The 1,153,433-nt window shown below is 42.8% G+C and overlaps 10 protein-coding genes, 1 long non-coding RNA gene and 1 pseudogene across 38 annotated transcripts; 7 read left to right on the forward strand and 5 right to left on the reverse strand.

The window, feature by feature from the left end:
- Window positions 1–302,699: 302,699 nt before the first annotated feature.
- LOC129709102 (uncharacterized) lies at window positions 302,700–319,190 on the reverse strand. Its single transcript, XM_055655224.1, has 5 exons — window positions 318,999–319,190; window positions 315,210–315,318; window positions 305,760–305,879; window positions 303,891–303,969; window positions 302,700–303,800 (listed from the first exon to the last, which is right to left on the reverse strand). The coding sequence occupies exons 1-5, from the start codon at window positions 319,100–319,102 to the stop codon at window positions 303,709–303,711; spliced, it is 504 nt and encodes a 167-aa protein (XP_055511199.1). The 5' UTR covers window positions 319,103–319,190; the 3' UTR covers window positions 302,700–303,708.
- Window positions 319,191–326,092: 6,902 nt separating this feature from the next.
- On the forward strand, window positions 326,093–329,658 carry LOC129709111 (uncharacterized). The gene is made up of 2 exons (XR_008725464.1): window positions 326,093–326,566; window positions 329,307–329,658. It is a non-coding gene; the product is annotated as an uncharacterized LOC129709111 (long non-coding RNA).
- Window positions 329,659–342,978: 13,320 nt separating this feature from the next.
- On the forward strand, window positions 342,979–366,920 carry LOC129709134 (metalloreductase STEAP1-like). Of its 3 annotated transcripts, none has more exons than XM_055655287.1 (5): window positions 342,979–343,018; window positions 343,483–343,595; window positions 355,260–355,751; window positions 365,381–365,545; window positions 366,273–366,920. In XM_055655287.1, the coding sequence occupies exons 2-5, from the start codon at window positions 343,503–343,505 to the stop codon at window positions 366,585–366,587; spliced, it is 1,065 nt and encodes a 354-aa protein (XP_055511262.1). In that variant the 5' UTR covers window positions 342,979–343,018; window positions 343,483–343,502; the 3' UTR covers window positions 366,588–366,920. The 3 variants fall into 3 exon arrangements, with proteins under 3 accessions (XP_055511262.1, XP_055511245.1, XP_055511253.1); XM_055655270.1 differs by having other exon boundaries at window positions 343,012–343,136; XM_055655278.1 differs by lacking the exon at window positions 342,979–343,018 and having other exon boundaries at window positions 343,028–343,595.
- A 2,649-nt stretch (window positions 366,921–369,569) lies between these two features.
- steap2 (STEAP family member 2, metalloreductase) lies at window positions 369,570–408,313 on the forward strand. Of its 3 annotated transcripts, none has more exons than XM_055655250.1 (6): window positions 369,570–369,714; window positions 381,247–381,310; window positions 384,836–385,329; window positions 391,982–392,509; window positions 395,472–395,636; window positions 407,573–408,313. In XM_055655250.1, the coding sequence occupies exons 3-6, from the start codon at window positions 384,838–384,840 to the stop codon at window positions 407,855–407,857; spliced, it is 1,470 nt and encodes a 489-aa protein (XP_055511225.1). In that variant the 5' UTR covers window positions 369,570–369,714; window positions 381,247–381,310; window positions 384,836–384,837; the 3' UTR covers window positions 407,858–408,313. The 3 variants fall into 3 exon arrangements, with proteins under 3 accessions (XP_055511225.1, XP_055511233.1, XP_055511216.1); XM_055655241.1 differs by lacking the exon at window positions 369,570–369,714 and adding an exon at window positions 370,454–370,887; XM_055655258.1 differs by lacking the exons at window positions 369,570–369,714; window positions 381,247–381,310 and adding an exon at window positions 370,453–370,887.
- A 16,912-nt stretch (window positions 408,314–425,225) lies between these two features.
- Window positions 425,226–535,204, forward strand: LOC129709149 (cilia- and flagella-associated protein 69-like). The gene is made up of 23 exons (XM_055655301.1): window positions 425,226–425,489; window positions 429,703–429,765; window positions 440,140–440,205; window positions 446,486–446,595; window positions 456,295–456,371; window positions 459,372–459,470; window positions 459,614–459,775; window positions 460,122–460,299; window positions 463,360–463,483; window positions 464,777–464,825; window positions 466,130–466,251; window positions 467,075–467,291; window positions 467,720–467,884; window positions 471,293–471,408; window positions 474,356–474,474; window positions 488,627–488,708; window positions 493,203–493,395; window positions 509,345–509,482; window positions 514,481–514,557; window positions 520,991–521,188; window positions 529,245–529,331; window positions 530,397–530,501; window positions 535,012–535,204. The coding sequence occupies exons 1-23, from the start codon at window positions 425,334–425,336 to the stop codon at window positions 535,174–535,176; spliced, it is 2,868 nt and encodes a 955-aa protein (XP_055511276.1). The 5' UTR covers window positions 425,226–425,333; the 3' UTR covers window positions 535,177–535,204.
- An 18,087-nt stretch (window positions 535,205–553,291) lies between these two features.
- On the reverse strand, window positions 553,292–569,448 carry LOC129709162 (protein FAM237A-like). 3 transcript variants are annotated; one of them, XM_055655338.1, is made up of 5 exons: window positions 568,605–569,448; window positions 564,461–564,586; window positions 561,641–562,013; window positions 561,104–561,185; window positions 553,292–555,761 (listed from the first exon to the last, which is right to left on the reverse strand). In XM_055655338.1, the coding sequence occupies exons 3-4, from the start codon at window positions 561,999–562,001 to the stop codon at window positions 561,148–561,150; spliced, it is 399 nt and encodes a 132-aa protein (XP_055511313.1). In that variant the 5' UTR covers window positions 562,002–562,013; window positions 564,461–564,586; window positions 568,605–569,448; the 3' UTR covers window positions 553,292–555,761; window positions 561,104–561,147. The 3 variants fall into 3 exon arrangements, with proteins under 3 accessions (XP_055511313.1, XP_055511305.1, XP_055511296.1); XM_055655330.1 differs by lacking the exon at window positions 553,292–555,761 and having other exon boundaries at window positions 559,882–561,185; window positions 564,461–564,563; window positions 568,605–569,446; XM_055655321.1 differs by lacking the exon at window positions 553,292–555,761 and having other exon boundaries at window positions 559,882–561,185; window positions 568,605–569,446.
- A 7,608-nt stretch (window positions 569,449–577,056) lies between these two features.
- Window positions 577,057–611,800, forward strand: gtpbp10 (GTP-binding protein 10 (putative)). Of its 5 annotated transcripts, none has more exons than XM_055655469.1 (10): window positions 577,057–577,173; window positions 579,687–579,880; window positions 581,565–581,656; window positions 582,619–582,763; window positions 601,318–601,391; window positions 602,361–602,413; window positions 604,183–604,290; window positions 606,310–606,387; window positions 608,849–608,972; window positions 611,373–611,800. In XM_055655469.1, the coding sequence occupies exons 2-10, from the start codon at window positions 579,741–579,743 to the stop codon at window positions 611,573–611,575; spliced, it is 1,017 nt and encodes a 338-aa protein (XP_055511444.1). In that variant the 5' UTR covers window positions 577,057–577,173; window positions 579,687–579,740; the 3' UTR covers window positions 611,576–611,800. The 5 variants fall into 5 exon arrangements, with proteins under 5 accessions (XP_055511444.1, XP_055511428.1, XP_055511464.1 ...); XM_055655453.1 differs by lacking the exon at window positions 577,057–577,173 and adding an exon at window positions 577,254–577,321; XM_055655461.1 differs by lacking the exon at window positions 577,057–577,173 and adding an exon at window positions 577,263–577,291.
- A 2,715-nt stretch (window positions 611,801–614,515) lies between these two features.
- On the reverse strand, window positions 614,516–866,821 carry adam22 (ADAM metallopeptidase domain 22). Of its 10 annotated transcripts, XM_055655349.1 has the most exons (34): window positions 866,489–866,821; window positions 866,178–866,285; window positions 865,709–865,902; window positions 865,229–865,305; window positions 808,116–808,182; window positions 770,330–770,412; window positions 753,372–753,441; window positions 734,819–734,888; window positions 729,568–729,632; window positions 728,449–728,523; window positions 724,849–724,920; window positions 721,320–721,486; window positions 714,742–714,826; window positions 709,589–709,676; window positions 701,853–701,904; window positions 691,381–691,480; window positions 690,187–690,258; window positions 689,249–689,341; window positions 685,103–685,183; window positions 683,998–684,048; window positions 681,651–681,714; window positions 680,419–680,524; window positions 678,422–678,541; window positions 675,156–675,324; window positions 666,145–666,244; window positions 653,390–653,480; window positions 649,477–649,494; window positions 648,599–648,709; window positions 646,909–647,009; window positions 639,094–639,160; window positions 634,134–634,220; window positions 619,883–620,006; window positions 619,622–619,690; window positions 617,623–617,667 (listed from the first exon to the last, which is right to left on the reverse strand). In XM_055655349.1, the coding sequence occupies exons 2-33, from the start codon at window positions 866,263–866,265 to the stop codon at window positions 619,649–619,651; spliced, it is 2,850 nt and encodes a 949-aa protein (XP_055511324.1). In that variant the 5' UTR covers window positions 866,266–866,285; window positions 866,489–866,821; the 3' UTR covers window positions 617,623–617,667; window positions 619,622–619,648. The 10 variants fall into 10 exon arrangements, with proteins under 10 accessions (XP_055511333.1, XP_055511384.1, XP_055511360.1 ...); XM_055655367.1 differs by lacking the exons at window positions 634,134–634,220; window positions 866,489–866,821 and adding an exon at window positions 633,612–633,638 and having other exon boundaries at window positions 866,178–866,481; XM_055655358.1 differs by lacking the exons at window positions 619,622–619,690; window positions 866,489–866,821 and having other exon boundaries at window positions 614,516–617,667; window positions 866,178–866,481.
- On the forward strand, window positions 808,537–808,653 carry LOC129716480 (U6atac minor spliceosomal RNA; annotated as a pseudogene).
- A 29,046-nt stretch (window positions 866,822–895,867) lies between the features above and the next one.
- On the reverse strand, window positions 895,868–965,557 carry LOC129709254 (protein DBF4 homolog A-like). Of its 2 annotated transcripts, none has more exons than XM_055655510.1 (13): window positions 965,249–965,557; window positions 954,061–954,143; window positions 945,566–945,735; window positions 942,676–942,870; window positions 938,062–938,106; window positions 935,332–935,401; window positions 927,427–927,497; window positions 925,047–925,092; window positions 924,042–924,087; window positions 921,538–921,669; window positions 913,880–914,012; window positions 907,141–907,259; window positions 895,868–897,193 (listed from the first exon to the last, which is right to left on the reverse strand). In XM_055655510.1, exons 2-13 carry the CDS (start codon window positions 954,092–954,094, stop codon window positions 896,044–896,046), a joined length of 2,211 nt encoding a protein of 736 aa, XP_055511485.1. In that variant the 5' UTR covers window positions 954,095–954,143; window positions 965,249–965,557; the 3' UTR covers window positions 895,868–896,043. The 2 variants fall into 2 exon arrangements, with proteins under 2 accessions (XP_055511485.1, XP_055511476.1); XM_055655501.1 differs by having other exon boundaries at window positions 945,566–945,738; window positions 965,249–965,556.
- Window positions 965,558–966,105: 548 nt separating this feature from the next.
- On the forward strand, window positions 966,106–1,027,460 carry slc25a40 (solute carrier family 25 member 40). 3 transcript variants are annotated; one of them, XM_055655590.1, is made up of 12 exons: window positions 966,106–966,178; window positions 970,659–970,766; window positions 973,894–973,953; window positions 974,334–974,440; window positions 981,983–982,050; window positions 983,391–983,515; window positions 984,715–984,888; window positions 1,018,626–1,018,735; window positions 1,019,399–1,019,477; window positions 1,021,266–1,021,346; window positions 1,023,819–1,023,849; window positions 1,026,545–1,027,460. In XM_055655590.1, the coding sequence occupies exons 2-12, from the start codon at window positions 970,670–970,672 to the stop codon at window positions 1,026,603–1,026,605; spliced, it is 993 nt and encodes a 330-aa protein (XP_055511565.1). In that variant the 5' UTR covers window positions 966,106–966,178; window positions 970,659–970,669; the 3' UTR covers window positions 1,026,606–1,027,460. The 3 variants fall into 3 exon arrangements, with proteins under 3 accessions (XP_055511565.1, XP_055511549.1, XP_055511556.1); XM_055655574.1 differs by lacking the exon at window positions 1,023,819–1,023,849; XM_055655581.1 differs by lacking the exons at window positions 966,106–966,178; window positions 1,023,819–1,023,849 and adding an exon at window positions 968,542–968,640.
- A 4,955-nt stretch (window positions 1,027,461–1,032,415) lies between these two features.
- Window positions 1,032,416–1,135,532, reverse strand: rundc3b (RUN domain containing 3b). 6 transcript variants are annotated; one of them, XM_055655541.1, is made up of 11 exons: window positions 1,134,842–1,135,529; window positions 1,097,486–1,097,601; window positions 1,070,793–1,070,926; window positions 1,066,184–1,066,269; window positions 1,065,819–1,065,908; window positions 1,064,130–1,064,210; window positions 1,059,877–1,060,042; window positions 1,057,574–1,057,731; window positions 1,040,905–1,041,051; window positions 1,037,790–1,037,875; window positions 1,032,419–1,035,432 (listed from the first exon to the last, which is right to left on the reverse strand). In XM_055655541.1, the coding sequence occupies exons 1-11, from the start codon at window positions 1,134,889–1,134,891 to the stop codon at window positions 1,035,287–1,035,289; spliced, it is 1,260 nt and encodes a 419-aa protein (XP_055511516.1). In that variant the 5' UTR covers window positions 1,134,892–1,135,529; the 3' UTR covers window positions 1,032,419–1,035,286. The 6 variants fall into 6 exon arrangements, with proteins under 6 accessions (XP_055511538.1, XP_055511529.1, XP_055511522.1 ...); XM_055655533.1 differs by having other exon boundaries at window positions 1,037,763–1,037,875; window positions 1,134,842–1,135,528; XM_055655523.1 differs by having other exon boundaries at window positions 1,037,757–1,037,875; window positions 1,134,842–1,135,528.
- Window positions 1,135,533–1,153,433: the final 17,901 nt, after the last annotated feature.

The following is a 1,153,433-nucleotide window of genomic DNA, read 5'->3' on the forward strand; positions in this document are numbered from 1 at the left end:
AGAGGCAGGGACTGGTGAGTACCCCGGTGGCTGTACACCTTGAAAATAAGTACTCATGTTTGAGTAAGGGTAGGGGAGACAGCCTACCTGGGGGCAGCGACAGCGGCCGAGCCTCTGGCACAAAGACCGACCCTGTTGCTCAGAAGGGTAAGGAAAAGAAGAGGAGGGCAATTGTAATAGGGGACTCTATAGTCAGGGGGTCGGATAGGCGATTCTGTGGACGCAGACAGGAGACCCGGATGGTAGTTTGCCTCCCTGGTGCCAGGGTCAGGGATGTGTCTGAACGTGTCCAAGAAATCCTGAAATGGGAGGGAGAGGAGCCTGAGGCTGTGGTACATATAGGTACCAACGACATAGGTAAAAAAAGAGAAGAGGTCCTGAAAGAAGAATTTAGGGAGTTAGGTAGAGAGTTAAGGAGAAGGACTGCAAAGGTAACAATCTCAGGATTACTGCCTGTACCACGCGACAGTGAGAGTAGGAATGGAGCGAGGTGGAGGATAAATGAGTGGATGAGGGACTGGTGCAGTGGGTATGGATTCAAGTTTCTGGATCATTGGGACCTCTTTTGGTGAAGGGGCGACCTGTACAGAAAGGACGGGTTGCACTTGAACTCGAGGGGGACAAATATCCTGTCGGGGAGATTTGCAACAGGCTACTGGGGAGACTTTAAACTAGTATGGTTGGGGGGGGAACTCAAATTGGGAAATCTAGCAGTCAGTGTGTGAGGCAGGTGGCAGAGAATGGTAGCACTCTGACGCAAAATGTAGGGGAGAGAGACAATAAACAGAGAATAAGAGAGGATGGGTTTCTTAAATGTGTATATTTTAATGCTAGGAGCATTGTAAGAAAGGTGGATGAACTTAGAAACATAGAAATTAGATGCAGGAGTAGGCCATTCGGATCTTCGAGCCTGCACCTCCATTCAATATGATCATGGCTGAACATGAATGATCATTAGAGCCTGGATTGACACCTGGAAGTATGATGGTACACAAAAATGCTGGAGAAACTCAGCGGGTGCAGCAGCATCTATGGAGCGAAGGAATTAGGCAACGTTTCGGGCCGAAACCCTTCTTCAGACTGATGGGGAGTGGAGGGGAGAAGGAAGGAAAAAGGGAGGAGGAGGAGCCCGAGGACAGGGGGATGCGAGGAGACAGCTCGAGGGTTAAGGAAGGGGAGGAGACAGCAAGGTCTAGCAAAACTGGGAGAATTCAACGTTCATACCATCAGGACGCAAGCAACCCAGGCGGAATATGAGGTGCTGTTCCTCCAATTTCCGGTGTTGCTCACTCTGGCAATGGAGGAGACCCAGGACAGAGAGGTCGGATTGGGAATTGGAGGGAAAGTTGAAGTGCTGCGCCACCGGGAGTTCAGGTAGGTTATTGCGGACTGAGCGGAGGTGTTCGGCGAAATGATCGCCCAACCTCCGCTTAGTCTCCCCGATGTAAATCAGCTGACATCTAGAGCAGCGGATGCAGTAGATGAGGTTGGAGGAGATACAGGTGAACCTTTGTCGCACCTGGAACGACTGCTTGGGTCCTTGAATGGAGTCGAGGGGGGAGGTGAAGGGACAGGTGTTGCATTTCTTGTGGTTGCAATGGAAAATGCCCGGGGAGGGGGTGGTACGGGAGGGAAGGGAAGAATTGACAAGGGAGTTGTGGAGGAAGCGGTCTTTGCGGAAGGCAGACATAGGGGGAGATGGGAAGATGTGGCGAGTGGTGGGGTCACGTTGGAGGTGGCGGAAATGACGGAGGATTATTTGTTGTATTTGCCGGCTAGTGGGGTGAAAGGTGAGGACTAGGGGGACTCTGCCCTTGTTGTGAGTGCGGGGTTGGGGAGAGGCAGCAGTGTTGCGGGGTATGGATGAGACCCTGGTGCGAGCCTCATCTATGGTGGCGGAGGGGAATCCCCGTTCCCTGAAGAATGAGGACATTTCCGATGCCCTGGTGTGGAACATCTCATCCTGGGAACAGATGCGGCGTAGGCGGAAGAATTGGGAGTAGGGGATGGAGTCTTTACAGAGGGCAGGGTGGGAAGACGTGTAGTCCAGATAGCCATGTGAGTCAGTTGGTTTGTAGTGTATGTCGGTCAGAAGTCTGTCCCCTGCGATGGAGATGGTGAGGTCAAGGAATGGTGGGGAAGTGTCGGAAATGGTCCAGGTGTATTGGAGTGCCGGATGGAAGTTGGTGGTGAAGAGGATGAAGTCAGTCATTTGTGTGTGGGTGCAGGAGGTGGCCCCAAAGCAGTCGTCAATGTAACGGAGGTAGAGGTCGGGGATGGGGCCCTGGTACGTATTGAACAAGGATTGTTCAACGTACCCTACAAAGAGGCAGGCATAGCTGGGGCCCATGCGTGTGCCCATAGCTACGCCTTGTGTTTGGAGGAAATGGGAGGAGTCAAATGTAAAGTTGTTGAGGGTGAGGACCAACCTCACCCTCAACAACCAACTAAGGTGGAGGAGGGTGTCAGTGGGTGGGTATAGGTTGCTCCTCTGGTCGAGGAAGAACCGGAGGGCTTTGAGGCCATCCTGGTGGGGGATGGAGGTGTAGAGTGACTGGACATCCATGGTGAAGATGAGGGGGTGAGGGCCTAGAGAATGGAATGCGCGGTAGCGGCGGAGAGTGTCTGAGGTGTCTAGAACATAGGTAGGGAAGGGATTTGACCAAGGGGTATAGTATGGAGTCAAGGTATGTGGAGATGAGTTCGGTGGGGCACGAACACGCAGAGACAATGGGTCTGCCGGGAGAGCCGGGTTTGTGGATTTTGGGGAGAAGGTAAAAACGGGCCGTGATGGCTGGGGAACGACCAGGTTGGAAGCTTCGTCGGGCAAGGCGTGGGAATTAATGAAGTCGGTGATGGTGCTAGATATGGTGGCCTGGTGCTCGTCAGTGGGGTCATGGTCCAAGGGTAAGTAGGGGGAGGTGTCCGAGAGTTGGCGCGTGGCCTCAGCTTTGTAGAGATCGACGCGCCAGACTACCACGGCACCTCCCTTGTCGGCTGGTTTGATAACCCAATCTGGGTTTTTGCAGAGTGATTCAATGGCAGTGCGTTCAGGGGGGCAGAGATTGGAGTGAGACAGGGGAGTGGAGAAGTTGAGGCGGTTGACGTCGCGGCGGCAGTTCTGGATAAAGAGTTCCAGAGCCGGGACTTTACGAGAGGGGTTCCACGAGGAGGGGGTGCGTTGGAGACGGGAAAAAGGGGGGCGAGGACTCCTGGTAGGGAAGTGTCGGAAATGGTCCAGGTGTGTTGGAGTGCCGGATGGAAGTTGATGGTGAAGTGGATGAAGTCAGTCAGTTGTGTGTTGGTGCAGGAGGTGGCCCCAAAGCAGTCGTCAATGTAACGGAGGTAGAGGTCGGGGATGGGGCCCTGGTACGTATTGAACAAGGATTGTTCAACGTACCCGACAAAGAGGCAGGCGTAGCTGGAAGTATGATGTTGTGGCGATCAGTGAAACATGGTTGCAGGAGGGCTGTGATTGGAAACTAAATATTCAAGGATTTCGTTGCTTCAGGTGTGATAGAATTGGAGGGGCAAGAGGTGGAGTTGTTACATTGCTTATCAGGGAAGATATTACAGCCGTGCTTTGGCAGGATAGATTAGAGGGCTCGTCTAGGGAGGCTATTTGGGTGGAACTGAGAAATGGGAAAGGGGTAGCAACACTTATAGGGGTGTATTATAGACCGCCAAATGGGGAGCGAGAATTGGAAGAGCAAATATGAAAGTAGATTGCAGATATTAGTACTAAGCACAAGGTAGCGATTGTGGGAGATTTCAATTTTCCACACATAGACTGGGAAACACATTCTGTAAAAGGACTGGATGGGTTGGAGTTTGTAAAATGTGTGCAGGATAGTTTTTTGCAGCAATACATAGAGGTACATACTAGAGAAGGGGCGGTGCTGGACCTCCTGTTAGGAAATGAGACGGGTCAGGTGGCAGAGGTATGCATTGAGGAACGGTTCCGGGCCAGTGATCACAATACCATTAGTTTCAATATAATTATGGAGAGGGTCAGAACTGGACCTAGGGTTGAGATTTTTGATTGGAGAAAGGCTAACTTTGAGGAGATGCGAAAGAATTTAAAAGGAGTAAACTGGGACAGTTTATTTTATGGGAAAAATGTGGAAGAGAAATGGAGGACATTTAAAGGTGAAATTTTAGGAGCACAGAATCTTTATGTCCCTGTTCGGTTGAAAGGAAATAGTAAAAATTGTAAAAAGCCATGGTTTTCAAGGGAAATTGGACACTTGGTTCAGAAAAAGAGAGAGATCTACAATAATTATAGGCAGCATGGAGTAAATGAGGTGCTTGAGGCGTATAAAGAATGTAAAAAGAATCTTAAGAAAGAAATTAGAAAAGCTAAAAGAAGATATGAGTTTGCTTTGGCAAGTAAGGTAAAAGTAAATCCAAAGGGTTTCTACAGTTATATTAATAGCAAAAGGATAACGAGGGATAAAATTGGTCCATTAGAGAGTCAGAGTGGACAGCTATCTGCAGAGCCAAAAGAGTTGGGGGAGATATTGAACAATTTCTTTACTTCGGTATTCACCGAGGAGAAGGATATTGAATTATGTGAGGTAAGGGAAACAAGTAGAGTAGCTATGGAAACTATGAAATTCTAAGAAGAGGAAGTACTGACACTTTTGAGAAATATAAAAGTGGATACGTCTCCAGGTCCGGACAGGATATTCCCTAGGACATTGAGGGAAGTTAGTGTAGAAATAGCAGGGGCTATGACAGAAATATTTCAAATGTCATTAGAAATGGGAATAGTACCGGAGGATTGGCGTACTGCGCATGTTGTTCCATTGTTTAAAAAGGGGTCTAAGAGTAAACCTAGCAATTATAGACCTGTTAGTTTGACGTCAGTGGTGGGCAAATTAATGGAAAGGATACTTAGAGATAATATATATAAGCATCTGGATAAACAGAAACAGTCAACATGGATTTGTGCCTGGAAGGTCATCTTTGACTAATTTTCTTGAATTTTTTGAAGAGGTTACTCGGGAAATTGATGAGGGTAAAGCAGTGGATGTTGTATATATGAACTTCAGTAAGGCCTTTGACAAGGTTCCTCACGGAAGGTTGGTTAAGAAGGTTCAATGGTTGGGTATTAATGGTGGAGTAGCAAGATGGATTCAACAGTGGCTGAATGGGAGATGCCAGAGAGTAATGCTGGATGGTTGTTTGTCAGGTTGGAGGCCAGTTACTAGTGGGGTGCCACAGGGATCTGTGTTGGGTCCACTGTTGTTTGTCATGTACATCAATGATCTGGATGATTGTGTGGTAAATTAGATTAATAAGTATGCAGATGATACTAAGATAGGTGGGGTTGTGGATAATGAAGTCGATTTTCAAAGTCTACAGAGAGATTTATGCCAGTTGGAAGAGTGGGCTGAAAGATGGCAGATGGAGTTTAATGCTGATAAGTGTGAGATGCTACATCTTGGCAGGACAAATCAAAATAGGACGTACATGGTAAATGGTAGGGAATTGAAGAATGCAGGTGAACAGAGGGATCTGGGAATAACTGTGCACAGTTCCCTGAAAGTGGAATCTCATGTAGATAGGGTGGTAAAGAAAGCTTTCGGTGTGCTGGCCTTTATAAATCAGAGCATTGAGTATAAAAGTTGGGATGTAATGTTAAAATTGTACAAGGCATTGGTGAGTCCAATTCTGGAGTATGGTGTACAATTTTGGTCGCCAAATTATAGGAAGGATGTCAACAAAATAGAGCGAGTACAGAGGAGATTTACTAGAATGTTGCCTGGCTTTCAGCAACTAAGTTACAGAGAAAGGTTGAACAAGTTAGGGCTTTATTCTTTGGAGTGCAAAAGGTTAAGGGGGGACTTGATAGAGGTCTTTAAAATTATGAGCGGGATAGACAGAGTTGACGTGGATAAGCTTTTCCCACTGAGAGTAGGGAAGATTCAAACATGGGGACATGACTTGAGAATTAAGGGACAGAAGTTTAGGGGTAACATGAGGGGGAACTTCTTTACTCAGAGAGTGGTGGCTGTGTGGAATGAGCTTCCAGGGAAGGTGGTGGAGGCAGGTTCGTTTTTATCATTTAAAAATAAATTGGATAGTTATATGGACGGGAAAGGAATGGAGGGTTATGGTCTGAGCGCAGGTATATGGGACTAGGGGAGAATACGTGTTCGGCATGGACTAGAAGGGTCGAGATGGCCTGTTTCCGTGCTGTAAATTGTTATATGGTTATATGTTTATATGTTGACCTCCCGTGGTCGGTGGGCTTCCGAACCCCCGCTGTCGCCGCTACGAGAGGCCCGATTTTCAGGCCCGCACGCCGTGGTGATGGAAGTCCGACATCAGGACTGGAGGACATCCACAGTGGCTTGCACATCCGAATCGGCCACCTCCTACCAGAGTCTGTGGCTCCTGAAGTCCACAGGCCGCGATGGGCGGAGATTAAACGCTGGCAGCCCTCGTCAAATGGTCCCACGACTCCGCGATGTTAAATCAGCGCCACCCATGCTGGGAGCTCTCTGAACCACAGCTCCGATATTGAAGCAGCAGGCCCAACACTCCGGAGCTTCAATGGCGATCCAGGTAAGCAATCGCCCGCTCAGTGATGTATCCAGCACTGTGCCGCCACTGCTGAAGCTCTGGTCCGGATCCCCGGCAGGAAAGGCCGCTCCAATCCAGGTGGTAGGCCACGAGGAGCGGGGCAAGGACGCGACTCGGAGAATAGTCGCGTCCTCGCCAGGAAGTGACTGAGAACCGGCTTCCCCTTTACCCTACCGCCCTCCCCCAGAAAAGCTAAAGAAATCTCCAGAACAAACTTTAAAACTGACTAAAAATTAAAAAAAGAGAGAAAAACAGACAGACTGTAGGCAGAGGCTGCTATCATTGCAGCGCCCCTAGTGGTAGCTCTGCTACCCTAGATTATTATCATCTTAACAATTACCTTAAAAAAAGAATTCATTTTTGCAGAAAAGCTCAATGACAATGTCAATCATGAAGAGGGCTCTTTGCACAACATGGTAGTTTAAAGTAAAAACTCAAGGATGGAGAATGAAGAAAGGAATCAACTCCAAATGTAAAGAAAGGACATGGAATAGTATAGCACCGGAACACACCCTGCATTTCAATATGCCTATCTAACAGTCTCCATAATGCTCCCACTTATTTGGCTCCATCACTACTAAATTTAATAAATGAAAGTCATCGTTTTGATAAATAGATAAATGCAAAACAAATAAACTTCTGACTTGGGTATATTTTTTTCACACCAATGGAAATGTGGTGGAATATTCAAATCTGCCTGAGGCAATTGAGTGCCTACTATATCTGAGGGTAACAGGGCTCTTGTTCAAAGTGTTTCCATTAATGAACACAGACTGGTCATCTAAAAAGTTTCATCCTAACGTTTCACAATGAAGGCTATTTTGTATGTGCTGTCAAGTGTTGACAGCACATACAAAATGCGCTATGCAGCTTTCTTTGCTAAATTGTTAAAAGTCAAACAAGTCTCATAAAAGATTGCTTCAAAAGAAATCTACAATCTACTGGAAGTATTCAACTGCAGACAGAGCAGGGATGAGAAGTCATGCCTTCTAAAGGACAGGATCTATTTAATTGTGAGAGTTGCCTTAGTTTATCATTTACTCTGTCTCATTATTGTTCGTGATCCCGCCCACCACAGTGGTGTCATCTGATTTTCAAAAGTCAGCATCTTCTATTGATGGCGGAAAATTTGTTACTTCAATACTAAGTTTCATATCATTCAAGTCATGGTCTGTACCTCCAAGTTGAAGTCATTAATAAATATGAAAATAACAGTGACCTTAATACTGAACGTTGAGGAACAGTGGAGCAGAGGTAAAGCTGCTGCCTCACAGCCCAAGAGACTTGGGTTTGATCCTGACTTTGGGTGCTGTCTGTGCTGAGTTTGTACGTTCTCCATGTGACTACATGGGTTTTCTCCAGGTGCTCCATATTTCCCCCAGGTTAATTCTGCAAATTGCTCCTAACGTGTAGGATGGGGTAGCATAGAACTAGTGTATGACTGTTCGATAATCGATGTGGATTTGGTGGGCCAATAAGCCCATTTCCATGCCGTATCTCTTAACTCTAAACACCTCTGTGAACCCCCTCCTATATGAAACACAGACATTTGCTCTCTTTTCCATTCCACCTAGACAGCTGTTAAATATCCATATCATGCACAATGATTTTGGTAACAAGCTAATTGGCCAGATAGTGATGCATAATTGTATTTGTCTACTCTTCCTCTTCTTCTTACATATTCCCAGAAAATATTGCCTTGTAGGGTTGGATCAAGTTGGCCTGGACTCCATCCAGAATTGCCACCTACTCTGAAATGCATCAGAAGAGACGAATATCAGAGTGCCTTAACTCCATAACATCTTGTGCGGATGGCAAGATGCTAACATGTACTTGTTTCCAGATTATCTTCATCTTTGCTAAGGTTACCCTGAGAGTTGCATACATATCAGATTCATGTATTACAGCAGGCCTGAATCCAACTTATACATGCCTGCACCACACCACGAGTGACCACGTTACCCTCCCTTACCCCCAACCTCCGTTAATTGTGAGGGGAAAATAGAGCAGTTCAAGTGGGGCATAACATTAATTGATCCTCCCAAAGTTTCTACTTCCTCCTGCCGTGATATTAGGTTTAAGTCCATCAGAACTTCAGAGCCCAACTGTTACATTTAAGGCACAATATTGACCTTGGTCATCCATTTGTTTATTTTTGATGCTTCTAAGAATTAGTCAAACATTGAATGTGAATAACATAGTTAAAACAAGTTAGGAAAAATCGCTATTTTTGATAAAGTTATGCAACTAATTAACATTGAAAATATTGTTCAAAATATTTTAATGCATGTTCCATTCACATCTATTTCTCCCCTCTTCCTCTCCTTCCTTTCTTTTAAAATCTTTTTGTTGTTTTTTTCCAAAAACAAAGCAAAAGTAAAACATTTTTAAAAATGAGCAAAAAGAATAATGATAAACATAACAATGATATTGATACATAGGGATCAGGATTACATTAATAACAGGTATAACCTAATATGAGACCGGAGTCAAAATACAGAATGAATATAGACCTTCCAATCTCTATGTAAATATAGTTAAATATTTAAAAGGAAACTTATAAATGTGAAAAAAAACACAAAAACAAAAAGAAAATTAGAAAATAAACAAAAAAAACAACCCCTAAACTAAAGAAAGAAAAAAAGAGAATTATTGATAATAAAATACGCATAAAAATAAAATAGATTTAAAAAAAACCAAAGCAAAACCGAATGTGAACAGAGATATTCAACTCCCACCTACATTCCTACCTCTAGCTTCACAATTCAAAACTCTTCCATACTTTTGTCTCACACATTCTGTTTTTTCACCTGTGGTCTTTGTCCACCATCTGCCACCTCACCTGTTTCAACATATTACATAGAAACATAGAAAATAGCAGGAGGAGGCCATTCGGCCCTTCGTGCCAGCACCGCCATTCATTGTGATCATGGCTGATCGTCCCCAATCAGTAACCCGTGCCTGCCTTCTCCCCATAATCCCTTGATTCCACTAGCCCCTAGAGCTCTATCTAACTCTCTCATAAATCCATCCAGTGATTTGGCCTCCACTGCCCTCTGTGGAAGGGAATTCCACAAATTCACAACTCTCTGGGTGAAAAAGTTTGTTCTCACCTCATTCTTAAATGGCCTCCCCTTTATTCTAAGACTGTGGCCTCTAGTTCTGGACTCACTAAACATTGTGAACATTTTCCTGCATCTAGCTTGTCCAGTCCTTTTATAATTTTATATGTTTCTATAAGATCCCCCTCATCCTTCTAAACTCCAGTGAATACAAGCCTAGTCTTTTCAATCTTTCCTCATATGACAGTCCCGCCATCCCAGGGATCAATCTCGTGAACCTACGTTGCACTGCCTCAATCACAAGGATGTCCTTCCTCAAATTGGGAGACCAAAACGATACACAATACTCAAGATGTGGTCTTACCAGAGTCCTATACAACTGCAGAAGAACCTCTTTACTCCTATACTGTAATCCTCTTGTTATGAAGGCCAACATTCCATCAGCTTTCTTCACTGCCTGCTGCACCTGCTGCCAACTTTCAGTGACCAGTGTATAGGACACCCAGGTCTCGCTGTACCTCCCCCTTACCTAACCTAACCCCATTGAGATAATAATCTGCCCCCTTGTTTTTGCCACCAAAGTGGATAACCTCACATTTATTTATATTATACTGCATCTGTCACGCATCTGCCCACTAACTCAACCTGTCCAGGTCACCCTGTAACCACCTAACATCCTCTTCGCAGTTCACACTGCCACCCAGCTTTGTGTCATCTGCAAACTTGCTTGTGTTGCTCCTAATTCCCCCTTCCAAATCATTAATATATATGGTAAACAGTTGCGGCCCCAACACTGAGCCTTGCAGCACTCCACTCGCCACTGCCTGCCACTCTGAAAAGGACCCGTTCACTCCTACTCTTTGCTTCCTGTCTGCCAACCAATTTTCTATCCATGTCAACACCCTACCATGTGCTCTAATTTTAGTCAGCAGTCTCCCGTGCGGGAACTTACCAAAGGCTTTCTGAAAGTCTATATATACTACATTCACTGGCACCCCTTCATCCATTTTACTTGTCACATCCTCAAAAAAGTCCAGAAGATTAGCAAAACTACAGATGACACAAAGCTGGGTGGCAGTGTGAATTGTGAGGAGGATGCCATGAGAATGCAGGGTGACTTTGACAGGTTGGGGGAGTGGGCAGAAGCATGGCAGATGAAGTTTAATGCGGATAAATGTGAGGTTATCCACTTTGGTAGCAAAAACAGGAAGGCAGATTACTATCTAAATGACGTCAAGTTGGGAAAAGTACAATGGGATCTGGGGGTCCTTGTACATCAGTCTATGAAAGTAAGCATGCAGGTACAGCAGGCAGTGAAGAAAGCGAATGGCATGTTGGCCTTTATAACAAGAGGAATCGAATATAGGAGCAAAGAGGTCCTTCTGCAGTTGGACAGAGTCCTGGTGTGACCACACCTGGAGTATTGTGTGCAATTTTGGTCCCCTAATTTGAGGAAGGACATTCTTGCTATTGAGGGAGTGTGCGTAGGTTTATAAGGTTAATTCCCGGGATGGCGGGACTGGCATATGCTGAGAGAATGGAGCAGCTGGGCTTGTACACTCTGGAGTTTAGAAGGATGAGAGGAGATCTCATTGAAACATATAAGATTGTTAAGGGCTTGGACACGCTAGAGGCAGGAAGCATGTTTCTGATGTTGGTGAAGTCCAGAACCAGGGGCCACAGTTTAAGAATAAGGAGTAAGCCATTTAGAACGGAGAACGGAGGAACACTTTTTCTCACAGAGACTGGTGAGTCTGTGGAATTCTCTGCCTCAGAGGGCGGTAGAGGCAGGTTCTCTGGATGCTTTCAAGAGAGAGCTAGATAGGGCTCTTAAAAATAGCGGTCAGGGGATATGAGGAGAAGGCAGGAACGGGGTAATGATTGGGGATGATCAGCCATGATCACATTGAATTGCAGTGCTGGCTCGAAGAGCCGAATGGCCTACTCCTGCACCTATTGTCTATTGTCTATTAGTCAGCATAATTTTCCTTTCATAAATCCATGCTGACCGACTAATCGTTTTACTGCTATCCAAATGCCCCATTATTACCTCTTTAATAATTGACCCGAGCATCTTTCCCACCACCGAAGTCAGGCTAACTGGTCTGTAATTCCTCGTTTTCGCTCTCGCTCATTTCTTGAAAATGGGATAATATTAGCTACCCTCTAATCCGCAGGAACTGATCCTGAATCTATTGAACATTGGAAAATGATCACCAATGCGTCCACTATTTCTAGAGCCACCTCCCTGAGGACCCTGTGATGCAGACCATCAGGCCCAGTGGATTTATCATCCTTCAGTCCCATTAGCCTACCCAATACTATTTCTTGACTAATGAAAATTAATTTCAGTTCCCCTACCTCCTTAGATCCTCTGTCCTCCAGTACTTCTGGGAGGTTGTTTGTGTCTTCCTTAGTGAAGACAGATCCGAAGTACCTGTTCAACTATTCTGCCATTTCCTTGTTCCCCATAATAATTTCACCCGTGTCTGCCTTCAAGGGACCCATATTTGACTTAGCTATCCTTTTTCCCCTTAACATATCTAAAGAAGCTTTTACAAGGGTGTTGAAGGACCTGGGGATCAGCAGACAAGCCCTACGTCAGGCCTTCAAAGAAACATCACGGGTGGCAGAGCGGTGTAGCCAGTGGCTCTGGCTGAAGAGGAAAGACCCCATTTGGTCTCCAAAAATAACTAACTGGACGGATGCAGAGGACGGTGGTTCTGGGACGGCAGAATGCACCGCTGAGCCTACTGGAGACATCGTGTGTTCAATCAGCGAAACGTCGATGAAAGTAGGTGCCCACTTGATAACCCCAATGACGTGTCTGCCTAGCTTTTCTCAACATCGAAAGAGCATAGGTGAGTGCAGAAGGCTCCCATCACCATCGGGACTAAATTGATATTTGGCACTTTGGACTTTTAACATCTAGTCCTGTGTATTTGTAAACATTACTGTCCTTCTTTACATTCCTGGCCAGCTTCCCCTCGTACTTCATCTTTTCAGCCCGTATTGCCCGTTTTGTTTCCTTCTGTTGTCTTATGAAAGTTTCCCAATCAACTAGTTTCCGACTACTCTTTGCTGTGTTATACATCTTTTCTTTTAGTTTTATTCTATCCCTAACTTTTCTTGTCAGCCACGGTTGCCTCCTACTCCCCTTAGAATCTTTATTCCCTTTTGGAATGAAATGATCCTGCGTCTTCCGGATTATGCCCAGAAATTCCTGCCATTGTTGTTCCACCATCATTCCTGCTAGGATCCCTTTCCAGTCTACCTTGTGAAGCTCCTCTCTCATGCCTTCATAGTCCTCTTTGTTCAATTGCATCACTGACAGTTCCGATTTAATCTTCTCCCTCTCAAATTGTAGATTAAAACGAATCATTTTATGATCACTACCTCCAAGCTGTTCCTTTACCTCGAGTTCTCTTATCAAATCTGGTTCATTGGACAACACTAAATCCAGAATTGCCTTTTCTCTGGTGGGCTCCATTATAAGCTGCTCTAAGAATCCATCTCGGACGCATTCTACAAACTCTCTTTCTTGGGGTCCTGATCCAACCTGATTTTCCCAGTCTACCTGCATATTGAAATCCCCCATCACCACAGGGGCATTATCTTTGTTACATGCCAGTTTCAACTCCTGCTGCAACTTACACCCTACATCCGGGCTACTATTTGGGGGTCTGTAGATACCACCAATTAGTGTCTTCTTGCCTTTGCAATTCCTCAACTCAATCCACAGTGACTCTACCCCGTCAGTCCCTATGTCTTCACTTGCAAGGGACTGAATTCCATCCCTCACCCAGCAGAGCTACTACCACCCCTCCTCTGCCCACCTGCCTGTCCTTTCTGTAGGATGTATAACCCTGAATATTGTTCCCAGGCCTGATCCTCCTACAGCCACGGTAATCCCCACAATGTCATATCTACCAACCTCTAACTGAGCTTCAAGCTCATCTACTTTACTTCTTATACTTCGCGCATTCAAATACTATACTTTTAATTCCTTACGCATCTCACCTTTCTCATCGATCCCTATTACTTGGCCATATTCTCCTATCCCTTTGTGAGCTTATTTTCCCATTAATTATGGGGTCATTAACCATCCCTTTAGTCCCTTTCCCTTTAACTCTGTCCTTGACTATCCCATTTCACCCCCCACCCCCCGACCCCCCTTATTTAGTTTAAAACCACCCGTGTCACAGTGGCAAATCTGCCTGCCAGAATGCCGGTCTCCCACCTGTTAAGGTGCAATCCGTCCCTTTTGTACAGTTCCCCCTTACTCCAAAACAGATCCCAGTGGTCTAAGAATATAAATCCCTGCCCCGTGCACCAATTCCTCAGCCACACGTTCAGGTCCCGTATCTCCCGGTTCCTGCTCTCGCCAGCACGAGGTACTGGAAGCAAACTGGAGATAACAACCCTGGAGGTCCTGCTTTTCAGCACTTTTCCCAGCTCTCTAAAGTCACGCTTCAGAATTCCCTTCTTTCTGACATAGCTTGTGCCAACATGCACGACAACTTCTGGCTGTTCACCTTCGCCCTAGAGGATTTTCTGCGCTCTGTCCATGACATCCTGGATCCTGGCACCAGGGAGGCAGCACACCTTCCTCAAATCCCGTCTGTTGCCGCAGAAACCCCTCTTCGTAACTCTCACAATGGAGTCTTCAACTACCACAGCGTTGCCTGATGTCAGCCTCTTTGGTTTTGGCTACAAAGCACTTTTTGTTTCGCAAGCCAGTACAGTGTGTTACGTCTTTTGTCGCTACCAAATAGGTGAACCAGTTCACAAGAAGTACAATACCCAGGGACATTTGCATTCCATGTTTCTATCCCTTTCTCACCATCACCCACCTTCTCTCCTCCTGCCAGGCATTGTTCTGCCATCTCGCTTCCAGCTTTCTTCCTCCTGTAACCCCCACACAATTAATCTGAAGATGGGCCCGACCCGAAACGTCATCTATTCATATTCTCCAGAGATCCATTAAATTACTCCAGCGCATTAGGTTTTTTTTAGGCAATTTTGGTATGTTAAGTTAGATTTCTCAAATTGTACATTGAAATGCCCTCAGTTCTGGTCACATGATCAGTACTCACAATATATGTTCCAGTTGTTTACAAGGACATTAATATTGTTGGTATTTTGAGCTTAGTATTCCTGGGCAATGGAGTATCTTTGTAGTGAGCCAAAATCTAGAGGATAAGAAAGCATTGCCCCTTGTCATTTTTGTCCAGTTGTTCTCATACCAGTTGAAAGTAAACATGCAGGTACAGCAGGCAGTGAAGAAAGCGAATGGCATATTGGCCTTTATAACAAGAGGAGAGAGTATAGGAGCAAAGAGGTCCTTCTGCAGTTGTACAGGGCCCTAGTGAGACCACACCTAGAATATTGTGTGCAGATTTTGTCCCCTAATTTGAGGAAGGACATTCTTGCTATTGCGGGAGTGCAGCGTAGGTTTACAAGGTTAATTCCCGGGATGGCGGAACTATCGTATGCTGTGAGAATAGAGCGGCTGGGCTTGTACACTCTGGAGTTTAGAAGGATTAGAGGGGATCTTATTGAAACATATAAGATCATTAACGGTTTGGACATGCAAGAGGCAGGAACCATATTCCCGATGTTCGGGGAGTCCAGAACCAGGGGCCACAGTCTAAGAATAAGGGGTAAGCCATTTAGAATGGCGATGAGGAAACACTTTTTCTTACAGAGAGTTGTGAGTCTGTTGAATTTTCTGCATTAGAGGGCTGTGGAGGCCGGTTCTCTGGATAGTTTCAAGAGATCGCTAGATGGGGCTATTAAAGATAGCAGAGTCAGGGGACATGGGGAGAAGGCAGGAACGGGGTACTGATTGGGGATAATCAGCCATGTTCACATTGCTGACTCGAAGGGCCGAATGCCCTACCCCTGCACATATTGTCAATTGCCTATTGTCTATTATGTCTGGGTGCTCAATTCTGTTTTTTTGGAACAGTTAGAGATGAGGATTTAAATCATTTTAAGTTCATTACAATGACTTTCAGTATTATTATTATTCAGTGCCAATTATGAAACCATATAACCACAGGAGGAATTATTGGGCCCAGGAACATTAAAATACAGTGTATGTTGCATTTATAAGTGTGGTCAACGACTGGAATGGGAATAGGAAATGTAAACAAGCAAAATAATTGTAGAAAAAATTTGGAATTAGCCTTCTAAATTCAAGAATTAAAATTTTTAAAAGCAAGAAATTAGGAAGATGATTAATGATGTTAAAACTGTTTATGGTATTAACATTATATGCCTTGTTCATATACTGTGAAAATGGGCACTGCAATTTAGTTCAACATTACATGTTTGAAAAGCAAGTTGTTTTTTAGTCTGACATTACATAATAAATCATTATCGACTCAGATATTGCATGGAAGGTCAGTGTATGTCAATATTTTATCTATTGGTATAATATATTCATATAAAATTTCTCAATATAAAATTTGGATAAATGCTCATACGCAGGCAGAACATTATAATTTTAACAAGGGCTGTGAGATTCAGTATAGTTCAGGTGGTAGTAGCAATACATTTCTTGAATAAAATTTAAATAGATTTTTGCAAAATTATTTCTAATTTTAATTAAGTAAATAAAAGCAACAACAACTTTCATTAAACTAATAAAATGTAAATACAGGAATGAAATGTCTTGAGGTATAAAACAAAATTGCTTTCCAAGCCACATGAAGAGATGACTAAAAGTTTAGTCTGAGAAATCTGTTAAATCGAAATCAGGAAGTCCAGAGTAGCAGAGGAAATTGATAAAGAACTAAATGCAAATATAATTCTAGCTTTTGTTAACATATATACCTGCTGCAAAAGAAAAACAATAATATTAAACTATACGATTTATTGATTAAATACATAACATAGAATTATTAATAGAGACCACCGTAAAATTTTGCTAAAAGCAGATCAGAGATAGAGGTTTAGTTGTGATGTATTATCAAATGCTGGAGCTATTTATTTCTGCAGACATTGAAAGGGAGAACAATAGTGTTTTATTTAATTAATGTGGCATTTAGATGAAAAACAATTTATGGTTTTCAATTTCTGGTGACTACGATCCGTACCTGAAGAACAAAACAAGTGGGATTTTTTAAATTTATGGACAACAGTTTTTGGGGATGGAATATTCTAACAAACATAATGGCTTTTAAAAGGAACATGAGTAAAGACATTTTGATTTTTACCTGCAAATGGGGTACAGGACTAAGTGAATATGCTTTGAAAGAGCCGGCATAGGTAATTGGAATGATTCCGCAATAATTTAGTTTTAAGAATCACACCACAGAAAGAGTGTAAAACCTGGTGCATTCAGAACACAAAGGGCATTAATGATCCATTATTACAACCGTGTATCTCAAGTACAGCATACTGCATAGTTTTAAGTCAATGAATATGTTTAGAGTATTGGTATTCATTTCAGTTTAGTTATGCAAAATATTTTTTAAATACAGAAACAATTCAAATGAATCTACTATAATTCAGACCTGTGAATGGAATGTGTCATGCAAATAGTATTATTTTAGATATTACCTAATAATCTATCAATACTCTACCACTAAGAATAACATTTGAGTCTAAATGATAGATAGAAACCTGACACTGATTAATTAAAATAATATTTTCCATAAACAATGGAAATAATGAAATTACCTATTTACAAATAATAAAGTCACAAAGGTATTTTTCATAACTTTTATTCACGTATGTATTTTTTAACCATTGTTCCTTATTCCCATGACCACATCACTCAGCAATCACATATCTATAATCCCCGGAGAGCACATGTCTCGCTAAGAAATTTCAGTGAAACAACAGAGCAGAGAACCTGCATCTCACTTGAAGTCTGCTGATGACAGTCAGCTCATTTCCAGACGAAGAACGATGTTTCAAAAGAGAAGTGGCAAGAGGGAATTAAACAGATAGCAACAGTTACCATATTACCCAACATTTCTCTTAGAACTTTCCATTGGAATCTCTTTTCTGAGGCAAGACCTAAACCACTGTGCCCCAGACCCGTGCAACCAATCAACCATTTATATAGGTTTGGGCAAGATAGGCTTTCTATTTGTAGATTTTAGTTCTGCATTTAATACTATCATCCCCAGCAGAATGGTGGACAAACTGTCTGATTTAGGTGTTAATGCAAACACATGTGGATGGATTAAGGACTTTTTAACAGACCACCCACAGACTGTCAGGATGGGGTCCAATTACTCCCCAGTCCTGAAGCTCAGCACAGGAGCGCCACAAGGTTGTGTGCTGAGTCCAATCTTGTATACAATATACACTTACGTCTGTATACCAACATACAGTACAAACAAGATCATCAAGTTTGCGGACGACACGACTGTGGTGGGACTGATAAACAACGATGACGAGTCTGCCTACAGGGATGAAGTCCAAAAACTGACCGTCTGGTGTACCAAAAACAACCTGGTACTAAACCCATCAAAGACAAAATAACTTGTCATTGACTTCAGGAGGAAGAGGAGAGAGGAACCTGCTCCCTTATACATCAAAGGAGACATGGTGGAGAGAGTCAACGACTTTAAGTTCCTGGGAATAAACATCTCCCAGGACCTCAAATGGCAAATGAACACCGTCACTCTCGTGAAGAGGTCTCATCAGCGGCTGTATTTCCTAAGGTTTCTACGGAGAGCTAACGTCTCACAGCCGCTGCTGCTGTCCTTCTATCGATGCGCCGTGAAAAGTATCCTCACCTATGGAATCCTGGTGTGGTTTGCCAGCTGTACTGTGGCTGAGAGGAGGGCGCTGCAGGGAATTATAAAAACTGCGCAGCGCATTACAAACACTAATCTGCCCTCCTTGGATGACATATACAAGGCCCGATGCTAACGCAGGACCATAAATATCAAGAAGGACACATCCCACCCTGCCAACCACCTTTTTACTCTGCTACCCTCCGGGAGGCGATTCAGGTCTCTGCAGGCTCGCACTGGTAGACTAAAAAATAGTTTCTACCATTGTGCGATAAAAGAGCTTAACTCCAATAGTGAACACTGGGAAGCAAGAAGTAACTTCGAGGAATACTGCTAAATTCTTTTAATCTCTTTTAAAAATGTATTTATATTCTACTATTAACTGTACATATGTGCATTGGTGTCGTGTTGTATTTCTTTTAACGGAGGAGAAGCAAATGGAATTTCGTTGCTCAGTTTTGTGCAATGACAATAAACATATTCTATTCTATTCTATTCTATTCTATCTCCAAGAAACATCCACTGCTGCAAGGATTTTTAGCATATCTGGCGAGCGATAATGATGTTACATTTAAGGCTGCTGCATCAAGGTGCAGCTGTAAATATAAAGATACAAACAATGTATTCTCATTTTCATTCTTCATTATACTAGCCCCCAGTCGGTCCATTCCCTAGACGTGCCTCTGCTCTCAAGGCATTCCTCTGTCAGTCAACAGCTTCTACAAAGACTTGAACCTTCACAGAGGTACCACCAGTAGAGCAGCTACCTCATAGCTCCTGTGACCCAGTTTTAATCCTGACGTCTGGTGCTACATGTGTGGAGTTTGCACCTTCTTGCTGTGCCTTCTTGGGTATCTTTTAGATGCTCAGCTTTCCTTGGTGGTTTTGGTGCCGATAGATTCACCAATATTTCATATGTCTTCAACTCTACCGTCGCAGCAATATAACATTCCTCCCTCCACTGATCCTCTGTCCTATGTCCTCTCCCAGGACATCAGTGGTATCATTCACCTTAAAGAGTAACTTCATGGGTCCCATGTTCTGTGTGAGAGATTGAACCTCATTGGACATCTCGACCTCCCCAACAAACCTGCCATCCACATCACATGGGCTGCTGTTCAGAAGAGCCAGGTCAATGCTTTCACTTCAATGAACCTTTGACAGCAACTTTGCACAATTGACTCCATTGTACCTGTAACGTCTACTGATTCCTTTGATGTTGATGCAAGTCATCATAAAACTTATTTTACTGAAGGCGACCATTCTAAAACCAAACATCAGTGTCTGGCAAAATAAGAAAGCAAGCTCATATTACATGGTGCACTCAGTTCTTAAAGCTGCATTTACGCTTCCATAAATTACACGGCTTTTCCCTTCACTGTGCTCATGTGACCCAGACTTCATGTTAGAGCTCTTGCTAATCTTTCTGACATTGAGTTGACACTGCATTTACTCCATTACTACCTGAAACCCCTTTGCATTTTTCAAGGCCATTTCCATAAACATAACGATCCTGCATGCTCATTCAAACATTAAAACTACAAGTTTAAGAGCCCACAGGTTATGTTCATCCATAAATCCACACAGCCACCTACCCTTCAGTACCTAAATGCATAGAGGTACAATGCTACAGTGGATTTTTCATCTTGGTTGACCTTCATTCAACACTTGAACTGAAAACTCTCTGTGATTTTGAATAGTGTTGAGGTAAAATGGTTTGCAACTTCTCTATTATTCTATTAAATGGGACTTTGTTGCCTTAAGGGTATGTTTGACAGTAGTGGGTAATTATTGGACTCTGTTTCTAATAACTAGACGTTTTCTCAAGTCTGTGTGTAACCTGCACCAATGACTGGCGGAGGGGAACAAAATGCCATATTTCCATGTTCGCTCTCAATACCAAACAAGTTGGGATAGTGAGTAGGGAGGAGGATGTAAAGAGGTTTCAGGGGAAGATGAAAAGGCATAGTGGATGAGTGGGGACATAGCAAATGTGAAATATGATAAGGTGATCCACATTGGTGAGCACAACAGGGAAGCAGAGCACTTTCATTTAAGAAACATTTAGATGGGTACATGGACAGGACAGGTTTAGAGAGATATGGGCCAATTGCAGGCAGGTGGGACTAGTGAAGATAGGATATGTTGGCTGGTGTGGGCAAGATGGGCCTCTGAGACTCTATGACAATGACTTATGAAATATTGAGAGATGGGTCCATGTTGATATTCTAAAGGATCTAGATGTTCAAAGCAGCAAGCAATTAGTAGGTCAAGTGCTATGTTAGTCATCTACACCATGTGTAGATTTGATTACACGAATATGCAAATCTTTCTGCAATCGTAGAGGGCATTGACAAGACTGCACCTGGAACATTGCATTGCATTTATGATTATCTAAAAAAAGATGCATTCATCAGTGAGGGAGTGTAGTAAAGATTTACCAGACTGGTACCAGGGTTGGTAGGAGGAGAGGCTGAGCAAAGCTCATGGAATGCATACAAAACAAAACAAGAATGTCAAACAGTTATTGATAAACGGGATCCAATGGGATTGCACGACTGGCCACATCTTCCCATCTCCTCTCCTGTCTGCTTTCCACAGAGACAGCTCCCTCCGTAACTCACTGGTCAATTTGTCCCTTCCCACCCAAACCACCCCATCTCCTGGCACTTTCCCTTGCAACCGCAGGAAATGCTACTTGTCACTTTATCTCCCCTCTTCACTCCATTCAAGGACACAAGCAGTCTTTCCAGGTGCGGCAGAGGTTCACCTGCACCCTTTCCAACCTCATCTATTGCATCCGCTGCTCTAGATGTCAACTGCTCTAAATTGGTGAGACCAAGCGTAGGCTTGGCGCTTGCTTGGCCCAACACCTTCGCTCGGTTCGCATTAACCAACCTGATCTACTGGTGGCTCAGCACTTCAACTCACTCTCCCATTCCAAATCCGACCTTTCTGTCCAGGGCCTCCTCCATGGCCAGAGTGAGGACCACAGTAATTTGGGGGAGCAGCACCTCATATTTCGCTTGGGCAGTTTGCACCCTAGCGGTATGAACATTGACTTCTCTAATTTCAGGTAGACCCTGCTTTCTCCTCCCCTTCTCAGCTCTCCCTCCACCCACTGTCTCTGCCACTTCCTTTCTTCTTCCCGCCCCCACCCTCACATCAGTCTGAAGAAGGGTCTCGACCCAAAACGTTGCCAATTTCTTTCGCTCCATAGATGCTGCCTCACCCACTGAGTTTCTCCAGCATTTTTGTCTACCTTTGATAAACCTTGGCGTTTATTGTTTCATGTGATATTCATTGCTCAATGTGACGGCACCTGGTGGCAACACAAGGGCACAACGAACCATGGCTCTAGAGGGCAGCGTCTTGGTGTGGGAGGTGCTAGTCACGGGGTTGGTACCTAAGTTAGTAATTAAGGCCGGGCAACGCCCGTGACCTTGAGGGAGTAGGGGGCTGTATTGGAGAGAATAAACACGTCTAGTGCACACAACTCGTGTCCGACTAGTTTTTGGCTGGCTCCTTCGAGTCCCCGCTACACCTCTATCAAATCCAGCCTTACAGCTGACATCCCTCATGCCTGGAACTATTCTTATAAACCATCTCCTTCCAAAGGTGTGGTAAACAGAATTGGGGCAATGCTGTAGATCCAACCTAATTGATGGATTTTTCAGGTACAGAATAATCTCCTCGGATTTTGTATTCTGCCTCTATATATGAATCCATACAATTCCATATCTATTCCATATCCTGAACACAGCTAAGACTAAAGAGATGGTGGTTAACTTTGACAGGTCCAAGCTCCCCCTTCAGCCGGTCAATGCTGCAGGGGCTGACATTGAGGTGGTGCAGACATATAAATATCTTGGAGTGCACCTAGATAACAAACTGGACTGGTCTGTCAACTCCTTCTACAAAAAAGGCCAGAGCAGACTCTTTTTCCTCAGAAGGCTCATATCCTTCAATGTGCATAATGATATGCTGCACATGTTTTACAACACTGTGGTTGCAAGTGTTATTTTTTATGCTGTTGTCTGCTGGGGCAACAGCATTAGTGCTAAAAACAACAAGAAGCTGGTCAAACTGGTTAAACGAGCTAGCTCAGTGCTGGAGGGGAGAGTGGACTCTGGGATGGATGTGCTTGAGAGGCGTATGAGACGCAAGGTGCAGGTCATCCTGAAAAACCCCGGGCATCCCCTCCATGTAATTCTTGAGAGTCAAAAGAGCACTCGGAATGACAACCGGCTCCTCTCCCTGCCCTGTAGAACGGAGCGGTTCAGGAGATCCTTCACCCCTGCAGCCATTAGATTTTATAATTCGGACCACGAGGCTGTAGGGGGATGCATTTTTGCATTTTTAAATTTGTAATTGTTAATTATTGGTCTTTTTAAGTATTTATTGCTCTCAGGTAGTGTCCACATTGTTTTTTATGTATTTTCTGTCTGCGTTTGTTTTGAATGTGTGGGTTTGTTGGTTGGGGGCTTCTGGACATCTGAATTTCCCTGAGGGGTTCAATAAAGTATTTATTATTATTATTATTGTTATTATTATTATTATTATTATTATCATTATTATTGTTATTATTATTATCTAAGGATTTAGATCCACGTACACCCAAGGACTCCCTGTTCCTGTGCATACTTTAGAATTATGCATTTGGACAAATTTTGCTCTGATTGATATTGCTAAAGTGTACCACTGCATCTTCCACTACGCCATAAACAGATGGGCTACGAGGGCAAAAGACAATAGACAATAGGTGCTGGAGTAGGCCATTCGGCCCTTCGAGCCAGCCAATGTGATCATGTCTGATCATCCGCATATCTCCCCATATCCCTCGACTATGCTATCTTTAAGTGCTCTGTCTAGCTCTCCCTTAAAAGCATCCAGAAAACTGGCCTCCACCGCTTCTGAGGCAGAGAATTCCACAGACTCACAACTCTGAGTGAAAAAGTTTTTCCTTATCTCCATTCTCAATGGCTTACCCCATATTCACACTGCCACTCACCTTTGTGTCATCTGCAAATTTGCTAATGTAAATTTTAATCCCTTCATATAAATCATTAATGTATATTGTAAATAGCTGCAGTCCCAGCACCGAGCCTTGTGGTACTCTACTAGTCACTACCTGCCATTCTGAAAGGGACCTCCTTCGGCTATGTAGAAGACCTCCTTTGACTATGTAGAAGACTAGCTTCGACTAGCTTCGGGAAAATTGGACACCGAATAATGGAGAGTGAGGACGACCCCCTTCGACTACCTTCGACTATACTAACACTATCTACGACTATCTACGACTATCTTCGATTACCTTCGATTACCTTTGACTATCTTTGATTACCTTCGATTGCCTTCAATTACCTACGAATAACATGCCGACCTACTACGACCTACTTCGACTAAACCTACGAGTAGAAAAAATAGAGATTTTTTCCCATGCCGACCAATTTTTACTTGCGGACAATTTTCAGCATGCTATAAAATACTCCTCGACCAAACTGAGGCCTCGTGTATGCGGGAATTTCTCTCAAACACAAAGGAGAGTTACATAGACCTCCTAGGACCATGTGTCAACCATGCTGCGAGTTTGAGCACAAACTCCTCTAAACTCGCAAATTAGGTCCCCGCAGTGGGACAGGCCCTTTACCTCGAGTTCCTTTATCAAATCCGGTTCATTACACAACACTAAATCCAGAATTGCCTTCTCCCTGGTAGACTCCAGTACAAGCTGCTCTAAGATTCCATCACGGAGGCACCCTACAAACTTCCTTTCTTGGGGTCCAGTACCGACCTGATTTTCCCAGTCTACCTGCATATTGAAATCCCCCATAACAAACATAGTGTTAACTTTACGACATGCCAATTTTAACTCTTGATTCAACTTACACCGTATATCCAGGCTACTATTTGGGGGTCTGTCGATAAGTCACATTACCTTTTTGCCCTTGCAATTCCTTAGTTCTATCCATAATGACTCCACATCTCCTGTTTCAATGTCACCCCTTGCAAGGGGCTGAATTTCATTCCTCACCAACAGAGTTACCCCAACCCTCTCTGCCCACCTGTCTGTCTTTTCGATAGGAAATATTCCCTTGAATATTCATTTCCCAGCCCTAGCCGTCTTGCAGCCATGTCTCTGTAATTCCCACAACATCATACTTGCCAATTTCTCACTGAGCCTCAAGCTCGTCAACTTTATTTCTTATAAACGCATTCATATACAACACTTTGACCGGTATTCACCTCCCCCTTCACACCGGTCACATTTGACCCTGACCTTACTCTCTTATCCCTTCTCGAACTTTCCTTCCCATTAATTCGGGAGTCTCTTGTAACTTTTCATGTACTCACTTGCCCTTTAACTCCATCTTTATATTCCCTCCCACCCACTATTTAGTTTAAGTGGCAAGTGGCTGTTGATATTCTAGCACAGTGGAAGAGAAAAGTGATGCACTTTGGCAAAACGAATGATAGAGAAATGAGACCAAATAGTAAAATTCTAAAAGTAGATTTTTTTTTCGTGTTAGTGGTGGTCCCAAGAAGCAGATTAAAAATTTTAGGCAAAAGGTACAAGGGGCATGGAAGGAAAACTTTTCTTACTCAAAGGGTGGTTTAGATGTTGAACACCCTGCTGAAATAGTGGTGGAAACAAAACCAAACAGTGCTTTCGGAAGGAAATTGGGGAAGGTGTCAAGTCAGTGACAGATGAGATTGGTCAGTAGAGAGCAAATGAATGGAATAGTTTCTAATTGTGCTGCAAGAATTTTAGGGTTCTGTTTATGTCTTCACATTTTTTAAATATGAAACAATTCAATGTATAAATTGATTATGGTGATCCAATATGTATTGATCCAATATGTATTGAATAGGTGATAAAACAGTAATAGAATTTGTAAAATGTAGCTTTAAAGGGATTTGTAATCAGCATAACCAGGGGTGACACAGTGGCACAGCTACCAGAGCTGTTGCCTCTGGGCTCCAGTAACCTGGGTCCAATCCTGACCTCTGCTGCTGTCTGTGTGGAGTTTGCACATTCTCCCTGTGAAATTTTGAGTGCTTCAGTTTCCTTACACAGTCCAAAGATGTATGGTTTGATAGTTTAACTTGTTGCTCTAAATCACCCCTATTACGTAAGTGCATGATAGAGCTGTCTGGCTGTGTATGTGTGCGCATGTGCGTGTGCATGTACATGAGGCTATGTGTGAGGGTGGAGATGGGAAGGTGGAGGGGGCAGTGAATCGATGTGACTATCTGAAAAATAAAATAGGTTCAGTATACAATTAGTGGGCCAAAGGGCCTAATTCTATGTGTATGACATTATATACCAATTTATATATTTTTAAATAGTCCAATGCAGCATTTGGAATTAAATGATTAGTATTAGCGCAGCTGGTAAAATTAAGTATAATACTTCTATACATGAGCAATCACAAGACATCTGTGACCCATCAAAACAAATCATGCATTACTAGATTACATCAAAGTGGACAGAGCTGGGAATTGCGATTCATCAGAGTAACATTGTTGTTCAAACAGCATTTACAGACATGCCTAAATTAAAAGACCGTTTCTCAAAGGGCATGGAATATTTTTCAACCCTGTGAGGATAAGGGCAGAGTAATCTGTTACTAAGAAAATATTTGTTCAGTAATTATTCTGGGAAAAGAATGGTTATTAAATGCTGAAGATTACAGGTCAATGATTTGAGAATTTTATCTAGCAAGTTTGATTTCTTCTCTATGATGATAAAAACAATGAAAATATAGTCATTCTTTAGCCCTGAAATGTAATTGTTCCGAGTATGTGGAGCATTGGATGTGTAATTTGTGTTCAGACTTTATTATCAGACCAGACTTCACTAACCATTCATGGGTCTTTGAAGATTTGTTAACATTCACAAATTATTGGAGTAGAATTATGTCATTTGACCCATCGAGTCTACTCCACCATTCAATCATGGCTGATCTCTGCCTCTTAATCCCATTTTCCTGCCTTCTCTCCATAATCATTGACACCCGTTCTAATCAAGAATGTGTCTACCTCTGCCTTAAAAATATCCACTGACTTGGCCTATGCAGCCCTCTGTGGCAATGATTTCCACAGATTAACTACTCTCTGACTAAAAAAGTTCCTCCTCACTTTCTTTCTAAAAGAGTGCCCTTTAATTCTGAGGCTATGAACTCCTTTACACATCCACTCTATCAATGTATTTTATTATCCCCTCAACCTTCTAAACTCCAGCGAGTAGAGGCACTGTGCTGTCATCATAATCCACTCATTCTTGTAAGGCCCCTGCCCCATTTAGGAAACCTGAATGGAAACCTCTGGAGACTTTGAGCCCCACCCAAGGCTTCCGTGTGGTTCCCAGAGGTTGCAGGTGGTTGCAGAGGTTGCAGGTATTGGAAGCAGATAGGGAGACTAACAAAAACCTCCGGGAACCTCCGGGAACCGCACGGAAACCTTGGGTGGGGCGCAAAGTCTCCAGAGGTTTCCGTTCACGTTTCCTAAGTGGGGCAGGGGCATAAGCCTCCTCTGGACCCTCTCTAGTGCCAGCACATCCTTCCTCAGATATGGGGCCCAAATTTGCTCACAGTACTCCAAATGCAGCCTGACCAGTGCCTTATAGAGCCTCAGCATTACATCTCTGTTTTTGTATTCCAGTCCTCTTGATATAAATGCTTGCATTGAATTTGCTTTGTTACACTTAGTCACTGTGCTGGAAAGGCCACAGGCCTGACATGAGACTCCTGAAAGGCACACTCTGTTCTGCGCTGGCAAGCAGACAGACAGAGGTAAATATTCAAGAATGTGCTCAAAGCTTCCTTGAAGAAATGCAACATCTCCATTGACCCCTGGGAATTTCTAACCCATGTCCATTCCAAGTGGAGAAGATAACATTGAGATTCTGGAGGCCATGCATTGGGAGCACATAATGGTTCGATTCTGGAATGCATTTCATTGATAAAGTAGGGACTATTGTAGTTTTCATGAGGGAATTGGATAAATATACAGTGAGACAAAAATGGTAAGGCTATGGAGAAGAGGATGGTGGGGGCTGTGATGGAACCCGTGAGTTGTTCTGATAGAGAGCTGTCATGATCTTTATGATTTTCTCTGCATACAGTAGTTGAGTGGTCCTCAAAAATGATGCAATAGGTCAAAGAAGGCAAACAAATTCTAGTGTTAAAATATCCTAGGCTTACAATTCACCAAACATCTCTCAGCAACTTTATTGTTATTATTATTATTGAGAGAGTGAAGGAGAAGGAGACCACTGCACGGTCCACCAGAGTAGAAACATGCGCAAAATAGTTTTTGGTAAAACTAGATGGTGAACCAGTGAATCAGAAGGTACAATTGGGAACATAAAGACACTCCAGAGTTGACAATCGTGCAGTATTGGTTTAGTGCGGAAACAGGCCCCTTCACTCACCGGGTCCGCACCGACCAGAGGTCCCCGCACATTAACACTATCCTACACCCACTAGGGACAATTTTTACATTTACCAAGCCAATTAACCTACAAACCTGTACGTCATTGGAATGTGGGAGGAAACCGAAGATCTTGGAGAAAAACCCACACAGGTCACGGGAAGAACGCACAAGCTCCGTACAAACTCCGTACAAACTCTGTACAAATGTACAAACTCCGTACAGACAGCACCCGTAGTCGGGGTTAAACCCGGGTCTCTGGCGCTGCATTCGCTGTAAGGCAGCAACTCTACCGCTGTGCCACGGGAGAGATTGGTGTGGCATTGTTATGTGGCAAACATTTTTAAACTGATGCGATGTGTTAGCGTCCCAGCCTGGTTTGGAAACAGCTTCATCTAAGACCTCAAGTAATGCAGAGAATTATGGGTGGAGTCCAGACCATAACGCAAACCAACCTCCTTCCCATTGACTCCATCTACACTTCATGCTGCCTCAGCAAGGCCACTAGCATAATCAAGGATGAGTCTCACCCCAGTCACTCCCTCTTCTCCCCTCCCCCATCAGGCAAGAGGTACAGAAGTGTGAAAATGCACACCTCCAGATTCAGGGACAGTTTTGTTACAGCTGTTTATTTACAGGCAACTGAACCATCCGATCACCAACTAGGTAGAGTGGTCCTGAGCTACCATTCACCTCATTGGAGACCCTGGGACTATCTTTCATTGGACCTTACCTGGCACTAAATATTATTCCCTTTATCCTGTATCTGTCCACTGTGGACAGCACGATTATAATCATGTACTGTATAGTCTTTCTGCTGATTGGACAGCACGCAACAAAAAAAACGTTTCACTGTTTACAGTATTTTCACTTTGTGACAATAAACTAAACTAAAATAAACTAGAGTGTTGAGAAATAAGAGGTGGACAAGGAAAGATCCTTGTGAGATACTGGTAGATGGTGTGGTTGTGGGATGATCATTTGGGCAGCAAGGTCAGTACCACAAAAATCCTAAACTTTCCTGAGGTTTCTATGAGAGCAAGTTACAAAATGTTAGTCCATTATATTAATCCACTCATAGTCCTATCGCATGGTACGAGTTCATTCCAAGAGCTCTCCCGAGTTTGCCCTGATTCGAACTCGGAAATTTACGGTAATGGCCACTCGTCGGTACTCGGCGCTCTCGTCGACATTTTTCAACATGTTGAAAAATCATCACAAGTCTTCCCGTACTTACCTGCCATTAGCGAGTCTTCCCGAGTACCTGCCGTTAGCATTACGAGCTGCTAAGAGACGTCCCCGAACTCTGACGTACCCGCTACGTTCATTCTCCGTACTTACCATGAGTTTGAATTTTTTTTAAACTCGGGAGAGCTCTTGGAATGAACTTGTACCGTGGGACAGGGCTTTTAGACAAACTGCTCTTGATACTGAGGGTTTATTGAATAGAAATAATTCCCTCTGGCCAAGTATAAGTGTAAGCTGTGGCTTAAGGAAAAATAAACTGAAGTATTACAAAAAGTTTTTCCGCATCTCAGTTCTAAATGGCAACCCCTTATCCTTAAACTGTGGCTCCTGGTTCTGGATTCCCCCAACATCAGGAACGTGTTTCCTGCCTCTAGCGTGTCCAAGCCCTTAACAATCTTATATGTTTCTATAAGATTCCCTCTCATCCTTCTAAATTCCAGTGAATACAAGCCCTGTCGCTCTATTCCTTCATCATATGACAGTCCCACCATTCTGGGAATTAAACTCGTGAACCTATGCTGCACTCCCTCAATTTAGGAGATTGAGAGGGGATCTTATAGAAACTTACAAAATTCTTAATTGGTTGGACAGGCTAGATGCAGGAAGATTGCTCCCGATGTTGGGGAAGTCCAGGACAAGGGGTCACAGCTTAAGGATAAGGGGGAAATCCTTTAAAACCGAGATGAGAAGAACTTTTTTCACACAGAGAGTGGTGAATCTCTGGAACTCTCTGCCACAGAGGGTAGCCAAGGCCAGTTCATTGGCTATATTTAAGAGGGAGTTAGATGTGGCCCTTGTGGCTAAGGGGATCAGAGGGTATGGAGAGAAGGCAGGTACGGGATGCTGAGTTGGATGATCAGCCATGATCATATTGAATGGCGGTGCAGGCTTGAAGGGCCGAATGGCCTACTCCTGCACCTAATTTCTATGTTTCTATGTTAATTAGCAAGAATGTCCTTGCTCAAATTAGGGGACCAAAACTGCACACAATACTCCAGGTGTGGTCTCACTAGGACCCTATACAACTGCAGAAGGACTTCTTTGCTCCTATACTCAACTCCTCTTGTTATGAAGGCCAACATGCCATTCACTTTCTTCACTGCCTGCTGTACCTGCATGCTTACTTTCATTGATTGATGTACAAGGACACCCAGGTCTCATTGTACTTTGCCTTTTCCAAACCTGACACCATTCAGATAATAATCTGCCTTCCTGTTCTTGCCACGAAAGTGGATAACCTCAACTTGAAGTACATACCATGACTTCAATAAAGAAACTGATGCACCACTGTGCTGCCCATTATATTGGGTTATATTGCATTCATGTATGATATATCTGAACTGTTTGGATAGCATGTAAAATAAAGTTTTTCATTGTCCTTGATACACGTAACAATAATAAACCTAAACCTCCAAATTGCATAATTTCCTCACCCATTTAATGGGGAAATACACACATTTCCCATCACATCATTGTCATCTGTTAAATCCAGCTCCTCATCAATAAAGCTGCCTGTTGACAAGAACAGTTGCTTTTTAGGAAGTCAACCCATGTCTTGCTTGCTGGATTCCAGGCCAGAGTAAGCTAGCATCCTCTCCTTGCAACCACTTACCTCCTTTCTGTTACATCCATTACAAAAGTTACAGTTAAAAGACATTTGCACAGGTACATGGATAGGAAAGCTTTAGAGGGATATGGGCCCAACGTGGGCTAGTGGTGGGATCCTGTTGGAGGAGGAGGAAATGTTAGAGGATTATGTGTTATATGCGACGGCTGATGGGGTGGAAGGTATAGACTAGTCCGACGGTTGATGAGGTCCCCAGGTACCTTCCCCTGCAACCGCAGAAGATGCAACACCTGTCGCTACACCTCCTCTCTCGACTCTGTCCAGGGACCCTGACAGTCCTTTCAGGTTGGCAGAGGTTCACTTGCACCTACTCCAACCTCATTTACTGTATCCATTGTTCAAGATGTGGACGCTTATACATCGGCAAGACCAAACGCAGACTGGGCCATCGTTTCGCAGAACACCTTCGTTCAGCCCGTCTGAACCAACCTGATCTCCCGGTTGTTGGACACTTTAATTCTCCTTCCCATCCCTACACAGACCTTTCTGTCCTCGGTCTCATCCATAGTCAGGATAAACTCAAATTGGCGGAACATCATCTCACATTTCACTTGGCCAGCTTACAGCCCAGTAGTATGAATATTGATTTCTTTCACTTCAGCTAGCCCCGGCATTCCATCTCTCTCTATCCATCCCCCACCCAAGTCACACTAGCTTCTCATTTTCACACTACAAATAGCTAATAATGGCCTGTTTCCTTTATCATTATTACTTTTTTCATATCTTTCATTCATTGTTCTTTATCTCTCCACACCATCACCTATATCTCTTGTTTCCCTTATCCCCAACCAGTCAGAAGAAGGGAAGGTACACAAAAAATGCTGGAGAAACTCAGCGGGTGCAGCATCATCTATGGAGCGAAGAAAATAGGCGACGTTTCGGGCAAAAACCCTTCGTCAGACTGATGGGGAGTGGGGGGGAGAAGGAAGGAAAAGGGGGGAGGAGGAGCCCGAGGGCAGGGGGATGGGAGGAGACAGCTCGAGGGTTAAGGAAGGGGAGGAGACAGCAAGGGCTAGCAAAATTGGGAGAATTCAATGTTCATGCCCGCCGGACGCAAGCAACCCAGGCGGAATATGAGGTGCTGTTCCTCCAATTTCCGGTGTTGCTCACTCTGGCAATGGAGGAGACCCAGGACAGAGAGGTCGGATTGGGAATGGGAGGGGGAGTTGAAGTGCTGAGCCACCGGGAGTTCAGGTAGGTTATTGCGGACTGAACGGAGGTGTTCGGCGAAACGATCGCCCAACCTCCGCTTAGTCTCCCCGATGTAAATCAGCTGAAATCTAGAGCAGCGGATGCAGTAGATGAGGTTGGAGGAGATACAGGTGAACCTTTGTCACACCTGGAATGACTGCTTGGGTCCTTCAATGGAGTCGAGGGGGAGGTGAAGGGACAGGTGTTGCATTTCTTGCGGTTGCAACGGAAAGTGCCCGGGGAGGGGGTGGTACGGGAGGGAAGGGAAGAATTGACAAGGGAGTTGTGGAGGGAGCGGTCTTTGCGGAAGGCAAACATAGGGGGAGATGGGAAGATGTGGCGAGTGGTGGGGTCACATTGGAGGTGGCGGAAATGGCGGAGGATTATTTGTTGTATTTGCCGGCTGGTGGGGTGAAAGGTGAGGACTAGGGGGACTCTGCCCTTGTTGCGAGTGCGGGGATGGGGAGAGAGAGCAGTGTTGTGCGGTATGGATGAGACCCTGGTGCGAGCCTCATCTATGGTGGCAGAGGGGAATCCCCGTTCCCTGAAGAACGAGGACATTTCCGATGCCCTGGTGTGGAACGTCTCATCCTAGGAACAGATGCGGCGTGGGCGGAGGAATTGGGAGTAGGGGATGGAGTCTTTACAGGGGGCAGGGTGGGAAGACGTGTAGTCCAGATAGCCATGTGAGTCAGTTGGTTTGTAGTGTATGTCGGTCAGAAGTCTGTCCCCTGCGATGGAGAAGAAGGGTCTCGACCCGAAACGTCGCCCATTCCATCTCTCGAGAGATGCTGCTTGGCCCGCTGAGTTACTCCAGCTTTTTGTGTCTATCAAAGAAAATATATTCTTTGGCTTATTTTCAGACAACTTTTGTAAAGACAGGTTGAAATTAATTGCTCATTGCATAAATAGGCAAAACAGCGTTGTTCAAATATTAAACGAGGAAAAATAAAGGTAATCTGAGGTAATTTTCCAATTTTAGGTACTTGTCAAATCAGTTGATGAAAAGCAAGTAATCTGTAAATTCATGCTGCATAGTCTGATCAATTTGAACACTCGGGGCTGTTTTGTCACAAGTGACTGCTCGTGAAGTCAGGCCTGGCGTGCAATTTTAATGGCCCAAAGACCCCTTGACCTAAATGCTTTGCAGAAATCCCTTATGGTAGTCTTCACTCTGCCGTGAACAGGGTTGCATGCTTCAAAACTGATTTGCTTTTTACCGCATTGCTTTATCTCATTTGCACAACTCTTCCAAGCTTCAGGATTCCCTCGTTGATCCTGTGGTCTAGACTGAATATTCCGGAGAGACTGAAAAAATACAATTTCAAGGTCAATAAAATGTGACAGGCTTAACTTAAGGATCAATTGGCAACCTTTGCTCTTTACAGCTCTTTCAATGATTCAGATTAAATGTTTTTGCACCAGTTGCAGTTACAACACACAGACTATCTCTAGGTTATGCTTTCTTGATTATTGGACGCCCCTACTTATAAGCATACTAATAGACACCCCTGTATACAAACAAATTCTGATTGTTGTACCTTTGTTCATTCCTATGAACAGCAGAACTTGTTTCCTCTCTCTTTCTGCTGTTAGTAATTGTTTTTTCTTTTCAGTCCAGAGTGTCTTTGACAGCATTCATTACAATACTGTAGAGGCGTGGTTACTAAATCAAGTGATGGGGCTGAGGGATGATCGTATAGAGGTGTATAAAGTCATGAGGGGAATAGTTAGAGTGAATGCACAGTCTTTTTCCGAGGGTAAGAAAATCAAGAACTAGAACTGAATAGGTTTCAGGTGAGGCAGGAAAGATCTAGTGGGAACCTGGGGGGTAATTTTTGCACACAGAGGGTGATGGGCATATGGAATAAGCTGAAGTGGAAGTTGAGGCAGGTACGATAACAGCATTTAAAAGACATTTGAATGGGTACATGGATAGAAGCGTTTAGAGGGACATGGGCCAAAATTAGGCATCTAGGATTAGTTTAGATGGGGCAGCTTGGTCAGTATGGATGTGTTTGGTGGGGGGGACTTGTTTCTGTGCTCTATGACTCAATGACTCCAAGAAATGTTTGTGTATTTTAGAATTTATGGTCAAGATCAACTGATGGAAGTTTATAAAAAGGGAAACCTTTTTTCTACCCAGGATGGCCTCTCTGCGTGTGCTGGCACTGGGTAGGTGCTTGCTTCCAGTGCAGTGTTGGGGAATTTAATACTCCAAGTCTCCACATGGAAACCATTGGATAGAACATAAATCAAACCAGATCAATTCAAGTTCAACTTCAAGTTCAAATTTATTTGTCACATGCACCATAAGGTGCAGTGAAATGTAATTTACCATGCAGCGTTACAATTAAAAAAGGACATAATACACAACATAATTCAACACAGACATCCACCACAGCATTCGTCACTGTGGTTGAAGGCAACACATTTCAGACAGTCCACCTCCTCCTCCTCCCTTGTTCACCCATGGTCGGGGCCCTGACTCTCCGTAGTCGCCGCTACGGACGGCCCGATGTTCAGGCCCTCTAGTGGGGATGTTTGGAACACCGATGTCAGGACAGGTCGAGCACACCCTGCTGCCCGGAGCTCCTAATCGGCCACCTACTTACTGGAGACCGCGGCTTCCAGATGTTGTAGGCCGCAGGCCGGCGGTCGGAGCTATTAAAAGTATGATTCCATTCTTTTAATCTTGAAGGCTTGTAGGTTAAGGCTCTTCTGTGCACAGTGCTACCATGAGGAATATACATGTCTAAGTCCCTCAACCAAAATGTTTTATTTTTTAGTTGAATAGGGAGAAAGAGGGGTAGGACGGTGAAAAAAGAAAAAAAAGAACTGTACCCACTCCAGACGAGGAAACAATGCATTATAAATGATTCTGGAGGAGAAAAGTCCCAGTTTTCATTATTATTACACTATTGGACCAGCTTACTTCATGGAGAATCAGTTGCTATATTGCTCTCACTCAACAATCATCTCACCCCTCAGTGTGGGTGCTAACATCTGGGATGACCTCATGATAAATACATTTTTCTTTCTCATATTTCACAATTCTAAGCTGGGATGATTTAATGATTAATAGAGGGTTTTTTCCCCTCAAATTTAACAATTCTACGCTGTACCAGAACCATAAACCTTCAATGGCTCAGATTAATTCATGGAAGAAGTTAACATAAACAGTTATGCACAAGAAAGTATGCACTACTTTTAACAATCCTCCCTGTAGTGGAACCTGTAGGATTATAAAAATTTAAAGAGCAGAGGCTGGTAGACTTGAAGAGTTTATGAGCATTTGATACAGCTGTAGTTGCAGGGGGATATTGTTCAATGCTTGTCTGCAGAAACAAACCTGAATATCTTTTATAATGGTTGTCTCGTCAACTTTATGGCTTATCTCTCGGGATCGCCTTCAGCAGAATTAATGCATGGGAGGCTGCAGCTTTTAATGGCCATATTGTTTGCTAATTAGACAGCTAAAAAACGACAAAGTCACCATGCTGCACAACCCCGCTGTGTAGTGTTTTGTGGAAGGTTTGCCCTCTTTGTGATCTGATTCTTGTAGATCTTCCTTCAAAATACAATTACAGTGGTGCTCTGTAACAGAGGGCAGATGTAAAATAAATGTTATGTCTATCTTGCTGAAATCTAACAGGCATCACACGGGTCAATTGCCTCCACCAGTTTCTGTTTCGTTATATTAATATCAACTTATAAAGAACAAAGCAGATAGCTCAAGATTCAGCGTGTGCAGTTTCTTGTGTCTCCAAAGCAGATTATTATTTTGATTAAGCACAGACATTTTAAAATTTATATTCAAAATTAGGAGATCTACAGGAGTCGCTGCTTCAAAAAGACAGCCAACATTATCAGAGATCCACACCACCCTGGCCACACTTTCATTTCACTCCTGCCATCAGGAATAAAGTATAGGAGTCTGTAAACTGTAACATCTAGGTTCAGGAGCAGCTTCTCAACAACCATCAGGCTATTGTAAACTCCAAATAAGCTCCAAACTATCTAGACTCAGGGGCATTGTTTTTGTCTTTGCACGATTACTGTTTGCTTGTTCTATAATAAGCTGAACTGCTTTTTGGTGTTTATTATGGTATTTACAGAGTCCTATGTTTTCATATCTGTTTTGCTGCTGTAAATATTTCATTGTTCACTTTTCGGTTCATATGACAATAAAACCATCTTGATTCTTGAAATAGTATTTTATCCGCTCAAATGCTCAGCAAATTCACTGGTGCTGTAATGTTCCAAATTGAATTATTGATTTAAACATAGAACATAGAACAGGTACAGACAGGAACAGGACTGCACCCACATTGTCTGTGCCAAACTTGATGCCATGCCCACCTCTTATCTGCCTACACATAATCCATAATCCATCCATTCCCTGTATATCCTGATGCCTATCCAAAAACCTCTTCAATGCCATTATCGTATCTGCCTCCCCCACCAGTGCCTGCCACGCATGGGTTATTGATTGGGGACGATCAGCCATGATCACAATGAATGGCGGATTTAAGAGAGAGTTAGATAGAGCTCTAGGGGCTAGTGGAGTCAAGGGATATGGGGAGAAGGCAGGCACGGGTTATTGATAGGGGACGATCAGCCATGATCACAATGAATGGCGGTGCTGGCTTGAAGGGCCGAATGGCCTCCTACTGCACCTATTTTCTATGTTTCTATGCTGGCTCGAAGGGCCGAATGGCCTCCTCCTGCACCTATTTTCTATGTTTCTATGTTTCTATCCCTGGGAGTATGTTCAATGCACTCACCACCCTCTGTGTAAAATAGAAATTGCTCCACACATCTCCTTTAAACTTTGGCCCTCATATCTTAAAACTATACCCTCTAGTATTATTTCTAGTGATATTTCCATCCTGGGAGAAAGGTTATGACTGAATACATGATCTATGCCTTACATAATTTTTTATACTTCTCTCAGATCTTCCCTACCCTCTGACATTCCAGAGGAAGCAATCCAAGTTTTCCAACTTTGTAGTTAATACTCTCTAATGCAAAAATCATTCCTGTAAACCTCCTGTAAACACATTTTCCAAAACCTTCACATACCTCCCATATTGTGATCAGAACTGCACATAATACCCCTAATGCGCCCTTACCAAAGTCCTCTAAAGCTTCATCATGACTTCCTGACTCATATACTTAATGCCTCAACCAATGAAGACAAGCATGCCATATGCTTTCATTCCCTCTCTATCTACTTCTGTTGCCACTTTCAGGGTGTTATGGACTTGGATCCCAATATTCCACTGTACAGATTTGTGCTGATTTCAGTTTTCAAAAAGAGGACATGACTTCAGAATTAAGGGACAGAAGTTTAGGGGTAACATGAGGGGGAACTTCTTTACTCAGAGAGTGGTATGGGTGTGGAATGAGCTTCCAGTGGAAGTGGTGGAGGCAGGTTCGTTGGTATCATTTAAAAATAAATTGGATAGGTATATGGATGAGAAGGGAATGGAGGGTTATGGTATGAGTGTAGGCAGGTGGGACTAAGGGAAAAAAGTTGTTCGGCACGGACTTGTAGGGCCGAGATGGCCTGTTTCCGTGCTGTAATTGTTATATGGTTATATGGTTATATAGAAGAAGAGCTTGAAAATCAAAGAACTATAGATGCAGGACAATATTGGAAACTCTCTGCGGTCACAGCAGGTCACCAAAAGGTTTTGAACATTTTAAAATCCAGAGGTGACCAGAAATACATTGTGACTATTCAGGCGACTTGAGGAGACTACTCATGACCATATAGACATTACCCCGCGGCCATGTGGCGACAGCCTAGTCGCCTGTAGTTGCCGAATAAAATCCAATTAATTAATCTGACCCAAACTACTAAAGATTTATTACAAAAACAACATAATCATTGCTACCAGTTATCCTGTCCATTGCCTTTGTTAGGTTTTATCATTGCACACTTTTTCAGAAAATGTTAATGTTAGGAAGGATATTGTTCTAGTGAGTACATGAGTGATAGATTAGCCATGATCGATTGGCAAAGTAACACAAAGTACCACAAAACACAAACTGCTGGAATGAACACGAAGGGTCAGATAGCATACATGGAGGAATGGACAGGCTCTTTTCCAACTTTCTCTGCCTCTTCCCTCTCCCCTACTACAATCAGTCTATAGAAAGGTCCTGACTCGAAACGTTACCTATCTATTGACAGTAAATGATGGGCTGAATGGCCTAATTCTGGTCCTATAAGTTCTGAACATATGAGTACTGTTATGTTGGATGAGAACTTTTCATGAAAACATGCTGTTTTTAAAAATGTGATCAGCACTTGCGATATGATTTGGAGTTCTCAAGTGACAACACCAATGTCACTCAAGGCCATGGCTAACCCGTTGATCCCAGTGCATGTTCTGTTGGTTTCAAAGTAATGATAAAGCAATGTGGTTACATTGACAGTAAATGAGTGATCTGTGGCCTTGGAATTGAACCAGAAATGATGAACCATCTGCTTCACTGCCATCTCCTGCCTGAATCTTGTAACACAACTGATCTCATCAGGTGAAGTGTTAATGCCAAGGTATGCACCACCTGATGCGATGATATGATATGCCACAAATCCCTCACATGCATAACCCAGGTATAAATGATGTCATCATGATTCAACCTGGCGCCTACTGCCAAATTTCATTGTGGACTACTGCTTATCAGTCAGAAGTACTGTAAGATGCCTAGTCAGGCCTAAGATGAATTAAAATGGGATAGGGTAGTCCCACTGGTTTGAAACAAAGCTTTGAGCTTATTATTTAACGTTATACATCTCTTAACACAGACATTTCTTTTAATTGGATTTCAGATTGCTTGGAGAAAATAATCCTAAAGGAAGGAAATTGATTTGCTATTGTACATCTGCATTGATGAGGATCTAAGTGACCTATGTTTGATGCACCAGGGAATATTGTAAAGAAGAGAAGTCAATGTGTATATATACAACAGCTTCCTTTTGTCGAAGTTGTCTAATGAATTTCTTGTCTGCATGTTAAAAATGCCAGCGATGATGACACTGAAGTGCTTTGTTTAGACTATTATTGATATCCACAGCGCATGATGACAAATTGAACATTGCCACTGTGTTCTAATCCTTTACTGTAACCACATAGGCACAGCACAGAATTTGTGATTAAATTTATGTACTTGGGGTATTCATAAAAAATTAAATTTGTTACTTCAAATGACCTTATCAAAGTACTTTCAAATCCTTGTGCGCTCTCATGTTTTATTAGACGGATCGCCTAGTGGAATAACACAGACGGTCTGTGCCCCCTTTGCATCTCATTTATTCAATCCAGAGCAATTAACTGATGCATATCAAGTAACAGACTTACAGTTCAACACAGTTACAAATCCTACATGGCAGTTATAAAACTGCAAATTCTACTGTATACGTGTTTGCTGGAAAGTCTTATTTGTTGTTAAAGAACTTGTCTATATTTTTTAAAATGTAGCAACGTTACAAAATTTTGAGATTTAAAAAATCAAGTCTGCAATTTATCCCATCAGATAAAGCATAACAATAAGTTTAATTTGACACCAAATTCACTTTCATATCTCAAGTATTAAAAAAGTTATGACCATTTTCATACTCGGAAATTAGCATCTTGTTCCCTATTGATTTTCAATGGGCATTACAAAAAAGCTGTGATCTTAGATAGTCAAAAGCACATTTCTTAAGGAAAGATTAACATTTTTAAATAGCCTAAGTGTCAAAGATTATTCACAAATAATTCACAATATAACATGATTTTTATATCTAATTTACATTAATTTATAGGCCAAATGGAAGGAATTTAGTGTTCAATTGCTGTAAATAAATCGGTTTTCTAGTGGGTTCATGTGGAACGCGCAGGTTTAGAATGTTGACAGCGCGCTGGATTAGTGCCCTCAAATGCCGAGAAAAATACTGGGGGATATAAAAAGCCCAAAATGAGCTACTCGCTATAGAAAATTATAATTATAGGGTTATATACATGCCCCATTTAATGTAAAAATAAGGTACATACCTTTAATTGTTTGCTTTATAAAACCCTGGGGCTGCCAGAGCTTGCGGAATGAACGAGAGCTTTTAAATTTATTATATCTACTCTTCGAGGCCTATAAAACTAATAATAGCTTTTGGGACCGGGTCTTGCAGCGATTCTCCGTTAATGATTTACTAGGCTGAACATCTGCGATTGGAACAGCCTAGTAAAAATCGGGTTTTAAACCCGCCCCCTCCAAACAGCTCCAAAATCACACACAAGGGGAGGGGCAGATGCTCAGCCACGATTCAGGTACGTTTTGTAACATACCTATAAAATGGTGATTCACATTTCTTTAATTTAGACTTTATGAAACACTTTGAAAGGGTGATATGATTAATTTCATTTGCATCAATTATTGTTCTAATCATATTTAATTTATCCTAATTATTGAGTTTACAATAAGGAAATTACAATCCATATGATAAAGTTTTAGGTTTAGTGGGGAAAAAGCAAACAGCTTTTGCTTTTACAACAAGTTGATGATAATAATACAATACAATACAATACAATTTATTTGTCATTTGAACCCCATTGAGGTTCAAACGAAATGTTGTTTCTACAGTCATACACACAAGTAAGAACCAAGATACAACACAATTTACACAAACATCCATCACAGCGCATCTCCTCCTCTCTGTGATTGAAGGCAAAGACTTATCTCTCCCCTGCACTCTGCATTCCCCTCCCGATGTCAGAGTCAAAGCCCCCGGCGGGGGATGGTAATTGTCCCGTGGCCATTTACGCCGCGCCGGGTGATGCAAGGCCGTGCTCCGGGTCTTGTTGTTGGAGCCCCCGGTGGGTGCTAGCAAAGTCCCCCAAGCCGCGCGGGGCGATGATGTAAGGCCCCGCTCCAGGTAATCTTCAACCCCACAAGTCGGGCGGGTGAAGTCGCCGTGCGGAAGCCCCGAAAAGAGGTCTCCCAGCAGGGACCCGTGGGCTCCCGGTGTTCCTGTCTGCCAGATCTGCGGTTGGAGCCTCCGAATCCCCGGGGTCGGGTCGCAGCAGCTCGCCACCACTGCTCCTCCAGCTCCGCGATGGTGAGTAGGTCCGCAGGCTCCGCGACTGGAGCCCCAGGTCGTTCCTGCTGGAGGCCGCTCCACGGTGCTAGGCCCCAATGACAACAGAGACCCGACAAGGTAAAGGTCGGGTTCTCCATGCAGGGGATAGATGTTTAAAGTTTCCCCCACCCCCCGCCACCCACCCCACACACACATACCCACACACATACACAAAAAAAATTAATAAAAACTACATTCAAACGAGACAAAAAATAATAAAAAGACAGACGGACTGCAGAGGCCGCTGCGACGTGAGTCGCGCCGCCCACCGATCAGTTAGTTATATATCAATTAATAAACTTCCACAAGTTCTACCTGTCACTGGATATCAGGACATTGCCAAATGGTAATGTTTACCTTTCTATGCTTCTGTATATGCCAGTGGCTTTATAGATATTATTATGCAACAGAGTGGCACATCTGGAATCCTTTTCCACAGTCTGTGGATGCTTGGTCTGTTAACATTTTCAAAGTTAGAGTCATCGAATGATGAAATCATTTTGCACGGAAACATGCCCTTCAGCCCAACATGTCCATGCTGACCAAGATACCACATCTAAGTTAGTTCCATTTGCCGGCGATTGGCCCATATTCCTCCAAACCTTTCATCTGTACCTTCTGTACCTGTCCAAGTGAATTTTAAAGGCTGGTGGATTTAGATTGGTAATTTTTTTGTGGATATCAAGGTATATTCAGGCAAGGCAAATCAGGTGACCATAATAGATGCAAAATGCTGGAGTAACTCAGCGGGACAGGCAGCATCTCTGGAGAGTAGGAATGGGTGACATTTCAGGTCGAGACCCTTCTTCAAACTGATGTCAGGGGAGTGGGGGGGTACATTGATAAGGAAGTGTAAGGCATGAAAACCCATTAAGTGACCATAATCTAATTAAGTTGTTGATTGAACACGAGGGTCTGAATGGCCTACTGTTGTACTGATATACTTTCCTGTATCTATTTTTATGTCTCTCTGGCAACAGTTGGAAAATGGTGAACTGTGTTTATTATTGTGAATGGTGCTGCTTTATTTAACATTTGCTAACCTGTATCCTCACCTAATACAATGTTGCACAATTGATCGCGCTTCACAGCATTATCCAGTAAGGAAACGGCGTATAACCAAATTCATTAAGTGTGCATTAATTACATACAGTATAATTGATTGGCATTAATGTCAAAATAAATAATCTCCTATAAATCTCATTATAATTACAAGATGATACAGTTGTCGAGTTTGTAAGTAATACATAATCTCTGTAAGCATATCCATGGTGTTAAAAACACATCATTATTAACCTTTAGATGAGAGCTTACATTAATGCACCTGAGAATGCCCTTTTGCAGGTTTACCGCACAAAAAATGACAGCTTAATTTGCTGTTCATGGTCAATTTTGCACTATTGCAAAAGCTCTGATCTGTAGTTGTAATCTCCTTAATTACATTGATGCAGAAACAAAATGTTGGAAATCTGAAATTTACAATGCACCTGAAATCTATTACAGCTTTTTAAAGTCTGAAAGTGAAAAGAAACCAACATTTCACCGGCTCTTAATTTTATACATTATAGTTTGTATTCAGAGAGTGAAAGTAAAAAATCTCATAATGAGCAGCTGAGAAAATGCAGTCAAGTGAAAGTGGGAGAAGTGTGATTCATACTTACTTTGGAATTTACAAATCATGTTTTATCTTTAAATTCCTAATATTGCCGAAAATATGATTCATGGATATAAAGCTTGCAGCAAATTTGAACATAGTCAATATAAGCTTTGTTTCCATAGAAACATTGAGAGCCAAGGAGTTCTTGAAGAATTGCAGAACATAGCACATGGATAACATTGCACAGTATTAAAGTATGCTACTTAGTGTCATTGTACTTTGCTCGATTATTGAAAGTAATATTTGTCCATAGCATTGTGACCCTTTATCATTATATTAATATGGCCTGAATTTATAGTGACAAAGGATTTATTGACATGTTTTAACTGCCAGAATTTAACCTGCTTCTCACTATTTTTAGGGAGAGTCATAAGATCATTGAATAAGCAAAGAAAGCACTAGAGCAACTCCACTTAAAGCCAGAAAGAATGCAGCTTAATTTGACAATTAACATAAGTAATAGAAGTAGAGCATTTTCTCGGATCATACTATAATGTTTTTGCCGTTTGCTTTGTTAGATGGACAATACGTTGTGAATTTAAATTACATTTCTGTCAGATATTTCCCAAAGTACATTCTCTTTCCATCATATGAAACAAAGAAAGCAAAAAATATTAAACAGTAAGGGTGCATTTTTGTGGGCCATAACCAGCCAGGTTGGCCTACCATGTTGCTGACAATAGACAATAGTCAATAATCAATAGATAATAGGTGTAGGAGTAGGCCATTCGACCCTTAGAGCCAGCACCGCCATTCACTGTGATCATGGCTGATCATCCACAATCAGTACCCCGCTCCTGCCTTCCACCCATATCCCTTGACTCCACTATTTTTAACAGCTCTATCTAACTCTCTCTTGAAAGCATCCAGAGAATTGGCCTGCACTGCCTTCCGAGGCAGAGAATTCCACAGATACACAACTCTCTGGGTAAAAAGGTTTTTCATCATCTCCATTCTAAATGGTTTACCCTTTATTCTTAAACTGTGGCCCCTGGTTCTGGACTCCCCCAACATTGGGAACATGTTTCCTGCCTCTAGAGTGTCCAATCCCTTAATAATCTTGTATGTTCCAATAAGAATCCCTCTCATCCTTCTAAATGCCAGTGTATACAATCCCTGTTGCTCCATTCTTTCAACATATGACAGTCCCACCATTGCAGGAATTAACCTTGCGAACCTACCTCAATAGCACTCCCTCAATAGCAAGAATGTCCTTCCTCAAATTTGGAGACCAGGTGTGGTCTCATTAGGGCCCTGTACAACTGTAGAAGGACCTCTTTGCTCCTATACTCAGCTCCTCTTGTTATGAAGGCCAACATGCCATGAGCTTTCTTCACTGCCTGCTGTACCTGCATGCTTACTTTCAGTGTTCAAGAAGGAACTGCAGACGCTGGATTTTTGTGTACCTGTGTTCATCTTTGTTCACCCTGCTGCAGGAAAGATGTTGCTAAGCTGAATCAAGTGCAGAAAAGATTTACGAGGATGTTGTCAGGACTTAGCTACAGAGAGAGGATGGGCAGGCAAGGACTTTATTCCTTGGAGTTCAGGAGGCTGAGAGGTGATCTTATAGAGGTGTATAAGATCACGAGGGAAATAGATAGGGTGAATCACAGTCTTTTACCCAGAGTAGGACAAACAGAGGACGTAGGTTTAAGCTGAGAGGGGAAAGATTAAATAGGAATTGAGGTAGGTACGAGCTGCCAGGTGAGGTAATTGAGGCAGGTACTTTCTACATTTAAAAGACATTTGGACAGGCTCATGGATAGGAAAGGTTTAGAGGGACATAGACCAAACACAGGCAGGTGGGGCAAGTGTAGATGGATCATCTTGGTCAGCATGGGCAAGCTGGGTCAAAGGCCTTGTTTCTCTGCTGTATGACGTTATGATTCTAATAGAGTCACCTTTTGGAAACAGATTTGCAGGATCCTGAAGTTAATAAGATATCGTCTGCAGGCCAAATAATGTAATATGCAAGTCAGGAACAAACATAAAACCCATAACATTCAGAAGAATAGATTTATGACAACTTGCCTGCTGAGAAAAAAAGTTTGCATATTTTATTCCATCTTTGAAAACCCAGTGGAATGATATACTTAATATGGAAGGTGGGGTTTGAAAGGTGAATCTCCCTCTCAATTATACTCAGTTCTCCTCCTGTAACCATCAATTTTACAGGTGCGAGTAAACAAGAACTTACAGTGCATTTCAGAAAGTATTCAGACTTCTTCACTTTTTCCACATTTTGTTACGTTACAGCCTTATTCTAAAATTGATTTAATTCATTTTTTTAATCAATCTACACACAATAACCCATAATCAAAAAGCGAAAACAGGTGTTTAGAAATTTTTGCAAAGTAATTAAAAATAAATAACAGAAATATCACATTTACATAAGTATTCAGGCTGTAACATAACAAAATGTGGGAAATTGAAGGGGTCTGAATACTTTCTTAGCACATAAGTTATACGAGCAGAATTAGGCCATTTGGCCCATCAAGGTTACTCCACCATTCAACCATGGCTGATCTATCTATCTTCCCCTCTCAACCCCATTCTCCTGTTTTCTCCATAAGCCCTGACACCCGGTAGATTTTGTCCTTGCGTGTTGAGCATTATTGTCATAGTCATAATGTCATATAGCACAGAAATAGTCTCTGCAGACCATTGGTCTTTGCAGACCATCAATCACTTTTTTATCGTTTGCATAACAACCCCCTATTCTAATGCATACCTACACACTCATGACAATTTACAGTGGCTAATTAAGCCATTAATCTGCTGCACAGTGAGGCAGCAGTAGGGCTGCTGCCTCACAGCACCAGAAACCCAGGTTAGATCCTAACTACGGGTGCTGTCAGTGCAGAATTTGTACATTCTCGCTGTGACCGCGTGGGTTTTCTCCAGGTGCTCCAGTTTCCTCCCACACTCCAAAGACATTCAGGTTTTTAGGGTATTTGGCTCCTGTAAATTGCTTCTGGTGTGTAGGATGTGAAAGTAGGATAACATGGAACAAGTGTGAGGTGATCAACGATCAGCGTGAACTCGGTGGGCCAAAGAGCCTGTTTCCATGTCATAACTCTAAACGAAACTAAACCCACTGACCCATATGTCTTTATGATGTGGAAAGAAACCAAACCACCTGGAAGAAGCCCTTCCATCAAAGGTAGAAACATGCAAACTCCGCAACACCCGACAGACAGCTCCAGGGTTCAGGAATGAACCTGGGTTACTGAAACTGAGAGGCAGTAGCCCTATTATCCGTGCTAATAGTTACAAGGGGTTTTACCATTAATTTTATTTTGTCTTACTAAAATGCAACACCTCGAATTTGTCAGAAATAAACCTCATCTGCCATTCCTCAGCCCAATTGTCCCAGTTGATAAATATAACCATATAACCATATAACAATTGCAGCACGGAAACAGGCCATCTCGACCCTTCTAGTCCGTGCCGAACACATAATCTCCCCTAGTCCCATATACCTGCGCTCAGACCATAACCCTCCATTCCCTTCCCATCCATATAACTATCCAATTTATTTTTAAATGATAAAAACGAACCTGCCTCCACCACCTTCACTGGAAGCTCATTCCACACAGCTACCACTCTCTGAGTAAAGAAATATCCTGAAGTAATAACTTTCTTCACTCCCCACTGCATCGGCAGCTCTTTGTGTACTGCTCACTATATCACCAATGTTAGTGTCATCTGAGTACTTACTAACCATGGAGACAGAGGATGCTGGAATCCTGAGCAAAAAAACAAAGTGGTGGAGAAGGTCAGCAGGTTTCAAAGGTATTTTATTGTCACGTGCACTAATTAAGGTACAGTGATATGCGAATTACCATATAGCCATACTAAAAAAAAGCAACAAGACACACAACTACGTAAAAGTTAACATAAACATCCACCACAGCGGATTTCCTGCATTCCTCACTGTGATGGAAGGCAATGAAGTCCAATCTTCATCCTCTTTATTCTCCCATGGTCGGGGCAGTCGAACCATCCGTCGGGGCGATCGAAGCTCCCGCCAGCAGGTCAGGCAGCATCTGAGGAGGGAAAGGGACAGATAACGTTTTGGGTTGATAGAAGGGTACATTACTCTCTGCAAGGCCAATGAGAGAACCCATGGTTGTGCCTCTGATTTGTATTAAGTGAGAGGAACCAGAACAGAAGTTGCTCTGGGTAAGGTGGTGATCCTGGTATAATCCTTGCCTTCAATCTTCAGACCATCAGTTGCTGTCTATGTGGAGTTTAAATGTTCCCCCTGTGACACTCAAAATTTCTTCTGGATGCTCTGGTTTAGAGTATAGAACAGAGAACAGAATATAGTGTGTAACAGGCCCGTTAAACCATGAGTAGGAAGGAACTGCAGATGCTGGTTTCAACCAAAGATAGACACAAAATGCCGGAGTAACTCAGCAGGACAGGCAGCATCTGTAGAGAGAAAGAATGGGTGATGCTTCAGGTCGAGACCCTTCGTCAGACCCAAAACATTATTTGTCCATTTCTTTCCTCAGATGCTGCCTGACCTCCTGCAGCACTTTGTTTTTTTGCTCAGGATTCTGAAGGGTCTCGACTCGAAACGTCACCCATTCCTTCTCTCCAGAGATGCTGCCTGTCCCGTTGAATTACTCCAGCTTTTTGTGCCTACCTTTAAAGCACAATGCTTATGCCAACAATAATGCAAACTTAAAGTGCACATCTGCCTGCACATAGTCTATACCCCTCCGGTCCTATTTCTTCCTAGATTCTTCCCATCTCCCAGAGATGTGTTGGTTGTTTGGGTTATTGAACTTTGTAAATTGCCCCAAGCATGTAGGTAAGTGTTAGAATTTGGGGAGAGCAAGAGGAGATTTAAATGGAATTACAATAGGATTCACGTAAATGGGTGGTTGATGTTCGGTGTGGATTTGATGAGCTGATTGGTCTTTCCGTGCTGCATGACTCCATAAGTCCATAAATCCATGTATCAAGGGAGTTTGCATTTTACCATTAGTTCTGATCACCTGACTAGAGGAAAACAATTGTGACACTAATCAAAATTTCACTTGCAGGATGCTAAATGCAACGATTCATTTTTAGTGTGCAATGATTTGTTTGTCATAAAATATCCTTATTTCAAACAAATTCTGAGGGAAGGATGTTCCGTACTCTTGAAACTTGAAGCCAAAAAGTAGGTGGAATGTCCAATACACTTCTTTTAGTTGATGTGGCATAGAAACTTGTAGAGATAAACCAGAATGTAAACATGTCTGACACAAGGAGCTGCAGTTGCTGGTTTGCAGAAAAGTTCACAAAGTGCTGCAGTTACCCAGCAGGTCAGGCAGCATCCCTGGAGAATATGGACAGGTTATGTTTCAGGTCAGTCCTCTTCTTCAGACTGAAGAAGCATCCTAACCTGAAATGTCACCTAACCATGTGTTCAAGAAGGAACTGCAGATGCTGGAAGATCGAAGGTACACAAAAACAGTCTGAAGAAGTGTTTCGGCCCGAAACGTCACCTATTTCCCTCGCTCCATAGATGCAGCTGCACCCGCTCAGTTTCTCCAGCATTTTTGTCACCTAACCATGTCCTCTGGAGATGCCACGTGACCCACTGAGTTACTCCAGCACTTTGTGTCTTTTTATGTAAATAGGTCAGAATATTGTCTGCATTCCCTAAAGCTGCTGCCATGTCTAGAGCCAGAATTGAGGTGTTTTAGATTTTGTGGCCCCTCAGGCTTGTTCTGTCAAAGCTCTGACATTCAAATAGTGGCCAGTGTGAATGGTGAGCAGAAGCTACCCAACTGTGAATCTGGTGGAAATGGTGTCCACTCAATGGCAGCATGCTTGTAATACGATGCAGCCAAAGCTGACCTGACATCATTATAGAGACACTGCATCAAATGACAGGCTTTCTGTCTGGGCAGATTCCAATAACTAGGGTCGCACAGTAGTGCGGTGGCAGAGGTGCTGCCTTGTAACACCAAAGCCTCTGGTTTGATCCTGACAATGGGTGCTTGTCTGTACGGAGTTTGTATCTTCTTCCCGTGACCTGCATGGGTTTCCTCCGGGATATCCGGTTTCCTCCCACAGTCCAAAGACGTACAGGTTTGCAGGATAATTGGCTTTGTATAATTGTAAATTGTCCCTGGTGTGTGTAGGATATTGTAAGTGTGTGGAGATCGCTGGTCGGGGCTGGCACGGTGGGCTAAATGGTCTGTTTCTGTGCTGTATATCGAAACTAAATTTGACCTAACCAGCAGGACTTAAGATGATTCTCCACTGCTACTGTTAAAACTGAGCGCTTTAGTGATGTGAATTGGATAAGTATCAGACTCCCTGTCCCACATGTTCTAGGGCCTGTCATTATAATGTTGTAAGAAACACTAACTGGTCAAACATCCTGCTCAAACATAAGAGGAAAAATAAATGCTTCAGATTTTTGCTTATGACTATGTGAAACTCTACTCTGCCTTAATCCAGTTTGTCATCTTCTTTTATGTATTTAGCTTACAGGTAGCTGTTCAATGTGACAACTTTGAAATGTTTTTTGTATCTCCATGGGGATCTAATGCAACTTGGGAGTGCTGAGATCTCAGTATCAATATTGAACAGTCTGGCATGTGCATTTGTTAACTGCACAAACAGAGGACCCAGCAATCATTTTTTCAACGGTCTAATGAATAGGAAGCTAAGCCCATTATTTATGAGAAAGTCAGTGATCCAATACTGATTCAAGTCTTGGTAATTGTACAAAATAACAGGAAATGAATAGAGCTACAGGATGGGGGAAGAGTACTTCTGTATCCAAGAGAACAAATGCAACTTGTAAGCAAAAGCGTCACAATTTGAATAAATATGTGAGTTTAAATTTGTCCAAATATTCACAAAACATTAATTGTATATTACAAACATTTGGCATGGAACAAAACATAATCTAAATGAAAAGATCCTGTTTTGAAGCAGGCTCTGTATTCATTTACATGCATGGGATTTCAGCAATAAAGGTTCCTTTTCACAGTTATATCACCAATACTTTAAACTGCCGTCTCTTCAATGAGATAAATGTGATTATTCTATTAGCAAAGGGGAGGAAGGTCCTCAAGCACCTGAAAATAATTCAGAGATTTAATTTAAGTTAAGTGTCAAAACAATTCACAGATTCAAACTGGGAAAAATACAAGGGAATTTGGTCAAAACAATGAATATGGTGAAAGGATAGATAATATGGTCATGAAACTAAAACAATATTCAGGAAAGTTTGAAAGTATGAGTAAAAATTAAAAACTTTTAGTTAGTGCTGAAAGATCTTTTCCACATTGTGTAAAGTATAGACTACTAAAAGCAATTATTTTACACATTGATTTGCTTTTAATGTAGAGGTTGGAAAAAATCTGTTTGAAAAGAGGGTTGCTGGTAATAAGGATAAAATGATCAAGGACCCAGAGGAACAAAATAACTCCTGCCCAGTTGGGATTGGGTAAACACAAATTATGTGGACAACGTGAAACATTTAAGTCATAAAGTGAGATTGAGAACTTGGGTTTTTTTTAGATTACTTTAGGGAGGTCATGAGTTGTCTGTCCTTTGAAATTTATCTGTGGTTATCAACTTTTCTCAGCAGTTTAAACAATGATGATGTCTGTGATACACTGCACTGTACACGGTCATAGAAAATAGCTCTTCTAAGTTGGCTGGATAATCTTATAACCTTCTATTCTTTCATACGTTCTAGCATGTTATCAACTTAATGTTACACATTAGTCTTTTATTGCAAAATGATTTAATGCCTTTTATATTGCAGTCAAATAGTGTATTGTACACACACCTGTGCATGTGCAAGGCACTGGTGATATCAGAGGGAATTGAAGCATTATTTGTTTACGACATTTGAAGCCGAATAGCATGAGATTGTTGTCCCTTAACCTGACATCACTACTCATCTCGGAGCTTGGGGTTACTCCAGTGGCTACATATTTAATTGTTTCAATATGAAATTTAGTTACGTGCTCAGCCTTGGGCCATTATCTCATTCCGAATTGGATTGATGTTAAGATTCAGTAAATCAACAATAAATGTTCCATGTAGAAAGAAGGAACTGCAGATGCTGGTTTACACAAAAGGACACAAAGTGCTAGAAGTAACTCATCGTGTCAGGCAGCAACTCTGGAGAACATGGATAGGTGATGTTTTGGGTCAGGACCCTTCTTCGCACTGAAACGTCATCTAGCCATTTTCTCCAGAGACGCTGCCTGACCCGTTGAGTTACTCCAGCAATGAATGTTTCATGATGAACTTATGAGTATGAAAATTCAATGTTACCAAACAATTGTTTCCTTTTCTCCATTATTATCCAAGATATTGTTTCTAGAGCCCAAGAGCATTACTTCTTTACATGGATAGGACAGGAACATCACATGGATAGACATAGAAACACAAAATAGGTGCAGTAGTAGGCCATTCGGCCATTCGAGACACCACTACTAATCAATGTGATCATGGCTGATCATCCAAAATCAGTACCCCGTTCCAGCTTTTTCCCCATATCCCTTGATTCCTTTTGCCCAAAGAGCTAAATCTAACTCTCTCTTGAAAACATCCAGTGAATTGGCCTCCACTGCCTTCTGTGGCAGAGAATTCCACAGATTCACAACTCTGGGTGAAAAAAATGTCCGCATCTCAGTCCTAAATGGCTTTCCCCTTATTCTTAAATTGTGACCCCCAGTTCTGGACTCCCCCAACATCGGGAACATTTTTCCTGCATCTACCCTGTCCAATCCTCTAAACATTTTTAACATGTTTCTATAAGATCCCCTCTCGCCCTTCTAAATTCCAGCAAATACAAGCCCAGTCGACCCATTCTTTCATCATATGTCAGTCCCTCCATCCCAGGTATTAACCTGGTGAACCTACGCTGCAATCTCTCAATAGCAATAATGTCTTTTCTTAAAATAGGAGACAAAAATTCCACACAATACTCCAGGTGTGGTCTCACCAACTGTACAACTGCAGTAGGACCTTCTTGCTCCTAAAGTCAAATCCTCTCACAATGAAGTTCAAGTTCACATTTACTGTCACATGCACCAATTAAGGTACAGTGACATTTGAGTTACCATGCAGCCATACAATTAAAAGTACACAATAAACGATAGAACTTAACATAAACATCCACCACAGTGATCACTGTGATGGATAGCAATAAAGTTCAGTCAGTCTTCCTCCTTTATGCCAAAGCGAACATGCCATTAGTTTCTTCACTGCCTGCTGTACTTGCAAGCTTACTTTCAGTAGGACAGGTGTGGAAGATTTGATAGGCAGGTGGGACTAGTGTAGCTGGGACATGTTGGCCGGTGTGGGCGAGTTGATGGGCCTGTTTCCACACTGTATCACTCTATAACTCTATAACAATTTAGCAAAAATGGCTAAAACCTTGAAGAGATAAGATGCGCTAACTTACAGTAAGTACTAAAGCCAAATGAAGTGCAAAGATTGAAAGAAAGAACTAGAGCCCATTACACCTGTCTGTCATGTTCGTCTTTTATTGTACGTAGAAATTGATTATTCATTGAACAAATTGGTTGTGTCTGTGCATGGCTCTGCATGTGGTCATCCTCATGTTAAATTACATCCAATGGAACAATAAATTGTCATTGTTGTTTAATCTGGTTGGGCACAGGTGCCCTCGGCTTTGGCTGCCATCAAGGAAAATGAATTTGTGACAACATATGTTCTTAGCTCCAGACTTGTATAAAATTTCTTGAAATGACACTGTAATTGTTTTTCTTCTTCAAGCATTCAATTTGAATATTAGTCACCGTCATATTTTGATAGTTTTGCAGCCAATCATTATCGGAGAAATTCTGGAAAGCTGAAGTCTTATTTTGTTTGTGACAGTAGCTGAGAGTACAAAATACATTTCACCAAAGAGTTTACAACCACATGAAAAGAAGTGCAGCAGTTTATTAATCTATAAAATATGCCCTCAATCCCAAATATTATTTTCTCAAGAAATGGCTTCAGATGATGTCGATTTTTTAATATATTTTATTGTCATTAGGAGAAAGTGATATCAGAAAGTGGATACTTTGGAAAACGTTCTGGGGAATCTGATTTAGTTTCTCCTTTATTGCTTTTATCCACTCATTCGAATTATCCACTGCTAATCAAGGCTGATCGTCAGATGGGAGTAGAGTGGTCTCAGCATGTTCCTTCAATATCAATTTTTAGACACAGAATTATTGACCTGTTTGGAGCCTCAGTGGAATGGAGCAAAAGGAGAACCTAGACTGTATTTAATCTCTTTCTTTACCTCTTCTTACAGACCATCCAGTTGATGCTGACAAATAAATACACCCTTTAGGGGAGGCTAAATTGAAAATGTGACTTCAGGCTTGCACTTAAATCTGGATTTCTCAGTCAAAAACACGGCACAACATCGCTGAGTGACCCCAGGGTTTGTAATTTTTTCTAAACGCATCTTAAATAGAAAGATCTACTGTCCAGAGTAATTCCATGTGCTCAGTCTCATTCATTAAATGTCTACCAACAATTATGATGTTTTGTTCCATTCAAAGAATCAGTAAAAAAACCCAGAATAATTATCTGGAAGGTACCAGGATGAGAAAAGTTAATTGGAAACATAAAAAATCCATGTTTAGCTATCATTTGCTAATTTATTTAAAGCCAGATGAATACTCTTGCATAGACTTCCATCCCAAATTACATTAGGTGGTTTCCAGGATGATCCTGAAGCATGGATTATGTCACACCTTTTAATTACATTTATTTAATTCAGACACTTTTACATATGTGAAATATTAAATAGGAAAAGAACACACTGTTACATTATTGGAAATCCTGCAAAAATCAACTTGTAAAGTGAGGAACAATTGAAATTCTATTTCAAACCATGTTCTGCTCAGCAAAGTGTGACAAACACTAGACCAATTATTTTAGGGCTGTTCCTATGGTACGCATCTCCAGGGCTTTCAGCCGGCATTAACATATTTTGCGTGATTTTCCTTGCTGCCTTTGAATTCTGTTTGAATCTGATGCGTCATTGTGACCAAAGTCCATTTTTATGTGCATTTCACAATTGATTATTTGCGTGTAATATTTAACCAGTTTTACACAAAGGCAGAAATTTGGATCTGCCCGTTTTGGGATGAAGGCTTTCATCTCAGTGTTTTCATAGGGAATTACAAATATGATCATTATAGTTATTAACAGATGAGTGCTCCTTCAGAGGCAATTGTTCAATTACCCCATTATTTTCACTATGTAATTCTACCAATAATGTTATTTTGCTAACAGGTTAAATGCTGAAATAATTTTCTGATAAACTAGAGGAAAATTATAAATCACATTAAAAAGCACTAGGTATGGTACTTAATTTTCTAATCAATTTTAAAGAAAACCTATTGCATAATGATAATACTAGGAAGCACAAATAATTCACTGGGTGCCCATGGAGAAAGTCTTAGGGCTGCACCAAGGTATCAATCATTTCCCTCCATCAGTGCATTATAGCCACTCAACATATCCACATTAGGGAGCTGCAGAGCTGCCATTTAGACAGCCACCAAGGAGAAGGCAATAAAATAATATATATAGAATTCCATGCACGTTTATGTTTTCAAAGAGTGTAAAGCATATTGGTGAAGTTAAACGTACACACTGTTCATAAGGTCATAAGTTATAGGAGCGGAATTAGGTAATTTGTCCCATCAAGTCTACTCCGCCATTCAATCATGGCAGATCTATCTTTCCATCCACCATCGACCTTCTATTCCTTCCATTTTTTTACCATCCACTTCTCCACTGATCCATTCTGCCTTGGTGAAAATCCCTTGATTCCCTTAATCTGACGGTCAGAATTTTTCTTCCTAATCCAAGTTAGTATAAACCCTCTCTACTTAATTTCTCCTTGCACGACAAACTCAACATCACAAAGTAACCTGGTGCAGCATTAGTAAAACATGAAATGCTATAGATTAGATTAGATTAGATTTGATTAGATTTCTTTATTTGTCATTCAGACCTTTCGGTCTGAACGAAATTTTGTTGCCTGCAGTCGAACATATAATAATAAACAACAAAACACACAATAAACACAAATTAACATCCACCACAGTGAGTTCACCAGGCACCTCCTCACTGTAATGGAGGCAAAAGTCTTAAAGTCACTGTCTCTTCCCCTCTGTGCTGAGGCGATCCAGGCCTCCGATGATGTTACCCCACCGGGCGATGGTAAGTCTGTCCCGCGGCTCAACTGTGCTCCAGGGCCCGGGGTAGTCGAAACTGCCGAGATGTCGGCCTCCAGTCCAGCGGACGCAGCTGTTGCTGCAGAGCTCCAGAAAGACAGGCACCAACCTGTGACCTTCGAGCTCCCGACGGTGTCATCCACTGTCCCGTGGCTGAGCCCCAGATTCAGGTCGCCGCCGCTGGAACGCCACCTCAGCCACCGGAGCACCGCCTCAGCCCCGAGTCGGGCCATTCTCACCGGAGCACCGCCTCAGCCCCGAGTCATGCCACCCTCACCAGAGCACCGCCTCAGCCCCGAGTCGTGCCGTTCTCACCGGAGCACCGTTTCAGCCCCAAGTCGTGCCGCCCTCACCAGAGCACCGCCTCAGCCCCGAGTCGCCGGAACGCCGCCACAGCCCCGAACACGGCCAGCCTCGCATTGTAAGTCCTGGCTGGCTCTGCCTCCGGAGCCTCGAGGTCGGTCGCAGTTGGAGGCCGCCAGCTCCACCATTAAGCGCAGATGGAGGCAGAGAAGGGGGGATACGACAGAAAGAGCCGCATTCCCCCAAATGGAGAGACGGAAAACCATGTTTCACCCCCCCCCCCCCCCCCCCATAACACAACCTAATAACTAAAATTTGACTAAAACAAAACAAAAAGTTTATAAGTATAAAGTTTAAAGTATAAAGTTTCCTTTATTGTCATTCAAACATAGTCTGAATGAAATGCATACCTTGCAGTCATAACAGAGAATAAAATAACAGAACACACAATTAACACAGTTTATCATCCACCACAGTGAGTGTACCAGGCACCTCCTCACTGTAATGGAAGGCAAAAGTCTTAAAGTCCTTGTCTCTTCCTTCCTTGTTCTCCCTCTGCGTTGGGGTGATCCAGTCTTTCGATGTCGTGCCCCCCGCCGGGTGATGGCGAGTCCCGCGGCCGAATCCAAGTTCCGCAAACGGACCGGTTCAAACTCCATGACCCGGGGCGGTCGAAACTGCCACCCTGCAGTCCAGCAGACGAAGCTGTTGTTGCGGGAGTTCCGGAGAATCAGTCACCAACCTGGGACCTGCGAGCTACCCGTGAGCAATGTTTTGTTTTTGGGACCCTTCTTCGGGTTGGCACTCCCTCTTTCGCAAGTGTATGTTGGTCGTGAGATCGGTAATAATAATGAGACAATAATCCAGATGAAGTATCAGTTATTATAATGGGAGCAAGACTTTGCTATATTTGTATGAAATCCTTTTGCAACAGGGTCCAAGATATGATGTTTTAATCCACAATTTGATAATATGATAAGTTTTAACCATATAACCATATAACAATTACAGCACGGAAACAGGCCATCTCGGCCCTACAAGTCCATGCCGAACAAACTTTTTCCCCTTAGTCCCACCTGGCTGCATTCGTACCATAACCCTCCATTCCCTTCTCATCCATATGCCTATCCAATTTATTTTTAAATGATACTAATGAACCTGCCTCCACCACTTCCACTGGGAGCTCATTCCACACCGCCACCACTCTCTGCGTAAAGAAGTTCCCCCTCATATAACCCCTAAACTTCTGTCCCTTAATTCTGAAGTCAAATTTTAATCTCCAATTTGAGAGGGAGAAGGGTAAATTGGAGGTGTCAGTATTACAGTTGAACAAAGGGGACTATGGAGTCATAATAAAGAAGCTGGCCAAAGTTGACTGGAAAGATACCCTAGCAGGAACGACAGTGGAACACCAATTGCAGGTATTTCTGGGAATAATACAGAAGGTGTAGGATCAGTTTATTCCAAAGAGGAAGAAAGATTCCAAGGGGATAAAGCGGTGACCGTGGGTGACAAGGGACGTCAGGGACAATATAAAAATAAAAGAAAGAAGTACAAAGTACAACAGGATGAGAGGGGTCAGAGATCATCTTTCCCACTTGCTTCCTGGCCCTTGCAGTGCACAGTTCGTCAATGGAAAGAAGGTTGCAGCCAACAACCTTCTCAGCTGATCGGACGATTCGCTGCAGCCTCCAGGTGTCGTGCTTGGTGCCTGAGCCAAACCAGACCATGATGGACAAGGTGAGAACAGACTCTACGATGGCCATATAGAATTGGACCATCATTGCCTGTAGCAGATTGTGCTTCCTCAGCTGCCGCAGGAAGTACATTCTCTGTTGTGCCTTTTTGACTGTGGAGTCAATGGTAGCCCCCCACTTAAGGTCCTTGGAGATGATGGTTCCCAGGAACTTATAAAACTCCTCAGATGTGACTGTGATGTTGTCGATGGTGAGTGGGGTGAGGGGAGGGGGAGCTCTCCTCAGGTCTACAATCAATTCCACTGTCTTAAGAGCATTGAGCTCCAGGTTGTTGCGATAGGCATATTCCTCCCCATCCTGGATCAGTCCAATCAGGGTTGTGTCATCCGCAAACTGGAGAAGCTTGACAGAGGAGTCAGTGGAGGTGCAGTCATTGGTGGAGAGAGAGTAGAGGAGAGGGGAGAGTACGCAGCCTTGCGGTGCTCCTATGCTGAGGGTTTGCAGGTCAGAGATGTGCTTACCCAGCCTCACATGCTGCTTCCTGTCTGTCAGGAAGCTGGTGATCCACAGAAAGAGGGTTTCAGGCACAGTCAACTCGGGAAGTTTGGAGTGTAGTAACTCTGGCAGAATGGTGTTGAATGCGGAGCTAAAATCAACAAACAAAAGCCTCACATAGGCGGTCTAGGTGCTGGAGGATGAAGTGCAGGCCCAGGTTGACTGCATCATCCACAGATCTATTGGCCCGATATGCAAACTGCAGAGGATCCAGGTTTGTGATATTTTTCAGCTTGGCCAGCACAAGCCTTTCAAGGGTCATCATGACTCCAGCGGTCAGCGCAACAGGCCTGCATTTAGACCAGTAATCCTTGCCTTTTTGGGTTCAGGGACAATAGCGGAGACGTTGAAGCAGGCAGGTTTGCAGGGACTGGTTGAAAATATCTGTCTAGACAGTTGTTTGGCCCAGAGCTTAAGAGTACAGGGGGAAACATTGTCTGGTCCTGGAGATTTCCGGCTTTTCTGTCTTCTGAAAAGCCTCTCCACCTCCTCTATGTTTATTGTTGATGATGGAGAAGTGATGATATAGACCAGTTAGCCTGACATTGGTGGATGGGAAGATGCTGAAATCAATCATAAAAGATGAAATAGCGGCACATTTGGATAGCAGTAACAGGATCGGTCCGAGTCAGCATGCATTTACGAAGGGGAAATCAGGCTTGACTAATCTTTTGGAATTTTTTGAGGATGTAACTAGGAAAATGGACAAGGTAGAGCCAGTGGGTGTATTGTACCTGGACTTTCAGAAAGCATTCGATAAGGTCCCACGTAGGAGATTAGTGTGCAAAATTAGGACACATGGTATTGGGGGTAGAGTGCTGACATGGATAGAAAATTGGTTGGCAGACAGGAAACAAAGAGTAGGGATTAACGGGTTCCTTTCAGAATGGCAGGCAGTGACTAGTGGGGTACCACAAGGTTCGGTGCTGGGACTGCAGCTATTTACAATATACATCAATGATTTAGATGAAGGGATTCAAAGTAACATTAGCAAATTTGCAGATGACACAAAGCTGGGTGGCAATGTGAACTGTGAGGAGGATGCTATGAGAATGCAGGGTGACTCCAGCATCTTCCCCACCACTGATGTCAGGCTAACTAGTCTATAATTCCCTATCTTCTCTCTCCCACCTTTCTTAAAAAGTGGGATAACATTAGCTATCCTCCAAACCACAGAAACTGATCCTGAACCTATAGAACATTGGAAAATTGTTACCAATGCGATTTCTAGAGCCACTTCCTCAAGATAACAGTCTGCCATATCACTGTGACTGGATCTAAACCCAGGATTCTCTACTTGACAGTCACACTGACATAGTGACCTCCTACAACCTCTGATGCATTATACCTAGAAACATGGCAAAGTCATTTGTGTAATTTGATTGGACAGTTTTATCATTACAATGCAGCACCAAGGAATGGTTGTTTGAGGTAGCGATGAGGTATTGAGCATCATCACTACAGTCAAGGCACGGAGTCATGGAGAATCATAGAATCATACAGTGCGGAAACAGGCCCTTCAGCTCAACATACCCAAACCGACCAACAAGTTCCATCTACACTAGTTCCATCTGCCTGCATTTGGCCCATATCCCTCTTAACCTATCCTATCCATGTAACTATCTAAATGTTTCTTAAACATTGCAATAGTACCTGCCTCAACTACCTCCTCTGGCAGCTTGTTCCATGTGCCCACCACCCTTCCCTTAGCTCTGAGGGCTAAAGAAATCAAGGTATTTGAGGAAAAACAGGGTACTGATTTTAGATGATCAGCCATGATCATATTGAATGGCGATGCTGGCTCGAAGGGCCGAAGGGCCGAATGGCCTACTCCTACACCTATTTTTCTATTCTAATACTTTACCCCTCAGGTTCCTATTAAATCTTTCTCAGCTTGAATCCATGTCCTCTGGTGCTTGATTCTTACCATCATATCTCTGCAGGTTATCACAAACAAGCTGATTGATGTCAATGAGAAATAAGAGCGTCAAAGAAAGATATCTAGGGAATTCAGGATGGGGGCAGTGTAGTGGTGAGATGTGATTGTAGATAACTTAGTTTTACTCATTAGCAGGTGTTGTCAGAAATTTTGGAAATCATAACCAAGATGAGTAGGTTATCATCTGTTTAACTCTTAGAGCTCACAAACTGGGGAAACAGGATGGGAAAATGGCCAACATAGGGTGTTAGGAGGGTAATAAATAGATGTGTCTGTGTATTTAGCTCTGGCACTGCTAACTCAGATAGAATAACATTGGAGGTTGTAAACCAGGTTGAGAGTAATAAAATTCCAAGGAAATGGGACTTTTGTTCATTTGTTAGATATGGGAGATGGGTGTTCAAAATAACAGGAAATAAAGTTAAAGATAACTGTGAAAGACAAAGATGAAAGGTTACAGAGACATTGGTTAATGATGACTTATTTCAGATCCACAAGTAACCATTGTGTCATGAGAATATAAAATGTTGTAGGTACATTGTATCTTTGAAACACTTTGGCTTCTCTGCACTGTTAAGACCTTTAATAAACCAACTTGTTAGATAGACTCACCAATGATCTATATGCTGTTTTATTTTGTGTCCGTGCCTATCAAAGTAAAGGCAAATACAAGGTTCAGATGCAGCACAAGATTCCCTCCTACACCAGGGTAAGGGTTTCACTGGCAAGTCAGTCTTCAGAACCCATTTTAATTGCCCTTTCAAGGACTCTGGTGAGTCACCTTCTTAAACCACTGCAGTGTGATGCTTTAGGTGATGATATACCCACAGTACTGGTGGATTTACTATTCAACAATTTAGATCCAGCAACAAATAGGCACAGCTATATATCAATTCCTAAATAGGTACAGCAATATATCAATTCCTAATCTGAGGAAGGACATTCTTGCCATAGAGGGAGTACAGAGAAGGTTCACCAGACTGATTCCTGGGATGTCAGGACTTTCATATGAAGAAAGACTGGATAGACTCGGCTTGTACTCGCTTGAATTTAGAAGATTGAGAGGGGGATCTTATAGAAACTTACAAAATTCTTAAAGGGTTGGACAGGCTAGATGCAGGAAGATTGTTCCCGATGTTGGGGAAGTCCAGAACAAGGGCCAAAGTTTAAGGATAAGGGGGAAGTCTTTTAGGACTGAGGTGAGCAAAACATTTTTCACACAGAGAGTGGCGAATCTCTGGAATTCTCTGCCACAGAAGGTAGTTGAGGCCAGTTCATTGGCTATATTTAAGAGGTAGTTAGATGTGGCCCTTGTGGCTAAGGGGATCAGGGGGTATGAAGAGAAGGCAGGTATAGGATACTGAGTTGGATGATCAGCCATGATCATATTGAATGGCGGTGCAGGCTCGAAGGGCCGAATGGCCTACTCCTGCACCTATTTTCTATGTTTCTATGTTTCTAATTAATTACGATATATTTCCAAGGGTCCTGTCATAAACTCTTTGTTCTTTCTGTAAGTTATCACAAGGGAAAGTTCCTGGCTTTTTACCAATATATCTGCAAGTAGAATTAGATTGGACTAATGGTAACATATTTTTTCCTCTGAAAAATAAAAGTTTATTTAAAATATTGCATTGGCAACAAATGACTGCAAAGATTGTAGTAATGTTGATATTCTGCCTAATTTACAGGAGACAGCATGTTGAATTAGCCCACAGTTGTTCAGCCAAGAGGTTTGCTTCAGCTTCGAATATGAAGCTTCTTTACAGCAATGATAATTATTATGATCAAATGGGTGTCTATTAATGATAAAATTGTGATGGAAATTAATGTAGTTTCCTTCCCTCAATGGGCTTCTCAGTAATTTGATTCCATCTGTCTGCCCACACACACACCATGCTTGATTTACCTCAAAGCATCTGACACTGCACAGATGGACAACAGAGATATTTCTGAAGGATAACTAATTAATATCTAGGACACAGAACAACTTGTGAATGTTTTTAATTCTTCATTACACTTGTCAGTAAGTGAGTTTAGCAGCTGGCTGCCTTTCCACCTGTTTTGTACAGTCTTGTGGTTACAACTGCCTATTCCTACATAAGGTGAACCCTCTCCTAAACAATTGACTCATCATTCAAATTAAGGGACAATAAATTAATTGGACTACTTGCTGTATTTTTTTAAATCCTCTATTACTGTGACCGTGTTGCACTAACACTCCTCATTGTCCTCATCTTAAGGGGTACAGTAGCATAAAGACATTAGTAGCTAAAGTTCCAGACTATTGCTAGGAAACATAGAAAATAGGTGCAGGAGTAGGCCATTCGGTGCTTCGAGCCTGCACCGCCATTCAATATTATCATGGCTGATCATCCAGCTCAGTATCCTGTACCTGCCTTCTCTCCATACCCCCTTTTGCCACAAGGGCCACATCTAACTCCCTCTAAAATATAGCCAATTAACTGGCCTCAACTACCTTCTGTGGCAGAGAATTCCAGAGATTCACCATTCTCCGTGTGAAAAGTATTTTTCTCATCTCGGTCCTAAAAGACTTCCCCCTTATTCGTAAACTGCGACCCCTTGTTCTGGACTTCCCCAACATCGGGAACAATCTTCCTGCATCTAGCCTGTCCAACCCCTTAAGAATTTTGTAAGTTTCTATAAGATCCCCCCTCAATCTTCTAAATTCTAGCGAGTACAAGCCAAGTCTATCCAGTCTTTCTTCATATGAAAGTCCCGCCATCCAAGGAATCAGTCTGGTGAACCTTAATAATAATAATAATAAATTTTATTTTCGGGCGCCTTTCAAATCTCAAGGTCACCTTACAAAGATTAAACAGAAGAGAAAAAAAACATATAGTCGGAGAAAAATAAATAATAAGGACATCATCAATACACAAATTAAAGATAGAAATTGCTCCAAAGACACAAAATCAATGAAAAAAAAACACAATATGAAGAGAGAGCAGCGGCAGCTAAAGTGCGCCAGCGTCCACTCTCCCTTCCGACAGCCATCTTGGACACAGACTAACAAAGTACCTTACACACAGAAAAATCATCCCCCCACAGTGGTTACCAAAGGCACAAAAGTCCAGTCCCCAACCCCAGTTCTCCCAAAAGTCAGGCCTATTAAGGCCACTGCTGTTGCCTCAACGGATGCCCGATGTTCCTGGCCGTTCTAGCCGGGTGGTCTTACCCCTGCGTCGCGAGAGTCCTCACAGCGGCTGGGCCACCTGGAACGGCCGCTTCCTAGTAGGGGATTGTCGGCTTACGAAGCCAACAAGGACGCACCGAGTTGGAGCTCCCAGGCTCCCGATATTAAAGACGGCGCCGCCCGCTCCGCTTCGCAGACCCGCAGCCTGAAGGTGTTGCTCTCGGCGGTCCAGCTCACCGGAGCTCCAGCGGTCAATCCAGCGCGGCGACCCAGGCAAAGCATCGCCCACTCCACTCCGCGATGGCGCTCCAGTGCTGTGCCGCCACCGAAGCCGAGGTGCTGGGCGGTCCCCACCAGGAAACAGCGCTCCAAGCGCACTGGTAGGCCACGAGGACGGGTCGACGGGCAGCCCGGAGAAAAAGCTGCCTCACTGACCAGGTAGGGACCTAGAAGTAAGGTTACCTCCTTCCGCCCACAATAAGAAGTCCATTTCACCGAAAAAACCTTCTCTGCACCCCCTCTATGGCAAGAATGTCTTTCCTCAGATTAGGAAACCCAAGACAGTACACAATACTCCCTGCTCCTGTACTCAAATCCTTTTGCTATGAATGCTAACATACCATTCGCTTTCTTCACTGCCTGCTGCACCTGCATGCCTACTTTCAATGACTGGTGTACCATGACATCCAGGTCTCGTTGCATCTCCCCTTTTACTAATCGGCCACCATTCAGTTAATAGTCTACTTTCCTGTTTTTGCCAGCAAAGTGGATAACCTCACATTTATCCACATTATACTGCATCTGCCATGCATTTGCCCACTCACCCAACCGATCCAAGTCACCTTGCAGCTTCCTAGCATCCTCCTCACAGCTAACATTGCCCCCCAGCTTCGTGTCATCCGCAAACTTGGAGATGTTGCATTCAATTTTCTCGTCCAAATCATTAATATATATTGTAAATAGCTGGGGTTCCAGCACTGAGCCTTGCGGTACCCCACTAGTCACTGCCTGCCATTGTGAAAAGGACCCGTTTACTCCTACTCTTTGCTTCCTGTCTTCCAGCCAGTTCTCTATCCACATCAATACTGAACCCCCAATACCGTGTGCTTTAAGTTTGCATACTAATCTCTTATGTGGGACCTTGTCGAAAGCCTTCTGGAAGTCCAGATACAACACATCCACTGGTTCTCCCGAATCCACTCTACTAGTTACATCCTCGAAAAATTCTATAAGATTCGTCAGACATGATTTAGTTTTCATAAATCCATGCTGACTTTGTCCAAAGATTTCACCACTTTCCAAATGTGCTGCTATCCCATCTTTAATAACTGACTCTAGCATTTTCCCCATTACAAATGTTAGACTAACTGGTCTGTAATTCCCCGTTTTCTGTCTCCCTCCCTTTTTAAAAAGTGGGGTTACATTAGCTACCCTCCAATCCTCAGGAACTACTCCAGAATCTAAAGGGTTTTGAAAATGTATCACTAATGCACCCACTATTTCTGGGGCTACTTCCTTAAGTACTCTGGGATGCAGCCTATGTGGCCCTGGGGATGAATCGGCCTTTAATCCATTCAATTTACCTAACACCACTTCCCGACTAACCCGGATTTCACTCAGTTCCTCCATCTCATTTGACCCCTGATCCCCTGCTATTTCCGGCAGATTATTTATGTCTTCCTTAGTGAAGACAGAACCAAAGTAGTTATTCAATTGGTCTGCCATGTCCTTGTTCCCCATGATCAATTCACCTGTTTCTGACGGCAGAAACACGAGTTTAAGATGAGGAGATTTAAATTCAAGTAAGGTCATAAAATCTGGAATTTAACAAAGGTTAATTATGCACTGGTAGATATTAAACTATTAGATTGTAGTTTAAAACCCATTTGGTTACTAATTTCCTCTGGGAAGGTAAATCTGACACCGTACCAAGTCTGGTTTTAATGTGACTCCAGGTTGCCAATGTTTTTAATTCTTAATGGCTTCCTTAGCTCAAGGGTAATTGGGGCTAGGCAATAAATGCTGGCATTGTCAGTGATGGTTGCTCTCTGAAAAAATATTGATTATTTTTTGTTCAGGCCTTGACACAATGTCAAACCATCTTTCTCCAAAACCTCGCCTTAGCTGGTTGGCCTCATGCGTCATACTTGCCAGACACAAAGCTATTCCAACAAACAAGACTAGAGTCATTCAAACAAAAGTAGTTATTCTGCAATATCACCTTCGCTGAGTCACATATCCTGGAGGATTTGACATTGACCAAAATCTTAAATGGACCAACTACACAATACAATGGCCGCAATAACAGATCAGTCAGTCACTGTTCCTTCAATGCCACTTAACCTATTGTGTACATTCCATATTATTGCAAAGTCTGCAGCATTTCAAGACTAGTTACCAACACCTTCACAAGAATAATCACCAATAAGCATTGGGTGACCAGTTGTACGCAGATCGTCAAAAAAGCACATAATTCATGATGGATGTAGCCGCAAGCGATCGCAGATTACCATCAATGCCAATATTTTCAATCACACAGCTAGACATAGAATATTCTGCTTGGGAGATTCCAATTTTCGTTAAGCACGTGCAGTAAATCATCTTTCCCTCCAATCTCCCATCACTCAACCTTTTGAGCTGTTTGGTATTATTTTCCTTGTGACATTGAAAGAGAACCTTTGTCGCATTGAGTCCATCCTCACTGTTAGAGCAAAGCATCAATCACATTCCTCCACTTATTCCCTGCCCACAAACACCCCCACTGATTCCTTGATCATACAGCAACACAAGTGGTAATTCAGAACAGCTAACTAAACAGTTAATTAGTAACTAATCAATATCGGGGAGATGTAGAAACAAGGAAACAGCGGATGCTGGTATACAAAAGTATACACAAACTGCTAGAGTAACTCAATGGGTCAGGCAGCCTCGCTGAAGAACATGGGTAGGTAACGTTTTTGGCTCACAAGCTTATTTCAGACTGAGGGACAAAGTATTAGGGAGACCTTGACTCCTGACTTGACCCCATCCAGCCTCCATTGATTTTCAAAGTCTTAGTGCTTGACTATCCTAGATAGTTTTCCGTGGTATTGATGTTCATTAGTTTGGGATTAGAGTGGTTGGTAAGAACTTAGAATCCATTATAAAAGACGAGGTTTCAGACTACTTGGAAGTACACGATAAAATAGGCAGAAGTCAACATGATTTTATAAAAGGGGGATCTTGCCTTACAAATCTGGTGGAAATCTTTGAAGAAGTAAATAGCAGGAAAGACAAAGGAGAGTCTGTGGATGTGGTTTATATGGATTTTCAGAAGGTATTTAACAAAGTATTGCACATGAAGCTGCTAAAGAAGATGGGAGCCCATGGTATCAGAGGGAAGATACTAGTATGGATAGCAGGATGGCTTGATGGCAGAAGGCAAAAAGTGGAAATAAAGCAGGATTTTGCTGGTTGGCTTCCAATGACAAGTGGTGTTCCAGAGTGGTCAGAGCGGGGGCTGCTGCTTTTCATGTTGTATATCAATGATTTTGATGAGGGAATTGAAGGCTTTGTGGCCTAATCTGCAGATGGAATGAAAATGGGTGGAGGGGCAGGTAGTGTAGAGAAAGCAGGGACACTGTAGAAGGACTTAGAAAAGGTTGGGAGGGTGGGCAGATGGAATCCAGTGTAGCAAAGTGTGGAGTCATACATTTTGGTCATAGGAATCAAGGAGTAAACTAATTTCCTAATGAGGAGATAATTCAGAAATCGGAGGAGCAAAAGGACTTGGGAGTTCTGGTGCAGTAATCCCAAAAAGTTAATTTGCAAGTAGTAAGGAAGTAAGTGCAGTGCACTTGGTAGTAAGGAAGGTAAATGCAGCGCTAGCATTTATTTTGAGATGGCAACAATACAAAAACAGGGATGCAATATTGAGACTTGATAAGGCACTGGTCAGACCAAATTTGGAGTATTGTGTGCAGTTTGGGGCCCTCTATCTAAGAAAGGATGGTACATAAAAATGCTGGAGAAACTCAGCGGGTGCAGCAGCATCTATGGAGCGAAGGAAATAGGCTAAGATCTAAGAAAGGATGTATTGGCATAGGAGGGGGTCCAGAGGAGGTTTACGAGAATGATCCCAGGAATGATTGAGTTAATGTAATGAACATTTGAAGGCACTGGGCATGTACTTGCTGGAGTTTAGAAGGATGAGGGGACATCTCATTGAAATATACTGATTAGTGCCGGCTTGGATAAAGTGCATGTGGAGAGTTTGTATCCACTAGTGGGAGAGTCTCGGACATATCCTCCGAATAAAAGGGCATGCCTTTAGAAAGGAGACAAGGAGGATTTTTTGTCAGAGGGTGGTGAATCTGTGGAATTAATTGTCACAGCAGCTGTGGAGGCCTAGGCAATTGATATTTTTAAGGCAGAGATTGACAGTTTCTTGATTAGGTCATAAGTGATAGGATTAGAATTAGACCATTTGACCCATCAAGTCTACTCTGCCATTCAATCATGGCTGATCGATGTGGAGAGGATGTTTCCATTAGTGGGAATGTCTAGGACTAGAGATCATAGCTTTAGTATTAAAGGATGTTCTTTTTGGAAAGAGATGAGGAGAAATTTCTTTAGTCAGAGGGTGGTGAATCTTTGGAATTTTTTGCCACAGAAGGCTATAGCAGCCAAATCAGTGGATATTTTTAAAAACAGAGATAGATAGATTTGTGATTAGTGCAGGTGTCAGAGGTTATGGGGAGAATGCAGGAGACTGGGGTTAGGAGGGTGAAATAGATCAGCCATGATTGAATGGCAGAGTAGACTTGATGGGCTGAGGGGCCTAATTCTACTCCTGTTCCTTATGAATCTGCTCGAGCTGATGCCTGATGTCAGGGATGGTAACATCTGCATTACACAGATCTGTGGATCATTTTAGTCAGCTTTTTTTTGCTATCCACCTCAATTAAGTTAGCCATCTTACAAATAGCCTATGCCTTGAAATCCATTCTAGTCGCTCCTCATATTTCAAGTTTGATGTTCCATGGGATGGGAATTCTCTTAACGACCCACATCTGAAAAATTATGGGACTTTTGTACAGATTCTCTTTAATTACTGCTGCAGGTGATTGGGTAATTCCATCAAGGAAATTCAAACATTATATGTTCCTGAGCCGACAGCATTCTCATTTAAAGTCCTCTTGCCAAATCTTGGGTTTGGGCATCAGTTTTATTTTGTTCTTTATGAATATGTTATGGACACATACCTAATTAGAACAGATTTAAAAATGCAAAATAAATCAAATAGCTTTTTTTCTTTCAAGTTTTTTAGATTTCAAATACCAATTCCCAAAGTGACAGTATCCTGGGTGATCTCACACACAGCTTCACGAGGATGGACACGTGGAAGTGAGGACATCACTGCCGAGGGAAGGAACAAAGGAGAACCCGGCATAGGGGGACTGCTGTGGGGGAGGGAGAACAAAGGGGGAACTGGGGAGGGAGGGGATGGGGAAATCTGTAGCTTTGAAAGTGCCCTTTATGGGCGACTATTTGCATACCTTGGGTAAGCAAGCAAAGAATTTCACTATGGCTTATCAATTCAACTAACGAGTGCACATCTTCAGTAACCTTAACAAAAAGTTATACCAGTCATCCATTGATGCAATTGGCATTTATAGATCTGAATAATATTTAACCACGGGGCAAGAGCACTGGAATGATTTTAGTATGTGATGAACAGCTATTTTCTCAAGGAAAATGTTTTACCTGTGATTCACAAGTTACCTGTATGTTTTATCCCTCTTAATAAAGTTCTATTCCTGAATGTGCTCATCAATGTCATTTAGTTAATGGTATTTTCCAGTGAGATTTGTGTATGCACATTTCACTAACATTTAATTATATCATATAAAGTTTGCAGCACTTAAATATTATTAAAAAAAAGAATTCAAATTCATTTTTGGTTATATCATCATCATCGGCGGTCAAAGTCAAATTTATTCGTCACATGCACCAACGAAGGTGCAGTGAAATGAATTTGCCATGCAGCGATATACTAGTGAAAAAGAGAACACACAATAGGATTTAACACAAACATCCACCACAGTATTCCTCACTGGTGGAAGGCAACAAAGTTCAGTCAATCCTCCTCCTTTGTTCATTCGTGGTCGGGGCCATAAAACCTCTGTAGTCGCCACTACGGACGGCCGGATGTACAGGCCCTCTCGTCGTGATGATCTAAACTCTAACATCGGGATGGTTGAACACACTCCGCGGCTTGGAGTGCCCGAATTGGCGCTTTTCTACCGAAGACCGCGGCTTCAGGATGTTATAGGCCGCAGGCCGGCGATCGGAGCTCTTCTCCGGTGATCCCAGAGTCCGGAAGGTAAGTCCATGCCACCCCCGCGGCTAGAAGCTCCGTAGACCAAAGATCCTATAGCAGAGCAAGATGGGTTACTCTCACGCAAACGTGTAGTACGCTCATGGGCGGATTCATGGGTGATTTTATTACTCATTTTAGCAACCTGCCTCCGCCATCTTGTTCCGCCATCTTGCTCAGCCATCTCGCTTCCGGCCAAAGATTGGATCCGCAGCGGGAGAGGGAGTGCGGGGCCCAGGGCAGTGGGAGAGGGAGTGCGCGGGGCCCAGGGCAGCGGGAGAGAGAGTGCGTGGCCCGGGGCAGCGGGAGAGGGAGTGCGCGGCCCGGGGCAGAGTACTGGAGGTACAAATTGCATTTAAAACACAAAGTACTTGTGCTATAACTCCATGATAAGCGCTCAACTAAGAAAACCAAGCCCAAAGCCAAAGTATTATCTAACTATCTAACTAAATAAACCAACTTACAATAAATCATATGCAAAAAAACAGCTACCTCCATATGAACTATCTCTTTAAAAAAAAAAACGAATCCTGTAGATGCAAGTATATCATTGGAGTTATCAAGTGGGCACCTCCCTTCACTGGTGTTTCATTGAGTTAGACCCACGACACCTCGGGAAGGCTCAACAGTTGGTTCTGATGTTCCAGAACAATGCATTGTTACATCGGGGAGATCATGCAAGCTTTCTATTCACAGAAAACTAATTATATTATTATGGCATTTCTGCATGATGAGACTGCAGCATTCCATGTGGACATACTATGGGAGAAAGTTTAAAACATAGGAGATGATTCAGCTGTGGCAAGCAATCCAGCCGAGTCTCACCTAGACCTGCGCTTCAAGTATACATTCAGGAACTATTTCAGCATATTTTGGAGTGTTCAATGTGTTCCCTACGCCTTTCTTTCATGCAATAAGTTCTAGAGATTGAAGGGGGAAATTATGTTCTGCAAACTCAAAACAATGTGATACATGAGTGTTAAAAAAAAAAATACTCCTGATGGTGATTGGTCTTGAGCATTAGACTTTAGAGATACAGCGCGCAAATAGGATGATCGGCTCACGGAGTGTGCCGACTAGCGATCATCCTGTACACTGGCACTATCCTACACACTAGGGACAATTTACAATTTTACCAACCCAATTAACCTACAAACCTCTACGTCTTTTTGGAGCGTGGAAGGAAACTGGAACTTCCGGAGAAAACCTAGGTCACAGGGAGAAGGTGCAAACTCTGTATAAACAGCACCCGTAGTCAGGATCGAACCTGGGTCTCCAGCACTGTAAAGGGGCTGTACCCACTGCCGTAGACTCAAATTCGCAGCATGGCCGACACGTGGTCCTTCGCTGACCGGGCATTTTAATTGGCTCATTGGAGTTTTCAGGACCAATGAAAACCGACCGGTAGGTAAAATGCCCGTAAAACTTTATTATACTTCTTAAAAGTGTCTCCACTCCTACTCCCCCTTCTGCCTCCCCCCCCCCCTTCTGCCTCCCCCCCTTTTCTCCCTCCCCCCTCCCCCCCCTTCTCCCCCCTCCTTCTCCCCCCCCCCCCCATTTTCCCCTCCCTCCCCCCCCTTCCCTCCTCCCCTCCTCCCCCCTCCCCCTCTTCCTCCTTCTCCCCCCCCCCCCCCATTCTCCCCCCCCCCCCCCCCCTCCCCGCTCACTAAAGGACTTACCGTACCGTCTTTTACCTTCCTCTTCATTGCGGATGTGAATTGCAGACAGTGCTCCCCCATTTTACCTGGCCCCCGCCTTTGCGATGTGTTCGGGTGTGTGTGTGTGTGCGGTCGGTCGATCCAGCTCGCACATTCAACGCGGATGGTCTATCCAGCTCGAGGCTTTCCAGGCGAGTGCCCTCGAGCTTGAAGGTCGAAGACACTCTTCCTGACTCGCAGATTAGGTCGCCGCAGTGGGACAGCCCCTTAAGCCAGCAACTCTACCACTGCGCCACCGTGCCGCCCCAAATAGAACCGCAAATGCTTGAGAAATCTGTCCTCCACCAGTGACTGTGGCAAAAGGTGAGAGGGGTGCGGCAAGGTCAATGAATACAAAACTGAGTCCAAAGTGTTCTGGTGAGAACACTTCAGTCAGTTGCCATCACTGTAATGGCTGACGCCCCCACAGTTTTTTAAGTTTAGAACAACAAAGTAAGTCAGTTGCTGTAGGAATCATCTTTCAACAGCCAGCAGATCTAAGACTAACACAGGCAACAAAATTCCGGTGATAATTTAAAAGAATAACAGAAAGGACTTTATGCTTGGCAATTCTTTCAGATAAAGTGAAACTCAGTGATGCCAGCAAACAAATAAACATTAAAGTGAATTAATTTTGTTGGCTAACATGCAGTGCATTGTCATGCAAAGTGTTACACCTGCAGACTGTTTGATAATGATTTAAGACACTGGCTGAGGAGTCAGTGGGAAGCATTCATTACAGGGAACACATGTAAGTGAGTGCAAAACATGCCACAAAGTGCACCTTTCTGTTTCAAATTGTTTTTTCTCTCTTTTGTCTGATTGCTCGTTTTCAAAGGATGGTTTACTTGGCAACTTTGGTCCGCATCATATAAGAAACATTCTCCACTATTCCTGCTCTCTTCGACTTTGACACTTGCAGTTCTGATGAAGGTTCTTGACATGAAACGCAACCTCTGGTCCTTCCTGCTGGCCTGCTGAGTGTTTCTAGCATTTTTAGTTTATGTTGACAATGTTTAGTTTATTTACGATGCACCTGCAGAACTCTTGATGGAAAGAAGATTGAGAAAATATTTGAGCCTTGCTTCATCAAATCTGAACAGAAATTTGTAGTAAAAAACATCACCATTATTCTGAATGGCAGTAGTATTGTAGAAACAAGGAACTGCAGATTCTGATTTACAAAAGAAGACACCAAGTGCTGGAGTAATTCAATGGGCCAGGCAGCATCTCTGGAGAACATGGATAGGTATATTGTTGTTGTCCACTGTCATTGTGTGGCTGCACGTGCAGCTTTCAACCCAACGAGCTGTAAGAAGGTTGATTTCTCTAATTTCAAGAAAACTCCTGCATTCCCCCCTCTCCCCGCCCTGGTCATCCTACCAGTCCCACTGTTCGCATCCTATATCCCTCTTGTTAACACATCTTCCCCAACTAACAAGAGGCCATTAGGGACTCTACCTTTTCTGAGGGCATCTGTTGCCGGCCCTGATTTGTTTTGGCCATTTCTCACCTCCAGTTTTATCCCCTCCCCCCCACTTCCATCGTACAGTTTGAAAAAGGCTTCCAACCCGAAACATCACCTATTCCTTTTCTCAGGAGATGCTGCCTGACCCGCTGAATTAAACGAGCATTTTGTGTCTATCTTATGTACATTGTGTGTCTTGTTTGCCTGCTGTGTGACAATGTAACACTGATCGGAGTACTTGGACTATTGCAAAAGATTAAGACTCATCATAGATTATAGTGCAAGAGACCCTGGTTTGATCCAGACTACGGGTGTTGTCTGTGGGAGTTTATCCGTTCTCCCTGTGACCTGCATTGGTTTTCCTTGAGATCTTCGGTTTCCTCCCACACTCCAAAGACATACAGATTTGCAGGTTATTTGGCTTGGCATAAATGTAAAATTGTCCCTAGTGTGTGGAAGATAGTGTTAATGTGCAGGGATCGCTGGTCGGTGTGGACTCGGTGGGCTGTTTCCGCACTGTATCTCCATACAAAACTTACACAATTCTTATGGGGTTGGACAGGCTAGATGCAGGAAGATTGTTCCCGATGTTGGGGAAGTCCAGAACAAGAGATCATAGTTTAGGATAAGGGGGAAGTCTTTTAGGACCGAGATGAGAAAAACATTTTTCACACAGAGAGTGGTGAATCTCTGGAATTTTCTGCCACAGAAGATAGTTGAGGCCAGTTCATTGGCTATATTTAAGATTGCGGCTAAAGGGATCAGGGGGTATGGAGAGAAGGCAGGTACGGGATACTGACTTGGATGATCAGACATGATCATATTGAATGGCGGTGCAGGCTCGAAGGGCCGAATGGCCTACTCCTGCACCTATTTTCTATGTTTCTATATTTCTAAATAAAGGAGATAATTTCATAAGGACAGCTGACTTTCTTGTGGTTCTGGAGTGCCCTTGATTATATGCATGTACAGTACTTAGCAATGTGTTAACTCTAAAATGCACCAAGGAAAACAAGGAAAGCATCCCATCAGCATCCAGCTCGTCTATCACCATAAGCAGCAAGTCATGTAGGCCAATAGCTCATATCCTTTCAGCACCTTTAATACCTTCAATTAGCGATAGTTCATAAGTTTGTAAGTTCATAATTTATAGAAGCAGAATGAGGCCATTTGACCTATCAAGTCAACTCCGCCATTCAATCATGGCTGATCTATCTATCCCTCTCAACCCCATTCACCTGCCTTCTCCCTATAAACCCCTTACACCCTTACTAATCTTACTAAACGAGGATGGATGTGCTGGCTCTGGAGAGGGTCCAAAGGAGGTTTACAAGAATGATCCCAGGAATGAGTCGATTAGCCTATGATGAGCGTTTGTCGGCACTGGTCTTGTACTCGCTGGAGTTTGGAAGAATGAGGGGGGGCATTTCGTTGTCTCTGTACTGTACACCGCACAATGACAATAACGTTTGAATCTGAATCTGAATCTGAATCTGACTTCATTGAAACATACAGAATAATGAAAGGCTTGGATAGAGTGGATGTGGATAGGATGTTTCCACTAGTGGAAGAATCTAGGACTAGAGGTCAAAGCCTTAGAATTAAAGGACTTCTTTTAGGAAAGAGATGAGGCAAATTTTTTTTAGTCAGAGGGTGGTGAATCTATGGAATTCTTTGCCACAGAAGATTGTAGAGGCCAAGTTGGTGGATATTTTTAAGGCAGTGATAGATAGATTTTTGATTAGTGCATATGTCCCCTCCTCCTCTCCCCTCCCTACCCCCCCCCATCCCTCTATCCCCCACTCCCCACTCCTCACCTCCCCCTATTCCCCCACTATCCCTCCTGACCTCCCCCCTGCCCTCCTCTCCCTCTATTCCCCACTCTTACCTCCCCCACTCCCCCTTTTGTCTATCCCCCCCCTCCCCCCCCTCTCCCCACCTCCCCCACTTTCCCCATCTCTCTCCCTACCCCTTCCTCTCCCTCAATCTCTCCCAGCCTCCCTCCTCACCTCCCCAGGATCTTTCCCCTCTCCTCCTCCTCTACCTTAATCCCTCATCCCTTACCTTTCCCCTACCCTCAGTCATTCCCTCCCTCCCCCCCTCCACCCATAAAGTAATGATGGGAGCCGCGTGCTCAGCGGGAGTGTCTTATGGATAAGATGAACATTTGCAGTCTTTTTACCAGGGTATGTGGAGTCAAAACCTAGGGGACAGAGATTTAAGATGAGAAGGGAAAAGATTTAAAAAGGAAGCCCCCTATTTCTCACAGGGGGTTGTTCATAATAAATGCAAGATGAAATGGTAAGGTCAGGTTCAATTTTGATATTGAAAAGACACTTGGACAGTTAGAGGGATATGTGCCAAGCATGGGCAAGTGGGGCTGGCTTGGTTGGGCAACAGGATCAACATGGAAAAGTCGAGCTGAAGGGCCTGTTTCCATGCTGTGTAACTCTGCAATTCTATGATTTGAGATTTTCTACCATTGAATAAGATCATAGCTAATCATTTAATCAAACACCATTGGTCTCCAGATTAAGGAATTCCAAAGACTCAACACTTTGAATAAAGTTTTTTTTCTTAATTTTCCATAATAAATGTTCTACTTACTTTGAAATTCTTCTACATTCTTTAGCCATGAAAAACATTCTACTGCATCTACCCTTCTATGAATTTAATACATTTCAATGAGGTTCCCTCCCATTCTTTTGAGCGGGTTTGTTAACAATGAAGCAGGGAATGGGAGTAATTTTGACTGTGTGCTTCACTACAAAGAGAGTGCAGTGATAGCTGGTCACAGGGTAATATAGCATCCATAGTCGTGCGCACAACATCTTTATACATTAACGAGGGAATCATTAGATCTCAAATAGGAGCAGAAGCTTTAGTCATTTTTTCGCTTCCAAATCTAGTTAGTTATGCAGCTGACCCAGAGTCTCAGCAAAGATCAGTTGACTCAACACATGCAACAAAACAAACCAGGGACCTCCCTGGTTTGTCTCGCACGATTTCTCTTTGAACAGATATAGGAATCCTCTATTTATTTCTGATGCATTAATTATTTGACAATAACACCATTAGTTGCAGCTGGATTCTATAGAAGGACAATCCAGACAGTTTCCCAATTGAGAATTTTCTAACTGGAGCGATATGTCACAAGATATTTATCAATCTTTAAACTCTGGAGGAAGCAATTACTGACAACTCTTGCAAGAGTCTCTTAATTACCAGTAAACTTAGCCCCAGTCTCTAGTTCTTCATGTTAACACATCTCAAATATAAATAGATAATGGCGTAATGCCAAATTCCTTCCAGCTCTTTTCAGTTAATTCTAATTATTTCACGTTATATGGTGCTGTGATGCACAGATTCCAACACTAAAGATTTAACTTAGAAACTTAAGGTATATAACAAATAAACATTTCATTGATTTTGAATGAAACCACCCCCCTCCCGCCTCAGCCAGTTGTTATAGTTTTCTATTAATTTTCATCACCTATTAAAATAGTTCAACCTACCACATGAAATGGCTACAAAATAATAAGGTTTAAGTTTTTGAAATCTGCTGATACAATATAATGCCACTGGAACTGCTCTGGCCAGCATAGTTATAGTTTAGTAATTAAAAATAAATCAGAATAAGCCTGATTTTAAATGATCTTTAACTTATCATAGCTGACAAGGAGAATAATTAGTACTGTGCTGCGTGGTATTGGAAGCAATATCAATAAGCCTCATAGCATTCCTCATTGGAACTCGAGAAAAGTGTCCACAGTTTTGAAGGTGTTGTCAGCCTGTTCATTTTATCTTAGAAAAGGTGTGATTTCTACCAAATTAGTTCTGTGCAATGCACTTCTGTCCACAGGAATCAACGTGAAATTGCCAACCAGGCATTTTGTACCTGACTTTGGGAAGGGAGGCTTTGCTTTCCACTAATGAAGAATGGATACTTTGTCCTTTGTTCCCTGTCGCCGAAAATTGACGGTGACACCAGATTTCTAGGTTAATGTCAAAAATGTTTCAACGACAAGCAAAACATTCCACATCATTTCTGCCTTTTTTTTTTGCTTTAATTTAGCATAAAGTTTGCCACTGAATAAAAGCACCCATTTTACCTCTTAAATTCGATGGGATCACGTTTGCCTTTTACTTTAATCACAATATTCCCATTTATATGGATTCTTTAATATACCAAAGTTCTCAGAAAAGAATAATCAAATAAGAACTGAAGATGATTCACGATGGAAATATTAGTGCAAAGTGGTAACTTTTAAGCAGCGTAAAGGGCAAAGGAGGGGCAAAGGGGTGAGGGATTTTACGGAGAGAATTCCAGTACCTAGGCCCCAGCCACCCGCACAACCCCCCCCCCCCCCCCCCCACCTTACCAACCACACCCACACACACACCCACCCCCCCACCCCCCCACACACCACCCCAACACACCCCCCACCACCCCCACAACCACCCCCCCTCCCCATAAACCCACCCCTCCCCCACAACCCCCCCCCCCCCCCAACAACCCCCCCTCCCCCACAACCCCCCCCCCCCAAAACCCCCCCCCCCCACCCACCCACCACACCCCATGTGATCCTAAAGTTACGCCAAAACAATACATGATAGTGCTAAATGTTTTGCATCACCTTACTCACCATTGTCCTATGGTGTTCTGTGTCACGTTTCATTCATATTGATGTTATATTTTACAAGTTATTCACAATTTTTAACATTTGAAATTCTTTCAGAAAAAATTTAGCAGCTAAAATCTTTGCTGGCCCAGCTTGCAACAAAGTTGCAATCGAGGAACAATCAGTCCTTCCTGCAAGTTTATAGCTGAAAAGGGGGAGGGGGCAATAGCATTATTTTTTAAAGTCCTCGAAGCAGGAGGAGGGGAAGGCAGTGCTGGGGGATACGCCCCTGCACAGTTGGGGGCTATGGCTGAGTGCTGGAATATGGGGGAATGGGTGAGTAGTGGAATATTGCGTTGGCGAATGGGTTGCTTTGGGGGATCAGGCCTCCCGTGTGACAGGGACCCAATGGGTCCGTTGGTCCAGTTGGCCTTTATAAAATGTTCAGCCTTTGGGAAATGTTTCTCACTGTCTACCATATCTATGCTTCTTGCACTTTTACATAATTCTATCATGTCTCCCCTCAACCTCCAGTGTTCCAGACAAAACCATCCAAGTATGTCCTATGGCTCCATATAGGTAATACCCTCTAATCCAGGTAGTGTTCTGGTAAATTCATATTACGCTTGGGTAACTTACAACCGAAAGATATGAACATTGAATTATCCAATGATTAGTAACCTTTAACAGCCCCGCTCCCCATTCTACCCCCACCCCCATGTTCCATTCCATTCCCCTCCCCTCCCAACCCACCTGGACCCTCATCTATTTCTCCCCCTCCTCCTACATGTGTAATTAGAGATGAAGTCATTACCCTCCCCCTACTGCTACATTTCTTCCACTGGCTTCACAATTTGTGGGTCAAGCTGTCTCATACGCTGATTTAATCTGCGGTCTTTTTTCTGAACATCTGCCTATCAAGCCCCCCCTCCCCTTACCTGAGTCCACCTATCTCCTGCCACACTTTGTCCTGGCTCTGTCTGTCTCTGCCCACAAACACACCTCCCCCGAACCCCACATACCCCCTGACACATACATACACACACCCACCCACCCCCCCCGCAGGATTACAATATGATCATAATCATCACCTAATCAACCATTAAGTTCTATTTAAAGTAGAATTTGCCCATGCTTAAAATCACATTGATGTGTTAATATCTAATAATGTTTGTTTAAGTAATGACTTCATCTCTAATGACACATAACTGGTGGTAATTCGTTATTCTGAAAAAGTACTATATCGAGGTAAACCAAACAGCTTTTAATACAGTGCATTGTTTTTATTGCTTCTACCAAGAAATAAAACAGGCTATTGCCAGACAGAGTGTATTATGAAGGAAAGATGGCCCTATGAACAAATATACCATTTTAGTGGCCCTTTAACTGCATTACCCACCACTGTTTCACTGTCCAATAAGCTGAAATCTAATTGGTAAGCTTCCCCCCTTAGAGATCCCAATAATCTTCTACACATTTTCTCAAATGTATTTCCCACATTGCTGGAGAGAAGTCATTTTTCCAATTGTCAGTGCTCTGCTGTAGTGGTGACAGTTATTAAATCTCAGCTTTTTTCATCTCTCCTGGTATCATTGTTCTCTGTCTTCAATGTCAAACACACACTCTCTCTCTCTCTCTCTCTCTCTCTCTCTCTCTCTCTCTCTCTCTCTCTCTCTCTCTTTCTCTCACTCTCATGTGCTTTCTCTCTCTCTCTCTCTACTAGTGAAATGAATGTGTAAACATACATGGATTTTATAGTTGTTTCAATAAGTGCTTATCACCGTACTTTAGCAAGTTGATGTATACAGTTGGCAAATAGCTCTTGAGCAGAAAATATAATTTTGTACTTTTGCAGAAGTTAATTGTAAAGCAGTGTGTACCACAGTGGCATTGGAAGGAGGTTATTAACTAAAATAGTTTGCAACTATGTTCTTACTGGTATTATGTCCGTTAGAGTGAAGGGCAGAGCAGGCAAACGTAAGGAAGCTTGGCTGACGAGGGACATTGAGACGTTAGTCAAAAACAAGAACGATGCGTGGGACATGTATAGGCAGCTGGGATCAAGTGCATCCCTGCAAGAGGTTCGGGAACTAAGGAGTAAACTGAATAAGAAAAGCAGAAGGGCAAAAAGGGGCCAGTCGATAGCTCTGGCGGGTAGCATAAAGGACAATCCCAAAAGATTTTATAAATACATAAGGGGGCAAGGGTTAACTAGAGAGAGAGTGGGACCTCTCAGGAATCAAAGCGGTCACCTCTGTGTGGAGTCACAGGATATGGGTATTTATCCTCTGTATTTACCGAGGAGAAAGACAGGATGAAATTGGAGCAGTTACTGGAAGTGTCTTGAGAGCAGTCAGGGTTACTGTCGAAGAAGTACTGAAGGTACTGTCGTGTTTGAAGGCAGACAAATCTCCAGGGCCTGATCTGATATATCCGAGGACATTGTGGGAAACTAGAGAGGAAATTGCGGGAGCCCTGGTTGAAATTTATGAGTCATCCTTAAACGGGTGCGGGTGCCGGAAGACTGTGGGGAAAATGTTGGTGGCAAAACTGTTGTGCCTCTTTTCAGGAAGGTTACTGTGGGGAAAATGATTGGGGAACTCAGCATTGGCCGGGGTGGTCGTGCCTCACAAATCTGATTGATGTTTTTGAAAACATGACCAAAAAGGTTGCTGAGGGCAGAGCTGTAGATTTGCGTACATGGATTTCAGTAAATTAGCTCCATGGAAGGAAGCAGAGGGTGATGGTGGAAGTGTTTAAGAAGGAACTGCAGATGTTGGAAAAAATCGAAGGTAGACAAAAATGCTGGAGAAACTCAGCGGGTGAGGCAGCATCTATGGAGCGAAGGAAAGAGGCAACGTTTCAGGCCGAAACCCTTCTTCAGACTGATGTGAGGGTGGGGGGTGGGAATAAGAAAGGAAGAGGAGGAGCCAGCGAGCTAGAGGTGTTTGTACCGGTTTGTACCGCTGAGGTACAAACTGCCAAAGCGAAATATGAGGTGCTGCTCCTCCAATTTCCGGTGGTGCTCACACTGACCATGGAGGCCCAGGACAAAAAGGTCAGATTCGGAATGGGAGGGGGAGTTGAAGTGCTGAGCCACCGGGAGATCAGTTTGGTTATTGCGAACTGAGCAGAGGTGTTCAGTGAAGCGATCACCAAGCCTACGCTTGGTCTCACTGATATAGATCAGCTGACATCTAGATCAGCGGATGCAATAGATGAGGTTGGAGGAGGTGCAGATGAAACTCTGTCACACCTGGAAAGACTGCTTGGGTACTTAAATGGAGTCAAGGGGGGAGGTAAAGCGATAAGTGTAGCATTTCTTGCGATTGCAAGAGAAAGTGCCCAGAGAGGGTGTGGTTTGGGTGGGAGGGGACGAATGGACCAGGGAGTTATGGAAGGAGTGGTCTCTGCAGAAAGCAGACAGGGGAGGAGATGGGAAGATGTGGCAAGTGGTGGGGTCACGTTGGCGGTGGCGAAAATGACGGAGGATTATTTATTGTACGTGACGGCTGGTGGGGAGGAAGGTGAGGTCAAGGGGACTCTGCCCTTGTTATGAGTGGGGGGATGGGGATGGTGGAAGGTTGCTTCTCAGACTGGATGCCTGTGATTAGTGGTGTGCCTCAAGGTTCGATGCTGGGCCCGTCACTGTTTGTCATCTACATCAATGATTTGGATGAGAACATTCAGGGCAAGATTAGCAAGTTTGCTGATGATACCGAAGTTAGTGGTTTTGTAGATGGTTGTGAAAGATTGCAGCAGGATCTGGATCGATTGGCCAGGTGGGCGGAGGAATGGTTGATGGAATTTAATACAAAGGAGTGTGAGGTGTTGCATTTTGGGACGTCGAACAAGGGCACAGCAACTGGTAGGACTCTGGGTAGTGTTGTAGAGCAGAGGGATCTAGGAGTACAGGTGCATGGTTCCTTGAAGATTGAGTCACAGGTAGATAAGGTGGTCTAAAAGGCTTTTGGCACTTTGCCCTTCACCAGTCAGAGTATTGAGTATAGAAATTGGGAGATCATGTTGTAGTTGTTTAAGACGTTGGTGAGACCACATTTAGAATATTATGTTCAGTTCTAGACACCATGTTATAGGAAAGATATTGTCAAGCTTGAAAGGGTTCAGAAAAAGATTTACAAGGATGTTGCCAGGACTAGAGGATGTGAGCTGTAGAGACAGGTTAAGTAGGCTGGGACTCTATTCCATGGAGGATGAGCGGAGATTTTATAGAGATATACAAAATCATGAGAGGAATAGATCGGGTAGATGCATAGGGTCTTTTGTCCAGAGTAGGGGAATCGAGGGCCAGAGGACATAGGTTCATGGTGAAGGGGAAAAGAATTAACAGGAATCTGAGGGGTAACTTTTTCACACAAGCGGTGGTGGATGAATGGAACAAGCTGCCAGAGGCAGTGGTTGGGGCTGGGGCTATCCCATCGTTTAAGAAACAGTCACACAGGTACATGGATAGAACTGGTTTGGCGGGATATGGGCCAAGCGCATGCAAGTGGGTTAGTGTAGCTGGGATATTGTTGGACGGCCTGGGCGAGTTGGGTCAAAGGGCCTATTTCCACACTGTATCATTCTTTGACTCTACCCCTTGTTTAACGGTCTGGATTTGCAAGGGAACTGATGAAACAGCTGATATTTCCCTGTACGACTGCTGACAGCAGCTTTAGGATTTACATGCATAAACACAAGGATTCAGGGACCCAACTGTGCTGTCAGCAGTTCACTGTTATTTTACAAGAACATTATAAAGGGAATCTCACAAAGACCCTGCACTAGATGGGGCTTGGGGCAAAATAATTTTTCATTTCAGTGAAGGGTGATTATAATGAAAGCACTGTTTCAAATAATGAGCTATTTCAGTGTTTTTGTTACCAGTTTTCAGTATGCCTTCCATATTGCTTTGAAAATTTCAGGTAATTGTTCTGTATTTTTATTTCCTTTCGGTTTTCATTTTCCTGTGCTATGTTCTTTTGTCATTTAAGTTATCTGGACTCCACCTACACGATTACAGGTGTTTTATTTTGTTCTTTTTGCAATTTCCCTGTACTCTGTATTTTAAAATCTCTGTATATCCAACTATTCCCCTTCTGCCAAAAAGATATTGGCCTAAAATAATAATTCTTTCCAACGATGTTGCTTACCTTGCTGAGAGTTTCCAGTAATTTCTGCTTGAATTAAGTCCCAACTCTTTCCATTACCTATGCATTTTATCATTTCAAATCAAACTAAAATTCCTTTGCTATCTGGTGAAGATGGTGCTTCTTTCTTCTTAATGTCATTTCCTTTCAGTATGTTATTATAGTTTTGCAAAATGTTCCTTTTAACCAAATGTATTGGTATAACTATTGGAAGACTGGAGGAAGCCTATCAATGCCTCTACTTTCTTAGAAGATCGCAGAAATGTCAGAGATGACTCTTCTTGAACTTCTGCAGTTGTACAGTAGAGAGCATATTGACTGGTTGCATCACAGCCTGGTTCAGCAACTTGACGCCATGGGGCGAATAAGAGTGTAAAAAATGGTGAACACTGCCAAGTCCATTATGGTACTGACTACCGCACCACCAAAGGGATCTACATGAGTCGCTGCCTTAAAAAAGCAGTCAACTTCATTAGAGACCTACACCACCCTGTCCACATTCTCATTTCACTCCTGCCATCGGAAGAACATGAAAACTGTAACATCCAGCAGCTTCTACCCTACAACCATAAGGCTATTAAACACTACAACCTCCAACTAAGCTCTGAACTACAGTGGCCAGGGGGCATTGTTTTTGTCTTTGCACTATTATTAATTATTTGTTTGCTTGTTACACACACACACACACACACACACACACACACACCACACACACACACACACACACACACACACACACACACACACACACACACACACACACACACACACACACACACACACACACACACACACACATATTTTTATTCTTTGGACTGGAGGCCTGTGATGTGTCACAGAGTCAGTATTGGGCCCATTGCTGTTTGTCACCTACATCAGGGATTTGGATAAGAATGTACAAGATGCGATTAGTAAGTTTGCAGATGACAATAAAATAGGTCATGTCGTAGGGAGTGAAGATGATTATCAATAATTAGAGCAGGGTCGCGATCTTGACCCTTCCTCAAGTGTGTTGAGGAATGGCAAACGGAATTTAATTCAGATAAATGTGACGTGTTGCATTTTGGTAAAGTCAAATCATGGCAGGATGTTCACAGTGAACAGAAGGGTCCTGGGGAGTGATGTCAAGCAGAAGGATCTAGGAGTGCAAATACATAATTCCATGAAAGGGGGATTGCAGGTGGAGAGGGTGGTGATGAAGGGTTTTGGCATGTTAGCTTTCATCACTCAAGGAATTGAGTATCAATGTGTTACAATTACAACATTATGTTACAATTATACAAGACATTAATGAGACTTCACTTGGAATATTGAGTTCAGTGTTAGTAACCCTGCTATAACAAGGATGGCATTAAACTAGAAAGAATGCTGTGGTGATTTACAGGAATATTGCCACGACTCGAGGGCCTAAACTAAAGGGAGAGGTTGGGCAGGCAAGGGCTTTATTGAGTCTGAAGAATTTATGAGTCTGAGGAAGTGTCTCAACCTGAAAGGTCACCTCTCTATGTTTCTCAGAGATACTGCCTGACCTGCTGAGTTACTCCAGCACTTCGTGTCTTTATGGACTTTATTGCTTGGACCACGGGAGACTGAGGGTAATCTTACAGAGGTGTATAAAATCATGAGGGACAGAGGTAGAGAGTGGATGCATGTTGCCTTTTTTCCAGGGTCGGGAATCAAGGGCAGAGGTTTATGGTGTGAGGGCATAGATTTAATAAGACCCTGAGGGGCAAGCCATTCATACAGAGGGTGAGAGTTATATGCAATGAGCTGCCTGAAGAAATACTTGAGATTGGTACAATAACAACATATAAATGTAATTTGGACAGATACATGGAGATTCAAGATTCAAGAGAGTTTACTGTCATGTGTCCCAGATAGGACAATTAAATTCTTGCTTTGCTTCAGCACAACAGAATATAGTAGTCTTGAATACAGAACAGATCAGTGTGTCCATATACCTTTATATAAATATATACACACATGAATACATAAACAGATAAAGTGCAAATAAACAGATAATGGTCTATTAATGTTCAGAGTTTTGTATGAGTTGAGTTTAATAGCCTGATGGCCGTGGGGAAGTGGCTATTCCTGAACCTGGATGTTGCAGTCTTCAGGCTCCTTTACCTTCTACCTGAAGGTAGCAGGGAGATGAGTGTGTGGCCATGGATAGGACGTGAGCCAAATGTGAGAAAATGGGAAAAGATTAGTTGGGATTTCTTTGTAAGCATGGGTGAGTTGGGCCAAATAATTTGTTTCCATGCCATATGACTCTATTTTGCCATGGGAGTTGAGGGAAACATTTTCTAATCTCTTACCTTGTCAGACAAGCAATTTTGTTTCCGTATCGTAACTCCATCTGCACTGCGGCCTAACATCGAGGTGTTTGCGACCTTTGCTGGAGACTGACTTCGAGAGCTCTACCGCGGGAGTCTGTGGACTTACCATCGCGGAGCAAGAGATCCCTTTGCCAGGGATCAACCTTTGAGCTCCCACCTCCCACTCCGCCTCTGACCTCTCTCTGTCTCACGCTAACATAGTAATCACGCGGATTGGCCATTCTTTCCCTTGATAACAGTCTAGATCCGCCTTTTATGGGCTAAAAGCGACATCCACTAATTCATCCTGGGTCTCCTCCATGGCCACAGCGAGCAGCACCGGAAATTTCTTCTTCCTATGCTTTCCCATCCCTGAAATTGGAGGAACAGCACCTCATATTCCGTTTGGGGAGTCTGCACCCCGGGGGCATGAACATCGACTTTTCCCAATTCTGTTAGCCCTTGCTGTCTCCTCCCCTTCCTCAGCTCCCCTGCTGTCTCCTCCCACCCTCCAGCCTTCCGGCTACTCCTCCTTTTCCCTTTCTTGTCCCCACCCACCCCCACCCCTGATCAGTCTGAAGAAGGGTTTCGGCCGGAAAAAAAAAAAAAAAAAAAAATATCCAGTTTCTCCAGCTTTTCTGTGTAACCTTCGATTCTCCAGCATCTGCAGTTCCCTCTTTAACCTTTGAGCTCTACCTGCAGACTTTAACAACGTGGAGCTCACTGTCTCTAGTTAGAGACCGACTTTGGGAACTCCAAGCCGCAAGAGCTTTGATCGCCCCAACATGTGAGCTTCGACCACCGGCTGCGGGAGCTATGATCGCCCCGACTGTGGATAATTTTACTGCCCTGACCATGGGAGAATAAAGAGGAAGAAGATTGGACTTTATTGCCTTCCATCACAGTGAGGAGTGTGGGGAATCCGCTGTGGTGGATGTTTATCTTTATGTTAACTTTTATGTAGTTGTGTGTCATGTTCTTTTTTTTTAGTATGGCTCTATGGTAATTCGAATTTCACTGTAACTTAATTAGTAAATGTGACAATAAACTGACCTTGAAATCTTGAAACCTTGACTCTAATATAACTAATAAGACACTTATTCCAGGGTATATCTGGCAGTTAGCTTCATGATGCTTACTTATTTTGGGCATTCTCAGAAAGTCATTAAAAAAGCACAAACCAAAAGAGAAATCACATAAAACCCAGAAATAATAAAGTTGAATTTTAATTGATGATTAACCTTTTTAGACAGAAGGAAAATAAAGATTGGAAAACAAAGATGAAATACCAGAAGCAAATATTTTTCAAAAACAGAAATGTTTCCATGTTAAGAAGCACAGATTTATGAAATAAATGTTTGGCGGATTGACAATCAATGTGAAATACTATTGAAAGGGTTGTTACTGGCTGTAATTATTGCTTTGCACATCAGTATAAAAACTCTCCTTCTTCTTTCAAATTTTTTTTACAGAGAAAATAGTTTGTAACTGCAGAAACCCCCTGAAGAGTCAGTTTTGCAATTTCAATCTGGTAAATCGTTCATTGAGACCAATATTAACTGTAGTTCTGGACTCCGGCTCAGTCTGCATGGATTTCCCAAGTGTTTTGGCAGGCGAATCAATCAATAAATATTGTTGCCTCACGGCTGCTTTTTTGGGTGACTTTTTAAAAAACTTTCTTTAAAAAAACTCTCTTTGTATTGTAATGTTGTTTCAAAAAATTGAGAAAATTGTGTTTGAATTTTAGCTTAGTTGGAAACCATGCTGTACACTTGGCAAACACAGATGAAGCCAACATTCACTCCACACAGAATAGAACCACAAGTGAACAACACTAAGACCTTTTGGAACATAAACATGTAATTGAGAGGACAATTAGAGGCCTAGCTCATAGGGACTATAAGGTTCAATATAGTGGCTCTTTATTGTCACATGTAGGGTAAAATTATTTGCATACAGTTCAGTAAAGTATTGCCATACCTAAGTACAATCTACAATTAGTGCAAAGTGCATGGAAATACTCCATTGAGACCGCATGCTCGAGTCACCAGTTTTGCCACCATTTTCAAAGTTCAGCCCGGTCTGCATGCTGGGTCTGTTTGAATCGCGCACGATCCAGGCAACCCCCAGGCTTCTGCAGGGCCTCCAGCCGTCACATATCACATCTGGGATTGGAGCAGATACTGAGGAGGAATTTCTTTAGTCAGAGGGTGGTGAATCTGTGGAATTCTTTGCCGCAGAAGGCCTGGAGGCAAAGTCAGTGGATATATTTAAGGCAGAGATAGATAGGTCCTTGATTAGTATGTGTGTCAGAGGTTATGTGAAGAAGGCAGCAAAATGGGGTTAAAAGGGAGAGGTAGATTGAATGGTGGAGTAGACTTGATGGGCTGAATGGCCTAATTCTACTCCCATCTCTTATAATATTATGAGCTTAGCTGAATACTCCCCAAGCATGCACAGTGTACCTGGGATACCTACCAGTGTATTGCACAAATTTGTGCTTGTTGCTCCAGAAAAGTATTTTATCCATGGCCCTTGAGGTGCAGCAACTTTGTCCAACTGAGCAGCATTGGGATAAAATATCCTTTCACATAAACTCTGCTCTTGCTTGTTTGCAATGTGCATGTGTAGGAGGAAATGTTGTGTTACACCTCTACCCTGAATTTGGTTTTACCTGGAGCTCAGCTCAGATAGGAACAGACACAAAATAAAACATCTCGTAAATCAGTGGTGAATTTTCAAACTCGGTTGATTGAAGGCCTTAACAGTACGTACAGCAGAAGGGCCGCTGGGGGGGGGGTTCAGTGGAGGCCCATTGGAGGCCCAGTTAACAATGAATGACCTGTGGAGGAAGGCACTGCAGATGCTGCTTTTTATGGATGATGGGATGGAGGGAGTGACTGAGGGTAGGGGAAAGGAGAGGGAAGGAGGGATTGGGGGAGGGGAGGAGGACGGGAAAGATCCTGGGGAGGTGAGGAGGGAGAGTGGGGGTAGTGAGGGCAGGGCCGGTTGCTCCCAATTGGGCCCCGTGAGTAAGGGGGCCCCGCGCCAGAGTATTCTACTCTTGGCTTGGGTAGATGTAGCCCGGGTGGAGGGAGGGGCGGAGAGAGAGTAGAGGGGTGGAGGGGGAAGAAAGGGGTAAACAGGGAGGGGTATGTGAGGGGGAATGGAGAAGGGGGAGAGGGGGAGGTGGGTCATTCCCTCACGGTCCTGGGGCAGCACTCCTGCCCCTCCAGTCGACGTGCTTCACACACACAGCCCCGGCTCCACCCCTCTCTCTCCCTGGGAAGACGCAGTGAACAATACAGGGATGGCCGGGCCGGGGGTTGGAGCAACGTTTACAAACATCGGCCTCAGCTCACACCCGTCCGCACGGACCCCGGCATCCCAGCATTTCACAGTCACTGAAACAAGTGATATTGTAACTATGTACTTTTCAGAGGTGATCTACACATTTTCAATATTCAATATTTATTACATGTCATTTGAACCTCAGTGAGGCTCAAACGAAACTCCGTTTCCACAGCCATACAAACAAAGACAATATCATACAGACATGCACACAATTCAATTTACAAAAACATCCATCACAGTGAACCCACTGTGATGGAAGGCAAAGTCTTTTCTCTCCCCTGTTTTCCATTTCTCTCCCGATGTCCAAGTCCCAGGCGGGTGATGATAAGTCCCACGGCCATTTTAGGCCACGCCGGACGATTTACGGCCCCGCTCCCGGTCTAAATGTCACAAAGTTGGAGCCCCCGGCGGGTGCTGGAATGTCCCACGGCCATGAAGCCGCGCCGGGCGATGTACGGCCCCGCTCTGGGTCATTCCAACCCCGCGACTCGGGCTAGAGAAGTCGCGTTGCGGCAGCTCCGGAAAGCGGTCGCTCCACCCGGACCCGCGAGCTTCCGATGTCCCGACAGTCCACCGGACCTGCGGCTGCAGCTGGAGCCTCTGGGCTACGTGGTCGAGCCGCAGCAGTGAGTCACCACCGCTCCCCACGCTCCGATACCGGCCAGCCCCACGATGGTAAGTCCGCAGCTCCGCAGGCTCCGTGACTGGAGCCCCCGGGTCGTTCAGGCTGGAGGCCACTCCTCGGTGCTAGGCCCCAATGACAACGGAGACCCGACAAGGAAAAGGTCGGGTCTCACGTACAGGGAAGAGATTTTAAAAAGTGTCCCCCTTCCCCCCCCCCGCCCCCCACATATACACAGTTAAAAACACTATTAAAAAACACAAACAACTACATTTAACTAGACAAAAATTAAAAAAAAGACAGACAGGCTGTAGGGGCTGCTGCAACAGTGAGTCGCGCCACCACATTTTGTTTGTTTACATGTATGCAATTTTATATTAAAATGTAGCTTAGATCTGTTTGGTCCATTAAGTCACAGGCACTTTTTAAGCGCACATTTTGCTTACTTTCCATTCTACCATAGGGATATAAAGTCTCTAAAAGACTTTAATTATATTTCTATGATTCTACAGACCTTGGCTGGGAACCTGGGGCTCACCAAAATTGTTCCCAATTGGGCCCCGCACCTCCTAAGGCCGACCCTGAGTGAGGGAGAGGAAGGGGTAGAGAGGGGAAGGGGGAAAGTGAAGGAGGTGAGGAGAGTGGGGGAGGAGGAGGAATAGAGGGAGGGGAGGGGAGAGTGGGCGAGGTAGGGAGTGGGGAATAGAGGGAGAGGAGGGCAGTGGGGAAGGTCAGGAGGGATAGTGGGGGGGGAAGGGGGAGCTGAGGAGTGGGGGTTAGAGGGATAGGAGGGGGTAGGGAGGGGAGAGGAGTTATGGAGGGAGTGCTGGGGGCTGAGGGGAAATGAGCCATGCCTGTGCAGTTGGGGACTGCGTGAGTGGTGCAATATTGCGTTGGGGGGATGGGCCACATTGGGGGAATGGGTGAGTGGTGGAATATTGCATTGGGGAATGGGTTGTGTTGGGGGACCAGGCCTCCCATGTGACAGGGATCCCACTTAGTCAGGTATCTAATGAATGGGCACGGCAAAATACACTATTTCCTGAGCAGGTTTATTAACCTCAGCTTAGTTTACAATGTTTATTTTAACTGTGCTGTGGAACCAAAACACCATGTTAAATCTATTTATTGCCTCACTAACATCCTTAGGCTCAATATGGGGCCATTTTTCCCATCACGCTTCTCCAGTGTGTAAGATCTTGGGTTAAACGGATTATAAATTCCTCATCTTCATTATAATTCTCAAACTTTCTGACAGCAGCATGTTACCCCTTCTGAAGGGTTTTGGCCCAAAACGTTGCCTATTTCCTTCGCTCCATAGATGCTGCTGCAGCCACTGAGTTTCTCCAGTATTTTTGTGTACCTTCGATTTTCCAATATCTGCAGTTCCTTCTTAAACAAATGACATTGCAGAAGGATGTGTTTGCACGGCCTGATGGAAATTGAAGAAGTGCATTGACAGAACGAGACAGTGTATTGGCAAGATAAGGTTGTGCGAGGAATGATGCATTCAGTAGACTTAACGGTACTGATTTATCAATAAGGAAATAAATAATTCAGTTTCAGTTTCAAATTCAGATTAGTTTATTGTCATATACATCAGGATGCAATGAAATTGTTTGTTCACATGAACCCCAAAGAATAAACCGTCGCATTGGCCTTTCTCACTTTTCTTTCTTCTATCTTCTGGGAGGAGATTGTGATGGAGAGAGTCAAATGGGCGTGTCTATCTCTGAAAGTCTGTCCTAGTCCCAGCGCGTTGGTGTAATCGTAAAGAAAATCCATCCATGCCTCTGCCTCCTTAGAAGATTGAGGAGATTCAGCATGTCAACGAATACTCTCATGAACTTTAACTGAAGTACAGTAGAGAGCAGATGGACTAGTAGCATCACGGCCTGGATCGGCAACTACAACGGCCAGGAATGAAGAAGATTGCAAAAGGTGATGACACTGCCCATTCTATCATGTGTACTGACCTCCCTACCATTGAAGGGATCTACAGAAGATGCTGCCTCAAAGTGGCAGCAAGCATCGCTAGAGACCCACACCACCCTGGCCATACACCCATTTCACTCCGGCCATCGGGAAGAAGATATAGGAGTCTGAAAACTGTAACGTCCAGGTTCAAGAGCAGCTTCAACCCAACAATGATCATGCTACGAAATGCTGCAATCCCTAACTAAGCTCCGAACTGCATAGACTTGGGGCATTGTTTTTGTCTTTGCACTATTATTGATTGTTGGTTTATATATATGCCCGGAACTTAATGTCCAGATTTAAGAACAGCTTCTTCCCCACTGCTATCCAATGCCTGCACCAATCACCTCTTTCACATCCCAGTCCTAGAAGTTCTTGCATGCACTCTTACTCTTAACTCTATCTCATTTGAGGTGATTGTACTTTAATAGTGTTTTGTAATGCTTGGATTTTGCACTGCAATCGTGCACCATTTTGCTGTATTGCACTCATTATTTGTATTTATTCTTGTATTTATCATAGAGTAAATGCAAATATACTGCTTTGAGCTTCGTGTCAGCAAGGAATTTCAAGAAGAATAGCCTCATATTCTGTTTGGGTAGCTTACAACCCATTAGTATAAATATAGTATAGCCTCCACGCATTCCACTCTCTAGGCCCCCACCCCCTCATCTTCACCATGGATGTCCAGTCACTCTACACCTCCATATAACATATAACATATAACATATAACAATTACAGCACGGAAACAGGCCATCTCGGCCCTACAAGTCCATGCCGAACAAATTTTTTCCCCTTAGTCCCACCTGCCTGCATTCGTACGATAACCCTCCATTCCCTTCTCATCCATATGCCTATCCAATTTATTTTTAAATGATACTAATGAACCTGCCTCCACCACTTCCACTGGGAGCTCATTCCACACCGCCACCACTCTCTGCGTAAAGAAGTTCCCCCTCATATTACCCCTAAACTTCTGTCCCTTAATTCTGAAGTCATGTCCTCTTGTTTGAATCTTCCCTATTCTCAAAGGGAAAAGCTTGTCCACATCAACTCTGTCTATCCCTCTCATCATTTTAAAGACCTCTATCAGGTCCCCCCTTAACCTTCTGCGCTCCAGAGAATAAAGACCTAACTTATTCAACCTATCTCTGTAACTTAGTTGTTGAAACCCAGGCAACATTCTAGTAAATCTCCTCTGTACTCTCTCTATTTTGTTGACATCCTTCCTATAATTGGGCGACCAAAATTGTACACCATACTCCAGATTTGGTCTCACCAATGCCTTGTACAATTTTAACATTACATCCCAGCTTCTATACTCAATGCTCTGATTTATAAAGGCTAGCATACCAAAAGCTTTCTTTACCACCCTATCTATATGAGATTCCACCTTCAAGGAACTATGCACGGTTATACCCAGATCCCTCTGTTCAACTGTATTCTTCAATTCCCTACCATTTACCATGTACGTCCTATTTTGATTTGTCCTGCCAAGGTGTAGCACCTCACATTTATCAGCATTAAACTCCATCTGCCATCTTTCAGCCCATTTTTCCAAATGGCCTAAATCACTCTGTAGACTTTGGAAATCCTCTTCATCCCCCACCAGGATGGCCTTAAAGCCCTCCGGTTCTTCCTCGACCAGAGGAGCAACCTATACCCAGCCACTGACACTCTCCTCCGCCTAGCGGAGTTGGTCCTCACCCTCAACAACTTTAGATTTGACTCCTCCCATTTCCTCCAAACACAAGGCGTAGCTATGGGCACACACATGGGCCCCAGCTAAGCCTGCCTCTTTGTCGGTTACGTTGAACAATCCTTGTTCAGTACGTACCAGGGCCCCATCCCCGACCTCTACCTCCATTATATTGACGACTGCTTTGGGGCCACCTCCTGCACCTACACACAACTGACTGACTTCATCCACTTCACCACCAACTTCCATCCGGCACTCCAATACACCTGGACTATTTCCGACATTTCCCTACCATTCCTTGTCCTCACCATTTCCATCGCAGGGGACAGACTTCTGACCGACATACACTACAAACCAACTGACTCACATGGCTATCTGGATTACACGTCTTCCCACCCTGCCCCCTGTAAAGACTCCATCCCCTACTCCCAATTCCTCCGCCTACGCCGCATCTGTTCCCAGGATGAGACATTCCATACCAGGGCATCGGAAATGTCCTCGTTCTTCAGGGAACGGGGATACCCCTCCGCCACCATAGATGAGGCTCGCACCAGGGTCTCATCCATACCCCGCAACACTGCTCTCTCTCCCCCTGATCCTCACCTTTCACCCCACCAGCCGGCAAATACAACACATAATCCTCCGCCATTTCCGCCACCACCAACGTGACCCCACCACTCGCCACATCTTCCCATCTCCCCCTATGTCTGCCTTCCGCAAAGACCGCTCCCTCCGCAACTCCCTTGTCAATTCTTCCCTTCCCTCCGCACCACCCCCTCCCCGGGCACTTTCCGTTGCAACCGCAAGAAATGCAACACCTGTCCCTTCACCTCCCCCCCCTCGACTCCATTCAAGGTCCCAAGCAATCGTTCCAGGTGCGACAAAGGTTCACCTGTATTTCCTCCAACCTCATCTACTGCATCCGCTGCTCTAGATGTCAGCTGATTTACATCAGGGAGACTAAGCGGCGGTTGGGCGATCGTTTCGCCGAACACCTCCGCTCAGTCCGCAATAACCTACCTGAACTCCCGGTGGCTCAGCACTTCAACTCCCCCTCCCATTCTCAATCCGACCTCTCTGTCCTGGGTCTCCTCCATTGCCAGAGTGAGCAACACCGGAAATTGGAGGAACAGCACCTCATATTCCGCCTGAGCAGCTTACGTCCTGATGGCATGGACGTTGAATTCTCCCAATTTTGCTAGCCCTTGCTGTCTCCTCCTCTTCATTAACCCTCGAGCTGTCTCCTCCCATCCCCCCGCCCTCGGGCTCCTCCTCCTTCCTTTTTCCTTCCTTCTCCCCCCCCACCCCCCATCAGTCTGAAGAAGGGGTTCGGCCCGAAACGTCGCCTATTTTCTTCGCTCCATAGATGCTGCTGCACCCACTGAGCTTCTCCAGCAATTTTGTGTACCTTCCAGTATAAATATTGGATTCTCCAATTTTAGGTAACTAACCACCCCACCTTCACCTTTTTGCCTCCCTCTTTCTCCCCCCCCTCCCCCTCTCCCACTGTGCCCCACCTGAATTTGCACCTATAAATTTCCTCCCCCTCCCCGACCATCTACATTCCTTCCTGTAGCTTCACAATTCACAACTCTTCAATCCTTATCTCCTGATGTTCATCTCTGGCCTTTGTCCTGCCATATGCCTATCAACCCCCCACCCCCACCACACCCGACCTATATCCGCTAATCACTTGCCAGAATTTGGCCTGCCCTACCTCTCTTCCAGCTTTCTCCCTCTCCCCTCCCTGATCCCCTCCCCCCACAACCCCAGATCAGAAGAAGGGTCCCAACACGATACATACACCTATCCATGTTCTCCAGAGATGCTGCCTGGCTAGCAGAGTTACTCCAGCATTTTGTGTCATTCGTAGTAAACCACATCTGTATTTCCTTGTTTCCAGGAATAACTATAATTGACATTAAACACATACATATATGGAAATGAAGCAGGTTAGCACAAAATGCCTCAGATGATTACTTAAGGAAATGAAATAAAATGCAAAATCATGGACATCATTTTATTCGGAAAATGGTATGAATTTTCTATTGCAAAAAGAAAAAATGAAACACAAAAGCAAAATATTAATCCTTTCTTAAAAACACCAGGCGGGGAAATAAAAGAACTCAGAACTCCGAGGAGGGGAATAATGCAGCCAAATACTGCATATTTCGAATGTCCATCACAACTTTTTCAATATACACTCATGAAAGTATTTTGCATATACATTAGCATACACAATGACATTCATGGAGCTTGGCTTGCTGCTATATTGCCACAGCAATATTAGTATTCATTGCATAATGTATAACAACATGGAATAACAACATCATTTGTGTAATCCAATGTTTTTCCGGACATCCTCTGGTCAGAATGCATCCACAAAAAAAATCATTTTATTTATCATTACTATTTTTTTTTGTCTTCCTGTAGCTTCCATGCATGTCACCTCCCTTTTGTCCATGCTGGCAATTACTTTCTCCCCATGACCTAGAAATAGTTTGTTGTGATGTGTAGACATTGTCCTGACCACTATTTTACTTTATGCATTTATCCATTTGAAATAAATATTATTTTTATTAAGTAGCAGGGGGAGTAATGTCACAAAATCTGGGATTTTATATTCAATATCATATCTATCTAACTATCTATCTATATATCTATCTATCTATCTATCTATCTATCTATCTATCTATCTATCTATCTATCTATCTATCTATCTATCTATTTATCTATCTATCTATCTATCTATCTATCTATCTATCTATCTATCTGTGTTGTGTGTGTGTGTGTGTGTGTGTGTGTGTGTGTGTGTGTGTGTGTGTGTGTGTGTGTGTGTGTGTGTGTGTGTGTGTGTGTGTGTGTGTGTGTGTGTGTGTGTGTGTGTGTTTTTGTGGGTGTATGTCAGATTCGATTTTCAGATAATTTTTCAGATTAGATTTTTGGACTTTGATTCCTTGGTCCGCCAAAACCACACGCAGAAACTCCGAGATTTTTTCCATTTCGCTAGCGATTTCACTTTTACATTCGCTAATCCACTCCTCATCACATTTAGAAATGTTTATGTACACATTTTTAAATAAAATCCTCCCCCCCCCCCTCCACTCACTAATTTTAAAATCTAAACGGGACTCACAAGCTGCTGACGTCACAATGCCACATGCCGAACAATCCAGGCCCACATGCCTCCAGACCCCCCCCCCCCCCCCCCCCCCCCGCCACTGTGGATTAAAGGTGCAGAGAGATCGAGAAACTTCTGCAGAACAAACATTCTACAGCTCCGTCCCGCTGTAGCTTCTTTGTTCTACACATCTCGGGGCAGCGACTTCTCACGCGCTGAACATTATCATCACTGTTGGCGCAGCTCGTGAAGCCTTGCGCGCTCATTCCAGCTGTGGGTTTACAGAGTCAGGAGCCGCTTCTCTCTATCTCTCTTCATTTGTCAGCCCGGCTCTCCTCCACCCCCCAACACACCCCCCCACTGCCCGCACCATGCCAAGTACGCTCACGCCACGCCTCCCGCAGCTCGACTCCCGCCCACCCGCTCACTCCCCCCCTCCCTCCCCCCCCTTCACCTCTCTCCCCCATCCTCCCCTTCCTCTTCCCTTCACCCCCACTCGCCCTCTCCCCCCAGACAGAGCAGAACGCCGGCTGTTGCCAGAACCGCAGCCGCAGTTTTTCAGCTTCTGGCAACCCCGACCTGCTTCAGGGGAGAATTCCCGCCTGCCTGCCCATGTGTGTGACTGTTTGTGGGGCGGGCACGCGCTCTCCATTCAAGCAAACACTCTCATCTGTTTGTGGGGGCGGGTGCTTAGTGTGTGTGACGACGCACGCACCTCCCCCCAACAGATTTGGTGCACGAGACGCGCGGACGCGCGGAATGCATCTCTTCCAACTCTCCCCTCCACTCTCTCTCCACCTCGGAATCCCCTCCCCCTCTTTCTCCCCATCACCCTCATCCTCTCCGTGACCTCTCCTCTCCCCTCCTCTTCCCCCACCCCCACCCCTCTCTACCCCCGTTTTTTCGGACCTCCATGCCCTGATCCCCACCTCCCTTCAACCCCCGCCTGCTCTCCTCCTCTCCCCCATCCTTATCCCCAGGATCTCCTCTCCTCCTCCCCCCTCCCCATCTCCCCCTTCCCAATCTCTCTCCCCATCTCCCTCTTCCGGGATGGTAGTTAGTGTGTGATGATGATGCCACATGCTTCCCCCCCCCCCCCCCCCCCCCCCCACCCCCATCTCTACACGTTGGGGGAACAGACCCACCCCCTTGACCTGTCCCCACCTGCACTTGGTCTAGTATACTTTATCCCTGTGTGTGTGTGTCTGTGTGTGTGTGTGTGTGTGTGTGTGTGTGTGTGTGTGTGTGTGTGTGTGTGTGTGGGGGTGTGTGTGTGTGTGTGTGTGTGTGTGTGTGTGTCTGTGTGTGTGTGTGTGTGTGTGTGTGTGTGTGTTTGTGTGTTATTTTGCATGTGAAACGTACCTCCTCGAAAACCAGATGCAAAGACGTGGAGATTTTCACAATTTCAGCAGGGATTTAACTTATGATTTCAGAAATCCACTCCTTGGTCAATTATTTCCCCAGATTTTGAGTGAAATTGTTGACAAAACTCAATTTTTTAAATATAAACGCTGCTTGCCAGCTCCTGACGTCACAATGCCCACAGGCCCACCAATCCAGGCCCACCTGCCTCCAGGCCCCGCACTTCCGCCACTGTGGATTAAAGGCACAGAAAGATCGAGAAAGTTCTGGTGAGCAAATATTCTACAGCTCTGTTCTGCTTTAGGATCACGTGCTGAATCTGCTCATCACTCTTGGCGCAGCTCGTGAAGCCCGGCCCGTGCTCATTCCAGCTGTGGGTTTCCAGAGTCAGAAGCCGCTTCTCTCTCTCTCTCCATTTGGCATCCCCCCCTCCCACGGATCTTCTTACCTCCTCCTTACTCCCTCTCTCCCCTCTCCTCTCTACCCGTCACAGGGGACGATTGTCTGTCTCCCCCCCCAGCCCGTCCTGGCTCTGTCACGCTGGCGGAAGCCATGATCGGTTGGTCCCCCCGCTGCTTTTCATCGTCCTCAGATCACTCCGTGCCTCGCCACCCTGCCGCTCTCCTCTCTCTCTCTCTCTCTAGCTCTCTCTAGCTCTCTCTCTCTCTCTCTCTCTCTCTCTCCTCTCTCTCTCTCTCCAACCTCCGCCTCTCTCCCTCTCACCCCCTCTCTCTCTCCTCCGCTCTTCCTCCCCTCTCTCACACACCCTCTCTCTATCTCTCCCTTCTCTCTACCATTCACTCCCCTCTCTCTCTCTCTCCCTCCCCTCTCTCTCTCTCCCCCCTCACTCTCTCTCCCCCTCCCCCCTCTCTCTCTCCCCTCTCTCTGTCTCTCTCCCCCCTCTCTGTCTCTCCCTCTCCCCCCTCTCTCTCTGTCTCTCTCTCCCTCCCCCCCTCTCTCTCTATCTCTCTCTCTCTCTCTCTCTCCTCTCTCTCTCTCTCTCCTCTCTCTCTCTCTCTCCCCCTCCCTCTCTCTCCCACCTTCCCCTCACCTAACCCCCTTGGGGGCTATTCATCAATGGATAGGGGTAAAAGGAGCAAATTAATAATATTAATATAATATCAAGGGGGGTAGTTAGCCTGCGTGCGGGTTGGTAGTTAGTGTGTGTGACGCCACATGCCGCCCCCCCCGCAACCGCACGTTGGGGGAACAGACCCAACGGGTCTGCACTTGGTCGAGTATCTATCTCCGATTTCAGAGTAGTTCAAGGAGTCAGAGAAGAGTAGCACATGCTTTTAGGTGACACCCAGATCAAAGAAAATTGTAACACTGGTATCTATTTGACAAGTTAGAAAATTGTACAGATATATCCTGATCATAAAAATAAGGAGTCAATTTCTGTCTTTTCAATACTTGCTATCCCTTTGGTGATCCTTTCCCACCTGCGAAAATATTCTCCATGGTACTCAATTATCAATTGTGACTTGTGAGTCTTCAGTTATAAATTGTGAATTCACCTGCCATTGCTGTCTTTCCATATGTCCCATTATATCCCACAGTTTGCCATTTATATCAAATGGGATTTGGGTACGTTCTACTGCAGTGGCTATTCTGTTATGCAATGTTTTCAGATCTCCTTAACACAGTGTGCATCCAGAAATCATACCAATTTAAATTTCATATTCCTGAAAATATTCTCAAATAGGATAAGAGGACCCACATCTTGGGGAGGTAGTAGATTTAGGAAAAAGGTGTATCAGTAAATTGTTAAAGAAATAAAAATATGGATAGAGAGAAAATGCAAAAAGATCAAATTGCGCATTTCTCAATGCTTTGTGTGTAATGTACAGCAATCTAGGGGGATTTGGGGTGATTGATTAAAGTAGAAAACCACAGCAATAACAATCAGCAACTGAAACATTGCTATAGTTAAGTGAGAATGCACAATTAAATATATCAATATGTCAAACTTTAAGGAGTGATATAGTTACAAATGGTGGCAAAACCCATACCGCCAGAATCAGGGATAGTTTATTTCCAGCTGTTATCAAGCAACTGAACTGTCCTCTCACCAATTGGAGAGTGATCCTGATCTCAATTTAACTCATTGGAGACCTCTGACTTCTTTAATCAGACTTTACTGACCTTTATCTTGCATTAAATGTTATGCCCTTTGTCCTGTATCTGTACACTGTGGACGGCTCGATTGTGATCATGTGTAATCATTCCGCTGAGTGGAGAGCAGGACACAACAAAGCGTGTCATTGTACCTCGGCACACGTGACAATAATAAACTAAACTAGGAACTCATTAATGATAGGTCATATAATTCTACAAGAGCATACAATAGTTAAAACGTGAGCTCATCTAAAATGAGGAGGGTTTTATTAAGCCAGATGGTGGTGAATCTGTAGAATTCATTACCACGGACGGCTGTGGAGACCAAGACATTGGGTATTTTCAAAGCGGAGATTACAGGTTCTTGATTAGTAAGGGTGTCAAAGGTTAGGGCTAGAGAATTAGGTTGAGTGAGAAAAATAGATCAGCCATGATCAAATGGAGTAACATAGAAACAGAAAATAGGTGCAGGAGGAGGCCATTCGGCCTTTCGAGTCAGCACCGCCATTCATTGTGATCATGGCTGATCGTCCCCTATCAATAACCCTTGTCTGCCTTCTCCCCATATCCCTTGACTCCACTAGCCTCTAGAGCTCTACCTAACTCTCTCTTAAATCCATCCAGTGACTTGGCCTCCACTGCCCTCTGTGGCAGGGAATTCCATAAATTCACAACTCTCTGGGTGAAAAAGTTTTTTCTCACCTCAGTCTTAAATGACCTCCCCTTTATTCTAAGACTGTGGCTCCTGGTTCTGGACTCGCCCCACATTGGGACCATTTTTCCTGCATCTAGCTTGTACAGTCATATAACAATATAACCATATAACAATTACAGCACAGAAACAGGCCATCTCGACCCTTCTAGTCCATGCCGAACACAAATTTTCCTCTTATAATTTTATATGTTTCTATAAGATATCCCCATCCTTCTAAACTCCAGTGAATACAAGCCTAGTCTTTTCAATCTTTCCTCATATGACAGTCCTGCCATCCCAGGGATCAACCTCGTGAACCTACGCCGCACTGCCTCAGTCACAAGGATGTCCTTCCTCAAATTAGGAGACCAAAACTGTACACAATACTCCAGATGTGGTCTCACCAGAGCCCTTTACAACTGCAGAAGAACCTCTTTACTCGCCAAATTATAGGAAAGATGTCAACAAAATAGAGGGAGTACAGAGGGGATTTACTAGAATGTTGCCTGGGTTTCAACACCTAAGTTACAGAGAAAGGTTGAACAAGATAGGTCTTTATTCTTTGGAGCGCAGAAGGTTAAGGGGGGACTTGATAGAGGTCTTTAAAGTTATGAGAGGGATAGACAGAGTTGACGTGGATAAGCTTTTTCCATTGAGAGTTGGGAATATTCAAACAAGAGGACATGATTTGAGAATTAGGGGACAAATGTTTAGGGGTAACATGATGGGGAACTTCTTTACTCGGAGAGTGGTAGCGGTGTGGAATGAGCTTCCAGTGGAAGTGGCGGAGGCAGGTTCGATTTTATCATTTAAAAATAAATTGGATAGGTATATGGACAGGAAAGGAATGGAGGGTTATGGTCTGAGTGCAGGTAGATGGGACTAGGTGAGAGTAAGTGTTCGGCACGGACTACCAGGGCCGTGATGGCCTGTTTCCGTGCTGTGATTGTTATATGGTTATATGGTTATATGGATATATGGTTACTCCTATACCGAAACCTCTTGTTATGAAGGCCAACATTCCATTAGCTTTCTTCACTGCCTGCTGTACCTGCACGTCAACTTTCAGTACAAGGACACCCAGGTCGCGCTGCACCTCCCTCTTACCTAACCTAACCCCATTGAGATAATAATCTGCCCCCTTGTTTTTGCCGCCAAAGTGGATAACCTCACATTTATCTATATTATACTGCATCTGCCCACTCACTCAACCTGTCCAGGTCACCCTGCAACCTCCTAACATCCTCTTCACAGTTCACACTGCCACCCAGCTTTGTGTCATCCGCAAACTTGCTGGTGTTGCTCCTAATTCCCTCTTCCAAATCATTAATATATATGGTAAACAGTTGCGGCCCCAACACCGAGCCTTGCGGCATTCCACTCGCCACTGCCTGCCATTCTGAAAAGGACCCGTTCACTCCTACTCTTTGCTTCCGGTCTGCCAATCAATTTTCTATCCATGTCAACACCCTACCCCCAATACCATGTGCTCTAATTTTAGTCACCAGTCTCCCGTGCGGGACCTTATCAAAGGCTTTCTGAAAGTCTAGATACACTACATCCACTGGCAACCCTTCATCCATTTCACTTGTCACATCTTCAAGAAATTCCAGAAGATTAGTCAAGCATGATTTCCCTTTCATAAATCCATGTTGACTTGGATAATCCTTTTACTGCTATCCAAATGCCCCATTATTACCTCTTTAATAATTGACTCCAGCATCTTTCCCACCACTGATCAGGTTAACTGCTCTGTAATTCCCTGTTTTCTCTCTCGCTCCTTTCTTGAAAAGTGGTAGAACATTAGCTATCCTCCAATCCACAGGAACTGATCCTGAATCTATTGAACATTCAGACCATCAGGCCCCGGGGATTTATCATCCTTCAGTCCCATTAGCCTACCTGATACTATTTCTCGCCTAATGAAAATTTCTTTCAGTTCTTCTACCCCCTTAGATCCTCTGTCCTCCAGTACATCTGGGAGGTTGTTTGTGTCTTCCTTAGTGAAGACAGATCCGAAGTACCTGTTGAACTATTCTGCCATTTCTTTGTTGCCCATAATAATTTCACCCGTGTCTGCCTTCAACGGACCCACATTTGACTTTGCTACTCTTTTTCCCTTAACATATCTAAAGAAGCTTTTACTGTCCTTCTTTATATTCCTGGCCAGCTTCCCTTCGTACTTCATCTTTTCAGCCCGTATTGCCCGTTTTGTTTCCTTCTGTTGTCCTATGAAAGTTTCCCAATCCTCTGGCTTCCGGCTACTCTTTGCTGTGTTATACATCTTTTCTTTTAGTTTTATTCTATCCCTAACTTCTCTTGTCAGCCACAGTTGCCTCCTACTCCCCTTAGAATCTTTCTTCCTTTTTGGAATGAAATGATCCTGTGTCTTCCGGATTATGCCCAGAAATTCCTGCCATTGCTGTTCCACCGTCATTCCTGCTAGGATCCCTTTCCAGTCTACCTTGGCCAGCTCCCCTCTCATGCCTTCATAGTCCCCTTTGTTCAACTGCATCACTGACACTTCCGATTTAACCTTCTCCTTCTCAAATTGCTGATTAAAACTAATCATATTATGATCACTACCTCCAAGCGGTTCCTTTACCTCGAGTTTTATCATATCTGGTTCATTGGACAACACTAAATCCAGAATTGCCTTTTCTCTGGTCGGCTCCATTACAAGCTGCTCTAAGAATCCATCTCAGAGGCATTCTACAAACTCTATTTCTTGGGTTCCTGAACCAACCTGATTTTCCCAGTCTACCTGCATATTGAAATTCCCCATCACCATAGTGGCATTACTTTTGTTACATGCCAGTTTTAATTTCTTCTGCACTTACACCCTACATCCGGGCTACTATTTGGGGGTCTGTAGATAACACCAATTAGTGTCTTCTTGCCTTTACATTTCCTCAACTCAATCCACAGTGACTCTACCTCGTCAGTCCCTATGTCTTCCCTCGCAAGGGACTGAATTCCATCCCTCACCAATAGTCAATAGTAGTCAATAGTCAATTTAATTGTCATTTGGACCCCTTGAGGTCCAAACGAAATGCCGTTTCTGCAGCCATACATTACAAACAAATAGACCCCAGACACAACATATTTTACATTTTACATAAACATCCATCACATTGCCAAAAAGGCCAAAAAAAACTTATCTCTCCACTGCACTCTCTCCCCCCCCCCGATGTCAGAGTCAAAGTCAAAGCCCCCGGCTGGCGATGGCGATTGTCCCGCGGCCATTAAAGCCACGCCGGGTGGTGCAAGGTCGCACACCGGGTCTTGGTGTTAGAGCCCCCGGCGTGCGCTCGCAGAGTCCCGCGGCCATTCCAAGCCGCGCGGGGCGGTGATGTTAGGCCCCGCTCCAGGAGCTCTTCGACCCCGCAACTCGGGCGGGAGAAGTCGCCGTTGCAGGAGCCCTGAAAAGCGGTCTCCCTCCAGGGATCCGCGGGCTCCCGGTGCCGCCGTCCACAGACCCGCAATAGCAGCCTCCTAATCTCCGGAGGTCGGGCCGCAGCAGCAGCAGCAGCAGCAGCGCTCCACCACCGCTCCACCCGCTCCGGACTCGGCCAGCTCCACGACGGTGACAGTGAGTCGTCGGCACTAGAGTCCCCGGTCTTCTTCTGTTGGAGGCCGCACCTCATTGCAGCCCCAACGACAACGGAGACCCGACAAGAAAAGGTCGGGTCTCCCGTGCAGGGAGAGATTTAAAAGTTGCCCCCTCCCTCCCACCACACCCGCACCCCCCCACCCACACACACCCCCCCCCCAACATAAAATAACAAAAACTACATATAAACATAGACAAAAAAATAATAAAAACGCGGACGGGTTACAGAGGCCGCTGCTGACGAGAGTCGCGCCGCCTACCGGGTGACCAGCAAAGCTACCCCCCCCCCCCCCTCCTCTGCCCACCTGTCTGTCCTTTCTATAGGATGTATAACCCTGAATATTAAGTTCCCAGGCCCGATCCTCCTGCAGCCATGTCTCAGTAATCCCTACAATGTCATATCTACCAACTGAGCCTCAAGCTCATCTACTTTACTTCTTATACATCGCGCATTCATATATAATACTTTTAATTCCTTAGGCATTTCACCTTTCACATCGATCCCTATTACATTTGGCCATACTCTCCTATCCCTTTGTGAGCTTCCTTTCCCGTTAATTGCGGGATCATTAAATATCCATTTACTCTCTTTCCCTTTAATTCCATCCTCGACTATCCCATTTGACACCCCACCAGCATTATTCAGTTTAAAACCACCCATGTAGCAGTGGACTCGATGGGGCGAATGGCCTAATTCTTCTCCTATGTCATGGTTCTATGGACTAAAATGAAATTTGTTGGATTGTGGTGCGAAATGACAAGTGAGTTGTCACATTATTAAGTATGTAGCATAGATCAGAGATATAATCTTAAGGAGACCAGTCACAGAAATCATAAAGGGATATGAGTTATTCCCTTTCTCCTGTATCTGTACACAGTGGATGGCTTGATTGTAAACATGTTTAGTCCTTCAACTGACTGGATAGCATGCAACAAAAAAGTTTTCACTGTACTTCGGCACATGTGACAATAATAAAGTGAAGAAGCTAAGTTGAGTTGTTTTACTTCATTTTAACATTTTTAATTATTTGTGTTTGAATTCCTTGAATGTTCACTTCCTTTCATGTTTTTTTTTACTTCTTAATATTTAAATAAGTGTAATTCTTTATGAATTACCTTTTAAAAATCATTACCGGTCCTGACAGGAGGGGAAATCCAGCCTTAGCCCTACCTTTTAGGAGGCTGTTGGCTTGTTCAGGGCTCACCTCTGAAGCATTGCCCAGCCTTGCCAGATGCTATCAAAATGCTGAACAAAGAAAATGGCAAAGGCAGTTGGTTTAGTTTTAAAATGGGCTTACGAATGGGCAACGAGGAAGAAGTGAGTTGATTACTGCTATTCTAGCAATTTTATAACCCTCTTCCTTGGATTTAAGACTTTTAACAATTTGTCCTGTTGGGTTAAAGGAATATACTGTTCTGCAAATTCTGTATTTCTTCTTCAAACATTGGCCATTGCCTGTCCACGATCCTAACACAACGTATCCTCCGCTCCTATTTTATAGTTTCTTTTGGTTCGACTTAAGGTGCTCAGTGCAGTACAAATGTCATTTTTGAATACTATGTGGAGTTCTAGCCTTTCTATGCCATGCTCAATATTATAACGATTATGTGGCAGCATATAAACAATCCCAACGATGTTTCCTGCCTTATCCTGATTGAAATTAATTCTAATTCTATATCATGATCTGCCAAACCAAGGTCATTTTTCACTGCTGTACCGATCTCAGCTTGAATAACCTTGAATGTTCATCTCCCAGCTTTGGTCACCCTGCAACCAATTTATATCCATTTATTTCTCACAGTGTATAATGTCATCAATCTTGTTGCAAATGCTGGATTTTGTTAGGATTTCCAGGATTTCTTAATCCTGCCTGTTTTGCCCTTCACTCTGACTGGAGCATGTTGACCTTGAACTCTAGCTATCTCACTTTTAAAAGCCACCCACTTGCTGAACATCCCTTTGGCCATAAACAACTTACTCCAATTTAGTTTTTTGACCTTTCTAATACCACTAGAATTACAAGGTCATTGGTCCCAAAGTGCTATGGCTCCTCCATTTTTTCCAAAGAATAGCTCAAACTTTGACCTAATTCTAGTAGGGTCTTTTTTTTTATTTGTGTGAAGAAATTTTCCTGAACTCCCTTGATAAATTCAACCTCATGTAATACTTAATACAATGGCTTCCCCAGTCTATTATTAAAGTTGATGAATCCTTAATAATTTAATCTTAGACTACTGCCTTAATAAAATATCTAACTGTCCCTCCTTCCTATCCCTCCTGCAGCATATGTGCCTTGGGATATTGAGCTGTCTGGCCTATCCCTCCCTTAGCTAAGTTTCTGTAATGGCTATAACATCCCAGACCCATGTATCTATCCTTGCTATGAGTTCATCTGCCTTACCTGCCAGGCCTCTAGCATTGAAATAAATGCAGTGTAGACGTTACAGTGGTAATTGAGGACAATGGTTTGTCTTACAATAGTTGGTGAATTCTATGAAGGATACCATAGTAATTCCTTCAATTACAAAAGGGATGTCTTCCTGAAAAATGTCTTGTTAGGGAGAATTTTATAAATCAAAATGCTTGGAGAAATGCATAATGGCCATGTTTGTTCAGTGTGTTTTCAATGCACAGAAAGTGATGCACCATTTGTTATAGCAAAAAATAACTATATTATCCAAGACATGTATTCCAAAGAGTTACAGTGCTTCAATAAATTCAGTTTGTTGTCACATGTATCTCGATACAGTGAAAAGCTTTTGTTGCATGCTAACCAGTCAGTGGAAAGACAATACATTTCAGGCGGAATGGTGGTGCAGCGGTAGAGTTGCTGCCTAACAGTGCCAGAGACCCAGGTTCGATCCAGACTGCTGGTGCTGTCTGTATAGAGTTTGTACATCCTCCCCATGACCTGCATGAGTTTTCTCCGAGTGCTCTAGTTTCCTACCACATTCCAATGACGTACAGGTTTATAGACTAATTGGCTTAGTATAATTGTAAATTGTTCCTAGTATGTAGGATAGTGTTAGTGTGCAGGGATCGCTGTCGGCGTGGATTCGGTGAGCCGAAGGACCTGTTTCCATGCAGTATCTCTAAACTAAACTAAACTAAATACATGATTACAATCGAGGCATTCACAGTGTACAGATACATGAAAAGGGAATAATGTTTAGTGCAAGATAAAGCCACTAAAGTCTGAACAAAGATAGTGCGATAGTTACAAATGAGGTGGATAGTAGTTTAGGACTACTCTCTAGTTGAGGTAAGTTGGTTCAGTTGCCTGATAATAGCTGATAAGTCAGCGGATCAGGCAGCACGTCTGGAAGGCATGGATAGGTGACGTTTCAGTTCTGAAACTTTGCCTGTCTATGTTTTCCAGAGTTGCTGACTGACCCACTGAGTTTCTCCAGCACTCTGTGACGTGTTTTGGAAGCCAACAACAGCAGTTCTTTGTGTCTATCCCTAAGAGTCAGTAGAATTGCAGTGAATAGTGATAACTGTTCAAAATAAAGGAATTAATCTATGGAAATATCACAAAGTAATAACGGACAAAGAAGCCCATTTGACTCTCAGCAGTTCATCCATCCAGTATAATCACAATCATCATCGCAATGCAGCATTCATTTATTTTTGAAATGTATTGAGGGTTTTTGTCTAATGTGAGTGGGTATGACTAATTTAGAATTTTAAAATCCATTTGACAAGATAGTACTGTTAGGTTTAGGTTTATTAAGAATCCGGAAGTGGCGGCACTGCCCAAGCAGCTGCGGCTCGTCTGTTTTTTGTTTTTTTATTTTTGTTTGTCTGTTGTTTAGTTTATTATAGTTTGTGTATGTGTGTGTGGGGGGGGGAAGGGAGGTGGGAGAAACTCTTTTTAGTCTCTTCCTTCGGGGGGGGGGGATGCAACCTTTTCTTGTCATTATCATTATCATTAATGCATCAACTATTTCTAGAGCTACTTCCTTAAGCACTCTGGGATGCAGCCTATCTGGCCCTGGGGATTTATCGGCCTTTAATCCATTCAATTTACCCAACACCACTTCCCGGCTAACCTGGATTTCACTCAGTTCCATCTCATTTGACCCCCGGTCCCCTGCTATTTCCGGCAGATTATTTATGTCTTCCATAGTGAAGACAGAACCAAAGTAATTATTCAATTGGTCGCCATGTCCTTGTTCCCCATGATCAATTCACCTGTTTCTGACTGCAAGGGATCTACATTTGTTTTAACTAATCTTTTTCTCTTCACATATCTATAAAAGCTTTTGCAGTCAGTTTTTATGTTCCCTGCCAGTTTTCTTTCATAATCTATTTTCCCTTTCCTTTGTCTTCCTCTGCTGGACTCTGAATTTCTCCCAGTCCTCTGGTAGGCTGCTTTTTCTGGCTAATTTGTATGCTTCATCTTTTGTTTTGATAATATCCCTGATTTCCCTTGTTATCCATGGATGCACTACTTTCCCTGATTTATTCTTTTGCCAAACTGGGATGAACAATTTTTGTAGTTCATCCATGCAGTCTTTAAATGCCTTCCATTGCCTATCCACCGTCAACCCTTTAAGAATCAATTTCCAGTCTAACTTGGCCAATTCACGTCTCATATCCTCAAAGTCACCTTTCTTTAAGTTCAGAACCCTTGTTTCTGAATTAATTATGTCACTCTCCATCCTAATGAAGAACTCAACCATATGGTCGATCTTGCCCAAGGGGCCACGCACAACAAGACTGTTAACTATCCCTTCCTCATTACTCAAAACCCAGTCTAGAATGGCCTGCTCTCTCGTTGGTTCTTCCACATGTTGGTTTAGATAAAAAGCTGTTTTATGTCTGGCTGTGGCAGCTATGACAGTCCGGAGTCATCTTCCAGAGGGAAGTGATTCAAGGAATTTGTGGCCAGGGTGAGCGCGGTCAGAGATGATCTTACCCACTCGCTTCCTGGACCTTGCAGTGTACAGTTTGTCAATGGAGGGAAGGTTGCAGCCAATAACCTTCTCAGTTGATCGAATGATTCGCTTCAGCCTCCAGATGTCGTGCTTGGTGGCTGACCCAAACCACGATGGAGAAGGTGAGGACAGCCTCTACGTTGGCCATATAAAGTTGGACCATCATTGCCTGAGGCAGATTGTGCTTCCTCAGCTGCCGCAAATAGTACATCCTCTGTTGTGCCTTTTTGACTGGGGAGTCGATTGTAGCCCCCCGATTAAGGTCCTTGGAGATTATGGTTCCCAGGAACTTGAAAGACTCCACATATCAATACCACTGTCTTAAGAGCATTGAGCTCCAGGTTATTGCAATGTCACCAGGACACCAGCTGTATCACTTCCTGTCTGTAGGCAGATTCCTCCCCAACCTGGATCAGTCCAATCAGGGTTGTGTCGTCCGCAAACTAGAGGCAGAAAACATGTTCCCGATGTTGGGGGAGTCCAGAATCAGGGCCACAGTTTAAGAATAAGGGGTAGGCCATTTAGAATGGAGATGAGGAAAAACTTTTTCACACAGAGAGTTGTGAATCTCTGGAATTCTCTGCCTCAGAGGCCAATTCACTGGATGCTTTTAAGAGAGAGTTAGATAGAGCTCGTACAGATGGCGGTGTCAAGGGATATGGGGAGAAGGCAGGAATGGGGTACTGATTGTGGGTGATCAGCCATGATCACAGTGAATGGCGATGCTGGCTCGGAGGGCCAAATGGCCTACTCTTGCACCTATTGTCTATTGTCTAAGAGTAAAAAAATATGTTGAAGGATAATTATGCAGTTGTTTGAAAATGGCACATAATGTGAAGAAGGGTCCCAACGTGAAACATCACCTTTCCATGATCTCCTGAGATACTTCATGAACCATTGAGTTACTCCAGCACTTTGTCTTCTTCGAACACAATGTGGAGCATTGTAAGTAAGTGATTGTATTGGACTGGCCAAAATGATGAATGTGAAGAAAAACATCAGTATTTAGTTGATGGACTAAGCAGTGTGTTGCTTTGCTATGCAATTATATTTTTTGATGAACAGGAACAAATTCTTCCACCTTATTGTATCTTGAAGTCAGCAATACATTTTGCTTCAAGAATTTCACTTGGAATTTAATTCACAACTTTTCCTACATTTCACTTCCTCTCTTATTGTAAAGATAATGTTACTTTAAAAACTTTTTTTTTAAACTGCTGGCACTGCAAATCTGAAATAGAAGCAGCAAAGGTTAGAAATACAAAACAGTTCAGGCAGTATTGGTGTTAAGAGAAATAGTGTAAATGCTAAATACTCTATGTCAGAACTTGTCTCCTGTTAATTTGTTTGCCTTGTATCCAAGCTTACAGTATGGAACAGAATCATAGAGACTTGCAACACAGAAGGTGTTAAGTCTATCTTGGCACTGCACAACTGCTGTCTACCTGCTGAATTAAGATTTATTTTAGTGTAAGAAACTGTTTATTAACACAGCTAATAAGTAATAGTTGTTCATGGGATCACTTTGGGCGTGTAACCAAAGACTGAAACCATGAAAGCCAATATATAAATTAGACTATAAAATAGGAAATATACCAGAGGTAACGAAATCTAATAATATGTTTAAATAAGGCTTACAACTTAATAATTTAAATATTTTAATTTTGATGGGTTATTTCACTGAGAGGGTTGTCGGTACATGGAATTAGCTGACAGAAGAGGTAGCTGAGACATTTAGAAGACACATGGAGAGGTATATGGGTAGGAAAGGTTGAAAGGGATAAGGGCCAAATGCAGGCAAAAGGGAATGGCTTAGATGGGCCACTTTGATCAACATGGCCAAATTGGGCTGAAGAGCCTGTTTCTGTGCCATATGACTCTACCACTACACTATGAATGAGTTATTTAACATATATCGTAAAGAAATTAATGCAGAGTATGATGAAATATGGTCATGAAACAATAAAATGTGTTTAGTAGAATTCTGAGGGGATGGAATCCTTGTAGTGGTCCTGTGTATTAGCAAAGAAAGAGGTTAGAATTGTTGTGAGTCATAGAGTCATAGAGTTATGCAGTGTGGAAACAGGCACAACGGCCAAACTTGCCCACGCCGACCAAAATGCCCCATCCACACTAGACCCTCTTGCCCACTTTTGGCCCATATCCCTCCAAAACTATCCTATCCATGTACCTGCCCAAATGTTTTTAAAATGTTGTGATGGTGTCTGCCTCAACAACTTCCTCCGGCAGCTCGTTCCATTGTGTGGAACGCTTTGTGTGAAAAATTTGCCCTTCAGGTTCTTATTAAATCTTTTCTCCCATCACCTTAAACTTATTTCCTCTAGTTCTTGCTTTCCTTACTCTGGATGAGGATCATATTTGATGTCAAAAGGTAAAATAGCACAAGCAAATTATGTTGAAGCTGATTGAAAGGAAATTAAACAATTGCTGTGAAACATAAACATAAAAAAAGAACAGAAATTAAAATGTTTGAAAAAATGACATGTCATTTTGAGTCATACTGTGGATTATAATGGATTTCAAAATGCTGGAGTTAAAATGAGTAGATCAAGGACAACCTCTATAAAAAGTGATTTAGAACAATGATCAACCACTTTCCAATAGAGTAAACCTGTGTATTAGGATATAGTTATATTAAATTTAGATTTCAATGCAGTCTACTATAAATACATGTGCACTTCAATTCTGGTGATCTGTGTTTCTTTTCATAATTAAGGCTAAGGGACATGAAGAATGCCAGCCTTTGGAAGTAGAACGTTTGTGATAATGCACATAGTGGATATGAAACCACTAACAGGAGCAATTCACATCCAACTCTTTGGCTTTACAGAAAGACTGGCTCCCAAAAGCAGCTTAGTTCAGTTTAGAGATTATTGTGGAAGCAGACTCTTCGCCCCACCGAGTCCGCGCCGACCAGCGATCCCTGCACACTAACACTATCCTACACACACAAAGGACAATTTAAAATGTTACCAAGCCAATTAGCTTACAAACCTGTGATACAAGATACAAGATACAAGATACAAGATACTTTATTTGTCACATGTGCCGGTTGGCACAGTGAAATGTGATCACCATACAGCCATATAATAAAAATAAAAAACCCAACACATGATAGAGTTCAACATAAAACATCCCCACACAGCAGAATTCAAAAGATTCCCTCAAAAGAGGGAATTTGAATTTGAATTTGAATTATCCTCTATTGACACAAATAAAGGATACTAAGGAAGGCACCAAAGTCAGTCATCCTCCTCTGATGTTCATCCATGGTCGGGGCTTCCGGAGCCCTCCGCAGTCGCCGCTGTGGGCAGCCCGCCGCTCAGGCCCGCTCGCCGGCGTGATGGAAGTCCGACATCAGAACAGGAGGCCAACCTCAGCAGCTTGGTCCCCCATAGAAACATAGAAAATAGGTGCAGGAGTAGGCCATTTGGCCCTTCAAGCCTGCACCGCCATTCAATATGATCATGGCTGATCATCCAACTCAGTATCCTGTACCTGCCTTCTCTCCATACCCCCTGATACCTTTAGCCACAAGGGCCACATCTAACTCCCTCTTAAATATAGCCAATGAACTGGCCTCAACTACCTTCTGTGGCAGAGAATTCCAGAGATTCACCACTCTCTGTGTGAATTGTCTTTGGATTGTTGGAGGCAACTGGAGCACCCAAAGAAATCCCACACGGGTCATGGGGAGAATTTTAAAAACTCCATTCAAATAGCACCCATAGTCAGGATCGAACTCGGGTCTCTGGCGCTGTAAGGCAGCAACTCCTTGCTATCTTGCTGCGCCACTGTGCCATCCGTAATCCCATTCGTTTCAGTTTTGCTTGATTTAAGCAAAGTGTGGACACACCCACTATCTTCCCAGATTATCCCCATGTCTCGAACTTTATACGTGGCCAGTCGTAAGCTTTTAGCAGAGAAATACCATTTTCAACTGTACAAATCATGGCTCAAAGAACGCATTAGGGTGTAAAGAACTAGAATTGCAGCCTGCAAATTTTTTGAGAAAATATTTGATGCAGATTAAGCATAACTAAAATATTAATGGATGCAGTGTTTGCCACAAGAGATCAAAGTTAAACATTATTATTACTGTTGCAGGCCATCATCACGTTGTCTGTCAAAATGTGAAGATTGCTAACATTTTGCATTTGCTTCCTTGATTATTATTTAAAAAAAAACTGCATTAGAGAAGAGAGATTTAAATGTGCAAATACTGTAGCTTTAATTGCTATTTTTTTACATCTGTGGAATACAGTTAGGTTCACACAATCTGTGTGTAATATTCCAAAAGGTACATTTTGAGTCACAAACTTACCATAGATTAAAAGATTTGATTGGCTTCTTTCCAAAGAAACCAGTCAAGAAATAATTGTTTCAATACCATTGAGGAATAGCCAAAATTTGCAAACCCCATGAGGAGCATTGAATCTAGTTGTTAGTTATTTAAGTCATTCAGTTGTACAAGATATTGGAGAGGCTGCACTTCAGAGTATTAAGCTCAGTTTTGATTACCCTGTTATACGAAAGATGCCATTAAACTGGAAAGAGTGCAGAGAAGATTTAGTAGGATTTTGCCAGGACTTGAGGGCCTGAGCTGTTGGGAGTGGCTAGGCAGGTTGGGACTTTATTCCTAGCAGTCTGAGGGGAGATCTTACAGAGGTGTATAAAATCATGAGGGCCAGAAATAGGGTGAATACAAACAGCCTTTTCCCCAGGGTTGTGGAATCAAGGGAACCAGGGAATCAAGAACTAAATGGCATATGTTTAAGGTTTCATAGGTTTCAAAGGTCTTTTATTGTCACTGTACCCATCAAGGTACAGTGATATGCAAATTACCATACAGCCATACGAATAAAAAGCAACAAAACACACAACTACATAAAAGTTAACATGAACCCACCACAGTGGATTCCCAACATTCATTACTGTGAAGGAAAGCAAAAAAGTCCAATCTTCTTCCTCTTTATTCTCCCACGGTTGAGGCCGTCGAACCATCCTCAGTCAGGTCGATCGAAGCTCCCGCAACCGGCGGTCGAAGCCCCTGCGGTGGTGCGATCAAAACTCCCGTGTCGGGGCGGTTGAATCTCCCACGGCTTGGAGTTCTCTAACAAGAAAGTCGGTCTCTAACCAGAGACCGCGAGCTCTGTGATGTCAAGTCCGCAGGCCCCATGATTGGACTCGATCCCTGGCAAAGGGATTGTGAGCTCCATGATGATGAGTCCCCACGATGGAGCTCCCGGTCAATCTCCAGCAAAGGCCACCAACTCCTCTATGTTAGGCCGCAGTGCGGATGGAGATACGATACAGAAAGAAATCGCATCTTCGTCAAGGTAAGAGATTATAAAAAGTTTCCCCCAACCACCTTCCTCCCACCTCCCACATAAAAGGAGCTAAAGACCATTAAAACGTACATATAACACATACTATTTAAACTCAAAGAAGGAAGGGACATATAGACTGTTGGCGAGGCTGCCATTGCTGGCGCCACAGAATTCTGAAGAAGGGTCTCGACCTGAAACGTCACCCATTCCGTCTCTTCAAAGATGCTGCCTGTCCCACTGAGTTACTCCAGCTTTTTGTGTCTATCTTCAGTTTAAACCAGCATTTGCAGTTCCTTCTTATACAAGGTTCAGAGACATGGGTCAAACGCGGGCATATGGGATCAGCTTGAATGGGGCTCCTTAGATGAGTTGAGCCAGAAGCCTGTTACCATGTGGTATGACTCTATGACTCAAAGCCAATGGAAGTGAGTCAGGGAACGACTCTATGGACAGCCAATGTTCTCAGACTAATTTGCTTTAATGACCAAGGATAAATAACCATATAATCATATAACAATTACAGCACGGAAACAGGCCATCTCGGCCCTACAAGTCCGTGCCGAACAATTTTTTTTTTTCCCCTTAGTCCAACCTGCCTGCACTCATACCATAACCCGCGATTCCCTTCTCATCAATATGGCTATCCAATTTATTTTTAAATGATACCAATGAACCTGCCTCCACCACTTCCACTGGAAGCTCATTCCACACCGCTACCACTCTCTGAGTAAAGAAGTTCCCCCTCATATTACCCTCATAAATGTCTTCTTTAAAAAAAAAGAGTTAAGCCAGGTTTACTAATTAAATATTGAAGATACTGAGAAACATTGGATGGAGAGACAAGAAGTGTGCGTTCAAGTGCTGACCACTTAACTACATTTGTAAGTCCCTTGACAGGGCAGATTGTTCCTAAATTGGTTTCTGTTCTACTATAGATATACAGATAGTTGAACGGATATTGGGAAAACTGCATCAGATTCAATCATGCCAACCTGTAAAACCTAGAATGGTTATCATAAATCTCCATAAAAACAAGATTAAAAATAACACAATAGAAAAAACTGATGTTCAAGGCTAAGTTCAAGGCTGGATAAACGACTAAAAGTCTACCCAATGAACGTTTGCCAACCTACAGAGTTAGCTCTGTTTTTCACCACAAAGATGCTGTCTGACCTATTGAGTATTTCCAGCCTTTTCTTTTTATTTTAAACTCCTTTTTATTGCATTGGATTTCAGGATTTGTATTGGTGCTATGGGATCACATTCTGCAATTCAGTTTGTTTTTCTATTAAAACCCATTCCCTTGGCAGTTCACCTGACATCTGAAAAGTAATTACGATGAGAGCGCAGTGGGATATAAACTCATCATGAATTAAGCTACAGTTATACCCAATATTCTATCAACTTTATAGCAGGGTAATGTACACAAAAGTTCTGAAAAGGGAAGTAAGCACTGCTGGCAGCAGTTAATTTCCTGTGAGCCTAAAACCATGCCAACATAATTCCAATTTTAATGCAGAGTATTTATGCTCCAGGGCTATGTTCCTGGAATCAGTCTGGCCCAACAGTATTGCACTGCATTACATCTATGTTCCAGATACACTTTAAGCTCAGTGAGCTCAGTGTATTTTGTGTTTGGCCCTGAAAAAAAAAGAAAATAAATCAGACCAACATGAGGCTGTGGAGAAAAATTACTTCCACAAACAACTAAATAGTCCTGGAGTTTGACGGTGACTCTACTTGATGGAAAAGCTCGGCTGTACACGGGCATGAATAATTAACTCTTTTTGTCAGAATATTCTTCAAACGGTGTCAAAAATGCGCAGCTCACCGTCTCAGGCAAGCTGGGCATATTTGTCAGTGTCCTCTTTCGGTAACCCTGTCATATTTTGTGGGAATTAGCAAGAGGCCAGATTGGGGTCAGAGCAAATTTCACTTCTGAAGAAGGGTCTCGACCCGAAAGGTCACCCATTCTTTCTCACCAGAGATGCTGCCTGTGTTACTCCAGCTTTTTGTGTCCATCTTCGGTTTAAACTAGCCTCTGCAGTTCCTTCCTCCAAATTTCACTTCAGACTGACCTCCAGTACTCTCCTGTCCAGGGAAACCAAAGGTGGAAAAATGTAGCTCAAAATAACCAAGCATTCTTTCATTTCTTTTGCGGGATGATGGGGTGAGATTGGGTTTTTCTTTTTTTAAAATGGGTCAGACACAATGGGTCTTCTTCTCTCGTTGTAATTCTTCTATCAAAGGTTTCAATGATTTTAAATCCCATGCCAACCACAAACTACAGCTGTCGGCTGCTGTGAGGATAATGATTGGCAAATTAAGTTTTCTGTCACTGACTACAAAACCTAGATCAGTAATCCCAGAGGTCAGGATCAGGTCCTCTTGGATTCTCAACGATAATTATTAAAGTATTTGATAGCTATAATGATTTGAAATCGTGTGAACTAACTTTCATTTAAAATGTGAGTGCGATGAAACTAACTTGCAAAATTTTGCCATAGAAAATGAGCAAACAGTCTCAAAATGTGACAAGCCCTTGGTCATATCTCAAAGCAATAAATCCCTTTTTGAATTGGATACCCTATCATTATGTTGACGATATAATTTGTGGGAATAGTGAGAGCTTGTTACTGCAGCTCACCAAAAGTTGTAAAACACTAATTAATCCTCAACAGTTTTGTACTAGAGTTGTCGTAAAGTCATCGAGTCATGGAATGAAAACTATCCTTTCATCCCGATTTGCCCATGCCGACCAAGATGCCTTTTCCAATCAGAGAGTTGAGTGTGTGGAATTCTCTGCCTCAGAGGGCAGTGGAGGTCGGTTCTCTTGATGCTTTCAAGAGAGAGTTAGATAGAGCTCTTAGGGATAGCGGAGTTAAGGGATATGGAGAGAAGGCAGGAACGGGGTACTGATTGTGGATGATCAGCCATGATCACGTTGAATGGCGGTGCTGATTTGAAGGGGCGAATGGCCTACTCCTTCAACCTCAGCGACTGCCGACCTCAGCGACTGCCGACCTCAGCGACTGCCGACCTCAGCGACTGCCGACCTCAGCGAATGCCGACCTCAGCGACTGTCGACCTCAGCGACTGCTGACCTCAACGACTGCCGACCTCAGCGACTGCCGACTTCACTGACTGCCGATCCCCGACCGCCACACCAACCTCCTCATCGACTGTTGCAGCCTACCATGCAGAACCTTATCAAATGCCTTACAAAAATAAATTTAGACAATGTCTACGGCTCTACTCTAAACAACCTTTTTGGTTACTTCTTCAAAAAAACGAGACAAAACCGTGACTATTCCTAATTGACCACTGTCTATCCAAATACATGTATATCTTATCCTTCAGAATCCTCTCCGGTAACTTGCCTACCACAGATCTTCGGCTCACTGGACTATAGATCCCAGGCTTTACTTTGCAGCCCTTAAATAAAAGCACAACATTAGCCACCTACCAGTCTTCCGTTCCTGTCCTTTACCTAATGATAATTCAGGTGTCTCAGTCAGGGTGCCTGTAATTTCTTCTCTAGCTTCCCGCAGTGATCTCAAATATATCTGATCAGGTCCAGGAGATTCGAATATCTTCAAACTCCTTTGTGCATTCAGTATGTCCTTGATTATAATACTGACTGTCCTCAAGACACTTCCATTAACTTCCGTTAACGGAAGTGGAGGACAAGTTCCCCAGTCTCCGTGTCTCTCCGCACAATAAAAACAGGAGAAATACTCATTGAGGAATTTGCCCATCTCCTGTGTCTCTACACAGAGGTGACCCCTTTGGTTTCTAAATAACAGTGAAATCAGTTTAACCATATAGCCATATAACCATATCACAATTACGGCACGGAAACAGGCCATCTTGGCCCTTCTAGTCTGTGCCGAACACTTATGCCCCTGTCCCACTTAGGAAACCTGAACGGAAACCTCTGGAGATTTTGCACCCCACCCAAGGTTTCCGTGGGGTTCCCGGAGGTTGCAGGTAGTTGCCGGAGGTTGCAGGTAGTGGAAGCAGGTAGGGAGACTGACAAAAACCTCAGGGAACCGCACAGAAACCTTGGGTGCGGCGCAAAGTCTCCAGAGGTTTCCATTCAGGTTTCCTAAGTGGGACAGGGGCATTACTCTCAATTAGTCCTATCTAACATAAAGTAAATTTAGTGTAATGAATTAAGAAAATGCATTTGCATCTCAGGCATGAATTAGATTTAGCATTGCCTTCCTTTTTTTTGCTCTATCTGACAGAGCCTAAATTGAATCTGGAACTCTTGATATACCTTCATTGACGTTGTGTTGACGTAGAATGGAGCTAATAAGGAATGCTGTTAAAAAGAGCTGCAAAAAGATCAAAAGCAAAAAACGGAAGAAAGTATACATCTGAAATAAATACAGAATGCTTCTAGCATCCTGCTTTTGAATATTCTGTTAACTTATTACATCTGATCATATGATTACAAGATGAAATAAAATGGGGATCATCATTTTGAAGGTGACATTGGGCTTTGATGATAATTATTACAACATATAGGGAGTGTTGACATGGCAACATATAGATTACATTGTAAATGTAATCATACTTTGGTTTTGCTCTATGTATTTTGCTTTTTGCACTACCCCTTAATTATTTCCTTATTTAGAATAACTGATAATTTATTGTATATTCATTTCTGTTGTAGCATCTAATGTGCTTGTATAGCTGCATAGATTAAGAATGTAATTGTTTCAGTTGAAATCCAGTGCACATGACAAATAAACACTTTAGACTTGACTACATATACCAGAATAGACTTACTATAGCGCTTGAGAACTATTAGCCTGGCAACTCATTACCTGCAGAGATACAGTTTGGAATTAAGAATTAATCCACAGTCCTGTACTTTGAATGAATGGCCTCGTTCAGTGACGTGGATTTTTTAAAATAAATATACAATTCATAACATTCATAACGTGTAAAAGTTGTACAATATTTCCTGATATTTATGTGTTTCAGCATTGTTCAGATGAGCCCAAATCGGGGGGCCGCTGAGAACAAAGGGGGAACCCCGACGAGGAGGAGCCGCTGAGAACAAGAGGGACCTGTGGTGGTGATGTGGGGTGGGGAGGACGAAGAAGGGACCAATCTCCTTCTTCTTGCGTATGGCGTGCACAGCCTAAAGTTGGAGGGCAACTTGTTCTATTTGATCTTATTTAATTGTGCACACCAGATTGATTGCATTCGTTGAAACAGGGTGGACCACATGAAGGTTGCAATCTTCCACCTCAAGGGACCAATAATATTTAAGGTTACTTTGTAACTTTGCACCTTATGGCAACTCTTTCGTGTACTGTGTATGCAAAAACAAAGAATTTCACTGTACCTTCACGGTATATGTTAGTATCTATCTATCTATAAGAGCCACCTCTTCAACGTAGAAACCAATGGTTCATAACAGGTGAGAAGAAGGTGAGTGTAAATATCTGTGCAAAGCCAGGCCTGTATAAGTGCTCAGCTAGATCTTTGCACAAAGATGAATGGGGAACCCAATTGTGACAGTACAAAATTGGCATATGGTGCCACCATCAACACAACTATAAAATAGTAAGATTAAACGAGAACTTACCAGTTTGAAGTTTGATCTGTATTTTATGAGGAGGAACGTTGAGGGAATACGTGAAGAACCCCGCTTACGACGCATGCGTGTCATCTTTCAAAGCAGCGGTGTGAGGTCACAGATATCCTATATTGAACTAACATAGTAAGATTATGAAAGAGATACCAGTTTTTGATATGATCATAAGAGGGTGGGAGCGGAGGGCACGTATTCCCTCAACGTTCCTCCTCATAAAATACAGATCAAACTTCAAACTGGTAAGTTCTCGTTTAATCTTACTATTTTAGTTCGGAGTCACGTGAGTGACTACGTGAAGATTTCAAAGCTCTGTGACCTCATGCCGTGGAACGAGTCCATGCTTCACAACTGCCTTGGTTGTGGGGAGAAATGATGTTAACATCATTAAACATAATACGATGTTGAAACCCAACTGTAAAATATTAAATCCAATTATTGCTATTTATGCGGTGAATTATATGCAGGACTTAAAATTGTTTTTGCAATTCTTCCAGGTTCAATAACTGGTTTGTTATAAAGTCATTGGATAGTTTCCTCCATTGACCATTCTACTGTCTTGAGGGTTTTGTCCATTGGTACGTCCAGCTTCATAGCTGCCAATGTAGCTGCACCCCTGATGGAGTAAGATTTAAAATTTTCCCTTAGAGTCCACTCCAGCCTTTGTTAGGACTTGCTTAGCCATTAAGAGATGATCTGGACTGTCACTGTATTGAGTGGCTATTAGTAGCTGATAAACGTGACATTTCTTCCTCTGATGATCTAGCATACTTCATGTATGATAGTAAATGAGTTATAATACAGCAACGACCCTCTGTCGTATAGGCTCTGTACTTTGTTGTTAGGCCTGCTGACCCCTGTCTGTTCTGTTTGACCCTTTGATTAATGTGACAGGTTTAATTCCCTGATGAAATCATCATGTTGTCCAGCCTTAGTTTCTGTAGTGACTGGACTCTTTGTGCCGTGACCAAGGCAATCAGCATGACTGTTTACATTGTCTGTTTCTGTAATGACAGAGATGTAGCTGGAGACCAGTTTCTTAACTTGGTCAGTACAAAACTCACATCCCATATATGAATGTACCTAGTTCTGGGGATTCATTTTAACATGCTCCTAATGAGTTTTGTTACCAGTGTGTGTGTGTCCCCACAGAATGCCGCTCTGTACGTTCGACAGGTATGTAGACAGAGCAGTCCTGGCGCAATTGTGGTACTATGACAAAGCCTCTCATCGTAATGGAGGCTTGCCAGGAATTCCAGAACAGATGGCTGTTCATAGATCTGTGGGTGATGATAATAGTTATGAACGTACTTCCTATTTCTAGAGGATACCAAGTACTGTTGAATCAGTGGACTGTCTGTGACCCGCTGAAAAGATTCCGCCTATGGTCCGTCAGTCCTAGGTGTAGAAGAGGTGCTTTCAATTCTACAATAAATAGGTTAATATAGATAGTAACATGGGTAACTCTCCATGTTGCTAGAAGAACCAGTAAGTTTGAATGACGCGTGACTGCGTTCAGTAATTAGATAATGTCTGATATTATATGGCTGGCACACAATCCCTATGCCAATTCTACTAGCTGTCTGATGGATAGTTGGTTCCTTGCCAGTCTCCATTAAGGCCGTACCATATTTACCAGCAAAGTCAGTGCCATGTGAACTGTGTTAGCAGTGAACCGCAGATGACCTGTAGTTAACACATCTGTGGGTACCTCTAATTGGTAATCTAGCCCGCATATCTTGATACGATGCTCGCCAAATAGTACCCTAGGATCAATACAGAAGCTGACACAAAGTTCCCATCTGAAAAAATATGTACGAAGTATTCCATTAACCCAAGATGAAGTGGCAACCACCTCTGATTATGATAAGGATATTTAGTACACAAATTTCTGTGATTCTTATTGGATGTCTCCATAACATCTATAATGTGTGTACGTAGTTTAATAATGCTTCAATTTGTTGCTTCCTTGTCTGAATGACGTTCAGTTCAGTACATGCTGAACTAAGGAGTAAGTAATGAATACCTCCACATTCTATATCAGTGGTTTGGGAGGTTCCAGGTTTGCATATAAGGCCAGTGCATCCTGGTGAACTAGTGTCATGTCTATTTCTAATAGTGCGGCCCATAATATCCCACTGATAGGACTTTAGAACCTTCTTTCGGTTTAATACCTTGTCCTGTTATGTTCCCGGAGGTAAATGTCTTGCCAACACCTCTGCAAAGGCGTTGGCTTGCAGGTGATGTGTAGACATGTACTCAATGCTGGCAGCCATCCTGGCCCTAGATCTTTGCCAGTCTGTTCTTGCTGAAAGTATTGCCCCACCATGTCCAGCAACTTGGTTTCCTCGTCCTCCATATGGGAATGTGGCTCCATCTCTAGTTCAGAATCTGACACAGGCAGCCCTTCAGCACCCTCTTCCGAGGAGGATGAAATGTCAAGCAGCCCTTCATGGTAATCTGCTGAGGGACTTACACTTTTGCCACTGTGGCTATCGTCCATATCCTGGAGCCTGCCACTCTGGAGAAGTTCCTCCAACAACCGCTCCTGCCGACTTACGTGCTCTTGGGCACTAGTCGCACGCGGTTTTTGCCGCAGACGGTCCCCATGCCTACGGGCACTGATCGCTCCCGGCCGCCCCATATAATTGTGCCATTGCTCGCAGTCTCGGTACTCCCCAGCACCTGTCGCTGACGGCCGAACATGCTGCAGCCACTCGTACCGATTTCCCAGCTCCGCGAAAGTGGCCGCTGCTGGCTGCGCTATATGCTGCAGCTGCTCATCCTTACTCCGGTATCAGTAAGTATTATCCGGAGGCTGTTTCTCCACATCATTTTCGCAGTGATATACTTTGCGCTTTGCCTTCCCGCCCGGTCTAGGATTTGATTTTCCCGGCGCGGGGTTTAAATCCGGCACAGTTGATGTTTCCCCTCCTTCAGGGTTTTGTAAACCTGTGCCTTGGTCAGGGTCTGACCAAATTTGGTCCTGCCCACTCTCCTCCGAGGAGTAAGAGATATCCTGCAGCCCCACACGGGGTACCGCTGTGGGACTTACCTCTTGCCCATTGTGGCTAGCCTCCACATTCATGGGACTGCCACCATGGAGGAGCTCCTCCACTTCCACCTTTTTTGGTGTGATTTCCACTTTCAGAGATGGAGGTGCAGATTTCTTTCTTTCTTCCACCCTTTTTCGGAGATGGTCTCTGTGAAAATTTGTTGTAATTGATGGCCAGTCATGTAATTTATACTGGCTGCCATCCTTGGATCCCAGTCTGCACCATCCAGCAGCTTCTGGATTACGTAATCCTGTGTGGTCAGGGTCTGGCCCATCTGGCTCCTGCCCACTCTTTTTTGAAGAGTTAGAGATCTCTAGGGGTCCCGCACGGGGTACCCATGTGGGGCTTACCTCCTGCCCACTGTGGCTAGTCTCCACATTCATGTGACTGCCACTGTGAAGGAGCTACTTTTTTCCTCCGCTGTTCCCGTCCCCCATACACACGGGCACTGGTTTGCGGGTTTTCCGCTGACCGCACCGGTCCTGTATGTAGGTCCACCACTCCACACGGTCCCGGTACTCACAGGCACCTATGCTGGCTGCTGATCATGCTGCAGCCACTCGTACCGGCTTCCTCCAGCGTGGGCTAGCGGGTCCAACGCGTACTCAGTGCTCTTCGGCACTGACAGCTCGTCACTATTTTTTAGAACATTGCGGAAGTGCCGTTAATGCGCCCTCTCCGCACTTCCAGTGCCTCGGACCCATCTAATACTTTAACCAGATTAACAAACAGATTCTATGAAAAAACCCCATTTTAGGTTTACACCATTTTCCCACATACCTATAGTAAGGGTCATAGAAACATAGAAATTAGGTGCAGGAGTAGGCCATTCGGCCCCTCGAGCCTGCACCGCCACCCAATTCAATGGGGTCCGTGGGGTTGTACCTGAGTCGTCGGGATTTTTTGCTGTGTAGCCCGTCAAACCGGCTCCAACGCTCTCAGTACTGGCCGCTCCTGGCTGCTCGTTTATCTCAGACCGCTGGGACCGACCCACGGTACTGGTCCCTCGCGGTCGTTTGCAGCCGGTCAACCCGGATCCAATGCCCTCAGTTCTGGGCGCTCCCGGCTGTTCGTCAGGTTCGAACCGCTCAGACCGACCCCGGTGCTCACGGCACTGGTCCCTTGCGGTAGTTCCGCAGCCGGTCAAACCGGCTCCAATGCCCTCAGCACTGGCCGCTCCCGGCTGCTCGTAAATCTTAAACCGCTGGGACCGACCCCGGTGCTCACGGCACTGGTCCCTCTGCGGTCGTTTTGCAGCCGGTCAGATTCGCATGCCGTTGCTGCTGCTGCCGGCTGCCCGCACTCCGCGGTTCTCCCCCGCCAGCTTTCCACAGCCTTCATGGATCCGGTCCATGTCTCCAGCTAAAAGGTAAGTGGAAGGAACGCAGAGTCTCTTACCTGCTGTTCCGGACTTTCAAATTCTCCCGCTAGGGGAACGTCGTTCCCCCCTGTGTGACTCGTTGCAATGCGTGTAGCGATATATGACACGCATGCGTCATAAGCGGAGTTCTTCACGTAGTCACTCACGTGACTCCGAAGTAAAATACTTGATTGCAAAAGATCATCACTTTACCAGGTTTTGCGTGGAGTAAATATGTTATTTCTTATCTCCAGATGATAGTTTATTCCAATGTATGATCACCTGAAATTGGGTGTATAAAGAGTAGTAATTTGAAAAGGCTGTGAGCTCTTTTTCTTTTGGCAATGCTAGAAAAGTTTAATCCTAACTGTTTAAATCCATCATTCTTGGAATTTCCCAATAGTTCTTTAATTGCAAGTAGAATAGACACAGGGATTTTCATTTACAAGGAATGCCTGAGCATTGCCCAGAATTGTTTTGAACTCTGTATATTTCCCTTCACTCTATCTATTGTACTTAAGTTTGGTTTGATTGTGTTGAGAAAAAGTCTCTGATTTGATTGGATGGCATGCAAAATAAAGTTTTTCACTGCAACTCGGTACACGTGACAATAATAAACCTAAACCTAAAACCAGAACGTAAACCTCTTTCACTATTGTGTTTGTGTTATAATTCAACCATCCAAACTGTAGCTGTGAGCACTGGCACCTTGGTTTGCATTAAACCCTGCACAGCATCAGGAATGGCTGATATAGCTGGTGACTCTGAGCTGACAGATTTATTGTTTTCTTTTGAAATGAGATGATCACACCATAGTCACTTTATTTGATTTTAATATTACAGTATCTTCTATTTTATTTCCAGTTGGTATTCATATTTTTTCTTGACTTTTAAGAAGAAAACCAACAACGGAGCAATAAGGTGTTCTGAAGGGAAATCAAAGTGGAAATTATTATGTCTAGCCACTACGTATGGGGGAGGGGAAGTTATTGTTGGTTTTATCCATTTACCACTCTTCCTTATCATTACCGAGAATTATTTTGAAAATATGCTTCCCTGTTCACTCTTGATTAATACGTACAGGTGTCAGAGATTATGGGGAGAAGGCAGGAGAATGGAGTTAGGAGGGAGAGATATTTCAGCCATGAATGAATCGCGGAGTAGACTTGATGGGCCAAATGGCCTAATTCTACTCCTATTCCTTATGACCTTATGACCTCGTAATGTTGCTAATTGCATTGAAAATATTTTCTATGTTTCTATGTTTCTAATGATTTTACAACAGCTGTATTACTCTGTAAGGCCACACCAGCTCTGAGGTTTATATACCAGGCTGATTCCATCACTGAACAATTGCTTTGGGGAAACAAAATGGACTGCAGATGAGCAAGTTTGATTAAGTGGCTCTACCTGTAATGTCACCTCTCCATTTCTATCCACAGATGCAGCCTGACCTATTGTATTTCTCCTGCAGTTTATTAATTGCTCTGGAGATGTAGGTTTGAATCTCACTCCAGTATCTGCGTACATTCAATCCAAACAAATAAGTAAATAATTGTGGAATATAATGTTAGACTCAGTGGTTGCCTTTATTGCCTCAAGAACTGATGCACCTTATCATTGATCTGTCACTCCAGTATGTGTGGGCCAAAAAGATTAATTGTGTGCAAAATTGTGCTTCAATGTTTCCAACAATTAATGACCTAATAATGTGGAATTGTCAGCTGAACTAAATACCAGAGTGAAAAATATGAAAGTTCACACAAAAACATAGGAAACTGGGGGATGTGGAAGGCTAATCTTAATGTTTTAATATTTCTAGTGCTAGTATTACAATGCGCAAGATCTATTTAAACAAACTAAAATGTTCCTATTGACAACAAACATATATATGCAGAAATTATGGACATTGTTTTTACATGTTGTTTATCTATTTAATATAACAAGATTCAAGCAGAGCAGATGACTTTGGAAAACAGATTAATAAGAAGGTCACTGATTCTTGATTGATCTTAATATTCATGTTTTAAGGTAATAGTCATCTGCAATAATGCACATTAATCGTTTTCTCTCTGAGTTACAGAGATATCGGGTCTCCGCAATGTTTAGATCATAGGAATGCTGCCTTGGGGGTTAAATAACAAGGAAAGATTCTGTAGCAGAGCCATGGCGATCTTAACAGGGACTTTGATCTTAATGGAGAAAGTTTCTAGTTAACCTAGCCAGAGTTGCCATATATAATATAAGGTGAATGATTGTAAAATATCACTAATATCCCAGGATAATACTGCAACATTTCCCATAAGCAGCAGAGTTTCATATGTTATGCTTAGGTTATTGCGCATCATATTCTGTGCTTTGGGTAACCTACACTTTAATGCCACAAAAGCAAAGCGTCTTTTTCCAATATTTTATTTTGTTTTCCTGTATTCCACCTGGTAGCTATTTCCATAAAAAGAAATGGGCACCCGGCCAGGCTTGGAGATTGGGTCAGACTTGTGGAATTGCTTTGCTGCATCACAAAGGCGTAAGTAACCCTGAGTGACACGCAAGCTATTTCTGGGCCCCAAGCAACTCTGTGCACTGTCATTTCCAAAAGATGTTATTCAACACTTCTCAGAGTTGTGATCATAATTAAGAATATCGTGCCATAGAGAAGCTGGTTAAAAATAAAAAAAATTGTAATTGAGCTTTAGATGGATTTTTAGGCAGCCTTTAAAGACCAATTATAAAACACATCATGAGACCTGAACATGCGGTTTGATGGTTATTGACTGCATGAAACCATTATGCAAGAACTGTTGTCTTAATCCCAAAGTGGTCAGCCAGCAAAGTGATTAGAAAACTGATATCAATGTCATAACTTAGGTGCCAGAAACATTAATCATTAAAAGCATATTGCTTTATTATTTAGGTACTTTATTTAGCCAGAATGCTTCAGACCATCCTTCAGTCCTCACCTGAGGCACCTCAAGCAGTTGTTATAGAACCACCTTTTGCAATCGGCCTTCTCGCTCTAATGAAAATCATGATGGAGGACTTAATTCAATCATTGGATGCATTGGAGACAATGGCCAATTTCTGGAACTGGCTTCAAAATAGCCCTGGTGGTGCATTTTGCATCACAGGGAGGCTAATAACTTTAGCACTCTACCTCCACTGTGGTGGAAGCACAAGTAATCGAGAAGCCACATCAGTTCCTGGGACATGGTGGGACAAGGCTACAGCATGATTCCGCAGTGCAGGAAGCCCAGGACTGCAGCTATCTTCATTATTAGTGTGGTATTTGGAGAAGTGCGCCTGCTCTTCCTGCCCCAACCCAACTTAAATTAAACGTTCCACAGGCGAATCAAAAATATATATTGAATTTTATACCACAGCAGAGTATAGATCGCACTAGAGGAGTCATTAGGAATTCTCAGTGCAGCAGTGTTGTATTTATAGTGAGGATAATTGAGATACATTTCACTGTTGAAGCATTTAGTACTATTTACACACTCTGCGGTGCTCTAACTATAATAGCCAAATCATATTTCAACAAAGATTGGTTGATTACTGTTCCAGTGATCAACGGAATTATTTATTTTTTCCGTAGTGGTAGTGAATAGAATTGATCAGATTGTGTCCTCCACTGGTCTGTTGGATTGTACGCTCTGCAATCATTACTGCATTACCTTGCAAACACCACAGAAGGATACTGTTCCACATTAAAAGAAGAAGATAATATCTGGTCAAACAAAACAGAAGTTAGAATTTTGAATTAATTTTTGCACAATACCATCAAAGCAATATAAATGAGAACGTTAACCTGCAAATTCAAAATACAAAAAACAGTGTAATCCTGAATGTGCAATACACCGATTCAAGTGGATCTATAGGTCTTGTCAGTGGCACCAGATGCGCAGGGAACAATTCATAAGGGATTAATTATATGATAGAAGTGTAAAGCTGCCTGGTACAGTATACGTCAACTGAACATCCAACTGTTCTACCTTCATGATATTCCTTCGATTGATCAATCAGTAACTGTCACAGGCTTTGGCAAATTCCGTTAAATTAACCACATGATTGTAGTTGGAATTACAGTCCAGTAGAACAGCAATGTTTAACAAATACATTTAAATTATCTTCTGATGCACTCGAAGGTACAGCTACGCTTGTGACCCACATGTGCTGAAAGTAATCTCAAGGGCAATTGTCCTGTATTTACTTCCAGCAAGAACATTGCTATCTCTCTTACCACCAATGGAATCCCCATGTTGCTAAGTATCATTTTAATTGATCCAAAGGTTTTGATTCATCACTCAATTTTGGGAGGAAGGCAGCCTTCTACTCTTTTTAGTCCTGCACATCATTCACTAACGTAATTTGGATGGGGATTTTTCTACTGCATTGGCCCCAATGGCCTGAATGGTGTGTGTCTATTCTGTAAGATGCTTAATGCTGCTTTTTTTTTAAATAATCTTACATGGAAACATAGAAAATAGGTGCAGGAGTAGGCCATTCGGCCCTTCAAGCCTGCACTGCCATTCAATATGATCATGGCTGATCATCCAACTTAGTATCCTGTACCTGCCTTCTCTCCATACCCCCTGATCCCTTTAGCCAAGGGCCACATAAATATAGCCAATGAACTGGCCTCAACTACCTTCTGTGGCAGAGAATTCCAGAGATTCACCACTCTCTGTGTGAAAAATGTTTTTCTCATCTCGGTCCTAAAAGATTTCCCCCTTATACTTAAACTGTGACCCCTTGTCCTGGACTTCCCCAACATCGGGAACAATCTTCCTGCATCTAGCCTGTCCAACCTCTTAAGAATTTTGTAAGTTTCTATAAGATCCCTCCTCAATCTTCTAAATTCTAGCGAGTACAAGCCGAGTATCTTGTATGTTTGATTTGAACGTTTAACAGTGCACAAGCAAGTAAAAGCAGCTCATCAGTACACATGGACGGCTGATCTATTACTTGAAAATATTGCATTAATCAGCATTATAGTGTCACCCAAACAATACTTGATCGCAAGCTGTTTTGAAGTGGTTTGTTGGGTGTAAGCAGAGATAGAATTAATTTAGAACACTTTATAATGACAGCTCTGTCACATGGTGGCAAATATAGACCGAAAATATAAAGGGAACCAGTTCATAAAATGTATTTAAAAAGTAAGACTTGAAGATGGTTTGAAGAACGATATTCTCAGATTTTATGGCCCAGGCTAATTAAGGACAGTCATGTAGGTGCTGATTTAACGAGGAAAAGAGGATGATTTTAGGTACAGGCAGAACTTCTGTCGTGACCTTTTTGCATAATTAGCTGGAAACCAGATTCAGTGCGCTGGGTTTATTTTGTTATTCAAAAGTCCAGGATAATTGTGGCATCGTGCAAGCTACACAACCCAGCAGAGATTGATCATCTAGGGGGAACAAAGAACAGGGCACTCCGATCCAAACAAAATCGAAGATGGTTCATGAAGAGGAGAAGTATGAAGAAGACAGGAAGGAAGGTTATGACTCTAAAGGGCCTGTCCCACTTAGGCGATTGTTTTGGCGACTGCCGGTGGCAGTCACAGTTTTAGCAGGTCGCTGAAAAAACGATGACTGGACCCCACCTAAGACAATGTCTATGACAACCTTCCACCTAGTCGATGTCAAGTTACGGCAGGCTACCGACAACCGGCGACCCACCTACGACCACACCTACGACAACCTACAACCGCACAGGTGACAACCTACGACAAACGAAGTCAACCTACGTCTACCCACGACAATCTACGACCCTGTCGGCGACAACTGAAGCCAACTGAAGACAATTCAGTTGCCGGTACCTGTCGCCGGTTGACGTTGGTAGTCGCCAATGAAATTCACCGAAGTCATCACCCGGCGACAACCTACATCACCCGGCGACAACCTGCATCATCCTGGTGACAACCTATGACTGCACCTACGACAGGAGAAGCCAAGCTACATCAAGCCCACAGTCACTGAAAGGTTTTGAACATTTCAAAATCCAATAGCGACAAGACAAAAATGTTTATCTTTGGTATATACCAACATCTGTAGTTATAGAGTGATACAGTGCAGAAACAGACCCTTTGGCCCAACTTGCCCACACTGGCTAATAATGTCCCAGCTACACTAATCCCACTTGCCTGTGCTTGGTCCATATCCCTCCAAACCTGTCTAGCCATGTACCTGTCTAACTGTCTCTTAAACAATGGTATAGTCTCAGCCTCAACTATCTCCTGTGGCAGCTTGTTCCATACACCCACCACCTTTGTGTGAAACAGTTACCCCTTGGATTTTTATTAGATCTTTTCCCCTTTAGCTTGAACCTATGTCATCTGGTCCTCGATTTCCCTCCTCTGGGCAAGAGACTGTGCATCTACTAGATCTATTCCTCTCATGATTTTGTACACCTCTATATGATCTCCCCTTATTCTCCTGCGCTCCATGGAATAGAGAGCCAGCCTACTCAACCTCTCCCTATAGCTCACACCCTCTAGTCCTGGCAACATCCTCGTAAATCTTTTCGGGAACCCTTCAAGCTTGACAATATCTTTCCTATATCATGGTGCCCAGAACTGAACACGATTTTCTAAATGCGGTCTCACCAACGTCTTATACAGCTGCAATATACTCTTCTATACTCATTATTCTGCAACTTCTATACTCATTATTCTGACTGGTGAAGGCCAAAATGCCTTTTTGACCACCTTATCTACCTGCGACTCGACCTTCAATGATCCATGCACCTGTACTCCTAAATCCCTCTGCTCTACCACACTACCCAGGGGCCTATGATTTACTGTGTAGATCCTGCCCTTGTTCGACATCCCAAAATGCAACACCTCACACTTCTTTGTATTAAATTCGATCGATGATTCCTCCGCCCACCTGGCCAATTGATCCAGAACCTGCTGCACAACCATCTTCACTATCTGCAAAACCACTCACTTTTGTATCATCAGCAATCTCATCCAAATCATTGATGTAGGTGACAAACAGTAACAGGCCCAGCACTAATCCTGAGGCACACCACTAGTCACAGGCCTCCAGTCTGAGAAGAAATCTTCCACCATCACCCTCTGCTTCCTTCCATGGAGCAAATTTTCTATCCATTCAGCTATCTTTCCTCGGATCCCATGCGATAACCTTCCAGAACATCCTACCATGTGGAACATTGTCGAATGCCTTACTGAAGTCCATGTACACAACATCTACAGCTCTGCCATCAACGACCTTTTTGGTCACGTCTTCAAAAAACCAAATCTAATTTGTGAGACAAGCCCTCCCACATACAAAATCATGCTGACTATTCCTAATCAGACCTTGCCCGTCCAAATTCCTGTCTAACCTATCCCTCAGAATACTCTATTTCTTTCCTACACATACATTTATAGCATGGATATAGATAGAGGACTGCTTTGTTCTGGATAAACAAACAGTACAGCACAACAGGCCCTTCGGCCCACAATATTGGTGCCGAACATGATAGATACCAAGACCATCTCTTATCTGCCTGCGCATAGTCCAAATCCCATCAACAGATGATGTTAAGTTTCTTGAGTTGTTGGAAGTGCATTAATCCAAGTGTAAATTATTCCAATATAATTGAGACTGATGTCTTGTAGATAGTTACAAGATGATGTCATGAAATCCATAAGATGGCGGACTGCGGGGGTGATGCGCCGTTGTGTATGGCTGCTCCTCCTGCAGTCCGTCCTTTCTCCCTTTTTTATTTTTATTTTTAGTCCTGTCCGTGAAATTTTAATTGGAAGTCTTCTTTTATGTGGTGGGTGGGGGGGGTGGGGGGGGGGGAAGGGGGAAACTGTTTTAATCCCAGTCCTACCTGGTCGTCCTCTCTGTGCGGCCTACCATCGAGCTGGAGCAGCGCTGGAGCGACGATTTCCTGCCGGGACTACAGCTTCGCCGGCGGTGCAGATGCTGGGACACCAACACCAACACGGAGCGGGCGATGCCTTACCGGGTCGCCTTCCGGTAAGCTCCGGGGCACTGGGAACGCCGACTGCAACATCGCTGAGCTGCGGCTGCAGAGCGTCCAGCCGCGGGCGGGCGGCACTGGATTTCAACACCGCGGGGCCTGGTGTCCGAGTTCGCCAGTGTCAGAGGTCCGGCCAGCGCGGCCTGAGAACTTTGGACATTGCAGTCTTCAGGGAGGAAGCGGCCGCTTCAGTCCAAGCCGCTGAAGAATGTTCACCCGACGCCGATGATCCAGCTTCGCGGCAGAGGGCCTGAGAACATCGAGTTGGCTGAGGAGGCCACCTATAGACCCCGACCTCGGGTGGACTATGAGGGGGAGAACTGGATATTTTTAGTGCCTTCCCTCACAGTGAATTCTGCTGTGGGGGGACGTTTCATGTTGATTTCTATAGTGTACTGTTCTGTGTCTTTTTTCTTTTTTCTCTTTTTTGTTTTGTATGGATTTATTGACATTTGATCTGTTCAATTAATTTAATCAATCTCTGTAAAGCACTTTGGTTCAAATACTGGTTTTGTTGAAAAGTGCTATATAAATAAAGGTTATTATTATTGTTATTATTATTTCCCTGAAGTTCTTGGCTGCATAATCATCAATGAGCATCAAAAAGATGAGTTACCACAAACATACAGGACAAGAGCAGCATAAATAAATAAATGTTCTCCCAAAGATTACAAAATTAACACATTGGCATTATCTCAGGGACCAGTTCCCCAACCTAACATAGTTTTCCTCATCTTCTTTTCTGCTGCTGTGGCAATTTAAATCCCTACTCTGGAGGGCGAGATGTTCTTGCTCAGTGAACTCCAGCTGTATGAAGCCCCAGCAAAGACTGCTTTTGCCTGAGCCTGTGAGGGCACTGATTCAGTCATCAAGTGAGGTGGCAATATGTCAAGGACTGACTAAGATTGGGGTCAGAGTGGTGGGCTGAATGCTGATTTAACTATATCAAAATCCCGCTCACTGGCAATCCGCGTTTATCAATGTCAATATATATCAATATATTTATTACATGTCATTTGAACCTCATTGAGGCTCAAACGAAACTGCGTTTCCACAGCCATACAAACAAAGACAATATCATACAGACATGCACACAATTCAATTTACAAAAACATTCATCACAGTGAACCCACTGTGATGGAAGGCAAAGTCTTTTCTCTCCCCTGTTTTCCATTTCTCTCCCGATGTCCAAGCCCCAGGCGGGCGATGATAAGTCCCACGGCCATTTTAGGGCGCGCCGGGTGATGTACGGCCCTGTTCCTGGTCTAAATGTCATGAAGTTGGAGCCCCCGGTGGGCGCTGGAATGTCCCACGGCCATGAAGCTGCGCCGGGCGATGTACGGCCCCGCTCCGGGTCGTTCCAACCCCGTGACTCGGGCTAGAGAAGACGCGTTGCGGGAGCTCCGGAAAGCGGTCTCTCCACCCGGACCCACGCGCTCCCGATGTCCCGTCAGTCCACAGGACCTGCGGCTGCAGCTGGAACCTCTGGGCTACGTGGTCGAGCCGCAGCAGCGAGTCACCACAGCTCCCCACGCTCCGATACCGGCCAGCCCCATGATGGTAAGTCCGCAGCTCCGCAGGTTCCGTGACTGGAGCCCCCAGGTCATTTAACTCAAGAAACAATTAGATAGGTGCAAGGTTAGTATAAGTTTAGAGGATTATGGGCCAAATGGCAGCAGTTGGGATAGTGTAGATGAGGCATGTTGGTCAGTATGGGCAAGTTGTGCTGAAAGACATGCTTCTACGCTGTATAGAAACATAGAAAATAGGTGCAGGAGTAGGCCATTTGGCCCTTCGAGCCATCACCACCACTCAATATGATCATGGCTGATCATCTAAAATCAGTAACCCGTTGCTGCATTCTTTCCATATCCCCTGATTCCATTAGCCCTAAGAACTACATCTAACTCCCTCTTGAATACAGGACCCTATAACTGTGAGTCGCTGTTGAGCAGCAGCTTAGTGGTGTGCTATAAGACCAAGGCCAAGATGACTGCTTTCCTCTTTAAGGAACTGACATGTTGTCATCAGAGTCTGCACAACCTTGGTGGGAGACTGTGTGGACCATTGCATTCTATTGCTGCAGCTGATGCTGGCTGTTCCATGTTTGATTGCAGGCGGAAATCATGACATAGAGTGGATGGAAGGTCGGACTGTCCATCACAGATTTTCTGCTGCCTTCCAACAACATTCCTTTTCTTTGATAGTCTTTGGTACTATACCTGCAGCTAGCTGAGCTGATCTTGAATATAACTGCACCCTGTGAAGTAGTTGCTCAACAGCTGCCCAGCTGCCTATGCCTAGAATAGTTCACTTGTAAACTGTGACTCACCAGATGAAAACCTAATGACCTGTTTGACTAATCTCACTAAAGTGGAGGTTTGCTGTAGTAAGTACAGCAAAGTCACAGCTTAGTTGGGAGCTCCCTGCATCCACGCTTAATACAAAAGTTTGGTTTGGTTTAGTTTAATTTGTTTTAGAGATACAGCGTGGAAACAAGCCCTTCGGCCCACTATGCCGACCACAATCACCCGTTACTCTAGTTCTATCCTGCACACTAGGGACAATTTACAAAAGCCAATTAACCTACAAACCTACACATCTTTGGTTTGTAGGTGGAAACCGGAGCACCCAGGAAAAACCCATGTGGTCACAGAGAGACCGTACAAACTCTGTACAGACATCACCCATAATCCGGATCGAACCTGGGCCTCTGGTGCTGTAAGGCAGCAACTCTACCACTGTGCCACTGTGCCTTCTGTTAAGCCCAGAGCCCCAGGCAGAGAGAGTGCTGTAATGCCAGAGCTGTTACTCTTTTGGATAAGTAATTAAACCATCTGCTCTCTCGAGAATACGTAGTATTTTGAAGAAATTATCTTTCTCGATCAAAATCAGCCAAAAACACATTATCTAATCATATTTATTTTGCTGTTTGTTGGACCTTGTTGAGTGCCAATTAGCTGCTGTTTCCTACATTAGAACACTAGCTGCATGTAGAAATACCTCCTTTGCTCTAAAGTCTATTGGAACAGCCTGAGATTGTGAGAAATGCTATAACAATGCATGTCCTACGGTTTCCTAAGACCGTAACATAGGTCTTGGGGCAGTGCACTGTCGAATGCAGATGGCCTTTCTGAGGATTTGTCAGCTGTGTGGCCCTGTGGCAGATAGGAAATATATTAATTACTGCCTCAAACAGTTTGATGGGAGAGCTACAGTGGAACATAGGTGCAGTGCTGGAGTCTCAGGCCTTGCTTTACCTTAACAGGTATCAGCTATCTATGTAGAAACAAGGAACTGCAGATGCTCGTAAAGGATAAGGGATAACATGGCCACTCTTGCATCTCTCTTTCCTTCCGTCTCATTTTCACTCCCTTCTGAAATAAATTCAGCATGGTTGCATCTTGTATTTCACCTGGACCAGTAATGTTAACTGTGCCTTGACTCACCTAATAGGTCCCCTCTTGCTTCTGAATGATTGCCAGATGATCCATTGCACAGTTAACTCCAGTGCTAGATCTTCTGCACTTGTTAATATGATCTGAAAAAGACTGCCTCATGCACTATCCTTCCCCTTGGTATTCTGTGGCCGCTTCTATCACAGGTGATAGAAAAAAAACATGACTAACCATAATGGAATGTATTCATTAGTAGTCACCAAGCATTTCGTAAGATGTAACTATAAGAAAGAGCTATAAAATCCGCACCACCATCAGAGTGGTGATAGTAAGGGAACAATTGAAAGTGCTTTGAACGATAAGCAAATATATGAAGAAATTAGGTGTGCAGTGGTGAGTGGAGTGCCGCAAGGGGCCGCAACTGTTTACCATATATATTAATGATTTGGAAGAGGGAATTAGGAGCAACACTAGCAAGTTTGCGGATGACACAAAGTTGGATGTCAGTGTGAACTGTAAAGAGGATGTTAGGAGGTTGCAGGGTGACCTGGACAGGTTGAGTGAGTGGGCAGATGCATGGCAGATGCAATATAATATAGATAAATGTGAGGTTATCCACTTTGGCGGCTAAAACAAGGGGGCAGATTATTATCTCAATGGGGTTAGGTTAGGTAAGAGGGAGGTACAGCAAGACCTGTGAGTCCTTGTACACCGGTCACTGAAAGTTGGCGTCCGGGTATAGCAGGCAGTGAAGAAAGCTAATTAAATGTTGGCCTTCATAACAAGAGGATTTCAGTATAGGAGTAAAGAGGTTCTTCTGCAGTTGTATAGGGCTCTGGTGAGACCACATCTGGAGTATTGTGTACAGTTTTGGTCTCTTAATTTGAGGAAGGACATCCTTGTGATTGAGGCAGTGCAGCGTAGGTTCACGAGATTGATCCCTGGGATGGCGGGACTGTCATATGAGGAAAGATTGAAAAGACTAGGCTTGTATTCACTGGAGTTTAGAAGGATGAGGGAGGATCTTATAGAAACATATAAAATTATAAAAGGACTGGACAAGCAAGATGCAGGAAAAATGTTCCCAATGTTGGGCGAGTCCAGAACCAGGGGCCACAGTCTTAGAATAAAGGGGGTGTCATTTAAGACTGAGGTGAGAAAAAAACGTTTTCACCCAGAGAATTGTGAATTTATAGAATTCCCTGAGAGCAGTGGAGGCCAAATCACTGGTTAGATAGTTAGATAGAGCTCTAGGGGCTAGTGGAGTCAAAGGATATGGGGAGAAGGCAGGCACGGGTTATTGATAGGGGACGATCAGCCATAATCACAATGAATGGCAGTGCTGGCTCGAAGGGCCGAATGGCCTCCTCCTGCACCTTTTTTCTATGTTTCTATAGAATATAGAATGGAAGCAATGGGAGGGTTCAGCATTGATTCATACAGAATAAAAGACAGAAAAACTCTGAAAAACATTTTGGTGGAAACTCCTGTTGATAACGTTTCACTTGATGTCCAATTATGTAATTATTTTTAATTATACATAAACAGATCCTCATATTTTTATTAATGTAGAATAGAAACAAGTGGCAGAGTTTACTAATGGCTTGGTGCCCATTTAGATTGCCACTGAATAACAAAAGCTAATAGTTATTTCCTTATTTAAAATGCAAGGAATTACGGCTGACATTTTTCAGTATTTGGTTGTATATTTGCTTTGTCATTCATTGTTTTGTAAATTCTATAACAATCTGGGTTTTTGAATCAACTAACATCACATCAGCATTATTAAATACGTATTAATTTACAATTAAATGGTATTTTAGTTATTAAAAGAAACATGGTATCAGTGATTACTTACTAAAGATTAACTTGACAATGTCCCAGGTATGCACTCTCGCAAAATATGGTCTCTGACATTCCTGCACTGCCCATTTCATCATTACTTCTTTATTATTGCTTCTCACATTTCATCCTCTCTCCTCTACTCCTTTCTCCTCTACTCCTTGTCTTTTCAACAACTTCACTGTTCCTCTTGCTCCTTAATATTAATCGGCTGGTAAAGAGAAATATATTTTAATTACATGGCCTAATGAATAAGTAATAAATAACACAGACCTTGTGACGTCACCAACTTTCAAGATAACATGGCGTTAATGGCTTCCATTGATTTTTATGGTAAAAGGTAAAGCAACGTTTGGCAAGGTGGAGTTCATGGTGAAGTATCCAACGTTTTGTGATTAAGTTATCTTGTGCCATTGCTCACTTTGCAGAAGTGGCTTCTATGATTTGCATCACTTGTTTAAATTAATTTTTAGTGTCAGTGGATTGGCAAAAACATGAATACAGTGAAGTTAGGCTATACATTTGGTTGACAGTGGTGTAGCTGGCAGTGTTGTTGCCTTCCAGTTCCACCAATGTGTTAAATCCTAAATAGAAACAAAAATCTGGAGTAACTCAGCGGATCAAACAGCATCACTGGAGAAAAGGAATAGATGACATTTCAGGTCGAGACCCTTGTTCAGACCCTTCAGTCTGAAGATGTGTCTTGACCCGAAATGTCATCTATACCTTCTCTCCAGAGATGCTGTCTGGCCTGCTGAGTTACTCCAGCTTTTTGTGCCTATCTTCAGTTTAAACAGCATCTGCAGTTCCTTCCTCTGCACTGTGTTAAACCCTGGCCTCTGGTATTAGTGATTTAGGCCATTTGGAAAAATGGGCTGAAAGATGGCAGATGGAGTTTAATGCTGATAAATGTGAGGTGCTACACCTTGGCAGGACAAATCAAAATAGGACGTACATGGTAAATGGTAGGGAATTGAAGAATACAGTTGAACAGAGGGATCTGGGTATAACCGTGCATAGTTCCTTGAAGGTGGAATCTCATACAGATAGGGTGGTAAAGAAAGCTTTTGGTATGCTAGCCTTTATAAATCAGAGCATTGAGTATAGAAGCTGGGATGTAATGTTAAAATTGTACAAGGTATTGGTGAGACCAAATCTGGAGTATGGTGTACAATTTTGGTCGCCCGATTATAGGAAGGATGTCAAGAAAATAGAGAGAGTACAGAGGAGATTTACTAGAATGTTGCCTGGGTTTCATCAACTAAGTTACAGAGATAGGTTGAATAAGTTAGGTCTTTATTCTCTGGAGCGCAGAAGGTTAAGGGGGGACCTGGTAGAGGTCTTTAAAAATGATGCGAGGGATAGACAGAGTTGATGTGGACAAGCTTTTCCCTTTGAGAATAGGGAAGATTCAAACAAGAGGACATGACTTCAGAATTAAGGGACAGAAGTTTAGGGGTAATATGAGGGGAACTTCTTTACTCAGAGAGTGGTAGCGGTGTGGAATGAGCTTCCAGTGGAAGTGGTGGAGGCAGGTTCATTGGTATCATTTAAAAATAAATTGGATAGGCATTTGGATGAGAAGGGAATGGAGGGTTATGGTATGAGTGCAGGCAGGTGGGACTAAGGGGAAAAAAAAAATTGTTCGGCACGGACTTGTAGGGCCGAGATGGCCTGTTTCCGTGCTGTAATTGTTATATGGTTATATGGTTATATTATCTGCATGGAGTTTGAATGATCTCTCTGTGACCACATGGATTTCCACCAATGCTCCATATTGCTCCAGCATCCCAAAGAGGTGCTATTTATTAGGTAAATTCGCCCAAGTTAATTACACCTAGTGTAGGTGGGTGGCAGAAGAATCCTGGGGAATTGAATGGCATGTAGGAGAGGACAGAAAGGGTGGGGGAAGCTGGGACTATCCCAACGTTCAAGACAAGTTTGTCAGGTACATGGATCAGACAGGTTTGAAGGGATATGGACCAAGTGCAGGCAGGTTGGACTAGTGTAGCTGGGACACGTTGGCCAGTGTGGGCAACTTGGGCTGAAGGGCCTGTTTCCACACTGTATCACTCTATGACTCTACGACAGATTACAGGGGAAATGTAAATGGTAAAAGGTAAATCAAGGTAAAGGGGCTGACTGATTCAGTGAAAAAACAATATTTACGCAGTGGGCCAAAGAGTCTCCTTCTATGTTGTTAAGGAAATATTCCATTTTTAAAAATATGAACACAAAATTATTTGAACCCTCCCAAGTTGGATCTACCATGCAGAAATGGCTACTTTGACAGGTAGATGGGGGTGGTGAAAAAGGCTTTTGGCTCATTAGCCTTCATCAGTCGGAGTATTGAGTATAGAAATTGGGAGGTTGTGTTGCAGTTATATAAGACATTGGCATTGTGTTCAGTTCTGGGCACCTTGTCACAGGAAAGATGTTGTCAAGTTGGAAAGAGTACAGAGAGGATTTATGAGGATATTGCCAGGACTCGAGGGTCTGAGCTATTGGGAGAGGTTGAGCAGTCTGGGATTCTATTCCTTGGCATGCAGGAGAATTAGTGGTAATCTTATAGAGGCATTTAAAACCATAAGAGGAAGAGATCGGGTAGACGCAGAGTCTCTTGCCTAGAGTAGGGGAATAGAAAACTAGAAGGCATAGGTTTAAGGTGAACATGGAAAGGTTTAAAAGGTATTTGAAGGATAATCTTTTCACACAAAGGGTGGTGGGTGTATGGAACAACATGCCAGAGGAGGTAGTTGAGGCAGGGACTATTGCAATGTTTAAGAAATAATTAGACAAGTACATGGATAAGACAGGTTTAGAGGGATATGGGCCAAACGCAGGCAGGTGGGACTAGTGTAGATGGGAAATGCTGGTTGGAGTGGGCAACTTGGGCCGAAGGGCCTGCTTTCACACTGTACGACTCGATGACATTCGTTGATTCAACAGTTGGCAGCAAAGCCAGGCAAGTCAGACTGCAGGTTTTAGATTTTTTAGATAAACTGCCCAACTCTCCCTTGCCTGAAGTTACTGTACCGTCTACACAAAAATAACAGCAGGAGCCATTAGTCTCACCACTACTTTGAGACCAAACTCTGCCCCAATAAATATGATAGATAAGCAAAACCTGAAGGTGGATGGTGTTTTTATGACAGCTCTTTCCCATGTCTGTAAGCATTTGGGGGCAAGGGATTACCAGGAAATGTTGACACTGTGTCATATTTATATTTAGCACTTCATTGATATTGACATTTAACTGAGTGAAGGGTGACCTCATTCTGACAACAGCCATAAAGTTGCAATCACTCACCTCAGGATTTCATAAAGGCAATGATCTGGATATTATGAAAATACTGAGGGGGGCATGATATTGGGATGCGGCTAAATGTGTTCAAGTCAACAAAAGTGTGTGCATTCAGATTAATGCAAGCATCATGCCAGCTGCATGCTGACCATTCATTATAATTAATTAATTAACACTAGCTGTGGTGTCCATTGGCCATATGCTGCAGCAGGGAAACAATATGGTGAATGTTATCAGAAACTAAAGCTAGCCTGCACTGCTTAAAGGAGTGTGTACGAAGGAACTGCTGATGCTAGATTAAACTGGAGCAATACAACGGATCAGACTGCATCTCTGAAGAAGTCTAAATAAGGGTCTCGGCCTGAAACGTCACCTATTCCTTTTCTCCAGAGATGTTGTCTGACCCACTGAGTTATTCCAGCTTTTTTAATATATTTTCTGCTTAAAGGAGTTATGAGTTTAGTTAATTGTCACATGTATCGAGGTACAGTGAAACGCTTTTGTTGCATGCTAATCAAGGACAGAGAATAAAGTGAAATAGGAAAAGAAAAGAAAATGGCCCAACTTTGAACACAATGCGTGCGTTTTCAGATACAGCACAGGAGGTCATGATGAAGGATATGGAAAGGAGGAAGCATGTCCTGTTTTTACAAAGAAGTCAGGAAACCCTCCATGTGCATGATCTGAAGACCTTGAATAGACCTGGAGGTCAATGTCATGAGAATTAACCAAAGAGCTTGTAATAGAGACATAGAGCATGGAAACAAGGCCTTAACCCAACACGTCCATGCCAACCCACATGCCCCATTTACCTCCGCGTCCCATTTGCTCGTGTTTGGCCCATGTCCCTTTAAAACTTTCTTATCCACATACCTGTTCTTTAATCAGTGCCAGAAAGAGTTCACTGACCTTACACATGTGTTAAAGTTAGTGAATCCATCATCAGTGGTGATGAAGACACAAGGAGCTGCAGATGTTGGAATCCTGAGGAAATTACAAAGATCTGAAGGCCAACAGGTCAGGCAATATCTTTGGAGAAAATGGACTGGCGATGTTTCAGATTGGGACCTTCTTCAGACATGATGAGTTAGAATTTCAGTAACTGGCATCTATTGCAGTCTGGTATACCTGCCAATGTTTAAATGGCATCATGGCAGCTTTGGAATTTAAATTCACTTTAAATAATATATATTAAACCATTCGGAACACAAATCTACAGGATTGCTATGAAAACTCTGGCTTACAAGGGAAGAAACCTGCCACCCTTATCCAATGTGGTTTAAATTTCTTCTGCAGTTGTATAGGGCTCTGGTGAGACCACATCTGGAGTATTGTGTACAGTTTTGGTCTCCTCAAATGAGGAAGAACATCCTTGTGATTGAGGCAGTGCAGCGTAGGTTCACGAGATTGATCCCTGGGATGGCGGGACTGTCATATGAGGAAAGATTGAAAAGACTAGGCTTGCATACACTGGAGTTTAGAAGGATGAGGGGGCTCTTATAGAAACATATAAAATTAGAAAAGGACTGGACAAGCTAGATGCAGAAAAAATGTTCCCAATGTTGGGCGAGTCAAGAACCAGGGGCCACAGTCTTAGAATAAAGGGGAGTTGGGATGTAATGTTAAAATTGTACAAGGCATTGGTGAGGCCAATTCTGGAGTATGGTGTACAATTTTGGTCGCCTAATTATAGGAAGGATGTCAACAAAATAGAGAGAGTACAGAGGAGATTTACTAGAATGTTGCCTGGGTTTCAGCAACTAAGTTACAGAGAAAGGTTGAACAAGTTAGGGCTTTATTCTTTGGAGCACGGAAGGCTAAGGGGGAACTTGATAGAGGTCTTTAAAATGATGAGAGGGATAGACAGAGTTGACGTGGATAAGCTTTTCCCACTGAGATTAGGGAAGATCCAAACAAGGGGACATGACTTGAGAATTAAGGGACAGAAGTTTAGGGGTAACATGAGGGGGAACTTCTTTACTCAGAGAGTGGTGGCTGCGTGGAATGAGCTTCCAGTGAAGGTGGTGGAGGCAGGTTTGTTTTTATCATTTAAAAATAAATTGGATAGTTATATGGATGGGAAGGGAATGGAGGGTTATGGTCTGAACGCAGGTATATGGGACTAGGGGAGAATACGTGTTCGGCATGGACTAGAAGGGTCGGGATGGCCTGTTTCCGTGCTGTAATTGTTATATGGTTATATATGGTTATATGGTCATTTAAGACTGAGGTGGTAGTGTCATCCAGATCTCTTAGACTGGAATTGGATGGACATATTCCAGTATATGCTAAACTTGTGAGGCTGGCAGTGTTGACCTCTCATTGTCGAGCCTGTGTTTGGTAGGAAGGCTGTCTGCACCAAATCCTCATTCTCAACCTATGGTCCCTCTAATTTAAGCATGTAAAATGGTGAAAGGAAGTATCATTTTAAACATCAAAACTTTTGTAAGGTCCCCTTCTTCATTTCAGATATCCATAAACAGTAAACAGATCAACGAATGGTGGAAAGGTTGATTATTGGGATGAAGCACCATTTAGTTTTATACTTTGCAGCCACCAGCTCAGAACTATCACAGTGCATGATTTAAAGTATAGCTTAGAAAGCACTTCCAGTCAGCACATGAAGAAAGAATAGAGCTGGTATCAGCTCATCAGAAAGCAGGGTCACATATGAGTTCTGGACATAACGGAGGAGTCATTGAAGAAGGTGGTAGGTAAATATTGCTTGGCATATAGGTTGAAATACTTTGTGTCCTGGCCTGGCTGCAACATCAACGGATGTGACAGAGATGAGCACTTATATAGCACAGGGTTTTTTGTGCAGAGCGTGTTGGCAATCTATGTCATTATGGAACTAATAGTGTTCTCTCTGCATATTTTTTAAGTCCCAATTACATGCAATGTTTATAATGTAATAAAATGGAACTACAGATGCTAGTTTATATGAAAGATAGGCACAAAATATTGGACAACCTCAGCGGGTCACACAGTATCTCGGATGAAAGTCTGAAGAAGGGTCCCGGCTCGAAACATCACCTATCCATTTTCTCCGGAAATGCTGCCAGAACAGAACAGTATAGCATCTGAACAGGCTCCTAGTCTTACAATGTCTATGTTGAACAAGATTCCATAACTTGTCTTACATTAAAGACAAGTTGGAGCCATTTGATATTTGAACATTGATTTGGAAACTCTCAGGCTACTGCTATACAAGGTCAACTTACTGCTATCATGGTTATGGAAAACAGCATGTAAGAGGATTCACAGTGTTCCATAGCAGTTTAATAATGTCTTCTATAAAATCAGTGGAACGGTTTTTGATTAAAAAAAGGTTGCTGTCGTTTTTATGCATTGCCATGCATTTATTGAGTCAGAGTCATACAGCATAATCAGTGGACAGACTAGTCTTCCAGTCTAGCCTACCATGTAGGACCTCGTCAAAGATAGACAACTTTCACTTCCCTACCCTCATCAATCTTCTTGTTGATTTTGTCAAAAAAATCGATAAAGTTTGTGAGACTCAATTATTCATGCATAAAGCCATGCTAACCACCTCTAATTAGTCCCTGCCGATGAAAATGCTGGTAGATCCTATCTCTCACAACCCCATTCAAAAACTTTCCCACCACTAATATCAGGCTCACTGGCCTGTAGTTCCCAGGCTTGGCCTTGCTGCCCTGCATAAATAATGGTACAACATTAGTCATATCATGCGCCTTCTCTTAGTTATGCTGTATTGCACACATGCTGACTTTCAGGTCAACTCACACACTTGACTAGCAAAGGGAATTTGGTTCCCAATCAGCGTTCAAATTGCTCAAAAAAAGTGGCACTGCTGCAAGAGGGTTTACATCAGTAGTTTCCAAACAGTAACCTTTAAATTCCTTCTAATTTTGAAAGAGAAGGGAATGTCGTTCTTAGTTAGTCTGGATTACGGTGAATTTAAAATGAATAAATTCTAGTTCAATGCAAAATCTTTTAAACCATGATTATTTCTATTTTTCTATGATCTGACTCATTAACCTGATTGGGAGAGTTATTTTTATTCAATAATAGAAGGTCAACAGATAATATTTTGTTCAGGAAGGAAATATTGAATTGACAAACAAAGAGCTGATGGTGAGGTGATAGGATTTATCAGATGTATATGCTCTTTCTTCCAGTAGCTTCATAAAATGCGGTGCCATGGCAACAGGTCCACTGCCAAGGAAGATACAGATCCAAGAACTAAGTCTAATCCCGAGAGGTTATATAGCATGTGACACTTAACATCCTTGCCGCAACCAATCAACACTGAATGCAGTAGCAGGCACAGTTACTGCAACTTTGGCCTAATGTGCATTCACCTAAAGCTGGATTAGACTGTAAATTTCACATACCCTTTACAGGATGGCTTATAAATCACAGTGTCACTCCCAACCAATCAGTAATGACGTCTGCAGATGTGACACACAGCTCTCAACTCCCTGAACTCTGTGTCAGAAATCCATACAGTTAATAAAAGGAACACGCTGGCTCCATGCCTCGACTATCCAGCTCCACCAGTCGGAAACCTGCAGAATCCCTCAATTATTTGTTGTTTCCCTGTATTTTTCAGCCTAAAGGTGACAGTCCAATTAGTTACTATTTACTTTGCATTGACGCTGGCCAGAGTGTATATACAAACCGTTCTTTTCAAATGGTATTTTTAATGAGAGACTTTTAAATTACATGCCTCACGGGAATATTTTTTATCAATTTATTACCCACTTAACCTTACAGTTCAGTTTATATTTACCTCATACTTGCTACTTTTCAGTTCCAATCAGTTCCAATAATCACTCCAACCACTCCATATAGTCCAATTGTGAACTTGGACATAAAATTCTACCCTAGAATGGTTGTAACTTTTGTATCTTCTAGTTAGACAGCTGAAAGGGTTGGGAATGGGAGAGGATGTTACAGACTGGAGTAGAGGGGTGTAACATTCTAGCCCACCTAGTGTTCAATGTGTCATAGAGTCAGTGAGTTACAGAGTCATAGAATTGTACAGTGCAGGAATTGGCACTTTGAACCACCACATCCACAAATAGTGTGTGGCAAGCTTATGGATCCTAAATCTTGGGAGGTTAATTTTGTATAAAACAGGCATGAGCAACTGCACAATCTTTTAATGGTTGAATCAGTTATTAGTGCCACTTTTGGTGCAGATTTCCAGTGGAGGGAGGGAATAGAAATTGAAATAAATTAACATGAATTGAATGTACTGGTAACATGTCTGCCTTTCGTTCTATTACTTTCTCTATTATTCCTTGTGATTGGTGAATAATACAAGTTCTTCTAGTGTTTGACATTAGTCCAATGAAAATATTTGGAATGCTTGCTGTGTCCACGGTGAAGCTGAAGTGAAGTATTGATTAAACTTAATTGCCATTTCCTTGTCTCCCATTGCTAATTTCCCAGTCTCACTCTTTAGGGATCCCACACTAACCCTAGCCATGCTCTTCCTTTTTTTTTATATGTCCACAAAAACCCTGGCAGTTTGTTTTGATATTATTTGTTAGTTTTCTCTCATAATCGATTTTTCTCCCTTTTTAAAATACATTTTAATCTCTCACTGCTGGGTTAAAAAAAAATCAGTATTCTGGACTACCACAAGCCCTTGCCACTTTCTATTGAGACTTTGGAAGGATATTTTCCATGTGCGAATAACCAAATCTTTCTCAAGTAGGCAGGCTGTGACTAATTGAGTACCGTACAGACCAGTATTTGGATCTCAGCAATTTATGACCTAGATCAACAATTTGGCGGAGGGAACCAAATGTCCTAGTTTCCAAGTTGGCTAATGATACAAAAGTAGGTGGGATTATGAGTGCAAAGGATGATGTAAAGATCCTTTGAAGGGTTTATAAGGGCAAGCTAAATTAGTTGGTATCAAAATGGTAGATGTAATATAATGTAGAAAATGAACTTATTCACCTTGTTTTTCAAAAGTGAAAAAACACGCAGGATGGTGAGTAAATGGAATGAGCTGCCAGAGGAAGTGACAGAACAAGTACAATTATGGCATTTAGTCATGGAGTCATACAAATTGGGAACGGGCCCATCGGTCCAACTTGCCCATGCCAACCAACATGCCCCATCCATACCAGTTCCGCCTACCTGCATTTGGCCCATATCCTTCTAAGCCTATCCTCTCCATGTACCTGTCCAAATGTATTTTTAAAGGCAGATGGACTGATACCGTAGACAGGAAAGATGTGGAGGGTTATGGGCCAGGTGGAGGTAAGTGGGGGTAGCTCGGGTAGACAATTTGGACAATGAATGATTTGGGTCGAAGGGTCTGCTTCAGTTTGTCATAACTCTGTGACTATTTGACTTTAAATGGTGCATTAACATAGAACATACAGTAGAAGATAGAATAGAACAGCACAGGAATGCAGCTCTTGGGCCCACAATATCTATGCCAAACATGAACTCTTATCTGCCTGCACATTAATCCATATTCCTCCATTCCCTGCATATCCTATCCCCACATTTTTTAGATTTCTTCCTCCTTACTACAGTTAGACTGAAGAAAGATCCTGACCCAAAACATCAACTGTCCATCTGCTCCAGAGAAGCTGTCTGACCCCTTGAGTTACTCCATCACTTTAGGCTTTTTTTGTGAATAGTGATGCAGGCTTATAGGGCAAAATAGAAAGGGAATACGTGAAGACCCCGCCAGCCCGCATGCGCGTCAATCTTCAAAGCAGCTGTATGAAACCACAGATTAGTTGCTGAACTTAAGCTATAGAAAGATTGACGACCTTAGAATTACCGAATGATCTTTATGAGAAGTTGCGTTGGGAGTGGAGGGCACATATTTCCTCACTTCAACTTCTCATAAAATAACGATCAAACTTCAAACGGTAAATTCTCGTTTAATCTTTCTATTTTATATCAAAGTCACGTGAGTGACTACGTGTAGCCTTCCAAGCTCTGTGGTTTCATGCAGTAACCCAATCTGCATGTGAAACACTTAAACAGATAAACCATTAATGGTAGAAAAACATGGGTTATTAATACCATGATGCTAATTTTTATACATGGCCATTGTTCTTAACCGGACCATAGTCCCAATTGACTTTGAGTTAGATAATAACTCATGCAACACTGTGCAGAATTCTATCTGCAAATATCCAGACATATTCAACCAAATGTTATAACTTATTAACACGCACTATGTAAGCCTCCTGCTGTATGATGAAAGGGAACTATCCTTTCTATTGGCTACTAATGAGCCATCAGCAATATCTTGAGACTATTGAATAACAATAAAGAAACTATCTTTCATAGAAACATAGAAACATAGAAATTAGGTGCAGGAGTAGGCCATTCGGCCCTTCGAGCCTGCACCGCCATTCAATATGATCATGGCTGATCATCCAACTCAGTATCCCGTACCTGCCCTCTCTCCATACCCTCTGATCCCCTTAGCCACAAGGGCCACATCTAACTCCCTCTTAAATATAGCCAATGAACTACCCTCTGCGGCACAGAGTTCCAGAGATTCACCACTCTGTGTGTGAAAAAAGCTCTTCTCATCTCGGTTTTAAAGGATTTCCCCCTTATCCTTAAGCTGTGACCCCTTGTCCTGGACTTCCCCAACATCGGGAGCAATCTTCCTGCATCTAGCCTGTCCAACCCCTTAAGAATTTTGCAAGTTTCTATAAGATCCCCTCTCAATCTCCTAAATTCTAGAGAGTATAAACCAAGTCTATCCAGTCTTTCTTCATAAGACACTCCTGACATCCCAGGAATCAGTCCGGTGAACCTTCTCTGCACTCCCTCTATGGCAATAATGTCCTTCCTCAGATTTGGAGACCAAAACTGTACGCAATACTCCAGGTGTGGTCTCACCAAGACCCTGTACAACTGCAGTAGAACCTCCCTGCTCCTATACTCAAATCCTTTTGCTATGAAAGCTAACATACCATTCGCTTTCTTCACTGCCTGCTGCACCTGCATGCCTACCTTCAATGACACCCATGACACCCAGGTCTCGCTGCATCTCCCCTTTTCCTAGTCGGCCACCATTCATCTCATAGGTACTAGCAAATTCAGTGTACTTGTATACCTAATGACACCCCCAATCTCTGCTCTGGTGGGTATGCTGTCACTCCATATGTACGCAATCATGCCCATTTTGCTTATGAGATCATTCCGATAACAAACTACCCTAATGTCAGTTAGGACCCAGAGACCGAGCCGGAGATTGAGTACAGACTGTGTCATTTGTGCTTAAATCAGTTGCTGAAAGCATAATCAACTTAAAAAATACTGCTCCCATTAGGAATACAGTAGAAGAATATTTGCATGTTAATTTACTGATATACATCGCACACTACAATGAGTGTAGGCTTTTAGAGTGGTCATACAAAAGACGTTAGTGAACAGCAGGTGAATAACCAATCATTTATTGTCGTACTTATGGTACTATAAAGAATGACAAAGCAGCACAAGCAGTGTCAATTGTGCTATCACATAAACGCTTCTCTAAGCCCAAACTGAAAGCCACACAAACCTCTGTTACTTCCGTTTAAAAGTAACTCACATATTTTGTTCACAAACTTCCCATACAATCGTGCAGAGCTTGCTGCCCGAGAAGACAGGTTGCCCCAGCCATCACTCGTGACCGAGTAAATAGGAGCTGCTTCAGCCACCTTACCATGACCTGAATGAATAGGCAAAGTTGCCACTATTCAATTTCATGTTGCCTCATCCTTAATATCGCAAGAGGTATCTACTGATAAACCCCTACGTTTTATCAGCTGCAAATTTTGCATATTATCTAAAACTCGATGACACAATGCCCTTTGATCTGAGTAGGGCAGCATTAGCTTCCACTACTGGCTTTGTTATCAAAACATCAGATAATCTGTGCCTCATGTGTATAGATATGCAAAGTATGCATCTTCAAGATCGATTCTCTGAATCAGTTAAATTGCTGAAAGCCAATCATCCATCTTAAACTGGGTAACTAAACACATGATCAGATTAGCCAAATCCTAACCTGATTCGGCATGCTCCATTTTTCTGTAATCTTGAGAAGTATCAGAAATATACCCCTCTTGTTCTTGGGCAGACCACTCATCCTCTGTGAGATGTCATTGATTCCACTTGGAACCACCGTTCCACTATTGACCATACGGATGGAAAATGTTTGGCTTCTCTTGCCACGGAAGATGCATTATCTAGTTATTCATACATTTCACTGATAACATATAATCTGAACCTTATGACTAGAGCTGAAAACACAGTATCCCCTTGATGTGGGAATACGAGGTCCCTGTCAACTCTTGACTATAAGAATCACCACAAATTCTCAGCGTTCTTCCTCAGAGTGGAATTTAGCATAATGCAAGCCTGAATCAGGAATTGATTCACAGTCCTCTGACTGAAACCACTTGTCTGAGTCGCCAGAGTGCGCAACACAATCTCTTAGACCTGCCACTCAATCAGGAATACTGGTATTGAAAGCGTACAGATTATTATAAATATATTTTTGATTCACAACATGAACCTGCAGGTCAGATAAAAATATTATATGCCAGACCAGCTTCCTGCTGGTAGCTACCTATGCCAGAAAGGATGGCAATGATGTTTCCAACGAACTGGCAACTCCACTAACTGAGCAGAAATTTAAACATGTGTTGAGGGAGACTTCAGCTACTTCATTCTACTGAGCAACCAGATGTTGAGGCAGTGCTTCCCTGGTCAATATGACCCATAGCACAGGCATATGGCTGGAGCCGTCTGTTGATGCCTCCGGTACACTGAGCATAGTTTGTTCATATGATTAAAAGAAGCTTATCCCCATTAGATCAGAGATTCGACTGCTCTATTGATATCCACATAGTTGGAGCCTCTTATGAAAGAATCTCCAACAGTCCCCTCTAGTGAGTGGAAATTATCATGACGCCACCCTGAACCAGGTGTAGCTCCCACAGGTGTCTGATAAACACAGCTCAAAAAAAGGCTTCCTAAGCCAGGAGCTCTGGACTGCAATGGCAAGTCAAATTTCACTACACTATTTGGTGTATGTAGCTATTTTACAGTGTTTTGAGATTTAAAAAATCAAGTCTGCAATTTATCCCATCCAATAAAGCATAAAAAGAAGTTTAATTTGACACCTAATTCACTTTCATATCTTCAGTATTAAAAACGTTATGGCCATTTTATTACTCATAAATTAGCATCTTGTTCCCTATTGATTTTCCATTGACAACACAAAAGCTGTGCTCAAGAACAGTCAAAAGCCCATTACTTTATTAAAAATTAAGAGAACTGAAATAAATTTTCAGTTATTATAGATTGAAGCATTCTGAAACAAATATTAAACAATCTTACTTGGATGACCTGAAATTAAAGCATATAATTAGTTAGTTACCCAATTCTAGCTAATTCCAAAATTCAATTACTAATTCTAAACATCTATCCATTTCTTAAGAAAAGATTAACATTTTTAAATAGCCTAAGTGTCCAAAGAACATTCACACAAGAATTCACAATAAAACATGATTTTTAAATCTCATTGACAATAATTTATAGGCCAAATGGAAGGAATTTAGTGTTCAATTGCTGTAAATTAATGGCCATTTAAATCAGCTTGCGAGTGGGTTTTTCTGGAACGCGATGGTTTGGAACGTTGCCATAGCGGTGGATTTGAAGCCCATATGCGGCATGAAAAATACTGCGGGTTTGAATGGGCCCCCAAGTCACGTACTCGCAACTTAAAATTTTGAATAAAGGGATCTTAAGAAGCACTTTTTAATGTAAAAATAAACAACCTAGCTTGCCTTGTCCCCTACATAAGATCCGTCCCGTTGTTGGCATTCGCAGCTTTAGAGGATGATTTTTAATCTACTATAACAATTAAATAACCCAATTTAGTTTAAAAATAACAGCAGCGAACTAATGTTGCAGCGATTTTTCGTCAGCAACAGCACCACCAGTTTAAATTCCATTTGGAATATTTTGGAGGACCAAGAAACCAAGAACCAAGGCAGGCTGAACAACCTAGAGAAAATCGCGTTTTAAACCCGCCCCCCTCTCAAAGGTGCCAAAGTCGCGCACACGGGCAGCGACAGAACTGCAGCGCGGATGAAGGTAAGTTATGCGCCATACCTAGGTGTATGTGATAATAAATGTCCTTTGTATTCTTTTTACTTAATTTTCAATTTAAAACTTTATTGGCATGATAAGATACATTGTTATATTGCCAAAGTATGCTATCTGGTACGATAGTCACAAACATGACCTAGCGGCAATCGCTATTAAAAACCTGCCAACTCTATTCATAGCCGCCCTAAAAATAAAGCATACACTATATGCTGCTCCAGAGTAAGCTGAGCCAATCTCAGCTGGCAGCATCTATGCTTAAAATTGCCCGGTGCTACGGCAGCTGAGTTTACCTGGCGGTTGTTCCTGGCCGCGGCTATTTTTAACTAACCGGCTGCTGCTAATCTTTTGCAGCGATCGCTGACCTGGCTGCGCCGGTAGTCGCAATACGGCGGCCTCCAAATCCGGCCGCCTGCTCCCGTTCGGAGCTCCAACGGCGGCAGCCGCACAGGCTGTGCCCGTCAGCTACTCCGGGCCCGCTGTACCGCAGCGGCCCACTGAAAACAAAATTAACTTGCCTGCCAGAGGCCGCCGGTTCCCGTGCCATGCGTCAACGTATTGGCACGCATGCGGGCTGGCGGGGTCTTCACGTAGTCACTCACGTGACTTTGATATAAAATGGCCTACTGTTTTCTGTTTGTGTTTCTTATGAAGAACTAGGGGGAACTGGTGAGATAGAAACCAAAGGCAGAAACCAATTATAAACTTGGTAAATGGTGCAATAGGCTTCTTGATGGTTTATATAAATTAATCCTTTTTTATGTTTTTATGTCATTTTGTTTTTATTTGAAACATCTTTAATATTGTCCTCAATCTTTCTTGACTATAGTTGGAGCATTGTAGTCCCACTTTCCATTAGAGTGATGGTTAGAGCTGCAGATTTCACAATGAAGTTCACACACACTCACTTACAGTACCACGACCTGTGAACATGTGGGCTTCCTCTAGGTGCTCTGGTTTTGTCCCACGTCCCAAAGATGCACTGGCTGCAGGTAAACCGGCTGCAAAAAGTTGCCTTTTGTGTGCAAGTGAATGGGAGAGTGTGGGCTGAGTGTTTATGCGCAGCATGGACTCTATAATGCTAATTTATGATATAGAAACACAGAAAAATAAAAGCAGGAGTACAACATTCAGTCTTTTTTAATATGATCATGGTTGATCTCTATTTCAACACCATGTTCTCACTCTCTCCTCAAACCTTTGCATGCCTTTTACACTAGGAAACATAACCATCTGCTTTCAAATTGTATTCAGGGACTTGGCCTCCATTGCCATCATTGGTAGAGGTTTCCTCAAGTTCACCACACTTTGAGTCATGGGATTGTCTCTCATCTCTGTCCTAAATATGCTACGTATTAATCTGAGACTCATTCTAGGTAATTCATCCAGGGGGACCTTCTGCTATGCCATCAGCTATTCGAGCCTTTTTTAAATATAGTATCCTTGTTCAACAACATTTGTTTGACTACTGTTTGCAGGCATTTCACAGCAGTGTAGAATACTGCCAGATTTTCCCTTATTGGAAATGCACGACTAAATTGAATCATCACAATCTGTGCCAGACTCCAATTGTATTCTTTGACACCTAATAATAGATTAAGGTATATTTTGTCAGTCTTAAATTCTATGTTGCTGAAATTGTAGTCTCTAATATTAGCGCTTAAACCATTTGCTTGTTAATTTGCAGCAGTTATTCATTTTAAATAATATCACTGTTAAAAAGGCATATGGAGGAAGAATATGGAGCAATATGTTTCTTTCCCATTGATATATTTTTCTATCCCAAATCTAAGCACCACATGTGCAGATACATTCACTGTTTTCTTCCACCACCTTTGCACCAAGCAACTTCTCCTCACTTTTCATTACATTAATAAAATTAATATAATTTCTGAGCTCTTGCTGCATTTGCCATTTTTATAGGTATCAGTCAAAACTAGCAGTGGAAAATATTCTAAACTTCTTATTTGGTATACAAGTAATTGATATATCAACAGTGAGTGAGCACTATATTTCAGTGTCAGCTAGGTGTGCAACTCAAGAAAACCTTGGGGTGGTGTTTTTCCCATTTGCTTGCATAGTTTGTAGGTGTAATAGAATAGAGTGTAAGGGGATTTAAGTACACATTTATTGGCAAGACCCTTAACCACACTGATGTGCAGAGGGATCTTGGAGTCCAAGTTCATAGCTGACTGTAGGTAGCAGCAGATGTAGATATGGTAATAAAGACAGTGTATGGAATGCTTGCTTCATTGCTAGGGGCATTGAGTATAAGAGTCAGGAAGTAATGATGCAGCTCTATAAGACTTTGTTTAGGCTGCATTTGGAATATTGTGTGCATTTCTGATTGCCCCTTTACAAAAACATTTTGGAGAGGGTGCAGAGTGGGTTTACCAGAATGTTGGATTAGAGGGTGTCAGCTACAAGAAGGTTGGATAAACTTGTATTGTTTCCTCTGGAACAACAGAGGTTGAAGAGAGGGTTGTTAAGAAGCATATAAATTTATGGGAAGCATGGATGGAGTAGTCAGTCAGAACCTTTTTCCCCAGCCTGGAAATCCTCAATACTAGCGGGCTTAGCTATAAAATGAGAGGATGAAAGTTTATTGGAAATGTGCAAGGCAAGTTTTTTACACAGTCTGGTGGGGGCTTGGAACGCATTGCCTGGGGTGGTGGTCGAGGAAGCAGATGCAATAGTGGTGTTTAAGAGGCTTTTAGATAGGCACATGGAAGTGCAAGGAATAGAGTGATATAGATCATGTACAGGCAGGTGAGATTAGTTTCACTTGCAATCATGCTTGGCACAAACTTTTTGGGCCATAGAGCCTGTTCCTGTGCTGTACTAGGTTCTATGCTCTTAATAAATGCAAAACATTATACCTGGCTGAAAATAATGAAATGCTAAGTGCTTTTTTCCTTGTCAATATTAGGCTTAATTGATTAATTGTTAAGGACCCAAAAACGTAACCAATTAATATAGTGTATTTATGGTTGAAGAATCTAGCAATTCACCTTTCAGATCAATCTTCCCAATGGAAAACGACAAAGAGATTTTTTTTTAAATTCTGGTTTGCAATTTCTAATCTATCTCGAATCCTACCAAAGGCAACGGACTCCCAATCAGTGAGTGTACACTATACCTGTCAATCACGCTCTTGTAGTAATTTGTGCTCCACTGAACTCTGAACTATCTTTCACTGCTATCTTACTTAAAATCCGAAAAAAAGATTATACATTCTGTTACACTCGTAAAACATTTTTTTTGTGAAATATGACATTGAATGTTTCATTCAACAAGGGGAACAAAGTCAAAGAAAATCTCTGTTAATAGTCATGTAGTTGTCAAAAATATTATGGTGCCAATCGTTCAAATTGAATAGAATAAAATATTTTCATAATGAGATTATTACCATTTCATAGTGAAAAAGAACATGAACACTCATTTTTAATTGTTATAGTCCATGAAGCATAATTTAGTTCTACTTACATTTCAATTAGTTATAAAAGGACAGATGTTCAAAATGGTGCTGATTTTATTGTTAATTTACCATCAGGCAGCATAGAGTATGGCATGCAACAAGGTTACTTTTAGTTGCATGAAAATATCAGTACCTATATCAGGGAACTTCCCTCTTGGTTTGCCGCAGAAAACAGGGATCCATTGAAAGGAGAAGAGGCTTGTAATAATAATGCTATGTAGCCTCACAAAAAGCACTGCGGTCCCTTGACACATCTGGTAGAGCTGCTGCCTCACAGCGACAGTGACTCGGGTTCAATCCTGATCTCAGTTGTTGTCTGCGTGAAATTTGCACATTTCCCTGGTGACCACATGGCATTTCCTCTGGGAGCTCCGATTTCCTCCCACATCCCAAAGATGTGTGGGTTTGTAGGTTAATTGGCTCTGTAAATTGCCCTTGGAGTGTAGGTATTCGAAAGTAGGATGACATAGAACTAGTGTGAATGGGTGATTGATGGTCAGTGTGGACTCAGTGAGTTGAAGGGCCTATTTCCATGCTGTAACTTTAAATTTACGCAATCACAGGTGGACCCTCATACTGTATCTCCTCGCACTTACTACTGACTTCAGACATAAGAATATTATTAATAGGAACAGGAATAAGCCATCTGGCCCTTCAATCCGGCCCTGTTAATCATAAAGATATTGGCTAATGTCAGCGCTATTTTCTTGGAATAAATCCCCCATCCCTTAATTCCCTTAATGTTCAGAAATTTTGTGGAATTCTCTGCCTCAGAGGGCGGTGGAGGCAGGTTCTCTGGATGCTTTCAAGAGAGAGCTAGATAGGGCTCTAAAAAACAGCAGTCAGGGAATATGGGGAGAAGGCAGGCACGGGGTACTGATTGGGGATGATCAGCCATGATCACATTGAATGTGGCTCAAAGTGCCAAATGGCCTACTCCTGCACCTATTGTCTATTGTCTATTGAAATCTATTGAGCTCTCTTTAAGATGAACACTGTGAGTGAGCTTCCTCATCTGTCCTAGAAAGAGAATTATCCTTTTTAGTACTTAAGTGCTTGCAATAGAGGGAGTATGTTCTGCCTGGAGGGAGTGTGATGAATATTACCAAGGCTAGCCATTGTCTGAAACCTTTACAGCAATGGCTTGATGGTTTTATCAAGGCGCTATCAGTTGCATCCAGCCGATATGCAAGTTCTCTATCCTGTGTTCTAAAGGTGAGGAATACTGGCAAAAAGCAACTGTCCACCACTGAATGAAGCTAGAAGAAATGCTTTTACCAAAACAGAACAAGGATTGCTTAAGTACAAGCTATTACAGTGGCAAAGTCTACATCATCATTTAGAAAACAATATTTGTAAAGGTACATTTGTGCCATGTGTACTCAGTCCAAGATGGCGGCACTGGCTTAACAGCTGCGGCCCACCTGAAGTCCGTCTGTTTTTTTTCTTTCTTTTTGTTCCTGGTCATGTTTTAGTTAATTTTGTTTTATTAAGTTGTGTATGTGTGTGGGTGGGGTGGGAGAAACATGTTTTCGTCTCTTCCTTCGGGGGATGCGACTTTTTTTCTGTCGTATTCCCCGCCCCCGTCTCCGTCTGCGCCGAGGCCTAATGGCGGAGCTGGCGGCCTCGGTGCTGTGGTGGCAGCAGCGGCAGCGGAGACCCGACTCGGCCCCGGAGCTGTGGCGGAGGCAGTGGCAGCGGAGACCCGACTCGGCCTCAGAGCTGGGCGGTGGCGGTGGCAGCGGAGACCCAACTCAGCCTCTGAACCGTGGCGGTGGCAGCGGAGACCCGACTCGGCCTCGGAGCTGTGGCGGTGGCGGTGGTGGTGGCGGTCGTGGTGGCGGTGGCAGCGGAGACCCGACTCGGCCCCGAAGCTGTGGCGGTGGCGGTGGTGTGGCAGGTGGTGGCGGCAGCGGAGACCCCACTCGGCCCCTGAACCGTGGCGGCGGCAGCGGAGACCCGACTCGGCCTCGGAGCTGTGGCAGCGATAGCGACCACCCGCGGAGTTTGAACCGTCGCCTTGGCGCAGAGGGAGAACAAAGAGGGAAGAGACAGAGATTTTAAGATTTTGTCTTCCACCACAGTGAGGAGGTGTTTGGTGAACTGACTGTGGTGGATGTTAAATTTGTGTTGATTGTGTGTTTTTGTCATTTTTTAATTATATGTATGACTGCAGGGAAACAAAATTTCGTTCAGACCGAAAGGTCTGAATGACAATAAACAAATCTAATCTAATCTAATCTAATCTAATCTAATCTAATCTAATTTAACATGAAAAATTGCCAAGAGGAATGGTCTCGGAAATGGAATTTTAGTAGTTTTGGTCAAAGAGCTAGCAGTAATGTATGTGCAATTGACCAAATAACCTATTTCTGTGATGTGAATTATGATTAGTGAGGAATATTTTTGTTATAATGGAATAAAGCACCAGAATTATTCAGTCTGAAGAAGGGTCCCGGTCTGAAATGTCAGCTGTCCACTTCCCTCAACAGATGTTATATTTTTGCTACTGAAAATGTTCATCTGGTTAACCAACATTTACAAAGAGAGAAATAGGGTTGATATTTCAGTTCAATAATATTTTATCAGAATACTGACTTTTCAGTAGTTCTGATTAAAGGTAATCGACCCTTTTCTGCCTTGCACTTGCTGCCTAATCTGCTCGGTATTCCTAAAATTCTCGGTTTATATTTCAGATTGGCAGCATCTGCAGGTTTATGTGTCGGAAGGAACTGCAGATGCTTATACCGAAGATAAACACAAAATGCTTGAGTAACTCAGCAGGACAGGCAGGATCTCTGGAGAGACGGAATGGGAGAGGTTTTGGGTCGAGACTTCTTCAGACTGAAGAGATGCTGCCTGTCCCACTGAGTTACTCCAGCATTTTGAGTCTATCTGCAGGTTTATTTTGATTTGATTTTTGCTGGATGGGACATTTTTTGGTTTAGTTTAGAGATACAGCACGGAAAGAGGCCCTTCGGCCCACCAAGTCTGCGCCGACCAGCGATCCTCACACACTAAGACTATTCTACATAGGGACAATTTACAATTTTACTGAAGCCAATTAACCTACAAACATGCATGTTTTTGGAATATGGGAGGGAACTGGAGCACCCGGAGAAAACCCACTCAGGTCATGGGGAGAACATACAAACTCTGGACAGACAGCACCTGTAGTCAGGTTTCAACCCGGGTCTCTGGTGCTGTCAGGCAACAACTCTACCGCTGCACCACCATGCCGTCCCTGCTTTGAATTATTTTTGATTCAAGCTTTGGCGCCCGCATAGCTCATATTTATTTTGATAAGGATATGGCTGACGGCATCCTTTTAAATTTACTTTACAATCGCATGAATTGCTGTGTGATTACTGTATTGTTTCTTTTTAAATGTTCCAGTGGTTTCTGCACTGAAGTATCCACTCTAGTCTCCACATGAATAAGATAAACATCCTTGTTCACTCAACCAGGCAAATAAGCAGAGTTTGTTCGATTGAAGCACTTGATCGGTTCATCTCGTTCGTCAGTCTATCCAGTCACGTTCACTCTCCTGATACACAAGGGTATTCTTTATTGCTTAACATATTGGCTGCTAGTGCAGGACTGGTCCCATTAATTTAAGCTGTTAACCAGAATGGGGATTTATGACCAAGGCATCACACAAAGTAACTGGAATCGAGCAAGGTGTGCTAACCTTATGATAAAGGTTATAAATTGCAGTGGTTAACATAATTTATATATAATCATACAATTCATCAAAAGTTCAGTGAAAATAGAGTTACAAATTGTACCTTGCCTTAATTTCTGATATACCATCATGTCATGTAGCCAATGAAGAATGAAGAATTCACTGAAGGAAGGGGTTTGAGATGGAGTGTGCATTCATGTTACTGTAGTTTTGACTATGGTTATGCCACTATACTTTTAGTTACAAAAAGCTGTGCATCTTTTCAGCCTGTTCATTTTTCTCTGCAGTTTATTCTTCTCAGCGAAAAAAAAAATCCTATTTAATACCTTCCTTCCTCATTTGAAAAACATTGCGTTAATTAGAAAAATTCTAATTAATGGGCAAAGTCATTCTTTACCTTTAATTGATATTAAATGGAAGCAAGGTCTGTATCCCTGAAGGCATGTTAAATGTTGAAATCCAAATAGGTGTTGGAACAACATAGCTTTACCTCTATTAGTTTTGATAAATTGTTTCTGGTTTCTGTTCATTAACCACCGTAATTTGAACCACAATTAGATTTTGCTTTCCTGTTTAAGACAAAGCGAGTTGAAGCCTCCCCACCCATTAATTAAACCTCCTGACTACAGTTTGTAAAGATAAATGCTGTGGCTGATCCGGCTGTGGATAGTGAAGAATGATGAAACAGTCTGAAACAGTAATTACAGATGCACAAAAAAAAGGGCAACTATTGTATTTTAATCCTATTAAATAATGTTTCCTGCAGTTCCAATTCTGAAACGTTTGGGCTGATTAGTTGAAATTCAAATGACTGAATTCATTGAGATGAATATGCATTTTTATCCATATAGATCAAGCATATCTTTTCTGGCATTATACGTTCATCTTGAACATATAGAAACATAGATTCCAGAGGAGCTTTGTCAAAATGATCCTGAGGTCGTATCGGTATCTGTGACCTATGTTGTGCATCTTGTGAAACTAGTCCCTTTTACCTGTGAGGCTACAGCAAGTAAAGGAGGAGAAGCAGGAAGGGGGATAGAAACAGAAAACGTGAAAAGATAGTGGCCACCAAACTGTCCACCAGCCTGAGATTTTGAAAGACGCCTACTGACGAGATCTTCAGGTAAGACATAAAGTGCTGGAGTAACTCAGCGGGTCAGGCAGCATCTCTGTAGAAAAAGGATGGGTGATATTTTCGGGTTCAAACTCTTCTTCAAGGTTAGGACACAAATGCTAGAAATTTGGAATAAGAGTGGAACATGCTGGAAATGTCATTAGGGTCTTCAAACTGAAATGCTAACTCTGTTTCTCTTTCTGCAGATCTTGCCTGACCAGCTAAGTGTTTCCAGTATTTTTTGTTTCAATAACAGCGCCCCTGTTCCTCACTCATGGAAGTCACTCAATCCTTCTCTCATGACTGATAACAAAGACAGCTAACAGTGCTAGTGAAGGATGAACTTCATCAGCTCTGGACCTGAACCACATTGACTATACTGTTGATTTCCACACCGCCAGAAGGAGATTGAAGATTTACAGCTGGTGTAATCAAGATTTATTTTTATGCTGTCTGTTATGAGGAAAGACATATTGATATTAAAAATGGCTTGAAAAACTTGTCCAGAAATCCATTCTCAGTTAGTAGCACTAAATGTCATTGGAATGGATGTGGAACAGAACACACAGTCTCCACGTAATAGCATCCTTACCGATACTGATGCAAGATCAACGTCGAGACAATAGTATTTTAAAACCACACAGATTACAGGTTGATGCAATAAAAAAGGTTTGAAAACCATGACAGGGTTGAAGACGGCAGAGTATTTCCAGTTATTGAGAGGTCAACTGTGACACATCACACATTTAGAACTAAATATCATGGATATAAAATAGAAAGTAGAAAATGTTTCTTCACACGTTGAGGGTCAACTCCACAGTTGATAAACTAACTAAAGAGTCAATGATGTCTCCATGCATCAGTCTTACTGCCTGATCTGTGTGCTGTCATTCAGGGTTCTATTTAATAACTAGACCATTGGGTCCCAGCATCACACGGGAGGGCTGGTCACCCAACACAATATTCCACCTCTCCACCAATTCCAATATTGCTGACCAGTGGGGGTGGGGGGGCTTTCTATTGCACTAGTATGAGTGCTGTGGGCCGAAGAGACTGGTTTCCAGGGCAAGTATGAACATTGTGGGCTGAATGGATTCTTGGGCTGGCAGCTCAGTCACTGGGGCCAGGCAGCTCAGTCACTGAGGCCTGGCAGTACAGTCACTCGGACCTGGCAGGCTGGCAGCTGAGAAACTGCCAGAAATTCTGCCCAAAACAGGTGACAGACTCTGTGAGAGAGAGAGAGGGGGAGAGGATGGACTGAATGGATTATTGGGCTGGCACTTCAGTCACTTACAGCTGGTGGGCTGGCAGTTCACTTACTCATGGCTGATGGGCTGACAGTGCAGTCACTCACGGCTGGTGGGCTGGCAGTTCACTTACTCACAGCTGATGGGCTGACAGTGCAGTCACTCACGGCTGGTGGGCTGGCAGTGCAGTCACTCATGGCTGGTGGGCTGGCAGTTCAGTCACTCACTGGTGGGCTGGCAGTTCACTTACTCACGGCTGGTGGGCTGGCAGTTCAGTCACTCACAGCTGATGGGCTGGCAGTATCCTTAAAAAAAAAATCGCAAACCGTACGTGGGTTTTGAATTACATTTTACTCAGATGCAAGCCAAGGAATGGCTTAATTGTTAGCTGTTAATTGGACATAATCAACCTCAGCAAATTGACAATATCCTATGGAAAGGGAGTGGGTGTTTAAGCTGTCAGGACATTTTATTATTTGCCAAAATATACATCTCAATAGCATAATGATAGAAAACTTACTTTTCCACACACCACTCGTAAGTCTGGAGATTTTTTAATGATAAATTTAGCTTCAGAAGCTTTTTCTTTTTGCATGTAAAAACCTCAGAAACATGGGCGATTTTTAAATTTGACAGCCAGATTTATCACTTCTAAAACTTTAGATACCAAAGCAATCAAGACAAAATACAAATAATGCCTTACTGTTGATGAAATGCAGTGAGCAAACACGATAATTCCCAATATTTTCAATCTTGATATCTGCACGGCCAATGTTCACCAAGCACTTTAGCTTTTGTTGGCCCTTCAGCTCTCGCTTCTCTTTACCTTCATTTCTCTTCACTTTTGGAATTTTGAAGTAGGATAGATGTCTCTCACGGTTACCCTGACTTCCACAATTATTTACAGCGTAGAAATTCACCATTTTGGCAGTTTTTAACAGGTAGGAAAGTATGCGTTTCATGTATTAACAACATATACCGGAAGCTGCGATGCCCTCCAGACAGATTGAGCGGTTCCGTTCGTCAAGCCCTTTCACCCGGAGACCCTATGTGCACACCCCCTATACACACACACACACAGACTCTCAGACACACGCTCACACACAGGCTCACTCACACACAGACACACACACACACACACAGACTCTCAGACACACACACACACACAGACTCACTCACACACACACACACACACAGACTCACTCACACACACACACAGGCTTACACACACACGCGCACACACACACAGACTCACTCACACACAACCAATACTAAAATGCCAAGTAACTTCAGAACGTGGTAAACATACAATGTGTAAACCGAATGATTCAAAAGTTTAAAGCCTCCTGTAGAGGCTGCTGCTGAAGCAAAAAACGTGCTTTAAATAACGTCCAACAAACACACTCACCATAGACAGAGCAGTAAGCTCTCTTGAATTATTCAACAGCGTCTTCACTCTGTGCCTTCTGCAGTCAGCGCCATCTTGCCACGAACCGGAAATTACACACTCAGCGCCATCTTGCTGCTAACCGAAAATGACATCATTGGTGCCATCTTGCCACTAAGCAGAAGTCATGGAATGAGCACCAATTTTGCAATTAAACATAGTCCTGATCTAATAAAATGTTTATTCACGCTTTATTCTTCCGAAAACTGTTGAAAGCCCTTTAAAAAGCCAAGCCAATTGGGCAAACACTTTGCAAGCCAACAAAGCACATTTTCTGAAAGCCCTTTAAAAAGCCAAGCCAATTGGGCAAACACTTTGCAAGCCAACAAAAACATTTTCTGAAAGCCCTTTATAAAGCCAAGCCAATTGGGCAAACACTTTGCAAGCCAACAAAACACATTTTCTGAAAGCCCTTAAAAAAGCCAAGCCAAGGAACGTGTTTCCTGCCTCTAGCATGACCAAACCCTTAATAATCTTATATGTTTCAATAAGATTCCCTCTCATCCTCTGAATTCAAAGTATAAAAGCCCAGCTGTTCCATTCTCTCAGCATATGACAGTCCCGCCTTCCCGCTACGCAGCACTCCCTCAATAGCAAGAATGTCCTTCCTCAAATTTGGAGACCAAAACTGCACACAATACACCAGGTGTGGTCTCACTAGGGCCATGTACAACTGCAGAAGGACCTCTTTGCTCCTATACTCAACTTCTCTTGTTATGAAGGTCAACATGCCATTCGCTTTCTTCGCTGCCTGCTATACCTGCATGTTTAATTTAATTGACTGATGAACAAGGACCCCCAGATCCCGTTGTACTTCCCCATTTCCCAACTTGACACCATTTAGATAATAATCTGCCTTCCTGTTTTTGCTACCAAAGTGGATAACCTCACATTTATCCACATTAAACTGCATCTGCCATTCATCTGCCCACTCAACCAATCTGTCCAAGTCACCCTGCATTTTCATAGCATCCTCTTCACGGTTCCCACTGCCACCCAGCTTTGTGTCATCTGCAAATTTGCTAATTTTACATGTAATCCCTTCATCTAAATCATTAATATATATTGTAAATAGCTGCAGTCCCAGCACCGAGCTTTGCAGCACCCCATTAGTCGCTGCCTGCCATTCTGAAAGGGACCCGTTAATCACTACTCTTTGTTTCCTGTCTGCTAAACAATTTTCTATCCATGTCGGCACTGTACCCCCAATACCATGTGCCCTAATTTTGCCCACTAATCTCCTACGTGGGACCTTATCGAATGCTTTCTGAAAGTCCAAGCACACTACATCCACTGGCTCTCCCTTGTCCATTTTCCTAGTTACATCCTCAAAAAATTCCAGAAAATTAGTCAAACATGATTTCCCCTTCGTAAATCCATGCTGACTCGGACCAATCCTGTTACTGCTATCCAAATGTGCCGCTATTTCATCTCTTATGATTGACTCCAGCATCTTTCCCACCACCAATGTCAGGCTAACTAGTCTATAATTCCCTCTTTTCTCTCTCCCGCCCTTCTTCAAAAGTTGGGTAACATTAGCTACCCTTCTATCCACAGGAACTGATCCTGAATCAATAGAACGTTGGAAAATGATTAACAATGTGTCCACGATTTCTAGAGCCACTACCTTATGCACCTGGGATGCAGACAATCAGGCCCTGGAGATTTATCAGCCTTCAGTCCATCTTCAACCTTTGTGTCCCAGGAGCACCCCCCGCAGCGGACCATGAGGATGCGGAAATTAAGACCCCTGATCCTTCAATATTTGAAAGACATTTGACGGATGAAAAGGTTTAGAAGGATATAGGCCAAATACAGACAAATTGATGGGTATCTTGCTTGGCATGGATGATTTGGGCTGAAGGGTCTCTGAGCCAAATTCATCTATAAGTCTATGACTCTAAAAAGGAATCAGTCTAAAGACCTAAAGACCAAACTGAAGGTGTATTGACTATTGTCATGCTGACCTCACTGACCTCAATCAGGCAAATGGGACTAGCAAAGATGGGCATCTTGGTTGGCATGGATGATTTGGGCAGAAGGGCCGAAGAAGGAATTTGTAGAATGCCTATGAGAAGGCTTCTTAGAATAGAGTAGAATATAGAATAGAATAGTTTCTTTATTGTCATTGTAACATGAACCATGTACAACAAAATTAAAAAATGTCAGCCAGTCAGTGCACCATTCAAACATTTCTAAAAGCTAACGATACATACAAGGTAAAATATTTAAAAAAAGATAAACTAAAATAAATATCATGAAAATAGCACACGTAAACACCCAACCCTACATCCTTCTGTCGATTTCACAGTGTACCACAGTCCCTAAGTATGTATTGCCCCTGCGTTCCTTGGCGGCTACATTTAGTGCCTTTATAGCAGTGGGGTAAAAACAGTTTTTAAGTCTGTTCGTCCTTGTCCTTGTAGATCTGTACCGCCTGCCTGACGGCAACAGTTCAAACAGGGAGTGTCCAGGGTGGGAAATGTCCTTTATAATATTCTGGGATTTTTTTGATGCAGCGGGAACTGTGTAAGTCCTCCAAGGTAAGGAGAGGGTAGGTGACAATCCTCTGGGCGTTGTCAATGGCCCTCTGGAGTGCTTTCCTCTGAGCCGCTGTGCAGCTGGTGTACCATACACATACACAGTATGTTAGGATGCTCTCAATGGAGCACCGATAAAAGGACAGCAGCAGTCTCTGAGTGATGTTATTCTTCCTGAGCACCCTCAGGAAGTGCAGTCTCTGCTGGACCTTTTTCAGCAGCGCAGAGGTGTTCACGCTCCACATCAGGTCCTCCTCAATATGGATTCCCAGGAAGCGGAAATCCGCCACCCTCTCCACACAGTCCCCTCTGATAATTAATGGTACCATGTCCGTTTTATTCTTCTGAAGTCTATTATTATTTCCTTTGTCTTTAAGGTGTTGAGGAGCAGGTTATTTTATCCACACCACACTGTCAGCTGCTCTGCCTCATCTTGGTAGGCATACTCGTCCCCCCCGGAGATGAGTCCCACCACCGTAATGTCATCCGCAAATTTGACAATGGTGTTGCTGTGGTGGGCGGGGGTGCAGTCATGTGTGTAGATGGTGTAGAGCAGGGGGCTCAGCACTCAGCCCTGTGGAGAGCCGGTACTGAGGCTGAGGACCAGTTAGAGCAGCTTGTGATCAAGCCTACCAAGGAAAAGGCAATTCTGGATTTGGTATTGTGTAATGAATCACACCTAGGATGGAGTGATCATAATATGATAGAATTCAACCTCCTGTTTGAGAGGGAAAAGCTGAAATCAGATGTATCAGGTTTACTGTTGAGTAAAGGTCAGTAGAGAGGCATGAGGGAGGAGCTGGCTAAAGTTGATTGGAAGGAAACCCTTGCAGGAATGACGTGGAGTGGCAATGGCAGGAATTCCTCGGAGTAATTCGGAAAACACAGGATATTTTCATCCCAAAGAGGAAGAAACATACCAAAGGGAGAATGGGCCCACTTGTGCCTGACAAAGGGTCAAAGGTAGCATTACAGGAAAAGCAAAAGTGAAGGCATGTAACATGGCAAAGATTAGTGGGAAGCTAGAGGATTGAAAAGCTTTTCAAAACCAACAGAAGGCAACTAAAAAACAAGTGGAGAAGAGATTAAATATGAAGGCACATTAGCCAATCATATAAAAGAGGATACCAAAAGTTTTTATAGATATATAAAGAGTAAAAGAGAAGGAAGAGTGGACATTGGATCGCTGGAACATGATGCTGGAGAAATAGTAATAGGGAACAAAGAAATAGCAGATTAACTGAATACGTTTTTTGAATCAAGCTTCACATTAGAAGACACCAGCAATGTGCCAGAATTTCAAGAGAGTCAGGGGCCAGAAGTGAGTACAGCCACTATTACTGAGGGGGAGGTGCTTGGGAAACTGAAAGGACTGAAGGTGGATGTCACTTGGACCAGATGTTCTGAAAGATGTGGTTATAGAGATGGTGGAGGCATTAGTAGTGATCTTTCAAGAATCATTAGAGTCAGGAGTGGTTCCAAAGGTTAGTAAAATCACATATGTAACTCCACTGTTTAAGAAGCGAGCAAGGCAAATTAAAGAAAATTATAGGTCAGTTAGTCTGACTTCTGTGGTTGGTAAAATTTTACAGTAATTTATTAAGTATGAGTTTTCATGGTACTTGGAAGTACATGATATAATAGGCCAAAGTCAGCATGGTTTTGTGAAGGGGAGATCTTACTTGACAAATCTGTTGCCGTTTTTTGAGGTGGTAACAAGCAGGATAGACAAAGGAGAGTCAGTGGATGTTGTTTACCTGAATTATCTGAAGGCCATTAATTTGGGGCCACAAGTGAGGCTACTAAACCAGATAGGAGTCCATGGTATAAGAGGCAATGTACTAACATGAATATAAGTTTTTAGGCTTGTACTCACTGGAGTTTAGAAGGATGAAGGGGGTCTCATTGAAATCTAGCGGATAATGAAAGGTCTAGATAGTGGATGTGGAAAGGATGTTTTTCAGTAATGGGAGAGTCTAGAACCAGAAGACACAGAATAAAAGGACATATCTACAGAATGGAATTTGTTTAGCAAAGTGTGGTGAATCTGTGGAATTAATTGCCATAGAGATCAAGTCATTGGGAATTTTTAAAGCAGATTCTTGATTAGTAAGGGTGTTATAGAAACATAAAAACATAGAAAATAGGTGCAGTAGGCCATTCGGCTCTTCGAGCCTGCACCGCCATTTAATATGATCATGGCTGATCATCCAACTCAGTATCCTGTACCTGCCTTCTCTCCATACCCCCTGATACCTTTAGCCACAAGGGCCACATCTAACTCCCTCTTAAATATAGCCAATGAACTACCTTCTGCGGGAGAGTTCCAGAGATTCACCACTCTCTGTGTGAAAAATGTTTTTCTCATCTCGGTCTTAAAAGATTTCCCCCTTATCCTTAAACTGTGACCTCTTGTTCTGGACTTCCCCAACATCGGGAACAATCTTCCTGCATCTAGCCTGTCCAACCCCTTGTCAAAGGTTGTGGGAAGGAAACAGGAGAGTGTGGTTGAGAGGGAAAATTAGATCAGCCATTATTAAATGGCAGAGTAGACTTGATGGACTGAATGGCCTAATTCTGCCTCTATGTCTTATGATCTTATGCTTATGAGGCATGAACTATGTGCAGCAGAAAAGCCAGGCATCTTAACCACTTCCATATGACTGTCCAAGAAGAATACCTCACATCCAATGGCAAAATAAAATTCAAGACAAACCTCCCCAGCATCTACACATTGTTGAAAGAATTAGAGATCAGGATATGACATGTCAGAAGAATATCCACTGACAGAATACCATAGCAGCTGCTTTCTAGAGAGCTGGTCGGGGGGAAATGATCATGTGGTGGACAGAAAAAGAGAGTCAAAAACCTTCTTAGAGCATCCCTGAAGAGTTTCAACATTGACATACCGCTGGCATTGTGACTTCGCCGTCTAGACGGGCCGACTACATAGGACCTTGTCATAAATCGTAGTAAAATCCATAGAGAGAACATCTGCCTCGCTATCCTCATCAGACTCTTTGGTTACCTCCTCTAGAAACTTAATTACATTTAAGAAACATGATTACCCATGCAACTACATACTGGGGACAATTTAGAGTGGGCCAATTAACTTACCAACTGCCTTGTATTTGGGGTGTGGTAGGAAACTGGAGCACTCAAGAATTTGTGCAAAATTCACACAGACTGGAAATGTGGTAAGAACTGAACCCACGTCTCCGGCATAGTGAGGTAGCACACTACACTAGCTCATGAATTTCAAATTATTTCAGTTAAATGTTGGTATTACCAAAGTCACAATTTGGGACCCACATAAATTCTGGAGCCCCAGTCAATTCTATCTCCTCACCCGTGACTGTCTGAGCTTGAACTGCATGTTGAGATTTCAGGAGGACAGTTACAACTACACCTGGGGAATTACACCAAAGAAGAGGAACTTCGAAAGCAAGCAGCTGCTATACATGGGCAGCATCACATTCAGCTGAAGGTCCAACCATCAATTTGTCAGAATGCAAAAGGAGGCCATTAGGACAATGCTAATTTTTTATGTAGCAATCTGGACAGTTCAACCCCGCTGTTGTATCCTCAATGCCTTGCAAATTATTTTCTTCCAAGAGCTATGGAATGCCTTTTTAAAAGCTTTCATTGATTTTGTTTCAACTCTCCTTTTCGGGTCAATGATCTTTTGACAGAACTGGGCAAAGATGCGATGTGAACCAAATTTTAAGTTGCGGCGAATGTGGAGAGGAATGGAATGAAAACAAGTCAACTGTGAGGTTTGTGATAGGATGGAGACCAGGAGAGACTGAATAACACAAGTGGTGGTGATGCCAATTGTTGGTAAAGGTATGTCTGGGGAAGGTGTAAATAGGTGGAGACCAATTAAACCTGAAATCATTAGTGGAAGAGGGTGAGAAAAAAACTGAATAGCGAAAATGTAAGAAACATGGCTACGATGGCTTATTATCTGAACTAGTTGAATTCAACGTTGATCCTGAAAATTGTAATGAGCCAAGTGGGAAGATGAGAGGCTGAACCTTGGGCTTAGATCACGCTTTGTTGGAACAGTGTAGAAGGCCAAATATAGAGGAATCAAAGTGGGAGTGGGTGGAGAATTAAACTGACAAGCAACTGGAAGATTAGGGTCACCATTGCGAATGTACAGAAGTGTTCTGAATATCAATCAGGTTAGTCAAACATGATTTCCTATAACAAATCTACTCTGGTTCTGCTTTGATAATTCAAACACTTCCAATTACCTATTATTTTATCCCTTCTATTCTTTCTAAATCTCCCTACCAATTGATAGGCTTTTAGCTGCCGGATGTATCATAATGCCAGTGATGCAGTGAAGACTTTTCGTCAGCTACCCCACAGAATGTCCCAAACCTACAAACTTCACCATCAAGAAATTTAAGAGCAGCAACATATGTTAACAGCGCATCATTCAGGTTCCCCCCTTCAAGTCACACACTATGGTGACTTGGAAATATATTGCCATTGCTGGGTCTAAATCCTGCAACTCTTTTCCTAACAATGCTAGTTTAGTTTAGTTTAGTTTAGTTTAGTTTAGAGATAAGGCACAGAAGCAGGCCATTCGGTCCACTGAGTCTATGCCAACAAGCAATCCCCCCCCACTAACACTATCCGACAAACACTAGGAAAAATGTACAACTTTTACCTAGCCAATTAGCCTACATCTATACATCTTTGGAGTGTGGGAGGAAACTGGAGATGCCGGAGAAAACCCTACGCAGGTCACAGGGAGAATGTACAAACTCCGTACAGACAGCACCCATAGTGAGGATCGAACCCGGGTCTCTGATGCTGTAAGGCAGCAATTCTACCGCTGTGCCACTGTGCCGCCCTATCGTAGTACTTTCACCTGAAGGATTACACTAATGCAGGATGATGTCTTACAGTTACCTTCTCAAGGGCAACAGCAACAGGTTATAAATGCTGACCCAGCCAATGACATCTGGGTCAACAAGTAAATAACAGAGTAGATAACTCTCTTCAAACTTGAATGTAGCAGCTACCACTTACGGGCATTTCTCTGTATTTATAGTTATTATGAAATACAATGTCTAGTTGATAATCGGCTGGGTAATTTATTCATTATTGAACTATAATACTAATAGTTACCAAGAATTTTGGTTCAATTGTAAGTTGCTTCCTGTTATTCAATTCTGTCTTATTATTTTATTTTTGCATGGATTGTAACCTTTGTATTCCCTTCATCTATGTCATAGCACTCCAGAATTAATTCATTATCCAATGCTTCTCGTGACATTTTGACACAACTGTAATGTATGTGCAGGATTTTTTTTAACAGAATATGCTTTGAACAAAATTCAGAAAATAGGAAGCTGCTGAACAGGTGTTTTGTAGTCCATGTATCATCAGTTACCACAAATTTTAAACTGGCTTGTAAAGCAATTAAAGCTGGCAGACACTGCTCTTGCACCCATTAGTATTGTTTTGGAATACCTACATTCCATCAAACAATTAATAGCGTATGTGTGTGTGTGCAACAAATTGAATTTGCAATGGAAAATGATCATAGTTCTGACTGAATGCACACTCTTAGGTATATTTAATGTCCCTCCTATGTGTATTTATCATTATATTCGTAGCTATTAACTAGTTGGCAAGATAAGCACTTTGCGTAGAAGGGAGAGCATCAACTGCTCATTGGCATTTTCAATTCCCTGCATTGATTAGATAAATAGCTCCTGCAGTGTTGATTCCCAAACATTGCACTTGCTTATCTTTCTCTTCTGCTGTGTCCAATCCTGGATTTGAGGCTATTAGTGAATTTGCTCCCTCAGGTACAAATGGGTTACTGGATTAATTGTAAAGGATTCTGGCAATTGTTGTAGATTGCTAATGCAAGCATTCACCAAACCAATGTATTTTGTGTTTTTTTCTAGTTATCTGACCTTTTACTGCGTGCAATGGAAGTCAGTTAAAACTTAGGTTACTGAGATAAAAATAAATTATTTGGATCCTGATTTTCAGTTCTGATATTGTGAAACCCTATAAATTAGCCAGTGTTTCTTTTCATAACTCTAGATGAAAATAAGTGATTTAAGATTGAACAAGTAACACAGCGGTGGTGGTGGTGGGGGCAGATATGACATTGGCTTTTGCATCAGCACATGGACAGCAGGGAGTATGAATTACATGCTCGACAAATGAGATTAGTTCAATTTTGCATCATGTTCGGCAAAGACATTGTGGGCCAAATAGGTCTGTTCCTAAGGTTACACAAAAAAAAATTAAAAAAGCTGGAGAAACTCAGCGGGTGCAGCAGCATCTATGGAGCGAAGGAAATAGGCAACGTTTCGGGCCGAAACCCTTCTTCAGACTGATCGGGGGCGGGGACAAGAAAGGGAAAAGGAGGAGGAGCCCGAAGGCTGGGGGATGGGAGGAGACAGCAGGGGGGCTGAGGAAGGGGAGGAGACAGCAAGGACTAACAAAATTGGGAGAATTCGATGTTCATGCCCCCGGGATGCAGACTCCCCAAACGGAATATGAGGTGCAAAGGTCTGTTCCTAAAGTGTACTGTTTTATGTTTCATGTCTCCAAGGGATTAAAACAAACTCAATTATAATCAATATAAATGGGGGGAAGAAAACAATCTGTATGAAGCCATTTCACCAAGAGTGTAGGGCCTGGTTATTTTTGTTTATTTAAATTAGTACTGTTTTACTAGTATATACAAACATAGAGTCCCCAGCACCAATCTAAGTATTACATTGTACTCAGACTCTGTTTACATAGTCACACAGCATGAAACAGGCCTTTCAGCCCAACCAGGCCGTACGTTAGTCCCATTTGTTCATGTTTAGCCCATATCCCTCTTAAACATTCCTATTCATGTACCCATCCAAGTGTGTTTTAAATGCTGTAATAGCATTCGCCTCTATTACCTCCTCTTGCAGTTTGTTCCATATATCCACCACCCTCTAAGTAAAAAGGTTACTATTACATCTTTCCCTTCTTCAATGATGGGGAAAGACTCCATGCATTGACCCTATGTGTTCCCCACAATATTTTATACCCACTCTATAAGATCACCTCTCAGCCTCCTATCCTAGAAAGAAATCTTGCCCAACCTTTCCCTGTAACTCAGGCCCTCGAGTCATGGCAACATACTTGTAAATCTTCTCTGCACTCTTCTCAACTTAATGACATGCTTCCTGTAGCAGTGTGACTAAAACAGAACACAAATCAGACCTCAACAACATCTTGTATATCTGATTGATGAAGGTCAATGTACCAAAAGCCTTTACCACCCAATGGCGATTCAGTACAGAACTGCAGCTGACATAAATACACAGGATCATACAGCATGGGAACAGGCCTTTCAGCACAACTTTCTACGGCAAACAGTGAGCACCCTTGACTATAATCCCAGCAGGCTGTCCATAGCCTAAATAATTTGAATGTTCATCTAAATACTTCTTAAATACTCTCAATTGCCCAGCTTCAACCACTCACTCAGGCAGTATATTCCACATACATCCCACACCCTGGGTGAAGAATGAACTCCTCATGTGAGTGAGTGGATGAAGCTGGATCATTGTGTTTTTCACTTACCTTATCTCTATGTCCTTGCCTTTTATCAATCTCTGATTTTATTCAATGCCCCTCGCTATTTTTATATTCCCCAATTACTTCTCCTCTTAATTGCCTCCGTCATAGGGAAAACAACCTAGCTTCCCCAAGTCTCCTCTCATAACTGCATTGCTCCATCCCAGGCCACATTCTGGTGAATCTCCTCTTCGGCCTCTCCAGTGCTATCATATCCTCCCTTACCTTGGTGACCAGAACTTCATACATACTCCAGCTGAGGTCTGAGCAAGGTTTTAAGAAGTTTAAGCATAACCTCCCTCCATATACAATGCCCCAACTAATGAATGCCAGTATCCTGTGTGTCTTCCTAACCACATTGTCCAACTGTGCTGCGACCTTCAAGTATCTATGGCCTTGTACTCCAAGGTATTTCTGTTCCTCAATCATGCAAGTAGATATTCTTAGTCTACGGTAAAGCACACGGTATTGGGAGTTCAGTATTGATGCTAAAGCACACGGTATTGGGGGTTCAGTATTGATGTGCACAGAGAACTGGCTGGCAAACAGGAAGCAAAGAGTAGGAGTAAAGGGGTCCTTTTCACAATGGCAGGCAGTGACTAGTGGGATACCGCAAGGCTCAGTGCTGGGACCCCAGCTATTTACAATATATATTAATGATTTGGACAAGGGAATTGAATGCAACATCTCCAAGGTTGTGGATCACACAAAGCTGGGAGGCAGTGTTAGCTATGAGGAGGACGTTAGGAGGCTTCAAGGTTGACTTGGGTTTAGTGGGCAAATACATGGCAGATGCAGTATAATGTGGATAAATGTGAGGTTATCCACTTTGGTGGCAAAAACAGGAAAGTAGACCATTATCTAAATGGCGACCATTTAAGAAAAGGGGAGATGCAATGAGATCTGGGTGTCATGGTACACCAGTCATTGAAAGTAGGCAAGGTTTTCCACACCAGGGCATCGGAAATGTCCTCACTCTTCAGGGAACGGGTGTTCCCCTCCTCCACAATAGATGAGGCTCGCACCAGAGTCTCTTCCATAGCCCACAACACTGCTCTCTCTCCCCATCCCCGCACTCGCAACCAGGGCAGAGTCCCCCTAGTCCTCGCCTTTCACCCCAGCAGCCGGCAAATACAACAAATCATCCTCCGCCATTTCCGCCACCTCCAACGTGACCCCACCACTCGCCATATCTTCCCATCTCCCCCCATGTCTGCCTTCCGCAAAGACCGCTCCCTCCACAACTCCCTTGTCAATTCTTCCCTTCCCTCCCGTACCACCCCCTCCCCAGGCAATTTCCGTTGCAACCGCAAGAAATGCAACACCTGTCCCTTTACCTCCCCCCTCGACTCCATTCAAGGACCCAAGCAGTCATTCCAGGTGCGACAAAGGTTCACCTGCATCTCCTCCAACCTCATCTACTGCATCCGCTGCTCTAGATGTCAGCTGATCTACATCGGTGAAACTAAGCGGAGGTTGGGCGATCGTTTCGCCGAACACCTCCGCTCAGTCCGCAAGAACCTACCTGAACTCCCGGTGGCTCAACACTTCAACTCCCCCCCATTCCCAATCTGACCTCTCAGTCCTGGGTCTCCTCCATTGCCAGAGTGAGCAACACCGGAAATTGGAGGAACAACACCTCATATTCCGCCTGGGTAGCCTGCGTCCGGCGGGCATGAACATTGAATTCTCCCAATTTTGCTAGCCCTTGCTGTCTCCTCCCCTTCCTTAACCCTCGAGCTGTCTCCTCCCCCCCCCCCGCCCTCGGGCTCCTCCTCCTCCTCCCTTTTTCCTTCCTTCCCCCCCCCCCCCCCCCCCCCCCCCCACTCCCCATCAGTCTGGAGAAGGGTTTCGGCCCGAAATGTCACCTATTTAATTCGCTCCATAGATGCTGCTGCACCCGCTGAGTTTCTCCAGCATTTTTGTGTACCATTGAAAATAGGCATGCAGGTGCAGCAGGCAGTGAAGAAAGCGAATGGTATTTTAGCATTCATAGCAAAAGGATTTGAGTATAGGAGCAGGGAGGTTCTACTGCAATTGTACAGGGTATTGGTGAGACCACACCTGGAGTATTGGGTATAGTTTTGGTCTCCAAATCTGAGGAAAGACATTCTTGCCTTAGAGGAAGTACAGAGATGGTTCACCAGACTGATTCCTGGGATGTCAGGACTTTCATATGAAGAAAGACTGGATAGACTTGGCTTGTACTCGCTAGAATTTAGAAGATTGAGGGGGGATGTTATAGAAACTTACAAAATTCTTAAGGGGTTGGACAGGCTAGATGCAGGAGGATTGATGCTAATGTTGGGGAAGTCCAGAAAAAGGGGTCACAGTTTAAGGATAAAGGGGAAATCCTTTATGACCGAGATGAGAAAAACATTTTTCACACAGAGCGTGGTGAATCTCTGGAACTCTCTGCCACAGAAGGTAGTTGAGGTAAGTACATTGCTATATTTAAGAGGGAGTTATTGTATTGTATTGTATTGTATTGTATTGTATTCAAATTTATTGTCATTGTCTCAATTTGAGACAACAAAATGAATTTCCCTTACAGGCAGTATCATTAAAAAAATTACAAAAAAATAAATAAATAATAAATAAATAATAAAACATATTAAAAATAAAATTGAAATAAGAATTTAAAAAAAGCACAAACACAGAAAGTCCACGACACAACATAACATAAATGGCACCAAGGTGAGGATGGCACCATAGTCCAGCCAGCCTCCCCTCCGTGTTCATCCGTGGTCGGGGCCTTCCGAGCACCCGCAGTCGCCACCCCGGGTGGCCCGATGTTCAGGCCCTCACGCCGGGCTGGTGGAACGCCGACGCCGAACCCCGACGGTGAACATCCTCCTCCTCAGCGGCCCGGACCTTCTGATCAGCCGCCTCCCGCTGCCGGAGTCTGCAGCTCCTGAGTCCACAGGCCGAGCCGGGCAGAGTCACAGGACCCCGCGCTGTCCATCAGCGCCGCCCGCGTTGGGAGCTCCGCAAACCGCAGCTCCAGGATGTCGGTGCAGCAGGTCCAGCACTCCGGGCTCCAGACGGCGACGCCCGGTAAGGCATCGCCATGCGACGTTTCAGTGCTGTCCCGCCGCTGCTGGAACTCTGGTCGATCCCGGCAGGAAAGGCCGCGCCAATCCAGGTAGGTAGGCCGCTGTGGGGGAGGGGGGGGGGGGGGGGGGCGAGGACGCAACTGGAATAATAGTCGCGTCCTCACCAGGAAGCGGCTGAAAGACGGTATCCCCCGCACCGTGCCCTTGTGACTAAAGTTAGATGTGGCCCTTGTGGCTAAAGGGATCAGGGAATATGGAGAGAAGGCAGGTTCAGGATACTGAGTTGGATGATCAGCCATGATCATATTAAATGGCGGTGCAAGCTCAAAGGGCCGAATGGCCTACTCCTGCACCTATTTTCTATGTTTCTATGTTTCTACCTTTGACTAGTCTGATCTTATGTGAATGAAATTGGTCTTCTCCAGTTTAACACCTTAATTACTAATGTATCCATATCCTTTTCCATAACTACATTTAAAAATACAGATTCATGGTCACAAAATGACACTCCCATCACATAACCAGCTCATTGCAGAAACTAGGTTGCATGACTGCTAGGAAACTGCAAGAAGTTGGCACTTCAGTGTTGTATTCCATGAGGAATGAAAGCAATAATCAGTTGTTGGAAAATTCAGATTTCCAGTGAGAGTACACACTTGTGCATTGTCCCAGGTACCTTGGCACCTATGAGGATAACTACGATCAGATACAGTTCATAAGTTCGTAGGAGCAGAATTAAGGAATTCATCTCATTGATTCTATGCCCCAGGATAAAATTAAGCTCCATGCTGGAAATTCCAGGCCAATATCGTGTTTAAAATACAATGTGAAACAGTTTGTAGGATCCTGGATTTAGGTAACAAAATCATGGCTCAAGCTCTAACCTTGGTAAACTGACATAAGTGCCGAGGGAGATGTTCAAAGAAGAGTTTAAAATGGCACAAAACCAGGTTATGCCCCTAAGGGTAATAGTTCTACTTGTCAAAAGGAAATGTTGTGGATGACGAAAGAGCTTTGAAACAATAGAAAAAGAGAAGAAATAAGGTTACATCAACTAATATATTTCCTCAGATCAGATTCAGATTCAGATTCAATTTAATTGTCATTGTCAGTGTACAGTACAGAGACAACGAAATGCATTCCTGATGACTAAGATATATACACAAACTGAAAAAAAGCTGATAACAATGTCATAGTTACCAAGAAAGAACATGAAAGAGTCTGGAGGATATCAAGATATCAAGAAGTTTAACTCAGTTATATTTCTTCAATTTTGGACAAAAGCATACCTATGTACCTAGATATGAATATGATAGTTAACTGAATATCAAGCATGTTGAACAGTTTCATCAATGACCTGCTTTCCAAAATAAGGTTAGAAGTATTTGCTAATAATTACAAAAGCCTCAATAACCATGTAACTTCACAGGTAATATAACAGGTGTCACCTACACACAGTGAGATAACAAAGAGGTTCAAACACAGACTGCTAAATGGAAATAAATAACATTACCATGCCAGTGCCAGTGCTAACTTCCACAGTAGGTCTTACAGGAGATATAAGGAACTGCAGATGCTGGTTTGCAAATAAAACCCACAATATCTAGGAATAACTCAGTAGGACATAGAGTTATAGAATATTACAGCATGGAAACAGGCCCTTTGGTTCAGCTTACCCATGCCGACCAAGATGCCCCATCTACATTAGTTCCGCCTCCATGCATTTTGCCCAATCTCTCTGAACCATTCCTATCCATGTACCTGTCACAATGTTTTTTTTCATATTGTCATAGTTTTTGCCCATACTGCATCCTCCAGCAGCCCATTCCATATATGTGCAAATGTTGCCCCCCAGATTATTATTAAATCTTTCCCCTCCCACCTTGAACCTATGTCCTCTGGTTCTTGATTTCCCCAATCGGGTAAAATACTCTGTGCATCTACCCTACCTATTCCCGTCATGATCTTATACATCTTTCTAGATCACCTCTCATCCCTCTATGCTCGCATGCTGGTGGGACAGGCCCTTTACAGTCATAGTCTACCCGTCTCCCTATAGCTCAAGCCCTCAGATACTGGCAACATACTCACAAAGCATCTCTGCACTCTTTCCACAGAGAGAAGCATGGTTGATAGGCAGATGTTTGGACAAAGGCAGGCGATATATACACAAAAAATGCAAGAATATCCTTCCTCAAATTTGGAGACCAAAACTGCACACAATACTCCAGGTGTGGTCTCACTAGGGTTCTGTACAACTGCAGAAGGACCTCTTCGATATTCGATTCCTCTTGTTATATAGGCCAACATGCCATTCGCTTTCGTCACTGCCTGCTGTACCTGCATGCTTACTTTCATAGACTGATGTACAAAGACCCCCAGATCCTGTTGTACTTCCCCTTTTCCCGACTTGACACCATTTAGATAGTAATCTGCCTTCCTGTATTTGCTACCAAAGTGGATAACCTCACATTTATCTGCATTAAACTTCATCTGCCATGCATCTTCCCACTCCCCCAACTTGTCCAAGTCACCCTGCATTCTCATAGCATCCTTCTCACAGTTGATATAGTTGGGATCACAGAGACATGGCTCCAGGGTGACCAAGGCTGGGAGCTGAACATCCCGGGATATTCAATATTCAGGAGGGATAGAGAGAAAGGAAAAGGAGGTGGGGTAGTGTTGCTGGTTAGAGAGGAGATTAACGCAATGGAAAGGAAGGACATTAGTTTGGAGGATGTGGAATCGGTATGGGTAGAGCTGCGAAACAATAAGGGGCAGAAAACGCTGGTGGGTGTTGTGTACAGGCCACCTAACAGTAGTAGTGAAGTTGGGGATGGCATCAAACAGGAAATTAGAAATGCTTGCGACAAAGGCAAAGCAGTTATAATGGGTGACTTCAATCTACATATAGATTGGGTGAATCAAACTGGCAGGGGTGCTGAGGAAGAGGATTTCTTGCAATGTATGCGGGATAGTTATCTAAACCAACATGTAGAGGAACCAACGAGAGAGCTGGCTATTTTAGACTGGGTATTGAGTAATGAGGAAGGGTTAGTTAGTAGTCTTGTTCTACGTGCCCCCTTGGGCAAGAGTGACCATAATATGGTTGAGTTCTTCATTAGGATGGAGAGTGACATTGTTAATTCAGAAGCAATGGTTTTGAACTTAAAGAAAGGTAACTTTGAGGGTATGAGACGTGAATTGGCCAAGATTGACTGGCAATTAATTCTAAAAGGGTTGACGGTGGATATGCAATGGAAGGCATTTAAAGACTGCATGGATGAACTACAAAAATTGTTCATCCCAGTTTGGCAAAAGAATAAATCAGGGAAGGTAGTGCATCCATGGATAACAAGGGAAATCAGGGATAGTATCAAAGCAAAGGATGATGCGTACAAACTAGCCAGAAAAAGCAGCATACCGGAGGACTGGGAGAAATTCAGAGACCAGCAGAAGAGGACGAAGGGCTTAATTAGAAAAGGAAAAATGGATTATGAAAGAAAACTGGCAGTGAACATAAAAACTGACTGCAAAAGTTTTTATAGATATGTGAAAAGAAAGAGATTAGTTAAAACAAATGTAGGTCCCTTGCAGTCAGAAACAGGTGAGTTGATCATGGGGAACCAGGATATGGCGGACCAATTGAATAACTACTTTGGTTCCGTCTTCACTAAGGAAGACATAAATGATCTGCCGGAAATAGCAGGGGCCCGCGGGTCAAAGGAGGTGGAGGAATTGAGTGAAATCCAGGTTAGTCGGGAAGTGGTGTTGGCTAAATTGAATGGATTAAAGGCCGATAAATCCCCAGGGCCAGATAGGCTGCATCCCAGAGTACTTAAGGAAGTAGCTCCAGAAATAGTGGATGCATTAGTAATAATCTTTCAAAACTCTTTAGATTCTGGAGTAGTTCCAGAGGATTGGCGGGTAGCAAACGTAACCCCACTTTTTAAGAAGGGAGGGAGAGAGAAAACGGGGAATTACAGACCAGTTAGCCTAACATCGGTAGTGGGGAAACTGCTAGAGTCAGTTATTAAAGATGGGATAGCAGCACATTTGGAAAGTGGTGAAATCATTGGACAAAGTTAGCATGGATTTACGAAAGGTAAATCATGTCTGACGAATCTTATAGAATTTTTCGAGGATGTAACTAGTAGCGTGGATAGGGGAGAACCAGTGGATGTGGTGTATCTGGACTTCCAGAAGGCTTTCGACAAGGTCCCACATAAGAGATTAGTATACAAACTTAAAGCACATGGCATTGGGGGTTCAGTATTGATGTGGATAGAGAACTGGCTGGCAAATAGGAAGCAAAGAGTAGGAGTAAACGGGTCCTTTTCACAATGGCAGGCAGTGACTAGTGGGGTACCGCAAGGCTCAGTACTGGGACCCCAGCTATTTACAATATATATTAATGATCTGGATGAGGGAATTGAAGGCAATATCTCCAAGTTTGCGGATGACACTAAGCTGGGGGGCAGTGTTAGGTGTGAGGAGGATGCTAGGAGACTGCAAGGTGACTTGGATAGGCTGGGTGAGTGGGCAAATGTTTGGCAGATGCAGTTTAATGTGGATAAATGTGAGGTTATCCATTTTGGTGGCAAAAACGGGAAAGCAGATTATTATCTAAACGGTGGCCGATTGGGAAAGGGGGAGATGCAGCGAGACCTGGGTGTCATGGTACACCAGTCATTGAAGGTAGGCATGCAGGTGCAGCAGGCAGTAAAGAAAGCGAATGGTATGTTGGCTTTCATAGCAAGAGGATTTGAGTATAGGAGCAGGGAGGTTCTACTGCAGTTGTATAGGGTCTTGGTGAGACCACACCTGGAGTATTGCGTGCAGTTTTGGTCTCCAAATCTGAGGAAGGACATTATTGCCATAGAGGGAGTGCAGAGCAGGTTCACCAGACTGATTCCTGGGATATCAGGACTGTCTTATGAAGAAAGACTGGATAGACTTGGTTTATACTCTCTAGAATTTAGGAGATTGAGAGGGGATCTTATAGAAACTTACAAAATTCTTAAGGGGTTGGACAGGCTAGATGCAGGAAGATTGTTCCCGATGTTGGGGAAGTCCAGGACAAGGGGTCACAGCTTAAGGATAAGGGGGAAATCCTTTAAAACCGAGATGAGGAGAACTTTTTTCACACAGAGAGTGGTGAATCTCTGGAACTCTCTGCCACAGAGGGTAGTTGAGGCCAGTTCATTGGCTATATTTAAGAGGGAGTTAGATGTGGCCCTTGTGGCTAAGGGGATCAGGGGGTATGGAGAGAAGGCAGGTACAGGATACTGAGTTGGATGATCAGCCATGATCATATTAAATGGCGGTGCAGGCTCGAAGGGCCGAATGGCCTACTCCTGCACCTAATTTCTATGTTTCTATGTTTCTATGTTTCACACTGCCACCCAGCTTTGTGTCATCTGCAAATTTGCTAATGTTACTTTGAATCCCTTCATCCAAATAATTGATGTATATTGTAAATAGCTGCGGTCCCAGCACCGAGCCTTGCGGTATCCCATTGCCTGCCATTCTGAAAGGGGCCCGTTAATCCCTACTCTTTGTTTCCTGTCTGCCACCCACTTCTCTATCCATGCAGGTTGGATAAACATGGATTGTTTTCTCTGGAGTATCAGGGTTGACATTCAGAATCTTTTTTCTAGAGTACAAATGTCAAATACCATAGGTCATGGTATTTAAGAGGCTTTTGGATAGACATTTAAATGTACAGGGAATGAAAGGAGTGGATCACATAGAGGCTGGAGTGGTTAGTTTAATTTGACATCATGGTTGGCCCAGGTGGGCCGCAGGGTTTATTTCTGTGGTGAACCATTCTCTATTCTATGGTGCTACCATACAGAGTTCCATTACTGCCAAAATGAAAGTACCTGTAAAAATGAGAGGAGCTGAAAGTAACATTGCTCCCCAACCAATCCATGGATAAAGTACATTTTCAGATGGTTTATTCTTGAACTGGTCATTCCAATGTTTTAAAAAGCAGGTGAATCATGAGAGTAGATGTGCAGGCAGAAACAATGGAAAATACACTGAATAAACTAAACTGCCTCTGGCTGCTACGAATGTGAGAAGTATTGTATTGTATTATTGTATTGTATTGTATTTTAATGACCACACAGCCAGGCTGGTGGAATTTGTTATCAGTACAGCTCGGTACAGGTTCCAACATTTCATCAAACATTAAACATATAGCATAGCTATACATACAAACAGACGCATTACATAATACATAAGGGCCATGCTTATTCTTATTCCTCACCGTACAGAGTTTAAAATATTAATTGCAGTGGGAATGAAACTGTTTTTAAAGTGGTTTGTTTTTGAGGCAATCCAGGTACAGCTCCTGAAGGACCGTGTTGGGGAACAGGAGAAGCAAGTAGATGACCTCAGGTTCGTCCGAGAAACGGAGTCGTTCCTCGACAAGTCCTACAGTAAGATTGTTACACCTAAGGTACTGGAAGAGAGAAGGTGGGTGACGGTGAGAAAGGGAGGGAAACATGGAATGCAAACGTCCCCGGGAGTTGTACCTCTTGTGAACAGGTTCACCCACTTAGAAGCTGTCGGGACAGAAGACGTTATCACACTGAGCGGCGGACTGGCTTGCGAAGCAAAAAGGGCTGTTGAGCCAAAACCAAAGAGGCCAACGCCAGGCAACGCCATTGTAGTGGGAGACTCCATCGTGAGAGGTACGGACAGGGGTTTCTGCGGCAACAGACGTGATTCGAGGATGGTGTGCTGCCTTCCTGGTGCCAGGATCCAGGATGTCACGGCCAGAGTGCAAAAAATCCTCAAGGGCGAAGGTGAACAGCCGGAAGTGGTAGTGCATGTCGGCACAAACGATGTCGGAAAGAAGGGGATGAATATTCTGCAGCGTGACTTTAGAGAGCTCGGAAAAATGCTGAAAAGCAGGACCTCCAGGGTTGTTATCTCCAGTTTGCTTCCAGTTCCTCGTGCTGGTGAGAGCAGGAACAGGGAGATACGAGACCTGAATGTGTGGCTGAGGAACTGGTGCGCGGGGCAGGGATTTAGATTCTTAGATCAATGGGATCTGTTTTGGAGTAAGGAGGAACTGTACAAAAGGGACGGATTGCATCTTAACAGGTGTGGGACCAGCATTCTGGCAGGCAGGTTTGCCACTGCGACACGGAATGCCGCAAGTCTCGGTGTTGGGGCCACAACTGTTTACCATATATATTAATGATTTGGAAGAGGGAATTAGGAGCAACACCAGCAAGTTTGCAGATGACACAAAGCTGGGTGGCAGTGTGAACTGTGAAGTGGGTGTTAGGAGTTTGCAGGATGACCTGGACAGGTTGAGTGAGTGGGCAGATGCGTGGTAGATGCAGTATAAAGTAGATAAATGTGAGGTTATCCACTTTGGCGGCAAAAACAAGGGGGCAGATTATTATCTCAATGGGGTTAGGTTAGGTAAGGGGGAGGTGCAGTGAGAACTGGGCGTTCTTGTACACCGGTCACTGAAAGTTGGCTTACAGGTACAGCAGGCAGTGAAGAAAGCTAATGGGATGTTGGCCTTCATAAAAAGAGGATTTCAGTATAGAAGTAAAGAGGCATTTCTGCAGTTGTATAGTGCTGTGGTGAGACCACATCTGGAGTATTGTGTGCAGTTTTGGTCTCCTAATTTGAGGAAGGTCATCCTTGTGATTGTGGCAGTGCAGCGTAGGTTCACGAGATTGATCCCTGGGATGGTGGGACTGTCATATGAGGAAAGATTGAAAAGACTAGGCTTGGATTCACTGGAGTTTAGAAGGATGAGGGGATCTTATAGAAACATATAAAATTATAAAAGGACTGGACAAGATAGATGCAGGAAAAATGTTCCCAATGTTGGGCGAGTCCAGAACCAGGGGCCACAGTCTTAAAATAAAGGGAATGTCATTTAAGACTGAGGTGAGAAAAAATGTTTTCACCCAGAGAGTTGTGAATTTGTGGAATTCCCTGCCACAGAGGGCAGTGGAGGCCAAGTCACTGGATGGATTTAAGAGAGAGTTAGATATAGCTCTAGGGGTTAGTGGAGTCAAGGGATATGGGGCGAAGGCAGGCACGGGTTGTTGATAGGGGACGATCAACCATGATCACAATGAATGGCGGTGCTGGCTCGAAGGGCCGAATGGCCTCCTCCTGCACCTATTTTCTATGTTTCTATGAATACTGCAGAATGCCAAAAGAATCTGCAGAGCTTCAACCTTGCACAATCCATAACATCGTGGATACTATGGCACTCATTAATGTCCTGACAGACACAGAAACTGAAAGACCTGGTGTGCAGGTCACAGAAATTAAGGAAGACTAATGGAAAAGAGACATAACGCGTTGGAGTAACTCAGTGGGTCAAGTAGCATCACTGGAGATCATGGCTAGGTGACGTTTTTGGGTCCAGACCCATCTTCACACCGGAAGGTTAAGAAAATATGAGTCTTTCTTGCAAGGAAAATTAAATCTAAAAGTAGGGATGTTCTGCTACAACTGAGCAAGACATCTGGTTGACTATGCATAGTTCTAGCATTTTTATTTAAGGAAGGAAATTCTGGTCTTGGAGAGAGTGTAGAGAAAATTGTCTAGATTCATTTCAAGGATAATGGGTTTCTCTTATGAGCAAACATTGAATAGGTTGGGCCTGTCTTCTCTGACTTATAGAGGATTGAGGTTCATCATTTTGAAATGTGTACCATCCTAAGAAATCTTAGCAGGTTAGAAGTTGAGAAAACATTGAGGTGAAATCTTGAACTATGGCCATCACTACAGGGTAAATGTGTTCCCATTTGCAAGTGGCATATGCATGAACACAATGGTGGCGGTAAGCATGCAGGGGTCTTACTTCCCATGTCCCTGGTGGCACTCTGTTCGGAGGTCGGCTGCAGAAGGCACTTGGGGCAGAGAGTTGGAGTGGTGGACGCTGGTAGGTTGTAGTAGGTTGTGATGCTAGTCGTAGGTAGTCGTAGTTGGTCGGAGGCATTCAAAGGTAATAGCTCCGGGGTGAAAAATAGGTCAGCAGAAAAAAATGGTTATTTAAACATCACCTCTGTCACTCCAAGGCATGTTCATTCATAGCTGGAGAGTTTTTTGGAGAAGAGACTTGTGTTTTAGTGATGGCACCTAAAAGGCAGCAGCGTAGGGGGAGAACACAACCCTGAAAAAAGCCGGCCATGCAGGTGTTGGCCATCCAAGAGGAGGAGTGGCAGGAGGTGATGCCACATGAGGTGATAGTGCAGGAGGAGGTAGCCCTGCATGAGAGACTCCTGGAGGAGGAGACCAGGATGGTAATATATGTCCGCACCACCACCCCATCCTTCACTACCTAATTTGAAGGCAGCAAAGCAGCCCTTTCTTCTGTGTCTGACACAGCATCAGAGGCAGATGCCCCAATGGTGGTGAGGAAGGGCTGGAGGAAGGTTATTCCCCCCTACACCTTCAGCAGGAAAAGGCCTTGCGGAATGGTTCCAGCAGAATGCCATCCTGTACGAAAAGGAAAATGAGGGGGACTGGGACAAGAATGACATGCTTGCCATCCACTGCCCCACATGTGTCCTCTGGTGTACTGGGACAGTCCATCACATCATCTCAACCTCTTCTTGTGCTTCCTCTTCACCCTTGCTCTTCCCCTTCTGCATTTCTTAAAAGGCTGCTGAAGCAAAAGGGCTACTGCATATAGCAGTAAAACGTATATGGTCGAAGCCAGTCTTCAACATAGTCGAAGGAGGTCTTTCTCATAGTCGTAGGAGGTCTTCAACATAGTCGTAGGAGGCCGTAGACATAATCGTGGAAGGTCTCACTCAGGAGGTCGTACACATAGTGGTGGCAGGTTGTAGGAGGTCGTAGGTTACCGCGACCTTGATTTTCTTTTAGGTCGTCAAAGGTCGTGAATTGGGTCGAGAAAGAGGGACAGGCCGTTAAGTCTACTCCACCATTCAATCATGGCTGATCTATCTCTTCCTGCTAACCCCATTCTCCTGCCCTCTCCTACACCCTCCATGTAGATGATAGAGCTATAGAGATGTATGGCATGGAAACAGGCTCATTGTTCTAGCGCATCTATGCCAATCATGATGCGTATCTTTACTAATTCCACTTGCTTGCATTAAATCCATATCCCTCGATGCCATGCTCATTCAAGTAGTAATCCAGATGCCTCTTAAATATTCTACTTGTTCCTGCCTCTACACCTCTTCTGGCAGCTCTTTCCAGACACCACCTATTCTTTGTGTGAAATATTTACCCCATCAGATCCTTATTTAAACCTCTTCCCTCTCAACTTAAACCTTTGATCTCTAGACTTTAGACTTGACTTTAGAGATCCAGTGTGGAAACAAGCCCTTCGGCCCAACAAGTCTGCGTTGACCAGCGATCACCCTGTACACTAGCACTATCCTACACACTGGGAACAATTTTAACAAAGTCAATTAAGTTACAAACCTGTATGGCTTTGGAGTATGGAATGAAACCATAGCACCCAGAGAAAACCCACTCGGTCACAGGGAGAACGTACAAACTCCGTACAGACAGCTCCCTTTGTCAGGATCAAATTCAGCTCTCTGGCGCTGTATGGCAGCAACTCTATGGCTGCGCCACTGTGCCACTCTAGTTTCAAGATTACTTGTTATTTATCTTCCACAACTGAATCCTGATCCTCCGGGCTGCATCTTTCTTCTCAGCACCCCCAACACTTTGCACACCCTTCCCCAATCCTCATCCATCAGTACACACCCATCATATCCTTGGCCCATAGAAATTAGGTGCAATCCTCATTCGGCCCTTCGAGCCTGCACTGCCAGTCAATATGATCATGTCTGATCATCCAACTCAGTATCCCGTACCTGCCTTCTCTCCATACCCCTTGATCCCTTTAGCCACAAGGGCCACATTAACTCATTAATTTCATTACATGACTCGCCTGATAATCTCTTAGTCAACTCTGTTACTAATACATCTGATGGAAGAAGTTAACAGGCAGATAGCCAATTTATCTTTGCCAACAAACTGTTTCATGTATCTGCTATGTGAATAAAATTGCTTATTTTAAACTCTTGTCTCCCTTAAGGCTTTTATTGGATTTTACAATTGTGATTGTCAAACCTTCGCTCACAGTCTCAAATAGCCTCTTTGCATCATCATCATCATCATCATCATCATCATCTTCATCATCGTCTATGGCTCTCAGCATTTCAAAGACCTTCTCTTCATCTATGGCCGTGTTGATGATGTGACAGGGGACATGATCTGTGTAGGCAAAAGAGACTTATTATTTACTTATTAAAGGAAGCATACAATTTTGCATATCTTGGCTGATCCCTACATCATGTTATAGTCTCCCAAGTTTTGGAATAGATAGTAAAGTTTACTTTCAAACCAATTTCCTATCTCGATCAGTGGCATCAGAAAGTAGCCAATGATGGTGAAGGTGCCTGGGGTCTCTAGCTGCTGATTTCTATATTTTGCTGTGTCGTGCAAAGATTGTATTGTATCATGTTCTGGTACTAGCATTGTAAACTCACAACGAGAAAACTAAAAGGATATTTATTAAGTTAGGCCTTTTTGCAGTTTTTAGGGAGGATGATGGATGTCGTGCCTAAAGAGGCAATTCAGATTACAGGACCATTGATATAACACAACTTTATTCAATCGCTCTCAGTGCAAGCACGTTCAGAAGAAATCTGATTGAAGAATCTCTTCAAAAATCTTACATATGCAGTTTTATACATTTTAGAACATAAAACATAGAACAATACAGCACAGGAACTGTTTCACAATGTCGGTGCCAAACATGATGCCAAGGTCAAATGATATCTGCCTACACATAATCTATATCCTCCCATTCCATGAATATCTAACTACCTATCCAAAAGTCCCTTCAATGCCATTATCATATCTGCCTCACCACCAACCCTGGCAGCACATTCCAAGCTATCACCACCCCATGTGTAAAAAAAACCTGCCCCACCCACACATCTCCTTTGCCCCCCTCACTACAAATATGCCCGCTCATTGATTTTTCCATTCTTAGATACAATTATATAATATGACAGGTATTTGGCACCCATCAAATGTGACCTTTGACCACTTTCAGTAAGCTCTGTTACTTGACCTCACATAATCCTGTGCATAAGTTTGAGAAACAATTAAGTCATGTTTTAATGATGTCAAATACTTTGACTCGAAAATATCTTATGGTTCCACTCATCTGTTGTTTCCATCTGTCAATAGCTTCTCCCAGCCACCTGCTCACATCTCTCGATAGTACGTTGATTTTGGTGTGTCCCATTATGTTTCTTATAGAAACACCCAACCATTCCAGAGTACCTCATAGTCATGTCACATTTTTTTTGTCCCAATATTGCATATGTAGAAACAAGGAACTGCAGATGCTGGTTTACACAAAATGACACAAAGTGCTGGCATAACATAGCGGGTCAGGCAGCATCTCTGGAGAACATGAATAGGTAATGTTTCTGGTCGAGACCTTTCAACATGTTTAAATATAAATGTTGAGGAACCTATCACTGACTATATAAAAACGGTAATCATTTTCCATGCTTGTTGCATCAAGTGACACTCTGCTGTCTAACATCACAGCTACTTTAAAAATAGAGGAGTGTTTTATCACACAGCTACACCATGTAATTTCAAAATAAGGACGTATCCAGGCTATATACGTACATAGCTCTATGATTCTATAACTCACTGCTTATATCTTCAGCAGAAATTCACAGTCAGTGAGAAGATCAGATGGAAAGTGAAAACAAGAATGAGAAAAAAGTGGGAAGTGAAAAGGAAGACCAAATTTGAGATGTTTTTGAAGGAACTGCAGATGCTGGTTTAAACCAAAGCTGGAGTAACTCAACGGGACAGGCAGTATGTCTGGAGCGAAGGAATGGGTGACGTTTCGGGTCGAGACCCTTCTTCAGACTGAAGAGGGGTCTCGACCAGTTTTTGTATCTAAATTTGAGATGTGTTGGATTTCAAAAGTTATAGAGGTTATGGATTCATAACACGTGAAAAGAAGAAAATAATTATTTTGTTAAAGTGTTGGATGAGGTGAAGGATAAAATGGAAATGGTAAGAAGAAAAGAAGTACCTTCTTCAAAATGCTCATTCCTGGAAAAAGGAGTGGCAGTGAATGATAAAATAGCAAAATATGGTGGAACCAAAAAAAAAAAAAAACTTTTGAAGAAGTTGTCTCAGTGTCAAGTATCCATGTTCTCCACAGATGCTGCCTGACCAACTGAGTTATTTCAGCATTTTGTGTCCTTTTGTGCATTAATTGACATCTGCAGTTCTTTGAAAAATGCTGGAAATGCTTAATAGTTTGCAGGAGTTGTTGAGAGAAATACTGCAACAAGTTCTGTATGCAACAGTTGGTGCAAATTCATGATAAACTTCATTGTGATCCTAACCCTGTGTTTCGTTCTAAACATTTTCAGCTAAGCTTGATAATTATAGAGGATTCCTGCACAATATCCAGATCCTGATATGTAACAAAAAAATCATTTTTTTTCTGCTTTCCTACATTAATAAAAGCTTGTATAAATAGTAGGTTTTGAAAGAAAGGTAAAGTTTTCATTAAATGTGACTCAGTCGATATCTGTATTTTCATACTGTAGTTCAGTTAATTATTGTAGCAAAGTGTTCCAATACCTGGAGTAGAAATTGGAAAACAAGAAACCCAATAATATATAAGAAGGTCACCGAGAAAAGATATAGTAAAAAATGTCAAAAGATTATATACAAAAATATAGATTCCGATTCAGATTCAGAAAACTTTATTGTCTGTCGTAACAGAAAATCTTCTTTGACATGGCTCAACATACAGACAGGACAATGTACTGATAAGCAGTCATACAACACAGATTTCTGCAAGCACACCCAGTGTGTATCGATCTTAAAAACAAATATAAGATTAAAAACTGTAAAAATAGACAAGATAAAAATTATGGATACATGTAAAGTGACAATGCGTCAGGGTTAATTTGTCCATTGTTCATTTTTTATTTAAGCTGTTTATGGCAATGGGTATGAATGAGTTTTTGTGGATGTTTTTCTTGGATAGGGGGACTATATTGGCGGCCTGATGGCAAAAGTTGGAAAGACTTGTGCAGGGGGTGGGTGGGATCCTGTGTAATGAGATTGGCTTTCCTTTTAACTGCCTGGGTGTGGAGTACTGATAATTGATTTTGAGTTTTGCCAGTTATTTTGCTTGCCTGATTGATGATCCGGGAAAGCTTTGATTTGTCTTTGACAGAGGTGAGGGTGAACCAGGATGTGATGTTAAAGGTGGGTACAGATTCTATAAGTGATTTATAGACAGCTGTTAAAATGTCGTGTCTGACATCAAAGCTCCTGAGTTTCCTCAGCAGGAACAGGCGTTGCTGTGCCTTCTTGTACACAGAGTCTGTGTGCTGGGAGAAGGACAGGCGAGTGTCAATCTCTGTGCCCAGGTATCTAAAGGCCTCTACCTGCTCAACTGTCTGCCCATTCAGCCTCAGAGGTTCAAAGAGAGGTTGGGGGGAAGATGTTCGCCTCCCCCCACAACACAGCTCCTTGGTCTTGGAGATGTTAAGCTCCAGAGAGCTCTCTTTGATCCACAGCATCAGGGTGTTGACCTGCTGACAGTAGGCAGCCAGAGAAGTGTGATCCTTGATGTGGGCCACCAGGGCCATATCGTCTGCATACTTAAAAAGGGAAATGTCACTGTTATTGTTTGTTATGTTGTTTGTGTAGATGGAAAATAAAATTGGTGATAAGACACAACCCTGGGGGACACCAGTGTTTAAAATCATGTTCTTGGATTTAAAACCATTTACCACCACATGCTGAGGCCGGTCCTGCAGAAAGTCTTTTATCCACAGGATAAGTGATGGGTTGACTTGTAGATCCAGAAGGCGGTTGCAGAGGGTGACCGTGTTAACTGTGTTAAAAGCTGAAGAAAAGTCCATAAATAAAATCCGTGTGTGGGGGTGTGGGGAGTCCAGCTGTCTGCTAACTGTGTCCAGGAGAGTCAAACAGGCATCCTCCGCCCCACACCTTGCCTTATAGGCAAACTGGAGTGGGTCAAGCCTGTCCACCACCATAGCAGTGAGGCGATCACTTACCACCCTCTCCATACACTTGGAAAGAATGGATGTGAGTGCCACCGGTCTGTAGTCCTTCATCTCCCTGGCGTTAGATTTCTTCGGCATCGGTATGAGTGTGGACTCCTTCCACATCTGTGGGACACAGCTGGAGTCAAGGAGATGCTGGAATAGCTGAGTGATGACATCGCCCAGCTGAACTGAGCATTCTCTCAGCACCTTGCCCCTGAGCCTGTCCGGGCCAGAAGCTTTGTGAGGGTTGATGCGGCCCAGTATAGATGTAACCTTCCTTTTATCCACTGTGATTGATGAACTGCTGGTGAGGGTCCAGTCATTCTGGGGGTGTGTCCTGTCAAACCTGCTGTAATAGATGTTGAGTTGCTCAGCAAAGGTGGCAGGGTCAGAGTATTGGATCAGAGCCGGTTTCTGGGCTCTGCCCATCATGGTGTTAAGTCCCTGCCATGCCTCCCTTGCATTGCCAGTGGTGAATTTTTCTTCCACTTTGTTTTTGTAGTGGAGTTTGGCCAGCCTGGTCTTCCTTCGCAGCTCACTATTATACTGTTTTACTCAGTGTTTGTCTCCCTGTAGGAATGCCACTTTTTTGTTGTTAAGGCACTGCTTCAGGTCCTTGGTAACCCAAGGCTTGTTATTAGGGTACAGCTTGACCAGTTTTGTTGGTATAGCAGCATATAGTGGAGGCAATAAATATTTAATTTAAGTATTAAACATTAAACATCAGGTCACAAGGAAGATTGGGAATCATAATAAAATCATAATAAAATCTTCTTACACATAAAGTGTCTCTATTGTGATCCACTGAGAAGGAACTTGATGAAAGTATTGTAATTCACGAGGGATATCCGGAGAAGATAGGTGAACAATCTGTAAAGCTACAGTGCATTCAGAAAGTAATCAGACCCCTTCACTTTATCCACATTTTGTTACGTTACAGTCTTATTCTAAAATGGGTTAAATTCATTTTTTTTAATCATCAATTTACACACAATAACCATAATAAAAAGGCGAAAGCAGGTGTAAAGAAATTTTTGCAAAGTAATTAAAATTAAATAACTGAAACATCACATTTACAAAAGTATTCAGACGCTTTGCTCTAACATTCAAAATTGAGCTTCGGTGCATCCTGTTTCCATAGATTATCCTTGAGATATTTCTACAACTTGATTGGAATCTACCAGTGGTAAATTAAATTGATTGGACATGATTTGGAAAGGCACACACCTGTCAATATAAGGTCCCACAGTTGACAGTGCATGTCAGAGCAAAAACCAAGCCATGAAGACGAAGGAATTGTCCGTAGACCTCCGAGACAGGATTGTGTCGAGACTCTGGGGAAGGGTATGAAACAATTTCTGCAGCCATGCAGGCCCTGAAGAGCACAGTGGCCTCCGTCATTCTTAAATGGAAGAATGGTGGAACCACCGGGACTCTTCATAGAGCTGGTTGCCCGGCCAAACTGAGCAATCGGGGGAGAAGGGCCTAGGTCAGGGAGATGACCAAGAACCCGACGGTCATTTTGACAGAGCTCCACAGTTCCTCTGTGGAGATGGGTGAACCTTCCAGAAGGACACTATTTCTGCAGCATTCCACCAATCAGATCTTTATGGTAGAGTGGCCAGACGGAAGCCACTCCTCAGTAAAAGGCACATGACAGCCCGCTTGGAGTTTGCCAAAAGGCATCGAAACATGATTCTCTGGTCTGATGAAACCAAGATTGAACTCTTTGGCCTGAATGCCAAGCATCATGTCTGGAGGAAGCCAGGCACCGCTCATCACCTGGCCAATACCATACCTACGGTGAAGCATGGTGGTGGCAGCATCATGCTGTGGGGATGTTTTTCAGCCGCAGGAACTGGGAGACTAGTCAGGATCGAGGGAAAGATGAACTGAGCAAAGTACAAGGATCCTTGATGAAAACCTGCTCCAGAGCGTTCTGGATCTCAGACTGGGGCGGAGGTTCACCTTCCAACAGGACAATTACACAGCCAAGGCAATGCAGGAGTGGCTTCGTGACAAGTCTGTGAAAGTCCTTGAGTGACCCAGCCAGAGCCCGGACTTGAACCCAATCGAACATCTCTGGAGGGACCTGAATCAACTCTCCCCATCTAGCCTGACAGAGCTTGAGAGGATCTGCAGAGAAGAATGGGAGAAATTACCCAAATACAGATGTGCCAAGCTTGTAGCGTCACCCAAGAGGACTTGAGGCTGTAATCGCTGCCAAAGGTGCCTCAACAAAGTACTGAATAGAGGGTCTGAATACTTACAGTATATTAACATGATATTTCAGTTATTTCTTATTAATTACTTTGCAAACATTTCTAAACACCTGTTTGTGCTTTTTTAATTATGAGGTATTGCATGTAGATTGATGATAAAAAAAAAGAACTTAATCCATTTTAAAATTAGGCTGTAATGTAACAAAATGTGGAAAAAGTGAAGGGGTCTGAATACTTACTAAATGCACTGTACATTTCCAAATTGGTTATATCTAATGCGTATGCACAAAGTAAGCGTATTTATTAGAAAATAAATAATCGTGCCGGTTCTCTGTCCTTTTAACATCATATTTAATTTACTGGCCAGCATTTATATCAGTATATTTATATCATTTATATTATTTTCCCAAGTAACCATCACTGCAAATCTGAAGAAGAGTGTCGACCCGAAATGTCACCTATTCCTTTTCTCCAGAGACGCCGTCAGAATCGTTGAGTTACTCCAGCTTTATATATCTATCTTCACTGCAAATAGAGAGTTGTGGATGTATCCCAGTCCATCATACAAACCAGTCTCCCCTCCTCGATTCCAACTATACCTCATGCTGTATTGGTAATCAAGGTCCATTTACCCCCTGGTCATTCCCTCTTCTCCCATGTCCTGTTGAGCATCAGTTAAAAAAGCTTGAAAGCACGTACCACCAGATTCAATAGCTTCTTCCTGCTGTTATCACATTACTGAGTCCTCGCATAGGCTAAGGGTGTAGTCCCAATCACCCAACCTATCTCATGGCTGCCCCACATTTTCGATCTACACTTTTCCTGAATTTGTAATTCTTTAACACTGTAACACGGTATTCTGCATTCTAGTATTTTACTCTTTTCACTGCCTGTTGTACTTGTGTATGGTTTGATTGTACTCACATATAGCTTGATTTGACTGGATGGAACACAAACAAAGTTTTTCAATATGTCTCAGTGCACATGACAGATAAAATAAATCAAACTCAACCAATTTCTGTTTCACATAAAACCAAGGTTTCATGCAGAATAGAGAAGGACCTACACTAACCATAGTGAAAACAAATCAGCTGCAGTTACGGTTCACAGATTGTGGAAATTGCCACAGGGTTAAGGGGAGGAAGCTCCAAAGTGAGGGCAGAGAGAGTTAAGGGCCCGTCCCACTTGGGCGACATTTGCGCGTCATTTACGCGACAGCCTAAAAATAGGTTGGCGCGTCGTGACGCACGCGGGACGCATGGTGAGGCGTAGTGACGCATGCAGTGACGTGCGGTAACGCGCGGTGCTTCCCTGTTGCTCCAGGATTTTGGAATGGTCAAAATTCTGGGGCGGCATTTGGGTGTCTCATCATGTTGTGTCACACCCTGTCACACGCTGACGTATGTTGTCCTGTGGGTGATGCCCAGTTAGGGTAATAGCCCTGTCTCACGGTGCGAGCTGGCCCACGAGGTATCCCGAGTGAAAGACTCGTAGTTGTGTACGAGATTGCAAGTGTATGATCAAGAGTTTAACCGAGTTCCCACGGGTGTGACAAGTTTGCCGTTCACTTGTCATTTCTGCGATGTTCCAAGTTCGTCTCCCGAGTTACTCTTGAGCCAACCCTGAATTAAGGTCTGTTTTAATAAGCAACTCTTTGTAGACAGATGAAATGACAGCAGCACTTAAGAGGCTTTTTAGGTGGGACATGAATATGCAGGGAGTGGAGGGATAAGGATGACGTAGGCAAAGGAGATTAATTTAACTTGGTGTGTGCTCAAACAGTCAGTACGCTTGTCTCCCGTACTAAGTCACCCAACCCCCCCCCCCCCCCCCCCCCCCCCCCCCCCCCCCCCCCCCCCCCCTTCCCTCCCAACTCCAGTCCCATCCCGACCCCCTGGGAAACTGAAGGGAGCGACAAGCAACTGGGGGGGGGGGGGGGGGGGGGGGTGTCAGGTTAAACAGCTGTGCATGGAGCCCGCCACAGGAGTCGTGTATGACTGCCTGGGCAACCTGAGGGTCTGAGGGTGGCAGATGCACCCTGCCCATGGAGTGGCCACGGAGAGACTGCGAGGGGAGTACCTCACTCTGACTGTGATAGGGAGAGACAGAGGCACGCACACACACAGTGTGGAGTTCCTCTGACTGACTGACTGTCTGTGTGTGGGTGTGGGACAGAGAGAGCGAGACACACACACACACAGGCAGTGTGGAGTACCTTTACATGTGTGTGTGGGAGAGAGAGACAGAGGCAGACACACACACACAACGGGCAGTGTGTACCTCTGTCTGTGTGTGTGTGTAAGGGAGAGAGAGACACAGAGACAGTGTTGACCTCTGACTGTGGAGAGAGAGAGAGAGAGAGAGAGAGAGAGAGAGAGAGAGAGAGAGAGTCAGTTTGATGTACTTCGGCGTGATTGTGGGGGAGAAAGAGTGCTCAAGAGGGAAGAGAGACTAGAGACTAAGAGAGAGGTGGGGGGGAGAAAGAGAGAAATGGGGGGAGACGTATATACACACACACAGAGCAGAGTATTACTGTGTATGTGGGAGACAGATGGACTGAGCACAGTACCTCGGTCTTACTGTTTGTGGGAGAGGGGGAGAAAGAGACGTACACTCACAGAGGCAGAGTCTCTCAACCTGTGTGAGAGGGCTCCTGCCGCACTGCTGCCTCGCTCCTGCCTCACTGCTGCCCCCCTGCTGCCTCGCTGCTGCCTCATTCCTGCCTCGCTGCTGCCTCATTCCTGCCTCACTCCTGCCTCCCTGCTGCCTCACTGCTGCCTCCCTGCTGCCTCGCTGCTGCCTCATTCCTGCCTCGCTGCTGCCTCATTCCTGCCTCACTCCTGCCTCCCTGCTGCCTCACTCCTGCCTCCCTGCTGCCTCCCTGCTGCCTCATTCCTGCCTCACTGCTGCCTCCCTGCTGCCTCACTGCCTCAGAAACACAGATTTGGTCCTAATCTTGGGTGCTGTCTCAGTGCAGTTGAAACATTCTCTGTGTGAAAAGCAGTTCCTCCCGGATTCCTCCCACATCCCAAAGACATGTAAATTGGTGGATTAATTGGTCACTGTCAATTACTCCGAGTGTATCACTGAGTGGTCGACTTTGTGGGGGTTTTTTTGTTTTTATAGTTTTAGTGTAGTTTATTGTCACGTGTACCGAGGTACAATGAAAATGTATCTGTACACTGTGGACGGTTCGATTGTAATCATGTATAGTTTTTCCGTTGACAGGTTAGCATGCAACAAAAAGCTTTTCACTGTACCTCAATGCACGTGATACTAAATTTAACTAAACTAATCTATGTTTTTGATATGTCACCTACCCATGATCTCCAGAGGAGCTGCCTGACCTGTTAAGTTATTCCAGTACTTTATTTATTTTTAAAAATACGAGCATTTACAGTTCCTTGTGTCTATATCGTCTAACAAAGTTATTTTCTAAAACATAGATGATACATCATATAATAAATGCATTCAAATATACTGAAGTTCCCCTTCAGTTAAAGTGTATGACCTCTACATGAGACTGTCATGGTACTGTTACTTTTCATTGTCTGACAGCCAAAATGTGCAAGTGATCCAGTGTTGCACTAGCAGCAATATTCCTTCAAGAGCATTCATCTCTGCACAAGAGAGAACTGAGAGCATTTGTGATTTCACAGTATTTCCCAGCTTTGAATGGAACAGTATATTCAGAATCTCTCAAGGTCAAAGCCCATTGCACATCCATGGGGAAACCACTTAAAGCACAGGCTTCATTTCATGGAGCAGGGAAATCAGGGGCTTGTGGCCTGCACAAATAGTGAAGTGATGTCCATATGCAGATTGAACAGCTAAACCTTCTGGATGCAGTTGAGAGTATTTTACCTTGCTGCATACAGTTTTCTTTCAGAACCATCTTCTATTGAATTGGAGCACTCCGGAACATAGAGTAACGTGATGCATCATTAGCTAAAATTAGAGTGACAGTGTCACAGAGCTAAACAAGCCCCACTCACCCATAAGCCAGTCCCACTTGCCTGCATCTGGCCCATATTCCTCCAAACCTTTCTTGTCCATGTACCTGTCTAAGTGTCTTTTAAATTCTGTAATTGTACTTGCCTCTATGACTTTCTCTGACAGCTCATTCCATGTATGCACCACCGTCTGTGGTGCACCCCTGGTCCCTTTCCAATCTTTCCCCTCTCACCTTAAACCTAAGTCCTCTAACTTTAGACTCTCCTACCCAGTTCATCTTATGTATCTTTATATTCCTCTATAGAGGAATATAGATAATATAGATAAGGGAATTACATAGGCTGTTTTTCAGTCTCTGAAACTTTTACAGAACTTGGTGAATTCTGAAAAATGTCAATTAATAGCAGATTGACTATTTTTGCAGCTACTTCCATTAAATGGATGTTATGCCGTTATTCCATTATGGGCCTGTCCCACTTAGACGATTTTTCATCGCACTGCCAGCGACTGTCAAGTTGCCGGCAGTGGGCTGAAAAACCGGGAACTGGAACGGTGACTGTCAGAGTGGAACACACTCACACACAAGCACATCGCTTCCTTCACCAGCCCATGTGAATTTATTAGACAGCACTCCCCCCGATTGCCCTGTCTAAAAAATTCACATGGTACAAAGCCAAAGTGATACAGACACACACCACGATGAACATAGCAAAGGGTCTGTATACTTGAGCAAATGGGATATTTCAGTTATTTATATTTAATTACTTTGCAAACATTTCTAAACACCTGTTTTTGCTTCTTCATATTCTGCGGTATGTTGTGTAGATTGATGATAAAAAAATAATTTAATCCATTTTAAAATAAAGCTGTAGCATACCAAAATGGGGAAAATGTGAAGGGGTCTGAATACTTTCTGAATGTATTGTAGATACGATCACAACGTTTAAGAAGCATTTAGACAGATACATGAACAGGCAGGGAATAGAGAGAGATGCACCTGGTGCAATCAGTAATATTGGTTTAGATGGCATTATAGTCAGACCTGCAGTTGTGTAGGGCTCTGGTGAGACCACATCTGGAGTATTGTGTACAGTTTTGAAAGATTGAAAAGACTAGGTTTGTATTCACTGCAGTTTAGAAGGATGAGGGGGATCTTATAGAAACATATAACATTATAAAAGGACTGGACAAGCTAGATGCAGGAAAAATGTTCCCAATGTTGGGCGAGTCCAGAACCAGGGACCACAGTCTTAGAATAAAGGGGAAGCCATTTAAGACTGAGGTGAGAAAAAAACGTTTTCACCCAGAGAGTTGTGAATTTGTGGAATTCCATGCCACAGAGGGCAGTGGAGGTCAAGTCACTGGACTAGTGAAATCAAGGGGTATGGGGAGAAGGCAGGCACGGGTTATTGATTGGGGACGGTCAGCCATGATCACAATGAATGGCGGTGCTGGCTCGAAGGCTCAAATGGCCTCCTCCTGCACCTATTTTCTATGTTTCTATGACCAGATATTGTGGGCCAAAGGGCTTTCCTGCACTGTTCTGTTCTAAGTTTCATGGTCTAAACATCTTTGTTTACTTTTTGAAAATGGCATTTAGTTTCTTTGCAACATCTCATTTGGCTTTGCAATGAAGTGATTCTTCATCAAATCTGTTAATGTTTCCAACATTTTATCACCAAGTTCCCCTGAGCTCAGCATGTTTCTCATTAACCTATACACAAAAACTCTGACAACAATGAATAAACAGACTTCTCTTTATTTTCATCATTAATGTCTTGCAGCAAAGAAATGAAACAGTATATTGAAATATTCCTCCCATGTCTGTGTTTTAGAACCAGACACTGCAATTAAGTTGGAGACACAAGAAACTGCAGATGTTGGAATCTGGAGCTAAATATAAAGTGCAAAAGGAATTCAGTGTGTCAGACAGCGTCTGTGGAGGGAATGGACGGCTGATATTTTGGGTTAGGACTGAAGAAGGGTCCCAATCCAAAACATCGCCTGTCCATTCCTCTCCCCACATACTGCCTGGCCTGTAGTGTTTCACCAACACTTTGTGATTAAGCTTATTGTTGTGGCCATTTTTATTTTCTTATTTTTCTATTTTCTCATACACGTGTTCCCTTCTCTCCCCTGTCTACTTTTAATAAGGAGTTCACCTTTGGTTGTACCTTACTTGTCATAGAGTTATTCAATATGCCCTTCGATACAATTCGTCCATGCTGCAATGTGCCTTCCTGAACTAATCATATTTGCCTGTATTATTTGTCTTACAACCCCCTGACCATTCCTATCCACAAACTTGTTCAAATATCTTTTATGTTTTGTAATTGTATCTGCCTTTACTATTTACTGTCTCCTCGTATCTCAACACTTCCAGTCATGACAACATCCTTATGAATATTTTTTGCATCTTCATAAATTAATCACATCCTTCTATAGCTAGAGGACCATAACTATGTGGGATTAATTTTCCTTGTTAGAGTTATAGAGTCATACAGTGTAGAAACAGGCCCTTCAGCAGAATTTGCCCACAATAGCCAACATGTACCAATTACATTAGTCCCACCTGCCCGCGTTTAACCCATATCCCTCCAAACCTGTCCTATCCATATGCCTGTCTAACTGTTTCTTAAATGTTGGGAAAGTCCCTGGCTCAACCATCTCCTCTGGCAGCTCCATACTCCCACCAACCTGTGTGTGAAAATGTTACCCCTCAGATTCCTATTAAATCTTTTTCCCTTTACCAAAAACGTATGTTTTCTGGTCCTCGATTCACCAACTCTGGGCAAGAGACTCTGTGCAGCTACCCGATCTATTCCTTTCATGATTTTATATATAAGATCACCCCTCTACTGCTCCAAGGAATAGAGTCCCAGCCTACTCAACCTCTCCCTGTAGCTCAAATCCTCGAGTCCTGGCAGTGTCCTCATAAGTCGTCTCTGTACCCTTTCCAGCTTGACAACGTTTTTCCTATAAAATGGTGCTCAGTGTATGAAGTAGTGAAACAACAAGTCGTTTAATTTCATATAAAGTTCTTTAATATCCATATAAAATTCAGAGACTACACAAAAGCCTCCGCATAGTTTTACATCCTTATCAAAACTGACTGCCTAGCCCAGCTAACCGCATACCACAAAATTGCATTGTGAAAACCCGACATGGATCATGGATCGGGTCGGCAATATAGTAAAACCAAGTATGGATCAGATCAGTAATATAGTGTTTAAGAAGGAACTACAGATGCTGGAAAATCGAAGGTACACAAAAAATCTGGAGAAACTCAGTGGGTGCAGCAGCATCTATGGAGCGAAGGAAATAGGCAACGTTTCGGGCCGAAACCCTTCTTCAGACTGATGGGGGTGGGGGGGGGGCAGGGAGAAGAAAGGAAAAGGAGGAGGAGCCCGAAGGCTGGGGGATGGGAGGAGACAGCAGGAGGGCTGAGGAAGGGGAGGAGACAGCAAGGACTAACAAGATTGGGAGAATTCAATGTTCATGCCCCCAGGATGCAGACTCCCCATATGAGGTGGTGTTCCTCCAATTTCCGGTGTTGCTCGCTCTGGCCATGGAGGAGACCCAGGACAGAGAGGTCGGATACGGTGTGGGAGGGGGAGTTGAAGTGCTGAGCCACTGGGAGGTCAGGTTGGTTATTGCAGACCGAGCGGAGGTGTTCGGTGAAACGATCGCCCAACCTCCGCTTGGTCTCACCGATATAGATCTGCTGACATCTAGAGCAGCGGATGCAATAGATGAGGTTGGAGGAGATGCAGGTAAACCTCTGTCGCACCTAGAATGACTGCTTGGGTCCTTGAATGGAGTCGAGGGGGGAGGTAAAGGGACAAATGTTGCATCTCTTGCGGTTGCAAGGGAAAGTGCCCGGGGAGGGGGTGGTACGGGAGGGAAGGGAAGAATTGACAAGGGAGTTATGGAGGGAGCGGTCTTTGCAGAAGGCAGACATGGGGGGAGATGGGAAGATGTGGCGAGTGGTGGGGTCACGTTGGAGGTGGCGAAACTGATGGAGGATTATTTGTTGTGCTATAATATAGTGATTGATCTACATCCTCCTTCTTTAGCTTCTGCCCCATAAACTAAACACTAAGCATGCATATACATAATGTGTATAGATATGAAAATTTAACTAAAAACTACAGCAAAGCAGCGGAGAATAAAGTAACGCAAAGTACGAAAGAGTGAAGATAGTTATTGTCTGAAAAAACACATTAGGCATAGTCTTTGGATGTGGGTTTCGGATTGCAGACCCATCCTGCACACGTCCGATATGGCCTCTCTGTGGTACTCTTTACAGGTGATGCCGCCTCCTGCACAAACTTCACAGGCGATATCTTCATAGGCGATTTCGCAACCGGCACAGGCTTCCCAGGCGATTTCTGGACGGGTGACTTTACGGGTGATTTTTACACTGGCGCTGTGGTGTAGAGGCAGGCTCCTGATCCCAAAACTCCTCACGGTTTGCTGTCACATGTCTATCATTTAGAAAAGCATTTCCGTCTTCTGTCCATGTCATGTTGTCTGGATCATCCGTAGGATTATATGGGATTTGCTACGATGGCACCGGCTCATTTACCCGTAGGATGTGTCTCTGGTTCCTTCTGTACAAACTTTCTTTGGGCTGCACCAGACAGGATCTTGGCTCCTTGCATGTATTCTTGACCGTGTCCATGCAAACATATCCTTTCTGGGTTTGTAGCCTGACGGTCTGTCCTTCCATCAATGGTTTGAGTGGTCGGCTTGATCGATCGTAGCATGCCTTTGGTGTCAGCGTTTTATGGTGCAGTTGAGCCTGAACTACTTGTGGCTCATATATGTGTGGCTGTAGCAGTTGCTTTGAGATGGGAAGAGTGGCACGTGTCTGTCTGAACATCAGGCGTTGTGAGGAGAGCCGAGTGTTGTGTCTCGTGGAACATTACAGAGATCGAGGAGAGCCAAGAATTCGTCCGACCCAGCTCGGTTGGATTTTTCTAGGACGTTTTTTGCACTATGGACAGCCCGTTCTGCCAGTGCATTCGATTGGGGATATTCTGGACTACTGGTGATTGGCTTAATGTCCCACTGTTTTGCAAAATCTTTAAAACTTTGGCTTGTGAATTGCCCAGCGTTGTCGGACATGAGGGTGCGTGGCGCCCTATGGACTGAGAAATGTCTTCTTAGCTTCAGAATAACTGCTGCAGCTGAGGTAGTGCGATACAAATCAATCTCGTACCACCCGGAGTATGAGTCCACCAGGACCAGGTATTGATGACCGTGCCAATCAAAGATGTTGATTGCCACTAGGGGGGATGGGGTGCAGGTTGGGGATGGGGTGCAGCAGAAGTGGTTCTCTCTGCTGGTGTGGGCTCATGCTGTTGCACACTTTTTTTTTTTTTTTTTTTTTTAATTTCAAAATAGACTTTATTCAATTGATAAATATACACAATTCATGAACCATTCGAACAAAAAATTCATCCGACATTTTCGGAGACTACAAATTGTTCAGTATAATTTTTTTTACATTTGTCAAATCCCACCAAACATGTCCCCCACCCGTGCCACTCTGTGGCCCCTGTCCAAGTAATAAATATATACAATGTGTGCACAGTGCTAAAATTCCATCCAACATTTTCGTAGGCTATAGAGATTGTTCAATAGTTTATACGTCTTTTAAATTCTACGAAAATGTCCCCCACCCGTGCCACTCATGTGGCCCCCTGGCGTGGGATACCTTCCCTTAATTTGAAGGGCGTCGCCACCATACCATGCCCCCCATGTCCAGCAGCGGAAGGAACCTAGACTGTGGCCCTCCCCCACCGAGCCTTGGCGTTGGCTGCACCAACACTTTTTTTTTTAAATTTCAAAATAGACTTTATTCAATTGATAAATATATACAATTCAGGAACCATGTGAACAAAAAATTAATCCGACATTTTCGGAGACTATACAAATTGTTCAGTACTTTTTTTTTACATTTGTCAAATTCCACCAAACTGTCCCCCACCCGTGCCACTCATGTGGCCCCCTGGCGTGGGATGCCTTCCCTTAATTTAATTTGAGGGGCATCTCCACCATACCGTGTCCCCCATGTCCAGCAGCGGAAGGACCCTAGACTGTGGCCCTCCCCCACGGAGCCTTGGCATTGGCTGCACCAAGCTTCAGCGAGTCCCTTAGCACGTACTCCTGCAGTCTGCAGTGGGCCAGTCGGCAACATTCCCTGATGGACATCTCGCTCTGCTGGGTGGTGAGCAACGCTCTGGCAGACCAAAGAGTGTCTTTCACCGAGTTGATGACCCTCCAGCAGCACTCGATGTCAGCCTCTGAATGTGTCCCTGGGAACAGTCCGTAAATCACAGAGTCCTCTGTTGGATGCACCAACACAGCACAAGACCTCAACCTCTGGTGTATATTATCCATCATTGAAGGCCAGAAACACATGCCCTTTGCTCTTTGCACAGTAGCTTCTGAACCGGGATGTCCCCTGTGTACGACGTCAAAGTACTCCTGTTGGAGCGAGGCTGGGATCACTGCCTTGTGGCCCTTCTTAATGACCCCATCATTAATAGTTAGTTTGGTTCTAACGGGAAAGTTGGGCCGAATAGTGGGCGGAAGCAAGTGCTGCATGCTGGGCCATCCATGTTTAATGATCGAGGTGAGCATCTGCAGAGTGACGTCTTCACCACCATGTGTGTCACCATGTCGTCCAGATGTCAACCACCATGACATCGAATGTGTTCTTCACAGTTGTGTGTTGGGCAGTGTTGTTCCTTGGTGCCCGAGACAGTGTCGCCAGGTACACGTGTTTTCAGTGTTTGTAAACGAGAGTAATGTCATACTTCTGGATCCTCAGCATCATCCTTTGCAGTCTTGCCGGAGCCGCATGTATGGGTTTGTTTAGGATGGTTACCAGAGGCTGGTGATCGGTTTCTATGGTTACTGGTTTGCTAAAGATGTAGTTGTTGAATTTGGAATACGCAAAGACCACTTCCAGCAACTGAGAAGTGTCGCAGGTAAGCGTGACAGGCTGATTGACATCAAAATAGGACAGAGTAGGAGGACACGACTGTCTGAGTGTGGCAATAGCATGTTGCTGCTGCTCATGCCACATCCAGGCAGTGTCTTTGTGCGTGTTGAGGTAGGGGAGCCGAGAGCTCGCTGAAATTGGGAATTAATTTCCTAAGGTAGTTGACCATGCCCAGAAATCTCTGCAGGCTGGTGACATCTGTTGGCGCCATCATCTTGCTGATGGCTGCTGTCTTTGAAGGATCGGCTTTGAGGCCGTCACTTGTAAAAATATGTCCCACATAGCTCACCTAGTATATGTGGAACTTTCACTTGTGAGGATTAAGTTTTAAGTGCACCACCCTGGCACGTTCGAGCACCTTTTTTAAGTTGTTGTCGTCGTGCTCTTTCATGTCTCTGCCCACAATGATAATATCATCGACGATGATCGTGCAGGGGTGTCCGTCGAAGATTTGTTCCATATTGCCGAATTGGCTGAAATGATTCTGAATGGCATCCGCAGGAACCTGTAGCGGCCGAAAGAAGTGCTGAAGGTGGTAAGCATTGATGATTTGTGGTCCAGGGGAATTTGCCAGAAAGAGTTCTTAGCGTCTCGCATAGAGAATATCGTCGCTTTTACCATGTGCGCACCTACTTCCTCCACCGTACGCATGGGGTGATGTGGTCTTTTCAGGACAAGTTCAGGTCTCTGGGGTTGATGCAAATACAAATCTATTGGTTGTTCTTTTTTGTGGTAGCTACCATCGAGGACACCCAATAGGTTGGTTCCTGAACAGGCGTGATGTCCCCCAGTGCTTGCATTCTGTCTAATTCAACTTTGACCCGGTGCCGCATAGCAATGGGAATGCGATGTGCAGGACGAACAACGGGTCTCACTTCTGGGTCCAGAGTTATTGAATATGTTACTGGTTGCTTTCCAAGTTCATCAGTTAAGAGATTGTGGTATTCAGTGAGGATTTGCTGTGTTGAATCAGGAATCGGAGATAGCTGATGAACGACCTTGCTGAACGAAACTAGCCCCATATCTTTGCAGGCTTCTATTCCTAGTGGGGGTACCACATTAGCTTCGATGACATAGAACGGCAACCTACATGTATGTTCCCCTTGGTGGCACTGCAGCTTTACCCTTCTGAGAGGATTGACTTCACTGCCACCCTATGCCAGTTAGGTGGCATTGCATCCTTTTAGTTGCTCGGCATTCACAGTATTTTGAATGGACTTGAATTTTATCTCAGACATAATATTGCACTTGGCACCGTGTCTATTTTCATTTCAACTGCGATACCATTTACCAGTACTGTGACCATGCCTCATTATTCTTTACTCTTTTTAGTGTGATACCGTTGATGTTAGGTGTCTCTTAAGTGCTGCTATCAAATGGATCGGACAGCACTTCGCGATGTAGCTGATGTTCAGGTTGTTTTATCTTCTCTTTGTCATGAACTCGTTGTGTGGATCTGCAGCATCTCCAGAAATGATTACGTCTTTTGCAGCCACGACAGATTTGACCGAATGCGGGACATTTCTCCCTCTTAGCAGCGTAAGTGCCATCACAATTAGTGCTATCGGTAATAAATTGAATCACAGGCTTATCAAGATGGACTCTCATTGCTAGCGCAGGCATACGTTGTCTCTGGAACCCAGCCTGAACAGCATCAATACTCAAGGTTGATTGCTGTGCATCAGTTAGCATTCTGGTGATTATTTAGCTCATAATTCTCGCAAATGGCCTTATCCAAAGTTAAGTCAGGGTCGCGGATACGATTTTTTTCTAGTTTATCACAAGTAAGACCGCACACTAGTCTGTCTCTAATAAGCTTGTTACAGAGTTTGCCAAATCTGCAGCTCCTTGCTGCCTTTTTAATAGCACAGATAAATGGCTCAATTGTCTCACTATCCTTCTGATTCCGTGAGTCAAACTTTATTTGTTCGATGATAGGGTTAGTCTGGGGACTGCACAACTGTTGAAATTTTCTCTTGAGACATTCAGGGTCGTCCGCTGATTCAGCAGGGGTGACGACTGGAAGTGCTCCATCAACGGGAGGATGTGTTATTGCCCCCGCAAATACGAATTGTTTTGCTTGTCCGTAAGCTTCTTGTTCTGCGAGATTGAGGGGCATGTTAGCCCGTGCCCAAAGTAGTTTATCATTGTGAGCAGCTGCAATGAAAACATCATACTGTTCTTCAAAGATGCGCCACCGCTCTCCAACGTTGCTGTTGAAAACAAGCGGGTTCGGTTTTCGAAATGCTTCAGCCATATATGAGTTGCGAATAAACTCCGTGAAAACTCATAAAATATTAGCCGAAGTCTTTACGAAAGAATACTTCTGACACGAGGTATGAAGTAGTGAAACAACAAGTTGGTTAACTTTATATAAAGTTCTTTAATATCCATATAAAAGTCAGAGACTACACAAAAGTCTCTGCGTAGTTTTACACCCAGAACTGAACACAATACTCACAATACTCACAATACTATAAATGAGGCTTCACCAACGTCTTATACAACTGCAACGTAACCTTCCAACTTCAATATTCAATACTCCTAAAAAAGGATCTGCTCCCCCTTCTGAGATTCCTGCTGCTTTCCTGGTGTTCAACCACGTCCTGACCCAGATTGCTATGACAGCCACATGAAAAAGAAGTCTGAAGGATGGTCCAGATCCAAAACATCATTTGTTCATTCCCTCTCCAGATTCCGCCTGACCCATTGATTTCCTTCTGCACTTTGTGTTTTGCTCGAGGCTCCTTGTTTCTCCAAGTTAATGTTTGAGGTTGATGGCTGTTCATCAATACTGGAATTTCAGAAAGAGATGCAGTTAAAACCAAGAGAGAACCAGATGCAAGTGAAAAAGGTAAAAGTTAGATGCTTTCTTGCTTTTCAGCACGAGCCTCCTTCATCCCCTCTCAGAACCATGATAGGGCTCTAAATTTACTGCATTTTCAATTTTTTTTTCAGTTTATTTGCTTCTGTATCAGATTTTAAAATAATGCCTCCCATTTCTGATTTTTTTTTAAACACGTTATTTAATATTCATTATTATTGAATTCACATTTACCTTCTTGGTATCAGAAGTCCTGAAGCTCAGTGACCATGTCAATAGATCAGGCCTTTACTTCATTGGTCCATCAATATGATTTCTGAACTTCATTTCTCACCATAGATTCTAATTGAAAGCCTTTAGTTACTCTTTCCATTTAGAATGTGTACACTTATCCCATCTGTCAGCTTTTAACAGCTAACCAGTCTCTTAAATAGGCAAATCATGTGATATAAATTAACAATCTCATGAATAATCTTATGAAATGCACCCAGGATGCCTATCTAAACTACATAGAAATTCTCCTGTCCACTATTTTATTTATTCCTCTAAAGGTAAATCAAATGTGTTCGACTTTCCCACCCATTATAAATCTTTTTTTGTGTGCTTTAATCAGTTCAAATTTCACTCAGTGCACAGTCACTTTATCCTTAATTATAGATTCCAAAACATTCGCCTAACAGATGTAAGTCTAACAGGTCTATAATTTCCTGAGTTCTTTCTTCTCACCTTTCTTAATTACTGGAGTTACATTTGCAATTTTATAAACGGAAGGACCAATTACTGTGTGTTGTGAGAGCTTTAGAACATTTAGACAAAGTATTTACTAGAAACTCACAGATTTCATTTAAAATCCCAGTGCAGTAAACATCCTTGGTTCCTTTGATTTATGTCCTAGTGTCATTATTTTTTTCCAATACTCATTTTTTGCTTCTTTTACCCATTGTGTTTCAATTGTTAATTTAATCCTAATTTCTATGGAATGTCAAGAATATGCTGAAGACTGGCAGAAAGAAACTATTTAATAAGTCTGCCATTTCATAATCTCCATCTGCAATATTACTTCCATCTGTTTCACTTTTAAGCACTATTTTCTCCCAATATAATTATTTAAATATCTTATGTTGATCTTAACGCTTTTTAAAATATTTTTGTATCGTCTACTATTTTTGTAGCACATACCATCTTCTTTTAGCTCCCCTTTCTTTTATTTTTCTCATACCATTTCAATATATAATTTATTTATCCTTTACAGTTTTATATCATCTCTCTTTTGCATTTTGTTGTCTTTGTACTGTACACTGACAATGACAATTAAAAATTGAATCTGAATCTTTGTGTTATGTTACCCACTCCATTATTTTATCAACCAGGCTGTTTTATTTGGTAATTGGAACTCTCACCGTTAGACATATATTTTAAGCTTTTTGCTTGAACATCACCTATTATTGATCTAACAACAGTTTTGACCTGTTTATTATTTTCATTCATTTTTATGTTTTTAAATTAGCCTTATTAAACTTTAGAATCTTACTGTTCTTGACAAACTTATTGACAAACGTGACATGAACTCAATCTTTTACAACAGTGGAGATAGCTATCAAAAATTGCAGCAGGATCTTGATCAGTTGGGCAAGTGGGCTGAGGAATGACTGAAAGAGTTTAATGCAGATAAGCTCAACATTTTCCTTGCAGCGTAGGAGGCTGAAAGGTGATCTTATGGAGGCGTATAAAATCATGAGCGGAATAGATAGAGTGAATGCACAGAGCCTTTTACTCGGGAGGAATAATCAAGGACCAGAAGACGTAGGTTTAAGATGAGCGGGGCAAGATTTAATAGGAACCTGAGTTACAACCTTTGCACTCAGATAGTGGTGGCTATATGAAATAAAATATGCAGAGGTAGTAAAGGCAGGTACTACAACAGCATTTAAAAGACACTTGAGTGGTACCTGGATAGGGAGTGTTTAGGGGATGTGGAACAAACAAGGGCAAATGTGACTAGCCTAGATGGGACATCATGGTCGGCATGGATTTGGGCTAAAGGGCTTTTTTCATGCCATGAGTTATGTTTCTATTGTACCTTCCTATTAAAAGCATTAGCACTTTATAAATCTAGCATGACTTTCCATCTTGTTAACTTAGGATATACATCAATGATTTGGTGAAGGGATTCAAAGTAACATTAGCAAATTTGCAGATGACACAATGCTGGGTTGCAGTGTAAACTGTGAGGAGGATGCTATGAGAATGCAGGGTGACTTGGGCAGGTTGGGGGAGTGGGCAGATACATGGCAGATGAAGTGTAATGCGGATAAATGTGAGGTTTTCCACTTTGGTAGCAAAAACAGGAAGGCAGATTACTATCTAAATGGCGTCAAGTAGGGAAAAGGGGAAGTACAACGGGATCTGAGGGTCCTTGTACATCAGTCTATGAAAGTAAGCATGCAGGTACAGCAGGCAGTGAAGAAAGCGAATGGCATTATGGCCTTTATAACAAGAGGAATCGAATATCGGAGCAAAGAGGTCCTTTTGTAGTTGTACAGAGCCCTAGTGAGACAACACCTGGAGTATTGTGTGCAGTTTTGGTCCCCTAATTTGAGGAAGGACATTCTTGCTATTGAGGGAGTGCAGCATAGGTTTACAAGGTTAATTCCCGGGATGGCGGGACTGTCATATGCTGAGAGAATGGAACAGCTGGGCTTGTACACTCTGGAGTTTAGAAGGATGAGAGAATATCTCATTGAAACATATAAGATTGTTAAGGGCTTGGACACGCTAGAGGCAGGAAACATGTTCCCGATGTTGGGGGAGTCCAGAACCAGGGGCCACAGTTTGAGAATAAGGAGTAAGCCATTTAGAACGGAGAGGAGGAAACACTTTTTCTCACGTAGAGTGACAGTCCCGTCAGTGGAATTCTCTGCCTCAGAGGGCGGTGGAGGCAGGTTCTCTGGATGCTTTCAAGAGAGAGCTAGATAGGGCTCTTAAAAATAGCAGTCAGGGGATATGGGGAGAAGGCAGGAACGGGATACTGATTGGGGGTGATCTGCCATGATCACATTGAATGGCGGTGCTGGCTCGACGGGCCAAATGGCCTACTCCTGCACCTATTGTCTATTGTCTATTGATATATATTTGACACAAATGTGAGTTTGGTGCATTCCTACACCACTTAGCTTCTCAAGCCTGCTCCACCATTTAGTAAAATTATAGCTTGCCTGATTGTGACCTCTTCCCTATATTTCTAGTGTTCTTTCACCTGATGGATTCTCAAGAATCTATCTGACTCTGCCTTAAAACCATAAAATAGTCTGTTTCCATTGCTCTTTGAAAAAGAGAGTTCCAATGACAATTTTCTGAGAGAAAATATATTCCCACATTACTTAAATGAGTGACCCCTTATACTTAAAGAGCGATATCTAGTTCTCGATTCCCCCACAAGGGAAAACACCATTTTCATCCTCATTCAGTCAGGTCCCCACGGTATCTTGAGCAATAACCAAACTGTTGCAGGAACTCAATGGGCTAGACAGCATCTTGGAGGGAAATGGACAGGCAAACTTCCAGCAGATTGTTATTTGTTTATGATTCCACCATCTGCAGTCTCTTGTGTCCTCTCGGGATCCTATATCTTTCAATTAAGTCACTTGTCACTTTTCTAAACTCCAGTGGATATATTCCTAGCATGCCGAACCTTTGCCCACAGACAATCCACCCACAAACTATCCACCCACATCAAGAATCTGCAAATATCCCCAGATAATGATTTAAATGCGCAAGAGAAAATCATTTATTTCTGACCTGAACTACTTCCTTATTAAAACAGCATCGCTTCTACTTTTAAAGTCTTCAATTTTTAAATTAATAGTCTGCAACTTCAGTGACACCATAATGGCAGCTCTCATTATTATTTCAAGTCTTATTCCTCTATTCTAACCAAAGAGTCAGTCAAATCGATTTCCCATATCTCTAGCCTCTGTTGGTAATTTTTTTAAGTTGAGATTAGACAAACAGGAACAATCTATTCAGTTTCTTGAGCTTGATATGTATATGTTTTTTTGGATTGTAGCTAATCTGCATTAGGTGTTCCTTATTAGTTGCGTGTCCAACATCAGAACCTTGAAACAAATACTCTGTTCCAAATTCTATTCTACACGGAGATTAGCAGGCGAACAAAGTAATAGATTCAAAGATGTGCAGAAAGCTTTCTTGCAAAAGTGTAACATCCCCACTGACTCCTGAGTACCTCTAGCCTATGACTGGGTGGCATGATGGCACAGCACCAGAGACCGGGGTTCGATCTGACTACAGGTGCTGTGTATATGGAGTTTGTACATTCTCCCCATGACCACTTGGGTTTTCTCCGGGAGCTCCAGCTTAATCCCACATTCCATAGATGTACAGGTTTGTACGATAATTGGCTTCGGTAAAAAATTTAAATTGTTCCTATTGTGTAGGATAGTGCTAATGCACGGGGATCGCTGGTCGGTGTGGATTCAATGGGCTAAAGGGCCTGTTTACACACTGTATCTCTAAACTAAACAAAGGACTGGTCAAAGTAGACAAAGTAAACTAAACAAACTAAACAAAGTAGACTGGTCAAAAGGTGGATCAGGTTGGTATTGAGAACTTGGAGAACATGCAATGGAGTGCACAGAAGCCTTGCGTGTACAGTTAAATGAATGCACCACCTCAAAATGTACCCACCCTGTCAGACATCTCCTACCCCATCCGTGGAAGAGTCTGCATTTCTAAGATTGGCCTCGTCAGCCAAACAAGAATCCACAAAACTGAAGTGGAAGCAGATCTTTCCAAATCCAAAGGGACAGCATAAGAAGGAGGAGGAAACTGATCCATGTCTCAACAAAGGGAATTTTACCCTATGTTTTCTGGGTTTCCTTTGTGTTCAAAATTGAAAAATGCAGAATCAGTGCTACTGACTATCTGCGTCGACAAGATTTGAAGATGTGGAGAATGAACTTACACCCTGCCAAACACACCACAATGATTCAGGGTGTTTGCTTATTTATTTTATTGTATGTCATCATATATTAACAAAATGTTTCAACTTGGAGCATATGTAGCCCTGATTCATAATTGGTTCTGCGTTTGCAAGTATTGATAGATGATTCAAACAAGTAATTTCTGTGGGTAAAGCCGGTAATAGATTGTAGAGATAACAAAAGAACAAAGGGCTTCGACCTATCATGTGTTGCTTCGTGTTCCAATATTTAAGTCAAAGTATTATCTGCTGTTATCCTGTCTAACATGTTGTGACATACATGACACTCAGGGTAAAGAACATAAAACACCTTATGTACCAAATGTTGCTTGCTATGACATCCTTTAAGTAGGGCAGTTTAAACAGTGCTTTGAAAAGGATCACTTCTATTTACTTCATTGTATTTTTATTGCATTGCACAGACGTCATAGGTCCCTATACTGCACATTTTCACTATCCTCTGGTGTTTAATAGAACCTATTGGAATGTGCTGCACAATATTCCAGAGTAGATATTTAACCGAGCTTGACAGAAACAATACAACAAAGGTGGAAAACCTGTCAAATCATTCTCCACTCAGAACAGGTTTTCTCTTTAAATCTCAAAGCCTTCAGGCTTAACCATAACAATGTTGAAATTTCTGTCTTTTGTGAATTATTTTCTTGAATATGCTTTTTGGCTTATGAAGAGTAAATTCCATTGATTCTCTCCAGAGCTGTCAGTCTCCTGCTGAACAAATGCAGTGATTCATGACTGCAACTGCTAATAGTTCCACAGAGAAGACGGCTTTCTTCTTAAAGCACCCTCTGGCTGAGTAAGGAAAGGATGCTGTTGCAACAAATACTGCTGTTCATCCATACACATTTTACCACACCAAGCTCAGAATAATGGATTTTTTAAAAAGCAATAATCATTCTTTTTCTCTGAATCTAGTCATCAACAAGCTGTTCATGAACTGATTCCCAGCAAGAACCCTCACTGAATGAGTGAAACCCATTGGATTAGGTTACGAAGCAACCAAAATAGTGCCTTTTTTGACATGTACATGCTTATCTAATTAAGATCATCAGATATTCAGGAAATATAAAGTTTTCATTGTATATGTCCTTACATATATAGACAAACTGAAGATCTTGGACCAGGTATATTATAGAATGCAAAAATTTGCATTTAACAAACGCAAGTATTGCAAATGCTGGTTAGCTAGAATAACACGATGACATGCTGGAAATACAAACCATGTCAGGCAGCAATTGAGGTTTTTTTCTGGTATTTAGCAGTGCTTTTATGTAGACAAGAAAATGCTGGTATGCACGATTGATAAACATATGTGTAATGCGGAGGGGAAACAAAATAATGACATTTAACATTTTAGAGGTGTCACTGCTGTGTCAGTGCAAATTGTCGCAGACAAAGCACTGTTTTTTAATTCTCTCGCAACTTCATATTTTTAATATTATATACAAATTACATATGAATACACACTTTCAGAATTTGCAATATCAGAGGCTGCAATAAATGCAAGCACGAAAGTACACAAATATCAACATAAACATCAAAAAATTACATTGCGTTATTATTTATATTTTTTCTTGCCATTTGACAAGAGTTGTTTGAAGGCTATGTGAGTGAGATCATTACTAAAGACCCAGGCTGGGCTCAGGTGGAATGAGGCGGAGTGTTATTAACTGCTTTGACAGTTCATCTCTAGAGACCACCGGTATCGCAGTGCTTAAGATATTTAAGGGTTGGGTCTGAGATGTTATTAAAATCATCCTTCTACCCTTTTCATTATCAAAGTATTGTTATTATACTCACCATGGTGCCAGGCAAGTATATATTTCCCCAGCTAACACCTATTCTTAGTGGAGAATTCCACTTCAAGCTTCATTTCTTTTCCTTGCGATAACAAGGACATTCAATTAAATTGTTCTTGGCGCATCAGATAGCCAACAAGATGGCAATTCTACACATTATACACATGGGGAATGAGAAGAATGCTTTGCTAAGACTGGAGTCATGATTTATCACATCCTTTCCAAAATAGAAAAGGATGCTTACTCAGGCCTGGTTTATTGTATTTATTTTTTTAAGTGCTCTCCTTCACCACCTCCGTCCCATCCTCCATCACTATCTTAGCTAAAATCAGAGCTAAGCACCATTAACTCAATGCCTAAACAACGATTGGGTTGTAGCGCATAGAGGCAAGCCCTTTGACCTATCATGCCCATGTAAACCAAAATGCCTATCTAAACTAATTCACTATCCTGCATTAATGTCTTATCCTTCTCTGAACCTGGTTCATTATTCTCATTTGGTTTGATCTGTCATTTTCACACCTTACCCTTCCATATCCCTAGACTCCTTTCCCCCTGATGCTCCATCTGAAGAACCCAAAACATCACCCATTCTTTCTCTCCAGAAACGCTGCATGTCCCAGCATTTTGTGTCTATTGTGGGTGTAAACCAGCATCTGCAGTTCCTTCCAACTCATTCAAGTATCTGGTGTTACTGTTTATATCTCCACCATCTGCTCTGGCAGCTAACACCAACTACCAAATATTGTTTTTGTGATTAAATTACCCCTCAATTCCATGTTAAATGTCCTCCCTTTTCTCATTTTAAACCTGTGCCATCCAGTTTTGGTCACCCAGATCTCTTTCAGGGATTTGCAAGACACTCTTTAAGGACGCATTTTATTTGGGAACAACATTTAACATTACCTTCAACATAGCCAATTTCTTCCTAGTGTTTAAACGCTTATATTTTAAGTACAATTCAATACATTCAGTATATTAAGCAACCTCATTTCCAATGTTTACTTGGTGATTGATACAAAGGAAGATAATTAAAGTGTTTTTCATAGGTGTTCTTGGTTACCGAGGAATCCATAACTAATACGTCTTTTTCTCAGACTGTTGTTTATCAGACAATTTAATAAAATGTCAAGAAAATACTTAATGACTTTAGTTTAATCTCAGGGTCTTGATCTTTATAAATTGCCTGACTTGGATTATCGTGGTTTGCCATGTCATCAGATTTCCTCGATTGAATAGCAGTCTTCTGACTTTACTTCCTGTCAATTTGTCTGCGTATGTTAGAAAACAAATATATCAATCCTGTTCTACATAATCCATCAAATGCAGATCCTTTCAGAAAGAAATATGGTTGATTAGATCTAACAAAGATTCATTGTGTTATTGAATCCTTTGATTAGTTTTGTTAGAGCATAATTCTTCATAGTGTAAAATCTGGACTTTAGTGCTAAATTTGGTATTGATAGTCTGTACAAGTTATCCGTAAGGTTATCTTATTAATTTGCACATACGATAAATATGATTGACACAAACACCTCCGTTTGCTTCCATTAATATCTCTGGAATATTGTTTCAGTAAAAAATCCATGACTGTTCAATTTTTGTATTTAAACTAAAGTCTTTTTATTCAAATTTTATTTTTAGTAGCCCCTACAGGTTGACATCTTAAACTCAAATCCTTCAGTACTATCTGTTCTTGAAAAGCACACTACTATTGAACTACATATTGCCTTGCAGGTTTGTAATAAAAATTGCTGGGCTCATTGTCTATATTACAATCACTGAAATGCCAAACTGTAATCAGTTTTCTTCATCCTCATTGTTTAAGTGCTCAGTTAAACAATAAACCTCATATATCAGCTAGATAATAAAAATAACTTGTCAAGAATTAATTTCTTGCAAGGCAATAACTCTTATGGACAAACAATAGCTCATCTGACATTGCAATGTGATATTTGGATATGTAACATCATGACCTTTTTAAGAAAAGAACAATGGAATACAGTATGCTAGAAACTGAATGCATTAGCTCCCTTTTTATGTGCAAACCTTGCATGGGAACAACAACCTAGATTGGATCAGACAGGCAATTCACTTCCAGGCTATGCTAACACAAAAAAGTAGTTGAGACATGGGGCAGATCAGCCATGATCAAAGTGAATGGGTGGGCAGTTTTGAGGATTCAAATGGATTCATTTTCTTTCAATCTTGTCTTCTTAACGGCATCAAAATAGTTGAGCGAACCTCAACTTAGCATGTCTGGCCTTTTTTCCAGTGTCATTCACATAACACTCACGTTTTGTCCTTGCAGGCATAAATTGCTCTACTACTCCCCTACTTGGTGGCCGATTGGGAAAGGGGGAGATGCAGCGAGACCGGGGTGTCATGGTACACCAGTCATTGAAGGTAGGCATGCAGGTGCAGCAGGCAGTAAAGAAAGCGAATGGTATGTTGGCTTTCATAGCAAGAGGATTTGAGTATAGGAGCAGGGAGGTTCTACTGCAGTTGTACAGGGTCTTGGTGAGACCACACCTGGAGTATTGCGTGCAGTTTTGGTCTCCAAATCTGAGGAAGGGCATTATTGCCATAGAGGGAGTGCAGAGAAGGTTCACCAGACTGATTCCTGGGATGTCAGGACTGTCTTATGAAGAAAGACTGGATAGACTTGGTTTATACTCTCTAGAATTTAGGAGATTGAGAGGGGATCTTATAGAAACTTACAACATTCTTAAGGGGTTGGACAGGCTAGATGCAGGAAGATTGTACCCGATGTTGGGGAAGTCCAGGACAAGGGGTCACAGCTTAAGGATAAGGGGGAAATGCTTTAAAACCGAGATAAGGAGAACTTTTTTCACACAGAGAGTGGTGAATCTCTGGAACTCTCTGCCACAAAGGGTAGTTGAGGCCAGTTCATTGGCTATATTTAAGAGGAAGTTAGATGTGGCCCTTGTGGCCAAGGGGATCAGAGGGTATGGAGAGAAGGCAGGTACGGGATACTGAGTTGGATGATCAGCCATGATCATATTGAATGGCGGTGCAGGCTCGAAGGGCCGAATGGCCTACTCCTGCACCTAATTTCTATGTTTCTATGTTTCTATGTTTGCCCGAGGGGAGCGGCCAGTTAGGGAGCGGCCTTGTCGAGGGCAGTGCCTTGTGAGAAAAATGTGAGTCTTTGGCTCAAGAGTCTTCGGCGAGGAGGCTAAAGCAAGGAAGCTACACTTGTTGGAAATTGTGGCTTTTCTGAAGAAATGGCAGGAATGTTGGATCAGTGTGTTTCCTGCAGGATGTGGGAAGACAGGGATACTGCTGGTGCTTCTGGAAACTACAACTGCAGAAATTGTGCCCAGGTGCAGCTCGTGTTAGGGAACTGAAGAAGAAGCTGGATGACCTCAGGGCAATCTGCGAAAACAGGTTTCCTGGACAGAACCTACAGTGAGGTTGTCACGCAAAGGTTAAAAAGGAGAGGCAAAGCACAGGCAGACATAACTCAGAGCTCCCGTGGATGTTGAAGCAACAGCAACAAAGAGAAGCAGGTGAAAGCACTGAGTGGCTCTAGCCAGGGTGGGAGGAGAGTTCAAGTGAGTCAGAGGGGAAAAACAGTTGAAAAGGAGAGGCAAAGCACAGGCATACTTAACTCAGAGCTCCCGTGGATTTTGAAGCTACAGCAACAAAGAGAAGCAGGAGAAAGCACTGCTTGGCTGTAGCCCGGGTAGGAGGAGAGTTAGAAGTGAGTCAGAGATGGGGAACTGTTGAAAAGGAGAGGCAAAGCACAGGCAGACTTAACTCAGAGCTCCCGTGGATTTTGAAGCAACAGCAACAAAGAGAAGCAGGAGAAAGAACTGATTGGCTGTTGCCCGAGTCGGAGGAGAGTTAGAAGTGAGTCAGTGATGTGCCACCTCACAGAATTAGTGATGTTAAGTGACAAATAATTCAATTCAATTCAATGAAAACCAATGGAATCTACAACCTGGCAGCTAGGTGGGGGGGGGGGGGCGGGACCAGCAGACAGGCTGGGGGGGGGGGGGGCAGGGCCACCAGGCAGGCTGGGGCGGCAGGGCCGGTTGGGCCAGGTGCAAAGGCATTGTGAAAGGGAGGGAGGGAGGGGGAGAGATCTCCCACCCCTGTCCCATTGTGATTAGACATCTGTGAGATGGCGCTGTGAGTCATGCAGAAGTTTGATTTTAGTGGGAACACGTGAAGGTTCCAATCTCCCTCACCTCTCCCATTGTGATGTCATATATGTAAATGAGATCCATTGTGATTGGACATCTGTGAGGTGGCACTTTGGCTCATGCAGCAGTTTGATTTTAAAATTTGTTGATGTTTTGTGAACAATTTTATTCAAAATCTGGGGAAATAATTGACCAAATCCAGAGAGGAGTGGATTTCTGAACTCATAAGTTAAATCCCCACCGAAATTGTAAAAATCTCCACATTTTTGCGTCTGGTTTTCGATGAGATACGTTTCACATGCAAAATAACACACACACAACACACACACACACACACACACACACACACACACACACACACACAGTTTTAATAGATATATGATTTTAGTTCCATGAGTCGGTTAAGTGTTATGAGTCCGGGTCCGCGGAACCTTTTGAAAGTGGGGAGGCTGAGCGATCACTGATCACTGGCCTCGGGGGTACCTGGTGAGGGAGCAGAGTGACCGAGCGTGGGGAGAGTGGCACAATTATTATTTGTTGTTGTTGCTCGACCTCCAAAAACTGAGGGATAAATATCTATGGAACCAATATGGATTATTATATTGTTAAATCAACCGAAAGTTCCAATCACACAAGGTTTTATTTTATTTTCACGAAGGTCCAAAAGCGGCGATGGAAAATTAAAAATAACCACCACCCTCCTGATGGACGCAGGGGTCTGGACAAATCGCTGACAAGTCCGCCCCCCCCCCCCCCCCCCCCCCCGGTGATGTAATATCCGTTATTTTTGTTTCTGGCGATGCGTCCATTCGGTTAGTTGGCTTTTCGGCGATCCGTACGTTCGGTTAGTGGGCTTTTCGGCCTTGCGCCCTTTCACTTATTTGGCTTGTCGGCATCATTTCCAATCGGTTATTTGACTTCCACTTCTTCGCTTCGGCATCTCGTCCTTCGGCGCCACGTCCGGGTATCGTTTTTCCTGCGGTTTTCTCCGAGTTCATTGGTTCAGCACACTTGAACACTTGGATAGCCACCAAGTGGTCACAGGAGTGGAAGGCAACCTCATAGAAACATAGAAACATAAGTGCAAGAGTAGGCCATTCGGCCCTTCGAGCCTGCACCGCCATTAAATATGATCATGGCTGATCATCCAACTCAGTATCCTGTACCTGCCTTCTCTCCATGCCCCCTGATCCCTTTAGCCACAAGGGCCACATCTAACTCCCTCTTAATCTCCATTACACAGCTACATCTCTCCACCAGATAAAAGTTGGCCAGGGTCTGACCTCCCCAGAGGAGGATGGATGAAGCACAACAGACTTCATACTGGAGTTGGGCATTTCAATGCCAGCATGTGGAGATGGGGGCTCTGCAGTCAGAACCTTTATCCCAGTGTCAAAAGTTCAAAAACTAGATGACATAGCTTTAAGGTGAAAGGAACAAAGTTTGAAGGAGCCAAGCGGAGAAGGTTTTTTAAACAGCGTGTCATATCAGGGATGGTGAAGGATTACATGATAGTGACATTTAAGTGGCTTTTGGAGAAGCATACATATGTGCAGAAAATAGAGGGGTACGTGCATGCAGAGAAGATTAGTTTAACAACATCATGTTTGGCATGGATATTATGGGCCTAAGGCTCTGTTCTAGTGCTGTGCAATTCTATGTTCTATATGAATGAATGAATGAATGTATGAGTTTATGGGCCAAGTATTTACTTACAAGGAATTTGCCTTGGTGCTCTGCCCGCAAGTGACACCATGACATATAGTGACAGTTAGGAATGACACATAAAATATTAAACTTTAATAATAAAACATTGTCGATTAAACATGTGAATTAAAGTACCAGAGCAAAAGGAGGCTACAGACTTTTGGTTATTGAGTAGAGCTACTCGTGGAAAAAAGCTGTTTTTATGTCTGGCTGTGGTGACTTTGACAGTCCGGAGTTGCCTTCCAGATGGAAGTGATTCAAAGAGTTTGTGGCCAGGGTGAGAGGGGTCAAAGATTATCTTACCTGTTCACTTCCTGGCCCTTGCAGTGTACAGTTTGTCAATGGAGGGAAGGTTGCATCCAATAACGTTCTCAGCTGATCGGACAATTCGTTGCAGCCTCCGGATGTCGTGCTTGGTCAGGGTCATAATATGTTCTTACCGACTACATTTAAATGCAGCTGCCAGCAGTAATTCTCCATCTGAATCTGACTGGCAAAGTGTTTAAGGATCCCTCTATATGGGAAGAAAGTAAGCTCAAATCTTTCAAATACTGCACCAAACGTCTTAGAAACTAGTGACATCCTGAATCTATGGAGGATTCTAGGAGGAGTGGGTAGGAGGTTCTGTGTACCCAAACTGTGAGGGTAGGGAGAGCAGATATCGCTGAGGATCAATGATCTTCCACAACTCATGGAGATCAATGAATGTACCTGACAGTGTCATATTCTGTTCCTGAATTGCTGGTCTCAGAAATTGCTTCATTCACCATCACACACTCGGCCCTGTCCCGCCTCTTCCCACCCATGAATATCAACTTGTTCATGTTACCAGCTATTCAGAGCCAATCGCCCAAACAGACTGCACACCACTCACTGTCACCCTTTCTTCTCTACTGACAAGGGGTGCTCAACTGAAGGCAATTGGAGCTAACTGTTAGTGGGCACATACATAACCTTATCCCAGTCCCCCTGAAGGAAATAGTGTAGCCTATTATTGTCTTTTATTGACCACCACAAAAATAATGATGATTAGAATGGCGAGAGGGGATGTGATTGCAACTGACAGGGTGGGTGTGGAGAAGATTTTTCCTCTTGTGATAAAATCTAGATCCAGGAATCACGGTGTGAAAATAAAGGGGTTGTTTTGTTTAGTTTTGTCATATGTACCGAGGTACAGTGAAAAGCATTTGTTTGCATGCTACCCACTACATGGATACAATCAAGCTGCCCACAGTGCACAAATAAAGGATAAAGGGTACAACATGTATTATTATATTAAAAGTCTCATCCTGACCACTTCCTGTCTACATTGTTAATTGATTTTAGAAAAAAACGTGACCCTATATAACTATGATATTACTTAGTCCTCCTCCGTTGCAGCAGCCCCACGGATTTTTCTGATCATTGAAAAATAAAAAAGTTATGAATGTTTAAAAAATCTTGAGATCAGCAGGTTGGTCCTCTCACCTGTCAATCACCATGATGTAGGTAACGCCCCTTCCGGGGGGGGGGGGGGGGGGGCAGGAGCATAAAGCCCTGGATGCCGGATGTGAGTCAGTCACTCTGGAAGATAGTGAGGGAGAGTCCACAACTATGATTCTAAGTTGTGAGTCGACTGAACTGTGGGTCTACTGAACTATAAGTCTGCAATGTACTTGCAATAAATAATTTGTTAGCCCTTAAAGAAAATGAAATTAGTTGTTTGGCCTGCCCTGTGCTTGAAACTGAAATGAAAATAGAAATTAAATGAAAATGAAATAAGTTGTTTGGCCTGCCCTGCGCTTGAAACTGAAATGGGAATGGAAGTGAAATGAGTTGTTTGGCCTGCCTGAAACCACTAATTTCGGCCCACAGAGCCCATATTAGCCAAGAAACCAGTCCCTTTTGCCCAAAATGCCCGTATTCGTCCAGGAGGAGCATTTTGGCCCAAAAGGCCCATGCCTGGCTAGGAAAAGTCCAGAAAAAATGTCTTTCACTGAGATTTCACTCAGATTTTTTCTTTTTTTTTAACGTCCCTTTGACCCATCAGGTCTGTACTAGCCCAGGAGTAGTCCATTCGGCCCATCAGTAAGTATTCCCCCTGCAAGTATTGAACCTCTCCCCAGTATTTGTCTCCCTCCCTTCATTGGCTCCCTGTAAGATCCAGGCCAGGATAGACTTTCCTCCTTCATTGCTGTGATCTGCAGAAAAAGATGAAAAATGTCTAAAATTGATTCTCCACCCACTCCCCCTTCTCTCTCACCTGTTTCGGGCAGAATTTCAGGCAGTTTCTGAGCTGCCAGCCCACCAGGCCTGAGTGACTGAGCTGCCAGCCCACCAGGCCTGAGTGACTGAGCTCCTAGCCCACCAGGCCTGAGTGACTGAGCTGCCAGCCTACCAGGCTTGAGTGACTGAGCTGCCAGCCCACCAGGCCTGAGTGACTGAGCTGCCAGCCCACCAGGCATGAGTGACTGAGCTGCTAGCCCACCAATCCATTCAGCCCACAATGTCCATACTAGCCCTCTGGAAACCAGTCCCTTCAGCCCACAACATCCACGTTAGTGCTCCAGAAAGCCTCCCCCCCCCCCCCCCCCCCCCCCTACTGGCCACCAATTTTGGAATTGGTGGAGAGGTGGAATATTGCGTTGGGGGACCAGCCCTCCGATGTGAACATGGGACCCAACGGGTCCCACTTAGTCTAGTTTAGTGTAAAGATATAGCATTGAAGTCCAATGAAGTTTGATTAATGATTAATCAAAGGTTTCCAATTAGGCAGATCGGAGTTCAGGAACGCACTCTAGCTGATGAGAGGGCCTTTCATGTGCCTCTAATACCTGGAAAGAAATTGTCCCTAAATCTGGACGTTTGTGTGTTTTCAAACTTCTGTATGAATTGGCTGACGGGGGAAGGAAGAAGAGGGAGTGATCGGGGTGTGACTGGTCCTTGATTATGCTAGCAGCCTTGCCGAGGCAGTGTGAAGTGTAGAAGAGATGAAGAGATTTTCTTTTCTATCAAAGGATTGTGAGTTTTTGGAACTGTTCCCCAAAGAAGGTGAAAAGTTACTTAAAACTTGGATTGTTTTCTCTGGAGCATTGGCAGCTGAGGGGAGACCTGATAGAAATTTATAAAATTAGGAGAGGTTTAGAAAGGGTGAACTCAGAATCTTTCACCCAGTATGGAAATATCAGGTGCTAGAGACATCGATATAAGGTGAGATGGGGAAAGTTTAAAGGAGATGAGCAGAGCAATTTTTTAAAGAGACTTGTAGGTTCCTGCAATATGCTGGCAGGGTTGGTGGTGGAACCAAGTACAATCGTGGTATTTGAGGCTTTTAGATAGGCACATGAATATGTAGGGAATGGAGGGATGTGGAGCACATGTAGGTAGCAGGAATTTGTTACCATGTTTGGCACAGACATTGTGGGCCAAAGGGCCTGTTTCCGTGCTATGTTCTGGGATACTACATGAAAATGCACATGTACAATCAGCTCAGCCATGAATGGCTTGAGCAGACTTAGGTAATCTATTCCTACAGCCAATTCATATGCTTGTATGTTTTATGTTCACATCAACAGCATTCTAAAATCTAGTACAGGTGTGTTCCCCTTTATCCATAGCATTTTCCTTCTTCAAAGAATTCCAATAAAGTGGTCACATATGGTTTCCCTTTATCAAAGCCATGTAGACAGTTAATTTTTTAATTTTTTCAAGTGCTTCTTACTTTCCAAGTCTCCAATAATAGCTTCTAATATTTTCCCTCGACCAAGTATAAAACTAACTTGGCAGTAATTCTCCTGCTTTCTACTGCCTTCCCTTTTTGAACAGTGGAGCTACATTTAGTATTTTCCAATTTAGCTGAATCATCCACATATCTTGTAATTTTGAAAAACTGAAATCTACTATCTCTCCAGCCATTTCCTTTAAGCCCCAAGGATGAAGTCAGTCACCACCGGGAACTTGTCAGTCCACACCTCCCACAATTTGATTAGTGCAGAGACACTGAATGACAAAAGATTAAACATAAAGGCAAGATACATGTGATACTGAGTTCTGTTCCATTCCTCCTTCCTGTTGTATGTTCAGACTTATAATCTAGTTTCTGAACTAGTTAAGTTTTCTGTTTGTTTGTGCAATAATGTGCTCAGCATCACTCCACTGGTTATTGAAATTTACTTAAATTCCTTCTTCCGAATTCTCAATTTGCAATTATTTCTGGGATGTTGTATCGTTGGAAATGAAGACCAATGCCACACCGATGTTCATCTACCATCCCATATTCCGTTATTAATTTCCCACTATTTCTTTCGATTGGATCAAAACGTTTTTTAAAAGCTTTTCCTTTTGTTTTAAATAAGTGGAGACATTTTTATTATCTGTTATTATTTTTCAAACTGGTTTATCTTGTACTTCCTTATTAATCTTTTTTGCCATTCATTGTTTCTTTGATACTATGTCTTGTCTTTGTGCCACTGCCTACCTTTCTGCAATGATATGTTTTTTATTTAAGTGTGAGAATATCTTCATGTTTAGTTAACCACGGAGAAAATGACCTCACCTTGATTTTTTTTTCCTCATGGAAATGCATTTGTTCCCTGTATTCTGAAAAATCCCCAGAAACATTTGCCATGGCATCTCGACTGACTGATCCCTTAATCTAATTTGCCAGTTCACTCAGGCTGGCTCTGCTTTTATGCTCATATATCTGCCCTTACTTCAGGGCCGGATTTAGATGAAGAGAGGCCCTAAGCTATTTCGCTTGTGAGGCCCACCCCTCCCAATCCCCCACCCCCATGACTAGAGGACCATGACTACTCGACAGTGACAGTGTGACATTTTTAGATCCTACTGTATGTTGTCATTAAACTGTTGGTTTTAAAATACATATTGGATTCACCATGGAGCGGGCGATGCCTTACCTGGATCGCCGTTTGAAACTCTGGAGTGTTGGGCCTGCTGCTTCTACATCATGGAGCTGTGGGTTTGCGGAGCTCCCAGCCTCTGGCCGCGCTGATTTCAACAATCGCGGAGCCCTGGGATCCCTTTGCCGAGGGCCGCCAGCGTGAATCTCTGCCCAGGTCAGCCTGTGGACATCAGGAGCGCGGTCTCCGGTAGGAAGTGGCCAATTCGGAAGTCCAAGCCGCTGAGAATGTACTCCCCTTCCGACGTCGGATGGTGACCGCCAAATTTCATTGTACCAATTGGTGAATGAGACAATAATGTCTCTTGAATTGAATGTGGAATATTAAGAAATAAAGAAATATGAGGACTATGATGGATGTAGCACGCCTTGAAGAAATGCGACTAATAGATAAATATGACCAATTCTTAAGGAGTTGGTCTCCTTTCATCGACTTTTTGGAATCATGTGATGCAGCGGTACCGTAAAGATTGCTGATTTCAGTTCATGCCATGGATAGATCTACATCTCCGAATAAAGATTTGAAAATTTCTCTTTTAAGGGGCCTTCTCTCCTATTTCTATTTTCCACTTTTTCTTTTTTTTTATATACACACTTCACGTTTTTCTATTCTCTACCATCTATTTTTCCTCTTTTTCCCCTTTCTATTGTTTTCTTTTTCTTGTCTTGCTTACTTACTTCTCAAAACATAAAAGTAGAGGTTGTACATAGAATGGATTACGGTATGACATAGTTGGCACCTAAAACTGTTTTGTAATGTATTAACTTCTAATAAAATAAACAAAAACAAAAAAACAAAAACAAAAAAAAAAACTACAAATACACTAAGAGCAAAAATGTTTTTTTCTCGCCTTCTTCATAGCAAAATCATTCAGAAGTTCGCCAAGATCTGTTTGTCAAAGTTTGTCACTCTCAATGCACAGAATGCTAATTGCAGACAACCTCTCTTGAGATATTGTGGACCTTAATTGAATAAGTTAGGTCTTTATTCTCTGGAGCGCAGAAGGTTAAGGGGGGACTTGATAGAGGTCTTTAAAATGATGAGAGGGATAGACAGAGTTGATGTGGACAAGGTTTTCCCTTTGAGAATAGGGAAGATTCAAACAAGAGGACATGACTTCAGAATTAAGGGACAGAAGTTTAGGGGTAATATGAGGGGGAACTTCTTTACTCAGAGAGTGGTAGCGGTGTGGAATGAGCTTCCAGTGGAAGTGGTGGAGGCAGGTTCATTGGTATCATTTAAAAATAAATTGGATAGGCATATGGATGAGAAGGGAATGGAGGGTTATGGTATGAGTGCAGGCAGGTGGGACTAAGGGGAAAAAAAAATGTGTTCGGCACGGACTTGTAGGGCCGAGATGGCCTGTTTCCGTGCTGTAATTGTTATATGGTTATATGGTTAATTCATTTTTAATTCTTTTGAGTCTTGAAAAAGACCTCTCTCCCGAGCAGTTGGTGACCATTAAGCTATGAAACAGCCACTAGATTGTTTCCACATTAGGGAAGGCCATCCGAATTGTTTCCTTGTATATTATTTGATAAACGTCTGTATGAGACAGAGAGTGCTCTTCTGCAAGCCTATTGCTTTGTCTCACATACGAATGAAAGTGCAAAAGTTCATCAGTAAGTTTCAGGTCAACATCTTCTGGGTATGCTTCATCAATAGTTCAACACCTTGCTGAATTTCTTGCTTAGATGCGGTCAGATTAGCAAGAAAGGAAAACTCTTGTGCAACTTCACAGTACCCAGTAGCTCTTCTTTGTAAATTGGTTTCAAGTGCATCTAGAGTAGGAATAAAGGATTTTATCCTAAACTTAACTCTTGCAGTTGTACAGGGTCTTGGTGAGACCACACCTGGAGTATTGCGTACAGTTTTGGTCTCCAAATCTGAGGAAGGACATTATTGCCATAGAGAGAGTGCAGAGACGGTTCACCAGACTGATTCCTGGGATGTCAGGACTGTCTTATGAAGAAAGACTGGATAGACTTCATTTATACTCTCTAGAATTTAGGAGATTGAGAGGGGATCTTATAGAAACTTACAAAATTCTTAAGGGGTTGGACAGGCTAGATGCAGGAAGATTGTTCCCGATGTTAGGGAAGTCCAGGACAAGGGGTCACAGCTTAAGGATAAGGGGGAAATCCTTTAAAACCGAGATGAGAAGAACTTTTTTCACACAGAGAGTGGTGAATCTCTGGAACTCTCTGCCACAGAGGGTAGTTGAGGCCAGTCCATTGACTATATTTAAGAGGGAGTTAGATGTGGCCCTTGTGGCTAAGGGGATCAGGGGGTATGGAGAGAAGGCAGGTACGGGATACTGAGTTGGATGATCAGCCATGATCATATTGAATGGCGGTGCAGCCTCGAAGGGCCGAATGGCCTACTCCTGCACCTAATTTCTATGTTTCTATGTGAAGAGAGTTTATCTAAAGCATCAGGACCAGGTGCACTTCCATCATTTCCTTGCCATTTCCTTACTCTTTGTCTCCCTGTGACAGTTCTGTAGTTAACATCTGGCAAGGTAGCCTTTGCTTGTTGCTCAAGCTCATCAAAATCTTCTCTAATAACCGTGGAACAGCCACTGAGGTTACCAGGGTTGGGGGGACCAGCACTAGGACCCAGCGCAGTCAAACTCAGGGGAGTTGGAGTCTGCAGCATGGAAACTGCAGATCTGGTGCTGAGTCCAGGCTGCAGGTAAGGCGACGGCTGTGGGCTGCTGGAGGGCGGTGGAGTGGTGAGGGTCAGCAGGCAAAGCATGGGAGGTCCCAGTGGGTGGATGGTCGGTGGGGCGGCGAGGTTCGATGGGTCTGGTGAGGCAGCGAGGTGAGTAGGCCCCAGTGCGGCGCAGAGGTGGGTAGGCCCCCGGTGCGGTGGGGAGGTGGGTAGGCCTGGTGCGGTGGGGAGGTGAGTAGGCCCGGTGAGGTGGGGAGGTGGGTAGGCCCGGTGCGGCGGGGAGGTGGGTAGGCCTGGTGCGGCGGGGAGGTGGGTAGGCCCGGTGCGGTGGGGAGGTGGGTAGGCCTGGTGCGGCGGGGAGGTGGTAGGCCCGGTGCGGTGGGGAGGTGGGTAGGCCCGGTGCGGCGGGGAGGTGGGTAGGCCTGGTGCGGCGGGGAGGTGGGTAGGCCTGGTGCGGCGGGGAGGTGGGTAGGCCTGGTGCGGCGGGGAGGTGGGTAGGCCCGGTGCGGTGGGGAGGTGGGTAGGCCTGGTGCGGCGGGGAGGTGGGTAGGCCCAGTGCGGCAGGGAGGTGGGTAGGCCCAGTGCGGCGGGGAGCTGGGTAGGCCCCCGGTGCGGTGGGGAGCTGGGTAGGCCCCCGGTGGGGCAGGGAGGTGGGTAGGCCCCCGGTGGGGCGGGGAGGTGGGTAGGCCTGGTGCGGCGGGGAGGTGGGTAGGCCCAGTGCGGCAGGGAGGTGGGTAGGCCCCCGGCAGGGAGGTGGGTGGGTAGGCCCCCGGTACAGATTGGAGGTGGGTAGGCCCCCGGTGCGGTGGGGAGGTGGGTAAGCCCAGTGCGGCGAGGAGGTGGGTAGGCCCGGTGCGGCGCGGAGGTTCGGCGGAGAAAAGGGTCAAATAAACTACATACCTTTTTCTTTGTCCTACACTTCCAAGGATCCAAGGATCTTTGGAGCAAATTCCTCTCCACAACGAATATAAACCTCACCTGCATTTTAATCCTGCCCCCCCCCCCCCCCCCCCCCCCACCACCAAAGCCTCCAGTATTGCAAGCACAGTGCCACCGATGGTAGGTTTTGTAACAATGCCACTAATGCACAGCGCCACTGATGGTAGGTTTTGTACCAACGCCCGCCACTATGTCAAAATTATTATACACCTTGGTGGAACGGACCAAGGCCCCCCTAGATCTCGAGGCCCTAAGCATAAACTTGTCTAGCTTATACGTAAATCCAGCCCTGACTTACTTACATTTAAAACATTGCACTATGTGCACAGAATTATGATAACAATGTCAGCCTGCAGTCTTCTGTTGCAAACTAAAAATAGTCTTTCAAACTGAGAAGTTTGGATATTGGGGCTATGAGTTTGGAAGGTGCTTTAGAATAAGCCTTGCTGAGTTTCCTCTTCTGTTATAACCAGGAGTGAACAGTTTCAAGTTAGATTTCAGATGTTTTGAATTTTATTCTCTAATCCAAACTAAATGAATCTGTTTAAAGTAGCTGAATTTCAATCCGTGGTTTATAGGATAATAGAGTTGCAATAACAGTTTTTGCCTTCATATTCAAGTGAGATAACCCCCAATCATAGCATTTTGAAGTCTTAGATCCTTTAGTATTTACACAAAGAACATAAGTATAATCAAAAGCCACACCAATGTTCCCACGGAAATTCACTGCTACAATCAAATACTTTACAATAGAAATTTTATCGTTAGTATCCACTGGCATCAATATACGCAACAATTATCTCCACTGCATGTAATGAAAAGAAATTAAAAAGGAGAAGCACAATCTCTCATTCTTATTTAAGGATGAACACAAATTGCAGAAATATTTGCATGATTCACACATTAGCTATAGAAAACCCTTATCAGTTAAAGACCAGAAATGTTAGTTTTATTCTCTTAATAAGGCATGTTTGGTGAATGGTAGCATTAATATATAATTTGAAATAAACAGAAGAATACGTTCAGGAACTGGATTACAAGTCTGAACATACAACTGTCAAGAGGCAAAGGAGCTGAACTCAATATCACATATATCTTGCTTTTGTGTTTTATTTTTTGCCGTTCATTCCAAGCCCACTGAGGATATTGCATGTCAGCATTGCTGACTTTTTATGACAAAAGCTTCGCATAACCTTCAAACAAAGCTTCAGTGCAGGCCAATCGCTGACAACCTGCTGAATCCCACGGGTTCGATAAATGTCATGTTTTCATCTTCAAATGTTCTCTGATTTTAAACTTCTCTTTAATAGATACGGCATGTAATGTTTCTTAGCAACATTTACCTCAGTGTTGGGTCTAGGGTTAAAACACAATAGCAGCTGAGCAGCATACATTAGGCATGGAGGAAGGTATTAAGAAAAAATAGAAAAATCAGTATTATGTGCACGTAAAAGAGCAATTGAATTGTAACTTTAAATTGATCTGCAGGGTTTCAAATTATTACCTACTGTTCAAATTGATGGTATTAGTCTGTGTATATGTTAAACACCATCTCTTGGTATGATTATTCTCCATAGGAAAATATAAATCTCAGTCTTGCAGCAATAGCTTCTGTTGCACGCTACGTTCTTTTGTAATGAACAACAGAAATGATTGGAAAAACAGGATTCTATGCAAAGCATACAAAATATTTAAGCTGGTGACAAGAGATATTCAAGACAGCTGATCTGCACTCAACATGCTGGAAGTACTTTCACAGTGAATTTATTTTAATATCTAAAGTGTAATGCCCTTGACAGTGGAGGTAAAGACTAAAATTGAATAGAGAATTTATTTTTTGCCAACTACCGAGACAAAGACATAATAATAAAACGTCAATACTTCTTGAAAATAATCTGTACTTGAATAATAAATGTTTAAATGTTACATATTTCTCTTACATAGAACATAGAACAGGCCCTTTGGCCCACAGTGTCCATGCCGAACATGGTGTCAGGTTAAACTAATCTCCTCTGCCTGCATATAATCCATATCCCTCCATTCCCTGCATGTTCACATGGGTATCTAAAATCCTCTGGAATGCCACTAGTGAATCTGCTCTACCCCCACCTCCTCCACCACCGCCAGAGGCTGGTGCAATTTATTTTACATACATTTTTAATAAAACTACAAAATAATGTATCGCATTGTCCATAATGTTATAAACAGAATAGTTTTTAAAAAAAAGAACATAGATTTTGAATTCCATCCTTGTAACTTTCATAGAGCTAAAACAAAAATCAGACCTTTTCATCCTCATCACTGCCCTGTCATAACCCTCCTCAACCCACATGCAACATGTCCCAGCCACACTAAAGGTAGAAGTCTGAAAGGAAGTAATACATTTTTGAAAACATCCAAGTGATTCATTGGATCTGAGAGAAAATGGTAGCCTTGCATTTCAAGTAAGATCGCAGGTAGGAAGATATTAATTAAATCCCACCAAACTGCCCAATGATAGTTACTACACCAGCACCACAGACATTTTGTAGTATTGATCTGGGTTATTTTCAGGCATATGGTAATGGGGCAAATCTGTTGAGAAGGATTCAAAGATGGATTTTCAGGAAAGATAGCCACTAATTTTGGAAGGGATAATAAACTCAAGGATTAAAGGTGAGAGGGGAAAGATTTAATAGGAAGCAAAGGGTCAAGGTTTTCACACTGAAGGCAGTGCATATATGCAATGAGCTGCCAGAGGAAGTGGTTAAAATACATTTGGACAAGTACAGGAAAGGTTTAGAGGGATATGGCTGGAATGCAGGCATATGGGACTAGCTTTGATAAGCTATCTAGGTTGGCATGGACAAGTTGAGCCGAGGGGCCTGTTTCCTTGCTGTATGACCCTATGTCTCTATGGCCATGAAAGTGATGAAGAGTTTTCCATTTTATTCTGGATTTTGATTTACTTATTGATGGAATAATAATTGATTAAAATCAGCAAACTGGCCAGGCAGCAGTCTTCATTAATGTCTCTTTGTGTTCTCTGAAGTGCTCACATGGACCTGCATATTGCCATTTAGATATTGATTTGGTCGACATTACAAAATAGTTGGTACTGAATTAGCCTCCAATTACACAAATCTATCCCAGTCATCAGAAAGGAGTGAAAATTTCCAATCGGGATTTTCAACTGGCTAATTTGTTTATCCTCAATTTAACTGCACCATAGATGTTTAAATGTGACACGAATTCTGATGAATGGATGTAAAAAAAGCCATGTATTTCACTGCCTTCTGAAATTTTTGCTCCCAGACATTATTTATAGTCAATTAAATGATCTAATCTTTAATAAGGGCAAAGTAGACCACTTATTGCAAGTGTATAACGCTGACTTCTTATCAAAGCTCGCAGGAGTAAACACAAAGTCAGGTTACAACTGTAATGCTCCCAATTAGATATTTTCTGACATTGGTGTAGTTCTGACTAAGATTAAGATGTGCAGGGAGTAACATAACAGAGAGCCGGAAAACCTCCTCTAAATGAAATACAAGGGGTGCCAAGTAATCTCCAGTATAGTCTCAAAATTCATTGCATTTAGCAGTAGTACAGAAGATATATTCAGGTATACAGTGACTATACCTACCTTATAATCATTTCTAAAATCAGCATGGACATCCTCCGTCTCCTACCCCCTCCCTCCTCTGTACCTCCTATCCAAATCTTAGGGACATAGAGAGAGTTGAGATAGCTAGATCGATAGATAAATACTTTATTAATGCCCCTCAGGGAAATTCAGATCTCCAGCAGCCAACACAGTCAGAACACAAAGCAGACAATACACAAAATACGAACAACACATAACATTAAAAAAGAATTGAACATAAAACATAAAAACTTCCCCCCACAATGGTTCCCACTGTGAGGGAAAGCACAAAGTCCAGTCCTCTTCCCCTTGTTCACCCATGGTTGGGCCTATTGAAACAGAAACAGGCCCTAGACACACAGAGACCAGACCAATCACTGATCATGCCAGAGACACATTTCCACGTTAATAGTTAAATGAAGCATGCCTTATGTGAAGGGCTGCTCATCCTGCATATCTCTATTGCTCTAACATATCATGAGCCCCTGTCTCATATCCCAAATAGGATCCTTTGTAGTTCTCTAACATTCCCGGGTAGTTCCCTTACGGTCACTGTCAATGATTCTCCGTCACAACTTCCTTACTAGTCGCAACTCCAGAATTATACCCATACATTCTCATTGAGAATAGGAGTTCTGGCAGACAGCCTTAGCTTATGGGCATAGTGGGAAGTAAGCTTAATGTTGTCACTGAACTATTATTTAGATCACAAATTCAGCGGGAGCAGCCTGAATGTCTGAGAGGAATGTCAATGCAGTGTGGTGCGAGGGAAGATTGAGATGTAGGATTGTTAAGTACAGTCAATAATCCTACAATAAATATCGCCCGCTATTTGTCCTGGACCAGCCATATGGAAGCAATGGCCCAGAAAGCACATTAACACCTCTACTTCCTTGGAAGGCTTAGGAAGTTCAGCAGCGTGTCCGTTTTTTTCAACTTTTTTAGTGTGTTTTAAAGTATGTATTTTGTGTTTCTTTGTGTGTTTTGTGTGGGGGTGGTGTGGGGGGGGGGGGGGGGGGGGGGGTAAGGGGGAAACCGTTTCGGTCGCCTCCTCCATGGAGAGGCGATATTTTCCAGGTCGCCTCCCCCGTGCACTAACAGCAAGGATCGGGCGGCCTTTCCCGGAGACGTGCCCGGGGCTTCAGCGGCAGGCGCAGCGCGGACTCTCGGCGTGAAACGGGCGAGCCCTCGCTGGGGCTCGCCGGAGGGGAGCGCTCCGTTTCGCTGGCCCGTGGCAGCCGGCAGCTTGAAGCCGCGGTCTGCAGAGTTCCAGCTGGTGCGGCGTCTGCAGCCTGGGATCCCTCGTGGGGGACCCGGGGGAAGAAGAAGCTTCCACCGCCGGCCCGCGGCCAACTTCTACCACGGGCCCGGCGTGGACTTACCATCACCCCTGGAGGGGAGCTTCGACCAACGGCCCTGCAGTCTGCGGTGCTTCTGGCTGCGGCGCGGCGGGGACTTTAAATCTTCGACCGCCGGCCTGCGGCCTACACCATCCTGAAGCCGCGGTCTCCGGTGGGGAAGAGCCGACTATGGACTGGCTCTGGACTCTGGTCCCGACCACGGGGGGAAATGGAGGAGGACTGGCCAATTTTTGTGCCTCCACCACAGTGATGAATGCTGTGGTGGATGTTTGTGTCAAATTTTTACTGTGTACTAGACTAAGTGGGACCCGTTGGGTCCCAGCATCACACTGGAGGGCTGGTGATCCAACGCAATATTCCACCTCTCCACCAATTCTAATATTGGTGGCCAGTTGGGGGGGGGGGCTAGTATGGAGCGCTAGTATGGGTGTTGTGGTCTGAAGGGACTGGTTTCCAGAGGGCTAGTATGCAAATTGTGCGCCAAATGGATTCTTCGGCTGGCGTCTGTCAATCAAGCCTGTTGTGCTGGCAACTCACTCACTCACGGCTGGTGGGCTGGTAGTTGACTCGCGGCTAATCCTTGAAATTCTATTTCAAGCAGGGTATAGGGCCACCAAATTCAAGTGCAGTTTCTTACCACTTCTAGCAGGGTGCAAGGCCACCAAATTCAAGTGCAGTTTCATACAATTTGAAGTAGGGTGCAAAGCCACTAAAGACAGCGAGTCGTGATCTCTCCCTCCTCCATCTTGCAGAGACTGAGCCACACCCACATTTCTGGGTTTTATAACCCCTCCCCCCCCACCGGAAAAGGTGTGGCTTTCATGGAGTGATTGACAGGAGAGAGATTCTCAACATTTTTTAAAAAACTAATAACACTTTTATTTTTCATTGATGGGAAGAATTCTCTGCACCTGCTCAGCGGAGGGGGACTGAGTAAGATGGCCAAAAATCACAGCCGTAAGTGGTGGCATTTTATCTAAAATCAATATACAGTGCAAACAGGAAGTACGTGCATTTACAGTAGTGCCTTTTAACTGCAAGCCAATGCACCCAAGCCACCATTTGCAGTAAGTAGTGCCTTTTAACTGCAAGCCAATGCACCAAGCCAACATTTGCAGTAAGTAGTGCCTTTCAACTTCATGCCATCATTTGCAGTAAGTGGTGTCTTTCAACTTCAAGCCACACCCAAGCCGCCATTTGCAGTAAGTAGTGCATTTCAACCATGCCACCATTAGCAGTAAATAGTGCCTTTCAACTTCAAGCCAATGCACCCAAGCCACCATTTGCAGTAAGTAGTGCCTGTCAACCTCATGCCACCATTTGCAGTAAGTGGGGCCTTTCAACTTCAAGCCAAAGCACCCAAGCCACCATTTGCAGTAAGTAGTGCCTTTCAACTTCAAGCCAATGCACCCACGCCACCATCTGCAGTAAGTAGTGCCTTTCAACGTCAAGCCAAAGCACCCAAGCCACCATTTGCAGTAAGTAGTGCCTTTCAACTTCAAGCCAAAGCTCCCAAGCCACAATTTGCAGTAAGTAGTGCCTTTCAACTTCATGCCACCATTTGTAGTAAGTGGTATCTTTCAACTTCAAGCCACACCCAAGCCACATCCAAGCCACCATTTGCAGTAAGTAGTGCCTTTCAAATTCAAGCCAAAGCAACCAAGCCACCATTTGCAGTAATAGTGCCTTTCAACTTCAAGCCAAAGCTCCCAAGCCACCATTTGCAGTAATAGTGCCTTTCAACTTCAAACCAAAGCTCCCAAGCTACCATTTGCAGTAAGTAGTACTTTCAACTTTAAGCCAAAGCACCCAAGCCACCATTTGCAGTTTCAATTTCAAGACACACCCAAGCCAAGCCAACCAGGGGGAGGGGGGGGGGGCTTTCTGGAGCGCTAGTATGAACCATTTTAGAACCAATAGACATTTTTTGCAAGCTTTAGAACGAATAGACATTTTTTTGCAAGCTTTAGAACCAATAGACATTTGTTTGCAAGCTTTAGAACCAATAGGCATTTTTTGCAAGCTTTAGAACCAATAAACATTTTTTGCAAGCATTTTAGAACCAATAGACATTTTTGGCAAGCTTTAGAACCAATAGTCATTTTTTTGCAAGCTTTAGAACCAATAGTCATTTTTTTGCAAGCTTTAGAACCAATAGAGACACCTTTTTGCAAGCTTTAGAACCAATAGAGACATTTTTTGCAAGCTTTAGAAGCAATAGACATATTTTTGCAAGCTTTAGAACCAATAGACATATTTTTGCCAGCTTTAGCACCTATAGACATATTTTTGCAAGCTTAGAACCAATAGAGACATATTTATATAACCATATAACAATTACAGCACGTAAACAGGCCATCAAGACCCTTCTAGTCCATGCCGAACACGTATTCTCCCCTAGTCCCATATGCCTGCACTCAGACCATAACCCTCCACTCCTTTCCCATCCACATAACTATCCAATTTTTTTTTAAATGATAAAAACGAACCTGCCTCCACCACCTTCACTGGAAGCTCATTCCACACAGCCACCACTCTCTGAGTAAAGAAGTTCCCCCTCATGTTACCCCTAAACTTCTGTCCCTTAATTCTCAAGTCATGTCCCCTTGTTTGAATCTTCCCTACTCTCAGTGGGAAAAGCTTATCAACGTCAACTCTGTCTATCCCTCTCATCATTTTAAAGACCTCTATCAAGTCCCCCCCTTAACCTTCTGCGCTCCAAAGAATAAAGCCCTAACTTGTTCAACCTTTCTCTGTAACTTAGTTGCTGAAACCCAGGCAACATTCTAGTAAATCGCCTCTGAACTCTCTCTATTTTGTTGACATCCTTCCTATAATTAGGCGACCAAAATTGTACATCATACTCCAGAATTGGCCTCACCAATGCCTTGTGCAATTTTAACATTACATCCCAACTTCTATACTCAATGCTCTGATTTATAAAGGCCAGCACACCAAAAGCTTTCTTTACCACCCTATCTACTTGAGATTCCACTTTCAGGGAACTGTGCACAATTATTCCCCGATCCCTCTGTTCACCTGCATTCTTCAATTCCCTACCATGTACGTCCTATTTTGATTTGTCCTGCCAAGATGTAGCATCTCACACTTATCAGCATTAAACTCCATCTGCCATCTTTCAGCCCACTCTTCCAACTGGCATAATTCTCTCTGTAGACTTTGAAAATCAACTTCATTATCCACAACCCCACCTATCTTAGTATCATCTGCATACTTACTAATCCAATTTACCACACCATCATCCAGATCATCGATGATGTACCTGACAAACAACAGTGGACCCAACACAGATCCTTGTGGCACCCCACTAGTCACTGGCCTCCAACCTGACAAACAACCATCCACCATTACTCTCTGGCATCTCCCATTCAGCCACTGTTGAATCCATCTTGCTACTCCACCATTAATACCCAACAATTGAACCTTCTTAACCAACCTTCCGTGAGGAACCTTGTCAAAGGCCTTACTGAAGTCCATATATACAACATCCCCTGCTCTACCCTCATCAATTTCCCGAGTAACCTCGTCAAAAAATTTAAGAAGATTAATCAAACATGACTTTCCAGGCACAAATCCATGTTGACTGTTCCTAATCAGACCCTGTTTATCCAGATGCTTATCTATATTATCTCTAAGTATCATTTCCATTAATTTGCCCACCACTGACGTCAAACTAACAGGTCTATAATTGCTAGGTTTACACCCCTTAGACCCCTTTTTAAACAATGGAACTACATGCGCAGTACGCTAATCCTCCGGCAGTATTCCCGTTTCTAATGACATTTGAAATATTTCTGACATAGCCCCGGCTATTTTTACATTAACTTCCCTCAATGTCCTAGGGAATATCCTGTCCGGACCTGGAGACTTATCCACTTTTATATTTCTCAAAAGTGTCAGTACTTCCTCTTCTTTGAATCTCATAGTTTCCATAGCTACTCTACTTGTTTCCCTTACCTCACATAATTCAATATCCTTCTCCTTGGTGAATACCAAAGAAAATAATTTGTTCAATATCTACCCCATCTCTTTTGGCTCTGCAGATAGCTGTCCACTCTGCCTCTCTAATGGACCAATTTTATCCCTCATTATCCTTTTGCTATTAATATATCTGTAGAAACCCTTTGGATTTACTTTCACCTTACTTGCCAAAGCAACCTCATATCTTCTTTTAGCTTTTCTAATTTCTTTCTTGAGATTCTTTTTACATTCTTTATACTCCTCAAGCACCTCATTTACTCCATGCTGCCTATAATTATTGTAGATCTCTCACTTTTTCCAAACCAAGTGTCCAATTTCCCTTGAAAACCATGGCTCTTTCCAATTTTTACTATTTCCTTTCAACCGAACAGGGACATAAAGATTCTGCACTCTTAAAATTTCACGTTTAAATGTCCTCCATTTCTCTTCCACATCTTTCCCATAAAACAAACTGTCCCCATTTACTCCTTTTAAATCCTTTCGCATCTCCTCAAAGTTAGCCTTTCTCTATTCAAAAATCTCAACCCTAGGTCCAGTTTTGAACTTCTCCATAATTATATTGAAACTAATGGTATTGTGATCACGGGTCCGGAACTGTTCCCCAACGCATACCTCTGCCACCTGACCCATCTCATTTCCTAACAGGAGGTCCAGCATCGCCCCTTCTCTAGTAGGTACTTCTATGTATTGCTGCAAAAAACTATCCTGCACACATTTTACAAACTCCAACCCATCCAGCCCATTTACAGAATGCGTTTCCCAGTCTATGTGTGGAAAATTGAAATCTCCCACAATCACTACCTTGTACTTACTACTAATATCTGCAATCTCCTTACATATTTGCTCTTCCAATTCTCGCTCCCCATTTTGCGGTCTATAATACACCCCTATAAGTGTTGCTACCCCTTTCCGATTTCTCAGTTCCACCCAAATAGCCTCCCTAGATGAGCCCTCTAATCTATCCTGCCAAAGCACTGCTGTGATATCTTCCCTGATAAGCAATGCAACACCTCCACCTCTTGCCCCTCCAATTCTATCACACCTGAAGCATCGAAATCCTGGAATATTTAGTTCCAATCACAGCCCTCCTGCAACCATGTTTCACTGATCGCCACAACATCATACTTCCAGGTGTCAATCCAGGCTCTAAGTTCATCCACTTTTCTTACAATGCTCCTAGCATTAAAATATACACATTTAAGAAACCCACCCTCTCTTATTCTCTGTTTATTGTCTTTTTTTTCTCTCTCCCCTACATTTTGGGTCAGTGCTACCAATCTCTGCCTCCTGCCTCACACACTGACTGCTAGCTTTCCCAATTTGAGTTCCTCCAAATTTTTGCCAGCTTTAGAATGAATAGACATAATTTTGCCAGCTTTAGAACCAATAGACATATTTTTGCAAGCTTTAGAACCAATAGACATATTTTTGCAAGCTTAGAACCAATAGAGACAATTTATTTGCAAGCTCAAGAACCAATAGAGACATTTTTGCAAGCTTTAGAACCAATAGAGACACTTTTTGCAAGCTTTAGAACCAATAGACATTTTTTTGCAAGCTTTAGAACCAATGGACATTTGTTTGCAAGCTTTAGAACCAATAGACATTGTTTTGCAAGCTTTAGAACCAATAAACATTTTTTTGCAAGCTTTAAAACCAATAGACATTTTTTGCAATCTTTAGAACCAATAGAGACACTTTTTGCAAGCTTTAGAACCAATAGACATTTTTTTGCAAGCTTTAGAACCAATAGACATTTTTTGCAAGCTTTTGAACCAATAGACAATAGACAATTTTGCAAGCTTTAGAACCAATAGACATTTTTTTGCAAGCTTTAGAACCAAAGCTTTAGAACCAATAGACATTTTTTGCAAGCTTTAGAACCAATAGAGACTCTTTTTGCAAGCTTTAGAACCAATAGACATTTTTTGAAAGCTTTAGAACCAATAGACATTTTTTTGCAAGCTTTAGAACCAATAGACACTTTTTTTTGCAAGCTTTAGAACCAATAGACATTTTTTGCAAAGCTTTAGAACCAATAGAGACACTTTTTTGCAAGCTTTAGAACCAATAGACACTTTTTTTTTGCAAGTTTAAGAACCAATAGACACATTCTGCAAGCATTCTAGAACCACTAAGGGCACTTACATTTGAGTAGACATGTGTTCCGTGTTATTCACAGCTCATAGAAACGTGACCCTCTGCCTTCCTCCATCTTGAAGAGTGAGTGAGGCACACCACTTCCTGGTTTTATAGTCCCTCCCCCCTGCCGCCAGCGGGTGCAGCAGAGAGAATGGGGAATTTCGTCAAAACATTAATATCTCTATCATTTTTAATCGACGGGAAAAATCCTCGGCACTCATGCGGCGGAGGGGGGCTCTGAGCAAGGTGGTCAAATATGAGTCACATTTATTTATATAGCACATTTAAAAAACAAATGCTTTACATTTGTTATAAGAATAGCACAACAAAACAGACTACATACATATATACATGAAGCCCTCACTCAGAGGACGTCAGGAAAGGCTTGGGAGTATAGATAAGTCTTTGGTCTTGACTTAAAAGAGTCGATGGAGGGGGCAGTTCTGATGGGAAGGGGGATGCTGTTCCACAGTCTAGGGGCTGCAACCGCAAAGGCGCGGTCACCCCTAAGCTTATGCCTAGACCGTGGGATATTCAGCAACCCCAAGTCGTCCGTTCTGAGGGGCCTGGAGGTGGAGTGGTGGGTGAGATGACTTTTTATGTAGGTGGGGGCAAGCCATTGAGGGCTTTGTAGACATGGAGGAGTATCTTGAAGTTTATACGGAACTGCACAGGGAGCCAGTGGAGAGAGGCCAGGATCGGGGTGGTGTGGTCCCTTTTTCGGGTGCCCGTCAGGAGTCTCGCTGTGGCGTTTTGGACCAGTTGCAGGCGGGACAGGGAAGATTGGCTGATGCCAGTGTAAAGGGAGTTGCAGTAATCTAAGCGGGAGGAGATGAAAGTGTGGATGATCTTTTTCAGGTCATCAAACTGGAGGAATTGTTTTATTTTAGCTATCGGCCGAAGCTGAAAGAAGCTAGCTTTTGCCACGGCATTGACTTGTTTGTCAAATTTCAGTGCTGTCAAATATCACGCCAAGGTTTTTGACGTGAGGTTTGAGTAGTGGGGTAAGGCTTCCAAGGCTGCCTGCTATCATTTTGATTGAGTCCGAGCGGCTGAGAAAGATGACCTCAGACTTACTCTCGTTTAGTTGGAGGAAGTTCTGGGCTATCCAACACTTTATATCCTCGAGGCAGTGGGTAAGGTTTTTTTTTGTGTTCCAGTGGGTAAGGTTAAACAGATTAGATTGGTTTTTGGGCTTCAGGGGGAGATAGAGTTGTGTATCGTCTGCGTAGCAATGGAAGGAAATGCCGTGCCTTTCAATCACTTGGCCTAAGGGGATCATATACAGGGAGAAGAGAATGGGGCCAAGGATGGAACCTTGTGGAACCCCACAGCAGAGATTAGCTGGTGAGGAGAATGAGTTGCCTATGTTAGTCGAGAAACTCCTACCTTTGAGGTAGGAGATGAACCAGCTCAGGGCAGTGCCATCAATACCAACCCCATACCGGAGACGGTCAATTAGGATGGTGTGGTCGACTGTATCAAATGCTGCACTGAGGTCAAGAAGGAGCAGGATTGCACAGTCACCGGAGTCAACGGTGAGGAGTAGGTCATTGTGTACCTTCAGCAAGGCAGATTCTGTGCTATGGTGAGCCCTGAAACCTGATTGGAAAGTTTCCAAGATAGTGTTTTGGCGAAGGTAAGGTATAAGTTGACAAAATTACTTTTTCAAGGCCTTTTGGGAGGAAAGACAGTTTAGAAATGGGTCTGTTGTTGCCTGGCAAAGTGGGGTCGAGGTTAGGTTTCTTCAGGAGTGGTTGGACTACCGCATGCTTGAAGCAGGTAGGGTACAGTGCCAGTGGCCAGAGAGCTGTTGAAGATGGCGAGGATGCTGGGACCTTAAATAAGGATTTAAACATTTGAATAATTTGATTTAGACACACCTGTCTTCTTATTTTCAAACTACTTACATAGAGTATATGGTTAGTAACAGGATTCAGTATGCTTACCCCATTCTGAAGTTACTTGGCATTTTAGTATTGGTGCTGTATGTGAGTGTGTGTATAGGAGTGTGTGTGTCTCTGTGTGTGTGTCTGTGTGTGTGTCTGTGTGTGTCTTCGTGTGTGTCTGCATGTGAGGAGGAGGGTGTGGGTGAGGTGGAGGGTGTGTGTGCCGCAGAGGGTGTGTGTGATCAACAAATAACAAATAATATAGTATTTTGTAGTTCAGAGCTTATTTGCTATGTTTAATAGCCGAATGGCTGTCAGGAAGAAGCTGTTCCTGAGTGTGTGTGTGTGTGTGTGTGTGTGTGTGTGTGTGTGTGTGTGTGTGTGTGTGTGTGTGTGTGTGTGTGTGTGTGTGTGTGTGTGTGTGTGTGTGTGTGTGTGTGTGTGTGTGTGTGTGTGTGTGTGTGTGTGTGTGTGTGAGTGTGAGTGTGTGTGTGTGTGTTTGTACACTCTGCTTGAAATGCTGTAAAATTGGATTTGCTGGCCTGCACTCCACTTGAAGTGCTGTGAGAATGGATTTGCTGCCTGCACTCTGCTTGGAGTGCTGTGAAATTGGACTTGATGCCTGCACTTGATGCCTGCACTCTAGTGCTGTGAGATTGGATTTGCTGCCTGTACGCTGCTTGGAATGCTGTGTGATTGGACTTGTTGCCTGAACTCTGGTTGGAGTGCAGTGAGGTTGGACTTGCAGCCTGCACTTTGCTTGCTGTGAGGTTGGACTTGCTGCTTGCACCCTTGCTGTGAGACTTGCTGCTTGCACCCGGCTTGGAGTGCTGTGAGGATGGACTTGCAGCCTGCAGCCTGCTTGGAGTGCTGTGAGGATGGACTTGCAGCCTGCAGCCTGCTTGGAGTGCTGTGAGGTTGGACTTGCAGCCTGCACCCTGCTTGGAGTGCTACGAGGTTGGACTTGTTGCCTGTACTCTGCTTGCTGTGAGGTTGGACTTGCTGCCTGCACTCTGCTTGGAGTGTTGTGTGATTGGACTTGCTGCCCGAACTCTGGTTGGAGTGCTATGAGGTTGGACTTGCTGCCCGAACTCTGGTTGGAGTGCTGTGAGGTTGGATTTGCTGCCTGCACTCTGCTTGCTGTGAGGTTGGATCTTCTGCCTGCACTCCACTTCAAGTGCTGTGAGACTGCATTTGCAGCTTGCACTCCGCTTCGAGTGCTGTGAGATTAGATATGCGGGCCTGCACTGAATGATGACTTTTGAGGTTTTAAGAGTCATTCACATTTTAAACTTTAATAAATCCTTTTTCCACTTGCCATGCCTGCGTGTTCTTCATCAAAATGCGAACATAATAGGCAGGAATGGCTGCGCTGTCGGAGAGCCACTAAGAGTGCATGGGGGGGGAGGTTGTGGGGAGATGGACTGAATGCGTGGGGGGGAGGGGAATGGCAAGGAGCAGAATGGGGGTGAAGGGAGGATGGGTGACTGAGTGAAATGCCACCACACCAGCCGTGAGTGACTGGAATGCCAGCCCACCAGCTATGTGACTGAAGTGCCAGCCCACCAGCCATGACTTGGTGAACTGCCAGCCCACCACCCATGACTCACCGATCTGCAAGTCCAAGAATCCATTCAGTACACAATGTCCATACTAGCCCTCTGGAAACCAGTCCCTTCAGTGCACAACACACATACTGGCGCTCCAGAGATCCACGCAAGGGTAGACTTTCTTCCTTCATTGCTGTGATCTGTAAGAAAAGATGAAAATGTCTAAAATTGATTGTTCACCTTCTTCCCCTTCTCTTTCTCACATAGTCTGTCACCTGTTTTTGGCAGAATTTCTGGCAGTTTCTCAGCTGCCAGCTTGCCAGGCCTGAGTTACTGAGGTGCCAGCCTGCCATGCCTGAGTGACTGAGCTGCCAGGCCCTACAGGTTCCACTTAGTCCACTATACTATTAAAAGTCTCATCTTTTGTGTGTGTGTGTGTGTGTGTGTGTGTGTGTGTGTGTGTGTGTGTGTGTGTGTGTGTGTGTGTGTGTGTGTGTGTGTGTGTGTGTGGTGTGTGTGTGTGTGTGTGTGTGTGTGTGTGTGTGTGTGTGTGTGTGTGTTTTTCTACCTGCGTCAAAACGCTACATGGCAGCGCCTATTATGATGTCACAATGCCACTTACAGTGCACCAATCACTTAATCGCCCCCTTCGCCCTCGCCCCCCCCCCCCCCCCCCCCCCCCTCCGGGTTATTATTTTCGTTGACTGGATAGCACACTACAAAAAAGCTGTTCACAATACCTCGGTACATGTGACAATAATAAATGAAACTAAAATAATCTAAACTAAACATTGGAGTGAGGGATAATTAGATGTACACAAACTGGGGTGCAGGATTCCAGGACGTGGGAGTGCTGAATACAATTGCATGTTGGGTTCAAGCATTGAATGGTTATTGCAGCAGTCAGATTATTCGAGGGATGGCATTGAGAGGTGTAAAGAGTGGAGGGGAGATCCCAGCAAGCCCAAACTGGAGTTAATAGTGGGATGGACCCTGATAGTGTTGTGACATAAGAGCATAGGAAATAAGACCTGATATTTCTCAGCCCTTTTGTATCACTCCTACCTCTTCAGAGATACTTCCATATCCATAGTGGCCTGCCAGGGTTTTCCAAATGTATATCTCTCCTCTCAGTCAGCTTGTTGGATAAGGTTAAACACAAAACTGCAATATGACTCTAGATTGCTGACTGCATACAAAAGATGGTATTTCGCATTTTCACGAAGGACACAAAATACCCGCATGAATTCTTATCCCATTGATCCAGGACAGAGCTGAGCATACTCAGCACAGATTTATTTTTAAATAATCATACTACATTGAAAATTTTCAATCTGTGCTCCCCTGTAACTTAGCGGTAAATATATCATCAGCTTTTCTGGTTTGCTTCATTTTACATGGAAGTTATCAGTCATTCACTGCAGTTGGGGATGTTTTACGTGTGCCCATTAAGCAAGGGGAGCATTTGCAGTTAGATTGTAGCCTTGTTGTATGATTAAGTCAATCAGTTTTCTCCAGTATTCGCTCCTCTCCAACGGGAAGTACAATAACCATATAACCATATAACAATTACAGCACGGAAACAGGCCATCTCGACCCTTCTAGTCCATGCCGAACACATAATCTCCCCTAGTCCCATATACCTGCACTCAGACCATAACCCTCCATTCCCTTCCCATCCATATAACTATCCAATTTATTTTTAAATGATAAAAACAAACCTGCCTCCACCACCTTCACTGGAAGCTCATTCCACACAGCTACCAGTCTCTGAGTAAAGAAGTTCCCCCTCATGTTACCCCTAAACTTCAGTCCCTTAAATCTCATGTCATGTCCCCTTGTTTGAATCTTCCCTACTCTCAGTGGGAAAAGCTTTTCCACGTCAACTCTGTCTATCCCTCTCATCATTTTAAAAACCCTCTATCAAGTCCCCCCTTAACCTTCTGCGCTCCAAAGAATAAAGCCCTAACTTGTTCAACCTTTCTCTGTAACTTAGTTGCTGAAACCCAGGCAACATTCTAGTAAATCTCCTCTGTACTCTCTCTATTTTGTTGACATCCTTCCTATAATTAGGCGACCAAAATTGTACACCATACTCCAAAATTGGCCTCACCAATGCCTTGTACAATTTTAACATTACATCCCAACTTCTATACTCAATGCTCTGATTTATAAAGGCCAGCATACCAAAAGCTTTCTTTACCACCCTATCTACATGAGATTCCACTTTCAGGGAACTGTGCACAGTTATTCCCAGATCCCTCTGTTCTCCTACATTTTTCAATTCCCTACCATTTACCATGTACGTCCTATTTTGATTTGTCCTGCCAAGATGTAGCACCTCACACTTATCAGCATTAAACTCCATCTGCCATCTTTCAGCCCACTCTTCCAACTGGCATAAATCTCTCTGTAGACTTTGAAACTCTACTTCATTACCCGCAACCCCACCTATCTTAGTATCATCTGCATACTTACTAATCCAATTTACCACACCATCATCCAGATCATTGATGTACATGACAAACAACAGTGGACCCAACACAGATCCCTGTGGCACCCCACTCGTCACTGGCCTCCAACCTGACAATATTGCTTCTATTCCTGCACAAATGTGGAACCTTGTTTGGGCTTGCTGGGATCTCCCCTCCACTCGTTACACCTCTCAATGCAATCCCTCGAATAATCTGAATGCTGCAATAACCATCTCACTCAAGATGGCGCCTGCCTGCGGCGACTTTTGCGGAGCATCGGAAAAAAAAGGCTCAACTACAACTTCCAACAACTTACCTGGATCAGAAAAACGGCAGAAATCGGTGCCGTTTCGGACAAGCTGCTGGAGCACCTCAAAGCTCTCGCAATTTCGCGATCTCCTGCAGCTGCGGGAACCCCGGAGTTTAAATTTTCCCACGCTGGCTGTGGAACTGCCGACCCGACTGTGGATCACAGGTACAGTACCTGGAGACCCCGGGGTGACCCCCAGAGCCGACGGGCTGGATCTCCCAGGAACAACGGAGCTGGAGCTGCCGACTTTGAGGGAACCCCTGTTCGTTACGGAGCTGGAGCTGCCATCTGTGAGGGAATCCCCGTTCCAGCGCAGGTCCGCAGAAACAGCAGGTACAGCAAGTACAGTACCTGGATACAAAGGGGAGGCCTCCAGTGTGTCCGGAAACGTGTCCGTCGGGCAGGATTTCAGGTCAGAATGAAGCGCAGGAGCCTTCGGCCCCCTCTCCCTACTATCCTACTGGCTAATGTACAGTCCCTTGAAAACAAAGTGGAGGACTTAAGGGCAAGACTGCTTTATCAAAGGGAGCTGAGGGAATGCTCTGTGGTCTGTTTCACAGAGACATGGCTCACCCCCAGCTCCCCAGCCTCAGCGGTCCAGCCTGAAGGTTTCTCCATCCACCGCATGGAGCGTACCCTGGCATCTGGGAAAGGGAGAGGAGGGGGCGTCTGCCTCATGGTCAACTCTGCGTGGTGCTCAGACGTGGCAGTCCTGTCCAACTCCTGCTCTCCACACCTCGAACATCTGGTGGTGAAGTGCCGTCCCTTCTACCTCCCGAGAGAATTCACCTCCGTTATCCTGACCGTGGTCTACATCCCACCCCAGGCAGACGTCCGTCTGGCACTGGAGGAGCTGCACACCGTGGTGAACAAACACCAGATGTCTTATCCCGAGGCATTTACCACCATTGCTGGGGACTTCAATAAGGCAAACCTCAAGAAATCACTCCCCAACTTCCACCAACATGTCTCCTGCTGCACCAGAGGACCAAACACCCTTGACCACTGCTACACCACCATCAAGAATGCCTATCGTTCAATCCCTCGCCCTCACTTCGGTAAGTCCGACCATACCGCGGTGCTGCTTCTTCCTGCCTACAGGCAGCAATTAAAGGGCGCACCCCCAGAAGTGAGGACAGTACAGAGCTGGTCGGGGGGGGGGAGAGAAGAACAACTCCAGGACTGTTTGGATTCTGTAGACTGGGCAATGTTCAAGGACTCGGCAACGGACTTGAACGAATATGCCACAGTCGTTACAGACTTGATAAAGAAATGTGTGGAGGACTGCATCCCTACAAAAACCTTCCGAGTGTTTCCCAATCAGAAACCTTGGATGAACTTTGAGATCCACACGCTCCTGAAGTCCAGACACAGGGCATTCACCTCCAATGATACAGTGGCCTACATGAAGACCAGATACGACCTTGGTAAGGCCATCAAAAAGGCCAAAAGGGACCTCTGCTCCAAACTGCAGGATAAGACAGATGTTCGGCAGCTGTGGCAAGGCCTGAATGCAATCACCTCCTACAAGGCAAAACCAGGAGGCAGCTCGAATGCCGGTATAACATCACTCCCTGACGAGCTCAATGCGTTTTACGCACACTTTGACAGGGAGAATACTGATGTGCCTTCCCGATCCCCCATTCGCTGTGATGGTATTTCAGTCTCAGTCACAGAGGCCGATGTCAGGAAATCCTTCAGAGGGGTGAACCCCCGAAAAGCACCTGGTCCTGATGGTATACCCGGTCGTGTTCTAAAAACCTGTGCGGTCCAACTGGCGGGAGTTTTTACGGACATTTTCAACCTCTCACTTCTGAGGTCTGAGGTCCCCACCTGCTTTAAAAGGGCATCAATTATACTGGTGCCCAAGAAGAGTAAGGTGACGTGCCTCAATGACTATCGACCAGTGGCACTAACGCCGGTGGTGATGAAGTGCTTTGAGAGGTTGATCATGGAGCAAATCAACTCCTACCTCGACAAAAACCTGGACCCACTGCAGTTCGCTTACCGCCACAACAGATCAACGGTGGATGCGATCTCGCTGGCTCTCCACTCCGCACTGGACCACTTGGACAACAAAAACTCATATGTCAGGCTGTTATTCATTGATTACAGCTCGGCATTTAACACAATCATCCCCTCCAAACTGGTTACCAAACTCGCAGAACTGGGTCTCTGCGCATCCCTCTGCAACTGGATCCTCGACTTCCTCATCCACAGACCACAGTCTGTTCATATTGGTGGAAATGTGTCAGCCTCGATAACAATCAGCACGGGAGCACCTCAAGGCTGCGTGCTCAGCCCCCTGCTGTACTCACTCTATACCCATGACTGCGTAGCGAACCACAGTGCGAACTCCATCATCAAGTTCGCTGACGACACCACTATTGTGGGGCGTATCACTGATGGGGATGAGTCAGAATACAGAAGAGAGATCGAGCAACTGTCCATATGGTGCCAGCGCAATAACCTGGCCCTCAACACCAGCAAAACCAAGGAGCTGATTGTGGACTTTGGAAGGAGTAGGAGGGGGACCCATAGCCCCATTTATATCAATGGGTCGATGGTTGAAAGGGTCAAGAACTTCAAATTCCTGGGCGTGCACATCTCTGAAGATCTTTCCTGGTCCGAGAACACTAACGCAATTATCAAAAAAGCTCATCAGCGCCTCTACTTCCTGAGAAGATTACGGAGAGTCGGTTTGTCAAGGAAGACTCTCTCGAAGACTCACCTCCGCCTAGCGGAGCTGGTCCTTACCCTCAATAACTTCACGTTCGACTCCTCCCATTTCCTCCAAATATAAGGCGTAGCTATGGGCACACGCATGGGCCCCAGCTACGCCTGCCTATTTGTCGGTTACGTTGAGCAATACGTACCAGGGCCCCATCCCCGACCTCTACCTCCGCTACATCAACGACTGCTTTGGTGCCACCTCCTGCACCCGCACACAACTGACTGACTTCATCCACTTCACCACTAACTTCCATCCGGCACTCAAATACACCTGGACCATTTCCGACACTTCCCTATCATTCCTTGACCTCACTATCTCCATTGCAGGTGATAGACTTCTGACCGACATCCACTATAAACCCACTGACTCCCATGGCTATCTGGACTACACTTCTTCCCACCCTGCTTCCTGTAAGGACTCCATCCCCTACTCCCAATTCCTCCGTCTACGCCGCATCTGCTCCATGGATGAGGCGTTCCACACCAGGACATCTGAAATGTCCTCATTATTCAGGGAACGGGGGTTCCCCTCCTCCACCATAGATGAGGCTCGCACCAGGGTCTCTTCCATACCCCGCAACACTGCTCTCTCTCCCCATCCCCCCACTCGCAACAAGGGCAGAGTCCCCCTAGTCCTCACCTTTCACCCCACCAGCCGTCACATACAAAAAGTAATCCTCCGTCAGTTTCGTCACCTCCAACGTGACCCCACCGCTCACCACATCTTCCCATCTCCCCCCATATCTGCCTTCCGCAAAGACCGCTCCCTCCATAACTCCCTTGTCAATTCTTCCCTTCCCTCTCGTACCACCCCCTCCCTGGGCACTTTCCCTTGCAACCGCAAGAGATGCAACACTTGTCCCTTTACCTCCCCCCTCGACTCCATTCAAGGACCCAAGCAGTCGTTCCAGGTGCGACAGAGGTTTACCTGCATCTCCTCCAACCTCATCTATTGCATCCGCTGCTCTAGATGTCAGCAGATCTATATCGGTGAGACCAAGCGGAGGTTGGGTGATCGTTTCGCCGAACACCTCCGCCTGGTCCGCAATAACCAAGCTGACCACCCTGTGGCTCAGCACTTCAACTCCCCCTCCCACTCCGTCTCCGACCTCTCTGTCCTGGGTCTCCTCCATGGCCACAGTGAACAGCACCGGAAATTGGAGGAACAGCACCTCATATTCTGCTTGGGGAGTCTGCATCCTGGGGGCATGAACATCGAATTCTCCCAATTTTGTTAGTCCTTGCTGTCTCCTCCCCTTCCTCAGTCCCCCGGCTGTCTCCTCCCATCCCCCAGCCTTCAGGCTCCTCCTCCTTTTTCCTTTCTTGTCCCTGCCCCCCCCCCCCCCGTCCCCGATCAGTCTGAAGAAGGGTTTCGGCCCGAAAAGTTGCCTATTTCCTTCGCTCCATAGATGCTGCTGCACCCGCTGAATTTCTCCAGCTTTTTTGTGTACCTAAGACTCTCTCTAACTTCTACAGGTGCACAGCCGAGAGTTGCATCGTGGCTTGGTTCGGCAATTTAAGCGCCCTGGGGAGGAAAAGACTACAAAAAGTAGTAAACACTGCCCAGTCCATCATCGGCTCTGACCTTCCTTCCATCGAGGGGATTTTATCGCAGTCGCTGCATCAAAAAGGCTGGCAGTATCATCAAAGACCCACACCATCCTGGCCACACACTCATCTACCTGCTACCTTCAGGTAGAAGGTACAGGAGCCTGAAGACTGCAACAACCAGGTTCAGGAATAGCTACTTCCCCACAGCCATCAGGCTATTAAACCTGGCTCGGACAAAACTCTGATTATTAATAACCACTTTCTGTTATTTGCACTTTACCAGTTTATTTATTCATGTGTGTATATATTTATATCATGGTATATGGACACATTTATCTGTTTTGTAGTAAATGCCTACTATGTTCTGTGAGCAAGAATTTCATTGTCCAGGGACACATGACAATAAACTCACTTGAACTTGAACTTAAACCACCGGGATCGAGTATAAACCAACAGTAGTGCTATCTGTACCAACAGAGAATGAAGGAAACCAACCTAACTGTGACACCACTGATTATAGTACAACGGAGAGCATCAATTAACATAAATGAACTGAAATCTACACTAAATACAATTTACATGCACAATTAAATGCTATAATTTGTTCAAATTATGGACTGTCAAGGCTATGAGGGAGAATGGATATCAAGATGCAATGGCAATCAATGAGCAAGGGAAGGAAGAAATGAAAAAGAATCATCTTGGAGAAAAGACTCTGTCCCAATTTGGCCAAATGTCAGGCGTAATTTGCAGATGCAAACGATTCAGCAACAAGGCCTAGGTAGGGAATTGTTATCGCTCATTAGCAGAAATGAACAGGAAACAGCCTGAGCCTGCAGAGGAAAGGAGAAGATCCATCACAGTCCTGCGAGGAAACGCTGCTGTAGGCCGGCGCATCACTCTTCGGAAATGATAAATTACAAGGAGGACTGAGCTGCCCTCGGATACCTTCCTTGCAGCCAACACCAAACAAAACTGAAGGAGAGCGGGAGGCAGGCTGCTGCTCCGTGCTCTTGGCCATAACCCATCCACGGGGTTTGAAGAGAAAAGGCAGTACCGAAAATAAAATGTAGAAAACCTTCACTCTCCAAAAGAGAGCAATTGGTAGGGCAAACGCAGGTGTCCCAAAATATAACTTGTGATGCCATAAGCTACATTTCTTTAAGGTGAAAGGGGAAAAGTTGAAAGGAGATGTGAGGGGCAAGTTGTTTTTTTATGCAGAAGATAGTAGGTGCCTGGAATGTGCTTCCAAGAGTGATAGTAGAGGCAGTTACGATAGAGACATTTAAGATACTTTTTGTTAGACACATGGATTTGCAGGGAATGAAGGCATATGGATCATGCACAGGTGGCAGAGATTAACCTGGCATCATGTTCCACACCGGACATCGTGGGCTGAAGGGCCTGCTCTTAATAATAATAATAATAATAATAATAATAATAATAATAATAACTTTATTTATAGAGCACTTTAAAACAACCACTGTTGCCACAAAGTGCTGTACATGACTAATCATGGACAAAAAATTATTACACGACAATAAAAACATTAAAAGAGAGAGTAAAAACAATAAAATTAAAAACATTAAAAGCACTAAAACAGGAGCAAAGTTTCAAGCAGGGTCAAAAGCCAAGGAATATAAATCTGTTTTAATACTGGTTTTGAAGATGGACAGTGAGGGGGCCTGTCTGATGTGCAACGGCAGAGTGTTCCATAGCGCCGGAGCAGCAACAGAGAAGGCTCTATCCCCTCTGAGCTTCCGCTTAGACCTCGGTACCTCCAGGAGCAGCTGATCAGCTGACCTGAGGCACCGGGCAGGAGCGTATGGATGAAGCAGCTCAGAGAGGTAAGGCGGGGCGAGCCCATTTAAAGATTTAAAAACAAATAAAAGAATTTTAAAATGAACTCGAAAGTACACTGGGAGCCAGTGGAGGGAGGCCAGAATTGGCGTTATGTGCTCCCTCTTTCGAGTTCCAGTTAAAAGGCGAGCAGCAGCATTTTGAACCAACTGGAGACGAGCCAGGGAAGATCGAGCAACTCCAAAATAGAGTGCGTTACAGTAATCCAGCCTAGATGTGATAAAGGCATGGATTACTGTTTCAAAATGCTGCCGCTCAAGAATGGGCTTCACCTTTGCCAGCTGCCTTAGGTGAAAGAAGCTGGATTTAACCACCGCGCCTATTTGATGATCTAATTTAAAATCACTGTCCATCCTATAACCCAGGTCCAAAACTGTTGGCTTCACATACCGTGCCAGGGGACCGAAGTCAACAGGGGGAGGTTCACGGCAGCCATTGCGACCAAACAATATCACCTCTGTCTTCTTTTCATTAAATCCTAGAAAGTTTAGGGCCATCCAGGACTTAATGTCCTCAAGACAAGACAGAAGTGATTTGACAGAAAAGGCATCTTCCTTCCTCAGTGGCATAGATAGTTGGCTATCATCAGCATAACAATGAAAAGAGATGCCATGCTTTCTTAGAATGGAACCCAGAGGAAGTAAGTACAGTGAGAAAAGCAGGGGCCCTAAAATTGAGCCCTGTGGAACCCCATATGACAGAGGAGCGGAGGAGGATTCTTACACTGTGCTGTTCTACATTCTATATTTTAACATTCAGAACAATGCGAGCAGAAAACAAATTTGTTAAAAGAATTAACTGGACGTCATAATGTAAAAATATCATATATTAGAATATGGATGCCCTTGTATTTTGCAAGCATTCTTGTTATTGCTATTTTTGGAAGGAGAAGTGAGAAACCCCAATTTACATTGGAAGATCAGGGCAATTTTTGTGGAAATTCACCCATGGCTTTTTCAGCACAGACACTTTGCTCTCTTGTTCTGAATGTCTCAGTCAGTTTTCCAAAATGTTGTGGCCACTGATCACCTTTGTGATGCCTCAGGTTCTATTGCCTTGTTATATGTAATGCACCACTCATTTCCACTTAATATAATTATTCAGTAAAGTCTCATTAATAACCATTACCGCCAGATATTTGAAAATTAATTCATTTCCTAAGCTGGAAAAATATGGGAGCACAGTATCTGGGAAAGAGGGAGGATGTTATCCTATTACCCGATTAGTGTCCTGAGCAGGTAATTGGAGTTTCCAGTCCCACGTCAGTAGTTTATTGCCATTGAATTAAACACACTAATTAAAATACCATAAACTAAGACTCATTACAAGAAAGAAATATTGGAATGCATAGTTGCAGTGTATATTACTTGCAAGATGAACTGCAACAAATCCCACAAACATGTCCCGAAATTCAGAGGATTCAAAAGAAGAATCTATCTAATCTGGAGCCCACTAGGTAATACGGTCATGAGTGATAGGAACAGAATTAGGCCATTTGGCCCATCAAGTCTACTCGACCATACAATGACGGCTGATCTATCTATCCCTCCTAACCCCATTCTCCTCATCCCTGACACCCGTACTAATCAAGAATCTATCTGTTTCCGCCTTAAAAATATCCATTGTCTTGGCTCCACAGCCTTCCGTGGCAAAGAATTCCACAGATTCACCACCCTTTGACGAAATAAATTCCTCTTCATCGCCTTCCTCAAGGAATGTCCTTTAATTCTGAGGCTATGTCCTCTGGTCCTTGACTTTCCTACTAGTGGAAACATCCTCTCCACATCCCATCAAAATCCCATCTCCCTGATCGCTACTCCCACTACGTAAACTCTTCGACTGCCAGTAAGTTCTCTGAGCCTCTCATAGCCGCCCCCGACATCTGCTTTATTGAGGCGTCTCCCCTCCATCTTAGCACCGACGACCTAATTTCTTTATTTAATACCACTTGCTCTTCCATCCTGGATTCTGTTGCTCTTCTTAAAATGAAAAAGCCTAAGCCTAAAGGCTGGCCCTGGCTCAATGACACCACCAGAGCCCTAAGAAGCGAGGGCAGCTTAGGGTTGGATGAACAACTTTACTCAACATCTCCAGGATCTATCTCCACAATCATTATATGTGTAATCTCCTTTCTTTCTTGCTTTTTCTCTTTCTATTAGTTTACAGTTTCTCTTTAACCAGTTTGTCGTTTATTATCATTTGTACATATGCTTTCAATAAAAATATTATTTAAAAAAAAGAAGAGTGCAGAAAATCAGAATGGAAGTATAAATCTGATAAGCTTCAAATTTCCTTTGAACTTCTGAGAAACAATCTTCCCAAATGCCAGGAAGCAGTAAAGTCTGCGAGAACACAATACTTTTCCAACCTTATTTCCAAAAACGCCCATAACTCCAAGGTCCTTTTTACTACCATTACCTCTATCATATGTCCTGCCCCCAGTACCAGCTTAACTGGGTCCCCTGCTAAGTGCAAAGAATTTACCACATTTTTCACCAGCAAAGTTAAGAACATCAGATCGAATATTTCCCCTCCCATCCGTGACCTAGCTGTCTCATTGGTCTTCAAAATTAGACTACAGGTGCACAACCTTTTAACCGAAAGCCTTGGGACCAGACACTTTTCGTAATTCGGAATTTTTCGGCTTTCGGATTGGAAGATTTTTAGCGTAGATTTTAACGGCTGGCTCAGTGGTAGAGTGCTCGGCTCATATCCGCAAGGTCGCGAGTTTGCGCCTCGATCCCGGCAGTTACTCGATCGCGAGTTTGAGTCTTCAATGTAGTTTTTTCTTGCAGAGTAGGAGAGAATAGGGAGGGTTAGGCTGGGATCATTCTCTGCGAGATGATCTTAGTGCGGGAGACAAGTGTAGGAGAGGTGTACTAACTGTGTGGGCAGAACTTTGGAAGTGATTGCCCACCATTCTGTCTCCCTGTCCCTCCAACTCCAGAGGAATCCTCTCCCCGATGGGCCGCTACGGCGACAAGTGGCAGTTCGCCCACAGCCCGAGCTGCGCCACCCCAAGAACAAGACGTACCTTGCACACCATCAGCTTCTGCCCCTATGGGGAGCGTGTTCCTCTGGAGTTGGAGCGGGGCTGGGCTGGAGTTGCTGTTCTGGGATTTCTGTGCTTGCAGTGGGCCTGGGGGTCGGTGTCCCGATGAGGGGGCGCAGCTCGTGCTGTGAGCGAACTGCCACTTGTCGCCGTAGCGGCCCATCGGGGAGCGGCTTCTGGTGGTCCTGACATCTCTCAGCTCCTGTCCAGGGGGATGGCCGGAGACGTCAGGACCAACAGGAACCCGCTCCCCGATGCGCCGCCACAGCGACAAGTGGCATTTCGCCCACAGCCCGAGCTGCGCCCCCTCATCCGCAACCCGGGTTCCTCTGGAGTTGGAACGGGGCTGGGCTAGAGTTGCTGCTGGCTGTGAGTCTCTGGGATCTCCGTGCTTGCAGTCGGTGTCCCGTTGGTCCTGACGTCTCCGGCCACCCCCCTGGACAGGAGCTGGCAGGACGTCTCCGGTCACCACCCTGTACAGGACGTCTCAGCTCCTGTACAAGGGGGTGGCCGGAGACATCACAGCCCGAGCTGCGCCCCCTCATCCGCAACCCCAAGAACAAGACCTTGCACACCATCAGCTTCTGTCCCTACGGGGAGCGTGTTCCTCTGGAATTGGAACGGGGCTGGGCTGCTGCTGGCTGTGGGTCTCTGGGATCTCCGTGCTTGCAGTGGGCCTGGGGGTTGGTGTCCCGTTGGTCCTGACGTCTCCGGTGACTGGCACTGACCTGCTGACATCGCCGACCTGAAGACAGTGCAAAGCCCCCGCGCCGGTGCAATGGGCGGGGAGCTGGAGAGGGGACGGAAGGGGTCACACACATGGCCGGGAAGCAGAGGGGTGTAGGTGGGGTGAAACTGAAGGGAGCGACAATCTGCTGCTGCCTGCCCGCTGAGTTAAAATGTTCCCACACAAGACTCACGATACACTGTATATCGTGAGTCTACCATGGGAACTTTTTAACTCAGCGGGCAGGCAGCAGCAGATTGTCAATTATTAACCCTCTCGCGCAATATACCCTCACCTTCTCTTTTATGAATGGGGATTTAGTTCCCCTTTCTTCGAGGACCGACCGAGGTTCCGCTGTCACCTCTGCGGGCCGCCCTCGGTGAACGTCTTCAAGGACCTTTCTTCAAGGACCGAAAAAATGTCCGCTATTCGGAGTTTTTCGTTATTTGGATGTTCGGATAAAAGGTTGTGCACCTGTATTTCCAACCCGTTACTCTACTCTCCCTTGTAAAGCTGGTCACCGCCATGAAACCTGCTACCTGCCCCCTCGACGTTGTCCCCTCTGCCCTTCTGAAGGATGTCATTGCAATAGCCGGTCCCAGCATCCTCGCCATTATCAACAGTTCTCTGGCCACTAGCACTGTTCGTACCTGCTGCAAGCACACGGTGGTCCAGCCCCTCCTGAAAAAACCTAACCTAGACTCCACATTTCCCAGCAACTACAGACCTATTTCCAATCTGCCCTTCCTTTCAAAAGTCCTTGAAAAGGTAATTTTAAGCCAACGTATGCCTTACCTTCACCAAAATACCATCCTGGAAACTATCCAATCAGTTTTCAGGGCCCACCACAGCACAGGGTCTGCCTTGTTGAAGGTACATAATGACCTACTTCTCACCATTGACTCCAGCGACTGTGCAATCCTGCTCCTTCTCAACCTCAGCGCAGCATTTGCTACAGTCAACCACACCATCCTAATTGACCGTCTCCGGTACGGGGTTGGTATGAATGGCACTGCCCTGAGCTGGTTCGTCTCCTACCTCAAAGGTAGGAGTTGCTCGACTAACATAGGCAACTCTTTATCCTCCCCAGCTAGCCTTTGCTCCATCCTAGGCCCCATTCTCTTCTCCCTGTATATGCTCTCCTTAGGCCAAGTCATTCAAAGGCATGGCATTTCCTTCCACTGCTAGGCAGACAATATACACATTAGCTCCCCCTGAATCCCAACAACCGATCTAATCTACTCAGCCTTATCCGCTGCCTCGAGGATATAAAGTGTTGGATGGCCCAGAACTTCCTCCAACTAAACGAGAGTAAGCCTGAGGTCATCCTACTCGGCCCCCCGGACTCAATCAAAACGATAGCAGGCAGCCTTGGAAGCCTTACCCCATTACTCAAACCTCACGTCAAAAACCTTGGCGTGATATTTGACTCCGCCTTGAAATTTAACAAACAAGTCAATGCCGTGGCAAAAGCTAGCTTCTTTCAGCTTCGGACGATAGCTAAAATAAAACAATTCCTCCAATTTGACGACCTCGAAAAGATCATCCACTCATTTATCTCCTCCCACCTTGATTATTGCAACTCCCTTTACACTGGCATCAGCCAATCATCCCTGTCCCGCCTGCAATTGGTCAAAAACGTCGCAGCGAGACTCCTGACGGGCACCCGAAAATGAGACCACATCACCCCGATTCTGGCCTCTCTCCACTGGCTCCCTGTGCGGTTCCGTATCAATTTCAAGCTCCTTCTTTATGTTTACAAAGCCTTTAACGGGCTCGCCCCCACCTACTTCAAAAGTCTGCTTACCCACCACACCACCTCCAGGTCCCTCAGATCGACTGACTTGGGGTTACTGAACATCCCGCGGTCTAGGCATAAGCTCAGGGGCGACCGTGCTTTTACGGTTGCAGCTCCTGGACTGGGGAACAGCATCCCCCTTCCCATCAGAACTGCCCCCTCCATCGACTCTTTTAAGACTAGACTTAAAACTCATCTTTACTCTCAAGCCTTTCTTGAGGTCCTCTGAGGGAGCGCTGTATGTATGTATCTATGTATGTATTGTTAGATCTATGTACCACTGTTTGTAGCACTTAGTACCTGCACCAATGTAAAGCACTTTGGTCAACGAGAGTTGTTTTAAATGTGCTTTAGAAATAAAATTGACTTGACTTGACTTGACATCCACTCTATCTAAGCCTTTCACTATTGAGTAAGTTTCAATGAGGTCCCCCCTCTTCCTTTTAAACTCCAGCGAGTACAGGCCCAGTGCTGTCAAATGCTCATCATATGTTAACCCACTCATTCCTGGGATCATTCTTGTAAACTTCTTCTGGACCCTCTCCTGAGTCAGCACATCCTTCCTCAGATATGATGCCCAAAATTGCTCACAATTCTCCAAATACAGCCTGACCAATGCCTTATAGAGCTGCAATAGTTATGGTTTTAATAGAGGAAGGAATATGCTAAGGCTTCATCAACAGCACTTCCAAAAAATACAAACTACCACTGAAAGGAATTAGGGTAGCAAATGCAGAGAAGCAGCAAGACCACAAATTCCCTTCCAAGGCATGCTTTCGACATAATATTACAAAAGTGGTATTGATATTGGTTTATTATTGTCATGTGTATTGAGCTATAGTGAACAACTTTGCTGAAATTACCTACTTAAAAGAAGGATGTCTTCACAGCATGAATTGCATCAATTCAAGAAGACAACTCGCTCTTGTGTTGCTCACTAAAATAAAAAAAAAGAGCATTAAATTTTGGCAAAACACTGATTTCTTGTATAAACAAAAAGTGTTTAGGTAGTTAATTTGCTCTTGGTTGGAAGGGATAAATGATGAGTTGGACACCTCCATTCAAGAACCTAAACAGCCATTCCAGACAGAGACATGCAACTCCTCTAACCTTGTAAATTACATTCAGTGCTCTCAATGTGGCCTCCACTACACCAGTAAGACCATGCATAGACTAGGGAAATACTTTACCAAACACTGGCACTCTGTCTTGGAATTCCCAGCTGCTATCCACTTCAATTTCCTTTCACATTCCCAGACCAACTTGCTTACCCATGGCCTCCGCCACTGCCAGAGTGAAGCCACATGCAAGCTTGAAGAACAGCACCTTATATTCCACTTGGGTAGCTTACAACTCAAGGACATGAACATTAAATTCTTCCATTTCATGTAAAACCCACCCCAAGCTTCTCTCTCCTTATCTATCCATCTCCTCTCACCCACATATTTAGTTCCACTCCACCAGTCTTCTTTCTCATGTCTCCCCCAGATCTTTTCCACTCCTCTTCCAGCTCGTCATCCACTTCTGGGTCTCTTATTTCCCCTTCATCACTGTTCCTATCTACCCACCATCCCTCCCTCTGGTTCTACTTTTCACTCCTCACCTTCCTTTCTTATCAAATTTCACCAGCTGCACCCTTTTGTCTTCTCCACTTATCACCTCCAGCCTTTGGGACTACATCCACCCTTCTCTTCTCACCCGATTCTTCTGCCAATCAGCCCCTTCTTACCTGGATCAAGCTATCACTTGCCAGTTCTTACCATGTCCTTTCCCCTAATGTCTTTCTTCCAGCTATCTCCCCTCTACTCCAGTGTTTAAGAAGGGTCCCACTTGAAACTCATTTCTCTCCACAGAAAACAAACCAAAGTACATTAAATCAAACTTTTAACAAACACTAAAATAATAAAAAGATTAAAAGCGAACAGACTGGCGGCAGGACTGGCCATCGCCCCAGCTCCCCTGGTGGTCTTTGAATGGTAGTGCTGGCTCGATGGGCCGAATGGCCAACTCCTGCATTTTTATTTTATATGTTTCTATGTTTCTAATTGCTCAAAGTCTGAAACAAAACTGTAAAAGCTGGAAATACTCAGCAGGTCAAGCAACATGTGTGGAGTGAGAAGCAATTCAAACGTTTCCGATCGGTAACTTTCTTCGGGCCTGGGATTAATTCCTCAGCTCTTTCCGTTAATGGTGCCATGAGATCTTCTACGGCCATTTGAGAATTAGTCTGAGCTTTGGTTTAACTTCGCCAACCACCTCTGACAGGGAATTATCTCCTCGGTACTATATGTAAATGCTAGCCATCCTCTTTTCACTGAAGTCTCTGGAGTAGGAACATTCACTTCTAACTTTCTGAATCAGGGCTGAGGTTTGGTTGTCAAAGATTTAGGTAACTCTTGAAGTCAATGGTCTAACAAGCAGTGGTGATACTAATTCAATAATGCATTTTGACAGGGCAAACAAGATAAAGAAATACTAAATAAATGAAAGGTTACAACAAGTATAAAAGAATAGAGAGACCTTTAAATTGATTACCACAAAATTCTTCAGGGAACAGAACAGTTAGGTAAGGTCTTAAAGATGATTTACAGAATAATTGTATTTGTTGGTTGTGCCACAGAATACAAGAGCAAGGGGGGTCATATCTGAACGTAAATTTCAGCATTGAAAAGGTCTCTTGGTCCAACTTACCTACCAATGATTAAAGCTGCATTTGTTTGCTCTGTGCATAATGGCCTAAGTTCTAGATAGACACAAAGTGCTAGAGTAACTCAGCAAATCAGGCAGCATCTCTGGAGAATAGGGATGGGTGACATTTCAGGACAGGACCCTTCTTCTGAAGATGGTCTGAAGAAGGGCCCCGATCCAAAACATCACCCATCCTTTTTCTCCAAAGATGCTGCCTGGCCTGCTGAGTCAATCCAGCACTGTGTCTATTTTCAGTAAATACCAGCATCTGCAGTTCCTTTCTACACATGATCGGAGCCCTATTTATATGTAGCACCACCTCCATGCTGAACAAGAGACATGCTCATAGAACCACCTCGCTGCTGAACAAAATTGGCCTAGATTTTGTTATTTAAGAATCCAGAGCCTAACGTGAGCACATAAATTTCAAAAGAAGAGATGAATTGCACATACTGAATCCTGCTGCAATATCACAGGTTAGAGTTCAATTTAATTTATATTATGACAGCACTCTTGCCCAGAGTCACTGGTGCCATTTTTTCTACTCTCTAATTCAGATTCAGATTCAGATTCAATTTAATTGTCATTGTCAGTGTACAGTACAGAGACAACAAAATGCATTTAGCATCTCCCTTGAAGAGCGACATAGCAAACGATTTGAATAAATAATAATAAGTGTCCGGGGGGGGGGGTGGGGGGGGGGTGGTGATTGGCAGTCACCGAGGTACGTTGTTGAGTAGAGTGACAGCCGCCGGAAAGAAGCTGTTCCTCGACCTGCTGGTTCGGCAACGGAGAGACCTGTAGCGCCTCTCAGATGGTAGGAGGGTAAACAGTCCATGGTTGGGGTGAGAGCAGTCCTTGGCGATGCTGAGCGCCCTCCGCAGACAGCGCTTGCTTTGGACAGACTCAATGGAGGGGAGCGTGGAACCGGTGATGCGTTGGGCAATTTTCACCACCCTCTGCAATGCCTTCCAGTCGGAGACAGAGCAGTTGCCATACCATACTGTGATGCAGTTGGTAAGGATGCTCTCGATGGTGCAGCGGTAGAAGTTCACCAGGATCTGAGGAGACAGATGGACTTTCTTCAGTCTCCTCAGGAAGAAGAGACGCTGATGAGCCTTCTTGATCAGAGTAGAGGTATTGTGGGTCCAAGAGAGGTCATCGGAGATGTTGACTCCCAGGAACCTGAAGCTAGAAACACGTTCCACCTCCGTCCCGTTAATGTGGATGGGGGTGTGCGTGCCGCCTCTGGACTTCCTGAAGTCTACAATGAGCTCCTTGGTCTTCTTGGAGTTAAGGGCCAGGTTGTTGTCAGCGCACCATGCTGCTAAGTGCTGGACCTCCTGTAGGCCAGCTCATCGTTGTTGCTGATGAGGCCAATCACCGTTGTATCATCTGCATACTTGATGATGGTGTTAGTACCATGTACAGGTGTGCAGTCATAGGTGAAGAGGGAGTAGAGGAGGGGGCTCAGCACACAGCCCTGAGGAACGCCGGTGTTCAGGGTGAGGGTTGAAGAGGTGCTAATGGTGAGCAATTAAGCTGCCTTCCAGGCTGGGTAGAAACCAGTCACCAGCACTAACAGATAAGAAATAAAAGCAGCACGATATGTCGCCCAACAAACTCCCGACACTGTTGTTTTGTCACAATTATATGTTCATTAGTTCATAAGTTATAGGAGAAAAATTAGGCCTAAAATCTTACTGAAGCCAGTAAGCAGAAGTACTACTGTGTAGTAAAAATTAAAAAAAAATGTTGTTATTCCAGTCTGGAATATTCAATTTAAAATATGAAAACTTCATGTTTTGGATGCATTTGGAGAAATATGGAAACCGAGCCGGAGTTTTGTGTTTACCCCCTGGCAGTAAGGGTCAAGGTTCAGAGGTAAGAGGATCGGTAAAACCAAAGCTCAGTCAGCAACACATCAAATTCAAAGAGACTGGCCCTCCCGAGCTTCTTCCCTCACTTATAAGTGACAAACTGTTTGAAAAAGTTTTGATGGCAGCAGTAATACATTTTCCACAGGGCATGGAGATCTTCACAAAGTATTTAGGTCCGGTGAATGCCCAAAATATGAAAGCAATTCCAGGAGCCCATAGCTTAATGCCATCACTTTTCTTCCCCCCCCACCCCCCACCCCCCCCCGTGGCACAGTATTCTGGATCACAGTTTGCCGTGACTGATAATAATTGTGGCTGGGAGAATGGATGAGTGAGCATACGAAGTTATTACTCTCCGAGCTTACAGTAACTTCCCCAGCAATATTTGCATTTTTCCTGAGAGCAGATTGAATGCTTACAAGACAGTAATGCATTTATCACCTTGGCAGCTAAACTTGCCCTTCATATTAGACAAAGGAACCCAAATCTGTAATCTGCTCTGTTTTCCTTCTTGCAGCTAAAATTTAAAAAACTTGTCTTAAAATTAATGGGTGCCTTTGGTGACTTCATGGCTGTACCAAACACAGCTTTGATCACATTAAGAGTTTCATCACATTAAGAGTTATTCAATCTCGACTACGTCCTGCCCTTCCTCCTCTATCATCCTACAGCTGAAGCTAAACCTACCAATCTCCCCATTAGTACTCTTGTCAGGCCCCTGCTTTATAAAAAAAGGTTTTGTGTTGTGGCCCTCAATCAGTTCCCTCTCATTCACTTACATTAAGCGCCCCATCTTTCAAACCGAAGATAACAAATGGACACTGTAGGTGTTTAATGCACTATTTAAATAAAATGGCTGTACTATTTCTCTCTAAATTGAAATTATTTGTCATGAAATTATGACTGTTCAGTCAGCTTCAAAATATGTATTAGTATTATCCATCAACGCTCGGTTTCTTGTGCTTGCATTAACACTTGAACCTCATTTCTGCTGGATTTGCAATACAAGTGATGGACAAATTAAATCAGGTTCGTGAAATTCTGATTAAGTGATCCCAAATTAAAATATTTTGGAAGATAGTTTTAAAAATTTCTGAACATGCACGATCTGCTTTTAATACTGTAATTTGTAACGATCTACAGAGATGTCAGCATTCAGATGAGTGAAATGAAATAGATTGTAACCATCTCCTGGAGGACAGTAACTGCTAGGTCAGCCTCATAATGGCAGTAACACTGACTGTAAGGCTGAGATGATGAATAGTGGGCAGATATAATTTCATAAGGCTGTCTTTGCCAGCTGAAGTGCCAAAATGCTTAAACTAGCTTTTTCTCTGTTTCAGATCTGTAAACAGACTAAACAGTTTGTATCCAAGTATACACTGGACAAAATACTTGTTACTCTCACACGATAACCAGATTACTGTATCTACAGTCACAGTGGCCAATCTAATAATATTATGGTTCCCTATAACAGGCCCTTTGGCCCAACTTGCCCATGCTGTCATGGTGCCCATCTAAACCAGTCCCATTTGTACATTTTGCCCATATCCTTCTAATTCTTTCCTATACATTTACCTGTCCAAATTATTTTTAAATGTTGTTCTTTGGCATCCCAAAAAATATATGCAGATGCCAAAAATATTTAATCAAAACAAACAAAATGAAACGGCACTAGCGATGGTGCTGCTGTAGAGAAAGTTTGGTGAAGATTTGTTAATCATATCTGATCTCTCTGGAAAAACATAGGGGAAACGTAAATGAGAATAGAGTTAGAATATAGAACATAACACAGGCTGGCTTTGGCCCACGATATCCTTGCCAAACACGGTCAAGTTAAATTAATCTCCTCTGCCTGCACACGATCCATAACATCCATTCCCAGCATATCCAAGAGTCTATCAAAAACCTCTCAAATGTCATTATTGTATCTGCCTCCACTACCATACCTGGGAGCGCATTCCAGGCACCCACCATTCTCTGTGTAAAAAAAAATACCCTGCACGTCTTTAAACCTCCTTCCTTTCCTCCTAACGCTGTCCTCTGCTGTTTGACAACTCCACTCCAGGAAAAAGGTTCTGACTGTCCACCTTATATGTGCCTTTCAAAATGTTACAAAATTCTATCATATCTCCCCTCAGCCTCTGACACTCCAGAGAAAACAATCTGTTTGTTTAACCTCTCCTTATTGCGGACAACTTCTAATCTAGGCAGCATTCTGGAAATAATCTTGTGCACCCTCTCCAAAGCCTCCACAATTTTTCTGTAATGAAGCACTCAAATATACTGGTTTGGAACACAAACATGCTCTTTGGCCCATTGGCTCCATTCTAGTCCTTTTGCACATGTAGACTAATCGTTTTAACAGACATTAGGACCAGACCCATCTGTCTTGTCTTTTCAAATGTCTGTCTAAATGCTTCTTAATCATAATGATTACATCTGATTTCACCAACTCCTCCGACAGCATGCTCCAGATATCAAACTTTCTCAATGTAAAAATGAACAGCAATACAGAGGCTACACTGCAAGATGGAAACTACTTAGCCGCAAAAATAGGATGGCCAGGTTACAGTTTGCCAAGAGGTACTTAAAGGTGTAACCACAGTTCTGGAAAAAGGTCTTGTGGACAGATGAGACGAAGATTAACTTATATCAGAGTGATGGCAAGAGCAAACTATGGAGGAGAGAAGGAACTCCCCAAGATCCAAAGCATACCACCTCATCTGTGAAACACGGTGGTGGGGGTGTTATGGCCTGGGCACGTATGGCTGCTGAAGGTACTGGCTCACTTATCTACATTGATGAAACAACTGCTGATGGTAGTAGCATAATGAATTCTGAAGTGTATAGACACATCCTATCTGCTGAAGTTCAAACAAATGCCTCAAAACATTGGCTGACAGTTCATTCTACATCAAGACAATGATCCCAAACATACTGCTAAAGCAACAAAGGAGTTTTTCAAAGCTGAAAAAATGCTCAATTCTTTAGTGGCCAAGTCAATCACCCGATTTGAACGCAATTGAGCATGACTTTTATATGCTGACGAGAAAAATGAAGGGGACTAACCCCATAAACAAGCATAAGCAAAAGACGGCTGCAATACAGGCCTGGCAGAGCATCACCAGAGAAGACACCCAGCAACTGGTGATGTCCATGAATCTTCAAACAGTCATTGCATGCAAAATACTAAACATGACTACTTTCATTGACATGACATTGCTGTGTCCCAAACATTATGGTGCCTTGATATGTGGGGGACTATGTATAAACACTGCTGTAATTTCTAAATAGCCTTTATCAAAATCTGACAATGTGTACTTTAACCACGTGATTTTTTTCTATTACAAATCTCAGATTGTGGAGTACAGAGGCAAATAATTAAATAAAGGGTCTTTGCCCCCAAACCATATGGAGGGCACTGTACAACCCAATGGGATGAACAATGAATTCTCCAACATTTGGAAACATCCAACAACCTACCTCCCCCTGCCAAGCCCCCCAACCACCTCTCCTGTGCCCCATTTGAAGATACCTATTTCTTCTCTCCCCCTTGCCCTCCTCCCACATTCATTTTTTTGGCTTCACAATTTGCAATTCTTCGATCCTTCGATCTCACACCTTTAATCTTTGTTCCAACCCATCTGCCTATCAACCCCCCCCCCCCCCCCCTCGCCTGGGTCCACCTATTACCTGTCACGCTTTGTCTTGCCCTCCTCTCTTCCTACTTTCTTCTTTCCCTCCCCACTACATCAGTCTGAAAAGGGGTCCTGACACAAAACATCACCTATCCATGTTCTCCAGAGATGCTGCCTGACCCACTGAGCTACTCCAGCACTTTATGTCCTACTGTGGACCTGTTGTGATGATACGAAAATTAAAGCGAATACTGGTCCTGTCTGTGGCAGGAGTAGATTTGCACTTTAACCAACCTCTGAAGCACTTTATAAGGATGGATATATGCTACTATCTGGTAGTCATTCAGGCAGCTCACCAGATAATATGCTGCAGACTGACACACTGTTGAAATAACTTCACGAGTTTCTGCGTTTCCAGAGTACCTGCCATTGGCATTACGAGCCGCTACGAGACATCCACGAACTCCGACGTACCCGCTACATACATTCTACGTACTTACCACAAGATTGACTTATTTTTAAACTCGGCAGAGCTCTTGGGTGAACTCGCCTCATGGGACAGGCCCTTAAGTCCCCAATTGGGGGACAAGTGCAAATCCAAGAAGCAGAATGCTGATTCCCTCTTGGATCCTCCCCTCCCCTTCCCCTGGACTTAGATATCCAGGAAACAGCAAGACCAGCATTATTATGCCCCAACAATGTTGGTGACTTCAAAAAGACTCCTGTCTGACTTTCTGTTGGAAACAAAGTGAAGCCTGAAATGTAATTCAGTGCTGTGATACCTATTGCAATACAATTTCTTTACATTTTAGAGGTTAGCACAAATCAAAGACCATTTAAAATCATGTAATCAAAAATAGCATCAACTATATGGATTTATAACTAAGAGATGGCTGGGTTAAGGAATATTTATTTTGTTATAAATTACAGCAATTACTCAATTTGCCAATGAGTGACTAAATACACCATGAATGTTTATATCACTTGTTTTTTAATTACAAAGGAACATGCGTGGATATTATGTGGAGGTATTAAAATAATGAGTGATTAAATCTTACTACGAGAATTGGACAAATGTCTTCAAGGTGGCAAAAATAAATGGAGATTTTCATCCTTAAAACCTTAAACTTTACAAATTTACAAATTTAAGATTATAAATTTCAGTCACAATGAGCAAACAATAACAGATCTTTTTGTCCTCTTTGTATCCTTACTCAGAGCTTTACACCATACTGCATCTTACGTTCAACAAATAATTTTGCCGCCTAACTTATTTTCAGTGTGTCCACCATCAGGAGTGAGCCATCATTCATTTTTACCTGAAGTGAATGGTCAGGAGAATTGGAGCCATGGGTCGCTTCCTATTTTTCCTCAATGCAGGGGTTGTGATGCCATAATAATATTGCTATTTTTAAAAATCTCCTGACAATGTGGCTCGATAAATTAACTACATACATTGATCTTTGTACGTTTACAATTGAGAAAGGCTGGTTCTTTGTGACAATAATAACCCCAGGATGGATGCTATCAAACCGACATAAGTTGGAGCACAATAAAAATAGATACTGTATGTTGGAAATTTGCAGTAGTATCTGTGGGGAAACAGTCACCTTTGAGATTGATGATCCTTTGGACTTTAAACTTACTTTAGACTTGAGATACAGTGGGGAAACATGCCCTTCGGGCCACCAAATCCACGCCAACGAGCGATCACCTGTACACTAACGCCATCCTACACACTAGGGACAATTTTATAATATTTTAACCACAGTCAATTAACTGGCAAACCTACACGTCTTTAGAGTATGGGAGGAAATCAGTTCTTGTGGACTGGAGGGTAGCCAATGTAACCCCACTTTTTAAGAAAGAGAAAACAGGAAATTTTAGACCAGTTAGCCTTACATCGGTAGTGGGGAAAATGCTTGAGTCGATGGTTAAGGATGTTATAGCAGCGCATTTGGAAAGCAGTGACAGGATCGGTCAAAGTCAGCATGGATTTACGAAGGGGAAATTTTCTGGAATTTTTTGAGGATGTAACAAGTAGAATGGATAAAGGAGAGCCAGTGGATGTGGTGTATCTGGACTTTGACAAGGTCCAACACAAGAGTTTAGTGTGCAAAATTAGAGCACATAGTATTGGGGGTAAGGTACTGACATGGATAGAGAACTGGTCGGCAGACAGGAAGCAGAGTAGGAATTAACGGGTCCTTTTCAGAATGGCAGGCAGTGACTTGTGGGGTGCCGCAAGGCTCAGTGCTGGGACCCCAGTTATTTACAATATATATTAATGATTTAGATGAGGAAATTAAATGTGACATCTCCAAGTTTGCGGATGACACAAAGCTGGGTGGCAGTGTGAGCTGCGAATAGGATGTTATGAGGCTGCAGGGTGACTTGGATAGGTTGCGTGAGTGGGCAGGTGCCTGGCAGATGCAGTACAATGTGGATAAATATGAGGTTATCCACTTTGGTGGCAAGAACAGGAGGGCAGATTATTATATGAATGGTGTCAGATTAAGAAAAGGGGAGGTGCAACGAGACCTGGGTGTGCTTGTATATCAGTCATTGAAAGTAAGCATGCAGGTACAGCAGGCAGTGAAGGAAACTAATGGCATGTTGGCCTTCATTGCGAGAGGATTTGAATTTAGGAGCAAGGAGGTCCTACTGCAGTTGTACAGGGCCCTGGTTAGACCGCACCTGGAGTATTGTGTGCAATTTTGGTCTCATAATTTGAGGAAGGACATTATTGCTATTGAGGGAATGCAGTATATGTTCATCAGGTTAATTCCCGGGATGGCAGGACTGACATATGATGAAAGGATGGGTCGACTGGGCTTGTATTCACTGGGATTTACAAGGATGAGAGGTAGAAACGTATAAAATTCTTAAAGTATTGGACAGGCTAGATGCAGGACAAAACATTCCTGATGTAAGGGGATCCCAGAACCAGGGGTCACAGTTTATTAATAAGGGGTAGGCCATTTAGGACTGAGATAATGGAAAACTTCTTCACCCAGAGGGTTGTGAATCTGTGGAATTCTCTGCCACAGAAGGCATTGTAGGCCAATTCACTGGATGTTTTCAAGAGAGAGTTAGATTTAGATCTTAGTGCTAAAGGAATTAGTGGATATGGGGGGAAAAGCAGGAACGGGGTACGGGTTTTAGATGATCAGCCATGATCATATTGAATTGTGGTGCTGGCTCGAAGGGCTGAATGGCCTACTCCTGCACTGATTTTTCTATGTTTCTATGTTCTATTTTTCTATGAAACCTGAGCACCCAGAGAAAACCCATGCAGTCACAGGGCGAAAGTACAAACTGTACATATAGCACCCGTAGTCAGGATTGAACCCAGGGCTCTGGTGCTGCAAGGCAGCAACTATACCGCTGTGCCACCCTAAAAACATGAAACATTAACATATATGAAACATTAACTCTACAGATGTTGCCTGACATGCTGCGTATTTCTAACATTTTCTGGTTTCCCAGCATCTGTAATAGTTTGTTTTGGATCAGTTGGACACCACCTACTCCTACTTTCTTAGCACAAGTCCCGATCCAGAATGTCACCTATCCATGTTCTCCAGAAATGCTACCTTACCCGCTCAGTTACTCCAGCACTTTATGTCTTCATTTATAAACCAGCATCTACAGTTCCTTATTTCTACGCTTCCACTGATGTTGACAAATTAATGCAATCCTCAACTATTGTAATATTTGCATCACCAGAAAATCTACTATGTCAGTAGTTTTGCTGGCCATGTTAAGTTGTCCCTAGTATAGGTGGGAGGTAAAATCTGCGGGGAGTTTATGTAATTGTGTAGTCTAATGTAAATGGATTAATGTAGGGTTATTGTAAATGAGTGATTGATGCTCAGTGCAAACTTAATGGGCCAAAGTGCCTGTTTCTGTGTTCGTTACTCTGATTCTCAAAGACACAATGAATACATGTAATCTAATTAATTGTTACTGAAATAATAAATTAAAAACATGCATATAAGTTGTTCTACTCTATAAAGGTTCACTATTTTGTTTTAAATGGGGAAATGATTCAATTTGTCCGTTTGTAGTATCTAATTTGAAATGATATTCAATTTCTTTTTAAGGCCACTTAGAGACCTCTTGAGGCTAATTCATATGATTAGTTTCATCATTACTAAACATTTTTTTTAAACTTCTATATGATCAGTGTCAAATAAAATTAATTGGATTGCAAAAGCATCTGTTTTTTTGGTTACAAGTCCTTAAAGATCTGCTAATTCAATAAATGAAGTGAGTTATATTACGGCACAAAGGAATGTCCAACAATAATACAACCGAATACTCAAGGGGACATAGTAAACTGAAGCTCAAATTAATCGACAGAATCTAGAGTGTTTATTTTCCAATGTAAATTATAGTTATGAAAAAAAGAGAAAAACCCTAATGGCATAACTGTTAAACGGCACCTTCTCTAAATCTTCACTAATGGAAAACTTTCAGTGACCAGTGAATCAATGGCCTCATTGCAGCTGACCTCAGAGAAAGCAGCCTGCAAACAACCTGTGGATGGGAGTCTCCATTTTTAAACTACTGTTACTGCCAGGCATTAGTTCAAAAGCAAATTAAAATCTAAAGAACAGCAAAAGCTGGAAATTTTAAGTTTAGATATTAGACATGGAAATAGGTCCTTTAGCCCACCGAGGCCTCACAGATCATTTACCAGACTAGTTCACACTAGTTGTAGGTCATCTCACTTTCACATCCATTCCCTATACATTTGGGAGAAATTTACATAGGGCAATCAACCTACAAACATGCATGTCTTTGCGATGTAGGAGGAAACCGGAGCACCCAGAGAAAACCCACGTGGTTGGAGGGAGAATGTTCACACTCCAATCCAATCCAATCCAACTTTATTTGTTAAGCACTTTCAGACAACCAATGTTGAACAAAGTGCTGTACAGTGGAATAAACAAGACATCATAAACAGACAACATCACAGAACATAACATAACAGCTCACAGAGAGCGCAAAAATACAACAATAAATTAAAAGACATAAAACATGAGTAAAAATAATAACCACGCAATAAAGTAATCAAAAAAGAAATTAAATCAAGTAAATAAAGTCGACCTCTTACTGGGTATCAAAGGCCACAGAGAAGAGATGGGTTTTTAGAAGTGATTTAAAAACAGACAGAGAAGAGGCCTGTTTAATGTGGAGAGGCAGATCGTTCCATAATTTAGGTGCCGACACAGCAAAGGCACGGTCCCCTCTGAGCTTCCGCTTAGTTTGAGGCCCACTCAGGAGCAGCTGATTATCTGACCTGAGAGAGCGGGCGGGTGTATAAGGATGTAGAAGCTCAGATAGGTAGGGCGGGGCAAGACCATTTAGGGATTTAAAAGCAAATAAAATAATTTTAAAATGGATCCTAAACCGAATAGGCAACCAGTGAAGTGAGGCTAAAATATGCGAAATGTGCTCATATTTACATGTGTCAGTTAAAAGACGTACAGCTGCATTCTGTACCATCTGGAGACGGGCGATGGAGGACCCACTAACCCCCACATACAGTGCATTGCAGTAATCCAGCCGAGTGGTAACAAAGGCGTGGATTACCGTCTCAAAGTGCTGCCTTGACAGAATTGGCTTTATTTTGGCCAGCTGCCTCAAATGGAAAAAACTTGATTTAACAACAGCCTTGATCTGACTGTCAAATTTTAGCTCAGGGTCCACTTTAACCCCTAGGTTTGTGATGCTTGGTTTAATATACTGGGCCAGGGAGCCCAGATCTACAGGGGGGGCCCCAGTGGTGCCACCAAAAACCATTACTTCCGTCTTTTTATCATTAAATTTTAAAAAGTTCAGAGCCATCCAGGCCTTTATGTCGTTGAGACACTCAAGTAACAGTCCGACAGAGTGTTCATCCTTCTTTTTAAGAGGCACATAAATCTGACTGTCGTCTGCATAAAAGTGGAATGAAATTCCATGTTTCCTAAGTATGGAACCAAGTGGGAGCAAATAGAGAGAAAAGAGGAGAGGGCCAAGAACTGAGCCCTGTGGGACCCCACACGAGAGAGGAGCAGAGGAGGATACAGAGTCCCCAAGGCTGACACAGAAAGTTCGATCAGCCAGGTACGACCTGAACCACTCCAGTACTATGCCCCTGATACCCACCCACTGCTTCAAACGTGAGATCAATATTTCATGATCCACTGTCAAAAGCAGCAGTCAAATCAAAAAGCACAAGGGTAACACAGTCACCACGGTCAGTAGCTAAACAAATATCATTAAACACTCTTAAAAGGGCTGATTCGGTGCTGTGCAGGGATTTAAAAGCGGATTGGAAAACTTCTAAAATATTACGTTCTTCCAGAAAGGCCATTAATTGACTGTGCACGATCTTCTTCAGGATTTTTGATAGGAAGGGCAGTTTGGAGATAGGCCTGAAATTACCAAGAACTGCAGGGTCAAGAGCAGGTTTTTTAATCAGGGGTTGTACTACAGCATGTTTAAAATTTTCAGGGACAACACCTGAGGACAGACTGCTATTAATGACTGCAATAACAGATGGTCCTACAGTGGGGAAAACCTCTTTAAATAGTCGAGGAGGGACAGCATCGTTTGGAGAACTTGAGGGCTTCAAATGACCAACAATCTCCTGTAAAAAGGAAAGAATCACAGGCTTAAACTGGTCAAATACAGCCGAGCAGGGGACAGAGATTGAGGGGTCATAAGCAGATGGTGGAATTAGAGCTCTAATAGAAGTGACCTTATCAATAAAAAAGTGAAGGAAGTTTTCACACAGCAGGGGACGCCTCCATACAGATAGTCTGCGGGGCATTAAGAACAGTGTCAATGGTGTTAAACAAAACACGAGGCTTGTGACAGTTTGACAGGATAATATCCGAGAAATGTTTTCTTTTAGCATCTTTCACAGTTTTCTGATAATGACGCCAACACTCCCTTAACATTTGAAGAGACACCTGCAGTTTGTCCTTCTTCCACTTGCGCTCAGCTCTACAGCACTCACGTCTGACAGCATGGGTCGTGTCATTCAGCCAGGGCTCAAATTTAGTTTTAGGCTGCCTGGATTTTAATGGAGCCACAGTGTCCAAAACAGTTTGGCAGGTGGAAGGAGTGAAACCATGAGCTAAGCTCCTCTGTATTGCACGCAGACTCAGGAATGATGGAGTTTCGATTGAAAGCAGCCGAGAACTGAACAGCAGTGGAAGGGTTAATAACGCGACAGCGCCGAGCAGCAGCGCAAGGTTTAACTGTATTACAGGCAAGAACAGTCTCAAATTAAGATGGCGGACAGCGGGGGTGATGCGCCGTTGTGTATGGCCGCTCCTCCTGCTGTCCGTCCTTTCACCCTTTTTTATTTTTATTTTTAGTCCTGTTCGTATGAAATGTTTATTGGAGGACTTCTTTTATGTGGTGGGTGGGGGAGGGGAAGGGGGAAACTATTTTAACCCCAGTTCTACCTGGTCGGAGATGCGGTTTTTCTCCGAACCGCATCTTCGTCCTCTCTGTGCGGCCTAGTCAAACTGGAGCAGCGCTGGAGCGGCGTTTCCTGCGGGGACTGCAGCTTCGACGGCGGTGTAGATGCTGGGACATCTACAAGGAGCGGGCGATGCCTTACCGGGTCGCCTTGCGGTAATCTCCGGGGCACTGTGACCGTCGACAGCACCGCGGAGCCTGGGATCCGAGATCGCCAGTGTCGGGGGTTCGGCCGGCGCGGCCTGTGAACTTTGGTCGTTGCAGTCTTCGGGGGGGAAGCGGCCGCTTCAGTCCTGGCCGCTGATGGACGTTCACCGACGCCGATGGTCCAGCTTCACGGCAGGAGGGCCTGAAGATACCGGGCTGGCTGAGGAGGCCAGATATAGGCCCCGACCTCGGGTGGACTATGAGGGGGAGAACTGGATATTTTTGGTGCCTTCCCTCACAGTGAATTCTGCTGTGGGGGGACGTTTCATGTTGATTTCTATAGTGTACTGTTTCTGTGTCTTTTTTCTTTTTCTCTTTTTTCTCTTTTTTTGATTTGTATGGATTTATTGCATTGATCTGTTCAATTAATTTAATCAATCTCTGTAAAGCACTTTGGTTCAAATACTGGTTTTGTTGAAAAGTGCTATATAAATAAATATTATTATTATTATTATTATTATTATTATTATTATTAAATAACACAGGGATATGGTCTGAAAACACTGCGTCACATATCTCTAGATTAGAAATGGGCAAACCATATGATAGGACAAGATCGAGTGTGTGACCGTGCTCTTGTGTGGGTCCAGACACAAATTGCACAAGATTAAAAGAATCAATTAAGTTTAAAAAGTCCTTTGCCATTGGCTTATAAGGACAACACACATGAACATTAAAATCCCCAACAATAAGAACACGGTCATATTTAGGCATGATTTCAGCCAGGAAAACAGAAAAGTCATTTAAAAAGTCCTTATTGTACTTGGGAGGCCGATAGACCACAGCACACAACACTGTGTGAGAGCCACCCAGCTCAAATAAACTCAGTTCAAAGCTGGTTAAAGAGGATGATAGCAATAGCTGCTTACATTTATAATGACTCTTATGGACAGTATCTATTCTTCCTCCTCTGCCCGACGTCCGCGGGGAGTTAAGATAGCAGCAATCATGGGGTAACAGTTCAGTGAAAGCACTGGACTCACCAACACTCAACCATGTCTCAGTCACGCAGAGGAAATCCAATCCTCGGGACGTGAAGAAATCCTTTAAGACAAAAGTCTTGTTCGCTAGCGATCTAGCATTTACCAGGCCAATCCTGACAGGAACCGGTGGGTCCGTGGCGTTAGCTGTCCGAGGAGCCCGGGGAGCCAGACACAAGGGCCGCAAATTGCGGTAATTCACCCCGCGCCAGTGGGGACGAGGAGAGCAGGGGCCGCGGGGCTGGAACACTTCTTCCGGGCCGACGACAGGCATCAAGCAAGCGTCGACAGGGTCCAGCAAGCGTTGAGGAACAAGGAGACTAGGCACGGCTCCAATCCCAGTCCCAGAAGACGTCCAAGAAGACGCAGAAAAGCGCGCAAGACAGGTCTTCAGCCTCACCAGCCGGCCCCTGCGTTTCCCCCGGCGACGGATGGCGATTACGCCAAGGAGGTGGAACTGGGGCGCGGCAAAGGCGAGTCGGGGCCCTCGCCAGAAACGGGGGCAAAGTTCCATGTCCACCACCATCCAATTCCACTGCATCTTCGGCATAAAGTCGAAGATCCAGCAGTGTTTGGCGATCATACACCAGCAAAGAGTCGACATCTAGAGCAAGAAGCGACACAGCAAACAGCACCCACAACAACGGCAGCAACAGACGGCAGGCTACACACACCAGCGCCATCTTGCCACACAGACAGCAGTCGAGGTCAGGATAAAACCCAGGTCTAATTGGGTTTTATCCTGGCACTGTGAGTTAGCAACTCTATCAGCTGCACCACTGTGCCGCCCTTATAATAATAAATCCGTAATAAAAGCAGAAAATATGAGGAAAACCTAGCAACCTGATATGCACACAGCTAATCTTAAGTACAATACTGAAATAATGATCAGGTAATATTTCTTTAGGTGTTAGCTGAGGGATAAATATTAAGCAAGAAGCCAGGAAAATCTCATCTGTTTGTCAAAATACACTCTTGTGAATTTTTATGATCACTCAAAAGGGTAGTCAGGGCTTATAAAAGTACTTGCTGTAAAACAGAACTTTAAAAGGTCATGCTTTTCAATGGTTGGAGTGATAAACCATCCCTTCTTAACTTCACGAAAATAGTGGAAAACACTGTCTATCTTCCTTAGGATTGCCTGACTAATAAGAGGCATAGGATCTCCACTCTCCAGCTTTACGCACAGAAAATACGTGTACTGGCTTCGACCATGGTGCAAAGAACATCACACAAAGAAATACCTGGAAACCCAAGATTGTTTTTAATTTCAGCATCAACTCATTGCCTGAAGGATATGGCTGTGATCAGAAGGGAGGTATATGTGGAACTACTTCTTCCCTACCATTCAAAACTGTCCATCAATTCCCACACCAGGTGGTGCCTGATACTGTCTAAGATAACAAAGCTATTCTGGATACAATTTATTTATTTTTTGTCAAATTGTATGACGTTTGTTTTTAATGGAAATTTAATATGTGAAATAGACTGCCAGCGACAGCTAACCAACTCCTTCAGAGAGCTTGAAAATCTAAAAAAAAAATGCAGATGCTGGAAATCTAAAATAAAACATGAAAGTGATGGCAACTGCAACAGGTCAGACAGCTCTGCCATGATCATGGCTGAATTACTTTTCCCACTCAACCCCATTCTCCTGCTTTCATCCCCGTAAACGTTGACTTACTAATCAAGAAACTATCAATCTCTGCTTTAAAAACACCCAGTGACTTGGTTTCCACAACTGACGGCAACAACAAATTCCACAGATTCACACCTTCTACTCTGAAAGAAAGGAAGACAATTTTTTTATTTCCATAATGCTGAACAAGAGGAAATTGGATAGCCTAACGGCTAACCTTTTATTCTTTTTTTAACTAAACTTGCAATTGCGATGTATAATAGATTTCTCCCCCTAACCACCGATGATTACTGGCTTCATCAATAAAAGGACATCCATTAACCTCACGTGGAAACCCGCCACCAACATAAATTCTCCATGCTGCCTCACTGGAATTAAAATAAATTACTATACAAATTCCATGCTACACGTTTCAAAATATTAAAAATATAGAATTTCAAATTAGCTAATTGTCACCACTGGCAAACAAGACTAGATGGTAAATTAAAATCATTTTAATACAAAATAATCAAAAATATGATGCTGTTCCGATATTGGGGAAAATACTAAGAGCCACACTTGTTACAGGGAAATATATTCAGGTTGGTAATTAGGAAAATCACATTTTATTTTTTCTTGATTTACTGCTGGTGAGAAGAAGAATAGAGGTTACATTAAAGAGAAGGTGAAACATCGTTTTTTTGTTGTTAGCAAAGACCATGTCCTGTTTGTCCTTGGTAAAAGAAAACAAATATCTAACAGCTACCTTTCAAAATGATTTATTGTGTGTTATTGTTGGTCTGTTCAATAATGTTCAATACTAAGAACCATTGCTTTCCAGTCATTCTCCTTCAGATTTATTGTGCAGTTTATTCATCTTCAAATAGTTTAATTGGTGTCTTAAAAAAAAGCAAAGCTTAACTATCTTCATTATTCATGGTATTCACAAGGAAATGCATACATAAAACATTAACATCCATTGTCAACAATTAAAATAAAAATTAGAGTACTCTTGTAAATGGTTTTGTGTGACCATATTCAGTTAATTATCCAAATCAATGCCTAGTAATGCCTAGAATCGTAGATTTCTTAAAATGCTGCAGAAGCCATTCAGCCATTCAAATCTGTGCTGACTCTTTACAATATAATACAATCACTCCCACTGCTGCTCTGTCCCAACAGCCCTGCACCTTTTTATCTGTATCTATCACAATATGCTCAATTACACGGTGATGGTGGTACAGTTGCGCAGTGGTAGTGTTGCTGTCTAATAGCGCCAGAGACCCGGGTTCGATACTGACTACGGGGTGCTTGGCTGTACGGAGTTTGTACATTCTCCCCGTGACCAGGGTGGGTTCTCTCCACGATCTACGGTTTCCTCCCACACTCAAAGACGTACAGATTCGAAGGTTAATTCGCTTGGTTTAAATGTAAATTGTTCCTAGTGTGTGTAGGATGGTGCAAGTGTGCAGGGATCGTTGGTCGGCATGGACTCGGTGGCTGAAGGGCCGGTATTAGTGTTGCATTTCTAAACTAAACTAAACTAAACTAAACTGCATATCGTATTCCACGGCTGAATCTGCATCCATTATAAAACTTTGGGCATTCTACATCATAACCACATTTGAAAGGCCAGTTGTGTTCCCATTCCACTGCAAACCTTTCTAACAGCTTTTGAAATCCCATAACATCACAAAGCTCGGCTACCGGGCAAGAAGGACTGTTCCCTGTCAAAGTGAAAACAGCTGGAAATACTTAGCAGGATAGGCAGCCTATATGGAGAAAGAAACAAACTTAATCTTTCAGGGTAATAAAGTTTCATCATAAAATGCCACCAAAGCTCAATGCAAACCAGTATAGATAGTAAAAAGAATCAATACAAAATAATGTAAAATATTACATTGATCCTGCATTTAAAAAAAAGCTCCTCTTACTGCATAGCCTATTGCATCTGATAGGTCATTGACCTCAAACATTAAAGGGCGTGTCCCACTTGGGCATCATTTGCGCATCATCGTTTACACGTAACGACGCACGACACGCACGTGATGCGCGCATGACACATGGTGAGGCGTGGTGGCACAATGACGCCCAAGTGGGACAGGCCCTTAACTCTGTTGCACTTTCACAGAATCTGCCTGATCTGCTAAATATTTCCAGCATTTTCTCCATTTGCCTATGCAAGTGTAGTTTTTCTTACCAATTCTTTACAAACCTTAGTTTCCAACTTCACGACGACTGCATGCTTACAAAGAACAATATTTTCATATAATCATAGAATCACACAGCACAGAAACAGTCTGTTTCTGCCACATCATCCTTGCTGACCACTAATCCCATTTCCCACTTTAGGTCTGTATCACTCTACTTACTTGCCATCCAAGTAAATGTATAAACGCCTTTCAAGGTTGTAACTGGCTCCACCACCTCCTCTATTCACTACCCAGTGTGTGGAAACTCTTACCCTTCGGATCTCCTTTAATTTTCTTCCCTGTCATCTTAAAGTGGTGACAGCCTTCTGGTGCTAGACTCTCCTGCCCGGAGAAAAATACTCTTTTCCTATACCATGAAAAGTATTTTACTTGCCTTTATATCATGGGTATCCACATTGGAGCTCATCACCCCTATTAGATTAATGTGTTCCAGTGATCTGTTGTAAATCAAGATAACAATGCAAACAAGTGAAAAAGACTTTTTATCCTATCTCTGCCCCCCCTAATTTTACAAACCTCTCTGCTCCTAATAATTTTACAAACCTCTCTCAGATCAGCACTCAGCTTCCTATATCCATGCAAAAACCCATATATAATCTATTTTTATAACTATAGCCCTCCACTGAGAAATCACCTCAAAGTATATTCATTTTGAAGAATTTCTACTCCAAGATTCCAACATGTCAGGGCTGCCAACTCTCACGCTTTGAGCGTGAGAGTCACGCATTTCAACCAATTCTGACGCCCTCGCGCTGATGACAGAATTCTCACGCTGTCTTCAGTCTTGCACAGCAAAGAACCTTCAGCGGAACTAGCCCGTAACCTGAAAAACGTGTTGTTTTTTTTCAATTTGTTTTCAGGCGAACCGACCTGAGATCTGCAGCCAGTCCCTGGGACGTGAGCTGATGTGGGAACTGCAGCCAGTCCCTGGGACGTGAGCTGATGTGGGAACTGCAGCCAGTCCCTGGGACGTGAGCTGATGTGGGAACTGCAGCCAGTCCTGAGGCACGCAGAATGCTAACTTGATCATTATGGACAAATTGGGCCAGCCGTGTACATGTTGTGCAACTCTGACTATGCATATCTGAATGGGCTTAGAATTACCATTTAAGCAAAATTGCCCCCACTTTCCCCATTTTGATTCTTGAGATTAATATCCCTTTGCTCTGTTAACAGCATTAAAGTACTTATGAGGTAGTCAGGAAAGGGAACATGTTATTTTTTTTAGTTTGCTTTAATTTGTTAGTTGATTGTTTGTTGAGTGCCATCATTTCTGACATGGTCTTAAAGTAACTTAACTGTTACAAAGCAGTTATGTGATTTTTATCAAAATAATTGAAACTTGCACAAAATGTTTGCATTATTAGCAGGGCTGCCAACTCTCACACATTGAGCATGAGACTCACGCATTTCACAAAATTCTCACGCTGATCACAAATTTCTCACGCTCAAAAATCTGCAGGTGCCAAAAGTTCATAATAAAGGAAACATTAATTTAAAGGTGAGTAAAAACCATGAGGTGAATATATAAGGTGAATGCATAGTCTTTTTCCCGGATATGTGATTCAAGAACTAGAAGGCATTGGTTTAAATCAGGGCTGTCCCGTGCAGATGAGGTGAGACATGGAGATTGTCCCAGCACCAACCCCCCTTCCCCTTCCGCTTCCCCCCCACACACCTCCCACCCTCACCTCCATGTCCGTCGGCCGCTCTGTCCACATCCCATGGAGTTTAAACCCCGGCCCAGAGCCAGGAGCGGACCGGGTGAGTGGGGGCGTCAGTGCCGAATCTGAAGCCACGGGGATGAATCTCGGGCTGAGGCTCCACTCCGACGCCTGACCCCCAGGTAACTGACCCTCACCTCCCCCGGACCCCAGCTGGACAAGGAGCACCTGGGCCGGCCCACATTCTCGGGAGGGGGGGAGAGGGAAACGCTCCCCGGGCATCGCCAAGTCTCTGCTCACTCCGGATGTTGGCACCGCTTCACTGACATACACTCTCTCACACACACACACTGGCACACACAAGATTTAAGGGGATATAGGCCATATGCAGATAAATGGGACTAGTTTAGATGGGCATCTTGATCTGCAGAACAAGTTGGGATAAAGGGCCTGTATCCATGCTGTAAGACTATGACACATTGTAGAAAGGGCGCAATTGCTCTGGAGAGGATTCAGGGGCGATTTATGAAGATGCTGGCAGGGCAGGATTTTTTTTTCATTTTGAAGAAAGATTTGATAACTGGGATTGTATTCTCTGCAGCAACAGAGGTGAAGGAAAAACTTAGTTGAGGTGAATAATATTAGGACCTGCTTTGCTTAACAAATAGTGTAGGAAGGCATTGCAGATGTTGGTTTAAAATGAAGATAGGCACTAAAAACAAGAAAAACTCAGCAGGACAGGCAGCATCTCTGGAGAGAAAGAATGGGTGATGTTTCGGGTCGAGACCTTCAGACTGAAGAGGTTGAAAACCAGCCATAAAGCACAATGACTGGAGATGTGTGTTATTCAACTAAGGGCAGAAATCAGAATCATGTGTTCATCTTTATTGACGTGACACCATAATAAATATATTACAGAAAAAATAATTTAATGGGGTGGCACGGTGGCGCAGCGGTAGAGTTGTTGCCTTACTACCACATGGGTTTTCTCTGGATATTCCAGTTTCTCCCATACCTGAAAAAAATGCCGGTTTGTAGGTTAATTAGCTTCTAGAAATTATCTCTTGCATGATGGATGGAACTGATGTTTGATAGATTGCTGGTCGGTGTGGACTATGCTGAAGGGCCTGTTTCCATATATATGTTTTACATATATATCAATTTAATTGAACCATATATGATTGAATATGTGGCATTAGTTTTGTCTTGTTTCTATATTCAAAGGGTAAGGTTGATTGATTTATTTATGCATTGATACAAATACATCGATAGATGCTCCTGAACACATCATCAATGATGTAACCTGGGGTCATTGGGTGTTTTGGGTCTTTCAACATCAGACACCCTCACCCAGGCGACCCAGCCGTGGTTGATCAGACCACGACTTGTGTTCAGGTGGCATTCGCTCCTCCCCATGGACCTCCTCTCCTGATCCAGAGCCATCTCGAGGCCTTCTCTGCTGCCTCTGTGGTGTTCTTGATGGCCCTTCTCCTCGCCACTCCGTTGATACCTAGTGCACTCAAGGCTTTGTAGAGCGATTGCCCTGCAAAACCTCTGCAGCCAACCTCGATGGGCATACACCTTGTCTTCCAGCCCTGCTTGCAACAGTCTATGACCAGCTCTTCATACTTGGCCATCTTCGACGTCCTCGTCAAACTGATGCCAGACTGCCGTCTTGCAGGCTTGAGGCCATTTGACTCGAAACTTCTCCGGAGAACTGTTCCGAGGGACTAGTTGGGCCACTTGGAGGCTTCGGGCTCTATGGGGTGATTCCGGGCCCGGCTCATCCTGCATCTCACCAGGTAAAATACCTGTACGTTGTGACACTCCCTGTCCCTCCATACACTTCATCCGGGTCTGGTGAATCTTCAGGCCTCGGCTGTTCTTACAAACCTTTCCACATCTGCATTTGATACTCATAGTCGGTTGTCCAATGCCATTAGTCACTAACCTTTGATCCGTCAAATTGAGGTGCTCATCCTCCCCTCCTCTCGGGCACCCCTGGGGGTATTTTTCCATGTGATTTTCTGTAGCGTGATTTGGGTCTCCTCCTCTCAGAGGATGCGGTTTGTGCTGCCAACCCACCCCGCCCCGGTTGCCGTCTTTCCGAGCTGTCCACTGTCTCCCCAGTCGTCACCACCCTATTCTTGGTTGTCAACCAGTCTATTCCTGGTCGCCACTGATTTCACCAGCACAGTGATGGAAGTCTGACTTGCCTTGTTTCTCTGTATATATATATATGCATAACAGCATGAATTATAATCTGATTTCCATACATGAATATAGTCATTCATGTGCTGCACCTGTTGATCAGAGCCTGGCTCTATTGTGGAATGTAATTAGGAATGCAATTTAGCCTAACCTTATTCATACCTAATCCAATTTAAAGCATAAATCTTGCATTCAAGTGTAAGTTAAAAAACTCGCTACAGTATGCACCAGATTGCACAATTTCAAGCTGAAAAATGCAAAAGCTCCCTACCGTGGGAGGGGGGATACCACCCTCCCACACCGTCCCTCCCTTGGTCACTACGCTCCCTCGCAATTTCTCACTCTCAACTCTCACCCAATGTTGGTAGCCCTGACATGTGCAGTCTGCAGAACAGTACACAATACTCAAAATGTGGTCTAACAAAATGTTTCTTACAGCTGCACCATGATACCCCAATTCTTATACCCAGTGCCTCAGCTTTTTGAAGGCATGCATACCAAATGCCTTGTTCACTACCTGATCTACCTGCATCGCCACTTTCAAGGAGCTATGGACTTTTACCCCAAGGTTCCTCTATACTTCAGCACCCAACTGTAATACCATAAAATGCACCACAACTTGCTGCCATCACAATGCAACTCCTTTTTAGGATATACAGGTGTTTAAATGGTGTTAACACTATTAGCTTGCTGCTGGAATGCAACTTACACTTGCTCTTTGTGTCAATTAGCAGGAGCATGAAGTCGGGATGTTGGCTGCAAGAGTGCAAATGAGTACAATTAGTCTGAAGAAGGGTTCCGGCCCAAAATGTCACCTATCCAGGTTCTCCAGGGATGCTGCTGAACTCAATGAGTTACTCCAGCACTTTGTGTCTTTCCTTGGAAAACCAGTATCCGCAGTGCTTTGTTTCTGCAATTGGATCACGTATACTGATCCCTATGCCTATTTTCAAACACAATGCAGTTTAGGTGCCTTCAACTATTAGATGTAAATTCTCACAACATTAAACCTCCTTAACCAATGCTTAATATTTTATTGTGTGCAGCTGCTTGTCTTATTAACATTGTTATCTTCATTTACAACATATCACTGGAACTCACATTAATTTAATGGGAGTGAAAGTCTCCAATGTGGATAACAATGACATAAAAGCAAGTAAAAGACTTTTCAAGATGTCATGGTATTATATAACATGATTTATTAACTTGCTGCCTAAAAGAAAATATCCCACTTTTATATAAACAGAGGCATATTTATCTTTATTTGAAGAAGGATCCTGACCTGAAAAGCCATCTATCCATGTTCTCCTGAGATACTGCCTGATTAGTTGAGTTACTACAGCATTATGTGTCTATCTTTGGTATAAACCAGCATCTGCAGTTTCTTTTTGTTACATGCTGCCTGGCCTGCTGACTTACCCCACTACTTTGTGTCTTATCATCTTTATTTTGTCTGCCCTGAAGCCCTCTCTTATTCATTGGATTTTCCTTCACATGATTTAAGACATAATTAAATTAATCAGGATTTTCTATTTCTTGGAAGACACCACAGATTCCATTTATCAACCATCTTCCATAAATTTCTTATTGCAACTTGGACCCTCAAAGATTCAAAGTGCTAAAATTCCCATTGCTATTTGAGGAATTTGCTGTAACAGGTCTATTCGTCATAGACATTATTCATTCTTCCCAACAGAAATACCTTGTGCTATGCTGTTCTATGTTCCACTCAAATGGAAGGTGTTAATTTAATACTCTGCAGAAAATAATTAATGTATTTGGAATTCAGGGCCTTCTTAGTAAAAAAAAATGAACTACAGGAAAAAGAATGCCCATTAATTTGCATCTGCCTAGCAGCTTAGGGAAATACAGTCCTATTATTCTGCAACCCACTATCATATCTTTCATATTGGTTCCGAATGACTTTTGTTTCCCTGTCATCCCATTCTTCCCACTCCCCTCCTCCCCCATTCCCCAACCCCACACTCCCTCCTATTCCAAAGAAAGTTTGAAATAAGGCAGCACTTTGGCACAGTTGGTAGAACTGTTGCCTCATAGCACCAGATATCCATGATCGATCCTGACCCTGGGTGCTGTCTGTGTGGAATTTGTACATTATCCCTACGATCACATGGGTTTGCTCCATGTGCTCCGATTTCCTCCCACATCTCAAAGGCATGTGTGTTTGTAGGCTAATTGGCCTCCGTGAATTGCACCGTGTGCAGTTAGTGCATGCAAAAATGGGATAACATAGAACTAGTGTGAATGGAAGGTCGATGATGGCCTCGTGGGTCAAAGGGCCTGTTTCCAGGCTGTATTTCTAAACTAAAACCTAAATTTTAAAGAACAGGTATAAATTTAAGCTCCAAATTTGAAATGTACAAGCTTATTCTAAATTTATACTCATGACCAGTTAAAGCAATCACGATCTTGGAATTTACTTTCATCTAATACTCTTTCCCTTTTAATAAAAGATGTATTTAAACAAGTCAAAATATATTAAATGTCAAACAAGGGTAAGACTGCAGTGAGTTACTTGAGGTATTCTTGCAAAGATATTACTACATGAATGAAAGTAATAATAATAATAATAATAAATTTTATTTTCGGGCGCCTTTCAAATCTCAAGGTCACCTTACAAAGATTAAACAGAAGAGAAAAAAAACATATAGTCGGAGAAAAATAAATAATAAGGACATCATCAATACACAAATTAAAGATAGAAATCGCTCCAAAGACACAAAATCAAAAAATCAAAAAAAACACAATGTGAAGAGAGAGCAGCGGCAGCTAAAGCGCGCCAGCGTCCACTCTCTCTTCAGACAGCCATCTTGGACACAGACTAACAAAGTACCTTACACACAGAAAAATCATCCCCCCACAGTGGTTACCACTGTGGGGGAAGGCACAAAAGTCCAGTCCCCAACCACAGTTCTCCCAAAAGTCAGGCATATTAAGGCCACTGCTGTTGCCTCAACGGAGGCCCGATGTTCCTGGCCGTTCTAGCCGGGTGGTCTTGCCCCGGCGTCGGGAGAGTCCTCACAGCGGCTGGGCCACCTGGAACGGCCGCTTCCTAGTAGGGGATTGTCGGCTTCCGAAGCCGACAAGGACGCACCGAGTTGGAGCTCCCAGGCTCCTGATGTTAATGTCGGCGCCGCCCGCTCCGCTCCGCAGACCCGCAACCCGAAGGTGTTGCTCTCGGTGGTCCAGCTCACCGGAGCTCCAGTGCGTTGATCCAGCGCGGCAACCCAGGCAAGGCATCGCCCGCTCCGCTCCGCGATGGTGCTCCAGCGCTGTGCCGCCACCGAAGCCGAGGTGCTGGGCGGTCCCCACCAGGAAACGGCACTCCACGCCCACTGGTAGGCCACGAGGACGGGTCGACGGGCAGCCCAGAGAAAAAGCTGCCTCACCGACCAGGTAGGGACCTAGAAGTAAGGTTACCTCCATCCGCCCACAATAAGAAGTCCATTTCTCCGAATAAACGACGAACAATAACTAAAAACTGGGAAAAAAATGAATTAAACGGACGGCTGCTGGTTAGCAGCCGTTTCCCAAGATGGCTCCTCCTCCTGACAGCATTAAACAATTGCCAGCATTGACAGTGACAGCATTAAACAATTTTTCACTGAATTATTTATTAATGTATCAGCCTGTAGTCACTAATGATGTTGATTAATAAACTAACAAATATTAGCCAAAAAACAGACAGGGATTCCTTTAAAGAGTGCAGAGATGATTTACGAAGATGTTGCCAGAATTTTGAGGCCCTGAGCTATAGGGAAAGGTTGAGCAGACTAGTATTTTAACCACAAATTTCCTAAATATCACACTATTTAAAGATGCCATTCCCATTGCAAAATGGCACTGGAGCATGGCAACTCTTCGTGTGTCAGAACCAAATCTCCTATTATCCAACTACAATTGTTCCACCTTTTTAAATTTCTATTGCAATTGTACATCTCTCTGGTATTTTTATCTTTACATTATCTGTTGTACTTGATTTTGACTTCATTGCACTAATGTATAGTATGACTTGACAGGATAGCAAGAGAGCCAAGAGTCAAGGGTGTTTTATTGTCATATGTCCCAGATAGAACAATGAGATTCTTTCTTGCAGCAGCACAACAGAATATGTAAACATAGTACACTCTAAACAATATAATAAACAAGAGAGAAAAGTTCAGTGTGTATACACACATACTCACAAATACATTCATACATGTGTGTGTGTGTGTGTGTGTGTGTGTGTGTGTGTGTGTGTGTGTGTGTGTGTGTGTGTGTGTGTGTGTGTACACACACACACACACACACACATACGTGCACACAAAAACATTGATATTGCAATAATAGCAATAAGCATCCAATCAAAGTTCAACTGTATCTCAGAGCAAGCGACAATAATAAACCAATACCAATACTTCATGATTCCATATATGCCTGCATCGATCATGTAACCATGCATCCTCTAAAGATACCTATCCTTCCAACTGAGCTAAATATCTTGTTATTGGAAACACCTTTTTAACCAACCTTTTTAACTAAAGTTTGCATTCCCAACTTTAAATTTTCCCAGAGCTGATGATTCCACATTATTCATTAGTGGAAAATTCTCCATTATGCCAACACTACTAGTGTTAAAGAGGTTTAATATCTCCCCAACTTACATCAGAAGCTTACTCATATTAATTCTCTTCAGTTAATTCAGTGCGAACCACAGTTTGGCCTGATTTAAATATAGGAGAATCAAAGGTTTCACCATAAAGCAAGCATTAGACCCACTGCTGAGATTATAGATATAATTAACCTTTTTTTGAGAGCCTTAAAATAATATTAGTCATTGTTAATAAACATTCATTTGAAGCAAACTAAGATTCAGCAGTAAATAAAGACTATACTCTGGTATATACTCAATCCAGATATCTTTGAAATAAATAAAATAAAAATTGATAAATTATGGCATGTGTAGATAGTCTCTTTAAATCGATGAAGAAGTGAGATATCACATTGACTTTTAATTCTGTGACAGGAATTTATCATATTGTCATTTTAAGACATGATGGAGAATGCAGTCACATATTTTGAGTAAATGAGGATGAAGAGAATAAATTGAAAGAATTGGAAAGATAAGAAAAGGAAGATGACTACTTTGTTTGTTTTTGCCCTTACAGTCAAAGGAGAATTTAAGCAAGTGGATTTCTGGTTTGCCCAACACCAATAGTCAGATGCTTTACTTTTCCCGTCACTAGCCAACAAATTTCTCTGCTTTGTCACAATATAAAAGTCGAACTAACACTAAACCAAATTGACGTCTTGATGCATAATAAATCAACGTAGATGCCCATAGGTTTTCCGTTCGTACTAGTGTTCCATGTATCTTTGCTTGGCCTGCTGCTCCTGTCAACTCCAAGGCCCGCAGTCACAGAAAGGCTAGCTGAAAATTGTTGACTTTCGATCAGATCAACTCCAGCCCACTGTTACTATTGGAGAGCAACTGCAGACACCATCACAGCATGGATGCTAACTGCCTGGGTTGTTTGGATTTAATGACTTGCTGCACATACTTTTTGTTTCATGTACAGTAATACCTAAATTTCCCTGTGCTCTAGTCATTTGCAGTCATTTGCAGTCTCTTTCTTCTTAAATAATAGTTTGCCTTTGAACACTCCTACCAAAGTTCACGAATTTAACACTTTTCTACATTCTCCCATTTTCTAATTTTTTGGATATCTCACTCAACTTATCCATTAATATTGATACCAAATTATTAAGGATCAAGGATAGATCCCATGCACACTCCACTAATATATTTCCAGCCTAAGAAAGACTCATTTATTCTGGCCCTTTGCCTTTTATGTGGAAACCCGACTTCAATCCATGTTAACGCATTGCCTCCAATACCATTAATTCTTCTTAAGCAATAGACTTCTAAGTGGCATTTTTTGAATGCCTTCTGGAAATCCAAATACATAATATCTAATGGTTGGTCTCAAATGATTTTGCTTGTTACTTCATCAAAGTATTGTCGCAAAAGTTTCAAACTTGCTATCCCTTTCATTAAATCATGTTGACAGTTTGACTTAAGTATTAAGCAGGGGCGCACAGTGGCGCAGCGGTAGAGTTGTTGCCTTACAGCATCAGAGACCCGGGTACGATACTGACCATGGGTGGTGTCTGTACGGAGTTTGTACGTTCTCCCCATGATCTGCGTGGAATATTTCCGGGAGCTTCAGTTTCCTCCCACACTCCAAAGACATACATGTTTAAAGGCTAATTGGCTCGGTAAAATTGTCCCTAATGTGCATAGGTTAGTGTGCTGATCGGCATGGACTCATTGGTCCAAACGGCCTGTTTTGGCACTGTATCTCTAAAACTAAAACCAAAAAATGATTTTGTTTTTTCTAAATTACTTCTTTGATTGTAGACTCCACCATCTTCACAATAAGATAGGAGTGGCACAGTGGCGTAACGGTAGAGCTGCTGCTTCCCAGCACCAGAGACCCGGGATTAATCCTGACTTTGGGTGTTGTCTGTGAAGAATTTGTACGTTGTTCCTGTAATCGCATGAGTTTTCTCCAGGTGCTCCGGTTTCCTCCAGCATTCCAAAATCGTGCAGATTTGTAGTTAGATTGCCTTCTGTAAATTGCCCCTAGTGCGTAGGCTGCAAAAGTGAAATGACATTAAACTAATGTATGGGTGATCGATCGGTAGCGTGTATTCAGTGTGCTGATAAGTCTGTTTCCATGCTGTATCTCTAAACTGAAATAAACTAATCTTAAACTAACTGCCCTATAATTTTCCTCTCTGACAATATTCCAATTTACTAGTACTCATCCAGGACTCAGTGAGTTTTTAAAGACTTCAACCAATGCATCTGCTGTCTCTGCAACAGTTTAAATACCTTGGGTGCAAGAGAATATGGTGACATATTTGCTTTTAGGCCCATTGGTTTTCCAAAGACTTATCTCTCATGATAGAGCTTCTTCCAAGTTCTTGCCACTTACTGCCCCTGGAAGAAATCCTTATTACACTCCATGAATTTATTTCCCACAGTTGATGGGTCCAATCAAAACACAGATTACAATCACCTATGATTGTTGCAGCTCCCTGATTACATACCACCAATAATACATGATCCTTGCTTTATCACTCGTGAATAACTCCACCTTTTGTTTTTGCTCCTGCTATTCCTTATTTCTACCCAAAATTATTCCATTAAACAATCCACTGCATCTATCCACCACTGCACTGAGACCCCTCCTGTAATGAGCAACCCTACCCACCTCAGTTTCCTTTTTGTGTATTATTTTGTAATATCAAATAACCCAGAATATTGAGTTCCAAGTCCTGGTCCCCCTGCAACTCTGTTTCTGCAACAGTCACAAAATCAAACTCATTTATTTCTATTTGTGCCTTCAACTCATCTATTCTGTTACAAACGCTGTGTGCATTCAGATAAAGAGCTTTAAGCTTTGCCATTTTATGGTTGTTACTTACTTCAGTCCCAATTTCAACACCACACATTAGCTTATATTTTCTGCCCATTCCTGTCACACTTTGATTTTCATTCAACCATTTACTACCCTGTGCCATAGTTCTCTCATTTCTTTTTGATTTATTGAATGTTGTCACTTACAAACATAAAACATAGAACAGTATAGCACAGGAACAGGCTTTTTGGCCCACAATGTCTGTGCTGAACTGATGCCGACCAACCCTTATCCGTCTGCATATAATCTCTATGACCTATTTCCCTGCATATCCATGTGCTTATCCAAAAGTCATTTAAATTCTACTATTGGATCTGCACCACCCCTGCTGCACGTTCCATGCACTCGCCACCTTCTGATCAAAAAGCTTGACCCGCACATCTCCTTTAAACATTGCCCCTCTCACCTTAAAGCTATGTACTCCAGTATTTGATATTCCCATCTATGCCTCTCCTGGTTTAATATATCCCCCCACAACCTTCAGCACTCTGGAGAATAGTCTGTCCAATCGCTCCCTGTAGCTAATACCCTCTAATCCAGACATTATTCTGGTAATAATGACCCCCTGAACATTAGCGCAACCATGGGCTGGTCCCCAACGCAATATTCCACCTCTCCACCAATTCCAATATTGAGGGGGGGGGGGGGGGGGAGCTTTCTGGAGCGCTAGTATGGGTGATGTGGGCTAAGGGACTGGTTTCCAGAGGGCTAGTATGGACATTATAGGCCAAATGGATTCTTGGGCTGGCGGTTCAGTCACTCAAGTCTGTTGTGCTGGCAGCTCACTCACTCACGGCTATTCCTTGAAATTCCATTTCAAGCGGGGTGCAAGGTCACCAAATTCAAGTGCAGTTTCTTACCACTTCAAGCAGGGTGCAAGGCCCCCATATTCAAATGCAGTTTCCTACCATCTCAAGCAGGGTGCAAGGCCACTAAAGACAGCGAGTCATGACCTCTCCTTCCTCCATCTTGCAGAGACTGAGCCACGCCCACACTTCTGGATTTTATAGCCCCTCCCCCCCCCCCTCCCACCAGAAGGGCATTTCCAAACCAAAGGCAACACAGCTTTAGCATTAAAACTATATTTTCAAACCACATTAAAGGCACTGACAGGTCAGTGAAACCACTCACAGTTTAGTAGACATGTGTTCAGTGTTATTCACAGCTCATACCGAGAGACGTGACCCTCTCGCTCCCCCATCTTGCAGAGACTGACTGAGGCACTCAACACTTCCGGGTTTTATAGTCTCTCCGGAAGGGGTGTGGCCTTCAGGGAAGAGAATCTCAACATTTTTTAAACACTAATAACTCTTTTATTTTTAATCGATGGGAAAAATCTTCTTGTCCTGCGCAGCGGAGGGGGACTCTGAGTAAGATGGTCAAAAATCACAGCCGTAAGTGTCAGCGTTATTTCTAAAATCAATATACAGAACACCAGGAAGTATTCAAGATCAGACTTTTAGTAATATAGATTACTAAAACTCTCATCTTGTTTGTCAGTATATATGCGTGTGTGTGCTTGAGATCTGGAAACTCTGCCAAAACGCTACACGATAGCACTATAACTTTACTCACCATTATTCACCTACCTTACACACCATTATCCTGCGATGTGCAGTACCAAGTTTTGTTCAGATTGATGTTATATTTTACAAGTTATTGACCTTTTAAACTTTACAAAAAACACTTTTCAAACCACTTTTCCACTTGCCCTGCCAATCAGCCGCGATCAACGTCACAATGACATCACAATAGGACCCCAAATTTCATTTTTTTATATCGGCTTTTTTTTTGCATTTACTTGCCTGGCCTCACAACAGGGACCCAATGGCTCCACGGATATTTAAAACTTAAAATAACTTAAAACAGCACCCCCAGACACACATACACAGTTGGGGGAGGGTTCCCCTGTGCCTCACAAAGGTGATCTCTGGCGTCACAGCGGGAACCCCTCAGCCACACCTGTGTAGTTGGGCCCTTTCCAGATTTTCAGATCGCCATCTATTTTCCCTTTCGACTGTACTTGTCTGGCCTCACAACGGGGACACAACGGCTCCATGGGTAATTTTCCTTCTATTTTACAAACGCCTCCATGGGTCCTCTCTTCAATTTATTAACTTTAACTTAATTTCAGCCAACAACGGCACAACTTTGAACACGCATGCGCAGTTTGGTGGAATATTGTGTTGGGGGAACGGGCCCAACGGGTCCACACTTGCTCTAGTATATATTACTCCTGGACGTTCAAGTGGCTGAACTAGGCCAAAGTATAATGGAATTGTACTTATACCAGTATAAGTATAATTTACAAAGTGTTCCTCCTGAGCTTCCTGCAAGGTTATGTTAGCAGAATGGGATCAGCACCTGAAATAATTGAAGGTGTAAACTAATTTTACAATCAAACTTTCTTTGATTGGCTGAATAGGCACACCTTAAAACTTCTTTCTTCGATTTTACACTGAGCAGATAAGAGTCAGCGACAGTGTTTGAGATCTTACATTTTAAACTTTTAACAGTCTTTTAAGCTGCCACACAATTGCAAGTCTGTTTTCCTTTTTTTTTAAAACAAATTACTTACATTTTTGCTCCATTTTTCTTTATTCTGATATTAAAGTATATTCTAAAATGTATAAATATTACCATATAAAAACTAGTTATCCACAGATCTGAGATTTTTTCCGTTAACTAATAGTCTCAGAAAAGCAACTGATTTTAGAAAGTCATTGGACACCATCTAGTGGTTTAAAACAGCGATTCGTGTAAAGGAAGAAACAGTCATTTTGATCTGGGAGCATTAATCTGGACTCTTCAACCCGGGCACAAAAATTAGTAATGTTAATGTGCTTATTCATTGTTTATACATATATAGCACACATTCAGAAGGGAGCAAAGTGTCTTCATTGTAAATATTCAAAATTCCTTTTTATTCCCATATCCACTGTTTAGGTCATTATAAAAAGATGACATCATTTGTAATAGAGTGATTGCCATAGTGTCACAGCACAGAAACATGCCCTCCGGCCCACCATGTCCAAGCCAGCCATTAATCCTACTTACCAGCACTTGCCCATTGACTTCAATGCTTTGACAATTCAAATGCTTATCCAGATGCGTTTTAAATATTTTGATGATATCTGCCTCTACCACTTTTTAGGGCATTGCACCAAAATTGTCATTATCCTTAAATTTAAAAAAAAATGTCCTCATATCTCTTCCCAACCGTAAAACTCAATTTTGTTTACTTCTGTTATTTGCCCCCTTAGTTTCCTCTGCTCCAAACAAACATATAGTCTGAAGAAGGGTCTTGACCTGACACATCACCCATTCCATCTCTCCTGAGATGCTGCCTGTCCCGCTGAGTTACTCCAGCTTTTTGTGTCTATCTTCGGTGTAAGTCAGAATCTGCAGTTCCTTCTTACACAATAAACATACCATGTTCACTTTCTCCTCATAACTAAATGTTTTGTTCCAACTAACATCCTAATAAATCTCCTCAGAATTCCCTGCAGTGCATTACAATTCTTAATTCTTTCTTACTGTCATTAAGGACGCAGATAGTGGCAGTTATTAAGAATTAATAACTATGGGAGCCAACGGCCATCCACACTTCAGTAGAAGTTGTGATCACTGTCGTACATAACATTGTAAGGCACCTTGCCCATTGATGTTTTCAATGATGATGATTAAGAAGTAAGAATGGGCATGAACTGGAGAGAATTCGGAGGAGATTCTTGATTAGTACAGGTCAGAGGTTATGGGGAGAAGGCAGGAGAATGGGGCTAGGAGCGAAAGACAGATCAGCCATGAATGAAAGGTGCAGTAGACTTGATGGGCCAAATGGCTTAATTCTACTCCTATTCCTTATGACCTGATGAGATTTATCAGGTTGTTGCTTGGGATAGAACAGACAAGATAGCAATATTTGAGGTATTTTGACAGACACACAAGCAGATAGATCGCATATAAGATAGTGATGTTTAAGTAGTATTCAGACAGGCAAATGAACGGGCAAGGAATGGAGGGATAGGGTGATGGACAATAAGTAGACAGATTAGATTAGTTTAATTTGACAGCATGGTTGGCACAGACACCATGGCTGCAGGGCTTGTACTTGTGCTATGTTCTATGACTCCATGACTTTATGATTCTAAGGCAATGGGTAGTGGTAGAAGGAAGTTTTTTCTGATTAGAATTCTACGACAAGATGTGTAGCACAGGGATCAGCTGTGGGTCAGTTACTGTAGTGATGTATAGTAATGACTTGGATGATAATATAGGAGATACAATTAGTAAATCTGTGGCTGACACAAAAATTGGAGGTGTTGTGAATAGTGAGGAAAGCTGTCTAGAATGATACAAGGGAATGGAATCTGGAGAAAAATACAAACTCCTGGGGGAACTATGTGGGTGCAGCAGCCCCCATAAAGACTGGTTCGACCACACCTGGATTATTGTGCACAGTTCTGGTCGCCACACTGATATATCTGACTAAAAACCATGTACTGTGGAAGTTTTTAGTCCGATATTTAGAATGAAAATATTGATCATGGATAGACTAACACAAAATATAGGTAATTTAGATGTTCTGACATGATTGTGCAAAAAATAATGAATTTGATTGTCTTGAGAGTGGACGTTTGTGGATTAAGAGAGATCGGATTGTGGCCGCCGCCTTGGTTTTGCACAGTCAGGCAGAACACAGCCGATATCGGGGCCTAAATAACATATTTCGCATCATCAGATAAAAATGAAATTACACCAAAAACTAGATAAGATGTTAAATAAACACCTGACAGAACATACCTTTTGCTTTGTCCTGAATTTACGATCCATGATTTTGAAGGCGTTTTAATCTGATGATTTTCATCCAGCGATTCAATAGTTAAACAACGTTTAAAAATAAACCACGCAAATGTAATCACAGAACATTTCCTCATAAGCTTGTTTTACGAGGAAATCCCTCCCTGACAACCAATAAAAACCTGCAATTTACTAACCCCACCCCCACAGCCCCTCGAGTCACACGCACAGCCAGTGAGCAGATCAATAGCGCCACTGATGGCAGGAATTTGTAACAACGCTATAATTGGGGCATAAAAAACAAAAGAGGATTTATTTAAGGTGAGAAGATCGAGTTTTAAAGGGTTTGTGAGTGAAAGAGGATTTATTTAAGGCGAGAAGATCGAGTTTTAAAGGGTTTGTGAGTGAAAGATCTGCTTACATGGAGAATGGTTGGCATCTGGAACTCACTTCCAAAGGAGGCAGGGATATTCTAATGTAGATACTGTAGATACATTACTACTTTCCTGAACGTGCTTGTCTGTATGTAGCATTTGGAGAGGCAAGAGTCATTACATTGTCATTTGGACCCCTGCAAAGCGCAGAAGAATACATACATAAACATCCAATGTAGATACTGTAGCAGCACACTCTCCCCCCCCCCCCGATGTCAGGCGTAGTGGTAGAGATCCGATTGTCCCGCGGTTGAAGCCACGGATCCTGACTACGTGCTTGTCGCAAAGTATTCCAGTAGTGGTTGTTGCTCCATTCTCCCCATTGTGATGTAAATGCTAGTGCCATCTTGAAACATTTGTACTCGTCATCAATGTGTAAATGCCGGCGCTCTCTTGAGGCCATGAGTACAAGCTGGGGAGTGTACCTGTGCCTGTGCCTCGTGACTGATGATAACTGACCTTCTAGTAGTTTCTGTTGGTTGTTGGATATAATAAACTTTTCTTACAAGATGTTGGACGTGTATTAATTGTGCTAGTCACAACAGGATCATACAGCAGACCTTACATGGTGTCAGAGTAAAAAACATGGCAGCACACAAGCCACCGGGACCACTCTCCATGCAAGGGAACTTAGCCAAGAATTGTAGGGACTGGATAAGGGCATTCCAGCTGTACGAGACGGCGGCAGAGCCAGATAAGATTCAGTGTGCAACATTCCTCCATGTGGCGGGACCGGCTGCTCAGCAGATTTATGAGAACTTTCAGTTCGCCCCGGAGGAATGTGACAAAATACAAGTGCTAAAGAAGAAGTTTCAGACATACTGTGAACCAAAAAAGAACTTAACTGGCACAAGATATATCTTTAATACACGTAATCAGCGGCGAGGGGAGACCTTCTCCAGCTACCTGATTGCAGTGAAGTCTTTAGCTAATGATTGCGAATTTGGTAGTGTGCATGATTCGGTGCTGCAAGACAGAATCGTCTGCAGCATCACCAGCCAGCCGCTCCGGGAGAAACTACTACAATACGATGACTTAACACTGGAAAAATGCAGTGACATGTGTATGATAGCCGAAGCATCAGCCGAGCACGTGAAACAGATTGCCCCAACCACCATCGCCACCGAAGAGACTGTTGATTACTTGAAACGAGACAGCGCCAGTCGACCATGCGGCCGGGGCCGAGGCAGGGATTCATGATCCAGACAACCACACACTGGAAACCGTAATTATGGTAATGATGCCGTCTGCCGGTCATGCACCCACGTGCATAAAACCAACTACTGCTGCGCTCAGTACATGAGATGTCACACATGCAGCGAGATCGGACATTTCTCCAGATCCTCCGACTGCCCGAGGAATAGAGCACCCAACAGCCATCCATGTTCCCGACAACATGACCAGCTAATCAGACAGAAGGCCAGAGACAGGAGCCATGACGTCCGCGACATCGAGTTCGAGATGACCGCTTCACCGCTGCCTGAGCCAGTAAGTGACGACTTTGATGTATTCTACATTGATGCCGTGGTTGATTCGATGTGTGAATGGGGAAAGCTGTGCACCATTAACAATGTGGACATTCAGTTCAAACTTGACTATGGAACTCAAGTTGACATGCTGCCAGAGAACCTGTTCAGAAAGGCTGGTCTTGCATTAATGAACACTAATGTAACACTAAGGTCATACTCTGGACATACAATGAAGCCTGCGGGGTAGGCAAAGGGGAACGTTAAATTAGGTAAAAAAATGAATATAATGTTGTCTTTCAAATAGTGAGGGGGGGGGGTGTGAAACCCATATTTGGGAAACTGACGTGTGAGAATTTAGGGCTTCTTGTGCGAAATGAGGTGGTTGAAGGTGTGAGTGCGAGCCCATCATACACTTCGAAAATCATTGAGGAAAACTGCGGGCTTTTCCAAGTATCAAGTATCAAGTCAAGTATCAAGGATCCTTTATTGTCATTCAGACTTTTCAGTCTGAACGAAATGTCGTGCCTTGCAGTCATAACATAGAATAAAATAACAAACACACAATAAACACAGATTTAACATCCACCACAGTGAGTCCACCAGGCACCTCCTCACTGTGATGGAAGGAAAAAGTCTTAAGTCCTTGTCTCTTCCCTCCTTGTTATCCATCTGGGTTGAGGCGATTGCAAGGGCTGGTAAGGCTAAAAGGACATGAGTACAACATAGCGCTGCAAGAGAACGTGCAACCTAAGCAAAACCCGCTCCACACTATCCCCTATAAACGCAGGGATAAGGTCAAAGCCAAATTAGAGCGCATGGAAAGCTTGGAGTAATAAAGCCCGTGAGCGAACCGACGGATTAGGTGAATTCAATGACTGTGGTTAACAAGCCTAATGGCGAAGTCCGCATATGCCTTGACCCACGTGACCTCAATGCGGCCATTTGCAGGGAGCATTTCCCGATGCCAACGTTCGAGAACATTGCAGCCCAAATGTAGAATGGTTCTCGAAATTTGACGCTACAAGTGGGTACTAGCAGTTCCCACTGAGCGATGACAGCTCGCGTCTGACCACATTTGATACTCCCTTTGGGAGATACCGTTACCTCGTGCTTCCATTTGAAATCTCATCCGCAAGTGAGATTTGGCAGCGGGCGATGCAGGAAGAGTTCGACGATTTAGGAGGGGTGGAGATAGTTGTTGACGACATTCTCGTTTGGGTGAGAACGCAGCACAACATGACGCAAGGGTGAAAGCCCTACTCGAACGGGTGAAAGAATCCGGCCTAAAGCTCAATCCCCGAAACCCTTATGCAGTTCAAAGCTGAAACAGAAAATGATCAACCCTAACACTGCTGCGTGAGTACATAAGAAAGTGTTGGCCTAGGTAACAGGCATGACCTGCCCTCGGACCTGATTCCATTTCATGCATACCATGACGAGCTGGTGAAGTAGATGGATTAGTCTTAATGGAAAACCGAATCGTAGTCCCCCAAAGCATGCGCAGGCAGCTGCTGAACGCTCTACATGAATCACATCTGTGAGTAGTGAAACTTAAACAACGAGCCCGCAATTTATTTGCGTGGCCAGGAATTAATGCACAGATCGAGGACACAGTGGGAACTTGCTCGATATGCCAGGCGACTAGGAAAGCACAAGCAAGCGAGCCGCTCCAACCGCACTTCATCCCCAGCAGACCTTGGTCTAAGGTCGGGGCAGACATCTTCCATCTGGATGGAGTTGACCATTTGCTTGTCATGGACTATTGTCGTACCCAGAAATAAAGCAACTGCCAGACATAACGTTACATTGTGATACGAGAGATGAAGGGCATGTTTTCCCGGAATGGCATTTCTGACTTGGTGATGTCAGACCACACGAGACAATTTGACTGTGCTGAGTTTCACAAGATCATGGATGAATGAGAATTTGTCCATCTCACCTCAAGTCCCATATATCACAGAGCAGCGGGCAAGTGGAGTGCTGTGTGCAAACCATGAAAAATATCATGAAGAAAGCCAAACGCAGCGACGGTGACCCGATGTATGCCATCCTCGAATACCACAACACTGCCCTTGATGGGACATGCGGTTATTCCGCCTCACAGCTACTGAACAGTTACTGATAGGAAGTAAATTGCCATTGCCTCTATCACTCTTATTAGCCTCATCATGTCCCTCCCATGGGACCGCAACTAGCCATCCGGCAAGAAAAACAGGCAGCATACTTCAATGAGAAGGCAAGCGCCGAGCCGCTGCCGTGCCTGGAGTGACAACAACAGCTGTGGTTTCGTGCCAAACCAACCGAGTGGCAACGTAGCCAGATTGCACGAGAAAACCTGGCCCTCGAAGCTACTCCATTTCGACGCTGAGCGGTACGAGTACACAGAAACAGGAAGGACATACGACCTGCGCATGAAGCAGCTGAACCATGCCCTGGCAACACGCAGCAAAAGAGCGCAAAATCTCTCCCAGACGGAGGGGCCCCTCTCCCAGACGGAGCAAGTCTCCCAGACTCAAGAGAACAATCACAAGGTAATGTGGTGGGGGAACATGCTTGCAGCGTGCCAAGCCACACACACACAACAGAAATACAACACAGAACGAGTCGGAAATATGACTCGCACGAGAAGTGGGTGTATGTTAATAACCCCAACTCGACTTGTTATGTTTGGATTTTACATGGATTTGTGACCCCAGAGTTGAAGGGGGAGATGTGATGTAAATGCTAGTGCCATCTTGAAACATTTGCACTTGTCATCAATGGGTAAATGCCAGTGCCCTCTTGAGCCCAGGAGTACAAGCTGGGGAGTGTGACTGTGCCTGTGCCTGTGCCTCGTGACTGATGACAAATGATCTTCTAGTAGTTTCTGTTGGTTGTTGGATATAATAATCTTTTCTTACAAGGTGTCAGACGTGTATTAATTGTGCTAGTCACAACAGGATCATAGAGCAGACCTTACACCCGTGACCTCAAGTTCCAGTTCAAGTGAGTTTATTGTCACGTGTCCCTGATAGGACAATGATATTCTTGCTTTGCTTCAGCACACTGAACATAGTAGGCATTTACTACAAAACAGATCAATGTGTCCATATACCGTAATATAAATATATACACACATGAATAAATAAAATGATAAAGTGCAAATAACAGATGATTGGTTACAAATCATCAAAGTTTTGTCCGAGCCGGGTTTAATAGCCTGATGGCTGTGGGGAAGTAGCTATTCCTGAACCTGGTTGTTGCAATCTTCAGGCTTCTGTACCTTCTACCTGAAGGTAGCAGGGAGCTGAGTGTGTGGCCAAGATGGTGTGGGTCTTTGATGATACTGCCAGCCTTTTTGAGGCAGCGACTGCGACAAATCCCCTCGATGAAACCCACCTGCGTGAGTTTCTCCGAGTTCTTCGGTTTTCTCCCACACTCCAAAGACGTACAGGTTTGTAGGTTAATTGGCCTGGTGTAAATGTAAAATTGTGCCTGGTGTGCGTAGGATAGTGTTAGTGTGCGGGACGCACTGGTGGGTGAGGACTCGGTGGGCCGAAGGGCCTGTTTCCGCACAGTATCTCTAAACTAAACATGGAATAACAATAGATGGGAAATACACCCTTTGTACTGCTATTTCAGTCAAAACATTAATGTGGATGGTTATATTAACTTTTCTATATTAACAAGTGTTCTTCAGCTTGTTTTATGTGGGGGGTGGGGGAACTTTTTTAAAATCTCTTACCTCGACGGAGATGCAATTTTTTTCCGGATCGTATATCCGTCCGCACTGCGGCCTAACACTGAGGAGCTGGCGGCCTTTGCTGGGGACCGACTTCGGGAATTCAAACCACGGGAGCCTGCGGACTTAACATCAAGGAGCTGGTGGTCCCTGGTTAAGGACTGACTTTGGGAGCTTCAGGCTGCAGGAGCTTCGACCACCCCAAACGCGGGAGCTTTGATCACCCTGACTGCGGATGGTTCAACTGCCCCGGAGAATAAAGATGGAAGATTAGACTTTATTGCTTTCCATCAGAGTGAGGAATGTGGCGAATCTGCTGTGGAGGATGTTCATGTTAACTTTTATGTAGTTGTGTGTCTTTTTGCTTTTTTTTTAAGTATGGTTGTATGGTAATTCGAGTTTCACTGTACCTTCATTGGTACACGTGATAATAAACAGACCTTTGAAATGTTTGAACTTATGAACATCCCCACCTCTGAACTTAAGATTCAAAGTATTATATAATGAAAATGATGCAATTCTAACAAGCTTGACCTGTTTTTATGGAGTGAGGTTAAAAAACACTTTCCTACACATAAAGGATGGTAGAGGTTAATACTTTTTTATAAATATTAATTGATATTTGGCCAATAATCAAGTTTAAGCAGTGTTGGATCAAGGCAAGTTCACAAAGTATTGTTTAAATCTGTCACAACTTCAATGAATGGTGGAATGGGTTTGAATCATTAAATGCCCTTTCCCTATTGCCGTTACATACTCCTTAACCAACATTGCAACCCCCCCTCCTCTTTTTCCCTCACCCATCTCTCCTGAACACCAGAACATTGAGCTGCCAGTCATGCCCGTCCCTTAACCAAGTTTCAATCATGGCTACAATGTCCCGGTCACACATACCTATCCATGAGTTTATCTGCCTTACCTGTCAGACCCCTTGCATTAAAATACTTGCAATTTAAACCAACCCTCCTTCCTCGCTCTCTGCCTTTCATCTGCCTATTCTGTCCACTAACAATTCCCACACCATCCTCCATACCAACTTCTAGCCTCTCACGTGACTGTCCTGCACAAGATCCCATCCCCCTGCTAATCTAGTGTAAACCTTCCCATGTAGCATGTAGAGGGTATTAGAGGGTATAAACCTGGATTTCTAGAGCATCGGAGGCTGAGGGAAGACTTCTTTTAGTTCATTAAATTATGAGAGGCAGAGATAGGGGAGACAGTCAGAATTTTCCTCCCAAATTGTAAATATCAAATGCCAGAGAGCATAGGTTTAAGGTCAGAGGGGGGGGAAGTATAAATGGGATGTGCAAGCAATTTTAAAGGGCCCCAACCCAAAATAGTGTATGTCCATTTCTCTCCACTGATGCTGCCTAACCCATTGAATTCCTCTTGCAGTTTATTTTTTGCTGGTGCATAGTGTTTTGTTACGAAAATACGAAAATATCCTTGACACTTGTTTTTTAAAGACCACATGACGGAAACAGGCCATCTCGATCCTTGACACACCCCCTAGTTGTGCGCTCGTCGGCAATATTTATCCAAGATTTTTAAATGATAAAAACGAACCTGCCTCCACCACCTTCGGAAGCTCATTCACACAGTACCACTGGGTAAAGAAGTTCCCCCTCATGTTACCCCTAAAACTTCAGCCCCTAATTCTCAAGTCATGTCCCCTTGTTTGACATTACTTCAGTGGGAAAAGCTCCCACGTCAACTCTGTCTATCCCTCTCATCATCTTCAAGTTTAACCTTCTGCGGATGACACGTTCAAGCTCTGTAGGTTGCTGAAACCAGTTCTAGTAAATAGCAGTGACATCCTTCCTATAATTAGGCGACCAAAATTGTACACCATAGGAATTGGCCTCACCAATGCCTTGTACAATTTTATTACATCCCAACCAGGATCTTGGAGCTAGGCTACACAGTCATGGGTACATCTTGCAATGTGGTGTGACATTATTAACTCCATTGAATGCAACATCTTCAAGTTTGCGGATGACACGAAGCTGAGGGGCAGTGTTAGCTATGAGGAGGATGCTAGGAGGCTGCAAGATGCCTTGGATAGGCTGGGTGAGTGGGCAAATGCATGGCAGATGCAGTATAATGTGGATAAATGTGAGGTTATCCACATTGGTGGCAAACAGGAAAGTAGACTGTTATCTGAATGGTGGCCGATTAGGAAAAGGGGAGGTGCAACGAGACCTGGGTGTCATGGTACACCAGTCATTGAAAGTAGGCATGCAGGTGCAGCAGACAGTGAAGAAAGTGAATGGTATGTTAGCATTCATAGCAAAAGTATTTGAGTATAGGAGTAGGGAGGTTCTACTGCAGTTGTACAGGGTCTTGGTGAGACCACACCTGGAGTATTGCATACAGTTTTGGTCTCCTAATCTGAGGAAGGACATTCTTGCCATAGAGGGAGTGCAGAGAAGATTCACCAGACTGATTCCTGGGATGTCAGGACTTTCATATGAAGAAAGACTGGATAGACTCGGATTGTACTCGCTAGAATTTAGGAGATTGAGGGGGGATCTTATAGAAACTTACAAAATTCTTAAGGGGTTGGACAGGCTAGATGCAGGAAGATTGTTCCTGATGTTGGGGAAGTCCAGAACAAGGGGTCACAGTTTAAGGATAAAGGGGAAATCTTTTAGGACTGGGATGAGAAAAACATTTTTTACACAGAGAGTGGTGAATCTCTGGAATTCTCAGCCACAGAATGTAGTTGAGGCCAGTTCATTGGCTATATTTAAGAGGGAGTTAGATGTGGCCCTTGTGGTTAAAGGGATCAGGAGGTATGGAGAGAAAGCAGGTACAGGATACTGAGTTGGATGATCAACCATGATCATATTGAATGGCGGGGCAAGCTCGAAGGGCCGAATGGCCTACTCCTGCACCTATTTTCTATGTTTCTAAATGCTCAAAGGAGAGATTTGTGGGGGCAGATTGAAGCATTGAGGCACTATATGACCTTAATCTCCAACCTCATGGTTCAGCACAACCCAATCTGATTGCCATTTAGCCAAAAGACCACCTATCATTCAACACATACCACAAACTGCCACAGGCACATCATCATGGAACCCAATGAAACTACTAATTTAATAGCAGGCTACAGAGAGCATAATGTCATGAGAAGGTGTCATGTATTTTCAACCTTTTGTATCTTCTGCCTGAAGGGAAAGAGGTGAAGAGAGAATGACCCTCGGGTGGGGGGGGCGGGGTCCTTGATTATGTTGGCTTCTTTCCTAAGACAGGATGGAGTGATTGGGGGGCAGACACAGAGGGGTGCTGGAACGATGGTTTGTGTGACGGATTGGGCAAGTAACAGTTCTCTGCAATTTCATATGGGTTTGAGCAAAGAGGTTCACAAACTAAGCTGTGATTCACCTGGATAGGTTGCATCATAACGAGCATCCAGATAATTGGTTTCTTAGATAAAGCACAAGGCAATGTGAACATAATCTTCCATTTCACTAAAGATTATTTTCCATTTCTGCAATAATTGTTCTGTCCAGTCATATTGAGAAAATCTTAGTAATAACGTGCACAACTTGTCCGTTCAACAGTGCTAGAAACTACATTCCAAAGGATTTTGTTTCCATAGTTATGTACTATGTTTACATATTCTGTTGTGCTGCAGCAAGTAAGAATTTAATTGTCCTATCTGGGACATATGTCAATAAAACACTCCTGATGTGGCTCAACGTCAGAATAAACATCTCAGTTCAATTACTATAATCATATACACACACCAGGTAAATGAGTTGTTAAAAATAAAGAGTGATGAATTAGCTCCAAAAGACAAATAATTAAAAGGATTCATTTGCAGACAATGCCAAGCAGAAAAACTAGTAAAACACTTAGTTTTATTGGACAACAATGTTATAATAATACAAAGGCATTTTTATTCTTCATGTACTTGTAAAACAGATTCCTTAATCAGGCTGTAGATTAAAAATAAGTTGTAAATGTTCTGTGTTTTCTTTCTTTACTCATTGATTTAAAATGGAGATGTCAAAGTTTGGAACCAGTATTAATGAGAGGGGCTACTGGATAAATCAAGCTAATATATTAGCGTCTTCCTCGTTTTCCTCCTCTGGTTTGTTTACTCATCACCAGGCAACCTGCACAGCATATCTCAAATTCGCCATCACATTGTCAAGTACTCCCTATCAAATTTGTCTTTGAAATGTAAGCAACCCCTCAAATATATTACTGGGAAAGGTGGCTTTAAGTAGAAAACAGAATAATATTTTAATTTATTGAGATTAGAAACTATATGCTGCAAAATATTTCTCCAAGCAAATGGAATTTCCAAAAAATTGTTAAGGAACCACGAGAAAAACATAAATAGAACAGGGCAGGAACATTTAGGAATATTATGAAATATTAATACCACTATTATGGTTTGGCACTTAATTAACCATCAGTAGTGGGAGGGAGAGTTAAAACAAAATAAGGTGGGGATATATTCAAGGCGATATGCCACATGCACATGGTAGAATAAAAATAGATAGAAATCAAGGTAGATTATGATGAATCCCATACAGTATGAAAATAACTAATGGGGCTCAGTAATTTTCTAATATTCCAATATTTCACTTCAGTGACAAGTATCAAATTTGAATTACAAATTGCCCAATTAGTAAATGGGTAGAATGCCTGATACTACTGAATATAAAGCCAAAAAAAAAAAATTCTTACCCAAGGCACTTCAAAGTACTTTGGTACTATAATGGAGGAAAGACTGAATATATGACATTCATTCGAAAGTCTTCAAACATGGATTGAAAAACAAACACCCTGTCAAGCAACATATGCAGCTTCCTGATTTTCTTAATAAAGCACACTACATTTAGTAGATAGTACAATTAGCCTTTGAATACTGAGTGCAATTGAAGTTGCTTGTTGATTCACTGTAACCTGAAACTTTGTCCAAGCCACTACCTGCAAAATTTAATAAAAAAGAAAATGGCGCAAGTAGTACACTTTTTAATTACATGAACTTTTTTACTAATGTTTATTTTCAGGGCTCACCTTCAATAAGGTTGTGCAGGTTGCAGTAGTTGGTACCATAGTCAAAGACTGCATACCATACTTCAGAAACAGAGAAACCCTGGAATAAGAATGGGCTGCATTACTAAAAAGGCCATACTTAAATAAAATTGTTAAAACTGAAAAATTGAAATACTTCAGGTACATCATTATATTAAACCTTTGACCACCTTTCTGACAATCGATCTGAATTTTAGATGCAAGCAAACAATGGTAAATTATTCACAATATTAATATAAAATTATAAACCTATTGTGCATGGGCATCATCTGCTCGTCAGGTTGATTAACTCAAACAAGTCCTAGCGTTCCATGCCAATAACTCTGTGAAAGCTATTGATTGAACGGCAAAGTAGACTTGATGGACCCAATGGCCTAATTCTACTCCTATCACAAATGAACTTATGAAAGGGAGCAACTTCATCAGATGGACCTGCAGTCCAAGAGGGTGATCCACCTTCTTTCCGAGATAAATTAGGGATGGGTAATAAAACTAATCTTGCCTGAAAAATGAATAAATGAAGTAGTGCAAATGTTACTGAATGAACAGTCTAGAGATTTCAAATATTAAGCCCAAGAACATGAATTCAAATCCAGCATGGAAGTTTGAAATTGGCCTTTTCTGAAATATAAGAAGCTGCCAGTGAGACAGGCCAAGAAGCTGCTCAATTGTCATATTCTTTCAGGAATTACCAAGCTCTCCTTATTTGTCATGGATCACTCAAATCGCAAACCAAACCAGTTAATCTTTTCATGTATTGTGCAAAGGTCTTGTAAATTCCTCCACTCTTATCAAACCTTGAAGATCGCCCATCACCATCTTATCCAGGAAATAAATAATTTGCTAATTACTTGCAGAACTCTCTAGATTTTTTTAAATCTTTCATCTCTCCAAAACAATTTTTCTAGTTGAGAAAAAGTATAAATGTTATGAAGGATAGTGGGGGCCCATTAAATGCATTCTACAACCGAGCATTCTGTTTCCTACTTAAGCTGATACTTTCATTACTAAAAGTAGTTTTATAATTTTCCTGAATATGATTAAACATCCACAGCTTTTTCTTGCATTCAAAATGCATTACAGTCGACCCTCGTTATGTGGACCATGGGGGGAGGGGTCAAGGATTGACAGATGGAATTAAACTCAGACAAGTGCAAAGTGATGCATTTTTGGAAGTTAAAACAGGGATGCAGCCTACTTAGTAAATGGCAGGGCTTTAGGGGGTGTTGTACAACAGAGTGACCTAAAGGTGCAAGTACATACTTAAAAGTGGTGACATAGGTAGACAAGGAAGTTCAAAGTAGACATATGGCATGGGTTACACAAAAAAGCTGGAGAAACTCAGCGGGGTATTCTTGCCTTCATCGAACTTGGCAATAGTGCAAGAGTTGGGATATCATGTTAAAGTTGTACAATATGTTGGTGAGATCACATTTGGAATATAATGTGTTCTGGTTGCCATGTTATAGGAAGGATGCAATTATGCTCAATAAGGTGCCAAAATATTTCACAATGATTTACAAGGACGTTAGAGGGCTTGAGTTATGAGGAGAGAATTACTTGACTGCAAAACACATAGTGCTGGAAGAACACAGCAGATCAGGCAGCATCTGTGGATTACAATTACTATATTTAAAAGATATTTAGATAGCAACAGAAGTTTATTAGGAATACAGGCCAAATGCATGCAAATGAGTTTACGTCAGGAAGGCACTTGGTCAGCATAGATAAGTTGGGTTGAAAGGCCTGTTTGTGTCCTGTATAACTAAGACAAATCTAAGTCTATAATTTGGGAAAGACATGATAAAGACTAATTTTGTGCGCCATATAGAAATATATTTTAATACTTACAGAGACATAGCAGGATCCGTTATTGAAAGAGGAAGACAATTTGAATGTGAGGTCATCAACATATTTGTGCACTGGAGTGGTGTGCTGAGCCACAATGAAATGTTTATTTGCAGACTTTAGCTAAAAGGAAAATGAAAGAGATATGGAAGGGGGAAAAAAAAGAGAACATTTTTTTAACGTTATTATTCATACGGATAACTAGAGGGTTTTCCTTGCAAGCTTGTTAAACATAATTGTATTTTAAAATAATTAATGTAAATCTTACAAAAACAGGATTTTCAAATGTCTTTAAACTAATAAACATGTCGTAAGGTGTTTCTGAGTCACAAGGAATAAGTAGCGGTGCTATAAATTAAATTAAGGCAATTTCACATTGATTCAGTAGTGGGAGCCAAAGGGTGAATCGCTTGATGGATCTTTATCTGAACAAGCTTTCTTGTTTCCTATTCAGCAGAGATACTAAGATTCCTCACAAAAGTTCAACTTAAAAAGCAACATGTTCCAGCAAACCACCCAGACCTGGAAAGTGACAAATCAAAACAGCAAAGCAGTACAGAACAGAAAATAGCAGAGCAGATGGTGGAACTCAATGGGTTAGGCAGCATCTGTGGAGGGGAATGGGTCAAGACTCTTCATTTAGACTGAGTTACAGAGGAGAGGGAGCCAGTACAAAGAGGTGGGGCAAGAATTATCAAGCGATAGGTGGAGACAAGCGATGAGGGGTTTGATTACGTTCAGTCCGCAGTGGCCATCTGGATGTCCTGGTTGTAACTATTTTAATTCCCTTTCCCCTGGGTCTCCTCCACTACCAGGATATGGCCAAATACGAAGTAGAGCAACAACATCTCACCTTCTGCCTGGGCAATCCACAACGCAATGGCACAAACAGCGACTTTGTCAATCTCAGGTAACCTGCACCCACTCTATCCCTTTCCCTCTCCTATTTCCTCTTACACACACTTCTTCCCACCTTACGCCCTAGCCCCTGATCTTCCCGTTTCTCTTACACCCCCTTCCCCACATTGGATCTTCATTGGATCCCCTCATTGGATCTTCTTCCTCTACTTGTTCATCCCTCCCCACCTTGAAGGGGACACCACCACCGCTCTTCATTCTGTTCCACTCTGCACCTTCCTTCCTATCAGAATCCAGAATCTGCAGCCATTCATTCTCCACTCATCGCCTCCAGAGTCTGTCGTTATCTCCGCCCTTTCCTCCCCCACTTATCTGCCAATCAACCCTTCCTCTTGTATATTATTGCTCGCTCATTCTTGACCTCCTCCCCTTGTGGAACCTTCCCCTCTACTCTTTCAGTCTGGATGACGGATCATGACCTAAAACATGAACTGTCCATTTCCCTCTAGAGGGTGTGAGCTATAGGGAGAGGCTGAGTAGGCTGGGTCTCTATTCCATGGAGCGCAGGAGGATGAGGGGAGATCTTATAGGGGTATACAAAATCATGAGAGGAATAGATCGGGTAGAGGCACAGAGTCTTTTGCCCAGAATCGAGGTCCAGAGGACATAGGTTCAAGGTGAAGGGGAAAATATTTAATAGGAATCCGAGATGGTGGGTGGTGGTTGTATGGAACAAGCTGCCAGAGGAGGTAGTTGAGGCTGGGACTAACCCATCATTTAAGAAACAATTAGATAGGTACTTTTATAGGACAGGTTTGGAGGGATATGGGCGAAAGCGCAGGCAAGTGGAACAAGTGCAGCTGGGACATTGTTGGCCAGTGTGGGCGAGTTGGGCCAAAAGGCATGTTTCCACACTGTATCACTTTATGACTCTAAAATAAATTAAATTAAACTATTTACAGCAGGAATTACAGGTCAGAAGCTGAAATACTTTGCAAATAGAAACATAGAAACATAGAAAATAGGTGCAGGAGTAGGCCATTCAGCCCTTCGAGCCTGCACCACCATTCAATATGATTATGGCTGACCATCCAACTCAGTGTCCTCTCTAAATACCTCTCTACGCCTCTGTTTTTGTATTCCAAAAACTTGTTAAAGTATTCTTTCAATTCAAACCAGATCCTAAGGATGTTTTATTACAGAGGTTACTTTAGTTGACAGATACAGCGCGGAAACATGCCCTTTGGCCCACCAAGTCCTTGCCGACCTGCAATCCCTGCACACTAACACTATCCTAGGGACAATTTACAATTTATTCCAAAGTCAATCAACCTACAAACTTATATACACCCTATGAATGCCATCAGAAAGAGGATGAATATTTAAATAGGCTTGCTTTCATCTATTCTTTTATTCAAAACAATAATTATTGTAGTGTATATGTCATTGGGGATATAAATGCAGATATCTCAGATAGGAACTCATTATTTGCCAATCATATGGCTCAGTTCTGTCAAGATAATAATTTTGTCAAGGAAAGTGCTTTTACCTACAGATAGTTATACTTGTATTAGTGAGGCCTGGCACACTACATCATGGCTGGACCACTGTATTAGTACAGCTGATGCACATGCCTCATTGGGGTGTATGAGCATTCTGTACGGGGCAGCAATGACTGATCATATACCTGTTGCTATGACAATAAATGTTGAACACATACCTGTGGTATCCAGAGATAGAATAGCTTTAATACAGAAAAACTGGACTGGTCAATGCTTACAAAGAAATACATCTTAGCCTATTATTTCCATACAGATAAATCCTTAAGCAATATTCATTTACCTAAAGATGCAATAATGTGTAGTAATGTTAATTGTAAGGATATGAAGCATAGGAGAGATATCTGCTCCATGTAAGCGCTCTATATGTAGGTAGTAAGCCCTACTGTAAGCATAAAAATAAATCACATGACATCAGGCCTGACTGGAATAAGTATGTAGCTGAGTATCATACTGAAGCCCGTGAAACCACCAAATCATGGGCTATAGCAGGTAGACCCAGACAGGGGCTTGTGTTTGAGTACAAGAAGCTCACTAAGGCAAGGTATAAGTGTGCTGTTCGCTTCATCTGTAAAAATGAGCAAGCTATGAGGGCTGATTCCATGGCTAAGAAGCTGCTAAGTAACAATGCTCTAGATTTTTGGAAAGAAGTGAGAGCTCTTAACAGTTGCAAAACATCTCTACCATGCACTGTAGATGGAATCTCCAGAACAGCTAATATCGCGGAGTTATGGCGACAACATTATAGTACTTTATTCAACTGTGTCCAAGGTGACTTGTATAGGGTGGACAATATTGAGAGTAATGACTCGATGGTGATTATGTCACATGAGGTGTATCATGCCATGAACAAGCTGTCCAACAACAAAGCAAGTGGCTTGGATCATATTTCTGCTGAACATCTTAAGTATGTGAGTATGAGGATAGCTCCTCTCCTTGCTATTTATTTTATTGGCTTTATGCTTCATGGCTTGTTACCAGACTCAATGTTATCTGTTCTGTTAGTGCCGGTCATTATGGACAAAGCTGCTATGCTGCTAAAGTAGGCAGCCTAAATAATTATAGGCCCATAGCTTTAGCCAGCATATTGTCAAAAGTTTTAGAAAGAGTTCTGCTGGATAAAATAAATGAGTTTGTTAACTCCACAGACAACCAGTTTGTTTTTAAAGCTATGGCACTGACTTATGCATATATGCCCTAAAGGAGATTGTAAACAAATATAGGCAAAAACTCTTCAATCCTTATGTGCTTTATTGATGCTTCCAAAGCCTTTGACCGTGTTAACCACAGAAAGCTGTTTGTTAAAATGAGTCAAAGAGGGGTGCCTAAATACATTGTGAGAATTCTGGCCTACTGGTATGCCCACCAGACTATGCAAATAAAATGGGGCAATAGGGTCTCAGCCCCATTTGGGGTTAGCAATGGTGTTAGACAAGGGGGAATTCTGTCCCCAGTCCTTTTTAATCTTTATATTGATGATATCAATTCATCAATTGTCCAAACAATTGAAAGCCTGTAATACTGGGTGCATGATTGGTAATATTTTAGTGAACCATATTATGTATGCAGATGATCTTGTGGTCTTTAGTCGATCTAGCGCTAGTCTCCAGCAGCTCCTTACTATATGTTCTGTGTATGGTGTGGAACATGATATTAAATATAATGCTTGTAACAGTGCTGTTATGATCTGTAGGACCAAAGAGGATAAATGTCTAAAATTTCCTGATTTTAAATTGTCTGACAATAATCTTAGTGTCTGTAATAAGGTAAAATATCTAGGGCATTTTATTACAGAACAAATGACAGATGATAAGGATATTTATAGGCAACGATGCATGCTGTATTACAGGCAAATATTTTCTTACGTAAGTTTGGTGCGTGTGCAGATGTGGTGAAGATGTCGCTATTTAGAGCATATTGCACACCACTCTACACTGCGCACCTGTGGTCGAACTATGGAAAGACAAGTTTGCAGAGACCATAGGTGTCATATAATGATGCCATGAGAACACTGCTAAGGAAACCTAGGTGGTGTAGTGCTAGTAACATGTGTGTGGCTGCAGGAGTCAGTACTTTAGAAGCTATCCTAAGAAATCTTATGTATAAATTCATGTGCAGGATAAATGACTCTAAAAATGTAATTATTGTGGCCTTGTCAAACATAAGGTTTAGCACTACACGCTACGAATCCCAGTTGTGGAGACACTGGTATCGTTGTCTCATTGTAGGACATTGATCATTCTTTTATTCTGGATTGTAATTTATGTATTGTGGTTTTTTTTAATATATGATTTATGATGTACAGCTCAGAACTGCTGTAGATTTGGAGCAACAGCAGGAGGAGATTAGCAAGAGATAAGACTGATTGGCTCTAGCCCGAGTGGAAGGAGAGAAGTGAATCAGTGCCGGGAAAACAGTTGAAAACTGAAGAATTTGGTTTGTAAATTGGTAAATCAGGCAATTTATCAGTCGATTTAAGCAATCTTAGGGAGCGGCAGTAAGTGAGCGGCCTTGTGAGTAAAGTGTGAGTCTTTGGCTCGAGAGTCTTCGGCGCTGAGGAAAGAAGACCACGCAATACGCTTGAGAGGTAGAGACGAAAGAAGGAGATTCAGTGCGATGCTTGCAGTATGTGGGAGGTCAAGGACACCGCTGATGCCTCTGGCTGCTACAAATGCGAGAAGTGCATCCAGGTAGAGCTCCTGAAGGACCGTGTTGGGGAACTGGAGAAGCAAATTGATGACCTCCAGTTAGTCCGAGAAACTGAGTCGTTCCTCGACAAGTCCTACAGTAAGATTGTTACACCTAAGGTACTGGAAGAGAGAAGGTGGGAGACAGTGAGAAAGGGAGGGAAGCATGGAATGCCAACGTCCCCGGGTGTTGTACCTCTTGTGAACAGGTTCACCCACTTAGAAGCTGTCGGGACAGAAGACGTGTTTACACTGAGCGGCGGACTGGCTTGCGATGCGAATAGGGCTGTTGAGCCAAAACCAAAAAGGCCTAAGGCAGGCAACGCCATTGTAGTGGGAGACTCCATTGTGAGAGGTACAGACAGGGGTTTCTGCGGCAACAGACGGGATGCTAGGATGGTGTGCTGCCTTCCTGGTGCCAGGATCCAGGATGTCACAGACAGAGTGCAGAAAATCCTCAAGGGCGAACGTGAACATCCGGAAGTGGTAGTGCATGTCGGCACAAACGATGTCGGAAAGAAGGGGATGAATATTCTGCAGCGTGACTTTAGATAGCTCTGAAAAATGCTGAAAAGCAGGACCTCCAGGGTTGTTATCTCCGGTTTGCTTCCAGTTCCTCGTGCTGGCGAGAGCAGGAACAGGGAGATACGGGACCTGAACGTGTGGCTGAGGAACTGGTGCACGGGGCAGGGATTTAGATTCTTAGATCATTGGGATCTGTTTTGGGGTAAGGGGGAACTGTACAAAAGGGACAGATTGCATCTTAACAGGTTTGGGACCAGCATTCTGGCAGGCAGGTTTGCCACTGCTACACAGGTGGTTTTAAACTGAATAACGGGGGTGGGGTGTCGAATGGGATAGTGGAGGATGGAGTTAAAGGGAAAGGGTTTCTTAAATGTGTGAGCGTAGAGACAGAGGGATGTAAAATGAGGGTAGAAGCAATAGGTAGCAAGGTGAAAAGTAAAAGTGGCAGGCAGACAAATCCAGGGCAAAAATCAAAAAGGGCCACTTTTCAGCATAATAGTATAAGGGGTAAGAGTGTTGTAAAAACAAGCTTGAAGGATTTGTGTCTCAATGCAAGGAGCATTCGTAATAAGGTGGATGAGTTGAATGTGCAGATAGCAATTAATGACTATGATATAGTTGGGATCACGGAGGCATGGCTCCAGGGTGACCAAGGCTGGGAGCTGAACATCCAGGGATATTCAGGAGGGATAGACAGAAAGGGAAAGGAGGTGGGGTAGCGTTGCTGGTTAGAGAGCAGATTAACGCAATAGCAAGGAAGGAGATTAGCTTTGAGGATGTGAAATCGATATGGGTAGAGCTGCGAAACACTAAGGGGCAGAAAACGCTAGTGGGAGTTGTGTACAGGCCACCTAACAGTAGTAGTGGAGTTGGGGATGGCATCAAACAGGAAATTAGAAATGCGTGTAACAAAGGTAAAACAGTTATAATGGGTGACTTCAATCTACATATAGATTGGGTGAATCAAATTGGCAAGGGTGCTGAGGAAGAGGATTTCTTGGAATGTATGCGGGATAGTTTTCTAAACCAACATGTAGAGGAACCAACGAGAGAGCAGGCTATTCTAGACTGGGTATTGAGTAATGGGGAAGGTTTAGTTAGCAGTCTTGTTGTGCGTGGCCCCTTGGGCAAGAGTGACCATAATATGGTTGAGTTCTTCATTAGGATGGAGAGTGACATCGTTAATTCAGAAACAAGGGTCCTGAACTTAAAGAAAGGTAACTTTGAGGGTATGAGACGTGAATTGGCCAAGATAGATTGGCAATTGATTCTTAATGGGTTGACGGTGGATATGCAATGGAAGGCATTTAAAGACTGCATGGATGAACAACAACAATTGTTCATCCCAGTTTGGCAAAAAAATAAATCGGGGAAGGCAGTACATCCGTGGATAACAAGGGAAATCAGGGATAGTATCAAAACAAAAGATGAAGCGTACAAATTAGCCAGAAAAAGCAGCCTACCAGAGGACTGGGAGAAATTCAGAGACCAGCAGAGGAGGACAAAGGGCTTAATTAGGAAAGGGAAAATAGATTATGAAAGAAAACTGGCAGCGAACATAAAAACTGACTGCAAAAGCTTTTATAGATATGTGAAGAGAAAAAGATTAGTTAAAACAAATGTAGGTCCCTTACAGTCAGAAACGGGTGAATTGATCATGGGGAACAAGGACATGGCAGACCAATTGAATAACTACTTTGGTTCTGTCTTCACTAAGGAAGATATAAATAATCTGCCGGAAATAGCAGGGGACCGGGGGTCAAATGAGACGGAGGAACTGAGTGAAATCCAGGTTAGCCGGGAAGTGGTGTTAGGTAAATTGAATGGATTAAAGGCCGATAAATCCCCAGGGCCATTTAGGCTGCATCCCAGAGTACTTAAGGAAGTAGCCCCAGAAAGAGTGGATGCATTAGTAATAATTTTTCAAAACTCTTTAGATTCTGGAGTAGTTCCTGAGGATTGGAGGGTAGCTAATGTAACACCACTGTTTAAAAAGGGAGGGAGAGAGAAAACGGGGAATTACAGACCAGTTAGTCTAACGTCGGTAGTGGGGAAACTGCTAGAATCAGTTATTAAAGATGGGATAGCAGCACATTTGGAAAGTGGTGAAATCATTGGGCAAAGTCAGCATGGATTTATGAAGGGTAAATCATGTCTGACGAATCTTATAGAATTTTTCGAGGATGTAACTAGTAGAGTGGATAAGGGAGAACCAGTGGATGTGTTATATCTGGATTTTCAGAAGGCTTTCGACAAGGTCCCACATAAGAGATTAGTATACAAACTTAAAGCAAACGGTATTGGGGGTTCAGTATTGATGTGGATAGAGAACTGGCTGGCAGACAGGAAGCAAAGAGTAGGAGTAAACGGGTCCTTTTCGCAATGGCAGGCAGTGACTAGTGGGGTACCGCAAGGCTCAGTTCTGAGACCCCAGCTATTTACGATATATATTAATGATTTGGACGAGGGAATTGAATGTAACATCTCCAAGTTTGCGGATGGCACGAAGCTGGGGGGCAGTGTTAGCTGTGAGGAGGATGCTAGGAGGCTGCAAGGTGACTTGGATAGGCTGGGTGAGTGGGTAAATGCATGGCAGATGCAGTATAATGTGGATAAATGTGAGGTTATCCACTTTGGTGACAAAAACAGGAAAGTAGATTATTATCTGAATGGTGGCCGATTAGGAAAGGGAGAGATGCAACGAGACCTGGGTGTCATGGTACACCAGTCATTAAAAGTAGGCATGCAGGTGCAGCAGGCAGTGAAGAAGGCGAATGGTATGTTAGCATTCATAGCAAAAGGATTTGAGTATAGGAGCAGGGAGGTTCTACTGCAGTTGTACAGGGTCTTGGTGAGACCACACCTGGAGTATTGCGTACAGTTTTAGTCTCCTAATCTGAGGAAAGACATTATTGCCATAAAGGGAGTACAGAGAAGGTTCACCAGACTGATTCCTGGGATGTCAGGACTTTCATATGAAGAAAGTCTGGATAGACTTGGTTTATACTCTCTAGAATTTAGAAGATTGAGGGGGGATCTTATAGAAACTTACAAAATTCTTAAGGGGTTGGACAGGCTAGATGCAGGAAGATTGTTCCCGATGTTAGGGAAGTCCAGAACAAGGGGGGTCACCGTTTAAGGATAAGGGGGAAATCTTTTAGGACCGAGATGAGGAAATCTTTTTTCACACAGAGAGTGGTGAATCTCTGGAACTCTCTCCCGCAGAAGGTAGTTGAGGCCAGTTCATTGGCTATATTTAAGAGGGAGTTAGATGTGGCCTTTGTGGCTAAAGGGATCAGGGGGTATGGAGAGAAGGCAGGTACAGGATACTGAGTTGGATGATCAGCCATGATCATATTGAATCGCGGTGCAGGCTCGAAGGGCCGAATGGCCTACTCCTGCACCTATTTTCTATGTTTCTATGATGCTTTTATAAGTGATATACTAAGATTTTATATGTACTGTATGATATTTTTTAATATGCAATGCATTTTTATGTAATGTTGCCCCTTGTCTGGACCTTGAATCCAAAATAAAGTTTATTATTATTATTAACTGTCTTTGGAATGTGGGAGGAAACCGGAGCACTCGGAGAAAACCCACATGGTCATCGGGAGAACGTACAAACTCCATATAGGCAGCACCCGTAAGGCAGCAACTCTACCGCTGTGCCACCGTGCCACCCTTATGTTGCCACCTGAGCAATGTACCTTATTTAAGATATTTACATAAAACCCCAAAAGTAATAGTAGTGTCATTTTTCACACAGCCAAGTAGAATGATTCAAAAAAATTGGGCAGAATTCAAACAAAATCAATACTCACGGTGTACAAACACTTTTCCCCTCCATTTACACAATTATCAGCAGTCGTCCATTTTTTAATCTGACTGACCAGTTCCAGATACACATTCATACATGGAATCCCAAATGTCCTACAAAATGAACATCAAATCAATATCAATTTCTAAAGGTTGTTAGAAGACAGAGAAAAACGGAGAAGGTCATTCAGCCCTTCAAACCTATGTCACCACTAAATATGATCGTAACGGATCTCAATCTCAATCTCAATACTATTTCCCACTCTCACTCTTACGCCTTTGTGCCTAGAATTCTGTCCACTACCTTCTTCAATATATTCCGTGACTTGGTCTCCACTGATAGAAGTTTTCAGTTAACAATCCTTCATGTGGAGAAACTTATCAACTTAGGCCTAAACATCTTACACTGCAACCAGAGACTGATCTTCCATTCCAGACCCCCTAACCTGGGTAAGCATGCTCCCCATATCTGGCTGGTTTAGCCCTCTCAAAATGTTGTTTCAATGAGATTGTTTTTCATTCTTCTAAGAACTCCGAGTGTGGGCTTAGCCGATCCATTCCCTCTTCAGACAACAGTTCTACCATGGCTAGAAATAGTATGCATCACTGAATATGTCTCTCAATGGCAACTGTTTCCTTTCTTACACAAGGTGATCATAAATGTACATAATGCTCCATATATGGTCACCCACGGCAGTATTCAATTGTAGAGAAACACGTCCCTGTAGTCAAAACCACTTGCAGTTGATGGCTAATTCTCATTTTGCCTTCTTAATAGTTTGCATTGGGTGACTGGTGTGCAGGGACATCCAGATCCCTTTGTACATCAACATTCCCAAATCTGAAACAAAGATGGCGCCAAATCCAGGTGCCTCTTTACATGCTGGTCGCAGGATAAACATAGAAATTAGGTGTAGAAGTAGGCCATTCGGCCCTTCGAGCCTGCACCGCCATTCAATATGATCATGGCTGATCATCCAACTCAGTATCCCGTACCTGCTTTCTCTCCATATCCTCTGATCACCTTAGCCACAAGGGCCACATCTAACTCCCTCTTAAATATAGCCAATGAACTGGCCTCAACTACCCTCTGTGGCAGAGAGTTCCAGAGATTCACCACTCTCTGTGTGAAAAAAGTTTTTCTCATCTCGGTTTTAAAGGATTTCCCCCTTATCCTTAAGCTGTGACCCCTTGTTCTGGTCTTCCCCAACATCGGGAACAATCTTCCTGCATCTAGCCTGTCCAACCCATTAAGAATTTTGTAAGTTTCTATAAGATCCCCTCTCAATCTTCTAAATTCTAGAGAGTATAAACCAAGTCTATCCAGTCTTTCTTCATAAGACAGTCCTGACATCCCAGGAATCAGTCTGGTGAACCTTCTCTGCACTCCCTCTATGGCAATAATGTCCTTCCTCAGATTTGCATACCAAAACTGTACGCAATACTCCAGGTGTGGTCTCACCAAGACCCTATACAACTGCAGTAGAACCTCCCTGCTCCTATACTCAAATCCTCTTGCAATGAAAGCCAACATACCATTCGCTTTCTTTACTGCCTGCTGCACCTGCATGCCTACTTTCAATGACTGGTGTTCCATGACACCCAGATCTCGCTGCATCTCCCCTTTTCCTAATCGGCCAACATTTAGATAATAGTCTGCTTTCCTGTTTTTGCCACCAAAATGGATAACCTCACATTTATCCACATTATACTGCATCTGCCAAACATTTGCCCACTCACACAGCCTATCCAAGTCACCTTGCAGTCTCCTAGCATCCTCCTCACAGCTAACACTGCCCCCCAGCTTAGTGTCATCCGCAAACGTGGAGATATTGCTTTCAATTCCCTCATCCAGATCATTAATATATATTGTAAATAGCTGGGGTCCCAGCACTGAGCCTTGCGGTACCCCACTAGTCACTGCTCGCCATTGTGAAAAGGACCTGTTTACTCCTACTCTTTGCTTCCTGTTTGCTAGCCAGTTCTCTATCCACATCAATACTGAACCCCCAATGCCGTATGCTTTAAGTTTGTATACTAATCTCTTATGTGGGACCTATAATCGCTCCACTCTTTTAATTCTTTATTTCAACAGCAGCATTTCTTACACTGTCTTTAATCAGACTTTATCTTGCTCTAAATGTTATATCCTTTATCCTGTAACTGTACGGTATTTAATAAACTAAATTAAACTAAAAAAGCTATTAAAAAAATACTCCACCTTTCCACTTTTATTGCAGGGATAGTCAGTATTTATATTCATATTTATCCACATTATTCTGCATCTGACTCCAGGATATTCCCTACCACTAATGTTTGTCGAACTGTTCTGTAATACCCTGTTTTTTTTCTGGGTTTTTTTAAATAGTGGGTTCATATTTCCTATCTCCAATTTTAAAGAATTATTGCATAAACTATAGGACCTTTGAGGTTGAAAACAATGCATCTGCTTTTTCAGTAGCTTCCTCTTTTTTGTAGTCTGGGATGGATATTATCAGGAGACACATGAACTGCAGCTGTTGAAATGTTTAGAAAAACACAATGTGATGGAGGAACGCAGTAGGTTGGAATGGACAGGGGATATTTCAGGTCGGCCTAGACTGAAGAAGAGTCCAGACCTGAATCGTCGCCTGTCCATTCTCTCCCTAGATACTGAGTTCCTCTTGCACTTTGCATTTTGAATGTTATCAAGCCCTGGGGATTTATTCTTACAGTGCAATTAATTTCTCTCCCACTTATTTTTAAATTAATACTAATTTCCTTGAATTCATCTTTTATCGGATTCCTGATCCACTGGCATTTCAGAGAAGTAATTTGTTATCTCTTCTTTTAATGTAGCCTCCCTCATTTATTACCATATTCATTTCCTATATTTAAACCTAGGACTCTAGCTTTGAATTGAACCACTTATCATCTTAATGAAGAATTCTGTAGATTGTGGCCACACTCCCCTAAAATATTCCATTAAACTGAGAGTATTAACCAATCCCTTCAAATTGCATAATACCCAATTTTGAATAGACTCTTCCCTTCTCAATTCTTTAACATACATACTCCAAAGAAATGTGCGGGACCATTTTGTTTTAAGCAGAGGGTGGTGGGTGCTTGGAACGACCTACTGGGGATGGTGGTAAAGACAGATACGATAGTTGTGTTTAAGAGGTTTTTAGATAAACACATGTAGATGTTAGGAATGGAGGGATGGATATAGGTCATCTCCAGGGAGATGAGACTAGTTTACCAAGGTAATGGACATTATGAGCTGAAGTGTATTTTCCTGTGCTTCATTGTACTATGTTATAATGTTATTGCTAAATTGGCATGGCATATAAGACTGCCAGTTACATAAAAGTACACTTCACCAATTGATTTGGTACTGAAGCTGTTGTTATTTTCTCCTGCAAATACAAATGCAAGGGAAAATGTGCCAAACAACTTGACCTTGTTATTTTAAACGTCTCTACTGAGATTGCGGAAGGCGGGGTAAAAACTTTGGAATGCACAGTCTCTACTGATATTGCGGGAGGCGGGGCCAAGATCTTTGGTAAAAACTTTACCCCGCCTCCCGCAATATCAGTAGAGACGTTTAAAATAACAAGGTTAAAGTCCGAATGGGCTTGGAAACAACGTGAATCATGAAACAGATTCTCTGCAACACGGACTTTCACTTCTCATATATACAGGCAAAACATTATAACTGCACAATCCCCAGCTTTCCTATTTACATAACAACCACTGTATTGACAAAACCACCCGCAGTTGAGATAACCTATATTTTACGCGGTGCGACCTACCATTCAACCTTGCACTGTGCATGCAAAGGTCCACCTGCGATACAGGGGAACGCAGCGAGCATCAAGGGCAGCACAAGCCCAAACCTGTGGCTCCAAACCCCCATCGCTGTCGCTGCAACAACACCGCCCGTGATCCCCCGCCCGGCCCTCGGCGCTTCAACTCAACCCGCCCGGTCACGCGCGCGCTTCATGGGCGGCCCGGGAGCTCACGCGCTGCGGCACTTGCGGAAGGCGAGGGAGGAGACGGGGATGACAAACAAGGTGGTGGGAAGGAGGGATGGGAGAGAAAACGGGGGTGGTAGGGGTGGAGTAGAGGAGCAGAGGGGTGGGAGAAGAAAGGGATGGAGCAGGGTGAGTAGGAGATGGGAGGGCGAGGGTTGGTGGAAGGACATTCTTGCTATTGAGGAAGTACAGTGTATAGCAATGTTACAACATTTTGAGATTTTTAAAAATCAAGTCTGCAATTTATCCCATCAGATAAAACATAAAAAGAAGTTTAATTTGACACCTAATTCACTTTCATATCTTCAGTATTAAAAATGTTATGGCCATTTTAATACCAGGAAATTGGCATCTTGTTCCCTATTGCTTTTCCATTGACTTAACACAAAAGCTGTGATCAAGGACGGTCAAAAGCCCATAACTTTCTTAAAAATTAAGAGAACTGAAAGAAATGTTCAGTTATTATAGATTCAAGCATTCTGAAACAAATATGAAACAATCATACTTGGATGACCTGAAATTAAAGCATATAATTAGTTAGTTACCCAATTGTAGCTAATTACAAAATTCAATTACTAGATCTAAACATCTATCCATTTCTTAAGAAAAGATTAACATTTTTAAATAGCCTAAGTGTCCAAATAACATTCACACAAGAATTCACAATATAACATGATTTTTAAATCTCATTGTCATGGGTTTAGAAACATAGAAATTAGGTGCAGGAGTAGGTCATCCGGCCCTTCGAGCCTGCACCGCCATTCAATATGATCATGGCTGATCATCCAACTCAGTATCCCGTACCTGCTTTCTCTCCATACCCCCCCTGATCCCCTTAGCCACAAGGGCCATTTCTAATTACTCTTAAATATAGCCAATGAACTGGCCTCACATTACCCTCTGTGGCAGAGAGTTCCAGAGATTCACCACTCTCTGTGTGAAAAAAGTTCTTCTCATCTCGGTTTTAAAGGATTTCCCCCTTATCCTTAAGCTGTGACCCCTTGTCCTGGACTTCCCCAACATCGGGAACAATCTTGGCCAATCTTGGCCGTTTATAGGCCAAATGGAAGGAATTTAGTGTTTAATTCCCATAAATTAATGGCCATTCAAATCATCATGCGAGTGGGTTTTTGTGGAACGCAATCGATTGGAACGTTGCGGTTGCGGTGAATTTAAACCCCATATCAGCAGGAAAAATACGGCCAGTTCGTATAGGTCCTAAATCACCGTTTCACAATGTAAAATGTGGATTAAAGGCATCCTAAGAAGCACGTTTATATGTAAAATAAACTGCTTTCCTTTACCTGTCCCGTACGTGAAATCCGTTCCCGTTGTCGGCGTTGATGGCTTTAGAAGCTGATTTTTAAATTACTCCAGTATTGAAATTGTCGGGCGATTTAAAAAAAAAAATTCACAGAACGGCCGTCGGAAGAATTCTTCAGCAAAAGCTTGCACTCCAAGAAAATATATCCAGGACAGGTAGGAAAAAAAACGCATTTTAACACCCCGTCCCCCCCTCAAAGGTGCCAAAGTCGAGCACACGGCCAGTGGCAGAACTGCAGCGCCGCTGAAGGTAAGTTTTGTAACATCCCTACAGTGTAGGTTTATCAGGTTAATTCCCGGGATTGCGGGACTGTCATATGATGAAAGAATGGAGCAACGGGGCTTGTATTCCCTGGAATTTAGATGAGAGAGGATCTTATAGAAACATATAAAATTATTAAAGGATTGAACATGCTGGATGCAGGAAACATGTTCCCTATGTTAGGGAAGTCCAGAACTAGGGGCCACATTTTAAGAATAAGGGGTAGGCCATTTAGAACTGAGATGAGGAAAAATGTTTTCACACAGAGAATTGTGGGATGACCAGCCATGATCACATTGAATGGCGGTGCTGGCTCGAAGGGCCGAATGGCATCTATTGTCTATTGTGAGTTTGTGGAATTCTCTGCCTCAAAGGCAGTGGCAGCCGATTCACTGGATGCATTCAAAAGAGAGTTAAACCCCACGAGTGACCCCGTGTTTAAAACAAATTAAACTCATGGTGATCACGTACAATTAATGTAGCGGGAACATCGGAACTCATGGACGCAACTTAGTGACTCGTGGTGCTAACGGCAGGTACCCGTGAAACCTGTTAACTCTTGAAATTTTTCAAACATGTTTAAAGTTTTCCACGAGTGAAATTTACTCTTGAAGTTAAAAATTGAAACATTTAAACTCGTTGTAAGAATGCAGTAGCCCGTGAGTTTACCGTAGTGACTCTTGAGTCTACCCCCGTGGGCAATCTTTAACTCAGCGGGACAGGCAGCATCTCTGGAGAGAAGGAATGGGTGACGGGATGACGTTTCCAAATTTATGCTGCGTCTTTATGTTACTCCAGCACCTTGTGTTCACTTTTTGTCAACTACCATCTGCCCTTTCTTGTGTATGACATTATTTGTATCCGTGGCAGTTGATTGTCGCGCCCTTCAGTTTCCCAGGGGGTCGGGATGGGACTGGAGTTGGGGGGGGGGGGGTAAGGTGGGAGGTGGGGGGGGGGGGGGGGAGGGGGGGGAAGGGGGGGGGGGGGTTGGGGGGACTTAGTACGGGAGACAAGTGTACTGACTGTGTGAGCGGACACTTTGGTAGTGATTGCCCATAGGGTTCACTGTCGAGGACTTCATCATGCAGAGAGCATTATAAACAGTGGAAGATTACCCTGGAAGGGAGGGAGACTTCTCTCTGAGTTGGACCCAGGAAACTGAAGCAGGAATTTTATTGAGGTTATTAACGACAGATAAATGGATGGGAAGGGTTTAGAGGGCTATGGGCCACATGCAGGCAAATAGCACTACCCCAAGATGCCAACTTGGACGGCACGGCCAAACTGGCCCGAAGGACCTGTTTCCATGTTGTACAGCACCATGACTAAGGCCTATCCAGTGGGATTGACATGTTTTGTATTTTTCCATTCTAAAGATGCAGTGTATTTTGCTGACTATTGCACACTGCAGACCAGAAGCGCCTTCAATACCCAGAGATAAGGGATGGGTGGGTTAGGTGAGCAGGAGAGTGGGGTTGTTTGCAGTTGCAGAGGGAGGGGGCAAGGGCGGTACAGTTCCCAGTCTCAGCTCCTGTTCACCCGAGCGTGTGGACGTGGACGGGTGGCTTGGTTGGCAGCGGCCCATGGTGTGGCAGAGCCGGCGTGCCCGCTGACTCCGACGTGCAAAGGAGACCGACAATAGTGCATGATCTCTCTTGCATTATGGCAGGTGATTGTCGCCGGCTCGCTGTTTCTGACGCTAAAGCCTTGGGATCATTGCCCTTCGTGTTGGCGTGGAGGGAAGGGGGTATTGTGCTGTTTGATCACCACCCAGGGACAAGGAGACACAGTGGCTTTTGAGACTGGTGGTCAATCACTACCAAAAGTGTCTGCCCACACAGTCAGTACACCTCTCCTACACTTGTCCCCCGTACTAAGTCACCCCCCCCCCCCCCCCCCATATGCCCTCCCCCCTCTGACGGACTTTTGAGAAATGGATTCTGTGGTTTGTACCCACTCCCCCTCCCTGCCCACCCACTCACCCACCAAGCCAGCCAGCCGGACCCCTCCTCGTTATAGTGGTGGAAGCGACATTTCCAAGAGAATGGGGCAAAGAGCTGGGGCAGGGCTGGGGTGGGAGCAGGGCAGATGAGGCGCACCAAAGAAACAAACGTTGATGGCTGCAAGGGGCGGCAGAGGTCTTGTGCCCCAGCGAGGTAGACCGCTCTTCCCCCTGCTAATGCACACACAGACAGAGAGATGAGAGCAGAGAATGATCCCAGCCTAGCTCTGGCACTGGACAGTGCGCATTTTCCCTTTGTGGGTCATATCAATAGATGCGGTCGCGCTAAATTCTATCTTTAACTCAAAGCCGCAGGATGCAGCTGTCTTCTTTAACACTGTTGCTTCGCCGTCACCGCCTCCTTGTTGCACAATGGCAGCAAGTGTGGGGCCGAGATCCTGCCTAGTTTTTTTAAGTTCTGAACTTGATTAACTTTCAATACTGAATCAGAATATACTTACTGTATGAGATGCTGTCCAGCTCCTCTATTTGATACTTAAAACAGACCTTCATTCACAGTTGGCTCAAGAGTAACTCGGGAAAGGAACTTGGCACATCGAAGAAATGAGAAGTAAACGGCAAACTTAAACATACACGTGGGAACTCGTTTAAACTCGTGAACATAAACTTGGCATCTCGTAGACAACCACGAGTGTGGTTTTTTTTTCTTTCACTCGGGATCACTCGTGGGTGGACTCGTACCGTGAGACAGGGCCATTACGAGTGGTGTGTGTAAGTTTTCTATCATTATGTGTAATTTCTTCTCACTTTTGGAATTCTGAAGTAGGTTAAATGTCTCACGCTTACCCCAATTTCCATAATTATTTAGTGCAATAATTGACCATTTCGGCAGTTTTTAACGGGCCCGCTACGCTGGAAACAATGGTAAGTGCTTACCTGCAGTTCATGGCATGTACGACAGTTGGCGTTGCGTGGCAACAGTACGGGTCACGGTTCGCGGCGCCTCGACGGCGTGCAACCTCCCTATTGTCTATGTATCTATGGGGGGGCGGGGGGGGGGTTAGGTGCAAGGAGAGCTGAGGGATGAGAGGGAGGGGGCGTGAGGGTGGGTGGGAGAAGGGAGGGGGTGTGAGGGTTGAGTAGGAAAAGTGGAGAGGCGAGGGATGTGTATGAGAAGGGGGGGAGAGGTGGGTGGGAGAAGAGGAGGGAGGGGACAGATGAAGATTTGGAGAGCAGGGTGAGGGCGGGATGTAGTGGGGTAAGGTTAAAGAAGCATTTCAGTGAAGGTGTAGGAGGGGGGGTTTGCACACAAGGTCATTAAGTCAAAGGGCGTGACGCACAGAGCAGCTCAATCCGTCTGGAGGACATGGCAGCTTCCGGGATAAACTGTTAACACACAAAACATGTACTTTCTTACCTCAAAATGGTCAATTATTGCACTGTAAATAATTGTGGAGGGTGACTGCGTGCTCTGAACCAAATGCTCTAGTATCTTTGCTCTGAACCCGAGCACCAAGGTGTAAGCGGCCGAAGGAGCGCATCCCTCGAGACAGACCCCACTCTTCCCCCGGAGTCAGCGCAGTCCGGCCATGGCCCCATCCACCCCATCTCCCCCTGTGGGCCGCACTATCATGAGCTATGGGTCAGCAACGCCCACACACGGAGCCGGTGGAGCGGGGCCGCGGAACAAGGCAGCGGACACACGGGAACGAAAACCCGGCAACATCCCCGTCTGCTGCAGCAGAGTTGGGGCCAGTCTCGTCCCTCCGCTCACATAGGGTGTGAAGGGGAGAGGAAGGGAGAGAGGAGAGAGAGAGAGGTTGGGTTTGGTGATGGAGATGGATTGGAGGCAGAGGGGCATGAGGGAAATACAGAGGCATGCCAAATAGGAGGGAGGAAATGGGGCTATATAGAAAGTAAAAGAGGAACAGAGGGGGCATGAGGGAGAATGGTGTAATGGTGGGTTACAGGGGAGTTTGATAGAATAGGGTTGGGAGACGGTGGGAATGATATAGGGTAGTTGGGAAGTAAAGGGGACATCGTAGAGTAGAAACTAGTGTGAGAAGGTCAGTGGGTGCTTGCAAGAGGAGTGGAAGCAGTTTGAGTGTAAGTAATATAAGGGTTTGGCAAGGCCAAGTCTGGCATGCGGATATGCAATGGAGATCATCAGTTGATGGTCAGATTCGCCTCTACCACAATGTGGACATTGCACTATATTCTCCACTCAGTATCTCCCCCTTTGTTCTATCTATTATACTTGAGTTTGACCTTGTATTTATGTATGGTATATCTGGTCTTTGGAAATCATGTCAAACACATTTTTTTCACTGTACCTCAGTATACACGATAATAATAAGTCTATATCTAGTGTCCTCTTATTGGTCCTCACAAAATAAATCTTACACCTGCCAGAAATATATTCTATATGCCATTACTCTGCCCAACTTACCTGCTGACCAATACCATATAGGATTGTGCTCCTCACTGAACAATACTAATTGTGTCATCTGCAAACTTACTAATTGTACATTTGTTCCATATTGCATTCTTAGTCCCCTACTCTCATTACACATGACTATCCAGCAATATTTGGCTCTAATTACATCTATAAGTTTGCAGACGGCGACCATCACTGATGCACTATATTCTCTAATTGGTATCTTCCCCTTTGCTCTATGTATTATACTTGAGTTTGACTTGTATTTATGTATAGTACTGTGGTAGGCTGAATCACAAACAATGACAAGATGTCATACAGGAAGGAGATAGAGAACATTGTGTTAGGACAATAATGTCAGCAAGATGAAGGAGCTAGTTATTGACTTCAGGAAGCATGGTGAAGTATATGCCACAATTACCGCCAATGATGCAGATGTGGAATTGGTTGAGATCTTCAAGTTCCTTGGCATTAATATTACCAATAATCTGTGGACCAACCATATTGATGCGATAACCAAGAAGGCACACCAACGCCTGTACTACCTGAGGAGACTGAGGAAATGTGGTATGTCTCCAGTGACGCATACAACATAAAACAGAAGCATCATGAGAACTAGATTCTGCACTCTTTATCTTTACCTTCCCCTGCGCTCTATTGTACTTGAGTTTGAACTAATTGTATCTATGTTTGGTATAACTGGTCTTTTGACTAGTATGCAAAATAAAGTTTTTCATTGTATATCGGTACACGTGACATTAATAAACCTAAACCTTCCTACTTTCAACTTGGAAATCCATAATATATTTAACAAACAATAAGGCCCTGTGATATGCCATTGGTGAAAGGCTTCTAATTGCAATTACAATCCTCCACTATTATCCTCTGCTCTCTTTTGCATAGCCAATTTTGGTTATAATTTACCAACTTCCTTTAGTTGAACAGTTTAAAATCAATTTAAGATTACAGCTGTATAGTTCTATTCATCTACTTAGACATAAATCTTCCCACAAATTATAAATAGTACTAACAATTAAACGGAGTATTGCTTCAAATTCTCATCAATGCCAAGGACCAACGCATAATTAATCTTTCTTATGAGTGGCATCAGCCATTGCCCCAAATGCAATGCCTGACTAGCTTGCCTTTCTTCTCTACATGACATGCACCATCACCAATCCTCTTTGCAGTAATCATCTCTACTTGTATTCTGATTCAGAGGGTACACAGAGAGTAGAAGGGGCCTGGAACGCATTGCTGGTGGTAGCGGAGGAAACATATACGATAATAGAATTTGAGTGGCTTTCAGAGAGGCGCATGGAAGTGCATGGAACAGAGGCATATGGATCATATTCAGGCAGGTGAGATCAGTTTAACTTGGCATCTTGCTCGGCACAAACATTATGGGCTGAATGGCCCGTCCCTGTGTTGTACAGTTCTATGTTGTAATTGCATGTACGGGTACTGGATATATGAAGATTTTAGTTTTTTTAGTTTAGAGATACAGCATGCAGACAGGCCTTTCCACCCACCTAGTCCACTCCAACTATTGATTCCCTGTTCATACTAGTCCTATGTTATACAACGTCCTCGTCCACTGCCTACACATTCGGTGCAATTTTACAGATGCCAATTAACCTAGAAACCCAGACATCTTTGGGATGTAGGAGTAAACTGGAGCACCCACGGAGAAACCCAGGTGGTCACAGAGAGAGTGTGTAAACTCCACACAGACAGCACCTGAGGTCAGGATTGAACCCATGTCACTGGAGCTGTGAGGCAACAGCTGTGCCACTGTGCCACCTTATGTTGCTCAATAGGGCAAGTAAGACCTGCTCGTTCAACGTGCATTAATTGTATCTCAGAGAGTAGATCTTCAACTGCTGGGCATTCATTTTGCCTTTCCGCACTATTAATTTTAAATCGTACTGGATCTAAATCTCATGCATAACCCTACACTCCTTCTATGAACCTTTCTTTACTTTCCTAACCCATATTCCATTTCTGTCTCATGGAATATCTGTTGATATTTAATCCAGTTACCATATAATCTAAGCTCTGTGTTCAGTACTTGATGCATTGTTATCGGGAAAGTTAACAGCCCATAAATGATTATATTTAGATGAATTAAACATCTGTAATATACCATGGTCTGATTCAGATAATTTAATTCTGAAGCCAACTGTCCAAAAAAAGACTGAAAGATATTGTTTGGGGAAGACAGATGAAATACGAACCTCTTTTTAAAAAAGAATCTTCAATTAAGAACTAATAAAATTTGCGCAGTGTCCGGGAATATAATTGCATTATCTGGAGAGTAGCCTAATTTGGATATAAGGGTATCATTGTCAATATGACTGGAGTGGTCTGTTTTGTCAGCAAGTAATGTTTGATTTGTTGATATTAGCTATGATGCAATAAGATGAGTGAGTACTGAAGAGGACATATTTTTTACCTGATGCCTGCAAAAAAAACCCCATATTTCTTTATTCTTATATTGGCTTAGTAAAGGGGACCTTTTTTCTTTTTCTCTTTTATAGCCTTTGGTAATAGAACATAGAACAGTACAACATAGGACCAGGCTCTTCAGCCCACAATGTCTGTGCCGAAAGAGCATTTCTAGCAGTGTGTTCCAGGCAGTCACCACACTCTGTGTAAAAAAACTTGCCGGCACGTCTCCTTTAAACTTTGTGCCTCTCACCTTAAAGCTATGCCCTCTAGTATTTCATTTTTCGATCCTGGGAAAATGGTTCAAAGTATCTACCCTATCTATGCCTCTCGTGATATACTTTTATACTTTTATATACTTTTATACACTTATACGTATATACTTTTAAACACTTCCTTGTTTGTGAATACTTGGCCAATAAACTTATTCATTCATTCATTCAAGTCTCATGGCAACTGCCGGCATTTTAGAACGAGTAATCCAAGTCTGTCCAACCGCTCCCTATAGCAGATAAGCCTAATCTAGGAAGTAACATGGTAAACCTCCTCTGCACCCACTCCAAAGTCTCCTCATCCTTCATGTACTGGGGCAATCAGAAGTTACAATATTCCAAATATTTGCCTTTTGTATTGAAAACCTCTAAATTAATCATGGGCAGCTCTAACAAATTAAAAGTTATTATGTTTGTTTTCCGTCCATGTGACACGTATGTTTATTAAAGGTGTGTACTGGCACTTTTTGGCTACAAAGTGAGCACTTTGCTTGCATACCCAAGGTATGTAAATAATGTGACAATAAAGTATTCAATTCAATTCAAATGGTAGGTTCCCCAACTGTCAGTATCTACCTGTCAATCCCTGCCAGCATTTAAAATAGAACATAGAACAGGAACAGGCCCTTTGCCTGCAACGATGTAAATAATCATCCATAAAGGGCGCTTACAAAGTTACAAAGAACCCCCACACCAGGTTCCCTTTTGTCTCCCCCCTCCCCCTCGCTCACAGCCTTCCCCCCACACAGGTTCCACCAATGTCCATTGCTCTTCCCCTTCCCTCACGACCTTCCCCCCATGCCGGATCCTCTTTTGTTCCTTCCCCCAGCTGCGACATCCTCACTTCCACTTGTCCGCCCTCGTCCGTCCATCAGCGCCATCATCGACCACCACACCAACCCCTCCAATAACACTGCCGGGTCCTCTCCGGATGCCTTTGTGGTGCCGACCCAGACCCCAGCCACGGGCTCCACAGACACAGGGGCCATTGGACGCAAGCTTCGTTGACTCATGAGGGTCCAACTCCGACCCACAAGGCTCCAGTCTGCGAGGCCCGAGCTGCGGCCTGTGAGGCTCCGACCCAAGGTGCTCTGGTCCGCGAAGCTCAGGCCTACGAGGCTCTGGGCCGAGGGGGGGGGCATTAAATTGGGACCTTACGAAAAATTTAATTATTCAGTTGTTTACAAACTTTTCTAATTCTCTGCCGTAGTGTGATGGATATCCACACATATCAAGAGATTTTCAAACACTGCAGGATTCAGGGATGTGGATTTAGACTAAAAGTATATAGTGGAGGTGGAGAGCTAGCAGTGATATTATTGAATAATAAGGTGCATCTGGATTTCCTACTTATGTTTACATTTCTTACATTATTTTTCAGAATTGCGAGTAGATGGAGAATAGTTTTTGCCTGGAAGCCAAGAATTACAAATAAAAATGTGAACCTATCTCTGAACTTTTTATGAACTCAAGATGCTCCAAAACAGTTTTGCAATGGAGGAATCAGTTTTTGAATTATAGTTACTGACAAACACAGAAGCCAATTTATAAATGGCAATGGACCACAAATAAGCAAGAAATATGACCAAGTAATTACTTAAATGTGATGGGAAAGCACAACCCCCCAAGCCTTTCTACTTGTCACTTTAATTTCATGTTTCACATATTTTGTGTTTTTTTATGTTGGCAGATCAATTTCCCCCCTGGGTTAAATAAAGTTCTATCGTATAGTATATCGTATCGTAAAATGTATCGACAAAGAACTTTGCACAAGACCTGTGCAGAGCATGTATTAATTATATGTTATTGTGCTAGCATGTCATCATGATCATATCATCAGCAATATCTTAATGCTGAATTCAATGGAAATATATTTCTGAATTAAAAATTATATATTTGTCATGATGATCTGATCTGGAAAAACATAAGATTAGTTATAACTGAAAATAAACAAAGACAATGGCATCAAGCAAATGGCCATTGCACTATAGAAACATTTAATTCAGTCAAAAGCCAGAGATAAACCATTTTCAACTGTTATTTAAAATTTGGTATGACAGTAATTGAATCCTTGTTTCTTTGTATAGTGTGTTGATTAGTATTTTGGTTCTTTGACAGATAACTGTGCTTGGATAAACTTGCATTTATCAACTTCTATATTCTATGGCTAAACAATTTCCTAATATTGTGAATTAAGCAGCTTGAAGGCAAATTTAAGAACAAGTCAGACAATTTTGATACAGTAATAGAAACAGAATTTATTCATACAACATTTAAGTATCATTTAGACATTTCTCAATACTTTTCAATTTCACATCCAAAACCACCATCGTACTTTCTATGAATTTAAATTTGCAGTCTTATTTGTGACATGACTGAGACTGGAATACCTCAGGCAATTGGAGAGCTACAATACATTTAATTCGCATTCATATTAGTTTGTCATTGCCTTTATACGTTGTGTATTATGATACAATGATACAATTTATTTGTTGTCATTTGAACCTCATTGAGGTCAAACGAGATTTGGTTTCTGCAGTCATGCAAACAAGTAGAAGAACCAAGACGCAACACAATTTACACAAACATCCATCACAGCGAATTTCCTCCTCGTTGTGATAGAAGGTAAAGTCTTATCTCTCCCCTGCACTCCCCATTCTCCTCCCGATGTCAGTCAAAGCCCCCGGCGGGCGATGGTAAATAAGTCCCGCGACCATTAAAGCCGCGCCGGACGTTGCAAGGCCACACTCCGGGTCTTGATGTTAAAGCCCCCGGCGGGCGCTAGCAAGTCCCGTGGCCATTTAAAGCCACGCCGGGCGATGTAAGGCCCCGCTCCAGGTCATCCCCAACCCCGCAACTCGGGCGGGAGAAGTCGCCGTTGCGGAAACCCCGAAAAGCGGTCTCCCACCAGGGACCCGCGGGCTTCCGGTGTCACTGTCCACCAGACCTGGGATTGGAGCCTCCGAATCTCCGGGGTCGAGCCGCATCAGCACGCCACCACAGCTCTCCACGCTCCGAACTCGGCCAGCTCCGCGATGGTAAGTAAGTCCGCAGGCTCCGCAACTGGAGCCCCAGGTCGTTCCGGTTGGAGGCCGCCTACGGTGCTAGGCCCCAACGACAACGGAGACCTGACAGAAAAAAGGTCGGGTTCTCCGCACAGCGAAAATATTTTAACAGTTTCCTCACCCCCACCCCACACACATACCCACCAAAAAACCCCACTATAAACTACATTCAAACGAGACCAAAAAAAAAAAAAATGTTAATTGACATTCATACACAATTCCTATTACAAGGTACAAATAAATTTAATTCTTAATCCTCTTTCATATACATTTCTATATTTGCTAGGCATATCTTTTCTTCATGAACTTAATTATTAAGAATGTAGGTTGAGTGATTTCACATCCGGCTAGTCAACTTTTGAAATTAATACCACTTTTATTGAAGTGTGTATAGAGTCTTAAAAGTGATGGACTGGAGGCACTGGGCCAAAGTGAGATATCTTAATTGGGAGTTAAGAAATTCATTATCCATAATGAAAGTCAGAAATATGGCGGCGCGTTCAGACGCAGCGGCTTTGCGCTCCCAAGTCCGAGTTAACTCGGAGCAGCCCGGTACCGAACGCGGCTGTGAAAGTAAGGTAATTAAAAACCTCAGAACCCCTAGAACCCCTAGAAACCATAGGAAGAAACTCACCTCCAGGACGAGGAAATCCAGGACCGCATCGCAATCCCGGCGGGTCGCACATGGAGCCGCACGGAACTGCTTAATATCGGACGTGGCTGCGAGAAACTGGCGTGTGAGTACTACAGTACCCTTACCAAAATCCCGATGGAGCTGGGCAGAACAGCCCCTTGGATCACCACTCCGGAGGGTAGGAGACGGAGCAAGTGCCAGGAGCGAAAGCAGAAGCGTGGAAAGCGAGCGGGGGTGCAGGACAGGCTACATACATAGAAACATAGAAATTAGGTGCAGGAGTAGGCCATTCGGCCCTTCGAGCCTGCACCGCCATTTAATATGATCATGGCTGATCATCCAACTCAGTATCCCGTACCTGCCTTCTCTCCATACCCTCTGATCCCCTTGGCCACAAGGGCCACATCTAACTCCCTCTTAAATATAGCCAATGAACTGGCCTCAACTACCCTCTGTGGCAGAGAGTTCCAGAGATTCACCACTCTCTGTGTGAAAAAAGTTCTCCTCATCTCGGTTTTAAAGGATTTCCCCCTTACCCTTAAGCTGTGACCCCTTGTCCTGGACTTCCCCAACATCGGGAACAATCTTCCTGCATCTAGCCTGTCCAACCCCTTAAGTATTTTGTAAGTTTCTATAAGATCCCCTCTCAATCTCCTAAACTCTAGAGAGTATAAACCAAGTCTATCCAGTCTTTCTTCATAAGACAGTCCTGACATCCCAGGAATCAGTCTGGTGAACCTTCTCTGCACTCCCTCTATGGCAATAATGTCCTTCCTCAGATTTGGAGACCAAAACTGCACGCAATACTCCAGGTGTGGTCTCACCAAGACCCTATACAACTGCAGTAGAACCTCCCTGCTCCTATACTCAAATCCTCTTGCTATGAAAGCCAACATGCCATTCGCTTTCTTTACTGCCTGCTGCACCTGCATGCCTACCTTCAATGACTGGTGTACCATGACACCCAGGTCTCGCTGCATCTCCCCCTTTCCCAATCGGCCACCGTTTAGATAATAATCTGCTTTCCCGTTTTTGCCACCAAAATGGATAACCGCACATTTATCCACATTAAACTGCATCTGCCAAACATTTGCCCACTCACCCAGCCTATCCAAGTCACCTTGCAGTCTCCTAGCATCCTCCTCACACCTAACACTGCCCCCCAGCTTAGTGTCATCCGCAAACTTGGAGATATTGCCTTCAATTCTCTCATCCAGATCATTAATATATATTGTAAATAGCTGGGGTCCCAGTACTGAGCCTTGCGGTACCCCACTAGTCACTGCCTGCCATTGTGAAAAGGACCCGTTTACTCCTACTCTTTGCTTCCTGTTTGCCAGCCAGTTCTCTATCCACATCAATACTGAACCCCCAATGCCATGTGCTTTAAGTTTGTATACTAATCTCTTATGTGGGACCTTGTCGAAAGCCTTCTGGAAGTCCAGATACACCACATCCACTGGTTCTCCCCTATCCACGCTACTAGTTACATCCTCGAAAAATTCTATAAGATTCGTCAGACATGATTTACCTTTCGTAAATCCATGCTGACTTTGTCCAATGATTTCACCATTTTCTAAATGTGCTGCTATCCCATCTTTAATAACTGACTCTAGCAGTTTCCCCACTACCGATGTTAGGCTAACTGGTCTGTAATTTCCCGTTTTCTCTCTCCCTCCCCTCTTAAAAAGTGGGGTTACGTTTGCTACCCGCCAATCCTCTGGAACTACTCCAGAATCTAAAGAGTTTTGAAAGATTATTACTAATGCATCCACTATTTCTGGAGCTACTTCCTTAAGTACTCTGGGATGCAGCCTATCTGGCCCTGGGGATTTATCGGCCTTTAATCCATTCAATTTACCCAACACCACTTCCCGACTAACCTGGATTTCACTCAATTCCTCCACCTCCTTTGACCCGCGGGCCCCTGCTATTTCCGGCAGATCATTTATGTCTTCCTTAGTGAAGACGGAACCAAAGTAGTTATTCAATTGGTCCGCCATATCCTGGTTCCCCATGATCAACTCACCTGTTTCTGACTGCAAGGGACCTACATTTGTTTTAACTAATCTCTTTCTTTTCACATATCTATAAAAACTTTTGCAGTCAGTTTTTATGTTCACTGCCAGTTTTCTTTCATAATCCATTTTTCCTTTTCTAATTAAGCCCTTCATCCTCCTCTGCTGGTCTCTGAATTTCTCCCAGTCCTCCGGTATGCTGCTTTTTCTGGCTAGTTTGTACGCATCATCCTTTGCTTTGATACTATCCCTGATTTCCCTTGTTATCCATGGATGCACTACCTTCCCTGATTTATTCTTTTGCCAAACTGGGATGAACAATTTTTGTAGTTCATCCATGCAGTCTTTAAATGCCTTCCATTGCATATCCACCGTCAACCCTTTTAGAATTAATTGCCAGTCAATCTTGGCCAATTCACGTCTCATACCCTCAAAGTTACCTTTCTTTAAGTTCAAAACCATTGTTTCTGAATTAACAATGTCACTCTCCATCCTAATGAAGAACTCAACCATATTATGGTCACTCTTGCCCAAGGGGCCACGCACAACAAGACTACTAACTAACCCTTCCTCATTACTCAATACCCAGTCTAAAATAGCCAGCTCTCTCGTTGGTTCCTCTACATTGTGGATGGCTCCACAAAGACCATCGCTCCCAAGCGTCTTTCTCGCGAATGTCCGGTCACTCACCAACAAGCTGGATGAGGTAAGGCTCTGGATCAACACCCAGCGATCCCTAAAAGACTGCTGTGTGCTGATCTTTACAGATACCTGGCTCAGCGCGCAGGTTCGCGATGGGGCTGTGGACCTAACCAATAAGTAGAGCAAGGGCGGCGGGCTCTGCATCTACATCAACAATGACTGGTGCACCAACCACACTGCAGTAGGGAGCTACTGTTCCCCAGACCTGGAATACCTACGGCTTAAATGTAGGCTGTTTTACCTGCCTCGGGAGTTTACTGTGGTTATCATAATGGCCATATACATCCCACCACAGGCTAATGCTAACCTAGCGCTAGCACAGCTGCACTCGGCCATCAGTAAGCAGCAGGATGCTCACCCCGCTGGTGCCTTCATTGTTGCAGGGGACTTTAACCAGGTCGACCTACGAGCCGCACTCCGCAAATTCCACCAGCATGTGCAGTGCCCTACCAGGGGCTCAAACACGCTGGATAAAGTGTACACCAACATCAAGGACGCTTACAGAGCTCTCCCCTGCCCATCCCTGGGGCAATCCGATCACCTCTCACTGTTTCTACTGCCTGCATACAAACCCCTCATCCGCAAGACCAAACCTGCAATAAGGACGGTCAAAATATGGCCCGAGGACGCCACTCTACAACTCCAGGACTGCTTTGATCGCACCGACTGGGACCTGTTTGCACAACAGGCTACCAGTGGTACAGAGGTAGACTTGGAGGAGTACACATCCACTGTGCTCTCCTACATCAACTGCTGTGTGGAGACTGTCACAGTGGACAAGCAAATAAAGATGTTCCCAAACCGGAAACCCTGGATGAACAAGGAGGTTCAGGATCTGCTAAGGGCACGCAACAATGCCTTTAAATCCAGGGACACTTCTGCCTACAGTGCGGCCAGGTTGAACCTGAACAAAGGTATAAAAAAGGCCAAAGACATCCACAGGCAAAGGGTGGAAGACCACATCAATACCGCGGACACCAGAAGCATGTGGCAGGGTGTCGCAGACATCACTGACTACAAGAGCAGCCCCGCCTGCCCCCACGGTGATATCACACTGACCAATGAACTAAACACCTTCTTTGCCCGCTTCAAAACTGGCAACACCACCAGGAGTGGAATAACCCCGGCCATGGCGGAGGGACAGGCCTTAACACTGAGCACTCAGGAGGTACAGTGCGCTCTGCGTAGGATCAATCCACGCAAGGCTGCAGGCCCGGATGGAGTCCAGGGAAGGGTACTAAAGGACTGTGCTGTACAGCTGGCGGAGGTATTCACGAGAATCTTCAATCTGTCTCTATCTCTGGCAACGGTCCCCAAGTGCCTGAAAACAGCCACCATAATGCCGGTGCCGAAAAAGTTCAAAGTCACCAACCTGAACGACTACCGCCCGGTTGCCCTAACTCCAATCCCAATGAAGTGTTTCGAAAGGCTGGTCCTCTCCCACATCAAATCCAGCATCCCTGCCTCACTGGACTCTCATCAATTTGCATACAGGGCAAATAGATCAACAGAGGATGCCATCTCTCTGGCTCTTCACACTGTCCTGACTCACCTGGACAGACAGGGCACGTACATGAGGATGCTCTTCATTGACTATAGCTCTGCATTCAATACGGTCACCCCCACCAAGCTCACCACCAAACTCCACCAGCTAGGCCTCAGCTCGCCGATATGCGATTGGATCCTGAACTTTCTGACGGAGCGACCGCAGGTAGTGAGACTGGGCCCGCACCTGTCCTCCACTTTCACCCTGAGCACCGGCACACCACAGGGCTGTGTACTAAGCCCCATGCTCTACTCCCTCTTCACTCACGACTGTGTTCCTGCATTCAACACTAACACCATCGTGAAGTTTGCAGATGACACAACAGTGATTGGGCTGATCACCAACGGTGATGAAACAAAATACAGAGCGGAGGTGCAGAACCTGGCGGACTGGTGCGCACGTAACAACTTGTCACTAAACACCTCCAAGACCAAGGAGCTGATTATTGACTTCAAGAGGTCCTATAATGGAGAATACGCCCCAATCTCCATTTACGGGGAAAGTGTGGAGAGAGTATCCAGCTTTAAGTTTCTGGGCACTGACATTTCAGAGGACCTCACATGGTCCACCAACACCGCTGCGCTGGTCAAGAAGGCACAGCAACGACTGTTCTTCCTGAGGACATTAAAAAAGACTGGTCTGCCCCAACAGCTGCTGACAACATTTTACCGCTGCACCACAGTGAGCATATTAACGTATGGCATCTCTGTGGTATCTAAGCTGCATGGAGGCGGAGAGGAGAGCTCTTCAGCGCGTCGTCCACAGAGCGCAGAGGATCATTGGGACACAGCTACCAGCCTTGGAGGGCATCTACCACACACAGTGCCTCAGGAAGGCCGTCAGCATCCATAAAGACTCCTCACACCCTTGTAATGGACTGTTTGAACTACTTCCCTCCGGCAGACGTTACAAGGCCTTCTACGCCCGAACCTCCAGACTCAGAAACAGCTTTATTCCCAGAGCTATAGCGGCTCTGAACCGGCCCTGCTGAGTGCCCCCACCCCCCCCCTGGACTATCTCCCTCGGATGGCCACGTCACACAGCTTATTTATTTATTTTACTCTTCTTTTACATCGGTTGGTAGCTGCATACTAAATCTCGTTGCACTGACGTGCAATGACAATAAAATATATTATATTATTATTATTATTATTATTACCAGCCCCAGCTGCAAAATGGTGTCTAATTCTGAGCGTCACACTTTGCCGTGAGGGGTGCAGTAGACATTTACTAGCACAGTTTCAATGGTGAAGATCACCTAACCACAGGAGGAATGTCAAGGGCCTCCAATGAGTATTGAAAAGATTTAGTAGAAAGATACTCAGAGCTCAAGGAATAATTAAATAGGAGAAACTGAAGTTTTTCTCATTGGATAAGATAAGGTTGAGGAGTGTTTCGATAAATGTTCAAAAAATGACCATAACAGTACAGAAAATGAATGGCTTAAGAAAGCGAAATTGTTTCCATTGATGGAAGCTTCAAGAATCAAAAGACACAGATTTAAGGTGATTTGTTAAAGAACTGGAGGTGAGATTAGGATTTTGTTTTCCTGTCAGTAGTCATAATCTGGAATTTGTTACTTGAAAATATATTTAACAATTGTTTTTAAAAAGTACTTTGACAGATACTAATTTAAGATTTAAAAGAGACCCGAGGGGACATTTCTCCAAACAAGGAATTATGTACCTGCACTCCAAGAACCCTTGCACTAACACATTTCCTAGGGTCCTGCTATTCACTCAACCAGTTTAACGGTGACTTTTGAAATTTCCCGCTGCTGCTCCAGCACTGAAATTACTGGGGAAATGAAAACTACATAAGCAAAATGACCAATGGCTTGATTGTTTAAGAAAGAACTGCAGATCCTGGCAAAATCGAAGGTAGACAAAAATGTCTACGGGTGAGGCAGCATCTATGAGCGAAGGAATAGGTGACGTTTCGGGTCAAGATCCTTCTTCAGAGACTCTTCTCGCGACCCGAAACGTCACCTATTCCTTCGCTCCATAGATGCACCCGCTGAGTTTCTCCAGCATTTTTGTCTACCAATGGCTTGATTATAATCAGGTATTGTCTTTCCGCTGACTGGTTGTCAATGCAGCATCAATCATTTTTCACATCCAAAACTATCAAGTCTTCTTAGAACAATGGTAGACTGGGTCTTAACTAAGATGATTCTCATATTTATATTTATATATTCATCATACCAATTTGCATACAGAGCCAACAGGTCAGTTGAGGACACCGTCAACTTAGCAACTCATCACATTCTGAACCACCTGGAGTCCGCAAACACATATGCCCACATCCTGTTCATGGATTTCAGCTCCGCATTCAATACAATAAACCTGGTCAAACTGTTCAATAAATTACTGGACATGAACATTGACCCATGCATCTGTCACTGGATTCACAGCTTTCTCTGGAACAGGCAACAAAGGGTGAGGGTCAACAATAACACATCCTCCCCTCTGTTCCTCAGTACAGGCACACCCCAAGGCTGTGTTCTTTCACCCTGGCTATTCTCCCTTTACACAAACCAGCTCACATCCCACCACAGCTCCGTCAACCTGTACAAGTACGCGGACGACTCAACCATCATTGGATTCATCACCAACAACCAAGAAACTGAATACCGTGCTCAGGTCAACAAAGCAGTGACCTGGTGTACAGACCATGATCTCTTACTCAACTCATCAAAAACAAAAGAACTCATCATCGACCCAAGACACCAGCCATCCCCCAAAACTCCTGTGCTCATTAAAGGTGAATCCATCTCCATCACTGACACATTCAAACTCCTTGGAACCCACATCAGCAACAACCTCAAATGGAGGACAAACGCAGACCACATCTATGGAAAAGCCCAGCAAAGACTTTTCCATCTCCGACAGCTCAGGAAGTTCAGAGCAAGGTCTCATCTCATGCTCCGCTTCTATACAGCCATCATCAAAAGCATCCTCACTTCATCCATCACAGTCTGGTTCAGCAGTCTCGACTCACTCTCCCGGAAGAAATTACAGCGCATCATCAACAGAGCATCTAAAATTATTGGCTTACCCCTACCATCCCTTGAATCACTTTACCACAAACGGACATTACACAGAGCCCGCAAGATCATCTCTGATCCTACTCACCCTGCACACTATGCCTTTCAGCTACTGCCCTCTGGGAGGCGCTACAGGACAATTGCCTCAAAAACAAACCGCTTTAAAAACAGTTTCATTCCCACTGCAATTAACATTTTAAACTCCGTACGGTGAGGAATAAGAATAAGCATGGCCCTTGTGTATTATGTAATGCGTCTGTTTGTATGTATATCTATGCTATATGTTTAATGTTTGATGAAATGTTGGAACCTGTACCGAGCTGTATTGATAACAAATTCCACCAGCCTGGCTGTGTGGTCATTAAAATACAATACAATACAATACAATACAATGAGACTATTTTCCATACTATGGACTTGCTCTCACCATCCACTAATCACTAAGCCACACAATTAATTCCCCCAAGCATCTTCATCCAGTGACTTCTCCACTCCCCAAACTTCCAGTTTACAAAATACACCACTCTGATGATCAACCTAATGGACTTTGGAATATTACTGAACTCTACTGCAAATCCCCAATCTCCTAGTATTTTACTGGATTGCTGACTTAAATTCAGCCCTTATCAGATCTCAGTTTCAGTTTAGTTTATTGCCACGTGTACCAAGGTACAGTGAAAAGCTTTTTTTGCGTGCTAACCAGTCAGCAGAAAGACAGTACATAATTACAATCTAGTCATTAAAGTGTATAGATACATGATAAAGGAATGACGCTTAATGCAAGGTTAAGCCAGCAAAGTCCGATCAAGGATAGTCCGAGGCTCTTCAAGGCAATCGTACTCACTGCCGCTCCAACATGCTGCAGGCCCCTAACCTACCAACTACCTGATTCCTGGCCCCGTACCTGCACTACACCCACATGCATCACAACCAGTTAAATGATTGCTGACTTAGCTTGACTTCGAATCCTGATCAGTCCTGACCACTGACTCCCTTCAAACCAGTAAATGAAATTGTTATTAGTTCATTGAACACAATTATATAGTATATGCATTGTGTTGCACAATCATTTTGAGGCTATTATTCCTCTTTATATTTAATATCACCTGTGAAACCAGATAGATTTAGTCTGGGTGATGTTTCCCCTGTATATTTTGATTGAAGGCTAATTTTAAAGACTTATGTCTTAATATAGGGACAAATTAAATAAAACAACTTATAAGTAAAAATAAAACATTACACCTTCAAAAATCTTTTCTTATAGTTCTATTTTCAGGTGCCATGTATCAGGTAGGTGCCCTCTATCAGAGAGGCTAATCAAATACCATGCCAACTTGGCATCAGTACTGAAAATATGGATAGATCTTCCGAGTTCCAAATCTCAGACTTTCTCAGGATAGAATGACCCAAGATGAAGTGTAAAACAAAGCTGGTCTTCGGACACTGTTGAGTATCTCATTCTTCACAGCCAGCTCTAGAAATGCATCAAGACAGGATCCCAGGCGAGGTAAGACAAGATGCACTGAAAGATTTGGCTCATCACATTGCAGTTGTATGAAACATTTGTCAGACCACACTTGGAGTATTGTGTACAGTTCTGGTCATCACACTGCAGGAAGAGTAGGGTAGCATTTTTGATTCAATGGAATATGATCTGCAAGGTCTCCTAGTTACAAGGAGATATTGGATAGGCTGGGCTTATTTACAATGGCACATATGAGACTGAGAGGTGACCTTACAGAGGTTTATAAAATTATGGGCAGTAAAGACAGGATAGGTTTTCACACTGTGAATGCTACTTATCTGGAACGACCTGCCAAAGGAAGTGGTGGAGGCAGATACAATTACAATGTTTAAAATGCATTTGGATGGGTACTTGGATACGAACAGGATAGACTGAAATGTCTAATGCAGGCTAATAATGTGTGTAAGCATGCTAATGTCTAGAGAAACAGCATGGAGTCACACCCTTCGGCCCACCGAGTCCTCGTTCACCATCAAGCACCTATTGAAACAAATGTTATCTTATCCCACTTTCTCATCCACTCCTTACACACCAGGGGCAATTTATAGAGGCCAATTAACTTGCAAACCCACACATCTTTGGGATGGGGTAGGAAACCAGAGCATTCAGAGAAAACCTGCGCAGTCACAGGGAGAACGTGCAAACTCTACACAATCAGCACGAGGTCAGGATTGAACCTGGGACTTTGGCACCATGTGGCAGCCACTCACCAACTGCGCTACTGTGCTGCCCCTTAATTACATTACAGTCATCCTGGAAAGGGCCCATTTCGGTTTTGTACATTGCTGCATGTTTCTACAAAGGATAATTTAGAAAATGTAAATAGCTTTGAGCTGGATTGATTATTCTATCTGCTATAGAATTGTAAACATAAAATAAGTTTGTAAAAGTTTAATGTGCCAAAAGCTGAAGTCTAAAGAAGGGTCTCAATCTGAATCGTCACCGATCCATGTTCTCCAGAGATACTGCCTGACCTGTTGACTTACTCCATTATTTACCAACATCCGCATTTGTTTGTTCCTACATGCCAAAATATTTGATCTTTTCCTCCAACGTTGAGATGTTTTTGCCACCAAGCATATAGTAACCCCGAATTGCTGAACCAGATACTGATCGCTGCAGCTCAAGGCTGGTGACAAGCTTTAAAGGGTTGAATTTAAAATTAAAGCAAAAAACAAAGATGGCGCCGGGTCTGGCAGCTTCTATGGAGGCAAATGGATGGATGACTTTATCTATCAAGAATCTACATCAGGACTGAGTAGGACATCAGGAAGGAAAATAGTATATACAGCCAAATGCAGATGCTGCTCGATTTCTGATTCCTCCAACAGTTTATTTTTTTTCACCAGATTTTAGCATCTGCCATCTCTTGTGTGGGGTCAAGGAAAGAACGTTCATGTCGTGGCCCTGTTTTCACCAATGTTTCCACCACCACGCACAAAAAGCAAGACAGACACCAAGCAGTGTGCTCAGTTCTGGCTGAACAACTTTTAATCTTGTGTGTGGACTCGTTAAGAAGATCTCATGTGTGCCCAAGTAGCAATATGATGATAGTGCAGTGAGGCTCTCTGGATCTGAATGAACGAGACATCCAAAAGCTTATCTATTCACCTAATTAGATGAAAGAATGAGCAAATAAACACAAGAAGGCCAGGAAAAGCATGAAATAAAGTGCTGAATCTATGTCAAGAGAATTGGATTGACAGGGAGTTTAAATGTGGGTCTAGGGGGATGAAAGACATGACAATAAAGTCACAAGTCTTGTATGAAGAAAGGTCCCGACTCGAAATGTCATCTATCCATGTTTTCCAGGGTAGCGGCCTGACCACTGAGTTATTCCAGCACTTTGTGTCATCTTTTTGTAAACCAACATCTGCAGTTCTTTGATTATACACTGTTTCCACACATCTTTAATATTCCCTAAAACAGTATTCCATCTGAAGGAATGAGACTGCACGCCTCTTATAGTTAATCATGAATACCTAAGCAATTGATTAATACATGTGCTTGAGTTTAGAGATTATCTATTGTAAATAATTGTCAATTTCACATTCAAGGAATGGCCAGTTGGATGCTGTAAAATTGGTATTTCTGTTAAACTAAAAAGGCAACTGCACAGCAATTCCGGGATGTTGCCATTCAACCACACATTTCCCTGATAATTTCAGTTGCTATGTAAATAATCACACTGTTATTTCTGGTAGAAAAATCAGGACTATTAATTCCTTCCTCCACCAGGTGGAAAAAATAGGTTTGCATTTATATCGCGACTTTCTGGACGATCGGGCTCCGGCACATTTTTTGAATAACGCGTTCCTATGTTAAAGGAAGTGTGTTGATATTTGCAGTCTCCAACGGCCACATACTCCAGTGCAGGAAAGTCTTGCTGTGGACTGCTGTGTTGTAATTTGCACTGTCAACCCTGAATGAGCAAGAGTGTCTTCTAGGGTGGATACTATTGACAGAATGTCTGAGCCAATCAAGGTGTAGGAGGGTGGAGTTTGGATAAGTGAGTGACGGGGAATCGGATGAACACCACACACACACACACTCTACGGTATGTTTCAAGCCAGGCAAGGGAACTCGGGAACTGGTCAGCAGTGCCTTGCGTTTGGGTTGTCGCAACCACCTGGCTGATAGGGTCTGACAACAATTTGGGAAACGCGGGGCAACAAGTTGGTAGCTCTGATTGACTCTCCCTGTTACACTATGCTACCTTTCGCCGCACAGCGACGCTCGCCTGCGCTTGGGGAGAGTTTAGAAGGGTAGAGCTGCGAGTTAGCCCCACAGACAGGAAACTGGGCGCGAATGGTTCGGCTGGTGTTAGTTACATTAGTTTCCATTGACAATCCAATTTCATCTCACTGTAAAATATCTCCAGCTCTAGTTTGTTTTAATGTTATATTTGCGCGGCCACTTATATCACATGTTTAAAGAAAATCAGAGGCTTTAAACGTTGATTCTAGTTTGAATTTGTGCGAGGACCTGCGATACTGCACATACTTTTGTTGATTTTTCCAGGTACTAACGTGGGCTCCCCAATGGATGTTGAGAGTGCTTGTCCTGCTGGCAATAACGGAGATGAAATGTGTACAATGGAGTTGTCTACAAGTGGAGCAGATGACATAAGAATGGTAAAATAGCACATAACTATTTTTATTCAGAAGTAAGGTTTACTGGAAGTTTAGCAAATATTTTCATGCTATGTTACTGTGGTTTGACATCTCATTCTGAAATGTATTGAACGTAAGAATTTAATTTTGTTTTTTTGTCCGATTATCATCATTCTTAATTTTCAAAAATAAGATGTAATTATTTACATAAACAAAATAACCAATGGCTTGATGGTAATCAGGTGTTGTATTTCCGCTGACTGGTTAGCACACAACAAAACCTTTTCCTCTTAGTTTGTTCAACTTGTCCTTGTAGTTAATGCTCCATAATCCAGAGAGCATTCTCTTCTGCAATTTCTCAAATCTCCATATCTTTCCAATTTCACTGTACCTCAGTACAAGTGATAATAAACTAAACTCAAACTCAACCCAATGCTGGCTGTGGCTAGCCGTGTTGAAGAGACCTATAGGCTGGTGCTCACTCGATTGCCTTTAAACAATCAGAAGGTGGTGATACCCTGGAATCCTTCGCATCCCTTCTTTGCATCTTCTACTGTGTCAAGGCAGAGACTGTTAGATTTTTAGATATTAAGAGAATCCAAGGATATGGGATTAATGCAGGATATTAAGAACAGTAAAAATAAGAATAATAATGCAAGCATCTGGAGAACAGTCAAAGAAGAAAATTAATTTCTTCAACCAAGGGATGCTGAAACTCTGGAATTCTCTGCCTGTCAAGCATGCAAGAATTGTATATATTTCATAGAACATAGAAATGTATAGCACTGGAACAGGCTTATTGGCACACAATGTCAGGGCCGAAAATGATGCCAAGATAAACTAATCTCCTCTGCCTGCACATGATCCATATACTTCTATTCTCTACATATCCATGTTAAGAGCCTCCTAAACACTACTATAATATCTGCCTCGAGCACCATCCTTGGCTGCACATCACCCTCCATGTAAAAACCTTGTCCTGGTTATCTCCTTTAAACTTTGCCCCTCTCATCTTAAAGTTATGCCCTCTAGTCTGGGAAAAAGGTTCTGACCATCTACCTATCTCTGCTTCTCTTAATTTTATATACTTCGAGCATTCCAGAGAAAACAATCTAAGTTTGTCCAACTTCTCCTTGTAACTAATACACCCTAATCTAGAAAGCATTCTGGTAAACCTCTTCTGAAACTTCTCCAGAATGTCCATATTTTTTTAGTTTAGTTTAGAGATACAGTATGGAAACAAGTCCTCTGGCCCAACCAGTCCACACCGACCAGCGATCCCCGTACACTAGCACTATCCTACACACTCTGGACAATTTACAATTTTTACCGAAGCCAAATTAACCTGTAACCTGTACATCTTTGGAGAGTGGGATGAAACCGGAGCACCTGGTGAAAACACACAAGGTCACGAGAGAATGTACAAACTCCCTATAGACAGCACCCATAGTCAGGATCGAACACGGGCCTCTGGCACTGTGAGGCAGTAACTCTACTGTTGTGCCACTGTGCCGCCCCTATCCTTCCTATAATGGGGCAACCAGAACAGCACATAATACTTCAATTGTAGCCTAAAGGAGATTTTTAGAGTATCGTTCTTCTAAACCTGAGAGATTATAGACTATATTCTCTTTGCGTTTAACTAACACGCTAACACACTATTCCAGAAATCAATCTGGTAAGATTTCACTGCACTTTCTTGATCAAAAGCACTTCCTTAATTACATAGGGAGCCTTGGGCTGCAACCACATATTTGTTCTGTCACTCAATAGAACAAGAGTTGATTGTTTACCTCATTGCCACTTTCCTGAATTAAGACTATATCCTCTGATTTCCTTAATATCTAAAACTTGTCCGAAGAACAAAATAAATTAGAAGCAGGACTAAGTCATTGACCCCTCAACCTTGCCCCACCATTCAAAATGATCATGGGTGATCTACCCCAGGCCATATCTCTCTTTCTGTGCCCACAATTAACCAATCTTTTTAATGTTTGTTCACTGCCATTTTAAATACCCCCCAATTATTTCTGCTCTACAACCTTCCATAGTAAAGAAATCCGGAGATTCAGCATTACCCAGATAAAGAACTTCCTTCTCTGTTCTGAATGGCCAACAACTTATCCTGAATCTCACTCCGTTGGCCAATCCCTTATCCTCAGGGGTTGATCAGAACACACCATCCAGGGGAAACATAACCTCCCCCTCTGTTGCTCTTGCCCCATACCTTCTGAGGTGTGCAGTCTCTCTCTTTCCTTCAGATTCTATTAGACATAAACTTGCTAAAGTTGGTTGGAGTAGGATGTTTGAAGGCAAATGGATGTCCAGAAAGTGGGATTGTTTTGAAAGTGTGATGTTTTGAGTTCAAGGCATGCATGTTTCTGTTAGAGTAAAGGGCAAAGCAGGTGGTAGCAAGGAAGCTTGAATGATGAAATAAATTAAGGCTCGGGTCAGGAAAATAACGCAGATAATGTCAAGGAGAATCCAATGATTTTATGTACGTTAAGAAAAAGTGGGTAAGTAGAGTAGCAAGAGAGCCACTCACAAACCAATGTAGGCATCTCTGGGTGGAACTTCAGGAGATGGGCAAAGTCCTCAATGAGTATTTCTCCTCTGATTTTACCACGGAGAAAGACATGAATACTGAAGAAGAGAGTTAATGGAGATGCCTCGAGAGCAGTACGTATACACTAGACCTCTTAAGGTGTATGAAGGTAGATAAATCTCCCAGATATATCTGAGACAACTGTGGGAAACCAAAGAATGAATTGTAGGGGTACGGGCTGAGATATATGAATCATCATTAGACACAAATGAGGTACTGGAGGGTGGATAACGTTGCATCACTAAAAAGGCCTGCCTGGAAAAGCCTGGGACGAGTGAGCATAACATCTGTGGCAGGCAAGTTACTGGAGAGGATTCTGGGGGGTAAGATATATATACATTTGGATAGACAGGGTCAGCATGGTTTTGTACAGAGGAGATCGTGTCTTAGGAATTTGAGTTTTTTGAAGAAGTACCCAAAATGTTTGATGAGGGCAAAGCCATAGACATTATCTCTATGTACTTCAGCAAGGCATTTGATGGTTCCACATGGTAGGTGGCTCTGAAAGGTTAGAGTGCATAGAGTCCAAGGAGAGCTGGCAGACGGGATAAAAAAATTGGCTTAATGGAAGGAGACAGAGGGTGATGGTGAAAGTTTGTTATCCGACTGGAGGCCTGTGACTAATTGTATGCTTCAGTATGGTGCTGGGCCCATTGCTGTTGTGGTGTTTGGATGAAAATGTGCAAGGCAGGATTAGTAAATTTGCAGATGACACTGAAATGAGCGGGGGTTACACAAAAAAGCTGGAGAAACTCAGCGGGTGCAGCAGCATCTATGGAGCGAAGGAAATAGGCAACGTTTCGGGCCGAAACCCTTCTTCAGACTGATCGGGGGCGGGGGTGGGCGGGGACAAGAAAGGGAAAAGGAGGAGGAGCCCGAAGGCTGGGGGATGGGAGGAGACAGCAGGGGGGCTGAGGAAGGGGAGGAGACAGCAAGGACTAACAAAATTGGGAGAATTCGATGTTCATGCCCCCAGGATGCAGACTCCCCAAACGGAATATGAGGTGCTGTTCCTCCAATTTCCGGTGCTGCTCGCTGTGGCCATGGAGGAGACCCAGGACAGAGAGGTCGGAGACGGAGTGGGAGGGGGAGTTGAAGTGCTCAGCCACCGGGAGGTCAGCTTGGTTATTGCGGACCGAGCGGAGGTGTTCGACGAAACGATCGCCCAACCTCCGCTTGGTCTCACCGATATAGATCTGCTGACATCTAGAGCAGCGGACGCAATAGATGAGGTTGGAAGAGATGCAGGTAAACCTCTGTCGCACCTGGAACGATTGCATGGGTCCTTGAACGGAGTCGAGGGGGGAGGTAAAGGGACAAGTGTTGCATCTCTTGCGGTTGCAAGGGAAAGTGCCCGGGGAGGGGGTGGTAAGAGAGGGAAGGAAAGAATTGACAAGGGAGTTATGGAGGGAGCGGTCTTTGCGGAAGGCAGATATGGGGGGAGATGGGAAGATGTGGCGAGTGGTGGGGTCACGTTGGAGGTGGCGAAACTGACGGAGGATTACTTTTTGTATGTGACGGCTGGTGGGGTGAAAGGTGAGGACTAGGGGGACTCGGCCCTTGTTGCGAGTGGGGGGATGGGGAGAGAGAGCAGTGTTGCGGGGTATGGAAGAGACCCTGGTGCGAGCCTCATTTATGGTGGAGGAGGGGAACCCCCGTTCCCTGAATAATGAGGACATTTCAGATGTCCTGGTGTGGAACGCCTCATCCGTGGAGCAGATGCGGCGTAGACGGAGGAATTGGGAGTAGGGGATGGAGTCCTTACAGGAAGCAGGGTGGGAAGAAGTGTAGTCCAGATAGCCATGGGAGTCAGTGGGTTTATAGTGGATGTCGGTCAGAAGTCTATCACCTGCAATGGAGATAGTGAGGTCAAGGAATGGTAGGGAAGTGTCGGAAATGGTCCAGGTGTATTTGAGTGCCGGATGGAAGTTAGTGGTGAAGTGGATGAAGTCAGTCAGTTGTGTGCGGGTGCAGGAGGTGGCACCAAAGCAGTCGTCGATGTAGCGGAGGTAGAGGTCGGGGATGGGGCCCTGGTATGTATTGAACAAGGATTGCTCGACGTAACCTACAAATAGGCAGGCATAGCTGGGGCCCATGCGTGTGCCCATAGCTATGCCTTGTATTTGGAGGAAATGGGAGGAGTCGAACGTGAAGTTATTGAGGGTAAGGACCAGCTCCGCTAGGCGCTGAAATGAACGGTATCTCTGATTGTGAAGATGGTTATCAAAAATCACAGCAGGATCTATATGTTGGGCAGGTGTGCTGAAGAATGGCTAATGGAGTTTAATGCAGATAGAAACATAGAAAATAGGTGCAGGAGTAGGCCATTTGGCCCTTCAAGCCTGCACCGCCATTCAATATGATCATGGCTGTGAATAAATGTGATGTGTTGCAGTCAAGCCAGGGAAGATTCTTCACAGTGAATGGTAGGGCCATTAAGTTCAGTTAATAATCTGTCAGTAAGAAAATAAATACTTTGATCACAAAACGACCAGGGCTGTCATTAAATACTCGTATGTGCCACAGCTGGCCTCCTGGTGCCGTCGTAACAACCTAGAGGTCAATGCTCTTAAGACAGTGGAATTGATTGTAGACTTTAGGAGAGCTCCCCTTCCCCTCACCCCACTCATCATCAACAACACCACAGTCACATCTGTGGAGTCCTTTAATTTCCTGGGAACCATCGTCTCCAAGGACCTTAAGTGGGGGACTACCATTGACTCCACACAGTCAAAAAGGCACAACAGAGGATGTACTTCCTGCGACAGCTGAGGAAGCACAATCTGCCACAGGCAAGGATGGTCCAATTCGAGTCTGTCCTCGCCTTCTCCATCATGGTCTGGTTTGGCTCAGCCACCAAGCACGACATCTAGAGGCTGCAGCGAATCGTCCGATCAGCAGAAAAAGTTATTGGTTGTAACCTTCCCTCCATTGACGAACTGTACACTGCAAGGGCCAGGAAGCGAGCGGGCAAGATCATCTCTGACCCCTCTTACCCTGGCCACAAACTCTTTGAATCACTTCCCTCTGGACGGCAACTCCAGACTGTCAAAGCTGCCACAGCCAGACATAAAAACAGTTATTATCCATGAGTAGTTGCTCTACTCAACAGCCAAAAATCTGTAGGCTCCCTTTGTTCTGGTATTTTGTTGCTTCACATGATTGATCAATGGTGTTTCATCATTAATGTTTTATTATTATTAATGTTTAATGTTTTCTGAGTCATTCGTAACTGTCACTGTGTGTCATGCTGTTACTTGTGGGCGGAGCACCAAGGCACATTCCTGGATGTGAATACAAGGCCAATAAACTTACTTAATGTTGTTCAGGAAGAAAATCTACAAGTTCTACCCCATTTGGTCAACATGTGACTCCAGACTCAAATAAATGCATGGTTTGATCTTAAATGCCTTCTGAAACAGGCTGACTAGACAGTTGCTTCAAGGATACTTGGGGATGGGAAATAAATACAGGCCGTTCCAGATCCTGAAAAAATATGCATTAAACATGCTACTGCCAGAATTGCCCTGCTGCTGCACAGCTTTAGTATATTAGTACCCCTGCAATCGATTCAGTATTGGAACCAATGTGAGGACAGGCAGATGTAGTAACTACCCCAACAGCTCTCCAGTACATTTGAGTTGATGTGGATTTTAATGATGTAATGTTTTAACTGTCAAACACCCTTAGCCTTAATGTTTTCAAGTGGGAAGTCACACTGCCTTAATTTGTGTTCAATTTTTTAAAGTCCTTTTTACTCTATTGGTGTCAATGTAGCTGTAATGGTACAGCTGAGTGGCTTTTAAAGGTCACATGACATAACAGTCCAGCAGTTTATGTGATCATTATCACCAACACTAATTGTTGGTGTTCCAAATTCTAGACTTGTATCTCAGTGATAGGATTTGTTAGCCCAGGCCTCTGGATTAATTGTAATGAATGAATGAATTAATTAATTAATACTTTTTTTAGCCAAATATGTAAACATACAAGGAATTTGCCTCGGTGCTTTGCTCGCAAGTAACAACATGATATACAGTAGACAGTTAAAAATAAAATATTATAATTTAAACATGTGAAGAATTAAATAAAATACCAGAGTACAAGGAGGCTACAGTCTTTTGACTGTGGAGTAGAGTTACAGCTCGTGAAAAAAAAAGCTGTTTTTATGTCTGGTTGTGGCAGTTTTGACAGTCCAGAGTTGCCTTCCAGAGGGAAATGCTTCAAAGAGTTTGTGGCCAGGGTGTGAGGGGTCAGCGATGATCTTACCCTCTCCCTTCCTGGCCCTTGCAGTGTACAGTTCATCGATGGGGGGAAGGTTGCAGCCAACAACCTTCTCGGCTGATCGAACGATGCGCTGCAGCCTCCGGATGTCATGCTTGATGACTGAGCCTAATCAGACCATGATGGAGAAAGTGAGGACACTCTATGGTGGCCATATAAAACTGGACCATCATTGCCTGTGGCAGAATGTGTTTTCTCAGCTGCCGCAGGAAGTACATCCTCTGTTGGACCTTTTTGATTGTGGAGTCGATGGTGGCCTCCCATTTAAGGTCCCTGGAGATGATGGTTCCAAGCAACTTAAATAACTCCACAGATGTGACTGTTGTTGATGATGAGTGGGGGGGGAAGGGAGGGGGAGCTCTCCTAAAGGCTACATTCAATTCCACCGTCTTAAGACCATTGAGATCCAGGTTCTTGCGGTCAAGTCAAGTCACATTTATTTATATAGCACATTTAAAAAACAACTCGCATTGGCAAAGTGCTTTACATTTGTTATAAGAATAGTATAACCAAACAAACTACATACATATATACATACAGCCCTCGCTCAGTGGACGTCAGGAAAGGCTTGGGAGTATAGATAAGTTTTTAGTCTTGATTTAAAGGAGTCGATGGAGGGGGCAGTTCTGATGGGAAAGGGGATGCTGTTCCACAGTCTAGGAGCTGCAACCACAAAGGCCCGGTCGCCCCTAAGCTTATGCCTAGACCGTGGGATATTCAGCTGCCCCAAGTCGGCCGATCTGAGGGACCTGGAGGTGGAGTGGTGGGTGAGAAGACTTTTAATGTAGGTGGGGGCAAGCCCATTGAGGGCTTTGTAGACATGGAGGAGAGTCCTGAAATGTATACGGAACCGCACAGGGAGCCAGTGGAGAGAGGCCAGGATCGGGGTGATGTGGTCCCTTTTTCGGGTGCCCGTCAAGAGTCTCGCTCAGATTCAGATTCAGATTCAATTTTAATTGTCATTGTCAGTGTACAGTACAGAGACAACGAAATGCATTTAGCATCTCCCTTGAAGAGCGACATAGCAAACGATTTGAATAAATAATAATAAGTGTCCGGGGGGGGGGGGGGGGGTGATTGGCAGTCACCGAGGTACGTGGTTGAGTAGAGTGACAGCCGCCGGAAAGAAGCTGTTCCTCGACCTGCTGGTTCGGCAACGGAGAGACCTGTAGCGCCTCCCGGATGGTAGGAGGGTAAACAGTCCATGGTTGGGGTGAGAGCAGTCCTTGGCGATGCTGAGCGCCCTCCGCAGACAGCGCTTGCTTTGGACAGACTCAATGGAGGGGAGCGAGGAACCGGTGATGCGTTGGGCAATTTTCACCACCCTCTGCAATGCCTTCCGGTCGGAGACAGAGCAGTTGCCATACCATACTGTGATGCAGTTGGTAAGGATGCTCTCGATGGTGCAGCGGTAGAAGTTCACCAGGATCTGAGGAGACAGATGGACCTTCTTCAGTCTCCTCAGGAAGAAGAGACGCTGATGAGCCTTCTTGATCAGAGTAGAGGTATTGTGGGTCCAAGAGAGGTCATCGGAGATGTTGACTCCCAGGAACCTGAAGCTAGAAACACGTTCCACCTCCGTCCCGTTAATGTGGATGGGGGTGTGCGTGCCGCCTCTGGACTTCCTGAAGTCTACAATGAGCTCCTTGGTCTTCTTGGAGTTAAGGGCCAGGTTGTTGTCAGCGCACCATGCTGCTAAGTGCTGGACCTCCTCCCTGTAGGCCAGCTCATCGTTGTTGCTGATGAGGCCAATCACCGTTGTATCATCTGCATATTTGATGATGGTGTTAGTACCATGTACAGGTGTGCAGTCATAGGTGAAGAGGGAGTATAGGAGGGGGCTCAGCACACAGCCCTGTGGAACGCCGGTGTTCAGGGTGAGGGTTGAAGAGGTGTGCTGGTCTAACCTCACAGACTGGGGTCTGTTGGTTAGAAAGTCCAGTATCCAGTTGCAGAGGGAGGGGTCGATGCCCAGGTTACCGAGTTTGGTGATCAGTTTTGATGGAATAATGGTGTTGAATGCTGAGCTGTAATCGATGAACAGCATTCTTACGTAAGTGTCTCTGTTGTCGAGGTGGGAGAGGGCGGAGTGAAGTGCCGTAGAGATGGCATCCTCCGTACTCCTGTTCTTGCGGTAGGCAAACTGATAGGGATCCAGTGTGGGGGGTAGGCAGCTTTTGAGGTGTGCCAGGACCAGCCTCTCGAAGCACTTGGTGATGATGGGGGTAAGTGCAACTGGGCGGAAGTCGTTGAGGCTTGCCGCAGTGGAGTGTTTTGGCACTGGCACGATGGAGGTGGTTTTAAGGCAAGTGGGGACAACTGCTTGGGCAAGTGACAGGTTGAAGATGTCAGTCCAGACGTCTGTCAGCTGTGCAGCACAGGCCCTGAGCACGCGCCCGGGGATGCCGTCAGGGCCAGCAGCTTTACGTGCATTAGTCCTACTCAGTGCCACGTACACGTCGTAGGGGGTGAGTGTGAGGGGTTGGTGATCGGCAGGTAGCACAGCCTTGATGGCTGTCTCTAGATTGTCCCTGTCGAAGCGGCCATAGAAGTGATTCAGCTCCTCAAGGAAGGAGGCGTCGCTGGATGTGGAGGTGATGTTGGAGGGTCTGTAGTCCGTGATGGCCTGGATGTCTTGCCACATGCGTCGGGGGTCGGAGTTGTTGTTGAAATCGCTGCGGTGTTTTGGACCAGTTGCAGGCGGGACAGGGAAGATTGGCTGATGCCAGTGTAAAGAGAGTTGCAGTAATCGAGGCGGGAGGAGATAAATGTGTGGATGATCTTTTCGAGGTCATCAAAGTGGAGGAATTGTTTTATTTTAGCTATCGTCCGAAGCTGAAAGAAGCTAGCTTTTACCACGGCATTGGCTTGTTTGTCAAATTTCGGAGTCAAATATCACGCCGAGGTTTTTGACGTGAGGTTTGAGTAGTGGGGTAAGGCTTCCAAGGCTGCCTGCTATCATTTTGTTTGAGTATGAGGGGCCGAGAAGGATGACCTCAGACTTACTCTCATTTAGTTGGAGGAAGTTCTGGGCCTTCCAGCACTTTATATCCTCGAGGCAGCGGGTAAGGTTAAGCAGGTTTGATTGGTGTTTGGGCTTCAGGGGGAGCTAATGTGTATATCGTCTCCGTAGCAATGGAAGGAAATGCCGTGCCTTTCAACGACTTGGCCTAAGGGGAGCATATACAGGGAGATGAGAATGGGGCCAAGGATGGAACCTTGTGGAACCCCACAGCAGAGGCTAGCTGGGGAGGCGAAAGAGTTGCCTACGATAGTCGAGAAACTCCTACCTTTGAGGTGGCACCCGGATGCCAGCTGTGTCACTTCCTGTCTGTAGGCAGATTCCACCCCATCCTGGATCAGTCCAATCAGGGTTGTTTCACCACTGTGCCACCTCCCAGAATTATGATTACTTCTGCCTAGAAAAATAAACAAAGCCTATCCCTCCTAGTCGCCTTCAATCTCACTTGGAAATATATTGCTGGTCATTTATTATCTCCTGGAACTCCCTGCACGTTGTCACTAACTTTACCTCGAAGACAGCAGGAGTGCAAGGAAACAACTCACTGCCACCACCATCTAAAGGGTAACCAGAGATGGCTTCTGAGGCTGGTCCTCTAATTTGCATTTGGCCTCATCCTAGCAGTGGAGATGGATGAGGCGAACAGGTTAAATGGGTAGGAGCAATACAACTGCTTGCAACCAGGAGCAGCAGATGTCCATAGCTTCCAAGACTCTTCTCGGACACCCAAGGCTTGGTGGTCTGCTGAATTGTCCATGTTTTAGGTTAAGAAAGGATTGGAAGTGGAGGTCAACCCAAGAATGAAGGAATAGTGGTTAGTCCAGCACCAGGAGACTAGTTGGGTTGGAAGATTGTGAGACGCATTTGACTGAGGATCATCTGGCAGAGATCACCTTGCAGGTGGGAGATGGTTCGTAGCTGGAGATGAGACAGATCCACATGTCAGGGATATGTGACTCGGAGGTTAATGGGTCACAACTTGGGATTGGCATTGTTTAAGCAAGGGTTGAGCTCTGTAGAAGTGTGGGTGGATTGTGCTTTTACCTGCTCAGGCAGGACTCCTTTAAATGAAACTGAAGTAATCTTCAAGCAGGCGTCGCATGCATGCATCATCATTTTAAGGCAGAAATAGATGGGCCTAATTCTGTTCTTACTACTTATGACCTTATCTGCACGAGCAGCCTGCAAATAGCATGTATGGTTGAAAATCCTGCTCAGAGCAGGAGTGGAGGAAATTTCAGAGCCACCTATTGGAAAAAATCCCATCAATAAAATAAATGTGATGGGGATGAGGAAATCTGTCATGAGAGAATGAAGAGGAACACTGGGAGGAGACAGGCAGGGAAGAGGAATAGCTGTGGCAGTCTGTGGGCTTGTAGTAGATGTTGGTCGGAAATATTCCCCCAGAGATGGATACAGAGACAGAGAAAGGAAGGAGAAAAGTCAATAGTAAACCATGTGAAGGTAAATGTAGGGTGAAAATTGGCAGCAGAAAATTTGCCGTTTTTGAGTTTGGTACTGATGAAGGAGCAGCATCAATGCATGGTTTACGAAGTATCAGAAGACGCCTTGGTGAAGTGAACCTGAGTAAAACTGAAACAAAGTCTGTTCCACATATCCCACAAAAAGACAGACGTGGCTTGGGCCTATACGAGTCCCATCAGCTACCCTTTTGATCTGGAGAAAGTGAATGGGATATTATAGCTGTGAACCTATTTGTTTGTCAACCACATTATTCTATTAGTTCACTGATTCTAACTCATTTGTTTTGCAGAATTCCAGAATGCCAACAGGAAATTTGGCAACACCAAATCATCTTCCCTTTGATAACCTTGAATATCCATCACATCTGGATGGACAACTGGAGCTTTTCCCTCACTGGCATTTTCCTGCTAAGCTAGCTGGGGGCATGTCAATAGTTGTATTTGTTTACACTTTACTCAGGGATATCATTTATCCCTACATGACAGAAAACAAAAATGTATTTTACAAAATTCCAATTTTGGTCATGAACAAAGTTCTGCCAGTTGTTGCGATTATACTTTTGGCTTTAGTTTATTTGCCAGGAATTCTGGCAGCCATCTTCCAACTCTATTTTGGTACAAAGTACAGACGATTTCCTCAATGGTTAGCTCGCTGGATGTTAGCACGGAAACAACTTGGACTGCTCAGCTTTTTTTATGCTGTTCTACATGCATTCTTCAGTCTGTGCTATCCCATGAGAAGATCGTATAGGTATAAATTACTGAACTGGGCTTATCAGCAGGTAAGAGCTACTGGAACATCAGGATGTTTAAATTGTTAAAAGCTGCAGCTTTGTTAATGCCCATAAAAGTGAAGGCTGATTCTTTCCCAGGGAATGGAATGTTCTTTGGACTGGCAGTTTAACATCAAAAATATATATAATGTCAGTTCATTCAAACAAAGAAACCACATAAGGCATACTTTTTGTTCACATACTAGTAGCAATGTTACAAAATTTTTAGATTTTAAAAATCAAGTCTGCAATTTATCTCATTAGTTAAAGCATAAAAATAAGTTTCATTTGACACCTAATTCACTTTCATATCTTCAGCATTAAAAAAGCTATGGCCATTTTCATTCTCGGAAATTAGCATCTTGTGGAAATTGCTTTTCCATTGACTTAACATAAAAGCTGTGATCGAGGACAGTCAAAAGCTCATAACTTTCTTAAAAATTAAGAGAACTGAATGAAATTTTCAGTTATAGATTGAAGCATTCTGAAACGAATATAAAACATCTTACTTGGATGACCTGAAATTAAAGCATATAATTAGTTAATTACCTAATTGTAGCTAATTAAAAAATTGACCGTTGTGACGGAAATAGAAATAAATACCCAGACTGCCTTGAAAATTCTAAAATGTGATATTCTCAAGATCAGAACTTTAATATTATTGTATTATATGCTGTAAGTCGGTAACAGATAGGTAAATAAATTACAAATTCTAGCAATAGACCAAGTCTTTATGGAGAAGATCAGTTGCTAGCTGGTGCATTGGCATAGCATAATCAGTAACATCATCATACTCCTCAGATTGTAACCAATAAGCAACTTATTTTTCCTCAACTTTTCAATTTTGGCATTACAAACTACAAGTGTTTGCTCATCAAACCACACATGACATGCCTTTATGCCCACTACTTTCCCATTACCAATGTCCTGTAGATTCCATTTCTTAAGAAAAGGATATTTTTATCCAAATATCCAAATAACAAACTAATCCTATTCACACAAGAATTCTCAATATAACATGATTTTTAAATCTCACTGCCATGTATTTATATCCCAGATGGAAGGAATTTAATATTTAATTCCCATAAATTAATCTCGAAACATCCACCCAAAATATAATCAAATTATTGTTTTTTGCACAATACATGTGGCTCAAACTGTTGTGATTATTTAGTTTTAAAATAATGATCATGGGGAGAGAGAATAACACAAAATATAGACAATTTAGATGGCTTATCTCAAAATAAAATGGGCATATTAATCATCTTGCTTCTGGAACGCGATCGATTGGAACGTTGGATTTTTGATGAATTTGAACCTCATATCGGCAGGAAAAACACTGCCGGTTCGTATGGGGCCCAAATCACATTTTCGCAACATTAGATTAGATTAAACCCATCCCAAGAAGCAAGATTATATGTAAAATATACGACTTACACTTTGTTTTATCCCGTTCTTGTGATCCATCACGTTTTAGGCATTGACGGCGTTCGAAGTAGCTTTTTATTTTAATCCAAATACTGAATTGTCCAGCAATTTTTTTTATTTTAAATTAAACTTTGGATGTATAGCGCGAACGGGAGGCGGATCGATTTTTCTGCAGCAGCTAGCAGCCCGAGGAAGTCCGCCTCCGATAGGCAGTACAAAACGGCATTTTAATCCCGTCCCCCCCCCCCCCCCCTCAAAGGCGCCAAAGTCGTGCACACGGCCAGTGGCAGAACTGCAGCGCCGCTGAAGGTAGGAATTGTAACATCGCTAATACTAGTTGTAGAAATGATGTTGCCTGTTCGTACCTATTATGGACATTATAAAGTTTAATCTATTAGAGATCATAATTATTCAGTCATTTCATACAGCAGCATTAATCATAATGTGGTTTATTCTGATCAACACAAACTAGATTTCAGCTGATGATCCAAATGCGAAAGAACATTGACCTAGAAATTCTATTGTGTGACATGTTTTTTTTGTGTTTGGTGCAATGGAAATTTTCGATGAACTCTACTGGGTTAATTCCACCAATAGTTCATTCCTGCATTTTATTTTATTCAGACCATCCATGTGTAGGATAACATAGATTGGAGAGCAATGCATGTTTTGAAGTTACTTACACAAAATAATTCAGTGAGTTGAGGCTCACAAATAGGACAGGTTTCACACATGAAAATAGGTCTTATCTGGAGAGGTTAAGTATTTTCGGCATTATTTAAAGTGAATATGACCTTAGCTTCAAGTTGAGAGGAGCAAAGTTTAAAGAAGTGCGTGGCAGATTTTTTACACAGTGGGTGGCGAGTGGCTGAAATGTGCTGCTGGGGATGGTGGTGGAGGCAGATATAATAGTGGCATTTTGGATGGGCACATAAATCTGCAGGAATGGAGGGATAATGATTATGTATACCTCCATAAGAGTTGGTTTTGGCATCGTATTTGGCACAGATATTGTGGGCCGAAGGTCCTGTTACTGTGATGTACTGTTCTATGTTATATGTTATCTGAGCTGCTTCTGGGAGGTTTGAGGCATCCATCTTTTCACACCTAAGTGATTTGTTTAAATAATATTGTTAGTCATCAGTGCCACCCACCTGTTTCTCCCAATTCCCAATCTATACTCTCAAAGTTTTCAGCAGCATTGAGCATCTTCTTAATCACATTTACTCCCTTGTCTCCAGCTGTTTTCCTGAGCACACATACTCCTCAAGCCTCTCCCTTACAAATCCTATGAAAACGCATGTCACACCTCACCCTTGCCCAATATCTCACAGACCAACCCATTCTCTCCACTCTCTGATCATCTCCCCACTCCTGTGCTACTTTATCCCTTTACTCGTGATCCACCCTCCAAATTATCTTTCATACATCTCGTCCCCTACACCCTCATTATGCTGGTGACCTTACTTCCTCCATGATCTGTGCAATAACAGGAACCTGCAGATAAAAGGCCCTTTGTGCAGGTTTCAATATATATAGGGCCTATTCTATTGTACACAATGCCTTGGGCCTCATGTGCAATATTGTATCACTTGTAAAAGGGATCATTGCACTAAACTGCCATCCACATCATGCTACCTAAAGCATTTTCCCACGTGTGTTACACATTTTGGTTCCAGTAATCAATCTTGTTGTGTATTTGCTTCAATAATAATGTTTCAATTCTTTATCATAATTGTCTTGTATACACTGGAATTTAGAAGGATTAGAGGGGATCTTTTGAAACGTATAAGATTATAGAAACATAGAAAATAGGTGCAGGAGTAGGCCATTCGGCCCTTCGAGCCTGCACCGCCATTCAATATGGTCATGGCTGATCATCCATCTCAGTATCCTGTACCTGCCTTCTCTCCATTCCCCCTGATCCCTTTAGCCACAAGGGTCACATCTAACTCCCTCTCAAATATAGCCAATGAACTGGCCTCAACTACCTTCTGTGGCAGAGAATTCCACAGATTCACCACTCTCTGTGTAAAAAATGATTTTTTCATCTCAGTCCTAAAAGACTTCCCCCTTATCCTTAAACTGTGACCCCTTGTTCTGGACTTCCCCAACATCGGGAATAATCTTCCTGCACCTAGCCTGTTATTAAGGGATTAGACATGCTGGAGGCAGGAAACATGGTCCTGATGTTGGGGGAGTGCAGAACCAGGGGTCACAGTTTAAGAATAAGGGGTAGGCCATTTAGAACGGAGATGAGGAAAAACCTTTTCACCCAGAGAGTCGTGAATCTGTGGAATTCTTTGCCTCAGAAGGCAGTGGAGGCCAATTCTCTGGATGCTTTCAAGAAAGAGTTAGATAGAGCTCTTAAAGATAGCGTAGTCAGGGATATGGGGAGAAGGCAGGAATGGGGTACTGATTATGGATGATCAGCCATGATCACATTGAATGGTGGTGTTGGCTCGAAGGGCCGAATGGCTTACTCCTGCACCTATTGCCTATTGTTTTATTCCATTGACTTGTTGATGTCCATTACCCAAATGATCAAACAAACGCTTAATTGCATTTCCTACACATAATCATACAAACTGGTTGTGGTGGGTCTATTCCTGGATTAACACCTAATGATTTATGTGGTTATGAACATTGGTTAACCAAATGCACATTTTAAATTTGTTGAGTGTAATTTGTTTACTTTTTTTTTTTAATCCTTTAGATATTTCATATTCATTAAAAAAATAAAAATAAACAAATTGCACTCGACAAATTTAAAATGTGCATTCATAGTTTAATAGTAGTATTTTGTTGGTTACTCTTTTTATCAACTTGCTATCTCTGATTACATCAACAAAACCACATGGCCTGCTCCCATGGAAATTGATGAAAACAAATTGTTTTTTAGCTTTAACTGTGTGGGTTCTGGGATGATTGATGAGAAACATATAACCACACATTCTTCCACAGATAGTGGGTGGGATGATGTTTGATTCTAATCTGAAATTTACACTCTGCTTCTTATTACATGCCAAAACGATCTTATTGTCTCTGTTAGCAGTGCTAATCTCTTGGTGAAGACATCACCTCAGGCAATGAATTGTAAATGCTACAAAACCATGCTGCCTGACTCGTGTCCTCTCGGCCAAAACAGAAATCTTGTTTGTCTCCCTTAAACTTTTTAAACTTAATCTTCCATCCAGATTCCTTTGGTTTCATTCATAATAATTCATTTTCTGTGTAAAGCCATTTAAGGAAGTGCTATTCAAGTGAGATTCACAGTGTCTTGGTAGTTTGGAGTCAGAACTGGCTTGCTCATAGATGACAGTGAGTAATGGTAGCAAGATGTTATTCTGACTGGAAGTCTCTGCAAGGACTTCTATTGTTTGATAAATACAGGCACTCCCTGACTTACGTAATAGGTAACTAACATAACCTCCACTTATTTAATGATTCTTTATTTCTGAGTTATGTGTCTCGGTAGTAGTAAGCTACTGAGCATGTGGCCATTTCTGCAGGTCAGTCAACTGTTCTTGTGGATGCTCCCATGTGGTCTCTACATTGGAACTCCCATGTGGTCTCAGCATTGTACAGTAAATTTATGCGTGCGCAACATCACTTTTTTTTCTGCCTTTTGTAACATCTGGACTTTCATAAGGGTTCCTTGGATGCAATCCTTATGTAAGTCAGGGAGTGTCTGTATATAAATAACTTTGAAGAAAATGTAAATAGGTTAGTTAGTAAATTTGAAGACCAACACAAAATTGGTGGAGTTGCAGATGGTGAAGAAGGCTGATAAAGGATATAGCAGGATATAGATCAATTACAGATCTGGGCAGCACAATGGCAAATGGAGTTTAATCCAGACAAGTGTGAGGTGTGGCACTTTGAGAGGTCAAATGTAAGGGGAAAGTATACAGTTATTGGAAAGATCCTTAATGGTATTGATGTACAAAAGGATCCATAGTTCCCAAAAAGTAGTAGCTTTAGGTTTAGGATAAACGGTCAGAAACATTTCCTCGAGTGAAAGTTTCAAAAACTAGTTTTAAGATGACAGGGTTTTGAGGAGGTGAGGAAAGTGATTGATGAGGGTAGAATGTTGTCTGCGTGGATTTTAATAAGGCATTTGATAGAGGCTCCCTTGGTCAGCTGACCAGAAAAATAAGATACATGGGATTCATAGTGATTCAGTTGTATGGATTCAAACTGGTTTACTCATAACAGCCATGCGGTTGTGTTGGAAGGATATTGCTGTGATTGAACATCTGTGACGTGGAGTTCAGCAAGGATGTGTTCTGGGAAGTCTGCCGCTTGTGAAGTATATAAATGACTTAGACATGAATGTAGATGGCTTAGTTGGTAAGTTTGCAGGTGACACCAGAATTGCTAGAGTTGTGGACAGTGAGGAAGGATTTCAAAGCATACAATGGGATGTAGATCAACTACAGAAATGGGCAAAGAAATGGCAGATGTAATCTGAGCAAGTGTGAGGTGTTTCACATTGGGAGTCAAATGTAAAAGGAAGGTAGGTTACACAAAAAAGCTGGATAAACTCAGCGGGTGCAGCAGCATCTATGGAGCGAAGGAAATAGGCAACGTTTCGGGCCGAAACCCTTCTTCAGACTGATCGGGGGCGGGGATGGGCGGGGACAAGAAAGGGAAAAGGAGGAGGAGCCCGAAGGCTGGGGGATGGGAGGAGACAGCAGGGGGGCTGAGGAAGGGGAGGAGACAGCAAGGACTAACTTGGTCTCACCGATATAGATCTGCTGACATCTAGAGCAGCGGACGCAATAGATGAGGTTGGAAGACATGCAGGTAAACCTCTGTCGCACCTGGAACGATTGCTTGGGTCCTTGAACGGAGTCGAGGGGGGAGGTAAAGGGACAAGTGTTGCATCTCTTGTGGTTGCAAGGGAAAGTGCCCGGGGAGGGGGTGGTACGAGAGGGAAGGGAAGAATTGACAAGGGAGTTATGGAGGGAGCGGTCTTTGCGAAAGGCAGATATGGGGGGAGATGGGAAGATGTGGCGAGTGGTGGGGTCACGTTGGAGGTGGCGAAACTGACGGAGGATTACTTTTTGTATGTAAAAGGAAGGTATATGGTTAAACAAAAGGACACTAAGTGCAAGAGTAAAGGCCCTGTCCCACTTGCGTGTCCTTGGCACGCAAATTACGCGACCTCGTCGGCCTAATTGAGGCGCACGGGCATCATGTGGCCGCGCGGGGCCGGTCCCATTGAGAAGCGCGGAGGGGTATGTAGTTGTGCGCGGTATCGCGCAGCGCCCAGAAATTTTGTAGCGAACAAAATCTTCACGCGCCATGGTCCTGTCGCGTAACTGACGGCCAAAATGGGACAGGCCCAAGACCCTGGCATGACGCAACGTCTCACCTCCAACAGCAGCAGAAGCAGGCAAACGATCGCCGAGCTTGACCTAGGGCTCACGGCCGTTGCGGTCCGGATCCACCCCACTTCTACTCCCAGAGCGGGGCCAAGAAAATTGAAGATAGACACAAAATGCAGGAGTAACTCAGCGGGACCGGCAGCATCTCTAGAGAGAAGCAATGGGTGACGTTTTGGGTCAAGACCTTTCTTTCAGACTGAAGAAGGGTCTCAACCCGAAACGTCACCCATTGCTTCTCTCCAGAGATGCTGCCGGTCCCGCTGAGTTACTCCAGCATTTTGTGTCCATCTTCAAATGACGTCAGGCGCTCCAGACAGCTCTGCGGATGCATGAAGTCGCGCACGACTTCGCGGGATCGTCGCGCCTCAACGCGACCACGAACACGCAAGTGGGACAGGGGCTTAACTGCGCAGATCAGGCAGCATCCCTGAAGAACATTGGAAAGGTGACGTTCCGGGTCCAGACCCTTCTTCATTGTAGAAGGGGAGAGAAATGCTGGAAAAGGGCAGAGGCAGGGCAACACATGGCAAGCAAGTACTTTTTTTTGGCAAATGGTTGGTTGGAATAAAGGCCAGAGATTGAAGAAAAGGTGTGAGATAGATGTAAGTGTTGCAGATTGTGAAGCCAGGGGAAAGTAGCGGGGGGTGGGGAATGTGGGGGGTCGGGGGGAGAATTCAGTTGAATTACAGGTGTGGCCCTGGAGAGGGAAGGGAGGAGAATGAGAGGAGGGGGAGGGGGGGGGGGATCAGTTAAAATTGGAGAATTCAATGTTCATACAATGGGGTTGTAAGCTACCCGTGTAACATGAGGTGTTGTTCCTCTAGTTTCCCTCATTCTGACGATGGAAGAGGCCCACGACAGTATGGGAATGGGCACGGGAGTTGAAATGGTTAGCGACTGAGAGGTCCATTAGGCCTTGATGAACCGAGCGCAAGTGATCAGCGAAATGGTTGCCAAGTCTTGTGCTTGGTCTTGCCGATGTACAGGAGGCCATATTGGGACACCAGATGCAGTAGAGGAGGTTAGACGAGGTGCATGTGAACCTCTGTCTCTCCTAGAAAAAACTGCTGGCATTCCTGGATGGAGGTGAGGGAGGAAGTATAGGGACGTGTGTTACATTTCTAGCAGTTGCAGGAAAAAGGGAAGGGGGTGGTTTGGGTGAGAAGGGACGAGTGAACCAAGGAGTTGCGGAGAGAGCCACCTCCAACGTGACCCCACCACTCGCCACATCTTCCCATCTCCCCCCATATCTGCCTTCCGCAAAGACCGCTCCCTCCATAACTCCCTTGTCAATTCTTCCCTTCCATCTCGTACCACCCCCTCCCCGGGCACTTTCCCTTGCAACCGCAAGAGATGCAACACTTGTCCCTTTACCTCCCCCTCGACTCCGTTCAAGGACCCAAGCAGTCGTTCCAGGTGCGACAGAGGTTTACCTGCATCTCCTCCAACCTCATCTATTGCATCCGCTGCTCTAGATGTCAGCAGATCTATATCGGTGAGACCAAGCGGAGGTTGGGCGATCGTTTCGCCGAACACGTCCGCTCAGTCCGCAATAACCAAGCTGACCTCCCGGTGGCTCAGCACTTCAACTCCCCCTCCCACTCAGTCTCCGACCTCTCTGTCCTGGGTCTCCTCCATGGCCACAGCGAGCAGCACCGGAAATTGGAGGAACAGCACCTCATATTCCACTAGGGGAGTCTGCATCCTGGGGGCATGAACATCGAATTCTCCCAATTTTGTTAGTCCTTGCTATCTCCTCCCCTTCCTCAGTCCCCCTGCTGTCTCCTCCCATCCCCCAGCCTTCGGGCTCCTCCTCCTTTTTCCTTTCTTGTCCCCCCCCCCCCCCCCCCCCCCCCCCGATCAGTCTGAAGAAGGAAGTTTCGGCCCGAAACGTTGCCTATTTCCTTCGCTCCATAGATGCTGCTGCACCCACTGAGTTTTCTCTCCAGCTTTTTTGTGTACCTTCAGCTCCTTACTTCCTGGTTACTTCCTCATAAAGTATTTAGGAACATAAATGTGTGTCTTCAGCCTGATATGCCATTGACCGAGGTCACTGATAATCTCAATCAAGATCCCTTTTAAGCAAGCACCTTACTTTTTAGGTGTTTTCCTATTTGTTCACTTGGATGGGAATAAATATTGATCTACTGGTTCCTTCATTTTTGTTTGATTGATAATTTCACTCCATTATGCTATCTGGTCCTTGATAAACTTTTGAAATTTGAAATAATTACCCCCCCCCAGCACACCTCACCCCACAACATTCCCATTCTTAATAGAATTTGACTGATCGCAGATATTTTCTTACTTGCAACTGGAAGTTCAGGAGGAACCATGTTGAACGTTGCCCAGTGACTATTTGAGAAACGTTCAATTGAAGTAGCTGCTTCAAATTTATAAACTAAGTGAACAATACCAGAAATTCTGTAGAAATGCAAATAGCAGACACACAATTTGATAAGCATTAGAAACTGTAGAATTTGTAGAATAATGCATTGAACTCCCATTTAGTTTGTTTTTAAAGCATTGTTTTCACCGCCTTTCTGGATTTGTATTCAGATTTGAGCATTTATCACTCGTCTCTAGTCAAGTAACATTAGTTCCTGATTTCATGGCATATGTCATTGGATTTATGATGGGAGTAGCCCTTTAAAAATAAAGCATGGATTTAATAATAGCACTGTTTATAGAGTTTCACCAAACAACATATTTGGATTGAACAGGGAACTTCCATTTGCAGCAGAACTATTAACATTATATCTAAATAAGGCATATTGATATGCATTTTAAATAATTATTTGCATATTGTTATAATAGGTAAAAGAAAACAAGGAAAATGCCTGGATTGAAGATGATGTATGGAGAATGGAAATTTATGTTTCCTTGGGAATTTTGGGTCTCGCACTTCTTTCTGTTTTGGCTGCGACTTCAGTTCCTTCTGTCAAGAACTCATTGAATTGGAGAGAATTCCAATGCATACAGGTACTTATTTGACAAATATAAAATGGTGTGCATGCATTTATTAGAGATCATCACCATGGAGTGAGGGCATGTCATCGATTATTTCACCCATAATCATATGAGTCTACCATGGGAAGGTCTTATATTCTATAGTATTGTATTGTATTGTAATTGTCATTTCCTGAGTATTCACATACCCAGAGGAAACAAAAAAACGTACAGTTCTAGCAAAATGGGAGACACAACGTTTCCTCCCCTCAGGCTATAGAAGATCAGAAGGAGATTTTAGTTAAGCAACATCTGTGAATCTCCTGAAGCTGATGAAGCAGGATTATGGATACCCAGGCTATCCATGGGCTAACATCATATATGGTAATTGAATGTAGGTAGAGGGTTCTCCCGGTAGTACGCAAACAATGCCCTTCTAGATATCATCACATGGACTTATTTAAACACCCATCGAATTAACTAATGTCCATAAATTTCCAACAGCTCAAATGACTATGAACAAAGTTTTGGATGAAACTTACATAACTTCAAAGATTTAATAATATAGACTAGTAATAAATACATTTAGATAATAATTGGAGAAGCTTCTCATTTGTTCCCGATATAGTTCTCCTTGGAGAAGCAGTTATTTTGTACATGCCTTTATGTGGCAAATGGATGAGGTTCACTTTTGATATGAATGAGAGGTATTATCATTAAGCAAAAACATTAACATATTTATACCATGTCTGTGTTACAGTCAAAGATGGGATATTGCGCGTTACTCCTCTGTACTCTTCATGCACTGGTGTATGCTTGGAGAAAATGGGTGGAGCTCAAGTACTTCATCTGGTATACACCGCCAACATTTATAATTGCAGTTTTTTTGCCTGTTATAGTTTTGCTGTGCAAAACTATATTTCTGTTCCCATGTCTTGCAAAAAGATTGTGTAGAATTCGAAGAGGTTGGGAATGGAAGTCAAAATATAAAATGGATCCTGCTCTTAGTACTAATGCCATGGAAGATAAGTCAACAACTAAAGGATTAATGCATGCAGTGGGAGATCAACAATAACTCCATAGTACAAATGAATAGAACTCCCAATTGATTATTGTGATATATGTACGTGGAAAGTACATTTGTCTTTGTGTAAAACATCTTTTGTTCTGGATATCATTCCTTTTATTAAATGTTTCTTGTTGAGTTTAAATAAGTAAAGTATGCATGTATACTAAAACAATATTTAATATATGTGGTAAGGTAAAGTGACTTCACTACAAAGGCAAAGTGACTTCATATTCCATACAATTTGTGCAGTAACCAAGGTATTTTAAATGGTTTATAGTCAGCATACAAGCTGATTATTGAAATGTTAAAAATAAAAAATAAAGCTTTTTAACTCTTCAATATTGAATCCTGGCATCATATTTCTTATTCTGTTTGATATTGAAATTCAGAATTATTCCCAATAAAAATACCAAAAACAAAATGGTTAATTTATAATATTCCTCATATTTTGCTTGGGTAACTCACAACCTCCCAATGGTAAGAAGTTGGATACTCCAATTTTAGGTTTCTAATTCATAATCTGCAACTATTCATAATCTGCAACTATTCAAACCTGCCTCACATCTTCGGTTCTTATTTCTGGCTTGTGAGCATTCCATAGAGAGAGTAATGCCCATTAGAGGCAACATGGGCAATCTGTGCATGGAGCCACAAAGTATCGATGAGACCCAAGGTGAATAACTTTAATTGGTATTCCCTAAGGAAACAGACTTTGACTCGTGCTGAAGAAGGTTCTCGACCCAAAACGTTGCCCATCCATTCCCTCTGTAGATGCTGCCTGACTTGTTGCGTTTCTCCAACACATTGCCTTTTACTCAAGATTCCAACATCTGGAGTTCTTTGTGTTTTCATTTGCAGTTGGAGTACTCAGCTAAGAAGAAAGTGAAATTCTAGCCTTGTTGTCCATAAATAGGCACTTGATACTTTAGCTGACTGCAAATCACTAGAACCATATGAGATTTATCCTAGGCTGCTACGGGACGCAAGTGAAGGGATTGTTGGAATTTTAACTGAGATTTTTTTTTTAAATCTCCACTGGTCTCAAGGGAGGTGACAGGTAGACAATAGACAATAGGTGCAGGAGTAGGCTATTTGGCCCTTTGAGCCAGCACCGCCATTCAATGTGATCATGGCTGATCATCCACAATCTGTACCCCGTTCCTGCCTCCTCTCCAAATCCCTTAACTCCGCTATCCCTAAGAGCTCTATCTAACTCTCTTGAAAGCATCCAGAGAACCAGCCTGAACTGAAGGATGGCAAATGTGGTCCCCCTTTTCAAGAAGGGCACCAGGGAAAAGCCTGGCAATTACAGACCCAGGAGCCTAACAGCATTAACAGAGAAATTATTGAAAACAATTCAGAGGAACAGGATTAAGGATTGTTTGGAAATGCAGGGACTGATCAGAGTTAGCCAGCATAGCTTTGTCATGAGTAAAACTTGTCAGACCAATATAAGTGGCATGGTGGTATAGCGGTAAAACTACTGCCTTGCAGCACCAGAGACCCGGGTTCAATCCTGACTACGGGTGCTCATCTTTATGGAGTTTGTACGTTCTCCCCGTGACCTGCGTGGGTTTTCGCCGAGATCTTTGGTTTTCTCCCACGCTCCAAAGACTCCAAGGTTTGTAGGTTAATTGTCTTGGTATAAATGTAGAAATGTCAAATTGTCCCTAGTGTGTATAGGTTAGTTTTAATGTGTGGGGGGTCGCTGGTCGGTGCAGACATGATGGGGCGAAGTTCCTGTTTCTGCGCTATATCTCTAAACTGAACTGAGGAAATAAAGTGCATTGATGAGGGACATGTTGTAAGGTCTCACATGAAAGTCAAAAGGTTAGGGCCCCATGGGATCCAGGACTAGTTTCAAATTGGATCTAAAATTAGCTTGGCAGTAGGAGACGGGAAGATGGTAGAAGACAAAGTGCTGGAATAACTCAGTGGGTCAGTCAGCATCTATGGATATGTGACGGTAGGCATCGGGACCCTTCTTCAGACTGATTGTGGTGGGGGGGGGGGGGGGGGGAGGGAAAATGCTGGAAGAGAGGAGGGGCAGGGCAAAGCCTTGGCAACTAATATGGATACAGGAGAGGGAGGATTATGATAGGCAGATGGTTGGACATAGGCTAGAGATTAAAAAAAGACCGAGACAAAAGTATTGCAGTTGCGAATTGTGGGGCTAGAGGAAGGAATGCTAGTGGATGGGGAGAGAATGGTAAGTACCTGAAATGCACTGCTGGAGAGAATGGTGGAGACAGAGTTGGTGACAGCATTTGGGAAGTGTCTGGATGAGCTGTTAAATCGCATTGGCACAGAGAGCTACAGGCCAGGAACTGGAAAATGGGATTAATGTCGATGGATTCCCACTGATTTCAACACAGCATAAGCGTGCCAGATCCTCTGGTGAATGCAACTAGTGGGGATGCTGCATTTAGCTTTGAATATGATCTCTACAATGGGGAAAACAATTGCAGATTATGTGACCACTTTGCAGAGCATCTACATTCAGCTTCCAGTTACTGTCACATTAACTCTCAACCCCACTCCAATTTATTTACATGTTGCCTTGTGCATTGTTATATTGAGCCCCAATGTAAAATTGAGGAACATCACTTCATCTTTAGTATAGGCTTGTTATAGCATTCGGACCTCACTAGTGAAATCAACCATCTCATTTACTCCCTTTCTCGTTTAATATCAGAACTGACCAGTTCAACTCTACATGATCCATCATTATCCAAAACGTGAATATGTATATAATACACTATTTTCATGTAATTATGTTCAGTACACGGTGTGTCATTCCACTTACAGTATGTCAGCAGTGACACAATTTTTGCTTTGCACACATTCCTCCAGCCGAAATCTCACTAGGGTATTTACGTAGCTTCCAGTCCGTTGGCACTGAATGATGGAAGGCCGTGAACTGAATGATGGAAGGCCTTTTGCAACATACCCTTTGGGGCGGTTGCACCACTCTCATTTTGACACTTAAGTGGGACACTTTAAGCGGTCTCATGGTAAATAAAGGCTTGGATACACGTGCCAGTAATGTGCTTTAAGCAATTGGGGTTGGGGTACGTCCTCCTTTGTGCAGCCATTCGTTTGCAGCCGGAATGAACGAAGTGGATTATTTAGTGTAAGTACTCTATGATGTTACAGATGGGCACCCCCTGAAATAGAATGCTACACTGCATCCCTGTTCAATATCAACGGGTCTATTGTTCCCATGGTTGACATTTCTATTTTTGCCACAAAAAATAAACGTGGACGAAGGAAGGTCCAATATTCTGAATAACCTTTATGGCAATGGATAATTGTAGCCGGAATAAAGCATTCCGTTTTCGAAACTGTGTTCGTGATGAGTTGTATTTTAAATCTGGCAACGCTCAATCGCCGAAACAAACGTATTTTGGAAACCTTTCAATATAGGAGCGTAATCGGGTTTAGGCAGTGTTCACAACAGAATTTGAGCCCAGGCCGAGTGAAATGCTTTGGTCCCCTTTTATTTTTGATCTGTATAACATAACGTGTATCTGAATTAGTGTAAAGGGTCGACCATCGATGGTACGTATAGGGTAATCATCAGCGACTTTTTAAATACAACGCGGGCGGCCTTCCAATCTTCATGACTGATCAAGAAATTAATCGGAAGATATTATTTAGAGTTTGATATGTGAAATCGGCCGAAGAGCGACGGCAGGAAAATTATATCTAAAAGGTGAAATGTTTTAATTAAATTACAGCTGGATTGGACGCCACTGAAAATAAGCGTCTAGACCATTTCAAAGGATGGTAACAGCAAGCTCATTGTTTAATTCCGATTTCTGAAGGTGGAAGTGTTTGATGAAATTGACACTGGCGGGATTCATTTCGCAGGCGAGGCGGGGAATTGGCTGCTGAGCGAATGCGGATTCCCCTTTCAGATATTTGCAACGTGGTTGTGTTATTTTAAACTGGTATGCGAGAGCGGGTTTCCAGTAGGTGCTTTTTTTCGGTCGCGCTTCCATTCCAACCTCTGCAATGCCCGTGTAGAGAGTGGAGAGATCACCCCCCTCGGATCGGGGCTGGAATGGAGACTGCCTTCGGACTGGGATAGAGAGGGAGGGAGGGGGGTCAAGGAACGAATGTGCCCGAGGTTGCTCGCAGTTACTTTGTGAAATTGACAATGAGCGGGGTGGTTACAGCGGGTAAACATTGGGCCCCATTGAAGAGAAGGCAGGAAATGGTAACGGCGAAGGCACGGTGTGGTGTTGCAGTCTGCTGCTAGAACAAACATGTTCAAGAACGGACCGAAACAAACCGACCACGGGTAAGATTTTTTTAAATTTGGCCTAATCCCAGCAACACTATATTAAAAAAAAAACCTGGTCAGGTTAAAGTTGCTGTGTAGGAAGGAACTATAGACGCTGGTTTACTCCGAAGATAGACACAAAAAGCTGGAGTAACTCAGCGGGACAGACAGCATCTCTGATTGTCTGAGTCTCTTGTGTCTGAGGGAAGGAATGGGCGACGTTTCGGGTCGAGACCCTTCTTCAGACTGAGAGTCAGGGGAGATATAAAAAGATACAGAACAAATCACAGCCGGCACCGGTGACTCAAGAAAGGTAGAGCCCGATCTATAATCTTTGGTGGAGCCTATCGAGTGGGGATCAAATCTGGAGCAGTCAAGCACTCGGAGCTATATCTATGATCTTTGGTCAAGGTTAATGCGAAATGACTGCTACTCATGTGTTGGCTGACTGAAGTTTCCTTAGGATCATTTATCTATGTATAGTATTTGATTTGAAGATAGACACAACAAGCTGGAGCAACTCAGATGTGTCAGGCAGCATCTCTAGAGAGAAGGACTGGGTGATGTTTCAGGTCAAGAACCTTCTTCAGACTATCGTCACCCATTCCTTCTCTCCAGAGATGCTGACTGTCCCGCTGTGTTTCTCCAGCTTGTTGTGTCTATCTTCGGTTTAAACCAGCATCTGCAGTTCCTTCCTACACATATAGTATTCCATTTGATTGCTTTTCGCCGTACCTCTGGACACGTGACAATTGCAAACCTAAACCTAAAATGTTAGGACAAAAGCTGGGCTCCTGTTTGTGTCTTTAATCAGGCATTACAAAACCAAAGTGCTGTAGTGATTCAGCGTGATCATGCGGCCTTACTTAAACCTGGCAGTAGGTTACTGGCAGTTGGCCTGACTATTGGAATGTGGAGTGATGGAGTGACTGGGAGCAGAGCTTTTTATTATCAATTATTTTTTTTTGTGGGGAGAGAATCACTGCCAAGGCCAGTATTTATTGGTGTTCAGAAGACCATGGCGACCCACTGCAGTGTTTCTGAAGGTAACTCCCTTTCTGAGGTTATTCAGAATGGAGTTCCAGGAGTTAAACCTGGCATCAATGAAGATGGGGGTGGGTAGTGTGTGGGGACGTGAGCAAGGTGGGGGTGTGTGATTTATATCCAAGTCGGGATATGCATGACTGAAGTCTGCAGATACCGTTGTTCCTATACAGCCACAGGCCTTGGTTACAAATGTCACGTGTTTGGGAGATGCTATAATTATTTGAGGAAGGAGAGAAACATGGGGTACTAGTTAACTTGGTATATCAGTTGTATAAAAATGCTGACTGAAGGCTACTATGAAGGAAGTGATAACAGGCCACATGGGAAAACAATACTAAAACGTTTTTGCATCTTCCACCACAATGACCAGGGTGTGGGTGGTCTTTTATTATGTTGCCTGCTTCTGTGACAGTGTGAGATGGAGTCCATTTGGGGGAAGGGGGAGGGAGGGAGTGGTAGGCTGGTTTGCATGAGACTGAGCTGTGTCCTCAACTCTGTTATTTCTTGCGATTTTGGGCAAAGTTGTTACCAAACCAAGCTAGGTTGCTTTCTATGGTGCATCTGTAAACATTTGTAAGAATCCTTGGAGACATGCCAAATTTCTTTAGTCTTCAGAGGAAGTTAAGGTGTTGATGTGGATTCTAGTCATAGTGTCAGTGTGTTTGGACCAGGACAATTGTTGGTGATATTTATTCCTGGGAGCAGTGGCGGACTGGCCAGGGTGTCAGCTTGCCCGATGGCAAGTGGGCCCCTGATGAAGTGGGCCCCCTATATCAAGTGGGCCCCCTTTGTCTCCTGGCAACCAATATTTTTAGACCCAGTCCTCCACTGCCTGGGAGTAACAAGCTCTTGCCCATCTCCACTTCAGGACCATTAATGGAGACTGGGTGTGAACTCTACCCTGCTGCTTGAAGTCAGTGTCTAGCACCTTCTTGTAATGCTGCCTCATAAGCTCTCTATATCCTTCAGGTAATTTGTCTTGTCATTGTTTGACATTCAGCCTATTAGTGGTTTTATCTCCAAACCATATTCTCTACCACCCCAATTTGCAACTCCTTTGATGCCACAGACTAAATATGTGTGATGTGAAGTCTACTCACCCAGAGTCCAAGGAGACTCTTTGCGTTTCAGTTAAATGTACAATTTTGGGTCGGAACAGTGGCCTGACAGTGATTTGTCCAGATCACAGTTGCTTGCTAATACCCCAGACCCCTCTGCTCTTGATCATTAAATGGTACTTCATTGCAAGCAGATCAATAGTATGGTGAAGCTAGACAAAAATGCAAGAGAAAAAGACTGGAGAAATGTCTGAAAAAATGTCTCGACCTGAAACATCACCTATTGCTTCGCTCCATAGATGCTGTCTCACCCGCTGAGTTTCTCCAGCATTTTTGTCTACCTTTGATTTTTCCAGCATCTGCAGTTCTTTCTTAAACATTATGTTTATGACAGTCTTTTGGTCAGATTTGGGTAAAATAATGTTCTTGGGCTTGGGTCATGTTTAGATTGGCCATGGTCACGTTAGAAGTTATGATTAAAGGATTTTTGATCCAAAACATTAACTGCTTCTCTTTCCACAGCTACTGCCTGGCTAGTTTTATTTAGCATTTCCTGTTTTTATTTCAAATTGGGTTTGGATTAACTGATTTTGAAATGTGTAGAATCCGGCAGGCTGTTATGTGACTTTTATTGTGGCTGGTAACAAGTTTTGAACCTAACAATATTTTGGGATTTGTTTTAGCAAATTAATTCAAAATGCTACGTAGAAAGAATTTTCGAAAGCATTTAACATGATAATCATATCCTTGGTTGTTTCAGCAACAGAGAAAGCAAGGTTGATGTTGGGAGGGAAACAAAATAGAGATGCTCCAACAATTTTGGTTTCCAATGGAAATTGAAAAGTCTGTATACAATTATTTTTCAATGCATCTGAAATGAGCTTCAGTATCCTGTGATAGGAATATAAAATACAGAAGTGGGGTAAGCAATACAGCGGTTCAATGCTGTTTTATTTGTCGCATATGTGTATGTTTTCAATACTGGCACACAATGTGACAAAGGGGGTCAAATTTCAAATTTCTTCAAAAAAGGTGACAAGCACTTTATTGGGTTCATGACTAACATAGTATCAACAAAAAATATAAGAAAAGACAGCATATTGATGGCAAGTTTCTAAAATTGGCATCGGAATACACAAATACATTTTGTGTAAAGGTTGTCGCGTGGTGTCCACCAGTGACCTGGTTGGCACAGTAAGTGCACGTATATCTTATTCCTTTCTATGGTTATGAATACCACATGGAACAATAAAACTGCAAACACCGTTTCGACTTCATTCTCCTGACCATGTAGTAGAATACGGCGTCCATCTGAGTGGACACTGCAACGCGTATTACTCGATCATATACACAAACGTAACCCACAAAGTTTTGGTGTCCCAGAAAACGAGCATTACATAGAAACATAGAAACATTACATTAGAGAATACCAAAATATATCCATAGATAGAAAAAACAGTACATTACCTTATGGATTTGAGCTATATCGATGGCTGATGATTCGTCAGAAGGTTTGATTTGGGATGATTTTTTAGTAAGTTAAATGTCTCCGTAACGGTCATTGTGCAGCTTCCAAAGGTTGACACGAAGGAATGAAGTTAGCGACTTTGTCCGTACGAAAGGTAAACAAGAGACAGTGTGTTGTCAAATTGAAGATTGGCTCAGTTTCTTAGTTTTGATGATCAATTTATGCCCAAAATAATTTTTTTATTGACTTTAAAAAGTCAGAAAATATATCATAAATGGTCGTTGCATTTTTGACACCATGATGTTTTGATATATTAAATGTGAATATAAGAAAAATAATTAACTCGCCCAAAAATCACTACTACCATAGTAGGTATGTTGCAAAACCTACCTGAATCGTCGCTGAGAATCTGCCCCAGCCCGTGTGCGTGACTTTGGCGCTGTTTAGAGGGGGCGGGTTTATAACGCGATTTTTACTAGGCTGTTCCAATCGAAGATGTTCAGCCTAGTAAATCATTAATGAAAAATCGCTGAAAGACCCTGTCGCAAAAGGTATTATTAGTTTTATAGGCCTCGAATAATAGTTATAATAGTTTTAAAATCACTCTCTCAACCCGCGACCTCTCGCAGCCCCAGGGTTTTATAAAGCAAACAATTAAAGGTATGTACCTTATTTTTACATTAAAAGGGGCTTCTTAAGACCCCTTTATACAAAGTTTACTATAGCGAGTAGTTCATTTTGGGCTCTTTATATCCCGCAGTATTTCTCTGGGCATTTGGGGGCACAAATCCAGCGCAATGTGAACGTTCTAAACCAGCGCGTTCACAGGAACCCACGAGAAAGCTGATTTAAAATGGACTTTAATTCACAGCAATTGAACACTAAATTCCTTCCATTTGGCCTATAAATTGATGTAAATGAGATTTAAAAATCATGTTTTATTGTGAATTATTTGTGAATATTATTTGGACACTTAGGCTATTTAAAAATGTTAATCATTTATTAAGAAATGGATAGATGTTTAGATCTAGTAATTGAAGTTTGAAATTAGCTACGATATGATAACTAACTAATTATATGCTTTAATTTCAGGTCATCCAAGTAAGATTATTTTATATTTGTTTCAGAATGGTTCAATCTATGATAACTGAAAATTTCATTCAGTTCTCTTAATTTTTAAGAAGGTTATGGGCTTTTGACTGTCCATGATCACAGCTTTTTTGTTATGTCCATAGAAAATCAATAGGGAACAAGATGCTAATTTCGGAGTATGAAAATGGCCATAACTTTTTTATTACTTGAGATATGAAAGTGAATTAGGTGTCAAATTAAACTTCTTTTTATGCTTTATCTGATGGGATAAATTGCAGACTTGATTTTTTAAATCTCAAAATTTTGTAACATTGCTAACCATAGGATTCATCGTTGGGGTTTGTGAAAAGCAGTAGAGGGTTGGAGCCTCCATGGTTTAACTTACGGAGGTACCAACCCCGACAATGGACACCAAGCACAACGACTGTTATGGGATCTTTGCCAGCCGGAATACCAGACGTGTTACTGTATTTTTCTCCTGGTATAGATGAAGATAATTCCCTAGATCATTATCAACACGTAAATGTATGAGGGGCCATATGAAGTTTATTTATGAATTAAATATTCATGACTAAATGTGGCAGAGTTTTTATGTCACATTTTTGGTGTCCAAAATGGTGGTAAAAAGATGAAAATGTATCTGTTATGAAAAACGTTTTTGACTTTAGGTCTTGAAGTTATCTAATTTATATCTGTTATTTGTAAGGTTTCACATGATGGATAGATTTTTGTTAAAAACTGTGTATTGGTGTAAAAACCTGAATAATAATCTAGTTTCTCAAAATCTCTCCAGTATTGTAAAATACTCGTATGCAACTGCACAGTTAAATTATTTTTGCATATTACACATGCAATTGCGGCCATTTTTAGCGCCATTATCCAAAGTCCGGTCGGCCCGCACGCTCAGGGTACAGCAGAAGCCTGTCATGGGTAATTCCTGATCTTTATTGAAGAATTTTCCCTTGTAACCAACCATCAACTGTTTTTATTTTCTCTTTAGCCTTTTCCACGAGTTATGTTAAGCAGCCAGGCTTATGAAATTCATTGTAATTGCACTCCATATGTAATGGACTTGAGGGAGTGCAATAAAGATTCTCCTGACTTAATTTTGGCACAATGGCATTGACCTTTGGAGAGACCAAGCTTGTATGGTCTGGAGTTGAGAAAAAAAAAATTAAGAGGCAAGAGTGATTGATTGTTTCCTCTGGCAGATGAGCTGAGCAAGTGGGGCTACTGAGAGGAGATGGAAAAATCTCATTTGATGTAGATATCTTTGCATTTCATCTTCTGCTTGGGTAATCCTATCAAATGGGGACAAAAAAAATTAAATATTATATTCAATTATCCAATATCTTTACATATCCAAGTCTTTACATATTGTAAGATAGGAGAACTAAGCCATTTAGCCCATTGTTATTCACCCTGATCATAGCTGATCATCTGCCTCAATAATAATTCCCTGACTGATCACCATATCCCTTTTAACATCAAAATCTATCAACCTAGCTTAAAAAAAACCCAAATATAGCAAAGCCGATAAAATAAGTTGGATTAAATATTTGAGGATTAGCAGTGGGAGAATACTGCCTGCACAAATCATAATTTTTTTAGATGTAATACAGTTATGTAAAAGATAATCAGGCTGCAAATGTCCTTGATACAGTGAAGGCTGATTTTACAAGATTGAGAGATCATTTAGCAGAAATGGGCAGAAAATGTTTAATTGGTGGTAAATTAGTGTCGGCACATGAGTACTACTCCCAAATCTGGCCTTTGCTGAATGTTGAGGTGCAATGTACCTTGCCAAAATTACTTCTTGGGCAAAGTATCTTGAGTGGTAGGATTTTTTTCTCTTTATATTTTTATATTTTCTGACCATTGATCTTGCTTGGTAACTAGCTCCATCATCAGGAAAATAATGTCCTACTTTTTTAATCAAAAATCTTGGAAATTTCCAGAGGTATAATGAATGTACAATTTAAATGAGATTCATGAATGTAGAGTAAAATTATCTGCCAAAACAGAAATAAATTAGAATTATAAACGTGGAAGCAGAGCATAAAACTTTCAGGAACAGAAATTTGGGAAAAGGAGTTGGGAGGTGAGTTATCAAGTACCAAAAGTTGCATTCTTTTGCAAAAAAAAAATCATGGTGATTTTTAAATCAAGGTGAAAAATTACATTAGAAATTGCATCATTTAGATGTTCGCTTCTCAGCATTGCAATTATGAAGTATAAGAACTGGAAGGTCATGGCCATACACATTTGAGCTCCTGATTTTACTACTGTAGTTGAAAATTATGTCACATTTTTTGAAGACTTTGGCTAATTTGAGTTAATCATTGCTCCTTAGAAATTTGTAATATAAAAATATTAGTAACTGGAAAGAGAGGAGCTGTAGTTAACTTTAAAGTATACACGCAGGTCTCCAAAAAGAACATTCAAAAGGGATAGACACAAAAAGCTGGAGTAACTCAGCTGGACAGGCAGCCTCTCTGGCAAGAAGGAATGGGTTGAGATCCTTCGGATGTTGTTTTAGAAGGATATGCAAAAGACAAAACTTTTCTGCCACATAAGGTAGTTGAGGCCAGTTCATTGGCTATATTTGAGAGGGAGTTAGATGTGACCCTTGTGGCTAAAGGGATTAAGGGGTATGGAGAGAAGGCAGGTACAGGATATTGAGTTGGATGATCAGCCATGATCATATTGAATGGCGGTGCAGGCTCGAATGGGCCAAATGGCCTACTCCTGCACCTTTTTTCTATGTTTCTATGTTTCATTTTCTGTTGGAAAGATATAGAACAATTTTTTAAAATAATTTTTTGAATTTTGATTCCTTTGTCATTCAGACCTTTCGGTCCGAACGAAATTACGTTGCCTGCAGTCATACACAGTAACAATAAATAACAAAACATACAATAACCACAAATTAACATCCACCACAGTGAGTTCACCAAGCACCTCCTCACTGTTATGGAGGCAAAAGTCTTAGTCTCTGTCTCTTCCCTCCTTGTTCTCTCTCTGCGCTGAGGCGATCGATCCAGGCTAAAGATGCCGCTCTCCAGTCCATGGTGATGTCGCCACTGCCGAAAGCCGGAACGCTGTCTCCGCTCCGAGTCAGCCCGCCACAGACTCAGCTTCAAGTACCGCTGCATCAGCTCCGAGTCCCGCTGCCCCAGCTCCGAGTCCCGCTGCCCCAGCTCCAGGCCGCTGCCCAGCTCCGAGTCCCGCTGCCCCAGCTCCGAGTCCCGCTGCCCCAGCTCCGAGTCCCGCTGCCCCAGCTCCGGGCCGCTGCATCAGCTCCGATTCCCGCTGCCCCAGCTCCGATTCCCGCTGCGTCAGCTCCGAGTCCCGCTGCCCCAGCTCCGAGACCCGCTGCAACAGCTCCGAGTCCCGCTGCCCCAGCTGCCCCAGCTCCGAGTCCCGCAGCCCCAGCCCCGGGCCGCTGCATCAGCTCTGAGTCCCGCTGCATCAGCTCCGAGTCCCGCAGTCTCAGCTCCGGGCCGCTGCCGAAAGCTGGAACGCCGCATCAGCGAGTCGGGCCACCGCTGCTCGTCCCCGAAGACGGTAAGCCTCTCGTTGGTAAGTCCTGGCTGGCTCTGCCTCCGGAGCCTCGAGGTCGGTCGCAGGTTGGAGACCGCTAGCTCCGCCACTAGGCCTCAGCCCAGACGGAGGCAGAGAAGGCGGCTACGACAAGAAAAAGTCGCATTCCCCCGAAGGGAGAGACAAAAAAACATGTTTCACCCCCTCCCGTAACACAACCTAATAAACTAAAACTTAGCCAAAACAAGACATAAAAAACAACAACAAAAAAGTAAAGACTGACGGACTGCAGGCGAGCTGCAGCTGTTAACAGCGCCGCCACTTCAGTTATTGATTTTGGTACGATCTTTATTCTTCCCAATCATATTGGTAGTTTTACATTGCCCGTAATAACAACACAGTACATCTAATGATTAAAATTGATGTTTGGCTAAAATGTATATATGTAAATGGTCAATTGTTGTTTCAGTTCCAGATTTTCTGATGTCGGCAAAAAAAAAAAAGTATGCAATTCTGGAAGCTTTATTTTGTATTGTAACTTAACAGTTTTATACTTTGTGGGTGTGGATCATCATTTCAGCCCCTCAGAATGCAAAATGTATTCTAAAGTTTTAAAAAAAGCATTCTGATTTCGCTGTTATCCAGGAAATGCAGTTATTCAGATTCAGATTCAGATTCAATTTTAATTGTCATTGTCAGTGTATAGTACAGAGACAACGAAATGCATTTAGCATCTCCCTTGAAGAGCGACATAGCAAACGATTTGAATAAAAAAAAATAAGTGTCCCGGGGGGGGGGGGGGGGGGGGGGGGGGGTGGGTGATTGGCAGTCCTTAAGTATATCAAAACATAAATGCCATTTGCATGCAGATTAAAAATGCGTAAGACGCTTGGTGCTCTGGATGTATTCGAAGGAATGAGGGTGCTAGTGGAATTGGGCCTGAAAGGGGTCATTGTAGGATATATGATGAAAATGCCTGAGCTCTAATGACTTTCTTGTAGAAATGATTCGTATGGCGAGGCTGCTCATGAAGGCTGATATTGGGTGGGCTGGAAAAATGGCGCAGCTGGTCATTGCTGAGACATGGCGCTCGGAGGTGCATTCTGGTTCGCACAATCATGACAATTGTTCCAGTGGATAAGCAGCATCTCATCAATACTTTGGCAGCCACCTCTATCCTGTGGTCTCTCTTCTGACCTCCCACCTGGATGTGATGGAACTACTGTCTCACCCTGTATTTGGTTGCATAGCTCTCTGCTAAGAGATTTCTTTATCTGGCAAACCTTGATGACACAAGGTTTACCACAGTAGCATTTATGGGCTGAGAATATCTGTGCAACCAACTAAAGAGTAGGAGATGCCAATTGCTATCACATCCAACAAATGATGATGAGAGACTGTAGGAACAAGGTAGTTTGTCAACTCTGATCAGGTGCTGCCAGTCTCCAGCAAAACAAGTACTTTCATCGTGTCACCCAGGGTGAGCAACAAGCTCAACATCTCAGCACTGAGCAGCTATACTGCTCGACTATGCAGGCAGCATTTCTGCAGCAATCCATGAGGCAATTATTTGGTGCAGGAGTCCAGTGGAGGGCACAATGCAACCAGCATCCATGTTTTCTTCAAAGTGCAAGTAGGGTACCAGAGTGTTCGCCAGCCCATGAAAAGTTTGAAATTCTTAGGGAATGAACTAAATCTGATGTTGAGCGAAACACAAAGTGCTGGATGAATTTGGCTGTTCAGGAGGCATTTGAGGGGAATGGTCAGACTATGTTTCTTTAGTCTGAAGAAAAGTCCAGATTTTGAAACGTTATCTGTCCATTCCCTCCACAGATGCTGCCTGCCCAGTTGAGTTCTACCAGCACATTGCTTTTGTTTTATTCAAGGTTTCAGCATCTGCCGTTTCTTGGGTATTTTAAATCTGATGAATATATTTGTTAATTGGTGAGAGGGGAGGGAGAGAGGGAGGAAAATAAATGGAACAGACTGGTAAATGACTCATTCCATGGGTTTGTAACAGGCTGCTGGGCAGGACATTGCGTACAGACAAGTTCCTAATGTTCCAATTAAAAAAATATCAGTCATTCAGGTCAGAAAAGGCATTTTTCAAAGTCACACGCCGTCATCCAAATATAAATAATGCACCTTTTTTTTTCCTCTTTCTGCCAGATCGCAGTTCCATTAGACATTCCTAGTAACTATCTTGAGAGATCAGAAAAAGAAATATAACAAGGTCAGTTCCTGCTTTGGTCCTTCTTAAAACTATGTTCTGTTCAGAATTACATGTGTTTTGCCATCTTTGTTGCAGCTCAGTTAGTAGCATTCAGAATTTTTGAAAATCGTTTTTTCGATGTGCTTGCAATATTCACCAAACATTTGCAAAAACAAGATCCAGTTCCAGTAGAAGACTTTGATTTGTGTTGTACTGAGATTGCTTCATCTGTAGGCTTAAAACTAAATGCATTAATGTAGACGAATGCTTTGCATTGAAATGCTGTTTTTAGTCTTGTGTAAAATGGTGTATGGATATGGATGGGATAACATGGCATTGCTTTGGAATCACTAACATTCAGCAGTTTTAGAAATAAGATACTGTAAATACAAACGTTTCTTCTGCTGCCTTTTTATTGCTTTGCTTTGGTTGAACATAAAATATTGACCCCTATATCCCTATAAAAGATAATTGTTGCTTTAAGCAAAAAGTAACCTGAGCAAGAAATAAGATACTTTTATTTTCTAGCCAGTTTCATTTTATATCCCTGACATTGGTTCAAAAAGTAACCTAGACGAGGCAGCTTTATTTTTCTGTCATTCATGCAGCAATCACTTATCACTTAAATATTTTTTATTGTAATGGTCAGTTTCTAAATGGAATTGGAAATCTGATCAATGACATCTAAAATCAATGATTTTATTTTATTTAAGAGAAGTCAATTCAAATTATTACAGATATTGTAACAATCAATATCTTTTTTTTTAATAGCTGTGTGCATTAATGCAATCACAAAGAAAGTTTATCAAAGACTCTACTTCCTCAGAAGTTATAAGGAGAGTTGACATATTTTTGAATATTTTATTGGACATCTACCGATGTATGCTGGAGAGTGTACTCACTGATTGTATCACAGTTGGGTTGATAACCCGAACACCCAAGAATGACAGAGGTTGCAGGTGGTGGTGGACATTGTCTCAACACATTGACTTCCCCACTATGGAAGGGGTCGGCAGGAGGCAGTGCCTCAAAAACACAGCTAATATAATCAAAGACCCACACCAGCCGGATCACATTCTCATCCCTATGCTACCATTGGGAACAAAATACAGGAACCTGAGAACTGTAACCTCTGGGTTCAAGAACAGTTCCTTCCCATAAACTATCAGGTTCTTGAACCACATTGCACAATCCTAACCACAACCTAACTAACTAAAATGGACTTTGTATAGGTTTCACAACATACTTTGGTTTGCATTACTGGTTATCTGGTATCACTGCTTTATTGCATTATTACAGTGTCGTCCATAATGTTTGGGACAAAGACCCATCATTTATTTATTTACGTCTGGACTCCACAATTTGAGATTTGTAATAGAAAAAATCACATGTGTTTAAAGTGCACATTGTCAGATTTTATTAAAGGGTATTTTTTATACATTTTGGGTTCACCATGTAGAAATTACAGCTATGTTTATACATAGTTCCCCCCATTTCAGGACACCATGATGTTTGGGACACACGGTTTCACAGGTGTCTGTAAATGCTCGGGTGTGTTTAATTGCCTCCTTAGTGCAAGTATCCAAGAGCTCTCAGCTCCTAGTCTTTCCTCCAGTCTTTCCATCACCTTTGGAAACTTTTATTGCTGTTTATCAACATAAGGTCCAAAGTTGTGCCAATGAAAGTCAATTAAGCCATTAGGAGACTGAGAAACAAGAATAAAACTGTTAGAGACATCAGCCAAACCTTAGGCTTACCAAAATCAACTGTTTTGAGCATCATTAAGAAGAAAGAGAGCCCTGGTGAGCTTACTAATCGTAAAGGACTGGCAGGCCAAGAAAGACCACCACAGCTGATGACAGAAGAATTCTCTCGTACATAAAGAAAAATCCCCAAACGCCTGTCCGACAGATCGGAAACACTTTTCTGGAGTCAGGTGTGGATTTGTCAATGACCACTGTCTGCAGAAAACTTCATGAACAGAAATACAGAGGCAACACTGCAAGATGCAAACCACTGGTTAGCTGCAAAAATAGGATGGCCAGGTTACTGTTTGCCAAGAAGTACTTAAAAGAGCAACCACAGTTCTGGAAAAGGGTCTTGTGAACAGATGAGATGAAGATTAACTTGTATCAGAGTGATGGCAAGAGCAAAGTATGGAGGAGAAAATGAACTGCCCAAGATCCAAATCATTAGAATTCTATTCTAATATCACCTCCCCTGTGAAACACGGTGGTGGGGGTGTTATGGCCTGGGCATGAATGGCTGCTAAGTTACTGGCTCACTTATCTTCATTGATGATACAACTGCTGATGGTGGTAGCATAATTAATTCTGAAGTGTATAGACACATCCTATCTGCTCAAGACAAACAAATGCCTCAAAACTCATTGGCCGGCGGTTCATTCTGCAGCAAGACAATGATCCCAAACATACTGCTAAAGCAACAAAGGAGTTTCTCAAAGCTAAAAAATGGTCAATTCTTGAGTGGCCAAATCAATCACCCGATCTGAACCCAATTGAGCATGCCTTTTATATGCTGAAGAGAAAACTGAAGGGGACCAGCCCCCCCAAACAAGCATAAGCTGGCTGCAATACAGGCCAGGCCGAGCATCACCAGAGAGGATCACCAGAGAGGACACCAGCAACTGGTGATGTCCATGAATCGCAGACTTCAAGTAGTCATTGCCTGCAAAGGATATGCAACAAAATACTGAACATGACTACTTTCATTTACATGACATTGCTGTGTCCCAAACATTATGGTGCCCTGAAATTTGGGGGGGGGGGGGAGAGATTATATATAAACACTGCCGTAATTTCTACATGGTGAAACAAAAATGTGTAAAAATGGCTTTTTTTAAAAATCTGACAATATGCACTTTAACTTTAAAGTGCATATTGTCAGATTTTTAAAAAAAGCCATTTTTGATTTTTGATTTTTTTTAAAAGCCATTTTGATTTTTTCATTTGTGATTTATTTTTTATTTATTTTTTTTGTATTATAAATCTCAAATTGTGGAGTACAGAGGCAAATAAATAAACAATGGGTCTTTGACCCAAACATTAAGAATCTTATTGTTCTGTTTGAGGTGCATATGACATATAAACACTCTTAACTTTAGTGCTGATCTTAAGTCTAATTCTGAGCCATGGAGCTCAAGGACTGAAAGTAAAGCTGTACTTCAGATCACTTGCAACCTGGGAATATTTGCAATTGTGAATTGGGTTGGTGGATAATGATATAATCTTTATAAAATGGAAATATTCTTGACTTCGAAAGGGAAGGAATGTGATCTACCTTGTTGTGGGACGTCTAACCAATAATTTGTGGCTTTGTGGGGTATGTCTTCCCTTATTGTAGCTGGCCTTTTGAAGTGGGGAGTTTTCTGGATTTGGGTTAAACTGCTGCTTAAAGAGTTTTGTGCGGATCAAAACATTTCCTTCCATCTTTCTGCCAAATCTCTGGCTTCAGGCCGTTTATTTAAAGAAGGAAATCGATTGTGTTATTATGTTCAGGTACTAAAATAACTTTTCTTTCTTTCAGCAATGGACTCAATCTGCATCGTGAGGACCATCAAAGAAGCCAGTGAGACCTTTTTGCCAAATGGCACAGTTAGCTTTAAGGAATCGTCCAAGTCTACCATCGGGATTTTGGGAAGTGGCGATTTTGCCAAATCATTGGCAATCAGGTTTATACGGTCTGGATACTCTGTTGTAATAGGAAGCAGAAATCCCAAACGAGCAGTTGGGTACTTCCCTCCTCTTGCTGAAATCATGCACCATGAGGATGCTGTTATAAAAACCGATCTCATATTTGTTGCCGTACATCGCGAGCACTATGCTTCCCTGTGGGACCTCAAGCCCTTGCTGGTAGGCAAAATTCTTGTGGATGTGAGCAACAACATGCGAATAAACCAATATCCAGAAGCCAATGCAGAATATCTTGCATCACTGTTCCCAGATTCGACGGTGGTAAAAGGCTTTAATGTAATATCTGCCTGGGCACTTCAGTTTGGCCCAAGAAATGCGAACCGACAGGTAAGGATGGGTAATATTTGCAGATTTCGGTGGAATTCAAATTGTAGATCTGTGGATAGACTAATTGCTGGACAAATTTATAAATGGATTGTAATGGTCAAAGCAACATTTAAGAATTTGGCTTTTAAGTTTCATTCTCATAAATTCGGATATATCAAATGTCGAGACAGAGGCTTGTGTTTTAATTTAGATTTAATTTAGTAGAATTTTGCCTGTATATGTTAGCATGGTTCTTGGCTGGTAATATTCAATTTATTTGGTAATATGCAACTACTTGGTCTTAATGTATGTTCCATAAGGGAAAATGGACAATAAAGTAGTATCAGAATATAAAACTGTTAGAAATCTTAAATAAAAGCTGAACGTTGGAAAAAAACTTAGCAGTTCAAGTAGCATCTATGAAAAGAAAGGTTGTTAACATTTCATGTCCAGGACCCTTAATTAGGACTGGGAAATGGGAAAACAACTTGGTCTAGGTGATAGAGAATGTCATTGCAATAGGCCAAACCTTACAACTTAAAAGGGAAAAAATGGCAAGCAAAAATGGCTCGTATAAATAAAAGAGCATGTTTTTTTTCCTTCTAAAGTTGGAGAATAAAATAAGGGTGCTGTGGTTGAGTTGCTGCCTTGCAGTGCCAAAGTCCCAGGTTTAATCTTGACTATGGGTGCTGTCTGTATTGAGTAATTACGTTCTCCCTGTGAGCTTGTTAGTTTTCTCTGGGAGGTCTGGTTTCTTCCCACAGGTTTACAGGTTACTTGGTTTTGGTAAAATCGTGAATTTCCCCTTGTGTTTAGTACACAGAGTGAAAATTGTGAAATGTCCCTAGGATAGTGTTTAGGTCACAGGGTGAGTGCTGGCTGGCGTGGACTCGGTGAGCCTTGTGGCCTGTTTCGGTGCTGCAGCTCTTAAGTGTAAAAGTCTAAAGTGCCAAGTTATTAGCACTAGAGCCTTTTTTAATATGAAGTCAATAAGGTGTGATATTTTGTAAATGATAAACCACTAGGGAAAAAATATAAGATTGCTAACATTTTCACTTGATTCTCTATTAGAATAAGTTAACATTGACTTTTGGAATATTTTTACCTATTAGTAGCATTGTTTACTCTGACATGGATAAAATTGACCATTGACCACAAATTAGCAAGTTGGATTGTGGGGGGGGGGGCTGGGGGCAGGGCGGGAAGGAGTGAGTTCGGCGAAAAGAGGGGGAAGAGCCATGGGGAGAGGGGGGCATCACGGGGGAGGGGGGGGGGAGCCAGTGAGGGGGACCAGAGGGTTAGTGGCTGGAATTGGCTGTGCGATGGGGAACAGTGGTCGCTGGTTGTTCTCCTATGCCGGGATCAGAGTCTCCACTTTCCATTTGGCGACATCTCCAACTCTGAGCTGGGCAGGGCAAGACAGGGTCTCCGACGCTAGGCTGCTTGGGGCGAGTCTGGGCTGCTTCGGGTCCCTCTGAAAGGCCGGTTGGAAACCTCCGCTGGCCATCCTCGGCTCCAGTAAAGACGCAATGGCGTAGGAAGGGGCAGACCGTCCCCGGGAGTGACCGGGGAAGAGACTAATCCGTGTGGTGCTGACTGGCAGGAGAAGCGGTCGATCTGCGCACGCGTGTTTTTAAGATTTTTAAACCTCGCTAACTTTTACGACATTCAACCGATCGTAACGAAATTTGGTGAACGGTGAGTGATCTGGCGAAAAATCGTAGCGCTATCGCAAACCGTTTTTGTGCAAATAGAATGCCCGCCAAACCGGAAGATAACAACATCAGAGTTTTAGTTATGCATAGATGTTATGTATAGTCCTGTCGAAAATGAAACCTTTATATAGCATTATTCTTCACTCTAAAACGCTATCTAAACCCTGGTTCAAAGGTTTGCACTAGCAGCTCAAAGGATTGAAATTATTTTAACCCCTTGCTTCATAACTCATCTCAACAACTTCACTTTTAACTTTAATCTGCAGACTATAAAAAAATGCTTAACATGTTATACTTTTTTTTTGTAATGTTTGGATTTAATTTTTTTGGGGGCTTATTTCAATGCTACAGTTAATGTTTATTATCCCCAGCATAGTTGTGTCACTATCGAACTTTACAATATATAAAGTTGGTGTTCTTGTAAGTGGAGACTCTTCTCAACTCTCTTTCCCCCCCCCCCACCAAATAAAAATCCTGACATGAGGAAAAGGCCAAGGTGAAGAGTACTTTCTCAGTAATTCATTGGTAGAACTGGGGGATTTGTGTTCTAACTGAAGTTTGTAGCTTGAATGTTTTTATATATTAAAAAATTGTGTAATATTCCCAGGACCTCAAAGACCTTAATCTTGGGTATTAATAAGATGTTTATTTAATCAGTGTGTTCTCCCTGTGTGATACAAGTAAATTGTCACAGTACGTTGAAATCAAGCCAGATTCCTGCACATTATCTAGCTGCACTCTTTCTCATCTAATTACAAATTTTGGCCATGAGTTTGACAACACACCATTGTTCGCATTGACATGGATGTGTTTTGTTACCCCCATCCATGTCATAAACTGACGTGTGCAAAATCCACACAGACAGCATCCTAATCGAACCTGTGTTCTGGCACTGAGAGATGGCAGCTTCACCGCTGAGCCACCATGCTACCATAATTTTCTTCACAGTTCTCTCATCTACTCTTTCATCGCTACTAACCATTTCCCTTGACATGCCTCGTCTCGTGCAATTGTAGGAGATGTATCACCCTGCGCTCTGTGTCTTACCTTCCCACTCTCCAGAGATCCAAACAATCCTTTCAGGTGAATCGACAATTCACTTCCATTTCCAATCTAGTGTGCTTCTTTTGGTGACTCCAATGTGACCTCCTCTGCATTGGAGAAATAATGTATTTAACTTGCAGGGGTGATCCTGAGCTTCCTATTTTGCTGCCTGCCACTTTTATTTTTCTAACCCATTCCCACTCTGATCTGTTGACTCCTGCACTGATATAACAAGAACAGATGTAAGCGTGATGAACAAGACCTCCGTCTACTGTCTGGACACCTAGCGGCCTTCTGGATTTGATATCAAATTTAACAACTTCAGCTACCTTGTTCCATTACAAAACTAACCATTTCTTCTGTAATCATGTACCTGCAATATTGACGGTTCTTCTCTCTCCAATAGCTCAGCCTTACCTGATGTGCATTTTCCACAGCCCAGCATTTTATAGCTTTTACATTCCTTTGTTTGTGTCTCTTCCAACTGCCCTCATTAGTAAATCAAACAAATAGCTTCACCATCTTATTGTGGCATCAATCCTGTATACACCATTTTTGGAGATGCTCCCTTTTTCCTATCTGTTGCTTCAGCTCACTATGCCACATAAAACTATTTGACAGTCTTCCATTTAATGTTATCTCGGCTTCTTTTCCCATAGGTGCTGCTTGGGCTGCTGACGGAGCCTAGCAATTTGTTTTTAAATTCATTTTTTCAGCATCAGGAGATTTTTGTTGCCCTTGCCTTCCTTCAATGTAGTTGACCTTTTGTTGTTAACTCGTATAAGTTTAAGAAAAATATATTGTGCACATAATGACTATGGGAAGCTCTACAGCACTTTTTAAATTGTAATCATTGTTCAGAAAACGTGGCAACGATTTACTCACAGCAAGATACCATTGCACATAATACACATTTAACAGTTGCTCTGAAGTGTCAACAGATTGTTAGCAAGTTGTAGTTCTGAATTGTAACACTTTGACTTTTTGATCATAAACTGACAACAGTTTAACAATGCTACCTCAAGAAAACCCAAGGTAGAAAGGATAATTTCTCTTCCATTCCCTCATTTTAATTTCCTCCTTTCCTTTCTTTAGGATTAAGTGACTTCTCACTGTCAATTTTTTCACACAGTGAAATCTCTGGAACTCTCTGCCACAGAGGGTAGTTGAGGCCAGTTCATTGGCTATATTTAAGAGGGAGTTAGATGTGGCCCTTGTGGCCAAGGGGATCAGATGGTATGGAGAGAAGGCAGGTACGGGATACTGAGTTGGATGATCTGCCATGATCATATTGAATGGCGGTGCAGGCTCGAAGGGCCGAATGGCCTACTCCTGCACCTAATTTCTATGTTTCTATGTTTCTCAGAGTGTGGTGGAAAATCCAGTCATAATTTTGCAATAGCATCTACTAACAGTGGCGTAGCCATAGAGTTGCTGCCTTACAGGGCCAGTGACCCGGGTTTGATCCAGACCACAGGTGCTATCTGCACAGAGTTTGTACATTCTCCCCGGGAGCAGCGTGGGTTTACTCTCGGATCTTCGGTTTCAATAGACAATAGACAATAAGGGCAGGAGTAGGCCATTCGGCACTTCGAGCCAGCACCGCCATTCAATGTGATCATGGTTGATCATCCACAATCAGGACCCTGTTCCTGCCTTCTCTCAATATCGCTTAACTCCACTATCCCTAAGAGTGCTATCTAACTCTCTCTTGAAAGCCTCCAGAGAACCAGCCTCCACCGCCCTCTGGCAGAGAATTCCACACACTCACAACTCTCTGTGTAACTCTGTGAGTTTTTCTTCATCTCCATTCTAAATGGCTTACCACTTATTCTTAAACTGTGGCCCCTAGTTCTGGACTCCCCCAACATTGGGAACATGTTTCCTGCCTCTAGTGTGTCCAAACCCGTAATAATCTTATATGTTTCAATAAGATTCCCCCTCATCCTTCTAAATTCCAGAGTATACAAGCCCAGCCGCTCCAATCGATCAACATATGACAGACCCGCCATCCCGGGAATTAACCTTGTGAACCTACGTTGCACTCCTTCAATAGCAAGAATGTCCTTCCTCAAGTTTGGAGACCATAACTGCACACAATATTCCAGTTGATGTCTCACTAGGGCCCTGTACAACTGCAGGAGGACCGCTTTGCTCCTTTACTCTACTCCTCTTGTTATGAATGCCAACATGCCATTCGTTTTCATCACTGCCTGCAATACCTGCATGCTTACTTTCAGTGACTGATGAACTAGGACCCCCAGATCCCGTTGTACTTACCCTTTTCCAAACTTGACATCATTAAGATAATAATCTGCCTTCCTGTTTTTGCCACCAATGTGGATAGCCTCACATTTATCCACATTAAACTGCATCTGCCATGCATCTGCCCACTACCCCAACCTGTCTAAGTCGCCCTGCATCCTCATAGCATCCTCCTCACAGTTCGCACTATCACCCAGCTTTGTGTCATCTGCAAATTTGCTAATGTTACTTTTAATCCCTTCATCCAAATCATTAATATATGTTGTAAATAGCTGCGGTCCCAGCACCGAGCCTTGCGGTACCCCACAAGTCATTGCCTGCCATTCTGAAAGGGACCCGTTAATTCCCACCCTTTGTTTCCTGCCTGCCAACCAATTTTCTATCCATGTCAGCACTCTACCCCCAATACCATGTGCTCTAATTTTGCCAGCAATCTCCCACGTGGGACCTAATCAAATGTTTTCTGAAAGTCCAGGTACACTACATCCACTGGCTCTCCCTTGCCCATTATCCTGGTTTCCTCCCACACTCCAAAGATTACAGGTTTGTAGGTTAAAATTGGCTTGGTATAAATGTAAATTGTGTGTGTAGGATGGTGTTAATGTGCGGGGATCACAATTCAGTGCGGACTTGGTGGGCTGAAGGGCCTGTTTCCATGCTGTATCTCTAAACTATACTATGTGCTAAAATAGTTTGCTTTGTTTAATGTTTTTACTGCAGTTAGAGCAAAGTGGTTTGATCACGTATGCAAGAGGAAAACTCGCTATCAAAACATGGAGGGGACCGGGGGACACAATTTTTGACGGCCACGTGCGCATGAGCACACTCACATACATACGCGCGAGGCTTCGGAGGCTCAATCCAGCGCTAAATACAGCTCAACTATGCCTGTCTCACCGGGTAAACTACAGCCCTGTCTGGACTGACGGGATACCAGCGCTGGCCATATTTCCTGCAAGTCCAGGAAGGGCTGTAGGCTCACCTGGTGGGACAGGCAGAGTTGAGCTGGGTTTAGCGCTGCTTCTCTGCACTGGCTGTGGGCCTGGGGGCACCACGCCCGTCTAACTCCTGATCCTATAGCGGAGGATCTTTGCTGCCAACCTCTCTAGCCACCTGCGGTGCGGGAGGACGGAGGTACTCGGGAGGGGACAGGACAGCGCCAGAGAGCCGGCCGGGATCGATCCTGGCTGCAGATGAGGCGCAGGTCTGTGCCACGTATCCCTCCTCCAATCACCGCGCTCTATCCTCAGTCCCACCCCCCCCCACTCCTCCCTCCTCCAATCATCGCGCTGAATCATCATGTCCCGCCCCCATTGCCTACTGACCGACGTCTCTCTCGTCCAATCGGCGCCCTTGATCATCAGTCCCACCCCCACTGTCTCGCGGAAAACGGAGATTTCACCGGGTTTTAAAAACTTTAGGGGGGGGGGGGATGTCCCCCACCTCTCAAAACATGGGGAGGAACGTGTCCCCTCTGGCCCTCCCGGGTTTTCCACCCCTGCACTGATACTGAGATTTAATCCATTGTATGTGATATAAGAATATTTCTGAGATCATTTGTATGTTTGATCATATTTGACACATGTTGCTATCAATGGGAAATAGTTTGGGATATGCTCACACTTGCTTTGTTTTCTGTTAATTATCAGATATACATTTGCAGTAACGTGGTGGAAGCTCGACAACTGATAATTGAACTTGCCCGGCAGCTGGGTTTTATTCCTGTTGATATGGGAATGTTGTCTTCAGCAAAGGAGATAGAAAATATGCCTCTGTATCTCTTTACCCATTGGAGAGGTCCTGTGCTTGTGGCAATTGGCCTAGCCATATTTTTCTACATCTACTCATTCATTCGTGATATTGTACACCCCTATGTGAAGAACAAACAAAGTGACTTCTATAAAATTCCAATTGAAATAGTGAACAAAACTTTGCCTGTTGTTGCTATTACCCTCCTTTCACTCGTGTACCTGGCTGGATTGCTAGCAGCTGCTCTCCAGTTATATTCTGGAACTAAGTATCGCCGGTTTCCTGTCTGGCTTGAACATTGGCTACAGTGTCGGAAGCAGCTTGGGCTATTGAGCTTCTTTTTTGCCTCTGTTCATGCAGTTTACAGCCTTTGCCTTCCAATGCGACGTTCGGAACGATATTTCTACCTCAACATGGCTTATCAGCAGGTAATTTTTTTTTTTAACCAGAAAAATTTATCTCAGATTTTGTTTTGAAAATCACTTTGTTGCTGACATCCCCACTCTTTCAGATAGTTTGCCTGAGATAGTTAACATGCTATCCCTCCGTTATCAGGGTGCTGAATGGTTCTACCACAACCTAGGGTACTCTCCGATACACCTCTTCCCCATTGAGGACATAGGAACTGTTGTGGTGCAATACTGAGAACTATATTCTCCACACTGTATCTGAGGGTGGATACACAAAACTCCGCCTTTTGCTCCATATATTGCACCAGTTTGACTTGATTGTACAGGTGCACAACCTTTTATCCGAAGATCCAAATAACGAAAACCTCCGAATAGCGGACATTTTTTCGGTCCTTGAAGAAAGGTCCTTGAAAATGTTCACTGAGGGCGGCCCGCAGAGGTGACAGCGGAACCTCCGGTCGGTCCTCGAAGAAAGGGGAACTAAATCCCCATTCATAAAAGAGACGGTGAGGGTATATTGCGCGGGAGGGTTAATAATTGACAATATGCTGCTACCTGCCCGCTGAGTTAAAAAGTTCCCACGGTAGACACGATACACAGTGTATCGTGAGTCTTGCGTGGGAACTTTTTAACTAAGCGTGCAGGCAGCAGCAGATTGTCGCTCCCTTCAGTGTCACCCCACCTACACCCCTCTGCTTCCCGGCCATGTGTGTGACCCCCTTTCCTCCCCTCTCCAGCTCCCTGCTCATTGCACCGGCGCGGGGGCTTTGCACTGTCTTCACGTGGGCGATGCTAGCAGCACAGTGCAGTCACCGGAGACGTCAGGACCAACGGGACACCAACCCCCAGGCCCACTGCAAGCACGGAGATCCCAGAGACCCACAGTCAGCAGCAGCCCAGCCCCGTTCCAACTCCAGAGGAAAACTGCAAACTGGCCGGAGACGTCAGGACCACCAGAAGCCGTTCCCCGAGCTGCGCCCCCTCATCAGGACACCGACCCCCCAGGCCCACTGCAAACACGGAGATCCCAGATCAGCAACTCCAGCCCAGCCCCGTTCCAACTCCAGAGGAACACGCAGTGTAGGGGCAGAAGCTGATGGTGTGCAAGGGACATCTTGGTCTTGGGGTCGCGCAGCTCGGGCTGTGGGCGAACTGCCACTTGTCGCCGTAGCGGCCCATCCGGGAGCGGATTCCTCTGGAGTTGGAGGGGGAGGGGGGTATTGTGCTGTTTGATCACCCCCTGCTATCCCAGGGACAGGTAGACAGGACGTTCACCAAGGGCGGCCTGCAGAGGTGACAGCGGAACCTCCGGTCGGTCCTCGAAGATAGGGGAACTAAATCCCCATTCATAAAAGAGAAGGTGAGGGTATATTGCGCGGGAGGGTTAATAATTGACAATATGCTGCTACCTGCCCGCTGAGTTAAAAAGTTCCCACGGTAGACACGATACACAGTGTATAGTGAGTCTTGCGTGGGAACTTTTTAACTCAGCGTGCAGGCAGCAGCAGATTGTCGCTCCCTTCAGTTTCACCCCACCTACACCCCTCTGCTTCCCGGCCATGTGTGTGACCCCTTCCCTCCCCTCTCCAGCTCCCCGCTCATTGCACCGGCGTGGGGGCCCATCGGGGAGCGGATTCCTCTGGAGTTGGAGGGGGAGGGGGGTATTGTGCTGTTTGATCGCCCCCTGCTATCCCAGGGACAGGGAGACACAGCGGCTTTTTAGACTGGTGGGCAATCACTTCCAAAGTTCTGCCCACACAGTCAGTACACCTCTCCTACACTGCATTTCATACAAACATTTATTCTGCAAGAAAAAACTACACTGAAGACTCAAACTCGCGACCGAGTAACTGCCAGGATCGAGGCGCAAACTCCCGACCTAGCTCGGGGATTCAAGAATCCCCGAGCTAGGCCGCCTAAGGGCATGTGGCCGCGCTAGGGTGACATGAGTGCGAGAGGTGATTCAATGCTGCGGGCACATTTACAAATTCAGGAATTCATTTAACACACTGCATTTCATACAAACATTCATTCTGCAAGAAAAAACAACATTGAAGACTCAAACTCGCGACCGAATAACTGCCGGGATCAAGGCGCAAACTCGCGACCTTGCGGACATGAGCCGAGCACTGTACCACTGAGCCAGCCATTAAAATCTACGCAAAAAAATTTCCATTCCGAAGACCGACAAATTCTGAATTACAAAAAGTGTCTGGTCCCAAGGCTTTCGGATGAAAGGTTGTGCACCTGTATTCTGTATAGCATACAGTATCTGATCTGTTTGGACTGCTTGCAAACACATTTTTTCACTGTATCTCGGTACGTGCGACAATAATAAACCTAAACCATTTCAAATGTCCCATGGATATCCCCACAATGTTGGTGCTGCATGAGCTGCTGAGCATTTCTGATTTATTTTGTGTATCCACCCTCTGTAAATGGAAATAAAAGAAAAACTCCAGATGGTGGGAATCTGATATGGTCAGAAATTGGTGGAAATCTCAGCAGGTTAGGCAATCCTTGTAGAAAGAAAAGACTATTGTTTCAAGAGAGAAATAACAATCTGCATTTGCTGGAACCTTGAGCAAAACACAAAGTGCTGGAGCAACTAAGTGGATCAGACAGCATTGTTGGAGGACATGGTAGATGATATTTTGAGTCGACGGCCTATAATTTTAACCTAGATTCTAATATGAAATGTGTACCGAGATATTTTCTTGTTCCAAATACATCCAAGGTATGAAATTCCGACTATACAAATTCCTTTATCTAAGGATGTTGAAGGTGAACAGCAAGAGATGACATTCACTTTTGCTTACACCTCTCTTGACCATTTTGCTGCTTGACCAAGCACATTCTTGGATGGACCATGTTTTCCACAAATAAATATTGGAATGCCAAAAGTAATTCTTCTTTATTGTCATCTCTAAGCCTCTTGCCAGCGGCAGCAAATTCTCACCTGTAACTTTTTTTTCCATAGGTTCATGTCAATATTGAAAATTCCTGGAATGAAGAGGAGGTGTGGAGAATGGAAATGTACATTTCTTTTGGGATAATGAGTCTGGGCTTACTGTCACTGCTAGCAGTAACATCAATACCTTCAGTCAGTAATTCAGTGAATTGGAGGGAGTTCAGCTTTATTCACGTATGTTTCTCTTTCATTATTAATGATGTGAGCACTGATGTTCAGAGCTCCACTTTGGTTATTTTTAGATTGTTTAATGGATTTGATTAGAATGGAAACGTGCAAAAATAGTTCAAAAAGCTTTCATTTGCTGCAAGCAGCAATTCATTGTTACCAACAGGCCAAAGCCAATAAATCTAATAGTATATGGCTGTCAGATTCAGCTGATGGCAGATGATGAGAGGAGTAAAAGGTGAAAAATTTACATGACCTGGTTCTTCATTGAAATATCATCACAAGTAGCTGTTTCTATGCAGATGTGGTGGATTGGGCAAAACTGAGATTTTAAAAGTGTCAGGCTGTTGTGGCAGTAGAATTGTATTTAGTTTTGTTTAGAAATACAGCGTGGAAACAGGCCATTCGGCCCACCTAGTTCATGCTGACCAGCGATTCCCGCACATTTACCAGCAGAACAAGGTATATGTCCAAAAGTACAGCATACGGAGGGTCTCTTGCCCAGAATAGGGGAATCTTGAACCAGAGGATATGGGTTTAAGGTGAAGCAGAAAAGATTTAATAGGAATCTGAGGGGTAACTTTTTCACACAAAGGCTGGTGGGTGTATGGAACGAGCTGCCAGAGGAGGGATTATCCCAACTATAACTACCATCCATCCGACAGAATGGAAAATTGTTCAGCGAGATCCTATCCACAAAAAAACATGACCAGATGCAAGCATGTTGATCCATTCTCTTTCTTCTGCAGATTGATAGCAGTTAACAAATGGTACTGGTCTCCAGTAATCTGTGCACAGGTGATCTGTGTCCAAAGATGGAAATGAGTCACAATCCTTAGTACTATGGTAGTTTTTGACCAAGTAACTGATCAAGGAGTGTAGTGGCAGAAATGTCTACTACAAGGAGGCTTAGTAAAATTGTAGTCAATAAGAAATCAGTGGTGGAAGGGCAGGGTGTAGGGGTTCACGATTGATGGAATCATACCTCTTAGAGAAGAAGGTAGAAGGCATCTATCTTGGTTTGTAGACATCATTACATCAGTACTTCTGGAGAATGTCCAAGCACCAGATATTTTCAGCTGCTTGATTTAACGATATTCCCTCCACCCAAGGATCAGAAGTGTAGACAGACACAGATTGCACCATGTTCAATTCAAATTCATATTTGCTCAGATAGTGAAGAACTGCTTTGACCGAGAGTACTAGACCTGGACATCATTGGGCATAGGCTGATAAATTGCAATAATACTCATCCCGCCAGAAAAGCCCACATTCCAGGAATGACTGGGATGAAGAAAATAGTGCCTGACAACAAATGTCTCCAAAACACCTGAGACATTTACTCTATTTGTATTTACAAAGATGCTGTCTAACCTGCAGGGTCTTTTTTTAGCATTTTCATTATATTTCAGCATGCAAGAAACTGTACTGTCCAGGCACCATTAGGAGCACATTCATTCTCGTGTTTTCTGGATCATGGCTGTATGGGGAAGATTGATGGGGGATCTTATAGAAACATACAAAATTCTTAGGGAGTTGGACAGGCTAGATGCAGGAGGATTGTTCCCGATGTTGGGGAAGTCCAGAACAAGGGGTCACAGTTTAAGGATAAAGGGGAAATCTTTTAGGACTGAGATGAGAAGAACAATTTTTACACAGAGAGTGGTGAATCTATGGAATTCTCTGCCACAGAATGTAGTTGTGGCCAGTTCTTTGGCTATATTTAAGAGGGAGTTAGATGTGGCCCTTGTGGCTAAAGTGGCCTACTCCTGCACCTATTTTCTGTGTTTCTATTAGGTAGGTTTAGGCAGACTGAGCGGAGGTGTTCAGCGAAATGATCGCCGAGCCTGCACTTGGTAGGTGAACTGTAGTGGATCGAGGGTTACACAAAAAAGCTGGAGAAACTCAGCGGGTGCAGCAGCATCTATGGAGCGAAGGAAATAGGCAACGTTTCGGGCCGAAACCCTTCTTCAGACTGATCGGGGGCGGGGGTGGGCGGGGACAAGAAAGGGAAAAGGAGGAGGAGCCCGAAGGCTGGGGGATGGGAGGAGACAGCAGGGGGCCTGAGGAAGGGGAGGAGACAGCAAGGACTAACAAAATTGGGAGAATTCGATGTTCATGCCCCCGGGATGCAGACTCCCCAAACGGAATATGAGGTGCTGTTCCTCCAATTTCCGGTGCTGCTTGCTGTGGCCATGGAGGAGACCCAGGACAGAGAGGACGGAGTGGGAGAGGGAGTTGAAGTGCTGAGCCACCGGGAGGTCAGCTTGGTTATTGCGGACCGAGCGGAGGTGTTCGGCGAAACGATCGCCCAACCTCCGCTTGGTCTCACCGATATAGATCTGCTGACATCTAGAGCAGCGGATGCAATAGATGAGGTTGGAAGAGATGCAGGTAAACCTCTGTCGCACCTGGAACGATTGCTTGGGTCCTTGAACGGAGTCGAGGGGGGAGGTAAAGGGACAAGTGTTGCATCTCTTGCGGTTGCAAGGGAAAGTGCCCGGGGAGGGGGTGGTACGAGAGGGAAGGGAAGAATTGACAAGGGAGTTATGGAGGGAGCGGTCTTTGCGGAAGGCAGATATGGGGGGAGATGGGAAGATGTGGCGAGTGGTGGGGTCACGTTGGAGGTGGCGAAACTGACGGAGGATTACTTTTTGTATGTGACGGCTGGTGGGGTGAAAGGTGAGGACTAGGGGGACTCGGCCCTTGTTGCGAGTGGGGGGATGGGGAGAGAGAGCAGTGTTGCGGGGTATGGAAGAGACCCTGGTGCGGGCCTCATTTATGCTGGAGGAGGGGAACCCCTGTTCCCTGAATAATGAGGACATTTCAGATGTCCTGGTGTGGAACGCCTCATCCGTGTAGTGGATCGAGGTTGCTTGGTAGGCTGGATTTAATGTGTGCCATAACCAACCTCTCATAGCACGTCACAATGTTGGATGTCAAGGCCACTGGATGATAATCATTAAAGCATGATATCTTGCATTTCCTCAGCAAAAAAATCTACAAGATGCCATCAAGAAACTCACCACGACTTCTTCCACAACACCACAAATCATTATTTGACGTAGCCATGGGCAGCAAGAGCAAAGCTCTCCACTGTCTGAATGTTCTTATCCAAGTCACATATCATCCTGACTTGGAAAATGTTTTTACATCAAGAAGCCAGACTGAGCACAGTATGAATAGCTCTGCAGATTTTAAGAAGATAGTTCAGCCACGTCTTTGCAAGGGCAATATGGGTAGTCCATAAATGTTGCCCACAGATATCCTCATTCCCATGAATTATTTAGAATCAAATTACAGTAGAAATAAGGGATATGGACTTAGTAAGTAACGTTGAGCTTTTTGCAACTTAATGTGGTAAAGTAGTGGAGAAACCTTAAAGTTGTTTAAAACAAGTCTTTGTTAACTGAATCGGAACTAAATTGAGCCAAATGATCATCATCATATCAGTTTGGAGAAAACTTTACTATAGGAAATGAAACTTGGTCAAATGTTTCTCAGATTGACTGCACTTTAAATCAAGTCTGCAGAAGAACTGCTGCATACGTATCATGTGTACTTTCAAATTAAAGGCATTAAATTGCTTATCAAACCTTTTTTCGTGTTAAACGATAAAGACCCGTGCCATCATCACTACAAAAAGTTCCTAAACAAACTATCTAGGATCTTTTAAAACTGTAGAGAATTGGAAAAGATTAACTTGCTAATAACAGTTTGTTTATAAGAAAAAAAACTTTATATGTAGAAATCATATGACAGTTAGGATTTTCCCAAATTGAAAATGTTCCTGGAATAATTAAATTAGGCTGTGTTTTCACTCCGGGACTTGTCAACAGGCGTTTGTCTTGTTCTATTAGGTCAGATGCCTAAAATCTGATGTTCATAGCACATGATCATACTGTTATGAAGAACTGCTCACAAAAATCATGAAAGGACAAATTTAATTTAATTAAGCATTGCTCCTAACGATGCAATGTAGATGCCTTAAATGTGTTGGTGTAAAATTGATGCTGGAATGGGGAACCATTCTCTTCGGTCACATGCTTGCTCATAAGATTTATTGTTGGATTAAATTACATTGATTTTATACTTTTTCAGGACAAAGGAGATTTGAGTATCTGAGGTATTTTAAACGACATTGCATATCAATTAATTCTAGATTAAGTGTTGATTAAGCTACTGCAAAACATGTGCAGATACACCCAAACAAGCACGTCCTTTCATGTTTTAGATTGTTCAGAGTGGACCTTGCATCAGTTTTGATTGAGGGGATTGTGACATGGTAATGATATAAATGCACCACATTTTATGATGTTATCCTTCAGAGGAGGATAGACGAGTTCATTCACGTCTCCACTATTTACGTTCATCAATATCTAAAGCAATTGTTTCAGCATTATCTCTGTAGAAAGAAAGACACAAAGTGCTACGGTGACTCAGCAGGTCAGGCAGCATCTCTGAAGAACATTGAGTACGTTTCTGGTCAAGCCCTTTTAATACGTACATATGTCTATGTTTAGGTCTGGACCCTTCTTCAGACTGATTGTAAGGGGCGGGGGGAGCTGGAAGAAAGGAGGAGGATAAAGCCTGGCAGGTTGATACCGGTGAGGGGAGTTTTGCTGGGCAGATGGTTGGACAGTCCAGAGATGAAGACAGAAGGTGTGAGATAGGATTGAAGGGTTGTGAAATGTGAAGCTGGAGGATGGAATGTTGGGGGGGGGGGGTAAAGAAAAGAGAGGGGGGTGGAAGGGAGGGGGTAAAGAAAAGGGGGTGGGGGAGAGAGAGAGTCAAGGTTTAGAGTTACATAAAAATGAAGAATTCAATGTGCAAACCATTGGGTCATAAGCTTGGTGGACCAAGCACAAATGTTTGGCGAAATGGTCTATACCTGGTCTCGCTGATGTACAGGAGGCTACATCAGGAACACTGGATGCAGAAGGTGAGATTAGAGGAGGTGCCTCTGTCTCATCTGGAATGACTGCTGGGATTTCTGGACGGAGTCAAGAGGGGACGTATAGGGTAGGTATTACATCTCCTTGTTACAGTGTAAAGTACCAGGGGAGGGGATGGTTCCGGTGGGAAGTGATGAGTGCACTGAAGACTGGTCTCTATAGATGGTGAAAAAGGCAAAGGGTTGGAAGATGTGAATGGGGTGGGTACACATTGTAAGTGATGTAAATATTGGGAAAGTGTTTCAATCATCTGCCAATCAACCCCCCCCCCCCCTTCACTTGTTTACCCACTACCTGCCAGGCTTAGTCCTGCCCCCCCCCCCCCCCCCCCCCTTCCCCCCCCTCCCCACACACCCCCCCCCCCCCCCCACTAACAATCAGTCTGAAGAAGGGTCCCAACCCACAACGTCATCTATCCATTCTCTCCAGATATGCTGCCTAGCCTGCTGGGTTACTCCTGCACTTTGTGTCTGTTTTTGTTCAAGTTCAAGTGAGTTTATTGTCATGTGTTCCTGATAGGACAATGAAATTATTGCTTTGCTTCAGCACACAGAACATAGTAGGCATTTACTAGCATCTGCAATTCCTTGTTTCTAATCTGTAGAAAGAAGATGGATGCAGTGGTAGAGTTGCTGCCTTACAGCGCCAGAGACCCGGGTTCGATCTTGACTGTCTGTAAGGAACGTGCTTGTCTGTACGGAGTTTCTACGTGATCTGTGTGTGTTTTCTCCGGGATCTATGGTTTCCTCCAACATTCCAATGATTTGTGGGTTAATTGGCTTGATATAATTGTAAATTGTCCCTAGTGTGTTTAGGATAATGTTGGTGTGTGTGTGGATCATTGGTCGGTGCGGACTCAGTGGGCCAAAGGGCCTGTTTCCGCGCTGTATCTCTAAGCCAAACTAAAACTAAAAATGACTTTCTATCTAATGGCAGTTCCCATCAATGAAGCATTTGAGTGACGGCCAACTATCTACATCCACTTTTCTCTCATCATCTGTGAATAAATAGTGTTAAAATTCCATAAATATCCACTTGCAATGAGATCCTGGCAGTGCCCATGCCATCTGACAGGCTAGAGAACAACTGCTGGTTGAATAACCAAAAGGACTCAAAGAAAGATGGATAAGGGATCAAAGTTTTGCTCTTCTGCATAGAACAAATGAAGGAGAAAATATCATAAGCTTGTATGGATAGGGTTCTCTTTCTCCTCTTGATCTTCATGCCAAGCCATTAATTTATTGTCCGTGCTCTCGTAATGATTTAGAGTGGTGATGGTTTCAATCTCTGCTTTGTTGCATGAGTAAATTTTAACTAAATGCTTGTCCCTTTTTCAGTCATCATTAAATTGATGGCTTCCCTGTCACTGACGGGTGGAGAGAGAGCGGGTGGGGGGTAGAGGGGAGGAGGGGGTATAGAGGGAGGGGGTAGAGGGTGGGAGTAAGGGTAGATAGGGAGGGGGCATCTCCCTCCACCCCTCCCCATCTCTCTCCACCCCCCCCCCCCCCCCCCCCAATCTCCCTCTACCACCCCACTCCCCACCCCATCTCCCTCCTCCTCATTTCCCACATCTTCCTCCCATCACTCCCATTCCCTCCCCAGGACCTACCCAGGTCGTAGAGCAGCGCTAGGGCCTGGAACTCGTCCTGGTTCTCGTACTCGGTCCGGACCAGGCTGTAGACCAGCCGTCAGCTCGGCCGCCGCCTGGGCTCCACTGCAGGCCCCGACTTCATCTCCGGGCTCATCCCTGACCTCGGACCCAGGCTCGCCCTTGGTTCCAGCAGCGGCTTCTTTCTCGGCCCCAGTCACGGCCCCATCCCTAGCCCCGGGCTTGGCTCTCACTCCAGCTCGAGCACCAGGCTCTGCTCTAGCCATGGCCCGCGGCACCACCCTCGCCACCAGGTGTTGGGCGCCAGCAGCCAGCGCACAAGTGCTGGAGTTCCCCTCCCTCCCAGAGTGTCCCGTCCTGCCTTGCGAGTGCATTGTGACATCACTCGGGTTTTTTTTCCCCAAAATGGGTGAGTTCTTGGGGCTGTTTTTTAAATGTAAAGGATTGATATAATCAGAAATATAGGTGGGAATGTGACAGGAAGATGTTTATCGCCATGACGGGAAAAATGTGAGTAAGGATATGTGAAAATGGGAAGGCTGTGACTTATCGTTTCTAAGAAGATAGGAAAAGCAGATTGACGATTCGTCGGCACAAACACAAACAATAGGAAGAGTTTTAGTATTATAGAGATGTGCAAAGTGCGAGCACACAGTGGAATTATTTTCTTACAAAAAGTCCAGTAGAGTATTGCATACCTAAGAACATCCCTGATTAGCAAGTGTACAGAAATGGTCCACGGATCCCGCATGCAAGAGATGCCATGTTTTAACGCTATTTCCAAAGTCCAGTCCATGCACCAGTTCTTGAGTGGTGCCCGTTCCAGGCCAATCCCAGGCTGCTGCAGGCCTCCAGCCATCGCCTTCCCTTGGATGTGCGGGTCTACCCGTGAACCGACATCCTTCTCCTCGTCCACCATTGTGCAGCTCCTGCCTCCTGCAGCAGACCTCGAAGGCACGGTTGGCCAGACAATGGTTCCCTCTCATCCCCTTCCGGACTTGCACCTCACTGATGGTTTCCATCGTCTCTGGCTTCCTTCACCCGTTTACACGGGACATATAGAGACTGGCTCGACGTCTTCCCCACTCCAGGCCACGGTCCGCCAGGGTCAACGAGAGGGGCCAGTTTTGTGGCTTACCCCGCAGGCCGCATTCCGCCGTGATTTGCGTACAGTCACGAAGGACCAGCTCGGTGGCTTCCCCTTGCAGTCCACCGGGTCTTGCATTCGGACGAACAAGGGCCGCGGCCTTCTGGGAGCTTCAGCCGCGCGGCTTTGAGTGGAGCTTTAAGGTCAAGAATGTTTGTCCACTTGGAGAGATCAACATGTAATGTAGTGCCAGAAACCATACAACAGGGAAATGGTCCCTTTTGCGCACTGAAATGCTAACCTTGCACTAATTTCATATTATTCTCCCCACATTCCTATCAATTGCCTCCATACCTACTATTTGCCTGTTCACTGGGGTCAATTTACACTGGTCAATTAACCTAACAACCCACACACCTTTTATGATTTGGAGGAAACTGGAATATCAGTGGAAAACCCAAAAGGTCACACCAGCAGCCCCAGAGGAAAGGATTGAACCCGGGTCACTGTGAGACAGCAGTGCTACTGGGCATTGTTTTTGAATTATTCTTGGGGAGCCGATTTAATTCTTAACAAAATATTGCTTCTTATCTCTCACTTTAATATTCTTTCCTTCTCTGTACTTTGCTTTCTGTATGCTACTTTCGTATTGAATTTACCATCCTATACAGCCTAGCAATCATTCTTCACTTTAGTGTTAAATTGGATCACAATTGTCTGCTCTGTTCTGACCTGTCTCACACACCCATTTGGATGTCTTTCCAGCCTAAAAAATATCAAAATGTGGCCTATGGCATCTGTATTAAAGATGACAACAATTAATTATTCTCCCTGTTTCATAAAATTCAAGTTAGCTCAAATTATTTTGGCGGATTTAGAACAAATCAAATATCTTTTAATTTCTACATTCACGTAACCTTTTAACTATTCAGTGCAATACCAAGCATTGCTGAAATGTTTCACATCAATCAGATAGGGGAATTGATTCAAAATTGCCAACGTTTATAGTTAATTGATTCAGGCTCTGAAGTCAACTGCGTATGTGTAACAGGAGACTTCATTTATTCATGTATCTTAAATTTATTTCCAGTTAGATGAAGTGCAACTTGCAGATCAGCTACTGTACAACTGCTACTGCTACTCACAGTAGAGGAGAAGCAACCATCAGCACTGAAATTCGCAGAATGTAACTAAACAGGGCAATTTTCAGAGAATATGAAATGCATATTTCATATGCTGGAACATTATCAGATATTGGCAAAACTCAGTCTGGACTCAAAAAACCTTGCTTTGTGTTTGGTCACAAACAAATGATTAACAATGCAAAAAAACTCTCAAAGTGCTGGATTAACTCAGCGTGTCAGGCAGCATCTTTGGAGAACATGAAAAGGTGATGTTTCGGTTGGAGTAGGACAGGCAGGATCTGCGGTGAGAGAGAAGCTAACTTTACATTGCAGGTCGATCACCTTTCATGAGAACTGGCCAATTCTGACATAAACTGGAAAGGCTGGTTATCTGAAAGCTCATAAGACTGTTATGTTAATTCTCTTTCACTATAATAATTTGAGTAATTTTTGTCTACCTTCGAGTATTTCCATCATGTGTTATTGATAAGGCTGAATTAAGTTAAAAATATAAGAAGATATTGGTTCCTGGGCTAGTTTACAGCTTATATTTAGTCTCAAATTAGGCTTTTCTCCAGTAGAATAATACAGAAAGGCGTTTAGGTTTGCCTCGGGTTGCTGTGTATTGAGATAATGAATACTATAACATTTGTCTCCCAAGTGACGAGAGAGGAAGCAGAGAAGAAGCTAGATTGATCTCTTTGATATGTAAAATGCCTTGCACCAAATGTCCGATGTTTATGAGGGAGGAAGTGACGAGAGAGGAAACTAGATTCATCTGAGGGGTATTAACAAATGGCCAAAGTCTTTAATATGAAAAAATCTTGTACCATATGACAAAATGTCTTTGATGTGATGCATTCTGTAGAAACCTTTATTTTCCTGTACCTGTGACCATGACTAATGTTTGTGGAATGTGCTAAGGTGACAATAAAACACTATATAATACGATGTAATTCTGTTGTTCGAAGAAGTGGGCTGAGGACAGTGAAGTGTTTGTATTGCTCACTTTAGACTAGAGTTCTCCCTCCCTTGCATCGGCCGATAATAAGTAAAGTTTTGAACTGGTCTACCAAAAGTTTGTGAGTTGTCTCTTTATTAAGAAGCGAAGCTGTTTAGTAGTTATATAAGTAACTTTTTCATTATTACTAATGTTTGTGTTTATAATCAACAAAATGAGAAAAATGGAAGCACCAAATATGTAAATTCTTAAAAGCATTAAAAAAAATATGTACGCATTTAACATGGAGGTGGTGCATTTTGGACATCAAATACAAGGGGAAAGTGCACAGTAAATGACTGAATCCTTCAGAGCATTGCAGTACAGAGGGGTCATGTGATGCAAGTCCATATCTCCTTGGAAGTGGCTATGGTGGTAAAGGAGACTTGGGATGTTTGTGTGGAACTCTTTAATGTGTTGTGTCATTTTTCATTTTTACATTTTTTTTCTATGCATGTACCGAAACTTAATTATTTATTTGATGTAAAGCACTTTGTTTTCAACGCGAGTTGATTTAAAACGTGCTATATAAATATAACTTACTTACTTACTTACTTACTTACTTACTTACTAAGACCTGCTTGCTTTCATCAACTGCCAGAGGAGGTAGTTAAGACTGGGACTATCCCAATGTTTAAGAAACAGTTAGACAGTACATGGATAGGCCAGGTTTGGAGGGATATGGACCAAGCTGGGACATGCTGGCTGGTGTGGGCAAGTTGGGACAAAGTGCCTGTTTCCACACTGTATCACTTTATGACTCTATAACTGGGGCATTGGATACAACAGTTGGTAAGTCATGATGCAGTTGTATAAAACATACAAGACGTATATGGAAGTTTTCGAGAGGGCGCAGAAGAACTTTACCTGGACGTTGCCTTGATTACCAGGAAGTGTGTGGAGGACTGGCGAAGGGTGCAGAGGAGATTTCCCAGAATAAGGTCTGGAATAAGGGGTATTAGTTACAAGGGAGGTTGGACAGATTTTGATTGTTTTCTCCATTGAGTGCCAGAGGTTACGGGGGAGAAAAGAGATTACCTGATAGACGTAAATAAAATGAATAAAAGGCATAGATAGGGGAGACGGTCAGATCCTTTTTCCAAGGATGGAAAAATCAAATACTAGAAATACTAGAAGACTACAAAAAGTAGTAAACACTGCCCATTCCATCATCGGCTCTGACCTCCCTACCATCGAGGGGATCTATCGTAGTCGCTGCCTCAAAAAGGCTGGCAGCATCATCAAGGACCCACACCATCCTGGCCACACACTCATCTCCCCGCTCCCTTCAGGTAGAAGGTACAGGAGCCTGAAGACTGCAATGTCCAGGTTCAGAAATAGCCACTTCCCCACAGCCATCAGGCTATTTAACTCAACTGAAACAAATCTCTGAACATTAATAGACCATTATCTGTTTATTTATTGATATGTGTATATATTTATATAATGGTATATGGACTCACTGATATTTTCTGTATTCATGCCTACTATATTCTGTTGTGCTGAAGCAAAGCAAGAATTTCATTGTCCTATCTGGGACACATGACAATAAACTCTCTTGACTTGACTTGACTATAGCTTTAAGATGAGATGGGCAAAGTTGAAAAGAGGTGCGGGCAAGTATTTTTTTTTTTACACAGGGATTGCCGAGTGCATGGAATATGCTGCTGGGGGTGATGGTGGAGGCAGGTTTGATGGTGGCATTTAAGAGACTTTTGGATAGGCATATGGATATGCATGATGGAAGTATATGGTTTATGTGCAGGCAGATGAGAGTTAGTCTTGGCATCACAGACATTGTGGGCCAAAGGGCCTGTTCCTGTACTGTACCGTTCAATGTTCTATGTTTTTCCAGAGAACATAGGTTTAAGGTAAGTGGGGAAAGATTTAATAGGAACCTGAAGGACAATGTTTTCACACAGAGTGTAATGGATTTAAGATTTTTAAAATATACTTGTATTTCTGGGGACCAGAGTTTCTAATAATGTTTCCTTTTTTTGCAGGTCATAAATGGGAGTGGAAATATCACTGATAGTTAGAATTTAAAATATCCAGATTTTAATTAATCACAACTAAATTTAGGGAATAATTGTGCACAAAATAATGAATAATATAGTGAAGAGTGGAAATTGGTGTTACTAAGTATAAACTTTCTTTTTTATTGTAGTCTACACTTGGTTTTGTGGCGCTCCTGATCAGCATATTTCACGTCTTGATTTATGGATGGAAACGAGCCTTTGAGGAGCAGTACTACAGGTTTTACACACCGCCAAATTTTGTCCTAGCTTTAATTCTACCGTTCATCGTTATCATTGGGAAAGTTATTTTGCTGCTTCCGTGCATTAAGAAGAGATTGAGAAAAATACGCAAGGGTTGGGAAAAGAGTCAATTCAGGGATGACTCTTCAACAACAGTTCTTCAAGCATCTCCAGAAAGTGTTACTGTTATGTGAGATTTTGCCAACAATTAATTTCCATTTAACCCATTCAACTTTATGAAAGGACTACCAAGTTAATTTTGCCCGAGTAGGTCGTAAATCAATGACAACACATTTTAGAAGTTCCAATTCCTTGTATACCTTTGTATTGTTTAATATTGAGAGAATATGTATTGTATTTAATGGTGGACAGTGTATGAACATTTTATTAAAGATGAACACTTCTCATAGATACCCTGTTACAAATTCTACTGTTCTGTTTTTGCCGTATTTTTAAAATTGACACAAGCTATCTGTAATGGCTACTAATAATGAATATTTTACTAATTTGATGTCTAGATTATATAATAAGAATCTTTTCATTGTGCTTGCCTACTATCACACAAATGATAACGAACCTGTTCTTTGTCAAATCTTGCAAAGAATACTGCTTTGCAAAGTGAGTGGTCTACAGACACCAAGGTATGTCAATGTGTATCAATTTGCTGGTGCATTTTGCGATCAAGTAGAAGGTGGCGTTGGGACTCTTGAAGACCATTATGGTGGATTGGTTCCCAGGACCTGATGGGTTCTATCCCAAGTTATTGAGAAAGGCAAAAGAAGAGACTGTTGTGACACTGACAAAGATCGTCATATCCTCTCTAGCCACAAGCAAGATCCCTTTGGATTGCAAAGTAGACATGATGTTCCTTTGTTTAAGAAAGGAATAGGGATAATCTAGGAAATAATAGGACACTGGCCACCATCACTGTTTGGGAGGCTGTTGGGAATGATTCTTAGAGATAGGATTTACTTGTGTTTGGTAGAGAACGGGCTAGTCAGTGTGGCTGTGTGCGGGCAGATCATGTCTTGCAAACTTGACTGAGTTTTTTTGAGGAGGTGGTTGCTGAGATTAAATAGGTAGATGTTTTCAACATGTCAGTATTGCAGTTGACAAAGTCCCTTATGGTAGGCTGACCCAAAATATTATGATGCATAATTATTAAAGTTAGCTTTCATTGCAAAAGGATTTGAGTATAGGAGCAGAGAGGTTCTACTGCAGTTGTACAGGGTCTTGGTGAGACTACACCTGGAGTATTGCGTACAGTTTTGGTCTCCAAATCTGAGGAAGGACATTATTGCCATAGAGGGAGTGCAGAGACGGTTCACCAGACTGATTCCTGGGATGTCAGGACTGTCTTATGAAGAAAGACTGGATAGACTTGGTTTATACTCTCTAGAATTTAGAAGATTGAGAGGGGATCTTATAGAAACTTACAAAATTCTTAAGGGGTTGGACAGGCTAGATGCAGGAAGATTGTTCCCGATGTTAGGGAAGTCCAGGACAAGGGGTCACAGCTTAAGGATAAAGGGGAAATCCTTTAAAAACCGAGATGAGAAGAAGAACTTTTTTCACGCAGAGAGTGGTGAATCTCTGGAACTCTCTGCCACAGAGGGTAGTTGAGGCCAGTTCATTGGCTATATTTAAGAGGGAGTTAGATGTGGCCCTTGTGGCTAAGGGGATCAGGGGGTATGGAGAGAAGGCAGGTACGGGATACTGAGTTGGATGATCAGCCATGATCATATTGAATGGCGGTGCAGGCTCGAAGGGCCGAATGGCCTACTCCTGCACCTAATTTCTATGTCTATGTTTCTATAATATCTATGGTGACTTGGTAGTTCAATTTCTAAACTGGTTTACACAGACACAGAGGGAAGGAGGTTGGAAAGATGTTATTATGACTGTTTGTGGCCAGTGGCATTCCACAGGGATCAATGCGTGGGACTCCATTATTTGTGATATATATAAATGACTTGGACAAAAACTGTAGATGGGTTGGTTAGTTTGCAGATGACACAACAAAATTGGTGGAATTGCAGACTGTGAAGAAGATTGCCAAAGGATGGAGCAAGATATAAATCAGTTACACATGGGAGAGAAATGGCAGATCAAGTGTGAGGTGTTGCAATTTGGAAGATCAAATATAAAGAGAAAGTCTAGACAACATGGCAGGACCCTAAATAGCATTGATGTACAAAGGGTTCTTGGGGTTCAAATGCAATGCTCCCTGGAAGTAGCAACATGAGTAGATAAAATGGTAGAGAAGATGTATGGTATACTTGCCTCATCGGGTATTGATTATAGGAGTCAGTAAATCATGTTGAAGCTTCATAAAACTTTAGTTTGGTTGTATTTGGAGTAGTGTATGCTACTACAGGAGTGATGTGAAGGCTTTAGAGATGATGCAGAAGACGTTTACCAGGTTGCTGCTTAGTTTAGAGAAAGTTGGACAAACGTGGATTATTTTTATTTGGAGAATTGGAGACTGAGGAGAATTGTGATAGAAGTTGTTAAAATTATGAGGCGGGGATGCGGGAGACAGTTTAAATCTTTTTCCCAGATGGAAATGTCTAATACTAGAAGCCATTGCTTTAAGATGAGAGGGGGAACGTTTAAAGGAGATGTGCGAGTCTGTTGCTGTGATGTTCTATGTATGTGGAGTAACACACTTTTAATAACCTTTAATGATAACTTTTAGAACGGTTGAAGAAAATGGATCCTGCTCCCTAAAGACATTATTGTACAGATTAGGGAAGATCTAGAATGAGCTCCAATCTGTGTTGGCACTTGCTATTTTTTATTAATTCTGTAAATCACAATGACAGTTTCATGAAATACAACCATGCTTAATTTTGAAACCACCATAACATCTGTGGTAATGGTTACATAGGTAATAGTCGCAGTTAAGAAATGTTCACAATAAAGTATTAATGAAATAGAAATAAAAATAAATCTGTTGTTTATTCCATCTTTTTGTTTAAGAATTAAGTTTGTTGCTTTCAGTGAAGTGAGACTACACTCCACTGAAAATAAGGTCCAACTCTGGAAATAATTATATTATAGTTGGTGTAACAATCTAGCCTAATTTTTCTAAGGAGTGTTGTTAATCATACAACATCACTGCACCATCGAACCAAGCTTCTCCCAATTTTTTGTGTGGCTAGATTTTGCATGTTCTTAACAAATAATATAGTTGTTTCCATTCAAATGTAACAAGCTGCAGGTTCAATCTTATTAATTTTTCATTGTCTATCAAGGTTGTATTTTACAGCTGTCCCTGAATAGAAGAACTACTCACTTATTGAAATAAACATTACTTTGTTTGCAAACAGTTTTGTTTTGGAATTTATTACTAAGAATCTGCATTGTATCCTTTCACATTTGGTATCTAAATGACAAGTAGTCTCAGTGCAGTAAAGTTTTAATAATCTGGCATATAATTGTTTGAAAATCCTGATGATTGAGCATCTAACTTGCTCGTTGGCCTCTAACTTGAGCCAGGAATCAAGAGCACAAGCAGGGGTCTGTAGGGCAATGGGGCTGGGGTTTGGGCTATGGGGCTGTCGTTTTGGGCTATGGGGCTGGGTTTGTGGCCGGAGCTGCGATTGGAATCCAGAACACAAGGGGTCCGGAATGTGGGCAGGATTTGCACCCAGATTTTGTTTATTTAAATTGATTTGGTTCCCTAGCAAGATTATTAAACCGTAGACCAAAAATGCTGGAGTAACTCAGCGGGACAGGCAGCATCTCTGGAGAGAAGGAATGGGTGACATTTTGGGTCGAGACCTCCTTCAGACCCTCGAGTCCTGCTGAGTTACTCCAGCATTTTGTGCCTATCTTCGGTTTAAACCAGCATCTGCAGATCCTTCCTACACAAGGTTATTAAATCACAGTGGAATATCTAAATAAAACTTTGTGTATAATGGGAGTAACATCCAATAGCCATCCAGCATGAAAACAGGCCCTTCGACCCAACTTGTCCTCGCCGACCTACACTTACCATCTACACTTATCCCACCTGCATGTGTGGCCCATATCCTTCTTAACCTGTCCTACCTATGTTCTTGTCCAGGAAGTTATAGTATCTGCCTCAACCACCTATGGCAGCTCGTTCCATATTCCCTCCACCTTTTGTGCAAAACGCAAAGTTGCCCCTTGGGTTCCTAATAAATTTTTCTCCCTTCACCTTAAGTCCATGAGCTCCGGTTCTTGATTCCCCTACTCTGCGTAAACAACTGTGCATCTACCCTATCTATTCTTCTCATGATCTTATAACCTCGATAACATGAAACCTGATCCTCCTGCACTCCAAGGAATAAAATACTAGCCTGCTCAACTTTTCCCTATAGCCCAGGCCTGTGAGTCCTCGTGAATCTTCTCTGCACCCTTTCCAGTTAAACATATTTCCTATAACAGGGTAACCAAAATTGAACACAATACTCTAAATGTGGCCTTGGCATAACCTCCCAACTTCTATCCTCATTACTCTGACTGAAGAAGGCCAATACACCGAAAGCCTTTTGACCACCTTTTCTATCTGTGACGCCACTTTCACGGAATTATGCATCTGTACTTCTAGATCCTTTTGCTCTACAATGCTCTCTGCAGCCCTGCCTTTCATTTTGTGGGTCCTGCCCTGGTTGGACTTCCCACATGCAACACCTCTCACTTATCTGTTCACCTGATAACACCTGTTCAATTGATCAAGATCCTACTGCAATTTTTGATAACTATCCACTAGCTGCGACACCACCCACTTTCGTCTCATCTGAAAACTTGCTAATCATGCCTTGTACATTCTCATCCAAATCATTGATATACACAATAAACAACAAAGGGCTAAGCATTAATCCCTGAGGCACACCACTAATCACAAGTCTCCAGTCTGAAAAACAACCTTGCACCATCATCCTCTGCTTCTTCCATAAAGCCAATTCTCTATCCAGTTGGCTAGCCCTCCCTGGATCCCATATGATCTAACCTTCTAGAGCAACATACAATGTGGAACCTTTGTTTCGATGTTTATCAAATGTCTTGCTGAAATCCATACAGATGAGGCTTTGGCCTCATCAACCTTTTTAGTTACTTCCTCAAAAAAAACTCAATCAGATTCGTGAGATGCAATCTCCCACGTACAGAACAATGATAACTATTCCTAATCAGTTTCTGTCTATCTTATCCCCAAAATACTCTCCGGTGACTTGCCCAGCACAGATTCAGGGCTTCCAACTCTCACGCTTTGAGCATGAGACTCACGCCCTCAAGCAAACTCTCACGCCCTCACGCTCATCAGACATTTCTCACGGTCAGTGGTGAGAAATTTTGTGATCAACGAAAATTTCAAAACTCGGATAAACTGCATGGTCCGCAGGTGTTGGAGAGCCGGGGCTGCGGGAGGGATGGAAGCAGAACCAGCGGCGGGAACAGATGCGGGGAGCCGGGACTGGTGAGTTTGCAGCGCTGTCGAGTGTTTCCGGCGCTGCGAGTCGCTCGCTGCAGCTCTGGCCATGGAGCGCTCCGGACAGTGCGAGTGTCGTAGAGAGGAGGAGAGAGAGGGGGGGGGGAGAGAGTTAGGGGAAAGAAGGGAGAGAGAGGAGGGGGAGAGAGACAATGAAAGAGGGTGAGAGGGAAAGAGCGAGATTGGTAGACAGAGTGAGCGAGAGAGAGAGATAGAGAGGGAAAGAGAGGGGAGAGAGTTAGGTGAGATAGAAGGGAGAGGGGGGGGAGAGAGGAGGGGAGAGAGAGGGGGAGAGAGAGAGGGGAGAGAGGGGTGAGGGGGAGAGAGGAGAGAGAGAGGGGGAGGAAAAGGGGGGAGAGAGAGGGACGAGAGAGGGAAGGGGAGAGAGGGAGAGGGGGGAGAGGGGAGAGGGGGGTGAGAGGAGAGAGAGTGGAAGAGAGGGTGAGAGAGTGGGATGAGATTGAGGTGGGAAGGAGAGAGGGGAGAGGTAGAGAGAGAGAGAGAGGGGGGGGGGATGGGAGAGGGGGATTGAGAGGCAGGGCTGCCAACTCCCATGCATTGAGCATGAGAATCATGCATTTCACCAAATTCTCACGCTGATCACAAATTTCTCTCGCTCTGTTGTGAAAAATTCTGTGATCAACAAAAATTTCAAAACTCATATCAACTGCATGGGCCGCGGGTGTTGGAAGCAGAAGCAGCGGTGGGGACAGATGCGGACGGGGTGCAGGGCTGGCGAGTGTTTGCCAGGCTGGAGAGTCGCTCACTGCAGCTCCGGCCATGGAGCAGCCTCAGTGCAAGAGTCCCGGGCCGTCGGAGGCGCCGAAGCGTTGCGCCGCTGCCATGAGAGTCTGTGTCGAATTCGCCCAGGTGACTGGCATGGATTAGGCTCCGGCTCGGTGCATCCTGGAGGACAACCAGTGGCTGCTGGAAGTAAGTACCAAGCACTGGGTAGATATGGTGGAAGATAGTGGACTTCAAATGGGGGTGGTTGGTGAAAGCATCCTGCTTGCCTGCTAGATTTTCACTTACTGTAACTGCAGGAAAAATGTTCTCGATGTTGGGGGCGTTCAGAACCATGGGTCACAGTTTAAGAATAAAGGGGGGGCCAGTTAGGACTGAGATGAGAGCAAACTTTCTTCACGCAGAGAGTTGTGAATCAGTGGAATTCTCTGCCATAGAGGGCAGTGCAGGCCAATTCACTGGATGTTTTCAAGAGGGAGTTACATTTAGTTCTTGGCGCTAACGACATCAAGGGATATGGGGAAAAAACAGGAAAGAGGTACTGATTTTTGATGAATAGCCATGATCATATTGAATGGCAGTGCTGGCTCGAAGGGCCGATGGCCTATTCCTGCACCTATTTTCTATGTTTCTATGCTTGAGTATATGGCAATAAAACTCGATCACTTGATTTTGAAGCATTCATGCATGGTGGAGGTATAATGTAGTCATAGAGTGATACAGTGTGAAAACAGGCCCTTCGGTGCAACTTGCCCACACCCGCCAACATGTCCCAGCTACGCCACCTGCTTTTGGTCCATACCTCCAAACCTGTCCTATCCATGTATCAGTCTAACTTTTTCTTAAATGTTGGGATGGTCCCTGCCTCAACTACCTCCTCTGGCAGCTTGTTCCATACACCCATCACCCTTTGTGTGGATAAAGTTACCCCTTAAAAAGTTACCTCTTAAAAATACTTCATACAAAAAACATTGAAATCATACTTCTACAGTGCACTAAAACATGATTTTAATACATCAAATTTCAAAAGGTTCCTACCCTGGGAGGGGGGACACCCTTCTTCCACACACTCTCCCCACTTAGTTGCTCCACTCCCTCACCGGGTACCCCCAAGGCCAGTGATCAGTGATCGCACAGCCTCCCCCCTTTCAAAAACGCTCCAATCCAATTTAAAGCATATATATTGCATTCAAGTATAAGTTAAAAGACTCGCTACAGTATGCACCATATTGCACAATTTCAAGCTGAAAAATGCAAATGTTCCGTACCAATGGGAATCCAGTCAATAACTGCACTGTCAGCCTATTTTCAATCATCGGCAAAGTGAATAAAATGGTTGTTAACTGTGCTGGTAAGTGCACTTTACCCTAGAACATCCAGTATACATAGAACAGTACAACACTGGAACAGGCCCTATGGCCTACAATGTCCAAGCCAAATATGATGCCAAATTCTCTGCCTGTAAGTAATCCATATCCCTCCATTCCCTCATGTGTATCATGCATATCCATGTGCCTTTCTAAGGACCCTCTTAACTGCCCTCACTAATATCTTCACTCACTCACACTTTCATACCCCATTTCATACCCTTGTCCAAACATGGAAATAAATTGAATTCCAAAGGCAAAGCGAAAGAACCTGCTGTGGGACATTAGGACACCTTTTTGCACAATTGGCACTGAGGAGCTCGAACAAAATTGTTGTTGATATCCCAGAAGAGAGTAATGCGTGTGGTACAACAGCTGCACAGTGGCTCAGAGGAAAGCGCTCCAGAGGGCCATTGACAACGCCCAGAGGATTGTCGGCTGCCCTCTCCTTACCTTGGAGGACCTACACAGTTCCCGCTGCACCAAAAAAACCCAGAATATAATAAAGGACATCTCCCACCCCGGACACTCCCTGTTTGAACTGTTGCCGTCAGGCAGACGGTACAGATCCACAAGGACAAGGACAAATAGACTACAAAACAGTTTTTACCCCACTGCTATAAAAGCACTAAATGTGGCCGCCAAGGAACGCAGGGGCGATACAGACTAAGGGACTGTGGTAACGGTGAAATCGACAGAAGGATGGAGGGTTGGGTGTGTATGCGTGCTTTGTCTGTGATTTTTATTTATTTGCTTATCTTTATTATTTTACCGTGGATGTTTCGTTAGCTTTAGAAATGTTTGAATGCTGCACTGACTGGCTGACATTTTAAATTTCGTTGTACATGGCCCATGTTACAATGACAATAAAGAAACTATTCTATTCTATTCTAATACTCAACACGAAAGGAAGATGATTTTTCTTTCTCAGAGGCTGAACATCTCACCCCGCTGACTGGGGTAAGTGGTTCCATATGCAATGTCCTGGGCTCAACCATCTTAATCTTCCCATCATCAACTTCCTTACATCATAAGATGATGATGATAAGATAGTGTAAATGCTTGCAACCAACTCCTTGCGGGAAACATTCATGCTGCAAAAGTGCCAGGCAGCATACATCTCCAATAAGATAGTCATTATCTGGAATGACTATGACATTGTCTAGTGGTGGTCACACAATGGGCTAATAGACTTAGGATCACACTGTGCCTAGCCAAATTAGCGTTTCAGAGAACCATCCTGCCTGAGGTCATCTGTTGCTGGCCCTAATTTGTCCTGGTCTTTTTCTGCTACCACATTTCCTCTCCCCCCCCCCCATCTACAATTAGTCTGAAGAAGGTTCCTGACCCGAAACGTCACCTATCCATTTTCTCCAGAGATGCTGCCTGGCCCACTGATTTACTCCAGCATTTTGTGTCTATCTAAAGCATAGGCCTCCAACAAGAAAGAATCTAGTTATTTCCCTAATGGTATTATCATTGTCAAGTATCATACTGGTCTATGGGGGAAGTAGAAGAGAGGTTTCCAATAGTTTTAGTTTTAGAGATACAGCGTGGAAACAGGCCCTTTTTGCCCACTGAGTCCACACTGACCAGTGATCCCCCTACACTAGTACTAACCTACACACTAGGGACAATTTCTACCAAAGCCAATTAACCTACAGATCTGAACGTCTTTGGAGTGTGGGAGGAAACCAGAGCACCCGGAGAAAACCTACACGGTCACTGGGAGAACGTACAAACTCCGTACAGCAGCAGGATCGAACCCGGGTCTCTGGCGTTGTAACTGGGCCTGCTTCATAAATAATGGGGCTAGAACAACAAGTTAGAGCTGAATATTCCATAGTAAATGATTCACCTGGTTTCCCAAAGTTGGTTCATCATCTGTAAGAAATAAGTCAGCAGTGTGATGGAACATTCTCCATTTGTCGAGGGAAATGCAGTTACAACTAAAGCATTTTTCTCAATCCTGTCCAAACAATACACAAGGAAAATACCCCATTCTTCACTGTAAGCGTATACTTCTTCAGACACCAGTGCTATGTAGCTGCAGTGCATACCATCTACAAGATACATTGCACACAGCAATATTTATTTTAAATGTATTTTATAAATATTACTTAAAGGAAGTAGGGAAATCATAAAGTCCCACTTCCCCATGTCAACCAAATATTCCCCAGTAGCACTAGTCCCACCTGCCTGCGTTTGGCCCATATCTCTCTAAATCTTTCCTATTCATTTACCTGGTCAAATGTCTTTTAAATGTTGTTATAATTTCTGCTTCAACTACCTCCTCCAGCTGTCATTCCATATACCCACCACCCTCTGTGTGAAAAAGTTGCCATTCATAGAAACATAGAAACATAGAAAATAGGTGCAGGATGTAGGCCATTCGGCCCTTCGAGCCTGCACCACCATTCAATATGATCATGGCTGATCATCCAACTCAGTATCCTGTACCTGCCTTCTCTCCATATCCCCTGATCCCTTTAGCCACAAGGGCCACATCTAATTCCCTCTTTGAATGTTGCTCAGATTCCCATTAAATCTTTTCCCCTCTCACCTTAAACTTATGTATTCTGATTCTTGATTCCTCGGGGTAAAATACTAAGATCACCTCTCAACCTCCTCCAGTCCAAGATATAGTCCTAGCTCGCTCAACTCCCGATAGCTCACACACTTGAGTCCTGACAACATCCTCATGAAAGACTTGACAACTTCCTAGTAAAGGTCCTGGCAACATCCTCGTAAATGGGACAATATCAACTCCCATGCTTCCCAAGAAAACATGTACCAACCTGACAGATATATGTTGAGACTGTTTGCTACCACCATCATGCTGGCAATTAAGTTTAGACTATAAATCTGGCTGTGCCAGAGCTATTCACATCATATCCTAAAATAAAATTAAACTAGTTAATCTCCAGTTAAAAAGAGGTAATAAAGGTTTATTGACATGTTGACGTTGAACTAACAACAAAGAACAGGTTTATGCATATATTATGGGTAATGAATTTATACTCTAAATTAACTGTTCCTCTTTGGAAGACATTTTCACACTCGAATACCATTTATGATCTTACTTGAATGCAACTCAACTAAACTTGAATCACACATTAAACAGATGAGTCACAGAGTAATGAAAATCTGTGGCACAAAAGAAAATGGCTGCTTCCCTCCTGAATACTTTTATGTTCTTATTATTTACCCTGGCTGGCTGTTTCGTTGAAAAATTTCCATCAAATGGATTGAAATGAGAAAACAGTCGCTGTGTGTCATGTACCAGGAAGTTTTGACTTGCTTGAAAGTTGGCATCCGTTGATTTCTGCAGAAATTAAAGACACCAGTGTTTCTAGATTTCAATATCATTAAAATGACCACTTTGGTTAGAATTTTTTGGAGCATGCCATTTGGAAATTCATTTCCTATATTAAAGAAACAGTTTAGGACCCTGCAAGTCAGTGACCCCAGAGGTAAAGACTGGCAGGTGTCAGCTGCCCCAGCCTGGGTGGGGCTGAGGGACAGTTGGATTCAGTGTTGCTGGCATTGGGGCCCCTGCTCCATCTCATAGTCATAGAGTCATAGTCATGTAGCATAGAAACAAGCCTTTCAGCCCAACTTTCTCACACTGAACCAACATGACTCATCTACACTAGTTCCACCTGCCTGCATTTGGCCCATATTCTTCCAAACCTATCCTATCCATGTACCTCTCTAATTGTTTCTTAAACATTGAAATGGTCCCAGCCTCAACTACCTCCTCTGGCAGCTCGTTCTATACACCCATAATCCTTTGTGTGAAAAAGTTACCCCTCAGATTCTTATTAAATCTTTCCCCCCTTCAATTTAAACCTATGTTCTCCGATTCTCAATTCCCCCACTCAGGGCAAGAGACTTTACGCATCTACCCGATCTATTTCTCTCATGATTTTATACATCTCTATAAGATCACCCCTCATACTCCTGTGCTCCAAGGATTAGAGTCCCAGCCTACTCAACCTCTCCCTATAGCTCACACCCTCGAGTCCAGGCAACATCCTCGTAAATCTTCTCTGTACCCTTTCCATCTTTCCCGTAACATGGTGTCCAGAACTGAACACAATACTCCAAATGCGGCTTCACCATTGTCATATATAACTGCAACATGACCTCCCACCTTCTCCACTCAATACTGTGACTGATGAAGGCCAATGTGCCAAATGCCTTTTTGACCACCTTATCGACCTGTGACGCCACCTTCAAGGAACTATGTATCTGCACTCCTAGATCCTTCTGCTCTACAACACTCACCAGAGCCCTGCCATTCATTGTGTAAGTCCTGCCCATGTTAAACTTCCCAAAATGCAGCACCTCACATTTCTCTGGCAAGGATTGAGTCGGTGCTCCTGTCCTGGAGACAGTGGGAAATGTGGCTCGATCAGGTAGTGGGACTTCTGGTGTGGGGACAATCGAGAGCAGCACAGTGGCACTGCTTCCGACCGCTGGTGTGACGAATGCTTCTGACCAGTGCTTCTGGCACAAACATCTGAACAATTCAATGGTTCAATAGTGCTTTATTTGTCACAGATTCAATGGCACAGTGAAATTCATTTTGCATATAGTATAATCGCAGGTGCCGCCATTTTTGGCGCCATTATTCAAAGTGTATAAAAGAATTTAAAACCAGGAAACAATACACAATTTGCAGGGATTGGTGCTGAGTCCTCTGTTTTTTGTCATAACAATTAACAATTTGAATGAGAATATAGGGGCATGTTTAGTAAGTTTGCATCAACAAGTGGAAAGTGAGCAAGTGAATGAGCAAGTGAATCGCAGATGGAATTTAACTAATGTGCAAAGTGATGCAATTTTGGAAGTTGAACAATGGCATGAAATAAACAGTTAATGGTAGGGTCTTTGCCAGACCAGCTGAGATTCGAATATTTGCAGTTTATTGTGTCTCCATTTTACAGCTGTTAGAAGTGCTGACCGAAACCATGATTTTGGATGATTTAAAATAAAGGGGGATATGCTGGAAATTACTTGTGGAGAAAGATATAAGGTTAAGGTTCCTGACCTGGTGAGTATTCATTGGTTAGGGTATTGAGTATAAGTGTCTGGAAATCATGATGCAACTTTATAGAATTCTGGTTTGGCCGCATTTGGAAAATTATGTGTAGTCAAATATTGGTCGTCCCATTGCAGGAAGGATGTGGAGGTCTTTGGAAAGTGGACAGAGGAGGTTTACTTGTGGTGAAATAAAAAAACAGAATGATGCCTGCATTTGGGGGTATTAGCTGCAGGGAGAGGTTGGTCAGACTTGGATTGTCTTGGGTTAAAGTATATAACATTATGGGAGGCATAGTTAGGGTAGAAATTCAGAATATTTTTCATTGGATGGAAAAGTTGGATACTAGAAGGTACAGCTTTAAGGGAGAAAGGCAAAGTTCAGAGGAGATGGGTGGAGCAAGTTTTTTTTTACAGAGAGGGAGGTGTGTGCCTGGAACACACTGCTGGGGGTGGTGGTTGAGGGGTATACAATAGTGGCATTTAAGAGACTTTTTGATAGGCATATGGAAGTGCAGGGAATGGAGGGATATGGATTATGTGCAGGCAGATAAGAGTTGGTCTTGATGTTCAGCACAGGCATTGTTGGTTGGAGGGTCTATTCTTGTGCTGTGCAGTTCTGTTCTATGTTTTATGTTCATGTTCTATTTCAGATATCTAGTGCCTGCAGTATTTTACTTCTGTCAGTAGTAGCCACATTCTTTTAAATGCCAGTTTAAATCTGCTAGTAGAGTTGGTTCATGGGAAATTGCCAATATAAATTCATGAGCCGGATTTTATGCAGGATGACTATTACCAGAAAACACGTGAAACACATAAATAATGGCATTTTATTTAATCAGTAGACCCAGTTCAGTTAAAATCAATTACCATGTGATTGAATGACTAACCCACTGGATGACGGAATAGATTGTGTGATTTACAACAAAATGAAGTTTAAAATGGAAATCAACATATCTTTGCAATTCTTGTTATTTTATTCATTTTGTGTCATTATCAGCAGAGAGGGGACCTAGAACTTTCAGCACAACAAAGTAACATTAACTTAGCAGCTAATGACTAATTCATTAGACCACAATTGGAAAATAATAGCATCTGCATTGTAATTCATTCATATTGGCTATGGGTGAACGGAAGAAAATAGCTAAGATCCTGATGATCTTTCATTCATTGAGCAGATGGCCAATTGTTTTAATGCTTTTGTGTTGGCCAAACTGGTATTTTTTATACTGATGTACTCTATCTTTGGTACTAACCCGTATAACAGTCTTTCAGAAAAACAACCTATTCTCTTATTTTAGAAGAAAATATTGATGTATTGTTCATCCCAGTTTGGCAAAAGAATAAATCAGGGAAGGTAGTACATCCGTGGATAACAAGGGAAATCAGGGATAGTATCAAATCGAAGGATGATGCGTACAAATTAGCCAGAAAAAAAGCAGCATACCGGAGGACCTGGGAGGAATCCAGAGACCCAGAGGAGGAAAAAGAATTTAGTAAGTTTATATAAGATCCTGGCAGGGAACTAAAAACTGACTGCAAAAGTTTTTTAAGATATGTGAAAAGAAAGAGTTAAAACAAATGTAGGTCCCTTGCAGTCAGAAACAGGTGAGTTGATCATGGGGAACAAGGATATAGCGGACCAATTGAATAACTACTTTGGTTCCGTCTACACTAAGGAAGACATAAATAATTTGCCGGAAATAGCAGGGGACCGCGGGTCAAAGGAGTTGGAGGAATTGAGTGAAATCCAGGTTAGCCGGGAAGTGGTGTTGGGTAAATTGAATGGATTAAAGGCCGATAAATCCCCAGGGCCAGAGAGGCTGCATCCCAGAGTACTTAAGGAAGTAGCTCCAGAAATAGTGGATGCATTAGTAATAATTTTTCAAAACTCTTTAGATTCTGGAGTAGTTCCTGAAGATTGGCGGGTAGCAAATGTAACCCCACTTTTTAAGAAGGGAGGGAGAGAGAAAATGGGGAATTACAGACCAGTTAGTCTAACATCGGTAGTGGGGAAACTGCTAGAGTCAGTTATTAAAGATGGGATAGCAGCACATTTGGAAAGTGGTGAAATCATTGGACAAAGTCAGCATGGATTTACGAAAGGTAAATCATGTCTGACAAATCTTATAGAATTTTTCGAGGATGTAACTAGTAGCGTGGATAGGGGAGAACCAGTGGATGTGGTGTATCTGGACTTCCAGAAGGCTTTCGACAAGGTCCCACATAAGAGATTAGTATACAAACTTAAAGTACACGGCATTGGGGGTTCAGTATTGATGTGGATAGAGAACTGGCTGGCAAACAGGAAGCAAAGAGAAGGAGTAAACGGGTCCTTTTCACAATGGCAGGCAGTGACTAGCGGGGTACCGCAAGGCTCAGTGCTGGGAAGCTATTTACAATCATATTAATGATCTGGATGAGGGAATTGAAGGCAACCCCAAGTTTGCGGATGACGGGGGCAAGCTGTGAGGAGGATTAGGAGTGAAGGTGACATAGGCAAAATGTTTGGCAGATTAGTAAAATGGGAAAATCAAGGTTATCTTTGCAAAAACAGGAAAGTTATTTATTATCTAAATGGTGGCCGATTGGGAAAGGGGGAGATGCAGCGAGACCTGGGTGTCATGGTACACCAGTCGTTGAAGGTAGGCATGCAGGTGCAGCAGGCAGTGAAGAAAGCGAATGGTATGTTAGCTTTCATAGCAAAAGGATTTGAGTATAGGAGCAGGGAGGTTCTACTGCAGTTGTACAGGGTCTTGGTGAGACCACACCTGGAGTATTGTGTACAGTTTTGGTCTCCAAATCTGAGGAAGGACATTATTGCCATTGAGGGAGTGCAGAGAAGGTTCACCATACTGATTCCTGGGATGTCAGGACTGTCTTATGAAGAAAGACTGATAGAAATACTCTCTAGCTTTAGGAGATTGATGGGGATCTTATAGAAACTTACAAAATTCTTATCAGGCTAGATGCAGGAAGATTGGATGTTGGGGAAGTCCAGGACAAGGGGTCACAGCTTAAGGATAAGGGGGAAATCCTTTAAAACCGAGATGAGAAGAACTTTTTTCACACAGAGAGTGGTGAATCTCTGGAACTCTCTGCCGCAGAGGGTAGTCGAGGCCAGTTCATTGGCTATATTTAAGAGGGAGTTAGATGTGGCCCTTGTGGCTAAGGGGATCAGGGGGTATGAGAAAAGGCAACGGGATACTGAGTTCATATTTAATTGCAGGCTCGAAGGGCCGAATGGCCTAAAATATTCTATGTTACTATGTTTTTCTATGTACAATAGGTCCACCACATTTGTGAGTGAACAGTTATGTTTTGGATATAGATCCTTTATAACACAGAACATAGAAATTTAAAGAAAATCCTAGAGGTACGTTATGTAGGCAGAGTGTAATGACTGTCTGGAATTAATTAATAATGGAGGCAAATACACAGAACATAGAACAATACAGAAACAGGCCTTTTGACCCACAATGAACATGATGCCAGGTTAATCTCCTCTGCCTGATAATGTTTCACATAACTCAATATCCTGTATATCCAGTTGCCTCTCTAAAAGCCTCTTAAACACCAAAATCATATCTGCTTCCAGCACCACCCCAGTACATTCCAGGAACCCATTACTCGGTCTCACCTTGAATCTATATCCTTCCGTCTTTGACACTTCCACTCTCAGAAAATGGTTCTGTCTGTCTACTCTATCTATGCCATAATTTTCTATACTTCTATCAGGTCTCCCTGTTAGTGCATTTAGTTTGACATTGGGGGTGGAGTAGTTGTAGAAATATGTGCGCACCAGACTAGGGCACTGGGGAGTCATAGTGTCATCCAGTGTGGACACAGTCCCTTCATCCGAACCTGCCCACACCAATCAACACAGCCAGAATATGTGACCCTAATATTAAGAGTGGTGAAATGGGATTGAGTTTCTTCAGCATTCTATGTAAATATCCGCATTCTCCAATACTGGCCTTCCAATCCTGCTCCACAGGCCTTCTGATCATCTCTGCATTTAGTTGCTCCGCCACTGGGAGCTAAACTTTCAACAGCCAAGGACGAAGTTCTGGAATTCACGACCTAAACATCCCTAACTTTTTGTCCTAGTATGCCTTTGATGTTTTCCCATTGGCAGGACAGTGGAAGAGTTGCTACCTAGCACCAGAGACCCGGCTCCGATCCTGACTACCGGTGCTGTCTGTACGGAGTTTATACGTTCTCCCTGTGACCGTGTGGGTTTTCTCCACGTGTTCCAGTTTTCACCCACACTCCAGACGTGCAGGTTTGTAGGTTAATTGGCTTTGGTAAAATTGTCCCGTGCATGTAGGTTAGTGTACGGGTGATCATTGGTGAGCCTAAGGGCCTGTTCCCATGCTGGTTGTCCAAAGTCTTGTCTAAAGACCAGAGCTGAATCAGACATAAGCGATAAATTTACTTAAATGCACTCCCCTGAGCAATCTGTAGAGGTCTTGGGCATATAAAGCTCCATAAGAATGTCATGGATAGGAAGGAACTGCAGAAGGGTTTCAGCCCGAAACGTTGCCTATTTCCTTCACTCCATAGATGCTGCTGCACCCGATGAGTTTCTCCAGCACTTTTGCCCACCTTCGATTTTCCAGCATCTGCAGTTCCTTCTTAAACAAGGAACTACAGTTTACAGATGCTGGATTTAACTCCGAAGATAGACACAAAACGCTGGAGTAACTCAGCGGGTCAGGCAGAGAAGTTCTGGAGAGAAGGAATGGGCGACGTTTCGGGTGGAGACCCTTCGTCAGACTGAGAGTCAGAGAGGGAGGGGAGGGGACACTGTGTTTCTACTCGCCCGTGGTTTACAGCAAAGTGACTGCAGCGCCAGGATCGCAGTGCATCGTCCGCCTCGGCCACCATAGCGCGGTTTCCCTAAGATGGCGTTCTCTCCATGGCAACGAGTTGCGCTGCCATGGCGACCGGTGGCAGCAACCACCTGGCAACGGAGAGCGGCGGACAGAGGGACAAAGCGCAGGCCCCGGTCCCGGCCCCACAGCTCCCGCTCAGCAGCCTCACCAACCCACCATGCGAGCGGGCAGGGTATGCGCCGTGTCTGGCGGCTGGCAAGTGCGAGCGCTAAAGGACGAGGCAGGAACAAACGCTAAAATCGCAATGAATGTCTATAACAGCATCCCCGTGGTGAGGCACATCATCAGAGACAGTGACCTGGGACGGAAGCAGGCAAGTCACATAACACCAGCGATTGTATCTCTCCTGCCTGTGTGCTGTCCCCTCCTGGGTTCTGGTCACCGCTTTACTGAGAGGATGTGGAGGCTTTGGAGAGGGTGCAGACAGAGGAGGTTTGCCAGAATGCTGCCCGGATTTGAGGGTATTATAAGGAGAGTTTAGACAAACTTGGAAGGACACAATGTGCTGGAGTGGAGTAACTCAGCGGGTCAGCCAGCATCTCTGGAGAACATGGATAGGTGATATTGCAGGTTGAGAAGCTTCTTCAGACTGTTTATAGGGGGGGTAAAGGAAGCTGGAAGAGGGGGAGAGGTAGGGCAAAGCATGGCAAGTAAGAAAGGGGGAGGGGTGTTTGGGAGTTAAAGGGGAGTTGTGGGGGGTTAGTTAGAGGCTACCTAAAATTGGAGAATTCAATGTTCATACCGTTGGATTGTAAGCTGCTCGCGAAATATAAGGTGCTGTCCCTCCAGTTTGCATGTGGCCCCGGATAGGCCCCGAATAGGGAATGGGAATGGTAAGGGGAGTTAAAATTATTAGCAACTGGAAGGTCCAGTAGACCTTGGCAGACTGAGCGCAAGTATTCTGCAAACAATAGACAATAGGTGCTGGAGTAGGCCATTCGGCCCTTCAAGCCAGCATCGCCATTCGATGTGATCATGGCTGATCATCCCCAATCAGTACCCCATTCCTCCCTTCTCCCCATATCCCCTGACTCCACTATTTTTAAGAGCCCTATCTAGCTCTCTCTTGAAAGCATCCAGAGAACCTGCCTCCACCGCGCTCTGAGGTAGAGAATTCCACAGACTCCCACTATCTGTGAGAAAAAATGTTTCCTTGTCTCCATTCTAAATGGCTTACTCCTTATTCTTAAACTGTGGCCCCTGGTTCTGGACTCCCCCAACATCGGGAAAATGTTTCCTGCCTCTAGCATGTCCAAGCCCTTAACAATCTGATATATTTCAATGAGATACCCTCTCATCCTTCTAAACTCCAGAGTGTACAAGCCCAGCTGCTCCATTCTCTCAGCATACGACAGTCCCGCCATCCCGGGAATTAACCTTGTAAACCTACGCTGCACTCTCTCAATAGCAAGAATGTCCTTCCTCAAATTAGGGGACCAAAACTGCACACAATACTCCAGTTGTGGTCTCACTAGGGCTCTATCCAACTGCAGAAGGACCTCTTTGCTCCTATATTTGATTCCTCTTGTTATAAAGGCTAACATGCCTTTCGCTTTCTTCACTGCTTGCTGACTCCCAAATCCCGTTGTACTTCCCCTTTTCCCAACTTGATGTCATTTAGATAGTAATCTGCCTTCCTGTTTTTGATACCAAAGTGGACAACATTACATTTATCCACATTAAACTTCATCTGCCATGCATCTGCCCACTCTCCCAACCTGTTCAAGTCATCCTGCAGTCTCATAGCATCCTCCTCACAGTTCACACTGCTACCCGGCTTTGTGTCATCTGCAAATTTGCTAATGTTACTTTGAATCCCTTCATCCAAATCATTGATGTATATTGGTAAATAGCTGCGGTCCCACTGCAGCACCGAGCCTTGCGGTACTCCACTAGTCACTGCCTGCCATTCTGAAAGGGACCCGTTGATCCCTGCTCTTTGTTTCCTGTCTGCCAACTACTTCTCTATCCATGTCAGCACTCTACCCCCAATACCATGTGCCCTAATTTTGCCCACTAATCTCCTATGTGGGACCTTATCAAATGCTTTCTGAAAGTCCAGGTACAATACATCCACTGGCTCTCCCTTGTCCATTTTCCTAGTTACATCTTACCCCTTTGTAAATCCATGCTGACTCGGACCGATCCTGTTACTGCTATCCAAATGTGCGGCTATCTCATCTTTTATAATTGACTCCAGCATCTTACCCACCACCGATGTCAGGCTAACTGGTCTATAATTCCCTGTTTTCTCTCTCCAGCCTTTCTTAAAAAGTGGGATAACATTAGCTACCCTCCAATCAACAGGAACTGATCCTGAGTCTATAGAACATTGGAAAATTATCACCAATGTATCCACAATTTCTAGACCCACTTCCTTAAGTATCCTGGGATGCAGACCATCAGGCCCTGGGGATTTATCAGCCTTCAGTCCCATCAGTCTATCCAGCACCATTTCCTGCCTAATGTAGATTTCCTTCAGTTCCTCTGTCACCCCAGATCCTCTGGCCACTACTATATCAGGAAGATTGTTTGTGTCCTTAGTGAAGACAGATCCAAAGTACCTGTTCAACTCATCTGTAATTTGCTTATTCCTCATAATAAATTTACCTTTTTAGGTCTTCAAAGGTCCAACTTTGGTCTTAACTATTTTTTTTCCTCTTCACATACCTAAAGGAGCTTTTACTGTCCTGCTTTATATTCTTGTCGCTGAGTCTATGCTTGGTCTCGCCAATGTACAGGAGGCCACATTGGAAACAACGATGCAATAGATATGGTTAGTGGAAATGCATGTGAGCCTCTGTCTCACCTGGAAGGATTGCACAGGTCAAGGACTGAGGCATAGGGACAGGTGTTACATCTCCTGTGGTTGCAGGGGAAAGTACCTAGAAAGGGGGTAGTTTGGGTGGGAAGGGACGAGTGAACCAAGGAGTTGCAGAGGGAGCAATTTCTCTGGAAGGTGGAAAGAGGTGGAGATGGAAAGATGTGACTGGTGGTGGGATCACGTTGGAGGAACGGAAATGTTGGAGGATACCGCGGCTGGTGGGGTGAGAGATGAAGACCAGGGGAACCAGGGATTCTTGTTCTGTCTGGGGGAAGGGGCAAGAGCAGAACTATGGGACACAGACGGGACAGGGGTGAGGGATCCATCTGTGACAGAAGGCGGTACACTACATTTACTAAAGAAAGAGGACATCCCTAATGTCCTAAAATGGAAAGTCTCATCTTGGGAACAGATGTGGCGAAGACGGAAGAATTGAAAGTATGAAATTTGTAAGAGGCAGGGTGCGAGGGAGTGCAGTCCACATAACTGCGGGAGTCGGTAGGTTTATGGTAGATTTGGCAATAGTCTACCCTGTGAAGGAGTCAGAGATCAAGAAAGGGGAGAGAGATGTTGGTGATGGTCCAGGTGAAGTTGAGGGCAGGGTGGAGGTTAGTGGTGAAGTTAATAGTGCCAGCGTGTGCCTGAAATAAGGCCTGTTGATCATAACTTACAAAAACCCAGGCATAACTGTGGCCAATGTGAGTGCCCACGGTTACACCTTTAACTTAGAGAATTTGAGGAGTTAAAAGAGAACGAAGAGTGAAGACAAGTTCCGCCAGAAGGCGGAGAGTATTAATTGAGGGAAATTAATTGGTTTCTGTTAGGGGAAGAAACAAGGGGGACTTGGATGGAATCGAGTTTTGTGGAGATGAGTTCAGTGGGGCAAGAGCAGGCAGAGACGATGGGTCTACCAGGGTAGTCCTGTTTCAGGATCATGGGATGGAGATAGAAGCGGGCAGTGCGGGTTTGGTAAATGATAAGGTTGGTGGCTGTGAAAGGGAGATCGCCCGAGGCAATGAGATCAGAAACGGTTTGGGAGAGGATGGTCTGGTGTTCGTCTGTGGGTCATGGTCAAGGGGTAGATATGAGGAGATGTCCGAGAGCTGGCACCTTGTCTCAGTATGGTAGAGGTCAGCCCACCAGACTACAACAACACCTCCCTGGTCAGCCGTTTTAATAACAATGTTGGGATTGTCAACCAGTGAGTGGAGGGCTGTGTGTTCAGAGGGTGAGATAACTAAGCGTAGTTATGTCACCCCCTCTGAATGCACATTACTTCTGTCGATTAACTCCACTCCCTCGGGAATTTTGTTCAAGGTGGCATGCAATATTGTAGCAAGAGAAATTGAGAAAAATAGTGGAGCAATATTGCAATTATGTTTGACACCAGTCTTCACTGACAATGGTTATGTTATTGTCCCATTGCTTCATGTCTTGGCCTGCAATCACCCCTCCCTTATCAGGTTCCACTAATCACCTTCCATCCTCTTTCTTTACCATCACCGTCCCCACCCCCATCATGCTTCATCAGTCTATTTGTTCTCCTTATTTGTTATTACCTATCACCCACCAGTTTGAAAATCCTGGAGGTAAAATATCTTTGTTATTGCAAGTCTGAAACTCTCCAGCTGCAACCCCTTTTTACAACACACTTTCTTTTTAACTATTCAATATAACCTAATCTTTTTTTCCTGTTTATAAGGATGTATGCCCAAGGCCTGTGGACATAAATCGTATTGCTGATCTAATAGAAGATAAATACTCAGTGAGTAGTTTATTGGTAAAATCTGATCTTACCTCTACCTTAATATTATTGTGTTGTTTATACTGCCCTAAGGCTACGTATGGGTTTATCATAATCAAAACAGTTTTTGCATTGTGGCTCCCATGAGATGAACCTAAGAATTCTATTCAGCGACTATTTTTCACTGAGCTGTTAGAGTCTTAGAGTTATACGAGGGCTCGTAGAGCCAAAATGTTTTGCCCATCTACACTAATCGTATTAGTACTGTACCTTTAGAACATAGAACATTACAATATAACACAGGCTCTTCATCCCATGGTGTCTGCACCTACCATGAGACCAATTTAAACTGCACATTTGCTTGCACGTGATATTTTTCCTTCAATTACCTGCCTATTCATGTGCCCTTTTAAGTACCTTTTAAATGTTGCTTCTTTAAACCTATGCCCTCTAGTTTTTGCTCCCCGTACCTTGGAAAAACACTCTATGCATTCACCCTATCCATTCCCATCTTGATTTTACTTCGGAGTCACGTGAGTGACTTCGTGAAGAAGCCCGCCCCAGGACGCATTGCGGCATTACGTTTCAGCATGCAAAGCGGCAGCCGGGAGTCAGGGCTCCCGAAGAAACGAGAAAAAATCTAAGTTTAGGTAAGTACTTACCTTTACTGTTACAGCCCCTTTGCGTCTGCTTGTTTCCCGCAGGGCGTGCAAGCGGCCCCTTGGACTCCGGGAGGAGTTTTCCGTTCGAGGGAGGGGAGGAAAGACGCTACTAGGGAGAGAGAGCGCCGGCGGACCATGAATGGGAGCTGTGCCGGTGCCGGTAAACTGTCCACAGGGGCGACATTGAGAGCGCAGGAAGACGGCGCTAGCACTGCGTTGGGGTCCCCTCAGTCCTCGCTCGCTCGCGAGTACTGTCCAGGTGAGGCAGGCAGGCGGGCGGGAGGAGGCTTCCGACATTTGCGGAGCCGTTAGGGGGACCCACTGTGCAGTGCTGGCGTGGAGTGCGCTGCAGCCCGAGTGCAGGTGAGCAGCAGCCCGAGTGCAGAGAGAGAGAGAGCGAGGACCGCTAATCAGCGCCCCGCTCCCGACTCTGCATCAAGCCCGTCAGCATCTGCTGCGGGCTTGGGGGGGGAAATGCTGCACCTGCCCGCTCGACGCAAGGACGTCGTTGGGCAGCAAACAGGGGTGGACCGCTTAGCGGGCGGTCCGCAAACCCGACACCGCGACCGAGCCAGCCCGCTAGCACCTGAGCAGCGGGCTGGATGTGTGTAAAACCCGGCGGTGGAGCTGACATCGGACTGGGACGTCTCTCCACCCAGGAGGGGGAGAGACAGCCGCCTGAGCTGCAGGAGCGGCTCTTGGGCATTGGAAAGGTGAGTTTGCAGTTGTTTTTTATTACAGATTTCAGGAACTCAACGCAAAAAACTCGCAAAGAGAAACTGCCCCGCTCCAACTCTACCAGCGGGGCAGCAACCGGCGGCAGCGTCGCTCGCAGAGCGTTTTCGCTATCCCTGAGACCGAGCCAAGCCAGTCTCGCCAGAGCCTACACGGCGGACTGGGAAAGCGGCCAGAAAGCCAAACGGCCGGTCGTCTCCGATTCGTCGGAGGGGGACATGTCTCTACCAAAGCAGAGAGAGACAGCCGCCTGAGCTGCACTTAGCAGCTCCTGGAGGAGAAGGTCCACCGGGAACAGCAGTGCTCCCGGCGAGACAGGACAGGCAACCTCCTCCACAGTGTCGAGTCAGGCACTGCCCTTTGCTACCCTCATACCACGGGTTGGAGCAGGAGGCTAGCATTGGTGACCAGGGCAGGGCTGGTCTGCAAATGGGGCAGGCGGACAAAATCGGGAGTATGCATGAGGTGCAGGATCAGGAACAGCTGTTGGGTGTCGTGGACCGCTTCGTAGCAACCCCACGGGCTGGAGCACTGCCGGAGCCAAAACAATGGCAGCCAGCAAAACCTCTATACAGCACCAGAGAACTATGAGGCCCCTGTGAGGCCCTTAAGGGGAATAAGCCTAAAACAGCAAAATCTGGAAGTTGTGGGGGGGCCTTATGCGGGCATAAAAACTCAAGCTACAGCGGATCCGAAGGCTCCTGATGTCAGCTATCACAGCCTATGCTTGTTCTGTGGAGAGATAAAGAGATCAACACCAGCAGATTCGAACTAAATAATCTCTCTCCGAAGGGAAATATAAACACCTGCCCTCAATCTCAAAGATGCAGGCTTGAGCAAAGCCCAGCAGCGGAGGCAGACTCACTGCTATTTGGGAGAGATCTGAACAAAAAGCTGAAGGAGATCGAAGAGGTATCAAAAACCTTCGGCATCATGAGGGCAGGCCAAGGGACGAGCAAACCACGACTTTCGATACCCTAACAGCAGCACCTCACGGCATCCACCAGTCTATGTCTAGAATATGGGACTGGTGAAAGCTTGGGGCCGCACTATCCCCAAAGATCTTTTAGATCAGGGCCCGCTGCGGACCCCCTGGAAAATGCGCCCCCCCCCCCAACGTCGCCAGCACATCCTCAGAACAAAAGCACTCAGAAAACAGAAAACACAAAACCGCCAATAACCATGGAGGTAGGTGGGTCTGGTTCCTACCAGCATATAGAGCGCTTTCTTGGACTATCTTGGCTTTCATATTAATTCAGTCCACGTAACTATAAGGATGCCAAGAGACAACATAGTTGAATTGGCACAAACAAGCACAAAGTAATGGTCAAACTACCAACTACTCGACAAATAACAGAGTAATTGGGAAAAAATGGTACCATTTCTGTCTACATCATTCAGATGTTAGTATCAAAAACAACATATACGTTGTCATTGAGCATCTCATGAAGTTACCCACTGAAGTAATATCAGAAAGACAGTGGTGGGGTTACCACTTATACTGGGCATTAATTATCTAAAAAATGTTCGGGTGAATTTTATGAGTTTTAAAGCACTTGCATGTATGGGTATAAATAGACTACACTATGGAGGTGGCCTATATTAACCATATGGCAGCATAAAGTCGGTATCATATGAGAAGTTGGTCAAACCAATTTGGCAATGGTATATCCATAGATGTATTTGACTATCAACAACTTACCTGGGCGGTAAGAAAAATACAGTGACAGACACCAGGTCACATAATATTAAGGACTACATCAATTAGATGTTTTCATATAAAGTTAACAAAACTATTAAGCTAAATGATGCAACAGATATTAATGCATTTCATTGTCGCTGTACTGTACACTGACAATGACAATTAAAATGGAATGTGAAACTGATATCGATTATTTGCATTAACGCTATATCACCAGGTGTTCGGGGATGTCCTATGTATGTCGCGGGGGGAAACCAGACCCTGGGCCAGTGGAATCCTCATTAAAAAATTTCTCTGGGACAGATAGTTCCAGCAGAAAGATCGTCAGCTATATATATTAACTTTTCTGACCTATAGGTCATGTTGTCATTCAAGAATGTATTTATAATATTGATAGACAAATGCGTTCACGCTGCATTGGTGAAATTAATTCTATGTATTTTTCCCTTCTGCCTCACCAATCGAGAACAACGCACAGTACAAAAGGATTCTGCTTCAGGTATTTGATAGTACCTGACGGACTTACGCAGCCCTTGTTTCACTTCACGCCATGACATGGCTGTTGAAACTTGGATGGTGTTTTTCCAGTACCCAGAATTATTAATATCGGAGCCGGGCACAAATCAACTGTGCCATGAGAAATAAGCTCCTGAGCTGCAGATTCTGCGCAAGCCTCTGGGACTGGGATTGTTATACTGAATAATCGACACCATGTCAGCATCCTTTTGAACATCCACTGGACTACAATACTTGTCCAGTATCAAGAGAAGTACTGCAAGGATAAAGGGGAAAACCTACTCATCCGATACAGGTACTACGAACTGGAATTCCTGGAGAACCTTCATCATGATGAAGGATTCGGCTACAGTGCCATCAACACAGCTAGAATTGCCCTGCCTGTTCTTTTTCAAAACAGCTACAGGACAACAGGCCATGGGGTCACTGGCTGGTGGTAAATTTGAAGGGTATTAAAACTCTAAACCCCTAGACTAGGTACACCTATATATGGGATGTCACAGTGGTTAACCACACTTCAGGGGATCCCACCAGCCAGAGTCCTAAACCTGAACCTTCTATGCACTAAAAACATATGTTAAAGGCACATGGAGCAGCACAGAGTGTCCAGTCACTACTCCTATTTTCAACTAGACACCATGCTCACAGCTTCAGACCAGATCTCTATCATTTGTTCAGGGAATGGTCAAACCAGACCAGGAACACTTTATCCAGTCATAAAAAACGGGCTACCCGCCAGAAAACACGGTATGTGCCAAGACCCTATTACCTTACATAGACACAACCTAATTATGCGAGGGAGATGAAAAGCCTTGTGGGTTGGTCACAAAACACCTTGTGGTCGGGTAACAAGCCTTTTTTGAAATGGCTCAAGCAGGTTAAAGCTCCTGGGATAAAACTAACATGTATAAAGTTGTCATCCCACAGGAGAAGCTTCCACGTCAACGGCAAAAGAATGGACGTGCCTGTAAACCACATCCTGGCTACAGCAGAATAGTGGGGGTAAAACGTTCAGAGAAATAAATTATTATAAACTGTTGACAAAACCTGTTTTTATTTGCAGGAAGATTCCAATCTGCAAATATTCAAATTAGCCAAGGGGAGCATTTAAAATTCTTCAGTGTTATTGTAAAATACCATTGGTTTTTTTTCTATAAACAGAATCATTGGTTGATTATGATAACACGCTTCCTCCCTCAAAGGCTTCGGCAGCGAGTGATATAAGCTGTTACACGGTTTGAAATCACAGAGCTTTGAAATCTTCACGAAGTCACTCACGTGACTCCGAAGTAAAATAGTAAGATTAAACGAGAACTTACCAGTTTGAAGTTTGATCTGTATTTTATGAGGAGTTACGATGAGGGATTACGTGCCCTCCGCTCCCACCCTCATTACATGGATCAAACTGATAATTGATGTCTTTTTATTCTTTACTATGTTACTTCAAATACGTGTCTGTCTGTGATTCCACACCGCTGCTTTGAAGTTATGCCGCAATGCATCCTGGGGCGGGCTTCTTCACGTAATCCCTCATCGTAACTCCTCATAAAATACAGATCAAACTTCAAACTGGTAAGTTCTCGTTTAATCTTACTATTTTACACCCTTCTATAAGATCACCCTTAAAGAATAAAATCCTAGCCTGCCCAACCTCTCGCTTTAGCTCAGGTCCTCAACATTCTTGAACCATATTTTTACATCTTCTCTGCACTCTTTTCAGCTTAATTATATATTTCCTATAGCAGTGTGACCAGAATTTAACATAATGTACAATTAACACCAATGTCTTGTACAACTATAACATAATGTGCCAGCGTTTTTACTCAATCCCCTGACTAATGAAGGCCAATACACCAAGATCCTTTGTCCTCACCCTATCTACCTGTTCAAGGAACTATATACTTGTACTCCCTGATCTCTTTCCTTCACCACACTCCCCAGCATCCTACCCCAACGACTTTCCAACTGCTCGCACTTATAAAGTACAGGTATTGATATTTATCAGGATGCATCACAGCTTGGTTTAGGAACAGCTCCTTCCAAGACCGCAAGAAATTGCAGTGAATTGTGGACGCAGCCCAGACCATCACTCTACCCAATCTCCCTTCTATTGACAATTTATACCTCACGCTGCCTCGGCAAGGCCAGCAGCGTAATCAAGGATGAATTGCACCCTGGCCACTCCCTCTTTTCCCCTCTCCCATCAGGCAAAAAGGTATAGAAGTTATAGGTACACTTCCACATTCTGGGGCAGTTTCTTCCCAGCTATTATCGGGCAACTGAATCATCCTACCACAACCAGAGAGCAGCGCTGAACTACTATCTACCTGATTGGTGACCCTCGGACTATCCTTGATCGGACTTTGCTGGCCTTACCTTGCACTAAATGTTATTCCCTTAACATGTATCTATAAACTTTAAAAGGCTCGATTGTAATCATGTCAGGGCTCTCACTTAACTTTTTATCTATGTTTCCAGCTGGGCAACCTAGGCAGCTTTTTAGATTGCCAAATGACAGTTTAGGTGGTCATTTAAGATGGCTTGTGTAAAAAAGTAATCTACACAATCTGAAGTTCAAGATCATCTTTAATCAGTACCCAAATTATAACGGTACAGCAGGTCGTTAGTTGTTAGTTCATCGTTACCGCTTCCAAGACTGACTAGTGTAGGAAGTGGGTGTTAGTATGAATCATACATTAAGGTGGGGTTAGTGATGCTATTCTACTATGATTGGTTCACATGCAATAACCAATCTACATCCTTCCCTGTAAAGAGCAAATATAGTTAAACACACATGCAGCTAGAATTCAAATATACTCGCCATATCTATCAGGCGGTCTACTAATATGGCCCGAACGCGTACGGACCAAGCCCTCTCCCCCTTCGCCAGAAAAGTTAGAGGGAGGCGGTATACCCGGAAGTGAGAAAGCAGCTGGGGACACCCGTGGTGACCGACAGGGGGAGCATGCGGGAGAGGTAGTATTGTTGTTAATCATAGCCGCCAGGCGTGGTGGGGTAAGGGACATGCTGGAACTGGTGGTGGACACATCAGCAGATGGCTGTTACAGTAGAGGTGGAGCGAAAGGATCAGCTGGTGGTTGACTTGGCTCCTTCACAACCATCAATTGTTCGAGGCTCCAACGGTACAAGGCGCCATCGATGTCAACAAGGTAAGATTGGGGTTCTTCAGATGGGCCAACAACGCAACCTACACGGGAATGTCCCACAGTAGTTTGCAAACCGACGACTTGGGCTGGTAGTAGTGGTTTAAGTGGTTTGCTGGACTTGTCATGAGATCGTTTCTGGATGTCGTGTTTCTCCTGGATACGCTTCTGGATCATAGCTGGCTGAGTTAATGCCGAATGGCATTCTTAGAAATTTAAATCTGCCAAATGGAGTGGAAAATGTGGTCAGGTAGCTCGCCCCTTGTTGTGGAAGTAGTTACAATTAGGATATCTCTGAGGAGGCTCATTGGCGAATCCCCGATTAGACGGCTGAGAGGGCTCAGTCATAAATGTTCTGTTATCGGTCGGTGTTTGTAGTCTGTGGAAAACCATCAGGTTTATGGTCTTCTTCTCAGAGTCAAGCTGTTTGCTTAATGGAGCAACAAACTTAGACATACAACAGGCATGTGTTGCTTGCTCAAGGGTTAAATCAGGATTCCGCAGTAACTCAGTGCTTAGCTTCTGATCAATCAACCCAGAAACTAGTTTATCCCTTATCAGCTCATTCGTCATGGTTTCGAATCGGCACCTCTGAGCCATGTATCTTAAATCACAAACAAATCTCTCTAACGGCTCATCAGGAAGCTGGTGTCTAACTCTCTCTTAAATCCATCCAGTGACTTGGCCTCCACTGCCCTCTGTGGCAGGGAATTCCATAAATTCACAACTTTCTGGGTGAAAAAGGTTTTTCTCACCTCAGTCTTAAATGACCTCCCCTTTATTCTAAGACTGTGGCCCCTGGTTCTGGACTCGCCCAACATTGGGAACATTTTTCCTGCATCTAGCTTGTCCAGTCCTTTTATAATTTTATATGTTTCTATAAGATCCCCCCTCATCCAGAGAACCTGATGCCCTTCACCACTATGATCTGATCATTCTCATCCGCTTCGAAGGAAACACATTTGGTGCTCCCGCTACTTCCCATCTCGTCAGCATTAAATTAAAAAGCAAACAGACGAAATAAGAAAGTAAAATGAACTAATTGTCTCTGCCAGAAGTTGCAGGCACCTTGGAAAAAGAGACCCAGTCACAGGCCGTCACCGATATCCACTCCATCATGCCTCTCGAATGCATGCATAAAGCAATCTACATCCTAGATGAGAATGATCAGATCACAGTGGTGAAGGGCATCAGGCTCTCTGATAGTGTTATCAGCCGTATGTGAGATGCTTCGCCGTCTACTGAAAAATCACAACCATCTCCAGAAAAAACTTCAAGTGGAACTTCACCACCTTCTTCTGTCCAGCCAATAGTTACTAACGAAGAAGTCCGAAAACAAATTTCTGGACAGTTGGCTCATGAGCGGGCAAGACAAGATTTGAACTTTCAGAGAGGCTTGAACATGATAAACACTATGTTCACGATGAGATCTAAACAACACATAACTTAAGATCATCCTTAATCCACATACAGATTTGACAGCATGTTAGTAGTCACTGCCTCCTGTCTGCTACCGAACTGCGTAGCATAGGAAGTGGGTGTTAATATAAATAATACAGTAAGGCGGGGTTAGTGATGCTAACCTATATATGATTGGTTGCATGCATAAACCAATCTGCATCTGGTAAGACCACATCTGGATTATTGTGTACAGTTTTGGTCTCCTAATTTGAGGAAGGACATCCTTGTGATTGAGGCAGTGCAGCGTAGGTTCACGAGATTGATCCTTGGGATGGCGGGTCATATGAGGAAGGATTGAAAAGATTAGGCTTGTATTCACTGGAGTTTAGAAGGATGAGGGGGAATCTTATAGAAACTTATAAAAGCACTGGACAGGCTAGATGTGGGAAAAATGTTCCCAATGTTGGGCGAGTCCAGAACCAGGGGCCACAGTCTTAGAATAAAGGGGAGGCCATTTAGAACTGAAAAAAACGTTTTCACCCAGAGAGTTGTGAATTTGTGGAATTCCCTGCCACAGAAAGCAGTGGAGGCCAAGAGAGAGGTTAATGGATTTAAAAGAGAGTTAGATAGAGCTCTCGGGGCTGGTGAAATCAAGGGATATAGGCAGAAGGCAGGCATGGGTTATTGATTGGGGATGATCAGCCATGATCACAATGAATAGTGGTGCTGGCTCGAAGGGCCGAATGGCCTCCTCCTGCACCTATTTTCTATGTTTTCTATGTTTCTAGCACAGAAACAGGCCCTTCGGCCCACCGTGCCGACCAGCGATCACCCCCGCACACTCGCACGATCCTACACACTAGGGACAATTTAAAATTTCACTGAAGCCCGTTCACCTACAAACCTGTATGTTCCAGAGTGTGGGAGGAAACCGGAGCACCCGGAGAAAACCCACACGGTCACAGAGAGAATGTATAAATTCCATAGAGATAGCAGCGGGATCAAACCCGGGTCTCTGGCTATGTAAGGCAGCAACTCTACCACTGCGTCACCGTGCCGCAATTCAACAGAAAAATCAATACATAGTCTTTTCAAATGATGAGGTTGAAAAGTGTTCAAAGGGACCTAGTACATCTGACGCAAATCATTGTAACTTAACATGCATGTGAAGTAAGCAATTGGAAAGACTAATGATATATTTGCGTTTACTGCAAGAGGGTTTGAGTATAAGAATGGAGACTTCTTTCTCCAATTATAGAACACTAGTGAGACTATTGTGTATAGGTCTGTTCTCTCTAACTAAGGAAGGATGTACTTGCAATAGTAGTGGAGAAGCTTGCTCAGCAGATGTAGGTAAAAAGCATAGCAGATAAAGTTAATGAAGCCATGATGGGAAGAGGCATTGGCGGATCAAAGAGAGTGTAATGGACTTGTTGGGCTATATATTCTATTTAGTTGCAGAATTTTATGTGATTCTAATGTTTCATTGAATACAAACTTTTGTTTTGGTTCCATCTCTCGACTTCTTTGCAAGTTTTCCTGAAAATATTAGCATATCATCTGAGACTGTTGTAATTAAAATATCTAAAAACTGTCAAAATGACTTTTGCACTGAATTCCATCAGATATAACATACAGTGAATAGCATGAATTTCTGCAACATCAAAAATATGGAACTCTGATTACTAACTGGTAGAAATCTGATTATTTCTGGGAATGCTACAATGCAATATTTCTACTTAAAACTAATATTCCATATAAAATAATATCAAATTGTCTTGCTGAAGACCTTCCTGAATCTTTTGTATTATTCCGCATCACGCTTCATCCTAAAAATGTTCAGTACGAATTCTCATAACTGAAAGTGATAATGTAATTTGATAATCATTACTGATTTATCTATGATTTCATTTTCATTTGCCTGTGATATTTGTCAGAACCTATTGTAATCATTCTATCATTAAATTTTGATTTGAAACCTACAATTATATTAATTGCTAAAAAGAGATATGTAATGATATCATGCTGGAATCTTAATTTATTTTTATTGCCTTGCTGCAGCATTTTAGGAGGGATTTAATTTCTAATTTTAACAATTTAAATCACTGAGTATCATGCATAAGAATTTTATTGGAATTTAGAATCGCCTTTTAAAATCACAGTGTTAAGTGTTGCACATATGAAGCCGTGTGTATCATTTTTGCATTTTCTGCAGTGCAACCTTGTTGAAAGACATCTGCATGCTTTGAAGAAGCTGGTGAAACATTATCAGTTTGGTTTTGTATCCTTTTTACTTGTGATAGTTCACCTATTTTCACCAATGTTATGTTTCATGCAATAAGTATAAATCAAAATGTTTTGTTGCAAGGTGCAAACATTGATTAGTTATGGGGAGAAGGCAGGAGAATGGGGTTAGGAGAGAGAGATAGATCAGCCATGATTGAATGGCGGAGTAGACTTGATGGGCCGGATGACATAATTCTGCTTATATCACTAATTACCTTATAATAGGCCATTCAACCTATTTGTGTTTTTTTTATTCTTTTACATCACGAATGATGCCCTTTTATCTGGCCCTTTTTATCTAGTTCTGTATATTTTCAGGTGATCCATCAGTCATTACAGTTTGTGGGAGAAATATGTCAAGTTTCCAATGCCTTCCATCTGAAAAAAATATTTCTTGAATGATTCCTAAATGGTCCAGTTCAAATGTGAAGATTTATTTTCTTGTTCTGGATTCCCCCCATCAGAAGAAATCATTTCTATTCTTCAGGGCCAAACTGGTAAAGCTGTTGCTTCATAGCACCAACAACGCAGGTTGATTCCTAACGCCCAGTGCTGTCGGTGTGAAGTTTTCTTGTTTCCCCTGTCATGACATGTGCTTTGTGAGGGTGTTCCAATTTCCTTCATATCTTTACAACATGCTGGTTGGTAAGTTAATTGGGCACTCTAAATTGCTACCAGTCTGCTGAATAGTCGTAGAATCTGGGGGAATTTGATAGGAATATGAGGAGACCAGGTTACAGGTAAAATTAGTATGGGAATAGAATTGCTCAATGAGCCAGCAAAGATTAGATGGCTGGGTCTCAGTCTGAAGAAGGGTTTCGGCCCGAAACGTCACCTATTTCCTTCGCTCCATAGATGCTGCTGCACCCGATGAGTTTCTCCAGCATTTTTGTGTACCTTCGATCTTCCAGCATCTGCAGTTCCTTCTTGAACACAAGATTAGATGGCTTCCTTCTATGATGCCTGTAGATATGGAAAACTCTTATAAATTTTTCGATCATTTTAAACATGTCAATTAGATCACCCTTAAATATAAACCAAAAATAATGTTATTTAAGTCTAAATTATATGTCTTCATTTAATAAGTAATGGCCTGGTATACATCTTATGAAACTATGCTACACCCCATCTAAGTCTAATATATCCTTCAAAATTTAGGTGCATAAAACTTGAATGCTATTACAAATAGAAATCTAATGTTCTCACTTCCTCCATTATGCACTCTTTTCTTGGGCCTCTCCATAATTTAATTTATCTCCAAAATTAGTGAATGAAAATTTGAATCAGTAGTTTATATCAAAAAGCAGTTCCTTGTTCAAATGACTTGTATTACATTTTAGATGCAAAAAGCTGGAATAACTCAGCGGGACAGGCAGCATCTCTGGAGAGAAGGAATGGGTGACGTGTCCGAAACTTCACCCATTTCTTCTCTCCCAAGATGTTGCCTGTCCCGCTGAGTTACTCTAGCTTTTTGTGTCTATCTTTGGTTTAAACCAGCATCTGCAGTTCCTTCCTACACATCTATCTATTTATCTATCTATCTATCTATCTATCTATCTATCTATCTATCTATCTATCTATCTATCTATCTATCTATCTATCTATCTATCTATCTATCTATATATATAAAAGTCAAATCCATCCGTCCGCCTGCAGTACGGATCCCTTCCTGCCTTTCGATTCGTTCCCGCCGTGCGATGTCACAATGCCCGATGCTCGCGGACGTCCAATCGGAATGGATCCATTTGCATGTACGGCTTTCCGGCCGCGTTTCTTCCTTTGATGCTCCGCAACTCCGAAACCGGACGCAGAATCGCCGACGTCTTTTCCATTTCGGTAGAGATTTCGCTTTTCTTTCTAAGTATCCGCTCCTCATTACATTTCGTCGTGTTTAGGTACACTTTTTTAATCAAATCCTTCACCCCCCCCCCCCCACCACCTCAATATTTCAAAAAGAATAAACTGGATTCTCACCCACACAAGCAGAACCAGCCCATGGGTGAACGTTCCATCGTGTGATGTCACAATGTCCAATGCTCAAATACATTGTTGCCGTAGAGAACGCTCAGTGATTATTCAAATTCTTCACTAACTGTCATTCTGGTTTTGCTTGTGAAGTGAAAAGCCCTGAATTGCATTTGTCTGATGCAGGAAGATTGTTCCAGATGTTGGGGAAGTCCAGGACACGCGGGACACAGTTTAAGGATAAAGGGGAAATCCTTTAGTACTGAGATGAGGGAAACATTTTTCACACAGATAGTGGTGAGTCTCTGGAACTCTCTGCCACAGAAGGTAGTGGAGGCCAGTTCATTGGCTATATTTAAGAGGGTTAGATGTGGCCCTTGTGGCTAAAGGGATCAGGGGGTATGGAGAGGGGGGGAGCTGTGAGGAGGATGCTAGGAGACTGCAAGGTGACTTGGATAGGCTGGGTGAGTGGGCAAATGTTTGGCAGATGCAGTATAATGTGGATAAATGTGAGGTTATCCATTTTGGTGACAAAAACGGGAAAGCAGACTATTATCTAAATGGTGGCCGATTGGGAAAGGGGGAGATGCAGCGAGACCTGGGTGTCATGGTACACCAGTCATTGAAGGTAGGCATGCAGGTGCAGCAGGCAGTAAAGAAAGCGAATGGTATGTTAGCTTTCATAGCAAAAGGATTTGAGTATAGGAGCAGGGAGGTTCTACTGCAGTTGTACAGGGTCTTGGTGAGACCACACCTGGAGTATTGCGTACAGTTTTGGTCTCCAAATCTGAGGAAGGACATTATTGCCATAGAGGGAGTGCAGAGACGGTTCACCAGACTGATTCCTGGGATGTCAGGACTGTCTTATGAAGAAAGACTGGATAGACTTGGTTTATACTCTCTAGAATTTAAGAGACTGAGAGGGGATCTTATAGAAACTTACAAAATTCTTAAGGGGTTGGACAGGCTAGATGCAGGAAGATTGTTCCCGATGTTAGGGAAGCCCAGGACAAGGGGTCACAGCTTAAGGATAAGGGGGAAATCCTTTAAAACCGAGATGAGAAGAACTTTTTTCAAACAGAGGGTGGTGAATCTCTGGAACTCTCTGCCACAGAGAGTAATTGAGGCCAGTTCATTGGCTATATTTAAGAGGGAGTTAGATGTGGCCCTTGTGGCCAAGGGGATCAGGGGGTATGGAGAGAAGGCAGGTACGGGATACTGAGTTGGATGATCAGCCATGATCATATTGAATTGCGGTGCAGGCTCGAAGGGCCGAATGGCCTAATACTGCACTTAATTTCTATGTTTCCCTCTCCTCACCCCTCTCCCTCTCCTCATCCATCCCCTCACCCCTCTCCCTCTCTCCTCCCTCACCCCCCCTCCCTCTCTACCCCACCCCCCCTTCCCTCTCTCCACCCGCCCCCTTCCCCCTACCCCTCTCCTCCTCCCTCTCACTCCCCCACTCTTTCCCGTCTCTCCCTCCACCCCTCTCCCTCTCCTCCCCTCCCTCCCCATCCCCCCCTCCCCCACATCTCTCTCTCCATCCCCCTCTCTCACCCCCTACCCCGCTCTCCTTTCCCTCCCAAATCTGTCATGTTTCCTCTTCCCTCCTCTCTCCCCTCCCTCCCCTCTTCACACCCACAACCCCCCCCTCCCCCCACCTGTGAGTTTGGGGGGTGGTTAATTTGAGTGTGATGCCGCAGCCCCTACTCCCCCTCCCCACCCCCCCCCCCCCCCCCCCCCCCCCCCCCCCCCCCCGCCGCAAACGCTGTTGGGTAAACAGACCCAACGGGTCTGCACTTGGTCTAGTGTCTATATAATATTAAAACTCTGTGGCTGCTGGCTGGCTGTGTTTCTGCCTGACTTGTGGGTGCCAGTCTCTGATTCGTTGCTACGCCAGCACCAGACCCACAAACGCCCAGATATTTTCCATTTCGGTAGAGATTTCACTTTTCATTCCAAGTATCCACTCCTCATTAATTTTGCTGTGTTTATGTACACATTTTTAATACAATCCTTCTCCCCCCCCCCCCCCCCCCCCCCACTCACTCATTTTGTCGCGACCATAACGGCTGCTGGCGCCCGCCTCTCTCCTCAAAGACACCATTGGAAAAACAGCCGCACTGCTGAGTGCTCGAATCTTCAGTTGGAGGACCACGTCTCCTGTGGGGGCTACGGGTAGGGAACGGCTGCTTTGGGGGAGTATATATTATATCTTGCCAGTCAAAACATATTTTTATCCTTGATTCTCTGCTGGTATACATGTTATGTCCTAAGGCTAGTTCCATTTCCTTGTACTTTTAATTTTGTAAATATTCCAATGTGCTTCGAATTAACAAATGCCAAGGCGGGAATAAGGACGTTGTTATGAGATCAGTGGTTAGCATATTGATAATAAATGTTTGTTTCTAATATGAGGGGGATCTCATTGAAACGTACTGAATAGTGAAAGGCTTGCATAGAGTGGATGTGGAAAGCATGTTTCCACAAGTGGGAGAGTCTAGGACTATACTCATAATCATAATTAAAGGACCTTCCAATTGGAAGGAGATGAGAGGGAATTTCTTTAGTCAGAAGATGGTGAATCTGTGGAATTCTCCAGAAAACTGTGGAGACCAAGACAATGAATATTTTTAAGGCAGAGATAGATAGATTCTTGATTAGTGTGGGTGTCAGCGGTTATGGGGAGAAGGCAGGAGAATGGGGTTAGGAGGGATAAATAGATCAGCCATAATTGAATGGCAGAGTAGACTTGATGAGCCGAATGCCTAATTCTGCTATTAATTTTACCCTTATGACCTTATGTCTTGCTGACCACATTTATGGTAATTCTTTACACTACTTTAGATCTATTAAATAAGCACACAATTTATTCTCACTGTCAATGAAAAGTAATACAATTGAGATACCGAGGGCTGTGTTGTGATGGCTAGGATATTTATTACTGACACGGGTGCAGAGATACAGTGTGGAAACAGGCCCTTCAGTCCACCAAGTTCTTGCCAATGATCGACCCATACACTAGTTCTATGTTATCCTACTTTCACATCTTAAGCACTTGGGGCAATTTTCAGAAGTCAATTAACCAACAAACCTGCACATCTCTGGAATGTGGGAGGACAATGGAGCACCTGGAGAAAACCTACATGGTCACAGGAAGAACGTACAAACTTTTCACAGACAGCACCTGTAGTCAGGATTGTTCTTGGGTTTCTGGCGCTGTAAGGCAGCAGCTCTTCGGCTGCGCCACTGTGCTGCCCACCTATCCTTACACTGAATATATTTAGCATTTGAATATTTCCAATCATTCAAACTGGAATGCACTATAATAGGACATTTAAAAAAAAAAAGAAAAGATAATTCAATATTAAAATGATTCTTATGTCAGATAAAGTTAACTTGCCTTCAATTAATGTGTTCATTTCTTAAAATTATTGTTTAGAACTGCAGTGTTCTCCTTTTTAATGTAAATTTAGTAATAGTAATAAAATATTCAAAAGACCTTCATGGGGGGGAAGTAGATATGATATTCTTGGATTTTTAAGACTGGTGCAAAAAAAATAAAGGAATCATAGAAACATTTTCTGCAGATATGCAATTGATTAACAGGAGAATAGTGCTACATTGGTCGTTATCTTGCTGAGGAAATGTTGCTAGTAGACTTCCACAGTGATATATGTATTATATAAATCCTTTTATTTCAACAAGAGCTAGGAATTACAAATAAATTGGCAAAAATTGTTGATTAAACAACACTAGTAAAGCTGAACAGAATAAGCTCCGGAGAATTGAAATTTAAATTAAGATTTAGGCACACAATTGTTGGATGAAACAACATATAGCGAATTATGCAGAATTTTTTTTAAACTATTACTGAAATGGGAAAAATAGTGTCTGGAAAATAAAGGAGATCTAGTAGCTTCTGAATGACAATAAATGGAAGCATTTGAAACAATGCTCCATGGCAAAGTTAAACTTATTACCTGTTATATTGTATTAAGAGGTCATCTTCGAGGGAAAATAATGTGGAGGGGGGGTGGTTAGTGATTGTGTGACGCCACAGGCCGCCCCCCCCCCCCCCCCCCACACACACACACAACCACGTGTTGAGGGGACGGGACCCCTTGGTCTAGTAATAATTACTAAAAACAGGTTAGGAAATGCTATGATTGATAATTTAAGTATTTCAAACAGGCTAGACAATGTTCCTCATGACAAATTTTCACACTGAGCTGAACGTTGGTGATTTTCATTATTTGTTGTTAAAAAAAAAAAGAAGTTTGATGCCTTAATATCATTTTTGTAAAAAGCCAATTAAAGACTTGGTTCAAGTCTTTAAAATTCTTAATCTTTGTGCAGAAAAAGTAAAAGATCAGATTGCTTATGTAGAGCCAATTTGTAACATCCTCGAATTGTGTGGGTAAGTGATTTATATTTCATTTATTTTTTTAGTATAAAATTAACTAGATTCAGATTCCAGATATTTGATTCAAAGTCTGTGAATTAAAACATGCTCATAATTTTGACCCAAAATGCTACATGAGTGCACCAATAATTAGATTATTGGATATGAAGATATTTTAATTTTTAATTTTCCAGAAAATAAATCATTTGCCAACAAAAATAATTGATTTGAATTGGCAGATGCTATGATTGTGTAACCAGAAATATGTAATTTAGTCAAATTTTGTACAATGAAGCTGGCCATGCATACTAGAAGAGGAGAGCAAGAACGTTGATTTACCAATGGTTGGGTAGTTTAAAAAAAATGTTTGTCTCTCAAGGCGTTTGGACAGTTCAAAGTTGTCTTTTAGATAATTAATTTGCATTGCCTGGAAAGCGATGTTCAACAGGTTATCGTACACAATTTCCAATATCTTCAATGAGATACCACCACCTAACACATTTTTCCCTGACAATTTTCCAGCTTAACGAAAGGACTATTCCATTCTTGAATGATTCCTTGGTCTATCATCTTCACCAACCACTTCTCATCGCACTTTCCAATGCAGCTATAAGAGAAGCAACAGTGACCCAGTCATTCCAGATGAAGCAGTGATTCACTTGCCCTACTTCCAATCTAATCTATTGCATTTTGTGCTGACAATGTGGTCTTCTTTCCATTATATAAACCAAATGTAGATTGCTTTGCAGAACACCTCTGATCACTCATTAAGGGCAACCAGATGCCTCCTTCCCACACCCATTCTGATCTATATGTCTATGACCTCCTGCATTGTTCTAACAAAGACAAATTTAGCAGCAGCTCGGATTTTCATTTCACAGTACTAATGCATCCCTGTTTGTTTTCTCTCCCCCAAACTAATCTCACTAATCTATTAAGCAGACCACTCAGTGAACTTGGACAACCCTATCCTCACCTTATCCAGGATATTCTCTTGCTCCTATCTATCCAGCCACCAATGCTTTTGCAATTCATTTTCTCACATTCCAGTCCCGGTGGCCTGAAATTATGATTTTATTTCTCTTCCCACAGATTCCAGCCTCTTTTTTGTTTTTATATTGTATTTTTAGTATTTGCAACATGTTGATTTTCAAAATTTCAAGAGAATATTGCCACATGGTGGCCAAATAATCTAGTTACAGTACAATAATCTATATACAGTTCCCTCCATAATATTTGGGGCAAAGGCCCATCTGTACTACACAATTTGAAATTTGTAATAGAAAAAATTACACGTGGTTAGTGCACACTATCAGATTTTAATAAAGGCCATTTGTATAATTTTGGTTTCAGCATGTAGAAATGAAAACAGTGTTTATACATAGTCCCCCCATTTCAAGGCACCGTAATGTTTGGGACACGTGGCTTCACAGGTGTTTGTAATTTCTCAGGTGTGTTTAAATGCCTCCTTAATGCAGGAAAAAGAGAGCTCTCAACACCTAGTCTTTCCTCCAGTTTTTCCATCACCTTTGGAAACTTTTATTGCTGTTTATCAACATGAGGACCAAAGTTGTGCCAATTAATGTCAAATAAGCCATTATGAGACTGAGAACAAGAATAAAACTGTTAAACATCAGCCAAACCTTAGGCTTACCAAAATCAATTGTGTGGAACATCATTAAGAAGAAAGAGAACACTGGTGAGCAAAGGGACTGGCAGGCCAAGGAAGACCTCCACAGCTGATGACTGAAGAATTCTCTCTAAAATAATGAAAAATCCCCAAACACCTGTCCGACAGATCAGAAACACTCTTCAGGTGTGTAGAGCTATTAACACATACTCCAAGTAAAGATCCAACAAGTTTATTGGCATTTAATAAAGTTACACAGCATGTGGACATCACTGTAACTGTATCTCGACTGACAGCTTGTGTCTGGAAACGTTAGTATTAAATGGTGAGTACAAGGTAAAACCCGGACTGGATTATAGATCTGAGTGGTGTGTAACATATGTGTGTTAGTACTGGTGAACATATAGGTAGAGCAGATCGAAATCTTTCCTCTTAAGAAAATACAAATATATATGTGAGTAATCAAGTTTAACTGGCGTTTATAAGATTAGGCAGTCGCTTCTGCACTAGAGCAGGTTAAGCATAGTCCCCATATCAAAGGGTAGGTTTGCAAATGTGACCCGCACGCGTACGGTATAAGCTCGCATCTCCAACCTTTACCGGTGAAAACTGTGAGACTGGGGCCTGTTGGAACACCGGAGATCCGAGAGACGGGTGAGGTGAGACTGGAGACGAACACCAACCGTGGTGACGAGAAGGCAGGATACTTGCTGGGCGCAGACTCCGCAAACGGACGCCGGGCCCGGGAAGGGAGTTTATCAGTCATACGGTGACACAGTCCAGGAACATCTGGGTACGGGATCGTGGGTTGCAGTTCCTTCACTGGTAGATGGTGTTGACGGTATCGCCGGTAAGTCCCTCCATTTGAATTGACCATGTACGAACATTGTTCTGGTGCAGGGCTGCGGATTAAACCAAGGCGAACATGACCCTTGTCAGTTTGAAGTCGTACAACTTGACCACTTGCCTGCTTGTTTTGTAGTACGAATGTTTCTGGATCGCGCGCTTATTGCTGAAGTTGTGCTTGAATTACCAATTGCTTGCGAACCTGTGGCTGAAGTAGATGCTTGGGTACAGGCAGTGTGGTACGGGTCTGCCTTGACACGAGGCGTTGGGCAGGAGACCCTAACACTGGGTCGCGGACAATGTTTCTTAAGTTGAGCAAGTCCAGGTAAATAGCAGATTTTGCCAAATGAGATCTTTCCATCACCTGTTTGGCACTACGGACTGCCCGCTCGGCCAGCCCGTTCGATTGAGGAAATTCAGGACTGCTGGTAATGTGACGAAAGTCCCATCTTTCGGCAAAATGCTTGAAGCATTGGTGAACTGGCTTCCATTGGTTTCATGGCCAGACCGTGAATTGAAAAGTATCGTGCTTGTTTTTGAACCACCACTACTGAAGTGGGGCTGGGAAGCAGATCGATCTCAAACCAGACCGAGTACGAGTCAACCAGAACCAGGTATTGTTTACCACGCCATTCAAAAATGTTTGTTGTCAGTGTGGACCATGGTAGGGCAGGGACAGGGTGAGGGAGAAACGGCTGCTTGGGTTGATGGGGCACCAGGCTATTGCAGATCACGCAGGCTTCCACCTGTTCCCGTATAAACTCGGTCATTCCAGGCCAGAAAAACATGCTCTTGGCTCGAAGAATGGTTTCCTTGATGCCGGGATGTCCCCTGTGGACAGTCGAAATATTTGTCTCGTAAAGCAGATGGAATGACACACCAATCACACCGTCCTGGAGCACAAGCTCATCATGGACCGGGAAGTACGGGCGTATGGCAACAGGTACCTTGTGCTGTTGATCCGGCCAGCCATGCCCGATGAAGTAGGACATGGACTGCAGGGGCTGGTGGTCTGTTTCAACAGTCACAGTCTTTCCAAAAATAAAGTATTTGAATTTTTCACAGGCGAAAACCACTGGCAGTAGTTCATTCTTGAATTGAGCATAGCGTTGCTCAGTCTCGGACATTGGACGAGAGGTATATGCCACAGATCTGTTGTCACCTTCACTGGTGCTCTGAAGATAGGCAGCACCCAATCCATACTATTTGGCATCATAGGTTAGCATTACAGGCAGCTTCACATCAAAGTAAGCCAGAGTTGGGGCATAGGACTAACAGGAGGTGACCAATCTGCATGGCAGGGACTGACAGGAAAGGAGACCAATCTGCATACGCGCAGTTTTAAAGATTTTTAAAGCTTAATAACTTTTAATATATACTATCGATCGGAACAAAACTTGTTGCCCTTGTAGCACAGGAGAATGGCGAGTAAAGTGGTGAAAAGTCGTAGCTCTATCGCATACCATATTTGCGCAAACAGAAAAAACGCAAAACCGGATGAGCACAAGATCAGAGTTTTAGTTATGTACAGCTTAAAAAGGTAGCAAGGAGCTGGAGATTTGGTGAGCTCTGTAACGAACTTATTGGAGACAGACTAGTGTGCGGTCTTACTTGTGATAAACTAAGAAAAAAACTTATTCGCGACCCTGACTTAACTTTGGATAAGGCTGTCTCCATTTTGCGGGCATTATAACACCAGAATGCTAACTGATGCACAGCGATCAACCTTGGGTATCGATGCTGTTCAGGCTGGGTTCTAAAGACAATGTAAGCCTGATATCGCGATGAGAATGCAGCTTGATAAGCCTGCGATTTGATTTATTACCGATAGCACTAATTGTGGAGGCATTTACGCTGCTAAGAGGGGGAAATGTCTCGCTTTCGGTCAAATCTGTCATGGCTGCAAAAGACGTAATCATTTTTGGAGATGCTGCAGATCCACGCAACGAGTTCACAACAAAGAGAAGACAAAAAAACACGCACATCAGCTACATTCCAAACCACTGTCCGATCCATCTGATAGCAGCACTGAAGAGATACCTAACGTCGACGCATTCAAAATACTGTGAATGCCAAGCAACTAAAAGGATGCAATGCCACCCTATTGGCGTGCGGTGGCAGTGAAGGCAATCCTCTCAGAAGGGTAAAGCTGCAGTGCCACCAAGGGGAACAGACATAGGTTGCCGTTCTCTGTCGTGAAAGCTAATGTGGTACCTCTACCAGGAATAGAAGCCTGCAAAGATATGGGGCTAGTTTCGTTTAGCAAGGTCGTTCATCAGCTATCTCGAATACCTGATTCAACACAGCAAATCCTCACTGATTACCACAATCTCTTCACAGATTAACTTGGAAAGCTACCAGTAGAATATTCAATGACTCTGGACCCAGAAGTGAGACCCATTCGTCCTGCACATCGCATTCCCATTGCTATGCGGGACCAGGTCAAGGTTGAATTGGACAGAATGCAAGCATTGGGGGACATCTCGCCTGTTCAGGAACCAACCTATTGGGTGACCTCGATGGTAGCTACCACCAAAAAGAACAAACCAGAGATTTGTATTTGCATCAACCCCAGAGACCTGAACGTTGCCCTGAAAAGACCACATCAACTCATGCGCATGGTAGAGGAAGTAGCTGCCTGCACAGGAAAAGCGACGATATTCTCTATGCTAGATGCTAAGAACTCTTTCTGGCAAATTCTTCTGGACCACAAATCATAAATGCTTACCACCTTCAGCACTTCTTTCGGCCGCTACAGGTTCTTACGGATGCCATTCAGAAATTAACCCGGCCAGTGAGGTATTCCAACGCAATATGGAACAAATTGTCGACGGACACTGCTGTGCGATCATCGTCGACAATATTATCCTTGTGGGCAGAGACATGAAAGAGCATGACGACAACTTAAGAAAGGTGCTCGAATGTGCCTGGGAGGTGCACTCAAAATGTAATCCTCACAAGTGTAAGTTCCGCGTCAACCAGGTGAGCTACGTGGGACATATTTTTACAAGTGACGGCCTCAAAGCCGATCCTTCAAAGACAGCGCCCATCAGTGAGATGACGATTCCAACAGATGTCACCAGCCTGCAGAGATTTCTGGGCATGGTCAACTACCTAGGGAAATTAATTCCCAACTTCAATGAGCTCTCGGCTCCCCTACGGCAACTTAAGGCCCTGTCCCACTTACATGTCCTTGGCACGCTAATTACGCGACCTTGTCGTCGCATTGAGGCACGACGGTCCCGCGCGAGTCGCGCGCATCTTCATGCGCCCGCACAGCCATCTGGAGCGCGTGATGTAATTTGAAGATAGGCAATAAATGCAGGAGTAACTCAGCGGGACCGGCAGCATCTCTGGAGAGAAGGAATGGGTGATGTTTCGGGTCGAGACTCTTCAGTCTGAAAGAAGGGTCTTGACCCGAAACATCATCCATTCCTTCTCTCCAGAGATGCTGCCGGTCCCACTGAGTTACTCCAGCATTTTCTGTCTGTCATCAATTTTCTTGGTCCCGGTCTGGGAGTAGAATTGGGGGCAGATCAGGACCACAACGGCCGTGAGCCCAGGCTGAGTTCTACGATCGTTTGCCTGCTTTTGATGCTGTTGTAGGTGAGACGTTGCATCGCGCCAGGGTCTTGGGCCTGTCACACTTTGGCCGTCAGTTACGCGACAGCCCGTTGGCACACGAAGATTTCATTCGGTACAAAATCACGGAGCGCCAAGCGATACCGCGCACAACTCCATACCCCTCCGCGCTTCTCAGTCGGACCGGCCCCGCGCGGCCACACGATGCCCGTGCGCCTCAACGTGACGAAGAGGTCGCGTAATTTGCGTGCCAAGGACACGTAAGTGGGACAGGGCCTCCTCTCACAAAGACACTGCCTGGTCATGGCACGAGCAGCAGCAACGTGCTTTTGACACACTGAGCAACAGATGTCATGTCCTACTGTGTCCTATTTCTACGTCAATCAGCCAGTCATGCTTACCTGCGACGCTTCTCAGTACAGCCTTGGCACCTGCAGGGAGAAAAGCCTGTCGCCTATGCTTCCAGGACAATGATGGACACTGAGACTAGATACGGACAGATCGAAAAGGAATTGCTGGCAGTGGTCTTTGCGTATGCCGAGTTCAACGACTACATCTTTGGCAAACTGGTAATCATAGAAACCGATCACCAGCCTCTGGTAACAATCCTAAACATTCACACGGCTCCGGCAAGACTGCAAAGGATGATTCTAAGGCTCCAGAAGTATGATATTACTCTCCTTTACAAACACGGAAAACACATGTACCTGGCCGATACTCAGTCTCGGACTCCAAGGAAAAACACTGCCCAACACACAACTGAGAAGAACACATTCGATGTCATGGTGGTTGACCACATTCATCCATCTCATCTGAAAGACGTGGTGACACACACGGCAGAAGACGCTACTCTAAAGACGCTCACCTCGATAATTAAACATGGATGGCCCAGCAAGCAGCACATGCTTCCGCCCACTATTCGGCACTTTCCCCACTAGAAACGAACTAACCATTCATGATGGGGTCATTAAGAAGGGCCACAAGGCAGTGATCCCGATCTCATTCCAACAGGAGTGCTTTGACGCCGTACACAGGGGACATCCCGGTTCAGAAGCCACTATGCAAAAAGCAAAGTGCATGTTTTTCTGGCCTTCAATGATGGATAATCGGTGAAGGCCAGATTAGGAAAAGGGGAGATGCAACGAGACCTGGGTGTCATGGTACACCAGTCATTAAAAGTAGGCATGCAGGTGCAGCAGGCAGTTGAGAAAGCGAATGGTATGTTAGCATTCATAGCAAAAGGATTTGAGTATAGGAGCAGGGAGGTTCTACTGCAGTTGTACAGGGTCTTGGTGAGACCACACCTGGAATATTGCGTACAGTTTTGCTCCTAATCTGACGAAAGACATTCTTGCCCTAGAGGGAGTACAGAGAAGGTTCACCAGACTGATTCCTGGGATGTCAGGACTTTCATATGAAGAAAGACTGGATAGACTCGGCTTATACTCGCTAGAATTTAGAAGATTGAGGGGGGATCTTATAGAAACTTACAAAATTCTTAAGCGGTTGGACAGGCTAGATGCAGGAAGATTGTTCCCGATGTTGGGGAAGTCCAGAACAAGGGGTCACAGTTTAAGGATAAAGGGGAAATCTTTTAGGACCGAGATGAGGAAAACATTTTTCACACAGAGAGTGGTGAATCTCTGGATTTTTCTGCCACAGAAGGGAGTTGATGCCAGGTCATTGGCTATATTTAAGAGGGAGTTAGATGTGGCCCTTGTGGTAAAGGGATCAGGGGGTATGGAGAAAAGGCAGGTACGGGATACTGAGTTGGATGATCAGCCATGATCATATTGAATGGCGGTGCAGGCTCGAAGGGCCGAATGGCCTACTCCTGCACCTATTTTCTATGTTTCTATGTCCACTCAGAGACGTGCCACTCTTCCCACCTCAAAGCAACTGCTACAGCCACACAAATACGAGCCACTTGTAGATCAGGCTCAACTGCACAATAAAACGCTGACACCAAAGGCTACGATCGATCAAGCCGACCACTCAAACTATTGATGGAAGGACAGACCGCCAGGCTACAAACCCAGAAAGGATATGTTTGCATGGACACTGTCAAGAAGACATGCCAGGAGTCAAGATCCTGTCTGGTTCAGTCTGAAGGAAGTTTCTCCAGAAGGAGCCGGAGACGCATCCTACGGGTAATTGAGCCGGTGCCATCGTAGCAAATCCCATATGATCCTATGGATGATCCGGATGACATGATGAGGACAGAAGATTGTAATGCTCTTCTAAATGATAGACACGTGACAGCAAACCGTGAGCAGTTTTGGGATCAGGAGCCTGCCTCTACATCGGTGCCAGTGTAGAAATCACCCATAAAGCCACCCGTCCAGAAATCGCCTGGGAAGCCTGTGCCGGTTGCGAAATCGCCTATGAAGACATCGCCTGTGAAGTTTGTGCAGGAGGCGGCATCACCTGTAAGGAGTACCACAGAGAGGCCGTACCGGACGCGTGCAAGACGGGTCTGCAATCCGAATCCCACATACAAAGACTATGCCTAATGTGTTTTTTCAGACTATAACTGACATCACTATACTGTATTTTGCGTTACTTTATTCTCCGCTGCTTTGCTGTAGTTTTTTGTTACATTTTCATATCTGTACACATTACGTATGTGCATGCTTAGTGTTTAGTTTATGGGGCAGTAGCTACAGAAGGAGGATGTAGATCAATCACTATATTACTGATCTGATCCATGCCCGGTTTTGCTAACCCAATCCATGATCCATGGATGATTTTCACAATGCCATCTTGTGCTATTTGGCTAGCTGGGCAAGGCAGTCAGTTTTGATAAGGATGTAAATACATGGAGGCTTTTGTGCAGTGTCTGACTTTTATATGGATATTAAAGAACTGTATATGAAGTTACACGACTTGTTGTTTCACTACTTCATACAGGTACTGGCTCACTTATCTTCATTGATGATACAACTGCTGATGGTAGCATAATGAATTCTGAAGTGTATAGACACATCCTAATGTAGCATATTACTCAAGTTCAAACAAATGCCTCAAAACCCAGTGACTGGCGATGATGTCCATGAATCGTAGACTTCAAGCAGTCATTGCATGCAAAGGATATGCAACAAAATACTAAACATGACTCCTTTCATTTACATGACATTGCTGTGTCCCAAACATTATGGTGCCCTGAAATGGGGGAACTATGTATGTAACTATGTTGTAATTTCTACATGGTGAAACCAAAATGTATAAAAATTGCCTTTTTGTGGAGTACAGAGGCAAATAAATAAACGATGGGTGTTTGTCCCAAACGTTATAGAGGGCACTGTAAGTATCAATCATAGACTGATAGAGAGATATCATTAAAATAGACCCTTCAGCCAACTGATGATCAACCATAAATTTACATTAATCCTGCATTAATCTTACTTTAAAATAATTAAAAATGAATGTGGGCATTCAATGGGAAAAGTTGATATTGAAATGTAAGCATTAGTAAAATAAATGAGTATGGCATGTGCAATAGATTCTGTGATGTTAGCATGTGCCTTTGATGTAAGCTTTGTCATTGATTTAAAGGGTAAACATTATTGAATAAAGTAGAATAATTAATGTCTGCATTATCTTAATTTTATGTTTAAAACATTGTTATCTGGAATTTCTCCGCTTGATTTCATCAGCTTACCTTTTCTCATGGAGAAATCAACTGACGAACCAAACTTTGCCCAAGTTGTGTCTGAATCTATTTCACAAATGGGTAAGTTAATACGATCATATGTTGCCAAGTGAAACAAGACCTGATTTCTGAAAAAATGTGCATAGAACATAGAAAGAAACAGCACATTCCAGCCACCTACCTGTGTAGGTACAAATTTGTGCCCAGGATATCTGCTTTTAACTTTCCCGTTGTCATCTTAAAGCTACACCCTATACTTACACATGTGCAAGCATTTTATCATGAGAACATGTAGCTCCTCTGTATAAATATCAATGCCAACAAAAAACTATTATTAAACACCTTTTGTACTATCAAACCATTCCTTATCATGTAACCTTCCAAGAGTGTAGACCAGTCAATCATTTGAAATTTCCAGTGTAACAGATATTTAGCACTTTGCCTTAAAAAAACACACCCAAGATTTGCAATCTATTAATTTCAGTGGTAAGATAGAAACATAGAAAATAGGTACCAGGAGTAGGCTATTCGGCCCTTCGAGCCTGCACCGCCATTCAATATGATCATGACTGATCATCCAACTCAGTATCCAACTCAGTTTTTCCTCTACTTGCTAAATTTTTGTAAGGTGTCCTTGAGACTCTTGAAAGGCGCCCATAAATAACATTTATTATTATTATTATTAGTATCCTGTACCTGCCTTCTCTCCATAACCCCTGATCCCTTTAACCAAAAGGGCCACATCTAACTCCCTCTTAAATATAGCCAATGAACTGGCCTCAACTACCTTCTGTGGCAGAGAATTCCATAGATTCACCACTCTCTGTGTGAAAAATGTTTTTCTCATCTCGCTCCTAAAAGACCGCCTCCTTATCCTTAAACTGTGACCCCGTGTTCTGGACTTCCCCAACATCTGGAAAAACCTTCCTGGATCTAGCCTGTCCAACCCCTTAAGAATTTTGTAAGTTTCTATAAGATCACCCCTCAATCTTCTAAATTCTAGTGAGTACAAGCCAAGTCTATCCAGTCTTTCTTCATATGAAAGTTCTGCCATCCCAGGAATCAGTCTGGTGAACCTACTCTGAACTCCCTCTGTAGCAAGAATGTCTTTCGTCAGATTAGGAGACCAAAACTGTACACAATACACCAGGTTTGGTCTCACCAAGACCCTGTACAACAGTGGTCATTAAAATGAGACTATTCAGTGGTCATAAAAATTAGAGAGATGATCCGGTGTGTACTGGGGCAGTGCCAACAGTCAGATGGTTGGAACTTGGTAAGATTGAGCCATTCATCAGAAGTCTCAGGTGATTAAAAGGTCGCTGGTCTAAATCGAGTGCAGGCAAAGGATAAACAGGCCCTTTGGGGAGATTAGTGGATTGGGCTTTGGGGAACAGAAAATGGTGAGGTGATGGTACTACGAGGCAGTCGTGGAGGACAGCAATAAAATAACATGAAGCCAATGCTTGGATCTGTCAAAACCTAGCAGTCCTGGGAATGCCTTGCAACATTTGCTCCTGGGACAATTTAGTCTAATTTCCACCTCAATGTTGATAAAGAAGCATTTGCATGAGGAATAAAGTAATATGCTAAAGTAATATTAGACTTGCAAGAATGCATGTCAAATGCAGCAAATTGCATTGCAGGGAAGTAGTCACCGGAACTTAAGGTGTGACGCACACTGACTTGGTAAAGGTCGTTATTGTATTTCACAACATGGTATACAGTATCTGTTTTCAATTATGTGGTCCTGCTATTTTCAGTGCTACACACTCTAATTATTTGCAGTACAGAAATACTGTATGTCATTCAGCTGCTTGTGCTTCACTGAAGCCTTTGTCACTGCTGGATTTAATGCCATCAATGTACCATTCATTTTCTTTCTCAATCACATTCTTCTCTAGCTTCTATGCTTCTATTCTATAATTTGATTAACTGCTCCCAGATTATAGTACATTTAACATTATGCTACAGTTGTTTGACCTTCACTCACAGAATTGCTGGTCAACAACTAACAAAGGGACATTTTTACACCAATGTGTGTTTAAGAAATAAACACGTAAAATCTAATGATTTGAAAGTTGAAGAGAAACATTTGAAAATATTAGAACATAATAAATGGCACAAGGAGCAGCATAATAACCCGCTCTATGGGCTCAACACTACTTTTGAGCTCTTTCCCATACCCTATAACTACTGTTCAAGTACCAATCAGTCTCCCAATCATTTATATTCAATGACACCCTTCCAATATCAGTGGAGTACAAAGAGTCACACTCTCAAAGAAAATTAATCTTTCCTCATCTACAACTCAAATAGCTGATTCGCGTTCCTGAAACAATGCTTCCTGCTTCTTGATATTCCTTCTCAGATATACTTCCATTCGATTTCTACCCTGTCAATCTCAGAATCCTATTTGTCTCATCTCATTCTACTGCACTTTGATAAGTATAATTCCACCCCTAATCAATTTTTCATCCAATATAAACTACTTCATCCCAGGAATCAATCTGTGAACTACTCTGCAATGTCCCCAAAACGAGTATATCGTTGCTGCAAATGGAGACCAAATTCCTTGTAGTACTCCAGGTTCTATCTCACAGGCCCTTTGTAAAGTTGTAAAGTCCCTTGCGGTAAGGCAAACATTTGATATGTCTTCCTAATTAAATGCTATATCTGCATGCTAACGTTTTGTGCTCCATCTATTTGGACTAATGCAGGAATCAAATATATTTACTTTGGTGGACACAGTTGATGTTTGTTGCTAATATTGCTCATTTTTGCCATGGAAGATAACTAAGTTTACTAACAAAGTTTACTTACTAGCTTTGATAGACCTTTGATCCATCTGGGCTCCATATGTCCACTATTATTTGGTGTATCTAACATCCCAGGACAAGCTTAGATTGGAATATTTTCTAAGATTTAATAAGTATGGAAATTGAGTACACCAAAAAATGTCCACCAAAGTAGTCATGCATAGAAACTACTGTAAGTAAAGTTATTGGAGTCCAGATAATAATTTATAATTTAAAAAAAGGATTAATTTCTAAATAGTAATTTTTACAAATTTTCTCGCAGGATACCTTCTGAGGATACCTAACACAGAGATCCGGTTGCAAATTTGTGATTCCATCATGAATCTATTTTGCAAAGAATCTCCCAGAAAGGAAGTTGAAGGTATTTTACTTTTGTTTAAGTAATGTAAATCTGATGTATCCTTGTTATTGCAAATCTTGTTTCAATGTCCACCTTCCTTGAATTTGTGTAGTCTTAATTGGATGCAAAAATAATTCTTATCAAAAGATTTTTGCTCTTTATAGCTTTTCAAGGATTCTTTCCAACAAGTAGGAGCTACAATATCCAAATGATTGAAGAGAGTGGCGTGGTAGAAACTTTGGTCATGGGTCTCACCCTAGTTGAAAACGAAATGAAAGTAAAGTTAAAAATAATCCAGGCCTTGCAATGTCTTTCGTCCTCATCTGGTAGGTATATACTGAATTATATAAAGTAGTGCACTTGTGTTTACCTAGTAATTACAATGTGTTTCCAGAATCAAGTGTGCTAATTCAATAAGTTCTGAAAGGGGTGATTACATACTGTGCTGACGTTAGTTGATCATTAAGATGCCATGTGAATATGGTGGAATCGGATAAGAAAGGAAGGTGGAGGGTCAAATGTAAAAGCCCAAAGAAGCTGGACCAATGTGGTAGGCAGGTGGGGGAGGAGAGGGGAAGGGAGTGGGGGGGGGGGGGGGGCCATTTGCCGGAATCAGATATACATTGTTATGATTAATTTATAATAACATTGGATCTTCTTTTCTGATTGCAGTGATGAACTGTAATTTGATGTTGAATGCGCAAGCAGCAAACAAAATCTGCCGCAGTATGAATGATCCAGATCCATCTGGACAACTTTTGTTTCTGTCATCTGAGATCTTATGGAACTTACTGGAAAAGGCTTCCAAAGGAGAACTTGTTAATCAGCTGAGAGATTTTGAGTGTATGCAGTGAGTATTTACCCAAATGTAAATAATAATTCATATTCTCGCTTCGGGTGATGGCTGAAATATTGTTTATTAGAAATTGTCTTATTTCCATGTATTTGATCGACATGATCCAGAGTCTAATATAAAAAGGTAATCTGGACATATCTATAGCAGTTACATGAAAGCAGCCATGATTTCAAACTACAGAAAAACCAGCAAATTTAAAAGTTAAGGAACATAAAAATTGACAGGAAAAGGCCCTTCGGCCCACGAAGATAGACACAAAATTCTGGAACAACTCAGTGGGACAGGCAGCATCCCTGGATAGAAGGAACGGGTGAGAACTTTCTTCAGACTTCTGAATTTCATTTGGGTCAGTTGCCTTCCACAGATTTACTCTCAGGAAGCTTGGTTTTATATCTGCCACAGTAAATGTAGATACAGGCACACCCAAGACTGGGGTGGGTGATGTTGCCCCACTTAACCTCTGTTCAAAGTTGGTTTAGAATGCATTGAGTTAATTGCAGAGGGACCCATTGTTGACAGTGATACTGTCAATCTTTGCTTTGTAGCGTGCAAGACGTGCCACAATCTACAACTATCTGTTATATTGCCCGGAACTCCACCTTGGTCTGGAATTCCTTCTTGGCATCCTTAAAGTCTCTGCAGAGGTCGTAGATAGATTTTGGAGGCCACTCGGGATCATTTGATGAATGTTGCAGACTTGGGCTTCACCTATCGTCTATTTTGATACACAGTCCTGGATACCGTGGATGTGTCAAAAACGCTGATGAAGTCTGTGCTTTCAGACTGGAATTTCCTTGCTAAATGTGTAATGTGGTACAGTGGCACAGCTAATAGAGCTGCTGTCTCACAGTGCCAGAGGCCCGGGTTCAATCCTGACATTGAGTGCTGTTTGTGTGCAGTTCTTCCTGTGAATCCATCTGTTTCCTCCAGGTTCTCCTTTTTCCGCTCAAATCCCAAAGACATGTAGGTTTATAACTGGCCTCTGTAACTTGCCCCTAGCATAAAGAGAAGAGAAAGTGGGATAACATAGAACTTGTGCGATGGGTGGTCAGTCTTCTTCTTGCGTATGGCGTGCAGAGCCTAAAGTCGTAGATCAAGGGTAGACATCCAGGCCAGGACTGCATCAGTAACAGGGTGGATGACTTTGATGCCACCAGGGGAAAGCCTCAGTGAGTAGTCATTCACGATGTGTGGGATGGTCTGGTCTGTTTGTCCGCAGTCACGAGCAGGGCTGTCTGTCATCCCCCACTTATGCAGGCTGTTCTTGCATGGAGGGTGCGGATTCTGTTCAAGGTTAGCCATTGCTTGCGATGGAGGTCAAAACCCGGTGGTTTCACTGTGGGGTCTGTGATGTCCTCCCCGTTGTTGGTGTTGGCATCTTTCCAGGCTCTGCGCCACTCAGTCTTGGAGTCAAAGTCTTCCAGGGATTTAACGGAAGACCAGAAGGGTTTGCGGGACTTCTGGCGCATGTTGAGCAGATTGTTCAAGTCAGCATGGATGGGAAGGTCATGGTTAGGCTCGATGGTGCACCAATCTTTCAACATCCGCTCCCTTCTTCGTATGCTGGGATGGGCGATATGAGAGAGGACAGGGAGCCACTGCAAAGGTGTTGACTTAAGCCTCCCTGTGATGACCCGCATTGCAGAGTTAAGGACAGTGCCAACTCTTTTGGTGTGGCAGCTATTAGCCCAAGCTGTTGAGCAAAACTCGGCTGTTGAGTCGACTAGGGCTAAGCTTGAGGTACGGAGGGTGTGTGCATTGGATCCCCAGCTGTTGCCTGCAATTTTCCTGATGATGTTGACCCTTGCTTTCAGTTTATCAGCCACCCTCTTCAGGTGTTCACGATAGGTGAGGGTGCGATCCAGGGTGACTCCGAGGTACTTGGGGAATTCTTCATTCTCTACCGGCTTACTCGGAGATTTGCATTGGCGAGCCGATTGCTGAGGTGAAAGGCAGTGACAGTTGTCTTAGATGGGTTAGGGCGAAGTCGCCAGAAGGTATATTCCTCCATCCCCTTCAAACCTCGGGTTAGCACTCTGCTGATATGCTCAAGGGCTGCTCCATGGTAGGCAAGGGCAAGGATATCTGTATATGCAAACTTCCTGGACGAGGTAGTTGGCATGTCACTCACATAAATGTTGAATAGTAGGAGCTAGGACAGAGCCCTGGGGGAGAGCATCATTCGGGGTCCTGGCAGAGCTGATCTTGTTCCCAACGAAACCCAAAATCTACGGTTGCTGAGGATGGATGAAAGGACGCGCATGGTAGTTTGGCACTTCAAGATTCTGTAAGCTTTCAGCAACAGACCATGTCTCCACACGGTGTCCTAAGCTGATCAGTCAGTGGTCATGGTGGACTTTGTGGGCCAGTTTCCTTCCTGTGCCTCTAAACTAAACTAAACTAAACCAAACCAAACCAAACTTGCACTAGGTTTCAAGTGATGTTTGTACAATGGGCTCTTTTTAAATTAATAAGGAAAAATGGCTGCTATTTGCATTTATCCAGCTTTAAAATATATTTTTTTGTTTATTTAGTGTATGCAATTGATTTTGGAGTTTTAAATAAAGATTTTTTTTTGAATGATTCTTGGATGTTTTTGAGTGTCATAAGCATTCACATATATCCAATCTTAGTGACAACTTTGACAGCTCGTGAGCCTGCATGCTAGTCTCACTGGCTATCGATGCCAATCTATGAGAATAGCTGGCTATTTATGCTGAGCCCTGTATTGCACTGGGTGATTCCATTATGCTTGGAACTGGCCCTCGGCACTACTCAGGAAGTAAATGCCTAATCTAAATACAGACCCAGGGTTAGCAGAATACTGTATCTGCTCAGATATCAACATACAGAAAATGTTGGAAACACTCAGCAGGTCATGCAGCAGGTCATGCAGCAAGAAAATCAGAGTTAACTTTTCAAGTCAGAAATCCTTTGTCAGAACTGGATTTTTCCAGCCTGTCCTTCAGTGTATGCATCATTTTCTGTTTTTTTCTGTTAGATTTTCTATTTCATGAATTTCCACCATTAATTTATTTCATTTTTCATTTTTAGTGCATTGAAAGAAGCTTTTTTGAATAAAATGATAAATGGTCATCGCCATTCTGACCGTCAACTGCGTAACGACTTACTAGTAATAGCCACAATTCTGGCAGAGAATCCATTAATTCCAATGGTTGTAAGTTTTATTGGCAAATGCAACTATAGATTTGTAACTGTTTTTTTTGTGAAATGGAGCAATCAAACATTTTCTTAATACAGGTGCACAACCTTTTATCCGGTGTTCCGGAAACCGAAAAACTCCGAAAACCGGCCATTTTTCCCCAGGATGTCGTCTGCACACCAAAGCTCGCGTTTGGCGCCAAAATTGACCCGAAACGACCCACGGTCAACCCAGGTCTGTACTACTGTCGCGGCTGCCTCCTCCCCGAAGACCGGGGAGACACTTAAACATCTGTAAATCATTGCTTAAATGTTAGTCAGTTAGATTGGAGGGCTTTTATGTGAAGAGGGGGGGGTGAAGGGGTAAACTTTAATTCTTAGTCCCCTACCTGGTCGGAGAGGCGGGGAGCGGTCAATGCCTTACCGGGTCGCCGTGCAGTAAGCTCCGCAGCGCTGTGGCCGCCAACTCCCAGCTGGGGTTGCGGGCGTTCGGCTGCGGGCGGCGCCGGTTGTAGCTCTGACCCCGGCAACTCTACCCCTGGCTGCGAGGCGCTCCAAATCCACCGCCACCTGCGGCCGGACGCCCGCAGCCCCAGCTCCGCGAATGTTGGGAGTCGGCGGCGTCGCAGCGCTGGGACACCAGCGGGGAGCGGGTAATGCCTTACCGGGTCACCGTGCGGTAAGCTCCGGAGCGCTGTGGCCGCCGACTCCCAACATTCGCGGAGCTGGGACTGCGGGCGTCCGGCCGCGGGCGGCGCTGGATTTGGAGCGCCTCGCAGCCAAGGGTAGAGTTGCCGGGGTCGGAGCTCCAACCGGCGCCGCCCGCGGCCGGACGGAGCCCCCAGCTCTGCGATGTTGGGAGTCGCCGACCAGGTAGGGGACTAAGAATTAAAGTTTCCCCCTTCACACCCCACCACCACCCCATAAAATCCCTCCAAACTAACTGACTAACATTTATGCAATGATTTATAATGATTCCCCGGTCTCCGGGGAGGAGGCAGCCGCTCCAGACTTTTCAAGCCGCCCGCGCTACCTACCTAATCTACGCTAAAAATCTTCCATTCGGAAATCCGAAAATGTCCGAAATCCGACAAGTGTCTGGTCCCAAGGCTTTCGGATAAAAGGTTGTGCACCTGTATACTTAAAATACATTTTTTGTAATTTGCTATTGCAAGTTCTTCAAATATAAAATAGTTGATTCATTTATTTTGTTTATTATAATCACCTCTTTTCACTGAAATAATATAGAAAAACTGTTTGGTTGAATCTTACTAATATTATTTTTCGTTCTACCATGTTTACATGACAGGAAACTGGCTTTACTAAGGAGCTAGTTGCGTTTGCTGTATTCCCTGAAGGTACGACTTTTCTGTTACTGAAAATTATCTGAAGATCTGTATCTAGTTTCCATTGACCAATGCTTCATTCACATTATAGTTTAGTGTATTGTCATGGGAAGTACAGTGAAAAGCTTTTGTTGGGTGCTATCCAGTCAGCAGCAAGACAATACACGATGTCCATATATCCGAATTTCAATAATGTAATTGAAAAGCCAATCGTCCCAACTTCCATTTTAGTTCCATTTAGTTTCAAAAAGTTGATGAAATGTTCCAATAGTTTAATTTGTTAATTTGTTATTTCAAAGATTTCTGAAGTTGGAAATTGGATATTTTCATGGGCCACTTAGGAAGCAAAGCAGTTTTGAACGTGTTGACCTTGAAAAGTCAAGGCTAATAAATAAACCAACAAAAAATGAGTGGTATATCTGATATAGCTGCACTAATCGGATAGTATTTCTAAGTGAACTGAAGGATACACATTGGTATGGAGATTAAAAGCCTTTCTAAAGAAAATCTGTAATGTTACACAAAAATTGGGAATGAGTTCCTTTTTTCCTTGACATTTTGAGAATTTTCCATCATTGTTATTTTAATGACATAATTTTTCTGTTTTCGTACATTTTATAGAAATTCCAAAATGCAACACCATTTAAACTACCTCAGAAAATGAGTTGTCCTTTTCAAAATAAAAAGTTTTATTAGTTCATGCAACATATCCATCATTGACAAGGCTAATATTTGATGCTCAGCATCCATTTCTTTGAGAATATGGTGGTGAACTTGAATAAGTTGAAGATGATAATTGTAAATCTTCCTGAAGTTGGAGATGGTTTACTCTGAAATTGCAGTTTTTTATTGGAAAAAATCTTAAAGAGTAGCTGCATTGCACCAAGTATATTGCAACTTCATTCTATCGTTAGTGGAGTAGTATTCAAGACAGGGTTGCAGTTAGACTACCTCTTTTGTCTTGAATGGTGTTTGATTTACTCCATTCTGTTCGAGCTGCACATTATTAAATCATACTCTTGAATTATGCCTTCCGGTGGTGGAAAGGCCAAATGGAGAAAGAGGCATGTCACTGTCCACAGAATACACAACCTTTTATTTGGTCATGACATTATTACTCCCCTGGCCAAAGTGACCAAAGAGACGATAAACCCATCACTTACCTGGTTAGATATACCTTGTTTTTTTGCAACTGGATGCCTACATAACAATTATAGAACAATTATTTATTGTCTGAAATATCAAATGGAAATTCTGAGGAACAGTATAAAACAAATGTAATGTCTTCCAGTAATGTGTATTTCCTTTTCTTTCAGTAATCAATGATAATCCATTGATTCGTGGCCTGAAAATCTCCTCCAAGAATGAAGACTTTGAAATGAAAAAGATATTTTTCCAGTTGCTTGTTGCTTTGACTAATGATCTTGCTTCCATACAGGTGAAATATTCTTGCCTAGAAAATCATTGACCTCAATAGAATGAATTTCAAAAGCAGGGTACAAAATATTGTCATGTGTATATAATCTGCTTAGTTCTACTATCCAGAAAGAAATTTCTAGAATATAAAATATAGATACTGACGAACTACATTGAACTTTGAAGCCACTGTTAAAATCAGTAAATAATTTTAATTGTGATTTTATTTTTCATTTACAAAGTACATGGATAACAATCAAAAACACTTTTTTTTTTTGCCAGTTCCAGTTTTGAGATACCAATAAAGAGGAAATAAAAATTTGATCAGTGATTTTTGTTTTGGTCTAGTTCTTTGACGTCTCCCACGTCATCTTGGTGTTTGATTTGACGTATCAACTAGTTGCTAATCGCTTTGAAGTTTTTACAACTGCAGTTTTTTCTTTGCTTTTCCATCTTTTTCAAGCAGCTTTTTCCATTTGCCTTTCCACCAGATACTTTTGTATCACATCCTGTTGTTTCTGTATCTTTTATTTTACCATTTATCAGCCTTGTTCAAAAATAAAAAAGGTAAAAAGCTAGAAGTACAGTCTAGAATCAGAAATGTGGAAACCTTTGGTGATATTTCTGATCAGGAAATCTTTTGAAGACTTCAATTTGGGTTGCAATATATTGAACTGGAAAGTTATGGTTTATTAATTAAAGGCATATAAATGATATTTACTGAGCTTGATAAAAATCATTGAAGTAACAGAGAAGATTAATAGGTATGAAATTGATATATACAATTTGTAGTAAGGATAATCCAAACTCACAAATTCATCTTTCTATATATGACTTCTCTTTAGATACTTAGCAAAGGGAAAGTACTGCCGGGATTATTACATTATGTTGGGGAAAATCGGAAAAGTGGAATTCGAGGATGGTCTGCTGCCCAGTTTGAAGAGCTTCAGCTTCATGCCTTAGCTGCTTTGATGGCACTTGCTCCCCTCATGTTGGAAGATTACATGGCATATCAGGGAAATACCCAACTGATTCTTCTGTTGGAATGGTGTGTGAGCAAAGGTAAATGTTGTTTAATTTAAAATGTAAATAAAAAGGAAAAAAACATTATTTCTGAAATCACTTTAGTGATAAGGGATCATAAGTATCACTTTATGAGGGCTGTTTCATTAAGTAGGTCCACATGTTAAATAGTTAAATGCACAATAATAAAAGATTTTTTAAAAGTCTATAAATGTTTAACATCTGAAATAAAACAGAATGCTAGAATTACTCAGCAAACCGTGCAGAACCTGTGGAGAGAAACACATCAACCTGTTAACTGTTTCTGTTTCTTCCTGCAGAACATTTTTAGCGTTCTCCATTTTCATTACTCAAGGTCACTGTAGTTTATAGTTCTTCCTCTCCTTAAAGTTCATCCTCTTATAATATCTTGTTCAGAATCAAAGATCAATATATCAGTCATCCAAGTTCTATTTGTTTTTTCTCAGATCCATACTTTGGTAAAGGCAATTCTTTCCATGCTAATGGCTGCCATGGCAATAAGAAAGCTCAAATGTTCCACTGCCTAAAACTCCTGAGATCTATGGCATCTCTTGGTGAAGAAGCTGTAAACAAAAGCTTGTTTGAGCAAGGAGCCCTTAATCAACTTGTAGGTAAGATATATTTATAATCTTAACCCCATCAACATATGAAGCCTAATTATACAGTTAAAATGGGAGATAACTCTTAAGTATCCTAACCAGTATTCAGGGGATCATGACAGAAGCCTCCTCGGAGGCTTCCCCGGAAACGACGACACGATGTACTCTGTGACGCGTCGGGCAACCAATACTGCCAACAGCTTCGTCTGACACACGAGCGAATGAACAAACCAGTATTCAACATTCAAATAATAGCACTCAATTTTTTAACTGATAAGCAACTCATTTACTGATACAATGTGATTGTAAACTGGATACTGTACTTTCCTGCAAAATAACTATGATTACACATATTATAAAACATTGAGGATAAAAAAAGACACTGTATGTATACATTTTCTATCTGCTGTCTTCTCCATAATGTTAGAATAATGTTATCAAAAAGTGCTCCCAAGTGTTGGTTTAGTAAATGTTATTTGGCAAGTTGTCATAAGTGGTTTTGAATTCAAAACTAATGTTGCTTTCACTCGGTATCCGACTGAGAAATACAGTATATCATCACTTCTTTATAGGTGAGTCTAAGTCACAGAATAAGCGAGTTCGGTATTCAAAAAAACGCAAGGAATCAAGCGATTAAAAACTCTAGGCAGCCGTGCCGCGGCATGGACATAGACCTGCGTCTCATCTGCAGCCAGGATTGATCACGGGTCTCTGGCACTGCAATCGCTGCTGAACCGCCACTGGACCATCCCCGTCCCCTCCCGTGTGCCTCCCCCCCCCCCCCCTCCCCCGGGTGCAGTTAGAGATGTCGTGAGTCAAACGGGAGTGGCGCACACAGGCAGCGCAGAGAGGCAGCGCTAAATGCAGCTCTGCCTGTTAACCTACCAGCCCTATCTGGACTCACGGGAACGACGGCACAGGCTTATAGCCAGCACGTAGAAGCAGCGCTAAATCCAGCTCAACTCTGGCGGTCACTCCGAATTAACCTACAGCCTTGCCACGGCTCCGGTACACCAGCCCAGAGCCATGGAATTAGCGCTGCATCTCCGTGCTGGCTGTAAACCTGGGACATCATTCCCGTAAGTTCAGTTAGGGCTGGTAGATTAACAGGCAGAGTTGAGCTGGATTTAGCGCTGCTTCTCCGAGCTGCCTGTAAGCCTGGGGGCGCCGCTTCCTTCTGACTCCCGACGTCTCTGTCCACCACCGGACGGGGGGGGGGGGGGGCACTCGGGAGCGGACAGGGATTGTCCAGTGGCGGTACGGCAGCGATTGCGGCACCAGAGACCCATATCGATCCTGGCTGCAGATGAGGTGCAGGTCTATCTCCATTAGTGTTTTTCGCTTGTGACCTATGACCTAGGCATGCGCAGTCGGAATACTGAATTTGCTTATTCTCCGTCCAACAACATTGAGAGAAGCATCAATACCAAAGGAACTGAAGTGGTTCAATTTGATAACTCACCACCATATTCTCATGGAAAAATCAGTGATATGAAACCAACCCACATTCCAAAAATTAAAGAACCAGCTTCCTTGAAGCATAATTTACAAAAAGGGCTACAAACTGTGATAAAGAATGTCAATTATCTCTCATTCTTTAATTCTACAGCAATCAAAAGTATCAATTTAATATAATTCATATACTAACATACGAGTCTATCTCAGACAGGCATAGGCATAGGAGCCTATTCCAGCCTACCTCAGATAGAGGTAGAAGTGGAAGAAAACCAAAGTTGGTCAGTAAAGCAAAGGAGAAATCGGCCCTTCGAGCCTGCACCACCATTCAATATGATCATGGCTGATCATCCAACTCAGTATCCTGTACCTATCTTCTCTCCATATCCCTTTAGCCACAAGGGCCACATCTAACCATTAAAGACCCAGCAAGAGAGAAAAAATATCTTATTTCTTTGAAATGGGTGATCCCTTTTTTAGACAATAATCCCTAGTTCTCGATTCTCCCATAAGAGGAAACACCCCTCTCCCAGTAACCTGTCAAGACCTCCCAGGATCCTATTGAAAATTAAGATAAAATTAGTCTTTTGGAGATCCAGATATTAAAGATAGAATGGATGGGCCTGACTGTCAGATGGGAACTAATGGTAACCGCATTGTGTCTATGAAAAAATAAAAGGATGAGACACGTATGAGTAAACAAATGATGTTTTACATACTTTTGCATTTGTTTAGTGCCTTTTGATACAAAAAAAATCTAAAATGCTTTGAAATGATTTGAAAAAGGATACTGTACTGAAAATTGGGAGGATGCCTGTGAAGCTTTTTTTTTAATTATTGATTTTAAATAGGTTTAAAAGGTGGTGAGAGTGATTTATGACACTTGGGTGAAGCACAGTTACCAAATAAAGTTAATGTATTCCTGAACTAACAAGGGGAGATAATTTGAGCAGAATTCACCAAATTGAGTTTAAAATGTAGATGGCTAATTTGCCAAACTTGAGGATGGAAATATGGCATAATGTTAATTTTACTATTTGGTTAATTGGAGGAGAACAAGTATGTACATTTTTGCTAAAGTAAATCTCAGGAAACCCCATATATATATATAGGATATAGGAGCAGGGAGGTTCTACTGCTGTTGTACAGGGTCTTGGTGAGAACACACCTGGAGTACTGTGTACAGTTTTGGTCTCCTAATCTGAGGAAAGACATTCTTGCCGTAGAGGGAGTACAGAGAAGGTTCACCAGACTGATTCCTGGGATGGCAGGACTTTCATATGAAGAAAGACTGGATAGACTCGGCTAGAATTTAGACGATTGAGGGGGGATCTTATAGAAACTTACAAAATTCTTAAGGGGTTGGACAGGCTAGATGCAGGAAGATTGTTCCCGATGTTGGGGAAGTCCAGAACAAGGGGTCACAGTTTAAGGATATAACCATATAACCATATAACAATTACAGCACGGAAACAAGCCATCTCGGCCCTACAAGTCCGTGCCGAACAACTTTTTTTCCCCTTAGTCCCACCTGCCTGCACTCATACCATAACCCTCCATTCCCTTCTCATCCATATGCCTATCCAATTTATTTTTAAATGATACCAATGAACCTGCCTCCACCACTTCCACTGGATAAGGGAGAAATCTTTTAGGACCGAGATGAGAAAAACATTTTTCACACAGAGAGTGGTGAATCTCTGGAATTCTCTGCCACAGAAGGTAGTTGAGGCCAGTTCATTGGCTATATTTATGTGGCCCTTGGCTAAAGGGATCAGGGGGTATGAAGAGAAGGCAGGTACAGGATACTGAGTTGGATGATCAGCCATGATCATATTGAATGGCGGTGCAGGCTCGAAGGGCCGAATGGCCTACTCCTGCACCTATTTTCTATGTTTCTACATATGGTTTTCAAAGAACATAATATTTTTGTGACTGATATGATTTTTCATAAATGTTTAATAGATATCCTGATAAACATGGCAGGCAGCTTGGAGGAAGACAGTGAAATTAATTTGCACATGCAAACTGACATCCTCATCATCTTGTCCTGCATCTGTGAAAATGATATTCATAGAAAGGTAAGTAACTATTAAATAATGTTGTTCAGTTATAATGTTTTTAGCAGCCTATTATTCCCAGAATATTCAAAAACTGTCACCATGTGTACCGTGTACCCAAAATCATATGTTTGTGTATGAGAAGTTTCTACGTTTTTATTTTTTACTTTGTATATTATGTGTCATCCCAGTTTATACCAAGTTCTCATTATTCACTGATATACTGTCTGCAGATCAGCATGCTTACCAGAGTATTATCAGGAGGGTCAGTAAATGTAATGCATTCCTCCAGAGCCATCTGCTCTTGTGACTGCTGAATTTTGTTTGCCATGAGATGGGTTGTATTTGACATTGTGTAAGTAGAGAAATAACAATAGTGGCCAGAACCGAGGTCAGGAATAAGGAGATTGGATTTTAGGAATGTAAGTAAAGGCATAACAAATTGAAATCTACATGGACATTATAATGTTAGAGAGGTTAATCCTGTATGTCATTGCAGCCTTGGTGTAATTGCCAACAGCCTTAATTATATCCCCATATTTCTTTTGGCTTTGGGATGTCTGTGCTTATATCTCTTGTGAATATTGGAAACTCAGTGTACTGCGCAATGCAATCATAATGGGTAAACATAAATAATATCTGTTGTTAATGTTGTGTTGACAGGTTATTGTTTCTGTGGTTTTTTTGTTTTTGTATTGGAATTGAGACAATAGTGTGCTGTTGGATTCCATTGAGTAACATAGAGACCATGGTAGTAAGCATAGAGACAATGGAATGAAGGCACTGAAATTATCAGCTGGCATAGGATATAGGCATTGCTTTCATGATAATGCAGTAAGAATATATCGCAACATGATCTACTGTAATTTACAGCCTGACATGGTTTGGTAGATTTTTGAGCAGGTTCCAAGCAGTTAAGCATGCCAGCTACCAAGTAGATAGTCCTAGCGAGAGCACAGTTCAATTTTGAGAACCAGTTGGGCTTTATAAGCAAAACACAAGCTGTCAGAGGAACACAGTAAGTCAGGCAGCATCTGTGGAGGAAAATGGACAGATGACCCTTCTTCAGGCTGGTCTTTATCGATCCTGATCAAAATCTGACCTTGATCTTGGTTCTGGTCATGCACTAACTATTGATATATAATGCCAAATACAACCCACCTCATGGCAAACATAATTCACCAGACAGCAATGGAGATGGCTCTGGAGGAATGCACTCTTCAGTGTCCATAGCCTCTTGTGTCTCCAAGGCTTTATGAGCAGTCAGTCACAAGGCTGCCTTTTAAAAGTGTACATACCCTCCTCCCTCACAATTTAAGGATTCAGCAAATTTGAAGTCTAGCAGACCCCACTCGCGAAGAAACAGATCCAGGCCAAACTAGCATCACTCCAAGCAGCATATTGATCCGATCCCTGAATATTCCAGTGCTAAGTGATAGATATTGGAACAGCATAATATCCTTATATCTCATCTAAAGAAGAGTCTCGACCCAAAACGTCACCCATTCCTTTTCTCCAGAGATGTTGCCTGTCCCTCTAAGTTACTCCAGCTTTTTGTGTCTATCTTTGGTTTAAATCAGCATCTGCAGTTCCTTCCTATGCATAACATTTTGTTAAAATGTTTAGTGAACATCAATTGAGTATTATTTATTATTAATTTTGTTTTCCTTTGAAGAGGTTGCTTTCTATTTATGTTAAATTCCATAATTTGCCCACCTTCATATCTCACCAACCCCATTGTTATAGTTGGTGTTAGTATTGGTTTATGTAGTGATGTGTATGGAGACACAATGAAAAGTTTATTTTTATACATTCAAATCAGATGATATATGAGTACAATCAAGCCATACACAAGTACAACAGGTCCAGGGCAATGAGGAAAATACCAGACTGCAGAATGTAGTGTTACAGCATTTGAGCTTTCTAGTAACAGAGAAAGTGCAGTTATACAATAAGTGCTAGATCTACATTGAGGTAGGTTGGAAGGCTATAACCACACCCTGACATGTCGGCCGACTGTTCAGAAGTCTGATAAACATGGAAGAAGCTGTTCCTGAATCTCAAGATTTTGCATCTCTACACTGGGGTAGTTTTTAAAATTATCCCTAATTAGGAAATATAATTACAGAAAATGCAATATTCATACCATAGGCTCTAGGCTACCAAAGTGGAATATTGGGTGCTGTTCCTCTAGTTTATGTTTGGCATTGACATGGCAGTGGAGAAGGCAATGCTCAGATAAGTTGGTGTGATAATGGGAAGATAGTTGAAATAGCATGCAAAATGGAAACACAAGATGGACAATGTGGACGGGTGTTTTACAAAACACTTGTCCACAAGTCTAAGCTTTATCTTGCCAATATGGAGGCAAGTAATACATTTAGTAGACCAGGTTGCAGGATGTGCACTTGATTTTCTGCCTACCTGAAGGTCTGTTAGCTTCCTGGATGGTGGCAAGGGAGGCGAAGGGATTAAATTTGCAGGGGACTGGGAGGAATCAGGGTCGTAGAGTTTCTGGCTTAAGACGTACTCGTAGGAATCAGGGGGTCATGGAGAGAGTGCAAAGCAGAAAAGGTAACGGAGTGGGGAAGGCAGGGGAAAATATGGTGGGATCATGTTGAGCTTGTGGAAGTGGCAAAGAATGACATGCTGGATGCAGAGGCTGGTGAAAGAAAAGCTCTTTGCACTATTAACGCAGTAGAATCTGGAAGCAAAACCTAACCTGATAAAGGAATATTGATGAACACTATCCCAAATTGTCACTGCTTTCTACTTAAACTATGTTATGCTGAAATTGCAGCATAAAAGTGCCCTTGGTACACACCTCCAGATCTGTCAAAGGATCATAAAATCTGTAAAGCTGAATTGCTGACAGATTTCCAGTTTTTCACATAAGACTTAAAGGATGTGCAGTTTGATTGCTATTTAATGCAAAGTAATACCAATTATTTATTTAATAATTTATTAGGAACTGTTTGGTGCTTATGGAGTGGAAGCTCTCATAAAATTTCTAATGATTGATCCAAATAAATTCTACAGTGGCATGGGCCACAACAAACTTTTGCTGGCCACAGTTGATTGCATCTGGTAAGTTTTATGTTGTGCAAAAAAAAAACAAAATGCTGGAGAAAGTCAGTAGGTCAAGAAGCAAATGTGAAGGGAAATGGATTGACAATATTCTGGGTTGAGACACTTGTTCAGACTGATGGAATTGAGAGGGGAGAGAGCTGGAAAAGTCCTGATACAATATGTTCTATTTCATTTTGCTCCACAAATGCTGCCTAACCTGCTGAGTTTCTCCAGCAGTATTTTGCTCAGGATTACAGTGATCATGTTTCTGAGACTTAAAGGTTCAAAGGTCAGTTTATTGTCACGTGTACCAATTAAGGTACAGTACACGAATTACCATACAGCCATACCAAAAAAAGCAGCAAAACACACAACTACATAAAAGTTAACGTAAATATCCACCACAGCGGATTCCCCACATTCCTCACCATGATGGAAGGCAATAAAGTCTAATTTTCTTCCTTGTTCTCCCGCGGTCGGGGCAGTCGAACCATCCGCAGTCGGGGCGATTGAAGCTCCTGCATCCGGCGATCGAAGCTCCCTCATCGGGGTGGTCGAAGCTCCCGCGTCGGGGCGGTCGTAGCTCCTTCGTCAGAGCTCCCGAAGTCGGTCCTTAACCAGGGACCGCAAGCTCCACGGTGTTAAAGTCCGCAGGCTCCAGTGGTTAGAGTTCCAAGGTAGATCCCCGACAGGGATCCACAGCTCCACGATGTTAAGTCCGCAGGCTCCCGCGGCTGGAGCTCCCGAAGTCGGTCCCCAGCGGAGGCTGCCAGCTCCACGATTTTAGGCTGCAGTGCAGACAGAGATACGATACGGTGAAAAAATCGCATCTCCGTCGAGGTAAGACATTTAAACAAAAGTTTCCCCCAACACCCCCATCTCCCACCCCCCACATAAAACAAGCTTAAGGACAGTAAAACATACGTTTAACCCAGATTAAAAAACAACAAAGAAGGAAGGGACAAGACAAACTGTTGGTGAGACAGACTGTTGCTGTTGAAACAGTAAAACATTTGTTTGCCACTTTTGGTGCCTAAGTATGGAACAAAATAGGTTAATGTACAATTATTTTATAAAATTAAGAAAGCAACATAGATAATTTAGATATGACTTGTCAAGAAATTTCAGTAATTAATGACTTTCTAAACTTTATGGCATTGCTGTAATCCTCTGTTTGCGTACTGGATAATCATATTGTTACACAGCAAGGACGTAAGCCCTTTGACCCAACTCAGTGCTAATGGAGATGCCTACCTGAGCTAGCCTCCTCATCCCATTTGCCTGCAATTGGCCCATATCTCTCTCAACTTTTCTTATCCCTATACCTGTTCAAATGTGTTTGTTTTATCTATCATATACCCACCACCATTGTATGAAAAGCATGCTAATCCCTTTTAAATCTAAACACATACCATCTAGTTTTTGATTCCCCCTGCCCTGGAAAAAAGAAACCCCATATATATTCACAATGATTTTATAAACCAATGTAAGGACACCATTTAGCACTCCAGGGGAAAACAGTTTAAACATTTCTAGTGTTTTCTATTAACTGTAGCCCATCAGTCCCAGAAAGAGACTTGTGAATCTTTTCTGTACGCTTCCTAACTTAATGACATTCTTCTTATAAAATGGCAAAAAGAACTGCACATGATACTACAAATGCAGTCTCATTAACATCTTCCATCTGTAACATCACATCCAACTCTTGTACCCAATACCCTGACTGATGAAGCTAAGCCTATCATAAGACCTTATCACCACCCTGTTGTCTACCTGTATCAATGTAACCACTTTCATGGAAATGTGTAATTGTACCCAAATGTTCCTCTGTTCAACAGCACTCCTCAGGGTTCCACCATTCATGACATGTCCCGATCTAGTTTACCTTCCCAAAATCTGTCACTTTGTACTTGTCAGAGTTAAATTTAGTTGCCCATTTTCTACAATCAAAATACAAAGTGCTGTAGAAATTCAATTCGCCAGGCAATACAGGAGTAGTTAAAACTGCAACAAGGATCATCAGTTTGTTTAGAACAAGGGTTCCCAACCTGAGGTAAATTTCACCTACTCAGGGGGAAAATTTGTTGATTCCGGATTTGTACTATATGTTTTCTCATTGACTGACTGTGTTTGGTTCTGGTATAACAGTATCTGTTCATCATTAGTTGTTCATTAATAAGTGAAATAACATTGTTATGTGCTATTAAAGTTGTCAGGAGTAAACGGGACGAAAAAGGTTGGGAACCCCTGGTTTGGGACATTGTTTTAATGAAGTGATTTATTTATTTGTCTTCCATTTCCCACTAACCCAAAACTGGAAAAAGTGCTCTGCTTTGAGTTATTTTATCAGTTTATTGATGCCAATTTTCTTCCAACTTATCCCTTCTATTTTCTTCCATTCCTTATCCTGAATGGATTGTTCCTCACAAGGGTAGAGTTCCAAGTGGCTGCTCCAAAATACTGGGTCATTACAATATGGTTCTGATTTAATCAATATATTCAAGAAAATTGTTTTATTATACAATTAACAACAGGAGCAAACATAGTAAATAGCCAGTCTGAAGAAGGGTCGCAACCCGAAACATCACCCATTCCTTTTCTATAGAGAAACTGCTTGTCCTGCTGAGTTACTCCAGCATTTTGTGTCTACCTTCGATTTAAACCAGCATCTGCAGTTCTTTCTCACAAAGAGTAAATACGGAAAACGACCCCAGTCTCATCCAGTTATTGTGTAGGAAGGAACTGCAGGTGCTGGTTTACACCGAAGAGAAGACACAAGTCAGGCAGAAAATAAATTGGTGACGTCTCAGGTCAAAACCCTTCTTCAGACTTAGAGTCAGGGGAGAGGGAAACTAGAGGTATGAAAATATTCAGAACAAAATATTAACTGACCCAGGTTGTTGTGATTATCTGAAGCAACAGATGGAATTATTTTATGAGACAAACGACACACCTGGTATTTCAGCCTCTTTATTATGGAAATCTATTAAGGCCTTTATTAGAGGTTCTATTATTTCATATCAAGCTTATCCAAATAAATAAAAACAGGTCGGAACAACTGGAATTAGAAAAACAGATTAAACAGCTTGATTTAGAAAATGCCATCGACTGTTAAACACAATAAGATAACAGCATTAAAATTCAAGTTAAATCAAATTGTCTCTGCAAAAGTTGTTGTTATTTCAAAATACTAGGCAAAAAAAAAAATCAAATTTGGTGATAAACCCCATAAACCTCTGGCACGCCAGCTGAGAAAAATGGGAAAAGATCACACCATTCAAAAAATCAGATCAGAAAAAGGTGAGCTGCTTACACTCCCTAAAGATATCAATGAAAGATTTTTAAAATTCTATCAAAATGTATACGCATCTAAAACTTCAGCCGAAACCATACAGATTAAAAACTTCCTTGACAATTGCAACTTTCTGAACCACAGCGCATCAAGTTCCTGGTCCAGGCAGTGTATAATGTCCTGCCCAGCCCATCAAACCTCTTCATCTGGGGCAAAGTGGAATCTCCGGATTGCCCACAATGCTCAGGCAAGGGGACATTGGAACACATCCTGAGCTGCTGCCCAAAGGCTCTTGGGCAGGGCCGGTACACCTGGCGTCACGATCAGGTTCTTAAACCCATTGCAGAAGCATGGGAATCAGATGCTGCAGACGAGCACGCCCCACCACCCAGATGATAACCTTCGTGAAGGCTGGAGTGCAGCTGCCAAGAACCACAACAGCCAGGAATCCGTCAGGAATCCTGGTGACTGCGCAGGACTGGCAGCTTTCTGTAGACCTGGTGAAACAGCTGAAGTTCCCACAGCACATTGCCACGACCACCCTGAGGCCAAATATCCTCCTGGTCTCAGAGGCGATCAAAAACATCGTCTTGTTGGAACTGACAGTGCCATGGGAGGACCGTCTGGAGGAGGCCCACGAGAGGAAGATGGCCAAGTATGAAGAGCTGGTCATAGACTGCTGCAAGCAGGGCTGGAAGGCAAGGTGTATGCCCATCGAGGTTGGCTGCAGAGGTTTAGCAGGGCAATCGCTCTACAAAGCCTTGAGTGCACTGGCCATCAACGGAGTGGCGAGGAGAAGGGCCATCAAGAACAACACAGAGGCAGCGGAGAAGGCCTCGAGATGGCTCTGGATCAGGAGAGAGGTCCATGGGGAGGAGCGAATGCCACCTGAACATAAGTCGTACTCTGATCAACCACGGCTGGGTCGCCTGACTGAGGGTGTCAGATGTTGAAAGACCCGAAACACCCAATGACCCCAGGTTACATCATTGATGATGTGTTCAGGAGCATCTATAGATGTATTTGTATCAATTGAAGAGACTATTAAATCACTGAATAATGGCAAAACGCCAGGTCCAGACGGGTTCAATAATGAATTCTATAAAAAAAGTCATGAATTAATTTCCCCACATTTACGAGCCCTTTAAATGCATGCATTCAAAGCACAGACGCCACCACAAACTTTAGCAGAATCAACCATTACATTGATACCCAAAAAAGATAAAGATCTTGAAGAGCCAGGATCATATCGAGCAATAGCTCTTCTAAATACAGATCAGAAAATTAAAGCTAGAACTCGGGCAAGAAGATTAAGCTCGTACATTAGTAAACTAATACACTCTGATCAAACTGGGTTTACACCTAAGGGACACTCGTTTAATAACTTGAGACGTTTGTTTAAAATAATGTATTCACACAGACCGATAAATGAAGACTTATCTATTATTTCTTTAGACGCAGAAAAAGCATTTGACCAAGTAGAATGGGAATATCTCTTTACAGTATTGCAAAAATTCCAACTAGGAGAAAAGTTTATTTCATGGATAAAGTTGTTGTATAACAATCCGACTGCCAGAATACTGACTAATCAAACTCTGTCACCTAAATTCCAGTTATTCAGGGGCAATAGACAAGGATGTGCTTCCTCACCTATGTTATTTGCCCTTGCCATAGAACCCTTAGCTGAAAGCATAAGAATTCATCCGGGCATTCATGGCTATAACACTAAACATACTAATAATAAGATTTTGTTATATGCAGACAAAGTACTTTTATATATTACCAACTCTCAAGTCAGTATCCCAAATATATTAAACCTCATAGAACAATTCGGTTCCTTCTCAGGGTATAGAATAAATTAGAATAAAAGTGAAATTATGCCAATAAAACCTCAACACCCTTCACATCTCCTAAAATTTCCCTTCTAAAATTGCCACTGAAAAATGTAAATACCTTGGAGTTTACGTGACTAGAAAATATACCTCTCTATTCCAAGCAAATTTTCCACCATTAATTACTAAATTAAATGCCCTTATTCAATTTTGGAAAACACTTCCGATTTCCCTTGTAGGTAGAGTAAATGCCATAAAGATGATTTTCCTTCCACAACTCCTATACCTATTTCAATCAATACCGATTTACCTCCCTAAAAGTTTTTTTCAAAAACTTGACTGTGATTACAAACTTTATCTGGGATTATAAAACTCACAAAATTCATTAACGACATTTATGTAAACGTAAAGAAATCGGTGGACTAGCTCTCCCCAATTTTCTTTTTTATTACTGGGCAACTAATATTGAAAACATAACCTACTGGATGGATGATACATGTCAACAAGTAAACTGGTTAAAAATGGAGAGGGAAGATTGTTCGTCTTTCAGTATAGGCGCGATTCTTCTTTCTCCAATACATCTAAATGCATGAGAAAATCCGATAATTCATAGCACGCTACGAATGTGGAAACAGTTGAAATCAACCCTTCAATTGAGAAATTTCTCTCTCCTCTTACCAATCGCCAACAGTCCCTTCTTTAAACCATCTACTTTAGATAAGGCGTTTGCACAATGGGAATTAAAACATTTAATCTAGGAATTAAAACATTAGGAGATCTTGATGAGAAGGGGATTTTCCTCTTGTTTCAAGAATTACAGGTGAAATATCATTTGAAAGTCAGTAATTTTTTTAGATATCTTCAAATCCGAGACTAAGTGAAAACACACACGCAAGATATCATTCTATGGACCCAGATATATTAGACGAATGCATGAATAGAAAGGCGGATACAAGTAAGTTAATATCCTATATTTACAATACCCTTTTAACTGCACATAACCCATCTTCGGAAATAATTAGGCGAGCATGGGAAGATGAATTGGGTTTATCAATTTCAAAGGATAGTTGGGAGGAAAGCCTTTTATACATACATAACTGTTCTCTTAATGTTAGGCATTCCCTTGTACAATTTAAAATACTGCACAGACTTTATTATTCAAAGTCTAAATTGAACAAGGATCTTCTCAAATGTCTCTCCTATTTGTGATAAATGTCTCCTCCAAGAATCGACTATAACCCACTCTTTTGCTTCCTGCACAAAGTTACAAAACTTCTGGAGGGGAATTTTTGATATCTTTTCCAAATTTGTTAAAACTAAATTGGATCCCGATATAAAATTGATCACATTAGGTATGTCAGAGGCCTGTTCTAAGTTACCCATATTTCAAAGACGTTTTCTCAACTATGGCCTAATAATGGTGAAAAGATTAATACTTACATTTTGGAAACAGACAACAGTCCCTACAGTGAAGATGTGGATTACAGATATGTCCGAGACACTACATTTGGAAAACATTAGGCTTGTCTTGGCGGAAAAACCAGATCAATTTCTTAAGACATGGACACCCTTCAATGAATTTTTACAACAATAGTATGGTGAAACACAAATTTAAATTTAAATCCGATGCCATGTTGGGTGACGTGTGGGGGTGGGGGGGAGGGGCAGGGGCAAGGTATATTTCCATTTTTTTCTTATTCCTCTATCTTTCTGCTTCACTGCTTTGGTAGTTTAGGGGACTTTTTATTTTTCTTCTCTACTCTATCTTTTCACTTTTTCCTTTCTTCTTTTCTTGCTTGCTCTTTTTCCCTTTTTTTTCAATTTCACAACAGGTTAAAAATGAAGCTGTACAATAATTGTACAATTCTAAATGCCGGACGTTTTATCTTTGTACAATTGCTTCTAATAAAATTAAAAAAGAAAAAACGAAAAAGAAAATATTCAGAACAAATAAGAGCTGACACCGATGACCAAAGAAAGGTGGAGCGCACAAAGGTCGATAGTTGGCTGTGCAACAGGTGATAGACAAACAGTGGACCAGATAGGATGACTAGGATGGGAGAGGGGTGGAAAGAGAGGGAATGCAGAGGTTAATTCAAATTAGAGAAATCAATATTTATACCGCTGGGTTATTCCTGGCAGCAGCAAGTATACGATTCTTCAACAGTCATTGACATCACTCAGTCACTACTACAGTTTGATGTTAATCCTACTCTGCCAGTCCAGGAAGTAAATGGTTCAAGTGCAAACCAAGCAACATCCTCACATTTCTTCTTTTGTCCCACAAATTTGATTGCAGTAAATGTAGACGTATCTTCTCCATCTTTATCCTTAACCACTTCTATTCTATAGCAAAAAGACTCTCCATCAATGGCAAAATACCCTGTTATTTACATGACTGTCAAATAACAACTCACTGTTGCAACTGTTTAATACTTTATTTTTATTTTATTTTTTTATTTTTATTTTATTAGAAGTAAGTACAGTCATATGACACCAAAGTGCCTAATATATATTTTCATAATACATTTTATGTACAACTTTTTTTTTTTTTTACATTGAAAAAAGATTAGAATAAGAAAAATAAGTTAGATAGTAAAGGATAGAAAGATGTGAAATATATAGTGTGTGAAGAAAGAAAACGAGCAAATGAAGAAAGTTGAGAAAAAGAAAATAGAACAAATAAAATAAAATTAAAGAAAAAAAGGAGATCATTATTTATAATCTTGACCAACCCTCGTCCAGTCCTGAAACAGTTCTTTTACAATTGTGTTGCACCATATGATTCCAAAAAAACTACGAATGGAGACCAACTCGTTATGAATTGGTCTGATTTATCCATTTGGAGGAATCGCATTTCCTCAAGATGAGCGGTGTCCAACATACTTGCAATCCACATTTTAAACGCTGGTATTGATGTACCCTTCCAAAATTTAAGTATTAATTTTTTTGCTATTATTAAACCATAGTTAAAGAATAGATTTTGAGATGTGTTCAATTTATTCCCATCTTCCATTATGCCAAATATAATCATTTCAGTATTAGGTTCCATTCTTGTCTTGAATAATTTTGTAAATATTTCAAAAATATCATTCCAAAATCTATAGTTGCCTTTTGGGCTAGACATTTATCACAAGTGGCGGATATATTTGGATAAAATTTGTTCAATCTTGTTTTTGAATAATATAATCTATGTACAATTTTAAATTACATTAGATTATGTCCTACATTAATTGAACATTTGTGAATATATATCAAGTATTTTTCCCATGTAACCTTCGTGATTTTTATCATTAGATCCCGTTCCCACTCTTCTCTAAGTACCTGTCGATGGTGGGTCTATATTTAGAATGCTATTATATAAATATGATATTAATTTTTGTGAGTCAGCTTCAATATTCATTGCTTCTTCCAATACTTCAGAGGTTATTTTTTGTTATCCTTGTATATATTTTTTCATGAAATCACAAATCTGAAGATATTTAAAATATTGGTTGTTTTTCAATTTAAATTTTAATTGTAATTGTTGGAATGATAGTAGGTTTCCCATTTCGTACATATCCCCAATCCTTCTAATTCCGAGACTTTCCCATTGGTTATATGTCTTATCAATAAGAGATGGTTTAAATAAAGGGTTATTCGCAATTGGCATTAACAGTGATAGATTTCTTAATTTTAAAGATAATTTTATTTGTTTCCAAATTCTTATTGTACCATATATAATTGGGTTCTTCTTATATATTGTGTTATTCAGTTTTTTTGGGGAGAAGAGGATCGTTCCTATATTACAAGGATGGCAATCCTCCTTCTCCATTTTTATCCATTCTGTCTGTTGGGTAGAAATATCCAACCAATAAATCATATTCTTAACATGCACTGCCCAGTAATAATACATAAAATTTGGAAGTGAAAGTTCCCCGACCTCTTTTGGTTTACATAAGTGTTTTTTTGTGATTCTATGTGATCTATAGTCCCAAATATAATTAGTTATATTAGAGTCTAATTTAAAAAAAAAAAATGTTTGGTATATATACCGGTATAGACCGAAATAGGTATAGTAATTGTGGTAGGAAGATCATTTTTAATGCATTTATTCTACCTAATAATGATAAGGGAAGTGTTTTCCAAAATTTAATCAGCATATTAAGTTTATTTAATAAAGGTATGAAATTAGCGTTGAATAATGCTTTATATTTTCTAGTAATCTGAATACCCAAATATTTAAATTTTTCTGTTCCGATTTTAAAGGGGAACTTCAATATGTGCGTAGGTTCTTGAGGTTTTAATGTCATGATTTCACTTTTATTCCAGTTTATTCTATATCCAGAAAAAGACCCAAATTCCTCTATTAAGTTTAATAAATTTGGTATGCTCGTTTGTGACTTTGTAATACATAAAAGTATATCGTCTGCATATAATGAGATTTTATTCTTTGAGTCCCTGGTATTATAGCCCTGAATATTCGGATGAATTCTTGTATTTTCAGCCAGGGGTTCTATCATAAGGGCAAATAGCAGGGGTGGTAATGCACATCCCTGCCTATTATCCCTTGATAGTTGAAATTTTTGAGATAACATGTTATTAGTTAAAATTCTTGCCATCGGTTTATCATATAATAATTTTACCCATGTTATAAAATTCTCTCCCATATTACATTTCTGCAGTACTTTATATAAGTAATGCCACTCTACCTGATCAAATGCTTTCTCTGCATCCAAAGAAATAATTGATATATCTTCTTCCTCTTATAATATCTTATATTAAACAGGCGTCTCTGATTATTAAATCAGTATCTTTTGGGTATAAACCCCGTTTGATCAGGGTTTATCAATTTACTAATATATTTGTTTAATCTACTTGCTAAAATCTTTGCTAAAATTTTCTGATCTGTATTTAAAAGTGATATAGCTCTGTATGAGCCCGGATCTTCTAAATCTTTATCTTTTTTTGGAATAAGCGTAATAGTTGATTCTGTTAGTGTTTCAGGTAGTTTGTTTTCTTTAAAAGCATGGGAGTATAAATTAAATAAATAAGGGGTCGTTATCTCATGAAATTTTTTATAAAATTCATTATTAAAACCATCTGGTCCCGGTGTCTTACCATTTTTCAACGATTTTATTGTTTCACCTATTTCTTTGATTGTGATTTGAGCTCCTAGTTCCTCTTGTTCCAAAAGGTCCAGTATTGGAAGATTACAGTTATCTAGACATTTTTTTATTTTACTATCTTCTATTTTAATTTTAGATGTATACTAGACCAAGTGCAGACCCGTTGGGTCTGTTTCCCCAACGGCATTTGCGGGGGGGTGAGAAGAGGGTAGGGAGGAGGAGGAAACGGGATAGATTTGGGAGGGAAAGGAGAGCTGGGTAGGGGGTGAGGGATGGGGAGAGAGCTTTGGGGGAGGAGGGATGGGGAGGGAGGGGATGGGGACGGGGGTGGGGGGAAAGAGGGGAAAGAGTGGGGAGGGAGGAGGAGGGGGTAGCGGGAGTGATGGAAGAGGGACAGAGGGATAGGGGAAGGGTGTGGGGGGAGAGAGAGGAAGGGGTGGGGTAGAGAGGGAAGGGGGGTGGGGGAGAGAGGGATGGGAGGGGAGGGGAGAGGGGGAGGAGAGAGTGGGAGAGAAGTGGAAGAGTGGGGAGGGAGGGAGGGGTAGAGGGGTAGCGGGAGTGGTAGAAGAGGGACGGGGGAGTGGTGGAAGAGGGACAGAGAGGTATGGGAAGGGGTGGGGGAGAGAGGGGAAGGGAGGGGAAGAGAGATGGGTGGGGGTGGGAGAGGCGTGGGGTAAGGGGGTAGAAGTGGAAGAGTGGGGAGGGATGGGTAGGGGGAGTGATGAAAGAGGGACAGAGGGGTAGGGGGAAGGGGGTGGTGGTAGAGAGGGAAGGGGGTGGTAGAGAGGGAAGGGGGTGGGGGAGAGAGAGATGGGTGGCAGAGGGAGAGGGGTGAGGAGAGGGACACATAGAAACATAGAAATTAAGTGCAGGAGTAGGCCATTCGGCCCTTCGAGCCTGCACCGCCATTCAATATGATCATGGCTGGTCATCCAGCTCAGTATCCTGTACCTGCCTCCTCTCCATAACCCCCTGATCCCTTTAGCCTCAAGGGCCACATCTAACTCCCTCTTAAATATAGCCAATGAACTGGCCTCAACTACCTTCTGTGGCAGAGAGTTCACCACTATCTGTGTGAAAAATGTTTTCCTCATCTCTGTCCTAAAGGATTTCCCCTTTATCCTTAAACTGTGTCCCGCTTGTCCTGGACTTCCCCAACATCGGGAACAATCTTCCTGCATCAGACAAATGCAATTCAGGACTTTTCTCTTCACAAGCAAAGTCAGAATGACGGTTAGTGAAGAATTCGAATAATCGCTGAGCGTTCTCTATGGCAACAATGTATTTGAGCATTGGGCATTGTGACATCACACAATGGAACGTTCACCATGGGCTGGGGTCCTGCAAAGGCATATGTAAATGATTCCATTCCGATTGGACATCTGTGAGCATCGGGCATTGTGACATCACACGATGGAACATTCATCAGGGGCTGGGGCTGGTGCTGCTTCTGTGGGTGAGGGGGGGGGGGGGGGGGGGGTGGGGGGGGTGGTGAAGGATTGGGGGGGGTGAGGGGGGATCGGGAGAGAGATGTGGAGGGAGGGGGGGGGAGGAGGGCGAGAGGGGGAGAAGGGTGGGGGGAGAGAGGGGGAAAGAGTGGGGAGGAAGAGTGGAGGGGGAGCCAGTTTATTTTTGAAATATTGAGGTGGGGGGGGGGGGGGGGGTGGGAAAGGATTTGATTAAAAAAGTGTACTTAAACACGACGAAATGTAATGTGGAGCAGATACTTAGAAAGAAAAGCGAAATCCCTACCGAAATGGAAAATATGTCGGCGATTCTGCGTCTGGTTTCGGAGTTGCAGGGAATCAAAGGAAGAAATGCGGCCAGAAGCCGTACATGCAAATGGATCCATTCCGATTGGTCGTCTGCGAGCGTCGGGCATCGTGATTGGACGTCCGCAAGCATCGGGCATTGTGACATCGCACGGCGGGAACGAATCGAAAGGCAGGAAGGGCGCCGTACGGCAGGCGGTCGGATGGGACGAGAGTTTTATATATATACATGTCGCTTTTCAACGATTTTAGTTGGGCAAAAATTTTACCCCTCTTAATTGGTTCGTTGGCACCCCTTATATTCCAACTACAAAATGTAATTCCTCCATTCTTTATTTGTCTATCGTCTTGCATTGTAAATCAAGGTAATATTCCTGAATTATATGGTGCAACCAAATACCTCAGAATTTTAGGAGTTGGGTGGTCATCCCGGGTTATTAGATTTATATTGCATCTCCTACTTTAAACATAAGTATTAAACAGTATAAAACATATTGAATTCAATAGTATACCTACAAACAAAATTGGCAAAAGAATCAGCAAAATTTGAGAGTAATATCAGGACAACAGAAGCACACAAGAAGTTTGGTATTTATTCAATAGTGAGCTGTTAGTAAATAATTTATTTGCATATGCACCACCATGGACTAAAAATGGATGCTGCTTGTCACAATGTCTAATTGCCAGCATATTAGATAACTTAATGTTATACAAAGTGAAGGCAGTTGAAAGCCATTCCTTAATTTTTAAACAAGATTAATCCCACATGGAAGCACCTTAAATCCCTCCCTAGATCATCCCCAAAGTATAGTTATTCGCAAGTGACCTCATTAAATATAAATAAAGTGGCAAATGAAAATGGAATTTAAAATATTTATGAACTTACCACTTGTCCATATTTATTCATAATTGGTACTAGATAATCATTCTATCTATACTTGCACAAAAATGTTTCACCAAATAATAATCTAGGATAAACAGAAATTTGAAGTATCTTAGATTTTTTGAAGAAGGTAGTTGCAAACAATGGCATTTGCTGTAGATTGTTATTTAATAAGAGGAACTTTCATAGAAACATAGAAAATAGGTGCAGGAGTAGGCCATTCGGCCCCTCAAGCCTGCACCGCCATTCAATATGATCATGGCTGATCATCCAACTCGGTATCCTGTACCTGCCTTCTCTCTATACCCCCTGATCCCTTTAGCCACAAGGGCCACATATTGTGCAGTAAACTGGACTTTATTCACTTAAATACCCATCCCTGTGTAATCATCAGATTGTGGCAATCTCAGTAGAAGTGTGTTGTGGACCAGAATGGGGCTTGGGGAGATTTTCAGCGGGAATCAGGTAGAACCGATGGTGTGAGAAACCCATTGCAGAAGCCATCAGCATGGGAATCCGATGCTGCAGACCAGCACGCCCCACCACCCAGATGATAACCTTCGTGAAGGCCGGAGTGCAGCTGCCATGCTCCATAGGTGAGGGAAGAATTCATGGAATCTCAGTCTGGAGGATCAGTATGGGAGAGTCCAGTCAAGAAGAAAAGCAATTTTATAATAGTTTCTATTGCTTTCCATTGACCGAGATTTTAATAACACCCTACACTAAAGCAATTAATGCAATTCACTGTCCAAAAGTGCATTTGAATTAGAAATGGAAACTTTTGAAATTGAGCTGAGTTGATATTTATAAATGAGCTATGGAATAGAAGTCGAGGAACGACACTGACTTGATTTTTCTTGCAAGGACAGCAATAGGCTCAAAGGGTCAATGGCTTGTAATGACACTGTGGTTCGAATTAATGGTCATTACGGTTGAAGAAATTGAAATTATGTGATTTGACTAGAAAAATATTATTAGGACTCAAATCTCAGGCACTGGTATTTTTAATGGCTATAGAAATTATGATACAGCATCAGAAAGAGGGAAACATTATGAGTGAGAAAGATTTATATAATAACCTTCACAAAGTTAGCCAAGGTACTACATAACATTAAATTTTAGCCACTAATTTAAAAAAAATGATCAAGGATTTATTTTCCAAAATGACAGCAAACTGGGATGATTATATTTGCACATGGTAATTTCCAATGCTCATTTGCAGTAAATAAAAACAAACTAATCAATAATAAAGTTAAGAAATCCACTTTATATATTTGTTGCAGGTGCTGCATTGTTGGATGCTATACTGCTGAGGATGCTTTCCTTGAAACCGGAGGCATTTTTCTTCTCCTGGATTTGCTTGAAGTAAGAATTTAACTTTAATGTTACTTTCGTATTTCTGTTTCTGTAATAGTAATCCAATGAGTTTAAATAACTACATTAAAATTTAAGAATAAAAAAAATTAAACAATGTAAAAGTATCTGAAGTGAAAGCTTTTCCCTTTGAGAATAGGGAAGATTCAAACAAGAGGACATGACTTCAGAATTAAGGGACAGAAGTTTAGGGGTAATATGAGGGGGAACTTCTTTACTCAGAGAGTGGTAGCGGTGTGGAATGAGCTTCCAGTGGAAGTGGTGGAGGCAGGTTCATAGGTATCATTTAAAAATAAATTGGATAGGCATATGGATGAGAAGGGAATGGAGGGTTATGGTATGAGTGCAGGCAGGTGGGACTAAGGGGAAAAAAAATTGTTCGGCACGGACTTGTAGGGCCGAGATGGCCTGTTTCCGTGCTGTAATTGTTATATGGTTATATGGTTATATGGTGGTGTTCGTCAGTGTGACAATGAAGATGTTAAATGTCAAAAATTATCAACAAGTTGGTTAAATATCCCATGAAGATATATAGAGAATCTGCAGCCTAGTTAGCCAAACATTGGGAACATGAGGTTGAGAAGGTTGAGAGAAGTCCATCACCATCATCAGATAGAAAAGTACGAGGGGAAAATTTGATGCCTGGTGCCATGATTCACTGAACACACAAGGGTCTACAGATACTGGAATCTGGAGCAAAACAAAAACAAACTGCTGAAGGCTTCTAATGTGTCAAGCAACATCTGTTCGGGCAGAGGGATAATCAAAGCTTTGGGTCGAGTCCCTGCTTCAGGGCTGGTTCTTTTGGTTTTCAATTGTCATTTCCAGGATCTTACAACTAGTTGTGCTACAATATCCTTTCCCCTTCTTCCCCTTTATTTGCTTCAGATTGCAATTCTTATGATATCTCTGGACCACCTATCCTTAAACAGTCAAGAATTCTTCTCAAACTGATCTTGTCAATGGTTCACCATGTGCAATTAACTAGATTGTAGAACTACAATAAGCTGCATTCTATTACTCCATTAGATCAAATAATTCGGCCACCTTGAATCTCTTACATATAATCGAGTTTGCAACCCCTTCTCCCTTAACTCCCACACTCCCACTTTGATTGTATCATCTTCATTTTGTTTTTTATGAACCCATTAATTGGCCAATTTAGTGAGCCAGTTCATTTTTGTTAAATAACTCTCATTTCGTTGGATTTTTAAACATTATTATACAAAAGTGCTTTGGTGGGAAAGTTTTGGATTTATCAGCATTCATCAGCATTTTGAAGTTTATCAATGGCAATCATCTGAGCACGACATATCCTAAGGGTTTGGGGATTGCATCTCAGCTTGATGGAGCCAAAGGAACTTTTTTTTCTGTGGACTTGTATATATTGATAGTCAAATCACAGGGACGATAAAATTATACAGATAACTATATTTCAACAAATACAATCACTCCTCCAGCATTTTTACTTCAACTGCAATCTGCCTTAAAAAGTTAATTATAAAGTCCCTTGGTTTCTCACAACATGTTGAAATATGACGTGTGACCATTTTTTATATGCAAAGGCCACAACGCTATTCTTGGTTCTTGGTTTCTTGGTCCTCCAAAATATTCCAAATGGAATTTAAACTGGAGGTGGTGAAGGGAGGGCTTAAGCCAGAAAGGGTTATTGGGAAGAAAGAGCTACTTTAAATTTAGTTGTATCTGGTTGGGTAACTATAGTTGGGTGGAGATTATTCCATGCTTTATAGTATTACATACAAGGAAACACCAGGACAGTAGTAAGTCAAGGCAGTAAGTCAAGACAGTGTTTATTTTAAGAAGAGGAGGTTAGTTGGTAAAAATGGTCCATGGAGTGGGAGAGAGAATTATGATGGGTGCAGGTAAATGATCTGAGAGGAGGTGGGCTCAGACATTCAGATAACCAGGCAGTGGAATGCCCGAACACTTTAACAGAGACCTGATGTGTGGTAAGAATCAACCATCGTAGGCCAGACCTTAAACAATAATGAGACAGCAAAGAGATAGAACACTTGGTTGCAGAACAACAACTGCTCTTTCATTGTTAGTAGAATGAAGAAGCTAGTTACTGACTTCAGATAGTCAAGTGGAGTACATACCCCAGTCTACACCAATTAACCTAGAGTGGAGATGTTTGAGGGCTTCATGTTCCTCTGCTTAAATGCCACTAACATTTTGTGCTGACACTACAACATGCCTCTATTTCCTCAGAAGATTAAGGAAATTCGACACCCAGTTCTCTGTACAGACTAGAGTCGCCACCATTGGCTCAATCTAAACTTCACACTGCCTTGAGAAAATAACCAAAATAATCAAATTAGACCAGATTTAGGAAGAGCTTTTAACCTTTCACTCTAAAAAGAAAATGTACAGCTCTTCCCACTTTGCACATAACAAATCCTCTCATTCCCAGAATATTCTAGAATATAGTCTACTTATCCTTAAAGACCTCCAGTGCAGTGATCAGAAAATCACTAATATTCCAGTCGTGACCAAACCAACTTTCATAAAGGATGGCACAGAGTGCAGGAGCAGCTGAGCGGGTCAGGCAACATCTCAGGACTACATGCGCAGGCAATGTTTCGGGTTTGGACCTTTCTTCAGACTGATTGTTGGGTGGGGGGGTGGGGGGAGAGAAAGCTGGAAGAGAGGAGGGGTAGGACAAAGCCTGGCAGGCAATAGTCCAACACAGATGAGGAGGCTTATATGATAAGCAGATGGTTGGATAAAGGCCAGAGATGAAAATACAGAAAGTGTGAGACAAACGGATTGAAGTGTTATGAAAGCTAGTGGATGGAATATGGGTGGAAGGGGGAGGTGATGGGAGAAATAGGTGCGAGTCCAGGTGGGGCACGGGGGGGGAGGAGAAAAGGGGAAAAGAAGGGGAGGGGAGGTTATATAGGGGAAGAAGGGAGAGGAGGGAAGGTTATGTAGTTATTGGAGAATTCACTGTTCATCCCGTTTGGCTGTAAGCTACCCAAGCGGAATATAAGGTGTTGTTCCTCCAGTTTGCATGTGACCAGACTCTGGCAATAGAGGTAGCCCATGGCAGAAAGGTCAGTATGGGAATGGGAAGAGGAGTTAAAATGGATAACAACCAGGAGACACTACAGGTCTTGGCAGATTGAGCATGTGTTTGGCGAAACGGCCGCGGAGTCTAAATTTGGTGTCACTGATGGACAGGAGGCCACATCGGGTTGCAGTAGATGAGATTAGAGGAGGTGGGATGGGATGAGTGAACCAAGAAGTTGCAGAGGAAACGGTCTGTACAAAAGGCAGAAAAGGGCAGGGATGGGAAGATGTGACTGTTGGTGGGATCACGTTGGAAGTAATGGAAATTATGATGTCTTGTCCCATCTGGGGGGAGGGGGAACAAGAGCAGAACTACAAGACACAAAGGAGATACACTTGAGGGATCTTTCATAAAGGTCCATCACAGTTCCTGAGTTTTTTTCAAAATCAACTGCTGGTGCTGAAAACCTGAAATGAAATCAGAATATGTGGGAATCACTCAGCAGGCCAGACAGCATAGATGGAAAGAGCAGAGTTAACATTTCAAGTTAAAGATCATTCCACACATGCTGTCTGACCTGCAGAATGTTTCCAGCATTTTACGTCTTTTAACAGCAATGATACAAGGCAACCTTTACACAAACTGCTGTAACTCAGCGTCTTCTTGTGCCTCTTTTGTTTTTTAAAATATTTAATTTGTGTTTGTTGTATCTGCTAATATATACTTTATTGTTAATAGTATGCTTGGTTCGTTCATTGTTATCTGTGTCGCATATACTATTTATAGGAATTTCTATATAAATGGAATTGGTAAATTAAGATATAATGATTTAAATTTAGTGAAACGTATAAAGCAATCAAATGTATAGAACATGTTGAAGATAATTTTGGAACCGATTTGGCAATTTGCTTTGAATCCCATGAGCTCTAACCTTTTGGACCAGATTCGGATTTACAGTAAATTAGTTTATTGTCAATATACACCAAGGTTTAATTAAATTCCTTGTTTGAACAAAGCTAGTAGAGTAAATACAAAATGGTACTGATAAAAGTGATGTGCAAAATAGTAGAATAGTGCAAAGATTGTAGTGCAATCTAAAGTGGTGCAAAAAAAGTACTGACGATTCTATTTCATGTATAAAGAACTAAAGAAACAACCAAATTAGGTGAATTATGAGTAATAGAACATGGCAGATTTCTTAGTAAGACTTTGTCAAAGGCTTTATTAAAGTCCACGTAGACAACCATATTGACCATAAACTAGGAAAGTTTGGCTTTATGAAGAAAGTAGATTATGTAGGTGTTTTCATAAATTCCATATGATCAGACAATTAAACCTGTTTGTTAATGAAAACAAAATAATATGCTTAGTATTTGGGGAGAATGCTAATTTGATATTAAATATTTCTCTTTGAACTGTTTCAAGTGGAATTTTTATGTTTTCCTGTAAAGTCAAGCTTAGAGTACATGCACAGTTTGGTACTCGGGACATTGGTGGAATTATGTGACAATACCAAAACAATCTATCACATTAAAATGTGGCGTGGGAAAAATGATTTGACAGCACCCTGTCTTCTACTGTATCTCTGGAGGCACATCGAGAAAGGAATGCGAGTCAAACGGGATGGATTTGGAAGGATTCTAGGTAAATGTTTGAAAAATAATCTGTAATGTTATAGAAAATGTTATTATAGTTACCTAACATTTTTCATCAGTAATATAAACAATAACCACGGGACAGGAAATTGATAGATAGATTGAACCTGTCTTTCATATAGTTATTTTAACATTGTTTTTCCATATTTACTTGACAATATGATTTATTTGGGGGAAACAAAATCATGCTTGAGCTAATTCCCATTCTACCACCTTAATAGTCTTGCAACAATGAAAACAGAGTTATTCACTCTAATACTAATACTCATACTAACCTACCTCCGTCAAAAAGTTACAGTTGGCTCAGAAATGATGGAAGGAAAATAATAATAATAATAATAATGTTTATTTATATAGCACTTTTCAACAAAACCAGTATTTGAACCAAAGTGCTTTACAGAGATTGATTAAATTAATTGAACAGATCAAATGTCAATAAATCCATACAAAACAAAAAAGAGAAAAAGAAAAAAAGACACAGAACAGTACACTATAGAAATCAACATGAAACGTCCCCCCACAGCAGAATTCACTGTGAGGGAAGGCACTAAAATAAAATGATGGAGAACTTTGGGATCAGCCTTCATTGCTATTAATAACATCACCAAACTTTGTGTCACCCACAAACATATTTATCATACTTCATATATTTGCATCCAAGTCGTCAATATTGATCCCAAACAACAAAAGCCCCAGAACTGATCCCTGTAGTATACCACTGATCACATGCTTCCAATCAGTAAAACGTCAATTCACAACTAACCTTTAATTCCTATCTGCAAGCCAATTTTGGATCCACTTAGACAACTCATCTTGACTTTCATGTGCCTATACCTTCTGGACCAGCCTATCACGTGAGATCTTGACAAATGCCTTAATAAAGTCCATAAACACAATTTCAACTGCTCTACCTTGATAAATTTTATTCAGATTCAAACTTTATTGTCATTGTGCAGTGTACAGTACAGAGACAACGAAATGCAGTAATTAACTCAGATAGTTATTAACTATCTCCTCAAAAATCCGAAACAAATTAGTAAGGCAGGACATGATTCATTCAGCACAAAACTTTGCTGACTCCCCCTGATCCTCCCCTGGCTTTCTAAATGTACATAAATCCAATGCTGTAAGCTTTCTGCAAAAATGTCCTTACCATTAATGTAGTGCTCACCAGCCTGGAATCACCTGAGTTATCCCTTCTGCCATACTTCAGTAAAGGAACAACGTTAGTTATCTTTTAGTCTTCTTCATTTGTTGTTAAGAAAAAATGCAAACATTTCCATCAGGGCCCTAGCTATCTTCTCCATTGCCTCCCATAGTGTAATCACATCTGGCCCTGTGGATTTATCAACCCTTATGCATCCCATGACATTTAATGCATCCTCTTATTATTATTGACCTACTCCAGATTATCTGTATACATAGAAACATAGAAAATAGGTGCACGATGTAGGCCATTCGGCCCTTCGAGCCTGCACCGCCATTCAATATGATCATGGCTGATCATCCAACTCAGTATCCTGTCCCTGCCTTCTCTCCATACCCCCTGATCCCTTTAGCCACAAGGGCCACATCTAACTCCCTCTTAAATATAGCCAATGAACTGGCCTCAATCACCTTCTGTGGCAGAGAATTCCAGAGATTCACCATTGTGTAAAAAATGTTTTTCTCATCTCGGTCTTAAAGGATTTCCCCCTTATCCTTAAACTGTGACCCCTTGTTCTGGACTTCCCCAACTTCGGAAACAATCTTCCTGCATCTAGCCTGTCCAACCCCTTAAGAATTTTGTAAGTTTCTATAAGATCCCCCTCAATCTTCTAAATTCTAGCGAGTACAAGCTGAGTCTATCCAGTCTTTCTTCCTATGAAAGTCCTGACATCCCAGGAATCAGTGTGGTGAACTTTCTCTGTACTCCCTCTATGGCAATAATGTCTTTCCTCAGATTAGGAGACCCAAACTGTACGCAATACTCCAGGTGTGGTCTCACCAAGACCCTGTACAACTGCAGTAGAACCTCCCTGCTCCTATACTCAAATCCTTTTGCCTCCTCCCTGAACCCCTCCCTGAACTCCCTATCTTCCATTTCCTTCTTATTGGTGAATGCAGTTGAGATGTATTCCTTTTAGACATCACCTTTATCACCTGGCTTCACACAGAGCTTACTTGTTTGGTCCCTAAGTAGATACACTCTTCCCCTAGCTACCCTTGGCCTGAATGTATAGAGTAATTGAGTCATATAGCACAGAACATTGACATTAATTTAAATTACTTATTTTTGGTTTTAAAAGTTTGAGAGATAATATTGTTATTTTCATGATTTTACTTTCTTTCATCGGATTATTCTGCATGGAAATAAGACTTTACGCTCAACTGTTCATGCCATCGAAAATGTCTATTCAAGCTGGTCCCATTTCATGCATTTGGCCTATATCGCTATGAATCTCTTTTTAAATTCATGCACATATCCAATTTATTTTATGCACAGTGGTTCAGCGGTAGTGACTATGGGTGCTGATGTTATAGAGTTTGTACGTTCTCCCTATGACCCCATGGGTTTCCTCTGGGTGCTCCGGTTTTCTCCCACGCTCCAAGGCGTGCGGGTTTATAGGTTATTTGGCTTTGGAAAATTGTAAATTGTCCCTAATGTGTAGGATAAAACTAGTGTGAATTGGTGATTGCTGGTTGGCATGGACTTGGTGGGCCAAAGGGCCTGCTTTCACGCTCATTCTCTAAAAAAATATAAAGTATAAAAATTGTAGCCTCCTCTGGCAGCCCATTTCACCTACACATAACTTAGTGTGAAAAATGTTCCTTGGGTCCTTTTTAATTTTTACCCCTCTACTTTAATCTATGTCCTCTTGTGTCAGATTCACATACTCTGGGGAAAGGACTGTAAACATCCACCTTATTTAAGCCCCCCCTTTTCTATATACGAAGGAAAGAAGTTCCATCCTATCCAGCCTCTCCTAAAAACTCAAGTCCTGGAGTTAGTAACATTCGGGTGATTCTTTTCTGCACCCTTTCCAGTTTAATGACATTCTTTCTACAGCAGGGTGACCAGAATTGCATGTAATGCTCCAAATATGGTCTCACCAATATCCTATACAGCTGTGGTATGACATCCCAACTTCTGCATTTGATACCTTACCTCTTGAAGGAAGATGTGCCTAACAATTTCTTCATTACCCCATCTACTTGAATTGCCACTTTCAGGGAACTGTGTAAATTTACCCATTGTTCTCTCTGTTCTGTAACACTGTCCTGGACTCTACTTACTATATAAGTCCTACTATGGTTTGACTTACCAAAATGTATCACCTTACACTTGTCAGCATTAAATTCCATCTGCCATTCTTTGATCCTCTTCCCTAGTTCATCAAAATCATTTTGTAAACTTAGATAGCCTCCCTCACTATCCATCATTCCCCCATTATCGGTGTCATCTGCAAATTTACAAACTACGTTAACCTCATTGTCATCCAAATCACTAATATACATGGCAAACAACAGTGGGCCCAGAACCAATACATGCAACACACCACTGGGATAAGAACCTTCTGGTGGGCGGCGCGCTCTGGCCAGCAGCGGCCTCTGCAGTCTGTCCGCGTTTTATTATTTTCTGTCTGTGTTTTAATGTGGTTTTTTATATTTTTTGTTGGGGTGTGTGTGTGTGGGGGGTGGGGGTGGGGTGGGAGGGGGGGGAAACTTTTTAAATCTCTCCCTACACTGGAGACCCGACCTTTTCTCGTCGGGTTTCCGTTGTCGTTGGGGCCGCAACGAGGAGCGGCCTCCAACAGGAAGAAGCCGGGGACTCTGGTGCTACAACTCACCGTCGCCGTCGCGGGGCTGGCCGAGTCCGGAGCGGGTGGAGCGGTGGAGGAGCGCTGCTGCTGCTGCTGCTGCTGCTGCAGCCCGACCGGAGAGTCGGAGGCTCCAACGACAGGTCTGTGGACGGAGGCACCGGGAGCCCGCGGCTCCCTGGAGGGAGACCGCTTTTCAGGGCTCTCGCAACGGCGACTTCCCCCGCCCGAGTTGCGGGGTCGAGGAGCTCCTGGAGCGGGGCCTGACACCACCGCCCCGCGCGGCTTGGAATGGCCGCGGGACTCTGCGAGCGCACGCCGGTGCTCCAACATCAAGACCCGGTGTGCGACCTCGCACCACCCGGCGTGGCTTTAATGGCCGCGGGACAATCGCCATCGCCAGCCGGGGGCTTTGACTTTGACTCTGACATGGGGGGGGGGGGAGAGTGCAGGGGAGGGATAAGTTTTTTTGGCCTTCCATCACAGCGATGGGATGGATGTTTATGTAAATCATGTTGTGTCTTGGATCTATGTGTTTGTATGTATGGCTGCAGAAACGGCATTTCGTTTGGACCTCAAGGGGTCCAAATGACAATAAATGTATCTTATCTTATCTTATCTTATCTTATCTTATCTGACTACTTCATCAATACTTTTTTACTTAATCAAATTTTCAATATCCTTTGTCATCCATGACTCCCAAATCTTGCCATCTTTGCCTTTGATTCTGACCCTGAATTATTTTCTGAATTCTTACTTACACTCTTTTCTTTTTAATTTTGTTAATTTAATAAATACAAGCTGTTCTATTGAAATAAATGACATAATGACTGAACAAGCATTAGCACAGGAACTTAATTGGGAATAGAATACTCAAATATTTAAAAACCATGAATTTTGAAAGCAAACATATTATAAAATAGACTAATTGTTTAGTGTGCTGCCAGATCTAAATGTTTAGTACATTCACCTTGTAAAGAAGTATAAAGAACATTGCTTTGAAATCCATCTCTGATCATTAGAAATAAGGTAGCAGCTGTGCATTACACAATCCTTCCAAAATTGTCCAAAATTCAATGGAACTGTCTTTTAGCAGCAGAGTGCAACTCAACTATATCTTGCTCTTGTAATTTAGATGTGATATAATTATGTCAAAAAGAAAGTAATAGGCCAGACCTCTTTAAACTGCTCCATCTGTTACATTATCTAATGTGCAAAAATCTAATCATTTCCAATTAGATGAATTCAATTAATTTGCCTTTAGATTATCTAATTTATACCATATAACCATATAACAATTACAGCACGGAAACAGGCCATCTCGGCCCTACAAGTCCGTGTCGAACAACTTTTTTCCCTTAGTCCCACCTGCCTGCACTCATACCATAACCCTCCATTCCCTTCTCATCCATATGCCTATCCAATTTATTTTTAAATGATACCAACGAACCTGCCTCCACCACTTCCACTGGAAGCTCATTCCACACCGCTACCACTCTCTGAGTAAAGAAGTTCCCCCTCATGTTACCCCGAAACTTCTGTCCCTTAATTCTGAAGTCATGTCCTCTTGTTTGAATCTTCACTATTCTCAAAGGGAAAAGCTGATCCACATCAACTCTGTCTATCCCTCTCATCATTTTAAAGACCTCTATCAAGTCCCCCCTTAACCTTCTGCGCTCCAGAGAATAAAGACCTAACTTATTCAACCTTTCTCTGTAACTTAGTTGTTGAAGCCCAGGCAACATTCTAGTAAAACCATTATATAAAATGTACTTTATTTCAATTTTTCAGTCATAGATTTGCTATTGTTCTCCAAGATATGTAGCTTGGCTATAACACCTCAGGTGTGGTCTCATGTCAATTTTAGGAATTCAATTTTATTTCAGATATCCTTAAAGCACAAAAACAAATTATATTCTGTGTCACATTATCATGTCCTCAGGACCTTCCAAACTAATAATTTACTTTGTCAAAAATAATCGAGGGAAAGTACTTGAATTTTGATTGATTAGTAGGACTGGATGTTACAATCCCTAATATTCACTACAATTGACATTCTTGGTATGACCTCCAGGTGAATTTGCTAACAATCAGACACATCTTCAGTTGTGTACCTCAACGTCACTGGGTGTTTTGGCCTTTTATCACAAGACACCCTCAGTCGAGGAAGGCCCACCGGAGGTTGATCAAACCTGGGTGTGTGTCTTATTGTTAGCCTCTAGATGGTCACATGGCAGCATCTTTCCTCTTCTGCCACAGCCAGTGACTGCTCCGTTCGGCGGCATTGGCATGTTATTTTATTGCCCTCCTTTGTGCCTGCCCTTTGACTCAGGGGCCTTGCGGTGGAACTGGCTATAAAGCCCCTGCACCCCACCTCTACTGGACACACCCTTACACTCCAACCTCTCTCCTCTGCCTCTGCTGCAAGGTTTGAATATTGAAGCTTTTTCCTTTCATAAGCCTCGTCCACAGCCTCCTCCCATGGGACCGTCAGCTCAATGATGTAAACACGCCGACAGGAGTTGGACCAGAGAACGAGGTCTGGTCGCAGGTTGGTAACTATAATTTCAACTGGGAACGAAAGCCTCTGGCCTAGGTCAACACGCATTTCCCAGCCCCTAGCTGCGTTCAGTGGGCATGAGTTGAGAGGCGAGGGGTTAGTCCTCCGTTTCTCTCCTTCCCGGATGAAGGATGGTATTTGCGGGAATGTTATCTGGGCATTGATAGGCATTGATAGGCATGGCGTTGGTGGTAACTCTCTTGCACTCGTTCAGCTGCCAAACAGCTCAGCACCTGGTTGTGTCGCCAGGTGTATCTGCCTTGTGTTAGGCTGGTCTTACAACCGACCAGGATGTGCTTGAGGTTTGCTGGAACTGCACACAGGGGGGCAGGCTGGATCCTCGCCCAGCCAAAGATTTATGTTTGTGAGAGAGGGAAGGATGTCATATGTGGCTCTGATAATGAAGCTCAACTTATTTGACTCCATGGTCCACAGCTCTCTCCATGTGATCTTCCTCCTCTCAATCCCATCCCACGTCATCCAGCGGCCTTGTTTGGCTTGGGATATGGCTTTGGCACACCTGGCTGCTTCTTCCTGGTGGCGCACCTCCTCCACCACCAGGTGCCGATGTTCAGCTGGAGTAGCTTTTTGCCAGGTAGGTTTCGTTGCTCCCAGGCCAAAGCCCCCTCGGCCTTGTTGGACATGGCCCACTATGTCCCGGTGTTGGAGGGCGGATTTTGAGTCCTGTACCACTGCTGCTGGAGTCCATTTCTTCCCTGTCATTAGGGTTGGAGCAATACCTCTTATTATTAGGTCCCGGGATTCTGTTAGTGTCATGTCCAGCCTCACTTTGGCACATTTGTATTCCTCCACCAGGCTTGAGACTGGCAGTGAGAGGGCTCCATTCCCATAGAGCTCTATGCTGCTGAGGCATCTCGGTAGCCCAAGCCACTCACTCACTTGTGAGTTCACCAGTCTCTCCAGCTGGTTGACATGGGTTAAAGTGACCTCGTAGATGGTAATTGGCTACATGAGTCGGGGCAGTAGACCGAATTGAAGGCACCAAAGCTTCAGCTTCCCTGGGAGAGCAGTGTTGTTGATTTGCTTGAGGCCACTGATTGTTTCCTGCCTGTGTTGTTCCACCTGCTCTGCATCCTTGAGGTATGCAATGTACCATTGCCCGAGACTTTTGACAGGCTTCTCCAGGCCAGTTGGTAATGTCTCATTATTGATGCGGAACCTTTCGTCAGTGAGCTGACCTTTGACGATGGAAATACTGCAGGATTTGCTGGGTTTAATCTCCATTCGTGCCCATTTGATGTTTTCCTGGAGTTTATCCAGCAGGCGCTTGGTGCATGCTTTTGTTGTTGTTATTGTGGTCATGTCATCGATGTACGCCCTGATTAGAGGAGGATGCAGCCCACTCTTCAAGCGTTTCCTTCCGACCACCCATCGTGATGCTCGAATGATGAGCTCCATTGCCATGGTGAAAACCAGAGGAGAAATGGTACAGCCTGCCAGTATGCCTACCTCAAGTTGCTGCCAGGCGGTGGTGTTGTCCTGTGTTGTGATGCAGAACTGGAGGTCATGGAAGTAAACTTTTACCAGCTTTGTGACGACCTCTGGGACCATAAAGAAATTAAAAGCTGCCCAAAGAGTCTCATGGGGCACCAAACCAAAGGCATTGGCAAGATCTAAGAAAACCACATGCAGATCTCTCTTTTCCTTCTTGACAGTTTGTATCTGGTGCCAGATAACGTTTGCATGTTCCAGACATCCTGAGAAACCACGTACCCCTCCTTTCTGCACTGACGTGTCAATGAAGTTGTTGCTCTGCAAAAAAGCTGAGAGTCTTTGGGCCACAACATCAAAGAAGATCTTTCCTTCCAGGTTCAGAAGGATGATCTGGCTGTTGAGGAGTTACTTTCTTTGGGAATTAAGATCCCTCCTGCCCTTCGCCATGCCTTAGGTATGATTCCTTTCCCCCATGCCACTTTCATTAACTTCCAAAGGTATTTCAGGCACCAGGGGTGTTCTTATAGAGCCTGTATGGAATGCCATTGGGCCCTGGGGCTGATGCTGTTCTTGCCCGTTTGACTGTGTTCTCCACCTCCTTCCATGTAGGAGGCCTTATGTCCATCTGGTGCTCAGGTGGGTGGATAGGTGGCATGTCATCTGGAATGGTGACTGGCTCATGCCTCCGGTTGTCAGAGTACGTCTTCCTCAGGATTATATATTGTTATGTCTGCTCGGGATCCTAAAATCTCTACCATTAAATAATTTACATTTTAACTGCTGTTAATGTTATGATGTAGACAAAACAAGCCAATGTGTGCACTGCAAGCTCCAATTTACACCAACTGTATTTAGTGAAATTCTGGCCAGAGTATTAGGAACCGTATCAATATTTTTAAAAAGAATACAACAACAAATGTTTGCTTGAACAGATAAATAAGCTTAACTTAATGTCTCATTAGAGTATATTGACAATAGTAATCACTCAATCAAAGTGTCAAAGATTATAGATAGATACAGACAGCGGGTCAGGCAGCATCTCTGGAGAAAAGGAATAAGTGATGTTTCGGGTCGAGACCCTTCTTCAGATCATGGATGGGCTTTGAACTTGTAGCTTCCTGATTCATATCAGGAATGCATTTTTTAACCCAATGGTTTTCAAGAGCCAAATTCTTGTTCTGGAGTTCAACAAAAATACTAAATAAAATGATTCAGTCCAAACCAAAAAGTTCAGCCTCTTGCTTTCTTTCGGAATTGTTATGCATCGGTGCCATTGTTATGGGTATAATTTAATATTCAAGATTTATTCTATATTTTGTATTTGATACACCCACTATTTAAATGCTAGCTGCCAAAATATGTGGAAGCTTTAATTTATCCATCTTCAGGAATCAAAGAACTCCTGTTGGTTTTGACAGTGATTGTCTTCTCCAAGCTATCTAATCCAAGGCTTCTTATAATTTAAGTATTTTGTATCAAAATATTAGACTTAATTAGAGTTTTACATAATAGAAACGGGCCCTTCAGCCCACTATGTCCATGTCAATATTTATGTCTGGTATTGTCCATATTATTCTATGCCTTTCCTATTTAAGTACCTGCTAAATGTCACTTAAATGTATCTGACTCCAACATTTTCTCTTGCAATGAGTTCTATTTATTCACCACTGTCTGTGTAAAAAAGGTCCCTTTAAACTCCCTGTAAAACTCATACCTGTCACCTCATGCCCTCTTTTTTTCAAATTCCACTATCACAAGAAATAGATTCTGATCTATTCACAGTGGGAACTCCCTGACTTTCTACCCTAATTCCAACTGAAATTTACTGAGCTTCCTTTTTATGGTAAACTCTAAAATTCCTGATCTTTCAAGGTATTTTCATGAGAAAATAATCAAAGCATGCCAATATACCTTGAAAGATCAGGAATTTGAGAGTTTACCATAAAAAGGAAGGGCAGAGTCAAACATCTGTGGTAGATGTTACTGAAGACTATTATTATTATTATTATTATTATTATTATTATTAAACTTTATTTCAGACTCAAGGTCCAGACAACAGACGACATTACATAAAATACATTGCATATAAAAACACCATAAAATACATATAAAAGCGTAGTATATTATAAAAGCATCGGAAATTATATACAAAAAACACAATACATGATTTAAAATCCAGAATGAAAAGAAAGATCAGTGTCCTACAACGAGACAGTGATACCAGTGTCTTCACAACTGGGATTCACAGCGTGTCGTGCTAAACCTTATGTTTGACCACAATAATTACATTTTTAGCGTAATTTATCCTGCAAATAAATTTATACATATGATTCCTTAGGATAGCTTCTAAAGTACTGACTCCTGCAGCCACAAACATTTTAGTAGCACTACACCATCTAGGTTTCCTTAGCAATTCTGAGCTCTAAGGTATATGCATTTGGATAGACAGGGGCTGATTATAGATAGTTTTGATTAAACATATTTTATTTGATTAAAGATATTTGATTTAGATTAAAGATAAATAGTTTTGATTAAAGATACATGGTTTTGCACAAGGGAGATTGTGTTCTATTATTGTGCCATGCATTGGATAAGGTTCTGCATGGTCGGCTGCTCTGGAAGATTAGATCGCATGCGATCCGGGGAGAGCTAACTGACTGGATAGAGAATTGGCTTCAAGGAAGGAAGTAGGGGGTGATGGTGGAAGGTTGTTTTTTGAACTGGTGGTCTGTGACTAGTGGTGTGTGTCAGGGCCAGTGCTGGACCCATTGTGGTTTGTGGTTTCTATCAACAATTTGGATGCATTTAGCGAAGGTGATTAGCAAAATTACAGCAAGATCTTGATCAGTTGGCCAAGTCGGTTGAGGAATGGTTCATGGAGTTTAATGTAGATGAGTGCTAGGTGTTTCATTTTGGGAAGTCAAAGCAGGGCAGGACCTTCACAGTGTATGGCAGGTCCCTAGGAAGTATTGTAGACTTGAGGGATCTAGGAGTGCGAGTACGTAGTTCCTTGAAAGGGGCGTCACAGGTAGATAGGGTGGTCAAGAAGGCTTTCAGTACATTGGCCTTCATCAGTAAGGGTATTGAGTATTGAAGTTGAGACATTATATACAGTGCTCTCCATAATATTTAGGACAAAGACCCATCATTTATTTATTTGCCTGTATGGTATTTCTACATGGTGAAGCCAAAATGTATAAAAATGGCCTTTATTAAAATCTGACTATGTGCACTTTAACCACATGTGTTTTTTTGTATTACAAATCTCAAATTGTGGAGTACAGAGGCAAATAAATAAATGATGGGTCTTTGTCCAAAACACAAGACATTGAAGAGGCCGCATTTGGAGTATTGTTTTCCGTTTTGGTCACTCTTCTGTAGGATTTATGTTGTTAAGCTGGAAGGAATGTCGAGAAGATTTACAAGGATGTTGCCAGGACTCGAAGTCCTGAGCTATGGCAAGGTGTTGGGCAGGCTAGGACTTTATTCCTTGGATTGCAAGAGAATGAGGGGGATCTTATAGAGGTATATTTGATTATTGGGAGATATAGTTAGGGTAAATGCTCAGAGACCTTTACCCAGAATAGGAGACTCAAAGACCAGGGGTTTAGTTACACAGTAGAAAGTGTATTGACTTGTTGCATCATGGCCTGGTTCAACAACTTTAATGTCCAGGAACAAAGAAGATTGCCAAAGTGCTGCACACTGCCCAATCCATCACAGGTACTGACCTCCCACCATCAAAGGAATCTGCAAGAGTCAGTTTCAAAAGGCATCCAGCATCACCAGATGCAATGCCACCTTGGCCACACTTTCATTTCACTCCTCCCATCGGGAAGAAGATATTGGAGCCTTAAAACTGTAATGTTCGGGAGCAGCTTCTTCCTTACTACCATCAGGCTATTAAACACTACAACCTCCAAATAAGCTCTGAACTACATTGACCTAGGGGAACTATTTTTGTCTTTGCACTGTTATTGTTTGTTTATTTGTTTGTTTGTCATATAAATACTGATAACTCTCATTCTATATCTCTTGTTCGCCTTTTGCCTGACTCAGTCTGAAGAATGGTGTAACATTGCCTATTGCTTTTCTCCAGAGATGCTGCTTGACCCGCTGAGTTGCTTCAGCTTTTGTATCAGTCTTTTATATAAATACTTAACTTTTTTGTGTTGTTTATTATGGGTTTCACAGTGTACTTTCTGTACATATCTCTTGTGCTGTTACAAGTAAGAATGTAATTGTTCTGCTTCAGGACACATGACCATAAAACACTCTTAACTCTTGACTTTTTAATATAATGTACTCTCATAATGAGGGCAATGAAGATATTTCAGTTGTCAAGTTGGATGCAGAGAAGGCATTTGATCAAGTAGAATGGCAGTATTTATACAAGGTACTCCAAAAATTTAATACGGGAGAGAATTTTATTAGATGGATTAAACTACTTTACGATAGACCTACGGCAAGAATATTAACTAACAATACGCTATCTCCAAAATTTTACTTATCAAGGGGTAATAGGCAAGGGTGTGCCTTATCACCATTGCTATTTGCCCTTATGATAGAACCGCTGGCCGAAAGGATTAGAAATCACCCGAATATTCACGGATATAACAGCAAGGACTCAAAGAATAAAATTTCATTATATGCTGATGATATCCTTTTATATATTACTAATACACAAACGAGTATACCCACCTTATTAACACTAATTGATGAATTCGGCTTTTTCAGGATATAGAATAAATTGGAATAAAAGCGAAATTATGTCTTTAAAACCACAGGATTCGAGACCCCTACTAAAATTCCCCTTCAAAATTGCAACAGAAAAATTCAAGTACCTGGGTATTCAAATTACGAGAAGACACAAATCATTATTTAGTGCCAATTTTATACCACTATTAAATAAACTGAATGATACGATTACATTTTGGAAAACGCTTCCGCTCTCATTGATAGGTAGAATTAACGCTATAAAAATGACTTTCTTACCACAATTAATATATTTGTTTCAAGCGATCCCAATATATACTCCAAAATATTTTTTCAAAAAACTAGATTCCACTATCAATAATTTTATATGGGACTACAGAACACATAGAATTCAACGAAAGCATTTATGCAAATCTAAAGAAGTTGGGGGTTTATGAGCTAATGATAAAGATCTCGAAGGATAGATGGGAAAAGCATTTGATGAATACACATAACTGTTCTATTAATGCAAGACATAATTTAATTCAATTCAAATTATTACATAGACTATATTATTCAAAAACGAGGTTGAATAAATTTTATCCAAATGTCTCTCCCAGATGCGATAAATGTTTGTTTCAAAATGCTAATATAACACATTCATTTGTAGGATGTACAAAGTTGAATAAATTTTGGAGTGATATATTTGATATATTTACAAAGCTTTTCAAGTCAAGAATAGAACCCAAAACGGAATGGATTATATTTGGAATAATAGGAGAAGATACCAATTTAAATAAAGATCAAAATGTTTTTTTTAATTATGGGTTAATAATTGGAAAGAAATTGATACTTAAATTTTGGAAAAATACAACCACACCAACTGTTAAAATGTGGATTAGGAATATGATGGACATAGCACGCCTTGAAGAAATGAGACTCCGACTAATAGATAAATATGACCAATTCTTAAGGAGTTGATCTCCTTTCATCGACTTTTTGGAATCATGTGATGCAGCGGTACCGTAAAGGTTGCTGATTTCAGTTCATGACGCGGATAGATCTACATCTCCGAATACAGATTTGAAAAATTCTCTTTTAAGGGGCCTTCTCTTCTATTTCTACTTTCCACTTTCTCTCTTCCTTTTTTATTTTTTATATACACACTTCAAGTTTTTCTACTCTCTACCATCTATTTTTCCACTTTTTCCTCTTTCTATTGTTTTCTTTTTCTTGTCTTGCTTACTTCCTTCTCATAACATAAAACTAGAGGTTGTACATAGAATGGATTACGGTATTACATAGTTGGCACCTAAACAGTTGACACCCGGTAGGCGGCGCGACTCTGGTCAGCAGCGGCCTCTGCAGCCTGTCCGCGTTTTTATTATTTTTTGTCTGTGTTTTTATGTAGTTTTTGTTATTTTATGTTGGGGTGTGGTGGGAGGGGGGGGGAAACTTTTGAATCTCTCCCTGCACTGGAGACCCGACCTTTTCTCGTCGGGCCTCAGCTGTCGTTGGGGCCGCAACGAGGAGCGGCCTCCAACAGGAAGAAGCCGGGGACTCAGGTGCCGACTCACCTCACCGTCGCGGAGCTGGCCGAGACCGGAGCGGGTGGAGCGGTGGAGGAGCGTTGCCGCTGCCGCTGCTGCTGCTGCTGCTGCTGCCGCCGCTGCTGCTGCTGAGTCGGAGGCTGCTGCTGCGGGTCTGCGGACGGCGGCACCGGGAGCCCGCGGATCCCTGGAGGGAGACCGCTTTTCGGGGCTCCTGCAAACGGCGACTTCTCCCGCCCGAGTTGCGGGGTCGAAGAGCTTCTGGAGCGGGGCTTAGCACCACTGCCCCGCGCGGCTTGGAATGCGGGACTTTGCGAGCGCACACCGGGGGCTCCAACATCAAGACCCGGTGTGCGACCTCGCACCACCCGGCGTGGCTTTAATGGCCGCGGGACAATCGCCATCGCCAGCCGGGGGCTTTGACTTTGACTCTAACATCGGGGGGGAGAGAGTGCAGTGGAGAGATAAGTTTATTTGGCCTTCCATCACAGCTATGTGATGGATGTTTATGTAAAATGTAATTATGTTGTGTCTGGGGTCTATTTGTGTGTAATGTATGGCTGCAGAAACGGCATTTCATTTGGACCTCCAGGGGTCCAAATGACAATTAAATATACTCTATACTCTATACTCTAAATTAGGTTCCACTGTACTGTTTTGTGCTGTATTAACTTCTAATAAAATAAACAACCATAAAAAAAACAAAAAAAAAAACTCTCGACTCCAAGGTGAGAGGGAAAATTTTAGACAATATACAATATGTACAGTTGTAGGCCATTCGGCCCTTCAAGCCAGCACCGCCATTCAATGTGCTTATGGCTGATCATCCACAATAAGTACCCCGTTCCTGCCTTCTCCCCCTATCTTCAACAGCCCTATCTAGCTCTCTCTTCAAAGTATCCAGAGAACCTGCCTCCACCGCCCTCTGAGGCAGAGAATTCCACAGACTCACAACTCTCTCTGTGTGAAAAAGTGTTTCCTCATCTCTGTTCTAAATGGCTTACCCCTTAATCTTAAACTGTGGCCCCTGGTTCTGGACTCCCCCAACATCGGGACCATGTTTCCTGCCTCTAGCGTGTCCAAACCCTTAATAATCATATATGTTTCAGTAAGATCCCCTCTCTTCCTTCTAAATTCCAGAGTTAACATTCCCAGCCGCTCCATTCTCTCAGCATATGACAGTCCCGCCATCCCGTGAATTAACCTTATTGGTCTACGCTGCACTCCCTCCATAGTAAGAATGTCCTTCCTCAAATATGGAAACCAAAACTGCACAAATACTCCAGGTATGGTCTCACTAGGGCCCTGTACAACTGCAGAAAGACCTCTTTGCTCCTAAAGAAACCTGAGGGGTAACTTTTTCACACACAGTGTGGTGGATATATAGAACTAACTCCCAGAAGTGGCAGTTGAGGCTGGTTATATAACAAGATTTAAAAGTCATTTGGACAGGTACGTGGATAGGAAAGGTTTAGAAGGATATGGGATAAACACGGGTATGTGGGACTAATGTAGATGGAGCATGTTGGGCTGAAGGGCCTGTTTCCGTGCTGTATGACTCAAGTATAGTACAAAGTGAATTTACAGAAAACTCTGCTTTAAGTGTCGAATAGGTCAGGAGGACACATTATTGGCAACAATGCTGAATACAAGACCCAACTGTCAGCTCCTTATGCCAGTTTATCCACTAAACAAAGATCAGATTCATTTCTGGTTTCTGGAGGGAGAGACAGATTGCATTTTGCAATGATCTTTGGCAAAGACTATAATTCTGCATTGCATGCCATTATTCTATTGTTTATTTTATGTAAAATATATATAATGTATTTTTGGGAAAATACATTACATGTTTCAGCCTATATTTTTTAACCCATTTAGATACCAAGAAACCTCTATCTGGGATTAGCCAGGAACAACACGAAACAACCACTTTGCCAGCCAATTACCAAAGTCCTGCAGTGATAGACATTTGTGAAAATGCAAGGGTGAAGGTTTATTCCATTTTCTGTAAATTAGGTAAGAAGGCTGTCAGCTTATTACAGGTTCATTCAGTATTCAATATAAATGAAAATTAATTGATTTTTTAAACATTCTAAACTGCAAATCATTATAAATATGTAACTGTTGTCTGTTCATTAACACATTAGTTTATGAAATTTGCATCACAGAGTCATAGACAATAGGTGCAGGAGTAAGCCATTCGGCCCTTCAAGCCAGCACCGCCATTCAATGTGATCATGGCTGATCATCCACAATCAGTACCCCGTTCCTGCCTTCTCCCCATATCCCCTGACTCCGCTATCTTCAAGCGCCCTGTCTAGCTCTCTCTTGAAAGTTTCCAGAGAATTCCACAGACACAACTCTCGGTGTGAAAAAGTGTTTCCTCATCTCCGTTCCAAATGGCTTGCACCTTATTCTTAAACTGTGGCCCCTAGTTCTGGACTCCCCCAACATCGAGAACATGTTTCCTGCCTCTAGCGTATCCAAACCCTTAATGTTTCAATAAGATCCCCTCTCATCCTTTTAAATTCCAGAGTATACAAGTCCAACTGCTCCATTCTCTCAGCATATGATAGTCACGCCATCCCGGGAATTAACCTTGCGAACCTCCCCTACAAAGAGTAGGGATTAACGGGTCCCTTTCAAAATGGCAGGCAGTGACTAGTGTAGTATCGCAAGGCTCGGTGCTGGGACCGCAGCTATTTACAATATACATCAATGATTTAGATGAAGGGATTCAAAGTAACATTAGCAAATTTGCAGATGACACAAAGCTGGGTGGCAGTGTGAACTGTGAGGAGGATGCTATGAGACTGCAGGGTGACTTGAACAGGTTGGGAGAGTGGGCAGATGCATGGCAGCTGAAGTTTAATGTGGATAAATGTAATGTTGTCCACTTTGGTATCAAAAACAGGAAGGCAGATTACCATCTAAATGGCATCAAGTTGGGAAAAGGGGAAGTACAACGGGATTTGGGAGTCCTTGTTCATCAGTCTATGAAAGTAAGCATGCAGGTACAGCAGGCAGTGAAGAAAGCGAATGGCATGTTGGCCTTTAGAACACGAGGAGTCGAGTATAGGAGCAAAGAGGTCCTTCTGCAGTTGTACAGATCCCTAGTGAGACCACACCTGGAGTATTGTGTACAGTTTTGGTCCCCTAATTTGAGGAAGGACATTCTTGCTATTGAGGGAGTGCAGCGTAGGTTTACAAAGATAATTCACGGGATGGCGGAACTGTCAAATGCTGAGAGAATGGAGCGGCTGGACTTGTACACTCTGGAGTTTAGAAGGATGAGAGGGCATCTTATTGAAACATATAAGATTGTTAAGGGTTTGGATACGCTAGAGGCAGGAAACATGTTCCCGATGTTGGGGGAGTCCAGAACCAGGGGCCACAGTTTAAGAATAAGGGGTAAGCCATGTAGAACGGAGACGAAGAAACACTTTTTGTCACAGAGAGTTGTGAGTCTGTGGAATTCTCTGCCTCAGAGGGCTTTGGAGAACGATTCTCTGGATACTTTCAAGAGAGAGCTAGATAGGGCTCTTAAAGATAGCGGAGTCAGGGGATATGGGGAGAAGGCAGGAACGGTGTACTGATTGGGGATGATCAGCCATGATCACATTGAATGGCGGTGCTGGCTCGAAGGGTCGAATGGCCTACTCCTGCACCTATTCTTTATTGTCTATTGTCTATTGCACTCCCTCAATAGCAAGAATGTCCTTCCAAAAAATTTGGAGACCAAAACGGCACAAAATATTCCAGATGTGGTCTCACTAGGGCCCTGTACAACTGCAGAAGGACCTCTTTGCTCCTATACTGAACTCCTCTAGTTATGAAGCCTCTTGCCATTCGCTTTCTTCACCTGCTGTACCTGCATGCTTCCTTTCATTGACTGATGAACGAGGACCCCCAGATCCCATTGTACTTCCCCATTTCCCAACTTGACACCATTTAGATAATAATCTTCCTTCCTGTTTTTGCTACCAAAGTGGATAACCTCACATTTATCCACATTAAACTACATCTACCATGCATTTGCCCACTCACCCAACCTGTCCAAGCCACCCTGCATTCTCATAGCATCCTCCTCACAGTTCACACTGCCACCCACCTTTGTGTCATCTGCAAATTTGCTAATGTTACGTAATCCCTTCATCTAAATCATTAATATATATTGTAAATAGCTGCGGTTCCAGCACCGAGCCTTGTGGTACCCCGCTAGTCACTGCCTGCCATTCTGAAAGGGACCTGGTAATCCCTACTCGGTGTTTCCTGTCTGCCATCCAATCTTCTATCCATGTCAGCACTCTACCCCCAATACCATGTGCCCTACTTTTGCCCACTGATCTCCTACGTGGGACCTTATCAAATGCTTTCTGAAAGTCCAAGCACACTACATCCACTGGCTCTCTCTTGTCCATTTTCCTAGTTACATCCTCAAAAAATTCCAGAAGATTAGTCAAGCATGATTTCCCCTTCGTAAATCCATGCTGACTCGGACCGATCCTGTTACTGCTATCCAAATGTGCCACTATTGCATCTTTTATGATTGACTCCAGCATCTTCCCCACCACCGATGTCAGGCTAACTGGTCTATAATTCCCTGTTTTCTCTCTCCCACCTTTCTTAAAAAGTGGGATAACATTAGCTACCCTCCAATCCACGGGAACTGATCATGAATCTATAGAACATTGGAAAATTATCACCAATGCGTCCACGATTTCTAGAGCCATTTCCTTAATCCCCAGCAGGCCCTGGGGATTTGTCAGCCTTCAGTCCCATCAGTCTACCAAACACCATTTCCTCACATGTGGATTTCCTTCAGTTCCTCCGTCACCCCAGATCCTCTGGCTAGTACATCAGGAAGATTGTTTGTGTCCCCCTCAGTGAAGACAGATCCAAAGTACTTGTTCAACTCATCTGCCATTTCCTTGTTCCCCATAATGAATTCACCCTTTTCAGTCTTCAAGGGTCCATCTTTGGTCTTAACTAATTTTTTCCTCTTCACATACCTAAAGAAGCTTTTTCTATCCTCCTTTATATTCTTGGCTAGCTTACCTTCGTACCTCATCTTTTCTCCCCATAGTGCTTTTTTAGTTATCTTCTGTTGCTCTTTATACTTTACCCAATCATCTGGCTTCCCGCTCATCTTTGCTATGTTGTACTACTTTTTTATTTTTATACTGTCCCTGACTTCGCTTGTCAGCCACGGTCACCTCCTTACTCCCCTTGGAATCGTTCTTCTTCTTAGGAATGAACTGATCCTGCCATTATACCCTGCCATCTGTGTATTATTCCCAGAAATACCTGCCATTGTTGTTCCACTGCTAGGGTATCTTTCCAGTCAACTTTGACCAGTTCCTCCCTCATGGCTCCTTTGTTTAACTGTAATACAGACACCTCCAATTTACCCTTCTCCTCTCAAATTGTAGATTAAAACATCATATTATGGTCACTACCTCCTAATGGCTCCTTAACCTCAAGTTCCCTTATCAAATCCGGTTCATTACACAACACTAAATTGCCTTCTCCCTGGTAGGCTCCAGTATAAGCTGCTCTAAGAATCCATCAGGGAGGCACTCCACAAACTCCATTTCTTGGGGTCCAGTAGCAACCTGATTTTCCCCAATCGACCTGCATGTTGAAATCTCCCATAAAGGGGCTGTGCCACTTGGATGACCTAATCCGCGAGTTAAGAAGAGTGTCTTCGACCTTCAAGCTGGAGGGTACTCGCCTGGAAAGCCTCGAGCAGGACCGTCCGTGTTGAAACCGCGAGCTGGTTCGAACACACACACACACACAGCTAAGACACCCCTCGACTGCCTGTAACTACATAGCGACCCCATTCCACTGCACTACGAGTTAAAAAGAGCCATGCCGACCAAATTTTACTTGCAGATATTTTTTCAACATGCTGAAATATTTTTCAAGTCCTAGCTGAGGCCACGAGTATTCGGGAACTTCCCTTGAGCATGAAGGAGAGTTCCAGTGACCTCATAGGACCTCCTAGGACCACGTCTCGACCATGCTGCAAGTTTGAAGGTCGAAACCACTCTTCTAAACTCGCAGATTAGGTCCCCCAAGTGGGACAGCCCCTTAATAACCATAGCATTACCTTTATGACATGCCAATTTAACTCTTGATTCAACTTGCACTCTATATCCAGGCTACTGTTTGGGGCCTGTAGATAAGTCCCATTAGGGTATTTTTACCCTTACAATTCCTTAGTTCTATCCATACTGACTCCACATCTCCTGTTTCAATGTCACCCCTTGCAAGGGACTCAATTTATGTCCTCACCCACAGAGCTACCCCACCCCTTCTGCCCACCTGTCTGTCTTTTCGATAGGATGTATACCAGCCCTGGCCCTCTTGCAGCTATGTCTCTGTAATTCCCATCATCATACTTGCCAATTTCTGAACCTCATCCACATTATTTCTTATCTCATAGAATGATACAGCATGGTAACAGGTCCTTCGGCCCAACTTGCCCACACTGGCCAACATGTCCCAGCTACACTAGACCCACCTCCCTATGTTTGGTCCATATCCCTCCAAACTTGTCCTATCCATGTACCTGTCTAACTGTTTCTTAAATGTTGGGATAGTCCTAGCTTCAACTACCTCCTCTGGCAGCTTGTTCCATACACCCACCACCCTTTGTGTGGAAAGGTTACCCGTCACATTCCTATTCATTATTTTCCTCTTCACCTTAAACCTATGTCCTCTGGAACTCGGTTCACCTACTCCTGGCAAGAGACTCTGTGCATCTACCTGATCCATTCCTCTCATGATTTTATACACCACTATAAGATCACCCCTCATCCTCCTGCACTCCAATGAATAGAGTCCCAGCCGACTTAACCTCTACCTATAGCTCAGACCCTCTCATCCTGGCACCATCCTTGTACCCTTCCAAGCTTGACCACATCTTTCCGAGAGCATCATGTAAAGTCTTTCTCAGTTCTTTTTTTAATTCATCATTTATAATTTTTTGCAAATATATTTCACAAGGTTTTGAAGATCTTCCTGGATTATCCACACTTGATCAAGTCACACTTGCCATTGTACAGCATTATTTAGATTTGAAGGTAAGTAATTTTCAGTTACTGAAAATTTACTGAAGAGGAATACACAACAAAAAATATGATTGATACAATTAACAAAAGGCTTGGAAATGATATTAGACAGGAACTGTATTCTTAAAGTAATGGTATTCCATATGTTTTCTGTATTTCATTGGTGTTAGAATATAAAATTCGTTTTTAGTTTCATTTGTTAGCCATATTCATTATAATACAAACAAAAATTGTGGTCAGTACTTAAGTAAGTTTCCAGTTGGTAATGGGGTCTGCTCCATGTCAGAAATATATCTTGCAATATTACCTGTTAGACTCAATGATACCGATTGACATTTTTGGACGGATTTTCCTATGGTGGTTGAAGAATTCTGTGCCCACACAATATTATTCCTACCTCGCCAACACAGCACTAAGGACCACCTTTTGACTACCACAGACAAGTTTTCAAACTGTGTTTTGCACTAATATCTTGTTTTCTTTTCAGCGTCATAAAATTTATGTGTAATTCATGTGTAATATTTGTTTCAGTGTGTTGTCTCAGTCTATGTGCCTGTGATGCTGCTCTAAGCAAAATGTTCATTGTAGCTGTAGCTCACCGTGTCTGTGCATATGACAGTTAACTCAACTTGACTTAACTTGTAATGGTGAGGCTAATTGCATTCACCATTATTTATGTGTAAATTGGACAGCAAATTCCAAATGTTCTAATATTAAATACATAAAGTTGCTATTTGTAATGCACTATTCCTCCAGAACCTTCATAAAAATAGTCTCTCAGTGTCAAGCTTTCCATTCCAATGTACTGCAATGCATGAAATTCTGTCATGCCAGAAGTCCATGATCCATGGTGAAATAATGCATGGACTGGGCTTACATTCACTGAAATTTAGATGTTCCCGATGTTGGAAGAGTACAGAACCAGGGGTCACAATTTAAGAATAAGGGGTAGGCCATTTACGACTAACTAACCCTTCCTCATTACTCAATACCCAATCTAGAATAGCCTGCTCTCTCGTTGGTTCCTCTACATGTTGGTTTAGACGATTTCTTGGAATGTATGCGGGATAGTTTTCTAAACCAACATGTAGCTAGCAGTCTTGTTGTGCGTGGCCCCTTGGGCAAGAGTGACCATAATATGGTTGAGTTCTTCATTAGGATGGAGAGTGACATTGTTAATTCAGAAACAAGGGTCCTGAACTTAAAGAAAGGTAACTTTGAGGGTATGAGACGTGAATTGGCCAAGATAGACTGGCAATTGATTCTTAATGGGTTGACGGTGGATATGCAATGGAAGGCATTTAAAGACTGCATGGATGAACTACAACAATTGTTCATCCCAGTTTGGCAAAAAAATAAATCAGGGAAGGTAGTGCATCCGTGGATAACAAGGGAAATCAGGGATAGTATCAAAACAAAAGATGAAGTGTACAAATTAGCCAGAAAAAGCAGCCTACCAGAGGACTGGGAGAAATTCAGAGTCCAGCAGAGGAGGACAAAGGGCTTAATTAGGAAAGGGAAATAGATTATGAAAGAAAACTGGTAGGGAACATAAAAACTGACTGCAAAAGCTTTTATAGATATGTGAAGAGAAAAAGATTAGTTAAAACAAATGTAGGTCCCTTGCAGTTAGAAACAGGTGAATTGATCATGGGGAACAAGGACATGGCAGACCAATTGAATAACTACTTTGGTTCTGTCTTCACTAAGGAAGACATAAATAATCTGCCGTAAATAGCAGGGGACCGGGAGTCAAATGAGATGGAGGAACTGAGTGAAATCCAGGTTAGCCGGGAAATGGTGTTAGGTAAATTGAATGGATTAAAGGCCGATAAATCCCCAGGGCCAGATAGGCTGCATCTCAGAGTACTTAAGGAAGTAGCCCCAGAAATAGTGAATGCATTAGTGATCATTTTTCACAACTCTTTAGATTCTGGAGTAGTTCCTGAGGATTAGAGGGTAGCTAATATAACCCCACTTTTTAAAAAGGGAGGGAGAGAGAAAACCGGGGATTACAGACCAGTTAGTCTAACGTCGTTAGTGGGGAAACTGCTAGAATCAGTTATTAAAGATGGGATAGCAGCACATTTGGAAAGTGGTGAAATCATTGAACAAAGTCAGCATGGATTTATGAAAGGTAAATCATGTCTGACGAACCTTATAGAATTTTTCGAGGATGTAACTAGTAGAGTGGATAAGGGAGAACCAGTGGATGTGTTATATCTGGACTTTCAGAAGGCTTTTGACAAGGTCCCACAAGAGATTATTATACAAACTTAAAGCACACGGTATTGGGGTTCAGTATTGATGTGGATAGAGAACCGGCTGGCAGACAGGAAGCAAAGAGTAGGAGTAAACGGGTTCTTTTCACAATGGCAGGCAGTGACTAGTGGGGTACCGCAAGGCTCAGTGCTGGGATCCCAGCTATTTACGATATATATTAATGATTTGGACGAGGGAATTGAATGCAACATCTTCAAGTTTGCGGATGACACAAAGCTGGGGGGCAGTGTTAGCTGTGAGGAGGATGCTAGGAGGCTGCAAGGTGACTTGGATAGGCTGGGTGAGTGGGCAAATGTATGGCAGATGCAGTATAATGTGGATAAATGTGAGGTTATCCACTTTGGTGGCAAAAACAGGAAAGTAGACAATTATGACAATTAAATGTATCTTGTATCTTGTATCTTATCTGAATGGTGGCCGATTAGGAAAAGGGGAGATGCAACGAGACCTGGCTGTCATGGTACGCCAGTCATTAAAAGTAGGCATGCAGGTGCAGCAGGCAGTGAAGAAAGCGAATGGTATGTTAGCATTCATAGCAAAAGGATTTGAGTATAGGAGCAGGGAGGTTCTACTGCAGTTGTACAGGGTGTTGGTGAGACCACACCTGGAGTATTGCGTACAGTTTTGGTCTCCTAATCTGAGGAAAGACATTCTTGCCATAGAGGGAGTAAAGAGAAGTTTCACCAGACTGATTCCTGGGATGTCAGGACTTTCATATGAAGAAAGACTGGATAGACTCAGCTTGTACACGTTGGAATTCAGAAGACTGAGAGGGGATCTTATAGAAACTTACAAAATTCTTAAGGGGTTGGACAGGCTAGATGCAGGAAGATTATTCCCGATGTTGGGGAAGTCTAGAACTAGGAGTCACAGTTTAAGGATAAGAGGGAAGACTTTTAGGACCGAGATGAGAAAATCATTTTTTACACAGAGAGTGGTGAATCTGTGGAATTCTCTGCCATAGAAGGTAGTTGAGGCCAGTTCATTGACTATATTTAAGAGGGAGTTAGATGTGACCCTTGTGGCTAAAGGGGTCAGGGGATATGGAGAGAAGGCAGGGACAGGATACTGAGTTGGATGATCAGCCATGATCATATTGAATGACGGTGCAGGCTCGAAGGGCCGAATGGCCTACTCCTGCACCTATTTTCTATGTTTCTAAGTCGGCGTTTGAAATCATTAAAAAAAACAAAAATCAATTTCTCAACTGTTTCCTTTCCCTCTTTTTACTTTGCTTTCTATTTCTATCTTGATATTTTATTTATGGATTATACCTACTGCTACTGATTAATACTTTTTCCATATGTTTTCTGAGTTACTTCGTTCACACAGGTCATTAATGCCCTATAATAACTGTTGCTTTATTTTGAAGATTGGTCTCAATTGTGAGAGCAGGGGAAATTTGATTCCTCATGATGCAGCCTCATGCAATGAAAAGGTTTTTGTGGACAGGTTGAAATAAAACCCCGATCAGAAACATGGAAAGCCAACTAACCGATGTCGCCACACCTGTCAGACTATCAAAGTCTGAATATTTCTGACGATGAAATACATTCGAAAGCAATTGGAAAAAAAACATTATTGTACCTTTTAGATGCAGTGCAAATAGGCAAAAAACATTTTTTAAACAAAATATATAAACAATCAAATATTTTATAACATTCTCATGACAGTTTCATTGAAATGAATAACAAATAGTCCTGATGGGCATGGGATCTTTGTGCAGTTCCCACCTTAAGTAATGGTGAGATCTCTGCAACTTCACATTTTCAACTTCGCATTTCTGAACACAATGTTAAGGAATTACTTGTTTAGGAAATTACTGAATTACTGATGGGGTGGGGAAGGGGAAGTCGTATTGAGGGGGAATAGGCATGAAGAATGTTGTCAAATATTTGATAATTTGCATTGTGCCAACTAAATCCCCTCTCATTATTCTGGACTATAGTGAATACAAACCTATTCCTCATTTGGCAGACCCACCATCCCAGGAAGCAGTCTTTGTGAACACAATATTTCACTGCTTTTTCAAGCCCATGGAAATTAAACCAAAAAACCTTGTCAGTGCATAAGACCTAATCGAGCCATTAGTAATGGATTGGAATAGGATGAAAAGAAAATGGGTCTATAGAAAGGTCATTTAGAATAGAGTGGATTAACGAGCCATACTTTCAGTTGCACCAATCTTGGTGGTGATTATAATCAGTAATATCTCCATATTGTTGTAGGGATAGAATGTTGAGGGAGTATATTCCATCTGCTGCATCCTGCTTTGCATTTAACATTCAACACCTGCTTCTTATCCTCTCTAACCTACAAATGTAACCACAGGATTTGAAATAGCTAAACTCAGGTTGTATGTGCCAAGACTGTGAAGTGCCCAAACAAATGGATATCATTATGCTCGAAATGGTGCAGAAAAGATTCACTATTACCATGAAGTCAACTGGACTTGACGGATTAAATAATAAGGATAGGCTGGATATATTGGGTCTTTTTCCCTGGAATGTAGGAGGCCGAGAGTGACCTAGGTATACAAAATCCTAAGAGGGACAGATAAGACGGATAATCACATTATTTTTCCCAGGTCATATTCACTTTCTCCCCATCCCATACTCCTGACCATTAAGCACCCTTTCCAGATGAAACAATGTTTTGCTTATACTTCTACAAACTTGATATTCTGTCTTCAATGTTTGTGATGTCGTTTTCTGAACAGTAGGGAGGCCGAAAGTAGAATAGATTGTTTTGCTAATCTCCTCGGTTCATTCTATGTGCTGGGCTTCTCATCATCTCGTTTACCATACTGATTTTGTTTTCCTATACAATCTCGAAAAGCTGAATGCCATCTCTGGGAGCAATATCTCTTTTGTCATAAAGTGATTATATCAAGGAATCAGTTAGCATGGAGACACAGGCCCTTTGGCTTAACTCGCCAGTGCTGACCAGTTTTTATATCTGAACTCATCCCATTTGCCTGCATTTGGCACATAGCCATCTAAAACCTTTCCGCCCATCTACCTGCTTAAATGTCTTTTAAACATCACCATAATATGGGCCTCAACAGCTTCCTCTGGCAGCTCATTCCATATCTGCACCACCCTCTGCGTGAATTAATTGTCATTCAGGTCCCTTTTAAATCTTTTCCCTCTCACAAAGCGATGCCCATTAGTCCTGGACTCCTCTACCTTGGGAAAAAGAATATGACCATTCTATACTACTCATAATTTTGTCTATTAGGTCACACCTCAGTATCCTAAACATCCCAGTCTATCCAGCCTCTCTCCTACACTCCTCCTAAAAATATTCCAGTCTATCCAGCCTCTCCTTATAATTTAACCTCTCCAGTCCAGGTAACATCCTGGTGAATATTTTCTGCACCCTTTCCAGGTTAATGACACCTGTTTGATTGGGCACTGCAACCCTTGTGACTTAAAGCCCGAGTTTAACTGTTTTATATCACAATTGCTCCTCTTGTTTCTCAGATTGCACATCCTGGAAAATTAACTTCTGCCATATGTTTTTTCTTTCTTACCTTGTCCAATTAACCAGATTTTTTTAACTTACGCCATCATCTTTTATATCATTATCTTGCCCTTCTCTTGTAGCCTGGCTTTACAGATGTATCTTTTTTTATTTACAATTCTAAAGGACGGAATAAATCTGAAATGTCAACTTGCTTAGATACATGAACACAGAACATAGAACAGTCCAGCACAAGAGCAGGCCCTACGTCACACAATGTCTGTGTCGAACTTGATGCCAAGACCATCTCTTTCTTTACCTGCACATAATCCATACACCTCCATTCCCTGCATAATCCCTTCAAAAGACTCTTAAATGCCATTATTATATATGCCTCAACCACCACCCCCGGCATCATGTTCTAGGCACTCACCACCTTTCAGTGTAAAAATAGTTGCCCTGCACATCTCCTTTAAACTTTGTCCCTCTCGCCTTACAGTTATGCCTACATCGTGGCCTGCTTAGAGTTTTCAATTTTTTTTTCAGATTTCCATTGTCAGTGATATTTCGCTTTTGTGTTTGATTGACCAGAATGTAATGGGACTTTGACCTGGCTACAGGAGATTAGGGAACATTTTATTTTGTTAAAGAAATACATACCATTTTGTAAAGTACAATGGACATCTTTTAATTACAGGTGGGTGGTGTATGGAATGAAATTGAAAATGAACTTAAACAGGAAGCTATCCATCCTGTCATTAGAGATATGGATGGGTTGCACATGATAATAAAGCATTATGAGAATGTTAGCAGAGAAGTGGCACTGCATCAAACCAACATTCTTGACAAGCAGAAAAAACATGACCTACTGGATGAACAGAAAACGTATGATGAGGTAAGCTGATTTTGTATGGATTTTTGAATAAATTACATGTACCTATTATAGGGTTTATATAAACATATTGGTTATTTTAAGTCATTTTTATAAATATTTGTTTCCATTTCCTTGGAAATTTGATCAGAGAAATATTATTTTGCGATGGAGAAGGATGAATTCTTGTAAGTGCACTTACAATGCTCTATCCCATGATCCTGAAATATGGTTAACTAGTCCATATGAAGTTGTGTTAAATGATCATTCTATATTTATTATTTTTTTTAAATCTGGGCATTGCTGACAGCCATTATTACCTACCCTTAGCATAGAAATCTAAAGGAAGATCGCAACCCAAAACGTCACCTATCCATGTTTTCGAGCGATAATGTTTGACTACTTGGTTACTCCAGCACTTTGTGTCCTATTGCCTACCCTTAATTGTTCTTCAGAAGGTGATGGTGTAGTCCTATCAGATAAAATATTCTAAAGAGTTAGGTTTGGAAGGGAGTCTTAGGACCTAGACTCAGTGATGGCACAAGAATGGTTGCCTGGATTAGAGTGCTTTAGCTAGAGGGAGAGTTTAGTTTAGTGAAACAACGTGGAAACGGGTCCTTCAATCCACTGGGTCGCGCCGACCAGCGATCCCCGTACACTAACAGTATCCTACAAACCCACATACACACACACGGGACCACTTACAATTTTACCAGCCAATTAGCCTACAAACATGTACGTCTCTGGAGTGTGGGAGGAAACTGGAGATCCTGGAGAAAACCCACACAGGTCACGGGGAAAATGTAGAAACTCCGTACAGACAGCACCCTTGGTCAGGATCGAACCTGTCTCTGGCACTGGAAGGCAGCAACTCTGCCACTGCGCCACCGTGCCGCCCAGAGGTTGGATAAACTTGGATTGTTTTCTCTGGATTGTTAGAGGCTGCGGGGAGACTTGATAGAAGCATATGACGTTTTGAGAGATAAAAATAGGGTAGACATTCAGAACCTTTTTCCCAGTTGCAAGGTGAGAGGGGGATAGTTTAATTGAGATAGGCGGGGCAGATGTTTTAGAGGGTGGTAGTGGAGGTAGATATCATAATGGCATTTTAGATAGGCACATGAAGGTTCCGGTAAGCCATGCACGGCAGAAGGTCCCGGCGAGACGCTGCCATACCCCAACAGCAGTCCTGCTATGGAGCAAAGAGAGGGAAGATGCAGAGCCTGGCCCTTACTCGCCCCCAAACACTGGGCACCGGAGAGGAGGTAGAGGGGGTCGGTGCGGCGGCGGACGCTCAACAAGGGCTGATAAGAACCAAGGGGTCTTACCTATCACGACCTCAAGCTCGGCTACAGGAGGAGCTCCCGGGGTATGAAGGTTGAATGTGTCTGGGCTAGGAGAGGGACAACAGTCCGTGGGACATCTGGACAGAAGCAACAGCTGCATCAGGCCTTTATTGCCAGCTGCAGCTGGGACTGTGAATTGCTGCTAAAACCTGGCCACTTTTGCATATAGACACAGTGGGCTGTTACAATGCATTTTGTACTTAACCGGGGATTGCACTTATGTGTGGCAATAATCTTACTGATCTGTACGCAAAAAGGTATCTTGCTATACCTTGGTACCAATGATAATAAAGGAACCATTGAACCATTGAACATGGAAGTGCAAGGAATAGAGGGATAAGGATCATGTGGAGGCAGATGAGATTCAGTTCAGCTAGACATCATGTTTGGCACAAATATTGTGGGTTGAAGGGTCCATCCTGTACTATGCTGTTCTGTGTCCTATATTATATTTTGCCAAATCAGAATGGTGTTCAGCTCCATTGGGAATCCTTGTGTTTCCATGCATCTCAGTCCCTTGTCCTCGCTGATAGTAGAATTTGTGTGTTAGGGAGGTGCTGTTAGGCAGGTTATTGCTATTAATTTTGTACGTGATGCACATAATCAAATTGACTGATTTATCCTTGCTGGTGTGATATCCTTGGGTGTTGTTGGAGCAGCACTAATCCAGGCAAGTGGTGGGTATTCCATCACACTCCCAAAGTTCATTGTAGATGGTAGAAAGGCCTTGTGGCATCTGGAACTGCCTGCAGGGGGGAGATCAAACCCCTAGCCAACTCTAGCAGCCACACAATGTAGCTGGTCCAATGGGTTTCTCATCAATGGTGATGGATCATCCCGTTGGAATTTCATCTGGACATGGTTTTAAGTGCTCAAATCTTATTTGTAGTACATATAATCATATAACCATATAACAATTACAGCACGGAAACAGGCCATCTCGACCCTTCTAGTCCGTGCCGAACACATATTCTCCCCTAGTCCCATATACCTGCGCTCAGACCATAACCCTCCATTCCTTTCCCGTCCATATAACTATCCAATTTATTTTTAAATGATAAAAACGAACCTGCCTCCACCACCTTCACTGGAAGCTCATTCCACACAGCCACCACTCTCTGAGTAAAGAAGTTCCCGCTCATGTTACCCCTGAACTTCTGTCCCTTAATTCTCAAGTCATGTCCCCTTGTTTGAATCTTCCCTACTCTCAGTGGGAAAAGCTTATCCACGTCTACTCTGTCTATCCCTCTCATCATTTTAAAGACCTCTACCAAGTCCCCCCTTTAACCTTCTGCGCTCCAAAGAATAAAGCCCTAACTTGTTCAACCTTTCTCTGTAACTTAGATGCTGAAACCCAGGCAACATTCTAGTAAATCTCCTCTGTACTCTCTCTATTTTGTTGACATCCTTCCTATAATTAGGCGACCAAAATGGTACACCATACTCCAGAATTGGCCTCACCAATGTCTTGTACAATTTTAACATTACATCCCAACTTCTATACTCAATGCTCTGATTTATAAAGGCCAGCACACCAAAAGATTTCTTTACCACCCTATCTACATGAGATTCCACTTTCAGGGAACTGTGCACAGTTATTCCCAGATCCCTCTGTTCACCTGCATTCTTCAATTCCCTACCATTTACCATGTACGTCCTATTTTGATTTGTCCTGCCAAGATGTAGCACCTCACACTTATCAGCATTAAACTCCATCTGCCATCTCTCAGCCCACTCTTCCAACTGGCATAAATCTCTCTGTAGACTTTGAAAATCTACTTCATTATCCACAACCCCACCTATCTTAGTATCATCTGCATACTTACTAATCCAATTTACCACACCATCATCCAGATCATTGATGTACATGACAAACAACAGTGGACCCAACACAGATCCCTGTGGCACCCCACTAGTCACTGGCCTCCAACCTGACAAACAACCATCCACCATTACTCTCTGGCATCTCCCATTCAGCCACTGTTGAATCCATCTTGCTACTCCACCATTAATACAATTGAACTTTGAACTTAACAACAATTGAACTTTCTTAACCAACCTTCCGTGAGGAACCTTGTCAAAGGCCTTACTGAAGTCCATATATACAACATCCACTGCTTTACCCTCATCAATTTCTGAAGAATCAAATACACAGGACTAGATGTTAAAAGTCCCTTGTGCCAATAGGTGGGGAGCATTTCACGACATTCGTTGATTGTTGAGAGTGGTAGACGCTCAACATCGGTGGGGGGCGGGGGGGTGATACATATATCTTGGCCTGTGTAACCTTCAGGTTAGTTGGGCACAGGACACATCATCAGTAGTGTACCCTTGCATCACTGGGTGTTTCGGCCTTTTAACACTATACACCCTCCACAAGGGCGGCCCGCTGCAGGATGATCAGCCCTCAGCGCGTGTCCCGTGTCAAACCGTCCCAAAGATTCACCCTGACGTACTTGGGGCCCAACATGGGTCTTTCCGCTTGAGCCAAATCCACCGGCTGCTTATTTCAGCCGCCTCTGAGAGTGATCTTATGGTCTTCCGCAGAGCCTGACCGTGGATTCCAAGCTCCTTCAGCAGTCTGATTGTAGATGACGCAACAAATCCTCTGCATCCCACTTCAACTGGATAGACTTTGGTGTTCCAGCCACGCTGCGTTGCCTCTGCTGCAAGCTCTGCGTAGCGCAGCTTCTTACGCTCATAGGCCTCCTCAACACAGTTCTCCCATGGAACTGTGAGCTCTATGATGTAAGCAGTCTTCTGTGAAGGGGACCAGAACACCAAGTCTGGCCTGAGGTTGGTGGAAGCAATTTCAGGTGGAAAAACTAGTTGTCGGCCGATGTCCGCCAGCATCCTCCAGTCGCGGGTCCTGCATAGGTTTCCTTCTTCTGATCTGGTGGAAGGATGTTTAGATGTTTTCTGTCCTTCTCGGACAAAGGTTGTTGCCCTTGGGGGGGGGGTTGCTTGCTCTCGGAGGCTAGGAGTTGGTCGCACACCGCCTGTTCTCAAGGGCTGATGCCAGGCTTTTTAGTACCTGATTATGCCGCCACGTGTATCTCCCTTGCGTGAGGCTGGTCTTGCAGCCTACCATGATGTGTTTGAGGGTCGCTGGAGTTGGGCAGAGGGCACAGGTTGGATCCTCGCCATACCACTGATGGAGGTTCTTTGGTGTTGGAAGCACATCATAAGTCGCTCTGATGATGAAGCTGATCTTGCTTGCTTCCATTTCCCATAGTTCTTTCCAGCTGATCTTCCTCTGCTCCACACCTTCCCACTGCATCCATTGCCCCTGTTTAGCAAGAGAGACCGCCTTTGCACTTCTTGCGGCCTCCTCCTGTCGCCTCACCTCCTCGACCACCAATGTCCTCCGCTCCGATGTTGTGGCCTTTCGCCAAGTTGGTTTACTTGTCGTAAGGCCAAAGCCTCCTCTTCCCTGCTGGACTTGCCCCACGATGTCTTTGTGCCTCAGGGCTGATGAAGCTTGCTGTACTGCATCAGATGGTGTCCACTTCCGGCCAGTTACTAGGGGTGGCGCAACAGCACTGATGGTCTTGTCTCTAGAGTCCCTCAGTGTCATCTGAAGTCTTACTTTAGAACACTTGTATTCCTCTGTTAGACTAGTGAGAGGTAGTTCCAGGACCCCTTTGCCATATAGGCCGATGTTAGTTAGACATCGTGGGACCCCGAGCCATTTCTTCGCGTATGAAGTTATGGTTCGCTCCATCTTCTCCACAGTTGTTATTGGGGCTTCATAAACGGTCAGTGGCCACATCGTCCGAGGAAGGAGTCCAAACTGTAGGCACCAGAGCTTCAGTTTCCCAGGCAGTAGGGTCTGATTGATGTTCTCCAGGCCGTTGACAATTTCTTGCCTTAGTTGTTGCACCTGCTCTTTGTCCTTGAGACTTGCGTTGTACCATCTGCCCAGGCTTTTAACTGGCTGTTCAGACACTGTTGGTATTGGGTCGTCACCGATGCAGAACCTTGTGTCTCTAAACACCCCCTTGACTTTGGAAATGCTTCGAGATTTACGGTTTAATTTTCATTCGGGCCCACTTGATGTTCTCCTGCAGCTTTCCAAGTAGCCGCTTGGTGCATGCTGCAGTAGTGGTTAGTGTTGTCATGTCGTCCATGTATGCCCTGATGGGTGGCAGACGGAGCCCAGCCCTGGTTCGTTCACCGCCCACCACCCATTTTGAGGCCCTGATGATGACTTCCATGGCCATTGTAAAGGCCAAGGGTGAGACTGTGCAGCCTGCCATGATGCCTACTTCCAAGCGCTGCCATGTTGTACTGAAGTCAGCTGTTGTGAAGCACAGCTGCAGGTCTTGGAAATAGCTCTTGACCAGTGTGGTGATGAGCTCTGGTACATGGAAAAAGGCAAAAGATTCCCAAAGGAGTTCATGGGGAACTGAACAAAATGCATTGGCCAGATCGAGGAAGATCACATGTAGGTCTCTCTTCTCCTTCTTAGCTGCTTGGATCTGGTGCCAGATCATGCTTGTATGCTCCAAGCAGCCCGGAAATCCTGGAATTCCTGCTTTCTGTACAGATGTATCAATGTACTTGTTTGTTACCAGATAGGTGGACAGCCTTTGTGATACAATGCTGAAAAAGATTTTTCCCTCGACGTTGAGGAGACATATTGGCCGGAATTGGCTGATGTCTGACGCATCCTTTTCTTTAGGTATTAGCACACCCCCGGCCCTTCGCCACGCCTTAGGTATTGTTTGCTTCTTCCACACCACCCTCATGAGCTTCCATAGAAAGCGTAACACATCCGGTGCGTTCTTGTAGAGCTTGTATGGTACTCCGTTTGGCCCCGGAGCTGATGCTGCTCTTGCTCGCCGGACAGTGTTCTCTACCTCTTTCCATCTCGGAGGGCTAGTGTCCAGGTTGAATTCAGGTGGTTGAATAGGCGGGATGTCATGTGGGATGACTAACTGCTCATGCCTTTTCGTGTCTTGGTGGGCCTTTTCCAGGTGTTCCTCCAATTCCCGTTTTGATGTTTTCAAAGTTCCACTTTTTTCCTTTGCGAGTAACCTCTTCAAAAAAATCAAGAATATTAGTCAAACATGACCTTCCAGGCACAAATCCATGTTGACTGGTCCTAATCAGACCCTGTTTATCCAGGTGCTTATATATATTATCTCTAAGTATCCTTTCCATTAATTTGCCCACAACTGACGTCAAACTAACAGGTCTATAATTGCTAGGTTTACTCTTAGACCCCTTTTTAAACAATGGAACAGCATGCGCAGTACGCCAATCCTCCGGCACTATTCCCGTTTCTAATGACATTTGAAATATTTCTGCCATAGCCCCTGCTATTTCTACACTAACTTCCCTCAATGTCCTAGGTAATATCCTGTCTGGACCTGGAGACTTATCCACTTTTATATTTCTCAAAAGTGTCAGCACTTCCTCTTCTTTGAATCGGAATCTGAGCTGGGCTTGCTATTCTGAATGGGATGTTCTTGAAGCCACCTCTACAGTGAGCCATGTTCTTCTATAGGTGGTTCAATTATCCCCCACCACTGATGATTAGATGTGGCAAATCTGTAGAGCTTTGAATTGTTGATTCTGAGATTGCTTATCAATACCAATTGTCAGGAAACAACTTATTTTTAGGAGTGCCTGGTTGTGCCTTTGACATGGCCTTCTAAACTCTTTGAACCTCTGGTTTAATAATAATGATAGAGTGATGGCTATGCTGAGTCATAAGGTTAGATTGGGGTAGTGCACATTAATACTGCTACTGATGAATCACAGTGCGTCATGCATGGTTGTTGTTCGGTTGTTGAGGCATGCGGTATGCGTGCCTTTATTGGTCAGGGCTTTCAGTGCAAGAGTCAAGAAGTCATGATGCAGCTTTTTAGGACTTTGGTTAGGCATATTTGGAGTATTGCATGCAGTGCCAGTCAGGTTTTACAGGAAGTATGTGGAGGCTTTGGAGAAGGTGCTGCAGAAGTTTACCAGAATACTGCCTGGATTAGAGGTTATTAGCTATATGGAGAGGTCAGACAGACTTGGATTATTTTCTCTGGAAAGCCAGAGAGACATTATGGAAGTATATAAAATTATACGGTTTAGATAGGATTAACAGTCAGAACCTTTTTCCGATGGTGAGAAATGTCAAAGACTAAAGGACATAGTGAAGGAGGCAAAGTTTAAAGGAGATGTGCGGGGCATGTTTTTTTGCACAGAGGGTGGTCAGTGCCTGGAATGAGCTGCTAAAGGATGGCAGATATTATAGTGGTGTTTAAGAGGCTTTTAGATAGGCACATGGATATGCAGGGAATAGAGCGATATGGAACATGTGCAGGCAGATGAGATTAGTTTATCATGGCATCATGTTTAGCATCGACATTGTGGGCCAAAGGGATCTGAAAATTAAAAATCGCAAAATATATTTAGCCTGTAATCTACTCTTAAATCTTATGGTTATACCGATAACAAAACAGAAGGAGGCCATGGGACAGATTTGGTCCATGCCAGCTTGTAGGAGACCAATTCCAGTAGTTTCTTTATTTCCAAGTACTCTTGCAACTCACACATACCCATTATTTTCCTTTCATTCCTTTTGTCATTAATCTATACCGATGAGTAATTTACTGTAGTCAATTAATCTACCAGCATACTTGTTTATTATATTAATAGAACCATATGAACAAATAGAATTTCTCATCTCTTCAGTCTCTATTTTTGTGGTGCTGTTTAACTTTTGTTTTTCAAAGATACAACTCAACTTCAAACAAAAAGAATTATCCGCAAAATCATGGAATAAGCTTGTGGCTAGGACATCAAACTATGAAATTCTGAAGGCAAGTTTTGTTTGATTTGGTAAATTAAATCATAATATATTTAAGAATCGATCTCCCATTTGGATTGCCTGTTTATTATTTTATGTACTAAATTATGTCACAGTCAGTCTCAAATATGTATTTGGCTACTTTAACTCTTCTTAGCATCTTAATGGGCCTGTCCCACTTACGCAACTTTTTCGGCGACTGCCGGCACCTGTCATAGGTTGTTGCAGGTCATTGAAAATTTTCAACATGTTGAAAATTCAGCGGCGACCAGAAAGATGCTACGACTCTTTGGGCGACTGAGGAGACTACTCACAATCATACAGGCGACACCCTGGCAACATGTCGCGGGGTGAAGCTTGTATGTTCATGAGTAGTCGCCCAAAGAGTCGTACCTTGTTCTGGTTGCCGCTGGATTTTCAACATGTTGAAAATTTTCTGTGACCCGCAACGGGTGCCGGCAGTCGCCAAAAACATTGCGTAAGTGGGACAGGCCCATAACTTGGAATTTAAGTCTAAGTGTCACCATGAATCTATTTAAAGCCTTTTAATATATTAGTTTGCAAATTTCTATTATAGATTTATCTTCAAATTTAAAGAAATCTTGTGTGACCAATTGTTTATTGATACAACAATTGGTTACATTTAAAAAAGATAATGTTGGAGCTATTAAGCTTAAGTAAGTTTATTATAGTCATGTGTAATTATTATCTGCCTGTGTTAATGTGGGTGGGATTTTATACATAGTCTGGGGCGTGTTTTTGGCTATAGGATTATGGCACACACTCTCAGATGATTAGTTTTAGTTTGATGTCGGGCCATGGAATGAAACAGTTTTCTACCATGACCACGAGCATGATTGGGACATATATATCTTGTCAGCCAATGTACTTGTACAAGAAGAAGTTTTTATGATTTATATGACATGAATGGAACGACGATTAAGACCAGAAAGTTATGAGATAGTTATGAGTTATGAAGGTTGAACTTTGAGACGTTGTAAAAACCGCCGCTACAATAATTGTGCCATTTCTTACAACTTCTATCAGATAACATTTCAGATTATCTTTCTGGTTTTAGAAAGCTAAAACATTTCAAGAACAATCTATCCAATCTTCGAGGACTACGAAAAAACAATATGGCTACATTTTCCACCAGCCTGAAATTACAGGTTTATGTACAACCGTAAGTAATTATCACATGAGAACACTAATTTATCTGAAACATTCATTCTGTTTCTATCTACACAGATGTTGCCAAAGTGCTAAGTATTTTCAACATTCTCTGTTTCATATGCGACAAACTATTGACAGTTACCAACTTAAGTTTAAGTACCAATTAAGTAATACATTATATATTGCTATTCATTAATTCTACTAGCGAGGGTGGGGTAGTAAAGATATCTTCTCGTGAGATATCCTTAAATAATACCATTGACTAATTATTAGAATAATGTCTTTATATTACGTGTCCATCTATTTCATTCCTAACCATGTTTTGTTCCAAATGCCCACCAGTTTGTAGATAAACATATTAAAATCATCCATTCATTGACTGTTTCAAATTAATACAAAACCCTAGTGTTTACATCAAAATAAAGATTCACTTTTATCCCACCAGCTAAAATAGTTCTGCAATTCCCAAATGTGTATTTTATAAAATGATATTTAAAGAGCACCTTTGTATGGTTTGAACCTTTATGGGCTCTTGACTAGCAACTGTTATAGAGTCATCGTGTCTTACAGCGTGAAAACAGGCATTCAGCCCAACTTGCCCACACCGGCCAACATGCCCCATCTACACTAGTCCCATGTTCGGCCCATATCCATCCAGGGACACTTCAATCACTTACCCTTCCTAATTTCCAAAGAATAGATCAAGCTTTGCTCCCTTGTGGGGTCCTCTACATATTGCGTGAGGTGGTATTGTAAATTGTGAAGATAGTTGAGAAGAGGGGTAAGATAGTTAAGAATAAGCGAGTTCGGTATTCTGAAAAACGCCGAAACATTCTCGGCAACTACGCGAACACAGACCCGTGCCTCATCCGCAGCCAGGATCGAACCCCAAGTTCCCGGCGCCGCAAGCATTGCCGAACCGCCACTGAACCGTCCCCATTCCCCCACTGAAGTGTCCCATCCTCGCCCGGCGGGCACCCGGAAACAGCCGGACCAACGGGACACGGGCCCCCAGGCCCACAGCCAACACGGAGAAGGGCCAACCCCAGCTCACCTCTGCCTCTCCCGCCGGGCAAACCGACAGCCCGGACCAGCGGCCCCAGGCCCACAGTCAGCGTGGAGAAGAAGCGACAACTCCAGCCCAATCCCGCTCCGACTTCAGAGGAACCCGCTCCCTAATGGGTCGCTACAGCGATGTGCCAGTTCGCCCACGGCCTGGCCGGGCTGCACTCCCTCAGCCACCACCCCAAGGACAAGACAGAGCCGTGCTGCATCTTCCTCACCACCGGCTTCTGTCCCTACGGTACCCGCTGCTACTTCATGCACAACGTCGAGGAGGAGCGAGGGCCCTGACCTTGCCTGCGCCAGCCTGGGCTCTGCTTCCTCTGGCTCAGCGCTCAACTGGGCTGCGCTGCGGGCGGCCTTCTGCCCTGACATGGAGTTGGAGCTGGCCCGGACTCTGGGCTTGGGGCTGGGCAAGGGAGGGGGAGGAGGTTGCTGGTGCTGCCAGCACCACCAGCAGCTCCAGCGGGCGCCCGGCCTGCCCCTGGCCGGCAGGAGCCCATCCTCAGACTCTCTCTCCAACCAGTACGACTCCAGCAGCAGCGGCTCCTGGAATCGCCGGCCTTCGAGCAAGGCCGGCGGCTGCCCATTGTCAGCAGGATCTTGGTGTTGGACTGAGGGGAGGTGAGTGGAGGTGGAGGACTGCCGGCCAACCTGGCGGGACAGGCAGAGCCGAGCTGGAGCCAGCCCAGGGCCACCCGGACACCTCCGGACTTGGACAGGACACTGGGGAGGGGACGGGGATGGCCCAACAGCACCCGCAGCGACGGAGGGCCGACCCCGACCCCGACCACGGACGAAACGCAAGCCTGCACACAATGCAGCACCACCTATTGTGACCTATGACCTGGGCTAGTGACCTATGACCTGGGCATGCGCAGTCGGAATACCGAACTCACTTATTATAGTAGGAATTGGCTGAGTATGATTATAATTTGACTTGCTGGGCCAAGGAATGGCTAATGGAATTTAATTTAGATTAGTAAGAGCTGGTGTATTTTGGAAGGTCAAACCAGGCCATGTGAATGGTGGGCCCCTGGGAATGTATTGAACCATGGCATACTAAACTATGGCAGTTGCAAAACAACTTAGCAAAAAGCAGCCAACACCTCTTAAATGTGGATGAACTATATTCATCCACATTAATTGGCATCAGTTAGTCCAATTCCTCAACACATTTTATACTAAATGTATTTTGTTTCTCTTTCAAGTGCAATAGAACAACCCTTTATTGAATTGTTAGTTATTAAAGTTCAGAACAAGTGCCCATTAAAGAATAGCTAATCTGTCTTCTTTCCATGAATACCGTCAAACCTACTGCATGTTTTCAAATTGTCCTGTATTTTTGATTTGTATAAGATAACAATATTTTTTTAATGAACATTAAGCCATACACTACTATGAAAAATATATCAGATCAAACTATATATAAATAACTAATAAATAATATATAGAAAAATATATAGGATGAAACTATATATAAAGAACTAATAAATAAATAAATAAATAAATAAATGAACCCAAAGGATTTGAGTATAGGAGCAGGGAGGTTCTACTGCAGTTGTACAGGGTCTTGTTGAGACCACACCTGGAGTATTGCGTACAGTTTTGGTCTCCAAATCTGAGGAAGGACATTATTGCCATAGAGGGAGTGCAGAGAAGGTTCACCGGACTGATTCCTGGGATGTCAGGACTTTCATATAAAGAAAGACTGGATAGACTCGTACTCGCTAGAATTTAGGAGATTGAGAGGGGATCTTATAGAAACTTACAAAATTCTTAAGAGGTTGGACAGGCTAGATGCAGGAAGATTGTTCCCGATGTTGGGGAAGTCCAGGACAAGGGGTCACAGCTTAAGGATAAGGGGGAAATCCTTTAGGACCGAGATGAAAAAAACTTTTTCTCACACAGAGAGTGGTGAATCTCTGGAACTCTCTGCCACAGAAGGTAGTTGAGGCCAGTTCATTGGCTATATTTAAGAGGAGTTAGATGTGGCCCTTGTGGCTAAAGGGATCAGGGGGTATGGAGAGAAGGCAGGTACGGGATACTGAGTTGGATGATTACATAATCATTGGAGGTCCCACATAAGAGATTAATATACAAACTTAAAGCACACGGTATTGGGGGTTCAGTATTGATGTGGATAGAGAACTGGCTGGCAGACTGGAAGCAAAGAGTAGGAGTAAATGGGTCCTTTTCACAATGGCAGGTGGTGACTAGTGAGGTACCGCAAGGCTCAGTGCTGGGACCCCAGCTATTTACAATATATATTAATGATTTGGACGAGGGAATTGAATGCAACATCTCCAAGTTTGCGGATGACACGAAGCTGGGGGGCAGTGTTAGCTGTGAGGAGGATGCTAGGAGGCTGCAAGGTGACTTAGATAGGCTGGGTGAGTGGGCAAATGCATGGCAGATGCAGTATAATGTGGATAAATGTGAGGTTATCCACTTTGGTGGCAAAAACAGGAAAGTAGACTTAATCTGAATGGTGGCCGATTAGGAAAGGGGGAGATGCAACGAGACCTGGCTGTCATGGTACACCAGTCATTGAAAGTAGGCATGCAGGTGCAGCAGGCAGTGAAGAAAGCGAATGGTATGTTAGCATTCATAGCAATAGAATTTGAGTATAGGAGCAGGGAGGTTCTACTGCAGTTGTACAGGGTCTTGGTGAGACCACACATGGAGTATTGCGTACAGTTTTGGTCTACTAATCTGAGGAAAGACATTCTTGCCATAGAGGGAGTACAGAGAAGGTTCACCAGACTGATTCCTGGGATGTCAGGACTTTCATATGAAGAAAGACTGGATAGACTCGGCTTGTACTCGCTAGAATTTAGAAGATTGAGGGGGGATCTTATAGAAACTTACAAAATTCTTAAGGGGTTGGACAGGCTAGATGCAGGAAGATTGTTCCCGATGTTGGGGAAGTCCAGAACAAGGGGTCACAGTTTAAGGATAAGGGATAAATCTTTTAGGACCGAGATGAGAAAAACATTTTTTACACAGAGAGTGGTAAATCTCTGGAATTCTCTGCCACAGAAGGTAGTTGAGGCCAGTTCATTGGCTATATTTAAGAGGATGTTAGATGTGGCCCTTGTGGCAAAAGGGATCAGGGGTATGGAGAGAAGGCAGGTACAGGATACTGAGTTGGATGATCAGCCATGATCATATTGAATGGCGGTGCAGGCTCGAAGGGCCGAATGGCCTACTCCTATAGCTATTTTCTATGTGAATTTACCATGAATAATTTAAAAATCACCATGGTACCTTTGTTTAATTTTTTTCAAGAAATGTAATCATATGATTTACTTTGTTCTATTTTTGTATGTCTCTCCAACATGGGCACAACTAAGTAGTTAAACCAAAGTTTAGTTTAATTCGATAATCAGGTTTTATCATGAGCAGAGTACACTGGCAGCTCAGTGATGAATATATGTGTTTTACTTTTGCATCAGGGTTTCTGGGGCCGTTTGATCTCAATGGAAAGTACATCATCGCAGTTTTTAGAAGATTCATTATCCCATGAAAATCTTGAAGCTTCCAAAAGAGGTGTATCGAAGAAAAATATAGATGCTGCAACAAAAGCGAAAGCTAAGACATGTCCTGCTGCTGTAAAATAAGTGCACAATATCAATCACAATAAATCAATGCAGGGTATAGCTTGGAGATTGCGTTTGACTTTTAGTTTAAAAAAAATTCTGAACAACATATGATTCTTGGATAACCAGTCATTTAAGCGCATTTGCTTAGAGTATACAGTCAGTGATTTATAAAACAGCGAAAGACCATTATGCAGCAAAGTGAAACAGAAACAGAAAGGAAATGGAGAACTAGGCCATACAACCGCTGTAGTAAAAACAGGTCAACTTAATATCCTGGTACTGTTGAAAAGCCTATATGCAAGAACTTGGCTGAAGAGTTCAGAGAATTCAAGTATGTTTCGTTTTAGTTCATTACTGAGAACAAATGAATTTGAATTCCATTTAATGCCAGGGTTTTTTTGGGATGCTTCGAGTCAGATGATCCAAAGATTAAGACACAAAGAACTGCAGATGCTGGTTTCCAAAAAAGAAATACAAAGTGCTGGATTAACTCGGGGGTCAAAGAGCAACTCTGGAGGACATGGACAGGTGATGTTTCAATTCGGGACTCTTCTTTAAAGAAGGGTCCCCAACCAAAATATTACTATCCATGTATTCGAGATATGCTGCCTGACCCCTGAGTTACTCCAGCACTTTTTGATCAAAAGATTCATCCAGATCTAGTGATATACCATAATTGTTCAATACAGGTGCACAACCTTTTATCCGAAAGCCTTGGGACCAGACACTTGTCGGATTTCGGACATTTTCGGATTTCAGAATTTTTTTTAGCGTTAGTTTATAGGTGGGGTAAAAGTCTGGAGCACTCACTGCCCCGGACACCGGGAGAATCATTGCAAAGTTTGGAGGGATTTTATGACTTTAATTCTTAGTCCCCTACCTACCTGGTCGGCGACAGTTCCGGCCGCGGGCGGCGCCGGTGATCCACTGTACCCTAAAGAATACAAAGTGGAATTGGAAAGATAATTTGGTTTCTTCTTCGTGACATTTGTAATTTTATTTTATTTGCAAAACAAGGGTGTTAGTGTAGAGTGAACATGCATCAACAATAATTTTCCCAGCGCTGCGACGCCGCCGACTGACATTCACGGAGCTGGGGTGTCCGGCCGCGGGCTGCGCTGGATTTGGAGCGCCTCGCAGCCAGGGGTAGAACCATGTGGAAAAATGTCAGCCCTAAAATTCTATGGTGATGTGCTGTATATTTCAGCAATATACTATTGAAAAAAAACTATTCCAGTAGCAAAAGGCAATATCGATCATTTCCCAGTTTGAGTTCTGTTTTCATATCTGATATGGTTTCCATGTCAGACACACATCAAAAGTTGTCAATCATTAAGGAAGTGTTGCCAGGAAACAAGGCCATGACTTATGTACAACATAATACCTGCTCTTCTATCCAAGGCTGGATCTCAACTAAATCCTCAATATATAATAGCATTCGGAGAGCTTTCCAATCACTCGCTGTACCAGATGCATAATACCATACGGCATGGATCTCAACTAAATCCTCAATATATAATAGCATTCGGAGAGCTTTCCAATCACTCGCTGTACCAGATGCATAATACCATACGGCATGGAAACAGGCCCTTCGGCCCAACTTGTTCACACCATCTAAACTAGTCCCACCTGCTTATGTTTGCCCCATATCCCTGTAAACCTATCTATCCATATACCTGTCTAATTGTTTCTTACACGTTGCAATAGTTTCTGCCTTAACTACCTCCTCCAGCAGCTTATTCCATACACCCACCACACTTTGTGTAAAAACGTTACCCCTCAGGATCCCATTAAATCTTTCCCCCCTTACCTTAAACCTATGCCATCTGGCTTGCGATTGCCCAACTCTGGGGTAAAGACTCTGCATTTACCCGATCTATTTCTCTCATGAATTTGTGCACCTCTCTAAGATCATCCTCATTCACCTACGCTATATGTAATGCACCTCAGAGTTCTGCGATATCGCACAATTTTGATGTTTTTTTATATGGACAATGACATGTCATCTCACATTATACTCCATTTCGCAGGTCAGTTCTCAATCACTCAACCTCCCTTGTAGCCTCCTTTTCACAGTTTCCTTTTTTTAAAAATATCTTATTTAATCAGAAAAGTTAACATCCATACTTTAATTTCCTTGAGGTAATTAATATAAAATGTAAAACGTTGTAAAAAGCATGATGGTGATTCAGTGGTACCCGAGGTAAAATTATGACTTAAGGCCAACAAACAAGACATCATGACAACTCCTAACAACATCTTCACCAACACGTTATTTTCTGTGTCCTTGCATTTTCCTAATTCTTTTTTTTTGTTTATTTTTTGCCTGAATTGGAGGGTATTAACTATGAGGAGAGTTTGGACTAACTTGGATTGTTTTCGCTGGAGTATCAGAGACTGAGAGGCAACTTGAAAAAAGTATGTACAATTGTGAGAGGTATTAATAGGGTGAATATTCAGTCTTTTTATGGATGGAAATATCAAATACTAGGTGACAAAGGTTTAAAATGAGAGAGCAAAAGTTTAAAGAAAATGTGCAATCAGATAGATCAGCCATGGTTGAATGGCAGAGTAGACTTAATGGGCTGAATGGCCTAATTCTGTTCCTACTGATGCAAGGCAAGTTTTTAACAGGGAGCAATAGGTTCCTTGAACTCACTGCCATAGGAGGTGGTAGGAGATACTGTATAGTAGCAACATTTAAGAAGCATTAGACACACATGAACATATAGGGAATAGAGTGATACAGACCATGTGCAGTAAAATGCAATTATTTTAATTGGCTTCATGGTTTGTGCAGACATAGTGGGTCAAAAGGCTGCACTGTTCTATATGCTATGGAAATATATCGAAGCCACAGATTGGAAGTTTCCCACTGATATTCCTGAGCACCATACTCTTCACCATCAGGGTGCCTACCATTATATTTAACGGGTGTAGCCCAAAGATCATTAAGTTGGAAATTTTCATCCATTATATCTGGATCTGTTAGGTATCAATTGACCAGGTCTGAAAATCAACAAAAAGAACTGCAGATGTTGGAAGTTTGAAATAACAAAATAATATTGGGAATACTCAGCAGGTTTGGCAGCATCTGTGGATAGGTGAAACTAGGTGATCCAAAAGCAACAGTAGAGAGTTGAAGAATACAATATTGATTCCTGCAAGCTGCAACCTGCTCAGATGTAAAATGATCAGCCATGATCATATTGAATGGCGGTGCAGGCTCGAAGGGCCGAATGGCCTACTCCTGCACCTATTTTCTATGTTTCTATGAGACACTGTTCCTTGATCTTGGGTTGGGCTTTGTTGTAACAGTGCATGAGGCCACTGACAGAAGGTTAGAGAAGGGATGAAATAGTGATTTAAAGTGTGGCAAGTGACATAAAGTACTAGTAACTCAATACATGACAGTGACAAACTTTCCATTCCCAATGAAGTAAGAGTGATAGAATAGGTGTTTTTTTAATATTCGCTCAACATTTCCATTGTAAAGGTGGTACGATGTATAATTAAAGTTTAAAATGGATCTTGGACAAGAATGATAACCATCAACAATTAATATATTTTAGTTTACAATCACAATAACAGTGACAATCTGTCTAGCATCTTCAGTGTAAATTTAAGAAAAGGTGTTTAATGTGAGTGTTATTAAAACAGAAATTGATGTCCAGGCATGCAGTAAAATTACAAAGGTTGGGAAGGGTTAATCTGTGGAGAAATTAAAAAAGGATACATTTTTTTAATTGAGATTTCATTTAACCAGGAGTGGGTGTTGCCCAGAAAGCACGGGTGTGATGGGGGAATTAGTAGGGATTTATGGGCCTGTCCCACTAACACAACTTTTTCAGCGACTGCCGGTACCCGTCATAGGTCGTTGCAGGTCGCCGAAAATTTTCAACATGTTGAAAATCCAGCGGCGACCAAAAAGACTCTATGACTCTGGGCGACTGAGGAGACTACTCACGACCATACAGGCGACACCCCGGCGACATGTCGCGGGGTGAAGCCTGTATGGTCGTGAGTAGTCGCCCAAAGAGTCGTACCTTGTTCAGGTCGCCGTTGAATTTTCAAAATGTTGAACATTTTCAGCGACCTGCAATGACCTATGATGGGTGGCGGCAGTCACCGAAAAAGTCACGTAAGTGGGACAGGCCCATTAGATTACCTCAAATTTATGGAGAGTTGTATCAAAAATGCTCAGCTAAGAATGTATTGATATAGACAAATCTGGGGGTAAGAAGTCTGAAGAAAGGTCTCGAAACGAAACGTCGCCCATTCCTTCCCTCCAGAGATGCTACCTGTCCCACTGAGTTAGTCCAGCTTTTTGTCTACCTGGGGGTAAGAAGGTCATGATTGAGGGCTTCTGGAGCAAGTTGTGGATGGGGTGAAGGGAGGCAATTATACAGGTGGTCTCATTCAGGTCACAAATCTGAGGTCCATTTCAATGTGGTCAAATATGGTATCAAGTTTATGAACAATTTTGTTTTATTTTCAAAGGTTTCCAAGCTAGATAGGTGGACATTGGCTATAGAAAAATATATGACATGTAATCTTCTTCTTGCGTATGGTGTGCACAGCCTAAAGTTGTAGGACAACTTGTTCTCTTTGATCTTATGTGATTGTGCATGCCAGGTTGATTGCATTAGTTGAAACAGGAACGTGAAGGTTGCAATCTCCCACCCCTGATATGGAATGAAACAATGGCTTCTGTCTTCCTAGAACACAAAGTACTGGAGTAACTCAGCAGGTCAGACAACATCATTGGAGGACATGCATAGGCTTACTGGTGTTTATTGACAATAATGTACGTTAAATAAACAACCTGGTAATTTAGAAATGGCTGAGGTGTTATCATTGTACCTGGAGAAAATGCAAGTGTTTTTGGTTGTAATTTTAGGAAGCAGATAATAGATGAAAATAAGAGGAGATGAAAAAAAGAATGGATCCTTGGAGAATGCCAGAGATAACATTGTGGGTGATGGAGGTAAAGCCATTAAGGGGCTGTCTCACTTGGGCGACCTAATCTGCGAGTTTAGAAGTCTTCAACTTTCAAACACGCAGCATTGTTGGCACGTGGTCCTAGGAGGTCCTATGAGGTCACTGGAACTCTCCTTCATGCTCGATGGAAGTTCCCGAATACTCGTGGCCTCAGCTAGGTCGCCGAAATATTTTCAACATGTTGAAAAAATGTTTGCGAGTAAAATTTGGTCGGCATGGTTCTTTTCAGCTCCTAGTGCAGTGGAGTGGGGTCGCTATTTAGTTACAGGCAGTCGAGGGCAGCCTTAGGCAATCTCCTTCACTGACCGGGCATTTTGATTGGCTCATTGGAGTTTTCAGGACCAAGGAAAACCGACCGGTAGGTTAAATGCCCGCTAAACTTTATTATTGTTGTGAGATAAATGAAACTTTCACTACTCGTACTTAAGTTAACTTTGTTTAAGCTTTAAGCAACTTATTTCTGTAATATACAAACTCAGAAACGTCTGGCAAACATGGCTGATTCCGCAGGCTTTTCCCGCCCGAAATACTTCGCACATGCGCACACTCCGGAAATGTCCTGCGCATGCGCACTCCGGAAATGTCCTGCGCATGCGCACACTCTAGAAATGTCCTGCGCATGCGCACACACTAGAAGAGCTCCGCACATGTGCACATGCGCCCACTTCATTCTCCCCTCCTATTTATAAGTTGAGACGGTCAGGAGGTTTAATACGTCTTGATGACCGTCGCAGCACTGGAGCCTCAGGAGATACCGGTGTTTCAGTAGCTGGGGGTAGATATATTGCTTGGTCATCAACTTCACTCATATTGTTATTTAGATTTTCAATTTTAGAATTTCTTGTAAAAGTTTCCATAGAGGATGCTGGAAGTGTTGGAGTAAATTCCCGATTAGTGTTATGAAGAAGCGATGGAGCTGACGGAGGAAGTTCTCGATTAGTGTTATCAGGAAGTGACGGAGCTGATGGAGAAGACGGACATGGTGCAAGGTCACGAAGTGAGACAGTTGACTGACGTCCATCCCGATACTTGATAGTTGCATAAGAAGGGTTGACATCAGTCAGTTCAACTTCATCAACAAAAAGTTCATTCTTACATCAGACATACCGAAGAAGCGTAAATATTTACGCGCCTAATTTTGATAACCCACAATTTTTTAGGAAAATAATAGATTTAATCGCAGAGCATAATTTTCAAAATATAATAATGGGGGGAGATTTCAATTGTGTTATAGATCCATATTTAGATAAATCAATAAAGCTAGGGAAGCGTCTTGTTAAAACCAAGACCTGTGAATTTTTAAATACTTATATAAAAAATAATAACATAGCTGATGTTTGGAGAATAGCAAATCCAAGTGGTAGGGAATACTCATTTTATTCATCAGTTCACAAAACTTATTCGCGAATTGACTATTTCTTACTGGACACAAAATTGATCCCGTATACGAATAAACCATCATATCATAATAGTATTATTTCTGATCACTCACCATTGACTTTTATACTTAAAATTGAGGGAATGCCGAGTATAAAGCCTTTTTGGAGGTTCAATGCACACATATTAAATAACCCGCAGGGTTATGAGTATATAAAAGAACAAACAAAACTTTTTTTCGAAATAAATGACACACCGGGTATTTCTGCACCGCTATTATGGGAAACCTTCAAGGCATATATTTCGCGGTGTCATAATCTCTTACCAAAGTTTTCAAAATAAGGAAAATAAAAGAGAACTTCAGCGGATAGAACAGAAGATAAAATTACTAGAATTACTAGGACAATGCAACTGACCCAACCATAAATAAACATAATAAGATAACTTTACTGAAATATAAAGTCAATAGAATATTATCGGCTAGAGTAATAAGATTATTCCAAATTACAAAACAAGCACACTTCGAATTTGGGGATAAGCCACATAAACTGCTCGCGAGGCAACTGAAGCAACGAGAAAAGGAAAAAACTATTACAAAAATTAAATCGGACAATGGTGAGTTGCTAACATTGCCTAAGGATATTAATAAGAGGTTTGCACAATTTTATCATAATTTATACACATCCAAAATAAAGACAGATGTAAGTAAAATTACAAATTTTTTAGATAATTGCAAGCTCCCAAAATTGGATAGTTTAGAACAAGAGCAATTAGGAGCACGGATTACTAGTGAAGAAATAAAACAAATAATAAACTCATTGAAAAATGGGAAGACCCCAGGACCAAATGGCTTTAGTAATGAATTTTATAAAAGATTTCAGGAGTCTATTGTACCAAGATTATTTAATTTATACACGTAGGCTTATACTGAAAATAAACTACCAGAAACCCAAGCAGAAGCAACAATAACGCTTATACCAAAAAAAGATAAAGATTTAGATGAGCCTGGTTCTTATAGAGCTATATCACTTCTAAATACGGATCAGAAAATTTTAGCAAAGATTCTAGCTAGAAGGCTAAATAATTATATTAACAATTTAATAAATAGGGATCAAACGGGATTTATACCCAAAAGACAATCATTTAATAATTTGAGAAGGCTTTTTAATATAATGTACTCTCATAAGAAGGACAATGAAGATATCTCAGTGGTCACGTTGGATGCAGAGAAGGCATTTGATCAAGTAGAATGGCAGTATTTATACAAGGTACTCCAAAAATTTAATATGGGAGAGAATTTTATCAGATGGATTAAACTACTTTATGATAGACCTACGGCAAGAATATTAACTAACAATACGCTATCTCCAAAATTTTACTTATCAAGGGGTAATAGGCAAGGGTGTGCCTTATCACCATTGCTATTTGCCCTTATGATAGAACCGCTGGCCGAAAGGATTAGAAATCACCCGAATATTCACGGATATAACAGCAAGGACTCAAAGAATAAAATTTCATTATACGCTGATGATATCCTTTTATATATTACTAATACACAAACGAGTATACTGTGGCGGTCCCTGGGGGGTAGGCCACTCCTTGGATCATTCCCCTCGACGATTGAGGGACAGGGGCGTAGGTCTGCCACGGGGTTTCCCGGTCGGTTGGTGTTTGAAAACTGTGTTAATAAAAAAGCTTCTTTTGAATCCGCCTGGCGTCCGGTCTTTTCCTGACCTTGACCAGGCCACTACACTGGTGACCCCGACTTCGTTCATCACGCGTCGTGATGAATAATAACGCTGTTGCGCTGAAGCTCCCAACTCTATGGACTGAAGAACCCGAAACCTGGTTCCAGCAGGCAGAGGCCCAGTTTGCTGTGCGAGGTATCACGCAGGATGAGACGAAGTACTATTACGTGGTTGGCTCGCTTGACCAACTGACCGCGAGGCGGGTTAAGCCTTTCCTCAGGGCCCCCCCGGTAACAAACAAATATGCTGGCCTTAAGGCATTTCTAATCAGGAGGTTTGGCCTGGGTGATGCCGAGCGGGCAGCTCGCATTTTCAGAATGGACGGCCTGGGCGACCGCCAGCCGTCTGCCCTCCTGGAAGATATGCTCACCCTAATGGGGGACCATGAGCCGTGCTTTCTCTTTAAATATGCCTACCTGCAGCAGCTGCCTCCCGACATTCGCATGCAGCTCGCCAGGGACCCGTTTACCGACATGCTGGCGCTGGGTGAACATGCCGACGAGCTGTGGAATTCTCGCCATCGCAACCTGGAAGCAGTGGACGTCCTTCCCGAGTCGTTTGGAGACTCAGAGCAGGTCGGGACCGCTATCCACCGCGTCTCCACTGCTCCCGGTCGGCCCCCGCGGCAAAATCCGGCGGCCATTACTCATTCAGCAGCAGGCACGTCCTTCCAGCACGGCCAGCCTGCAGTTCAAACCAATGCCAGCAGAGGTCGCTGGCGTTCAAACCAGCCAAATCGGCTTGCAGTTCAACCAGACGCCAGCAAAGCTGGTTGGTGTTATTATCATCGCCGCTGGGGAGCTGCAGCCAGGCTTTGTTGCCCACCCTGTTCGTTCTCGGGAAACTAAAGGGCCGGCCGTCAGCGATTCCTTCGGCGGCCGGCACGATTCATCGCGTTTTCGCATGGGATCGCCGCAGTGGGGGACGTTTCCTCGTCGACACGGGTGCGGAAGTGAGTGTTCTGCCTCCCTCCATCACTGACATCCGGGCGGGCAAACAAGGCCCCCTCCTCACCGCGGCAAACGGGAGTGCTATTCGCACCTACGGGTTTCGCACCATTCCCCTCAACTTTGGCCGCAACTCGTTTTCGTGGAGGTTCGTCATTGCAGACGTTTCCCAGCCGCTGCTGGGCGCCGACTTCCTTAGAGCCCATTCACTGCTCGTGGATGTCAAGCGGCGGCGCCTGATGCACTCAGCCACGCTGGAGCCAGTCTTCCTCCGTACAGGTGATCCTGTAGTACGCCCTGATGGCCCCCTGTCATCCGTGGATGCGACTTTCGCGCGTATCCTGGCAGATTTTCCTAGCATTCTCGAACCCCACTTCCACTCCTCCACCCCGAAGCACGGGGTGGAACACCATATCCCCACTACTGGCCCACCTGTGCATGCCCGGGCACGTCGTCTCGCCACAGACAAGCTCCGTCTAGCTCGGGAGGAGTTCCGCCAGATGGAGGCGTTGGGCATCGTGCGTCCATCCGATAGCCCATGGGCCTCACCGCTCCACATGGTCCCTAAGAAGGACGGGGGCTGGCGCCCGTGTGGCGATTACCGGCGCCTGAACGATGCGACCGTCGCCGACAGGTATCCGGTCCCGCACATTCAGGATTTCAATGACCATCTGGCTGGGGCATCCATATTTTCCAAGGTGGACCTCGTGCGAGGGTACAATCAAATCCCAGTCCGCCCCGACGATATCCCGAAGACGGCCATTATCACACCATTTGGTCTTTTCGAATTTGTGCGGATGCCGTTTGGGTTGAAGAACGCCGCGCAGGCCTTTCAGCGGCTTATGGACTGCGTGTGCCGCGGATTGGACTTTGTTTTTGTGTACCTGGACGACATACTCGTGGCCAGTCGCACGCGGCAGGAGCACTGCACCCACCTCCGTCAACTGTGTCAGCGCCTCAGCGATTTCGGTTTAACTATAAACGCGTCCAAGTGCTGTTTCGGGGTGACGGCTATCAACTTCCTCGGCCACCGCGTGACCGAACAAGGGGTGGTGCCTCTGCCGACCAGGGTAGACGCTATTCGCAGGTTCCCCCGTCCGACCACAGTTAGGGGCCTGCAGGAATTCGTGGGAATGGTCACTTTCTATCACCGCTTCCTGCCCTCAGCGGCTGCGATCATGCGTCCGCTTTTCGAACTGATTGCTGGTCATCGCAGGGAGGTTGATTGGTCCATGGAAGCAACAGCGGCATTTGAGGCGGCTAAGCAGGCACTGGCTGAGGCCACGATGCTCGTCCACCCACGAGAGGATGCCACGACCGCCTTGACGGTGGATGCTTCGGAGATTGCGGTTGGGGCAGTGTTAGAGCAGCTCATTGAGGGTTGCTGGCGGCCACTTGACTTCTTCAGCAGGCATCTCAGTGGACCACAGCGTCGTTACAGCGCCTTCGACCGTGAGCTCCTTGCCCTATATCTCGCCGTACGCCATTTCCGCTATTTTCTGGAGGGGAGACCATTTACTGCATTCACGGACCACAAGCCGCTAACCTTCGCGTTCGCCAAGGTATCAGACCCGTGGTCTGCCCGGCAGCAGAGGCAGTTGGCGTATGTGTCCGAGTACACCACCTCCATCCGGTTCATTGAGGGCAAATTTAACAGGGTGGCCGATGCCTTATCAAGACCTGCAGTCCACGCGGTTCTCCAAGTCGGTGAGGGGATTAACTATTCCGACCTGGCAGCTGCTCAGCTGGTCGACGAGGAGATGGCTGCCTATCGTACAGCAGTTTCGGGCCTGCAGTTGGAGGACGTTGTCTGTGGTCCTGGGGGTACCACGCTGTTGTGCGATGTCTCCTCTGGAGTTCCGCGACCCATCGTCCCGATCGCCTGGCGGCGCAGGGTGTTTGAGGTGCTCCATGGCCTTGCGCATCCCTCCATCAGGGCAACAATGGCCCTGGTAGCCTCCCGCTTTATGTGGCACGGGCTGCGGAAGGAGGTTGGGCATTGGGCACGCACTTGCATCCGATGCCAGACCGCCAAGGTGCAATGACACGTGCACGCGCCATTGCAGGAGTTCCCCATTCCTCATAAACGTTTCGACCACATTCACGTGGACATCGTGGGGCCGCTGCCGTCGTTCCAGGGCATGACGTATATATTTACCGTTGTGGACCGCTTCACGCGGTGGCCTGAAGCCATTCCGCTACAGAATTCCACCACTACTACCTGTGCTCGAGCATTGTTGGCGCACTGGATCGCCCGGTTCGGGGTTCCACTGGACATAACATCCGACCGGGGGCCTCAGTTCACGTCAGAGCTGTGGTCGGCCATGGCATGCCTCCTGGGTGTTCGTCTGCACCACACGACAGCGTACCACCCGCAGTCGAACGGCCTAGTGGAACGGTTTCACCAACAGCTTAAGGGTGCCCTAAGGGCGCGGCTCACTGACCCAGATTGGGTAGACGCTCTACCGTGGGTTTTGCTGGGGATACGCACCGCACCCAAGGAGGACTTGGCCTCCTCCTCCGCTGAATTGGTGTATGGGTCTCCGTTAACGGTGCCTGGGGAGTTCATCCCGCCGGCACGTGGCCAGGTGGAGCAGCCTTCAGAAGCTCTGCAACGTCTTCGGCAGACGGTGGGCAAGCTGGCGCCGGTGCCCACTTCTTGTCATGGGTCCTTCCGTCCGCACATTCCCTCTGCTCTGGAGGACTGCCAGTTTGTTTTTCTGCGCAGGGATGCACATCGGACACCTCTACAGCGGCCGTATGAGGGCCCCTTCCGGGTCTTGGAACAGGGCTCGTCGACGTTCGTCCTGGACATGGGGGGTCGGCGGGAGACTGTTTCAGTTGCGCGGTTGAAGCCAGCACATATCGATATCGATCGGCCGGCGCTGGTAGCGCTGCCCCGTAAGCGGGGGCGACCTCTGTCTAGGGTACCTCCTCCTTTGGTTACTTCGTACCCCGCACTTGTTAATCAGGCGCCTGTTCCGGGTCCGAGCGTAGTGTGCACCGGGTCTGGCCGTCGTGTACGCCGTCCTGTCCGTTTCGTACCTCGGGTACTTGGGGGGGGTCCTGTGGCGGTCCCTGGGGGGTAGGCCACTCCTTGGATCATTCCCCTCGACGATTGAGGGACAGGGGCGTAGGTCTGCCACGGGGTTTCCCGGTCGACTCCCCAGGGGTAGATATAAGAGTGTCGGTTGGTGTTTGAAAACTGTGTTAATAAAAAAGCTTCTTTTGAATCCGCCTGGCGTCCGGTCTTTTCCTGACCTTGACCAGGCCACTACAATACCCACCTTATTAACACTAATTGAGGAATTTGGCTCTTTTTCAGGATATAGAATAAATTGGAATAAAAGCGAAATTATGTCTTTAAAACCACAGGATTCGAGACACTTACTAAAATTCCCCTTCAAAATTGCAACAGAAAAATTCAAGTACCTGGGTATTCAAATTATGAGAAGACACAAATCATTATTTAGTGCCAATTTTATACCACTATTAAATAAACTGAATGATACGATTAAATTTTGGAAAACGCTTCCACTCTCATTGATAGGTAGAATTAACGCTATAAAAATGACTTTCTTACCACAATTAATATATTTGTTTCAAGCAATCCCAATATATATTCCAAAATATTTTTTCAAAAAATTAGATTCCACTATCACTAATTTTATATGGGACTACAGAACACATAGAATTCAACGAAAGCATTTGTGCAAATCTAAAGAAGTGGGGGGTTTATCATTACCTAACTTTATATATTACTACTGGGCAGTGCATATTAAGAACATAATATACTGGCTGGATAGTTCCACTCAGCAGTTGGAGTGGATAAGAATGGAGAAAGAGGAGTGCTATCCGCACGATATAGGAACGATCCTGCTCTCACCGATAAAATTGAATAGTATAATATATAAGAAGAACCCAATTATTCACAATATAATAAGAATTTGGAAACAAATAAAAGTATCCTTGAAATTAAATAATTTATCAGTACTACCCCCACTATTGAACAACCCCGCATTCAAACCTTCTCTCATCGACAACACATATCAACAATGGGATAGACTGGGGATTAGGAAAGTAGGGGACATGTATGAAGTGGGCAAACTGTTATCATTTCAACAATTAAAATTAAAATTTAAATTGAAGGATAATCAATATTTTAAATATATACAGGTATGTGACTTGATGAAGAAACATACACATAGATTTCAAACTATATTTTTAGATCCTTTAGAAGAAGCAATGAATATTAAGGCTGATTCACAAAAATTAATATCATACTTTTATAATAATATATTAAATAGAGAATCACCCTCAACAGAAGCATTAAGGGAAGATTGGGAACAAGAGCTAATGATAAAGATCTCGAAGGATAGATGGGAAAAGTATTTGATGAATACACATAACTGTTCTATTAATGCAAGACATAATTTAATTCAATTCAAATTATTACATAGACTATATTATTCAAAAACGAGGTTGAATAAATTTTATCCAAACGTCTCTCCCAGATGCGATAAATGTTTGTTTCAAAACGCTAATATAACACACTCATTTGTTGGATGTACAAAGTTGAATAAATTTTGGAGTGATATATTTGATATATTTACAAAGATTTTCAAGTCAAGAATAGAACCCAAAACGGAATGGATTATATTTGGAATAATAGGAGAAGATACCAATTTAAATAAAGACCAAATGTTTTTTTTAATTATGGGTTAATAATTGGAAAGAAATTGATACTTAAATTTCGGAAAAATACAACCACACCAACTGTTAAAATGTGGATTAGGAATATGATGGACATAGCACGCCTTGAAGAAATGAGACTCCGACTAATAGATAAATATGACCAATTCTTAAAGAGTTGGTCTCCTTTCATCGACTTTTTGGAATCATGTGATGCAGCGGTGCCGTAAGGATTGCTGATTTCAGTTCATGACGCGGATAGAGCTACATCTCCGAATACAGATTTGAAAAATTCTCTTTTAAGGGGCCTTCTCTTCTATTTCTACTTTCCTCTTTCTCTCTTCCTTTTTTTATTTTTTATATACACACTTCACGTTTTTCTACTCTCTAACATCTATTTTTCCACTTTTTTCCCTTTCTATTGCTTTCTTTTTCTTGTTCTGCTTACTTCTTTCTTATAACATAAAACTAGAGGTTGTACATAGAATGGATTACGGTATTACATAGTTGGCACCTAAAATTAGGTGCCACTGTACTGTTTTGTGCTGTATTAACTTCTAATAAAATAAACCAAAAAAAAAAAAAAAAAAAAAAAAAGACATACCGACGAAGCAACACAGGCCCAGGGCTCGTCAACCATGATGGCAGGGAAGTACCACTAGAAGAACGCCCTTTGAAGTTAAAGAACCGTTCGTGTGGTGTAGTATTGGTAGCAGTTGACAGTAGAGATCTGATGGAGTGTAATGCATCTGGTAGAACACATTCCCACTGCTGATCTGGTATATCATTTGACTTTAAAGCCAGTTTCACTGCTTTCCAAATGATTCCGTTATACCTCTCAACCTGACCATTTCCAATAGGATGATATGGTGTTGTTTTACTTGTTGCAATTCCTCTCTTAGAAAGGTAGTCCTTTAAATGTTTTGACATGAATGAGGTGCCCCTATCAGAATATATGTAACTTGGAAATCCACAGAATGAAAACAGTTGATCTAAACATTTGATAACCATAGCAGCTGAAATATTTGGACAAGAAAAGGCAAATGGAAACCTTGAGTATTCGTCAACTAAGGTAAGTATATAAACATTTTGAGAGGAGGATGGTAAAGGCCCTTTGAAGTCAATACTCAAACGTTCCATAGGTTGAGTAGCTTTGATCAATCTTCCTTCTTCAGGACGGAAGAATTTTGGTTTTAATTCAGCACAGATTCTACATGAAGCACACGTCATCTTCACATCTTCTGTAGAGAAAGGTAAATTTTTGGAACAAACATAGTGTAACAAACGAGTGACTCCAGGATGACACAGCCCATTGTGAAGATCAGTGAGTGCAGAAGAATGAACAGAGGCACAAAATGCTCGAGTTAATGTGTCCGGAGCAACATTATCCTTACCAGGGCAGTACTCAATTGAATAACTATATGCGGATAATTCAATCCTCCATTCATGAATTTTACTATTTTTAATCTTTGTTCGTTTCCGATTATCCAGCATAAAAGCCACTGAACGCTGATCAAAGTGAAGTGCTGGCGAGCAAGGAAATGACTCCATTTCCTCACTGCTTCAATAATTGCTGTAGCTTCCTTTTCGACGGATGGGTAATGCAATTCACTACCTTGGAGAGTACGAGACATGAAAGCCACTGGTCATCCTCCTTGATTTAATGTTGCTGATACTGCTAAATCAGAGGCATCACATTCAACAACAAAGGGGAGATCCTCATCGATGGCGTGCAATGTCGCAGATTCCAATTGTTTCTTTAAAGAAGTAAAGGCACCAATTGCTGTAGAGTCAAGGCGGAAAGATTTCGCTCTAATCAAAGGTTGAATTTTGTCAGAAATATTTGGTATCCATTTAGCATAATATGCAAACATCCCAAGAACCCTTCGTAGACAGGTTAATGTTGCTGGAACAGGTATCTCTTGGAGTGGGCGGAGTCTTTCTGGATCAGGCTTGATTATATCATTTCCAACCCAATAACCAAGAATATTAATTGATGATACTGATGGTATTGACTTAGCCTCATTTAATGTTAGATTTTTAGAATGTACAACATCTAAAAACCGTTGTACATTTTCATCCTGTTCAGTTTGGTCTTTTCCTACAATAGTTATATGATCAAGATAAGGGAAAGTATCTTTAAGGTTTTCCTGTTCAACAAGTTTGTCCATCTCTCTCTGAAAAACAGCCACGCCAGCATCCTCTATGGAAACTTTTACATCAGAAGAGACAAAGCTTATTAATGTTTTGAGTCTGTCTGGTGCATCATTGCCACACTCATCAAAGAAGTTATTTAGTATACAAAGCCAGTGCTTCCAATTCTTTGCAGCAGCAGGTGAGTTGGGATCCAGATCCAAGCGTTGTGGTTTCAGTAGCTTCTCCATCCCAAGTCGGACTGTTTGACCTCTGAAAATAAGTTGCTTAAATTGTTTTGAGATAAATGAAACTTTCACTACTCGTACTTAACTTAACTTTATTTAAGCTTTAAGCAACTTATTTCTGCAATACACAAACTCAGAAACGTCTGGCAAACATGGCTGATTCCGCAGGCTTTTCCCGCCCGAAATACTTCGCACATGCGCACACTCCGGACCTCCGGAAATGTCCTGCGCATGCGCACACTCTAGAAATGTCCTGCGCATGCGCACACACTAGAAGAGCTCCGCACATGCGCACATGCGCCCACTTCATTTATACTTCTTAAAAGTGTCTCCACTCCTTCTCTTCCCCCCCCTTCCTCCTCCCCCCCTTTCTCCCCCCCCCCTTCTCCCCCCCCCCCCTTTCTACCCCCCTTCTCTCCCCCCTTTCTTCCCCCCCCCTTTCTCTCCCCCCCTTTCTCTCCCCCCCCTTCTCCCCCTTTCTCTCCCCCCGCCCCCTCTCTCCCCCCCCTCTTCCCCCCCCCACTTCTCTCCCCCTTTCTCTCCCCCCCCCCCCACTTTTCTCCCCCCCCTTCTCTCCCCCCCTTCTCTCCCCCCCTCTCTCCTCCCCCTTCTCCCCCCCCTTCTCCCCCCCCTTCCCTCCCCCCTTCCCTCTCCCCCCCCCCCCCCCTCTCTCCCCCCCCTTCTCTCCCCCCCCCTTCTCCCCCCCCTTATTTGACCATGTCTGGATTGATAATAATAAAATCATAGATTGCTGTTTCACCAAATCTGAAAATGATGACTAGTAGAGGACAAAGAGAACATATATAAAATATTATTCAAATCAGTTTGAGTCATTTAATTTCAGTTCGTGAAGGTAGGGAATGGCAGATTTATTTTTATAGCCTGTAATTTTGATTAGCTCAGAATAATGTAATCAAACTTTGTTGTCACAAACGCATCTGATTTGTCATCCCTCTTTAAGTTGATTAAAATGATCAAATCTTTCAAATGTCAAACTCTAAATGTTTGCAAATTTTAGATAACTAATTAACAAAATTATAGGTTATATAAACAATCTTAATACTTTATTCACTAAATTATTTTCATTTTCTTACAGAGTTAAAGCTGTTATAAAACATTGATTTTAACAAATCAAAAACTATAACATAATCATTGATATGACATTCATCAACAATACAAGAAATTGAATATTTCATTTGGCAATTTTTTATGATAATTAGTAGGTTGCTAATTAAGTCCTTCGTGAACGGTAGTTTGCATGTATTATGTGCAGGGAAGAGATAAACATGTTCATCACTTGGAACTGACTATTGTGCAAATATATTACACATTTTGGGCTTACACTGCTGATACAAATTTTATATAAAATTATAGAATGAGGAAAGGGGCATTATTTATTTTCGTAGACTTTTTGTATGATATCTATTCAGGAGAGATAAATTCCATTATAACATCCTTAAAAGAGCAGAACACACTGGCTGTCATAACCTCAACAGAAGTCAATGGAGGATTGCATAACGACATTCCAACCCAAAGAAGGCTTGAGATATCTCTGATTGTCAATTTATCATTTGTCTCTTAACTGACATACCATTTCAAGATTATTTCATTCAAAATCAAAATTGCTGTCAAAATCGAAATCCATCACTCCACATGATTCCTTCCCCAATCTCTTCAAAAACTTCTGATAATCCTATAGGTTTTCATTTCTATATGAATTCTTATTTTCCATTTACCTGTATCAATCCTCTCCCCCCCCCCCCCCCCCCCCCCCCCCCCCCACCGCCCCAACAACACTGTGTTTTAATATATTTAGTTTTTATGTATATATATACACAACAATACATCAGGACTTTCGCACAAACTACAAGTCATGAATGAACCAACAATACCATTTAGCTTAAATCAACAAACTGAAACCATTTAAGAAAAATCTTCATAACACCTTCATACCTCTAGCTATGTAAGACTTGAGTTGTGATTGAAAGATAGCAACCTGAAATATTAACTTTGTTTATATCTTCTTGGGTGCTGCCTGACCTGTTGAGTGTTTACAGCATTTTTTTAAACTTTTATTCCAATATTACTCACACCATCATTACCCACTGTCTTTGATTATGTTATGTTATTTACTCTTATTTGAACATTTTGGACATTAAACTGCAAAAAATATGGTGCACTTTTTTGACCCCGTGAAAAAATTAACTGGAATTACAAAATTGTTTGCACATTTCTTTATAAAAAAAATATTGTATGGGCTGACCTCCATGGTGTCAAATTTACTGTGTAGGAAAGAACTGCAGATGCTGGTTTAAATCGAAGGTAGACACAAAATGCTGGAGTAATTCAGCAGGACAGGCAGCATCTCTGGAGAGAAGGAATGGGTGATGTTTCGGGTTGAGTCTAAAGAAAGGTCTCGACTCAAAACGTCATCCATTCCTTCTCGCCAGAGATGCTGCCTGTCCTGCTGAGTTACTCCAGCATTTTGTGTCATATTTACTAATCCCTACAGAAGTAGATTTATTTGTTTAAAGAGTAACATATTGTAGTGCACACGTGCAGTTTCTCAGTAATGAACTAGAAACAATTCAGATTTTCTGTAGAATCACAGAATCACAATTCTAGAGCAGATCAAGTAGAAACGGTTAATAGATTTGGTTTGGCAATATTTCCAATACAACTTCTATCGTGCAAAATCAAATTTTAAAACTAACATACAGATTGATGTTAAATGATTAACATGTGGAAAGACATTACACTGTACTACACATTTGTTCAGTGAACAGAGCTCATATTTGTCCATTGTAACTTGGTATTGATGACTTCACTGGTTCATAAATAATATCAATATGCTATAACTGTTAGAGAATTGAAGCTGAAAATTAATTCATGCCTCTTAAAAAAACTAGAAAAATCTAATTAATATGGAATCATTTCTGTGCATTAGTCACAATGTTTTTCAACCAATGGTGTCCAAACTATCTTACTGAAAGTATTTGACAGAAGATTTAAATCAAAATAACAGCATTATTATACATATATAATTACATCCTATGTGAAAAGGTATTGGTTTAAATATGCAAATCCATCTGTTATGTTTGTTTTCTATCAGCTTTATTGAAAATAGACTGAAGAAAATTGTAACGTTTTGTGCCAAATAGGTTGAACGCAGATTTACTTTCATTATCTATTTAGCTTTTTTAATTTCTGTGACAAATAAGAGCTTAGTTTAGTATGTGGAAAGTTGATTATAATTTCCGAGTCTCTGTCTTTGAGTTGATATAATTAAAAGAAAAGTGGGTACCACTTATTTATTTGCATGATGTGGGTACCACTTATTTATTTACATTTGCTGTCAGCTAAGAAAGTAAACTGTAAAACTCAGAATATCATTTATTATATAATTGCTTGTTTTAATCTTTTTTATTATGTTTTTGATATAATTAACCTTTCGATATTAGACATTTTTATTATACATTAATTTACAGAAATTATGGGATAATTTATTGCTTTAGCAGACAGAATACTTGAAGTGTGTAGATCTAGTCTAATTTCAATAACAAGCTATAAAAAATTGGAATAAAAAGCAATCAGTCATGTATGTTCAATGATGAATACAATTTATTCACAATAAAGGACAATTTTGGACAATCAGACTCATTTCTACAGAAATAAACGAATTATTTTCACTGTTCTATGTTCAAGTAACAATTAAATGACTCACTAAAGAATCTTTAACACAACAAAAATGACAGGTGCATAAATGTAGATGAGGGAATTCCAACTCAGGCCAGTGAACAAACACAATAACAAAATATACTTGTAGTCTTTCCAGTGTCTATAAAAATAACATTACCATTTGATATGCATTTGAATTGTAGACTTATTAACTTATGTTATTAACTTATTTTGTTTTAAAGTAAGGCTGTCCATAAAACATTTCTCTAGGAACAATTCTATAAGGTTGCTTTTTAATATCAGTTTTGGATGAGTATATTGAAATATTACAGATTCCATGTAGACAATGCCTTATTTTTATTGCCTGATGCTGACTGTATATTATAAGGATAAACAGAGCTTAGCTGCTTTACCAGTGCAACTGTCTACATGTAGCATAAACTAAAGAGTTTAAAAAATCCAACTTTTTAAACCAAAGTTGACACAACACTGGAATGGTGTCACAAGAACACGTAACAAATACAGACGATAAAGACTACATGGCCTATCTTAGATTATCCATTTAATGACTCATCAGATCGAGCACTTTCTTGAATGATACAAAGGATATTCTCTTCATTACCTTACATTTGAATCCCTGAATTAAGCACTTTTTCGAAAGAAAATACTTCCTTGTGTCAAAGCCTAACAATGTATGGCTGTCGAGACACGGGACTGCAAATGCTGGAATCTGGAGCAGAAAATTATCTGCTGGAGGAATGCAGTGGGCCACATAGCATCTGTGGAGACAAAGCGAGAGTCAACATTTTGGGTCCGAACATAAAAGAAGGTAGCCTGTATAAAGAGGTGAGTGGAAGAAGTGAAGCAGGAGCTGGAGAGTGATATGAGATGTTCTCCTGCAGAAGGTTGTGCCTTCATACTCTGGAATCAGATTTTTTAATAAATGCTTATTCTTTTAGATATGGATATCACTAAATAAGAGAGCATTTCATTGCACTTAGCTAATTGATCTCAAGAAGGTGCTGGTGGACTTTTTTCCTGATAACAATGCACTCCGTTGGATTTAAGGTATCCCTATATGTTCCTGTGTGGGTTGTTCAAGGATTTTGTTCCATTGACGATGAAGGAACAACAGTGCACATTCAAGTACATTTGCATATCGCCTGAAGGTGATTTGGCGGGTGATTGCATTGCAAAGCATTTGAACTTGAAAGCTTGTTATCGTGCACGGTAAATAGAACCAAAGTTACTTCTTGCAGTGCACCCTATTGAGAGTGGATTTTGAAATATGCTGAAAGCAGAAATAATGTTTGTTTAAACCAGTAGATAAGTCACCTGCCTTGCCCAAGATAGTGACAACTTTCAAAGTGTTGTCCAAGCCACAAATAGACAACTGGAGGCATTCCATCATCGTCCACTCCAAGGGGTATAAGTTTATTGTGGGAAGGCAAGAGATGAGCCAGCCATTCCAGCTCGCCTTTGATCTGTCCGCAATTGGCGATAATTAAGCAGCTGTCAAATTAAGTTCCTCATCCACAAAAACCTCCAAAGTTCTGATCGTGAGAAACTCGACAAATGCTGTTTGGATGTAGTTAGGCACTCTACTGTTCAAAATGTCTGTTGTAATTCCTACCTGTCACTCATCGGTCAAGCCATCAGCTATGGAAAGCTTTGTTAATGGATCGAATTGCTGATGGGACTGATCACTGTAGTCATCAGCAACAGCCTTAATTCTGACCCTATGATAGAGCAAAGGCCATTGGTGGTCAATATATTGAGACTGAAATGACTAGCTTCTAACTACAATAACTAACTTCCCTGGTGTAATGTTTTTCCACTGATCATCTTCAAATTATCAAGTTCCTTTGTGTCTCATTTGCCCGATGGCTTGTTTCTATGCTCTATCACGTTAAATTTTTTCTTGAGCTCGATTATGCTCAATTTCATCTCAACCATAGAATTCAGCTATTCTGTCCCTGTTTTTACCAGTCCTGTGCCCAATTGTAATTTGGTCTGGAGATGATTGGTTCTCGTAGGAACAAAACTGAGCAATGTTGAGTTAAACATGAAAAAGTACAGCAGAAGAGCAGGCCCTTCGGCCGATAATATCTATGCAGAACATGATGCCGAGACCACCTCTTATCTGCCTGTACATAACCCATATCCCTCCAGTCCCTGCATATACATATGCCCATACAAAAGTCTCCTAAATGCCAGTATCATATCTGCCTCGATCACCAACCCTGGTACCACATTTCAGGCACTCACCACCCTGTGTAAAATACTGGCCATACACGTTTCTTTTAAACTTTGCCTCTCTTACCTTAAAGCGTTGCTCTTTAATATTTGATTTTTCCTTCCTGAGAAAAAGGTTCTGACTGTCTAAAAAAGGCTCTGACGTCTGACAGGCGAGTGCTTAATTGCATCTCTACATTTGTTGTTCTTGGTGAATAAGAGCTCGTTGATAGGAACCTTAATGATTGTTTTTAAGAAAGAACTACAGATGCTGGAAAAATCGAAGGTAGACAAAAATGCTGGTGAAACTCAGCGGGTGAGCCAGCATCTATGGAGCGAAGGAATAGGTGACGTTTCAGGTCGAGACCCTTCTTCAGACTGATTTGAGGTGGGGGGGGTGTGAAGAAGAAAGGAAGATGCGGAGACAGTGGGCTGTGGGACAGCTGGGAAGGGGAGGGGAAGGAGGGAGAAAGCAAAGACTACCTGAAATTGGAGAAGTCAATGTTCATACCGCTGGGGTGTAAACTACCCAAGCAAAATATGAGGTGCTGCTCCTCCAATTTGCAGTGGAACTCACTCTGGCCATGGATGAGGCACAGGACAGAAAGGTCAGATACGGAATGGGAGGGGGAGTTGAAGTGCTGAGCCACCAGGACATCGTGTTTGTTAATGTGAAATGTGCGGAAATGTTGGGTGAAGTGATCGCCAAGCCTGCGCTTGGTCTCACCGATGTAGAGTAGTTGACACTTAGAGCAGTGGATGCAATAGATGAGGTTGGAGGAGGTGCAGGTGAACCTCTGCCTCACCTGGAAAGACTGCTTGGGTCCTTGGATGGAGTCGAGGGGGTAGGTAAAGCGACAAGTGTAGCATTTCCTGAGGTTTCAAGGGAAAGTACCGGGGAGGGAGTAGTTTGGGTGGGAAGGGACAAATTGACCAGGGAGTTGCGGAGGGAGGGGTCTCTGCGGAAAGCCGAAAGAGGAGGAGATTGGTAGACATGACCAGGTGGGATTCTGTTGGAGATGGCGAAAATGTTGGAGGATTATCTGTTGTGTGTGGCAGCTGGTAGGGTGGAAGGTGAGGACAAGGGGGATTCTTGTCGTCCTTGTTACCAGTGGGGGGGATGGAGAGTGAGAGCGGGGCTACGGGATATAGAAGAGACCCTGGTGAGAGCATCATCTATAGTCGAAGAGGGGAACCCCCGTTCCCTAAAGAATGAGGACATCTCTGATGTCCTGTTTTGGAACACCTCATCCTGGGTGCAGATGTGGCGCAGACGGAGGAATTGGGAGAAGGGGATATAGTCCTAACAGGAAGCAGGGTGGGAAGAAGTATAGATAGATGAGGCGCTCACCAGGGTCTCTTCTATATCCCATAGCTCCGCTCTCACTCCCCATCCCCCCCACTTGGAACAAGGACAGAGTCCCCCTTGTCCTCACCTTCCACCCTACCAGCAGCCACATACAACAGATAATCCTCCGACATTTTCGCCATCTCCAACGGGATCCCACCACTGGCCACATCTTCCCATCCCCTCCCCTTTCGGCTTTCCACAGAGACCGCTCCTTCCACAACTCCCTGGCCAATTTGTTCCTTCCTACCCAAATCACCCCCTCCCCTGGTACTTTCCCTTGCAACCGCAGGAATCGCTGCACTTGTCGCTTAACCCCTTGACTCCTTCCAAGGACCCAAGCAGTCTTTCCAGGTGAGGCAGAGGTTCACCTGCACCTCCTCCAACCTCATCTATTGCATCCGCTGCTCTAAGTGTCAACTGCTCTACATCGGTGAGACCAAGCGCAGGCTTAGCGATCACTTCGTCCAACACCCCCGCACAGTTCGCATTAATAAAACCTGATCTCCCGGTGGCTCAGCACTTCAACTCCCCCTCCCATTCTGTATCCGACCTTTCTGGCCTGGGCCTACTCCATGGCCAGAGCGAGTCCCACCACAAATTGGAGGAGCAGCACCTCATATTTTGCTTGGGTAGTTTACACCCCAGTGGTATGAACATTGACTTCTCCAATTTCAGGTAGTCCTTGCTTTCTCCCTCCTTCCCCTCCCTTTCCCAACTCTCCCACAGCCCACTGTCTCCGCATCTTCCTTTCTTCTTCCCGCCCCCACATCAGTCTGAAGAAGGGTCTTGACCCGAAATATCACTTATTCCTTCGTTCCATAGATGCTGCCTCACCCGCGTAGTTTCTCCAGCATTTTTCTCTACCTTAATGATTATTTTCATCACTTTGTTAATTATTGTTGCAGCCTGAAGCAATGGACATTGGCTGGATGGGAATGTTCCTTCTTTATATGGAGAGAACACTCCAGGGCAACTTTTGCTAGTTCCCAATGCTTACAGGTTAATGATTAACGAAGGACATGGAGAGTTTACTTATAATTAACACCACACGTAATATATTGTCAGGGCTCTGCTCAGTGCATTGGACTGTTCACAGACTGTTTACCCTCCTACCATCCGGGAGGCGCTACAGGTCTCTCCAGTTCTGGACCAGCAGGTCCAGGAATAGCTTCTTCCTTGCGGCTGTTACATTACTCAACACTGCACCTCGGTGACTGCCAATCTCACCCCCCCCTCCCCCCCCCCCCCCCCCCCCCCCCCCGGGACACTCCTGCCACCAGGAAAAAAATAATTGCACTACTATGACTGTATGCACGTAAATATATTTATCTATTGCTCATATTCTATGTCGTGCTTCTAGGGAGATGCCAACTGCATTTTGTTGTCTCTGTACTGCACAATGACAATAAATTTGAATCTGAATCTTAAATCACTTGACTGGAACCCCAAATAATCCCAGGGATGATAGATTTCACTCTATAGATAGATACATGGAAGTAAAGGTAGACACAAAATGCTGGAGTAACTCAGCGGGTGAGGCAGCATCTCCGGAGAGAAGGAATGGGTGACATTTCGTGGTCTAGACCCTTCTTCAGACTGATGTCAGAGTAGAATAGAATATAGATAGAATGTAGTCGGAGACAGTAAAACTAGTGGGAGAACCGGGAAGGGGAGGGAGATGGAGAGAGAAAGCAATGGCTATCTGAAGTTAGAGAAGTCAATGTTCATACCGCTGGGATGTAAACTACCCAAGCAAAATATGAGGTGCTGTTCCTCCAATTTGCGCTGGGATTGCAGTAACCCGAGTTAAATGTGGGGACTGGGGGCTGGTGAGCAGGAACCTGATGCATTACCAGCTGGAGGGTACCAGGTGATAATCAGCAGATTATTTTACGTTGATTTCAACAAAGTTGATGGTTTCATTAAACACAAAGTGCTGGAGGAAGTCGGTGGGTCAGATAGTGTACGCTCGTCTCTATCATTGTTTCATTAGATTTCCATAAGGATACATGACAGCCAATTTATCTCATATATTCTCCTTGAGACTGCTGGGTCCAGAGTGAGATGAAGCTGCAAAGTCACATTTACACTTTTTCAAACAGAAACTATGTTGTCCTGGTGTTGGAGCTTATGTGTAAACATATGTCTAGTATTTAACTTTATAGAAATTTGTCTGAGAGATGTTTAATATGACTGGATAACATCCTTCCGCAGATGAGAAAACTGGGAAAACCAGATCCCACCAAAAAGAAATAACCAACAAATATCGAATAACCCATGTGCAATAGATACTTTGGTTGGGAATTATATTTTATGCTTAGAGAACAGTGGCACTGTGAAGTTTGAAGTAGCAATTTTATGTTTTACTTATCCCTGGAGCTTTCGGCTAGTGTCTGTACACGGATCCAATAAAAAACAAACCTTCGTTAATTTTCTTTTGAATATTAGATTATAGGTTTAAAGAGAGGCTGTTTCAGTTGTAATTTGAAAAAAAAAATATCTTCGCTCATTGTCACGGTGGGTGGAACAGACAACCTTGCATTTCGCTGATACTTCGGGACAGAGTTCTTCCGCGATGTTTAAAACTTCAAATCCTTTTCGCTTGAACGCGCCAAGCCTGCAATAAACAAAGCAACAGTGAGCGGGGAATAGTGAATAGACAGGGACACAGACGACTCTCAATAAAATTGCATCCAAATTCTTACTCGTAATGATTCCTGTTAGCCTTGGCATGCAACTCAGGCTCAGCATAATTCTATAACCAATATATACATATATATATAAACTAACCCCGATGAACATGAAAGCTTTACCGTGGATAGTCATTTCTGGACACCACTGACAAAATGACAGGTCGAACACGACTATTTGAAAGGAAAGGTAACCCCCACTGATAACATTAGACACGAGGGCCTGCAAGATGCTGGTTTATTTTATTTTTTAAAACACACACAAAGTGCTGGAGTAATTCAGTCGGGTCTGAGTCTGGCAGCATCCGCGGAGGACATGGATAGATGGCATTTTGCATCAGCACAATTCTTCAGATTGATAACATTAGACTGACTGTTTTACCTGCCGAGTACTGCGGATACCGCAAGGTATATCCGGCTACGATCTGTCTCCTGCCCAGCCCATGAGATCGCGACAACACACAATCCACGTAGATATCCCAGAAGAGCTGAGCCAGGTCGATGAAAAGGGCAGCGTGCTGAGGTTTCTCCGAGACTTTCAGAAAGATCATGAAGTCCCAGAGGGCGCTGACTGTTTCGGCGACACGCAGCTTCCTGAACTCGACCAGGGCCAGGGACGAGCTCTCCCAGCACTGGGGGTCGATCTCGCCCAGATTCATCGGGTCTGTGATCCTGTTCTGAGCCATAACCACCGTGGCGATCCAGGCCAGCATCACACACAAGCTGCCACACACACGCTGCATACTCTACAGGGACTGACAACGGAAAAGAGAGTGGTGGGTTTAGTAACTGGCATCTCGTTATATCGAACATTGGAAAGCAACACATGGAACCGAACGAGCTGCTTTGGATGTGTGCTGCTGCTGTGCCGATCATTCTAAATCATGAATTATGTTACAACTCGCAGGCAGATAATGAGACCTTCGGAAAGTAGCAGAAACTACACTGCTGGACACCTGCCCCAGCGTTGACACTGGATATCTGCTCCAGCGTTGACACTGCCTCACAAAGCAGTCCTCCTCTAAAGGCAACGAAAGGTGTGCTCTTTGTTGATATAATAAGTCGGCTTATGCTTCTCAGTTGGAGGGTATCTTTCTTTAACCTTTATCATATCATAATTTCAATCACAGTCCTAATTATAAACGTAATCATAATTTTCTTCTTACACTATTGGCTCAAGTACAACAGATATAACCATATAACAATATCCATATAACAATTACAGCACGGAAACAGGCCATCTCGATCCTTCTAGTCCGTGCCGAACACATAATCTCCCCTAGTCCCATATACCTGCGCTCAGACCATAACCCTCCATTCCCTTCCCATCCATATAACTATCCAATTTATTTTTAAATGATAAAAACGAACCTGCCTCCACCACCTTCACTGGAAGCTCATTCCACACAGCTACCACTCTCCGAGTAAAGAGGTTCCCCCTCATGTTACCCCTAAACTTCAGTCCCTTAATTCTCAAGTCATGTCCCCTTGTTTGAATCTTCCCTACTCTCAGTGGGAAAAGCTTTTCCACGTCAACTCTGTCTATCCCTATATGTGTTAAGGGAACATGCAGAACCAGAATCTCATCTTGCAGTGCGTTTAGCCTGAACCAGACAATTGTTTATTAATTGTGCGCTCTTTGTTGATATAATAACCAGTTGTGACCTTTTAAAAACACAGTTCTGTCATAGGCTGTCAATACGAAACTATAGTTACTGTGGAACTAGGAATGTCACTTATTGGGGTTTGAGAAATGAGAAACGAATCAGAAATATATCTTAAGGGGTTGGACAGGCTAGATGCAGGAAGATTGTTCCCGATGTTGGGGAAGTCCAGAACAAGGGGTCACAGTTTAAGGATAAGGGGGAAATCTTTTACGGACCGAGATGAGGAAAACATTTTTCACACAGAGAGTGGTGAATCTCTGGAATTCTCTGCCACAGATGGTAGTTGAGGCCAGTTCATTGGCTATATTTAAGAGGGAGTTAGATGTGGCCCTTGTGGCTAAATGGATCAGGGGGTATGGAGAGAAGACAGGTACAGGATACTGAGTAGGATGATCAGCCATGATCATATTGAATGGCGGTGCAGGCTCGAAGGGCCGAATGGCATACTCCTGCACCTATTTTCTATGCTTCTATGTTAATAATGTGACGACTCGGTGTTTCAAGATCTACGTTTACATAAGGTAGAAAACTGAAAATCAGAAAAGAAATATTCGGAATACAGCCAACTAAATAAAAACGCAACAGGAGGAATTCGCTCTCAAAACAGTATGTAAAACTAAAGAAAATATACATGCATTAATCCGGTAAAGTCAAGCAATATTGCACCGTACTTACAACCTGGAGACTACTGACAGTAACTTCAAGCTCCTTGCGAGTCCTTCCCACCGTTCGCCGGCTAATCCCATCAATATGTCCCATTTCTTTTTTTCTCGTCAGTTAACTTGCTCCCATTGAAACCAATGTCATTCTCCTCCAGTGCTACCTGTGGCAGCCTGACCTCCGCTCTTAACTAGCGAAGAGCCCCCCTCCTCATTACCCATTGGGCCAATGTGTTAATCCTTTTCTTAGCATTTTTTGTTTTAGGGGTGTACAAATATAAATATTATATATGTATCGCCAATTCATAATCTTAAAGACCACCTACAGCTTTCAATTTTATACACAGCGCTGTAAATCAAAGCCCCAGTCCCTGACGGTTGAAATTAGACAAGTTTCTACCTCTCCTGTTTGTTATTTAAAATTTCAGCTTCTTATCTGAGTTATTCTTGTTATTTCACGTCCATGCCGGAAAGAAAGGTGTTGATTCCACTCAAGTTAACGCATCTCAGCAGAAAAGCAGGAAACTTAATATGTAGGAAGGAAATGCGGATGCTGGTTTAACTTGAAGATACACACAAAATGCTGGAGTAACTCAGCGGGGCAGGCAGCATCTCAGGAGCAAAGGGATGTCTCGACCCGAAACGTCAAACTATTCCTTCTCTCCAGAGTTGCTGCCCGTCCTGCTGAGATACTTCAGCATTTTGTGTCTATCTTAAAACTTAAAACACTCATCCTATCTCGTCCAAAAACACGCATGCTGGAAATGTTATATCCGTGAAATCAGAACGGATATAAAAACTAGAGAAGGGATATCTGCCTTTCTAGTTTTTTTTTAAATAAAAAACTATAAAGGGGAGAAGGTAGTATTTACTTACAAAGAAGATGTAGTGTCTCTCGCTGCTGCCACTACTGCACCAACACAACACTGGTCGCTGGCGATCGAGCGGGTGAAGTTCCTGGACTCGGCAATGTTGGGTCCTGGAGTTGGGTTCAGATGTAACCTGTAAACCGCGCGAATATTTATACTCCTGTACGCCCACCATCTCTGCGTCAGATAATGTTTTACTATTTCTCGAGTGTCTTGTAAAATGACACCGTTATATTACTGATCATTTGAATCACCCTAGCATATGCACATTACTCTGATGATAAAATGTAATATGTAATATGTAAATTATGATAAAAAAATGTAATAGCCGCCAACGCAAGGGTCGAATCCAAGAAGTTGTCCGAAATTTCAGGGCATCTTTTTTTCTGCCTACTATTGAACCATTTCTAATCTCATTCATTTCTTTACGTAGTAATTTAATGGGGTACTCTGTGTGCAGAGTTGAGTGTGGTTAACTACACACCGAAAAGGCAATAGCAGTCAAAGTTGAATCCTATTCGAAAATACTGTAATCGCTATCAAATCTCGCTCCACGCTCTCTCTCTCTCTCTCTCTCTCTCTCTCTCGCCCCAGTCATGAATTATACAGCAAGGTAACAGGCCCTTCAGTCCAACTCGTCCCTGTGGATCAAAGTGTCCGATTGAGCTCGTCTCACCTCCCTCTCTCTCTGTATGTGATGTACACGAGTTCTTCATATTCCATTAAATGGCAAAAACATAATTGTTTCGGACAATGTCTCACAAAGTTACATGAAGATCGACAGGCGGTGGAAATAAAAGTCATTTCCTTTAAAACGACGTGAAAGATGTTATATTCTCCCACAATGTTCCACTTTCGATGTTCTAAAGCGTTTTAGCGAACCTTGCATCTGATTAGCCAGGGTACACCAAGGGGGATAAAAATAATAGACAATAGACACTAGACAATGAACATTAGCTCGTTTGTTTCTCTCCACAGATGCTGCTTGACCTACCGAGTATCTTCTGCATCTTCTGGTTTTATTTCAGATTTTCAGCACCTAGTTTTTTAAAACCCCAAGAGGATGTTTTACTTCCTTTCTCAAGTCAATATTTTACTTTCCTCGCGAAAATCATGGACAGATCACGGTACCACTGTCTACGCGATCACCGTGTAGGTAGATACACGGCTACATTAGTTGCATGCATGGGGAAAAAAATCAGAAACTGGGCCGATGACATGAGCTGTATGAATAGAGGGTTGGTGAACTGAAAGGTACAGCAAATTCTACACGACCTGTGATGCGGAAACCAGGAGAAGGGTCCCATCCATTCACTCCCAAGATGCTGCCTGGTCCTCCGCGTTACTCTGGCACTTTATGTTTTACAATGCTCTCCAATTATCTTACCGTTATTAAAACGCATTGCAGTGATATCTATTGTACTAATTTTATGCTGTGGGTAATCAGAGTAGTTTTAATGCTCTGGCCCTTAACAACCACTTTTAATATACTAACCGTTCAAATAAGCCGCCTAGCCAAAATACAAAGTGCTGGAGGAACTCAATGGAGCAGGCCTCATCTGGGGAGAGAATGGACAGACGATGTTTCGGATCGGGCCATTCATCAGTCTGAAGAATGGTCCCATCCCGAAACGTCTGATCAAAACGATGTACAATCCAATATCATGTATGATGGTGGGGTTGCATTTGGAGTATTGCGTTCAATTTATGTCAACCTGGATGGATAGAGTCATAGCATCACAGCGTGGAAACAGGCCCTTCGGCTCAACTTGCCCACGCAGACCAACATTTCCCAGCCACACTAGTCCCACCTGCCCACGTTTGATCCATATCTCCACAACCCTGTTCTATCCATGTATCTATCCAACTGTTTCTTAAATATTGGGATAGTCCCTGACTCAGCTACCTCCTCTGACAGCTTGCCCATACCCCACCACCCTTTGTGTGAAAAAGTTACCCCTCATATTCCTATTAAATCTTTCCCCCTTCAACTTAAATCTTAAATCATTTTGTCCTCGACTCACCTACTCTGGGCATTTACCAGATCTATTCCTCTCGTGATTTTATACACCGCTATAGGATCACCACTCATCATCCTGTGTTCCCAGCCTACTCAAACCCTTCCTATAGCTCAGACCCTCTAGACCTAGCAATATTGTAATTGTAATTGTAATTGTAAATCTTTATTGTCATTTCCTGAGTATTCGCATACTCAGAGGAAACAAAAAAACGTTTCTCAACCAGTGTCCATTCAGTTTTCGTTACAAAATAAATAGCAATTAAAATTAAAATACATGTCATGAACAATTTAACCCTCTAATAACATTCAATAACATTCAACAGCCGTTCCGACCGGCAGCGGCACAACAGTGGCTCTGCTGCAGTGTGGGGGGTTTGTGCGCGATACTTGGCAGGGGGGAAAGTTCATTTAACAGTCTTATAGCCTGTGGGAAGAAGCTGAGGAGCATCCTGCTGGTTTTGCAGCTGATGCTCCTGTACCTCTTCCCAGATGGGAGGATGGTGAAAAAGTCATGCGATGGGTGGTAAGGGTCTTTGATGATGGAGATGGCTCTGTTGATGCATCTCTTCTTGTATATGTCCAGCAGGAAGTGGAGTGGAGCACCAATAATCCTGCTTGCGGTCTTCACTATCCTGTCCAGTTGGTGCCGTTCGTACGCCTTGCAGCTCCCGAACCAGGAAGTGATGCCGTATGTCAGTGTGCTCTCGACAGTCCCCCTGTAAAAAGTCCGTAGATGTGTGGTGGGGAGGCCTGCTTTCCGTAGTCTTCGGAGGGGGTGAAGTCGCTGCTGGGCTCTCTTGACCAGAGCTGTGGTGTTGGCCGTGGACGTCAGGTCATCAGACAGATGTAGTCCTAAGAACTTCATGCTGCTGACCCTTTCCACATCAGCTCCGTCGATGTGCAGAGGTGCATGGTGATGTTTCCCCGCCCTCCTGAAGTCAACCACCATCTCCTTAGTTTTTCCCACGTTAAGAATGAGGTTGTGAGAATATCCTCCTAAATGTAGTCGGTATCCTTTCCAGCTTGACAACATATTTCCTGTAAGATGGTGCCCAGAACTGAACACAAAACTTTAAATACGAACGTCTTATACAACTGCAACATGACCTCACAACTTCCATACTCAATACTCTGACTGATGAAGGCCAATGTGCCAGAAACCTTTTTGACCACCCTATCACCATGCAACTCCACCTTCAAGGTACCATACACATGCACTCATAGATCCTTCTGCTTTATAACACTCCCCAGGGCCCTACCATTCACTGTGTAGGTCCTACCCACGTTAGATTTCCCAGAAAGCAACACCTCACATTTCTTTGTATTAAATTCCATCAGCCATTTCTCAGCCCACCCGGCCAATTGAACAGGTTTAGAGGGAAATGGGCCAAATGTAGGCTAGTGGGATTAGTGTAGATTAGACATGTTGGTCAGGTGGGGAAATTGGGCTGAAGCGCCTGTTTCTACACTGTATGACTCTTTGCCTCTATGACCTGGTACAGGAAGGGAAGTCATTATGCTGGAACTGGTGCAGAGAAGATTTACGGGGGTGTTGCCAAGACCTGAGGGCCTTGGACTGCAGGAGGCTGAGTGGTGGTGAACTAACTCATGAGGGGAAATGATAGGTTGAATGCACAGAGGGGGTTTTTTTTAACCAAGAATAGGAGAATCAAGAACCAACCGACACAAGTTTAAGAAGGGAGGGGAAAGATTTTAATATGAACCCGAGAGGCAACTTTTTCACGCAGAGCATAGTGGGTATATGGAAGGAGCCACCAGGGGAGGTAGTTGGGGCAATTACTATAACAACATTTAAATGACATTTGGACAGTTACGTGGATGTGAAACGTTTAGAGAGATATGGGCCAAACACCGGCAGGAGGGACTGACGTAGATGGCGCTTCTTGGGCGCCAGGTGCTGTGTTATTCTATTACTATGTTTCCGTGCTGTTTGACTCTGTGACTGTGATTCAACGACCCACTGAGTTGCTCTGGAATTTTGGGTTTTGCTCAAGATTCCAGTATCGGCCGTTCCTTGTTTCTGGTATCTGTGGAGGCAACTTCCTATTTTAAAGAGCTACCGGATGTAATAAGATCTTCAATACAGTTTAATTAAATTAAAATTGTTCACCTTTGTCAATGCAAATAACTATGACTCCTCCGAGCGCACAACAACGTTGCCACATTTATATCGCCCAAGCAGGATTTGTTTTCAGCGATATTATAGTGAGCTCTCTGATCTGTATGGAGCCGACCATCGGGCAGCAGGAACCGCCAGCATGGGGGCATTCGCTTCAGCTTGATACCGAGCAGAACATAAGTTCAGCATCTCGCCGACTGCAGAGAAGTGAACCTGCCGATCACGTAGGCAAAATGCATCATGGCATCCTCAGAAGCCTATGGCAAAACAGAAGCAGGTAGTAAGTAATCAAAGCCTGAAAACAAACACTAATTATGTGATTTACATCGCAGGGGAATGTTGCTGCAGCATTGTGCCCGAGTTTTGCATTGAGTTTCGAACACAACTGGTACCTGTCCGATATCAGTAATGCAACTGCTGCATAATGTTGTGCATCTATATGCACAACATACTTTATTCATTCTAGAGGGAGGGAGGTTGTAGGACAAAGTGTAAGTCTTAAATTAGTTAATTACTAATTTTGATGGGATGAAACGGGAACTTGCACATGTGAGTTAGGAAGCATTTAAAAGTAAGATAGGGAGAGTTCAGGGCCAAGCATGGATTACGGTGGATAAACCCCTAGGGCATGGTGAAGTCTATTCTGGAACATTGTGGGAAGCTTGAGAATAAATTGCTGGTGGGCCAGTAGTGACATTTGTATCTTCATTAGCCATATCTGTGGTACTAAAAGACTAAAGTTGTACTTTTATTTAAGAAGGGCTTGATTTAAACCCTTCATGATAGGGAACAAGTGGTCAGTGAGCTTAACATCAGCGGTGAGAAGGTTACCGGAGGAGATTCCGAGGGACAGGGTCTATCAGCATTTGGAAAGAAAGGGACAGATTAGGGATAGTCACACTTTATGTGTGGGAATTTATTTCACAAATTAGTTTTTTGAAGAGGTGAATAAGAGGGTTGATAATGTCAGAGCAGCAGACTTTCGGAAATCCTTTGACAAGATCCCATGTGGTAGTCTTATCCAGAAGGTGATATAATATGGGATCCAGGACGAGGTAGTCAACTGCATACAAAATTGGCTTGGTGGAAGACATCAGAGGGTAGTAGTGGTGGGTTGATTTTCAGTTTGGAGGCCTGTGATGAATGCCACACTGCAATTTGGAAATTCCTGATTGAATCACTTCAACTATTTAATTCTCTTTCTTCCTTTACATTTACCTCTTTGACAAGGCTTTGGCCATTTAGATTTCATAACATGGTCCAGAACAATTTTTTTGTTTTCTTATATACCTGTTACAAGCATGAGGCCACTTTCCATTTGAAGATAATTTGTAGAAAACACACGATCAAGGTACTATACATATGCTAATTGTATAGTATACTAGTCAGAGGGGGAAAACAGTTGTAAAAGAGTGGCAAAACGCAGACAGACTTAACACAGAGCTTACGTGGATTTTGAAGCAGTAACAAGGAGAAGTAGGAAGAAGCACTGATTGGCTCAAGCCAGTGGGGGAGTTCAGTAAGTCGCAGGAATTTGGTTTGTAAATTGGTAAATTAGGCAATTTATCAGTCAATGTAAGCAAGGCTGTTCTAGGGGAGCGGCCTTGTGAGTAAAGTGTGAGTCTTTGGCTCGAGAGTCTTCGGCGAGGAGGCTGAGGGGAGGAGACTACGCAATACGCTGGAGAGGGAGAGACGAAAGAAGGAGATGTCAGGCAAGCTGGTCCAATGCGATGCTTGCAGTATGTGGGAGGTCAAGGACACCGCTGGTGCCTCTGGTTGCTACAAGTGTGAGAAGTACATTCAGATACAGCTCCTGAAGGACCATGTTGGGGAATTGGAGAAGCAAATGGATTAACTCAGGTTCGTCCGAGTGGCTGAGTCATTTTTCGACGAGTCCTACAGCAAGATTGTTACACCTAAGCTACTGGAAGAGAGAAATTGGGTGACAGTGTGAAAGGGAAGTAAACATGGAATGCACAGGTCCACGGGTGTTGTCCATCTTGTGAACAGGTTCACCCACTTAGAAGCTGTCTGGACATAAGACGTTGACGCACTGAGCCGCGCACTGGCTTGCGAAGCAAAAAGTGCTGTTGAGCCAAAACCAAAGAGGCTGATGTCAGGCAACGCAGTGGTGGTTGGAGACTCCATTGTGAGAGGTACGGACAGGGATTTCTGCGGCAACAAATGGGATTCGAGGATGGTGTGCTGCCTCCCGGGTGTCAGGATCCAGGATGTCACGAACAGAGTACAGAAAATCCTCCAGGGCAAAGGAAGTTGTGGTGCATGTTGGCACAAACTATGTCGGAAAGAAGGGGATGAATATTCTGAAGCGTGATTTTAGAGAGCTCGGAAAAGTCCTGAAAAGCAGGACCTCCAGGATGGTTATCTCCAGTTTGATTCCAGTTCCTCCTGCTGGTGAGAGCAGGAACCGGGAGATACAGGACCTGAATGTGTGGCTGAGGAACTGGTGCAGGGGGCAGGGATTTAGATTCTGAGACCACTGGGATCTGTTTTGGAGTAAGAGGGAACTGTACAAAAGGGACAGATTGCATCTTAACATGTGGGAAACCGTCATTCTGGCAGGCAGGTTTGCCGCTGCGACACAGGTGGTTTTAAAGTAAATAAGGGGGGGGGGGGGGGGGGGGGGGGGGGAGGGGGAGGAGCGATGTCGTATGGGATAGTCAAGGACGGAGTTCTTCTGGTGAGGAATGGAATTCAGTCCCTTGTGAGGGAAGACATAGGGACTGACGAGGTAGCGTCACTGTGGATTGAGTTGAGGAATTGCAAAGGCAAGAAGACACTAATAGTGTTATCTACAGACACCGAAATAGTAGCACAGATGTAGGGTGTAAGTTGCAGTAGGAGTTAAAACTGGCATGTAACAAAGGTAATGCCACTGTGGTGATGGGGGATTTCAATATGCAGGTAGACTGGGAAAATCAGGTTGGTTCAGGACCCCAAGAAAGAGAGTTTGTCGAGTGACTCTGAGATGGATTCTCAGAGCAGCTTGTAATGGAGCCCACCAGAGAAAAGGCAAATCTGGATTTAGTGTTGTCCAATGAACCAGATATGATTAAAGAACTCTAGGGAAAGGAACCGCTTGGAGGTAGTGATCATAATATGATTAGTTTTAATCTGCAATTTGAGAAGGTTAAATCGGAAGTGGCAGTGATGCAGTTGAACAAAGGGGATTATGAAGGCATGAGAGAGGAGCTGACCAAGGTAGACGGGATACTAGCAGGAATGACGGTGGAACACAATGGCAGGAATTTCTGGGCATAATCTTCCAAAACGGAAGAAAGATTCTAAGGGGAGTAGGAGGCAACCGTGGCTCACAAGAGAAGTTAAGGATAAAACTAAAAGAAAAGGTGTATAACACAGCAAAGAGTAGCCGGAAGCCAGAGGATTTGGAAACTTTCATAGGACAACAGAAGGAAACAAAACGAGCAATGCGGGCTGAAAAGATGAAGTACGAAGGGAAGCTGGCCAGGAATGTAATGAAGGACAGTAAAAGCTTCTTTAGATATGTTAAGGGAAAAAGAATAGCAAAGTCAAATGTGGGTCCCTTGAAGGCAGACATGGGTGAAATTATTATGGGGAACAAGGAAATGGCAAAAGAGTTGAATAGGTACTTCAGATCTGTCTTCACTAAGGAAGACACAAACAATCTCCCAGAAGTACTGGAGGACAGAGGATCTAAGGGGGTCGAGGAACTGAAATAAATTTTCATTAGGCGAGAAATAGTATTGGGTAGGCTAATGGGATGACGGATGATAAATCCCCTGGGCCTGATGGATTGCATCCCAGGATCCTCAGGGAGGTGGCTCTAGAAATACTGGACGCATTGGTGATCATTTTCCAATGTTCAATAGATTCAGGTTCAGGTCCTGTGGATTGGAGGATAGCTAATGTTATCCCACATTTCAAGAAAGGAGCGAGAGAGAAAACGGGGAATTACAGACCAGTTAGCCTGACTTCGGTGGTGGGAAAGATGCTGGAGTCAATTATTAAAGAGGTAATAATGAGGCATTTGGATAGCAGTAAAAGGATTAGTCCAAGTCAGCATGGATTTATGTAAAGAAAATCATGCTTGACTAATCTTCTGGAATTTTTTGAGGATGTGATAAGTAAAATGGATGAAGGGGAGTCAGTGGATGTAGTGTATCTAGACTTTCAGAAAGCCTTTGATAAGGTCCCGCATGGGAGACTAGTGACTAAAATTAGAGCACATGGTATTGGGGGTAGGGTGTTGACGTGGATAGAAAATTGGTTGACAGACAGGAAGCAAAGAGTAAGAGTGAACGGGTCCTTTTCAGAATGGCAGGCAGTGGCGAGTGGAGTGCCGCAAGGCTCGGTGTTGGGGCCGCAACTGTTTACCATATATATTAATGATTTGGAAGAGGGAACTAGGAGCAACACTACTAAGTTTGCGGATGACACAAAGCTGGGTGGCAGTGTGAACTGTGAAGAGGATGTCAGGAGGTTGCAGGGTGACCTGGACAGGTTGAGTGAGTGGGCAGATGCATGGCAGATGCAATATAATATAGATGAAATGTGAGGTTATCCACTTTGGTGGCAAAAACAAGGGGCAGATTATTATCTCAATGGGGTTAGATTAGGTAAGGGGGAGGTTCAGCAAGACCTGGGTGCCCTTGTACACCGGTCACTGAAAGTTGGCGTGCAGGTACAGCAGGCAGTGAAGAAAGCTAATGGAATGTTGGCCTTCATAACAAGAAGATTTCAGTACAGGAGTAGAGAGGTTCTTCTGCGGTTGTATAGGGCTCTGGTAAGACCACATCTGGAATATTGTGTACAGTTTTGGTCTCCTAATTTGAGGAAGGACATCCTTGTGATTGAGGCAGTGCAGTGTAGGTTCACGAGATTGATCCCTGGGATGGCGGGACTGTCATATGAGGAAAGATTGAAAAGACTAGGCTTGTATTCACTGGAGTTTAGAAGGATGATGGGATATCTTATAGAAACGTATAAAATTATGAAAGGACTGGACAAGCTAGATGCAGGAAAAATGTTCCCAATGTTGGGCGAGTCCAGAACCAGGGGCCACACTTAGAGTAAAGGGGAGGCCATTTAAGACTGAGGTGAGAAAAAACTTTTTCACCCAGAGAGTTGTGAATTTGTGGAATTCCCTGCCACAGAGGGCAGTGGAGGCCGAATCACTGGATGTATTTAAGAGCGAGTTAGATAGAGCTCTAGGGGCGAGTGGAATCAAGGGATATGGGGAGAAGGCAGGCACGAGTAATTGATTGGGAACGATCAGCCATGATCACAATGAATGGCGGTGCTGGCTCGAAGGGCCGAATGGCTTCCTCCTGCACCTATTTTCTATGTTTCTATAAGTGCAGGCACCTTGGGTCTGCTCCCCCAATGCAATATTCCACCATTCACCCATTCCCCAACGCAACGGGGAGGGGAGCAAGAGATGGGTGGAGAGAGGGGGGAATGGTGGCTGAGGGGGGGAAGGGAAGGGGGAGAGGGTGTGGGAAGGGAGGGGGAGATGTGAGGGGAAGGGAGGGGGGGAGGTGGAGGGAAGGGGGTAGTGGAGGGTGAGAGAGGGGTAGTGAGAGAGAGGAGGACGAGAGGGGGAGGGAGAGAGAGGGGGAGAGGGGGAGAGGGGAGGAGGGGGGGAGAGAGGGGGGGAGAGGGGGGGGAGAGAGGGGAGAGAGAGAGAGAGAGAGAGAGAGAGAGAGAGAGAGAGAGAGAGAGAGTCGACAGCCCAAGCGAGGCACAAAGCGATGTGAGAACAGTGAAAAGCAGCGGGGGGGGGACCAGCCGATCGTGGCTTCCAGCCGATCATCCCGTGACGGGTAGAGAGCAAAGATCCTATAGCGGTATCAACAGCCGTTGATAACTGCCAGCTGACAACAGCCGTTTAAAGCCGCTAAGGCAAGGCTCATTTGCCCAGGAGCGAGCGTTGACAGCACAGAAGCACCGGCTTCTGACACTATAGAAACCCACAACTGGGAGGGGCCGGGCTTCACGAGCTGTAGAATATTTGTTCTGCAGAACTTTCTCGATCTTTCTGCACCTTTAATCCACAGTGGCGGTGGGGGGGGGGGTGAGTTTTGTGAACAACTTTATTCAAAATCTGGGGAAATAATTAACCGAGAGGAGTGCATTTATGAAATCGTAAGTTAAATCCAAAATTGTACGAATCTTCGCCTTTTTACGTCTGGTTTTCGAGGAGATACGTTTCAAATGCAAAATGCCGTACACCCACACACACACACACAAGAGTTTTAAAAGTATATAGATACTAGACCAAGTGGGACCCGTTGGGCCTTGTCCCCAACGCGGGTGGGGGCATCACATGGGAGGGCTGATCCCTGAACGCAGCGTCTGCGCTCACCCCGGAGCCAATCACCCCATCACCTGTTCCCCCAACGTAACCCGTTCGCCCAACGCAATATTCCACCACTCACCCATAGCCCCCAACTACGCAAGTGCAGCTCATTTCCCCTCATCCCCCAACACTCCCTCCCCCTCACCCCCTCCTCTTCTCCTCCACTCCCTTCTTTACCTCTCCCTCCCTCTCCTTTCCCCTACCCTCAGTCACTCCCTACTGTCAAGTCACTCCTACCCTCCATAACCTCTCCCCTCTCCCTAACCTCCTGACTCGGGGGAGGGTGGGGGGTTAGTCGGCGCTTCCCGGAGCCAATGAATGGACTCGACTTTTGGGTTGGCGTTGGCGCTCCTTTGAGCCAATCAATCCTTCCCACATGGGGAAGGGGGTGCAAAAATCTCACTCTCTACTTACTCCCCTTGAAGCTGCTGATCCCATTATCTCTCTGTCATCTCTCCCTTCCTCTCCTTTTCCCTTTCCCTACCCTCAGTCACTCCCTCCCTCAGTCTCCCTTTTCGCACTCCCTCAGTAAAGACAATTTTTAAATAACATTTCTTCTCCTCCCATCCCCCACTCCGTCAACTCTCATAGCTTGTGTATTGGCAGCAGAGATCACATTGTGATGCCATTTTCGGTTGTCGGAATGATCATGGCAGCTTGTGTAAATGAGATTCCATTGTGATTGGAGGAGTGTGAGATGCCATTGTGACATTATCACTGGTAGCTGCTAGGTTGGCTTTTCAAAGTTCTCAAAGTTGGCTTTTTTTAAACTTAAATATCAATAACATGAAATATAACATCAAATGTGAAGATACGAGAAAAAGCTTTTGCAAAAATTTTCACGCTATTGTTTACCTTTTTGGCGTAGCTCCTGAGATCACAGACAGACAGGCAGATGTAGAGACTTTTAAATAGTACGCTAGACCTAGTGGGACCCATTGGGCCCCATCCCCAATGCAATAATCCACCACTCACCCATTTCCCCAACGCAACCTGTTTCCACTACTCACCTGTTCCCCCAATGCAATAATCCACCACTCACCCATTGCCCCACACAGGGGCCCTGGTCCCCCAACACAACCCATTCCCCAGTGTAAGATTCCACCACTCACCCATTGGGTCCCTGTGTCACGGGAGGCCTGGTCCCCCAACGCAACCCGTTCCCCAACTTAAGATTCCACCACTCACCCATTCCCCCAATGCAACCCGTTCCCCAATGCAATATTCCACCACTCACCCATAGCTACCAACTGTGCAGGTAATTTTAAACTTTAAGAAAATGCAATTGCACTAAGATTTAATGTGATGTTGGTGCCACCGACATTAAACTTTGCTGATTACGGTTCTGCAAATTTTTCAGCGCTACCATGTACCGTTTTGCCGAAGATACAATACCAGATTTAGACACACATACACACACAGAAACAAGGTGAGACGATAGATAGATAGATAGATAGATAGATAGATAGATAGATAGATAGATAGATAGATAGATAGATAGATAGATAGATAATAAAAAATATGCATTTTACTATTATAAATTATTTCACTTTTTTAATCATATTTTAACATTCTAGACATTGAGTGATGGCCATTGAATTTGGAAATGAATACTTGAATTTGAGTAAAAGGACAAACTGTTGGAGAAACTCAATGGACGAACAGTATTTGTGGAATTGCATCTCCGCTTCAATTTGACTGACAGTGACTGTTAGTAAGTCTGGTAAAGAGTAGGTTTGGAAGCTAAACCTTCATGTTGAGCCTTATTTAATCTTACTGCCCAATACCGTAACAAGTTACTATTGGAAACAACATGGTGCGTGAACTAAACTAAAACTTATGAATGTAGATCACGTCATCTCGTGCTGTGATGTTAATCCGTCACTTAACATAGCTGCCACACGTTGCGTTATTACCATTTCACTCGGTGCTGAAAGTCCCATTCATATTAAAGATTTTTTTTGCGGAAGAAAAGCCGGCAGTTTTCAATTTAACGAGGGGCGGGGCGGGGCGAGTAGCCTTTACTCCCTCGGACTGATCATCAAATCCGGAACTAATACATAGGTGTCACGTCGTCTCCGGAGTTTTGTAAAACGACGCACCGACGATATCTACAGACAATTATACGTTTCCCCTTCTATTTAAACGTTTGACCGTGTTGAAGAAATTAACACAGCGCATGGGATCAAGGACATTTTGGTGAGGGGATCGTTATAAATGAATGATTCCTCTCAATTTGATGGATGAAGGGTTTTGGGGGCGGGCGGGTGGGAGGGGGGAGAGCTATGAGGGACGGTTTCCGGTGGCGGTTGCTATGGTGCGGTGCGGCCACGCGCTGCTGCGGCAGGTGCGGCGGTTTGATTCCGTTTGTCGCTCGGGCTTGGCCGTTAGTGCGCGCGCCCGGGACGTGAGCGGGCGGTGCGGGTACGAGCGCGGCACCGGGGACAATGGCGGGCACGAGCGCGGCACCGGGGACAATGGCGGGCACGAGACCGGGGACCATAGACAGTATAGGGCATGGTCGCCGCCACTGGGATGTATAGGGCATGGTCGCAGCCACAGGGATGTATAGGGCATGGTCGCAGCCACAGGGATGTATAGGACAGTATAGGGCATGGTCGCCGCCACTGGGATGTATAGGACAGTATAGGGCATGGTCGCAGTCACTGAGATGTATAGGACAGTATAGGGCATGGTCGCAGCCACTGGGATGTATAGGACAGTATAGGGCATGGTCGCAGCCACTGGGATGTATAGGGCATGGTCGCAGCCACTGGGGTGTATAGGGCATGGTCGCAGCCACTGGGATGTATAGGGCATGGTCGCAGCCACTGGGATGTATAGGACAGTATAGGGCATGGTCGCAGCCACTGGGATGTATAGGACAGTATAGGGCATGGTCGCAGCCACTGGGATGTATAGGGCATGGTCGCAGCCACTGGGGTGTATAGGGCATGGTCGCAGCCACTGGGGTGTATAGGGCAGTATAGGGCATGGTCGCCGCCACTGGGATGTATAGGGCATGGTCGCAGCCACTGGGATGTATAGGGCAGTATAGGGCATGGTCGCAGCCACTGGGATGTATAGGGCAGTATAGGGCATGGTCGCAGCCACGGGGATGTATAGGACAGTATAGGGCATGGTCGCAGCCACTGGGATGACGGGCTATTAAACCACACTCTGGGGAGAAGGAATTGGTGACCTTTCTTCAAACTCACAGTAAAGATGAGGGAATGGGGGCCTGGAAAAAGGAAGCAATTGAAGTGACGAAGGGCGTGAGAGGTGTCTTGGACATCACTTCAACTCGGGAGGTATTGGACCAGGGGGGATAGGATGGAGTCGAGGTACGTGGAAATGAAGTCAGTGGGACAGGAGCAGGCAGAAACAATGTGTCTGCCAGGGCTGTTCTGTTTATGGATTTTGGGGAGAAGGTGGGGCTGGGGAACAATAAGGCTGGAGGCTGTTGAAAGCGTCAGAAATCAGAAAGAGTCTGCAAGATTATGGCCTGGTGCTCACCTGTGGGGTCATTGTCTAAGGATAAGTAGGAGGAGGTGTCTGAGTGCTGGCGCCTGACCTCAGCATGTAGAGGTCAGCTCGCCAGACTGAAGAAAAATCTTGACCCGAAATGTCACCCATTCCTTCTCTCCAGAGATGCTGCCTGTCCTGCTGAGTTACTCCAACATTTTGTGTCTATCTTTGGTGTAAACAAGTATCAGCCAAAAACCTTGCCTACACACTATTTAACCATACTGTTGAGTTGCATAACAGCTTGGATTGGGAACAGCTCTGTCCACAACTAGAAGAAAATTGCATAGTAGTAGATGTAGCCCAGTCCAGCGCACAGACCAGACTTCCCACCTGGCTGGATAAGCAGCAAACATAATCAAAGACTCGTCCCACCCTGCTCATTATTCCTTTCCCCTGCTCCCCTACAGTATAAGGTATAGAAGCTTGATAGCATCACCAGTGTCGGAAGCAGCCTCCCCTCTGTTATTGGAGATATTCTGAATTTCCTCCGTTTCGTCAGGAAATAGAGACATTGTGTGCCTTCTTGGCTGTCGCATCAATGCGGTTGGTCCACAACAGATTATACGGTATCATTGTGCCTAACGTGTAGTAGGATTGTCCCTTCAAAGATGCTTTCTTGGTTACAAAATATTGTCTGTGTGGAACGTCCTAAAGTTGCAAATGTTTTTATTTCAATTTTTGCATCACCCTGAGTTTTTTTTGTAATAAATTAAATTTTACGCCTTTAAATCCCAGTTTGAGAATTAGAAAGTTAAATGCATTGTGTATTAACTGTACAATGCTACTTCAGAATAGTTTATTATAAAGGATTCAACGCTTTGGTATTGGACTGTCCTTGCATTTTCATCTAATTCCCTCCCCGCTCCCCATACATCTAGTTTGGCTAGGTAAAATGTCACTCCTCTTTATACTTAAGAGATTTGCATCTGCTTTCATAGGTTGCTCAGTTGCAAGGCTTGCCTTGCAACTGAGCAACCTATGAAAGCAGATGCAAATCTCTTAAGTATAAAAAGGAGTGACATTTTAAACTTTTGATGCAACATAGAATATATGAATTCCATTGTCTAGTAGGTTAGATTTCATCATGTTGACCTATGATAAATAATAATGTAAATATTTTGAATAAAATCAGTCATGAATTTGTTTAGCAGCATTAAAATTTTTATTTTTTTTCCACTTTGCAGTATGGCAACTTCATTGACAATCTTAGAGTGTATGTCCGTGGAGGGAGTGGTGGAATGGGGCTCCGTAAACTTGGAGGTGAAGGTGGGAATGGTGGGAATGTCTTCATTGTTTCGCAAGATGGAATGACCTTAAAGATGATCAAGGATAAATATCCAAATAAACGTTTTGTAGCTGGTGTCGGTGTTAACAGCAGGTATGATTTATATAAATACATACATACAAAAAATTAATATGTAATTACATACAAAACAGCAGGTAACTTTTGAAACGGCACCTCGTGGCACTTGAAAGCTGCCACAAAAACTAACTTTGTAAAATCCTCCTTAAATTTATGGATAAGCCCGCCAGGACAATGTGCCTTTCTGATCAAGTTAAGACTAACATTTTTAACAACTTTGAACCTGGAGGGTACAAGTGGAACCGGAAACGTGATGAATTGTCTGTACTCACTCAGTGTAATCTACTATTCTTATACTCTTGGACTTCATGTAGACCATCATGCAAATCAAGCTCCCTTCCATGGGCTACATCTACACTTCACACTGCCTCACCCCAGTCTTATCCTAGACACTCCCTCTTCTCCCCTCTCCCATCAGACAAAAGGTACAGACGCTTAAAAACACATACCTCTGGATTCAGGGACAGTTTCTTTCCAGCTGAAACTGAACTGATCAGGCAACTGAACCATCCTCACACCAGATTAAAGTGTTGAATAAAATTTGTTTAGCAGCATTTAAAAATATATATTATTTCCTCTTGGTAGTATGGCAATTTCATTAACAATTCATGGATGTGGAGAGGATGTTTCCACTAGTGGGAGAATCTACGACCAGAGCTCATAGCCTCAGAATAAAAGGATGTTCCTTTAAGAAGACGAGGAATTTCTTTAGTCAGTGTAGTGAATCTGTGGAATTCATTGCCACAGAAGGTTGTGAAGGCCGTCAATGGATATTTTTAAGGCAGAGATAGATATATTCTTGATTAGTACAGGTGTTAAGGGTTATGGGGAGAAGGCAGGGGAATGGGGTTAAGAGGGGAAAATAGATCAGCCATGGCGGAGTAGACCAGATGAGCTGATTGGCCTAAATCTGCTCCTATCACTTATGAACCTCTGTACTTTAGTTTGAATTGATTAGATTTATGTATGGTATATCTGATCTGTTTGAATAGCATGCAAAACAAAGCTTTTCAGTGTACCTCGGTACATGTGACAATAAACCTAAAACCTAAAGCTGAAATAATCTGATTAATTTAAGAACTGAAATCATAAGTTAAAAACTAGAATGCATAAAAAGGACATACCGTACACTCAAAAACGTTCTTCAAGCATTGAGAGATTGACTCACAATGGTGAAAATAGTTTGTGGGAAAAAAATTGCATATAACCTCATCTCTAACTTCAAGTATGGTTATCGTTCAGTTTCATCATTTCCTGGAAACAAAATATTGTAATTTATTCATTAATTGGGGTTGGTGTCAGCAATGCTGACATTTATTCTTCATCCCTAAATTGGCTCCTATGCCATTTTGGAGGATTTACATTAATTTAAATTGCTTGGCTGCTGTGGTGTTGCAATGTTGAGAGAAAATAACAAACAAGATGAAATGGAAGTTTTGTTCCTACAATTTTATGTTTATCATTACAAATACTAAACAAAAGAATATTAAATATAATGGCCCACACAAAATGCATCAAATAGAGGATCATACAGGTCTTAAAATGTCTGTAAGTTGAGTTTCTTCAAAGTACACGGATGTCATTAAGAATATTGAGGAAAAATCGGAAGCCATTATAAGTAATCTAGGCGATAAAGATTCTCAGAATTTGAATAGTTGAATATTCCCATGTTTTAATTGTATCTCTTTCATATCTCTAGCATTCGCTCACTTAAAGGAGCAAAGGGAGAAGACTGTGAAATTTATGCTCCAGCTGGAATTTCAATCACTAATGATAATGGGAAAATAATAGGTAAAAAATCTTATTCAAAATTGATTATAGTCAAGTTCTGCTGAATTTTTCTTAAGTACAAATTATCCAGTTGTATTAGATTGTTAAATTAGCCTTTACAAATTCTCTTATTTGCTAGAAAACGTTTCTACTACAATTTATGTAGTTCCACGTGTTGCATATAAATCATAGTTTGTACAGAATAACCCATGAATTTTGTACATTTCACATCCAATAGCTGAAGAAGGATACCATTTAAAAATAAGGTAAGTGAACATACAAGTGAACAGTTAATAAAATAAATATAAGCTAACATACATTATTTAGTTGGTAAATGCAAGGAGAATAGTAAAATGTCAATAACGTAGCACCCTTGAGATTTTATTAGTGCCAGAATAGCAATTTTCCTGGATTATTGCCCCATTTCACTTTATTTTAATGTTGATTAAATTGATTGAAAAATACAGCATAGAAACAGGTCCTTCAGCCTACTGAACCCATACCAACCATCGATCACACTAGTTCTATATTATCCCTATATTCTTATCCACCCCATACACAATAGGGACAATTTAGAGAGGCCAATTAACCTACAAACCTGCACATCTATGGGATGTGGGAGGGACTGGAGCACCCAGATGAAACCCACGTGGTCACCAGGAGAGCGTGCACACTCCATAGAGACAGCATCCAAGGTCAGAATGTGTTGCACAGTAGTATGACAACAGTTACATGTTCACTTTGAGGGAAAGCATCTGGACTTGTTCTGATAAAATTTCCTGCTGTGTGTCTTTTTTGTATGGTTTCATCTTATTTGTTTGTTCATAGGATGTGGTTGTAATTGACAGTACCAGCATTTATTGTCTGCACATAATTCACTCTATAGTTTGGTCTTGAATGTTTGATCCATGAGTATTTTTAAAATAAATAAGTTGCAATTGCTGTTGCTATTGTTAAAAAACTGAACCTTTTTTTGTCTCCAGGTGAACTAAATAAAAAAGGAGATCGGTTAATTGTAGCCCATGGTGGTCATGGTGGGTCATTTAAGACTTACTTTCTGCCTTCCAAGGGCCAAGCTGGAATCATAAGAATGGATTTGAAGCTGGTAGCTGATGTAGGATTGGTTGGGTAAGTTTCTAATTTATCAACATTAATCAAGGGGGCAATTATGTTAAAGGTAAATTATGCTTGTTATTAATTCCTTGTATGAGATTGTTGTTTAGTCTAATTTTGGTGTTTATCTTGTTCTTCATAACCTTACGTTTTTTAGTCATTAAATATAATTGGAAGTTGGTGCATGTTTTCTTAGGCTGAGCTGCTCATATTAAAATGAAATCAAATTTCCTAGTTTTGATAGTGGAACACAGAAAATGTTACCCTATTTTGTGTGTTGGGATTGAGAGGGCCATTGTTGAAAAGTTATTTCATCACTTTGACATTCTAGAAATGTAGATTATATTTCTAGGGGAAAGCCTAGGCTTATTAGCAGTTATTTTGGAAGTTATAAATCTGGAATTTTGTTTCCCGAGGCTTGTGAAAAACTGAAGAAGGGCCCCAACCCAAAATATCACCGAGCCTTTATCTCCAGAGATAGATACAAAATGTTGGAGTAACTCAGTGGGACAGGCAGCATCTCTGGAGAAACAAATGGGTGACATTTCGGGTTGACCCTTTTTAAGTTTTTATCTCCAGAGATGCTGCCGGACCTACTGAGTTACACCAGCACTTTGTTTCTATAAACCAGCATCTGCAGTTCCTTGTTTCTGTCTGGATTAGACTATAGGATACAAGGATAGGTTGGCTTGTTTTTGCTGTAGTGTTAAGGGCCTGTCCCAATTAGGTGATTTTTTTTGGTGACTGCCTGCGACTGTCATAGTCGTAGCAGGTCGCCGAAAAACCGGTGACTGGGACCCCCTCCAACAATGTCTATGACAAGCTACAACAACCCACAACCTAGTCGATGTCAAGCTACCGGCGACCCATTAGGATGTCCACCTAGGACCACACCTACAACAACCTATGCCAACCCCGGGACAAGCTACGACCCTGTCGGCGACAACGTAAGACAATTCAGTCGCTGGTACCTATCGCTGGTTGACGTAGGTGGTCGCCAATGGAATTCACCGAAGTCAGCACCGGTGACAACCTATGTGACCTGGTGACAACCTATGTCATCCTGGTGACAACCGACGACAGTACCTACGTCAGTAGAAGTCGAGCTACACTCATTGACGTCAAGCACACTGTCACCGAAGATTTATGAACATTTCAAAATCCAGCGGCGACCAGAAAAACGCTACGACTCTTTGGGCAACTGAGGAGACTACTCACGACCATACTGGCGACACCCCGACATCAATTGTAGCGACAGCCTAGTCGCCTGTAATCGCCTAAAAAGGTGCCTAGGTGGGACAGGCCCTTTAGAGGCTGTGAAGCCCCGATAGAAATATATAAAATCATAAAAGTCATAGATAGTGTAGATAATCAGAACCTTTTTCCCAAGATTGAAAAATCAAAAACAAGAAAGTAAAGCTTTAATGTGAGAGTGTCAAAGTTGAAAGGAGATGTGCAGACCAATTTTATTTTGTGTAGAGGGAGATGAGTGCCTGGAACATGCCTCCGGGGTGGTGGTGGAAGCAGATGTAATAGTGGCATTTAAGAGGCTTTTGGACAGGCACATGATTATGCGAGGAATGGATGGATATGGATCATGTGCAGGGCTCTCACTTAACCTTTTTTCCCTGTTGCCAGCCGGGCAACCTTGACAGCTTTTTAGGTTGCCAAATGACAGTTTAGGTGGTCATTTAAGACGGTTTGCATGACGCTGTGGTGCGTAGGTCTCGAAACGAAAGAGAGCAGTCAGGTATTTCGAGAGGCACCTTTATTTGTGTTCCTCCTGTTTGTAGGGAAGTCCACACGAGAGAAAGATGGCACCCAAACCCCTGCCTTTAAACCCTCTGGTTAAGGGCCACCTCCGGACTGAACCACTCCCGTGCCGAGGCGTTCGACAGTTAGGATGGCCCGACCCTTGGGAGCCTGCCACAGAACCCCCCCCCTCCCAGAACCTGAGGCACAAAACGTACCGGTGGGCGCACGACCCGGCCAGCCCGCATGCGGAAGTCAGACGATCGTGGGGCTGGCGGATTCATAAGTGGAGGGACAGGTCGAGGGATAGGTCGAGGGACCGGCGGAAGGACAGGTGGAGTGACAGGCGGAGGGAGCCGTGAAGGGGGGCACACTCGAGGCCGAGGTTGGGCAACCAGCGCCGGCTGGTCAATGTCCAGGTGCGCCGGCTTCAACCGGTCAATCGGCACGGCCTCCGGCCGGCCCCCCATGTCCAGCACAGAGGTCGTCTGCCCGTGTTCCAGCACCCGGAACGGGCCCTCGTACGGCCTCTGGAGTGGCACCTGGTAGGCATCACGGCGCAGGAAAACGTATAGCCAGTCCCGGAGGGCTGATGGCACATGCGGGCGAAATGTCCCATGGCGGGTCATCGGGACGGGTGCGAGCCTGCCAACTCGCTCACGAAGGCGCTTTAAGGTGGATGAGAGCATTCCCTGCTGCCCCGGCGCCGACGGCACGAAACTCCCCGGGCTAAAGTCCTCTTTAGGAGCAGTCCGAATGCCCAACATGACCCACGGCAACTCGTCCATCCAGTCCGGGCCGGAGAGTCGCGCCTTCAGCGCTGCCTTGAGCTGCCGGTGGAACCTCTCCACCAGACCGTTAGCTTGCGGGTGATAAGCCGTGGTGTGGTGCAGCCGCACCCCGAGCAAGCAAGCCATGGCCGACCACAGCTCGGAGGTGAATTGTGGCCCCCGGTCCGAGGAGATGTGCGTCGGCACCCCAAAGTGAGCAATCCGGTGCGCGGACAACACACGAGCGCACATAGCTGTTGAAGTGTCGGCCAGCGGAATGGCCTCCGGCCACCGCGTGAAGCGGTCCACCATCGCGAGGAGGTGGGTGATGCCCCGGGGCGGCGGAAGAGGCCCCACAATGTCCACGTGGAGATGGTCGAATCGCCGGTGAGGTAGACCGAACTCCTGGAGAGGTGCACGGACATGGTGCTGGATCTTCGCCGTCTGGCACGGAATGCAGGTGCGAGCCCAGTGACCAACCTCTTTGTGCAGACCGTGCCACAAGAAACGAGCAGCCACTAGTGCCGTTGTCGCCCGGATCGATGGGTGAGACAGTCCGTGGATAACCTCGTAAAACCTCCGGTGCCAGGCGGCAGGGACGATGGGGGCGCGGCTGACCGGACGATACATCGCACAGGAACGTCACTCCTCCAGAGCCGAGAGGGACATCCTCGAGGCAGAGGCCAGAGATGGCAGTCCGGTAGGCGGGCATCTCACCGTCCGTGAGCTGGGCCTCCGCCAGGGCAAAATAGTCAATTCCGGGCGCTACCTCGAAAACGGCGTCGATTGCGGGGCGAGACAATGCGTCGGCCACCCGGTTCTCTTTCCCCTCTACTTAGCGGTTGGATGTGGTATATTCAGAAATGTAGGCCAATTGCCACTGCTGTTGTGCGGACCAGGGGTCGGAAACTTTCGCCAGGGCGAAAGTGAGCGGCTTGTGGTCCGTGTAGGCGGTGAACGGGCAGCCCTCCAGGAAGTAGCGGAAGTGGCGCACTGCCAGGTACAGAGCCAGGAGCTCGCGATCGAACGCGCTGTATTTTGCCTGCGCGCGGTTGAGGTGTCGGCTGAAGAAGGCCTGGGGCCGCCATCCTCCATTCGTCAGTTGCTCCAGCACGGCACCAACCGCCGACTCCGAGGCGTCCACCGTGAGAGCAGTCGGGGCATCTTCCCGCGGGTGCGCCAACAGTACGGCCGGAGCAAGGGCCTCCTTTGCGCCGTCAAATGCTGCCACTGCCTCGTGGGTCCATTCGACGTTCTTATGCTGCCCACCTGCCAGAAGTTGATACAGCGGCCACATGATGTGGGCCGCAGATGGCACAAAACGATGGTAAAATGCCACCATCCCGACAAACTCCTGCAGGCCGCGCACCGTGCATGGGCAGGGAAACCGACGGATGGCGTCGACCCTGTCCGGCAGGGGAACCGCGCCTTGTGAAGTCACATGATGCCTGAGGAAGTCGATCTCAGTTACTCGAAAACGGCCTTGGCGAGGTTGATAGCCAAACCATGCTCGCTGAGCCGCTGACAGAGCTGCCGGAGGTGGGCGCGGTGCTCCTGCTGCGAGCGGCTGGCCACCAGGATGTCGTCCAGGTAAGCAAACACAAAATCGAGGTCGCGACTCATCCCGCCCATTAAGCGTTGAAAAGCCTGCGCAGCGTTCTTGAGGCCGAATGGCATCCGCGTGAACCCATAAAGTCCGAACGGCGTGATGATCGCCGTCTTGGGTACATCCTCCGGGTGGACCGGGATCTGGTTATAACCCCGTACCAGATCCACTTTTGAAAATATTGTAGCCCCAGCCAAATGGGCGGTGAAATCCTGGATATGGGGTACGGGGTACCGATCCGCAGTTGTTGCGGCATTCACCCGCCGGTAATCCCCGCAAGGTCGCCAGCCCCCGCTGGCCTTCGGGACCATGTGGAGTGGGGACGCCCATGGGCTGCTTGAAGGGCGGAGGATCCCAAACGACTCCATCGTGCGGAATTCCTGCCGTGCCAGACGCAGTTTATCCAGCGGCAGTCGGCGTGCTCGTGCGTGGATAGGTGGGCCGGTAGTTTGTATAAAATGTACCACTCCGTGACTGGGGATCAATGACCGAAACTGTGGGGTCAGGATATCCGGGAACGCGGCCAAGATCCGCGCGAAACGGGAATCCATGGACGACAGGAGGCGTCCCACCGGCTGATCCAAACGTAACGTGATCGGCTCCATCGTAGCGGCGCTGACCAAGCGCTGACGCCTGACGTCCACCAGGAGGGAATGCGCCCGGAGGAAGTCGGCCCCGAGCAACGGCTGGGAGATCAGCAATGGTGAACCGCCACGAGAAATGGCAGAAGCCGAACACGACCAGGACCATGCGTGCTCCATACGTGCAGATGGGGCTGCCATTTGCCGGAACGAATGTCGGCCAGTGAAGGGGGCAGGACGCTGAGCTCCACTCCAGTATCGACGAGGAAGCTCGTCCCGGTGCGCCGATCCCAGGTGAAGAGGCGGTGAATTTGGCCGGCCGCCGCGGGGACTATTGGCAGCCGGCCCAGGCATTTCCAGGGAACGTGCACGCTGGCAGCATTTTCGTGCTGCAGCACCCCAGCGCTGATGGTAGTAGCACCAGCGCCTCATGTTGGTGGTACTTGGAGCTTGCTGGCTCCTGTTGGTGGCACTTGCAGCTTGCTGGCACTGGACTGCAGGTGCAGTACCTGACACGGCCGGGGGGGTGGGGGCGATCTTACGGGCCGTCGGGCTGGATCTGTCACTCCTTCCACAGCTCCCCCGCCCCACCGGAGGAAATCGGGAGCTGCCAGGGTGACGTCATCTGTGCTCCTGCCGACGGCCAGTGCGTTGACATCATCAGGGCGTGTCGTCCTCAGCGCGTCCCATGTCTGCTGACGGCCACCGTGTTGACGTCATCAGGGCGCGCCATCCACAGCACGTCGGCGCGCCTCCCGAGGGCCCTGATGTCGGCGAAGGAGGTGTCTGTGAGCTGCAGACGGATGTAGGCTGGCAGCAGATGGAGGTAAGTATACTAAAACAGCAGGCATGGCATGTGCCCATCCAGGAGAGCAACCATCTCCTTTAGGAGGCTTGATGGCCGTCGGTCGCCTAGGCGCTCCATATGAAGGAGCCTGGCAGCACGCTCCATCCTGCTGAGTCCATAAATCTGGAGCAGGAGCTCCTTAAGGCCGAGGTATTTATTGGTGGCTGGAGGGGCTGCGAGGAAGTTTATGATCTCTTCAACCGTGTCCTGGTCGAGGGCCCCCACCAGGTAATAGAAACGGGTGGCATCGACTGTGATGCCCCGCAGGTTGAATTGGGCCTCCTCCTGCTGGAACCAGATGTGCGGCCGGGTGGTCCAGAAGGTGGGCAATTTTACCGAGACGGCGTCAAGAGACAGGGCCTGGCCGGTCTGTGAGGTGGTAGCGCTTTCTGCTTTCTCCATCATGACGACAATGGAGCGTCGGGGTCACCAATGTGGTGCGTAGGTCTCAAAACGAAAGAGAGGAGTCGGGTATTTCGAGAGGCACCTTTATTTGTGTTCCTCCCGGTTGTAGGGAAGTCCACACGAGAGAAAGATGGCACCCAAACCCCTGCCTTGAAACCCTCTGGTTAAGTGCCGCCTCCGGACTGAACCACTCCCGTGCCGAGGGGTTCGACAGTCAGGATGGCCCGACCCTTGGGAGCCGCCACAACGCGTGCGATAATGTGCTCGGACGATGTGCGTAGTTACCAGTCGGAATTATGCTCAATGAAGCATTCACATATTATGTTCAAGAAGGAACAGCAGATGCTGTAAAATCGAAGGTAGACAAAAGTGCTGGAGAAAAGAAAAACGGCGACGTTTCTGGCCGAAATCCATCAGTCTGAATAAGGGTTTCGGCCCGAAACGTTGCCTATTTCATTCGCTCCATAGATGCTGCCGCATCTGCAGAGTTTCTCCAGCACTTTTGTCTACATTCACATATTATTTCTGCTTCAAATAACTCACAAACTAAACATATTCACCAATATATTACCACAATGACATGCAGCAAAATTATAATACAATATCTCAACTCGTTTTATACATTGCAATTAATGCAATTTCTAGTAGTTCTTTCCACTTCCAAACAAAAATATGGTTGGATTATTCAGCGTATGCTCAACCTTTGTCAATAAATCCTGGACCATGGTAACATATATACTTACCCATACTTACACTACAGATTGATGCAAACATGTTTTCTGTGGACCGAAAATTACCATGACATGGCCATAGCTTGGGTCGTATAGCTATTGGTACGGAAAGACTCTGTACATAATTTATCCATAACAAAATATACAGGTTGCAAGGAAATTTCTAAAGGCATTTTATGATAATAGCAGTTAAAACTGACTATACCCATCGGACAGGTTAAACATTACACTAACTGTCGAGATGGCCAAAGGACATAACTGCAGCAAATGTTCTTTCGGTAATATGTTTAAAGGTGTCAAAACCCACATTACTGGACATTCAGATTAGATGTACGTGTTGTGAACAGCAATGAAGATACCCAGTTTGTACACACCAGATTAAAAAACATTTATTGATAAACACTGTTTCCATCATTCCCACTTCAGAATTACCATAGAAGCATAGAAAATAGGTGCAGGAGTAGGCCATTCGGTCCTTCGAGCCTGCACCGCCATTCAATATGATCATGGCTGATCACCCAACTCGGTATCCTGTACCTGCCTTCTCTCCATACCCCCTGATCCATTTAGCCACAAGGGCCACATCTAACTCCCTCTTAAATATAGCCAAAGAACTGGCCTCAACTACCTTCTGTGGCAGAGAATTCCAGAGATTCACCACTCTTTGTGTGAAAAATGTTTTCCTCATCTCGGTCCTAAAAGATTTCCCCCTTATCCTTAAACTGTGACCCCTTGTTCTGGACTTCCCCAACATCGGGAACAATCTTCCTGCATCTAGCCTGTCCAACCCCTTAAGAACTTTGTAAGTTTCTATAAGATCCCCCCTCAATCTTCTAAATTCTAGCGAGTACAAGCCGAGTCTATCCAGTCTTTCTTCATATGAAAGTCCTGACATCCCAGGAATCAGTCTGGTGAACCTTCTCTGTACTCCCTCTATGGCAAAAATGTATTTCCTCAGATTTGGAGACCAAAACTGTACACAATACTCCAGGTGTGGTCTCACCAATACCCTGTACAACTGCAGTAGAACATCCCTGCTCCTATACTCAATTCCTTTTGCTATGAATGCTAACATACCACTCGCTTTCCTCACTGCCTGCTGCACCTGCATGCCTACTTTCAATGACTGGTGTACCATGACACCCAGGTCTCGTTGCATCTCCCCTTTTTCTAATCGGCCACCATTTAGATAATAGTCCACTTTCCTGTTTTTGCCACCAAAGTGGATAACCTCAAATTTATCCACATTATACTGCCTGCCATGCATTAGCCCACTCACCCAGCCTATCCAAGTCATCTTGCAACCTCCTAGCATCCTCCTCACAGCTAACACTACCCCCCAGCTTCGTGTCATCTGCAAACTTGGAGACGTTGCATTCAATTCCCTCGTCCAAATCATTAATATATATTGTGAATAGCTGGGGTCCCAGCACTGAGCCTTGCGGTACTCCACTAGTCACTGCCTGCCATTGTGAAAAAAGACCCGTTACTCTTTGCTTCCTGTTTGCCAGCCAGTTCTCTATCCACATCAATACTGAACCCCCAATACCGTGTGTTTTAAGTTTGTATACGAATCTCTGATGTGGGACCTTGTCGAAAGCCTTCTGAAAGTCCAGATATAACACATCCACTGGTTCTCCCTTATCCACTCTACTAGTTACATACTCAAATAATTCTATAAGATTCGTCAGACATGATTTACTTTTCGTAAATCCATGCTGAGTATCTAATGATTTCACCACTTTTCAAATGTGCTGCTCTCCCATCTTTAATAACTGACTCTAGCAGTTTCCCCACTACAAATGTTAGACTAACTAGTCTGTAATTCCCCATTTTCTCTCTCCCTCCCTTTTTAAATAGTGGGGTTACATTAGCCACCCTCCAATCCTCAGGAACTACTCCAGAATCTAAAGAGTTTTGAAAAATTATCACTAATGCATCCACTATTTCTGGGACTACTTCCTTAAGTACTCTGGGATGCAGCCTATCTGGCCCTGGGAATTTATCGGCCTTTAATCTATTCAATTTACCTAACACCACTTCCCGGCTAACCTGGATTTCACTCAGTTCCTCCATCTCATTTGACCAGCGGTACCCTGCTATTTCCGGCTATTTATGTCTTCCTTAGTGAAGACGGAACCAAAGTAGTTATTCAATTGGTCTGCCACGTCCTTGATCAATTCACCTGTTTCTGACTGCAAGGGACCTACATTTTTTTTAACTAATCTTCTCTTCACATATCTATTAAAAAATTTGCAGTCAGTTTTTATGTTCCCTGCCAGTTTTCTTTCATAATCTATTTTCCCTTTCCTAATTAAGCCCTTTGTCCTCCTCTGCTGGACTGAATTTCTCCCAGTCCTCTGGTAGGTTGCTTTTTCTGGCTAATTTGTACGCTTCATCTTTTGTTTTGATACTATCCCTGATTTCCCTTGTTATCCACGGATGCACTTCCTTCCCTGATTTATTATTTTGCCAAAATTGTTGTAGTTCATCCATGCAATCTTTAAATGCCTTCAATTGCATATCGAGCCATATCCACCGTGAACCGTTTAAGAATCAATTGCCAGTCAATCTTGCCCAATTCACGTCTCATACCCTCAAAGTTTCTGAATTAACAATGTCACTCCATCCTAATGAAGAACTCAACCATATTATGGTTACTCTTGCCCAAGGGTCCACGTACAACAAAACTGCTAACTAACCCTTCTTCATTACTCAATACCCAGTCTAGAATAGCCTGCCCTCTTGTTGGTTCCTCTACATGTTGGTTTAGAAAACGATCCCGCATCCATTCCACGAAATTCTCTTCCTCAGCACCCCTGCCAATTTGATTCACCCAATCTATATGTAGATTGAAGTCACCCATTATAACTGTTTTACCTTTGCTGCATTCATTTCTAATTTCCTGTTTGATGCCATCCCCAACCCCACTACTACTATTAGGTGGCCTGTACGCAACACCCACTAGCGTTTTCTGCCCCTTAGTGTTTCGCAGCTCTACCCATATCGATTCCACATCCTCCAAGCTAATGTTCTTCCTTTCCATTGCGTTAATCTCCTCTCTAACCAGCAACGCTATCCCACCTCCTTTTCCTTTCTGTCTATCCCTCCTGAATATTGAATATCCCTGGATGTTCAGCTCCCAGTCTTGGTCACCCTGGAGCCAGGTCTCCGTGATCCCAACTATATCATAATCATTAATAGCTATCTGCATATTTAACTCATCCAACTTATTACAAATGCTCCTTGCATTGAGACACAAAGCCTTCAGGCTTGTTTTTACAACACTCTTACCCCTTATAAAATGTTGCCCTGGATTTGTCTGGCTGCCACTTTTACTTTTCACCTTGCTACCTGTTGCTTCTACCCTCATTTTACACCCCTCTGTCTTTCTGCTCACACATTTAAGAACCCCACCACCTCTTATTCGCTGTTCATTAGTTTTTTCTTCTTACCCCCCTACATGTTGGGTCTGAGTGCTTCCCTTCTCTGTTTCCTGCCTCACACACTGTCTACTAGCTTTCTCTATTTGAGTACCTCCCCCCAACCGTTCTAGTTTAAAGTCTCCGCAGTAGCCTTTGCAAATCTCCCCGCCAGGATATTGGTCTCCCTTGGGTTCAAGTGCAACCCGTCCTTTTTGTACAGGTCACACCTTCCACAAAAGATGTTAACATTTCAACTGAATGTTGCTCTTTAAAGTGTTTCTTAAATCCGTCAACTCCTCTGTAAACAGCACAGCAACCCTTATACTGACATCGATACACGATGGGGAAATCTTCCCCTCCCAAGTTTGACTTTCGTTTCCGGACACGTTTTTGTCCAGATTCTTTCTTCACATCCTTAATATTGCACTTCTTCACTGGTAACTTACTCTTCTTTTTCCAATATGGTTGAAAAAACTCATCTGAAGAGCCATTCTTAACTTTTATTTCTGTCATCTTTACTTGATAAATACCTTTCAAAAAGATCACTGGACTCAAATCCATCCACAACATAATTTCTTATAGAACAAGTTGCTTCATTGCAGTTAACTGTTGAATAACTATTAACTGGGTTCCTGCTTAATTAATGTTTCCAAACTTAGCTGACTTCATTCAATTTTAATAGGTTTGTTTTTATCTGTATTCTGGGTGAACCATGAACATCTGAATATTCAAATTGTGAGCCTTCTCGAACCGCTTCTCACGTTGGTCACAAGCAAATTCAAGTTCAACTTCTGTCTTGTGCTTGGTCATATGGTATTTCAAGGATGCTCTCTGCCTGCACTGATAACCACAAACTTCACACTTCAAAGGTTTTGCTCCAGTGTGGCTTATTTGTTGAACTGACAGTTGTTTCCTCTGTTTGAAATTCTGTCCACTTTCATCACAAATGTAGTTTCTTTTCACAAATCGAGTCGTCTCCCAAGTTGTCCATCAGCGTGTGAAACCAGCATTCTTCTTCCTTCTTCATCAATGCCAACTGGTTTTCTGATCCATCCCAACTCAGTTCCTCACTTTGATCCCACCTGGGATTTACCTCAATCCATGGTGTTTAAGAAGGAACTGCAGATGCTGGAAAATCAAAGGTAGACACCCTAGCAACATAAACATTGAATTCTAAAATTTCCGGTAGCCCTTGCTGTCTCCTCCCCTTCTCAGCTCTCCCTCAGCCCTCGGGCTCCTCCTTTTTCCTTTCTTCTTCCCACCCCCCCCCCCCCCCCCCCCCACCCTACATCAGTCTCCACTATAAACCCACTGACTCCCATGGCTATCTAGACCACTCTTCTTCCCACCCTGCTTCCTGTAAGGACTGCATCCCCTACACCCAATTCCTCTGTCTACGCAGCATCTGCTCCCAGGATGAGGTATTCCACACCAGTGCTTCGGAAATGTCCTCATTCTTCAGGGAACGGGGGTTCCCCTCTCCCACTATAGATGAGGCTCTCACCAGGATCTCTTCCATACCCCTCTCTCTCCCCCATCCCCCCCACTTGTAACAAGGACAGAGTTCCCCTAGTCCTCACCTTTCACTAGCCGTCACATACGACAAATAGTCCTCCGTCATTTTTGCAACCTCCAATGTGACCCCACCACTCGCCACATCTTCCCATCTCCCCCCCCCCCCCCCCCCCCCCCCCCCCCCCCCCCCCCCCCTGCTTTCCGCAAAGTCCGCTCCCTCTGTAACTCCCTGGTCAATTCTTCCGTTCCCTCCCGTACCACCCCCTCCCCAGGCACTTTCCCTTGCAACCGCAAGAGATGCTACACTTGTCGCTTTACCTCCCCCCTCGACTCCATTCATGGACCCAAGCAGTCGTGCAGGTGCGACAGAGGTTCACCTGCATCTCCTCCAACCTCATCTATTTCATCCGCTGCTCTAGATGTCAATTGATCTACATCAGTGAGACCAAACGTAGGCTTGGCGATCGTTTCGCCAAGCACCTCCGCTCGGTCCACATTAACCAACCTGATCTCTCAGTGGCTCAGCACTTCAACTCCCCCCCCCAAACCGAATCAGATCTCTCTGTCCTGGGCCTCCTCCATGGCCAGAGTAAGCACCACCGGAAATTGGCGAAGCAGCACCTCATATTCCGCTTGGGCAGTTTGCACCCTAGCGGCATAAACATTGAATTCTCCAATTTCCGGTAGCACTTGCTGTCTACTCCCCTTCTCAGCTCTCCCTCAGCCCTCGGGCTCCTCCTCCTCCTTTTTCCTTTCTTCTCCCCGTCTGAAGAAGGGTTTCGGCCCGAAACGTTGCCTATTTCCTTCGCTCCATAGTTGCTACTGCCCCCGCTGAGTTTCTCCAGCACTTTTTGTCTACCTTTTACCTAAATCCAGTTCTGTAACTTGAGTTGCACTCCAAAATCAAGGCTTTTCAACTCCACAACCTGATTGCTCTCCTCCTGCTGCTGTGTGTGTAGTGGCAGATTTTCATATCTTTCAGGAAATTAGCACCCTACCGCTAAATGGATGAGCATGGTTTAAGGGGGTGTCTTCGAAACGCATGCAAACTCACTCACAGACCTTCAGAGCCTTTTCACAGATATGGCTTCAAAACACAGTCTTTTGATGAATATATGCTTTATTACTGATAAAAAACAGTAAGATACATCCAAATGTTTTCCGACTCGTTACTACAATCTTCATCGAACCAGCTTATTACTTTAAACATTAGAAAATTCCTCATGTCTCCGTTACACTGGCATGATCTCCTTTAGATCTCGCATGGACCCTGCACGGTCGAAGGGTTAACCTTCCCCATCGTCTCTCCAAACTAATCTAAAAACGAAACGTCTGAGCAAGCATCTAAGCTCCAAACCCGCCCAAAAACAGGTCATAAATCCCACCCACAATATAATGGGCAGTTTAAAATTTAAAGGCACATGCCATCATTAATGACATGCAAAGGCCAAATGGCCACTACGTACCGGCCCCTAATTGTTCCGAGTATATAACGAGGCAATTACTAATAAACATTAAAAAAAGTGGCCATAAAGGCTTAACAGATATCAAAAGCAAAAGGTCAGGGAATAAAACCCTGTGGCTCCTCGTTGGGAAATTGAACCCCGGTCTACTGCGTGACAAGCGGAGATTCTAAACACTATACTAACGAGGTAAAAATAGCATGCACTATAAATCTGCAATCAGAATTCTTCATCGACTCTTCCATCTTCACTTTCGCCTTCTAGAAGCAAGCACAACTAGGTTGTTAATCCTATCAAAACACTGGTTTTAGTTCAAAGTCCTACCAAACCCTTAAAATCAGGCATGAAACCCAGTATATAGTCCAAAACATAACAGTCTAAACTTTGATAGCATGAAACGTCTTCCTCCATGTCCGATCAACTCATGAATGTGTCGTAACAATGTTGAAGTATGAAAATCCTTCAAAAGAATAACAAGATCTTTAGCTATAAAGTTCAACGTTAGGTTTAATTTAATGTCCGGATCATTAGCAGAGATTTCAAATCCCAGCGCAAGTTTTGGCCATTCTCTGTCTGGCTTGCAGCGAGATTTTAGTTCATCAATCCATTTCTTATCGCTTAAGAAACGGCTCATTGTTAGTTCTCTGGAAACTTAATTCACGGAATTTTCTTCTGTGTTAACATATTTCAGTTGTACAACATTAGTAACTCCCAATGCTCTTTCCATTGGCAGATTGGCTTTGTCCAAATCCAACTCTCTGGTTTCTTTGGCTCTACCATCTAGTGGAATGCTTTCACAATTGTCGCTGTTCCATTTAGAAAGTGTGAATCCTCCCTTATTGCAAAGAGAAGTCAGATGTTCTACTGGTAGAATTGCTTCCTGCTCAGTAGACATGGGTTTTAAGCAATCATCCTTGTAGAAATTATTCTTCAAAGAGATTCTTCTTTCATGAAATTTAATATTCTCGCCAAACTTGCGATTCAAATTCTGGGTACGTTGCTCGGCCATATGACGATTATTCGGCAGATTAACACTTTCTTGTTTGAAAGGTAAGTCCACACAATAGTGTCCGTCAGTTTTCACTGAGTAGTTCATAACATCCATGAACTTCAACTCTTCTTTCGACATCTCTTCAGATTTCTTGCTGGTACTTTCAATGAAGTCATGATTGTATGGCTTCATCACGGGATTTTCTAATTCATCAGTGGACATTTGATTAACAGCAATGGTAGGACAGTTCTTCTGATTTCCGATTTCGTGGTTCCTTTTCAAGGAGCCATTGATAACCCATCCGTCGGGTTTTCGTTGAATACGGTCCATTGCCTTGGCCCCTAACAATCTGTGTAGGTTCCAACGCCTTCAAAACATTCATTCCAATAAGTAGATCAACACTAGAATTTATTTCAGATATCTTGACATCCTTCAGGTAAGGCCATTGCTTCAAGTCTTCATGTCTTGGTATATTCTGACGAACAACAGGCATAGTTCCATGCGTAAACACTTCAGATATCGGTATGAAATTATCTCCATCCAAACTGGATGCATCTAAGCTCCAAACACGCCCCAAATCACGTCATAAATCCCACCCACAATATAACGGGCAGTCTAAAATTTAAAGGCACATGCCATCATCAATGGCATGCAAAACAGGCCAAATGGCCACTACAGTGTGATGGAAGCAAGATGGTCATTTTCAGACTGGGCATTGGTGAGCACATTTCTCATCTGTTTCAGCTCAGTCTGTAACTCCGGGATAAGCTGCCACCTTTTTCTGGTTACTTCAAGAACCTGTGGTAATGGATCCATCTTGGTCAGTGTTATAAACGCAAGCCCAGTTGTCAGCCTTATTCAGGACGTCTTGATGCAGGGGTGTTTCCCCAAGTCCAGCCCATCTGGGCCAACCTCAGGATAAACAGTAGGGTCAATAGTCCCATTGTCCTTTCTTGGTTCTCCTCCATTTACAGTCAATCGTATCAGATGTCTCCAATGGGAGTAATCTTCAATCTTCATGGCAGTTGATGTCGTAGTAGCACCTGGTACAGTCCCCTCCAACATAGTCCCAATTTTGGCCGATACCCAATAGTATGGACTGTGTCTGTGTTCAACTGGCAGTGGCTTCTGCGTTTTCAACCCCTGTGAATGCAAGACTGACAAGGTTGTGCTTTAAATGCTGTGCGTACACCGCCCGCAAACGAAGTGATTCCTGACCCCAGCAGGTTTAACACTTTTTGGAACTTCAGTTCCTGGTTCCTGATTATGGGACCTATTTGTCCCCAAATTATGCGGTTCACCGCTTGCACCTTTAGGGAAGCACAGTTTGATGGTGGGTGGTACCTGTTTAGGGTTTATTCCATGACAAGATCCTTCAGTTGATGAGACGCCAAGTAGTTTATGTTCCTTGCTAGGTCTTCATCCAATGGTGCTCCCAGTGCTGTGGAGATCGCATATTTGGTTGATTGTAGGGGTACTTCCTCCAATCCCCCCTGGGAGTGTTCCCCCCCTGTGCTTCCAAACTCTGAGTCCTGGTAATCCCCGTATGTGCTTTAACACTTTTTGAACTTTTGTTGCCCAGGTTCCTGATTATGGGACCTATTTGTCCCCAAATTATGCGGTTCACCGCTTGCACCTTTAGGGAAGCACAGTTTGATGGTGGGTGGTACCTGTTTAGGGTTTCTTCCATGACAAGATCCTTCAGTTGATGAGACGCCAAGTAGTTTATGTTCCTTGCTAGGTCTTCATCCAATGGTGCTCCCAGTGCTGTGGAGATCACATATTTGGTTGATTGTAGGGGTACTTCCTCCAATCCCCCCTGGGAGTGTTCCCCCCCCTGTGCTTCCAAACTCTGAGTCCGGGTAGTCCCTGTATGTGCTTCCCCCTTCCATGGGGAAGACATATTGCTGCCCAGAGTATGAGGCTGCTGGCACGGCCTGTAAATGGGACTCGTGCTGATAATGCTCCTTTCTCCGGAGTTTATCATTGTGGAGCAGCTTCTCCACCAGCTGCTCCATATGGGAGAGTCGTCCTCGGACGCTTCCCGATGAGGGGGGGTATCCCTCTTCCCCGGACTCATCCGAGTCTACGGGTCTGGCAGACTTATGGGTGGCTTTATGTCCCGCCGGGACCACCACGGTGCTGCTCTCCTGCACCAAGTCTGCTGCTGCCGGTTCTGTTGCTGGCGGCAATGTCGGTGAGAATGAGCTACCGGGAATGCTGCGGTCTTCGGCAGCCGGTTTCCCCGCGGTCCTTCTCTTTGACATTTTTGGCCTCTGAAAGAAAAAATCAGTTCTTTGGCCTGAACAGAAAACGCAGGGTAAGTGGTTCAACTTTTCTTACCTGCCGCCTTTTTTAAATCCCAACGGCTGGGAGGACGCAGTGCCGCTCCCGTCCGTTGCGCGCGTTGCTTTCAGACGTAATGACGCGCACGCAGTCGAACGGCCCTTCTTCACGTAGTCACTCGTGACTCCGAAGTAAAATTCAATATTCTATCATCCTTGTAAACAAATAACACGTGTTGTACAGCCATTTTTCGTCACTCTTATCCAAATTATTTCCATGTTTATCCAATCTCCAAATCACTTCTTAGTACACAACTTAGTGCACAAATTGTAACAAACCTTTTCAGCCTGTTAAGCCCAATCCTTTATTAGTAACAAATCTTTGCAGTCTGTAAAACCTAATCCCAACGACTCTCTCTGGTAGTAAATTCACAAGTCTTTTCAAAACACTGTCTCCTCAAGACACATTGTCTTTTCAATACACATCTTTTCAAGACACCTTGTGTTTCCAATATACATTAATAACAAAAACTTTGTAGTCTGCCATGCCCAATCCTTTAATTGTGGCAAAACCTCTTTAGTCTGCTGTGGTCAATCCTTTACGCATTTCCAATACACAAGCCAATCCTTTACTCATTTCCAATACACAAGCCAATCTTTTACACAAGTGGTCTTACCTACGCTGTCTGCTTCTAAGGATCTTGTCTGGAACCAGGCCAACCTCAGACTGAGGGACCTTCATTTTTTTTACCGGGAGCTTCTTCAGGAGGCCAAACTCAAACTAGAGCTCAGTTTTCACCCCTTCAGATCCCCGTCAACTGCACCCTCTTACTCAGTCATCTGTTGCTGGTCCCAGCTAGATCCCTGCTGACTACAGCCAAATGTCAAATTAATTTCTTAAAAAGCAGATAGCAACAAACGTTGAAGGTAGACCATGGCAAACATTAATTGAATCGTCAGACAGGAGTGGCAAAAGATCTACAATGAGCACAAACATTGCTCAGTGCTTCTTGGGCTCCCACTCACAGAACAAAGGACAGTTAGCACAATTATACTTTTTTCTTATCAGTAAAACACTCCTACCAGGTCTGAATATGGCATGACTGAAAGATTCTGTAGCCTTTCACAATATAGGAAAGCTGGGTTCAAATTGAGCTCATCCAATAACAAGTTATTGCTTATCTCTGGAGCGTCAGCTATTTTTTTCAATCTTGGCTTCTTTATGGCCTTGGAGAAGCACATGTTATTACTGCAGGCTGCCATCTTAATGTCTTTATTGAAAAGACAACCTGTCCTTCATATTGTGTTCCATATATTTTACAAAGACTTGGCACCGAGCCATTCTTTTGTTCTACTAGTCCATACTTTTGTAAAAGAATGACTCCATTTTAGATTTGACTATTAGATTTTACTATTAGCTCTTTCAACAGGAGGGGGAGGGCGAATTGGTATTGTAATTGGAACTGCTGTGGCAGGCAGAGAAAGTGCAATTGGGATTTTTTTTAAGTCCACTGATGAGGGAGGCAGCGGAGTGCTGGAATCTTGCGTTCGGGAACGGCTGCAATTGGGGAACCACACCTCCTGTGAGGACTACAGGTTAGCGGTGCAATATTGCATTGGGGAATGGGTTGCGTTGCGGGACCAGACCTCCCGTGTGACAGGGACCCAACGGGTCCCGCTTGGTCGTATCATTTAAAATTGAGTTATACCTCATGCAATAAATATTGCAGTGAGAATATTTGGTTAAAACATGGAGTTCTCATCTGTTCATCAGTCGTTGCCGATTGTTGGTGAATGATTTAAAACGGTACATCCTTTAGTCGAGTGGATTATTAGTTTTTTTTCTGCATGTGGCTGGATTACAGAAGTTGATGTCAAGTTTCTTATTTTATAACTGAAAAAGGAATAATAAAATGTTTGGTTAATATTTGTTGTACACTTGAATTGTATTCCAAATGAAGAGGATTCTGTTTACAAAATGTTAATGCAGATAGAATTTGCAGAATAGTCCAAAATAATAGCTGTTCTGAAGTATTATCGTTTATTGAACTTGTTTTGTTTCCTTTAAATAATTACATTGAATCTCAGGTTGTATTGTTTCATTTAATTTGATCTTGATTTAAATCTTAAAATGATTTTTCATTATGCAACTCAGTACTGGAATTATTCAGTTAATAAGTTTTTCCTATTAATTCCAGGTTTCCGAATGCTGGGAAATCTACACTGTTGAGTCAGATGTCTCATGCAAAACCGAAAATTGCGGATTATCCATGTAAGCGCAAACCGCTGATTTAATTTATTTTAGGATTATTTTTGTCCTCTAAATAAGTACTTATTTTTTGTCCTCTAAATACTTTCTCTGCTGCTTCTTCAATTTGGATATGAATTTAAGAATGGATATGAATAATACAAAGACATTTACATCATCTACTATTTGAGGATACCAGACAGGGCATAGAATTCCAGATAAGACAATCTAGTTCCAGTGCAAGATTATAGTATTTAACTGAATTACATTTACACAGATGCTGTAGTTTGACTATTTGAACTAGCAAAGTTAGAGGAACAAAGGGGACGCAAGCCATCCAAGCATGGAACAACATTCAATGACTGGAGGATTGTCTTTATGATATAGGGTTTGAATACTTACTTTAAATAGCTGGTTTATTAGACAAATGTCGATTCACTCCAGCAGTTCAGAAATAATTAATTGTGTCATATCTGCCTGGGATAATCTTGATATATTAGTTGTACTTCCCCATGTTGCCTTCCACTTTGCGCGCCAAGTGGATTTTATTTTTCTACAAAAATCTGATTTAGGATCCGATTATTATACCATAACAACTTTTTGGCCTAATGTCGCTGCTATCCTGGCCATTGCCTTTTCTTTCTTCATATGTCATGAAAGCCCAGATATATAGGCATAAGAACAGTTTGTTCCCCAATACTATCCAAATACTGAATTTCTCACCTTTTTCACACCTCATTCAGCTATTAAATTATTGTAATTTTTTTTTTTTTGGTACCTTTTTTAGATTGTATGAAAATCTCTAATTCTGCTGTCTTGCACTCTTTGCTGAATTTATCATTATTGTATACAAACTTTTATTCTGCGCTTCATGCGACCTAGAAATTACATTGCACGGTTTATATGACAATAAACTAATAAGAGTTTGAATTATTTTCTATTTACTGTATTTATTGTTGAACTTGCTTACCTATTTGTCTTTTTAATTTTTAGTCACCACCTTGAGACCAGAAATTGGAACGTTAATATATAGTGATTACAAACGGGTGAGAACTGAAAAGCATGATATTTTGCAAAATTTTTGTTAATTTCATGATAAATTAAAAAAACACGAGCTCTTTTTGATTTAAACTAAATATGATCAGAATTTACTGAGCACCTCTATAGGAAAAATAGTTATTACAAACTACAAATTATTCCAAATTTCCTTGCTGGGCTCAAGTGAATTTGGAAGCACACCTGACAATATCCTCACAATCACAGTAGAGTTGCAGTGGGACTAGACAAGGGATAAGGGACAAGGCTGGGTCTCGCTGGAGGGGAGCGCTCCGTTTCACTGGCCTGCGGCAGCCTGAAGCCGCGGTCTGCAGAGTTTCAGCTGGCGCGGCTTCCGCTGCCCGGGATCCCTCGTGGGGGACCCGGGAGAAGACGGAGCTTCCACCGCCGGCCAGCGGCCAACTTCTACCGCGGACCCGGCGTGGACTTAACATCACACCTGGAGGGGAGCTTCTACCGCCGGCTCTGCGGTCTACGGTGCTTCTGGCTGCGGCGGGGACTTTAAATCTCGACCGCCGGCCTGCGGCCTACACCAACCTAATGCCGCGGTCTCCGGTGAGGAAGAGCCGATCCTGGACTGACTCTGGACTCTGCTCCCGACCACGGGGGGAAATGGAGAAGGACTGGCCAAATTTTCTGCCTTCCACCACAATGATGAATGCTGTGATGGATGTTTGTGTTAAATTTTTATTGCGTATTGTGTGTTCTTTACCGCTGCTGACAAATTCATTTCACTTGCACTTTATGTGCAATGTGACGAATAAAACAGATTGTATTGTATTGTAATATTATTTCCAAAAACTTAGCTGGATGAGCCCTAGAATCTGCAACAGAAATAATGACCCATATTTTTTCCATATTTGACAAAATGCAATATCTTAAGAATGGAGACAGTATAGTGCTGCAGAGAGTTGAGCAGTTTGAGCGACCTTGGTTCAATTCTTGTCCGCAGTGTTGTCTATGTTCTCACAATGGCTGCTTGGATTTCCCCACAGTTGCTCCAGTTTCCTCCCACATCCCAATGACATGTGGGTAGGTGAGGGTTAATTGCTCACTAAATATATTTTGTCTACTATACATTTCCCTGTATGTAGTTGAGAGGAAGGATTAGCATAATAGGTGATTAATGCTCAGCGTGGACCGTTTGGACAAAGGGGCCTGTTCCTGTATTGTTTCCCTCCATGGCTGCTGGTTGGTAGGTTAATTGCCCCTCATGTAGATAGCCTGTGAAGAATCGAGGGGTTATGAATGTGAAATAATAACTTGTAGGGAAATAACAATGAGGATGGGATTGATAGAATTGCTCAGAGAACTGGTTAAGACTTAAGGGCCCGATTCAAACTCGGAGAATGTCCGTAGCGAGTCCGTAAATACATCGTAGCAGCTCGTTATGCCAGCCGTAGGTACTCAGGGCATCAGGTAAGTCGGGACATTTTTTCCAGCATGAGAAAAAAGTTACGAGAAAAAAGATAGTCGGGAGAAGGAGTTCGTAGATCACAAAAATCTTGATTTTTTCTTTTTAAGGTCCTTTCAACTCGGCAGAGGACTCGGGAAAGTGAGCTCTTTAGTGAGCTAAATAGCCCCTTGTAAATAATGATGATAAATTCCAAATTACTCTATTTCAATCATTGAACATAATAGAGAGATGCACATTGATTTATGATGTGCTACATATTGAGATGATGTTCAGAACACTTTACATGTTCTATTTCCTCACAATTCAGTTTCTGGTAAAACACAACATGTTTTGTTATAACAGGTATCGGTAGCAGATCTGCCTGGTTTGATTGAAGGTGCGCACCTAAATAAAGGAATGGGTCACAAGTTCCTTAAACATGTAGAGAGGACCAAGCAACTACTTTATGTGGTCAGTAAGACAATTATTTTTCTAAATATTTAATCATATAATTTTCGATCAAGATGCAATGTTTACACTTACCATTAACGATCCATTTAATCCTTTACGAATGTTTAAAATTTTAATTCATGTTGAATTATATAGCACAAAAACTGGTCCTTCGGCACAACTCGTCCATACCGATCCAGTTGCCGACCTGATTTAGTCTCATTTACTTACATTTGGCTTATAGACCTTTAAACCTTTCCTATCAATATACCAGTGACAAATGACTTTTACACATTGTAAATGTACTCGCCTATACAGCTTCCTGTGGGAGCTTGTTCCATAAACCCATAACCCTGTGTATTGAAAATGTTGTCCGTCAGGTACCATTTCCATTCTATTCTTAAACCTATGCTATCTTATTTTAGACTCCCCTATCCAAGGGAAATGACTAACCATTTACCTCAAGGATTCCCAACCTGGGGTAAAGTTACCCCCTGAGGGTAAATTTCACCTTACCCAGGGGGTAAATTTGTTGATTCTGGATTTGTACATATGTTTTCTCATTGACTGACTATGTTACCAGTATCTGTTCATCATTAGTTGTTCATAAATAAATGAAATAACATTGTTATGTGCTATTAAAGTTGCCAGGGATAAATGGAACGAAAAAGGTTGGGAACCCCAGGTTTACCTTATCTATGCCGTTCGAGGTTCTTTAGGTTTCAGTTTATTATTGTCATGTGCATCGAAGTACAGTGAAAAGCTTTGTTTTGCATCCAAACAGAACAAATATACTATCCAATCGTCAAACTCAAGGACAATAGTTAGTTCTACAGATAAAATCCAATGTTCACACTGGGATAGCCTATGTAAGGACTATTCAGAAGCCTGATAACAGAGGGGAAGAAACTATTCTTGGGTCTGGTAGTGCATGCTTTCAAGCAGGGAGAAGAAGGAAAGACCAATGTGGGGCAAGTCTTTGATTCCATTGGCTGCTTTTCCGAAGCAACATGAATTGTAGATGGAGTCAATGGTTGGAAGTCTGGTTTGTGTGATGGACTAGGCTACATCTACAACTCTCTGTAATTTCTTGCAGCCTTGGGCAAAGCTGTTCCCAAATTAAGCTGTGATGTAATCCGACAGCTTGCTTTCTAGAGTGCATTGTAGAAGTTTGTAAAAGTCATTGGAGTTAAGTAGAGGTGTTAGTATGACTTCTTGGCTGTTGCATCAATCTGGTTGGTCCACAGCAATCATTGGTAATATCCCCAAGGATACTGAAGCTCACAACCATTCCCACTTTGACACCATTGATGCTGATTGAGACATGTACTCCACCATGCTTTCTGGCCGATAACTGGTTCCTTCATCTGGCTGATATCAGTTATTATAGACAATAGACAATAGGTGCAGGAGTAGGCCATGCGGCCCTTCGAGCCAGCACCGCAATTCAATGTGATCATGGCTGATCATCCCCAATCAGTACCCCGTTCCTGCCTTTTCCTCATATCCCCTGACTCCGCTATCTTTAAGAGCCCTATCCAGCTCTCTCTTGAAAGCATTCGGAGAACCTGCCTCCACCGCCCTCTGAGGCAGAGAATTCCACAGACTCACAACTCTCTGTGAGAAAAAGTGTTTCCTCGTCTCCGTTCTAAATGGCTTACCCCTTATTCTTAACACCAAGGTCCTGACACCAAGTTCTCTATCTCTTTCCTGTACTCTGAAGTATTGTAGTAACTTACTCCTGTTTTGTTGAAGTCACAGCTCACACTGTCAAATTGTTGTTGAGATATTAACCTCTGTGCATTTACTTATTCTTGTGTCGATCTTTATGAAATAAAAATCAATTCTTAAACTACAGAATTCTTCTTGCACATACACTTTACACATTGAATTGAAAAATGAGGTATATTTTAGACCTCAAGTGATGTGTCATCCGTTTAAAAATTAAAAAACTTACAGAAAACTATTTTGCAAACAGCGTAGTGATGTAAAGAATGTACATATTTTCTTACTCCACTTTTTAAAATTTATTCTGTGTAGGTGGATGTGACTGGATTTCAACTTTCATCTAAAACACCATTTAGAACAGTGTTTGAAGCTATTAATTTTTTAACAAAGGTGAGTTAATCATGCAAGGTATGTACAAACCAGAGTTGTTTTGAATGGGCAGTCCTGTATGTTTAGAATTCATATGACACAAATTATTTTGACCTCTATTCCTTGTGTTATATATAGCTATTATTTTAGCACTAATCCAAAGTGAATTATCTTACTTTTGACTATAGACAGCCTATATCTTAACTGCACAAGACTGAGACAATAGTCAGACATGGTCTATTAAGTGGCAAATACCATTTTCACTATAAGTGTCAGGCAATGACAAAAGAGTCTAATCACTTAAACTTAACATTCAACCGCCCTGATTCCCTCTGCATCAGAATTTCACAAAACATAAAGGGAAATCCTGAACAATAAATTGTGTGTCATGGATTTACTAGAAACCAGATATGCCATATTAATTGGTTGACCAGGAAGCTCACTGACAAATAGAAACATTAAAAAAATCAGTGATGAATAAATATTTTTCTTAAATATTATAGATGTTGTCAGTCCCCAAATGTTGGGTATGTACAGGAAAGGACCGTTTAGAGGGTTAAGGTCCAGATGCAGGCAAATGCAACTAGCTTAGATGGGGCATCTTGGTCAGCTTAGATGAGTTAGAAACATAGAAACATACAAAATAGGTGCAGGAGGAGGCCATTTGGCCCATCGAGCCAGCACCGCCATTCATTGTGATCATGGCTGTTCGTCCCCTATCAATAACCCGTGCCTGCCTTCTCCCCATATCCCTTGACTCCACTAGCCCTTAGAGCTCTATCTAACTCTCTCTTAAATCCATCCAGTGATTTGGCCTCCACTGCCCTCTGTGGCAGGGAATTCCATAAATTCACAACTCTCTGGGTGAAAACGTTTTTTCTCACCTCAGTCTTAAATGACCTCCCCTTTATTCTAAGACAGTGGACCCTGGTTCTGGACTCGCCCAACATTGGGAACATTTTTCCTGCATCTAGCTTGTCCAGTCCTTTTATATGTTTCTATAAGATTCCCCCTCATCCTAAACTCCAGTGAATACAAGCCTAGTCTTTCCAATCTTTCCTCATATGACAGTCCCGCCATCCCAGGGATCAATCTCGTGAACCTACGCTGCACTGCCTCAATCACAAGGATGTCCTTCCTCAAATTAGGAGACCAAAACTGTACACAATACTCCAGATGTGGTCTCACCAGAGCCCTATACAACTGCAGAAGAACCTCTTTACTCCCATACTGAAATCCTCTTGTAATGAAGGCCAATATTCCATTAGCTTTCTTCACTGCCTGCTGTACCTGCACACCAACTTTTAGTGGCCGGTGTACAAGGACACCCAAGTCTCGCTGTACCTCCCCCTTACCTAACCCAACCCCATTGAGATAATAATCTGCTCCCTTGTTTTTGCTGCCAAAGTGGATAACCTCACATTTATCTATATTATACTGCGTCTGCCACGCATCTGCTCACTCACTCAACCTGTCCAGGTCACCCTGCAACCTCCTAACATCCTCTTCACAGTTCACACTGCCATCCAGTTGGGCTGAAGGGCCTATTTCTGTACCATATATTTCTGACTTCTCAATAACCTTTTAAAATAACTGATAGTTGACTGGACATTGTATTGGCGAAACCACTAGAAAATTGTGTAGGTCTTTATGCAATAGTGTGAAAGGTTGCAAAACAAATATTATCAATGGAAGTTCCTGCTTCAAAACATACAGTTGGATTGCTGAAAATCAGACTTAACACCTTTCCATCCAGTTATCAGAATTGACCTGACACAAAAGCTCTGGATTTTGATCCCATTAATATTGAATTAGGATGTGTAGATGACATGTGTATTTGCAACAAAAAAGCAGCTTCACATATATAAAATACCCTTTATCAGTTTATGAACATTATGTTTGTTCAAGCATAATTTGCTATTTCCTCCAAACATTTGCACCACCAGCAATTGAGGAGAGTAGAAACCAAGTTTTCATTGAATAACTCGAGGATGCTATTCCATGTAGCATTCTAGATGCTAAATTTATGAATTCAGAAATGAGCACCTCCCACTCAGATTGATCTTCCCAAATGCTAGTAATGCAAAGTACTTGGAAAACTAGTCTTCAATGCAAAATCTGGGCAAACTTGTTTTAATTGTGCATTGGTTTGCCAAAATAACACAGATTATTTTTAATCTCATCTTTGATGTATGTCTTTAATTAAAAACGTTTCCAGGTTACTTTCTGCATTTGATTTGTTCATTTGATGAAGCACGCATATCCTTGGGAGGTGGGGGAGGAGGAAGAAATCTGAGCTTTGGGGATTGCACCGTGGGTGTTTTTTATTTGGACTAGAGATACATCCTGCAATATGTATTTTACTGTACTTTTCAATTTGGAATAAAGTCACTAAAGGATTCCCAGTATTACAGCAGTCTCACCCAATAGACTATATTGCAGACCTTGTGTTTGTTTCATTGTGATCTTTTTCCATGTTCAGGAGTTGGAACTCTATAAAGTAGAGCTTTTATCAAAACCTGCACTATTAGCTGTAAACAAAATGGATTTGGAGGATGCTGGAGAAAAATTTAAAGAGATGCTGCAACAACTTCAGCAGCCTCAAGGTAAAGCACAAAACCCATTTGACCCAAATGCCATTTTAGATTAGTACTTTAAAAACTGTCATGATCATTCACTAAATCCAAAATGAAATGTTATTTACCATTACATTTGATGGGGTAGGTAGGAACCATACATTCAATAACTGATGTTGCACTGTCAACTTAAGTGTTGATCTTTTTTCCAAATTATGCTGAATACAAAAGCACAAAATGGTACAAAAATACTCAGCAGGTTGCACTGCATCTGCAGCGAGAGAGAAAAAGAGAGTTTTAATGTATCAAATCCATGATCTTTCCTCAGAAAAGTGCTCAATATCATTTAAATTTATTATATAAGCTGCAGGGCAGCAAACAAGATATCCAAATGCCATTGACTGGATTAGACCTCTGGAAGTAACTGCCAGTGAATTAAATAACATCAAAGTAAGTGTTGGGGAGTGAAGTGGTATTGATATCCTATGTAGACGAAAATGCTGGAAAAACTCAGCGGGTGAGGGAGCATCTGTGGAGCGAAGGAATCGGTGATGTTTCGAGTCGAGACCCTTCTTCAGACTGATGTGGGGGGGGGGATGGGAAGAAGAGGCAGAGACAGTGGGCCGTGGGAGAACTGGGGTGTAAACTACCCAAGCGAAATGTGAAGTGCTGCTCCTCCAATTTGCAGTGGGACTCACTCTGGCCATGGAAGAGCCCCACGACTGAAAGGTCAGATTCGGAATGGGAGGGGGAGTTGAAGTGCTGAGCCACCGGGAGATCTGGTTGGTTAATGTAAACTGTGCGGAGGTGTTGGGCGAAGCGATCGTCAAGCCTGCGCTTGGTCTCACCGATGTAGAGCGGTTGACAGCTAGAACAGTGGATGCAATAGATGAAGGAGGAGGTGCAGGTGAACCTCTGCCTCACCTGGAAAGACTGCTTAGGTCCTTGGATGGAGTCAATGGGGGGAGGTAAAGCGACAACTGTAGCATTTCCTGCAGTTGCAAGGGAAAGTACCAGGGGAGGAGGTGGTTTGGGTGGGAAGGGGCGAAAATGTCGGAGGATTATCTGTTGTATGTGACAGCTGGTAGGGTGGAAGGTGAGGACAAAGGGGACTCTGCCCTAGTTACGAGTGGGGGGATGGGGAGTGAGAGCGGAGCTGCGGGATATAGAAGAGACCCTGGTCAGAGCTTCATCTATAGTCGAAGAGGGGAACCCTCGTTCCCTAAAACAGTACCAACTAAACTGCCATTCATTGTCTTGCTTATGATTTATCATCAACTAGACCCTTTCAAAGCGGAGCTGACCTTATAGCTGGCATCGTTGTGGCATAGCTATGAGGACTTCGCTACAAGTCCTGTGAAAGGCCTGGATAGAATGGATATGGAGAGGATGTTTCCACTAGTGAGAGAGTCTAGGACTAGAGGTCATAGCCTCAGGATAAAAGGATGTTTCTTTAGGAAAGAGATGAGGAGGAATTTCTTTAGTCAGAGAGTAGTGAATCTGTGGAATTCATTGGCACAGATGGCTGTATATCCAAGTCAATGGATATTTTTAAGGCGAAGATTAATAGATTATTGATTTGTACGGGTGTCAGGGTTAATGGGGATAAGGCAGAAGAATGGGACTAAGAGTGAAAGATTGATCCGCTATGATTGAATGGCGGAGTAGACTTGATGGACAGAACGGCCTAATTTTGATCCTATAATTTATGAACATGACTGTCACCATTATTGGCTTATTTTAGGCAGAGACAATGGAAATCCATCGTAATAACTTTCAAAACTCTCACTGTTTCTGTACTGCTATTTCAAAGATTGCATTGCATTTTAAAGATGGTATAATCGAGTTGTAAGATAACAATTTTATTAGCCTAGCTTTAAACAGATTTTCTATACCCATCAAAATCAACATTTTCCCCCATCAAATTGTATATTGTAACAGAGTTGACATATTTACTGGAATAGCAGTTACTTTTTATCAGCTGTAGCAGAAAAATCAGAGAAAACTTGTGATTTGTCATTTGGGGAGCAAACTGATGACACTTCATAATCCATGTATTCATTATTTAATATGGAGTTTAATTTTTAAGTAGGCAGTTGTCATTTTAGGTCAGAATCATTATTATACTGAAAGTTAAACATTTCAACTACCTCTTGAATTATAATATTAGTGTATATGAGTCATTGGACAAAATACACATTAGGAAATGCTGATAATTGCATTAATATGCATTTTTAAACAATGCAGATTTAAACCCCCTAACCGACCAGCAAAATTTAAATAGTGTTGTACGTTTCCTTATTCCATATTAGTTCCGAGTCAGCACTTCTGTTTTTTATTTCAATTTCTAACATTGAATTTGTTGTTTGAAAAAATACACAAAACATGTTTTATCTTTTTTCTTGACATGCTTTTCTTTTCTCTCCACAGACTTTTATCACTTAATACCAGAAGAGATGGTTCCCAAGAGGCCAGTCCAATTTAAACACATAATCCCAGTGTCTGCATTGACTGGATATGGAATTGAAGACTTGAAAAACTGTATTCGAAAATCATTAAATGATCAGGATGATCTGGAACATGACCATTATAGGCTTGAAAAACTGCAGAGTTTACGTACAAACACTTTTTGAAAGTATTTAGAACATTCAAAACTCTTGATTATTGGAGCTAATGAATCTTCTAGAAAGACACAGTAAACACATGATTATGTTCACGATTAAATTGCAATTAGGGCCCTTATTTGACTTACAATGCTCACACATTGCTCGTGCTGAACAAATTTGTGAAGGACAGTTGGTACTCGTTGCAAGTCAATCAATGAAAACAAAGCTCAATAAAATAGATTTTCCACAGTTTACACTTAATTATTCTGTACACAAAATTGAAAGAACTTTCTACCTTACAAATCATGTTTTTTCCTAACTGGCATATCATCTGTCTGCTTTCTATTGCAATGAAGAAAAGCACCTGGAACAAAAATGATGAAGAAGCTGTAGACGGGACGCACAGGGGCCATGTCTACCGAGAGCCACACCCATCCAACTGCAATGTGAGGTTTTTGAGCCTTTACAATTTTTATTATTGAGTCAGCATCGTGAGAATGATTTTTATACAAAGGATGCAGCAGACCTTTTGTAACAAACAGGACAAGGGATGCATGAAGAAAGTGGTATTTAGAACCCCATGGGGACACAGCCTATGGAATCAGATCATTTTGCAATGCAGGGGATGCTCTCAGCTCATTGATTCAGATTATTGTTGTGGACCACTTGCAGGATATTTTAGTTCCTTCCACACACAGATCTGTGCACTGCGTGGCACAGTGGTTGTGCTGCTGCCTCACAGCTAGTTACCTGGGTTTGATCCTGACTACTCATGCTGCCTGTGCGGAATTTGTACATTCTCCTTGTGGCCACGTGGGTTTTCTCTGGTGCATGCCATGTCCATTCCTCTGCCTACTTGAGTGGTGGAGCCCATGTCAATCCTTGCCACTGACCCCTGTGCTCCCAGTGCTGGTGTGTGAAATTAGTAAATTTGGTAAATTGCTATCATGTTCATTGCTGCTGTGATACTGTAGAAAATGCTAAGTGATCTAAGCACTGCCAATGAATATCATATATAACATTGTGCATTTTTGTCTGAGAATTAAATAGCAGTCTCAGCCTAAACTGGAATTCCAGTAGATATCTGCCACCAAGCACAGTACAGTATGTATAGGAGGTTAATCTATTTAGATCCACAGGCAATGACGGAAAATCCAGGAATATTAACATATTACACTAAAATCAAGTAATAATGGACTTCTGACTCAAACTTTATATTAAATTAAAGATCTATCCCATCTATAGTTTGAGATTAAAGAAGTTCCATTCTAAAGGTAATGGGATCATTAACATAAAATACCAGATTCCAGGTTAAAGAGATGTAAATTTTTATTCAGATAATATATTACAATAATATTGTTTGAGAAAAACATTAATCTAAACCTTTGCTTTATATACAACAGCGCAATAATATCCATGGTTGGTAAAAGCTTAATACTCAGCCAAGGAAAGAAGTTTTTTCTAGGTCATCACACAGCCAGCAAGCAATATACAATTCCATAATGGAGTTAAATTCTACAACTGTTCCATAAATGTAAATGGATTTGGTGTAAAACAGCTTGAAAGATGAAGAAATGGAAATGGCAATAATTTTATAAAGTTGCCACAATTCTTTCACTCAATGACATTTTTTAGCCAGCCGGTTACATTCGCATCCATAGCACTATAGTCAAAGACAAATATTCAAGCTGATCTTGTTTTTAAAAATGGCACTTCATAATCAATTATTTTGTGATGTGACAATTTTCTTGACATGCAGATGTAATAAGTATCAAACAATATTTTGTAATTTACTGTTGTGTTATAGAGAAGTTCAGAATGGCTGAAAGCATAAGGAACAATAACAATTTAACATGCACTTCCAATATGCTGCGACAATTCAGTATCCAGTGGGAAACATTTAGCCATTCCAATTGGTTTACAGAAATGTGTTTTGTGTAATATAGTGGCATGTTATTGCAGTATCAAGCGAGCAAACTAGGTATGTATATATACATACATCACATTTGATTACAGTGATACATACACTACAATGCACCTGGTTGTTTTATACACATGAAAGTGGACAGACATTTTTCTGCATTCAACCTGCCCCTGTGCAAAGGTCTAAGTAATATTTGAAAAATGATGCTGGAAATACTACAAAGCAACATGTAGCTCCGTTTTGAATGTTATTTAATGAAATTAAATGTTGAAACCAATTCCTTAAAAAAATGCATGTGAAGTATATACACACTTTACAGAACCATCACCTGTCATTAATCCTATGGTCCATAAACAAAATCATGAAACATATTACCCAAATTCTTTAAAAATGCTAAACCCGTCTGTGAAGATGAGGAGTAGATGGATATTTTCTAAAACAAGGAAAATTCTCCAAAGTGCTGGAGGAACTCAGTGGGACAGGCAACATCTGTGGAAGAAATAGACAATAGAGATTGAGATCCTCGTTCAGTCTGAAGTTGGCCTGACCGCAGACGTCATCTGTCCATTTCCACTGCAAATGCTGCCTGATCCAGAGTTCTTCCAGCATTTTGTGTTTTGCTCAAGATTCTAGCATCTGGAATTCCTTGTGTCTCCAAAACCCTCCACACCATATCTTGACATAGATAATTCTAACACTTAGGGATATAAAATTAAAAGGAATAAAAAAGTCTCAATTTCCATAAGGCTGGACCTGCATCAATTTTATTGTTAAATCTTCATCTCTTTGATGTACATGTTGTATATTGTACTGCTGTTTGAGCAAATATCTGATTAATGTCCATTCATGAGGTGAAGATACAGCAGTGAAATAGGCACAAATCCATATCAGTTTTAGGCAATCATTTAAGTTATCATTGTAGAGAAATTTCACGGGGTGCTGATTCTAAATGTATATAATAGCGTTAGCTACCAGTTGTACTCACACCCCTGTAATTTTCAATGAAATAACATGTCCAGGGTATGTGGAGCAGGCATGTGACACTCAAATCTTTAGTGAAGCAACAAGGGCATATTTCTTCCTCTTAAGCTATGAAAAAGTTGGGGGAATGTTAATTTCAATAATTTCATTGTACGCTGCAGGAAATAAATTACCATTACTGTAGAATCGCATTTAGTTGGGTTATTTTAATTTCTTTGTGTTATTTAAGAAACAGATTCAGATTATAATAATTTGAATTACACAAAGCCAATTGGATTCAAATACTGGTACAAAAAATATTGACACCACTATAATTATGGTGTGGTTTTCTATGTAATAATGTTGCACCTGAAATTCTATTTGGCATTCCACTTTTCTCATTACATTTCATGCAATAGGAGTAAAGATTGAAAAATAAAAGTTACTAGTTTGCACCCACCTCATCTTTACACGACAAGTGATGTTATACAGTATGTTGGAGATTGTATGAAAATGTAGTTGCAATATGTAAAAAAGAACACTGGGCAAATTGCTTCAGAATCACAAGAATAATTAATGAAAGTAAAATCAACAACTATGGGTTCAAAAACGCATTAGGCTTCAAAAATGTTATTTACGGAAAAGAGTCAGCATAATTTAGGGAAGGACATGTACTTTAGTTTGTACATCTGATGACCAAGTTAATGGTTAGTGAATGAAGGAATAATGGACAAAAAAAATCAATTTAGAGGATCAAGGACATTGATCAGGCATCATGTGGAGGTGGAATAGGTGAAGTTTAAAAGTTAAATTAATTTGAGCCAAATGGAAAATTTTAATTTGGAGTACTGTCGGCTGGCATAGATGAGCAAAGACATAACTTACAGCTGAAAGGGACAGTGTAGCATTGATTTACCATCAGAGTTTTACATGATGTTAAATTTCAGAAGGACAAGTATTGAAAAAGCTGGGTCCCCAAGTTTAAAAGACAGTGAACCTATCCAAATCCTTTGTTATTCTTAAAGGTAACCTTGCAAAAGAAAAACTTTTCTAAATGATCAGAAACCAGATGCAATTATGATGAGTCATTGTGGTAGTTCCTAATAAAACCGTCACCAATATTATCAAACCAGAAGGTAGAAGGGCATGCTAGGTGCAGCATCAGGTATACGCAAAAATGCAATGCCAGGCTGCAATATAGAATTGCATACATGCTTAATGGTGAAAACAGCATGCAACAGAAATTTCAGAATGATTCAGATTAAAGCTCCACAGTCCTGCAACATCCAGTAAATTGTGGTGGACAACATCTAAAAGGAGGTTCCAGGAACATTCCCATTCTAAACAATAATGGTGCATCTAGCAACTGAATGCTCAAGGTTAAAGTATTAACATTATGTTTAGCCAGAAATACTGAGTGGATGGTCCATCTTAGCTTCCTCCCTCGCAGAATCAATTAGTTTCATTGCAGGTAATAAACATCTGACAGAAATAGAAACAGCAAGGGCTAAGGGATAAGTAAATACCTCAGCTGCAGTTCTGAAGACTTGCACTCCAGAACCACATATTCCTACAGCCAAATTGCAGCAGTACAATTCCAAATTAGGCACCTCGCAACAATGTAGAACATAAACCAGGTATGACCTATCCAGAAAAAAACCCAGATCCAAATACAACCCAATCAATCTACTCAAATCATCAGCAAAGGGAAGGTATAATTGATAGCGCTGTTTAGCGGCGTTACCTACTCATCTCTGTCGAATTTGGGTTTCATCAGGACCAATGTCATCACAGCCTTGATCCAAACATGAATCAAAGAGCTGAACTGCACAGGTGAAGCAATTTTGTCCAGCTGTTACACCAATAAACTGTTGACGTGTCTGATGCATTTTTTTTTCCATTTATAAAAATATTAAAATTCCTCATTAATTTGAGACAAACTGATGTTTTTGCATGTTGGTGGAGGTGGCATATTTAGTTCATGGTACAATAATGATCATATTTCACTGCAACATAGAAGTTTTGATATTTAAATACAAAACTATGTTTACACCCCGAGCACATACTTAAACAGCAGATGCTGAAAATCGAAAATAAATAAGTTCATCAGTTCAGAATGCTGCATAAACTCAGCTTATCAACTTGCATCGGTGGAGAGAGAAACAGGGTTATTGTGCCAGACTCATGACGCTTCATCAGAATTGAGAAAAAGGAAAAAAAATAGCAAAGCATTGTAAGTTGCAGAGAACGAGGAGTGGTGGAAAGAACAAAACGATTTGTGCAATAGGCTGGAGACTCTTGTTCTGTCCACCCCTCAACTTAAAGAACAATGTTCTCATCAGCCTGAAATTTTAGCTCTGATTCTCCATCGTTGCTGCATAGTATTTCCATCATTTTATGTTTTCATTCCATTAGGTTATCAACGTTCTTCTCCATCACTGGTTTAAAGGGGTTTCAAACATATTTAAGAAAACACCAAATCTATCACTGTAAGGTTAATATTAAGCTCAACACGACCATGTTTTGATTTATAGGGCAAGCAACTATTGCCGGATTTGTCCTGTGACATGAAAATAACTGTACATATTCACAAAACACTTTCTGAGCAAGCGTTTCTGCAAGTATATGATTTTGATCTTCAGTTGCATGTTCCATTTCTTACACGCAGTAGCTCTTACAAATGCAATTATTTTTCCTGTTGTACAACTCAATCCAAAGCATTTTTTTGAAAAAAAGAACTCATTCTATGTCGATGCAAGTACATGTTATTTTCTACTGACTACTAGAGCTGGCATCAAAAGGGATCCGTGCGTGCAATATTATTCATTGCTGTGAATGTGTGCTCAGAAGCTTTCAACCGCCTTATTGAAAAAGGGCTCTCCATCTTCTTCCACAGGACTAAGCACCATAACATATGCAAATATATGACCGGGCTTTTACTGTCTTTTTTCAGGATGAGTTCCTGTTTGCAGATCATTGTTTCAGTGCAGTATTTTATACAAGAATGCTGACTCTTCATACCACATTTTATTAATGATGAGTCAAAGTCTATTTATTATTTATATTTAATAGCCCTGCTCTTTGAAGTTAGCAGTGGGGGTATTTACTTTAGACCCCTTCTTCCAAAAGCCTCACAAATGCTCCAACGATTCATTAATTAAAAGACAACGATTGGAAGGAAATCTTTAGTAGCTCAGATTCGTTGAATGGCAACCTAAATGGAGGTCTCCCAAAGCTGTGAAAAGAAAAACAGGTACATAGGTTTTATAAATTAACTAGAAATGACTCACCTTTTTTTAAACAGAAATAACATTTATTTACCCTGATTCTGTTCTCCTGATTTAACAATGCTTCATCTTTCAAAATAACGAACATCATGTTACTACTAGCAACCTTAATAATAAACTCATTGATCTAAAATTATGTTTTATACTTTGAATATCCTCTACTTTTGTTAAGATAGACATCATGAGTAAAATAAATGTCCATAGAATGTGACACCAATTCAAAGATGCAAATTAATTTTATAAGAATATTACCAAAATCTAAAAAGGCATATATTATTAAACATCTACTGTATTAATGATGACACAATGCCGAAATACTTATGCAAGAATAATAACACCCCGGAGAGGAGCAGAGGTTCTCATGCAGGAGTATTATTCTGTACTATTAGCCTGGCTGGAGTTTGGTAGGTGACATTTGGTAGCGGAGTCAGGGGATATGGGGAGAAAGCAGGAGCGGGGTACTGATTGGGGATGATCAGCCATGATCACGTTGAATGGCGGTGCTGGTTTGAAGGGCCGAATGGCCTAATCCTGCACCTATTGTCTGTTGTCTATTGTCTATTGCTTAATGTCTCAAATATATCTTACACAATAGAACGAGTAGGAATCTGATATTACACCAAGTTCCATTATCAGTTGGATAATTATACAGCGTAATGGGACTTTGTTTAGGCCATATTTGGAATATTGCATGCAGTTCTGGTTGGCCCATTACAGGAAAGATGTGAAGGGTTTGGAAAGGGTGCAGAGGAACTTTACCAAAATGTTTCCTGGAAATGGGGATATTAGCTATACATGGAAAGAGAGGTTGGATTAACTTGAATTGTTTTCTCTGGAATGCCGGAGGTTGTGAGGGGATCTGATAGAAGTACATAAAATTATTTGAGGCATAGATAGTGTAGACAGCATCTTTTTCCTAGGTTGAAAACAACAAATACCAGAGGCATTGCTTTAAGGTGGGAGGGATAATGCTTAATGGAGATGCGCGGGACAACTTTTTTTACACACAAATGATGGTGAGTGCCTGGAACGCACTGCCAGGGAAGGTGGTTGTGGCTGAAACGAGTGTCATTTAAGATGCTATTTGATAGACATATGGATACGCAGGGAATGTATTATTCCACCTATCCTATTCCTTCACATTTCCCTATATTTGCACATGCAGTGAAGAAAACGAATGGCATGTCGGCCTTTATAACAAGAGGAATCAAATATAGGTGCAAAGAGGTCCTTCTGCAGTTGTACAGAGCCCTAGTGAGACCACACCTGGAGTATTGTGTACAGTTTTGGTCCCCTAATTTGAGGAAGGGCATTCTTGCTATTGTGGGAGTGCAGCGTAGGTTTACAAGGTTAATTCCCGGGATGGTGGGACTGTCATATGCTGAGAGAATGGAGCAGCTGGGCTTGTACACTCTGTAGTTTACAAGGATGAGAGGGTATCTCATTGAAACATATAAGATTGTTAAGGACTTGGACACACTAGAGGCAGGAAACATGTTTCCGATGTTGGGGGAGTCCAGAACCAGAGGCCACAGTTTAAGAATAAGGAGTAAGCCATTTAGAACGGAGACGAGGAAACACTTTTTCTCACAGAGAGTGGTGAGTCTGTGGAATTCTCTGCCTCAGGGCGGTGGAGGCAGGTTCTCTGGATGCTTTCAAGAGAGAGCTAGATAGGGCTAATTGTTAAAAATAGCGGAGTCAGGGGATATGGGGAGAAGGCAGGAACGGGGTACTGATTGGGGATGATCAGCCATGATCACATTGAATGGCGGTGCTGGCTCAAAGGGCCAAATGGCCTGCTCCCGCACCTATTGTCTATTGACGATCAACTCCATCCATAATCCCCTTTCACGCATTCTAAGGATAATCCACTGTCACCAAGCAAACTACCAACTAACATACCTTTGTGCCTATAGAGATACCAGAGGTTCAGGTGCAATCAACATAAATCACCGGGAGAACATGCAGAATCTACAGATAGAATTGGTCAGAATTGAAACCCAGATTCCAACACATAATTATAAACCAATATTTTGTACAAGAATAATACTTGTTATTTGATCAGATTATAAATAGCATATTTACTCTTTCTGGGATTATTTATGCAAAATATTGGCAATCATGCATAAAATTGCATTTTTACATCTCTTCACATGTACTTACCCGTGCACTTTGTCGACTTGCCTTTCCTTCCTCGTCAGGAAGAGGTGGCATTGGGTATGGGCACTTCCTACTAGAAGCAATTGATCCATTGGACGAGGAATGTGACTTAGATGGAGACAATGTCCTAGGAAGAAAAATAATAAATCAACACAGACTATGGCATCGCAGACAAACTGACAGCCAGAGCACTAAATCTGTATCAGTGCTGGTATGGTTTAGTTAAAAACATCCAGTATATTATCTGGAATAATTTGCAATGGGGCACTTTTAATTTACTCCTTGCTTTTGTGATCATTGGGCAACGATTAAAATAAATTGTGAACTCCAAAGACAACGCGGTGACACAACTCGTTGTGTTACCCATATGCATTGGTGCTGTCCGACGTCACAGAAGGATGTAGTTTGGGCTACTGATTTATTCATCTATGTTTCTAATTTTGGTTAGGAAATTATCAAGTGGAGGCAAGATGCATTCCCCAAGAAGGGTGAGTTGTCAGGCCAGTTCCATATACTTGACAGTAGCCAGTTGGTCCAATTGGCGGAGGCTTGACAATGTTACCTCTAGGGTTTGTGGCAAGGGAATACCAATAAAAGAAGAAATGTTACATTAAATCATTACAGACCAGGCTGGTACATCATAGTTCAGGCTGATCGCTAGACATTTTACATTCATATCAGGTATTCAGAGTGTTTTGGGGGTGGAGGTTTGAAGGGTGGAAACAAAATCATTGTGCTTACATGCAACTGGCAAAGGCCAACCTGTTATTTGTAAAATTAAAAGAAGAGATTTTGCCAACTGGAAAGTATGTCAGGCAAGCAGCAAACATTAGTGACACAACCACTGCAGGCAAGGCATGACGATGGAACCAATGCAAAATAAAAACACATTAAAAACAAAACTGCAAAGCAGCAGCTTTGGAAGCATAATTCTTGGTGAAAACTATTATTTGATCTGGACGTATCTGTGAGAAAAATTAGGGAATTAGTATGTAAGTTCCATATGGCAAGGTAACTTGGAGACACAAGAAACTGCTAATGCTTCTTTTTCTTGCGTATGGTGTGCACAGCCTAAAGTTGTAGGACAACTTGATCTATTTGATCTTATTTGATTGTGCACACCAGGTTAATTGCATTCGTCGTAACAGGGCGGACCACGTGAAGGTTGCAATCTCCCAATCACTGCTAATGCTAAATTCTCCCAGCAGATTGTTTGCTCAGCAAATAATGTTGTATTAAAATGTGGTCTACTAAATGACTAGGCCTCTATACACATCTCCCGTGGAACCGGGGACTTCTTTCCTGCTATTGATCTTGAACAACCACAGAAGCAACCTGTATTTACCCAGAACCTTTAATCTCTCAGTTGTTGATCATTTTAACTCTCCTTCCCATTCCCATACTGCAATTTCTGTCCTTAACCTCCTCAATTGCCAGAGAGAGGCCACATGCAAACTGAAGGAACAGCACCTTGGATAGTTTACAACCCAATGGTTGTAAGCAAACCAACGACATTCGGAGGCTGCAGCAAATCGTCCAATCAGCTGAGTTGGTTGCAACCTTCAGTTATTGGTTTGAACCTTCCCTCCATTGATGAACTGTACACTGCAAGGGCCAGGAAGCGAGCGTGTAAGATTATCTCTGACCCTTGTCACCCTGGCCACAAACTCTGGAAGGCGACTCTGGACTGTCAAAGCTGCCACAGCCAGACATAAAAACAGCTTTTTTCCACAAATAGTAGCTCTACTCAATAACCAAAAATCTGTAGCCTATTTTTGCTCTGGTATTTTATGTGTAATCAATAATGTTTTATTATTAATATTTAATGTTTTATGTGTCATTCCTAACTGTCACTGTATGCCATGTTGTCATGTGCGGGTGTAGCACCAAGGCAAATTCCTTGTATGTGAATATTTGGCCAATAAACTTATTAATTCATTCATTCATCCCTTCATTCATTCATTGTATGAACATTGAATATCCCTCCATTCACTGCATATTCATAAAAGTCCCTTAAACGTCACTAACATCTGCTTCCATCACCCTCTTTGGCAGCACAGTCCAGCATGTATCATTCTTTGCATGAGAAAAATTGCCCCACACATCTCATTTCAACTTTCTCCCTCCAACCTTAAAGCTAAGCCCTCTATTATTTAACATTTTAATTCTGGGAAAGAGATACTGACTGTCCTATCCATACCACTCATAATTTTACAAACCTTTATCAGATCTCCCCTCAGCTTTCAATGCTCCAAGTTTGTCTAAACTCTCCTTAGAGCTAGTATTCTCTAATCCAAGCAGCATTCTGGAAAATCTGTGCAATCTTCAAAGTCTGCACATCCTTCCTGTAATGAGATGACTGGAACTGCACTCAAACACAGCCTCAAAGAAGTTTTCAAAAACTACAATAGGACTTCCTGACTCTCACACTCAATGCTTCAACCAAAGAAGACAAGCATATCATACTCCTTCTTTGCCACTTTATCTACTTGTGTTTCTACTTCATGGGAGTTATGGACTTGGTCACCCAGATCTCTCTGTATGTAAATTCTGTTTGGGTCCTGCCATTAACTGTGTAATCTCCCTCACATTTGATCCAAAGTGCACCTCACACTTGCTCAGATTAAATTCCATAAACAAACCAAGGCACCAATTTCCACCCATTGAACAGGTATTCCATCTTACTTACCGTAGCTAACATTTCTTCCACTTGCCTCTGTCTTTTCCATTCAATCTTCCTACTTCGCTTTGCATCCTCTTTGCACATCTTAATTTAGCCATTAACTTTCTGTCATTAGCGCATCTGGATACATTACACATAGTTCCTTCGACAAAACCATTGATAAATAGCCAAGGGCCAAATATTAATGTTTACACCACTATAAATTTCATCCTGTTAGCCAAAGAATTACCTGTTTAATTCTAATCTCTGTTTACTGTCTGGTACCTATGCTACTCTAACTCCTCAAAACTATTAGCACTCAATTGGCACAACTATTTTCCATGTGGCACCTTATTGAATGATTTAAAATATTTAATGTTAAAGTGTCCACTCCTACCTTATACTGGTGATAGCCTCAAAAAACACCTCAACTGCAATTTCATTTTCATAAATCGTCAGAAAAATATGATCTCCTAGGTTTCCTGATACAAGAACAGATTCCAATACTTTCAACCACCTGTTCCCAGTTTCCATTCTGCCTCTTTTTTTAATAGTAGGTTTGCATTTTGTGTCTTTCAATCCACTGGGTCTATTCTTAAAACTAGAACACTAATGATTGATACAATTGCTATCTCCGTACCACATCTTTTAAAATCCTCCAAAATATGTTCACTTCCAGCAAAATTTGCCAGTTTTAATCGTAATAATTGCTTCAGTACTCTTTAACCCACCAGGTTAATTCCCAGGATGGCAGGACTGTCATATGTTGATAGAACGGTGCAGATGGGTTTGTATTCTCTGGATTTTAGAAGGATGAGAGGGAATCTTATTGAAGGATGAGAGACGATCTTATTCAAACGTATAAGATTATTCACGGTTTGGACACGCTAGAGGCAGGAAACATGTTCCCAATGTTGGGGGGAGTCCAGAACCAGGGGCCACAATTTAAGAATAAGGGGTAAGCCATTTAGAAAGGAGATGTGGAAAACTTTTTCACACAGAGAGTTGTGAGTCTGTGAAATTCTCTGCCTCAGAAGGCGATGGAGGCCAATTCTCTGGATGCTTTCAAGAGAGAGTTAGAGCTCTTAAAGGTAGCGGAATCAGGAAATGGGGAGAAGGCAGGAACAGGGCACTGATTGTGGATGATCAGCCATGATCACAGTGAATGGCGGTGCTGGCTCGAACGGCGGGATGGCATACTCCTGCACCTATTGCCTGTTGTCTATTTCATGACATATATATCTTTTGGGGGTTATTTTACTGCTTATATGCAAGAAAAATTCTAAGCTTCTGGTATGGAAACTACAAGCAGAAAGCTCGAGAATCACTGTCAATTTATTGAAAATGCAGGAGCTTTTGTCTTTTGTCTTCTAATACTAATTTCTTTGAGTCCAATGCCACCATCTGATCCCTGCTCTCTTGTTACGTCTGGTTCATTTCTGCATTGAGATGACAGCAAAGATTGATACAAATATATCCCTTCACCATTTTCCAGATTTTCTCCTTTTTCAAAGAAAGCCATGTTTACTTAATCTCCTTTCACATGCCAACAGAAGCATTTTCAATTGGCCTTTTAGACAATAGGTACAGGAGTAGGCCATTCGGCCCTTCGAGCCAGCACCGCCATTCAATATGATCATGGCTGATCATCCCCAATCAGTACCCCGTTCCTACCTTCTCCCCATATCCCCTGACTCCGCTATTTTTAAGAGCCCTATCTAGCTCTCTCTCTTGAAAGCATTCAGAGAACCCGCCTCCACCGCCCTCTGAAGCAGAAAATTCCACAGACTCACCACTCTGTGAGAAAAAAAGTGTTTCCTCGTCTCTGTTCTAAATGGCTTACTCCTTATTCTTAAACTGTGGCCCCTGGTTCTGGACTCCCCCAACATTGGGAACATGTTTCCTGCCTCTAGCGTGTCCAAAACCTTAACAATCTTATATGTTTCAATGAGATCTCCCCTCATCCTTCTAAACTCCAGAGTGTAAAAGCCCAGCTGCTCCATTCTCTCAGCGTATGACAGTCCGGACAACCTGGGAATTAACCTTGTAAACCTACGCTGCACTCCCTCAATAGCAAGAATGTCCTTCTTCAAATTAGGGGACCAAAACTGCACACAATACTCCAGGGGTGGTCTCACTAGGGCCCTTTACAACTGCAGAAGGACCTCTTTGTTCTTGTACTCGACTCCTATTGTTATAAAGGCCAACATGCCATTTGCTTACTTCACTACCTGCTGTACCTGCATGCTTACTTTCATAGACTGATGTACAAGCACACACAGATCCCGTTGTACTTCCCCTTTTCCAAACCTGACGTCATTTAGATAATAATCTGCCTTCCTGTTTTTGCTACCAAAGTGGATAACCTCACATTTATCCGCATTACACGACATCTGCCATGCATCTTTTCCCCCTCCCCCAACCTGTCCAAATCACCCTGCATTCTCATAGCATCCTCCTCACAGTTCACACTGTGGCCCAGCTTCGTGACATCTGCAAATTTGCTAATGTTACTTTGAATCCCTTCATCCAAATCATTGATGTATATTGTAAATAGCTGCGGTCCCAGCACCGAGCCTTGCGTTACCCCACTAGTCACTGCCTGCCATTCTGAAAGGGACCCGTTAATCCCTACTCTTTGTTTCCTGTCTGCCAACCACTTCTCTATCCATGTCAGCACTCTACCCCCAATACCATGTGCCCTAATTTTGCCCACTAATCTATGTGGGACCTTACCAAATGCTTTCTGAAAGTCCAGGTACACTACATCCACTGGCTCTCCCTTGTCCATTTTCCTAGTTACATCTTCAAAAAATTCCAGAAGATTAGTCAAGCATGATTTCCCCTTCGTAAATCCATGCTGACTCGGACCGATCCTCTTACTACTATCCAAATGTTTGGCTATCTCATCTTTTATAGTTGACTCCAGCATCTTCCCCACCACCGATGCCAGGCAAAGTGGTCTATAATTCCCTGTTTTCTCTCTCCCACCTTTCTTAAAAAGTGGGATAACATTTGCTACCCTCCAATCCACAGGAACTGATCCTGAGTCTATAGAACATTGGAAAATTATCACCAATGCATCCACGATTTCTAGAGTCATTTCCTTAAGTACCCAGGGATGCAGACCATCAGGCTCTGGGGGTCACTTGCCACTTGCTAGTAACTGCGCGCATTCTATTTCTCTCTATCCGTCACCTTTTGCGGAATTTAAAAATCTTCTTAAACTTCAGGTGTCCTGCTCTTTGTGGCAATGTTGTAAATCACTTCTACTCTAAAATGGACTGTATTTTTGCTGCACTACAGAGTACATTTATTGCATTGTCATGGTGACCCTGTAATACATTTTTAATATATAATAATCAAATACACATTTAATTGTCAAGGAAGAATTTAATTGTTCTGTTTTTGGTACATATGGCAATTAAATATTCCTGACTTAAATTGGTGGTCATTTGGACAAGTGCATATTGATTAGAGAAAGCTAATAAAAATTTGTTAAAGGCAAACCATGCTTGACAAATTTTAGGTAGCGTAAAGGGGAGATGAGGAAATGTGATTGACTTGAGTATGTGGATTGTCAAAAGCCATTTGATAAAATGCCATGTAATATAAGAATAATATGAGGAAGAAAGGCTGTGGAAGAATTGATAGAAAACTAGTTAATAATGAACAGTTATTTTATGACTGGCAGAAAATATAGTGGAGTTATTCAGCGATTAGAACTGAGATCACTAATCATCTGAATATATATTAATGACTAGGATTTTTGTACACGCACAATTTCCAAATTTGCAAATAATATAAATTTTGGAGAAGTAATAAAAGATGACTTCAAAGATGAAATTTAATGAAGAAAATAAAAGCAAATATTGGAAACATGATCAATCTTTATAAAACACTCTTTTGACTACAACTGGAACATACAGTGTCCTTGATAATTTCTGGGACAAAGACCCATCCGTTATTTATTTGCCTCTGTACACAATTTGAGATTTATAAAAGAAACAATCGCATGTGGTTAAAGTGTACAATGTCAGATTTTAATAAAGGCCATTTGTCAGATTTTAATAAAGGCCATTTTTATACATTTTAGTTTCATCATGTAGAAACCACAGCAGTGTTTATACATAGTCCCCCCATTTCAGGGCACCATAATATTTGGGACACAGCAAATGTTAATGAAAGTAGTCATGTTTAGTATTTTGTTGCATATCCTTTGCATGCAATGCCTGCTTGAAGTCTGCGATTAGAAACATAGAAACATAGAAATTAGGTGCAGGAGTAGGCCATTCGGCCCTTCGAGCCTGCACCGCCATTTAATATGATCATGGCTGATCATCCAACTCAGTATCCCGTACCTGCCTTTTCTCCATACCCTCTGATCCCCTTGGCCACAAGGGCCACATCTAACTCCCTCTTAAATATAGCCAATGAACTGGCCTCAACTACCCTCTGTGGGAGAGAGTTCCAGAGATTCACCACTCTCTGTGTGAAAAAAGTTCTCCTCATCTCGGTTTTAAAGGATCTCCCCCTTATCCTTAAGCTGTGACCCCTTGTCCTGGACTTCCCCAACATCGGAAACAATCTTCCTGCATCTAGCCTGTCCAACCCCTTAAGAATTTTGTAAGTTTCTATAAGATCCCCTCTCAATCTCCTAAACTCTAGAGAGATGATGGACATCATCAGTTGCCGGGTGTCTTCTCTGCCATCTTGCAGCTATCTTTAGCTGATACTTGTTTTGGGGGCTAGTTCCCTTAAGTTTTCTCTTCAGCATATAAAAGGCATGCTCAATTGGGTTCAGATCAGGTGATTGACTTGGCCACTCAAGAATTGACCATTTTTTTGCTTTGAAAAACTCAAATGCTTTAGCAGTATGTTTGGGATCATTGTCTTACTGTAGAATGAATTGTCGGCCAATGAGTTTTGAGACATTTGTTTGAACTTAAACAGATAGGACGTGTCTATACACTTCAGAATTCATTCAGAATTAAAACTAAATTAGATAGGCATATGGATGAGAAGGGAATGGAGGGTTATGGTATGAGTGCAGGCAGGTGGGACTAAGGGAAAAAAAGTTGTTCGGCACGGACCTGTAGGGCCGAGATGGCCTGTTTCCGTGCTGTAATTGTTATATGGTTATATGGTTATTATGCTACTACCATCAGCAGATGTATAATCAATGAAGATAAGTGAGCCAGCACCTTCAGCTGCCATACATGCCCAGGCCATAACACCCCCACCACTGCATTTCACAGATTAGGTGATCTGCTTTGGATCTTGGGCAGTTCCTTCTCTCCTCCATACTTTGCTCTTGCCATCACTCTGATATAAGTTAATCTTATATCAAGAGTGGTAGCTAACCAGTGGTTTGCATCTTGCAGTGTAGCCTCTGCATTACTGTTCATGAAGTCTTCTGCGGACAGTGATCATTGACTAATCGACACCTTGCTCCTGAAGAGTGTTTCTGAACTGTCAGACAGGTGTTTGGAGATTTTTTTTTATTATAGAGAGAATTCTTCTGTCATCAGCTGTCGAGGTCGTCCTTGGCCTGCCAGTCCCTTTGTGATTAATAAGCTCACCAGTGCTCTCTTTCTTCTTAATGATGTTCCAAACAGTTGATTTTGGTAAGCGTAAGGTTTTGCTGATGTCTCTAACATTTTTATTCTTGTTTCTCAGTCTCATAATGGCTTATTTGACTTTCATTGGCACAACTTTGGTCCTCATGTTGATAAACAGCAATAAAAGTTTCCAAAGCTGATGGAAAGACTGGAGGAAAGACTGGGTGCGGAGAGCTCTCTTATACATGCATTAAGGAGGCAAGTAAACAAACCTGAGCAATTACAAACACCTGTGAAGCCATGTGCCCCAAACATTATGGTGCCCTGAAATGGGGGGGGATTATGTATAAACACTGCTGTAATTTCTACATGATGAAACCAAAATGTATGAAAATGGCCTTTAATAAAATCTGACAATGTGTACTTTAACCACATGTGATTTTTTTTCTATTACAAATCTCAAATTGTGGAGTACAGAGGCAAATGAATGAATGATGGGTCTTTGTCCCAAACATTACGGAGGGCATTGTAATGTCTCGTTTTGCACTACATTTTAGGAAAGATACTGGATTATTAAATGGACTGAAGAGCTTTCCTGTAATGATTCCAAATATGTGGGACTGTAAATACATGTGTAGAGAAGCTGGGAATATTTTCATTGAAATAATTAGATGGAATATACATATAAAGGATTACAGAAATGTAAATTCAAGAAAATTATGAATTATTTCATTAAATGTTAGCTATAATTTGTTATTTTACCATTTGAACTATTTTCTCATACATATCAACTTGGAGTATGGCATTCAGGGTGCCATACTGTAAGAAGGATGTGGTAGCATTAGAATGAGCGCATAAAAATTGGCCAGGTTATCACCTGGAATGGAGGGCTGTTGTTATCAGGAGGGATTGGCCTGGTTGGGTTCAGTCTCAGTGGAAGCTGGGAGGATTAGGTGTGACCTTATCGAGATTTATAACATTTTCAGGGATATCAATTAGGTAGATAGATTTATTTTTCCTAGGGTAAAGGAGTCTAAAACTAGAAAGTATAGGGTTAAAGTGGAGAGGGAGAAAATTTACTGAAATATTAAAGAGATAAGAGCAGCAAATTCTTTGTACAGAGAAAAAATGGAATGGGCCGCCAGAGGAAATTGCAATCACTGCATTTAAAAGGATAGGTATTTGGACGAGAAAATAACAGATGGCCTATATGGCTGTTCCCTAATATGGCCCTGTTCCCTAATGGCTCTGTTTCTGCAAGGTTATTATCCTCCTTCCATTGCACAACTCTGATTTAAAACACTCTTGGAAGGTTCATGTAAATACAAAATCAATGTAAAATCTACAAATGGAGGCAAATTAAATATTAAAAATGGTCTCCATTTGTAGTTGTAATCCCACTTCCTACAGAGTTCTATTTAGAGTTCTATTTAAAAATAAATTGAATAGTTATATGGATTAAAAATAAATTGGATAGTTATATGGATTAAAAATAAATTGGATAGTTATATGGATGGGAAGGGAATGGAGGGTTATGGTCTGAGCGAAGGTATATGGGACTAGGGGAGATTATGCGTTCGGCACGGACTAGAAGGCCTGTTTCCGTGCTGTAATTGTTATATGGTTATATGGTTATAGAGTGCACCTATACAGACTGAACATGTGTCACTAAGTAACAGTACGTAGTGGCTGTCTCTGGACAAATGAGATTTTAATTTATGTATTTAAATGCAGCAATAAATAGTTAATGGACATTTGCAATTTCCACAAACAGGAAACCACAATTTGGTGTGATAACTTTAATTATTTTAATTGTGTCTGATAATGATGTGGTGAGGCCATTTTACCCTGGAGATAATGAAACGTGTTGAAAACTTGAAGTAATAGATACAATGAATGGATCAGGAATAGGTCAGGTAGCCCATTGTGCTTGTTTCTTAATTTCTGGTGGAGCATTTTGCCAGAAACTAACACTAGTAGTTAGGCACAGACTGTGATTTCTGCTACAATTGTTACCAAAATTTCCCAACCTCTGAAATACATTCTTGGTTCAATATCAGTTGTTTCAATATTAATATAAATTTGCAAATTGTAGCATTACAGTAAATAAAATACATTTGTCTGTGGAGACCCATCAACAAAATCTTACTATTACTGTGTATTGCAGTCTCCCGAGTAATATTTTGATTTGAAAGTAGCATTGAGAATGTTATATGATCTTAAGATCATACCGAGCCGAACTGTAGCACTATTGTTAAAATGAAGAAGAACCAGTAAGTTGTATTGGGCTACTGTAAATTAATTCATTCAAGCAGTTTGTTGTTTCAACCAACATTGTATTTATTGTGTACATCATACACAATATGGTTCTCAGTCTGAAGAAGGGTCTCAACAGGAAACGTCACCTATTCCTTTTCACCAGAATGCTGTCTGACCCGTTGAGTTACTCCAACTTTTTGTGTCTATTGTATTTTCCACCCGGCTAATGCTACTGTAAATTATTTGTAGGCTAAGGGTAAGTATATCTCCAACATTAGTTTTAATTTTAGACATTGGAAAAAAAAATGATTTAGTTCAATACTTTTGCACAGATTGAAAATAATAAACATTTGTTAGCACAGCATCCCAATTACTGCACAATTAACTTTTTTTAAATGTAGATGGTCCTCTCAGCTCTGCATTTTTTACATTGAAGAAAGCAACAGCAGGTCTCACTATAATGAATGGAAGAGGCAGAAGCAAAGTTACTCGGCAGCCATTCCACGTACAGCTAGTGATCATCCATAAACTCAGTTAGCAATGTGTTGCGATACATGCATCACTGTATCATAATCTACACAGTTAAATATTTAACACACAGCACATGGAGAAAATGGACGGTGATTTGCAGGTTTCCAGTTGTGAAAAAAATTTGCTGTATTGAGACTCATTAAAGCTGAATTGAAGATGTGGAAACAGTACTGACTATCACTTGGTAGAAAAGCGGAATTTATACTGAGCTTAGAACTTTCTTTTTCCATTCTAGGCTTAACGACTCCGTGCCAAATTCCATGCAATATTTCCTTGTGTTGAACTTGTCAATTGATCTTCTTGTTTATATCATTAGTTTGAATGAGATTCCGCAGCAATGCAAATTGAACATGAACTGGAAGGGTCTTTGCAAATAGCTAAAATAATTGTTCTCTATTCAATTCCTTTGCTTTCTTTTTTTTTTTTAAGTTTTGAACATGGCAGCAAATTATGCCAATTATTGGTGCTCACCACAAATAATTTTGGAGGTTCGGTGCATCATAGATCCACGGGATCTTCAGTAGTAGTTTGCATGAAATTTACTGCAGTGGCCTGGCTGCCATCTCAGGTTGACCAAAGATCCCATGGAAATAAATTATGAGCAAGGAATTATCTATGGGAATGGCTTAGTTGCACAACTAGTAGAGCTCCTGCTATATGGCACTAGCAGTCCTGCTTCAATCCTGATTTTGATTGCTCTGAGTGGAGTTTGAACATTCTCCCTGTGACTACATAAGTTTTCTCTGGTTGCTCCAGTGTCTTCCGAGATATCAAAGACACATGGGTTGGTTGGTTAATTGGCCACTGTAAATTACCCATTGTGTGGGTGGGTGGAAGAATTGATATGAATGTGGGAGAGCAAGATTGCTCTGTGAGCCAGCATGTATTTGATATGCTGGAGACCTTTTTCTGTGTTGTATGAAAATATGGACATCAAATATGGACCTGGCAATATTTATAATTCAACCAAGCATTATATAAAAATATCATAGACTTTTTGCTATGCTCAAATAGATTGCTCCATTTTCTACATACATGAAACACTACATTTTAGAAGCACTTCATTGTATATAAATTACTTTAACATATTCTGAAAGAGACTCAATTGACAACATATACATTTCTTTCTTCTCTCTCTGCCAATGCCCCACCTTTTAATTTTGCATATATAGGTATACATGGATATATTTGTCTATTTAAACATCAGAAGGCCAATTCGTATCAAGGGATTGAAAAGATGTGGATGTGGTCCTGTCGTTGTAAAATAATTAATGGTTTGCAGCATTATCAATGGATTCTTCTAGTATACTATTGTAACATTAGCATTACAATGGAAAAACTACTTATTGTTTACTCAAGAGAGCACTCCTTGCCAAATGTTGGTACCATAGCAACTGATTCAAGGCAAATGACCCACTTCATGAGCCAGCATTTGCCTACAAAAAACAAGTGTTTGAATGGATCTAAAAAAGGGTTGTGCTGGATGAAGCAATGTAAAAGATCATGAGCCGCAGTACCAGGTCAGTGTTTGCACTTTATCATTGCTTCCTCTATAGTGCTCTTTAATTAAGGCTGCAGTGTTCAATGGTATAGAATAACATCAATATAGTGTGTACAATTAAGGACCGTATTAGTTGAACCTGATGAACCCACCATTTCTCACTACATTTACTGAGTGTAAATTAATTTCCGGCTAGTTTGAGGATCAGGAATGCTGATTCAAAGGCAAAAAAGACTTGGGTGCGGATGTGGAACAGGCAAAGTAGGGAGTTTCTGAAGGTGGGGTGGTATGGAGTAGGGTGGGGAGTGGGATGTTGAATGTAGAGAGCGACTGAGAATTGTGACACAAAGCCAATCAGTTTTCTCTGTACCTTAATTGGTACATGTGACAATAAACTGATCTTGTCCTTGAGACCTTGAGAATGGTATTGGACAAGAGGATTTGAAGAGATAATGAAGGGAAAATGCAGAAAGGGTTTGAATACAAGGAGCTGACATGGTAGACTGTTGAATCCAGTAGGAGATGTCGTTTCTGCAGCAATTTACTGATTAATAATACAGGATAAATGTAGCAATCTGCTGCGAGTGAATAAAGTATAAATACTTAAAACTTTGAACGAGGATCATGCCTTGTCCTTCTCTTCATTTAGACGCACAGTTACTTTCTGGCTTTTTAAACCGATTATCTCTTGTGGTGGTGGTGATATTGCTTTATCACAGAATTAAAGAATAAGATGCAATGGGAATCTTGACAGTTTACTTAGGTACAGTAACATATTTCATGTCCCCTCTCAATACGAGCTGAGAAACCTACAAGTGAAATTTGCAGTCAACTTTTTCTCCAACTCTGTGTTCCTATTTTGGCTGTGCTGTGTGCAACATATCACAGAAGCATTCAAGATGATGACCAAGGGATGCTGTTCTATGAGTCACAATCCAACAATCTTACAGGCTAACAATAAAACTAAAAAAAGGAACAAAACCATTCTGTGGCTCAAACATGGAGAAATACAAATCCTTAATTAAAATAATCATTATGAACAATAAACTGAATGCAGTTACAAGAAGTAAGCTGAAGAGTAGAGTGATTCAAAACAAGCTCAGCAGGTAGCTGGTATTTGCATAAATTCACTGCCGCCTTTAGAAGGCTAAAGTGCTTAAAAAACTAGTGAAAATATGTAAACCCACTAGCATTTGGTAAATAGAGTTTTGCACTCACCCTTCACCCATGTTCCTGTTGCATTGCCTGATGGCACATTATGCACATCATTGCAGCGTAAGAGCAGAATTTTATTGCACATGTAATTGTCTTAACAGGATATTGTGTACAGTGAAAATGACATTATCAGACCAGTGGGTAGAACAATGTGGACACCATGGTGCTGCATGATTGGACTGCATTGCCACTTTGTATAAAGGCAGTGGCAATTATGTATTAGCCCACTGAGGTACCTTTATTGGAAAATGGAAGAACAAGCTAATAATGGTGGTGCCAGAGGAAGCATGCACTAGAGTACTTCTATGGATGGGGACCTCAGCACTAGATGCAAACAGGAGCTGCAATTGCACATGAAGCCTGGACAGTCAAAGGTAGCAAATTAACAGGGGCCACTTCCAGCTGCAGTAGCTTGTATTTAATACAAGGCAGCAGGTCCAGTCATAATGTGCTGCAACAGCTCTGGCAATAAATAAATCATTAAATAGACAAATAAATAGATAAACACAATGATTTTAGAAATACCTAATGTACGGTCCTTCAGTGTTTTTATTCACATCTTCTACCCACTTAGCTACATTATATTCTCTTTTGTACCATGGATTTAAATACCTGCAGAAAGCATTGGTGGGTTCAAAGAAAGTGGAAGAAGAAGAAGAAGAAAAGAGATCTGAGGTCATAGCAAAGCTTAGCAAAGTGCTTTCTTCACCAAAATGCAAGTGAACGTGCCACATACATCACCGTCGATCTTCTCAGCAAACTGCAGAGTATTCAAGTGACAAAATCCAAACTATCCAAAAATCCAAAAATCCAGAAATGCTTGTGCAGTTTTCACAACAGCTCAGTTGCCTCGGGAAAAATCATGGGGCCTGCATTGTTGCCAATTATAACATTTCAGCCTTACACATAAAGGTTAACAGTGGAATTTTGCACATTATACATGAGTGGAAAAGGTATACGCAAAAGGGCTTGCGTACAATTTATCACAGAGAGGATAGCTTGCATGTTTTACTGGAGAAATAAAAACAGATTAGAGTGAACTCTACTTCCACTGGCAAACACTGCTCTTAATAAACTAAACCAATGGTCTCGGGAAACCATGCAAAAAATAGTTGCAGTCTTACAAGAGTACTCTAGAACAGGAAGTTTGGCAGAGTTAATCAAATATTTATAATCATAGAATCAAATAGGTGTAACATTTATATCATATAATTTCCAATGCAGGCTGCCTATCACCATTGTCAGGCTCTTTCATACAAGACAGTCCACATTAATGACCAAGATGCAATTGGATACTTTAGTTATACAAATAGACCAGGCATATAGCAAGTGATGTTTGCCAGTCTCCCAGCAGTGCCTTATCCCTCTGCAGTGGCCAAATATACATAGCACCTTCTGAATATCTGGTGCTGGGCATGGTTAATGGATTATTAGTTTACCAAATTATTGGCTGCTCAAGATTAATCATGGAATTAAATCACACACTGAAAATAAGTAATAAGTAATAATAGTGTACAATAAATTGTCTAGCTGGGAAATGACATGATACTGGCAAATGCTCATAGTGTCAAGAGTTATACTGAAAATATTGAACTTTACTGAAATAACTAAAGTTACTGGTTTGAAGAAAACTATGACTTACTTGTACCAGAGAGGTGGTTTATATATATTTTTAAATGGCCCAGAAAGTAGATGATGACTGAATTGGGGAACGATCCAGGAGTAACATTTGCTGTTCATAGCTTAATTTGAAGACAAACTCTCACAACATTTAAAAAGCATCTGAATCACCAAGGCATGGGAAGCTATGGATCAAGTGCTGGTAAATGGGGTTAGTATTGATGGGTACTTGGTAGCCAGCATAGACATGGTGGGCCTGTTTTTGTTCCGTATGTCCTGACTTATAGCTAAAGAGAACATAAGAAACAGGAGCAAGAGTTGGCTACTTGATCCCTTGTACCTGCTCTGCCATTCAATAATGTCACAGCTGATCTTTTACCTCAGTGCTACTTTCCTTCCCAGTCCCTCAATTCCTTTAATACCTGAAATGCTTACAATCTCAGCCATGAATATAGTCAAGGCATAAATCTCCACCCATTCTTGGGTACAAAATTCACCGCCCTCTGTATGAAGAAGTTTTTTTTTCTACAGTTCAGTCCCGAAAGGCCAACCCGTTATTTTGAAACACTGATTGCTGATAGCAGACACCTCAGTCATAATTCCTGTCTTGACAAGCCCTGGAAGAACTTTGTGTGCTTCAATGAGATCAACTCTTATTTTTCTAATCCATAGCAAGCAGAGGCTCTGTCTACCTAACCTTATTTTACTGGACAAAATCCTCATCTCAGGAGCAAATCTGTTGCATCTTTTGCATGGCAGGAGCAAATCTGTTGTACCTTCCTCCTGCCTTTGCAAATATACCCTTCCCTAGGTGGGGAGATCAGGCAATATTCCCAATATAAAATCCTTTGTTTAACCCGACTCTCTGTATCTGTATATTAAAAATCCACAGTCCATGTCATTGTATAAAACCCAATCCTATGTTCTCTAATGTGTTCATAACTTCTTGTGTATCACCTTAAAGACTTTCTGAACATCCCATCCCATCCACCAACTCCTCGTACCCATCCATAGTTTACAATTAGATTTTTCATTATTATTTTTCTTTTACAAATTCATGTTGCCATTATCCAATCCAACTATCGTTTTCTGAATTCCCTGTAATCACAAATTCTAGCATTTCCCTCACAACTGATGTCAGGGAAACTGATCTCTAATTCCCACTTTTCTGTCTCCCTTCTTCACAGTGAAGTTACATTTGCTGCCTTCCTACTTGTGGGATATATTCTAGAATCTATGAAAGTTTGGAAAATGTCAACAATTGCATCCATTATCTCTCGCCACCTCTGTCAAAATCTTGGGATGTTGGTTACTAGGTCCTGGGGATTTATCGGCCTGGCCCACTTAGGCAATTTGTTAGGCAACTACAGGCAATTAGTTTGTCACCACATGTGGTGGGGCAAGTGGGGCAGGCCCATTAGGGTTCTCTAATTTCTCCAATATTACTTTTTATTAATGCCAATTTCTTCCAGTTACTCATTTGCTCTAGATTTGTAGTTATTACCCATTACATGAGGTTTTTCCATGAAGCCAGACAAAGTGGTTGTTTGATTTCTCTCCCATTTCCTTATTCCCCAATATAATTTCTCCAATCGTCGTTCGTAAGAAAGAGGGGGAGTGAATGGCAATCATAGAGAGCTGAAATGCCTACTCCTTTGTGTTCTACATTAAAACAAGGTAAAAATCTCTCCATTTACCGTTCAGTCTCACTGATACATTTACAAAATCAACGGTTCAATGGTTCTTTATTGTCATGTGCAAAACACAGTGAAAGTATTTTCCGAGTCACCAGATTTGGCACCATTTCTAGTCAGGTCCGCACGCTAGGTCTTACGGAGCAGCCCCGATCCAGGCAAGCCCCAGGCTGCTGCACAGCCTCCAGCTGTCGCCTTCGCCTGGATTGTTCAATGATAGCTGTGAACTCACATATAGAACTTGAACAAGAACGACAATTTGGACAGGACCAAATTTGACAAAATGTCCGAATAGGCCTTTGGGCCTAATGTCCGCTGCAAGTTTCAGACATGAATCCTGGACAATGCTGACAATCCTAACATAAATTACATTTGTTGATTCTGAAAAGCAGATTCCATGTAATCAAATTTCTAGGACATTGCATTTTATACCACATGCGTCTTGCATTCAATTTGAATATATATATATGCAATTAGAATCAAAATCACCATATAATTATTACTTAACAAATTCCACTCACATTTTGGTTAGAAATTTCTATTGCTTGGCTTGCTGCTCGTCGCCATGCTAATAATACACCCAATTCCACATCATTATAAACTTCCACCATAAATAAGCAGTGCAAGGTAAAATACACAATAGCACATGATTTGTGACATGAAACAATGAATATTATTTTGAAGTAGATCATATATTCCATCCTATTAAGTTTTTTTTACGAGCTTTTGTTTCTTTCAATTTTAAAATGATTATTTAACAATTAATAAAATGTATGGTCAAAATGAAAGAAGCAGTGGAACGGGTCATTGAGATTCATGAGTCGGTGCTAACATGATGTGCGGTTAGTAAATTGTTCAGGTTAACTCTGATTAAAACATGGTTAAAAGTGGTTCTCTTGGTTTCCCTGAAATTCTTTAGGAAAAATGATATACTCAATAAATCTGTGTTGGAAAGAATAGGTCGGGATTCAATTGTTAGTTAATGAGGCAAATAATACATTTATCACCTTCATACTGAACCCAGGCAGATCTATTCTTCAATTTGTTGTGTTCCTGAATAATGACCTCACAGGATGGATCACTCACTTTTCCTTGCTGGTGGAAATAATACGTTTGGTAGCGTATCTGGTGACATAGTGCATGCTGATGTTAAAGTGTAGGGGGTGATGTACTCTAACTACTTTATAAGCCTTAAAATCTCTCAGGTATTTTTGCTCTTGAAAGATATATGAATGCAATGTTCTTATTTTCTTTTAATAGTTACGGTAAGCATGATATTCTTGATTTTGCATCACCTAATTCGGGATAATACTTGGCCACTTTGTTTTTCCCACGTTCTCCCTGTGATTGCATGGGGTTCCATTTGTTGCTCTGGTTTCTTTCTGCATCCTAAAATTGTGCCATTAGGTTTTTGGTTACTGTATATTATCCTTCCATGCTGTTCTGGCAAAAGTATCAGAGGGAAGTTGATGTGAGAGAATATAACATTCAGGACTGCAGAAAAATATGAAGAGGGGGAATGGGGATGATGAGATTTCTCTGCTGGGTGCTGAATGGGTGAACAGCCTCCTTCCATGTCAGAATGCCAAGAAGTAAATAAAACATGTTTTCATATAATTTTGCAAACTTTCCTTCAACCATTATTTGATTATAGCTGAGGCAATCTTTGTATTTCTTAATCACAAGACAAGTCTTCAATCACTCTGATCATTTGAATTATCACCAGATTAACTCTTGACTAAATAACAATTATATGCAAAGATTGTACAAATTTAAGAATTTTATCTGTGATATGTGGAGGGAAATGAAAGTATAAATAGCTTTTAATGGGATTGCATTTACAGTTTGCATGAGGATAATATTCTGTAAAGCGAAGTAAACACTATTTCATTAATTCTATCCAAGACAAAATATTTTTCCTCAAACTTTATAAAGTGTCGTGTTGTTGAATTAACAGATGAATTGTAATTTGAATCAACACAATGTTTATAATTTAATTCTACAGCAGTTAATTAATACCAGACATTAAGACTATCTTTCAGTCAGGAAAAAACAGGAAAGGCAAATAATTAGTAGTTCAATGATCAAAGTCTACCTGTAGGTGATTGATTAATTCACTAGCCTTTATACAGCATTTGCACAATTTTTAAATAAATATATTTTGTACTCACTCTGTAGAATTGGAACGTGGCCTAAATTTTCTTCCTTTATTCTTCTTTTGGTTGCCTCCCAAATTTCCTTAAGAAAAGAATCAGGAAAAAGTTTGGAAGCAGACGGAATTGCATCATTGACTAATTCTAAAAAATTTAGTAATGAAGTATTATTAAACATGAAAAGGAAATGCAGGTGAACAATGTACATATATTTTCAAAATCACACCAGAAAGCAATAAATGTCTCTATTTGTCCACCTGACAGCATTTTTCCTTAAAGTTTGAAGACATCCATTCAAATAAATAATGCAGCCCAACAGATGGCAAAGGATTCTCATCAGGACAGTGTACTGCAAATACTTTCCAGTCCTGATATTGATTCTCACTATTCGTGGACATTATAAAAAATGGGTTGACAAGAATAACAATTTTTTAATGCCTCCGTTGTACCTAGCGTCTAATGCATATTGCAACTACCTAGCTGCTTTAGAAATTGCCAAACCACTTGCAACAACTGCGTATTCTGTATGTCAACAATACTCGCGAAAACCTTCATGGGCATCAAGCCATGCATGGTGTACCAACCTTGGCTCCGTAATTGAACTCCTATCTCTGAGATGCAACACTGTGGTTACAAGATGAAGCCCTGAGACATGACCACATAGCTGAGAATGTGCACACTGAGAGTGTGCTCCACATCAGAGGTACTTGGATGTGCTGTTAAACCATTGCAGTATGAGCCTTCACAAGTGAATGGTAAAGGTTACCATGTTACGATTTGAAAGAAGAACTGGGGAGGTTTTCCCCACTGTTCTGGCCAATATAGTGTTTGTCTTAAATAGGGTTGGGATGTCCAGATGTCATGAAAGATGTTGCATTAAAACCCCTCAATAACTATATCATCAGCAATTTAAAACAAATCTAAATGAAGCACATGCAGTAAATTAAACAATAAAAATCATAATGTAAACAAGACCAACTTTTCACTATGGATTTTTTTAGCATATAATTAGACAATAGACAATGGGTGCAGGAGTAGGTCATTTGGCCCTTTGAGCCAGCACCGCCATTCAATGAGATCATGGCTGATCATCCCCAATCAGTACCCCGTTCCTGCCTTCTCCCCATATCCCCTGACTCCACTATTTTTAAGAGCCCTATCTAGCTCTTTCTTGAAAGCATCCAGAGAACCTGCCTCCACCGCCCTCTGAGGCAGAGAATTCCACACTCACCACTGTCTGTGAGAAAAAGTGTTTCCTCGTCTCCGTTCTAAATTCTTATCAAATATCCTGCCACTCCTAAATGAAACACAGTTATGAACAATAATGTGCTTGCATCTGATTTAAATGTACATACATGCAGGATAATGAAGCTTGGTAGGGGCTGTTGCTAAATATTTTATGTATAAAATATGCCAAACTAATGCTTACAGTCAGAGTATAATTGTGCACTGGTCTCTAAATGCTCCTTACATAGCAGATGATGGAATCTCGCAGGGAAAAGGAGGAGGAGTATAGGTCTAAATGGTGAGAAGATGGGAAGATTTGGGGGCAGGAATATGGAGGAGTGTGTGAGTGAGGAGCAGATAGAGTAGATAATGAATATTGGGTGAGAGGAGGTGGGGTGTGGTGGGAAAGAAGGGTGTGCGTGAGAGGGCCTGGGTAAATGAGGAGGAGAGAGAATGGGGCAGTGAGGGAGCAGATTACCTGCAATTAGAGAAGTCAATGTTCATGTCATTGGGTTGTGGACTATCAAGGCAGAATAGTTGGAAGAGTGGGCTGAAAGATGGCAGATGGAGTTTAATGCTGATAAGTGTGAGGTGCTACATCTTGGCAGGACAAATCAAAATAGGACGTATATGGCAAATGGTAGGGAATTGAAGAATGCAGGTGAACAGAGGGATCTGGGAATAACTGTGCACAGTTCCCTGAAAATGGAATCTCATGTAGATAGGGTGGTAAAGAAAGCTTTTGGTGTGCTGGCCTTTATAAATCAGAGCATTGAGTATAGAAGTTGGGATGTAATGTTAAAATTGTACAAGGCATTGGTGAGGCCAATTCTTGAGTATGGTGTACAATTTTGGTCGCCTAATTATAGGAAGGATGTCAACAAAATAGAGAGAGTACAGAGGAGATTTACTAGAATGTTGCCTGGGTTTCAGCAACTAAGTTACAGAGAAAGGTTGAACAAGTTAGGGCTTTATTCTTTGGAGCGCAGAAGGCTAAGGGGGGGGGGGACTTGATAGAGGTCTTTAAAATGATGAGAGGGATAGACAGAGTTGACGTGGATAAGCTTTTCCCACTGAGAGTAGGGAAGATTCAAACAAGGCGACATGACTTGAGAATTAAGGGACAGAAGTTTAGGGGTAACATGAGGGGGAACTTCTTTACTCAGAGAGTGGTGGCTGTGTGGAATGAGCTTCCAGTGAAGGTGGTGGAGGCAGGTTCGTTTTTACCATTTAAAAATAAATTGGATAGTTATATGGACGGGAAAGGAATGGAGGGTTATGGTCTGAGCACAGGTATATGGGACTAGGGGAGAATACGTGTTCGGCACGGACTAGAAGTGTCGAGATGGCCTGTTTCCATGCTGTAATTGTTATATGGTTATAATATGAGGGTGCTGTTCCTCTAATTTGTGTTCAGCCTCATCCTGGCAATTAAAGAGGCCATGGACATTCTAGTCAGTTTGGCAATGGGGAGGGTAATTGAAATGGTCTGCACTGGAAGTTTCAGGTGGCCATGAGACTTAGTGCAGGTGCTCGGCAAAGGGGTGACCTGGTCTGCCCTTGGTCTCAGCAATGTAGAGGACGTCAACTACTGCAACACGTGTTATGGATGAGGTTAGAGGAGGTGCATGTGCATCTCCGAGACACCTGGGAGGGCCGTTTCAGTCCATGGATGGTGGTGAGAGTGGAGGTGTAGGGTCAGGGCATTACATCTTCTATGGATGCAGGGGAAAGTGCCTGGGGAGGGATGGGTGGAGGAGGGTCTGAATACTTATGTAAATGTGATATTTCAGTTATATATTTTTAATTATTTTGCAAACATTTCTAAATTCCTGTTTTCGATTTTTCATTCTGGGGTATTGTGTGTAGATTGATGATTAGAAAAACAAATTTAATCCATTTTAGAATAAGGCTGTAGTAACATAATGTGGAAAAAGTGAAGGAGTCTGAATGCACTGTATATAAATGAGTTGATGGAAATATAGATAGGTCGGATTGCAAGATTGCAGATGACACCAACGTTGGTGGAGTAGCAGACAGTGAGGAAAGTTGTCAAAGGATACAGCAAGATATAGATCAATTACACATATGGGCATAAATGACAGATGGAGCATAATCCAGGCAAATTTGAGGTGTTGCACTTTAGGAGGCCAAAGATAAGAGGAATATATACAGTAAATGACAGAACTCTTTCCCAGATGTACAGATGGATCTTGGGGGCCTAGTCCATAGTTCCCTGTAGGTAGCAACATAAATAGATAGTGGTAAAATTGCAAATGGTATCAAGTCAAGTCAAGTTTGCTCGTCACATACACATACCAGATGTGCAGTGAAATGAAAAGTGTCAATGCTACTACAAACTACAAACAGAAAAGCAACAGGTATGCTTGTCTTCATCAGTCAGGGCACTGAGTTTAACAGTCATTAAACTATGTTGCAGTTTTATTTAAAAAATTGGTTACACCGCATTTGGAGTTTTAGTATTTTTGTATTCTTTGTGTGCATTTCTAGTTGCCCTATTACAGGAAGGATGTGCAGGGTTTGGAGAGGGTACAGAAGAGATGCCAGGACACTAAGTGGATTAGACACTATTGCTCACCACAACAGAGGATGTACTTCCTGTGGCAGCTGAGAAAGCACAATCTGCCACAGGCAATGATGGTCTAATTCTATACTGCCATCGTAGAGTCTGTCCTCACCTCCATCATGGTCTGGTTTGGCTCAGCCACCAAGCACAACATCCGGAGGCAGCAGCAAATCATCCGATCAGCTGAGAAGGTTAGTGGCTGCAACCTTGACAAACTGTACACTGCAAGGGCCAGGAAGTGAGCGGGTAAGATCATCTCTGACCCCTCTCACCCTGGCCACAAACTCTTTGAATCACTTCCCTCTGGAAGGTGACTGGTCTGTCAAAGCTGCCAAAGCCAGACATAAAAACAGTTTTTTTTCACGTGTAGCAGCTCTACTCAATAGCCAAAAATTTGTAGCCTCCTTTTGCTCTGGTATTTTGTTTAATTCACATGCATAATCAATAATGTTTTATGTGTCATTCCTAACTGTTACTGTATGTCATGTTGTCACTCTTTGTTTCCTGTCTGTCAACCAATTTTCTATCCATGTCAGCACTCTACCCCCAATACCATGTGCCCTAATTTTGCCCACCAATCTCCTATGGACAAGGGAGAGCCAGTGGATGTAGTTTACCTGGACTTTCAGAAAGCATTTGATAAGGCCCCACATAGGAGATTAGTGGGCAAAATTGGGGCACATGGTATTGGGGGTAGAGTGCTGACATGGATAGAAAATTGGTTGGCAGACAGGAAACAAAGAGTAGGGATTAACGGGTCCCTTTCAGAATGGCAGGCAGTGACTAGTGGGGTACTGCAAGGCTCGGTGCTGGGACCGCAGCTATTTACAATATACATCAATGATTTAGATGAAGGGATTCAAAGTAACATTAGCAAATTTGCAGATGACACAAAGCTGTGGCAGTGTGAACTGTGAGGAAGATGCTATGACAATGCAGAGTGACTTGGACAGGTTGGGTGAGTGGGCAGATGCATGACGGATGCAGTTTAATGTGGATAAATGTGAGGTTATCCACTTTGTTAGCAAAAACAGGAAGGCAGATTACTATCTGAATGGTGTCAAGTTGGGAAAAGGGGAAGTACAGCGGGATATGGGGATACTTGTTCATCACTCAAAGAAAGTAAGCATGCAGGTACAGCGGTCAGTGAAGAAAGCGAATGGCATGTTGGACTTAATAATAAGATGAGTTGAGTATAGGAGCAAAGAAGTCCTTTTGCGGTTGTATAGGGCCTGGTGAGACCACACCTGGAGTATTGTGTGCAGTTTTGGTCCCACAATTTGAGGAAGAACACTCTTGTTATTGAGGGAGTGCAGCGTAGGTTTACAAGGTTAATTCCTGGGATGGCTGAGAGAATGGAGCGGCTGGGCTTGTATACTCTAGAGTTTAGAAGGATGAGAGGGTATCTTATTGAAACATATAAGATTATTAAGGGTTTGGACACGCTAGAGACAGGAAACATGTTCCCGATGTTGGGGGAGTCCAGAACCAGGAGCCACAGTTTAAGAATAAGGGGTAAGCATTTAGAACGGAGCCGAGGAAATGCTTTTTCTCACAGAGAGTTGTGAATCTACCATATAACCATATAACAATTACAGCACGGAAACAGGCCATCTCGACCGTTCTAGTCCGTGCCAAACACATAATCTCCCCTAGTCCCATATACCTGCGCTCAGACCATAACCCTCCATTCCCTTCCCATCCATATAACTATCCAATTTATTTTTAAATGATAAAAACAAACCTGCCTCCATCACCTTCACTGGAAGCTCATTCCACACAGCTACCACTCTCTGAGTAAAGAAGTTCCCCCTCATGTTACCCCTAAACTTCAGTCCCTTAATTCTCAAGTCATGTCCCCTTGTTTGAATCTTCCCTACTCTCAGTGGGAAAAGCTTTTCCACGTCAACTCTGTCTATCCCTCTCATCATTTTAAAAACCTCTATTAAGTCCCCCCTTAACCTTCTGCGCTCCAAAGAATAAAGCCCTAACGTTCAACATTTCTCTGAATCTGTGGAGTTCTCTGCCTCAGAGGGTGGTGGAGGCCAGTTCTCTGGATACTTTAGAAAGAGAGAGCTAGATAAGGCTCTTAAAGATAGCGGACTCGGGGGATATGGGGAGTACTGATTGGGGATGATCAGCCATGATCACATTAAATGGCAGCGGTGGCTCGAAATGCCGAATATTCTACTCCTGCACCTATTGTCTATTGCGGGTGGAGCACCAAGGCAAATTCCTTGTATGTGAATACTTGGTCAATAAGCTTATTCATTCATAAACATATTCATTCATTCGTTCAATATTAGCTATAAGGAGTGGTTGGGCAAACTTGTATTGTTTTCTCTGGATTGTCAGAGGCTGAAGGGAGACCTGATGCAGTTTATAAAATTATGAGAGGCATAGATAGAGTAGGCTTTGAACACGCTGCTCAGGGAGCAGATACAGGTGCACAACCTTTTATCCGAAAGCCTTGGGACCAGACACTTGTCGGATTTCGGACATTTTCGGATTTCAGAATGGAAGGTTTTTAGCGTAGATTAGGTAGGTAGCGCGGGCGGCTTGAAAAGTCTGGAGCAGCTGCCTCCTCCCCGGAGACCGGGAGAATCATTGCATAAATGTTAGTCAGTTAGTTTGGAGGGATTTTATGTGGTGGTGGTGGTGTAGGGGTGAAGGGGGAAACTTTAATTCTTAGTCCCCTACCTACCTGGTCGGCGACTCCCAACCTCGCGGAGCTGGGGGCTCCGTCCGGCCGTGGTTGTAGCTCCGACCCCGGCAACTCTACCCCTGGCTGCGAGGCGCTCCAAATCCAGCGCGGCCCGCGGCCGGACGTCCCAGCTCCGAGAATGTCAGGAGTCGGCGGCGTCGCAGCGCTGGGATACCAGCGGGGAGCGGGCAATGCCTTACCGGGTCGCCGTGCGGCAAGCTCCGGAGCGCTGTGGCCGCCTTCTTCCAACATTCGCGGAGCGTCGCTGGATTTGGAGCCGCGGAGCTGGGGGCTCCGTCCGGCCGCGGGCGGCGCCGGTTGGAGCTTCGACCCCGGCAACTCTACCCCTGGCTGCGCGGCTCCCAAATCCAGCGACGCTCCGCGATGTTGTGTGTCGGCGGCCACAGCGCTCCGGAGCTTGCCGCACGGCGACCCGGTAAGGCATTGCCCGCTCCCCGCTGGTATCCCAGCGCTGCGACGCCGCCGACTCCCGACATTCGCGGAGCTGGGGCGTCCGGCCGCGGGCCACGCTGGATTTGGAGCGCCTCGCAGCCAGGGGTAGAGTTGCCGGGGTCAGAGCTACAACCGGCGCCGCCCGCGGCCCCACCGGCCACAGCGCTGCGGAGCTTACTGCACAGCGACCCGGTAAGGCATTGACCGCTCCCCACCTCTCCGACCAGGTAGGGGACTAAGAATTAAAGTTTACCCCTTCACCCCCCTTCACATAAAAGCCCTCCAAACTAACTGACTAACATTTAAGCAATGATTTACAGACGTTTAAGCGTCTCCCGGTCTCCAGGGAGGAGGCAGCCGCTACAGTAGTACAGACCTGGGTTGACCGTGGGTCGTTTCGGGTCAAGTTTGGCGCCAAACGCGAGCTTTGGTGCGCAGACGACATCTGGAAAAAATGGCCGGTTTTCGGAGCTTTTCGGTTTCTGGAACTCCGGATAAAAGGTTGTGCACCTGTAGTGGCATTTAAGAGGCTTTTTGCTAGGCAAATGGATATACATGCATCATATACAGGACGTAGGGATTAGTTTAATTTAGTATTTGTCATAGACATAGTGCGTGAAATGGCTTGTTCTTTCAATGTACTGTTCGATGCTCTTTTTAATGTATTCCACTTACTTGATCAGGGGAATTGTCTGAAGCAGAACAACAAATCATATAATCTGAGCCAGACCACCAAATCGGATTATCAGGTCATTATTATTTGTGGGGCTTTCCCATAGGTACTAGTTTCCCTTACATTACAACAGATATCATGTTCTTTAATTGATAATATTAAATCATATACAGTACACAGAACACTTACCTTGCCAGGAGTTACTGCGTGGTCTGCCATTTTCACAGACATCTGGGATATGTTTTTCATCTGGAATCCGTTCACTCCAAGAATGGGAGAGTCCATTTGATCTGAAATATTAAAAAATAAGTGCAAGGTAATTCTTCAATTTATGTTTCAAAGAAATGCCAGAGTCTGGCATTTCAAAGTTGTTATATCTGGATACCAAAACAGAGATGTTGCTCTATCTGTTTTAGTACTTTACAGCCACTAAACTTTAAATGAGAAAACTTGCATACTTTAGCTGAAGCAGTAGCCTTTGGAGTGAGAAACCTTGTGTGCTTACCTTGGTGCATGCAGTTCACTAAACCGTAGCTTATTTACAAGCAAGGGAAGTGGCCTTGTTTGGGCATGTGCAAATTCGTGCAGCACTATGCACATTCACAATTTCCCCTTGTGTGCTCTGCATTATTGTTTGCAAGTGCTAATTTTGCCTTTAATATAAATGGTCATGTTGGTCAACATTCATGACATTAATGGCCTATACCAGGAAGGAGCAGATGCACAGCGCCACTCCTGAGGGAACTGTACATGTCATTACAGGGTCTTATACCATTCATTAAATTCCTTTGAAGGACTCTCAGCAATGTCAACCTCCCAATTTTACATATTTATTTCTTAGGAATGAAAACAGCTCATCTAAATCCAGATTTCAAGATAGGAGAAGAGGAGATATTCTGTGAGTCCAGATACAAAGTTTGTCATGGAGCATAAATCAACAATGGCTGGAATCTAAAGAATCAATTGGATCTGTAAGTGGTGACTCAAGACAATCAAATGCATAAAACTCTCTGAAAAATCTTGCACGTGTTTAGTGGATACGAGAGGATGTGATGAAAGTTTTAGCAAATTAAAAATTGTCATGTTGGACTACATTCATGCTCTCCATTCATTTTCTCCGGAGATGCTGTCTGACCCATTGAGCTTTGTGTGTCTGACATAATTTGGTGAAAAGTTTAATAAGGTTCCAGATGGCCTCAATACAACAGAGGCAGCCACTGCCATGTACTTACTGTCCCTTAGCTTGTGTTTCCTCTTCAGTATTTGTATATTTTCTCTATCCTTTCTAAATTCTCAGAATGCTATCTCTTTTTCTTTTTGCCAGCCAGTAGATTCAACTGCAGTTTGTGCTCAGTGGTGAACTGTTACATTGCATTGCCAGAAAATAGACACTGAAGGTGATCCTGCAATAAGCCCCTGGACTCAGTAATTCAGACTCCAAAATTCTGTATAAATCAAATGATTTTGGAATTGCCTGCATCTGAGGGAAGGGAAGCAATCCTTAGAAAGGAGGAAAGTGAGTGGCTGAACCACCTAAATCCCTATGCTGGTTTATCATAGCAGTAACCTTGTCCAAACATTATTTAACCATCATCATAATGTGTTAAAAAGATAGAAACTGGATGGCATAGGGCCCTTTCTTTTTGCATCTGCCCTCAAGGCGGGTGCAGGATTTTTGGTGCCTGCATTTAGTTAAAATTCAGAACTGGAGACAAAACTAGTTTTGCATTAGCACCCCAAACACACACAGGAGGAAATTGTGTTTGAATGGTATGAAGCTCAAGCTTTTAAAAAAAAGTGTGCTTTACTTTATTTGCTAAGTAATTAATTCAATCTGCCTGTTGCTTGTAAAAGAATAGGTTGAAAGAGAAATGCAGACCTTTTCTTAGAACTAGATGCTGAATAGTTTGAGCTGACTCCAGGAGGTATGTCACTATAGAAAGAGTCAGCTTCTCCGGGCTTTTTGACATAGTCTCCTTGTGGCATTTGCCTACAAACAGTGAGAAGGCAGGAAAGATGAGCCATCAAACCCAGAACAAGTACATCTAGAACTACCATCCGTCACAACATACCATCAAATAATTGTGCTCAGAATTCAAATTTAGTTGATGTTATGCAGCATGGTATCACAAGCAACACATTTCAAAGCACACCATGTGGGAAATGAAGGCTGTAAAGATAAAGTTGTGAATGAATTAGTAGGGTAACAAGGATAGAAATAAAGCAGACAATTATATTTGTCCTTATGTCGAACCCAGAGCCAGTCAGCCCAATGATCACATGGAATGTCAGATTCCCAACCATTCCGGCCTCCTCTGGCATTCAGATGTGTCAGCTGACATTTGGGAGGTTCTGCTAGTTCTTGCCCATTCTGTTAAGTGGAATATACACAGCATTGGACACTGAATTTCAGAGCAGAGGGAAGATCAACACGTCGGCACTTGGCCCAAAGACGGATGGTTTCCGCAGATGATCACGAAGCAGAGCCAACAGACAAGTCACCACTCCAAGCTCTCTGCTCTTCCTGTCTGAAGAGGAAACTTGGCTGCTGTAGGGAAAGAGGAGGAGGAGGAAGGTGAAGGAAGAGGAACAGAAGAAGGAGGAGACAATATGGTGTAAAGTGAGTGTGTGATGGAAAGGCAAGTCCACCGTTTCATCCATGAATTACCTGTCAAGATGAAAGACATATACAGTAAAATAGAGCTCATGTTTAAAGGAAATAGATCCTCTATCGAGCTCTAGTTATAAATCACATACCTTCTTTCTTGATAATTTCTTTCAAACATGAAGCAAAGGAAGCAAATAACAAAGGAAAAACAAGTCAAGGTATGTTCATGACAAATAATGTTCATGATGAATAAGCATTATTATATGGTTACAATTATATTTGTCCTCATGTCGAACCAGCAGTGGCTGCCTCGCCAATAGTCTGTCTGTTCTTTCTTCATTTTGGTATTTTTAGTATGTGGTTTTAGTGTTCCTTGGTTTGTTTTATGTGGGGTGGGGGAAACTTTTTTCAATCTCTTACCTCGACGGAGATGCCGTTTTTTCCATATCGTATCTCCGTCCCCACTGCGGCCTAACATCGTGGACCTGGCGGCCTTTACTGGAGACCAATGGGCACTCCAAGCCGCGGGAGTCTGCGGGACTTTAACATCGCGGAGCTTGCGATCCCTTTGCCGGGGATCGAAGCTCCAACCACGGGGCCTGTGGACTTTAAGATTGTGATGTGTCTGGTAAGAAGAGGCCGACTCAGGAGCTCCACGAGGAGAGAGTTTCAACCACCCCGACGTGGGAGTTTCGATCACCCCAACAGGGGCTTTGACCACCCCGACTGCAGATGTTTTGACTGCCCTGACCGCGGGAGAACAAAGAGGAAGTAGATTGAACTTTATTACCTTCCATCACAGAGGAATTTAGAATCCACTGTGATGGATGTTTATGGTAACTTTCATGTGGTTGTGTGTCTTGTTCCTTTTCACTTAGTATGGCAACTCAAATTTCACTGTACCTTAATTGGTACATGTGACAATAAACTAACCTTGAAACCTTGAATTGCTAAGTTATCTAACCAGCATAAAGCCTGAGTTATTGAGCCAGATACATGAATTCCACCAGAACAGCTGAAGAACTTAAATTCAAGAATTAAACAAATGCAGAATGAAATGCTAGCATGAGAAACTATAACCACAACACTATTGAATCTTCATACAATATAATCCACTTCATGAATGGCCTTTAGGGAAAGAGACCATAACCTATGTGTGATGAGGGTGATCAGTCTGGTTGACCCTTAACTACATTCAAACAATTCTGGGGCCAGGGAGGCAGTGACAATAAAGGTCAACTTACCTGTGATGTCCACATCCTGCAAACAAATAAAACGTTCTCATTGTGGATAGACACAAAATGCTGAAGTAACTCAGTGGGACAGGCAGCATGTCTGGAGAGAAGGAATGGGCGACGTTTTGGGTCGAGGTCCTTCTTCAGTATTCTGTCTGTCCCAGAGTTACTCCAGCATTTTGTGCCTATCTTTGGTGTAAACCAGCAACTGCTGTTCCTTCCTACAACTTTTTTGTTTATCAATCTTGGAATATCCTATGTTACAGATGTTTGCCAGTGTTTTGCAGACGTAACATGTTACATACTGTATATCCTAAAGCAGTTGGTGAGAATAAATCCAAATATTCACACAACTCCAAGCAAGAAGTGTAGGAAAGAACAGCGGAAGCTGGTTTAAATCGAACATAGACACAAAATGCTGGAGTAACTCAGCGGGACAGGCAGTATCTCTGGAGAGAAGGAATGGGTGATTTTGGGTCGAGACCCTTCTTCTCTCCAGCATTTAGTGTCTACCTTCCAAGCAAGAAGTATTACGCTAATGAAAATCAGTTTAATCCGGAGTAGAGCAATTTTAATAATTCCGATCAGTGCAGTTGCAGGACGCAGCTGCTGACATTTTTCAGAGAAGCCAAAACATTTGCTGGGCCAATAACTTCTCCACCCATATAAAACCTCGAGAGCATGATAAATAACCAGTACTCGCCTGGATGGGTGCATGGGTAGCAACCCGCAAGAGACATCAAATCAGAATATTGGGGCAATCACTGGAAGTGGCTTGAGAGGAGTCTCCAGGGCCTGATCAAATATATCCGAGGACATTGCAGGAAACTAGAGAGGAAATTGCGGGAGCCCTGGTTGAAATTTACGAGTCGTCCTTAAATACAGGAGGGGTGCCGGAAGACTGGAGGGTGGCAAATGTTGTACCTCTTTTCAAGAAGGGCTGCAGGGAAAATGCTGTGAACTATGGGCCGGTGAGCTTAACATCTGTAGCTGGTAAGTTACTGGAGAGTATTCTGAGGGATAGGTTATACAGGCATTTGGATGGGCAAGGGGTGATTAGGGATAGTCAGCATGGTTTTGTATGTTGGAGGTGGTGTTTTACAAATCTGATTGATGTTTTTGAAGGCGTGACCAAAAAGGTTGAAGAGGGCAGAGCTGTAGATGTTGTGTACATGGACTTCAGAAAGGCGTTCGACAAGGTTCCACACGGTAGGCTGCTATGGAAGGTTGGATCACATGGGATCCAAGGAGAGAAAGCTAAATGGATAGCAAATTGGCTCCATGGAAGGAAGCAGAGGGTAATGGTAGAAGGTTGCCTCTCAGACTGGATGCCTGTGACTAGTGGCGTGCCTCAGGGTTCGATGCTGTTTGACATCTACATCAATGGTTTGGATGGGAACATACAGGGCAAGATTAGCAAGTTTCTTGATGATACAAAAGGGGGTGGTTTTGCAGATAGTGAAGATGGTTGTGAACGATTGCAGCAGGATCTGGATTGATTGGCCAGGTGGGCAGAGGAATGGCTGATGGAATTTAATACAGAGAAGTGTGAGGTGTTGCATTTTGGGACGTCGAAAAAGGACAGAACCTACACAGTAAATGATAGGCCTCTGGGTATTGTTGAAGAGCAGAGGTATAAATCTTCATGAGCGGAATAGATCGGGAAGATGCACAGAGTCTTTTGCCCAGAGTAGGGGAATCGAGGACCAGGGGACATAGGTTCAAGGTGAAGGGGAAAAGATTTAATAAGAATCTGAGGTGTAACTTTTTCACACAAAGGGTGGTGGGTATATGGAATAAGCTGCCAGAGGAGGTAGTTGAGGCTGGGACTATCATATCATTTAAGGAACAGTTAGACATGGATAGGACAGGTTTGGAGGGATATGGACCAAGCGCAGGCAAGTGGGACTAGTGTAGCTGGACATCGTTGGGCGAGTTGGATCGAAGGGCCCGTTTCCACACTGTATCACTCTAAGACTCTACAATAACGTTGTTTTCAATTAACAGCCCTGCCATTGACCCAATCGTCAGCCCCTCACCACTGGTACACTAAAGGGCCTGTCTCAATTAGGCGAATTTTCAGGCGACTGCCGGCGACTGTCAAATTAAGGGCGGGGGGAGAAGGGGGGAGAAGGAGGGAGAAGGAGTGGAGACAACTTTTAAGAAGCCAGACAACTTTTAAGAAGCCAGAGATACACAGCTGTGAAGTTCGGCAGACATGTAACATTAATGGTCGGTTATCCTTGGTTCTGAAAACTACTGCTTACATTTATTTTTCCACAATGAGCCAAGGAAATTCACCGGTCAGCACCGTCTACAACCTACAAGAACCTAAGAGAACATTCGACCGCCTGGCAACTCACTAGGACCTCCTTGCGACCCACCTATGGCATGAGAAATCTCGCTACTCTCGATGGCGGCTTCATTCTTGTCGCCGTTAATTTTTCAACAATGTTGAAAAATTCTCGGTGACCATAATGAGGCTGCGACTAGTTCCCTCACGACGATGAAGGTGACTCCCTGGCAATCACCCGCGAACATGTGGCGATTGCATACTCTCCTGCAGTCGCCTAAAAAGTCACCTAAGTGGGACAGGCCCATAAGGTTGCCTTTGGTACGGTATACAGTATGGTCCAGATGTCAATATGATGTATTTGCTAGTGTTGGGAGCCTAAATTGGGGGAGGTAGCAAATCAGGTTCTGTGGGCAAATGATACTGAAACAAGCGGCATTTATAGAGTCCCGAAAATGTATTAAAATGTAGCAATTACCTTAAACATTATCCTAAAATTGTCGGAAATGAGCCGAGTTAAGTTTATATACTCACTTGTAAAACCATGCTGCAACTGCCAAGACAAGAGCTGCCATCAGGATGGTCCCTGCAATGGTACCTATAATAATATTGGTTTGTGCTGATCCTGTAAGAGTGGGAGAGGGATACACCCAATTAATCTCCTGAGAAAAGAATAAATAACAATTTAAGCTTTTTTTTTTACATGTTTCACGTCATTCACTCCAGTCCTTAATACACTATGAATAAATTGAATTTTTCGTTATCTTCTACCAGAGTTCTAATGTTAGATCAGTGAGATCTCCCTTGGAAATTCCTGGGATTAATGCACTTTATGTATTAGTTTCACGAAACCTTTTTTCCCCATCCTTAATTACCTGCGTGTAATTACTGATACATTTTCATTACAAGAAGCAAAATGTGACCGTCGATTTAAAGTTGAATATGTTGAATAATAAAGTCATTTCATGATATTAAAGACAAGAATTAGTAATATTTTTACAGTAACCAACGGATCATTCCTAACTGTCACTGTATGTCGGTGTATGTCTTTGTCACTTGCGGGTGGAGCACCAAGGCAAATTCCTTGTATGTGAATACTTGGCCAATAAACTTATTCATTCATTCATTCACTATTCATTTAATCAATCATTCATTTTGCAAAATTTCAATTCAGGTCAGATCAAAATTTGCTTAGTTTCTGTAATATTAGGCTTCTGTGAAATCAATTAGCATTATTTATGATTTTATCACATTTTGGTAGACATCTAGTTTAAAGTGGACAATATTGATGTATGAAATGGGAAAATCTATGTGGCAAAATACTTCCATTAATTAATTTCTTAGCAAATGATAATACACAAACTTGTACTTTAAAAAAAATACAAAAGGGTTGCCAGTTTTAAGTTCTCAAAGTTCACACAAATTAAATGAGCCAGATTCAACAGATATAAAATTATTTTAATCGTCATAAACTAGCAAATTAAAAAAAAACATCCAATATCTTTTGAGGGCAATAGATGTGATAAATGAATTTAGTAATATTAATCTTCAGTACTATTCAGATTGTGGCAGCTGGTGGAATTATATATAAACCAAAAGAAATAAGAAACACACTAATCATCTTTGGAATGAATGAATTATGTTAATAAAATTATAAATGTTGGTTTCAAATTTAGTCAAAATAATTATATAATTCATAAACCATTCAATTCAAATCAAACTTGCAAAATAAAGATTATTCATTAAAACATGACAGTGTAGCGGCACCAAACGTGGTGAATAAACAGTTGCTTTATTCAGACATTACATGGTTGGTGTACATGCAAGTTTGTTCCTCTAGCATACTGTCATTGCTGCTGCAGCTGAGTGAGGGTGTTGTCTCGAGCTCAGCCACCTGTCGACTCCTGATCTCAAGGTGAGATCTGCTTATGTAGCAGGACACTCCCCTTAACCCATGACATCATGTGACAGCCTTTGTAACCACTGACGAGGGTTCGACCACAAGTGGTCTGACTATCAGCTGACGCCATAACAGAGTTAATATTTAAAAAAAAACAAAAAAAAAAACAGCCTTTAGCAATATCGATGCGTACAATTTATGCCTACGAAAAGTCACAAAATGCTGGAAAAAACTCCGCGGGACAGCCAGCATATCTGGAAGAAGTAATGGGTGACGTTTCGAATCAAGACCCTTCTTCAAACGTCTTCTTCCATTCCTTCCCTCCAGAGATGCCACCTGTCCCCCTGAGATACTCCAGCTTTTTGTGTCTCTCTTCAGTGTAAACAAACATCTGCAGTTCCTTCCAACATGTTATACCTAAGCAAGTTACACAGAGTTAACACAGATCTTATGAAATTTCAAAGCAGGATAAAATAATGTTTAATGTTAACTAAACCAGATGCAACAGTACTCATTAAATTGCAAATTTCAATATCTCTGCTGAATTTTATAATTGGTTGTGGCAGGGCAGTGGATGGTATCAGTTGTTACATGGACATGCTCTTGATAAATCACCATGATATTTGTGTCAATTAATGCATTCAGAAAGTATTCCGATCCCTTCACTTTTTCCACATTTTGTTACATTACAGCCTTATTCTAAAATGGATTAAATTCATTTTTTTTAAATCATCAATCTACACACAATACCGCATAATAAAATAGCAAAGCAGGTTAGAAATTCTTGCAAAGTAATTAAAAATAAATAACTGAAATATCACATTTACATAAGTATTCAGACCCTCTACTCAGAACCATGTTGAGGCACCTTTGGCGATTACAACTTCAAGTTTTCTTGGGTATGATGCTACAAGCTTGGCACACCTGTATTTGGGTAATTTCTCCCATTCTTCTCTGCAGATCCTCTCAAGCTCTGTCAGGTTGGATGGGGAGTGTCGATGCACAGCTATTTTCAGGTTCGTACAGAGATATTCGATCGAGTTCAAGTACGGGCTCTTGCTGGGCCACTCAAGGACATTCATGGACTTGTCACAAAGCCACTCCTGCGTGGTCTTGGCTGTGTGCTTAGGATCGTTGTCCTGTTGGAAGGTGAACCTCTGCCCCAGTCTGAGGTCCTGAATGCTCTGGAGCAGGTATTCTTCAAGGATCTCTCTGTACTTTGCTCCATTCATCTTTCCCTCGATCCTGACTAGTTTCCCAGTTCCTGCCGCTGAAAATATCCCCATAGCATGATGCTGCCACCACCATGCTTCACCGTAGGTATGGTATATGCCAGGTAATGAGCGGTGCCTAGTTTCCTCCAGATGTGACACTTGGCATTCAGGCCAAAGAGTTCAATCTTGGTATCATCAGACCAGAAAATCTTGTTTAGGTGCCTTTTGGCAAACTCCAATCAGGCTGTCATGTGCCTTTTACTGAGGAGTGGCTTCTGTCTGGCCAATCTACCACCTGATTGGTGGAGTGCTGCAGATATAGTTGTCCTTCTGGAAGTTTCTCCCATCTCCCCAAAGGAACTCTGGAGCTCTGTCAGAGTGACCGTCGGGTTCTTGGTCACCTCCCTGACCAAGGCCCTTCTCCCATAATTGCTCAGTTTGGCCGGGCGGCCAGCTCTATGACGAGTCCTGGTGGTTTCAAAGTTCTTCCATTTAAGAATGACAGAGGCCACTGTGCTCTTCGGGACCTGCAATGCTCCAGAAATTGTTTTATACCTTTCCCCCGATCTGTGTCTCGACACAATCCTGTCTCGGAGGTCAACGGACAATTGCTTCGTCTTCATAGCTTGGATTTTGCTCTGACTGTCAACTGTCAACTGTGGGACCTTATATAGACAGGTGTGTACCTTTCCAAATCATGTACAATCAATTTAATTTACCACGTGGACTCCAATGAAGTTGTAGAAACATCTCAAGGACAATCAATGGAAACAGGATGCACCGAAGCTCAATTTTGAGTGTCATAGCAAAGGGTCTGAATACTTATGCAAATGTGATATCTCAGTTATTTATTTTTAATTACTTTGCAAACATTTCTAAACACCTGTTTTTGCTTTTATATTATGAGGTATTGTGTGCAGATTGATGATAAAAAATCAATCCCATATCCCTTGATTACATTAGCCCTAAGAGCTAAATCTAACTCTCTCTTGAAACGATCCAGTGAATTGGCCTCCACTGCCTTTTGTGGCAGAGAATTCCACAGATTCACAACTCTCCAGGTAAAGACGTTTTTCCTCATCTCAGTCCTAAATGACCTACCTTTTATACTTAAACTGTGACCCCTGGTTCTGGACTCCCCCCAACATCGGGAACATTTTTCCTACATCTAGCCTGTCCAATCCTTTATGAATTTCACATGTTTCTATAAGATGCCCTCTCATCCTTTTAAATTACAGTGAAGCCCAGTCGACCCATTCTTTCATCATATGACAGTCTCGCCATCCCGGGAATTAACGTGGTGAACCAACGCTGCACTTCCTCAATAGCATAATGTCCTTCCTCAAATTAGGGGACCAAGATTGCACACAATACTCCAGGTGCGATCTCACCAGGGCCCTGTACAACTGCACGAGGACCTTCTTGCTCCTAAACTCAAATTCTCTCGCAATGAAGGCCAACATGCCATCAGCTTTCTTCAATCTCTGCTGTGCCTGTATGCTTACTTTCAGTGAGTGATGTACAAGCACACCCAGGTCTCGTTGCACCTCCCCTTTTCCTAATCTGACACCATTCAGGTAATAATCTGCCTTCCTGTTCTTGCCACCAAAGTGGATAACCTCACATTTATCCACATTATACTGCATCTGCCATGCGTCTGCCCAGTCACCCAACCTATCCAGGTCACACTGCAGCCTCATAGCATCCTCATCGCTGCTCACACTGCCACCCAGCTTTGTGTCATCTGCAAACATGGAGAAGTCAAATTTAATTTCCTTGTCTAAATCGTTAATATATATTGTAAATAACTGGGGTCTCAGCACCGAGCCTTGCAGCACCCCACTAGTCACTACCTGCCATTCTGAAAAAGACCCATTACTTCCTACTCTTTGCTATCCATGTCAACACCCTACCCCCAATACCACATGCTCTAATTTTGCACACTAATCTCTTGTGTGGGACCTTATCGAAGGCTTTTTGAATGTCCAGATACACCTCATTCACTGGCTCTTCCTTATCCATTCTACTTGTGACATCCTTAAAAAATTCCCGAAGATTAGTCAAGCATGAATTCCCCTTCATAAATCCATGCTGACTTTGACCTATCCTGTCACTGCTTTCCAAATGCGCTGCTATAACATCTTTAACAATCTTCCCCACTACCGATGTAAAGGCTTAGTCTATTATTCCTTGTGTTCTCTCTCCCTCCTTTCTTAAAAAGTGGGGTTACATTGACTCCGTTCCAGTCCACAGGAACTGATCCAGAGTCGAGAGAACTTTGGAAAATGATCACCAGTGCATCCACAATTTCTAGGGCCATCTTCTTGCGTTCTCTGAGATGCAGACCATCAGGCCCTGGGGATGTATCTGTCTCCAGTCCCAACAGTTTACCATACACCATTTCCTGACTAACATGGATTTCCTTCAGTTCCTCCCTCCCACTAGATCCTCGGTCCCTGAGTATTTCAGGGAGATTGTTTGCATCTTCCTTTGTTAAGACAGAACCAAAGTACTCGTTTAACTGTTCTGCCATTTCCTTGTTTCCCATTATAAATAACCTGTCTCTGATTATAAGGGACCTACATTTGTCTTCACTAATCTTTTCCTTTTTATATATCTAAAGAAGCTTTTAGTCTGTTTTTATATTCTCCGCAAGCTTTCCCTCATGCTCTCCCTCCCTCCTCCCCCCCTTAATTAATCCCTTTGTTGAGTTCTAAATTCCTCCCAGTCCTCCAGTTTGCTGCTGCCTCTGGCCAATTTCTATGCATTTTCCTTGGATTTAACACTTGATTTCCCTCATTAGCCACGGTTGAGCTGCCTTCCCCGTTTTATATTTTCACCAGACAGGGATGAACAATTATTGGAGTTCATCCATGCGGTCTTTAAATCTTTGGAGATCGGAAAAATTAGAGATCTGAGCAATCAGATCAAATAATTCTTACATCCAGTACATTGGTGAGAAATAAATGCTGCAAGCCTTGGGGTGACTAATTAGTGCCATAGTTGCTGATATGAACCTCAAGTACAGAAAGAGAACGAAAAGAAATGAGGCAAATAACACTGGAAATGGTGTCTTTTAATTTAGAATTTTACATTAAAAAAAATTCCAACAAATAAAAATAATATTCACAAATAGCTGGAGTAACTCATCGGGACAGGCAGCATCTCTGGAGAGAAGGGATGGGTGATGTTCGGGTCAAGCCCCTTCTTCAGAAGGAGGGTCTCGACCCGAAACATCACACATTCCTACGCTCCAAAGTGCTGCCTGAGCTACTCCAGCTTTTTGTGACTATCTTCAGTTTAAACCAGCATCTGCAGATCCTTCCTACACTAAAAATATTATTCCATACTTGTTATAGTTGCTTTTCAGTGCCACGGAGGGTGTTTGACTGTATTCACCACTTACAATATCATTAAAGAGCACTTAGTGTGTAATGGGCAAAATTTAATATTTCATGGCATTTTCGTTCAGAGTTAATGCACATATATTGAAAACATATAACATTTCAAAGTGGAATCAGCCATTGAGAAGCCAGTATGAGAATATAAACCTTTGGGCATCATTTTTTACTCTGAATCTATATCTACCTGAATTTGCTACAACATTTGTGCTGAAACAAAAGCTCACTATTACTTTAGCAATACTGCAAATTACGCCCTAACGTGCCTCAACATTCAAGTAAAATTCATTGTATTATCTGGGGAGCGGTCGGAATTAGAGTTCCTAAACCTCCACACTAAATGCATGTACAGTAATTACATTTTACAATACCAATTAGATATGTCTGTTTGTAAGCTTTTCTACAAAGAGAAGTGGCCGCCATGTACAAAATATTCTCAAGCAAAATGCGAGAGATTGTTTTATTAAAGTGTCCTTTCTCATCCTGGATTATAACTGTTGATATTTTTTAAATGAGCTGTTTAATGAGTCATCTTCCTCCAGCAAAATGTAAATGCATTTCGATAGTTTCTGCTCTTCCAATTAGCAAAGTTATTATGTTAATAAAATAATTTCTTATCTGGCTAAACCAGCTAAGACCAGTTATTTTACTTACATCACTACAGCGGACAAAGCAGAATTAACTGCTATTTTATTGCCTCTTCCACAACTATGTCTGGCCTTCTCTTGACAAAACCCATCTCCCATTACCTTGACTATCTTTCTTTCCACATGTCTTTTGTTACAATTTGGTTGCTAGTTCTCAGAAGAAACAAACAACATTTTTATTATGTCAATTCCACTTCTAATTAATGATTTAGGTAAGGAACCTTACTGCATTGACGCACTCTTTTCAATTATTATGGCCAAAAATCAAGTTCTATCCTTGCTCTGGACTCAAACAAATTGTTTTGTCTTGATGACTTCCTTGCAACATATCAACTCCAAAATGAGTCATGTTAAACCATGTTCAGCTCCATCTCTTTACCACGCCAATGGATAGTAAGATTAAACGAGAACTTACCAGTTTGAAGTTTGATCTGTATTTTATGAGGAGTTACGATGAGGGATTACGTGAAGAAGCCCGCCATGACGCATGCGTGTCATTCTTCAAAGCTGCGGTGTGAAATCACAGATAACTGTAATGACTAAACATAGTAAGATTAGAGAAGAGATACCAGTTAAGTATATGATCAAGGGTGGGAGCGGAGGGCACGTAATCCCTCATCGTAACTCCTCATAAAATACAGATCAAACTTCAAACTGGTAAGTTCTCGTTTAATCTTACTATTTTACTTCGGAGTCACGTGAGTGACTACGTGAAGATTTTAAAGCTCTGTGATCTCATGCCGTGGAAACGAGTCCATGCATCACGTCTGCCTTGATGACTGTAGGAGGAATTGTGTTAACATAATTTGGACATGAATTCGACATAAAATCATAAAATTTATTAACACAAAATTATAACCCCTTTTTATGGGTTTAAATTAATTTACAGAACTTAAAATTGTTTCTGCAAACGTTCCAGGTTTCATTACTGGTTTGTTGTAAAATAATTGGAATGTTTTTCCCCCCAGACCATCCTGCTGCCTTGAGGATTTGGTCCATTGGTACATCCAACTGTATCGCTGCTGATGTAGCTGCAGCCCTGGTGGAATGAGATTTTAAAATATTAGTATCCACCCCAGCCTGTGTTAGCACCTGTTTCAGCCATCTTGAGATGGTCTGGACCGTCACTCTTTTGTGTGGTTGCTTGTGGCTGACCAAAAAGTGCCTTCTCATTGCCTCTTATGATTTTCATTTTCTCCATGTATAATGACAGATGTCTTACTATACACAGACGGTCATCTGTTGGGTATGACCTAAATTGTATATTGAGGCCTGCTGATCCCTGTCTGTTCTGCTTTACTAACTCATAGATATGAAACGTAATATTTTCTGTTGAGGAAGTCATGTTGTCCAGTCTTAGTTTATGCAGTGACTGTACCCTCTGTGCCGTGACCAATGCCATTAGCATGACTGTTTTTAATGTCAGTCTGTGTAGGGACAGAGCTGTTGCTGGAGACCAATTCCTGAGCATCTTCAGGACAATACTTACATCCCATATTTGGGAGTACCTGGTTCTTGGGGGATTAGTATTAAAAATTCCCCTCATAAGTTTTGTTACCAGTGGGTGAGTCCCAACAGAGTAACGCTCTGTCCCCTGCCATAGGTAAGTCGATAGGGCACTTCTGGCGCAGTTGATGGCACTGTAACTGAGCCCCTCATCATAGTGGAGGCCTGCCAGATATTCCAGAACAGACGGGATGTTCATGTCTCTGTAGGTGATGTTGTTTTTATGGCAGTACATCTCCCACTTCCTGATATAGACCAGATACTGTTTTTTGGTTGACTGTCTTTGGGCCGCCGAGATCATGTTCACTGTTCGGTCCGTCAGTCCCAGTTGTAGTAGAGGTGTTTTTAAACTCTACAAATTAATAAGTTCAAATGTTTATGGCATGGGTGGCTATCCCTTGTTACGGGATGTAGCAATAAATCTGGTCTATGTGGGATGGTGATACATGGTTCTAATACCATGTTTAATACCACTGGGAACCATGGTTGAGTAGGCCAATCGGGTACTACCAAAATACCAGACGCAGAGTCTTGTTGTATTTTCCTTAATACCCGACTGATGAGGCAGAAAGGAGGTAATGCGTAAATAAACAATTTCCCCCCAATGCAGCGAAAATGCATCTGTCGCCGCTGCCCCAGGGTCTGGTTCCCATGAAACATAATTTGCTAATTGGTGGTTAAGTCTGGATGCGAATAGATCGATATCTGGTGTTCCATATTTTGCTGTAATATCAGCAAATACTTTTTTTTTTTTTTTTTTTTTAATTCAACATCCATTCGGTGATTTCATTATATTTGCGTGACCTGGTGTCTGCCATTAAATTTAGTCTTCCTGGTAGGTAAGTGGCTGATATCCAAATATCTCTCTGGATACACCATTGCCAAATTGTATTAGCCAGATTGTCACATGACGTCGATTTGTTTTCACCCATGTGGTTAATGTATGCTACCACGGTGGTATTGTCTATCTGTAGTCTAACATGGTGGTGATATGACCCAGTACAATATGACTTTAGGCCATGGAATGCACCCAACATTTCCAGGTAGTTTATGCCCAGTGTGAGTAATGATGATGCCTCCTGAGCAGTCCATCTACCTCCACAGCTGGTGATGGTATTGGTGGCTCCCCACCCAAGTGCACTGGCATCAGTTTGTAGTACCATGGAAGGGTTACTTACAATGATTGGATTGGAACAAAGCCAGATGTTATCTATCCACCATTTTAGTTCCATTTTAGCTTTGATTGGTAAACATAGAAACATAGAACATAGAAACATAGAAATTAGGTGCAGGAGTAGGCCATTCGGCCCTTCGAGCCTGCACCGCCATTCAATATGATCATGGCTGATCATCCAACTCAGTATCCCGTACCTGCCTTCTCTCCATACCCCCTGATCCCCTTAGCCACAAGGGCCACATCTAACTCCCTCTTAAATATAGCCAATGAACTGGCCTCAACTACCCTCTGTGGCAGAGAGTTCCAGAGATTCACCACTCTCTGTGTGAAAAAAGTTCTTCTCATCTCGGTTTTAAAGGATTTCCCCCTTATCCTTAAGCTGTGACCCCTTGTCCTGGACTTCCCTAACATCGGGAACAATCTTCCTGCATCTAGCCTGTCCAACCCCTTAAGAATTTTGTAAGTTTCTAAAAGATCACCTCTCAATCTCCTAAATTCTAAATGGTAGTTTCATAGATCTGTCAAAGTGACCTGCATTAATTTAGAGTGCTTGTATTTTTGCTCTCTGTAAGTTTTGGTAATGTAGAGGTCCAAATTGTGTGGCTGGAAAGGCAGCCACCATTTTGCCAATTACTTTTGCTACCAATCTGATGGATGGTTTGTTGATGTCAATGAGGTTATTGCAAGCCTATATTAAATCTCTAGCCTTTCCCTTAGGCAGAGTCACCGACATGTGAACTGAGTCAATGGTGAACCCCAAATAGTCCATAGTAGTGGAAGGCGTTAGTTTAGATTTAACTGGATGGATAATAAATCCCAGTTTTTCAAATAACTGTTTTGTGGCTGTTACAGTTTGTTTGGCCAATTCCAAAGTTTTACCCACAATGAGTATGTCATCTAAATATGCCATGACCATGTGTTTACGTTTCTGTAGAAACGCTAGGGCTGGTTTCAAAATTTTTGTGAACAGCCTGGGGCTGATGATAACTCATTTGGCAGTGCTTTATACTGCCAGAGTTGTCCCATCCAGTTGAATTTTAAGTAACATCTGTGGTCACCTCGTATAGGCACTGAATAGTAAGCATCTTTTAAATCTTTGCTGGCCATGAAGTAACCTTTGGAAATTAATTGTTTAGCAGTAACAAAGGCTTCCATTTTGAAGTGAATATATTGTACAAATGTATTCAATTTGGGCAGATCTATGATGATACAACAACCACCATCTTTTTTGTTTTTGGTAAATATATTGCACACGAATTCTAATGGTTCATGTTGAGTTTTCTCAATTACACCTTTTACGTAAAGCCGCTCCAGTTCAGCTTGCGCTTTTGATTTTTCTTTATCAGAAAGCACGAACATTCGGTTCGGTATATGTTGAACTGGAGGGCTGTACTTGTGTATAAACTCTATTGTATATCCCTGGATACTGCTTAAGATGTAAGTATCGGTTGTTAACATGCTCCATGCATTCAGAAAAGAGTGTAATCTCCCCCCAATCTCCATGCTCCCTGTATTTTGTAGGGAACCAGACCCACCTACCTCCATAGTTACCAGTGGTAGGTTTACTTCTTTTTGTAGGTTCTTCGTTGCTGTTGTTGCGCTGGTGTCTGAATTTTCAGTTTGGTTGGCGTTGGAGGTCTCCGCATCTTCCAAGAAGGCCGGCCTGGGCCATGGCCTAAAAAAGACTCATGTTTTGAGCTTTCACCAGTTCTGCTCGTGAGTGCGTAGGGGTGCTGTCTTTGGCTGTAGTGGGTTTTTGTTGGAGTCCCTTTTATTAGTCCAGTAGGTTCTCTCGTTCCTGCACCCCTTGCACACTTGTCTTTCCTTCTGCGGGCCCCTCTTCCAGGTCAGCAAAGAACTGACCCGCAGCGCTCCCCTCTGATGAGGTAGAAGCACTGTGCAGCCCTTCAAGAGGTACTGCTGTGGGTTTATCATAGGGCCCACAGTGACCCGACTCCATCTCCCGGAGTCTGTCACGTTGGAGCAAATGCTCCACACACCGCTCCATCCGGCTCCAGGCTCCAGCGCTCTCGGTCGCTGGCCGCCCGCGGTTGTTCAAAGTCGGACTCCTCTGAGTCCACGACCTTGTTTGTTTTTGTGTCTAGCCTTACCGCCCGGCCGCGTGGATCTGGCCGGTGCGGAGGCGACATCGGGCACAGCTGATCCCACTATCGGTGATCCGAGTGCCGCTGGCTGCTGCTGGCTGCCCGCTGCTCTGCGGTCCTCCCTCACCAGCTTTGTCGCAGACCTTGTCTTCTTTGTTTCTCCACCTGTAATCAGCATGGGAAAACACAAAAAGACCGCAGTTCTTACCTGCAGGTCCTGGTTTAAATTGTCGCTACGGGGGAATCACGTCGTTCCACCCCGCCTCCTGCCGTTTTCGACGTCAAAAGTCGACGGCCCCATTCTGAATAGTCTCCCGCCCGGCCGTGGTGTTCTGGCCGGCGCGGGATCAAAAATCGGCACAGCTGATCCCTTACGGGGCTTGTGCCTTCAGCTGCTGCTGGCTCCCGCACCTTCGCGGTCCTCCCCAGCCAGCTTCACTCGCAGCACTTGTGGACACTATTTTGTCCAGCTCCCCCCCCGTGTAAAAACAGCGCGGGGACAAACACTACTGCAGAGTAAATCACTTACCTGCAGGTCGTGGTTTCAAACTTACCGCTGCGGGGGAACGCTCCACCCCGCCTGTCGTTTCGCAAGCGTGAAAGCGATATGACACGCATGCATCGTGGTGGGCTTCTTCACATAGTCACTCACGTGACTCCGAAGTAAAATTAGTATTCAGTTTTGATTGTCCAATTAAACCAGCACGGTAAAAGCCTGCAAATATACTTCTGCGATTGGCTTCACAATGGACAGATGCATTCATTAAATAGGCCACATGTATTCCAGCACTGATTTCCATTAAATCAATGGAAAGAAAACTGTGAGATAAGTGTAACTGGTAACAAGTGCAAATACTGATGGAAAAGTTAAAAATAATGTCCACAAGCTGTTGAACTGAAAATGGCATCTGACTGGTTGGCTTACCAATGAAAGCATTGAATTGTACTAAGTTGGAGTGGAAGGAGTAGAGTGAATCCAATTGAAAGTATCTTGTCAACATGCTTATCTAGCATTACTGAAGGGGAATGAACGTTTGGGATAGTTGCAATAGAGGAAATCCAGCATAAAGAGGGCATTAAAGTAGTGCTAGCCAGTCAATAATAATGCAGAAGGTAGTCAAAATCTAAAATGTTCTCCCAAATTACAGCTTTAGGTGTTATATCAGTTAGTTTGGGGTATCAAAGGTAAAAGCAGATAAATGAAATACAGGTACAAATCCGTCACAATCTCAGGCTTGAATTACTGAATGGCCAAATGTTATTCCTATATCTGGTACAACTATCTATGAAATACTGACAGACATTCCAAAATGTATGCTATTAGTTAATTTAGTCAAACCTGGTCCTGCTGCGCCTGTCATTGCCTTTGGTGTAAATATACTGCAGTCACTGCCATTCCAGGATGGGTCGCAGGCACAGGTCACTTCATTACTGCAAATCTGCAATAAAATCATACAATTAATGTCTTGTTAATTAATCAATGTCTTGAGAAATGAATCAAAGCTGCAAGCAATATTCAACTGTATACTGCTGTGCTAGATTAAGATAAACTTGGATAATTTTTACCATAAAATAACAAGATGTTCTTAAGCAGTGGAAAAAAGAATTTCTAAATGGTTTGAAAAGTGGGCCATTAATATTTTGCACTCATTATTCTGAAATTAAAATTTTGAATTAAAGTGAATTAACAAATAAAATGTTTTTTAAACATGCTTCTTAAGCTAAGTATTCCAGTCACCTGCCATTCTTCATTAGAAGTGGAAATATATGAATGTAAAAGTACAAATATAAATGTTTTTTTAATTCATACATCGATGCTTACTTCTAATGCAGAATTGCAGGTAAATGGAATGATTTTCAACTCCTATTGTCAGTGTCAATATCTATCAGAAAGCTTTAGGACAGATTTGAGACAAAGCAGATGTAGCATTGTCAAATTTGCACCTGTGATTACACAAAATGAGATATTTTCCATAAAAGATTGTCTAAATCAATTTCATTTCAAACAACTAGCAAGAAGAATTTCAGCATTTCTGTTTGGGTTGGATTCAGAATAGAACAAGCTGTCAACAAACATGGCCAATCACCAATGGCCATTTGTCAGCCTCAAATTAAAACAAAATATAAAATGCTGGGAAATACATAATCAGGATAATCAGAAACTATAAACTGAAAATTACATTTTGTGTGTCTCCCTTTGGAATCTTTTTTTATTCTTTGTTCTAAACTTTAGGTATTTCCAGTATTTTGTGTCTGTATTTTGAATTTCTAGCATTTGTAATTTTCCAAACTATTTGTACACTTAGAGAACACTTGCTCGACTTTGACATTTCATAACTTTAAAAATTAATATCAAAGAAAATAAACATAATTTCAAAGTTTACAACTAAATTATATTTCCCTATCAAGGCTGGCAAGTTAATTTTTTTTTGCAAATTATTGTATGATAAAATGGTTAGAAAGCTTGATGATATATAGGTTAAGCAAGATTACAATTATTCCTCAGGAATGGAAGAAAAGCAGGTAAATATAGTTAATTAAACACGCTTGATTGGAATTGCAGAATAACATACTCCTTTTCCAAGCAAAAGCTGACTATCTGAAAATGGAGTTGTCTAAATAGAGTCTGGTAATGTTAGCTCCTCAGATGCTGCGCATAATTCAATAGTGCACCATTTTAAGTCATAGAGTATGACATGCTGCATGGAGACCATTCGGTCCAACTTGCCCATGTCGATCAATATACCCCATCTACACTAGTCCCACCTCCCTGTGTTTGCCCTACATCCCTCTAAACCTTTCCTATCCATGTATCCCAACGACATTTAAATGTTATTATGGTACCTGCCTCAACTACTCTCTTCTGGCAGCTCATTCCATATATCCAGCACCCTCTGTATGAAAAAATTGCCCCCTCAAGTTCCTGTTAAATCTCTCCCATCTCATCTAAAATCTTGCTGAAACAAACATCCAGGGAATGCTTATCAAGCTTACACCCATGTCATCGCAAAGTTTCAAACAACCGCTCTCTGTCATTTAATTCCATTGGGGAACAAGTGTACTTCACTGGAATTAGTATAGAAAGTTATTTCTTGATTGTACTAGCAGGTTCATTTTTGAAGAGACACTTACAAAAGTACTGGCTCAAATAGAGGGTAGTATTTTGATACTGTATGAAACCGAGCTTCCACATCATTAACCTTGATCTATGTCACCTATTCCATTTATACCACACGGTTTTGGAATGAATTAACTAAGTATTACAATAATGTATCCAAGTGAAGCATACATTGGCTTTGAATAGACCATATTCAATAATTAATTCATTGCTAATCACCTCAATTAACAGTAAACAGTGCATGTTAGGAATGAGAGCCTTGTCAAGCAGATTATAAAGGGCAGTATTGTTATCCCCTTTTTAATTTCCTTGTAAATCAATGTTACAGCCCAGTCATCAAGATTTAACAATTCACAATTTATGAGCTGCAAAGAATTCAGTCCAAGAAACAGAAATTGCAGCATCTATGAAACAGGTCAGCACTGTGTCAATTGTGAGAACCCTCCGTTTTATTTTAAACTACCCGTGACCTTTCAGCTGAAGCTTTATGACATTCTCTAGGAAAAGTAGCTTTGCAGTGTCCCTTCAATAACGATGTAATTTAATGGAATGTAAAAGTCATCCATGAACCTATGACCAATCTCGCAAATGTAAAATATTTTCAATTACTGTATAAATCCAAAGTACTGTAAAATAATTTTTATTTCATCAGTTTTTAACAAGCATAAATCTAAATTCAATGCTCAGACTGTACCCAGTATAAACAAGTTATGCTGAATGTTTTCAATCCAGTGTTATTCTCTGTTTTCTTTGTTAGCTGAGTGATTTATGTAAATTCACCCATTAGCATGCTGTAGTACATTATTTAGCAATGAAAATGTGTGTTATTTTGCAGTCTTTGCCATTCCAAACAGGTTCTGGTATAATAGGCAGCAAAATGTCTGGTTATATTTCACGGTGAGAATAAATAGTGGTGATTATCTAATCATCAGAAGTCTGTTAGCATTTCAATCTAACCATTGGTGAGTAATGAGTTAAGCAAATCATGTTGATTAATGACAAATAAGATAATTACACTTACCAATTGGTGACAGCAAACTACGTAGATTTGGATTACCAGTTAAATCAGAAATCACTTAATTAGATTTTGAAAATATGGAAGAATGTGCGAAGATGCACTGGCTGACTGAAATTATTCACACAATTTTCCTCATTTACAATTCTGAAATTGGAATGAACTTTAATTGCAAGCTCTTGTTAAAAGTTTTTATTTTAAATGTAACCTGTGCTAGGTGATTCTGCTCCTCCTAATTTAACAAATTCACAGCAATCCTGGATCCTGTGAATTTGTGCTTCATTTTCCTGCTTCATTTTCAAGGCTTGCTTCACCTACGCAAAGTTTTTGTCCTTACGGACCTGCCACATATCACTTCTTTAAAATGCCATTTTTAATACTGAAAGATTCTAGCACTACAGCAATACATCCAACGCATTTTCTGTGTGAGTTGCTATGATTTAATTGTTTGCAATCAATTGTGGACTCCAGAGGAAAACCAGGGCAGTTGGCCCAACATGTGAACTGGCAAGGAGGAAAATCTGGGATGGTACATTGTAAGTCTTAGCAAGTCTTACCTGCCAGCACCACCTCCTGCTTATTTCCCTTGCTGAGGGACTCTGTCTAAAACTCCTTACACTACGTACCCATTTTCATGGTTTGGAGTCACAAGAAGACCAAATGAGACAAGGTGGCAAATTTACTTAGGGTTTCTTAAATGATTAGAGATGTGGAGATGTTCAAGGCAAACAGATATTTTTGTCCACAAGTCACTAAAAGCTAAGATACGTGTGCAGCAATTTATTTAGAAATAGAAGCAAATAGTATAGAGTTGGCACAAGGAACTGCAGATGCTGGTTTACAAAACAAGAAAAAGTGCAGGCAGCGTCTATGGACAATTTGGAAAGGTGACGATTTGGGTTCTTCAGACAGATTGTAGTGGGGAGAGAAATAAAGGTAAATGGTCTGTTAGCCATTATTGCAAGAGGGTTTGATAAAAGATAAAAGTGCCTCTTACCACAATACTACAAAAACTTGCTAAGACTACACTTGAATAACAGTGTGCCATTCTCGTCTTGTTACCTGAGAAAGGAGACATATACTTTCAGAGGAAGATCCACAAGTAAAAATCATCAAACTCGTTCCTGAAAAGGCCATCTGTCATGGTAGAAGAAATTAAATAGGCAAGGCCTCTATTCTTTGGAGTTTAAAAGAAGAGGAGAGCACAGTGAATCATATAACATTGTTCAGTATGAGGAGGATATTTCATCTAGCCAAGGAATCCAGAATCAGTAGTCACAGTCTGAAAATAATAGCCAAAAATGAGGAGAAATTTAATCAAAGAATAACAAATCTTTGGAATTCTTCATCCCAGAGGGTTGTTGTGACTCAGTCATCACTCATCACGTTCATGCTACATTGAGAACAATAGATCTTTTGCATACTGGAAGAATTGGTGGGTATGGGAATTGGACAGGAAAATGGTGTTGAGATGGAAGATCAACCGAAATCTTGCTGAAAGGTGGAGAAGTGGTGGCTCAAATGGTGTACTCCAGTTCCTATTTCTAATGTTTATACTATCTTCTCTAAAGGATAAGGTTATGTGGACAACGATGAACCAGAAGTGTTTTTATAACTGTTCAGTAGTGCTTATTCTTACTGACATAAAACACATTGCACCTGCTCTCAACTGCCAAGGCAGTTCAACAAGGCTGCCTAGCCTGCACTCATCACCTACACCGCACCCAATGCTCTCCCTGCAGCAGAATTTACTTTTGTACCCTTGCTGGTCCAAGTGTCCGAGAGACAGTGATGATTATTTTCCCTGCATTTGTCACTGCTGGTCTGAAATACAGTATTCCAACCCCCATCTCTTTGCCTCCCAATACCTGGACCTAGATCTCAGCACACCCCTCCAAAACTAGATCCTTGATTTCTTGAACCAAGGACCACAATTAGTATGGATTGGTGACAAAATATTGTCCATCATAATTCTCAATACCAGTGCCCTGCAAGGATGTGTTCTCAGCCCCTGACTGTATTCCCTGAACAATCACAACAGTGTGGCCACATTCTGCTCTAACTCAATTTACAGGTTTGCAGATGATGTCACCAGGAGGACAAGGCAGAATATGGGAAGGAAATAGAGGGCTTAGTAACATGGTGTAGAGACTACACCTATCCCTCATTGTTGGCAAAATAACGGAGCAGCTCAGAAAGCGGAGTGGAGCAGAGGTCCCAGTCTGAATCAATGGTGTTGAACTGGAGATGATCCACAGGTTCAAGTTTCTAGGTGTAAATCACCAGCAATGTATTCTGGTTCACCACAATGATGCCATGCGGAAGAAAGCACAACAATGCTTCTATTTCCACAGAAGACCACGGAAATTCAGCATATTCTCAATGACTCTTACCAATGTCTACAGATGCACTGTAGAAAGCAACAGCATCCTAACTAGATGCATCACAGCTTGGTATGGCAATTGCTCTGCCCAAGACTTCAAGAGTTTGCAGAGATTTGTGAAGGCAGTCCAGCCATCACACAAATCACTCCATAGACTCCACTTCCCCCATTGACTCCATCTACACCTCATGCTGCCTTCGTAAAGCAGCCAATTTAATCAAGGACCACTCGCATCCCCATACACTCTTCTCCCATTCATCAAAAAATACAAAAGCATGTATCATGAGATTCTAGAACAGCTTCTTCCCCAATGTTATCACTCTTGAACAGCCCTCATGTGCTATGAATGAATTCCCGATCCCCCCGATTTAAATAGTTGCAGCCTTTACACTTTATCTGAACTTTCTTTGCAGTTGTAACCTTCTGCCATCTGTTAATTTTCTCAATTACTCTACCTGATACAGGCATCCATGGTATTATTTGCCCTTGTACCATACAAAACAATGATATTCTTGTCACGTGTACCAAGTCACAAAACAATGTTTTGCATTGTGACATGGTACATGTGACAATAATAAATCAATACCATTACTAAGGCACTATATTCTATGTACCTTAGAATTGATGTTAGCCAAGCTCCAGCATCTCTGCCCCAAATCACACCCAGTACTGTTCATCGATCACCCTATCTATTCTCTTCTTGTATACACCACTATCAGTTCACCCTTCAGTCTCCTGCACTCCAAGGAATAAAGTCCGAGCCTGCCCACTCTGTCCGTATAGCTCAAGCCCTTCTGCCCTGGCAAAATCCTTGTACTCTTTCTGCACTCTTTAAAGCTTAATGGCATATTTCCTATTGCAGGTTTCCTAAATTGATCACAACCTTCCAAGTGTGGCCTCAACAATGTCTCATACAACATAATGTTCCCACATCTATACTCAATTCCCTGACAAATAACGGTCAGCATGCCAAAAGCTTTCTTCACCACCCTATCTACCTGTGGCGCCACTTTCAGGAAACTTTGTGGATATGGCAAAGAACTAATCCGAATTAAATCAAAATATTTTCAAGAGCATGGACAAAATCTAGCACTTGAAATATACATGTAAACAGATGCATTGGAAGTATCAAAGCATATGATATATTTGTAGCAGTCTGATCTGAAATATAATTTTTCTGTTAATATAACATTTTTTGATATAGCACGTTGCACAAATATAACGTAAGCCACTGAAAATACAATGCATCACACTTGCTCATGCGGTACACATGTATCCTTAGTTCCTTCAAACTCTGCTGCACGCTCTAGTACAATAAATCATCACCACTGAAAAGCAAGATAGTTTATAAATCTTTTCTCGTGCATACATTAATTAGTCATTCATGAGTTATTTACTATGAGTCACTGCATATAACATCCTACTTGTTGCTACATTATCTTTATAAATTCAGTGCAAGCAATAATTACAATTTGTTTTGCATTGTCGCAGATAAGCATATTCAAAGTAATCCTTTTGTTTCATAATCGAATCATCAATCAACAAAATGGGAAGCGCAATTATTTCTGAATATATTTTCCAGGATCAGCAAGTGAGCAAGGGTGCACACATGATTATCATTTCTCAATTAATGTATAATTGTGCACTGTACTATGTACAAAGCATAACAAAATTAAAAACATTTATTCTGTAGGTTCATTTTGGCATAGGACATTGTTTTGATGAACACATTAGGAGATTAAGGCAATGTCTGTAGTTTTAACACTGATAACACAACCATTCCTTTCAATTAATTTCTTGTATATTCACAAAATAGAACCAAATTACACATAGGAAATAAATAAACAAATGTATACAGACAGATAATATACCCAAACAAAAACAGGCATGAGGTCCAATTTTAAAAAACAATGACAGTATCATATTCAGAGTTAAGCATTTGCTAAATTTAAACTTTATGGTTCCCTCCCTGCAGATTTAATGTGTTATTTTCCTGGACTACCAATGTTCGCATATCAAGACAGCAAGGAGTGTCATCAAACAGAGCCTTGAATGATCATCCTGTAACAAATCATGAATGAAGACATGGTGATCATGGATGCAATATACATACCATATTTGTATTGTAGATTGCCATTCAATTTTTAACAGTTGGACAAGTTAATGACAAGGAATTTGGAATTATTAGGTATATTTTACTTAGAAGGAATTATATTAAATAAGCAGCTAACAATATAACAGTCCACCCTTTGAATAATCAAAACATGGCTGTGATAATTGGTCTCCTGAGGTAAATTGTTTAATTCCAATGTGAAAATAACTGAGAGGAGAGGGATAAAAATCACATCAAAAGCAGCCTATCAGAAACTTGCATGTTATGCATCAACCACAAATTACTTAATTTTAACAAAGTGGACATATTCATACATTTACTTATAAAAATTGATAAACTATAACTCTAAACATGCAAGTTGCAAATGCGCACACTTCAGAATATTAGTTAACAGTTTTAAAATGTATAAAAAATTTAAATAACTTCCAAATACTTCATGAATTCTAGACCAGCTTTATTATTATTGTATGACTGGCTTTTAACATGGGTTAAAAATTATATTTTTTTAATTAGTTAAAGTTCATGAGTTTTACTATTCCTCAATTTTCAATTTACCATTTTTAATTCCCTAGCCCATTTATTTTATTGTCTCAGTCTAATTTACTTGAAAATACACAAAACTATTCACCAAGAAAGTATGCATTTCCTATTTTGAGTATGTAGTATTTATTAATATTTTCATCATACCATTTACCTAGCACTTACCTACTTGAACATTGAGAAGACTGGATACATTTTGAAGTAGTGTTCACAGCAAAGTAAGTTACTCAATTTTCAGCACAGCCACTAACTATTAAATTATTGAAAAAGACACAAAATGCTGGAGTAATTTAGCGGGTCATCTCTGGAGAACATGGATAGGTGATGTTTCAGGTTGGGACTCTTCTTCAATCTGCTTATAGTAAGGGGGAGGGGACATGAAAGAGAGATGGGGATGGGACAAAGCCTGGGTGGATACAGGCAACGGGAGGGGGCAAATATTTGAATAAAGGTCAGTGATGAAAAGAAGTTAAGGGGATAAGGATAGAAGGGGCATGAAATATTAAGCCAATGGAAGAAATATAGAAGGCAGGGAATGGGAAGGGTGGGGGAAGAAAATTATGTGTATCCAGGTGGGGCTCAGGGAAGGGAGTGGGAAATAAAGGGGGGAGAACAGAAGGAACATCACTTCATATTCTGCTTGGGTTACTTATAACCCAATTGTATGAACACTGAATTGTAACCTTCAAACAAACCTCCTACCATTCTTTATCCCTCTTTCTTCCCTGTGTCCCACCTGGATGTGCCCCCATTTCTTCATTCCTCCCCCTCCCCCTCCTCCCCCCCCCCCCCCCCCCCCCCCCCCCCCCAATGCCCCCTTCCACCTATATTCCAACCTCAGGCTTCTCATTTCAAGCCTCTTCTATCTATCTCACATTTTGTCTTTTCATCTCTGTCCTTCGTCCAACCATCTTTCAATCAAAACCCCGTGTACCTGTATCCACCTTGCCAGGCTTTATCCCGTCCCCATCTCTTCCAACTTTCTCCCCCCTTACTATAATCAGTCTGAGGAAAGGTCCCAATCTGAAATGTCGCCTATCCATGTTCTCCTCTCCTCAGATGTTGCTTGACCTGCTGAGTTACTCCTCCTGACCTGCTGAGTTACTTTGTGCCTTTTTTTGGTAAACCAGCATCTCCAGTTGCTTGGTTTTACATTGAATTGAATTATTTAATTGACCTACCCCATGTCCTGAACATCTTTTTGCACCACTAGTGCCGGGGCAGGTACTAAAATTAAATGCTTTCACAGGCAGACACTTGTGAGTGACACACATTCTGTCCTGTCCACATGGAGTTCCATCTTGCACATATCCCAGATCCGTTTCTTCATCTAATATGACATGGGCACCACTGGAAAGATAAGAGACCAAAGTAGAAAACATTAAGAAATTGACACTTCTGAAACTATTTTTGACAGTTTTCAAGAGGGTCAAGAATGTTAAGAGTGTTTAATTGTCATATGTAATAATAATAATAATGGATGGGATTTATATAGCGCCTTTCTAGATACTCAAGGCGCTTTACATCGCATTATTCATTCACTCCTCAGTCACACTCGGTGGTGGTGAGCTACTTCTGTAGCCACAGCTGCCCTGGGGCAGACTGACGGAAGCGTGGCTGCTAATCTGCGCCTACGGTCCCTCCGACCACCACCAACCACTCACACACATTCACACACATTCACACGCAGGCAAAGGTGGGTGAAGTGTCTTGCCCAAGGACACAACGACAGTATGCACTCCAAGCGGGATTCGAACCGGCTACCTTCCGGTTGCCAGCCGAACACTTAGCCCATTGCGCCATCTGTCGCCCAATATGTACCAACATGGAACAATGAAATTCTTACTTGTAGCAACGTAACAGACATGTAAACACAATCTACATAGTAAACATGTAATATACAAAAATAATTCAATAAGTCAATAACCCCAACACTTTTGAATTATAAAATATATAATTCCAACAAATGTAACACAAAAAAAATGCAGAGCGATTTCAACCAAGGAGTAAAACGATGTCCCTTTTTGGTAGCCCTAAATTTGCCATAACTATCCGTGATGCATTCTACTGGACTTCCAAAATTAATTTAATTGAAGTTCAGTGCACTCAACAGATGTTCAAAGTTCTTGACTTAAATAACGTTAGTTCCACCTCCAATACAATTGATGCTTCCAACTTTATGAAGGGAATGATTAATTGATCGTTTCAAATGTCAAGAAACAATTAAACAAGGCAAACATTTTTCATTGAAGTATAATAGAATTGTTTGCGCAATGAGTTACCGGAGAATCCAACTGAAGTGAGCAGAGCATATGGGCATTAAACACAATATTTCTCTGCAAAAAAAAAGTAATTAAAGAATATAGTGATTTTTTTTTAATGATAGCTATGAAGCTAATAGGATCCTCTTTCCAATTCTCGAATCTTCAAAAACTTTTGGATGCATTAATTATTTTTGGAGCATATAACACAGGAGCAGGCTCTTTGCACCTGAATGCTGGCACTGACTATCATGCCAAGTTAAACTAATTTCCTTCACTTGCATGGCATCATAACCTTTCATTCACTACATATACATGTCCTTATCAAAAAGCCTCTTCAATGTCTCTATCTTGTTTGTCTCCACCACCACCCCTGGCAGTGCTAAAAATGTACCCTCTGGACTTTGCAGTTTATAAAATTGAAAGGAGTTAAGTTTCAGTGAAAAAGAGTTCATCAACAAATATTAAAATGTATTGACAACCATAACAAAATCAAATAATTGAGCTGTAATAGAAATTAAATGATTCTATAGATATTTAATTAACCTAATATCATGATACCAATTGCTTTGCCCAATCAAAGTTGACAATGGATTCAAATGAAGCAATTAAATAAATAAATCATAAGTAATAGCCTGATTTATCTAGAAAGTTATTCGTAGCCGCTATTACTCATCTTTACTGATGGCTTAAATTAATTTAAGGAAGGAATTTCATGTGCTTTTGGTGGGTCAGAACATTTGTTGTAAATACCCTCCCCACCTTATCTTTTCTTGCAGAAATTAAACTGTGACTGCTGTAAGCATTGATCAGACTGCAGCAGAGACACCTAGTTAAAAGGGAGGTTGTGGGGAAGAAGAGGACTGATCATTGACTTTTGAGTGCTACGGTGGAGTTTTGTGGGTCATTAAGGAACAGATACAAGAATTGGGTCATTCCTTGAGAGTTTTTGGAACCCTCAGTGAAGATCTTCACCTCAATATGAAGCAGACTTGAAGCTCTCATCTCTGCTTCGTTGCAATACAAACACACAGCAGCTCCAAAATAAATGAAATAATCACAAGGGGAAAAGAAAAGAAGCAAAAATGAAATCTGACCCAACCAACGCATCTTGCAAATACATCCTAGAAAATCACTTATGGATATCTAGGTCATTCAATTTACTTAATTTAAGGGGTAAGAGGTGCTCTGGATGTCCCAAGGAACACAGGAGGAGGTGACCCAGCACACAGAGTCTTTAGACTTTAGAGATACAGCGAGGAAACAGGCCCTTTGGCCCATCGAGTCCACGCTGACCAGCGATCACCGGCTCTATCCTACACACCATGCACAATTTATAATCTATGGACGCCAATTATCCTGCAAACCTGTACGTCTTTGGAGTGTGGGAGGAAACCGGAGCACCCAGAGAAAACTCACACTGACACATGGAGAAGGTACAAAGTCTGTACAGACAGTATCTGTAGACAGTATCGAACCCAGGTTTCTGACAGCAACTAAACTGCTGCGCCACCGTGTTACCATTTGGAAATAGTGGGAAGCGAATAATGGCATGTTGGTGGGTCAACATATCCAGATCAATGTGTCCATAGAGCAGCTACGCTACAGGCTCTGCACTGGATCAAACACAACTCACAACAGCTCCGATCGATGGTAGATGGCACCTACATCATCAGCAGACCAAGATCATTCCTGCAACTCTGACCCAGTGCCGTTGCCAGGACAACAGGCTTTTAAGGCCGTGTTAAGACTTGACATTTGTAGGAACTTTGAAACTTTAAGTACACAAGATGGCGCAAAAAAAAAATACTCGTGTGTACTGCATCAATGTAAATCTACTATACTTATACACTTGTACTGAGGTATGATTGTATTTACGTATAATAAGAATTTTACTGTACCTCGGTACATGTGACAATAAAGTAACATTGAACCATTGAACTCTATACCTAGAAAACAGTTTTTCAACATCTACCCTATCAAACCTTCTCATAGTTTTACAGGTTCAATGGGATCACCTAAACTCCAGTGAGTACAGGCTCAGTCTTCACAGTTCCTTTTCATAGGCCAATCACAACTGCTATCATGTAAAGTGACTTGGTTATTACTAAATATCACAGTCACAAAGATGAAACTTCTCCATTTGCTTAATTTGTAGTTTGTGCATCGGAGACATAATAAATTACCTGCAGTTGATGTGCCTGTGTTTCTGTAAGAGTGAAGTCATTGTCACATCACCCCACAGTTCCCCTACTCTTGGCACATTGGACGTATCAGCACACAGCAGGTAACCGCAAAGCACATCTCTGGTAAAATAAGAAGCAAACTTGAGCACGATGCAAGAAACATTTTTCATATCCAATTGCTCAAACAACCAATCTGATAATTGCATTTTTCATATTTATTTATCTGTGTTCTATTTATGGGTCAACATTTTATTTTCCTTCGAGTTGGAGAACTATATCGCATGGAAACAGGCCCTTTGACCCACCTTGTCCATGTCAACCAGGTTAACATATTGGGTTATAGAGCACATAACAATGAATTTACTTTGAACGCAATGTAATTAGAATTTGAATTAAACCACATTAAAATTCTCAATCTACTAAATTAGTTCAAATACTAAAATAAATTAGTTAAATTATGAAGGGAACATTTTAAATATAATTTTTGTACAAATACTTTGCAAACTTTCTACTTGTTTGATTTATACACCACCAAACATTTAATTTGTGCTGTATCTAACAGCATTGGTCATGGAAATTTTTCAACAGATACGTCAGTAATAAAGTCAAAGTGTGAAATATTCCAGGGCAAGCAGTCTGATTATCTTATCACAGACACCAATGATGAAACTTCACTATTTTTTAAGTACGTTTATATGAAGAACATTTCCGTCCCTGGGGATCCAAAAGTTTATAATTACTCCCCTATTTTGTACCATGGACGTGTATTTAAATTTGAGAAATATTGATTGGACACCTCACTCATTCCTCATGTGGAATCTTACTGTAACAAAATATTGATATTGATAAATTGTTGATAAAATAGCATCTCTGGAGAACAGGAATAGGTGACTTTTTGGGTTGGAACGCCTCTTCAGTCTGAAAGATAGAGAAGGCCAGGACAAAACATGGCCGGCAACAGATGACTTCAGGAAGGGAGGTCCACAATGACCCATTGTTGGCTGGAGAAGATGTGCTAATGGTAGGGATACAAAGATGCGAACAGTTGACCTAGTAGGACAACTAGGGAGGGGGTGGGGGAGGGAGAAAGTGGGGGGGTGAGACTGCAGGAGCTATTTGAAATAGATAACAGCCTTGAATACATTTTAGCATTTTTTCCTGTTCTGTATTGATGTGGCCCATTGGGTAGCTTCTTCACCACAATCAGCAAATTGTGGTTGCAAGTTCCACTTCAGTGACTTGAGTACAAGCCTAGACTGGAATTTTGGGACAATACTCTCAGATAATTTTCTTTCAGTGAAAGATAAAGTGAAGCGCCATGTGCCCTATGAGGTGGGTGTAAAAATCACATGGCACTATTTTAAAGAAGAATAGGAGAATTCTTCACCGTGCAGAATATATTAATGCATCAAACAGCTTTTCTTAGCACAGGTCTTTAGACCAAAAGATAAATCTAGTTGTCATTATGCAACCATGTTGTTTTTAAATGAACTTTTTGGTCCGATATTCAACTTTTTATCTTAAGGTATCCAGAAATTCAACGTTGTGAATCGTGGTTCACTCAACATTACCGCTGCACCACCGTGCTGTCCATGAACTTATCTTGGGAATATAATGCAAAATCTTTGAGAATATAACAAAGACAGATAACGAGGAAATACTCAGCAGTTTAGGTAGCACACTTGTGGAGAGAAAGAATTATCATTCAGATTGATGAACCTTGAATCTTTCTGTTTGTATTTCATATTTTAAGCATCCACAGTATTTTTCATTTGGATAATTTGAATAAATGTTAAAATGTAATTAAAACTCAAAATTGCTGCCTTTACTTCAGTATACATGTTTAATTAACAAACATCAACATAATTTATCTGATTTTGGTCTTGTCGATTGGCTTTGTTCAATGGCTTAAGGAGTGATAATCAGCTAACAGTCCATTATATAAATGTCTATTATATCACATGAAAAAAATATATATTAATTGCATATCTGTTTACTGTTTATTGCATTGAATCCAAGTGCCTTTGTCTTTGCCACAGTTTCCTTTTTCAGTCCCTTCAATGTTAAGTTTCTCGTAACATAATTGGTCTGCAGCTCTTGCTTCTAAAAAACAAATGTATTTCTGTTATTTGCTGACAAATGTACTACAAATGATGAATAAAAACTGCCATTTTTTTTTAGTGGATGTCAGAGAAGAACAACTGTTTGTAAAATGTCCTAAGATAGACAAAAATGCTGGAGTAACTCAGCGGGACACGTGGCATCTCTGGAGAGAAGGAATGGGTGATGTTTCAGGTCAAGACCTTTCTACAATGACCTATTCATTGAGCAACTGTAACAGATCTATACTAAATTATCACAAATTTGTGAAGGGATTCAGGAATACTAAAGAAACAGTGATTGTTGAATTAGTAACGGAATCTGAGGTTGTGTATACACCAGCCCTGAAAATCTGCTGAAATTGCAATCTAAACATGGCCTTCCACCAATAAATTGATTATGGTTATTTGGGGACAGCATTCATTGCCCTATATTGCCGGCTGTTACAAAGGTGGGAATATAATGCCTTGAGAATATAACAAAGACAGATAACTTTGTAGCAGAAGATCATTCAGATTGATGAACCTTTATTTCAGCACCTCAAAATGCTGTTGTCAGATTGATGACCTTTTAATTACAAACACACAAATAATTTGATAAACCACAATCCTTGATTTAACAATATCTGCACATGAATTGAATATCTGTTTTACTGTTTATTGCATTGAATGTTTGACAGTTTCCTCTGCAGACCAGTCTTGACCTCTTCTGCCGAAAATGTTCGAGATACCCACACAAGATTATAAACCACATCTCTGGAGAGAAGGAATGGGTGCTTGGTCAAACAGAGGGAATTAAAATCTGAGGTTCAACTGTATCTGCTAATTTTCTCTATTGCTTGCAGCTCCTCTGGGGATGCAAGATCTGCAGACCTCTTCTGAAATTTCGAGAACTTATAAACTCCTTCCTTTATGGCCAGGCTATTTTTTTTGCTAGGGGTTGCAGGATTGGGACTTTTTAAATAAACAGAATACAGGGGTGCCACACCTGGAGTATTGCGTACATTTTTTAAATCAAAAAAATTATTCCCATGCAATAATTCAGCCAAAGCTGCAATTTAACTATAATATGGGTTGAGGAATGAATCAAAATACATTTAAATTTCATACAATTTATACATTCAACTTACTTTCTCCCCAGACATATTTGCACTGTCGCTCCCTAGTTTTACATCTCCCTCCATAACAACGTCCCTGTAAGGAAGTACAAAAAAGGTTACAGGGCAATCCACCTCACCATAGGAAATCTCAAACTCTGCTAATTATCTGCTGTAAAGGAAGTAAGTGTCAGAAATTCTCATCAGGTAAAGCAGCATCTCAGAAAATCACAGAAATGTTATGATGCAGAGGGCCCATCCAGCTTGTGCCAGTTAAAAAGTCTAATGTCACCTTCCAGTACAGGGTCCATGGCCCTCCCAACTCTTCGAGGACATGTCCAGGTACTATTGAAGTATGAAGATTCATCTGCCTCCACCATCTTTCAGGTACTAGGTTCTAGACCTCTACATCTACCTCTGTCTGACATATTGTTCAACTCCCCTCTAATCCTAAAAAATATTTTAAATCTATGCACCCTCCTCACCCTGCTCCAAACAACATGCAAACGTGTTCTCTCAGCTAATAGAAACACATTTTTCTTATGTATAAGATAGAACTGCAGATGCTGGTTTAAATCAAAACAATTTGGAAACAAATGCTGGAGTAACTCAGTGGGTGAGGCAGCATCTCTGGAGAGAAGGAATGGGAAATGTTTTGTGTCGAGACCCTTCTTCATGACTGATATCAGGGGAGGGGACCGACAAAGATAGAATGTAGTCGGAGACAGTAAGACAAGTGGGAGAACTGGGAAGGGGGAGGGGATTGCGAGAGAAAGCAAGGGCTATCTGAAGTTAGAGAAGCCAATGTTCATACCGCTGGGGTGTAAACTACCCAAGCAAAATAGGAGGTGCTGTTCCTCCAATTTGCGCTGGGCCTCACTCTGACAATGGAGAAGGCCCAGGACAGAAAGGTTAAAGGGAGAAAGGACAAAGGTCCCACCCCCTCCCCTGACATCAGTCTGAAGAAGGGACTCGACCCGAAACGTCGCCCATTCATCGCTCCAGAGATGCTGCCTCACCCGCTGAGTTACTCCAACATTTTGTGCCTGTTCTTCTTATGTACTAAACAAAGGGACTCGTTGGGTCCCAGTCACCATGGGGGGTGTGAGGTGGGGGGGGGGGGGGGGGGGGGGGGGGGGTGGTAGGAGGGGAAGTGTGTATGTGGGAACGGTTAGTAAGTGGAGAAAAATCATAGCACTATCGCATTGCGCTATTGTGCAAATAGAATGACCGCCAAACCGGAAAATAACAAGATCAGAGTTTTACTTATGTATGGATGTTCTCAAGGCATCTCATAATTATAAAAACACATTAAGTCTCTCTTTTTAATTCACTTCTATTCTAAAAAATCTGTCCGAGCTTATTCAATCTTTTCACATTATGTCCTTGCAACATCCTCATAAATCTCCTCTGCACCCATCCCGAAGTAATCAATTCCTTCTTTTGATGAAGTGACTACTTGTGGAGATAAAAGTCCAGCAAATTCCAGAATTTGTCTCGTAAATGCCAGAAGCTGCCAATGATACCAGCAGCATTTACCTGTTTCAACGCTAGCAAGATCAGCTCTTCAGCACATTTATTGTCAAGCTTAGAAGTCCTAGACTAACTCACAAACAGTGGCAACACATCCATCAAGATGATCCACTGTTGACTTTCCAATGGATCTTGCCAAGCTCCTCCAGAATTGATGCTGGAGAACTGGCTGACAGTCCCTGTACCACATGGATCAGGATCTGCAACCCATATTAATTTCAATATGAATTGTAGGTCTCTAGAGAATAGAGCAAATGGAAATGTCTATATTTCGGGTTAGCTTTTTTTCTCAAAATAAAAGTAGGCTTCACCATTTTAACAGCCAGGAAATCTGGGAGTGGGTCAAAACCGACTGTCAAAACTTTAAGAAAGTTTTGGAAGATGGGCTTCTACATTGCGTTGATGACTGCATCATGTCACCACTGCAGACTTTCCATCAGGTACGCTTGGACATGATGTGATAATCGGTGGTGGAGGGTTGAACAGAGGATCCTACCTGAAGAGCTCTGACTGGAACTTGCTTGAAGAGTTGTGAAGGACTTGTACTGGAAGGTATGATTAGATGAGGGCAGAGACAAAATTCAGGAGTAGCTCAACGGGTCAGACAGCATCTCCATCTTCAGTGTAAACTGGCATCTGCAGTTCCTTCCTACATTTTAGTTGAAGGCTAATTTTCCTTGCCAGCAAAACCTGGTCCAAAATTTCCCAGTCAATGATCTTTTACTGACTAAAATGTTACACAATTTTTATTTCTCCCAGATGCTGCCTGACCTGTGGAGCATTTCTGACATATTCTATTTTTATTTCCAATCATCAACATCAACAGAATTTTGCTTTTGTCACTTACCTGATCCTTGTCACAGATGTAGCCATCTAGTTTATGTACGTTTGATGGACACTAAAAAAAATAAAGTTATTAGTGTAATCAGAAATTATATGTTTTTGTATTCTATACAGAATAATGAATAGTTTTATATATAACATTATTTAACGTGTGATCTGTTTGCCTACACGACAAACATGTTGAATCCATTGAATGAATTTATATTCACAATCTTATTTGATTTCCCATGGCAAAGCTGAATAATGGGAAAATAAATCGGACAGGAGGTCATAAGGAATAGGAGTAGAATTAGGCCATTCGACCCATCAAGTCTACTCCGCCATTCAATCATGACTGATCTATCTCTCCCTCCTAACCCCATTCTCCTGCCTTGTCCCTATAACCTCTAACACCAGCACTAATAAATAATCTATCTATCTCTGTCTACCACTCTCTGGGGTGTTCCTGGGAGAGTGATAGGGTCAGTATCCAGGAGTGGAGGCTATTGTACATAGTCTGAGCAGACTAGAACCTAGCATGGGATAACAGTACTTTGGCAACGTTGGTTCAGGTCAGGTTCCTTGCAGGATGTTTTATTTTCATCTAAAAGAGATGTTTAACGTTGGGCACTAATTATGTGGGAAAGCATCAACATATTTTCAATGAATACTACTTTAATCCATTTTAAAACTGATGTGAGTAGAAAATCAAAGATGGCTCCACTGTTCAATACAATGGAAATGTCACAGTTTTACACCAACGGCATAGACCAACATGGACCAATCCATGGCATCACATTGACTATTTAGTATCAATAATTTTGGGTTTAGGGCAAATTAAATTCTTGTCCTGACTTGACTAATTTTTGGTGTAACATTTTTTTTGGGATTAGATACCTGCGACAAAGGACTTAACTGTTAGAGAAAAAAATTGATGTTAGAATACAATCACTCGCAATTTTTAATAACATTTCTCCATTTATTACCTTATGGGATACAAGATTCAAGATTCAATTTATTTGTCATTAGCAATCAAACAACTTTCAAACAATTAAATTGCACAAACATGTTTAAACAATCTAATTTATTTTTAACTATGAAATTTCACTAAATAAGTGTAAAGAAATCACCTCACTAGAATTTCCAGTGCAAGTCTCAGGAATGTCACAATCATTTACTGCTTCACGACACACAAATCCATTTCTTTCAAACTGCAAAAGTATAAACAAATGTCAATATTTTAATTTTGATTGGATCAAGATCATTTTGCTGACAATTTCAACGTGGTCCTGGCATTATACAGGAAACAGAAGATTTACCCAAATTAGTATCTAAATTAGACCTTTTTCAGTTATTATTATACCTTCTGGAATCAGCTTGGATGTTCAGACACTTTGGCTCAGCTACAATGTGTTAATACACTTTGTGTATTTTTTTAATAACCAGATAGAAATGGAAATATCTTCACACTAGGGGCATTCAATGCATTGCTTTGAAGTAGAAACTTGAAGATTTAAAAGCAATAAGGCTGAGAAATACTCACACATTCCACTGAAAATGGGCTACTTCCACCGTGGAATTTGGATCGTGAAGCATTTTGGACTGAACTGAGGCACCACTAACTTGTCAGTTATGCATGCAACAATATAATTCTCCATACAAATGCTTCTTGATACCACTGTCCAGAAAATTAGGTCATATATTCTTCTGAGGAGTTTCTGTCATTGGGGACTCAGAAAAAATATTTTTTTAATTAGTCAGCATCTTGAGCACTTCTGTGCCCAGCATTGTAACCCCTTGCAGGTACTTCGTGTTACCTTTGGCCACAAACCACCACAACCACCCTGACCCCTAGTACTAATCCCATCCCCACCCACTGATTTCAATCCCAACTCATCCATGCAGCTTGGTGCACCACTCTGTCTAATAGGCCCATGTGTAGGATCAATTTACATAACATTTTGACACCAATTTGATTATTTGCAACCTCATCAATTTTCTCCTCTCCTGTTGCAGAGATCTTTACTGATTTATCCATTTCAATGTTTTCAAGCTGGAAAGGGTGCAGAGAAGATTTACGAGGATGTTGCCAGGACTCGAGGGCCTGAGCTATGGAGAGAAGTTGAGCAAGATAGGACTCTAGTCCAAGGAGCGCTGGAGGATGAGGGATGATCTTATAGAGGTGTATAAAATCATGAGAGGAATAAATCGGGTAGATACAAAAAGTCCTTTGCTCAGAGTAGGGGAATCAATAACCAGAGGACATAGCTTGAAGGTGAGTGGGGAAAGATTTAATAAGAATCTGCGAGGTAACTTATTCACACAGAGGGTAGTGGGTGTATGAACGAGCTGCCAGAGAAGGTAGTTGAGGCAGATATTATCACAACATTTAAGAAACATTTAGCCGGTACATGGATAGGACAGGTTTAGAGGAACACAGGCTGGTGGGACTTATGTAGATGTGACATGATGGTTGGTGCGGGCAAGTTAAGCTGAAGGGCCTGTTTCCATGCTATATCACTCTAAGATTCTATCTGATCATTTACAAATATTGATCAATGGCTCATTCTGTGGCAACCAGCTCTTGTCCGATTTACACTCTTAACAGTGATCAGGCACAAATAAATGTCACTGGTTAATCCATTGTCTGATAGGCACTGAGGGTAGTTTTGTTGAATCTCACTATTATCTCAGTTTAGACAGAATATTTCAGCACAGATCAGGAATCCAGCCCTGGTTCTTTACTCTTAAAATATGATAATTTATTCAGCGGGAGTGTCTGGAATTTAGCAATAATATGCAGTTCAGCATGAATTCGTTTTTTAAAATAATCTCAATGGAAATGATTGATTAAAAAGTACATATTGACCAAATCCGGATACATTGAATGATTACTAAATGCATAGATTGAGATTGTTTCAATACAAACAGCAATGAACCACAGCAAATAATGAGGCTCTCTCTGCACAGTTTATGATAGATTGAGAAAACAACCTTTAGCAGCAAACAAGCATGTTTGCTATTTGTTAAATATGCCACCTTGTTGCAGTTAGAAGGTAGACACAGAATGCTGGAATAATTCAGCGGGACAGGCAGTATCTCTGGAGAGAAGGAATGGGTGACATTTCGGGTCGAGACCCTCTTCAGACTGTTGCAGTTAGATCTCCTTTCAAATAATATGAATGTATGTTTATGCATATTCACTTTTAAAAGGTAAAAGCAAGCGCAATAAGAGATCCACTTAGGATCTGAAGGAGATGCACCTGAACACTTAAGAAAGGATTTTTTTAAACTGCATTTCAGCATGCTATCCTACATCAAAATATTGTTTTGATAAGCTAAGTAGAAAAGTGATTAAGGCACAGAGATGAGCTCACTTTTTTATGCCCTTAAGCTTCATAAGTAGGAGGATTTTTGTGCCAACTCTAATGTCTATTCCAATAAACATAAATTAACTAATTGTTCTCAGTCCATATGAATTAAATTGTCCTGAAGAGCCCTGTCTGAAATCTGTCTGTCATGCCCTGTCTGAAATGTATTTGTATTCATGAAATTAGTTTCATTTATCTTAACCTCAAAATGACCAAGACCTTAAACCGCTCCTCCGCACCAGCACAGTGGAGGCTCTACAGCTAAAAGTTGGCAGGCCAAGTGACAGGCTTGAAATTCCCATGTCTCCTGCAAAATAGTTTTGGTGAAATGCTTGATGCACCCTTGTCTTGGTAAGTTGTCCTCTGGCTATGATCAAATGGTCTTGCCCCATTTCAGCATACTATAGTGGGCATGTTGCTGGGATAACTACTGAGGTTGGCACAAGAGTACTTCAATTCAGTGCACCACCCTTTTCACACAATCACAGAAGAGGTTCTTTGTACACAAAAGCTGAAAAGATGAATGAAAACCTCCAAAATGGAAATTTCTGTCTCTTCTTTGGGAGATGTATGTCAGGTTAAAGAGGATAGAAAATGGAGCTTTACGCTATGCATGTCCTCAGGAAATGGACATTTGAGACAGTGGATCAGATGGATGGGCTCTTGGAACAGTAATTGACCCTGGATGAAAAGGGAAATGGAACCAACACTGGAGGACAATCATCACCCCCAATGACTAAAGTACATACTGACTCTTAACATCTGTGACAGTGTATATCAAAGCTGCAGAAAATGATGTAATCCAATGTCAACCAATGTCATACCCATCAAACAGTTGACCAATGTTAGTCTTGCAAAGAAACTGCAACATATCACCTTCACATTCGGGCAGTGACCAGGGGAGTTCCAATATTACCCAGCTGTGGTCATAGGCTCCTGTTGTAACCCGCAGTAAGGGTCTAGTGGAGAAGTTACAAACACCTCCAGGATCCAGACGGTCACAGAATAAAACTCTTGTGTGTTGCAAACAGGAGCACAAATACAGTGGGACAGGACAAGGGGCAAGGCTAATCTACTAATTATTTAGTTTGCCGATAACACTAAAATAGGAGGAATTATAGACATTGATTTCAAATGCTGTCTGTCCTTTTATCGGTGCTCCATTGAAAGCATACGTGTGGTACACCAGCTGCACAGCGGCTCAGAGGAAAGCGCTCCAGAGGGCCATTGACAACGCCCAGAGGATTGTCGGCTGCCCTCTCCTTACCTTGGAGGACTTACACAGTTCCCGCTGCACCAAAAAAACCCAGAATATCATAAAGGACATTTCCCACCCCGGACACTCCCTGTTTGAACTGTTGCCGTCAGGCAGACGGTACAGATCTACAAGGACAAGGACGAACAGACTAAAAAACAGTTTTTACCCCACTGCTGTAAAAGCACTAAATGTAGCCGCCAAGGAACGCAGGGGCGATACAGACTAAGGGACTGTGGTAACTGTGAAATCGACAGAAGGATGGAGGGTTGGGTGTGCATGCGTGCTTTGTTCGTGATATTTATTTAGTTGTTTATCTTTAATATTTTACCTTGTATGTGTCGTTAGCTTTTAGAAATGTTTGAATGCTGCACTGACTGGCTGACATTTTAAATTTCGTTGTACATGGTTCATGTTACAATGACAATAAAGAAACTATTCTATTCTATTCTATTCTAAATCAAGGCAAATAGTTGAATCCCTCATTGTGCATGTAAACGATGATGCACATGTAGATTATGAACCTGATGTAACTGCCTAGTCACAACCCTGATCAATATTGGGTTTCTGCATTTATTTTAACTGACGCATTAATCTCACAATGTATAAGAATATTTGTCACAATCAATGGCATCAATGTTCAGTTTTACCTGACACTCTTTACAACAAAGTCCATTGCTGCATTTGGCATCATCCAAAAGAGTGCACTTCACGCAACAGTTTCCCCCTTCCTGCCGACAAGCCTGAGCAAAGACAGAAATAACTTTATACTATGCAGTGGCGCTTTTTTATATGTACCCACATCAGTAGATAGCGCTCAGAACAAGTGGGAACATGCACTCTTATGTTATTAAATGACAACAGCTTCCAGTGGAAATTTCTGAATAGCCTCGCTCACAATGACGACACTGTTTCAGTCCCGTGCCACAATTTGAGTTATAAATGCCTTAAGCACAAGTAAATGTTCTTCACATCAATAGATTGGATTGGATTCCACCAGATGTACTGTCTGCACTCCCCAAATACATACCTACCTGGGTAAGGAGTGGGTATCTAAGCAGCAACTTGGTCTTGAGTGAATGTCATGCAAAGCTCCAACCCCAAAGTCTTCACAAAATGCAAAGCTGTCAATGAATTTACCAATTTAAATTGCCTCTGAAGTTCATCCCTACAGTTGATAGTTGAAGAAAGAAAGAAACCTTTCTTTCACTGTTTTAAAAATCATGGGAATAATACATTACATTAAAAAAAATTGTTTCACAGGGACAGTGAGGACCAGTAATGATTAAGATTTAGGAACATTAAAAACTCCCTAAACAGTCAATGCTTTCATTTTTGTGGTGATAAATTGAGTGAAAATAAAATGAAATTGATACCATTCTCTAATTCTACTCTGACTGCCGTTAAGCACAGTAATACATACTGCACCACATGAAGGTGTGAGGTTAGCCTAGACATTAACCAGGATTTCCACCTGTATAGATCCCAAAGTTTGCTGCAGTAATGTTAGTGAGCACTGGCAGTTTTGCCATCTTTAGAGTCACAGACTTTGAGCCAGCAAATGACAGAGTGCAAAATTGCTACTTACAGTTGGTGAGCCACAATCACATTCTTCTCCTCCCTCCACAAATCCATTACCACATTCTGGAGCATCAAGAAGCTGCATTGGTAAAAGAACAGCATATCAACAATTAAATAACTCGGATCTGAAACATTGCTTCACTCTCCACTGGCAATGCCTGAACTGCAGTGTGTTTCCAGCATTTTCTGGTTTACTTGATTAACCGATGATTCGCTCCAATATAGAGAAGAAACTCAATGGAAGAGTCTATTACATTTTTTTCTCACAAAGATTTACAATTCTCACCAGCTTCCTCGAACTCCGCAACAATGACATCTTCCACTAATTCTCACAAACTCATGAAATCAGCACTAAACAGGCCTCTTGCAGTATTATAAGTAGAGCAAATGATTTCCGACAGTGGTGTTGTGATGGGAACCTGTGGTGAACACCAGCACACATAGCTGCCACCTGAAACTATGCAGGGAAATCCAGTCCTCTGCTGACCCTCCAGCACCAATTAAATTGCTCCATGGCTCCGTGTGGAGAAGCTGCTGAAGAGGACTGGTGATGGGTGAGTGGTGGAGCCACTTGTAATTTTAATTTAATTTAGTTTACGTTGTACTAACTATTTTACTCTTTGTCATTTATCTGGACTGTGGACAGCATGATTGTAATCATGTATTGTCTTTTTTTCACTGGTTAGCATGTAACCAAAAAAGCTTTTCACTGTACCTCAGTATACGTCACAATAATAAACTAAACTAAGCTAAAGAAATCTAAATAACTCTAGTTTTATATTACAAAAGACACAAAGTTCTGGAGTAAGTCAGTGGTCCAGACAGCAGCTCTGGGGAACCAGGATCGGCAGCGTTTCAGGCCACATCCTCAGGACTCTGAACGAGGGCTCCAACCCGAAACGTTACCTATCCACATTCTCCAGTGGCCCTGCCCGACCTGCTGAGTTACTCCAGCACTTTGGTATCTCTTTTTGTAAACCAGCATCTGCAGATCCTTCTGTCTATAGGTTTATATATAACTATCTACGTAGCATTAAATCAATTTTCAGAGATTATCATAAAACATAACACAAATATTAGAACTTAGAAAACTTAGTTCTCAGTTCTTAATTCTAAAACAGTTTTCAGAATTGACTTGTAGGGAACGATCCAGATAATAAACAAAAGTAAACAGGAAAATAACATGTGATGTGATACTTACTCGGGTAGGTTTATTGAAGAGACAATTGCCACCACCATTGTTCAAAAATTCCTCATACTCTTCTATGTTGCATTTAGAAAATGTATGTGGACGATAATACCTGCAGTTATTAACAAGATAAATTAATTTGATCATAGAAAGATACCGACTACATTTATCAGGTGCAACTGAGAACCTTCTTAACAAAGGTAGATTGAAATTCTTGAAAGACTGTTGGTTCATCCTTAGTGTTTGGTTTCACAAACAGCAAACAAGATGATTATCACTTAATCCGTTTACAGTGAGGTGGTTAGAGAGTAATCCCTAACTGTGCTCACAAAACCACGAGAAATTTCCACTCATATTCAACAAAGTTAACTATGACTAATTAAGCACTCCCTGTATGTGCTGCATTCCTGCGATCCCGGTAAATTAATGTTCGTTGCCATCCTACAATCTTCTAGTACCTTTGATCAACGTAATGTCCTTACACCTCTCTAAGCTTCTGTAATGCAGGGAAATGTTTAAGGGACAAAAGTAAAACATAACAATGGACCATATGAGCTAAATCATATACTTATGTGCCATCAATTTCTAAGATTCAATGATAACTGCCACATTTGTATGAAGGGTCCAGATACAAATCGTGACCTTAAAATTCAGCAGATAAAATAATAAAAACAAACCTTTTGTAGCATTAAGTAATTTCATCACTTGCATGACTTCATGCAGCTTGTTAGTTTGAATATAATGGGAAGATGTGCACGCAGATGTGATTGTGGGTGTCCTATTTAAGGAGCTTGAAAATTATCAATGCAACTAATCACCAAACATTCATGGAGTCACTTGTCCCCAGGTAGGAATCTGCATATTTAACTACTGTTTATAATAACTCTTTCATCGCTGTATTGCTTTTAAAGCCATTCATAACCATTTAATTGCTTACACATTAGGCCACATATTTGGCAGATGAACGGAAATGAATATAAATGTGTGGTGAAGCAACCTAACTGCAAAGAGCAATTAAAACCAAGGATTTCTGAAGCATCCTGTTTCAATGTTACAGCAGTGAACTCATAACTTTAAACATCAATAGCTAACATGATGCACATTTCATTATAATAGATAAAACCAAACCAGACTAATGAACAGTTTTGGGACTAATGGGATGGCACAGTGGCGCAGTGGTAGAGTTGCTGGTTTACAGCGCCAGAAGCCCAGATTTGATCCTGACTACGGGTGCTGTAAATATACTCAGGGTTTTGACACACTTACTGGTTTTGCTTTTTGTTTATCAGCGTTAGCTCGCGTGTTTGCATTTATTCAGCAGGGTGTTGCCTGGGATAGGGATTGTAATGCTGGGTTTATTCCCACTGGAACAAAGGAGGCAGAGGGGTGACATTAGAAGTTTACAAAATTATAAGGGACAGGTGTGTAGTAAGGAATTACAGATGCTGGTTTAAACCGAAGATAGACACAAAAAGCTGGAGTAACTCAGTGGGGCAGGCAGCATCTCTGGATAGATGGAATGGGTGACGTCTCGGGTTGAGGCCTTACTTCAGATGGACAGGTATTGGATAGATAATTGGAACTTTTTTTTCCCTACCAGAAGATTGCCTAGTGCTAGAGGACACATGTTAATGGCTAAAGGGGAGAAATTTAAAAGAGATTCAAAACTCAAAGAGTATTAAGAATATTTGGAATTAACTGGCAGAGCAGGTGGTAGAGGCAAATACTATTCCAACGTTTCAAAGGTATTTAGACACATTTTTAGATAGGAGAGTTGGGAAGGGATACTGGCCTAACATAGGCAAATAGGATTAGCAGAGATTGGCATCATGGCCTATATGGATAAGGTAAACTGTAAAGGCTTTATGTTTCTACATCTCGGGTTGAGGCCTTACTTCAGATGGACAGGTATTGGATAGATAATTGGAACTTTTTTTTCCCTACCAGAAGATTGCCTAGTGCTAGAGGGCACATGTTAATGGCTAAAGGGGAGAAATTTAAAAGAGATTCAAAACTCAAAGAGTATTAAGAATATTTGGAATTAACTGGCAGAGCAGGTGGTAGAGGCAAATACTATTCCAACGTTTCAAAGGTATTTACACACATTTTTAGATAGGAGAGTTGAGAAGGGATACTGGCCTAACATAGGCAAATAGGATTAGCAGAGATTGGCATCATGGCCTATATGGATAAGGTAAACTGTAAAGGCTTTATGTTTCTATAATTTAAAATTTAATTTAGACTTCAGCGATACAGCACGGAAACAGGCCCATCGACTCACCGAGTCCGCACCGACCAGTGATCCCCGCACAATAACACTATCACACTAGGGACAATATAACAATTTTACCAAGCCAATTAATCTACAAATCAGTACATCTTTGGAGTGTAGGAGGAAACTGGAGCTCCCGGGGAAAACCCATGCAGGTCACGGGAAGAATGTACAAACTCCATACATTTTTCAATCAGCAATGGGACCAGCAAGCAGCACCCAGATTCAACTCCATTATGAACACACTTGAATCAAATCCCACTTACACAATTTAATTCCGATTAAAAGGGAATAATATATTCCTTTGGGTAAGTGAGACGAAATGTCTCTATGCCAAGAGATGCCCGAGGACTGTGATAAAGTAAATTTGTTCCTATACCAATTAAGAAATACATGTTTAACATAACCTTCACTCAAATAAGCGTGTAGTCAAAAGTGCACTGCACTCATCCAAACTATCCTCCTGAGATTATCTAGAATAACTGAAATAACACTAAAGCATTCAACAGTGCATTCAACGTCTCATTATAAATTTTATTTAACTGCTCATTTGTATAACTTTTAACTACTGCAGCACAACTAATAGGAAAAGAAAATGCAAACTGAGTTTGCATTTGGTCTCTCCTATTGTCACTCATGTTGTAAAATTCCAGTGTAAGCATGTTACGCTGAAACAGCACCAAAGACTTGGGTTCAATCTTAACTTCAGGTGCTGGCTGTGTGGATTTTGTGCATTCTTCTTGTACCATGAAGGTTTCCTCTGGGATTCCCAGGTTTCATCTGTCATCCAAAGCTGTACAGGTTGATAGATTAACTAGCCGCTGTAAATTGACCCTTCTGTGTAGGTGACTCGTTGGATCTCTGGTGAGTTTGATGGGAATGTGGGGAGAACAAAGACAATGGGATTAATGTAGCACTTATGTAAATGAGGGATGGGGTCTCTGCAGGCCAAAATACCTCCTTTAATGCTGTATCTCACATAACTGTCTTAAATAATTATGTCAGTGACATTATATTTACTTTTAAGAAAACATTATTCATTTAATATGAAGAGTGCCTTAAATGTGACACTTCTGCTGGATATGATCAGGTCTTTAAATGGACAAGTGCACCTTCAACAATATCCAAGAAACTATCCAGGACAAAGCGGTTTTGTTGACTGCTTCCCAAAGCTAAATAATCACTCCCTCCACCAAAGTTGCATCGCTGCTGCAATGTGTGTCATCTACAAAAAGCAGTGCATTTATTCACCTGGGCAACTCTAAAAGCATCTCTCAAGCCCCTGTCATCTGTAGAAAGAAGGATAGAGGGCCTGTCCCACATGCAATTTTTGTCTCTACTCTCCACCAAACAAGCATCACCCCATGACATGTCGTACCTGTTTTTGATTGCCGCTGGAATTTTCTACATTTGGAAAATTTTCAGCAACCTGCTGCAACTATGACGGGTGCCAGCAAGTCGCCAAAAAAAATTGCGTAAGTGGGACAGGCCCTTAAGGACAGCAACCTTTCCTCCAAGTCACACTTCATTCTAATTTGGAAATACATCAATGGTCAATCAATTCACTGCCCAACAACACCATTGTTGTATCTTCACCAGACAGACTACAGTGATTCAGGAAGATGGCTCACTGCTACATTATCATAGAATCATAGAAAATAGGTGCAGGAGTAGGCCATTCGGCCCTTCGAGCCTGCACCGCCATTCAATATGATCATAGCTGATCATCCAACAGTGTCCCGTACCTGCCTTCTCTCCATACCCCCTGATCCCTTTAGCCACAAGGGCCACATCTAACTCCCTCTTAAATATAGCCAATGAACTGGCCTCAACTACCTTCTGTGGCAGAGAGTTCCAGAGATTCGCCACTCACTGTGTGAAAAATGCTATTCTCATCTTGGTCCCAAAGGTTTTCCCCTTTACTCTTAAACTGTGACCCCTTGTCCTGGACAAACATCGGGAACAATCTTCCTGCATCTAGCCCGTCCAACCCCTTAAGAATTTTGTAAGTTTCTATAAAATCCCCCCTCAATCTCCTAAATTCTAGCGAGTACAAGCCAAGTCTATCCAGTCTTTCTTCATATGAAAGTCCTGACATCCCAGGAATCAGCCTTGTGAACCTTCTCTGTACTCCCTCTATGGCAAGAATGTCTTTCCTCAGATTTGGAGACCAAAATTGTACTCAATACTCCAGGTGTGGTCTGACCAAGATCCTGTACAACTGCTTATCAAGTGCTGTTACAGATGGAAAACACAAGCTGACCTCGCCAATGATATGACATCCTGTGAATTATTAAATATAAAATAACTTTCAAGTATAAAGTGATAAAGTATAAGTTGAAGGATGTTTCCACTGCCTTTAGAGACAGCAACAAGAAGTAACTTTGCATTAAGTTCTTAATTAAGAGAATTAAGAGGGAAGTGATTATCTTTCTTAATAGGGGTGATTAAATCTTGGTTCATTGAAGACCTTGCCACTGTTGTGGTAAGGTCTTCGATTCTTCAAAATTCTTTGGTGGCTGGTGGCTGGTGTGTAGATGTAATTTAGCCCCAAATTCTTAGCTCAAATGGCATATAAAATCATGAGGGGGATAGGGTGAATGCAGTGTGTGTGTTTAAAAAAAATCCAGGATAGGAGAAATCAAAAACAAGAGGATATATGTTTAAGATTTGTTAAGACTTGGTTTATACTCTCTAGAATTTAGGAGACTGAGAGGGGATCTTATAGAAACTTACAAAATTCTTAAGTGGTTGGACAGGCTAGATGCAGGAAGATTGCTCCCGATGTTGGGGAAGTCCAGGACAAGGGGTCACAGCTTAAGGATAAGGGGGAAATCCTTTAAAACTGAGATGAGAAGAACTTTTTTCACACAGAGAGTGGTGAATCTCTGGAACTCTCTGCCACAGAGGGTAGTCGAGGCCAGTTCATTGGCTATATTTAAGAGGGAGTTAGATGTGGCCCTTGTGGCTAAGGGGATCAGAGGGTATGGAGAGAAGGCAGGTACGGGATACTGAGTTGGATGATCAGCCATGATCATATTGAATGGTGGTGCAGGCTCGAAGGGCCGAATGGCCTACTCCTGCACCTAATTTCTATGTTTCTATGTAAGATGAGAGAAGGTACATTTAATATGAATCAGAGGGGCAACTATTTCACTCAGAGGGTGGTGGGTATATGGAACAGGCCGCCAGAGGACGTAGTTGAGGAAGATACTATAATAACATTTAAAATACACTTGGGAAAGGTCTGCTTTTTTTTTCATGCTGTATGACTCTAGGACTCTACATAGCTTTTCTTTGTGGTGTAACATGTGATAATTCAAATCTGTAAATTCTGGAAGGGATAACGTATGATTATGAATAGAATGCTAATGAACTCATTGCATATTTTAAATGCAAATTGAATTATTTAAGGACAAGATAATACCATATTAAACAATTTTGTTCAATGTTAATAATATGCAAATCTGTTCCCAATTATATTTACTGATTAAGCAAATTCGAAATTCAGCCCTGCTTAATCTACGAAAGATTATTACACAAATAAAATTGTGACACATAGATTTGCTTTTAGGGTTTCATATTCAAATGAACATATTACCATTTTTTGTTGTTGCAGATTGATAGGAGTGCAATGGTCCCATAAAAACAGCATCATCAACAATTAGTAAGTGTACAATAAAACTGTCCTCTTTTCAGGTACCTCATATTATGTGCTGTTTTGGGATGAAGCAATCTCGTAACCGCAAGGTCAAAATGCAAATATGACTCTAATCTGTGAATTGCTTCCAGCAGCCCACTTCCCATCAAGAGTCTGATACAAAACGTTTGGATCTTTCATCAATTCAACTGCAGCACACTGTAGTGAATGCTACAAGGAAACTGAATTATGTTGTGCCCCCTATCCATCCAATGCACAGTCAAATATTGAATATATCAATGAACAAAACAATCGCACTTAAAAAAGGTAGATTTCCAATGTTCAATTTTTTTCCGTTCCAGGTCATTCTGAAGCATTAATGCCCAGAGGAGCCTGAAGAAGCAAGTGTCAGCGGCCATTTCTGCAGTGGCCTTGTTGAGTCCAGCCACACAAGTGCAGCCTGGTGCAAATGTGCACAGCAAATCATTTCAGAAGAATTAACCACTATTTCCATTACCTTCATATTAGAGGCTATAACTTTATTTTAAATAGATGCAAAAATAGGTGCCATTCAATCCGATCATGGATGATTATCTAAAATCAGTACCTCATTCCTGCCTTTTCCCCGATATCCCTTGATTCCTTTGGCCCCAAGAGCTAAATCGAACTCCCTCTTGAAAACATTCAGTGAATTGGCCTCCACTGCCTTCTGTGGCAGAGAATTCCACAAATTCGCAGCTCTCTGGGTGATTTTTTATTTCCTCATCTCAGTTCTAAATGGCCTACACTTATTCTTAAACTGTGACCCCTGGTTCTGGTCTCCCACAACATCGGGACCATTTTTCCTGCATCTAGCCTGTCCAATCCTTTAAGAATTTTATATGTTTCTATATGCTCACTCTCATCCTTCCAAATTCCAATGAATACAAGACCAGTCGACCCATTCTTTCATCATATGTCATCGCCATCCTGGGAATTCACCTGGTGAACCTACGCTGTCCTCCCTCAATAGCAATTATGTCCTTCCTCAAATTAGGTGACCAAAATTGTGCACAATACTCCAGGTGCGGTCTCACCAGGGCCCTGTACAACTGCAGTAGGACCTCCTTGCTCTTAAACACAAATCCTCTCGCAATGCCATTCGCCAACATGCCATTAGCTTTCTTCACTGCCTGCTGTTCCTGCATGCTTACTTTCAGTGACTGATGTACAAGCACACCCAGGTCTAGTTGCACCTCCCCTTTTCCTAATCTAACACCATCTAGATAAAAATCTGCCTTCCTGTTCTTGCCACCAAAGTGGATAACCTCACATTTATCCACATTATACTGTATCTGCCATGCATCTGCCTACTCACACAACCTATCCAAGTCACCCTGCAGCCTCATAGCATCCTCCTCAGAGCTCACACTGCCACCCAGTTTTGTGTCATCTGCTAATTTGGAGATGTTATATTTAATTCCCTGTCTAAATCATTAATATATATTGTAAATAACTGGGGTCCTAGGACCGAGCCTTGTGATACCCCACTAGTCACTGCCTGCCATTCTGAAAATGACCTGTTAATTCCTACTCTATGCTTCCTGTCTTCCAACCAGTTCTCTATTCATGTCAATCCACTACCCCGCAATACCATGTGCCCTAATTTTGCACACTAATCTCTTGTGTGGGATCTTATTAAAGTCCAGATACACTACATCCACTGGCTCTCCCTTAACCATTCTACTTATTACATCCTCAAAAAATTCCAGAAGATTAGTCCAGCATGATTTCCCCTTTATAAATCCATGCTGACTTTGACCGCTCCTGTCACTGCTTTCCAAATGCACTGCTATTACATTTTTAATAATTGACTCAAGCATCTTTCCCACTACCGATGTCAGGCTAACTGGTCTATAATTTCCTGTTTTTTCTCTCCCTCCTTTCTTAAAAAGTGGAGTTACATTAGCTACCCTCCAGTCCACAGGAACTAATTCAGTGTATATAGAACATTGGAAAAGGATCACCAATGTATCCACGATTTCTAGGGCCACCTCCTCGAATCCTCTGGGATGCAGACCATCAGGCCTTGGGGATTTATCGGCCTTCAGTCCCAACAGTTTACCTAATGCCATTTCCTGACTAATGTGGATTCCCTTCAGTTCCTCCTTTAAACTAGATCCTCAGTTCCCTAGTATTTCTGGATGATTGTTTGTGACTTCCTTTGTGAAGACAGAACCAAAGTACTTGTTTAACTGTTCTGCCATTTCCTTGTTTCCCTTTATAAGTTCACCTGTTTCAGATCGTAAGGGACCTACATTTGTCATTGAGAAAAGATCACATTCTTTTCTCCAAGGTAGGGAAATCTAAAACTAGCGGGCATAAGTTTAAAGTGAGAGAGAAGAGATTTAATAGGAACCCGAGCGGTAAAATATTTACACATGATAAGGCGTATATGGAACAAGCTGCCAGAGAAACTTGATGGTGAAACCAACCCCATGAAGACTGCATTCCTCTTTTAGATTGTCCTTTCCTGAAAGTCATTGCCACAGTACCCAAACGACAGGCACTGTAGGAGTTTAATTTTGCATTCAAGTCTCCTATTGCCTGGAACATTAATCAGAAAGCAACACTGGATTCTGAAGACATGGACGGGAATGGAATGCCATCTACTGGTGTTTACCTTACACAACAAGAATAAACATGTATCATGTAAGTCATTATATAGAGCAAACAACATTTATGGACACAGAACACTGGAGTAACTCGGTGGGTCAGGCAGCATCTCTGGGGAACACGTTTAGGTTATGTTTTGGGCCAGGACTTCAGATTGTTTGTAATGGGGAGGAAAAGCTGGAAGAGAGGAGGAACAGGACAAAGCCTGGCAAGCAATAGGTGGATAACAGTGAGTGAGGGTTTTTTTTTAAATACTGAACCCTCCCCTTTGCCCTCATCCCACCTCTTCCCTGTGCCCACTTGGACTTGCACCCATTTCTCCCCTCCCCCTACATTCCATTCTCGCTGCACAATTCACTTTCTTCTCTCTTTATCTCACAATTTTCATCCAATCTTGTCTGCTCTTTTTCCAACCATCTGCTCATCAAGCGCACCTCCTCACCAATATCTACCTATCACTTGCCAGGCTTGGTCCAGCCCTCCCCCCTCGTCCCCACCCCCACCTCCCCACCATCATAATCAGTCTGAAGAAGGGTCCCAACCCGAAACATCATCTATCCATGTTCTCCAGAGATGCTGCCTGACCCACTGAGTTACTCCAACACTTTATGTGAAAGAAAAGGAGCCAGAACATTTGGATATGGAGTTGGGTATGTAGGATTGAGATAGAGAAATTACTTTCCCTAAGATCTTTGGGATTCTCAGCTTCATGCAACATTGAATTCTCAGTCATTAGTGCATCCAGAACTGGGCTTTTAGGCACAAAGTGAATCAACAAAAAATAGAACTTCAGGCACAAAGTCAACTAAGGCCAAACTAAATGGAGACGTAGACACGGGTTGAATGCCTACCCTTATTTCTATTTCTTATATTCTCAGACCATTCAGTTACTACATTTAAATCAGAACAAAATCTGCATAAATACTCCCTATATTTGGTTGCACAAATCTATTTAAATACCTGTATGTGTTAGGGTGTCTGAAATCCAGTTATTATCATTACCAGACTCAAATTCCAAATTACTCTAAATTTTGTTCAATTTAAATACACTGGTGTGTATTGAGGATTGGTCCATGCACAAAGAAGACTGTTGGAATGTACAACTAATTTTGGGTTGGGATATTTAACTATTAAGGTGCATGAGGGAATGGTGTTGGAGCCCCAGTAATTTACAATCTACATCATTGAGAGGTCCAAATGTAATATATCGAAGTTTGATGATGATATGAAGCTAGGTGACCATTTGCGCTGTGGGAGAACTTTCAAGTGGACAAAGATGGGCTAACTAAATGGGTGAGAAAATGGTAGTTGGAATAAATTGTGGAAAAATATTCAGTCATCCTGTCTGGTTGAGAAAATTATAGTTGGACATGAATGCGGTTGATATTCAGGGGAGCCTAGGTATCCTTGTATACAAACCACTGTTATTGAGGCAAATCATAGGTTGGACTTTACTGCAAAGGAATTTGAGTACAAACTGAAAGATTGTATGTGCAAGTATATAGAGCACAGATGAGACTGTGTCAAGAATATTATACATACGCCCAGTTACACTGCCCAATAAAAAGTACTGAAAACTGAATTGTTTTTGGGGAAAGAACTTTGGGGAAAGGGAATTATTTCTGACTAATCTTTCACCTTCAGAAACAACATGAAAATAAAAGGTTATCTTGTCACACTCACATTGCTGTTTGTGGAACCTTATACATTTGTTGTTGTAGTTTCTACAGCTTCAATGCAGTTCCTTGGCTGCAAATTATTCTGGATGTCTTAGGGCAGAAAAGGCATTAACTAAATGCAAGATTTTCTATTTTTTCACATGATAAAAATGTGATGACTTCTCAAGTAGATCATACTGCAGATGGTTACTGATTGTTGTGGGGTTATAGTATAGGCCAACAGTATACAATTTCCTACCCAGAATCTTCCATTATGCATCCAGCCCACTTATCTTCACATCTGCAGTCATCTGCAAAAATAAAAGCATAGTGTTGATCATTTCAGGGATTATATGAAGAATGAATTCTGTTTTTAAATCATCTTGCATATAAATTTGCTGCATCCATTATCTTTCAATTTTCTTAAGAAATAAGACCAGTCCAATGTTAAAAGTAATAAATGTACAAACTATTTACATATTATTTGTCTCATCATATACTATTATATGATCGTATAGATATTAATTGTCCACTTCATTAACTCAATGCTGTAACTCAATCCATAAGTTACAGTGACAGCCTTGGACGTCTCTTCATGTTAGGCACTATTTTCGCCAATGTTTTCTCTCACTATTTCTATGCTGTATTCTATTTCCTCAGTGGATCAGCCGTTACTCTCCCAGGGGAGGTGTCCTTTTCCACCAAGAGTGAGTTAACGATGCTGTTGATGCAGCCCAATATGATGACAGACAGGTGAGGAACTAAATCACAGGACGCTGCCGTTTAAATAACAAACGTGTGATATAAATTAAATCTAGTATATATTATGGATATAATATGACATTTGCTCTTGGATCTCATTGAGTTTTAATTAACTGACTTGACTGGTAAACTCAATCTTGCCAAAAGCCCTGTTGAAATCCGGAATGTGGAAAATGTACATCCAAAATGTAGACAAAATGTTCAACCACCGGGAGGCACCAGCAATGGCTGCCTCGCCAACAATCCGTCTGTCCTTTCCTTCTTTGTGTTTTAATAGTATGTGTTAAATGTATGTTTTTAGTGTTTGTTAGCTTGTTTTATGTGGGGGTGAGGGGGGGAAACTTTTTCTAATCTCTTACCTCGTCGGAGATTTTTTTCCGTATCGTACGTCCGTCCACACTGCGGCCTAACATTGAGGAGTTGGTGGCATTTGTTGGAGTCTGATTTCGAGAGGTCCACCACGGGTGCCTATGGGACTTTAACATCACAGAGCCTGCGATCCCTTTGCCAGGGATCGACCTCGGAGCTCCAGCCGTGGGTGCTTGCGGACTTTAACATCACGGCGTCTGCGGTCTCTGGTCAGAGACCGACTTCGGGAACTCCAAGTCACAGGAGTTTCGACTGCCCCAACGCAGGAGTTTTGACCACCTCAATGCGGGAGTTTCGATTGCCCCGACACAGAGAGCTTCGACCGCTGGCTGCAGGAGCTTTGATCGTCCCGACGGATGGTTCGACTGCCCCGACAGCGGGAGAATAAAAAGGAAGGGTTAGACTTTCTTGCCTTCCATTGCAGTGAGGAATGTGGGGAATCCGCTGCGGTGGATGTTTATGTTAACTTTTATGTAGTTGTGTGTCTTGTTGCTTTTTGTTTATCGTATGGCTGTATGGTAATTTGCATATTACTGTACCTTAATTGGTACGTGAATAAAAAGACCTTTGAAACCTTTGAACATCAAATGTGATACATGTCAAATCCCATTGAGATTAACATTAATCAGGTTAATAGGGCTCAGCCATGCTGCGTAATTCCTATGTAAGCATCACTAACATTTAAGGAAGAGCAAAGCCTTTATGTGCACTTACTGGACAACTGGGAAACTTTGTACATACTAGCCCCAGGACCATGCTCATCATGGGCATTAAACTAGGTCCTTGCTTATCTTAAAATAGACACAAAATGCTGGTGTAACTCAGCAGGACAGGCACCATCTCTGGGGAGAAGGAATGGGTGACATCTAATTCTTCCTCACCCATTCTTTCTCTCCAGCGATGTTGTCTGTCCCGCTGAGTTACTTCAGCATTTTGTGGCTATCTTCAGTGTTCAGCTTCAGTTTAGTTTATTGTCATTTATACCGAGGTACAGTGCTAACCAGTCAGCAGAAATAATTACAATTGATCAATTTACAGTGTATAAATACATGATAAGGGAATAACATTTAGTGCAAGGTCAGTTCCTTCATACTCACTTTGTATAGCTTAAGTTTGACGAATGCAATGTGTATGTAAAATCTGTTATTTTCATGTTTTAGTTTAATGAAAAGATATATCATGGAAACAGATTCTACGGCCCACCGATTTCATGCGGACTAGCAATCACCCATTCACAGACACATCGACTCAGAGAGATCTAGAGTCATACAGCACATAACAGGCCCTTTGGTCCATATTGTCCATGCTGACCAAATGCCTCATCTAAGATAGTCCTATTCGCCCAGCACTGATCCCTGAGACATACCAACAGTCACAGGGCTTCAGTCTGAAAACAACCATTACCTCCATGAAGCCAACTCTGTATTCATTTTCTTGAACTTTTATATTATTTCCTTACTTCTTCTCTTGCTTTGATGTATTTTGGAAACATCTTTGGGATTTCCTTGATATTACTTTCCTGCATTATATAGCTTTGCTACAGCACTGAGATCTGAACTTTCAATGTTTGTAATCATCGCTGTAGTCATGCTTTTTCGTTCTGAATTTCTACTATCTGCAATGTGCTTGACATTGATTAAATAGGGCCTTTCTGTTCACGTTTTCCAAGTTGCATTTTAGCTTAATGAATTTTACATTCTCCCAGTTGAGAATTTTTTGTTCTTGTCTATCTGTTCTTTTACTTAACGATGCATGTAAGCCAGAGATGCAGAAGAGCAATGCATAATCCCACCAATATACCATTTTCCCAAGCAACAGAATCCTCCATGCCCAAACAAAGATTAGACTGTCCCACCCAATCGTTGCGTCGCAACTTCATTCCCACCTCCTTGCGTATAACCTACTTGAACCCCTCCAATCTGGCTTTCGCCCCCTCCCTAGCACAGAAACTGCTCTCCTCAAAGTCCTCAACGACCTCCTCACCTCTGCTGACACTGGTTCCCTCAACATCCTCATCCTCCTCGACCTGAGCGCAGCCTTCGATACAGTGAACCATAACATCCTGCTCACCAGACTCAAAGACCTCGGCATTTATTTACTAGAATGTTGCCTGGGTTTCAGCAACTAAGTTACAGAGAAAGGTTGAACAAGTTAGGGCTTTATTCTTTGGAGCGCAGAAGGTTAAGGGGGGACTTGATAGAGGTTTTTAAAATGATGAGAGGGATAGACAGAGTTGACGTGGAAAAGCTTTTCCCACTGAGAGTAGGGAAGATTCAAACAAGGGGACATGACATGAGAATTAAGGGACTGAAGTTTAGGGGTAACATGAGGGGGAACTTCTTTACTCAGAGAGTGGTAGCTGTGTGGAATGAGCTTCCAGTGAAGGTGGTGGAGGCAGGTTCGTTTTTATCATTTAAAAATAAATTGGATAGTTATATGGATGGGAAAGGAATGGAGGGTTATGGTCTGAGCGCAGGTATATGGGACTAGGGGAGATTATGTGTTCGGCACGGACTAGAAGGGTCGAGATGGCCTGTTTCCGTGCTGTAATTGTTATATGGTTATATGGTTATATGGCATTGAAGGCTCTGCACTCAGCTGGCTCCGTACCTACTTTTCCAACAGATCCCACTTCATCTCTCTCCACAACCACACCTCTGCTACAGCCACAGTCACTCAAGTCGTTCCACAAGGCTCCGTACTCGGCCCCCACCTCTTCATCATCTACATCCTCCCCCTTGGTCAGATACTCCGCCACTTCAATCTGGACTTCCACTGTTACGCTGATGACACCCAGATCTTCCTTGGCACCAAATCCCCCCCGCAACCCCCCCCCCTCCCATATCAACTCCTGTTTGTCAGCTATAAAAACCTGGATGCAACATAATTTCCTCAAACTCAACAGCGATAAGACAGAATTCCTCCTCATAGGCTCCAAAGCCACACTCAGCAAAATCAATAACCCCACTCTCACCATCGACGGCACCACTGTCTCCCCATCTCCCCAGGCCCGTAACCTTGGCATGATCTTTGATTCCACCCTCTCCCTTGAGCCTCACATCCGCCATGTCATTAAAACCTCCTTCTTTCATCTCCGCAACATCGCCAAACTCAGACCCTCTCTTACACCTCCCGCTGCTGAAAGACTCATCCATGCCTTCATCTCCTCCCGACTGGACTATTGCAACTCACTTCTCCTTGGCATCAGCTCCACCTACATCAACCGACTCCAACTGGTCCAGAACGCAGCCGCCCGACTCATCACCCATACCAAATCCTGGCATCACATCACTCCAGTCCTCAAACAACTTCACTGGCTTCCCATCTCCCACCGGATCACCCACAAAATCCTGATCCTCACCTACAAAGCCCTCCACCATCTGCCCCCCCCCCCATATCTCACTGACCTCCTCTCCCCCTACCAACCCTCACGGTCCCTCAGATCCACATCAGCTGGTCTCCTCTCCATCCACAAGTCCAACCTCCGCAGTTTTGGGGACAGAGCCTTCTCCAGGGCAGCTCCCAGGCTCTGGAACTCCCTCCCCCAACTGATCCGCAATTCCGTGTTCCTCACCATCTTCCAGTCCCGCCTCAAGACCCATCTCTTCACCGCTGCCTATCCTTATCCCCACGTGCCGTCCCTTTTCATCTGTGCATTAATTGCCTCATACTGTGTTTTGTATTGAATTCTGTATTTACTTTGTGTACTAGTCATGTCTCTACTATTTATTTCATTCCCCTTACATGTTTTTCCTCTACCTGCTAAATTTTTGTAAGGTGTCCTTGAGACTCTTGAAAGGCGCCCATAAATAAAATTTATTATTATTATTATTATTATTATTATTATTATCTTTACACTGGTTAGAAAGGATTTAGCAGATCATGGTACAGAAAATACGAATTCGTTTGGATTAAACTAAGGAGTGAAAGTAGATATGAAAATCCAATCCGTAGCATGTGCAAGGTCCTTTCAAGTGTCTGATAACAGACTACTGTCTATACGGATGACAGAAAGATCTTTGCCAAAGTTTCGTATGGTAGTCTGGTCCAGAAGGTTAGGCCTCATGAGATTCAGGGTGAGCCACCCATTTGGATATAAAATTGATTTAATGGTAAGAGTCAGATGGTGGAAGTGGAAGGTTTTTCAGATTGGAGGACTGTGACCAGTGGAGTTCTGCAGGGATATTGTGCTGCAGGGATCTGTGATGGGTCTCCTGTTGTTTGTCTTCTATATTAACAATTTGGATGAAAATGTAGGTGGCATGGTTAGTAAGTTTACCAACACCAATACAGATATTATAGTGGACAATGAAGGAGGCTATCTACGATTATACCAGAGCCTAGATCAACTGGAAAATTGAGCCAAGAAAATTAAACCAGACAAGACATATACAACAAATGGAAGGCCCCGCGAGTGTGTTGAACAACAAGAGAGCTCTAGGGAAACAAGTACATGCATGAATGAATGAATAAGCTTATTGGCCAAGTATTCACATACAAGGAATTTGTCTTGGTGCTCCGCCCGCAAGTGACAACATGACATACAGTGACAGTTAAGAATGATATATAAAACATTAAACATTAATAATAAAACACTATTGATTAAACACGTGAATTAAATAAAATACCAGAGCAAAAGGAGGCTACAGATTTTTGGTTATTGAGTAGTGCTACTACTCATGGAAAAAAAAGCTGTTTTATGTCTTAAAAGTTTTTATGTCTGGCTGTGGCAGCTTTGACAGTCCGGAGTCATCTTCCAGAGGGAAGTGATTCAAAGGGTTTGTGGCCAGGGTGAGAGGGGTCAGAGATGATCTTACCCGCTCGCTTCCTGGCCCTTGCAGTGCACAGTCCGTCAATGGGGATAGGTTGCAGCCAACAACCTTCTCAGCTGATCGGACGATTCGCTGCAGCCACCGGGTGTCATGCTTGGTGGCTGAGCCAAACCAGACCATGATGGAGAATGAACATTGTACATTGTTCTCTCAAAGTGGCAACATGGATAGACAGGGGGGTAAATAAGGTGATTGGGCTGCTTGCCTTTGTTGGTTCGGCATGGAGCACAAGAGTTGTGACGTCATCATACAGCTGTACAGGTCTTTGCTGAGGCCACAATTGAAGTACTTCTCTAAAAAAGTTTGGGTTACTTGGAGCAAGTATAAAAGAAACTGGATGGCTTGTATTCACTGCATAGTTGCGGAGTTATGAAAAAAATCATGTCTACAAGGATGTTAAAAGTCTCGATTGGGGACAGCTTTAAAGTTAAAAGGGAAAGACTTACTATCCCTTATTATTCCCCTGGACTGGCTGGAGGTGTGGCCAAATTCACTGAACTATAGGCGAGTTTGCGGGTGACCCACTTATGTGAGGTATCATAAAAATCATGAGGGGCAGGAAGGAAATGAACTAATAACAGTGTGAAAACAACCTCTCCCTCACAGTCTTTTTTTGATTTTAGAAGGGTGGGGATACAACTCAGAGGTTCCGAATAGGTAATTGAGAAAGCAAATATAGATAACCAGTGTGTCACTATAAAACAATGAAAGCTCTCCCTCAATGTCAGGACAATTTCTGACAATACATGAGATGGAGTTGTTGGGCATTCAGTGATTTTAGGAAGCATGGTTATAATTCTCACATGCCCCAATCAGCATCATTTGATGGTTCGCGAAATGGGGCAGCATGGTTGAACAGTCCAAACGCAGGAGAGCTTTAATTTCTATGGTATTAATATTACCAAACGATCTGTCGTGGACCAACCACATTGAAGTGACATCCACAAAGGAACATCAATGCCTCTACTTCCTAAGGAGACTGAGGAAATTCAGCATGTCACCAATGATTATCACAACTTCTGCAGAAGCACCACGGAAAGCATATGATCTGGTTGCACCACAGCTTGGTTTGGTAACGGCTCTCCCCATTATTGCAAGAAATTGCAGATAGTTGTAGATCATCTCCATCATACAGACCAGTTTCCCCACCATTAACTTAATCTACACCATGTTGACTCGATAAGGCAGCCAACATAATCAAAATCTTGTCCTACCCTGATCATTCCTTCTTCTACCTGCTCCCATCAAGAAGATAAAAATACTTGAAAGTGCACACCATTAGTCTCGGGAACAACTTCTACCCATCTGTTATCAGGCTTCTGAACTGTCCTTCCACAAGCTTGGGTACTGTCCAATACACCTCTATCCCATTGCAGACATTGGACTTTGTCTATGGAACCGTTGCCCGACAATGCTGAGAACTATATACTGCACTCTCTATCTTCCCCTTTGCTCCACCTATTGTAGACTTGATCGTATTGATGTGTAGTATTATCTGACTTGATTGGCTAGCATGCAAAACAAAGCTTTTCACTGTACCCCCAGTACATGTAACAATTATAAACATAAACCTTTTTGTAAACATTATAAGCCTTTTCCTTTAATGCAATGTTATTTTGATTGCCTGTGTGTTCCTTGAGTGTGGGAAAATCTTCTCAGCAAGTAGAATGGTCATATGCGTAAACATATTTTGCATGAGTGGCCCACCTAATTTAGGAATGATCAGCTTTTAATAATTGTCCTCTGCAGTTTGTTTGATTTTCTCACATAGTCAAGTAATGAATTCTCTGCAGCACTTCACTGATGGGTCTGGTGTCATTCCTTATGTTTCACAGAGCACTTATTTCTTCTTTTCACATGTTAACATTATTTATTTATTTCCAAACAAAAGTTTTTCCATCTCCATAAGCAACATTGTGTGTAAACAATCAGTTATTGGGGCAGCAAGTAGAATTCACATTTAAGTGCGCAGTTCATATATCTTTAATAAGATCTCTCTTAAAATAACATCGGCATATCTCTGAAAACTTACCACTCATTCGCTTCTGATCTGAAAACATGCCAAGGTTCAGGGCTAAGTTCTGAGCGAGGGTGACAGCCATTTCATCTGCATTTCCAAACTGAAACAAAGATTAGATATCAGTTATCAGACAGAGATGAACAATTTCTGGAGTTCGTCCATGTTTCTTTAATCTTTTACCATTTCATCTCCAGTGTCAACCCTTTAAGGATAATTTGCCAGTCTATCCTACCCAATTCCTGTCTCATACCTTCAAAGTCTCCTTCATTCAAGTTCAGGATCCTAGTCTCTGAATTAACCATGTCACTCTCCGTCCTAATGCAGAGTTTTACTGCACGACTGCACATATTTATTCATGTGTGCATATATTTATATTATAGATAGATAGATAGATAGCCTTTTATTGTCATTCAGACCGAAGTCTGAACAAAATTGCAGCAGTCATGATATATGGACACACTGATCTGTTTTGTAGTAAATGTCTACTATGTTCTGTGTGCTGAAGTAGAGCAAGAATGTCATTGTCCTATCAGGGACACATGACAATAAACTCATTTGAACTTGAACTTATAGCACAACTAGATTTTAATTGCAGAATGTTGGACAATGGTTAATAACACATAGGAAACACTGAAGTCCAAAATGGATTCAGTGGCTGGTACATTGCCACCTCAATACCATTTCACTGCTGAACAGAAATATGGGGGGCATAATTAAGAAGTTGATACTTAAAAGTGGCAGAATGGCAAACAGAGTAGGAGAATGCTATGGAGTGCAGGAAGGTATCAATGGAGGAAGTGGGGTAGCTGGGAAGGAAGAGGAGGCAGCTGAGGGAATTGGACCAAGTTTAGTTTAGTTTATTTTAGTTTAGAGATATAGCGTGGAAACAGGTCCTTTGGCCCGCCTCGTCCACACCGAACAGCGATCCACACGCATTAACACTGCCCTACACACACTAGGGACAATTGTACATTTATACCAGCCAATTAACCTACAAACCTGTATGTTTCTGGAGTGTGGGAAGAAACTGAAGATATCAGAGAAGACCACGCTGGTCACAGGAAGAACGTACAAACTCCGTACAGACAAGTATCCGTAGCCAGGATCGAACCCGGGTCTCCAGTGTGTAAGTCAGTAGCTCTACCGCTAAGCCAATGTGCCGCCCCTGAAACAATGTGGTTCAACATTGTTGAATGCAGTATGGGATTCAGTTCAACTTCCAAATCAGGCCAGGAAAGGTGAAGCAGAGGCTGAATTGTAGTGTCATTTCCTGAAATCCCTTTTACTATCCTTTCGCTCCTTGTGGTAATTTACACCTTTCCTCTCTCACATTCCCATCTATTAATTTGTAAGAGTAACTGTGTAGTATTCTTGTGGCACAGTTTGTGCAAGAACTAAATGTTCCATCCTCCTTATCTATATTACTAAAAGTCTGATCTTGACCACTTCCTCTTGTTCTGTATATTGATTTTAGAAAAACGTTGCCACTCACGGCCATCTTACTCAGTCCCCCGCTGCGCAGGACAAGAGGATTTTTCCCATTGATGAAAAATAAAGGAGTTATTAGTGTTTAAAAAATGTTGAGATTCTTTCTCTTGAAGGTCAGGCCCCTTCCAGAGGGATTATAAAACCCGGAAGTGTTGAGTGCCTCAGTCAGTCTCTGCAAGATGGGGGAAGCGAGAGGGTCACATCTCAGTCTGAGCTGTGAATAACACTGAACACATGTCTATTAAACTGTGAGTGGTTTTATTGACCTGTCAGTGCCCTTAATGTGGTTTGAAAATATAGTTTGGAAATGCTAAAGCTGTGTTGCCTTTGGTTTGGAAATGCTACAGCTGTGTTGCCTAATTAAAGTTGACTTGCCTAATTAAAGTTGCCTTGCCTTCTATATAATTACAAATCTAATCTTGACCGCTTCCAGTTTGCACTTTATATTGATTTTAGAAACAACGCTACCACGTACGGCTGTGATTTTTGGCCAACTTACTCAGAGTCCCCCTCCGCTCATCAGGTGCCGAGAATTTTTCCCATCAATTAAAAATAAAAGAGTTATTAGTGTTTAAAAAATGTTGAGATTCTCTCTCCTGTCAATCACGCCCCTTCTGGTGGGAGGGGGGGAGGGACTATAAAACCCAGAAGTGTGGCCGTGGCTCAGTCTCTGTGTTAGGTTGTGTGTGTCAGTGAAGCGGCAACAACATCCGGAGTGAGCGGAGACTTGGGGATGCCCGGGGAGCGTTTACCCTCCCCCCCCCCCCCCCCCACCTGTCTTTCTCCCCACCCTGTGTACAATCATGCACTTTGTTAGAAGGAATAAAGACCTCGATTATTTTCTAAATAGGGAGAGGATTCAGAAATCGGAGATGTAAAATGACTTGGAAGTGCTGGTGCAGGATTTCCCAAAGGTCCATTTGCAGATTAGGTCAGTTGCACGGAAGGCATATGTAGCATTAGCATTCATTTTGTGAGGATTATAATATAAAAGCAAATGATCTAATGCTGAGGCATTATAAGCCACTGGTTAGACTACATTTGGAATATTGTGAGCAGTTTTCGGCCCCATATCTGAGGAAGGATGTGCTGACATTGGAGAGGGTCCAGAGGAGGTTTACAAGAATGACCCCAGTGACAATTGGTTGATGTTTTAGAGGCGTTTAATAGCTCTGGGTCTGTACACACTGGAGTTGAGAAGGATGAGGAGGGGTCTCATTAGAAATTACTGGATAATGAAAGGCCTAGATAGAATGGACGTGCAGCTGATGTTTCCATTAGTGGAAGAGTCTAGGATCAGAAGGCACAAACTCAGAATAAAAGGATATACCTTTAGAATGGAGATGAGGAAACATTTCTTTACCCAGAGGAAGGCTAATCTGTGGAATTAATTGCCACAGATGGCAGTGGAGGCCAAGATAGTGGGTATTTAAAGAACCCAGGTTGTTAGGTGTTTGATTAGTAAGGTTGCGGGGAAAGGGTAGGAGAGTGAGGTTGAGAGGGAAAATTGATCAGCCATATTGAAAGGAAGAACAGGCTTGATGGGCCAAATTGTCTAATTCTGCTCCTGTCTTGTGGTCTTATGGTCCCAGGCAATGCCATGCTGACTAATTAGCCCATTTTCTTTCAAATGAGATGAAACCTATCCCAAATAATCTTCTCCAATAGCTTCCCTACCACTGATGTGAGGCTCGCCAGCCTGTCATTTTCTGAATAATTCTTATTTCCCTTTTTAAACAAAAGAATAATATTTGCTATCTCCAATCTACATGCGGTTAGAGAGGATATGCAGATCTTCGTCAATGCCCCTACACTCTTGCCTCTCTCTATAACCTTGGATATATCCATGCTGTTTAAGAGGCACATCACCCATCTCAAACTGCCCCAGCATTTTTGTATATTCTACATTGAACTCACTGTCAACCATGTAATTTTCTTTGGTGAATACATATGTAAAACATTCATTTTGTACCTCATCTATATCCCCTGACTCCAAGCATAAATCACTTGCTTGTGTTCTTTCCTGCTTGTTTTATATTCCTTGAAGGTCCTGTTTGTTTTAATCTTCCTCTACCTTATATGTGCTTCTTTTTTTCTTTTTGACCAAACTTACAATTTCTCTGATCATCCAAGGTTCCCTTACCGTCTACTCCTCACTCACTGAAACGTACTGTTAACAAAACATTAACAGGCCTTCAAGCAATTTAATTACTCAATAATCATGTCCATTATTAAACCTTCACTCATAGAAAGATTTTTACATTTCCTACTTGCTCCTCAAGTTAATCTGCACATTGCTTATTCTGTGCACTGCAAAACAGTCCTGTGTAGAAAACTATTCAGTAGTCAGCTGTACAACTGACAACATTGTAAAAAAAATCCAGGATTGTACTTAAACACTCTAGTAAATTACCACTGGACTCAGTTTAATTTATCACCAAATAGTTAATAATGAACTTTAACTGACTCTAAATTAAAGGAGGTGAATGCACCTATTTTCTTTTGGCACACAGTATTTAGTACGAATGCACCAATTGTACTAGCGATAATGTACAAGTTAAAAAAAAACTTGTTTAAAAATAATTAAACCCATCTGTACTTCTCAATTCTGCATCACGGGTTAGTGGATGAAGATGGGAAATGGATAAATTTACCAAGGTCGTGCTTACTCTCCATTACTCTTTGATGCATTTGCATCTCTGCTCATATGCATCATTTGAAATTGTACAATTTATTTTTAATACCTCACCTCATTAGTTCTATGAATATGTAAAACTTCACATGTGTCATGTGCTTGCCTGTTTTAGTTACAGAGATAGGTTGAATAAGTTAGGTCTTTTTATTCTCTGGAGCGCAGAAGGTTAAGGGGGGACTTGATAGAGGTCTTTAAAATGATGAGAGGGATAGACAGAGTTGATGTGGACAAGCTTTTCCCTTTGAGAATAGGGAGGATTCAAACAAGAGGACATGACTTCACAATTAAGGGACAGAAGTTTAGGGGTAATATGAGGGGGAACTTCTTTACTTAGAGAGTGGTAGCGGTGTGGAATGAGCTTCCAGTGGAAGTGGTGGAGGCAAGTTCATTGGTATCATTTAAAAATAAATTGGATAGGCATATGGATGAGAAGGGAATGGAGGGTTATGGTATGAGTGCAGGCAGGTGGGACTAAGGGGAAAAAAAATTGTTCGGCACGGACTTGTAGGGCCGAGATGGCCTGTTTCCGTGCTGTAATTGTTATATGGTTATATGGTTATATGATCCACGTGCATTTGCCTGAAACTGACCACAAGAATCTTAGAGAGGGTTGTTAGCATTTTTTTTTAATTTTTCACATTTTAAAAAATGGGGTTTTACAAACTGCACTCTTTACAGAAGAAGAATCTATTTTACAAAATCCTGGAATAAGCCACTGAACTCAATAGGACATTTAAAAGTCTTTCCCTGTTTTCCCTGCATACACATCCTGTTTTATTTTGATCACATGTTGGACTATTGAAAGCAGATAATGAGAAAATATAACCTTGCCCCCTGATCTTTATTAAAGCTTCTCCACATGTCCCTGCGTGGCACCATTCTGTGAAATAATACAACTGAGCACGGGAGCTTAGTTAAAGGAAGATGTGTCAAATGTCACAAAAGCAAATTAAATGCAATGTTTAATGGAAAGGGGACTTACCTCGTTCACTCCTCCACCTTTCGACTGTGTACAAATTCCACCAACATATGCTGCTCCACTCTGGCTACTTTCAAATGTTGTTCCCCTAAAAGTAATGGTAAATGTATATTAAAGTATCAGACGAGTTGAGATTTGTCATTATAGAAGCCATGACCTACCTATGTGTAATTCCATATATTCATTCAGTATCACTATAGTGACTAGAGAGAGATGCTGAGAGCTCATTTGTAATTGCATTGCAACAATTTCTTTTGAACCCAGACCAAATTTAGGAATCTATTTTTCCATCATTATTCACCTTTTGTAAACTTTACTTATAGAACTGTTGCCTGCATACACATTTATCTGTACCATTTTAATATATTTGTCGAGTTGTTTACATTATAAATATCAATAATCAAACATTTTTATTTATATTCACAGCGTATGCAATTAATTGAAAACACGCAGCAAGTGTCTGCACCGCCTGTTACACTCGGAGGTGTGATTGGGACGGGTATTTTCAATGTCTCATGTCTTAACAAAAAAACATGGTGTACAACTAGAGAGCTAAACCTCTATAGGGATTCTCCCAATCATCCACAGTGGAGGAATGATGTCAGCTCTGGAGAAACAACATGAATAAGCATTTTGTTCTTGAATCCAAATATTCTCTGAATCTATTACGTAAAGTATTACCAAAGAGGAGAAAAGTAACAATGCAAGCCTTGCAATTAATGTACACATTTTACAATGATTCAAATATTTCCTGGGGAATTGTTTTAGTTGCATTCCCTCTGATAGGATAAGTTTTGATGCAAGACCGTTTGAAATGTTTGAATCCATTTGCACATGTGTATCCATATTCTGGCCACTAGGTGATAGTGTGGGACAGCAGAGAACACTGCAACAAAGATTGGGATGGGTATAAATTCCCATAGATTACTCTCCAAGTAATCCCAATGAAATCCCAATGAAAGGACTAGTTAAAATTCACCTGAATATTTTAACTACACAAATATCTACACTTTTTCTTTTTAGTTTTCAGGTACATTTTTCATCCAAGTGTAATTTTGTCCATCCTCTCATATTTGCATACAAACTCAAGAAAATTATTTGTAAAATATATTTATATATTTTTTCTTTTTGTTTAAAATTCAAAAATGTATTTTAATATTTTAATGTTTTGTGGACACAGTTTCATAACTCTGACATTATTGGCGGTCCCCTGCCTCCTCCACACATTACAGATGAAATCTTCTCCTAGTGTGTGTGGAATGGATGAGGAAGTGGGATAACAGCTAGTGTGATCGATGGACGGAGTGGATCTGGTGGGCTGAAGGGCCTGTTTCCATGCTGTGTCTCAAAACTAAACTGAAGTACAAATCTTCAAAGGGATCCAACGCTTAATATGATATTCTGCGTAGATTACAGTTTGATGATATCACAGTTTCACGCTGAAGTAATGCAGTGCAGTTCGCATACCGTCCGAACAGATCCACGGACGATGCGGTCTCCCAGGCCTTGCACACCGCTCTCTCCCATCTGGACAGCCAGAAGGGGGGCTACGTGAGGATGCTGTGTTCATAGACTACAGTTCAGCCTTCAACACAATAGTCCCCACCAGACTGGCCGGGAAGCTAATGGAATTGGGGCTCAACACCTCCCTGTGTGCCTGGGTCCTGGACTTTCTCACCGCCAGGCCCCAGGTAGTCAAGATGGGAGGGAATACATCAAAGTCCCTCACCCTGAGCACAGGATCGCCCCAGGGTTGTGTCCTCAGCCCCCTATTGTACTCCCTGTACACACATGACTGTGTGGCTAGGTTCAGCTCCAACTCAATAATTAAGTTTGCTGATGACACTGTGGTGGTGGGCCTGATCTCAGACAACGATGAGAAGGCCTACCGGGAGGAGGTGGCTGGTCTAGCACTCTGGTGCCAGGATAACAGCCTCCTCTAGAACATCAAAAAAACGAAGGAGCTGATCATGGACTTTAGGAGGGCACATCATCTGAGGACGTACACTCCATTGAGGATAAATGGGGATCCTGTGGATAGGGTGAACTGTTTTAAATATCTGGGAGTCCACATCTCCAAGGATATGACTTGGGCATCACACGCCTCAGCACTCGTGAGTAAGGCAAGGCAGCGCCTTTACCACCTCAGGCAATTGACGACATTCAGAGTGTCTCCGAGGATCCTCCAGTGCTTCTACGCAGCGGCGGTGGAAAGCATCTTGTCCGGGAACATTACCATCTGGTTTGGGAATTTCTCTGCCATGGACAAGAAGGCTCTGCAGAGAGTAGTGCATTCGGCCGAACACACTATGGGAACTTCACTTGCCCTCCTGCAGGAACTATACATCAGGAGGTGCAACTCCAGAGCCAACAATATCATGAGAGACCCCTTCCACCCCTGCAACGGACTGTTCCAGCTGCTACGGTCAGGCAAACGCCTCCGTTGTCAAGCGGTGAGAACGGAGAGGTTGAGAAGGAGTTTCTTCCCAGAGGCAATTCGGACTGTAAACGCCTATCTCACCAGGGACTAACTCTACTGAACGTTTTTCCTTCCATTATTTATTATGTAAAAGAATATGTGTGTTATGATTGTGTTTATAGTTTGTTTGGTTGTTTGTCTTTTGCACAAAAGTCCGCGAGCATTGCCACTTTCAATTCACTGCACATCTCGTATGTGTATGCGACAAATAAACTTGACTTGACTTGGAATACGTGCCTAGGTATGTCAAATATCTTGGACAGCCACCCAAACATTCACGATGTCTTTTTTCTATTGGATACTGATGTTTGTGCCATGTACTACTTTAATTTTTAATTATTATCACATCATCAGCACTCAATTTTATCAGCATAGCCATTGTTGGGATCATAAGCAAAACCATTGTTGGCTCAGTTGAATTACAACATGACATAAGTATCAATAGAACCAATATTACACTTGGTTTGTGATTCTACCAGGAAACAAACAGGGTCACAAGTGAAAAAAATAGCAAAATTCAATGACTTTCATGTGACAATTGTGGTCAGCTACAAAAAGGCCCAAAATGTGTAAAACAATGCGTTTGGTGGTGAAATAAACAGTTCATTAGCACACTAAATAGAGGGTGAAACTCTGTGAGGCAGTTGTTGAACACATTATTCATCAATAATCAAGGATCAGGTGTCCATGTTTAAAGTCCTGATTTTGCTAATGCCTATCGATGACATATATGAAACCAACAGGATCTTTCATCTCTGCTGCTTACACCTAAAAAAGGCAGCTGTAGGGATATAAGTAACTAGACTGCACCAGATAACTGATTCAATACTGCAAAGAAAAAATATATTTTGTAAGAATATATTATAAGAATTACCATCATAATTATGCAATGGACAGGATAGAGGATCTAGGAATTATAGATAAGTCACCACATTCCAAATCTACAGTATTTAATAAAACAAATTCAGGGATATATTGTCAGAAGCCTATGTAACTATGATATGCAACTGTGCCTGCGCAACTAAACTTTAGCACAAACTCCCTACAACCAGGCCATGCCCCCACACCCACTGTTTGTTAGGCTGTAAATGCACTCTTCAGAAATGCAGAATCATGCTGTGCTTGTGCTTAGCATCAGGTTAGTATAGGGTCTCATCCTCAGCTCTATCCACAGCTGCCTTCTCTGTAACAAATATGGAGAATGTTGGCAGTGCTCAGCAGGTCACGCAGCACTGGCAGGGATAGAAGCATAAGGACTTATTATGGATCCTCGACCTGGAACTCTAGTGCCTTCTTTGATGCTCTTCCACCACTGTGTAACTGAACAGTAGCCATCGGCATGTACAATCTGTTTGCCCATCAGCCCTGCCTTCATACACTCTCACATGTAGCCCGGAAGTGGCGGTGCTGGTGAACGGCTGCGGCTCGCCTGCAGTCCGTTTGTTTTTACTTTTTTGTGTTGTTTTTTTTCATTTTGTTTAGCTAAGTTTTTGGTTTTAGGTTGTGTTTATGTGTGTGGGGGGTGGGGTGAAACAGGGCTTGCTGTCTCTCCCTTCGGGGGAATGCGACTTTTTTTGTCGTATCCCCCTTCTCTGCCTCCGTCTGCGCTGAGGCCTAATGGCGGAGCTGGCGACCTCGGGACTCGCCGTGGGCTCTCTCCCGTGAGGGCGGCCCAGCTCAGGGCTGGAACGACGCTCCCGAGAGGGGCTGTGACCCTCCGGTGAGGGCGGCCTGGCGCGGGCCTGAGACGATCCCGTCGGGACGGCCCAGCTCGAGGGTAACGGCGCTCCCATCGGGGCGGCCCGGCTCGGGGCTGTGACCCTCCGGTGAGGGCGACCCGGCTCGGGGCTGGAACGGTGCTCCGGTGGCTGAGACGGCGTTCTGGCGGCGGCGGCCTGAGTCCGGGGTTCGGCCGTGGGCCAGTGGACGACGTCATCAACAGCTGCGTCCATTGGACTGGAGGGCGGCAGCTTCGACCACCCCGGGCCGCGGTGTTTGAACCGGCCCGTTCGCGGAGCTCGGTGAGCCGTGGGACTGATTTACCATCGCCTGGTGGGGTATCGCCTCAGCGCAGAGGGAGAAGAGGAGGGAAGAGACAGCAGCCCTAAGATTTTTGCCTCCATCACAGTGAGGAGGTGCTTGGTGGACTCACTGTGGTGGATGTTAATTTGTGTTTACTGTCTGTTCTGGTGTTTATTATTGTATGTATGGCTGCAGGTAACGACATTTCATTCAGACCGTAAGGTCTGAATGACAAATAAAGGATCTATCTATCTATCTATCTATCTACCACCCCCATTATATATTGTTTGATCGCAGTTTCAAATCTTTCCCTTGCTATTGTTCTACATCTCCCTTAGCAACTTATGTGCGAGAATCGCTGGTTGGTGCGGACTCGGTGAGCTGAAGGGACTGTTTCCGCACTGTATCTCTTAAACTAAAACTTCCACAGCTACATTTCCATTCCACATGCTCCGATTCCCCCAACTACAGTAATCCATGCATCCTAGTACATCCCACAGTAATCCCACTGTCTAGAAGTTTTGTCTCAAAAGTTTTGTCTCAATCCATTTTCATAAACCGACCTGAAACCCACTTTTTCCAACTTTCAGCCTCAACACTTCTCCATTATTTGTATGTAAAGCATTTTGGAGCTCTGTTAAATTGAATGAGCTATTCATGTCGTTTGTGCAAGTCGTCAAGTCTATCCAAAGTACTTTAATTTCCAAGTTCAATGTTGCTCTTTCGCTGCCTGAGATACCCTAGTAAGATTAGAATATTATTTTCAGCAATGTACCAGACATTTACATGCAGCTAAGGCAAAACACCAATCAGTTACTTCAATGAGCCTAACAATGTTAAAGGCACAAGATCTTCCAGATTAGTAGGGATGATAATAATAATAATAATAAATTTAATTTTTATAGCGCTTTTCTAAGACTCAAAGTCGCTTTACAATAGTAACAGACAATAGCAAACGGAGAAGCAGCGAACAAACAGCGCCAGCGTCCCCTCCGTACAGCACATAAAGAAAGAATACAGACAAAACAATAATAAAGACATTTAAACATAAAAACATCCCCCCACAATGGTTTCCATTATGAGGGAAGGCACAAAGTCCAGTCCCCATCCCCAGTTCACCCATAGTCGGGCCCATTGAGGCCTCCACAGTTGCCTCCATGGAGGCCCGATATTCCAGGCCGTTCTTGCCGGGTGATGGTGCTTTGGCGTCGGGAGAATCCTCACAGCAGCATGGGAACCCTGGAACGGCCGCTTCCCTTACTGGAGACCGCGGCTTACGAAGCCATCAAGGCCGTGCTGGATGGAGCTCCACAACTGGCGATCTCGTCGAGAGATCCCAGGCTCCCGATGTAAAGTCAGCGCCGCCGCCCGCAGCTGGCCGCTCCTCAGACCCGCAGCTCCGCGATGTTTTTTATCGCCGGTCCCGGCATATCGGAGTTCCAGCGCGGCGACCCGGGCAAGGCATCGCCCGCTCCGCGATAGCGCTCCAGCGCTGTGCCGCCGCCGAAGCCGTGGTACTGGGTGGTCCCCGACAGGAAACGCCGCTCCAGGCCTGCTGGTAGGCCGCGAGGACGGGTCGAAACTGCAGCCCGGAGAAAAGCTGCCTCTCCGACCAGGTAGGGACCCTGAAGGACAGTTTCCCCCTCCCCCCCCCCACATAAAAAAGTTTAGACCTCCAAACAAAACACTTTAACTAACTAAAAATAAATAAAAAAGATGAAGAGACAGACAGCTGCTGGCTGGGCAGCCGTGCACAGGACAGTGCACCCAACCGAGGTACTTTCTCAGAGATCCCTTGCTGCCGATAAGATCACCATTTACAGATGCAAGGGAAAATAGCAAAAAGATGGTCAGCACCTAGGTTAATGCACAGAATAAGTCATGAGACTAAAATAAAATAATTAGCAATTGCTGTGGTAAAACAGATTCCAATCAAATTATAATTTCTGAATTAGCATTTAACTTTGGCTTTATGATTGTTACTGTTACTGCCTAGAATAAGAGCCCTTAAAAACAAAATAAGAGTTTTAATTTCAATACTGCTCCATAATCTAAGAAATGATTCATTTGAACGACTTACGAAAATAGATGAATGGCATCACTCTTTACTTTCACCAAATCTCTCCTGTACTTCATGAACTCTCGCAGAGTTACTTGAGGGTTTACGTCTATGGAGAACTTGTTGTCGATTGACCAAGTTTCCATAGCAACCAGTACAATTCTGGTGTTAAGCTGTTTCTTGAATATCTAATATAAAGAATGAAATATAAATTAAAACAGCACCTATTTTTATTCATGATCTTCAGTCATATATGGTGCATTCCCATTCAACAATATAGTGCAGGTTCAATAAAATTCCATGAAAACAATACAAAATAAATAACAACATTTAAAAGACATTTGAGCAGGTGGATAGATAGGAAAAGTTTAAAGGGATATGGGCCAAACATGGGCAGGTGGGACTAACGTAGATGGGGCACCTTGGTCAGCATGAACTCATTGGGCCGAATGACGTGTTTCCATGCTGTATGTCTCAATGATTCTAAAATACAATTGCCACATACATAGTTTGGTTTAGTTTAGAGATACAATGCGGAAACAGGCCCTACAGCCCACGCCGACCAACAATCCCCGCACACTGATGCTATCCTACACATATTTTGGACAATTTACAATTATACCAAACCAATTAACCTACAAACCTGTACATCTGGAGTGTGTGAGGAAACCCAAGATCCTGGAGAAAACCCACGCAGGTCATGGGGACAACATACAAACTCTGTATAGACAAGCACCCGTGGTCAGGATCGAACCTTGGTCTTTGACGCTGTAAGGCAGCAATTCTACCGCTGTGCCACCGTGCCGCAGGTTTGAGTTCAGCATAAAAACAGAAACAGGGAAGAGCGGGTTCTCTCTGTATCGCTCACTGTCACTTCATCAGAAATTAATTGAAAATAGGTGAGAAATGATAACGTGGAACTGAGTCTTCCTGAATTTGTTTACAGCATCCAGTTGGCAAGTCGAACTTTCCTTGACAACTATTCGCAAATGACCTTTTAAAAATAACCCTGAGATTATGAAACGTTTGAAAACAATTGGTCAAATTCAGTTTGACCAGTCACTGCTCATTCTTGCCAAATGGACTAACATAGATGGGGCATCTTGGTCACTAACTCCAAGATTGCATGTACTTCTTCCAGGGCTATCTGTCAGCTAGGCCTGGTTTTATACTTCTCCTTGATGGCCTTTTGCGAAGCTGCAACTCTCCAAGGCCTTTCCAATTGTCCTGAAATATTTGGTCAGACATTTAAAAAGCATGACAATAGATTTTTTTTTAAATTTAAAACTGAAAGTAAAAAACCAAATGTACATACAGCCATGTAATGTCATGTAAATTAATTAAAAAACATTAACTAAAATACTTTTTTACAGGTATTTATCTGCACAGTTAAGGTCAGCAACCCTATTGAAGTGAATGGAATCACACTACTTAAATGCATGACCAGATGCAAAAAGCGCCTAGCCCCACAGCGTGATAGGTTTTGCTATATTCTGGCCTCAGTGGTGAGAGCGGCTGCAAAGCAGGAGGTCAGAGACCATGACATCTAACCTCCAGTGAGTCTCTGATTTATCCATTTCAACATGCAGGTGAGGGAGTCAAAGGCAAGCTGACATATGAAGAGCATCTCATAAGCAGTGCTGTGAAGAACATTAGGTAAAGGTGTGTACATTCTAGGACAATAAAATCAATTAAGCAATTTAAAACATGAATGAAAAAATGTTAAATCACTCAAAGATTAATTGAAGTAATTATATCAAACTCAAGTAGTTTAAAAAAATGGGATATTTAAATGCATAGGTTTGCTGTTAGTGTTCCAGGTCCACCCTGACACAAGTCCAGTAGTAGATTCCCCATGATACATTCTGGAGCATTCAGCAGTTTGCACCCCACTGTTGGGCTCCACATAGCACCCACGACCACAAGCCCAGCCAGCAAGTTGAGGATTTCAGCATTCACATGGAGCCTTGGAACCTCTGGGCAACACGGTTGCGCAGCGGTAGAGTTTCTGCCTTACAGCGCCAGAAACCTGGGTTCGATCCTGTGCTACGGATGCTTGTCCATACAGAGTTTGTACATTCTCCCCGTGACCTGCCTAGGTTTTCTCCGAGAACTTTGGTTTCCTCCCACACTCCAAAGCCACACAGCCTACCTGAACTCCCGGTGGCTCAGCACTTCAACTCCCCCTCCCATTCCCAATCCGACCTCTCTATCCTGGGTCTCCTCCATTGCCAGAGTGAGCAACACCGGAAATTGGAGGAACAGCACCTCATATTCCTCCTGGGCAGCTTGCATCCTGATGGCATGAATGTTGAATTCTCCCAATTTTGCTAGCCCTTGGTGTCTCCTCCCCTTCCTTAACCCTCGAGCTGTCTCCTCCCATCCCCCCGCCCTCGGGCTCCTCCTCCTCCCCTTTTTCCTTCCTTCTCCCCTCCCACCCCCCATCAGTCTGAAGAAGAGTTTCGGCCCGAAACGTCGCCCATTTTCTTCGCTCCATAGATGCTGCTGCACCCGCTGAGTTTCTCCAGCAATTTTGTGTACCTTCGATCTTCGAGCATCTGCAGTTCCTTCTTGAACACAGGTTTGTAGGTTAATTGGCTTGGTATAAATGTAAACATTGTGTAGGATAGTGTTAATTTGCAGAGATTGCTGGTCAGTGTGAACTCGTTGGGCTGAAGGGCCTGTTTCGTTGCTGTATCTCTCTAACTAAACTAAACTCAACTCTGACATTTATGGGAGTGGGTTAATGCTGGCAGTTTGACAGGAGACTGCCTGCATGTTCCAGCTCCTTTTATATTGGATACTGCACACAGTCTGGATGCAATAGGCTGCATCTATGTTCCAATACAAGGTCATTAACCTGAAACATTGCCTGACCATGTATTTCCAGCATTCTGTTTTTATTTCAGTTTTAATTGTTATGTAACTACTAAATAATCATCATTATAATTGGAATAAAATAAAGAATACTTTTTAAGACACTAGAAACTTTGAGGAGGATTTTGCAGTGATTGTTTCATTAATCCTCACGTGTAAAAATCGAGCTGCTGGAGGAACTCGGAGAGTCAGGCAACATCTGTGAAGTCAGATGGATGGTCAACATTTATGTTTGAGACCGTGCATCCAACTAAAGAGATTTCACTGTCCAAATTATTGGCTCATGTTCTACTGCCAATAATAAGTACAATAGATTTTGTATTTATTGGAAGTATCAAAAAAGTATAAAACATGTATGCATTCTCTCAATTCAATTGTTTACTATTTTCTGTTAATATGAATATCAACAAACTATGCCCGTCTCATTTTAGCTCAATTGAACTCTATAAATTAGAGGATGACTAACCATAAATAATCTTGATTTAATGGGAGTGAACTTTAAACGTGTCTATCTTTTTTCACTCGCTTCAAATTGAGAAATGAACACTATGCAGCAGCAAAGAGAATTAGACACTGTTTGTTTTACATTCTAGTTAAAACTGAGGCAAATAGCCTTTGATAATACTATCTTCAAGTTCGTGCTTTATTCAGAGATAACATGATCTAGACTCACCATATCTGCTAAGTTCACAATTGATTTTGCAAAGTTGTTTGTGAGTCCCACAGATAAACGGTGTTTTTTAAACTATAACAAGAGGGGAAAAAAAGCTGTAAACTTGTGCAATCCAAACATTTCAGGCACTTAAATACCATTACAAAACTCAACTGAGACTGGATGAATCAGCCTTCGAGATTCAGGTAAGAAGTATTTCTGCACATTTTACATTGAATCAATATCCATGAAAGGAATGAAATGGGAAAAATAATATTTATTACATAAGTGGAAACTGCAGCAATGCAAGGGTTAAGATAGCATGCAGCTAACTGTAGCTGCACAGCAGAGCAACAATCTTGCAAATTTGTCTACCAAACTGCACAGAACAATGACCCTGGGAGCATCTCTGTTCTAAGAGTAAGGAATAACTGCCCCCTTCAATCAGAATGAATTAAAAAATAAAAATAGTACAGTAAACCAACGTTATAATGGACCATGGGGACAGGGAAAGGTGTCCCTTATTGACGATTGTCTGCTATAATCAAGAAAGAGATTATCATTGTATAAGTAGAAGAAACAACCAACTGCAGTTGCTGGTTAATACACAAAAGCACATAAAGTGCTCGAGTAACTCAGCCGGTCTGGCAGCAACTCTGAAGAACATGGTTAGGTGACCTTTCAGGTCGAGACCCTTCTTCAGACTATTGGACCGGAATCCAGGTGAGTTGATGGCCCCGGCCTGCTGGCAGTCAGGCCAGAGGCAAAGATCAGCGGAGGCAATGGTCGTGGCCCGTGGGTGGCTGGAGTGCAGGTAAGGGTCAGTGGTAGCGTTGATGGCGGCAGGAGCGGCCTGGAATCTACTAAGGAAGCAGTGTAGGCCGGCGGTGGCAGCAGTAGATTCAGCCCAGAAGTGGCCGGGGAGGGGGTGCAGGCCAGGGGTGACGTTTGCTTCCCAGCCTGGTAGCAGCTGGGGAGAAGGTGCGAGCCGGGGTGGCATCAGCAGCCGTCGGTAGGTCCGTCTGCTATAACCAAAATCCATTATAAAGAGGTCCATTAATACAAGGGTTCACTGTATGTAATTTGTATGTAATACATATAAGAATGTATCGGGTTTGGTTATTAGAATGTAGATTCTATTGATTATTAGGATCGGAAGTGGCGGCGCTGGTGAACGGCTGCGGCTCGCCTGCAGTCCGTTTGTCTTTACTTTTTTGTGTTGTTTTTTTTCGTTTTGTCTAGTTAAGTTTTTGTTTTTTAGGTTGTGTTTGTGTGTGTGGGGTTGAAACGGGGCTTGCTGTCTCTCCCTTCGGGGGAATGCGACTTTTTTGTCTTCTCTGCCTCCGTCTGCGCTGAGGCCTAATGGCAGAGCTGGCGACCTCGAGACTCCAGAGGCAGCCAGTCAGGACTCACCCTGGGCTCGTTCTAGTGAGGGCGGCCCAGCTCGGGGCTGGAACGGCACTCCGGTGAGGGGCTGTGACGCTCCCGTGAGGGCAGCCTGGCGAGGGGCTGAGACTCTCCCGTGAGGGGCTGTGGCGCTCCCGTCGGAGCGGCCCAGCTCAAGGGTGGAACGGCACTCACGTGAGGGCGATCCGGCTCGGGGCTGGAATGGTGCTCCTGTGGCTGGGACGGCGTTCTGGCGGCTATGACCCGAGTCCTGGGTTCAGCCGCGGGCCAGCGGCTGCGTCCGCTGGACTGGAGGGCGGCAGCTTCGACCACCCCGGGCCGCGGTGTTTGTGCCGGCCCGTTTGCGGGGTTCGGTGAGCCGTGGGACTGTTTGTGCCATCGCCCGGTGGGGAATCGCCTCAGCGCAGAGGGAGAAGAGGAGGGAAGAGACTGCAGCCCTAAAATTTTTGCCTCCACCACAGTGGGGAGGTGCTTGGAGGATACACTGTGGTGGATGTTAATTTGTGTTTAGTGTTGTTTATTATTGTATGATTGTATGTATGACTGCAGGCACGAAATTTCGTTCAGACCGTAAGGTCTGAATGACAATAAAGGTATTCAATTCAATTCAATTAATACATCAGAATGTATCGAGATTGGTAATTTGATATGCTAATAAGGAATTAGAGAGTACACAAGATTCCAATTGGTTAATGTCTGTATAAAGGTTTTCATTTCCAAATAGAATTTTAGAATAGTACAGTAACTGGGACTGCTGCTCTTATTCTCCACGTAAATAAAGTGGTGTCTGGGAAACCAATGCAAGTTGTGAGAGTCCAATTGATTGGCGATGACAAGTCTCAGAATAATTACACACAGGAAATCAAGTTTTTACTATAAAAATAGATTAACCTCACAAAAACCTAGGCACTAACGGAAAATGTAAAAGAAGTTGACAAAATGGTACTCTCTTTCAAAGACCCATCATAAGTCTCCTGATTCTGTGAGATACTTTTGTGAACATTGCTCATTCAAGAATTTAGATTCTGTATGGGGTTAAAAACATCACTTTTCCTAAATTACTGTCAACACAGTGAACAAATCACATGAAATAGCTACAATTACCGTTGCATTTTCTAAATAAAGTTAAAGTATTAACTGCTTTACTGGCACTATTTGAAAATACATTGGTCTCTTGAATGAACTGTGATGACAATTGTGTGCATACAGCAGCTTTGGGGTTCACTTCATATTCAGTGCAATGAACTCTTCCATTCTTTTCCTCAGCTGCTCACTTATGTTCCAATTCTACCAACAAATAATAAAACACCAACTTGTTCTCAAGAATGCGGTCAATTTTCACCGGACAAGTTCCGACAATTCCCCATGTTGAGTGAAGACAGCGGAAGCCCTGGCAAGATTGAAAAGGACATCCTGACAATAACTACTTGTTTGGATTGTCCCAATGAGGCTGCGCTACGAGACCACCAAGCCAGCAACGAGACCACCAAGCCAGCAATTCAACACCTTAGGTATGCGCCATCATTCAAAACATTAGCGACTAATCATCCATTTCAGTACCTTGTCCTCATGTTCCTAAATCTCTTTAATATTAAGAAATCTATTAAGAAATATCTTCACCACCTCCTTAAATATATTTAATGACTTGGCATCATTTATGGAAGATAACTTTCACAGGTTACCATCTTGTAAGTGAAGACATTTCTCCTGATTTCAGTTCTAAATGGTATACCCATACTGCGAGAAAGTCCCCCTGGTTCTGGACTAACCCACCATCTATAACATCCTCCCTCCATCAAATTTGTCCTGCTATTATTTTATAGGATTATTTGACATTCCCCTTCATTTTTCTAAATTCTATGAATGTTCATTGGTTCAATGGTTCTTTATTTTCACATGTACCAAGGTACAGTGAAATTATTTTATTGTATACAGTTCAGTAAAAATATTGTCAATGTAAGCCTAATTGATCAATCTCTTCTCAAACATCAATCAGGAATCAGTCCAGTAAACCCTCAATGGACTCCCCCTATCCTTTCTCAGGTAACAGGTCAAGACCGCACAAAACTTCAGATGGTCTCGCCAAGGCCCTGTACAGCTGCAGCAAACAATGGGATTTTTGTTTGAAGAAAGTCATATTACTGCAATGTTTTATTCTGTAAATAATGTCAACGGATCATAGATCATATATTTGATATTGAATGTGGTCATTACCATAAAATGATCATTAACAACCATCAGCTCAATGTACTTCGTCTCATCATGAACATCCCGCCGAAATCGTTGCATCTGCAACAAGAAACAAAACTGGTTAAGAAGGAAACCATACATGACTGTTCAGCTAAATGCCAATCAAACTCAATTTACAAATTCACAGACGACACCTCTGTGGACATCAAATAATGACAAGATGGAGTACAGGAATGAGATTGAAAACCTCATAACCTGGTGCCAGAACAACAACCTCTCCCTCAATGTCAGCAAGACAAAGTAGATTATGATTGACTTTAGGAAGCAAAACTGTACACATACCCAGGTAGACATTGATGATGCCGAAGTAGAGATGGTCAAAAGCTTCAAGTTCTTTGGAGTAAATATCACCAGTAATTTATCCTATAGCAGCCACAACAAAGCTATGGCCAAGGAAGCACACAAATGCCTCTGGCTCTGGAAGTTTGACATGTCTCCCAACAACACTCACCAATATCCATAGATGCGCCATAGAAAGCATTTTATCAGGATGCATTGCAGCATGGTTAGGGAACACGAGAAATTGCAGAGAGGTGTGGACATAGCCAAGGCCATCACACCAACCAACCTCCCTTCCATAGACTACACAATCTACACTTCACACTGCCTCAGCAAGGGCACTAGTATAATCAAGGACCAGTCTCACCCCAGTCACTCAGAGGTACAGAGGTATTAAAATGCCTACCACCAGATTCAGGGACAGTTTCTTCCCAGCTGTTATCGGGCAACTGAAACGTTCTCTCATCAGGTGGAGTGCGGTCCTGACCTCCCATCTACCTCATTTCATTACAGATCTTTGAACTATCTTTCATCGGACTTTATCTTGCACTATATGATGTACCCTTTATCTTTTATTATCTGTGCACCGTGGAATCTATGGAGGGAATGGGTGGGAGCATTTCGGGTCAGGACCCTTCTTCAGGTTTAAGCATTATGGAGTTCATATATTTTATTTTTAAACCAATGGTCTGTTTGAACAGTAAAATATAAAGTGAACCAACATTCTGGTATAAATTCAAATCTATAATATATTCTCTGATTTACATTTTCATTAATTTGATATCCTAAAAAATATTGACAAACCTGTCTTTTCTTCCTCGAAAAACCAGAATTCCCAGCCAGACCAAAATCATTTCTTCCAACCTTTTCTGAAATATATATACAATATTGAATAAGATGAATAAACAGTATGGTTAATTACACAAGCAAATACCAGTGCCATCTGTTGACATGCTGGCACTTTGGAAGCAGGAAATGTTTATTTGGACCCAAACTTTGTTGGATTGTAAGTAGGAACACAAGGTGGTCTACATATTGTGCATTACACTTAGTTTAGTTTATTGTCACGTGTACCAAGGTACAGTGAAAAGCTTTTGTTGCGTGCTAACCAGTCAGCGGAAAGACAGTACATGGGGCAGATCTGTTGATCAAGGACTACCAGCTGCAAATTTTTGGACCACACAGTTTCTTCAAGTGATTCCAGCACATTGTTGCAATCCATGGAATGGGTGACGTTTCAGGTTGAGACACGAAGTCTGAAGAAAAGTCTCGACCCGAAAACTTCACTCATTCCTGACTGTCCCGCTGTCACCCCAGCTTTTTGTGTCTATCTTCGGTTTAAACCAGCATCTGCAGTTCCTTCCTACAGATTCAGATATAAACCTCATTAACATAACTAATCAGGCTATCACGTTCAACATAGCATTGATCTGATTTTAACATCATTAATCCCGAAGATGTTGGAGGAACAGCAGGAGAGGGATTAATGTGACCTTGCCTGTAATATCAACATTCTACTAATGAATTTTCAAAAGCAAAAATAGCTCAAATGCTTCCAGGCATGAGGGTTGACAATTCCATGGAGTAGCTGGTGGTCTCTTTCCAGCTGAGGAACTCAGAAGGAGACTTGACAATAGTTTAAAATCATGAAGGATCGGAGAAAGTAAATGGAAATTATTTCCAGTGACTGAGCGCTCAGAAAAGGACCAGAACTGCTTCTTGATTTTGCATATAATGGGTAGGATTTGGCAGATCTTGCTTGATAGGAGGGAGATAAAAATTTAGAAGCAGCTTTCAAAAAGTAATTGGATACATTTTCAAAGGCAAATTAAGTTATAGAGATAAGAGGAAACATAAAGACTGTTTTACTTCGGAGTCACGTGAGTGACTACGTGAAGACCCCGCCAGCACGCATGCGCGTCTTTACGTCTAATGCATGGCGCAGCGACCGGTTGGACAGGTGCGCTGCTCCTGCACCGGTAAGTTTAAAAGCCTACAGGTAAGTTTTAAACTTACTTAGGTTGTCCTTTGTTCCAGGGAACTCTTCTCACAGAGTTTCCTGTGGGATATTGCATACAGTGACCCGGTCGGACGGCGGGGTTGTTGACCGCTGGTTATGCCGGCAAGGTTCGCGGTAGAGGGCCGTCGGGTTACTACCCGACTCGCTGGCGGTACGGTCAGCGACCACGGCCTCGGCAGCTCATAGGAGGCAACGTTGCAGAGACAGAGAGGCTTGGGCTGCACGAGGCGGCCACAAGGTTTCCCTCCGTTATTACTGGACTTCTGCACCACCTGATATGGTCCATGGACAGGGCCATATCAGCGCAGGTCCTCGGGGGACTGCGGCATCAACTGTTTTCAGGGCTGCTTTTTAATCTCCCCTCAGTGGAGAGAAGTGCAACCCTGGAAGTGTGTCTAGAGTACATTCTACTTTAGATTCCAGTATACCTGGGGGGGGGTCATGTTACTTATGACTTCATCACCCTTATGTCTGCTATGGCAGTTGTTTGCCAAGGAACTGATTCTGTGGTCGGAGAAAGTTCCGGGCCAAGCTGGCCTTCAGGGTCATTTATTTAGTTGCCACTAGATCACGTCGTCACTATTATACCAAGAGAGGATTTATTTTCACTTACACCAACAAATCGTGTAGTAGAATTGAAAAATTGAAGTAGCCTTGTTGAGCTTAACTATCGTCACCTGTGCGAGCTATACATGGTGGCGTCATGGTAATTCCGCACATTAAGGGACTGTGGAAGATTCTTCCCCAAATTGCCGATATCAATTAAGTGATCAAATCTCTTGTTAACTGGGATGGGCGTCTTCATTCAGATAAACATCTTCAGCCATGACAAATAACTGGCAGGTTTGTGTCCAGCATTTCTCCCACTATGTCTGACGTACGGGGGCCAGAGGCGCTCCAGTCCTTCTCTGCGTTAGCATCGGGAAGGAGCAGGATTCGTAGTCACTAGCACGTGCAGCCTGTTTGGGGAATGAGGATACCAACAGAGCATCGATTTGCACAGCTAGTCCTGGCGGATGCTGAAGGAAGCAACCAGACAAACCCAACTCAGAGTGAGTGCCAAGGCTTGGGCATCTATGTCAGGCGAGATTGCGATTCGTCGCAGTCAAAGAACGCTCCATCTACAGGCATGTCAGGCAGCAGCTTCTGGTTCAGGGTTGCAAGTTCCTCCCACTGGTTTGAGCGCAGTGATGGAGATGATGCTAAAATACATGCACACATGCCTGAGGCACACCTGGTTCACCGCATAAGTCCTCCTAATCGGATGTATAAAGGATGAAGATGGAGCCATATATATTATACGACCATGGGAGATGGAGTCGCAAAACATGGTGCGTACAGAGGCATGCACAGACAAGTTGAGGAAGCGGATGGTGACAACGGATTCAGGTGAAATTACTTCCACTCTAAAAGGGTGCCTAAGGTTAGTATGGATTAACTCCAAACAGGAACGGAATATGACTGTGCCGGGGTCCCATGCTTAATGCATAATGCACGATGGTAGCATGAGAGAAAATGGTGCTTTGCCTCTACAATTGCTGCTCCGTCGGTGACGGACTAGCCAATAGAAGAGAAGTTGGCCAGCAGCATCAGCGATCTAATGGGAATGACAACATGGACAGAGTCTGCAAATGAAATTTCGCTAGAACTGCAGTAAGGTAAGGGACCTGGAGTTAGAGACGCTGGTAAGTAGGTCTTGTTATTTACCTCCATTAAAGTTACTATGGTGGATGAACAGTATTCAGCATTGCTCCACATAATTTTTCGTCAGCAAATCTTCAGTTATATTACAAACAGATACAAGGGCTTAAGATGAGAAATTACTAATACTTCTCTACTCACGGAGGTGATGGGATTTGCATGAATGACCTGTTCTTCAGTTCTACAGTTTCGGCTATCTTTAAACACTAGGTGCATGCTATGGGTTAAGGGTTGTGCGAATAGGCATATTCAGCATGTTCAAGTCCAAGTTCGTACGCTTTGGTGGTGGCATAGGTTAATCACTTGGGTGCAATCAAGTCTAAGTAGCCAGGGATGGTTTACCTAACCTCTTTTGGCACGAGAGTAGCATCATGTTAAATCCATGTTAAAACAGAATGGATGATGGATCACTAGTATCTTAATGACTTATGGAACACTACGATCGAGATGTTGCATCCAGGCTCAATCACCAGTAGAAATATATTTTATATATATAGGTGGCATGGCAGTGGCGATAGACGCACTCTCACTACTCTGGGGAGGTTTGTCTTCCTCCATTTTGCCTTGTTGGTCGGGTCTTGCAAATATTCAGTAATCTGCTTCAGCCATTTTGTAGTGATGGTCCTTTGCAGCCATGGTTCCCGCTGATGTTGGGAATCATATAAGAACCTTATATGATTAATTCTAACATAGTATTGCTGGTTCAGCCCGTGACTCGGGAAACCATCCTATGCATGATGATCAATTCGTTGACATATATACGGCACGGATAACTGACGACTGGGAGTTCAATTTCGAATGGGTCTTTGACATAGTTAGTTATAGTACTATTATCTGTGTTAAATGTGCCTTCTCATCATATTTCTGCTAGAAGCGGGACCCACTCTGTTGGGTCTCACCCTCTGATATCCAGATTCATGAAGGGTATCTTCAACTCAAACCTCACAGGCTCAGACACGTAGAGATATGGGATGTTAACATTGTGCTGACGCCGCTTCGCCGGTGGGCTCCAGTTTCATCCCTGTCCTTGGTAAAACTCACTTAAAAGTGGTTATGCTCATGGCACTGGTTCAGCGCAATGGGTCTAGTCATTGCATAGCGTGACTGGTCAGCATGGTTACAGCTGCAGGCTAATAACTATTTATGTTTATGGCTCAGTCAAGCAGAGTAGACCAGGGGCATCAGGTCTAACTACAATTTGGGCATACCCTATGGACCTTCGGTTATGTGTGGTCATCTACTACTATATGTTAGGTCACTTAGAGCCTTAGGGGCATGGATCTAGCTATGTTTGTCAGTTACATAAACCTCATAGAAGGTATCAGTATAGACCATCTCCAGGTTAAACAGGTTCTGGCTTATGCAGGAGTGACTGACATTTTAATCTCACTCCACCACGGCTGTAACAGTTCAGCGGTAGGGGTATGGATGTTCTACGGTACCACATCCTAGTGTCTCCAGGGTGGCCAAACGAACGATCTTTCAATACATTGTACAAACCCATTGCCAGACCGGTGGTATTTGCCAACTCAATTAGTTCTGTCTATAGTTCCTCCTGGATGACAGGGGTTACTATTGTGATTATTGGTTCATAGAAGAGCATCAGCATGTCTACATCTATGACATGTCTGAATGCATGATTATGTTTACTCATCCTTGGTCAATTGATGTAGTGTGTGACACATGGACTCGTTCCACGGCATGAAGTCACAGAGCTTTAAGATCTTCACGCAGTCACTCACGTGACTCCGAAGTAAAATAGTAAGATTAAACGAGAACTTACCAATTTGAAGTTTGATCTTTATTTTATGAGGAGTTACGATGAGGGATTACATGCCCTCTGCTCCCAACCCCTCCTCATAAAACTCAGCTGGTAGTTCTAGTTTCTCGAATCTTACTATTCTCAGGTCAATGTTTCCTGTCTGTGATTTCACACCGCTGATTTGAAGATTGACGCGCATGCGTGCTGGCGGGGTCTTCACGTAATCCCTCATCGTAACTCCTCATAAAATAAAGATCAAACTTCAAACTGGTAAATTCTCGTTTAATCTTACTATTCATCATGTAAACCAGCATAGATTTGAGGGATTAAATAGCATCCCGTTAACTGTTAATGCGATTCCAAAATACAACTTTTAAGTATTCCCACGATTTCAACTATGGAACCTGTGTCTTTCCCCTGTGTAATATGGTTTCAGAAATCATCCACTAAATTGGCTTTAATCTTTTCCATATATTTATATATATAAAATTGAGCAAAAACTCATCGTCATTCCAACTAAATTTCCACACCTACAAATCTATGAATAGTATCAAATGTCACCATAATCTTACCAGGAAGTTGAAGGTGTAAAGGAATATTATGGCCTGCGATCTGATAAACTAAATGAGATTCTGGTTCATTCTGTGAAAGGAAAGAAGAAAAAACATCCTTACTATTTCTGTAATAAAAACAAGGAAATGTTAGAACTAAAGAGGAAGTTAGTCAACAACTGCAAAAAGAAATGCCAGGATAACAATTTAAGGTTACATTTTTATTTGGTTAGTCATAGAAGATACAGCACAGAAACAGGTCCTTTTGGCTCCTCACATCCAGGCTAACCATTTTGCCCATTTTCACCAATCCCATTTGCCCCCATTAGGACTATAACCTTCCATGTCTTCATTGTTTAAGTGCCTTTCTAAATATCTCTTAAACATAGTGATTGTATCGGACTCCACCACCTCCTTTGGCAGCAAGATTTAGGTATCAATCATTCTAGCCCTCAATTCCCCTTTAAATCTCCTTCCTCTCCTGGATAGAGTGGGTGTGGAGAGGATGTTTCCACTTATGGGAGAGTCGAGGACCATAGGTCATAGTCTCAGCATTAAAGGCTTTCCTTTAGGAAGGATATGGGGAATTTCTTTAGTCAGAGTGTGGTGAATCTGTGGAATTCATTGCAACAGAAGGCTGTGAAGGCCATCTGGATATTTTTAAGGCAGACATAGCAAGATTCTTAATTAGTACAAGTGTCAGGGGTTATGGGGAGGAGGCAGGAGAATGGTTAAGAGGGAAAGATAGATTAGCCATGATTGAATGGCAGAGCATGGCCTAATTCTGTGCCTATCACTTATGAACATAAACTCTCCATTAGCAGGGCAGGCATGCGAGGATGTGATTTTGGAGGAGTTGCAGAGCAGTACACTACCTATGGGATGTGAGCCAGGTGCGAAGCACAGATAGTTTGGTGTCATGCACAGAGGACACAGTAAACATTGATTGCTTTCCACAATCAGCTTTCTGCTAAAATTCTATCCTCAATCCCCAAAATAATATACTATGCAACAGAACTAGGCCTCAGAACAAAATAGGTAATATGATCTCAGTGCAGAAGTGCGCTTATTTAACAGGGTTGTAAGGGTTTGCAGACAATTGATGGGGTTACTTTATTTCATACAAAACCTTCAACTACTTGAAAGTAGGTCCGCTGAACACACAAATAGCACGCAACAAAAGGTTTTCACCGCACCTCGGTACACGTCACAATAAACTAAAGTCAACTCATCTCAAAGAACAACTTGTAAACCCAAGATTACAACTGATAAAATCCTAGACAGAACTGTGAACAATAATCCCTTCATGGTGTGTAAGAAGGAACTGCAGATGCTGGTTTAAACTAAAGACACAAAAATGCTGGAGTAACTCAGCGGGACAGGCAGCATCTGTGGAGAGAAGGAATGGGTGATGTTTCATCTTGAGACCCTTCTTCAGACTCAGACTTCAATCTGAAGAAGGGTCTCGATCCCTTCATGGTACAAAGCAACTTGATACATCCTAATCACCCTATATAGATAAGGGTGCTTGTTTTTCAGCAGTATCTTCTTTGCGAGTTGTTTGTTGAATGTGCAGTGTCTTACGTCTGTTAGTTATGTCAGTCTAGTCTTTTAGTTGTAATTCCATAGTTTTTGTTTTTATAAATTCATGTTCATAAGTGATTGTGTACAGTTTTGGTCTCCTAATTTGAGGAAGGACATCCTTGTGATTGAGGCAGTGCAGCGTAGGTTCACGAGATTGATCCCTGAGATGGCGGAACTGTCATATGAGGAAAGATTGAAAAGACTAGGCTTGTATTCACTGGAGTTTAGAAGGATGAGGGGATATCTTATAGAAACATATAAAATTATAAAAGGACTGGACAAGCTAGATGCAGGAAAAATGGTCCCAATGTTGGGCGAGTCCAGAACCAGGGGCCACAGTCTTAGAATAAAGGGGAGGCCATTTAAGACTGAGGTGAGAAAAAACTTTTTCACCCAGAGAGTTGTGAATTTGTGGAATTCCCTGCCACAGAGGGCAGTGGAGGCCAAATCACTGGATGGATTTGATGGAGCTCTAGGGGCTAGTGGTATCAAGGGATATGGGGAGAAGGCAGGCACAGGTTATTGATTGGGGAAGATCAGCCATGTTCACAACGAATGGCGGTGCTGGCTCAAAGGGCTGAATGGCCTCTTCCTGCACCTATTGTCTATGTTTCTATGATAGGAGCAGAATTAGGCCATTCGGCCCATCAAGTCTCCTCCGTCATTCAATCAAGGCTGATCTATCTTTTCCTCCTAACCCTGTTCACCTGCCTTCTCCGCATAACCCCTGACGCACAAACTAATCAAAAATCTATCTATCTCGGTCTTAAAAATATCCATTGATTTGTCCTTTTGTTATTTATGATATGTTCAGTTTTTAGTTAAGGTCTGTAGACAATAATAGACAATAAACAATAGGTGCAGGAGTTGGCCATTCGGCCCTTCGAGCCAGCACCGCCATTCAATGTGATCATTGCTGATCATCCCCAATCAGTACCCCGTTCCTGCCTTCTCCCCATATCCTCTGACTCAGCTATCTTTAAAAGCCCTATCTAGCTCTCTCTTGAAAGTATCCAGTAGATATCTGTGGATATTTAAATTCTTTGCTCTGATACCGTACAAACATTATGCCTGAATAAAAAGTTTTCAATGCTATTACTGGAACTGGCAAACCAATGGGAATTCAGTGATCCTACTGGGTGAACCACAACATGACTTGGATCAGATAAATAAATAAACACACACGGCACCGTTAGATCAGGTGATGTTGAATCTCAGGTCAAGACCTCCAAAGGAGTACCTTGGTTTCTCAGCCTGATCTTAACACAGTGTAACTGCTAGTTCCTCTGTAATGCTAAGTTACGTTAAATTTAGTTTAGTTTATTTAGAGATACAGCACTAAAACAGTCCCTTCAGCCCACCGAGTCCGCGCTGACCAGCAATCCCCATAAACACTTACATTATCTGGCACGCACTAAGAACAATTAACTAGTGAGAAGAAGAGTCTCGACCCGAAACATCACCCATTCCTTCGCTCCAGAAATGCTGCCTGTCCCGCTGAGTTACTCCAGCTTTTTGTGTCTATCTTAGGGACAATTAATTATTATACCAAGCTAATTGGTATACATCTGTTTGTCTTTGGAAAGTGTGGGAGGAAACCGGAGATCCCGTTGAAAGCTGGTCACAGGGAGAATGTACAAACTCCGTACAGACAGCACCCCTAGTCAGGATCAAACCCAGGTCTCTGGTGCTGTAAGTCTGCAAATCTACCCCTGTGCTACTCTGCTATCCTTTAACAAGCAACACATAGAAACATAGAAACATAGAAATTAGGTGCAGGAGTAGGCCATTCGGCCCTTCGAGCCTGCACCGCCATTCAATATGATCATGGCTGATCATCCAACTCAGTATCCCGTACCTGCCTTCTCTCCATACCCCCTGATCCCCTTAGCCACAAGGGCCACATCTAACTCCCTCTTAAACATAGCCAATGAACTGTCCTCGACTACCCTCTGCGACAGAGAGTGGTGAACTCTCTGCGTGAAAAAGTTCTTCTCATCTCGGTTTTAAAAGGATTTCCCCCTTATCCTTAAGCTGTGACCCCTTGTCCTGGACTTCCCTAACATCGGGAACAATCTTCCTGCATCTAGCCTGTCCAACCCCTTAAGAATTTTGTAAGTTTCTATAAGATCCCCTCTCAATTCTTCTAAATTCTAGAGAGTATAAACCAAGTCTATCCAGTCTTTCTTCATAAGACAGTCCTGACATCCCAGGAATCAGTCTGGTGAACCGTCTCTGCACTCCTCAGTCTGGTGAACCGTCTCTGCACACAGGCTTAGAGGTCTGACACTGAGAAGCAATGATAAAAGTGGCCTCTGAATGAATGTCCTGCCAACAAATCGGGGGGGGGGCAAGTGTTCTTGAAATTAAATTGCCTCTGTTCATTCCAACTTTGTTTATGTAGGTGTGTGAGAAATGCCGGCATGAGATTAATCCTAATACTGCGTACCTATCGCAAGTTTAAAAATAAATCCATAAATCATGAAGTTGTTTATGTCATGTATTTTGAGCTGAAATGTCATGTATTTTCACGAAAAACACACTATAACTCAAATGGAATAATGTTCAAGCTGTGGGTGAAAATTCTCCTTTGTCGATCGAGTAGGAGTTCCCAAAACAATGCAACAAAAGTGCCATTCGTGACTGCATTTCAGAACTGATCAGAGGTCAAAACAAACTCAAGTTGACCATTATTTTCACTGAAAATGCCTGGGGTGGAATCACATTATGTGCATTATGCATTAGAGGAAACTTCCAACTCTCTGCTGTCTTATATGGAAATCAAGCTGTTCCGAACAGAATAACAGATGTAAACCATGGGGAACAAACACAAGAGAAAAATGCATTTCAATAAATAAGCAGTTCCATCAAAATTGAGCATGCTTAAAATGTTTGAAGAAACTAATCAATCACCAAGATCAGATCTGCATAAAGATTTTAGCACCATCTCTATCACAGTTTACTTATGAACAGCTCAATGGACAACCTCATTAGCACACAACCAGCAGATACCAAATCCCCCAGTCACTCAGGCATTGAAGGGCAACTAGAGAAAAAAACAGCTACGTGTCAGAAGACAGACCTTTGACATCACTTGTCCTGGTTAGAAGACCCTTGTGCACCCCCAGCTTTTGATAACATATGGAGTCACCCCATCTTCCAGTCAGCTGGACATTGCCGCCCCATCTGTCGTCTGTGGAAAGCTTCTTCCGGACCAACACCTTTGACCACAAGTCCATCGGGCAGTGGTCAGCACGGAATGTCCTGCAGGCACTGCAGGGAAAGGACTCGATGGATCCGGTGGCGTGGTTCCCAGAGCAGACTGCCCAGCTTGTCTGGCAAAATGCCTCATCGCCAGAACTCACCAACAAGCACCAAGACCTGGCTTGGCTGGCGGTGAGGGGAGCCCTCCCAGTTAGATCCTTCCTGCACCGTCGGAACCTCACCACCAGCTCACGCTGCCCCCGGGACGGTTGCGGTGGAGAGGAGACGGTTGCCCACCTCTTTGCAGAGTGTGGGTTTGCAAAAAGAGTCTGGAGAGGTATGCAAGGGTCCCTGGAACGATTTATCCCGAACAGCTCCGTCACAGAGGACTCTGTGATCTACGGACTGTTCCCAGGGACACATTCAGAGACTGACATCGAGTGCTGCTGGAGGGTCATCAACTCGGTCAAAGACGCTCTTTGGTCTGCCCGAGCGTTGCTCACCACCCAGCAGAGCGAGATGTCCGTCAGGGAATGTTGCCGACTGGCCCACTGCAGACTGCAGGAGTACGTGTTAAGGGACTCGCTGAAGCTTGGTGCAGCCAACGCCAAGGCTCGGTGGGGGAGGGCCACAGTCTAGGGTCCTTCCGCTGCTGGACATGGGGGGCACGGTATGGTGGAGACGCCCCTCAAATTAAATTAAGGGAAGGTATCCCACGCCAGGGGGCCACATGAGTGGCACGGGTGGGGGACATTATTTGTGGAAGTGAAAATGTCAAATGGGATTTTCGCACTGTAAACACTGTATATATTTATTACTTGGACAGGGGCCACAGAGTGGCACGGGTGGGGGACTGTTTGGTGAAATTTGAAAAATGTTAAAAAAATTGTACTGAAAAAACTTGTATAGTCTCCGAAAATGTCGGATGAATTTTGTTTGTTTGAATGGTTCAGGAATTGTATATATTTATCAATGAATAAAGTCTATTTTGAAATTTAAAAAAAAAATCTTCTAGTATCACCCACATCCCCTCAGTTCCAGCAAAACACCAAGTGCTGGCCGGCCCAGTGGCGCTGAAGGAGAATTGCCAGTGCCGGAGACCCAGGCTCGACCCTGACTACAGGTACTGTCTGTCCAGAGTTTTTACGTTCTCCCTGTAACCACATGGGTTTTCTTTGGGCGCTCCAGTTTCCTCCCACACTCCAAAGATGCAGAGGTTTGTAGGTTTTGGTTAAAAAAAAAAATGGTAAATTGTTCCTAGTGTATAGGATAGTGCCGGGGAGGCCCGGGGAGCTGTTGGTGAGAGGAGGAGTTTCCCAAATCTGCAGTGTTCCATCTCACTTCCAGAGAAGGTGTCTGGTGGAAGCCTCTGTTTGGTGGAAGAGGACCAGAGGAAGCAGCTGATTGGGTGCAACCCCAGGTTTACATTTCTGCTTTCAGGTTAAAGGTTCTGTGAGTTAAGGGATCAGTGAGTTAAGGGATCAGTGAGTTAAGGGATCAGTGAGTTAAGGGATCAGTGAGTAGAGGGATCAGTGAGTTGAGGGTACAGTGTTTATTAGTAAAGGTACAGTTTAAAGGATAAAGATTTTTATAGTGTGAGGGAGTTGAGTTAATTTGAGAGTAAGCTATGTCAGTGGAAATTGGCCCCGTGGTTTGCTCATCCTGTAACATGTGGGAGATCAGGGATATGGTCGGTGTCCCTGGTGACTACGTTTGCAGGAAGTGTGTCCAGCTGTAGCTCCTGGCAGACCGCATTGAACGATTGGAGCTGCGGCTGGATTCATACTGGAGCATCCACGATGCTGAGAAAGTCGTGAATAGCACGTACAGCGAGTTGGTCACACCGAAGGTAAAAGGAAAGAGGACAGAAATGGAACGGGTGGCCACTAGCCAGCGTAGCAGTAGGCAGGTAGTGCAGGAGTCCCCTATGGTCATCTCCCTCCTAAACAGGTATACCATTTTGGATACTGTTGGGGGAGATGGCTCATCAGGGGAATGCAGCAGCAGCCAAGTTCATGGCACCATGGGTGGCTCTGCGGCACATGAGGGGGGGGAAAAGAGTGGAAGGGCAATAGTAATAGGGGATTCAATTGTAAGGGGAATAGGTAGGCGTTTCTGCGGCCGCAAACGAGACTCCAGGATGGTATGTTGCCTCCCTGGTGCAAGGGTCAGGGATGTCACTGAACAGCTGCAGAACATTCTGGAGGGGGAGGGTGAACAGCCAGTTGTCGTGGTGCACATTGGCACCAACGATATAGGTAAAAAAAGCGATGAGGTCCTACAGGATGAATTTAGGGAGCTAGGAGATAAACTTAAAAGTAGGACCTCAAAGGTAATAATCTCTGGATCACTACCAGTACCACGGGCTAGTCAGAGTAGAAATAGGAGGATATTGCAGATGAATACGTGGCTTGAAAAATGGTGCAAGGGGAAGGGGTTCAAATTTCTAGGGCATTGGAAACAGTTCTGGGGGAGTTGGGACCAGTACAAACAGGACGGTCTGCACCTGGGCTGCAATGTCCTTGGGGGGTGTTTGCTAGTGCTGTCGGGGAGGATTTAAACTAATGTGGCAGGGGGATGGGTGCAAGAGCAGAGAGGCAGAGGGTATAAAATGAGGGTAGAAGCAATAGGTAGCAAGGTGAGAAGTAAAAGTGGCAGGCAGACAAATCCAGGGCAAAAATAAAAAAGGGCCACTTTTCAACATAATTATATAAGGGGTAAGAGTGTTGTAAAGACAAGCCTGAAGGCTTTGTATCTTAATGCAAGGAGCATTCGTAATAAGGTGGATGAGTTGAATGTGCAGATAGTTATTAATGAATATGATATAGTTGGGATCACGGAGACATGGCTCCAGGGTGACCAAGGCTGGGAGCTGAACATCCAAGGATATTCAATATTCAGGAGGGATAGACAGAAAGGAAAAGGAGGCGGGGTAGCGTTGCTGGTTAGAGAGGAGATTAACGCAATAGAAAGGAAGGACATTAGCTTGGAGGATGTGGAATCGATATGGGTAGAGCTGCGAAACACTAAGGGGCAGAAAATGCTAGTGGGTGTTGTGTACCGGTCATCTAACAGTAGTAGTGGAGTTAGGGTTGGCATCAAACAGGAAATTAGAAATGCGTGCAACAAAGGTAAAACAATTATAATGGGTTACTTCAATCTACATATAGATTTAGTGAATCAAATTGGCAGAGGTGTTGATGAAGAGGATTTCTTGGAATGTATGTGGGATAGGTTTCTAAACCAACATGTAGAAGAACCAACGAGAGAGCAGGCTATTCTAGACTGGGTATTGAGTAATGAGGAAGGGTTAGTTAGCAGTCTTGTTGTGCGTGGCCCCTTGGGCAAGAGTGACCATAATATGGTTGAGTTCTTCATTAGGATGGAGAGTGACATCGTTAATTCAGAAACAAGGGTCCTGAACTTAAAGAAAGGTAACTTTGAGGGTATGAGACGTGAATTCGCCAAGATAGACTGGCGATTGATTCTTAATGGGTTGACGGTGGATATACAATGGAAGGCATTTAAAGACTGCATGGATGAACTACAACAATTGTTCATCCCAGTTTGGCAAAAAAATAAATCGGGGAAGGTAGTGCATCCGTGGATAACAAGGGAAATCAGGGATAGTATCAAAACAAAAGATGAAACCTACAAATTAGCCAGAAAAAGCTGCCTACCAGAGGACTGGGAGAAATTCAGAGACCAGCAGAGGAGGACAAAGGGCTTAATTAGGAAAGGGAAAATAGATTATGAAAGAAAACTGGCAGGGAACATAAAAACTGACTGCAAAAGGTTTTATAGATATGTGAAGAGAAAAAGATTAGTTAAAACAAATGTAGGTCCCGTGCAGTCAGGAACGGGTGAATCGATCGTGGGGAACAAGGACATGGCAGACCAATTGAATAACTATTTTGGTTCTGTCTTCACTAAGGAAGACATAAATAATCTGCCGGAAATAGCAGGGGACCGGGGATCAAATGAGATGCGGGAACTGAGTGAAATCCAGGTTAGCCGGGAAGTGGTGTTAGGTAAATTGAATGGATTAAAGGCCGATAAATCCCCAGGGCCAGATAGGCTGCATCCCAGAGTACTTAAGGAAGTAGCCCCAGAAAGAGTGGATGCATTAGTAATAATTTTTCAAAACTCTTTAGATTCTGGAGTAGTTCCTGAGGATTGGAGGGTAGCTAATGTAACCCCACTTTTTAAAAAGGGAGGGAGAGAGAAAACAGGGAATTACAGACCAGTTAGTCTAACGTTGGTAGTGGGGAAACTGCTAGAATCAGTTATTAAAGATGGGATAGCAGCACATTTGGAAAGTGGTGAAATCATTGGACAAAGTCAGCATGAAAGGTAAATCATGTCTGACGAATCTTATAGAATTTTTCGAGGATGTAACTAGTAGAGTGGATAAGGGAGAACCAGTGGATGTGTTGTATCTGGACTTTCAGAAGGCATTCGACAAGGTCCCACATAAGAGATTAGTATACAAACTTAAAGCGCACGGTATTGGGGGTTCAGTATTGATGTGGATAGAGAACTGGTTGGCAGACAGGAAGCAAAGAGTAGGAGTGAACGGGTCCTTTTCACAATGGCAGGCAGTGACTAGTGGGGTACCACAAGGCTCATTTCTGGGACCCCAGCTATTTACGATATATATTAATGATTTGGACGAGGGAATTGAATGCAACATCTCCAAGTTTGCGGATGACACGAAGCTGGGGGGCAGTGTTAGCTGTGTGGAGGATGCTAGGAGGCTGCAATGTGACTTGGATAGGCTGGGTGAGTGGGCAAATGCATGGCAGATGCAGTACAATGTGGATAAATGTGAGGTTATCGACTTTTGTGGCAAAATCAGGAAAGTAGATTATTATCTGAATGGTGGCCGATTAGGAAAGGGGGAGATGCAACGAGACCTGGGTGTCATGGTACACCAGTCATTAAAAGTAGGCATGCAGGTACAGCACGCAGTGAAGAAGGCGAATGGTATGTTAGCATTCATAGCAAAAGGATTTGAGTATAGGAGCAGGGAGGTTCTGCTGCAGTTGTACAGGGTCTTGGTGAGACCACACCTGGAGTATTGCGTACAGTTTTGGTCTCCTAATCTGAGGAAAGACATTCTTGCCATAGAGGGAGTACAGAGAAGGTTCACCAGACTGATTCCTGGGATGTCAGGACTTTCATATGAAGAAAGACTGGATAGTCTTCTAAATTCTAGCGAGTACAAGCCAAGTCCATCGGCATTGATGTGGCTCTTGATGCAACACTCAGTTCATCTAAATTGAAAATTATTCAAAAAAAATTTGATTGGGACGGTCCTGCAGAAGCTAATGATGCACTTTGGAATGACTTCAAAGATGCGTTACGCAAATCCTTTCTGTCTGCAGTGGACTGGGGGAAGATTTATTCCATCGTTCAGAAGCAAGGCTAGGATGTTGGGGATTATGTTGATGGTGTCCATAATGCCTTCATAAGATATTCAGGTTTAGAATTAGATTCAGGCGAGTCTGCTCTAATAAGTGCTATTGAAAACGGCTTGCAACCTCGTATAAAACAGTTGCTCTGTGCAACTTTTATATGATGGGAATATTAAAATGGGGATAATGTTTTGTCTGTTTTACAACATTGTCAGCGCCAGATTGAACAACGGTAGCAGAGAGTCAGTGAGAAACCAGGAAGTATCCTGAAGAAGAGGTCATATTCAGCAGGCCCCTATCTGCCCACATGGAAGGATGTTTGGAAGGGGAAGGAGAAGAATCAGGTCACTGGGAAGGGGGCAGGCAGGAAATGTGTGTTTTAATTGTGGTCAACGTGGACACTGGGTCAGAAGCTGCCCGCAGCGATATATATATTTAAAAAACAAATGTTTACATTAATGACATAAGCCAGACCGTCCCCTACAGCACGAATAACCCATTTAGACCCAGTCAAACCAACGGAACGGTAATCCCCTAGTGCCGGCAGAATTTTAATGCACCAGGGCCCTCTATTGATGAAATAATAAATTTGCAAGTTGTTGCCGATATCTCTGAGCGCCAATTAACCATATAACCATATAACAATTACAGCACGGAAACAGGCCATCTCGGCCCTACAAGTCCATGCCGAACAACCTTTTTCCCTTAGTCCCACCTGCCTGCACTCATACCATAACCCTCCATTCCCTTCTCATCCATATGCCTATCCAATTTATTTTTAAATGATACCAATGAACCTGCCTCCACCACTTCCACTGGAAGCTCATTCCACACCGCTACCACTCTCTGAGTAAAGAAGTTCCCCCTCATGTTACCCCTAAACTTCTGTCCCTTAATTCTGAAGTCATGTCCTCTTGTTTGAATCTTCCATACTCTCAAAGGGAAAAGCTGGTCCACATCAACTCTGTCTATCCCTCTCATCATTTTAAAGACCTCTATCGTCCCCCCCCTTAACCTTCTGCGCTCCAGAGAATAAAGACCTAACTTATTCAACCTTTCTCTGTAACTTAGTTGTTGAAACCCAGGCACCATTCTAGTAAATCTCCTCTGTACTCTCTCTATTTTGTTGACATCTTTCCTATAATTGGGCGACCAAAATTGTACACCATACTCCAGATTTGGTCTCACCAATGCCTTGCACAATTTTAACATTACATCCCAGCTTCTATACTCAATGCTCTGATTTATAAAGGCTAGCATACCAAAAGCTTTCTTTACCACCCTATCTATATGAGATTCCACCTTCAAGGAACTATGCACGGTTATTCCCAGATCCCTCTGTTCAACTGTATTCTTCAATTCCCTACCATTTACCATGTACGTCCTATTTTGATTTGTCCTGCCAAGGTGTAGCACCTCACATTTATCAGCATTAAACTCCATCTGCCATCTTTCAGCCCATTCTTCCAAATGACCTAAATCACTCTGTAGACTTTGGAAATCCTCTTCATTATCCACAACACCCCCTATCGTGGTATCATCTGCATACTTACTAATCCAATTTACCACACCTTCATCCAGATCATTGATGTACATGACAGACAACAAAGGACCCAACACAGATCCCTGAGGCACCCCACTAGTCACCTGCCTCCAACCCGACAAACAACCATCCACCATTACCCTCTGGCTTCTCCCATTCAGCCACTGTTGAATCCATCTTGCTACTCCTGCATTTATACCCAACAGTTGAACCTTCTTAACCAACCTTCCATGAGGAACCTTGTCAAAGGCCTTACTAAAGTCCATATAGACAACATCCACTGCTTTACCCTCATCAATTTCCCTAGTAACCTCTTCAAAAAATTCAAGAAGATTAGTCAAACATGACCTTCCAGGCACAAATTCCTGTGGAATGACTGTTCCTAATCAGACCCTGTTTATCCAGATGCTTATATATATTATCTCTAAGTATCTTTTCCATTAATTTGCCCACCACTGAAGTCAAACTAACAGGTCTATAATTGCTAGGTTTACTTTTAGAACCCTTTTTAAACAATGGAACAACATACGCAGTACGCCAATCCTTGGGGACTATTCCCGTTTCTAATGACATATGAAATATTTCTGTCATAGCCCCGGCTATTTCTACACTAACTTCCCTCAATGTCCTAGGGAATATCCTGTCAGGACCTGGAGACTTATCCACTTTTATATTTTTCAAAAGTGTCAGTACTTCTTTTACTTTGAAACTTATAGTATCCATAGCTACTCTACTAGTTTCCCTTACCTCACATAATTGTGGAATTGTTTTCAGTTACCTAATGATCTTTGAGTTTCCTGTGATGGCCACACAGTTGACCCTGAGCAACTCCTACGCTGGTTGGCCCATGTGTGTCGTCACTTTACACATGATGCCACAGGAGGGATGAATAGAATTATTCAAGCAACCTGGTATTTTTTTCTGCTTTTGCTGATAAAGTTACTGCTCAATGTATGACGTCATAAGTATAACACAGGAATCCCTCCTAGCATACACTCTTCTTTGCAACCCCAACCTTTGTACATATACAAATGCAATTTATATAAATGCCTGAACGTATGGGTTGTAAATGTGTGTTAGTAATTGTAGACTTGTTTTCCAGATGGGTAGAAGCCTTTCCACAGTGATGTCACAACAGTGGCCATAGTGTTACTGAAAGAAGTAATACTGATATTTGGCATTCCAGAGGTTATGTCAAGTGACACTGAAGATATGCAGGGGTTTGTGTTGGAAATGGCAGGTATCTGTGAGAATATCACAATCATCCCCTCCAAACAGGTTATCAAACTCGCAGAACTGGGTCTCTGCGCAGCCTTCTGCAACTGTATCCTCGACTTCCTCATCCACAGACCACAGTCTGTTTGTATTGGTGGAAATGTGTCAGCCTCGATAACAATCAGCACGGGAGCACCTCAAGGCTGCGTGCTCAGCCCCCTGCTGTACTCATTCTATACCCATGACTGCGTAGCGAACCACAGTGCGAACTCCATCATCAAGTTCTGTGATGACACCACTATTGTGGGGCGTATCACCGATGGGGATGAGTTGGAATACAGAAGAGAGATCGAGCAACTGTCCATATGGTGCCAGCGCAATAACCTGGCCCTCAACACCAGCAAAACCAAGGAACTGATTGTGGACTTTGGAAGGAGTAGGAGGGGGACCCACAGCCCCATTTATATCAACGGGTCGATGGTTGAAAGGGTCAAGAACTTTAAATTCCTGGGCGTGCACATCTCGGAAGATCTTTCCTGGTCCGAGAACACTAATGCAATTATCAAAAAAGCTCATCACTTCCTGAGAAGATTACGGAGAGTCGGATTGTCAAGGAAGACTCTCTCTAACTTCTACAGGTGCACAGTCGAGAGCATACTGACCGGTTGCATCGTGGCTTGGTTCGGCAATTTGAGCGCCCTGGAGAGGAAGAGACTACAAAAAGTAATAAACACTGCCCAGTCCATCATCGGCTCTGACCTTCCTTCCATCGAGGGGATTTATCGCAGTCGCTGCCTCAAAAAGGCTGGCAGTATCATCAAAGACCCACACCATCCTGGCCACACACTCATCTCCCTGCTACCTTCAGGTAGAAGGTACAGGAGCCTGAAGACTGCAACAACCAGGTTCAGGAATAGCTACTTCCCCACAGCCATCAGGCTATTAAACCTGGCTTGGACAAAACTCTGATTATTAATAACCACTTTCTGTTATTTGCACTTTACCAGTTTATTTATTCATGTGTGTATATATTTATATCATGGTATATGGACACATTTATCTGTTTTGTAGTAAATGCCTATTATGTTCTGTGTGCTGAAGCAAAGCAAGAATTTCATTGTCCTATACAGGGACACATGACAATAAACTCACTTGAACTTGAACTGGGCTTCACAGATAGTGACAATACATTGCAAGGTGCTGGAGACCCATGTGACCTAGTTGGCTCCACCAAGTCTGGAACTCTGAAGAAGCTGCAGGAAGCTTTTACCCATGTGACCGAACTGTTGCCAGAAAGTCTGGACTTCTGCAGGTGTTTCAGTACACTGACGCTTAATGCATACTTGTGATTGGTTAAGGAAGTGTTATGTTTCTACTCTGTTTCAGTGTCTTCCCGCTGGTACCCGTGATTGGTCCAGGTAGCTTCACTAAAGATGTTTCTTTCTGCACTGAAGATGTTTCAACTTTGTTTCCATGTGTTAAAGATGATCTTATGTACTGTTCTGTGATTGAGCAAAGGAATTGCCATTCCATGTATTTTATCGGTGATTGGTTTGTAGGCAGTGATAAAGGAGCTAATGAAGGGAATCCAGTGCAAGCATTTATCCTGCCCATATCACCCAATATCATCTTGTGCTGTTGAGTGACAAAATGAGATACTCAAGACGGAATTGGTTAAATTATACATTGAGAGAGGTTTAAAGTGGCCTGAAGCCTTGCCAATAGTTCTAATGATAATGAGATCTAGCGCTAATCGACATACAGGATTAACTCCACAAGAGATAGGAATGGGGAGACCAATGAAATTACCAATAAGTGCTCTGTTATCAACAAAAGCTATGGATACTCATTGCATAGATAAGAACATGCTAAATTATCGTACTGCACTAACTAAATCTCTCTAAGGTTTCCATTCGCTGGTGACTGAGGCACAGAAGGGGGCATCCGTTAATAGAACTACCTCCAACCATTTTAGTAAGCACCATTCCAAGTGCTGTCGATGACCCATGCTACAATTAAGCTATAGGGAAAAGCAACATGGATCCACACTTCTCATTGCACACAGATACCAGACCTAGACTAGCCTAAGACCAGCCCTTGGGTTCTTTTTATTGTTGGTCTCCGTGGATTGTCACCATGTCGTGGTGGTGAAGGTTGTGTAGTCCTGAGATCCTGCGACCACCCATGGTGGTAAGGTTGAGTGGGAGGTCCCTAACAAAGAGCAATACAACCAAGACCTCAACAGTGGAACAGGCGAAGGATGATGGCTAACTTTAGTGGAGCGTTATGCCCGTCCCATTTAGGAAACCTGAACGGAAACCTCTGGAGACTTTGCGCCCCACCCAAGGTTTCCGTGTGGTTCCAGGAGGTTCCCGGAGGTTTTTGTCAGTCTCCCTAATGGTCGAAAGTGGTTTCCGCTTCTTCTATGTTCCGGCGATTACTTAAAAAAATTCAAAACCAGGCGCGACTAAAAATAGGTTGCCGTTTTAAAAATCGGTCATTTTTTAGTCAAAGCCGGTTGCGATGCTAGTTGAAGGTGGTTGCCGGAGGTTGCAACTGGTTGCCGGCGGTTGGAGGTAGTGGAAGGTAAGACCTATCACTACCTGCAACCTCCGGCAACCATCTTCAACTAGCATCGCAACCGGCTTCAACTAAAAAATTAACGATTTTTAAAGCAGCAACCTATTTTTAGTTGCGGCCAGTTTTGAATTTTTTGAAATAATCGCCGGATCTTGTTTCCTAGTCAGTTTCTCAATTTACTAATCAAGAATATATTCTGGGACTTCATCCTCAATATTGTTGGTCCCATTTTGATTTTCCCAATGGATAGCTTTAAGATAAGACTGCTCAAGCATTTACCAAAAAGATAGGTGTTATGAAAATCCTCACTCATTAGGACAACAGCATGTAAATTATGGATGCACTTAGAATACCAAATGGTTATTGGAAGTTCAAAAAGTATTTGACACAAAAGAAGAACTATATTCTTTAACTGGAAACGGTGCAGAGAAGATTACGAGGATGTTGCCAAGACTTGAGGGCCTGAGATACAGGGAGAGGTTGGGCAGGCAAGGATTTTATTCCTTTATTCCTTCCTTTGACCATAAATTCCTGAATCACAAAGGTAAAGCAGAAAACTATAGAAATTGATTGATACCAAAAAATCTTAACAAAAGATCCAACAGTGGTCTCCATTTGTCGTCTTTTTGGAATCATATGGTGCAACACAATTATAAAAAATAACTGTTTCAGAACTGGACGAGGGTTGGTCAAGATTATAAACAATGATCTCCTTACTTTTTTTGTCTTATTCTCTTTTTTCTATTTTCTTTTTCTCAACTTTCTTCACTCATCCGTCTTTTTTCTTTTTCTTCACACTCTATATATCTCACGTCTTTCTATCCTTTACTATCTAATCTCTTTTTCTTATTCTAATCTTTCTTCGATATAAAAAAAAAGCTGTACATAAAATGTATTATGAAAATATATATTAGGCACTTTGGTGCCATATGATTGTACTTCTAATAAAATAAAATTAAAAAAAAAAAAAAGATCCAACAAAGTGACACCCGATGTAGCATCCAGCAGATTTTGTTTTTGTTCACATTTGTTTCCTACAGAAGTTTTCACAGGAACACTACAAAATAACTCAATATATTTAGCAACATATCTGTCTTTCACGCCTGAAGTTTAGTTTAGTCTAGTTTAGAGATACAGTGCGGAAACAGGGCCTTCGCCCACCGAGTCCACGTCGACTAGGGATACCCGCACATTAGCACTATCCTACACATTAGGGACAATTTATAGAAGCAAGTAACCTACAAACATGTACATCTTTGGAGTGTGGGAGGAAACTGGAGATCCCGGAGAAAACCCACACAGGTCACGGGAGGAACGAACAAACTCTGTACAGACAGCACCTGTAGTCAGGATCGAACCGGGCTGTCTGGTGTTGAAAGGCAGCAACTCTACCGTTGCGCCACCATGCTACCCCTTCGTCTCTCAATTTCATTCTTCTCATACAAGAGACAAACAGAAAGAAGCCATGGATGATGAAGGAAGACGTAACACATATTGAGATTAAAGCAGGATGAATACCTGGGAGTCCACACGTGAGTAAGGCAAGGCAGCGCCTTGACCACCTCAGGCAATTGAGGAAATTCAGAGTGTCTCTGAGGATCCTCCAGTGCTTCTACTCAGTGGCTGTGGAAAGCATCCTGTCCGGAAATATCACGATTTGGTTTGGGAACTGCTCTGCCCAGGAGAAGAAGGCTCTGCAGAGAGTAGTGTGTTGGCCGAACGCACTATGGGAACTACACTCGCCCCCCTGCAGGAACTATACATCAGAAGGTGCAACTCCAGAGCCAACAAGATCAAGGGAGACCCCTTCCACCCCAGCAACGGACTGTTCCAGCTGCTACGGTCAGGCAAACGCCTCCGTTGCCATGCTGTGAGAACGGAGAGGATGAGAAGGAGTTTCTTCCCAGAGGCCATTAGGACTGTAAACTCCTATCTTTCCAGGGACTAACTTTACTGTACCATTTTACTGTTTGTGGTGTCTTTTTAAAATTACTGTTTTTCTTCCTTTTTCTTCCCTCCCACAAATATGTAATACGTGAATATGTGATTCTGTTTCATTTTGTTTGTAGTTTGTTTGTTTGGTTTTTTTTTGCACAATCCGCGAGCATTGCCACTTTTCATTTCACTGCACATCTCATATGTGTATGTGACGAACAAACTTGACTTGACTTGATATTCGTAATTCAGTAATCCTGTGTTAAATGCTTCAATTATTTCTGCAATATATAATCTTAGGCTAAGTTTTAGCTTGGTCAACTCAAATGTACACTCAGCGACCTCATCTATGTGAGAAGGGAGGAACCCATGTTCCATGAGGAATGAGGACATCACGGATCTCACTCAATTGATTGAGTTTTTTGAGGAGGTGACAAAGGAGATTGACGAAGGTAGGGCAGTGGATGTTGTATACATGGATTTTAGTAAGGCTGACCGCTGTTACTCCAGCTGTGTGCATCTATCTTTGGTATAAACCAGCATCTGCAGTTTCTAGGATCAGACACAGCCAGGCTTGTGATGGAGAAGACCAGCACGTCACCTGTTAGTTACAATTTGTTGAATTATATCAGGCTGCTGTTTGATGAGACAGCAGCCCCAATTTAGACACCAGTCCCCAGATGATTGTGAAGAAGACTTAACAACATAGTATAGCTGGGACATATTGGTTGGTGTCGGCAAGTTGGGCCAAAGGGCCCGTTTCCATGCTGTATCACGCTATGACTCTACTGGTTCGTCCTATTTTCTACATCTGAATTCAGACTTTTGCAGCATGCCCTCTCCCTCCCGATCCTTCCCCACCTCCAACGCATTTCGTAAGATTGGACCTTCTCAATGTCCAAATGAATCCCCAATATTTATTTTCTCATTGCACCATTACATTTCTACCCAGCAGTCCTTCTGCAAAAGGAAAGTTGAACAGCCTAAAGTGAAATTTGTAATTGTGTTAAAGGGAAAGTTACTGTCAAGGAAAAAGTCAGCAAAGGATTGTGTATTATAACACCTATTCTATGTTAATCTTTAAAGCAAAACTCACCACTAAGTTTCCTTCTTTCGTTGGTGTTGGTTCAATCAAGTACGTATAGTTTCCATCATAAAAGAAGCCACTGAGGATAAAAAAACAAGCAATCATTTTAATAACGTATATGGCATGAGGAAGTGAGTTATGCATCGATCTTCTGCTTGCCCACCATAACATTAGCTTTGGAGCAGTGAAAGATAAAATGACTGATCAAGCCAACCTTAACAAAAATTCAATCTCACATTCTATTCCAGTCGAATGTGGGCAGTTTAAAGAGAACATAGGATAGACACAGTGTGCTGGAGTAACTCAGTTGGTCAGGCATTATCTCTGGAGAAAAAGGATGGGTGACATTTCGAATTAGGACCCTACTTCAGACTGAAAGTATAGGGGAGGGAACTGGAGGTAAGAAAAGACCAGAACAGAACTTTTAAACAAAAAATTCTTTATTTCATTCACCATAGGGAAATACATGGTCAGTGCCAGAGCACATCCCCCCTGTAAATGCAGCGTATGAAGAGAAGTTGTCACCCCCCCCATCCCCCATCCCAACCTCAAAACTGTTGTTACATATTTGGATAATACTAAAGCGGGCGCAGTTGCAAGAAAAGTTTAAGCCCAGAGAAATGGTCATATCTCAACAGAGCCTGGTCATCAGCTAAAATGTTCCATCTGAACAATGCAAGGAGGAAATGGAAATTTACCAAACTGACCCCCACTCCACTGGCCCCAGTTCCCTGACCAATAGCATTACAATTTTGGTACCGACTGTAACTTGAAAACTAACCTCCTTTCAATTTACTTTTGGTACTGGCTTGTTACTTAAACACTCAAGAACCTGTCTCACTTGGGCCGTCACTTACGCGACAGGCCGGTAGTGACAGCCGCGCAACGGTCCCGCGAGAGTCGCTCGTGTGATCATGCGTCCGCACAGCCGTCTGGAGCGCATGATGTTATTTGAAGATAGACACAAAATGCAGGAGTAACTCAGCGGGACCGGCAGCATCTCTGGAGAGAATGAATGGATGATGTTTCGGGTCGAGGCCCTTCTTCAGTTTGAAAGAAGGGTCTTGACCCGAAACACACCCATTCCTTCTCTCCAGAGATGCTGCCGTTCCCGCTGAGTTACTCCAGCATTTCGTGTCTATCTTCAATCCTCTCGGCTCCACTCTGGGAGTAGGAGTGGGGGCGGATCCGGATCCGCAACGGCCGTGAGCCCCAGGCCGAGTTCGACAATCGTTTGCCTGCTTCTGCTGCTGTTGGAGGTGAGACCTTGCGTCACGCCAGGGTCCTGGGCCTGTCCCACTTTGGCCGTCAATTACGCGACAGGCCGGTGGCACATGACGATTTTGTGCAAGACGAAGTCCACACTCCTCCACACCACTCCATGCGCCCGTCTCCGCGCTACCCATGTGCTACCCACACGCTAGCAGGTCGTGTAAATGGCGTGCAGGTCGGCCTGTCCCACTTGGCAAAAACAGCCAAGTGGGACAGGCCCTTCAGCCTCTGCTCTGTATCTCTTATCTGATTCCTCTTCTCCGCGATCGTACAATTAGATTACTAAAAACAGATAGTAATCTATAGTGCAAAGAAAATTGTTGGCCTATCTGAGATTAGCATGATCTACGATGCTGCAGTCACAGGGCAGGGCTCATTATATAAAGCTCGTGTTAAGGGCCTGTCCCACTTGGCCGTCAATTACGCGTCATATGTAAAATAGGTCGACGCGTCATCATGCCGTCTGGTGCGCGTGACGTCATTAGAATACCCTGCGGCGCGCGGCGGCGCACGGTTACGCAGTGACGTAACCATGCCTCACCACGCGCAACTCCACACTCCTCCACGCCTCTCCATGTGCCCATCCCACGCTACCCATGCATCACAACGCGTCGACCTATTTTACATATGACGCGTAAATGAGGCGCAAATGACGCCCATGTGGGACAGGCTCTTAAGGGAACTCCCTTCAGAAATAGAGGCAATGTAAAAATAAACCCCACGAGTGTTTACTTGTCATATGCACCTAAAACTGAACAATTACATTCGTACTTGCAACAGAATAACAGGCTTGTAAACACAATGCACAATGCATCTTATCAGGATGTATCACAGCATGGTTTGGGAACAGCTCCATCCAAGACTGCAAGAAATTGCAGCGAATTGTGGACAGAGCCCAGACCATCACACAAACTAAGCTCCCTTCAATCTACTTTGTTTACACCTCATGCTGCATCAGGAAGGCCACCAGCATAATTAAGGACGAGTTCACACACTCAGTTCTCTCCTCTCCCATCAGGCAAGAGGTATAGAAGAGTGAGAAAGCACACTTCCAGATTCAGGGACAGTTTCTTCCCAACTCTTATCAGGCAAATGAACTATCCTACCAACAACTAGAGAAGAGTCCTGAGCTACTACGTATCTCATTGGAGACCCTCGGACTATCTTTAATTTGACTTTAGTAGACTTTATCTTGCACTAAATGTTATTCCCTTTATCGTGTACCTGTATACTGTGGATGGCTCGATTGTAATCATGACTGTGGAATTCTCTGCCTCAGAGGGCGGTGGAGGCCAGTTCTCTGGATACTTTTAAGAGAGAGCTAGGTAGGGCTCTTAAAGATAGCGGAGTCAGGGGATATGGGGAGAAGGCAGGAACAGGGTACTGATTGAGGATGATCAGCCATGATCATATTGAATGGCGGTGCTGGCTCAAAGGGCCGAATGGCCTACTCCTGCACCTATTCTCTATTGTCATGTATTGTCGGTTGGCATGCAACATGCCAACCAACAACTGGTTGGCATGCAACAAATGCTTTTCACTGTACCTTAGTACACATGACAAAAAACTAAACTAATATATAATAAACAAGAATTCAATAAATTAATAACCACAATACCAGTACAAAACAAATCCAATGTTCTTATGTGTAGCGTTTTAAAGCATGATGGTTGTTGAGAAGAAACTATTCGTGAACCTGTTGGGTTGGGTTTTCAATGTCCTATACCATCTTCACATGGTAGCAGTGAATTGCGGGCATAGCCAGGGTACTGTGGTGATATTGGCTGCGGTTTTTGAGGCAGCAACTGTTAGATCACTGATGATGAGAGAGATCAGTACTCGGTTATGCAGTAATTCACACCTGTAGAAGTTCAATGACGTATTTGTTGATATACCAAATCTTTTCAATATTCTAAGGAAGCAGAGGTGTTTACGGGTTTTCAACATGATTGCATCAATGTGCTGGGCCCAGGACAGATCTTCAGAGATATGCACGCTCAGGAACTTGAAATTGTTGATTCTCTCCACAGCTAATCTGCAGATGAAGACAGGTTTGTGGATTCTAGGCTTTTCCATCTAAACGTCAACAATCAGCTCATTGGTCTTGGCGATATTGAGAGTAAGGGTGGTGATATGGCAATCAGATCTCAATCTGCCTCCTATACTCTGAATCACCATTATTCGTTATTAGTCAAACAACGGTGTTTTAAAGATGGAATTTAAATTGTGTTAGTCTACACAATCACATGGAGAGAGTGAGTTAAGCAGTGGGTGGAGCACACACCCCTGGGGTGCTCCTGTGCTAATGGGTATCAAGGAGGAACTATTGCTGCCAATTCATACGGATTTTGTTCTGTCCATGAGGAAGTCCAGTTGCATAGGGATGAGCAGAGGCCCATTTCCACGAGTTGCCAAACTGTTGTTGATAAACAACAGTCTGATTAAGAAGGCCAAGAAGGTCTGAAGAAGGGTTTCGGCTCGAAACGTTACCTATTCACTCCATAGATGCTGCTGCACCCGCTGAGTTTCTCCAGCATTTTTGTGTACCAGTCTGATTAATATGTTCCGATTATCCAAGTGGTTCAATGCAGAGTAGAGTGCCAGTGAGATTGCATCCCCATTTAATCTATTGTGGTGACAGGTAGTGGTTCCAGGTCCATGCTAAAGTAGGATATGCATCATAGCCAACCTCTCAAAGCTCTTCATCATCATGGACATTAATGCCATCGATCAATAATCATTAAGGCATGTCACCTTACTCTTCTTGGACATTGGTATTATTGATGCCCATTAAAGCAGGTGGGAACCTCAGACCTCAGTAATGAGCAGCAAAAACTCCAACTAGTTGGTCCATGCAAGTTTTAAGAACCTGGCCAGGTACACCATCTGAGCTGGATGCTTTCCAAGGGTTCATGAGTCCATTATAAAGGATGAGATTACGGAGTACTTAGTTCATGATAAAATAGGCCAAAATCAGCATGGTTTTGTGAAGGGGAGATCTTGCCTGACATATCTGCTGGAATTCTTTGAAGAAGTAAATAGTAGGAGAGACAAAGGAGAGTCAGTGAACGTTGTTTGCCTAGATTTTCAGAAAGCCTTTGATAAGGTGCCATATGTGAGGCTGCTAAGGAAGATGAAAGCCCAGGTATCAAACGGGAGATACTAGCCAGGATAGCAGGTGGGCTGGATGGCAAAAGGTAAAGAGAGGCAACAAAGGGGGCTTTTTCTGGTTGGCTGCCAGTGACTAGCAGAGTTCCGCAGGGCTCGGTGCCGCTGCTCTTCATGTTGTATATTAATGATTTGGATGAGGGGATTGAAGGTTTGGTGGCCAAGTTTGCGGATGGTATGAAAATAGGTGAAAGGGAGGTAGTACAGAGAAAGCAGGGACTCTGCAGAAGGACTTGGACAGGTCGGGAGAGTGGGCAGAGAAGTGGCAGATGGAATATAGAGCAGCAAAGTGTGGAGTCATGCATTTTGGTAATAGGAATAAAGGCGTAAACTATTTTCTAAATGGGGAATCCAGAAATTGTAGGTGCAAAGGGACTTGGGAGTGCTGATACAGGATTCCCAAACAGTTAATCTGCAAGTCGAATTGGTAGTAAAGAAGGCAGATGCATTTAGATAGATATAGATATGCCATTTATTGTCACTATACATGTACAGTGAAACTGAAAGCTGCTCGTACTCAGTGCATACATACAATTTAGCACAAAAAACAAGAAACAGAAAAAACAAAAAAACAGAAGGGAGATGGGGGGAGGGGGGGAATAGGTGCACAAATTCTGCGGCTTTACATACATATATACATATATACAGATGGAAGTCCGTGTTGGGCGGTGTAGTCAGTGCATGTGTGAATTTGAATTTATAGTAGATATAATTCTCGGAAAGCAACTATTCCTGAGTCTGTTTGTCCTGGATTTGATGCACCTATAGCGCCTTCCAGAGGGCAGCAGGTCGAACAGTCCAAACGCAGGATGGGAGCTGTCTTTGATGATCTTCTTTGCCCTGCTAAGGCAGCGGGAGGTGTAGATGTCCATCAGGGAGGGGAGAGGGCAGCCAATGATCCTCTGCGCTGTCCTGGTTACCCTCTGAAGCCTCTCCCTGTCTGCCATGGTGCAGCTGCCATACCATGCTGTAATGCAGTATGTCAGCAGGCTCTCGATGGACGAGCGGTAGAAGGTCAGCAGCAGGTTAGAGTCCAGGTTGTGCTTCCTGAGGACCCTCAGGAAGTGCAGCCGCTGCTGAGCCTTCTTGATGACCGCTGTCGTGTTGTCCGTCCAGGAGATGTCAGCAGCGATATGGACGCCGAGAAACCGGAAGGTGTTGACCCTCTCCACACACTCGCCGTTGATGTGTAGGGGGGCTAAGTCGGTGCTGTGCCTCCTGAAGTCGACAATGAGCTCTTTTGTTTTCCTGGTTTTCAGAGCCAGATTGTTTTCTGAGCACCAGGTTGTCAACTTCAGGACTTCCTCTCTGTAGGCTGCCTCGTCTCCCTTCGAAATAAGTCCGACCACAGTAGTGTCGTCAGCAAATTTGACGATGCGGTTGTTGTTGTGGGCCGGACTACAGTCGTAGGTGTAGAGACAGTATAAGAGGGGGCTTAGCACACAGCCCTGTGGGGAACCGGTACTCAAACTGCGAGTGGAGGAGAGGTGGGGGCCGAGTCTCACAGTCTGGGGCCGGTTGGTGAGGAAATCCTTTATCCAGGCACATGTGACAGTGGGGATGCCGAGAGTGACCAGTTTACCAATGAGAATGTCCGGAATGATTGTATTAAAGGCTGAACTAAAATCCACAAAGAGCATCCGGACGTAGCTCTGCCCCTGCTCCAGATGGCTCAGCACAGAGTGGAGAGCTACGGTAATGGCGTCTTCTGTGGATCTGTTTTGGCGATAGGCGAATTGGTGGGGGTCGAGGTCTGGTGGTAGATAGTCCTTGATGTGCTGGAGGACCAACCTCTCGAAGCACTTCGTGATTACCGGAGTGAGGGTCACAGGACGGTAGTCATTAAGGCTGGTGATGGTAGACTTCTTCGGCACAGGGACGATTGTGGCTGATTTTAGGCAGGACGGAATAACTGCCTGGGCCAGGGAGAGGTTGAAAATTCTGGTGAAGATGGCAGTGAGCTGGTGGGCGCACGCTTTGAGCACCTTACCAGGGACTCCATCTGGGCCGGTAGCCTTCTTGGGGTTCACTGCCAGGAGCACCCGTCTGACATTGTGTTCCCTGACAGTGAGTGGAGTAGTACAGGAGCTAGGTGAGGGTGGAAACAGGGCTGTAGCAGGTGAGTGCTGCTGTTGTGATGTTTCAAAGCGGGAGAAGAAACAATTTAGCTTTTCTGCCAGCGGTGCACTCAGGTCTTCTGACTTTGTGGCACAGCCTCTGTAGTTGGTAATGTCTTGTATGCCCCGCCATACCTCCCGTGTATTATTGCTGGACAAGTGGGACTCTATGCTCCTCTTATGGTCCGCCTTGGCTTTTTTAATACCACTTTTCAGATCGGCTCGAGCAGCCCTGTACAGAGCTCTGTCACCTGACCTGAAGGCAGCATCGCGGGCTCTGAGGAGTGTGCGGACCTGGCTGGACATCCAGGGTTTCTGGTTTGGGAAAACCCGTATGTTTTTGTCTACAGTCACATTTCCGATGCAGAACTTGATATAGTCCAGCACCGATTCTGTGAGAGTTTCCAGATCCTGGTGTTCGAATATGTCCCAGTTTGTCTGTGTAAACATAGAAACATAGAAACATAGAAAGTAGGTGCGAGAGCAGACCACCAGGTCCATCGAGCCCGCACCGCCATTCGCTCATGGATGAACACTAAACAGACACACTTACCCACAAACAGTAGACACAAGACACAGAACACAAGACACTACCCTCCCCTTTATACCGCTATCACCCCTCTCCACCCCAAGAACCTCGTGATCTCCTGGGGGAGGCAAAAAACCGGATAAAAACCCAGGTCCAATTCGGGAAAAAAATCCGGGAAATTCCTCTCCGACCCCAATCTAGGCGATCGACACTTGTCCAGGAGATCACTCAGGTCTTACTATACTAACCATACCTAGATCCATATCCCTGCCCTCTCCCCGTAGCCCCTTATCCCCTGGCAGCTAAAAAACCATCTATTTTAGTCTTAAATATATTTAAAGTTTCTGCTTCCACTGCTCCCTGGGGCAGTGAATTCCATAAATTAACCACCCTCTGGGTGAAGAAGTTCTTCCTCATCTCAGTTTTAAAAGAGCCCCCCCTTATTCTGCAACTATGTCCCCTAGTTCTAGTAAGTCTAGTTCCAGCAGTCGCGGACCGTAAAGCAGTCCTGTAGATTGGAGAGTGCATTTTCAGGCCAGGTTGTAACAGATCTTATGGTGGGCCTGGCACTGCGTCTGATGGGGGTGTAGGCTGGAGAGAGCAGGAGGGAGAGATGATCTGACTGGCCGAGTTGGGGGAGGGGGATGGCTCTATACGCGTGCTTGATATTGGTGTAGACATGATCCAGCGTGTTCACCCCTCTAGTAGAACACTTGACATGTTGGTAGAATTTCGGCAGTACAGTCTTCAAGTTGGCCTTATTAAAGTCCCCCGCGATTATGTGAACACCTTCGGGGTGATCCCGCTGCTGTTCGTTAATTGTGTTCAGCAGGAGAGAGAGCGCCTTGTTTACATTGGCGTCAGGTGGAATATACGCAGCCGTGACAATCACGACTGTTAGTTCTCTCGGTAGAAAAAAAGGCCGGCATCTTACAGACATGTACTCGAGGTCAGGGGAACAATGATTGGCTATGATTGTCCCGTTGTTGCACCAATTCTCATGCACGTATATACAGAGACCCCCTCCCCTGCTCTTACCGGAGTCCATAGTCCTGTCCCCGCGGAGCAGAAAGCGACCTGCTAGCTGCATGCTAGCATCAGGTATCCCCGGGTGAAGCCAGGTTTCGGTGATGATCATAACACAGCAGTCGCGGACATATCGATTTCCGGCGAGTTGTACTTCCAGGTCATCCATTTTGTGAACCAGGGATCTGGCGTTGGAGAGATACAGGCTCGGTAGAGGTGGCTTGTGTGGTCGATTCCTTAGCCTTAGCAAAGCACCGGACCTGCGGCCTCGCTTCTGCTTCCTCTCCCTCCTCCGTCTGCGCCGCCTCCTAGACCCGACAACAATCCACGGGGACCCCGGTGGTCTTGCTATGTCGCCCGGGATGTTATACTTGCGATGGAAGACACCCGAAACCGCAGACTGACGCTGGTCACCGATATCCCCGATATCCACAAGATTCTGTCGGGAGTAGCGGGAGTTCGCAGAACCGACTGCAAAGACGTACACGGACAACACAACGTACACATACAACAAAAAAGAGCACCGAGACAGAGAGCCGTGAGCCGCTGCGACCGTGCGCGCCGCCATTATTTCAATAAGGCTAGAATACGAAACAGGGATGTAATGCTGAGGCTCTATAAGGCGCTGGTCAGGCCACATTTGGAGTATTGTGAGCAATTTTGGGCACCATACCTGAGGTCGGATGTGCTGGCCCTAGAGAGGGTCCAGAGGAGGTTTACAAAAATGATCCCAGGAATGAGTGGGTTAACTTATGATGAGCGTTTGAGGGCAATGGGCCTGTACTCGTTGGGGTTTAGAAGAATGAGCGGGACCGCACTGAAAAGTACCGAACAGTGAAAGGCTTGGATAGAGTGGATGTGGTGAGGATGTTTCTACTAGTGGGAGAGTCTAGGACTAGGTCATAGCCTCAGAAGTAAAGGACTTCCTTTAGGAAGGAGATGAGAAGGAACTTCCCTAATCAGAGGGTGGTGAATCTGTGGAATTCTTTGCCATAGAAGGCTGTGGAGGCCGTCAATGGATATTTTTTATAGCAGAGTTAGATAAAGTCTCGATTAGTATGTGTGTCAGGGGGAGAAGGCAGGGAATGGGGTTAGGAAGGAGAGACAGATCAGTCATGATTGAATTTGATGGGCTGAATAACCTAATTCTGCTCCTATTACTTAAGGCCTTATGAATGATTTTCTGCTGTTGGTCTCGGTGACTGAGATTACAATATCACTGCCCGAGAAGGAGCATCGGTGTTCTCCATTTTGAAACGAGTGTGGAATGCATTCAGCTTGTCCGGGAGTGATGCCTCACTGTCGCTTGAGTTATTTAGAAGCAGAATATAGAAACAATCATATTCAGGATATAGAAACAGTCCTACTACTGAGCATGAGCCAGTAGTCAGTGTGAAATAGATGATGCACGGTCAGCATCATTAGCAGGAACTTATCAAGTATTTAGTGGCACACATAACACATTAAACTTTTAGTTGAGTTAAAAAGTCACTATAAATATTTCAGCGGTTTGACAAAAGTGTGAACTAGGGATCAGAACATTTATGATTATTTATTCCAACACATTCTGCCAGAACCTTGCAATCTTCCAAAATACTAAATGCTCACAGATTCTCCTTGCTACATGGAACAAGCTGTCAGTGGAAGTGGTATAATCACAACATTTAAAATACACATGGACAGGTAGATAAATAGCATAGGTTTGGTGGGATATGGGCCAGATGCAGGCAAGTGGGCCTAACGTAGTTAGGCAACTTTGTTGGTGTGGACTAGTTGACCAGAGGGGCCTGTTTCCATGCTGTACAGTTCTATGACACTATAACATCACCTTGGTCTAATGCATGTGGAATTATACCTTGAATAGGTGTCCTTGGCACTCCCACCTTTCCACACCTCAGTGGTGGACTAGCAACATTCTCAAGTTTCAAGATCCTGGCCAGACCAGTGTTATTTATATCTTGAAGCTGATTTTTTTTTAATTGTGACTTCCTAACTAGCCATCCAATTTCCAAAGGGTACACAATGGAACCTCAATGGAAATCTATCCCAGACACTAAGGTGCGGATGGCCATACAAGCATGTGAATGAGGGCGAGTAGAGGAATCTTAACGTAAGAAGACAAAATGCTGCTATTTTGTTACAGAAAACAATTAAGCCTTCAAACTGTGATCAAGTACATCGGTACCTTGCTCAGGGTGCTGTCCCGGATACAGAAATGCCAATATAATCAACTAAAAACAGCCATTATACCATTATATATTGAAGGTACTTGGCTGACATTTTTCTAACTGTGAGTGACAAATGAAGGCGTCACTGAGGATAAACATAGATTATACACAGAGATTATCGGGTTATCTATGAAAACTATGAACGTGCACAGTGGCACAGTGGTAGAATTGCTGCCTTACAGGGCCAGAGACCCGGGTTCCATACTGACTACAGTTGCTGTATGTTCTTCCCATGACTGCATGGGTTTTTTCCGGGTGCTCCGGTTTCCTCACACATTCCAAAGACATACAGATTGTAGGTTAATTGGCTTTGGTAAATTGCCCATAGTGTGTAGGATAGTGTTAGCGTATGGGGATCGCTGGTCGGTGGGGACTCGGTGTGCCAAAGGGCCCGTTTCCACTCTGTATTCCTAAAAGAAACTAAACTAAATAAGTTAACATAAAATGAAACATAGTACAAAACACATTGTACACCAACAAAAATGAACTCTCAATCACATCAGCACAACAATAGCAGATGAAGTGGAAGTGGGAAGATGAGGTACCCTTTGGCTCACCCTAGAGAGGAAAATTGGCCAAGTTCTGACTCTTCCTTTTTCAAGAAACTACAGATTAACGGTATTGCCTGCCTCTTCTTCTCATGGAGCATTTCTCAGTAGTAGAGAAAACTGTTGAGCACAAATTTCTTCAAGGCATCAAATGGTCTGCAACATTTTTTCCCCCTTTGTTTTTTTTCCTCTGGCCTAAAAGCACCATGTGGGCAATGCCAAACAGGTTGTCAATTAATGACAGAAGAGTCAACAAAAAACTTCTTTTTTTTATTATGAAGCGCATAAGAGTTTTAAAGTAATCAAGCAAAACTTGGCAGCTGTGAGAACACACTGCCCAAATAACATTAATGAAATGAAAATAGTAAAAATATTGCAACTAAATTGTATTTTTCACATCCAATATAATTTACAGCCAATAAAGTACTTTTATTTTTGAATGTAGTCACTTTGTAATATAGGAAATGTGGCAGCTAATTTATGTACAACAAACTCCTACAAAGAGTGGTGTGATAATGATTGGATAATTGCCTAGAATTTCATGCCTGGGTGGTAGAACTAAAAATATTATGTAAGTGAAGCGGTGCATTGTATGCTGCCTCTAAAATTTTGTTGCATTGTAAATCAATTGAAACAGCAGAGTGCCACCACCACACACTTACACCATTGATTATTTAGAAAATGTTGATGGTGATGCAGAGTTAATCGGGGATGCCTAGAGCACCATGTATAGATTTTTTTTCATTGTACGCTTCATGTCCACCTGACAGGGCAAAACCCTATCCATGTTCTCCAGAGATGCCGCCTAAGCTGATGAGTTACTATAGCATTTTGTGTTCTTATTTTAATATCTCCTTCACACCACAAAACCTTAACAGTGTATCATCCCTCAGTACTGCAGTAGAATATCATCCAGAGTTTTTAAACTACAATACATGGAGGGGACGTAAACCCCAACGTATTCTGTCTACATCTGATTGAACAATTCTTTCACTTACACGCATTTTCCAAACCATAGTTTCCTCATCTTTTCCTGATTAATCAGCTGGTGTGAAAAGCGGTCAGCAGATGGTCCTTTAAAACCCCTCTGACCATTAACTAGTTAGGTCATCACTTAGCCCTTCCCAAAGGCATCAAAGCTGTGCATCACTTTCATGATAATGAGAGATGTCAGGGTTGACTGAACGATCTCCCACAGCACTGAATCAAGCCTGTTCTCTCACCAACTAATAGTCCACGTACTTATTAGGCTGATAATGAGTATGTTACACAAAGTCTGGAATTGCATCATGTTTCCATTCAGTAATGAAATACACTTGAACATTTTTGCATCACCTGATACCTTTGTAATACAAAGTGTGCTAAAGGCATTGAGCTCACTCGCCCTTATCACAAAGGCGAAAAATTGCAGCCCTCTAAGAAACTGCTACAGTCTTCATTTATTCTCATTCTGACAGTTGTGCACCTGCTCTCCCTATGCACAGCACTGCTGAATCGTTCCTCTTTATTCAAACAATGGCTGTTGATTACATCATTTAGTGAACTGACTCAGACAAGACATTGTACCAGAGTGCGAAGGAGCTGAATCAACACATGTAGTTCAAGTGCCAAGCTTTGTGAAGTAGCCTGGGTTCATAACTGAATCTACTGCTATTAATTCAGCTTTCTCACAGTAATCCATTCAACTAGTTCTCCCACTGTTTCAACGCTTGTCAATGTATGTTGTTGGTTTCACAGTACCCGATAAGATGGATTGCCTTTTTGCTCTGAGATACTGGGGCTTCATCTTTTTTTCACACAACACTTGAGATTCTATCACACTTGAAGGTGGTGGAAGGTGAGAGAGGTCTAAGGGCATATAATGGTCTGTGGTGAACAGTAGCTGGTCAAACAGAATCAAGCCTGGGCTAAGTGAGATACGGTGGCTGGTGAATGGTGGGTAGAGGAGGGATGGTCTTAGACGCCATCAGGGGCCGTGAGGACACTGAAGGGGGATGGCTTCGAAGATTTAAAAAAAACATTTAAAGTGGAACTTAATTGGAAGAAGCTTGCAAGCCCTTAAATTCTGGTGGCAATTGAGGTAAGGCTTTTAATTAACATTGAAGCTGTCACCCCTCCAGTTAAAGCCTTCTATGCAGTGCAAGGCATGCAGCGCTCTTCGGCCTGGTACACAATTTTGCAAAAGTACAATCAAAACTTACTTTGCATTTGACAACACTGCTCATGCACAACAGCTTCTGTACATTTTTCACAGCTAACCTGAAGATCCTGCTTGCGTGTTCATTGACTTGACTATTAATTAAATGTAATTATGGAGCACAAAAGCAACAGAATTTCTAGAAGCTTCTGTGTCAGATGAAACATAAGTGAAACACTTAAGATTATGGTTCATAATCACAAGTTAAAAATTTCCTTTAGAGTTTGCATTAATGCAATTAACCCACAAATCAAGGGTGAAATCACAGGCAACATGTGCAGACACAATGGATGAAAGAAAAATACATCATATCGTGTTCATTTTTAAAAAAATCATTTTTCTTTTGTGAGAGGTTATGCTACAATTGTGTGCAATGTTTGTCAGATCATAGCTTGAATATGTATTCAGTTCTGGTCTGAAACATCGTCTGTCCACTCCCCCCTCACAGATGCTGCCTGACCCGTTGCATTCCTCCAGCAGTTTGCTTATTGCTCAATATTCCAGCATCTGCAGTCTTTGATGTCTCTACAGGCAAATGTTGCCAGAACTGGAATTTAATGTGCACAAGGAATGGTTGGATACATAAAAGCTGCTCTTCTGTGCAGAGCAGCCTGTGAGAAGATTTAAATGAGCTATATTAAAACAACGAGAGACTGAGATACGGTTAATATATCTGACCTATTTCCCTTAGTTAAAGGATCAACAGCTCTTGAGGAGCCATAGATTTATATATTTTTATGAACGGGATAGACTAGATTTCACTGCCAGTAAATGTGATAAAGGCTGAAACACTCATAAGAATAAGAATCAATGTGCTTTGTGTCTTCTCTGAGATTCAGTAAGATTATGGCTGATGTCTTACCCAATACTACTTCTCTACACTAATCCCACATTCCTTGCCCACCTTCTTTGCTCACTCTCCCAACCTGTTCTGCAGACTCCCTGCCTCCTCAACACTACCTGCCCCCCCCTCCCCACTCCACCTATCTTTGCAACACCTGTAAACGTGGACACAAAACCCAATTCAATCATCCAGATTATAAATTAATCCACTTGCCTTGAATGAGCACAGATTGTACCTCCATGTCTCTCCTGGATTGAGAATCATAAAGACTCATCACCCCCCAGTCCTGAACAGCTCCCCTTTTATTTTGAATGTGACTATGACCCACTGTATATGGCCAGAAATATTGATGTTTATTTCAAATGTCCAGCTTCTGCAGGATTGTCTCTTTCTGACATTAGTTAATAGACATTTTACGTCTTCCCCTCAGTCAAAATATAAATTATACTGCTTTCTCAGTTTGGGGTACACTAAAATCTGAACAGAAAGACCTTGGGGTACAAGACCACACAAAGCGTGGTTGGTATCTGGAATGAGCTGTCAGAGGCTGTGATGGAGGCAGGAACAGTAACACCATTTAAGAGACTTCTCAACAGGTATCTGAAGGAGTGGAGCATAGAGAGATTTGGAGTTAATGCATACAACATATGAGATTAGGCCTGACAGTCAGGATGGACGCTGTGGGCCGTATGATCTGTTTCTATGCTTTATAACTCCAAACAACTCTCTTGTCTTAATTTATACTCATTTGTTTTCATTTCTTGAAGTATAATTCATATACGAGGTAAAACCTTTTCAGGGTTATAGCCACTAAGATAATTTCTGCACGATGCACGATGCATGCTGAATTGGCCAATTTCCCTCCTAGGATGAATAAAGTTCTATCGTATCGTGTGTTCACAAATCTCTGAATGTTTCTAATGGACATGGGATCAATGTAACATTATTTATAAATGCGATTTTAAACTTGTTATATGACATCGAACAGACCAAATGCTAAACTAGCCTTGCAAATACTAAAGAACTTATCAGACATATTTTAACTCACATCTTCATACGCTTTCTTTAAATATAATTTCCTGATTAGAGGAAGGTGACTAACGTTGTCTTATTACTTAAAAAATAAAGGTGACATGCTTAGTAACCTTAATAAGGAGTCTTAGATTTTCTATGATAAAGGCTTAGCAACACCAGAAGATTGCTCTAAATAGTGCTTCCATTTTATTGGAATATGTCAAGAGGTTCAGCCATGGTGCCTGTGGCCAATCGGAAGAAGCTCTAGATAATATTCTGCACCAGTGTAAAAGGTACAAGACTAAAGTAATTGCTGTCCCTTTTCATTTTGCCAATTTTCCACCATTATTCTGCCCTCAGAAACTCAAGCGCGTTTCCCAGGGTCTGCTGAAACTCATACAGGAATTGTTAATGAAATAATGGATCCCACCAATAAAGATCATGGAAGCCAGGGCAAAGAGAAAATAACCCTAACATCTGCCTACTCCATCACAAAGCAGAAAACAAAACTCGGAACAGCTCGTAATCATTCCCCCGCCCACCCCCACTCAAAGCTCAAATAGACAATAGACATTAGGTGCAGGAGTACACCATTCGGCCCTTCGAGCCAGCACTGCCATTCAATATGATCATGGCTGATCATCCACAATCAATACCCCGTTCCTGCCTTCTCCGCATATCCCTTGACTCCGCTATCTTTAAGAGCTCTATCTAAAGGGCCTGTCCCACTTACTTGTCCTTGGCACGCAAATTACGCGACCTAATTGTCGCGTTGAGGCGCACGGGCATCATATGGCCACGCAGGGCCGGTCCCACTGAGAAGCACGGAGGGGTATGTAGCTGTGCGTAATATCGTGCGGCGCTCCAAAATTGTGTAGCAAACAAAATCTTTGCGCGCCAACGGCCTGTCGCGTAACTGATGGCCAAAGTGGGACAGGCCCAAGACCCTGGCGCGACGCAATGTCTCACCTCCAACAGCAGCAGAAGCAGGCAAACGATCGTCGAACGCGGCCTGGGGCTCACGGCCGTTGCACTTCTACTCCCAGAGCGGGGCCAAGAAAATTGTAGATAGACACAAAATGCAGGAGTAACTCAGCGGGACCGGCAGCATCTCTGGAGAGAAGCAATGGGTGATGTTTCGGGTCAAGCCCCTTCTTTCAAACTGAAGAAGAGTCTCGACATGAAACGTCACCCATTCCTTCTCCCCAGAGATGCTGCCTGTCCCGCTGAGTTATTCCTGCATTTTGTATCCATCTTCAAATTATGTCACACGCTCCAGACGGCTGTGCGCATGCATGAAATCGCGCGTGACCTTAGCAGGACCGCGAGGACCACGAGGTCGCGTAATTAGCGTGCCAAGGACACGCAAGTGGGACAGGGGCTTAACTCTCTCTTGAAAGCATCCAGAGAACCAGCCTCCACCGCTCCACCCCAAGCAGTGAATTCCGCAGACTCACAACTCTCTGTGTGAAAAAGTATTTCCTCATATCTGTTCTAAATGGCTTACCCCTTATTCTTAAACTGTGGCCCCTGGTTCTGTACTTCCCCAACATGGGGAAAATGTTTCCTGCCTCTTGCATGTCAAAACCCTTAATAATCATATGTTTCTGTAAGATCCCCTCTCAACCTTCTAAATTCCAGAGTATACAAGCCCATCCGCTCCATTCTATCAACATATGACAGTCCCGCCATCCCGGGAATTAACCTTGTGAACCTACGCTGCACTCCCTCAATAGCAAGAATGTCCTTCCTCAAATTTGCAGACCAAAACTGCACACAATACTCCAGGTGTGGTCTCACTAGGGCCCTGTACAACTGGAGAAGAACCTCTTTGCTCCTATACTGAACTACACTTGGTATGAAGGCAACATGCCAAAAATACATTTTTTAGATAAACTCTCCTCCCCAACCTCCAATGCCAAGATTATTGCACAATAGTTTCTCCTTATATGTCCATGTAATCCAGAGGTTAGATTGTCAATATAAAAACATTAAATCCAAAAAATCAGTGTCATGCAACTTACTGTAGTCCATAGCATGTTGAAAGGGCCACAGAGGATTCTTCATTTCCTTGAATTTTGCCATGATAATAACAGTGTTCTCCTCCCTGTAATTAAAATGAATCCATGTCACAATGCATTGTGCTCTATACTTATGAACATTCCATTGCAAAAGATCAGGACCAGAAATAAAAAATAGAATCATAGAATAGATAATACATTTTCTAGTGGCATTTCCCAGATAAGTCACAGGTTCAAACTTGGAATAATCAAATAAACCCCACCATGTTTTTTTTTTTAATAGTGCATATTTAAAGGCAATGCCATTACATAAATAGAAAGTATAAAGACAGGCTGTGGAACTTTATCAGCTGAGAGCATGCAGCACAGTGATGTGCTGAGAATAGAATCCCAATGTCTAGGAATTATACAATAGAAATAATGAACTCTTAACATAAATGGCAGCACAGCTTAGGTGCTAAAAGTGGAGAGGAGTTAAGCAATTACACCTTTTTTTCCTCACTATAAATTCAATATTTAGGAAAAAATAAAATCAGAATACCAGAGGTTGAAAAAAGTTCTCAGTTGCATGAGTTAACTGCGTAGTACAGTAGCAGATATGCAATGAACAGCACTTAAAACTATATGAACTTAAGGAACGTGGACAGCAGAAGGTTATTCGGCTTCTTGCGTCTGCTGCACCAATTGGTAAAATGACAGCTGATCTTTCTTCTCAGTATTATTTTTTTGCACTGACCCCAAAGTGCTTAAAACCCATAATTTTGAGAGTGATTCCCCAGTGTTCGACAACCCAGCCACGGGACACATCATCTTGCATCTATACTGCTAAGGCATGTAAGAACTTTGAATGTTTAATAGAAAGTGTAGCTTTGTTTAGTTTAGTATTGTCATGTGTGCCAAGGCACAGTGGAAAGCTTTTTTGTTGTGTACTATCCAGTCAGTGAAATACTGTACATGATTACAATCAAGTAGTCTACAGAGTACAGGTACAGGATAAGGGAATAATGTTTAATGCAAGATAAAGTCCAGTAAAGTAAAAAATAGTCCGAGGATCTCCAATGAGGTAGATTGTAAGTCAGGACCACTGCAGTGGGTGAAATTACCTATCGATCTGCTGAATGATATAGACCCAAACTACTTCATCTTTCTTTTAACACAAATCCCAATGCCACCAACCAATCTGTTGAATCCGTGTTACATTCTCTATCCTATCAATATATTTTGAAGTGGTGAGCAAGATTTGTACATTATGCTCCAAGTTCTAACTAAAGCCTACATATTTAATTAGGCACCATTATTCCTGCATTCAAATCCTCTCACAATAAAGTTCAACATATTGTTTTTTCTCCTTGTTTGCTGAAAACTCATTCTGAAAGTGGATTTAACTTGCAGTTAAATATGTACAAGAATAGACAGGTTCTATGGAACAATATATTTCATTCTGAGGACATTTCTTAACTTTTTTTAAATAGCTGTGTGCTTCAAATTAATAACCTAGTACCAGCCATGCAGGAGCCAGGAGGTATAAATGTTCACAGTGACAGAGACATTAACAGTCTCTGACAAGATGATAGTCTCATAACTCCAAGTGAATGAACCTGTTTAATGCATTGATGAATCCTTTTTGCTTGTTTTATGAGTTTTGGGTCTTTGCTAATACGATACTCAAACAGTTCATTTTTAAATGATTGATTACCAATCAATAAATATAATTTCCTAATCCTTAACCACACCTTCGAATCAACATTTTGGTGTGGACTTCAAGTAAGTAAACAATTAATTACACAGTCTGTGAAATTTGACTTTGTTAGTGATGCCCTTTTCTTGACATGTTCTCTATGAGATCTTTGGTAAATTGCTGATTAGCACATCCAATCTGTTATTTCCAGCACACCCATCTGTTGAGAGCATACACTTTATGGATTAAGTTTCATTATCTTTCACTTGAGAGGGCAATTCATCTATGTAGTGACAGTGGAACTGCAAGAGACAATTGGATATGAAACTGGTCACGTTTTTTTCCCTCAGGGTTGCCATTCAAACTCTTCACTTTAAGCATTGTGCTATCATCCGCTTCATGCTGGAGATCACTTGGACTCAATTCAAAAATATGCACAAAAACACCTCCCATTATTCCGCAACATGTACAGTGGAGGTTATGTTCTTTGAGAATTCAGGAGAAGCTTTGTGGACATTAGGGCCAAGAAATTATATTGCACCATTTAATCCACACTACATGCACGATGTGGCCACAACACACCAACAATCCATTTGCTCGTGGCCCTACTGTTTCTGGTATAAGTTGGGAAGGACGAAGGCCTCAATCATTACAGAATTATCATTACTCATTTCCCCCGGCATGCTGTATCCACCAGAGGGACCAGGCCAGGTTCTGAGAGAGAGTCGTGATTTTTGAAGCAAGTGTAGAAAAATGAATATGAGATAGAGGATGGGTGTTGGCACCTGGAAGACAAGTAACTGAACTTAATACGTTCCGGCACAACACATGGATTGTTAAAGGGCAGTCACTTCCAGAGCCAGATGGAAAGAAAATACTTAGATTAGGTAAACACAGATACTTTGGTTAGTGAGGAGGTATGCAGAGGTGAGAATTCTTGTTTATTTAGAAAGAGAAAATAGATAAAGTCAACGATATAAAGGAGGATAGTAAAAGCTTCTTTAGATATGTGAAGAGGAAAAAAATAGTTAAGACCAAAGTTGGACCCTTGAAGACTGAAACAGGTGAATTTATTTTCACACAGAGGATTGTGAATCGTTGGAATTCTCTGCCTCAAAAGGCAGTGGAGGCCATTTCTCTGGATGCTTTCAAGAGAGAGTTAGACAGAGCTCTTAAGGCAAACTCTTCCATTAGATCTTGAGAATAGAAGGGCAGTAAAGTAACAGGAGACAAGTAAAGAGCAGCTTCAGGTAAACATCAGGGGAACTTAAGACCTGGCATGAAAATAGCATGGTGTTGCAGTAAAAGGTAACACAGTGCATCTCAAGTTGCATTACTGGTGAACGTTTCATAACTATAAACGATTGTGGACTGGCTCAATAGAATAGAATAGAATCTTTATTTGCCGCGCAACCAGGGTTGGTGGTATTTGGGTTTGGTACATGATGGTACACTGCTTTAGTTACATACCACTAATAACACAGATCACCGTAATAAAGTGCATCCATACCACATCACAAATCACAATCTCACCAACAATACATAGTGCAAAAGAACAAACAAAGACCATAGACAAGACACTGTATACATCAAAAGTCATATTATTGTCTGATTATTGGATGGAATTGAGAGTTCTTATTGCTGAGGGGAAGAAACTGTTTTTAAAGCGGGTGGTTTTAGTAGCAAGTGACCTGAGGCGCCTCCCTCAAGAGAGAGACTGAAAAAGGTGATTTGCTGGATGGGAGTGGTCCGAGATGACCTTTTTTGCCCGTTTTGAGGTACGTTGGAGATAAATGGAATGGATTGAGGGGAGGGGGGAGTTGATGATCCTGGAGGCCTTGGAGACAATGTGCTGTATTCTGGGTAGTGAGTGACTATCAGTGTTACCGTACCAGACTGTGATTGAGGAGGTGATGATGCTTTCAATGATTGATTGATAGAAACGGACCAGGAGGTGTTTATGGACTCTGAACTTTTTGAGCTGTCTGAGGAAATATAGGCGTTGTTGACCTTTCTTGATGACGTGGTCTACATTGATGTGCCATTTTAGATTATTGGAGATATAGGTGCCTAGAAACTTAAATGAGTTTCTGGAGGTTATAGGGTGAGAGTTGACATGGACCGGGGGGGGGGTTGTGGTTTTGATTGCGTCTGAAATCTATGATAGTTTCTAAGGTATTAAGCTGGAGGTTATTGTCTGCGCACCATTTGACTGCGCTATCGACTGTTAGATGGTATTGCCAAAGAGCAATAATGGGGTTAGAAAGGACAGATCAAGCTGAAAATTATTTACGAGAAGACTGGACTCACAATGGGAATATTTAAAAAGTCAATTTGGATTTTGCAGAGTTGGTTTGAGCAAAAAGCTAAAGCAAAACATGGGGCAATCAGTTTCAAGATCCAATTCTGTCACCTACATGTTTATGATCGTATATCATTTGAGCTTCACTTGCCAAAGATCATCTCCAGCCACCTGCTGGCTTCACTCCAAGTTTAAAATAAGTGTTATGAAATGACTACTCTTATTCCCTCTTTAAAATTGGAATGGATCTGAGACATATATAAGTCAGGATGGATTTTTCAACATTTATTCCCCTCACTAGTTCACAAAAAATGAATGAACTTGCATTCATTTAGCTCATTTCATATTCTCAGGAGATCCTGAATCTCTTCACTAACTATAACAAGTGCCTTATGATGTGTAGTTAGATTTAGGTAACTGATGGTAATAAAGGTAACAGGTAGAATGCAACCATGTTGAATAGTGTAGAATCAAAGAATCATACAATTTTGACATTCCAGACTTCATGTTATATTCCAGCCATTCAACTCTTCAAGCCTAATACAATAGAAATCTAGTACCATTTCTAGTACTGTTTTTTCCTCTTTCCATGATATGGCCAATTTCCTCGTGAGAGCCGCTTCCACCACCCTCCAAATCATGATTATCTGCTGCACCAAAAGATTTATCCTCATGTCACCATATTTCTTTTGCTACTCCTCAAATCTCCATTCTTGACCCTTCTGTCCATTATGTTTATTTTTACTTACTTTCTCTGGGCCTTTCGTGGATTTGAATAGAACTATAGAACAGTACTGCACCGGAACAGGCCTCTCAGCCCTTGATGCCTGTTTGGGCCGAACAATTTAAACTAATCCCTTCTGCCTGTACTTTATCCATATCCCTCCATTCTCTGCAAATTTATGTTTGTATCTTAAAGCATATTTCAAAATCCACTATTGTATCTACTTCCACCACCAATCTTGGTGGTGCTTTCCAGGCATCCACCACTCTATGTAAAAATCTTGCTCTGTATATCTCCTTTAAACTCTCCCCCTCTGCCCTCTGGTCTTTGACATTTCCACCCTGGGAAAAAGATTCTGACTGTCCAGTCCATCTGTGCCTCCCAGAATTTTATAAACTTCCTTCAGCATCCAACGCTCCGGAGAAAGTTATCGTGTTTGTCAAAACCCCGCCTTTTAGCTGATACCCTGTAATCCAAGAAGCTTCCTGGTAAACCTTCTCCAAAACCTCCACATCCTTCCTGTAATGAGGTAACCAGAAGTGCACACAATATGTGGCGTAACAGTTTTCTAAAGCTGTAACATGTCTTATTGACTTTTACTCCCTGGCCCTGACTGATGAGGGCAAGCATGCATTTACCAATTCTTTACCACTATCTTTCATTCTGTGTTGTCAGATTCAGGGAACCATTGACGGGCACTGGGATCCCTCTCTACATCAATGCTGATAGCAGTCTTGCTAGTATACTTTCCCCTAGATTTTACCTCCCAACTTGCATACCTTACAGTTTCATAGAAGCTTTCATAGAAAATAGGTACAGTAGGAGGTCATTTGGCTCTTCAAGCCCGCACCACCATTCATTGTGATCATGGTTGATCATCCACAATCAGTAACGCATGCCAGCCTTCAACCCATATCCCCTGATTCCGCTAGCTCCTAGAGCTCTATCTAACTCCCTTTTAAATTCATCCAGCGAATTGGCCTCTACGGCCTTCTCTGGCAGAGAATTCCACAAATTCACAGCTCTCTGGGTGAAAAAGTTTTTTCACATCTCAGTTTTAAATGGCCTCCCTTTATTTGTAGACTGTGGCCCCTGGTTCTGGACTCCCCCAAAATTGGGAACATTTTTCCTGCATCCAGCTTGTCCAGTCCTTTTATAATGTTATGCATTTGTATAAGATTCCCTGTCATCCTTCTAAATTCCAGTGAATACAAGCCCAACTTTTCCAATCTTTTCTCATATGACAGTCCCGCCATCCTGGGGATTAACCTCGTGAACCTACGCTGCACTGCCTCAATAGCAAGGATGTCCTTTCTGCTATTAGATACCAAAACTACTCACAATACTCCAGATGTGGTCTCACCAGGCCCTGTACAACTGCAGAAGGGCCTCTTTACCCCTATACTCAAATCCTCTCGTTATGAAGGCCAACATGCCATTAGCTTTCATCACTGCCTGCTGTACCTGCATGTTTACTTTCAGTGACTGGTGTATAAGGACACCCAGGTCTCGTTGCACTTCCCTTTTTCCTAATCTGACACCATTGAGATAATAATCTGCCTCCTTGTTCTTGCCGCCAAAGTGGATAACCTCACATTTATCTACATTATATTGTATCTGCCATGCCTCTGCCCATTCACTCAACCTGTCCAAGTCACCCAGCAACCTTCGAGCATCCTCTTCACAGTTCACACTGCCACCCAGCTTTGTGTCACCTGCAAATTTGATAGTGTTACTTTTAATCCCATCATCTAAATCATTAATATATATTGTAAATAGTTGTGGCCCCAGCACCGAGTCTTGCATTGTCGCAGGGACCCGTTTATTCCTACTCTTTCTTTCCTGTCTGCCAACCAAGTCAATACCCTACCCCCAATACCATGTGCTCAAATTTTGCCCACTAATCTCCTGTGTGGACCTGATCAAAGGCTTTCTGAAAGTCCATATACACTACATCCACTGGCTCTCCTTGATCCATTTTACTTGTCACATCCACGGGATTGACGGGATTAAACTCTATATTGCATTTCTCTGCCCATATCCGAAACTGATCTATATCCTGCTGTGTCCTTTTATGACCTTCTTCACTGTTCACTCCACAAATATTTCTGTACTTTGCAAATTTACTCATCAACCCATCTACATTTTCATTCAGGTCATTTATATATCTCAAAAACAGCAGAGATCCTAGCACTGGTCACTTGCAACAAGTCATCTCTTATCTGTAATAATAATAATAATAATAATATTTATTTATATAGCACTTTTCAACAAAACCAGTATTTGAACCAAAGTGCTTTACAAAGATTGATTAAATTAATTGAACAGATCAATGCAATAAATCCATACAAATCAAAAAAAGAGAAAAAAGAGAATAAGAAAATAAGAAAATAAGAAGAACAATCCACACTACTTTAATTCATCCTTGCAACCATTATTTAGTTTAAATATTTTCTGGATCTTTTCCATTACCCTCACATCCTATAATGCAGTGGTCAGAATTGGTTGCAATTCTACAGGGAGTTGTGGTTGAACTTATCTTTTACAGATATGTAGAATATTCTCCTGATTTTTGTACTCAATACTTCTGTTTATAAATACCAGATGTAACATGCTTCCTTAAAGATAATTTCATCAATTGTTCCAACAACTTCTGAGATCTGTATACTTATACAATCTGAAATCTCTCTAACGGCACTTTTTGCGAATTGTACCCTTTTGTATTACCTTAACCCTTCCTAAATGGTATCAATAGGCACTTCTGTGCTACATGTTTGCTTACCACATGCACATCCATTGAGAAACCTTTCTGTATATTGGACACTCTGTTCTTATATACCTCATTGAAATTCCATATGTTGAATTATCTCTAAATTTAGAACTAGTGACCTTTAAACCCAAATACAAATATAATAATGCTCCTAGAACCATACTATCCTTCAATACAAAATGTTTCATGTTTCCAGGCCAATGTCAAATCTATGTTGCCACAGTTAACAAGCTTCATCACAGATATGTTAACTAGTTAGTTAGTTAGTTAGTTAGTTAGTTAGTTAGTTAGTTAGGCACAATTTGATTTTAATAAATCCACACTGGCTTTCTGTGATTAATGTATACATGTCAAAATAATTGTTAGTTTCTTCCTTGTGTGTTGGATGTAGTCTACATGGACTTTAGTAAAGCCTTTACCGATTTCCCACATGGGAAAACTGGTCCAAAAGCTTCCCATGGGAGCCACTTTGGATCCAGATTTGGCTTGATGTTAAAAAGCAGAGTGATGCCAGAGTGTTGCTTTTTCGATTGGAAGCCTGTGATCAGTAGTGTTCCTCAGGGATCATTGCTGGAATCCTTCTTGTTTGATGCATACATTATCAATTTTGATATGATTAGTAAGTTTGCAGATGACATGAAAATTGGTGGGTTTGTTTTATAAATTGAGGATTATCTTAAATTACAGGAAGCAATTGATGTGATTAAAATCGGTAGAGCAACAGCAGGTGGAATTTAATCCTAATAAGGTGATCTGATGCACTTTTGATGACTAACAAAGATAGCACATTCACAATGAACAGAGAAGCCGCAGGGAGAATAGAGGAACAGAGACCTTGGTGTACAAGTCCAAGGATTCCTGAAGGAGGGATAGATATGGTGATATATGGGATACCAGCCTTGGTTAGCCAAGGATAAAACATAAGAGCTTGGTTATTATTGCCCAGCTTTGCAAAAGTTTGGTTAGGCTACAGGTAGGGTATTGTTTGCAATTCTGGTCACCATATAATAGGAAAGATTTGATTGCACTAGAGAAGATGCAGAGGAAATTGACTGTGATGTTGCATGTACAATGGACAGGAGATACTGGAATGTAGGGCAACAAACAATCTACTTGAGGAACTCAATAAGCTGGCCGTCATCTGTGGTTGATATTTCAGGTCAAAATCAGCCTCAGAGCCCTGATGTTGACAATTCAAGTCCCTCAAATGATGCTTCTCAACTGACTCAGTTCCTGCAGCAGATTGTTCGATGCTTCCGGGGATGGAGCTTTTCATTTATGAGGAGATAATGAATAGACTCAGTTTGTTTCCCTTGGAGTAGAGGAGATTGAGGAGGGAATTGAAACAAGTAAACACAGTAATGATTGGGGAAAGTCTAGAGTCATACAGCATGGACACAGGCCCTTCAGCACAACATGCTTATGCCAATCAAAATGCCCCATCTAAGCTAGTCTCATTTGATCCACATTCCTTTAAACATTTCCTGTCCATGGACCCATCCAAATGTCTTTCAAATGATGTTATTGTACCTGCCTCAATCACTTTCTCTGCAGTTCATTCCATGTATGCACCATCATGCGTCTGAAGTTGCCCCTCATCCCTTTTAAATCACCCCTCTCACTTTAAGCCTATGCCCTCAAGATTTGTATTTCCTTTCCTGAGAAAAAGACTCTACACTCACCCTATCTATTCCCCTCATGATTTTATACACTTCCATAAGATCACCTGCACTTCAAGAAATAAAGTCGTAACTTCTCAAATCTCTCTCTAAAACTCAGGCCATCGAGTCGTGGCAACCTCCTCATCAATATTCTCAATATATCATCCAGCTTAATGTTATATAGCAGAGTATCCAAAACTGAACACAGCACTCAACTCCTTTACTCAATTTGCCCACACTGATCAACATGTCTCATTGACATTAGTCCCACCTGCCTACGTTTGGCCCATATCCCTCCAAACCTGTCCTATCCAGGTACTGTCAATTGTTTTTTAAACATTGCAATGGTCCCTGCCTCAACTACCTCTTCTGGCAGCTCGTTCCATACATTCACCACCCTTTGTGTGAAAAAGTGACCCCCCAGATTCCAATTAAATCTTTCCTTCATCACCTTAAACCAAAGTATGTGCTCTGGTTCTTGATTCCCCTACTCTGAGCAAGAGACTATATGCATCTGCCCAATCTATTCCTCTCGTGATTGTATACACCTCTATAAGATCACCCCTCATCCTCGTGCACTCCAAGGAATAGAATCCCAGCCTGCTGAACCTTTCCCAATAGCTCAGGCCCTCGAGTCTTGGCAACATCCTCCTAAAAGTTGAATATATGAAATAATTAGCCACAAGAAATTACAAAGTCTCACTCCAAAATATAGTGTGTCTGGAGATGGTAAGAGGAATACAGACAATTAATCTCTTTTCTGCATTACAAACAGTTCTCAGAATATTTTTACAATTAAACATATTGATCCTAGTACAATTTTCATAGATCAATGAAACAAAATCTATATTACTAAATCTCTGTTCTTGACCGCATTTGGCCTTCTGTGCTGCGATTTCCGAGAGAACGCCGTCACCTACAGCCGTCATTTTTGGCCACCTCGCTCAGAGCCCCCCTCCGCCGCATGTGTGCCGAGGATTTTTTGCGTCAATGAAAAATGACAGAGATATTAATGTTTGTACAAAATACCCCATTCTCTCTGCTGCCCCCGCTGGAGGGAGGGGGAGGGACTATAAAACCAGGAAGTGGTGTGCCTCAATCAGTCTCTGCAAGTGGTGTGCCTCAATCAGTCTCTGCAAGTGGTGTGCCTCAATCAGAGCTCTGATTGGCACTGACAAATGTCTACAGCACTGTGAGTACCCTTAATTTGGTTTGAAAATGAAAATATGGTTAGAGGTAAAAAAGCACTGCCTGCAAATGGTTTGGGTTTGGGTTTGGGTTGAAGTAAAAAGGCACTCTCTCCCTCTCCTTCTCCCCCTCCTCCCTCTCCTCTCCCCTCTCCTCTCCCCCTCTCCTCTCCCCTCTCCCCCCCCCCCCCCCCCCCCCCATCCCCCCCCCCTCTCCTCCTCCACCCCTCTCCTCCTCTCCCCCCTCTCCTCCCCCCCCCTCTTTCTCTCTCTCCTCTTTTTCTCCCCCTCCATCACCTCTCCCACCGTCCCTCCCCTAAAACCCCCTCCCCAACACCCCTACCCCCCCCTCCCTCCACCCTCCCTGCTCCCCACCTCTCCCCCTCCCCTCTCAGCAGCACCCCCCTCCTTCCCCCACCTCTCCCCCCCTCCCCCCTCCCCACTCTCCCCCCCCCCCCCCCCCCACTCTCCCCCTCTCTCCCCCCTCTCTGTCTCCCCTCCATCCCCCCCACCCTCCCTCCCTCCCCTAATCCCCCTCCCCTCCACACCACCTACCCTCTGCCCCCCCTCCCTGCTCCCCACCTCTCCCCCTCACCCCCCTCTCAGCAACCCGGGGTGGCTTCATCTAGTCGCCGCTAATTTTTCAACATGCTGAAAAATTTGCGGCGACAATAATGATGTCGCGACTAGTTCCCAGAATGCGGGAACTCCTCACTACCATGAAGGCGACTCCCCGGCAACCACCCACAAACATGTGGCGACCGCATAGTCTCCTGCAGTCACCTAAAAAGTCGCCTAAGTGGGACAGGCCATAAGTGGTCTTTCTTTTTGATGCTGGTGAACTAGGGCCACTGCACTGGCAGCATCCTCTGCCTACAGCCTGTCTGTTATTTCTATCTTTTTTATTATTTTTAGTTGGTCTAAAGTTTTGTGTTGGGGGAAACTTTAACTTTTCTATGTGGGGGAGGGGGGCAGGGTAAGGGGGAAACCGTTTCCCAGTCTCTTCCGGGCGGGGACACGACTATTTCTCCGAGTCGCGTCCTCGCCCCCCACCTCGCGGCCTACCAGCTGGATCGGAGCGGCCTTTCCTGCCGGGGACCGGGAACCGGACCAGGGCTGCTACAGCGGCGGCGCAGCGCTGGAGTCACCGCGGAGCGGGCGATACCTACCCGGGTCGCCGTTTGGAGCTCCGAAGCGTTGAGCCGCTGCTCCAACATCGTGGAGCACTGGTGCGGAGAGCTTCCAACGCGGGAAGCGCTGACCGTCATCGCGCAGTCCTGGGGCGCCTTGCAGAGGGTCTCCAGCAGCAGTATCCACCCGGCGCGGCCTGCGGACTTTGGAAGCCGCCGACTCCGGTAGGAGGGGGCCGACTCTGGTGTCCACGCCGCTGAGGACGTCCCGCAGCCCCGACGTCGGACTTGCAACACCCCAGCGAGCGGTCCTGAACATCGGACCGCCCGTAGCGGCAACTGCAGAGGGCACCGGGAGGCCCTGACCACAGGGAACAATGGAGGAAGAGACTGACTTTGGTGCCTTCCCACACAGTGGGAAACTTTGATTCTGCTGTGTGGGGATGTTTTATGTCAAATCCTATAGTGTGTTGTGTCCCTTATTTTTATTGTATGGCTGTATGGGAATTTCATTTCACTGTGCCATTTGGCACATGTGATGAATAAATCTATCTTGTATCTTGTATCTTGAAGGAGATGTAAGAAAATAATTAATCAGTGGAATGTCAACACACAATAAAACTGAAAATGTTGGAAATGTTTACCAGGTCAGTCCTGATGGAGAAAGATAGGATTTGCTTTGGGTGAAACACTTCTTCAGATCATATTTCCAATCTGAGTGTTCATTACTGCATGTGCATAAAACATCTGTCCAGGGTCAAAATAATCCTCTATTCCACATTAGTAATTATTGCCATTGATCCCCTTAACAGCCACAGATTGGTGCTCAGTTTTAATCTGCACCCAACTGGCATGTGTCAATTAGACAACTACAGAGTGGTCCTGATCTATCATCTACCTCATTGAATCCCCTTGGACTATCTTTAATCAGACTATACTTAACTTTATCCTGCACTAAATGTTATTCCCTTATCCTGCATCGGTACACTGTGGACAGCTTGATTGTAATCATGCATAGAATTTTCACTGACTGGATAGCACTCAACTAAAAAATATTTTCACTGTACCTCAGCTCACATGACATTAATAAACTGAGATGAACTAAACTAATCTAAACGATACTACACAATGGAAGATCAATTATCATAGTTGTTGCCATTGTTAGCATGACACCACTGTTTCCCATTCACCACTTTATTGACGAAGAGATCCTAGACCAACAAATGATTGTTCTTCAGTGTACCTCAATTCCGATTCTTCAAGCCTCTCACAAAAACAAATTTGGGGTGTGGGTTTTATCATGCCCATTACAGAGAGAGTGAACAGTCAAGTTATTTATCTCCTAGAAACCCTGATCTTACTATCTAGGATTTTTAAATGTTCTCCAGAACAGGGTCAAGAGTTCAGGTAGACCATTGCAACCTGTCTAGGATTATAACTACAATTTTTGGTAGGTCAGACATAATCATACAGAAGGAAGGATCAGAAAAGCTACTTCACTGGCCCAAAAAATCTATCCCAGGCTGGTAGTGCTAAAGATGCAACAGGCCAGGCTTCCACCATCCAATTCCACTGAAGTAATTTATAATTCCAGTACTTCAAACTTCACAAAATAAAACTCCATTTGAAGGCTCCACTACTCCAAAACTTCAGGATCATCCCTGGAGGAGATTAATATTCTGTTGCCTTCGTAGACATGCTTTGAATTTCTCTGTGCTTTGCAGGGAAGAGGGCAATGTTCGGGGCATAGAAACTCCTGGCATAGAAACTACTGGACCTGTTGAGTGTTATAGCATTCTCCGTTTTTATTACATGGGAAGATTTTTTTTTCCTTGCGAAATAATTAGCAGCATTTTCAATGTAATTTTCAATGTTCAACTATAAGTATTAGGAGCAGAAATAGGCCATTCAGCCCATCGAGTCTACTACAGCATTCAATCATGGCTGATCTATCTTTCCCTCTCAAAACATTCTTGTGTTTTAATTATTTTTATTTTGGGAATGTCTGAAAACCAGTCAAAAGTCAATGCGAATTGTTGAAATATGGAGCTCCACTCTAGCTGTCACTTCTGTTAGAAGGTTTCTACATTCCTCCCATTTCCCCCGACTAAGCAGACTGGTCTCAAGTCCACAGAGGGTTAGTAGGGATAGCCTTGCATGTCCAGCCCAGATAAGTGCAGACAGTCATCAGGTCCGATCCAGCAGCTGTATCTGTCAATCAATCATGCCACATTCACACAAAGTCGTAGTGCAAAAAAATCTCACTGTCATTCTGTTTTGGAGGCGTGTTCATTTTGTTAAATTTGATTACCAGAATATAACAACCATATTAATTTGGAAATAATGATAAGGATAATCTACACCAAATGGGCTGCAGCAATTTACAATTATATTGAAGTTGCCCTATGTGATACTCTGAAGAGTTTGAATGAAATCTTATTTTCTATTTTAAAGATGAGGCAGCCCAATAAAATAAATGGCAACAGCTTTTACAATAAAATAGAAAAATAAATTTCAAACAGACATACTTCCCATCACATTAAACCATATAAATGTAGGAAGTGGGCAAGAGGAATTAATAGGTCATTCATCTAATACATACCTTTTGTCACGTAACCACCTAAAAATCTCTAGAAATGACTGGCCAGTAAATTCATTTAAAAATTCCTTTACTTCAGAGATATTAAATGATTCTGATACCATGATCAAAAACAGAATCTTGAAAAATCAGTTATTTTCTTGAGGGAGTGTTGTGGAGGAGAAGGATCTAATGGTGCAGGTACATCATTGCAGATAGAGTGATTAAAAAGGCTTTTGGCACATTGGCCTTCATCGGCCAAATTATTGAGTTCCAACGTTGGGAGGTCATGTTGTTGTTATGTAAGATGATGGTGAGACCCCATTTAGATATTGTCAAACTGGAAAGAGTGCAGAGAAGTTTAAGAGAATGGTTCCCTGGGCTATAGGAAGAGGTTGAGCAGACTAAGACTTTCATCCTTGGAGCGCAGGTGGATGAGGACTGTTCTTATAGAAGTGTATAAAATCAAGAGAGGAATATATCGGGTAAACACACTGTCTTTTGCCCAGAGGAGGGGAATTGAGAACCAGTGGACATAGGATTTAAGGTGAGGTGGGGACACATTTAATAGTAACCTGAGTTGAAACTTTTTTACACAAAGGGTGATGGGTGTATGGGACGAGCTGCCAGAGGAGGTAGTTGAGGCAAGCACTAAGTTCATAAGTGAAAGGAGCAGAATTAGGCCATTCGGCCTAGCAAGTGTACGCCTCCATTCAATCATGGCTGATCTCTCTCCATCCTCACCACATTTTCTTGCCTTCTCCCCATAACCCCTGACACATGTACAGAACAAGAATCTATCAATCTCTGCCTTTGAAATATCGATTGACTTGGCCTCCACAGCCGTCTGTGGCAATGATTTCCACAGATTCACCACCATCTGTCTAAAGAAATTCCTCCTCATCTGCTTCCTAAAGGAACGTCCTTCTGGGGCTATGACCTCTGGTTCTAGACTCTCCCACTGGTGGAAACATCCTCTCCACATCCACATCCACTCTATTCAAGCCTTTCACTATTCGATAAGTTTCAATGAGGTACCCCTTCATCCTTCTAAGCTCCAGTAAGTAGAGGCCCAGTGCCATCAAATGCTTATCATATGTTAACCCACTCATTCTTGGGATCATTCTCTTAAACCACCTCTGAACCCTCTCCAGAGCCGACACATCCTTCCTCAGATATGGGGCCCAAAATTGCTCACAATACTCCAAATGCAGCCTGACCAGTGCCTTATAGAGCCTCAGTATTACATTCCTGTTTTTGTATTCTAGTCTTCTTGAAATAAACAAATTACACTATTGCAACATTTAAGAAGCATTTAGACACAGTATGAGCTGCCAGAAGAGGTAGATGAGGCCGGGACTATCACAACATTTAAAAAACATTTGGACAGGTACATGAATAAGATTGGTTTAGATGGATATGGGCCGAACACAGGCAAGTGGGACCAGTGCAGATGGTCGGTGTGGGGCAAGTTGGGCTGAAGGGCATGTTTTCATGCTGTATGACTCTGACATTAGAGTTATTATAATTCCTTATCACTCAGGCTAATTTGTAGAGAAACATTGATACAATTATCGATCTTTAAATATCCCAGTTCTATTTTAGTTTTATATTTTCGCAACATACACTATTAGATTTAATTCTAATCATTATTCTATTATAACATGAATATACCAGGTGCTTCATATAAATGCGTGTAATTTAAAGAAAGTTCATTACTAAACTCTAATCGAGTTAGTGAAACTGCTACACTTAATGGAGTTGGTGGTGATGATAGTGAAAACTTTGTTAAACTGCATCTCCAACTCTAAAATGGTTAATTAAGGCAAAAAACATCTGGAAATACAGAAGATATTTCAACAACCCAAGTGCACAATTAAGGGCCTGTCCCACTTTCACAACCTAATTCACGACCTCTTTTACTCGTGGACATTTTTCATCATGCTAGAAAAACGTCCCGACCTACTTGATGCCACGGGTACCTACGACTAGTATCACGGCCTGCTACGACCTACCTACAACCTCCTACAACCTCGTGACGACCATGTTGTGAGTATGAGTCAAGGGCAAACTCGGCAGAGGTCGCGAGTTAGGTCGTGAAAGTGGGACAGGCCCTTTAAGATTTGAACCATCTAAAAAGAGTGTAGTTTAAAAGACCACGTGGTCGTGGTCGCTAATAGTGGTCGAGAAACTCGTGGTTGCTAATCATTTTAACTCCCCTTCCATTATTAAGCCAACTTTTCTAACCTTGTCACCCTCCATTTCCAGAGTGAGGCCACAAACAAACCGGAAGAACAACACCTCATATTCCACTCGGCTAGCATACGACCAACAGTATGATCCGTCTGAGGAAGGGTCCCGTCCTGAAACATCACGTATCCATGTTCTCCCGAGATGCTGCCTGACCCACTGAGTTACTCCAGCATTTTGTCTTTTTTTGAAAACCAGCATCTGCTGTTCCCTGTGTCTCCAACAGTATGAATATTAAATTCTCCAATTTCAAGGAATAATCCCCTATGCCCCCTTCTTTCTCCTCCCCCATCGGGTGTGCACACGTTTCTCCCACCATCTCGCCCCACCTTAATCACCCTGCTCCTCTCTCCACGTCTGTATGCTCATATTCCACCCTGTGTCCCTTATTACCCACATAATACCTCTGCTCACAGTGATTTACCAAATAAATGGCATAACATGTGGCCTAACAATCTGCTTGACATTTGCTGTTTGCCAATACCAAGCCTTCTCGCAACCTAGATATCCTGAAAATCTAATCATCAGAAGGGCAGATAATAAGGATGAAACTTTGAATGGAAATCTGGGTTAAATTCACAGCTTCCAAAGGAGTAACATGCCTCATCCATGTTATAATACCTAGATGCATGATGTGTAGACTTCTGCTGACACAGTTGGGTGTGCTGGTTGACCATATGGCTGTTCCTGGATGTGTGTTTTTCATAGCATCTCAATCGGCTTGCTGTTAGTCCAACAAACAGCAAAACGTGGAAGAGACTGTATCACAAATAGCAAAGACTCAGAAATAATAAAACGGGTACTATCTTAAAGGAGGTCCATCTGGAAACCTGCCGCATAATAGCACTTTCATATGAAGAAAGGCTGGATAGACTCGGCTTGTACTCGCTTGAATTTAGAAGATTGAGGGGGGGGATCTTATAGAAACTTACAAAATTCTTAAGGTATTGGACAGGCTAGATGCAGGAAGATTGTTCCCGATGTTGGGGAAGTCCAGAACAAGGGGTCACAGTTTAAGGATAAGGGGGAAGTCTTTTAGGACCGAGATAAGAAAAACATTTTTCACACAGAGAGTGGGGAATCTCTGGTATTCTCTGCCACAGAAGGTAGTTGAGGCCAGTTCAATGGCTATATTTAAGATGAGTTAGATGTGGCCCTTGTGGCTAAAGGGATCAGGGGGTATGGAGAGAAGGCAGGTACGGGATACTGAGTTTGATGATCAGCCATGATCATATTGAATGGCGGTGCAGGCTCAAAGGGCCGAATGGCCTACTCCTGCACCTATTTTCTATGTTCTATGTTTCTATGTACGTAATGGGCATGCATCACCAAGTTCAGGAGAAGAGGTACTTTGGCCAATTTTACTCCTTCTCCCTAACTCCCTCATAAATGCGCACAAACTTCACACACAGCACTATAAGGTACAAGCAGTTTTGAGGTTCATTCATTTATGGTATCATTGTGTTATATCTATGACGATGCAACCAGCGTCTATCTATTTCCCTCCACGGATGCGGCCTGACCCGCTGACTTCCTCCCGCACATTGTTTTAATTCCTCAACATTCCAGCATCTGCATTCTCATGTGTCACCAGAGAGACTTTGATGCACACCAGCCCACAGCACCTGGAGCTCCTTTGACCAACTTGTGACTATCAATGCACATAGCATGCTGTTTGGAGTCTCAAGGGTCTGCCCTGGCTGTGGAAAACTGTACATGGAGAGAAGCAAATGCTGAAATGAGCAGGAGAAACAAAATGGGCTGATGTGTTGGCAATGCATCTACTCATTATTTTCCTCCACACTCTCAGAAGCTCAGTCATATTGCAATGTTTTGCGCTGTCCTTTTCAAGGTGAATGTGATAAATATGATGCCTCTTCGAAACTGCGCCTCTGCCCCTGTCACTTGACAGCTGACCGACTGATTTGGCATATGTCATTCTTGATGTCATAATCCCTTGATATTAGAAGTGGTATTGCCAAATCTACCTTCAACAGGTGACCTAGCCATATGACAGCTTCACGCATTTAGATATGAGGCTTTTAGATAGACACGTAGAAGTGCATGGCATAGAGGATAAAGATTATTCCCCGCTACAGGGGAAGCAGTCAAGCTGGCAGACGGCAACTGAACGCAAGACCCAGTGCAGCCAAATGCAAGACATTGCAGAGCCGAATGCAGGACCCGGCAGCCGAATGCAAGACCCAGTGCGGCTAAACGCAAGACCCAGAGCAGCCGAATGCGAGACCTGGCACATCGCGTCGTACAGGGGGGTATCTGTCGAGCTGGCCCATGCCTGGACCTTGCGGACCGCAGACTGAAAGGGGGAGCCTGCCGAGCTGCCACTGCTTGTCCCCCGAAGACTGGAGACCAGGAGGATGGAGCCAGCGCTGATGAAGGACACGACGGGGGAGAGGAGTTAGGTCCCGCTAGGAGAGCAAACAGAACCCGGGTCGGGTCAACTGCTGGCTGCAGCTGGCGCCCCCAGGGGAACAAAGGTGAACGGGCAAGGAGAGGACGTCGGTTGCTGGTCGACCAAGGAAGGCAATGGCAGGAGTGCCCACAGCAGCGTGGGGCTTGCCTGAATCAAGCACTGCTCATAACAACTTCAGCGTGGACTGGACTTTGAAAATAGCGGCAAAACATAGCGCCTCTTGCATGCGAGCTCAGTAGACTATATCTGTACAATTGCAAATCGGGGATGGTATAGTGATACTCTATTAGACCGTTTATAAGAAGATAATTTTACTATGTGCACATGTGACAATAAAGCACCGTTGAACCAGTGATGTACAACCATATGAGATCAGTTTAACTTGGCATCATGTTCGCACAAACAATGTGGGTCAGAGGCCCCATTCCTCTGTTGTATTGTTCAATGACTATGTTAGAAAAAGCAGGAAATGCAACTCTCATTAGAAACCAGGAGAAACTTCCTAAGTCTGTAAATGTATGCACTGAATGTACAAATTGACTCAGTTAGATACTTTCCAAAAATAAAATTATAAAAACCAACAGGATCCCAACCATAATTTCTCATCCTGCTCATTTGGTGAGCCCAAGAAAAATGACAACTTAAAATAAAGCTTAAACAGGAAAGAGAAGCAATTCAAATGGGCTTTTGTGTGGAACTTGTGGAATCCAAGATAGATGTTGGAGTCCACGTTCTCCAAATGTGTCATAGTCAGCTGTAAAAATACACCTTAATCTCTGCACAATAGCTTATGTAAAAACAGACAGAATGAAATACATATACAGAATGAAACAGCCATTCTAGGCCAACTTGTGGAATTTCCCATCTTCTCCCATTCTACCAGTCAGCTATGCCCCCAAGGGAAACAGTGGGTCCAAATATCTGGCTAAACGCTAGATGTTATGCACACAATATGGCAAAGACATTCTTGCCATAGAGGGAGTACAGAGAAGGTTCACCAGACTGATTCCTGGGATGTCAGGACTTTCATATGAAGAATGACTGAATAGACTTAGCTTGTACTCGCTAGAATTTAGAAGATTGAGGGGGGATCTTATAAAAACTTACAAAATTCTTAAGGGGTTGGACAGGCTAGATGCAGGAAGATTGTTCCCGATGTTGGGGACGTCCAGGACAATGGGTCACAGTTTAAGGATAAAGGGGAACTCCTTTAGGACCGAGATGAGAAAAACGTTTTTCCACACAGAGAGTGGTGAATCTGTGGAATTCTCTGCCACAGAGGGTAGTTGAGGCCAGTTCATTGGCTATATTTAAGAGGGAGTTAGATGTGGCCCTTGTGGCTAACGGGATCAGGGGGTATGGAGAGAAGGCAGGTACAGGATACTGAGTTGGATGATCAGCCATGATCATATTGAATGGTGGTGCAGGCTCGAAGGGCCGAATGGCCTACTTCTGCACCTATTTTCGATGTTTCTATGTTTCTATAATTGTCTCTTTCATTCAATTTCTGAAAAGGAAAAGAAGCTCCATAACGGTCTAGATGGAACATATGAATTAAATAACATTTTCCAATCAATAGCAAACAAATATATGGACATTTTCTTCATTTGTAGATGTGGATATCACTGCAAGGACCAATGCACAATGCCCTTGCCATACTGCTCTTGTGAACGCGATTATGTGAAGTATTTCTGAACTGCTCTGGACCTTAGGCTTAAATTACACACACAGTGTATTAGATTAAACTAAGTGGTTCACCAGGTCAGTCAATGGACAGATGTGAGCATGGAATAATTTAAAGCCCAGACCAGAATAGGAGATCCAATTTTCTCCATTAGAGGTTATTGTAACAATCCTGCAGTCTCACTGTAACCAATGTTCACTTAGCATTTATTTACATAGAAACATAAAAAATAGGTGCAGGAGTAGGCCATTCGGCCCTTCGAGCCTGCACTGCCATTCAATATGATCATGGCTGATCATCATAGAACATAGGACATTACATTACATAGAACATAGAGCAGTACAACACAAGAAAAGGCTCTTTGGCCCATAATGTCTGTGCCAGACATGAGGCCAAGGCCATTTCTTATTAAACTGCACATAATCCCTCTTTTCCCAGAATATCGATATGCCTCTCCAAAATCTCTTAAATGCCACTATCCTATTTGCCTCAACCACCTCCACCAGCAGCACCTTCCAAGCATTCAGCACCAACTCTGTAAAAAAGTTGCCCCACACATCTCCTTTAAACTTTGCTCCTCTCACCTTAAAGCTGTGCCCTATAGTACTTGAGTCCAACTTAATCCATTTATTTAAATTGATTCAAGTTCTAGATTTTCTATTTTGTTATTTCAACTTATGACTTCAGATCTTGAGCATTGCCCTCGGGCGGGATGTACCTACGAACCATGCTTTGTACAAAAAAATGCCAGATGATTGGAAAAGGATGTTGATAAAGGAAAAACAAAAATTATACACAGAAAAACAAGAATAAGCTTGACCTACTGAGCTCCTCCAGCAGTTTTTTTTTTTGCTCCAGATAATAACATCGGGAGTCTCTTATGCCTCCAAGAATATACCACCCCATATTTTAAATGAACTATCAGAAATCAAAGTGAAAGTTGGTATTTGTCATTTATTTTACAGTTGGTCTTTATTTACTGTAAAATAATCTGGAGTCATAATCCATTTTGTTGCTACACAAGTTCCTTTTCCTGCTCCTGAGCTTTTACAGATTGACTGTGTGTGGTCCAAACAACTGTTTTAAAATAACAGGCTACAATTATCTTTATTGCCCAGATTCTTTTCAGGCTTATATTTCCATGGAAAAATTATAGAACTGAAATTGTTTTCACACAAAGGGTGGTGGCTGTATGGAACGAGGTGCCGGAGGAGGTTGTTGAGGCAGGGACTATTGCAAGTTTAAGAAACAATTAGACAGGTACATGGATAGGACAGGTTTGGGTGGAAATGTGCCAAATGCAGGCAGGTGGGACCAGAGAAGATGGGACATGTTGGTCGGGGAGGGCAAGTTGGGCCGAAGGGCCTGTTTCCACGCTGTATGACTCCATGATTTTACCAGATGATGCTTAACAGTTTAGTTACATTGGACTCCATTTTTTTACATTTACAAATTACCTTGAACTTGAATGCATGAAATGGAGAGGTGCTTTAATGAAAGGGAAATCATGCATGCCTAATATTCTGGAATTTTTTGAGGATGTAACAAGTAGAATGGATAAGGGAGAGCCAGTGGATGTGGTGTATCTTAGAAACATAGAAACATAGAAATTAGGTGCAGGAGTAGGCCATTCGGCCCTTCGAGCCTGCACCGCCATTCAATATGATCATGGCTGATCATCCAACTCAGTATCCCGTACCAGCCTTCTCTCCATACCCCCTGATCCCCTTAGCCACAAGGGCCACATCTAACTCCCTCTTAAATATAGCCAATGAACTGGCCTCAACTACCCTCTGTGGCAGAGAGTTCCAGAGATTCACCACTCTCTGCGTGAAAAAAGTTCTTCTCATCTCGGTTTTAAAGGATTTCCCCTTTATCCTTAAGCTGTGACCCCTTGTCCTGGACTTCCCTAACATCGGGAACAATCTTCCTGCATCTAGCCTGTCCAACCCCTTAAGAATTTTGTAAGTTTCTATAAGATCCCCTCTCAATCTTCTAAATTCTAGAGAGTAGTAAAACCAAGTCTATCCAGTCTTTCTTCATAAGACAGTCCTGACATCCCAGGAATCAGTATGGTGAACCGTCTCTGCACTCCCTCTATGGCAATAATGTCCTTCCTCAGATTTGGAGACCAAAACTGTACGCAATACTCCAGGTGTGGTCTCACCAAGACCCTGTACAACTGCAGTAGAACCTCCCTGCTCCTATACTCAAATCCTTTTGCAATGAAAGCTAACAGAACATTCGCTTTCTTTACTGCCTGCTGCACCTGCATGCCTACCTTCAATGACTGGTGTACCATGACACCCAGGTCTCGCTGCACCTCCCCCTTTCCCAATCGGCCACCATTTAGATAATAGTCTGCTTTCCTGTTTTTGCCACCAAAATGGATAACCTCACATTTATCCACATTATACTGCATCTGCCAAACATTTGCCCACTCACCCAGCCTATCCATTGTCACCCTCAGTTTCCTAGCATCCTCCTCACAGCTAACACTGCCCCCCAGCTTAGTGTCATCCGCAAACTTGGAGATATTGCCTTCAATTCCCTCATCCAGATCATTAATATATATTGTAAATAGCTGGGGTCCGAGTACTGAGCCTTGGGGTACCCCACTAGTCACTGCCTGCCATTGTGAAAAGGACCCATTTACTCTTGACTTTCAAAAGCTTTTGACAAGGTCCCACACAAGAGATTAGTGTGCAAAATTAGAGCACATGGTATATTGGGGGTAGGGTATTGACCTGGATAGAGAACTGGTTGGCAGACAGGAAGCAAAGAGTCAGAATTAACGGGTCCTTTTCAGAAGGTCAGGCAGTGAGGTGCTGCAAGGCTCAGTGCTGGGGCCTCAGTTATTTACAATATATATTACACATTTTAGACGAGGGAATTAAATGTGACATCTCCAAGTTTGTGGATGATCATACAGCCATACGAGAAAAAAGCAACAAGACACACAACTATATAAAAGTTAGCATAACCATCCACCACTGCGGATTCCGCACATTCCTCACTGTTATGGAAGGCATAAACGTTCAATATTCTTCCTCTGAATGGTGTCAGATTAGGAAAAGGGGAGGTGTAACAAGACCTGGGTGTGCTTGTACATCTTCTATACATGACTAAAACTCTGATCTAGTGCTCTTCCTGTTTGCGGGGTTTTTCTATTTGCTCAAAAACTGTACACGATAGTGCTACGACTTTTTGTCAGGTTCCTCACCATTCTCCTGTGCTGCGAGTGCAACAGGTTTTGATCCGATCGGTGGAGTTTTGTATACGTTATCGAGGTTTATAAAGCTTAAAAAACGCGCATGCACAGATTCCTTCAGTCAGCGCCACGCAGATTGGTCTCTCCTCCTGTCAGTCAATGCCAAGACCGGGATGGCGACGCCCCTTCCAGCCCCACCGGTGGCGGCCTATCCCGCCTCACTCACAAACTCCTCTCTCCCCTCCTCACAGTAACTTGTCTATCATTTCCCTCAACCACCGGCGGAGGACAGGGGGGGGGGGGGGCGGGGGGTTCAGTGGAGGCCCAGTGGAGGCCCTGGTCCCATCTCTCTCTCTCCTATCACTCACCCTTCTCCCCCGCCCGCCCTCTGCGGCAATGGCGGTCCCGTCCACCCGACCCCTCCGGGTCAATCCCCTCCGCCACCGCTGTTGCAGTAACTCACCCTCATGGCCTTCTTGGAGGAGATCTTCTCCACCAGCTCATCGAAACTCGTGGTGCCAAAGGCCGACAAACACCAACTCCATCCCACCCGCACCACACTCGTGGTCCAGCTGCAGCAGCGAGCAGGTGGGCAGGGCGTGAACGGGCCGAGTGGCAGCAGCGGGCGGTCGGACAGGGACAGCTGAGCGGCGGCTGAGCCAGAGTGGGCAGAGGGAGGGAGGGAGAGTCAAGTTGCAGAGTGGCCGAGCAGTTTGCGCGGAGTTTGAGACATACACACACACGATGCAAACTGGTTCAATCGTCAAGTCAACGGGATCTGAACCACAGCTAACGATGAATGACCTGTGGTGGAAGGAACTGCAGATGCTGCTTTTCATGGATGGAGGGAGGGAGGGAGTGACTGAGGCGGCACATGCCACCAGGGTAGGCAAGGTAGGCACTGCCTACCCTGACTAAAATTATAAAATGATAATTATTAAATATAAATAGTAAAGGCACGGGAGAATTATGCCTACCTTAGAGATCGATGAAAGGCACAGAGAATTATGCCTAACTCCTAGAGATCGATCTCTTAGGTAGGCATAATTCTCCCGTTATTCTCCATGCCTTTCTTGCGCAGTACATGTAATACGTGAAAGTCTGTGCAGCTCACGTGCCGTCAACGCTGCTTCAATCCGTCAATGATAAGGGAAGCTGAAGGCAGCTGAAATTCTGCCTTTGCAGCGTGTACTGCGTACTGCGCATGCACAGCAGCCTTCGGGACATGCGCAGCGCAAGTTTCTTGGCGGGTTTTTCAAACATGGATTGTCATTATCTTAAGACAATTTTAAAAAACAAAGAGAGAAGAATGGAGTTCGTGTACAAATAATGTCGTAAGCAGATTTCTTTGAGCTAAATGTTTTTTAAATACCATATTTCCCGGCAATGAATACGCTATTTTTTACCCAAAATGAAGGCACGAAAATGTACCTGCATCTTGGCGGCCGAAGGGTAGGTTGTTAGCCAAGAAAGATAGACTTGGCTATCCCTCAGTACAGCAACATCAAGAACGGTGTTGTTGTACTGAGATATAGCCAAGTCTATCCCTCATGCTGGCAGCTGATGGGAAGCAGCTGTAAAGTGGGAAGCGGCTGTAAAAGGACAGCACCGCTGGGGGGGGGGGATCGGAGATCATGTCAGCAACCAGCTCAAGAGCGGGTCAGCGGGTCAGCGGCGACGGATAACAGCACAGCGGGCGGTGGAGCTTCCTCCACGTGTCAGTGTAAGTAACCTCAATTGGTCCCTTGTTCACGCTGACACAGGAGTAAGCTCTACTGCCCACAATCCTGTTATCCATCGCCCGCTGACCTGCTCCACTGTATGATCTTTGCTCTTGAGCTGGTCCCCTCACTGTTCAGACGGAGAGCACTGCCAGAGGTTAGCCGGCTGGCAGAAGGCGCTGAGGTCCCGGCAGCCGCTCGCAGCCACCCGAGCTACTTCCCTCCCCGGCCACAGTGCGGTGGCTCCGCGCCCGCGAGTCAGTTACTGGCATGATCCCCGAGTCCCTCCTTCTCAACTCTCCTGCCCTCCCCGCAACTTTACCCCTGGCCAGACTCCCTACACGCTGTGAAAGGAACTCTCCTCCCAATTGGTCCCTTGAACTAGTATTGTCATTCAATGAGATCACAACTGATTCAACTTGTCCCGGTGTGCTCCCGTTTTTCCCACCATCTCTCCACCTGCCGTCACCCTCCACCCCCCACCCATTCAGTAATTCAGAATGAAGGAGATTTGGAAGCCTTGGGCAAATTGAATTGTTACTTTCTTTATTTTTATTTTTCATTTTTACGGATAGGAGAGCAATCTGCGCACGCGCGGTTTAAGATTTTTTTAAAAGCCGACTGACTGACTGCCTACCTTGAGTAATTACTCACGGCACGTGCCTGGATTGTGGGTAGGGGAAAGGAGAAGGAGGTAGAGGTGAGGGAGGGATTGGGGAAGGGACGAGAAGAGGGGAAAGACGAGGGAGGGTGAAGAAGAGGGGGGGGAGTGCTGGGGGGGGGGGGGGGGTGGTGAGGGGAAATGAGCAGTGTCTGCACAGTTGGGGGCTATCCCCCCCATTGGTGCAATATTGCGTTGGGTGAACGGGTGAGTGGTGGAATATTGCATTGGGGAACGGGTTGTGTTGAGAGACCAGGCCTCCCTTGTGACAGATGCAAGTACAGCAGGCAGTGAAGAAAGCTAATGGCATGTTGGCCTTCCTTGCAAGAGGATTTGAGTTTAGGAGCCAAGGAAGTCCTACTGCAATTGTACAGGGCCCTGGTGAGACTGCACCTGGAGTATTGTGTGCAATTTTGGTCTCCTAATTTGAGGAAGGACATTATTGCAATTGAGGGAGTGCATAGGTTCACCAGGTTAATTCCCGGCATGGCGGGACTGACATATGATGAACGAATGGGTCGACTGGGCGTGTATTCACTGGAATTTAGAAGGATGAGAGGGTCTCATAGAAATATATAAAATTCTTAAAGGATTGGACAGGCTAGATGCAGGAAAAATGTTCCCGATGTTGGGGGAGACCAGAACCAGGGGGTCACAGTTTAAGAGTAGGCCATTTAGGACTGAGATTACAAAAAGCTTTTTCACCCAGAGAGTTGTGCATCTGTGGAATTTTCTGTCACAGAAGGCAGTGGAGGCCAGTTCACTGGATGCTTTTGGGAGAGAGTTAGATTTAGCTCTTAGGGTTAAAGGGATATGGGATAAAAGCAGGAACGGGATACTGATCTTAGAGGGTCAGCCATGGTCATATTAGACAATAGACAATAGGAGTAGGCCATTTGGCACTTCGAGCCAGCACCGCCATTCAATGTGCTCATGGCTGATCATCCCCAATCAGTACCCCATTCCTGCCTTCTCCCCATATACCCTCACTCCGTTATTTTTAAGAGCCCTATCTTGAAAGCATCCAGAGAACCTGCCTCCACCACCGTCTGAGGCAGAGAATTCCACAGACTCACCACTGTGAGAAAAAGTGTTTCCTAGTCTCCGTTCTAAATGTCTTACTCCTTATTCTTAAACTGTGGTCCCTGGTTCTGGACTCCCTGGTTCTGGACTCCCCTAACATCGGGAACATGTTTCCTGCCTCTAGTGTGTCCAAGCCTTTAACAATCTTATATGTTTCAATGAGATCTCCTCTCATCCTTCTAAACTCCAGAGTGTACAAGCTCAGCTGCTCCATTCTCTCAGCATATGACAGTCCCGCCATCCCAGGAATTAACCTTGTAAACCTACGCTGCATTCCCACAATAGCAAGAATGTCCTTCCTCGAATTTGGGGACCAAAACTGCACACAATACTCCAGGTGTGGTCTCACTCGGGCTCTGTACAACTGCAGAAGGACCTCTTTGCTCCTATATTCGATTCCTTTTGTTATAAAGGCTAACATGTCATTCGCTTTCTTCACTGCCTGCTGTACCTGCATGCTTATTTTCATAGACTGATGTACAAGGACCCCCAGATCCCGTTGCATTTCCCCTTTTTCCCAACTTGACGCCATTTAGATAGTAATCTGCCTTCCTGTTTCTGCTACCAAAGTGGATAACCTCACATTTATCCGCATTATATTTCATCTGCCATGCCCACTTATGCATCTTCCCACATATTAAATGGCGGCGCTGGCTCAAAGGGCTGAATGGTCTACTCCTGCACCTATTTCTATGTTTCTATATTTGTGCCAATTTTTCTAAAAGCAATACTGAATATACAAGACATAAAATGCTGGAGTAACTCAGCGGGTCAGACAGCATTTCTGGATAACATGGACAGGTGATGTTTCGTGTCGGGACCCTTTGTCAGACCTTTGTCAGACTGACCCCACAAGGGCCACATCGAACTGCATCTTTAATATAGCCAATGAAGTGGCCTCAACTACCCTCTGTGGCAGAGAGTTCCAGAGATTCACCACTCTCTGCTGTGAAAAAAAGTTCTTCTCATCTCGGTTTTAAAGGATTTCCCCTTCAGAAGAGCATAACTTGCTTCCTCCTCTGCACTCCTTTTATGATGCATACTGTTTATAACAACTCTGCATGCTGGCAGATAAATGTTTACACCTCCAAGCCAGTTACAAGTTACAAGAATACAAATTTGGATCTGAAAGCTGTATAGTGTAGCGGACATTACTCAGCTAGTGAACAAAATGTAAACATTTCTTCACTTGCACATGCTGTACTCCATTACATCATCCCTTAGTAGCAAATGGGCACAAAAAGCTTTAAGTAGAACTAAGGTTAATGGAAGTCAAGCCCTCCCATGTCAGGCAGATTGTACTTTATCTCTTAAAATCACTTACTACTTGCCCAACCAATTAACTGACAACTGCATTCCCACCAACCAATAGCTAAATTAAAATAGCCATATACAGTGGCTTGCAAAGGTTTTCATACCCCTTGAACTTTTCCACATTTTGTCACGTTACAACCACAAACGTAAATGTATTTTATTGGGATTTTATGTGATAGACCAACACAAAGTGGTGCATAATTGTGAAGTGGAAGGAAAATGATACATGGTTTTCAAATTTTTTTACAAATAAAAAACTGAAATGTGTGGCGTGCAAAAGTATTCAGCCCCCCTGAGTCAATACTTTGTAGAACCACCTTTTGCTGCAATTACAGCTGCAAGTCTTTTGGGGTATGTCTCTACCAGCTTTGCACATCTAGAGACTGAAATTTTTGCCCGTTCTTCTTTGCAAAATAGCTCAAGCTCAGTCAGATTGGATGGAGAACATCTGTGAACTGCAATTTTCAAGTCTTGCCAGAGATTCTCAATTGGATTTAGGTCTGGACTTTGCCTGGGCCATTCTAACATGAATATGCTTTGATCTAAACCATTCCATTGTAGCTCTGGCTGTCTGTTTAGGGTCGTTGTCCTGCTGGAAGGTGAACCTCCGCCCCAGTCTCAAGTCTTTTGCCGACTCTAACAGGTTTTCTTCCAAGATTGCCCTGTATTTGGCTCCATCCATCTTCCCATCAACTCTGACCAGCTTCCCTGTCCCTGCTGAAGAAAAGCATCCCCACAGCATGATGCTGCCACCACCATGTTTCACAGTGGGGATGGTGTGTTCAGGGTGATGTGCAGTGTTAGTTTTCCGCAATACATAGCGTTTTGCATTTAGGCCAAAATCTTCAATTTTGGTCTCATCTGACCAGAGCACCTTCCTCCACATGTTTGCTGTGTCCCCCACATGGCTTGTGGCAAACTGCAAACGGGACTTCTTATGGCTTTTTTTCATCATTGGCTTTCTTCTTGCCACTCTTCCATAAAGGCCCGATTTGTGGAGTGCATGACTAATAGTTGTCCTGTGGACAGATTCTCCCACCTGAGCTGTGGATCTCTGCAGCTCCTCCAGAGTTACCATGGGCCTCTTGGCTGCTTCTCTGATCAATGCTCTCCTTGCCCGGCCTGTCAGTTTAGGTGGACGGCCATGTCTTGGTAGGTTTGCAGTTGTGCCATACTCTTTCCATTTTCAGATGATGGATTGAACAGTGCTCCGTGAGATGTTCAAAGCTTGGGATATTTTTTTATAACCTAACCCTGCTTTAAACTTCTCCACAACTTTATCCCTGACCTGTCTGGTGTGTTCCTTGGACTTCATGATGCTGTTTGTTCACTAATGTTCTCTAACAAACCTCTGAGGCCTTCACAGAACAGCTGTATTTCTACTGAGATTAGATTACACACAAGTGGACTCTATTTACTAATTAGGTGACTTCTGCATGCAATTGGTTGCACTGGATTTTATTTAGGGGTATCAGAGTAAAGGGGGCTGAATACATATGCACGCCACACTTTTCATTTTTTTTATTTGTAAAAAAAATTTGAAAACCATGTATCATTTTCCTTCCACTTCACAATTATGCGCCACTTTGTGTTGGTCTATCACATAAAATCCCAATAAAATACATTTACGTTTGTGGTTGTAACATGACAAAATGTAGAAAAGTTCAAGGGGTATGAAAACTTTTGCCAGCCACTGTATGTATGGGATACAAGGTTGAAGCAGAAGATGAGTTTTAGCGTGATATATATGGCTCATCTGACGCCCTCAAATTCTCACCACAAATATAGGATACAAGCCAGGAATGTCAAAGAATGATGCCTGGATAAATGCAGCTGCAATAACTTTCAACAGCTCAAGATAATCCTATTCAACATCCACACTCTCCAACATAATAGCTTTCAAATATTCTTCCTCTCCCCTCTCCCATCAGGCATTTTGAATCGGACTTAATCTTGCACTAAATGTTGTACACTTTATCCATTATCTGTAAAATGTGGATGGCTTGAATGTAATCATGTATAGTATTTTCTTTGACAGGATAGCATGCAAACAAAAGTTTTTTCCACTGTATCTCAGTATACGTGATACTAATAAACTTAACTAATATTATAACCATTTATCAGATCTGAGTAAAATATCCTGACACGGGTGCTGTCCGTGTAGAGTTTGCACGTTCTCCCTGTGAATGCAGGCTTTTCTCCCACATCCCAAACATTTGTGGGTCTGTAGGAGAATTGGCTTCTATAAATTGCCCCCAATGTGTGGAGAATTAATGAGGAAGTGGGATAACATAGAATTAGTGTGAACAGGTAATCGATCTGTTGTAATGTAAATGAAGGGTGATGGTGCAAGCAGATATGATAGTCGCATTTAAAAGGCTTTTAGACAGGAATATGCATTTGCTTGGAATTGAGGGATATGGATCACATGCTGGCAGAATGGATTAGTTTTATTTCGTATCACATTTGACACAGACATCATGACCTGAAGGACTTCTTCCTGCACTTTACTGTTCTATATAAAATTTGTACGTGCTATCATGTACTTTGATGACTTCACTTTTCAAGACTAATTTTTGCCATCTAAACAAGTATGAGAGAATAAATTTGCTTGCCAAATGATTAATGTTATTCAGATCCAGGAGCACTTGGAATGGATCTGCACTGTGATTCCATTAAGGACTGCACTTTGTATTATTTAATAGTTTCATTTAAACCGTAATTCATATAGGCTGCTTGGGAATGAAATAAAAATGTATTTTATTATTCCTCAAGGTCAAGCAACATTACTTTATTTCCTGTAACAGATGGCATCTGAGATTGTCTGGCTTGTTTTTATCCATTCACAGGCATTGACAAAGTGGCATTTGACATCCGTCCCTAATTGCTCTTGAAATGAGAATTAATAGGTAACCAGATTAATGGGTCTGACATCACATGAAGATTAAACAAGGCAACATGAAGGAAATTAGTGAACCACATTGTTTCCATGATGATACTGTCATTGTCACTCTTGTTATTAGCTTTTTAATTAATGTACAATTTACAAAAGTTTGTATTATTTATGACTTGGTGTTGTCTGAATCTATGTGCCTGTGGTGATGCTGCTGCTGCAAGCAAGATTTTCACTGTACCTGCACCTCATTGTACTTCTGTATATGACAATAAACTCAACTTAATTCTATGTTATTTCATTGTTTTAACTCCACCGCTGCCACAATGGGTTCGGAATGCCAGACATTTATGTGGACATCATTGGCAAGGCCAGTATTTAGACCAACTTTGCCCTTGAGAAGGTGATGGTGAGCTGGCATCTTGAACCACTGCAGCCCCATCGTGAAGGCAGTCCTACATTGCTGTAAGCAGCGTATTCCCTAATTTAGATTTGGTGATGTAAGAAAAGTGACGTTTCCAGGTCAGGACTTTGTGCTCTGGAGATCTGTCTGAACGTGGTGGTGTTGCCAAGCACCCGCTGCTCTCGTCACTCTTGGAGATAGAGGTCATAGGTTCGGTTGGTGTTCTTTACCAGTCTAGGCGGGGAACTGCTGTGCAGTATAGAGTGAAGACCAGACACGTGTATATTAGCACTCAGGTTCATAAGGTTCATGTTATAGGTGCAGAATTAAGCCATTCAAAAATGGCTGATCTATCTTGCCCTCACAGCCCCATTTTCCTGCCTTCTCCCCATAACCCCAGACACCCTTACCAATCAAATTAACTCAGACGTTAACCAGCTTCTGTTTATGAAGAATGATCCAGAATGCATCTGCTCTTTCAAGCCTAACGGCCGCTGCAGGCAACAAGGTCACCATTGACTATAATCTACTCAAACCAGCACTACCAAAACAGGCCATGGCTTGATATTCTGCATGTGCACCTCACTTTCTGACACCACAATTATCTTCATCATCAATATGGCACATCATAATATGACGGAACACTCTCCCTATTGTCCAATAAGCACAATTCAAACAATGGTGAAGTAAGTCAATACTATCCAGGACCAAACTGCTTCTCAGCCATCCTATCAACAATCCTAAATGTTAGCACCTTCTGCCACTAGAGCATATCTGAAGGCATAGGTAGACTGCAGGTGGAAAGGATGTTTCTAGGGAGAGTCTAGGATCAGAGGTCATAGCCTCAGAATTAAAGGGCGCTCTTTTTTAAAGGAGGTGAGGAGAAACTTCTTTAGACAGATGGTAGTTAATCTGTGGAACTCATTGCCACAGAGGGCTGTGGAGGCCAAGTCAGTGGATATTTTTAACACATAGATAGGCAAATTCTTGATTAAAACAGATGTCAGGGGTTATGGGGAGAAGGCATGAAAATGCGATTAGGAGGGAGAGATCAACCATGATTGAATGGCGGATTAGACTCGATAGGCCAAATGGCCTAATTCTATTCCTATAACGTGTGAACATTGGCTGTAATGTCCACCATCTGCAAGATACACAGCAGGTGAAAGAAGGGATTTCAGCTATTGGAAAGCCATTGTATATCAAGGGCAGGTGGTTAGATTTTGTTTCAAATAGATGATCATTGCCCGGCATCCTAATGGCAAGAATATTACTGCCTCATATCAGCCCATGCCTGAATTATGCCAAAGTCTTTGTTCAAGTAGGCATTGACTGCTTCACGGGCTGAGGATTTGCAAATGGTATTGAGCATTGTACAATCATCAGCAGACTTCCCCATTTCAGACCATCTGAGGAATAAAAGTGATTGATGAAGAAGCTGAAGATGGATGGGCATAGGTCAGTGCCCTGAGGAACTACTGCAGTGATGTTCAAGCTGGGACTATTGATCTCCAATAACCAATACGGTGACCAATGCGTAGTTTGGAGCCAATTGGCCCTGACAAAACTCAAAGTGGGCATTGGTGATTAGGTAATTAGTGATAAGTGTTACTGATAATTAGATTAAATGCCACTTGAGAGCACTGTTGATAATTGAGAATAGGTACGGACAATAATTAGTCAGTTTTGTCCAGCGACCTGGACAATGTTCTATGTTTAGAGTTTAGAGATACAGTGTATGTTACAAAACTTACCTTCATCGGCGCTGCAATTCTGCCACTGGCCGTGTGCGCGATTTTGGCGCGTTTGAGGGGGAGGTGGGGTTAAAACGGGGTTTTTTCCCGACCTGGTCCTGAATTATATTTGTTGGAGTGCAAGATGTTGCTAAAGAATCGTTCCTACGGCCGTTCTGTGTGTTTTTAAAAAAAATTCACCCGACAAGTTAATCGCTGGAATGATTTTAAAATCAGCTTCTGAAGCCGTCAATGCCGACAACTGGGACGGATTTTATGGAGGACCAGGTAAAAGAAAGTAGTTTATTTTTATGTATAAAAGTGTTTCTTAAGATGTATTTAATTCACATTTTAAGTTGCGAAACGGTGATTTTTTCCCCCGAAGAAACCGGCAGTGTATTTGCTGCCGATATGGGGGACTATTTTTCACCGCAGCCTGAACGTTCCAAATGGTCCCGTTCCAGAAAATCCCACTCGCAAGCTGATTTAAATGGCCATTAATTTACAAGTATAAACATTAAATTCCTTCCATTTGACCTATAAACCCATGACAATGAGATTTAAAAATTATGTTATATTCTGAATTCTTGTGTGAATGTTATTTGGACACTTAGGCTATTTAAAAATGTTAATCTATTCTTAAGAAATGGATAGATGTTCTTAAGAAATGGATGAATGGATAGATCTAGTAATTGAATTTTGTGATTAGCTACAATTAGGTTAACTAATTATATGCTTTAATTTCAAGTCATCTAAGTAAGATTGTTTCATATTTGTTTCAGAATGCTTCAATCTATAATAACTGAAAATTTCTTTCAGTTCTCTTAAATTTTAAGAAAGTTATTGGCTTTTAAATGTTCTCGATCACAGCTTTTGTGTTAAGTCAATGAAAAAGCAATAGGGAACAAGATGCCAATTTCTGAGTGAAAATGGCCATAACTTTTTATAATACTGAAGATATGAAAGTGAATTAGGTGTCAAATTAAACTTCTTTTTATGCTTTATCTGATGGGATAAATTAAAGACTTGATTTTTAAAATTTTGTAACATTGCTACAGTGTAGAAACAGTTTTCGGCCCATCGAGTCCACTTGATCACCTGCAAACTAATTTACGCTATCCCATCCTACACACTGGGGTAATTTACAGAAGCCAATTAATCTACATACTTCCACATCTTTTGAAATGTAGGAGGAAACCTGAACACCCAAAAACAACCCAAGTGGTGGCGGGGAGAACATGCAAACTCCACACAGACAGCAGCCACAGTCAGGATTGACCCCAAATATCTGGCACTGTGAGGCAGCAGCTCTACGACTGCCCAACTGTGCTGCCCTTATTGTCAGTAGTACAACTGTACTGAACAATTTGGCTGGAGGTGCAACATATTTTGGAGCACAGATCTTCAGTATTACAGCTGGAATGTTGTCTAGTCCTGTAGCATTTGGTGCCTCCTGTGCTCTTGGTTTTTTTTGTTATCATGTGGAGCGAATCGAATGAACTTACATGAAATACTCTGATGTAATGAATTGGCTGAAGACGGGCTTGTGTGATGGTGGGGATCTGAGAAGGAAGCTGAGATGGATTATTTATTCATAACTTCTGGTTGAACATGGTCACAGAGCATTTTCTTTAACGCTTGCATGCTGGGCATAGACATCGCTGAAGATGTTCTCATCCCATTAACTGTTTAATTGTCCAGCACATTCACAACAAGATGCGGTTGACTGCAGAGCTTCGATCACATAGTTCTGTTTATTACCTGCTGCTTTTATAGTCAAGTATGCAAGTAGCCCTGATGCCGAGGAGATATACTAAAATGACTCCGAAGAAAACAGTTGCTCATAAGGTCATAAGTTCTAGGAGAAGAATTAGGCCAATCAGCTCATCAAGTCTACTCTACCGTTCAATCATGGCTGATCTATCTTTTCCTCTCAACCCCATTCTCCTGCCTTTGCTCCTATATGTTGATAGGGTTTTCTCCTTGGAACAGAGGAGGTTGAGAGATTTGATAGCAAAGGCAGAGGGAAACCATTCCCATTGCTGGAGCAATCAAGAACCAGTGAAAGTGATTTGGAAAAGAATCAAACATGACCCAGGGCTAAACATGATTAGAATGGTCAGGATCTGGGAGAGATTGAGGTGAGAGTTGGAATAGGGAAGAAGGTGGCTTGGTGTTGGCTAATGCTGCTAGATTCACCTAGACATATTGGTGCTGTTCATCTACTCAAAGAGGAATGGATTGGTAGGGATATGGAGATAGATTATGGAGTAGAGTCAGCTAAATCGCCTGTGGATAAAATCAACATTGACCCACAAGGCCAAATAGCCTTCTTCCAGCCACAACCTTTCAGTAATTCGGTACCACTATGAATGACTGTGAAACTAAAATCTATGCTTCTTGTTCAACGGATAACGAACGGTTATAACAGGCTTTTTTTTTCTTTTAATTCCTAGTTTAGGATAGGTGGAAATCAGAGATGAGGAGAAAAATATTCTCTGGAGAGCCCCACATAGTTGAGGCCAGTTCATTGGCTATATAAAAGGGAGTTAGATCTGCCCTCAGCCACTGAAAGGGTTGGATGAACTACTGCACAATGCCAGTGCTGGCGGTGCTGGAGGCAGGAATGTTTCTAGTTAGGAAATTTCATGCTGGTGAGGCAGGAATGTTAGTTAGGCTGCTGGTGATGTCGATGCTTGGGCAGCATGTGAGGCACAATTCTGTATTGTCTGCAGAACCACAAAGAACTATAAAATAATCAGAATGGTCAAACCAAATGTGCTTTTTTTTCCAAACAAATTTACATATATAAATAAGCATGGTATTATTTGTCTCCGCCAAGGATTCTCCTGCAAAAGATTTTTTTTGCATGAGTCATCCTGTGTTTTATAAGACTAGTCATTGTGGAGGCTCACACAGCAGCAGGCTGTAAACACTGCTGAATGAAGTTGGAATACATGTCCTACACTGGGATATTCAGGGAATTTTGTACCTACAGAGTATTTCATAACATTAAAGATACTAAAACAAATGTTGGCACATGCATTTAATACAGATAGGTAATTGATGGTCAGCATGGACATATTGGGCTGAGGGACCAATCTATGCACATATAATTATAACACTATGCACATTTTATAGTATCGTGGATCTTTAAACTCTTTTCACTGGGCCATAATAGAGCAGGCAATTAGAAACTGTGTATGGATTAATGTGCATCCATTAGAGTATCATAGAAACGTACAAATGCAATGACCAAAGATGATTTGGACTGTTAGCCTACAGCATGAGCAAAAATCATTTAGGATTTCACCCACCTCCTGTGGTTCCACACATAGTTGACCTTGTTGATTTTTAATGTGTCCTATTCTCTCCCATCTTACTCTTTAGTCCTTATAATCTCTTCTGATTCTCCTTGACGTTGTCTGCCAAAGCTATTGCATGTCCCCTTTTTGCCCCTCTGATTTCCTTCGTAAGTGTGTACTCCTATGTTCCCAATACATTTCAAGGGCTTCACTTGATCATAGCTACCTATATCTGACATAAACCTCCTTTCTTTTGACTGGAAACTCAATATCTCATCATCCAAAGTTCTCTGCTCCTGCCAGCCTTGCCCTTCAAGATAGACAAAATGCTGGAGTAACTCAGCAGGTTAGGCAGCATCTCTGGAGAGAAGGAATAGGTGGCGTTTCGGGTTGCGACCCTACTTAGTCTGAAGGCTTAGTGTGATGAAAGGTCTCAACCTTTCTCTCCAGAGATGCTGCCTGACCTGTTGAGTTATGTATCTTGTGCCTATCTTGTGTCTTGTGTCTGCATTTTGTGTCTATCTTTGTTACAAATCAGCATCTGCAGCATCCTCTTACACAGCCTTGCACTTCACTTTGACAGGAACATGCTGATTCTGAACTCACGCTATCTCAATTTTGAAAACCTCCCACTTGTCAGACATCCCTTTATCTGCAAAAAATTACCCCAAAATCAACTGCATGATCCACAGATAACTTTCACAATCATTAAAACTTCTTTGTAAATTACACTCACAAAATGTATGTACACAGATCTGCAGGAAATACACAATATCAGCATAGCATGTGGGTTTTAATGATTATTAATTGCATGAAACAATTTTAATTAATTCACAAATATAATGCTTTCATAAAATATGTGAATAAACTTTTCTGAGAACTTTAATTTATTAGGACAGATTATAAACAAAAGGTACCATTATTCTATCTGTTCAAATGTTCTTTTCTTTTCACACTAAAGGTCAATTAGATGCGACCACACTTGGCACGAAATAAATAAATTTGATCGGACATTCTTAGTTGAACAAGCTTGAAGGATTAAAAAACACAATTAATATCTGACTTACCACTGAATGAACAGTTTTTCCCCATGCATCAACAGTTCGTTCCACATACTGGGATGAGAGCAGATCACTAATGTTTAAAAAAAAAAAAAAATTTAAATTAGTCAACACATAAACGCTAAATACATTGAGGGCAATGATTTATTATTAATCAGATCTACTTTCAGACTGTTAACTTCAAGCATTTTATTAAAAATTACAAATCACTACCAACAAGTATCTAAAGTGTAGAACTCGCAGGATTTGTTGTGAAATTGCATGACAACTCAATTGCAGTCACCTTTCTGAAATTCTTTATCTAATTTGTTAGAGAAGATAGGAATTGTAAAGAGGTTTCACGCAGGCAGAAACATTCTAATTTGATTGGTGTTTGCCCAAAATTGGTAAGAAGAAACAGATGAACAATTTTTGGAAAGGTCAAACTGTATTATATGAAAAGAAAAGGTTCTCCTTGGTAAAGATGAAAGAGCACCCAGTGAGTTTCCAACACACCAGTTTAGGTTTTGCCATCTTCTTTGTAGCATCATGTGCATATTTTTATAGTGTAGAGGTTATCCTGTTTGCTTGTGTATGAAAAGTTACCAGTTTAATCCTAACTGGGAACATTGTTTTATTGTATTTGTGAATGCCACAAAAAATACTTTAAGTGAATGCCTGCTCCATTCTTGAATGATGGTGCATGCACAAATCTTTCTCCCTCTCCCCCAACCCACGACATAGCTCAGTCGAATCAGCCACATTAAACAAATCAAATCTCCTGTAACAGAAGCACTACTGCCAAGCATAACAAAACTATTTTAGCAAACTTTCACAAGGCATTACAAGCAAATTAAATTGTGCAAAATTGGCATTTGATCATTATTTCTTTATTTTTCCATCAACGCTGCACCCTAACCACTGCGCACAAAGCGTAAGAAAAAAATACAAACAGCCTACTTCACGGAGGAATTTATTCGTTTTTAAATAAAAATAAAACAGAATAGAAGATATAACCAAAGGTTATTTTATTTATTAAACTGGCAGAACAGAAGGCATGAAAACTGAATTTGTGCAAGACATACTTATAACCATATATAACTTGGACTCCACTTTCAAAATTCTGAAGGGACTGTGCCTTTTGTAACTGCCTGGGGCCACTTTATTGGAACCAGTCCCCACCGTCCCCTTTCCAGAACACTTAGAAACATAGAAACAGAGAAAATATGTGCAGGTGTAGGCCATTTGGCCCTTCAAGCCAGCACCACCATGCAATACGATCATGGCTAATCATCCAAAATCAGTCCCCCATTCCTGCTTTCTCTCCCATATCCCTTGATTCCGTTAGCCCTAAGAGTTTTATCTAACTCTCTTTTGAAAACATCCAGCGAATTGGCCTCCAATGCCTTCTGTGGCAGAGAATTCCACAGATACACAACTCTCTGGGTTAAAATGTTTTTCCTCATCTGAGTCCTAAATGGCCTACCCCTTATTCCTAAACTGGGACCTCTGGTTCTGGACTCTCCCAACATCGGGAAGATTTTTCTTGCATCTAGCCTGTCCAATCCCTTAAGAATTGTATATCCCTTAAGAACTTATGCTTGCCAGCTATACTGACGTAATCCTTATATCTCCTCCCTTCTTACAATCCAGGACCCCATGCACCCATTCGTTACGATTTTGTATACTTCATACACTGTTCACAAAGCAGTCTCTTCATCACCAAGAACACCAAACATAAATCAAATAAACATTTTTTTTGGTCCACAGCAACTACTCCAAATTTTTGCCTGTTTAGTTCTTAAATTATGTGCTCCGCCATATCACAACTGTCTCATATACTGGCAGAGTTGAAAGAAGCTGAACACAAGATCATAGAGGCAGCCTCCCAAACTCAACACTTCAAGATGATTCTGCATTTCTTACTTAAACGTCATTTTGATCTATCCAATGTTTTTTTCCACAATTTTCACTTTTATTCACTGTGCATATATTTCATTTATCACTTATCTCACCTGCTTTTCACTCAACCGAACACATATCCCCATCCATACCTCTCAGTACTCGATTTCTAGTTTACTCCTTTTCTGATTAACTTCAACTCTTTCATGTTCCACTGGTGCGGTCTGGCTTATATCCTAGGTCAGACAATATCACTAACACAATTAGACTCAAAACTATTTTGCTCTTTCCACAGTCTTCATAAGTTCTAGGAGCGGAATTAAGCCATTTGGCCCATCAAGCCATTCATTCATGGCTGATGTATTTTTCCTTCCCAACCCCATTCTCCTGCCGTCTCCCCATAAATCCTGACACCCTTATTAATCAGATCTCCGCCTGGTCTATTGATTTTTCCACTATTTTCTGTTTTTATTTCAGATTTCTGGAATTTTTTAAAGATTTTATTAGACAATTAAGTTGTTTTGCAACAAAGATTTGGAAATGGATATGATTTATTAAAATTACTTATTCCTTCCATAGTTAAAACAGAATATCACAGATAGATTGTTTTAAGATATGGAAGAACTTGAGAATTCAAACAATGTTGTTAAAAAGAGCACAAGGTATTTGGATATTTACTCATCCTAGTTACAATGCACTTAAATTGCACCATTGGTCAGAATATCCAGGAAGATATCAGCATACTGCAACAGTGCTGAACAGAAATCATGACTGTGCATTTTCAATAAATCAGTAAGCACTCATTTGGCAAAGCCCCATCAACAACACTGAGTCTCAGCAATAAATGAAAAATAGATAGGAGTACGCACAATGCCATTTGAAACATGAAAAACCAGAATTAGAAACATAGAAAATAGGTGCAGGAGCAGGCCATTCTGCCCTTCGAGCCAGCACCGCCATTCATTGTGATCATGGCTGATCGGCCCAAATCAATAACCCGTGCTTGCCTTTCCCATATCCCTTGATTCCACTATCCCCTAGAGCTCTATCTAACTCTCTCTTAAATCCATCCAGTGATCCGGCCTCCACTGCCCTCCATTGCAGGGAATTCCACAAATTCACAACTCTATTGACACAGGAATGGTTGCTTTAAACTTTAAATAGGGTCCATATTTAATCATGCTACACTGAATGTGCCACAAATGAACAACTCATAAAATGGGCTTGGGATGGGCTCCAATGGGGTTTGCGAGCACAAAACCAAAAAAAACACAGAATTAATGAGATCGTTTCAAGAGGCAGATTAAGTGCTTCCATTTACTGGAGATCAAATTTGGAAAAAAAAGCATTTTGCAGTTTGTATTAGAAGTTAGACAATAGACAATAGCTGCAGGAGTAGACCATTCGGCCCTTCAAGCCAGCACAGCCATTCAATGTGATCATGGCTGATCATCCACAATCAGTATCCCGGTCCTGCCTTCTCCCCATATCCCCCGACTCTGCTATCTTTATCTAACTCTCTCTTGAAAGCATCCAGAGAACCGGCCTCCACTACCCTCTGAGCTAGAGAATTCCACAGACTCACAACTCACTGTGTCAAAAAGTATTTCCTCATCTCCGTTCTAAATGGCTTATCCCTTCTTCTTAAACTGTGGCCCCTGGTTCTGGACTCCCCCAACATCGGGAACATGTTTCCTGCCTCTAGCAGGTCCAAATCCGTAATAATCTTATACGTTTCAATAAGATACCCTCTCATCCTTCTAAATTCCAGAGTATAAAATTTTCAAATTCATTTGCTAAAAAAATGAAATTGAGCTTAATTTGGGATCAAGCCTTCATCATATAAATTAGCTTTATTTTTTAAAGCTAACAAAGTTTCTGTACGTAATCAGTACGTAATCTAATATATTTTTAAAATAGTAGGTAATTTCAGCATTTCAAACCTGGTTTGGATTCTCTCCAAACATAGCTGATACTCCAATTCAGTACCACATTCCTAATCTTTCCCCCATCCGCCGTGATGCCTAAACATAGTGTAAGTATCAGCAAGTATCTCCATATCTGAACTCAGGGCAAAGGGAAGGTCATTGATGAAGCAGATAGTGATGAAAACATAGCATAGAAATAGTGATGGTAGATTCGGGAGACATATTCCTATGAACTGATCATCATGATCCCGTACCTGCCTACCCCCTGATATAACAAGGGCCACATCTACTCCCTCTTATAACCATAGTTCAACTACCCTCTGTGGCAGCAGTTCAGAGATTCACACTCTGTTTGAATGATTTCCACATCAAACATCATGAATTACATAGGAATCTGAAATGCCTTTTTGAAGATTCAGGGACAAATGGATCTGAAATGCCTGTTATTCATGGAGTGTTGATGAGTGATAATAATAATAATAATAATAAATTTTATTTATGGGCGCCTTTCAAGAGTCTCAAGGGCACCTTACAAATTTAGCAGGTAGAGGAAAAACATGTAAGGGGAATTAAATAAATAGTAGAGACATGACTAGTACACAAAGACAGAATTCAATTCAAAACACAATACGAGGCAATTAATGCACAGATGAAAAGGGAGGGGGACGTGGGGCTAAGGATAGGCAGAGATGAAGAGATGGGTCTTGAGGCGGGACTGGAAGATGGTGAGGGACACAGAATTGCGGATCAGTTGGGGGAGGGAGTTCCAGAGCCTGGGAGCTGCCCTGGAGAAGGCTCTGTCCCCAAAACTGCGGAGGTTGGACGTGGATGGAGAGGAGACCGACTGATGTGGATCTGAGGGACCGTGAGGGTTGGTAGGGGGAGTGGAGGTCAGTGAGATATGGGGGGGGCCAGATGGTGGAGGGCTTTGTAGGTGAGGATCAGGATTTTGTAGGTGATCCGGTGGGAGATGGGAAGCCAGTGAAGTTGTTTGAGGACTGGAGTGATGTGATGCCAGGATTTGGTGTGGGTGATGAGTCGGGCGGCTGCGTTCTGGACCAGTTGGAGTCGGTTGATGTAGGTGGAGCTGATGCCAAGGAGAAGTGAGTTGCAGTAGTGCAGTCGGGAGGAGATGAAGGCATGGATGAGTCTTTCAGCAGCGGGAGGTATGAGAGAGGGTCTGAGGCTCAAGGGAGAGGGTGGAATCAAAGATCACGCAAAGGTTGCGGGCCTTGGGAGATGGGGAGACAGTGGTGCCGTCGATGGTGAGAGTGGGGTTATTGATTTTGCTGAGTGTGGCGTTGGAGCCTATGAGGAGGAATTCTGTCTTATCGCTGTTGAGTTTGAGGAAGTTATTTTGCATCCAGGTTTTTATAGCTGACAAACAGGAATTTGATATGGGAGAGGGGGGGGGGGGGGGGGGGGGGGGGGGGGGGGATTTGGTGCCGAGGTAGATCTGGGTGTCATCGGCGCAACAGTGGAAGTCCAAGTTGAAGTGGCGGAGTATCTGACTAAGGGGGAGGATGTAGATGATGAAGAGGAGGGGGCCGAGTACGGAGCCTTGGGGAACGCCTTGAGTGACTGTGGCTGTAGCAGAGGTGTGGATGTGGAGAGAGATGAAGTGGGATCTGTTGGAAAGGTAGGAACGGAGCCAGCTGAGTGCAGAGCCTTCAATGCCGAGGTCTTTGAGTCTGGTGAGCAGGATGTTATGGTTCACTGCATCAAAGGCTGCGCTCAGGTCGAGGAGGATGAGGATGTTGAGGGAACCAGTGTCAGCAGAGGTGAGGAGGTCGTTGAGGACTTTGAGGAGAGCAGTTTCTGTGCTATGGAGGGGGCGAATGCCAGATTGGAGGGGTTCAAGTAGGTTATACGCAAGGAGGTGGGAATGAAGTTGCGACGCAACGATACGCTCCAGGGTTTTTGAAAGAAAGGGGAGGTTTGAGATTGGGCGGTAGTTAATGAGAGAGCAGGGATCAAGACCAGGTTTCTTTAAGATTGGTGTAACAGCAGCAGTTTTGAAAGCGGAGGGGACAATTCCTTGGGACAATGAGGAGTTGAAGAGATTAGTGAGGTAGGGGCAGAGAACGGGGAGGCAGGATTTCAGCAGGGGAGTGGGGAGAGGGTCGAGGGAGCAGGTAGTGAGTTTGGAAGAGCTGATGAGTTTGGAGATTTAAATAGGGGTGACCAGGTCAAACTGGGAGAGGAAGCAGTGTGGAGGAGGGGTAAGGAGGTCAGTGGAGATGTTGAAAGGAGGGGCCTTGGTAGGTGGTGGAGTAGATGCTGGGGAGTCGGGTACAGGGGATAAAGATTGATAGATGGTGCTGATTTTATCAGCGAAAAAGTGGAGGAATGAGTTGCAGAGATCCGGAGTAGAGGTAGCGAGAGTGTTGGCTCGAGGCTTGAGGAGGTTGCCCACTGTGGAGAAGAGGGTTCTGTGGTTTAGGTAGGGATCGGTGAATATGGAGGAGAGGTAGGCAGATTTTGCAGCAATGAGGGCATCTTTGTAGTCAGTGAGGTGGAGTTTGTAAGCTTCAAGGTGGACTGTGAGAGATTATTTCTTTGTGAGTCATTCAAGTCGGCGACCAGTCTGTTTCAGTTTACGAAGTGCAGGTGTGTACCAGGGTGAAGATGTGTTGAAAGTTACGGTTCTTGTTTTGAGGGGGGCCATAGTGTTAAGGGACGTAGACAAGGTGGAGTTGAGATGGTTTGTGAGATCATCAGGTGAGATATGGATTGAGTCCAGGGGGAGAGTGATGGGGAGCAGGTCAGAGAGATGGTGGGGATCAATGGATTTTAGATTACGGAAGGTGATTTCTCGGAGGAAGCGGGGGCAAGGTGTCGGAGAAGGGATGGTGAACCGTATAAGCTTATGATCAGAGAGGGGGAAGAGGCAAGGATGGAGGTCGAGTACCGGTTGATTTGTGGAGCAGACCAGGTCAAGGATGTGACCTTTGTCATGGGTGGGAAAGGTGACGTGCTGAGTGAGAGAGAAGTTGTCAAGTAAAAAGGCGAATTCAGATGCGAGCTTGCAGGTGGGGGAGTCCATGTGAATATTTAAGTCACCAAGTAGCAGCAGACGTGGGGAGAGGGATGAGGCAAGTGTGAGGAGTTCAGTGAAGTCAGATAGGAAGGAGGGGTTTGGTTTAGGTGGCCGGTAAATGAGGATGACTGTCATGGAGGAAAGGGCTTTGAAGGCGAGGAATTCAAATGATGCTACTGGGGGGAAGGTGAGTTCAGTGATCCGAAAATTCTGGTTGAAAATAACAGCGAGGCCACCTCCATGGCGGGAGGGGCGGGGTTTGGAAATGTAATTAAATCCAGGTGGGGATGTTTGATTGAGGGAGAAGAAGACATTGGGTTGTTGCCAGGTCTCAGTGAGCAGAAGGAAGTCCAGAGTGTTGTCAAGGATTAGTTCATGGAGGGCAAGGGCTTTGTTGTTGAGCGACCTGGTGTTGAGGAGGGCAAAGTTGGCATTATGAGAGGATGGAGGGATGGGGGCAGGCTGGAGAGATCTGAGGTTGTCCCGGTTGACAGTGCGTGCGGTCAGCTGGGATGGGGGGTGACGCGGTTGAGGGGGGGGCAGAGCGTGGTAGTGAGCAGATGGATGGAACGGAATGTCCGTGGTTGAAGTAAACAAGCCTGCGCCGAGAGCCTCTGTGGATGAAACGGGGTCGACGTAGAAGTCTAAGCTGTTTAATGACTTGGATGCAGGATGGGATGTGGTTGTTGAAGAAACCAGTCATCTGCAGAGTTGAGTATTTGAGCATGATGGCGAGGGTGCAGAGAGGTGTCCAGTGGTGCAGGTGCAGGTGGAGAGAATATCCAGCGGTGAGGGAGCAGAGAGGTTGTCCAGCAGATCGGGTGCAGTGAGGTGTCGAGCAGTGAGGGAGCAAAGAGGTTGACCAGCAGTGCAGATGCAGCGAGGTGTCCAGCATTGAGGGAGCAGATAGGTTGTGCAGCAGAGCAGGTGTAGAGGTTGTCCAGCGGTGCGGGTGCAGAGAGGATCCAGCTCCCTCACTGGTGCAGGGAGGTGTCCAGCGTCGATGGTGCACAGGAACAGGTACAGGCAGGGAACAAACAGGCAGGTAGGTAACAGGTAACAAACAGGCAGGTAGGTAACAGACAGAGTCGTAGTGTCTTTCTGGTTACCGCTGAATTTTCAACATGTTGAAAATTTTGGCGACCTATCACGGGTGCCGGCAGTCGACTGTAAAGATTGCGTAAGTGGGACAGGCCCTTTCGGGTACTGTCTGATTAAAACATTGTGGACATTAGGCTTTTGTAGTTGTTTCTATGGAATTGGTGCACCACAATGTTGAGAACAATATTCTGCATCCTGCATCTTCCTCGATTGTACTTGAGCTTGGCTTGATTATATTCATGTAAAGTATGATCTAATTTGATTGGATAAAACATTTCACTGTCCCTTAGTACACGTGACAATAATACACCCAAACCTAAACCAGTAAAATAGCGAAGGGAATTTTGTTCATTTGTAAAGCTACATCAAATCTGCTACAAACTGAAAAGATGTTTGGAGGAATTAGACAAGGAAAAACAATGATTGCTACAACAATTAAAGTAATGTTCACAACTATATGGATGGTGATACCAGCAAAAGTAGATCTTGAACTGATCGGAGGAATTATCAATCATCCGAGCAAATTGAAAATTTCAAACTCTAATCAAAGTTTTGAAAGAAGTGAATAGTACTTTTGAGCTTCCATGTGTCACTTAAAAGAGTTCTCAATACACAGAAAGGTGAAACTGATCTACAGAGCACAGCAGAACAATGCATGATGCATCCCAACTGAAAGGGGGAAAAGCGGCCATCTGTCATTGAACATTATCAGAAAAGATGGACCAGATAACATTTGATGATGCGGTTTCTACCCACTGTTTGCCAATTTTACTCCACTTACCTGGTTGCATACCTCGGTATTACTATGTGATCATTTCAACAAGATTATCTATATTAAATTATCTCTAAAGTTATCGATAATCAACTGGACCCAGATCCAAAATTAATAATATTAGGATTATCAGAACATAACACAAACTTAATGATAAGCCAGAGACACTTTCTTGATTACAGTTTAATAACTGCGAAAAAATTAATACTTAAATTTTGGAAAAAATCAGCAACCCCCACAATTAAAATGTGGATTACGGAAATGACCAAGAACTTGCATTTGGAAAAAATAAGATTTGTTCTTAATTAACCAGAACTATTTTTTAAAAGATGGTCCCCATTTATTGAATTTTTAAAAAAGTAAACTGGTTTCACACAAAATTAAAGTCAAAACTTGGGTTTGGGGTTGGATGAACAACTATACTCAACATCTATCTCCACAATCTTTATATTTGTAATCTCCTTTCTTTCTATTAGTTTATAGTTTATCTTAAAAAGAAGAGGAGATACCAGGGGGTAGATAATGTGAGGGCAAGATAATGGACCATGATATCCAGTTGTCTACTTGTCATTTCTAGATATTATGATCCTTTCAGTTGGCAAGGATGGCAACAAGTCCCCTCTTTAAACAAATATGGACCAAAGAGCTGAATTCCAAAGGCAGGGTGAGAGGTATTGCCCTTGCAGTAAAGCAGCATTTGACCCAGTGTGGTGTCAAGAAGTCCTGATAAAACTAAGATCAATGGGCATCAAGGAAAATGTACTCCCATAGTTTAAATCACTCCTCAACCAAAGGAAAGCAGTTGTGGCTGTTGGAGGTCAATCAACCCAGCCCCAGGACATCACTGCAGGAGTTGCTCAGACAACATCCAAGGTTCAACCATCTTCGGTTGCTTCAGCAATGATTCCCCTTTGAAAGCAAGAATAGAAATGCAGATATACACTAACGACTTCAGAATATTTAATTCTAATCACAACTCCAGTCTTCATGCAACAAGACCCAGACAACATCCAGGCAAGGGCTAATAAATGCCAAGTATATTCATACCCCAAAGGAGTCATCTTCAACAAGATGCAGTCTAACTACCTGCCTTTGATATTGAACCACATTCCAATCCCTGATATTCCTTCCATCAACATCCTCAGGACCACCACTGATCAAAAATTGAACTGCCACATAAACACTATGGCTACGAGAGCAGATCAGAGACTGGAGATCCTGTGGCTTTACCTCCAAACATCCAGAGATCTTTCCACCATCTTTAAAGCACATTTCAGGAGTGTGAATTTCAGGAATACTCTTTACTTAGCTGGATAAGGGAGAGCCAATAGATGTGGTGTAGCTGGACTATCAAAAAGTCTATGACAAGGTCCCAAACAAGAGATTAGTGTGCAAAATTAGAGCACATGGTATTAGGGGTAGGGTATTGACATGGATGGAGAAGGCAAGGCAAGGCAACTTTATTTATATAGCACATTTCATACACGAGGCAGACTCAAAGTGCTTCACATAAAAACATGTCATACAATAAAATGAAATAATAAAATGAAATAAAATAGAAGAATTAAAAGAAAAGAAAAGCAAAATTAAAAATGCATTATAAAAAGTGCAAAATTTAAAAGTGCAATGTAGTTAAGATTTAGCTGAAAGCTAAAGTAAACATAAAAGTTTTCAGTCTTGTTTTAAAAGTGGTCAAAGTTGAGGCAAGTCTTAAATCTTCAGGAAGTTTATTCCAGCTATTTGTTGCATAGTAACTAAATCCTGCTTTCCCATGTTTTAGAATAAGGGGTAAGCCATTTAGCACTGAGATGATGAAAACCTTTTTTTCACCCAGAGAGTTGTGAATCTATGGAATTCTCTGCCACAGAAGTCAGTGGAGGCCTATTAACTGGGTGTTTTCAAGAGAGAGTTTTATTTAGCTCTAGGGATAAAGGAATCAAGATATATAGGGGAAAAAGCAGGGATTTTAGATTATCGCCCATGATCATGTTGAATGGCGGCGCTGGCTCGAAGGGCCGAATGACCTATTCCTGCACCTATTTATCTATATTTCTATGTTTCTACTTGTTTGATGAGTTAAACTCCAATAACACTCAGTTCAATGTTATTCAGGACAAAGCAAACCACTAGATTGGAACTCCATCAACTCATCCAAACGTTTGCTATCAGTCACTGGAAAATAGTGGCTGTAACGTATACAATCTCAAAAATGTGCTGCAGTTACTCTAGCAGCAGTTCTTAACACAGAGGGACCGGGGACAGTGGTGCATGGAAACACCACCACCTGCACAGTCCTCACCATCAGAACCCGTAAATAGTTAGCTCACTGCAAACAGTTAGCTCACTGAAAATCAGATTTAAAATTGAGATTTAATTTACTACTGAAATATAAGATATTGGTATTTTTGCATTCCATCAAAAAACACTTTTCAAAATTAAGAGCTGTTTTGACCAAAATATGAATTCATCAATGCAGTCCTCTGAAACAAATTATTGCATTTAAATATCTGAGTTGTAAACAGATTGCAGAATGTTAGCTCCAGAAAAACCAGACGCTATGGGGAGTTATAAAGAAAGACGCTTTGTATTATTGAAAAGGCATCTTTAACAATCTCCAGTACTGTACATGCTGCAGGGGAACAATGTTTAACTTACAATGTGTTTCTGTTCCTCTGTTGGAGTTTGGAGTGTTTCAAATTATATTTTAAATGTCCTTTTACATTTGCAGCTTCTTTAGCTTGGAACACAAACAAATAATGTCTCCAGGCTGAATCGCTGCTAAAATTAGCATCCACTCCTTGGAGGAAAAAACTAAGTTCCCCATCCCATTCTGCATGAATCTTATGAAACAAGAAGCAAATGCATTCATCTTCCTGGCTAGGATCATTGAGCTGGTGAGAATTTGCTTCTGCCTTAAGGAAATGAGAGACTGATTGAGGTGAAGGCAGTCAAACTAATGCAAGAGACCTCCATCTGATCAATATCTTTCTTGCATTTCATATAAAGTCATAGAGAGTCATCGGGGTGGGAGATTGCAACCTTCACGTGGTCCGCCCTGTTTTGACGAATGCAATTAACCTGTTGTGCACAATCAAATAAGATCAAATAGAACAAATTGTCCCACAACTTTAGGCTGTGCACACCATACACAAGAAGAAGAAGAAGAAGACGAAGAAGAAGATAGAGAGTCAGAGTGTGGAAATAGGCCCTTTGGCCTAACTTCCCCACACCGACCAACATGTCCCATCTACATTATTCCCACCTGCCTGTGCTTGGCCCATATCCCTCCAAGCTTATCCTAACCATGTTCTTGCCTAATTGTTCCTTAAACATTGCAATAGTTTTTACTAGAATGTTGCCTGGGTTTCAACAACCAAGTTACAGAGAAAGGTTGAATAAGTTAGGTCTTTATTCTCTGGAGCGCAGAAGGCTAAGGGGGGACTTTGGATTTACTTTCACCTTACTTGCCAAAGCAACCTCATATCTTCTTTTAGCTTTTCTAATTTCTTTCTTAAGATTCTTTTTACATTCCTTATACTCCACAAGCACCTCATTTACTTCATGCTGCCTATAATTATTGTAGATCTCCCTCTTTTTCCGAACAAGATGTCCAATTTCCCTTGAAAACCAGGGCTCTTTCCAATTTTACAACTCTTCCCTCATCAATCTTTCTGATCTTATCTTCAAAAACCTGACAATACGATTTCCCAGATGGCCATGCTACCATGGTCCACACGTTTTTCTGCATTGCCCTGCTTATTTCACCACAATAAGCCTTCCAGGTCAACACATAATAGTTCAATCAACAGAAAGAGCTTGACAAGAAAACAAAAATCATTCTGAATGTGGGATCTAGATCATATGGGATCTAGGTCATTTCAGAAACTAGCATTTTGTATTGAAAAATAGAAAGCACAAATGCACAGAGCAATGCAGACAAAGTGAGATAATACACAATGTGCATAAATATTGTTAAGGGGTACCTGCATGTCAATGAAAGTAAGCATGCAGGTACAGCAGGCAGTGAAAAAAGCAAATGGCATGTTGGCCTTCAATACAAGAGAAGTTGAGTATAGGAGCAAAAAGGCCCTTCTGCAGTTGTATAGGGCCCTAGTAAGACCACACCTGGAGTATTGTGTGCAGTTTTGGTCCCCTAATTTGAGGAATGACATTATTGCTATTGAGGGAATGCAGCGTAGGTTTACAAGGTTAATTCCCGGGATGGCGGGACTGTCATATGCTGAGAGAATGGAGCAGCTGGGCTTGTATGCTGTGGATTTTAGAAGGATGAGAGGTTATCTTATTGAAACATATAAGATTATTAAGGATTTGGACACGCTAGAGGAAGGAAACATGTTCCCGATGTTGGGGGAGTCCAAAACCAGGGATCACTGTTTAAGAATAAGGGGTAAGCCATTTCGAACGGAGATGAGGAAACACTTTTTCACACCGATAGCTGTGAGTCTGTGGAATTGTTAGCCCCAAACCAATTAACCTACAAACCTGTATGTCCTTGGAGCGTGGTGCGAAACTGGAACTCCCGGAGAAAACCCACGCATGTCACGGGGAGAACAATAAGCTCCATACCGACAGCTTCCATAGTCAGGATCGAACCCGAGTTTTTGGCAAGGCAGAAACTCTACCACTGCGCAACCATGCCGCTCTTGTTTATTTGTAGCATATTAAATCATATCTATTATTAATGGTGTCAATTTCCACGGTTGAAATAGCACCAGCTTAGTTTTGACCACACAGCAAACTGAACAATCAAGACAGAATTGGATTTAAATCAGGACGGGATATAAAGTGCAAATTTAATTTTCCCTTGTGCAAATTAGGAATCCAGGAGACCTGAGCATCCTGTTTAAGATCTAATCATTTTCTTCATTGCTAAGGAAAGGTGCATCATTTGCAGCGCATTATTCAACAGATATCTCTTCTTCTCTTTGACTCCCAACAGGATTTAATGCTCTCTCGGAACATATAGTAATACTTTATCTGAGCAAACTAAACACCGGATCTTTTTGCGGACATTAAAAAAAAAAACTACAATGGACTGTGGCGCTAAAGTTATGCTTAAAACAGTTTAAATCAACATAGAAACATAGAAAATAGGTGCTGGAGTAGGCCATTCGGCCCTTCGAGCCTGCACCGCCATTCAATATGATCATGGCTGATCATCCAACTCAGTATCCTGTTCCTGCCTTCTCTCCACAAGGGCCACATCTAACTCCCTCTTAAATATAGCCAATGAACTGGTCTCAACTAGCTTCTGTGGCAGAGAATTCACCACTCTCTGTGTGAAAAATGTTTTCCTCATCTCGGTCCTAAAAAATGTCCCCCGTATCCTTAAACTGTGACCCCTTGTTCTGGACTTCCCCAATATCGGGAACAATCTTCCTGCATCTAGCCTGTCCAGCCCCTTAAGAATTTTGTAAGTTTCTATAAGATACCCCCCTCAATCTTCTAAATTCTAGCGAGTACAAGCCAAGTCTATCCAGTCTTTCTTCATATGAAAGTCCTGACATCCCAGGAATCAGTCTGGTGAACCTTCTCTGTATGGCAAGAATGTATTTTCTCAGATTAGGAGACCAAAACTGTACGCAATACTCCAGGTGTGGTCTCACCAAGACCCTGTACAACTGCAGTAGAACCTCCCTGCTCCTTTACTCAAATCCTTTTGGTATGAATGCTAACATACCATTCGCTTTCTTCACTGCCTGCTGCACCTGCATGCCTACTTTCAATGGCTGGTGTACCATGACACCCAGGTCTCGATGCATCTCCCCTTTTCCTAATCGGCCACCATTCAGATTATTCAGTGTTTAGTTTTGGTCCGCTATAGGAAATATGGTGTTTAACTGGAAAGAGTGCAGAGAAGATTTACGAGGATATCGCCAGGACTTGAGGGCCTGAACTATAGGGAGAGATTAGGCAGGCTAGCAATTTATTCCTTACTAGACTAAGTTGGGTCCCAGCATCACACGGGAGGGCTGATCCACCCAACGCAATATTCCACCTCTCCACCAATTCCAATATTGGTAGCCAGTGGGGGGGGGGCTTTCTGGAGCACTAGTATGGGTGCTGTGGGCTGAAGGTACTGGTTTCCAGAGGGCTAGTATGGAACATGTGGGCCAAATGGATTCTTGAGCTGGTGGCTCAGTCACTCAAGCCTGATGTGCTGGCAGCTCACTCACGGTTGGTGGGTTGGCAGTTGACTCATGGCTTTTCCTTGAAATTCTATTTCAAGCAGGGTGCAAGGCCACCAAATTCAAGTGCAGTTTCATACCATTTCTAGCAGGGTGCAAGGCCACAAAGACAGCGAGTCGTGACATCTCCCTCCTCCATCTTGCAGAGACTGAGCCATGCCCACACTTCTGGGTTTTATAATCCCTCCCCCCTCCCACCAGAAGGGGCGTGGCCTTCATGGTGTGATTGACAGGAGAGAGAATCTCAACATTTTTTAAACACTAATGACTTTTATTTTTCATCGATGGGAAAAATCCTCGGCACCTGGTGAGTGGAGGAGGACTGTGTAAGATGGCCAAAAATCACAGCCGTACATGGTAGCGATTTTTCTAAAATCAATATAAAGCACAAACAGGAAGTGGTCAAAATTAGACTTTTAATTATATAGAAGGCAAGGCAACTTTAATTAGGCAAGGCATCTTGAATTAGGCAACACAGCTTTAACATTTCCAAACCAAAGGCAACACAGCTTTAGCATTTCCAAACTATATTTCCAAACCACATTAAGGGCACTGACAGATCAGTAAAACCATTCACAGTTTAGTAGACATTTGTTCAGTGTCATTCACAGCTCAGACTGAGAGACGTGACCCTCTCGTTCCCCCATCTTGCAGAGACTGTCTGAGGCACTGAACACTTCCGGGTTTTATAGTCCCTCCAGAAGGGGCGTGGCCTTCAGGAGAGAATCGCAACATTTTTAAACACTAATAACTCTTTTATTTTTAATCGATGGGAAAATGCCTCGTCCTGCGCAGCAGAGGGGCCAAGAATCACAGCCGTAAGTGGCAGCGTTTTTTCTAAAATCAATATACAGAACAACAGGAAGTGGTCAAGATCAGACTTTTAGTAATATGGATATGCAGGAAGATGATGAGTGATCTTATAGAAGTGTATAAGATCATGAGGGGTGTAGACAATCTTTTACCCAGAGTAGAGGAATCAAGAACCAGGGAACACAGATGCAAAGTGAGAAGGGAAAGGTTTAATAGAAACCTGAACGATAACCTCTCTACACAGAGGGTGGTGGGCATATGGAACTAGCTTCCAGAGGAGGTAATTGATACAAAGCTTTTCTTTATTCCCCAAGTACCCCACATAAGATTTTCTTCATTTTTCTAAGCTTGAATAAAAGTGATAGGATTACAATATATGTGTTATTGCCGCACTGAAATATTAAAACTATTTGGTTAAACCTGGATTCTTTCTCTCAGGAAAGAGTATTAGTAACCTAATGATAATGTTTATTCTTCAGACCATACACCTTACTCTTACACAATGCACTGCAGTAAACCTGCTTTCTTGCATCTTGGTTTGATTAATGGCATCTCCGGGGATATAAATAATACTTGAGCACAGGTTGAACTTTCAGGAGGAGCCTCTGAACACTGTAATTTGAAGTTGCTGACACCCACGGAATATAAATAAGCTGCAGCAATACACTATATAATAATAGATAATAATGCTCAAGCATCACATAGCAACTTTTAAAAAATTTGAATTCTGTACATGGTTAAATGAACATCAATCCTAAACATTATTGCTTTATACAATAGTAACATTCTTCTCCTCTCCCATCATATATGGTTCCCTAATGTGCTGAATGTGTTATTTCTTCTCTTCATTAAGAATAATTAACAACTTAAACTGCCAAGGAAAATTTAAAGAAAAGAGCCAAAACATTTTATTTCACGTTGATCAATGAACCATTTTTAACATCTTTGCCTTTAATTGTTTGTCCTTACACTTTAGTTACTTTATCTGAGCAAACTAAACACTGGATCTTTTTGCAGACCTTTTTTCAAAAAAAAAAAACTGCAATAGAATGGTGCTAATGTTATGTTTAAAACAGTTTAATAATGTGTTCAGTTTTGGTCAACGACGTTGGGAAAGATGTTGTTAAGCTGGAAAGAGTGCAGGAGGATGATAAGTGATCTTATAGAGGTGTATAAGATCATGAGGGGAGTAGACAATCTTTTACCCAGAGTGGGGGGGATCAAGAACCAGGGAACACAGATGTAAAGTGAGAAGGGAAAGATTTAATAGAAACCCAAATGATAACTTTTCTACACAGGTGGGTATATGCAACGAGCTTCCAGAGGAGGTAATTGAAGCAGTTACTACAGCAACATTTAAAAGGCATTTGGACAGAATAGATAGAAAACATTTAGAGAGATATGAACCAAATGGAGATATTGGATACAGAGTACAGAAAGGAGATTGAAAACATTGTAACTTGGTACCAAGCCAACAACCTCTCCACCAATGTCAGCAAGGCAAAGGAGATTGTGACTGACTCCAGGAAGCAAAGCAGTACACATACCCCAGTCCATATTGATGGTGTGGATGTAGAGATAGTTAAAAGCTTCAAATTCCTTGGAATAAATATCACCAGCAATTTGTCCTCAACCGGCTACGTCAAAGCTATGGCCAAGAAAGCACACCAATGCCTCTACTTCCTTAGAAAGCTTAGGAAGTTTGACAAGCACCCAACAACCTTCAACTTCTATAGATGCGCCAGAGAAAGCATCTAATTGCGATGCATCACAGCATGGTTTGGGAACAGTTCCATCCAAGACCACAAGAAATTGCAGAGTTCCCTTCCATTAACTCTATATACACTTCACACTGCCTCGGCAAGGCTGCAAGCATAATCAAGGACCAGTCCCACACTGGTCACTCCCTCTTCTCTCCTATCCCATCAACAAGAAATAAGAAGTTTGAAAACGCCTGCCTCCAGATTCAGGAACAGTTTCTTTCCAGCTGTTCTCAAGAAACTGAATGGTCCAACTAGAGTGTGGTCCTAACTGATCTACCTCATTGGAGACCTTTGAACTAATTTTAATTAAACTTTCTTGGACCAATGTTATATCTGTGCCCAAATGTTGTATTTGTTTATCTTTTCACTGTGGGCGCTTGATTGTATTCATGTATAGTCTTTTCTTTCACTGCATGGTACATAAGCCTTTCACGGTACGTCGGTACATGTGACAATAATTAATTAAACTAAATAGTAGCAGGTGGGGCTATTGTAGATGGGCACTTTCACTGGCTTGGGCAAGTTGGGCCAAAGGGCCTGTTTCCGTGCCATGTGACTATATGGCCCTATGACTGTAATTAAACATATATCTATCTATCTATCTATACATAACTGAAACTCTGATCTTGTGCTCTTGCGCGGTTTTTCTATTTGCAAAAACAGTTGGTGATAACGCTACAACCTTTGGCTCTCTCGGGCTGCTGTCCTGTGTTTCACCGAGACCTGGCTTTGTGAGTCGACCCCGGACAGCGCGCTGCAACTGGCTGGCTTCCAACTTCACAGAGCGGATTGCGAAGTGGAGGCAGCGGGGAAATCAAGAGGTGGAGTGGAATATGCTTTCTATACCAAACACGTGCAGACCTGCCCAGCCAGAGGGGTGAGAACACACGATCACGGTTTTAACAATCTTCTCCCTGTATGGAGGACCCAACCTTTTCCCCTGTCAGGTCTACCTTTGTCCTTTGGGGCCTAGCCACCGTGTGGAGCCGGGTCCCTCCAAGACGGAATGAGCCTGGGGCGTCCAGTCGGCGTGAGCCCATCGCGCGTACTAACCCAATTCGGAATCTGGAGCGATGTATCGGAACGTGTTAGAAGCTGAGGGGGAGTGGTGGGACGGGCGTCTCTGGCTGTGCGGCCGGGGGAGTATGGCCACGCAACGAAGGATTCGGAGGGCGTCCACCGGTGCGGACAAGCCGGTGGACGGACGGGCGAGAGCAAAAAACAGGGGTAAGCATTCATCTGGTCCATGGGTGGGAAGACCACTTTTCGGAGCTTCTGCATGGCAAACTTCTAACTTCTGCCCGCCCGATTTGCCAGGTGTTGAAAAAATGACCTGGGATTGCGTGGGCCAGTTACGGTTCGCACCGATCAAGTGGCTTTAATTTGGGTGGGGGGGGTCTGGCGTGGACTTATTTACCATCGCCCCCTGGACTTTGATCTTTGGGAGGATATGGTGCAGCCATGAAGAGAGGATAAGACTATTTGCCGTTCCATCCCATGAGTAGGAGATTTCTGTCATAGTTACTTAAGGAGATTTGTGTAATTATTTTGTGTCCTTGTTCTCTTTTCTTGTTACTGTTATATGACTGCCGAAACCAAATTCGTTTGAACCCCCCACGCTCAATTTGAATAGTCAAATGTGAACCACAAATATAATTGTAGGTTCGATTGCGTAAAGAGTGCAATCTGACGTACTATTTCTAAAGCAACTTGTAGACTACTTAGGATTGAAGCACTGCAGAGTGGCCACAGTCAGTTCTGAGAGAATCACATTGTAAAGAGAAACAACTGCTGCAGATTCTGCAAGACGAATATAAAAGCTGAAAAGCTGAACAGTGAACTGCACGATGTAATTAAGCCGATGTGTGGGTGTAGATAACAAACAGTAGCTAGGAATTATGGGGAGGAGTGTTTTTCTCGTCGAGGGTTTGAGAGAAGGGGGAGAGTGAGAGTATGAGTAAGCAGTGAGATAAGGTTGGATTGAGGAGAGTGGCAGGAAGTGTGTTGGGAAGAGATAAGAAAGAGAGATAAAATATTGGTATAAAGAGAAGTAGAGATGAAACTAGAAAAATGAAGTAGGAATGAGAAAATTGGAGGAGGTGACGTTGGCAAATATGAAGAAAACAGATGCTGCATGCATGACTCTTGTCACTATCGTTCCCCCTCGTTTTCTTGATATTTTCTTAAAAGACACAATTCTTGACATACAGTGGGAAACTCTCAGCCTCAAAGCATCCATTGTTTTTGCCATTTGTTGTTTTCTTGAGCGTGTCATAAGCAATTCTGCCTCTTATGGTGTATTCCTGAAAAGAGCCTTGCATGGAGCAATTGGGGTCATTAACGAGTAGGGTGCATAGTGGTGATTACATAGTGGACAGAACGACATTGTGCAGCACCATTTCAATATCCAGGCTTTCGGCAGGGAACCACACATCATGTGGCCACATCCTCTCAGCATCTCTTCTGTGCCATACATGGCATGTGCTTCCTTCTGTGCTTCATTTTTGCATTATTGAATAAAAACTATGCTAAATATTTCTCAGGTTATCACTTATTGTCAGCAAAAGCAAAAATGCATGAATAATGAATAAATTGCTTTCAGCTGCTTATAGCCAACACAATCAATGGACAGCATATAAACCCCAAGCCACCAAAAGCACCTAGAAATAATGTGGATATCTCGGTTTAGGTTTAGTTTCTGAATTATTATGTAGTTCTCAACCGATGAAGAAAAGAAGGATAAAATTCTGGCTTTGGGCACATCCACTTATTCTTCCAATCAGTAAGCACAATTAACCCTGGCTGATTTAGGACAATCTATACATAACTAAAACTCTGATCTTATTATCTTTCGGTTTGTGCGGTCTTTCTATTTGTGCAAAACGGTTCGAGATAGCGCTATGATTTTTCACCAGTTCACTCACTATTCTCCTGTGCTGCAAGTCCACCAAGTTCCGTTCCCGATTATTTAAATGTCATAACAAGGGTAGCGCGGTTTCAAAGATTCGTAAAAAACCAGCGCATGACGCAGATCGCTGCTCTTCTCGTGCTGTGTCAGCACTGTGTCAGATCAGGCTCTTCCCCTTGTCGCTCACCAGGATGTCCCGCCCTTCCTGTGAGCCATCGCAAGAGTCTTACTGGAGCTGAGGGATGGCCGCGTAGTGGTTCCCATCGCACACTTTTCGGGAGGGGGACTCGGGGAAGCCGAAGCGGGGGCCAAACAGCCCCAGAGCCCATGCCCAAGCAGCCCAGTCGTCGGCAGACACCCGCCGCAGCCGTTCATGAGAACCTCAATCCAGCCCCATTTGTGAGAACTCCATCCCCATGGCCCTCAGAGCGGGATGACAGTATGCGGCCGGTCGCCCAACGGAAAGCAGACCTACATTGATCTCGCAGCGAATGCCCATTGACCCAGCACTACCGCGTGATTCCCTATCGCACTGCAATTCCAGCCACGTAGCCGCGTCCGCGTAGTCCCCCTCCTGGCTCCTCTTCTTTCTACTGTGGGTGCCACCGCCCTAACTAGTTTGATATGAGACATTTGGTTCCTATTCTCTCACTCTCTGTTATGTGTCCGTCCGAGTTGATCTCTTGACCCCACAACGGGCGCCGACCCCCAGTGAAGGTTGCAGAGGATTCTTCCACCCCAACAGTGGCCCCCCCCCCCCCGCTTATTAGGATCCTGCCCCGAAAGTGCGGTTAAGCGCTGAACATCAACCATTCCTTTTCCTCCAGAGAGTGCTTCGCTTACCCAGCCCCATGGCTCAGAGAGGCTTGCTGACCAGCTTTACTCCAGCTGTTTTGCAGGTCTCTTTAGATTACTCCACATGTCATATCCACATTATGCAGTGATTGGCTCACGAAGCCCCCCCCTCCCAGGATATTTGGACAGGTTCTTATTTGGTACTGGCTCATTCATCCCCAAATATTTTGGCTACCGAGCGGTTTCTGATTGCTGCTCATGTTCTTAAATACATTTCATTGACATTGTTTTGGAACAGGATTGAACATCGCCTCTGTATACGATTTTTTTTATGGTCAGTCTTCCTTACGAGTAAGTGACCTGAACTATGAGATGTGAGTCTTCACCCACCCGAACTACCAGCCCCCCCCCGATAATGTTTCGCCGCACCACGTGGCAAAGTCTATTAGTCCAGACGAGAATACATGCAATTGCAAGGCCAAACAGCCTTCACCTAGCAAAGCGCTACGCGTTGTGCCAACCGACCTAGAGGGGATTGCAGGCGAAAACAATTCTGCCAAGGAAGCTACACGCACCCCAACGCGCTCTACTAACTTCCCCCTGAGACAGGTCTTCCCCCACACTTGTCCGCTTCCTTGGCACATATTTTCGGCTACTGCCGCCGCATCATTTCGACTGACTGTTATCAGTCACTGAAACGTCCGCGCAATCCAGGGGCGTCCACTAGTAAGTTTCACTACAGTGCATCGCAAGATGACCCCCAACATCACCCGCTCTGGACCCTTGAAATGTTCAAAATGCAGTGGCGACTGCCGGCATGGTCGCCAAAATTCAAACTCGGACCAGTTGGGACAGGCCCTTATGTCTTCTACCGGAAGTGCTTGTCTTTCTCGGCCCTTTAGGAGGTTGGCATATCCCCTACAACCATCACTTTTCTGCAGCCTCCCCAACTTCTATCAGAGTCGACACCGATTAAGTACATGCGTCTTATCAGGATGCAGGTCACAGCTTGGTTTTGGAACAGCCTCCGTCCAAGACCGCAAGAGTATCGCAGGGAATTGCGTTGGGGTACCAGCCCAGACCATCTACACCAACCCAACACCTCTCCTTCCACTTGACCCTTGTCATTGAGCCGTCGCCGCTGCCTTCGGTCGCAGGGAAAGTGCATAAGTCATAAATCGCGTGCAACCAGGCATCCTAACTGCAAAGTCTCTTGCCAAAGTTCAAAAAAAGTTAAGAGTGGTCTGGCTCAATGTTTAAAAGTCATTTTTTAACTAAAAAATCGAACAAAGGTCACATATGGTTTTGCTACATGAGCTGAAACTGCAGAGTTGCGCCCACTTAGATCAGACGCATCGAACCTCAAAAGCTACACGGTTGGTACAGCGCGTATAGCTGATTACACTGGGACAGGTCCAGGGATTAATAGAATTCGACTTTAATGGAGCTGCTCCCTAGATGGAGTCCTGTCCATTTCACGCCTTGTGTTTTTTGTCCAGTCGTAGATCCAAGTCGCCGTCCTCACCACATTTGGTCGGCACTGCCTTGTCCGACACAGAGTGAGGTTATAGCAAGCCTAATGAAAATTGTCACCCAGGATCGGAGTTGTGGGAATGGATGCGAAAGGTGCGGCTATATCACCATTGTAACTGCTGCTGGGCAGTGAAACGTCCGATAACTCAGATTATTGACCTTAGTAGGCTACCGCAACCCTGTTTCCGTAGCCTTCGTAAATGTCTGCGAAGGTTCTCCTAATCTACGTGTTAGTTCGTGCACGCCTCAGCATATCACAGGACAGCGTAGAATGTCAGCAGTCACTTTCCAGTCACGAGTATCAAGCGGAGTCTTTTAGCATTTTTGTCAGGTGTCCCAAAAACGGCACGAAATTCTTACTTCGAAGCAAACAGCTGACTGAAATATGTAACATTGTACAAAATAAATCTAGATACAATAAGGTTGTAAAGACCTAACATGTTAGTACAGGCAGTTAACTCAGACATAGTTCAGATTGAATAAGAGATAGTGAAGGTTCAGGCGAGAAGAAAGTACCCACGTGTTGCGTCGATCTAGCTGCGAATCGAGGGAGCAGCTAGCGCCATAGTCACCAGACACTGACGGCTTATACGGGACCCGCTTCTTACCAAATTCTTCCGAATGAATCAAGGGTAAGAAAACTCGTTGAAGTACTGCTGTGCGTACGGTGTGGACAATTGGCGCTTTACCTTTTTGTCCAAGTGTACTGCGACGAATTCGCACTAACATTGGTCTAAAACCATGGTGGGGAGGTCAGTCCAATGTGGGCGTTCATCAGTGCATCTAGTGCAAACCTTGCCTTGCGGTCTTCTCTACTTCTATGCTCACTGTCTAGGCTTGTCCGCCTTTGGCGCGTACCGATCGTCCCAGAACTGCCAAACACTCTGCAACTCCCTCAGCATGCTTCCCGATACCACTGACCTTTCTGTCCGAGCCTCCTCCATTGTCATACGAGGCACTGGCAAAAAATCGTTGGGGAACAGCACCGCGTGATGTTTTGCCATGGGCAGCTTGCAACCGCCAGCACGGCATGGGACGTTGATGAACTCTGCGTATTACATTTCAAGTATAAAGACCCTGGAGATTCCCAATCTCTCCGCCAAGCGCTGCCTTCCTAACCGAATGACCGCCTACGAATTTGACTGTTGTTCGAAAACAAATCCCTGTCGGCAGACCTGATCGTTTAACACTCTAGTCCCAGCCAACAACATGCGCCATTAGGGGTTACACCCTTGCCTTCCATCAGCGGTGGGCTGGCCCTTGGTTTGTCCACTGGCTTGGTTGATTAAGTCCGAATTCCCGCCCCCTCTACTTGCAGGTCTGGGGAGAATTCAGAGTTCACGATCCGAAATGTCACCAGTTCTTTCCTCTGAGATGCTGATGACGCCCGAGTTGCTCCTGCACTGTTTGTCGTATCTTCAAATCTTTCCAGAATGACAATGCCACTAAGGGTGGAAGGATAACAAGCGACCGGGGAGCTGAATGAAAAAATGATTGGGGAATCACACTCATAACCGTGGGTGCAAAGAGCAATTGCAACAGTCCACCTTTGGAGTCTCGTCAGGCCTGACGATTGCTGCCGGTACCCGTGAGCGTGACTCCCGCATTTCAACTTAGACCTGCATCTGCAGTTCACCATCAGATTTTCGAGGTGATGGGAGGAACTCAGGATGTTGGACAAGCCTCAGCTGCACGTTGGATCGCATCATTACGACGAGGTGAGACCATACAGGCAGAACCCCTTCCTCTCCCGTTCCCGGATGCACATATGTAGGGTCCACTTGAATGGATGGAGAAAACCGGCAGGCTGGAACCGCATGACAGGCTGGGGAGCTTGGGGCTTGATGCGTCATGCTCTTGTGAAAACAGAACCATTCCCGGAGGCTCCCTTAGCGGTAAAGGAAGCCCGAATTCCCGGTATGGGGAAGTCTCACTTTATTTGTCAAGGGGACTTGCGCAGGCTACGTGGTGGGGGGGCTAGGCGGAAGATGTGGCGACATAGTGTACCCTTGCACTTTGGAGTCATGAATATGGAGTCCGGACCCGTTTGTTCAGAGCACGTTTTCCCCACGAGGGTGAACAGAGTGGACTTTCCCTCACCCGATCTTCCGGAATGCACAGGTACTAGTACCTGTAATGTGACCGGTTTTTGTGCCTGTCCACCATCTGTTTATGCAAACGGGATTGTGGGATTCGGAATCTCCACTCTCCAGTCGCACAGCTCCTCCTTGCTGTGTGCGATTGAGGGAAGTTCCCTGTCAGGGTCAGCAGCTCCTCATCGGTTCCGTGCTCATCTGGGAGACTCTGTCCGTCGGACTCCGTGATGGAGGTCTCTGTCTGTAGTTTCTAACAGTCTATACACAAGTGCTGGACTACATGAAGAAGTTCCCAACTATGTACCAGATCCTTACACACCCTCATAAGTCGATACTTGCAGCCCAACTTGTAAAGGGGCCGAACATGTACCAGGCGTCCTCTATTTCATCTATTCCTCCCCAGGCCCTGCCATTTCACACGTGCATATAATACTACTTTGATACCTTGACCATTCGTGGACAGAGCTGTCTCTGTGGCGTGTGAGGAAGTCAGGATCCAAAGTTGCAAGACCAGGTGCGGCATAGAGCCGCCTTAGTCCGTATCTTTGCTCAATCCTGCTGGAGGTTTGATATTGTATTAAATGCACGAAGCTGTATGTCATGAACACACCTGTGAGTGTATGGTTTGTGTTGGTCTACATGTTCTCGAACGTCCATGGAGATTCTCATTGATACGTAATGATTGCGGCAAAACGGCCTTGTTAAGAGGCCGAGACTGCAGTGGTTGAGGTTCTTGTGAGTAGATTGATATCACCTATCAATCAGAGTCTCAAAAGCAACCTTCATCACCGCATCGGGCATCTACTCACTGCTGCTGCGTTGTTCCATGAAGTAAATTTCTTGTAATCCAGGCACAGATGGCGCTATAGAAGACACCCATGGACGAAGCATCTCTAGTGAAAAGACCACGATGTTCACATTTCGTATGCCTGGCACCCAGTCCTTCAGACTGCTGAAAAGTGTTGGGGGGTGGAAGGGGTAAAAGCTGGAGCCGAGATGAAGCGACAGGACATGTAACACGCCACAGCAATGCAGCAGGCAAAGCCTCTACGAGGACGGCGCGCACGCATGTGATGGATTTTCTGGCACAGTGTTATTTTGCTTCAAAACTGGAGCAGTTTGTAGGTGAAGCAAGCAGCATTAGCTGGTGAAGTAATGGAATAACAAAAATAAAAAAAAGTTAAATGATGTGTACCTTATTTTTGGGGTACGTGTTGTACGTGCCATACCGTCACGGCCATAAAGGCTCAAGGTGTGCCATCGGATGGGCCCAGTCTAACTCTAGTCCCATTGTCGCGTCCACAGTTTGTGTCCAGGGAAGCGAACGCTGCTAATCTTTCTCTTGATGTCCTGTCAAACCATACTTACATAAGGGTGTTACGTTCGTTCTACCTGCGCAACCACTGCCTCTAGCGCTTGTTCCATATATGTACAGCCTCTTGTGTGCTAAAAGATGCCATGCGTATGGGTGTCCGATTCTATTTGTTCGTTTCCGCTCCTGTAACCGGAGGCCCTAGGTAAGTCTTGATTCTCGCTGCTCGGAAAAAAGCAGTAATCACGGCCAAGTGCACTTCCCCGCTTGATTTATGATACCGTTTGTCTTCTGCTAATGAAGTCTGAAGGTCCATGCCTTGTGTGTCCAGTACAAAGCTTCAAAACTTGAGACCGGGTTAGCATCCTTTTAAACTAGTTTTGAGTTGTGTTAACATCGACCATTTGGGGAGTCTTCCTTGGCCTGCCATCCTTTTGGATTAGTAAAAATCCTGCTGGGCTCTCTTCTTCTTATAATGTTCCAAACATTTGATTTGGGTACGCCGAGGGTTTGGGCTAGGCTCTAACATTTTATTCTTGGTTGTTCACTACCTATGAGCTTCTTTTGTACGTCCAAAGATGATGGAAAACTGAGGAAGACTAGAGTTGCGGATTAGGCTCTGCCGCTTATGAGTATCTGGCATTGGACTGGGTGGCATGATTAAACAAGCACCTGGACGCCACGTGGCGCGGCCACAAACTTCTAGGGGGCCGGGCTGAAATGTTGTGGGTTGTGGGGGGGGGGAAACTTCTGTATAAAATCATAGCTGGTGGCTGATTTCTATAACGATTGTTGAAGTATATAAAGGTACCTTGTAATAACATCTTACAGGTGCAACTTAAACCACATGTTTGTTTCCTATTGCCACATCTCAAATTGTTGATACAGAGGCAAAATGATATAAAATTGGACTGAGGTCCCGTTGTCCCCAAACATATTGAGAGGCGCACAACTGTCAGAACGATGCTAGGCCATAAGGAACCTAGTTGAGGCTGTCACAATCAAAATTTTAAAGGAACAGTCATAGTTGCAGCAGGATAGGAAAGATTTATAGGGAGTGTGGGTAAATGTGGGCCGATAGGTGTAGTTAGATGAGGACCTCTATGGTGGCATGTGGCGTACAAACGTGCTCACGGACTCTATGATAGAGGGTTGAGACTCAACGCCCCCAATGGCAGCATACATGTATTAAGTAGTTGGCCTGAGATTCGCTTGTTTCATGCTTGCAACTACATTGCATTCAGGAAATAATTATATAAAATATAGAAGCAAAGTACAGAATGCTGTATTTTCAGCTAACAAGAACAAGCTGACCAACCCAGAGCAACCATTTACACTAATTGGACACAAGGTCATTTATTCTTCTCAACATTTCTCAGCAACCCCCCAGATTTGACTACCCTTTACCTACAGATGCATACTTACACAGGCGATACCATTAATAACCATCTTTTATTCTTGTTTTTTTGAGATGTGGGAGGAAACATGTATATCAACCCAGTACATGTAAGCTTACAGTGATCCCACTGTGATGTACCAAACTGCGACTAGATAGCAGACTATGTTGTTTAAAGCAGTGACTCGCGGATCTGCAAGCATCGTACTAGCGATTGTTGACTGATATCAGTCGAGGAAGGATCGTCGACCCGAACGTCACGGCTAGTAGGGGATATCCTTATCCTCCAGATGATGCTGTGATGCTGTCTCCGCTGAGTTACTTAGCCACATTTTTGTGTCTATCTAGAAAGCGATCACGGATCATTGTGAGTATGCAACCACCTAAAAGACTAAATGATAAACTCCATTCAATGGTTTATTATTATTATGTGTCATACCCTTCATTTTTGATTTTGTTGAGTAGATGAGGAACAGAAAACTCCGAGGTGGGTGGGGTGGTGGAACGCTTAAATCACAGCAAAGAGTACACTGAATACACTGCAATGCGGACTAATCACTGCTATGTGATTCCTCCGAGGTAGACCGGCGCGAATTGTGGAGCTGCAATCACACCGCAGCACTCGTTGGTATAGGTGTACATTAAGCAAATAACAGACATAGCTAAGGTGATATATCAGCACTACAAGCAGACGTACTTCCTCTTATGAATACTCCCCAACGGTGCACTTTATCATCTTTGAGATAAAACACTCAATATCAATTACCAGTTGTTATCATTGAAATGTTTCATTAAAAAGAATCACAGGTGGAGTGTCTTCACTGCGCATCACGAACAATAAATCTCGCACGCGGCAAAGGAAGCGAGTTCAGGGAGGACGTAATATCTGCCTAGTGTTACAGACAACAATTGGTCCAGTTCAAATGAGCCCACAGAAGACCAATCGGCGATTTTATGACGAGTGTTGGGGCACTCGGACTTAATACTCGCATAGCCTGGTTTTACACTTAGTGACCTAGTAGGTCCATAAGTCAGTGGATCTCTCCTTTCTTGCTCGAGGAAGTTCCCGTACACGATCTCTACCGCAAGCTGGTGTACGCGAGAATAAATATTTTCAGCGCATGTTGACGAAATGTCCCGTGGTAAAAAATTGGTCTGCATTGTGTGTCTTATTGCGCTTAAGCTACTGCAGTGGCGCTAATATAGTTACAGGCAGGCGAGGAGGCCAAGCCGTTGGTGCAGAGTCGAGCACTTCACTAGTGACCGTTGAAAGGGGAAGGAAGGATAAAGAAAAGGAAGAAGAAGGTAGGGGGGGGGAATAAAGGGTGGGGGGAAAGATATAAGAAAAGGGGGGGTAAATGGGAATAATAAGGGATGGATGGAAGTGCTTTATTAAGTTGGCTATTATGTTTTACAGGACCCAGGAAAACCGAATCCGTAGGTTAATGCCTAGCAATAACTCACTTTATTAAACGTTGTCGTGACTTCTTAAAGAGTAGCACACTCCATCTCGCCCCCCTCTCTCCTCAGCCACCACACGCAAAGGGAAAACGCGCCCACACCCCGCCCAGTCTCTGCGTACGTGCTTGCCGGTTACACTGGTATGCAGCGGAAGAGGAAAGGGATTTATAAACAGAGGGGAAGATGAGGGTGGGTGAACCCAAAGCATAAAGAGAATGGTAGGAATTATATCGGACGGAAAGAAAAAAATAAATAAGGAGTAAGGATGGGAAGAAAATGGGGAAATGGAAGGGAATAGGGACATAAATTTAGAAAGGAGTCAGATAATAAGACAAAGAAAAAACAAGGGTGGTAAAAAAAATGTGGCAAGTAAAGGAGTGGGGGCAAGAAGAATAAAATGACTAAGATATTTGGAGGAGAAAAAAAAAGTAAAATTAAAAAGAAAATTATATAGTGGCGGGCGAAAGGAAAAGAAGGAAAAAAAAAAAAACACAAAACAACAAAAGGGGGGAGATAAAGGAGAATGAATATAAGGGTTAATAGAGAATAGAATAGAGAATTAAGTATGGAGTGGATTATATAAAAAAGGCGCGGTAAATGAACAAGAAATAGTCTTTTTAACCTATTCTAACTCGTGTGAATAGCAAGTCCGCGCTGCCCTGTTTCCTTGGCCGCCTCTACCTTGACTGGTGCCGATGTTTTGTGTGGTGCGTTGGTCGGTCGAATGGAAATTCTGATCCAGCTCGTCGGTTTTCATTTCGGCTGTGACGGGAAAAGGTAGAAACGAGGCCAGCGATTGCCGGTGTTTTCCTAGCAAGTGCCCTCGAGACGATGCATTTTTCAGAAAGACCCTTCTACTTGAACGCTGCGTGTTGAGGGGTCGCCGCAGTTGGACTAAAAGCCCCCTTAACGCTTCGTCTGAGGTAACACAGTAAATGAAACAGGACCTTCGGAAGCAGACATTGTCAAGATTTGTGCAGAACGTGTAGCAGAGCTCGACATAGGTGCTCATTCTGCTGTCACATAAGCCATATCACTCCAGTTCCTGCATATCCATGAGCATATCATGTCATAAAAGCCTCTAAAAGTCATCTATTGTATTCCTCACCACCATCAGATCATGGCAGCATGTCCTCAGCACCACCGCCACTTTCTATGTAAAAAATTGTGTTCGGTCGTGTAGTACATGCCACTGTAAAACTATTGACCCCATATTTTTGACATTTCAGACTAAAGAATGGTGCGGTACCCTAGTCTATGCGACTCGTCAGCAATTTTTTGTATAACTTCTATATACTTTCAACCTAAAGCCGTCCCCGGCTTAGGGGTCTATAATATTTTAGAGAGTTTGGAAAACAGAAATTAGAACCATAGATAAGTGTTCTATCTTTAAAATCAACCCTCATTGCTCTCGGATCGCACAGTTCGCACAGATAGTGCAACAAGCTACAAGTTAACCATATTTATTGTATTTTCACACGTTTCTTCACAACGACCTTAAAATTTCTCATATGAATTTGTACAAATATTGCGCTGGGGCATCAAGTTCTATTGATGACAGATTTCATACTGATCTCGTCTAGTCTGAAATTAAGTACACTGGGCATATTTCACATTTGCTAGATCAACTGCAATGCAGGGCGAAAGAATCTCAAATCAAGAGGATGTTGAACTATGATGAAGTTCCAAAATCAATCACAATTTTAGCGAACAAATCTGTTGTTCATTCTTTGAACACTTGAAAATGTCACATACTAGGTATCGTTATGCTAAGTTCTAACAATCCAGTAACACCAACCAAGAAAAACGTGGTGTCCCACAACAACATGCCGGGTAGTATAACTCTGTGGAAAAGCATCTGATCTTGTTTGTGTGTGTGTTGGTGTTTATTTTTGTGTTTGGTGTGCGCCTCACACGATTCTCTCTAGATAGATAGACGGGGGGCGCTCACGGTTAACATAGTTTTTACCATATTCATGGTAGAGAGTTCTCACCGTGAAAATCAAAAAAAAAAATCGCTTTAATCTGAGAAAGGTTATGCAGTATTATTTCGGTAGTGTGGGATGAAACTGTTCAAAACTCTCATAGTGAACTTTAGTATGACCATTAAACTGAAAATGGGTGCGGCGTTGTATGGACGTGCCAACAATGGATACTGGATCTGGCCTCTGTCCTCGTGCACGGGTTGCCTTTGAGAGCGCGGACGTCCTGGCGAGTGACGTCACTCCTATGTTCGTCTTCGTTACGTACTGTCTTCTTGCTTCTAAACGGTGCCTCTCTTTAAATTTGTCACTTCGCGTCTATAAACTGCTTGCCTCAGGTCCCGTTCTGGCGCGCTCCTGCTGGGCTCTTGAATTTCTAGAACATGGTGGCGCGGCCAGTTATCTCCACGTGGCAGCGTGGTGAGGAGCTTTGCTGAGGTTATAACTGCACTCAGGTCGTACTGTGCGCTCCGCTGGGTTCCTTGCGTTTCTAGAACGCGGGGGTTTTAAGTCGTGTATCGTCCGCGGCAGAGTGTTGATGGGGGTGTGCTGGCCAGCTTGTCATGGCAGGTGGGCGCTGGTGTGGTGGCGGCATTACTAAGAAGCACTCCCTCGGGGAGAGTGCCATACACTATGGAGACCTGCGATTCCCCCTAGGATCGTGTCTAGGGACTCGCTAACTACGTGGACACCTTTTCCCTCGCGTGTGAATGCTGCTGATCCCACCCGGGCAATTCTCGGCCCATCTCCTGGGACTACCTTCCTCGGTGCTGTGTCTACCCCGCCCTATTCATCATTTCGAATGCAAAGGTTGGTGGCCGGTTGACCTTCTACACGAGCCAAGCGTGCTCGGGGCTCAGACCCGGTGCCGCACAGCTTTTGCCGTCGGCGCTGTAAACGCGGAATGTGTAAGGTTGGGGAAACTGTCAGTGCGGTACGGGGTGATAGGCGTGTTGTTGTGAGGAGGCTAGTCGACTCGGTTAGGCGGAAGGCCCTGTTTCCATGCTGTAGTCTCTAAAACTAACTTTTACCGTATGGCCTGAAGACCTGTCTCCACATATTAGAGCAATAGAAACGATAGAATAACTGTGTGCAGGAGTAGGCTCATTATAATGGGGCCGGTGTCCAGCCAGCCACGACCAACCATTCAGATGAGCAGGGATCGGATCAAAATCCAAAATCAGGGACACTCCGTTTGTCCGGCTTTGTCCGGGGAACGTCCCCATATCGCTATGAAGTCAGAAAAAAAAAAAAACTTAGCCCCAAGAATACCATGTGACGGGACCGCGAGCGGTAGCAATATGTCACAAGAAAGGGACACCTCCACAGCCTGCTGTGGAAGAGAATTCCAGAGATTCACAACGCTGGGCGAAACAAGTTGTTCCTTCACCAGTCCAACTGCAGTTGTACAGGGCTCTGGTGAGACCACACCCAAATCTGAGGAAGGACATTATTGCCATAGAGGGAGTGCAGAGATGGTTCACCAGACTGATTCCTGGGATGTCAGGACTGTCTTATGAGAAAGACTGGATAGACTTGGTTTTATACTCTCTAGAATTTTAGGAGATTGAGAGGGGATCTTATAGAAACTTACAAAATTCTTAAGGGGTTTGGACAGGCTAGATGCAGGAAGATTGTTCCCGATGTTAGGGAAGTCCAGGACAAGGGGTCACAGCTTAAGGATAAGGGGAAATCCTTTAAAACCGAGAGGAGAAGAACTTTTTTCACACAGAGTGGTGAATCTCTGAAACTCTCTGCCACAGAGGGTAATCTTTTTTCACCCAGAGAGTTGTGTGAATCTGTGGAATTCTCTGCAGTGGACGCCAATTCACTGGATGGTTTCAAGAGAGAGTTAGAATTAGCTCTTAGTGCTAAAGGAATCAAGGGATATGGGGAAAAGGCAGGAACGGGATACTGATTTTAGATGATCTACCATGACCCCTGGTTCTGGACTCCCCGCAACAACGGGAACAATTTTCCTGCATCTAGCCTGTCTAATCCTTTAAGAATTTTATGATGTAAGAATATAAGAAATGTAAGATATCCTCTCATCCTTCTAAATTCCAGTGAATATGTCAATCCATTCTTTCATCATCTGTCAGGAATTTGGAACAAAAGTTAAACTGCTAGAGAAACACAGTGGGTCGAGCAGCATCTGTGGAGGCAAAAGAAGCATCAATATTTTAGGTCATTAAGTCATTTAGGGCGGCACAGTGGCAAAGCAGTAGAGCTGCTGCCTTATAGCGCCAGAGACCTGGGTTTGATGCTAATTACGTGTGCTGTCTGTATGCAGTTTGTTCGTTCTTCATGTGACTGCTTGGGTTTTCTCTGGGTGCTCCAGTTTACTCGCACATTCCAAATATGTACAGGTTTGTGGGTTAATTGTCTTCTGTAAATTGTCCCCAGGATGTAGGAAAGAACTAGTGTAAAGGTGCTCATTGGTTGGTGCGGAATTGATAGGCCAAAGGGCCTGACTCCACACTGTATCTCTATACTAAACTAAACCATGCATCAGGGTTGAATGTATGGAGGGAAGATAGCCAGTATATCTCCCAGTGAGTGAGGGAGGAGGCAAAAGCTGATAAGTGTTTGGTTGGATCCAGGTAAGCTGGTGATGATGGCAGATGGGTATAGGTGGGGCAGGGGATACAAAAGGCGAACTCCCACCTGATTTAATTTGCCTTAATTTTAATTTTTTTTTCATTTTTAATATTTCAACCAATTACCTAACTGTCTCAACATTTGTCGTTCCCCTTCCTGGTTGCATCTGCCCATCATTCCCACTTTATTAGGTTCCAGCTATAACCTAGCAGCCACTGACTCACCCCTCTCACTTCATTAGTGTCATTTCCCTCTGCACTCTCAGTCCTCATATAGGGTCCTGACCCAAAGCATCAATTGCCCTTTGCCTCCACAAATGCTGCTTGACCTGCTGAGTACTTTCAGCAACTTACTTTTTGCTCATGAATTCGGGCTGACTTTTTTTTTAAAGATTTTACCTAAATTGGGGGTATGTAATATTAGGTTTAGTGGGAAAAAACATGCATATCAAAATGCATTACGTGTATGAAATTCTGGGAATTGATTGATCGAATAGTTCATGCAAATAATAGAAGCTTTCACTCTATATTTAAATGGAAGGCACCTCAGAAAGGGAGACCTAGGTTGCTGAAGGTATTATCATCATCAGTGGAGAAAAGATCATATGAAGCATGAATAACACCAGGCTTAGAATTAATATTTGAATAATACTACAGTTATTTCTGACCCCAATCAACATTGCTTTATCTCCCCAGTTAGGATACTAATAATCAACATTCTGCTTGATCTTGTATTCTCCACTGAATTAGTATCATTTTAAATGTCATGTAAAATCACCATTCCAACCCTTTCCAATAAGCAACGTAAAAAGTCTTTTAGTAATTTTAGTGCTTTTTATTCCACAACTAGTTAAGCTTTTATCTTAATGTGTAAAATAAAATGCAAATCTGTGTCAGCATAGGGGCAAAAATAAATGAATAGTGTGTAATGCTTCCCTTCTGAAATTAAACTTGCTGTTGACTAATGTTGATGTCATTGTCTGAAACTAAGAGTAATCTTGTTTGAAAATACAAATAGCTGCATTAATGTGATCTAATTTGTGGACACTTTCATATAAATCAATGGTATCACTAGTAATATATTCAGCCTAACCTTCAAGATTGAATTAATGGTCTCAATATTGTGCTTTGCGTGATCCTCACGTTCACATCACATCAACCCACCTCCCAGTCACTAAGTGATTGCCAGCAACTGCATTAACCTTTCATGGATCAGGTTGAGCCAGAGACCACGTCTCTGTTGCCAACGCATAAACCAGAGTGGCCCATGTACATTCTTGTGTGCGTGCATTTGCGTGTGTGTGTAAGGTAAGTGTGAGCGGGTGTGGGTGTGACCAGGTGGGTGTGTAAGCAAGTGAGCGTGTAAGCGGCTGAGCGTGGAAGCGAGTGAGAGGGAAGGGGTGGAAGGATTTTGAGGGGTCGTTACTGGGCAGCATCTGACAGATTGAGCTATCACACGTCTTTTATTACTGATTTTAATAACATTGCATAGAGCAAATAGATATAAATAAATTACTCTTTAAAAATCATGATTACATTTAGTTTCCATCCTGATCTGCGCTCATCCACATGAATGGGGTTTTACTGGATAGGACAACCAGCCCTGGTGTAAAGTGGAGGGGTAGATATGAGGTGCATCAGTCCACTCAGCTCAGTTAAGCTTCACCCCATGGTATATGTGCTGAGCTCGGCCAAGTGGGAGGCGGAAGCCTTGGTTTTCAATGTCCACAGATTCCTCAATTCCACAAGCAAGTCAATTCTCAATTCATCTATCTATATTACTAAAAGTCTTCTTGACCGGTTTTGGCTATCTGTGCTGCGATTTCCGAGAGAATGCCGCCATCTATGGCCGTCATTTTTGGCCACCTTGCTCAGAGCCCCCCTCCGCCATATGTGTGCCGAGGATTTTTCCTATCGATGAAAACTGATAGAGATATTAATGATTTTACAAAATTCCCCATTCTCTCTGCTGCCCCCACTGGTGGCAGGGGGGAGGGACTATAAAACCAGGAAGTTGTGTGCCCCAATCAGTCTCTTCAAGGTGGAGGAAGGCAGAGGGTCACGTTTCTCTGAGCTGTGAATAACACTGAACACATGTCTACTCAAATGTAAGTGCCCTTAGTGGTTCTAAAACGCTTGTAGAATGTGTCTATTGGTTCTAAAATGTCTGCAAAAAGTGTCTCTTTTAGTTCTACAATGCTTGCAGAATGTGTCTCTTTTGGTTCTAAAATGGTTTTTAGGTTCTCCTCCCCCCCCCCCCCCCTCCCCCCCCGCCCCCCCCCCCCCCCCCCCCCCCCCCCCCCCCCCCCCCCCCCCCCCCCCCCTCCCCCCCTCTCCCCCCCCTCTCCTCCCCCTCCTCTCTCCCCCCTCTCCCTCTCCCCACTCCTCTCCCCCTCCCTATCCCCTCTTTTTTCTCCCCCCCCCCCCCTCCCCCACCATTCCTCCCCTAAACCCCCCTCCCCTCCACACACCCCCTACCCCCCCTTCCCTCCACCCTCCCTCCCCCTCCCTGCTCCCCACCTCTTCCCCTCCCCTTCAGCACACACTCTCTCTCTCCCCCTCTTTCCCCCTCTCTCCCCCCTCTCCTCTAAAACACTTGCAGAATGTGTCTATTGGTTCTAAAATATTTGGGAAAAAGTGTCTCTTTTGGTTCTACAATGCGTGCAGAGTGTGTCTTTTTTTTGATTCTAAAATGTTTTTTTAGGTTCTCCCCCCCTTTTCCTCTCCCCCCCCCTCCTCTCCCCCCCCCCTTTCCTCTCCCCCCCCCCCCCCCTCCTCTCCCCCCCCCCCCCCCCCCCCCCCCCTCTCCCTCTCCCTCCCTCTCCTGTTTCTTGCCCTCCTGTCTCTGTCTCCCCATTCTCGCTCTGCTCTCACTCTCTACCCCCCTCCCCTCCTTCTCTAGATGCACCTGCAAGTTGGGGGCTATGCGTCAGTGGATAGGGTGGTTATGGGGTAAAAGGAGCAAATTAATATTAATATAATATCAAGGGGGGTAGTTAGCATTTGTGCAGGGGGGTAGTTAGTGTGTGTGACGCTGCATGCTGTCCCCTCCCAGCCCACCCCCCCCCCCCCCCTCCCCCGCAACCACATGTTGGGGGAACAGACCCAATGGGTCTGCACTTAGTCTAGTTTCTATTATTCTATTATTGATGAACATAAATGATCAAAATATATTAAATGATGACCCTAGCCATTTGGAAGAAAATAAGGCACTATATGCAGATTTAATGCTCTTAATCTCATCTGTGATCATGATTACTGGATAATCACGTTTTTCTTTCCCCTTTGCATTCAGCATTAGGATTTAAGAGTATAAACTCACACACCTAACTAAAATACTTTGTTTCCTGTTTTGCGTGCAAGAGATTTTCCCCCCATCTACAGTGTGCAGATCCTTTCCTTCTTCGCACAATCAATCCATGATCACTTAGCGCTCAAACTCTCTTCATGTGGACAGCCTACATCTAAACAGTAAAATGTTGATCACTTCAAAGTATATCATTTAAATGTTTAAAATGAACAATAAACCTATCCAGTCCTTGATTTGCAAACGTAATGGTAAACAGTTTTAACCCTTGCTCATACAGATTTTGATGGCCTTCCATGTATTACATAGAATTTGGTTAAGTGTTCTTTGCAGTAAGAAATTCCAGTATTTCATATTTACTGTACATTAAATAAAAGAAAATCAATCAAATTTAGACACATTAAATTTCAGCGCTAGGCTTTTATCATAAAACTGTTACCTTAAAGGGCTTATAAAAATCAGCGAGTCATTCTTATACATTGCTTATTTACAATATTTAGAGGAAATTACTTGGAATTAATGTACTTAATCAATAAAACCATTATCAAGATTATTATAATTTTTAGGTGAAGGACATGGAATCGATTTCACGACTTTAAAGGAAATCATCATCTTATCAGCAGTAACTGAGTGCCACTTATAACCAAAATGGCACACGTGGTTAAGAATAAGAGAGTATTACAAATGTTTGCATACTGCTGCTGTTTTAATCGGGATTCCAGAATGCCAACACCCATGAGTCAGTTCCTGGCATTTACACCACTAAATTCCTAACCATTGTCCCAGGGGAAATCCGAGTTCTCAGTCTGTACACTGACAAAAAGGAACTAAATTAAGAAGTGCAAAAAACAAACTGATCGAAGCACCTGCTGAGTTCCTCCAGTCTGTTTATTGCTCATTATTCCAGCATTTGCAATCACTTGTGTCTCTACATTAAGCAGTGTGACTGCCAGGAATTGGTTCATAGATGCCAGCCCTCAGGTTTGAACAGTAACAGGCCTGATGTCAAACAACTTTTCGTGGCTCACCGAGTCATTTCTGAGATTGGTTCAAATTCAGCCCAATCTGACGAGGTTTAAACTTCTAGATTTGGTTCAATGCTCAGTGGATCAGGTTCCACATTAGAAATACCACACAGCTCCCCGATTCCATATATTTCAATTCCACTGATTACCAGTAAACATAAACAAGACCCTTTGTGTAATGAACACATTAAATCTTAAGTTTTAATAGGTGGTGATAAAAATTGGACATATCAAATTTAAAATGTCTCTAATAATATTGAAATGAGGGCAAAATGGCCTTAAAAATTTGGGAATGCATCTCATTTTCAGATGCAAGTATCAGATATTCTTGTATCTCACAAAACAGACAAACACATGCTACTGCTACAGTCATCTTCTTAGAAACATAGAAACATAGAAATTAGGTGCAGGAGTAGGCCATTCAGCCCTTCGAGCCTGCACCGCCGTCTTGCTGTTGGATTTCCACAGTGTGAGCAGCAATATGTCAGTATCGGTCTAAGCTGCGACTTCTAGCGAAATGGCTTCATCCAGGACAGTTTCAACACGATGAGATGATATCAGATTGGCACAATTAAGTAAATTGATGTAATAGTCTGCCAGTCAGTAGAACGTTTTGTGCACCACACCTTGACTTTCCTATAGATTAGTTAGTCATTTTACAGCCTATTTATTCTCGTAGGTCATGGAGCATCATTAATTCACAAACTTCGTGCCTCAATTTCCAACTGTAAAATTATCCTTTTCAAGTTGGTAAAAATACCAAGGCAAATTCCTTGTATGTGAATACTTGGCCAATAAACTTACTTACTTATAAATATATTATTTTGCACAGTTCATGCATAAAACTTCTCCCAAATATGAACTCTATTTGCAATTGCATCATAGCAAAGTTGTCAAAAAGAAGTGAGCTTCCCCTTCATGGAAAGTATGTCATCAGCCTCCTCTGTGGTATTTATATTAGTCAATCCAGACTCAAAGCAATTTGGAGAGATATAATGCAGAAATGCTAAGCTTTTATGGGTTAGGCATTGCAAGTGCATGGATGCAAAAAGGTTCAGAGGGATACAGGTCTAACGTGGGCAAAGGTGACTCACTTAGATTGGCAGCTTGGTCGGCATGAATGAGTTCGGCTGAATGGCCTGTTTCTGTGTTATATGACTCTGACAGCTTACTTTTACTTTCTTGGTTTGGTAATGGCACTTGAAGAAGAGAAACAATGCTCTTAAATAATACAAGTAAAAAATATTCAGGGTATTATTTTGAGACTGCTTGTCTCACTAATTACCTTAATGCTGATGCCATAAATAATCAGACAAAATGTGTACGAAGGAACGGCAGATGCTGGTTTAAACCGAAAATAGACACAAAATGCTGGAGTAACTCAGCTGGACAGGCAGCATCTCTGGAGAGAAAAAATGGGTGACGTTTTGGGTTGAGACCCTTCTTCAGACTGATATCAGGGGAGAGGGAGATACATAGATAAGGAAGTGTACGGAGTGAAAATAAGACAAAAGGATTCAAGTCAAGTCTATTCATCACATACACATACGAGATGTGCAGTGAAATGAAAAGAGGCAAAGCTCGCGGACTTTGTGCAAAAAAAACAAACTACAAACAGAATGGAACAGAATCACATATTATTTTACACATTTCATATTGTGGGAGGAAAGAAAAAGGAAAAAAAAAAATAATAATAATTCAAGATCAAGGAAGTGCTGGGCCAGTTGCTAAACACTTTAATTCCCCCTCCCATTCCCACACTGACCTTTCTGTCCTGGGCCTCCTCCATTGACAGAGGCACAGCACAAATTGGAGGAACAGCACCTCATATTTCACTTGGGCAGCATACACCCCAGCAGTATGAACATTAAAGTCTCTAACTTCAAGTAACCCTTCTTTTCCTTCTCTCTCCATCCCTCCCTCATCCCAGTTCTCCGACCAGTCCGACTGTCTCCGACTACAATTTAGCTCTGTTTGCTTTGTTGTTACCTTCTCCCAGCTAATAATGAACTATTTCACATTTTCCTTGATCACGATTCCTTTTGTCCTGTTTTCACACCTTACGTTACTCCAGCATTTTGTGCAATAAATAAGCAGCAGGTACTGATGTCACTGCACAATAATGCAGATTAAATTAACAGTTACATATTTTTGGCAAAACATTTCAATAAATTTATCAGTGGAAAGAGTCATGGACTTGCCATTGATTATTGTACAGCAACAGTCTGGTAAAGAATAACATCAAATGATATACCATGGATAAAAAATAAATTGATTGCAATTTGTGAGAGCAAGCAGAGAATGGTAACAATGCTTGAAGGGGTAATACAGTGCTTCAATGAGTGTGTTTACAATCTGCTGCACAGGAGAATGGAAGGACATCAGGTGCCTCCTGTAGTTTTCCCATATGTTAGCATTACAGCCAAAGCATCATTAACCAGGTGCATGCACACAGTGAGAGGATATTAGTTTGCATGTCAGTACCTCTTACCAACGGATTACAATCATATAGGCAGAAACCTGGATGTAGTTCTCATTCTGTTTTATTTCTTTCCCAGCATCTAGGCATTGCTGGAAAATACAGAATTTATTACCGATCCCCACTTCCCTTCAGATAAAGTAAGCTCTCTTCAGATAATAGTAAGCTCCCTGGTACAACTACTGCAGTCCTTCCGGGTGTAAAGAGTCCAACACTCTTGTTAACTAGGAAATTCAGAATTTAGACCCGATACAAAGGACAGGCAGTACAGGCAAAAGTGGGTCCACATGGGGTGGAATCTGCAGATGGTAGTGTTCACCTACATCAGATCCTCTTTTCCTTAATGCCAAAGGTCACAGGTTAGGAAGGCACTGCCAGAGTAACCTAGGGGAATATCCACAGTGCATTTTGCTATATATGTGAGACACCGTGGTGCAGCGGTTTAGTTGCTGCCTAACATAGAAAATAGGTGCAGGAGTAGGCCATTCGGCCCTTCGAGCCTGCACCGCCATTCAATATGACCATAGCTGATCATCCAACTATAAGATCGCCCCTCAATCATCTAAATTCTAGCGAGTACAAACCGAGTCTATCCAGTCTTTCTTCATATGAAAGTCCAGACATCCCAGGAATCAGTCTGGTGAACCTTCTCTGTACTCCCTCTATGGCAAGAATGGCTTTCCTCAGATTAGGAGACCAAAACTGTACGCAATACTCCAGGTGTGGTCTCACCAAGACCCTGTACAACTGCAGTAGAACCTCCCTGCTCCTATACTCAAATCCTTTTGCTATGAATGCTAACATACCATTCGCCTTCTTCACTGCCTGCTGCACCTTTCAGCGCCAGAGACCCGGGTTTGATCCCGACTATGGGTGCTCTCTGTATGACGTTTGTTCGTTCTCCCCATAACCACGTGAGTTTTCTCCGAGATCTTCGGTTTCGTCCCACACTCCAAAGATGTACAGGTTTGTAGGTTAATTGGCTTGGTATAAATGTAAATTGTCCCGTGTGTGTGTAGGATATGTGTGTGTGCGGGGATCATTGGTCGTCAAGGACTCGGTGGACCAAAGGACCTGTTTCCGTGCTGTATTTCTTTGTCTGTATCTGTATATGAATCAACTAAAGTCTTCTGCGATGATGGGGATTTTAGGAAGAAGCCAAGATGAACATTCACGCAGCGCGTCTGGTCAAATATGGATGCAAATGCTTCAGTCTTGCCTTTGGGACTCTTACTATAGATGATGGAGGTAACCAGGAGATATTTCCATCCATTGGGTCTCTAGAAGTGTCCCAACTCAAACCATATTCTGTTCATTCTCTACACAGATGCTGCCTGACCTAAGTTCCAGTACTTTGTGTTTTTCTCAAGATTCCAGCTTCTTCTGTGGTAAGGTCTCCTTCCATTATCTGTTTATCTACGCACCATCTATCTAATGTAAGAGGACTGCATTGATCTGATCCATTAATTGTGAGATTACTCAGCACAATTGCATGTTTGTACTGTTCAGCAGTGATGCAGTCCTGCAATGCAGCTTCAGCAGATGCAACTAATTCTATGCACCTTCCACTTGGTCTGGGAATAGTGCTTGCCAGAGGAGAATCCCAAAAATGGGAGAAGGAAGCACCACAAAAAGGAAATGTTTTTTCAATACGCTTAATAAAATTCCAGTTGGGAATATAGACTTTCATTTCACAATAAATCATGTCATCTCCTGCAGCCATGCATCTTGCAGTATAACAAGATTGTTCAAAAGGTCACAGTGGCTGCTTTTCTCAATTAGATGAAGCTTAAAAATGGTAAGCATAACAAAATACTTAAAGATGATAATAATTCAGAGAGTTTTAATGTGCACTGTCCAAACTGGTGAAGTGGTATAAATAGTTAGGCAATTATTTAACAGACAATTAATCATGGCAGTTCCATTTTACTGACTAAAATTTGCTTAAATTTGGCATTTTACAGTAGTCGCTGAATCACTGAATTGTTGGGAGAGGCCATTCAGTCCATTGAGCATATGCTGGATCCTTGCAGAGCTCCTCTGCTAGCCCCACTACTCCACCCTGTATCTATCCCTGCAAGTCCTTCTTCCTCAAGAGCCCATCCAATTCTCTATTGAAGTCACCAATTGATGCCATATTCATCACCATTACAGGAAATGAACTCCAGATCATAAATACTCCCCAACATATCTCCTTTACATCTTCTATGTTCCCACGTTTTGAATGAGTTCCTGCAATTCAGAGTTACTAATTTGGAAACTATCTGTAACTACAAATTGTTAGTTGCAAATAATAACATTTATTTTAGTTTTTCTAGTTTGATTCGGGAAATGTTCCAGTTGATTACAGTAACACAAATGTAATGCCATTATTCAAAAAGAAGCAAGTTGAAAGATGAAAATTATGGGCCTGTTGGTCTAACATGTAATTGAGAAAAATACAGGAATCCGTTAGTGAGGGTATATAGAAAATCATAATACTATCAAACAATGTAAGAAGCAACAAAGTTTTATAGAAACATAGAACATAGGTGTAGGAGTAGACCATTCGGCCCTTCGAGCCTGCACCGCCATTCAATATGATCATGGCTGATCATTCAACTCAGTATCCTGTACCTGCCTTTTCTCCATACCCCCTGATCCTTTTAGCCACAAGGGCCACATCTAACTCCCTCTTAAATATAGCCAATGAACTGGCCTCAACTACCTCTGTGGTTGAAAGGGATGAAAGGTATGAAAGGGAAATTATGTTTGATGAATTTCATTGAGTTCTTTGTGGACATACAAAGAGGGAGAGTGAAGGAGAACCAGAAGATGAAGTGTATTTGGATTCCCAAAAGAGGGAAAGTATCACATACAAGAATACCAAAGATAGCGGCACAGGAAATACGAATTCATGGCCAAGGTGCTAATATATCAGCATGAGTAGAAGGTTGGTTAACCAACAGAAAATATAACCGGAATGAATCCAATAATCAGAATAAAATTGATTAGTCAGTGCAGGGCCTCAACTGTTACAACCTACATTTGTAACTTAAACATAGGGCGTGGGAATATTTGCTGACAATGCAAATTGGGTGGAAAAGCTGGTTATAAAAGGACACAAAAAAATTGCAAGCAATTAAGTAAGCGGAAAATAAAATGACAAATGGAGTATGAGGTGAGGATAGGAAATGCAAAGAGGAAGAGAAAATGCTGGATGGACTCTCCGAGTCCATAATTGCCAGGCTGGAGGTGGTAACACAAGTAATAAAGTGGTAATGAAGGCATGTCGTTGCCTTCATTGGTCAGAGCATTGAGTATAGTAGTCAGGAGGTCATGATGCAGCTTTATAGGACTTTGGTTCGGCCACATCTGGAATATTGGGTGTAGTTTTGAGTGCCCACATGAAGGATGTGGATACTTTAGATAAGGTTCAGAGGGGCTTTTCCAGAATGACACCTGGATTAGGGGCTACAGGGAGATATTGGACAGACTTGGATTATTTTCTCTGGAATACTGGAGCCTGGGGGGGACCTAATAGAAATATATAACATTATGAGAGGCATAGATAGGATAGAAAGTCAGAATCTATTTCCCAAGATGGAAATATCAAATACTAGAGGGCATAGATTTAAAGTGAGAGGTGTAAAGTTAAAGATGATACATGGGACTATTTTTTTAATACACAGAAGGTGATGAGTGCCTGGAACACATTGCCAGGGGCGATGGTGGAAGCAGATAGGATTGTGGCACGTAAGAGACATTTGCACAGGCACATAGATATGCAGAGAATGGAGAGTTTTGAATTATGTGCACTACATCATGTTCGGAACAGACATTGTGGGCCGAAGGGTGTTGTCCTGTGCTATACTGTTTTATGGAGGAACAAGGATGTTGGTTCATTTTTTAAAAATACAGAAAGTGCTGGATAACTCAGTGGTCAGGCATCTCTGGAGAACATGGTTAAGTGACTTTTTGGGTCAGGGGCCTTCTTTAAATAGATTGTGAAGAGGGGGACGGGAGAAAGCTGCAAGAGAGGGGGGGCAGGTCAAGGCCTGGTGAATGATAACTAGATACAGGTGAAGGGGGAAGTTAATAGGCAGATGGTGGGATAAAGGCCAGAGATGAAAAGACTAAAGGTGTGAGATAAGGATAGAAGAGATGCAAATTGTGAATCCAGAGGACAGAATATGTGGAAGAGGGGGAGGAGAGAAATGGGTGGCAGTCCAGGTGGGGCATATGGATGAGAGGGATGAAGGTTTGGTAAGTTACCAAAAATTTGAGATAAAATTCATAACAATGTTCATTGGTTTGGTTGTATGCTACCCAAGCAGAATTTGAGGTGTTGTTTTTGCATTTTGTGTGTGGCCTCAATTTGGCAATGGAGAAGGATGAGGACAGAAAGGTCAATATGGAAATGGAGTTAAAATGTTTAGCAACCGGGAGATCCAGTAGGCTTTGGCAAACCAAGTGCAAGTGTTCGGCCAAACAGTGAACAAGTCTCACTAGTGTATTCCCCTTTCTTCCCCTCCCTCCCCCCTTTGGTTTCACAATTCACACTTCTTCTATCCTTACTTTGCACATTATGTCCTTTCATCTTTGGCCTTTATCCAACCATCAAAACCCACCCCTCACCTGTATCTACTTATCATTCTCCAGGCTTTTACTCCAATCAGCCCCAACCCAAAATGTCACCTATCCAAGATGACTATCCAGAGTTGCTGGTACACATCTGGAAATTTCCAGCATCTGCAGTTCCTTCTTAAACAATCCAGAGATGCTGTCTGACCCGATGAATTACTCCAGCATCTTGTGTCTGCAGTTATTTTAAATACTGTGTAACTGAGTGGGTCAGGCTGGATCTGTGAAGACAGGTGGACAGATGACATTCCTTTAAAATCTGGAACATTGTCTGTTTATTTTCTTCCACAGATGTTGCCTTACCTGCTGAGCCCCTCGTGATTCAATGTTAAAGGAAAGATGAGAAAAGGCTCTAGTGAAGCAGCTGGGTGAAATGGACTGATTTTGTTCGACGTAATGCACATGAGATTGGGCCCACACTCTTTCCACTAGGGGTGCTGCATTGATGGCAGCCTCTGTCTACAGTCTGTCTGTTTTTCTATCTTTTTAAAACAAAAATAGTCAGTTTCAAAAGTTTGTTTTTGAGATTTATTTTGTTTTCTGTGGGGGAGGGGGGGTAGGGTGAGGGGGAAACCGTTTCCCAGTAACTTACTGGCGAGGATGCGACTATTCTCCGAGTCGTGTCCTCGCCCCCCTCCTCGCGGCCTACCACCTGGATTGGAGCGGCCTTTCCTGCCGGGGACCCGGACCAGGACTTCAGCAGCGGCGGCGCAGTGCTGGATACATCGCGGAGTGGGCGATTGCTTACATGGATCACTGTTTGAGGCTCCGGAGTGTTGGGCCTGCTGCTTCAACATCGGAGCTGTGGTTCGTAGAGCTCCCAGCACGGGCGGCGCTGACTTCAACATCGCGGAGTCCCGGGGCCCTTTGACGAGGGCCGCCAGCGTTGAATCTCCGCCTGTGGACTTCGGGAGCCACGAACACCGGTGGGAGGTGGCCGATTCGGATGTCCAAGCTGCTGAGGATGTCCTTCAGTCCCGACGTCGGACTTCCATTACCCCGGCAAGCGGGCCTGAGCATCGGGGCCGCCCGTAGTGGCGACAGCGGGGGGTTCGGGAGCCACCCGACCACGGGAGGACAACAGAGGAGGATGACTGAATTTTGGAGCCTTCCCTCACAGTGGGAAACTTTGATCCCGTTGTGTGGGGATGTCTGTGTTAAAGACTATCGTATTCTGTGCTCTTTATTATTCATATGGCTGTATGGCGACCACATTTTTCACTGTACCAATTGTTATATGTGACAAATAAATGTATCTTGTATCTTGTACACTCGTTGGTTTAATGGAATGAGGGATGATTGTCTTGCTATCTATCAACCTCAGTCAACCAAGTTCATATTCCATAACAGTAATTGTCCATATTCCATTGTCCATAACAGTTGACAATTGTTGCTGCTTCTCAATATTGAATCAAACACAGCCAAGCCTGAAACGGGTCATTCTATTTTCATGAAATAAACTATTAATGTTTATTATTTTAACTAATTTACTCTCCTGATCACAGGGATTAAATCAATTATTTCATTCTTAACTGTGTAGGAGAATAACATTTGAAATGCAAACCGGAAAAGTCAAGTTAGCTAGGTTCTTTAACTGTTGAAGATTCACTCGGAAGACTTGAAAGCAAAACTAATGAAAAACATCAACCTCAAAAATTAACTCAATTTCTCTCCCTCCAGTTGCTGTCTGACCTGCTAAGCATTTCCAACAGTTTTCAATTTTCTTTTAGATTTCCAGTATTTCAACTTTTTGATTTTCATCAACTGACAAGGTCCACATGGTAGGCTGCTCTGTAAGGTTAGAGTGCATGGGATCCAAAGAAAGATAGCTGACTGGATTGAAAATTGGATTCATGGAATGAGCAGAGGGTGATGGTGGAGATTTGTTTATCGGACTAGAGGTCTGTGACTAGTGGTGTGCCTCAAGGTTCAGTGCTGGGTCCATTGCAGTTTGTCATTTATATTAATGATTTGGATGAAAACGAACAAGGCATAATTAGAAAGTTTGCAGATGACACTAAAGTGGGTGGGATTGTTGATAGTATAGTTGTCATAAATTGCAGCACAATCTTGATGGGTTGGGAGGGTGTGCTGAGGAATGGTTAATGGAGTATAACACGGAGATGTGCGAGGTGTTTCATTTTGGGAGGTGCAGCAGGGGTATCTAGGAATGCAGTTACACAAAGTGGGGTCACGGGTAGATAAGGTGGTCAAGAGGCTTTTGAAACATGAGCCTTCAACAGTCAAAGTATTCAATATACATAATGTTTGGGACAAAGGCCCATCATTTATTTATTTGCCTCTGTACTCCACAATTTGAGATATGTAATAGGAAAAAAAAAAAAATCACATGTGGTTAAAGTGCACATTATCAGGTTTGAATAAACGCCTACATTTTGGTTTCACCATGTAGAAATTACTGCTGTGTTTATACATAGTCCCCCCCCACCCATATTTCAGGGCACCATAATGTTTGGGACACACGGCTTCACAGATGTTTGTAATTGCTCAGGTGTGTTTAATTGCCTCCTTAATACAGGTATACGAGAGAGGTCTCAGCACCTAGTCTTTCCTCCAGTCTTTCCATCACATTTGGAAACTTTTATTGCTGTTTGTCAACATGAGGACCAAAATTGTGCCAATGAAAGTCAAAGAAGCCATTATGAAACTGAGAAACAAGAATAAAACTGTTGGAGACATCAGCCAAACCTTAGGCTTACCAAAATCAACTGTTTGGGGCATCATTATGAAGAAAGAGAGCACTGGTAAGTTTACTAAATGTGTGCTGCAGGAGAGGAGACCATTCTGTGCATGCGCCTTTTTTAACGATGTTCTGCGCATGCGTGGATTTTTACGATTTGTCCCAAACATTATGGAGGGCACTATAGAAGTTGGGAGGTTATTTTATACTGTACAAGACATAAATGAGGCCACATTTACAGTATTGCGTTCAGTTTTGGTCACCCTATTATAGAAAAGATTTGTTACGGATGGGTACCAACATCCTGCTAAAACAACAAGTGGGGGGGGGGGGGGGTTTTAAACTAGATTGGCAGGGGGGGTGGGATCTCGTACAGGACAGAGGCGCGTGAGAAGCTTGAAGTTGGTATGGAGGATGGTGTGGGAAAGGTTAGAGAATAGAATAGGCAGGTGAAAGGCTGAGAGCGCGAAAAGGAGGGTTGGTTTAAACTGCCCTTATTTTAATGCAAGGAGCCTGACGGGTAAGGCAGATGAGCTTAGGGCATGATAGGTTTCAGCGACTGGGACGTTGTGGCCATGACTGAAACCTGGTTAAGAGAGGAGCAGGACTGGCATCTCAATGTTTTGGGGTACAGGAGCTTCAAGAGAGACAGGGGTGAGGGGAAAAGAGGAGGGGGGGGGGTTGCATTGTTGGTTAAGGAGGATGTCACGGCAGTGGTCAGAAGTGACATTACAGTCTAGTGAGGCTATATGGGTGGAGCTGGGGAACAAGAACGGGATAATCACCTAGTTGTGCGGGATACAACAAACCCCCGAATAGTCAATGGGAATTAGAAGAACGAATATGCCCGGAGATTACTGCAGCTGCAGGTCCACTAAGGTTGTTGTAGTCGGGGATTTTACCTTTGCCAATATTGACTGGGAAAATCATAGTGTGAAGGGTTTAAATGGGGTGCAATTCCACAAAAGCGTTCAGGAGAGTTTTCTCAACCAATATATATATATAGAGGCCCCCACATGTGAGAAGGCAGCACTGGATCTAGTATTGGGAAATTGGGAAGGGCAAGTTAATGAAGTGTGTGTGGAGGAGCCTTTTGGGATCAGTGACCACAGTTCACTTAGGTTTAAGATATTTATGGATGGGGACAGAGAGAACCCATGTGTTAAAATGCTCAACTGGGGTAAGGCCAACTTTGAGGGAATGAGAGAAGGTCTCACTCAAGAGCAGGTTATTTGAGGGGAAAGGAACATCAGCCAAGTGGGATGTTTTTAAAAGTATGCTGACAAAAGCTCAGGATATGTACATCCCTGTAAAGGGCAAAGAAGGCAAACGTTAGGAAGCTTGGCTGACGAAGGAAATTGAGGCATTGGTGAAAAACAAGAAGGATGCATGGGACAGGTATAGGAAGCTGGGATCAAGTGCATACCTTAATGAGTTTTTGGAATTAAGGAGTAAACTGAAAAAAGGAAATCAGAAGTGTAAAGAGGGGCCAGGGGATAGTTCTGGCAAGTGTCATTAAGGACAATCCCAAAAGATTTTTATAAATACATTAGGGGGGAAAATGGTAACTAGAGAGAGAGTGGGATCTCTCAGGAATCAAAGCGGTTACCCCTGTGTGGAGCCACAGGAGATGGGAAAGGTCCTCAATGAGTATTTTTCCTCCTTATTTACCGAGGAGAAAGATAGTAAGACGGAGGAACTTGGGGCAGTCAATGGAAGAGTCTTGAGAGCAGTCAGTGTTACCACCGAAGAAATAGTGTAGGTACTGATCCACTGTTGTTTGTCATGTACATCAATGATCTGAATGATGGTGTGGTAAATTGGTTTAGTAAGTATGCAGATTAACTTCTAATAAAATAAACAAAACAAAACAAAAAAAAACAAAAACAAAAAAAAAAGTAAGTATGCAGATGATACTAAGATAGGTGGGGTTGTGGATAATGAACTAGATTTTCAAAGTCTACAGAGAGATTTATGCCAGTTGGAAGAATGGGCTGAAATGGGGGACATTTAAAGGGGAAATTTTAAGAGTACAGAATCTTTATGTTCCTGGTCGATTGAAAGGAAACAGTAAACATTGGAAAGAGCCCTGGTTTTCAAGGGAAATTGAACATCTTGTTCGGAAAAAGAGGGAGATCTACAATAATTATAGGCAGCATGAAGTAAATGAGGTGCTTGAGGAGTATAAGGAATGTAAAAAGAATCTTAAGAAATAAATTAGAAAAACTAAAAGAAGATATGAGGTTGTTTTGGCAAGTAAGGTGAAAGTAAATCCAAAGGGTTTCTACAGCTATATTAATAGCAAAAGGATAACGAGAGATAAAATTGGTCCATTGGAGAGACAGAGTGGACAGCTATCTGCAGAGCCAAAAGAGATGGGGGAAGATATTGAACAATTTATTTTCTTCGGTATTCACCAAGGAGAAGGATATTAAATTATGTGAGGTAAGGGAAACGAGTAGAGTAGCTATGGGTGAGTTTCAAAGTAAAAGAAATACTGACACTTTTGAAAAATATAAAAGTGGATAAGTCTCCAGGTCCTGACAGGATATTCCCTAGGACATTGAGGGAAGTTAGTGTAGAAATAGCCGGGGCTATGACAGAAATATTTCAAATGTCATTAGAAACGGGAATAGTCCCCGAGGATTGGCGTACTGCGCATGTTGTTCCATTGTTTAAAAAAGGTTCTAAGCAAGCAAACCTAGCAATTATAGACCTGTTAGTTTGACTTCAGTGGTGGGCAAATTAATGGAAAAGATACTCAGAGATAATATATATAAGCATCTGGATAAACAGGGTCTGATTAGGAACAGTCAACATGGATTTGTGCCTGGAAGGTCATGTTTGACTAATCTTCTTGAATTTTTTGAAGAGGTTATTAGGGAAATTGACGAGGGTAAAGCAGTGGATGTTGTCTATATGGACTTTGGTAAGGCCTTTGACAAGGTTCCTCATGGAAGGTTGGTTAAGAAGGTTCAACTGTTGGGTATAAATGCAGGAGTAGAAAGATGGATTCAACAGTGGCTGAATGGGAGACGCCAGAGGGTAATGGTGGATGGCTGTTTGTCGGGTTGGAGGCAGGTGACTAGTGGGGTGCCTCAGGGATCTGTGTTGGGTCCTTTGTTGTTTGTCATGTACATCAATGATCTGGATGAAGGTGTGGTAAATTGGATTAGTAAGTATGCAGATGATACTAAGATAGGTGGGGTTGTGGATAATGAAGTAGATTTTCAAAGTCTACAGAGAGATTTATGCCAGTTGGAAGAGTGGGCTGAAAGATGGCAGATGGAGTTTAATGCTGATAAGTGTGAGGTGCTACATCTTGGCAGGACAAATCAAAATAGGACGTACATGGTAAATGGTAGGGAATTGAAGAATGTAGGTGAACAGAGGGATCTGGGAATAACTGTGCACAGTTCCCTGAAAGTGGAATCTCATGTAGATAGGGTGGTAAAGAAAGCTTTTGGTGTGCTGGCCTTTATAAATCAGGGCATTGAGTATAGAAGTTAGGATGTAATGTTAAAATTGTCCAAGGCATTGGTGAGGCCAATTCTGGAGTATGGTGTACAATTTTGGTCGCCTAATTATAGGAAGGATGTCAACAAAATAGAGAGAGTACAGAGGAGATTTACTAGAATGTTGCCAGGGTTTCAGCAACTAAGTTACAGAGAAAGGTTGAACAAGTTAGGGCTTTATTCTTTGGAGCGCAGAAGGTTAAGGGGGGGACTTGAGAGGTCTTTAAAATGATGTGAGGGATAGACAGAGTTGACGTGGATAAGCTTTTCCCACTGAGAGTAGGGAAGATTCAAACAAGGGGACATGACTTGAGAATTAAGGGACAGAAGTTTAGGGGTAACATGAGGGGGAACTTCTTTACTCAGAGAGTGGTGGCTGTGTGGAATGAGCTTCCAGTGAAGGTGGTGGAGGCAGGTTCGTTTTTATCATTTAAAAATAAATTGGATAGTTATATGGACGGGAAAGGAATGGAGGGTTATGGTCTGAGCGCAGGTATATGGGACTAGGGGAGAATACGTGTTCGGCACGGACTAGAAGGATCGAGATGGCCTGTTTCTGTGCTGTAATTGTTATATGGTTATGATACTGTTGTATTTGAAGTTAGACAAATCTCCAGGGCCTGATCAGATATATCCTAGGACATTGTGGGAAATTAAGGAAATTGCAGGAGCCCTGGTTGAAATTTACGAGTCGTCCTTAAATACAGGTGCCGGAAGACTGGAGGGTGGCAAATGTTGTGCCTCTTTTCAAGAAGGGCTGCAGGGAAAATGCTGGGAACTACAGGCTGGTGAGCTTAACATCTGTAGTTGAAAAGTTACTAGATAGTATTCTGAGGGATGGGTTACACAGGCATTTGGATGGGCAATGGCTGATTAAGGATAGTCAGCATGGTTTTGCAAATGGGAGGTCATGTCTCACAAATCTGAATTCGTTTTTTGAAGACGCGAGTTTGTTGAATGCCTCACATAGATTTCAGTAAGGCGTTCAACAAGAGTCCGCATGGTAGCTGCTCTGGAAGGTTAGATCACATGGAATCCAATGAGAGATAGTTGAATGGATAGCAGATTGACTTCATTGGAAGGAAGCTGTGGGGAATGGTGGAAGGTTGCTTCTCGGACTGGAGGCCTGTGAGTAGTGGTGTGTCTCAGGGTTCGGTGCTGGGCCTGTTACTGTTTGTCATCTACATCAATTTTTTGGATGAGAACATACAGGGTAAGATTAGCAAGTTTGCTGATGATACAAACGTGGGTGGTTTTGCAGTTAGTGAAGATGGTTGTGAAAGATTGCAGCAGGATCTTGATCGATTGGTCAGGTGCACTGAAGAATGGATGATGGAATTTAATACAGAGAAATGTGAGGTGTTGTATTTTGGAACATCTGACAAGGGCCTACACAGTGAAAGGTAGGGCTCTGTGAGTGTTGTAGAGCAGAGGAATCTAGGAGTACAGGTGCATTGTTCCTTGAACGTCCAGTCACACGTAAATAAGGTGGTCAAAAAGGCTTTTGGCACATTGGCCTTCATCAGAGTATTGAGTATAGAAGTTTCTCTGAAGAAGGGTCTCAACCTGAAACGTTACCCATTCCTTCTCTCCAGAGATGCTGCCTGTCCCACTGAGTTACTCCAGCTTTATGTGTCTATATTGAGCATAACAGTTGGGAGGTCATGTTGCAGTTGTATAAGACATTGGTGAGACCGCATTTAGAATATTGTGTTCAGTTCTGGGCACCATGTTATAGGAAAGATATTGTCAGGCTTGAAAGGGGTCAAAGATTTACGAGAATGTTGCCAGGAGTAGAGGGTCTGAGCAATAGGGAGAGGTTGAGTAGGCTGGGTCTCCATTTCTTGGAACGCAGGAGGATGAGGGATGATCTTATTGAGGTGTATAAAATCATGAGAGGAATAAATCAGGTAGTTGCACAGAATCTCTTGCCTGGAGTAGGGGAATCGAGGACCAGAAGACATAGGTTCAAGGTGAGGGGAAAAAGCTTTAATAGGAATCTGAGAGGTAACTTTTTCCACACAAAGGGCGGTGGGTGTACCGGACATGTTGGCTGGTGTGAGCAAGTTGGGCCGAAGGGCTTGTTTCACACAGTTGTATTTTGATTTCTTGTTGAGAAATATGAGGGTTTTTTTTTTTTTTAATTTTAAGAACTTGAAATGTTTCCATGATTTAATTCCTATTCGTGGCAGAAATTGTGCACACATAAATGAGATTGTACTACCTTTCCATAGTAAACATACCTTTACTAGTTATTGCCCTCCAATAGGCTAAATGAATAAAAAATATTTTAAAAAATACAGCAAAAGGTTAATTACAATACTGTCACCACCTTCATTTGGACTGAGGTTTTGAGGTAAAAATGCTCAGAATGTTGAAAGAAGGAGCTGCAGATACTGGTTTATGCAAAAGAGCACAAACTGCTGGAGTAAGTCAGTGGGTCAAGCAGCATCTCTGGAGAACATGGATTGTTGATGCTAATGGTCCTGTCCCCAAACAGCACTTATCCATGTAAAGCAGTATTCTTTGGAATGAATCTTCACTACATTCTTTCCCCATTTATAGTCATCTAACAAGTAAAGTTAGCTTACTAAAAAACACAGTAGTTACAGGAAATGTCAAAAGCAAAGGAACAGATCCTATTGAGATGTACAGATATTGTTTTTTAGTTAACGATAATTAGGTTTTTCCCTCCAAATATTGCCAATGCAATTATAGCCTCCAGATTCAGAGACAGTTTCTCCCCAGCTGTTGTAAGGCAACTGAAGCATCCTACCAACATTTTGAAGTTTGAATAGTTCTCCACCCAAAACATCACCCATTCCTTCTCTCCAGAGATGCTGCCTTTCCCGCTGAGATACTCCAGCTTTTTGTGTCTATCTTCATCCCACCAACAACTGGAGAGCAGTCCTGAGACCATTTGGACAATCTTTAATCAGCCTTTATTTACAAGCCAGTGGTATGAATATTGATTTCCCCAACTTAAACTAACCCCTGCCCACTCCCTCTCTCCATCCCTCCCCCACCCAAGTCACACCAGGTTTCCATTCTCACCTCGCAAACAGCTAACCAAGGCCTGTTTCCTTTATGTTCAAGAAGGAACTGCAGATGCTGGAAAATCAAAGGTACACAAAAATGCTAGAGAATCTCAGTGGGTGCTTTTTTTTTTCTCTTTTTCTTTTTTTCTTCAGTGCTGCACTCAGACTTTTCAGAGTCTGAAGAGTCTGAAGAAGGGTTTCGGCCCGAAACGTTGCCCATTTCCTTCGCTCCACAGATGCTGCTGCACCCGCTGAGCTTCTCCAGCATTTTTGTGTACCTCCGGTTTCCTTTATCATCGTTACATATCTTTCATTCATTTGTTCTATATCTCTCTACTTCACCGTCTATATCTCTCGTTTCCCTTTCCCCTGCCTGGTCTGAAGAAGGGTCTCGACCCGAAACGTCACCTATTACTTCTCTCCATAGATGCTGCCTGTTCTGCTGGGTTACTCCATCATTTTGTGTCTATTTTTATTTATTGATCTTGCACTTAATGTTATTCCCTTTATCATGCATCTGTACACTGTGGACGGCTCGATTGTAATCATGTAGTTGTTCCCCTTCCGCTAACTGGTTAGCACACAACAAAAAGTACACGTAACAATAAACTGAACAACCTGGTGTTTCGTTTTCATAAAACAGATCATTACATATTTTCAGAATGAGTCCAGGGGGAGCGGGCGGCAAATTTGTTACATTTCTGTCGACCTGGGTCTTGCACAGAGTGCCTGAGAGTTATGTAGGTCAATGCGTGCAATTCATTTCAATTCAAATACAATACAAAAATGAGCCGGAATGTCCGAGCCCTGTGCGTTACTGTCTTGTACTCAAATCTTCGTGACCCCTGCCCGCAGGGTATGAGGGGCTGAACGAACGTGCGCCATCCCCACCCTCTCCCCCTCCCACCCCCACTTCCAATCCGGGCATACGTCGCAGGAGGTGGGGAGAGTTCCCGACGGGGAGTAGACTGGGCTGGCCAAGAACCCCCCGAATGTGCGACGATCTTTGTGACTGCTGTCAAAAGCCTTTGGCCAGGTTATTGTAAGTATACATATTGTATAAAAACTAAAATCGGAAAATTGCTACAGCATTTAGGTACTAATATAATTAATGCAAAAGGGCTCAGGTCCGTAACTGCACTCAATCACAGTGTTACCCGTCAACTGCACCCAGTCAGTGGTCCCTGACCAGTTACTGTCGAAGGCGGAATGTCACCCGTCCTCCCCTGCACTTCTATCCTGCCTGTGGATACATCCAGGAAATACTAGAACTGACATTGAACGGCTGAAAGCCAGTGGTCTTCTACAATTCTGATCCTTATTTTATGCAATGGGATCACTGTGTTATGTTAAGTGCTGCCATTTGGAATTTGGCTGGCGAATCACGGGGGGGGGGGTTCATGAATCATTCAAACTAATCGCATAGTGTTACTGCCCACAATTTAAAGAATTCGAGGCCACAGCTCGGCTGTCCGCACACCAAATGAAATACAACAACCTGTAACTACCGTGAAGCTATTCGCATTAATTACACCCTGTACCAAACCTCTTTGTGTGGACACCGTCACAGTTATCTCATACAATAATTTCTCAACATTTAATTTCATTCTCTTCACTTGTTTTTTGTTGGTTTGTGTTTGATCCCTTTCAGATTTTGTTAGCGACTAAGTCACTTCTTCATATTAGTTACTGAAACTGTTTCAATGTGTCCCAGCTCCAAGTGTTTTCCTAATGGATTTAATGAAATTAACGATTTTAAAAAGTAATGGCCAAAAATTCCCAGGAACTTTCTTCTGAAGAAAATACAGTGTTAGCGGAATACGGCGGCTCAGGGAGCATCTGGGGAGAGGATAGGCAGGCAAATTTTCTGGTTGGGTCGTTAGTGTCCCAACCCAAAGCCCATTCCATGTCTGATTCCCAAATTCCTCCAGCACGTTGTGATTTGCTCAAGAGTTCGGCATCTGCAGTTTCTTGTATCTCCCTTTCTTCAGAAGAAACTCCCTGATAAGTCGCTGGCAGGAAGGACATCTTTGTGATTGAGGCTCCTTGTGATTGAGGCAGTGCAGCGTAGGTTCACGAGATTGATCCCTGGGGATGGCGGGATTGTCATACGAGGAAAGATTGAAAAGACTAGGTTTGTATTCACTGGAGTTTAGAAGGATGAGGGTGGGGGTTTTATAGAAACATATAAATTTATAAAAATTACTGGACGAGCTAGATGCAGGAAAATGTTCCCAATGTTGGGCGAGTCCAGAACCAGGGGTTACAATCTTCGAATAAAGGGGAGGTCATTTAAGACTGAGGTGAGAAGGAAAAAAAAACTTTTTCACCCAGAGAGTTGTGAACTTGTGGAATTCCTGCCACAGAGGGCAGTGGAGGCCAAATCGCTAGATGGATTTAAGTTAGATAGAGCTCTAGGGGCTAGTGGAATCAAGAGATATGGGGAGAAGGCATGCACGGGTTATTGATAGGGGACGATCAGCCATGATCACAATGAATGGCGGTGCTGGCTCGAAGACCCGAATGGCCTCCTCCTGCACCTATTTTCTATGTTTTAATGGTCAACTCACCCCAACGCTCGTCTGTCATACAGACTCGCTGTTTCCATTGCCCTGGACCGCTTCAACCACTCCTCAAAAATAAGTAACATCGCAAGAATCCAGTCAGTTCAGGAAAATCACAACTCTAACTGTGCCAATCTCTACCAAACTTTCGCCCAAAGCGACTTTAAAGTCGATGGGTCAAGGTGGAAATGTGCACGACGAAAGAACAAGAAAAGTCCCCGCAAAAGGGAGGGGCTGATGCTGTACCGCCGTTAGATTTCTCCTGGCACATACTCACTGATTTAGTTCAACGTCAAGAATGAAGGACGAGTTGAAAGCATCAATCTGGAAGGTCGCTTGAGCGATGTGTGGGGACTGCAAACATCAAAACAACGACAATTAGTTACCTGCACGATGAGAGCAAAACAACCGCACCAAGTGAAAAATGCATTGGCAGAATGTGCAGAGCCAGCACTCACTCGCCATGCAGTTGTAGTGCTGACTTTTATAAAGCCACTCAAATTAAAACCAAAAACCGTTTTGAACAGCATTTGTATGCCTGAGTTGGGGAATTAAATGTTGAAAAACAAATGCATTTGATGTAATGAATTATACAAACCAGCCTTCTGATTGCAAATATTTATTTAGTGGTTCTGCTGGTTTTAATTCAGTCAACGTCGCCATGGGGCGTTGGTTAGTAATGCAGAGAGTGCAATTTATGTATACATTTTTTTAAAATTCCAAATAAATACAATGAAGCCGGACTTTTGACACTTACCGGGTGGGTGGCTGCGCGTTCCCGTGTCCTTCTCACTCGGGTGTCAAGGCCCACCCGGCCGCTGGCAATGAGCCGAAGCGGGCTGGATGTCTGAGGCGGTTTCAAGCCGTGCTCCCCCCAGCTCTCCGCCGCTGCCGCCGCCGCCGCCGCCGCCGCCGCCTTCCTCCTCGAGGCGTCGTCACCTTCGCCCGTACCTGCAATGTGCACGATTCCCGGATACATTGCCGTGAGTTGCAGTTATCAGTTGGCCTCTCCGTTAAACCCTTTAAACCTCTCGTCCCAGTACATCGTCACCCCAAGTTGAAACACAAAATCATGCAGCTCTACATCTCTCTCACTAATAATACCCCCCCCCCCCCCCCCCCCCCCATTTAAATCAGCTCTCATTCTCATCCCCATATAAAAAAATACACCCATCCAGAGAATTGACTCAACATTCAAAGATGCTGCTTTCAGCCGAGATTCTTACCGGGGTTTCTATTGGCGCTGCTGTATTGAACGAGATAGACTAGTCCACACAGAGATACCAAGGAAATCTGACGCGGCAAAAGCTTCATATTTCATATTCTTTGCAATCCTGCAACACAGAGAGAAAAAAATACTCCGTTTTCGCCTAACGTATTACATGGGTCCTACAGGACGCCCGTGGTATCTTTCCTTCGTAGTGTGCTGGGTGTGTACATTATCTTTTCTCTGCTCCCTTTAATGCAGTCTGCAGCACTTGACGGCAGTGACAGGCTCAGAGCATCCGTGCATCAGAGCCACTCCCCCCTCCCCTACCTCAGCGCCTTCAGTCACCCGGTTCCCTTCGCTCCCCGTCCAAGCGCTCATCTCGCGAGCTGCAGTGTGCCCGGAGCCAACACTGAGCATGGGTAACTAACAGCAGCGTAACGATCCGTGGGAGAGGTACCGTCTAGCAAGTGCGGAGACTGCAGCAAGAGGTAATCCGGCTACGACAGGATATCTCCTACCAGATTTAAACAAAAATAACTCAATTGAATCAAAAGTCAAGAATGTTTAATTGTCATACGCCCCGAAAAAGGAACAATGAACAATTTACTTGCAATAGTAGATCAGGCCTGCACACAATATAATATTTATAATATATCATAAACAAAAACAACAAAAATAAATAATTTTAGAGATCAGTTCTGAGAAAGTAAAATCACATATGAAGCCAAACGTGTTACTTGCAGGCAGTAAATTGTGGGGAGATGCTATTGTATCTCCATTATACTACAGTACTACACTCATAATAGACCCACAGGCAGCATTGATAATAATTTATGTAAAAAGCATGTTTGGTTCACAAAAGTTCACAGTTTCTTGTTTGACATCACTCCTTAATTTGTAAAGGAAGCACATTGTTGACAATGGATTGTTTATATAAATAAAACTAATGGTTGATTGCCAACTACCCAGTATTATTACTGGTGCTAAAATTATTCCTGCCAGAGCAGATTAAATAAAATATCTATTCTGGATGCTGCAACAAGAAGGAGATACTGATCGTGGATCTTGTTGGCTGTCTGGCTGTTTAACAATGATTATAGAAATAAAAAGATTAAATAATGAGCCTGATTTTCCTAGGTTAGCCCTGCATTTCCTTGAATATGAAAGACAATAATTTATCTAATTGAGGTGTGTTTGATAATTAAAGGATTTCTTTGGGAACATAATAACTATTTTATGACATGAAAATGACTAGAGTGGTCAGAAAGGTACTAGAGAATGGTTAGCATGTTATACTAGAGCATATTCTCAGGATGAGATATATATGCATTTAGAATGACAAGGCCTGATTAGGGATAATCAGCATGGTGTTACATTGTATGCAGGACCTACAGTGAATGGCAGGACTCTGCGCAGTGTTGTAGAGCAGAGGGATCTGGGAGTGCAGGTACATAGTTCCTTGAAAGTGGCAGTTAGATATGGTGGTCAAGAAAGCTTTCAGTACATTGATGTTTATCAGTTAAAGTATTGTGTATAGAGGTTGGGAGGTTATGTTACAGTTGTACAAGACATTGGTGAGGCCACATTTGGAGTATTGTGTTTAGTTTTGGTCACCCTATTATAGGAAAGATGGTGTTAATCTGGAAAGGATACAGAGAAGATTAATGAGAATGTTGCCAGAACTCGTGGGCTTGAGCAAAAGAGGTTGAGCAGGCTAGGACTTTATTCCTTGAAGTACAGGAGATTGGGCGGTGATCTTACAGAGGTGTATAAGATCATGAGAAGAATAAATAGAGTCTTTTACCCAGAGTAGGGGAGTCAAGAATTAGAGGACAGGTTTAAGATGAGGGGCAAAGGATTTAATAGGAACCTGAAGGGCAACTTTTTCCACACAGAGGGTGATAGGTATATGGAACGAGCTGCCATAGGAGATAGTTGGAGCAGGTACTATCACAACATAAAAAAAAAAAATTGAGCAGGTGCATGGTAGGATAGGTTTGGAAGGATATGGGCCAAATGCAGGTAGATTGCACAAGTGTAGATGGGTATGGGGAAATTTGGCCAAAGGGCCTGTTTCCACACTGTATGACTCTACGACTATCTATGACTCTAAAAGAGAACAGAAAAAAGGAGCAAAATTTATATATTGAGTTAGTTATTCCAGCGATGTTGATAAAAATCACTTCACCATACAAGATTGGAAAGGTTGAGCATATTTTTCTTGGAACAGAAGAAGCTGAGGGGAGATTTATATACAGGTATGCGGTAGGCGGCTTAATTGTAATCATGTACAGTCTTCCTGTTGACTGGATAGCACACAACAAAAAAACCTTTCACTGTACCTCGGTACACATGACAATGAACAAAATTAAACTAAACTTATGAGGCATGTGGATAAAATAGTAGGGAAACCCATCCTCACTGCAGACCTCAGCAAAACTAGAGGGAATGTTTTTTTGGTTAAAGATTATAGACAATAGACAATAGACGCAGGAGTAGGCTATTTGGCCCTTCGAGCCAGCACCGCCATTCAATGTGATCATGGCTGATCATCCACAATCAGTACCCTGTTTCTGCCTTCTCCCCATATCCCTTGACTCTGCTATCTTAAAGAGATCCAAGGAGGAATTTCTTCATCCAGGGATGGTTGGAATCTGCAGCACACTGCCTGTTGAGGCGAGGGAGGCAGATTCTCTCACATTTAAAAAGTATCTAAATGTCCCCTAGCCAGGCATGAACTCAGCACAGTATTGGTAAATGGGATTAGCATTGACGGGTATTTGATGATCAACTTGGACATGGTGAGCCCAAAGGTCTGATTCTGTGCTGTTTGACATTGTGACAAAAGTAGTGGAAATATGCAATGTGGTTCCCCCATGACATTGTTGAAGTTAAATTTATTGGAAACACTAAAACTCAGTTTAATATTTTTTTTAATTAACTCAAGATATTAAAGGAATTGGAAGTAAAGCAAATAAATGCCATTGGCAAACAGGCAACCAACAATTTCAATGAAGGTAGCAAAAACAAAAGGAGCTGAAAGGTCTTACAAAGGAAATTTGTGTTGTGTCCAAACTGCAACCCAAGTACAATTGCTACAGCGCTGAACAACGCTCCAGTTCTGGATGTAGAATGGAAGGAAGATAATCAATGATGTAGCTGATGTTATTGGGATCAAATAAGCTACCCTGAAAAAATCCTGTAGTTGAGATTTAGATTCCATTAATCATAATTACTTCTCTTTATGCCAGATGAGGTTTTGAGCACCATTTGATCCCCTTCATTTTCACCAGAATCCAAAGAATGCAGCAGTGAGGTAGGGAGTAGAGAACATAGAACAGTACAGCGTAGCAACAGGCACTTTGGCCCACAATGTTTACACTGAACATGACACCAAGTTAAACTGATCTCCTTTGTCTGCATATCCCTACATTTGCCTGTAAAACTATGTGCATATCCCAAAGCATCTTAAATGCCAATAAAATGTCAATTGAGTTCATTGTCTGTTTTTGGGCCAAGGTTGGTGCTGTGCAGTTGTGCCGTACGGATGAGCGGGTGGGGGGTGGGATTGGGGCACAGAGCATCAATGATTCCTCCCAGCACTTTAAGGATTTAGTTAGATGGGAATTACCTGGCTTGATATTGCCCTGATTTTTGTAGCGATGACCTGGATAATTTTTCATATTTAAGGATATGTGACATTACATTAATTATACATAAAAATTTGGGCTAGCGGCACATCTAGGTCTGTACACAATTTCAATACTTGCAGCCAGGATAATGCCAGGGCCCATGGCCTTTGCTGTGTGAGCACAATCACACAGTCACAGAAACTTGCCTTTCCGCTCAACTCTTCAAGGCTGCCCATGACGGCCATAAGGAATAGGAGTAGAATTAGGCCATTCGGCCCATCAAGTATACTACGCCATTCAATCATGGCTGATCTATCGCTTCCCCTTAACCCCATTCACCTGCATTTTCCTCATAACCTCTGACACCTGTACTAATCAAGAATCTACCTAACTTTGCCTTAAAAAATTCCACTGACTTCCAAAAATTCCACAGCCTTCTGTGGCAAAGAATTCCACAGATTCACCACCCTCTGACTTAACAAATTTCTCCTCATCTCCTTCCTAAAAGAACGTCCTTTAATTTTGAGGCTATGACCTCTAGCCCTAGACTGTCCCACTAGTGGAAACATCCACACTATCCAAGCCTTTCATTATTGTGAATGGCCAGCCACGATAATCCCATTTGTCTGCGATACGTTCATACGTTATCTGAGCAGAATTGGGCCATTCATCCTATCAAGTCTACTCCGCTATTCAATCATGGCTGAAACTATCTCTCCCTTTCAACCCCATTCTCCTGTCTTCCTTATCTCCCCATAACCCTTGACCCCTTTACTAATCAAGGATCAGTCAATCTCCATCTCAGCAATAGCCAGTGACATGGTCAGCACAGCCATCCGTGGCAATGAATTCCACAGATTCACCACCCTCTGACTAAAGAAATCCCTCCTCAAATCCTTTCTAAAGGAATGGCCTTTTACTGTGAGGCTATGGCCTGTGGTCCTAAACTCTCCCACTAGTGGAATCATCCTCTCCATATTCACTCTGTCTAGGCCAGACAGGTTTTTCCCTCTGTCCCTTTCCTGTCAGGGTGAGTGTCCACATACCTTAGGACATTTGATTGTATCTGCCTTTATCATTTCCTCTGGCACCTCGTTCTAAATAATTGCCTCCATCTGCCCTCAGATTGCATTTAAAATTCTCCCCGTCACCTTAGTCATATGCCCTAATCATTAAACTCCAAACTCTGGGAACTCTGGGACCTTATTCATGTCTCTCGTAATTTTATAAATCTCTTTAAGGTCACACCTCAGCCTCCAATAAGATAAAACCATTCTCTCCAATCTCTCCTTATAAGTAAAGACCCCACCATTTTAAGCCACATCATGGTAAATAAATTCTGCAATTGTTGTAATACTACCACATCCTGCCATAGCACAATGAACAGAAGTATGCACAGTATGTCAAATCAGGCCTGACCAATGTTTTGCAGAGTTGCAACATTACATCCCAACTATATCCGTTGTCACACCCTTCGTCACTATGCTTATATTATTAATTTTTTTTAATATAGTGTGTGAAGAAAGAAAACGAGTAAATGAAGAAAGTTGAGAGAGAAAATAGAGAAAATAAAATAAAATTAAAAAAAAAAGAGATCATTATTTATAATCTTGACCAACCCTCGTCCAATCCTGAAACAGTTATTTTACAATTGTGTTGCACCATATGATTCCAAAAAAACGACGAATGGAGACCAACTCATTATGAATTGGTATGATTTATCCATTAGGAGGAATCGCATTTCCTCAAGATGAGCTGTGCCAACATACTTGAGTCCAGGAAGCGTTGGTTTGATGTACCCTTCCAAATTTATATTAATTTTTTTTTTTTGCTATTATTATATGGTTATGCGTCACTATGCTTACAACTGCAGATGCTGGAAAAAAATCGACGGTAGACAAAAAAGCTGTGGAAACTCAGCATCTATGGAGCGAAGGAATAGGTGGTGTTTTGGGTCGAGACCCTTCTTCAGACTGATGTGGACGTGGGGGGGGGGGGGGGGGGGGGGTTTGGTTGGGAAGAAAAGGAAGAGGCGGAGACAGTAGGCTGTGGGAGAGCTGGGAAGGAGGGAGAAAGCAAGGACTACCTGAAATTGGAGAAGTCAATGTTCACACTGCTGGGGTGTAAATTGCCCAAGCAAAATATGAGGTGCTGCTCCTCCAATTTGTGGTGGGACTCACTCTGGCCATGGAGGAGGCCCAGGACAGAAAGGTTGGATTCGGAATGGGATGGGGAGTTAAAGTGCTGGGCCACCGGGAGATCAGGTTGGTTAGTACGAATTGAATTATGAGAGGCATAGACAGGGTAGATTAGAGAGCTGTGCGCGTACTGTTAGTTGTGGGATGCATTAGGTTTGTCTAGATCAGTGGTTCTCAACCTTTTTTCAGTGATGTACCCCCTGTGAAATATTTTTTCAGCCAAGTACCCCCTAACCAGCGCAAAGCATTTTTGGTTGAAAAAAAAAGACTTAAAACAGAGCACTGTGCCATCAGTGTCTTGATTTATTAAACTTTGGAACTGATAAACACATACAAACATAATCTTCAAGATACAGTCGGAATTTTTCCGGCTCTGGTTTGGCCTTCTTTGCCACTTGTCCCTCCGTATTTTCAAAAGAATTGCTGCTACGCTTCAACCACGACTCCATCGCTTGAGTTGTGATTGACAGGTGATGCCGGGTGGCATATGACAGGTTGGGTCGAACCATCCTGGAATGGGTGAGACTGGGTTTTTAGGATAATGAAATTGAATAGCCTACTGAATATAAAATTCATTTTATGAACTTATACTTATATTTTCCTGAAATATTTATTAAATAATTATTTTTAAAGCATTTTTGCATGGATGCTACTATTTAAATATATGTAGGCCTATATTTTAAAATCTCGCGTACCCCCCGGAGTGCCTTCACGTACCCCCAGGGGTACACATACCCCCATTTGAGAACCACTGGTCTAGATAATGCTACCTCAAATCGTGGATACAGAGGAAAAACTAAAGAGAATACTATAGCCTCACACTATCCACCATGCAGACCTGTCATCATTTTATCTACTCATATCAAATCTCCCTCAGTCTTCTCTTCAAAGTAAACAATCCTAATCTCTCTAACACATTAGAGAGCTTTGCCTGTCCTGTCAGTTATGGGAATCATTAGGTTTGTCTACAGAATGCTACCTTAAATCATGGAATTATAGTGTGGTTACAGAAGAGAAACGTGTGGAGTACAAAGATTCATTTCAAGGTTTCAAGGTCAGTTTATTGTCACATTTACCAATTAAGGTACAGTGAAATTCATCCATAATTATTGGGAGGAAATGTTCTAGTTTTTGAGATTTTAACCTTTTTGTTTAATTGTCACCTCCTAAGCATTCTGAAATACTGACGTGAAAATATTTTAAATGCTGTGTTTTCTTGACAAGTATTCAGTCTAAGAGTTAAACCCCATGATAAGCTCAGACAAGTGTCTGTCTCTGTATTTCTCACTGGCTCATACTTTTTTTAAAGTTCCATGGAAAGCAATGGTTAAGAAGTGCGGATTTTAGAGCTGTCGTCTTGATGTATAAATCTAGGAACAAGTCTGCATGACTCCAACTATTGAGTGATTAGTATGTGCTACCCGAGGACAGAAAGGATAAATCTCTACAGCTTGCGATCTTGAATAGTCTGCTTCAGAGGTAAAATATAGTTTTTTTCTGTTCAAATGATACTTAGTGACATATTTTATAGTAAAAATTAAACAAGAGAAATAAGAAAGTCCTTGGCATAGCAGGGAAGGTTGGTTGTCGACTGCTAGTGTAAGGTTCATTTGGTGCCAGACAAAGATTAGAAACCACAACGTTTTGAGATAAAATTAGGGTGACAGTTTTGCAATTTGCTTCTTGAAGCAGTATTATATAATGTAATCTTTTCATCATGTATAAGATTAAAATTTGCTTATTTCCTTCACATTCGCCGAGCAGATACATAATGAATGGACTGCATGCCATAACGAATATTACTGGTAGAATCTTGAGATTTATGAAAATCGACACACCTGCAATTCTAAGACTATACTTTGAATAGTATGAGCAGAAAAGTCCTGTTTTTAACAGTTTCAGAAAACAGCTGGGCATAAGGTAACTTTGTGCACTTACTAGAGGTAGAATCACTGCACTCCATGCCTGTGCTTTCAATCAGAAGGAGGAAGTTGGAGGTACCATGGAGACTCAAAAAACTGGAGATGCTGGAATCTTGAGTGAAACACAAAATGTTTAGTTCAGTTTTAGTTTGAAGATACAGAATGAATATGATGGAGGAACTCAGTGGCTGGCAGCATTTTGCTTAAATTTAATACCGTATTCAACATAATGATTGTGAAAGAAGGAGTTTCACAGAGTAATACAACAGAGAACACAGGAAAAGTACAGCACTGGGGTGGAAGATTGCAACCTTCACATGGTCCGCCCTGTTTCGACTATTGCAATCATCCCGGCGTGCACAATCAAATAAGATCAAATAGAAAAAGTTGTCCTACAACTTTAGGCTGTGTACACCATACGCAAGAAGAAGAAGAGCACAGCACTGGAACAGGCTCTTCAGCCCACAATGTCTTGGTCAAACATGATGCCAAGATAAACTAATCTCATCTGCCTGTACATGATCCATATCCATCCATTCCTTGAATAGCCATGCCTATCGAAAAGCCATAAACCCCAATCTCATATCACCCCACACACCAGGTACAGGATACTGAGTTGGATGATCAGCCATGATCATATTGAATGGCGGTGCAGGCTCGAAGGGCCAAATGGCCTACTCCTGCATCTATTTTCTATGTTTCTATCCTATGCAATGCATTCCAGGCACCCACCACCCTGTAAAGAAAGAAAATGTCCCCTAAATCTCCATTCTACTTTGTTCCTTTCATTAACCCTCTAGTATTTGACATTTACACCATGAGAAAAAGGGACTGATGATCTACTCTGACTGTCTACCCTGTCTATGCCTCTCATAATTTTATAAATTTCTATCAGGCCACCCCACAACCTCCGGTGTTCCAGAAAAGAAAAAAATACAATTTAGTAAGACATGACCCACTGCATCCAACGGCATGCTTACTGTCCCTAATCAGCCCATACCTTTCCAAATGGGAGTAAATCCTATTTGAAAGAATCCTTTCCAATTGCAGTAGCTTCTGCACCACTGACATGAGGCTCACTGGCCTATTTTCTCTACTTCTCAGTTTAGTTTAGTTTAGAGGTACAGCATGGAAACGGACCCTTCGGCCTACTGAGTCCACGCCGACCAGCGATCCCCACACACTTACACTATCCTACACACACTAGGGACAATTTACAATTTTACCGAAGCCAATTAACCTACAAACCTGTATGTCTTTGGAGGAAACCGAAGATCTTGGAGAAAACCCACACATGTCACGGGGACAACATACAAACTCAATACAGACAAGCACCCATAGTCAGGATCGAACCCGGGTCTCTGGTGCTGTTACCACTGTAAGGCAGCAACTCTACCACTGTGCCACCGTGCCGCCCTCTTCTTAAACAAAGGAATAACATTGATATTCTCCGGGACCTCACCTGTGGCTAGATACGTTACAACGATCTTCATCGAGGCCCGTGCAATCTCCTTTCTTGCTTCTCTTAATATCCTGGAATAGATTCCATCAGGCCATGGGGATTTACCCACCTGAATGCTCTTCAAGAGCACCAACAACTCCTCCTCAATCTCAAACTGCCCTTTCCCACATCTCATTGTACTCCATGTCTTTCGTTTAGTACCTCACCTGCATCCTCTGACTCCATCACAAATTATCTCCTTTATCCTTAAGTGGTCATACCTGCTCCCAAGTTACCCTCTTGTTTTTAATGTGCAGGTCATGGACATGATGGCACTGAAGCTAGACAATTCTCTGTGTGCTGGTCACAGAAGAGGATCTGCTATCTTCCATTCCAATTGCTACCTTTTACTTATATCTATGCACTGTGGACAGCTTGATTATAATCATGTAGTCTTTTCTTTGACTGGATAGCATGCAAACAAAAACATTTCACCATATCTCAGTACTTGTGACAATAATAAACAAAACTAATATCATTATTGTTGCCACCTCTCATCCCAGAAACTACTCTCATAAATTAATTCAGCACCGTTACTAATGCTTTTATTTCATAAATAGAATTAAGCATAATACTGGAGTTGAGGGCAGACCATTGTTTTATGAAGGTTCGGAATAACTTCCCTGCCTTTACGCTCAAATGCCATTATTGATAAGCCAGAGAATTATGCATGCCTCATTAACAATTTCTTAACCCGCCCTGCCACTTTCAATTACTTGTGAACACACATCCACAACTCTTGCAGACGTTTTGGAATGGGTCCTTTATTCTCTATGGTCTTTCTTCATTTCCTTACCAAGTGGCATCACCTCACATTTCTCCATATTAAACTCAATCTGCCCATTCCACCAACCTGTTCATATCTTGCTGCAATTCATCATTATCTGCTTCATAGTTCACAATATGGCCACATTTTGTGTCACTAACAAATTTAGAAATTACAGCTTGCACTCCCAAGTAAAGTTATATAATTCAAAGAAAGCAATGGGACCAACATTAATCACACCCTCCATTCATCATCATGCTTCAGATTGTTTGTTAGTCCTTTGAACTTACGCTTTAAATGTCTCTTAAGCCATGTGGCCCAACTTTGCTGACTAGCTTCAACAGAATGGGCACAGACAGCACAGTCCCCCAAAAACCCCTGCTCACTATCACAGAAGTCTTAGATGACAGCAAGCTAGTTACCAAAGAGCATGGCTTCACTCTTCTTGCAGTTTACTCTGGCTCCTGATGCCAACTGAAACCGGACATATGTGCTGATCAATCTGCTGACCCGACAGCAAGCCGGACAACCTGTTAATCCTAGAGGACCTGTCAGACAACGTCGTTCCTTTGACTCGAGTGACACACCAGGAAGCAATGGCTTACCGGCTGAGATGCACTTTCCTCAATGGGACTGGTTGAGCCTGAACCTGCTAGAAGTGTACTGCTATGCTTCTGGCTGGCAGCATGTCAGAATCCATTAGGAAAGACATCTTCACCCTTGTCGACAAGCAGAAGAGGGTGAAGGATGTAATCTGCAATTACAGACCATTGCTGTTAAAATGTGGACTATAAGTCTCCGCTGGGATGGTGATCCAAATATGTGCTGTATCTGGCAGAAAAAATCTGACCGCTTGGCACTGTTCTGGGCTACCATTACCTATGTGCAGGACAGAGGGGTGGACATCTGCCTGATCAGCTTGGACCAGGAGAAAGCCACCGACAGGATATTCCACACATACATAATGAATGTGCTCTCCAAAATGGATCCAACTCCAAATTTCTGAAGGGTCGTTCAAATCAATGGGTGGGAACGAGATAGCTTCTCGAGCAAATGTGGAGTCAGGTAGAGTTTAAGAAGGAACTGCAGATGCTGGAGAATCGAAGGTACACAAAAAAGCTGGAGAAACTCAGCGGGTGTAGCAGCATCTATGGAGCGAAGGAAATAGGCAACGTTTCGGGTCTGAAGAAGGGTTTCAGCCCGAAACGTTGCCTATTTCTTTCGCTCCATAGATGCTGCTGCACCCGCTGAGTTTCTCCAGCTTTTTTGTGTACCTTGGAGTCAGGTAGAGTTGCACACTCTCCTCAGTTTTGTTTGTGTGTTGCATAGTACCCTTTGCTGAATTCATCAGGAAGGACGAGAGCATAAAAGAGTGATGCTGCAAGGCAGTGGGGGCACTCAGATCAAAACATGGACAACATCGCCATCTTCTGCATGGATCCACGGTCGGGTCAGCAGATTTATCACTGGTTTCAATTGACATCAGGAGCCAGAGTCAACTGCAAGAAGAGTGAAGCCATGCTCGTTGGTAACTGGCCCAACCAGTCCTCCGTCTCCTTCAACACCAGGTCAGACTACGTGAAGGAGCTGGTGATCTGGTCTGGGGGGGAACCGAGATGTGAAACAAAAATTGGCTGGAGCAGACGGGTAAGGTAAAACAAGAATTGGGACTGTGGGTGTGGCACTCCCTCTCAATAACTGGTAAGAATCTGGTCATCAGGTGCTCCCGGGGCTGCTGTATTGATGCAGGTGTGCATGTTCCTCTGCCCTAGGCAAACCCTGGGTCATCCTCTGGGGATCAAAAATGGAGTGGATCCAAGTAGTCATGATTTACATGTCCACAGACAACAGGAGCAAAAATGTCCTTCTGGCCACCTTCTTGTGTTGCTGCATTAGGCTATATGCAAATCAAATTACGTGGGAACCAAGTGCCACTGTGTGCTGAGGTTCTGACTTTCCCCAGAGGATGTTGCAATGGATGGGACCAGGTAAATGTTCATTTAGAATGTGCCGGTCAGCTGGACATTGGAATTACAAGCACCAAGCTACTTCCTCAGGAGGTTAATAACATTCAGCATGTTCCCAATGAGTCTTACTAATTTTAGCAAACATACCATAGAAAGCATCCTATACAAATGTAGCACTGCGTGGTTTGGCAACTGCTCTGCTCAAGATTGCAAAAAATTGCAGAAAACTGTAGACATAGCCCAGCGCATCACACAAACTAGTCTGTGGACATAGCTCAGCCAATCACAGCATCTGCAGTTCCTTCTTAAACACTTTGTCTACTCCACTGTAAAATCTCCTCAAGGAATGCGTACTTTGAAGAAGTTCTCCTCCTCTCTCCGGAGACAGTTTCCACAACCTCCTCTCTAACTGCCCCCCTCTAGTCCTTGCGGTCTCCTCCCCTTCCTCATCCCTCCTGCTCTACGTCCACATCCTTACCCAGTCCCTCAGCCCTCGGGCTCAACCTCCTTCTTTTTCCTTTCTTCTCCCCGCCCCATCAGTCTGAAAAAGGGTTTCGGCCCGAAACGTTGCCTATTTCCTTCGCTCCATAGATGCTGCTGCACCCGCTGAGTTTCTCCAGCATTTTTGTGTACCTTCGATTTTCCAGCATTTGCAGTTCCTTCTTAAACACAAACTAGTCTGCTCCATAATCAACTCCATCTAGACTGCACAATGCCTTGGGGAAGCAGCCAACATAATCATGGACCACTTGCATCCCGGTCATTCTCTCTTATCCCCTCCTTGTCAGGGAGAAGATTTAAATGCTTGAAAGCACATACCATCTGATTCAAAAATAACTTATCTGCTGTTGTCAGACTCTTCATCAAACCCAAGATATACACAAAGTGTTGGAGTAACCTGGGTCTCTGGAGACACTTGGTAAGATGTTACCCCAACAGTTTGTTCTGCAATCCCTTCCTGCTCTTCATCGGAACTTGCTAGAATGAATTTCTGATCTTCTAATCCACCCCGTTGCAAGCATTGACTTTATTTTTTATCTGTAGCAGCTTTATAGCTGCAACAATATATTTTGCACTGTTTATTTTCTCTTTTGCACTACCTGATGTAACCACAGATGGCATGATTTGAGTAAATAGCACAGAAAACAACATTTTTCAATGTATCTTAGTACACATGACAGAAATAAATCAACACCAATGCATGTAATGTCATTTCCGGGTTTGGTTCCATCCATATTTAAAACTGATTTGTGTAATAATACTTTACTATCAAAACTGGCCCCTTTAAAGACCAATCCCACAAAAACACAAAGAGAACTGATTTAAAAACAAAATTATGAGGGACAAGGCAAGTATATGTGAATAATATGAAAGGCCAACAGTCAATGGCAAACTCATAAATAACAAATGACAGTTAAGAAAGGCGAGAATAATGAGGAACCAATAGAAATTATATTTTGCGGTGGGGAGGTGTTGCCTTAATTACTAAATGAGCAATTAGGCATTAAACAATTGAATTTCTGAGGTCAAGACCCAACAAAAACCTCTACCATCTCTTCTGTTCCCACATCCCACCAGTGTTATGAACATCCTATTCAATTGACTAGGTAAGGTCAATCCCAAAAAGTTCCTGTAACTTCTAATATGGTGACATCCAAAATACGGATCACAAATCTCATTCTACAACCTTATTACCCATTCTTACAGTACATTCTCAAATTAAATATATTTGGAAAGTTAAGTGACTTTTTAAGATTGTATTTTAAGAAAAAAATAAAATCAGCCTGCAGTTACAGAAGGCACATTGCAGTAGATGAACCTAATGATTTTCTGCCGATCTACCTGTTAATGGAACTGTTGGCAGGAGTGACCATTGCATGGTTCTTTGTAGAGACAATTGTTCATTTTCAGACCAAAAGTACTCTATTGTCTTGTGCGGCACTGCTATGATTCTAAATAAGATAGATTCACAATAGAACAGGCAGCTCAGAACTGTCACAAAGCAACCGTATGGCATCACTTGCAGCAGAGAAAATGTGTTCCAGCACAACTCGCATATTCCTGACTCTACCATTATCACTAAACTACGGGATCTACTTCAACATGATGAGGAAGGCAAGGGAGGGACAGCAAAATAGTTACTCAACCATCAGAGTAAATGGATTCTATAATGAACAAATCATATCATTTCCAGACAGTGAATGACTGTAGGTAATTAAATAGAAAAGTACCAAAATCCATTACCCACCTCAGCATTCTCACCAAATTGTCCCCACCAAATTGCTCCATTTAGTTTGATAAAATGGCTTACTGCATTGGATATAGCAAAGGCTGTAGGACTAAACTACCTCTTTGCTGTCATCGTGAAGATCAGTGCTCCAGAACTAGTTGCACCTTCATTCAAGCTGTTTTGGTTCAGTTATATAACTGGTATCCATTTGACAGTCCTGTACAAGAACATAGCAGAGCAAATCCAATCCAGCTAATTACTGCCAATCCGTCTAATCTCAGTTGGCTGCAAAGAGTGGATATGGATTAGAGGGTTTCACCTACAAGGAGAGGTTGGATAAACTTAGATTGTTTTCTCTGGAATGTCAAATGCTGAGGGGAGACTTGATAGAAATATATCAAGTTATGAGAGGCATGGATAGCCTAGACACTCAGAGCCTCATATCCAAGGTGGAAATGCCAACACTAGAAGACATAGTCATAAGAATAGTGGAGGAAAACTTAATGGAGATATGTATGGCAAGTGTTTTTGTACAGAGAGTGGTGGGGGCCTAGAACACATTGCCATGATTGGTGGTGGATGCGGATACGATAGTGGTGTTTAAGAAGCTTTAAGATAGGCACATTGAAGTGCAAGGTATAGAGGGATATGGTTCATTTACAGGCAGATGAGATTTGTTTAACTTGGTATCACGTTTGGCACAAACGCTCTGAGCCGAGGGACCCATTCCTGTGCTGCATTGTTCGGTGTTCTATGGATAAAGGGTACTGCCAATAATGCAATCAAGCAGCACTTAATCACATCAAACTCCCAACTAATCTGGGTTTTGACAGGAACACATGGCTCCAGGTAATTTGCAGAGGAAAGATTAGAGTCAAGACAGCAGTTGTCCAAGTGTGGCATCAAATAACCCAGGTAAAATAAAGTTACTGGGCATCAAAAAAATTCTCCAATGAGTGGAGACATTAAGTTACACAAAGGATTTTCTATATTCAGCCCACTTTGGCTTCTTCAATGACAATCATTCCATCATAAAGTTATGTGATGTTTGCTAATGAATGTGCAGTAATTAATTTCAGACAAACTCACTTTCTCTGTAGCTGAAACACTATGTTATGCACTCTGTTTATTTTGTCATTTGCACTACCTGAAGTGCACACGTAAGGTATGAATTGGACATCATGCAAAACAAAGTTTTCACTGTACCTCACTCAGTACATATGACAATAATAAACCAATATCAATACCTGAAAATAAAGTAACTCATGCATACAAGCAGTAAGGTCTAGAGAACATGCAGTCTTGACTTGCACATTTGCAACATTCACATCACACCAATACTGGGCAAAGACCAACTCTGACAAAGGAGATCCTAACTCCTTATCTCTGACCCTCAACAACATTTCAATCATATATTTCTTCACCTTCAACCTCCTGAGTAGATGGGATGGTGAGGGGAACTGTCACCATTGACCAGAAGCTTTTCTGGATCAATCATTGTAAAAATTACAGCTATAAAAGGGACAACCTTGATGACTAAGTTAATGAGCTAGTAGCTAAAGTTCTGGACCATTGACCCAGGCACATACGGTGCAAATAATCAAGTAGTCTGGATTTTGTTTTAAAAAGCTAATGTAAAATAAACTGTAATAACAAAGCAGTCCAATAAGTATATATAAAAAAACATTTACTTCACTAATGTCCTTCAAGGGAGGAAATCTGCCATCCATACCTTGGCAAGCTTACGTGACTCCAGATACTGCATTACGGCTGATATGGACTTCCATGTGTATTAAATTGCATCAAGTAGGAGAGAGAAACATGATTCATGTGTCTATCATATTAATGAGATATTGAGGTATGTGCTCTCTAAATAAGCATTCTTTGAAGATGCTGTCTGAAGTGGGAAGAAAATAAATGAGTTGCAGACCAAAATAATCATGATCGTGCTTTTTACTGAATTATGGTTGAAAGATTGTTGGGAATCACCAGATAACAAGGTCTGCAGAAAAGGTTGGAGGAAATAGAGCATTGTTAATGATTTAGGTTGAAATCACTCTAATGACAGTTGTTATAACATGAATCAATCAATGCAGACTTAAAATATATTTAAATTATTTTAAAATAAATAATAGAAACACATTTAAATTTGCAGGTAGTTTTCAATAGACTTAATAGCAGTATTAAATAGTGAACTTTTAAGGGCATACATTCTACAATCACATATTAATACACAACATATTAATATTTAACTTTTTTATATTGATAAGGGTAAGCTAAGTAGCTCATGCCTGAATGGGAACAAATTTACTGACTTGTGTTTTTGGGGAAGGTTATATTAGGTTTGGCCACACCCAACAGTGATCAAAATATGATTCAGCTTAATCTATTGCTGGAAAGACAGAAATTTAAAAGTTACCAAAATTCTATATTAAAGCAAGCTAACACATGATGAGGAACGACTGTGCATTGTACAGTGGGTCACCATTGATGCGGTAAATTATGAGATCATTGGAAAATGCATAAAATGGGCAACCAGTCTACTTCCATAATGATTCAACAACTGCCTTGCCTAAAAGCATCCCAGTTAATTGTCGAAATTAACTATAATTATGGCAAGCTGAACTTCTGGAATGAGCTAAATAAAATAAGCGTTTAAATAAGATAATCTGTATGAATGTAGTGAACTCATTCAACTTTGAATATTTCTCAAGATTATTTTAGACATCTCTAAAGGACGTAGCAAGGATAATAATATATTCTGGACTTTTATATCATCAGGTGAGATTGATATATTGGAGAGTTTTGCAATATTTGGAGATAATCACAATATAAATCAATGATTTAGATGATGGAACAGAATGTAATATTTCTAAGTTTGCCAACAACAGAACACCAGATGTGTTGTGAGGAGGATGCAAAGAGGTGAGTGAGATAAGTTGAGTAAGCAAGTTCCTGGTTGATGCAATATATCAAGGATAATTATGCAGTTATATACTTTGATAGGAAAAACAGAAAAGCAGAATATTATATAAATATTAATGGATTAGGAAATATCGATGTGCAAAGAAATTTGGATGTCCTTCATATAGCAGTCATTGAAAACAAGCATGCAGATGCAGCAAATAGTTAAAAGGCATGATAGCCTTCATTTCAAGGCTTTAAGTGCAGGAGCAAAGGTATTTTACTGCAACTTTACAGGGCCTTGCTGAGATCACACATACTATTGAGTGCAGTTTGAGAAACAAGAATAGTGCAGCACATGAATACGTTCTTAGACCACAATGTCTGTGCTGAATATGATGTGTTAAATTAATCCCCTCTGCCTATATTTGATCAATACCGCTCCATTCTCTGCATATACACGTACCTATCTAAAACACTCTGAAATGGCACCACTGTTGGTAGCTCTCCATGTAAGAAACATGCCCAACAACACTCCTATAAACTACTGCACTACCCTCCACCCACCCCCCCCCCCTTCCCCCCACTTTAAAGCTAAGCCCTCTAGTCTTCAATATTCCCATCCTGGGAAAAACAGTAAGACTGTCTACCCTATCTATGCCTATCAGAATGGTATATATTTATATTAGGTCTCTCCTCAGCCTCTGAGGCTGCAGAGAAAACAACCCCAAGTTTGTTGAACCTCTCATATCAAATACCTTCTAATCCAGATAGCATTCTGATAAAGATTTTCTGCATCCTTCATTTAATGGGGTGACCAGAACTGCACAAAATAGTCCAAATGTGTCCTAAACAAAGTTTTATAAAGCTGTAAAGTGACATCCTGACTCTTATACTCAATGTCCTGATCGATGATGACTAGCATACCATCTGCCTTCTTTACCACTTCATCTATTTGTGTTGCCACTTTCAGGGAGCTATTGCCATGGACACCATAGATATCAATGCTGTTAAGAACCTTCCCGTTAGCTGTATACCTTCACATTACATTCGACCTCTCAAAGTGCAATACTTCCCATTTGCTAGGGTTAAACTTAATCTGCCATTTCTCCGCCCATATCTGCAACTGCTCTACATCCCACTGTATCCTTTGACAACCTTTTTCACTGTCCGCAACTCCACTAAATTAGGTGTTGTCTGCAAATTTACTAACCAACCCATCTATATTTAAGTCTAAATCAATGCTCAGGGGACTGGAGTAGCTGATATTGTTCCTTTGTTTAAGAAGGAAAGTGGAGATAATCCAGGAAATTTTAGACCAGTGAGCTTCACATCAGTGGTGGGGAAAATATTGAAGAGGATTCTTTGGGATAGGATTTCCTTGCACTGGAAATTGACTAATTAGTGCAAGTAAGTCCTATCCCAAATAAGCCTCTCTAATAGGTTTCCTACCATTGATGTGAGGTTCACTGGCATATAATTCTTTGGAATATCTCTACTTTCCTCCTTAAACAAAGGAATAGTAGCTATTCCAGTCCCCTGAGACCCTGCCTATGGCTAGATAAGATACAAAGATCTTTATCAAGGCTCCAAGAATCTCCTCTCTTGCCTCATTCAATAATCTGGGATATATCCCATCAGATCCTGGGATTTTCCCACCTTAACGCTTTTCAAAAGACCCAACACCACTTTGTCTTGATCTCAAACTAAGCATATTAGCAGGTCCTTCTCCTTGGTGAATACAGATGCAAAGTAGTTGTTTCATACCTCACCTACATTCTCTGACACCAAGGATACATTTCCTTTTCTGATAGTGCTACGTTTTCCCTTGTACCCTCTTGTTTTTAATGTTATCTGCAATAAACGTTATTCCCTTTATCATGTATTTGTACACTGTGGATGACTTGATTGTGATGATCATGCATAGTCTTTCCACTGACTGGTTAGCACGCAACAAAAGCTTTTCACTACCTCGGCACAATTGACAATAAACTAAACTTAATTATACCATGGGAATTTGAGTCTTGGTGTCCTTACCCAAGGATAAACTTGCCATAGAGGGCATGCAACAAAGGTTCACCAGACAGATTCCTGGTTCATTATAGTTTAAGGGAATGAGAACAAGTCTCAGTTAAGGTACAAATTGTGATTGGGATTGACAGATTAGATGCAAGGACTTAGTACCCTATGGCTGGGAAGGGGGGTTGGGTGTGGGGGAGAGAAGTGGGGGTCTCGAAATATTCTCATGATTTGCAATAAGACATTTAGGACATTTTTCTTTGTTCAGGGCATTTGGAATTTTCCACCAAAGAAAGCTCTGGAGCCAATTCGCTGAATATATTTAAGAAAGAGATAGATAGATTTTGAGACAAAAAGGCATCAAGGGATATCCCTGTGGAGAGATAAACAGAGTAAATATTTCATGCGATGACCTGCACTTTGCATTTATCCCCAAAACATATATTGTTTTTAACTCTCCCTCTATCTATTTATTTACTCTTGCAGTATCAAGAAAATAAGCCATACAAACTATATTCACCACTTTAGCAGGCTAGGCTGTTTCACTCACCAATCTATTTGCTAGGCAGGTTTTGTGTTCAGGAAACTATGTACTGTAATCACTCTTCCAATTGGTAAAGTAGCATACAATGCAGAAATATACATTCTCCACGTTGCCTCCTCGTTGCGCCTGACATTAAAATTGGCAGAGAATTTATGGTGAGCAGATTCTAATTACTGCTGCTCATTGATTGAATGGATTTTTTCAATGCAACTTATAATCATCGGAATTCAGTAAGGTCTTCCACAAGGCATGTTATGAATATTAAAGCAATAGCATGCTCAACAAACATCAAAATTCAGAATATATTTGGAGTCAAATAATCTAAACTAGGGTGTCAGAATACTTGATTTAATGCAAATTCATGCCCAGGCTTCAATGGAAACATTGATGAAATAAAATGGCGCAGCTGGTAGAGCTGCTGCCTCACAGCACCAGAGACTCGGGTTTGATATTGACCTTGGGTGATGTCTGTGTTGAGTTTGCACATTCCCCATGAGTCCACATGAGTTTCCTTCAGGTGTGGTTTCCTCCCATATGCCAAATGTGTGTGGTCAATTGGCCTCTGTAAATTGCCCCTAGAGTGTAGGGAGTGGATGTGAAAGTGGGATAATATTGATTAATGTGAACAGCAGTGATAGTCGGCATGGACTCAGTGGGGAGATGGGCTGGTTTGCATGTTGTAGCTTTCAATTCAAAACTGAAAATTAGTACTCAGTAGGTTAGCCAGCACCTGTGAAGGGAAACTTCCCTTTGTGAAAGAAAACATTTCAGGTCAAGGACGCTTTGTCAGAACTGGGAAAGAGATAAACTGGTATGTTTTAAGTGGCAGAGTTGAGTGAAAGATGATTATGACAAAGAGAATATCTATGGTAAGGTGAAGCTGGGTCAGATTAATGGGAACAGTTAGATGGTGCACTGGAAAAAAGATGTTCACTCATAGAAATGAAAACTCCATTACTTTTTTCATCAGTTTCTGCCGTTCTCATCTTCATATGCTCCGTTTTGGACTCTTCCCTGTGCAGATCTCTATCTCCTAGGATGTGGCTAGTCACAGATATCCATTACAAGCCTACAGACTCACAGTTAGATTACACTTCCTCTTACTTTGATCCTGTAAGGAATCCTTTCCATTTTGCAATTCTTCTTCTTTTGCGTTTACTCTAATGATGCAACTTTCACATTGCTTCCTTCTTCTTGAACTGCAGCTTCCCCTCTAACATAATGCACAGAGCCCTTGACTGTATCTTGTCCATTTATTAATATTTCTGCTCTTCCCCTCTGGGCAGCATGACAGAGTCAGCCAGTTCTCACCATTCACTCCCCCAGGCTCTGCCAACTCCAATAAGTTTCACCACCAAGCACAACTTCATTTCTCCTGTCAACATTCTAATGGGACCGTTCTCTGCAATTCCCTGGACAGTTCTATTATTCCAATCAACCTTTCCCACCATCCAAGGACTTGACCAGTCCTTCCTGGTGAAGCAGTGATATTTTATATTCCAGATTAGTGTATTGTTGTCAGTGATCATGGTGTGGATACCTCTACATTGGTGGATTGAATAGTAGCCTGTGTCACTACTTTGCAGGATAGATAGATTCTTGATTAGCACATGTGTCAGAGGTTATGGGGAGAAGGCAGGAGAATGTGGTTAGGAGGGAGAGATCAGCTCTCTCTCTCTCTCTCTCTCTCTTTCCCTCTCCCTCCTCCCTCTCTCCTCTCCGCCCCACTCTCTCTCTCTGGTTCTACCCTCCCCTCTCTCTCTCTCTCCTCTCCTCTCTCTCTCTCTCTCTCTCTCTCTCTCTCTCTCTCTCTCTCTCCCTCCCTCTCTCCCTCCTCTCTCTCTCTCCTCTCTTCTCCCTCTCTCTCCTCTCTCTCTATTTCTCTCCCCCCTCCCCTCCTCCCCCTCTCTCTTTCTGTCTCTCTCTCTCCCCCCTCTCTCTCTCTCTCTCTTTTTCTCCATCCCCTCCCCCCCACCATCCCTCCCCTAAACCCCTCCCCCCCCCCTCCACACACCCCCTACCCCCCTTCCTCCACCCTCCCCTTCCCCTCATCTCACACCCTCTCAGCACACTCTCTCTCTCCCCCCCCCCCCCCCACCCCCCCCCCCCCCCCTCCCCCCCTCTCTCTCCTCCTCCCCTCCCACCCCCCCCCTCCCCCCCTCCCCCTCTCTCTCTCTCTCTCCCCTCCTCCCCCCCCCCCACACACTCCCTCCCTCCCCTAAACCCCCTCCCTTCCACACCCCCTACCCTTCACCGATGATAGATTGGGCAGTGTTTACAACTTTTTGCAGCCTTGTCCGCTCCTGGGTGCTCAAGTTGCCGAACCAAGCCACAATGCAACCGGTCTGCATGCTCTCTACTTAGTAATGTTACAAAATTTTGAGATTTAAAAAAATCAAGTCTGCAATTTATCCCATCAGATAAAGTATAAAAAGAAGTTTAATTTGATACCGAATTCACTTTCACATCTTCAGTATTAAAAAAGTTATGGCCATTTTCATACTTAACACAGAAGCTGTGATCGAGGAGTCAACAGCCCATAACTTTCTTAAAAATTAAGAGAACTGAAAGAAATTTTCAGTTATTGTAGATTGAAGCATTCTGAAACAAATATGAAAAAATCTTACTTGGATGACCTGAAATTAAAGCATATAATTAGTTAGATGTAGCTAATTACAAAATTCAATTACTAGATCTAAACATCTATCCATTTCTTAAGAAAAGATTAACATTTTTAAATAGCCTAAGTGTCCAAATAACATTCACACAAGAATTCATAATATAACATGATTTTTAAATCTCATTATCATGAATTTATAGGCCAAACGGAAGGAATTTTGTGTTTAATTCCTGTAAGTTAATGGCCATTTAAATCATCTTGCGAGTGGGATTTTGTGGAACGCGATCGTTTGGAACGTTGCGGTGAATTTAAACCCCATATCGGCAGGAAAAATACTGCCGGTTCGTATGGGGCCTAAATCACCTTTTCACAAAGTAAAATGTGGATTAAGGTAATCCCAAGAAGCACGTTTATATGTAAAATAAACGGCTTTCCTTTAGCTGTCCCGTACCTGAAATCCGTCCCCGTTGTCGGCATTCACGGCATTAGAAGTGGCTTTTTAGTTTACTCCAGCACTGAAATGGACCAGCGATTTAAAAAAAAAAATGTAACAGACCGGCAGTCAGACCAAATCCTAGCTCCCCGAGAAAATGTATCCAGGACAGGCAGTAGAAAACCACATTTTAACCACCCCCCCCCCGCCTCAAAGGTGCCAAAGTCACACACACGACCAGTGACAGAACTGCAGCGCCGCTGAAGGTAAGTTTTGTAACATACCTACTCTCCTATGCATTTGTAGAAGTTCGAGCAAATCCTCCTTGACACAACGACTCTCCGTAATCTTCTCAAGAAGTAGAAGCGCTGATGCGCTTTCTTTATAATTGCATCAGTCTGCTGGGATCAGGAAAGATCTTCCGAAATATGCACGCCCAACAATTTGAAGTTCTTGACCATTTCCACCATTGATATAAACGGGATTTTGGGTCCATATCCTACCCCTTCCAAAGTCCACAATCAGTTCCTTGGTTTTGCTGGTGTTGAGAGCCAGGTTATTGTGCTGGCAGCATTTGGTCAATCGGTCGATTTCATCTATACTCTGAACAAGATGCCAAGTTAAACTGATATCATCTGCCTGCAAGTGATCCATATCACTCCATTCTCTGCATTTCCATGTGTCTATCTAAAAGCTTCTTAAACACCGCTACCTTATCTACCTCCATCACCACCCCTGGCAGTGCGTTTCAGGCCCCCACCACAGTGTGAAAAAAAAAATTGTCTCGCATGTCTGCATTAAACTTTCCTCCTCTCACCTTATAGCTAGTTTTGGACATTTTTACTGGGAAAAAGATTTTGACCGTCTACTCAATATATGTCCCTCATAATTTAAAATATGTCTATCAAAACTCCCCTCAACCTCCAACGTTCCAGAGAAAACAATACAAGTTTATCCAGCCTCTCCTTGTAGCCATAACCCTCTAATCCAGGCAGCATTCTGGTAAACCCCCACGGCACCCGCTCCAAAACCTTCATATCTTTCCTGTAATGGGACAACCAGAACTGCATGTAATACCCCAAACATGGCCTAACCAAAGTCCTATAGAGCTGCTTCATACTTCCTGACTCTTATATTCAATGCCCCTAGCAAAGAAGGCAAGCACACCATACACCTTCTTAACCATGCAATCTACTTGTGCTGACACCTTCAGAGTGAGCTATGAACTTGGACTCCAAGCTCCCTCTGCGCATTAATGCTGTTATGGGTCTTGCCATTAAGTGTATACCCTCTCTTTCCATTCACCTCCCAAAGTGCAAAACCTCACACTTGCTTAGGTTAAATAAACTCCTTCTGCCATTGCTCTACCTCGTCTATATCCTGCAGTATCTTCTGACAGCAACCCTCACTGTCTGCAATTCCTCAGATTTTGATGTTGTCAACAAACTTACCCCCAAACAGAGCTATATTTATGTCTAGGTCATTTATATATAGGTCATTCTCTCTCATCATCTGTCTAGGCACATGCAGTCTTCAGTGCTCTACGCTATATTTAACAATGTCAGAAAATTAGCCTTTCTAATCAGATGCAAGACCAGGAAATGCAATGGGTGTTCAGTGGGTCTGGTAGTGTCTGTAGAGTGGAGTGCAGCGCTGAGTGTTTCCAGCATTTTGTTTTTTGTTTCAGATTACGAGGATTTGCACTTTAATTTGCTTTTCGATCCTTAACCTGTTCTGATATACAGTGCCCTCGATAATGTTTTGGAAAAAGATCCGTCATTTTTTTATTTGCCTCTGTACTCTACAATTTGAGATTTGTAATAGAGAAAAATCACATGTGGTTAAAGTGCATTGTCATATTTTAATGAAGGCCATTTTTAAACATTTTGGTTTCACCATGTAGAGATTACAGCAGTGTTTATACATAGCCCCCTCCCTCTCAGGGCACCATAATGTTTGGGACACATGGCTTCACAGGGGTTTGTAATTGCTCAGGTGTGATTAAATGACTCCTTGATGCAGATCTCAGCACCTAGTCTTTCCTCCAGTCTTTCCATCATCTATGGATACTTTTATTGCTGTTTATCAACATGAGGACCAAAGTTGTGCCAATGAAAATCAAATAAGCCATTATGAGACTGAGAAACAAGAATAAAAACTGTTATAGAGACATCAGCCAAACCTCAGGCTTACCAAAATCAACTCTTTGAAACATCATTAAGAAGAGGGCACTGGTGAGCTTACTAATCGCAATGGGACTGGCAGGCCAAGGGAAGACCTCCACAGCTGATGACAGAAGAATTCTCTCTATAATTAAAAAAAATCCCCAAACACCTGTCCGACAGATCAGAAACACTTTTCAGGAACGAGGTGTGGATTTGTCAATGACCACAATCCACAGAAGACTTCATGAACAGAAATACAGGGGTACACTGCAAGATGCAAACTACTGGTTAGCTGAAAAATAGGATGGCCAGGTTACAATTTGCCAAGAAGTACTTAAAAGTGCAACCACAGTTCTGGAAAAAGGTCTTGTGGACACATGATATGAAGATTAACATATCAGAGTGATGGCAAGAGCTAAGTATGGAGGAGAGAAGGAATTGCCCAAGATCTAAAACATAACCACCTCTTCTGTGAAACAGTGTTGGGGGTGTTATGGCCTGGGCATGTCTGGTTGCTGAAGGTACTGGCCCACTTATCTTCTTTGATGATACAACTGCTGATGGTAGTAGCATAATGAATTCTGAAGTGTATAGACACATCCTATCTGCTCAAGTTCAAACAAATACCTCAAAACTCATTGGCCAGCGGTTCATTCTTCAGCAATACAATGATCAAAAACATACCGCTAAAGCAACAAAGGTGTTTTTCAAAGCTAAAAAATGGTCAATTCTTGAGTGGCCAAGTAAATCACCCGATCTGAACCCAATTGAACATGCCCTTTATATGCTGAAGAGAAAATTGAAGGGGATTAGCCCCCATACCAAGCATAAGCTAAAATGGCTGCAATACAGGCGTGGCAGAGCATCACCAGAGAAGACACCCGGCAACTGGTGATGTCCATGACTTGCAGACTTCAAGCAGTAATTGCATGCAAAGGATATGCAACAAAATATTAAACATGACTACTTTCATTTACATGACATTGCTGTGTCCCAAACATTATGGTGCCCTGAAAATGGGGGCTATGTGTAAACACTGCTGTAATTTCTACATGGTGAAACCAAAATGTATAAAAATGACCTTTATTAAAATATGACAATATGCACTTTCACATGTGATTTTTTCTATTACAAATCTCAAATTGTGGAGTACAGAATCAAATAAATAAATTATAAAGTAGTCATGTTTAATATTTTGTTGCATATCCTATAAATAAATAAATGATGGGTTTTTGTCCCAAATATTATACCATTTATTTGTCATTTGAACCTCACATGAGGTTCAAACGAAATTTGGTTTCTGCAGCCATACAAGAAAAGAACCAAGACACACACCAACACAATCATCCATCACAGTGACTCTCCTCCTCACTGTGATGGAAGGCAAAGTCTTGTCTCTCCCCTGCTCTCCATTCTTCTCCCGATGTCAAAGTCAAAGCCCACGGCGGGCGCTAGCAAGTCCGCGGCCATTTAAAGCCGCGCCGGGCAATGTAAGGCCCCGCTCCAGGTCACTCTCAACCCTGCAATTCGAGCGGGAGAAGTCGCCGTTGCCGGTGCCCCGCAAAGCGGTCTCCCACCGGGGACCCGCGAGCTCCCGGTGTCACCATCCACCGGAGTTGGGTCGCAGCAGCGCGCCACCACAGCTCTCCACGCTCCGAAGCTGGCCAGCTCTACGATGGTAGGTCCGCAGCTCCGCCGGCCCCGTGACTTTAGCCCCCAGGTCTTTTCGTTGGAGGCCGCTCCACGGTGCTAGGCCCCAACGACAACGGAGACCCGACAGGAAAAAAAGGTCGGGCCTCCGTGCAGGGAAGAGATTTAAAAGTTTCCCCCACCCACCCCCCACACATACACATTTAAAAGCCCACTACAAAAAATATACCCTCAACGGGACAAAAAAACCCCAAAAAATACAGTCAGACTGCAGAGGCCGCTGCAACGTCGGTCGCGCCGCACATGGAGGGCATTGTGGAGGGCATTGTACTACACTGCTGTCAGGGATGTGTACTGCAGGTTCATAATCTCACCAGTCTCTCAACTTTGTTTATTCAGTATTAAAATAAATATTGGTACATTGGAGAATTTGCCAAATGTCACAGAATTTTACTTCCAGGCTATATTCCCAATCCAACAACCACCCATGCCCTAATTTATAGACCAAATACATTTTCTTTGTAATATCATTTACACTTTTTCACTGTAAGTTTGAATATAGAGACCCACAATGAACTTTATTTTTATTTCCCAACCAAGCATAGTACATTTGTTTATTTAGTTACTGGCTGATACTGGCTTGATCCAACAAAAAATAAACATCTGAGTGAATAAATAATCTGAATTTGCTTTTTTTCTTCTACATGAGCACAGCAGATTGATTTTTTGGCATTGACATGATCTAAAGAATAAATATGGGTGTGACTAAATTCACCCAATCTTAATTGGACATTAGTTAATATTTAATCGGTATCTTGGTCCTGTGCATATGCTGTGTTGGAGCTGGATTTTAAATGCAACATGTTTAAAAATATGACTTCTGGGATTTGGACATCACAACTAAGACTGCATTTATTACGTGTTTAAGTCAGTTGTTGTGAGAGGGTGAGGGTCAGCCACCACTTTGAACTGAAAGTGGATTGCTTCAACTAAGTAGTATGCTAGGCTATGTCAGATGTTAAGATACTTAAGAATCAAGTGGATGCTGACTGGCCACTTATGACCAGTATCCTATGACCAGTGGCATAGAAGGAGTCATATTGTCTTGGGCAGACAAATTTCCAATTTCTCTCCTGGGATAAATAAAGTTGTATTGAATTACGTAAATCCTGCCTATGCTGATTGAAAAAGAGCAACCCCTATCTTATCCCACTTTTCAGCACGAACCCCAGCCCTGCTGTCCATGGCTCCTCAAGTATTCATCCGAATACTTTTTCCCTTCACAGATGCTGCCTGGCCCACTGAGTTTCTCCAGTGTTTCTCTTGTGTTTTGCTCAAGATTCCAGCATTTGCAATTTCTTGCCTCTACTTTTTAAGATTAATAAGGTCATAAGTGATAGGTCACTGTAACTCAGTTGCTCAGCATGGATTTGGTTAGCCAATTGGCTTCTTTCCATGCTGTATCTCTAAAATTAAACATTGCCTGATATTCTGTAGTTTCTCAGCTTTCTCGTACAGTTGAGAGTACCAGTGATTGCCATGTTCTGTATTGTGGGAGTTCCATCATGGATTTTTTCTTCTTTTTATCGCTCTCCTCTTCTCCCTCCATTTGCAACTCCTGCAGATAGAATAGTTGTCTTTTGCAAGACACCACCCTGAGTTAACACCAATCTGTATCATCCATTTTCTCGTGATCACCACACAATCTTGAGCATTCATTTTGCTCTTGATTCATCAAGATTCCACATGGTAGGTTGCTCTGGAAGGTTGCATTTCATGGGATCCAGGGAGAGCTAGCTAACTGGATACAAAATTGACTTTATGGTAGGAAACAGAAGATGGTGGTGGAGGTTGTTTCTCTCACTGGAGGCCTGTGACTCAAGAATCGGTGCTGGGCGCATTGCAGTTTGTCATCTATATCAACTATTTGGATAAAAATGGAAAACGCATGAATAGTAAGTTTGCAGATGCTAAAGTAAGTGGCATCAGAATTATCAGGAATTAATAGAGGGAACTTAATTAGCTGGGAAGTGGGCTGAGGAGGGGTTAAAGGAGTTCAATGCAGATAAATGTGTGGTGCTGCATTTTAGGACGTTAAACCAGGGCAGAACCTTCACAGTGAACAGTAGGACCTAAGGGAGTATTGTAGATCAGAGTGATCTAGGAGTATATACATAGTAGCATGAAAGTGGCATTGCAGGTAGATAGAATGATGAAGTAGGCTTTTGGTATGCTGGCCTTCCATTAGTTAGGGAGTAGACTTTGGGAGGTTATGCTTCAGTTGTACACAACGGTGGTGAGGTCGCACATGGGAGTATTGTGGTTCGTTTCAGTCAACCTGCTATACGAAAGATGTCATTATGCCGGGAAGGGTGCAGAAAAGATTGATGAGGATGTTGCTAGGAGTTGAGGGCCTGGGCTGTTGGGAGGTGTGGGGCATGATCGGATTTTATTCTTTTGACCGCAGGAGGCTGAAGGTGATCTTATAGATGTATATAATATCATGAGACGAATAGATAAAGTGAAAGTCTATTTTCCTGGGGTAAAGGAATCAAGAGCAAAAAGGCATAGGTTTATGGTGAGAATGGAATGATTTAATAGGAAACTGAGGGTCAATATTTTCACACAGAGGGCGGAGCGTATATGGAACAGGCAGTCAAAGTAAGTAACTGTGGCAGGTGCAATAATAAAAGACGTTTGGACAAACATGAATAGGAAAGATTTTGAAGGATATGGGGTAAACACGGGTAAATGGGACTAGTTTAGATGGGGCAAGTTGGGCCAAAGGGCCTGTTTCCATGCTGTAAGTTCAAGTTCTGGGATAGCCTTTGATAGAACCCAAACTAGTTCTATTAACGGGGAGTGGCCAATCTCAGCAAACTGCTTTACTATTCTCTGGTCCTGGGAGACATCGTTTTATGTGAAGCATTCATTTGCATAGTGTTACAAGGATTTACATGTAATCAAGCTGAAAACTATGCGTTTGAGCTTTGTGTAATAAAAATACAAATTTATTTTGTGGTAACCAAATATAATAAATAAAACATTTTAATGCGTTTATCAACCATTCTGTTATTTGAAGGGGATATTTTATCTTGAATTGAAATTTGAGTATAATATGAAGAGAAATGGAAAAAAAAATCTTAATTGACTCGTTCTTAAACCAATACGGAGGCAGCATTTATTTTTCATTCTAAAACCACACAGGTACATTAAAGTGATGAAGTGGGAAAAACAATAACGATACTGAAATTTTTGAAAAACGAACAGAAGCAAAAGTCTGACCATACATATTCACTCCTGGAAACAAATATTGCCATTTGATATTTCTTTAGAAACCAAGAAAGGACGATAAAGATGATGAATGGGTAAATAGTGCCAGGAGGTTCTTTGACTGATCGTTATCCCACAAGTCTATTTCTGGCATTTTTTGTGATGAATGTTCTGTAAAGCCTCCAAACTCAGAACCACTGTCTTCACTGGTTTGAAATAATTCCAGTAAACCTTTCAGTGGCAAACTAGGAGGCTTATCTTCATCTGCCAAACTATTTTCTTTTATTCTGTGATGCTGAGGTTTATTTTTGCTTCTTCCATAACCAGCTGAAAATCTCACTTTCCTGTGCAATTTCATGCAGGGTGAAGAGTGCACAGAATGAACTTCAGTATTTTTGTGTGCAATGGCATTACATGGAGATATTAATTCTTGCATCAGTCCTTCCGTCAGATCTTCATTCCTGTCTTTGCCAAAAAATAATTGTTTTTGGAAAGGGTCGGATGGATTTTTTACAGAAGTGGTTGCAATGAAAGGTGAACCACAATCAGTTACCTCGTAATATTCAGGAATAGATTGTGCATTTTTCTGCTCCATGCACATTTGCAGTACATTATCCTTTGATGATTTCTGCAGCTTTATGATGTTTTTGTCACTGTCACAGGCAATGAAATCTGGCTGTGACATACTTCCTTGTATGTCAAATGGATGCTTATGCGAGAATTCTTCAGCAATGGATGGTGATTTGTCTTTGTCTGGCAATCTTCCAAAATGATGCAACTCGTCTGAAGTACAGTGCTTTGATATCATGGAACTAACTTCCTGGGTTTGGCACAAGGACGTACTAGGGAGAGTCTTGCTTTTTGTCGGATTTTCACAAATACCTTTGCTCTCATTGAAAGATTTGCTATTAGCAAAAATGGATTTATCCCCCATGTCAGAAATGCTAACATGACTTTGTGTAGACAAAGCCAACAATTGACTTGGTGAATTTAGGGTGCCTGAAGATACAATTTCCTTTAAATGAAAAGACAAACTACTTGGATTATTTTCCCATCCACTAACTCGTTCATTATTCTTTACCCTCCACGACGCTGCAGATTTATTTCCTTCCGTATGCTCTTCATTCGGTCTTTGAAATTCATTAAGTAGCTCGGTAGTATTTATCTTCGTGAATGCTTGTGTGTGCACACCAATTGTGCACTTTGTTCTAAGCAGAAACAAAAACTTCCATTAACATCAGATTTCAATTTTCCAATCCCTTAATTATCAAGCAATAGGTTACATACTTCTAATACTGTTACTAATTTTTTCCAGTAACTGTTACTGGACAAAAATGCAGAAGAGATGAATAAGGAGTAACAGTTTAATTTAAAGCAGATTGCATGAAGATAACCATCTGATGGGTTAGCCTTAAAAAAGTTTTTATTGCTGGATCAAAAAGGCTTGTTTAAAAAATCCCATTCAAAACAAATGTGGGTAATACATGAGAAAATGTTATATTTGACAAGTGACACTTTATAAATATGAAACAATGTTATAAGTAAATTGGCTTGGTGCCCCCCGACATCAGTCTGAAGAAGTGTCTCGACCTGAAATGTCGCTTTTTTCTTCTCTCCATAGATGCTGCCTCACCCGCTGAGTTTCTCCACAATTTTTGTCTACCTTCGATTTTTCCAACATCTGCAGTTCTTTCTTAAACATTATAAGTAAATTTGATGTTTATTGTCGTCCATAACAATCTGCTAACAGGAGTTGATGCTAGAATTCAAGGAAGCTATTGGGCAGAGAGATGGGCAGTCAAAATTGACCCATGTCTGAGGATCTTATCAAAGAGTGGTAACATCAAAGTGAGGAAGAGCAAGAATGGAATATCATCTAGTCCTTTCCCCCTTACTTTCCTCACCTTTTTTCTATTCAGATCAGTTTGTCTCCCATTAAATCTCCTCTACCATTGCCACATTTATCATTCCAAACTCCAAAAGGGCTCCTGTACTCTACATAAAGTACCAGGTGGGCACAAACGTTGTCGGGAAGAAGAGGAAGGAGGTTCTGCATCGTGAGTTTAGAGAGTTAGAAAGAAGGCTGAAAAGCAGGACTTCTATGGTGGTTATCTCTGGATTGCTTCCAGTACCTTGTGCTGTTGAGAGCAGGAACAGGGAGATATGGGATCTGAATGGGTGGCTGAGGGACTGGTGCAGGGAGCAGGGATTTAGATTTATTGGTCAATGGGATCTCTTCTGGGGTAGGGGTGATCTGTACAAAAGGGACGGGTTACACCTTGACTGGAGGGGTACAAACATTCTGGCAGGCAGGTTTGCTGGTGCTACACAGGTGGGTTTAAACTAAATAGTTGGGGGGGGGGGGGGGGGGGGGGGGGGGGGGGGGAGTATAAAGATGTAGTTAAAGGGGAAGAGAGTACAGGAAAAGTTATGAAGGACACCCAAATTGATGGGACGGAAAGTTGAAGAAGGGATAAGATAGTAAGGTCAGATGAAATAGGAACTGGTGTGAGAGGGGAGGTGAATACCGAATTTAAAGTGTTATATATGGATGCGCAAAGTATAAGAAATAAAGTAGATGAGTAGAAATAGAAAATAAGTAGAAAATAAAGTAGAAATAGAGTAGGCTCAGTTAGAAATTGGTATGTATGATGTTGTGGGAATTACAGAGACATGGCTGCAAGAGGATCGGAGCTGGGAACTGAATATTCAGGGATATATGTCCTATCGAAAAGACAGACAGGTGGGCAGAGGGGGTGGGGTGGCGCTGTTGGTAAGGAATTAAATTCAGTCCCTTGTGAGGGATGACAGATTCAGAAGATGCAGTCATTGTGGATAGAACTGATAAATTGTTAGGGTAAAAACACCCAAATGGGATTTATCTACAGGCCCCCAAACAGTAGCCTGGATATAGGGTGCAAGTTGCATCAGGAGCTAAAATTAGCACGTAACAAAGGTAATGCTACGATGGTTATGGGAGATTTTAACATGCAGGTAGACTGGGAAAATCAGGTTGGTACTGGATCCCAAGAAAGGGAGTTTGTAGAGTGCCTCCGAAATGGATTCTTAGAGCAGCTTGTACTGGAGCCTACCAGGGAGAAGGTAATTATGTTGTGTAATGAACTGGATTTGATAAGGGAACTCAAGGTAAAGGAACCATTAGGAGGTAGTGACCATAACATGATAAGTTTTAATCTGCAATTTGAGAGGGATAAGGTAAAATCAGAAGTGTCAGTATTGCAATTGAACAAAGGGGACTATGTTGGCATGAGGGAAGAGCTGGCTAAAGTAGACTGGAAAGGGAATCTAGCAGGGATGACGGTGGAACAGCAATGGCACGTGTTTCTGGGAATAATCCAGAAGACGCAGGGTCATTTCATTCCAAGGAGGAATAAAGATTCTAAGGGGAGGAAAGGGTCTGTCCCGTTTAGGCTAATATTTAGGCGACTACAGGCGACTAGGCTGTCACCACATGGTCGCCTGTATGGTCGTGAGCAGTCTCCTCAGTCGCCCAAAGAGTCGTAACTGGATTCTGGTCGCCGCTAGATTTTTAACATGTTCAAAAATTTGTTATGCTAATGAGCGCAGCTTGGCTTCTCCTGACGTAGGAGCTGTCGTAGGTTGTCGCCAGGTGACATAGGTTGTCGCCGGTGCTGACTTTGGTGAATTCCATTGGTGACTACCTATGTCAACCAGCGACAGGTACTGGCGAGTGAATTGTCTTCAGTTATCGCCGACAGGGTCAGCTTGTCGCGGGTTGACATAGGTTGACTTCGGTTGTCTGTGTGGTCGTAGGTTGTCGTAGGTGGACATCCTAATGGATCGCCGGTTGCCGGTAGCTGGCCGTCGACTATGGTGGTAGGTTGTTGTAGCTTGGCGTAGGGGGGTCCAGTCGCCGGTTTTTCGGCGACCTGCTACGCCCAAAAAAAATCGCCTAAGTGGGACAGGCCCTTAAAGAGGCGACCGTGGCTAACAAGGGAAGTCAAGGACAATATAAAAATAAAAGAGAAGACGTATAACATAGCAAAGATGAACAGGAAGCCAGAGGATTGGGAAACTTTTAAAAATCAACAGAAGGGAACTAAACAGGCAATACAGGGAGAAAAGATGAAGTATGAAGGTAAGCTAGACAAGAATATAAAGGAGGATAGTAAAAGCTTCTTTAGGTATGTAAAGAGAAAAAAATTAGTTAGGACAAATGTGGGTCTCAGAAACAGGTGAATTTATTATGGGGAACAAGGAAATGGCAGACGAGTTGAACAGGTACTTTGGTTCTGTCTTCACTAAGGAGGACACAAACAATCTCCCATATGTACCAGGGGACAGAGGACCTCAGGTGATGGCGAACTGAAGAAAATTCACATTAGTCAGGAAATGGTGTTGGGTAGACTGATGGGACTGAAGGCTGATAAATCCCCAGGGCCTGATGGTCTGCATCCCAGGGTACTCAAGGAGGTGGCGTTAGAAATTGTGGACGCATTGGTGATCATTTTCCAATGTTCTATCGATTCTGGATCAGTTCCTGTGGATTGGAGGGCAGCTAATGTTATCCCACTTTTCAAGAAAGGAGGGAGGGAGAAAGCAGGGAATTATAGACCAGTTAGCCTGACATCGGTGGTGGGGAAGATGCAGAAGTCGATTATCAAAAATGTAATAGCGGCGCATTTGGATAGCAGTAACAGGATCGGTCCAAATCAGCATGGATTTACGATGGGGAAATCATGCTTGACAAATCTTCTGGAATTATTTGAGGAGGTAACAAGTAAAATGGGCAAGGGAGAGCCAGTGGATGTAGTGTACCTAGACTTTCAGAAAGCCTTTGATAAGGTCCCACACAGGAGATTACTGGGCAAAATTAGAGCACATGGTATTGGGGATAGGGCAGACAGGAAACAAAGAGTAGAGATTAACGGGTCCCTTCCAGAAAGGCAGGCACTGACGACTGGGGTGCCGCAAGGCTCGGTGCTGGGACCGCAGCTATTTACAATATACATTAATGATTTAGATGACGGAATTAAAAGTAACATTAGCAAATTTGAAGATGACACAAAGCTGGGTGTAAAGAGGATGCAGGGTGATTTGGACAGGTTGGGTGAGTGTGCAGATGCAGTATAATGTGGATAAATGTGAGGTTATCCACTTTGGTGGCAAGAACGGGAAGGCATATTATTATCTGAATGGTGTGAGGTTAGGAAAAGGGGAAGTACAACAAATCTGGGTGTCCTTGTACATCACTCACCGAAGTAAGTCTGCAGGTACAATAGGCAGTGAAGAAAGCTAATGACATTTTGGCCTTCATAACGAGAGTATAGAAACATAGAAAATGGGTGCAGGAGTAGGCCATTCGGCCCTTTGAGCCTGCACCTCCATTCAATATGATCATGGCTGATCATCCAAATCAATATCCCATCAAAAGCCATACCTGCTTTCTCTCCATACCCCCTGATCCCTTTAGCCACAAGGGCCACATCTAACTCCCTCATAAATCTAGCCAATGAACTGACCTCAACTACCTTCTATGACAGAGAATTCCACAGATTCACCACCACCAGGAGCAAAGAGGTCCTTCTGCAGTTGTACAGGGCCCTGGGAAGACCACACCTGGAGTATCTTGTGCAGTTTTGGTCTCTAATTTGAGGAAGGCCATTCTTGCTATTGAGGGAGTGCAGGGTAGGTTCACCAGGTTAATTCCCGGGATAGCGGGACTGTCATGTGATGAAAGAATGGAACGACTGAGCTTGTATTCACTGGAATTTAGAAGAATGCAAGGGGATCTCATAGAAACATATAACATTATTAAGGGATCGGACACGCTAGATGCAGGAATCATGTTCCCGATGTTGGGAGAGTCCAGAACCAGGGGCCACAGTTTAAGAATAAGTGGTATGCCATTTAGAACTGAGATGAGGAAAAACGTTTTCACACAGAGAGTTGCGAATTTGTGGAATTCTCCCTCGGAGAAGTGGCGAAATCATTGGACAAAGTCATCATGGATTTATGAAAGGTAAATCATGTCTGACGAATCTTATAGAATTTTTCGAGGATGTAACTAGTAGAGTGGATAAGGGAGAACCAGTGGATGTCTTATATCTGGACTTTCAGAAGGCTTTCGACAAGGTCCCACATAAGAGATTAGTATACAAACTTAAAGCACACGGTATTGGGGGTTCAGTATTGATGTGGATAGAGAACTGGCTGGCAGACAGGGAGCAAAGAGTAGGAGTAAACGGGTCCTTTTCACAATGGCAGGCAGTGGCTAGTGGGGTACCGCAAGGCTCAGTGCTGGGAACCCAGCTATTTACAATATATATTAATGATTTGGACAAGGGAATTGAATGCAACATCGCCAAGTTTGCGGATGACACGAAGCTGGGGGGCAGTGTTAGCTGTGAGGAGGATGCTAGGAGGCTGCAAGGTGACTTGGATAGGCTGGGTGAGTGGGCAAATGCATGGCAGATGCAGTATAATGTGGATAAATGTGAGGTTATCCACTTTGGTGGCAAAAACAGGAAAGTAGACTATTATGTGAATGGTGGCCGATTAGGAAAAGAGGAGATGCAACGAGACCTGGGTGTCATGGTACACCAGTCATTGAAAGTAGGCATGCAGGTGCAGCAGGCAGTGAAGAAAGCGAATGGTATGTTAGCATTCATACCAAAAGGATTTGAGTATAGGAACAGGGAGGTTCTACTGCAGTTGTACAGAGTCTTGATGAGACCACACCTGGAGTATTGCGTACAGTTTTGGTCTCCTAATCTGAGGAAAGACATTCTTGCCATAGAGGGAGTAAAGAGAAGGTTCACCAGACTGATTCCTGGGATGTCAGAACTTTCATATGAAGAAAGACTGGATAGACTTGGCTTGTACTCGCTAGAATTTAGAAGATTGAGGGGGGGGATCTTATAGAAACTTACAAAATTCTTAAGGGGTTGGATAGGCTAGATGCAGGAAGATTGTTCCCGATGTTGTGGAAGTCCAGAACAAGGGGTCACAGTTTAAGGATAAGGGGAAATCTTTTGGGACCGAGATGAGGAAAACATTTTTCACACAGAGAGTGGTGAATCTTTGGAATTCTCTGCCACAGCAGGTAGTTGAGGCCAGTTCATCGGCTATATTTAAGAGGGAGTTAGATGTGGCCCTTGTGGCTAAAGGGATCAGGGGGTATGGAGAGAAGGCAGGTACAGGATACTGAGTTGGATGATCAGCCATGATCATATTGAATGGCGGTGCAGGCTTGAAGGGCCGAATGGCCTACTCCGGCACCTATTTTCTATGTGGAAGGCAGTGGAGACCAATTCACTGGATGTATTCAAAATAGTTAGATAGAGCTATTTGGGCTAGCAGAATCAAGGGTTATGGGGAGAAGGCAGGAACGGGGTACTGATTGTGGATGATCAGCCATGATCACATTAAATGGCTCGAAGGGCCGAATGGCCTACTCCGGCACCTATTGTCTATGTATCTATGGTGATACTAGGACCATCCTTGATCAGAATTTGCACTTGCACTAAACATTATTCCCTTATTAAGTATCTATACACTGTAAATGGCTCAATTGTAATCATGTATTGTCTTTCTGCTGACTGGATAGCATGCAACAAAAGCACCAACTCTGCACCTCTGTACACGTGACAATAAACAAAACTGCAACTATATGTGCTTGTGATGATTGCAAGCAAGATTTTTATTGTACATTTAACCTCATCATATTTATGCATATGGCAATAACTCGACATGGCCTGGGGTGGAAGATTGCAACCTTTACATAGTCCGCCCTGTTTCGACAAATGCAATCAACTCGATGTGCACAAACGGAAGATCAAATAGAACAAGTTGTCCAACAACTTTAGGCTGTGCACGCCACACGAAAGAAGAAGAAGATGACATGGCCCGATTCTAAGACTGATACTTTTTCTTACATTATGTAAAGAGGAAGAAAGATTCCAAGGGGAGTAAGGGGCGACCGTGGCTGACAAGGGATCAGGGACAGTATGAAAATAAAAGAGAAGAAATACAACGTAGCAAAGATGAGCAGGAAGCAAGAGGATTTGGTCATGTTTAAAGAACAACAGAAGAGAACCATAAAAGCAATATGGGAAATATAAATATAATATAAGAGGATAGTAAAAGCTTCTTTAGGTATGTGAAGAGGAAAAAAATAGTTAAGACCAAAGTTAGACCCTTTAAGACTCAAAAAGGTGAATTTATTATGGGGAATAAGGAAATGGCAGATGAGTTGAACAGGTACTTTGGATCCGTCTTCACTAAGGAGGACACAAACAATCTTCCTCATATACTCATGGCCAGAGGATCTGAGGTGACGGAGGAACTGAAGGAAAACCATATTAAGCAGGAAATGGTGTTGGGTAAAATGATGGGACTGAAGGCTGATAAATCCCCAGGGCCTGATGGTCTGCATCCCAGGGTACTTAAGGAAGTGGCTCTAGAAATTGTGGATGCATTGGTGATAATTTTCCAATGTTCTATAGATTCAAGATTAGTTCCTGTGGATTGGAGGGCAGCTGATGTTATCCCACATTTTAAGAAAGGCGGGAGAGAGAAAACAGGGAATTATAGACCAGCTATCCTGACATTGGTGGTGGGGAAGATGCTGGAGTCAATTATAAAAGATGAGATAGCCAAACATTTGGATAGCAGTAACAGGATCGGTCCGAGTCAGCATGGATTTACGAAGGGGAAATCATGCTCGACTAATCTTCTGGAATTTTTTGAGGATGTAACTAGAAAAATGGACAAGGGAGAGCCAATGGATGTAGTGTACCTGGACTTTCAGAAAGCATTTGATAAGGTCCCAATAGGAGATTAGTGGTCAAAATTAGGGCACATGGTATTGGGGGTAGAGTGCTGACATGGATAGAAAATTGGTTGGCAGACAGGAAACAAAGAGTAGGGGTTAACGGGTCCCTTTCAGAATGGCAGGCAGTGACTAGTGGGGTGCCGCAAGGCTCGTTGCTGGGATCGCAGCTACTTACATTACACATCAATGCTTTAGATGAAGGGATTCAAAGTAACATTAGCAAACTTGCAGATGACACAAAGCTGGGTGGCAGTGTGAACTGTGAGGAGGATGCTATGAGAATGCAGGGTGACTTGGATAGGTTGGGTGAGTGGGCAGATGCATGGCAGATGCAGTTTAATGTGGATAAATGTGAGGTTATCCACTTTGGTAGCAAAAAACAGGAAGGCAGATTACTATCTAAATGGTGTCAAGTTGGGAAAAGGGGAAGTACAACAGGATCTGGGGGTTCTTGTTCATCAGTCAATGAAAGTAAGCATGCAGGTTCGGCAGGCAGTGAAGAAAGCGAATCGCATGTTGGCCTTTATAACAAGAGGAGTTGAGTATACGAGCAAAGAGGTCCTTCTGCAGTTGTATAGGGCCCTAGTGAGAGCACACCTGGAGTATCGTGTGCAGTTTTGGTCCCCTAATTTGAGGAAGGACATTCTTGCTATTGAGGGAGTGCAGCGTAGGTTTAAAGGTTAATTCCCGGGATGGCGGGACTGTCATATGCTGAGAGAATGGAGCGGCTGGGCTTGTATACTCTGGAATTTAGAAGGACGAGAGGGAATCTTATTGAAACATACAGGTGCACAACCTTTTATCCAAAAGCCTTGGGACCAGACACTTGTCGGATTTCGGACATTTTCGGATTTCCGAATGGAAGATTTTTAGCGTAGATTAGGTAGGTAGCGCGGGCGGCTTGAAAAGTCTGGAGCGATTGCCTCCTCCCCGGAGACCGGGGAATCATTGTAAATCATTGCATAAATGTTAGTCAGTTAGTTTGGAGGGATTTTATGTGGTGGTGGTGGGGTGGGTGGGTGAAGGGGGAAACTTTAATTCTTAGTCCCCTACCTGGTCGGCGACTCCCAACATCGCGGAGCTGGGGGCTCCGTCCGGCCGCGGGCGGCGCCGGTTCCCCTGGCTGCGAGGCGCTCCAAATCCAGCGCCGCCCACGGTCGGACGCCCGCCGTCCCAGCTCCGCGGATGTTGGGAGAAGGCGGGCTCAGCGCCCTGGAGCTTACCACACAGCGCCCCGGTAAGGCATTGCCCGCTCCCCGCTGGTATCCCAGCGCTGCGACGCCGCCGACTCCCAACATTTGCGGAGCTGGGGCTGCACGCGGCGCTGGATTTGGAGCGCCTCGCAGCCAGGGGTAGAGTTGCCGGGGTCAGAGCTACAACCGGCGCAGCCCGCAGCCCCTGCTGGGAGTTGGCGGCCACAGAGCTGCGGAGTTTACTGCACGGCGACCCGGTAAGGCATTGACCGCTCCCCGCCTCTCCGACCAGGTAGGGGACTAAGAATTAAAGTTTACCCCTTCAACCCCCCCTTCACATAAAAGCCCTCCAAACTAACTGACTAACATTTAAGCAATGATTTACAGATGTTTAAGTGTCTCCCCGGTCTCCGGGGAGGAGGCAGCCACTACAGTAGTACAGACCTGGGTTGACCGTGGGTCGTTTCGGGTGAAGTTTGGCGCCAAACGCGACCTTTGGTGTGCAGACGACATCCTGGGGGAAAATGGCCGGTTTTCGGAGTTTTTCGGTTTCCGGAACACCGGATAAAAGGTTGTGCACCTGTATAAGATTATTAAGGGCTTGGACACACTAGCACCTAGTTTTAGACTCGCCTATCTTGAGTCTGTTCATTTTTTACCACTAAAGATTTTATATATCTCCATAATGTCACTTTTCAGCCTCTTAAGCTACGGGGGGTAAAAAAAGAACCCGCCTATCCAATGTTTCTTCATAATTCAAACCTGGCAACATCCTTAAACCTGGCAACATCCTTATATGTTGGGGGAGTCCAGAACCAGGGGCCACAGTTTCAGAATAATGGGTAAGCCATTTAGAACATAGACGAGGAAACACTTTTTCTCACAGAGAATTGCAAGTCTGTGGAATTCTCTGCCCCAGAGGGCGGTGGAGGCCAGTTCTCTGGATACTTTCAAGAGAGAGCTAGACAGGGCTCCTAAAGATAGCAGAGTCAGGGGATATGGGGAGAAGGCAGAAACAGGGTACTGATTGGGGAACATCATCCAATTATCCCATTAAATGGCGGTGCTGGCTTGAAGGGCCGAATGGCCTACTCCTGCACCTGTTGTCTATTGTCTATTGTAAAGCACGAACAATATTTCTTACCGTTTCATCGTATCTCTTTGGAATTCTACAAAATCACAGTCAAACTGAGAAATTATTTTATCCACAACTTTAAATTCCGTGCTCTCTGAAAACTTTTTATGATGCTCACTTTTGAGATGCTAAAAAATTTAAAGAAATACAAAATCAGATAAAAATAATAGGACAGTGGCAGAACAGAATCTGAAGAATGCCATTTGACCCTTTGAATCTGCCCCATCAAGCAGCCAAGTTGGTTAGGCAGTTCAATCATTCAATATTACCATTTCAAAACCGAGCAAATTCTGCAGAGTTACTCCAATTGCAATTGCATTTGAAAGTGAAACAGCATTCAAATCATTGACACGATGTCTCTTTAATTTTTAAATTAATGTTGCCAACTGAAAGAGAAGTTGGTAGCTATCAGATCATCTAATATATCTTTTAAGGTTCTGGTTGAAGAGGTGAGGAGACTGGTGAACAATTGCGAAACAAACAAATGCTCTGTTAACACATTTCTATTTTTATAACGTTGCTACTTTTTGAAAAGAGTACACATCTATTCATGAGGTACATATGACTACAGATGCTGGAATCTGGAGAAAAAAGATTATCTGGAGAGTTGCTGGAGGAACGCAGCACATCTTTGGAGGGAAATGGACAGTTGACGTTTCATTTTGAGACCCTTGATCTGGACTGAAAGAGTAGAGGGGAAGTATCCAGTATAACATAGTGGGGGAAATGGGATAGATAGAGATTTTTAAAATTTAAATAGCAAGAGCTCGCCATTGTGATGGGTGGATATATACGAGGAAGGGTTTATTGACAGATAATCGGCTGGGAGAGGGAATGGTGGAGATGGCAACAGATGCTGGGGAGCGATTAATGAAGAAATGGCAGCAGATTCTGGTATCTGATAAGACAGGATAGTGAACCAAATAAGGAGAGATGGTGGCATAAGAGACTGTACATGTTGGAATCTGCAGCAAAAGAAAATAAGAGCAATTGGCAGAATTCAGCTGGTCAGGCAGCATCTGAGGAGGAAATAGATAGTCGATGTTTTGCGTCAAGACCATGAGTTCCACAGACCCAGCTGTTCTTTTTTTGCTAATGAAGGGTGATCTCAAGATGGGAACAACGGAGGGAAGAGCATTAGAGGGTGGGAGTGGGATCAAGTGGAAAGAGTAGTGGAGACAGTTGAAAGCAACAGAGCGAATGGGCACAAGAAACTGCAGATGCTAGAATCAAGAGCAAAGAACAAAGGTACTGAAGGAACAATGGATCAGGCAGCATCTGTGGAGGGAATGAACGGGTCAGGATCTCCGACAACGGGCTTTGAGGTATTGTGGGAAGAAGGGTGTGCATAAGAATCCCAGGGTAAATCCAGTGCCCTTCATAATATTTGGGACAAAGACCCATCATTTATTTATTTGCCTCTGTACTCCACAATTTGAGATTTGTAATAGAAAAAAAATTACATGTGGTTAAAGTGCACATTGTCAGATTTTATTAAAGGGTATTTTTATACATTTTGGTTTCACCATGTAGAAATTACAGCTGTGTTTATACATAGTCCCCCCCCCCCATTTCAGGGCACCATAATGTAGCAATGTTACAAAATTTTGAGATTTAAAAAATCAAGTCTGCAATTTATCCCATCAGATAAAGCATAACAATAAGTTTAATTTGACACCTAATTCACTTTCATATCTCAAGTAATAAAAAAGTTATGGCCATTTTCATACTCGGAAATTAGCATCTTGTTCCCTATTGATTTTCTATGGACATAACAAAAAAGCTGTGATCGTGGACAGTCAAAAGCCCATAACCTTCTTAAAAATTAAGAGAACTGAATGAAATTTTCAGTTCTCATGGATTGAAGCATTTTGAAACAAATATAAAATAATCTTACTTGGATGACCTGAAATTAAAGCATATAATTAGTTAGTTACCCAATTGTAGCTAATTTCAAACTTCAATTACTAAATCTAAACATCTATCCATTTCTTAAATGATTAAAATTTTTAAATAGCCTAAGTGTCCAAATAATATTCACAAATAATTCACAATAAAACATGATTTTTAAATCTCATTTACATCAATTTATAGGCCAAATGGAAGGAATTTAGTGTTCAATTGCTGTAAATTAAAGTCAATTTAAATCGGCTTTCTAGTGGGTTCCTGTGAACGCGCTGGTTTAGAACGTTCACATTGCGCTCAAGTGCCCAGAAAAATACTGCGGGATATAAAGAGCCCAAAATGAGCTACTCGCTATAGAAAACTTTATATACAGGGTTATATACAAGCCCCAACTGCTGATGGTAGTAACATAGTGAATTCTGAAGTGTATAGACACATCCAATGTGCTCAAGTTCAAACAAACGCCTCAAAACGCATTGGCCAGCAGTTCAATCTACAGCAAGACAATGATCCCAAACATACTGTTAAAGCACCAAAGGAGTCTTTCAAAGCTAAAAATTGGTAAATTCTTGAATGGCCAAGTCAATCACCCGATCTGAACCCAATTGAGCATACCTTTTGTATGCCGAAGAGAAAACTGAAGGGGACTACCAAAACAAGCATAAGCTAAAGATGTTTGCAATGCAGGCCTGGTAGAGCATCACCAGAGAAGACACCCAGCAACTGGTGATGTCCATGAATCACAGACTTCAAGCAGTCATTGCATGCAAAGATATGCAACAAAATACAAAACATAACTACTTTCATTTACATGACAATACATGTCCTAAACATTATGGTGCCCTGATATGGGGGAACTATGTATAAACACTGCTGTAATTTCTACATGGTGAAACCAAAATGTGTAAAAATGGTCTTTATTAAAATCTGGCAATATGCACTTTAACCACATGTGATTTTTTTCTATTACAAATCTAAAATTGTGGAGTATAGAGGCAAATAAATAAATTATGGGTCTTTGTCCCAATCATTACGTAGGGCACTGGAGGTGAGAGGGAAACAAAAAGGCACAGGTTACCTGAAAATAGAGATTTTAGGAAGCCCGAGATACACGGCTGTGAAGCTCGGCCGACATTATCATTACTGGTCGGTTATCCTTGGTTCTGAAAACTACTGCTTACGTTTTTTCCCCCCAATGAGCCAATGAAATTCACCGGTCAGCACTGGCTACACCTACGTGAACCTACGACAACCTTCGACATCCTGGCAACCCACTACCACTGCACCTAAGGCACGAGAAATCTCGTTACTCTCCATGGCTGCTTCATTCTGGTCCTCCCCATAATGAGGCCGCGAATAGTTTCCAGATTGATGGAACTCCTCGCGATCACGAAGGTGACTGCCCAGCAACCACCCGCGAACATGTGGCGATCGCATAGTCTTGTGCAGTTGCCTAAGTGGGACAGGCCCATTACTTTGTGTAGCAATTTAGCTACCAAATTTGATATTTGGTGGTATTGTGAGGTTTCGTCGGGGAGAGTTTAGAAAGTTATATTAGTTGGATACTAATATATTAAATCACATACTCCATGGTTTTTTGAGCTAGTTTTCCAAGAAAAAAAACTGCTGTAATCAAAGCTCGAAAGGGTAGGATGGGACTAAAGCCCAGTGTTTAGACGTTGGAATGGTTTTTTTTTAAATCATTCTAATAGAATGATTTTCCAACTCCAGTGGTAATTAAACTTTTTTTTCACTTCTAGTTTTCTTTACATAATTTTAGGATGTTCAAAAAGTTGAATAAAATAAACACTTAAGAAATTAGTTTATTTATGTTTTTTGCTCATGTGACAAAATAAATTATATATAAAACTATACACAAGGGAGAATAAGATGAAAATTGCCAAAAAAATATAAGAAAATTTAGTCAAGGGTGAATAAAATGTTGTGATAAAAGACTTAAGGGTGAATGACACTGAAATAAGGAACACTGCAATAGACACTTGTTAAAGGCACCACTCTACCTTAGTTGGACTTAGGAGAGAGAGAACTGTCAGTACTCAACATAATTATGAAGGAGTGAGCAGAAGCATTTTAAATATTGGGTATATAAGCAAAACCTCATTCATTAAAAGAAAATACTTTTTAAAAACAATGTTATTTCTCTGCTAAATAGATTTGAAAGTCTTATTGTTATAGAACATAGAACAGTACAGCACAAGAAATGGCCTTTATGCTCACAAAGTCTTCACCAAACATGATGCCAAGACCATCATTTATCTACCCGCACATAACACATATCCCCCCTATTCCTTGCATATCCATATGCCTATCCCAAAGGTCTTTTAAATGCCACTAATTTGTCTGTTCAACCAGCACTCCCAATTGCACGTTCCGAAAAACAGGAACTGGTTACTGATTTTAGATCACTGCCTACCCTGACTAAAATTAGAACATGGTAATTACTAAATATAAATGGTAAAGGCATGGGAGAATTCTGCCTATCTAAGCCGTCAATGACAAGCGGGGCTGAAGGCAGCTGAAATTCTGCCTTTGCAGTACTGGGCAGGCGCAGCAGCCTACTGCGCATGCGCAGCACAAGTTTCTTGGCGGGGTTTTCAAATATGGATTGCCATTATCTTAACCGTATTTTAAGAAACAAAGAGAGAAGAATGGAGTTCGTGTACCAATAACATGGTAAGTACATTTCTTGGTGCTTTATGTTTTTAAATACCGTATTTCCCGGGTGGGGCCCGGAAAGAGAGAGCTCCTTTCACAGTGTTTGGGAAGTCTGGCCCGGGGTAAAGTTGCGGGGAGGGCAGGAGTGTTGTGAAGGAGGGGATCGGGTTCATGCCAGTAACCCACTTGCAACGCTCCTTGCATGGAGCCACCGCATTGAGGGAAGTAGCTCGGGTGGCTGCGAGTGGCCGCCGGGCCGGACAGCGGAATCAGTCGCTACCTCAGCTCCTTCTGGCGGCCCCCGCTCACCTCTGGCATCTCTCCGTCTGAAAACCTCTCTCCTGCCGCTCGCCGGCCTCATTCATGTCAGCCACTTCCCGCAAATCCTTAAATTCCGACTGCGCAATTGAGGTTACTCGGCTGTTGGAATTTAAGGATTTGCGGGAAGCGGCTAACATGAGCGAAGTCGGCAAGCGCCAGTTGAAAGGTGTTCAGACGGAGAGCACTGCCAAAGGTGAGCAGGGCCGGCAGAAGGCACTGAAGTGGTGGCCAGTTCTGCTGTCGGGTCCCGGCGGTCGCTCATAGCCACCCGAGCTGCTTCCCTCCCCGGCCACATTGCGGTGGCTCAGCGTCCAGAGCGCCACGGCAGCGGTGAGTGAGTTACTGGCATTATCCCTGACCTCCTCCTTCTCAACACTCCAGCCCTCCCCGCAACTTTACCCCTGGTCAGACTCCACACGCTGTGAAAGGAACTCTCCCCCCAATTGGTCACTTGAACAAGTGTTGTCATTCAATAAGCCTTGGGTAAATTGAATTGTTACTGTCTTTATTTTTATTTTTACGGAGAGAACAATCTACGCATGTGCAGTTTTAAGTTATTTTTTAAAAAGCCGACTGACTGCCTACCCTGAGTAATCACTCACGGCACGTGCCTGTTTTAGATGATCAGCCATGATCATACTGAATAGTAGTGCTGGCATAAAGGGCCAAATGGCCTACTCCTGCACCTATTTTTCTATGTTTCTATTTTCCTTCTCAACCCCATTCTCCCTATAACCCTTGATACTCTTACTAAGCAAAAACCTATCAATCGCCACTGTAAAAATATCCATTGATGGCCTCCACAGCCTTCTATGGCAATGAATTCCACTGATTCGCCAGCCTCTGACAAAAGAAGTTTCTTGTCATCTTGTTTCTAAAGGCAGGTCCTTTTATTTTGAGGCTAGAATCTCCCACTAGTGGACATCTTTTTCACATCCACTCTATCCAGGCCTCTCACTATCAGTAAGTTTCAATGAGTTCCCCCCCTCATCTTTATAAACTGCTGTGAGTGCAGGCCCAATGCCATCAAACCCTCATCATAGGTTAACTTAATAATTCCTGGGATAATTCTCGTAAACCTCTCTGGACTCTCTCCAACGCCAGCACATCCTTCCTCAGATATGGGGCCCAAAACTGTTCACAGTACTCTAAAAGCAGTCTGGCCAGTGTCTTATAAGGCCTCAGCACTACATCCATGTTTTTATGCACTCTAACCCTCTTGAAATAAATGCAAGCATTGCATTTGCCTTCCTTTACCACCAAATCGACTTGCAAATTAACTTTTTGGTAATCCTGCACCAGCACTCCCAAGTCCGTTTGCACCTCTGATTTCCAAATTCTCTCCCCATTTTGAAAATAATCTGCGTCTTTATTCCTACTATATTCAATCTGCCATTTCTCAGCCCACTCTCCCATCCTGCAGAGTCCCTGCTTTCTCTACACAACCTGCCCCTCCACCCATCTTTATGTCACCTGCAAACTTGCCCACAAAGTATTCAATTCCCTTATTCAAATCATTGATATACAATGTGAAGAGTAGCACCCCAGCAACGACTCCCGCTGAACATCACTTGTCACTGGCAGCCAACCAGAAAAAGCTCCCTTTATTGCTACTCTTTGTCCTTTGCCATCAACCTGCTATCCAGGCTAGTATCTTTCCCCTGATACCATGGGGTCTCATCTTTAGCAACCTCACGTGCCGCACCCTTTCAATGGTCTGAAAATCCAGTCATTTAATTATAACAATAGTTTTGGCACATAAATTTGATACATAAAATAGTTTTCAATCACTTTTGGTTTTGTTTTATTTTACTACTTACATTCGCCCTCCCCCCGCAACACTTACAATTTTTAAATCTTCGTACTTCATCATGCAGCATTCACAGTAACCCTTCTTTTTTTTCTCCTTTAGAGTTTCCATGGTTTTTGTATCGATATTGCAAGTTTTCTCACTGCAGGTCATTTTCTGGCCTTTACTTCTGGTGTATCCAAAAAAAAAATTTGATTGAGATAAACTGTGCCATATTTCAAATAATAAAACTATGTTGAAACAAGGAGCTGTAGAAAATGGTTTACAATAAAAGGCAAACTTTGTGCCTTCCACCACAGTGATGAATGCGGTGTTGGATGTTTGTGTTAAATTTTTATTGTGTATTGTGTTCTTTTTTTTATTGTACCGCTGCTGGCAAATTCATTTCACTCCACTTTATGTGCGAGTGACAAATAAAAATGGACTTGACTTGATCATGGCTGATCATCCACAATCAGTACCCCGTTCCTGCCTTCTCTCCACACCCCTTGATTCCACTAGCCCTAAGAGCTCTAACTAACTCTCTTTTGAATGCATCCAGTGAATTGGCCTCCACTATCTTCTGAGGGAGAGAATTCCACAAATTCACAAGTCTGTGTGAAAAAGTTTTTCCTCATCTCAGTTCTAATTGGTCTACCCCTTATTCTTAAACTGTGGCCCCCAGTTCTGACTAACCCAACATCGGGAACATGTTTCCTGCATCTAGCATGTCCAATCCCTTAATAATTTTACAGGTTTCTATAAGATCCCCAATCCAGTGAATACAAGCCCAGCCGCTCCATTCTTTCAGCATTTGACAGTCCCACCATCCCGGGAATTAAACTCGTGAACCTGCGCTGCACTCCCTCAATAGCAAGAATGTCTTTCCTCAAATTAGAAGGCCAAAACTGCACAAAATACTCCAGGTGTGGTCTTACCTAGGCCCTGTACAACTGCAGAAGGACCTCTTTGCTCCACCACTCAACTCCATTTGGTATGAAGGCCAACATGCCATAAGCTTTCTTCACTGCCTATTGTACCTGCATGCTTACTTTCAGTGACTGATGTACAAGGACACCCAGGTCTCGTTGTACTGCCCCTTTACCTAACCTGACACCATTCAGATAATAATCTGCCTTCCCGTTCTTGCCACCAAAGTGGATAACCTCACATTTATCCACATTATACTGCATCTGCCATGCATCTGCCCACTCACCCAACCTGTCCAAATCACCCTGTATCCTCATAGCATCCTCTTCACAGTTTACACTTCCACCCAGCTTTGTGTCATCTGCAAATTTGCTAATGTTACTTTTAATTCCGTCATCTAAATCATTAATGTATATTGTAAATAGCTGCGGTCCCAGCATCGAGCCCTGCGGCACCCCACTAGTTACTGCCTGCCATTCTGAAAGGGACCCGTTGATCCCTACCCTTTGTTGCATGTCTGCCAACCAATTTTCTATCCATATCATACACTACCCACAATACCACAAGCTCTAATTTTGCACACTAATTTCCTGTGTGGGACTTTATCAAAGGCTTTCTGAAAGTCCATGTACATTACATCCACTGGCTCTCCCATGTCTATTTTACTTGTTACATCCTGCACCATAGAAAGCTTCACACAAACCAAACTCCCTTCAATTGACTCAATTTATACCTCATGCTGCCTCAGCAAAGCCAACACCATAATCAAGGATAGGTTGCACCCTCTTCTCCTCTCTCCCAACAGGCAAATGGTGCAGAAGTGTGAAAACGCACACCTCCAGATTCAGGGAGTTTCTTCCCAGCTTATATTTGGCAACTAAATTATCCTACCACAAGCCGAGAGCAATGCTACTATCTACCTCATTGGTGACCCTCGGACTTACTTTGCTGGCTTTACCTTGCACTAAGCATTATTCCCTTATAATGAAGGGCCTCGGCCCAAAACGTCACCAATTCCTTCTCTCCAGAGATGCTGCCTGTCCCGCTGACAGCATTTTGTGTCTATCTTCCCTTATAATGTATCTATACACTGTAAATGGCTCGAATGAAATCATGTTTTGTCTTTCTGCCGACTAGTTAGCATGCAACAAAGGCTTTTCACTGCAACAATAAACTAAACAGAACTCTTATTCCTATCCTCACTAGCACATAGCATCCTGAGATAATTGGGATATGGAGGATGTGCAGGCAGATGAGATTAGTTTATTTTGGCATATTCGGCACACATATTGTGGGGAGAAGGGCCTATTCCTGTACTGTATTGTTCTATAAAAATACAAGAGGTTCTGCTGTTTAACCTTCTGCCTAATTCCTTATATTCACTTTGTAGGGCCTCATCCCTGTTTCTGCCGATGTAATTTGGACCAATATTGACCCCATCAAAGGCTGCCCATCCTCCCCTTTCAGAATATCCGGTGCCTGCTCAGAGACATCTTGTCCAAGGCACCAGTGAGGCAACATCTATCCTGGAGTATCTCACTCGTGGCCATAAAAGCACATAGTCATAGAGCGAAGGTTACACAAAAAAGCTGGAGAAACTCAGCGGGAGCAGCAGCATCTATGGAGCGAAGGAAATAGGCAACGTTTCGGGCCGAAACCCTTCTTCAGACTGATCGGGGGCGGGGGTGGGCGGGGACAAGAAAGGAAAAAGGAGGAGGAGCCCGAAGGCTGGGGGATGGGAGGAGACAGCAGGGGGACTGAGGAAGGGGAGGAGACAGCAAGGACTAACAAAATTGGGAGAATTCGATGTTCATGCCCCCAGGATGCAGACTCCCCAAACGGAATATGAGGTGCTGTTCCTCCAATTTCCGGTGCTGCTCGCTGTGGCCATGGAGGAGACCCAGGACAGAGAGGTCGGAGACGGAGTGGGAGGGGGAGTTGAAGTGCTGAGCCACCGGGAGGTCAGCTTGGTTATTGCGGACCGAGCGGAGATGTTTGGCGAAACGATCGCCCAACCTCCGCTTGGTCTCACCGATATAGATCTGCTGACATCTAGAGTAGCGGAAGCAATAGATGAGGTTGGAAGAGATGCAGGTAAACCTCTGTCGCACCTGGAACGACTGCTTGGGTCCTTGAACGGAGTCGAGGGGGGAGGTAAAGGGACAAGTGTTGCATCTCTTGCGGTTGCAAGGGAAAGTGCCCGGGGAGGGGGTGGTACGAGAGGGAAGGGAAGAATTGACAAGGGAGTTATGGAGGGAGCGGTCTTTGCAGAAGGCAGAAATGGGGGGAGATGGGAAGATGTGGCGAGTGGTGGGGTCACGTTGGAGGTGGCGAAACTGATGGAGGATTACTTTTTGTATGTGACGGCTGGTGGGGTGAAAGGTGAGGACTAGGGGGACTCGGCCCTTGTTGCGAGTGGGGGGATGGGGAGAGAGAGCAGTGTTGCGGGGTATGGAAGAGACCCTGGTGCGAGCCTCATTTATGGTGGAGGAGGGGAACCCCCGTTCCCTGAATAATGAGGACATTTCAGATGTCCTGGTGTGGAACGCCTCATCCGTGGAGCAGATGCGCCGTAGACGGAGGAATTGGGAGTAGGGGATGGAGTCCTTACAGGAAGCAGGGTGGGAAGAAGTGTAGTCCAGATAGCCAAGGGAGTCAGTGGGTTTATAGTGTATGTCGGTCAGAAGTCTATCACCTGCAATGGAGATAGTGAGGTCAAGGAATGGTAGGGAAGTGTCGGAAATGGTCCAGGTGTATTTGAGTGCCGGATGGAAGTTAGTGGTGAAGTGGATGAAGTCAGTCAGTTGTGTGCGGGTGCAGGAGGTGGCACCAAAGCAGTCGTCGATGTAGCGGAGGTAGAGGTCGGGGATGGGGCCCTGGTATGTATTGAACAAGGATTGCTCGACGTAACCTACAAATAGGCAGGCATAGCTGGGGCCCATGCGTGTGCCCATAGCTACGCCTTGTATTTGGAGGAAATGGGAGGCGTCGAACGTGAAGTTATTGAGGGTAAGGACCAGCTCCGCTAGGCAGAGGAGAGTGTCAGTGGCTGGGTATAGGTTGCTTCTCTGGTCGAGGAAGAACCGGAGGGCTTTGAGACCATCGTGGTGGGGGATGGAGGTGTAGAGTGACTGGACGTCCATGGTGAAGATGAGGGGGTGAGGGCCTAGAGCTTTTTTGTGTAACCTTCGATTCTCCAGCATCTGCAGTTCCTTCTTAAACACTAGTCATAGAGCGATACAGTGTCGGACCAACTTGCCAACATCGGCCAACATGTCCCAGCTACACTAGTCCCACCTGCCCGCATTTGGTTCATATCCATCAAAACCTGTCTTATCCATGTACCTATCTATCAGTTTCATAAATATTGATAGTCCCTGCCTCAACAACCTCCTCTGGCAGCTTGTTCCATACAATCCACCACCCTTTGTGTGAAAAAGTTACCCCGCAGCTTCCCATTAAATCTTTCCTCCTTCACCTTAAACCTATGTCCTCTGGTTCTCGATTCACCTACTCTGGGCAAGAGACTCAGTGCATCTACCCAATCTATTCCTCTCGTGATCTATATACTTCTATAAAATCACCCATCCTCCTGCTCTCCAAGGAATAGTCCCAGCCTACTCAATCTCTGCCAAGAGCTCAGACCCTCTAGTCCTGGCAACATCCTCGTAAATCTTCTCTGCACCCTTTCAGCTTGACAATATGTTTCCTATAACACGGTGCCCAGAACTGAACACAATACTCTAAATGTGCCCCCCCCCCCATCATCTTATTCAACTGTAACATGTTCTCCCAACTTCTATACTCAATGCTCTGGCTGATGAAGGTGAATGTGCCAAAAGCCTTTTTGACCACTCAATCTACCAGCGACTCCACCTTCAAGAAACCATGCGCCTGCACTCTTAGACCCCCTCCGTTCTACGACACTACCCAGAGCCCTACCATCCACTGTGTCGGTCCTGCCCATATTAGACTTCCCAAAATGCAATACCTCACATTTCTCTGCTTTAAATTCCATCAAGCATTCCTCAGCCCACTTGGCCAATTGATTAAGATCCCGCTGCAATTTTTCAGAACCATCTTCACTATCTGCAAAACTATTAACTTTTGTATCATCTGCAAGCCTGCTAATCTTGCCGTGTATGTGCTCATCCAAATCATTGATATAGATGAAAAACAGTAACAGGCCCAGCACTGAACCCCGAGGCACACCACTAGTCACAGCCTTCCAGTCCGAGAAGCAACCTTCCACATCACCCTCTGCTTCCTTCCATGAAGCCAATTTTCTATTCTTTTAGCTACCTCTCCTTGGATCCCATGCAATCTAACCTTCCAAAGCAGCCTACCATGCAGAACCTAATCGAATGCTTTGCTGAAGTTCCTATATACAATATCTACAGCTCTGCCTTCATCGACCTTTTTGGTCACGTCTTCAAAAAACTCAGATTTGTGAAACACGACCTCACAGGTACAAAACCATGCTGACTATCCCTAATCAGCCCTTGTCTGTCCGAATGCCTGTATACAGAGGTGCCACGTTTTATCAGAGCTTTTCAGGATTCTAGTACAAGAAAATCAGTATTTTGTTGAGGACATCAGTATTTTTACACTGCCATTTTGCTGAATTAAATTTTTTTTTTTAATGTGCGGTCATACCCATGTAGGAGTACAAGAATGCATAACTTTAGTACCAATTGACATGTCCTCTATGCACCTTGACAGTGCATTCATTGCCATCTCTTTGTATACTGCTGTTTGAACGGATGCTTCCTGCGTTTAGCACCAGATGATGATGTAGAAGCCATTTTGGAAGCCTCCCTCTATCTCCCTCCTTCCTCTCTCTCTCTCTCCCTCCCTCCCTCCCTCTCCCTCCTCTCTCTCCCGCTCCCTCCAAATTTAAAATACTAATAGATTTAATCTGCTATAATTTTTAGAGGTACAATATGACTTTTTATATCCTTGCATTTTTTTTAAGCAGTAAAGTCTTAAGTCAATTATTTTTAAGTTATTACTTTTCCATTGGCAAGTGGTATGTTACTGAAACAGGAAGTCGGGCCGATTTAAAAAAAATCCGTCTTTAACAACACAAAATCGTACATCAGTATTCTTATCGCATTTCCGTACAAAAAAACGGAAAATCCTTACTACTTTGCTGCTCTGTGTATATCCTATCCCTCAGATTACACTCCAGTACCTGGCCCTTAACTCCAAGAAGACCAAGGAGCTCATTGTAGACTTCAGGAAGTCCAGAGGTGGCACGCACACCCCCATCCACAGTAACGGGACGGAGGTGGAACGTGTTTCTAGCTTCAGGTTCCTGGGAGTCAACATCTCCGATGACCTCTCTTGGACCCACAATACCTCTACTCTGATCAAGAAGGCTCATCAGCATCTCTTCTTCCTGAGGAGACTGAAGAAGGTCCATCTGTCTCCTCAGATCCTGGTGAACTTCTACCGCTGCACCATCGAGAGCATCCTTACCATCTGCATCACAGTATGGTATGGCAACTGCTCTGTCTCCGACCGGAAGGCATTGCAGAGGGTGGTGAAAATTGCCCAACGCATCACCGGTTCCACGCTCCCCTCCATTGAGTCTGTCCAAAGCAAGCGCTGTCTGCGGAGGGCGCTGAGCATCGTCAACGACTGCTCTCACCCCAACCATGGACTGTTTACCCTCCTACCATCCGGGAGGCGCTACAGGTCTCTCCGTTGCCGAACCAGCAGGTCGAGGAACAGCTTCTTTCCGGCGGCTGTCAACTAAACAACTACTTTGCTGCCAATCTGTGTATATTTTTTTTTTAAATTCAAATCGTTTGCTATGTCGCTCTTCAAGGGAGATACAAATGCATTTCGTTGTCTCTGTACTGTACACTGACAATGACAATTAAAATTGAATCTGAATCTGAATCTGAGTATTGCAAAATATAGATGTTAAACTCACTGGCTTATATTTCCCAGCATTTTCCCTGCAGCCCTTCTTGAACAGAGGCACAACATTTCCCACCCACCAGTCTTCCAACACCTCTCCTGTATTTAAAGACGTCTCGTAAATGTCAATCAGGGCTCCCGCAATTTCCTCTCTGGTTTCCCACAATGTCCTCAGATATACCTGATCAGGCCCTGAAGAGTTGTCCACCATCATACATGTAAGTACCTTCAGCACCTCTTCGACCGTAACACTGACAGCTCTCAAGACACTTCCATTGACTGCCCCAAGTTCCTCCATCCTCCTGTCTTTCTTCTCAGTAAATACAGTGGAGAAATACTAATTAAGGACCTTGCCCATCTCTCGTGGCTTCACACAGTTGACCACTTTGATTCCTGAGGGGTTCCACTCTCTCTAGTTACCCTTTCCCCCTTATGTATTTATAAAATCTCTTAGGATCGTCCTTAATGCTACCCACCAGAGCTATTCCTGGCCCTTTTTTTACTTTGCTCCTTAGTTCTCAAAACTCCTCCAGGGATACACTTGATCCCAGCTGTGTATACATGTCCCATGCATCCTTCTTATTCTTATGGCTTCCTTACCCACCACTTATGTGTATCTTTGACTATGAAGTCCCCTATCACTACTGCTCACCTAGATTTTGACCTATCCTGCCAGCTGTGGTGCCACGGTTGGTGCTTTCTCCTGAGAGGCCATCCCTCTGCAGTCTTCCAAAACAGTATATTGGTGAGATTTCCACCATCAGTTTTATTCAATGTTCATTCCTTACATTAAAATTGTCATTTGTATATGTATTTGTAATAAATTAATTGAAAACACAAGGCAATGATCTACATACCTGGACTTTACTTTATTTTGTCTATCAATGCTTTTACTTTTCTTGTCAATATCAAAAGGACTGCAGGGATTTGCACTGTAGTAGTTCACCTCTGGGTAGCAATCCAACTGTATATATAGAGGTCTGTAATGACTGAATGAAGCAAAATAAACCCAAATTATTTTTTGATAAAAGATAAATAGTGTTTTAATAATCAGCAACTAACAACAGTTCATGGAACACTAAAATATCTCTTCTATACATTGTCCTAATAGTTGCAGCAGAAATTTAACAGATGCCATGAGTTAGTTATTTGCTGTCATGCAATGTTTCTTTTAAATGGGAACATTTAAAGAAAGTTAAATAGATGTGTTTGAATATATTATTTTTTGAAAATGTCCATTTCCATTGCAAGTGTGTCAATAAATAGAGGGTATAGATTTAAAATAGTTGGTAGAAGAACCAGGGGGGAGGAGAGAAGATTTTTCTTTTTCTTACTGCAAGTTATGATGATTTGTAACGCATTGCTTGAAAAGATGGACATTTTCAAAGGAAAGCTGAACATGTATTTGAGGAAAGCTTACGGGATAATGTGACAAATTAGATGATTTTTAAAAGAGACAACATGGACACGATGAGCAGAACAGCCTCGTGCATTTTTAGGATGCTATAGACTTTTACTTTTAATTGACATGATTGATTCAGAAGAGGGGGTTCCAATTTTGAATACTGCAGTCCTGCTTTTAACTATTTGGATTCAGGCGGCCAATATTAACAATAATAAAGCAGGACTTGGACACGGCTCCTCTAAATTGCAGACATGGAGAGATGTTTAGTGGTGGTGGGGTGGGGGGGGGGGGGGGAAGTGGAGGGGTCTGGGGTCTGCTCAAGAGTCAAAGGAATACATGAAGAGGAATGGTTTCAAACCTCGGCAAGATCATCATAGAGGAACAGTAATGAAGTAGAGATAAAGAAAGCGAGAATTACAGATTCCAAAGTTGAAGCATCTTGGAGTGCACCACAAGCCAGAATTAGAGGTGCATTGGTTAGGCCAAGCACAGCAGAATTTTGGATGGTTTCAAGTTTATAGAGTGGAATGAGGTAGTGTGTTAGAATATTCCAGAGATTTAATCTCCAAGTCATGTGTTACACAAAGACGGCAGAACAGTGCCGAGGGAAAAAGAAAAGGAGTGACTGGAGACTGAAGCTTATAAAGAGGGCCAAAGACAATATCAGTCTTCTTAATAATTGTAGCTGGAAATTTATACTCAAGCAATTTTGGATGTCAGACAATAGACAGAGTGAGAGTGGTGAGGCAGATCTAGGCAACATCGGCACATATGTGGATCAGATCCTGTCGCCAAGGAGCAACAATAATTGCAAAACAGGAAGAAACCAATGATACATGGAAGATACAGAAGATGTATCAGTGTAACCATTGCTGGTGATTATGCAGAGAAGAATGGATCTAACTACCTGCGCCCTCACCCAAATAGACAACATCTCAGTGATGGGTTGAAGGGAAGTTGTGGTGCTAAGCATCTGATGAAAGATCATAAACTGTAACACTGCTCAGGTTTCCCCATAGATGCTGCCTCACATGTGGATAAATATGAGGTTATCCATTTTGGTGGCAAGAACAAGGCAGATTTTTATCTGAATGGTGTCAGATTAAGAAACAGGGAGGTGCAATGAGACCTGGGTGTGCATGTACATCAGTCACTGAAAGTAAGCATGCGGGTTATAGCAGGCAGTGTAGAAAGCTAATGGCATGTTGGCCCTCACTCCGAGAGGATTTGAATTTAGGAGCAAGGAGGTCCTACTGCAGTTGTACAGAGCCCTGGTGAGATCGCACCTGGAGTATTGTGTGCAATTTTGATCTCCTAATTTGAGGAAGGACATTATTGTTAGGACATTTAAGGGAGTGCAGTGTAGGTTCCCTCGGTTAATTCACGGGATGGCGGGACTAACAAATGATGAAAGAATGTGTCGACTGGGCTTGAATGAACTGGAATTTTCGAGGGATGAGAAGGAATCTTATAGAAACATTATAAAATTCTTAAAGGATTGGACAGGCTAGATGCAGGAAAAATGTTCCCGATGTTGGGGAGACCTGAACCAGGGGTCACAGTTTAAAAGTAACAGATACACCATTTAGGACTGATATGAGGAAAAACTTCTTCACCCAGAGAATTGTGAATTTGTGGAATTCCCAGCCACAGAAGGCAGTGGAAGCCAATTCACTGGAGGTTTTCAAGAGTTAGATTTTGCTCTTAGGGACAAAGGAATCAAGGGATATGGGGAAAAAGCAGGAAAGGTGTACTGATTTTAAATGATCAGCAATGATCATAATGAATGGCGGTGCTGGCTCGAAGGGCCTACTCCTGCACCTATTTTTCTATGTTTCTAATCCGTTTCCAGTATTTTGCTTGTAGTTTAGATTTGCAGCATTTGCAATGTTTTACCTTTTCAGAGTATAATTAATGTTATAGCAGCATATTTTAATTTAAATACTATTGGCTTACCGGTTAATTGCTTCAACTTTGATAAAAGGTTTCTTCAGTCTTCCTGCTAATAATTAAACATAGTTTTGATAAGTGAAATAGAGCCAAAAAATGTTAAACATTATTCCCTTTAATATTTGAGATAACAATGCCAAAATTCAAACAGAGTACACTAGGTTTGATTACATTGTACCGTACTATAATTTTACTCATTTTTTACATTTACAAAATAAAGTGGAGTTCAGCAAGAAAAATAAATAAATCTTGCATTAATTAACTGGAGAAGTTGTTATCAAATAGGTAATTGAAACACATGTAGCGAATTGAATTAAAAAAATTGAGTATACAAGCTCAGTCACTGAAAATGAGACATAAATTTAAGCAATACATGTGTGATGCCATGGATAGCAATGAATAACAAATACATTTTATGTAACTGGCATCTTTACTTATGTCTATGGAACTACGTTCCGCAACTTCATCTATTATACAGTAAAAGCTGCACATGAAAGACATGTATTTTCATATATTCTTTTGTCTATTTAACTTTTATCAATTATCATTGTTAAAACTAAATTTAGATGTTTTGTTATCTGCACTACCTGGAGATAGTTACATGGGGTTGTAGTATTGGGAAAGAGGAAAAGGTGGTCAATTAGATTTAGCTAGTGATGACTCCTCTTCATGCATCACAATTAGGAAGTCTTTACAAAGCCAAGTTATTTTGCTTATCATAATCAACCCATTCCAGGAAAAGTTTCAATGTCCTTGAGTTCTTGGCCCATGTTTTGTTACTCCATGATATAATTTAATTCCATCTAAGTACTATTCTCCTGCAGTGCAGCCCAGCTTTCACCTTTGGCTCCTCAGTACTGCTGTTTGCCTCAGTTCCACGAACCCCTCACTCAATTTTTATAATCATGTCTCTTAAACTGCCTCTTAACTAAGGCTTTGTCTCCTTTCTATCGCTCAAATAAGAACTGTACATATTGGGCAAACAAGATACATTTAGTACATAACACCTACCTTTTGTTATATGACCATTTGAATGGACAATTCGTTTGTTTTTTTCCTAAATAAAAGAAAGCACTTGATAAATATTGTTTTCCAAAATAATAGAACTATCAAAGTAGTCCACGAGGAGCAGACCCATTGTGACGTCATCAACGAGATCATCTCGTTTATTTTCCAAGTTATTTAAATTTTTTGAACATTTTCATAAATAACTCGAGAAATAATGCATGAAATTTTAAGATACGCCGATTTTTGACATCAGTGTAAATCTCTATTCGAATATGTAAAAATATCACCGTTAGCGCGTCATGTTTTTGAGATGAAAAACGCACACGAACATCACACAAATACACCCACATCCAAGATCAGAGTTTTATAAGTTTAGAGACAGACAATAGGTGCAGGAGTAGGCCATTCGGCCCTTCGAGCCAGCACCGTCATTCAATGTGATCATGGCTGATCATCCCCAATCAGTTCCCCGTTCCTGCCTTCTCCCCATATCCCTTGACTCCTCTATCTTTAAGAGCTCTATCTAACTCTCTCTTGAAAGCATCCTGAGAATCAACCTCCACCACCCTCTGAGGCAGAGAATTCCACACTCACAATTCACTGTGTGAAAAAGTATTTCCTAATCTCCGTTCTAAATGGCGTACCTCTTATTCTTAAACTGTGGGCCCTGGTTCTGGGCTCCCCCAATATCGGGAACATGTTTCCTGCCTCTTGCCGTGTCCAAACTCTTAATAATCTTCTTATGTTTCAATAAGATCCCCCTCATCCTTCTAAATTCCAGAGCATACAAGCCCAGCCACTCAATTCTATCAACAGATGACAGTCCCACCATCTCGGGAATTACCTGGTGAACCTGCGCTGCACTCCCTCAATAGCAAGACTAGGTGAATACCAGAACCCTTGGTTTATTGTAAAGATTAAACTGTTTCCCATGTAACTAAACTGCTAATGCCAGCAAATCATAGCATCTGAATACTGTATTTATTCATCAGTACACAATTCTACAAGAAACAGTCTGTTAAGCACAAAGTTTAATGTTGTTCAAAGAGTACAGATGACTCTCGTGTTGTTGGGTGAGGTTGCAATCCTGGAATCTTTGGCTGGATGGCAGAAGGCAAAGAGTGGCAATAAAGGTTTTTCTGGTTGGCATATAGTCATTAGCGGAGTTCTGCAGAGGTTGTTGCTGGGGCCGCTATTCTTAATGTTGTATATTAATAATTTGGATGAAGAAATTGAAGGCTTTGTGGCCAAATTTGTAGATGATACAAAAATAGGTGGAGGGGCAGGTAGTGTAGAGAAAGCAGGAACTCAGTAGAAGGACTTGGACAGGTTGGCAGATGGAATACAGTGAAGCAAAATGCGGAGTCATGCATTTTGGTGGTAGGAATAAAGGCATAGACCATTTTCTAAATGGGTAGAGTATCCAAAAATCAGAGGTGAAAAGGGACCTGGCAGTGCTGGTGCAGGATTCCCAAAAAGTTAATCTGTAAATCAAATCGGTAGTAAAGAAAACAAACACAATGCCAGCATTTATTTAAAGAGGGCTTCTATACAAAAATAGGGATGTAATGCTGAGGCAGATCAGGCCGCATTTGAAGTATTGTGAGCAAGTTGTGGGCCTAATATCTGCGGAAGATGTGCTGGCTTTGGAGAGGGTCCAGTGATTTACGAGAATGATCCCAGAAATGAGTGGGTTAACATATGATGAGTATTTGACGGCACTGGGCCTCTACTCGCTAGAGTTTAGAAAGATGAGGGGGAGATCTCATTGAAACACGAATAGTGAAAGCCCTGGATAGAGTGGATGTGGATAGGATGTTTCCACTAGTGGGGAATCTAGGACCAGATGTCATAGCCTCAGAATTAAAGGACGTTCCTTTGGGAAGGAGATGAGGAGGAATTTCTTTAGTCAGAGGGTGGTGAATCTGTGGAATTCATTGCCACAGAAGGCTGTGAAGGCCCAGTCAATAGATATTTTTAAGGCAGACAGATTCTTGATTAGTGTTAGTGTCAGGGGTTGTGGGGAGAAGGCAGGTGAATGGGGTTAGGAGGGAGGGATAGATCAGCCATGATTGAATGGCGGCATAGATTTGATGGTCCGAATAGCCTAATTCTGTTCCTATCACATATGAACGTATAAAAACAGTCCATATCGACATTTTCAATAATGCAAAGCCACATCATCCGTGCATGTATCAAGAATGAAGTGTTGAAAAAAAAAAATTTATATTTATCTTTTTTTCCCCCCACATAAATGTAAGTGCATAAATGTGTACTTTTATTCTACATCCCAGATTTTTTGGGTGCGATTATGAATCGGTAAGAACAAATTTCCACTAGCTGAGCTTCTATATTGCGGGGGTCGCCAATATTTTATACCTACCCCAGTGACACCACTCTCAGGTTTTATGTTTATGGAAGTCTCCTTCTTTCTTGCAATGTAAGCTGTTATGTCTAAAAATAATGTTAAGGTTATACAAAATATAAAACATATTTTGAACGGAAAACATATATATAGTAACAAAAGTCAGAACCAATTATGGAAATGCACGTTACAAATATATACAAATTGTCCTAATTTAAAGATCTGAATAATGGTCAGTCAACTGGCATACTACAACACAACATTGCTGTATTCTCTATGCGGTATTTAATATTTATATATCTTTAAAGTGAGTTAAGCAGAGAGAATAAACGTGTTTCATTCTTAAATTAGGGCAGGTTGCAGATCCTTACCTCTGCACAATAACAAGATTAATGAGATTTAAAAGGCTGACAAAGTTTAGACATATATGGGAAAAAAATAAAGCAAACCTCCATTAAAACTTCTAGTTGAAATACTCAGTTTCTCTTTTTTCTACTTGCATCCTCACGCACTTCGTCAATATAGTCATGCAGAATAGAGCACTTTATACCAATCCTAAAAATAATTCCATCTGCATTCTCTCCAACCACCACCCTCCCGCCCCACGTGGACAAGTTCAGCAAGTTACAGATAAAATACAAAACTTGCAGCAATATCGTTGGCACATAAACAGCAAGCGTGTAGAAACATAAATTATACCAACAAAAATTGCGACAATAAAAAGAGAAAAAGACCTGAAAACTGAAGTATAAAAACTAGCAGCTGATATCTTTGGTCAATTTAAGCAAAAGCCAGTTTTCCATATGCATCACATTGCATGTCAAATGTATAATCCCACACAATGAAGCTGGGTAGCAGTGTGAACTGTGAGGAGGATACTATGAGAATGCAGGGTGACTTGTACGGGTTGGGTGAGTGGGCAGATGCAGTTTAATGTGGATAAATGTGAGGTTATCCACTTTGGTAGCAAAAACAGGAAGGCAGATTACCTAAACAGATTATATAAATGGTGTCAAGTTGGGAAAAGGGGAAGTGTTAAGGGATCTGGGGGTCCTTGTTTATCAGTCAATGAAAGTAAGCAGGTACAGCAGGCAGTGAAGAAAGCAAATGACATGTTGGCCTTTATAACAAGAGGAGTTGAGTACAGGAGCAAAGAGGTCCTTCTGCAGTTGTATTGGGCCCTAGTGAGTCCACACCTGGAGTATTGTGCACATTTTGGTCCCCTAATTTGAGGAAGGACATTCTTGCTATTGAGGGAGTGCGGCGTAGGTTTACAAGGTTAATTCCCGGGATGGTGGGACTGTCATATGTTGAGAGAATGGAGCGGATGGGCTTGTATACTCTGAAGTTTAGAAGGATGAGAGGCAATCTTATTGAAACATGTCTCCCCACTACACACCTACGAACTTTTTATAGGGGGACAATCGAGAGCACATTAACCTACGGCATCATTTCCTGGTTCGGGAGCTGCAAGGCGTACGAACGGCACCAACTAGACAGGATTGTGAAGACTGCCAGCAAGATTATTGGTGCTCCACTCCCTTTCCTGCTGGACATATACAGGAAGAGATGTATCAGCAGAGCCATCTCCATCATCAAAGACCCCTACCACCCATCGCATCACATATTCTCCATCCTGCCATCTGGGAAGAGGTACAGGAGCATTAGCTGTAAAAGCAGCAGGATGCTCCTCAGCTTCTTCCCGCAGGCTATAAGATTGATAAACGGACTTTGCCCCCTGCCAAAGTATCGCGCACCAACCTGGACACACTGCAGCAGAGCCACTGTCGTGCCGCTGCCGATCGGAACGCCTGGTGATGTTTAGTAGAGAGTAGAGGGTTTAATTTGTTCATGATATATGCATTTTTATTTCTATTTAATTTTTGCTGCACAATGAATGGACACTAGTTGAGCAATGTTTTTTTGTTTCCTCTGGGTATGTGAGTACTTGTAGGAAAATTACAATAAAGATATACTATACTATACTATACTATTAAGGGTTTGGACAAGCTAGAGGCAGGAAACATGTTCCCGATGGGGAGAAGACAGGAAAGGAGTACTGATTGGGGATGATCAGCCATGATCACATTAAATGGCGGTGCTGGCTCGAAGTGAGGAAAATAGTATACAATAGAATTGCAAATAGATGATAACTTTTGTGTGAGGAACTTATGTTAAGTTGCAAGTGAAGGACGGAGCTGAGGTTTTCAGAAATACACGTCTCCACAAAGAAATAAAGTGCAAAGAACATACACACATAGGAGAACAGATGGCTTATCATAACATGGAAATGTTGATCTGAATAGGCATAGCTTTGTTTGCTTTGAAGCAGCTATAACGCTTCCAGAAGTTGTATTTGGTTTAGTTTGGTGTTTAGAGTATAGGTTATTGATAGGTTTCTGTGATCTGGTTTGTGCTGTTTAAATGTATTTATGTTGAGATAAGAGATAAGGCATACAGTGGTTTGCAAAAGTATTCATACCCCTTGAACATTTCCACATTTTGACACTTTACAACCACAAACGTAAATGTATTTTATTGGGATTTTATGTGATAGATGAACACAAAGTGGCGCATAATTGTGAAGTGGAAGGAAAATGATACATGGTTTTCACATTTTTTTACAAATAAAAAACTGAAAAGTGTGGCGTGCAAAAGTATTCAGCCCCCTTTACTCGGATACCCCTAAATAAAATAGAGTGCAACCAATTGCCTTCAGAAGTCACCTAATTAGTAAATAGAATCCACTTGTGTGTAATCTAATCTCAGTATAAATACAGCTGTTCTGTGAAGGCCTCAGAGGTTTGTTAGAGAACATTAGTGAACAAACAGCATCATGAAGCCCAAGGAACGCACCAGACAGGTCAGGGATAAAGTTGTGGAGAAGTTTAAAGCAGGGTTAGGTTATAAAAAAATATCCCAAGCTTTGAACATCTCACGGAGCACTGTTCAATCCATCATCTGAAAATGGAAAGAGTATGGCACAACTGCAAACCTACCAAGACATGGCCGTCCACCTAAACTGACAGGCCGGGCAAGGAGAGCATTGATCAGAGAAGCAGCCAAGAGGCCCATGGTAACTCTGGAGGAGCTGCAGAGATCCACAGCTCAGGTGGGAGAATCTGTCCACAGGACAACTATTAGTCGTGCACTACACAAATCGGGCCTTTATGGAAGAGTGGCAAGAAGTAAGCCATTGTTGAAAAAAAGCCATAAGAAGTCCCGTTTGCAGTTTGCCACAAGCCATGTGGGGGACACAGCAAACATGTGGAGGAAGGTGCTCTGGTCAGCTGAGACCAAAACTGAAGATTTTGGCCTAAATGCAAAACGCTATGTGTGGCGGAAAACTAACACTGCACATCACCCTGAACACACCATCCCCACAGTGAAACATGGTGGTGGCAGCATCATGCTGTGGGGATGCTTTTCTGCAGGGACAGGGAAGCTGGTCAGAGTTGATGGGAAGATGGATGGAGCCAAAGACAGGGCAATCTTGGAAGAAAACCTGTTAGAGTCTGCAAAAGACTTGAGACTGGGGCGGAGGTTCACCTTCCAGCAGGACAACGACCCTAAACATACAGCCAGAGCTACAATGGAATGGTTTAGATCAAAGCATATTCATGTCTTAGAATGGCCCAGTCAAAGTCCAGACCTAAATCCAATTGAGAATCTCTGGCAAGACTTGAAAATTGCTGTTCACAGACGCTCTCCATCCAATCTGACTGAGCTTGAGCTATTTTGCAAAGAATGGGCAAAAATTTCAGTCTCTAGATGTGCAAAGCTGGTAGAGACATACCGCAAAAGACTTGCAGCTGTAATTGCAGCGAAAGGTGGTTCTACAAAGTATTGACTCAGGGGGGCTGAATATTTTTACACGCCACACTTTTCAGTTTTTTATTTGTAAAAAACCATGTATCATTTTCCTTCCACTACACAATTATGCACCACTTTGTGTTGGTCTATCACATAAAATCCCAATAAAATACATTTACGTTTGTGGTTGTAACCTGACAAAATATGGAAATGTTCAAGGGGTATGAATACTTTTGCAAGCCACTGTAAGTGATGGTTGTGTGACCTTTGTATAAGGGTGGTTTCTTATGTTTATAGAAAACTGAGAAAGTAACTCTGTTTTGATAATCTTCCATTTGCTGAGTGGAATGCTATTAGTGAGGCCTTACATTCCTTTCGTCCAGAGATAGAAGGGGAGATTGTAATTCAGAATGAAACTAGACCCGAACTTGGGAAAAAGCGATTATAATTTATCAAGTGTGACAATTAGTGGTCTTTGTGTGGTTGGGGATTGTAGAACTAACTTAAGTCCTTACCACTTTGTAAGAATGGGGCAAAACTCATATTTAATCCATAAGTAACTGTATTTTAACTATGAAGTTGTAGGGAAATTATTTGTGAAGTGTATTGTGTTTTAATTAGGATTGTAAGTATCAGACTTTGTTTAAATCTGAAGTTTTAGAAATAACTTTCTTTTCCAAAAGTGAAAATATATGTTTTGTGTGTATGTGTGATTGCTGTATGATGTGTATTTTATATTCTGAGTGGTGGTTCGTGAAAATTAATTTTATATTTCTGTGGTTTTACCTCATTGAAATAAAATGATTTTGAGGAAGGAGGTTAAAGAAAACCAGAGGGAAAAGCGATGTAAATGGCCAGTAAAGGGAAAATCATGTGTTGTCAATCACTGGGAAGGATTTAGTTGATTAGTTAATGCAAATAAGCTAAATGTATGGTAAACCATAATGATTGGTTAATAGTTTGCCACTCCTTCTGTACCATAATTGTCTAATACCTACATAATGTGTTATGTTTGTACCAAAGTCAGTAGTTCTTTCGACCTGCCCCAGATTTTCAAGCTCTGTGTTGGAAGGTTTAAAGAATTATCCAGCGCTGTCAGAAGAATCGATTTCAACAGCAAGAGTTTGAATCAAGTTTTCTTGAATTGGACTGACAAAAGAACTCAGTTTAACAGAAGGGCCGAATGGCCTACTCTTGCACCTATTGTCTATAATAGCTATGGCAAACTGACGCAACATGGCAACAGATTATAATTGGTTCCAAGCAACTTCCTATAGAATATTTATTAAAGGGCCACATTTACAGAATGAAATACACCAAATCGGTTAACAGTCAGCACCGTGGCGCAGCAATAGAGTTGCTGCCTTACAATGCCAGCAATTTGGGTTTGATCAAGACTGCAGGTGCTGTCTGTATGGAGTTTGCACGTTCTCCCTGCGACTGCGAAGGCTTTCTCCGGGTGCTTTGGTTTCTTCCAATGACCTGCTGGTTTATAGGTTAATTGACTTTGGTAAAAATTGTAAATTGTCCCTAGTGTGTAGGATAGAACTAGTGTACCATCAAGGATTGATGGTCGGCACAGACTCAGTGAGTCGAATGGCCCGTTTCCGCACTGTATCAATAAAACATTTTTAAAAAACGAAACCAATTTCTGCACTACCAGGCAACTGGATTAATTTAAGATATGCAAACAAAAGCAACAAATGCAATAAAAAGGTTGACATTTAAGAAGTACTCTTAATATAGTGAAATAAAGTTGTTAATAACAGCATTATCAACAAAATCTTACACCACTGTACAGACTCATACTTGGGAACTTTATCAAAAACTTGCAAAGAGGCATAGTTTTAAGGACCGTCTTAAAACATAGAGGAAATAATATGTTTAAAAACATATTTTATAGAGAGAATACTAAAGCTTAGGACAGAGGAAGCTGAAGTCACAATCAGTACAGGTGCACAACCTTTTATCCGACGATCCAAATAACGAAAACCTCCGAATAGCGGACATTTTTTCGGTCCTTGAAGAAAGGTCCTTGAAAACGTTCACCGAGAGCAGCCCGCAGAGGTGACAGCGGAACCTCCGGTCGGTCCTCGACGAAAGGGGAACTAAATCCCCATTCATAAAAGAGGTGAGGGTATAATGCGCGGGAGGGTTAATAATTGACAATATGCTGCTGCCTGCCCGCTGAGTTAAAAAGTTCCCACGGTAGACACGATACACAGTGTATCGTGAGTCTTGCGTGGGAACTTTTTAATAGCGTGCAGGCAGCAGTAGATTGTCACTCCCTTCAGTTTCACCCCACCTACACCCCTCTGCTTCCCGGCCATGTGTGTGACCCCCTTCCCTCCCCTCTCCAGCTCCCCGCTCATTGCACCGGCGCGGGGGCTTTGTACTGTCTTCACGTCGCGATGCTAGCAGCACAGTGCCAGTCACCGGAGACGTCAGGACCAACGGAACACCGACCCCCAGGCCCACTGCAAGCACGGAGATCCCAGATCACCAACTCCAGCCCAGCCCCGTTCCAACTCCAGAAGAACACGCTCCCCGTATGGGCAGAAGCTGATGGTGTGCAAGAATAACGTCTTGTTCTTGGGTGGCGCAGCTCGGGCTGTGGGCAAACTGCCACTTGTCGCCGTAGCGGCCCATCGGGGAGAGGATTCCTCTGGAGTTGGAGGGGGAGGGGGGTATTGTGCTGTTTGATCGCCCCCTGCTATTCCAGGGACAGGGAGACAGGACGTTCACCGAGGGCGGCCCGCAGGGTGACAGCGGAACCTCCGGTCGGTCCTAGAAGAAATGGGAACTAAATCCCCATTCATAAAAGAGAAGGTGAGAGTATATTGTGCGGGAGGGTTAATAATTGACAATCTGCTGCTGCCTGCCCGCTAAGTTAAAAAGTTCCCACGGTAGACACGATACACAGTGTAGGCAGCAGCAGATTGTCGCTCCCTTCAGTTTCACCCCACCTACACCCCTCTGCTTCCCGGCCATGTGTGTGACCCCTTCCCTCCCCTCTCCAGCTCCCCGCTCATTGCACCGGCGCGGGGGCTTTGCACTGTCTTCAAGTCGGCGATGGCTGCCAGCAGGTCAGTGCAGTCACCGGAGACGTCAGGACCAATTGGACGTCGACCACCAGGCCCACCGCAAGCACGGAGAACCCAGAGACCCACAGCCAACAGCAGCCCAGCCCCGCTCCAACTACAGAGGAACCTGGGTTGCGGATGACGGGGCGCAGCTCGGGGCGTCGTAGGGGCCCATCGGGGAGCGGGTTCCTGTTGGTCCTGACGTCTCCGGCCACCTGCTATCCTCCGGGAACTGTACCGCCCTTGCAGGAGAGTGGGGTTGTTTGCAGTTGCAGAGGGAGGGGGCAAGGGCGGTACAGTTCCCAGTCTCAGCTCCAGTCCAGGGGGGTGGCCGGAGACGTCAGGACCAACGGGACAGCGACCCCCAGGCCCACTGCAAGCACGGAGATCCCAGAGACCCACAGCAGCAGCAACTCCAGCCCAGCCCCGCTCCAACTCCAGAGGAACACGTAGGGGCAGAAGCTGATGGTGTGCAAGGTACTTGTTCTTGGCGTGGCGCAGCTCGGGCTGTGGGCAAACTACCACTTGTCGCCGTAGTGGCCCATCGGGGAGCGGATTCCTCTGGAGTTGGAGGGGGAGGGGGGTATTGTGCTGTTTGATCGCCCCCTACTATCCCAGGGACAGGGAGACACAGCGGCTTTTTAGACTGGTGGGCAATCACTTCCAAAGTTCTGCCCACACAGTCAGTACACCTCTCCTACACTGCATTTCATACAAACATTTATTCTGCAAGAAAAAACGACATTGAAGACTCAAACTCGCGACCGAGTAACTGCCTGGATCGAGGCGCAAACTCGCGACCTTGCGGATACGAGCCGAACACTCTACCACTGAGCCAGCCATTAAAGTCTACGCTAAAAAATTTCCATCTCCAAGACCGACAAATTCTGAATTACGAAAAGTGTCTGGTCCCAAGGCTTTCGGATAAAAGGTTGTGCACCTGTATTATCAAAACTTGAAATGCACAAGAAAGAATTTGCAACTCATGAAAGCCAGAGATCCAGAACAAAACACAATGCAAGGATACCATCCACGTAGAGTATTCGTACACCCCAAGCTACAGCATTCGACAGGATACTGTTTCCGGGAACAAATTCCTAATGTAGAAAGGTAGGAATAGATTTGGAAAATAACTTTCTTAAATATGCAAACAACACAATTAATTTAACAGTAATATTAAAACAATTTAAATATTAATTTTCAAACGTCATGTAAATGACGATCAGAAATATTGCTGGGACAGATTTATAAACATTTACCAGCTATGTATTGTGGAAGTCCTACGCTTGAAAGCTTTGACAAAACCTACCCACGTTCTCATCCACTAGTTACAATGATAATCAAAGTTAAATTTGACAAAGATAAATTCATACAACATAAACACATTAAAAAAAACATTAAACAGAAATATTTTTTAAAACAATTTGTTTCGTCCTTGCATTTAAAATCTACACCTCCACAATCCCCAATTAAATCGAACCTGGTGTGCAACCCAAGAAGTCATTTCCCAACATTAATACTGTGGAAACGCTAGCGGCTATGCTGCTAGATCTTTCTCCAAAGTAAGCTCACCAGCGTAAATGTGTCCAGGACTTTCATATCTACAGTGCCCTCCATAATATTTGGGACAAAAACCCATCATTTATTTATTTGCCTCTCTACTCCACAATTTGAGATTTGTAATAGAAAATAAAAAATCACATGTGGTGAAAGTGCACATTGTCAGATTTTTAAAAAGGCAATTTTTACACATTTTGGTTTCACCATGTAGAAATTACAGCAGTGTTTATACATAGTCTACAGTTACAAATACCAGTGAAGCCATGTGTCCCAAACATTATGGTGCCCTGAAATGGGGGGGACTATGTATAAACACAGCTGTAATTTCTACATGGTGAAACCAAATGTATAAAAGTGGCCTTTAATAAAATATGACAACGTGCCCTTTAACATGTAATTTTTTTCTATTACAAACCTCAAATTGGGGAGTACAGAGGCAAATAAATAAATGATGGTTCTTTGTCCCAAACATTATGGAGGGCACTGTAACTGTACATGTTCAGAAATCCTGAACTAATTCCATTTAAATAGTTTAAAAACATTGATTCTGTTCAATTGCAGCATCATTATCAAGCCAGATTTGGTCTAACACATAAATCTATGACTGGCAGTGGACATTTCAACGAAGTCTCATAGTTAACCATTGCATATTTTGGGCAAATGCCATTTGCACTGATTGATCCGGAAGTGGTGGCGCTGGTGAACGGCTGCAGCTCGCCTGCAGTCCGTTTGTTTTTACTTTTTTGTGTTGTTTTTTTTCGTCTTGTTTAGTTAAGTTTTTGGTTTTTAGGTTTGTGTTGTGTGGGTGGGGCGTTGAAACAGGGCTTTCTGTCTCTCCCTTCGTGGGAATGCAACTTTCTCTGCCTCTGTCTGCGCTGAGGCCTAATGGCGGAGCTAGCGACCTCGAGGCTCCGGAGGCGCCCGTCAGGACTCGCCCTGGGCTCGTTCCCGTGAGGGCGGCCCGGCTCGGGGCTGGAACGGCGCTCCCGTGAGGGGCTGAGACGCTACCGTGAGGGCGGGCTGGCTCGAGGGTAACGGCACTCCCATGAGGGCTGCCTGGCTCGAGGGTAACGGCACTCCCGTGAGGACGGCCTGACTCGAGGGTAACGGCGCTCCCGTGAGGGCAGCCCAGCTCGAAGGTAACGCGCTCCAGTGAGGGGGTGAGACGCTCCCGTGAGGGCGGTCCAGGCTCGAGGGTAACGGCGCTCCCGTGAGGGCGGCCTGGCACGGGGCTGAGACGCTCCCGTGAGGGCGGCCTGGCTCGAGGATGGAACGGCGCTCACGTGAGGGCGACCCGGCCCGGGGCTGGAACGGTGCTCCGATGGCTGAGACGGCGTTCTGGCGGCAGCGGCCTGAGTCCGGGGTTCGGCCGCGGGCCAATGGACGACATCGTCAACAGCTGCGTCCGCTGGACTGGAGGGCGGCAGCTTCGACCACCCCCGGGCCGCGGAATTTGAACCGGCCCCTTCGCGGACTGACTGGTGGGGTATCGCCTCAGCGCAGAGGGAGAAGAGGAGGGAAGAGACAGCAGCCCTAAGATTTTTGCCTCCATCACAGTGAGGAAGTGCTTGGTGGATTCACTGTGGTGGATGTTAATTTGTGTTTACTGTCTGTTCTGCTGTTTATTGTTGTATGTATGGCTGCAGGTAACGACATTTCGTTCAGACCGTAAGGTCTGAATGACAAATAAAGGATCTAATCTGATCTAATCTAATTATGCATGAACCTAGTATTGCAGCCTGTGCTTGTTCACAGCTCAGGCATGCATAAACAAAGATGCTCTTTGGTTTACAGGTTCTTGTCACCTGCATCAGCTTTTTTGAAAAAAGTTTAATCTAGCAACTGCATTTTTTCCAATTAAATATTTGTGTTCAATATTTGCATGCATATTAAATTTCATATAAATTTCTGTCAATTTCTTGCCATTTGTATGTCATCATCAATAACAAACTGGTTTCCTCACAGCAGGTTGCACATCAACCTCTAATCTTGTGGGTAGTACGTAAAACTAAATTTGGAGAGCAAATTCATAAATCACTAATAACTATAAATTATTAGCTAACATTTAACAAAAAATCCAAAAAGGTGATCATTCAAAACTTCAACATTTACTTTCCAATTGGGTCACTTCTAGAACTAAAGTACAAGTTGGAAAATCATTTACTATGTTCACGTGCTCTCTTGGTGAAGCACTTACCTGTTCCTTAATAACCCTTTTTACTAAACTTTTTCCTCGACTAATCTGTAAAATGGAAACAAAAACACATCAATTGCAAATGATTCTAAAAGTTAATAAGTGTAAAACATAAATTTAATGGCAAATTCAACTTCAATCATTGTCAAATTAAAGAGCTTTTGCATCAAAATAATACCAACTAGTATTTCTGTAGAATAATTTTCATTATGCACTGGGAGGAACAGAGGTTGGAAGATAAAAGTAAAATAGACATAAAAGGAAAGATGCCAAGAAATATAGAGGTAACTGAAAGCAGTAAAAAATATTATTTTGACACTCAAGAGATGGAGGATTTAGGATCAAAGTTGTGCAGCCACAAAGGTAGACACTAAATGCTGAAGTAACTCAGCTGGTCAGGCAGCATCTCTGGAGAGAAGGAACGGGCGACGTTTCGGGTCGAGACCCTTCTTCAGTCTGATGTCAGGGGAGGGGGCAGGACAAAGAACGTAGTCGGATACAGTAAGACTAGTGGGAAAACTGTGGAGGGGGAGGGGATAGATAGGGAAAGCAAGGTTATCTAAAGTTAGAGAAGTCAATGTTCATACCACTAGGGTGTAAACTACTCAAGCGACATATGAGGTGCTGTTCCTCCAATTTGCATGGGGCCTCACTCTGACAATGGAGGAGGCCCAGGACAGAAAGATCAGATTGTGAATGGGAGGAGGAGTTGAAGTGCTGAGCCACCAGGAGATCAGGTAGGCTAAGACGGACTGAGCGGTGGCGTTCAGCGAAACTATTGCCAAACCTGCGCTTGGTCTCACCAATGTAGTGAAGTTGACACCTGGAACAGCGGATACAGTAGATGAGGTTGGAGGAGGTGCTACAAGCTCTTCCGATGGAGATGATAATCACAAAAGATGGTAATAATGCAGAAATGAACAAGAAGAAGTGCAGAAAACCGTTACTTTGGAAATTCCTGAGTTTAGGTACTTTGCAGTTGATGATTAACAACAGTGCAGTGTTTAAATGTGGATGATCAAAGTATTGAGAGAGGATATTCTTGGGGATTATCCAGTGAGGATATATCGGTAGAACTTAAAATAGGAATGAAATAATCACTTTCATGGGACCATATTATAGTCTCTCTAATAGTTAGCGCAAATTAGAGGGACAGATGTGGAGGGAGTTAGCAGATATAAAAATAATAGGATAGTATTAGCGGGGATTTTATCTTCACTTATATTGACTGAGTCTCCCATAGTGCAAAGGACTTGGACTGAGTAGAATTTGTTAAATGTGTTCAAGAAAGTTTCCTTAATTAGCATATGGGCAGCACTACAGGCAGGTGCAATACTTGACCTTCACTTTGGGAATGAGGTATGGCAAGTGAATGAAGTGTCAGTGGGGGAGGGGTATTTGGCAACCAGTGACCATAATTATATTAGTTTCAATGTAGTTATAGAGAAGCATAGGACTGGCTGACAAATTAAGGTCCTAAATTGGGAAAACGCCAATTTTGGAGTCATTAGGCAGAAACTTGCAGAGGTCGATCGGGAGAGTCTGTTTACAGGTTGACATTGGGTCTAAGTGAGCACGAGTTGAAAGGCAGCATGTACAAAGGCAGCAAAGACAGAAGGCTTAGCAAGTTTGGTATGTCTCCTACATCTCTCACCAACTTCTAGATGCACCATAGAAAGCATTTTACAAGGATGCATCACAGCTTGGTTTGGGAACAGCTCCATCCAGGACCTTCAGAAATGTTGAAACCAACCTCCCTTCTATTGATTCATTTATACCTCACGCTGCCTCGGCAAGGCCAGCAGCATAATCAAGGATGAGTCGCGCTGTGGCCACTTACTCTTCTCCCCTCAGGCAAAAGGTATAGGTGTGAAAACACACACCACCAGATTCAGGGAAAGTTTCTTCCCAGCTGTTATCAGGTTACTGAATCATCCTACCACATCAGTGCTGAACTACTATCTTTGATGACCCTTGGACTATCGTTGATCGGACTTTGCTGGCTTTACCTTGCACTAAATGTTATTCTTTATCGTGTATCTATACACTGTAAACTGATTGAAATCATGTATTGACTTTCTGCTGACTGGTTAGCACACAACAAAAGCTTTTCACTGTACCTCGGTACACGTGACAAGAGACTAAACTGAAACTGGTCCTATTAGGCTGAAGTGCAAAGACGACGCATTTAGGGAACCATGGTTGACAAGAGGTTCCAGTCAGGAAAACTGAGCCATACGTCAGATTTAGGTAATTGAGGTCAAGAGAAGTGTACATAGTGCAGTACACTGAAGAAATCAAATACAGGAATATCTAGTGCAACACTGAAATTGGAGTTGTCATGCATCTCTGGAATTAGTGTTAGGAAAACATCATGCTAAAGTACTCAGCACCAAAACATATAGAAAGCTGGGAAAAGTTGTGTTACTATAGTGATTTTGCTAATCACAAACGTGAGGCCATTTCTGTTCCAGTCTAAGTAAATGTTTAATACCAAGGTATACCTTACTACAGCCAAACAATCTACCCAACACTGAAATTTCATATTTATGACTAAGAAATGTTATTATGTCAAATATCACTACATATTTTCAATACTTTCCCCTTTCTTTCTTAATTCAATCCAAAATAGACTTTGCTCCTTTTTTGGTGAACTATTTAAAATTTAACATTGAACCATTACCATATAACCATATAACAATTACAGCACGGAAACAGGCCATCTCGACCCTTCTAGTCCGTGCCGAATACGTATTCTCCCCTAGTCCCATATACCTGCGCTCAGACCATAACCCTCCATTCCTTTCCCGTCCATATAACTATCCAATTTATTTTTAAATGATAAAAACGAACCTGCCCCCACCACCTTCACTGGAAGCTCATTCCACACAGCCACCACTCTCTGAGTAAAGAAGTTTCCCCTCATGTTACCCCTAAACTTCTGTCCCTTAATTCTCAAGTCATGTCCTCTTGTTTGCATCTTCCCTCGTCTCAGTGGGAAAAGCTTATCAACGTCAACTCTGTCTATCCCTCTCATCATTTTAAAGACCTCCATCAAGTCCCCCCTTAACCTTCTGCGCTCCAAAGAATAAACCTTTGTTCAACCTTTCTCTGTAACTTAGTTGCTGAAACCCAGGCAACATTCTAATAAATACCTCTGTACTCTCTCTATTTTGTTGACATCCTTCCTATAATTAGGCGACCAAAATTGTACCCCATACTCCAGAATTGACCTCACCAATGCCTTGTACAATTTTAACATTACATCCCAACTTCTATACTCAATGCTCTGATTTATAAAGGCCAGCACACCAAAAGCTTTCTTTACCACCCTATCTACATGAGATTCCACTTTCAGGGAACTGTGCACAGTTATTCCCAGATCCCTCTGTTCACCTGCATTCTTCAATTGCCTACAATTCCCTCCATCTGCCATCTTTCAGTCCACTCTTCCAACTGGCATAAATCTCTGTAGACTTTGAAAATCTACTTCATTATCCACAACCCCTCCTATCTTAGTATCATCTGCATACTTACTAATCCAATTTACCACACCATCATCCAGATCATTGATGTACATGACAAACAACAGTGGACCCAACACAGATCCCTGTGGCACCCCACTAGTCACTGGCCTCCAACCTGACAAATTGCACTCAGTTGTTCTTACCCTATCTACCTCATTAATCAACCAAATTGGGGTGGATTATCCAAATTGCCATCTCCAAAACCATCCCCATACCCGTACACAGACTCTCCCAATTGACTTCTGCAAGTGATGAACTGCACTGACTGTTATGTGCTGAAAATACAGTGGCTCAGCAGAAGTGTGTGTCTCCTCTGAACTACTTAACCCCCAATTTCACAGAGCATTGATTCTGTTGTTCCCTCTCTGCATGCTGAACTTTGTTAATGCAAGGTTATCTTCCACCCATTGCATCATCTCACAGTCTCCACTACAGGTTGATGTGGTAGCTCTGCTGAAAGTCAGTACCCCTGCAAAGGCACCATTTTGTGGGAGTTTACAGAATTAATGCTCCACCTTCCCCATGGCAAATCCTGCCTCAGGGTAATTTTGTTAACCTATCCACGATGATGTGGGTTTTTCTTTAGCAATTAAGCCAAAAAGACCTAAAGGATGGAGATCTGATTTTGCATTCAGTATTCTATTAATTGCAATTGGAAGTGAAGTCTGAGTGAATTCACTACATGATCTGCACATGAACTACAATGTCTGTACTACACTGAATTCACCAAAAATGCTGACTGTATTGAGTTTGGAAAGTGAAGGAAAACTTGAATTAACCAGGCATGCAGTGGCCTTCCACTTTTAGGATCGCCAAGGACTTGTAAGAATGATGAATCGCTAATATCATTAGTTTACCAATCACGGCAACATCTGAGCTCATGTCTGGTTTTTTTCCCTCTCCCCGTCATGAATGTGCATAGTTCTACTTAAAGACCCCAGTATTTGCACATAGCTTATCTTTATAGGACTGTCATATTATTAACTTTGAAATACACTTTCCATATTGGTGCCTGAAATTTTCCAGATTTTTGCCTGAACAAACATTTAATTACCACTATCATGTTTAATAAATTTGTGATCTTACATACCATTTCCAATGTTCTATGTGAACTCCCTTCATTGCTTTCTCTCCGACTGCTTGGATGAGGAGACGTGTTACCAGTATTCTGAACAGAATCGGGGCTTGGAACTGGAGAGTTTTTGCCTTGAGTTTGGGCAAATTTGGCCTCACTTCTATTTGAAACGATGTAATTAATATCTTTGCTAAGAAACTTTTCAATTGTCTGTATTAAAATAAAACACAAAAGCAAGACATTAGGAAGTGATATTTTTCGGTAAATGTGCATAAGCACACCTCTTAGCAGCATATAATTCAGCATGAACACAGAAGAAATAATGCATTACTGATGAACAATTTCAGAAAGAGCATTCTAAGCTTTTTGAAATATTTGCAAAGATTTGCTTATCGAAACCAGGACCATCTTAAAATCATAAAAAAAGCAAACAGTTTTGGTAGGACATATAGACAGTGGGCTGAGGTACTTTTTTGTTTCATTTTGTGACCAAATCACGTATCTACCTGTATTTATAACCTATTGTGTAAAAATATTATAGAAATCATATCTGAAATTCGTCAAGAACAAATCCGGCACATATTTTTAAAAGATGAGAAAAAGCTCAAAGTTTCCAAGTAGCAATTGTCCAATCTAAGTATGTTTGACATTGGGTCGGACGCCAATTGACCAATCACATGCTTAGTTATAGGCCAGCTAGGCAGGGAGACCACATCAAGGTGAGGTGGGGCAGGCGGGGGCGGGGGGGTCCAACACGTGTGTGTGTGTCCTCGAAAACCAGACGCCGAAACCTTTACATTTTTCAGTTGAGGTTTTCCTTGTGATTTTAGAAATCCATTCCTCTGTACATTTGCTACATTATTTTCCTGACTTTTTAATTAAAATTGTTCACAAATCTGACCTTTTAAAAAAAAAATCTGACCGCTGCCCAGCTGCTGACGCTACAATAACAGTGAAATTTTTACATCTTCTTGTAGAAGTTTTCCTTATGATTTAAAAAATCCAATCCTCTATAAATTTGGTCCCCAGAGGGCTCTGGATTGAACACGTAGTAATTTGGCTGGGCTTCCGAGGCCTCCTCTCCTCCTCCCCCCCCCTTTCCCTCCTTGCCCCCCTTCCGCTCCCCCCTCCCCTCTCTCAACCCCCCTCCCACCCCCTCTCCCTCCTTCCCTCCCCCCCCTCCTACCCCTCTCTCTCCCTTCTCCCTCCTACTACACACCCCCTCTCTCTCCCCTCTCCCCTCTCTTCTCCCCAATCCTCTCCTCCCTCTCTCCAACCCGGCTCTCCTCCCCCCCTCTCCCTCTCTCTCTGCCCCCTCCCTCTCTCTGTCTCTGCCCTTGACTCTGCCCCCCCTCTCTCTCTTTATTCCCCCAACCTCTCTAGACGCGCCTGCAATGTGGGGGCTATGCATCAGTGGATAGAGCGGGGATGGGGTAAACGGAGCCAATGAATAATATTAATATAATATCAAGGGGGTGGTTAGTGTTGGTGTGTGGAGGGGGTGGATAGGGGTGTGTGTGGTGCCAAAGGGGTTTGTGACGCCGCAGGCCGCCTCCCTCTCCCCCCTGCAGCCGTGCGTTGAGGGGACGGGACCCAATGGGTCCCCCTTGGTCTAGTGTTATCTAAATCTGTGCCAAATTTCAAGTAGATACCAGACATGGGTCACGAAAGTTAAATTCTAGACACATTTTCGATACTCGGCCAACGGCCTAATACACTTCGGCACATTACATCATCAAATAGTCAGAAGCAAACCGATGCTGACAATCCCAAAGACACAACTATATGTGATTTCAGCTATCAATCACAGACGACAATAATGAAATCAAACTTTAACAGAATGAACGAGAGACAGAAAAGGCATCAGAAGTTGAAAAATATATTTGATTTTTGAATGCATCATTGCTTAGTGCAATACTATAAAACTATAGGTCAATAAGTTGAAAGTAGCAACTCAAGTGCCTTCATCAGTCTGGGCATTGAGTATAAGAGTCATGTTGCAGCTTCATATAACTTTAGTTATACTGCATTCAGGGTCTTGTGTGCAGTTGTCGTTGTCCCGTTCTAAGAAGGATGTGGAACGTTTGAGAGATTGCAGGAGGTTTATCATGAAGCTGATATGAGGCTATTCGCTAAAAGGAAAAATTGATTATTTTCTCTGGAGCGTCAGAGGCTGAGGGGCGATCTAACAGGTATATTAAATTATGAAAGACATATATGGGAGAGGACATGGCTTTAAAGTGAAAGGAGCAGAATTTAAAGGAGCTGCGTGGGAGAAGCTTTTATCCCCACTGCACAATGGATTTGCTTGGAGTATGATGCCAGGGGTGATCGTGGTCGAAGCATATGTGATCAATTAAGAGGCTTTTAGAAAGATGCAAATATGCAAGGAATGGGGAGTTATGGAAAGGCGGGCAAAAGGGATTAGTTTAAGTAGGCATCACATTTAACAGACGCATCGAAGGACCCATTCCTTTGCTGCACTGTTTTATGTTTGAATTCAATTAAAATAGGCATTGTCGAGACTCTTGTAAACAGCTGCCAAATGTGCCTTGAAATGCCATTTATAATCTATCACAACAAATGTCACTTGCACTGTATATTAGTCCTGAAATTCTGACTGATTTCCATATAACTCATCATTTAAAACTTTATAGCAGAGTACACCAGTAAACAACACAGTAGGAACTAAAAGTTCCTGGAAGAAAACCACACTAATTTAATCTATATTATATGACATAAACAAAGACTTGTCGCTTTACCAAAAAAAAGTACAATATTATCTTGACTTGACAAAAGCAGCACCCCAAACATTTACAGCACAAGCTTGGAAGTGGCATAACTATGCATGTTAAAGTTTGCAAGCAATTCAATAAATTGATTATTCTTGAAATTGTTTACATACCCCTCCTAGATCCTGTAAATCATTTTCTAAGGTTTCTGTATGCTTATTGGAAGGCAGATCAAGGTAAAAGATTTTTCCAGTAAAAGGTTTCAATTTGACATCAGCAGCTTTGTTACCACCTCGCTGAAATGCTTTTAGCGTTCCTTTACTTCTTCCTGATAATCCACGTGCTGCTGATCAGATAATAAAGATTCTACAATTAAATCACTGTAATTAAAAAATGCAATTAAAAAACAATAGCGTTGCTTTAAATTTTGACAGGTCTGTCGTAAATCCCAAAATAAAATAAGACACATATTTGTTTAGCTGAAAGAGTTTGCATTATTCATACCACATATTTCTGAAAACCTAAAAAAAGGACTTGGGTAACGATGGATAGAAAATATAGACACGATAAAACATCGCCTTTCTATTTCCTCCAGAGATACTCAGTATTTTGTATTTTACAAAGGAGAGAATATAATTGTACCCAACTCATTCCATAAATAAAAGCGAATATGGTATGGTTTGCTCAAAGGTGACTAATAAAATAAACAATGAATTTCACCGCCCAACCCCTTCCCCAAAAAGATATACAAGATATAAATCATATTCAGTTTTATGTTGCACCATTTACTTAGTAAATAAATTTAAAAATTGGCAGACAGGAAAAATAGCAATCAACATTTTAAATTTAATTAGCAAAGGAGGCTGGGCACTTGGCTGTGATCTGTTGATCCGGAAGTTTGTGGTCATTTAGGGACGTTGCCGGGTTTTGTGTCTCCGTGTGTCTGCTGCCCGGAGCCACGGCCCCGCTCCACCCGGCCCTGTGTGTGGGCACTGCCGATCCACAGCCCGTCACAGTACGGCCGCACAGGGGGGAGGCAGGGCGGAGGGCGGCCCTGAAAGGACAGCACTGACCCCAGGGGGAGAGTAGGGGCTGTCCAGAGGGATCGGCTCCTTCTGCCACTTACACTGGTTGTCTGAGTGTCCCTTCGTGTTCAGGTTCAGAGCTCAGTCACCCTCGGTGGTTGTGGGCCGAGACTTGCCCTCAATCTGCTGGCACTCGCAAGTCAGTCACGAAAATATTTGTATCATCTCTGTCCATGAGCAGCAGTGATGTTAGTGGTTTTTACCAGTGAAGAACGTACGTGTTGCGTGTGTGGTACTGCAGGCTTGAGCGACTCTGTGCGTCATGCCCATTGACCTTATGACCTTCCGTGCAACCCACCTATTTAAACGCGACCCTACCCCTGATGTCACTCGAAGCATGCCCCGCGGGGGGGCCATGTTGCAGGGCATTGTCACTTTGGAAGTGGGTTGAAAGATTTTCCATTTAAAAACTTGTTTTTGGGTATTTTTAAAATGCTGTAACTTTGGAAATATCGGGGGAAATATGATGGGAAGATGTTTATCACCACCACGGGAAAAATGTGAGTTAGGTGTGTGAAAATGGGAAGGCTGTGGCCTAGTGTTTGGAAGAAGATAGAATCAACAGATTGACACAGTGACACATCGTGGGTACAAACAAGACAAAGAATTTAGGTATATAGAGATAAATAACACCAGCAATTTGGCCTGGACCAGCCAAATCGAAGCACGCTAGCATCTCTACTTCCTTAGAAGACTTTGGAAGTTCAGCATGTCCCCAACAATTCTCACATCTTGTTCAGTTACACTGTAGAAACATAGAAAAAAGGTGCAGGAGTAGGCCATTCGAGCCTGCACCGCCATTCAATATGATCATGGCTGATCATCCAACTCGGTATCCTGTACCTGCCTTCTCTCCATACCCCCTGATCCCTTTAGCCACAAGGGCCACATCTAACTCCCTCTTAAATATAGTCAATGAACTGGCCTCAACTACCCTTCTGTGGCATAGAATTCCAGAGATTCACCACTGTGTGTGAAAAATGTTTTCCTCATCTCGGTCCTAAAAGATTTTCCCCTTATCCTTAAACTGTGACCCCTTGTTCTGGACTTCCCCAACATCGGGAACAATCTTCCTGCATCTAGCCTGTCCAACCCCTTAAGAATTTTGTAAGTTTCTATAAGATCCCCCCTCAATCTTCTAAATTCTAGCGAGTACAAACCGAGTCTATCCAGTCTTTCTTCATATGAAAGTCCTGACATCCCAGGAATCAGTCTGTAGAAGGCATTTCATCAGTATGTCATGGCATGGTTTGGGAACAGTTCGATCCATGAACACAAGACATTGCAGATAGGTGTGGACGTAGTCCAGAACATCACACAAACTAACCTTCCTTCCATTGACTCCATTTATAATTCACACTGCCTTGGCAAGGCTGTCAGCACAATCAGGACTAGTCTCACCTTGGTCACTCCCTTTACTCCCCTCACCCATCAGGCAAGAGATACAGAAGTTTGAAAGTACATACTTTCTGATTCAGGAACAGTCTTTTCCTAGCCGTTATCAGCCAACTGACCATCCTTTCACCAGCTAATGTGCAATCCTAACCTCCCATCTATCTCATTGGACCTTTGAACAATTTTTTAGTGGACTTTACCTTGCACTAACTTGTACCCTTTATTCTTTATCTGTACACTGCGAGTGGCTTGATTGTAATCTTGTAAAGTTTTTTTATACTGGATAGCAGACAACAAATCCTTTCACTGAACCTCGGTACTCGAGACAATAGTAAACAAAACAATGGGTAGAACGACAGGAAGCAGGTGGCCTTAAATTAATGCTTATCTATATTTACCATAGAGAAGGACACAAAATCTGATTAGTTCAGGAGAGGGACCCGTGACATCTTGGAGCATATTAACATTACACTGAAGATGCTGGAGGACGAAATGGATCACGGTCAATAAATCTCCGATGCCAGGCCAGGTATATCCCAGGAAAGTATGAGAAACAAGAGAGAAGATTCCTTAGGGGAGATCTTAAGTATCTTTCTTTGCCACAGGTGAGACTGGAGGATAGCTGCAAGGACAAGCTAAGGAACTACGAGCCAGTGAGCTTCACATCAGTGATGAGAAAGTTATTGGAAGGGATACTGAGAGACAGGATTTATTTGTATTTGGAAATGCAATGACGGATTACAGATAGTCAGCATGGCTTTATGGATATCTCACAAATGTGATTTAACTTTTTGAAGAGACGACCAAGAGGATTGAAGGGGGCAGGGTGACTGCTTTTAGTTGTCCTCTGAATTTGCTCAACCGTTGATTCAGTGGGGAAAATTAGGGATGAACAATAAATGATTACCCAGCAGCAGCTAAGCGTCCCGTGATATTATAAAAGAATTAAGGCACATATTAACAATACTCTAACTGAATGTTGGTATAGACTTGAAGGGTAGAATGGCTTATACATTTCAAATGAGAGCATGATTATTTAGAATTTATGATGAACAAAATTATCTAAAATGTCAGTTTGATAAAGAGACATGGAAAACGAAAAGCAATTCTACCACTGGTATGTTGGTGAAGGAAAATAGTCATAAAATCAGACAGCACTGACATCTCTAAATTTGAATCCCTTTGTCCAAATTCACCCATGCTGACCTGGCACATTAAAAAAAAACAAAAACATTTTACCATGGAAAACATTTCGTAATTGAACATTAGGGTTTCAAAAATTGTTGAAAATTATTAAAGATGCTAATAAGCTAGGGAATGAAATAATTTTCTCAAAAACCAAAATCAAGCGTTTTATTAATGACTAAATGCCTCATTTTTAGGATGCTGTTAGACTTGTTGATTGCTTGGAGACTGGTTGGTGTGAATCAGTCAAGGGATTTGCCTATATAAACTGACACCAAAGCACTAAATCGACCTATCACTTTTTAAGGTTATATCTTTGTAAACAGTTCAACAGATTAAATCGGGCTTTACATTGAGACACACACTTTTGCATATTATTAATAATAACATGTTCATATTGTTCATTTTCCACCTACCTAGCCACCCAAAAAAACCCAATCTATGTTAGTAAAAGTCAGATCTTGACCACTTCCTGTTGTGCTGTATATTGATTTTTAGAAAGAACGCTGCCACTTACGGCTGTGATTTTTGGCCATCTTACTCAGAGTTCCCCTCCGCTGCGCAGGACAAGAGGATATCCCATCGACGAAAAATAAAAGAGTTATTATTGTTTTAAAAAACGTTGATTCTCTCTCCTGAAGCCCACGCCCCTTCCAGAGGGACTATAAAACCCGGACGTGTGAGGCCTTAGTCAGTCTCTGCAAGATGGGGAGCGAGAGGGTCACGTCTCTCAGTCTGAGCTGTGAATAACACTGAACACATGTCTACTAAACTGTCAGTTGTTTTACTGACCTGTCAGTGCCCTTAATGTGGTTTAAAATTATAGTTTGGAAATGCTAAAGCCGAGTTGCCTTTGGTTTGGAAATGCCAAAGCTGTGTTTCCCCAATTAAAGTTGCCTTGCCCAATTGAAGTTGCCATGCCCAATTGAAGTTGCCTTGCCCAATTGAAGTTGCCTTGCCCAATTGAAGTTGCCTTGCCCAATTGAAGTTGCCTTGCCCAATTGAAGTTGCCTTGCCCAATTGAAGTTGCCTTGCCCAATTGAAGTTGCCTTGCCCAATTGAAGTTGCCATGCCCAATTGAAGTTGCCATGCCCAATTGAAGTTGCCTTGCCCAATTGAAGTTGCCTTGCCCAATTGAAGTTGCCTTGCCCAATTGAAGTTGCCTTGCCCAATTGAAGTTGCCTTGCCCAATTGAAGTTGCCTTGCCCAATTGAAGTTGCCTTGCCCAATTGAAGTTGCCTTGCCCAATTGAAGTTGCCTTGCCCAATTGAAGTTGCCTTGCCCAATTGAAGTTGCCTTGCCCAATTGAAGTTGCCTTGCCCAATTGAAGTTGCCTTGCCCAATTGAAGTTGCCTTGCCCAATTGAAGTTGCCTTGCCCAATTGAAGTTGCCTTGCCCAATTGAAGTTGCCTTGCCCAATTGAAGTTGCCTTGCCCAATTGAAGTTGCCTTGCCCAATTGAAGTTGCCTTGCCCAATTGAAGTTGCCTTGCCCAATTGAAGTTGCCTTGCCCATTTAAAGTTGCCTAGCCCATTTAAAGTCGCCTAGCCTTTAAAGCCCAGCCCATTTAAAGTCGCCTTGCCCATTTAAAGTCGCCTTGCCCAATTAAAGTCGCCTTGCCCAATTAAAGTCGCCTTGCCCAATTAAAGTCGCCTTGCCCAATTAAAGTCGCCTTGCCCAATTAAAGTCGCCTTGCCCAATTAAAGTCGCCTTGCCCAATTAAAGTCGCCTTGCCCAATTAAAGTCGCCTTGCCCAATTAAAGTCGCCTTGCCCAATTAAAGTCGCCTTGCCCAATTAAAGTCGCCTTGCCCAATTAAAGTTGCCTTGCCCAATTAAAGTTGCCTTGCCCAATTAAAGTTGCCTTGCCCAATTAAAGTTGCCTTGCCCAATTAAAGTTGCCTTGCCCAATTAAAGTTGCCTTGCCCAATTAAAGTTGCCTTGCCCTCTACATAATTAAAAGTCTAATCTTGATCACTTCCTGTTTGCGCTTTATATTGATTTTAGAAGAAATGCTACCACGTACGGCTGTGATTTTTGGCCATCTCACTCAGAGTCTCCCTCCGCTCATCAGGTGCCGCTCATCGATGAAAACTAAAAGAGTTATTAGTGTTTTAAAAAGTCGAGATTCTCTCTCCTGTCAATCACTGCATGAAGGCCATGCCGATTTTGGTGGGAGGGAGGGGGGGGGGGGGGGGGGGGGAGGATGGGGAGGGACTATAAAACCCAGAAGTCTGGGTGTGGCTCAGTCTCTACAAGATGGAGGAGGGAGAGGTCACGACTCGCTACCTTTAGAGGCCTTGCACCCTGCTTGGAGTTCGCCTATCGCACAAACAGATCCACAGAAGACGCCATCACCGTAGCTCTCCACTCTGTGCTGAGCCACCTGGAGCAGGGGCAGAGCTACGTCCGGATGCTCTTTGTGGATTACAGCTCAGCTTTCAATACTATCATTCCGGACATTCTCATCAACAAACTGGTCACTCTCGGCCTCCCCACTCTCACATGTGCCTGGATAAAGGACTTCCTCACCAACCGGCCCCAGACTGTGAGACTCGGCCCCCACCTCTCCTCCACTCGCATGTTGAGTACCGGCTCCCCACAGGGCTGTTTGCTAAGCCCCCTCCTATACTGTCTCTACACCCACGACTGTAGTCCGGCACACAACAACAACCGCATCGTCAAGTTTGCTGACGACACTACAGTAGTCGGACTCATCTCAAGGGGAGACGAGGCAGCCTACAGAAAGTCCTGAAGTTGACAGCCTGGTGCTCAGAAAACAACCTGGCTCTGAACACCAAGAAAACAAAAGAGCTCATTGTCGACTTCAGGAGGCACAGCACCGACTTAGAGTGTGTGGAGAGGGTCAACACCTTCCGGTTTCTCGGCGTCCATATCGCTGCTGATATCTCCTGGACGGACAACACGACAGCGGTCATCAAGAAGGCTCAGCAGCGGCTGCACTTCCTGAGGGTCCTCAGGAAGCACAATCTGGACTCTAACCTGCTGCTGACCTTCTACCGCTCGCCATTGAGAGCCTGCTGACATACTGCATTACAGCATGGTATGGCAGCTGCACCATGGCAGACAGGGAGAGGCTTCAGAGGGTAGTTAGGGCAGCACAGAAGATCATTGGCTGCCCTCTCCCCTCTCTGATGGACATTTACACCTCCCGCTGCCTCAGCAGGGCGAAGAACATCATCAAGGACAGCTCCCATCATGCGTTTGGCCTGTTCGACCTGCTGCCCTCAGGGAGGCGCTATAGGTGCATCAGAACAAGGACAAACAGACTCAAGAACAGTTGCTTTCCAAAAGCCATAACCTCCCTGAACTCACACATGTATTGACTTCACAGCCAAACCCCCGGACTTCCATCTATCCACCTAGTGTAATTTGTACTGTAACTGCAATTTTTTTTTTAAATTATGTGCAATAACCCATACTGTATATAGGAATCCTATTTATTCACTCTATTCATCCATTGTCTTTTTATAGATATGTATATAGCGCCGCAGAACTGTGCACCTTATCCCCCCCCCCTTGTTTTGTTTTTGTTTTTGATTAATTACATGTCTGCACTGAGTAGGAGCTGCTTTTAATCTCATTGTACATGTGTATAGTGACAATAAAATGGCATTCATTCATAAGAAACTGCACTTGAATTTGGTGGCCTTGCACCTTTCTTGAAATGGAATTTCAAGGAATAGCTGCGAGTCAACTGCCAGCCCACTAGCCGTGAGTGAGTGAGCTGCTAGCACAACAGGCTTGAGTGACTGAGCTGCCAGCCCAAGAATCCAAATAGCCCTTTGGAAACCAGTCCCTTCAGCCCACAACACACACAACACCCCCCCCCCTGCTGGCCACCAATATTGAATTGGTGGAGAGGTGGAATATTGCGTTGGGAGACCAGCTCTCCCGTGTGATGCTGGGCCCCAACGGGTCCCACTTAGTCTAGTAATATCTAAATGTCGCACATTTGAATTCTGATTTTCCCATCTAAACTGTATTAAAGGTTTCAAAGGTCATTTATTGTCACATGAACCAATTAAGGTACCGTGATATGTGAATTACCGTACAGCAATACGATTAAAAAAAAGTAAGAAGACACACAACTACATAAGTTAACATAAACATCTACCACAGCGGATTCCCCACATTCCTCACTGTGATGGAAGGCAAAAAAATCCAATCATCTTCCTCGTTATTCTCCCACGGTCAGGGCAGTCGAACCATCCGTCAGGGCGATCAAAGCTCCCGCAGCTGGCAGTCAAAACCCCCACATCAGGGCGATCGAAACTCCCGCGGCTTGGAGTTCCCGAAGTCGGTCTCCGACCAGACTGCAGGCTCCATGACGTTAAGTCCGCAAGCACACACAGTTGGAACTCCAAGGTCAACTCCTGACAAAGAGATTGCGCGCTGGTAAAGGGCCTGTCCCACTGTACAAGGTAATTCAAGAGCTCTTCCGCATTAAAAAAAAAAATCAAACTTGTGGTAAGCACGTAGAATGTACGTAGCGGGTACGTCAGAGCTCGGGACGTCTCTTAGCGGCTCGTAACACTAACGGCAGGTACTCGGGAAACGTGGTAAGCTTGTAAACCTGCTGTTGAAACAAGTTTTAAAATGTCCACAAGAGCCCCGGGTACCTACGAGCGGCTATTACCGTAATTCTCCGAGTTCGAATCAGGGGAAACTCGGGAGAACTCTTGAATTACCTCATACAGTGGGACAGGCCCTTTAGTCCGCAGGTGACCCCGGTGGAGCTCGCAAAATCGGTCTTGAGCAAAGGCCACCAACTCCTCGGTTAGGACGAAGATACAATACCGAAAATAATTGCATCTCAGTCAAGGTAAGAGATTAGAAAATGTTTCCCCCACCCCCTACATAAAACAAGCTAAAGAACACTAAAAACTTACATTTAACACATACAATTAAAACACAAAGAAGGAAAGGACAGGCAGACTGTTGGCGAGGCAACCATTGCTAGCGCCACCCGGTGGTAAACTTACGGTTTAATAATAATTTGTTGGTGCGAGGTTTCATTTTCAAGAAAAATCACATTCTTCCTATACCATCTCCGCTCATGAAGTATCTGAAAAGGATTAACAAGGAAGCTAATTCAGACATATTTGATATATTATTCTTGCAATTAACTACAGAGCACTTAACATTCAATAGTAGTTAATAACAGATCAGTTCTTATTTTAGTAATGACCACACACAACATCCCATTGAGCAGAAATTAATTCTAATGGCAGTCCGAATGCTAATAGAATTAAAAAGTCAAGTAGTACTGACTTTTTAATGGCAGAGCTGCAGGATCTCAGCTTAGAAATCCATCATCTGGCCCTTTTTATCTGCTCAGTGATCGACTCGTTCAATACGCTTTATCTATTACCCTACTTTGCAAAATGATCTACATTTTTTTTGCACATAATCTTTATCACAACTCAAAGGAAATGTATAGGAAAACTTCTCATTATTTAATAAATGTAAATAAATTTATTGTGCCTTGTCTTTTATCTTGCCAACTGAAATTAAAATGTTTCTAAATATAAAATCTCCACAACATTACAAATGTATAATAAATCTCATTCTCGCCTTGTGCATCAATATGTCCAGGCAGACACTCTAAGTCCATTCTATGTATGGAACAATCACAGGTGCAGTAGACTTTGACAGAAATTGACGGATACCCTCGGAATTTGAGCTTGAACAACAGTTGGCATCAAAGAGGTGCTCTGGGCGATGTAGCTAGAGTAAAGACCATCAAAGATGCATCAGTAGTTCACGGAGGGGGAAGTAAATAATAGTTGTAAAAGATTGTGGCGGCACGGTGGCGCAGCGGTAGAGTTTTGCCTTACCACGCATGTAGCACCAGAACCCGGGTTCGATCCGGACTACGGGTGCTGTCTGCACGGAGCTTTATGTTCTCCTTGTGACCTGTGTGGGTTGTCTTGGTGTTAGTATAAATTGTCCCTAGTGTGTGTAGGATAGTGTTAATGTGCGGGGATCGCTGGTCGGAGTGAACTCGGTGGGCCGAAGGGCCTGTTTCCACGCTATATCTCTAAACTAAACATTTTATAAATTCTGTAATTGCCTATGTGATTTCAGAATGACGTATTGCCTCTGTCGCCAGTCGAGGATATAATTATGTGGCTGCAGAACACTGGCAAGGAGTTACCAATGACCTGGTAGAAAAGTAGTTATAAAATAATTCAAGAATAAGAACCTCAAAGGTAGTAATCTTTGGGTTATTCCAGGTGGCATATGCTTTGTGAGTACAGAAATAGAGTGATGTTGCAGATGAGTGCTGAAGAGATGTCAACCAAAAGTGGGCTTTTGATTCTTGAAGCACCACATCCAATCGTAGGGTAAATTAAACTTGGATAATACAGATAAGTTGCAACTCAAAATATACTCATCCGCAGGTTTGCTTGTGCTGTTTAGGAAGGTTTGCAAAGAGGTGATATTATCTGGGACACATGACCATAAAACTTTCTTGTCTTGACTCAAAAGGGAGAAGAGCCATACTGGAAATGAAACACATAGTTTAATGATACGGTTTGAGAGAGAGCAACAAAAGTTTGAAAATGGAGAATAAATTAGTCTGACTGATGGAGGATAGTTTGCCGCCTTCAGGAGGAGGTATCCATGTCGATCTTTATCATAACGTTTCATGAGGTCATGAGTCAATGTTTCGATCTTCCAATGACACTTTCTTCTACCTTTATACCATTATGCCAATGTTTCTGGTGGGCCTGTCCAGCTGCTGTGGCACAGTGTACCCAGGGTTTATAATTGAGTCGTAAAATACATTGTGTGCAAATAATTCTATGAAGAAACCACATCAGATCAATGCTTAACTAGTTAGACCAAACAATGGGGGCAATAATATCAATTTAGACACTCGTATCCAGATGTTTGTAAGGAAGACTTCGAAAGTCAGCTAGGTTGCAAATATTTTTTTCATAAAGGTTAATAGGGTTGGCTTGCTGATCCAAGATTTAAATTTCCATGTGTGGGAAGGAACTGTAGTAACTCAGTGGGACAGGCATCATCTCCAGATAGAAGGAATGGGGAAGTTTCGGGTCAAGGCCCTTCTTCAAATTCCCATCCCTAATTGTCCTTGAGAAGAACGAGCGAGCTGCAATCCATGTGGAGTGGGCACAACTGTTATGCTCTTAGGAAGTGTTTTCCTAGATTTTGACTCGGCAACAATGAAGAAATGGCAATATATTTCCAAGACAGGTTGATGGGCGATTTGGAGTGCAATTTACAGGTGGCACCGTTCATATGCTTATATTGCCTTGGTTCTTCTTGGTGGTAGAGGTATGGGAAGGTGTTGTCTTGGAATGTTTGTGAAATGCTGCAGTGCATCCCATAGAAGGTACAAATTGCTGTTACTGGGCGGCATTGGGGGAAAGAGTGAATGGGTGCCCATTATGTGGTTACCACCCCTAGTTCTGAGGTTATAATTGATGGAAAGTCATTGATGAAACAACTGGAGATGGTTGAGCCAAGGACATTACCCTGAGCAGGGCTCGAAATTAAATGTTGCCCGGGTGCCAATGGCCATCTAAAGTCCCACCTGGCAACCTAAAAGCCGTGGCATTTTGCCCGGTTTGGCAAACACCTGCCCTTCAAATCTGAGCGGGTCCACCTCTCTATCTCTCTCTCTCTATCACTCTCCGTCTCCGCCCGCCATCCGTGTCCGGGCCTCTGCTCTCTGGCGGCACCTCATTCGCCGGAACAGCCGGCGGGCCGCCTTGCACATGCGCACTGCCACGGCCTGCACATGCACACAACCACAGCCAGCACTACACATGTGCACAATCATCGGCTACCCTGCACATGTGCACTGCCACGGCAACTGGTCGGCGCCGGGCACTTTCTCCCTCCCTTTGCATTGTAGGAAATCTGGCCGCCATTGCTGTCCTTGCCGCGACCGCTGAAAAGCAATGCAGAATCACTCCCTGGATCTGGAGTAACTCCCTGGAGTAACTCTTGCTTCTTGGAATTTAAACTGGAGGTGTTGGAGGGTCCATCATCAAACTCCAAACTAAACAATAACAGACTATTGCACTTTATCTGTTTATTTATTGTGTATATATATGGTCTATGGTATATAGACACACTGAACTTTTATCTCCTGTTCTGTATTATGTTTACATATTCTGTTGTGCTGCAGCAAGCAAGAATTTCATTGTCCTATCTGGTACACATGACAATAAAACTATCGACTCTTTCCTCTTGACATGGACTTAAGCAAAAAAGAGCTGCCTTCAATTTAGCTGTGTCTGGTTGGGTAACTATGGTAGGGTGAAGACTATTCAATGCATTAATTGTGCGGGGGAACTCCATGGAGCAGCCGGCATCTCTGGATAGAAGAAATTGGGTGACGTTTCGGGTAGAGACCCTTCTTTAGACTCCCTCTGGTTTTAGTGTTTTTAGTTTAATTTAAGGATACAGCATGGAAACAGGCCCTACGGCCCACAAAGACAACGCAGACCACCTGTACACTAGTTCTATCCCACACATTAGCGCTGTAAGTCAAGAGTGTTTTATTCTCTCACGTCCCAGTTAGAACAATGAAATCCTTACTTGCAGCAGCACAACAGAATATGTAAACATAGTACTCTGTAAACGATGTTATAAATGAGAAAACAAAACAGTGTATATTTTTAATATATATACACACACACACACGTGTGTGTGTGTGTGTAATATATATACCCACACACACATACACACAATTTCCTTCCTGGGATTAATAAAGTTCTATTGTATAGTAATGTGTGTGGAGGAAGGAACTGCAGATGCTGGTTTAAACTGAAGATAGACACAAAAAGATGGAGTAACTCAACAGGTCAGACAGAATATCTGGACAAAAGGAAAATATTACGTTTTGGGTTGGGTCTGAAATAGGTTCCTGCACACCTTTGAAATGTGGAAGGAAACAAGAGCACCCGGAGAAAACCCATGCGATCAAAGGGAAAAGGAGCAAACTCCATACAGACAGTACCTATATTCGGGATCAATATGGCACTTTTATGCAGCAACTTTACGGCCAATGTACTGCCCCATAGTCTTGAACTGAATTGAAACATACAGTAGCTGTAAAGGGGGACATAGCGTGAATTAGAGATTTGACTGAAAATGGATAGTTTTTTTTTAGTAACCAAAGTTATCAACGTATGATTTTTGTGTGTTGGAAAACAAAATATAGTGGCACAGCTGGTAGACTTGCCGCCTCACAAGCCAGAGATTTGTGTTCGAGCCTGTCCTCGGGCACTGTCTGTGTTGAATTTGCCCATTCTCTCTGCAAGCGTGTGGGTTTCCTCTCACATCCCAAAGACTTTGTAGGTTAACCTGTCTCTGTAAAATTCCCCCTAAAATAGCCTAACATACTTAGTTGAAGCAATCCACTTTTAGTTCAAAGTGGTGGCTGACCCTCACCCTCTCACAGCAACTGACCACGAGAAAAAATGCAATCTTAGTTGTGATGGCCAAATCCCAGAAGTCATATTTTTAAACATGTTGCATTTAAAATCCAGCTCCAACACAGCATATGCACAGGACCAAGATACAGATTAAATATTAACTAATGTGCAATTAAGATTGGGTGAATTTAGTCACACCCATATTTATTCTTTAGATCATGTCAATGCCTAAAAATAAATCTGCTGTGCTCATGGATATGAAAAAAAGCAAATTCAGATTGTTTATTCACTCAGATGTTTATTTTTTGTTGGATCATGCCAGTATCAGCCAGTTACAAAATAAACAAATGTTGGTTGGGAAATAAAAAACGTTAATTGTGCGTCTCAATATTCAAACCTACGGTGAAAAAGTGTAAATACTATTACAAAGAAAATGTATTGGTCTATAAATTAGGGCAAGAGTGGTTGTTGGATGGGGAATATATTTAGACTGGAGGTAAAATTCAGTGACATTTGTCAAATTATCCAATGTACCAATATTTTTTTAATACTGAATAAACAAAGTTGAGAGAAAGGTGAACCTGCAACACACATCCCTAACAGCAGTGTAGTACAGTGCCCTCCATAATGTTTGGGACAAAAAAACATCATTTATTTATTTGCCTCAACAATTTGAGATTTGTAATAGAAAAAAATCACATGTGGTGAAAGTGCACATTGTCAGACTTTAATAAAGGCCATTTTTATACATTTTAGAAACATAGAAACAGAAAATAGGTGCAGGAGTAGGCCATTCGGCCCTTCGAGCCTGCATCGCCATTGAATATGATCATGGCTGATCATCCAACTCAGTATCCTGTACCTGCCTTCTCTCCATACCCCCTGATCCCTTTAGCCACAAGGATCACATCTAACTCCTTCTTAAATATAGCCAATGAACTGGCCTCAACTACCTTCTGTAGCAGAGAATGCCATAGATTCACCACTCTCATCTCGGTCCTAAAAGACTTCCCCTTTATGCTTAAACTGTGACCCCTTGTTCTGGACTTCCCCAACATCGGGAATACTCTTCCTGCATCTAGCCTGTCCAACCCCTTAAGAATTTTGTAAGTTTCTACAAGATCCCTCCTCAATTTTGGTTTCACCATGTAGAAATTACAGCAGTGTTTATACATAGACCCCGCTTTCAGGGCACCATAATGTTTGGGACACAGCAATGTCATGTAAATGAAAGTAGTCATGTTTAGTATTTTGTTGCATATCCTTTGCATGCAATGACAGCTTGAAGTCTGCAATTCATGGGCATCATCAGTTGCTGGGTGACTTATCTGGTGACGCTCTGCCAGGCCTGTATTGCAGTCTTATTTAGCTTATGCTTGTTTTGGAAGCTAGTCCCCTTCAGTTTTCTATTCAGCATATATAAGGCATGTTCAATTGAGTTCAGACAGGATGATTGACTTGGCCACTCAAGAACTGACCATTTTTAGCTTTGAAAAACTCCTTTGTTGCTTTAGCAGTAGGTTTGGGATAATTATCTTGTGGTAGAATTTTTCAACTTCTTTAAAACTTCAACAGGTTTAAACCAATCTCTCAAAGTGTTTCCTCACAGGATTACACCTTCTCAGGTAGACAAAATTGCTGGAGAAACTCAGCGGGTGCGGCAGCATCTCTGGAGCGAAGGAAAGAGGCAAACGTTTCGGGCAAAAACCCTTCTTCAGACTGATTCTCCAGCATCGGCAATTACTTCTTGAACATTACACTGTCTCCACTGGAATCAGCCCAGTTACCACAGACTGAAAGGTTGTAAATGTAACCCAATGGTTAACAAAGTAGGGAAAGAGAAGGCAGGGTAATCAGGTCTCAGGTCCAATTTTCACTTGATCCATTTCCACTGACCTGCAACCATTTCTTCTGATTTTCAAGAAGAGCTATTTGTACTTTTTAGTGTTTTAATGGCCAAATACATTCTAATACTCAAACAATATTGACTACTTTAATATCGGAAAATAACGGGGAGAAATGAAATGAGTCAGCCTGATGACAACATACATTTGATTTTGAATGTATACATTTAGAACAAGCCAAAATAGTTATGCATGCATGATCAACAAGAAGATTTGAAATCAGAAGGAGAAACGAGGGGGAATAATCTCAATATTGAGGCAAGGCCATTCAGGAAAAAAATGAAAAGGTAGTTTTTCCTTCAATTAGGAACAATAGAAATCTGGATTTTTTTCCCCCTAAAGGCTGTAGACACTGGGAGAATTGCAGCTCTAAAGGCTAAAAATATTATCTCCTTGTAAAGTAAAAGATACAAGAAATGCAGTGCAAATAGGTGTCAAGGGTCAACAGAAATCTATAATGTTAACAATGTATAATTTCCAAAGTTTATAATCATCAACACTAAACTCAAAATGTAAGAAGTCAACAAAAGGAAACAATAGGAAAACTTTGCTGAACTGATGAAATTAGTACTGGTGGTAATCATTTGTGGTAAAATGTTTTCATTAAAATATTGATTTAATGGTGCAGTTTCAAAGGCAATGTATGAATATTAACGGAGGGAGAAGAATGCAAGGTGAAATAACCCAACATGGATTATGCCAGCATAGTTTTGTATGTGGGAGGTCGTGTCTCACAAATCCGATTGCATTGTTTTGAAGATGTGACCACAAAGATCGAGGGCAAAGCTGTAGATGTTGCATATATGTATTTCAGCAAAGGTAGGCCGGAAGATTAGATCGCATGGGATCAAAGGAGAAATTGCTGAATGGATTGAAACTCAGAGGGACAGCCAGCATCTCTGGAGAGAAGGAATGGATTATGTTTTGGGTCGAGATCCTTCTTCGAACTGTCTCGATGGGTCTCAACCCAAACCGTCACCCATTCCTTCTCTCCAGTGATGCATCTGTCCTGCTCAGTTACTCCACCAGCATTTTGTGTCTACCTTCAATTTAAACCAGCATCTGCAGTTTTTTCCCACATATGAATGGATTGAAAATTGGCTTCATAGAAAAAAGCAGAGGGTAATTGTGAAAGATGTTAAGTTGGAAAGGATGCAGAGAAGATTTGTTTTGTTGTCACCTTCTCCAAGCTAACAATTTCCTTGAAATCCATCTCTTTTGATGTCTTGTTTTCACACACTTTACCCTTCCTGATCTCTGTGTCTCTTCAGTCTGAAGAAGGATCTTGACCAAAAACGTCACCCATTCCTTCTATCCAGAGATGCTGCCTGTCCTGCTGAGTTACTCCAGCATTCTGTATCTATCTACAAGGATGTACAAGGATGTTGCCAGCACTCAAGAGTCTGAGTTATAGGGAGAGGCTGAGCAGGCTGGGACTCTATTCTCTGAAGCGCAAGAAAGCGAGGGATGATCTTAAAGATGTGTATAAAATCATAAGAATAGATCGGGTAAACGCACAGAGTCGCCTGCCCAGAGTAGGGAAATAGAGAGCCAGAGGGCATATGTTTAAGGTGAAGGGGGAAAGATATTAGGGGAATCTGAGGGGTAACTTTTTCCACACAAAGGGTGGTGGATGTATGGAACAAGCAATAACCATATAACATATAACAATTACAGCACGGAAACAGGCCATCTCGGCCCTACAAGTCCGTGCCGAACAACTTTTTTTCCCCTTAGTCCCACCTGCCTGCACTCATACCATAACCCTCCATTCCCTTCTCATCCATATGCCTATCCAATTTATTTTTAAATGATACCAATGAACCTGCCTCCACCACTTCCACTGCCTCCACCAATTAACCTGCCTCCACCAATGTATGGAGGAGGTAGCTGGGGGCAGGGACTATCACAATGTCTAAGAAGCAGTTAGACAGGTACATGGATAGGACAGGTTTAGTGGGATATGGACCAAACGCAGGCAAGTGGGACTAGTTTAGATGGGACATGTTGGTCAGTGTGAGCAGGTTGTTCCATAGGCCCCGATTCCAAACTGTATGACTCTATTTGAAGTGATAGAAGAGACTGGGAAAAGTATACACGTATACATCAGATTTATAGAAACAAAAAGCACAAAAGTAAGGAATTAGACTAAAATTTCTTAAGAGACGCGAGTATAGAACAGCTTTCGACCCACTGAGCAGCTACACTAATAACCCATCTCTTATTTGTCCCATTTTCCAAAATTTTACCACTCACTTACACATAAGGGCCAATTTGCAACAACCATTTCACATGTTTTAAGGAGATGTCCCACTTGGGTGACCTAATTGGCGAGTTTAGAAGAGTTTGAAAAAATGACATGTTGAAGACCTCCTTCGACTATGTAGACCTCCTTCAACCTCCTTTGACTATGTTGAAGACCAGCTTCGACTAGCTACGACTAACTTCGGGAAAATTGGACACCGAATAGCAGAGAGGGAAGATGACCTCCTTTGATCTCCCTTCAACTATGATTTAGACTATCTACAACTACTTTTGACAACCTACGACTAACATGCCGACCTACTATGAGTACAAAAAGTATTGAATTTTTCCATGGCGACCTTTTTTTACTCGAGGGCATTTTTTAAACATATTGAAAAAAACGCCGCAACCTAGCTAAGGCCTCGAGTACTCGAAGACCACTCTCGAGCATGAAGGAGAGTTACGAAGACCTCCTACGACCTCGTGTCCACCATGCTGTGAGCACAAGTCGAGGGCAAACTTGCCAGAACTCGCAGATTAGGTCTCCCAAGTGGGACAGGCCCTTCAGGATGTGGGAGGAAAGAGCAACACCTGGAGAAAACCCACGTGGACACAGGTGGAATGTACAAACGCTACACACACACAGCACTTGATGTCAGGACTGTGAGGGGTCATCAGCACTGTTAGCAGCTTCATTGGCTGCACCACTGTGCTACCAATAAATGCTTCATGTACAACACAGTAAAGACCTTCTATAGTTACTTGACTGATCGAAACATATGGGATTTCAGTTTTCATAAACACCAGATACACGGAGGCATATGACCATGCTACTCAAAAAGAGCTATCTAGATTAATCCCCTTTTGCAATGTTGCGGCATTAGAACTTAGAATTGTTCACTCCATTGCGAGAAGGGGAAAAGGAAATTTGCCTAGTGTTTGAAAGGTTTCATTAACGACAAATTATCTCAATTGGCTTAAGATTCAATGACCAGTCTTAAGACCATTGGCTTAAGATTCAATGAAATTGATCATGTTTATCAATGATCAGCAAATAATCGAGGCTGCATGAGTAAATTTGTGTATTTGTGGTCATAGAGCTGGGAAACAAGCCATTTGGACCAACTCATCTATGCCAAACAAGATGGTCCCTCATGCATATGCCTGGCCCCATCTCTGCAAACCTCAGGATGTATACACTTAAGGTCATGTGATAGATCATAAGTAAATGTCATATTTTTACCCGCATATACCATTTCCTCTGGCAGTTCGTTATTATATGCCCCACCCTTTATGTTAAAATGTTACCCTCAAGTCCCTTTGAAATCTTTACCCTCTCATCTTAAACCTATGCCCCTGCCTTATCCTGGGAAAAGACTGTGGCTATTCACCTTATCTATGCTCCTACTGATTTAAACATCTTTACCCTCAGCCTCCAATGCCCCAGAGTAAAAAAAAGACTCAGCCTCTCCTATAACTCAAAACATGCAGACCCAGTAATTGCCTCACAAATCTTTTTTAGACCCTCTACAGTTTAATGATATCCTTCTCATTGTAAAGCGACACAGTACTCAAATGTGGCCTTATGAACATTTCATACATCTGTAATACGACATACCAACTCCTACTCAATGCCTGGCAACGCCAAGGCAATCAAGCCAAACATCTTCTTCACCAAAGATAAGACACAATAAGTTGGAGTAACTCAGCGGGACTTTGGAGAGAACCATAGAAAATAGAAAATAGTTGCAGGAGTAGCCCATTCGGCCCTTCGAGCCTGCACCGCCATTCAATATGATCATGGCTGATCATCCAACTCAGTATCCTGTACCTGCTTCTCTTTAGCCACAAGGGCCACATCTAAATCCCTCTTAAATATAGCCAATGAACTGGCCTTAACTACCTTCTGTGTCAGAGAATTCCACAGATTAACCACTCTGTGTGAAAAATGTTTGGACGACGTTTCGAGTCGAGACCCTGCTTCACCTGTGTCACCACTTTCATGAAACCATGTTCCTATGATTTACTGTGCAAGTGCTGACCTGATTTGCCATACCAAATTAAACACAAAAGGTACGATGAGTAGCAATAAAGGTAACAGTGGACGCAGATTCAGAAGGTATGTTCACAGAATAATGTTCAAATACAATAAAAGTGCAAGGAAATGTGGGGGTGTCAGATTAAATGGATGGTGACCGGAGCTGGTACAGGCCCGCTGGGCCGACTGTCCTCCACAGGATATCATATTTCCCCGTCATCACCCTTGTCGGGTGTCAGGGGTAATGGGGAGAAAGCAGGAGAATGGGATTAGGAGCTAGAGATAGATCAGCCATAACTGAATGGCGGAGTGGACTTGATGGGCCGAATGGCCTAATTCTGCTCCTATCACATGACCTTCTGATCACTTTAAAGCAAATACCAATAAACACACATCTAAAATGCTCCTAAATGTGCGAGGGCCGGAATTGAGCGGAGGTTCTCCCGGCCATTTAAACCGAGAGACCGCGCTCGTTGTTTGGAAACCGCCGCTGCCGGCCCGAGCCCACGACTTGCTCACCCTTCTCTTCTCTTCCTCCCTCTCTGTCCCTGATGCGCCGGGCCCCTACCTCTCTGTGTCCCCTTCCCTGCAGCCGGCCTGGTCCGTGTCCGTGTCCGTGTCCGTGTCCGTGTCCTGGTCCCTGGTCGTTCCCTCCTTCACTTTTTCCACTTTTTCTCCTTTCTTTTCTTTTTCCCGCCTCTCGCGCAGGTCCTCGCCGCTGAGGCAAAACTAACCCGGCTCCCGCACTTTCCGCACAGCTGACGAACTGTGATCTCCGACGTTGTTGTTTTTTTAAATTTTAGAACAACCTCATTGGGAATAAAAATGAATGATGCATATTAACTGTATTATTAGCGCTGCCTAAAGAGGGTTTCTCCCCGGCCCCACATGACGAATGTGCCGAGTGGGTGCGAGCGTTGGTTGCGGGAGGAGATCTCGGTGGCGGCGGCGGCAGTGACAGTGACGGCGTCGCGGGGGGAAAGTCGCTTTATCTTCACCCACGTCGTGTCGTTATGGGAATAAAACTACACTCATGATGAGCCAATTTAAATGTGCGTGTGCCGAGATTAGAAACTGTGTGGAGAAGGGCGCTGCTAAAAGAAAGCGTGGGGCGTTTGAAACGGAGTAAGAGCTGCCACGCCAGGCGATAGAGGGAGGGAGAGAGAGAGGAAAAGGAGGGCGGGTCGGTCACCCCCTCACCCCGGCCGGTCGGGTCGCCCCCCCTTCCCCCGCCGGCGGGCGATGTTCAACCTCCTCTGGTAACTGCGCACTCTGGACCCGCCGCCCCTCACAACCATCTTGGCTTGTTCCAGGAGTCATTGAAAACTAACTCGGCGGCCCACGTGAAAGCAAGGGCACTCAGCTGTTGTGCAAGCTTATGACATTTTGAGTTTTCAAAACTCCACGCAACTCGTAAAATTTCTAGATCGTTCAGTGTTAATTATCTGGCTAAAGAGACGTGCCTTGATAACTGGTTCAAACGTTTCAGCAGTGAAAAGTGAGTACAGCAAACTTTCCTCAAGGTTGTTGACCGTAAACTTTTAATTACAATTAAGAATTTGCGAAATCTGTCTTGCAAAATTCTACTTGAATAATATTAATGACGTTACTTTTGTGTCTTTCTTATGAGGATACTCCATCTCACATCTATGCCTTTTAAACTCATACCTTTCAATCTTGAATAATATTAATAACGTAACGCTGATATCATATAGCTGTATTGAAATTAGTATATTTGCTTCACAGTAGTTTTAGATACAGTATTGAATGGTGTAAATGCCTTTTGTGTTCCTTATATTTCAATGAATTATATATATAGTTCTACAATCATAATTAAAATCATTGTGAATACATTGTTTCACTGAACAGAGACTAGGATACCTAGAAATGCGAAATTGAGCGTGTGATTAGGGAATGTATTATAATGAAACGTGCAAAAAGCTGGAGTAACTCAGCGGGACAGGTAGCATCTCTGGAGAGAATGAATGGGTGACCTTCTGAATAAGGGTCTCAATCCGAAATATCACCAATTATTTTTGCGTGGTAACTGCGAATTTTATCTTGGGTGTTTCGAGTGTAATAGGTGGAGCATTTCGATATTGTGAAAAAAACGTGCTCTTGCTGAGCGAGTGATCACTTCGTTCAGAACATGGCAGTTTATTACATGTACATTGTGTAGTATATGGTATATCAGGCGCTGTGTAATGTTAATTAATTATATTTTTTTGGAGCCATTTGGTGAATGATTCTTTGCACGAAGGCGAACCAATTGTTGCAACAGCTTGACTGTCCCAACGGTGTAGCAATCTACAGCTTAAAGCTAGGACTGTGGACGGGTGCTCGAATAAAACTGATTAATGATCAGGTTTTTTTTTGAGGAGGTGCATGTTTTGGAATGTTGTGAAATTTTAATCAAGCAGAAAGGAAGGAATGGGAGAGAATTTCGAAATCCGGGGCTGATTTGGAGAGTTGAAATTAGAAACATAGAAAATAAGTACAGGAGTCCTTTGAGCCAGCACCGCCATTCAATACGATCATGGCTGATCATCCAAAATCAGTACCCCGTCCTGGCCTTTACCCCCTATCCCTTGATCCCCTAGCCCTAAGAGCTAAATCTAACTCTCTTGAAAACATCCAGTGAATTGGCCTCCACTGCCTTCTGTGGCAGAGAATTCCACAGATTCACATCTCTCTGGGTGAAAACAGTCCTAAATGGCCTACCCCTTATTCTTAAACTGTAACCCCTGGTTCTGGACTCCCCCAACATCGGGAACATTTTTCCTGCATCTACCCTGTCCATCCTCTAAGAATTGTAAGATCCCCTCTCATCTTATGTCTCTCTGAAGAAAGACATTCTTGCCATAGAGGGAGTACAGAGAAGGTGCACCAGACTGATTCCTGGGATGTCAGGACTTTCATATGAAGAAAGACTGGATAGACTTGACTTGTACTCGCTAGAATTTAGAAGATTGAGGGGGTATCTTATAGAAACGTACAAAATTCTTAAGGGGTTGGACAGGCTAGATGCAGGAAGATTGTTTCCGATGTTGGGGAAGTCCAGAACAAGGGGTCACAGTTTAAGGATAAGGGGGAAATCTTTTAGAACCGAGATGAGGAAAACATTTTTCACAGAGAGTGGTGAATCTCTGGAATTCTCTGCCACAGAAGGTAGTTGAGGCCAGTTCATTGGCTATATTTAAGAGGGAGTTAGATGTGACCCTTGTGGCTAAAGGGATCAGGGGGTATGGAGAGAAGGCAGGTACAGGATACTGTTGGATGATCAGCCATGATCATATTGAATGGCAGTGCAAGCTCGAAGGGTCGAATGGCCTACTCCTGCACCTATTTTCTATCCTTCTAAATTCCAAATTCCAGTGGATTCAAGCCCAGTCAACCCATTCTTTCATCATATGTCAGTCCCGCTCAATTGGGTTCAGACCAGGTGATTAACGACCACTCAAGAATTGACAATTTTTTAGCTTTGAAAAACTCCTTTGATGCTGTATGTTTGAACTTGAGCAGATAGGATGTGTATACACTTCAGAATTCATTATGCTACTACCATCAGCAGTTGCATCATCAATTAAGATAAGTGAGCCAGTACCTTCAGCAGCCATACATGTCCAGCCATAACACCCCTACCACTGTGTTTCACAGATGAGGTGGTATGTTTTGGACCTTGGGCAGTTCCTTTTCTCCTCAATGCTCTGCTCTTGCTATCAATCTGATATAAATTAATCTTCATCTCATCTGTCCACAAGACCTTTTTCCAGAACTGAGGTTGCTCTTTTAAGTACTTCTTGGCAAACTGTAACCTGGTCATCCTATTTTTGCGGCTAACCAGTGATTTGCATCTTGCAGTGTAGCCTCTGTATTTCTGTTCATGAAGTCTTCTGCGGACAGTGGTCATTGACAAATTCGCAACTGAGTCCTGAAGAGTGTTTCTGATCTGTTGGACAGGTGTGTTGTGTATTTGGATGCTTGGAACAGACTTAAATAAGGACATGGGGGTACACTAACAAGCTTCTTTATTCCAGGACGCCACCTTGAGTCTCCCCCGCACATGCGTATGTGCACAAGACATCACATATGCTAATTATATCACATAACTAACACTCCTCCCCCTTTAACTTGGAGGCAGGCAACACCATTTCTATTACATACCTAACAAGGTGTTTGGGTATTTTTCTTTATTATAGAATTCTTCTGTCATCAGCTGTGGAGGTCTTCCTTGGCCTGCCAGTCCCTTTGCGATTAGTAAGCTCACCAGTGCTCTCTTCTTAATGTCCCGAACAGTTGATTTTGGTAAGCCTTAGGTTTGGCTGATGTCTCTAATGTCCCTGTCCCACTTAGGAAACCTGAACAGAAACCTCTGGTGGCCTTGCCTGCGACCCAAGGTTTCCATGAGGTCGCCGGAGGTTTTGGTTACTCTCCTTAATGGTCGAAAGTGGTTTCCGCGTGGTCGAGGCTTCGTCTAGGTTGCTTCGATTATTTCAACATAATCAAAACCGGCTTCGACTAAAAATAGGTTGCCGTTTGTGCCCCCACCCCTCTCCTAGCCAATTCCCGTCTCATACCTTAAGTCTCCTTTATTCAAGTGCAGGACCCTAGACTCTGAATTAACTGTCATTCTCCATTCTAATGCAGAATTCCACCATATTATGGTCACTGTTGCCCAACGGGCCTTGCACAACAAGATCGCTAACTAATCCTTCCTCATTACACAATACCCAGTCCAGGACAGTCTGTCCTTTAGTTGATTCCTCTACATATTGGTTTAAAAACACATCCCGTATACATTCCAGGAAATTCTCCGACTCAGCACTGCACCTTACCAATTTGGTTGGCCCAATCTATATGTAGATGAAAGTCAACTTTTTAACCTCAGCAGCTATTGTCAACCATGATAACTGCTGTACCTTTGCTACACACATCCCTAATTTCCAGCTTGATGCTATCCCCAACCTCCCTACTGCTGTTTGATGGTATGGATACAACTCTTACAAGCGTTTTCTGCCCTTGGCTATTTTGCAGTTCTACCCATACCAATTCTATAGCATCCAGGCTAATATCTCTCCTTGCTATTGCATTAATCTCCTCTTTAATTAGCAATGCCACCCCACCTCTCCTTTCTGTATCCTTCCTGAATATTGAATACCCCTGCATGTTTAGCTCTGAGCCTTGGTCACCCTGGAGCCATGTCTCTGTAATTCCAACTATATCATATCCCTTAATTACTAACTGCGCATTCAATTCATCCACCTTATTTCGAATGCTCATCGCGTTAAGGCACAAAGCTTTCAGGTTTGTTTTTCTTATCTCCTTTCTAGCTTTTGATTCTGTCCTCCTTTTATGGTTCCCTCTCCTTACGTTGGGTCCCATCCCCCTGCCCTGATGGTTCCCTTATCAATGGAAATAAGAAAATATAATTTCAGCTGGAGTCACATACCATAACCATATTGTTTTTTTTTTTTTTAAATTCCCTTAAGAGCAACTGGAGCAGAATAATTTCATTGGGGGGAGGGGGGGGAGGGGGGGGGGGGGGGGGGGGGGGGGGGGAGAGGGGGTGATGTGCATATGGCATGATACAGATAGCTTCCTATCAACAAGGTCACATTAATTTGCCTTTACAGTTAATGTGATGTATAACTCGGAGCTGCACCTTGCTGTTTAACTAGAAAAAAATATTTTGTGCAGGAGTAATTAGATTTTTGTTTATCTTGCTCAGCCACTTCACTGTCTGTGTGGTGACTTTGTGTGGCGCATGGGAGTTATGTTAAAGAAAATGAAAGAATCACAATTTTTTTTGTCCCCACCAGAAATACTAAACGTTTTTTGGCACGTCTTGTAATATATGAATGCCATTAATTGCAGGACATTGACATAACGATCGTAAATAATTTGCTTTCAAATGTAATATTTAAAATTGGAATTACTATTTTCTTTAAAGTATTAATTAAATATCTTGTCTACTATAGAATAAAGCAAAATGCCAGGCGCTCAGACGAACACTAGTTTGAATGGAATCACACCTACCCAACAAATGATGGCATCGTGTTCTGGTGCACTTTTGACTTCACTGATTGGTATGAACATGCCTTTTAAAAAGGAAATTGGGGAATCTTTGGGCCTTTTTCTCTGGAATTGTTACGCTATAATGCTGAGAACTATGTTCTGCACTCTTATCTTTTTCTTCCCATCTAATGTACTTTAGTTTGGCTTGATTATATTACAACAAGGAACACAGAAATACAGCACAGCAACTGTCCCTTTGGCCCCCAATGTCCACGCCAAACATGATGACAAGACCATCTCTTATACGTATACATAATCCATATCCCTCCATTCTCATGCATAAGCCCATCCAAAAGTCTTTAAATGCTTCTACCACCACCACAGCAGCATGTTCCAGGCACCCACCATCCTGTTTTAAAAATAAATTGTCCCACACATCTCCTTTAAACTTTGCCCCTCTCACCATAAAGCTATGGCCTCTAGTATTTGATTTTTCCATTCTGGGGAAAAAGGTTCTGACTGTCTACACTTTTTTTATGCCTCATTTTATGTACTTTTATGAAATCCCCCTGCAATCTCCAGCATTCCAGAGAAAACAATCGAAGTATATCCAACCTCGCCCCGTAGATAATTCTAGGCATACGGTGCATTCAGGAAGTATTCAGACCCCTTCACTTTTCCCACATTTTGTTACGTTACAGCCTTATTCTAAAATGGATTAAATTATTTTTTTTATCATCAATCTACACACAATATCCCATAATAAAAAAGTGAAAACAGGTGTTTAGAAATTTTTATAAAGTAATTAAAAATAAATAACTGAAATATCACATTTACATATGTATTCAGACCCTTTACTCAGTACCTTGTCGAGGCACCTTTGGCAGCGATCAAGTCTTCTTGGGTATGATGCTACAAGCTTGGCACACCTGTATTGGGTAATTTCTCCCATTCTTCTCTGCAGATCCTCTCAAGCTCTGTAAGGTTTGATGGGGAGCATTGATGCACAGCTATTTTCAGGTCCCTCCAGAGATGTTCGATCGGGTTCAAGTCCGGGCTCTGACTGGGCCACTCGAGGACATTCACAGACTTGTCACAAAGCCACTCCTGCGATGTCTTGGCTGTGTGCTTAGGGTCGTTGTCCTGTTGGAAGGTGAACCTCTGCCCCAGTCTGAAGCTCTGGAGCAGGTTTTTTATCGTGGATCTCTTGTACTTTGCTCCATTCATCTTTCCCTCAATCCTGACTAGTCTCCCAGTTCCTGCTGCTGAAAAGCATCCCCACAGCATGATGCCACCACCATGCTTCACCGTAGGTATGGTATTGGCTAGGTGATGGCCTGGTTTCCTCCAGACATGATGCTTGGCATTTAGGCCAAAGAGTTCAATCTTGGTTTCGTCAGACCAGAGAATCTTGTTTCTCATGGTCTGAGAGTCCTTTAGGTGCCTTTTCGCAAACTCCAAGCAGGCTGTCATTTGCCTTTTACTGAGGAGTGGCTTAGACAATAGGTGCAGGAGTAGGCCATTTGGCCCTTCGAGCCAGCACTGCCATTCAATGTGATCATGGCTGATTATCACCAATCAGTACCCCGTTCCTGCCTTCTCCCCATATCCCCTGACTCCGCTATTTTTAAGAGCCCGATCTAGCTCTCTCTTGAAAGCATCCAGAGAACCTCTGAGAATTCCACTGACTTACCACTCTCTGTGAGAAAGTGTTTCATCGTATCCATTCTAAATGGCTTACTCCTTATTCTTAAACTGAGTCCACTGCTTCTGGACTCCCCAAACATCGGGAACATGTTTCCTGCCTCTAGTGTGTCCAAGCCCTTAACAATCTAATATGTTTCAAAGAGAATCCCTCTCATCCTTCTAAACTCCAGAGTGTACAAGCCCAGCTGCTCCATTCTCTCAGCATATGACAGTCCCGCCATCCCGGGAATTAACCTTGTCACTATCTGGCCACTGGTGGAGTGATTGGTGGAGTGCTGCAGATACAATTGTCCTTCTGGAAGGTTCTCCCATCTCCACATAGGAGCTCTGTCGAGTGACCATCGGGTTCTTGGTCACCTCCCTGACCAAAGCCCTTCTGCCTGGGCAGCCAGCTCTATGAAGAGTCCTGTTGCTTCCAAAGTTCTTCCATTTAAGAATGACGGAGGCCACTGTGCTCTTCGGAACCTGCAATACTGCAGAAATTGTTTTATACCCTTCCCTAGATCTGTGTTTCGACACAATCCTGTCTCGGAGGTCTCTGCCCAATTCCTTTCTCTTCATCGCTTGGTTTTTGCTCGGACATGCACTGTCAACTAAAGACCCTTGTATAGACAGATGTGCCAAGTCATGTCCAATTAATTAATTTAGCACTGGTGGACTCCAATCAGGTTGTAGAAACATCTAATGGATAATCAATGGAAACAGGATGAACCTAAGCTCAATTTTGAGTGTCATAGCAAAGGGTCTGAATACTTATGTAACGGTGATATTTCAGTTATTTCTTTTTAATTACTTTGCAAAAATTTCTAAACACCTGTTTTTGCTTCTTAATTCTGAGGTATTGTGTGTAGATTGATGATTTAAAAGGGCTGTAACGTAACAAAATAAAAAAAGTGAAGGGGTCTAAATGCTTTCTGAATGCACTGTAATTCTGGTAATTTTCTCTGCACTCTATCCAAAGCCTCCAGACCCATCCTGTAAAGGGGCGACCAGAACTGCAAGCAACTTTCCATATGCAGCTTAATCAAAGTCCCATGAACCTGTATCATGACTTCATGACTCTAATACAATGCTCCAATCTACGAATGCAAATATGCCTCTTTACCACAATCTATGCTGTTAATTATATATTTCCCCCCTTCCATTTGACGTCCCAAAGTGCAACACCTCACAGTATGCAAACAGACCCTTCATCCCAACTTGCCCATGCCTAACAAGATGCCCCCTTAACACTAGTCCCACCTGCTTGCATAAGGCCCATATCCCTCTAAACTCAATGGGATGAGAAGGTCTTCTCTGTTCTAAGGAAATATGGCAACATATCAAGTAAACAATGGTATTGTGTAAACAGGATTTTCTGCCAAATAATTGGTTGAATATGGCTGTGAGCCTTCCCTTATTTAAATAACATCTAAAATTAGACCTTTACACTTTGAAATATGTTTAGCATTAATTAACAGGGCATACTTTGAAAATGTTCTGCTTTTTCAGTTACTCCATTTGATGTTGTGAAAATACGACTTCAAGCACAGAAGACTCCATTTCATAAAGGTGATTACTAAAATAACTGCAAGAGATATGTGACTTGAGGCAAACCAATGTGATTATTTTCCACATCAAAATATAAACTTCAAAGATCTCAGCTGGTAACCATTTGCCATTTAATTCTGTTGAGTGGCAGATGGAGGCATAATTCAATGTCTGTAACCAAAATAATATTTAAGGTAGTAAGTTGTTGAAATGTGTATTCTGCCGAGAGAATAACATTTGTCTCCATAGTTTTTTGTTTACACCAACTTCCCAATTTGATTTTTCTTTTCTGTTTGGTGTTCACTAATCCTTATTTTCACTTATTACAAATAGTCACAAAACTATCACAAATAGTTTGTGCTTGTTTTCGTTCATCATGATTTCAATTATTTAAATTCTAGGAAAATGCTTTCTGTATTGCAATGGCCTGATGGACCATTTATGTGTCTGCGAGAATGGAAATACCCGTGCTTGGTATAAAGCCCCTGGACAATTTAGAGGAACGGTGGTAAGAACCTGATTAACTTTTTGGAATTCACTTCTGAAACAGATTTGCCTGCTTGTTAATAATTACTTATTGATATGCTATTATAAATAGTTCATTTGATTTATCAGGTCCTATTTGTGCCATTGCCCTTTTTATTTTCCCGAACATATTCCCTTCCAGAGATACCAAATCACTTGGATATTATTTTGCCATTAAAGCACACAAGGGATAATTTATAGTAGTCATTACATGTACCACCAGGGGCACCCCATGATTGGCAGCCCTGCCAACAGTCTATTTATTTTCGTCTTCTTTTAAATTTTTAGTGTATGTTAAAAGTTTGTGTAAATGTTCTCTGGTTTGTTTTATGTGGGCAGAGGTCGGGGGAAACTTTTCTTGCAGTTTCTTACCTTGCCAGAGATGCGATTAATTTTTGGATCGCATCCATTGGGTACTCTGCGGCCTACCATTGATGGAGCTGGAGGCCTCCTCGGACTGAACTTGGGCCTCATCGCGGGGCGTGGACTTGCATCGGAGTCAATCCCTTGCCTGGGGTCGCTCCAACTGTGGCCTGCGGACTTTACATCAGGAGCTCGCAGTCTCCGGAGAGGCGTGGGTGTTGGGAGCTCCAATGTCGCGGAAGGTTCGACCAGCCCCGAAGTGGGGTTCGATTGTCCAGCGCGGGGGAGCTGACATTAGCTCGATGCAAAGGAAGGAGATTGAACTCTTTCGCCTTCCATCACAGAGAGGGATGTGGAGTCTCTGTGATGGATGTTTATGTTAAAATGTGTTTTGTGTGTTCCGTTGCTTTTTATTTGTATGACTGACTTGGCAAATGAAATTGTGATTTACCAGCAGCTCTTGGAATGTGGGAGAAAATGGGAGCACTCGGGGCGGGGGGGGCTCCTAATTCCTAATTCCTCAATGTAGAAATTAACAATAAATGCAACAATGGAATCTTTATCCTCAATGTGAAGATTCATTTAAGTAAAATATACTTTGTCATTTTAATTGAAATTTTCATTTTAAGCATCTAAATTTTAAAAACACAGGAAAATATTTTAGAAAAATAATTCAACATCTTTCAGAAGGCATTTGATACATTTATTTATCAACAAGATCGGAGACTACGGATTTTGGGGTAACATGGACGTCGATTGAGAATTGGCTATCATACAGCAAGCAACAGGTGGTATAAGGGAATCCCTTGGGTTGGCAGGTTGTGATTAACCTCTCTTAAAGAGACCTAGGTGTAGCTGTACACATGTTACTGAAAGACTAAATGTAGGTGCAGCAAATGATTAAGAGGGCAAATAATATGTTGGTCCTTAATGTTAGAGGATTAGAGGATTAGAATACACAAGTAAGGAAGTCGCTTTGTTAATTTGAGGGGCTTTGCATTGCACCTAGAGTATTATATGGTGTATTCCTTGCCTTGAAAACGATGCTGCAATAATATTGCAGTGTGAACTGCAGGTTCCAGGGATGGTTGGTTTACAGTAACGTTTGAGGAGGCTTGAATTGTGTGGAATGAAATAGCATCAAACAACATTCTTAACGGCATCGACAAGCAAGGTTCTAGAATTATCTTTCCCCTTTCTGATGAATCTCAGACTAGGAGACATGGTATTAAAATAGGATAGATTATTGGGGACTGAGATGAGGACGAATTTCTTCATGCAGAGGGTGGTGAATCTTTGTCATTTTCAATTGCAGACGATCATGAATGCTCAATTTAGATCAATAGATTTTTAGATATTTAAGAGAATCAAGAGATGCGGTAATAGTTTTGGAAAATGTCATTCCGTTATAGTTATTGCAGAAACAGGTTCTTCAGCCCAACTCATTCATGCCGTCACGTTGTCTGATGGAGTGAATCATGTTTGCCTGTGTTAGGTCCATATTCCTTTCCATGTACCTGTCTAAATGTATTTTAAACATTGTAATTTGCAAACCTCTACAGCTACCTCTGGCAGCTCATTCCATATACCCACCACCCTCTGTGGAACAGGTTTCCCAAGAGCCTCTAATCTTTCCCCTCTCACCCTAAACCTATGTCCTCTTGTTTATACACCCCTAACCCAGAAAAAAGTGTATCCTTGAAGTTGAAGATCTTAAAGACAAAGCAAGCTTCTCCTATTATTCCTCATGTACTTTTGACAAAATCTCCCAAATTGTGACCTTCAGAAAGGGGAATCGGCAAACAGTTGGAATAATCACTGGATCGTAATCCTAGATTTTCTCACCTAATCAAAAGTGATGCAACATCACTTTGGCTGTTAACTAGTGCCTATCCTGGGGAGGATAATATTGGTTAGAATAGAGTTAATGTAAAACAAAACCTGATTCTTGATGGTTTCTTTATATGGACTTGGACCTTGGGACCTGTTTCGAAGCTGCATCTTGTGACTATGATTCAAGACAGCCATGTAACTGGAATTTTGAACATCATCTAGACTGACAGTCTTATGGATTTTTATAAAACTGCTATGTTGATGATGAATCCATCCATTTGATAAGATGGTAAACCAAGCACGAGGTGATGTATTTTTGCGAAGTAAACCAATGTAGAGAGTACAGAGTGAACAACAGGGACCAGGGTGGTGATATTTAACAGAGAGACATATAGGTTAGTGGGTAGACACAAAATGCTGGAGTAACTCAGCAGGACAGCAGCATCTCTGGAGAGAAGGAATGGGTGACGTTTTAGGTCAAGACCCTTCTTCAGACTGATGTCAGGGGAGTGGGTGGGACAGAGATAGAATGTAGTCAGAGACAGTAAGACTGGTGGGAGAACTGGGACGGGCGAGGGGAAGGAGAGAGGGAAAGCAGGGGTTAGAGAAGTCAATGTTCATACTGCTGGAGTGTAAGCTACCCTATGGGTACTACCCATACCGCTGGGGTGTAAGCTACCTTATGAGATACAGTTCCTCTAATTTGCACTGGGCCTCACTGATAATGGAGGAGGCCCAGGACGGAAAGGTCAGATTGGGAATGGGAGGAGTTAAAGTGCTGAGCAACCGGGAGATCAGTTGGGTTAAGGCGGACTGAGCGGAGGAGTTTAGCGAAACGATTGCCGAGCCAGTGCTTGGTCTTGCCGATGTACAGGAGTTGACACCTGGCAAATCGGATACAGTAGATGAGGTTGGAGGAGGTGCAAGTGAAACTGCCTCACCTGGAAAGATTGTCATGGTCCTTGCAGGGGACAGTACCTGGATTTGGGTGGAAAGGTACAAGTTGGCCAGGGAGTTGCAGAGGGACCAGTCTCTGCGAAAAGCAGAAAAGGGTGGAGATGGGAAGATGTGGCCACTAGTGGGATCCGTTGGAGGTGGCAAAAATGTTGGAGGATTAAATGCTGTATGCGATGGCAGATAGGGTGGAAGGTGAGGACAAGGGGGACTCTGTCCTTGTTAAGAATGGGGGGAGGGGGAGCAAGAGTGGACTTGCGGGATATCGAGGAAACCCTAGTTAGAGCCTCGTCTATAATGGAAGAGGGGAACCCCTGTTTGCTAAAGAATGAGGACATCTCCGATGACCTGGTATGGTACCTCATCCTGGGCACAGATGCGGCGTAGATGGAGGAATTGGGAATAGGGGATAGAGTCTTTACAGGAAGCAGGGAAGAAGTGTAGTGCAGATAGCTATGGGAGTCACTGGGTTTGTAATAGATGTCGGTCAATAGTCGGTCTCCTGTGATGGAGACTGAGATCTAGAAACTGTACGGAGATGTCGGAAATGGTCCAAGTGAATTTGAGTGCAGGATGGAAATTAATCGTGAAGATGAGGTCAGTGAGCTCTACATGGGTGCAGGAGGTAGCACTGATGCAGTTGTCAATGTAGCAGAGGTAGAGTTCGGGGATATGGGCCAGTGTATGCCTGGAACAGGGATTTTTCGACATACCCTACAAAGAGGCAGGCATAGCTGGGGCCCATGCCAGTGCCAAAAGCTACGCCTTGGATTTGAAGGAAGCAGGAGGAATCGAAGAAGTTGTTTAGTGTAAGGATCAGCTCTGCTGGGCGGAGGAGAGTATTAGTAGATGGAAATTGGCTGCTTCTGCGGTCGACGAACAAACGGAAGGCTTTAAGACCTTCCTGGTGGGGAATGGAGGAGTAGAATGACTGGACATCCATTGTAAAGATGAGGAAGTGGGGGCCTGGAAAACTAATTGGGGACTTGAACAAGCAGAAACAACTGTCTGCCAGGACAGTTCTGTTTTGATTTTGGGGAGAAGATAAAATCGGGCCATGTCAGGCTGGGAAATAATAAGGTTGGAGGCTTTGGAAGGCAGACAGCCGGAAGTAATAGAATCAGAAATGGTGTGTGATATTACGGTCTGATGCTCGTCTGTGGGGTCATGGTCCAAGGATAAATAGGAGGAGGTGGCTGATAGTTGTCAGCGTGCCAGACTACCACGGCACCTCCCTTGTCGCAGGTTTGATTATCAAGTGGGGTTGCTACAGAGTAAGAGGAGGGCTGTACATTCGGTGGGGGGGAGAGGTTAGAGCAGGGGTGGGGAACCTTTTCATGTTAGAATGCCGCACTAAGTTAGCTGTAAGAGAATAAGGCCGCATCCAAGAAACTTCAATTAGATATACAGGCACACAACTTTTTATCCGAAATTCCGGAAACCGAAAAGCTCCGAAAACCGGACATTTTTTCCAGGATGTCGTCTGCACACCAAAGCTTGCGTTTGGCGCCAAACTTGACCCAAAACGACCCACGGTCAACCCAGGTCTGTACTACTGTAGCGGCTGCCTCCTCCCCGGAGACCGGGGAGACACTTAAACATCTGTAAATCATTGCTTAAATGTTAGTCAGTTAGTTTGGAGGGCTTTTATGTGGGGGGGGGGGGGGGGGGGGGGGGGAAACTTTAATTCTTAGTCCCTTACCTGGTTGGAGAGGCGGGGAGCAGGCAATACCTTACCGGGTCGCCGTGCGGTACAGCTCCGGAGCGCTGTGGACGCCGACTCCCAACATCGCGGAGCTGGGGCCGCGGGCGGCGCTGGATGAAACTCCAACCCCGGCGAACTCGATCCCTGACTCCGGATGAAACGCCGACCCGGCCAGATGCGAATTCGATCCACGATGACTCCGCGGCTCTGGAGCTTTACAACGGCGACCCGGTAAATCCATTGCGCCGCCCGCGGTATCCCAGCGCTGCATCGCTGCCGACTCCCAACCTCGTGGGGCTGCGGGCGTCCGGCCGTGGGCGGCACTGGATTTGGATTTGGAGCGCCGCGGAGTCAGGGATCGAGTTCGCCGGGGTCGGAGCTCCAACCGGTACAGCCCGCGGCCGGATGCCCGCAGCCCCAGCTCGGTGGCCACAGCGCTCCGGAGCTTACCGCACAGCGACCCGGTAAGGCATCGCCCGCTCCCCGCCTCTCCGACCAGGTAGGGGACTAAGAATTAAAGTTCCCCTCTTCACCCCCTCCACCCTCTTCACCCCCCCCCCCCCCACATAAAAGCCCTCCAAAACTAACTGACTAACATTTAAGCAATGATTTACAATGATTCCCCGGTCTCCGGGGAGGAGGCAGACGCTCCAGACTTTGCAAGCCGACCGTGCTACCTACCTAATCTACGCTAAAAATCTTCCATTACGAAATCCGAAACATTCCGAAATCCGAGAAGTGTCTGGTCCCAAGGCTTTCGGATAAAAGGTTGTGTACCTGTACTTCAAAATGTATATTATTTTGTGACATGATGGGCTGTTAAGCAGACAAAATAAAAAAAAAGTCAAACAAATACGCTGTTTAACTATTCTCAAATTCAACTTCAAATGGAAAGCCATGTGCACTGCTATCAAAAGTTGATGGATGGCCAGTGGACTTCTCGCCGACATATTCCCTCTCGTCAACCAGCTTCAGGCAGTGGTGTACCTCAGTCAGGCAGGGAGGTTAACATACATTCTAGAGTCACATCAGCACTAAATCATGAGCATAACAGGTGTTAAAATAGCCCTCATGACTTAATAATGTTTTCATTGTGGCCGTCAGTCGAGGAGGATTATTTAGATGAATCTTCTTTTACTCTTTGGTATTTTAAATACGTTCATTTTAAGATTAAAATAAAAATAATAAAAGATGAACAAAAACATTTTAATAAAAAATAAAAGGATTTGTTCTACAAAATTTTGATTCATTCAAAAGGCCGCACTTAATGGCCTAGAAGGTTCCCCACCCCTGGGTTAGAGTAAGTAAGGGAGTGGAAAAGTTGAGGTGGTTGATGTCCCGCCGGGAGTTGGAAATGAAAAGGTCTAAAGAAGGTGGCCATCCGGGGGAGTCCAAGAGCAGGGGGTCCAGTGGAGACGGGAGAAGGGGTGGTGAGGACTCCTTCCCATAGAAAAAGGCACGTAGACGGAGGCGACGGAAGAAGACCTCTACATCGTGTCAGACCTAGAACTTGGTGAGGTAGGGCCAGAGGGGAACAAAGGCAAGGCCTCTGCTGAAGTACTAGTACTACAGGTACTTGTGCATTGTTTCTGGAATTGGAACTCCATGATTGTGGTATAAAAAAGTAGGATAGATTGCTTATGGCTGTTTTCCCATGGTAGGGGAGTATACAACTAGGGACTATCTGTGAGGGGGGAGTGGTTTAACGGGAATCTGATGGGTAACTTTTTCACAGAGTGGTTAGTATTTGGAATGAGCTGCCAGTGGAGGTGGAGGCGGGAACAATAATGATGTTTTAATAAACATGTATGTTTAAGAAAGAACTGCAGATGCTGGAAAAATCGAAGCTAGACAAAGCTGGAGAAAGAGTGGGTGAAGCAGCATCTACGGAGCAAAGGAATGGGTGACGTTTTGTGTCGAGACCCTTCATCAGACCCTTATAAGTTAATAAACATGTAGATGGGTACTTGATTGTTATGCTCAGCAAGGCATAGAGAAATGCTGCTGTGGTTAGTGTAGACATGGATACAATGGGGGTTAGGGCAGGTTTCTAAATTGTGAGATTGTGGCTCTAAAGCCATGAACATCCTTGGAGAATATAAAATCCGATTATTTGAAGGCTGCAAAGCTGAAATATTTGATCTTGCTGTTGAATTAGTGATTGTTGTACCATTCTGCAAACAATTTGCTACTGTACATTGTGAAAACAAATTTAGTGCCTTTTTTTAAAAAAGTAACGGCATCTACTGGTAACCTGAAATAAAAACAGAAAATGCTGGAAAACTCAGCAGATCAAATTAATATTTTATCTTCATATTTCAGATGTAGGATTTTTCAGCGTTTTCTGTTGGGTTTTTTAAGTTCTGCGCTTCATTATCTCTAAAGTGCATTGCAATTTCCTGAATCACAATTTATCGTAACTATAAACAATTATTTATACATCTGAATGTCATGGTTTTGTTTTAGTTTAATAAACCAAACAACCCAAACAATATACAAGTTGTGCATCTATATGTTGAAAGTGTACTGCAGCACATCAAACTTCTGGAAAGACAGTAAACTCCCATTTGCTGTAATGGATCTGCCCTTTTGAAAGTGGTGGTTTTACATCATTGAAATAATGTAAGAATAATGAAATAATGCAATAATTTTTCCATTTCTATATTCCAGGATGCATTTTTTCAAATTGCTCGTAATGAGGGTATAAGATCACTCTGGAGTGGACTTCCTCCAACATTGTAAGATCATTTAAATAATGCTGCCTTAAGGTTAGAAACTTCCAATATTGATCTGTCATTCTGCATTTAAAAAGTCAATTTTTTTTTGTTTGGGCAATTAAGACCTTTGTCACTTTTCCAATTCTTCAACAAGTTACAAGTGTATTTCCAGATCAGAAAAGTGATTTTTAATAATCTAGATGCTGTAAATCTAAAATAAAAACTGAAAATATTCAGCAGTTAAGGCTACATCTGTGGGAGGGGAACAGATATGCTAGGCCAAGGAACCTTTGCCAGAACCTGGGAAGGAGGCTGAAATATCTTGGAAAGCAGCATTGCTTGGGGTGGGTGAGGTTGTCTGGTGGTGTTGTAAAACTGAGGTGTCCATGAGGATAAGTAAATATTGTTATCTGCTCAGTAATTGACTGGGTGCAGTTAGAGAGTAAGAACATAGATTAAAGACTTTAACAGTTGTGAAGACTTGATCGGCAGGTTAAGATCTGGCATAACTTCCACTTCCAGAGATGAAAATCGACAACACCACCCAACCTGCAATGTAACGTGATTTTTTTAAATTCTCCTTCGCAGTTCTGTTGAAGGTTCACTACACAAATGTCACCTTTGATTCTCCTCCCATAGATATGGCCTGCTTGGAAGGGTGGAGATAGAGACAGAAAATTTCCAGCATTTTCTGCATTTATCATAGAAAAGGTTCCTAACTCGCTTGCATGTTTGTTTCTAGTTCTGTTGCCTTATACATTGATACACTTCAGTAAACTCATTCATTATGTTTCATGTGCTGGTTTGATTGTAAAGTCATTGTAAACATGAGCTCAGAAATTCATACGTGTCTTGTATTATTCATACACATCACTTTGGGGAAAACATCAGTACATGAAACATAATTAATGGCTCACTTAGCTTATGTTTATAAGGCATTTGTAACCAGAAACAATTTTATGAAATACACACAAACCTTTCCTGTGATTTTAAAAACTGCTATGCTTGCAAAACTCAGTAAGCCAGGCCATATCTAGGAGGAGAAACAGAGTAAATATTTTTGGTAGAAGACCCTTTATTAGCACTGAGGAAGGAGGAGAATTAAGCTTTTCTCAATAAACAGGTCACTTCATCTTAGATATAAAGGGCAGTCTCAGTCTAAGAGCTGACTAGTAGCCTCTTGGAATTATTGCAGACTACAACTATTTTAAAATGCTGCAATTAGAAAACTTTATTTCTGTAATTAACACAAAGGTGCAACCTAATATTGCAACATGAAATTAGAACTGCAGCATGTATTACATTACCCTACCTCAAATCAATGTGCTTTAAATTCCTTATGGTGTTTTTTTTTTTTACAGAATAATGGCAGTGCCTGCGACAGTTATTTATTTCACGTGTTATGATCAGTTGCGGAATCTCATGAGGTCTTATCTAGGATACGATGGCAGCTTTATTCCAGTGATAGCCGGTGCTTCAGCTCGAGGTAATTTTAGAACACATTTTTTTATTCCCTTCTCTCTCCCCTCTCTCCTGTGCCCTCCACCTATATTCCTCCCTCTAGCACTTCATTTTATTCCTCCTCTTCTTTCCTTATCCAATACTGTTTTATCTCCCTTTCACCTCTAGTCTTTGTCACTATCTCCACCCTTCTGCCGACCACTTCCTGGGCTACTTCTCTTATCGAGCTTTCTCCTACCCCATCGGCATGAAGAAGAATCCTGACTTGAAATGTCACCCATCCATTCCCTCCACAGATGCTACCTATCCTGCTGAGTTCTTCCAACACTTTGTTTCTTGCTTAAGTTTCCAGCATTTGCAGACTCTGATGGGACATTCCTGAAGTTCTGTTTATATCTCTATGTTTACCACCTAAGATTGGACAGAAATTGGCATAGTCTGACCATAACATCGCTTCCCTTTTGTGCAAGTCAATTAACTGTAGGATTCTTCTACTGAACAGTAAAGCTGACTTAGCCGTGCAGTTTTGATAGCTGTTAGATTTATATACCAAATAAAGTCTAGTCCAGAAGTTCACGTTGTGCATTGTTGTCAAATATACATTGAGTTGAACTCCAATTAAGGAAAAGGTTTCAAGGTCAGTTTATTGTCATGTTGTAGCAAAACATAAAAGGACACAAAAGTGCCGGAGTAACTTAGCGGGTCAGGCAGCATCTCTGGAGAACATGGATAGGTGACATTTAGTCTGAAGGCCCTGCCCAAAATAAATAATTTCAGTGTACCTAGGAACATGAGTTAATGAAGTATCTGAATCATTTGGTGTGTACTTGATTGAGAAGGCGGAACATAGAGAGAAGCAGACGTCAGATTGGCTGAGCAAGAAGCAGAGTAGCAAATAAAAGGAAACAAATGTGTACTTGATTGAGAAAGTAGGTCACAGAGAGAAACAGGCTGGCTGCTGAGATTGACAAGTTCTTGATTACTAAGGGTGTCAAAGGTTACAGAAAGAAGTCAGGAAAATGTGACTAAGAGCAAAAGACAGATTAGCCATGATTGAATAGCAGAGTAGACTCTGAACCAACTGTCCAAATTCTGTTCCCATGACGTGAACATCGAAGTAAGTCTGTTTCTCGCCATAGTTGCTGTCTGCTTTGTTGTCATTTTTATATCAGGTTTCCAGCATCTCCAGTTTTGTTGTAGCTTTCACATTTTTTTCTGTTTCAGTGGGTGCAGTTACTGTCATAAGCCCTTTGGAACTTATCAGAACAAAGAGTCAGTCTCGTAGGCTGACATATAGAGAACTGAGAGTTGTGATTCGGACTGCAGTAACTCACGGCGGTTGGCTATCTCTTTGGAGAGGCTGGGGTCCATCGGTGCTTCGAGATGTGCCATTCTCAGGTTAGTCAGTTTAAAGTGTATATATCTTCAATTTTTTTCTAAGTAGATCTGTTTAATGAAGTGGTAGATTGAATGCTTTAAATTTTGTATAAGCTTTGGAATCATAAAATAAATTATCTTAAGAAAGTAGAAATTGGGTAATGTTAGAATTAAAAAGCAAGTTACAACCAGAATACGGTGATGTTAAAGTAAATAGTTCTACATTACATCATAATCCACTACTTCCCAAAAAAGCTCAATGGTCTTCAAGAGTGTTTTATTGTCATATGTCCCAGATAGGACAATGAAATTCTTGCTTGCTGCAGCACAACAGAATATGTAAACATAGTACATAACGGGAGTAAAAAGTTCTGTGTGTGTGTGTATATATACGCATGCACACATAATAAATAAACAAATGTAGTGCAATAATAATAATAATCTGTTGTAGTTGAGAGCTTATTTGTTGTCGTGTTTCATAGCCTGATGGCTGTAGGGAAGAAGCTGTTCCTGAACCTGGACGTTACAGTTTTCAGGCTCCTGTACCTTCTTCCCGATGGCAATGGTGAAATGAGTGCGCGGCCAGGATGGTGTGGGTCTGATGATTTTGGCTGCCTTTTTTGAGGCAGCGATGTCGATTGATCCCTTCGATGGTTGGGAGGTCAGAGCCGGTGATGGACTGGGCAGTGGGCACAACATTTTGCTGTCTTTTCCGCTCCTGGACGTTCAAGTTGCCGAACCAGGCCACGATGCAGCCAGTCAGTATGCTCTCTACTGTGCACCTGTAGAAGTTCAAGAGAATCCTCTTTGACATACCGACTCTCCATAATCTTCTCAGGGAGTAGAGGTGCTGCTGTGCCTTCTTTATAATTGCATCAGTGTGCTGGGTCCAGGAAAGATCTTCGGAACTATGCACGCCCAGGAATTTGATGTTTTTGACCTTCTTCACCATAGTCCCATTGATATAAACAGGATTGTGGGTCCTCATCCTTCCCCTTCCAAAGTCCACAATCAATTCCATGGTTTTACTGATGTTGAGAGCCAGATTGTTGTGCTGGCACCATTTGGTTAATTGGTTGATCTCACTTCTATACTCTGTCTTTTCCGCTCCTGGACGTTCAAGTTGCCGAACCAGGCCACGATGCAGCCAGTCAGTATGCTCTCTACTGTGCACCTGTAGAAGTTCAAGAGAATCCTCTTTGACATACCGACTCTCCATAATCTTCTCAGGGAGTAGAGGTGCTGCTGTGCCTGAGCCAGAGAAGGAGTTTCTTCCCAGAGGCAATTCGGACTGTAAACGCCTTTCTCACCAGGGACTAACTGTACAGAACGTTTTTCCTTCTATTATTTATTATGTAAAATAATATGTGTGTTATGATTGTGTTTATAATTTGTTTGGTTGTTTTGTTGTTCCGCGATCATTGCCACTTTCATTTCACTGCACATCTCGTATGTGTATGTGACAAATAAACTTGACTTGACTTGACTCATCACCATCTGTAATTCGCCCAACAACAGTAGTGTCGTCGGTGAACTTGATGATGGAGTTCGTACTATGTCCGGCTACACAGTCATGGGTATAGAGCGAGTAAAACAGGGGGCTGAGCACACAGGCCTTCAAGGATGAAGTATTTCTGCCAATTCAAACAGACTGGTCTGTGGATGAGGAAGTCGAGGATCCAATTACAGAGCAGAGACCCAGTTCTTATTATGTTAAAGAACACTGGCTTTGAAGCTAGGAAATTACACTTACATTTTGTTGTTTGTCAGGCAACCACAGCATTCAGTTGGCAAGAAGGAAGACTCATTAAATTATCCATTTATGCTTAGGGTTTTTTTGAGAGCATTAAAAATAGTTTGCAAATATTGATGATGTCTGTAAATTATTCTAAGATGCTTTAAATCAACAAGGTCAAATCTGATGGAAGTAAATGTCATTTATACAAAGTAGTCTTGGATCCCACAATGAATATAGATTTAATTTTTGATGATGGCACTTTTCTATGATTACAGAGGCAGTGTTTGTCTTGAAATATGGCCACAAAATTTAGAAATATTTGATTTGGACATCGCACATCTCTTGATTCCAGATGTAGGCAATCTTTACGGGGCCCTGTTCTCTCACTAGTTACTCTTTTGTTCTTGATTTACCTGTAGAATCTCTTTGGAGTCTCCTTCACTTTTCTGCCAAGGACATCTAATGCCCCCATTTTGCCATCTAGATTTCCTGATCTCTTGACATCCAAGGATCCATACTTCTGCAAGCCTTATTCTTCACTCTAACAGGAACATGATAGCCCTGAACTCTCTCTCTCTCTTTTACAAGCCTCCCACTTACCCAGATGTCCCATTACCTGTAGTCTCCCACTTATGATTGAGGAGGGGATCTTATAGAAACTTACAAAATTCTTACGGTGTTGGACAGGCTAGATGCAGGAAGATTGTTCCCGATGTTGGGGAAGTCCAGAACACGGGGCCACAGTTTAAGGGTAAGGGGGAAGTCTTTTAGGACTGAGATGAGAAAAACATTTTTCACACAGAGAGTGGTGAATCTCTGGAATTCTCTGCCACAGAATGTAGTTGAGGCTAATTCATTGGCTATATTTAAGATGGAGTTAGATGTGGCCCTTGTGAAGAGAAGGCAGGTACAGGATACTGAGTTGAATGATCAGCCATGATTATATTGAATGGCGGTGCAGGCTCGAACGGCCGAATGGCCTACTCCTGCACCTATTTTCTATGTTTCTATGAAAGTTCCTGTCTGATACCATCAAAAATAGACTTGCCATAATCCTATCCTTTTCTATAATTTTTTTTTAAAGCTAATAGAATTACGGTCACCATACTTTATATTAAACTGAATGGTCGCTTGTGCTCTGCACAAAACCTTACGGTGAGTTTGCCTTCTTTGCTCCATGAAATTGTGTACATATTCTCTGGCAGAACTTTCCAGTGCATATCGCAACATGTTAATGACACTTTTTAAATAATCTATTCCTTCAAAGCCAACATCTAAGTTCTCTGCAGCAGACTTCACATTTCTATCTCCATGCCCTGATGACTAATTGGTCATCTAATTTGAGCTTCTAATGTCTATGTGATGGTGGTCTCTACGCTGATGTTTGGTTTTGACTCCAATTCGGAGATTGTTTCCGGACAGGAAAACTGGTCTTCTTCCTCCATCAGCTGAGGTTAATGTTCACAATAACTGAGATAAAAGGAACAAACAGTGGTTAGTTACACATATTAGAGTATTGACAAATGAGCTATCAAGAATATATATTTACAGTTTGTAATGTTGGTTGAGGTAAACCTCAACCAGTGCCTTGATTCAAGGATAACGTCTGCTCCAATCTGGGTTCTGAGGTGGCTGATAAGATTAATATGCGACAAGTAGATTTTACCACAGATGAGGCAGGAAGCACTTGACTGAACAGGGAGGTGGGTAGTTAAGAGTGGTATATTAACAGTGTTTCTATTGGGCATCAACATTCTTGTAAAGTGAATCAAGGTTCTGAAATCTGTTTAGAATGGACAAAGGTGAGAGAATCACAGCAATTTGAGGAATGTTACTTTTTTCAAGAAAGCTTTGAGTGTCTCCATGTAATTTGGTAAGACAGACTCGCCGTTGAGTGCTTTGCAATTCTGATATTAGGCATGCAAATTTTTGGGCTTGCCTGACTGACCTAGCTGCGTGCAATTAGAGCTGGGTGTGTTGGGCTTGGGCAAGAATGCTAGCATTGGTTTTTTTTCTGGATTTGCAGGGGTTGATGGTACCTCTCCACTGCTTTAAAGTGCTTGCTGGAGATTGTTCCCGTCTCCAAAAGATACAGGAGCTAGTGTTCACTGTTATCACATGACGTGAGCTTTATGCTGTCTTTGAGGTCTTGATCTTTAAACCTGTTTTCTCAGACTGCCAAAAGCTGTCCTCCCAAAGTAAATGTCATCGTTATCTGCTTTCATGGTGTGTTGGGTGTCTCCTGAGATTATACAAGTTGCCTACATTTTTGCTGTCTCACCATGGACTTTTGTTATCTCATCCTGGACGTTTGCTGTCATGGCAGCATTACACAGTAGAAGAGGATGGTGGAAGGCTTTTTCTGAGGATATTTCTTTCTGTGGGGGGATAAGGTTCAAGGAAATGAGGAAATCTGGGGGCAGACATAGCCTCGCTTGATATTTAGGCTGCACTGAGATTAGGCCCGTTGTGAACCTATTGGGTAACATTATCGTATTCTTGCAGCAAAGTAGTATGGTGATAAATTACTGAGGGTAGCCAAATCAGAATACATTATGGTGTCTCTTAGTTGATAATCAAAGGTTTTATATTTAAATAGGACGTGTATAATGATATGGCTTTCTGAAATGCTCATGAAGTTGCTGTGAGCCAGAAATAATGCCTATTGTGGTTCTAGATGGATAGAATCCATGCCACGGTTAGGGAACAAATGTTTGACTGGTGAGAAGAGGCAATCAAGATGAATCCTTGTGATAACCATATAACAATTACAGCACGGAAACAGGCCATCTCGACCCTTCTAGTCCGTGCCGAACACGTATTCCCATATACCTGCGCTCAGACGATAACCCTCCATTCCTTTCCCGTCCATATAACTATCCCATTTATTTTTAAATGATAAAAACAAACCACCACCTTCACTGGAAGCTTATTCCACACAGCCACCACTCTCTGAGTAAAGAAGTTCCCCCTCATGTTACCCCTAAACTTCTGTCCCTTAATTCTCAAGTCATGTCCCCTTGTTTGAATCTTCCCTACTCTCAGTGGGGAAAAGCTTATCCATGTCAACTCTGTCTATCCCTCTCATCATTTTAAAGACCTCTATCAAGTCCCCCCCCTTAACCTTCTGCACTCCAAAGAATAAAGTCCTAACTTGTTCAACCTTTCTCTGTAACTTAGTTGCTGAAACCCAGGCAACATTCTAGTAAATCTCCTCTGTACTCGCTCTATTTTGTTGACATCCTTCCTATAATTAGGCGACCAAAATTGTACACCGTACTCCAGAATTGGCCTCACCAATGCCTTGTACAATTTTAACATTACATCACAACTTCTATACTCAATGCTCTGATTTATAAAGGCCAGCACACCAAAAGCTTTCTTTACCACCCTATCCACATGAGATTCCACTTTCAGGGAACTGTGCACAGTTATTCCCAGATCCCTCTATTCACCTGCATTCTTCAATTCCCTACCATTTACCATGTACGTCCTATTTTGATTTGTCCTGCCAAGATGTAGCACCTCACACTTATCAGCATTAAACTCCATCTGCCTTCTTTCAGCCCACTCTTCCAACTGGCATACATCTCTCTGTAGTCTTTGAAAATCTACTTCATTATCCACAACCCCACCTATCTTAGTATCATCTGCATACTTACTAATCCAATTTACCACACCATCATCCAGATCATTGATGTACATGACAAACAACAGTGGACCCAACACAGATCCCTGTGGCACCCCATTAGTCACTGGCCTCCAACCTGACAAACAACTATCCACCATTACTCTCTGGCATCTCCCATTCAGCCACTGTTGAATCCATCTTGCTACTTCACCATTAATACCCAACCATTGAACCTTCTTAACCAACCTTCCGTGAGGAACCTTGTCAAAGGCCTTACTGAAGTCCATATATTCAACATCCACTGCTTTACCCTTATCAATTTCCCGAGTAACCACTTCAAAAAATTCAAGAAGATTAGTCAAACATGACCTTCCAGGCACAAATCCATGTTAACTGTTCCTAATCAGACCCTGTTTATCCAGATGCTTATATATATTATCTCTAAGTATCCTTTCCATTAATTTGCCCACCACTGACGTCAAACTAACAGGTCTATAATTGCTAGGTTTACTCTTAGACCCCTTTTTAAACAATGGAACAACATGAGCAGTACGCCAATCCTCGGGTACTATTCCCGTTTCTAATGACATTTGAAATATTTCTGTCATAGCCCCTGCTATTTCTACACTAACTTCCCTCAATGTCCTAGGGAATATCCTGTCCGGACCTGGAGACTTATCCACTTTTATATTTCTCAAAAGTGTCAGTACTCCCTCTTCTTTGAATCTCATAGTTTCCATAGCTACTCTACTTGTTTCCCTTACCTCACATAATTCAATATCCTTCTCCTTGATGAATACCGAAGAAAAGAAATTGTTCAATGTCTCCCCCATCTCTTTTGGCTCTGCAGATAGCTGTCCACTCTGACTCTCTAATGGACCAATTTTATCCCTCGTTATCCTTTTGCTATTAATATAGCTGTAGAAACCCTTTGGATTTACTTTCACCTTACTTGCCAAAGCAACCTCATATCTTCTTTTAGCTTTTCTAATTTCTTTCTTAAGATGCTTTTTACATTCTTTATACTCCTCAAGCACCTCATTTACTCCATGGTGTCTATAATTATTGTAGATCTCTCTCTTTTTCCGAACCAAGTGTCCAATTTCCCTTGAAAACCATGACTCTTTCCAATTTTTACTATTTCCTTTCAACCGAACAGGGACATAAAGATTCTGCACTCTTAAAATGTCACCTTTAAATGTCCTCCATTTCTCTTCCACATCCTTCCCATAAAACAAACTGTCCCAATTTACTCCTTTTAAATCCTTTTGCATCTCCTCAAAGTTAGCCTTTCTCCAATCAAAAATCTCAACGCTAGGTCCAGTTCTGAACCTCTCCATAATTATATTGAAACTAATGGTATTGTGATCACTGGTCCCGAACTGTTCCCCAACGCATACCTCTCCCACCTGACCGTCTCATTTCCAAACAGCAGGTCCAGCACCGCCCCTTCTCTAGTAGGTACTTCTATGTATTGCTGCAAAACACTATCCTGCACACATTTTACAAACTCCGACCCATCCAGCCCATTTACAGAATGTGTTTCCCAGTCTATGTGTGGAAAATTGAAATCTCCCACAATCACTACCTTGTGCTTACTACTAATATCTGCAATCTCCTTACGTATTTGCTCTTCCAATTCTCGCACCCCATTTGGCGGTCTATAATACACCCCTATAAGTGTTGCTACACCTTTCCCATTTCTCAGTTCCACCCAGATAGCCTCCCTGGACGAGCCCTCTAATCTATCCTGCTAAAGCACTGCCGTAATATCTTCCCTGATAAGCAATGCAACACCTCCACCTCTTGCCCCTCCAATTCTATCACACCTGAAGCAACGAAATCCTGGAATATTTAGTTTCCAATCACAGCCCTCCTGCAGCCATGTTTCACTGATCGCCACAACATCATACTTCCAGGTGTCAATCCAGGCTCTAAGTTCATCCACCTTTCTTACAATGCTCCTAGCATTAAATGATGAGATAGAAAACTAGGAAAAAGCTGTGGTTAATGCAGCAGACCTGCCTCCTGCAGATAGATCTGCCTCCTTTCTTGAAGATGGTTATGATAATCAAGTCTGCATGTTCCTCACACACAGATTTGGGAAGTGAATGTGTGAATGTCTGAAATTTCCTCTTCAAGGACATGGGTAATGATACCATCGGCTTCCAAGATCTTGTTTTTCAGCCCACAAAGACCTTTTGGCTTGTCTGCCTGTATTGGCACTGAGATGAAGCTCAGGACACTTGTCAAAACATTTACAGTTGTGGAGTTCTTCAAAGTTCTCCCAGTATGAGCTGGCTGTCTCTCAGTCTTTGAAATTCTTACCCGTTCTGTGCCATTGGGGATGTCCATTGGATGTTTAGCCTTGATACATTTCAACATCTTCAGTGGCCACAACTTCTATTCTGCTCTTTATGATGGTTTGGGCAGTAGATGAAGTGATGACTCTTTTGTCGTGGAAGCTTTATTGTAATGAGTTGTGTCCAACCTCTTCTTACAAGAAAAATTGTGTTAATGAGATTCTTGAGTGTTTGACTACATGTACATATTGCCTTAATAGCGTGTCCTTTTCATTTTAGATGATAATGCAGGGTGACTTGGACAGGTTGGGGGAGTGGGCAGATGCATGGCAGATGAAGTTTAATGCAGATAAATGTGAGGTTATCCCCTTGGTAGCAAAAATAGGAAGGCAGATTACTATCTAAATGGCGTAATTGGGAAAAGGGGAAGTACAACGGGATCTGGAGGTCCTTGTACATCATTCTATGAAAGCAAGCATGCAGGTACAGCAGGCAGTGAAGAAAGCGAATGGCATGTTGGCAAGAGGAATCGAATATAGGAGCAAAGAGGTCCTTCTGCAGTTGTACCGAGCCCTAGTGAGACCACACCTGTAGTATTGTGTGCAGTTTTGGTCCCCTAATTTGAGGAAGGACATTCTTGCTATTGAGGGAGTGCAGTGTAGGTTTACAAGGTTAATTGTCATATGCTGAGAGAATGGAGCAGCTGGGCATGTACACTCTGGAATTTAGAAGGATGAGAGGGCATCTCATTGAAACATATAAGATTGTTAAGGGCTTGGACACACTAGAGGCAGGAAACATGTTCCCGATGTTAGGGGAGTCCAGAACCAGGGGTCACAGTTTAAGAATAAGGAGTAAGCCATTTAGAACGGAGACTGAGAAACACTTTTTCTCACAGAGAGTGGCGAGTCTGTGGAATTCTCTGCCTCAGAGGGCGGTGGAGGCAGGTTCTCTGGATGCTTTTAAGAGAGAGAGAGAGAGAGAGAGAGAGAGAGAGCTAGATAGGGTTCTTAAAAATAGCGGAGTCAGGGGATTTATGGAGAAGGCAGGAACGGGGTACTGATTGGGGATGATCAGCCATGATCACATTGAAGGGCCAAATGGCCTACCCCTGCACCTATTGTCTATTACCTATTGATAGCAGTTATGTCCCAAAATTACAAAACAGCAGGGTAAAAGTGTTGCGAGTTTGATAATTAATGTGGTTGGTGTAACTGTGATTAGGGTATTTCAATTGTTGGACACAACTCTTTACAATTAAGCTTCCATGGCAGGAGAAAGAGTCTTATCACTCAAGAGGCCAAATATATTGTTTAACCTTTGAATTTTAAGCAATTTATTGTTTTCATTATATACCACAATTCCCTGACAACTCTTACAGTAAAAATAACTGTGTGTTATATGAGAAGACTTTTATTCCGTTTCTGTTTTATTCCGTATCATTTCTCTGCTCGCACAAATCTGCTCTTAATTGTCCCAGTGTTTAGGTAGATGCAGATATTTAAAACTTTACTTGTTCAATCATGCTGGGAAACCTAGATTGTTGCTCAAATGTCTCAATTTTAGTTGGATATACTATTGGACCATTAATCAACAGACTTATTTAGCAGTAATTAATTCCTTCAGTTTAATTATTTCCAAACTGTCCTCAATTTGAATAAAAGCATGCTTTTGTTCATTCTAAAATGAATCCTCTTTTATGTGTCATTATGCTACCATAACTCAGTTCATATGTTATGTCATAGGGGCAGAATTAAGTTATTCGGCCGATCAAGTCTTCTCCGTCATTCAATTATGGCTGATCGATCTATTCCTGGCAACCCCATTCTCTTGCTGTTTCCCCATAGCCCTTGATACCCTTGATACAGCCAACACACACCCCACTTACCATCAATGGCAGTGCAGTGGAGTCTGTGAAAAGCACCAAGTTCCTGGGAGTGCACATCACAGATGATCAGACATGGTCCACCAACACCATCTCCCTAGTTAAGAAGGCACAGCAACGCCTCCACTTCCTTCGACGGATGAGGAGAGCTGACCTCCCCCCCTCTGCCCTCACGACCTTTTACAGGGGTGCCATTGAGAGCATTCTTACCAGCAGTCTCTCAGTCTGGTATGGCAGTTGCTCTGCTGCTGACCAGAAGGCCCTACAGAGAGTGGTGAGGACAGCGGAGAAGATCACCAGATCACCCCAACCAGCAATCCAGGATCTATACCCATCTCGCTGTTGCAAGAGAGCAAGCAATATCATCAAAGACACCACCCACCCAGCACACAAACTGTTCACCCTCCTACCTTCCGGTAAGCGCTACCGCAGCATGCGGAGCAAAACCACCAGATTCAAAAACAGCTTTTTCCCTCAGGCCATCAGACTACTCAACACACTTAAGAAAATTCCATGAATAGTACCCAAACAAAGACAACAAACTGTGAAAATAACTTTGGCTCGATGTCTCCAGTACGGAATTTGCACTTTTTCTATATTGCACCTTTCATTGTTGCACCCTGTTTAAAATACCTCGAAGGTTTTGCTACATTTTGGCATACTGTGAATATTTTAAATAATGTATGTCTATTGTCTATTTTTATTGATATGTTGTCTGTCTGTGTTTTTAATATTACTTGCACATTGGAGTATGGGGAAACGTAATTTTGATCCTATGTGTAACTACTGTTGCATAATTGAATTGACAATAAAGTTACTTTGACTTGACTTTGACTTACTAATCAAGAATCTGTCAATCTCCACCTTAATAATACCCATTGACTTGGCACTAAATACGACAGATTCACCACTCACTGACTAAAGAAATTCCTTCGCACCTCCTTTCAAAAGGTACGGCCTTTTATTGTGACGCTATGCCCTCTGGTCCTAGACTCTAGTGAAAACATCCTCTCCGCATCTACTCTATCCAGGCCTTTCAATATTTGGTAAGTTTCAATGAGGTCCCTCCTCATCCTCTCGCAAGTACAGACCCAGTGCTTTCAAAGGGTCATCATACGTCCAATATACCCAATAGTCCCCGGGATTATTCTCGTAAACCTCGTCTGGAGCCTCTCCTATGCCAGCACATTCTTCCTCAGATATGGGCCCCAAAACTGCTCACAATACTCCAAATGCAGTTTGACCAGTGCCTTACAAAGCATCAGCATTATATCCCTGTTTTTATACCCAAGTCCTCTCAAAATGAATGTTAACATTGCATTTGCCTTCCTTACTACCAATTCAACTTGCAAATTAACTCATGGAAATCCTGCACTAGCACTCCCGTGCCTCTAAACCTCCGATTTCTACATACAAATCCAGCTTTAAGCTGAAGGCTTTTCTGACTATGGAAATAATGTTAAGATGCATCTTTTAACAAATCTTTTTTTTAAATATGCTGAAGCATTAAATTATATGCACATGTTTTTTCCATGCAATCTTTCTACTTTTAGAAAATTAAAAACAATAAGCAAGTAGTTTGGTGCCAAGAGCACAAAATGATACTTTTCAGATGATACTTTTGTGATTCAATAGTTTTTGTATTTTGTTAGCTTGTAGTAAGTATTTTTCCCTAGAATGCCAAGAATAGATAATTTTAATGGGACCAATTTGTATTCTCCTAACAAAAGACAGAGCAGCAATAGGCCATGTTTTCCCTTGAGACTGCTTTGTCACTCTAGAAAATTATAGCATTTCATTGACCTCATCCAATATCTAAAACTTTATTTGGTGTAAACAACTACAAATGCATAAATCTAAAGCAAAAACAGAGGTTACAGGAAGCACACAATTAGTCAGGCAGCCCCAGTTGGGAGGGAAGCAGCTGACATTTTCGGGTCAAGAACTCTGTTTAAAGGCTGAAGTGGAGAGAATGGGTAATTTCTGTATAATCAGAGTTGTCAAGGTAACAATTATTTAAAAATGCAGCAGTGTGAACAGAAATAGTAAGATTTAACGAGAACTTACCAGCTCGACGTTTGATCGTTATTTTATGAGGAGTAACGTTGAGGGAATACGTGAAGAAGAACCCCGCCAGGACGCATGCGTGTCATTCTTCAAAACAGCTGTGTGAAATCACAGATAACTGTAATGACTAAACATAGTAAGATTAGAGAAGAAGATACCAGTTGAGTATATGATCAAGGGTGGGAGTGGAGGGCACGTATTCCCTCAACGTTACTCCTCATAAAATAACGATCAAACTTCGAACTGATAAGTTCTCGTTTAATCTTACTATTTTACTTCGGAGTCATGTGAGTGATTACGTGAAGATTTTAAAGCTCTGTGATTCCATGCCGTGGAAACGAGTCCATGCATCGCATCTGCCTTGATTATGGGGAGAATAGTGTTAACATCATTAGACATCAATACGATATTGAAAAACCAACGATAAATTTATTAACACCAAATTATAGCCCCTATTTATGGGGTAAAATTATATTACAGAACTTAAAATTGTTTCTGCAAATGTTCCAGGTTCAATTACTGGCTTGTTATAAAATCGTTGGAAAGTTTTCTCCGTTGACCATCTTGCTGTCTTGAGGATTTGGTCCATAGGAATATCCAACTTCATAGCTGCCGATGTAGCTGCAGCCCTGGTGGAGTGAGATTTAAAAATGTTAGTGTCTACTCCAGCCTTTATTAGGACCTGTTTTAGCCATCTCGAGATGGTCTGGACTGTCACTTTTTTGTGTGGATGTTTGTAGCTGATTAAAAGTGCCATTTCTTTGCCTCTGATGATCTTAGTATACTCCATATATAATAGTAAGTGTGTTACAATACAGAGACGATCATCTGTCGGGTAGGCCCTGAATTCTATTTTTAGGCCTGCTGACCCCTGTCTGTTCTGTTTGACTAATTCATTGATGTGAAAAGTTAAATTTCTAGGTGAAGTAGTCATGTTGTCCAGCCTTAGTTTCTGTAGCGACTGGACCCTTTGTGCCGTGACCAAGGCCATCAGCATGACTGTTTTCATAGTCGGTTTCTGTAGGGACAGAGTTGTAGCTAGAGACCAGTTTCTTAACATGGTCAGTACAATGTTCACATCCCATATTTGGGAGTACCTGGTTCTTGGGGGATTAACATTAAAAATGCCCCTCATGAGTTTAGTTACCAGGGGGTGTGTCCCAACAGAATGCTGCTCTGTTCCTTGCCAAGGGTATGTTGACAGAGCACTTCTGGCGCAGTTGATGGCACTATAAATGAGCCCCTCATCGTAATGGAGGCTTGCCAGGAATTCCAGAACAGACGGGATGTTCATAGATCTGAGGGTGATGTTATTGTTGTGACAGTACATTTCCCATTTCTTGATGTACACCAAGTACTGTTTTTTGGTGGACTGTCTGTGGGCCGCTGAAATAATATCCACTGTTCGGTCCGTCAGTCCCAGGTGTAGTAGAGGTGCTTTCAAACTACAAATTAACAGGTTTATATAATTATGACATGGGTGACTTTCCCTTGTTACGGGATGATCCAGTAAATTAGGTCTATGATGGATGGTGATGCATGGTTCTAATACCATGTCGAGTATCACCGGGAACCATGGTTGAGTAGGCCAATCGGGTACTATCAAAATACCAGACGCAGAGTCTTGCTGTATTTTCCTTAATACCCGACTGATGAGGCAGAAAGGAGGGAATGCATAAATAAACAATTTCCCCCAATGCAGCGAAAATGCATCTGTTGCCGCTGCCCCAGGGTCTGGTTCCCATGAAACATAGTTCGATAACTGGTTATTGAGCCTGGATGCGAATAGATCGATATCTGGTGTTCCACACTGTGCTGTAATTTCAGCAAATACATTTTTATCCAACATCCATTTGGTGTTTTCATTGAATTTGCGTGACCTGGTGTCTGCCACTAAATTTAGTTTACCTGGTAAGTAGGTAGCTGATATCCAAATATCTCTCTGAATACACCATTCCCAAATTGTGTTGGCCAGATTGTCACATGATGTTGATTTGTTTCCACCCATATGGTTGATATATGCTACCACGGTGGTCTTGTCAATTTGTAGTCTAACATGCTGGTGATATAACCCAGAACAATATGACTTAAGGCCATGGAATGCACTTAACATTTCCAGGTAGTTTATGCCCAGTGTTTGTAATAATGATGCCTCCTGTGCATTCCATCTCCCTCCACAGCTGGAGATGGAATTGGTAGCACCCCAACCAAGTGCACTGGCATCAGTTTGTAGTACCATAGACGGGTTGCTGATAACGATTGGATTCGAACAATGCCTAATGTTATCTTTCCACCATTTTAGTTCCATTATGGACTCTGTTGGTAGCTTCATTGGTCTGTCAAATTGATCACCATTAATTTTGAGTGCTCGTATTTTAGCCCTTTGTAAATTTTGATAATGTAAAGGTCCGAATTGTGGGGCTGGAAACGCAGCCACTATTTTGCCAATTATTCTTGCTACCAGTCTGATGGATGGTTTAGTGATGTCAATGATTTTGCTGCAAGCCTCTATTAAGGCTGTAACCTTTTCTTTCGGCAAAGTCACTGACATGTGAACTGAGTTAATGGTGAATCCCAGATAATCCATTGTGGTTGAAGGCGTTAATTTAGATTTAACTGGATGGGTGATAAACCCCAGTTTTTCAAATAATTGTTTTGTGACTGTTACCGTTTGTGTAGCCAATTCCAAAGTTTTTCCCACAATAAGTATGTCATCGAGATATGCCATTACCATGTGTTTTTGTTTCCGCAGAAACGCTAGGGCTGGTTTCAAAATTTTAGTGAACAGCCTGGGAGCTGATGTTAGACCATTAGGTAGTGCACTGTACTGTCAGTGCTGACCCATTCAGTTGAATTTTAAATAACATCTGTGGTCACCTCTTATGGGTACTGTATAGTAAGCATCTTTTAAATCAATGCTTGCCATGTAGTAACCTTTGGAAATCAATTGCTTAGCAGTAACAAAGGTTTCCATCTTGAAATGAATATATTGTACGAAAGTATTCAAATTAGTCAAATCTATGATGATGCGGCAACCACCATCTTTCTTGTTTTTGATAAAGATATTGGACACGAATTCCTGTGATTCGTGTTGGGTTTTCTCAATAACTCCTTTTTTATAAAGCCGCTGTAGTTGAGCGTGTGCTTTTGATTTTTCTTTGCCTGTAAGCACGAACATTCGGTTCGGTACATGCTGAACTGGAGGGTTATGTTTTTGTATAAATTCTATGGTATAACCCTGGATACTGCTTAAAATATAAGTGTCAGTAGTTAACTTATTCCATGCATCCAGATAGAAGTGTAATCTCCCACCAACCTCCATGCTCCCTTCAATTCGTAAGGAACCAGACCCACCTACCTCCATGGTTACCAGTGGTAGGTTTATTACTTTTTAGGTATCCTCCGTGGACGTTGAGGCGCCGGTGTCTGGGTTTGTAGTTGGGTCGGTGTTGGGGGTTTGCGCAGTTTCCAGGAAGGCCGGTCTGGGCCATGGCCTAAAAAAGACCGATGTTGAGTGTACCTGGCCTTCGAGCTTTCACCAGTTTGTCTTGTCCGACTGGTGGGTGCGTAGGGGTGCTGTTTCTAGCCGAAGTAGTTTTTAGACGTTGCTTTAATGAGCCCCATGGTTTTAGCCTCTGCGTCAAGTTCTTTTACATGTTTGGATAAGTCACCTCCAAATAGTAATATTGGTGGTTTGGAGGTTCCAGGTTTGCACAGGCCTGCAAATTTGGGGTCTAAAGCCGGTTGGATGGCACTCTTCCTAATACTATTTAACTCGTATTGGGAGTTGCAAAATAAAGCCAGTGCATCCTGGTGATCTTGTGTCATGTCTTTATCGTTGTTTGTGCGGGCGAAAGCCGTAATTCCCGTTGTTAGGACTTTCAGAACTTTCTGTAGTTTCAAGTCCCTGGCTCTGATTGATGCTCCGACATGTTTCCAAATACACTGGTTGACACTGGGAACATTCAGTGATTTGCAGTTCCCTGGTGGTAAGTGTCTTGCTGTGGTGTCCAATAATGCCTGTCCTTGTAGTTGATTGAATGACACGTAGTCGATACTTGCAGCTATTTTAGGCTCCAGGTTTTGGCCAGTTTGGTCAGGTTGAATGAACTGGGACACCATATCCAATAGGTTTTCTTGCACCCCATGCACACTAGGAGTATGTCCTGCACACTCCTCTTCAGGATCAGCCCAGAATTGACCCCCCGTACTCCGCTCTGATGAGGGAGAAGCACTGTGCAGCCCTACAAGAGGTACTGCTGTAGGACTTACTAGCTGCCCACTGTGACTAGTCTCCATCTCCTGGAGCCTGCCACTTTGGAGTATTTGCTCCAACAGCCGCTCCAACCGGCTCCAATGCTCTCGGGCACTGGCCGCTCGCGGCTGCTCCTGTTCCTCCAGCCGCTCCAACCGACTCCAATGCTCTCGGGCACTGGCCGCTCGTGGTTGCTCCTCAAGCCACTCCAAACGGCCCCAATGCTCACGGGCACTGGCCGCTCGCGGTTGTTCAAAGTTGGACTCATCGGAGTCAACGACTCTGTCAGTTTTTTGCTTCGCTTTACCGCCCGGCCGTGGTGTTGATTTGGCTGGTGCGGGGGCGAAGTCGGGCACAGCTGTTCCCATTACGGGAGATTGGTGTGCCGTTGGCCGCTGCTGGCTGCCCGTAACTTCGCGGTTCTTCCCCGCCAGCTTTTTCGCAGCCTTCTTGTTTTTCCTGGATCTGTCCATGCCTCCACCTGTGATAAAGTAAGTGGAAAGAACGCAGAGTCTCCTTACCTGCTGTTCCCAGCTTTTAAATTCTGCCGCTAAGAGGAACGTTGTTCCCCCTGCTGAGACTCGTTGCAATGCGTGTAGCGATATGGCACGCATGCGTCCTGGCGGGGTTCTTCTTCACATAGTCACTCATGTGACTCCGAAGTAAAATTGAACAGAGATAACGGAACCAAGGGATGTGGGGAGAAGGCAGGAACGGGGTACTGATTGTGGGTGATCAGCCATGGTCACATTGAATGGCTCGAAGGGCCGAATGACCTACTCTTGCACCTATTTTCTATTGTCTAAATGATGGAGATAAATTGAAACAAAGGTACAGATATATTTGTGGAGCAGGGGGTGGAATTGTTACATTTTTTCTGCTTTCCCTTTTGTGCAAATGAACTGCTATTAATCCAACTGTACTTCTAGCAATAAAGGCTAACACATTATTTGATTTTATGATTGATTATTTGATTTTATGATTGCTTGTGCCTACTGTTAGCTTAATGGGTTTGTCCCACTGTACGAGTTAATTCAAGTGCTCCCCCGAGTTTAAAAAAAAAAAAAAAAATCAAACTCATGGTAAGGACGTAGAATATACGTTGCGGGTACGTCGGAGCTTGGGAGAACGCTCATAACACTAACAGCAGGTACACGGTAAGCTCGGGAAGACTCGTGAAGATTTTTCAACATGTTGAAAAATGTCCACGAGAGCCCCGAGTACCTATGAGCGGCTATTACCGTAATTCTCCGTGTTCGAATCAGGGGAATCAGGGGAAACTCGGGAGAACTCTTGAATTAGCTCGTACAGTGTGACAGCCCCACTATTTTTTTTTAATATTTTATTTTATTAGAAGTACAATCATATGGCAAAGTGCCTAATATATATTTTCATAATACATTTTATGTACACCTTTTTTTTTTATATTAAAGAATGATTAGAATAAGAAAAATATTTTAGATAGTAAAGGATAAAAAGACGTGAGATATATAGTGTGTGAAGAAAAAGAAAAAAGACGAATGAGTGAAGAGAGTTGAGAGAAAGAAAATAGAAAAAAGAGAATAAATCATTAAAAAAAAAAGTACGGATATCATTGTTTATGATCTTGACCAACCCTTGTCCAGTCCTGAAACAGTTATTTTTTACAATTGTGTTGCACCATATGATTCTAAAAAGACAAATGGAGACCAACTCGTTATGAATTGGTCTAATTTATCCATTAGGAGGAATCGCATTTCCTCAAGATGTGCGGTGTCCAACATACTTGCAATCCACATTTTAAGCATTGGTATTGATGTATTTTTCCTATTATTTGCTATTATTAAACCATAGTTAAAAAATAAATTTTGAGATGTGTTCAATTTATTCCCATCTTCCATTACGCCAAATATAATAATTTCAGTATTGGGTTCCATTCTTATCTTAAATAATTTTGTAAATATTTTAAAAATATCACTCCAAAACCTATAAAGTTTTATGCAGGAAACAAAAGAGTGCATTATAGTTGCATTTTGGGATAGACATTTATCACGAATGGCGGATATATTTGGATAAAATTTGTTCAATCTTGTTTTTGAATAATATAATCTATGTAAAATTTTACATTGAATTTGATTATGTCTTACATAATCAAACATTCGTGAATATATATCAAGTACTTTTCCCATGTAACCTTCGTAATTTTTATCATTAGTTCCCGTTCCCACTCTTCTCTAAGTACCTCTGTCGATGGTAGGTCTATATTTAGAATACTATTATATAAATATGATATTAATTTTTGTGAGTCGGCTTCAATTCCAATAATTCTGGAGTTATTTTTTGTTATCCTTGTATATATTTTTTCATGAAATCGCAAATTAGATTAGATTAGATTAAACTTTATTAATCCCCTTATTCAGGGGAAATTCAGATGTCCTTGCAGCACACTAATAAAAATACAACATAGTATTCATGAAGAAATTCAACACCAAACATAAAACATCCCCCCACAGTGATTCCCACTGTGGGGGAAGGCACAAAGTCCAGTCCCCATCCTCTTGTCCACCCAAAGTCGGGCCTATTGAGGCCTCCACAGTCGCCGCCACGGCGCCCGATGTTCTCGCCGGGTGATGGTACTCCGGCGTCGGGAGAACCCCCAGCGGCTTGAGGTGCCAGGAACGGCCGCCTTCCCACCGGAGCCCGCGGCTTTCAAGCCAAACTGACCGCGCCGGACGGAGCTCCACACACTGGCGATCTCGGCGAGAGATCCCAGGCTCCGGGATGTAGGTTCAACGTCGCAGCTGGCCGCTCCGCAGAACCGCGGCTCACCGATGATGTTTTCGGCGGTCCCAGCATACTGGAGTCCCAGCGCGGCGACCCAGGAAAGGCATCGCCCGCTCCGCGACAGCGCTCCAGTGCCGCGCCGCCGCCAAAACCGATGTTCTGCGCCACCACCAAAGCCGATGTTCTGGGCAGGGCCCCTCAGGAAAACGTCGCTCCAGGACCCGCTGGTAGGCCGCGAGGACGGGTCGAAGACGCTGCTCGGAGGAAGGCAACCCCTCCGACCAGGTAGGGACTTGGAAAAGAAGTTTCCCCCTCCCACCCCCCACACATAAAAAGATTAGACCCCCTGACTGTACACTTAACGAACTAAAAATAACAAAAAAGAAGGTGAAAAAATGGACAGCTGCAGGACAGGCAGCCGTTCAGGACAGCGCCTCCTCCGATTTGGAGATCTGAAATTTAAAATCTGAAGATATTTAAAATATTGGTTGTTTTTCAGTTTAAATTTTAATTGTAATTGTTGGAATGATAGTAGGTTTCCCATTTCGTACATCTCCCCGATCCTTCTAATTCTGAGACTTTCCCATTGGTTATATGTCTTATCAATAAGAGATGGTTTAAATAAAGGGTTATTCGCTATTGGCATTAACAATGATACATTTCTTAATTTTAAAGATAATTTTATTTGTTTCCAAATTCTTATTGTACCATATATAATTGGGTTCTTCTTGTATATTGTGTTATTCAGTTTTTTCGGGGAGAAGAGGATTGTTCCTATATTACAAGGGTGACAATCCTCTTTCTCCATTTTTATCCATTCTGTCTGTTGGGTAGAACTATCCAGCCAATAAATTATATTTTAATATGCACTGCCCAATAATAATACATAAAATTTGGAAGTGGAAGTCCCCGGACCTCTTTTGGTTTACATAAGTGTTTTTTTGTAATTCTATGTGATCTATAGTCCCAAATAAAATTAGTAATATTAGAGTCTAATTTTTTTTTTTTAGTATTTTGGTATATATACCGGTATAGACTAAAATAGGTATAGTAATTGTGGTAGGAAGATCATTTTTATTGCATTTATTCTACCTAATAATGATAAAGGAAGTGTTTTCCAAAATTTAATCAGCATATTAAGTTTATTTAATAAAGGTATAAAATTAGCGTTGAATAATGCTTTATATTTTCTAGTAATCTGAATACCCAAATATTTAAATTTTTCTGTTGAGATTTTAAAGGGGAACTTCAATAAATGTGTAGGTTCTTGAGGTTTTAATGTCATGATTTCACTTTTATTCCAGTTTATTCTATATCCAGAAAAAGACCCAAATTCCTCTATTAAATTTAATAAATTTGGTATGCTCGTTTGTGACTTTGTAATATATAAAAGTATATCATCTGCATATAATGAGATTTTATTCTTTGAGTCCCTGGTATTATAGCCCTGAATATTCGGATGAATTCTTATACTTTCAGCCAGGGGTTCTATCATAAGGGCAAATAGCAGGGGTGGTAACGCTCATCCCTGCCTATTACCCTTTGATAGTTGAAATTTTTGAGATAACATATTGTTAGTTAAAATTCTTGCCATCGGTTTATCATACAATAATTTTACCCATGTTATAAAATTCTCTCCCATATTAAATTTTTGCAGTACTTCATATAAGTATTGCCACTCTACCTGATCAAATGCTTTCTCTGCATCCAAAGAAATAATTGATATATCTTCTTCCTCTACTTTATGCGAGTACATTATATTAAACAGACGTCTCATATTATTAAATGAGTATCTTTTGGGTATAAACCCTGTTTGATCAGAGTTTATCAATTTACTAATATATTTGTTTAATCTTCTTGCTAAAGTCTTTGCTAAGATTTTCTGATCTGTATTTAAAAGTGATATAGCTCTGTATGAGCCCGGATCTTCTAAATCTTTATTTTTTTTTGGAATAAGCGTAATAGTTGATTCTGTTAGTGTTTCAGGTAGTTTGTTTTCTTTAAGGTTTGTTTTCTATAGGGTCTTGGTGAGACCACACCTGGAGTATTGCGTGCAGTTTTGGTCTCCAAATCTGAGGAAGGACATTATTGCCATAGAGGGAGTGCAGAGAAGGTTCACCAGACTGATTCCTGGGATGTCAGGACTGTCTTATGAAGAAAGACTGGATAGACTTGGTTTATACTCTCTAGAATTTAGGAGATTTGAGAGGGGATCTTATAAAAACTTACAAAATTCTTAAGGGGTTGGACAGGCTAGATGCAGGAAGATTGTTCCCGATGTTGGGGAAGTCCAGGACAAGGGGTCACAGCTTAAGGATAAGGGGGAAATCCTTTAAAACCGAGATGAGGAGAACTTTTTTCACACAGAGAGTGGTGAATCTCTGGAACTCTCTGTCACAGAGGGTAGTTGAGGCCAGTTCATTGGCTATATTTAAGAGGGAGTTAGATGTGGCCCTTGTGGCCAAGGGGATCAGAGGGTATGGAGAGAAGGCAGGTACGGGATACTGAGTTGGATGATCAGCCATGATCATATTAAATGGCGGTGCAGGCTCGAAGGGCCGAATGGCCTACTCCTGCACCTAATTTCTATGTTTCTATGTTTAAAAGCATGGGAGTATAAATTAAATAAATAAGGGGTCGTTATCTCATGAAATGTTTTATAAAATTCATTACTAAAACCATCTAGTCCCGGTGTCCTATCATTTTTCAACGATTTTATTGTTTCACCTATTTCTTTAATTGTAATTTGAGCTCCAAGTTCCTCTTGTTGCAAAAGGTCCAGTTTTGGAAGATTACAGTTATCTAAACATTTTTTAATTTTACTATCTTCGATTTTAATTTTAGATGTGTATAAATTTTGGTAAAATTGAGCAAATCTATTATTAATATCTTTAGGTAGTACTAAGTGGGACCCGTTGGGTCCCAGCATTATACGGGAGGGCTGGACACCCAACACAATATTCCACCTCTCCACCAATTCCAATATTGCTGGCCAGTGGGGGGGTGGGGCTTTCTGTTGTGCTAGTATGAGTGTTGGGGGCCAAAGGTACTGGTTTCCAGAGAGCTAGTATGGAATTTGTGGGCCAAATGGATTTTTGGGCTGGCAGCACAGTCACTGAGGGATGGCAGCTCAGTCACTGAGGCCTGGCAGTACAATCACTCGGACCTGGCAGGCTGGCGGCTGAGAAACTGCCAGAAATTCTGCCCAAAACAGGTGAGACTGTAAGAGAGAAGGGGGAAGAGGGTGGACTGAATGGATTATTGGGCTGGCAGTTCAGTCACTTACAGCTGGTGGGCTGGCAGTTCACTAACTCGCGGCTCGTGGGCTGGCAGTGCAGTCACTCACGCCTGGTACGCTGGCAGTTCACTCAGTCACCCCACCTACCTTCACCCGCCCACTCTGCTCCTTGTCATCCCCCCCACCCACACATTCAGTGCATCTCCAAACAACCTCCCCCCCCCATGCACTCTTAGTGGCTCTCCCACAGAGCAGCCATTCCTGCCTATTAGGTTCTATTGTGATGAAGAACACACAGCATTAAAAGTGCAAAAAGGTTTTATTAAAGTTTAAAATGTGAATGACTCTTAAAATATAAGAACAATTTAAATTTTAAAGATGAGATTTATTAAGTTTTTACTTGTTGTGTTGCGTCTTGTTGTGTTCTGCTGCTCGCTGCCTCTTGATGACTATTTCCTGTTGATAAAAAGAGACAACAGTCAGCGGTCAAATTTTAAGAAGGAAAATCTGAGAATTTATCTCAAGTCATCATTCAACGAAGCACGCTATTAAATGACAACATTCTTGGGCGATGTTCCATCCTTCAGGAAACCTTTGACATTTCCCTTCATTTTTCTGTTGAGCTAGTATGTTGGGCCAAAGGTACTGGTTTCCAGAGGGCTAGTAAGGAGTTTGTGGGCGGAATGGATTTTTGGGCTGGCAGCTCAGTCACTGAGGGCTGGCAACTCAGTCACTGAGGCCTGTACTGGCAGGGGGGCACCAAAATGCTTAGTGTTGCTGAAGACATCTGGAAGAGTTCTGTCCACAACTTCAAGGCATTCTCTCCTAATCATTGGACGTTCATCCCAAACAATGACTTTCACTTGCCTCGTGAAATGTGCCGTCTTAGAGTTCTTCTCGATGTTGCACAATGTATCCTCGGCCACTTGGATGGGTATCTTGAATCGAGAATGTGTAGTTCTTCCACCAGGCAGAAATGTAGCTGCTATCCTAGAGGATACTACAGCAATAGCCACATCACCTTGACCTCTAACATTTCCTGACATGATGTTGAAAAAGCAGCCTAAAGACAATTTCAGTTGTTAATGAACACTGAAGATTTTGTGCAAAACATTTTTTTGAGGTGGGGGCTGTCAGGGCGGGGTGGGGGTGGTAAACATTGTGCAGCCAAGGGAGGGGCACAGCTTCAGGTGGGGGTTCTCCTGAGCTGATGAGAAATGGGGGGCGGGGGCTCATGCAGGGGATGATGGCGGCTTCAGTAGCGGGTGCATCCTATAGCCAGGCGGAGGTGTGGCATGTCAGTGGAGGAGAGGGGGCAGTGAGCGATTTACTCGTGACCTGTGGACTCACTCACTGCCTTGGGATTAACTCATGCCCTTTAGACTGACTGACTCACGGCTTGTGGACTGACTGATGCCCGACTTCTGGAGTCACATCCGACTTTTGTAAACTGAAAACGGTAACATCTACATTGAGGAACAGCTTCTTCCTGACAGCCATCACGCTATTAAACTTAACAAATAAGCTCTGAACTACGAAATACTATATTATTTCACACACACATATATATTCACACACACTCACACATTCACACACACACACGCACATTCAATCACACACACACATATTCACACACGCACACATATTCACACACGCACACATATTCACACACGCACACATATTCACACACGCACACATATTCACACACGCACACATATTCACACACACACACACACACACACACACACACAAACTCATTCACGCACACACACAAACTCATTCACGCACACACAAACTCAATGACACACACACTCACACACACACATTCACACAAAGACCCACACATAGACTCATACACAGACATACACACAGACTCAATCATACACACATACACAGATTCATCCCCCACCTCAAGACACTTCCCTATGGGTGATAAATGTCGTGCAGCCAAGGGCAGCTTCAGGCAGGGGTTGTCGTGAACTGATGAGAAGGGGGTGGGGTGTCCTCATGCAAGGGATGTGGTGGGCTTCAGTAGGGGTGCATCCTATAGCCAGGCGGAGGGCAGCGTCTTGAGCTGGGGGATGTCAGTGGAGGAGGGGGGCAGTAAGCGATTTACTCATGACCTGTGGACTCACTCACTGCCTTGGGATTAACTCATGGCCTTTGGACTGACTGACTCTCACGGCTTGTGGACTGACTGATGCCCGACTTCTGGAGTCGCGTCCAACTTGTGTAAACTGAAAACTGTAACATATACATTGAGGAACAGCTTCTTCCTGACAGCCACCACGCTACTAAACATAACAAATAAGCTCTGAACTACAAAACACTGTATTATTTCTCACACACACATATTCCACATACACACACGCACATATATATTCACACACACACACATATATTCACACACACATATACACACGCACATATTCACACACACACATTCACACTCGCATATATTCACACATACATACGCATTCATACACACACATATATTCACACACATATATATATACACACATGTATATTCACACACACACACATATTCACGCACACACACATATACACACACACACATTCATACACACACATATATACACACACACACACATATTCACACACACACATATTCACACACACACACACATATTCACACACACATATTCACACACATTCACATATATTCACACACACATGCACACATATTCACACACACACACAGACACACATATATACACACACGCACACACATATTCTCACACACACACACACAATTGCAGCTTTTGCTGAAACGCAATTGCCGCTGTGGCTGCAACAAACAAACACTTACCAGTTCTGTAGAATTTTTCAACACCTCGTGCACTCTGCGGGCAGCACCATCTTGCCTCCGATCAGAAATGACGTCATCGCCGCCATCTTGCCTCTGACCGGAAATTACGTCATCGCCGCTGGGTTACTGATCACCAGAAATAACGTCATCGCCGTCGGCTTACCGATCACCGGAAATGATGTCATCGCTGCCATCTTGCAACCGCCAAAATCACAAAATGAGCGCCAATTTTAAATTTAAACACAGTTCTGGTCCAAATATAAAGCTTTATTCGTGCATTACTTGCCTGAAAACATTGCAACAAATGCATTTCAATTTACATGAACATTTCAAAGACATCATGCTTTAGTCACCTGAAAACAGGTGCAACCATTTTAAAACCCAAGAGAAACAAATTTGCAAACGCTTTATAACAATAACAAATGTTTTTCATGTTCAATACACATTTCAAACACAATATAGATAGACAAATATACAAATGCTTTTCATGTTCAATACACATTTCAAAGATATTATAGATAGACAAATGCATTTCATGTTCAATATACATTTCAAACACAATATAGATAGACAAATTTGCAAATGCTTTTTATTTTCAATACACATTTCAAACACAATAAAGATAGACAAATATACAAATGTTTTTTTATTTTCAATACACATTTCTAACACAATATAGATAGACAAATATACAAATGTATTTCATGTTCAATGGATAGACAAATATGCAAATGCATTTCATGTTCAATACACATTTCAAACACAATTTAGATAGACAAATATACAAATACATTTCATGTTCAATATACATTTCAAACACAATATAGAGAGACAAATTTGCAAATGCTTTTTATTTTCAATACACATTTCAAACACAACATAGATAGACAAATTTACAAACTCTTTCCAACAAAATGCCAAGAAACTTCAGACCATGGTGAATGGTGAACAACATACATATTAATTGGCTGAAAAAGCATATGCAGGGGACTCACCTTGGAGTAGAGCTGCAGCTCAGAGAGCCGTGACCCTTTCACTTCGTGGTCCGGCAGAAAGTGATTGAAGCAGGACACTTCCGGGTTTTATAGTCCCCTCCCTCCCCCTGCTGCCAGCGGGGGCAGTAGAGAGAATGGGGAATGTTGTAAAAACATTAATATCTCGGTCATATTTCATCGACGGGAAAAATCCTCTGTACACATGCGGCAGAGGGGGGCTCTGAGCGAGGTGACCAAAAATGACGGCCGTAGGTGGCGGCATTCTCTCGGAAATCGCAGCACAGATCGCCAAAAGCGGTCAAGAACAGAGTTTTAGTAATATAGATTAATAATTCACCTTTCTCTGATTTAAATTTAGTTATAGTATTTTCCCTTTTCTTGTTTTTTCAATTGGCGAGTTAAAAGCTTATGTGCCGATAAAATTCGATTAAGTTTAAATTTCAGTAATATTATCTTATTGTGTTTATCTGTCGTGGAATCTTTAGCATTATCTAACTCTAACTGTCCGATTTGTTGTTCTAACAACATTTGTTCTGTCTTATTCTTTTTATTTTGAAAACTTTGATATGAAATTATAATTCCTCTAATAAATGCCTTAAAGGTTTCCCATAATAAAGAAGGCGAAGTACCTGGTGTATCATTTGTATCAAAAAAAAGTTTCATTTGTTGTTTTAAATATTGCAAGTCATTTAAAATATGTGTATTAAAGCTCCAAAAATATTTTTTACCCGGCATTCCCTCAGATTTTTCTGAAAATGTCAACGGAGAGTGATCTGAGATACTACTAATGTGGTATGTTGGATTGTTTGTATATGGCATTAATTTCATATCCACTAAAAAATAATCAATTCTTGAATAAGTTTTATGTACCGAAGAGTAAAACGAGTATTCCCTTCCAACTGAATTAGCAGATCTCCATACATCGATTATATTAGTATTTTTTATATATGTATTTAGAAGTTCACTAGTCTTAGATTTTAAATTACTCCTCCTTTGTTTTGCTGATTTATCTAGATATGAATCTAAAACACAGTTGAAGTCCCCCCCCTAATTTCACATTTTGGTAATTAAACTCTGATATTATATCAATAATTTTATCAAAAAATTGGGGTTGTCAAAATTCGGCGCGTAAATATTTATCATAGTTAGTGGGGTTGCATAAATTTCTCCCGAAACTATAATATACCTTCCCTCTTTATCTGATATAGTATTCTTTAATTTAAAAGGAATACCTTTTCTAATAAGAATAGCCGTACCACTAGATTTAGAAGTAAATGAGGAGGAGTATGTTTGGCCTATCCACTTCGCCTTTAATCTCATTTGTGTTTGTTGTTTCATGTGTGTTTCCTGCAAAAACATGATGTCGCTTTTCAAAGATTTTAGTTGCGCAAAAATTTTACCCCTCTTAATTGGTTCGTTGGCACCCCTTATATTCCAACTACAGAATATAATTCCTCCATTCTTTATTTGTCTATCGTCTTGCATTGTAAATCAAGATAGTATTCCTGAATCATATGGTGCAACCAAATACCTGAGAATTCTGGGAGTTGGGTGGTCATCCCGAGTTATTAGATTTATATTGCATCTCCATCTTGTAAAGTGCCGTAAAAAAATAAAGAAAAAATGTGATATACAATTACTTACAAAAAAATAAACAAAAAAAATCTTGATTGTGCTTAAAAAATAAAAGGTAAATTTTTTGCCATCATTGATGGCTATTCGTCTTTAATGTATCTTTTCTTAGATACCTTAAAGACGAATAGCCATCAATGATGGCAAAAAATTTATAGACCTCCGTGATGTTGTTATACCTTGAGCTCCACCCCCTTGGTAGAGCCTCATTAAAAAGTTACATACCGTTTCATATTTTGTCTTTTCTTATATGAATTTATCAAACTAACGCCAGTGAAAGCCAAGAAAAAAAAAATCAGGAAAAGACATAAGTAAAAAACCAAATATAAAACACAACATATACACGATTAGAAAAGTATATATGTCTTTCCAACTTATCTAATCTAAACTTTACCATATATATCCACCCAGGATTCTTACATAATATCCCATTCTTTAACTACCATACAAGCAGGTACCAACACCATACAAGCAGGTACCAAAGGGTTAACTGCCATACAAGCAGGTACCAAGCGGTTAAAATTTGAGCTTTTCGTTCAACGTGAAATATGGCCCTGGCTCTCCAAAAACACATTCCAGAGAGATAAGCTTTAAAATTGTCTGGAAAGCTTGGCCATTTTAACCAGTTCAAAACTCTATCATAAGAATTAAAAAGTTCAATCTTCTTCCTCGTCGACAGCTTCCCCCGATGTTTTCTTAACGATATCCTCTGCATACTTTAAAGCTTTTCCGGGATCTGTAAATGAGCGTTCAGTGCTGTTATAAGATACCTTCATTCTTCCGGGAAAAATTACCACATATCTAATTCCGGGGACATCCTTCAGAGTGTGTCTTGCCGGTGTGAACAATCTCATTCTCCGGACAACCTCGGGTGGGTAATCGCGGAAGATTTGAACATTATCCCCACGGTATGACAGCTTCTTCCCATGGGTAATCTTTCTCAATATAAATTCCACTGAAGAGATATCACGGAATTTCACGATTATCTGTCTTGAATAATTTGTTCCTCTTGCAACATGCCCAACAGCCCCATTATGCATGCACGGAAAACCAGATGACTTAAATAGCAAAATTTCCAGGTCACCTTCTCTATATACCTTCAGTCTGACACAATATATCCAATCTGTAATAACTTGTCTGTATAATTTATTAGATACCTTATTAGCCTCTTCGTGTTCCTTGTTCTTTCCAATTTTACATTAACATTTGGAAGTCATAGCCACAGATTTTTTGAAATAACATCTGAGCACCAATCCTAGTGGTACTGGCTAGTTACCGCCTGCTAACTCAAAAAGAATAAATTTGTTCCTTTGTGGAAAAAAAGTTTTTGGAAATATGAGAACTATCACTCAGCATTTCTCCTTCTCCTTCTCCTCTTCCCCTCCCTTCATCACAACCCAGGTATCATACCCAAACTGTCTTTCTTCAGCATCTTATGTGCGAAAGTCAATTTGTTTTTTCTAATTTACTATTCTCTGTTCCCTTCCCTTCCAAAGATTCCACTTTCAGTCTACTCTTCTACCTTTCTATATTCTTGTACTTGCCCTTTTGGTCCAGAATCTAGTGACAGTTTATGAATTGAATGCTGAAATCTTCTGCTATAGCCACTCAGTCAATGTTATCATGGCCAAAGACATATATAATGATGTGAACAGGGAAAGAGCTTGAGTGAAAGAAATATCAGCATTGAGTCTGTGGTACCTCGTGGCACAAGTTCAAGTATATTTTATTGCCTTATGTCCTGAAAAGGAACAATTAAATTCTTACTTGCAGCAGCACAACAGATATGTAAGCATAGTACTCAATAGACAACATAATAAACAACAAAAAGAAGTTCATTATTTAAAAAAATGTCTACACTGTATTTGTTGTCTTGGATTTGACCTATTTGACTAAATCCATCCCTCTCAAACTGATATTGTTTGCAAAAATGCTCAACATGAATCAACCTCATCTGGACCTAACTATCATGATGAGATTACTAAGCCCAATTCATTAGTATTTATTCAATAGGTTGAAGCTTTTATCCTTAATTATTGGTATGGGAATCCATTCCATGTGTATGTTGATATAAATAGATTTTTGTCTTGTACTTTTGATTCAACCACTGTTACCGTCTTCTCTAACCAGTATGAAGGGACTAATACAGGTGCACAACCTTTTATCCGAAAGCCTTGGGACCAGACACTTTTCATAATTCAGAATTTTTCGGCTTTCGGAATGGAAGATTTTTAACGTAGATTTTAACGGCTGGCTCAGTGGTCGAGTGCTTGGTTCATATCCGCAAGATCGCGAGTTTGCGCCTAGATCCCGGCAGTTACTCGATCGCGAGTTTGAGTCTTCAATGTAGTTTTTTCTTGCAGAATAGGAGAGAACAGGGAGGGTTAGGCTGGGATCATTCTCTGCGAGATGATCTTAGTGCGGGAGACAAGTGTAGGAGAGGTGTACTGACTGTGGGCAGAACTTTGGAAGTGATTGCCCACCATTTTCAAAAGCCGCTGTGTCTCCCTGTCCCTTCAACTGCAGAGGAATCCGCTCCCCGATGGGCCGCTAGGGCGACAAGTGGCAGTTCGCCCACAGCCCGAGCTGCGCCACCCCAAGAACAAGACGTACCTTGCACACCATCAGCTTCTGCGTGTTCCTCTGGAATTGGAGCGGGGCTGGGCTGGAGTTGCTGATCTGGGATCTCCGTGCTTGCAGTGGGCCTGGGGGTCGGTGTCCCGATGAGGGGGCGCAGCTCAGGCTGTGGGCGAACTGCCAAGTCGCCGTAGCGGCCCATCGAGGAGCGGCTTCTGGTGGTCCTGACGTCTCTCAGCTCCTGTCCAGCGGAGTGGCCGGAGACGTGAGGACCAACAGGAACCCGCTCCCCGATGCGCCGCTACAGCGACAAGTGGCAGTTCGCCCACAGCCCGAGCTGCGCCCCCTCATCTGCAACCCGGGTTCCTCTGGAGTTGGAGCGGGGCTGGACTAGAGTTGCTGCTGGCTGTGAGTCTCTGGGATCTCCATGCTTGCAGTCGGTGTCCCGTTGGTTCTAACGTCTCCGGCCACCCCCCGGACTGGAGCTGAGACTGGGAACTGTACCGCCCTTGCCCCCTCCCTCTGCAACTGCAAACAACCCTACAGTTCCCAGTCTCAGCTCCTGAACGGGGGTGGCCCGAGACGTCACAGCCCGAGCTGCGCCGCCTCATCCGCAAGACCAAGACGTACCTTGCACACCATCAGCTTCGTGTTCCTCTGGAGTTGGAACGGGGCTGGGCTGCTGCTGGCTGTGGGCCTCTGGGATCTCCATGCTTGCAGTGGGCCTGGGGGTCGGTGTCCCCGTTGGTCCTGACGTCTCTGGTGACTGGCACTGACCTGCTGACACTGCCGACTTGACTTGAAGACAGTGCAAAGCCCCCGCGCCGGTGCAATGGGCGGGGAGCTGGAGAGGGGAGGGAAGGGGTCACACACATGGCCGGGAAGCAGAGGGGTGTAGGTGGGGTGAAACTGAAGGGAGCGACAATCTGCTGCTGCCTGCCCACTGAGTTTAAAAAGTTCCCACGCAAGACTCACAATACACTGTGTATCGTGAGTCTACCGTGGGAACTTTTTAACTCAGTGGGCAGGCAGCAGCAGATTGTCAATTATTAACCCTCCCGCGCAATATACCCTCACCTTCTCTTTTATGAATGGGGATTTAGTTCCCCTTTCTTCGAGGACCGACCGGAGGTTCCGCTGTCACCTCTGCGGGCCGCCATCGATGAACGTCTTCAAGGACCTTTCTTCAAGGACCGAAAAAATGTCCGCTATTCGGAGCTTTTCGTTATTTGGAACTTCGGATAAAAGGTTGTGCACCTGTACATTGTTGCATTACTCCCACATGGTACCAGTGGTCATGTAAGCAAAACTTGGCTTGGAGGCACATTCATGCACTGCTTTCAGCTTCCCTGACAGCTGCCTCGGGCTCTGATATTCTTTCTTTTTTCTGTCCTTTCATTCTGGTGTTTGCTGCAGTCAGTGTCATTCATTTGCTTGTTATCTTCGGTGCAAAAGCGTCCAATCTCTATTTTGTGCCTCCATTGCTTTATATTTGATTCATCTGTATCACCATAAGATACTGACAATGCTTTTCATAATGTATAAGAAAATGTCTGATTGCATAAAGGAGTTGTCCCACTTGGGTGACCTAATCTGCGAGTTAAGAAGAGTGTCTTCGACCTTCCAGCTCGAGGGCACACGCCTGGATAGTCTCGAGCTGCATTGACCGTCCGCATTGAAACCGCGATCGGATCGACCGCGCGCGTGCACACACACACACACACACACACACAACCAGGGAAAGCGGGGGAGCGCTGTCTGCGCGATGGAGAGGAAGGTAAACAACTGCCACAGTGGACGGTAAGTCCTCCAGAGAGCGCTGGGGGGGGGGGGGGGGGGGGGGGGGAGAGGGAGGGGGGGGGGGGGGGGGGGAGGGGGAGGGAAGGTGTGGAGACACTTTTAGAAGTACCAGACCAAGTACTTGGCCTCGATTGGTGGGCATTGTGACGTCAGCCGCTGGCAAGCGGCAATTTTTTTTTTTTAAGTGAGTTTTGTGAACAATTTTTTTCAAAATCTGGGGAAATTATTGACCAAGGAGTGGATTTCTGAACTCATAAGGTAAATCCCTAGCGAAATGTGTAAAAATCTCTGCGGTTTTGCGTCTGGTTTTCGAGGAAATACGTTTCAAAGGCAAAATGACACACACACACACACACAGTTTTAAAAGTGTATAGATATAGATATGATAATATGATAAAAATAAAGTTTAGCGGGCATTTTGCCTACCGGTAAGTTTTCCTTGGTCCTGAAAACTCCAATGAGTCAAACAAAATGCCTAAGTGCACTAAGAGTCAAAAAGAACCACGGCGTCCAAATTTCAACATGCTGATAAATGTTCAGCGACCTGGCTGAGACCACGAGTATTCGGGAACTTCCCTCGAGCATGAAGGAGAGTTCCAGCGACCTCATTGGACCACCTAGGTCCACGTGTCGACCATGCTGCGAGTTTGAAGGTCGAAGACACTCTTCTAAACTCGCAGATTAGGTCGCCCAAGTGGGACAGCCCCTTTAGAATGGTTTGGAGTTGATTGGTTTTAAGATTTAATTTAAAACTGGAAAGGTGTAAAAAAAACAAAGAGATAACGAGGAATGTACCAGGTCTGGAGAGTTACAAAGACAGGCTGCATCTATTTTCCCTGGCTTAGCACCTTGTAGAGATATATAAACTCATGAAGGGCATGGCTAAGGTGAATAGCCACTCTTTAACCAGAGATGGGAGAGTTTAAAGGGCCCGTCCCACCAACATGCGATTGCGAGCTTCTAGTGCGACCAAACGTGGTGGCTTGAGGCGTACGGCCTCGCGGGGCCGGTTCCACTTCGACCCGCGGAGCCGTCTGGAGTTGTGCGGGGCTGGTCCCGACCACATACTCACCAATCAGCTGCGCAGGATGCGGGCCGATTGAATTTGGACGTCGCACGGCGTCGGGCGGTTAATACATCACGCAACGGCACGCCGGGTGGTGATGTCATCGCACAACGCCACCCGCTAGGCGTATGCCGTCAAGACGCTGCGTACGGCGTCGAGACGCTGAGTACGCCCGTTGAGGCACTGCGTACGGCATCAATGCAGCTGCGGGCCGACAGGCCATTGCCACACGGAATTTTTGGACAGTCAGTTTTTCAGAGCCCCGCGCGATGTCGGGACCAGCCCCGCACAACTCCATACGGCTCCGGCGATCGAAGTGGGACCGGCTCCGCGAGGCCGTACAGCTCAAGCGACCACGTTAGATCGCGCTTGCCGCATGCAGTCGCATGCTGGTGGGCCAGGCCCTTAAGACTAGGGGACATTGATTTAAGGTGAGGGGAAAGATTTAAAAGGGACCTGAGGGGGGCAGTGTTTTCACACAGATGGTAGATGGTAAAGAATGATAGAGGTGGATTCTATTATGACATCTAAAACATTATTAGACAAGTTCCTGGATAGGAAAGATTTGGAGGGATATCGGCCAGGTGCAGGCAAGCGGGACTAGTTCCATTATACAACTTGGCCGACATATATGAGGTGGACTGAAGGGGTTTGTGCTGTATAACTCTTGACTATAAACTGCTGCATTAATTTCATTACATGATGAGATGTCCACTTTAGCTAAGAGAGTTGAGGATTAGACCAATAAATCTGTGTAACCAACCAATTCGTAGTCATGTATAGAAAGACACAGGAACGTTTTAGTTTGTCTTTAACAATTAAGCTGAATAGAGTAGGATTTTGAAAATCTAGCTGCTGAATCAAAGGCAATTGGTCCTCATTGTCCTACTTGTATATTTCTTGGTTTGCAATGAGGCATTTTGCTTGGAACTGTAAGAGTTATACAACAGGGTTTTAATTCAGCTATCTATCTCACAGCAATTTACTGGTACAACTATGAACTGTTGAAGAAGCTGTTGTGCAAGAAGTACAATGTCAGTGAACCCACATTGCTGATCAGTTTTTCCTCAGGAGCATCATCGGGCACAGTAAGTTTGACTCTAGTTTTGTAAGTAATTCTACTGACTAAAATGGGTGATTCTAGGTAGCACATTGAAACCAAATGTATTATAGCAAGGAAGAGGCGGAGACATTAGGCTTGTGGGAGAGCTGGGGAGGGGAAGGAGGGAGAAAGCAAGGACTATCTGAAATTGGAGAAGTCAATGTTCATACTGCTGGGGTGTAAACTACCCAAGCGAAATATGAGGTGCTGTTCCTCCAATTTGGGATTGGCCTCACTCTGTCAATGGAGGAGGCACAGGACAGAAAGATCGGATTCGTAATGGGAGGGGAAGTTGAAGTGCTGAGCCACCGGGAGATCAGGATGGTTATTGCAAACTGAGCAGAGGTCGACAAAAATGCAGGAGAAACTCAGTGGGTGAGGCACCATCTATGGAGAGAAGGAATAGGTGATATTTCGGGTTGAGACCCTTCTTGAATCTGAGTGCATTTTCTCATAGTATATGATTATGTACAAAAGGAATTAGACCATTGGGGGAAAAATGGCTCAACACCATTTACCATCAGTAAATGAGAATAATATATATTTGGATAAACAAAGATTTTCTTGGGTTTTCTCTGTAAAATAATTTAAATATTGTTTGAGGTGAATAAAACATTAAAGTGCAATTTTGTTGTGCCATTACTTTCAGATTGCAGCTGTATTGACTTTGCCATTTGATGTTGTGAAAACTCGCAGACAAATTGAAATTGGAGAGCTGGATGCAATGAGTATGTTTTTTTTTTTAATTGTATTTAAAATTGTAGTGATTAATGTTCAACAAATGTTATAAATGCTCATTACACTATATGCCAAAGCAGACTTTGGGGCAGTCTTGACATATCAATGATGGATGATGTAGCAGAGGAGGCCCTCATTCATCCCATTCTCCCTGTATCTTTGAAAAAGCTACCCCAGAAAATTGAGAATTGAGTCACTATGTAGGTTAAGAAGCTCTTCACCCTGTTTCGTGATCGATTTCTAGTTTCATTTACTTTGCGTGAAAGAATGAAAAGATCAAGCACCAGAAGACCCTGTGCCTGCGAAGTTGTGCAGATGATACTTTTGGCATAATTCTTCTTATAGCCTGCATTTTTATTTAAATGGGAGGGTTTAAACAGGATAACATGGGGAGAGAGGTCCCGGAGCAGAAAGGAGGCAGATGAAAAGTTGGAGGCAAATACAAAGTAGTCAAAGAAAGCAAGATCAGCAGACGGGTCGGGCATGTGTATCAAGATACAGTGAAAAGCTTTTGTTTGTGTGCTATCGAATTAAATCAGATCATATTATACATGAGTACAATCAAGCCATTTACAAGTGAGGCTCAATGGGTAGAACTTGAAAACAGGACGGAAATTATCAATTTGGGGCTGTAGCCATGTAAATCCGATAGTCGTCATAAATTGGAGAAGCAGGTTTGAAGGGAATTTGTAAAAATAATATAGTATCAGTGGGAGTTTTCTACTTCCTTAATATTGAACCTGATTTAGTGCATATTTCGAAGTGTTTTACCTACCCTTCATAACAAAGGTTTAATGCGCCAGAAGTGGTTGAGACATCATTTCTAGGTTTTATTTTTCCAACTAAAGAACTTGGGGTAACTGGTTTATCATTCCCTGGTTTTCACCCCTCGTCTATCTTAATCAGTAGGTCTTGGTAATTATTTTGGCGATATGATCCGGAAAATGTTTGCCAAGAAAAGTTGTTGAAATCTGAATTACAAGAGTAATGAGAAATATTTTGTTTTGTTTCTTATTGGAGACATGACACTTGCATTTACATTCAATTCTCGACTACAGGCCCAAATTAACTAGGGCGGTTTGAAATTATATAACTTGGAGGCATGCACCCAATTGTATCATGCAAATATACTTATTGCTAATAGCTTCAATTTGGTACTCTGCGACTCCACTTCTGTTGCTACCATGGCTTGCAATATTCTCATGTTACTATCACATAGCTGGAATCTATTGATTTTCTTACTATGGAGGGGGGGACCATATATGTATCTTATAGCATTAATAACTGATTGTACTGTATAAAAAGTGATGAACACTGCCCAGTCCATCACAGATACTGACCTCACCACCAATGGGATCTATATGTGGCGCTGTCTCATAGTCAGCAAGCATCATCAAGGACCCATACCACCCTGACCACCATCTCGTTTCACTCCTGCCTTTGGAAATAAGGTATGGGAGTCTGAAAACTAACGTCAGGAACAGCTTTTTCCAATGTCCATCATGCTATTGAACACTACGAACTTCGACTAAACTCCGAACTATGAATTGCCTTTGTTGGAGGCACTAAGGACTTGAGGTCTTGTTTAGTTTTTTTTCCACTATATTATTATATATTGAACTCTTTATTTTTGTTTATTATATTATCTATTGAGTATTGTATTTACAAGTCTGTTATGTTGCTGCAAGTAAGAATTTTGTTATTCCATTTAAGTACATATGACAATAAAACACTCTTGACTTAATTGACAATCAACATGTCCTGTTACTATTTTCCAGAGTCACCAAAGAAATTGTCCTCTACATGGATAATAATGGAGAGAATTGTTAGACAATCAGGATTTAGAGGTTTATTTGTAGGTAAGTAAAACCATTTTAAAATTCCACTTGCTTTCCACCAGATCCTTGACAATATCAACTTACAGTGTGCCTTTATAATTAATTTTACCACTTGGAGATAAATTCCTGTGGTTTCACAATGCAGAAAAGAAACTTCAATTTTGATTCTTGTTTTAATTTATTTTATAATGTTGTCATCTTCATTGGAAAGGACTCCTGTATAAGTTTCACAGAATGGTTATAGCATGAATGAGGCTATAGGTGGTGCAACTGGTAGAGCCATTGCTTCACAGCTGGAGACCTGCGTTCAAACTTCACTTTGCATCATGTCGGTGTGGACTTTGCGCGGGTTTTACGAAGTGTTCCAGTTTCCTACCACATTCCAAAAATGGATGGGTAGGTTAATAGGCTGCTATAATTTATCCCTAATAAATGATAGAACCTATGGAGTTGATGAAAGTATGGAAAGCACAAATAAAAATTGGAACAACAATTAGGTTAGTGTACATTAGCAGCTGATGTTTTTGTGTGGATGCAATAGGCAAAAGCACTGGTTTCTGTGTGGGAAAGAACTGCAGATGCTGGTTTAAATCGAAGGTAGACACAAAATGCTGGAGTAACTCAGAGGGGCAGGCAGCATCTCTGGAGAGAAGGAATGGGAGAGGTTTTGGGTCGAGACCCTTCTTCAGACTGATGTCAGGGGAGGGGGTGGGACAGAGATAGAATGTAGTCGGAGACAATATGACTAGTGGGAGAACTGGGAAAGGGGAGGGGATGGAGAGAGATGGAAAGCAAGGGCTATTTGAAGTTAGAGAAGTCAATGTTCATATCGCTGGGGTGAAAGCTACCCAAGTGAAATATAAGGTGCTGTTCCTCCAATTTGCGCTGGGCCTCACTCTGACAATGGAGGAGGCCCAGGACAGAAAGGTCAGATTGGGAATGGGAGGGGGAGTTAAAGTGCTGAGCAACCGGGAGATCAGGTAGGTTAAGGCAGACTGAGCGGAGGTGTTCAGCGAAACAATCGCCAAGCTTGCGAGTGGTCTCGCCGATGTACAGGATAATCACCGTTTTCTGTGATGTATCTAGTTTTAAATACATATACCAGATGGCATTGCAAACTCCTCTGATCAGAGCTACTGTCTGTTTTACAATCACCGTGGAATATCTTTGGATTTCCTTTTATATTTGTTCCCGGTCTTTCCTTATGCCATCAGTGCCACTTTTCTTTAATTTTTGACAAGCCCTCTGAACTTTATGTAATCAACTGTGTTTTCGCTTTTGTTTTCACTCCAATGTATACAGGGCTGCCAACATTTGGTGAGAGTTGAGAGTGAGAAATTGCAAGGGAGCGTGGCGACCGAGGGTATGGAAGGGGGTTGCCACAAATAATGCCACATATTCAACCGTATATGATTCAATAAAATTATATACACACATATATACATACATATATATATATATACCCATCAAGTCCACACTGGCCAGCAATGTACCATACACCAGTTCAATCCTACACGCCAGGGACAATTTACAGAAGCCAATTAACCTACAAACCTGCACTTATTTTTGATGTGGGAGATACCAGAATATCCAGAGAAAACCCATGTGGTCATAGGGAGAATGTACCAATACTGTACAGACAGCACCCGTAGTCAGGATCAAATCTGGGTCTGTGGTGCTGTAAGGCAGCAACTCTACCGCTGCCCACCGTGCCACCCCGTTAAATTATTTTGTTTGTAAAATTTATTATGGTGTCACGTCAATAAAGATGAACACATGATTCTGATTTCTGCCCTTAGTTGGATAACACACATCTCCAGTCATTGTGTTTTATGGCTGGTTAACAACCTCTTCAGTCTGAAGGTCTCGACCCGAAACATCACCTGTTCTTTCTCTCCAGAGATGCTGCCTATTCTGCCGAGTTATTCCAGCTTTTTGTGTCTATCTTCAGTTTAAACCACCATCTGCAGTTCCTTCCTACACTCGTTGTTAAGCGAAACAGGTCCTATTCTCATTATATTATTCGGCCCAGGTGGTCTGTGTCCAGCTGGGGTCCGGGAGAGTTGAGAGACAGTGACCCAGGGGTCGGGCATCGGAGCGGAGCCTTAGCCCGAGATTCATCCCCGCGGCTCCGGAGGTGGCACCGACGCCCCCACTCACCCGGTCCGCTCCTGGCTCCGGGTCAGAGTTAAAACTCCATGGGGTGTGGACAGAGCGGCCGCCGGAGGTGAGGGTGGGAGGTGTGAGCGGTGCATCGGGGGACGGTGCTGAGACCACCGCCGTGTCTCACCTATCACACGATCTGCACGGGAATGTGAATGCAGGTGAGGCAGCATCTGGAGCGGTAGATAGAAATGCTTGCGTCTGAAGAAGGGTCAAACTCGGACATAGATGCTGCCTCACCCGCTGAGTTTCTCCAGCATTTTTGTCTACATTGCCATTATAAATAGTGTGCGATGGGCTTAAGACAATCAAATTGCTCGTTCTTCACAGGAAACCCGCCAACAGAAAACTATTCTCATTGGTGAGTGTGACTTTTTTTTGAGCGCAAGAACTTCTGTCATCAGCGTGAGTGCGTGAGAATTTCATGAAATGCGTGGGTCTCACGCTCAATGTGTGAGAGTTGGCAGCCCTGATGTATACCACTTGCATTATTTTTGGGGTTTTTCTGTTTAACCATATAACCATATAACAATTACAGCACGGAAACAGACCATCTCGGCCCTACAAGTCCGTGCCGAACAAATTTTTTTTCCCCTTAGTCCCACCTGCCTGCACTCATACCATAACCCTCCATTCCCTTCTCATCCATATGCCTATCCAATTTATTTTTAAATGATACTAATGAACATGCCTCCACCACTTCCACTGGAAGCTCTTTCCACACCGCTATCACTCTCTGAGTAAAGAAGTTCCCCCTCATATTACCCCTAAACTTCTGTACCTTAATTCTGAAGTCATGTCCTCTTGTTTGAATCCTCCCTATTCTCAAAGGGAAAAGCTTGTCCACATCAACTCTGTCTATCCCTCTCATCATTTTAAAGACCTCTATCAAGTCTCCCCTCAACCTTCTGCGCTCCAGAGAATAAAGACCTAACTTATTCAACTTGCTCTTTTACTTGCTCTATGGCCAGTTTACTTGCTCTATGGCCATTGGTGGCGCTCTGGTTTTTATTTCCTCATTCTTCTCCCTCATGTAAATGTAGCCAGCAACTAAATGTCCTCATTAAAGGTAATCCACTGGAGAGTAACAGCATTGTCTGCTAAGGTTTGATTACATCTTGCCAGGTGCGGGTCTCTTCTTATCGCGTTGAAATGGTCTTTTCTCCAATTGAATCTTGTTTTTGTTTAAAAACATGAAGGGACCTGTTTGAAATACATTCCAGACTTTATAAATGCTTGATCATCAAGCACAGTTTAACAGCTTAACAGTCTACCCATTCATTTATTGTGGATTATTGTGGTGACAGGCTGATATTTGCATATGCTCACCAGCAGTGACTGGGGAGGGGTTATTTTTGGTGTTTCATTATTCTTTTATTGTTGTCTTGTTATATGTTAGCATAAGTTGATTTTTATTTATTCTTTTTGTACACTCTGTCTGTAACAAATAGACAACTTTGCACTTTGTTATGTCCTGAAAACTAAATTAAAAAGTTTGATTTTTGTTTAAACTTGAAGTGAGCAGAATTTTTATCCACAATCATTGTAAATCTTATAATATAAATGCAATTTCCTAGATTCTTCACTGATATTTGCTTCTTTTGGCTTGACTCATTTCCAACAATCAAGTGCACCAAATATTGCCTTCCTTGCTGGTCCAGAAACGACTAAACTAATAACTTTTTATTTTAAATCTCCCCACACCCACTTCTTCCCGTTATGTGGATTTCCAATATTACTTTATTGCCAATCATCTGTTGTGGTATTTGCATTGGCACTACCTGCAAATTTGTTCCTCAATATCTTTGACTAGCTGGCAGCCTGCAAAATAGCCCCAGAATTGTAACTAAATTTTGTTTTTCAACTTGACCCATTCTGACCATGCAGAACACTGTCTTTCCTTAATCAAAACTGCCACTGGCCCTCTTTCTTCCATCTCCATCTTTTCAGAATTTCATGCATGTAAAGAAGTCTCAACAACACATTGTCTTAACTATAGTTTATTAACTGTTCACAACATTACTGCTCTAGCTGTACGTGGTCTGTCACCGGAGCTAGAGAGAGAGAGCCAAGGGTGGGAACACTGTCTTTCCTTAATCAAAACTGCCACTGGCCCTCTTTCTTCCATCTCCATCTTTTCAGAATTTCATGCATGTAGGAATATTTTGAATTCATTACTTTTTGTTACTCTTATTCTGAGAACATGTTCCTTCCCTTTGTTTCTCTGTCATTGCCAAAGGCATTTTATCCCACCTGCTTCATTGCACCTGCAGTTGGTGCAGTTCCCCAACCTTATTTTATGTTGTAAGTTTATGGTGCATATAAGTAAATGCATTCAGCCCTCATTATTATTTCTTCTCAGAACCTAACATTTGCTGGGGGAGTTTCTGCATCTAAATAAAAAGTACAATTTTCAGGTCCAGGGGGGACGTGGAACCCTGCAACAGCCTCTTCAAGGGCGTTGGTACGGCATGTTAATACCATAACCAGCTCTGGGCCATGAGTTACATGAGACTTGCATTCCGGGCATCTATAAAACTTTCATACTATAAGGACCGCCTCCGGACTAACAAAGAACTACGGCGATAAGTAAATGCATGTCTTTTTATTTATCAGAACAACAATTTAAGTTTCTGCATCTCAGCAGGTCCAGGGTGGAACCTGACATTTCATGTCAATGGGCCATGACATTGAGACTTGCATTGAAATAAACTTCTCCTTCCGGCGATATGTTATTAGCACAACTCCTATGTCAAACACACAGAAAAAAGTCTCTTCTATTATCCTAAAACAACATCCTAAAAATCAAACCTGCATCAACTGAAAAAAAAATCAATTGAACTAGTTTCTCTTAATATTTTCCAATCATCAATAATACCTTTAAGTGTTTTATTATGCAGATTTGTAAATGTGAATTTTAGATTAGAACATACTAAAGTGATTTAGTTGCTGCTGCAGTTGCAAGCAGATTCATTGTTTTAAGGTATGCATAAAATAATGGACAAGCAGGAATACATTTATAATCTAAATTTTGTACTGCCTGTAATTACCCCTAGGTTTGTTGCCTCGATTATTGAAGGTGGCACCAGCTTGTGCGATAATGATCAGTTCCTATGAATATGGAAAATCCTTTTTTCGTAAAATGAACAAAGAGCGGGAAAGAAAAAAGGCTCTAAGTCAGACATCATCTGAGAAAATGCATACAGGTTGAGCCGTGGAAGAAACTAAACATGGTGACTCATTACTTGCCAAACCTGTGAACAAATATCCTCATGTGACCAAGACCATTAGAGGTGAAGCCTTGGAAAAACAAACTTCTTGTAAATGGACGTATATTATCAGAGATGAATTTACAAGTTCAGTTGTGAGTACAAGTGCTTAGACTTGCTGAAATTTGAGCCTCAAAAGTCAGTGTTTTACCAAGTCTGGATATAATAACATGAAAGATGAGATGGAAATTAGTTCAAGAGTAAAATTAACTTGTTTAGTATTGCGAATATAGTAGATTGTCCAACAAATCTTCAGTCCTAAAATGGGAATAAATTGAATGCTGAAGTTGCATCACATCATAATTAATGTTTAAAGCAGCTGTAGAAATTGAAAGCGCAATGCCAATATTTAGAAATAAAATAAACTGCTAAATAATCTGCAAAGTATTTTAGTTAATTATTTTGAAGTCCTAATTAACCATATGCATAGTAATGTTATATTTTATTTTACACAAAAATGACAGCAAACTGAAAGATATAAAAATGAAATCTCTGCCAGTGCAGTTAATAAACATGAAATGGGCTGGTCGGATTTGTTATGATTGTTTATCTGAACACTCAATTTATTGCAATGAAGATTATTTCCTGAAAATAGGGTTGAGTAAAGCTTAAATTTGTGAAATTCTGTTTGTGGGATTTTTTTCTCCTTTAGATGTCAAATAAACAAGCAGTGCACACTTAATAAACTGATTTTATTAAGCTATTGAGGTGTGGAATGGAAGTATTTTATCTGAAACCATTTGCCAATTTTGATTTTCCATGTAGTCAAACAAAGTCACTTTTACATAAGCCCCGATTGATTTGTGTTTTTTCTAAATCAAATCTGCTGCCTGTTGAGATGTAAACAGGATGTACACGTCAGTGAACAATGATCACAAAATTATAATAATGTACAAAAAAAGTACAGGGCTAGAAATCAGAAATGAAAACAAAGGTTGGCAATGTGGGTAGAAAAATGGCAGATAGAGTTGAATCTGCACAAGGCTGAGGTGTTGTATACCGTGATGTCAAATGTTAGAGGAAGGTGTTAAATTAAATGGCAGGACACTTACACATATTGTAAAGAGAGATCTGGGGATGCAAGTCCAAAGCTCACTTAAAGTTGAAACGCACACAGATAGATGGTAAATAATTTGTATGGCACATTTTTATCGATCGCAGCATTGAATATTGAAAATGGCAAGTTACGTTGTAGCTGTATAAAACTTTGTTAGGCCACAATTAGAGTATTGGTATGTAACTTTGATCACCGTATATCAGAAAAGATGTGGAGGTATTGGAGAAGATACAATAGTGATTCACCAGGATGTCACCTGCAAGTCAAGTCAAGTTTATTTGTCACATACACATACGAGATGTGCAGTGAAATTAAAGTGGCAATGCTCGCGGACCTTTGTGCAAAAGACAAACAACCAAACAAACTATAAACACAATCATAACACACGTATTCTTTTACATAATAAATAATGGAAGGAAAAATGCATTAGAGAACATTACCCATAAAGAGCAGTTGGACAAACTTGGATTGTTTTTGTTGTGTTGGTGGCTGAGAGGCGACTTGAATGAATGAATGAATAAGTTTATTGGTCAACTATTCACATACAAGGGATTTGCCTTGGTGCTCCGCCCGCAAGTGACAACATGAAATACAGTGACAGTTATGAATCACACATAAAACATTATTGATTAAACATTTGAATTAAATAAAATACCATAGCAAAAGAAGGCTACAGATTTTTGGTTATTGAGTAGAGCTACTACTCGTGGGGGAAAAAAAACTGTTTTTATGCCTGGCTGTGGCAGCTTTGACAGTCCGGAGTCGCCTTCCAGAGGGAAGTGTTTCAAAGAGTTTGTGGCCAGGGTGAGAGGGATCGGAGATGTTCTTACCTGCTCGCTTCCTGGCCCTTGCCGTGTACAGTTCGTCAATTGAGGGATGGTTGCAGCCAATAACCTTCTCAGCTGATCGGACGATTCACTGCAGCCTCCGGATGTCGTACTTGGTGGCCGAGCCAAACTAGACCATGATGGAGAAAGTGAGGACAGACTCTACAATGGCCATATGAAATTGGACCATCATTGCCTGTGGCAGATTGTGCTTCCTCAGCTGCCGCAGGAAGTACATCCTCTGTTATGCCTTTTTGACTGTGGAGTCGATGGTGGCCCCCCATTTAAGGTCCTTGAAGATGATGGTTTCCAGGAACTTAAAAGATAAAGTATTTTAAAATGTGTCATAGATAAGGTAGACAGTCTTTTTCCCAGGATGGAAATGTCAAACCCTAGCGAGCATAAATTTATGGTGAGAGGGGTCACAGAGTGGTACATGCCTGGAACGCACTGGATGTATGTGGTAGAAGCAGATACAATAGTCCCATTTCAGGCACATTTAGACAGGCATATAAACAGTCAGAGGATGGAGGGATGTGCACTATGTGTAGCCTGATAGGACCGGTTTAAATTGGTATGGTCAGCTCACACATGGTGGACCGAAGTGCTGTTCTTGTGCTATACTGTCCAATAGTGTGAGAAATTACTGGAAAAACTCAGCCGGTATTGGCCGGTGCCCTGCTGAACTTAGCGCAGCCCTTTCTGACTAGCCTGAACCACTTCCTTTTCAGTAGCAATGTTTGAGTGATAGCAGAGCCTTGAGTAGCGGACAGGAGATGCTCTGTTCCCTGAAGTCCTCCTGAAAACTAGTAAAATCATATCCTCGCATTTGCAAGCTGAAAATTGTCACGGTATTTATAAAAATTAATCATTCAAAACCATAAAAATTATATAAATCAGCTAAAGCCATAAAGTTTCATTTTATTTAATGCATTTAATTGAAATAGATTTTTCGCCCTACCTTTATGAACACAACTGGAGATGTAGCACCTTTTACCATTTACTGCTATTCCTGAGCGAAGCAACGATTCAATTGTATAGTCATTGGGCTAAACAGCACTGAAACAGCCCCTTCGGTACACTTGGCTAAGTTGCCTAACCTTGCTGACTGCACTTTGTAGATCAATCACTATTGCTGATTTGATCCATATCTGGTTTTGCTAATTAGGACCCGATCCCTAATCCATGTCGGTTTCCCCCATCTTGTGGAATGTAAGCAATCACACTTTCCGTTTTGAGCTATGACTTTGACCCTACAGTACCTGTCGTTATGGTCTCTGTATGTATTCTTATTGAAGTGCTTATTACGAAGGTCTATGACTCTGTGTTAACGGTACTTTACACATGGTGTCAGAAGTGGGATATGAACCCACGCCTCCAGTTGCCCACTCCAACCGTTGATGGAGGGTCAGCCTGTCCAACTACATCCCCAAAAAGGATATGACTGGATGGGCACTGTCAAAGAGGTTCTATTTGATTCAATCGGATGGAGGTCTCTACAGACGTACCAAAAAACATATTCTACCGGTGATCGAGCCGGTGCCATCGCAGCAAGTTCGATACAATTGTACGCATGACCCAGGTGATGTGCTATGGACAGAGCATGGATACGATTGTGTAAACGATGGACATGTGACAACAGACCGTGAGCAGTCCTGGGATCAGGACTCTGTCTCGACACCTGAGAAAAAAACGCCAATGTGGCCGGTGCTGATGGTAAAATCTCCCATGAGGCCCGTTACGAAGTCCGCTGTGAAACCTGTGCTGATTGAGTCATCGCTTGCTAAGAAACTCCCTGTGAAGGTTGTTCCTATGGCGGCATCACTTGTAAAGAGTATTGCTATGGGGCTGTACCAAACACGTGCAGGACGGGTCTGCAAGCCTGTGATAAGATACAGACTTTGGCTAGAGGCAGATCGTGGACTCTAACTACAACTGACATTGCTCATACTGTATCCTCCGCTGCTTCGCTGTAGATGATAGTTAACTTTATATCCTTATATATTATGTCTTTGCATGCTTTGTATTTAACCCATGGGCAAAAGCCTAAGAAGGAGGATGTAGATCAATCATTATTGCTGATTTGATCCACATCTGGTTTTGCTATCTTGGACCCGATCCCTAATTCATGTCGGGTTTCCACCATGCCTTCCTGTGGAATGTAAGCAATCATACTTTCAGTTTTGTGCTACGACCTTGAGCCTACAGCACCGGTTGTTATGGTCTCTGTATGTATTCTTATTAAAGTACATTACGACGTTCTATGACTCAGTGTTAACGGTACTTTACACACACATTTCCACATCTTGCCAATGTCCCTTCAAAACTTTCCTCTCCATTTACTTATACAAATGTATTTTAAATGTCTCAATTATACCCATCTTTACCACTTCCTCTGGCAGTTCCATATACCTATCATCTGCTCAATGGGGGAAAAAAAGCCCCTTGGGTTCCTTGTAAATCTTTCACCTCTTACTGTAAACCTATCCCCTAGTTTTAGACTCGCCTATCTTTAGAGTCTGTTCATTTTTTGACACTAAAGATTTTATATATCTCCATAAGGTCACTTCTCAGCCTCTTAAGCTACGGGGGGTAAAAAAAAGACCCAGCCTAGCCAATGTTTCTTTATAATTCAAACCTGGCAACATCCTTATATGTTGGGGGAGTCCAGAACCAGGGGCCACAGTTCAAGAATAAGGGGTAAGCCATTTAGAACTGAGATGAGGAAACACTTTTTCACACAGAGAGTTGTGAGTCTGTGGAATTCTCCGTCTCAGAGGGCGGTGGAGGCCGGTTCTCAGGATACTTTCAAGAGAGAGCTAGATAGGGCTCTTAAAGATAGAGGAGTTAGGGGATATGGGCGAAGGCAGGAACAGGGTACTGATTGTGGATGATCAGCCATGATCACATTGAATGGCGGTACTGGCTCGAAGGGCTAAATGACCTACTCCTGCACCTATTGTCTAATCCTTTCCAGTTTAATTATATCCTTCTTATAGCAGGGTTCTGTAGCAGAACTGCATTACAGTATTCTAAATATGAACATACCAATATATTGTGCAGCTGTAACATGACATCCCAACTCCTGCACTCAGTACATGGTCTGATTAAGGCAAACGCCATCTTCATGGATCTGTATATCTGCACCTCTAGGTCTCTCCGTCCACAAAACACCCCAGGGTCTTACTATTCACTATGAAAGTCCTGCCCTGCTTAGTCTTGCCAAAGTGCAACACCTCACATATGTCTGAATTAAACTCTTGTCTGCTATTCTTCGGCTCATTAACCTGGTTGATCAAACTTCTATTGTAATCTTGGATGGCCTTCTTCACCGTCCATTATACCACCAAACTTAGCATTATCTGCAAACTTACTAGCTTGCAATGTCATCTCTATTTGGAGGAGCCAAGGATAGAGTGACTAATTACCTTGTAAAATATCCATTTTCCTTTTGCAAGAGCGACCCTGGGTTTCCAGTTGCCCATCAGTTCTGTATCTTACTCCTTCTTTGGGGGTTCAGTATTGATGTGGATAGAGAACTGGCTGGCAGACAGGAAGCAAAGAGTAGGAGTAAACGGGTCCTTTTCACAATGGCAGGCAGTGACTAGTCGGGTACCGCAAGGCTCAGTGCTAGGACCCCAACTATTTATAATATATGTTAATGATTTGGACGAGGGAATTGAATGCAACATCTCCAAGTTTGCGGATGACACAAAGCTGGGGGGCAGTGTTAGCTGTTAGGAGGCTGCAAGGCGACTTGGATATGATGGGTGAGTGGGCAAATGCATGGCAGATGCAGTATAATGTGGATAAATGTGAGGTTATCCATTTTGGTGGCAAAAACAAGAAAGTAGACTATTATCTGAATGGTGGCCGATTAGGAAAAGGGGAGATGCAACGAGACCTGGGTGTCATGGTACACCAGTCATTGAAAGTAGTCATGCAGGTGCAGCAGGCAGTGAAGAAAGCGAATGGTATGTTAGCATTCATAGCAAAAGGATTTGAGTTGAGCAGGGAGGTTCTACTGCAGTTGTACAGGGTCTTGGTGAGACCACACCTGGAATTTTGCGTACAGTTTTGGTCTCCTAATCTGAGGAAGGACATTCTTGCCATAGAGATAGTACAGAGAAGGTTCACCAGACCGATTCCTGGGATGTCAGGACTTTCATATGAAGAAAGACTGGATAGACTCGGCTTGTACTCGCTAGAATTTAGAAGATTGAGGGGGGATCTTATAGAAATTTACAAAATTCTTAAGGGGTTGGACAGGCTAGATGCAGGAAGATTGTTCCCGGTGTTGGGGAAGTCCAGAACAAGGGGTCACAGTTTAAGGATAAGGGAGAAATCTTTTAGGACTGAGATGAGGAAAACATTTTTCACACAGAGAGTGGTGAATCTCTGGAATTCTCTGGGTATGGAGAGAAGAAGGCAGGTACAGGATACTGAGTTGGATGATCAGCCATGATCATATTGAATGGCTCGAAGGGCCGAATGGCCTTCCCCTGCACCTATTTTCTATGGTAGTCCTCCCTCTCTTTGTTCATGTTCATGTTCATAGGAGCAAAATTAGGCCATTTGATGCATCAAGTCTACTCTGCCATTCAATCATGGGTGATCTATCGTTCCCTCTCAACCTCATTCTGCTGCTTTACCCCCGTAACCTTTGACACCGTTACTAATCAAGTATCTGTCAATTTCCACGTTAAAAATACCCAAAGAGGGCCTCCACAGCCATCTGTGGCAATAAATTCCACATATTCACCATCACCTGGTTAAATAGCCCACAAATGTTCATGGGCAGCTCCAATAAACAATAAATGTAATTCATTTACTGTTTATTTCCAAGCCTAGGCCAATTAGTTCATATTTCAAGATGATGAAATCAAGGATGAATAATTTTCACGTTACACTTGAAGTCAGAAGAGTCATCAACTTCTATGGAAAGACCAAACAGCAGATTTTTGTTCACTTTTATTACACATGCAGTTGTTAAGACTCACATAACTTATCAAGCCAAAAATTAAGAATATAATTTTGGCATTGCCTTTTCCTCATTTAGATAAGACTGAACAAAGTAAATATGTGAATGCACATTGGTGCTAAAAGAAAAACTTATCATGCACTATGTACACATTACCAGCAGCTTAATACTAGTTTAATACTAGTTCAGTACAGAATAAAATGCCTACTGATAAACAGAGATTGTATTGAAATGTAAACATTAAAAATAGAGTGCCAATTTTAAAAATAAGCAAAAGGATCATGTTCACCATAAGCTTCAGTGATTAGTCTTGTGTGTAAACAGTTCAAAGTAAAAGTGAGGAATGATTGTGATTTTAAGCCATGTAGAATAAAACATCAACAGTGAACATACATGTGAGGTCAAATACATTGACATTATTGCAAATGCAATGGGGTTAAAGACTGCAGTGGAACTTTCACTTTAAAATTGAAAATCTGAGGATAATTCCTGGTTACAGGTAACAAATAAGCTGGGGTACACAATTTTAATTGCAACAGTGTACCTTTCATTTATGACAATGTTCTTTTTGCTATACTGTATGTTTAAATGGATCAAAACAAATTCTACCTGCCAATTCCTAATGTGTTTAATTGGTGATTTGCTTTGATTTGCTGCAGAACATTGCCATTAATGGGGTAGCCAAATTCAGGTTCTTTTTCTTTCTATGGTGCAAGGGAATGTGTCAGAAACGGCATGTGTCTGATGTTGTTACACTGAAATTAGACAATTACAATATGAAATATGGCATTAGAACCAGTGCAAGATTGATTGGGGAAACCAGTACTGATTTCCCCAATGTGAATAAATGGACAGATCCTGTCACAATGTGAACACACCATCATCTGACCGCTACATTAAAAAAACGAATACCATCAAATGTGTTTGCTGCCATGTACTTTCTTTTGAAGTAGGCATCTAAAACTTTTAAATTAACATTGATAAATTCAGCCCTGGCATAATGTCAAAGATATCTAATTTCAATTTAATCAAGTTCAAAGCAACAATTAGACATCATCTGCACTTGCATCAGTGGAAAATGGCTTTGATCCAAGCAGTTAGAATGCAAGCAGCTAGATGGAAATTATTTAAAATTAAAGTGCATTATCAAATGAAATATACCCAGAAATCTGCAAACTTAATTAAGAACAAAAACAGAATAATTGCACTTAAACGTTTCCAGTAAAAGTAACGATATTTTAAGTAAAGAAATTAATTTGACATTTGAACATACCCTTCAATCCAAAAGTACATAAACCAGTTGTTTGGGCCTTTTGAAAAATGACATGAGCAGTGGACAAGTAACACTTTTACAGAAGTAAAGACAGCTTGAAGCAGGCAGTTTGGGAAAATAAACAAGACAACCAGTAGATTTGACATTTTGTATACCTGAAACAAACAAAGCAAACGCATTCAAGTAAAAGTACTGCATGAAATGGCCATAATCATTTAGAGATGGTTACGTTATCACAAAACAGCAGCAATGCATTTTTAGTTGATTTTTCTACAAATCTTGTTGAACCGATTAGTAAAGTCTCAAGTTATCAGGATTCGTTGAATGATTGCAATGTCATTTTAGTGCATACCAAGATACCAGGTTCACTCGGTCTTAGATGATGCCATTCCTAAAATGGAGTGAGCCCCGGGCTGTTAATCTCTGCATTTGGACTTGCAAGACATTCACTGGATTTCAAGCTTGTAAGAGATTTGTAGCTTGTCATGGAGGTCAGGGATCCACAGAGTCCAAGTAACGAGGGCGTGTCCTCCTTCCCTACAAGAAAGATCTTTTACAATAACGTAAAATTCAAGCACATCCTGAAGGAAATGAAACCATTTTATTCACATAAAATAGATAAATAATAACTAAATCTCAACCAGAGAACGAATACAGCACAGGAGATGAAAATTTTAAAAATCCACAAATGCTGGAAAAACTCAGCCGCCATTTTTATGGGAAGAGGAACAGGGTCAACATTGCATTGGTGATTGAGTGAGTGAAAGGTTATGGATGGGACACCCTGTCAATTGGGCTGCTATGTCCTGTAGAGCATTGAGCTTCCCGACTGTTGATCAGGCTCCACTCATCCAGACAAATGGAGAATATCTCTGAACCTTCTGAATTTTGTAATCGCAGGGCAGTACTCTGCATATCGTCAACTTGGGCAATTTAACATTTTTATCAAGCCAATTAAACTACAAACCTGTACGTCTTTGGAGTGTGGGAGGAAACCGAAGATCTTGGAGAAAACTCACGGGGAGAACGTACAAACTCCCCGTGACAGCACCCGTAGTCGGGATCAAACCCGGGTCTCTGGCGCCACATTTTGCTGTAAGGCAGCAACTCTACCGCTGTGCCACCGTGACACCATCACAGTCCTGACCTGAACCTTGTCGATGCTGGACAAACTTTGGGAGGTTTGTAGGTGAGTTTTTCACTGCAGGATTACTAGCCTTTGACCTGCTCTTGTATACATGGCTATTCCAGTGCAGTTTCTGGTCAATGGTAACTCCCAGGATATTGATAGCGGGGGAATTCAGCGATAGTAATACAATAATGTCAGGGGGTGTTGGTGGATTTTCTCTAGTTAGATATCATAATTGCCTGGCACTTGTTTGATATGAATGTTACTTGCCACCTATCTGTTCAGGTCTTGCTGCATTTGTTTGTAGAGTGCCTCATTATCCAATAGTGCTCAACATCGTGCAATTATCAGCAAACATCCCTGCTTCTGATCTTACAATTTGAAGAGGGTCATTAATGAAGCATATGAAAATGGTAGGGCCCAGGACATTACTTTGAGAAACTTGCAGAGATTTCCTGTTGCTGAGATGATTGATCTCCAACCACCTCAACCATCTCCTTTTGTGCTAGGTTCCAACCAGCAGAGGATTCCCTCTTTCACACCCCCAGAGTTTCCATTGACTCCAGTTTAGCCAGAGTTCCTTGATGCCATATTCGATCAAATACAGCCTTGATATCAACAGCAATTACTTTCCCTTCACCTCAAATGTTCAGCTCTTTTGTCCTTATTTAAACTAAGGCCGTAATGAGACCAGGAGCGGATTTTGCCAGAACACAAACTGAGATTCTATGAGCAGGTTAATATGCAAGTGCCGCTTGATAGGTTTCATTAACCCTTCCATCATCTTGCCCGAGTGTAATCTGAAGGGATGGCAATTGTTTGGTTTGGAGTTTTTCTGCCTCTTTTGGATGGGTTATGTCTGAACAATTTGCATATTGTTACATAGATACCAGCATTGTAGCTATACTGGAACAGCGTCTGCCAACTTCGGGAGCACAAGTCTTCAATACTATTGCTGGAATGTTTAGTTTAGAGATACTGCGTGGAAACCGCCCCTTCAATCCTCAGTCTGCACCAATCCCCGCTCATTAACACTGCCCTACACACATTAGGGACAATGTTTACATTTATACCAAGCCAATTAACCTACAAACCTGTATGTCTTTGGGATGTGGGAGAAAACCAAGATCTCGGAGGAAAACGCCACAGGTCACGGGGAGAACGTACAAACTCCATACAGACAGCACCCGTAATCAGGATCGAACCCTGGTCTGGCGCTGTAGGCAGAGTTTTCTGTTTTGTTTTGCTCTGGCATGCTGGATTCCCATCGTTGAGAATGGAGACTCTTGTGGAGCCTCCTTCTTCCGGCAGTTGTTTAATTGTCCATCACCATTCATAACTAGATGTGGCGGAACTTCAAATATCAGAACTGATCCAAACAAAGTTTGTGGCGGAGGTGCTTGGGTCTTCCAATATCTGTCAACCCAACATTGATGCTCTGGGTAATACCATCCATGTTGACACCAATTGCAAATAATGGGGAAGAAATATCAAGAGAATGTGATGGGATCGTCATACAATAGCCCCAATAAATCAACAAGGCTAACTACTTATGTTTCAGTTCATGTTTCAATTAATCCAATATTTGCTCCTCAGGAACAAAATTTTGAACAGATGACGTCCTGTACAAACTGAATGCTAGCAGACTCATACCCATACAACTACTGCACAGAATGCAGCACACAATATTGATCATTTGTCCGCACATCGCTTTTAAATGTAAAAATGTTACCATCACTTTTTGAGTTTTCATGTCTTCCCTCACCCTCTTTCTGTGAGTGCAATGGATCTAATGATGTTGAAGAAAGACTGATCTCTGCCGAGAGCTGCTCCAAGCTTTGAAAACTGTGCCTGCAAAAAAAAAATCACTGCAACTGTTGGAAACTGAACAACCCTTTGTAAAAGTAGGTGCAAAGCATACATGATCCAGACATTGTTACAATTACTGCTGATTACAGCTCTTCAACACTAAAATACATTGCAAATGCATGCCCAGATTTCAAAAGCTCAATAGTCATGACCAGATGAATTGCATTTGGAAGCAATGACGCTTGTTTTTAAAATGTTAGTTTCCTCCTTCTAACACTGCTACCCTTTTTTACATGGTTATCTTTAGTTAATTACATAATGCAATGAAGTTCATGTTACAAAATCATCAGACGATTTAGCAATTATTAACAAATTCCAAAAAGCAGTGATTAAAAATAATGATTGGATTGGATAGAAAATGGCCATTTGTGACTGAAACATTAAACACTGATTTGGTCACATAATAATAAATATGCATTATTTGAACTCAAATATAATAAATTACTTCTGACTAATAAACATGTTGGAAATATAGATTCTCACGGCTATCTTCATAGCTTTCCTCCCTCAGCTTCCATACCAAACTAATCTTCAGTGGTAGCAACGTTCATCCTAATTAACCATGTGCAGTTCATTTCCTGCCTGTTCTTCCTTCTCCCATATTTCCCAATTCACTACCATATTCACGATCCTGCCTCCCTGATCTTGTCATTCATATGGCATCTCTTCAACTAACTGATGGATAGGACCCTCTCATAGAGTCGTAGAGTAATACAGTGTGGAAACAGGCCCTTCGGCAGAACTCGCCCACACTGGCCAACAATGTCCCAGCTAATGACCCCAAATTCCACTTGCCTGCGCTTGGTCCATAAGCCTCCAAACCTGTCTTATTCATGTACCTGTCCAACTGTTTCTTAAACAATGAGATAGTCCCAGCCTCAACTACCTCCACTGGCAGCTTGTTCCATACACCTCTGTGTGAAAAAGTTACTCCTCTGATTCCTATTAAATCTTTCCCCCTTCACCTTGAACCTATGTCCTCGTTTCCCCTACTCTGGGCAAAAGACTCTGTGCATCTACCCAATCTATTCCTCTCATGATTTTGTATACTTTTATAAGATCTCATCCCCCTACGCTCCATGGAATAGAGACCCAGCCTACTCAACCTCTCCCCATAGCTCACACCCTCCAGTCCTGGCAACATCCTCGTAAATCTTTTCTGAACCCTTTCAAACTTGACAATATCTTTCCTATATCATGGTGCCCAGAACTGAACACAACATTCGAAATGCCTGTCTCACCAATGTCTTATACAACTGCAACATGACCTCCCAATTTCTATACTCAATACTCTGACTGATGGTCAAAGTGCCAAGAGCCTTTTTGACCACCTTATCTACTTGCGACTCGGCCTTCATGGAACCGTGCACTTGTACCCCTAGATCCCTCTGCTCTACAACAATACTTAGAGGCCTTCCATTTACTGTGTAGGTCCTGCCCTTGTTCGACGTCCCAAAATGCAACACCTCAGACTCCTCTGTATTAAATTCCATCAACCATTCCTCTGCCCACCTGGCCAATCTGATCACTTAATGTACCATTCTCTGCACTCTTCCTTTCCCAAAACCTCCACCCATGGAAAATGCTCTTTTCCAATTCACTTACATCGGCACATCAATACTTCATGTCTAACCGTAAGTGCCCAATTTGCATGATGCTTCTCTGCTGCGGAGTTGATTAACTATTTCCTCGCTTCCTTTTTACTGTATTAAGCTCCACACTAAAATCATTACCCTCTCTCACTGCTCCCCAAACACAGCATTAAATTCAAACACAGCATAAAATTCTACACGTTTAAATCCAAAGGACACAGGCTTGCAAGGGTGTGACAAACAACCAATTTAGCCATTCCCTACCAGAGCTGATCCGCAAAATTCTCCTCTCTGCCAAAGGTGATTATTCAAAAATCACCAATGATCCAATGATCACCCAATTTCTCTCCCTAGCCCCGTCTTAGCTGATAATATTAATAATTCTCCTTGGATATTGTTTCTGCTCTCCTTCTGTCACTCCACTCATTAAGTGCTTGCCTGCACAATCGCTACAAACTCAAATAAAATAAAATATTCTCTCCATGTCTCCTTAAATTTGTTCCATTCTCCCACATTTGTTTAATCCTTCTTCTCAGGTCATAGAGAACATTGAACAGTACAACATAGGAAGAGGCCCTTTGACCCACCTTGTCTGCACCGACCTAATGCTAATTTAAAGTAATCCTATCTGCTTGCATATAGATTATTATTCAATTTCTTTCCTGTTCATGTGTCTGTCTAAATGCCTGTTAAGTGTTGCTGTCGTGTCTGCTTATTCCACCTTTCTTGGCAGCGTATTCCATGTATCTGCCACTCACTCTAAAAAAAAACTTGCCTCTCAAATCTCCTTTAAACTTGCTCCCTCTCACCTTGTGTCCGCCAGTATATGATAATGCTGAACGGGAAGAAAAATACTTTCTTACCCAATATCCAATCCTGAAATAGCAATATACAAAAATAATCCATCTGCTCTCCTTTCATAGAAATATAGAAACATAGAAATTAGGTGCAGGAGTAGGCCATTCGGCCCTTCGAGCTTGCACCGCCATTCAATATGATCATGGCTGATCATCCAACTCAGTATCCTGTACCTGCCTTCTCTCCATACCCCCTGATCCCCTTAGCCACAAGGGCCACATCTAACTCCCTCTTAAATATAGCCAATGAACTGGCCTCAACTACCCTCTGTGGCAGAGAGTTCCAGAGATTCACCACTCTCTGTGTGAAAAAACAGACATTTCAAACATTAATAACAAATAAAAACTCAAGTGGACCAGGATACGAGTTGTACAGTACAGAAAAAAAGCCCTTTGGCCCACTATGTCCATGAACCCATCTATTATCATTCCACTCATCAGCCCCTACTCCGCAACCTATGCCCAGGCGATTCAAGTACTCACAAGGCAGATAGAAGGATAAATCACAACCTGGTATTATAGGACAACCATAACTTGTAAAATAATTGAAATGTGAACCTACTCATCCCACTGTCCACAATGCTTTCTGTACAGAAGTGTATCTAAAGCAACAGCATCTGCATCCAATGCTCCTGGGGAAGGCCACTGATTCGTAAGGTGTGCTGTTAATTCTTGTCGCGATCTCAAATCATTATTTTTTAAAACTGCTCTGTAAGAAAAGGTGTGCAGTGTGATTGTAGTAACAAAACAAATCCGCCAATCGTTATGCCCAGCGGTGAGCAGCACCCATTATTCAATTCTATTGTGTTATATTCAGTAATACCGCTTCTGTGCCTAAATGAGGAAAAAAAGATACAGACATGGTTTTACACAGACCGATAATTTACATTAACATTACTGCAACAATACATTGAAACCGTCAAATAACTGGGGTTATAATCAGACAGCATGGAAACAAACTCTTCACCTCAGAGTCCACTTCCACACAACAATCCTAAATCAATCACATTATGTTCTTCCCACATTCCTGTAAACTCCCTCCAGATTGTAACACTTATCTGGGATAATTTACAATGTCCAATTAACTTAGCACCCTTGTTTTATTTCATCTTAGTTAAGCGAAGAGGTACATATAGATATGTGAAGAGGAATCTATAGATATGTGATGAGGAAAAGATTAGTGAAGACAAAGGTAGGTCCCTTACAGTCAGAAACAGGTGAATTTATAATGGCTGGCCAGGTGAGCAAGTACTTTGGTTGTTGTACTTTGGTTCAAGCCAACAACCTCACCCTCAATGTCAGCAAGACAAAGGAAATTGTAATTGACTTCAGGAAGCGAAGGGGTCCATATGCATTGAGGGCACTGAAGTAGAGATGGTTGAAAGCTTCAAGTTCTTAGGAATAAATATAACCCGCAATTTGTCCTGGACTAGCCACATCAAATAAATGGCCAATAAACTAAATAGTGTAGTCCTGGAGAGTGTTGTAGAAGTACATAGCACTGAAAGTAGCGACACAAGTAGGCAGGATATTGATGGTGGTGTTTGGCACACGTGCAGTCCTTGGTCAGGACATTGAGTATTGGAGTCGGTATGTCATGATACAACTGCACAAGTCATTGATGCAACTGCACTGAGACTGAAGGGCTTGAATAATAAAAGGATGCTGGATAGACTGCAACATTTTTTCTTGGAGTATAGGAGGCTGAGGGATGACCTTATAGAGATATATAAAATCACAAGAGGCAAAGCCAAGCTGATTGATCAGTCTTTTTCTAAGGGTAGGGAAGTCTAAAACTAGAAGGCATAGGTTTAAGATGAGAGGGGAAATATTTAAGGTACATGGCTTGGGGCAATATGGCCAAATGTAGACAATGCAACTAAGCTCAGGTAGGCAACAGGGTCAGCATGGATAAGTTGGGCCAAATGACCTGTTTTCATGCTGTATAATGCTATGTCTCTGAGGATTATATGATAATCATACTATCCTCAATAGGCCCGAATAGCGGACTCGTCCTAGGCAGTAAATCTCTGGAATTCTTAGCTCATTTTCTGTATTTAAAGTCATGTATTTTTTCTTTAAATTTCTGAAAGGTCAGGGTTTGTAGGCTGAGGGGCTAATTTGGCACTGTGCAGGAGTTGAGATCTGAGGTAACCATGATCATAATGAATGGCAAATTGTCTTGATTTGAGGGGCCAGTTGGCCCTATTTTCTCATGTTCTTCGGAACTAGTAACACAAATGGATCCAAGTGCGAAAAAAGAATGTTGGTGCTAACCTCCTTGGAGGTTGTGAGGAGATGTGAATAATTATCTGCCTGCATAGGTCTATGTTGAGCTATACCTGCAACTTCAGCAACTTCAGGAAAGCGAATGTGGAAGGCTGTATTTGTACCACTGCTCCATAAATCTGGCCCACAGACTCAATCTAACAGACAGGAAACAACACTGGAAGCCTCAATAAATTATGGAACTGCTATTTACCGTGCTTCCGTTATACAGCTCCCGAAAGGCCATGCGTGACAGAAGCTCCTGAAGGGCCGTGCCATACCCCGGCAGCAGGAATGGCTCACACCCCCCCCCCCCCCACCACGGAACTGGAACCTGCATGGAGTGGGAGGCTCGTCTAGAGGTCATCTCCTGCTCGTCCCCGAAGACTGGGAAACAGAGAGGAGGGTGCAGGAAGTCGGCAATGGCAGTGGACACTGGACAAAGGGCCAGAAAAAAAAACAAAAAAAAAACTGGTGGTCTTATCTTCTGCACCCCCAAAATTGACTGCGGGAGCCCCCCCGGGGAATGAAGGCTGAAGGTGGCCAGGTGAGGAGAGGGACAAAGGTCTACAAGACAATCCCGATCACGGCGATGGCTGCAATGGGCCTTTATGGCCAACTGCAGCTGGGACTTAGAAAATGGTGCCTAAATCTGGCGACCCTTGCATATGGATTCAGTGAGCTGTTTCTATGCACATTGTACTCATATATGGCAATAATCTTATTGATTTGTATGCAAAAAATATAATTTCACTGTAACTTGGTACTCGTGATAATAAAGAACCATTAAATCATTAAAGAAGAGTTTGGTCACAGATGGAATTGATCTTACAATTTACTGCAAGCTGCTTAATTGCAATCATTCAGGACAATATTGTGAATTGGGACAAAATTGCCTTAAAGCATAAAGCAGCTAAAATCAAGGATGGTCCATCATAAAACAATATTTCAACATTTTCTAATAAGATGGCAATATAACAAAGTATTAAAGAAAATACTCACACCTCTTATTACATTTCATAAGCAGGAGTGGGTCTCTCTGGCTTGTTCTGCTGTTTAATAAGATAGTTGTTGATTCTGATTGTAACATGCATTCCTGTCTTGTGATGGTGACCTTTCTCCTCCCTTGCTTACCAGATCTCCATCTACCTCTGCCTTAACAATATTGAAAGACCATTTCCATCTCCCTCTGAGAAAGCGATTTAAAGCTATACCTCCCTCTAAGGAAAGATTTAATTTCCTCTTTGCCTTAAAATGCAGTCCCTTGATCTAGATTGTCCTCACAGGATGAAGCATCCTCCTCATATCGACCCTATCAAGATCCCCAATTTCTTAGGTGACATTCAAAAAAAGATTCCACCCCCCCCCCAGACATTTTTCCAAACCCACCAGATACACGCTTAGCTTCTTCAACCTTTCATTAAAAAAAACTCCCCATTACAGGCATATCAACAGGCTGAATAAGGGGGGTGGGGTGTTGAATGGGACAGTGGAGGATGGAGTTAAAGGGAAAGGGTTTCTTAAATGTGTGAGCGTAGAGACCGAAGGGTGTAAAATGAGGGTAGAAGAAATAGGTAGCAAGGTGAAAAGTAAAAGTGGCAGGCAGACAAAACCAGGGCAAAAATCAAAAAGGGCCACTTTTCAACATAATTGTGTAAGGGGTAAGAGTGTTGTAAAAACAAGCCTGAGGAGGGAGGAGGTCCAGCACTTAGCAGCATGGTGCGCTGACAACAACCTGGCCCTTAACTCCAAGAAGACCAAGGAGCTCATTGTAGACTTCAGGAAGTCCAGAGGCGGCACGCACACCCCCATCCACATTAACGGGACGGAGGTGGAACGTGTTTCTAGCTTCAGGTTCCTGGGAGTCAACATCTCCGATGACCTCTCTTGGACCCACAATACCTCTACTCTGATCAAGAAGGCTCATCAGCGTCTCTTCTTCCTGAGAAGACTGAAGAAGGTCCATCTGTCTCCTCAGATCCTGGTGAACTTCTACCGCTGCACCATCGAGAGCATCCTTACCAACTGCATCACAGTATGGTATGGCAACTGCTCTGTCTCCGACCGGAAGGCATTGCAGAGGGTGGTGAAAATTGCCCAACGCATCACCGGTTCCACGCTCCCCTCCATTGAGTCTGTCCAAAGCAAGCGTTGTCTGCGGAGGGCGCTCAGCATCGCCAAGGACTGCTCTCACCCCAACCATGGACTGTTTACCCTCCTACCATCCGGGAGGCGCTACAGGTCTCTCCGTTGCCGAACCAGCAGGTCGAGGAACAGCTTCTTTCCGGCCGCTGTCACTCTACTAAACAACGTACCTCGGTGACTGCCAATCACCCCCCCCCCCCCCCCCCCTCCCTCAAACAGGTGCAGGAGTAGGCCATTCCCCCCCGGACACTTATTATTTATTTTTTTATTCAAAATCGTTTGCTATGTCGCTCTTCAAAGGAGATGCTAAATGCATTTCGTTGTCTCTGTACTGTACACTGACAATGACAATTAAAATTGAATCTGAATCTGAATCTGAATCTGAAGGCTTTGTGTCTCAATGCAAGGAGCATTCGTAATAAGGTGGATGAGTTGAATGTGCAGATAGCTATTAATGACTATGATATAGTTGGGATCACGGAGACATGGCTCCAGGGTGACCAAGGCTGGGAGCTGAACATCCAGGGATATTCAATATTCAGGAGGGATAGACAGAAAGGAAAAGGAGGTGGGGTAGCGTTACTGATTAGAGAGGGGATTAATGCAATGGAAAGGAAGGACATTAGTTTGGAGGATGTGGAATCGGTATGGGTAGAGCTGCGAAACACTAAGGGGCAGAAAACGCTGGTGGGTGTTGTGTACAGGCCACCTAACAGTAGTAGTGAAGTTGGAGATGGTATCAAACAGGAAATTAGAAATGCGTGCGACAAAGGCAAAACGGTTATAATGGGTGACTTCAATCTACATATAGATTGGGTGAATCAAATTGGCAGGGGTGCTGAGGAAGATGATTTCTTGGAATCTATGCGGGATAGTTATCTAAATCAACATGTAGAGGAACCAACGAGAGAGCAGGCTATTTTAGACTGGGTATTGAGTAATGAGGAAGGGTTAGTTAGCAATCTTGTTGTACGTGCCCCCTTGGGCAAGAGTGACCATAATATGGTTGAGTTCTTCATTAGGATGGAGAGTGACATTGTTAATTCAGAAACAATGGTTCTGAACTTAAAGAAAGGTAACTTTGAGGGTATGAGACGTGAATTGGCCAAGATTGACTGGCAATTAATTCTAAAAGGGTTGACGGTGGATATGCAATGGAAGACATTTAAAGACTGCATGGATGAACTACAAAAATTGTTCATCCCAGTTTGGCAAAAGAATAAATCAGGGAAGGTAGTACATCCATGGATAACAAGGGAAATCAGGGATAGTATCAAAGCGAAGGATGATGCGTACAAATTAGCCAGAAAAAGCAGCATACCGGAGGACTGGGAGAAATTCAAAGACCAGCAGAGGAGGACAAAGGGCTTAATTAGGAAAGGAAAAATAGAATATGAAAGAAAACTGGCAGGGAACATAAAAACTGACTGCAAAAGTTTTTATAGATATGTGAAAAGAAAGAGATTAGTTAAAACAAATGTAGGTCCCTTGCAGTCAGAAACAGGGGAGTTGATCATGGGGAACAAGGATATGGCGGACCAATTGAATAACTACTTTGGTTCCGTCTTCACTAAGGAAGAGATAAATAATTTGCCGGAAATAGCAGGGGACCGCGGGTCCAAGGAGTTGGAGGAATTGAGTGAAATCCAAGTTAGCCGGGAAGTGGTGTTGGGTAAATTGAATGGATTAAAGGCCGATAAATCCCCAGGGCCAGATAGGCTGCATCCCAGAGTACTTAAGGAAGTAGCTCCAGAAATAGTGGATGCATTAGTAATAATCTTTCCAAACTCTTTAGATTCTGGAGTAGTTCCTGAAGATTGGCGGGTAGCAAACGTAACCCCACTTTTTAAGAAGGGAGGGAGAGAGAAAATGGGGAATTACAGACCAGTTAGTCTAACATCGGTAGTGGGGAAACTGCTAGAGTCAGTTATTAAAGATGGGATAGCAGCACATTTGGAAAGTGGTGAAATCATTGGACAAAGTCAGCATGGATTTACGAAAGGTAAATCATGTCTGACGAATCTTATAGAATTTTTCGAGGATGTAACTAGTAGCGTGGATAGGGGAGAACCAGTGGATGTGGTGTATCTGGACTTCCAGAAGGCTTTCGACAAGGTCCCACATAAGAAATTAGTATACAAACTTAAAGCACAAGGCATTGGGGGTTCAGTATTGATGTGGATAGAGAACTGGCTGGCAAACAGGAAGCAAAGAGTAGGAGTAAACAGGTCCTTTTCACAATGGCAGGCAGTGACTAGTGGGGTACCCCAAGGCTCAGTACTGGGACCCCAGCTATTTACAATATATATTAATGATCTGGATGAGGGAATTGAAGGCAATATCTCCAAGTTTGCGGATGACACTAAGCTGGGGGGCAGTGTTAGCTGTGAGGAGGATGCTAGGAGACTGCAGGGTGACTTGGATAGGCTGGGTGAGTGGGCAAATGTTTGGCAGATGCAGTATAATGTGGATAAATGTGAGGTTATCCATTTTGGTGGCAAAAATAGGAAAGCAGACTATTATCTAAATGGTGGCTGATTGGGAAAGGGGGAGATGCAGCGAGACCTGGGTGTCATGGTACACCAGTCATTGAAGGTAGGCATGCAGGTGCAGCAGGCAGTAAGGAAAGCGAATGGTATGTTAGCTTTCATTGCAAAAGGATTTGAGTATAGGAGCAGAGAGGTTCTACTGCAGTTGTACAGGGTCTTGGTGAGACCACACCTGGAGTATTGCGTACAGTTTTGGTCTCCAAATCTGAGGAAGGACATTATTGCCATAGAGGGAGTGCAGAGACGGTTCACCAGACTGATTCCTGGGATGTCAGGACTGTCTTATGAAGAAAGACTGGATAGACTTGGTTTATACTCTCTAGAATTTAGAAGATTGAGAGGGGATCTTATAGAAACTTACAAAATTCTTAAGGGGTTGGACAGGCTAGATGCAGGAAGATTGTTCCCGATGTTAGGGAACTCCAGGACAAGGGGTCACAGCTTAAGGATAAAGGGGAAATCCTTTAAAACCGAGATGAGAAGAACTTTTTTCACGCAGAGAGTGGTGAATCTCTGGAACTCTCTGCCACAGAGGGTAGTTGAGGCCAGTTCATTGGCTATATTTAAGAGGGAGTTAGATGTGGCCCTTGTGGCTAAGGGGATCAGGGGGTATGGAGAGAAGGCAGGTACGGGATACTGAGTTGGATGATCAGCCATGATCATATTGAATGGCGGTGCAGGCTCGAAGGGCCGAATGGCCTACTCCTGCACCTAATTTCTATGTTTCTATGTTTCTATGAATGCATGGGCATGAACCACATGCAGACAAATTAAATAGGTTTAACGACATCATGGACGGCACAGATGTTGTGAGTCCCGATCTGTTCTTGTGCTGTACTGTTCTATGTTCTACATCTCGCTAGTTAACCTTCTCTGACCCGTTTCCAATCCATTTGTATCCTTTCAAGAGAGAGTTAGATTTAGCTCTTAGGTCTAAGGGAATCAAGGGATATGGGGAAAAGGCAGAACGGGGTACTGATTTTGGATGATCAGCCACAATCATATTGAATGGTGGTGCTGGCTCGAAAGGCCAAATGGCCTACTCCTGCACCTATTTTCTATGTTTCTATGTTTCCTTAGACAAATAGACTACTTACTGTTTCTATTACTCCAGATATGGTCACAACAATGCCCCATAAAAAATTCTCCCCACTTTTGTATTCAATTCTTTTACCAATAAATGATTAGCCTCCCTGCCTGCTTGTTCTGCCTGCATACTATCTTATTTGCAAGTCACACAGTAGAGCAAACTGATCACTACATTTCAGTGATCTGCCATCTTCTACCACTTTAGTTTAGTTTTAGAGTTACAACGTGGAAACAGGCCCTTCAGCCCATCGAGTCTGTGCTAACCAACGATCCCCATACACTAGCACTATCGTACACACTAGGGACAATTTACAATTTTTACCGAAGCCAATTAACCTGCAAACCCGTACGTCTTTGGTGTGTTGGGGGAAACCAGAGCATCCAGGGAAAACCCACATGTTCACGGGTAATGTACTAACTCCGTACAGACAGCACCCGTAGTCAGAATTGAACCCGGGACTTAAGTGCTGCAAAGCAGCATCTCCACTGCCATGCCACCATGTGACCTGGATAATGTACTTGTTTTTCCTGCCAAAAAGCACATTTCCCCACATTAAAACTCCTTTTGTCAGATATTTATCTGCTCACAAACTACTAACATCCCTTTGTAACTTCCGTATGCCCTCATCACAAGCTACAACCTATTAAGAATTATTGGTAGGCCATTTAGGACTGAGATGAGGAAAAACATTTTCACCCAGAGAGTTCTGAATCTGTGGAATTCTCTGCCACAGAAGGCAGTGGAGGCCAATTCACTGGATGTTTTCAAGGTTTAGCTCTTAGGGCTAACAGAATCAAGGGATATGGGGAAAAAGCAGGGACGGGGTACTGATTTTGGATGATCAGCCATGACCATATTGAATGGCGGTGCTGCCTCGAAGGGCCAAATGGGCTACTCCTGCACCTATTTTCTATGTTTCTATGTTACCTCTCGACCAATCTTTGTGTTATCAACAAACTTAGCAACCCTGGCTTTGGTGCCCTCATCAGGGTCAATGAATTGTAAAAAGTTGAGATCCCTGCACTGATCCTGGCAGCACTCCATTTATTGCATCATGCCCATCAGATAGAGTTCCATTGATGCCAACGTTTAGTGTCTTGTCAACCAGCCAATCTTCACTCGATGCAAATGACATTACACATCTTTAAGGGCCTGTCCCACTTGGACGATCTAATCCACGAGTTTAGAAGACCCGAGACGAGTTCAAAAAAATGTCAAGGTCGTGTTGACTCGCCGAAGTAAAAGACCTCCTACGATTATATCTACGACCTCCTACGACTATGTCTACAACCCCCCTCGACATCAGTCTTCCACACCCAAGACCAACTATGACTAGCCACGAGTGGAAAATGATCACATGATAAAATGATGTCATGTTTGCATTTTTTTTCTCGGGCCAGTTACCAACCTATGACTATCTACGACTACCATCACGACCTACTACAACGTTCCTACGACCTACCCACGAGTAAAAAGGGTCAATTTTTTCCATGCCGACTTTTTTTTACTCGTGGATATTTTTTATCAAGCTGGAAAAAAACGCTGAGACCTACTTGAGGCCACGTGTTCGCGGAGACCACTCACGAGCATGAGGAAGAGTTACGAAGACCTCCTACAACCTCGTGGCGACCATGCTGCGAGTATGAGTCAAGGGCAAACTCGGCAGAGGTCGCCAATTAGGTCGTGAAAGTGGGACAGGGGCTTTAGAAATGAAAATAGTACATCTTAAAAATGAAATGAAATACTCTTCTGTCAGCAGTTTTATTCATTAAACATTGTCCATATTTGTTATTAAAACTAGCGGGCATAGATTTAAGTTGGGAGGAGAAAGATTTAAGGGGATCTACGGGTTAAGGTTGGTGGACAAGCTAAGATGAAGTGGGAGAGGCAGCTACAAGTACAATGTAGAAAATACATATGGATAAATATATGGATAGGAAAGGTTCAGAGCAGCATCGGCCAAATGGAAGTAAATCAGATGAGCATAAATAGTGCATTTTGGTTTGTATGAACAAGTTGGGCCAAGACATCCGTTTCCATGCTAAACATCTCTATTAATATGAATTATGAAGATCAGAAGTCAAAAATCTTTGCAGTTTTCTTTTCAGTTAATACAATTGAGTAATCATGACATCACATTCATATCCTTCCTTAAATAAGGAGATTAATACTGTACTCAAAGCTCCACATAATAATAATAATAATAATAATAATATCTTTTATTGTCATTGCACGTCAGTGCAACGAGATTTAGTATGCAGCTCCAAACGATGAAAAAGAAAAGTAAAATAAATAAATAAGCTGTGTGTCGTGACCAACTGAGGGAGACAGTCCAGGGGGGATGGGGGCACTCAGCAGGGCCGGTTCAGAGCCGCTATAGCTCTGGGAATGAAGCTGTTTCCGAGTCTGGAGGTACGGGCGCAGAAGGCCTTGTAACGTCTGCCGGAGGGAAGTAGTTCGAACAGTCCGTTACAAGGGTGTGAGGAGTCTTTATGGATGCTGACCGCCTTCCTGAGGCACCGTGTGTGGTAGATGCCCTCCAAGGCTGGTAGCTCTGTCCCAATGATTCTCTGCGCTCTGTGGATGACGCGCTGAAGAGCTCTCCTCTCCGCCTCCGTGTAGCTGAGATACCACACAGAGATGCCATACGTTAATATGCTCTCTGTGGTGCAGCGGTAGAACGTTGTCAGCAGCTGTTGGGGCAGACCAGTCTTTTTTAATGTCCTCAGGAAGAACAGTCGTTGCTGTGCCTTCTTGACCAGCGCAGCGGTGTTGATGGACCATGTGAGGTCCTTTGAAATGTGAGTGCCCAGAAACTTAAAGCTGGACACTCTCTCCACACTTTCCCCGTAGATGGAGATTGGGGCGTATTCTCCATTATGGGACCTCCTGAAGTCAATAATCAGCTCCTTGGTCTTGGAGGTGTTTAGTGACAAGTTGTTACATGTGCACCAGTCCGCCAGGTTCTGCACCTCCGCCCTGTATTTTGTTTCATCACCATTGGTGATCAGCCAAATCACTGTTGTGTCGTCTGCAAACTTCACGATGGTGTTGGTGTCGAATGCAGGAACACAGTCGTGAGTGAAGAGGGAGTAGAGCATGGGGCTTAGTACACAGCCCTGTAGTGTGCCGGTGCTCAAGGTGATAGTGGAGGACAGGTGCGGGCCCAGTCTCACTGCCTGCGGTCGCTCCGTCAGAAAATTCAGGATCCAATCGCATATCGGCGAGCTGAGGCCTAGCTGGTGGAGTTTGGTGGTGAGCTTGGTGGGGATGACCGTATTGAATGCAGTGCTATAGTTAACGAAGAGCATCCTCACGTATGTGCCTTGTCTGTCCAGGCGAGTCAGGACAGTGTGAAGAGCCAGAGAGATGGCATCCTCTGTTGATCTATTTGCCCTGTATGCAAATTGATGAGAGTCCAGTTAGGCAGGGATGCTGGATTTGATGTGGGAGAGGACCAGCCTTTCGAAACACTTCATTGGGATTGGAGTTAGGGCAACCGGGCGGTAGTCGTTCAGGTTGGTGACTTTAGACTTTTTCGGCACCGGCACTATGGTGGCTGTTTTCAGGCACTTGGGGACCGTTGCCAGAGATAGAGACAGATTAAAGATTCTCGTGAATCCCTCCGCCAGCTGTACAGCACAGTCCTTCAGTACCCTTCCCTGGACTCCATCCGGGCCTGCAGCCTTGCATGGATTGATCCTACGCAGAGCGCACTGTACCTCCTGAGTGCTCAGTGTTAATGCCTGTCCCTCCGCCATGGCCGGGGTTATTCCACTCCTGGTGGTGTTGCCAGTTTTGAAGCGGGCAAAGAAGGTGTTCAGTTCGTTGGCCAGTGTGATATCACCGTGGGGGCAGGCGGGGCTGCTCTTGTAGTCAGTGATGTCCCTGACACCCTGCCACATGCTTCTGGTGTCCGCGGTATTGAAGTGGTCTTCTACCCTTTGCCTGTAGATGTCTTTGGCCTTTTTTATGCCTTTGTTCAGGTTCAACCTGGCCGCACTGTAGGCAGAAGTGTCCCTGGATTTAAAGGCATTGTTGCGTGCCCTTAGCAGATCCTGAACCTCCTTGTTCATCCAGGGTTTCCGGTTTGGGAACATCTTTATTTGCTTGTCCACTGTGACAGTCTCCACACAGCAGTTGATGTAGGAGAGCACAGTGGATGTGTACTCCTCCAAGTCTACCTCTGTACCACTGGTAGCTTGTTGTGCAAACAGGTCCCAGTCGGTGTGATCAAAGCAGTCCTGGAGTTGTAGGGTGGCGTCCTCGGGCCATATTTTGACCGTCCTTATTGCAGGTTTGGTCTTGCGGATGAGGGGTTTGTATGCAGGCAGTAGAAACAGTGAGAGGTGATCGAATTGTCCCAGGGATGGGCAGGGGAGAGCTCTGTGAAGTATTGAATGCAGTATTAATACTGAACTCAATACTCCATATTATATATTTGGCACCATTCATTCTCTCTCCATTTCCTGCATTGACAGAGTACAATCACATTGATCAGGACATTAACTGGGTTAAAAACCTCGTGTAAAACTGAGGAAAAACATCACTTTCATCCTCAGGGACAAAATGCACAGCTTTGTGGTATTAAAAAGGTCTACATAAGAATATTAAGAGAGGAGAATATTTACTGATATGATTTCAGGGATAATAAACTTTAATTATGAGATTTGATCACAGAAGTTAGAAAAGCAGAGTTGCAAGGAGATCTCATCAGAGATGTTTAAAATCCTGAAAGCTGTGAAAAGAGTGAAAGCATTTTCAATGACACATTATGAGCCTGGCGACAGAGTAAATAGCAAAATAGCCCAAGGTGGCACAAGGATAATAGTTTTAATGCAGAAAGTGACGAGAGTGGAGTGAACTATCAGTGGTGGTAGTGCAGGCAGATTTTATTTTAAAGAGTAAAACGTAAACTGGCTAAGTATCTGAAGAGAAATAATTTGCAAGATTATGGGGAATGGGCAGCAGAGTGCGATTAGTTAGATTGATTATACATTAAGCCAACTCGATGGGCCAAATGATCTCTTTCCATGCTATAATCATTTTGTGAATCTGTCCTTAAAAAAGCTAAACCACATCCAGTGCCCTCCATAATGTTTGGGACAAAGACCCATCATTTATTTGTTTGCCTCTGTACTCCCCAATTTGAGATTTGTAATAGAAAAAAAATTACATGTGGGTAAAGCACACATGGTCAGATTTCATTAAAGTCCATTTTTATACATTTGTCCCATCCTCCCTTTGCATTTAAGAATACTGGAGACACGAAATTCAGAAAACCTAGAGTCTGACACTGGAGCATGGTCACTGTCTTTTTTTCCCCCCAGGCTAAAGGATTCAAAAACAAGGAGACATAGCCTTAATGTTAGAGGAGAGAGATTTAAGAGGGATGTCAAGGACAACTTTTTCATTCAGTCCATATCTGGAATAAGCTGCCAGAGGAAGGTACAGAAGTGGATACAGTCAATAGATATATGGACAGATTAGTGGACAGGAAGGTTTTAGAAGGCTCTGGGCCAAATGCAGGCAAATGGGACAAGCCCAATATGTCAACTTGATAGACATGGACACAGTGAACACAAGGCCCGCTACCATACCATGCAGCTCTATGACTCTATGACACATTTGATGTTTGAATCCCAATTGGTACCATTGAACCAATTTCCTTAAACGATAATCAGAATTTCCAATTGCATGCATTTTGACAACTCACATCATTTAGCCATTCCTCCCTCACCCATGCAACATTAATAAGTACGAGCTCATTCACGCCAATACTTAAACAAGTTGATGTCTGTGACTAATTAAACGTAGAACTGAAAACCTCAGCTTCTCCTGGGATGCTGACACTTGCTTTTGGGAAAACTGCAATATTCAAAATTACAAAATTAACCTTTTGCACAGGGGAGAACCTTGTCGTGGTCGGGGAGCTTGTGTGGCTCAGTGACCCCTAGAGCTATGCCAGTGGGAGATTTGTCTCCTGTTAGGGTCTCCCATGCTGGACAGGTCGAAGGGTAGAGGCGAGACGAAGAGCGATCCACTGGTCCTCCAGGTTGGAGGTTGGGCACAGGGCTAACAACCCTGTCTCGCAAAATAAATATGTTACAGAAACAGCAACTGAAAGAATCAACAGGAGTTAAGGACCTTTGTTGCTGCCCTTCATGCCAGTAAGTAAAGGGGAGAGACGACAGGGATTTCATAAATGGATGCTTCAAACCAGAATTTTAATTAAGGAAATTATAAGTGCGGGTATCTGTATCCACTTCATACAAGATGAGTATAATATGAAGAGTATTTCTGGCTATAATAACACTCAGGGAATTTATTGTGTTTTTTTTTATATCCGTTGTCATGGCTTCTTCCCATCAGTACAGATCAAAATTATACATTTCACAAAGAAAAGTAGCTGGCAGACCTCTCCAACATGTGCACTCATACATCAGACTTAATTGAACACACTTTTAAAAACCCTAAGTACGAAAAGGGGTTGCAGAAAATAGAAATAATTGCTTTGTACTCAATGTCATGCTTCAATCTTCAGTGAGTCAGGTACAGCAATTTCTACCATCATATCACAGAATCTTTTTGCTCAGTTATCACTGTGAATATATTGAAAGTGCAACATCCAGCCTCATTGGTTCCATACAGAAAAAAAACAATTCCAAAGACACTGAAAGTTAGCTGTCACACTGCTGGAGAAGTGGACGTAACCAGTAACAATGCACACTGCATTCTGATCGTTCTTTCCTGTATTGGCGCCATTATGATGCTCAATTTCACAAGAAACAGCGATGCCAAATCAATGGATGGAGCAACAGGACATTTCCACAGTATGTCAGTAAATTAATATTCTAACACTGCAAAAAAATGCATCTGCCTGCCAACCTCCCAAGACAGGCCATGATATGCCAGAGGAAAGAACATAGACCAGTTTAACACAGGAACAGGCGCTTCTTCCCATGATGTCCATGCCGAACATGACGCCAAGTTAAACTAATCTCATCTGCTTGCCCACAATTCATATCCTTCCTTTTCCGTGTGCCAATCCAACAACCTCATGAATGCCATTATCGTATCTGCTTCCACCACCACCCCTGGAGCATGTTACAGGCACCAACCACTCTCGGTGTAAAACATTTGACCCACACATCTCCTTTAATCCTTTTGCCTTAAAGCTATACCCTCTAGTCTTTGACATTTCCACCTTGGAAAAGGTTCTGACTGCCTAACTTGTCTATGCCTCTTCTAATTTTATATACTTCTATCAGGACTCCCCTCAACTTTAAATACTCAAGAGAAAATAATCCAAGTTTGTTCAAACTGGTTGTACCCTCTAATTCATGATTTCAACCGAAACCGATTGCACATCACCATCCATTATCTTGAGTCAGCAATGCTCCTGTACTTTTTTAAAATAAGAATGTCACCCCACCTTTTGGAAGTACAATATTTATCTTGACATATTGCTAACCTCTTGGAAATCCCTCTGCTCTACAACACTCCCCGGAGTCCTACCATTCACTGCGTAGGTCTGGCCTGTGTAAGACTTCCCAAAATGCAACACGTCACAAATACTAAATTCCATCAAACATTCCTCAGCCCACCTGATCAAAATCCTGCTGCGAACGTTGATAATCAAGACTGGCAATTTATTCCCAAGTCATTGTGATGTGCAACTTTGTTCTTATATGAAGAAGATTACATGATCTGACCAAGGAAAACCATTCAGCAGAATAAATCAACCTGTCCAAAAACAATTTTGGCTTTGTGACCCATTGTCTTATACATTATTTAATTATATTTTAAATTATTCTAAGTTTCTCCCCCCGCTAATCGATTTGTAAATCTATTCTTTGCTTCAAGATCAATTACAAATTGTCTTTTAACTATATTGTTTAGAGATATTCATTTGTCCGTCTTCTAAATTATTTAGAGAATCCTGAGATTACATTTTTCATTTCCTTAACTGTTGCGTTTAAACTCCACGTTCATTTCCAAAGTGCCTCAGCTTCAGATATCTCCAACCCTCTTAAATCTGCCTGCACAGATGATACAAAATAAAAAAATCTGATATTGCTGGAAAACTGGGAGGAAGAAAACTAAATCCAATTCATCTCCAAACTCCTGGTTATTGACTTCAGGAAGCGTGATGGGCCACATGCTCCAATCAGCATCAAAGGTGCTGAAGTAAAAATGGTTGAGAGCTTCAAGTTCCTTGGTGTTAACATTATCATCGATTTATCATGGATCAATTGATGCCATGAAGGCACATTAATGCTTCTACTTCCTGAGGAGACCGGAGTATATCCGACATGTCTGCATTGACTCTTGCTAACATCTACAGATGTACCATAGAAAGCATACTGTTGGGTTGCATCATAGCTTGGTTTGGGAACAGCTCTGCCCAAGACCACAACAAATTTTGCAGAGTTGTAGATATAACCCAGTCCATCACACGGACCAGACTTCCCAGCATTAACTCCATCTACACTTCACACTGCCTCAGAAAAGCAGTCCCACTCTGGTCATTCTTTCTTCTCCCTGATCCCATCCATCAGAAGGTACAGAAGCTTGAAAGCATTCACCACCAGACTCAGGAACAGCTTTCTGTCTATAATCAGGCTTCCAAACAGACCTTCAATAAGCGAGGGTACTATTCGATTCATCTCTACCGCATTCTGGACATAGGACTTTGTCAATGGGACTATATGCTACAATGCTGAGAATTATATTCTGCAATCTGTCTCTTCCCCTTTGTTCTCTCTATTGTACTGGAGTTTGACTTAATTGTATAGTATATCTGATCTGTTTGGATTGCATGCAAAACCAGGTTTTCACTACCTCAGTACACATGACAATAAAAAACCTAAACCAAATAATGCTGGCTTTATGCAATTGATCAGGTGGCATCTATGCAGTTAATATTTCAGTTTTAATGAAAGATCAACCTTAATCATTAACCATTTTTCTCTCCACTGCCGAATCTGCGGATTATTGTCCGAAGCTTAACAAAATCCCCAATTCTAGCAGTAAGCCATCTTTTTTATGCACTGTCTGTCTTCACTAAATGCTGCATTAATAAAATGCTGCATTAATAAAATGCAGCAATGGTTATAATGCTTCAATGTGTTCAGCTTAATAAATAGACTTCCCTGGTGCACAATTAGGATACTCACAGCTGATCCTGCAGTTCAAGGATGATAAACTCCAGTTGCTCTTTCTCCAGTTTGTGGTTCAGGTCCGTCTCCTCCATTCTCTGTAGGACAATTTTGTTTTGAGCTACTGACTCCGCAAGCTGCGCTTCTCGCAAACGTACCAACTCTTCCAAATAGCCCTGGAAAGTAATCAAAGATAAATCATAATGCTTGTTTTTTAAGTATTGCAAATACCGATCCCGCTCACACTTTCAGATCAAGCTGCCCAATTGTTTATTTTCAATCTGCCAGTACAGAAAATATGAATTTAGACAACCCGCATCCTCAAAACTGCTTAACTTTGAGTATGATTGGTTTAGTATGATACTGATACAAAGCAAACTTCACCAAAAAACTGGTACAGCTCTTCCAACTTCTTAAGGTGCTACAAATACATCCACTCTCAATAATGGAAACCAACTTGTTAGTGAGCCAAGCAGTATATACAAATTTGGACAAGTCAGAGTATAGAATTGAGATCGACCGATTGACCAAATGGTACCAGCACAACAATGTGGCTCTCAATATCAGTAAACGCAATGAACTGATTGTGGACTTTGGAAGAGGAAGGATGAGGACCCACAATCCTGTTTATATCAACAGTGCGATGGTGGAGAGAGTCAAAAACTTTAAATTCCTGGGAATGCATATTTCCAAAGATCTTTCCTGGACCCAGCACACTGACGCAATAATAAATAAAGTACTTCCTGAGAAGATCATGGAGGTTTGGTATATCAGAGAGGATTCTCTTGAACTTTGACAGGTGTACAGTAGAGAGCATTTTGACTGGTTGCACCATGACCTGAACTTGAATGCCCAGGCGAGGAAAGGACTGCAAAAAGTTGTGAACACTGTCCAGTCCATCACTGGCTCTGACCTCCCCGCCATCAACGGGATTTATCAGAGTCGCTGCCTCAAAAAGGCAGCCAGCATCATCAATGGCCCACACCATCCTGGTCACACACTCATGTCATCCCTGCCATTGGGAAGAAGGTACAGGGGCCTGAAAACTGTAACATCCAGGTTCAGGAACAGCTTCTTCGCCACAGCCATCAGCCAACCTCAAATAAGCTCTGAACAACAATAGATATTATTATTATTATTATTATTATTGTACTACTATTGTTTGTTTTTTGAGTGTGCGTGTACTTGTGAGTAGGTGTATATATACACACATACTGAACTTTTTTTCCACTCACGTTTATCGTATATTGTTTAGTGTACTATGTTAACATATACTGTTGTGCGGCATCAAGTAAGATTTTCATTGTTCTATCTGGGACATATGACAATAAAACACTCTTGACTCTTGACATATATAAATTTGGAAGCTCATTTCGTCATGGGCTGAAGGGCCAGTTTCTCTGCTGTACTGTTCAATGTTGACATTTTCATAAAATCAATTTCCTCACCCTTACTCTAATAAATATTTGTACAGAGTTAAAGATATGAAGAATATGATGGAATCGTTAGTTTTCAACATAGATTTATAAAAGAAGCTTAACAAAAGCACAACCAGTATATATTTTGTGACATAAATACTGATAAAGAAGGGTACCACACTTTTACTGGCATATGTTCATTTCAAAGCAGTAAAATATTTCCAAGTAATAAGTAATAACTTTAAATTAACCTAAAATTGTAATAACTTCCCTCAATAATATTTGACTTAAATATCATTTACGCAAGCAAGAATATTTAAAACATTGCTGAAGAAGGGCCCTGACTAGAAACGTTGCCTATCAATTTCCTCTGGAGATGCTGCCTGATCCACTGAATAACTCCAACATTTAGTGTCTATCTTTTGTAAGAAATTGCTGGGGGTTTATAATTTCCACATGAAAAGAAGTTTTAATGGGCATTGTGCCTCTTTTTCACACAGAGAGTTGTGAGTGTGTGGAATTATCTGCCTCAGAGGATGGTGGAGGCCGGTTCTCTGGATGCTTTCAAGAGAGTTAGATAGAGCTCTTAAGGATAGCGGAGTTAAGGGATATGGAGAGAAGGCAGGAATGAGGTACAGATTGTGGATGATCAGCCATGATCACATTGAATGACGGTGCTGGCTCGAAGGGCTGAATGGCCTACTCCTGCTGTCTATTGTCACAGAAATGCTATATGGAAAAGTCCAAGAACAACAGACTGGTGAGCCTTACATAAATGGTGTACAATTTATTAGAGGGGATCCTGGGAGGAAGAGATTAACGTTTCAAGTCAATGCCCTTTCAGCAGTGGTCTTCTCCCCACTGTTGAACACTGCTGCTTACAACATAAACCGTAGCAATTACCTTCTGCTCCAATGCCAGTCTGAATTTCTGCTCCACTCGTTTGCACTTGTTGTACCAGCTGTGCTCATCAGTAATAAACTGTGGACCAAGATTCTCGGGCGTGCTGCCTTCACTACCACTTCCTAGAGTCCGTAACTCCTCTTCATCACTGCTAATACTCTCAGAGCTTGGATGAAATAGGACATTTCATGAATTAGATTTAGCTGAAACGGTAGAGATACATTTATCCTGCAGCTAACATCCTGCTGAGACAGGAATGGGAAAAGAAAAGAAAAAACATCAGTCTGCCACCTGCATCAAATTACCTGCAGAGCACATTACCAGACAAGCTCTGAGTTTATATGCAGCAAATTCAAATAGTTGGTGCACTTCAGGATGGCTGTCATTGTGGTTTCAGTTTAGTTTTAGTTTAGAGAAACAGTATGGAAACAGGGCCATTAGCCCACTGAGTCTGCGAGGACAAGCGATCACCCCATGCACTAGTTCTATCCTACACACGAGGGACAATTTATACAACCCAATTAACCTGCACATCTTTGGGAGATGAGAGAAATCCGGAACACCCGGATAAAATGCACGCGGTCATAGGGAGAAAATACAAACGCGTACAGACAGCACCCGTAGTCAGGATCGAATCCGTGTCTCTGGGGTTGTAAGGCAGCAACTCTAGCACTGCACCACTTCATTACAAGTTTAAAATGTTCAAATAATAAGCATGAACTTTAATTAATTTAAATTAGTTGAAATTGAAGGACTGAGTTGAAATACTGAGTTTGCCAAAAAAGCAGCTTGGACTGGGAATTTGAACTAAGTGCAAGATTTTTAGCTAGCCAGGTGGCTGGGCCAGTGCCAAACCAGACTGATATCATCCATTTTGTGGTAATCCTAGACAGTGCTTGTATTGGGCCTTCCAAATGCTTGTTTAAAATGAGCAGAGTCAACTGAATGCTAATCAGAACCAAGGCAGACAACAACAAATGGTTTCAACTAGTCTGTGTGTGACACAGTTGTGCAGCGGTAGAGTTGCTGCCTTACAGCACCAGAGACCCGGGTTTGATCCTGACTACGGGTGCTGTCTGTATGGAATTTGTATGTTCTCTCCGTGACTGAATGGGCTTTCTCCGGGAGTTCCGGTTTCCTCCCATATTCCAAAGGTGTATATGTTTATGGTTAATTGGTTTCAGTTAAAAATATTGTAAATTGTCCCTTGTGTGTAGGATAGCGTTAGTGTACAGGGATCGCTGGTCGACGCAGACTCGGTGGGTCAAAGGGCCCTTTTCCGTGCTGTATTTCTATATCTAAAAAAATCTAAATCTGGTCTGTTGTTCCATGTTGGCTGTTACTGAGCAATATGTCTGCAATGGATACTCAGCTCTGCTGGTTGTTATACTGTGTTTTGGGTCACAATAACACCAAGCTACCAAGATTAAATCTATTCTTGCTTCCTGTCAAGCCAGGTCCCAGTTACAGTGGTAATGAGTGGAAATCAAATCAGCATCAAATGATAAATCTTTGCTCAAATGCCTGCCATGTGGCTGCATGTGGATTCAAATTTCAATATTTGCACTTCCGTGTAACAGCAATTTCATTTTCATTCAGTAGTAAAATACACACAGAGTTTGCAGGTAGTAACTGGAGGAAATGCTCAACAAAGATGGGTTCTGCAGAGAATAGACAGTGATAGATTTAGAGGCGATGTGAACAGACCTAGGTGCTGTTTTAGAGTGGATGCAGGTATGGACAAATAAACCAGGGATGTGAAGGGATTTGACGATAATGAGGCTTTTTAAAGAAAAATTGCAAGTTGAGTACAGAGAGCGAATACAATTGTAATCAGAGTTAAAATGGAGAGTAGCCATGATCTAATTGAATGGTGGAACATTCGTCACAGCTGAATGGCCTAATCTTTTCTTAGTTTTCATAAACATTGTTGATACCGCAAATAAGATTAAAATGCCTAATTTCAGTTTGTTGTAGTTGGGGTTCTCAATTACTTATATAACCATATAACCATATAACAATTACAGCACGGAAACAGGCCTTCTCGGCCCTACAAGTCCGTGCCGAACAACTTTTTTTCCGCTTAGTCCCTTGAGTTCCTACAACTCAAGGTTGATTAGACAGTTAAATTCAACACATCTGTTCTCTAACATAATGGCAGCAGAAGTTAGGACATTACATAAGGGCATTCTTCAAAACAGCTTAGCTCACTCACTGGCTCTGCTGAAGCAAGTATATGGCAGATTAGTTCACCCAAGTCCATCTAAATCTGAGGCAACACAATGGCGCAGCGGTAGAATTGTCTGCCTTATAGCGCCAGAGACCCGGGTTCAATCCTGACTACGGATGCTGTCTATACGGAGTTTGTACATTCTCCCTGTAACCCCGTGGGTTTTCCCCAGGGGCTCTAATTTCCTCCCACTTTCCAAAGTCTTGCAGGTTAATTGGCCTCTGTAAATCTCTAGTCGGTAGGATGGAACTAGTGTATGGGGATCATTGGTCGGACTCAGTGGGCCAAATGGCCCATTTCCACACTGTATATCTAAAAACATGCATGCCACATATCAGGTCAGAAACCCTATAAGCGGTAGAAATACCCACAGGTGGCTTTGTGCATACCCTGTCTCAGTATTCAGCTATCCAGGATTATTGAGGAATTTTCTCAGATATTGCATGTAATTTCCAAGGAAACAACAGCTTATAACCATATAACCATATAACAATTATAGCACGGAAACAGGCCATCTCGGCCCTACAAGTCCGTGCCGAACAACTTTTTTCCCTTAGTCCCACCTGCCTGCACTCATACCATAACCCTCCATTCCCTTCTCATCCATATGCCTATCCAATTTATTTTTAAATGATACCAATGAACCTGCCGACACCACTTCCACTGGAAGCTCATTCCACACCGCTGCCACTCTCTGAGTAAAGAAGTTCCCCCTCATGTTACCCCTAAACTTCTGTCCCTTAATTCTGAAGTCATGTCCTCTTGTTTGAATCTTCCCTATTCTCAAAGGGAAAAGCTTGTCCACATCAACTCTGTCTATCCCTCTCATCATTTTAAAGACCTCTATCAAGTCCCCCCTTAACCTTCTGCGCTCCAGAGAATAAAGACCTAACTTATTCAACATATCTCAGTAACTTAGTTGTTGAAACCCAGGCAACATTCTAGTAAATCTCCTCTGTACTCTCTCAATTTTGTTGATATCCTTCCAATAATTGGGCGACCAAAATTGTACACCATACTCCAGATTTGGTCTCACCAATGCCTTGTACAATTTTAACATTACATCCCAGCTTCTATACTCAATGCTCTGATTTATAAAGGCTAGCATACCAAAAGCTTTCTTTACCACCCTATCTATATGAGATTCCACCTTCAAGGAACTATGCACGGTTATTCTCAGATCCCTCTGTTCAACTGTATTCTTCAATTCCCTACCATTTACCATGTACGTCATATTTTGATTTGTCCTGCCAAGGTGTAGCACCTCACATTTATCAGCATTAAACTCCATCTGCCATCTTTCAGCCCATTTTTCCAAATGGCCTAAATCACTCTGTAGACTTGGAAATCCTCTTCATTATCCACAACACCCCCTATCTTGGTATCATCTGCATACTTACTAATCCAATTTACCACCCCTTCATCCAGATCATTGATGTACATGACAAACAACAAAGGACCCAACACAGATCCCTGAGGCACCCCACTAGTCACCTGCCTCCAACCCGACAAACAGCCATCCACCATTACCCTCTGGTTTCTCCCATTCAGCCACTGTTGAATCCATCTTGCTATTCCTGCATTTACACCCAACAGTTTAACCTTCTTAACCAACCTTCCATGAGGAAACTTGTCAAAGGCCTTACTAAAGTCCATATAGACAACATCCACTGCTTTACCCTCGTCAATTTCCCTAGTAACCTCTTCAAAAAATTCAAGAAGATTAGTCAAACATGACCTTCCAGGCACAAATCCATGTTGACTGTTCCTAATCAGACCCTGTTTATCCAGATGCTTATATATATTATCTCTAATTATAGTCTGAAAGCAAACTAAAATATTATTTTGTATGTACTTTTATTCCCCCCCCCCCCCCCCTCCCCTCACCCACCCCTCGGGCAAATTATGTAATATGAATAAACTGAAATTGAGAATAAAGCCAATGTTAAATAATTTTAAACATATCTTTTCATGGCAATATTTTCATAAAGGAGAAAACAACACAAATATCATATGAATTTACCTTTGTGTGAACTTCAGATATGGGGTATAGTCAATAACAGCAGGACTATTGCCATCCAAACTCTCACCCTTTAAACAGAAGCTGAAAGATAAATCATTTATTTCCTACTTTTGATCCAGTTATTCAACATATCACAACTCATACAGCTTTTCAATAATTAATTCTTGGGTTTAAGTTATAAGGCTTAGGTGCTTTATCCTCCATGTAAAGAATTTATTTTTGTATGCTGAAATACATGCGCTATAAATGTTGCACTTAAACTTACCACTAAAATAGGTCCCCTATAGGATTGTACAGAATGGAAACAGGCTCTTTGGGTCCACAGTATTTGTGCTGGCCATCAAGTACCTATCCGTACTAATCCCATTTTCCAGCACTCAACCATAGCTTCTATGCCTTGGAGTTACAAATTCTCATCTAAATACAACTTAAATTTTGAGAGAGTACTTGTCCTCCATTATCATCTCAAGAAATGGGCTCCAGATTCCAACCACCCTGAAATGCTTGTCTGCTGAACCATTGTCTGCTGAAGAACTTCAGATTCTCCCTCAGCCCCTACTGCAATCAGTTTGAAGGGTCACAATCCAAAATGTTCTCAGGTTCTCCAAAGATATTGCCTGACCTTGTGAGTTTCTCAAGCTCTGTCTTTTTATCCAGATGCATAATATCAGGTCCTGCGGATTTTTTCACCTTTATGCCCACCAAGACATGCAATATTTTCCCCTTTCCAATGATGAATGTCTTGACAGCTGTTTAAAAGGAGATTTAAACGTAGGGATCTTTATAGATCCATATAGTTTCAAGAAAGGGAAAGCTTGAACAATGCAGAACCCAAGAGTCGTCCAAAGGCAATCGTCAAAAACGTATACAATTGTTTTACTGTAGTCAATCACAGGAACCAAGAATGAAACCAAAGAGTAAATGAATAAACTGAGCTGGACAAGGACTAGTAGAGGCCATTGTGCTGACCTATCAACCTGTCGCAGGATAGAGTAATGTAGAAACAAAGAACTGCAGATGCTGGTTAATATACAAGAAGGACACAAAATGCTGGAGTTACTCAGGTCAGGCAGCATCTCTGGAAGACATGTATAGGCAACATTTTGGATTGAGACCCTTCTTCAGACAGTCATCAGGTAATGACTGCGTAAGTAAAATGATTGCGGGAAATCTAAAATTGCATCTGCATGTGAGGCCAATCTTGAGAAAATGTACATTTCCAGACACCACATCAGAAGAAAGATGCAATTACATTGGAGAAATCATAAAGAAGATTTATAAGGATGTTGTGAGCACTGGAAAATGTTTAGTGTAAGGAAAGATTGGATAGGCTTTAGGACAAGCAGCTGAGTGAAGATTTAATTGAGGTGATTAAAATTATTAGGTCCTTGACAAAGGAACCAGGAAAGATCTATTACACGTAACTGGAAGATCAAATATCAGAAGATATCAATTTAAAGTAATTAAGGAAAAGAGAGGATGGGGAAAAAATGCTTTTCACTCAGTAATTGCCAAATGTCTGGGTTGTTTTCCATTTTATTTAATATCTATAAATTTCTCATAAGTAGTATGTGATTAGTATAATAATGTGTGCCCATCTCACCTGCTAGGCTATAATTGTCCTAATCGAATAATATGTACATATTTGAACTTTGATCAAATTCATTAAAATATAAGTGGATCACTGACCTGAAGTCAATAGCATTGAGTCCAAGCAACATTCCAGCAAGCATATTAGCTTCTTCCCCCAGCACAATGGCCCCATCCTCATAATATCTCCTGCAAGAGAAATAAGAACACAAATGAATTAGGGCTTCAAATATACTGGGGGAAAAAAAATGACTTATCATAGTCTCAATCAGTTTGGTTGTGTTAACTTAAACATGTTGATCAATGAACAGTATTGTCGTTGAGCAAATCAAACTCTAGTTCACAAAGCAAAATCTATTGCTAACACACAGTTTTTTTTTAACCCCAAAACCACAATGTTACGTTTAATCTCATTTGCTAATGCTTTTGAATTGAGTCACAAGATTTGAATAATTTGTTATGACCTGGTTGTTTTGATGTCCCTTAGAGAAGTGGAGATGTACTCGGACAGACGCTTTTCCATGAGTGCTACTCGGATCCATGCTCTTCCCTGCCAAGTTACAAGACCAGAACAGAAGCATCACTGTATTAAAATGCATTAGACAAACAGCTACACCAATCCCCCTTTTTACAGTGCTGACAGCTGCATATGGTTACAAGGCAAGTCTCATTCAAATGAGCTGCTGTTGTATATAAATATTTAAACAGTTCCTATGGCTTGCTGACAAATTGTACAACTGCATCCGTAAAAATATGCCCCTCGTGACATTCTTTGTGGTTTCTCACAATGTGAGGTAAGGAGTGTCTTTTGCCATTTTCTGTGATGACAAGTGGATGCTCAGGCAGAGATTCAGATTACATTTGAATGCAAATTTCATCAACCTGCAGGAACTTGAGCAAAGTGCATGCACTTGCTAAATATTTTCAACAAACTCCTATTTGCATAGGTTATATAACCTAACAAACAGGCCATTATGCTCTGCAGGATCAACACCAAAAATAAATTTGATACCGAAGCCAATAATAAGTTATTGGGATAGATGACCAAAAGCTTAGTCAAGGAGCTGTGTTTTGTAGATCATCTTTACAAAGATTTTCTATAGAAGGCTGAAGGGAGGAAGTCGCAGATAAAGATCCTGCAGGCAGTGCTGACGTGATATGAATTGGATATATCCAAGAGGTCAGGATGAGGTGCAAAGATGTTGAATGATTGGAGGGCAAGCATTAACATGGAAGGGTGATGTTATGGAGGTCTCAGTACTAAACATAAGATTTTTTTACGAAGCGAGACCAGCAATTGTATTCTGATCTCATCTCATCAGCGCATTCTAGGGCAAAGAGCAAGTGTCTGGTGAAAGAAGTTGGGGACAGTGGAGGTTCGGATATACCTGGATAATGATGGACAGGATGAGACTGTTCAAATCGCCATGTTGAGCTTAAAAACAAGGTAGCCTTGAGTGTTTCCAGCTACAGATAAACTGGAAATCTTCTTCAGCATTGTGTCGTAGCGGGTAGCACAGTGGCGCAGCAGATAGAGCTGCTATCTCAGTGCCAGAAACCCGGGTTCAATCCTGACCTTGGATGGTGTCTGTGGGGAGTTTGCATGGTTTCCTGTGACCGTGTGGACATCGAACATAAACATGTTCATAAGCATAGATCAGTAGTGCTGGAACAGGCCCTACAGCCCACAATGTCTGTGCCAATCATGATGCCAAGTTCAACTAATTTCCTCTGCCTGCATTTGATCCACCACCCTCCATATCCATATGCCTATCCAAAAGCCTCTTAAATGCCATTATCATATTAGTCGCCACACCATCCCCTGGCAGCATGTTCCAGCCACCCACCACTCTGTGTAAAAGAACTTGCCACTTGGAAGTTGGAGAATGATAAAGTCTTCCCAGTATTTTCTTGGAGGTTAACCTTTGGTCAACTAACACTGAACATGGGCAAAGCAGTGGAACAAATCAGAGACAGCAGAGTGGTTGAGAACTGGTGTGAGATAAAGCTGGGAGATTGAGTGTGTATGCATGTGACATTGGACCTCTATATAATTACCATTTGTCATCATTTCTAGATAACATTCTTCTTACGGGTAACCTCATCACTGAACTTCATTCCCGAGCATTGCAACATGGAAATCAGAATGATTTGGAGCGCATAGATGAGTTAGAAGTCGGATCCCACTGCATATGGCCGGCCTGTACCAGTGCTGGCCCCTGAGCCTCATACCTAGCCTCTCAACGTTACTAACTTTAGTATAACCCCACCCATTTAATGAAGTCGATCTTGACTGAAATTATAAACTCAGGAATATTGTCATAGAGCCATGCAGCGTGGGAACAGGCCCTTCGACCCAACTTGTCCACACCGACCAACATGTCCCATCTATACTAGTCCCACCTGCCTGCATTTGGCCCATATCCCTCCAAATCCATCCTACCCATGTACCTGTCTGTGATGTTCTGGGTGCCAATGTATAGGAAGGATGTCATTAAGTTGGCAAGGGTGCAGAAAAGATTCATAGGGATGTTGCTGGAATGGAAGGCTTGAGTTAGAAGGACAAACCGGATAGGCTGGGATTGCTTTCTCTGGAGTGAAGGAGACTGAGGGGAGACCTTATGTAAGTTTATACAATCATGTGGCATGAATAAAATGAATTATCACAGTTATTTCCCAAGGGAAAGAAAATTACTTCCTTAAAAGAGGTTTAATGTGAGAGGGGAAAGATATACAGGAAACCTGAGATGCAAGTATGATCCACCACCTTCTGTGTGGAAAAAGAGTCATACAGTGTGGAAACAGGTCCTTCGGTCCAACTCTCCCACACCGGCCAACATGTCCCAGATACACTAGTCCCACCTGCCTGTGTTCGGCCCATGTCCCTCCAAACCTGTCCTATCCATGTACCTGTCTTACTGTTTCTTAAATGTTGGGATAGTCCCTGCCTCAACTACCTCCTCTGGCAGCTTGTTTCATACACCATCTCCCTTTGTGTGAAAAAGTGACCCCTCAGATTCCTATTGAATCTTTTCCCCTTCACCTTAAACCTATGGCCTCTGGTTCTCGATCCACCTACTCTGGGCAAGAGACTGTGCATCTATTCCTCTCATGATTTTATACACCTCGATAAGATCACCCCCCATCTGCCTGCACTCCAAGAAATATATTCCCAGCCTACTCAACTTCTCCCTATAGCTCAGACTCTCTAGCCCTGGCAACATCCTTGTAAATCTTCTCTGTACCCTTTCCAGCTTGGCAACATCTTTCCCTTAACATGGTGCCCAGAACTGAACACAAGGCTCTAAATGCAGCCTTACCAACATCTTCCTCTGGCATGAGCTGCCAGAGGAAGCTGTGGAGCCAGGTCCAATTACCACATTAAAAGACATTTGTTCAGTTACATGGAAAGATAAGGTTTACAGATCCCAAGTGCAGGCAACTGGGTTTAGCCGAGGAAGACACTTTGGTTGGCATGGACAAGTTGAGCCAAAGGGCTTGTTTCTGTGCCATAAAACTGATATGCTATATATTTAATGTAGAACTAGGCAAACAATATTTTGTAATGAAGTCCTGTTAAAGTATTTGGCTATTTGATTAATTCATTTATATGACAACCAAGGAAGCAGAAAACTTGAGCATTGCAAAAGTACAATGTTAGAATAATTCAGTTGACATGGGACGGTATCTGATGCTTTTCTGCCTTAATTCTGCCTATCATTAAGTCATGGTGTTCCCAATGTTGGGCGAGTCCAGAACCAGGGGCCACATTCTTAGAATAAAGGGGAGGTCATTTAAGACTGAGGTGAGAAAAAACGTTTTCACCCAGAGAGTTGTGAATTTGTGGAATTCCCTGCCACAGAGGGCAGTGGAGGCCAAATCACTGAATGGATTTAAGAGAGAGTTAGATAGAGCTCTAGGGACTAGTGGAATCAAGGGAGACGGCAGGTACGGGTTATTGATTGGGGACGATCAGCCATGATCACAATGAATGGCGGTGCTGGCTCGAAGGGCTGAATGGCCTCCTCCTGCACCTATTTTCTATGTTTCTATGAAAGTATAACAATTGGATTTAGGGATGTAAGCCATTGTTTTTAGCATCCACCAATAAATTTGTATTGATGATGTCTCTGTTCCCTTCTGATTCTCAGACAATTCACCTAGGCTAAACTAGACAGGTGAGCAATAGTGACATTTTTATCTCTTGCATTTCCACCCAGAAACAGTTCAGTTTAGTTTATTGTCATGTGTACCGAGGTACAGTGAAATAGGATTTACATAGACAATAGATTCAGGAGAAGGCCATTCGGCCCTTTGAGCCAGCACCGCCATTCAATGTGATCATAGCTGATCATCCACAATCAGTACCCCGTTATTGCCTTCTCCCCATATCCCTTGCTTCCGCTAGCCTTAAGAGCTCTATCTAACTCTCTTTTGAATGCATTCTTCCTTCCCGGTGTCCCATCTTTCTTCTTTCACAAACGGCAAGTTTGCAGCTACTCTTATTTTGCCTAAAATTAAATCCTCAATATACATTATCCCTTCTCTGGCTGATCACCAGTTCTAGACACCCACATTAAAATTTAGCAAAGCAAATTACAACACAGCTCCTCCAGCACAAACCTACACATGAAAATCACTGTCCAATGAGTCCAACGCCACACTAACATGATTATTCATGCCCTTCCATACCGCGACACATGAGCATATACACAAGTCTTTGAAGATGTCTGGCTACAATTACTTTCTCTCTCTCCCAGTAACCTTGGCACCATTTTCAATTGCTTGGGTGGTTCGTAAATCTCAATGCAATACTCTGGTTAAAGTGTCCAGAATATCAAGTTTATCGTGCCCCAAGATAAAATGGGGACCAAAATTCTTTCCCTCATTAAAATTCCTCCAGGACATCCTCCCACCAGCTTTCATGTCTCCCGTCTGCACGTATATCCCGGCTCCCATGTCCTGGAGTAAATCTGCAACATTATCCTGAGCTTGCGTAACATAAATGCAGCTTTTGCCAACGTAGAATATTAACATTTGCAACCAGTATCTGGAATTCAGCTGGTTTCTAACCTTTGCCCTTGACGAGCTTACGTTCTCCATGTTTTCAATGCTGCTGATGCAGTTATGGGGTACCTTGCTGCAGGCCACACGTATGAAGTCCCAGAAGCTTCGAGGGCTTTCAAAACCAAACCAATTTACTTGACCTGCAGCATAAACAAAGCAAATAATAATACTAATCTCCAAAATTAGTTGCTTCTCTCTTGAGTAAAACTTGCACACTTGAGAGGTCCTTCATATCAAACTCGACTCTTTAAAAGTGAAAGTAGACAAAAATCCTGGAGAAACTCAGCGGGTAAGGCAGCATCTATGGAGCGAAGGAAATAGGCAACGTTTCGGGTTGAGACCCTTCTTCAGACTTGTAAAAGCGAAAGATCAGTTCTCTCTCATCATTTAGAATTTCCCATTATTTTTACCCCATCCTCTAAATCTCCACCAATGATCACATCTCGTCTGGAAGGTGGAAAAGTGGATTGCTTCGGCTATGATGCTGATCCCAATTAACAGTTTCATCCAATTCACAAAATAGTACACTCTTTCCAAACAATTTTGATTTATGAGTAAAGTATCCTTTATTGTTATTCAGACATTTCATTCTGAACGAAATGGTATACCTTGCAGTCATAACATAGAAATAAGATAACAAAACACACACTTAACACAGTTGAACATCCACCACAGTGAGTCTACCAGGCACCTCCTCACTGTCTTAAAGTCCTTGTCTCTTCCCTCCTCGTATCCCTCTGCTTTGAGGCGATCCAGCTCTCGATGTAGGGGTCCCATCCGAGCTCCGCGAACGGGCTGGTTCAAACTCCGCGACCCGGGGCGGTCGAAGCTGCCACCCTCCAGTTCAGCGGACGAAGCTGTCATTGCGGGAGCTCCAGAAAACCGGTCACCAACCTGGGACCTGTGAGCTTCCGACGTTGTCATCCACTAGGCCCGAGGCTCCGAAGTCGGGTCGCCGCCTTATACATGAAGTTGAGGGTGCAGTTTGGGAGTAGATTTCTTAGTTACGGAGTGGCAAATAGCAAAATGAATCCAAGATTAGATAATTAATTGTAGCACTCCTTTCCAACAATCACAATTGAATTGACATCCAATCACTGCATTCTCAGGGCATGGAATATAATACTGAAGCCTCTGGAAGAAAGCATCAATTAATGACAAGAAACTGTTAGGAACTGTCCTGACCATTACTTGACAAGTTCCGACTTAAATTACTAGTTTAACTAAATCCAAATGAATTCCAAATCTTTTTATCTTCTGAAACTGGTATGCCAAGAGCCGCCATCTTGCCTCAGTAGGATTATTGCCTTCAGTCTTCTTGCCTCAGTAGGATTATTGATCTGAAACATTAATGGTTTCTCATTCCACAGAGCTAGATTGCCTGACCCGCTGAAATTTTTTTAAGAGAGGACTTTTAAGAAGCCAGAGATACGCGGCTGTGAAGCTCGACGGACATTTAACATTACCAGTCGGTTATCCTTGGTTCAGAAAACGACTGCTTACTTTTTTTTTTGCCAATGAGCCAATGAAATTCAACGGTCAGCACCTGCTACAACCTACGAGAACCTCCGAGAAACTTCGACCTCCTGTCAACCCATTAGGACCTCCTGGCAACCCACCTACGGCTCGAGAATTCTCGCTACTCTCCATGGCGGCTTCATTCTAGTCACTGCTAATTTTTCCACAGTTGAAAAATTCACGGTGACCATATGAGGCCACGACTAGTTCCCAGAATGCGGGAACTCCTCACGACCATGAAGGCGACTCCCCGGCAACCACCCGCGAACATGTGGCGACTGCATAGTCTCCTGCAGTCGCCTAAAAAGTCGACCAAGCGGGAGAGGCCCATATCTGTTTCTTAAATGTTGGGATAGTTCTAGCCTCAATTACCTCCTCTGGAAGCTTGTTCCACACACCCACCACCCTTTGTGTCAAAAAGCTACCCCTCAGATTCCTATTAAATCTTGGACCCATGTCCTCTGGCCCTCGATTCCCCTACTCTGGGCAAGAAATTTTGTGCATCTACCCGATCTATTCATTTAATTTAAGAAGATTAAATTGCATCACTATAAAGAAGCACTATTTCCCCTGGCAGCTTTCTCTTGTTCAAATGTCTAACACAAAATGAAAATTGTTAGCCATCCTTTTGCAGATTATTTTCCTCATGTTATCTATTATTTTACCTGAAAGCTAGCTGCAATGTCCTTCCCACAAAATTGTTATCTGCTGAACCTACTATAAAACTGATGAGAATTTTACATTAGCCTCTTTATTTTCCTTCCACTCTGATCAAGCAATGCATGGCAGGAGTCTGAGTTGCATGTTGGTAGCTTTATACTTCAGATTATCCAGTCTTAGCTCCGGTGTAATTTTGCGGTGGGATATCAATTACAATACATAACACTGTTCCCTAGAATACCTGTGTACATGGTGAAAATACAGAGAACAACATTCAATTCCATCAAGGAGGATGAGTAAACCTCAAATTGCAAACGTGATGCAGAAGAATATGAGAATACTGGTGTCAATGAAATGGTTAGTAGAGTGCAAGAAAGGAGCAATAAAATTGGTTTTTTTGAATAATATTTTTATTAGAAGCATATCATAATCCAAACCAATACAGATTTTGTTTAATGATTTAATTTTATTAGTATCCAGTGCCTCGGGATTCCAGCTATCAAAATAGCTGGGTATAAAATTGTTTTTGACGGGTGCAGATAATTTAATTTTACTGCATATTCTTCTGCAAAAGAGAAAATAATTTTACTCAATTTTTACTAATTTTACTCAATGTTTTATGTGAAAACATTATGACCCAGAGATCAAGTATTCAATTTCAATTTATGTTTGATCCTGATGCTAGAGGTGAAAGCAAAATGCACAATGTAAAGCAAGTTCACCGTAATATTCAAATTAACTGGACAATTGAAATTAGATTGCAGCAAAAGCATTTAAATAGAATGTGACAGCAAAATTAAAAAAAAAATAAAAAATCAGTAATTGGCATATGTGATGATTTTGCTAAGTATGCATGCGCAAGGGAGACTCAAGGTGGCGTCCTGGAATAAAGAAGCTTGTTAGTGTACTCCAGTGTCCGAGTGTTATTGTAAGTCTGTTCCAAGCACCCAAATACACAAGACCCTTCCTCAGACTGGAGACTGGCAGTCTGAGGAAGGGTCTTGATCCGAAATATCACCCATTCCTTCTATCCAGAGATTCTGCCTGTCCCGCTGAGACACTCCAGCATTTTGTGTCTATCTTCGGTTTAAACCAGCATCTGCAGTTCCTTCCTACAACTTATTAAGAGGAGACCAGGCAATTGATTGTTGTAGATGTTTGGTTATAATTTCAGAAATCCTAACTGATTAGTTTACTTTACAGAGGCTGAAATGAAAGAACATTGCTTTGTGAAGCACTGAAGTTATCCTAATGATATTAGGTTTCTACAGCTATATTAATAGCAAAAGGATAACGAGGGATAAAATTGGTCCATTGGAGAGACAGAGTGGGCAGCTATCTGCAGAGCCAAAAGAGATGGGGGAGATATTGAACAATTTCTTTTCTTCAGTATTCACCAAGGAGAAGGATATTGAATTATGTGAGGTAAGGGAAACTAGTAGAGTAGCTATGGATACTATGAGGATCAAAGTAAAAGAAGTACTGACACTTTTGAAAAATATAAAAGTGGAGAAGTCTCCAGGTCCTGACAGGATATTCCCTAAGACATTGAGGGAAGTTAGTGTAGAAATAGCCGGGGCTATGACAGAAATATTTCAAATGTCATTAGAAACGGGAATAGTCCCCGAGGATTGGCGTACTGCGCATGTTGTTCCATTGTTTAAAAAGGGTTCTAAGAGTAAACCTAGCAATTATAGACCTGTTAGTTTGACTTCAGTGGTGGGCAAATTAATGGAAAAGATACTTAGAGATAATATATATAAGCATCTGGATAAATGGGGTCTGATTAGGAACAGTCAACATGGATTTGTGCCTTGAAGGTCATGTTTGACTAATCTTCTTGAATTTTTTGAAGAGGTTACTAGGGAAATTGACTAGGGTAAAGCAGTGGATGTTGTCTATATGGAATTTAGTATGGCCTTTGACAAGGTTCCTCGTGGAAGGTTGGTTAAGAAGGTTAAACTGTTGGGTATAAATGCAGGAATAGCAAGATGGATTCAACAGTGGCTGAATGGGAGAAGCCAGAGGGTAATGGTGGATGGCTGTTTGTCGGGTTGGAGGCAGGTGACTAGTGGGGTGCCTCAGGGATCTGTGTTGGGTCCTTTGTTGTTTGTCATGTACATCAATGATCTAGATGAAGGTGTGGTAAATTGGATTAGTAAGTATGCAGATGATACCAAGATAGAGGGTGTTGTGGATAATGAAGAGGATTTCCAAAGTCTACAGAGTGATTTAGGCCATTTGGAAAAATAGGCTGAAAGATGGCAGATGTAGTTTAATGCTGATAAATGTGAGGTGCTACACCTTGGCAGGACAAATCAAAATAGGACGTACATGGTAAATGGTAGGGAATTGAAGAATACAGTTGAACAGAGGGATCTGGGAATAACCGTGCATAGTTCCTTGAAGGTGGAATCTCATATGGATAGGGTGGTAAAGAAAGCTTTTGGTATGCTAGCCTTTACAAATCTGGAGTATGGTGTACAATTTTGGTCGCCCAATTGTAGGAAGGATGTCAACAAAATAGAGAAAGTACAGAGGAGATTTACTAGAATGTTGCCTGGGTTTCAACAACTAAGTTACCGAGATAGGTTGAATAAGTTAGGTCTTTATTCTCCGGAGCGCAGAAGGTTAAGGGGGGACTTGATAGAGGTCTTTAAAATGATGAGAGGGATAGACAGAGTTGATGTGGACAAGCTTTTCCCTTTGAGAATAGGGAAGATTCAAACAAGAGGACATGACTTCAGAATTAAGGGACAGAAGTTTAGGGGTAACATGAGGGGGAACTTCTTTACTCAGAGAGTGGTAGCGTTGTGGAATGAGCTTTCAGTGGAAGTGGTGGCGGCAGGTTCGTTGGTATCATTTAAAAATAAATTGGATAGGTATATGGATGAGAAGAGAATGGAGGGTTATGGTATGAGTGCAGGCAGGTGGGACTAAGGGAAAAAAGTTGTTCGGCACGGACTTGTAGGGCCGAGATGGCCTGTTTCCGTGCTGTAATTGTTATATGGTTATATATATGGTTATATATTGTTGTTCATCAGTTTTCTGAAACTTTTCTTCCAGCTATGTTATGACATCTTATTTCTTTTACAATAAATGTTTAATCTGCTGATATGGTAGGAATGAGGTGTTTCAAACAAAATGCTACATTGTTCGTTGTTCTTGGTCCTCCAAAATATTCCAAATGGAATTTAAACTGGAGGTGGTGAAGGGAGGGATTAAGCCAGAAAGGGTTATTGGGAAGAAAGAGCTACTTTAAATTTAGTTGCATCTGGTTGGGTAACTATAGTTGGGTGGAGATTATTCCATGCTTTAATTGTACGTGGGAAGAACCAATTGCTGTACACATCTGTCTTTGTAGCTGGGATCACAAATTGGATCGAATGCCCTCGTCTGCTCCTAATTGGTTTGGGTTTGGTGTAGGTCTTGTAATCTATGTCGAGCTGACCATTTAACATGTTTAATCTGCCACACAAATTATTGAAATTATGCGATGGGATAAATAAATGCCAAATGGATCATGGATTACTCAGGATCTTCACACTTCCATTATACTATGAATCATTGCAGTATTTTTTTAATCTCCAAAACCCTACTTATTTTTTAATCTCCAAAATCCCACTCATTCAGGGGGGAGTTACTTTTCGCCAAACACGTTAGTTTGTTCTTCGTTTCAAATTGATGGTTTAGAAAGATAGAAACATAGAAAAATAGGTGCAAGAGTAGGCCGTTCGGCCCTTGGAGCCATTCAATATGATCATGGTAGATCATCTAAAATCATCTAAATTCCTGCTTTTCCCCCATATCCCTTAATTCCTTTGGCCCTAAGAGCTAAATCTAACTGTTACACTGCTTCTGAAAAGTTGTTTTTTAATTCCACATTTAATACATCATGCACAAAAATATCTTCTAACAGACCATTGAGATAATTACAAATGTAGAAATGACTGGTGAGGATCACATCGATAAGAATGCAAGTCAGGAGCAAGATTGAATTTGGCACTTAATGTACAAAATGTTATCCAATGGAGAAAAGTGAAAACAGCAGACAATCTCAACTGCTCTGCTTATCACCTCTCATTTTCTTCTCTCGTTAAAAATTGATCAAAGTCATTATATTAAATGTATGTTTTGGAATGAGCTGATGACTGAGAATACCATTTATTTTTCAACCTCCCTCGCTCAATATCATACTGGCTGCAGTTGAACAAATTGTTGAATATAATAGCGATTGCTCTCTAGCCTACATTAGTAGAGTCATTCTGCTGAGTTACAGTATCTTCAACAAATAAAGGCTGCCATTGTAAGTATTGACGATAGTTATTCACCCAGTAGACAGGGCCTGTGCTTGCCGCTTCCATGATCCATGATTTGAGACATAATTGTACAGAAGAACCTATGAAGTCTTTATTCACAAGTCACGCTGACAGAACGAAACATGCATGCAACAAAAGCTTTTCACTGTACCTCAGTACACGTGACAATAAACTAAACTGAACCGAAGAAAAGAAAGTTTAACACAAGCAGCCATAAACCTTGTGCTGAAAATCTGAGGAAACAAAGTTGCTTGTACACTGCTCCACAAATTTGATTCGTGTTCTGTGCAGTGCAGTCTGATTTCTGCAGCTTCTTATTGAACCTGCTGCTGTTTTTTTCCATACAGCGACTGCTCTCAATACTGGTCATAATGCTTTGGCATGTGCTCAAATGTTATTGGAATAAATCCCAGTCATGGCCACAGATGGCAGCCTTCCACTGCATGATTGGCATTTTCATTCATGGTTAAAAAAAAAGTGAGTAGCCTAAGTTTATATCACATCAATGAGGAAAACATTTTTCACACAGAGAGTGATGAATCTCTGGAATTCTCTGCCACAGAAGGTAGTTGAGGCCAGTTCATTGGCTATATTTAAGAGGGAGTTAGATGTGGCCCTTGTGGCGAAAGGGATAAGGGGGTATGGAGAGAAGGCAGGTACAGGATACTGAGTTGAATGATCAGCCATGATCATATTGAATGGCGGTGCAGGATCGAAGGGCCGAATGGCCTACTCCTGCACCTATTTTCTATGATACTATGTTTCTATCAATGTAACAATTGTAACGTTTAAATACTATTTAAAATGTGACATGCATACCTGGAAAATTCATTTCAGAGATGGGTTAATTGGTTAAAGCCATGAAACAAAAGCAATTGAGAAGCGTGCAGGAAGGAACTGCAGACGCTAGTTTAAAGCAAAGATAGACACAAAAAGTGAAGTAACTCAGTGGGTCTGACGGCATCTCTGGAGAAAAGGAATAGGTGACGTTTTGGATCAGGGTCTCGTGAAGAAGGGTATGGACCTGAAACATAACCTATTCCTTTTCTCCCGAGAAGCTGTCTGACCCGCTGAGTTCCTCCAGCATGTTGTGTCTATCTAAAGCCAATTGAGAGATTGACGGACAGTTCTTGTGGTGTTAGAGTTAAAAAAGCCTTTGGCCCAACCTGTCCATGCCAACCATGGAGCTGTCTTTTGATAGTCCTATTTGCCTGTACTTGGCCCATATCACTAAACCTTTCCTATCCAAGTACCCATTTTTTAACAACTTTTAAACGTTGTCATTGTATTCGCCTCTGTTGCCAAGAAACTACAGTATATTCTACACCCTGACATTTTTCTCTTCACTTTACCTTTTGTACCCGAGTTTGATTGATTGCACTGGTATGTAGTATCATCCGATTTGATTGGATAACATGCAAACATGAGCTTTTCATCGTACTGCTGTATATGCAACAATAATAAACTTAAACCTACTTCACCTGGCAGCTTGATCCAAATACCCACGACCCTCCGTGGAAAACAAAATTGCCTCTCAGGTCCCTTTAAATCATACACCTCTCACTATAAACCTACATTCTCCCGTTTTAGACCCCTACTCTGAAAAAAGACTGAAAACCCATTACCCTCCATGATTTTATAAATCTCTCCAAGGTCAACCGTCAGTTTCCTTCACTCCAGGGAAAAAAAGTCTCAGCGTATCTATTCTCTCCTTACAACTCATGCCTTCCAGTCCCCGTAACATCATCTGGAATATTTTGCACCTTCTCCAGCTTAATTATATTACCAGTTTTTATTTTTAGAGTTTGTTGAAAGTTGTTTTAATGTTGCTCGGTTTGATTTGTGTGGAGGGAGAGGGTCGGGGGAAACATTTTTTCAAGTTCTTACCTTCCCGGAGATGAGATCAATTTTCGGATCACATTCTCCGGGCTGTGCGGCCTTCGATCGATGGAGCTGGAAGCCTCATCGGACTTTCGTGAGTCCCACTGCGGGGGGGGGGGGGGGGGGGGACGGTACTTACCGTCGGAGCTGATCCCTTGCCTTGGTTCGCTCCCACCGTGGAACCAACATCAAGGGCTCGCAGTCTCAGGTGAGGCAGAGTCGGGAGCTCCAACGCCGCAGAAGGTTCGTCCAGCCCCGACGCGCGGTTCGATCGCCCGGCGCGGGGAGCTGAAATCCCCCCGATGCGGGAGCAGATTGCCTCAACGGGGGCTCGAGGCCCACAACAGAGGAAGAGTTAAGGGAAAGGACTTGAACATTTATTTCGCCTTCCATCACAGTGAGGAATGTGTACGGGTCACTGTGGTGGATGTTCATGTTAAAATGTATTTTTTGATGATCAGTTGCTTTTAATTGTATGACTGACCTGGCCAATGAAATTCCTCATATGCTGCAAAATATACTTGGCAAATAAAATCTAATTCTGATTCTATGGTGATCAGAACTGCACACAATATTTCAGGTGCAGGCATACCAATGTCTTGTTACATATCATCAAACTATTGTACTCAATGCCATGTCTGATGAAGGCAAGTATGCTATACATCTTCTTTACCACCTTGTCTACCTGTGCCACCAATTTTAAGAAATATCTTTACCCACTTTCTGTTCTACAACACTTCCCAGGGCCCTGTCATTCACTGTATACAGTGGCTTGCAAAATATTTCATACCCCTTGAACTTTTCCACATTTTGTCACGTTACAACCACAAACGTAAATGTATTTTATTGGGATTTTATGTGATAGACCAACACAAAGTGGCGCATAATTGTGAAGTGGAAGGAAAATGATACGTGGTTTTCACATTGTTTTACAAATAAAAAACTGAAAAGTGTGGCGTGCAAAAGTATTCAGCCCCCTTTACTCTGATACCCCTAAATAAAATCCAGTGCAACCAATTGCCTTCAGAAGTCACCTAATTAGTAAATTAGTAAAAATGAGTCTACTTGTGTGTAATCTAATCTCAGTAGAAATACAGCTGTTCTGTGAAGGCCTCAGAGGTTTGTTAGAGAACATTAGTGAACAAACAGCATCATGAAGCCCAAGGAACACACAAGACAGGTCAGGGATAAAGTTGTGGAGAAGTTTAAAGCAGGGTTAGGTTATAAAAAAATATCCCAAGCTTTGAACATCTCACGGAGCACTGTTCAATCCATCATCCGAAAATGGAAAGAGTATGGCACAACTGCAAACCTACCAAGACATGGCCGTCCACCTAAACTGACAGGCCGGGCAAGGAGAGCATTGATCAGAGAAGCAGCCAAGAGGCCCATGGTAACTCTGGAGGAGCTGCAGAGATCCACAGCTCAGGTGGGAGAATCTGTCCATAGGACAACTATTAGTCGTGCACTCCACAAATCGGGCCTTTATGGAAGAGTGGCAAGAAGAAAGCCATTGATGAAAAAAAAAAGCCATAAGAAGTCCCGTTTGCAGTTTGCCACAAGCCATGTGGGGGACACAGCAAACATGTGGAGGAAGGTGCTCTGGTCAGATGAGACCAAAATTGAAGTTTTTGGATTAAATGCAAAACGCTATGTGTGGCGGAAAACTAACACTGCACATCACCCTGGACACACCATCCCCACTGTGAAACATGGTGGTGGCAGCATCATGCTGTGGGGATGCTTTTCTTCAGCAGGGACAGGGAAGCTGGTCAGAGTTGATGGGAAGATGGATGGAGCCAAATACAGGGCAATCTTGGAAGAAAACCTGTTAGAGTCTGCAAAAGACTTGAGACTGGGGCGGAGGTTCACCTTCCAGCAGGACAACGACCCTAAACATACAGCCAGAGCTACAATGGAATGGTTTAGATCAAAGCATATTCATGTGTTAGAATGGCCCAGGCAAAGTCCAGACCTAAATCCAATTGAGAATCTCTGGCAAGACTTGAAAATTGCTGTTCACAGACGCTCTCCATCCAATCTGACTGAGCTTGAGCTATTTTGCAAAGAAGAACGGGCAAAAAGTTCAGTCTCTAGATGTGCAATGCTGGTAGAGACATACCCCAAAAGACTTGCAGCTGTAATTGCAGCGAAAGGTGGTTCTACAAAGTATCGACTCGGGGGGGGCTGAATACTTTTGCACGCCACACTTTTCAGTTTTTTATTTGTAAAAAAATTTGAAAACCATGTATCATTTTCCTTCCACTTCACAATTATGTACCACTTTGTGTTGGTCTATCACATAAAATCCCAATAAAATACATTTACGTTTGTGGTTGTAACGTGACAAAATGTGGAAAAGTTCAAGGGGTATGAAAACTTTTGCAAGCCACTGTATGTGCAACCTTGATTCAACTTCCCAAAATATATTAATTCACATTTATCTGGGTTAAATTCCATTTGCCATTCCTTGAACCACTTTACCAGTTAATGTAGACACAAGGAACTGCAGATGCTGGTTTACAAAATAAGTGCTGGAGTAACTAACAGGGCAGGCAGCATCTTTGGATTATGTGGATTGGCAACACTTTGGCTCAGGACCCGTCTTCAGACTGATTATAGTGAGGGAGGGGAGGGAGAAGGGGACAAAAAGCTGGAAGATAGGTGGGGTGGGAGAAAGTCTGGCAAGTTCCAGGTGAATATGGTGAGTGGAGGTTTTTGGTTGGCAGACGGTTGGACAAAGGCCAGAGGTGTAAAAACAATAGTGTGAGATAAGGAGATGAGGCACGAATTGTGAAGCCAGAGGAAGGAATACAGGTGGAAGGGGGGGGGGGGGGGGGGGTGAGGAGCAGAAATAGGTATTCATCCAGGTGGACCACAGGTGCAGGTGTATGTTTGTAGTTAGTTACCTAAAATTGACACACTTGAATCCTTATTGCTATGGCAGTCCCAGTTGATATGCAGGAAGCTAAAATCACATATGTATATATTAGGTACACAAAAATGCTGGAGAAACTCAGCGGGTGCAGCAGCATCTATGGAGCGAAGGAAATAGGCAACGTTTCGGAACGAAACCCTTCTTCAGACTGTGTGTATATGTATATATTAGCTCATTATATCTATAGCTATCTACGATCTCCTTACATATTTGCTCCTCAAATTCACATTGATTTTTATGGGTCTATAACACAAAGATCAGATAGCTGTTCGTTTAGGGACAATGATCTAATAAAAACTACAAGAGAACATAAAGCAATCAGATTCGCATGCACCAGCCATGCAAGAAATTAAACAATAATGGGTCTAATAAAAGTAATGCTGGCATTCATCAGTCTTAGAATTGAGTGTGGAAGTTGGGACATTATGGTACAGTTGTTGTACAGGTGTTGGTGATGCCGCAGTTGGAGAATTAAGTTTAGATTTGGTCACTGCTACAGGAAAAAAATCCATTAAACTGGAAAGAGCATAGAGAAGGTTTATGAGGATGTTGTCAGGTCTCAATAGACAATGGGTGCAGGAGCAGGCCATTTGGCCCTTTGAACCAGCACCGCCATTCACTGTGGTCATGCCTGATCATCCACAATCAGTACCCTGTTCCAGCCTTCTCCCCATATCCCTTGCCTCCACTGCTTTCTGAGGCAGAGAATTTGCGTTGCGATGGGGACTCATAGCGGGAGCTCCTCTGCCGGGATCAGAGTCTCCGATCTCCGTTTGGCGACATCTCTGACTCCGGGCTGGGCTGGGTCTCTGACGCTTGGCTGGGCTGGGTCTCCGACTCCGGGCTGGGCTGGGTCTCCGACTCTGGGCTGGGCTGGGTCTCCGACGCTGGGCTGCTTCGGGTCGGGTCTCCGACCCAATCTCCCTCTGAAAATTGTGTCCGGTTGTAGACATCTACCGGCCATCCAGAGCCTCCCTAAGCTCCAGTAAAGATGCAATGGTAGAATAGAATAGAATAGAATGCAATTTATTGTCATTCAAACCTGGGTTTGAACGAAATATAATTTCTACAGTTTTTTACATTACAAAACAATCCAAGACCCACACTTAACATAGTTTACATAAACATCCATCACAGTGAGTCTCCAACATCTCCTCACTGTGATGGAAGGCAAAGTCTTTATCTCTTCCCTTTGTTCCTTCTCCCGTGGTTCAGCAGTCCAACTGCAGTGTCGAGGCGAACTGGGGCTCCGATGGTAAAACCCCGGTGGGCGATGGTAAGTCCTGAGGCCGTTTAAGCCACGCCGGGCGATGTTAGGCCCTGGCTCCATGTCCTTAAACCCGCGATTCCAGCGCGAGAAGTCGCCGTTGCGGAGCTCGGAAAAGCGGTCTCCCACCAGGGACCTGGAGCTCCCGATGTTCCCGTCCACCGGGTCTGCGGCCGGTGCCTCCGAACTCCAAAAGTCGGGTCGCAGCCGCGTGCCACGACAGCTCTTCCCGCTCCGAAGTTGGCCAGCTCCGCGATGTCAGTTCCGCAGGGTCTGCAACTGGAGCCCTCAGGTTAGCCCCGGCCGGAGGTCGACGCCGGCTCCACGATGTTAGGCCCAACGACATCCGAGACCCGACAGGGAATAGTCAGGTCCCCGCACAGGGAAGAGATTTAAAACGGTTTCCCCCACAGCCCCCCCACCACCCGCCACATATACACAGCTAAAAAAAATAATAAAAACTAACTCAAGCCATCCATTTAACAAGACAAAAATAAAAAAAGACAGACTGTAGTCGAGCCACTGCCGTTAGGCGCTGCCACTAACCCGATGGTGCAGGAAGGGGCAGTAGTGACAGGAGAAAAGAGAAATCCACGTGGCGCTGAACGGCAGGAGAGGAGATCGATCTGCGCACACGCAGTTTTTACGATTTTTCAAACCTCGCTAACTTTTACATTAGACCACTGATCGGAATAAAACTTGGTGCAATTGCAGCTCATGAGAACGGTGAGTAAGCTGGCGAAAAATCGTAGCTCTATCGCGTACTGTGTTTGCGCAAATAGAATGACCGCGCAAACCGGAAGATAACAAGATCTGAGCTTTAGATATGTATAGATATAGATTTTGACATTTACATGGGTAGGAAAAGGTTGTGAGGATATGGGCCAAATGTGGGTAAATGGAGCATAGATGGGGCAAATGCAGCATATATGGGACATTTTGGTTGGCATGGGCGAGTTGGGCCAAAGGTCAGTTTCCGTGCTGTATGACTAAGTCAAAGGCCAGTGTTTGTACCCCGTGTCCTGCTCCCTTTAATATTCATGTCTAGGTTACCCACTACTGCACCAACACTCTCAAATGCACCAATACAAACATGAAGAAAGGTTCCGACCTGATACGTCACCTGTTTCTTTTCCACCAGAGATGCTACATGACTGGCCGAGTTGCTCCAGAATTTGGTGTCTACCTTCAGTAAAAACCAGCACCTGCAGTTTCTTCGTACACTTTGATCAACAGTACTATTACTGTCAGACTGCAGCCACTGCAGTAGAGATTTTCCGATCAATCATAACATCATTAGATCAATGAAAGCACACCAACCTCAACATTCTACCGCATGACCACTTTTTTTTGTATTATGTGAACACTCAAGAGATATGTTATGTAAACCATTTTGGATCATTTCACACCATCCCAGAAATTTGGCAGGTGTAAAATTACAATGGAAAGGATGCATTTCCCTAATGCTCAGTTGAAATTAATCACAAGGTGCGTTATTGTGTTATTTTAGATCCAAATCCTGCTGGATGGCCACTCTGACACAGGAGAGCAAGGCAACTGGTCAAAGCAAGGTGAGTTTGAGATTGGTAGACACATAATGCTGGAGTAACTCAGCGGGTGAGGCAGCATCTCTGGAGAGAAGAAATGGCGAAGTTTCAGGTCGAGACCCTACTTCAGATTGATGTCAGGAGAGGGGGCGGGACAAAGATAGAATGTAGTGGGAGACAGTAAGACTAGTGGGAGAACCGGGAAGGGGGATAGAGAGAGAAAGCAAGGGCTATCTGAAGTTTGAGATTGCCTGTGGGGAGTTGGGATGGGGACTACTTGATGTAGTGGAAGGCTGTGTCTTCTGGACTTGCAGTAAAGCTTTCTGCACACACCGTAGGTTTTTGGCCCTCTACACCTACTTCTAGCATCAGGGTTTGCCAACCATAAACCCATTTGGTCCCCATGGGTTAAATAAAGATTCTGAAAGAATGGTTTGCTTCATTCCTTAAATCTTTGAGGGCTCATTAGTCACACAAGCTGGACGCAAAGTGCTGGAGTAACTCAGCATCTCTAGAGAAAAAGGATGGGTGATGTCTTGTGTCGGAACCCATCTCCAGACTTAGTCACACAAGATCTGGATTGAAAGCTAATTGAAAGCAGAATGGGTTTGGGGTCAGCCTCGGTCTTTAACAATGACTCGGTGTTATGGATTCATAACCGCTTGCTGATAGAAGACTGAAGTCTAGAAGTAGTGGAAAGGCATCATTCTAGCTGGAGGAACCTGTCCCTGCACAAGTTCTGCAGAGACCTGTGCTGTGACCTCTATTGTTTGTCTCCATTGCATGGAAATGATTCGGATACAAATATTAGTAACTTTGCAGGTGACACTCATATTACTAGAGTTGTGGAGGGTGAGTAAGGCTGTTAAAATATACAGCAGGATATAGATCAACTGCAGAAGTAGACAGAGAAAAGGCAGATAGTATTTAATCAGAGCTATTGTGAGGTCTTGCACTTTGGAAAGGCAAGTGTAAGGAGAAGGTATCCAATGATGGCAAGACCTTTAACAGCATTGACATGCAGAGGGATCTTGGACGTCTAAGTCCGTAACTCCCTGAAGATGGCAACACAAGTAGATAGAGTGGTGAAGAATGGCATACGGTATGCTTGCCTTCATTGGTTAGGGCAGGTTTAAAAGTGAAATGCCAGGCAAATGATTTTACACAGAGGGTGGCGAGTGCCTGGAACATGCTGCCAAGGGTGGTGGTGGAGGCAAATACAATAGTGGTGTTTAAGAGGCAATGAGATCGACACATGGATATGTAGGGAATGGATGGATGTTCGGCACAGAAATTGTGGGCCAAAGGTCTGTTCCTGTGCAGTATTTGTCTATGTTCTATGTTCCAAGCCAGGCTAGCTCGGAATCATGGTCTTCCTTCATTCCAGTAATGAAAACAGTTTATAAAGGGCTATTAGATGTTGTTTGGAAAGGGAGGTCAGATGGTAAGAGATGTAGTGTGATGGACAGAACATCTTGGCTTTGGAGCTGCCAAATGATTAACAGATTTTAGAAAGCACAGAAATATAAATGCAGAGGACCATCTCTCCAGAAGACAATGGAAATTATAATGTAATTAGAATTCATGTAACTACTATATACAAAGGGTAACTACAGTTTAGCAAAAAAACATCTTGCAGATTCATCAGTAAATAGACAAAAAATGCTGGAGTAACTCAGCAGGACAGGCAACATCTCTGGATAGAAGGAATGGGTGACGTTTCGGGTCGAGACCCTTCTTCAGACCGAGTCAGGAGAGAGGGAGATACCGAGGATATACCTGGACATCAGTAAAGTAGCATAATAGATTTTTATACCTAAATAGATATCATTTTAATCATAGGAGTCCTGCTGAAAATAACTCATTTAGATTTAGCAAACCTGGCCATAACCTAGTGATTCTTGTCATATGATACTTCTTTGATTACAATACAAAGATCTTTGCCAGTGGTATTAAATAATGTTACCCCATGTTGAAGCATATGAAGTCACTATAACTAAGAGTCATGCAATCCAACCACACTATCAGTTTTCTTCGAACAAGCTTGCCCCCCACCCCCCCATGCATTCTGAAAAATTGTTCTGTTAGGCACCTTGTCCACCAATTAATAAAACAGTAGTTCAAATAAAAGTACAGAATACCTTTGTCTTGGTGTGGAGACCCTTCAGATTAGTTTAGAGATAGAGTGCGGAATAGAGTTCGGAAACAGGCCTTCGGCCCACCGAGTCTACGCCAACCAGCTATCCCCATATACTACCACTACCCTACAAACTAGAAACAAAATTACAATCTTTACCGAAGCCAATTACCCCACAAACCTGTATGTCTTTGGAGTGTGGGAGGAAACCCAAGCATCTGGAGAAAACCCATGCAGTCACGTGGAGAACGTACAAACCCTACAGACAACACACATAGTCAGGATCGAATCCGGATCTCTGGTGCTGCAAGGCAGCAACTCTACCATTGTGCTACCAAGCCGCCCTACTGGCACTGGCATTGAGGGACAAAAATCAGACATACATCTCAAAAGATAGTTCTATGGTTATCAGAAATCATCTCACTTCAGTCGAGAACTGGACAGAAGCAAGGAAAGCAAAAATCAAATCGGTGCAGTTATTTGGGGACTAAAATCAATGTACATAATTATAGCACTGACTAATTTACTCCAACTTTTCAATTTACAGAAACGATCATTGAGACAACCATTGAGAGTGAGACAAGAGTGCAGACAATAGCTTGGATGGAATATAAATTGCACAAACAGAACACTCAAGGTCAGCATTGCAACCTATCTTGATCATTTGCCCTATGAACAAAGAACCCATAGCAACTTGTATATTTTTTATTGATAGAGGATATTGAACATCTTAGTGAGTATAAAATGGAATAAATCCTCATAGCCTGATGAAATATAACCCAGGTTCTTTGAGAGACAATGCAGGGGATATGCAGGGGCAATGATTGACATTTTCAAATCACCTCTGGCCACGAAGTGCCAGATGACTGGAGGGCAGCAAACACACATCTTTGAATAAGCCAAGAAATTTCAGGCCAGCGAGTCTAAAATCAGTGGTGGAGAAATTTTTGGGGGAAAAAATAAATAAATGAGGGACAGAATTAATTTAAGATTCAGAGTGTTTGCCCATTTTCTGAGAAAGTATTGTAGGTAGGTACTCTCGTGATATATTTACATTGTATTTAGATGAGAAATTGAAACTCCATGGCATAGAAGGCTACTGCTGATGGGCGGCACGGTGGTGCAGCGGTAGAGTTGCTGCCTTACAGCGAATGCAGCGCCGGAGACCCGGGGTTCGATCCTGACTACAGGTGCTGCCTGTACAGAGTTTGTACGTTCTCCCCGTGACCTGCGTGGGTTTTTTCTGAGTTCTTCTGTTTCCTCCCACACTCCAAAGACGTACAGGTTTGGTACGGTAAATGTAAAATTACTTAGCTTGGTAAATGTAAAAATTGTCCCTCGTGAAGGATAGTGTTAATATGCGGAGATCGCTGGTCGGCGCAGACCCCTTTGGGCCAAAGGGCCTGTTTCCACACGGTATCACTAAACTAAACTAAATACGTATTCGATGGCCAGTAAAAACATGATGGATCAAAGGGCCCGTTTCCATGCTGCACAACTCTGTGGGAATCCTAAATGTGAGTCTACAATTTACAGTATATTGCATGTCTTTCAGCAGGCACCTTCACATTTTATCTCCGTTTGCTGATATGCACTACATGCTTTACTTGTCATGTAGATCATAGAACAATGCAGCACAGGAACAGACCCTATGGCCCACAATGTCCTGCATTCTTTTCTTGTTCTGAAATAAACTTGAACCAGCGTTGGTCTTATATTACACCAACTATGAACCACTCTTTCAAAATTAATCTCCTACATTAACCAAACTATCCAAGAAACCACAGATCTACATCCTCCATATGAGAGAGATGTTGTGGAGGGTATTAACTAACAAGATATTTTCTTACTACTGACAACAGTGCACGACAGCATAAATATTGACATCCAGCCATATCTTTTGCAACATGATAAGCAGTAGCTTCTCTCCTATCATCTCAGTCCCCAGTTATCAGCGACGCTAACAATTAAAAGCAGTTGGCAAACAGACGCCAAATATAATCTGGGAATATAATCTAGCCCGAGGCTTCAATACCAGCATTATCAAGCGAGTATGGTAGCATTGAGAAAAAAAGCGATGCTAAACTAATACCCATCAAGGTCCAATTACATGCTCTACCAGATTCGAGTGAACTCACATTACTTTGCTCAATTTCCCACAACAACTTACTGGATGTCATAGAAACATTGCATGTCAGTTTTTACCGGGTCAATGAAATTAATAGTTGCGTAGGAAGGAATTGCAGATTCAGGTTTAAACCGAAGATAGACACAAAAAGCTGGAGTAACTCAGCGGGTCAGGCAGCATCCAAGGAGAAAAGGAATAGGTGACGTTTTGGGTCGAGACTCTTCTTCAGACTGAGAGGCGGGTGGAAAGGGAAACAAGGGATATAGACGGTGATATAGAGAAATATAGAATAAATGAATGAAAGATATGCAAAAAGGAATGATGATCAAACAAAGGTGGAGCCCACAATGGTCCATTATTGGCTGTGGGTTATGTGATAACAAGTTATACAGAGTCAAACTCAACAGGGTGACAGTGAAACTAGTATGATGATAAGGGTGGGGAAGGGATGGAGAGTGAGGTGGATGCATTTGAAGTTAGAGAAATCAATATTCATACTGAAGATAGACACAAAATGCTGGAGTAACTCAGCGGGCCAGTGTGTGAAGGAAGGAAGATAGATACTGATTTATATATTCATACCGCTGGGTTATAAAGCTGTCCAAGCAAAACACAAGGTGCTGTTCCTCCTATTCGTGTTTTGTCTCATTCTGACAACAGAGGAGGCCCAGGACAATGAGAGTTCACACCTGTAACAGTGGGTATAGTAGATGAGGTTGGAGGAGATGCAAGTGAACCTCTGCCTAACTTGATTTGAGGAAAGACATTCTTGCTTGAGGGAGTGCAGCGTAGGTTCATGATGTGAATTCCTGGGATGGCAGGACTGTCATATGATGAAAGAATGGATCGACTGGGCTTGTATTCAATGGAAATAAGAAGGATGAGAGGGAATTATATAGAAACATATAAAATTGTTAAGGGATTGGGCACGCTAGATGCAGGAAACATTTTCCTGATGTTGGGAGAGCCCAGAACCAAGGGCAACAGTTTAAGAATAAGCGGTAGGCCATTTCGAACTGAGACGAGGAAAAACATTTTCACACAAAATTTTTTGTGAATTTGTGGAATTCTCTGCCAAAGAAGGCAGTGGAGGCCATTTCACTGGATGCATTTTGAGAGTTAGATAGAGCTCTTAGGATAAGCGGAATCAAGGGATATCGGGAGAAGGCAAGAACAGGGCACTGATTGTGAATGACCAGCTATGATCACTTTGAATGGCAGTGCTGGTTCGAAGGGCCGAATAGCCTATTCCTGCACCTATTGTCTATGTATCTATGTATCAATAAAGGACTGTTGGGGTCTCTGGACACAGTCGAGGCAGGAAGTATAAGGACAGGTGTTGCATCCCCTGAGATTGCAGGGGAAGATACCTGGGGAGGTGATGGTTTGGGTGGGAAGGGATGAGTTAACCAGGGAGTTGCGGAGGGAACATACGTGTAAAGCAGAAAAGGGTGGAAATGGGAAGATGTGACGTGGTGGGATCCCGTTGGAGATGGCGAAAATGTCACTGGATTATGTGCTGTATGCAAGGGCTGATGGGGTGAAAGGTGAGGACTCGGTGGACTCTATCTGGGGAGAGGGGGAGCAAGAGCGGAGCTGTGGGTTGTGTGAAGTCTAGAACGTAAGAAACTGTTTCATGCTTTAATATATTTTATGCTTCCTGGTGACACACAGTCTTTTGCCACATCAAAGAACTGCCAGAAGGCGACAAGTGGTGACACACAGGGTTTGGTGCTGAGATCACAGATCATCACAATTTGTACTAATAATTTCGACCCTAGGATCAAAGAACAATTTCAAAATTTGTGGACGTTGAGAAAAAATTGAGGGATTGATCATTTATTTAATCAATCATCAAATGTATTTTAAAATAGATGTATGTGATGATGTGGTTTGGTGGTAAGCAGCAGCTCACTGTTTAAATAATTAATTTAAGTGGAATTTAAGTGGAATAGTGTAGAATAATTTGAGAGAGAAAACAGAACAAGGTTACACATTGGCTATTGATGCAAAATTTGACTCGAGCTTACATTTCCCACTTTACATACTTGTAGCTTACAAGATGTTCTGACCTTCTTAAAAACTTGTAGACGATAAAACCATAAGACATTAGAGCAGAATTAGGCAATTTGAATATACCTATGGTTCTGAATATGACGATGATACTTTGCTCTATAAAAATATAGACACAAAGTGCCGGAATAACTCAGTGGGTTATCATCCCCGGAGAAAAAGCACACGGCATTGGGGGTTCAGTATTGATGTGGATAGAGAACTGGCTGGCAAACAGGAAGCAAAGAGTAGGAGTAAACGGGTCCTTTTCACAATGGCAGGCAGTGACTAGTGGGGTACCCCAAGGCTCAGTACTGGGACCCCAGCTATTTACAATATATATTAATGATCTGGATGAGGGAATTGAAGGCAATATCTCCAAGTTTGCGGATGACACTAAGCTGGGGGGTAGTGTTAGGTGTGAGGTGCTAGGAGGCTGCAAGGTGACTTGGATAGGCTGGGTGAGTGGGCAAATGTTTGGCAGATGCAGTATAATGTGGATAAATGTGAGGTTATCCATTTTGGTGGCAAAAACGGGAAAGCAGACTATTATCTAAATGGTGGCCGATTGGGAAAGGGGGAGATGCAGCGAGACCTGGGTGTCATGGTACACCAGTCATTGAAGGTAGGCATGCAGGTGCAGCAGGCAGTAAAGAAAGCGAATGGTATGTTGGCTTTCATAGCAAGAGGATTTGAGTATAGGAGCAGGGAGGTTCTACTGCAGTTGTACAGGGTCTTGGTGAGACCACACCTGGAGTATTGCGTGCAGTTTTGGTCTCCAAATCTGAGGAAGGACATTATTGCCATAGAGGGAGTGCAGAGAAGGTTCACCAGACCGATTCCTGGGATGTCAGGACTGTCTTATGAAGAAAGACTGGATAGACTTGGTTTATACTCTCTAGAATTTAGGAGATTGAGAGGGGATCTTATAGAAACTTACAAAATTCTTAAGGGGTTGGACAGGCTAGATGCAGGAAGATTGTTCCCGATGTTGGGGAAGTCCAGGACAAGGGGTCACAGCTTAAGGATAAGGGGGAAATCCTTTAAAACCGAGATGAGGAGAACTTTTTTCACACAGAGAGTGGTGAATCTCTGGAACTCTCTGCCACAGAGGGTAGTTGAGGCCAGTTCATTGGCTATATTTAAGAGGGAGTTAGATGTGGCCCTTGTGGCCAAGGGGATAACCATATAACCATATAACAATTACAGCACGGAAACAGGCCATCTCGACCCTTCTAGTCCGTGCTGAACACATAATCTCCCCTAGTCCCATATACCTGTGCTCAGACCATAACCCTCCATTCCCTTCCCATCCATATAACTATCCAATTTATTTTTAAATGATAAAAACGAACCTGCCTCCACCACCTTCACTGGAAGCTCATTCCACACAGCTACCACTCTCTGAGTAAAGAAGTTCCCCCTCATGTTACCCCTAAACTTCAGTCCCTTAATTCTCATGTCATGTCCCCTTGTTTGAATCTTCCCTACTCTCAGTGGGAAAAGCTTTTCCACGTCAACTCTGTCTATCCCTCTCATCATTTTAAAAACCTCTATCAAGTCCCCCCTTAACCTTCTGCGCTCCAAAGAATAAAGCCCTAACTTGTTCAACCTTTCTCTGTAACTTAGTTGCTGAAACCCAGGCAACATTCTAGTAAATCTCCTCTGTACTCTCTCTATTTTGTTGACATCCTAAGATCAGAGGGTATGGAGAGAAGGCAGGCAGGGGATACTGAGTTGGATGATCAGCCATGATCATATTGAATGGCGGTGCAGGCTCGAAGGGCCGAATGGCCTACTCCTGCACCTAATTTCTATGTTTCTATGTTTCTAAAATGGATAGGTGACATTTTGAGTCTTTTCAGTCTTTCCTCTTGTTCTTATTTGTGGTGATGCTGTGAACATTCAGCAAATCCAATCACAGTGAGACACACAATTATATTGGAACATAACCAAGGTTAAATGAATTACATTACAAAAACAGATAGCATAGGCTTGTATCCTGAAGCATAGAAGATTAAGGGGTGCTTTAATTGCGATGTTTAGGAACATTAAATCAATCAATAGGATAGCTGGAGTTAATCCAATACCTCAGCTGGGAAACAAGAAGCAGGGCACATTACAAATGGAACAATGTTGTTCAGAAGTGATATCAGGTAGCTCATTGCCACACAACAGCTAATGATAATCTGGACATTTCCTCAAAAATCTGATACTTCTAGATCATTTAAAATTTTCAAAACAGGATGCGATAGATTTTTCTTTTGGACAAACCTTCTAAACCATATTTTAAATCACATCTATTTTGAAATTCATTTAATGATTGATTAAATAAATGATACACCCCTCTTTTTTTTGTGTGTTCATCCACATATTGAGAAATTGTTCTTTCGAAGTTGAAGGAATGCATCATGTCCACACTTACAGGCACATACTGTATGGATAAACACTAGAATGTGAACGTTAAGTTGGCACATTTAAGACAGTACATTGTTCCAGTGTCAGAACACCATCTTCGATGATCGGACTGTAGGTGTGAAGTAATCAAAATGTACAAGACCTTTCCACAGAGTTTACACAACTCCAAATCTGATGTTTGGATTAAAACCTCTGATAAAGTGCATGTGAATTGTAAAGACACAATAAGATAATATAATCCCTTGAAAGATAACCTTCCTGTGGGAATGTCACCAACAAAATTAATTAAAAGCCAAAAATACCAGATACTAGAAAGCTGAAAAAGAAAATAAATATTGGAAATACTGCACAAGTAAGCAGCATCTGTGGTGAGTGGAACATAGCTAACCCTTCTGAATTGTTTATCACCTTTCACAGACACTGGTCCTCTCTTCAGATGCTGCCTGACCTGCTGAGTATTTTCATCATTTTATATTCCTTGTCACCAAAAATCATTATATGATCATTTGTTACATCAGAGTTTTAGGGACATTGTTGCCAATAGAATGACGGCAAAACAGAATGGATACGTGTCAACACAATTCTTGGTATGCATGTCGCTTTTCATACCTGGAAATGTGTGCAAAATAAATATGTGCTTCATCTTTTTTAAATCCACCAATGGATTCAATCAGTGTCAGTGGTGTCAGTCAGCAAGATTTAATTGTGAAAAGAACATATTTAGAGTTAAAAGTTAAATTAAATGTCAGGTCCACTAGAGAAACTACCTTACAAACAGCAGCCCAGTTTACAGAATCAAATGTTCTCCACATTCTCCTTGCAGAATGTGGGAGGACAGGAACAAGGATGGAGCTTCTGGCTGCTACAACTATGGCAAGCGTGTCCAGGTTCAGCTCCTGAAGGACCGTGTTGGGGCACTGGAGAAGCAGCTGGATGACCTCAGGGCCATCCGGGAAAATGAGAGTTTCCTGGACAGGACCTACAGTGAGGTAGTCACGCCGAGGATACGGGAAGAACGAAGGTGTGAGATTGAGAGAAAGGGTGGTAACCGTGGAGTGCAGGAGCTGTGCCTAATAAAAACAGGTACACCATCTTGGGAACTATCGGGGGAGACGATGCTTCCAGTCCGAGCGGCGGACATGTCGGTGGCTCCAACCCTACAGATGGGACTTGACCGGCGAGATCAACATCGGGCAGAGCCATAGTGTTGGGTGACTCCTTTGTCCGAGGTGCGGTCTGGAGATTCTGTGGAGGCAAGTGAGACACGAGGATGGTCTGTTGCCTCCCTGGTGCCAGGGTTCAGGATGTCACAAACCAAATTCAGAACATCCTCGAGAGGGAAGGTGAACAGTCGGCAGTAGTTGTGCACGTGGGCACAAACGACATCGGGAAGAAGAGGAAGGAGGTTCTGCAATGTGAGTTCAGAGAGTTAGGAAGAAGACTGAAATGCCGGACTTCTATGGTGGTTATCTCTGGATTGCTTCCAGTACCTCGTGCTGGTGAGGACAGGAACAGGGAGATAGGGGATCTGAATGTGTGGCTGAGGGGCTGGTACAGAGAGCAAGGATTTAGATTTCTTGATCACTGGGATCTCTTCTGGGGTAGGGGCGACCTGTACAAAAGGGACGGGTTACACCTTAACTGGAGGATGATGGACGTACTGGCAGGCAGGTTTAGTGGACAGAATGGGCAGGGAGAGAGAAAAGATTGTTGGATTAAATTTTATATTTATTTTAATGCTAGAGGCCTGACAGGTCTAAGGGCATCAACAGGCAAGTGTGACTGGAATGCTGTGGACATTATGGAAACTTCCAGGGAGAGCTGGCTGACTGGAATTGATTTCATGGAAGGAAGCAGAAAATGATGGTGGAAGGGTGTTTTTCACACTGGAGCTTTGTGACTCGTGGTGTGCCTTAGGGATCTGTGCTGAGCCCATTGTTGTTTGTCATTTATATCAACGATTTGGATGAAAATGTAGAAGGCATGATTAGTAAGTTTGCTGATGACCATAAGTGGATAGTGAAGATCGTTATCAGTAATTACAGCATGATCATGATCAGTTGGACAAGTGGGCCGAAGAATGGGTGAATGGAGTTTAATGCAGATAACTGCAAGGGAAGTCAAACCAAGGCGGACCTTGACAGTGTATGACAGGGATCAGGGGAGTGTTGTAGAGTAGAGGGATCTAGGAGTGCAGGTACAGTGTTTCTTGAAACTGTCTTCACAAGGAAAGTGTGGTCATGAAGGCTTTTGGTACACTGGCTTTCATCAGCCAGGGTATTGAGTGTACAAGTTGTGTAGTTATGTAGGTTAGGCTGCATTGTGCGTATTCTATAAAGATATGGTCATACTTCTATAGAAAGGATGTAGTTAAGTTGGAAAGAGAAGATTTATGAGGATGCTGCCAGGAAGCGAGGGCTTGAGCTTTCGGGAGTATGGTTGAGTAGGCTAGGACTTTATTCCTTGGTGCGCAAGAGGATGAAAGATGATCTTATAGATGTGTATACGATCATGAGGGGAATAGATGGGGTGAATGCAGAATCATTTACCCAAAGCAGGGGAATCACAAACCAAGGGACATAGAGGGAAAAGATTTAATAGAAACCTGAGGGGCAACGTTTTTTCCCCATACACAGAGAGTGGCGAGTATATGCAATGAGCTGCCAGGAGGTAGTTATGGCATGTACTATAACAACATATAAAAGACATTTGAAAGGTACATGGATAGAAAAGGTTTAGAGGAATATGGGCCAAACATGGGCAGGTGGGACTAATGTAGATTGGACAATGTAGTGGTTGGCATGGGCAAGTTGGGCCAAAAGGCCTGTTTCCATGCTGTACGACTCTTATGATTTTGGTGATTTCGCACTTGGACTATCGTTAACAATTTTGCTATAGAAAAATCATTAAGTTGGAAAGTGCAAAGGTGTTGCCAGGACTCAAACATAGGAGTTTATTCGGAGAGGTTGGGCAAGCCAGGAGTATCGGAGACTGAGGGGTGACCTTAAAGAGATATATAAAATCTCAAGGGCCAGAGATAAGATAAATGCATACAATCTTTTTTAAATGGGAAATCAAAAACTTGAGGGCAGAGTTTTAATGTGAAAGCAGAAATATTTAATGGGGACCAAGGGGCAATTTCTTTACAGAGTTGCCACAGAAAGTAATTGAGGGAGCTATGATAACAACATGTAAAATATGTTTGATTGGTTCATGGATAGAAAAATGCACAGGGATATGAGCCAAACACAGGCAAATGGAACCTGCTTACATGGTCATCTTGGTCAGGGTGGATGAGTTGGGCTCAAGGGCCTGTACTGCACTGTATAATTCCGTGACTCTCTGTACTCTTTCCAGCTTAATCACTTTACAATACTGGGAATTTATTCACTGATTTATTGTTTCAATGATGTACACAAAAACAACAATAAAAAATATCAATGCCATTACTCAAAGTACAATTGAAATAAATTCCCAAGTTTTACATTTGTACTTCCCCTGATGGAACATTGAGTATTCAGCTTTTTTTTTTAATGTTTATTTGCCTTATGCCATTGATCTCATTGACATTCACAAAAGTTGCTGGCATAATTTCTGTAAAATCATTCAAATTTCCCCCCAAAAAATAAAAAATTCAATATTACAGCATTGTTTTTAATGCATTGTACACCGCAAATTTGAATTTTCATTTATATCCCCCGTAACAATATCTTGTAAATGTATTGATTTCTGCATTAGGTTCTGACCCTATTTCTGTTGAAAGCAATGCATTTGTCCACCAGTTGCAGAATTCACACAATTATCTTCATGAGCACAGAGCATATTATATATTACCTTTGAGGCGATGTGTCAAGACTTGTTCCAGAATGGCTGCAAAATTTGTAAATTCCGAACACGAATCATCAATGGTCTCAAAACAGGAGTGATCAATTAGAGTCTTAACAGAAAACCTGTAAAATACAAATTAGGCAAGTAAGGTACACATTGAATATGGACCAGGAGAGCACAGGATTAGGATTAAGCCCATCGGCCCACAATGCCCTGGCTGAACATGATGCCAAGTTAACCAAACCTCCTCTGCCTATATGTGATCGATGTACCTCCATTACCTGCACAAAAGCCTCTTAAATGTCAGTGTTTTCAACACCACCCCTGGCAGCATGATCCAGGCACTCACCACTGTGTTCAAATATTGTTCCTCACATCCGTTTTAATTTTGTCCTTTCTCATTTTAAAGCTATGCCCTCTAGTCGTTGACATTTTCACCCTGGGGAAAAAAGATTCTGACAGGGTACTCCAGATGCAGCTAACCAAAGTCCTCGAAAGCTGCAATATAACATCCTGACTCTTACACTCAATGTACCGACCTAATGAAAGCAAGTATACCATATGTCTTCTTTACCACTCTAACTTGTGTTGCCACTTTCATGGAGTTATGGACAGGGAACCAAAATCCCTCCACACATCAATGTTGTTAAGAGGTCATATGCTGAACTATACACTTTCCCCTTATGTTTAATCTCCCAAAATGCAACACCTCACACATGAACCCCACTCGGAGGGCCCACCCGGTAGACCCAGCTCGCCTGTCGTGGTCTCCTGTGGGACCGGGAACCCACCCGAAGGCTCGATAGAGTCTGCCCGTAGGCTCACAGTGGGCAAGATCTCGTCCAAAGGCTCACTGGACTGGTCCAGGAGTTCGGGAACCCACCCGAAGGCTCAGCAGACGGTGTAAGCGGGAGGAAGCTGGAGAAGTCAGATGCGAGGAGCGAGGACCTGAGTATTGCCTCCAGTGCCTTCAGGTTGTCTGCTGGAGGTGCCCCCGAGGCACAAAAATGGCCAGGTGAGGAGAGGAGAGGGACGTCGGTTTGTGGGAACTACGCCAGTACATCGAGCACGCAAGCCAACCAGACTTTGAATAATGGTGCCAAAAATTGCTCCATTTTGTTATACGCCCGCATATGTAATATATGCAAACATAATTTCACTGTGTAGTTGCATATTTGACAAATAAAGCACTATTGACTATAGACTATTGGGATTAGTTTTACTTCTTGTCTTAAAGAAAGGAACAATTGGCTACTCTCAAGGAGATTGCCCCAGGCAAGATAAATTACAAAGATCTCCATCAAGGCCCCTGTAATCTCCCTTGCATCTTTTTAGGATAGACTAGGATTTGGAAGAGAATGGGCTAGTTAGGGACAGTCAGCATGGCTTTGTCTGTAGGTCATGTCTTGTGAACTTGATTGATTGTTTTGAGAAGGCGAGCAGAGGGCAGGGCAATGGATTTTAGTAACGTATTTGATAAAGTCCCTCATAGTAGGCTGATCCAAAAGATTAGGATGCATGGGATCCATAGTGACTTCATATGGATTCTGAACTGGCTTACTAGTGGAAGTCAGAGGGTTGTGGTCAGTCAGATATGGATTGGCTACAGTAAACTGACGAAAAATGGAAAGTGGAGTTTAATCCAAGGAAGTGTTAGTTATTGCATTTTGGGGGGGACAAATGTATTAGGAAAATATATAGTTCTTGATACGACCCCTTAATAGCATTAATATGCAGAGGGATCTTGGGTCCATGTCAATAAATTGTGATAGATCTATCTGTGGGGATTTATCCACCCTAATGCCCTGCAAGAGCCCCAACATCACTCATTTCACCCTTGCCACAGTTAGCATGTATACAAGTCTAAAAAACCATGACAGCCAGGTTCAGGAACAGCTTCTTCCCAACAACCATCAGGCTATTGAACACTACAAACACTGACTTAATTTGGAACTATTTTGGTTGCATTTGAGACTTTGTGCATTTATTTTGTTTTGCCACTATTATTAGTTTTTTTAATTTATTAAACTTTTTTTTGCTTGTACATTTTGTTCTCTGTGGATACTGTGTTTACAAATATGTTATGCTGCTGCAAGTAAGAATATAATTGATCAGTTTTGGTGTGTATGACAATTAAACACTCTTGACTCTTGGAACACAGTCGTCAACGCATCTCATGATGAAACCAATGATGAGCGAGTAGTGTACACATTCAGGCTGGACAAAGCAGCCTTGAACACGTTTCAGGCAACTGATTCAAAGCAGATCCGAGATAGACCCTCAGCCTCCTCACACCACTTCTGAATGAATGGATACCATAATTTTGTGCACCTCTTGTACATAATTTGCAGATGCTGGTAACATTAACAATATCTTCAACTCTGCTATCTGGGCAAGCTCTGGTTGACCAACAAAGATAGAAAACATTTTTGATTATTTTATCGACGTCACTTAATCTGGCTATGTCCCTTGTATTTCATCAATGGTGGGTCAATATTGGATTTGTTTAAAAAGTCAATAACATCTTTTAAATTAGTAAGTAAATAACAGTCACAGAAAAACCTAAAAGGAACACGAGGATAATATTTCACAATAAGCACGTTAAATTGCTGTTCTTTCAACTGGATGGTATTTCTTAGATTTCTCATAGATGAGTTAAGCCCGTCCTTAACTACTGAAGCCATCAAACATATTCCCTCAACGTTATTCTGACAGAAGGTCATCCATATTCCCTCCAGCAACTGCAGAATTGTCCAAGTGAATGTGACATGTTCTCCAACATCTAGGAAAGTTTTTGGCAGATAAATCCTGATTATTTTAATTCAAGTTTTACGGTTATGTTCAGAATGAAAATTTGAACTTCATTGTGAATAAAATTAGCCGATTTAAATTATTTAGTTTTCTCAAGGTCTTCAGAGAAACATGGGCATGTTTGCCAAAAGAATTGCACCAGTTTTATCAATTGTGTATTTAAAGATTTTGAAAGTTGGGGCTAATAACAGAAATTGTTACTTTTAATTCACCACTTCAAAGTAACAATCATCCCTGTGGTATAGTTGAAAAAGTTGTTCTTAACTCAGAAGACTAGGCTGGTACTCCAATGCAGTGTTGAGAGAGTGGTGCACTGTTTGAAAGTAACTCTTTGATAACCGACATGCATTCTTAGGTAAATATAAAAGATTCTCTGACAGTAATTTGCAGAAGCAATTGGTTCCAATGGGTTTCCTGACCAACATTTGTCTTTTACTCTGGAAAGGTACAAACGGATTCTCTTGTCATTATCATATGACTGTAGCAACTTGCTCTGAACAATTTGGCTCTCTTGATCCCCTGTTCGCAACATTTGGATATGCAGGGAATGGGGGGGATAGGGATCACATGCAGGACGAGCAGATTATTTAACTTGCCGTCATGTTCAGGGAGAAGGGCCTGTTTTTGTGCTGTGCTATGTTCTATTAACCTTGACAAGAGTTACTTCCTGGAAAGCATTTCAGGATATCTGAAAGGGAGATGAAAGGCTATAAATAAATACACTTTATGTCATTACTTCCCAACGCTTAAAGGCTGCCATTTTATATTTGTATTTACTGTTGATATAGTATTACTGGTGATATATTTACTGTTGATATATTTACTGTTGATTTTGGAAAATCGTGGATTTTCTGGCTCAATGTAATTAACAAACCATGGGACTAATTTTACAAATTTAATAAAAGCATTTTACTACTTAAAGCTTCTGACTTTAGGAAATAATTTGCTTCTAATTGATGCCTTTGACAAATTCAATGAATGTTCTATGGTGAATTTAATGGTAGGAATGGGAGAAGAGGCCATGGAGACCAGAGAACAGATTTGTTGCAATTTGAATCAGAAAAACCCAGCTGATGCTTTTGTTTGGGGACTTTATTTAAATAGATTAAAATTGCTGTTTGCAGTACAATGTTCTATTTGCCTTTGCTCTATGACATGGGGCCATCTCTCTCATTTAATGATAGTGGGAACTGTGTTGTTAGTGGCTGGCTAAATGGAAGCAGTTCAGGGATTATTTTTTTGATTATTAGGCATTTTTTTAAAGTGTTAATTGCTATGTTAATTCGGAGAGGTTCCGTATTGGTTTGGATTATGACATAGGACGCGGGTATTTGGCCCATTGGATTTCTGCTGGCTGCCAGCAGCATAATCCCTCAGATACATTCTCCCTTTCCTGCACCACAACATTTGTCATGTCCATCAACCTCAAATCTTTACATTAACCAACACAATGGGTAATTCACAGTAGCTAACACATGTTTGGATGTGGGAAGAGACTGGAGCTATCAGAAACACACAGGGTGCAGGGAGAAGATAGAAGACAGGCACCTCTGCACAAGCAGCCCCTACCTACCACTCATTCTAGAGAGTGCCACATACATTTCAAGAAAGTAGTAAAAGATGCTAAAAATATTGATTGCAAGTCCAAAGGTGAAATAAATAAAAAATGTTTTTGTTTTCAGTAACATTTCAGGATCTGGGAAGGTCAGTATTTGTTATCCATCTCAAATGACCCTGAACAAAGCAGTTGTGAGCAGTTACCATGAACTTGTGGTCCTTTTGGTTGAGGGCAATCTAGAGTTGAGGAGACCAAAGTAGAACATAAAGTTGGTACAAACTGGCGGGGCCTTATTGCATGTTTCTGTGCTGTAACTGTGATTAAAATCACAATTTTTGCAAGTTTGAACATTTGGACTTTTTCTTTCATTCAATGTATATTTATTTGTAGCTGATTCTGTATTAAGAATGGGAACTTTTATGGTGAGCCCGTAAACTGATTTTCCCTTCACCTTTTAGCTTGAAACATTTTCATGTAGCAGATTGTCAGCAGAATGAATCGTTGGCCAATGAAGTAATCAAATCTGGCCCTTGGTGTCTGTGGTGGATGACAGGACAGGTGGTCAGTCTCCTTGCCCAAGGAAATGACAAGAGCAGGAAACAGAAAGAGGAAAGTGAATGCCTGTGTGGTTTTTTTTTTTTAAACTTAAGTTAGGAACAGAGGGAATGGCCAACTGGAGTTTGAGTCAGGGGGTGGGATAAGGACAACAGAAAAACATTTGCAGTGAAGCAGGTCTAGAGGAAGATAAACTGAAAAAAAAAGAAAACTAAGAAGGGTCCAGACCCTAAACATCACCTATCCATGTTATACAGAGATGCTGCCTGGCCTTATGAAATATACATGTTAATGTAGATTAAAAAAAAATCTCATTTACCACATCTATGAGAAAGTTTAAGATTTAGTTTTGCTTCTGGGCCTTGGTTTGTTTGGAATTGTCCTTGTCATAAATGTTAGAATTCATAGGGCCCTTGCATTGTGAAATGACATTTTTTTTAAAATTTAATTTGCACATGTGCACTAAAAACAGAAATTAACTCATGGGTATAGGGAGATTAAAAGCAAAATCCCATTTTTGCTGAGTATCAATGGATTGAGTCATGTTATCCAGCATCTTATGACAGTGGCTGGATTCTTCTTCCCATCAAATTGTAGTAAATGATTTAAGTTTGCCAGGCAGCAAAGTTCGGCTTTTAGGAAAAAAAAGGAATTCAGGAAAATAAATTCAATAAGTTCTGAGACGGATGATCAGTTAAAAGCTGCAGTCGTTTCATCCAAGATTGTCATTTAAAAAAAATACATTTGGAGGTGAACCTATAACCAATGGAATCAACATAATGGATTTTTAGCTGTTAAGTGTTTTTCCTTTTCCAGTGCATACATTATTTACTGTTAATATCTATGCATTATTGTGATTGTAATTGTAATTAATTTATTAGCCAAGTATGTAAAAACAAACAAGAAATTGATTTGCCAGTCATACCAAAAAAGCAACACGACACATGACTGCATAAAAATTAACATAAACATAGAAACATAGAAATTAGGTGCAGGAGTAGGCCATTCGGCCCTTCGAGCCTGCACCGCCATTTAATATGATCATGGCTGATCATCCAACTCAGTATCCCGTACCTGCCTTCTCTCCATACCCTCTGATCCCCTTGGCCACAAGGGCCACATCTAACTCCCTCTTAAATATAGCCAATGAACTGGCCTCAACTACCCTCTGTGGCAGAGAGTTCCAGAGATTCACCACTCTGTGATGGAAGACAAGAATGCATTATCTTCCCTCCTTTTATGTATTATTGGAATATTAATGTTTTCCAACATTTCCTATGTGTATTATAGTTTTTGGAGGAAAGGGTTAGATTGTTAAATGATATGCCAGAACAAGTTATTGCAATACACTGGATTTTCCATTTAGGTTAGCTTCTGTCTAGCGCAATGAGAACTAAATTTAGCCTTCAGATAATATTTTATTTTGGTAGTTTGTTTGAGCCACCATAGTAGTTCTGTCTATGTGGCAGCAGGAAACTTCAGTCCGAGTAAAACAGCTGGAAGACAAGGAGGCAACAAGGACATCCCCATCCTCGTTGATGACAGGGCTCAGCATTTGAGTGCTAAAGTCAAGGTTGAAGCATTCACAGCCACATTCATCCAGAAGTACTGAGTGATCCATCTCTGCTTCCTCCTGAGATCCTCACCATTGGCAAAGCCAGTCTTTACCCAATTCAATTCACTGCACTTTATATCAAGAAACAGCTTAGAGCACTGGATACAGCAAAGGCAGTGAGACCAGACAACATTTTAGCTGTAATACTGAAGACTTGCATTTTGGAACCAGCTGTGCCTCCAGCCATGCTATCCCAGTACAGTTACTGACATATATCCAGTGATGTGGAAATTTGCTTGGGTGTGCTGTTCACAAAAAAAAACCCAAATAAAAAGACAAATTAATCTGGTGAATTACCATCCAATCAGTCATGGAGTCATCGAGTGATCCAAATATGGACCAAAAACTGAATTCCTTGGTTCAGGTGAGAGCAATTGTCCTCGACATCCAGGCAAACAAAAACAACTTTATTGACTTTGGCAGTAAGAAACCTTGAGAAAAGTGAAGTCAAGGTGAGGATACTTCAATGGTTAGAATCATACCTCACATAGATAAACATTTGTGGTTGTTGAAGGTTTTGCATCAAATTTCAGACATCATTGTAGGAGTTACCCAGGGCAGGATAAAGCCCCAACCGGGTTCCTGGACACTATAGCCAGCTACTTCATTAATGAGATTCCTTCTCTCATAAGATGTGAAGTGGGGGGGGGGGGGGGGGGGGGGGGGGTTACTATTGATTGCTCAAAGTTTAGTTGCATTTGCAACTCCTCAGGAAATGGGGCAGGTAGTGCCTACATACAGTGAGACTTGATGAGTAACAATCACACCACAAAATTGCCCTACAATAACCAATCACCCCTACAGCAGTTTGGAATGGGCAATAAGCGATGGTTTGGCCAACAATACCCATCTCCTGAAAAATGAATAAATAAACTAGTTTCCAATTCCAACACAATGGAATTGCAGAGTACACTCAATATCCAATGGATAAGCAAACATTAGCAAAGAAAAGTTATTAAGAATGGAAATAATTTGCTTACTTATTGTAATCTAACAAATAATTTGCTTACTTACTAGTCTCGAGCAAAGAGAATCTTAGCAGGAATTTGCAGGTTAAATCCTTGTTTTAGCATTTGTTGCATGCATCAGCTCTAAGAATAAAATCTAAAGGTGTTTTAAATCCTACTTTTAGTTGCCACATGTTATTAGTGTGATACCAATCTGTTATCAATGAGGAGTGTTTAACTGGACATAAAAATACGCTTTTTTCTTACAACTTTGATTTTGTTTTTCATGTTAATTCCACCAGTGGGAGAGTCTAGGATCAGAGATCAAAGACTCAGAATAAAAGGACATACCTTTAGAAAATAAGGAATTTTGTTTGTCAGAGGGTGGTGAATGTGGAATTCACTGGAGGCCAAATCAATCGATATTTTTAAAGCAGAGACTGACAAATTCTGGATTAGTATAGGTGTCAGGGGTTATGGGAAGAAGGCAAGACAATGCGATAGAGAGGGGTTGAGAGGGAAATATAGATCAGCCATGATTGAATGACAGAATAGACTTGATTGGCCGCATGGACTAATTCTGTTTCAATAACCTATGAACTATGAACTTCATAAATATGCAAATAAATCACTTCTTTGGATTTCAGGGTTGCTGGGAGATTTGGTCAATTTGGAATTGCTCTCTGCAGAGCTGGGACAAGCTGCGAGGAGGTGCCAGAGTGTCTGGAGCTCAGATACAATTTGCAAGGAAAGAATGGAAATATCTGCAAATCCTGTCAATTTGGTGCAAAATGCATAGAATGGATTGGATGGCTGCAAACTAGACATACACCTTGTAAATAATTGTAAGTAATGTTGCAGAGACTTTGCCAAGTGTTGATTGGTTGAGGTGATGAGCCTTGTCTGTGTTTTCTGTAAATCAGGGTAAATGTTTCTAAGTTTGTTTCTAAATGTATTGAACTGTTGTATCATTGGGTTAGGGAAATGCCTGTTATGTATGGGGGTTAATTGATATCTGTAATTGGGTTATTAAGAGACCACCCCCAGGTGTTTCGGCCCCTCGAGGTCCCAGGATATATAAAAGTCCATGATCATGAGGCTCAGCGTCGATCTTCTGGGAGAACGCTTGGGACTGCGTGAACTTCTGGAGTGTCTCTGTCTGAGCGAGGACTAGAGGGCTTGAACAAGCAGACACGAGGATCGAACCCGCAGTGGGATAGTACAGTCGTTGAACTGCAATGCGCTTTTGGTAAAATAACATTTTGTTGTTTCAAGTGCTTGATTCAGTGTTTTTACTGAAACTAGACTGGGGTGAAGCTTAGAAACGAGCAATTATCATTGGTGGCTCATCCAAGATCTCAAAAGACCCCCAAACACTAGTTTGCGATCAAGGGTGTTGAGCTGTTTCGATCGCGAGTGCAGAAGTCGAGGCCACGGTGCAGTTTTCGCATTGATTTTCGGCACTTCATGAGTCGGAGCAGATGGATCATTCATGGGCTTGGGAAAGGGTCTAATCGAGATCATTAGAACAGAGTCTAGCAAGCACGGGGGAGTGGTTAGCACGCCTTTGTGTTGGGGGGCCCCATAAAACCAGACTGGGGTTAGAGGCCCTGGTGGGGTTGGGTTAGACGCCCTTTCCTGGGTTAAAGGCCCAAAACTGGTCATAGTTAGGCAGACTGCAGCTGCCTTAACGAGAGCTAAACGAGCTTCATCGGGCGAGGAGTGGCCCAGGTTTAGACTACCGAATCGGTGGGGTATTAAAAGACAGATCTCGCCTTTGTCCAGATCATTGCTGGGAGCGTGAATTGAAAAGGTGCTCTTCGAAAAATGGCATCGATAATTCACAGCATGAAGCGGTTAGGCACTGGATCCTCGGTACTTAGCGGAGAGGTGTGTAGGTATCTGAATCTCTCCCTGAAGTAACGGACGAAGAGTTTCAGGAAGGTACTGGCCTTGGATGGATAGAGTATAATACTCCAATTTGTTCAAGAATTTAACTGGGCAATTTTAGCTGATTCGAGAGCCCGCATAGTAAGTAGATACGCACAAAAAATTAGGAGATCTGGTTCGAGTCTGAGTCTATATTTGCAGCCAAATTTTCAAATACTGGATTTCATATTGGTGTTCTGCCAGTAAGGTGGAACTCGAATTCCTGTATATAGAACTTAGAAGTTGGTGCATGTCCGTGATCTATTCAGAATAGCGGCTGATCAACAGTGAATAGTAACACTCTGGTCGATTGTTGACCAGTATCTGATAGCGAAGAGTACCTGAGAGACAGGACCCTCCCTCCTTGACGAAAAGTAATCCAAATAGCGAAGGGTGCCCCTAATTCTGTCGAACTTAGAGAGGAGGGATAGAGGTCCCCCTATAGAAGTCCAATCTTAGCAGAGGGATAGTAACATTCGGGAGGAAACGTAATCATTTAAGGAATAGTACCCCTCAGCAAAGAGTAAATTAGGAAGGGGAAAATGTTCAGTAACAGAGGGAGAGGTTCACTGCGTGATAACAGCGTGATGCGGCCTCGAGGTCGAGTGTTCATGAATTGTGCGCTAGTGGTTTAAATCATTTTATAAATTGTAAAAATCTAGCTTTCCGTATTGTCATAGGATCCAGATTTTGTAAATATTCTCTGTATGTAAATAAACTTAAGAGTAATTAAAAGTTAAGATTTAGATCGTGTTAAGTCCGCGGACCGTCCCATTGAGAGTAGGGAAGATTCAAACAAGTGGACATGACTTCAGAATTAAGGGACAGAAGTTTAGGAGTAACATGAGGGGGAACTTCTTTACTCAGAGATTGGTAGCTGTGTGGAATGAGCTTCCAGTGGAAGTGGTGGAGGCAGGTTCTATTTTATCATTTAAAAATAAATTGGATAGGTATATGAATGGGAAAGGAATGGAGGGTTATGGTCTGAGGGCAGGTAGATGGGACTAGGGGAAAATAAGTGTTCGGCACGGACTTGTAGGGCCGAGATGGCCTGTTTCCATGCTGTAATTGTTATATGGTTATTTGTGTAAATGCTGCTTGGGCAAGTGTTTACAGATGTAAAACTTGAAGTGAGAGTGTGTTTAAGTTAGATATTCATATTTGTTTAAGATTGTTTGGTAAGAATCTGAATCGAGGTGGTTCGATCAGGGGTTGGACTCCTTCAATCGCTGCGTCGGGGGAGGAGTCATCCCACTGAATGATTGCGCCATGAGGGAAATTTCTTAGAGTGCATGATTTATAATAGACGTATTTAGGAGTGTATTTAGGAGTGTGGTTGTGCCTGTGTGATAGGTAGCGTGTTATCCTGTTTGTGGACTGTGTTACTTACGTGTTCGAAGATCATTTTTAGATGTTTTGATTGAGAAAGTTATAAGGTTGAAAGAGTGTGGACTTGTAGGAGATAGGAGAGGAATTTGAAGAAGAGAACAGGACTGGTGGAACGAAGAAGTAATGAGTTGCAAGGCTGCGATCGTTCTAAACCATTAGCCATGGTCTAGGAGCGAGCTTGGTAAATTTAGTGATAAAAAGGAAGGATTTAAAACAATTCTGCTTTAGGTGTTCGGAAGCATGGGGAATAATGTAGACAGATGTAACAGAAGAAGAGAAAAGCCCATTGCAACTAATGTGTAATGAGTTTCCTCACAAGGCAGAGAAATTAAGAAATTTACCAGGAGCATTAAATAAGAAATTAGGAAATAAGCTATGGCCGCCGGGGGGGGAATTAAAACAGTAAAAGGGATAAAATACATGGAACGAATCATTTGGCAGCATAGTAATAACGAGGGTTTTATAAAGAACTTGCAAACCACAATGCGTGTATATCATGCAGAGTCACGGGATTTGTAGGAGACCATACAACAGATAATTACTCCAGCTGAGAATACCAAATTTCTAGTAGCCCTTGGACACCCGATTTATGAAACATTGGCAAACGCAGTCATGGATGACAGTGCCAGAGAAGAGGCCGTTTTAAGGCCTTGCAAAAACGTTTCAGAAACTAGGCAATTTAAGTCGATGCCCTGGAAATAAAACCAGAGAAGGGTGAAGGTGCAGACCAATTTCTTGACCGCTTTTCAAAATTGTATATAGACCAATCAGGTGAATTAGACTATCAGAATGGAATAAGTTCCCCTCAATATTGGGCTGTCTTGTTGAATTGCCTCCCCACTAAAATAGCAGATTTAATTAAAACTAATTACAGGAATTGATCTGAGAGCCGAGCCAGTCAAATAGCCAGAGCGCTATTATTGGAAATATTAATATTAATATTATTACCATATTATTGAAAGGAAGGTAGGAGCCAGGAAAATTATCCTGTAACTTGGAGAGAAAGTGAATCCACAGCGAAGGAAGAATGACTAAAATCTAACTCTGAACTATGGATCCCCAGAGTACCAGCAAATTACGGATTGGGAGAAATTAGGGTCTCAGATTATTCAGATTACTATCACTGCTATCCTCCCAATTTCGAGCCAATTTCAATGGAACCCAGGGGTAGAATAAAACCAGCAATGCTGCCTAACCAATGCTATACTTGTGGAGGGATGGGGCATTGGAATAGGACCTGTCCAACAAAGGAAATAATGAAAGAGAGGGGTCAAAGAAGGGATTACCAGGATTATGAAGAATTTAGAGATCCTAGAGAATATAGAGACATCCGAAATCCAAGGAATTATGGGAGGTCCTTTAATTCAAGAGACTATTAGGACCCAAGAAACCAAAGAGAGAGATGGTCCGAATGTCAGGAACTGAGTAGTCACACACCGTTTACTCAAGCTAACCCATTTTCTCAGTCCTGACTCACCAACCCGCCCTGGAATTATGGGCATGGAGATATGACCCCTACTCTAGATCCCCCTCAAGTAATTTACCTGAATGAATGAATGGATATACTATTGTAGTAAAAACTGAAAATCTTATGGAAGAAAATTATAAACCCTCTCATGACTACCCCAGAAAATGCCTTGGAGCAAAGAAGATTGTAAATCGAGGAGCTCCAAAGGAGATAGTCAAAATAGGACTGGACTATTTAGTTACCATCAAGGAAGGGACAGACCATAGCGGATATTAGGAATTAAGACATACCCTGGAAACGCAAGGTGGTAGTATAAAATGATGAGGTAGACTGAAATTTATGTTCCCCTCGGAAAATCAATACTAACCATCTAAAAAAGTTACTTAGAGAACAAAGCCAAAAGAATAAAAGCAAGAACCCCTAGACAGAGAACGAAGCCAACATAGTGAGAACTAATAGAGTAAAGAACCAACATAGTAGAGAATCAACATAGTTACAAGTTACCATAGTGAGGAGTGCGTACATAAATAAGAAGAGATACTGGAGGAAAGATTTGGTTAACTGTAGGGGAAACTTGTATTGTATTGAGAATAGCAGAGCCGATGCATATTTGACCGATGGATTTGAATTGTTTAACCCTTGGTGGTAAAGAGACATATTATCAAGGTGGAATAAAATTGTCCCTGGATTTGGCATTTTTGATTGGATTTAGGATAAAATTAATAGCAAAGGAAATTGATTGTTTATTCTTGAACAGTTGGGAATTCCACAGGAACTGGAATGGAATTGTACTATCGGCTACAATTCTGTGGCATGAGAAAGAGGAAATGGGCATTAAAATTTGAAATAGTAAATCTGGGTTTGCTTTAATGGAGGAAACTGCAGATGCTGGAGAATCGAAGGTTACACAGAAAAGCTGTGCAGCAGCATCTATGGAGGAAGGAAATAGGCAACGTTTCGGGCCGAAACCCTTCTTCAGACTGATCGGGGGTGGGGGTGGGTGGGGACAAGAAAGGGAAAAGGAGGAGTAGCCAGAAGGCTGGAGGGTGGGAGGAGACAGCAGGGGAGCTGAGGAAGGGGAGGAGACAGCAAGGACTAACAAAATTGGGAGAATTCGATGTTCATGCCCGGGGGTGCAAACTCCCCAAACGGAATATGAGGTGCTGTTCCTCCAATTTCCGGTGCTGCTCGCTGTGGCCATGGAGGAGACCCAGGACAGAGAGGTCGGAGGCCGAGTGGGAGGGGGAGTTGAAGTGCTGAGCCACCGGGAGGTCAGCTTGGTTATTGCGGACCGAGCGGAGGTGTTCGGCGAAACGATAGCCCAACCTCCGCTTGGTCTCACCGATATAGATCTGCTGACATCTAGAGCAGCGGACGCAATAGATGAGGTTGGAAGAGATGCAGGTAAACCTCTGTCGCACCTGGAATGATTGCTTGGGTCCTTGAAAGGAGTCGAGGGGGGAGGTAAAGGGACAAGTGTTGCATCTCCTGCGGTTGCAAGGGAAAGTGCCCGGGGAGGGGGTGGACCGAGAGGGAAGGGAAGAATTGACAAGGGAGTTATGGAGGGAGCGGTCTTTGCGGAAGGCAGATATGGGGGGAGATGGGAAGATGTGGCGAGTAGTGGGGTCACGTTGGAGGTGGCGAAACTGACGGAGGATACATTTTTTGTATGACGGCTGTGGGGTGAAAGGTGATAGGGGGAGAAGTTGTGAGTGCGGGGAATGTTGCGGGGTATGGAGGAGACCCTGGTGCGAGCCTCATTTATGGTGGAGGAGAACCCCCGTAATAAAGAATATATTAGGGAACAATAGGAATAGTGATATAGTAATAGGTCACAACGTAATAGCTTCAATAGATAATAGAATAGGAATAGGTTCAAGTGAAATAGAAATAGCAGATGTGTGGGAAAGCATGAGTGCATGATGGTAACTTGCTTTGTCCCAAGCTTCTTAGGATTTTCTAGTGTTTAGGTTCGACTGTGGAAGGTGATGGAAGACTAGGCAGGAAAAGGAACAGTGTAGTCCAGATAGCCATGGGAGTGTAGTGTATGTCGCTTTGGTCTATCACCTGCAATGGAGATAGTGAGGTCAAGGAATGGTGGATGGAATACACACCCACGAAAAAATAGGGGATGGCTCAGGAGGTGAAGACTCCTCAGAGGAGAACCTGAGAAGTTATGCCCATGAAAACTCACCTCCGGATGCTTTGGTGCCACCTCCTGCACCCGCACAAGATTCATCCACTTCACCACTAATTTCCATCCGGCAGAAATACATGGACCATCCGACTTGTGTCCCTACCATAGATTGGGTGAAAACCGACATGTAAAGCTGACTCCCATGGCTATATGGACTATCTTCCCACCCTGCTGCCTACCCATGATACTCCCAATTCCTCCGTCTACGCCGCATTTGCTCCACGGTTATCACACCAGGACATCTGAAATGTCCTCACTATTCAGGGAACGGGGGTTCCCCTCCTCCACCATAAATGAGGCTCGCACCAGGGTCTCTTCCATACCCCGCAACACTGCTCTCTCTCCCCATCCCCGCTCTCGCAACAAGGGCCGAGTCCCCCAAGTCCTCACCTTTCACCCCACCAGCCGTCACATACAAAAAGTAATCCTCCGTCAGTTTCGCCACCTCCAACGTGACCCCACCACTCGCCACATCTTCCCAGCTCCCCCCATATCTGCCTTCCGCAAAGACCGCTCCCTCCATAACTCCCTTGTCAATTCTTCCCTTCCCTCTCGGTCCACCCCCTCCCCAGGCACTTTCCCTTGCAACCGCAGGAGATGCAACACTTGTCCCTTTACCTCCCCGCTCGACTCCTTTCAAGGACCCAAGCAATCGTTCCAGGTGAGACAGAGGTTTACCTGCATCTCAATTTGGAATTGCTCTAGATGTCAGCAGATCTATATCGGTGAGACAAGCAGAGCGATGTTTCGCCGAACACCTCCGCTCGGTGCCAGTCCCGTGGCTCAGCACTTCAACTCCCCCTCCCACTCGCTCCGACCTCTCTGTCCAATTCCTCCATGCAGCGAGCAACCGGAAATTGAAAACAGCACCTCATATTCCGTTTGGGGAGTATCCCCCCGGGGCAAACTTCTCCCAATTTTGTTAGTCAATTGTGGTGCTGTCAAAATGTATGAAGAAGGGTTTCGGCCCGAAACGTGGATATTTGGATGCTGCAAACCATACAGACATTGTGTGACAAGAAGGCTTGTAAATAATTGGTGTAAATAATGTTGCAGAGTTTGACTTTGCCAAGTGTTAGATTGGGGAATGCAGGTGCATGATGGTAACGTTGAGCCTTGGATTTTCTAGGGTTTTCTGTAAATCAGGGTAAATGGAATACTAAGTTCGGGAGGTGAAGACGCTCAAAGTCCGTTTTGAATACAACATTCTGATACATCATCTTGAACTGATAGATGGGAAATCATGGGGTCAGGTTACCTGATTATGTTTCGGTGTAATGATGGGTTATCATTATGATAAAAGGGAATGTTAATCGGCTATCTGCTAGGTCTTATTAAAGTTTCAGGGTTAGATTAAGAATTGCTCTCTGCAGAGATGGGGCAAGCTGTGACCCCCAGTGTGGTTTTTGCAAGCAAAGAATGGGAATATCGAAACCCTGTCAATTTGGTGCAGGAATGGATTGGATGGCTGCAAACCAGACATACATTGTAAAATAAATAATGTTGCAGAGTTCATGAGATTGGATGAGGTGTTGAGCGTCGATCTTCTAAATGTTTCTAAGTTGGCTTCTTCTCAAAGTCCGTTTTGAATACAACATATTGAACAGTTGTATCATTGGGTCAGGGAAATGTCTGTTATGTATGGGGTTAATCGATATCTGTAATTGGGTTATTAAGAGACCACCCCCGTGTGGTTTGGCCCCTCGAGGTCCCAGGACATATAAAAGTCCGCGATCATGAGACTCAGCGTCGATCTTCTGGGAGAACGCTTGGGACTGCGTGAACTTCTGGAGTGTCTCTGTCTGAGTTAGGCCTAGAGGGCTTGAACAGGCAGACACGAGGATCAAATCCGCGGTGGGATAGGTACAGTAGTTGATCTGTAACTCGCTTTTGGTAAAGTTAAATGTTGTTGTTTCAAGTGCTTGATTCAGTTGATTTACTGAAACTAGATTGGGGTGAAGCTTAGAAACGAGCAATTATCACAACCAATGGATAAATCTTTTAACATGAACATTAACATGTAATAATTTTTTTTAAACAAATGAATCTCACTTCTGATGCAATAAAAGTGTACCTCTTCTAAAACAGATAAGAGACTAAAACACAGTGGCTGTTAAAGAATATTACAACTATTTGGGCAAAATAAAATAGCTGACTAGAAATTCTTAAACACATCTTTTCTTGTAGTGATGACAGGACCAAATTCCAACGCAGAAAGATTTTTGCCTCATTAATCTTGGCTGCTTAATATATCAAAGAGCTGTGTGACAGATCTATATAACCACAAGAATATCAGGCAAAGAACCGATGTAGCAAGCTCTATGGATCACTTTCACACAACCTTTGGAAATTATTATTTTTTTTAAAAGGGGGGAGGGGAAAAGCAATAGGATTTACAAAAAATAATCAATTTCACATCAAATGTCCAATTATAATAACTTTATGGACTTAAATTTGAGGTTTTAAAGTATTAACATGGTAATTTATATTTCATAGTATCTGTATTCACACATTATTCAATAGAAATAAAGCCCAGGAAGTGTCCAAAATGGCTTTGGGACGTGAGCAGGTACCTTCAAGAATGCAGACATGTAGCATCTAATTGACCAACACTGTCCAAAGCACCTTCCCAATGTAATATTAGAAACCATAAGAACTTTTGAAAGCAACTTCTAAAATGACAATCCGTAATTTGTGCAAAACACCACTTCATTGGTTGGAGTATTGTGCAGTAGAGCGAGTAGGTCAAATTGCAGCCTTATACATATTTGGCTAGACCGCATTTGGAGCATGGTGTATTGTTCTGGTCACCCCATTACAGGAAAGATGTGGAAGCTTTAGAGATGGTACACATTAAATTTTCAAGTATACTATCTGGATTACAGGGCTTTAACTATAAGGAGAATTCAACACACTGTTTGTGCTGGAGTCCCCAGAGGCTGAACAGAGATCTGATAGAAGTTTGTAAAATTTTGAGAGGCACTGATGGGCAGTCAGAATCTTTTTCCCCCAGTGTGGAAATGTCAAATACTAGAGAGCATAGTTTTAAGGTCAGAGGGGAACAATTAAAGGAGAAGGGCATGGTAGCTTTTTGAATTACACATAGAGAGTTAGTTGGCTGGAACTTGCAGGTGGTGAAAGCAGATATGGTAGGAGTTTATAAAGAGGCTTGCAGATAGGCACATGAACATGCAGGGAATGGAAGGATATAGTTCACATGTAAGCAGATGGGACGAGTTTCATTTGGCATCATGTTCGGCACAGACATCACGGGCTAAAGGGCCTGTCCTGTGCTGTTTTGTTCTGCATTCTATAAACCTGATGGAGTCAGATAAAAAGTTCACAATGCTCACAGCTTCTAATATTCTGGAAAGAAACGGAGGCACATAAAGAATGTGTTTAATAGACTATAGGTGCAGAAGTAGGCCATTCGGCCCTTCGAGCCAGCACCTCCATTCAATGTGATCATCATGCCTGATCATCTACAATCAGTACCCTGTTCCTGCTTTCTCCCCATATCCCTTGATTCCACTATCTTTAAGAGCTCTGTCTAGCTCTCTCTTGAAAGCATTCATAGAACCAGCCTCCACTGCCCTCTGAGGCAGAGAATTCCCCAGACTCACAACTCTCTGTGTGAAAAGGTTTTTCCTCATCTCCATTCTAAATGGCTTACCCCTTATTCTTAAACTGCAGCCCCCTGGTTCCGGACCCCCAACATCGGGAACATGTTTCCTGCCTCTAGCGTGTCCAAACCTTTAATAATCTTATGTTTCAATAAAATCCCCTCTCATCCTTATAAATTCCAGAGTATACAAGCCCAGCCGCACTATTCTATCAACAAATTACAGTCCCGCCATCCCGGGAATTAACCTGGTGAACCTACGCTGCACTCCCTCAATAGCAAGAATGGCCTTCCTCAAATTGGGAGAACAAAACTACACACAATACTCCAGGTGTGGTCTCACTAGGGCCCTGTACAACTGCTCTTTACTCCTATGCTCAACATCTCTTGTTATGAAGGCCAACATGCCATTCACTTTCTTCACTGCCTGCTGTACCTGCATGCTTACTTTTATTTACTGATGAACAAAGACCTACAAATCCCGTTGTACTTCCTCTTTTCCCAACTTGACTCCATTTAGATAATAAAGCCTTCCACCACAGTGATGAATGCTGTGGTGGATGTTTGCGTTACATTTTTATTGTGTTTTTGTGTGTTTTTTTTATTGTACCGCTGTTGGCAAATTCATTTCACTTGCACGTTATGTGGATAAAATGCAAGTTTCACTTGCACCAAAGTGGATAACCTCACACTTATCCACATTAAACTGCATCTGTCATGCATCTGCCCACTGCCACTCCAAAATAAAAACTGTTTGGCACAGGTACATGAAGCATAGAGTTTTCAAAAGTGGCACAGGAGAAATAAATAATTCAAATTAAGAGTAAAATAAATTGGTAAGTGCACGTTATCTGTATAATGTGCATAGGGTTGAGCATGTGATTGGAGTTCTCAAAACCTAAAGCTTCAGTTTAGAGTATTCAGTAAATCAGATGGACTACTGAATATTCAATAAACTCATGTTACATATAAACTGCACCCATAGTACAACTGACCGTTCATAAGAGCGTGCAAGGCGGAGGTAGAGGGGGGGGAGGAGGAGGATAGAGTTCAACTCTAATCGACTCCTGGTGAATATCCGAAAAATTGAATTCCATTACTCTGAGCACAATGGCCTGAGTGCCTACCACACAGCTAATAGCTGCCAGCAAAATATCAGGCAGTAGCAAACAAAACAATGGCAGCTGTTACTCAGTGGACACTGCATCACGAGTTTATTCATTCCAATAGAGCACAATTCCATTATTGTGAAAATAAATTTCATTGTTAAAAGCCACTGAGGCAATTAGCACCCTAGTGTCCATCACAGGAGGGTAATGTCCCTTCATTAGTTGGGGCACTGAGTACAGGAGTGGGGAGGTTATGTTTCAACTTCATAAAATCTCAGTCAGACCGCAGCAGAGGTACTGTATGAACTTGTGGCCAACAAACAAAAGGATGTGATGGTGCTGGGTAAGATACATTCATCAAGTTATTGCCTGGAATAGAGCAGTTACAAGAGGAGACTGGAGCTCTCTGGAGCCCTGGGTGCTAAGAAAGGACACGATTGAGGTATATAAAATTATGGGGTGGGATAGATAGAGTACAATAAATATTTATCAGAGGTAAAATATGTGATGTTTTGGGTCAAGAGCCTTCTTCAGAAGTTCCCTTTCTCCTGTCTCTGTCTGAAGAAGGGTCTCAATTCGAAACGTCGCCTGCTTCTTTTCTCCAGAGATGCTGTCTGAGTTGCTAAGTTACTTCAGCTTTTTGTGTCTATATTCAATTCAGATGGAGTGTCATGTTTAGTGGGATATTCATTCATGAGATCAGCTTTCCCAGTAGGCTGGCCCTGTTACTTTTCATAGTTCCCTTTGGCTTCCTCCCAATGCAGAACGAGCAAACAACAAAAATTATCTATTTTCCTCAGTGGACTTAAGAAAACAGTGAAAGGTGACTGAAAGCCGGTGATCCATGGTGTACACCAGATGATTTTAGCGGAATCCTTACTGTATGTTACAGCTTCTTCCCATCAACCATCAGGCTCTAGAACCAACCAGCATAACCCTATCTCAGCACCAAATTACTGTGGACTTTTAATATGTAGAAACAAGGAACTGCAGATGCTGGTTGATACAAAAGGACACAAGAGGAGTAACTCAGCGGGTCAGGCAGTATCTCTGGAGAACAGATAGGTGATATTTCAGGTTGAGTTCCTTCATCAGACTTTTATTAGGTTACTAGATGAAGTGGGACCCGTTGGGTCCCCGCATCACACGGGAGGGCTGGTCCCCCAACGTAATATTCCACCTCTCCACCAATTCCAATATTGGTGGCCAGTGAGGGGGTGGGGGGTGCTTTCTGGAGCACTAGTATGGGTGTTGAGGGCTGAAGGGACTGTCTTCCAGAGGGCTAGTATGGACATTGTGGGCCGAATGGATTCTTGGGCTGGCGGCTCACTCACTCACGGCTAGTAGGCTGGCAGTTGACTCACAGCTATTCCTTGAAATTCCATTTCAAGCAGGGTGCAAGGCCACCAAATTCAAGTGCAGTTTCAGACCATTTCAAGCAGGGTGCAAGGCCACTAAAGAATGCGATTAGTGACCTCTCCCTCCTCCATCTTGCAGAGACTGAGCCACGCCCACCAAATGTTGAGGGTTTTATAGTGCCTCCTCCCTACCACCAAATGTTGAGATTCTCTCTCCTTCATGGCATGATTGACAGGAGAGAGAATCTCAACATTTTTTAAACACTAATAACTCTTTTATTGCTCATCGATGGGAAATATCATCGGCGCCTGATGAGCGGAGGGGGACTGAGTAAGATGGCCAAAGATCACAGCCATACGTGGTAGCGTTTTTTCTAAAATCAATATAAAGCACAAACAGGAAGTGGTCAAGATTAGACTTTTAATTATATAGTAGGCAAGGCAACTTTAATTAGGCACGGCAACTTTAATTAGGCACGGCAACTTTAATTAGGCACGGCAACTTTAATTAGGCACGGCAACTTTAATTAGGTAAGGCTTTAATTAGGCACGGCAACTTTAATTAGGCAACACAGCTTTAGCATTTCCAAACCAAAGGCAACACAGCTTTAACATTTCCAAACTATATTTTCAAACCACATTAAGGGCACTGAAAGGTCAGTAAAACCACTCACAGTTTAGAAGACATGTGTTCAGTGTATTCACAGCTCAGATTGAGAGACGTGACCCTCTCGCTCCCCATCTTGCAGAGACTGACTGAGGCACTCAACACTCTTGGGTTTTATAGTCCCTCTGGAAGGGGCGTGGCCTTCAGGAGAGAGAATCTCAACATTTCCTAAACACTAATAACGCTTTTATTTTTAATCGATGGGAAAAATCCTCTTGTCCTCTGTAGCGGACGGGGACTCAAAGATGGTCAAAAATCACAGCCGGAAGTGGCAGCGTTTTTTCTAAAATCAATATACAAAACAACAGGAAGTGGTGAAGATCAGACTTTTAGTAATATAGATACTACATACTTCGGCGTACACTACTTTGTCTGGTTATGTGCTATAACTGATAGTTTATTGTATATTTATTTGTTGTATTGTTGCATTTAATGTGCCCGTGAAGCTGCAGGGAGCAAGGAGCTGCAATTGTTGCGGTCCCAGTGCATATGAAAATTAAACACTCTTGACTCAAGTATACAAAATCAGGTGGGGCTTAAATGAGATAGATCATAGGAATCCCGTGGAGCAGGGATATGGGGAGAAGCCAGGCACGGGTTATTGATAGGGGATGATCAGCCATGATTACAATGGATGGTGGTGCTGGCTCGAAGGGCTGAATGGCCTCCTCCTGCACCCATGTTTATATGTTTCTAGAGCAGAGCTGTCTAAAGCTAGAGAGGATGGATTTAGAGCAAGGGTAAGTGATGACTGGTGGAAGCAAAAACTCTCACACCATTTGAAAAGTATCTGGACGAGCACTTTCATTGACAAGGAAAGGAAGGCTATGGATAAAGAGCAGGTAAGTAGTATTAATACCGATAGAGATAGGTACCTGATGGATGTGGTGGGTCAATGTGCCTCTTTCTGTGCTGCACAACCATTTGCAATGATCTAATATAAAACAATTATGAAAATCAAAAAGAACTTCAGATGTTGGAAATCTAAAATAAAATATAGAAAATCCCGAAAAATTCTCAGGTCTGGCTGCATGTGGGAAGAGAAACCCAATTAATGTTTCAAATTGAAGACCCTTTGTTAGAACTCCCTCAATTTTTTTAGTTATGTTTTTCTGGTTGCCAATTTTGTTTTGCAACACATAAAATGCTATGGCATTTATTGCATCCCAACACAAGTGAAATCCAGAAAATATATCAAGAAAACCTCACATTGACGCATTTGTAGTATACTTTCAGTTCTAATATGTCTGAAGAAGGGTCTCGACCCAAAGTGTTGCCCATTTCTTCTCTCCAGACATGCTGCCTCACCCGCTGAGTTACTCCAGCATTTTGTGGCTACCTACAAATCTTTCTGATGCGCTAGACTTTGCATTGATGAAAGGTGAAATTTACAAAGGAATTATATAGCTGACAAAATAATGACAGACTGATATTAATGTGAAGTAAATTAATTTGAATCAGAGAAATATATATTGTGATTATTATTTTAATTGATGAGAGATTGGATGCTGGGAGCTGTGGAGAGCGGGGATTTATTTCAAGTGATTAAATGTAATTTTCTGCCTGCCTACCAGCCTTTAGTGATTTAAATTTAAATCATTAAAAGCTGGTACAGGCACAAAATTAAATCATTTAATGATCTAAGCCTGGAGATTATCTCATCGAATTATTAAAGCACAGAAGGCCATTTGGCCCATTAGATTTATGGTGGATTCTATTACCAGAATACTGGAATGCACGGGGAAAGAAGTGTGGTACAGATCCACCACTGATTTTCCAGCATCTGGTGATCCGGCACCTCCTTTAATCCGGACAAAATTACAAGAGTACATTAGGGATCCAGCCCGATCAATCTTCATGTAACAAGAACCTAAGAATCTCCCAATAATAAAAACAGATGAATGTGCTGTAGGGGAATCTTGAAAAGTCTCTACCCTAAGAGAAAAGCCCTCGGAGAATTAATAGGACTAAAGTTTAAACACATCTCCAGGGCATGGTGGACCGCATCTTCGGATGTTGATGGAAGTGGCTGCAGAGCTAGTGGAGGATCTTGTAAAGGTCCCAGAGAATGGAAAACCACAAATGTAACATCACAATAATAAAAAACAATGAGAGACTATAGGCCAGGTGACCAAACATCTGCCATTTGAAGAATAACAGAATCCATTATAATAAATAAATTAAAAAGGTTATAATAGGTCATTTGGAAAATTATGAAATAATCATGCAAAGTTAACACAGTTTCAGGGACAGTTTCTTCCCAGCCATTATTTGACAACAGAATGGTCCTCTCAGCAAGTAAAGTGCTGTCCTGACCTCCCATCTACCTCATGGGAAACCTTTAATCAGACTTTAACTTGCACTAAATATTGTGCACGTTATCCTTTATCTGTGCCCGGTGAACTGCTTGATTGTAATCATGTATAGTATTTCCTTGGACTGGATAGCACATAACCAAAACCTTATCGCTGTAACTTGGTACATGTGACAATAATAAACTAAACAGTTTTATGAAAGGGAAAAATATGTCTGACAAATTTGCCAGTGTTCCTGGAGGATGTAACAAATGGGTGGATAAAGGGTGATGTGAAAATTATTGTACATGGGTTTCCAGAAAGCATCCATTAACAGTCAAAATAAGTGAGTCATTTTTGGATTGACAATGTAACTATTGGACACCACAAGGACAGTGTTGGGATCACAACTATTTATAATCCCCAAGTCTGACTTGGTGGAAAAGACTGATCGCAGCCAAGTTTGCTGATGCTATAAAAAAAAAAAATTAAGAGTTTTGCAAATTATGAGATAGACACAAAGGAACAGATACAGGCTAAGTGAATGGGCTGCAAGATGAGAGATGGAATATATTGCAGGAAAATTGCAAGGTAAAATATTGCAATAAAAAGATTCTGGGGATCCCATTGAATTGAACATAAATGGAACTGGCCTACAGATATAGTAAGTAATTCGTAAGACTAATGGAAAGACTAATGGTCTTTCTGGAAAGAGGCATGAAGGACAAAAGTATGGAAACTTTGATGCAACATTATAGGGGACTGACAAGCACATACCTTGAGCACTGCACACAGTTTTGTTTTTTTCTTATTTAAGGAGCGATATACTTATAGAGGAAATGCATTGAGTAAATCCTAGGTTGAACAGTTTAACATGAGGACAGGCTGAACCTACAGTGCATTCAGAAAGTATTCAGACACCTTCACTTTCCCCACATTTTGTTACATTACAGCCTTATTCTAAAATGGATTAAACTAATTTTTTTATCATCAATCTACACACAATACCCCATAATAAAAGTGAAAACAAGTGTTTAGTAATTTTTGAAAAGTAATTAAAAAGAAATAACTTAAATATCACATTTACATAAGTCTTCAGACCCTTTATTCAGTACTTTGGCAGCAATTATAGCCTCAAGTCTTCTTGGGTATGATGCTACAAGTTTGGCGCACCTGTACTTGGGTAATTTCTCTCTCTCGAGCTCTGTCAGGTTGGATGGGGAGCGTCGATGCACACTTTTTAGGTCCCTCCAGAGATGTTCGATTAGGTTCAAGTCCGACCTCTGGCTGGGCCACTCAAGGATTTTCACAGACTTGTCACGAAGCCACTCCTGTCTTGTCTTAGCTGTGTGCTTAGGGTCATTGTCCGGATGGAAGGTGAACCTCTGCCCAAGTCTGAGGTCCAGAACGCTCTGGAGCAGGTTTTCATCAAGGGTGTCTCTGTACTTTGGTCCGTTCATCTTTCCCTCGATCCTGATTAGTCTCCCAGTTCCTGCCGTTGAAAAACATCCCCTTGGCATGATGCTGCCACCATCATTCTTCACCGTAGTTATGGTATTGGCCCGGTGATGAGCAGTGCCTGGTTTCCTCCAGATGTGATGCTTAGCATGCAGGCCAAAGAGTTCAATCTTGGTTTCATCAGACCAGAGAATCTGGTTTCTCATGCCTTTTGGCAAACTCCAAGCAAGCTATCATGTGCCATTTACTGAGGAGTGGCTTCTGCCTGGCCACTCTACCATAAAGGCCTGAAGCAGAAGGAGTTAGCAGATGAGCTACGATGTGGCAGAATAGTTCAACGGAATGAATGGTCTCCTGTGCTTGCGATATGTGTTCTTGTGATAGAAGCAGAATTAGGCCATTTGGCCCATCAAGTCCACTGCCATTCAATCAAGGCCGATCTATCTCTTTCTCATATCCCCATTCTCCTGTCTTCTCCCCATGACCCCTGACACCCTTACTAATCAAGAATCTATCTATCTGTGTTAACGTGTTTCCTTGAGTGATCTTGTGGGAAAACCGTACAAAAAAGACAGTCTGAAGAAGGGAGACAAAAATGCTGGAGAAACTCAGCGGGTGAGGCAGCATCTATGGAGCGAAGGAAATAGGCAACGTTTCGGGTCGAAACCCTTCTTCAGTCTGAAGAAGGGTCCTGACTCAAAATGTTGCCTGTCCAATCCCTATCTGGATGTTGCCTGACCTGTTGATTTCTTCCAGCACCATTATGTTTTGCATTATAAATTCAACATTTTTCCCACACTAGTTACAAAATTGATTGACTTAAAATAAAAACGAATGCACAAAGCAATTTTCCTGTAGTCACCAAGATGCACAGTTAAGCCATTTAATTATAACTGAACGTAATGACTAATGGAGGGTTTATCAGCTAATAGGACAGTAGACTCAATCAACCGCAGATGAGTTAAAGCCTGTATGATGAACACAGCTTGCCAAGTTTAAATTACAACCATAATTTATCAAGAGGGATCGTCTTACAGACTCGACTGAATTTTTTCGGAATGTCGAATGCTTACAAGGAAATAATTTCATGACCTTGCTTGTCAGTATCGTTCTATGTTCAACCAAGCTTACAACATCCGGCAACTCTTCATTTTTCATGCCTGACATTTTATGCAAGATTTCTTCCTTCACATTGCCTTTAATGGCTAGACCACTAGCTCAAGAATCTCCTCATTAAATCTGAACAACTCTTCACCTTTCTCTCTTTCTCAAAATCTATCTCGTTGACAATTGTTCTTATGCAGTTTGATGTTAATTTTGTCATATTAGATCCAGATGAAAACTATGGGTCCTTTTTATTTAATTAAATATCAATACATAAATGCAAATAGCTGCAGCTCAGAAGGCCAAGTAATCATGAACAGGCATCTGCAATTTCAGTCAACAAGTGAGCAAATTGAATGCCTGTACCCATTGAATGCCCCTGTTATATACATACACACACACACGTGTGTGTGTGTGTGTGTGTGTGTGTGTGTGTGTGTGTGTGTGTGTGTGTGTGGGTATATGTGTGTGTGTGTGTACACACTGGATTTGTTTTCTCTCTCGTTTATCATATTGTTTACAGTGTACTATGTTAACATATTCTGTTGTGTTGCAGCAAGTAAGAATTTCATTGTTCTATCTGGGACATATGACAATAAAACACTCTTGACTCTTGAGAGGAGACCTCAATGAAATTTACTGAATAGTCAAAGGCCTGCATAGAGTGGATGTGGATAGGCTGTTTCCACCAGTGGGGGAGTCTAGGACCACAGGACATAGCCTCAAAATAAAAGGACACACCTTTAGAAAGGATGCGAGGAAGAATTTATTTTGTCAAAGGGTAGTGAATCTGTGGAATCCATTGCCACAGATGGCTGGAGGCCAAGTCATTGGTATTTTTAAAGTGCATGTTGACAGATACTTGATTAGTCAAGTCAAGTCAAGTTTATTCGTCACATACACATACGACATGTGCAGTGAAATGAAAAGTGGCATTGCTCGCGGACTTTGCGCAAAAAGACAAACAAACAACCAAACAAACTATAAACACAATCATAAACACACACATATTCTTTTACATATTACATATTGGAAGGAAAAATGTTCAGTAAAGTTAGTCCCTGGTGAGATAGGAGTTTACAGTCCGAATGGCCTCTGGGAAGAAACTCCTTCTCAACCTCTCCGTTCTCACAGCATGGAAACGGAGGTGTTTGCCTGACCGTAGCAGCTGGAACAGTCCGTTTCAGGGGTGGAAGGGGTCTCCCATGATTTTATTGGCTCTATTGATTAGTAAGGGTGTCGGGGGTTATCGGGAGAAGGCAGGAGAATAGGGTTGAGAGGGAAAGAGCCGTGATTGTATGGCAGAGTAGACTTGATGGGCCGATCAGCTTATTTCTGCTGCCGGAACTTATGAACTCCCACAAACATTTTCAAACTAGAAGAAGAGTCTCGACCCGAAATGTCACCCATCTCTTCTCTCCAGAGATGCTACCTGTCCCGCTGAGTTATTCCAGCATTTGTGTCTACCTCCAAACTAGGTAATTTGACCTCAGTAAATTCCAATAAAGTTTGGATAGCATAAATATTGGGACCCAGAACCAGTCCTCAGTTTGGATAAATTCCAGAAAGAAATCTGACTATACCTACCCAACTGGGACAATGTCAACACAAGATGCAATCAATTTTTGAAACTGACTTTTGACACTGCAATCATTTTAATTAATTTTTGGAAGATGATATGGATCCATTCATAGTGTTCTCGATATCGCATTGCACGACATTAAAGGAGCAGTTAAAGCTATTGCAAAACTATTTAAGGGAGTTGTATTGCATATTTTTTACATCATGGTCAAATATGTCACATCGAAAAGATTGGGCAACATTTACCACCATCACATGATTACACTTGGGCATATTACTTTTTCTTACTTCCTTTTTCCGTTTGCTTTAATTGCCGCGATGCAAACAAGAACAGGTTTTGGAGAAGTGAGATTGTTTTGGGCAACCTGATAGCTTATTTAATTGATCAATTGGAGGGTTATGGTCTGAGCGCAGGTATATGGGACTAGGGGAGAATATGTGTTCGGCACGGACTAGAAGGGTCGAGATGGCCTGTTTCCGTACTGTAATTGTTATATGGTTATATGGTTATAATAGTTACAAACAACATTTCAAACTAAATTAAGGATTCCCTTCCAAATCCATATTTTTATGGATAAAATCAAAACACATTTTTTCGCTCATTTTTTTAAAAATGTGGATGCATGCCGTGGTAATGCAAACAATTTTGGATGGAATGTATATTTGTGCCTCAATAGGTGTGCTGCATAAATTTACCAATTGATTATTAATCTTAATGATTAATCTTCATCATTATTTACTGTCGTGGTTGAATAACTGTCTGTGTGAGATGGTTTTTTTTGTTTTTAAGAGATACAGTGCGGAAAAAAGCCCTTTAGCCCATCGAGTTCACACCAACCACGATCACCTGTACACTAGTTTAGTTTAGAGATACAGCTCAGAAACAGGCCCATCAGCCTACCAAGCCCAGTTCCAAGCCCATTACACCAACACTATCCTACACATTAAGGACAATTTACAATTATACCAAGCCAATTAGCCCACAAACCTGTACATCTTTGGAGTGGGGAAGGAAACCAGAGATCCCAGAGAAAATCCACGCAGGTCAGGGGGAGAACACACAAACTCCATACAGACAAGCACCCATAGTCAGATTTGAACCCGGTCTCTGACACTGTAAGGCAGCAACACTACTGCTTCGCCACAGTGCCACCCTATCCTATGTAACAGGGATGACTGAACACATAAGGGACAATTTACAGAAGCCAATGAACCTACAAGCCTGCACGTCTTTGGAATGTGGGAGGAAAACAGACCACCCGGTGAAAACCCATGCGGTCACAACAAGAATGTACAAACTCCATACAGACAGCCATCGTAGTCTGGATTAGACATGGTTCTCTGCCACTGCAAGGCAGCAACTCTACTGCCACCCCTGTATATTTCAGGATTATGTTACAAAGTAGAATGTAGCAAATTAATGCCCAGACAAAAGTCTCTCTATGGAGATCCTTGGGAGACAAGTACAAGGGTTTTACGCATTTAGCAGTGATCCTGCAAGGAGCAAGTTCTACAATTCATTGCATTTCCTCAGGCAGATGAGACTAACAGTTTCAATTACCTAAAAGATGACAATTGACATCACATGGATGTATGAAATAAGTTGGAATGGGAGCAAGTGACCTTGTAACAAGAGCAAAAAGCTGGTAAAATCTTGCTGGAGAATGAGAACCTTGGCAACTCTGGGTAACAAAGGACGAGTTTAACCGAGCTTCATTGAAAGCATTAGGAATGACAAGTTAGTTAAATATCACTTAATCCCTTCGGGTCAGGATCCTTCTTCAGACTGAAGAATGTTCCCGACCCAAAACATTGCCTATCCCTATCCTCCAGAGATGCTGCCTGACCCATTGAGTTACTTCAGCAGCTTGTTTTCTGCCAATTTTTCATTAGTTGGTTAAAGATGGAGACAGTTAGCAGCTTCAAATTCCTGGCCATTAATATCTTGTATGCCCTGACCTGGGCTAGGAACATAGATGCAAATACAAAGCACCTCTACTTATAAGTTTAAATATATTCAGCATGTTACCAAATACTCTGACAAACTTCTACAGATGTATAGTTGACAGTATTCCGACTGGTTGCATCATGAATTGGTACAGTAAGTCAAACACAAGAGGCTGCTGAGAGTGGTGACCTCAACATAGAAAATAGGTGCAGAAATAGGCCATTCGGCCCTTCGAGCCTGCACCGCCATTCAATATGATCATGGCTGATCATCCAACTCAGTATCCTGTACCTGCCTTCTCTCCATACCCCCTGATCCCTTTAGCCACAAGGGCCACATCTAACTCCCTCTTAAATATAGCCAATGAACTGGCCTCAACTACCTTCTGTGGCAGAGAATTCCAGAGATTCACCACTCTCTGTGTGGAAAATATTTTCCTCATCTCGGTCCTAAAAGATTTTCCCCTTATCCTTAAACTGTGACCCCTTGTTCTGGACTTCCCCAACATCGAAAACAATCTTCCTGTATCTAGCCTGTCCAACCCCTTAAGAATTTTGTAATTTTCTATAAGATCTCCCCTCAATCTTCTAAATTCTAGCGAGTACAAACCAAGTCTATCCAGTCTTTCTTCATAAGACAGTCCTGACATCCCAGGAATCAGTCTGGTGAACCGTCTCTGCACTCCCTCTATGGCAATAATGTCTTTCCTCAGATTGGGAGATAATACTGTACGCAATATTCCAGGTGTGGTCTCACCAAGAACCTGTACAACTGCAGTAGAACCTCCCTGCTCCTATACTCAAATCCTTTTGCTATGAATGCTAACGTACCATTCGCCTTCTTCACTGCCTGCTGCACCTGCATGCCTACTTTTAATGACTGGTGTACCATGACACCCAGGTCTCGTTGCATCTCCCCCTTTCCTAATCGGCAACCATTCAGATAATAGTCTACTTTCCTGTTTTTGCCACCAAAGTGGATAACCTCACATTTATCCACATTATACTGCATCTGCCATGCATTTGCCCACTCACCCAGCCTATCCAAGTCACCTTGCAGCCTCCTAGCATCCTCCTCACACAGCTAACACTGCCCCCCATCTTCGTGTCATCCGCAAACTTGGAGATAACACAACCACAGGCACAACCCTCCCCACCAAAGAGGCACTGCCTCAAGAATCCAATCCAATCCAACTTTATTTGTTAAGCACTTTAAGACGACCAATGTTGACCAAAGTGCTGTACAGAAGAATAAACAAGACATCATAAACAGACAACATAACGGAACATAACATAACAGCTCACATAAAGCGCAAAAATTACATATGAAATACAACAATAAATTAAAAGACATAAAACATGAGTAAAAATAATAACCACGCAATAAAGCAATCAAAAAAGAAATTAAATCAAGTAAATAAAGTCGACATCTTACTGGGTATCAAAGGCCACGGAGAAGAGATGGGTTTAAAGAAGTGATTTAAAAACAGACAGAGAAGAGGCCTGTTTAATGTGGAGAGGCAGATCGTTCCATAATTTAGGTGCCGACACAGCAAAGGCACGGTCCCCTCTGAGCTTCCGCTTAGATTTAGGCCCACTCAGGAGCAGCTGATTATCTGACCTGAGAGAGCGGGCGGGTGTATAAGGATGTAGAAGCTCAGATAGGTAGGGCGGGGCAAGACCATTTAGGGATTTAAAAGCAAATAAAAGAATTTTAAAATGGATCCTAAACTGAATAGGCAACCAGTGAAGTGAGGCTAAAATGTGCGAAATGGGCTCATTTTTACATGTGCCAGTTAAAAGACGTACAGCTGCATTCTGTACCATCTGGAGACGGGCGATGGAGGACCCACTAACCCCCACATACGGTGCATTGCAGTAATCCAGCTGAGTGGTAACAAAGGCGTGGATTACCGTCTCAAAGCGCTGCCTTGACAGAATTGGCTTTATTTTGGCCAGCTGCCTCAAATGGAAAAAACTTGATTTAACAACAGCCTTGATCTGACTGTCAAATTTTAGCTCAGGGTCCACTTTAACCCCTAGGTTTGTGATGCTTGGTTTAATATATTGGGCCAGGGAGCCCAGATCTACAGGGGGGGGGGGGGCCCAGTGATGCCACCAAAAACCATTACTTCTGTCTTTTTATCATTAAATTTTAAAAAGTTCAGAGCCATCCAGGCCTTTATGTCGTTGAGACACTCAAGTAACATAGAAACATAGAAACATAGAAATTAGGTGCAGGAGTAGGCCATTCGGCCCTTCGAGCCTGCACCACCATTTAATATGATCATGGCTGATCATCCAACTCAGTATCCCGTACCTGCCTTCTCTCCATACCCTCTGATCCCCTTGGCCACAAGGGCCACATCTAACTCCCTCTTAAATATAGTCCGACAGAGTGTTCATCCTTCTTTTTAAGAGGCACATAAATCTGACAGTCGTCTGCATAAAAGTGGAATGAAATTCCATGTTTCCTAAGTATGGAACCAAGTGGGAGCAAATAGAGAGAAAAGAGGAGAGAGCCAAGAACTGAGCCCTGTGGGACCCCACACGAGAGAGGAGCAGAGGAGGATACAGAGTCCCCAAGGCTGACACAGAAAGTTCGATCAGCCAGGTACGACCTGAACCACTCCAGTGCTATGAAGGGGAAATCGATCATCAAGAATCCCCACCATCTGGGCCATGTCCTATTCTCGCTGCTTCCATCATGCAGGAGGTGCTGAAGACCAACACCACCATACTCAGGAACATCTATTTTTCTATCAGCTATCAGATTCTTGAACAAACCCACACAACCCTCATCCTACCTTGACAATGGAACACTATGGACTACCTCTTGCACTGCAATGGAATTTTTTTGTTCCTAATTGTGATTCGTGATAATGTCTGTCTTTGTTTTTTCTTTTACTGTTTTTCAGAATTCATGTGTAATATGTATAATTTATACATAACATGTTTTGCCTGTCGCCTGACTGCGTCTGAGAGGCTGCAGGAAGAAAGATTTTCAGTGCACCTGTACTTCATCGTATTTGTGTATATGCCAATAAACTCAAATTGTCTAGGATAGTCAAGGTTTTGGATCAAGACCCTTCATCCAGATTGAAATAGAGGGGACATTATATTCCATTTGGTGCTCCCAATCTGGAATTCTTTATATCAGTAAGATGAAGTGCGGTGCCTCCAATGTGGCCTCTGTTACATTAGTAAATGTAAGTATAAACTAGGCAATCATTTTGCCAAACACTTGCGCCTCTGTCTGCCAAGACCCTCTGAAGCTCCTGGTTGCCTGTCCTTTTGTTCCTTGGCCTCCTCCATTGCCAGAATCACACACAAACTGAAAGAGCAACAAATGTAGACACCAGGAGCTGCTGATGCTGGCTTTACAAAATGAGACAAAGTGCCGGAGTATCTCAGTGTCTTTCAGGCAGCATCTCTGAAGAGCGTGGACCGACAGCATCTTTTGCAGATCCCAGGGCCATTCGTCACCTATACATATTCTCCAGAGATGCTGCATGACCCGTTGACTTACTCCAGCACTTTGTGTCTCTCTTTTTAATATACATAATGAACGATAGGGCCTCCGAGTATATAGAAATACACTGTTTTCTTGATGTCCACTGTCCCCGCAAGAATTACGGAAACAAAGTATGCCTTCACTAGAATTTTGGCATTTAAGAAACAACGTAATTTTTTTTAGTATGGGAGAAAACATAAAAACATCAACATAAAAAGCAGCATTCTGTTCGTTTGTGCTGGCCCCAGGAGTTATAATTACATATTACAGTGGAGCAAAGCCTTTCATAACGGAAGGATAATAGAAAGTTTGAACTTGCTTCTAGAAATCTGAATTGATGCTACTCGTCATAACTCTTATTGTTTTTTTTTTTGCAATTGAAAGCTAAGAAATAAAGGCAAAAGGTACAGAGAGTTAAGTCACAGATCAACAATGATCTCATTGAAACGCATGAAGGGGTAAGTGGCCAGCTGCTTTTCCTATGATTTATGCCCCATTGTCAGCTGCTGCCAATCATCCATTCCTCATCCAAAAAGCAATTTGCTCTAAACACAAGTATTGTGCACCGCTGGCTCACTGTCCTCCTCAGATGCAAGATTAATTCTGACCCCACCACCTCCAACTCATTCGACAGATCCAACTGTTTGTCGCTGAATAATGATTAACAAAATGGAAAACATGCCGCACTTGATGTAGAGGGAAGCCTTCTGCCACTATTTCAGGTGGGATCTGTTAATCCAGCGAGATGAAGGATCAGGTCTTGGATCTTTTTAGTCTGTCTGGATACAACTTTAGAATTGTCTTTTCCTGCTGGTTATAAAATTGATGACCACAATGTAAAAGGTGAAAAAGAATAATTTATTTTTGTGAACATGTTAGAGGGTATTAAATTCACAATTTTAAAACACCGGAAAAAACCTCCATGAACATTATATTTGCTTTGATGACACTTCTGTTAAGCTTTGCTTCAGTGTCAATTTACACCTGATTGCAGTAACATGTTCAGTCATAACACCTGTAATCAGGCATAAACTGACAGTGCTAAGGTTGGAATTATCTAATGGGGTGATTCAAACATAGTTCAAGGCAGGTTTTAGAAATGACTTTAAAAGGTATCAGAAGAGGATATATTTAAGGAAAGAATGCCATATCTTGTAAGCAGATAATGATGTCAATGCAGATCAGAAAGGATGCCAAGAATGTATAAAGAGACCAACGTTGGACAAACGCACCAGTGCCTGTGGAAGTGAGAGGAGTAGAAGGAAACAAGACTGTTGATAGATTTGAATTCAACAGACATTTAAAACAGAGGTTCAGATGAACTAGGTAACTGCAAGCAAAACTTTAGGATTAGAAAAGAGTTAGCAATTTTGTAAGAGCAGACATTTAGACAGGCATTTGGAATAACACTGGGATCCCATGACCATTTATTGGCAGGGTGGATGGTGGAGGTACAGCACCTCCCAAATCACCTACTTGCCAGACTGAGCACTTACTGTCCTACATGTGGCAAAATTTATGAGTCCCTTTCTGGCTTCACAAGTCCCATTATCAAGTCCAACGGTGACAGAACCTTGGCCTAATAACACTTCCTTAAAGGACAAGTGCAGTGAAACTTTGGGAGGTAGAAATAGTCATTGTGATAAAAGGACCAAGGCAATGAAAAGGTCAACTCAATCAAATGAGACACAGAGGTTGCCAAGAGACCAAAACATTTGTTAGGGAGGGAACAAGATCACTCAAGAGAAAAATGAGTTTGTGAGATGAGGCAGGAAGGAGGTGCATGTCAAATTCAATTACTTCAAAATCTTCCAAAGGGATTCTGCAATTCAACCAGAACTACCATAGATATGCAGAAAGAGAATTCAAGGCATTGAGAGAATTATCAGAGACCAAGAGCTGGATGTTATCTTCATACAATGGTATATGATGTAGTATTGATAGATAATATCTCTGGTAGAACAAGGAACTAGAAGCCACTAACGGTAGACCATTAGGCATCTAATAGGTAAGGGCACAACTTGTGGGCATAGGTAAGATTTAGAGGAATTGGTAGGTAGGATTTTCCCATCCAGAAGGTGGCTGCAACCTGGGTGGTGGAGGCAGAGGCTCGTCAAACATTTAGGAAGTGCAGGAGGGAACTGCAGATGCTGGTTTAATCCGAAGATAGACACAAAAAACTGGAGTAACTCAGAAGGACAGAGAAACTGAAGAAGGATCTCGACCCGAAATGTCACCCATTCGTTCTCTGCAGAGATACTGCCTGTCCCGCTGAATTACTCTAGCTTTTTGTGTCTGTTTTAGGAAGTATCTATATCACTTGAGGCATAGAAAACCACAGGACAGTTGCTGGCAAATGCGATTAATATAGATAAGCATTTGATGGTCGGAACGGATAGAATGGGTCAAAAGTCTTGCGTGTTCCACTGTACAGCAACATTGCAAGTACTTTTAACTCGCCACCCAGAAGCAAATTTGGCGAGTTAAAAGCAAAGGTTAAAAGTGCCTTTGTTAAATCTCCGCCTATGGATGGGTGGTATAGAACTTAAGGCCATTTCACCCTCCCTCCCTAACAAGGTCTGCATGGTCTGGAGAGAATCTTGCACAATTCCGAGAACACCTACGGTTTTATTTCGGAATAGATTTATTTTTGACCTTTCTAGTGCGTAGCGGGATGGGCATCTGATCGGCGAGGTTCAAACACGGAGGCAAACAGCAGCTTTTCAATCGTTCCCCGCCGCAGAAGTCGCTTCTCATCCAGCAGAGCACTATCATCGGTCCTCAGGCATTGTGCAAATAGGAAGACCGTTTCATGTTTTGGTTAGTGCGAAACCGGTCTGATATTCAAAGAACCGCGGCAGATGATTTTAACCACACAAAAAAAAGATAATAATAATAATAATACATAATAAGGATGCGCGGCAGCAGTGGCAGTGCATCGAGCGGCAGTTGTAGTTCGCTAGCGCAGCGACGGGCAGCGTCCAGAGGTCGGCTGTGGTTTAATGTGTCAGGAAGCTTCGTCCCTACACCTCCCGATAAGCAACTTTACAACAATTACATCGGTACAGCCCTGGCAACATGCACTCAATCTCAACCGCAAAATAATACATATCTCACTTGCAGTAGAAGGGCAATATTTACCGGTAAATAAAACACGGTATTTATCTCTTCGTCTATGACAACCGCTCAGCGTGCGCTTGTGTGTAACTGGGAATATCATCCTTTGATGTCTGTCTGTATTATCAGTCCAATGTAGAGCAGACTGGACTACATTCGCTTCCAGCCGTTGAGTGCGATTGGATTTGATTAAACCGGGGAGTCAATGCTCCCAGTTCGCTGTGTGGAGGAACTGCAGATGCTGGAGTAACTCAGAGATACAGGCAACATCTCTGGATGGAAGGAATGGGTGGTGTTTCTCGGGTCGAGAAGAATGGTCTGAACCTACTCCCTCCATCCAGAGATGCTTCCTGTCCCGCTGAGTTACTCCAACATTTTGTACCCATCTCCCTGTTCCATCCCGGGGGAAGGGTCCATTGTCCCACTGAAGCTCTGATGCCCCGCATCGCCAGTCATTCAGTCTCTTTGGTAGAACACATTGGTGAGGATTTACAGATAATTGTGAAAACTGGTAGGTCCACTCCCACCACCCCATTCCCGGTGACCTTAATCAGAGAGTGGGAAGAGAGACAAGCGATGAAGCTTGCGTCCCATCGCAAAAATACAACAAAGAGACGAGACAACGGTACACTGGACAGAGTGCACACGACACAAGCACAACTGGGACAATTCCCGGTCCCCTCCAACGGGCACCCGACAATAAAGACCAGGTTGCAACAATAAACAAACTGCGAAAAAGAAATGCATGCAGCTCAGTCATAGAAACATAGAAAATAGGTGCAGTAGGCCATTCGGCCCTTCCAACCAGCGCCGCCATTCAATATGATTATGGCAGATCATCCAAAATCAGTACCCCGTTCCGGCTTTCCCCCCATATCCCTTGATTCTTTTAACCCTTAGAGCTAAATCTAACTCCCTCTTAAAAAAACACGCATGTTCTGCCTTTGACCGATAACACATATATTTTAAAATGCTATTTCCGGTTACACAGCCACAACTATTGGCGAAGGAGGACGATTACAAGGCACATTCTCTCCTTAAAGTGCCGGGGAATCAAAGGACAGCAAGTGACGCCACACAAAGAGCAGCAGTTCCCCGTCTCCTGGGTCCGACAACAATTACCTGCAGACGGTGATGAGGTTTTTCCGCTCCACCGCAGCGTTCCTCGCCATGGTCTTCTTGCGGGGGAAAAAAAATAAGTCACAGGCTCAGAGAAGCCATGTCCGTGTGTTTAAACCGGAATATCGTGCAGGGTGAGGTGCTCGGGGAGAGGAAGCGTGTGGGGAGGGACGCTGGGCGTTTGTATGAAGGTGTTGGATATCTCGGCTGTGGGACCCCGCTGGCGGCTCATCAGTGTAGCTGTGGGCCGGGAGCAGCCGCTGCCAGCTGGGATTCCCGAGAAACAAACAGCACCGGCGTTTTGCAAACACACGCGAACACGGGCACACACATCATGCAGCAGCACCAGCAGCGACGGGCAATAATTGAGCTTGACAACGAAGTCGCCAGATGAGATGCACTTGTGCTTTCGGGTCCTAGTGTCGGCTCGTATTTCCACCAGATCTGTAGCTGTCAGTGTTGTATACTGTAGCGATCTATGTAGAGGGAGCTAACTGCTGCATTTCCTCCTTTTTTTGTTGTTGTAAAAGACAAGTTTTATTCCTAATTCCGTAGTGGTCTTGCAGACGTGAATTGCAGTGGAGGTGAAGCCGGCTCGGTCCGTGTAAGACTCAGCTCGCACATATACATCTAGCTAACAACACAGTCACGGGCTCCGCTTCATCCAGTTCCCTTCTGTCACACCACGGGACCGGAAGCTTATGGCTTGTATTCCCTTTAAAGGGACCCCGCCAGCATGACCTCATTCTTGGAGAACTGCGGGTTCACACACGCACGTACACCCTCCATCTGCCGACTTTCTGCAGCTCAGCAAATTGGAAACCCCAATCGAAAGCCGGGGGCAGCGGAGGCATTGGCAATGAATCCGCTCTGAAACGCACAATTGGCTTCATGTCAGTGGATGTCAAAATCAAATGCTGCGGATGCTGGGACTGAAGGATGATAAATCCCCTGGACCTGATGGGCTGCATCCCAGTGTCCTCAGGGAGGTGGCTCTAGAAATAGTGGACGCATTGGTGATCTTTTTTCAATGTTCAATAGATTCAGGTTCAGTTCCTGTGGATTGGGATAGCTAATGTTATTCCACTTTTCAAGAAAGGAGCGAGAGAGAAAATGGGGAATTACAGACCAGTTAGTCTGATTTTGGTGGTGGGAAAGATGCTGGAGTCAATTATTAAATAGGTAATAAGGGGGCATTTGGATAGCAGTAAAAGGATTAGTCCAAGTCAACATGGATTTATAAAAGGGAAATCATGCTTGACTAATCTTCTCGAAATTTTTGAGGATGTGACAAGTAAGATGGATGAAGGGGTGTCAGTGGATGTAGTGTATCTAGACTTTTGGAAAGCCTTTGATAAGGTCCCGCACGGGAGACTGGTGACTAAAATTAGAGCACATGGTATTGGGGGTAGGGTGTTGACATGGATAGAAAATTGGTTGGCAGAGCAAAGAGTAGGAGTGAACGGGTCCTTTTCAGAATGGCAGGCCGTGGCAAGTGGTTGGCCGCAAGGCTCGGTGTTGGGTCCGCAACTGTTTACCATATATATTAATGATTTGGAAGAGGGAATTAGGAGCAACACTAGCAAGTTTGCAGATGACACAAAACTGGGTGGCAGTGTGAGCTGTGAAGAACATGTTAGGAGGTTTCAGGGTGACCTGGACAGGTTGAGTGAGTGGGCAGATGCGTGGCAGATGCAGTATAATATAGATAAATGTGAGGTTATCCACTTTGGCGGCAAAAACAAGGGGGCAGATTATTATCTCAATGGGGTTAGGTTAGGTAAGGGGGAGGTGCAGCGAGACCTGGGCGTCCTTGTACACCGGTCACTGAAAGTTGGCTTACAGGTACAGCAGGCAGTGAAGAAAGCTCTGTTGGCCTTCATAACAAGAGGATTTCAGTATAGGAGTAAAGAGGTTCTTCTGCAGTTGTATAGGGCTCTGTTGAGACCACATCTGGAGTATTGTGTACAGTTTTGGTCTCCTAATTTGAGGAAGGACATCCTTGTGATTGAAGCAGTGCAGCGTAGGTTCACAGGATTGATCCCTGGGATGAGGGGGGATCTTATAGAAACATATAAAATTATAAAAGGACTGGACAAGCTAGATGCAGGAAAAATGTGCCCAATGTTGGGCGAGTCCAGAACCAGGGGCCACAGTCTTAGAATAAAGGGGAGGTCATTTAAGACTGAGGTGAGAAAAAATGTTTTCACCCCAGAGAGTTGTGAATTTATGGAATTCTCTGCCACAGAGGGCAGTGGAGGCCAAGTCACTGGATGGATTTAAGAACGAGTTAGCTAGAGCTCTAGGGGCTGGTGGAGTCAAGGGATATGGGGAGAAGGCAGGCACGGGTTATTGATAGGGGATGATCAGCCATGATCACAAGAATGGCGGTGCTGGCTCAAAGGGCCGAATGGTCTCCTCCTGCACCTAGTTTCTATGTTAAATGAGAAAATGCCGCAAGTGTTCTGTGAGCGAAGCAGCGACTCTGAGTGCAGCATTTTATCTTTATAAATCGCTCTGTTAAGGGGGGGGGGAGGGGAAGGGGAAGGGGAAGGGGCGGAGGGTGTAGTGTTGACAACTCCTGGTGTTAAATGATCGCCTGGCTTCACATTACACATTAACACCACATCTCATTATTTGTTTCCTATTTGAACCGACTTTACAATTTACAACACTCTTTTGTTGCACATTCAACCAGCAACTTCAGCGTTAAGTGTTCCTTATTGTTACGTGTATAAAGTTTTCTTTTTTAACGCTGATATTGTGGGGATTAAGATGAAAACAATGTTCTCCTTGGTCACCTCGGAAACCAAATCATTAATTAATCACAACAGACTTGCGTCAAGATGAAGTTCACTGGGGATTCTAGGGAGTGTCAGGGAGTGGTGAGGCTAAACACATACAATTATAATTTTAATATAATGTTTTAATGTATATATATAATCTTATATATAAATTAAGATTTTATATATTAATGTATATGGTCAAATTATGAGAATTATATATTATATAATACATCATAATTTCAAATACATTTCTCATTAGAATGGCTTTACCAATAAAAATCCAAATGACAAATAATGAATTTATCAGAATTAATTTTGTCAAAAACAAAAATTGGTGGAAATAGCAGATTATGGTGGGAGAAACTGGGATTCATGCTTTGAGTCAACAATCTTTAAAACAAGGAAAAATGCTTGGCCTTTTAATCTGGAGGGAAAGGGGGATGGGTAGAATTTGACAACGTGGAAACCGAATCCCATTAATTAAGTGAGAAGCGGTGCAAATAAATTGCACCTTCACTTGAAATCTTTTGGGGCCCAGATGGCAGGAATGAAGAGGCTGTTGAATCTCACCATAGTTCCAGCTGCATTTCTTTAATTCTCTCTCTCCTACTAATTGCAAATTTAAATGTTGTCACATTTCAGATTCAGGTCATTTATTGTCAGTGTGCAAGGACAGTTCACATGAAGCTCACAAAGTGAACATACACTAATTACTAGACGAAGTGGGACCCGTTGGGGGGGGGGGGAGGGGGGGGGGGGAGGGGGGGGGAGGGGGGTCTGTTGTGCTAGTATAGGGTGTTGCGGGCTGAAGGTACTGGTTTCCAGAGGGCTAGTATAGACATTGTGGGCCGTATGGATTTTAAAAGCCAAGCTAAGGCAAACAATTGGGCTGCAGCCACCCGACAACCAAAATTCATTTTGTGAACACAAACTTGTCAAAAAGTACAGGCAAACAATTGGGCTGCAGCCACCCGAAAACCAAAATTCATTTTGTGAACACAAACTTGTCAAAAAGTTGAGGCAAACAATTGGGCCGCAGACACCCAACAACCAAAATTCATTTTGTGAACACAAACTTGTTAAAAAGGGCTGCAGCCACTTTACAGACGCATCGAGGGGACTCACTGTGGAGTAGACGTGCGTTCAGTGTTATTCGCAGCTCAGAGAGCCGTGACCTTCTCGCTTCCTGGTCTGGCAGAGACTGAGAGAGGCACAACACTTCCTGGTTTTATAGTCCCTGCCCCTGCCGCCAGCGGGGGCAGCAGAGAGAATGGGGGATTTTGTAAAAACATTAATACCTCTCTAATTTTTCATCGACTGAACAAATCCTCCGCACTCATACGGCGGAGGGGGGCTCTGAGCGAGGTGGCCAAAAATGACGGCCGTAAGTGGCGGCGTTCTCTCTGAAATTGCAGCACAGTTGGCCAAAAGCTGTCAAGATCAGAGATTTAGTAATATAGATAAATACAACAATAGAAACGAGTGCAAACCAGCAGAATTCTGCAAGATTGTAGGACAAATACAAAGTAATGTTAAAATAATTTGAAATGCTATATAGAATAATCAATCAGATAGATTTAAGAGCATGAGTATATGGCAGCGCCTCCAGGAAGAGGAAAGATGTGATTGTATAAGGACTCTGCTTGTAGTAGAGAAGAAGCTGTTCTTAAATCTGGATTTCTGGGCAGCCAAAACTCTCAATCTTCTCCCAGAAGGTAGAAGAGAGAAAATGGAGAGACTAGGATGGCAGGCATCTTTGATGACACTTCCAGCCTTCTGGATGCAACACACCATGAGGATGGACTGGGTTGAAGGGCACGATGCGCCTATGATGGACTGAGCTGTGCCCACCACTCTCTACAGGTTCAAACAGTCAAGAGCAGTGCAGTTGTCATCGCAGGCTGAGGTGCCTCCCATCAGAATATTTTCTATAGTGCATCTGTAGAAGTTACCAGATTATAGAGACGTGGAGTCATAGTGTGGAAACAGGCCCTTTGGCCCAACTTGGCCACGCCAAACAACACGCCCTCTCTACACTAGTCCCACCTGCTTCATTTGACCCATGTCCCGTTAAATCTATCCTATCCATGTGCCTGTATAAATGTTTCTTAAACATTGCGATAGTATCTGCCTTAATTACCCCTTCTGGCAGCTTGTTCCCCACCACCCTTTGTGTAAAAAGTTACCTCTCAGGTTCCTATTAAATCTTTCTCCCGTCACTTTAAACCTATGTCCTCCAGTTCTCGATTCCCTTAATCTGGCAACAGACTTTGTGCATTTACCCGATTTATTCCTCTCATGATTTTACACACCCCTACAAGATCACCCCTCATTCTCCTGTGCTCCTAGGCTGTTGATGGTAATACGGATACCTTAGAATATGTTGACCATATCTACAGCAGCTCAGTCGATGAGGATGGGTTTATGTTCACCCCTTGCTTTCTTAGGTCAACAACAAACTCCTTTGTCTCGCTAACACTAAGGCAAGGTTAATGGCCTGATACCAAATTCTTGATCTCTTTCCCACACTTTCCTTGTTGTTGTAGATCTGGCTGAAAAATAGAGCCATACAGCATGCAAACAGGCTCTTTGGCCCAACTTGCATAAGCCAAACAAGATGCCCCATCTACACTAGTCCTACCTGTCCATCTTTGGCCTATACAGGTATCCCTCTAAATCGTTTACAAAATGTACTTATCCAGATATCTTTCAAATGTTGTTATAGCACCTCCCTCAACTACCTAATCTGGCAGCAGTTCCATATACCCACCAGCTTCTGCGCACAATATTTTCCCCTCTGGTTCCTATTAATCTTTCCTTTCTCATCTTAAACCTATGGTTTTTGATTCCCTTGTTCTGGGTAAATTACTCTGTGTATTCACTCTAGCTATTCCCCTCATGATCTCATACATCTCTATATGATCACTCCTCAGGATCTTGCGCTCCAAGGAATGAAGTCCTTGCCTGTCCAACCTCTCCCAATTGCTCAGGACCTCAAGTCCTGGCGACATTCCCGAAAGTCTTCTCTGCACTCTGCACTCTTTCCAACTTAACAACATCTTTTCTATAGCAGAATGACAAAAACTGCAAAAGGTACTCCAAATGCGGTCTCACCAAAGTCTTGTACAACTGTTCTGTAACATCCCCAACTTCTATACATAAGTGGTATAATTGGAGAACTTAAGGATGGAATCGGTGTTTATACTTGACCACAATCATTAGTGTACTGGTAGAGCAGGGGACTGAGCGCACAACCCTGAAGAGCACCAATGTTAAGGGTAAGGATGGAGGACCATTATGACCAATTCTAAGTGACTGGTCTGCCAGTGAAGAGGTCTACAAGTCAATTAAAGATGGTGATCCCAAGGCCAAGGTCCAGAAGTTTAGGGATGAGCTTATTTGGTTTTAAGATGTTGAAAGCTGAACAGCAGTCAATGAACAGCATCATGACATGGTTGTTTAAGAAAGAACTGCAGATGCTGGAACAATTAAAGGTAGACAAAAAATGCTGGATAAACTCAGCGGGTGAGGCAGCATCTATGGAGAGGAATTGGCGACGTTTCGGGTTGAGACTCTTCTGCAGACTGATGTCGGGGAGGGGGGGGCGGCGGGAAAGAGAAAGGAAGTAGGCGGAGACAGTAGGACTAGTGGGAGAACTGGGAAGGGGGAGGGGAAGGAGGGAGAATGCAATGTCAACGTCATACCGCTGGTGTGCAAACTACCCAAGCAAAATATGAGGTGTTGTTCCTTCAATCTGCTCTGGGCCTCACTTTGGCAATGGAGGAGACTAGGACAGAAAGGTCAGATTGGGAATGGGAGGGGGTGTTGAAGTGCTGAGTAATTGGATGATCAGGTTGGTTAACACGGACTGAGCAGGAGGTGATCGCCACGCTTGGTCTCACAGATGTAGAGAAGTTGACACGTAGAACAACGGATGCAGTAGATGAGGTGCAGGTGAACCTCTGCCTCACCTGGAAAGACTGATTGTAGCAATGTTACAACATTTTGAGATTTTAAAAATCAAGTCTGTAATTTATTACATCAGATAACCATATAAACATATAACCATATAACAATTACAGCACGGAAACAGGCCATCCGGCCCTACAAGTCCGTGCCGAACAACTTTTTTTCCCCTTAGTCCCACCTGCCTGCACTCATACCATAACCCTCCATTCCCTTCTCATCCATATGCCTATCCAATTTATTTTTAAATGATACCAATGAACCTGCCTCCACCACTCCCACTGGAAGCTCATTCCACACCGCTACCACTCTCTGAGTAAAGAAGTTCCCCCTCATATTACCCCTAAACCTCTGTCCCTTAATTCTGAAGTCATGTCCTCTTGTTTGAATCTTCCCTATTCTCAAAGGGAAAAGCTTGTCCACATCAACTCTGTCTATCCCTCTCATCATTTTAAAGACCCCTATCAAGTCCCCCCTTAACCTTCTGCGCTCCAGAGAATAAAGACCTAACTTATTCAACCTATCTCTGTAACTTAGTTGTTGAAACCCAGGCAACATTCTAGTAAATCTCCTCTGTACTCTCTCTATTTTGTTGACATCCTTCCTATAATTGGGCGACCAAAATTGTACACCATACTCCAGATTTGGTCTCACCAATGCCTTGTACAATTTTAACATTACACCCCAGCTTCTATACTCAGGTATAAAGCATACAAAGAAGTTTAATTTGACACCTAATTCACTTTCATATCTTCAGTATTAAAAAAGTTATGACCATTTTCATACTCGACAATTAGCATCTTGTTCCCTATTGCTTTTCCATTGACTTAACACAAAAGCTTTGATCGAGGACAGTCAAATGGCCATCTTTCTTAAAAATTAAGAGAACTGAAAGAAATGTTCAGTTATTATAGATTGAAGCATTCTGAAACAAATATGAAACAATCTTACTTAGATGACTTGAAATTAAAGCATATAATTAGTTAGTTACCTAATTGTAGCTAATTACAAAATTCAATTACTAGATCTAAACATCTATCAAATACACAGAACGCCCATTGGAACGATTCTTCAGCAAAAGTTTGCACTCCAACCAAATATAATCCAGGACAAGGTAAGAAAAAAACGCATTTTAACCCCCCCCCCCCCCCCCCAAAGGCGCCAAAATCGCGCACACAGCCAGTGGCAGAATTGCAGCGCCGCTGAAGGTAAGTATTGTAACATACCTACTGATTGGGTCCTTGGATGGAGTTGAGGGGGGAGGTATAGGGACAAGTGTTGCATTTCCTGCAGTTGTAGGGGATAGTACCCGGGGAGGGGGTGGTTTGGGTGTTCATATTGTCAAGATGATCCAGGAGTGAATGGAGTGCAAGATGGACATCATCCTCCTCAGCCACATTTTTCCTGTACACAAATTGCAAGTGGTTTAGATTATTTGAAAAACTGGAGCAGGTACTTTCCAAGCTATTTAAAAATGTTAATCTATTCTTAAGAAATTGATAGATGTTTAGATCTAATAATTGAATTTTGTAATCAGCTACAATTAGGTAACTAACTAATTATATGCTTTAATTTCAAGTCAGAGTAAGTAAGATTGTTTCATATTTGTTTCAGAATGCTTCAATCTATAATAACTGAAAGGTCTTTCAAAGCACTTTATTATTGTCAATATTGGAGCCACTGGGCAGCAGTCATTGAGAAAGGTTACTTTATTTGTCTTGGGGACTGATCTCATAGAGGTTTCATTGATGCAGATTGGAATCATTTTTCCAATTTCCTGACTATCTTTTGATCACACTGCTACTCTCTTTAAAATTGACATTTCCCCCCATTTAAAGGGTCGCAAACAATAAAGTCCAAATTGATGATCAAAAAGGGTACTTAATAAAACAAACATTTTGGGACCAAAAATGCTGCCTCTATCAATCCTGTTACTGCCTGTCAAGGGCCTTTTCTTTCTCCCAGCCCCTCTCTTCCATTCCCAGTAAGTTAAGACATGTTTATCTCCAACTTTTGACAGAAGCTCACCAATCATAAATATTAGCTCCAAAGAGGCCACCTGCCCTGGTCTATTTTCTGTTCACATGAAAGATTTCCAGCATCTGCAGTATTCTGTTTATATATTATTTTTGACATTGAATAGTTCCTCCTGTCCATCTCGTGATTATTGGCTGTGGAATTGTGGAGCATAACAGAGCACAAAGGTGAACAGTTTGTACAAGGTAAGCCAATAAAGGTTGCGAGACAGGGTACAGAGTAGGATATAAGCAGCAGAGGTTTGGATAGGCTGAAGGTTATTTAAAATGGTGCTGGCTATTTAGGCTCATTGAACTATCTATTTTTTTTTCTTGATATTCAATTTGTGTGCAAGAGTTGGAGAGCAATTGTACTTCTGTTTGTTCTCTATTCTTTGACCCAAACGTATTTTGAGCCTGTACATGTCGCTGTAATACAAGACTAAATTTTGTTTGGATTTGGAGCTTTCTAATTACAACCAATGGCCTGATCTTATGACATCACTGATATTTTTCTGTTTCAAAGATAATTAACTTTCATGAAAACCCATCTACACCAGTGCCTTAAATCAAGATCAATTGTAGCCCTACAACTATAAAGATCAGCCATCAGGCAACGCTGATCTTGAAAAATCTTGTCTGCAACATTTCCAGCCCATTACCTTTTTCATTATGTGAATAATAGCAGGAAGAACATTCGTGAAGCTGCAAGGAAATGTCACTTGTAGACAAGGATAGTGATAACAAATGCATTTGCTTTCATGGAGAACCTATAGTCACTTATCACTTGGCATTGACTTGAGAGTTCACTCAGAGTTGCTGCTGGATTAATGTCTATGTGTCGTGTGAGAAAACGAGGTGCTGAGTGAAATGCCAAACATAAGATAGAAACATAGAAAATATGTGCAGGAGTAGGCCATTCGGCCCTTCGAGCCTGCACCGCCATTCAATATGATCATGGCTGATCATCCAACTCGGTATCCTGTACCTGCCTTCTCTCCATACCCCCTGATCCCTTTAGCCACAAGGGCCACATCTAACTCCCTCTTAAATATAGCCAATGAACTGGCCTCAACTACCTTCTGCGGCAGAGAATTCCAGAGATTCACCACTCTCTGTGTGAAAAATGTGTTCCTCATCTCGGTCCTAAAAGATTTCTCCCTTATCCTTAAACTGTGACCCCTTGTTCTGGACTTTCCCAACATCGATATCATCTGTTCTGCTCAAAATGCCTTTTCTCTAACTTTGTTCAATAATACAGTCTCTTGTGGTATCTTATCAAAGACTGCCCAAAAATCAAACTACACCATATGCATTAATTCTCCACTATCTATTCTGCCAGTTACGCTAAAAAAAAGGCTGTGAAATTTGTCCCATATCCTTCTAAACCTTTCCTAAACATGTACCTGTCCAAATCTGGCCACCTTCGTGTGTGGCTACATTAGGTTGTGTGGAGAGCGAAAAGCATGTGGGCACCAAGAGTTATTACCACTGAGGTTTTACTTGTCCCCAGTGTTGTGAAGGATGAGCCTGGCACCCTTGCCGTGATTCATGCCAGTCAGCCAGGCATTGCCGCACCATCCGTCCTTTGTGAAAAAGTTATTTTTCACACCAACAGCCTTGACCACAAGTGCAATGGGCAGTGGTCAGCATGGAAAATCCTATAAGCTTTGCAAGACAAGAACTTAATATATCCTGTAGGATGGATCCATGAGCAGACTGTCCAGTTTCTGGCAAAATATTTCACAGTACATATCACTAAAAATTAGCAAGACCTCGTTGGCTGGCAGTGAGAGGAGCCCTCCCAGTCAGATCTTTCCTGTACTGTCAAGTGTCTTACTACCAATGTACACTGCCCTCGGGACAGCTGCTATGGCTATTTCCCACCTCTTCGTAGAGTGTGGATTTGTGGAGGACATTTGGAGAAGGATGCAAGTATCCTCATCATGGTTCATCCAAGCACTCTAACAGTATAGATAAGGTGGTCAAAAAGGCTTTTGGCATCTTGGCCTTCATCAGCCAGAGTATTGAGTTGGGAGGTCATGTTGCAGTTGTATAAGATATTGGTGAGACCGCATTTAGAATATTGTGTTCAGTTTTGGGCACCATGTTATAGGAAAGATATTGTCAATCTTGGGGTTCAGAAAAGATTTATGAGGATGTTGCTAGGACAAGAAGGTGTGAGCTATAGGGAGAGGTTGAGTAGGCTGGGTCTCTATTCCATGGAGCGCAGGAGGATGAGGGGACATTGTTGGCCGGTGTGGGCGAGTTGGGCCGAAATGCCTGTTCCACACTGTATCACTTTATGACTCTCTGAAGCTTGGTGCAGTCAATGCCAAGGCGTTGTGGGGGAGGACCACAGCCTAGGGTCCTTCCACTGTTGTAAATTGAGGGGTAGAGTTTGGTGGGGCCACCCCTCAATCAAGGGAAGGGATATCACCCCGGGGGGGGGGGGCACATGCGTGACAGTGTTTTATTTAAAGACGGGCATGAACACTACAAAGTATGACGCTATTGAATGTATAGACACTGAGAATGTAGGAATAGTTTATTTGGAATTTTTCTTCTTGGACATATTTATTTGGAATTTTGTTTACTTTTAAATTGAAAACTATCTCTTAAATGTTGTTAGTGTAACGGCATCAACCACTTGTTCTGGCAGCTGAATTCCTCCATGTACCACTCATTGGTATGAGTGAAGGAACCAGAGCAGCTTTATCTAAACTGGCATATTACAAGAGACCAGTTAAAGATTAAAAGATCTTCCTCCTTCATCTATATACGCCCCTCCCCTGTAATAGAGGAGGGACAGGATAAAGCCTGGCCAGGAAATAGGTGGATCCCCTCCCCATCAAATGTCTTCTTTAACACTTTATCTACTTATGTTTCCACTTTCATGACCTCAAGATCCCAATGTATATAATTCATGAATCCATGTTGACACTGCCTAATCTCAATATTATTATGTTCGGAGTGCCCTATTAGCACTTTTGTAATGAAAAGTTCTTAATGGAGGGCAAGTCATCAGGTATTTTTAAGGCTGAGATTGATAGCTTCTTGATTAGGAAAAACATCATAGGTTACAGGGAGAAGGTGGGAGAATGGAGCTAGGGCTCAAAAATACTGGATTCAAAATACTCAAAAATAAATGAGAATAGATAAACTATGATTGCATGGTGGAATAGGCTTGGTGAATCAGAGATTTTATAAATCAGAGCATTGAGTATAGAAGCTGGGATGTAATGTTAAAATTGTACAAGGCATTGGTGAGACCAAATCTGGAGTATGGTGTACAATTTTGGTCACCCAATTATAGGAAGGATGTCAACAAAATAGAGAGAGTACAGAGGAGATTTACTAGAATGTTGCCTGGGTTTCAACAACTAAGTTACAGAGATAGGTTGAATAAGTTAGGTCTTTATTCTCTGGAGCGCAGAAGGTTAAGGGGGGACTTGATAGAGATCTTTAAAATGATGAGAGGGATAGACAGAGTTGATGTGGACAAGCTTTTCCCTTTGAGAATAGGGAAGATTCAAACAAGAGGACATGACTTCAGAATTAAGGGACAGAAGTTTAGGGGTAACATGAGGGGGAACTTCTTTACTCAGAGAGTGGTAGCGGTGTGGAATGAGCTTCCAGTGGGTGGTGGAGGCAGGTTCGTTGGTATCATTTAAAAATAAATTGGATAGGCATATGGATGAGAAGGGAATGGAGGGTTATGGTATGAGTGCAGGCAGGTGGGACTAAGGAAAAAAAAGTTGTTCGGCACGGACTTGTAGGGCCGAGATGGCCTGTTTCCGTGCTGCAATTGTTATATGGTTATATGGTTATATGGTGACCCGAATGGCCTAATTCTGCTCCTATGTCTGTTGGAAAGAATTCAGTATTTTCCCTACTATTGATATTAAGCTATTATGTAGCCCTTGCTTTCTGAATGGGAACTCTGCACAAGATTTCAAGTTTGTGGTGTACAGCTTGAAGCACCAAGCTGTTCAAAAAATTCTGTACAATTTATTTTAAAGAGTGAAGATGCAAAAGGCTACAGTTGTCAGAATCATAGTGCTGGAGAAACTCAGTCCTCAGAATTGTGGACAGCATCTGTGGTGGGAATGAATAGGCGGCGTAAGATCATGAATTCTCAAGCATTTTCTGAAAAACTTTTTACTCTGGCACAATGGTTATACGGCATCAGAGCAAAGCATTAAAATATCTGCTGAATAATGAAAAACTGAACATATCCTAACTAATGAAACAAAAAATACCATGTAATTGCAACTAAAATACTAAAGACTGAACATAACTAGCAGACAAAAGACACTGGGCATTCAACGCACAACTTTCACACAGAACACACTGTTGAAAAACAAGGGTCCTTATCTATATAGGGTGATTAGGATGTGCCAAGCACCCTTGCGCGCACCATTAAGGGATCTGTTCTGTCTAGGTTCTTATCAGTTGCAACCTCGAGTTCACAAACTGCTTGTTAAGAGTCTTTTTAAAATAAACTAACCCCGTCAATAATTTGCAAGCCCCTACAGACAGTATTTCAGGTCAGCACCCTTCAGTTTGAGAAGGGGTCCTGACCCAAAATATTGTCTGTTAATTTCTCCACAGATTAAATTAATCTGTTCATAAGTGATAAGAGCAGAATTACGCCATTCGACCCATCAAGTCCACTCTGCATTTCAATCATGCCTGATGCTGCCTGACCCTCTGAGTTCCTCCAGCACATTGACTTTTCCACACTTTTTTTCTCTCTATGCCATCCATGCTCTGAAGGAATATTATGCCACAGAAAATCTTAACTTCAAGATATTCCAAACATGACATAATAGACCAAGTAATCATATCAAGCTTGATGCATCAGAAAACGTTAAAGTTACTTAACTTCATCCTTGCAGACTACCAAACCCAGTGAGGATATCCAGAGCTCATGACCTATATTGTATCCCCATCCATCTATCTCTTCTACACGTAACTAAAACTCTGATTTTATGCTTTTCCGTTTTTTTTTCTCTTTGCGCAAAAATGGCACAAGATAGCACTACGATATTTAGCCACCTTACTCACCATCCTCCTGTGCTCAAGTGCACCAAGCTTTGTTCCAATCGATGGTATAATTTCAAAGTCATTAAGGTTTGAATATCTTAAAGACCGTGCATGTGCAGATTGATCTCTTCTCCTGTCATTGACAAGTACGCAGATTGGTCCCCTGTCCTGTCATTCAATGGTGTAGAATATACATAGAATATATATTCAGTATAGAAGTTGGGATGTAATGTTAAAATTGTACAAGGCATTGGTGAGGCCAATTTTGGAGTATGGTGTACAGTTTTGGTCGCCTAATTATAGGAAGGATGTCAACAAAATAGAGCGAGTACAGAGGAGATTTACTAGAATGTTGCCTGGGTTTCAGCAACTAAGTTACAGAGAAAGGTTGAACAAGTTAGGGCTTTATTCTTTGGAGCACAGAAGGTTAAGGGGGGACTTGATAGAGGTCTTTAAAATGATGAAAGGGATAGACAGAGTTGATGTGGACAAGCTTTTCCCTTTGAGAATAGGGAAGATTCAAACAAGAGGACATGACTTCAGAATTAAGGGACAGAAGTTTAAGGGTAACATGAGGGGGAACTTCTTTACTCAGAGAGTGGTGGCTGTGTGAACTTCCAGTGAAGGTGGTGGAGGCAGGTTCGTTTTTATCATTTAAAAATAAATTGGATAGTTATATGGACGGGAAAGGTATGGAGGGTTATGGTCTGAACGCAGGTGTATGGGACTAGGGGAGAATACGTGTTCGGCACGGACTAGAAGGGTCGAGATGGCCTGTTTCCGTGCTGTAATTGTTATATGGTTATATGGTGTTGCCCGCCTCACCCAGCATTGCCCGGCATTGCACTGCCACAGCTACACAGCCAGTTGGCCGGAGGGGACGGCCACAGCTGCCGCGGGCCACAGCCAGAGCAGTTGCTGCTCCGGTGGAAAGGAGCAGCAACCTCGAGATCCTGGGAAGGTGTGGAGGAAGAGTGGGTGGATTGAGGAAGAGAAGGGGGGTAGGGAGGTTGGGGGGGGGGGGAGTGGGAGAGGTGAGGAGGGAGAGTGAGGGAGGAGGGGGAATAGATAAGTGGGGAGGTAGGTAGTGGGGAATAGAGGGAGAGGAGGGCATTGGGGGAGGTGAGGAGGGATAGTGGGGGGGGGGATAGGGGAAGGTGTGGAGTGGGTGATAAGAGGGATAGGAGGGGAGAGGGGTTAGGGAGGGAGGGATTGGGGAGGGGAGGAGGATAGGGGAAAGAAGAGGGAGGATGAAGAGGAGGGGAAGACGTGCTGGGGATGAGGGGAAATAAACCACACCTGTGCAGTTGAGAGCTATGGGTGAGTGGTGAAATATTGCGTTGGGGAACAGTTTGCGTTGGGAGAGCAGGTGAGTGGTGGAATATGCTTTGGGGACCGGGTTGCGTTGGGGGACCAGGCCTCCAGTGTGTCAGGGTCTCAACAGGTCCCACTTAGTCTAGTTAAGGATAAAAGTAAAGAATCAGAACATTTCAGTGTAATTATAAAATCTAAAAGAATGTCAAAAATATTTCCGATTCAAGGCATAATGTTACTGAGCAAAAAAAAAATGCTGGAGCAATTCAGCAGATCAATCAGCATCTGTGGAGGGAATGGACAGACAATATTTCAGGTCAGGGCCTTCCTTCAGATTGTCTGAAAAAGGGTCCCAACCAGAAATGTCATCCATCCATTCCCTTCACTGATGATGCTGAATTCCACCAGGAGTTCAGGATTCCAGCATGTGCTGTCTCTTGTGTCTCTTGTAGTCTGAAAGTATGATATTCAAAATGACGGCGACACAGATGAAGGAGTGGAACAGTGTAAGTGAGCAGGCTGGGGGTTCACCTCCCACACCCTCAGAGGTGTTCTGTGTGTTCTGAGATCAGCTGCAAGGGGTAGCCCAGGGCATGGTGTCAGAGTGGTAATAATAAGAGGCAAGGAATGACACGATCACAGATTGGCATGTCCAGGTTGACAAGGACAAGGGCAAAGGACATTTATTGTCACATACACCAATTGGTGTAGTGAAATTTGAGTTGCCATTTGCAGCACATCAATAAAAGTAAAAGACAACATTAAAGAATTTAACAGTAAACATAAAAACATCCCCCCACAATGGTTCCCACTGTGAGGGAAGGCAACAAAGTCCAGTCTTCACCCCTTGTTCACCCATGGTTGGGCCTATTGAGGCCTCTGCAGTCGCCCCAATGTTCCAGGCCCTCTGGCCCGATGATGGAGCTCCGGCATCGGGAGAACACTCTCAGTGGCTTGGAGTGTCTGGAACGGCCACTTCCTACCCGAGACCACAGCTCCCGAAGTCCACAGGCCGCTCTGGACGGAGCTCCACTACTGGCGATCTCGGCGAGAGATCCCAGGCTCCTCGGCGTTCAGAGTCAGCGCCGCCCCGCAGTTGGAAGCTCCATGACCACAGCTCCGCGACGTGGGAGTCGGCGGTGGCCGCACTCCGGAGCACACCACACGGCGACCCTGCGCCGGCGCCGGAGCTGAAGTTCTGGCCTGTCCCGCCAGGAAACGCCGTTCCAGTCCCGATGGTAGGCGCGAGGAAGGGGCGAAGATGCGGCTCGGAGGAAAGCCACATCTCCGACCAGGTAGGGACTGAAAAATACAGTTTCCCCCTCCCCCCCCCACTCCCTATATAAAAAGACTAGACCTCCAAAACATCACGTTTTAACAAACTAAAAATGTTTGTAAGTGTGAAAGGACGGATAGCTGCAGGCTGGGCAGCCATACTCAACGGCGCCCCCACTCACCTATGTGTCCTTGGGCTGGGCTGCTGGAGGGTGGGGAGGGGGGCGGGGGGGTAATCACTTGGGTCAGGTGCTGCTGGAGGACCCACAGTGGTCAAATGAGTTGCGGATTGGACGTAGCCTGCATTAGCATAAAGCATCAGAGCAGCAGTGGAGGACACCGACGTCATCGCCAGCCCGAACCCCGTCCAGGGGGTTGGCCTGGCCCAGTCTGGCTCAGTGCTGCTGCCAAGACAGCAGACTTTGGAGACAAGTTAAGACTTTACATTTTAATGAATTTTATCAAGTTCTGATGAAAGATTATCAGACAACGGTTTTTCTCCCCAGATTCTGTCCAATTTATTGACTATTTCTCAGTGCAGAAGTAACTCAATGGTAAAATGGTAACTCAAGATAAAAATGCTGGAGAAACTCAGCGGGTGAGGCAGCATCTATGGAGTGAACGAAAAGGTGATGTTTCGGATCGAGACCCTTCTTCAGAGTGATGTGGGAGTGATGGGGGCGGGAAGAAGAAAGGAAGAGGCAGTGGGCTGTGGGACAGTTGGGAAGGGGAGGGGAAAGAGGGAGATAGCAAGGACTACCTGAAATAAGTAACTCCATGTGTCAGCCAGTATCTCAGGAGAAAAGATACTGGGGGATTTTACGGCTTGGACTCCTTCTGCAGAAACGTCACTCATCCTTTTTCTCTAGAGATGCTGCCAGACCTGCAGTGTTACTCCAGCACTTTGTCTCTTCTTCGGTATATAACGACATCTGCAGTCCCTTTCTACACATACTGACAATAGACAATAGACAATTGTCAGGAGTAGGCCATTCGCCTCTCCATTCTAAATGGCTTCCCCTTTATTCTTAAACGGTGGCCCCTGGTTCTGGACTCTCCCAACATTGGGTACATGTTTCCTGCCTCTAGCGTGTCCAAACCCTTAACAATCTTATATGTTTCAAATAAGATCCCCTCTCATCCTTCTACACTTCCTACTGGGAGTGTACAAGCCCAGCCGTTCCATTCTCTCAGCATATGACAGTGCCGCCATCCCGGGAATTAACCATGTAAACCTAAGCTGCACTCCCTCAATAGCAAGAATGTCCTTCCTCAAATTTGGAGACCAAAACTGCACACAATACTCCAGGTTTGGTCTCACTTCAGTCTAGTGCAACTGCAGAAGGACCTCTTTGCTCCTATACTCCTCTTGTTATAAAGGCCAACATGCCATTCGCTTTCTTCACTGCCTGCTGTACCTGCATGCTTAACTACTGATCATTTCCAATAGTTTATCTCCAGGAACTGCAGTGGTTTTGTTTCCCCTTTACTGGTCAGAGTCATTCCTGAAAACAGAAATGCAACCATATTTTTTAATTAATATAAAGTCAATTTATCGCTTTAAAGCAGCTGTCAGATCAAACACAACATTTATTAACATATTCCACCTATTTAGATAAGAACGCACATTAGAAGTTATCGAGTCATCAAAAGAAGAAACACCATGTTAAATTGACAAAAGTGCATCAAATGCAAAAGTAACTCATGACATACAGTGAAAAGTAGCTAATTCTGCCATTTTGCTGTTAATGGGTTGAGGAATTAGTAACTGCTCATTCAATTCAGATGACTCGAAAGCTACAAATTTTAGCAAGTTGTAAATAAATCATCATAAAAGCTCTTGTTCCTTCTTAAAAAACGAATGGCAGTAAAGATGGGAGCTGTAATCCAAAAACATTTTAAAATAGGCAATTGACAAGGCCATTTGGCCCTTCGAGCCAGCACCGCCATTCAATGTGATCATGGCTGATCACCTCCAATCAGTACCCCGTTCCTGCCTTCTCCCCATATCCCCAAAAGAGCCCTATCTAGCTCTCTCTTGAAAGCATCCAGAGAACCTGCCTCCACCGCCCTCTGAGGCAGAGAATTCCACAGACTCACCACTCTCTGTGAGAAACGTACAGAAAATGTACAGAAATTGTTCAACTGCAAAGTGCTGGAGTAACTCGGCATCTGTGAAGGGAATGGACA

This window comes from Leucoraja erinacea, chromosome 2 (genome assembly GCF_028641065.1).
Source record: "Leucoraja erinacea ecotype New England chromosome 2, Leri_hhj_1, whole genome shotgun sequence".
Taxonomy (NCBI): Eukaryota; Metazoa; Chordata; class Chondrichthyes; order Rajiformes; family Rajidae; genus Leucoraja; species Leucoraja erinaceus.

Bases quoted from the DNA above. Each gene is read 5' to 3' on its own strand.
- slc25a40 (XM_055655574.1), top strand. From the start codon at position 970,670: ATGCCAGGCGCTCAGACGAACACTAGTTTGAATGGAATCACACCTACC. The intron at 974,441-981,982 runs GTAAGAACCTGA...TCTATATTCCAG, and splicing joins GACAATTTAGAGGAACGGTG to GATGCATTTTTTCAAATTGC. The intron at 1,021,347-1,026,544 runs GTAAGTAAAACC...AATTACCCCTAG, and splicing joins ATTTAGAGGTTTATTTGTAG to GTTTGTTGCCTCGATTATTG.
- LOC129709102 (XM_055655224.1), bottom strand. From the start codon at position 319,102: ATGGGGGTTTGGAGCCACAGGTTTGGGCTTGTGCTGCCCTTGATGCTC. The intron at 315,319-318,998 runs GTAGGTCGCACC...TTCATTTTGTAG, and splicing joins GCACAGTGCAAGGTTGAATG to GACATTTGGGATTCCATGTA. The intron at 303,970-305,759 runs GTAAGTATTAAA...TTCTTATTCCAG, and splicing joins ACGGATCCTGCTATGTCTCT to GGTTTCTCTGTTTCTGAAGT.
- LOC129709149 (XM_055655301.1), top strand. From the start codon at position 425,334: ATGCGAGCGGGCAGGGTATGCGCCGTGTCTGGCGGCTGGCAAGTGCGA. The intron at 429,766-440,139 runs GTGAGTAGTTTA...CATTTTCTGCAG, and splicing joins TAATAGAAGATAAATACTCA to TGCAACCTTGTTGAAAGACA. The intron at 521,189-529,244 runs GTAAGCTGATTT...TGTTTTTCAAAG, and splicing joins AACAGAAAACGTATGATGAG to ATACAACTCAACTTCAAACA.
- LOC129709254 (XM_055655501.1), bottom strand. From the start codon at position 954,094: ATGAAACCTCGCACCAACAAATTATTATTAAACC. The intron at 935,402-938,061 runs GTAAGTGCTTCA...TTTCTACATTAG, and splicing joins AAAGGGTTATTAAGGAACAG to GAATTTGTTCCCGGAAACAG. The intron at 897,194-907,140 runs GTAAGAAATATT...GTTTCTGCTTAG, and splicing joins CAAAGAGATACGATGAAACG to AACAAAGTGCACAATTGGTG.
- gtpbp10 (XM_055655453.1), top strand. From the start codon at position 577,289: ATGGTGCGGTGCGGCCACGCGCTGCTGCGGCAG. The intron at 581,657-582,618 runs GTAAAAAATCTT...TTTTGTCTCCAG, and splicing joins TGATAATGGGAAAATAATAG to GTGAACTAAATAAAAAAGGA. The intron at 608,973-611,372 runs GTAAAGCACAAA...TTCTCTCCACAG, and splicing joins ACAACTTCAGCAGCCTCAAG to ACTTTTATCACTTAATACCA.
- rundc3b (XM_055655523.1), bottom strand. From the start codon at position 1,134,891: ATGGCGAGGAACGCTGCGGTGGAGCGGAAAAACCTCATCACCGTCTGC. The intron at 1,065,909-1,066,183 runs GTCATAACAAAT...TTTCTCTTGCAG, and splicing joins AGGGACATCAAAACAACCAG to GAGATATTATGAGGATGGGG. The intron at 1,057,732-1,059,876 runs GTAATTGCTACG...ATTACTTTCCAG, and splicing joins GACTGGCATTGGAGCAGAAG to GGCTATTTGGAAGAGTTGGT.
- steap2 (XM_055655250.1), top strand. From the start codon at position 384,838: ATGGACTCAATCTGCATCGTGAGGACCATCAAAGAAGCCAGTGAGACC. The intron at 392,510-395,471 runs GTAATTTTTTTT...TTTTTTCCATAG, and splicing joins TCAACATGGCTTATCAGCAG to GTTCATGTCAATATTGAAAA. The intron at 395,637-407,572 runs GTATGTTTCTCT...TTTTTATTGTAG, and splicing joins GGGAGTTCAGCTTTATTCAC to TCTACACTTGGTTTTGTGGC.
- adam22 (XM_055655349.1), bottom strand. From the start codon at position 866,265: ATGAAGCTTTTGCCGCGTCAGATTTCCTTGGTATCTCTGTGTGGACTA. The intron at 734,889-753,371 runs GTGAGTTTTGCT...TTCCTTTCACAG, and splicing joins CGAAAGAAGGAAACTTAGTG to AATGAACCAGAATCTCATTT. The intron at 729,633-734,818 runs GTAAGATTATGG...TATATATTTCAG, and splicing joins TTTACACCTTCAACTTCCTG to AAAAGGTTGGAAGAAATGAT.
- LOC129709134 (XM_055655287.1), top strand. From the start codon at position 343,503: ATGGATGTTGAGAGTGCTTGTCCTGCTGGCAATAACGGAGATGAAATG. The intron at 343,596-355,259 runs GTAAAATAGCAC...TTTGTTTTGCAG, and splicing joins GAGCAGATGACATAAGAATG to AATTCCAGAATGCCAACAGG. The intron at 355,752-365,380 runs GTAAGAGCTACT...TTGTTATAATAG, and splicing joins TGAACTGGGCTTATCAGCAG to GTAAAAGAAAACAAGGAAAA.
- LOC129709162 (XM_055655338.1), bottom strand. From the start codon at position 562,001: ATGCAGCGTGTGTGTGGCAGCTTGTGTGTGATGCTGGCCTGGATCGCC. The intron at 561,186-561,640 runs GTAAAACAGTCA...TGTTTATTGCAG, and splicing joins GTATCCGCAGTACTCGGCAG to GCTTGGCGCGTTCAAGCGAA.